The 1,153,433-nt window shown below is 43.8% G+C and overlaps 4 protein-coding genes, 2 long non-coding RNA genes and 1 pseudogene across 8 annotated transcripts; 4 read left to right on the top strand and 3 right to left on the bottom strand.

The window, feature by feature from the left end:
* Nucleotides 1–11,484: 11,484 nt before the first annotated feature.
* Nucleotides 11,485–12,498, bottom strand: LOC123776741 (glyceraldehyde-3-phosphate dehydrogenase pseudogene; annotated as a pseudogene).
* A 28,772-nt stretch (nucleotides 12,499–41,270) lies between these two features.
* On the bottom strand, nucleotides 41,271–51,617 carry LIG4 (DNA ligase 4). 2 transcript variants are annotated; one of them, XM_045772958.2, is made up of 2 exons: nucleotides 51,478–51,617; nucleotides 41,271–45,082 (listed from the first exon to the last, which is right to left on the bottom strand). In XM_045772958.2, exon 2 carries the CDS (start codon nucleotides 45,052–45,054, stop codon nucleotides 42,319–42,321), a length of 2,736 nt encoding a protein of 911 aa, XP_045628914.2. In that variant the 5' UTR covers nucleotides 45,055–45,082; nucleotides 51,478–51,617; the 3' UTR covers nucleotides 41,271–42,318. The 2 variants fall into 2 exon arrangements, with proteins under 2 accessions (XP_045628914.2, XP_045628912.2); XM_045772956.2 differs by lacking the exon at nucleotides 51,478–51,617 and adding an exon at nucleotides 48,575–51,454.
* Nucleotides 51,618–51,670: 53 nt separating this feature from the next.
* Nucleotides 51,671–71,995, top strand: ABHD13 (abhydrolase domain containing 13). The gene is made up of 2 exons (XM_045772884.2): nucleotides 51,671–51,926; nucleotides 66,971–71,995. Exon 2 carries the CDS (start codon nucleotides 66,991–66,993, stop codon nucleotides 68,002–68,004), a length of 1,014 nt encoding a protein of 337 aa, XP_045628840.1. The 5' UTR covers nucleotides 51,671–51,926; nucleotides 66,971–66,990; the 3' UTR covers nucleotides 68,005–71,995.
* A 31,052-nt stretch (nucleotides 71,996–103,047) lies between these two features.
* Nucleotides 103,048–136,248, top strand: TNFSF13B (TNF superfamily member 13b). Its single transcript, XM_045772886.2, has 6 exons — nucleotides 103,048–103,633; nucleotides 103,741–103,828; nucleotides 119,099–119,155; nucleotides 131,562–131,674; nucleotides 131,760–131,910; nucleotides 134,811–136,248. Exons 1-6 carry the CDS (start codon nucleotides 103,283–103,285, stop codon nucleotides 134,921–134,923), a joined length of 873 nt encoding a protein of 290 aa, XP_045628842.1. The 5' UTR covers nucleotides 103,048–103,282; the 3' UTR covers nucleotides 134,924–136,248.
* A 31,317-nt stretch (nucleotides 136,249–167,565) lies between these two features.
* Nucleotides 167,566–171,502, top strand: LOC148109321 (uncharacterized). The gene is made up of 3 exons (XR_015725850.1): nucleotides 167,566–167,703; nucleotides 168,960–169,145; nucleotides 170,493–171,502. It is a non-coding gene; the product is annotated as an uncharacterized LOC148109321 (long non-coding RNA).
* Nucleotides 171,503–257,835: 86,333 nt separating this feature from the next.
* On the top strand, nucleotides 257,836–838,035 carry MYO16 (myosin XVI). 2 transcript variants are annotated; one of them, XM_045772942.2, is made up of 35 exons: nucleotides 257,836–258,381; nucleotides 401,766–402,029; nucleotides 446,427–446,497; nucleotides 460,318–460,461; nucleotides 488,850–488,958; nucleotides 495,678–495,802; nucleotides 504,706–504,831; nucleotides 518,535–518,610; nucleotides 521,727–521,880; nucleotides 535,648–535,798; nucleotides 544,195–544,305; nucleotides 553,089–553,154; nucleotides 563,251–563,378; nucleotides 568,780–568,885; nucleotides 575,475–575,592; nucleotides 588,543–588,690; nucleotides 628,559–628,670; nucleotides 631,751–631,868; nucleotides 632,681–632,752; nucleotides 635,087–635,228; nucleotides 658,574–658,646; nucleotides 673,088–673,240; nucleotides 677,097–677,297; nucleotides 697,976–698,051; nucleotides 702,382–702,557; nucleotides 705,041–705,121; nucleotides 705,394–705,599; nucleotides 741,851–741,953; nucleotides 758,951–759,047; nucleotides 763,753–763,999; nucleotides 765,882–766,153; nucleotides 775,831–776,892; nucleotides 797,306–797,464; nucleotides 811,726–811,817; nucleotides 836,775–838,035. In XM_045772942.2, exons 2-35 carry the CDS (start codon nucleotides 401,804–401,806, stop codon nucleotides 837,000–837,002), a joined length of 5,529 nt encoding a protein of 1,842 aa, XP_045628898.2. In that variant the 5' UTR covers nucleotides 257,836–258,381; nucleotides 401,766–401,803; the 3' UTR covers nucleotides 837,003–838,035. The 2 variants fall into 2 exon arrangements, with proteins under 2 accessions (XP_045628898.2, XP_087721103.1); XM_087864977.1 differs by lacking the exon at nucleotides 257,836–258,381 and adding an exon at nucleotides 371,506–371,967.
* LOC148109320 (uncharacterized) lies at nucleotides 829,178–833,902 on the bottom strand. The gene is made up of 3 exons (XR_015725886.1): nucleotides 833,366–833,902; nucleotides 833,206–833,280; nucleotides 829,178–831,166 (listed from the first exon to the last, which is right to left on the bottom strand). It is a non-coding gene; the product is annotated as an uncharacterized LOC148109320 (long non-coding RNA).
* Nucleotides 838,036–1,153,433: the final 315,398 nt, after the last annotated feature.

Here is a 1,153,433-nt window from a genome sequence, read left to right as displayed (position 1 = left end):
AACAAACAACCCAAGGTCTTGGGGAGAGGATTGTGTAAAAACTCCTTCCCATCTTCGTTTGCCCAGCACACCTCGCCTAAGGAGCACAGATGCTCAAAGCAAAACCAGAGTACAATATGAACAAATTAAACCAGAGTTATCAGCACTGCAGTTTCATGTGCCCTAAAAATCTCTCAAAATGAATAAATACGGATGAACATCATTTTCCTATACAAACCACCTGCAATTTTTTCGCAAAAGTGTTTTTAGATCAGCCAAAACAATTTTCCCTCCAATTGAATATAAGTACATAGACTATTATTAGCAAAGAAACTCATATTTTCTCAAGAAAAAAGGGCAATTCTACTTGTAGAGACTTCATTCCAGTTCAAGAACGATGAAATCCTCATAGGAAATAATTGCATTCCTGTAGGGTGCGCTGGACTCTTAAATTGCTGTGCACCTTGATATTAAATCACTCAGAGGTCCCATTGGTCACTGTTTGTTAATGTTCGCTGAGCCAGCAAGGGAATTGGCATGTGAAAAGTATTTTCTAAGAATGATCAAAGATACTCATTTGGAGTTTTAACAAGAAGGGCTAGGAAAGCTCATCAAGAAAAGAGTTAAATTAATTTCGATGTTATGATTTTTTCCAGAGGTAGGTAGCAAAGTGGCCTAGATGGAAAGTAAATTAATTTTATACTATTTTAGGACTTTGCCTGGATATTACCCATGACCTTTAGGGGCACACTGGCTTTCTCTATCTTGGAACGAGAGTAGCTACAAGTTAAATGGAACCACATCCAGCTGCTGAAAACCGTTGACTTGAGACCCACGTGCTAGTGAGTCCAAGCTTACGTCACCACGTGACCTGGTAATTACCCTTTCTGAGTGGAGAGCAGTCAATTTATTTTTCAGTAAATTATCCCCTAGATATTACACTTCTGGATAAATATATTGAGCTTTTTCCGCGGCTGCGTGTTACACTGCATTTCAAAGCAATGCTGACTTTGACAAGGGCCTTGGGATCCCACGGTCTTACACAGCGTTTGCTAGACTGAGTGGTTAGTGTTTTGTCCTTATGTTTTCTGACTTCTCTCTGGGATTTGACACTATCTACTGTCCTCCTTAGAAGTTCTGTCTTCCCAGTCCAAATGGATAGATATTTAAATGCCTACTTAACAAATCCAAATGTGTGTTCCTCTGTGAGCCTAACCAACTGTATGGCCGAATTTTACTTCTCTTTCCAGAACAAGTATATAGTGCTGCTGTCACTGTCTGTCCCTCGTTGCTTTCCTCTCCTGTGTCTAGTCTTCTCCAAGGCTGGTGGATTTTGCTTTGTCCATCTCACAGCGGTTCTGTCCCCTCCATCCTCGTTGCTTAGATGCTGCCTTGATTCAGGCTCTCATTATGGGTTTCACAAAGGCCTCCTTGACGCTATTCCTTACCATCCATCCACTCCAGTACTGCTTCCTATTCAACCCTGATTATGTCGCTCCCATCGTGCTGCTCCTCAGTGCAGAGTCGTCCATAGCTTCCCGTAACCTGCATAATAAATACTGAGTTCCTTAGCAAGACCTTCCGAGATGGAATACCGCCCAGTTTTTCATTTCCATCTATTTTCTTCCCCATCTGCAATTCATGCAGCAGTAATTCTGAGCTACTTATAGTTTTGCAAATTTGCTGTTAATGGACTGAATATTTGTGTACCCTTAAAATCTATATGGTGAAGCCCTCATCCCTAACTTAATGGTATTTGGAGCTCAGGCCTTTGGAACGTACTTTGGTTTAGATGAGGCCACAAGGGTGACGCCTCGTGATGGGATTAGTGCCATTACAAGAAGACAAACAGGCTCCAGACCTTTCTCTGTTTCTTTGCACACACACCGAGGAAAGGCCCTCTGAGTACAGGAACAGAAAATATTTAAGCCAGAAAGAAGGTCCTCGGTCCTCACCTCTGGTGGTGTCAGGATTTGGGGTGTTAGCCATTCTAATAGGTGTGCAGTGAGATCTCACTGTTCTGCAGCAGGTATGATTTTCGCTGTGGATTTTTGGTTGATGTTCTTTGTCAAGTTGAGGAAGTTCCCTTTATTCCTAATCTGCAGAGAGTTTTTATCATGAATCAGTTTGGGAATTTTTCAGTTTTTTTTTCTGCCTCAGTTGGTACGATCAGAGGCTTTTTCTTCCTTAGCCACTGATATGATAGGTTATATTAATCAACTAAACTACAGCATTTCACTGATAACATTATTGCATAGCTACAAAATCCAAGACTCTAGCACGAAGCAACTAGAATTAATAATGTGAGAAGGTAGTTGTGTATAATACAGCAATAAAAATCAATCACCTCTGTATGTTTCATTAATAAGCACCCAGAAATGGACACAACAGGAAAAAATATCATTGACAATATTGACACAATTATAAAAAATCTTAGGAATATATTTAACGAGAAAGTAAAGGACATATAATATTCTAAATGATTTTTGAAAAACAAAAAATGTAATTTCTTTTATCTCTTTTAGATCTCTTTCTTTTTCATAAGAATTTTAGGATCGACCTGTCAATTTCTACAAAAAAAGGGGGGAATTTTGGGGGGATTTTCATAGGAATTAGATTGAATCTGTATGTCAATTTAGGGCAAATTGCCATCTTCACAATATTAAGTCTTCAATTCATAGTTGATTGGGGTTTAAATGTACTGTGTCACTGTTTGTGCTATATTTCCCCCTCCTGTTCTATGTTCTTCTGTCTTTTATGGGGGGCATTAGGATTAATTAGACCTTTTTTTTTTTTTACCATATTTCCCTTCTTCCATTTTATCAGTTCTACCTTCTACTGTCCTTTCTTAGTGATCATTCTAGAAATTATAACTTACATCCTTGACTTATGACAGTCAAGTAAAAATGAGTACTTTTAGCGATTCCTAGACCATAGAATGTTTTCACTTCACGTATTCCCTTTTTCTTGCCATTTACGTAATTGTCACCTGCATTTTAATTTAATTTAATTTTAAATTCCATGGGTGTTTACTACTATTATTTTGTACAATGAATATTCTTTAGATTTACTCACATATTTACTCAATCTGTTGTTTTTCACTTTTTCCTTAACACATAACACAGTCTTCTGTATGGAATGATTTCCTTTTATGTGTGATCGTTGTCCTTACACCTAATGAACTCACCTCTCCATTTCTTTTTGTATAGTTCTGTAGGTAACAAATTACCCCAATGCTAGTTTTTCTGGAAGTACCTTTATGCTGCCTTCATTTTTTGAAAGATAATTTCACTGAGTGTGGAATTCTTCAGAGCAGTTATTTTCTTTCTGCACTTCAAAGATATTATCCAATTATCTTCTGAATTCTGTTTTTTCTGTTGAGAGATCAACTGGAATTTTTATGGCCCGTATGAAGGGAATGCATTTTCTTCCTCTGCTACCTTTAAGAGTTTTCTCTTTGACTTTTTCCTTTGCTTCCACAGTTTTGCTATGATGCGCCTGGGCATGGAGCTCTTTGCAGTCATCCTGCTTCGATCTATGGTGCATTCAATCTGTGGTACACTCTCTCTCATGAGTTTTTAAGGTTTAGCTTACATTATCTCTTCAAATTGTTTCTACTTTATCCATTCACATATTGCCTCTGTCCTATTCTTTCTCCTTCCCTTTCTGTCTTCAATTTCACAAGAGACCTCTTTCATTTCTTATGTCTCTTGTATACTTTTCTGTACTTTACATCATTTCTCTCTGGATATTTCGATGGACAAATCTTCCCTGAATATAATCTGCAGTTAAAACCGTGTGTTTCACTTCCTGTGTTTTTCAGTTGAAGACCCTTGAATTCCTTTTACTACACTCAGATTCTCAGGAGAAATCTTCCAGATTGTCCTCCATTTCCTTGAACCTCACAATCACAGTTATTGTGAGGACTGTGTCTCACGAGTCCAGCATCTGGATCACCTGTTTCTAGTGTTCTACTTCTATTGTTTGTTTTTTCTTTTCTCTGCTTTTTGACATACCTGGTAATAATTGACTCCATGTTGGATATTAACATAACAAGTTGTAGAGTATCTGTGTGAGCACTTAGCTTTTGACAGCAGTTGTGATAGAGACAGAAACTCCTCATCTCATGTGGAACTGATTTCTGTAGCATCACCACCGCTGTCTCCCACCTGGGGGTGAGGTTGTCTTCTCTCCAGTCTGTGGCTACAAGAGTAAAGCTCCCGACTCTGAGGTGAGTTTGGGGTTTCAGACTCTAAAAGACGTGGTTGATTTCAGGTTTACGCTTCTCTTAGAACGCCGTCCTTCCAGCATTCCAATGAAGAGTCTGGGATGTCTAAGAGGATGCCTCCTTCCTAGCAGACCCAAAACCCAAGTTCATTCATCCAGGCTGGTGAAACTGACAAAAGCCCTGCTTACCCCTCAGCCTGAGGAATTGGCCCCCCAAATCCTAGCAGGTTCCTAACTAGGGTCCTGGTTCTGTGAGAAAGCCAAAAGCTCTGCACAGCCACTGCGGTCTGATCAGGTTTCTCCTTGGTTTCTCGGCCCCTTGTCCAGCTTATTTTAAATATTTAAATATTTAAATATCAGCAAATGCCTCATGGGGAATGCAGCATGGAAGGTCAGGCTTGACTCAGTGATTTTTCTCTTCTCTCAGTGATCTTGAACCCTCAAATTTGGGCAGCTTTAGCTGCTGATGTCTCTGAATAGAATTTTTGGGAAGGTGGGGAGGTGGGGGACAAGGGTTAATTTATATGCTACTTTTCTATTTTTGGAGGATACAGAAGGTGTGCTTTGCTGGAATTGAGTCCATTGTAGCTAGAAACACAAGTATCTGCTGGAATATTTAAAGCAAGGCCAACTTACTGTATCATTTCATCTGTAAATACTTCAATATGTACTACTAGCAGATATGGTGTTGCTTTCATGTAACACAAGTCTATTATCATAAAAATAACAACAATTACTTAACAGAATCTAATATCAAGTCAATGGTCACATCACGTCTACTCAAATGTCTAAAAAAATAGGTTACTGAATTTGGATGCAAATGAGGCCCAAATGTTGCATTTTATTGATGTTTCTTTTAATCTGTAACAATTTCCTGTCTATGTTGTCATTTTCATTTATAATTTAAGAAGCAGTTATCATTTTTCCATGTAGAATTTCCCATACCCTCAATTTTGCCGATTGCATTCTTGTCATTTAACTTGTTCCTCTAATCCCTGTGTATACTGTAAAATGGGATATACAGAGAGGTTTGATTGTATTTAGGCTTTTGACAAAAATACTTCAGAGTACTCAGTAAGTTTTTATTATCTACTCTTTTTAAAAAAAAAAAGACTTTACTTATTTATTTGAGAGAGAGAGAACATGAGTGGAGGGGAGCAAAGGGAGAGGGAGAAGCAGACTCCCCACTGAGCAAGGAGCCCGACTTGGGGCTCAATCCCAGGACCCTGGGATCATGACCTGAGCCAAAGGCAGACACTTAACTGACTGAGCCACCTTTTATTACCCTACTCTTAATGTTTCATATAAACCAGTAGGCCAGATGTTGTCAACACAAAATATTTTTAAGTGGAAAAGACACTGTCAAAAACACACTATCTGGTCAGTCCTGTAACTCACACATAAACATGGGCTCTTTTAGGCGATATCATTGGTGGCCTCTGTTCTCTTCATTTTGCTTAGTGTACTTTACTGTCACTCATAACTGCTCTTTTATCCAGTTTTAAAGGACATACAAATTCATCTCAGAATATTCACATGCTGTTAGAAAAACAGTACCTGTCCTCAAAGGCCTGTCACAAGTAGGGGGGGAAAAAGAGAGACAGAAACATTATTTCAGAGGACGGAGTGAAAGAAATATCCAGAAGAAATCTAAACCTGACATAAAGCTTTTAGAGCAGTGGCTCTCAAAGCAATGGTCCCCCTGTTGGTGAGAGTTCTGGACTGAATGTTTGTACCCCCCAGACTGGTGTGTGGGGCTCCTGGCTCCCACATGCTGGTGCGAGGAGGTGGGACTAGCTACCAGCGGAGCTTTCCTGAGGCTGTTCAGTGTCCTCCAGCCTCCCCCGAGGAGGCTCAGCCCCCACCGCGACATCCTGCTCCAGCCCCCAGACAGAGGCTGCGCTGTGCATGGACTGATCTCGCACTCCTGTGGTGCTTTAATTTTTCTTGCAACCAGTGAGTGATAGAACATAGCTCCTGCTTTTGACAAGGGCCTATGGAGCATCCCTGAGCGTATTCTCTACCCTGCAAACTGTGACTTACACCACCTGCCTATTCTCTTCACGGCCATATTTTGTAGCAGTTTATTCTCTCCTCCAAATTCGAGAAAGGCTTGCTGCCTAATTGCAGCTTGGCCAGCTCCCCATTGGCCCCGTGGCTGCTAAGAGACTTGGGGAAGCGGTGCCGCGTCCAGCCAAGCTAAACCCGGGGCCACGTGAGCTGGACTTGGCACACTCCCTCTACGACCTGTCACCGAGTGACTCCTGGGCACAAAGTGCTGTAGATAAGGTTGGGAGGGACTCAAAGTTAAATAAAACGTGGCCTCACCTCTCTAAGAATTTACAGTGTGGCTGGGGAAGTCATGGTTCCACCAGAAAGCCAACAATGCCAAGAGAAGGCTTTTGGTGCACTGCTTTTGAAACACGGGCTGCTCTGCATACCAGCCCCCCTGATCTCATCCTGCCCCCCATTTCTCCTCCCCATGATTCTGTCTCTCCTTGGTCAGGACCGACATTCATCCAAGAACCATCACTGAAAGGGGCCTCGGAAGGGAGGGGCCCCTCCAGGTTCTAGAAAACAAGATAAACAAACACACAGAAGGACAAAAGCAAGGGATGTTTTCAGAGACGAGCCAGGATTCCAGGGCGAGGGTCAGGTTTTAGGGAGAGAAGATGTGAGTGGATATGTCACGAAATGATTAAATCAAAGGTCATCGGTAAATCTGCTTATGCTTCCCAATGTTCACACAAGGAAGAAAGCATGGGTAGCAATATTCCCTAAGCTCTGTCTGATTCCCCTCCTTGGGGTTATGTAATCCTGTTATAGCTCAAATCGAGCTGGGATACAGAAATCATCTTGGAATTAGACAGCGTTGGTGAAGCACAAGGACACAGTAAAGATTGAGTCCCTCAATAACTCCAGATCCAGTCTCCAAGGCCCCATATGGCCCCGTGAGGCTCTGTGCGCCCACACCAATGTCCCTCATTTCTCCTGCCCTCCCACGGCAACTTTCTTCGCTCTCCATCAGGCTGCACATCCCTTCACTCCAGGACTCCGTGAAATCCCACTTTCCTGCTTGAAAGACCTCTACTTTTATTCATTCATTCCTTTATTTCTTACTGGATAACTCCTTAACGACATAGTGGTTTTGTCAATTGACGATTATCTTTAATATTCAAGTCTCTTTTCAGAAAATTCATCATATTTTTCCTAACATGTTTAATCTAAATCGATTATTACATATCCCACCATTAAGCAAGAAAATATTGTGGTTAAGAAACTGGAGGCAGACAGCCAGGTTTAAAATCCTACCTCCTCTACCCAGTAGCTTGGGCAAAGCCCCTGCCTCCGTTTCTTTGTCTGTAAAATGGGCATGATAATAACACTAACAGAAAGGTGTTATGAGTATTCGAGAAATGATATATAGCGAGCGGTTAGAACAGTGAGAATGACTTGTCCCTCGGAACATTTTAGCTATTTTTATTATTATTGGCCTTAATCCGATAGGTAATCTCCATACTGAGAAGCTAATTCCTCACCAGCATACGGACACATGCTACTTCACATTTGAGGCTGGTTGGGAGGCCGGGCAGGAGGACTCAGTCACAGTGAAGAGAGAGAACTTGTCTGTTGGTGCCTAGGTTTTTTTAGAGGCTCTTCTGCGCTCTTGCGGTGTTCTATGCTGCCACCTGCTGGCACTCCCAGGAGTTGTTCCCGTCGCAAGAGCCTATGAACTGGGCCATGATATTTGATAGAATTTCACGTTAACACCAAGTAAAGCAAGTAAAACCTATTACTCAAAGCATGCATTCAACCAATATTCATGTGAACGATGGCGCTCACTGGGTGGCTCCATGAATAACTAAATGCAAGCTCAAAATGCTCTGTCAGGTGGTGCAGTCGGCAGAAAGACCACACAGACGAGCTTATGAGCGTCCTCACATTTATGATAATGACTAGAAAGGCTCTCTTAGTGATAAGATCCACGCTTCAGGGAATATTGTAATGAAAAGTAGAATGTGAGACAAATGTGACATTTAAAAGATTGTATTTTTTAAATTAAAAAGAATTTGAATTATTGATATCATAAAACCGTTTTCCTCTTGTTACTTAGAAATACTTTAGCATAAAATGAGGAAAATGGTTAAACAAACAGGAGACACTGAGATAAAAAATCAATAATCTCCTTAGGACACTAAGGAAAATATAAAACATATGTTTAGAATCTTTCCCTTATGTCCCACTATTTATCAGATTTTTGTTTCACAGGGTCTATGGTTCTGTGATGGGAGCCGTATTTTTGTTATAGGCCATGGCCAAGCTTGGAGCCGAAGTGAGAGACAAATCCATATGGAAGCCTAGGAGATAATATGGCAGAATTTCCTGAGCAAAGCTTAGAGAATATAACTCCTCATGATTTAAAATTACTTAAGCCCAAACAGACTCTGAGAACAATGACATCTCTCATCACACGAGTCCTCAAAGACAATGAAGTATCTGTCCCCCAAAGGTCACAAATCCCAAGTAGTGGAGTGTTGGGATACATTTCAAGGAGTGAATTATATTAGTGAATCAGCACATATGCTTTAATAACCACTAAATCATTAAATACCGAATTCTCGGTCTAGAAGGAGCACAGAAGGTTAGGGCCATGAACGCCAGGTTAGAAAATGTGACAGCTGTCTTCCTAGCTTTCCTGCTGAAGAGGTCTGTGCATCTAGACACCTTTGCCCCACTCGGGGCTCTGATCTCTATCCTGTGGCCTCAGACCACATGGTGGTTAACACGCTGGGTGTCAAGAACCCAACTGAGAGTTATATGAAGGCTGTGAACGCAACTGAAGTCATATGAGGTTATGAAGGCTTCCCCCTGAAATTCTCATATCCAGCACACACACACACACACACACACAAGCACACACACACACAAGCACACACACACACACACACACACACAAGCACGTGCACACACACACACACACACACACACACAATCGTCAACCCCCTGAATCTCTTTCTTGGATCCTCCAAGGGTGAAGAATCCATGACCATATCAAATGCAAGCAACTTTCCGATACTAAACTCCAAGTAACAAATTTTGTCTGACGTGTCCCAGCCAGGAGTGGAGCATTGTGATGGTTCATGTGATGTGTCAGCTTGACTGGATGCCCAGACTTTTGGTCACACATGATCACACATGATTGGGTGTGCGTGTGAAGGTGTATAGACTGAGCAAAGAAGGTTGCCCTCCCTCCTGTGAGTTGGCTTCATCCAACCCACTGAAGGTCTTAATGGAACAAAAATGTTGGGGGGGAAGGAAATTTCACTCTGTCTGACTGTCTTCCAGCTTGGGACATTGGTCTTCAGCTGCCTTTGGTCTCAGGCTTGGACTGGAACTGACATTGTTGGCTCTCCTGGGTCTCCGGTTTGCTCACCTCAGAACTTAGAACTTCTTAACCTCTGTAGTCATATGTAGATTCTTTATAATAAAGAAATATATATATTCTGGAGAACACTGGTTAATCCCAGGGATTAGGGTTTGAGGAGAATCCACAATGTCCTGGAATCAGGAAGCCGGAAGCGTGACATGCCTTAAAATGGTTGTGTGTATTTCCTGTTTCTTTGCTCTCCAGCAATCCAGACGCTGGTGTATCATGCAGGCACCCACAGGGAAGGACCTTCTCTTGTCCCATCAGGAAGCCCCAGAACTTCTACCTGTCACATGGGAGGGGCACCTGTGCCCACGCTCACTGGTGGTGGTTTGCAATAGGGAAGACACATGTCGGTCAGAAGCAGGCTTGTCCCTCTCACATTCCAATTTTGTCTGAATCATCATGTAATAGTGTGTGCTTCTTATCCCTCACTGCCTTATACTAGACTGGCTCTGTGGTACTCCTAATGCCCTGTTAGTGGTCTGCTGCGAATTCCCAACGATCCACATATTTATGGCCCCTTGCAGTCTATTTCTAGACTATGAAGTGAGAGCCTGACTCCCCAATCCTATCATACAAACGCATTTTGCTTTCCTTGTCTTTGGCCACTCACAGAAGCACAGACCCGTGTTCGTTCTCTGGTGACTTGGCTCATTGTGAAGAAGCATGACCTGAGCCTCGAGGAATGGCCAGATGGGCAGGAGCTGCTCTTCCGGGTGGGCAGTTATTCTGAGAATTCGGGAGGCATAGCTGATTAATGAGTGCAAAATGTGGCCACACTTATAATTCTAATAACTGGATCACCTCCAATAGGTCAGATACTTGTGTGAGGTATATACGCATTTGCATACATTGTCCATTTTAAATTTGACAGCAACTGTACTTGAAAGAGCAATAATGCAGACGAGGAAACTGGGGCCCACAAGGTACAATATCCTGCTCGAAGGCCGGCCAGTTATCTAGGTATGTGTGGTGTCAACATCCCCACACCATGTCCTCCCCACTGCATGGCTGAAACCCGTGCAGATGGGATCAGGCTCTTTCCCCTTCTTATAAATTAATATTCTGACTTTGCTGAGGGAGAGATCTAATATCCCTAGCCAACTGATTTCAAATCGTCAGAAGAAAGGCGTTATACAAATGCCAAATGGGGTGATTTCTTCCAATAAATTTGATTGATTTGTTCTGTCAGACACTGTATCCTTGGGCTTACTTCCACTTTTTGGTGCACATTTTTAGAAAAATATCTGTTAAAACACCAAATAACTTCATTTCTTTTTCTAACTTGTTCATGCTAATAATCAACATTCTTACCAACTACAATATCATGGCCAATTTCCAGGTTCATAATTCCTGAGTAATTAATGCTTCCAATGACTTTATTGGAATAAGCTTTTGATGATAAGAAAGGTTGTCATTTCCTTGTGGTCTTCTTCTCTATATTCATTAGCTCCCCATTCCCCGGACAAAAGGGCCCACATAAAGGTCATAGTGGCCAGTCTTCCTTTTGCCGTTATGGCTACAAATCCAAACAGAACCATAAATCCAAACCATAAGTTTCTTGCTTTAAAAGATGTAATCCAAGAGATGACACAACTTGAAAATTTAAGTTAATAAAGAAACTGTGAGATACCAAGTGTCTCCATGCTAGCATACCTGACATTGTATTGTTCTTTTTTTTTTCTTTTTTCACTGGGTACAGTATATTTCATTGATACGTGACAACGTAGGGCTGCCCAAACCCCTCCCCCTTCTTCAGGGGCTCTGGGATGGAAACTACAGAGATTGGGAGATTCTCAGTGTATTGGGGGATGAGTTGGGGCTCTTGTTCTCACTGGGCCTGGTGGTCCAGGGGGCTCTTACTCCTTGGAGGCCATGTGGGCCATAAGGTCCACCACCAAGTTGCTGTTGCCAAATTCATTTTCATACCAGGAGATGAGCTTGACAAAGTGGTCATTGAGAGCAATGTCAGCCCCAACATTGAAGGTGGAAGGGTGGGTGTCACTGTTGAAGTCGTAGGAGATAACCTGGTTCTCAGTGTAGCCCAGAATGCCCTTGAGGGGGTCTTTCAATGCCTGCTTCACCACCTTCTTGACGTCATCATATTTGGCAGCTTTCCTCAGGTGACAGGTCAGATCCACGACTGACACATTTGGGGTAGAGACATGGAAGGCCATGCCAGTGAGCTTCCCATTCAGCTTAGGGGTGACCTGCCTACAGTCTTGGTGCCAGTAGAAGTGGGGATGATGTTCTGGGTAGCCCCTTGGCCATCACACCACAGCTTCCCCAGAGTAGCCATCCACGGTCTTCTGGGTGGCAGTGATGGCATGGACTGTGGTCATGAGTCCTTCCATGATGCCAAAGTTGTCATGGATGACCTTGGCCAGAGGGGCCAAGCAGTTGGTAAAGCAGGAGGCATTGCTGACAATCATGAGGGATTTGTCATACTTCTCATGGTTCATGCCCATCACAAACATGGGGGCATCTGCAGGAGGGACAGAGACGATGACCCTCTTGGCCTCACCCTTCAAGTGAGCCCCAGGTTTCTCCATGGTGGTGAAGACAGCAGTGGACCCCACAACATACTCGGCACCAGCATCACCCCATTTGATGTTGGCGGGATCTTGCTCCTGGAAGATGGAGATGGGCTTTCCACTGATGACAAGTTTCCCATTCTCAGCCTTGACTGTGCCATGAAATTTGCTGCAGGTGGAATCATACTGGAAAACGTAGACCATGTAGTTGAGGTCAGTGAAAGGGCCGTTGATGGCGACAATATCCACTTTGCCAGAGCTAAAATCAGCCCTGGGGACCAGGCACCTAATACGGCCAAATCCATTTAGTCCTACCTTCACCATTGATCTTGGGGACACGACTAGGACTGCACCACAAGACGCGACTGTCTGTTGAATGGGGAGGAGAAAAGAGCAGACATTGTATGGCTCTGAGAACCTCTTACCCTTAAAGTTTTAATGATAAAAAATGAGTTTCTACTTGTGAACAAAATCTTGCTTTGAATTGGTTACATAAACATTAATAGTGTCACTTTTCCAAGAGAGAAGACCAGAAGCAGAGCACTTGATGATTTTCTAGATCAGTCCTAAGTTTGGGGTACCATGGAGACGTTACTATGATCTCTCAAGAGGTTCAACAGGCTTTGTGCTCTCCTTTCACTGAACCATCATTGAGAATTCACCCCTTATCTGGAGGCTCACAGTCTCAGGCAATGATAGGGGCACAATGTTGCCATATTTCCCACTCAGAAATCGATCCCTTTGTGAGCAAAGCCTCTAAACAAGAAATGCTTTCTCTATGACACAGTGAGTTTCCTTGTTTGTGACAATGTATGCAATAATGAAATTAATAACAATATGGAAACAGGTCAATATCTAGGATATCTGATTTCAAAATCAACAGATACTTGAAAAGTGAAATGTATGTCCCTTAACTTCTATCATAAAACGACCCAAAAAAGAATCCAAAGCCCCAGCTCCGAGTTCTAGCCTGGATGAAAAGGGCTGTGTGGGTCTTGGCCAAAGCACTTACCTTCCCTGGGCTTCACTTTTTTATCTGAAAATTTACTTTTTCTTTTCTTTTCCCATGCCCTAAGGGTCAGCATGCTTCCAGGCCCAGTTCCTGAACACTCTCTTGGGAATCTCCTCCAAAATTATCATTTTAAATACTGTTTTATGTATATATGTTGCTGATTCCAAAATTCACAGCTGCAACCCCGGTCCCCCCAGACTCCACATTCATATGATCACCTCCTTACTTGACATCTTAAAAAGGTCCCCAATAAGCATCTAAAACTTAATATAGCTCAAGAAAAGCTTTTGATTCTCATGACTCATCATGACTTCTCTGAATTTGAACATTAATAAATATTTGATACTATTAGGAAAGTACTGTTCATTTCTTAGGGATGATAACAGAATTGAGGTTGTTTAAAAAAGATTCCTTGAGAGATGCATAATAAATTTAATAATGAATTGATTGAAATAAGTGATAAGAATACACGATGTGAGGTCTGGGATTTGCTTGTGTAGGCTCATGGTGGTGGGAGGTAGCGGGCAAAGAATCTAATTAAAGTATGGATGGAGAAAGGATCTCAGTGAGCTGCTGATTGCTTCAGCGGGGTGAAGATGTGCCAAGAACCCAGAGCTGGAGAATTAAATTAAGAAGGTGCAGATCATAACCTGCTGCAGGAAGGGGCACAGGCCAAACGGGGTGGGCAGGTAGCTCCCTCGGCATCCGAGCTCCCACTTTGGGAAAGTGAAAACACTGGGTCATCTTGACTGAAGGCACAGTTTCAGTACAACCGCACAAAGGAACTAAAGTCACAAGATGTGTTACTTGCAGATGCCCCAAATGGGGGTGGGGGGCCTGGGGTGCGCTGAGAGCCAGGGGAACGGCGGTCTTCTGTCCCAGGTCATGAGTGAGCAGGAGACGGAGAGCAGCATAGCTGCACCTGTCACTTACAAGGTAGTTTTGGCCAGAAGTCACTAACTTTCAGAGGCTCAACTCTGAGTGGTTTTTCGAAAGGTGTCCCAGGAAAAACAAGGTGGGGACTGGGGGCAGTAATCCTACGCTCAGATCCCTAAGTGTCCAGACCCGGGACGTGAGCAGGGCCACCATGCTGTGAAATGCTTGGGCACCAACTTGGAAAGGTTGTTTGTCTTATCACAGATGACTATGTGGGTTTTTATATTATTGTAGTTCCAATTTTAGGTTATGTTTACATTTTTCCCTAATAAAAATCTTAAAAGAAACTACCTCGTCACCATCTGAATAAAAGGCATCACCATTAACTCAGTTGCTGTGAACAAAATTCTTTGACTCATCTCTGCCTTATCTTTTTCCCCCTGTATCTCTCACATTTGCGAAGGACCTAGGTTTGGAGTGTTCTTGGCATGTCTGTGTAGCCGCAGAAAGGCTGAAGCAGCGAGCATTAAGGGATGTAAGAAGTGGAATCAGAGAGATGTCCTGATGCTTTTTAATACAGGACCTTAATGGTCATGGTAAAAATTTGTATTTTATTTTCTATTTTGCTCTGCGTGTGATGCAAAATCTTCGTACAATGTTGTTCAGAGGAGGAGAGCGACCGGTTTTACTTTTGACAAATGTCATCATGGATGGTGTGTGAAGAATAGACATTAAGGGGCCAAGAGCGGAAGAGGGAAATCAATTAGATGCTATTTCAGTAAGTCGAGGAAATGATGGTGGCTTGAAATAGCGATCTCTACGGAGGTGTGTCAGGGGGACGGTTAGGATAAAATTTTAAGGTATTGCTGACATGGTTTTCTAATGGATGAATAAATGTAAGGTGACACTATTGAATTAAAAAATCTCTAAATTGTCCTTCAGCCTCATAGCCCTACAAAACGCGGATATTGTGGCATGTACCATTAATTCTATGACTTCTGGGAGTCACCTCCTTGCAATGCATGGACACATCAGGAACAGCATGCCCTTAGGGTCAGAGAACGTGGGGTTGAGTCGGAGCGGGTGGTGCCGTCTACCCTGCAGGGCCACGGAATGAAATGAGACAATGTGCGAAAATCTCCTGAATACTGCACAGGGACTCCAGAGAAATATTTCTTTCCTAAGTTACTTGCCCTCTGCAGGGCCGAACGTTCTTTCCTCTGTCTTAACCGCCCATGGGATGTCCGCCTCCCTTTTTTTTTTTTAAGTTTTTTTTTTTTTAATTTATTTACTTGAGAGGGAGTAAGAGAGAGAGGAGAGAGAGCACAGAGGGAAAGGGAGAAGCAGAATCCCTGCTGAGCAGGGAGCCCAATGCAGGACTCGATCCCAGAACCCTGGGATCAGAACCTGAGCCGAAGGCAGATGCCTCACCAACTGAGCCACCAGGTCCCCTGAACTGTCTGCCTCCCTTGCATGTTCTTAGGCTCCACACTCAAGATTTCCACAACCGTGTACTTTCTCCTTGCTCTTTTTAGCCTGCAGATTTCTACGTATTGGAGCTGGGATGAAAAATCACTTTGCAGAGAGGTGGCCCTTATCTGGCAGCTAAAATGGAAGTATCCTTATTTGGAAATTTCTCTTAGTTGGAAATTTTAGGTCTTTATTACCTGATTCATCATACATAGATCAGATTCACTCATAAAGTGTCAGCCTTTGCATTGGCTTTTTAATAAAACCTCTTCTAAATTCAGAATTAATAACGTAAAATAAAGCTTTCATTTGCACATATGTAACTACTTTATATCCCTTTTTTTTTTGCCTCCCCATCCTCCTTTTTTTAAGCATTAATTAGTGGTTTACATTCTCACGTACATATAGATAAGCAAAGAGGGATAGAAAAAATTGAGTTAAGGGGTGCCTGGATGGCTCAGGTGGTTAAGACTCTTGATTTCAGCTCAGGTCATGATCTCAGGGTCGTGAGACTGAGCCCCACGTTAAGCTCTGCACTCAATGGGGAGCCTGCCTTGTCCTGCCTCTGCTCCTCCTTGCTCTCTTTCTCTCCCTAAAATAAATAAATAAAAACTTTAAAAAATTTTGAGTTAGTAAATATCTTTACAAAATCTTGACTGTTTTACCAGTACCTTCATTGGATTAATATGGGATGCATATAATTTGGTGGGGAGATACCCAGTTTTATGTGATGGTAGCACCAACGAATTTGAATTGGGAAAGTTTAATCTTTTAAGAAAAAAAAAAAAACCAAACCGATTGTGTCATTGAATAGGTATTTAGACAGAATTTTCACTAGATAATAATTCCTTAAATAGTAACTGGAGTGTCAGCGAACTTTTAGAAACGGTGCAGATCCGGTAGCTGACTTCCCCCCATGCACGACGCCTTGTCTGAGTCTCAGAATCTAGTACGGAACATGACAAACGATGTTTAGACAGTAAAGGCATGAGGATAATAGAAGAAGTGCGCTAATGAAACCTATAACACCGCAGATAAAGAATTTCGTTTCTTTTTTTTTTTTTAAGATTTTATTTATTTGACAGAGAGAGACAGCCAGCGAGAGAGGGAACACAAGCAGGGGGAGTGGGAGAGGAAGAAGCAGGCTCCTAGCGGAGGAGCCTGATGTGGGGCTCGATCCCAGAATGCTGGGATCACGCCCTGAGCCGAAGGCAGACGCTTAACGACTGCACCACCCAGGCGACCCAAGAATTTCGTTTCTGCGCATTGCTGTTACCCGTCTGTGGGTCGTCTACTGGCCAGTAGAGGAGACATCCCCACAACATGGGGGGGGGGTCCTCCTCGGCATCCTGCTGAAGCCTAATCATTAGTCCACATGCAGTGAACCCTGTCTGTTCCTGCTCCATCCATTCTCTACTTTCCAGTTTACAAATATTTCCAAGTATGTTAAATGAGTACTCTAATTTTATCTACCTGTTGCAATTATTTTTGATTTTTATTGCTTAGTACAAACGTCTTCAGTCTAAAGTTAGCTGATTTATTCACCTCAGCACTGAAAGCTGGGCGCTGGTGAATCATTCCCAATGATCTTCACGTGGGACCAGAGGCTCTCCCGGTCCATGGATGTATTTCCATCAGAGCCTTCGTGCTACTCCGTTGTGATCGTGTTCTACTCCATCTCTCTTCCCTTCCTCGACCCCTTTGGCCTAAACCTTGGTCGTCAAGGCCTGTGGGCTGGAGCTGGTCCTTTGTTGGCGTTCTGCCCATCCCTCAGCATATACTTGTCTGGCATACAGTAGGTACTCAGGAAATATTTTATTACTGAGCAAACGGGTAAATAAGAAAATTTATTTACTATTTACATTTGGGACTAAAAAAATGGTATAACATCAAAACTGAACACTATAGCACTTCCCAAAAGCGAGGACCAGCCCCGGGGGGTGTGTGGACTGCAGGAGTCCATCTTTGCTCTCCCATCTTCCATTCCTCCCCAGGCCATTCTCTCCATCTGAACAGAGAGACAGTGACAATAGTCCCCAAGGGATAATGGCTCAGCACAATAGCAGCTCATTTCTCAATCAGAAAAACAGTGTAGGATGGGTGATCCCAGGCACCAGACAGCTTTCCTGCCCGTGTTCATTCAAGATCTGGGTCCCTTCCTTCTGTGGCTCCCACACGGCCACACTTCAGGCCTGGACCCTCCCGGCTCCAACACCCACCCATGGATGGACAACATGAACTGCCCCACTGTGCACGCCGGCCACTGAGGAAGAATTAACCCGAGAGGTCTCATTTCCAGTACGTTCCCACAGCTCCTGAAGCTCGCTGCTCTTCCTACCTAGTGGTGGTCTCACTTTTATCTGAAATCAGAACACAGAGCCCAAAACGGAATTAGATCTATGACTAAACAGAAGGGGTGATGATGGGAACGGCAGAAAACCTTCCGAAGTTACGCAGGACAAGCAGCTGACTTCCAGGTGTGTACCAAATCATCTCGGTTGAAATAGAAGCTTCTCAGAACTGTGTCCGAAGCATTTGAAACATAGCCCCCCTGCAACTGTGGGCCTACGAGACTGAATGTGCTAATAGAACCCAACACATCCCCATCTCAATAACTTCCTGTGGCAGAATTGCTTGAATTTCCTACATGAATGACTAGTCTACCCACAATAGGATATTAAAGCTTAGAATATTAGCACAGACACTGCAGGTACCAAAGAAAATGCCTCTTTCATTACAGTTGTGGAACCGATTCTAATGAGCATGTGATTCTCCGAGATTTGAGCGTTGCAAGCTCTGTGGCCCCCAGGCGGCGCTATCGTCCAGCCCCACGTACAAACATCCCAGGGCCGGCAATCGAAGCATCCTGGCGTATATGACACAAAAGGCGACAGGATAATGGCCTCCCGGTGAAATATTCAGCATTGAAGCTAATAAAACAGGAACACATTTCATTTGATTTTGTGCATTTTTCACTTACTTTCACTCGTTGATGTGAAAATCCTCAAATGTGATGATTTAATAGAAACGGAAAATTTTAAAACACTGAGTTTCCAGAATTTGAATTTAGTATCTGCATGTTATGAAACTCTGTGATTAAATGCCTTAAAAGGTCGGGCCCTCTGTGAATGTGAGTGGGCGTCAGAGCTTCGCCTGATTTTTCTAGGAATGGCTCCAAGTTCTGAAGACAACGTCTAGAGTCTGAAGACAGATATTTACTGCACAACAGAACTTATGCAACATGTTCTCCTGGAGAAATTTTAGAATACTCTTAAATGCTTGCAAAATGTCCTGAACATCATAACTGAATGATAGTTTAAATACATTCGTAAATCAAATGGGACCTAATTTATGCAATGTTTTTCTCCAAATATTCTTCGAAAAGAACAATTTTGTTGATATGCAAATAATATAGAAACTCATGCAGATATTGGAGGTTTCCCTTGCCTTATATTAGGGGTTAAAATATGTCTGTGCACCAGAATTATATGGTGAATTTCTTTTTTAAAAAATTTATTTACTTATGTTAGAGAGAGCAAGTGAACGGGAGGAGGGCAGAGGGAGAGAATCTCAAGCAGATTCCCGCTGAGCACGAAGCCTGACACGGGGCTCAATCGCACAACCCTGAGATCACGAGCTGAGCTGAAACCAAGAGCCCAATGCCCAACCAACTGAGCCTCCCAAGCGCCCCTGTATGGGGAATTTCTGAAACTGTAGAGCCAAGGTCCTATGTCCAGAGGTTCTCATTCAGTGTGGTGTTTATGGAGCTTGCAAATTTGCATTTTATTTAACTAACATCAGGCAATTGCGATGTCGCTGGGTCACAGGCTTATGGATCTCTGATAAGGGTTTTGGAAGATTTAGAACAGCGCTCCTCAGACTTTCTTGAGCGTGCAAATCACCTGCTCCAAAGGATTGTTGCAAACACCACATATGAACACGCAGGACTTTGCACACTGTAAGCCTTAGCAACAGTATACGGGATTGTCTTCATTAAAGGCGGATGAAGAGGTAGAAAAAAAGGAAAAATGTTCAAAGGCTAGAATAAAATGGAAAGAAAACTGAGTGGTAACATACGGGGAAAGAGGCATTGATTAAACCTCAGGTGGAGGGGCGCCTGGGTGGCGCAGTCATTAAGCGTCTGCCTTCGGCTCAGGGCGTGATCCCGGCGTTTCCGGATCGAGTCCCACATCGGGCTCCTCCGCTGGGAGCCTGCTTCTTCCTCTCCCACTCCCCCTGCTTGTGTTCCCTCTCTCGCTGGCTGTCTCTGTCACATAAATAAATAAAATCTTAAAAAAAAAAAAAAAGTCAGGTGGTGCCCTACACCAAAGGCTTCCCACTTTTGGGGCACGCCCACAGTGATTGTGAAAGAGGAACAACAAACAGCATTCCAAGAGGCCATCCTATTCCCCGTCCTTACTCCTTTGCAGTATATTCTCCACCGTCAGTCAGAGTTTTATAGTGCGCTAGACTGTGTGTGCCTCTCCCTGATTAAACACCTCCCTTGCCCTGAGGGTGAGAGTAAAATCCTCGCCAGTATCTGTTCATGCTGCTCTCCACCTGGGACTCTTCCTCTACCCACACATCCCACGCCCAGGAATCACCGTTCCCCGACTTAGACACTACTGCCTGTAGGAACCCCTGTTTCCCCAAGCAAACCTTTCCATTCTTTTTTTTTTTTTTAAGATTTTATTTATTCATTTGACAGAGAGAGAGCAGGACAGCACAGGCAGGGGAGCAGCAGGGGAAGAGGGAGAAGCAGGCTCCCTGCTGAGCAGGTAGCCTGATATGGGACTTGATCCCAGGACTCTGAGATCATGACCTGAGCGGAAGGCAGTCGCCCAACCAACTGAGCCACCCAGGCGCCCAACATTTCCATTCTTTACTGTGACTTCTGGCTTATTTTTCTGTATTCTGCAAGTCTATAAAAACAAGGAAAGCGAACTTTTTCATTGTCTTGATCACTGTTTAATTCCCAGCAGCCGCACCATGCCTGGTATACAGTTGATATGTGATAAATATCCATTCCATCAATGACGGATTGAGGAATAAGATGCAGTATACATATACAGTGGAATATTACTCAGTGTATGTATACAGTGGACTATTACTCAGTGTATGTATACAGTGGAATATAACTCAGCCATAAACAGAATTTAATCTTGCCACTGGGGACAACATGGCTGGACCTTGAGGACATGAAGTTAAATGAAATAAGTTAGAGAAAGACAAATTCTGTATGATCGCATTTGCATGTGCAATCTAAAACAAACAAAAAATCAAGCTCACAGATACAGAGAACAAAACGGTGATTGCCGTGTGTCAGAGCTGAGCGCGGGGGGCCACGTGGGGCGTCCAAAGGTACACACTTCCAGTTATAAAATAAGTAAGTCATGGAGGTGTGATGTACAGCATGGTGACTATAATTAATAAAAATGTATTGTCTCTTTGAAAGTTGTTAAAAGAGTAAACTTAAAAGTTCTCATCACAAGAACAAAAATCCTGTAACTCTGTGTGGTGACATGTTAACAAGACTTGCTGTGGTGGTCATTTTGCAATATATACAGACAGCCAATCATCATGTTGTACTGAGACTAGTATCATCTTTATGTCGATTATACCACAATTTATAAATAAATACACAAATAAATAGATATTTGTTGAAGGATATATATTGTTTACCTTTTATCAACTCTTATGAAAATAAATCTCTTTCTTTAAATTTTTTCTGTGACTCATGGTAGAGCCACTTCCTTTGTGTATTTTCTACAAATGGTGATATTGCTTGATCAATAGATTCGTACCTCAATTTATACAATTTATAGAAGCCATACAACATTCAGTTATCTTTCCTTCCTGAGTCCTTTTTCACATACAGATGAGAACTGATTATATTGGTCATCAATACACAGAAATGTAACAAGTAGCAAATATACTCCTTATAGTTACTAAGTATAGAGTAACTTCCGTTTGGCTTGGAGAAGGAGATAAAACACAAGATGCACTGGATACAGGTGTTACCGGAAACAATATTTTATCACATGACATGGTGGAAATATAAGGTGAATTGCAACTTGGACTTCCCTGGACTGTACCAATCATGAGGCAACATCAAAAACTGACAAGGCAAATACTACCCCTTGTGCCCAGAGACCTTCCGTGTCCAGAGCAAACAAGCTGAGATGGCCAGTGGATTCCTGATTTTGGGACCCTCCGTGGCTGCCAGTCTCTGCTCCGCACGGACAGGTTTCCTGGTACCACCTGGTGCTACTGGTGCTGCTGCTGCCCCTGCCTTTCAGCTTGACTCCCCGACTAGTCTGTGACCTTGCTCCACGTTTCCTTGTCCTTATCATCTGGTGAGGCCATTCCTCCTGTTAGTCAATCACCGACTATGTGTTGAGCTCTGGGCCAGTCACTGGGTGGACTGCTAGGACAGTCGTGTGAGGGAAGTGAGCCTGCAACATGTTCCCACAGAAGCTGGAACGTAGCAGAGAGAGCACGCTGCTCTCACTGGGGCGGGGAGAGCTCTTCCGACAAGCTATTGAGGCGGCCCTAATTATTCTCATAAAGAGTGGTGAGTGGCCTGGGGCTGGGTGACCTCCCAGTGTGCTTGCTGGAAGCATCTCCCCAGAGCTGAAGACCAACCTGGACCCGGGTTCATCCAACTCTCTCCTGCCTCCCTCAGGGGTGAGCTCATTGCCCGCCAGGAAACGGTCTGAGAGATTTAACTCCGGCCCCTTGCTCTTATTTCTCATGGGTCCCGTCCCCTCTCCTTGAGCGCATCAAACGCTCACAAAAAAGAAATGCAGAAGCCCCCCGCTACGATGGGGGGGTGCTACCTAGGTACGAAGTCACAGCCATTCTTCTGGGCGGTTTTAAGACGGACACATGACTTCCACAGAGAAAACTAACTTAACTAACTTCTAATAACGCTCCACCTGGCAATTCTGACCTCACCCCCAGGTCTGAGATCCAGTAAGCAGAAACACTCAAAGTTGCCATACTCTTGTTTCCAAAGGGGGAGAGGGAAGACCCACAAAAAATGCAGCAATCAGGAATAGTCATTCCTACTCCTTCTGTTATTTGGGGAAAAAAATCAATACAATGAAGAAAGGTTGCTCCTTATGTCCGGTAGTCTACCCAGGAATGTATAATAACCCGATAAACCACAAGGTGGGGTCCGTGCAATAAACAAATGGCTATGTTAGCCAGGCTACCAAGTCCCAGCTACACAGAGTAGGGGGTGAACTGCTATGTGATGAGAGAATCCGAACTACTAAAGAGATTGGAATGAATTTAGAGCACGTACAAGTTAGACACTGGCATAATGATAAAGCGGTTTCTGAACTCGGAGGTCTATAACGGGCAATGTGTAGATACGTATTTTTCAATGTCAGTGACTCGGGCCAGCATCCAGCCGATAAGTGACCCAGAATCCAGACAGCATGATGTGAAATCAGAGTAAGTTTGGAAGAAAGGAAACAAGAATATTTAGTCTGTGCGCAACGGTGAGAAAAAGATGGCGAAAGACAAAACAAAACAAAAACTTATTCTTGGAACAACAACAACAAAAAACCAAAAGAGCAACAACAACAAAAAAAACCCTGATCTAGAAGGGGAATCAGCTGGCCTGACGGTGGTAAGGGAGACATGCTGGTCAGTTGAGCTAAAACCCCAACCCCGTTGCCCTGTTTATCTAGGGCAAACCGCACCTGCCCGCACAGTCTTCTCGCTTTTAAACTGCTGCCATTGTATGCCCTGAGCCCTGGAAGAGTACTGTGCAACAAGGCTGACATTTAATATTTTTGGTTACTTACTACTGATGGGGCACATTTCTCAGCCCTTTACTAGTCCTTCTTTCTTCTCCCCCTGCAGCTCTTCAAGGCCGGTGTCCCTATTCCCTGGTGAGAAAGCTGAGACGGAGAGAAGCGAAGCATTCTCCCCAAAGTAACAACTGGAACTTCCCTCCCAGGCGTTCTGATTCCAGAACCCCACCTTTTTTAAAAATTTTATTTATTTATTTGACAGAGAGAGAGACAGCCAGCGAGAGAGGGAACACAAGCAGGGGGAGTGGGAGAGGAAGAAGCAGGCTCCCAGCAGAGGAGCCCGATGCGGGGCTCGATCCCGGAACATTGGGATCATGCCCTGAGCCGAAGGCAGATGCTTAACGACTGAGCCACCCAGGCACCCCTCAGAACCCCAAATTTGAACCATTTCTTTGCACTTCTTTCTGAAAATCCTTCCCTGATCTCCAACACTGGACTTGATGTGTCTCCTGTGGACTCTTTTCATCCAGAATCACTCCACCCTCTTTCGATGTCATGGTCTGGCCCTGACATTTTACTGAATCGAACTCTGAACTCTGAGGCAAGCATGGTGTCTGACTGCTGTGTTACCAGTGCCTACCCTAGAACAGGCCGTAATTTCTATTTCCTGCATTACTGAAAGACGTTTAAACCAATGAATATTGAAGCAGCGAGGCCAGGGGCACCTGGGTGGCTCCGTCAGTCAAACATCTAACTCTTGATCTTGGCCGAGGTCTTGATCTCAGCATTGGGTTCTAACCCTGCCGCTGGGCTCCATGCCCAGTGTGAGGCCCATTTAAAAAAAGGAAAACCAAAAAACAGAACAGCAGAGGAAATTCACTCCTGACCAGTAGGTGGCAACAGGGGACCGATAGCAAGGGAGTGACCCCAAGGACCTGACCAGGTCCTTTCCTGGGGGTAAGCAGCGGGGCTGCCAGTTTTGCCAGAGGAAGTCACCTTATTGTATTAATAAACAGTTCCTGTTACTCTTCTCTAGATGCCTTCCAGATTTGCTGCATCTTTTTCCAGCACTGTAAAATCAGAACAGGTTTAATTACCCATTTGTAACACTACTGCTTCGCTAGCCTATCCTGTAAAATACTTATGTTCAAAGAACTGATAAAAGGGTTTATAGATTTTATTCCTATAATTAAGCTATAGCTTAAATACATATATGACACATGCCCCAGTTTGAAAGTATACTTTCCTATTCTGGAATATTTGTGGTTTTGAAGAAATTGTGTCTGTACCAGCGACGAATGTTAGAGGAAAAGACTGACCCAAAGCGAGCAACCACTGCTGCTGAACGAGGACGAGGAGAGGGATGTGAACAATTTTCCGTTTAGATTTAATCATCGTCGAAACATTCCAGAGAAAGGGGTTTAAAACTATCCTAAAATAAAAATGTTTATGAAAAAAATGCCTTCGAGAACATTGTTAGTATACGGCGAAACTGAGATTGAGACCGTGATCTTTGCATGGTACGAAGGCACTTACTGGTTTTCCAGGCTGCCGTCACAAAATCCCACAAACTTGGTGCTTAAACAACAGAAATGTGTTCTCTCACAGTCCCAGAGGCTAGGAGTCCAATATCAAGGTGTGGACAGGTTTGGTTTCTCCCAGGGCTTCGCTCCTCAGCTCGAGGATGCTGTGTCCCCACGTGGTCTTTCCACCGCACACGCATCCCTGGGGTCCTCTGTGTCCCAAGTTCCCCTTCCTAGGAGGACATCAGTCAGGTTGGATTAGGACTGTGCCCAAACAGCCTCGTTTTATCTAAGTTAGTTACTTACCTTTTCAAAGGTCGTGTCTCAAATACAGTCACATTCTGAGGTACTGAGGGTTAGGACTTCAAAATAGGAATGGGGGGGGGACACAATTCAGCCCATACAGGTCCTGTTCATTTGGGGGAATAAAACCATGTATATTTAAGAACTGTCTTAAGTATGTTTCCATTTTACATTTAAGACATTTACTCTGGGCAGACGTACTGTGTGAAAATCTGGGTTGGAGCTGCAGGTCTCTGCTTTTCATGAGCGCTTGTCCCAAATCTACAGACCCCGATATTTTCTCCCTTCCCTCCGCCTGCCTGTCCTTTCTCGCTTTGTATTTTATTCTCAGCGGCATCTCTCCTCTCCTGCCTCTAACGTACCTGAGAATGTATGTTTCTCCTGACCGAGCCCTCTTCTTTTGGAGGCTTGTGTTACACATACACACAAAAATTTTTAACTCCCTGGAAAAATCAACATGTACCAGCACTTTTAAAGAAATGTCTAGAAAGTTCCATGACATTTTCATGATAACGTAAACCTTTTCCCTCCCTCTTCTAGGTCTGAATGCCAGCCCAAGATTCATAATCTCTCATCTTTAGAGCTGTCTAGAGGTAATAGATGGTGGATTTTTTTTTCCTGCTCTAACCCTTTGAAAATTATAGCTGCTTGAGAATGTTTTATGGAACTATCAAAGGGTCAAAAGATTTAAAATAGCCAATAATAATTTGGACTGAGGAATGTTTTGGTTAAGCTTTTAAATTTTGTTATATAAATAAATTATATGGGTTCGAATGAGCTGTAAGATTTCCCTAAACATCTAAAGAATTTTCAAAGAGAGAGGATGTCTATAATTAAAGTAGTAAATCTTTAAATAAGCAATAAATTATGCAGAAGGTCTGGAAGCACTTACTAGAAATAAAGACAAGGCAGAGAGTTAGGGTGTAAATAGGTAAATACATATCCGTATAATTATACACATATACACCTACATGTGCTTTTTTGGTCTGGATTGGTGTGCTTCTGACACAGTGTATTGAATATTCTTTTTTTTTTTTAAGATTTTATTTATTCATTTGACAGAGAGAGAGAGAGACAGCCAGCGAGAGAGGGAACACAAGCAGGGGGAGTGCGAGAGGAAGAAGCAGGCTCCTAGTAGAGGAGCCTGATGTGGGGCTCGATCCCACAACTCCGGGATCATGCCCTGAGCCGAAGGCAGACACCCAGCGACTGAGCCACCCAGGTGCCCCTGAATATTCTTAATACTACAAGTATATTACACATCCAGTGACAGAATGAATTAATATGTTAGAATCACAGGGTTCTAAGGAGGCTTCGCAATATCCCTCCTCCAGCCTAGCCTCTAATTTCAGGTTCCATCCCCTTCAATATGTCTCTTCACTTTCTCAGCCAAAGAAATTCTGAGTCCTAACACCAGTCACTTACTACAGTCTTCAAGGATACAATGTCTACTACGCTCTCCCCCGTAAATCACGGCCACTTCTATTTAATAAATAATTTCCTATCATACCTGCTTTCTTACCTCACGTGTATACAATGTCGCATCCCTTGAACATGGGGTGACACCTAATACGGGTAGTTCTCTTGTTTCCTCCGTGTTGCCTTTTTCTGCCACATCTGCACGAGCCAGTTTCTGTTGGTACACGTCGGGGAGGAGACGATCTCAGAGACACCAAGAGCCCAGACGATGAAGCCGGAGCTGAGAGGGCTTATGTTGCACAAGGTGTCTCAGGAGTGAGGGCTGTGTGTGTGTTGGAATGTGCCTTCCACTCAGCCAGGCCTTGACCACGCTGCCCGAAGCTTCGCTTCCTGCCGGTTCAGAGCCTTGAGATCAGCCCCCGGTGAGAGCTCGGGGCCTTTCCAGGTGGTTTCTGAGGGCAGGCCCCCCTGGGTATGGATTCTAGACTATGTGGGAGTGTTTCAAAGGCCTCTGTGGACATCCACTCTCCTTGCATTTAGGGTTTGCCCTTCCTTTTAGGTTTGGGGTTAGCTAGCCGTTTGTCCCAACGTCATCCCAGCTCAGGCAGATGGAACGTCCAACAGTTCCCCTGGTTGTTTCCTGTCTGTGTCCCCGGGGAAAAGCTCTTTACCTGGGCCCTCTCTGAGTCTAGTGGAATTAGAATTAGCCTTACGGTTGGGTTTCCTGGGGAGCTGCCAGATAGGCCGCATCATGACAAGTCTCTGACAAAGAGTCTGCCTTGGCCCCCCTGGTGGCTGCTGGAGTCCTCTGTCACTGTGGGTGCTGGGTCTTAGGGCTGCCGTGGAATTAGGGAGAGGGCAATGGAAACAGGGCAAGTTAAGACACCACAGAGCTCACCAGTCTTAACAAAATCAAACTGTTTTTCTTAAATAAACGTCCCCTCGATTTTTGCAAGCCTGAGTGCAAATTAATTACCAGAGTTCTTTAAAAAAAAAAAAAAAAAGTTGACTTTGACAAGTTCTGCCAGTTTTCTTGTTGCTTTTATGGAGGAGGGGACTTTTGAAGCACGTTATTCTGCCTTTCCCAATGATATCATTTGTTGTCGTATCTAATTTTGTATTGATTTTTTTAAAGGGGCACCTGGCTGGCTCATTTGGAAGGGCGTGTGACTCTTGATCTCTGAGTCGTGAGTTTGAGCCCCATGTTGGGTGTAAAGATTGCTTGAATAAATAAATAAACTTTAAAAAAATTTTCTTATAGAAGAGCTCGAAAACTAGATAAGCTTAGGACTCCTGGGTGGCTCAGTCGGTAAAGCCTCTGCCTTCAGCTCAGGTCATGATCCCGGGGTCCTGGGATCGAGTCCTGCATCGGGTTCCTTGCTCGGTGGGGAGCCTGCTTCTCCCTCTCCCTCTGCCCCTCCCCCTGCTTGTGCTCTCTCTTTCTCTATCTCTCTGACAAACAAATAAATAAAATCTTTTAAAAATTGTACAAGCTTTAGGTCCCCACAAAAATGAATCTGTCCCTGGTGCTAAGCAGCTGTTTTAAGTCCTTTACAGGTGTTAATCTACTCTCACCACAATCCCTTGAGGGAAGCCCATTATCATCACGATTCTACCTGGAAGTGGCGTTCAGCTCAGAGCCGGCAGAATGAGCAGCCCAGAGTCACTCTGCTGGCAGTACCGGACTCAGAGCGCAGCACGCAAACACCGCGCTGACACACCTTAAAACTGGTAGCAGGTGTTTCCTGCCATTCACAGTCCCCAGGCCCCGCTCCAATCACATACAAACCCTCTACGTTCTGTTGTTTTTGAATATGTTCTAGAGTTAACTTCAGTGCCTCCTTCTGCTGATTCCTTTTTAATATATATATAATATATTAATACATGTTATATATTAATACATTAATAAAAATATATATTATATATTAATATGTGTGTATATATATATGTATATATATATATTCCTTTGAAATTAAACATCATTGCTCCACCAGGGGGTTAGTTTTTATTTTTCTAAATCTCTACTAAAAAGTATAGTTCCATAAATTATTCATCAGAAATCCTATGAAATATTTATTTATTTGCCAACTTTTCAGCACTATGTCTATTTCTTGTTTTATTGGGGATCAAGTACCAACTTGTCTGGTTTGGGCTAAAAACACAGTAGGATTTCAGAGAGGGAGGGGCTGGAGGAGAGTGCAGGGCAGGTAAGGGTGGGAATGGACCACGCAAATAGGATGGACATTAAAGGCGAGAGGGGGTCAGGGGTGCTCTGAGATCACTGTGAACGGAGCAAGGCTATAAACAATAATAATGTGATTCACTTATAGTGTATTTTTAAAAAGATTTTATTTATTTATTCACTCATTCATTCATTCATTTGATTAGAGTGCGTGTGCAAGCCGGGGGAGGGGCAGAGGGAGAGAGCACAGGAATATCAGGCAGGCTCCACCCTCAGCATGAAGCCTGTTGTGGGGCTCGATCTCAGGACCCTGAGATCATGACCTGGGCTGAAATCAAGAGTCAGTCACCTAACCAACTGAGCCCCCCAGGCATCCAACCTGTGTTTGATAACTTCCTAATTTATGGCTCCTGTCACCGACACAAAGAGCACCTGGAGAACTTCTACTTCGTATCTTTACTCTCTTGGGCTACAAAATCAGTTCTTTGTCTAAAGAAAGCAGGAAAACATGTGTCCGCAAGGCTCATTCTCACAGTGCTGCCTCTGGTGGCCTGGCCCGGCTGCTAGGCGGCAGGGCAGGCCGGACCAGCGTGCAAACTCGAGAGCCTGCTGTCCCCATGTGGTGTCAGAGACACCACCACGTCGGTCAGAGCTGGATTGGGCCTCCCAAGCTAGGATCCGAATCACACATAACTCCTGTCTTCCCACTAAGTAAAAACTTGTGAACTGAATGCAGGAATCATTAGAAAGGAATGGGTGTCTGAGAAGTTAAATTAGCCCATAGGAAAAAAATGAACCTACTTTATGAATGCCAGTAGGAAAAAAAAATAAGACCTCTGATTTTGATGTTCAATTTTCATTGAACACAGTTTTCAGTGTTTCGTTTTTAAGTTCATCCTGATTTCATTTCACTGAAATTTTTCCCTCAGTACGGAAGTACTGGAAAACCCATAAAAACACAAAGAAAAAAAAAGGAGTCCTAATGACGGCACTTAACATATATTTGATGGCCCTATTTTGATAAAGATCTATAAGTTTATATTTTTTCTATGCATTTAAAATATACTTTTTAAGAATTGCATACTGCAGGGGCACCTGGGTGGCTCAGTCATTGGGCGTCTGCCTTTGGCTCAGGGCGTGATCCCAGGGTCCTGGGATCGAGCCCCACATCGGGCTCCCTGCTCCACTGGGAAGCCTGCTTCTTCCTCTCCCACTCCCCCTGCTTGTGTTCCCTCTCTCGCTGGCTGTCTCTCTCTCTGTCAAATAAATAAATAAAATATTTATTAAAAAAAAGAATTGCATATTGCTTATATATTTCATCCATTGCATACCATGAAACTTCTCCCCTCGATAATTTAACAGCTGCCTACCATATCCTTATAGGAAGCACTCTACTTACATAACCACTCAGGTCATTTCCAATTTTTTTCTGTTGCAAATAATATTATGATGAGCGTCCCTGCACATCCATCCAGCCATATATATGGGATTTCACTTTAAAGACGGACGCCAACCGAGAACTGGATCGTTCTCCCTATGTTCCAATAAAGGAATGTGATTAAAATTATGCATATCATCTCCACCTGTCCCATCAGGTATTTGACGGCAACTGATAATTAGCAACTGCTCCTACAGTGATCTCATTTACACTAATTAACAGAATCAAATAAGGTTGAAATTTATTGTCCTGTTCAGTGAATCATGAGTCTGGCAGCTGCTACTACGGAGGCAAGAGTGATGCCAGGCTGTTAACAGATTGTCTGAAAAAGTATTTTGCTGATTATCTTCTAATGAACTTATTCTTAGGAGACAAAGTTGTAAGAAATACATGACCAAGTTTCTCTCCTGAGAAAAGTTTAAGCTGATTTTGCGTTGGGATTTCTGATACAAAAGGGGAAGCTCCTTCAATTGATAAATTTACATTTCAGCCCGGGATGTGCTGGGAACAGGCGTTCTGAGATATGCTGCAGAGGAAGGAACTGGTATCTTCCCCCGGTTTTGTGGGGCAGAGAAAGGCAGTACTGCTGAGTGGGGGCCAGGCCACCTGGCGACAACTGTGCGCTTTAATTTTCCATCTCATCCTTAATCTAGAGTATCCATTTTGGATGAACCATATCTTATCTTTTAATTTGTATTTACAATAAATGGACCGATATGCAAGTGTGGTCACTGTCATGGCAATAATAACAAGGAAAGAGGGTGGTGGGTCTTTGTCATGGTTAGACAAGGTGTTCCTTTTTTTTTTTTAAAGATTTTTTATTTATTTACTTGACAGAGATAGAGACAGCCAGTGAGAGAGGGAACACAAGCAGGGGAAGTGGGAGAGAAAGAAGCAGGCTCATAGCGGAGGAGCCTGATGTGGGGCTCGATCCCATAACGCCGGGATCACGCCCTGAGCCGAAGGCAAACACTTAACCTCTGTGCCACCCAGGCGCCCCAAGGTGTTCCTTTTTTTAAAAGTTTTTATTTACATTTTAGTTAGTTAACATACAGCGTAATATTAGTTTCAGGTATAGGACATCATGAAGCATCACTTTCATACATCACCTGGTGCTCATCCCAAGGGCACTCCTTAATCCCCATCTCCCCCACCCTCCTCCCCTCTGATAACCATCCGCTTGGTCTCTACAGCTGAAAGTCTCTTTCTTGGTTTGTCTCTCTTTTTCCTTTGCTTGTTTGTTCCTTATATTCCACGTATGAGTAAACTTGTATGCCTGCCCAGTTCCTCCCCAGCAAACACATTCAACATCTCCCCATCCCACCACCAGGGCTCTGACATCTATCTGTGAGCGTCTGGGCTTCATCTTGATTTATTTTGTGCTTGTATTAGCAAGATGTGTCCTAAGGTCTCAGAAAAGCCTAAGAATGCTCAAAAATGTTTTTGTATAAATTAATGGTAATGGTTTCTTCACTTCACGTGGAGCTTAGAGAAGTTTTCCTAGGAACACGCCACTTTTGGATATTGGGGGAAACCTGTATGAGCACACAAGTCTCTATGTCCCTTAAAAAAATACGAATGTTAAAAGAATTTCCTCAGTGCCCTGCAGTTTCCTGAGATATAGTCAGAATTTAAAAAAGGGGAAACTCCTAGAAAAGAAAAGGCATTTCTTTTCTAGTAGGCTCCATGCTGAGTGCAGAACTCAGCGTGGGACTTGAACTCACAACCCTGAGATCAAGACCTGAGCTGAGATCCAGAGTTGGACACTTAACAGACTGAGCCACTTGGGTGCCCCGAAAAGGCATTTTTTGTATATCAGAATTTCATATTCTCATGGGCTGACATACCATCACTTATGTAATCGAACTTCTGTTAACATTTATTTCTTCTCCTTCATCATAGTAATTTTACAGAACTATCCTTGTAAATGTGTCTTTTGTATATGTGTCACAACATCTGTAAGGTAAACCCTTGGAAACTTAATAACTTGGGCAGAACATAAATGCATCTTAAATTTTGGCAGGTACTGCCACTTGCCCCCATAGAAGATTAACATATACACGAGATAAATAAATATTTGCATTAAAAAACCATAAGAATATCTGTTTTCTTACATTCTTATCAAAACAAAATATCAAAGTTTTGGTTTATAAATTTTATAGCAAAAAGAAAAATAGATTTTTAGTATGTGTTAAGGATGAACAATCTATCTTTTTATTAGTTTAGTAGCCATTTTCTTTCACCTATATTTTTGTGTTTTTGAACATTTTTATAAAAAGTCATAGCTGTTATTTCTTATGTAGATGATAGCCTTTTTATAGAAGCTCTTCATATCATAAAGAAAAAAGTCATTTTTCTACTATTTCATTACAAACATTTTCCCTACTTGGTCACCTCCTTTGACTTATTGATGACATTTACTGCATGGTATTTTTATAAATTTTGTAAATTACATTTAGTAATCTTTTCTTCTCTGGCTTCTATTTTGATTTGTTCTCACTACTTAAGATACCCTTCTCCTGTATTTATATTATTTGTATGGTTTTGTTTCATTTTATTTTTTTAAATATTTATTTATTTGAGAGAGAGTGAGCGTGACCCGGGAGGGGCAGAGGGAAAGAATCTGAGTGCAGAGCCCTACTCTGGCCAATCCCAGGACCCTGAGATCATGACCTGAGCCAAAACCAAGAGCCAACACTTAACTGACTGAGCCACTCAGACACCCCTGGTTTTTACTCTTAAATGTCTGGTTTGTATTAAATATATTTGGTTTAAGCAGTGAGGGTTCCAAATCGACTATTGTTCTCTAGAGGACTATGTAGTTGTCTCCAAACTATTTGTTAAATAATCCATGTTTCAGGGCACCTGGGTGGCTTAGTCAGTTGAGCCTCTGACTCTAGATTTCAGCTCAGGTCATGATCTCAGGGTACTGGGATCGAGCCCTGCATCTGGCTTCACACTCAGCAGACAATCTGCTGGAAACTCTCTCTCTCCCTTGGTCCCTCTGTCCCTTCCCCCTACTCTCTCTCTCTAAAATAAATTAATAAATCTTTTTTAAAAAGCCATGTTTCCCCCCATTGATATGCAATGTCCCCTTTACACTGAAGTTCACACATGGTCTTCCATCAGAATTTGACAAAACTAGGGGCGCCTGGTGGCACAGCGGTTAAACATCTGCCTTCGGCTCAGGGCGTGATCCCGGCGTTATGGGATCGAGCCCCACATCAGGCTCTTCTGCTATGAGCCTGCTTCTTCCTCTCTCACTCCCCCTGCTTGTGTTCCCTCTCTCACTGGCTGTCTCTATCTCTGTCGAATAAATAAAAAAAAAAATTAAAAAAAAAAGAATTTGACAAAACTAAATCCCATAGCTTGAGTTTATGCCTTTTCATGGCTAGCCACCCCAGATTTACCCCAGTATGTCACCAACAAATACTTTTATCCAGATTGATGCTGGGTTAAAGATAACATTGTTATGTAAATCTATAGGTTAGACTCTTTGCTCTAACAGAAAAATGTCACATTAGGTGAGATTAAGAGCTATTTTGAAATTTAAAGACATTTATACAGGAAAGTGTTAAACTGTATTCATGACATAAATTATACTTTATACTTATAGAAAAAAGCATATTGTATTATACCCAGTGTCCTCGTTTCTTAAAGTTTTTGCAAACCATTTTATTGCTTTCATTTTATCAGACGGTGTAAATTACACAGCGACTCACGGGTCAGAGAAAATCAGTTTATAAATATAAATAATTTAATGTAATTTTTCCTATGAATTATTTTCGTTTCTTCATAGTAATTGAAGTTGTATTATAGATTCTGGCTACCACCCTCCCTTGCTATATATGGTGTTGCAAAGTTGGAAGTAATTTACTCCAATTTAGCAAACAGACCTCAAAGCAAAACCTATAGTTTCCTTGATTTTAATAAGCCAATTTATATACAGTCATATCGCAGCCATCTAAAGTTGGCTTAGGTCCCTGATGCCTATCTTTCTCATTATAAATGTTCCAACTTATCAAAAATCATTCAGTATTGCTCAGGTCTTTGAGGTTTGGCTGGGCTAGTGAGCAAGCATGGTCACAGCATAGGTCTTCCGGAATGCTAATTAATAATAACTAGCACTTACGTAGGACTTTCCATCTTCAAAGGACTTTGCAAACACTAATTAACCCACATACCAACCCCTTTAAAAGAAATAAGCAGGAATGAACATTCGTTTTATGAATGAAAAACTGACTCGCAATAAAGCTGTGATTACGGCTGGCCGGAAGGTATTACTCACGAATGACAGAATGTCTTCCCCCATCATATTTCACATGATTCTGGAACAACTTTCTCCACTTCAGTACAATGGAGCTTTTCGTCTGGTTAATTGCTGTGGGGGACTTCCCTGTTCATCGCGGGCCGTTTAACGGCTTCCTTGGCCCCACCATACACCAGTTGTGCTTCCCCAGTCTTGACAATCAAATAGTCTCTAGATGCTGCCTGCGCCCAGGGGTGGGGGGAGGAAGGTGTGTAAAAATCATCCCCAGTTGTGAACCACTATGGAGAAGAAAGGGCAAAAAATGACTGCCTGCCTGTTGGAAGGTACTCCCTTATAAGAACAGTTCTTTTCTCCAATTCACATTCTGTTATTACCATGTATCACAGAACCCCTGTACCTGTTATTCCCCTTCTCCTTTATGGACAAAATACTAGCCCGATGACGCCGAGTACCAAGCGTTGTTTGAAGACACGTCCGCGCTCATGGGCGCGCACATGCATGCACGCACACGCACGCTTCGTCCTCAAGACAACCTGATAAATTAGGTGCCGTTACTACCCTATTTGATACAAGAGGAAACCAAGGCACAGAAAAGTTGCATTGCTTGCCCAAGTACGAAGGTCCGAATTCAGACTCAGGCCCCTTGTGTCCAGGGTCTGTGCTGTCAACCGCTACCTGCATGTGTGTCTTTTTCCAGCAGAGTTGTTAGACGGTGAGCACCGCTGACGTCCTAAGTGTCAGTATAAAGTCTCTTCAAAACCACAGTCACCACAGTGACACGATGCATAAAGAAAGAAGAAAGTCTCCAAAAAGAAAGTAGTGAAGCAACACTGTGTCATTGTACTCCAACTATATTTATGACCCTCCATAGACACCAGACACACTGAAGCATAAGGGAGTCCTGCAGCATTCTTCAGATCCTCACAGAGCTAACTCAAAAGATAACATCAGATAAATCAATTTTGAGGCAGAGAATTATAAAGAGCACAAAATTGGTAAGTTCCTGGGTGGTAGGGAGGAGAGGCATTGTGACTAGGGAACTGGGGCAGATCACATGATAAAAGTGGCATATCAGCTCTTCAAAGATAAATAGGATTTAAAATGGGGGGATTGTCATAGCAGGTGCTCTAAGAGGGCATTTCAGAAGAGAAAACAGGATAGTCGTGGAGGTAGAAAGGGCGAAGTGTAATACGTCAGTGTGGCTGGAATTGGCTACGCAGAGAAAGACAAGACTGAAGTCAGGATATAAACGTGTTATAATCAATTTGGATTTTTCTTTTTTCCTAGTAAGACTTATAGAGCAAGTGGAGAAGGAGGAAGAAGTATTTCTTTACTGCCTCTTCAGCACTAAACACTGCTAGCACTTTGACGTGCATTCCTTATTTAATTACTGAAGGTTTTCAGGAGGAGGAGAGCACGATGAGATGTGCACTAGTCATCTATTTCTGCATTTCCAACTGGAGGCTCAAATGGGAAAGCGTTTGCTTCCCTGCTCTCATGGCTTTGGCAGGATCAGCCCCTTGCCGCTGTAGGATCCATGACAGCTTACTCTATGAAAGTCAGCAAAGAGAGAAAGAGGGAAAAGAGATGGAAGGAGGGAGAGAGGGAAGAGGAAGATGGGGGGAGGGAGGAAGGGAGACAGAGAGAGGCTAGTAAGACTGAGACTTACAAAATATCATGTAATCATGTGGTGGCATCTATCATCTTTGTCGTATTCTCCTGATAAGAAGTAAGCCACAGCGCCTGCCCACCGTCAAACGGAGAAGATTGTACAGGATGTGAACACCATTATGCAGGGATCATGGGGATGACCTTACACTATGCCCACCAAAGTCCGTCCTCTGACCCTCAATGATTCTGCCTCCCTCCCGTGTGCAAAATACATTTGCCAAATGAAAATACTGTAGCTATTTCTAAGCTTTTTAATCTATGTAGCTAAAAATAAACTAATAAATTGCCAGAATTAGGGTGCCTGGGTGACTCAGTTGGTTAAACACCCAACTCTTGATTTTGGCTCAGGTCATGACCTCAGGGGCATGAGATCAGAGTCCAGCATTGGGCTCCACGCTGGGCACAGAGTCTGCTTGAGATTCTTTCTCTCCCCCCACTTTTGCCCCTCCCCACCACTCTCTCGCTCTCTAAAAAAAAATTGCTAGAATCTCACTTAAAGAAGGAATTTAAATTACTTTTAATCTACTTCAAAATATTATATTTGCTATCATGTCTATGAAAGAAAACATGCAAGGATGGCAAAACTAGTTAATCTACAGATACACTGAAAATCCTACTGGGGAGCTTGGGTGGCTCAGTCAGTTAGTTAAGCATCTGCCTTTGGCTCAGGTCATGATCCCAGGGTCCTGGGATGGAGCCCAGGCTATTTTTTCATTAATTATCTGAACAATAGTTTGAAACAAAGAGATATCCCTAACACATTTAGGATCATTAATTTAATCTAGAATGTTAAATTTTAAGAATTTAAAGTTATATAACATATTCTAAATCATCATATTTCATGTTTCACGGTGAAACATGTTTCAAGTTTCTATTATTTTTGTTACTTTTTAATCCCCAAGTTTGTTATAATGTTTGAGACACAGTATGTATTGAAAACTGTTTATTGAATTAGATTTTACATAGAATTAGGTCATCATCCTATAGTCACTACAACTACCCATAGACATAAAAAGACTTTTACTAAATCCAACCAGTACACGATAACCCTAAATGAAAAGTTACAAACACGTAAGAATTTTAGGGCTGTGAGAGACCTAAGAACACTTTGTCCTTTATACCACTCAGCCAATGCCAACACTGAGATCCACTGAGGCGAAATGATAGGTTTAGGGGACATACATCATTTGTTTGAGATCACACATGACATGATACCCTGAATAGTAGTAAAATGACTGTTTAATGTCATCATTATACATCATGGAAAAAATCCGTTTTGAACAAAGACCGATTTGGATTGTCCCTGGTGTGTTTCCGCCAGAGAAAAAGCGGCGATGAAGAGAAATGGGAACTGCATTTGTTTAGAGACTATCATGGCTCAGGTAGCACATCAGGTCTGTTAAAATATATTTAGTCTTTACAACAATGTGAATGAAGAGCGTGCGGCAGCCATAGAAGCTCGAGAATACTGAGCTGCAGGCCCTCAGACAGGAAGACAAATTGACATCTAAATAAAACTTTCGTAGTCTACGAAGTGACCGCTGTGGTCTGAATGTTTGTGTGCCCCCCAAATCCAAGTGTGGAAATCCTAACCCCCAAAGGTGATGGTATTCAGAGCTAGGAGTTTGGGGCGTTGTTTAAGTCATGAGAGGGGCGCCTTCGTGAGTGAGATTAGTGGCCTCCGCCAGGTAAGACACAACAAGCAGTCTGCGATCTGGAAGACGCTCCTCACCCAACCACGCTGACACCTTGATCTCAGACTTTCAGCCTCCAGAACCATGAGAAATAAATGCTTGCTGTTTAAGCTCCTCGGCTGATGGTATTTTTGTTACATGAGCTTGAACTAAGATGGGGGAATCAAGAAATAAATCTTAGACGGGAGCCTGAAATATCTTGCTTAAAATTCTTCAATGCATTTTTCTTGAACACCAGATACAACTCATACTCTGAAGTGTGGCATTCGAAGTCTTTCAAAGGGCACCTGGGTGGCTCCGTCGGTGAAGCGTCTGCCTTCAGCTCAGGTCATGATCCCAGGGTCCTGGGATCCAGTCCCACATAGGGCTCCCTGCTTGGCGGGGAGTCTGCTTCTCCCTCTCCCTGCACTCTTGCTCTCTCTCTCAAATACATGAATTTAAAAAATCTTTAAAAATAAATAAATAAAATCTTTCAAAATCTATCCTAATTTACTTATATCTCTCCCTCCCACCTAGATCTGAGTGTTTTACATTCTCCCCCGAATTTTTATAGTCCCCATGTCTGTTTTTATTATCTTCCCTCTGCCAGGAAAAACCTTCCATACCACTATGTCTGAGGGAATTCAACTGATGGTTCCAGAATCCACTCACTTATTAACCCCCATCGGTATAATTAACCTCCTCTGGAAAAGCCCATGTAAGAGCAGCAGATAAAAGCTAGAGGGGCCTTTCTGTATGTCAGGTTCTATAGTTCTGTCCTCAAACATTCTGGGTGAGATAGATACTGTTTCCATTTGAAAGTGTAGAAACTAAGGTTTTGCTCAGATAACACAGGTAATTGGCAGCAGAACTGGAACTGAGCCCAGGATAACTAGATTCTATTCTTCTCACTACGGCATATGGCTTTCCAGGAAATCCATCATTCCCTTAACTAGGAAAGCACTTATCTTTTGTATTCCAATTATCTTTATCTTTCTGTATTCTGTGAGTTCCTTGAAAGCAGAGGCTGTCTTTTTCTTTCTTTCTTTTTTTTTTTTAAACTCGTATGACTGTCAGAGTAAGAACTTAACATACGTTGCTTAAAACTGAATGCTGATGGTTTATGGGATAGCTCTAGTGATCAGGGAATTCCATATTAGATGTTTTAAAGCTATGCTCAACCTATTTTCCCCAAAGTGAGAATTCCAAGGTTTCCATTTTCCCCAAAGTGAGAATTCCAAGGTGTCCAATCAGCCCTGTTCATGCCAATGTCAGGCAAAGCGCACAACTATGAAGCAGCTAGGGCAGCCACCTGATTTTCAAAGAAGGTGCCATCAGCCTAAACATATGAACTCTTCCAGGATGGTGCTAGGTCATCAGGGATGCAGAAAAAGGTGGAACTCTTGAACAGTAAATATCTCGTCCTGCTTTCTGGCAAGAACCCACAGCCTTGGTGAAGAGCAAAGTAGACTTTTCTGTCTGATTTGGAGGATTTATTCCATTAATATTTATTGAGTGACCGATTACAACAGTGAATAAAACATACCAAGTGTTTTCATTCATGGAATTTGTATTCTAGTGGTAAGAAAGAAAGATACAATGCCTTGGAAAAACATAAAGCAGAGTGAAGGGATAGTGAGTGTTGGGGACATGAGTGGGGCAAACTATGAGAGACCTGAAAGAAGCTGAAAGGAAAATCACACAGACCAGTGAGACTACAGTATGGTAAGCAAGGGGGTACCTGGTAGGAAATCAAGTCAGATAGCTAACAGAACATAGGTAATCGGGGCTAGGTCCAACAGGCTGTTTATAAGACTTTGGAAGTTATGAGTGATGGGGATTCAGTAGTTTTGACCAGTGGAGGAAAAAATGAGTTGACTGCATCTTCAAAAGTAAAAATGGCATCCTGGAGAGTGACTGCAATAACAGTGCAAAAAGGAAGGTGATAGTAGTCCAGGAGTAATAGGGGCAGACCATGGATATTGGGGAGTGTGCTGAGAGGTCACATCCTGGATTATTTGGAAAGTCTAGTCAACAAGACTTCCTGTGTATTGTAAACATGAGAACAGAGGGGGCCGAGGATGGCTACACGGTTCTCAGCTTGAGCAGTGGGGTGAACAAATGCACCATTTAGTGAAGAGGGGAACACTGGCAAAGAGCATAAGTGTCTTCAAGAAATCCAGAGTTCTATGCAGAATACTTGTAAATTAAATTAGGTCATCTAAGTGACTGCAAGATAACCCAGAGGTCTGTGAATATGAAACAGACGGATCATTGACAATTGTTCACACTGAGTGATGTGCACACGCAGGCTCATTGTACTACTCTTTCTTGAATTTTAAAATTTTGCTATGATAAATGTAGTTAGACCCAGTGAGTATGGGAGACTCATTAGACTTCATGTGGAGATGTTACGTGGAAAGATACATGAATTGGAGTTCAGCAAAGAGCTTGGGGCTAAAAATATGTGGGAGGTATCAGCATATTTAAAGCCAAGGGATGGGATGAGAATACCTCGGGAGCGAAGAAAGATAGAGAATAGGTACCGTACTAAGCAACTGAACTCTTCAACATTTAGAGATGAGAAGAATCTAGAAAGGCATTTTGCATATCAAATTTGCATAAATGCATACCAATTTACTAAAAAGTACATAACTGTGAATCAGCAATTCCATTCTAAGAATGTATAAGAAACGAAACAGGACTAGAATACACAGACCATGATACAGATTTAATGCAATCTTCACTAGGAAAATAAAAAGGTGGGGCAGGGAGATGGTGGCAAGGTCAAATAACCTGTAAGTCGAACAATAACGGGCTAGCTGAATACATTACACTACATTCAATAGAATAGTATACAACAATTTAAAGTGATGTGGTATATTTTAGCGACCTGTAAATTCTCCCATTGAGAAAAGCTGATCGAAAAAACATTATAATTTTATACTTCTCTGTTACACAGTAAATAATGTATTTTGTACTTTCCTTACTATCAATAACCTAAAATAGTGAATTTTACTACCTTTGGTGGTAAAATTATGTACTTTTCTCCCCTATTACCCTTACTGGTATCTGTTTTGTAGTTTTCTCAATAGGTATTATAAAAATATACAAGTTTAAATTTTTTTTTAAGATTTCATTTATTTACTTGAGAGAGAGTGTGTGTGAGAAAGAGAGCACAAGCAAGGAGAGGAGCAGAGGGAGAGGGAGAAGCAGACTTCCCGCTGAGCAGGGAGCCCAATGTGGGGCTTGATTGCAGGACCCTGAGACCATGACCTGTGCCGAAGGCAGACGCTTAACTGATTGAGCCACCCAGGTGCCCCATAAGTTTAAATTTTTAATAAAGTTCATTTCAGTAATATGAAATACAAAGGACCTCAAATAGGAACCTGATTTGAATCAGTGAAAAATTATATTGATACCATAATATCTATCTGATTGAAATAACTATTATGAATTGTTTTAAAATAAATACATCATAAATTTTAATAGCATATTAAATATTTTATTTAAATTAAGAAATATAACATTTGTTACACTGTTTTGATAAAATTTCAAATTACTTACAAATAATAATTCCTTGGGTTCCATATTTCAAGTATTGCAAAGGTGTCATGAAAGCATATTTTTCAAAATGAATAGACTGTATTCTAAAATTTGGTATATAAATTCAGACACAATACATATTATACATAATGATTTTTAATAATTTAACGATAAAAATCATTTTAAATAGAACAATTTACCACTCTGTAATGGAAGTTACAACACATATGCCACCTTGACATGTACCCTGGATTACATCTAGGAAAATCACTCTTTGTGAATACGATTTATCCTGGAGTACAGTTCACACAGAGACACTCTCTTTAACACATGCTCTGTTTCAGAAAAAAATAAATATGGGCCAAGTACTTTTAAAACTGCAAGTTCCTTTTAATTAAATTCATATAATTTTAAGTTATTTCTCCTAATTTACCTAATGACATCATTAACAAGGTTTCATTCATGAGCTTGCCCTTAACCTTAAAAAATAAATTTGTTTACATTTCACACTTGAAAGAATTTTAGCCTTCAATTTAAAAGATATTTTTTACAAGTCCGATTGTAACAATTCTGCTTCTTTCTTGCAATGCTTTTATTAGGTAAAATCTATTAAAATTTTGACCACAGAAAATCCACTTAGACCAATGTTTTTAATGACTCTAAAAGCTTCTGAATGTATCTTATTAATATTTGAGTCAAAATTCTTGATTTCTATAGGGATATTATATAAATGTCTCTTCTCTAAACTGCTTATTTCATCTTGGTTTTAAAAGTCATTAAATACTACGCTGCTAAAAGAATTTTTTCTTTCATGGCTTTGGTCCATTTGGTGTCTTATCTATCTCAAAAGTTAAAATTATTGTTTTTCTATATCTAATAATACTGTTTAAGCATTACTTTTAAGAGATGAAAATAGAGTGTAGTTTAATATTTTATCATGACCATCTGTTACAATGAGGCTACCGGATCACAGGCTTCCCTCAGTAGAAAAGCTAGGTTTAAACCAAATATCGATTTTCCTCCTGCAACTCACACTTGTCTATGGAATCAGTGACCCAATCTTGTTGCAGGATTTTAAACTTTCTCTTAAGAGTTCTTCGAAAAGCTTTTAAATCTGCAACACGACTCCGGTCCTCCCCGACGACTACGTGAGACACTCCCCGAGCTAAATGGGAAACTACCTTGGCTCCATGAAATCGAAGTTCCAAACCCATGACAGCTAATCTCGTCCCTTCGATTTTGGTACTCAAGTCATTAATGACAGCATACACGTCCACATAAATAACGTGCTGTCGGAACATACTGAGAGGGCAGCGGTCCCAGGAATACCGAAACTCTAAATGGGCAATCACAGAAGCCATTTCTCCAGGAGTTTGTTCGCCGGAATTTTTAATGCCTGAGAACACTTCCTTCAGTTGGTTCAAATCTGTATCAACAAAATAACTGTCGCCATAACGATCGTATTCACGGGCAAAATGTTCCTTTGTCGATGGGCACATATGAATCATAAAGCGGGGCTGCCACGGCACACAACTTTTGGTCTTAAAACACTCTAGCAGCCACTCGGGCTTGACAACATCATGTTTATTCGAAGAAATTATGTTTTTCACTCTGATGTTCTCGGACCCTGCAATCACGCAGTATGTGTCTGGGCCTGGATTTTGGACGATATAACCTCCAAATTCTGCGATCCTGTTCTCCAGATCAGGCTTTGGATGGCTGTCCATTCCGCTCATGACACAGAACTCCACATCTTCGAATATATTAGAAACTTTGTTTACGTTAGAAAGGTTGGGTGCTTTTAAGTGCTCGATAATTCCAATAACTTTCTTCACCTTCGGGGCAGCTTTCCGCTTCTTTTCTTGCGGCTCATCATCGTCACCTACGTACAGGTGTTTGGACGCAAGCTTTCCCGACGCTTTCCCGCGAAGTTGCTCTAAGTCATCCACGGTGGTGCATTCGTGCCACTCTTTGTCTTCTCTTATCCTTTCGATCCTTGGAAAACGCAACGTGCAGCCAGCTTTATACATATCACTGGAGACGATCTCTGTCGCCTTCACTTGAACAATGACAGAATGGCAAGGCTCGATGTATACTTCTGGCTTCTCTGTGCCACATAAAATGCCGCTGGGTGGAGCTTTTTTATGAAAAGGCTTCCAATGTTTGGCCAATTTCAAACCCAGATCGTACAGTTCCTTCATGGTATAACCGGAACCAACACGGCACAGAGTGTGAAACACGGATGGTTTTTCACCAGGAGGCGGCTTTTCTGCTATAGCACATAAAAAATGAGACATCATCCCACCTCGGGAACCTTTACCCCAGTAGCCCCCGACAATTAAGATGTCCAGCTCGTCCGTCAGCCCATCCACGTACTCTGGTTTAATCTTCAGCCATCCTTCACCTCTTTTGTCTGGCTTGTAAATAGACAGAGGGTGTTTTATCATGATTCCCTCTTCTCTTTTATCTATTGCTTCATTCAAAGCATCGATCACTTCTTTCTGAGTATGAGCTTGTGTTTTTTGCACTATTTCTATTCTACCTGGTATTGGTGTAAAAACACTAGTAAGAATTTCATGCCTCTTTTTCAGGGTCTCACGTCCTAGCTTTTTATTATTAACCATCAGTACATCAAACACACAATAACAAGTCTGCAAATCAGATTCCTCCACCATTCTTTTGATATCAAACTTATTCCCCTTTTGCATAAAAGTCTGTGTGTTAGGGTTGAAGGCCATCATCTCGCCATCCAGGATACAGATTTGTACGTCTGTTTTGAATGCACTGTGAATGAACGGTGTAAGAGAACCTTCCTGGGGAGAGTTGCCGAACTGATCCGTATAGTTATATCCATTCCGGGAGAAGTACTGATACACATCCCCCTGTCTGTGCATTTGCATACGCTCGCCGTCTAGCTTGGTTTCAATGTAGAAACTCTGGTGTTTCATGTCCTTCTCGATTCGCTCAATATCTGCTATTGCAGCCAGCATTGGTTTAAAGGCAGAGAATAAAGTGATAGAAATATCACTGAGGCCTATGGAAGGATCATGCAGTTGCCTACAGACTTTTTCCAGATCGGTGGTGACATTATGCAACTCAGCAGCATCATTATGGAAAACAGAAAATACAGACTGCTCGCTGAAACCAAGTTTTAAGTCCTTCACAATCATCCGTATAAGCCACTTTTGTTCCAGGGCTGAACTCTGACTTATTAGCTGAAGAAGACTCTTCTTTATCAGGTCCTTTCTTCTGGCAGAATTATTGCTGGCAATTGAGTCTAAAATGTCATTTACCTGCTGTATGGTTAAACTTCCCTTCTGCAAACATCTTGGTTTCAACACAAAATACGCAATTGTTGCAAAGTCTCCGGCATCTGCACGAGTTCCAGTGGGTGTTCTGTAATTCAAAAGTTTAAGTGCGTCTTTTCCTCCTCTAGGTAAATTAAGCAACTCAATATAAAGCTTAGCAAGCATAGTTTCTTTGATTCCGTAGGCCATTCTCTCTCTTTCTAGCTGAGGGAGAATAAGTCTCATTGCTGGATAAAAGGAGTCGCTGACATCTCTTTGGTTCTTATGAAGGGCATCATGAAATCGTCTCCAAGAATCTAAAAATTCCCTGAAGTGTCTGATTTTTTCTGCACGTCCTCTACTTCTCTGTATGCGTTCTAAAGTTGAACACAAGTCTGCAAAAGGAACGTGAGATGCGACAGTCGGCGAAGTATGTGAGGCAGCCATGGAGATGGTGGTGAACCAGAGGGTTTAACTAATGAGGCAAGAAGAGAATAACTTTCAGTAAAAGACAAAATTCAACCACATATTTAATGTGAAGACCTTATAGACAGTGCCTCGTTCATGATCAATGTTTGCTAAATGAAAATGAATCGATGCTAGAAATTATGTCTCTTTTCGATCTCTACATTGAATGAAAATCAACTATTTTACTTCAATCCTATTTAGTATATATTATCAAAAGTATCACCAGCCCCTTTTGCTACATTTACAATACTGAAATCGACCACTTTCTCTTTCTCCCTAAATTCTAACTTCTATTGAATTAATGATTCCATTCCTTATTTAGCTCATTGTGCAAAAGAGTAACAACAACAGAAAAACAAGGCTCAACTCACTTCATTTCTGGGCTTCTGAGGTAAGGCCTTCCTGACATTTCTCCTCCTTTTCTGTCAGACTACCATACAGCATCAGAAATAGGCAGTTTTAACAAATCACTGAATTGAAACTCCGCTTTGCGGGAAGTGTAGGAGTTCACCAAAAAAAAACCAGGTATCTTCTTCTTTCAGCCAAACAAAGGCCATCGTCTGTGTTTACTTTCACTTCACGGCTAGCTATGCCAAATCACTCCAGTGTTCAAAACCCAACTCTAAATACCCTCCCCATGAAATCCTTACTTGACCTACCTCTTTTAACTCTATTTTGTTATAGTTACTTAATAGCTTTACAAACTTAAATTCATTAGTACACTTTTTTGTTCATATTCACATGCCGTTTACCTCCCAACAATTCACTGACTGCATGTGCGCCAGGCACACAACATGTTTCTGCCTTAAGAGAGCAGACATTCTGTAAAGAGAAAGGGGATATAATGGGAACTAATTATAAAATGCTAAGTGTTTTAATAAAAGTAAAATGTCATGAGGCAGACCTTTTCACTGAAGCATCTTCTAAAGTCAGAGAGGAAATAATGGGTACCTTGCTGGGTTAGGGTCTAGACTTTCCCAAAGTGGTCACCACAAGTGTGAAATTTCTTTGAAGTTTTAAATATTCATGCAAATTCTTTTTTTTAGGCAGGGGGCAGACAGAGCGGGAGAGAATCTTAAGCAGGCTCCATGCCCAGTACGGAGCCCAACTCACACCCTGAGACCATGACTCCAAATTAGGAGTCAGATGCTTAACCAACTGAGCCACCCAGGCACCCCAGCAAATTCTTTTAGAATCTATAAGATATCAGAGTTATTATATGATTTAAACTATGTAACATTAAAATCAACTAACTTGGGGCGCCTGGGTGGCACAGCCCTTAAGCGTCTGCCTTCGGCTCAGGGCGTGATCCCGGCGTTCTGGGATCGAGCCCCACATCAGGCTCCTCCGCTGGGAGCCTGCTTCTTCCTCTGCCCCTCCCCTTGCTTGTGTTCCCTCTCTCGCTGGCTGTCACTCTCTGTCAAATAAATAAATAAAATCTTTAAAAAAAAATCAACTAACTTTTCCAAAAAAGACTTCAAGTAAAAAAGTGTGTTCCAGGAATATAAGCCGTGTCCTATCTTGTGGTTTCAGACACCTCCCGGCACATCCCCATGTTGCCTAGAGAGCAGGGAGTCAGAGCAGCCTCCCAGGGAGAAGAGAGATCACTGTAGTCTCAGAGACCATGAGATTCCCCACGACAGCAAACAAGACAGCACACACTACCAGCACAAGGCTGCATTGCCTGATGTCTGGCGCAAGAAATCCAACAGCTGGTTATGGTACCACTGTCACTACACTGCCAGTCTCCAGAGTTCAGGAGCTGTAATTTGTGTCCGAAGTGCCTGGCACGTAGTAGGTTTGTTTATGGAGTGAATTACTGAGCACCTAGAGTTGAGCTCCTGGAGAAGCACACGAGGAAAGGCCAGAGGCTGGTCATACAGCGCTCCGCCCCCAGTACGCCTGGGGGATTCATTTGCTCAAAATCATGTAGCAGCTACGACCGCACTGGGAAAGTTTCACAACAGCCATTTGGTGGCCTTTAGGGAAAAAGGCCGCACTTCTCAGTCTAATGCCTGACAAAGGAAACTCAACTTCTATGGAGTCAGTTAGACCAAGAGACAAACCCATGAGAGACCACTTTCCTGAGACTTTTATCTTTGAATACAGTAACTGCTTCCTCTCTCTGTCTCATTTGCATAACTGACTGAACCACCTGATTCTATATGTTCACTGTCTACCTCTCAAAACATGCTCCCTCAAGCTAGTACATTATGGTATATAATGTATTTACAATTCATATGCAATATATACATAAAACAAAAAATGTTAAGAAATACTTCTTGGAATGTTCAAGATGGGTATATAGCTTCTGATCTATCTGAATATTCTACTTGGTCTCAATTTCCCTCAACAAGTTCCAGGCAAAGACTCAAATTACTTTATAACAACACTGAAATCTAGGTTACACATGTATGCCAAGACTGCTATAAATATAACAAGGGTTCCAAAATTAATATAAAATGAATAGGCTTAAATATTTTTACTCATTAAAATTACACAAGAAAATCGCTTCTCAGCCTTTTGGCTAAGATCAAGTGTCAAATTGTACAAGAAAACAAAAATAAATTAAAATTGTACAAAAAAGTCAAGTATTAGGATTTCCATTAAACATAAAAGGATTTCCTTTTAAACATTCTCTAATTTTATTTTCTGGGTTCTGAGCTTGTTAGCTGATGTTTTTGATTTGTAAAAATACAAAACAGTTGGTGGTTAGGGTTCAGGCACTGGAGTCCAAGAAATGTGAGTTCAACTGTGGACTCAACACTTAATAGATGGAGCAACCACATAATTTCTCTAAGAGTCAGTTTCCCTAAATGTAAAATGGGGTTAACGAATGTAGAAGGTAAGACGAGGATGACATCAGATATTTTAACAAGGTGCTTAACACAGTACTTGGCAGTTAGCAAATCCTTGATTAATTTTAGTACCATAATGCTTGTTGATGCAAGTAACATTTAAAATGTAAGTATTGCAAAATATTAAGCAACTAAGGGAGAGGTATGCTTTATTCTTTGATATAAAGAAGACACTCAAGAGAATGAATACAATTAGTGTACAATAATGACTCATCGTCTATTCAGCTGCTGCCTATATTGTCCTCAAGTGACACAACAAAACATACTAGCAAGATAGTATTCCGTGAATAAGATGATTCAGGACTATTTGATTGGAGAGAAAGTGATGGGACCACTTAAGTTTCCTCCCTGCACCCAGGAGGAGATGATGGGCTTCCTATGAGACAAAGGGTTTACAGTAGCCTCCCTCCCACAGAACTTGTGACAATCCGAAGGAGAATCTCAGCAGAAAGGAAAAGGCCAGAAGGCGGTGGGAGACGAAATGTAAGAGAAATAAGGCTCCAGTATCTCTGTCCGACTCCTCCGGAACATGCCTGCAAAACCATCGGAGGGATCCACACCCCTCCTCCGCCACCCCCTCCCCCAAAGGAAACCCGCCACAGATCCCGGGTGAATCCCTGGCGCGGGGAAGATCCCGTTACCTCTCTGAGCCCGAGGGTCCCCACCGGCTTGGGGAGGAGGGGGTCCCCGGAATCAGAACGTCTGCAACCACAGCATCACAGCAGCCAACATGGTCCCTGGGAGGCAGACGCAGGCGAACTCCAGTCCTCGTGCCCCCAAGTCCAAGGGTGGGGGTCTAGATCAAGAACCCCAAACGGAAGGCCCGACTTCTAACGCAGCGAAGTCGCCAAGGTGGCCCGAGCCCTGCACCTGTGACGCAGGGAGGGGCGGAGGGACTGAAAGACTTTTTGTCCCGAAACAAGAAAAACAAACTTCGAAGACCATCAGCATTTGCTGGATTGAGAAGACGCGGGACGGCCCCCTCCCGTTTTGGTCATCCAGGCTCAGCCTCTGCCTGCCCAGACTTGCCCTCCGGCTCGCCCAGTGGACTCCGAGGCCCCTCCCCAGCCGCGCCGCCGCACAAACTTCCTATCAGAAGCGGAGCCCCAGGTGCGGTCACCAAACCGGAAGCCGCTGCCCAAGGAGCTGTTCCGCCAGCTGCACCGGGCGCAGACGCAATCGCCACTGAAGGCCAAGGAGGCCCTGACATCATGAAGATGACGACTGCGTACGCCGTCGCAGCTCCAGGCCGTGACGTCATAGGGATAATGTGCGCAGGCGCAGTGACGCTCTGGATGGGCTCCGGAGCGCCTTGCAAGGCTGGGGAGGACTCCTGGGAGCCCTTGTAACAGTGTGACTACAGACACAATTCCCATTAGCCTCCCAAGGCAGCAGGTGCTCTTTGCAAGTGGTTGACCCATGAGAGTGGATTTCGTCTCTGAGTGAGAACCGAGAGCACATTCTGTACTAGCTCCTTACTTGGACCATGAACCTAGTCTTCTCTCTGCTAGGCCTGCTCACTAGGAAGTGACAGCCTCATAGAGTTCTGTTCTGTGTCTGTAAACAGTGGTACCAACACTCATCTCACTGGTTGGTTGTGAAAATGCCCAGGATTGAAAAGGGCATCTTCCCTCCCGAAGTGTCTGCTGTTTCCTTTAAATGGAAAAATAGGCTTTTGCAAAATTGCCTAAGACTGTCCTTTCCTATTTGTTTCTCACGATGGTACAACTTTGATGTGAGTTCTTGTCTTTTAATACAGAAATAATACATAATTCACAAAAATACATAATATATAATTCTTAATACAGATATAAAGAGTTGCATGCCCAGAAATCAACTCTGAACTCTTCTAGTGTCTGTTCAAGGATTCAAAATAAAATAATTTGGCAAATCTTTATTCAGCAACAATACAGTAATTGTGCTAGGCATTCAATACTGAGATGAAAACAAACTCAGTTCACATATTCCAGGAGCTGTTGATTTCTACCAATGTTTTGTTATGGTTTGTCTTCTTTCATGGAGAATTGAGGAATTATCCATGAAGATGGGGGGAACAAGTTAGAATTATTTCCCCTTACCATAAAATATTGTTGCTTTAAGATATGGTATTTTAAGAAAGTGGTATTTTGCTGCAACGGACTCAGAACATCTTAGAGCTGTTAAGTGCCCTTAGGAGCACTTAGTGTACAAAAATCTCATTTTACAAAACTGACACTTATTTAATTCACAGTATTAGTTTGTAGTAGAGCTAGATCTAGGGCTCCTTCTAGCCTAATAACATTCAATGAATTTCCTTGTATGTCTAATTCACCTAAGTTTTCCAAATATTTCTCTGAAATCAGCTATGAAATTTTAAAGTCACATGATACTCTTGTGATGATAATTTCTCTACCTGCTATTCAACTTAATTATCAATTTGTTTTGGAGTAGCACCCAACAGTGTTGGTAGAGGACCCCCCCCCCCAGTTGCCCATTTTATGAAAGGGCACTCGTCTGTGCACATTTGCACCTTGTTCAGCATCTACGGAGCTCCTACAATGTCAGACTTTGCACTTTATGTTTTTGATATAAGAGAAGAACCATGGATTATGAAATCAAACTCCAAATTAATTCAAATCTTAGTCTTCAATTTACCATATTTTAACCTTCCTAATGCTTGGTTCAAAGATAATCTGGGGTTTTTCATTAAGTATCTTCTAGAGTTGTTGTGATCATTAGTTTATTTATGTAAGTAGTCTGCCTTAGTGCCTAGCATTTACCAGGCGACAAACAACAAGAAGCTATTATCAAGAGCCTTTGACCTGGAGCTCTCCATCTGATGGAGGATACATGTTTGTTTTTAAATATGAAATATTCTTTGTATATATAAAATAGGGTACATGGTATAGGGAATGACTGAGGGAGGGGGACAGACATCTGTAGAAAAACAATTTAGTACAACTTGCTGCCCAGGGGGATTGATAGTGAAGCTATTAAAGGATCCCTGGGTGGCTCAGTTGGTTAAGCCTCCAACTCTTGATTTCAGCTCAAGTCATGATCTCAGGGTGGTGAGATAGAGCCCTCAGTTGGGCTCCACGCTCTGAAGGAAGTCTGCTTGAGATTCTGTCTCTCTCTCTCTCCCTCTGTGCCCCACTTGTGCTCTCTCCCAAAATAAATAAATAGAATCTTAGAAAAGAAAAAGACAGTGAATCTAATGAAACACCAGCTTCAAGGGCCCATTTGTGTGGCCACTTCCCAGGCCCTGGACTCTAGCAATGTGTCCCTGGTCTTGTGCTTTTGTAAAATTTGCAAAAATAAGATAATTTTGCATTCCTTTTCTTTGAAAGGTCCTCTAAATCTCCCCAGGTTCAGGCCTCTGACAGAGGTAGGAGACGGCAGGGTTGGGAGAAAACAGAAACAAAATGAGTTATGCACGCCTTTTAAGTACTCCAATATCCTCCTAACTCTATTAGGCAGACACGCTTTCTTATGTAATTAATACTTATTTGTGTGCACGCTTAGAACTGTGTCCCGAAGGGAAATCTGGTGCGTTACGAACACTCACCCTGGGGACCTCGGATGAGGGGCGGAAGGCCTCCAGGGACCCCCTGGCGCAGAAGCCACCGAGTAGCCCACCGGGAGCTCCGGTGCCCCGGGGGCCAGACTCCGAGGTATCTTGTCCGTGCGGGCCACCGTCGCGGGGACTCCCCCGACTGCGGTTTGTGCGCATGCCCGGGAGGGCGGGTCGGGTTCCCACTTAGGGGAGGAAGGCAGAGAGGAGAGCAGGTGATGTGGGAGCCGGCGGGGACATTTGCCGGCGACACCGAGCGTGGGCCGGAAGTGGAGGAGCCGAGAGCGGCGCCGCAAGAGCTCCGGGCTAGACCGTAGCGACGGCGGCGGCCCCTCGGCTGGCGGAGGACGATGAGGAGCGACGGAAGCGGCGCGGTGGGACGCTGCTGCGCGGCGCCGGGTTCCGAGTCCGCGGCCGACTGCGCAGCCTGCGAGCAGGTCTAAGTAAGTGCGGTGCGCGGTCGCCGAGCCGCGGGGTGCGCTCCCGCCGGGGGGACGCGGGGGGCGGCCGGCCTGGCCTCCCCGGGGCTGCGGGATGCGGACGGGGGCCGGGGGAGGCGCCCAGACGGACGCCCAGCGTGGACGCAGGCGCGCGGGTTACCGACGGCCCCGGGGTGCCGCGCGGGGACCGGACCTGGAACCGGTGTCAGAATCCGGGCCGCGGTGTTCCCAGTAACGCGCACAGACCGGTACTGGGAGACCGCCCCTCCCCGGCCCCACCCTCCCAGGCCCCGAGGAAAAGTGAACCAGAAATCCCCAGCTGCTAGGGCGCAGGGACCTGCCACTCACAGGTTTCGACCTGCGGGTTTCACGGCAGGAAGTTTGGGGTGTCTAGGAAACAGCGGGAGCGCACTCCGCACAGTCGAAGCCCATCTTGCTGTGGATTTCTGTCAGCATTTGTTTTCTGCAAAATGCATCACTCGTGTTACTGCCCAAGGTGTCATGACCAAAAAACCAGATCTTTTCTTCAACAGCTGTTTAACATAGGTTTGCTAGGTAGTAGTAACTGAGTAGAAAGGCACAAGACGATATGGGCTTCGAGTTCTGATGTTTGATTTTCATGGATCCCCTCCCAGTTTCTTTTGGCACGGGTTAATACTTCTTTGTGTGCATGCTTAGATTAATTAATGTCTTTTACTAAAAAGTTAAATTTTATTTCAGGAGGTAACAATTTGCTGTTACCAATGTCATATCATCTCATAATTACCCTACCTAAAACACAGACTGCTCAATTCAGTAATTGTGGATAGACTAACTATGTGCCAGACACTGTGTACTGAAAATACAGAATCGAATAGATGAAGTCCCCGTCATCAAGGAACTCCCAGTCTATGTAAGGCAGATGAATTAATTATACTATAGTAGTAGGTGCTGCCATGTAAATGTCTACAAACTACAGAATATGGAATGGTTGCTAGTAAGGAGAGGTCCAGGGAAGGCTTTCTGAAGGAGCTGCTACCTGAGCTGGGTTTTGACAGAAAAATAAGGCATTGCCCTAATTACTTCTGTGTGCAAATACTCAGGTATTCTCTGGTGAGTCGTATCCATTATTTAATGCAAGTCTAGCAGAACTTCTAGTTGTACTTACTTTCACTTACCCTGCTCTGGTGGATCATAAAATACTTTAAATTTTGTCTTAACAGACATAGCTGCATACACACTACCTATTACATTTGATCCCAGCAGTTTTTTCAATTACATGTTTCATCTCCCCTTTATGTATCAGGAAACCTGTATTTGAGAAGCTAAGCGAGTTGGCAAAAGTCACCTAAGTAATAACAGACCGAGCTGGAAAACATGCCACTTTCCACTGCACCACACTGCCTCTATGGGTAGTGGATTTGAGATGATGAGTGTAAGCCAGCTCCTGGCTATCTGTACCTCCGGATCCTGGTGCCCCACATGCCTTCTCAGGCACACCTCTGGCCCCTTGCCCTCTGAGTGACAGGATTTACGAACCAAGTTGTTCTGGGTTAACAACATCACTTAGTGATAGGTTCAGGAAGCTGTCAGGCCCAGTGTTTTCCTTTGATCTCCCCTCTCTCGTTTCTCATCTCAGGGGAGTCTATTTCTCTTTCTCTCTGTTTTTTACTAATTTAGGACTCAGTTATAACTCAGATTCTAAAATCTTTCTAATTCTTGTTTAATGACCTCAGGAATGCCCGAGGCCCATAGATAACCCTTCCTAGATTTAGAACAAAAAAGGTTGTAGTTTTTCTAATTCTTCTAACTAACATTTTTCCCCCTCAAATGATATACTTCATAATGAATTATTGCATTTTATGTTACTGTTTCTTATATGTCTTAATTTCTATAGTAGAACGTTCTAAAGTTGCAAAGGTGTAGTATTTCTAGGACGTGAACTATATGCATTAATGAGTTAGCGTGAAAATCATTATCAGAAAATAATTTTTAAGTTACATCCATCTAGTTTATAGTCAAGTGTCTAGAACAGTACCCCCTTCACAAGTTGGAAACTTCCTAAAGTTCATTATCAGTCTTAATTCTAACATTGCTGTTTGCATTTTTAGCCTTTGTGGATCTTTTTAAACAATTTTCTTTGTTGCAGATATTTATAATCTCAGAACAAACTGTGATTGGTTTCCACAGTGACAATGATCTGTCATCTTTGTCCTGTCAGAGTTGACTGTATTTGCCAAGTCTTCCATGCTTCAAGTAGAGGGGAAAGCACAAAAATGCTTCTGTGTGGCTGCCTGGTCCATATGTCTGAGATACCTGCTCAGGCAGGTTTAAATCCCAGTTCAAAATGCTCTGGGAACGATTCAGTTCCTATCCAACATTTCCATAGGCCGTTGTTGTTCATTTGTCCCAGAGGACTATTAATACACCCTTTTTCATTATTGATGACATGTGGGTACCCATTAGGGAAGTAGATAATTCATTCTGTGGTGTCTCCAGCACACTGATAGCTGCTTGTGTTTCCACGTCAGCTGTGCGTCTGGCATGATTTCTTCACTTCCCCCTACTTAGCAGAAAAAGAGATACGTTGATACAGGAAGGTTGAACCTGAGTTCTGTGTTACTTGAAATGTTATTGGAAATGGAATTCCCTCAGAGTCCTTGATGAGCAGCAGGAGATACTCCTTGCTGTTGCCTTGTGATCTGGCTGTTAGCAGTGACACACGACTTTGCTGTCTACGTTTTCAGCCTTCACTTGAACCTGCACATTGTTCCGTCACTTGGAGGTGTGCTTTTTTTTTTTTTTTAAGATTTTATTTATTTATTCGACAGAGATAGAGACAGCCAACGAGAGAGGGAACACAAGCAGGGGGAGTGGGAGAGGAAGAAGCAGGCTCATAGCGGAAGAGCCTGATGTGGGGCTCGATCCCAGAACGCCGGGATCACGCCCTGAGCCGAAGGCAGATGCTTAACCGCTGTGCCACCCAGGTGCCCCTGGAGGTGTGCTTTTTAACGGACGATCAGCTTTTATTTTTAAACAAGCTACCCCCCAAATTACCAATTTTAGATGGACTTACGGCCTTTAAAATAATACTACATTCATGACTGAGGACTTTTTCCATTGTATGTAATTGGTGAAACCTCATTCAGATTGTTTGGGGGAATTTGTCTTTCACGTACAAGTAAACATTTGTCATTTCCAAAGACCTTGTACTGTTGGCAGAATCACTAAATCATTATATACTGTATAATACCACATAAACATTTGCAATTAAAAAATAATTAGAATAATTAGCATTTACTTTTTTGTTTTGAGAATTCCAACCTTTATTAAAATATAATTTTAAGTATGATTGAAAGAGTAACATATTTGTGTGATTTACTCTGCTAGTTATTGATACAATGATAATTAAAATGTATTCATTCCCATAGTTTGAGTTTTAATTCTTGATATATTTAAGTTGTTTTTCTTTTTCTATATCATTTGTGGATAAAATATAGCTGGATAAAGAACTGATCTGAATAGATTGCCACTTTAGAGGGAAGTGATAATATTTTTTGGCAAGGAGGAAGTTGATGTGGTTGTTACTCTAGACTTGAAATTAATCTTTAATGTAGTGTTTGCCATTGTGTACATTACTTTTTATTGGAGAGACTAACCTGAGTTCCATTAACTAAAGCAAAAACAAGACATTTCAGAGTTCATAGAAACTCATGATAGTTCATTGTATATTCCTGGCTTTCCTTTCTCCCCTCCCAGTAATTACACAGTCCTAAAACATGCTATGTTTTATGTGAAGTTTGCTCAGCCAAAGTTATTTTCTACAACTTTTAACTGTGTGTGCTTTAAAAATATGTTACTTTGACAATAGTGGTCTGGAAAGGAGACTGAAAATGTATGATGAATAAAATATTTCACAAACCTCAATTGAAATATAAAATCACTGTGTGCACATCGGGGATTTCTAGAGACTCATTTTTAATCTTGGTGCATACTTACCTCTCTCACTATTTTTTTCAGTTACTTATTAAAGTCATATTACTGGGCCCTCCAACCTTCTGCTGTATTAGTTAGCAAAGACTATTTATAATCTAATGCTTATTTTCCAACTCTACCTTTAATTTTTCTCTGTCAGTAGAATTTGTGAGACTTTAGGGATTATTCAGGTAACAGCTTCCTTCAGCAAATGTGGAAACCGAAACCCAAGGTAAGAAAGTGGTATGTGGGAATACCCATTCAAAATGGGTTGCCACATTTAGATGTGGACTTGGCTAGTGATCTGAGCATGTGTGAAGCAGCATTCACTGAGTACACGCCTCACCCAGAGTGACAGAACTTTTGCCTGGGCAGAAAGTTCTCTCTCCAAAGTTTGTCATCTGTCTTCTGTTTAGGATCCTTGGGAGCCTGAAGAATTTTGTGTTTTTATTAAAGATATTTCTCTTCCAGAATCTAGCAAGCTTTAGCAACCTGTATATATTATAATGCACAAAATATTTAAATTAATTTAGTACATTGTTCTTTGGGGGGGATTTTTCAGGTTTTATTTTATTTTTTATTTTAATTCCAGTATAGTTGGCATACAGTGTTATATTAGTGTCAGGGATTTATTCTGGGGATGCAGAAATGGTTCAGTATTCTCAGTCAACATGATGCAACACATTAACAAAGCAAAGGATAAAAATCATAAGATCATTTTAGTATTCAGAAAAACCATTTGAAAAAATTGAACATCTGATTTCATGATAAAAACTCTGAACAGAGTGGGTATGAGGGGACATATTTCAACATAATAAAGGCCATACATAAATATTTTAAAAACCCACAAGTAACATCCTACTCAGTGGTGAAAGACTGAATGCTTTTCACCTAAGGTCAGGAACGAGACCAGAGGTCCACTTGCCCCACTTTCTTCCCCATAGTACTGAAAGTCCCAGCTGTAGGAATCTTCTTCAGTGTGGCTTCTGCTGTCCCTTAGGAGAGCAGTCTTCAGATCGATTTCTGGGGTGTTGAGGATGATTTGATAGTTATCTAAGTTCTCCCCCATAGTATGTCATTCTTAATTTGAAGGATACAAGTTTCTGGAGGAAAAAGACAGTAAGGTTATGTAGTGAGGCACTATAGAACAGTGGTTTTCAGACTTTCTGGTCTCAGAACCTCTTTATATTTTAAAGAATTATCAAGGATGCCGACGTGTTTTTGTATATGTGTACTGTAGAGAAAGATATTTACTGTGTTAGAAATTAAAGCTGGGAGTTTATAAAATATATAACATCATTTTAAAGTGGTGGCAAAAAATTCATTACATATTAACATATTTTTATCCAAAACTCCTGTTCTGAGGAGTGTGGCATTGTTTTACATTTCTGTAAATATCTCTAATGTCTGCTTAACAGAAGGCAGGTTATCATGGGTCTGTATTCATTCTCAGGAGGCAGGTTGTTTTAGGTGAACTGTGCGAAGCAAATCAGGCTCATACAAACCTGTAGTTGTAAAGGAAGAAGTATTACGGATATTCTTTGATATTATTGCACTACTCAACAGATGGTAGTTTCTTAAGGGTTAGTTACATTATGGAATCTGAAACTTGGATCAAAGAATTTTTGTCTTTGTTACATTAAAATCCATTGGTTTATGTTATAATGAATTTTTTACTCATGCTTGATTACGTGACATCATTCATTGGTCATTTGGAAAATATTTGTTTGCTGTGTTGGGCAGGTTCTTTCAGATGTTGATAATTTAAAAGGTTATCAAAAATTACATTTGCTGGGGGCGCCTGGGTGGCACAGCGGTTAAGCGTCTGCCTTCAGCTCAGGGCGTGATCCCGGCATTATGGGATCGAGCCCCACATCAGGCTCCTCCGCTATGAGCCTGCTTCTTCCTCTCCCACTCCCCCTGCTTGTGTTCCCTCTCTCGCTGGCTGTCTCTATCTCTGTCAAATAAATAAATAAACTCTTAAAAAAAAACAAAAATTACATTTGCTGGTATCATCACTACCCCGATGCCATCAGGAAAGTCCCTGAAGTCATGGAAAGCTATTAGCAGCTTCACATTCGTTTTCTGTAAAATGTCTGCCAGACACCTAAGTCTGCATAACCGTGGTTCGTCAGTTGTCTTTTTAAGTAAAAATGTTGTCACCTAAAAACAGCAGCTAGTTCAGCATACAATCAGAATTTCAGTACATAGCACAGTGCTTTTTGTGTCCTTCCCATTTTGTCACACATTCGTCACACAAAATGTTAAAGATATGTACTCATTGGTTGAGATATAATTAAATTAATAATTTTTAAGGTTTTTTTCAGTGACATTCTTAAGTAAAACTGGCTTTTCCCCCCTTTCCTGGAGTTCATGAGGATAAAGAGTAGGACTCCTGCTCTTGGTGCCACTGCCTTGATTGTTGCTAAGGTGGCTGCAGTCCTACCCAGCATTGGTTTTGTACTATTAATGCAAATATTGAAAAGGCAAATAGTGTCTTAGTATAATTATAATATGGATCTTAAAGATACCTCAAAAGGGTCTTGGTGGCCCCAGGAGTGTGCAGTGCAACCACCTTTTGAAAACCAGTGGCATAGAAAGATCTGAGGCTTAATAGGGACCTTAAAGATCATCTGGTTCAACTGCTCTGATTTCCTCGACTCTGTGATTGCCAAGTATTTACTTAGATTATGCTTGAATACTTCCAGTTTCTCCGAATAATTGTGCTAAATGAATAAAAATAAGTGGCATAGACAGCTATTTGATGGCAAGTAAGAGAAATCCTTAATCATGGAGTTGTGCTTTGTCCTGTTTTTAAAAGTTTGCATAAATTTCCACTTGGTTTCTGTAAGTAAGCAAGCAGGATGAAATGTAGGAGATTACTCAAATTATGTTGTAAAGGACACATAGTTATGGTTTTATTTTTCTTTTGCTGTATTTAAGGGCAGTTGTGATCTTTGTTTTCCTTTGTCTCCTCTGTAATTAAATCAATTTATGTTAGATACGCACTGTTCTATATGCGCCTGTTTCCTGAGTAGATCATGAGCTACTTGAGAACGAGCGCTAGGCATTTATGAAATGTGAATAGTCTGCAGTGCCCAAGCACGTAGTAGGGTCTGTACATATTTGTGGCATTGTCTTTAATCTTTAAGTAGTATGGTGGGATGCACTGGAATCTGATGAGGCTGGGAAACCAACGGTGGGACCGCGTCAGTGGCCTGGTCTGGGTTGGAGAACTCCCATGGCGATTTGTGGTTGTGTTCTGGGGACTCGAGTCATTGAGGAGGGGCATGACTTTGGTACTGGTCTCTCCTTCTTTTGAGCATCAGCTGAGACAATATTTATTTAAATATTTTCCCTTAGAAATGGAACCTTTTGCAGTTCTCCAAGTGTATATATATGAGGGAGAGCATGAGGTGATTAATGGAATCAGGTGAGCGCGCCTGTCACTCACTTGGTTGCCTTATCACTCCGCTCACCCTGTAGCCAACGAGATGGTTCTGACAGCTTCACGGCTTCAAATTGTTTTTATTTTTAGTCTTAAATTGGTGATTGTACACTCATAATGGTCTGGTATTTCAATACCTGAAGCACATGGAGCCCCGAAGGTAAATAAAACAAGTTAATCAGGACCATAAAATTCTCAAGGTGATCACCACCAGATCTGTAAGTTCTGTTCATGATTAAAGTGCTTCTATAGTACATCGAGGTGTTACTAATATTTCAAAACCATTCTTTTACAAGGAAACCTATCATATCTACTTTGTCTACACATTATGATAAACATTAGTAATGCTTTCAACGGATCTTTTTTTTCTTTTCTTAAAGATTTTTATTTATTTGAGAGAGAGCAGGAGAGAGAGAGAGCACTTGCAGGGGCAGAGGGAGAGAAGCAGACTCCCCGTGGAGCTGGGAACCTGACCTGGGGCTCCGTCTCCTGACCCTGTGATGATAACCTGAGTCAACATCAAGAGTTGGCCGCTCTACTGACTGAGCCACCCAGGCGTCCCTCAAAAGATTATTTCTTGAGAAGTGCTTAGTAATATCAATTTGATGCCTCTGATCACTTCATCTAAATAGAAAGCACAAAATTATTTTTAATGTTGACTTTTTTCATTCAAAGTCAAGACCTGTGCATGTTATAATAATGTGTTTATTTTTGAAACTGTAACACATTAATTAAATTTTAGTTTACATGTTATTATGTATTGAACTCCAGAATTTCACCTGGAATTTCACTTTAAAAAAAAGTATTTGTTTACACATCATGCTTTTTTTTTTTTCGTAATTAACATAAAGCATGCAAAATGCAAGGTGAGGAGAAGGATGTGGTTATTTGTAGATAAGTTTGAGGTGTCGGTGAACATCAGGTACTCAAGGAACAGATAAATTGAGATTGTAGATGGAGTAGACATTGAGAATTGGAATAAGTTATACACAAGTGTGATAGTTGGAGCCATGAGAAAGAATGAGAGTTGAGGGAAGGGAGGTAAACGGATAGGACCTTGGAAAATACCTACATTTGGGGGTGTATCAGAGGGAGGAACACTGGGATTTCAGTAAACTGGAAGCTGAGAAAGAGTCAGTGTTTGGTGCTGCTGAGGATTGTGGTGTTACAGTGTGGATTGAAAAAAATCCTTTGGATTTATTAGCAAATGAGGTTTACTTTTTATGAGAGATCGTGATGAGGGGTCATGCATCAGATTCTCAGATATTAAGTAGAGAGTTCCTGGAGTGGTTAAAGGCACAGGTAGATGGATTTTAGAGACATTTGACATGTGAGACCTGGTGTGATAGCATGGCAAGAGGAGAACTGAGAAATGGGAATAAGTTGGATATTTAAGATGTAGGCATAGCATGGAAGATGAGAAGATACTGGTTGACTGAGTTTCTGTTGTCTGTAGGTCTAATGCTCTTTCCCTCTAAACAACCCTTCTAGTTAGTATAAACTTTGGTTTAACTTTGAATATATTAAACTCATCATTTCTGTTGGTTGGTTAGGGTACTAACATGGTATCAGCAAATGCATCTGAGCATACAAAAGAACCTGACAGATAATTCATCTCTTTTGGCAACACATTTCATAAATGTTTTGCCTCATAAAATGTACTCTAAGGTATAACCAATTGCCTTGCTTATTGTCCGTGACCAATAGCAATGGTCTCAACAGCACACTCTCAAGACCCGATAGGCCATACCTGGCATTTTCTCCCCCTTGTTGAAAGATATGAGATGGAAAACCCAGCATGTCGGTATCAGGTGTGTTGTTCCCAAATAATAGCTCAGGCTAGTGGAGAGATGACATGTGGGTGGGAGCAGGTCGCACCCTGACTTAGCTGCTTCCTGCTGCATGGCAAATAGTATCTTTTGTAATAGCACGTGGGCATCGCATCCAGGACTCAGCAGAGAACACGTCTGTTACAAGTCATATGCCCCCGGAGAGACAGCCTTCTTTGTACTTCCTACTGGACATGTGTAGCCCTACTCAGTGTCTGCTCCATCCATATGTAGCTCACCACTAGGGGTCAAGTTTACCACACAAAATGTTGCTTAGAAAAAGCTGGCATCCCACTTTTATGAGGTTTCCAGGGAAACAGTACTAGAAGGTTAACCAGAGGTCTTTTTCATGCCTGAGAAAAGGTTTTGTTAACCCTTGACTCACAGTAAGTTATTGACAGAATATATGGAAAACTTGCATACCACTAGCTGCAGGATCTGTGCAGTGGATGTACTGGAGGCAGTCTTCATTTTCATTGCCTTTCATAACATCTGGGTCTATACGAAGTTGTTTTTACATGCCAGCAGATGGCTCCCATAATTGTATTTTGCTGATAGTTTCAACACATTTAGTAAATAAAAAAAATCCATCCCTGTATTAGGTTTGCTTGCTCCAGTTCTTTAAGAGCATAGAAGTGTGACACAGACTAGGGAGCAGAAATTATTAGCAAATTGGATTAGGTAGAAATAGGCAGTCTGTGAGTAGAGGTCGCTTTCTAAACCACCAATACGCAAAAGCATATTAAAGAGAAGACAGCATACACACTTCAGAGTGTTTTTTATTCACCTGTCCTTAAAGTTGATTTCCATTTGATATTCCTCCAAATGGATTGACTTTGATTCTGTGTTACACAGTTTAAAATTACAAGATTATGTTTGTTTATCACAAAGTCACTTAGTTAAGGTGACTTTTCAGGAATGCTTTGTGGAAAACTGCAAATTTAATGCCTCTTATTTCAAAAGTGGACTCAAATATGCCATTTTTCTGATGTCCAGTCCTAAATATATGCCCAGTGCTTAGAATACAGTTATGTTTTCTCTGAAGTCTAGTAATTTAGATATATTACTGGATTGTTCATTTAGAAACTATTTTAGTCTTGAATATATGTGAAGTGGTATACTACCCAGTTAGGGATACAGTAGTGAAAAAGAGAAAGACAGTTCTTGGCCTTATAGATTTAAATGCAGTATTGTATGTTGAAATTAGAAACTCAAGAGGCTATTTTAAAAAGATAATTTTTCAAAGTTTGAATAATTGAAAGTTGTAACTGTCTTTCCCTATATATTTGATATATATGTACATATGAAATATTGTAATAGTTTTTGTTTGATTTGAAAATTGGTCAACTCTTGATTATCCAGGATATAGGGACCCTTATCAAATTTCTAGATTTCCTTGGCACATTCTGATGTTGACGTTAATTTGAGCAGAACATGGTTAGAAGCATAGTAGTACAGCTAGAAATACTAGTCACAAAAGCAAATAAAGTTAACCTATCTCTATAGCATTTGTAAATGCTTTGTAAATTAGTTTCATTTGGTAATGCTGACGGGCCTTATATGTAGGCATTTAAAGAATTCTCATTCTACTGAAAAGGAAATTCGGACTGGAAATAAGGGATAAACACAAGATTACTCAGGAAATATATAGTAGAGCAGTATTTAGGTTGATGAAATTTTACTGTGTTTTTTTCCTACTAAGTCACCAAATAAATGGTGTTTGAGTTACTCATCTCTCTGATAACTGTCATAAATGATTGGCTTTAACCATGAAAAAGACAGCAAAATTGTTCACTGAAGAAATAATCTTAAATGGTATCTTATTTTCCAAATAGTGTAGTGCTCTAGTATATTTGTATTTTATCCCAAACCCTGCTAATCCTAATCGTTACACAAAAAATTTTTTTTTTGTTTAGATGTAAAAAGTTAATGCTGGTGTGATTTCACATTTCTCCAGTACACCTTTTGGGTACAAATGAAAATCATTGATATCACATTGATATCACTTATAATTAAAAAAAATAAGAATAAAATTAAGTAAACATTAGATGAAAAGTTTTAAGTGGGCCAGATGTGTTGTTGAGACTTATCCACTGTGTTGAAGGAATATAGAGTAGCCCTGTCTGAACTAAGCTTGTTGATAAATATCTGTCATAGGTTGTAAAGGTTCTGTATTACCCAGAACAATCTACAAAAAATTGATTATTGATCTGGAACAGTTTTCAGTATTGAATTTAATTGGCTTATTAGCCTCTTTCAATCTGGTTTTTAACCAGTTCTTGACACCTGTTATTCCGGTGTTGCTTCTGTGATCCCTCACGTGTGTGCTTCTCTGGCTTACCGCAGTGCTCATTGTAATAAAACTTACTACAACTGGGTGGCAGTGTTGATTTCAGAGAAATTGCAGAAAAATGTTACGTTATTGGTGTGTGTTCTGAGTCATTTGAACAAGAACTCCAATTTGAAAGTCTGTGTTTAGCAAGATAGTAAGACATGTTTGGTGAGCTAATAGTGAAAAATCGTATCTGTTAAGTCATCTAACTCATCTTTATTAGCCAATCTAATTTAACTTCGTTTTATGATTTTTTTTCAGTGTTTAATTCATGAATGAAAGTGTCACATTTATTAGCTTATGGAATACAGCAAAATTTTTAAAAATCAATAACTAACATTTATTAAATTTAATAATTTCTTTATGGTAGTTTTGTTAGTAAAAGAGTATTTAATATTTTTTAAAACTTAGCAAATATATAGATGACTGCTACCTAAGAAAACTTACAACACATCTCACCTTTTTTACCTTTTTAAGGCAACATGCATAAACTTTTTTATTTGGTAACCAAAAAAGTTTGACTTGAATCACTTCTGTATTTTCTTTTATCAGTCATAATTTTAGAAAGGTTTTTCTCCAATAAGTCATTTCCTTCATTTATCTCTGGTTCTCAAATGGAAGTGCTGTGTCTGTTGTTTCACACTTATTCCCCAGGTTTTTATGGCCTTATCAGTACAATACATCATAGCAACATGTTTTGACTCAACTGATAAGAAATTGCAATAAGGGCTGTATGAAAGATTGTGTATTATTTCTTGATACTGGCAATCTGAAATTTCTGGAATTTCTTTTTTGATGTGAACAACAAATTATCCAACTTTTTCTCAAAAATAATACAGTATTAGAAACCAGTGGTTAATTTAAATAGATTGTTTAACTGTGAAAACCTCTAGGTAGAGAAGAAAATATTTTATTCTTTAGTTTGTTTAGTTATAATTTATAATGTGAAAAAGAAAATTGACAATAAATTATATCATATTGGCCTTGATTGGTTAGAATATGTTAACCATCTCTTATTAAAATTTGCCTTCAACCTACCTCGCTCAGTAAAGTTGTAGGATACACAATCAATATACAAAAACAATTGTTTTTCTATATAGTAATAATTATCAGAAAGAGCAATTAAGAAAATGGTTTTATTTACATTTCCATAAAAAAATACCTTGGAATAAGTTTAATCGAGGAGGTGGAAGACCTGTACACTGAAAACTCTAAGACATTAATGAAAGAAATTGAAGAAGACAGAAATAAATGGAAAGATATTCCTTGTTCTTGGGTTAGAAGAATTGTTATAATGTCAACATTACCCAGAACAATATACAGATACAGTGCAATCACTATCAAAATTCCAATGGCGTTTTTTACATAAAGAGAACAATAATCCTGCAATTTGTATGGAACCACAAAAAAGCTCAAATAGCCAAAGCAGTCTTGAGAAAGAAGAAGCTGGAGGCATCACACTCCCTGATTCAAACTAAATTACAAAGCTCTATCAAAACAATATACTGGCATAAAAACAGACACATAGATCAGTAGAACAGAGTAGATTGTCCAGAAATAAACCTACACACAAATGATCAGTTTATTTATAGCAGAGGAGCCAAGAATATGCAGTGGGGGAGAGGTCAGTTTCTTCAACAAATGGCGCTGGGAAAACTGGATATCCACATGCAGAAGAATGAAACTGGACCACTGTCTTACACCATAAACAAAAATTAACTCAAAATAGATTAAAGACTTTAAGACCTGAAACCATAAAACTCTTAGAGGAAAACTTGGCACTAAGCCCCTGAAATCTGTCTTGGCAATGATTTTTGTATCTGTGACACCAAAAGCAGGGGCAACAAAAGCACGAAATAATTAAATGGGACTACATCAAACTTAAAAGCTTTTGTGCACAGCAAAGAAAACCATCAACAAAATGAAAAGACAGCCTACTGAATGGGAGAATGTATTTGCAAATGATATATCTGATAAGGGGTTAGTCTCCACAGTATATAAAGAACTCACACGACTCAGTAGCAACAAAACAAACAATATGATTATGAAATGGACAGAAGATCTGAACAGACATTTTTTCCAAAGAAGACATACAGATGGCTAGTAGGTACATGAAAAGATGTTCAGCATCACTAATTGTCAGGGAAATGCAAATCACAAACCACAGGGAGATATCCCCTCATACTTGTCAGAATGGCTATTATCAAGAAGACAAGAAATAACTGTTGGCAATGATGTGGAGAAAAGGAAACCCTCATGCACTGTTGGTGAGAATGTTAATGGTGCCAGCCACTATGAAAAATAGTATGGAGGTTCTTCAGAAAATCAAAAATATAACTACCATATGATCTAGCAATTCTGCTTTTGGCTGTATATCAAAAGAACATGAAACCATCGGCTCAAAAAGATATGTGCATGTTCATTGCAACATTATTTACAACAGCCAAGATATGGAAACAACCTAAGTGCCCATTGATGGATGAAAGGATAAAGAAAATGTGATACCTACAATGAAATATTAGCAAGCTATAAAAAAGAATGAAATCTTGCCATTGCAACAAAATGGATGGACCTGAGAGCATTATGCTAATGGAGATAAGTCAGAGAAAGACCAAAAAAAAAAAAAAAAAAAAAAAAATCTAAAAAAAACCCCCAAAAACCCAAAACAAAAAAAACAAACCCAAACCCCAAGTTTATAGATACAGAGAACAGATTATTGGTTGCCAGAGTCAGGGATGGATGAAGTGGGTGAATGTACAAACTTCCAGTTGTAAAATAAATGGCCATGGGGATATGATGTACTGTTTGGCAACTATCATTAATACTGTATTGCATATTTGGAAGTTTTAAGAAAGTGGATCTTAGAAGTTCTCATCACAGGAAAAGAAAATTTTTTGCAACTGTGCATGGTGACAGATGTTAACTAGACTTACTGTGGTGATCATTTCCCAATATATATAAATCTCCTTATGTTGTACACCTGAAAATAATATGATGTTACATGTCAAGCCTCAATACACAAAATTTTTTTTTCCTCAGCCTGCCTAGCTCACTGGTGGGCACACAAGGAGCTTTGGGGTCATGCTCATTGGCCTCGGGCCTCTTCTACCTGAGGAGCTGGGGCCACAGCGCTTTACTTATGCCCCTGAGCCTCCATTCCCTCATATGAAAATTTGGGAATGTGGCATCAACTGATTTTCTGTCAAGTCAAGGAGAACGCATTAATGAAAGTACCCGGCAGTAATTAAGTACTTTTTTAAAAAATGAGTGTAATTTGATGAATATTTGTGTTTCATAAATACAGCAGTGGAAGGAGAAAGGAGACTGCTGAGAACGGAAGGAGCAAGGGGAATTAGAGCAACAGTGGATGGACTGATGTCGCCTTCCCAGGATTCTCCTAGTACCATAATTTATTGTATCATGGCTCTAACTTTTAAAATAACATATGTCGAAATACTGATTCTCTCTCTCTCTTTCTCTTTAGGATACTTAAGGAGAGCGACCATGGAAAAGTCCTGGATGCTGTGGAACTTTGTTGAAAGATGGCTAATAGCCTTGGCTTCATGGTCTTGGGCTCTTTGTCGTATTTCTCTTTTACCTTTAATAGTGACTTTTCATCTGTATGGAGGCATTATCTTACTTTTGTTAATATTCGTATCAATAGCAGGTATTCTATATAAATTCCAGGATGTATTGCTTTATTTTCCAGAACAGCCATCTTCTTCACGCCTTTACGTCCCCATGCCCACTGGTATTCCACATGAAAACATTTTCATCAGAACCAAAGATGGAGTGCGTCTAAATCTTATTTTGATAAGATACACTGGAGACAATTCACCCTATTCCCCAACTATAATTTATTTTCACGGGAATGCAGGCAACATAGGTCACAGGTTACCAAATGCGTTGCTTATGTTGGTTAACCTTAAAGTTAATCTTTTGCTTGTTGATTATCGAGGATATGGGAAAAGCGAAGGAGAAGCCAGCGAAGAAGGGCTCTACTTAGACTCTGAAGCTGTGCTAGACTATGTGATGACTAGACCTGACCTTGACAAGACAAAAATTTTCCTTTTTGGCCGTTCCTTGGGAGGAGCAGTGGCTATTCATTTGGCCTCTGAAAATTCACACAGGATTTCAGCCATCATGGTGGAGAACACATTTCTAAGCATACCGCATATGGCCAGCACTTTATTTTCCTTCTTTCCGATGCGTTACCTTCCTTTATGGTGCTACAAAAACAAATTCTTGTCCTACAGAAAAATCTCTCAGTGCAGAATGCCTTCTCTTTTCATCTCTGGACTCTCTGACCAGTTAATCCCGCCAGTGATGATGAAGCAACTCTATGAACTCTCCCCATCTCGGACTAAGAGATTAGCCATTTTTCCGGACGGAACTCATAATGACACGTGGCAGTGCCAGGGCTACTTTCCCGCCCTCGAACAGTTCATCAGAGAAGTCCTCAAAAGTCATTCTCCAGAAGAAATGGCAAAAACTTCCTCTAATGTAACAATCATATAATGTTGTTCCTTTTGATTCATGCACTGTATTTTAATTTGTGCAGAATGATAAAGAATGTTCCTTTCTAGAAGTGTGTTATGTCTGTACTTGTCTGAAGAGTGACATTAAACTTTGAAAGGACTTCAGTGCTCCTTTGAGATGATCCAAATAGTTTTTTACATTTGAAGAACTAGAATTCTTGGGATTCTTTCATACATTTTCATCCAACCTTTCAATGTGGTTATGGATCCATACCTTTAGTTTAATATGCCAGTGTAATAGCATATTGTATTCAAAAGTTTCTTGTTGCCTAAGTGGTGTGCGCTGTGTGACACTTGGATTAATGGCGGGGTGTGGAAGGAGATTTGTGAACGAGAAACCTTTGAGTATCTGCCTTTAGTAAATACCGGGACAATCATGGTAAGCAAACGTAGTCTGTAACTGCATTCTTCCCCTTAACAGTTAAAATGAAATGCATGATGGTATTTTATTCCTTGAATTATGCAATGCAATGTTTTTAATGTAAATACTACTGGTCATATACCGATGTATATGGTAACCTGGGTCATATCTATTTTTATGTAAACTCTATTTTGTTTTTGGCAAGAAGTGAAATTGAGGCCTGTGTGCAGGTTGCCATTGACTTTTGCTCTGGTGAATGCTGAGATCCAGCTTTTTCTTACGAATAAATGGGACCCCATTTTCCAATATAAATGTACCGTGTTTTGTTAGGTACAGTCTGGATCATGGCATGTAAAAATAGAAATTTAGAATTTTACTGCAGCTTTGATGTGCATATTTGAACTTTTTAACATTTGTAATTTTGGTGGCAAAGAGAATTTTAGCTTCTGTCAGTTTTGTACGTCTACAGCTGAACCACTAATAGCAGTCATAATGACAATTAGAACTTGTTTAAGAATTAAATTAGCAAGTCTTATCATTACATGATTGTACATGCTATTTTACAGAAATTCCCACATTTGATTTTTAAGTCCAGTATCTAGATATATCTAGCCCACTAAAGTCAAGATATCATTTATTGGACTTTCTGAAAATAAAAGTTACAAAAACGAAAGCAAAAAAGCCGTTCTTTGATTTAATGTTTCAGTTGTTATAGCATTCAAAGACAGTTGCAGGAAGTCTTATTTATTTTTCTCCTACATGTAGGAATGTAGGAGTGAAGGAACTCTAGAGCCTTTTCTTACAGAATCTATTACCACATTTAACAATTAAGTGGCTATAAGTGAGAAGTAGCATTTAAACATGTAGAAGAGTAAGAAAAATCTTACTTAAAAAAAAAAGAGCCCCTTAAAACTTGCAGGATTTACCTTAAAAAATATAAGCTATGAGGTATAATTGTGCTAAGTTGTTTCAAGTTGTCCTCAAAAATTAGGGGTAATCGAGCTCTGTATATTACATTATGTCAGCTTTAATGTACCATATTTTGAATATTTTAGCTGTATTTATTGGCTTTGTCCAAGCAGCTAGGGCAGAGAAATAATGGGTCAGTGTTCTTGACCTTAATTTTAAAATCTTTCCGTGGAGATAGGGTTAGAAATACTTTTGCCAAATAACATTCGTATTCACTTTATGTCAGTATTTAGAAAAAAATACATTCTAGCAAGTATGATTTCTAAAGGACACTGTTTTTCTATAAATTATTGTTAGAAAGTCATGCTTTTAAAAAAAAAGTTGGTGATGCATATCGTGGAAGGTGTATTTTTATGTATAAATTCACCACGATTAAAGGATACTTTTCATCTTGTCAATCATTGCTATGTAGAATGACTATCCTAAGTAGTAATGTATTAAAAAGAAAAGAGTTAATACAACAAATGTAGTGTCCTTAGACATGAGCTTACTTGGCACACCTTAGACTTGTATCATTCTTTAAAGTTTACAGAGTGTCTTTGTGTGTTCTCATGTGATTATTTAGTCTACTGCTTGTGGAGGGATTTATCAACTTTAGTTGTAAATATTATGCCGATGAAGGATAAAAGCTTTTCTTCATCGGTGTTTTGTTCTTATGATGCCTTTTTTTTTTTTAAGGGTTTATAAAGTTTTGTTTTTGTTTTCCCTAAAACTAAGATTTCAAAAGTTGTAGAGTACTTGTGTCCATCCCCACCTCCATTCCCTTCGGATTAAGGGGCGTTTCTTCCTGTCGCAGAGGGAAGAGGCTGTGTTTAGGGTTGTAGTACATCTTTCTTTCCTGGCTTCTCTATTTGACTCTTCCTTAGATGGGAAGAGGGTAGAAAACAAACTCTTGTTAACAGCAGTCCGTGAAGCCCATAGCATCATTTTTTCAAAATATGTCTAATTTTGTGGCCAAAACAATTGGTCTTAATAAAGCATGAATTCTTCATGGGTCATTCCTTTGGACCCCTGTCTTAGTGGGGATAGAAGTGTTTTTGCCTTGTGTATTAATTTCTGGCTCGTTTTGTAAGAGCAGCTGTAAGAGATTATGAATGAATTTTAAGTTGTTAATAACGCTACTGTAAATTTGGAAATCCTAGGATGATTTTAAATATGGCAAGATACATTTTATTTAGATCAAAATCCATTATTTTAAAAGGGATTATTGGGGGGAGGGATTGGCAAAAAGAATATGAAAAAGGATATTGCAAAATATGGGGAGAAATAATTTGTGACAGATGAAAGATAAAAGATACTAAATGAATAGAAATAGCTGGAAAGGGAGTGTGACCTGGTTCTTGAATGTAGATCCAGAAAATAACTGAAGAGATTGGCACAAAAAGGATACCTAATAGTGCAAAACAATACATTTGTATGCAAGGTGCCTCTAACCAAGACAGTGACCAGAGCACCTGACATTGCAAATACTTTGACTGTAAAATGGATATTTTTGCTGAAATGGTATTTTCAGTTTTGTTAGTGGGCAGCTTAGCTTATTTTTTCATGATGAGCTGTAGACACTTGGTAATTACCCAAGTTCCAGCTTTGGTAATATGCCAGTTACATTCTCTTATTGAGAATTCATACCACTGGATGCTTTTGTATTCATTTCTTATTTTTGCAAGATTTGGTTTGAGGTGGGGATAGGTTTGTATGGTCAAATTACAGAATGAAGGCCATGTTCAATTTTATATAAATTTTCTTGCAGTCTCAGTTTAAGGGCATTTTTTATTATTGAGTCCTTTTCTTCCTTAAGGTTGGGAAAAAGTAAGGTGAACTTTTAAATAGGATGTCATAGAAGTCACTTTTAAAATTAGGTCATGGTTGAGATATACTGAACTCTTGCACTGACCTCCCCCCCCCCTTTTCCCTATTATGTTTGACAACAATAATGAAAAGAAAAAAAAAACTGTGAGAAATATTCATTATAATGCTTTCGGATTATCCACTTAAATTTATGTGTTTTCATATCACTCAGGTAAAGTTGGAAACGACAGAGCACAGACATCTATTTTTTAAATCAGTAGGGTAGAAAATGAAAAGCACTTCTGTTTACTTATATTACCACATATGCACATCATCTTAGCTAATCAGAAATAATATATTCATTTGTATAGCAAAATAAATGCATTCATCCTAATTATAATCAACACGTTTTTGCCAAATGGCACAAATATACCTCCATTTATATTTTGTATCTAAAAATGTAGTTTAAAAATAGGACTACGTATAAGAGACACTTTTTCCAAAAAGTGCCATATACACAGTGTAACAGGGATGAGTGTGTGGTGTTCAACATAATTTATGACTGTTCCCGTCAGTACAGTGAATACTGAAAAGTCAAGTTGTTTTCAGCATATTCAGGATAAAATAAGTTAACCCAATTTCATGATGTAAGTCATATTTTTGTTATTCGCCATCTTTTATTTGAAGCAGTAATACAGTTTTATAACTCAAATTTGAATGTTACAGTACATGATGTGCTAGCCATGGCAAGCAAACATTGACATTGTTTTTTTAACAATAAATTTCTTTTAGAATATACTTTCTATTTTTCTGTACTGACATATGCAATAAATTGATAACATTAAAAGTTTGATTAATGTCTTAAGATAGTTTGTATTCAGTCTTTTTTTCCCCCAGTTTTCTATTAACCTAAATTATATGATAGGACATTAAGGTTTTCTTAATGGTTAAATAAAATTTCTGAATTCATACGGAAATTAATGAATTTTTATTGCTGTAATGGTATGGATGATAAGTAGAAGTTAGATTTATATTCTCTACCTTCATATTATCCTCCCGCAGACATTTAATTTAGGCTAATAGTAAATACTTTCTTTTTTCTAAAGGTTTTATTTTTTTAAAGATTTTATTTATTTGACAGAGAGAGACAGCACAAGCAGGGAGAGGGGCAGAGGGAGAAGCAGGCTACCCACCAAGCAAGGAGTCCAATGTGGGGCTCGATCCCAGAACCCTGGGATCATGACGTGAGCCGAAGGCAGACACTTAACTGGCTGAGCCTCCCAGTCCCCTATAAATGTTTTCTATATATGAACCGCTGTTGAATTAATAGGCCCCGAAGTATTTGATTACTTAAATGAATCTAGGAATGAATACATTTGAATTGTTCATAGTCCTGTTGCCTTCAGATTTCATAAAGTGCCTTCTCATAAAATTCTGGTCTTTTTTCCCCTCCCAGTACTATGGAGTTGATGGTTTAGGATGATTTTAAATGGCCTGATATTCATTCAGTCTTTGAGAGTCTGTAGCTTGCTCTCCCTGATAAGAAACTCACATGCTTCAATAGTGTCAGAGCCAATCGGATGATAGGAAATGCATGACAAACCATTTTAAATGGCCCCCTGCAAGTGGAGATGAAGAGTTCACTTGTTGGAGACCACCATTCCATTGGTAGATGTGGTGGGAGATGAGATCTCCCATGTACTTTCCTCAAGGACTGCCAACCTGAATTCCAAGAGAAAGTAGTTTTTTTAAAATACTAGTTCTTATTTTCAAAAAGGATTTTTTCACATTCCTATTTCACTCTCCAACGCTTGCTTTACATTCTGTTACGTGGTAAAGTCATGGGCAGTTGAATCTGGTTAGAGAATGTAACAGTTGCCTTATTAAGGAAAAGGGAGGGAAAGACATTTTCCGAATACCTCTAAGTGTAAGACCTGAGTATAGAGTGTGTTAATGATCGTTGAACTTCCACAACAAACCTTTGAGTAATCTGCTCGAGAGTAATTTACTCATTAGGAACACTTCCAAAAAATTGGTTATAGATTAAAAATTAGGAACGTTACACAATAAACCACATTGTCCCAAAGCATTTAAATGTGTTTTTCTGTGGGAGATCTAGAAGTTAACCTTACAAGACTTCTCATTCTCTTTTTTCAGCCCTTGATAGACAAGCAAAGCTCAAAAAATTTGGGTGTCTATCTTCCTCATGTTGTGCAACGGATACTTTTGAAATAGATCTTACTGTTTATTTCCCCAGCCTTACCATACAGGTCCCTGAAATTATTTTATAATAGCTAGCACTTTTACTGAGTGATTGTGACATACCAAGTATCGTTCTGACCCCTTTTTGACATTTATTCTTGATCCCTAAATAGTGAACTGGTTTCTAACTTCGCTGATCTCACTCCTTGATCTTTGTCCTGTTCTAACTTGCCAAAACAACTCCACACCTTTCCCTACCAAAGGGCACTTCAGTGACTGCATTTCTCAGTAGAACAAAGTCAGACTTCTTGGTCTCTAGGGTCCATCACAAGGTAAACTTAACCATATTCTTCTAAAAGGTGGCTACTCCTCTTTCATGAATCAATCCCATTTCTCTTCTATGCATTTCCTTATGCCCCGTGCTTTAACCTCTAGATTGAATGTCCTTTCTGCTTGCCGGGCTCCCACACCTGTAACCAAAATGCATGGTAGCTCTAGAAATCGTTTCTCCCCTTCCCGAAGATCTGTGGCACTCAGGACCTTTTGTAGTTTGGTACTTGATTATGTTCAATTCAGTTCTTTATTACACACTGTCTTACTTCCCTTTTATATGTCTTGGCTTCGCAATAAACCAAAATGTGGCAAGCTGCCATTTGTTTCTTTCTGTCTGACATAGAATCTAGCACAGTGCTAAGCACCTGGTAGTGCTAAGTGTGTTCTCTGTGTGGCATGTGCTCACTGAAGTTGGTCCACACTTTTCTTTCTCTAAGAACGAAGAAGATGCACAAAGGCAATTAATGTAATATTTTATATTTCTTAAAGGTGTAGATCTAGAATAGCAACAGAACCTGTAAATGAGGGTAAACACGCACACACACACACACACACACACACACACACACACACACACACACTCCCCTAGCCAGTGATTAAAGTAGAAACATCAGAAGTTGCCTGTGTGTGATTGCAGGGGTGGGTGGGGGGAAGCAGTAATTATGCAGGACATATGCCACTTGCAGGATCTTAAGCTGAGCAGAGGAAAGAGACAAAGGTGAAAACACACTTAAAAAGGGGCAACACGGAGGGAGGGTATGGAACAGAGATCAGTGTGATCGCTAAGCCTGGCAGAAACTAGGAGAACTGGTTTAGGATGAGAAAGAAGGACCACAGTTAGCAGACACACTAGTGGAAGGCCGAAGGACCCCCTTGTCATGGGATTTCTCCTCTGGGTGGTAGTGATTATGACCCAGTTTTGTTATCTTCCATTATATTTTTAACCATGTACCTGTAATTCCCTTTTAAAAATTTATCATGATCCCTATTACCATTTTTTTAAACCAGTAAGATATGCACTTAATGTGGCCTATTGATATTTTTTGTGGCCTTTATTACCAGGACACATTCTTTGATGTTAAATGAGTTCCAAGGCTCCTTTATAGCGATCATGCAGGTCTCTAAACACAGGACAGACTGTGTTAGGGGAGAGACCATATTTAACTTTATCCCTTTAAGGATTTTTTTTTTTTTTTAAGAGAGCAGTAGGGGAGGGCCAGAGGGAGAGGGAGAGAGGGAATCTTAAGCAGGCTCCATGCCCTGCGCAGAGCCTGACCCAGGGCTCGAGCTCACAACCCTGAGATCATGACCTGAGCCGAAATTAGGAGTTGACCACTTAACTGACTGAGCCACTGAGGTGCCCCATTAACTTTAAAAGCCATATCTCCTGATGCAGTCACACTGGGGTTTAGGGCTTCAACATAGGAATTTCTAGAGGACACAATTCAGTCCATAAAGCTATATGAACAGAAGAAAACATTTGACAATATTCAACACACCTTCTTAATGAAAAACACTCAACAAACTAAGAATAGAGGGAAACTTAAGCCTGTAATGAGTATTTACCGAATACTTGTGGCTGGCATCATACTTAAAGGTGAAAGACTGAAAGCCTTCCTCCTTAAGATCAGGAACAAAACAAGGATATGTACTCTTGCCACTTCTATTCAACATTATATTGGAGGTTTTATGCAGACCAATTAGGCAAGAAAATAAAATAAAAAGCCAGATCGGAAAGGAAGAAGTAAAACTATATCTGTTTATAGATGAAATGATTTGTATATAGAAAATCCTAAGGAACCCGCTAAAATCAGAACTAATAAATGAGTTCAGCAAGGTTTCAGGATTCAAGTTCAAGGTACAAAAATAAATTTTATATATATGCACTATTAATAAATAATCCAAACATGGTAGTGTTGTGGGTTGGATTGTGTATCCCCCCAAAAATGGATTTTTGACACAAGTACCAATATAATTCATTATTGAGAGAGGACAGTCTTTTCAACAAATGGATATGTCGACTGGATATTCACATGCAAATGAATAATTTGGATTCCTACATTTACACCACATTAAAAGTAACTCAAAATGGAACAAAGAACCAGAAGAAAACATAGCTACAATCTTTGTGACCTTAAATTAGGCAATGGTTTCTTAGGTATGACACCAAAACACAAGTGGCAAAAGAAAAAAATAGATAAATTGAGCTTGATAAAAAAAAGTTTTTTTAAACTGTGCCTCAAATAACATTGTCAAGGAAGTGAAAAAAACAACCTACACAGTGATAGAAAATGTGTACCTCACATATCTGATAAGGGACTTGTTTCTAGCATGTGCAAACATCTACAACTCAACAATATAAAGGCAACCCCGTTTAAACATGGACAAAAGATTTGAATACATTCTCCAAAGAAGAATACAGGTGGCCAATAAGCACATAAAAAAATGCTCAGTGTCATTAGTGATAAGGGAAATACAAATCAAAACTACAATAATATAGTACTTCACACCCACTAAGATGGCCATAATCAAAGATGATTACAGCAAGTGTCAGCGAGAATGTGGAGAAATTGTGAGCACTCACATTGCTTGTGGGAATATAAAAATGGAGGAGACACTTTGGAAAACAGTCTAGCAGTTCGTATAAAGTTAAAGATGGAGTTAACATATGACGCAAGGTTTCCACTCCTGGGTGTAATTCCAAGAGAATTGAAAATACATGTTCACATAAAAACGTGATTGTACATGATCGTTCATTGAAGTATTATTCATAATTGCAAAAAGTAGAACCAATCCAAATGTCCATTAAGTGATGATTAAATAAATAAAATGTGCTGTATCCATGCAGTGAACGTACTTTTATTCTGCAATAAAAAGAAACAAAATACTGTTAGATGCTACACCATGAAGTAACCTTGAAGACACGCATCACAGAAGCCTATGTACAGTTGACTGTTGAACAACACGGGTTTGAACTGCAGTGAACATGGATTTTTTTTTTTTAAGATTTTATTTATTTATTTGACAGAGATAGAGACAGCCAGCGAGAGAGGGAACACAAGCAGGGGGAGTGGGAGAGGAAGAAGCAGGCTCATAGCGGAGGAGCCTGATACGGGGCTCGATCCCATAACGCCGGGATCACGCCCTGAGCCGAAGGCAGACGCTTAACCGCTGTGCCACCCAGGCGCCCCAAACATGGATTTTTTTAAATGTAAATGTGGTATAACACCGTATATGTATTTTATGATTTTCTTAACACCTTTTTTCCCTCTAGTTTTATTATAAGAATACAGTATATAATACATATAATGTACAAAATATATATTAATCAATGGTTATCGGTAAGACTTTTGGTCAACAGTAGACTATTAGTAGTTATGTTTTGGGGGAGTCAAAAGTTATCCATGAATTTTCAACTGTGTGGCAGGTCGGCATGCCTCGCCCCCATTGTTCAAGGTTCAGCTGTACTGTATGATTCCAGTCATTGGCAGTGTCCAAACTAGGCAGCTGTGTTGAGACAAGCAGTAGATTAATGTCTGTCCAAAAGGGGACTGAGGGGAAATGGGGAGTGACTACTGATAGATAGAGTTTCTTTTTGGGGTGATGAAAATGCTCTAAAACAGATTACTATCTGTATCTCACCTATGTGAAAATGCTGCAAAGCGTTGAATTGCACCTTTACATGGGTGCGTAGTGTTGCATGTAAATTATCTCAATAAAACCGTTATAATGGGTGTGGTCTAGACCATTTAGAAATAGTCCAAGTAAAAAACCTTGGATTCAAATGATAGTGTTGGATCTGGAGAGAAGTGGATGGATTCAGGATACACTTGGGATGAAGCTGATGGGGAGGAGTGCGGGAGAACACAGAGTGAATAGTTCTCTATCTCTGCCTTTAATACCTGGATGATTAGGAGAGCACAGGAAGGTTTTGACAGAAATACCAGGAGATCAGGTTAACTTCGGAATGAGTTTGAAGTGCCTATAAAACAAAATAATGAGCGTTTTCCATTCTTTTCACTGTCCAGCACCCGTCCTTTGCTTTGGCAGTTCTGTCTGTCGCGTCAGAGCTGGTCTCCCCAGTGTGGGATGCTCGTCTCACAGCAAAGGCGCAGGTCCTGTATGTGGCCCAGACTTTGTCGAGCAGACACGCATGCTCCAGGCTTGGAGGTGGAGAGCGGTGACACGGAAAAGGAAGGCCACAGATGGTGCACACGCATGTGGGCAGGTGCGGTGGGCAGCGGCGGCAGTCAGAGGCAAACTTCAGAGCAGTTCTCGCAGTAGCGTCCCCGAGGCAGGTGTGCCAGCGGCGGTGCCGGTGGGAGGGTCTGCGCCAGGGGCAACAGCAGTGGTGTATGGGCCCAGTTCTGCACTGTGGTGGGGAGAGGATTTACAGATACAGAGCCTCCAAGCATGATTCTCTAGCTCTTTACAAAGATTCTGGAAGTTACTGCAAATCTGTTCAGTGAAGTCCGTTCCTATTTAACTAGCTAGAGATGGTTTTTGTCACTTGCACTTAAGAGAAACCTGAAGGATATGCTACCTGAGAGGTCAGTGGGTTTTGGGAAAGAGATCTAAGGATGGGCATCGAGGCAGCCATGAGGGATGCCACACAAATGGACAGTGCACAATGTGAGGGCCCTTCATGCACGGAGCCGTATACTGACAAAAGCAGATAAAGTGGTAAATTTTATGGTATGTATGTTTTACCGCAGTAAGAGAGAGAGAGAGCGAGAGAATGTTGAGGCCGAGAGTCTAAAAGGAAAGGAGGAACCTAGGACCTAGCCTGAGGGACTTGAACATTTCAAGGATAGGAGGATAGAAGGTATTGACAGTTTAGACCAGGGTTTATTCACAGTGTGAATGAATGAATGAATGAATGAGCTTCGGCCCAGCTAGAGAGCTCTGGAGATTGCTGCGTATTGATTGCTTATGCAAATACGCACGGGTTATAAAAGTTGGTATATAGTGTGGTGGTGAAAAGGATTAGCAAACTGGTGTTACAGCAAAGAACGGCTGCTTTTATTACAGTGCAGAGTCCATGGGAACCGAAGGGGAGAGGAGACTCTCAGCCCAGTCCCACTGACTCTGCAAGTCCCGAGAAGCCGGGCAGTGCCTCTGAAACACACACTTTAACTCAACGTATTATGTGTCCAGTGAGATTTATTCATGAATTTACATCATTATTACCAACCTGCATTACTACTGGACTACCACACCTTTATTTAATTAATAATGCCCCCTCCTTTACGTTGACGATAAAAATGACATCAAAGTTAATTCTTACGTTTTCTTTTTCCCCTTAGCTGGATACTTAGGGGTGGCAGAAATGAACATATTCAGATAAAGGGTAAGAAAGAGAGAGATGGTGGCGTTTATGTTTAGACTTTCTGTTACCTTGAAGTTTTTTTATTTGGAAGTATAACCAGTTGTTCGAAGTGTGACCGGATCAAGGCAGTAGACTGGCACTGACACGGCTGCCGTCGTAGTAGGAGAGAGGGGGGCGCAGGGAGGCTGCTTGGTTGAGAAAGACTCTCTCTGGCCTTTTGATCTTGTTCCATTGACTTCTCTATCTGTATTTCAGTACTGTTCTTATTGACTCTTTGGAGGTTGGAAATCTATTAGTGCAAATCCTCAATATTTATTTTTTTCAACATTTTTTGACTGCTCTAAATCATTTGCATTTCCCTAACCATTGAAATCAGCATGTTACTTTCTAAAAAGAAAAAGCCTGCAAACTGATGAACTGTTTATCAATTTGGGTCAAATTAATATCCTAACAATATTCATCCTTACGCTTTAAGTTCTCTCAGCATCCTTTTTAAATTTGTAATTTATTTTATGCATTTCTATCTCTTACCTTTGTGCTATTTTTGTCTTATATTCTGCCTCTATATAGTTTACACATTTCATAATTATTATTTTGCCATCAGCTAATTTTCTTTTTTTGGTGGTAAAAATGACATAACAGAATTTACTGTCTTAATCATTTTTAAGTGAGCAGTGCATGTACCGTGTGCATAGTTCTCTAGAACATTTTTATCTTACAGAACTGCAACTCTACCCACCGAATGACTCCTCTTTCCCCCTCCCGCCAGCCCCTGACAGCTGTCATTCTACTTTTTGTTCCTATCGACTTGACTACTTCAGATACCTCATATAAGTGGAAGCAGGCACTGACCTATTTCACTTCGCACAATGTCCTCAATGTCCTTTATCCACGTTGCAACTCATGACAGGCTTTCCTTCTATTTTAAAGCTGTCTTCCATGGCATGTATATAGCACATTTTCTTGATCCCAGCCATCAGTCGGTGGACATTTAGTTTCCGCATCTTGGCTGTCCTGAATAATGTCTCAGTGATCATTGGTGTGCAAATATCTCTTTGAGATGCCATTTTCAATCGTACTGGATAAATAGTGGAAGTGAGATTTGCATGGATCATATGGTACTTCTATATTTAATTTTTTGGGGAATGTTCATACTGTTGCCCATAGCAGCTACACTGTTCTACATCCCGACCAACAGAGCACGAGGCTACCGCTTTTCCCACACCATCGCCAATGCTTTATTTTCTGCTTTGTTTGTCATTATAGTGACCATCCTAATAGGTGTGAGGTGATATCTCGGTGTGGTTGTGATTTGCATCTCCCTGATGATTAGCAATGTTGAACATCTTTTTCACATTCTTATTGACCATCTGTGTATCTTCTTTGGAGAAATGTCTATTCAAGTTCTTTTGTCCATTTTTAAGTCAGGTTATTTGGGGCTTTCTGGTGGTGTTGTTGAGTTGTAGTTCTTTATATAGCCTAGATATTACTGCCTTATTTTTTTTTTAAGATTTTATTTATTTATTCAACAGAGATAGAGACAGCCAGCGAGAGAGGGAACACAAGCAGGGGGAGTGGGAGAGGAAGAAGCAGGCCCATAGCGGAGAAGCCTGATGTGGCGCTCGATCCCGGATCGCCGGGATCACGCCCTGAGCCGAAGGCAGACGCTTAACCGCTATGCCACCCAGGCGCCCCAGATATTACTGCCTTATTAGACATATGGTTTGCAGTATTTTCTCATTCTGTAGGTTGCTTTTTCATTTTGCCATTTCCTTGGCTGTGCAAAAGCTTTCAAGTTTGATATAGTCCCAGTTGTGTATTTTTTATTTTTATACCTGTTCCTTTGTTACCTTATCTAAGAAATTATTGTCAAATCCAGCATCACAAGATTTTTTTTCCTGTATGCTTTCTTCTATAAGTTTATAGTTTCAGGTCTTAAGTTTAATCTTCAATCTATTTTGAGGTAGTGTGGATATGGTATTTATGTAAGGGCCCCAACTTATTCTTTTCATGTGGATACCCAGTTTTCTCAGCACCATTTGTTGAAGAGAGACTCTACTGTCCCCACTGTGTAACTCTGACAACCTTGTCAGAGATCATTTGATCATACACATGGCCATGCATTTATTTCTGCCTGTTCCGTCCTCTTGGTCTGTATGTTCATTTTTGTACCAGAAATATGCTCTTTTAATTACTTCACTTTATACTATGCTTTGAAATTAAGAAGTGTGAAGATTCTAGTGGCGTTTTGCTTTGTTTTTCCGTGAAGATTGGTTGGGCTATTTGGAGTCCTTTGAAATTCCATATAATTTTACTATGATTCTTTCTATTTCTGCAAAAAAATGCCATTGACATTTTGACAAAGATTGCGTTGAATCTGTAGTTCACTTTGAGCATATGATGGACATTTTAACAATATTAAAGCTTCAGTCCATGAACGCAGAGTGTATTTCTACTGATTTGTCTCTTGTTTGATTACTCTCAGCAATGTTGTGAAGTTTTCAGTGTACAAGTCTTTTTGCCTACTTGGTTAAGTTTATTCCTGATTATTTTATTATTTTTAAATGCTATTGTAGATGGGATTGTATTTGTAATTTCCTTCAGATTATTCATTGTCATTGTACAGATTGTGTGTTGATTTTATACTGTACAACTTTGCTGAATTTATTAGTTCTAATAGGTTTTTCATGGAATCTTACTGTTTTCTACATATAAGATCATGTCATCTGTAAACAGAGATAGTTTTACCACCTCCTTTCCAATTTTGGATGCCTTTTATTTCTTCTTGCCTAATTGCTCTGGCTGGGACTTCCAGTATAGTTTTAAGTAAAAGTGTCAAGAATGGACATTCTGCCCTTATTACTGGCCTTAGAGGGAAAGCCCTCAATTTTTCACCATTGAGTATGATGTTAGACATGAGCTTTAATATATGGCTTTTATTATGTGGAGTTAATTTTCTTCTAGTTTAGTTTGTTGAGCGTTTTTATCATGAAAGAGTCCAGGATTTTGTTAAATGCCAACAAAAGCAGGCCCTAGCATGACCATTTTGATCAAAGAACCAATGAATGAAGCTTCTCTCTGGCCTGCTCTAGGGTCACATGGACTCACATCTCTGCTCTCTCTTGGCGTATTGAGTTCTGCTGTGCTTGGATTTAGCCCATAATTGGTGCCATCGGGGATGCCCTCAGCTCCACTACTCAGTTATCGGGCTGTCCGTGGGGCAGGGTATCTGAGAGGGGAATATAGGACAAGGGAGGGGGATATGATGAGCATCTTCAGTATAGTATCTTTTGGAATATATGAATTCTAGGAGGATTTTTTGGCAATTGTATTTTAAAACCATAAGAACTTAATTTTTAATAAAATTAGTGGAAAATTAGGACATTTCAGTATGGAGGTAGTTGGAATAACAGTTTAATTTGGTGTTGGAGTATGAACAATGCACTGTTTCATTTTTCAGCGTTAACAGGAACAAAATTTAAGTGGTTGATGAAATCTTTAAATGGTTCATAAGACCTTGTGCCAACAAGGGTACAAGAAAATATTGCTGGCAGGATTATGAATTGTTGTGTTTTGGACACCAAATTGCATCTATGTGTTGAACATGAAGATTTGTTCCATCACTTTTAACCTAGTGTTTTCACTTTGGGGAGTCTGTCCCCAAGATATAACTAGTTGAAGGCATGTGTAAAATTATATTTTAATGTAGCATTTTTGGAGTAGCCAGAACAAACAAGCAAGCAAACAAAAAACCTGCAGAACAGTTATAAACTCCATCAGTGGGAAATAACAAATTACAGAAGGAATTCACTCTTTTTTTTTGATCTGCAAAAATACTCATGATATATTTACTGAAGCAAATCCATTGCAGTGCAATGTGAATAGTAATCGTCTATTGGGAAGTCTATACAGATATAAAACCTGTGTGTGTGTGTGTGTGTGTGTGTGTGTGTGTGTGTGTATACCAGCCCTCGACCCAGTGACACACCAAACACACAGTGTTCTTGAACTTGATATATGCTTTTCTCATTAAAGGTTCAAAACAAAAATACACACACAGAGCACACAGTGTTCTTGAACTTGATATATGCTTTTCTCATTAAAGGTTCAAAACAAAAATACACACACAGAGCTGTTGGTACAGAATTTGTATATGTTATCTGAGTCATGTAATATACACAGTAATACATTAAACTGTTGATGTTAGTTACATGTAGAGAAAGAGATTGCTATAGGTAGGAAAAAGAAGAAAGAGATCATTAGTTGGTATAGAACTCAAAATTGTATTGACCTAAAGTATAAGTGAAGTAATGGTTAATAAAAAGGATCTTTATTTTTTTTAATTTTTTTATTATGTTATGCTAGTCACCATATAGTACATCATTAGTTTTTGATGTAGTGTTCCATGATTCATTGTTTGCGTGTAATACTCAGTGCTCCATGCAATACTTGCCCTCCTTAATACCCATCACCGGGCTTTAGACAAAAATATGGGTTTTGTTGTACTTAACGTTGAAAAGATAAAGCTGTGGGGGGGAGGTTTATGTGTGATTGCTTTAATAATTTTCCCCTCCCCTAGTTCATAGAAGAAATCTTTCTAGTGATACGGTGTTAGAAGTTGGGCATTGGGGGGCGCCTGGGTGGCACAGCGGTTAAGCGTCTGCCTTCGGCTCAGGGCGTGATCCCGGCGTTGTGGGATTGAGCCCCACATCAGGCTCCTCCACTATGAGCCTGCTTCTTCCTCTCCCACTCCCCCTGCTTGTGTTCCCTCTCTCGCTGGCTGTTTCTATCTCTGTGTAATAAATAAATAAAATCTTAAAAAAAAAAAAAAAGTTGGGCATTGTGGCTTGTAAAATTGCCCAAAATAAAGAAAAGTTATTTTAAATATGTCAGTCGTGAATTACCAAACAACAGTCATTATGTATACACATACATACATGTATACACACATCTATATCTGTAATATATTCCATATATCCCCTATCTAGCTAGCTAGCTAGCTTTCTACCCCCAATGATCTCTTCTTAGAGGAATAGTAGCATTCTATACATGATTTATTCCACTCTGTGTTTTTCGCTTAAAATATTTAGGAATATTTAGAAAAACATAAGAGAAGCACTTTCATGTTGTTGAAATTTTTAGGGTCTAAGCATAATTGGAATACACAAAAGTTTATATTGAACTTCAGATTTCTTTTTTTTTTTTTAAAGATTTTATTTATTTATTTGACAGAGAGAGAGAGAGCACAAGCAGGGGGAGCAGCAGAGGGAGAGGGAGAAGCAGGCTTCCCGCTAAGCAGGGAGCCCGACACAGGACTTGATCCCAGGATGCTGAGATCATGACCTGAGCCAAAGGTAGACGCTTAACCAACTGAGCCACCTAGCCACCCTTGAACTTCAAATTTAGGTCCCTTTAACAGAGTTTTGAAATTTTTTTGCTGGATCATTAGCTGTCGAGCATCATACAGCTTATATTTGTGAGTATCTGTATTTTCTAGCTGTTAGAGGCAGCAGGTCGTGAGCCCCAGCCCCCCCACCTAGCAACCAGATAGGAAGTCAGATGAGCATGCCAGACTGGATTCTTCCAAGTACACGGACTCTGAGTATCAAGCAGGCATGGCCACACTGGATAGAGGAGTGAGGTGCCTTTCTCTGCCCTCTGGTGTACCTAGCACCTCGATCAATGGGTCACTCCACTGTTGTTTGGTAATGTTTTTGAGACAGGATCAGCAGCTCAGACAGCAAGATTTCCCTTGAAATGGAGAGATACAGGGTTAATAGGATCCATGCCTCCAGAGCTCTATGATGGCTGTGCCTGTTGCCTTCTAATCCTTGTAGGTACAAAGGCGTGGCTCCTGTCATTCCACACCTCATGATCACATATCTTGAAGTCCACTGGTTTTGCCAATTAAAAATCATTTTTTAAAAAGATTTTATTTATTTATTTATTTGACACGGAGATTGCAAGCACAAGGAGGTGGAGTAGCAGGCAGAGGGAGAAGCAGGCTCCCCGCTGAGCGGAGACCCAGACGTGGGGCTCGATCCCAGAACCCTGTGATCATGAGCTGAGCTGAAGGCAGATGCTTAACTGACTGAGCCACCGAGTTGCCCCTAAAATTCATTTCTGAGAATCTTTTTTTTTTTAAGATTTATTTATTTATTTTAGAGAGCACAAGTGCATGTGAGTGGGGGGGCGGGGCAGAGGGAAAGCATCTCAAGCAGATTCCCTACTGAGTGTGGAGCCCCATGTGGGGCTCCATCTGAGGACCCTGAGATCATGACTTGAGCCAAATTCAAAAGTCGGGTGCTTAAGCGACTGAGCCACCGCAGATATGTAGGTGCCCACATATCTGACAATCTTTATGTTTCTTATAAAACCTAAGATGTAATACAGACAAGGTCACTCTATATAATAATTAACCAACCTTAATTCATGAAGTCTGATTAATTGGCATGCATCACAGTTGGCATACTGAAGTGTAATAAATTACCAGAAATTGACTATTTCAATCTAAGACATGCTGATACGATTTTGGTATATAAATTTCCATAAATAGACAACTGTACATGTAGATGAGCTAGCCTAAATTCTTGATGTTACGGATGTGGCCATATTAAACACATGTGGCCTGCACAAGGGGTCCGGTTCATCGCATTCTTTCTGTGAATGGAGCATCTACGATACATCTGTCACTGTGCTAGATTTTGGTTCTGTGAAGGCAAGCAAAACAGACACAGCTTCTGCCTTCTTGGAGTTTGGGAGGTAAACAATTAACAGGTAAATAAGTAAATATATGCACACACACTACAAATGCACAAAAAGTGTTGCGATTGGAAAGAATAGATTTCACTGAAAAAGAATTTTCTCCCTTCTGCTTGGAAGCAAGAAACATCTTGTGTCCTTGCTTTTCTTTCTTTTCTTTTTTTTTTTTAAGATTTTATTTTTAATCTCTACCCCCAACGTGGGGCTCAAACCCACAACCCTGAGATCAAGAGTCACACACCCTACGGACTGAGCCAGCCAGGTGCTCCCCTTGTTTTTCTAAATCAAATTAACCTGCTTCGGCCGTCCCTGACCCATCTTGCTGGATTGTCAGTCTGGATGATTGACTGGAGAATGGTTCTGATGTCAGGGTACACTAATCTCTTTTTGGGGATGGTTGAAGAGCCATCTGACTTATGGGATCTAAGACAACAGGAGCAGTGCCTCTGATTTTCAATATTTTATGACAACTGCGGACGTGCTTGCTGTCTAAGCGCATGTCGTGTGATTCTAATCCCCGAGTTCATTCTAAGGCAGCGTCACTCCTTCCACACCAGGCTCAGCCAGGAGACCATTTTCCATGGCTTCCAAGGATACCATTTGTCTCTGGTGCCCACCCCCACACAGACACCCATCGGAGGTCCTACAGGGTGGCAGACACCCCCTTTTTCTCTCCAGTCTCTATTCTGACTGCTTGTCTATTGGAAACTGACATGAATGCTGTATAGTTTAAAAACCCACATCAACAGAGCGCATGTCAGGGCACAGACCCTGAAGGGTTAGAGTGGGAAAAAAGCTGATCTGCCTTCTGGAAGGAAGGACAGAAGCAAGAGAAAGCATCATTAAGCTGACACAGTTGTTTAGGTAGACTATTTTCATACCAAAAACTCAGTTGCAAACACAATGCTATAAACAAAAAGTAATGGCTAAATGAAAAGTCTGCTTTAAATAAGGTCAGTTTTGTATCATCATTTTACTTTTGAGCAAAGGATTGTTATGCACATGGACAAAAGACTGAGGCCACCTCCAACATTTGCTTTTCCTGGTACTTGTAAATAGAAAAAGGTGCTTGATTTTTTGTTTCATTTTGGGGAGATTACAAAATTTTTATGCGTACAGAGATATTGAAATAATAGTACAATGAATAAGGATTCAGTTGTCACTTAGATTCAGAATTTGGGTATATTTTGCTTTACCTGTGTTACTCTGTTACATCCATTAAGTATCTATTCTTTTATGTCGAACTACTGTAAAGTAAGTTGCAGTATGGTGACACTTTGCCCGTTAATACTTCCGTGTGCATCACCTAAGAACAAAACATGCTCCTGCATAAGCCCATTATCAATGTTACACCTGCAATGACGAACAATAAAGTAGCCAGTTCATATTCAACTCTCCTCATCTTCTCCCCAGAAGTCTTTGAAACTTTCCTGTTTTGAACCACAATCTTCATCTGGTAGTACTTTGCATTTGGGTTTTATATTTTATATTACAGAACAGACTACAATAAGTTAAAAATATGCAAAATCACCTTAAAAAGTAGAATGGTCCATGGGATGAGACTTAACAAATCCAGAGGAAAACAATTGTTCAGTTAGAGAGAGGAGTGGTCAGGCACCAGGGCTGAGAAAGTGGAGTTCAGATTGTCAGTACATCTCCTGAGTGACCAAGGACATGGTGACCTAGAGAGTGTGGGTGTTAGAGCAGATGTGGTCTTGTAGAGGATGTAGGTTTGTTTTGCTAACACAGGTTGATAACAGTAGCTATGAAGTTAATCCAGCTAAATCCCCTGGTCAACTCAGCAGCCTTGTGTTTCTAATTTTGCTTCACTGGTGTGTTTGCAAATGAATCAGCATGTTTGAGAAAAGTTGAAGATCGGTGAACAAGAACTGTCTGTCTATAGTTTTATTTTACATTGTAAATAAATTAGCACACATGTTATTTTTAAAAATTTAGAAAAAATATGTATGTATATCTATACATACATTTATTTATATATAAGACCATATAGATATTGGTCTTTGACCCCAGATCCTAAATCCCTTGGGATATCCTAAGTGATTGCAGTGTCTTCTGTTCTAATGAGGTGACTCTTGGTGGGCTCCTGGATGGGGCTGGGATTTTCAGCACCCTATGATCTTCATTCTCCAGAGAGGAGAGGGGCTGGAAATGGAGTTAATGATCCATCATGCCTAAGGAAGCTTTCGTAGAAATCCTAAAAGTATGGGGTTTGGAGAGCTTCCGGGTTGGTGAAAGCATAGAGGTGCTGGGAGAGTGCTGTTTCCGGGGAGGACCTAGAAGCTCCATGTTTCTTCCAAACTTACCTTGCCATGTGCACCTCTTCCATCTGGACATTTCTGGGTATCCTTTATCATATCCTTCTGCAACAAACTGGTAAATAGTAAGTAGGACAACAACAGTCCTACTTACTATTGTTGTCCTGAATTCTGTGAGCTGCTCTAGCAATTAACCGAACCAGAGGAGGGCATCGTAAGCACCTCCATCAGAAGCACAGGTGACAGCCTGGATTTGTGGTTGGCATCTGAAGGGGGGTGAGGGCAATCTTATGGGATTGAGCCCTTAACCTGTGGGATCTGATCCTATCTCCAGGTAGAAGGTGTCAGAACTGAGTTAAATTGTAGGACACCCAGCTGGTTTTGCAGAGAATTACTGATTGGGGAAAGCACTTATATGTCTGATGTCCGAAGTGTTGTGAGTGTGGTAGTCATGTGAGATAAAAGAGATACATGGGAGGAAGACAGAGGTTTTCCTTACAAGCAGGTTTGATCAAGAACCATGTGTCTATCTGTAGCTTTATTTCATAGCAGAAAGTTAACGTGTGCTACTTTTTAAGGTAATTTTTTAAAGACCTTTAAAAATTGTCCATAGTTCTTCACTAATCAGGGAAATGGAAACCAAAACGGCAGGGACGTATCACTTCTCACCCATTAGGATGGCTACTATCAAAAAATAGAAAGTAGCAAGTATTGGCAGGGATGTGGAGACATCAGAACCACTTTGCGCTGTTGGTGGGAATGCAAACTGGTGTAGCCACTGTGGAAAAGAGCATGGAGGGTCCTCAAAAGATAAAAAATAGAAATACCATCTGATTCAGGAATTGCACTTCTGTGTATATATCCAAAAGGATTGAATACGGGACCTCCAAGAAGTATTTGCACAAGAACATTCTAGCAGCATTATCCACAGTAGTTCAACTGTGGAAGCCATCCAAGGCATCATCCTCCCTCACTGATGGATGAGTGGATAAACAAAATGTGGTATTGCATTGGCCAGGGTGCCCCAGGGACACAGAAACAACCGGATGTGTACATGTATGCGAATATTCTATTGCAGATCCCAAAGCTGGGAACCTGGAGAGCTGAAGCTGTGGGTTCCAGCCTGAATGTTAGAAGGCTCCAGACCCCAGAAGAGCCAGTGTGAGTTCAAGTCTGAAGGCAGGAGAAGACCTGTGTCCCAGCTCAGCAGTCAGGCAGGAGGAATTCCCTCTTCTTTGGGGAAAGGTCACCCACTGTTTTATTCAGGTCATCAACGGAGTGGATGAGGGCCATCTACGTTAATCACAGACATACATACAATGGACTATTATCCAGCCTTGAGAAGGAAGGAAATTGTGACATAAGCCATAACATGGATGACCCTTGAGGACATCATGCTCCGTGAACTAAGCCAGTCACAAGAAGAGAAATACTGTATGATTCCACTTACCTGAGCATCTGCAGCGTCAACATCATAGGGACCGGAAGTGGAATGATGGTTATCAGGGGCTGGGGCAGGGTAGTTGTTAGTTTAATGAGAATAGACGTTCAGTTTTGCAAGATGAAAACGTTCTGGAGATGGATGGTGGGATGCTTGCCCAACAATGAGAGATGGTAAATTTTATGTTGTATGTTTTCTATCACCATAAAAAAAAAAAAATCTAGGGCCAGAGGAGGCATCATAGGCAAAGGACAGTTCTGGGAATCAAAATACCTTTCTCTGTACTAAGTAGAGTGGAGTGGTCCCCACACATTGCCACCTTCCAGAGCCTGAGAGGATGTATAAATCCTGTTTGTGCTGCAAAATCCATGACATGCAGAGGTTTCCCAAAGTGAAATAGGTTTCCTTGTCTGAGTCGGGGTGAAAATTATAAATTCAGAAGTCAGCTATGTTAAAGAGAAATTGAAGAGTGCCTTTATAAAGGGTAAGGTGGTAAATTTTATGTTATTTGTATATTAATGCAATTTCATGACCTATAGTGAATGATTTAAGGTTAGTGTTCTGAAATGGTGAAGGACTTTTTAAAAAGTTTTATTTATTAAGTAATCTCTACCCCCAATGGGGGGCTCGAACTCACCACCTCAAGATCAAGAGTTACATACACTACCAGCTGGTCCAGCCAGACGCCCTGAAATGGGGAAGGATTTTAATAGTCACCAGCAGATAGAGTTTATACTTTATTTGATTTTACTTGTCATCCTTGATTAATTATCATGAGTACTGCTGATTGATAAGTGACAATGAGAATTTCACAGGAATTTTGCACTGCATCGTGATTGCTTCTCCTGAGTGTGGAAATACCAACATGGGTCTGGACTGTGTTTAATTTTTGAAACTATTAGAAGCCCATTATTCAGTTTAAAATATGTAAACAGCTGAAGCTGTGAGATAACAGATTATGCTTTTGGTTAAAATTCTGGAAATCACCCTCTTTTTTTACACTAGTGGTAGAACAAAGAGACCTATTTTTAAGAGGAATAGACAAAAAATCAGTTCATTTTAAATGCAGAAGATTCAGAAGTAATCAACAATAAGATTGATGAATTTTTACTAACATATTAGATTAGGTTTTTTTTCATAATAATATTTTTATTGTATTATGTTATTCACCGATACAGTACATCCCTGGTTTTTGATGTAAAGTCCGATGATTCATTAGTTGCGTATAACACCCAGTGCACCATGCAATACGTGCCCTCCTTACTACCCATCACCAGCCTATCCCATTCCCCCACCTCCTCCCCTCTGAAGCCCTCAGTTTGTTTTTCAGAGTCCATAGTCTCTCATGCTGCATTCCCCCTTCTGATTACCCCCCTTTCTTTATCCCTTTCTTCTTCTACCGATCTTCCTAGTTCTCATGTGCCATAGATGAGAGAAATCAATATGGTAATTGTCTTTCTCTGCTTGACTTATTTCACTTAGCGTTATCTCCTCCTGTGCCGTCCATGTTGCAGCAAATGTTGAGAAATCGTTCTTTTTGATAGCTGAGTAATATTCCATTGTATATATGGACCACATCTTCTTAATCCAGTCATTTGTTGAAGAGCATCTCGGCTCCTTCCACGATTTAGCTGTTGTGGACAATGCTGCTATGAACATTGGGGTGCATATGGCCCTTCTCTTCACTACGTCTGTATCTTTGGGGTAAATACCCAGTAGATAAGTTTTATGACTCCCCACAATTATCTAATACAGCTTTTACCAATTTTCTTATAAATATTTTGGGCATTCAGACTTGGCAATGAAACGGTTTGAGAACAAGAGAGTCCTTAGCTTTATATTTTGAGTAGCCGGAAAACACAAAAGAAATTGCTGATTGCCAGTAGAGGACTAAACATAAGGAGATAGAATTTTCCTTGAGACCATGTCTATCCGCCCTTTCCTACTGTTTCCTCCCCCCATGGATAAGTTCTTGGTGGCAAGACTGTTGAATCAGAGTGCGAATGTGTTTTCAACGTTACCAGGTATTGCCAGAGTGGTTTCTAAAACAACTTTTTTATTTTGCACTTTTGAAAGAGTTCTTGTCTCACATTCTAACCAGCAATACATAATTAGCAACTAACCATCAATACTTGTTACCTTTATTAACTTTCACTTCCTGGGTTATTTTGGCTTATTTTATTCCTTTTCTGATTTCTTCCGAATATTCTTGTGTTTTGATGATAGCTTTGTTTTCAGTGCTCTGATTTCATTAGTGACTAATCCCTTGGAGTTTTAATATGAATTGTTTCTCTTCTCGGTGCTTTCCAGGTGGTTTCTAACTTCAGTTTTGCATAACTCTTTGATTGAGATTTTATCTGTGATTGCAGTTTTACATTTTCTTTTTTTTTTTAAGATTTTTTTTTTTTAACATTTTATTCCTGTACTTGCGGGGGATCGGGAGAGAGAAACAGAGAGCACAGAGGGAGAGGGAGAAGCCAATTCCCTCTGAGCAGGGAGCCTGACACATGGGCCTCCATCATCCCAGGACCCCGGGGATCGTGACCTGACCCAAAGGCAGATGCTTAACTGACTGAGCCACCCAGGCGACCGTGTAGTTTTACATTTTCAAGTCAACAACCCTTTGATCAGCTTTTTAAATGATTTCTATTTTTATTAAACTATAATCAGTGAATGTGATATTTCAGTTACCTATTGCTAAGTGAGAAACCACCCTAATTCAGTGGCTTAAAACAGTGATGATTTATTAGTTTTGTGGTTCTGTGGCTTCTGGCAGATGCATCTGCTGGTCCCGCCTTAGCTCATTATCACGACTGCATGCGTCTGGGCTGTGAAGCTCAAGCTGGCCTCCCTCACTCTTTTGACACTGGACGCTGGCTCTTGGCTGGGACCCTGGGGTGCTTCTCCATGTTCTGCCCATCCCCCACTGGGATAGACTGGCCTTCTCACACTGGGACCCTGGGTGCTCCTCCATGTGCCTGCCCATCCTGCACTGGGATAGACTGGCCTTCTCACACTGGGACCCTGGGGTTCTTCTCCATGTGTCTGCCCGTCCCCCACTGAGATAGACTGGCCTTCTCACACTGGGGCCCTGGGGTGCTTCTCCATGTTCTGCCCGTCCCCCACTGGGATAGACTGGCCTTCTCACTCTGGGACCCTGGGGTGCTTCTCCATGTGTCTGCCCGTCCCCCACTGGGATAGACTGGCCTTCTCACACTGGGGCCCTGGGGTGCTTCTCCATGTTCTGCCCGTCCCCCACTGGGATAGACTGGCCTTCTCACACTGGGGCCTTGGGGTGCTTCTCCATGTGTCTGTCCAGAATATAATGTTAAATATTATAGTATCAGTACTCATAAACCTAAACCACAGGGAGGAATGACTGGAAATACACAAATAAAACATTGGTTGTAGGAGACTTTAATCCATCTCAATTAGTCTGTAGCAGATTATATAACAAACAAGAGATATTGTGGACTTTTATAAAAGTATGTGTGTTACAGTCACACAAATGGAAATATTTATCTACAAAGAAACTTTAATTAAATTTTATAAATAGAAATAGGAAGAGAAAATTGATCATAAGTGCAATAAGTGAGAAATTAGTAAGAAAAATTAAAAAGAAATGCAGGAAATTAAGACAAATTAGCAAATACCTCTTAAATGACTTTTGGGTCCAAGTAGAAATCCAAACCAAATTGTGAGATTTTTTGAAAAAATTAATAATAAAAACATTGTATATCAAATATGATTGAATTTTGCTAAGCAATGCTCTTAGGAAATTTAATAGCCTCTTTGTTTATATCAAATAACAAAGGAAATGAATGACTTAAGCATTCAACTGAAGAGGTTAGAACAACAAAACAAGCTTAAGAAAAGCAGAACGAAGCAAATTCTAAAGATAACAAGTAAAACCATCTGTTGATTGCTTAGATAACAGTAACCAAATACATGGGGTCCCTGGGTGGCTCAGTCATTAAGCATCTGCCTTCAGCTCAGGTCATGATCCCAGGGTTCTGGGATCGAGCCCCACACTGGGCTCCCTGCTCAGCGGGAAGCCTGCTTCTCCCTCTCCCACTCCCCCTGCTTGTGTTCCATCTCTTGCTGCCTCTCTCTCTGTCAAATAAATAAATAAAATCTTTAAAAAAAAAAAAAGTAACCAAATATATTTTAGCTATCTTTTCATGAAATAAAGGGAGAAATCATAAGTAGACAACTTAAAAAAAAAGACAACCACAGGTACTAAATATTACGTAGAAAACCAGATTGAACTATTTTGTATAAATCTATTATAATTTGATGGGGCACCTGGTTGGTTCAGTCGTTAAGCGTCTGCCTTTGGCTCAGGGCCTGATCCCAGGGTCCTAGGATCGAGCCCCACATCAGGCTCCCTGCTCCACTTTTCTTTTTTCTATCTTCGCTTTCTTCCTGTCCTTCTCACCCCTCGCACCTGGAGGATTAATGACGAACTGAATGGTATAGTTCATCTGCTGTGCTTTCCCTGCTTTAGTATTTCATTTTTCTTGTACAAGATAAAAAATACAAATTCCCATTTCCCCTTATCATTACTGCAAAAATTTGTTCATCAAACTCTCTTCCTATCTTTTTGGCATCTGCAGTCACTCTAGAAATGTCCCATTTGTCATTTTTGTTAGTACGAATTTGTACTTTTTTTTTTCTTTGTCTTCCTAAAATTTACTCATTTTACTTTTTGTTTCAAATAACCAGATTCCTCTATCCTCTCTATTGTGTGGTTGCTTGCTATCTGTTTTATTCTTTTTCTTAAAGATTTTATTTATTTATTTGAGAGAGAGAGAGAGCCGACGCGTGAGCACCCACCAGCAGAGGGGAGCAGCAGAGGGAGAGGGAGAAGCAGATTCCCAGCTGAGCAGGGAGCCCGACACGGGGCTCGATCCCAGGACCTGAGCCAAAGGCAGATGCTTAAACGACTGATCCACCTAGGTGCCCCTATTTTATTCATATCTTATCTTTTTCTCTTCTATCTTTAAGCTTAATTTGCTGTTATTTTTTTTAATTTTTCAGGACTTTGTGCACTGTGTGCTTAGCTCGTTATTTGCCATTCTTTGCTACAGTGCTCAACCAGCATACTCTGCTTTCTCTTCAGATCACATAAATCTTTCACCTTTCACTAAAATACACAATCGAAGATGTCATTTCCTCCATAGAAAGAGTTTGAAGTGCATCTCCCAGGCTTCAGCGTCTTTCCTGCAGTCCCCACAGACTTGCTGTGCGCAGGGATTTCATTAGGCTTCCTTGGGTCGGTTTTTCTCGGAACTACCCCTTGGTACGCACTTGCAAACAGGTTTTAGGTCTTTATGGGATTAAGAAAGGTTTTTTTCCCCTTCACGTTTTCAAATCACTGTGTCTTTAATCTACCACGTTATGTCTCCTTTTTTTGTACTCTGTGTTCTGGGGCTTGACTTCCCCTCGGGACTGCAGGCCAGTAATTCAGAGCTCTGAAGTGACCATCCTTGCCTTGGATTCATCTCTTAAACTGTTTAACTGGGAAATGATGGAACTCTTTCTCAGTTCCTAAAAAAATTATCTGCAATTGAATCTTCTATCAATTTAAGAAATTCATGTTGTCTGCCGCCCCCATCCCTTCGTGTATGTGCAGGGGGATTTCTGTGTTCTCTTTCGTTCTGGGACCGCTCACCTTTCCTGAACATGTCCTTGGCATCCTTTAAAGGCCTGGCACGGCTGCAGTCTCGTGGGCCCCACTGGTGGGAAGTCAGTTGGCGCTGTGCCCACAGAAAACTGCAGTCTGCCCTTGAGGCACGAGGGCAGGCTCCCCTTTCCTCTCATCTGCTTCCATCCTCCCAGCCCCAGGCCAGGAGGACTAAGTCTCCCCATCTGGTTCCATTGTGCGCACTCAGGGGTCCAGGAAACGTGGCCCGCTCCTGTGGGGCTGATGACAGCTGCCGCCTGGACCACAGCACTCTGCTCGCCCTTCACGCACAGCCCCACTGAACCTCCCGTCTCATCGAGGCTGTAAACGGTCACTTGTAGGGAAAGCCTCACATCATCTTTCTGTCTCTGACCAGTGAGAGCCCTAGGCGTCACTGTGCACCGGCTGCCTCTGGGCCCCCCTGCAGTTTGGCTCCCCAAAGACAGGTCACCGGGAGCCGGTAGGAAGGACAGAAGAATGGTTTCACACTATGTTTCCCCAAGAATCACCTGGGCCTGGGCTCCCCTTTGTGTGTTTGAGGCGATTCTCGCCCACGCAGAGAGCTACAATTCTGATTTCATATTTTCCCTCGGGAAAGAGGTGGCTGGATGTCTTCTGGTCCCACACAGAAAAGACAATCCGGGACCTACATCTCCGCACAGTAGCACTTGTAAAAATGTTGTTTTCTTACGTTTCCTAACAGTACGAAATAACTGAAGTTATCAAAAAAATAACTTTAAGTAAAACTGGAAAGAAGACTCTTCATGAATGCCTCCAGTTTTTTTCCAGCTGTGGATGCTGAACTTTTTATATTGTAGTTTTAAAAATGCGGACATGTGGGAAAAATCTGAAAGAACATTCACAGCTGTTCTGTACACAAAGTCTTTAATATCCTCAAGCTGACAGAATTAGTTCGGACGTCTCTGGACGCCTCAGCATCTAATCACATAGCGAGTTGGCTTAAAGAAGGAAAATGTAGTCCTTACTAGAAGAAGTCCCCGAATACGGAAGGCAAAGATTGATTACTTCAGCAGCACAGTAGTGGGGTGAGAGACCAGGTCTCTTCCATGACCCTGCTGCCCTACCCTCGGCCTGTCAGCCTGCGCATCCCAGCAGCTGCTGGCACTGTTCTCCGTTGTCCTGTGAGGACGTGTGACAGAGCGAGTGTTCCTTGTGTTTCTCTTTAAAGATGAAGAACTCTTGCTCATGAGCCCCGCCTACATCTGCTTGTTAGACACCTCACGAGTCCGTCCATGCTTAGCAACCAAAGACAATGTACATGGAGTCGCCAGAGCTGCATTTCAGTGATTAGGACTTGAGCATGCAATTGGCCAGCATCCCACAAAGACAGACGTCTAAGCAAAACCAGTTTCTTCCTGGACCCAGCAATTGCACTCCTAGGTATTTACCCAAAGGACACAAAAATGCTGATTCAAAGGGACACATGCATTCCACTGTTTATAGCAGCACTATCAGCGATAGGCAAATTATGCAGTAACGTCTTCGACATCGGCCACAGCAACTTCTTGCAAGACACGTCTTTAAAGGCAAGGGAACAAAAGCAAAAATGAACTATTGGAACTTCATCAAGATAAAAAGCTTCTGCACAGCAAAGGAGACAGTCAACAAAACTAAAAGGCAACCCACAGAATGGGAGAAGATATTTGCAAATGACATAACAGATAAAAGATCTGATCTATAAAGAACTTATCAAACTCAACACCCAAAAAACAAATAATCCAGTCAAGAAATGGATAGAAGACACGAACATCTTCTTAATCCAGTCATCTGTTGAAGGGCATCTCGGCTCCTCCCACTATTTAGCTATTGCGGACAATGCTGCTATGAACATTGGGATGCATATGGCCCTTCTCTTCACTACGTCTGTCCATATATACAATGGAATATTACTCAGCTATCAAAAAGAACGATTTCTCAACATTTGCTGCAACATGGACGGCACAGGAGGAGATAATGCTAAGTGAAATAAGTCAAGCAGAGAAAGACAATTATCATTTGGTTTCTCTCATCTATGGAACATAAGAACTAGGAAGATCGGTAGGAGAAGAAAGGGATAAAGAAAGGGGGGTAATCAGAAGGGGGAATGCAGCATGAGAGACTATGGACTCTGAAAAACAAACTGAGGGCTTCAGAGGGGAGGAGGTGGGGGAATGGGATAGGCTGGTGATGGGTAGTAAGGAAGACACGTATTGCATGGTGCACTGGGTGTTATACGCAACTAATGAATCGTGGAACTTTACATCAAAAACCAGGGATGTACTGTATGGTGAATAACATAATATAATTAAAAAATTATTTTAAAAAAGACATGAACAGACACTTCTCCAAAGAAGACATACACATGGCTAACAGACACATGAAAAAATGCTCCACATCACTAGCCATCAGGGAAATACACATCAAAACCAATGAGATACAACCTTATACCAGTCAGAATGGCTAAAATTAACAAGACAGGAAACAACAAATGTTGACGAGGATGGGGAGAAAGGGGAACCCTCGTGCACTGTTGGTGGGAATGCAAGCTGATACAGCCACTCTGGAAAACAGTACGGAGGTTCCTCAAGACATTAAAAATAGAGCCACCCTATGACCCAGCAATTGCACTACTAGGTATTTACCCCAAAGATACAGATGTAGTGAAAAGAAGGGGCACATGCACCCCAATGTTCATAGCAGCAATGTTCACAATAGCCAAACTGTGGAAAGAGCTGAGATGTCCTTCAATAGACGAATGGTTAAAGAAGATGTGGTTCATATATACAATAGAATATTACTCAGCCATCAGAAAAGATGACTACCTTCCATTCGCATCGACACAGATGGAACTGGAGGGTATTATGCTAAGTGAAGTATGTCAAGCAGAGAAAGACAATTAACACGCGGTTTCACTCATAGGTGGAATATAAGGAATACTGCAGAGGACCATAGGGGAAGGAAGGGAAAACTGAAGGGGAAGAAATCAGAGAGGGAGACAAACCATGAGAGACTCTTAGACTCTGGGAAACAAACTGAGGGTTATGGAAGGGAGGGGGCTGGAGGAATGGGGTAACCGGGTGATGGGTATTAAGGGTATTAAGGCACGTGTGGTGATGAGTACTGGTGTTATATGCAACTAATGAATCGTTGAACATTACAGCAAAAACTAATGGTGTACTATATGTTGGCTAACTGAACATAATAAAAAATATATATTTAAAAAAATAGCCAAATTATGGAAAGAGCCCAAATGTCCATCAACAGATGAATGGATAAAGAAGATGTGGGGGATATATATCTATATATCAAAATATATTATATATATACATATATATACACAAAATATATTGTATTTTGATATTATATATATAATATATTAAAAATATCGTATATATCTCATATATATATGAATATTACTACATAGGAATATTATTCATCCATCAAAAATGAAATCTTGCCATTTGCAATGACATGAATGGAACTAGAGGGTATTATGCTAAGCAAAATAAATCAGTTGGAAAAAGACAAATAAATATGATTTCACTCATACGTGGAATTTAAGGAACAAAACAGATGAACATAGGGGAAGGGAAGGAAAAATAAAAAAGGTTAAAAACAGAGAGGGAGTCAAGCCGTAAGAGACTCTTGAATATAGAGAATAAACTGAGGGTTGCTGGAGGGGAGGTGGGTGGGGGGTGGGGTGACTGGGTGATGGGCATTAAGGAGGGCACGTGATGGAATGAGCACTGGGTGTACATGCAACTGATGAATCACTAAATTCTACCCCTGAAACCAATACTACACTATATGTGAACTAACTTGAATTTATCTATCTATCTATCTATCTATCTATCTATCTATTTATTATGAGCGAGAGCATGAGTGCATGCATGCAGGGGTCAGGGGAGGGGCAGAGGGAGAGGGAGAGAGAATTTTAAGCAGACTCCATGCCCAGAGTGAAACCTGATGTGGGGTTTCAGTCTCACAACCCTGAGATTATGACCTGAGCTGAAATCAGGAGTCGGATGCTTATCCGACGGTGGCACACAGGTGCCCCTTGAATTTAAATTAAAAAAAAAAAATGAAGTAGTGCAGAAGTTAAAAAAAAAAAGTCAGTTTCTAGATTAGGGGCAAGAAAGAGTCGGTTAGGATGGTGCAGCAGCCATGGGCATGCGGACACGTCTGACCCGCACTCTCCAGCTCCATCATTTTACTTCCAACGTTGCTTGAGCAAAATTTCAAATGAGTTATTTTCAATGTTTGCAAGTTCTGCCTTATTAATTTTAATTAATTTTTATTTCTTGCATGGGTAGAATCTATCATTTCTGCCAGTGTTTTTGAGGTGGGCTGAATCTGACCAGGTTTTATTCACGTGTCCCCAGGTGTCCGTGTGTATTCTCTGTGTGTGACGTAGACAGATTCATTCATGTATATGAAATAGGTGGATGATTGCATTGACTGACACATATCCATCTTAGTACTAATTGTATTCGTGTTGGTATTATAAAGGTAAAGAAAAGCGAACTAATGTGCACTATTGTTGAAAATAGTATTGACGTCAACAGAAGTTTCTTGAAAGCACACACTTAAATGCTGTTACTCATGAGCATTACATCTGAAAGCAGTCACACAGCAAACTAAAGACATTGGCAAATGAAAATGAATACTTAACAAAAGTGGATGTTTTTCCCAACAGTGACACGACTAAGCTCCAGTAAATGCGCATGCTCCTATTTTTAATGTAACTATTGAGAATTAGGAATCAGTATTGCCAACATTATTTTTTACATATGAAATGACCAGAAAACTATACCATTACTTCACAGTTTAGTTACTAAGTGAATAGCTTTGAGCCTTACAAATCCGTTTCACTGGCTGCATATGTATTTCCAATAGAAAACAACGTGATTGCTTCTCAGATGTAATAATTACTTGTACCCAACTGTTTGCCATATTTTGAGTACTTTGGGAAGCTGGTTTCACCGAGATCTATTGTTAGCTACATCCGCGTGTCTGGAAGAGTTGTCTACGTGCTTGAGTGGTCCAAATCCTCAGGAAGGACAGTTTGTCCTCAAAGAAGGGGCATAAGAGAGGTGTCCTAAAGGTGCTAACTCTTCATAATACTATTAAGCCAGAAGTTTCTAATTAAGCTTTTTGAATATTTTTGAGGTCATCAGTATAAGAAGCAGGCAGCTGAAGAGTGCATGTAGGTTTTATTCTCTGGTTCACACCCTTGGATAAACTCATAACTTAAATTCTTTTCAAGTATACTCTCACATGTTCCTATCTGCCCTGTCCTGAGTGGATGGGACAAGGACATGTATTCATTTATTACATCTGGCATAGCTGTGTTACACGGGAATGTTTTCTGTTCCAGGTGAGAAAAGGAAGTCGGTAAAAATAGCTCCATCCTGGCCGAGAACACTCTGCGGCCCAGGTACGCTGGCTTCCTTCCCTGAATAAACTTGTGGTATGGCGTGTTATTCTATGAATGGCATGCTATTGTTGAACAGAATTTCAGTTAAATTATTGTCAAACCATTTCCTCATCAGGAAACAGATCCTTGATTTATGGAGTAATAACTTCCTTTTGTTCCTCTAACGAGAAACTCAGGAGCACATGAATGCCACCTAGTTTCTACCTGTCTTCAGCGAAGTTCAGTCACGTGATCGCTGACATGGACACGGCCTTGGCCACGAGCCTCATACCTGGGTCAGGGGAAGCCGCCGCCCTGCTGCCTTCCATGCAAGAAACCCTAGCCCTCTCTGTGCATAGGGTTGCCCACTGCTTGATCCGAGATGAGACACGGTTGTCAGTTGACCTGCATGTAGGCTGGTCAGAGGCTCTCTCTGGGGACCGTCGGCCATAAAGGTCTCTGCCCAAGAGAGCAACGAAGGCAGAGCTAATTCTCTAATGCAATCAAATTATTCCCTGTCTTTGGAACCTTTCCAGCAGAACATGGAGAGGAGTGGCCCACCGGAAGCGACAACGGCCGGCTCACAGAAAGAAGCGGTGGCTGCGGTGTCCTGAGTAAAAGAAGAGAGCGATCGGTTTCCAGCACCGCCTCGAATTCTTTCATTTCTGTACGTATGTAGGTAATACTAACACACACATGTAACCTGAGTGAGTTTCCCTTTCTTTCAGTCAGAGGGTTTAATGTAGTCCCCAGACTAAGTCTTTCTTATTTTCTGGAATGTGACCTAGTGTGTGTCACCCCGATTGGCCTGGAGACAAGGGCTGTGACCGAAGACGCGTATCACGTGCTGTCTGACACAGAGGAGTCTGCACACACTCACGGAAGGCGTCCTTCCACCTCAGAGATTAGAGAACAGCTGATGTGGGGGCCGAGGTAATCTCTGAAAGAACTTCGTGAAGTTTTTTTTAAAGTTCTTCAAAAGTCATTAAAAAAGGTCTTAGAACTCACGGACACAAAGAAAAAAAATTACAGTCCTAATAGGTAAAAATGAGTGTGTGATGACGTCACCCCTAGTGTGCCGAGGAGGAAACGGGAGCTCCTCGGGGGGCACTCCGTGACCCTCGTAAAGGTGAAGATGGGCCTACGCCCTCGCAGGTGTCTGCCGGAGAAACCCCTGCAGACGTTACAGGGACACACGTACAAAGACGTCTGGGTGGTGCTGCTTGTAATAAAAACATTTCATGTAGTGAGTGAAAATGGGAAGCATCTTAAGTATAGTTTGTTCTGCGTTCCTATAAACCTTGTTAGAATTCTCGGGGACAGTTATCATCCCATTTCACAGATGAGGAAACCAAATCCCAGAGACACCGCATACTTTGCCCGAGCAGAGTGAGCGGCCGAGCCAGGATTCCCAGCCTGGCTCCAGAGCCCTTATCCTCACGCACGCGGCTTCTGCAACTTTCCTCTGAACCGGCATAGGAACGGAGACGAGACAGAGCACACGGAGGGCTCATGCTTCGCCAGGCCTCCGCACGTGCTCAGCAACATTTGTGCAAGTGTGAGCTCCTGACCCAATGTGCCCACACTGGGGGCAGAGCAGCCAGAGCCGGGAGACGTCTGGGAGCCTGCCATCAAGTCAGGCCAGGACAGCCGTCTTTGCAGCAAGCCCAAGCCCAGCAGGAGAGATTTGAGACCGAAGCATCTCTGGGCTGAGTCAGGTTGTTCACATACACGTTAGCTTGGGGACGAGTCAGCCTAACAAGGACTAGTAGATAAGCTGCCGTAGGAAAGAGCAGCTCACGGTGGGGCTGGACTGAGGCTTTCGGGGCTGGAGAGGAGGCCGGTTTGCCCAGATGGCGTCGGACTGGGCGCACACTGGGAGCTCGGTGGGAGGGCCTCTCCGGGTGGCCGTCCTGTGGGCGGCGGACTGCCTGGCAGTGAGTCCCAGAAGGAAGAGCGTGCACAGGTTTCCCTTCAAAATGCATCCCTCGCAGAGAAAGAACCCCTCCTGTGGAATCTACGTACGTCTCCAGGATTCAGTCGCGTTCTCCTATTGCGTTGCTGAGATAATAATAGAGCGACCAGGCCCCAGTGGACTTCCGTGCCTGCTCTGAGGACGTCTCATGCTGTTTCCTACTGAGAGACTGTTCATGAATCATTCTCCAGCTAAGGGCTAGCACTTAGCTTATCTGACCTTCACATTAATTATTTTTATTACAGCAGCAGGAACCTCAATGTTCTTTCCCCTGCCACCCCAAGCTGTGTGGCCCCGAGTGGGGCAGCCCTGGCCGTGCCACGGGGAGCTGGTCCAGCACCTGCATGCCCGCGGGGCTCTCCCCAGTGTGCCAGCCCACGGCCAGAGTCCCGTCACAACCGGGGGATGCACGGGGCTCGTGCGCGCGCGTGTGTGTGTGTCTTGAGATGCCATTAAAATTGTTACAAAAACTGAAAGTGAAATGAGGAAATGATTGGGCAATCGGATTGAAGGGCCAGTGCCAGGAAGACCTATCATACAGTGGGGCCGAGATGCAGCCGGGCAGACGGAGGGGAGCTCAGGAGAGCTCTCCTGAGGGCGACGGCGGGGCCCGGCCCTGGAGTCAGTGTAGGACACCAGCAAGCACAGCTCACAGGAAATGATCCATTCCCTGCGCTCACTTACTCGAAAGGCCCGAACCTTCAAAGTTCCAGGAGTGCCATGGATGGCTGCACAGAAGGCCAGCGGTCACGCCTTTCTCCCTGCCTGCAGAGGGGAGAAGAAATGAAACTGAAGGAGTGTGTCTCCATCCTCCCCCTGAAGGAAAGCCCCTCTGTCCCATTCTCCAAAGATGGAACGCTGCTGGCCGTGACCCTGCTGCTGGCCCTGATGGCCAGCTGCCTCTCGGCGCTGTCTTTCTACAGGGTGGCCGCCCTTCAGGCCGAGCTGGGGAGCCTCCGGGCGGAGCTGCGGGAGCACCAGGCTGAGCGGCTGCCAGGCCCCCCCCAGGCCGGAGCCACGGCCCCCAGGGCAGCCGTGCGGGAGGCCCCAGCTGTCACCTCGGCTCTGAAAGTGAGTTTGCAGCAACTGCAGCCCCAGGCGAGGGTTCACCCCGCACCGCCACCTCCCACACATCCCTCAGATGTCTTTGCAATAACTTGGGGTTTTTCTCTTCTTAGGGGATCTTTGCACCACCCGCTGCAGGAGAAGGCAACTCCAGCCAAAGCGGCAGGAACAAGCGTGCCCTTCAGGGTCCAGAAGAAACAGGTAGGTTTCGGGCATGGAAGCGTTTAGGAGTCAGGGAGCCTGGCGTCCACAGGTGTGGAGGATGGCCTCCACTTTGGGGGCCCGAGAGCAGACCCGCGCACGGAGAGTGTGAGATTTGCATCTAAAGCAGGGGGGCTTTCGGGCCAAGCCCGTGCACAGCACGTTCTGTCCTCCAATGAGCAGAGTATGAGGGCTGTGCTGTCCCGTAAGCAGAGAGGAGGAGAAAAGGGCCCCATTGTCTTCCTCGTAGATCGTGCCTGTGTCAGAAACCTTGTCTAGCCCTCCAGGAGAAAAGCACGGCGTGTCAGTGAAGATTCTGTCTACCCGAGTCATAGGAGGCCAGGTGAAGGGAAACACTTCCGCAGGTGCGTGGCGTGCCCTGCAGCCCAGGGAGGCTCACACCACAGCGGCTGTGTGTTTGTGATTTATTGTGTTTGTGCTTTAGTTTTCTAAAAAGTTCATTTTACACACCACACACACACATACACGGAGAGATTTTTAAAGCTTTTCTTTAATGCTTTTCCAGGAAATCCACAAGTTTATAATCTTCTTGTAAGAGTTCTTGAGGGATTCCTGCCTTTGTTCATGTCCCACTCATTCCAAGAGTCTTGGAGATTCCTGAAACCTCGGACTGGGCAGGGCCTCCCCAGATGCTCGATTCTAGTTCCCGCATTTCAAAGATGAGAAAGATCATTTGCTTTACATTCAATAGCATCACAACTTAAGAGATCCTTGGTATTGTTTCTCTTTTACTTTGAAAGAACATGTTTGGGGCACACGGGGTGCGCTAGGCAGGCACGTGCTGGGGTCGTTACTGTCCCGGCTACTGCGTCCTTAAACCCCCACACTGACCGTGAGATGAGCAGAACAGGTGTAGCTGTTTGTACTTGTGAAGGGAAGTGCGTGACTTACCGACTAGGTGTGCTTCCATCAGACAACACACACACACACACACACACACACACGCGCGCGCGCGCGCGCGCTCACATTAGATGTTAGATCCTCAGGCTGGACACGTATTTTTCACTAACTGCCTTATTCATGGGCAAAATTCTTACCTATTTCATAAAACCATGATTTTTACATATGCTTTGTGTTAATTATCAGAAGCAGGTGAGTGAAACATAAATAAACTAGGAAACACTAATATTTTTACTATACTTTAATACATGAATTATTTTCATATTTTGCATTTTGTCATCTCTATTTCCTACATAATTGAAAAAATACAGTGTATATGCTATGGCATATTTTTGTGTTCACTTATCATTATACAGTCAGCATTTTCCCTATTTATAAGTAATTCTATATTAGTTTGCTATCATACAGTTATTTAACAAGACCATTTCCAGAGTTTTTGTGCAGATCTCTTGTTTCTGAGGAATTATATGTTCCATATAAATTCCATAGATAGACTATCAGAGCTAAAGAGGATGAACGTCTTTACCCCCTCATGGCCTCTTGCCACGTTGCTTTCAAAATGAGTCATAAATGTATGCAGTCAGAAATGCAGTGGACAAGTTCTCCACATTCTTACAGCGTTTTATCTTTTAACATTTATTTTGGCTCTATTAGTAGCTGTAAAACGGTATCTCAGAGGTAATTTGTTGCTTGCTTACAAATAAGAATTAATTTCTTTCTGCATATTTGGATAACTTCTAATTTTATGTTCTGCTCATTTTTATTTATAACTTCCTTCATTTGTCCTAATTTTTTTGTAATTTTGAAGAAACTATATTAGGCATACTGCTTCTCAAAATTTTGCTGTAAATATTTTCACAATATTTTGCTTCTTTTCTTAACTTGTACAGAGATTTTACATCTGTGTATTTAATGTGATAAACGTCTCCTTTTGATCTTCTCTAATACATTAAAGCTAAAAATGTATTTATTCAGTCTCTTACATAGCCTGTTCTATTCACTGTTACTTAGACTTTTTTCTAACGTAATGTTTTAGTTTGGTGTCTAACTCCTTTCGTCCTGGCGCTCCTCTGATAACTTCCCCTTTCTTCTTTTATCTTTTCCTTCCAAATTACTGCTAAATATCTCAACTAAATTTATTGGGTGATTCTTTTTAACATGTTTGCATTGGACAGCTTACTGTATTGCATCAGGTTTCTTATATATAGCCGAATCTATTTTGGACTGCTTTTTCATTGATTTATTATTCTATTTATCTGTATTAAGTAAAATATTTTAAGCTTTATATATATATAATGAGCTTTAATATCTAGTAGGGTCAAAGTGCCTCAATCTTCTTCAACCTCTTTGCTAGTATTCCCTGGCCTCTGCACATTAGTTTTACAAATAAACCTTAAGTTTACCATCGCAAAGAGAATATGGGTTCTTTATAGCAGATTTAAGAAGAAAGGACATTGAGTAAGAGATTCATTAACTCCCGGAGTCCCACTTCCCCAAGATACCATCTATTATATTTTAAATTTTCCTCCCATGTGCAAATCTTTACAAATTTGTGATTTTATGGCATCCAAAAATTATATACTGATTAAAAATTTTCCCTAAATAATTTTTAACTGTTAGAAAGTGTGGAAAGTAACAAAAAATTCTATCGAGTGAATCAAAATTTACCCAGTTTCCAAAGTCCAGATGTAATTGCTATTGTCATTATCATGGTTTGCCTGAGATTTTTATAGACCTTCCATAGAGTACATATATCTATATAGTATACACATACATAGTATGTATATGAATTTATCATATGTATGTATAGATAACGTATATATGCAGTAAATAGTACATTGCTCTCTGTGTGTGTGTGTATATATGTACACACACACACACACACACACACACACATATATACACACACTCACAACATTCATAGATCCGAGACAGAAGGCTTGGAGAGGAGAACCTCAGTGACAGGTCGTATCTACTATTCCTCATCCGCGAAAGTGGCTTGAATGTTGCCTCAGATGCCATCCTTTTGTGCAGGGAAAATGTATTTTGCTTAGCACTACAAAATTAATGTGTCTATAACCAAGGAGTTTGTCTGAAACTCCTTATTTATTTATTTAGTCTGTCTGGTACAGTCCTCTTTTTGGAATTGAGGAAATTTGGTACAATTTGACTCTGTTATGCAGCTTTCTTTGTTTTTTTTGTTTGTTTGTTTGTTTGTTTGTTTCTATTCTAGTTCTGATTTATTTTTAAAAGATTTTATTTATTTATTTATTTATTTGAGAGAGAGAGAGCGAGCAATCATGAGCTGGGGGGGCAGAGGGAGAGAGAGAGAAGCAGACTCCCCACTGAGCAGCGAGCCTGACTCCCACTCCGGGCTCAATGCCAGGACCCTGAGGTCGTAACCTGAGCTGAAACCAAACCGCTTAACCGGCTGAGCCACCCAGGCGCCCCTAGTTCTGATTTATTTTAAGTAAGACTCAAAAAACTTTAGGTTGTCCCTGTTACTTTCAAAGTATCCATTCATGTGCTTATTTATTACTTTTCTATATACATTCTAGAACCATTGACATTTTTTGTTGGAATTTTATAAAAATTGTAACTCTGAAGAAGAAAATGAATTTTTTTACTGTTTAATTTTATATATCCAAGAGCTTTTAATATCTCTTTATTAAATATCAAATTTAAAATTTCCCAATTAGAATTTTCCTTGTATATTTTACTTTTCTTTCATAGTTAATTATAAAAAAGCTTTTGTTGTGATTTTGAAGTCCTGGGATTTTCAAATAGGTTGTTGAAGTGCGTAAAAGTGTACTGAATTTTCAACAAACAATGCAGCATTCGGTCTCATGGTTAGTTTTAAGCCACATCAACACATTTACTGGATTTATACTTAACAGAATTATGGTATTGTTTTAGATTTTTTTTTTAGAATACTCTGCTTTCTGCATATTCTCCTCAATATCACTGTGCCATCATTTTATCACTACGTCAGAAAGGGTCAGAGCTAAGTACTGTTGAGTAACACTCCAGAATGTTGCCCATTTTTATTTCTCTGTAAATCCAACCTCAATTTCAGCAGGCCCTTCAGTTTTATTGCGTGTTTGTTGCATTTGTCAGTAAACTCCAGTGTGTGGGGCGAGAAAGCCGCGTGTCCTCAGCCCACAGCACGCCTGGTGTGACGGATCACCTGGGGGCGGTTTGTTCGCGTGCTGTCTGTCCCGCTGAGGAGTAGAAGCTTCTGTGCTCTGGGTCCCGTCTTTGGCATGTTCGTCATGGTACTTGTACGCAGTAGGTGTTCTGTGAATATTTGCTGACGGGTTTTGGGCTCACTGTGAAGCCTGATGCAGTGATTTGGCATCATTGGAAGCGGGGATTTTCCCACATTTCTTCATTTCTCAGGTTTTGATCAGAGGCCGTCTTATGCAATTTTTTAACTTGACATTTAAAACAGCGAAGTCACCAAAGAATGAGTTTGATAGCAAGGCTGGACTTGCAGGGAGCATCTGGGGGCCCCTTCCCCAGACCTTCGTGGTTCACCAGGTAGAGGCACAATCTGGGCTCGCCGAAGAGCCGTAGAGAAACTCTGATAGTCAACAGCCTGTCTAACTAATTTTGTGGATTTCTGGTTTTATTTAATGTTCTGGTTTTAACTGGAGTGTTATTTACATACGGGAGAGGGTACAGGTCGTGAGGATACGGCTTGGTGAGTATTCACAGAATGACCAGCAGTAGATGAAGGGATGGACATCACCGTCAGCCCACATGCCCACTTGGTGCTTCTCCGGGCCTCCCAAGGGTAAACGCTGCTCTTATGTACTTGTACAGTTTGGGTATTTGGCTCCAGTTTTGTTTTTCTTAATTGCGTTGTGTTTCAAATGGAGGTCTTAATAAGTTTCTGTGTTTCATAAGATAATTTCTGATTATAATATAACAAACAGAAATGTGGGGAAATCCAAGATCAAAGAATTGCCAAATAGCTCATATTAGCCAAAAGTTCACTTTTCAGCCCCTAAGTATATTTGGAGATATTCCCAATTAAAACTAATAACTAAAGTGATCTGGCTTTGAAATATTTGTTGACATTTCTTCATAAATGGAATCATCATGATCCTTGTAGTCGGCTTTGATCTAACTATCCCATCTACTTAAAGAACGTAGAGATAACCATACTAAGAGCCCATCAAGAGAATGGGTTCTTTTGAATGGATTCCCACTGAGCTAAAACAAGGTTTTATTAATAAAATCAGGTAACCTTTATATCTTCCCCCTGTTATTCAGTACGGAATTAGAAGTTATTAGAATTGCATGTATTTTCGATTATAGAAATACAGAAATTATTTTTATTGATAGGGTGTATTATACTCATCTCAATTATAAGACTAAAATGGTATTGAAAGCATGAACAAAATATAAAAACAAGTGTGGGGAAAAATTATCCATATTTCATCTTCTAAATATTTGTTGTAAGATTTTGGCCATTCTACTTTAAATTATTTTTCTCCATTTTTAAATAAACGTTCTTGGTTTGGAGTTATTTTAGAATTATAGAATAGTTGCAGAGGTAATGCAGAGTGTTGCCACATACCCCATCCAGTAACCCCCCTTGTCTTATATTACCGTACTTTGTCACAGCTAAGAAACCAACATCGGTTCTTAACAAACAACTGAACTCCATTTCTGAATGTTCTTTCTTGAAATCCATAGTCCATCTCCTTTGCAAGGAAACATGGGAGGTCTGATGGGTCTGTAACATCCAGTCTTTGTTTCATGGACATTTCTGGCTTGGCTGAATCTTACAAGACTGTAAAACGAGTGTCGAAAGCATATGCAATATAGAACTCAGTCATCCAATTTGTACCAGAATTAGGTTAACTGGAGCCTCTTCCCCATTAAGGGTGTGTTCCTTCCTCGAACAGAAACAGCTGGCTGCTGTCATGGTGATCTTTGACCAGAATCTTCCCTGAGTGCTATTTTTTCGCCCCTGCTTCAATAATGACTTCTTTTTCAGTGTTGCAAGAGCTGGCTTCTGTTCAGTTTCCAAAAAAGTAATAAAATAAAATAGTGACCTCACAACCAAATCTCTGAACCCTGTTCTTGTCAAGTTTAAAGTTTTGGGAAACAGAAGAGCCAGGAAATGAGTCAAGGCAGCCAGAAGTGATGTCGCGTGTCTACCATGCATGCCACAGGCCCGTTAGGTGTCAAGCACTGTTCTAGGTGTTGGGTGTTGATTGGAAAACATGACAGATAAAAGTCTCCTGCCCACTGGAGATTACATTACAGCAAGGTGGAAAGACACAAGAAGTAATTAATAGACACAGTTAATGAGTAAATTAAATATACTAGAAAATGGCAGAGATCATGAAAAAGTACAATATCTCGGGCAGGGGTTCACAGAATGGGCAGCGTGAAGGGCAGGGAAGAGGAAGAATGTGCGTCAGGGAGGCCGGGGTAAGTCTTTCTGTTTCTCCTCGAAGGCTCAATAATTCTTTATACTTTCAACTTTTAAAAAATTTGCAGAAATGGGTTGATATTTTAAAAGTCAATTCATAATGTTGAGGAATGTGTTCTCATTAATAGTCCTATAGGAATGGATAACATTCGTTTTAATGTTTGTTATTTTTATAAGTCAAGTACTATTTAAAAAAACCATATTGGGTGGCTGCACTTTTGTTGTGGTCAGATTTTCTTTGAAAAGGTATTCTCAGGGCTCCTGGGTGGCTGTCAGTTAACTTTTGGTTTCGGCTCCGGTTATGATTTCAGGGTCCTGAGACTGAGCCCCACGTTGGGCTCCACCCGCAGTGTGGAGTTTGCTTGAGATTCTCTCTCTCCCTCTCCTTCTGCCTCTCCTGCTGCTCACGTGCACACACTCTATTTTTCTCTCTAAAATAAAATCTTTTAAAAAATTTAAAAAATTAAAAAATAAAAGGTATTCTCATTTCTTAAGAGTTAGAAAAGAAGCAGATTTTGCTCAAAAATAGAGGAAACATCCACTGTGCCAAGGTCTGAGGTGGGCACTCCAGAATATACAGAAATGGGAGACAGAAACTAAGTTATTGGGTACGTTGCATACACGAGCTCTGGGTTGGGCTCTGTGGGTCTGTGATACCATTTACCTTCTCAGTAACCCCTAGTAGGTTGGCGTTACTGTCTTCATTTTAGATGAGAAAATTGAAGCCAAGACATAACCAGTCCCTTACCTCAACAAGCTAACTACTGAGTTGGAGAAATTAAAGAAAATTAATGTAAATTTTAAAATAATAAAGTTTATCAACAAGCTCTTTAGCCTTTACAAAGCACATGTAAGTTATGACTTCAATTGGTTCTCACAACAACACTATGAAGTAGATATTGTTATTCTTATTACATAGATAAGAAAAAATATTTTAGGGGCGCTTGGGTGGCTCAGTCGTTAAGTATGTGCCTTCGGCTCAGGGTGTGATCCCGGCATTCTGGGATCGAGCCCCACATCAGGCTCCTCCACTGGAAGCCTGCTTCTTCCTCTCCCACTCCCCCTGCTTGTGTTCCCTCTCTCGCTGGCTGTCTCTATCTCTGTCAAATAAGTAAAAATCTTTTAAAAAATATTTTAATATTAAGTGTTAATCTCGTGATTAAACAGCTAAATTGGTTTGAGAACTAACATTTGAATTCATTATATACTGACTACAAATTCTGAGTTTTTTTCCATCGTGTGAGCTGTATGTGCTTAATGTTCGAGTCATGCACCAGACTTGAGAAAAACTATTGGGTCCCCAAGAGGCCGAGCCTGTTACTAACATTAGTCCCGACAAGAGGCCGTCTAGCAATGGTATCCTAGGATGTGAGTTCAGATCACAGACTGGAAGATGATCGACACCATGATGAATAAGAGCTGAGCTGGGTTTTGAAGAGTGAGTCGATTTGGGGAAAGAGAGACAGTACCCCAGGGCATGGAAACAGGGATGCAGTGGGAAGTAGAAAACATGCAAGAAGAGGCCTTATTGTAGTGGGTTGAACGGGCAGAATACAGGCCAACACCTTGACGTTGTTCTTCTGCTTGGATTGTTGCAAAGGAGAACTGATGGCAGTGCAGGTTTTCCCCTCCTCCTCCTCCTCTGACTGGGCTGCTTGGGATAGAAGGGGAGATGACTGTAAAAACCTATCCAGTGACAGCTTCTGACACGGGCTGAGAAGTCACACTTCGGGGCTCATTCTGTTTCTCTTCTGTCTACTGCACTAGAACGTCTTCTGGGAAGTAGAGAGTAAGAAATTTTAGAGAAATACTACACAACCATCTGCTTCAAAAAAATATTATAGTGTGCTATGGTTCTACAAATGAAAATTCGAAATGCTTCTTGTTGAGGATTATTCGTTATGGGAAATGTTTTTCATATAACCCTGGGCCCAAGGATTTATTGTTAGAAGGTCCAGATATCAGTGGTTATTTTTCTTTTATAGAATCTATTTTCTCTAAAACATTAATTTAGTTTGATTTAACATGTATTATAAAGTTGAATATAAGGATGAGGTTTCTAAGAACCATTAGGGAAAGGTGGATATTGTTATGGTGTCTGTTGTTTTTTTCTAAATTGTTGCACAGATTTTCTTTCTTTTTTTTTTAGTCTGATGTAAACCAGACACTGTGCAAATTTGTAAATGATGGTCCTTAATATCAAGTGACTCCGGCCTAGGGAGAGAGACAGTAATAGAAACAATTAGGCTGTATAGTGAAATGTTATTTCAGTAGATGTACGCACAAAGTGTAGTGGGATCCAATATTTAGCTGGAAGGATGAGGGAAAAAGTTGATACTTGGTCTGAGCTCTCAGGGATGGATGGGTTTTGTCGGATACCAAGGGGAGGAATATGTAGCCAAGGGAATGGCAAACACGCAGTCGAAGCTCCCATTCTGTGGGGGGTGTGGAGGTAGAGGTCCTGGGGTCATGAAGGTAGACTTGGGTTTTGTGTACAGGGGAAACCCGCTGAAGGAGTTAGAAACATTAGAAAAACAAGATAAAATTCAGGTTTAGGCAGGTCAGTCTGGAGGAAATGCAAGCAATGGAGTAGAAATGGCAGAAAAGAGAAGAGGCACAGCTCGGTGGGCAAGTGCAATTGTCCAGAGCAGTGAGGGTGGAGATCTGAACGTGGCTGCCATGTGCATCTTGTCCTTGTTTATTTTCCTCTCCCAGTCTCTGTCTGTCTGTCTCTGTCAGTCTGTCTGTCTCTCCCCCCTTCAGTCATACTTGCTGTGTCCCTCCAACCTCAACCTTTGGGTATACTCGTGACTGTTAATTTTGTCTGGAATGTTCCTACCCCGTTCTTTCTTCTGACTTTAGTTTAAGCATTCCATTCCAAGAAGCCTTCCTGATTGGGTCCAAGTCTGGGCACTGCGTCTCTCTTGCAACTTCAATTCTGTATTTGTGATGTTGATTCATACTTGTTCCTCCATGGGGGTAGGGATGCCCCATGGGAGTAGGGATTGTGTCTCCTTTGTTTCTTTTTTTTTCTTTCTAACTGAAACACAATACATGACCTAAATTTAGTGTTCAGTAAAATTATTGAATGAGATAAATGACAGACAGAATCCAAATTGAGCAAAAGTTGAAAATTTGAACCATTAGAACTGGGTTATTTGCTGGGTTTCAAGATTGCAGAGGAAGGAATCAGTTGTGTTTACGAAGTTTCTAGGTTGGGCCGCTCAGAGGATAGTTATAGCCACTAAGAGAAAACAGAGGAGCGAGAGGTGAGTGTGTGTGAGGAAGATAGAGAAATAGATTTGGGTCATGTTGAGCTTGAATTATCACTCTGACATCCAGACAGAATTGTCCAAGGGGAAGTCGAAGGTGTAAGAGCCAATTGTGCAATTCTCTGGTAGCTTTCTTCAAGCATTCAGGTACATTTCTATCTTGCTTTTCACCTTCCTTGATTTCAAATATGTTTGCATGTTGTGTCATGAAGCTAATTTTCCTCATTGGTAAGTTACTGATATCCAGTGCTTTACGAGTATACACCATTAATAATGAGAAATACTCTAAAGTAATGCAAAGAAATCATGGCAAAAGAAAAAAAAACATATTCCATGGAGCTGATGACTCCACTACAAAATTAGTAATTTTTTTTTAAAGATTTTATTTATTTATTCAACAGAGATAGAGACAGCCAACGAGAGAGGGAACACAAGCAGGGGAGTGGGAGAGGAAGAAGCAGGCTCATAGCGGAAGAGCCCGATGTGGGGCTTGAACCCAGAACGCCGGGATCACGCCCTGAGCCGAAGGCAGACGCTTAACTGCTGTGCCACCCAAGCACCCCCAAAATTAGTAATTTTAAATCAAAACAGGTCACTAATTGTAAAATGAAATAACTTACGAAGATGGCATTTTGTTTTCCTGGGTTTGGTTTGGTTTGGTTTGTGTTTTTACTCTTGGTGTTTATGAGGCAAGATGAAGGGCTGCCATTTTACATACCGTACAGTGCTTTAGACATAGAAATACTCACACTGGGAGCGGTGCGTGACCATGTCCAGTTTGTGCTCAGGACTCTGCACACACACACACACACACACACACACACACACACACCCCTTCCGTTCAGATAGCTTTCTTTACTCCTATTGACTGTTGTGATCTCTATATTATTTTATCAACCTTTTTCCAAAAACACCAAAGAACTAGCCCCTCTTTAGTACTGCCTTGGGGCCATTGTAATGCTACCATCTTTCTGAATTATCCAGAACTGAAAACTTGTTTTCATTATTAGTTTTTAATTCTCCTCAGACACACACTCATTAGTCACAGACTTTTCATTCCCCCCCCCACACAATTTATCTTGGATGCTCTATTTATATAATTGCTGCTGGGATCAAATCGTCCTCATACGACATTTACTACCAGTCAACAGTTGAACCTTGGCTTTCATTCTCTCTGCATGGCAGCTGAGTCTACACAAGGACACATGTATGACCTTTCCAAAGCACAACATGTATCAGGTGGGCCCCTCTCAAGATTAAAAATTCCTAATTTTTAAAAAACTTTCTGGTAAGTCAAATACGTACTTCTTAATTTAGCTCTCTAGAAATACTTTTAAATCTCTGTTAACTCGTATTGGCAAACTGTTTATCACTGGTCAAATAAAACTGTATAATCTAGTGTTTTACTCCAGTAGAAATGTTTACCCCAAAATCATACTTTCTTCAATTTCTTCACAAATCTGTGTCCCTCATTAGGTCAATATTTAGATCTTTATGGGATTTCTCCTAGTTAGACTTTTCTGGACACTGATTATTCATTCAAAACTAGTTCAAGAAAAATCAAACTGCATTTCTCATGACTTCCATATACTGAATGGTAAGGTATACAGAAATAGGAGAGAGGCGTGGCCTTCAAAACTCTGGTGCAGTGAAGTAAGAAGACGGAAGAAGAAGGAGACCCAGGAAAATGCAGGAAGGACACCTCATCCAGACTAAAGAGTTTGGGAGAAGCTTGAATGAGATGAGTAAGGACTACCCAAAATGAGTAGGTGTGCATCATACGGATGGGGCAGATGTGCTGGGAAAGCTCTGTGTTTCCCACCGCGGTTACGTGTGATCTGCAATAATTGCGTTATTTATGGTAGTTTATTAGGTTGAGCTTTGTTGAAATAATATACAGTGAACCCAACTCCAGTTTGAAAACGTTTAGTTCCAGTACAGAAAATAATACAGCAGCTACTAGCAATCCCATAAACTTTCAAATCCCTTTTCCTAAGTAAATGCTGTTTGAATATAATATAAGTGTCGTATTTTGACAGATGGCTTTCAAACTCAAAATGTTTTCCGTGTGGAAAATTTCTAAATGCTGTTCTGTGAGGTTGGTTGGATTTTATTATATCAAATATTGGGCAATAGTAAATTATTTTTGTTCTAAAAACTCTTATTTTAGGAATCCTCTTTTATAAACTATTTTTGCCATCAATATAATATTTTTGTTTTAGAAATATTTTACACAAAGTTTAATGTTACGAATAAATATTATGCTGTAAATTTGTACTTAGCAAGATTATCCTTTTTTCACACATTTTTATAATATAAAATATGTATATTTAGAAATATGTGTGTCCCCATGAAACACAGAAAGGTTTAACGTATTCTATTGCCTTGTTTAGTTAAAAAGATAGATTATTCTCAGACTCTTCAAATTTCCTTCAATTGTAGTATAGGGAAGGATGCGCAAGACTGTTGAAAACCAAATACAATTGATGACCATTATAATTGTTACCAACATTGTGTTTCTTATATTAGACTATGCATTCTCAAAACACTTGTGGCTGGCTCTCTATGCTACTGGGAGATATGAAAAAGCAGTATTGCTATTTTGACTCACTTTTTGTGAGCAATAATCTATACTTTAAAATCAGATCGATGTTGAATCAGAAAGTCTTAAAGGATTGTACTAGAGATAAGATGATAATGGACATCAGATTTCCTAAAACGGAAGAAAGGGAAAGAGGTAAACAGCACTGATGAGATTGATGGGACCTAAGCAGCATCTCATGAGGCCAGAGTGGGTAGTCCTCCCCCTTATTTCCAGCAACACTCCTTCAAAAGCCTTCAAAAGTGACTTTCTCTGGAATCAGAGAAGTTAATGAATGACACTGGCATCAGCAAGTATAATTCAAACACTGTTCTTGAACTTTTATTTTAATACTCCACTTTCCTTTCTGAAGAGTAATTCTGGAAATAAGCTTTTCTCCCCACAGTGTATTTTCTTCTAAAAGTTAGATTTCTGCTACTACCTGATGGAATAGATTATTGTTTTTTAACGTGTAGGTTGTAGTCAACTTTAGTGGGGCTGCAGAGGTTAAAATTCAGATGTTTTCTTATAGTTTGGGAGTGTCAAGTCATCACTCTAGGTAAAGCTCTTTCTTTAAGTAGAATGTGTAAGTCTCCTGTGGGGTGTTGCGTAAATGGCCAAGGAAAGAATTCGTTGAAATCAGGAATAACATCGTAACAGTTTTTCTTGTTTCTCTTTATCAGGTTCATTTGGTCTTCATGGCCTCCTAGTGCCCTACCTTTATGTGCCCAGGTTATTGGGTTCAGTACTGTGAAGAACAATAATGCTAGCACCACTCCCACTGTAATAGCCAAGATTGATCTCGCAAGTATTGTGGGCCAGGAATGGTCCTAAATATGTCACACGTAGTATCTCATTTAATCTCTGTATGCACGTGCACATACAGCGGAGGAAACACGGAACATTCGGAAATTTGACCTCGACTTTTGTCAACATTCTCTTCTGTGTGGAGGGAAGATTCGAGCTTCCCATGCTCTGACTGAGCCTCGCATCACTCACAGAGCTTATCACAGTGCCCTGGGAGCAGTAATTCCTTAAGAAGTGTTTGTGAGAAAGATAGAAACACGTTTAAGTACTCTAAGTACTGCGCCCGCTCTTCAGACTTTCTCTGCCTTGGGTGTTTGGTTTCTTCTTTCTTGCATGCCGTCCTTACTCATGACTGTTCTGCCTCTTAACGATGCTTTTACATATTTTTTGTGGCAGAAGGTCTGCCATAGTAACAGCACTAATGAAGCACATTTTCCCCGTGGCACAGACATGGCCACCATCTTTTCAACAAAAGAATCACAGAGTAGTTCAGAATGTTCTGCTCCTATTGAAATGATCAGATAAACATAAAAATATGTTAGAAAAGTTTCAGGGGTATAAAGGAATTGCAGCTTTTTTTTTAAAGATTTTATTTATTAGAGAGAGAGAGAGAGAGAGCACAAGTGGGGGGGTAAGGGACAGAGGGAGAGGGAGAAGCAGTCTCCTCACTGAGCGGGGAGCCTGACAGATGCCAGGACCCTGCGACCATGACCTCAGCCAAAGGCACATGCTCCACCGACTGAACCGCCCAGGCGCCCCGAGAATTGCAGCTTTTAACATTATATTTCCTCTTTGAAATACCAAGGGGAACTTCTGCACAGATTTTCTGATGTGATCACTCCCTGCAGCAGTGTTCTTTGAAGGCCTGTGTGTGTCTGCACAGCTTGGGAATAGCTTATAACTCTTGACATCTGTTATTACGTGTTGTGTTGTAAGTATTAGAACTCAGAACGTTTTCAATTAGTAAGTGAAGAAGGAATTCACTGTGTCAGACTCTTAAAATGTGAACATAGAGAAGCATGTTTTTAAAGTACTTCAACTCTGAACAAAATACTTGCTAGATAATAAAAACTAATATTTTCTTAATTTAAAATAGGCACACTTAAATTGCTGTTTCATATTTTTCGTAGATATTTACTGCTCTGTTTTCTTTTCCCATAGACAGTGTTCTCGTTTTGCTTTCACCTGGAGGCATGTGTTTTTATTTACCAGACTAGTTCTCTGGTTCCTTGAGTGCTATCTGGAATATCATACACGTGGTATGTGATGCAAACGGATGCTTCCCAGAAGCTTTACTGATTATGCGGTTTCAGGGAAATCTCCCATTTTATTTTTAAAGATGCTCTCTCCCTTCTCTTCTTGGTCCAAAATATTTTACCCAAAGCCTGACTTTGGCTCCAGAGTGAAACAGGCGTGGCTTCAGTTCTTGCCCCATCACTTTCCGCCACAGGCCCCGAACAGGCTGTTTACACTTTCCGGGACTTTGTTTCCCGTATGCAGTTTTTAGGATTTTTGTGAGGTTGCCTGTATGTATTTCATCTGCTCAGTAAATGTTAGCAATTGTTTTTATTTTCAGTAATGGTGATTGTATTAGCAGTAACAGTGAGTTACTATTTAATGTTGGCTTTTTTGGTTTGTTTCTGGTTTTTTTTTTTTTTTTTGAGAGAGAGAGTGGGGGGAGGGGGGAGGGGCAGAGGGAGAGGGAGAGAGAGAATCTCAAGCTGGGTATGGAGCCTGATGCAGGGCTGGATCTCACGACCCTGAGACCATGACTGGAGCGGAAATCAAGAGTCAGATGCTTCACCGACGGAGTCAACCAGGCGCCCCTCAATGTTAGGTTTTTTAAAACAAAAAATCACTTTAGAGTATTCTGATAGTTTGGCTCATATCTGTGATGGATTTGAAAGACACATGATAATACTCAACTCGCATTCTGTCCAGGCATGACACCTGAAGGCAAGTTAGGCAGAACTGTCGGGATGATATACTTACCGTGTCTCAACAGCATGTTGAGTTTTTCTAAACCATGAATTTCAAGTCCATACTTTATTGTAAGTAAACTTTATAATAAAAATTTGTGTTCAGGTTTCATAAAGCAGTTTTAGAACAACAAGCAGGCTCTAAGGAGCATAACTGGTTCCATGTTTCCAGAAGAACAGAGTAGTTTTGTGCGGTCAGGCATCATGCTTCCCTTACCGTTCCTATTCAAGTAACTAAAAGGATGTATTTTTGCTTTTCAGTCACTCAAGACTGCTTGCAACTGATTGCAGACAGTGACACACCCACTATACGGAAAGGTAATAAGATCATCTCCTGTAACTTTGCTGCTTACGTTCCATCACTTACTTGTAAGACTGTATTCAGAGTTTCATCTCCAATCAACTGTCTGCCTCCAAACTTCTCAGAATCAGATGTAAAATAAGAAACTTCAATTTATTCAAAATCATTGGGGAATAAATATTTAGGCTAATGTAATAATCTAATAGACAGAATTACCTTAGAGACACTAATACTTAGAAATTTAAAATAATTAATGTATGATAAAACAAAATCAATACTAAGCCAAATTCCAGGAGTTTTTTAGAAATCATTTTGGCTTCTCTAGTGACTCGAGATCATCTTCACAAATATTAATTCCCCTATTGTATTAGGTGTTAGAAATCATAATAGGATGAAGATAAAACTGAACCGATCATAAACATTTTATATTAATTATTAGTAAATATGTAATATGTGCAAGTAAATGTAACTGTTTTATGATAATCCAATGTGAAATGATTGCTTTATATCGTGCCCATATCTGCTAAAGTCATACAATGTTCCAGTTGCACTTAGCAATGAATCAAATATGTACTGTTCTTCACTTTCATGGGATTTACCTTTGGATGAGGGGGAAACAAGAAAAAAAAAAGCAAATGAACAAGTGAAATGTAGAATGATAAAATTAAGTACTATGGGGAAAACTCCAGCAGGCAGGGGCTAGAGAATGTCTGGGCTGTGAACCAGAACAGGGAGTTCACAAGTGTCAGAGGGTTAAGCTGGGGGCCGGGAATGGGGAAACAAGAAGGAGCCCAGAGACTGAATTTGGATGGGCCTTTGTAATGAGTGCCAGGAGTGCTGTCTTGCATCTGTATTTTTCTAGTGGCTTTAATTATCCCAAATGTAACACAAGTACTAAACTATTTGAAATTCTGTTATTATTTATCCCTCTGCATTTTCCAAAGTCCCATGTTTGCAACTTTAATAGGCAGCAAACTGTTTACTAAGAGTTCAGATGAAGTCAGAAGAAGACCTTAAGGACCAAAGATAAAATTTTTAAATTATAAGTTAGGAAAAGTTTGTTTTACACATTTGGCCAAAACAAAAATGCTGTCCATCATACAGAAAGATGAAACTGCTACTTGACTGTGAATGTGAGCTGCATGGAGGCTTGTGCATGATCTTTCTGGTCGGTGGCTGCTTTCCACTGACCAGGGTGCTCATCTGCATGCGTTGCCCCTTGGACGCCCAGGTTAGCCTGGTGATGCCAGCAGGCCTCGAGCAGCATGTAACTGTTAATGGGCATGGGCTTCCTTAGCACCACTGCTCGTCCGCATCCCGTAAGGTCTGGTATGTTGTGTTTCCATTTTCACTTGTCACAGGATATTTTTAAATTTACCTTTCAATTTTATCGGACCCGTTAGTTGTTCAGGAGTGTGTTGTTTAATTTCCACGTAGTTTTGAATTTTCCAGTTTTTCTCCTGTTACTGATTTCTAGTTTCACGTCATTGTGGTTGGAAAAGATACTTGATGTGATTTCAATCTTCTTAAATCTGTTCAAATTTATTTTGTGCCCTAACATTTTATTTATCCTGGAGAATTTTCGTTGCGCACTTAGGAAGAACGCATATTCTGCTACTGTAGGATAGAATATTCTGTATTTATCTGTTAAGTGCAACTGGTCTGTAGTGTTGTTCAAGCACACTATTTCCTTATCGATTTTCTTTTGGATGATTTATCCATTATTGAAAGTAGGGTATTGAATTCTCCTACTCTTATTGTATTGCTGTCTATTTCTCCCTTCGAGTCTGTTAATATTTGCTTTATACATTTAGGGGCTCCAGTGTGGAATATATATATACTTTTCATATTCTCTTGAGGAATTGGTCCACTTGTCATCATATAATGACCTTCTTTGTCCCATGTGACATTTTTTTTACTTGGAGCCTATTTTGTTTAATATAAGAATAGCCACATCTTGTCTCTTTTGTTTAACATTTGGATGAAATACTGTTTTCCAGCCCTTCACTATGTGTGTCCTTAAAGCTGAAGTGAGTTTTTTGTAGGCAGAATATGGTTGGATTTTGTTTCTCTTTCAATTCACTCAGCCACTCTATGCCTTTTGACTGGGGAGTTTAATCCATTTACGTTTAAAGTAATTATTGATAGGACTTATTATTTTTCTTTTGTTGATTGTTTTCTGGCTGTTTTTTAGTTCCTTTGTTCCTTTCTGCCTGTCTTGATGTCTTCCTTTGTGGCTTCATTATTTTGTGTCTTGGTATCTTTCGATTCCGTTCTGTTTGTATTGTGGGTGTCTACTATAGCTTGCTAAATTTGTGTTTACCATGATGCTTACATAAAGCAACTTAGTTATAGTAGTCTATTTTAAACTGGTAAAAACTTACCTTTGATTTACATCTTTTTATACTGTGTGTCTATTAACAAACTCCTGTAGTTATAATTCTTCTAATACTTCTGTCTTTTAACTTTTATACTAGAGTTCAGAGTGATCTATACTCATTACAGCCATTTCTTTCAGGTTTACTGGCGATTTGTTTTAGCCCTTTGATTGTATTGGATTTTCTCGATTCTTCACGTTCCTTGCAGCTTTGTTGTCTATGCAGCTACCTCTCTTCCTCCTCATGGACTGATTTTGACTGGGAGACACTTTTATTGGTCAGCAGTGCTTGATATTAGCCACTGTAAAGCCTCCAAGAGCAAGGCTCCCTTTGCTTCCTCCCTTCCCTCCTGGAGGAAAAAAAATCTGTTCTCTGCTTTTCCTCAATCTTGCAAAACAAAACAAACTGCTGGCTGTAAAAGAATGTCCTCCCCTTTTCTTTTTTTCTTATTGTCGCAGGGATCAAGCTCTTTTGGTTGTTCACCACAAAGTATGGGGTGAGATGGAAACCAGCTCCACAGAAGGCACTCTGAAAGGCCATGTGGCCAGGTGCACACTCAGATCTCACCATCCCTCTATGGGGGAATCACAGATGGAGGCTGTCTTCTTGGTGCTGACCGAGGCCCGTTTGGGGGAGAGATTGATGTGAATAAGTTGAAATTGTTCCTCTTACCCATATAAATGTGACTGCTTCTCAGTTTGTGCTTTACTACTTAGCCTCTACTTCTTAGTGGGATTCTGAATTTCTTTTCAAGGTATTTGGCATTTTCAGGGTATTGTTAAATCAATGTTTCTGTGGAGGGATGATGTGTAAGCCTTACTACCCCGCACCTTGCTGTCATAATCCTTCATTTGGAACTTGAAATGTGTCATCCCACTGTCCTTTGCCTACACGGTTTCAAGTGAGAAATCAACTGTTAATATGATTGAGCATGCCTTGCACTGGAAGAATTGCTTCTCTCCTGCTGCTTTCAGGATTTTCTCCTTGTCCTTTCTTTTAACCACTTAATTATAATTCACCTTGGTATGAATCTCTTTGAGTTTATCCTTTTTTAGAATTCATTCATCTTCTTGGATGTGTAGATGCATTCTTTCTTCAAAGTTAAGAAGAGTTCAGCCCTTATTTCTTCAAATACTCTTTCTGCTCCTTTCTCTGCTCCTTCTGAGATTCCCATAATGCAAATGTTAGTCTGTTTGAGGGTCCCTTGTGCTCTGTTCCCTTCATTTCTTTTCTTTCTGCTCCTTAGACTGGATAATTTTAATTGTTCCATTTTCAAATTTTTGGATTCTGCCTTCTGCCTGCTCAATTTGTTCTGTAACCTCTCTACTGAATTTTTGATTTCAGCTATTTTACTTTTTAGATTACAAGTTCTATTTGATTCCTTTTTTAACAAAATATTTTTTATCCGTATACAGATAGTGTCTGTTTGTTCATAGATAATTCTCCTAGTTTTCTTAGGTTCTTTGTCTGTGGTTTCCCTTAGCTTTTTAAGCATATTTAAAAGATGTAAATCTTTGTCTAGTAAGTTCAGCGTCCAGGCTTCCTCAGAAATGGTTTCTGCCAATTTCTTTTTTTTTTTTTCCCTGTGAATGGTCCATAATTTTCTGTTTGTTTGTGTGCTTTTGTCAGTCTGCTGTCCCTTGTTCCAGAAGGCTACATGTAATGTACATCTTTAAAGTTTTTGATTGACACCAGCCTGGGGAGCTGCTCCTATCTGAAAGAAATCTCCAGACATGGATGCCTGGGGGGCATAGTCAGTTAAGCATCTGACTCTTTGTTTCTGCTCGGGTCATGATCTCTGGGTTGTGGGATCAAGTCCCACATCAGGCTCTGTGCTCAGCATAGAGTCTGCTTAAGACTCCATCTCCCTCTCCCTCTACCCCTCCCCCACTCTCTTCTCTCTCTCAAATAACTGAATAAATCTTTTTAAAAAATGGAAAAAAAAAAGAAAGAAATCTCCAGACAAATGCGTAGCCACAGTGATTTGAGAACATAGCAAGTATTATACCCACCAGCGCCAGCAGGGCGCCACTGGAACTCAGGCCATCATCTCCATAGGTGCTGCCAAGTTGGAGAATGGGGGATGGGAAGTGACCAAGCAAAAATACAATAGTTCCTTACTGAAATTTAACAGGCTTTTTCTTTTTTTCATTAAGTACTCTCTTGGTTGCTGTAAGTTTTTTTTATTAGCTTGCATATATTCAAAGATGTTGATTCTGTAAGTTTTGCCAGCTTAATTGCTATTTGGTGGTGGAACTTATTCTTTGAGCTTTTTACTTTGCCATTTTCCATGACCACGCTGGTCTAGAATAAAATTAATATGATTCCCCTTAATTTTCTATATTCCTTCTGTCCCCCACCATACATTTTTTGGGTACTAATATTTCTAAATGTTTATGTATGTACTATTAAAATTTATGTTTCTGTTCCTTGTTCTATCAACTTTAATACACAGCCTTGGAGCCCCAGGTATTACAAATGAGGCCATTGATGAATTTACTATCAATATTTTTCCTCCTCTACTTCTCTGTATTTGTAAGTTTTATAATTTCTACATTGTCACGACATAAAACTGTTTCTTGCTTTTATTTCAAACCATTCTCTTTATGTGCTTTTTTCTTGCTTGGTTTTACAGATAAATATATTTAATACTCTTTGCAAGTGCTTTTACTGTGCTTTCCTCATTCATGTCTTAGTTTCCTGAATTTCACTCTTGACTAGTTTACTCTAAATGGGCTCATGAGAATAATCTTCATTAAGTTTCTGCATTGATAAAACTCTATCTTTGTAGTTTCTTTACTTTAAGGACAGATAGCTAGCTGCGAAATCCCCAGTTTCCCCTTTCTTTACTTGAGTTGTAGGAATTTCTCCACTCTCTTTTGGCATTAAATGCACTTTGAAGAAAACTAAGGTAAGAGAAATTTTTCTTCTTATAAGTGACTTGACTTTCTTGCCTGGTTACACAAAGAATTGTTTATTTACCTTGAAAAGTCAGTACTTATTTTACTCTGTATCTCAGGGTTTACTGCTGTGGTAGGTAACTTAATAACTCCTAAAGATGTCTACAGCCTCATCCCTGAGACTTGTGAGTATTGTAGGTCACGTGGGAAAGGGCACTTTGCAGATGTGATTACAATAAGAAATTTGGGGGAACTACCCTGACTAATCCGGGTGAGCCCAGGGTTATGATAAGCGTCCTTAGTTGGGTCAGAGTCAGAGAGGTGAGGTGAGGATGAAAGTGAAGATGGGGGTGCCTGGGTGGCTCATGGGGGGCCTGGGTGGCTCAGTCGTTAAGCGTCTGCCTTCGGCTCAGGGCGTGATCCCAGAGTGCTGGGATCGAGCCCTACATCAGGCTCCTCCGCTGGGAGCCTGCTTCTTCCTCTCCCACTCCCTCTGCTTGTGTTCTCTCTCTTGCTGGCTGTCTCTCTCTCTGTCAAATAAATAAATAAAATCTTTAAAAAGAAAGAAAGAAAGAGAGAGAGAGAGAAGAAAGAAAGGAAGGAAGGAAGGAAGGAAGGAAGGAAGGAAGGAAGAAAGAAAGAAAGAAAGAAAGAAAGAAAGAAAGAAAGAAAGAAAGAAAGAAAGAAAGAAAGAAAGAAAGAAAGAAAAAGATGGGCAGGATGGGATTGGTGCCTGGGAAGACGGAGAAGGCCAGGAACCAAGGAAAGCAGGCAGACTGTAGGAGCCAGAAAAGGCAAGGGATGGGCTTTGCAGCTTCCAGAAAGAACATAGACTTGCCAACATCTCGATTTTTGCCCATTTTCTGATGTTTAGAACTGTGAGATGGTAAATGTGTGTTGTTTTAGCCACTGAGTTTATGGTAATTTGTTACAGCACCAACACAAAACTAATGAAGCTATATGGAATCGACTTTCCTGCCCGGGGTGCACCCTCCCCATCTGTGGTTGCTCTGCTTGACTTTTTATTGTTGCTGGTTTTGTCTGCCAGGGTCCCAATGACCTGTATGCTGGTAATTCTTGACCTGTCTTATAGGTCTTATGCATTCTGTAGTTCTCTATATATTTTTCAAATACTAAACTCTTCATTTCCATCTTACTTTGTTTTGTGCAATACCTGTTTCTGGATCTGAAACTTTTATTTTCATTTCAATGATTTTTTTCCTCTGCATCTTCCACGTTGTTTTAGCCAACGTGGAAATTTCTTGGACTGTGAGTTTGTCGGAGATTTCGGTGTGCATACAAGGGCTTCTTCTCCATTAGGGAGTTGATTTTTGCTGGCTCTTTGTAAGTTGGCCACTGCCAGGACCTGTCACTGTTTTCCTGGCTTCCCCCCTCCCCTTCCACACCCAGCCCCAGTGCGATCCCAGTGACTTTTGGCAGCCCGTATGGCTGCTCTGGAGAACATGCATCTGTCTGCTTCTTTACATGACTGAACAGGAGGTAAAAACGGACAGACATTATTTCCACAGTCGTGTTGATAGCGGAAGTCTCTTGTTTACTTCTGCCTTGCCATCTAATTATTTCGTACAGGCAATGATGAAATTTACTGTTACTCTCCCAATAGAATTTGACACTTGATGACTCCCTTCTTGAAACACATGCTGCCCTTGGTTTGTTTCTCTAACCATTTTCTTACCCTTTTGGCCTCTCCTGTTTGAATTTCTTTGCAAATTACTCTATAATGTATCTCCCCAATATAGATGTTCTTCAGTCCTCTGATACAGTCTTATTCTCTTCTCATTCTTCTTATTCCTTTGGCGTTCTTCAGTGCCCCTCTGCTGTCACTTAGCATGTATGTGCTGGTGGTTTAAATGTCGATCTGTAGCCCAAACCACTTACCTCCAAGCCTATATACACCTCTGGCTATTTAACATCTCTGTCTTTACAACTTGGTGGCAACTCGGCCTGGACTGTGGAAACTTGTCCCCACGTTTCCTCCTCCAGCGTTCCTATTTCAGTGAGTGTGATGACTGTGTCCTCGGTTGCTTCAGGCAGAATTTTGGGTATCATTCTTGACTGTTCCTCTGACTCAGTACATTAATCTCAAAACTCTATCAGTCATCCCCCGTGAACATAACCTGAATTAATCTATCTCCCTTCATTCCCATCTCACCATCCTGGTACAGACCACCGTCACCTCTCCTCTTGGTTGGTGTCCTTGGCCCCCGTTTTGTACCTTTTGTTGTCTGGTAGCCACAGAGTGATATTTTTAAAACAGAATCATCATTTCTCTCCACTGCTCACAGCCCAACAGGGGCCTCCAATGGCCCTTCATATAGCTCAGCCCCCATGGCCCTGCCTGGCTGCTTGTGTCCCCCCCGAGTCCCCTGCTCTGCCCCAACTACAGAATCAAACCTGTCATAACTGTGGATTTCCATGCCAAACAGCACTTGTTTTATATAAAAAATTACCACTTCTTGAATTGGTCATCATAATCTGCCTTCTAAAAAAGTATTATCAATATCTTATCCCCTAAAACTGTTTCCAGCAGCCGTACGATAAGATTAAAAAATCAAGAGAAGTAACCAAATACGATAGCTGTGATTGACAGCTGCTCTCTGTAGCGTTTTTTTCAGTTACTGAGGGAGGTGACACCGGCAGTATGAATGTTTGCAAGGAAATCTATTCATAAAGCAGAAAAAAAAACAAGTATTAGTGAAATATATCTGATTTTTCTTTTTTTTTTGTTTGTTCAGGATTTAATTGGGCATTTTTTCCATTTTTAAAAAATTTATATTCAGTTAACTGACATATAGTACATCATTAGTTTTTGATGTAGTAATCAGTGATTCATTAGTTGCGTATAACACCCAGTGCTCATCATACCTGGTTTTTCGATTAAATTTTGTCAACCAAACTTTGTTTTCATAAAAGTCAGAACAGGAAAGAGCTACTCTTTTTTTTTTATTAATAGGTACTTTTTTTATAATAATTTTTTATTATGTTATGTTAGTCACCATACAGTACATCCTTAGTTTTTTGATGTAAAGTTCCATGATTCATTGTTTGCGTATAACACCCAGTGCTCCATGCAATACGTGCCGTCCTTAATACCCATCATCGGCCTATCCCAATCCCCCACCCCCCTCCCCTCTGAGGCCCTCAGTTTGTTTCCCAGAGTCCATAGTCTCTCATGGTTCATTCCCCCTTCTGTTTACCCCCCCCCTTCCTTCTTCCCTTTCTTCTCCTACTGATCTTCCTACTTCTTATGTTCCATAAATGAGTGAAACTATATGATAATTGTCTTTCTCTGTTTGACTTATTTCGCTTAGCATTATCTCCTCCAGTCCCATCCATGTTGCAGCAAATGTTGGATAATCGTTCTTTCTGATGGCTGAGCAACATTCCATTGTATATATGGACCACATCTTCTTAATCCAGTCATCTGTTGAAGGGCATCTCGGTTCCTTCCACGATTTAGCTATTGTGGACAATGCTGCTATGAACATTGGGGTGCATATGGCCCTTCTCTTCACTATCTCTGTATCTTTGGGGTAAATACCCAGTAGTGCAATTGCTGGATCATAGGGTAGCTCTATTTTTAACTTTTTGAGGGACCTCCACACTGTTTTCCAAAGTGGCTGTACCAGCTTGCATTCCCACCAGCAGTGTAAGAGGGATCCCCTTTCTCCACATCCTCTCCAACATTTGTTGTTTCTTGCCAGGATTAATATGTGAAAGTAATTTACGTGTATACTTGAAAGTGTCTGCTTTTAAAAAGAGTAGCTCTTGCCTTGAGCAGACACTTTAAAATATACACGTAAATTATTTTCACATATTAATCCTGGCATTCTGTTCATTTAATTCACATATCATTGTACACATTAAGTTTTCAAAAACATTGAAATACATCAAGTATTTACAGCTCAGTGGGGCTGGAGAGTTCAGGCTTTATACTCCACAGCACATCTGTATTTAGCTGTGTGCTAACAAAGATAAGCAGTAATACGCTGAGAATTTACTTACAAATTCTCAAATATTTATTGGTGGTGATGCTTTCTAGTTTAGAAAAGCATCCTCCAGAAAGGCACTTCATGCATATTTTCTTGTCAGCACTTATCCACAGTCTAATTAGCATGCTAAAATCTAACTAAGTTTTAAGATGTAGAAACATGTTATAGTATTTATGCTTAAGTTTATAATTACTTTAGCTTTTAATGTACTGTTTTGTCTGTTTTCTTAAAGGATTTCAGAGTCACTCAGCACATACTCACGGAGTGCAACTGCTGTGCAGGGCTGTGTTCTTGGCATGTGGCCTCATGCAGTATAATTCGTGGGTGCACACGTGTGTGTGTGTGTGTGTGCGCACATGTGCAACGTGTGTGCATGTGTGTGCGGGGGGGCAGAGACACAGACAGTACATAAAAACCAGTAACCATGGACTGTCTCTAGTAAGACTCTTTCCAGGAAGATAGGATGAAATGCCAAAAGCAAATGTCAAGAGAACAGAATACATACCTGATAACTGCTTGTTTTTCTTTCTGTTCTGACAATGCAGCAGTGAAATTTGGTAAAAACCAGTTCACTAATTTTATAGATATATGGATGGTGTAAAGAAATAGGAAATCAACTAAAGGTATTAAAAAAAAATGTTTAGTCAATTAATCTCTCCAGCGAGAACGTAAGCACGCAGTTTCGGGAACATGCGTTTCGTTCACCTCGCGACGACATGTTACCCCTGTGGTTGCGGTCCAGCTCACACCGTTCCAGCAATCAGCTCATGAAATGCCTTTAAAAATAAGTAATATGAGGGGTGCCTGGGTGGCTCAGTTGGCTGAACGTCTGCCTTTGGCTCAGGTCATGATCCTGGGGTCCTGGGATCGAGCCCCGCGTCGGGCTCCCCGCTTAGTGGAGAGTCTGCTTCTCCCTCTCCCTCCGCCCCTCCCTCTGCTTGTGCTCTCACTCTCTCAAACAAATAATAAAATCTTAAAATAAATAAATACATAATACGATGCTTTTGAAACACAATGGGATGCTCGTGGGCAACAGGGGGTACACCACCGTTTTGAACTGGTTTATGTTGAAAGTGGAGTAGTTAATTCTGTGACTATTTGCTGCCCGTCCCCTGTCAGCCAGACATCATTTCAGGCCCCGGGAAATAGCCAGGAACCAGACTTCAGTATGCCTGAGCCCGGACAGGTCCGGATCTCAGACGTGTGCGGTTTTGAGGGGAGAAAAGGCCCTCTTCGGTCAGAGCGTCAGGCAGGTGTCTCCATGGCCGCGGGAGCGGTCCCCTTTCGTCATCAGTTGTATTTTACAGTGGTAACAACGCGGAATTCATTCTTCCTCCCATCTGGGGCACTCTGCATTTGAAAGTGCCTTGGGCGCATGATCTCATTTAAACGAATGTAAAACGACCGTGTTGTAATCTTCCCACTGCAGTGCTGCTCTGTCGAAACAGGGGATGATGCGTTTGCCTCTGTGACTTGTCACCAAGGAGACGTTTTCTCCAGGGACTGTCCCCTTTCAGTGTGGCACTGGAGGGCTTTCATCCAAGTCCAGTTTCCTCACAGACCTTCTTGGGAACAGTAGAGCCAGGCGATCAGGCCTGCTGAATACTGGGCGGCCCTCGCTCCCCGTGGGAGACAGAGGCACGTCCTGGGAGCCCACAAGAGGAGGGACGAGAGCACCGGGGTCCACAGGCACCTGTGGCTCCTTTCGTGGTCTCCCTCACAGCCGCCTGCCCTCCACCGGTGGGCCTGCTGACTTGGACGGCTGCTGTAGGGCATGGAACTCAGACTCACAGTGTCCTTTCCTTTGTGTGATCACCTCGGGTTCTTTACTTCTCCACAGTGTCCAGAAAATATGGGGTTCTTGTTTTATACTCTTCCCTCAAGAATCCTATTTGGAAGAAGTTCAGATATGATGGGTTTGCCTTGGGGGAGCCGCTGAAGCAGGCAGGTTCACTCAGCAGGTGTGCTTACGAATGTGGAAGCCTCCCCAGCCCCCACCGCCTACAGCAGCTGCTTGCAAAAATCCGCAGGGAAATGGTTCTTTCAACTCAATCTAGGACAAGTTGTTCTTCTCTGAGCTTCTAGCATATTGTCCTGTGGACAATTGTCCTGTTTTATTATTTCCCTTTTTGTAATGACCAAGGTGAAGCTTGGGGAACACGTGTGGTCCAGCATTACCAATTACAAGGGAACATTTTTTAGACTATTTTAGACCACAGTTTCATTTCACTATTCTCTCCTTATAGTACCACTTCCCCAATCTTCTTTTCAATTGTTTTCTGCCATTTTATTTATACCCCCCACATTCTTAACCTAGCCTCAGGGTTCACCGTTTACTGCAGTATTTTTACACAATGGTGAGAAACCCAGTGAATTTAACGCCGTGAGTTCACGGGAGAGAAGTATTTGTACCTTCCTCACGTGCCTCAGGGCATGGTGTTCCGGCGTGGAGGCTGGTGCCCCTCCTGCCTACCCATTTCTGTACCCCTGGCTGTTCTGTGCCCCCTTCCTCGGGCTCTTGTGCTCGGTGGCTCCCCCGTCACTCCCCAGTGAAATGGGGTCACGGAGAATTTGTGTGCTGACCAGTAACCACTTCAGCTTGCATATCACGGACGAGTATCACCGAGTTCTTGACCGTGTCCTAGTAGAGGTCGTGTCTTGGTCATTTCCCCCGCTGCTGCTAAGTGCTGTGCTCATGCCCTGCTGGGGAGGGGGCTTCTTCCCCTTCTCCCCCTGCCCCATGCCCCTCGCTAAACACTCCCCATCTTAACTCCCTCCTCTCTGGGAACCAAAGGAAAACCAGAAACTCTGTCCGTGTGTCATTCAGAGACATCTGGTCCATCTGATCCCATCCAGACCAGGCTCTCCGGTGAACACCGCGGAAACACGCAAGACTAGGAGACAACGCAGACATTTCTTCGGACGTGTTCGCCCTGGGTTCTCAGATCGGAGGGGTGCCGGGGTGGGGGGTCATGTGCAAACCACGGCTGAACCGCCAGTGGAGCGTCCTCATTGCTCTCCTTTGCCTCTTTGTTGAAAGACGAATTTCTCCTCTAAGTTTCAGACTCGGGTGTAGCCGCTGAGCGGAGGGGAAACACTGCTCTTCTCACGAGCTGTCTGTCTTCGTCACAGGAGCTTACACGTTCGTTCCGTGGCTGCTGAGCTTTAAAAGGGGAAGAGCGCTGGAGGAGAAGGAGAATAAGATACTGGTGAAAGAAACCGGTTACTTCTTTATATACGGTCAGGTAGGTGCCCTGCCCACCTGCGGCTCCTGCCCCGTGTCTCCCTGCTGTGCTCCCTTCTGACCAGTGTCTTTGGTTTGTTCTTCAGGTTTTATACACCGATAACACCTTTGCCATGGGACACCTAATACAGAGGAAAAAAGTCCACGTCTTTGGGGACGAACTGAGTCTGGTGACTTTGTTCCGATGTATTCAAAATATGCCTGAAACACTACCCAATAATTCCTGTTATTCAGCTGGTAAATAACAGTTCTGTGTAAATAGACAGAAAGACGTTCCTCGATACACCGTGTGGTTTTTATTCTCTGGAAGGATAAGCTAGTTCGTTTGAATCGAGACGGATAAAAGCAGTACTGATAGTTGTATCGTTCTTCTGTACCTGGAGAAGGGGCGGTAATGTGCTAGCCGTCAGCACCCAGAGCAGTTCTCAACCGCGTTTTCTTCAGTAGGTAATACTGGGTAAGAGCACAGGGACGATTACCACGTGCCGGGCACCCTTGTCTGCCCCTGACCTGGGCTCCTTCTTACGACCCCCCGTTTCAGGGCGGCGTCTGAGACCCAGAGAGGTAGCGCACGTTGTCCCAGGCGGCACAGCTTCCAAGTTCCGGAACTTGGAGTAAACCAGCCGGTCTGACCGCAGAGCATGAGCCCCCACAGCTTCTTTTGTTTGTGTTTTTGTTGTATGTGCTGCCGAAAAAAGGCTCTTGACCAGATCGAGGGTCCGGTCAGGTTGGCCGGTGAAGAAGCGGCGAGAAGAGAAAATAGAAAGGGAGGGCTTGGTTCGCTTCAGGTCTCTGGGTTATAATTGCCAACGTGGTCTTCATTTTATTTTGGGGGTAAATTCATCAAAGCTGGTATTAGAGGGAAAAAGAAAACCCATATTTGCCTCTAACACATGTATTCCTTCCTGGAGATTCTGACAAATCCATTGAGAACCCTGAGGAATGTCTTCCGTTCCAGACAGTTCCCTGAAACACAGGCCTGCAGCCTGGCCGCCTCCTCTGACGCCCTAAGTTTCGAGGGCATTTGCTGCCAAGTGCACAATCACTCAATCAGGAAGGAAGGAAAATCGTTGGTAAAAGCGGAGACGGTTGTCACTGTGGACTCGCAGCCACAACAGCTTTAAGGGGATGAGGAGGAAGTGTGTTGAACTGAAACTCCCTAATTTTCATAAAGAGATGTTCCCTGCGCCCCGCGGTGCCCGGTGTCCTGGCGTTGCAGAAAACCCGCAGAGCGGCCTGTCTGCACTGAGTACCTCGAGCGTCCCCAGGAGCTCTCTGGGGCTGTGTCTGGTCTTCGCCCCTCCGAGCTCACGCTCTCAGCCACACTTCCCAGGGGCCTCGCCTTTCAGGAGTAGTTCACTGGACCTTAAGTCTGGGTCTCAGTGCCGTAGCTTCGTGTGATGCATGAGAAACGTTCTCCAGGACATTCCAGGGGTGCGATTCTAATCTGTTCTAGCGCCAGTCTCCTTAAAACCGTTAACAGCTACGTGTTAGGACGTCAGGGCGTGTAGCCCAGGCCCAGCGGCGGGGGGATCGTGCAGACGGTCCGCGTGAGGAGCCCAGCGTGACGCCGAGCACCGCTCTTCCGCAAAGCTGGCTCCCACTACTTCACCAGCAAGTCGAGTGTGTTGTTGTAGACGTTAGAGCTGGGTGCTGTAATCTGGAAGGGCTGAAATACCCAGTAACTCAGTGTTAGAGTTTTAGACAGAACCTACTTGAGAATCGTCCGTTCACACGGACTTTATTTCGAGAGTTAGTCTTACTTAATGCTCCATGATCGATAGCCTTTGTCAAAATACCGGATGGTCCTCGGTCTCTATGGTAACAACTGATTTATTCAACAAATAAATGCCAGTCTTTTTTTTTTTTTTTTACCGTTTAATGTAGTCCTCAAATGCTTTGCTAATCCTAAAAAGTGTGCACGTTACCTTCACGATACCTGAAACTATGTTCTTTTGTTTGTCGTCTGTCTTAGTCCATTACAAAAAAACAAGATCCTTGGAGACAGAATCTTTTGTCATTCCGATCACAGCCCTGTGCGTGTCTAGAAAGGTGTCTGGTACATCGTAAGTTTCGATAAACAAACACTGACTGGCTGTTGCCTGAGGAGATCTGGGTGTTTTGGGCTTGGTGATGGATATTAGCATACGGGACATGCTTTGTGTAAATACGTTGTCACGGCATCTTCATGAAAATGCAACTACTTTTTAAATTGTTGGTTGAAAGTGTTAACAACTTCAACATTTTGTTTGTTAGTTTCTTTGTTTCTTCTCCCCTGATTGTCCTTTCTTTTTCTTCATGTTTGTCTTTTAAAATGGGGTCCCTGCTGATATACCGAGTGCAGTTCCCGAATTGCAGTCTGTGTTCCTGAATCACAGAACACATCATAGTAAATCAGGCACATACAGATTTATTGGTCAGTTTTGAGAAGCTAACTATTTTATTGCTTTCGATTACAAGGACAAATATGGTCATTTAAGGAAACGTGGAAATACAGAAGGCTATAAAAATAATCCAAACGACTCCTACCCCATGGTCTGGACTCCGGAGAAAACGATGTTAACAGAGGGGCCCTGCTAATTCAGTGGTGTTTTATGTTTTATTCTTAGTAATCTACGTATTTTATATGCACATGTAAGTGTGTATTTATGCAGTGTCTATTCTGCATAGTGTGTGTACTTTCTGTATTTCTGTTTTGTATTTTTATTTAACAGCATTATTTTTCTGTATTTCTTTTTGTATTTGCATTTAACACTACTTTGAACAAAATTATAAACAGTTTTGTCAATAAAATGAAGCAAAACCACTTTCAACCATACACTAGCCCAACAAGGGGTGTGCTTTAATTTACTTAACTTCTTTTCTTCTAATAAGAAAGACATTGTTTTCTGTTCAGAGTCTCCCTTGTATAGATAGCAGGCGATAAATACATTTGTATCTGTTTTAAGTCTTTCTGCTCATTTGCTTTAGCTTTTTTTGTTTTTAGGCTGGTAGAACAGTGCCTGGTTTAGAAGTCCGCAGGTGTCACTCGAAGTGTGAATGCCTATGTTAACATTTTCCAAAGTAACATCGTTTTATTTAATGCCCCTCCCGGGTTGTACAACCACTGAAAGTCCCTGTAAATCATTGTTTTCCAGGCATCGCGAAGCTGGAAGAAGGCGATGAGCTCCAGCTTGCAATCCCGCGTGAGGACGCTAAAATATCACGAGATGGGGACGGCACGTTTTTTGGTGCGTTGAAGCTTCTGTGACCTCCTTACACCTTGTCTGTGGCTGTATTCCTTCCTCCCTCTGTACCTCTAAGGAGAAGACACTTAACTGGAAATACCCAAAGGAAGAAAACCAGTAGTTACCGGAGCCTTTTCTGTGTGCTACTAGGCTTTGATTTGCTGAAACTAGACCAAAACAGGAAATTTAACAGACAACCACAGCCAAAGGGTGTCATGTGAATTACAAGAACTAGGGCCCGTTTAGGGAAAGATAGACGCCGGCTTCACACTGTAATGCCGTGTTGAACGACTTACTCATGGCTTCCTGACCTGGCAGGAGCGGGGGTTGCCAGGGGGCAATCCTCATTTCTTCCAAAACGGCATTCCATCATCAACCGCGGAACTCGTGCCCGTGTCTGTGGGACATTAGGACGTTCTTGGGAAATCTCAGGATCCAACCCTTCTCTTTATGTTATATATGTCCCTCTCCTTTTGCAGCTAACATTGTGGAAAGTTAAAAAAAAAGGGGGGGGATCTTGTATTTGACACATGAGAATGTAATTAAAAGCTTAAATTGAAATATATTAAGCAATTGGACTTAAAGTACAGGTACCATTTAAATTCTTCTGGTTTACTTCAAGCTTGCAATTTTTATCTATAATATTACATATCCCCTGATGGACGAACAGATATTTTTCACAGGAGAGAAGTCATTCTCTCCTGTGTCTACACCTAACATGTAATTTTTTTCTAGCTAATTTCAGTCACTTTAGAAACTTCACTGTGGGGTAATTCTGATTCTTACACATGTGAGCATGAAGTGAAAAAAGAGCTCTAATTGTTCTTATGTAAAAATAAAATCTCCAATAGAAGTTAGTGAATACATTTATAATAATGGAATCTATTTGCCCTTTATTTCCTATTCTTCTGTTTTAAGCTGCTGCTATTATCCCAGCCTTTAGAACATACTCATGTTATTAGCTTTACCGAAGTTGAGGTTTCATTACAGTTCTTGGCGTCCTGGAGGGCATTGGGTGGCGTGTGCTTGTTACGCTGAGGATACGCCAGAGACATCACCCTCCTTTCCATTAATAGAGAATCCTATTCACAAATGCTGTCATACCGCCTTTGTAACATCGATCTCCCTTGTTCTGCTTGTCTTTTTTGTAAATGTCATCGGTTTAAGGAGTTTACTTCATTAAACAGTTTCCTTCTCTCGTTTAAACAGTAGGTAGAAAAAATAGACCCTGGTCTACACTCATTTTCTCCAGTCTACACTGAAACGTGTTTAAGAATATGCTTTTCAAAACAAAACAAAAAATGATTTGTATTTTGTGTCGAAGATTAAACTTTGTTTAAAACTCTGATTACCATAGTTTGGGCTTTTTGGTTAAAATCAAATATAGTTTGCAACTTACCGTGTTTTACGAAATTATAATTAAAAAGTTTTGGCGGAGTGGGTGTCCTGATCTAGGAGGCGAGTCGTGGTCCTAGCGTTGCTGCTACCTTGAATCGCCAAATAAAGAACTTCAGTGCCCTCTGCCTGGCTTTTTGATTGAGTTTGGTTGACACCACTCATCTTTTGGTTTCTCTACATGTAACGAAATGCCATTTTAAAAATTCAGTGCAGGACGCAACTAATGAATCATCGAACTTTGCATCAAGAACCAGGGATGTACTGTATGGTGAATAACATAATATAATAAAAAAATATTATTATAATAAAAAAAATATGAAAAAAAATTCAGTGCAGGGACTCCTGGGTAGCACGGCCGGTTGGGCCCCCAACTCCTGGTTTCGGCTCAGGTTATGATCTCGGGGTCACGAGATTGAGCCCCGCGTCAGGCTCTGTGCTCAGCGGGGAGTCTGCTGGAGATTCTCCCTCACTCCCTCCCCCACACACATGCTCTCTCTCCCTCTCTCTAAAATAAATAAATCTTTAAAAATAAATAAATAAAAATTCAGTGCAAACTCATAAAACATGGTTAAGTAATATGTGTTAGGGTATGAAACAAAGCATTTGAGATTGTGAATATCTTCCATATTTCAAAAAGAATGTGTTCACGTCAATATTAGATAGATATAAAAGCAGTAATTCTTAGAGCCTATGGGTAAAGAAGATAGCGCTACAGATGGGCGGGCTTGCGCACCCAGCCACCGTGGTCCGTAGCTGGCTCCCCCATTCCTCTCCAATGGCTCAGCACAGTTTATCCCAGGTGCTGCTTTCCGCCACATGTTCTTTTTTTTTTTTTTTTAAGATTTATTTATTTATTTATTCGACAGAGATAGAGACAGCCAGCGAGAGAGGGAACACAGGCAGGGGGAGTGGGAGAGGAAGAAGCAGGCCCATAGCAGAGGAACCTGATGTGGGGCTCGATCCCAGATCGCCGGGATCACGCTCTGAGCCGAAGGCAGACGCCTAACCGCTGTGCCACCCAGGCGCCCCTCCACCACATGTTCTTAACTCTTACTTACCCACGTTAAAATGGGAATCCCGTCTTCCTCGAGTGTGAAATTGTGAGGGAAGTCCGAGGGGCTCACTGAGGGTTTATTTAGCAATGAGGAAATGGGAGGGGGAGGAGGAGAAGGAGGAAGCAGCATGGTGGTGTGTGCGGGTTTCCAGCACCAGTGGTCCAGCGTCCCTTTCCCTAGCTTTCCCCCAATTTACTTTAGGAAAAATGATGTTTTAGTGGGATTTCCTATAAGAACATTTATAGGTGCTTGTCTTACAGGGGAGCTCAGGAAGGAGGTCATAACTAAGTCCTGGAGGGTGTTGTGGGACGGATGGACGAGCCAGCCAGCCCCCACGAAGTGACGGGCAGCCCCCCCCCCCCCGGGCCCCTGGAGAGCTTCGTGCTCCTTCTCAGCCCCCGTGCGGAGAGGAGTCTTCCCAGCCTGGCTGGTGATGGGCAGCAGTGTTCTGTGAGAGGAACTTCAGCAATCCTGTTGTAACTTGAATTATGAATCAGGCTTGCCTGTGCTGGGAGTGAGCTGGTAACCGAAAAATCTAGACTCATTACTTGAAAACGGGACGTTTAAACTTTCTGTGAATATTCTCCGAAAATATCTGGGGAAACCTATGTACACATTTCTGTTGGACTGATACCCAGAAGTCGAATTGTTGTGACATAGGATGGGCCTCAGTTCAGCTTTAGTAAATACTTCCAGAAAGATCTCTGAATGATAAACAGTTAACAGAAAGTCACCAGGCTATTGGAGGCAACAGTCCACCGGGCTAGTTTCTGTCCACGCAGGCAAGCGCTCGGCTGCAGACCCCACGGGACTCTGTCCACCTGTCATCTGTCTGGCTCTGCACAAGGATGCTGGCGATGATCAAATACACTTTCTGCTGATTATCTGTGGGCACATTCGCTTTCATAAATTAGTTCTGTAACTTTGTGTACAGGGGATTAACTTTTACAAACTAATCATGGTTAAAAGGGAGTGGCCCAAGATCCCTGGTCTTGCTGATATCAAGGCAGCTTCTCCTTTGGGGTTCGTCATCTTCTGTGGGGGATGCACGGGAGTGAGGGGCCGGTGCGGGATCAGTGATGCACAAGCTGGAACCGCCCCTGCTCAGCTGTGGCCAGACCAACTTTCAGGTTTGGTTTGAGGTCTTCACCTTCATCACCGACCTCATTCAAGTCAACTAAGTCTTGTGTTATTCCAAAAATAATGCGATGAAATTATGTTTAAGGTCACATAAAAATAAAGACAATCAAAATTATATGCATATATTAATAATGCAACACGAGTATGGACTTCTTGCTTACATAGATTTACTTACAATCTTATGCTGGTACGGACCTTACCAATACTTAGAACGATGTATTTAGAAGATAGCATACCTTCTCTGCTCACAAATTTCATGTGTGTGGAAAGAAGTAGGGCGATGGTGCTTTTTTGTTTGTTTAATCTTTTTTTTATATCCTGCTGCAGTCACACACTGTATTTAAAACTAATCACAAAGGTGGGAACTAATGGGCTTTCAGGAAGGAGGGGGGAGCTGCGTCTGAGGCAGAAATGGTTGATACGATGTTTCGATGTTGAACCCTCCATTGAGACCACCCAATGGCTACTTGTCATTTTAGAGGAATAAACACAGGAGAACTACAATACACCAGTGATATACCTGGTATGCAACAGAACAATTGCTGTGTCTCACTTTTTCCCTCTATATAAAACTAGCAATGATTTTTTTCACAAATGCACACACACACACACACACTCTCTCTCTCTCTCTCTCTCTCTCTCTCTCTCTCTCTCTCTAGAAAGCAACCCTTGAAGATGGAGCTGGCGTCTTGGGCACTCGGGAGGCTCCTAATCTTGGTTTAATCCTCTCCTGCCCTGTCTTGAGCTTTGTAATAATTTTTGAGCAAGGGGTCCTGCATTTTCGTTTTGCACCTGGCCCTGCAAATTAGAGAGTGGTCCTGCTTGAAGCTCTTGGAAAAGGAGTACAGGATGCTAAGTAAGGGCATGTCTCTAGGGCTGTGCCTCTGGAGTTCAAGGTCCTGTTGGGCTGTTCACTGGTTGTATCATTTGGAATTTGGGGATAGCAATACTGCCGAATTCCTGGAGCTGCTGGGAGAAATAAATGAACATGTGAAAACACATAGAATAGTGCCTGGCACATTATACGTGCTGTTGTTGCCTGAAAGAAAAACACGTACACACAGAGAGGAGGGCTTGCAGTTGGAATTCAAAAGAAGTAAAGAGACCTGCGTTGTTTGGTTTTATTTTAGCAAAAGATCCGAAAGCTGAATTGGCAGGAAATTGAAGAAATCTGGTTTTGTTGTTTGGTTTTAAGATATCTTGAATAGACCAAAAATAAAAAGAGAAGAAAAAAAGAAACGGGGAAAGAGAAAGCAGCCCCCCCTAGGGTTGGGAGCACCACTCCAGACCTTCTTCAGGTCCCGGGAGGACACCTGCCTCTACCCCACAGTGCCGATGGGACAGAAACCAGGTCTGACTACCTCCTGCCCTGGAGGCTAAGCATTTCCGGGACTTAGGGGACAGGTGGGGCAAGAGTGTCAGTGTGGGAGCTGAGACTGCTCTAAATTTAACCCGACAGGAGTGGAAAAACCAGGATCCAAGGGATCAGGTGGAAGTGGCAAGAAAACAGAAATGGGGGATGGGTGGGGGTGGTTGATGAGAAGGAAAAAGTCCACAGGAAAGAGACTTCTGGGCTCTGGGGATGGGCATACAAGCCCAGATTGCAGGTGTGAGCAGGGCCAAGGGGACTCTGTCCGCACTGCACACGGCTCCCTCCACACGCTGAGGAACCGTGGATCCTCCTAAGGGGTCTCGTCAGGGAGGGAGGGTCCCGTTGGGGTCCGCGGTCACCCACGGGAGTCGGAGCCACAGTCAGTATGAACAGGAGTCACGTGGGAATGAAAACAACCACATTTTGATGTGCATTTCAGATGCACATCATACACGGGGATCTGACTCCCTTGGAAGTTAAGACAAACTGATTATTTTTTAAGTGTAGACCTCCGAGTTGATAGGGCTGCCAAAGCAGAGTCCAAAAATCACAGCAAGGGGCGCCTGGGTGGCTCAGTCGTTAAGCATCTGCCTTCGGCCCAGGGCTGATCCCAGAGTCATGGGATCGAGCCCCGCATGGGGCTCCCTGCTCCGCTGGGAGCCTGCTTCTTCCTCTCCCACTCCCCCTGCTTGTGTTCCCTCTCTCCCTCTTAAATAAATAAAATCTTAAAAAAAAATCACAGCATAAATGAACAAGATGTTAGCTAAACAGCATCGCCCACTGAGGACTCTTCTCGGCCACCTTGAAAGGCTGTCCTCCAGCCTCGGAGCGAATTCCCCGGAGAAGGCAGACTGCTTCCGTGTGGCCGTCCTTGTGTCCATGTGTCCTGCGCTCAGGGGCACCTGCCTCACCACGTGTCCCAGGAGAGGAGGCGGGCGCGCGTGCGCACACTGACGCCTTGCCAGGAGCTCACCTGCAGCCGCTGGTGCGCATGTGCGGAGCTGCAGGCGTTTTCGTTTCCCAAACGTCACACTAACTGGAGTCCTGGCTGCTGCCTGATGTCCAGGGGACTGGGTCCCACAGCTGCTCAAGAAAGTAGGGCCCCGCCTCCGCATATGCGGTGAGAGAAAGCCCGCACCTCCCAACACGGCACCTGAGTGTGAAAAATACGGACACGCTCAAGAAGCCTAAAGAAAGTAGAATTTTCTATACAATAGGGAAAACTAGAAAGAAAGACAAACCCCCGAAATCCAAAAAAAAGGAGACTAAGAGGAAGAGGGAAGAAGGATAAAAAGGAGGAAACATTTTCAATAGTAAAGAGCTAGAGGATAAAATCAGAATCAATGGATAGAATTTACAGAATTTTTTTCTTTTTAAAAGAATTATGAAGGTACGAATTACTATAAAATTTACTCATAAAGTGCAAAATTCAATGTTTTTAAAGTGAATTTCAAGAGCTGTGCAGAAAGTTACGGAATTTAATTAAAACATTAGGAATTTGAGATTATATTGCCAGGAAGGAAGAGGAGGGGCTCCGAGGAAGATTAAAACAACAACAACAACAGCCTTTTAAAGAAAATATGTGAAGCGCCCTTTTTATTTTAGGGTAGATTTAGGTTTACAAAAGTGTACAAAGGGAACACAGAAAGTTCTAGATATGCCTTACCCAGGTTCCCCTACTGTTCATGTCCTGCGTTTCTTACAGCCTCACAACCAAGAAAGGACACCCATACATTACTATTCACTGAACTCCACACTTGACTAGGATTTCATTACGTTTCCACCGCTGTCCTCTTTCTTTCCAGAATCCAAACCAGGGCACGTCCTTTGCCTTCAGTGCTCACGTCTCCTTCGCCTCCTCTGGTCTGAGTTTCTCAGACTTTCCCTGGATTCATGGCACCCCAGTTTTGAGGAGTATTGGCCAGCTGTTTTGCTGGATGTCCCTCAGTCTGGGTTTGCCTGATCTTTTTCTCATGTTGGAACAGAGTGGATATGTCTCTGGAGGAAGAATCCCAAAGAAGCTGAGTACCCTTCACATCCTATCAAATCAGAGACATATGATCGCCTGGCCAGGTAGTGCTTACCAAGTTCCCAAGGGGCCCCTTTTAAATTCACATATTTCTTCTAGTCATGAAACTATTAACTATACATGCTACATTTATTTGGAAACAAACCCACAAAACGTTCCTTTTGGGCAATGAACCGTCCTGCCTTTGCCTTGCTGAGATGTTATGCCCACATGTAACCACTAGAGGGAAGCACTAGAACAATGAACGGAAGGGTCTGCGTTATACTGCAGTGTGATTTAAGAGAGAAGTGTTAAGAATGATAAAACCAGGAGCTGGAAGAACGCTAAAAGACAAGCCAGACCGTGTTAGTGTTTCCTCAAATCATATTCAACTTATAGGGAAAAGGTGCAGTATCACAATTTCTGCTGTGTTCCTGCGTGATGGACATGATTCCTGTTGTGTTATATGAAATGGTTTGCAAACCTGGGAACTTTGGCTACGGTATAGTCCCGGAAAGTCAGGGCAGAAGGAAGGAATAATGGCAGAAAGAGACGGGGGGGGGGGGGGGGGGGGGAGGGGGGAGGCTGTGGGACAGGCTCTCTCTCCTAAGTTGGCCCAGGCTTTGTAGAAATCTCTTCCTATCTCTGACTTCTTACTAGGAGATGGTTAGTGATATAATCTGATATCATCACATAGCTGACTACTCCCGTTAAATTTTTTAACTACTTATATATTCACTGCACTAGACCAGTTTGCACACATTATCTAATTTTAATTAAAAAAATCAATAGTCTATTTTTAGAGTAGTTTCAGGTTTACAGAAAATTCAGCAGAAAGCACAGAGTTCCCATACACCCAATCACCACCACCCTAATTCCCCCTATTTGTAACTGACTGTATTAGTGGTGAATTTGCTACAATTAATGAACAGACACTCACTGACACACGATTATTAACTAAAGTGCACAGTTTGCATTAGGGTTCGCCCTTGGTGTTGCGCAATCCATGGGTTCCGGCAAATGCATGATGTCATGTGTCCACCACTACGGTATGATACTTTCTCTGCCCTGAAAGTCCCCTGTGCGCCACCTCTTCACCCCTCCACACCCTAAACCCCGGACAGACCACCGATCTGTTTCTTGTCTGCCCCCTTTTGCCTTCTCCAGAACGTCAGAGAGTGCGCTCACACCATACGTCGCCTCTTGAGACCGGCTTCTTTTACTCACTGATGCGCATTTCAACTTCTCCAGGCCTCTTTGTAGTTGGATGGCTTGTTTCTTGTCACTGCTGAATCATAGTCCACTGTCTGAATGGTCCAGTTTATCCGCTTACCTGTTGAGGGACATCTGAGTTGCTTCCACATTTTGGCAATTGTGAATACAGCGGCTATAAACATTTGTGTGCAGATTACGTTTTCAGCTCATTTGGGCAAATAGCAAGGAGCACAATTTCTGGAACACATGGGTCAGAGCATGCTTCTCTCTGTAAGAAACCAGCAAACTGCCCTCCCGAGTGCTGGCACTATTTTGCATTACCAGCGGCCGTGAAGGAGCGTTCCTGTTGCCGCACGTCCTCACCGGTATTTGGTGTCAGGTTTTAGCCATTTAGTGGGTGAGTTGAGTTAGCTCATTTGCAATTAATTTGCAGTTCCCTCATGACACGGGACGTGGAACATCTTTCATGTGGTGATCTGCCATCTGGTTATCTTCTTTGGCGAGGTGTCTGTTGAGATTTTTGCCCACTGTCCAGTGGGTACGTTCCTTTTCTAATACTTGAGTTTTAAAAGCTCTGTGTATATTTTTGATACAAGTCCTTTATCAGATGCGTGTTTTGCTAAGGTTTTCTTCTGGGCTGTGATTTCTCTTCTTATTCTCTTATCTATTTTAGGTTTCTCAACAACTCTACGCTGAAGGGGCTATGGTCATTAACTGGGGAAATCGGGTCCCGGAGAAGTTACATATCTCCTCCAAGCTCTCAAACGCTACCATGCAGTGGGTCTGGAATGTGAACCCCGATGCGGCCGAGGCTGTTAAGCTGACCACTTCTTCGCTCCCGTATTCACTGCTCATTATCTTTGCACGCAGGCCGTGCGTGCTTGACTGAGGTCAGTTATGCTGTGGAGACCCCGGTACTCGTCCATTTGCCATCCACATTCCGCTAGGCCCTGATGCTTGCTTAGAAATGCAGTGAGTTAGCAATCGTAGGTGCTTAAAAATAGACTTTAAACACCGTAAAATCAAATCCGCCCTCAAGAGAGTTGTTTTCAGACCAACGGTGGGGATTTTTCAATGTCAGAGAACAGAGTGGTTTCTGGAAAGATCGGATGAAATTCCACTAAAACTTAAACAAGGGGATTTCAGTGGTTTTCTTGGAGGAAATGAAAGTGAATCTGCAGGAGTGGAGGCGTGGGGTTAACCGGCTTTATTTTAGATCACTTTGGCCTGGAAATTTCCAGGCAGAGAGCTAGAAAATTCACTTAATCAAACACAGAAAAAAATGTGGATGAACAACATTGTGAACGTGTTACCAACTAGGCCAATGTTTCTAAAAAGAAAACAAACAGGGAGAGAGAGAGAGAGAGAGAGAAGAGGACCTGGAAGGTGAGGTGGGGGTGCAGGGGGATGGAGCTACCCTCAAATATTGGAAATGCTTTCTTGAAGAGACAGTCTCAGTGCCTCTGTCCCGCGTTGCTCCAAAGTGCACAATGAGACTCCTTGTGAGGCAGATTTTTCTCTCAACACAAGGCAGTTTTTTTTTCCTGGAAATACAGCTGCCCCTGCGTGGAATCAGCTACCTTCCCATCAGTCAGAGGGTCTGGGTTGATGAGCATTCCCCGCACTCCCCGTGGCGCAGGGCTCAGCATCTCATCTGTGGGCCTCCGGGCTGGGCCAGCGGCAGAGGGCAGTGGCCCAGGGGAGGCGGCCCGGCTGCCACAGTCGCCCATGGCTGAGCTGGTGCCTATGAGCGTGGAGTCCGGAGTCTCCTGGCAGCGGATAGAGTCACGGGTGGGAGCTGGAAAAAACAGAGAGAAGGCATGTTATTGCAAGCAGTTCTGATGACAAAGAGAATCTTTTTCCAGCGATGTGCTGAGGAGAGGGAACGAGGGAGGGAGCATCCCGCAAGTGCCAGGCCCAAGTCCTGGATCCGGAGAGGAGTCCGGTGTGGAGATGTAGAGGAGGGAAGGAGGTAAGGACCAGGCTGGAGAGGGTGGGATCCAGGAACACAGCAGAGAGAGGGCTTTAGATTCGCTTTACCTCTGGGAATAATCTAAGGACGGAGCCCACAGGAGGCAGGAGGGAGAAGGAAAAGCAGCACTGCGCCCCTGAGAGAGAGAGAGAGAGAGAGAGAGGGCTTCCTCTGCTTGTCAGGTAAGAGATGAGTGTGCTGGGGCAGGGGCTCTAGTCCTCCTGGGTCCCTCTTCCTGGAATCTATTCAGGTGGCTGGGTCATCCCCTGGGTACGAGCTGCCCACACTCCACCTGCTGGTGGCTACCTGGGAAGGGGGGAGGTGAGGCGGGGGGGGGGGGCATGGTCTCCTGTCTCTCTGCTCTCCACCCTCCTTCCTCCCCACCCTTCCTCCAGCAGCAGGGCCAGGGAGGATTTGGATTCCTTTGCCTCCCCTGTCAATCAAATCAGTGTGAAGATGCCCAGGGCCCGTGGTCCTCCTTGCTTTATAAAGGACCCAGTGGTCCTATTTTCCAGCAGTTAAATGAAAGCAATGGCAAGATCGCTTTCAGCAAATGTTTTCATGAGCAGTTTCATGAACTGTCCACAGTGAGCTGTAGAAACTGTGGGAGGCAGGTGGGTCTTTCCTCCTCCAGGCCCAGCCCCCGCCCCAGCCAACACCCCCACTGTTGGTCTGCAAGCCGCTCAACTGCCCCCGGCCAGACCGCCCGGCTTTGAGTGGTGACAAAGCAGCCCCTGCAAATGGGATTCCTGCGAGTCCTGTTGACGTTCTTGACGTGCAAGTCTGTTCAAGGTCCAGCGAACATATGTGCACATCCTTTCCTGAACGGCATTGTCTCACGTCATGGTACAGAATGTATCTCTGTGCCTGCTGCCTTTCACTTCTAATTAGCTTTTCAGTTTCATAATGAATGAAGTTTAATAGGCTCTGAGCCTAGAGGCAGGCTCGTTGCATTTCACTTGCTGTAGTTTGAACCGGCCTAGCCATGCATCACTAGGAGTAAACGGAGTTATCCGTATTGTGACTTGCATGAATAATACACTATCAAATATGAGAATTTTTATGGTTGCATTAATATCTAGAAATATAATTTTAATGATTGTGTTATTCCTATTAATCTCAGAGTTCCAGATCATCAGTTTTCTTTTAAATTAACGCACCAGACCAAAACAATGAGACAATACGGGGCATATTTGATATTTCAAGGACCATACCCATTTTACGCTTTAACTAAAGGAAGCCTTCTGTAAATCTTCACCCACACGCTTTTCTTTGAACTTACCAGCTATGAATTAATAATCGTACAGTGGGGGGTGCCTGGGTGGCACAGCAGTTAAGCGTCTGCCTTCGGCTCAGGGCGTGATCCCGGCGTTCTGGGATCGAGCCCCACATCAGGCTCCTCCGCTATGATCCTGCTTCTTCCTCTCCCACTCCCCCTGCTTGTGTTCCCTCTCTCGCTGGCTGTCTCTATCTCTGTCGAATAAATAAATAAAATCTTTAAAAATAATAATAATAATAATCGTACAGTGGTATCTGTATGTATCTGAAATGGCGTTGGGATAGAATCACTTCTATTTTGCTGTGTGTCATTCAACATCGAATAGGAAGTCACTTTCTTTGCCACGAAGATGTCGCATCTCTCTCCGTTTGGGATTGCTTACGCCTTCTTCTGAAATGACACAGAACTTCATTTCCACATTTTTGACGTCTCTTATTACATTAACTTGAAAAGCGACGTGGAACCGTGGCAGGAACATGGGGCCTCGAGCCGCCGGAACTGGTTTGATTTCCAACCGTGTTGCTGATGGAGGGCATTCTGAAGCAAGTCCTGAAGTTCTTCGAGCCTCCGTTTCTTGATCTGCACAGAGCTGGTGTGGGAATCAGACTCGCTTACAAGACACACAGCTCCGTCCTGCCCCCCCCCCCCCCCCCGTGGCCGTGGCGTCATCTACGCCCACATGTCCTCTGTTGCTGGGCTGGTGCTGCTCGGGGGGGGTGGGGCAAAGGCAATCGCGACCTTACCTTTCTATTGCCATTGCTTAGCTCGGTGTTTTGCTTATAAAAGTTGCCAGTTTATGTTTCTTGATTGAGGAAATTAATCATTAAAGGCATGAAGTGTCTATAAGCTTATAAGCTTAACGTATAAGCTCTAACTTAGGGAAACCGGGAAAGCCACGTTCTTGCCCTGTGTCCATTTCTTTCTATGTGTTCATGTCAGTTGTAAAGAGAAAGCACTTTCATGGTGCGTCATCTAAGGTCTTACTGGGAGGACTAACGTGTTTTTAAAATTTCAAGTAAATAGAGGAAGTTAAGAGCGTGTGCATTGTTGTGTCCTGTATCCACGAGTCTCCAGGGCTCAACACGGGTCGACAGCACCGGGCAGTAAGCTGGTAATAAAAATGACTCCAGATGAATCACCATTCAGATAACAAAGATTTGCCATACGGATTAGATGATGCTGTTTTTGTCTTTATGGATAGGCTTTGTGAGAGGTTGTGACAATTATTTCTCTCATCTCTGTCCTAGGATTCAAATGTCACCTAGATAACTGGTGAAGTACTATAACTATCAACACGATTGGAATAGGAAGCTTAGGGTGTATGCACTGTGCTTACTTTCCCTCTTCGCTGTGCATACCCCGTCCTTCCTCAGTTTCTGGTAAGGATGGGAATGAGGGTCAGAAGCAGTCGTGGTCGGGGGGCTCCTGCTGCAGGATCTCTCTGAGATCTCCAATGAGGACTAAGTCTCCGCTAGACAAAACCTCAGAAGACAGCTATAGAACCTGGACATGCACAGAGCCGTTACCTGGGGGCTGGTGGCGAGTGAGGAGAAGCAGACAGATGCCCGCGGGGATAGGGTGGCAGGGGTGTGCATTTGCTTGGAGAAGGGGAGATGGAACTATATCAGGAACTTTCTTTGGGAGGTGTGGGGCACATGTGGAAAAAGCCACTGTTATTCTGTAGGAAGTCAGAAAAGAGCTGGTAAAACATAGCTGCGGGCAGGGGGGGCAGGTGTTGTTGAAAGGAGAAGGTCTGGGAATGGATGTCCAAAGATGACCTGCCCACATCTCTGTCTGACCCCTGGCACACGCCTGCAAAGAATGGACTCAAAGCACAGAGCTAAACAGGAAATATCTGAAGGAAGACCAGACCCCTGTCCAAGACATAGTGTGTGGTTCAAACTCAGCAAACACCATTTCGTGCCACTCCCGAAATTCACCAACCGCATACGGAAAGACCTGAATGCTGTTACGTGGAAGGATTTCTTGATACGAAAGAAACCTGGGGGCAAGTGAGGGTCAGAAAGGCCTGACTTGACGATAACTGAGAATTTCATCTGTTTTGTTGGCTCGTCTGTTTTCAACTCGCTTCATCTTTTTTTTTTTCTTAGTAAGCAGCTTCAAAATAAAAAAGCCCTACTAAATTATCTTTTAAGATTTTCATGGCAGGTTGTTGGTGGATTCAAAATTTGTAGGATCACTTTTATTCCCTCTATATAATTATTTTTTCATGTATTTATTTTTATTTTTAAAAATTTTTTTTATTAGAGAGGGAGAGAGAGGGGGGACGGGAAGAGAGACAGAGACAGAGAGACGGAATCTTAAGCAGACTCCACACCTAGTGCAGAGCCCAGCGTGAGGTTCGATCTCACAACCCTGAGATCATGACCTGAGCCGAAATCAAGGGTCAGACAGTTGACCAACTGAGCCCCCCAGGCACCCCACATTTATTAATTACTAGCATGTTTTTGTTTGCTGGAAAACACTTCAACTTGATTTATTCTGTTAGATTTTGGTTTCGTTGCATTCAGTGTCTTGTGTTGGCACATCCAATCATTGCTCTCATTGCTTCATGAGTTAAACTTCTCTTGAGACAGACCTATTAAAATCTCACACAAGTCCATTTGGTGATTCGTCATCACCATATGCTTTTTGGTGGGCACCAGTAATTTCTAACGATTAGAGGAATCCCCTCACCACACCCCCCAGCAAACTGTCCACCAGGAGCTGTGCTGCAGAGAGGAGAGAGAGAGAGAGAGAGAGTTCGGCCACGCAATCAACCAGTTCTCAATACTTCAGTGAGTGGTTCGCCTGAAAGCTGTACTCAGTGGCAAAATCCACCACGTTCTGAAGGCAGATAGACCAAAGCTCTTGGAGCTGCTCGTCACGGGGTCAGCCAGAGGGCTGGACCTTTGGCGCCATTTGGAAGGTTAAGCTGCTCAGTCACCAGGTTTGTGCCCATGATCTTGTAAAGGCAGAGATGCCTAAAATTACTGTCGGCAGCCACGTAGTGCGAACGCCACACGTTTCCCCAGTGGAATATTACGCTAATTCCTAATCCTCCAGTGCAGATGCAGACGGTGTTACACGTAGAGCCCAACATTCTCGGCTTAGGAGTCCGGAGTCCGGACGAGGGTCTTCCGTCTCCCACTCCCGTGGAGCGTGCTGCATGCTTCGTCCGTCCTTGCCTCTCATCCCTCCAGCACGAACGGAGGCCGCTTCCCGCAGAGACCACGTCTGTGCTCAAGTCTATCGAGAAAACTACAGATCACGTCACAGCATCATCAAGTGAAATTATGTGACAACAGCTCTTTTAAAGCACTTCAAAATGTAGAACGCGGGCAGCTTGGTCCCGGAGCAACTGAGGTAGAGGAAGCGAGGTGGCTGCGGGAAGCACCGGAGGAGGGGGGACACCGGAAAGCAGCAGCAGAGGGCGGGGGTGGACCAGAGCTGACCCGCTGGCCCGGCAGGTGCAGGACAGCAGAGGTGGCGAAGCTGCTGGGAGAGCCAGCAGGAGCGGGCGGTGTGGGGCAAATAGAAAGGACACCGAGAGGTTCACGGTGCCCGTTCAGAATAAGGAAAGAGACAGCTCCCCTCTTTTTCCTTAGAAAACGTGTAAGTTCTTTCTCTGTCCCTCTGAATATATGTCCATCTTTTTAAAAGGTAATTCGCCAGTTTCCCGAACCTGGCCAATCTTTCTCAAGGACGGGGGAGCCTTCTCCATGGGACGTAGCATCAGGGAAGACAGCCACCCCGTCTCCTGCCGCCGAGATGGCTTATTCTCTGTATCAAGCCATTTAACTGACACGGATGGTCACCCTAAAGACCAGGCAGGGGTAGGATGAACGAAGTGGGTGCCGTCAAGCCCGGTCACTTGTGTATCCTGAGAACGTGGACCTGGTGGTTTGCACCGGCTCAGACACACAAGGGTGAGAGATCCTTCTCTCTGTGCAGTCTCTTAGCTGACTCCCTGTGACGTGAGTCACATTCTGATTTAACGCTTGTTCAGTAATAACACTGTTTTCTTTCTATACTGACTTCGAGGAGAAGATTTCTGAGTTGGCAGATTTCAAGTCTTATTTCCCCACTAAAGGCTAAAGCTTGGGGCAACTCGATTCTTTGATTTCTTTATTATTTTTCCTGCAGCAAGATGATGACAAGACATGCTCTCCGAACATTATCTCTTTGTTTATAGGAATATGGTTTATTTTCCAGCGGCTTAAGCCTATTGAGCCTCTCCCCTTTGGCTGACCGCTGGGACTCACATGCTCTTTCAGTAACTGCTGACCCCTCCAATCAATCTAATTGTTCTCCCTGGCTGAGCCCTGACGCTTTCAGCCCATCCCTATGTGCCCATTGGCGATGTGATCGATATTGTTAGGCCAAGCGCAAACTCGCCCCAGGGATAATTTAGTCAGAATAATAATGTTAGAGATAATAATGGACACACATAAATGCTTTGAAAAGTGATATTTTTGCTGCATCATTGGACTTTTGCTGCTCTTTCTGTCTTTGAATATTTTCATCAAGTTCTCAGATCTTTATCAATATCTTCAATTTCTTTTTCATAATTTTTCTAAGTGATTTAGCTCTATTTTCTAATAGATTGAGAGAGAAAAATAAAATCATCCCTCCTCCAGAGAACACATCACAATATTAATGACCCAGAGATAATCATTGTGAAGACATCACGGTGCTCGGTGTGTGGGTATCTGGGCTTTTCCACACTTTTGCTATTGCAAAGAGAGCAAAGCAAGGCAAAGGAATATAGGTTTTAAAAAAATAAATTAGAAAATAGTGAAGTAGAAATCCCTTCCGCGCAAATTCATAATAGCACCCAGATATTTTAAGAAGAACCGTACTTAAAAGACAAACACATCGTTGGAAAGATATTCGTTTTCACCGAGGCTCTCGTGTTGAACATCTTACTTTCGGTTCTATCACAGTAACACAAATTACTTTGGCTAAATTCCTTTCAGCCTAATCATATGCCATTTTTCAACACAGTGCTCTGTGTGGCTGTTACCAATTAATTGAAGTGATCTTATAGGATTCTTTTCCATTAGAGAGATTGTCTTTAGGGATACGTCAATCATTTGCTTGGAGTTTGCAGGAAAAAAATTTCAGGATTGAAAAGCAGTTTCCAAATTGCAAGTCACCCCCACTCTCTGTTGCTGGTTTAATACAGTGTAAGCCTTGAACGGCACCAACACACGCATACACACACACACACACACGTACACACACACACACACACACACACACACACACAGGGGCCGCTTAGGACTGACGCCTAACAGTGATAGGTTACTCTCCAGAAATCTAACTTCTTGCATTTGAAAACTCACGTGAAATACACCTTCTTCTCAGAAAAGAGAAGGTGCACGGCCAAAGTAATGGTGATTTCTTGAAGCTCATTGAGAGCTGTCATGACCTTTGAAAATTATCTCCTTTAATCCAAGTATTTGAAGAAATCCTTTTCTTCATTAAGCACCAGTCTCAAGTGTCACTGGCCAATACTCTCACGGCTTTAAAAAATTACTCTACTTCTCCAGGTGCTTTAATTTCCAACAGGGAGCCCTTGAAAGCATAAGAAAACTTGGCTTCGTCCCAGCCTGTTCCTCACTTGGGAGGACAAAAGGCCGCGTCCGTGCCTGGTGGCGGCCACTAGATGGGGCGCCATGACAGTTCTTCAGTGGCTCATGCTCCAAGGCTTTCCTTCTCAGGAGCCGCAGAAACTGTCAGCTCCAATATTCTTATAATTTATACGTTGTATTTTTTAAAACGAAGACTCAATCGTTTCATATCTGTTGGGTCTGTGTTTCAGGCTAGGCCTCTGCGCGGCCCCTGCGTCTCCTGTTCCCGGCTGCTGCCAGGCCTTCCAACCCCTTCTGAGAAACAGCGGGAAACGCCCACAGTGCGGAGGGGACCAGCAGGCACAGAGCAGCAGGGACCTGTGCGTGTTAGCAATTTGGGGTCTCAAGACCCGGAGGACATGGAATCCTCATATTTTCCCTAAAGGCCCGAGAAGGGAGACCTGAGCCTTCTACTCTCTAAAGCAATGATCCTCTGTGAGGTCTTGTCTTTGCTGCCAAGGACAGGAAAGGAAAATAGGCAATGCTTCCCCGAGCGAAGGAGCTGACACTGTTGGCGGACATCACGAAAGCAAGAAGTGGACACTTTGCTCTCACGTGTGAGAACAGAAATGCCTCACTGCCAGAAAAAACAAACCCAAACATAGCTCTGCACCGTGGGGAAGAAAGGAAGGTAACAGGGCATCCTGAGGAGCTCCCGTCCCCGGAAAGATGAAACCTTGACTCTCTTGCCAAGATCGGATCTCCACTGCCTGGGAAAGTGAGTCTGAAGGCCGGTGGCTTTGAGCTCCAGGAGGTCACGTGTGCTGACCTCAGCACCTGCGGGGACCCGGGTGATCAGACTCTCTTCCAGCTACACCCAAACTCAGTCCCTGTACTAGATCCACTCAAAATTGCGTGATCCGTCCTCACCGCGAGTCCCTTGAGCAGTATTTGCGAAGTGAAACTATAGAGTCGATGTCGAAAGTATTCTGTATATTCTCCTCCTCGAAGGGCAAGCTTTGGAAGCACCACGCTCGGGATGACCTTCTGGACGTTCCACCCCCCGGCGGCACGACGCGGGACCTCCACCTGGGCTTTCTAACGGGACCCATCACACGAGGCACCTTCAATCACCTTGAGGATTCACTGAAATAAAATATGTACGACGCCTTTCAGCGTGGCCCATCACAGTGTTCAGTAATGTTAGATATGTCTTATTATCGTGCTTACGTGCTTCCACTGGAAATCAGTTATTCGCATACAGGTGGGGCTGTTGAGACCTAATGGTCAAGGGTCTCACGTCTTCTATCTTCTACCAGCGAGCAGCCTAGAATCTCACACTTGTTCCATGTTGTCGCCACTGTTCTCAAATGACAGCTGTAATTGTAAAGGTTTTTGAGAGGTCTTAATTCAACCAACAGTCCATCAATAATTTTGAGGTTAAGCCTGTGGATCTTTTAACATTCACTTGAACACCTAAATTCCGGTATTTGTCTATTCCTATCGGCAAAGAGATTGACAGTGCCAGGTGGTGGGACTTTCTCAAAGGGCTTAAGTGTGGGGGTGGGTTGGAAGGAGGCATCATGTATCAGGGGTGTCTGACTCTGCCCTGGAAACAGGACACGGCTAGAGCGTGCTTCCTAAGAGGATGTGTTGAAGAGAGTAATGTTCATCTTGGGACAATAGGAACTAAATGGCCGATTTATTTTTGAGCGGGAAGTGACACTACTATTTGTAAGATGGTGTTGGCGGCTCTGCGGTAGTTGGCTTGTCGCGGTGACCGAGGAAACAAGAAAATCAGTGAAGAGGGCCGCACCCCAGCAGTCACGCAGAGGAAGCGGCGGAGCGGGTGGGCAGAGGGGATACTTGGGAGGCAGAGCCATCCCGGTGATGGGCCTGGCAGTGCAGCCCCTCGGGCTCAGACAGAAAGAACGAAGGGAGGCGTGTCCTGGAGGTCCTGGGGGCCTCCCCAGCCTCCAAGGGGAAAAAGGGTGAGTCTGTAGTTCTGGGCCTCTCTGGCCGCAGAAGAGAGAGCACTGACCGTGAACTCCTGCAGGCTTCTGAGAGCTCTGCAGGGTGAGAGGACACGTGTCCACCTGGGGCCTTGGCCCTGTTTCTATCGCCCACGGCTTACTCACAGTTGGGTAGAAGAGCCGCATGGAAGCGTCCAGCTTGCCCGGAGCCCCGGCCAGCCTTGTGCTTCCCACACAGCAAGATTGACCAGGGTAAGAACCAACATTTCCAATTAGGAGATCTTTGCTGCCCTTGGTGAGAACAGTTTTAATCCCGCCAGAGCATCAGGAGATGGAGAAATTGGGCTAGATAAGGATGTAGGGACATGGAGTGCACGTCATTTCATTTAATAGGCTTGTCTGCAAAAAGGAGGAGAGCGATAAGGAGAAGCGGCCTGGAAACGTCTCTTCGTTTTGTCATTTGAAGTGTTCTTTATACTCAGTTAGAGAGATGGCACTTCATTTTAATGTTTCGCTATAAAATGAGCCATTGACTACGCGACTGAGTATGAGAGGCCAGTAAAGATGGCCTTCGGTTCTGTTATTTTCCAAGTCACTGAAGTGCTCCCTTGTGGCCAATAGTCATAAATCTGTACTCACCAACAATAGCAAAACATTTATTTAAGACACCTCACATGAGGCCAGCCGTTTTAAGAAAGCCAGTGCTTACAGGCTGTGCTCTGGGGGACCTGTTTCAAAATACGCCTCCTACCTCATCTATTGTGCACCCCAAAAAAATCTCCCAAACGCAAAAAACCTGAGCATACTTCGCTAGCAGCAAATCCTGAAAAACATGTCTCTGGAGACAGGGAAACACTGCCTGGGATTCTAAATCTCATTCTTCAGTAGTTCAAACTCACTGCATTTTTTCCCTTTCTGGTTGACTTTCTGAGAATAGTTCCGGCTTTATAGAAAAAAATGGGAAGTTAGGACAGAGTTCTCACATATTCTGTACCATCTGTTGCAATTAATAAACCGAGCTGGTAAATTATTAACGGCAATGTTGCACATTTTGTTTATATTTTCTTAGTTTTTACCTGATGTCCTTTTCTGGTTCCCAGCCCCATTCCCATTTCCTGTGTCTCACCTGATGGTCCCACCCAGGTACCATATTACACCCAGCTGTCCTGTCTCCTTCGGCGTCCTCGGCTGTGACCGCTGCTCACACTTCCCTCGTATGTGAGGACCCTGATAGTTCTGGAGAATGCTCCTCGGGCATTCTGCAGCATGCTTTTCTATCGGGATTTGTCTGAGGTTTTTTTCATGACGAGACTGGGGCTATGAATTCTTGGGAGGAAGACCGAAGACCTAAAGTGCCTTTGTTGTCCCGTCTTGTTGAGTGTGCCTGGACTTGACGTTGGCCTGGAGCGCCTGGCTGAGGTGGTGTGTCAGATTTCCCCGCTGTATGCTTTGGAAGGAGAGCGCCGTGTTCAGCCCACACCTGAGTGAGAAGTTACCTTCAGTCGAAGGTAGATCCCTCCTCGAGTTACTTGAAATACTTCTGCAGGGCAGACCTGTTTCTTCTCCCATGTCTATTAATGTGTTCAATCATTTATTTCTATCATATGGATTCGTGGATGTTTATCTGATGCTTTGCGTTGTAATCCAAGACGACTTTCTTGCTGTTGTTCCAACTATTCCAGCCTTGGCGACTGGGGCCCTTTCAGTCGGCCCCTGTACTCCTTTGAGATGCTCCCATCACTGTGGGACTTCCATACCTTCTGCTCTTTGTGGGTGTTTTTTGTTTTGGTTTGTTTTCATAGGTGGAAAATGCATCTGGTTCCAGGGAGACCTATCTAGAATTGCGCTTGGGGTCTTTCACAGTCATCTTTAGTTTTGTCCACCGGGTAGCTCCTGCACCAAGAGACTGTTTCTAGTGATCCCGCCGCTCCCACAGTTCCTGCCTTGTGAAGGAGGAGATGTGCTATTTAGTGCATAAGTATTCGCACCTTCTGCACCTTAATATAAAGTATTTAAAACGATGGCATGGTATTGAATTTGTTTCACGGAAGGGTTTTGACTGAAATTCTACTTGTCTCTATCAGGATCAACATTCCAACACTCTCCCTCTTTCCATGGCCTTGTGTGTTTTGCATATTCTCTCGTATTCGCCCTGCTGAATCACTGTTCTGAGTGTGTTTCTTGTGTGTGGCATGTAGAAAGCTCTTGCTAGGGACACCTGGGTGGCTCAGTCATGGTCCCAGCATCCTGGGATTGAGCCTCGCGTCTGGCTCCCTGCTCAGCGGGAACTCTGCTTCTCCCTCTGTCTCTGCTGCTCCCCTGCTTGTGCTCTCAGCTCTCTGTCTCTCTCTCTCAAACAAGTCAATGAAAATCTTTAAAAAACGGGTGCCCGGGTGGCTCAGTCATTAAGCATCTGCCTTCGGCTCAGGGAGTGATCCCAGGGTCCTGGGATCGAGCCCCACATTGGGCTCCCTGCTGGGCGGGAAGCCTGCTTCTTCCTCTCCCACTCCCCCTGCTTGTGTTCCCTCTCTTGCTGCCTCTCTCTCTGTCAAATAAATAAATAAAATCTTTAAAAAAAAATCTTAAAAAAAAAGAAAGAAAAAGAAGTCTCTTGCTATTGATGGGACTGAGATGATTGGTCTCAGCTTTCTCCCGTTATTTTTGTTGGATGTGTTGTCCTTTTCATTACATAATTTTGCTAAAGGCATATTATTTGGGGGGTCTATTTGTTCTTCTTGGCGACGTATCCAGCTTTGGGGGACGTGCAGTGCTTCAGACATAAGTGACCGCCGTTCCTCTGTCACCCGGAGTCCCCATCAACATTTCCTTTTAACATTTATCACTCTCCCTTGTTCTCAAAAAGGCTATTAAAACCCGAAACACCTTTGGGAAGTCCAAAACTGTTACTTTGATTTGTCATGTCCTTTTTGTAAAATAATTAATAAGGCCTTTTATAAAGAAATTACAATGTATCTGACATTTTAAAAAGCCAATCATAATAAAGAACATTATTTATACTACAAAGTCAATTCTTTCAATATTAATATGTAAATTTAATAAAATTTACAATGAAAATGACAAGAGTGTATCCAGTTTGAAATTGGATGACATGATCTTAAAATTCATACGAAAATGCAAATGTTCGAGAATAACCAAGAAAACTTTTTTTTGTTAGAGATTTTATTTATTTATTTGTCTGAGAGAGAAAGAGAGAGACAGAGAGGGAGCACAAGCAGGGGGAGGGGCAGAGGTAGAGGGAGAAGCAGGCTCCCCACTGAGCAGGGAGACTGATGCGGGACTCAATCCCAGGACCCTGGGATCATGACCTGAGCTGAAGGCAGATGCTTAACTGACTGAACCACCCAGGTATCCAAAAAAACTTTTCTTTAAAAAGCCTGTCAGATGTCGGCAGATATCACAAAGCCAGTGGAATTGGCTCAGTATGGTGTTAGCATGGGGATAGGTAAACAGATTAGTTTAACCAGATAGCACACCGCGTAATTTTGGCCGTATAAAATCCAGGAGTTCTGCCCAGTATCCATGAGATAACACATCAGACAAAAACGGCATTTAGTTCAGCGGGACAGGGTGGCTTATGTGACAAGTGCACTGGCCCGACTGTCCATCAGTATGAAAGAGAGGATCTCAGGCCCCGGAGCGGCGAGTCCCAGCAGTGGCGCACGTGTCCGTGGGCACACGACCAGAGGGAAGGGCGGTGGCAAGGCCAGCAAGCGACATGGCTTTGAGACTGTGGAGGTCTTCACAAGTCACAGAAGGAGTGCCATTCAACCTTGTAGGAAACTGGGACCCATTTTTCCTGTGAAGCGGAAAGAAGACAGTCATACGTCTGTTTTAGGACAGAGTCGGCCGACACGTGAAGGATGTGCGGGATGGCAGAGACCCAGTGTGGCAGGTAGCTGGACAAGAGGGTCTGGGGGAGGCAAGATGTGGGAATGACCTCAGACAGCTGGGGAACGAACCCGTGAGGCAAACTTGCCTGCTTGATCCTTTTGCCCAGAGTCACTCTCCCGCCCTGCCGTGGGCATGGTCTCAAGCTCCTCTCTCCTGTCCGACAGCTGTGGGGTCCCGAAGGGCACAGAATGCGTGCTCAGCCACAACAGTTTCTCTAGCGCTGCAGTCCTGCGCTTTTCCAGCTCCCGGAACCAGCCTCCATTGCACTGACCTCCCAGCCTCTCGCTGCAGCCATCAGCTCCCCCATGAAGAACTCCCACAAGGGAAACCAAAGATCTTGTGCTTCAAAACCCACCCCAGGGTGTTTCCAAGCCTAAGAGACGATGCATAGCCCAAATGCTGCTTCAGGTCAGTGAGCGGTGGCACCAGCTGGTGGGGCGACGTTTCTCTCTGCGACTTGTGCTCAGCAGCTGGTTGTCCCAAGCAGCAGGTGGAGCCCAGCTGGGCGCCGCGGACCTGCAGCTGTCTGACCAGGACCAGGACGCCTGAGGTGTAAATCTTCTCAAACATAGATCCTACATGGGGTTGGAAGTCCGTTCAAACTTCATCATTCACTGCAAAAACACGAACATAAACAGAGCTGAAAGCAGTGTTGGAAATAAATGTCTTCATGTCTTCACGTGGTTATGAGGATTTCTGTTTTATGTCATGCAAACCCTACCGTGACGCTAGGCTTGCAAAATCTAGGAAGCAGTGCCTTTTCTTTCCTCTTAGGCTTCCGATTGTGACTGTTTCTATTCTTCTTCTTCTTACGTTAATTCTTTTTTTTTAAAGATTTTATTTATTTATTTGACAGAGAGAAACAGCCAGCAAGAGAGGGAACACAAGCAGGGAGAGTGGGAGAGGAAGAAGCAGGCTCCCAGCGGAGGAGCCTGATGTGGGGCTTGATACCAGAACGCCGGGATCACACCCTAAGCCGAAGGCAGACGCTTAACGACTGCGCCACCCGGGCGCCCCATCTTACGTTAATTTTTTAATAAATATTTTGTGCCAGGAATTCTAATAAGAGTATTTATTCTCACTTCAGTCTTCATTCTCAAATCATTTTCTTCCCAGAACAGTATTTATTTATCAGCAAGATCAGTCATTTCTCTAGAGTCACATGGCAAAAAGTGAAAACTTTGTCACTTAACTCAAGTGTACATGGCCCCAAGGAACACACTCTCTCCACGTTATATTTCGTCCCAATTAAGCCAAGCAACTCAGTGCGAATAGAGAAAAGCCTGAGTAATTTTGGTGATGCATTTTGCCTTGAATGCAAATTGCTTTTGTGCCTATAATCTTAATTTAACTGGATGAATCATCAAATCACGTTGATGTGAGCACTGAGTCTGAAGAAGGTGACACTGGTTTCAGCATTTGTCCCTGTACCCATACTTACTGGCCAGGTTCAGAATGTGGTAGTCAAGACATTACTACTTAGGACAAGCTGCTTACATTTTCTAAAACTGTTTACTCATCTATACAGCGGTTGCTCTAGACGTTACGAAAGAAGAGACATAAAGGAATCTAGAGAAAAGACTCACTAAAGAAAGCAGCGCTCTCCTTCCCCTCTCTCATATGTGCCCTCAGATCTAGAGTGTTCCTAGACCCCTAACAGTTTGTACATTACATTTTAAATAATGTGTTTGTGGTGAGGGTGGCATTCAACCCCCAAAATTAACATCTCATAGTGGAATTTTAGGACTACCGTAAACAAAGGGGGAAAATGATAGGTTGTATGATACTCTTGGCACGTTTTCAAATCTCCATCACCTGGCATCCGTTTCTTTAAAAGGTGTTGTGGGGGACGCCTGGGTGGCTCAGTCCATTGAGTGTCTGACTTTTGGTTTTGCTCAGGTCATGATCTCAAGGTCACAAGATTGAGCCCCAATCTGGTCTCCGTGCTAGGCATAGAGTCTTCTTGGGATTCTTCCCCCCACCCTCTCCCTCTCACTCTACTCCCCCGCCTCTCGAGCACTCTCTCTCTCTCTCTCTCAAATAAATAAATAAAATCTTTAAAAAAGAAGCATTGTGGAAATGTACGTTTGGGCTAGCATTCACTGATACAGTCTGGCTTTGTCAAGAAGGGAGGAAGCCTTTGAAAAGGAAAGAGTAGGACAAGCACACAGAGAAGTGAAGACAAAAATTTTCTCAGTGAAAACATAGAAAAATTGGTGAGAAAATGGTGAAGAAATAAGCCATTTTGATAGCTTTTTTTTTTGTGAAGACTTTATTTATTTGACAGAGAGAGAGGCAGTGTGAGAGAGAGGGAACACAAGCAGGGGGAGTGAGAGAGGAGAGGGAGAAGCAGGCTTCCCGCTGAGCAGGGAGCCCCATGCGGGGCTGGATCCCAGGACCCTGGGATCATGACCTGAGCCGAAGGCAGAGGCTAACGACTGAGCCCCCCAGGCGCCCCTGATAGACAGCTTTGAATGTCGTTAGTGTTTAATATTGTCATTTTATCTCTTGAGGTCGTAGTGTTAATAATAATTTTTACCTCCGTTTGGTTTGATATGAATTGAAAAGTCTCTGTGGATTGCGTCAGCCAGAGAGGCAGAGGCTGGCGTGGAAACAAAGGATGCTTCACTACTAAGGGGCAGGAGCTGCTGCTTTCCCTGTCACATGACACTTAGCAAGAAGAGATCCGGAGAACGTAGCATTCAGGTTCTATTTCTCTGGAAAGTGACAGTTGTGCATTGCAGTTGTCTGCAGATGGAAACCGTGCCATTCTTCCTCCAGAGATTTCAATATGTTTCCATGAGAAAACAATGCACTGTCCCCTACCACACTTCATCCTCCTGTCCTTTGGGGAGACGGTAGTTTATTTCAAGAGACCAAGTTTCATTTGGCCATGTTTCAAAAACTCTGGGATTCTATGAGGACCGTAGGAGAAAGGACGTCCTTGTGCTTCGACAATGTGTTAGCTTGAAAATAGAACTCGAAGTCTCTGTCAAGTGCACCTCTTTCTTGGGTAATCCTCTGAGAGCCATTATATTTCAAGTCAAAACAGAGCCAGGGAAGCATTTAACCTCTCCCTGGTGGCTCGGAGAGGTCTCTCTGCTGAGTAAGGCACTTATGTCCAAAGTGATATACACACATGTTCGAAACCACCTAACATCAAAGAAGACAGATTGTTGAAAGCATCTGACATATTTTGAACTTTGATGTACAGGAAATAGGCTGAGTCTAGGAAATTGAAGAACCACTGAGTTGAAGCCTGAACTGAAAAAAAAGACAGGAAGATGAATTTAGCTTTTCTCTTCATCAATATACTATTGACAGGATGACTAACAATACAGCCCTCGGATGAGAGATTGTAAGCGAGGCTGACAGTACACTGGTGGGGTCTGCTCACCTGCTTTGTTCTCACAGGCTTCCCTTGGGTGGGGGGCACATCAGCTTTTATTTAATGTAGTAAATGGCGAGTTGGTATAAAATCATTGATTCTGAAAGCTTCACATGTCTCCTTCCATTAACAATCATTTTTAGTACATGCAAAAAGTATGTCAGACTCCCAGCATTCAAAATGGCAATGACATGGGTCCTCTTTCCAGTGCGCCCTCAGTCCCTGGGGTGCAGATTCCCTCCCCATAGACTGGAACTTGGTTGGCATTTGTGACATTATAATCTAGCTCTTGACTTGTGAGTGACCAGTGGCCAGGGAGGATTCCCGCAGTATTATTTGATGACTCCCTGACACATTTACATTAGGCTTTGATCATCTGCTACTGATGAGACCAGAGGAGGAATCATGTAGAAGGGGATATTCAAGCCAAGGAGGGTGTCATGAACTCAAGTGCAGGCAGTCAATTGCTCATTGTTCGGATTTAACTCATCTCCTGAGCAATAGGCACTGTCTTGCTTGTGGGGTCACCAAGCCCTGTCTTCAGCCATCTGAGGAGTGGTTACAGCTTAGAGCTCCTAGCGGTGAGGAACTCCACGACGCCATTTTATTTTATAAGGAGGCTGTGCTAGGCGTAAGGGCTGCCTCGATATATTCAGTCTCCATCTGAGGGAAGGTGGTGTTTTTGCTTCTCTGACCAACCAAATCATTTTTAAGAAACTCTCGTTGGTGAGAAGATGGTTCTATAATCACAGGAGACAAATCCTTGAAATACTTTGCTCCGGATACATTTTGTACTTATTGTGGTAAGAACAGAGAACATGAGTTGTACTCTCTTAACAAATTTTGGTATATAATACAACATTGTTAACTCTAAGCCCAGCGTTGTACCCCAAATCGCCGGCACTCATTCACCATCTTGCGTCACTGGAACTTTCTGTCCCATGAACAACTACTCCTCATTTCTCCCTCCCCAACCCCTGGAAAGCACCCTTCCACTTTGCACTTACTCGAGGTATCTAAAATAGTGCAACTCGTGGAAGCTCAGATATTTTTGAAACATAGCCAGCCATGACTCAGACCTGAAAAAGTATATCCAGTCTATGTCTACATAGGCTGTTGAGTTGACGGATCACATGAACGGGTTCAAATATGAGTTAACTTTGTTTCTTTGTTCATTTATTTAACTGAATACACTCCCCTCATTAGGTGTTTTGGTGTTGGAAACCCACAGTCCTGTGCCTTACACTTTGGACCACAATGCTTGAAGACCCATCTTTAAAGCCATGGGTGGGCTCGTAAAATACATTCTAATTGGCAGCCTGTTACATGTCACCCTGTTTTAGTTTGGGGAGATGTAGTGAGGAACAAGACAAAACTCTCTGCTCGGGGAGCTTATAGTCCAGTGAGGGAGACAGACAGCAAGCAAGTTGAACCCATAAAGCACACAGGATACGTAATAGTAATATGTACTTAGGAGAAAATATAAAAGAGGAAGGAGGCATACAGAATGTCGGAGTCCGAAGCAGGAGTGAGTCCTGACAGCTTAGTGATATAGAGGTGGCAAGTGCCACAGAGGGAGAGACTTCTGAGTGAAAACTGAAGGTCACGGGGGGTGTCTTCTGGTGGAAGGGGTCGGGAGCAGCGGGGGAGCAGGAGCTGGCCAGCAGCTGGCAGAGGGCCTGGCGTGTTTGGGGAACTGAGTGCTGGAGTGGAGGCCATGGGAGGAGAGGCCAGGAGGAGAGGTCAGAAGGGCCGGGGAGCCTTTTGGGAGAGGGCCTGGTAGGGCTGGAAAGGAATTTGGCTTGTTCTCCGAGATGGGCATCTGTTGTAAAGTTGTGCACAGAGCAATGCGAAGATTCGTCGTGACAGGTTTAGACCGACGGTTGTGTGGAGAATATGCTATAGAGAAGCCGCGGCGGAAGCAGGCCGACTTCTAACTTCCTGTTAGAAGTCAGGCAGTAATGAAATCGTGGCTTAGTGTTGGCCTCGCCCGGGGTGTTGACCGTGAGGATGGCGGGAAGACAACAGGACTTACTGCTGGAAGGAACGTGGGCAGGAGGGGAGGAGACGAGACTTGCTGGACTCGTTGCCTTGGCCCGAGGCTGGGAAAACTTACGGGGCGAGATCCCGGTGGCGGGAACCTAGAAATCTGCTTTGGGGCAGAAGTTTTTGACATGAGTATGATTCTAACAGGAGGACCAGTCGACAGGTGGACTAATGGTTTCTGGACAAAAAGTCTGGAGCATAGACATACCTTTGGGACCCAGCAGCAAGCAGGTAGCACCTAATATGTGTAACTGGATACCAGCTAGGGCACGAGTAAGACTTTTTTTTAAGCCTCATGAGAAGAGACAAAGAGGCAGAGACCGCAGCAGAGGCTTGGCCAGCCTGGAATGTTCCGAGCAGGCCTGGGGCAGCTCCTGGAATGTGGGAGGAATTCCGGGCCCCGCCTTGGGAGCAGCTTCTTTCTACTCAAGCCTCTCGGTGATCACCTGGCATGGGTAAAGGCGAATTGGGGGTCTGCCTATGACAGACCTGCAAAATCCAAGTCTTCACTGCGTGCAGGGGAGGGGGTGGAGGGAGCAGAGGTGAGGTGTTGGCTCATTAGTGGCTCTGCTGCTGCAAATATTCTGTCACGAATGTAACTAACTATAGCTGCCTATCGAAATACTTTCCCACAAACTTGAGCATTTTATCACGTTCTCAAATCTTTTATTCGTAGCACTAGGTTACAACCAGACAATAAAGTGTTGTTTTTTTGTTTTGCTTTTTACAAACAAAGGATATTTTTTGCAGGATTCACAGGAGTGTCAGACACCTGGTAAGCAATAAATACTTCTTGTTAAGAGATAGTAATTTGATAGTCATGTTTTTTTTTTTTTCTTTCCCCAGAAATGATCTCGGTCTTGGTTGGAACTAGGGTTACAGATGAGAGCACGGAAGGTGTCTATCCGCACAGTCTTCGCCGGCACAAGTGCATCTTGGTGGTTTCTTATTGAAGTAAAGTACTCTTCTCAACTGTATTACGGTTGCTTCTTTGCTGAAAACAAAAATTAAAAAGAAAAAGCTTAACTCCCTTCCTAGCAGCGCCTGGATGACGCTATCTTTGAACTGTATTTTGACTCTGCCTCCTGCATTTAGAGAGTGTCCTGCTAAAAATACCATCTGGGACAGCTGGGTGGGGGATTACAGAAACTACAGCTGTTCTGGGGTAAACTTTTGATCCTTGTCATCAGAGGCCCAGTTGCTAATTACTACCGTAGCAAAGGGTTTCTTTTTCTTTTAACAAACCGAAATGAAAGCGGCAGCACTAGGCCTTTCATGCAGCATGGTTCGCTGCCACCATACCATGAGGTCTAGAAATGACGCGTCCGAATAGAGGACCGCTAGAGGAATTGACAGTTAGAAGCTAAATATGAATATACGTAGCATAACCTCATAAACTGCTAGTGAGAGACACGTCATCGGGAAGCCAGGACAAGTACCTTAAGCAGATTCGTAAATTCATTTACAACAGGGTAAAATACATATGGCAAACACAAACGCTGAGCATCCTAAGGCAGCCTTACTGAACTGATCTGGGCCCTAATTGAGTGCTTTCAAGTAACATTCATGGAGCACTGATGTTTGCCCAGGTGTTTTGCTGGGAACTTTAACATCCATGAGCTCACTTAATCTGTGTGACAATCTTTGGAATATATATTATTTTCCACTTTTTATAAGTGTGGAAACTTAGGCTCACAGAGGATAAAATAAGAGTTACAACCTAAGGCTACAAAATGAATATACGGAAACTTGTTGCAGTTCTGTACCCTGATCATGAAGTAGCAGAAAGAGAAATGAAGAAAACGATCCCATTAAAAGTTGCACCAAAAAGAATAAAATACCTCGGAATAAACTTCACCAAGGAGATGAAAGACCTGTACTCTGAAGACTATAAAATATGGATGAAAGAAATTGAAGCTGACACAAATGGAAAGACGTTCCATGCTCATGGATTGGAAGAACCGATATTGTTAAAATTCCCATACCACCCAAAGCAATCTACGGATTTAATGCAACTGCTACCAAAATACCAACAAACTTTTTCACAGAACCAGAACAAATAATCCTAAAATTGGTATGGAGCCAAAAAAGATGCCAAACAGCCAAAACAATCTTGAAAAAGAACAAAACTGGAGGCATCACAACCGCAGATTTCAAGCTATACTGCAAAGCTGTAACAATTGATACAGCATAGTAGGGGCACAAAAACAGACAAACAGCTAGATCAATGGAACAGAATAGAAAACCCATGCTTATATGGCCAATTCATTTATGAGAAAAGAGACAAGAATATACAATGGGAAAGGGACAGTCTCTTCAACAAATGGTGTTGGGAAACCTGGAGAGCTACATGCAGAAGACTGAAACTGGACCAGCACACACAAAAATAAACTCAAAGTGGATTAAAGACCTGAAGGTGAGACCTGAAACCCTACAAACTCTTAGGAGGAAACACAGACAGTAATTTCTCTGACATCAAGTTCAGAAACATTTTTCTAAATATGTTTTCTCAGACAAGGGAAACAAAAGCAAAAATAAACTATTGGGACTACACCAAAATAAAAATCTTCTGCACAATGAAGGAAGCCATCAACAAAAGGACAAGGCAGCCCAGTGAATGGAAGAAGATATTTGCAAATGATGTATCTGATAAGGGATTAGTATCCAAACTTACAAAAAACTTACACAACTCGATACCGAAACAAAAACAAATAATCTGATTTAAAATGGGCAGAGGACTTGATAGACATTTTTCCAAAGAAGACGTCCAGATGCCAACAGACTTATGAAAAGATGCTCAACATCACTCATCATCAGGGAAACGCAAATCAAAACCACAGCGAGATATCACTTTACACCAGTCAGAATGACTAAAATGAAAATGACAAGAAATAAGAAGTGTTGGTGAGGAATTAGAGAAAAAGGAGCCCTCGTGCACTGTTGGTGGGAATGCCAACTGGTGCAGCCACTGTGGAAAACAGTATGGAGGTTCTTCAAAAAATTAAAAATTGGAATACCATATGATCCATTAATTCCACTATTGGGTATTTACCTAAAGGAAATGAAAATACTAATGCAAAAAGATACATGTTCCCCTGTATTTATTACAGAATTACTTACCATAGCCAGATTATGGAAGAAGCCCAAGTTTCCATTGATCAATGAATGGATAAGGAAGATGTGGCACGTGCACACACACACACACACACACACACACACACACTGGAATATTTCTCAGCCACCAAGAAGAATGAGATCTTGCCATTTTCAACAACATGGATGGACCTAGAAGGTAGAATGCTAAGTGAAACGTCATAGAAAGTCAAATACCATATGATTTCATTCATATGTAGAATTTAAAAAACAGAACAAATGGGGGTTCCTGGATGGTTCAGTCGGTTAAACGTCTGACTCTTGGTTTCAGCTCAGGTCATGATCTCAGGGTCATGGGATTGAGCCCTGTGTAATGCTCTGCGCTGGGCATGGAGCCTGCTTAAGATTCTCCCTTTCCCTCTCCCTCTGTCCTTCCCTGCCCCACTCTTTCATGCTCTTTCTCTCTACTTTCCCTCTACAAACTAACAAACAAACAAATGGACAACTAAAAAAGAGACAAAATATGTATTCTTAAATACAAAAAACGAACTGGTAGTTACCAGAGGGGAGGTAGATGGGGAGATGGGTGAGAGAGATAAAGGGGATTAAGAGCACACTCATCACGATGGGCAGAGTGATGTATAGAATCGTTGTCACTATATTGTACACCTGAAACTAACATAACACTGTATGTTAATTACACTTCAATTTAAAAAGAAAGGGTTTCAGGGATGCCTGGGGGGCTCAGTTGGTTAAGTGTCTGTCTTCAGCTCAGGTCACCATCCCAGGGTCCTGGGATCGAGTTCTGCATCAGGTTCCCTGATCCCTCTGCCTGCTGCTTCCCCTCCTGTGCTCTCTCTCTCTCTCTGTCTCTCTGTCTCTCTGACAAATTAATAAATAAAATCTTTAAAAAAGTAGTTTCAATTTAAAAACAGAATTGTAAGCAGTACAAACTAAGGACAAAAGAAGTGAGGGAAATTCACATGGTGTGATCGGCAGATCCACACACCCTATGGAGGAGACTCCCAGGGCAAACCCCCCAACAGGAGGTCAGAAATGTCCCCTACATGCCAGAGAGAGGGCACATTGAAATGAACAGGTTGTGATTTCTGAATCACACATGGACTGCCACTACTATTTTTACCTCTCAAAGGAGGTGACAATGACGTTCGTGTGGCACATTATTAGACAACTGTCTTTATAACTCTAAAAGTATATACTTAGAAGGCATTGCAACAACAGCAAAATATCAAGAATGATGACACTCTTTGTGTAGCACCCATATATTTGCTCTGAATTAATTTCTGCTAATGCTATTTTGCCGGAACGCTGATGCACTCGGCTGGGGCAGAGGTGTGGAAATGCCGAACACAACGGTAAGGCTTTTCTCTGAGAGCTCCTCGCTTCTTTTGCGTGGTCCCTAACTTTAATGGACCTGGCGTTAATGATGACAAACACATAGAAAAATAAAAACAGAAATGGCGAAAATGGGCCTTGAAGGGAAAAAGGAAGCTCGTCTTCCTGTGCCGTAGACAGTTGACCTGTGACTAGGGCTGAAGATGATGTCTCCTACGTTGTCAGCCCTGACACCTGTGACGACCTTGAGTCCTAGTCCTCGACCGCCAGCCTCCGCTCAGTGCCTATCTGCCACAAACCCAGAGTCTCCAGGGCCAAGTTCCCCACTGAGTTGAAAAGAAGAAAACATGGTTTGTCTCGACTCCTTCTCAAAGATCCTGTGAGAATAGAACAGGGAGGAAGCATGGGGGGCAGAACCCAGATCTCCCAGAGTGGTGTGACAAGCAGGGACAGGCCCCGCCGGTTACAGATTTGAAACATTTGTGGGGGGGCTTTAATATTCCTAAGCCCAGGCCACAAACTGCAGACCAGTTCAAGAAACTCTGGGAGTGGGGTCCTGGCATAATGCACTTGTTACAGTAGCCAGGGGGAATCTCCTATGTAGCCAAGGGATTGAGACTCATGGGGTTGGGGGTGAGCAGAGTACCCCATGATATTCTGTCTTCTGACATGCTTCCACAGTCATGGAGGGCAGGCTCCTCACCCCAGAAACCTCGGCTTAAGACATATCCAGACTCACACCCGACGTTGTAGCCTTCCCTCCAATGGATCCGCGCAGATTACAAGCTAACAGGGACCAACAGACAGCTTGAGGCCTGACGAAATGACATACAGAGGAGAGAGAGCATGATGTCTTAGAGACGAACACATAGTACACATTTTTTTCCCCAAGAGCCAGTTCAAAATACGAACTGTGTAAATCATGAAATATTCCTGACCCATGGTAGAAATAGCCACCTGTTCAATTTATGTGCATACCTCAAGATGCAATTTTAAAAATTTTGTTTCTTTATTGAACTGTACTTGACATATACTTTATGTTAGTTTCAGGGGCCCAAAGTCATTAACGATCTGCTGTTTGTATATATTGTGAAACGGTTATCATGATAAATTTGGTTAACATCACCACACATGGAAGATGTTCTAAAAAGAGAATCCCAAATTTAGGGAATGGAGATAGTTAAGACATAAAAATAGACTTCAGAGTCAGACGTGAACTTAAGGATTGGAACTGCGCTTTTTTTTTTTTTAAAGATTTTATTTATTTATTCGACAGAGATAGAGACAGCCAGCGAGACAGGGAACACAAGCAGCGGGGAGCGGGAGAGGAAGAAGCAGGCTCCCAGCGGAGGAGCCTGATGTGGGGCTCGATCCCGTAACGCCGGGATCACGCCCTGAGCCGAAGGCAGACGCTTAACGACTGCGCCACCCAGGCGCCACTTGGAACTGTGCTCTTAATAAGGTGAGTCACTTATTCTTTGGGATGGATATGGGAGGCTCTCTGTATGGCATGAGAAGTTTTACAATTTTTATTACCTGAAAAAATAAAGTTTACCCACTCACTCCTGGAGCGTCCACGTAATCCAAGGAGGTTTTAAAAACATACTTGAACGAGAACGATTTATTTCGGTGGCGCAGCCAGCAGCTACCTATTCATCAACGGAGTGATTAGCGGCGAGCGGTCCCGTTCGCAAGACGGGAGCTTTGACGATACTATGTCCGAGGGGGTCGGAAGTGCCAGGAAAAGCAATTTCCGCATGGACTTCGCCTTCCCCCATCACGGCTCATCCAATACAGAACAATATTCCTGGAAAGTATACATACTGCGTACGTATGACCACAGACGGCTGTCAGTTTTCGGATATCAGTCTGGAAGGGGTCTCTCATTAACCTTTGGGTTTTATTCTTGGGAGGAGCAAACAGCACAGTAATCAGGGCAGCAAATGCTGAGCGCCTGAGACACTGTCTGCACAGGTCCGGTGAGGAAGATCGTGCAGATTTACGAGCTGCAATAAACCCATCTGACATCCTATGCCTACCTGTCTTCCACACACCTGAAAACCCCTCTTTGCCCTGAATGGATGAAACAAGCACATACCTGAAAATTATTTAGCTCACCCAGGTTCCCATAACTGAGGAAAACTCGGTGAGTCCTGAGCTTTATTACGTATCCTTGTCGCTTTGAGTTCTATCTTTCATAGCCTTGATCTGATCACTGTGGGCAGGCACGGGAAATGGACACACTGGAAGTCCCAGCTTGTAGGCACCTGCTGAGGGCACGGGTGGGGGGGGCAGAGGGCATTAGGATTTTCTGTTGGAGGAAGGGTACTGAGTTTTCTGTCTTTCTATTCTGAAAACACACACCAGGTTCATGCAATGTTTGTTCAATAACAAAGTGGGCAACCATCTTCTCGGGCAGAAAATAGGGCTGGGGACACATGAGATAGAGTGAAGTGGGTTCCAGGCCGGAGCAAAGTCAGGAACGACGCAGAGGAGGCAGGTGGGAAGACCAGCTGTGGACACACAGGCGACACGTGTTGGAGCGGCAGGTGAGAGTGCTGGCCGCCGTTAGCACATCGTGCACCTGCCGGGCGGAGTGCAGGGCGACCACACCAGCTGCTTACATTACGGGTGGGAAAGGGCAGGCAGCGTGAGAGAACACATGCAGGACTCTCATGATGGGGCTGTGACACATGAGCCACCTGTCATTTGAGTGACCATGGGGCCTTTGCGTGTGAAAGGCAGAGCACAGCGAGGAGTGATTTTACTCTTCTTTATTTCTGTCTCCCCTACACTAACATATCTGCAGAGAATGGACGAGTGTGCCTATCGATGTGTATTTCAGTCTACGCAGTGTGCTGATTCAATACTTCGTTCCCACAAAGAAATTCAGTTCACGTTTCACGGAGTGACTGAGCGTGCCTGGATTCAGCGTGTGGATGTGAATCCTTACGGCTCTGCCACTGCCCAGATGTGTGACAATTAACACCACCTTTCTGTGTCTCCACTTCCGCGTGTGGGTGACGGGATGATGACAGTAACCAGCCGCAGGGCGGTTATAAGGATTAAATACATGGATTCTGAAGAAAAACACTAAACTGGAAAATAATAGCAGCTACTACTTTCTGCAAAGCCTTTTAACCAGGTAGACTAATGGATACCATCACGAAGCCGCTGACTCGTTGCTGTTTTCCCATCCCGGCCGCTTCATCAAGGAAATTAGCTTGGGGCAGAGCTCTGGCTCTCGGGAGCACACTTCAATTCATGGATTGCATTCATCTCGTTACCAGGAACGCAGCGAAAATGTGGAAAGCTTTTGTAAAATATATACTTAGGAGAATATCCGACAAGTGGTATGTATGTTTGGGAAAGCAAATAGCCCAGAAGGACTGAAAGAGGAAGCTGTCTGCTGATTCAGTGTTTCTTACTCTCAGCCTTTACTTCAAAGCAATAAATTCTTTCTTAATTTGAAGAAAAACGTAAATGTACAGAAAAAGGCACACATTTTCAGCGTCCAGGTGGACTTTGCAGAGTGGACACACCCAAGTAACTAGCAGCCAGGCCAAGCTGTAAAATACGGATGTCCCACCAAACGGCCCCTGGGCCTTGACACTGGCCTTGCTCACAAACACTGGTAATTGGCTCAGATATAGGACAACACGTTAAGTATGTTTGGAACAACCTAAGTTGGGTGAATCTACTTTTCTACCTGCAAAATGTAAGTACAGGATAAGAATTCCTGTTGAAAAATTAACATCGAATTGAGGAGGGCTGTGAACGTAAAAATGATGGCGGAGACTTTGTACAAAAAAAATCTATAATATCTCAATAATCCTTATGCTGGTTTCATGTTCGGTTAAATAAAGCGTATAAAAATAGTTTTATCTGTTTCTTTTTAGTTTTTAAAAATGCGGCTACCAGACATTTTCAATCAGACCTAGCTCTCGGTCTGCGAACGACATACTGAGGGTACGTTAACCATGTTAGTAGCGCCCTCGCCTGCCTCGTGCCCGTGGCTAGTTAGTGCCACGGTTAGTTCTCTCTACTGGTCTTTGATATTCCACCATTTTAAAATCCCACATTTTATTTATCTATCCACTCTACTGTGAATGGTCCTTTGCACCCCCCCCACTCTTTTTTGTCTTAACGATTACTACGCTCTAGAAGCTAGACTTCTATAACCCTTCAAGGATCCAGTTTTTGTGGCATTTCCCTATTCCTACAATTTCCGTCTGCCTGTTGTTCTCCAGTTCTCTCCGGAGCTCGTTTGTTTCTTGTACTATGTGGCTGAGCGGACACACCTCACTGTTTACCCGGATCCGTGGTGTCCCAGGCTGGAGTGCGACCAAACGTTTTTCCCTCGCCCAGCATGCATTGCCTGCAGTCCACCTGCCAAATTGTGCCCTGACTCCCACCGCTCCATCGCCATGCCCGCGCCTCGTCTGTTCCAGCACCGGCTCGAGTCAACATACCGATTTCCATTTTAGTCAGAGGGTCTGAACGGCTGAAAAAAGCCCCCAGACCTCAGCTTAACGTAACACCGATGTATTTGTTGCCGCCCCCAGCCTTGGCTCGGCAGCGGGTGGCCGCGTGAAGCCTGCCTCCGAGCTCAGCGGTATGTCCCAGGAGAATAGGAAGGACACGGGTAGTAATGACCCCAACATTCTCTGCCGCGAAGTCCTGTTAAATCCCCTGCGGTGTCTTCCTATTGAATTCCTCTGCCCTCCAACTTTGGAAATGACCACGCTTCACTCTTTGACCATTTATTCCCCTCTTTTGGGGAAATTGCTAGCAATTGTAGATTGTACCTCCTGTCATGACAGTCTGTGTCACTTATCTCCGGCTCTCGTTTTTATTTCCTTTTTCCTCGCTCGTTTTTTGAATTTATATGCACCTCTCAATTAAGGTTTTCTTTCTTGTTGTTCTTGTTTTTATTTTCTGTTCCTCGAGTTGTCTTCCTGGACATTTCATCTTTTGTCTTGGATTTTCGCGTATTAGAGGGGTTCCTAAAATAACTGGGGCCTCTACTGTTCACATCGAAGAAGACGGTGGTAAAACAGCGGAATGGAGAGCGTATTTGTTGGTGGACTTGTTGACTAGACAGACTTCCCTCTCCGGTCATCGGAGAAGTGCCAGGACCCTTAAATATGGAAAATGGATCGTCTTTACCCAGGGATTCTAAAATCACTTCCATTTTCCTTATTCTCCCTTCAAAATGTCTTCGGAGAATAACTCCAACAGTTCTCTGTGTTGATTTTTTAAGCTTTAGGTGTTCTCCCAACGCACACGTTCCTTGTGTTGTTTCCAGAGAGAGTCTGTTGACCTCATCCTCTTGCTCAGCCTCTTCCCACACCCAAAACCTCTCATGGGCTCTGTCGGCAGACTGGCCGCCCCCTCTCGCCCTGAGACCCCGCCACAGGCCACCTCATCACCCGGGTCTCCTTCGTCTACTTTCTGCCTTTGGTTACTGGGTCAAATGACTTGTCCTTCGATGGCTCGTACCTGTACCTCTTCCACGTAATGAGCTTGTGGATTTTTGCCCCCTTTATTTTCACTTACAGCAGATTTGGGAAAAGAGAGACTACTCCTAACTTGTCACTTGAACAGAAGTTCCAGGTTGTTACACTTAAATTGATCCAACAGAGGATACATCTTTTCCCAGAGGCCAATTGAGCGGTAAGATGGAGTGAGGAGTCAGACAGTCGTAGAACATTACGCAGAATATTGATTTCACCGGGCTATTCGAGTCAAGTCAGGTGCGTCAACAGTTCCCTACTGTATTTTGGTGTTTTGAGGGTTCATTACACCGTCTATTTGAACTGAAAGCTGGGAAATTACCTTGTATTCATGGAGCTCAGGTAACAGTGTAATTTTAAAAGTGTGTTTTACATTAAATTTTATTTGGAGGCCAGTGATAAATGTTCTCTCTGGGTGTTCTCAATGGATTACGAGCCATTTATTTTTGGTATATTGATTATATGGGAAAATTCTCAGTACTTAAAATATGACCCACAGTTTCAATAATGGTGGTTTAATAGGAATTGTTGCCAAGTAGCTAATAGATAGGAGTGTTTGCCTAACAGGAGATCAAGTCTTGTTTTGTGTCCTCTACACTAGAGAATACATTTTGTGGTTAGCTCTTCTGCCAGCACTTATTAGACGCCAGATATCTGACCAAGAGTTTCCCATGAAAGGTCTTGTTTAGTCCTCTCAATAGACTTATAAGTTAAAAAGGATGATTAACTCCAATTTAGAGATAGCAAAGTTGAGAACTAGAGGATTTATTTGCCTAGGTTTCCAGGGATGGTAAGTATCAAACCCAGGATTGAAGCAGAGGAATTCTGGGTCAGGGTTCACACTCGGGGCGGCCACAGGGGCGTTTCTCCCCCATGCATCGCAGCGGACCATCGTTATGATGTCTGCCACACCCACTCCATCAGGCACCAGCTTCATGCTCTGCGGCTGTATTTCTACACCGCCAGTGCTACTGTGTATTTAACACTTGTCTTTTAATGCACTCACTTTTCTATTTGACTTAAATTCATTTATTTTGCCAAGAAAGCTTCTATCTCCAGCTCAAAAGGAAAACGGTCATTGTTTGCTGTGTTGTTACCAGGGCGACAGTGGCACGATTGAAAGAAAGACACACATGATCAAAGGACTAGAATTTTATTTGGCCAATGATGGGAAATCAGAGTATGACACAAAACAGAAGACGATTCAGGGTATTCACAAATGGAGATAGATGGACTTGGCCAGGTCTCACAAACTTCCTATTGCTTATGAGAATTCTCTTAGGTCACAAGCTTAGTTTTTCCATCCTGAAGGGTTTTTGTTTTGTTTTGTTTTGTTTTAATGCCATCCTGGTTAGAACAAATGACAGGCCTGACTGCTCTGGAGACCCCAATTACCTAAATCTCTACAGATGACCGGTGCCAGAAACCCCCCGATGTGTTCTCAAGATTCCCCGCAGAGGAATGGCTCTCACAGCAAACTTGGGTTAATACATTGAATCCAAGCTCAGTCCCCAGGTGCGGCATCTCACGGCAAACCCGGGCTTCAGGCCCACCTGAGGTCCTCTCCTGCACACGTGATAAGCGGACGGTGTCACATAAAATAGTTTTACTCAGTTTTAGCTGGATGTTATCATCAATCAACACTCGAAGCCCAAAGCTGCTCTGTCTTTTCTAGAAAGGAAGTTTAGGATCCTAATATAGTCTAACAGCCAACGTGGACGTATTTCTCAATGTTATTCCGTGATTTTAAAGAGAAGTGAAATTGGTAAAAAAAAATTTCCACCTTGTGATGAAGCGATATTGAATGACCCGTGTGCGTGTTGCCTAAATTAGCGGAGGCACCTCTGTCTTTCCTGTCTTGCACTTTGGGAAACTCCACTCAGCTCTTACTGTTCCTAAATCAACCAAACGCTTAGCCGACACAGTGAGACACGCTAACAAACTATCCCAGGAACCAGTCGGAGTTGGTTACCAGCCATTTTCATTTTTTAAAAAGTTACATAAAGTAAAATTGACTTTTTGGGGTATATATGTTCTATGAGTCTTTTTTTTTTTTAAGATTTTATTTATTTGAGAGAGAGAGAGAGCCCAGAGGGAGAAGAAGAAGCAGACTTCCTGCTGAACAGGGAGCATGACGTGGGGCTCGATCCCAGCACTCTGAGATCATGACCTGAGCCAAAGGCAGATGCTTAACCGACTGAGCCATCCAGGTGCCCCTATGAGTCTTAGCACACATGTATTTTTGCGTAACCACCACAACCAGGGCACAGAACAGTTCCATCGCCCCCCAAAATGCACTCATGCTGCGTCTCTGTAGACAGACTTTCTCCCCACCCCAATGCCTGCCAACCACTAGTCTGTTTTTTGTCCCTAGAGTTTTTCCTTTACTAAAATCTTGTACAAATGAAATCACACCATATGTAACCCTTTGAGATGGACTTATTTCACCGCATCTATGCCTTTGAGATTCATCTACCTTTTCAAACATACCAGTAGTTCATTCCTTTGCATTATGGAGTCACACAGATGTACCAGGGTCTGTCCTTTCACCCACTGACTAGAGAACATTTGTGCTGTTTTTGTTTTTTGACCACTGTGACTAGAAATGCTAGAGACACTCACGTATAGATTTTATGTGCACATAATTTTACTCCTAGGAGTGGTAGTAGGTGTATGTTGGATTTTATAGAGATTGAGGGACTGTTCTCCAGGGTGGCCACGCCGTTCCGTATCCTCAGAGGCTGTGAGAATTCCAGGCGCCACACGTCCTCACCAGCCTTTGTCAGTTATTACTCATTCCTTCACTAGTCCATTCACGTGGTTGTTTAAAGTTGCAGCAATTCTAATGTGTCGTGCTATCTCGTTATGATTTTAATTGCAGTCACCTAACAGCTAGGCAAGTTGAACACCTGTGCATGGGTTTACATATTCATTGGTCAGTGTCTGTGCACATTTTTTGCCATTTCTTTTATTGGGTTATTTGTGTTCTTACTGTGCGGTGTGGAGAGTTCCTTAAATATTTGGAATACAAGTCCTTTGTCACATGTGTAATTTGCAAATGTTTTCCCTTACTCTGTCTTTTCATTTCTTTAACTGTCTCTCGCAGAGCAAACATTTTTAATTTTGATGAACTCCAATTTATTTTTCTTTTATCAATTTTGCTTTTGGTGTTGTATTTAAGCATTCCTTGCCTAACACAATGTCACCAATTTTTCTGTTTTCTTGTAAAAAGTGACAGTTTTATCTTTTATGTTAATTATATCACCCATTTTGAATTATTTTTTATAATACGTGAGGTTTACTTTGCGGTTCATTTTTTTAAAGCAACCTTTATTTGTTTATTTAGAGACATTGTGTGTGCACACACATGCACAGAGGAGGGGACAGACGGGGTGGGGAGAGAGAATCTCAAGCAGACTCCACACTCGGCTCAGAGCCTGACGCGGGCTCCATCTCACAGCCCTGAGATCATGAGCTGAGCTGAAACCAAGAGTCGGACTCTTCAGTGACTGAGCCCCCCAGGATCCCTGTGGTTAGTGTTTGTTATTTTGTTTGCATAGAGATACTCATGTGTTCCATCACCATTTGTGAAGAGATTTTCCTCCATTGTTCGCTTGTTCTCTGTTCTGTTTCACACATCTGTGCTTCTGTTCCTTCACCGGTACCATATTGTCGTGATTACGGTAGCTTTATGATAAAAGTTAAAATTGAATCCTTTAGGGTGCCTGAGAGGCTCAGGTGGTTAAGTGTTTGACTCTTGATCTCAGCTCAGGTCTTGAACTCAGGGTCTTAAGATCAAGCTCCGCATTTGAGGGGCACCTGGGTGGCACAGTTGGTGAAGTGTGTGCCTTTGGCTCGGGTCATGATCCCAGGGTCCTGGGATCAAGCCCCACGTCGGGCTCCCTGCTCAACGGGAAGTGCATTTCTCCCTCCCCCCCACCCCCACACTCGTGCTCTCTCTCTTATGCTCTCTCCCTCAAATAAATAAAATCTTTTTTAAAAAATTTGAGTACTTTTGTCTATTCTAGTTCCTTTGCCTTTTGGAATAAATTTTAGAATCAGCTTGTCTGTCTCTACACCTGACCCAAGAACTCAGATCTTCACTTTCTCTTTCATCTGTGGTGACCTTTCCTCAACACCAACTACCTCATTATCCCAAGACTCTAACTGGAGAGTCCAGCTCCAGTCACTGCCCTGCTTTGGGTGGGGCTATCTGTTGTATCGAGAAGTATCTAATATTTTCCCCCAAATTTCTCAACGACTATTATCTAGTAAGTTCTGAGAAGGGAGACGTTCTCCCAGAGTTAGTCAGTGTTTGACACCCAAGTGCTTGAGGGCAACTGTTGATCTTTAAACTGGCTTTTTTCCCTAAAAGTTTTGGAAAGACGGTGCGTTGAAACTATTCCTATAAATCAAGGGTTAAATTTACTGTGGATTTTCGTTATCCCAGATGTGAATATTGATTTCAGCAGTTGTTAAAGAAATAAGTGCTTAACTTATTGATTTATTAAATGAATCAGTATTGAGGGTTTATTTTTTATTTTTGAGGTTCTGTTTTTGTTTTTGTTGTTTTTGAAGTACGTATTAAAGACACACATCACAACAGGCAAATAGATATTCTGCCCACGAATTCCATGTTCGTAGGTGTGAGAGAGACAGTAAGTCAATGACCAATCGAGCTTTCCTTAAAGAAATAGGATATGTTTCTCAAATTTAGTTTCAATTTTCTGGTTTATGCTTTTATGGGGATTGGCTGGTTATGATCTGTTGTCAGTGAGTTAAGTCCTACCCTGTTTCAATTTTTGTACCCACGCTACATATTCACATGTCTTAAGAAAAAAAAAAAGTATCTGTTAATAACAAAAATGTGTAAAGACGTACTATTCAGACACTCTAAAATTGGCTCGGGAACAGTCTGCCCTCCATTTTCCACCAGATGGTTGCACTGAAGGCTCTAGGGTATTATGCTCTGGCCCCAGGTATTTCTGAGATGCCCCACCTTCCAGAACATCCACAGTATAGTTGTCCTACTCTTCAAGCTTGGATATACTGCTGTGCTTGCTTGGGAAGGAGAAAAGCCAGCCCACGCATCATTTATGAAGCACATGGACTGTAAGACACATGGGTTTCCTTGGAAGCCAGTGGGGCTGTGGGGCGTGACACCTCCTGGGAGGAGTTGCTAAGGCTAAGAACAAAAGTGTCCTTTCGTATTGCTTGGCTGGACTGTTTCCACAGTCATTAATGGGAAGACAATGTCACTTTCTGTGAGTACAGTGGCTAGCTAATAGGAGTCAGAAAATTGGATATCAAATGCATACAATTTTATTTCCCCAATTATCACATCCCCCTCTAAAATGTTCTCCCTGAAAAAGCTTACTGTCTAATTTGCAAAGTATATTTAGAGGGCATCTGAACGAAGTTGTGGGCTTTTAATTGACTAGAGAGCAAGTTTATATTTTAAGAATTTGAAAGATCTTACATACTTGCATTCGGATTCGTTAACTAGTTAAACCAGGTTTTCTCAGCTGTGGCACTACTGACATGTGGGGTTGTCGGGGGCTGTCCTGTGCACCGAGGGATGCTTCGCAGCACGCCCAGTCTCCACCCATAGATGCCAGAGGCCCTCCGCTGCCTCCCCCACCAGTGATGACCACTCAGGAATGTCCCCAGAGATTGCTAGTTGTCCTTGAGGGGTAGGGAGCGGAACTGTCCCCAGCTGAGACCGAGGTAGATGACAGCAGCGCCGAGCTGTAACGGATGTTTGCACAAAGTTTGTGACATCAGTTTGGAAACAAGGTTTGTTAACAAAGGACAAGAAATCATGTTTCAGAAAAATCATGTTAAAATCAGCACATTTACGTTAAACGATGTACTGAAATATCCCAATGCTATATCACTTTCCAATGTTCCAATCTCTCTTTATAAGCGTGAATTACATAAAAATCACATGTTGCCTATAAGTGCCAAAGTTATTTATTTATGTGATTTATTTTTGCTATAAAATGTTTACTTTTCTGCACAGACAAGCGTATTTTTCTGGCTGCTGGATATTTCTATCTTATGCTGAACTCAGTGGGCCATTGTAGAGCAGCTGTTTGTGGAATCGTATGAAAACACCCGAGTCATTTTATGTTAGAATCTCACATCTTCACATTCAGTGGTGCAACTTTAAGTAGTTCACTTATGAAATGATGCTATTCTGGTTATTCGGAACTCATTGACATCCCTCGAAGTACCCAGCAGGAAGTCTTGAATAACAGTGGCGTGCTATCTTCTGTTTGCCTTTGTTCATCTTCCTACAAGACACGAGTGACTACTGATCTAATTCTCTTTTGCACATCCTCTATCATGCACTAGCTGAAGTTATGCTCTTCGCTAGACTTTAAATGCAGAACAGAATTATTTGCTTGAGAGAGTAACAGAATGCCTTTCATTCGTATTAGAACTATTGAAGTTCCAAGGGCACGATCCACACACAAACAGCAATGAAAAACAACAGAATCATAGGGGCGCCTGGGTGGCACAGCTAGCGTCTGCCTTCGGCTCAGGGCGTGATCCCGGCGTTATGGGATCGAGCCCCACATCAGGCTCCTCTGCTATGAGCCTGCTTCTTCCTCTCCCACTCCCCCTGCTTGTGTTCCCTCTCTCGCTGGCTGTCTCTATCTCTGTCGAATAAATAAATAAAATCTTTAAAAAAAAAACAAAAACAAAACAGAATCATAAATACAAAGAACTGGAGGTTCCCAGAGAGGGGTGTGGGGGGATGGGCGAAAGGGGTGAAGAGGGATTCAGAAGTATAAACTCCCAGTTACAAAGTGAATAAGTCATGGAGATGAAAAGCACAGCGGAAGGGAGATAGTCAGCATTGTAAGAACGTTGTATGATGACAGATGGTGACCGCACGTACCATGGTGAGGACTGCGTAATGTTTAGAACTGTGGCCTCATGGTTGAGCATCTGAAACGAATATAACATTGTATGTTAACTATACTTAAATAATGAAAAGAAGTAAATACCTAAAAAGTGGGAAAAAAGATTCAAGGGTACGATCAAAATGCCATGGCATCATTTGTTTCGTGATAATTTATTATTAGAAAATAATTTTTTAAAAAAATTTTTAGAGAGAAAGAGTGCACGCGCACCTTTGGGGAGAGGGGCAGGGGCAGACAGGGGGAGAGAACCCAAGCAGATCCCCGCCGACCGCAGAGTCCAATGCAGGGCTCAATCCCATGACCCTGAGATCATGACCTGAGCCAAAATCAAGAGGTGGCCACTTAACCAACTGAACCACCCAGGCGCCCATAGAAAGTAAAACATTTTAAGCAATACCGTGTAAATTATATATCTTAACATTTTCACTCTTAGAAAGCCTCGGGGGTAATTCAGCAGTAATAAATGTTTTCATAATTTCAAAAAGTATTCATCATTGCAGTGTGATTTAGTGATATTAAAAATAAAAAACTTTAAATCCTTTTTAAAAAAATTGTTTATTAAAATGGTATGGGATAACTGGGGCTAAAAGAAACGATTTGGTATACTGAAATCCCAGGTAAAGATGTCATTTATTTCTTTGGAAATCATTAAGAGAATTGTAAAGATATGTTGACTCCACAAGACCTTTTGTCGTAGAAGCACGATCCATCGTTCCCTGTCTCGGTGAAGGCACCTTTCACCACTGTTTAGACACACTGACTTGCCAGTGACTGCAAGCAATTGTACCTAAGAGTTCCCGGTTTCTTTCTCTCTCTCTCTCTCTTTTTTTTAAATATTTTATTTATTTATTTGAGAGGGCGAGAGAGATCACAAGGGATCTGAAGGGCAGAGGGAGAAGCATTCTCCCCGCTGATCAGGGAGCCCGATGCAGGACTCGATCCCAGGACCCTGGGATCATGACCTGCGCTGAGGGCTGACGCTTCACCGACTGAGGCAGGCAGGCGCCCCAGGAGCTCGCTGTCTAAAGTAAAAGCAAACACAAAGCACACGCCCAAGTGAAGAATGTAATTTTCAATTCCTTGTTAGCTTAAAAGTCGAGCAGTACTTTCATTGCTTTCTTTTTGGTTACAAAGCCCAACGAAGGAGTCTGTTGGTGATCGGTGATGGGGAATGGGGCACATTCTCTAGACACTGCTGAGCTTTGCAGCCCGTCGTCCTGAGAAGGTACAAAACCACAGGCAGGTTATGAGGAGAAGGGTTTGGGCAAGCACTAGAGGCCAGGGGAAGCGGCTTACGCCTGGAAGTAGGAGGCTTGTGGGGGTTTGGGGTCTACTTTCAAATCCTGCAACTTTGGGTGGAACCGCCAAAGATATTAGCAGACTGGAACGACGCTGAACTAGCCCTCAGGGATGAACTCTAACACATTACATTATGTAAGTTCTGCCGGTAGCAAGAAAAGCACCTGCGCATAGATCATTGTCTTGTTTGCCTTTCCACACTCGCTGGCCGTTTGGATAGAACTGTTTACTGCCCTTGCGTTGCTCTCTCCCATCTGCCCACCGCACAATTCAGCAACGTCCCAGGACACAGGCGATCTGTCCTGGTGCCCTGCTTCCTGCCCCCTGAGCTCACAGCCCATCGTATCCGCTCCACACTGCCTCAGGGAAATGCGCTGGCTGACGTCGGTCTCCTATCCGTGCAGCCAACGGAAACTACAACTTGACTGTGTCTGGCAGCTTGCTTGGGTGGGAGGTATGGGATGTGGGCTAGTGAACAGGAACGGGCATCCCTCCTGCGCCCCTCGCACCTGCAGACATTACTAATCCATCACTAATGGGGGTGAGGGCTGGTTTCTTCAGCAAACAGCCCCCCCCCCTCCCGGGCAGCCCATTCTTGGCGAATTTATCAAGTTGGGACTAGAGTTGAAACCTCCGCGTCATCCTTATTTTAATTCTCTCTAGGCCACTGAGTTGAGCCCACAATGCCTCTTGGCCCTGACTTTTTCATCACTAAAATAAAAGGAGGCTCATTTTTCAAATCCGTCGTCCAGTGTGACTGGACGAAGGAGGGTGGAATATATAAAATCAGGTTTCTTCCAACTCCTTTAAATCATAAAAACAAATAATATTAGACTGCTGCGGAGAATTCGAGTATTTCACTTGCTTACAATGGCTTATCTATGGGAAGAGTACACTATTCCAGAGTATTAGAGCTCTTAGAAAACATGGATAATAACTCTACTTATAAGGCAAATTAGATTATTACCCAGAAATGATTTCTTGGTGCTGAGCAGGAATTCTGTAAGTTAAGACCAACTAACAATAAAGCAATGTCTTTTTAAAAATAATCCCTTTTTTGCAGCATTCCTTTCTAAAAATTTTCAAGTCTAGGTAATTAGCTCTAGCTTCCGATTGTACCATTTTTAGCACTCAGTGTTCACATGAGAGCAATCCGACCAAAATTCACTTAGCATATGGAGCTGCAGCTGTTACAGGAAAATGAGCCCAAGAAGGCTCTGATGTTGGCTCCCTACGTCCCAGGTATGGTGACTGACATGTGAAATTAAGGGCTGCAATCAGTTTCCAGTCGTGCAGCATTGAAAGAACTACCATCGTTAGCAATTTGATTATGTAAGAAGCTTTCCCTTCAGAAACAGCTAGACTTTGGCAGGGAGGGGCAGAGATATACTTGGGAGGCATGAGGTCATGGTGCCCAAAACTACTGCCTCTAGAGACAGCTGTCTTGGCGCAGGCCCTTGTGTAAGCTTGTGTGACCTTGGGAAGCTTTGAAATATCTTTGTGCCTTCTTTCCACATGGACAAAAAAGAGATGGCACCTACCATGAGTGTGCTTGTGTGGCTAACTTTCGTAACATGCACGGTTCTTCGAACACTGTTTGTCAACTAGCAATGGTCCAACAAATTTTAACTAATAATATGGAGAAACATGAAAATTGTATTTTCCTTAGAGTTTCCATCTTTCAAAGATTTTATTATTTATTTTCGAGATACAAAAAGCATGGGCAGGGGCGCCTGGGTGACACAGTGGTTAAGCGTCTGCCTTCGGCTCAGGGCGTGATCCCGGCGTTATGGGATCGAGCCCCACACCAGGCTCCTCCGCTATGAGCCTGCTTCTTCCTCTCCCACTCCCCCTGCTTGTGTTCCCTCTCTCGCTGGCTGTCTCTATCTCTGTCGAATAAATAAATAAAATCTTAAAAAAAAAAAAAAGAAAAAAAAAAGAAAAAGCATGGGCAGGGGAGAAGCAGAGGGAGAGGGACAAGAGGACTCCATGCTTAACACAGAGCCTGATGCGGGGCTCCATCTCAGGACCCTGAGATCATGACCTGAGCCAAAATCAAGAGTTGGATGCTTAACCAACTGAGCTACCCGGGCTCCTCTTGAGTTTCCATTTTTTAACTTGAAGATTGTCTTATAGAATGAGATACACACCAACATATTTGTAACCTGTGCAAGAATGGATGACAAGAATATTGTGAATTAAATACAAAACTAAATAATACCTCAAGAATGCCTATACAAATTACCTGAAACAGTGTTTAAGACATTTGAAAGTATGAAGGTATTTAAGTATTCAAGCTGTTCACTGTGGATGAGAAAGGATGTGGCCCATGAACATGAATATGTGGTTAGCGATGTGGGTGTGACATGAGAGTAGGTGATGCGGTCCGTAATCAGCATGGCGGCCAAAGCCATTCTTCATCAACGAACTGCTCTTGCTGCAATTTTGCTTCCGTGATGTCCCGTGTGTGGAGCAAGAGTTGGGGAACCCAATATCCCACCCACTTGGTAGATATTTTTTAGGTAAGTTGGAGTTTCAGTGATGTCTGAATGCAGGAGGGTGATAACCTCTGGGTACACTGATAATCAAACGTCAAAGCCGCAAAAATGAGCACCAGGCCTGGCACTGGGTGACTGTACTCGGTTAGCACCTCTCTACGGATGCTCCCTGTCTGGGTGACCAGAAACACTGTCGCTAAGGAGGCTTGATTTCTCCCCCCAAGACTTTTCTTTAAAGCAGAAACCACTTTAGTGGACAGATAACTACCGCAAAGCTTTTATTGGGCAATGAGATAATGAAAGCGAACTTGAGCGACATAAATCCAAATTTCCCCATCGCTGTAATTCATGACCATATGCCCACATGCCAGGATATTAAATTACAGCTGTTTTCTTCTTTTTTTTTAATTTGGATATTAAGAATAAATTATATCACGCATGAAATAGGTATTTTACAATTGGATACTTTGGCTTTTACAAAAGGCAATTTATTCATATTAGTTTATACAGGATAATGGCTTTATTTAAATTAAAGAAATCTTTATATGTATTTTTAATATAATTTAAAGCCAAACATAATAAACTTAATGTGTCAGGATATAATCAATCATTGAAAATGAATATAAATATAACACATACTCTTTAAAAACATGATAAATAATTCTTTATAGAGTGTATCTGAAAAACAATTTTGCCACAATCTGTACCTATGTATTAGTAATTTCATATAGACTATTAAAATTTTTGGTGTTATTTGTAAAAATGAATTGATTTCTTTTGCAGAGAGTGGCATACATATATCATGGAAAGATGTCTGGTTGACAAGACCCTGTGAGATCCTGTGTAATGGAAGAATTCGCTTATTAAGTGCACACACTGTATCTCTCTTACACACACACACACACACACACACACACACCACGTTACATCCAACCAATAAAGGGTACTGAATAGATAGATGGTGGTAAGTTTGGGATAATTAGAATAGTCAGTGAACTGAGAAATTAGAATAGATCATTGTTAGCCAAGCTACATGTTTTCACTTGCATGCTAGGGAAAATAAAAACTTGTCAAAATGACTCTTCAACCAGCTTGGTTGTGGTCGGAAGCTTGGTATTCTGAAATAGAGGAGAGACTTATTAAATAGCAAAAGTGTCTCAATTATTCAAATTGCAAAAATAAAAAAGTAGCTCTTGACTACATGCAAAGTAAGTGTAAGATCTATCCCCTCATATCTCTGTGGCCTCTGCCAGGTCTTTATCTCCCCAGAACCAGTTTCTTCATTTCCGAAGTGGGATCACCCAACTTCATCCCCGGGACAGGCTTCTCTCTCAGGGAAGCCCCGTGGGCCACGACAGACAGAAAGCGCCTTCCTCGCGTGCTCATAGCCGCAGGGTTCGGTGATTGCACTTAAAATGATGGAAGGATCCCGTACCTGGTCTGTCACACACACACTCATGGAATTTCAGGCGTTTTGAAGGAAAGAAAAAATTTTTATTGTATTTCCTGCATTAAACAAGGTGACTCCATATGTTTTTGATATTTTTTGGAATTAAATGAAAAGTATTCGTTTCTCAGACAAGTTAAATAAAATCCTTAATGTGAATGTAGTGAATAATGCTTGGCACAATTTAGTGTTCAGTAAAGTGTGGTGTTTCGATTTTAGTTTCCAAATGGCACAAAAAAATCAAATCCCAACTCAACAAGATTATGTGGTAAGCAACGTTCTGTGAACGAAATCAAAGTAGAGGCCTCGTGGGCCTACAATTCATGAATGGCACAAAGACTTGGATTCCATGGAGATTCCGGATATGTTAAGATTTGGGGCAGCATTTGGCACAGACTAAGTGTAAATTCCTATCATGTACATCGTCTCCAGCCTCATCACCTCCGCCCTTGTCGGGTCCATAACTACTACCGACTTCCCAATAAATACCTATGATAAAGTAAAAGTCTTTCATCACCATTGAGAACTGAGGCTCAGTGTCAACTCAATGACAGCATCTTGGAACCACGAATTCTAATGATAAGGTAAGTGGTGGTGGGTCGAGGAGAACCTACTCAGCTCGTGAGAGATTTTGACTTCTTTTCAGAAAACAGACAACACCCGAGAAAAGAAAAGAATATTTTCTGTCCGTTGCAACATCTTCCCTGGGATTCAGAGTCCTGGTGAAGAAATAATTCAGCTCTTCACAGGACCTGAGATGGAGTGAGTGACACTGTAAACGTTTAGAAACAAATGTGCAGGACACAGGGCCAAGCTGGTGGTGGTGTGGTGCATTCTGAGGGGTACCGAACCCCAAGGAAACAATGCCCACAAGAGGAGGACAGGCAGAGACCTGGTAACAGAGACCCGTGTAAATCTCGGTTCCGTGTGCTCGCTTCCTTGCACGAAACTGTGGGTGGAGGCTGGGGGGCTGGGGTGGGGAGCTAGAAGACCCTGGTAGAGAAAATCAGCCTACTGCGTGTGGGGCTTGGCAACTCGAGCAGAGTGCTTGCTCACTGATCTGCTTTTCAGCAGTAGTTTTGAGAAGATTCAGCCATGAGTGGTCAAAAAATAGGGCCCAAAACACATTTTTTATCTCAGCAAGTGTCAAATATTATTCCTCATTCAAAGCCAAGCGTAGAAATCAAGACACACTCACAGATATCAAATAGAATCTTTAAAGAAGTACAGCAAAATGTATCGGCACAGACAAATGGACGAGTAGATTTACAACGACCATATAAACGTTCTGAGCTTTACTCCAGAGATTACACACGCAGACCTGCCTGGCAGAGGAGCATAACAGCCATCGCTGAGTGACAACTGGGGGGCAGATGATGGTCGCCATCTGGAGCCCACAGACCCCCTCCCAAAGGGAGACCAGGAGAAGCCAGCCCCTGCTGGTTGTTGCTGATAGGAGCTCAGCTCACCCAGTGAGGGTTCTCAGATAAAACTAAATCTCCAAAATTTTTTGTGGGAGCTCTCTCAATGTTTTTAATATTGTGTGTGCCAAACAAAACACGTCTGTGCGCCATACGTGGCCCAGGAAAGCCAAGCTCTGACCCTATTCATGCACCAGATATGAATGCATTAGATATTTATATCCAAAAATGGTAGAACCGCAAGGTTTTAATGACCATAAAGGTAACATTTTACCTTGGGACATTGACAGAACAAGGAGGCAAAATACAAAGAAGCGAACAAACAAAAGCAGATGTATATTATGCATACGTAAACTATAGGCCATACGCAATTAGGTGAATCGTAGAAATGGAAATTCAGTTCAACATTAGGACGTCGTAAGTGATATAAAATAAACTTTTGATAGCAAAAGAGCAGGTAGCAAAATTCAATATCCATTCCAGTTACAAAATCGTACTGTGTGAGGCTTAAGGCATAAATGAGAGGCCTGGTTACTGGCAAGTCTGGTTTCAGGTCAGTTAGCAGCATGCCCCCATCTCTCCCCAGCACCTAGACGCCTAACCACTAGACAAAACATCGCAAAGGTCTTTTTTATAAACATTTGCCCCCAAATACTCATATTATAGTCTTCTGAATTCTCCTCCTGGATAATTAATTACCTAAGATGAAGCTGCTAATTGACAAGACTTGGCTCATACAAGGAGAGCTCCCAATTAGCGTTTATTATTTCCATCTCAGGTATAAGTAAAACCACTGGGTTACTTAATGAAATCTTCGTGATAAGAAAGGCTCCAAGATTAACTAGAACAGCCGATCACAGGAGCAATTGATACTGCAGGAAATAGATGAGACCCAAACAACAACAAAATGTCTATAGAGAGATTCAAGAAGACAAGTTTCAGAAAGAAGGTTCATCCACAAAATAAGAAAAAGATGCTACACAAAACTGAAAACGGGGGCACCTGGGTGGCACAGTCATTGAGCGTCTGCCTTCGGCTCAGGGTGTGATCCCGGTGTTCTGGGATCGAGCCCCACATCAGGCTCCTCCACTGGGAGCCTGCTTCTTCCTCTCCCACTCCCCCTGCTTGTGTTCCCTTTCTCGCTGGCTGTCTCTCTCTGTCAAATAAATAAATAAAATCTTTAAAAAAAACAAAACAAAAAAAAAAAACAAAAAAAACCTGAAAACAAAACAACATTAGGAAATTAAAGTAGGACTTAAGAGATTTTTAATATATTCAGCAACAGTGGTGGGAGTTTGAAATAAAGGAACTATCCTAGAAAATGGAATAAAAATCAAAAGCATGGAAAATATGAGTAAAAAGATAAACAATATGAATAATCACTCCAAGAAATTGCATTCCATTTGCACTCAATTCCAAGAATTGCACTCAAGGAATGAAGAGAAGAAATAGATGGGGAGATGATAAAAAATTTAACACAAAATAACTTCCCAGAGCCAAAGATTAGGAGTCACAGGTGAAAGAAGACAAACAAATGTCCAACAAAATAAATGAGAAAAAAATCACATTGAATATATCATCACAATAATTGAGAAGAGCCAGTTTAAAGTGAAGTTCCTAAAATTGCTAGAATAAAAATCACCACAAAGAGGTGGAAAGGAGAAAACGATCAAATTTTCCCATTACTAACAACAAAACTTCAAGTCAAAGGATTCATGCTTCAGAACTGTGCATAAGAAAAACTTTTAACTTAGAATTTTGTTGCAGCAAGACTTTCAATAAAATAAATTTTAAGAACAGATACATTTTCCAATTATAAGAACTCAAAGTTTATTCCTACCCATCTTCATTTTTGAATGTGCTCTTTGGAAATAAAGGATAGTTCCCCAAATGGAATCCATAATTGGATACAGGTAGTAGTAACCCCTCTTAGAGCAGTGATGAGGGAACAATAGTAGACAGATAGTAGACACAGAGAATTTAGAAAGCCGAGGAGAACAGAGGAGAACTATCCAAGAGATCGTTATGTTGAAAAGAAGGTTTGTAAGATTTTTGACACTTTATTTTAGAATTTCTAATATCTAATAAAACAATAAAGTCAGCTGATTCAGGGAAGAAAAAGTAACTAATCATGAATGATATAGTGTTTATAGTAATTAGAGGCAGTTCTAGAGAAACAAACAAATGCATACACACCAGGAGGTGAAAACTCTCTCTCTAATTAATGGATGATAGATTGATGACTAGAAGGAGAGATGGATGACTAGATAGATAGATGATGGACGGATGATGGATGGATGGATTAAAGACAGATACAGTGATGTAACTCAGAATAAAAGAAGATATTGATTTCTTTATCGTAGCATTATTTACAATAGCCAGGATATGGAAACAGCCCATGTCCATCGACTGATGAATGAAAAAGGAAGATGTGAGATATATACATATATAATGGAATATATGTAGTGAAATAGTATATATATTATATAATATATGTTATATAGTTTATATAATGGAATATTACTCAGCCATAAAAAGAATGAAATCTTATTTTTTGCAATGACATATATAAAGCTAGAGAATATTATGCTAAGCCAAGTAAGTCAGTCAGAGATAGATAAATACCGAATGATTTCACTCATATATGGAATTTAAGAAAGAAAACAAATGAGCAAAGGGAAAAAAGAGAGAGAGACAAATGAAGAAACAGACTCTTAGCATAGAGAACACACTGACGGTCACCGGAAGGGAGGGGGTGGAGGGATGGGTCTTAGAGGTGATGGGGATTCAGGAGTGCACTTGTTGTGATGAATAAGGGGTGATGTATAGAATTACTGAGTCACTGTATTGTATATCTGAAACTAATATAGCATTGTATGTTAACTGGGATTAAAATAAAAACTTAAAAAAAGAGAAGCTATTGAAAAAGAATGAGTGTAACAGTAGTTTAACCATAGGAATAAGACTGTATACCTGTGAGAATTTTGGTTTTTGAATCAGAAAAACTGTTATAAACCCTAGTAGAGCAATAAAGTCATAAAAGTAAGCATGGCCGTATGGAAAGGCATAGAAAGAAATACAAATGTGTTAATTTCATTATCTTTCTACTAGGAAATCAATCAATAGTGTCTGATATTGAAACCCAGCTTTAAAAAGCCAAGAGTAGGACTCTAAACTCTTAAATATTTTTGTAATACCTTTTTGCTTATCCTTATTAGCATAAATTATAAATCCACATCTCTTGCATTAAGGGAACATTTATCTGAACCTCAAAAATGCCTTTAGCTTCACTTTTTCCTTCTGTTAAATTCAACTTAAATTGTATCCTGGGCACCTGGGTGGCTCAGGTGGTTAAGCATCTGCCTTCAGCTCAGGTTATGAAATCCAGGTCCTGGGATCAAGTCCCCTGGTGGGCTCCCAGCTCAGCAGGGAGTCTGCTTCTCCCTCTCCGTCTGCCTCTCCCCCTGCTTGTGCTCCCTCTCTCTCTCTCTCAAATGAATAAATAAAATCTTTAAAAATAACCCTGTATACCATCAAATTAAAAGCAGCATGTTTATTAGCAAATTTATTAGTGAAACTTCCTGGCTTAGTAACTGCTATATTTGTAATTCCACAACTGTGGGATTTTTATGTGGGGACATCATTCCCAGCTTTGCGATGTCATCAACTCATTGAAACTTTTCATTTCACACAGCATATTACTAAAGTAAATTCAAGTCCCAGACTTTAGTCAAAGATCAAGAATCAAACTGCAGACTGTCCGAGGTTCTAACGACAGTGAGTGATTTGTCTTTATAGATCTCGCGCTCCTTGTGTGTTACTTTACTCACCTTTCAAAACGATGAAAACTTTGGTCATTCCTGATTGATCTCCAGGACATCACCATATTTTTTCAATGCCTCCTTTCCTTAATGGGTGTAATTTTTTTATTTATGTAATTTTACAGTTAATTATGTAGCCATGTAAAAACCTAGTATTTGATTTTAAGGTATTCGTAAAACTTCAGTCCCATCTTGAAGGGTCTTGGTTTAAAATGCTGGTTACTACCAATCTGGTCAGTTCAATAGATCAACGGCAAACTGACTCTTAAAATATTGTATAGTTGGACGACTTGGTGCGATGACCAGGAACCCAACTGTAAACAAGTTAAGGCCATGTTTTCTCAGCCATACAGAATTTTAGATTAATCTGGCTTTACATTCGGGACAGACCAATACCACATTTGTGTCTACATATTCAATGATGAAGAGTTATAATTCCTCAGAGATTTTCAGCACACATTTAAATAGACGAGGAGTTGGGGTTTCAGTAATCAAAAAGGTCCAGGATGAAATTTGTTTAGTTGGTAGACATTTGTTTATATTTACCAAAAAACTGGAGATAAAGACTGACATGCATTGGAGCCAATAAGAAATTATAGGCAAGCATACACTGACGCCATTTTAATACAGTTATTTTTACAGTTCCCTATGATTCCCTCCAACTTAAAGTCACACACACACACACACACACACACACACACACACACACATTTGGGTGTTAGATGTTTCCTGAGGTTAAGCCATACATGTGATTCTATAATTTTAGGTAAATGCAGCAACTGACAAAAATTCCGAAGTCATAAAGACAAGACAGGGCTCCATAACTCCTGTCTAACTCTAGACTAATAGAATCGGCCAATAGAAATGTCATCAGCTGTTTTACTATTAAGTGAACGATCGACAAATCTGACCGCATACAAATCTACAACTTGTAGACTCCAGATTTTATACAGCGTAGGACAAGTCTTCCCAATACAACGATATGGCCAATCCTAAAAGCACAACGACATTCCCACTCTAAACTACTGAAAAAATGCTGGATAATGCTTTCAGACTGTTAAATGCATGACTAAGTCCTGTCAGTACAAAAGGTTTTCGATTTTCAGAATTTCCAAAACCATGTGTCCAGAAAGGTGCTTTTCTCTTCTCTTTTGGTTTTCTTTTGTGATAGTATAAATTGAGCTAACTTTATGGAGGTTGATTTGGCAGAAGCAATCAAAATTAAAGTGTGTGTATGTTTTGAGCCAAAAATTCTACTTCGAGATTTATCTACTCATGCAGGTGCACGCAAAAATACCCACCTAATTTACTTTTAAAAAATAAAACACACCAAAAAAGAAACAAATATATGCCCAGCAATAAGGGTATGAAACTATAAATTAAAGAACAGCCATTTTACACAATTACAAGTAGTGGCAGCTAATAAAAGGATGGGGTGAGTCTGGGTTGCTGTCGTGAAATACGGCCAGTGAGTATTACATAAATGCGGGGTGAGCTCATTCATAACAGTGCACGTGTTCTCCTGCAGATAAACGAAGGTACAACATGCGTACCGTTGGAAGAGTGCTCACCTCGCAGAAGGAGCAGATGCCATGTTGTAATATGATGGCAGTGATCTTTTTAACAAGTTGAAGAAAATCAAAAGTTTATTTGATTTTTTTTGGTTGCAAATTCAAATTAATCAGGATCAGTGTTGAAAAACCTGTATCGCTTGTCCCTCCTTCTGTTTTTTGTTACCTGAGACAATGCCAGACAGAAGCACTGAATACTAAACCCCATTTAAGAAGAAAACTCTGGGGGAGACAAGTTTGTAGCTTCAGAAAGTAGAAGTTCGGAGTAAAATAGTATGTATATAGTAGAATGTTGAACGCAGAAATCAACAAAATGCAAAGCTTTATATAAATGTAGCTGGTATGACTCAATCCATACACCCAGGTCAGCAATGTATACATATACATACTGGATTCCAAGCAGAAAATAGAAAATTCACGTTCGTTTAATTTCAGGGCCTGAAGTGGTGTGCATATCCAATGTCTTACTAAGCATCGAGGCGATGCGGAAGCCTTTTTACTGAGCAGCTTGGCTGAATCATGCCAACTACGCCCTCTCTGGCCCCTATGAGCCCAGGGAGCATTATAGGGGATGCTGGGGACCTACACACCCACCTTTCAAGGTAGGCAGACATGCTTTCCATCTGAGTCTTGCTACCTGCAGGGGCTCCTATCTGCCAAGCGGGGAGGCATGGAGGCAGCCAAGCCCCCAGCCAGGATGCTCTGCTCTCCAGACCTGCAGCTCTCCCTCCCCTTCCAGGTATTCTGTGACTCCCTTCAGCCCATCTTCTGTCTTTCAAGGCTTTCCTCCCACCCCGGACCCTCTAGAAAAGCCAGGGTAGTATCTCCAATGGGTTAAGTTTTTATAATAGATGGGGAGAGACAGATTGCCTTTGCTTTCGTCCCAGCCAAAATCCCCAGAGGAGGGATGTATAAAAGAACGATAAAGATAAAGCCTGGCTACTTGCTCAAAATGAGGAGAAAGAAGAAATTATAGGAAGTACCAAAACAATGTCCTATTTCAATAACTTATTTTGGCCACAGAGAGAAAGCAGATTTAAGCGAGTCAAATTTGAGCCACAGTGAAAATGCTAACGGCAAGAAGGCATCAGAGAAAACAAAGATTTGCTTTCTAATTTAAAAATCAAACAGAAGGGGGAATGAACCATGAGAGACTATGGACTCTGGGAAACAAACTGAGGGCTTCAGAGGGGAGGAGGGTGGAGGACTGGGAAAGGCTGGTGATGGGTATTAAGGAGGGCACATATTGCATGAAGCACTGGGTGTTATACGCAAACAATGAATCATGAAACTTTACGTCAAAAACTAGGGATGTACTGTATGGTGACTAACATAACACAATAAAAAATTTAAAAAATAAAATAAAATAAAATTTTAGGGGGCCTGGGTGGCTCAGTCGGTTCGGTGAACATCTGCCTTCAGCCCAGGTCATGATCCTGGGGTTCTGGAATGGAACCCCAAGTCAGACTCGCTGTTCAGTGGGGAGCCTGCTTCTGCCTCTCCCTCTGCCCCTCTCCTCTGCTCATGCGCTCTCTTTCATGATCTCTCTCTCTCCAAATAAATAAGTGAAGTCTTTAAAAAAATCAAATTTTAAATAAAATCATAGCATCCAGTTAAAAGAGAAAGGCAGACAAGCTTTTGAAGCCAAGAAAACAAACTAAGATAGAGGATTTAAATCCTGCAGTCCAGCAACAAGGCTACTTCCCTGTGTACAGACGTGCTCAGCATGTGGTCCCTGTCCTGGGGGGTCACAGAGCAGCAAGAATGGAGCCGGGGCTCTGCTCTCTGCCAGAAGCTGTCCCATCGCGGCTGGAGATGTGCTGGCTCCCAGAGTGAGCCAGAGCCTGAACAGATCCAGTCCACCGAGCTGCCACGGAGTTCTGCAGCAGAACCTTCGAGTCAGGGTAATTTTCAAGAAGAGTAATCGTGTTTATCTTTGCACCTTCCCCACACTGACCATGTCAGCTGGAATATAGGACTTGCCCTCACAGTTCACCACTCGGATGAAAAAAATCGAAACAAACAAACACACACAGTTCACCGACACGTTACAGGAGAGGGTGAGCGGAAAGGTCTCTGGTTTTGCTGTGAGGAGAAACAGAAAACGGGGGAGCGGGGTTGGAGAGGTGCAAAGGAGACAGGTCAAGTTTTCGTCTTGCTTTTGTTTTTCCGCCGGGTCAAGAGAATCAAAAGCGCAGGTGATGCTGGTGGCGAGATGTCACGAAGGAGGAAAACTGATGAAGCAGAAGGAAGCAAGAGCGACTAGCACGGAGCCCTTGAGCAGGTGGCGGGAACGATGCCTGCCTGCTGGTGGGAAGGACACCGGGGAAGAGAGGACCGGGCGCCTGAGCACCTGCGGGGCTCCGAGAGCCCTGGGGGCGGCCGCTCAGGAAGGTCTCTTCCAGGTGCTCTAGCTCCCTGCGAAATGGGGAGCGAGAGCACAGCTGCAGGTGAGAAAGTGCGAGAGAGAAGCTGGCCAGCAGTTCCACGATGCCCACGCCTCCTGGGGGTCCTCCACCCTACACACTCCTCTTTTCCATCCCCAACCTCTTTCTCTCTGCTGACCCCTCTTCTGTAGAAGGACCTGTGGGAGCCGGTCCCACTTTATTTTTTTTTTAATATTTTATTTATTTGAAAGAGAGCACGCAGGAGTAGGGGGAGGCGCAGAGGCAGAGGGAGAAGCAGACTCCCTGCTGAGCAGGGAGCCCAACTCCGGCTCCATCCCAGGACCCTGAGATCATGACCTGAGCTGAAGGCAGACGCTTAACCCACTGAGCCACCCAGGCGCTCCGCACGTCCCACTTCAAACAACGAAATCAATTCTCCAGATTTTAAGCACTCTGGCTGCTGCTAACCTCCAAGCTAATAATTTAAAAATTGAATGGAATGGTGATTATTGAGGAAAGAGGAAATACCTAAAGTAGACCTCAGAAAATACATAAAATCTAAAAGAGAAATTACCAAAGAAAAAATTTAAAAAAACAGGCAACTGGCTTCCTCTTCTGAATAAAGTGATATATCATAAAAGCAACGTCTTGATCAAGGCTGAACAGCTAACTGATAGAATTCTACATTATTCCTGATAGCATGACTTCTGCAAGTGAAGTCAGTTATAATGCCCTTTTCTCTGTAAATTAATCCAGTGGATCTCTTTTGCCTCATAGACAATCTATAAACTCCTTTTATTAGCATACACGCCAACACCCCTCATGAACTAGCCCTAGCCTGCCTCTATTTCCTACCCTGTACATTTTATTACGCTTCAAGCCGGCTGAGTAATTTGTGTTTCTCTGACCTTGACATTTTCTGCCCGTTACATCGTAAGTAATTTCTCCTCTAGAAAGTCCTTCACTTTCTCATCTTGCTAAATGCTAACTCATTCGTCAAGACTCAGGTCTACTGTCCACACGCCCGTGAACTTAAATACTCCTCTTACTCTTTCGTACTCGCCTCGATTTTCGATTTTGTGCTATCTTTGGGGAATAACTGTCACCACTCAGTAGGCGGACTTCTTTAAAATGGCGATTTTGTCTTAATCATCCCTGTAATGCCCGGAGCAAAGCGAAAGGCCTGGCTCTTGAAAGCTCTGCGTGAAACAGAGTAAATGAGTCCTCCTGCCTCGGTCCTCGCTGTGTCCGCTCCTACAGCTCTCCTTTCATCCAGGGCTTTCGGATGGCACTTAGCAAGAAAACATGCTAATTGATTTGCCTCTTAGAGGCACAGCATTAACATAATCATAATAAAAAGCCCTAATGATTAAAAAGACACTGTAGCGGGCCAGGGGAATGGCATTTTGTGGTCGATGGAATCAAGTGCGTAACTCAAGCCATTAACTTACGTCCTCTAGCCCCGCCTGGCCCGCGGGAAAGTGTGCGGAGGTGGAGAAGGCCAAGAGAAAGGGGTGGCTTGGGGCGGGAAGAAGGGCTTGTTCGTTTCTGCTGCTTATTTTTATTCGTTTGTATTTCTGTTGGAGGCATTGCCTTGGTATTCTCTCTGCTCACATCAGTAAGGCTCAGATTAACAGCCGGCTTTCCAGACGGGCTGAGCAACGTTCCTAATGTGGAGGCTGTTCCACGCAGCAGATATTCCCCGCCCCCCGTGCCACCCTCCGTGCCTAGTGAGGGTCTCTGCTGCCTGGGACTGCTTCTCACCAGCCGCCGATTAGAGCCGACTGCACTTCGTTGGATCACATCTATTCCATCCCAGGGTAAGTAGAGTATCTCCACCATTTGTAATAACTGTGCTACTAGAATCCTTGTCCTTCCCTTGCCTGGAGCGACGGGCATGCTTCCCATACGTGATTTCCCCTCTGTCCCAGGCAGAAGAAATTGCTTTCTTGCCATAGTCCCAGTAAAGGCCCAGTGAACATATTCTTTAATCAGAATACGTTACAGCCTAGAATTTATTAGTAATTTGTTTCTGCTGATTTTGATGACCTATGCACACCCTTAAGCCACCAAGCAAATGAATCAGTTTGACAGGAAAAATCAGTTAACTTAATTGTTTGTCCTTGAGTTGCTGGAATTCCCATGGGATGGCTTTGGAGTATTTGGTTTTAAAAGAATGAAATAGAGTCAATCAATGCCTCTTCTTTATATGAGATGTAAAGGATTGTCATCGTTACAATGTGGGTGACCCAAGGATCTCCTACTCGTGCACTAACTTATAATACAACTTTTTAAAAAGAAAATAATACTCTGACAGTGAACTAAGGTGAAGTGACACATTTCTATTCAAGAGCAAGTCCATTCGCGAGTATAAAATTTGTGCCCCCGTATTTCATTATTTCATTTGTGTAAAATGCTCTAAACGGGCAAAACTATAGAGAGAGAAGATTTGTGTTTGTCTGGGGCTTTGCCAACACCTGCTATTTCTTGTCTTTTTAATGACAGTCATTCTAACAGGTGTGAGGTGATCCCTCACTGTGGTTTAGGTTGGCATTTTCCTGATGGTTAGTTATATTGAGCACCTTTTCGTGCACCTGCTGGCCGTTTTTATATCTTCTTTAAAAATCATCTATTCAGTCCCTCGGTCCATAGTTGAATTGAATTGTTTGAGTTTTTGTCATTGGGTTGTAAAAGTTCTTTATATATTTTGGAGATTAACTCCTTCTCAGATACATTATTTGCAAAGATTTTCTACCATCCCATAGGTTGCGGTCTCATTTTGTTGATGGTTTCCTTTGCTGTGTGACTAACGCTTTAATTTCTAGTTTTCCATAAGGTAATTTGTCCTTGAATAAATTTGCTAGGACTCTAACCAACGGCTTGCACGTTCCTCCGACAGTTAGACTTTCAGTCCTGGTTGAGTCTCGGGCAGAGGAGCAGAAATCTGAAAAGACAGCGTGCATATGACCCCGCCCCCGCTCTACCACCTCGCCTCTCAAACCCCTGCAAAGCACATCTGATTCCCTTTTCAACGCCACGTTTCCTGGAAGAGTTGATCTCTGAGTCTCTTTGCCCCCAGAGAGCACCTACTTTGCCTCTCTGGGAGCACTCCTTAGGAGCCACGGCTGCACTAGCCCACGCTCTTTCCGAGGATGAACGCCTTTGCTCTACCTTGAGAAAATGACTCATGTTTGGTGTTAATAAGTAAATAGCAAGAAGTGATGATGTGATTCTGTTGAACATGTTTTCTTTTAATTCAGAGAAAACGGGAAGCGAAGCAAAAGAGTAAATCCATAGAAGGATGAAAGGAGTACTCAAATATTGACCGAGAGCATCGTTTGGTTTGAACACACAAAGAAGTCTAATCTATCCTTGATTAAAGAGGGGGGGTGTATATTGTAGGGTTTTTACTAATGTGAGAAGCTATGCCTGGGCCTTTTCTTTAAGAATTTAGCTAAAATTAGTTTCTTCTCCACGCAGAATTTGAATACATTATAAAAATAAAAGAATGGTTGTCTTTCATACAACGAATTGTATTTACATTTCTTTTCTTATCGTTTCTGTTTTGTTTTGTTTTGTTTTGTTTTTCACCAGAGGACAAAATAGATGCTGGATCCAGGTTTACAAAAAGCTGGCAGTTAAAGCCACTAGAGATATGATAAAATCCATTTTTTCTGCAGCTTATAGAGAGCTGAAGAAAAATATATTTGACATAAGACAGCAAGTACAGCCAATCTAGCAAAGCTTTATCAGTCTGCATATAGAAAGGGGCTGATTATTTTGCAGGGGCTGGACTTTGATGTGTGAATGTTTTATATGCACTTTAAAATCTTTGTTTAAATTCGAGTGCACAGGAAACCGGGCATAGCTTATCTAGTAGTAGGAACATACTAATGTTTAAGGTGTTTCTTTTTTATCTTTTCCTCTTTATATTTTTAAAAATTCTTTTGTAATTAGTATTTCAAATGCCTGGCTTGTTAAAAGTCTTACAGTGAGAATTTAACAATTTTGAGTACAAAGAGTTCTAAACAATTTATAATCAAGACACTTATCAATAATAGTCACAACAGGCTTATTGAATCTTTTGCCTTGCCTTCTTGGTCTCCAGGGAGAGCCACAGTAAATGCGTCATTCTTGGTTTTTCACACGTGCATCTGCAAGGACAAGCTTGAACATCGCTGGGCAGGGGTGACGTGATGTTCACCACACCTTGTAATAAACTGGTTCAAAAATAATTTATAAGTATAGAAAAATTCCTGCTACAGAATACTTTAAAGAAAGTGTCTAAGTGATAATTCAACAGTAGATTATTGATTGGAAAAATGCTAAAAATATTATGTGAGTGGTATAATTCATTTGGGCGTGAAAGTCTTCTCATTGTGTAAAAATAATCATTGCTTCCAGTATATACGCAGTGTAAGAAGACTTGAGTTAAAGCAGAACAGACATAATCCTCACATAATTTACCTGTGGTAAATCATGCAAAAACAGCATAAGAAAAGGAGGGTCCGGGGGAGATTTGTTGGTTTCTTGGTTTGCATAGTATTTATTTATTATTGTTAAGCCTGAGGAAAGTCATTCAAGAGCTGAGGTGCGGGCGGAGAGGAGTCGCTTCTCCGGGAGAAAGCTCGGCATCAGCAGGGACTGGAAGAGTGGGGACACCCACCGCTATGGGTCAGCACACAAGCCTCAGACCCTCTTCCAAGACCACATAAGTTTTGGGGGAAAGAATTTGTCTGTCTCACTCACCACAGCATCCACAGAGTCATGAAAAGTGTCAGGAAGATATTAGATGCTCAGCAAATATTTGTGAAATTAATATCTATTTTGAGCAAGCTAATTTTTTTTAAAAAGTAAATTACTTTTGTTTTTCTGTTATGTAAATACATCATGGAAGTATTGGATAGAGAACTTCCATGCACGGTCCCCCTGCTAGAAATGTTGACCAAAGCTTGACTTTCCTCTGAGCTCTTGTCTCTTACTTATCAGCTCTTGGTGTCATTTAAAGATCATTGGGTCTCACGGAAGACATCCGCTGCCTGTGTTTACCCACACTTTTCTTGAGTTTGGAGCCAACGTTACTAAAAATTATGTCTTTGTGAAGTTTTCAACCTCTTCTTTTAAAAGATGCTTTTCTTTTCTTTCTTTCAAGGTTTTATTTATTTATTTATTTATTTATTTATTTATTTATTTTTGAGAGAGGGAGCAAGTGAGGGGAGGGGCAGAGGGAAAGGGAAAGAATCTCAAGCAGACGTCACACTGAGTGTGCAGCCCAACGCGGGGCTTGATCTCACGACCCTCAGAACATGACCTGAGTCAAAAGCAAGAGCAGGACACGCAACTGACCATGGCACCCAGGCACCAATTTATTTTTCTTCCTTCCTTCCTTCCTTCCTTCCTTCCTTCCTTCCTTCCTTCCTTCCTTCTTTCCTTCCTTCCTCACTTTCTTTCTTTCTTTCCACAATAGTATTTGTTCTCTTTGTGTCCATGACAAATCAATAGAGAATCAAAACTCCTTTTTTGGCCGTTGTATCTTTTCACCTTTTAAAACTATTAAATAAAATATTTTTCTATTCATTTAAAAACAAATAGCTAATCCTTATAAAGACCATTCTGGCTGCAGAAACTGTTAGAGCCGTGTATAGTTTCCTGAGATTTAGTGCTAGTAACATTCGAAGGGCCACCTCATTTTCGGATATATGCCTGTACAGTCTGTTGGTTTTAATGCAGCTAACTTTTAATATTTCCTAATTCAAAGTTGGTGCAGGCGCTTAAATACATCTAGCTGGTGGCTGTAAGCTTTCCCATAGGACTTAGCTGCAAGCGATTCTGCAAAATAGGGTTTCAGCCCTTCTAACCTTTCTGAACAGAAGAAATCTAAATTGGCATTGTGGGGAGCCAATCCAGGCACCAGATACATTTGCCAACTGTCAAAAGATGGCTGCGTCCACCTTCAGGGGTCACCTCTGTGCCCAAGGCAAGATGAAAAGTGCAAGGCCAGGCAAGCCCTGTCTGTCCTTTAACCATAGAAACGAAATATTTCCTAATCCTGACACCCTTTCCCAGGAGCGTACTGCATAGGCCTCGTTGCTCAGAAAGGTCTCCCCGGCCACCAGGAGCTGCAAAGGCGAACAGGGAGAATTCTGATATACTTCGGTTAGTCTGTGGCTACCGTCTACCGCCTGAGCTAAAGTGTCAGTCAGGAATAAAAGTAATAAAGGATACTTTCAAAATGCCTGCTTCTAGAGATGACGCATTCTCCCTGAAAGGAAATCATCTGATAACAAATCAGCCCTGATAACAAAATTCATCCGAGAGGTGAATGACAACGTTGGATTAAAGGATCAACGGTGAGCACTGAATCCATTTCAGCCCCAAAGTAAAGGCCCAGCAGGAAACACAGGGTATAAACAATAGGACACCGTGTCAGCCCAACCCGGAGCTGGAAGGGGAGAGCAGGGGAGGACAGCTGTGCTCCAGTATTCTTGCCTCTCATTGTGGGGAGTCCACAGAATTACCTAAATCTCATAACTTCAGTAACAGAAGCTTAAGAGCATAACTAAGTCCTTTAGAAACACAAATAGTAGCAACATAGTCAATGCTACTAATCACTGTAATTGCTTTAATTTTCTTATCTGGTACTTAGAGGAAAGCAGAGGTGAATATATCATTATTTTTTATTGTTCACCAGGATCCACTGCCCAAGCTTCCTTTAAAAAACTGCCCATGTATTATTAAAATTTAAAAAGGAATTTTCAGGACAAAATAAACCCAGATTCAAATCCTGATAAACACACAAAGGGAGATACACACATTCAAACACACGAAGTTAAAAACCTAGAGACTTGGGGCGCCTGGGTGGCTCAGTCAGTTGTGACTGACTCTTGATTTCGACTCAGGTCATGATCTCAGGGTCCTGCCATCAAGCCCCGTGTGGGGCTCAGTATGGACTCTGCTTGAGATTCTCTCTCCCTCTCCCTCTGCCCCTGCTCAGACATGTTCTCTCTCTCAAATAAATAAATAAATCTTTAAAAAACAAAAGCAGAAACAAAACCCCCCACAGAGACCATGAAGTAAAAAAGAAGAAAAGAAGAATCCTTCAAAAGGAAATGGGAAAGAAAATGTAAGAGTAATGATAAAACGGAGATTAGACTTTCCCGTCCTATCAATAAGTGTAAATGAAAATGACACAAACGAATTCAATGGAAATGTTTGTTTTGATAAAAACCAGAAGCCAAACCTATGTGCACAAAGCAATGTAGTCTAGAGTATACTTACAAAAAATTATAGGACATGAAGAAAAGGAGAATTAACTGATCAGTGTATACAAAACAAACTCAGGGACCACGAGATTGTATTTGAAGGTAAGGTAACAATACTGAAAGACAGAAAATGCCACTTTCTGACGAGTCCCTTTCAGTATGAGATAAAGGTCTAGGGCCACCATGACTCCAATGACACCAGTAAACTGTATGGCAAGCAAAGGTCTCTCGCAAGCATTGTGCCCTGGACTCTGACATATGTGAGATTTACTGTGATGGCCGCATAAGGTGAAGGAGACCAAAGCCAGGAGATGGAGCATAGGGCGATCTGAGGTCAGAAGTCTAGCGGGAGTCCCTGAATAGAGCCGGCCCCAAGGGGTTGGCCCGCATTCTGTGAATGAAAACAGGTCAATCTGCCACACCAAAGAGGACAGGAAGGAAACTTAACCACATCACGTCAGCCTTGCCTGACCATATGACGTATCTTCCACAGAGGGACACTTCTGAGGGGAAAGGACACTGTAATTATACTCCAACAGTTGGAATGCACAGCCACTCTAGATGGAAGGGAAAGGAAATTCTCTGATGATCTGTGACCACAACCTCATTCTTCAGTCAGTTTTCAACATGAGTTAACACTACCTATAAGTCTGTAAAAAACCTAGTCAAACCATCTAACTTAGTCATCCCAAGATGGTGGTGACGCCGGAAGAATGATGGAAAAAACATCGTCGGTCTTTGGAGGAATGCAGCCTTCAACTAGGCCCCGAAGTGTTTTCACAGATAAAGGGGAATATGAAGTTGAGGGCAACTGTCAGAAAACACACAGGAATAAAATAAAGCTTTATTGAAAGAGAGACAAAGAGAGACGTATACGTGCTCCAATTAATTACTAACCCAGAAATTCTAGAACTAATACACAAATTCAAGAATTGGTTATATGCATAGCAGCCATGAAGTAATTAGCTTAATCAAGATAAAAAGTACAAAATAAAATAAAATAACAATAAAGAGATACAAAATAGGGGCACCTGGGTGGCTCAGTTGGTTACGTGTCTGCCTTTGGCTCAGGTCATGATTCCAGGGTCCTGGGATCAAGTCTTGCATCGGGCTCCCTGCTCAGCGGGGAGCCTGCTTCTCCCTCTCCTGCCACGCCCCCTGCTTGTGCACTCTTGCTCTGAAAAATAAATAAAAATCTTTAAAAAAAAAGAGAGATACAAAATAGGTTTATGTGATTTCACGACAGTGGAACACAGCCACATTGGAGCACACTTCAGTCGTTTCTTACAAAACTAATCATATTCCTCCCGTAAGATGCAGCAGTCATGCTCCTTGATATTCACCCGAAGGAGTTGAAAACTTCTATATACAAGAGTACGTACACATGGAGGTTTATAGCAGTTAGTTCATAGCTTTATTCATCATCACCAAAAACTTGGAAGCAAGCAAGATGTCCTTCAATAGGGGAATGGACATATAAACTGTGGTACATCAGACAATGGAATATTATTCAGCATTAAAGAGAAATAAAGTATCCAGTCATGAAAAGACACGGAGGAATCCTAAACGCATATTACTAAGTGAAAAAGCAATCTGAAAAGACTGTGTACTGTATGATGGTCTTGGAAAGTTTATGGAGACAGTAAAAGGATGAGTGGTTGCCAGAAGTTAGCACAGAGGGAAGGACGAACAGAAGGAGCACGGAGGGGTTTTAGGGCAGTGAAACTACTCGGTCTGATACTATCATGGTGGATCCATGTCATTAAGTGGGGGAGGTGGTACAGATCTGGGGGCAGGCATCTATGGAAAACCTCTGTGCCTTCTGCTCAGTTTTGCTGTGAATCTCAAAGTGCTCCAAAAAAATTAAGTCTATGAAAAAAAGTCTATGACCCCAAAGCAAGCAATTGTTCAAAACACACGAACACCCTACAGCCATGTCTGAAGAGCAGAAGGAAGCAGCCCGAAGGGTTGCCACTGAAGTCCAGGAGTGGACTGTACTACAGGACAAAGAAAAAACCAAAACAAAACAGACTCTTCAAACAACAGTATTGAGACAGCTGACAAATTTGGAATATACATGGTTGATTAAAATATTCTATCAAGATTACATCTTCTGAATCTGATAACTATACTGTGGCTACATAAGGGAAGGAGAGAATGTCCTGTTCTCCGGAAATACCCTTTGAAATATAAAGGATCAAGGAGCACGATGTTTCCATCCTAGCCTCAAGGAGCTCCGAGAAACAACAAATTGTGGCATTTGTTAAACAACGGGCAGAGCTGGCTAAAGATTATTTGTGAGTTCTTTATGTGGTCTCCAACTTTTCTAAAAGTATAAACCTATTTCAAAATAAAACCCAAACAAAACTGAGGAAAAATCCCCTTGTCTTCATTCCCCATGTGATGGAAAGCACGAGCAGAACCCTCCGTCGTGGAGCTCAGCTCACAGTTCGCTGTGTCCACTTGTGAGTTTCACCGACACAACATAGCAGCTTGTTCCGAACAAGGTACTGGGAAGCCAGCACCCGCTTCAGGCGTAAGCCCCCGGCGTGTTGTGCTTCCTGTGGCATGGGGGTGCTATTCTGCTGATGGACACCTCCTTTCTTTGGTCCTTGAGTGTCAAATGGAATGGATCTGTGTTCAGATGAAGGGAAGGAATAAAATAGCATAGAGAGCCCCGTGTACAAAGTGCATGTGAGCAAGTGCTTGTGTTTAATGCTTTTTTTTAAAGTAGGCTCCACACCCAGCATGGAACCCAACACAGGGCTTGAACTCACAACCCTGAGATCAAGACCCAAGCTAAGATCAAGAGTCAGGTGCTTAAACAACTGAGCCACCCAGGCGCCCTTGTTTAATGCTATTTCTTTATCTTTCTTGGTTTATGCATGCTGGTTAGACATCACCTTAACCTAGTTAATGACCTGTGATTACCTAATGACAGCTAACCATGAAGACAGAATCATGAAAAGAACTTAGTCTTTCTGGGACTCCCAAATGCCAACCCTTCAGCTGTCCCAGGTATATCACAGTGATTTCTCAGAGTCGCGCGTTTTCCTGGAGCCATTAGCCCCCAAGTCGACGTTTCTAGCCCAGGTCAGTGTACTTGAAACAGGATATTGTGGGGCTTTGGCAGAGGCCCTAAACTCTAAGCATGATACAAGAATAACTTGCCAAGACATGCGTGTGCTAATAGGAATGCCAGCCCACCGTCCACCTTGTGGATAAAAAGGAGATGAAATTGAAGATACAAGAAAGTGAGAAAAATCATTGCATTCTTGTGGCCTTTCTCTCCTTAGCTGTGTGAGAGGGAAGGGGTGCTTCCCCCCACCCAACACCAAATGAGAGAGGGCTCCCAGAGCATCTTCCAGGTCTTGGCCCATGCCCCTGGGATGTGAGAGACATGGCACAGGTGTGAGGCATTTGGTTCACACCTAAAAGGTCTAAAGGCAAAAGGCTAGAGGCGGAGCTGCCAACTGAATGCTTGCAAAGCCAAGCCAAGCGGCTGTGGGGGCACCAGCTAATACTTCACAGTGCCAGGAAACGTCTGAGCTTCCGGGGCCAGCCCTGAACCCTCCAGATGGGGGCTGGCTTTCAGTTAACCCAAAAGGGATCCCACCCAAGAAAGGATGCCTGGAGGAGGAAAAAGACCCACCAGAGGGATGGGCCTCAGGAAATCCAGGGTGAGGGTACATTTTAAGCCATTAGGGAAAGAGGCTTGTGCCGAAGAAATTGGGTCTGGAGGTCCCCAGCTGGAGACGCTCACAAAAGCTGGGAAAGCAAGGTTTGCACGCACCCACCACACATGCAGGGCACCAATGCCAGGGCATCACTAGGGAATACAAACAACAGTGTCATTCCCGGGTCTGCTTCACATCGTGGGCCTCATCTTGGAGAAGTCAAAGGTGGGAACCAGGATGAAGGAAGAAAGACTGAAGAAAGAAGTAGGCCTGATGCCTTTTCTGCTTTGCTGACTTCCTAGCCTGAAGCAGGCCAGGCCTGGGACACGGAGAAATTCAAATGGGATGAGAGCTTGGGATTCTGATTGCATCTGAGCAAGGACATTTAAAGCCAAAATGAGACTGCTTCTGTGACTCAGAGGGTGGGCAAGCCCCCCCCCTGAGTTCCTTCTGGGGGCCAGGAAGCTGACTGGGTCTAATGGGCAGTGGTCTACGTGCACCCCTGGGAACTCAGCATGCTCAATCAAGTGGGTAAACACTTGATGTCTTCACTTGGACATCCCACAGAAATTTCAATATCAGGATCCCGAGGACTGACTTCTTCATTCTCCAACTCTTATCTGCTCTTTAATCCGTATGGCGGTGAACAGGCCAGTATCCCAAGCTGGAGGCTACACACCCAAGCCGGCAGAGCCGAAGAGAGCTTTCTTGCAACCATGGGAAGACCTTCTTTTTATTGAAAAATCAGTCCACACTCATTCTTATTATCAAATCACCTGTTTTAGTTTAGAACCAGGTGCCCTTCGTGCGAAGTTCCTATACACCTGTCTTACGTCCATGCTTCCCCTGCCCCCTCCCAGGGGCACCGATCACGCCAGGACCACTGCTCTTCTTGGGGTACCCAATTATATCGTGTTTCATGACTCTGTGGCCTCATACATCTTGTCAGCTCTCTCCCCTTCTTCAGTTACATTTCATCCTACACAAGTCAATCTAAGCATCACAGTTTGATGAACCTTTTCCTGATTCTGCATTATGATTTCTGGACTCTGCCTTGCCCCCCATTGTGACCTGCAGTTTACTTCATTGTAGCTCGTAGCCCACCTTGCCAGGAGCAAGGATTTACTTCTCTTCCCTCACCACACCTCATGCTCTTTTATGTCTTGTTTGACATTGCAATTCCTCACCCACCAAGATGCTTGACTCCAATTATACGTTTGTTAGTTGTTGAGTAGATGAATGAAGGAAAGACAGACGAAGGGTTTTGTTAACACAGTGTGTCATCATTGCTGTGACGACGACGATGGTGATGATGATGTATAGTGGGTCCGTAGTCTGCAGTGCTTTCACATGCATTCTCCTATTTTTTTCTTCAACCGTACAAGAGAAACCGAAAGTAAGAGAGATCAAAGAACTTACACAGTTTAAAGAAGTAATTTTTTTCCCTTTAAAACAAGCACAGCTTTACAGAAAAGTTGGATTCTTGTGCAAAAAGCTTTTTTTTTTCTTTTTTTCCAGAGCCACTTGAGCGTAAGGAGCCAACCCATCATTCCATCAATCCTGAATACTGTAGTGTTCCAACAAGGAAAACACGAAGCAAAAGGCAACATCGAACTCAGGAAATTAATACTGCCTTAAAACCTCAGGCATGTCATATAGTTTCTGTCAACTGTACCCACGATGTCTTTTGTCCAGAAGGATCAGAAGCAAGCACTCAGTTGTCACCTCTTCTCAGTCTTCACTAGCCTGGAAAAGTCCTCCGTCTTCCCTCGAAGTCGTGATCTTGATGCTTTTGAAGATCGCATAACAGTTATTTAGTGGGACAGCCCTCTGTGAATTTGATATTTGGTCATGATTTGATGCAGGATCTGGGTCTTTGGCTGGAGAATTGTAGAAGCGACACTGTGTTCTTCACATGTCAGCCTTCAAGGGGCACAAGATGTTGATCTGTCTACACTGATGATGTTCCCTTTAATCATGAATTAAGGTGGTATCTTCCCGGTTTTCCACTGTCGGGCTACGCTTCTCTCCCTTATAATCAGCACCTACTTTGTGAGCATATACTTCGGAAATACGGAAATAGTCTGTTCTTCATTATACTTTCGAATTATTAACTCTGTTTGGGCTGTATGTCTCCAGGGTCATATAGGGTAAGAGTCCTCATTCTCACCCAGTGGACTGCGATCTATTACTCCCATTATGTATTTTGATGCTTCACTTGTCCTCGAGCTGACCAGTGCTGTCCCTTCAAACTGGCGTCTGTGGCCTTTAGATATTCTCACCATACTTGGAGCACCTTTTTTTCTTCTGGCAAAACAAGATTTTGTGGGTTGATTAGGTAATGTTTTTGGTCCAGCCTTGAAGCCAACCATTTCTCCAAAGAGCCTTGGTTCTTCATAGTGGAAAATGGGCACTGGGTCTGCTCATTCTCATGGGAGTGACACGGCTCTCAGTTTCCCTCAGTGGACAGAGCTAGGGGAACACACACACACACACACACACATGCATATTTATTATTTCTCTATCTAGATACAAGTATTAAAAACCATGAGTTCACACCAACACAATCAACATTGAAAGATTTATTCTAGTCACCTTCTTTCCTCTTTTTGTAACTCCTCCTCTTACAATAAAAAAACCTAGTTCTAATCATCCTTAAGATATTTACTTTTTGGTCATCTCCCTATGTATTACCAATTTCCTGTCTCCTCTGCTACTCTCTTCCCTCCTCAACCTGCTTGGGCTTCAACCTGCAGGCCTGACCACCCCTCAGGGGAGACAACTTCTTCCCACTGCTGGGGCCCTGACATTCCATGGCAGACAGCTCCCTCCCTGAGGAGTCCCACCACCACACTCAAGTGGGAGCCCTTCTCTGGGCCACCATGGCTGTCCATCCTCCACTGTCCAATCAAGAAATGACTGCTTTCAGCCCACACAATGGCATGAGGCTTGAGCTGTTCAGCATAGGAAGGGAAGGGAGGAGGAAGAGAGAGGCCTGGTAAGTGGTTTTAGTAGCAAAGAAATAAGAAATTCAGGGCTTTCAATTCTAATTTTCTTGCCCTTCAAACAACTCCCTGGTATTTCTATACCTACAGAGGTTAAAGGGCCTCAGTTGGCTTAATCTAGTGAAGCATGAAATAAAGCCATACGTCTTAATGGGTTTAATGGCTAATTTCAGGAACAACAAAATACTACTTGGATTTTCCTTAAAGGGCTGTTCAAATTGAAGAGGCTCACTGAAAGTATTAGTTACTTATTTCCATTTTTTTCTTGATGAGTAATGCTTCAACAAATATTCTTGTAAGAAAAATCTGATAATTTCCCTAGGATGAATTCCTGGAATTGAAATAAATTATTGGTTCAAAGAATGAATATTTTTAAAAATATGTATGTATATATTCATTCTTTGAGATATATATATAATATATGTAATTATATGTATATATATAATTGCCCTAAAGTATACCAGTTTTACTATAAAATATATACAAAAGCAAAGCAAGTAAAGAACCGGCTCATAAAACAGAGACAATTATATACCTCTTAATATATCACACAAATTATTCATAAGAGCTTGAACTGTTCCTTACACAGAGTAGATACCCAATAAATTTTTTGAACAAATAGTGTTTTCACAGATGCCACGTGATCTAAGAGTGTATGTGCAGTTACGTACATACATGCACATATACACATGGCATTTTACGTGTACCACATATGAAATATATGTGCATATACACAAAATATATATTTGCATATCCATATGAAACATATGTTATGCTTTACAGACTCTCAATGTTTGGCCATATACCTTTGGATGAAATACACAGGCAAGTTCTAGACATTCTTCTGACTTCATTGACTACGGGAACTTGAGCAAGCCACTGCTACTGTCTGAGCACACACCAGAGACACCAGGCAACAGAAACAGAAGTATCGTAAAAGCCGACGAAGGAGCCACAGAGAGTCTGAACTTCTGCACGGGAAGACAAGAGGGCATTGAATGAGAGGAGATGCATGTCAGTTCTAATGACGCAATGTTGGATGGGTTGCAATGTGTCTTCCAACTCTAGATGAAGTCTGAAGAGACAGAGGTGAAAAGAGGTTTGGTTACCAGGGTGCCTGGGTGGTTCAGTCAGTCGAGCGTCTGACTCTTGATTTCGGCTGAGGTCATGATCTCAGGGTTGTGAGATCAAGCCCCTTATGGGGCTCCACACCAAGCGGGGAGTTTGCTTGAGATTCTTTCCCTCTGTCCCTCCCCCTGCTCATGTGCTCTCTAAATAAATAAATAAATAAATAAGATCTTTTAACTAAAAAAAAAAAAAAAAAGTTTGATTATGGTGAAAAAACCTTTAAAAACTAGAGATGCCCAATAATGGAACTGGTTGCTGTCTGAACCCCAGACACCCCAAACCTTGAGCTCGGCACACAGCTATAGCCAAAGCTTCCGAGGAAATGCCGTACCACGCATGGTTCCCTCCATGAAGGAGGAGGTTGAATGTGCTTCAGCCAGGAGTTAGGGCCCTGCTTCTTAAACTGTTATTACATAAGGTTCAAAATATCACTTCATTAATTTCGTAAATGACAAAATACAAACATTAACGTAAACAAGAACATAAACCAGGCACCTTCAACCAACATAATTGCCACACAAGACGGAAAATTTGGTCCAGATGTAGACGGATCACCCATTCAGTGCCCCAATGAGCCAACCAAAGGGCCTAATACTGAAATAGATGTTTACAATTTTGCCATGCCCTCCTCCACCACAGCCTAGTGTAACTTCTCAAAACAAGGAAATGTCGACTTCGAATTTACCGGTAAAACACTTTTTTCTATTTTGTTTTCATTTAAAGTAGGACAGCTGTGTGAAATTTAAGAATATAATAGGAAGAAGAGAGTAAATAACAGTGCCAACAGATACTAGCAAGAATCTAGAGAAGCTAAGAATGGAAAAAAATAAATAAAACCTAATAAGCATTTATCTCCACCAGGCTGTTTTGGGATTGAAAATGGGCTATCACTCAACTTGAACTTCTGCCATTGGTAGAGAAGACTGGAATCTTTTGAGATAGAATTACGTTGGCTCGGGTCTAAATTGCCACTGAATAAATTGTGAGTGACTTCAGTTCTCATCTCCATCCTGAAGCTTCAACAGACTGCGTGACTCGTCGGCGATGCGCTGCGGGCTGCACTTGACTTTCAAGTATATCACACGTTTCTCTCCATGGCTCGGAACGCTAGCTGCTGCATGGTGTTGCCAAGTTTCTGCATCTTTTTTCTACCTGGGACATTTTATTTTGTGAACACGGCAGCATTTTTGCAGACGTGGCTAGTGATTCATGGCTGTCTCTTCGATATTTGAATCCTGGACGAAGTAGAAGCTCTAGAAAAAGCTGTCTTTTAGCATAGACTGGCTCCGGGCTGGAATTCCTATTATCGCCGAATGAGATTAAGCCCACATTGAATTTGTATTTGGATAACCTTGTCGCTTTCCATTAGCGACTTGTAAACAGTTATGGGTAAGTGAAAGCCCCGTTGTCCTTCCCGCATTACGCCAATGTCAGGGACATGAACACAGGGTCCACACAGCATTCTCCGCGTGCCTTCAGCAGGTCACAGAGTCTATTGAAACAAGGTTGACAAACTCTTCTTAGATTTTCTGTGGGATCGAAATTTATCAAGGAGGCTTCTTTGTTGTCATAGAGATAGAGTCCACTACTCCAATTAATGTGGACTTCGTGGATTTAAAATTTCCATTCTCCCAAATGAAACTCTGCTTCTTTTCCCTCACGGCACAGGTGATTGGGCTCAACACTGCAGACTCCAGGAGCCAGGGCGGTTATATACAGACATGTCGGCTGAAGGAGAGAGGCGAAGCTTCTAGTGCATTCCGCGGCTCGACTCCCTGAACAGCAGTTTCAACAATCCATCACAGCCCTGCTCAGCGTGCTCTGTGGGTAGGCTTTGAAGAATCCCCTTTCCAGCAGCACACACAATAGATATCCTAATCACTACAATTATCTCTGGATACTGACAATGACCAGATCATATCCCAAAACTATTTTAAAGTAAGGCAGTAGTGTCTTTTCTTACTTTTTTTTCCCTTAACATGCTAGATCGGGGGTCAGTATATTTTAGCCTTCAAACCAAATGCCAATTTCTTTCGTATGGCCCCTAAGCTACGAGTGGCTTATATATTTGTAAACAGCTGGAAAATATCAAAAGAAGAGGACTATTTCATGAAACATACTATTTCCATAAAATTCAAATTTCAATGTCCATAACTGAAGTTTTATTGGCGCCCAGCCACGCTCCTTGGCTTGTATCGCCCATGGTGGCTTTCAGGCTGCAAATGCCAAGGGCTCCAGCCAGTAACTGAGTCAGACCAGACACAGAGCAAACTCTGTGAGATCGTCCCCGTCGGAGCTTTGCCAACAGGCGTGTCTGATCATCACTGTGTCTTCGTGATGGGTTGAGCTACAGGCTCCTGCCAGCTGGGTGGCTACTTAATTACAGGGGTCTCTGTGTTCTGACAACTCCAAAATGTCACCAGGTGCAGCCACCCACGTGACCCACATGTCCCTCCCTCGGAGGGGCCTATACCAACGGTGGTCTTCCGAAACTACCTTTAAGCCTTCTTTCTTATAACCAAACCACTTTTTTGTATCATTGGGTGGATAGTACATAAGGTCAAAATCCATATTTGCATCTTTGCTTTAGAAAGTAGTTACTTCTCACTCCCTCATCTTTCCTTGCAGATGCGGATACGTCGGGAGCTCAGGTCGCTCTGTGGTGCACGATTTGCACAGGTGCTACGCATGCTGGTGCTGCATTCATCCCACCAAGGCATTCAGTGAGTTTGGGGTTCATTCTCCAATTCACCCAAAACCGCAGGCTCGTTTAAGGTTAGGCAGAGATAAGCATCTGTCTGGGCTATGACACACTATAATATTGTGAGTTATAATACGAAATATGTATTTAGTCGTCACCCCCCTTTCTGGCACAGAGCTCCTAAAACTCTTGGAATTTCCTAGGCCAAGAAGCAATAAAGTGTCTTTTGTTACGTTAATGAGGTGACTTTTGGAAAGCACCTAAGGATGGGGGCTGGTTGCCAGGGGAACCAATCCGGAATAGAGAACTTTCAGGCTTACCTCCTGATTTCTGCGAAAGAGAGAGGGACTGGAGGTTGAACCCATCGCCAATAGCCAATGATTGAATCAACCATGCCTCTTTAATGAAGCTCCCAGAAAGGATGGGGTTCGAAGAGCTTCCAGGCTGGTGAATACCTGGAGATTTGGAGAGAATCTTGCCATCGAAGAGGATATTGGAAACTTTAGGCCCTTTCGCCATACCTGGTCCTAAGGATCTCTTCCATCTGGCTGTCCCTAACCTATATCCTTTCATAATCATCTGATGATCTAGTAAGTAAAATGTTTGAGTTCTGTGAGCAACTGTAGCAAATTTGTTGAAGCCAAGGAAGGGGTCACTGGAACCTCCAAGCCACAGCCAGTCGGGCAGAGCGTGGGTGACAGCCTGGGCTTGCCATGGGCATCTGAGGTGGAGGGCAATCTTGCAGGACCGAGCCCCTCACCTGCAACGTCTGATCCTACTTCTAGGCAGATAGTGTGAGGACTGAGTGGAATTGTAGGACACTGAGCTGCTGTCACTGAGAATTGCTTGGTAGTTTGGTAAACACCCCCCCCCCACACACACACACTGGAATTTGGTGATCAGAACCACCTTTAATAGGCACTAATCCCTATGAGAAAGGGTCTCTGGGGTCTCCCCATTTGAGTTGTGGCTACCAAGAGTACAACATAAAACAATTCATGGGAAAAACTCAAAATAGGGCATTCCAAGTCCAAATGGAAATTCTGTTGATTATCAATTTCTTATCACTGCCAGTGTTCCTATTTTGATGGATTCCATGATGGATTCCATGTCCTATTTGATGCATTCCAAATGCCTTGGCATTTGCAGCCTGAAAGCCGCCACAGACAATACAAAACATTGAATATTTTTATATGACATGGAATATTAGAATAATTTTCTAAACTTCAGATAAGAGACAAAATAATAGAGAATCATCCCAGAGATAAACACCCCTTCCCCAACGCATACACACCCATCTTACCAACCTCGGGCAAAAACGAGCTGGGTAGAGTCTTAGCCTCTGCTAGATTTTTCATGGTAGAGAGCCCAAGACCTTGCAAAGAAGTGCATTCCAGTTTTGTTATCTTTAATTATTAGATGTCCTCCCCACTTTTTTTGCACCCATGTGAGTATCCTCTTCTATGCCCTGAAACAATGCTATTAAGTATAATCCATTTTCCCCAGCCCGCCATACCAGGTGATTCACTACTGCACAAAAGCATGGGACAAAGTAGCGTTCAAGGTAAAAACAAATCTCTTCAAGCTACATCATATGCGGTACCTTGTGTGTAAGTAAGAAGATAGATTGAAGAACTGAAATTAGCTCACAATTACTTAGCATGGGAGAGCCAAACGCTGACAAATTCAACTGAATTATGATGCACTGATTTCAAGAGAAGTTACTATCAAAAGATTAACACTACACAGAATTTATTATACGTCTTTATTTTTGGCTGGGAAAATGAGGACAAACAGCAATTGCTTTGTTATTTCTGAACTGATCCCAATTTGGAAAGCGTTGTAAGCACCACCAAAGAAAGGAACCTAATATTTAAAATGGAACAAGAAAAGTTAAGAATTCTCACAGGAAATAACAAGGTAATGTTTAGCCTGGGTAATACGCGTTAACAGACCCGGGGACCAGCAATTCGGACCCCAGCTGATCAGCAGGGGATATACTTAGAAAGTCATGAGCAACAGTGCTGAAAAAGACATGTTTATGCAAAATAGTTTGCAATTGGAGAGTAAGCAAATCCAGTGGGACTTCAGCTATCACCAAGAAATCATCATACCCTGAGGTGTATATAATCTTTCCGACTGCCATACCAATGAAACTGGAGGAACATTGTAGAATGAACTCGAAGACATTCAGTGTACCTCAATGGCATAAGGACGTGATGAAATCTGAGGGCTATCCGAACACGAATATCAAAGGAAGAAAACAATCGGCTTAGAAAATATTTTAAAAGAACAGAGTCTACATGAATAGTCTAGTCTATTATTTATGTGTGGTGGAAAAAAATGATGAAGATATTTTTCAGGGGATGCTTTTCCAAGAGCACAGGAGTATGTGAATCACTTAATCGCATGCAAATGATGGTTTCAGACTCAGAGCACAAGTCATTGGCATTCCTATCTCTAAATGTGAGGCTTCCACTTGAAAATATTAGAGCGATAGAAACAGGAAGGGGGAAAATGGGTTGATTCGGGATACAGGCAGAATCAGTGTTTCAAACACAGAAATGGCACCTACTGAGAATGCTCGCATTTCCAGATAAATGGTTAAAGCGTCCTGCCTTATTTCAAATATATAGCAGCTCATTCCCGTTTTCTCTAATATCACTAGGCACATTGTGCAAGACAGATGGCTTTAATGCCCTGCTATGCCAATATTCGAAATTCCCTGCTCAACTGTAACAATAATGTCCTTTCAAATTTTAATAACACCTGTCACCCAGGGGACCCATGACCCTCTCGAGTTTCATTACATGCAACATTTCCATTAGGTTGGTTGTCTGCTTTGTTTTTCTCGGCCAGGGAAGAAGCACGTTGTGGTGTGCAAATTGGCTGATATTACGATTCAAATTAGTTAATTTTAAAAAAAGAACGTGGATTATAATTGGACCCACAATTCCCTACACATTGGGTCACCGTGTATCTAATGACTGTATTAATTTTTACTGAACTCATCTTGACAATTAATGTATTTAAAGGTGAACTCTAAAAGTGCTTTCCCTTCAAACATCAGCAAAAAGTAACGTCTTCCTATGTATTCACATTGAATATGAAACTTTTCTTGTCAGCTCTTCCTGAATTTATGGAGGACCATGGACAGACTTTGAACTTACTCTTTCACTATTTCACAGAAACATGGTCCTTCCTCTCATTGGCTAGTAATCTCCTTGGCCTTGAAAGCCAAAGGAAATGGGGCCAACTAGATGACTCACGTGGGGGCATTTAATGGGAGAGTGGGTCCACGGGTTCACTGAACACAAATGTTAGTACGGAAGAACTCAGAGGACAATCTCATGGCCATGCCCACCTGCCTTCTCGCCGCTGTGCTCTTCCAGTCCCTGTCACTGCCTGCTGCCTACCTCCTCCAGAACCCCCTGGGCTCTCTCCTTCTTCTGTGCAGGCTGGCCCACAACTAGATACGGAGAATATTACTAATGGTTAGTATTTGTTTGAAGCAGAACAAACAGCTATATATTCCACTAGTGGAGCTAATTTTAAGTCCTCACAGCCTGAAATATTAATGTATGTGTCTGATTTATCTAGAAAGTATATAACCAACCAGTCACATCAATTATTTCATTGAAAGTGTAAAAAGGGACCTCGAGTCTTTGACTGATGGGTTTTACTACGTGCACCTTGATAAGTTGAGTTCTGGTTGGGCAGGGACGGGATCTTTTTCCTTAGTTTCACACTAACACAGCAACAGAACAATCAAAACAAGGGCAGCTGACTGACGCACACTGTTACCTGTGTCAGGCACGGTGAGAAGCACTATTCCCACTGTAGTTTAGGGGATCCTATGAAGTGCGTCCCCATTTTAGAGGTGAGCAGACAGAGGCCAGAGAACTTACGGTCTTCCCCAAGGCAGGCAGGCACTAGTTGGAGCCAGTGGCGCTCTTACCACCTTGCTGCACCGACCATGGAAAGAACATTAACCCAGGTGCCTGGAACGCCTGCATAGTCCACCGCGCCAGTGCAAAATGAATAAGGGGCCCTTGTTCAAATCTGTGAATAATTCCACGGCAGTGAGAGAGCAGAGCTGTCTTCCTGAGCGTGCGGCCCCCGTGCAGCTACGTAGTCTCGCTCCCCTGAGCCAGCTCTGCTCGTCAGCCTCAGCTTCCTCTGCTAGCAACGGAAGTGCTGACCGGCAGGAAGGCCCCTTTCCGCTCAGTGATGCCATCATGTCCGCACTTCCTCTCCTGGTCTCCACGTCTGTCATGAGGAGAAGAGAAAGGCGTCTGTGTTTCCTGAGTCAACGAGTTTCCTTGACTAGTTCATACCTTCAGGTAAAATCTGGCTTCCTGGTTATATTAGATCCTGTCTCCCTATGCAACCCCAAAGTTGACTTGGTTGGTCTTTTCACTGCACACGTGTGCACACACACGCACGTGTGCACACAGACACGCACACGTGTTGCTCATCTATACTGCCACTGTCCAAATAAACCTGATGCTTCTCGCCTTCCCTAAGTAGCAAGAGCTTTGCCCCTTTCGACGGACGATGAGACTCATGAGTCACCTGTGGTACCTCATCCGCGGGAGCTAACAAATCATGGATTCCAGACCTTCCCGCGCTTTACCTTTGTCAGAAACGCTAGTGGCGGAGAACTGATAGTTTTATGCTCATATTTATTTCTTAATCTTTGCCAATCAAGCAACTTCAGATTTATTCCTTTCTCCTTTTGTATATTTTAAGACATGCCATCTATAATTTGTCTCATAAGAAGCGTTTAGTTTATTTATGTTGGATGGCAGTGTTTGTGCCTGACATCCAATTCAGAGCTCACATCCAAGAACTTACAAGTGACAATTGCTCCAGATCCCTCACTTTCCACTTCATTTCACGGAATCATGAATTCTCCATCTGTCCCCTGAGCTAACAACTCAGGACGCCTCCTACCAGCATAATCCAAACACTTATTATCCCCCTTAATTGCCCCTTAACATAATAAACATCACTTGCAGTACAAGGACTGTGATTTTTTGCTTAACATTTTTTAGATATCTTAATCTGTGTGCTAAATAGGCCTTAAAAATGTTTCTTTGTATCTTATTTTATTAAAGTAAAAATAATATTGAATATTTTACCAACCTTTTCTTCATCTGCTAATGGACTGGTAAGAGTGAACTCTTCCCCATGCACAATTTTAAACCTCACACCTATGAGAATCTATTCCTCATAGTCATTCTATACCGCAAATTTTACTTACAGAATTACAAAAGCTGTTAATTTTGGCTGATACACTTTAAAATAATGCATATGCTCGACTTAGAATTAATTCCACAAAAGATGTATTTGAACAGCAAACAAAACTCCCAAATGATTTGAACCTTGAGTTATTCTCGTGATGAAAAGAAATAGGTGAAAACTCATTTCACCTTGATAATATAAAGAACAAATTTTCATGTAATATTGACAAAAGCTAATATTTTTCGAAGCAACAGCAAGCCCTTATTGGTTCAGGCAGCTTCCAAGATGGCCTCCAACTGATCCCCATAACTCTCTCCTCTCTATTTCTATCTCTCTCACACGCTCACACACACTCTAACACTCACACATGCACTCTCTCACACTCATTCTTTCTCATACTCTCTCACACACACATTCTGTTTCTCACACTCTCTCTCACACACTGTCACACACTCTCTCACATTCTCTCTTGCACACTCTCACACATGCGCTCTCACACTTACTTTCTTTCTCACAGTCTCACACACTCTCCCACTCTCTTTCTCTCTCATATTCTTTCACACACTCACACACTATCACACTCACATATACTCTTTCTCACATTCTTTCTTGCACACTCTTTCACACATGCAGTCACACGCTCTCACACACTCTCTTTCTCTCACACTCTCTCTCACACACACATTCTCTCTCACACATTGTCTCACACATACACACATTCTCTCACACATGCCTTTCATTTAGTATGGGTTAATTATGATTCTCTTTAATATGATGAATTTTTAAAACACAAGGATTCTACATTCAGCTAGCTCAGCACTGAATATAGTTGATTTGCATGATTCAACTCTGGTAGATTAAAAAATGCATTATGACCAAACAATAAACACGTTCTACATAATGCTTTATAGTTGACAGTAACTTTTGTAAATGTATCTCATTCACTCTCATGACAGCTCATTCAGCTGGGACACTATTACGGGCTGAATTGTGTCCCCCTCCAAAATTCATATGTTGAAGCCTAATCCCCGGTACCTCAGAATGTGACTGAATTTGGAGACAGGGCCTTGAAAGAGGTCATTAAGTTAAAATGAGGTCACGTGGGTGGGCCCAGTTCAATCTGACTGGTCTCCTTTGAAGGAGGAGATCAGGCTCCCGGCACATAGAGGGAACACCATGTGAGCACATGGGGAGAAGATGGCCGTCTGCAAGTCAAGGAGAGAGGCCTCAAAGGGACACCCTGATGTCAGACTTCTATCCTACAGTAATGTGAGAAAATAAATGTCCGTTGTTTAGGCTGTCCCGTCTGGGGCACTCTGTTTCAGCAGCCCTCACAAACCAACACGGGCACCCACAGAGGTGAGGTAATGAGGTCCATGCCTCCTTACCGAGTGGGCGTAGGACCTGAATCTAAAACTTCTGACTCTGTACAGGCCTCGGCCCCGTAAGCACATAGTTGTCTAGAAACAAAGTTTATTGAGTGTGTTTTGCCTTTATTTTATGGTCTTGACTTTATGTTACTAGATTCACTTTGTAAGTCTTTTCAAATTGAGTTTATCAAGTTAGTTAGAGCCAAGCATAAAACCTTACAAACTACTCTGTTCATAATGAAATGAATGAAGACTTAAAATAAGCAGATTCTGTGGTGCTTCAGTTATTCTGAGGACGGTAGGGGTGGGGAAAAAATCCACTGTATTTCTGTTTGATTTTTTTGGACAAAATGTGGATAACATGAAGAACTAACATCTTCCACTCTGCTTCTTATTTCTAGTCGTCACTCCAATGCAGATTTATAAAAAGCAATCTATTTGGAACATTAAGAAGGTAGCAAGGTTATCAGAGATTAAGTGGCATAATGTCTAGTATTTGCTTTCGGTGTGAGGAGGGAGATGAAATGAGATTGGGGGGACGCCTGGGTGGCTCAGTTGATTAAACGACTGCCTTCAGCTCAGGTCATGATCTTGGAGTTCCAGGATCGAGTCCCCGCATCCAGCTCCCTGCTCAGCAGGGAGTCTGCTTCTCCCTCTGACCCTCCCCCCCTCATTCTCTCTCTCAAATAAATAAATAAAATCTTAAAAAAAAAAAAGAAATGAGATTGGGAAAATGTTAATAACAGTTCCAATGGGATGATAAGAACATGGAATTCATTTAACTATTGTGAATTATTTTAAGTAAGTTTGACATTTTTTTCTAATGGAAAAATAAAGGAAAACCTCTCCAAAACTTGTCCTCGGACTGCTGACTTTAACACTTGGCAAGTGTAATTACCCATCTCCTGATGGACACAAGTACAGAGAAAGGATGCCGCTCTTACTCTGTTGCTGAGGCAAGAGGGAAACTTGGGGCTTTTATGGGGAGCTCAGTAGGGCTCACCGACTACCTCATCTGTTTCGTAAATTTTTTTCTCAACAACACACTCTTTTTCTTGAAAGGCCTAGAGTCTTCCTTAGAGAATTAAACTCTTAGCTACAACTTAGACTCAGACTGTGGAGTATGATGAGTTGACTAGAAGCAAGACAGGCCAATGAGAAAACAAACCACGCTGTGAAAGGATTTAAGAACTAGGGCGGCTGAACCGGCTAGAGAACGGCGGTCTGGGCAGTCGGCACAGGGAAGCCAGGCAGCAGCACTGGGTCAAGGGTGGATCGAGGATGACCTCGGCTGCATTGACTCCTTTCTGCTCCACACGTCTCTCGTCTTCCGGTGGGCAGTGGGCTAGCCTGGGCAAAGGTTGGTGGTGGTGGCGGATGTCAGAGAGACCCAACACCCTGATGGCTAAATGCCTCCAGCCACAGCAAGTAACGTGGCCAAGTGGGAGATAAGAGTGAGGGGACAGTGCAGAGGGGGGGAATCAAGCCACTGAAGTGACCCAGCTGGGGTACAGCAAACTGGCTGCCCTCTTGCTTCTGTCACCAGTGCCCAGCCTGAAGAAAGGTATCCAACCGTGTTACCAATGAATAGGGTATTCAAGAACATCCCAGTAAGGAGACACAGAACTAGGGAGCTGGGTGTTCACACTTTACTCAGGACAGCCTAGGATGCATCATTTAAGCCACAATATCTCCCTGGGGGGTTCTGATAATCTTCTTTTTATTTTTGTTTTTGTTTTAGAGAAAGCAGGCGTGAACAGGCATGCAGGGTGAGGGGGTGCGCCATTGGGAGACGGAGAGAGAGAATCTTAGGCAGGCTCTGAGCCCAACCCAGGGCTTCATCTCACGACCCTGAGAGCATGACCTGAGCTGAAATCCGGAGTCAGAGGCTTAACCCACTGAGCCACGCAGCCGCCCAGATAATCTGTTGTTTTGTGCTGGCTTCCCCTTTGCCAACACTGGGCTCAGTTGCACATCAGCTTAGGGGGAGCAAAGGGTTCCACTGTGTGGAGGGCGTGGGGCAGTGGGCCGAGAGGGCCAACCAGAGCTTTCAGGACTCCCATCCCAGACTGTTCTCGTAGTGTCTCTGGATCATGCGGGGGCAGCACTAGGGAACAGATGCCTGCCAACCTGGGAGACTTAGACCAAACAACGACCACTCCTCCGTGACCCAGAAAAGAACACTGCCTTGACAGCACCAAACGAATGGGTGTCCTAGAGCGCGGGGGCCCTTATGGTCTGTGGAGCTCATAATCAGCTTAAGGGAGACAGAATGAGAGGCCTTGCTAAGGATTCTTCAGAGCACCAGGCGGGTCCTTGGCTACTTAGCGAGAGGCTAATCCGATGCATCATCTGTGAAGAGAGAGCAAAGGTAACCGCCTGATCGCTTCTAGACTCAGAACCATGTCACTGAAGGGAATGAACATTTCCGAGAGAGTTACAACTACTCAGTAGGTGGATTTACACGTCTAAGCATCCTGACATGTTTTGGATCCCTGAAATAATTTGGCTTATTTCAGACTTAACTATCCATTATAGATTTTATGTGTGTGTGTGTAAAACATAGAATATCTTACATAATGTATATTCATATCATACATAAATTTCATATACACGTGTATGTTTACATACATGCAGACATATTTCATATATATCTATGAAAATTCAATCAAATTAACTAAGATTCTCAAAAAATATCTTTTGCTATTTGGATAAAATAAGCTGAACTATCTAAAGGGATACTTCTCTCCCTCGCCCCCCTCCCCGTCTCTTTAACAGAGGAAAAGCCCATCACCATCACGTCACTGCCCGAAGTATACAGTGCAGTGTTGGCATCGTACTATTTATCAGTTGCGCACACAGCAAGTTACTCTCTCTCTGTAATTTACAAAGGTACAATATTACTTACACACAAGGTTGTTGTGGGAATTAAGAATATGTAAAAAGCTTGGCAGAGTTCCTGAAACTTTGCACTGGACGGCACTGGTGTAATCAAGACTCTACCACTAACTTGGTGATTCTGATGTTGAAATCCCCTACATTTAATTTAACTAACACTAAGTGCCTGCCCTGCACAGAATTCTACCAGACTCTGTATGGATACAAAATGGAAAGCGATATGTGGAGGTTGCCATACATATAGGAAAACAATATGTCATAATGAAATGGTACAAAAAACCCAAAAGTCGGCACCAGAAAGAGCTGTGAACAGTGATGGGCAGAGAAAGGAGGGTAGGCATCCAGGTGGAGGCTGAACTTCGGGGTTCCTTGCAGGGAAAGGAGGGATTTTGAGTAGTGACAAGGCAGAGAACACGCCAGGCAGAGAAATAACTAGAGAAACTTACGGAAGTTGGAAAAATTGAGTGGCATTTTGTCTCAGTACCCTTACTAAGGTCAGAGGAATGAGATGAGCTCCATGACATTATAATTCATATCCTATGATTCACTGGTCATATGTGAATTCGCATTTGTAACTCACATATGATTGTGCTTAAACATTTATGATTATTTGCAGAGTCAACACGCTCTTCTCTGAGTACATATCATCTTTAGTAATATCAAATACTCACCATAGAAACTGAGTGCAAACACTACTCGTTTATTATATCAATTCAGTGAACATTTGTGTTGCAGGACTCGGGTGCCAGGCACCACAGGAGGGGCTCAGAACACAAGAAAACAGGCACAGTTTGCTCTAAGAAGTGTGCAGTGGGAGATGGAGGGAGAGACACATGTCCACGGGCCATCACAAGGTTGCGGGACTGTCTGAGGAGGGCAAGGTAGCTCAGATGACAGGAGGGTAGGAAGGAGGACAGGGGGTTTCTGGAAGTGGTGACACATGGGCCCCAGCAGGCCAACACAGTGGAATCAGAAAGGCAGGGGAGAAGAGAGTTTTCACAGCAGAGACTGGAATATGCACAAGGCTGGGGCCGTGAGGATGAAAATCGGAGGTATTGCATGCTGTTGAGGCCTGCTCACGTGTCAAATGAGAAAGGGAGCTGGTGGGATTCAAGGCTGATGAGATGAGCAGGGAGCACAGGATGAAGGGCCTCGTATGCCATGCTGAAGAGGGAGACTCGCGTGCCGTAGGACCAGGAAATGAAGAAAGGGTTTCAGATAAGACAGAATAGCCTTTGCATTTAGAAAGGCCACTTCGGCGGCAGCGTGGAACCTGATTTGTAGGGTCAGCTCTAAAGGGGGGGACAGCAGGGGCTTCAGACCACGGGCAATGATGGCTGGACCTGCAAGGCTGCTCTGAGGAGGAAGGGCAGGGGAGGACCCACAGGAATTGAATCTTGCTGTCCGGAGAGAAGTACGGACGTCTCAGGTGTTTAACTCACTGTTTGTATCAGTCAGGGGAATGAACCAAAGTTTCTGTTAACAGACACGTCTACCTGCAAGGGCTCAACACAATGTGGTTTTATTTTATTTAGCGCTCAGTGTGTGCAGTCTGAGGCAAGCAGGCTGACTCTCCCCCAAGCAGTATCTTTTGCCCCGTAGCAAACCCTGGCCAAATTCTTCCTCTGGGCCCCATGAGAAGTATGTGAGACAATGGGGGTATCCTCAGGACTAGGCTTATAAGGAGCCCATGAAATTGCTGTCCATGGTCCTCTGCCAGAACTGGGTCACACCATCCCCCCAGGTGCAGGGAGGGCTGGAGAACATGAGCTTTTTCTTTGTACCAGGTTGGAAAAGAAACCAGTGTAGCCCAGCATGGTCTGTGCCAATGTATCCTTTTCTGAGATAGGAAACTTTGGAGGAAGAGCACGTTTGAGGAATAAAACAGTTCAATTGTGAACTTACTGAGTTTGAGTGACCTATGGAACATGCTGGGTCTATCGATGGAGACATGGAAAATCAACTCTAAGTGTCAGAGCTCAGAAGATGAGCCGGCATTGACGTTGGCCATCCAGGAGCCAGCAGCTTATGCGTGATAGAGAAAACAGGTGGATGCGTGGGACCACACAGGGAGAGCACCCAGGGGGAGGACCTTGGGGAAAATTAACTTCTAAAGGAAGCGTAGAAAAATAGGAGCCCACAGAAGAGAATGAGAAAGAGTCACCCGAGACGATGTTGTCCCAGAAGTAGAACCATGGACGAAATGACTAAAGGAGTAGCAGGACGTACTGTTCTTTAGTCTTGCAGAGAAGTCAAGAAGTTAAAACAGAAAAGTCCATTGGTGACAGCAAGAGTGTCCATCAACATGCATAGAGAGAACAGCGTCAGTTGCCTGTTGGGGGAAGTTGCTAGATTTCAGTCAATGGGACGCGGGAAGGTAGAGAGAGGGATAGGGCCAGTGGGAATAGCTGTATCTTTCCAGGGTATCTGCTGTGTAGCTGGGGAAGTAAGAGGGTGAAAAGGGACATTCTGCCTTTTTTCCTGCGTTATTTTAAAGAAGGAAGAGACCTTAGTAATTTTAAATATTGATGAGAAAAGGAGGATTGTAGAGAGAAAGCAGTGGAAAAGCAGGGTATAGTGGGATAACAGATGGATTGAGGACTTTGAAGGGCCCAAGGAGAACAGATCCCAAGGATGAAAGGACCAGTTCAGAGAAGAGCAAGGCCATCTGCTCCTTTGCACAGGGAGGTGCTAGCTGGAGGCCACGGCAGGTGCAGGGGGGCCCACTTCTGGGGGCGGGGGCGTGGCCAAGCTTGCTGGAGCCAGACACTTTTGCATGGATCGGTTATCAGTTTTTCAAAGGGTCCACATCCATTCTGTTTGGTTTTGCATAGGAGAGTGCAGGATTTAGCGAGGAACAACGAGGAGTCCGGCACTGCTCTGATCAACAACTTTCGCTGTTGCAGAAGTCAGCCTGTGGGCATGGCCGGAAAGGTCCACTGTTGGCTGAATGACCCAAGCAAGCCAGTGGTGAGATGTTCGTGGTGCGTGCCTTGTTTATCAGGCATGTCTGACAGTTTTTAAAAAAAGATTTTATTTGTAAGTAATCTCTATACCCAACGCGGGGCTCAAATTCACCACCCCAAGATATCATGCATGTTTGACATTGTTAAGGTGAAGATTGGGTCAAAGGTTGTAAATATGTTATAATGTATATACTTTTGAAATTCTTTTTTTTTTTTTCAAGTTGTCCAAATATTTGGCTGACTTTTGTACTCTTAGTAACAATGCCAGCAACAGCGGGGATGTGAGTTCCTGTCTCCATATTGTCAATCTGGGATGTGATTTCATTTTAAATTTTGTTGATTGCAAAGTCTCATATCTCATTGTTACGTTTATTTTTATTTTTTGAACTATTAGTAAAGGTAAGCATCTTTCCATATACTGTTCGGCATTTTAATGTCTTTTTCTATGTATTATTTGGACATAACCTACTTGTGTTTGGGTTGTTTGCAGTTTTTTTTTTTTTTATCCAAGTTTTAAGTGTTCTTTTTAATTAAAAAAATAGCTATTTCCTCTCCTATGAGTGGCATACGTTTTTCAGTTATACTTTTAAAATTCTCCCCAACATGTCCTGCATATTTCTTGCTAAGTTTAACCTCCCTTGGGGGGGGGCATTATTGTAAATCTGATATTTTCATTTCAGTTAAAGATAAAAACAGTTAACAGCGTTTTTGTTTAGGGCCTTAATGGGATCAACCACTTTCTGACTTGTATTTAATAGTTTTTATTGTATTTATTGTATTTGTATTTAATAACTGTTTTTTTCTCATTTAATTTCGTTATATTTAGGTGTAGAATTACAGCATCTGTAAATGGTCACTTTGCCACCTCATTTCTAGTTTCACATTTTTTCCACTCTCGGGTCTGTCTGGATTGACAAGTAACTCCCTAAGGGACGAGAGCAGGTGATGGTGTCAGGAGGGGCCTTCCTGCCCTGTCCTCTTGGCTCTTCTTTAAGCAGGAGGCAGGGTTTGACTTCACCGTGTGTTCTCACCCAGTAAGGAATGTTTAACTGTTCCTATTTTATACAAACATTTTTCTTTAATCAGGTATGGTGTTGGAATTTTTATGTCATTTTTGCATCAACAGAAATGACAAGACAGTGTTTTCATTGTGATGTATAGTAATATCTTACCTAGGACTTCACTACGATTGCATTCCTGAATAAATCTCTTTGTGTGGGGTCATTCTTCTTTCCGTGTATGTCGGAGTCTGTTTTCTCTGTGAGGTGTTCACGGGTTTCTGTGCTCTCTTCTCGATGCCTCAGAAGTGTCTTCTGACTCCCTCGTCCCTCCGGATGCCAGCAACTTCCCCGGAGGGACTTCTGACGCCTCTCCCTGTGTTTTTCCCTGGCCTTCCAAATCTACAGTGAGACACTCTTACCGGTGGGCTGGACAATCTGAAATCTTACGGGAAAGGGGGTCCTGAGAACTGTGGCTCCCAGATGCTCCCAGACAATGGAGATAAGACTAGAATGTGGGGTGGATCGGCTGGAGTAGATAAGACGTCATCACAGTTATTGTCAAAGAATTGACTTTCAGCTCTCCTCTGTTTTACTTCTTTTTTAATTTTAAGCTACCAACTCATTGCTTTTTTGAAAAATATATCATTAGTTCTTATCTCCTTTGTTTTGGCTTTCACCTAAACTCCCAGGAAATGCCTAATTTAATTCAACCCATTCCTTTAAATGTTTTGTTGTTGTGTTCATTTAATTAATTAATTAATTAATTTTTTTAAAAAGTAGACTCCACGCCCAGTGTGGGGCTTAAACTCACGACCCTGAGGTCAGGAGTCACATGCTCTACCAACTGAACCGGCCAGGTGTGGCTTTAATCCATTCCTATTTGATTTAATCCATTATTTAATGACATTAATGGTTAGGACAATACATTGTATTTGAGCACTGCTACACCCACAACTTAAATTTCTGTTACTTAGTGAAATACGTGTATCTTCCTCTCCTGAAAAGACTACGTGTCCTTCAAATTTCAGCAAAGTCAAGCCAGACCCTGTAAAAGGGAGGAGGGTAAGCATTCCCAGCCTATGCCAGGAGTGTGAGTTGAGACTTTTTTTTTTTTAATCTGGGCATGCATACAAGATATAGTGTAAACTTCATGTCTTTTCATTCAATAATGACACTCCTAATTTACCCTAAGAAGCAATTAGAAATAACCAAACAGCTTTATATAAGAAGGATGTTGGGGGATGCCTGGGTGGCTTAGTGGTTAAGCATCTGCCTTTGGCTCAGATCATGATTCCAGTCTCCTGGGATCGAGCCCCACGTCGGGCTCCCTGCTCAGAGAGGAGTCTGCTTCTCCCTCTGCCCCTCCCCTTGCTTGTGCTCTCTCTCTCTCTCTGTGTCAAATGAATAAATAAAATCTTAAAAAAAAGAAGAAGAAGAAGAAGAAGAAAGATGTCGGGGTGCCTAGGTGGCTCAGTCAGTTAAGCATCTGACTCTTGGTTTCAGCTCGGGTCACGATCTCAGGGTCGTGAGACGGAGCCCTGCATTGGGCTCTGTGTTCAGCGTGGAGTCTGCTTGGGATTCTCTACCTCTCCCTCTGCCCCTCCCCACTCAATAAATAAATAAATAAAATCTTAAAAACATAAGAAGGATGTCAAATCCAGTTCTATTTGCAAAATTTAGAAGCAGCAAAAAAAAAGTCAAACATTGGAGCCACACTTAAACAGAAGCTCTGGTACATTCATATGATGGAACCTTCTGCAGCTCATTTTTGTTTTTGTTTTTTTAAATTCTAAAAATGTTTACTGAGACATTAAAAGTTATCTTTTTGGAGAATATTTAAATATTCAGGAAAATTCTTAGATTTTCAAGTGAAAAAAGAGATTAGAGCTCTTAAGAATAGTAGGTCTTCAATTTTGTAAGACAATCCTTGGACAAATACGTGCCAACATATTTTATGGGTGTTGGAGTTATAAATACATTATATTTTTAATATTTTTTTCCATTTCTCCCCGTTATCCATTCATTGTTTTTATAGTAGTAGAAAAAAAGGAACAGTTTTCATAACAAGGGGGAAATTAACAAGCCAGTTTAGGAAGCAGCCTGGGCATACAACTCACCGAATAACAATGTTTGGGAAGCAGCCTGGTTCTTCCCCCCACCCCCCCCAGAGCATGCAGTCTGTAAATCTTCTGGGTCTCCTGCAGTGATCAAATATTTCACTTTCAAAATGATTCCTCAGCACGCACATTTAATTGTTAAAGAGCTGTAGCAAGTAAATAGACTTTAGCTGAAGTACTCCCAAGTAAACACGAGATACCCAGCCTCGTGTTTTATAAGAAAGACAGCAGATGCCTGCTTGGGAACAGGAGAGAAGAAACTCCCATTTCTTCTTCTTTGCTGGGCGAGTCTCTAAAATATTCATGCATCTTATTCTGGGACCTGAATGACTGATAGGGAAAGTTAGAACCGTGGGTCTGAGTTAGGCAGGAGTTCTTCATCAGATAGAAAACTGTGAGACTTATCACAAGTTAGCATTCTTGATTTTTCAAGGCTCAGCTTAATTTTTTTTTAATTTTTATTGAAATTAAAAGAAACAGAAAAGAACTTAATGTCGAATCAAAGCTGTTCTCACGAATAGTATTCACAGCATAGAAGGAAAAAGAACAGGTGAGAGCTTTTTAAAGTGGGTGGGTGGGGTTTCTTAGATCTCTTGTAACAAGCCATTCTGAGTAGAAAAAGAACAAAAAGTGGGGGGAGGGGTTGTTTTAAAGTGTGTTTGGATCCTGTTTTGGGGGGATTATCTCGAAATTATTGACATTTGAAAACGATTTCTGTAAATTAAAACTAGACCACATGAATGAGATTTGTCTTTCTCATCATTGAGGAATGTAAATTTTTGTCACAATCTAATTCACAATAGAGGTGGCCTTCCCTGTCAACCTATCCAAAGTCAGTGTGTGCCCATAACCTCCATGAGAACGGGGCCCTTCTTCCTAACCCAGTCATAACGAAAAATTTAATATTCTTCTTTCCGTACTTATGATTTCTTTTCCCCACTAAGATGTTTATTCCTTGAAGGAGGCTAGTCTGCCTCTTATGAGAACTTGTGTACTCATTACACACGTATCTATCTGATGGAAGAAGCAGTGAATGATGATGCCACGGAGTCAGTGACATTTAAAATCTGTACAGGTGACCACATGTGTAACTGGGTTTTTTTAATCCCTCCAATGGAAAAGTAATTTCAATAACAAGTAAAAGGAAACTGGATTTAAAGTATAGATTGGGACAGAATAAACCTTATTTCTGCCACAACCAAACAGTCAGTCGAAGGCAAAAGACCTTGTATTTATCCGTAAGTGGAATTATAAAGTCCCAGGGGAGAATGGCTTCCATCCAAAAACAAACCTCTTCTCTTAGACCAGTGCCAGCCTTCAAGCCTTCCCGTGTTTCAGAGAGTATTTGAAGAGTGACGATGATGAAGACAGAGGGAGTGTGCAACTGTAGTCAGTATTCCGACTTTGAAACATAAAGTCTAAACTTCTCTAATAGCTAATTTTGTTTCTTTTTAGGAAATAAGCACTAAAGCGTAACATGACATCATTGCTTCTAAGGAAGGCTAAAGGCATTTTCATATTCTACCTGGTTAGAAGGCTGGTGACTGTTGCTGTTTCTGTGGCTGCTCTTATGATGTTACCCTGATTATCAGCTGATTCTCTAGGGAGCTGCCACTCCCCGTGAGAGCTGCCCGGAGGATCAAGGAGCACATGTGCCGAGCGACCTTCGTGGCCTTTCTTTTGCGTTTATTTTCAGAGCTTCCCATCTCATTGCCGGTTCCCAGACGTGCACCTGCTCACCGACCGCGCCTGTTCCCCCAGGAAGGACCATGGCAGCAAGACTCACAGTCAGGGAACTCAGTGGTCTTTTTTGCCCAACGTGTACTTCAAAAAAGAAGAGCTAAGCAAAGTGCAACTATTACAGTGAAAATCAAAGTTTTCAGTAGTGGCTGGATAGATGGCAGTGGAATTCAACCTGAATTTCTGAAGGTTAAAGATGATTTTGTAGACTCCTGCATTAATTATGATACCAGTTTATAGACTTGCACCAGGCAGGGTCTGAGGGCTTTACATGGATAACTCATTTGCTCTTTTAACAAACTTACAAGGCAGTTGCTATTATTATGCCCATTTTATGGATAGGCAAACTGAGGCTCGGCCGGTTTAAGCTCTGATTGCAAGTGGCAGAACTACGGAGCCATAGCGCACGCCCATGGCCAGTACAGTGCAGCTGAAGCCATACATTCACAAACACGTGCATTTACACACGTTAACCCAGAATACTCGTCTGTGTGAGGAATCCTCTCGGGGGTATCACGGCATTTACTGGACTCTTGTGCCGCCTTACGTTTCTTCTGAAAGAAAGTAGGAAATCTTGTGCAGTGGCTTTCCTACAGCCCACAGTTTATTCTGAACAGTGTCTGTCCCTTTGATATAGTCTGACAATTTCATGACCAGTCGTTTAGCTTATTTCAGGTTTAAACATTAATAGTGGTCTGAAGAATTTCTCTGAGTATCCTGCCTATGGCAGGCTATGTCCAGACCTTTTCTCTGACAAGGAGAGCAGGCCTGAAGACACAGTAGGAACTGGAATACGGGAGGATCCAGGTTGTACAGCTGTGTCAAGGAATGCGCACTGAGTGCTGCTGGGCCATCTGCCACTTCGCCCCATCACTTCAGCGATCCTGCAAATCTCAGTCATCCTGGCGTCTCAGGTGATAAAGAACTAGGGGACTCCCCCCCATCTGTGGACTCTGGGCACTACCTTATATCGGGTAAGAGTTCTCGAGGGAAGAAGAAGGGACAGAAAGCTCAGGCACAGCATCGTGAGTTCCAGCTCTCCCAGGATCCTTTGCACCGTGCATTCCCCAGTGTGATGGTTGTACTATGTGCAAGTAACCAGAGCCAAGTTGGGAGTTGGGTGCTCTTGTTCTTGAAATCACACCTTGTGGTTTGGCAGTCATTCCTACTTATTTCTGCTCTGAATTGAATATAATTATGTGTTCTGAAACCAAAACCACACATTATTATACAGTATTGATTCTCTCTTTAAAATGTTAATATACTACATTTGTTTTCATCTGCAAACAAATTGCAAATCCCCAGAATGTTTTTATACGTAAAGGCAGGATAAGGGGCTCTATTGCTGTGAAAGAGCATCAGAGTCATTGGGTCGCCAAAGCTTTTTACAATTACTCTACGTTAAACAAGAAATGATCAGTAAAAGCAAGACTGAGGTGACTCTGAGTGCATCAGTCAGAGAGAAGACTGGCTACTCCAGCACGTTAATTATTGCTCTGGAAGAGTCATTACATTTTGGGGGGAAAATGGGTAAGTCTAAACACATAACTGTATGAATTCTTTCATGAAACTTATTTTTTGTGGCTGATGTCCAAAGTCTGTGGCCCTTCCTCATTCCTCACAAAGCTGTTGGAATTGCTTGATCTCACACTCAGTCAATTCCTAAAGAAAAAAGTCATGACACGTGCCCTCTCCAAAGCCATCTCCATCTCTGTGGGCCCAAGGCTGCTCGGAAACATTCTCTGCTGGTTTTTTTGGGTCCATGTCCTTCACTAAACCGTTAGCTAGAGTGTGCTGGGGAAGCAGGACTCTGCAGTCCCCCAGTTTTGAAGAGTTCCAAGTCCAGAGCAAGAGAGAGGGTCTGTCAGTGGAGTGACTCCCAGGGGATACAGCTCTGCTGTGTAGACCAGCCATCAGATGCCACTCACACTTGTCACCAGATATTATAGTCAGTATTGATGGCATCATCAACTTTCTGGTCCTCTTCTGGAAGACCCAGTGTGTGGCCTGCACCCAGCAAAACTCAGGTCCAACCTGCTACAAATGGCCCAGAGCTAACCATTCCTACCAGAACTAGGAATTGGGAAGTTTTACACACAGAATCCCATGAGAGCTTGTTGGCTTGTTGAACGCGTTGCTAAAATCACGACATACCACAAAGTTTTGGTCTGCACTCTCAGCATAACAGCATTGTTAGGAGAGGAAGTACGTCAGTTTGGCACCCTCCACTTCTAGAAAACGAGAGAGAATGGCCGTGTGATAAAACGGTGTGCTAGAAAAGACCAATATAACTAACCACAAGAAAAATAATTTCTAAAGGACTAGAAGGGGAAGAAACTTCTTTTCCAGGGACGGTGGAGTCCAGTTCTCAGAGAGGATTTTCACTTCGGGGTTTGGTTTACAAACCCTGTGAACCTGTCGAAAATAGGGGTTCCAAGAAAAAAAGACTGAAAAAAACAAACCCCAAAACTTCCAGCTCTGAAAATGAGTGTTACCACTTTTGTCAATCTGCCAAGATTGTCAATACAACTGCCAACGTCCTGATGTTCGGGAAGAACACAGAGGAGCTGCTAACATGCATGCCGCATAAATGACCATTCAGCGAATGAATGCCGCGGCTCGTATGTGCCCGCTTTCCCTGGCTGACTCATATATCAAGCATGGTACTTGTTTTGTGCTCTGAAAAACTTTCCCCATTACCATAGTAACCTCTACATGTTGGCGGAAGCTGATGTCATTCAAGGTATTATTCATTCGTAGTGAATTGATACTCAGCGTGCTAATAAGTCCCAGCGAGATAAAAAGCACTGAGTATACATCCTGGTTAAACATTACTGAACTCTTTTACCTCACACGGTCCTCAAATGCCCGTGGACGGGATTACTGAGGGAAATTGAAATGCAGCCTGGACTCGGGGTGATTTTATAGCTGGGGTCACCGTCCAGTTACAGCTTCCTTGGCTCAGGAGGTGATAGCACTGTGTTAGTCGGCTCAGGCTGCCGCCACGCCACGAAACACCACACTTGGGGTGCTGTAAACAACAGAAATCTATTTTTGCACCGTCCTGGTGCTGGAAATTTTGGTTTCTGGGACATTCTTCGTGTGTTCCAGTTAGCTGCCTTCTGGCTGTGTTCTTACGTGACGGGGAGAGAGGTTGTGGTGTCTCCTCCTCTTATAAGGACCGCGGTCCTGTTGGATTGGAGGCCCACCCTTATGACCTCATTTACCCTTAATTATCCCCTGAAGGCCCTGTCTCCAAACACCACCGCCCTGGGTGTTAGGGCACGAACGCAGGAGTTGGGGGGTGGGGAGGCCCCGACTTAGTCCATAGCAATCATCTTCCCTCTCTCATATTCCAGATCAAAAACCTATTAAACAGTACATTTCTGATGGACGTATAGTTTTCATTATTTTATGTGAACAGGAAGCTGAGACCAGGTCATTGGACAATAAAGGTCAAGATCATCTTGACCTGAACCTGAGCACCAGGTTGGTATCACAGTAAATGCACCCCTACCTCCGTGTGCTGGAACTGGATGTGTACATCGGCTGCACTAAAAGTACTGAACGTTGGTGGGCATTTAAGTATAAGAGCACATTGCGACATTGTATTTCCTTTATCCATGACTATACATTCAAACATTCCCCTGCATGGGTCTCAGCGTTAATTCGGTTTTACACTTGACTTGTCTTCATGTTGGAAATATTTGTTATAGTGTGGACAGGAACTCTAGGAGTCAGAGGCTGGATTCACTTTCCACTAAGAATGTGCATAGACCCCATCACCGGTATGTTCCAGGTGATGAAGACCCGGCTCTAAGCTCGCTGTGGGCAGAGCACGGAACACCTGCTAATACCCAACAACAGACGCTCCCGCTTCATCGAGTCGGTCGGTAAGTGTGTGTGCATTTGGTAGGTGGGCAATAGCCTTCCAGAAAGTGAAAGCATGTCAGATGTGGAAGCAGTAATTAAAGACTCGTTTCAGGAACAGTAAGCACTGCCTGGGACTGAAATAGAGAACAAGCATTAGCAACTGCCATGGTCTTGGTGTTTGTGTCCCCCCCCCCCCCGCCCCCGAATCTGTTGAAAACCTAATGACCAATGTGAAGGTACTAAGAGGTGGTGCCTTTGGGAGATGATTGTGTGAGGGCAGAGCTTTCAGGAATGAGATTAATGCCCTTATAAAGAGATCCCGTGGAGCCACGTGAGAACACAGTGAGAAGTGAGCCCTCCTTACCCGACCACGCTCACATCCTGATCTCAGGCTTCCGGCCTCCAGAAATACGACAAAGACATTTCTGTTGTGTGTAAGCTCCCCAGCCCGTGGTACTTTGTTCTAGTGGCAGGACCTAAGACTGAGGCTAACGAGGCCAGAGAGGCTAGAGGAGCCATGTCTATAGGGCTTCCTATGCTCAGATCAGGAGCTGATCCAGATTCTACCAGAAGCCAAACAAGGAAGAGGTTTGTGTTGAGGGACATGGCATGGCAAAATTTCATCTCAGTAAAATAACTCCAATAGAATGTTAAAGAACCTTGGCCCTCCCTCCTCCATTTTCTTCATGGCTGAGCCCTTCCTGCCACTTCGATCTTATCTTAAATACTGTCTCTTTAGAGAGGCTTTCCCTCACCATACAATCTAAGTTCTTTGAATAGAACTTGCCGCTGACATTTGACTTATTGGTTGTTAGTTTCTTTTGTGTGTTTGTGGGACTCCTGTCACCCCATCTAAAATGAACGCTCCACAAGAGATGGCCCATGTCCGCATGACCATTGCTGAGAATGGAGTTGGGCACACACTGGGCACTCAATAAGTATCTGTTGAATGAAAAAAATGAACATGGACAGGGATGGTAACAGGAAGGCCAATAAAAACCTACAGCAGTAATCTAAGCAAAGAGCAAGAAAACCCTAAAGTAAGTTGTTTTTTTTTTTTTTTTTAAAGATTTTATTTATTTATTTGACAGAGATGGAGACAGCCAGCGAGAGAGGGAACACAAGCAGGGGGAGTGGGAGAGGAAGAAGCAGGCTCATAGCAGAGGAGCCTGATGTGGGGCTCGATCCCATAACGCTGGGATCACGCCCTGAGCCGAAGGCAGACGCTTAACCACTGTGTCACCCAGGCGCCCCAAGAAAACCCTAAATTAAGTTAATAGTATGGAGGGTGAATCGAAATATACAGATGTGAGGAACATTTAAGATGCAGACTCAACTGAATTTATTGACTAAGTAAATACAGACAATGACTACGAATTTTGACATGGAGATTGTGCCTTAATGGGGATAAAGGACCACTTGGGGTCAATGAGACAGTAATGGCAGAGGTTGATGATTTGATTGCTGCATGGGGCAATCTGCTCTTTTAGAGGGACGGTATCTAAGTGAGAATGACTATCAGAGTTGACTATACTGATCTGACTTTAGAAAAAGTGAGAAATCACAAGGAATAAATTCAATAGAAGGCTAAGAGTGAATCCTACCAACATGGACACTAAAGGATGAATAGACAGAGAGAAGTCCATACATAGGGCAGCAGGCAGAGAAGTAGAAGGGAAACAAAGTGAAGGATGGTTACCAAGACAGAGGAGGAGGAGACTTTCAGAAAGGAGGAAAGGATCGCCATCACGGGGCAACAGGTCACATACAATAAACAGAACGGTGTCTCTGGGGTGTGACAATATATAGATTATTTAGTGAGCATGGAAATTGTGGTTTGAATGAAGTGGTGGAGACAAGCACCATATTTTAATGGCTTGAAGAGTGAACAGAAAATAAGGTAGGAGTCACATAGAATTAAATTATAAAGTGTAAAAATGGCAGAGTGATAACTCAGTAGTGATGGCCAGTGATTGCAGGACAATTTCCTGGGAATATTTAAGTGTATTTATAACCAGTGGAGAAAAGAAGTAAAAGCTGGAAGAGACAGAGACTGTCGTGGACTTGGGTCCCAAAGGAGACAGGGAGACTGAGTGGAGAAGCAGGTACGGGTCTTGGCGAGACACTGGAGAATACGTAGAAACACACAAGAGAAGCACCTGGGAGACTTCACCCCCTGGACTGGAGCGCAGTTGCAAATGGGCCAAAATTAGTCAGAGGGGGTCAAATTCTGGGTACAGTTAAGGATGAATGACAGGAACTAGATCTACCCGCTCACATGAAGCAACTAGAAAATGGGACAAAATATATGAAACAATAGTTTTCAAGAGACCGAGCATCAGACAACGAAGGAGAGTGTCTCTGAGAGACAGGAACAAGCTGAGCCCTGGGGGGGAGGGGTTTGCGGTGCAGGTAGGGGACAACCAGGCACGAGGCAGAGCCTGGCAGGCGCCTTGGCTCGACAAGATGGAGCAGAGAGTCAAGGTGGACAAGAAGGGCTCAGTTCCTGTGGGAGACTCCCGGAGAAGGCCATACATGGAGAGCTCCGTAAACATGCCGAGGGTCCCCACTGGTGTCCTGAAGGGCACTGAAGACCGCATTGTCACTGGGACGGAGTGACTGGGCGGGGAAAAGCACTCACGGCAGGAATTAGAGCCAACACCACTCGAAGCTTCTGTAAGCTTGAAATAGTGTCTGTGCCTACAGGCCAGACTGGAAAACCTCACTCTTCCTGGGACATGGGCTAGAATACTCAGAAGCGTTGGGTCTCAGTAGTGGAGAATATTTAGCCCTAGAATAAATGCTGTTCTGCCCTCCCCTACCAAATGTAACAAAACTGCATTTCTGAACAAATATGAAAAATATTTATAGGAATGCTGCAATGTCCAACATGCAGACAGTAAAAAGCACAATAGCTGGCATTCAATCAGAAATTACCAGGCTTGCAAAGAAGCAGTAAAATTCTATCCATAATGAGGCAAAAAGTCAATCACTTGAAACCGGAACTCACAGGGATGTCAAAATCAGAAAGCAGGGCCATTAAACAGGTATTCTAACTGCATTCCATGTATTCCGGAGCTAACGGGAAGTTGGGGCTGGTGAAGTAGAGACAGGGACAATATAAAAACACTCGAATTCAACTCCCAGGAATAAAAACCACAGTGTCTGATGTGGAAAATATATTGGGTAGCTTTATTAACAGATTAAAAACTGCAGAAGAAAAGATCATTGAACTTGTAGATATCACAATGGAAACTACTCAAAACAAAATATGGGGCTAGAGACAAGAAGGCCCCAGACACTGAGGGCATCAGTGAATCTTGAGGCGAACTCACACACCCTGATAATATGTAAGTTACTAGGATTGTCACAAGGCATGTCCTCCTGTGACTTCTACTCAGCATCATATCGGAGGTTCCAGCCAGTTCAATAAGGCAAAAAAGAAAAATGTACAGTATCCAGGTTGGAAAGACGCGAAACTGTGTTAATTTGCAGATGCCGTGTCCGTCCACGTAAACAACCATATGGGAGTGCCCAGTAAACGTTCCCGTACGTGTGGATTGCTGTGGTCAGTTATACTTCAATAAGGCTCTTAAAAATGTCAATCGTTGGAGTCTTTTCCCCTCCATTAAGGCTGAGGTTTTGATCTTTACTTTTATTCCTTCAAAAAAACCTGATTAAATAAAGAGAATAGGTCTTTCTTGTATCCCCAAGGACCAGAGAGGTGCTCCAAACATTATAGTAACCCTTGCTGAAGTTTCCGCAAGGAGGAGAGGCGTCTTTAATTTTCAAGGACAGGAGTTACCTCAGGACAGCGGAGTAGGTGGGAACGAATGTCTGTGGGTTATCGCCTCATTCGTTTGCTCCAAAAATAACTGGCCCCCAGCAACGAGCCCAGTCACGGGGGTACAGAAGGAACAAGAGGCCACCTTCCCGCTCCCACGGAGCTTACTTTCTATTTCGGGGGACAGAAATCCAACAAGTTAATAGGAACTATGCCAGATGAGGATATGTACCTTGAGAAAATAAAGCTGGGGAGAGGAGCCAGGTTGAGAATGGTGGGTGGGAAGGCCTCTCTGGAGAGGGGGTGTATGGAAAGAGACCCAAGGACATGAACTTATGAATTCATAATGGGGAGGCAGAGGGGAGGAGCTCGAGGGACTTCGAACCCAGAGAAGGCAGGAGGGCTGGGAGATGAGGATGAGGAAAAGGCCATTCAAGACTTGGAAATGGATGGGAAGCCTTGGAGGGGTTTCAGTAAAGGGGAAATGAGACTCAACTTGGATTTTTCTTTTTGCTCTTTTTTTAAATTTATTTTTTATTTTTTTAAAGTTCCATGATTCATTACTTGCATATAACACCCAGTGCACCATGCAATACGTGCCCTCCTTACTACCCATCACCGGTCTATCCCATTCCCCCACCCCCCTGCCCCTCTGAAGCCTTCCGTTTGTTTCTCAGAGTCCATAGTCTCTCATGCTTCATTCCCCCTTATGTTTACCCCCCCTTTCTTTATCCCTTTCTTCCCCTACCGATCTTCCTACTTCTTATGTTCCATTAATGAGTGAAACCATATGATAATTGTCTTTCTCTGCTTGACTTATTTCACTTAGCATTATCTCCTCCAGTCCCGTCCATGTTGCAGCAAATGTTGAGTAATCGATCTTTCTGATGGCTGAGTAATATTCCATTGTATATATGGACCACATCTTCTTAATCCAGTCATCTGTTGAAGGGCATCTCGGCTCCTTCGTAGTGAAGAGAAGGGCCATATGCACCCCAACTTGGATTTTAATAGGATCATTCTAGCTACTATGTGAGCCTGGACTGTAATGAGGGTCGGAGTCTCACAGATTGTGGTCTGGAGGCCAATCAACAGCCCACGGCATAGACAAGGATGGCTTAGGTCAGGTGATAGCACAGGCGTGAGGAGAAGCCAGGAGACCCCGCCTCGGGTCTGAAGGGGGAGCCAACAGAATTTGTCCCCGGACCACGTGTGCAAGAGTGAGAAGGCTCCAGGCTGGCTCCCAGCTGTTTGGAACAAACAGAGTCACCCTGTACTTTGATGGGTAAGACAGGAGGATGATATAAAACAGTCTTGAACAAATGGGTAACAAGGAGTGGCTTTGAGACGCTCACCACCAAACAAAGGTATTCTCATTCTTATGGGAAAATATTAGTCTGATTAAACCTACTATCCAATTACCCAAGGTACTTGCTTCACGGTGTTAGAAAACAGGCGACGCTGAACAGAGCAAAGTCTTGAAGGAGTAGCACTTTAAATGTTACCAGCTGAGTCTTCAAATTGCAATTCATGGGGAAAAAAAAAATCCAAAACAACTTGGACCAAACAGAAGCATGTATTCATCTTGTAAATTAAATCCTCTAAGTTTGAGGTTTAACAGCCACGTAAGAATTCGTTCTAAAGGAAGAATGGGACTAAAGTTGCGTGCCTGAGATACCGAAAACATCTTGCTTAGTTTTCCCAGCTCCCCTGCCCTGCTTGCCTCTTAAGCGCTGTGAGTCACTTAAACAAGGACCCCTCTTTCAGGCTCTGCTTCTCGGGAGCCTGACCTGAGACACATAAACACACAGACAGCCTTACCAGGGGTTTAGAGAGCTGATTGCCTAAGAAAGCAAGCACGTAGGGATGAACAGGGAAGATAAAAATCACTTCAGCCCCACCATCCACAGACAGGTACTCTGAACATGTTTAAGGCATTGCATGTCTTTTGCATGTGTGACGACGGGTGATTAACTGACAACACCAGCTCTGATATTCCGCACTAAACAACAAGGCTTAGACCCCCTCATCTGCCATCAACTTTCTTCTAAAGCTTCATTTATAAGGGCTGCATAGAATCCTATGATTTGGGAGATGGAAATAGCAATTGGGGTCACCCTACTTTCTCAGCTGTAGATAAGATTGGCTCGAAATCCCCAGGTAATAGACAGTAGAAAGTTCACTGCCCTCAGCTGGATTTCTGTAAATTACTAGGGGTGTTATTTTCTTACCATCAATCCTGACTCTATGTTCAGGCTTCCATTCAATTATTTCTCTCTTACAATCTTCTCACTGTCTCACACAAGGTCTCCTTGTCTGCACCACACTGACCTAGATATGAATTCTAGGTATTTTCCTTAATAGAAATATCACAGAAGGCATTTGTGTGCACGACTGAAGATTTGGGGGGATGGGGGCTTCCCTTGCTGCAATGCAGACACCCTCATGCTAACGTTAGCCATCACTGTCCTTAAGACATTTCTTAGTAGAGGAATTTTTAGTTGATAACTTTATTTCTCAGCATTGATTGCTCTTCCTTCCCCTCACCTCCATTTCTGCCCTTTTTCTTTCTAGAGGAAAACAGAGTTTCTCCTTTTTATTTCAATTTTTGGCAGTGCCCTGTCCCGGAGCTGAGCGGGGGCACTTTCTTTGAACATTCTCTGATTTAGAAGAGAATCCTTCCATTTTCCCTGCTTATTGAGGTGAGGGGGGTGGTTTTTCCATTTACATAATTCCTCTAATGTCAAATATTTAAAATGCTTCCATGCCTTTGCCGGTACAAGTTACTCTATGATAAATATGTAAATATGTTCGTGGCTCAATCTGCATCTACATTTCAAATCTTCTTATTCTAGATGCTTAGAATGAGAATTTCTATATAACATGTATGAATGCAGGCATGTTTCTTGGCAACCTGCTTTCTAGAAAAGCCGTACCACTTTATACCACCACTAGTAGCGTGTGTGAGGACCCTTGTCTTCTCTGGATGTTCTCATCCTACTTATTTTTTACCTCTCTGATATTTGAGAGCATAATCTCACTTTTTAATTGGCATTTCTTTAATTGAGACTATGTTTGACTACTTTTTCCCACGTCTGGTGGAAATATGAATTTCTTCTTTTCTGAGCTGCCCTTCAGTCTCCTGGGAGCTCTGCTTTTGAATTTAATTATTTTCTTATTAATTTTTAAGAGTTCTTTGCCTATTTAGGCCACTAACAAGCTCTTTGTCAACTGTTTTATGTTTCAGACTGTTGTATGTCCGGGAGTTTTCAAGGCTGCAGACGTGCAACAGTTTTAAGGGGTCATCCTGTCAGTGCTTCCTGACTTTCTGGTGTGGTCTGTGGTCTCTGAGGCGGCCGAGGATCCCTGCTCCCCGGCCCCCGTGTATGGGCCTCCTGTTGCGTGTGGGCTGAACATACTGAGTTGTCTCCGATGAGTAGAACACGCAGAGTGATGGGGTGTCATTTCCGAGATTCAGTGACAAAACAACTGTGGCTTCTCTCCTGGGCACGCTCTCACTCTTTCTCTCTCTTTTCTCTCTCTCCCTCCCTCTCTCAGGGGAACCCAGAAGAAAGCTCTGTGGAGGGGTCCACATGAATGAATTGGAAGTCATCTTACCCCAAGGACCCTGGAGATGCCCGGCGTCTGCCTGACACCCTGATGGCATCCTCTTGAGTGAACATGAGTCCGAAACACCAGACTAAGTCCCTCCAGCTCCCAATCCACAGACACTGAGATAATCCACGTTTGTTGTTTCATGCATGCTGCTGAATTTCTGGAGCAATATGTTACGTATCAATAGATAACTAAAATCGTGGTTACCTTGGAAATCCTTAAGCTCAACATTTTTTGAAACCCACTTATCATGCATCCTAGGTCTCTTATCTTATACCCCAGAGCAAATGGGAATCATTCATACCAACGATTCCTAAATCTCCTTACCCAGCCTATTCTGTTCCTTCCTGCAGAACCCACAATATAGGCTCTTTTTTTTTTTTTTAAGATTTTATTTATTCATTCGAAAGAGAGAGAGACAGCCAGCGAGAGAGAGAACACAAGCAGGGGGAGTGGGAGAGGAAGAAGCAGGCTCCCAGCGGAGGAGCCTGATGTGGGACTCGATCCCATAACGCCGGGATCACGCCCTGAGCCGAAGGCAGACGCTTAACGACTGAGCCACCCAGGCGCCCCCACAATATAGGCTCTTGCCTGTGTTTTCCTCTCACTCCCTCTGCCTTCTAACGGACCCTGGTGCTTTCCCGTGGTGCCCGTGTGCAGGGCATGGCATGCCCCCTCCTCCTGTGGTCTGTGAATATAATTACCCACCTAGGGGCGCCTGGCGGCTCAGTCAGTTAAGCGTCTGCCTTCAACTCAGGTCATGATCCCAGGGTCCTGAGATTGAGCCCCGCATGGGGCTCTCTGCTCAGTGGGGAGCCTGCTTCTTCCTCTCCCTCTGCCTGCCCCTCTGCCTGCTTGTATTCTCTCTCTCTCTGTCAAATAAATAAATAAAAGTCTTAACATATATATATAATAACCCACCTTTTCAATGAGTCCTCTCTTGATCTACTGGCCACACAATGGATGCATAATAACAACACCTATATTTTAAAACATACTTCTATGTGTGTAACTATGTACGTATATAGTTACTCTATTACATACATGTGCATATCTATGTATGTGTGTATATGTACACACGTATGCATGCAAATGTACATGCAGGCACATACGCACAATACATACACAAAATATATATAGTTGCCCTTGCTTTTCATAAAACTACTCTGGTCAGTTTAGCTTGGACAAGGGATTATACTAACTTTCTGTATCCTCAATGCCTGTTAGGCTAACTGATTGGAAAAACTGGGAAGAAAAGAGTCTTGTAGGGACGCCTGGGTGGCACAGCGGTTAAGTGTCTGCCTTCGGCTCAGGGCGTGATCCCAGCGTTATGGGATCGAGCCCCACATCAGGCTCCTCTGCTATGAGCCTGCTTCTTCCTCTCCCACTCCCCCTGCTTGTGTTCCCTCTCTCGCTGGCTGTCTCTATCTCTGTCAAATAAATAAATAAAATCTTTAAAAAAAAAGAAAAGAGTCTTGTAGTACATGGTATACCTTTCTAAATCTTCTTTGGTGATGACAGCCCTCGTTTGCAAGCTGTATTTGCATTACTCACGACATCAAGAGATGCTCAGTGGACTCGTAGTGTGGGTGTCCGAGAAGGGCCTCACTGCTCCAGACTGGTATGTCACCTTGCCATCACTGTCTATCATTGCAGGGTTTTTCACTAGAATTTATAGTGTTTCTCTTACGGGCAGTTGCCAGTCACACCTTTTGAGCTTACCCTGAAACGCTAGTGCAAGCATCATTACCATCATTCAACATTTATGGGCCGTGCAACGTGAGCATGGGACCCCAAGGTACAGCCCTCGGCCAAGATCAATCAGCCCGGTGCAATATATCCTTCTGACTGTGATGAAGGCAATCTTCCACGAAAATCACATAGGTGGTAAAACTTAAAAGAGGAGATTAAAAAGCAAAAACATTAAAAAAAAAAAAACCAACCCTGACATATTGCGTTTTCCCCCAAGAAAAAATAAGCACCTAACAATGTATTTTCGACCATTTCGCTAATCCTATAGGAAATTCTCCTCTTCTATAGTTTTAATAGAGACCAAGGAGGCAAAACCAAATTAGACATAAGGAAGGACTGAGATTATCACTCAGGGGCAGCAAGGGACGTGACAGAATTGAGTAAAAGCTAAATGAGGAGTCACAGCGGAGAGAAGCGGCCAGGGAAAGCAGCGGGCTGGGCAGAGACTGAATTGGCTCAGAGAGCGAATTGGGTGGATTCGGCCCAGGTTGAACAGGTCTCGGGATCCCAGCGGGGAGCAGTGTCCGGAAAGCGATACCTGCCAAGTGGGGCGTTGGCAGGGCTGTCTTGCAAGGGGCTGAGCTGGGCCTCCTGCAACAGAGGCTCTGGGTCTGCCCAGCCTGCCCGGCTCAGCACGCACCCCCCCGCCCACCCCTACATCAGCTGACCCACGGCGGCCCAGCATAATCACCCGTGGAGAGCGTCACTGCCCTCTCCCTGCAGGGCCGGTGACAGGCTGGAGAGAGCTTTGGAATCCGAAAACCAGACCTTTTCTAACTGCCTCTCTAGCCAGCTGAATGGTTTTGAGCACCTGTTGACCTCCTTGCAAGATTCATTCTATTGGAAAAATAAGACCAATAATAGGAATTCAAAGCTTACACATTAAAGAAGGTGGCTGTGAAACTGTCAAAGGAGATACTCTACCCTAAAATCTGTGCATGGAAAAGCACTACACAAGCCGAGAGTGAGGGAGTCCAGAGATCCACAGGGCGCGGTGGAAAATGCCATGATGTCAGCCAGGCCCCTAATCTTCCCGAACCGGAATCTTCATTTTACCAAGACTCCCAGGTGATTCACGTGCACAGTGGGGGCTGAGACATACTCTTTTAAATCACCTTAGTAGACAGGACGACACTCGCCTTACTTCCCACACTCGAGAATTTCTTGAGCTCCTATGCTGATGAAATTCTTCTCAATGCATGGAGATAAACTTACCTCTGACCAAAATTCAGGAAGAAAAACTTTTTAACATAAATGAAAAATATAAGTGATAAGCTTAGAATAAAAGTATAGCTTTATGCCTCAAATTCAGGAGTGAAACTGGAAAGATCATACACTCTGGAATCGTGGGATCTGAGCTGGAGTCCTGGATCTTTCCCTCGTCTCACCGGGCCAATGGCTCAAGCCCAGTGAACTCACCCATCGAATGGGACAGATAATAATCCTAGTTTTCCAAGAATGCTAAGATGAAAAGACCTGTCATATCCAAAAGTGATTTGTAAGCTATCTAGTAACGGGCACACACTGTTCCTTTTGTTTTTGTTTTTTAAAGATTTTATTTATTTATTCAACAGAGATAGAGACAGCCAGCGAGAGAGGGAACACAAGCAGGGGGAGTGGGAGAGGAAGAAGCCCGCTCATAGTGGAAGAGCCTGACGTGGGGCTCGATCCCATAACGCCGGGATCACGCCCTGAGCCGAAGGCAGATGCTTAACCGCTGTGCCACCCAGGCGCCCCTCACTGTTTCTTTTGTTTTTCCTATCTTGAATTGATTGACCCATTCTAAACCTGTGTAGCTTAACAGGTAAAATTAGCTCCCATCATTCTCGAAACACTGTCTCCTAGACAACAAAGTTATGTGTGTCTCTAAATAAAATGCCCACAGAAGACACGTCTCCCAGACCACAAGGACAAGAAAAGAAAGGGTGCCTTCTCCACAGCCAATAGTACACATTTATATTCTGGAAAAGGCAAATGTTGAAATAGATTATATCTGCATTCACTTTTATTGCTAAGACTGAAACGGTTGTGAGGTCCAACTCTAGTGGCCACTCATGCTCGCAATATTCTTCATCTCTTATTTATGGCAGATGCCGTTCTGTGCAACTTCGTAACGCAAGTGCGGTGCACCAATTACTCGCTCATTTCATGACTTGGCTTCTGTTTCGCTTTTGTCTTTATTTTAATCCCATTCATCTCTTTCAACTTCATAATAGTTCTCCTTATAAGCTGTCTTACGCCCTTTCAGAAAGAGATGAATAGGTAAAAATAATGAAATAGATACATCAGAATACTATTCATAAGCAAGTTTGAGATAAGTGTACAGTATGTATCTACATTATATATACACATATGCATGCCTATTTTACAGATTTTTAAATGCATTTTTATGATGGAAGCAAACTGAGAATCTTGAGTAATATAATAACCACACATCACAATTGTACTTGGTATTGTTAAAGACACAAGATGCATATTGTTAAAAGTCAAGTTTTGAACGTTGTGTTTTCAGACATCAATAATATTTCTCCTTTTATTGTTAGCAATTTTCTAATAAAATGGGAATGAAGAACAACCACATGAAATTCTAGTGGCTAAAACAAACCCCTCTGGTCTCTAGAGATTTATTTGAAACGATGCCTCATTTTCTCTGGCAAATGTAGTCTAGGACAAAGAAAAGTCTAAAATGCCCAGAGGTGATGGCATGGACACAATGGATTTGAAACAAAGCAAAATGACTGATTACAGAGATTTCGACATTGGAACAAATGGGGTCTCAGTTCCAAAGTGGCCTCCACAGTTCAGGTTTAAGCACAGTTAAGAGACGCCTGACCCTGGTTGAGAATCCAGCCGGCCCCCAGGCAGGAGATGGTTTTCCGAGAGTCCTGTGGCTGTGAAATGCTTTCAGGAGGAACTTCCATCTGCCCCAGTCTCCTGATTACGAACGAACAGAAAAGTCATGGAATCAGAAGAAGTGGCTTTGGGAGTTTCCAGTCTTTGCTCGGCTTTCTCCCGTTCTGAAATGGTACCTTTTCTTTTCCACCTCCCCTAAGGTACCATGACTTTGCAGCACACGGAAAAGCCATTTTGTCTTCATTTACACTGATTAGAAGGGAATTCCCTGTCATACGTTAACTCCAACTCGCTCAAAATATGTTCTTTTTATTTCGGGAAGAAAAGAATGTGCTGCTAAGAAATTTCAGCTAGCAAGAAAGAAAGACTTGATTTTTTTAATAGGCCGATGATACTCTTCCTTAAGACAGTATCCACTCACAAGCAGCCTAACACTGCGCCTGCTTGCTTCCTTTCACGGCTGCATAAGGAGGAAGCAGAACCCAGAAGGTGAGCAGACTTCAAGACAGCTCTGCTGTGTCCCTTTGCTTTTCCTTCTGTGGCACCTTTCCTAAAATGACCCTCCCTTGCTGCTCCCCCGATTCCCCTGAGGACCACTTCCTCAGATGGCCTCTCTTCTACCTGGGGCTTTCACTTCCCATTCATGCCCCCTAGCAAGCAGCGGTCACATCCCAGCGTTCTGTCCCACCATCTCTGCTTTGGCAGTTTCTCGGATTTCTGACCTGACCTGGGGCGCAGGAAGAATAATTTCAAGTGCCTGTCTGAGCTGTCTTTGCAGGATCTGGAAAAAGATTGGATAGACCGTCGTGGAGGAGTTTCTAAGGTCACCTAAGACCCTAAGATCATGGTGGAGGCGGGTTGGGGACAGGAGAACTCAAAAAATTTACAAATAAATATAAAAAATGTTTGCCTTTTAAATTCCAGAAGAGAAATTTTGACTATAAGGGGGTAATGACCAGAAACAATATATCTTATTGGACTTAGTGCAAACGCTGTAAGATTTTTTAAAAAGTTGCATGGTGCACTGGGTGTTATACGCAAGTAATGAATCACGGAACTTTACATCAAAAACTAGGGATGTACTGTATGGTGACTAACATAATACAATAAAAAAATATTATTATAAAAAAAGCTGCAAAGTGAAACGAAAACCTGTTTTGGCTACTAGAAAATTCGGTTAATTACAACAGTTTAGATGAATGTCTTACCTTGTCTAATTGGCTTGAAGTATCATAATAATTACATAATCTCTAGGTCTGTCAGATTCATCTGATTGGAAGTGTTTATTGCAATAATGAAGTCTCTCTCTCTCTATGTATGTATATAATTAAGAACTGTTGGAATTGTAATAAGGTCCCATGGTCACTTATCCTGGTCATCTAATCATATCTTTAAACATATGTAGATAACACTGATGAGAAATGACAAAGAGCCATACTGTCCTGTGTAAGTGAGCAATGTAATCATGAGTAAAATACCAGTGTCAGAGCAGAAAGAACCAGAGAGTTACAGCTTAAGCCGACTTCAGAAAGTTGGACGCCGTCAGTTTCAGCATGATGGCACTGATCTGGGAAGAAAGTTTTATTAAAAATGAAAACAAGGCTCAGAGTCTTGGGTCAGGAAATGCACTTCACTTTAGGTCAGCGTATAAAGAGTCTGTATGAAAAGAGAGGTGTAACTGAGAGAGTAATTAAACTGGGATCAGAGTCTGTGTGGCCGTAAAGCCTGGAAGGGACTAAGCCTAAGGCAGTGAGACCCACAGGACGAGAATATAGGGCAGAACGAGGGCCTTGGGAGGAGAGGAGCTGATGTAACTTTATGAGACGTATCTGGACTGCAGAGCTCATGTGATAAACACATCGGTGGGGTCACAGGTCAAAAAGCATGATATTCACACTAGGAAAGCAATATGTCCTTTGTTTGATTAAGTGAAACATATCTCAGTGTTAAGCCCTTTGATGTAACTGAAATAGTTTTAATGTAAACCGCACTCTGTAGCAGAGCTAAGCATTCCTTTAGCAAGAGAATTTAGCAGAAATTCGTGATTAGCTTCTTTGCCTCGGGGGTTTTTAGTAACTCCGACCGACCTTTGCCCTATACGGACAGCTCGAATCCAAAAGCAGTGAGAAGAAAAAATCATGGGTTATTATAAGTTAACGGTGAAATATACTTAGATTAAAAAATCATGTTCTAAAGTAAGAACAGTTTCAAAGCGAAAATGTTGCTACACGACGCAGCAGAGTTGTCAAATCACTAAGTGGAACACCCGAACTGATGTAGCATTGTGTGCCGACTATGCTCAAAGTAAAATAAAATGTTTCCAGATCATTCGTATGTTTATAAGGTTGTGAACACTTTCATGAACGACTCAGATTTATAAATAGATTTCACACACATATGTGGTCTCAGTAGCCACTACATCTCCCATGAGGTTTCCTAAACCTCATCTTTTTGTTAGTAAGTTGTGCATGTACAAATGACAGTCATGTCTCCACGGTAACTCATGTAGGTTAATATTGGCTTGCAACCTCAAGAGCTGGGGGTGGGGGGCTGAATTTGCAACTGGCCTCCCATTCACAGAGGGCAAGGGGAGGCCAAAGAAAGTAGCAGACCACTCCTGATTAGTGGGTGGTAGATGCAAGAAGCAAGGGGACTTCCGTAGGGGCTTGTCCTGCAAGACACGCTGGTTTCTGCTCCAGCCCGCCAGAATCTTAAAAGTTAGAGGCCTTAACAATGTGGTTCAGCCACGGAGCCCCCACGTGATCTCGGAACACATTTAAGGCTTTGTCCTGGAAAACGGCTCCACGTGTGGGAATGGTGAGTGGAATGTACATTCCAAGGACAGAAGAGGGAGTTGGAATTTTCAGCTCCCCGGTGCCAGCTCATGGGGCAACCTGTGCTCACCTCCTCTGCATGACCTCCTTCAACAGTGAATGGGTCCATGTAACAGGTAAATAGCTTAAAATAGAGTGAAACTGACATGGTAAAAAAAGTGTGTACTTGGCTATAAAGCCTGAAGAGTAGTACCCAGTACTTTTTTTGCAGAAACCAAATTCTTGCAATTTAGGGCAAAATGGGAACTTGACAAATGATATAGCTCAGGTAACTTATAGTTCGGAGAATCTGATTCTGTCTTTGTCTCTGACTCATTTACAGCACAGTATCATCTTTGCAAAGACTTCTGAAGGACTGGCTACTATTGAGATGATATATTAATTTTTAGATGACTTTGAATTAAAATTTGGAAGGCCTCAAGTGCAATTATAAGATAATTGCTAGAAATCTTATCATTTGCTCTGGGTACTTTGCTATAAGATACACTCGAGGTGATTTATTTTTATTTTTTAAAGATTTTATTTAAGACAGAGAAAGAGAGAGAGCACAAGCAGAGGGAGTGGCAAGCAGAGGGAGAAGCAGGCCCCCCACTGAGCAAGGAGGCTGATGCGGGCCTCGATCTGAGGACCCCAGGACCACGACCTGAGCTGAAGACAGACGCCCAACCAGCTGAGCCACCCAGGCATCCCAAGGTGATTTATTTTTAAACTGGTTCATTAAAAATGTATGATACAGACAGGGAGGTGGGGTTTTGGGGGGTCATTTAGCATTTTAGAAACTTTTACGTTTCAATTGATTTTCCTCATTTCCCTTCACAACAGTCAGTGATTAGTCAAGGAAATTCTTTCAGGTGATCTGATGACAACATTAAAGAACAGGTAGCAAAGATTTCTATTTCTGACCAAGAAGGAGTTGTAAAAACCAAATTTACCCTCCTGCCTAAAACAACTAAACAGGGAGAGAAAACACAGAGAGGAAGAGTGTCCAAGGTGCTGTACATTAGCAATAAAGGGCAGTGTCCGTGAGCTTACTGCCCAGAGGAAATGTTCAGGTGCAGAGCAGGAAGGGGAACCCAGGTGGAGACACAGGTTGTGAGTCTGGGGACTCCACGAGGACACCGTGCTGCCCGGAGTTCACAGGGTACCAGAGGGGGAGAGATGCACCATAAGAGAACCCCAGAAATCTGCAGGCAGTCCTCCTCAACTCTTCACATGAGTATTGATCCGTTCACACATGAAAAGAAGCACCGGAAGCTGGGAAGCAGCTGCTCAAAGCCTTACAGGGAGCGGTCGATGGAGTTCACACTGGGCTGCTCTAGTTCCAACAGTCACAATGGGAAACCTTGTAATTTGGGGAAAGAACTTCACATGGATATTCATGTAGCCCAAACGCAGGGCACGGTCAGACCTAGACTGAGCGCTTCTTTTGTCCACCTGACAGCGTCAACGTAACATCCAAAAGGATCAGACAATTTCCAAGTAACTTAACTGTGTCACAGAACAAAGCTCAATAATATTTGTAAGAATACAAAATATCTAGAGACCAGAAAGGAAAATTACAGTGTTTATCCCATCAAAAATAACCAGGCATGCAAAGAAATACACAAATGTGTCTCGTAATAAGAAAAAATAAATGGAAACCAAACCAGATGAGAAGTCGTAGGCAAGGATGTTAAGATGGCTCCTGGAGGCCAATCCTCCATGCTTGGTATGAACACAGGGCTGTGGTCCTCTGGGAACTGATGATCATCTTTAGAATGGGGGAATGGGCGTTGTGGAAGAGCTTTGGGTGTCTACAACACTGTTATCAATCAAGGATTTCACCAGCTGTTAGAGGAAATATCATACAGGTTGCTCTCCCTATGGATTAGTGTGTGTGTGTGTGTGTCTGTGTGATTTTGCCAGAATGTTTGTATTTGAGGGAAGAGTCGATGATTGAAGACACAGTAACGAGTTATGTTAGTTACCACCACGTTGTTGATTAGGGAAGAAAAGGGAACTCAGCTCCCATCTCCTTGTCTGTTGCCTTGTCCTCAGCTTGGACATACCTCTTCTTTAAATGATTACAAAGGCTATGTACTTCATGGCCTGGTGAATAAAAGTGAAGATTTGAACAATAAGGTTCTCAGATATTTATATGATCTCTATGAATTGGAGCCACAGGATGGTTTTGTGGCTGTGGATCACACCCTTCCCACGGCTCAAGGGAGTGTGCCTTCTGTGAGACCATGCAGCCTTCCAATATCACAAGAAAGATTCTGGAAGTCCTGAAATGTATGTGATTGGGGAAATAGATGGTGCTCGCCTGGATGACCTGCGGCGACTTGACATTAAAACTATGTCATGGTCAAAAGCAGAATGTGAAGGAACATGCCACTTTGGTGCCACTGAAGTTTTTATTTCTCCTCGTTACAGGAGATAATATATACATTTTCGGGTGGGTGGGTTCTGCACGCAGAGGAAAACATTAAGACCGTGCCTCCTGATTGTAAATGTCAACCTACCAGCTTGCTTGCTTACCTGAATCTGGATACAGCAAGGTGGACTACCTGGTATCGGATTCTTGGGAAGACTGAAAAATACCATCAGGTCTAAGAACGAGAGCTAAACACATGCTGTTCCCATCGGTAGTCAGTGGTGTCTGGGGGAGGGAAGAGCTGGCCACGAGGAACCACGGAGCAGTCAGGTGCGCAGCAAGGATCCCTGCTATACTGAGACACCGCGAGCACGGTCCCCAAGCTCGGCAGGTTACAGCTGCGGCGAACTCGTGCCGAGTGAGTGGGATGAAGCGGCTGCAGGTGAGGACAGCTTTCACAGGGGACACGGACACGCTGCAGAAAGACACATCACTAAGTTCCCCAGCAGCACAGACACGAAAGCAGTCAGAGTGGGTGCTCACGGACAGGGCGGTAGGTGCACTGTTCCCAACCGCATTCACATTTCCCCTCTAGATTACTGCTTCTGTTCTTTGATAGACAGTGGGAACCCTGGACATAATCCCATGAAAGGGACTGCAGGGGAATAGAAACCAGATTCCAAAGTATGGACTGCACACAATGCCACTTCATGGTCATTTTGGCCGCTAACGTTTCTCACCATCATGGTTACGGGGCGGAGATGGGGAGGGAGACGGAAAATCCTCACCCTTCAACAAAAGTGGTGGACTTTTGGTTGCCTGGGCTTGAGAAGCGTCTGTGTTCAGCACTGTGTGGGGCACCCTGGCTGTTATGCACTATTGGGTCTGTCATAGTCACTGTCCTCCTGGTAAGCACTTCCTCTAACCTTCCTTCACGAAAGCACTGCTCTCTGGCAACTCTCTTTTACTGGTTAGTACTGTGACGCCAATTTTTCTAGCCACATGATTGAATTCCTTTTAACTGTTTAAAGGAGCACAGGGCTTAAATAATTATTAAAAAAGATGCAAGTTCAGAAACTGTGCCTTTGACGTTTTATGATTTTCTGAAGACCATGGTTAAGATCCAAACTGAGTAATGGATTTTCTGGATTCTTTTCAGATCAATATATTTATATCTATTTGGGGCCGATTGACTTAACTTATTTCGGCCTTCAGTCTCTCCATCAAGAAAAGAATTGACCTTTAAGATCTTCTTCAGAACCATCATTCTGTCTTTTCACGAAATATCAAAGTTTCCTTGAGGTATGGAACTGACGCTGTCATTATGTAAAATTCTTAATTAAAATACCTGTCCCCCCTACTGCAGATACAGGAGGAAGTATCTTAACAAGACACAGGGTTTGAGCCAGTGCTTTCAGCATTTGTAAGACTTACGAAAATGTTCTAAATGTTCCATTTTTTCAGTTTTCACCATAAAATTGTAAAGCTCATTTACTTCTGAAATATAGACATGTATAGCTCACTGAAGCTTCAGCTCCACCCTACAGATTCAGAGAGGCATCCGGAACCCGCTGCGACAGGTAACTTTTAAATCCGTTAGGAATGGCCATGGGGCGCCTGGGTGGCTCTGTCAGTCTGCCTTTGGCTCAGGTCATGATCTCAGGGTCCTGGGAGGGAGCCCCCCCCATCCGGCTCCCTGCTCAGTAGGGAGTCTGCTTCTCCCTCTCCTTCTAGCCCTCTCTCTTTATTTAAAGATAAATAAAATCTTTAGAAAAAAATCCTTTAGGAACGTCCTGGGTCTCCCGCCTATTCAAAAATCTGGACTATAACAGCAGAACAGTAATTGCAGAATAGACATTTCAAACCACCAGCTGCAAACATTTCGGGAGCCTGTATTTTTCACACCTTATGTCTGTTTAGTTTGACTGAATAGCTCCATACTCAAAACTCACATACAACACTCAGGCAAAGGTGGGTTCGTTTTTCAGGATTTATCTGTATGGGTGTTGCAGTTACTAATTTAAAATATATGGAATATTTAACAGGGTTTTTGTAAAGAACTGGGATTTGTTGTACTATGGTAGTATGTATGTATTTACTTATTTTTAAAGATTTATTGATTTATTTTAGAGAGAGACAGAGAGCGAATTGGAGGAGGGGCAGAGGCAGAGAATCTCAAGCAGACTCACTGTTGAGCTGGGAGTCCAACGCGGGGCTCAACCTTCTGCCCTGTGAGATCATGACCTGAGCAGGAAACAGAGAGTCAGACACCTAACTGACTGTTATAGCACAGTATTTGTAATTAATGCATCTCATTCTTTTGAAAAAAATATGCAAACTGTTAGATGCATCATGAGAGCTTTCTGAACTCTGAAGATAAAATAAACATACTGCAGTTCAGTTAGACTACCTTTTTGTGGCTGTATGAATCCTTGATTATACAACAGGTGTTGGCAGAAGCACGGCTGGTTTCTCATTCCATCAACTCCTTGGTGAAAGCTTTGTGTTAACGTTTGTTGAACTCAGATACTTGCCTTTGGCTCATGTCTGCTCTAACTAGTAAAACTAGTTAAGTCTAACTGGTAAAACTAGCTAACTAGTAAACTCTAGTAAAACTCTAACTTACCACGTTATTGTGTTTTTAATCATTTGGGCACATTTAATTCAATGTGTCTGATACAGGCTAGAGCAAGTACTTAACCAAAGTTAAATTAAAAATAAATAGCAATTAATTATGCACACATCGAGTGCTGGTACATGTTTAGTGTTTATGTGTGCTTAAATAAAAAATATGAATGAAAAGTCAGAGGAAGTGTATGTTTCAAGGAAAATTATTTAACAAATTATTTTCATTATTAAAGAAAAACTGCATTTTTAGCCCCCTTTTTTCAACATTAATTAGTGATTTGCATCTTGAAGAACTTCTGTCAATGGCAAGGCGTTATGGGTTTTAAGCAAAGCATAGACTATCTGAGCAGGTGATGAATAGGAGCCTATGGCTCTAACCAATGACTTCACTTGTCCGAGAGGAGGGTGGCATTTCTATACCAACAGACTCCGAACTAAATAAATGTTTCCACTTTGAGAATTAGCCAACTGTTGTTCTTTTCTGGCATTTGTGCACTAATCACCGATTACATTTATCTCTCAAATAAGTGACTGGTAACCTAAAGATACCATTGAGGTATCTCTGTGGCTTTGGTATTATTTAATAGATGGTCTGGAGTAAAAAAAAAAAAGGATGTCAATTTGTCTTACGATTTGCATATTTTTCTAAGTAAAGATCCTTTTGTACAGCAACAGGCATGCTATTCAGATAGCCTTTTCCGTAAGAGATTACAGTGAGTGAGATGACCTTCTTTACACTTCCTAATGGGATGAGCAAATCAGACGTAGCCAGCCTTTAAGCCACAGCCCTATGTCTATGCCCTATGACCTTAGTCCATATATGGAATATATGGAAGAATACTGATGTAAAATTCTTTTTTTACGTAAAATTCTTATACTTTGTGAATGCTTGAGATAATGCAAATTGTCCAAACACTCCGATTAAAATGCAGAGATTGTAACATTGGATAAAAAAACAAGACCTCATTATATGGTTTCCGTAAGAATCTGTTGGTTTGCAAACTCGGAAGCCTCCCGGGTAAAATGTGGAACTGGCTCCCGTACCGAGAGGGCAAGGAAGGACCAAGAAAGAGACCGGCCACTCCAGCTGGGCAGGTGGGTGTGTAATAAACGAAGCTTCACGTATGGGGCTGGTCTTGGGCTGTGGCCAACTAAGTCGCTCTCTGCACCTGCCCACCAGATCCTAAAGTTTATACGGAGGCTTCCCTGCGTGCAGTCACGCCGACCGTCTGGGTGACATTAACAGCAGCCTGCTCTCTCAGGGCCCTGCGGTGAAAACGCCTCCCGCTGTGGGAACGGTGGGAAGCACGCCCGTTCCAAGATCAGGGGAGGGTGAGGAGCCTCTGATTGACCTCGGCGGCTCACAGGTCACTTGGCGGTCACGTCCTCCCCACGCCCACCTCCAGCACAATCACACTTTAGATACAAAGATCCAAACCGCTTAAAAGTGAAGAGATGAGATGCCTTGCTAACGCCATCAAAAGAAAGCTGGAGTGGCTCTAGCAATCTCACGGAGAGTAAACTTCATCTCAGGGAATAGTACTAGGGGTAAAGAAGATTATTTCAAAACGGTAAGGGATCAATAACAATTCTACACATTATGCACTGAGAACAGAAATCCTAAGCATGTGAAGTGAAGACTGACAACTGCAAGGAGGAAAATAGAAGTTCACACTTACAGTGGGGGATGGCGACACCCCTCCCTCAGTAACGGATGGGATAGTGTCCTCGTCGGTTTGGGTTGCTATGACCAATGACCCTAGGCCAGGTGGCTTACCAACAACGCAAACTTATTTCTCGGTTCTGGAAGCTAGTGGTCTGACATCAGGGTCCGACACCGGGGTCCAGGGGGAGACCCTCCTCCGGGTTACAGGAGACTGTCTTCTCACTGTGTCCTCACAGGGCAGAGAGCAGACAAGCAAGCTCTCTGTCTCTTCTCGTAAGGGCACCAATCCCTTTGGTGGGGGCTCCACCCTTGTGACCTAATCACCTCCCAAATGCCCCTCGTTCTAACACCATCACACTGGGGGTGAGGATCTCGAGATACTAATTTTCGAGGTACACAAACCTTCAGTCCATAGCAAATACATAAACTGGACTTTTATATGAATTGTAAACCAGGGGTTAAAACTGTGTAGTGATTTAGAAAATGATATTATGTTGCTCAGTAATACATACGAAATTCTCCATTTACTGGCTCCTACCAACACTTTAGGGACATGACTAATCTGGACACGCGTGTCTCTGTTCCCCAAACTATTAAGAATTAGCACATCACTTTATTTCTGTGTTTAAATTTCCAGGTCATTTGAGAAAGGTGTATTAGCGGGACAGATTGTGAGCGTAATAAAGCACAAAGAATTCGCTGCACACACTCTTGCGTAAGATGAAGCTTAATAATTGATGTTCTGAAAAGTGAAGAAAACTTTAATTCAGGATGTGCACGTAGCCAGGTTCTGTGGGCTTTTTATCTAAGACGTTCTTCTTTTACTAGCATGTACCTCATGGGGCTGCTGAGCTGGGTCATGCCTGCTTCTGTGCTCGCAAAGTAATTACTGTTCTAGCATCAGCTATCTCCATGTAAACAGGGCGCTCGCCAAAGGCAGACCAGCATTTATATCTGACTTTAAAGAGGAAAGTTACCTTCGGGAACTGAACCAATATTGACATTCTTAATAATATATTGCTTATATCCTTGGATAGCAGAATTATTTTTTAAAACCTTATCAAAGTCAGTTGTGTATTTGAAGCCCACGGTGGTGACAGATGTGGCAGAATGGGATGGGAAGAGCCAGAATACAAACAGGATTCTGTTCATGATTTCTGGGTTTTTCTTTGCCTATGTCTCTTTGGCTTTCTTCTTATAAGGCACTAATGCGGACACTTAGATATACAACAGAGAGAAACATATATCAAATACATAACCGATGTTTCAGAAATAACAGCACTTTAGTGATACCGTCCATAAACTCTCCTGCTGAATCCATATGAGCACATTAGCTGACACCTCGTTTGATGTCTATAGACTTTCAAGTGCTGTTTTTCAGGGGCGTGATCTTGGTTTGGCTCAGGTCATGATCTCAGGGTGCTGGGCTGGAGCCCCGCATTGGCTCCGCACTCAATATGGAGTCTGCTTGAGATTCTCTCCCTCTCCCTTCTCCCTCTCTGTTTTCTCTCTCTCTAAAATAAATAAGTAAAATCTTAAAAAAAAGGAAAAGTCCTGGTTACCAGAGCTAATTTTGGTAGAGTAAATTTGTGCAAGTTTCTTCTACATAGAAATCTTACTATATGGAGAAAAATGGAATGGTTTCACATAAAATGCAACACAATAAATATAGAAATGGGTCACAGTCCTCACAGCACATTGCTATTTCTTGGTGCCAGTGTATAAAATGTCAAATAACAATTAGGTGTGGAAATATTTATTTTACTTTTAATTCAGAACCATTCTTACTAGTCCATATTATCCTTAGCACTATTGTTGAATTAGTTTGATAAATTCAATGACCCTTTAAATTATTTTTGTAAGAATCAAATCTGACTTGAGACTACATTCTTGTCCCATTATGCATGGAAAACATCTCCATTATCATCTCACAGTATATAATGTAAGCTAATTCATTGACTTGATCCCATCCTAACATTCACAAAATGTATCTCAAGTCACAGAAAAGATGAAATATACATAAAAATTAATATAGGATCTCAGAATCATCATTTAATCCATTCCTGAACATGCAGTGTATAACGTCATTTTAGTATGAAATTTTGCATTTCATGCAGAGAACTCCAGATTCTCTATTTTTCATATACCCATGTATCACATGTTTTATTTAGATGAGAATAATCTGAATAATTAATATGATTATAAACTCATTTGAATAAAGTTATTGCGTATGTGTTATATACAAGACCCTTTGCTATTATATATTATAAAGTGTGTGTGTGTATGTGTGTGCGTGTATCACATTAACCCTAGAATTAATATAGCCTACAGCTCTCATGGCAAAACGTCGACAGTGAAACATGTTTACGGGGCAAGCAGGAACACAATTTTGGGGGGTGGGTGTGGAATTCTATTCTGTCATGAAAATTGCAACAGAGAGCCGATCCCTAGAGAAAGGCTTGAGCTTGCCCATGCTTATCTTGTCCCACGCTAAAATTCGTGTTTTGGAAAATTCAGGACAATCTCAGAGGCTCTCAAGTACCAGGGCAGCAAGGACTGTATGGCCTCTGTATCTTTAAAAGGGCCACTCGTCTCATCTGGTGACAACTGCCACAGTCCCCGCGATGGCCTTTGTTCTGGTCGGACTGCCAAGGGGGATGCCCGCTCCAAGTCACAACTCCCGGCCACAGAGAACAGGACCCGCGTCGCGTCCACCTCCTTCCCCTCCGGCTCCCTCGCTTCTTGCACGAGTCAGGAAGCAAAAGTTGGACGAGTGAGCCCCTTACTTAGATTGTCAGCAAAGCGAGAGGCGTGAGAACCCAAAGGGGAGGATCGAAGGAGCAGGAAGAGGAGAGAGAGGCGCGGTCTCAGCGCGTGAAAGCGTGGGAAGGAGGGAGGCAGGAGACCTGGAGCGACCACCCTGGCCGGAGTGCAGGGAGGCGGGCTCGGCATCCTGGCAGGAGCCGCGGGACAGCCAGACGCGGAGCGAGGGGAGGCAGGCGGCGCCCCCGAGACCTGGAGCCGAGCCCGGCGGCCGGCGGGGCGCGCGGGGAGGGGCGAGTGTGGCCGCGGGTCCCGGAGGCGGGCCGAGCGAGCACAGCCCACCAGGCTCCGAGCGGCGGTGGCCAGCCTCCCTCCGGCCCGGCTGCGCGCATCGCGCCCGCCCCGAGCGCGCCGCGGCCCTGGGCGCAGGGGACCCGCGCACCCGCGGCACACGCGCACCGCCGCACACGCGCACCGCCGCACCCGCTCGCCCTCCGCAGCGCACCCGGAGCGGATCCCCGCTTTGGCGCCGCCGGCTGCACGCGTCTTCCGCGGACCCTTCTCCAGCAGGTAGGGCGGCGGCGGGGCGTCGGGCGCGCTCCCCAGCGCGGGGCAGTCGGCCGAGCAGCCTCGCCCCGAGTCTAGGGGTCGGCGGGGCGCAGACGCCCCCCCCGCCCCGCGGCGCTGGCGACTCCGGGAGGGTGCGGGGTGCTCGCACCTACATCGCGGGCTCCCCAGCCCGAGTCCCAGCGTGGAGAGGGGGGCGTGGAGAGGACGCTGGCGGTCCTTTCCCGGGAAGGGGACGCGGGGAGGTGTGTGAACGCGGGCTGAGAGCAGAGAGCCTCTGAACTCTGGACCTGGCCGAGGAGAGGAGGCGAAACTGGCAGTTCGGAGGGACCTGGGAGCCTGTCGTTGCTGCGGGAGATGGGAGAAGCGGGGCGGTCACCTACTCGACCACTCCCAGGGGGCGGCAGGGGGCCGTCTTCTCTTTTTCCTTCGGGGATGAAAAAGAGCGACTACTTCAGAGAACAAAGATGTGGGAGTGAAGGTGGGCTCCCTGGCTGTGGCCTCTTCCACTGATCCCACTGACCCCTGACCGCGACCCCCGCGGGCCAGTGTCCCCTTCATTGTCTTGGAGGCCCGGTCGCCACACTGTGGGCCAAGTCGGCGGGGCAGCGGGGTACCCATCCGGGGCTCTCCGCGGCTCCGCTCCCCTCGGCCTCCGCCCACCTTCCCTGGCTGGTAAAACCGACCAGCTCGGTGAAAGTGCTGGGTTTCCCTGGTGCCTTGTACGCCCCCGAAAGGTAATGGAGATGATTTTCATCAAGTTCTCCTGGTGGATCTGTCATTACTGAAAAGCTGTAGCTCCTCGCTCGTGGCTCAGATCTCTGTTGTAGGGAGTGAGCCAGCGCGTTTAAATTGTGTGTTAATCATTTGCCACCTGGTAGAATAATTTAGCCATTGGAAGGGAAGGGCTTGTGTTTTGCGAAGTAGGGCCAAGTAAACCTTAGCTGTTCTGAACCGGCCAAAGGAGTCGGGGAGCAGAAAGGCAGGCGCAGGGGCTCCCGGGAAGCGCGGGTCCTGTCTGGCTTTCTTGGAGATCTCGGGAAATGTTTGGAGTCTCTGTTTGGGAGAAGGTTAAAATGCCTCGCGCCTGTTTGCCATGGGTTCTTGGGGGTACTTAAGAAGCTCCATCCATGCGTCTCCTAATGATTTTCACTTAGAGTGAAGAGTAAGAACAAGAGACCCCAAAGTCATCCAGGAGCCCCTGAAATCAAAGCCACACGACCGAGGACAGGGCGGCCACAGACCTACCTGCACCATCAAGTTTCCTCTTGACGGACTAAATTAAATTACATTTTGCTCTTGTTTTTTTTTTTAAAGTTTTTGAAGGTACTTTGTCAACCATGAGTTGAGGGTCCTCCAAAGCATGTCAAATTGTCTTTTTGAAGTTTAGTTAATTAAAATTATGCAAGCATAGGTAACATGTGCTAAACATTAACAGCTGTGGTCCCTCGCCACAGGTGACTAACCTGTGTGAGCGTATGAGGTTTATATTTGATGGACCTTCTGGAAACCAGAGTATGTGGCATTGCTGTAGAGGTGTCAGTGTGCCTCAGGGATAGGGCACCCACTGTACACATCATCCAGTGTGGTGTTTACTTACAAAAGGAAAGAGAAGTTTATTCAGTAAAATTTCAGGTAGAGGGCATAATGCTGTGGTTCAGTTTATCTGTACAGGGACCTTTCCTCCTCCTTAAGAAATCAGAAGATAAAATGTGTTGAGTAAAAACATAATACATATAATGCATATGGAATCCTAATATATATGTGTACATATATGTGTGTCCATAACTTGCAGGTCATTTACTGGGTTAAAACATTTGAATGAGTGAGGGGCGCCTGGGTGGCTCAGCCGTTAAGCATCTGCCTTCGGCTCAGGGCGTGATCCCAGGTCCCTGGGATGGAGCCCCACATCAGGCTCCTCCGCTGGGAGCCTGCTTCTTCCTCTCCCACTCTCCCTGCTTGTGTTCCCTCTCTCTCTGGCTGTCTCTCTCTCCGTCAAATAAATAAAATCTTTAAAAAAAAAACAACAACAACATTTGAATGAGTGAGAAAATATATTTCACTGGAACCGGGATATTTAAAAATGATAGTTCTTTATATTTGACCTGCGCTGAGCAGAGCGCCTCAAATACTATCTGCCTTTTTGGGATCTTCTCATCATGGCAGAGGACCCAGAGGACCTAGGTCATGTTTTCAAGGCCAGAGAGTTAGATCTTAGCAAGGTTCCTGGGCCTTGTTCTTTCTACCAAACAGGAACATCACACAGGCGGGAAGGTAGAGGGTTTGACCATAACCACCCCCCCTCCCCAGAGGGAGACACATGGGGCAAATCTTGGGGAGATGGTACGTTTTTACAGTAGTGATCATTTTCCCCTTCTCTTCTCACCCCTTTCTCCTGTGGTTCTCCTTCCCCCAACTCTTGTTCTGGATTCTTCTCTGTACTAGAAATAACACATCGTTCTTTTTTTTTTTTTTTAAGATTTTATTTATTTATTTGATAGAGATAGAGACAGCCAGCGAGAGAGGGAACACAGCAGGGGGAGTGGGAGAGGAAGAAGCAGGCTCATAGCGGAGGAGCCTGATGTGGGGCTCGATCCCATAACGCCGGGATCACGCCCTGAGCCGAAGGCGGACGCTTAACCGCTGTGCCACCCAGGCGCTCCAACACATCGTTCTATACGAGTTTCAGAGAGCAAAGGCTGAGCATGTCAAGAGAACAGTAAAGCTTTAAATGAAAATTACTTAGTTTAAAAATGCGTGTAATTTACCTGTATGGAGTAAAGAAAAAAGGGCCAGGCAGTAAAAAAAAGATGATTTTCACCCAAGGTGCCTTGAGGGGAGGAAGCAGTCCTAGGAAGTCAAGTGTCCTTACCCTTAGAACTCGAGATGCTCACAGTAGCAACACTGGGCCACTTCTGAGTTATTTTCTCACCTGAACTCTCTCCTGATCTTCTCAAAGGCCCCTGGAAGGTGAGTGTAGGCATGGTGACTCCTTCCACATTCCCATTTTCTGTTCCTGAATTCTGTTCTTTCTCCCTGTGGAGATGCCCCCAGGCAAAATTCAGTGCCCTTGCAGAGCTCCCTACTGGTGGGTGATTATCCCATTGTTCTGTCTCAAGTCTTTTTACTGGGCGCTTGCAGTCTCCAGCCTGGGGTGTGACTCTCGCTTTGGGTCCAGTCTATGGTTTTAGAATATTGAACCCAGGGGCGCCTGGGTGGTTCCGTCTGTTAAGGGTCTGCCTTTGGCTCAGGTCCTGAGCCCAGGGTCCTGGGATCGAGCCCTCTCAGCAGGCTTGCTTCTCCCTCTCCTACCCACTGAAATCAGGCACTTCTACTCACTGGCCTCTTTAAGCAGAGACTTTTTTTTTTTTTCAGAGAAATGTGCTAATGATTTTTAGACCGTGAGAAGTGATAAAATGCATTAACAGTTCTGTCATGACGTTTCCTGAGAGTGAGCAGTCATTCAAGCACCCAGAGATTCAAGCCCACTCCCTGGGCTGCCTAATTGAGATCCTACCCCCCGCCCCCCACTGGCCTGGTAGCAGTAGATTTCCTGAGCCCTTCCTAGACCTATGGAATCAGAGTCTGGGGTGGGACATGGGACTGTCCCCCCCCCCCCTCCCCGCCAGCCCTGAGCGACTTCTGGGAGCACTGCATCTTAGAGCCTGGTGCCAGGGGCGCTCTGGAGTTCACATCTTGCCTCCTCCAGCGAGCTGGAATCGCCTGTCTTTCCCAAAACAGAGAGCGGTGTGCAGAGATTTTCCTACTTGGTTATTCTTGTGTCTGATTATAGTAACGAGGAAGACCTCACAGTGACTCAGGCCATTGGCTCTAAGGAAGTGTAGATTCACATGATGGAACTGTAACTAAAAGTATACAGAGACAAAGTGCTGCAATTTTCTAAGAGATTCTAGATTTCAAGTGGCAGGATTCTATCAACTGATTTATTTTATATTCCAGGCTGGATTACAATACTTTCTGTGTAACTGTGTTAAAAAGAGCAATTTTAAATGACGTGGTCTTTCGAATTCCTGCAGTGGGCTTGTTTCTGTGGATCTGGAGGAAGCGGGGTAGAGTTGGGTGTACCCCTCCCCTTCATGAGAGTTTCTCCGCCCACCCGTGGCCAACCAGCTTCCATTCAGACCCTGCTGCAGAAACTCACCTGCACCCTTATCCCTCTGCCCCAATAGCACTGACCATGGACTCTCAGCGCTTAGCTGCTCCTGGTTCCTTGGTCTCCTGCCCTGGCGTTTCTTCCCACCCGTCCCCTTGATGTGACTCCCCAGGCTGTCCCTTTGGGCCCACTTCTCCCCCTGTCCCTGTTGCATTAGGGTTCCTCTCCGCTCTCCCCCTGCATGCAGCTCCACCCCTGCAGCTCCAGTGCCCCCTCCTTGGGGACTTTCTGGCCTGAATCTGCCTGCAGACCGCTTACCTGGATGTCCCCTGCCTGCCTAACTTCAGCACCCCAAGTGGAGTTCACAGTGTCTATTCCTCTCCCCAGGTTGCCTCTCTCATTCCTGTGTCTCCCCTGCCCCAGGGATGGAACCCCGAGGCAGCACCTCCTCTCCCAGTCTTCCCTCCCCAACCCCCGGCCCCTTCCCTCGGGCCCCAGGGGGTCTCGGTCTATCTGGTAGACACTGCTGAGAGCACCCTTCTTCTTCGTGCTGACCCTTATGGCCACGCTTGGTCAAGTGCTCGTCTCCTGCCGGGGCTCAGGCCTCAGTTCTGAACTTGCTGTTCCGGGCTGTCCCCTCAGATCCTGCCACAATGCCAGAGAGATTTATCTTCTAGGGATTTCCTGTTGCCCACAGCCTCCAGCGCATGCTCAACCTATGTGGGCCTTCTCGACCCCCTCCTGCCCACCCTGAAGCCTCCTGCCTCAGTCCTGACCCTCTGTGCTACCTTGGAGTTGCATGTCGTTTCCCAGGCGCAATGTAACGTTTCTTACTGCGTAGACTATTCATTCTCCTGCGTGCTGGGAGCGTGCTGCCCACTGTTCACTGGGGTCAGACGCCGCACGTCTGTCTCCCATCGGCCACGGCCCATAGCTGCCCCTCTTTTGGCTTCTCCTTCCCGCATACACATCGTGGGCTGTCCTTAGTGCTACCCCTGGTGCAGCTGTGTGTGTGTGTGTGTGTGTGTGTGTGTGTGTGTAGCTTGGTTGATGTTCTAGGAATGCATTAGATGTGAGCACTGCAAAAGCCAAGCTGCTCAGAGCCCTGGAAATGCCCTTCGGAGGTTCCAGCCCTGCCCGCGCCCTGCACTCCCGGCGCAAGGAACCCCGTGTCACATTTTACAGTGGCTCTCCTCTCTGCCACCCCCCCAGACCCTGCCCCACAGATCCCTCTGACTGGGTCCTTCTTCCTCCCATGAAAATCATTTGCTCATTTTACAGATAAGAAAAAGAAACCTAGAGAGACAGAGTAATTTATTCAGAGTTACACGCTAGCTTGGGATAGAGCAGGACTTGCATAAAGGGCTGGTTATTAATCCTGTGCTCTTATCACTAAGCAGAAATCCAGGACCTTTCTTTTTAAGAAAGGACTTTTTTTTTTTTTTTTTTTTGGCTTCTTGAACAATGCCATATAGAAAGCCATCTACAGCCAGGGTAGGCTGGGGACCAAATATAACCTGTGGCTTGTTTGTGTTGCAACCTGTGAGCTACACTCTCATCTGTAAAGGAGAGCAGAAACAATACAACACACACAGCGCAGCAAAGAAGGTGTGAGCCACTGAGACCCTACGGCCCTCCGAGCCTGGAATACCTGCTGTCTTGCCCTTTGCAGAAGAAGGCTGCCGTGGTAGATGCAGAGGAACGGGGTGGGGGGCGGGGTGCTGAAGGTCATGTTCAGTGTCATTTATGTGGAAACTGACTTCGTGAATAATCATCATCCTCCCCCAAACTGGACATTTAAAAAATCAGTTGTAGATTTGCTGCATTTTAAGAAGAAAAAAATGAAGGCAGAACCCGTATTTCATTCCTTGAATGGATTGTATTTATTGCTTTTTTTCATATTCTTGCCCTTTACCCACACACGATTACCATGGGAGACATCATCACTATTAAGTAATGTAAGTAAAATAAGTCATTTATGTCCCCCCAGAATTGCTGAGGGCATTTTGGTTAAAAAATATGATTGAAAGTATGGATAAAGGTGAGGTTGATGTTCAAATTCTCATAAACTAAATTGAATAATGCATGAAAGCAGGCATTTGAATATATTCTTTTTTCTATAACTGAAATGTTGAATGCCTTCTTTTCACTTTTATTACTAGAATTAGTGTTTTAAAAATAAACGTGGTAGGTTAAAGCCTCTAGCATGTGGCACTGTATGCCTTTAATGAACACATTAGAAATATTAAATAATTCCTCTAAGAATGATAAAGTCTTACTCAGGCGTACTCATTTTCTTTCTAATTTAGATTCTTGGTTCTAAGCTGCTCAGTTATATGTGGTTGAGAGTCCCTGGGTAGAAATCATTCCATGAGCTCTCAAATCTTCTTTTAAAAAGTCTATTAATATGCCTTTTATCTTTATGATTTGGGACAGCGAGTCATTAACTTTACATTTATTTCCAGTGATTTAAAACTAAATGCAAGAGCAAGACAAAAGAACTTTGGGATAAGAAATAAAGAAATTTCGTAGAATACCCGGCAAGTATTATCGAGGCTGGGGCTGGCCGTGTTCATTTTGTAGCATGTAGAAAGAGACAAGTAACGGTTTTCTGGAGTGAAACAAAGACATTTCTCAGGAGGGGGTTTGCTGAAGCAACACATCCATGAAAATTCAAGTAAGGACAGTAAATAGAGGTTTCCTAATGTAGAGGATAAAAGAGCCATCGAGGCAGGACATTGCAGTTATAAGACACAGTATGAATGCACAGTGCGGCGTAAGTGGTCAATGAGGAGGTGAACTGGAGGTGGACAAGCCTATGTTGGAATTCCAGGTCTGCTCCTCACTCCTCTGGCACCATGAATACGTGGGCAAACCTTTCTAGACCTCACCTGTGAAGTGGGGTAAACTAAGTGGCCGCCTTGTAGGGTAAAAATGCGGGATTGAATGAGCTACAGTTTCCTACACACCTGCTTAGCTCGGGGCTTACCGCTGGGCAGGAGCTCTGTCAATTCGGGTGGTGTTGTCCTGCCTGGAGAAGACAGCAGTGCGCTCGGACTTCGGCTGGAGTTTCCTTCTCGGGAAGTCTAGGTTCCTTAAACAAGTTGGAGTGCTTTCTAAAAGCATATCATTCAAGTGCTACGATGGACTTGAGTCTACTTACTAAGTAAGAACTTATTGGTGTCATAAACGTGGAGAAGCCATTGGAGAAAGCGATCCCACTAGCTTGTTTTGTACTGTGTTGAAATAGTCTGGTGCCTAGTGGGTCCTAGGAGAGGATTTTGAAATGGTGGGAGGAAGGAGCCCAGGGGACGGACAGAGAGTGTGAAATCAGATGTGGAGGGGGACATTACAAAGCAGCGCCATGGCTCTGCAGTCACGTGTGGTCATTTTGCAGAAGTAAAAGAAGGCATAGAAGAACTCACATCAGTCCCTAGGGTCTACCTGTGGGGTGACATTTAGCGAGGACGCACATACGAGCTGGAGAGGGAGCAGGGGTCCAAGCAAAGTGAAAAAGAGTGACATGAACCCATAGGAAGAATGTCAGGACTGACCCTTATCATGAGTGTGGGTTTGGAAAAAATACTAAAGCCAACGAACAGGCTGTTTTTGCAACATTTAGAGGAAGAAGAGCAAGGCCGTCATCAGCCTCTGCTTGGGGCTAATGGTGTAAAAGGTAAAGATCACGTAAAGCTGGATCGCCTCATTGTCATTTTGGTCCCCATCCTCTAAATGAAAGAGAATGAGCTTAAATAAGGAAAACAAATCAGAATCTTGGACTAAAGCCCAAGATACATGATGAAATTAAAACAGAAATTCGTGTGTTTCTTTTAAGTGAATTCAGGTGAGGCTCGGTGAGTTGTATGCAGGGTGCAGAAAGAACTGCGGGTGTGTGATTGGGGGGGTGTCCTTGGCAGTCATGGCACATGATGAAGAATGACCGAAACCTGAGAGAACTGGACAGGTCAGATGTCCTGAGCTTCATAGAACATCCTAGAAGCTATAGACTGGTATACAGATTCCCATAAAAAATAATACATTGTATGTATTATGTACACACACTCATCACAAATTTTAAACCATTAGAAAAACACAAGGAACCAGAATAGTCACAAAAGTCAGTCATTACAGACTCACCTGACTACTTGTTTGAAAAGCCAGTTACAATGAACGCTTCACTTTCCTCATGTATAAAATTAGGTGAATTAATTTCTGAGGTTCCTAATTATAAGAATTTGTGTTAGAGTTTAGTTTGATTTTTATTTTCTTTTTGCTTTACATGGTTCCAAGTTTTTTTTTTTTAATTTTATTGTGGTTAAACATGCATAACAGAAAGTTTACGACCATAACCGTTTTAAAGTAGATAGTAGTGTTAATTGTTGTGCGACAGATCTCTAGAAGTTTTTCCTGTTGCACAGCTGAAATCCTGTACTCAGTGAACAACAGCTTCCAGTTTCTCTCCCCTGCCTGTGACCCTCGCAACCACATCTCACATTCTGCCTGTGAGTCTGACGACTCTAGATGCCTCATATCCACAGAAATCATGCCGTATTTATCTGTCTGTGACTGGCTTATTTCGCCGAGCAGTGTCCTCAAGGTTCATCCGTTTTGTGGCATTTGACAAGATTTCCTTTTTTTCTTAAGGGTGAATAATATTCCATTGTTTGTATGCACCACATTCTGTTTATCCATTCCTCCGTCAATGGGCAGGTTTCTTCCGCCTTTTGGCAACTGTGAATAATGCTATGGTGACTATGGTGTGCAACTATCTCTTCGAGATCTTATCTTCAGTTCTGTTTTTTGTTTTTTTTAAAGATTTTATTTATTTATTTGACAGAGAGAGACAATGAGAGAGGGAACACAAGCAAGGGGAGCATGAGAGGGAGAAGCAGGCTTCCCGCCAAGTGGGAAGCCCGATGTGGGGCTTGATCCCAGGACCCTGGGATCATGACCTGAGCCAAAGGCAGATGCTTAATGGCTGAGCCACCCAGGCGCCCCATTCAGTTCTGTTTTCGATAAATACCTTGAAGTGGGATACCTGAATCATATGATAATTCTATTTTTGATTTTTTTCCAGTTTTACTGAGATGTAATTGACGTATAACATGGTGTAAATTTAAGGTGCACAGTGAAGTGATTACTGCAATGTAGTTAATACAGCCATCACCTTACATAGTTACAGTTTTGCGTGTGCGTGTGTGTGTGTGGTGAGCACTTTAAAAATCTACCTCTTACAAATGATAGTGATGACCTATTACTTATATGTAATATAGTATTGGGAGCTGTAGTCATCACGCTGTACATTACATGCTCAGAACGTGCTTCATTTTATAATTGAAAGTTGACCTTTGATCACCATCACCCATTTCCCCCACCTCCCCCTGCCCGCCCCTGACAACCACCAGTGTGTTCTCTTTTCTATCAGGTTTCTGTTGTTTTGTTTTAGATTTTAACATGTCAGTGAGATCATAGAGTATTTATCTTCTTCCGTCTGACTTATCTCACTTAGCATAATGCCCTCAAGGTTCGTCCTTTTGTCACACGTGGCAGGATTTCCTTCTTTTTTATGGCTGAACAATATTCCATTATATATATGATTTTTTGAGAATCTCCATACTATTATCCATAGTGGCTGCACCATTTTACATTCCCACCAGCAGTGCACAAGGGCTCCAATTTCTCCACATTCTTGCCAAAGCTTGTTATTTTTTTGTTTTCTCCATACTGGCCACCATAACAGCTGTGAGGTGATATCTCATTGTGTGTGTGGGGGTGTGTGTGTGTGTTTTAAAGATTTTATTTATTTATTCGACAGAGATAGAGACAGCCAGCGAGAGAGGGAACACAAGCAGGGGGAGTGGGAGAGGAAGAAGCAGGCTCATAGCAGAGGAGCCTGATGGGGGCTCGATCCCATAACGCCGGGATCACGCCCTGAGCCGAAGGCAGACGCTGAACGACTGCGCCACCCAGGCGCCCCATCTCATTCTGTTTTTGATTTGCATCGGTGATGTCAAGCATCTTTCCACATGCATGTTGGCCATTTGTATATCATCTTTGGATCATATTTTGTGTGTGTGTGTGTTTGTATATCATCTTTGGAGAAATGGGTACATAAGTCCTTTCCTCATTTTAAATAGGGTTATTTTAGTTCTTGTTGAGTTGTAGGAGTTATTGAAATATTTTGGATATTAACTCCTTACCGTGTATATGGTTTGCAAATATTTTCTCTTACTCTATAGATTGCCTTTTCACTCTGATGATTGTTTCCCTTGCTGTGAAGAGATTTTTAAGTTTGCTTTAGTCTCATTTGTTTATGTTTGCTTTTTGTTGTCTGTGCTCTTGATGTTATATCCAAGATATCACTGCTGAATCCAATGTCATGAAGCTTATCTCTTGTTTTCTTCTAGGAGCCTTATAGTTTCAAGGTTCTGTTTGGGTTTTTAATCTGTTTTGAGTTGGTTTTTGTATATGGTGTAAAATAAGGATCTAACTTGATTCTTTTGCATGTGGGCATTTGGTTTTCCCAGCACCAGTTGCTCGAGAGACTGGCCTTCCCTTATTATGTAGTCTTGGCAACCTCATTGAAGATCATTCAGCCATGTACGTGAGGATTTATTTCTGGGCTCTGTGTTATGTTCCATTGGCCTATACATCTGTCTTTATGCCTGTACTATTCTGTTTTGATCATCATAGCTTTGTAATATGTTCAGAAATCAGAAGAATGGGATTTCCAGTTTCTTCTTTGTCAGGATTGTGTTTGCTCTGTGGGGTCTTTTGGGATGCTATGAATTTTAGGATAGTCTTTTTATTTGTGCAAAAAATGCCGTTGAGATTTTGCTAGAGATTGCATTAAATCTATAGATCACTTTGGGTAATATGGAAATTTTATAATATTGTCTTCCAATCCATCAACATAGGTTGTCTTTCCATTTATGTATGTTTTCTCTCATTTTTTTCAACAATATTTTATAGTTTTCAGAGTACAGGTCTTTCACTCCCTTGGTTAAGTTTATTTCTAAGTATTTTATTCTTTTTGATGCTATTATAAATGGGATTATTCCTTAATTTTCTTTTAAAGTTCTTCATTCCTAGTGTATAAAAAACACACCTGATTTTTGTTTGTTGATTTTGTATCCTAAAACTTGGCTGAATTTGTTTATTCTAATAGGATTTTTTTTTTTTTTTTTGTGGAATCTTTAGGGTTTTCTACACAGAAGAGCATGTTGTCTGTGAACAGAGATAATTTAACTTCTTCCTTTCCAGTTTGGATGCTTTTGATTTCTCTTTCTTGTCTAATTGCTCTGGCTAGGACCTCCAGCACTGTGTTGAATAGAAGTGGTAAGAAGGGCAACCTTACCCTTTTCCTAGCCTTAAAGGAAGAGCTTTCAGGTTTTCACCATTGCATATGATGTTGGCTGTAGGCTTTTCATGTATGACTTTTAAAAAAATATTGTGGGAATTTCCTCCTATTCCTAGTTTGTTGAGCATTTTTATTATGAAATAGTGGTGAATTTTGTCAGATGCTTTTTCTGTCATTTGAGATGATTATGTGAATTTTGCCCTTGTTCTACCAATGGAGTATATTATATTAATAGATTTTCAAATACTGAAATGTTCTTGCATCCCAGGAATAAATCCCACGTGGTCATGGTGTATATTGATTTTAATATGCTACTGAATTTAGTTTGCTAGTATTTTCTTGAGGATTTTCCATCAGTATTTACCATGGGTATTGGTCTGTAGTTTTCTTTTCATGTGGTATCTTTGGCTTGGTAACAGAGTGGCCTCATAAAATGAGATTGGAAGCGTTTTTTCCTCTTCAGCTTTTTGGAAGAATTCGAGAAGGATTGGCATTAATTCATCTTTAAATGCTGGATAGAATTCTCCAGTGAAGCCATCTGGCCTTGGGCTTTTCTTTGTTCGGAGGTTATGATTACTAATTTGGTTTCCTTACTGGTTATAGTTCAGCTCAGGTTTTATATTTCTTCCAGGTTTAGCATTGGTGTGTTTTATATTTTAGGAGTTTATCCACCTCTGCGAGGTTAAGTCACTGTTGGCATGCAGTTGTTCATAGTAGTCTCTTATAATCCTTTTTATTTCTCTGGCATCAGTTGTCATATCTCCTCTTCATTTCTGACTTGAGTCTTCTCATTTTTCCCTTAGTCTAGCAAAAGATTTCTCAGTTTTGTTGATCTTTTCAAAGCCCAACTCCTAGTTTCATTCATTTCATTTTTTTTTCAAAGATTTTATTTATTTATGTGACAGGGAGACAGCCAGTGAGAGAAGGAACACAGCAGGGGGAGTGGGAGAGGAAGAAGCAGGCTCATAGTGGAGGAGCCCGATGTGGGACTCGATCCCGGTACGCCGGGATCACGCCCTGAGCCGAAGGCAGACGCTTTAACGACTGCGCTACCCAGGCGCCCCTCATTTCATTTTTTTCTATTCTCCTTTTTATTTATTTGTTTGAATCTTAATATTGTTTCCTTCCTTCTGCTAATTTTTGGCTCAGTTTCTTTTCTAATTTCTTGATGTGTAAAGTTAGGTTATTGATTCCAGATCTTTCTTCTTTTTGAATGTAGGTGTTTACTGCTATTAACTTCTCTGTTGGTACTGACTTACTGTATCCCATAGGCTTGGTGTATTGTGTTCTCATTTTTATTTGTCTCAAGATATTTTCTATTTTCTAATTTCCTTTGTGAAGTTTTCTTAGACCGTTATTTTTCAGGAGTATGTTGTTTAATTTCCACATATTTATGAATGCTCCAGTTATTCTTCTGTTACTGATACTTAATTTAATTCTGTTGTGGTCAGAAAAGATACGTGGTATGATTTCATACCAATATTCCTAAATTTTTTAACATTTGCACATTTTTAAGACTTGTTTTATGGCCTAATATGACCTAAAATGTGATCTATCCTGAAGAATGTTCTATGTACACTTGAGAAGAGTGTGTATTGGACTGTTTGTTGTTGGGTGGAATGTTCCCTATGTCTGCTAGGATGAATTGGTCTATAGTATGCAAGTCCTCTATTTTCTTATTGATCTTCTGTCTGGTTGTTCTAGTCATTATTGAAAGTAGGGTTGTATTAGTCAGGGTTAAAGAAAGAAAAGGAAATTCGTTGTCAAGAATTGGATCATGTGATTATAGAGGCTGAGAAGTCCCATGATATGCTCTCTGCAAATTAAAGGCCTAGGAAAGCTGGTGATATAATTCATTCTGAGTCCTATAGCCTGAGAACCAGGGGAGCTTATGGTATAAATTCTACTCCAAGGGCGGAAGATGAAATGAGATGTTACATTTCAGTAAGGCAGGGGAGGAAAAAAAAGAACAAATTCCTTCTATTTCTGCCTTTTGTTCTCTTCAGTACCTCAAGGGATTGGATGATGCCCCACCATGCTGGAGAGGGCAGTGATCTACTTTCTGACTCCACCAATTACAATTATAATCTTATCTGGAATCACCTTCACAGGCATCACCAGAAACAATGTTTGATCTGGGAACCCCGTGGCCCACTCAAATTAACACATAAAATGAACCATCACATGAGGTATTGATATCTCCTGCTGCTTTTGTGTTATAATCTATTTCTGCCTTAAATTATGTCAATTTTTCCCAAGTATTTGGGAGCTCTGATGTTAGGTGTACATATATTTATAATTATTATGTATTCGTGGTGAACTGACCCTTTTGTCAACATATAATGTCTTCTTTGTCTTTCTTGACAGTGTTTGATTTAACATCTACTTTAGCTGTTATACATATGGCTACTGCTGCTCTCTTTTGGTTACTGTTTGGATGGAATATCTTTTCTTATCTTTTCACCTTCAGCTTATGTGTGTCCTTATATCTAAAATGAATCTTTTTTTAAAATCCATTCAACTACTTTTTAGAGAGTTTAAACCACTTTCATATACAGTAATTATTGACAGCGAAGGACTTACTATTGACATTTTGTTAAGTGTTTATATATTATAGTTGTCTTGTTCTTTTTTTTCTTTATTGCTTCCTTCCTTTATGTTTTGTTGATATTTTGTAGTGACATACTTAGTTTCCTTTGTTATTTTCCTTTGTATATCTTCTATTGTTTTTTTCTTTGTGGTTTCCATGGGGATTACATAAAACATTGTGTGGTATAAAAAAAAAACCAATCAGAAATGGAGAACACAATAAATGAAATTAAAAATATACTTGATGGAATAAATAGCAAGCTGGAAGAAGCAGAGGAATGAATTAATGAACTAGAAGACAAGGTAATGGAAAATAGTCAAGCTGAACAAATGAGAGAAAAAAGAATTTTGCAAAATGAGAATAGACTTAGGGAACTCAGTGATTCCATCAAGTGTAATAACATTTGTTTTATAGGAGTCCCAGAAGGAGAAGAGAGAGAAAACGGGGCAGAGAATTCATTTGAACAGATAATAGCTGAAAACTTCCCTAATCTAGAGAAGGAAACAGATATCCAGATTCAGAAGGCACAGAGATCCCCCCCCAAAATCAACACAAGGAGGTTCACATTAAGATGCATAGTAATCAAAACTGCAAAAAACTAGCAATTACTTAAAAATAAAATCTTAAAAAAATGAAGGAGAGATAACGAGTTTCTCAGACAAACAAAAATTAAAGGAACTCATGACCATTGCATCAGGCCCATAAGAAATACTAAGGGAGACTCTTTGAGTGGAAAGGAAAAACTGTGAGAGTATGAAAAGCAGAAAATGCAAAAGTAGTAAAAATAAGTATCTCTATAAAAAAACAGTCAAGAGATTCACAAAATAAAAAGATGTAAAGTATGACACCATATACCTCAAATGTTGCAGAGAGAGAAGTAAAGAATGGGTTTAAACTTAAGCAACTATCAACTTAACATAGACTGCTATATGCATGATATGTCGTACCCAAACCTAATGGTATCCAAAAATCAAACCACTAATATGCAAAGAGTAGAGAGAAAAGAATCCAGGTATATCACTAAAGAAAACCAACAAGCCATGAAAGAGAATAAGAGAAGAGAGGATCAGAGAAAAACTACAAAAATAACCACAAAACAAGTAAAATGGCAGTACATATCTATATCTATATCTATATCTATATCTATATCTATATCTATATCTATATCTATCAATAGTTACTTTTAATATAAATGGGCTAAAAGCTCCAAACAAAAGACATAGGGGGACAGAGTAGATAAAAACAAGATCCATCCATATGCTGCCTATAAGAGACTAATTTCAGACCTAAACACATCTCCGATTGAAAGTGATGGGATGGAGAAACATCTATCATGCAACTGGGTATCAGAAGAAAGTGGAAGTAGCAATACTTCTATCAGAAAAGAAAGACTTTAAAACAAACACTGTAACAAGAGACAAAGAAGGACACTATATAATAATAAAGGAGAAAATCCAACAAGAAATAACAGTTGTAAATATTTATGCACCCAATATGGGAGCATCCAAATACATAAAACAATTAATAACAGACTTAAAGGAACTAATCAATAGTAATATAATATTAGGAGACTTCAGCAAACCACATACACTGATGGAAAGATCATCCAAACAGAGAGTCAATAAAACAGTGGCTTTGAAGGACATCCTGGACCAGATGGATTTAACAGGTATATTCAGAACATTCTATCCTTAAACAGTAGAATACACATTCTTTTCAACTATGCATGGAACATTCTCCAGAGTAAGTCACATATTAGGCCATTAACCAAGCCTCAACAAATTAAAAAAGATAAAAGTCATACCGTACATCTTTTCTGACCACAACACTCTGAAACTAGAAATGAAGGAAAAAATCTGGAGAGAACACAAGCACATGGATATTAAGTAACATGCTATTAAACAATGAATGGATCAACCAAGAAATCAAAGAAATCAAAAAAGTACATGGAAACAAATGAAAATGAAAACATAAGGGTCTAAAACCTTTGGGATGCAGCAGAAGTGGTTCTAAGAGGGAAGTTTATAGCAATACAGGCTGACCTCAAGAAGCAAGAAAAATCTCAAATAAATAACCTAATCTTACACCTAAAGGAGCTAGAAAAAGAACAAGCAAAACCCAAAACCAACAGAAGGAAGGAAACAATAAACATTAGAGCAGAAACAAATGATATAGAAACAAAACCGAACAAAACAAAAAACCAGATCAGTGAAACCAGGAGCTGTTTCTTTGAAAAGATCAACAAAATTGATAATCTCTAGTGATACTCATTAAAAAAAAGGAGAAAGGACTCAAAATCACAAATGAAAGAGGAGAGATAAGATGCAAGAGTGGTTCAATATTTGCAAACCAGTCAATGTGATCCGTCACATCAGTAACAGAAAGGATAGAAACCATATGATCATTGCAACAGGCACAGAAAAAGCATTTGACAAAGTTCAACATTAATTCATGATGAAAGCCCTCAACAAAGTAGGTTTAGAGGGAACATACCTCAACATAATTGAAGTTATATATGAAAACCCCACAGCTAACATCATCCTCAATGGGGAAAAACTGAGAGCTTTCCCCCTAGGTCAGGAAAAAGACAAGGATGTCCAATCTCACCACTTTTATTTAACATAAAAGTACTGGAAGCATTGAAGTCCTACCCACAGCAATCAGACAATACAAAGAAATAAAAGGCATTCAAATTGATAAGGAAGAAGTAATATTTCACTATTTTCAGATGACATGATACTATATATAGAAAACCTGAGAGATTTCAGCAAAAAACTACTGGAGCTGCAAAATGAATTCAGTAAAGTCTCAGGATGCAAAATCAATGTGGAGAAATCTGTTGCATTTCTTTACACCAATAACAAAGCAACAGAAAGAAAAATTAAGAAAACAATCCCATTTAAAATTGCACCAAAAATAATAAGATACCTAGGAATAAACTTGACCAAAGAGGTGAAAGACATATACTCTGAAAACTGTAAAACATTGGTCAAAGAAGTTAAAGATGACACAAAGAAATGGAAAGACATCCCATGCTCATGATTTGGAAGAAAAATTTGTTAAAATGTCTATATTACCCAAAATCTACAGATTTAATGCCATCCCTATTAAAATAGCAAAAGCATTTTTCACAGAACTATAACAAACAATCCTAAAATTTATATGGAACCACAAAAGACCCCGAATAGCCAAAGCGATCTTGAAAAAGCAAAGCAAAGCAAAGCTGGAGGTATCACAATCCCACACTTCAAGTTTATATTACGAAACTCTACTAATCAAAACTGTATGATACTGGCACAGAAATAGACACATAGATCAGTGGAATGGAGTAGAAAGCCAAGAAACAAACCCACAATTATATGGTGAATTAAGCTTTGACAAAACAGAAAGAATATCCAATGGTAGAAAGACAGTCTCTTCAATAAATGGTGTTGGGGAAAGCTAGACAGCTACATGTAAAACAATGAAACTGGACCACACAACAATAACCTCAAAATGGATTAAAGACCTAAATGTGAGACCCGAAACCATAAAAATCCTAGAAGAGAGCACAGGCAGTAATTTTTCTGACATTGGCCATAGCAACATTTGTCTAGTTATGTCTTCTGAGGCAAGGGAAATCAAAGCAAAAATAAACTATTGGGATTACATCAAAATAAAAAGCTTCTGCACAATGAAGGAAACAATCAACAAAACTAAAAGGCAACCTACAGAATGGGAGAAGATATTTGCAAATGAAATATCTAATAAAGGGTTAGTACCCAAAATACATAAAGAACTTACACAACTCGGCACCCAGAAAACAAATAATCCATTTAAAAATGGGCAGAAGACATGAACATTCATTTCTCCAAAGAAGACGTACAGATGGCTAACGGACACAGGAAAAGATGCTCAACATCATTCATCATCATGGAAATGCAAATCCAAAGTACAATGAGACATCACTTCACACCTGTCAAAATGGATAAAATCAAAAGCACAGGAAACAGCAGGTATTGACAAGGATTTGCATTGTTGGTGGGAATGCCAACTGTTGCAGCCACCATGGAAAACAGTATGGAGGGTCCTCAAAAAATTAAAAATAGAACTACCCTATGATCCAGTAATTGCACTACTGGGTGTTTATCCCAAAAATATAAAAACACTAATTCAAAGGGATACATACACCCCTGTGTTGATTGCAGCATTATTACAATAACCAAATTATGAAAGTAGCCTGAGTGTCCACTGATAAGTGAATGGATAAAGAAGAGGTGGTGTATATAATGGAATATATTCATGTTCCATATATATATAGATATAAACCAGCCATAAAAAGAATGAAATATTGCCCTTTGCAATGACATGGATGGAGCTAGAGAGTACAATGCTAAGTGAAATACCATATGATTTCACTTATATGTGGAATTTAGAAACAAACCAAAGGAGCAAAGGAAAGAGAGAGCAAGCAAGAAACAGACTCTTTAATTACAGAGAACAAACTGATGGTTACCAGAGGGGATGTTGGTGGTGGTATGGGGGATATAGGTGATGGGGATTAAGGAGTGCACCTGTGATGAGCACTGGGTGATGTATGGAATTGTTCAATCAGTGTATTATACAACTGAAACTAATATAATGCTGTGTGTTAACTATCCTGGGATTAAAAAAGAGTCTTCTAACAACCTGTTTTAAGCTGATAATAACTTTATAGAAAACCTCTGCTCCTTTATATCTACCCCCCCATTTTATGTTCTTGATGTCACAAATTAAATTTTTATGCTGTGTATCCATTAACACAATTTTATAGTTCTTTTTTATGCTTTGGTCTTTTGAGTTTTATACCATAATTAAGAGTGATTTATGCACCATTACAGTGTTATAGGATTCTGTGTTTGAGTACATACTTGCTTTTATCAGAGGGTTTTGTATTTTCGTATGCTTTCCTTTTTATATCAGCATTTGTCATTTCAATTTGTAGGACTCCTGTAAACATTTCTTGTAATGCAGTTCTAGTGGTAGTGTATCTCTCACCTTTTTTTATCTGGGAAGGTCTGTTTCTTTATTTCCTTTCATATTTGCAGGATAGTTTTGTTGGGTATATTCTTAATTGGCAAGTTCATTTTTTTCTTTTACTGCTTTGAATATATTATCCTGCTCCTTCCAGACACGTAATACGATTTATCCTGGGAAATCTGCTGATGACGTGAGAGCTCTCTAGTACACGATGAGTCACTTTTCTTGCTCTTTTCAGGATTTTCTTTTCATCTTTGGCTTTTGACAGTTTGTGTGTTTCAGTTGGGTCTTTTGGCTTCATCCTTGTAGGGATCCATTGAGCTTGGATTTGAAGTACAGTTCCTTCCTTAGACATGGGAAATTTTTATCCAGTATTTCTTTGGGATTCCTAGAAGAAAGACAAAGAAAGAAAGGGAGCCAATTAGAGGCTCTCGCTCCCTTTCTTTGACTTTCTTCTCGGAATCCCGAATATCCCTTAGACTGTTTTCATTTTTCTTCATTCTTTTTTTCCCTCTGACTCAAATATCATATTACCAGTTTTTGAGGTTTCTAATTCTTTCTTCTGCTTGACCAAGCCAGATGTTGAACCTCTCTTGTGAATTTTTAGTTCAATTATTATATTATTCAGCTTCTTAATTTGTGTTGGTTTTATTTTTTGGTTTCTGTCTTCTGATGATATTTTCATTCATCATTTTCCTGATTTTGTTTAGTTGTCTCTTTCTGTTCTCATTAAGCTCATTGAGCTTCTTTAATGGGGCTTTTCTGAACTTGATATCAGATATTTCATTGATTTTCCTTTCTTTAAGTTCGATTTCTGGAGATTTATTTTTTTCCTTTGATTGTGTCATCTTTTTCCCTCCCTCCCTCCCTCCCTCCCTCTTTCCTTTCCTTTCCTTTCCTTTCCTTTCCTTTCCTTTCCTTTCCTTTCCTTTCCTTTCCTTTCCGGCACTTGGGATTATGAGAACACAGCCATCTCTCCAGTCTTCATAGTCTGGCTATGTACGCACTTCACCAATCAACCTAGCTAGAGATTCTGGGAGTCCCCCAGACCTTTGTGGGGACACGTCTTCTCTGCCTTATCTTCCAGTTAGAGAGGTTTACCTGTTCTTTTTCAGGAGCCTGTAACCTCTTCCTCCACCTGGTGTCTGCGTGCGGTGCTGCAGGCTCACCGAGCTCTCCTCCCTTCTCAGTGCTCCCAGGCATCCAGAGTATGCTGGTTCTTGTCAGCGCCCCATGTCAGGCTAGACAGAAACCAGTCCCCCAGGCAGCCTCCAAAAGCTGGACCACTGCATTCATGTTCCTCTCTACTTTTTTTCCTCTTGAGATAGAAGATACGCATTGGGAATGTTCTTCCAGTCGTGAAGGGCTGTGCCAACTTGGGGGCAGGGCAACTGTGGGTAGAGAGCAAAGGCTTTTCTTACTCATTTCAATGCAGCTATTCTCGGTATTGTGCTTGCCTGGTCTACTGTAACTACTCTGAGGCATTTTAATCTATTTATTATTTTTGTCAAGTCAGTGTATCTGTAGGAGAACAAGGGATGGGCTTCTTCAATCATCTTGCTGATGTCCCTCCATAGGCTGGAGTTTAGTTTGATGTTAACAAGGCATTCTGCACACTTTTTGGATTTGACAGAAGGCATCATCTCCTTGATCAGCTGTGACCCATATCTGTGGACGGGAGACCCCGGGTGAGGGCAGAGTTTAATTGAGCCAAGTTGCCTTTAGGGCAAAGTATTTAATTGACTAGTGTCAGTCTTGAACAATCGAAGATCAACTTTAATGAGACACAGTCGAAAGAACAGGCAGAGAGGTGTGGAAATTATAGGAAGAAATTTAAGCAGGGGATTTATCAAGGTCAAGTCATTGGGGAACAAGATCTCATTGAAATGGGATCCCAGGTAACCATCAAGACCAGTAAGATACATATACAACCTAAAAGTACTTCGTGAGTAGTTGAACTCATGCACAAACTAGAGACAGGGTATTGATTGGTATAGAAGCATTGGAAAGTACTTGCAAACTGAAAGGAAACATGTAATAATTCATGTTCCTACTACTCTGTGGAAATGTACTCTGAACACGTTGGTACATATCCCTTCATAACAGTGTCTCTGTGTATGGGTGTGTCTGATTACGTACATATGTATGTGTGCATGTGAATGTATAGCCATCGCCATTCATTTTCCTGTTTTCCCCATTCCTTAGTGCTCAGATGGTCTGGGGGAAATTGAACCAAAGCAAACTTTGGAAGTGGACAGTGATTTGCCTTGGGTTTATCAACATAATAGTATTCTGCTTGCTCTGGTGATTTTTTAGGGTTAAGAATGTGGTCCCAATGAATGTGGTCCGAACTCTTCTTCTATTATTGAGTCAGTATCCATCCGTCTATCCCCCCCCACCCTTTCTCCCTCTTTACATTGTCTTACTGCAGCCATGTTGCTGTCATGATGGAAACTGGCCTCTGAAGAAAATGACCAGGGAATACAGTAGAAGTTGAATGAAAAGAGAAGGGGTCTCACACTGTAATCAGACAGCACTGCCCCCCACCTCCCTGCCTGCCCTGTGCAAACTACTTCTGACTTAGGATTTTTGTGGGTTGTAGAATGAAAGATGAAAATTTTCATCTAATTAATTCTTTTAATCTTAGTCTTTTTTATTGACAGCTATAACACAAGAGAAGAAAATGCATATAACTAATCACTCACTTTAACAAATTATTATAAGGTAAACACATGTATCAAGGAATCAACTATTGTAAGCAACTCCACTACTCACGGTCTTTACCTTTATAGCATTTCTTTTATCTCTTTCTTTCTTTCTTTCTTTCTTTCTTTCTTTCTTTCTTTCTTTCTTTCTTTCTTCTTTCCTTCCTTCCTTCCTTCCTTCCTTCCTTCCTTCCTTCCTTCCTTCCTTCCTTTCTTTCCTTTCCTTTCCTTTCCTTTCCTTTCCTTTCCTTTCCTTTCCTTTCCTTTTCTGTATGCCGTTATGATCTTTGCATCCCTGAACACTGTGGTTTTGTCCAGACTGATTGTGAACCTTGTGAGAATGGAATCATCGACTATTTGTTGCATGAGTTGTTGGTTACTCAGTTTCATTGCTGGATGTATCTCTTCTTCTGAGTATACCAGAATGGATCTATCCATTCTACTGTTGCTGGACTTGGGGCTTTGAGTTTTCAGGTTGGGTATATTACAAATCATGCTACTCTGTCAAGTGTGCCGGCTTCTAGATGCATATATGCACTTATGTATGTGTGGTGTATACCTAGAAAGGAAGGGTTGGATTATGAAAATGAAGATGTTAGATGATTTAGATCAGCATTTTAAAGACCGTGGTAGGCTGATATCCAGGTCCAAGAATAACAAGGGGGGATTTATTCGGCAGAATTCTAAGTCTTGTTGGCTGATTCCAAATATTAATGGCACAAGGTCAGAGTGTCAAAGACATGCCTTGACAACAGAGCATTTAGAATAACTTTGTGGGTTATTAGTTGACTAATGCTTAGCATAATGAGCCCAGTGTCACCATCGTAAATGCAGATATGCTATCAGTAGTGAAATCTGGTATCTAATATCCTAAGTAAGGGAGTTCACAATTAGAGTAGCGTATTCATTTTGGGAAGTCATATATAATTAAGGATTTTTCAAACTGGAGTATATACAGAGAAAACAAGCTAGAATAGTTGAGGTCTGGAAAGAGCAATGTGAAGAGTTTCTCCCAGGAAGGTTTACCCTGGAAAAGGGTAGAGGAAAAGGGTTGTACCTTTCATGTAGAAAAGTGATCACATCTATTTTGTCATCTCTGTATGGTTGACCTTGGACCCATGCATGGGGTGGGAGAAGATCGTATGAAGAAATGCTTCATTTGCCTCATATTTTAATATAAGTGTGGCTCTAATGATTCCAGGAGAAGGAGAGAATGATCTTAAAATGTAGAGAGCTCATTATCAAAGAAGTTTCAAACAGAAATGGGCAAAACATATTCCTGAGATGTCTAGATGTCCTGGCTCTAGGTGATGACTTTTTAGTCTTCTCCGTGTGTCTCCCTTGCAGGCGAGGCAGGAAAAATTCGCAGCTCCAACCAGGGAAGTCCTGGATAACCTTAAATATCCCATGTAAAGCATTTCTCTATGTCATGAACAGAGAGGCATTTCTTAGTCCTAAATTATAGCTTCCACTCACCATGTGTAATGTGACTTAAGAAATTGCACCTGTTTTCCATACGAATAATTACTACTTGAAAAAGGGATAAAGTCAAAACAAAGGGACAAGTAACCCCTACGGGTAGATGTGTAAAAAAATGTACAAAATCACATTCCGTAGCGATTAACCTTATATGGGGTCTTCTTTGAAGTTCCAGCTTACTTATTACAGAGCAATCTTGACTTATAGAAGCAAGAATTACAATGGAGGGATTTCTCATTGAGAAAAAAGAATGTCAGAATTCAAGATGCTTTAGAAAGCCAATGATTATTTTAATTTTCTAAAATAATTTAATAGAATTAAAAGTCGTGATCGGGCCAAAGGATAGACATAAATTCAGTGTTGTGACCTCAAATCGATACACTTAAAACAGAAACCATATTCTTGAGCATCTTGGAATCGATGCTGTTTTTTAAGTGTTGAAGAAAATAGATAAAAGAAATCCCAGTGCTTAGATGACTTTGTATTCTCGAGAGATCAGTAGCATAATAAGTTTCTTAAATCTGCATCAAGATTATCTTACCGGAGGCAAGAAGTCCAGATTTCACACAGGTGAGCACAGAATAGTTTAATCTTGCCTAGCAGATGGCTCCAGGTCAGTGGCCAATAACAATTTGTAACACACCAATGATAATAGAAGGCAGCCAGCTCTCTCCTTGGAGGGCAACCTGCTTTATAAAAATAAAACAGGCTGGTGACTTTTTCTGTAGCATAGAAATCTATCCTCCTCTCTCTCTGTCCCTCATTTCCTTTCCCCTTTCTTCAAATTATGGACTTAACTGTACTTAGTTGTTCCCTTGTTTGTGGACAAGTAGGACATATATAAGCAAATTGGTTGCTTAAATAGGTATCGTATACAAATTCAAACAATGTAAATAAAAATAAGATTTACTTGACCAAAATCAGCCATATGAAAAATATCACACACACATGCATACGTGTGTATCAGGAAAAAATTCCAACTTTTACGCACCATCCGGATGTTTTCTTAAGAGTTTACAGAAGCTATCTCATAAATGGACATCATGTGAAAATAAAGTGGGAAGACCGTTTGTTGGATTCAGAGTCAATGTGCTAGAGAACGGCTCTCCTGCTACTTCTTCCCCTGAAAAGAAGGAACCGAAGTGACTGGTGTTATATAAATAAACTGAAGTTGCGAGTTTTGAAAAGTTCGGCATGCGTGCATTTTAATATTATATCTGTTTTAACAAGGAGTTTGACTTAGTAAAGCCACATTGAAAGGAAGTCTGCCTTTCGTCCTTGAGACTGTGACCCTGGGGTCATCAGTTTATAAGGTAGCTGCTTACTAGAATTTTAGGTATATTGTCATCGAGGAAACGAGGATAGATTCATTCTCTGGCTTCCCATGGCTCTCTGCTTCCCTCTCTTCTTTCTTCCCTGCCCCCCTCCGTCTCCGTGACCTGCCTCAAGTCATGCAAGACCATCGTGTGACAATGTCCGAATTACACAGTGTGCGTCATGAGGTCTGCTCCAGTTTTAATGAGAATCAAACTGAATTGATATACGGGAGAGTCCTTTTCAAAACTGTAATATGCACTCTGCACACACAGAACTATCATCTATCAATCAGTCTATGATAGATCTGTAAGCAAAAACAGGAAATTACAACCGTAATGACACCATAGGTCATTGTACACGAGAAAACACTCAATTTGTATTGTGAATAGATATCGTCAGCTGTATCTGTTATTTGGGTATTAGAAATTAGTTTTTATGTCAGCATTGTGGATTTGAGTTTCTCGTTTTTAAATAAAGCTTTGCAAATAACTACTCATTTGGGGGAGTTACTGATCTCAATACCTTGAATTCGTAAAAGATGACACATTGAATAAAATTGGTGCCTGTCAAGAAGAAAATTGGCTGGTAAAGATCTACGGACAATCTGATATGTTTTTACCATTGTATTAAATTATAATACACGTTGACATTCTCTTCAGTCTCGGAAGCATGTAAGGCCAGAAGCTTTTCTCTTTCTGGGTGGTGCGGTCACGGACAATTTAAAAGCCTTTTGTGGGTGTGCGTCATTGGAAGCAAAGCTGTTGCAGTGGCTCGGAGCCCCCCTCCTCCCAGTGATGGCTCCAGAAGGTGCCCTGACACCCCTCTTCCAGGAGCAGAGGGTTCGCCCTTGGACTCCGGTTACTGCGTGTGATGGGCAAGCCCCATCTTGCATATGTCCTCTCCCTCGTCCCTCCTCTTTCTCCTTCCTCCCCTCTCTCCTCTCCATTCCTTTCCTCCAGTTTCTCTCTTCCCTTCCCTTTCTCCTTGAACCCGGCATCCGCAGCCTTGTTGTGTCAGGTGCCAGACAGAAACAGCACGAGACATGTCCTCTGACCTTGCGGGTTCTGCCGTCCAGCTGGAGAGAGGCAATGAGCACAGGAACTGGGTAGGGCGGAGTGAGGCCAGTGTCTGTCTGTCTGTCCCTGCAAGAGGGGAGCAGACAGACCACGAGTGCCAGCCACCCTTGGGCAGAGGGTGGGTTGGTGAGCCCAGAACACGTGTGGGGGCTGCGTGGACACATCGTGGGGCTTGTGGGATGCGTGCAGGACAGAAACTAGGATGGTCTGTGGACAATTACGTAAGGGTTATATGATAAGGTTTTGCCATTTATTAATGATATTTTGCAATTCAGTGTTAGGTGACGAGTAGGGCAAACAAGTAATGCTTTTGAAATGGATTCCAACTTAGTTTAATTATCTACAGATCTGTTTGTAACACAGACGTCTGTTGGGGGGGGGAGAGTCTTGCTTTTCCGTTCCTTCCTCCTGAAACATAATTGGTTGTAACAGACATGTGTGAGGGGCGGCATGCTGCTTCCCGCGCTCACCTCTGTGCAGCTGCGTGCTAAATGGCGCTATTCAAACTGATAACTGTTCTCTTTATGTCTGATAATCTGCCTCTGAGCCTGGTATTTGGGACCTTAAGTAGTTTTGCTGCTAAATGTAGTTATATTTAATGATCTATTTTGTAAATACAATGGTTTTGCCTTCCTGTGGGCAGTCAACTGAATCTGAATGTGGATAAAATAAAGAAACGTGAGCATTGTACATTTCAGAAAATACAGCTCTTAGCGTGTATGTTCTATGCTTTGTTCTAGATTTACATTAAGCACAATTTCATTACTATTAACCTCAGACAACATAAATATCCTGCAGGTTTATATAAATGTTCCTTTGCACTTTTCACAAGAGTTCCTAATATAATATGTCTAGCATTGTGTACGAAGGCTGCTAGGTAGTTACCAGTTATTTTCCAAATGTAAAAGCAAAATCAAAGTCAGGAAGGGAAGAAGAAAAGAAACCGAAGTAGAGACTATTCTGCATAGGTGTGGATGATGTGTCAGGAAAGATAGTCTGTTTAACGGGCTCTGGCGCAGCCCAGGACGGGGCCAGAAGTTTGGAAATACACAAATTCTTTGCTGTTCAGAAAGTAAGGACTTCCGTGAGTTCTGTGATCCAAATAACGTGCCGGAAAGCAAATCTCTGGCAAGTGTATTCCTGTTCGACTCCTGAATGAATAAACAAACGAACATATAAATAAATCACATTTAGTGTCTGTTACTTGTTTTCCTCCTGGATTTAAAATTGTGTTTCAGAAGAACCTAGTCGTTCAATCCCGTAATTCCTAAGAACATACCAGTATCTAATTTTTCATGAGGGTATCAGTTTGCTGGCTGCAATAGCAGACACTCATTGTGTCGCAGATCCAGAACTGGGAGGTCAAGGTCAAGGTATGCAGGGTCGCTTCCTTCTGAGGGTGGTGAGGAAGGATCTATGCCACACTTCTCCCTTCTGGTGGTTAGCCTGCCATACTGGCATGCTAACTAATTACATCGGCAATGACCTGATTTGTAAATAAGGTCAACTTTGGAGATACTGGGAGTTAGGACTTCAACATACGTATTTGTGGGGTGGGGTGAAGTGGTACAAGATTCAACCCATTACAGGATGTCAAGGAAAAGCCCCGATCCTCTCTACATAGGCATTATCTGGACAGAGACCAAGATTAAATACAGACCGTGGGATGGAACAGACTCCGTCTGAGAAACAGGAGGATGAGAAGAGCTCTTAGGTGCAGTGGCAGTAGTGATGACACAGCTGCCAGGTCTGGTTGCACCAAGTCGGGGACGTCTTCACAGAGGAGATGGAGTTGAGAGTTGAAGGATGTGTAGACATTTGTCTGGTGAACATGAACCTCAAATTTAATTTATCGTAAAGCGAACTCAGTTTTCTAATGAAACTTGTGCCTTCTCTTGAATTGGTTGAATTGGGTTCATTCTATCAATGAAGCCAGTGGAACCGGAGTCTTCTCTCTCCTCCATCACATCTGTTTAGATCAAGAATGATATGTCTTCTCTCCTTACAGAATCACTGTGTCCTTTCCCTCTGTTGCATTCTGACTGCCACTGCCCAGCGTCAGAACTTCCAGAATGCCAAGGATGTGGCTGCCAGTCTTCTGAGATATCCTTGAATTTTCATCTTCCCTTCATCATCCATCCTGCGCATCACCACCCAGTTCACCTCCTTACTACCAATTTGGGTGTTTCTCTGCAGGCCCCAGACCTTCGGTATCTTCTGCCATCCAGCCAATCTTAATCAAGCTACCCCATATCTTCTGTCAGCCTACATTTCTCACATCAACATCAGTAGGGTTAAAGAATCCCATCTTGAGAATGGATTTTAGAAATCATCTGGTTGATGTGTCTACCATATGCATGAATCCCAACATCCCTGCTAAGTGGTCAAGTCTTATGTCTGCCCCCGGTTCCAGGAACTTTGCCTGTCATCCTGCTTACCTGTGGTCATGACCATTTTGAGACATCTTTGTCCTCGCCCATTTCCCCCCCCATCATTCAAGACCTGGCTCACATGCCGCCTCTGCTATGAGAAATGACCGTGGCACTCAGATTATAACACCTGAAGCAAGGATTGTGCTGTGATGACGGGGGTAAATGACAAATAGGATGAAATGATGAAATAAAGATTGGGGTGGTAGTAGAGTGAGTATAGAAGAGAAAAAGATGTAAGTGGAATTTGGGTGTAAAGGTTTTAGTTAAAGGTTTTGATAAAGACAGGTACTTCATATAAAATTTATTTTTGAAACTATGAAGATGACTTTTAAAGTCAACCTGCCTAGTTAATGTTATTTCTGATTTCAAGTTAAAATGATTGCCCTGTGGTTTATATTTTTAAAACTTGAGAAAAAAAATCAGACTCCTGTGACGTGGCTAGTCCATGTCCAGAGTGTGAGGACTGAGGGTCCACACATAACAGGTGCGGGGATTGCCGCTGGGTCCCGATGGGAACAGCCGTCGGCATCACCGTAGCACATCGTTAGACAAGATGTGCCCGAGCACGGATGGTGCGAGGAAAGCTGCCTCACTTCACCTGCTTCTCTCGTGGATGTGTGTTACATAAAATTACCTCCCTTAATCTATGTATTAGGAAGTAAGCTGATAGCTTAATTATTTGGATCTGCCAGCTTTGAAATGGTCATCTGGTGTTAGGCACTTTTCATTGACAATGGAAATAATTAAATTAATGAGATAATGAACACCATTTAGCACATCTTATGAAAGTTCTGCTCTGTTCACATCCTTGGACTATGGGGAGACGTTGCCTCGTTTTATAACTTCATTTAAATGTGTGTTTGGATGTCCCCATTTCGCAGTAGCCTTTTATGGTTTGTACTTGCCATCTGAAGAGCTGGGCACCGTACGAGGCAAGAGTTCTGGTTGCCCAGCCTCCGACACTGGCCAGCAGGTGGCCGGCTGTGTAAGGGTAACGCACTTCCTCCTGTAGCTGGTATGTTCTGGTTCTTTAGAAGCATCCCTAGAGACGAATTAAAGTGGTGACTTTATTAGCATGTAGGAATCTAGATCAGGGTTTCTCAGCCTCGGCACTGTTGACATTTTGGGCCAGGTCATTCTTCATTTGGGGGGCCGTCCTGTGCAATGTGGGATGTTCAAGAGCATCCCTGGCCTCCGTCCTGTGTGCCAGAAGCACATCCCTCCCACACACTGTTTTGACAACTAGGAGCATCTCCAGACATTGCTAAAATGCTTAGGGAGCAGAATCACCTCCGGCTGAACACCACTGATCTAGGTATTAGCACCAACGCTGTAATCTTATTTTTCATTACATCAAGGGGCCGTATACTTAGTGGCGAACACCTGCTCCGTGAGTCACTGCGTGATCGCTGAGCATGACTGGTAGGCTTCTTATCTTATTAAAGGGGCTTTAACGAAAAGCCTGAAACTAAAACCCATACATTTATGATTCCTTCAATGGGTAGATTGCATGTAACTGAAATGATATGGAATTAATTACTTTTTACTCATTTTACACATTTTTCATGTGTATTGCTTGAGCAAATGATGCCAATTTTTTTCCTTCTTTTAAGTCTGGCAACAGACGCTGCTCTTCATCTCCCTATGTCTGTTTTTTTTGGGGGGGGGGCAGGAGGGAGCAGGAGTGATACCAGCTGGTGAATTCAGAATTAATTGCAGATTGTTTCCCTCAAAAAAGACACACGTGGGTCACTAACCTCTAATGATTTTGGCAGCTGTTTCGGCCCTATTAAGATTACTAGTAACTGGACAGATACTTTGCTCCTTTTCTTGGAAGGGTATGTTGCAATTTTGGGGGATTTGGACACCAGGAACTTTGTTACACATGCCACATCTGATGGGAATTTAAGACTATACAAGCCATTGCCTCAGAAATCCATTATGTAATTTATTAATTCACTTACTTTTTGGTAATACTTGACTTTCTGTTAAATACAAATGTACAAATAAATTTCAAAAGACTACAGGCTCAGAATTAAAGGATATATGTCTTAAAATTGGAGAACTTTCAGATAAGTGAAGAATGATCTCTCTTATATTGGATGGGAAAAAGAATGATTTCAGCATCATTTAAGTGACTCTTAAAATGTATTATGTTCATGGCAACGATTTTGGGGGAGACATTTCCCCGTCCCAAACCCTGATAAGTTAGTGGTTTAATTGCATTGAAATAGACTCTTTAAAAAAATTCAGGGTCGTTACGGAACTAATGTTATTGTATTAATCAATCTTATAAGTGAAATTACTTTAATTTAAATTCTATAATTGAAAGGAAGGCTCTTAGTCTCAAAACTAGAGTCTGCACACTCTTTCCGATATCTTACTTCCCATTTACTCCTCAATCCACTAAATTTGAATTTAGGTCAAAGTGTTTCTTTAACCGGCCTGTTGGATGTTCTGTCTCCTTCCTGCCTTTCTTCCCGAGACATCAGATGCTGCTGATGCCACTGGTGGTATTTCTGTCTATCACTTCCTTTTGTGAAGAAGCAATGTGATGTCAGGGTTAAAAGCACAGACTTATTGTCTACCTGCTTGGGTTCGATTCTTTGTTCTGCATTTGGCTGACTTGGAAAAGCCATTACAAGGTGCCATCTTATTACTTCTCTGTCAATTAAGGTCAAGCTATTAAATTTGGATGAAGTTACAAAATACTGAGATCACAGATGGTGAGATAATTACCATGAGGTTGGTGGATAAAGTCAACCTTCTCTGACAAAATGGCTTGTAACTTCAGGTGAGCGAGCACAGTTTTCAAAGACAAATTTCTAACAAAAGTAGCTTCTTATAACACGTAATCGTAAATATGGTCCTTGGAACATTTCAATTATTTAAACATATCTTTAAGCATTTATAGAAATTTTTTTCACATTACAAAGAAACTGAATTTCCATACAAATTAACTTTACAATAAGGTACGAATTAAGTACAGAGCCGACCTGAATTTGATGGTAGCTAGTAAGTGAATTTCGACATACGTTTTTTATTTATGAATAAGATAAAATAGATAAATGCATGCTTTAATTCATCACATTCCTTATATTAATAGTCTCTTGATTCTTTTCATGCTTCCTTATTAGACTGTTAATTAAAGTTTATAGCCTGTGGCTTCAGTTATAGTTTTGAGTAAAGATTGAATCAAAGAATATGGGGCTTTTAATTTCCCATTTTCATACACACTCATTAAAGAAATCGCTTAGCACAGATTCCTATAGGTGATCAAAATTGGTGGCAATTTGAATTGTATATGAGTTGTCATTCTGTGTAGAGGTAACGGTGTATGCCAGTTAGAGGGTTCTTTAATGTGAGACGGTGATTTCAGAACTTCTTTCTTTCTTTCTTTCTTTCTTTCTTTCTTTCTTTCTTTCTTTCTTTCTTTCTTTCTTTCTTTCTTTTATATCTTATTGATTTATTTGAGAGAGAGAGAGAGAGAAAAAACATGAGCTGGGGGTGGGGATCAGAGAGAAGGAGAGAAGGCGACTCCACACTGAGCTCAGAGCTCCACACAGGACTTGATCCTATGACCCTGAGATCATGACCTGAGGACCTGAGCTGAAATCAAGAGTCGGGTGCTTAACCGACTGAGCCACCCAGGTGCCCCACAACTTATTCATTTCTTCTGTAAGGATTATTAATATAGGAATCTTAATTCTCCTGTTTGTTTTGCCTACTTTTTTTTTTTTAAAAAAGTTCTTTTTAAATTGGCCTTTTGAACATCTCTGTGTTAACAGGTAGGCTAATGAGAGAATTCTTTGACACTGAGGGTTTCCCATAGTAGTTTTCTGCAATAGTTATTCATGGACTTCCAAAATATGCTCCATGTTTTAGGGTTCTCCCATATTTCCTGTGTCTGGGGAGTAAACCCCTCACCGCAGTGTCAGTTCACTGCCTGGAACCTGATCCCATCAAGCTGAACACATGGGAAACTGAGAGCTGTAGGATCCCGAGCAGCCACTGAGACGCGAGGAAGAAAGATTACAGTCAAGAAGACAAGTGGGAAAGAAGTGACGAGCATGTACCGATGGGAAGCTTTGAGCGTTTACGGAGAACTGATGCTTCCTGGAACCAATTCAGTGTGTTTACCACATTGGACTGCCTTTTCTTTATATGTTATTTCATTTTAAGTGAAAGCATTGTGAATGAGATGAAGGGTGAAATCCCATAAAAGGACAGACCCTACAGGGGTGCCTGGGTGGCACAGCGGTTGGGCGTCTGCCTTCGGCTCAGGGCGTGATCCCGGCGTTATGGGATCGAGCCCCGCATCAGGCTCCTCTGCTAGGAGCCTGCTTCTTCCTCTCCCACTCCCCCTGCTTGTGTTCCCTCTCTCGCTGGCTGTCTCTATCTCTGTCGAATAAATAAATAAAATCTTAAAAAAAAAGACAGACCCTACAAATAGTTAACCTCTTGGCCAGATGGCACAACTCGAGGCTATTCATCAAGATCTGAGGATAGAATTTGGGACAAGAAACATTAGGTCCAATGCCAAGAAGAAGGCAGGAAACTAACAGTGAGGAGACATGGCTTTATCCCGCGTCAATAAATATAGCAACGTTTCAAGGGCGGTTCCTTGTATTAACTAGGAAATCAACCTAGTTCTTCTAGTTCCTTCAGTTATATTCCATGGTCGGGAGGCGTAGGGACAGAGGACAGGACTTGGGCAAGAGAGAAGATACGTTTCAGAGATAGTGTCGGGTCTTTCTTTTTCATTTCTTTCCTTTTATTTCCTCTTCTTTTCCTTTCCTTCCTTACCTTCCTATCTCCCTTCCTCCCTTCTTTTCTTCCTCCCTCCCTCTCTCCCTTCCTTCTTCTCTAGACTTTCTTCTAAGAAGATGTGGGATGGAAAGAAATGATGGTACCTTAAACAAAGAACACGTTGGTAAGGTAAAAAGGGAAGAGGACAGGCCATGGGTTTAAACCAGCCTAGGGTGCTGGGTCAGGAGAGAGAGTTCAATAGCAATGTCTCAAGCCCGAGAATAACTCTGAGAACAAAGAGAAGGTTAGCAAAGTGGAAGTAGAGAATTACGCTTTAGACGCTGGCTGGGCCAATTCCTGTGGAGCACCGTGGGAGAATGAATAACGCCTTGGTCTAGGAGACAGGCTTTCATTCCAGGTGTGTACTAACTAGCTGTGCAGGAATGCACTTAACTAGTCTCACTCTGTGTGTCCTTAATTTAAAACACAAGGGATTGGATTTGCTTCATAGAAATTGTTTTTTCTTTGTCCCCAAGGAAGCCACCATATTTTTAAAAAAATCTTTTTATATTTTTCTCTTTACCTTTACAAATCTTTCAAAACTTAAATACTTCAATCCTTTGTAACTTAAATACTGTTTCCCTCAGAAAGCCTTTCTTACTAATTCATCCCAGTTTGAAATGATCTCCTCACTTCCAAACACCAATATCCGCCACCAATGATGCCTACAGTTCAACTGTCAAATAATCAAGTATTGCATTATATTCATTTCATGGTTCTATTTTCTTATATATTTTGTTCTGGTCTTTGATTCTAGGTCACCAAGACTACTGGGTATTTTGGTCAGGGAGAGTTTCATGCACTTTTTTTTTTTTAATTTTTAATTTTTTATTACTCAGCGCCTACCGTGATCCTTGGAGAGAATCTGTTCTTCATGAAATACTTTACTGTTTCATGTGTTGAACTGTCAATCTGGAAACCTTACATATTTCCACACTAAACTCATTTTCATAACTTAATAAAGTGCCCTCTTTTGTAAGCTTGCAGATCTTCTACTGGGGAGGAAAAATAATCTCTCTGTTTAGTTTGGGTTTATATTTCCTTTATTAGAACCCCACTGGGGTCAGCCTGTTGCCCAGTAGAGCTAGTGATGTTTCCTATGCATGTGGACCAAAAATGTGGAGTAAAACCAAATGGATCATTGGGGACATCAGGGACAGGCTATATACCTCCGTAAGGTCATCCTCAAGGCATTTTTTTTCTTGAACCTGATGCCCGTTTGTGGAGTGAGTGCATTATTGAATTGGCAGAGTAAGTTACAACTGATTCTGGGGGAAAAAAATACAGCTCCATCCTGAATCCTGTTTATTTAATTAATGCTGATTTGATTAACCACCAGGGTTCTCATTTATAACTCTGTGGGAATGCCAAACCCCTCTTTTGATGATCCTTGATGCACCAGAGCCCATCTCACGATGGTCTCAGCTCAGCAGGGCTTGCGCACCGCTGACCTGTGGCGCCGTGTCCCTGTAGGTCCCAGAGCAGTAGCCGTAGAGGAGACAGACTTCGCTTTCTCTCTCACCAGCATTTGCTGAATCCCCACATCTCTCCCGGCACCTTTCCTCTGTCCCCACAATGAGCTTCACGTTCCCAGGTCCTAGTCGTTCCCGAAGTGAGTTTAGCGCCGAGCAGCCCCCCCGGATACCCACTGCGAGTTTTGTCCCTGCCCGTCCCCAGCCACTTCCAAGTTTTATGGGGGGATATGTCCGAGAGAAAGAAGAGCCAGGAGACGAGAGCCCACTCTTTAACAAGAACCACATTTAGGGGGTCAGTAGGAGGAGCCATGGCCGGGAGGGTAAAGAAAAATAGATGTGCTGGAAAAAAACAGAGAGATTAAAAGGGAAGGTGGGTAGTTTCAAGATGCGGAGCAGAACGGGAGGATGATGACTGCGTTGTGTGGTGTGATGGGATCACAGGACCGGCTCTTTGCGCCAACATTGTTTCTTCAGAGAAATTAGGTTCGCGTAGGTCAGATGTCCAGCTGTCACTTAATTTAATCGTGGGACTCTGATTTTCAGAAATAGATTTTTAGTTTCATTATATCATGAGCATGTTAATTATGTATGATTATTGGGTTAATAAACCTCCACTTTGCTGGAGTACAGGCTCCGTGGAGGCAGAATTTATCTGTCGGATTACCACGCTCTCCTTGATACACGCTAGGTGCCTAGCTCAAGGCACAAAGTTAACTCTTAGGGTTCATCTTCAAAGTACAAGAAGAAGTCGTATCACGTACTCGTTATACTGCGCTTCTAATCACTAGCAAGGTTTGACCTTTGTAATGACTGCTAATCATTATGCTTCCTTTTGGAAAATCGTCTTTACCCAGTTATCATTTGGGCCTTAAATTTTTTGTCGATTTATATGATGCTCTTGACTCTTTTTCTGTGAATGTTGACAATATTTTCTAGATTTTTTTTTTTTGTGTGTGTGTGTATGATGTCTTTTTGAAATGGAGATATTTTAATTTGATGACGTCGTAGTTATGGATCTTCCCTTTCGCGGTCTCTTTCACTGCTGTGGATGTCCAGAGTACTGAGCCATACCAACACCAGCCTGGCTGGGAGAGGGCGCAGCGCTGGTGCAGGGCCCGAGTTGGCCTGGTGAGGTGGTTTCAAGGAAGTGAAAAAGCCAGTGAGCCTGGAGTTCTGAGCGAGAGGGGACGTGTGACAACCCTCAGGGGATGTCTGACCTCTAGGGCGGATTAGGGACCGTGTCTTTGTTCTGAGGGGACTGTGCAGCTGTTGAATGGCCAGAAACACAAGAATAATATGACCAGTTGAAAGGCCAGTCGGGTGGTAACGTGGCCAGCAGTGGGCGGAGACAGGGAGCAAGTCCCCTGTGCCCTGGGGTGCCCTCACTAGTCCATACAGAGGTGGGGGCTCTGGGGTGGCCCCGTGGGGCAGAAGAGAGGAGGGGAGAGCGTTTTTGACATCCATGTTAGAGCCTGAACGCACAGGACTTGGGGACAGACCCGAGGTGGGGTTTTGGAGAAGGCGTAAGGAAGCTGACCGGGATTCTGCTCTGAGGGCTGGTGGGCCGGGGCAAGGCTCAGCGGGATGAGGGAAGCAGCAGCTCACTGTGGGGCATGTTTCTGCTTCACGAAGCTCACAAAAAGGTGCGGCCTGGGACTAGAATATGCATAATCGATGGCTGATAATTAGTCAGGGGGCAGATGAGCTGACAGGGTCAGAGAAGCAAAGGAAGCTGGTTCTACACTTGGAAGGACTCCTACCTTTAGATCAGAAGGACAGAGGAATTTGGGGGTGGAAAAGTAAGAGGAAATTTGAAAGAATATGTTTTCATGAAAACTAGAAGAAGCAGTTATTTGAAGAAGGGAGATAATTAGCTGTGTAAAATCCTACCAAGTGGTCGGGTCAGGTGAGAACCACCACCCTAGAATTTACTGGTGATCTTCGGAAGAGCTGTTGGTCAGGGCACCTGGGTGGTACAGTTGGTTAAGCATCCAGCTCTTGGTTTTGGCTCAGGTCGTGACTTCAGGGTCATGAGATCGAGCCCCCTGTAGGCTCTGTACTCTGTGTGGAGTCTGCCTGTGATTCTCTCTCTCCCTCTGCCCCTACTGCTCTTGATCTCTGTCTCTCAAATCAATCAATCAATCAATCAATCTTAAAAAAAAAAAGAGCTATTGGTCAAAGTAGTGATGTCAGGACAAAAGCTCGTATGGATTGAAGAGGGTGCTGGGCCAGGAAGTAGGCACCTCCTTGTGTTCGTGAGGAGAGCCGGGTTGTCTCGGAAGAGATGAGAGAGTGTTTGGATATGAAAGGACAGGTCCAATGGGAGGGAATAGATTGAAGATGCAAGAGGAAGAGGATCTAATCCAGAAAGGGAGATTTTCCCTGGAAAAGTGGAAGCAAGGGGGATACAGAGCGGCAGAGGGCAGGAGAGCTGGCTTTTGATGTGAGAAAAGATACTTGCTTCACTATAAATGGAAGGAGAAAGAAGAAAAAGAAGGTTTGGATGCAGGGTGGTTTGCAGATTTGTTGGGGGAAAGATGAGGGAATTCTAGGGGATGCTGTCTAATGACTTCCATTTTTCTTTTAAATGATGAGCGTGGTTAACTGGTGACATGGTTGGGAGTGGTGGTGAGGGAGGGTCAGGCTGTAGAGGGGAGAGGGCCCTTCATATCAGGTTAAGGGGGCTTATGCAGAATTAGCAGCCTGGACGGTAAGAAATTTGGCTTCAGCCAAAGGGAGATCTGGGCTTTTTCCTGGATCCTGGGAGGTAAACTATTAAACGGTTGGAATTTCCCAAGTGATACTTGGGAATACCTTTGTTGCGTTGCCTCGGGTGGGCTTCTAGAAATACACCTGAGAGGTTATGCTACTGACTGAACCACGGTGGGGCTCGCCACACCAGGTGGACTTGGGGTGGGTCTGCCCCTGCCAGAGAGACCGCCATATGTTTTGTGGTGGTGGCTTTGGTTACTGGTACACCTAGATACTGACTTTGATCACGTGGGCAAGAAATCATCAATCATGCTGTAAATAATGAAGCCTCCAGAAGCTCTGAACACCAAAGCTTGGGTGAACTTCCTGGGCTGGCTGTGCGTGGTGTTTGCCCCACATTGATTCTGGGAGTCTGCGGGGTTCCTGAGGACAATGCGAGTTTGCATTAGAACCCCCCTAGGCTCTGCTCTGTGCATGTCTTCCTTTGGCTGGTTCTGCTTTGTATGTTTTCCTTCTAATAAACATAACCATGAGTAGAATACATTTCAGTGAATTCTGTGAGTTCTTTTCGCGAACTTTCAAACACGAGAGTGGTTTGGGGAAAAGCCCGTGGACTTGCAGTCAGTGTCACAAGTGAAAATGATCTCGTGTGGACTCTTCTGTCGAACTTTGGCGTTGGATCTTGCCCTCCTTACAGCACAAGGCAGAAGCCTTGGGCAGACTTGGCTGTCTCTAGGAAATGTGCTCCTAGCCTCATAGTTTGGCTACTTTTGTGTACAACCCATTTAATATTTGGGGGAAATGAGTCTTGACATGACCACAACTATTCCTTGAGAAATTGTGATTCCATTGCGTGTCAGGTGAATAATGGGGTCTGGGCTACTGGAGTCAAGGGCAATGAATAGCTGACTATTACCGCTTTCCCGCATTATGTCATTCGGGTGGTTTAAGTGGCAGAAAAGAAGAGGGGTCCAGATGCAGAGAGATTTCAGAGACAGAGCTGATAAAACTCAAGAATTGATTTTGTAGGCATTGGTTCATAATTGCTTTTCTCTCGCAAGCACACATCAGGCGGAAAGCAAGCTGTATTTGTAACAGCAGCTCACCTCTGAGACGGTCACAGTGCATCAGTCACTGTCATGAGAGGGGTGGGGGTGGGGGTGGGGCACGGGTCACCGTAGCATGGATCAGAATGTCTGCATGGGGAGACCCCTGGAAAACATCTAGCAGGTGTTTCTGGTTTGTCTGTCTAGGGAAATGTGCCCCTCTCCAAATATGGAAAATAAGTGGTTTAAGGAATCATTTCAGTAAACAGAATTTACATAAAAGAAGAACTTTCTGTGGCAGAGGACGCGACAGGTGAGGCAGCTGTGTGATCGGCTTCTCTGGGGCAGGCACAGAGCCCCGGGAATCCCATCGCAGGCAAACCTTCCACCCTTGGGGTCTTTGCCATGCTTGATCGCTGTGTAGGTTTATATGGAGTCTATATCCAGAACAGTTTCTGATGAATAACAATTAATCAGAAAATAAACAAAGGTTTCCATTTTGGGTGACATTCTGTTTCCCATAGAAATGAATCCGTATTTCCTTGAATTAAAATTTACCTCAGATAAAAAGATGCAAAGATTTTTGGGTAGTGATTTCGACTGCATGTATTCCATTGAATATGCATAGCACCTTGAAAAGGATTCTCTGATTTTAGTACTGGGACTTTTCTTTTATTGGCGAGTTCACATGGCTTTCTTCCACCTCCTTATTTTTGTGAGGCTATAAAAGCATATTTTATTTATGTTTGCTCAAATGGGCTGGATATTCCAGAAAGTGTTAGAACTCAGACTAATTACCATAATCATTGTGCAGTAACTGAAACGTTGCCCCTTCCGATTTTAAGGGGTTCTTTTTCTGCATTTCTGCTCTGGCTTTACATTTGGTACACCTGTGCGTTGTGCGTGTGTCTAGTCGGGGTAGTTCCTGTGTCAGCTGTGCTCATGGGGCATTCCGGAGAGGGCCCCCAAACTAGAATGCTCTCTTAGTGTTATCTTTTCCAGTTGTAATCGGGCCACTGTTTGTACATATAGCTGAAAGTGGATGGTTTCATGCCGACTGTCCTATAGCTTCTGCAGAAAGAGTTCTGTATCGTTGGTGTAATGTGCGTCATCTCCAGAAGCACATCCCACACTCGCTTGATTGTTCCTGGAGCCGTTCGGTATCTGGTGATGATTTGTAATGGCAACAGAAGGCAGCAAGAAAGATGGGCTGTGCTGCTGTCTGAGTCGCTGACAGTGGGTTCCTCCCTTGATTGTCCGCATGTGAGGTGCTTAGCCCTTTGTGTAGGAAACACTCATTTTTCCAGTTTCACTCAGGGAGGGTAAAGGTGGGAACGTGGAATCTCCACTTGCTCTGCTTCTGGGTCCTCACCCACCTTTTGGAGAGAGAAGCCTCTGCTCCACACCGGCTCCTGAAGAGCAGCCAACAAATCACTGTAGGTAACATAAGCAAACGCACTTGGCGGTTCTTAACTGTTGCTTATTTCTTTAGCAAAGAGGGGACAGGAAGTGGGGAAAAGAACCCCTGCAAGCATCACCAGATCTCAGTTTACCTTCCTTTTATTACTTAAGTGTAGGCTTAGCTAAAGGAGCAACGGCATTCCAAATCACAGTGGTCTAACTAACAGAGATATTTATTTTTCTCCCTAACCTGTTAGCATGCACAACGTGGGGCTGACATGGTGGCCCCACAGTTATCAGGGACTGGGAGAAAAGCCAGTGTTAAAATTGGCAAGTCATCTTTGGTGAGAAGTGGGCAGGATCCGTTTATTTTGGCAATAAATTGGTTATTGGGGACTTCGGCGTGAGAACTTTCACCAGAGTTTGTGGGTTGGGGCGGTGGGAGCCCAGAGGCATGGGAGGAAGGGAATGTCCGCGATGACGTGGAGACAGCAGATCAAGACTGTGGCTCGTGGAAGCTTCACTCTGGATGGAAGAAAATGTCAGGAGCTGGAGAGCCTAAGGTGGGATTTTCCAGGGAAACCTATCCTTGTGGGTCCAAAGATTGGAGGGGTCCAGCTAAGGTTAATCCATATTGGACGTATTTGGTTCTGCCCAACCCCAGTCCAAGGTCTTAGGGGAGAGGTTCTTTCTTTTATTTATCTCTTTGTCCCTAGTGCTTAGCTCTGTGGCTAGAACACTCAAAATCTCTTTGTGGAAGGAATAAGGAAGTCCCACATGGCACTCCAGTATCAAGCTGGCTTCTGTGCCAGCCTAGGAACTAGCCCCGAACTTGGATCTGCTCTCTGCTGTCTGTAAGAATATTCAGTCTAAATTCCTTCGGAATGGACATAAGTTTCATTTTCCAGTTTTTGCCGCTGGAAAGGGCACACTGTGAAGTCCTGTCTCCTTGCTCCTGCCTGCACCTTGTGCCCCCCTGCCTTCACCCTGGTGTTTTCCCAGCCTAGATGCATCGCTTCCAGCTGTCTGGCTACACCACCAGATTCAAAGACATCCTACGCAGAGTTGTTATTTATCAGAAAAATTGTTTGCCAGTGTTTCATGTTCTGTACTTAAGAGAAATGGATTTGATCAGTGTTTGCCAAAGCCTCTTTCTAAGAAAACGTCCTTCTTCACATCAGTAATTTACATGATGCACAAATAATGTTCAATGTCTGTTTTGTAGATGCGAATGATGTTTTATGAGTCTGTGAGCTCGCCAGTGTGCCCTGCACAGCAGAACAGGCCCACGTTTCTGAGGTTGGTCCAACAGTACTCTGCGCGGACCCCTCCTCTTCCAGGTTTCAGTTTTGAGAGAGCTGGCATTTTATCATTTGAGCAAATGAGTGATGAGTGAGCTAAAATGTATATTAAACTTCATAGTTTGTCCAGGAAACCAGGGCAAGAAGCTATAAATTGATGATCTGCCTCCCTGTGGGTCAAATAACTTACGATCTGCCATGCAGTGAATGAAATGCTGTGGTTAAGAAGGAGTATTATGGTGGTTATGTGCAGATGTTTCGTAGAGTGAAAAATGGGTTTATTAATGGCATGCTTATGAAGAAAGTTCTAATCAGGGATTCTGTTACTGTATTTAATTAACTAGTCGGCTGTTGAAAATCCATGAGACTCAGATCCAGAAGTGAGGGATAATCAATTTTGAGTTTTGCTCTGTCCATAGCTAAGGAGAGGACGGTGGCAGACCTCGGAAAGCTCAATCAAAAGAGTAGATCAATATTTTATTTTGTCTTCGGTCATTGATAATCTAATGAGAGGAAACACACACATTCCTTGATTTCTGTTTGGCTCTACACTTGTATGAGTCTCAAGAGGGTGCAGAAGACGTGTGAGATGGAAAAAGAAAATTAGACCTTTTGCTCGTTGCAAGATGATAGTTACATGCCAAGATGATGCAACCAGTGTTTACCACAAACTTCAAATTAGTAGCTCTGTAGCAGGGGACGTATACATCATCAGCAGAACCTTCAGAAAAAGATTTGAAACTTTAGGGACAGTGAGTAATCAGCTTATTTCTCTAATTATAGAACTAACTTCATCCCTTTTCTGATACAACTCTTGAATTAGATTCTACATAAACTGGACATAACGAAGAGCACAGGTGGGAAAATATTTGATATCATATTAACATATGTGCAGGTATGCAGTGGTTACCATAACGGTAGGAATACCAAGGGGTATGCAATACAGATTTTATTTTATTTTTTTCAATTTTAAAATTTAAATTCAATTAATTAGCATATAATGTATTATTAGTTTCAGAGGTAGAGGTCAGTGATTCCTCAGTCTAATATAAGCCGTATGAATTTTAAATGCCTTACTTTTTTATGGATTTTCCTTAGTGGCAAAGCCAGTATTTTGTAGAACGGTTAAATGACAATAGCTCTCGCGTGAAATGAAAATATTGCAAACTTTTTCTTTTGTCCGTTTGGAAAAAGCCTTTATTTTATTAATGATGGCACGTGAAGATGTCATCCAAAAGAAATGAGCCTGGCACAACCAAGGAACACGTTGAAGGACCCTGGTGGGTGGTGTAAGTGACAGTTCCTTAGCAGTTATTTAGAACTTGGGTGATTCTGCGCTGTTACAGTCAGAGCCTCATTTCTGTTACAGGCTAGAGAATTGGGGATTTTTGTTTACTCCTCACAGAAGAGAGCCCTACGTTTGGTGCTGCGGGTAACTTCTCAGGAGCGCACCGTCCCTGTCTCTGCCCCTGTTTCCATATGCAGAGTCGGCTTCCGAAGAGCCACCCTTAGGAATCATCGTGGAATGGCTTTGGTAGATCCCAAGTATAAAGCTTTGTATTTTTCCAGAAGAAAAACTACTCTGAGACTGTGGCCTCAAAGTCAATTAGCCAAGAAAGAGAACTGTACTCACAAAGTTATAGCAAAGTTTTAGCTTTCCACATGTGAAACATTATAAGGCTTAAGTGTATTACTCAGAACACACACAGTAAGTGGACATTTGAAGATTGGTAACAATTTTAGGTGAGATAAATATCGAGATCACACGGGTGTTGTTTTCACTTGACATGGCCTGAGATTGGACTCGCTAAGAAGACTCCAAAGGACAGTTGACATGATAGAATGCTTGTCCCTGAGAATTCCTCAGCACCCTTGGGTGACCCCTTATTGTTGGCTGTTCACCACAGTATTATTCAGATAAAGTTAGGGAACTGAAATAAACATTTACACATTTCTTATCAGTGACTTTAAAGACCTCTGCTATGTATATCCTTTCATTATACATCTTTACATATATCTGTATAAATACTAAAATGAAGAAGGCATATGTACAGTATTTTATACGGAATGTATCTTTTGATGCACTGTAACATTCCATAGACAACTGATTTAGCCACAAGGCTGTTATATTCCATACTTACCATTTTATGCTTTAAAGGTCCTGGGTTCCACTTCTTTCCTCTTCCTTTTGACCATTTTACCTGAAAAATTTCCAGCATACTTCAAAATAGAGAAAGTACTGCAGTAAGCCATCAGGTACTCTATATTCAACAATTACCATTTATTTCTTAACAAAAGTCATTGGGGTTTTTGGTCCTGTGACTTTCTTCAGTGTCTCAAATCCTGTAGTATTTCTTGAAGTGGGTTAAATATGCACATTTAGCCTTGGGAGGCCTTTGTTCTGATATCTTATCTATAAATTCCCAGAAAGTAGTAGCACACTGGAGTTTATTTAAATATTCCTATTGATAGTTTGACTAGGTATTGGAATTTTTAATAATATTTTTTAAAAATTTGAATTTAGTGAGCCAACATACAGTATTCTTGAGACACGGTTTTCTATAATTGGAACAAAGGTGGAGTCAGGGAAAATTCTAATGAAGCTCACCTGCATTTTTAATGTGTTGATTTTTAAATAAGCCATTAATTCTCACATTACGATTATATTGTTATGTAACAGGTGCGATGTTTTCTTTATACATATGTCAACATCAACATGAAGACAGGTGTGCACAGAGAAAGCATGGTTTTGTATTTTGCGGAAGTCACGTTTGATTTCATCTAAGGGATCATGCTTGTTTCAAGAAAAGCAGTTTTCGATATCAAATATCACAAGCCTCTCTTTGTGGAAAGTATCAAATGAATATTTGGAGAGGATAAGAAAATTCGTTATTGAGTGAATAAAGATAATTCCTCAGGAAGTTTTGCTTGAAGAAAGAAATTTTAGTGTTTAACTAAAGTTTCATTACAAACATCTATGTTCATTGTGATTGTAGAACGCACAACAATAGCAAATAATTCCACCTTTTTTTAAGGCTTGATATACATTAATGAAATAAGAGCTTATTTTAACGAAATAGAATTCCCTAATTTTCTTGTTCAGCCAAAGTAAATGTACCAGGTGAACTGCTTACTTCCAATTAATGCTTTTGATCATACACTTTGTTGAGGAGTATGATACTTTCCTTAGTTGTTTTTTTTTTCCATCTCATACTATATACAGTGTTAGATTTTAATGGTTTTCAAGCACTATGTATTCGTATGTTTAGATTAATATTCTAATTCGTGATGTAACTTATTATAGGAAGAATGTGGAGATCAGACCTCTGTGTGTGGGGCAAGTCTGCACAGGCTTCTTAATCATGTAAAATCTGAGAAAAAAGGACATGTTGAGTCTCATTTTAGGTAAAAGGAGCAGTGGAAGAGGCTGGAGTTTGGTTTACACCCTGGGGTAGTGCATGGCAATGACCAGGACCTGGACACCTTGAGTCGGGACTGGGTGTGGGTTCTGGTTTTGCCACTTTGTGGTGCTTGGATGACCTACCTAGCTTCCATGAAATGGAGATATTTATCTCCAAGTTTCCATGAGGACCAAATGTGAAAATGCGTGGATCGCGTCTGCCATATAATACACTCCTAATATACACTAGTAGTTGGTGGTAACGGTTGCCATGATATTGAGATTGTGAGATGGTCCATCTTCTTTCTAGCTGTGCTGTGCCACTGGCTTTCTACATGAGTGCATGGTTATAAGCTACCCAGGCCTGAGCGTGTTCTGACTGTGTGTGAAAATGGGGGTGCGGACCACAGTGAGGCCAGTGGCTGCCTGGACATGGCCTAGAGTAATAGCATTTGGATGACAGAGAATTCTGGAGGCAGCGATGGTTGCTTCTGGCCAGAAGCCCGTAAGACTGCATCTCGAACATGCTTCCCAGTGCTATCCATCTTTTATTCTGGTTTCTTGTTCTAAGAAAACTGAAACTGCCCTCTTTGGGGGGGCTGTTCTGAAAATAGACTTTTCTAGGGCAGTTAGCTTTAGGGTCTTGAAATGTATCAGGAGGACCTTGAAGTTGCCTCTAAGAACTTTAAAGTGTATGATGTGACAGTGTAATGTGTCTGGGGGACAGATTTATCTCAAAGAAATCTCTTTCTCTCTCTGTTACACACACACACACACACACACACACACACACACACACAGAGCCCCAAATGTAGCTTATTATAAAACTTGGCTGGCACTTTACCAGTGCTAAATGTTTATTTTCCTCATTTGCTTTCTGAAAGTTTAACTGAGAAAATATTCACTGCGATAGCATTGGACTGATAACTAAGCCCCAGGAAGCTTAATTATACAAAATGTCATGGTTTCCTTTCCTCCCATTTACAACATTGATACAACACAGAATCCCATCCCCCACTGTGGAGGTGGGGCTTATGTTTCCACTTCTCACCTCATCTTTGTTTCTCAGTATAATCGAAATAATGGGATTTTGTATTTGTAGAACACATTTCAGAACTGACTTTCAAATCACTCGAGAGAGCCCCACGTGAGGTTGGTAAGTGGTAACTGTTATCCCTCCTCTACGATAAAGTTAGACAACCAAAATCAGAGCTGGCTCTGAGTCACTTAGGAAGCTCCTATCAGGGCTCAGAACAAAATGCAGGACTGGTGAATACTGAGCCCCTTGTCAACTCACCTGTGTCTGCAAACAGTAGTATGCGTGGTGCTTACCAGTAGCTCTTTTCAGGAGAGAGGGAGCTCTGATGGTAGAATTTCCTAGTTTCTAAAGTATGCACACTTCCACCATGGCTGGTTTCAAGCTCCTGATGTGATGTTGGTCAACACAGAGTTGGGAAGACATGTGTACCTTTGACTCTCAAGGGCTGTTGCAAGATGGCTGCCGCCTCCTACTCCTTATACCCTAGAGTAAACCTTTCTGGATCTTCAGTTGGTCATTTACAGAATCTTTATTAGGTTATTTCCAAGAGCAACATGGTGTATGGACGGCCGCAGTTATACAGAAGTAGGATATACAGTGTCTGTCATCCAAGAGCTTGCTGATAAAATTGGTAGACGGTGTGCATGAAGGGTGCACCATGCTTCAGTAAGGCATTGGTTGTCTGGCGGTTGCTGTACAAATGCCAGGTGGCTAAGATCTCTTAAGGCTGGACGAGCAGGACTTGGACTAATAGATGGGATTTAAATAAGTGGAAATCTTCAGTGTGCAGACCGAGTCATGAGGGCACTTCCTCTCCTCATTTTCTACTCTGGATCATTCTTTTGAACTTGTCACTGCCCCTTCTAGTTCAGATACTACTTCATTTATATTTTCCAAGGGACGGTGTGGTTTTGAGGGAAGACCACGGAGTCATCAGAAGGTCTGGGTTAAAGAGCTGATTTGTTACCTTCGAATAGAAGGTGTTGGGCAAGTCCCTAAAGGTCTTCACTTATCTGAGTCTAAGCTTTCTTTGTATATGAAATGTGTGTAGTCCTTTAGACAAATGGTGATTATTTTGCAAGCTTGTTTTGAGGAAAATCAATGTATTCCAATGATAAAAATCAGTTTGCATACCACACCGTCATGCTGCTGCTGATGTAATGATGTTGGGGGGGGGTGACGGTGTGGATAATGGTGATGGGGGAGATGGTGATTATGACGATGGCAATGATATGCTGGTGTTGATGATACAGGAAGTGGTGTTGGTGGTAGTGGTGGTGATGATGGCAATGTCCCTAAGTGCTCTCACTTCAACTGCCCACCGCTGTCTTTCAGGTTCAACACTAGCAAATAGAGTTTCTTGGAGACTCATTAATTATTGTAACTAGTTGCACTAGTATGAGTTAGTAAAACAGCGTGGGTGAGGGATCCTACCATGTGTGTTCCTCCATGCGCACAGTTTCCAAGGTCCTGCTCCCACCCTGGGAAGGAGGCGCTGATGGCAGTTGGCTGACTAGAGTAGCATTACATACAGAAGTCGGAGATTGACTAACGCACTGTACCAGTCTCTCTTCCCCTTGGCTATCTTTTGCGTGTTGTAACACTTTCAAATGGTGAAAAGGAAAAAAAAAAAGGAACTTATCAGAGAAAAGATTTCTGTTCTATCCAGAAAAAATATGTCTTTGCAGGAGAGAAAAGTTACCTAACATTTACGTGTATCTTACCCCCACCGTCTCTGATGTGGTTCCATACCTGACATAAAGAATATTCAGTGAACGGAACCTGGGTGAAAGTCTAAGGTGTGGAAGGATGGAATTTAACATCTGTAGGTGTCTGTCTCTGGAGAGCTGCACAGGCCTTTCTTACCACATAGGAACATTGTTTGTACTTATTTATGCTCTAATTATGCTTTATTTTCATACCCTGTCACAATCTCACTTAAAATGAGAAAAACTTGGGGCGCCTGGGTGGCTCAGTCGTTAAGCGTCTGCCTTCGGCTCAGGGAGTGATCCCGGCGTTATGGGATCGAGCCCCACATCAGGCTCCTCGCTGGGAGTCTGCTTCTTCCTCTCCCACTCCCCCTGCTTGTGTTCCCTCTCTCGCTGGCTGCCTCTCTCTGTCAAATACATAAAATCTTTAAAGAAAAAAAATGAGAAAAACTTAAAAATCTGTCTTTTTTCATTAAAAAATTTAAAAACACTGAATTGTATCCTTGGTATTTCCACAAGTTAATGCCGGGTTCGTGGGAGATGTGTGACTGTGATGTGCGTGTGTGTGCGTGCGCGCACGTGTGCGTCCCCTCACATACATGCACTTTATCAACAATGACCCATTTCATTTAGGAGAAAGCGGTAAAGAGGGTAATCAATCAGAATAACTGTTACCCCGTGACAGTGCGTCCCAATTCCGAGTACACACTACAACGGAAGCTGGGGTTTTAAATGGTTGTTTTGTTGGCTAGGAATGGTCCAGACTATCTGTCTTTTTTTCTCGCAAAGATTAAACGATAAGGTATGATGATTACTTATTGGTTCCAATTTGTTTGCTGTCAACTGGTTTTTGTTTGGTCCGATTTTACATTCTCCTCACACAGATTTCCAGTCGCGCTGGTGAAGTCAGAGCTCCTTTTCACAGATTCATATTGTCTAGCATATTGCTTGCAAAATTTCTTTATTTATATTTTGACGCATAAGATAACTCACGGTGAATTATGTTTTGTATAATATTTTAATATAATAATACTTTTTCTTATCATTTTATATATTTTATTGTATGTAACCCTCTAATGCTTTTTTAAAATTCTATTTTAAGGCTAGAGAGTATTTACAATACTAAAATTCCTGGAACATGGCGTGCATCCCCATCTGTTCAGGGTTACGGTTATGTCTCCCCGGAGTGTGTTACAATTCTCCTCATATAGGTTTTGGAAATTTGTTGTCTTTTTATATAGACATGCGTTCACACCTTTGTGAAATGCTTTTTTTCCATAATAGTGAAACACAATACGTTTCTTTGTTTATTGTATGTTTCTCTCCATAAAAATTACATTCTGAGGAGACAACTTGTTTTGTTCAGTGTTGGATCCCCAGCGCTGTTCATAGCACATGGCACATGATAAGTACTGAAAATGTACTCGTCCAGTAAGTAAAAGAAGATACGCGTGAGTTTCTTCCCTCTCCCTCCCTGCCCTTCCAAGCACATCTGTACTACCTTCAGGCATAGTCTTCGGTATCTTCATGATTGGTCTTTACTTATATTTAAATGAAGTTTATTATAGTTAACACTGAGCAAATAAATTCTAGAGCAGAAATGGCAAACTGGGAGGTATATTTGTTCCTTCCCTGAACAACGTTTAATAAACTTCGTTTCTAGTTAGCTGGAACCCACATGAACCCCGTGATTTTGTTGCTTTCTTGGGTGGACTGGCAGAGCCGGTCGTCCCACACCTCTGCGGGCCCGCGTGCGTGACAGGTGCAGCTTGGTGCTCCCCGAAGACGACCCCGAGTGTGTTCCGGCCACAAAGCCTACTCTCGTGTGACCCTTCACCTAGTTCATCTCTTCTGGCCTCAGAAAGCATGTGCATTTTCTGTCTGAATCCAATGAGTTGGGTGTTGGCACCAAACAGAGAGAAACCAGCTTACACGGAGAGCCTACTAGGGGTCCGATGATTTTCTTCATGTTCCCTTGTTTGGTTCTCCCAGTGACCCAAGCGGGCAGGCCTCTTGTCTCTGTGTTTCTGATACAACAGCCGCAACACGTAACACAACACAACAAAACCTAGGTCCACTTCCAGGGCGTATTTCCATAGTGCCTCTTCATGCCTAAGAGTAGCTTAATAATTTAAGTGAGGCAATTCATTTTATCACTTATAAAATTAGTGTGTGTTCTGACTTCTGAAAACCTTGTAAATTAATTCTTGAATATCATCAATCAACTCAAAAACATTTATTTCGTGGGCCTCTTTTATTCTCAGTACCCAGTGTAATTCCCTCCACACTGTACACGCTCAGTAAAGACTTGCTGGCGCCTGTTCTGTGTTAAGAGAGGCAGATACGTGAAGCATTTTAATTCTGAAAAGGCAGTGAGCTGTGATAAATCTATGGGTCACGTCCTTGGTTATTTTGTCCATTAGACGAACTCTACAAACAAGCGTTGTCTGGATAAAGAGAAGATGCAGTGACAGCCGAGGTGGGAAGGCGTGGAGAGAAGCCAGTTTGAATTTACCTCAGACAAGTGGGCCTGGCAAGTTTCCACGGGACAGGTGTCTCCCCTGGGCATCTGGGGAAAGCGGTTCTGGGTCGTGTGTCTGACATGTGTCTCCTCGCTTGAGCATCCCTCCCCGCCCCTAGGTCAGGCCTTTACCTTGGACCCAGACGCAGCCTCGGCCCCCAGCTAGCTCTTCTGTCTTGTGCTCACACCCGCCCACCACTTAGCTGGCACACGAGTGTGCTTTAAGGAAGTGAAGGAACCTTGAGCCTTCGGCTACTCTTCATTTCCTTCAGTTCCACCTTCCTTACGTTGCGGTGAAAACAACCAGCATCCAGCCACTGCCCAGTCTTCTGGCTTCTCTCTCCTCGTCCTTTCCCTATCATCAGTCCTCAGCTCATTCCTTAGCCTGACTCTTTATGCCATTGATTATTGTTCACCCATTGACAATCAGTTTGTTATCCCATTATCCAGAAAGATCTGACTACCCTGCCACGGTTCTTTCCAACTTCACGCGTGTGCTTCACTCTCGTGATTCTGAAAAAATCCTACAGACACACACACACACACACACACACACACACACATCTATATCACAGCAGTATCTTCTAACTGGACTGAATATTCTCGAAGGCAGGAATTTGAGGAGTGCCTTATTGATTGCTAGATTCCCGTATGTGGTGAGCAGAAAAATGCTCTCCCAGAGATATCCAGGGCTTAACCCCAGAACATGTGAATATGTAATATGGCCAAGGGAACTTTGCAGGTGTGATTAAATTAAGGATTTTGAGCTGGAAGACTCTTGTGGATTATCTGGGTAGTTCCAGTATAATACAAAGGCCCTTATGAAAGGAAGCAGGAGTGTCAGAGTGAGGGAGAGATTTGAAGAGGCTGCTGGCTTTGAAGATGGGAAAGGGGCCAGAAATCAAGAAATGCAGACAGCATCTAGAAGCTGGGAAACAAGGGGACAGATTTTCCTCTGGGACCTTTAGACTGAACACAGTACTACTGACAGTTCGATTCTTTCCCCTAGTGAAACCCATTTTGAACTTCTCAATACCAGAACTATAAAATAATACATTTTTGTTGCAAATTTGTAATAGTTTGTTATAGTAGGTAATGAGAAAGCAGCACAAACTATGTAGAGGAGAGAATAAATATTTGATGTAAGCGGTGACTGAAAGAATGGAGCATATAATGGCACATATTAAATTTTATGTCAAAGATACGAGAGGACATCAGTTTTAGGAAGAGAAAGAACGTTGTATTGACATGTGGCAGGTGTGGGGAGAGGGGGAGGACTGGTGCTGGTACGTGTCTGGGATCAAGAACTTTCAGAATATTGAAATAATGGAAATAATGTAAAAGATGGTGGGGAAAAAACCCAACACAACTCCTACGATGCTAGTAGACATGAGAAAGGGGTTAAAGTTTAGTAAATATCTTAGCCCGGGGAGCAACAGGAACTCTCAGTCACCATGGGTGGGAAAGCAAAATGGCGAAGCCTCCTTGGAAGACGGTTTAGTGGTTTCTTACAAAACTAAGCATTCTCTTACCAGCCATTGTGCTCCTTGCTATTTACTCAAAGGCATTAACATTTTATGTCCACACAAAAACCTGCATGTGGACGTTTATAGCAGCTTTGTACATAATCGCCAAAACTTGGAAACAACCAAGATGTCCTTCAGTAGGTGAATGGAGAAGTAAACCGTGGTCCATCCAGACAATGGATAATTATTCAGCCCTAAAAAGAAATGAGCTATGAATTCATGAAAAGATATGGGGGAATCTTAAAGGCATAGGACCAGGTGAAAGAAGCGAATCAGAAAAGGCCACATACTCTGTGGTTCCAACTCTGTGACATTCTGGAAAAGGCAAAACAATGGAGGCAGTCAAAAGATGGGTGATTGCTGGGGCGCCTGGGTGGCTCAGTCGTTAAGCGTCTGCCTTCGGCTCAGGGTGTGATCCTGGCGTTCTGGGGTCGAGCCCCACATCAGGCTCCTCGGCTGGGAGCCTGCTTCTTCCTCTCCCACTCCCCCTGTTTGTGTTGTCTCTCTCGCTGGCTGTCTCTCTCTCTGTCAAATAAATAAATAAAATCTTAAAAAAAAAAGAAGATGGGTGATTGCTAACGGTTGGGGGATGGGGAGGGATAAATAGGTGGATCATGAAGGGTTTTTAGGGCAGTGAAATACTCTGTATGATACAAAATTGTGGACACAGGTCATTATACATTTATCCAAACCCGCAGAATGTACAACACCAAGAGTGACCCTTAATGTCAACTGTAGACTCTGGGTGATGATGTCCAGCGAAGGTCATCAGTTGCACAGACGTCCCACTCTGGAGGGGATATTGATAATGGGGGAGCCTATGCATTGTGTGGGGAAGGAGCATATGGGAAATCTCATTCCTTCCCCTCATTTTACTGTGAGCCTAAAACTGCTCTAAAAAATGTCTTTTTTTAAAAAAATTTTATTTATTTATTTTTTTCATAATAGTATTTATTATGTTAGTCACCATATAGTACATCCCTGGTTTCTGATGTAAAGTTCAATGATTCATTAGTTGTGTATAACACCCAGTGCACCATGCAATACGTGCCCTCCCCACCACCCATCACCAGCCTATCCCATTACCCCATCCCCCTCCCCTCTGAGGCCCTCAGTTTGTTTCCCAGAGTCCATAGTCTCTCATGCTTCATTCCCCCTTCTGATTACCCAAAAAAGCCTTAACAAATTTGAATAGAAGCTAATTTTGGTAAGAAGGCAAAGTAGAAGGAATAACCCTGAGCCCAGATTCCCTGCAGCGAACTTTGGTGCAGGCTCTCTGGCCCGTCCCTGGGCAAGATCCTCTGCGTTTCTGTCTTGGGTGATCTCCCATGCAGTTGGAACTGAATCCAGCTCTGTTCCATGTCCATGGCATTGATGGGGCCAGCTGGCTGGCAGACCATCTCCCTGTCTTTGTGCACCCACAGCCTGGATGGCTGATGGGCAGGAAGAAGTGGAGCATGTGAGCGATGAGGAGGGACAGCCGTCCTCGGGGGCAGTTAGCCACTGGCGACACCGTCCCTCCCCCATCTGCTGTGTGACAGAGCTGCTGGGCAGCTCCTCGCAGTGGCGTCAGCCCTTTGGCAGCTGTGCACAGGGTTCTTGGAAAGAACAAAGTCTTTGCAGTTGCCTGGTAGTCCGGCCCCACTGAACCCTTGAGCTTTTAGCTCAAATATCACTTGTGGGTGAAGACACAGAGCATGTGTGCTCAGTCATGTCAGAAAATTATCCTTCAAGTGATGTTGACGCTTAGACTTAACACCTTGGACCGAAATATGGAGTCTTTTGTTCCTTAAAGAAAGTCTGAAAATAGTTTTCCTCTCACCTGCTGGAGTACAAACAGAGTTTAAAATAGAAAAGCAAGCTGGCAATGTTACATGTGCGGTTTGTATTCGGTCATGACTTTTAACTAAGGCAAAGAGTATTGAATCACTTCTAGCGCTTTGAGATTATTCGAGTTATAATGTCTGTGGATCTGTAATAGAAATGGACTAAATTGAAACAGGAAAGTAATGATTATTATTTGTCTCTATTTTATTATACTATCCTTCTCTTCTAAATTTGCTTTTTCAATTAAAAAACATTCATTGAATCCCTGCTCATGCTTTGAAAATGAATTACTGCGTTGGGGAGAAAGCATTGCATGATTTTTCTCTTTTTCTCTTTGTCAGCAATGTTAACTTGCTCTTTGAGGAGGCACCTCCAAAGAATACTACCCAGAGGAACAATGCATGCTTGAAAATGCACCTAATATTTTACGCATTGGATAAAAACTAATTATGCTTCATACTACGAGGCATTGTGCCTGTGTCTTTTTATGGAAGCTTCTTCCTTGCCTTTTTAGTACCAAAATAGCACTGTCACCCTGATGCGCAGTTCCTCCTTGCCTTCCTTCATACACTCATTTTTATCCATTCTTTTCTTAAATATTGGGGTTCCAAAGAATCCGTCTTTTCTACCTTTATCTGTTTTCACACTACAAAATCCCTGGGAGTAATTTCATCTTTTCCCCACTTTCGTCTTGCAATTATGCCTGGAAGCTTCCTTCCCTAGGTCTTCAGCCACATCTGACTCCTCTTTTAGACTCATCTACCCACCCGTGTCGTAGAAGACCCCTTTCTGTGGCTGGCTCCCCAGGTCTGAGATGGAGCTCATTGCCTGCCCCTGCCTCCACATCCACTTCTGCCCCATTGTCCCATGTATGAATGGCCGGCTGCACCTGGCTATGGCTCCAGTGCCTCATTCTCAATTCTCTCGTCTCCTGGTCTTGTTCACTTGCCATCTCTTGCCTGTGGTTCCTCCTCGTCAGTCCTACAGTTAAGACTCTCCTTAATGTTCCTTATTTCTCACTGCAGTTGCTCAGTACCATCTTAACCTCTAGTCTGCCCCCTCCCCCATGCATTCTCCACAGTTAGTCCAGAATTTTCCCACAGGTCCTCCTGTTTTTGCCCTGTAAAATCGTTCCATGCTTCTGCATTGCCTAGGGGATGAATTCTTCCCCCTTGAGCTTTGTAGGGCTTGATCCCTGACTTTTTTTTCTCCGCTTATGGCTCATCACTATAACGCCTGTCATTTTAGGTGCACTACATTTCCTGGGCTTGCCTCATGGCTACTGCTGTGCGGGGAGTAGTCCTGATTCAGGGGGTATAGCTCCCAAATGCACTGCCAATGGGCTGTCCCAAAGGTTGCAGAACAGAAAAGCTCCCACACCAAATTGAAAAGCCCAAATCATTCTGTTGACTAGCTTAATTTGAAACACACAGGAAGAGCAAGGGAAGATATGAGAACATTGATGTCTGTAGGACAGAATGCAAGCAGGCGGAAGCCCACACTGTGTGAGTCCTTGGACACTGATGACGATGATGGGGTTATGAGGATCCAAACTGAGGCTCAGTGCAGTGGTCCATGGGTAGAAGGTGCCCTGGGCCAATGCCATGTGCTTCCTGTGTCGGAGAGCAAGTTCACCTGGCTGCCGCTGGCCCTTGTTCATTAGCCTGGTGCCAGATGTGGGCTTTCTCTGCTTTCCTTGGGTCGAGGACATGTGGGGCCAGTACTGCGTGTCACCAGGGGGAGACCGAGCTGTCATCCCAGAAGTGACAAGTTACTGGTTTGGTCCTGCCATGGTTGCCACCATACACACACTGTTGTTTGTGGATGCAGCTTTACTTTTATTCATTCCATCTGTCTCTGGCCTGTCTCGCAGCTCACTCCCTCTCTCCTCGGTTCTGCCTGGGTCCTTCTTAACCCAGTGCCCATCCTCTGGCTAATGTTGCCTTTGTGTCGCCAACCACGAGTGTACCTACAGTTGACATCGGACACCGTTTGTGTATCTCGTCCTTAGAGCAGAATGAAGTGTCACAAAACATGCTCTCAAGTGCGTCTCATCCACTGCACGTGTGTGTGGCGGTCGTGACCGTGTGCGCCCCACGGCCCCGCTGCTCCCTCTTTCTGTGTCTGCCTGCCTGCCCCTCGCCAGGCTGATTTCCCTTGCCCTTCAGGCTCTAGTCCTTGCTTCTCCTCCCCAGCAAGCTCCCGTGAGCCCACCAGTCTGGATCAGAAGCCCTGGAGGGAAGGCTGCCTCTGTCTACACTGGTCCCCGTAGTTAATCATAGTTTACTCTAAGTTCACACTGGTCCTTTCGCTCTCCTTACACTGGCAAGTGCTGCGGGCAGAGATGGTGTGTTTCATCTGCCGGTGTCCTGAGTTATCCCAGGCTGCGTTATTCCCACAGTGGGCGTGGGAGGGGATGGTGTTGACAACAAGCCGCTTTGCTGTGGCTTTGTTTCCACACCTCCCCCCCCCACCATGGTGGATACTGGGGTTCCGCTTCAGGGCTGCACCTCCCCTAGCATTTAAGGAACCTCCGGCAGGTGTCTTGTGGTCTCGTGTGCTCATCACCCCGACTTCTCAGCTGCCCCCGGGGGCATTCCGTGGCCCTTCTCTCCTCGCCTCCTTCCTCTGTTGCTGGCCACGCTGGTGCTCCGGGGACGAACACCAGACGTGCTTGCAAACCATCCCTGGGCTGAAGATCGTCCCTGGTGCTGGCTCTGACATGGATGGAGTCCATCACCCCCAACACACTGCCTTGTCCCAAAGCCCCAGCGCTCTCCCCGAGTCGCTGCAGCACTGCTTTTCTTGAGGGGCCATCTGAAGCCCCTTGGGGGTCTCTGCATTTGGGCACAAATAATCTCTCTTTATTTTATACTCTGTTCATGGATCCAACAAGTTAGTGCTGGGTTGACTTGCCAACAAATGACAGAGACTGCACACTACAGCCATCCTTGGCCCTTTTGCAGTTTTTCTAGTCTGACTTCTGTGGTTCTGCCCTGTCATGGGACTCTGACCATCTTTACAGTTTTTTGGAGGGGGTTTCTTTTCCTGAGTCTTTTCTTTTGCCATTCTTCAACTAAAGGCTGAAATCTGAGGTCAGCGCTCACCTCACAAACTTTTCTGTAACTCCCTGTCTCTGAGTGTTCGTCCTTGAGTTGCTACGTTTACGGTGTTGGCTCGCAAGGCTGAGCTCCTCTTTGCCATCGTGCCTGAGTACTAGTCATGGTCTTACTATTGTCTACTTGGTGCTCATTGTGGGCTGGGGGTAGTGTTTTCCAGATTGTACTTGCTTCTCAAATCAAATCTCTATTTATCATCTTTGATCCCACACCGAGGTGCCTTCCACTCTTTTGGTGGTGGTCTCGTAAACATGGAAGAGAGCTGGATGTGATCTGACACATGCAAACTTCTCAGACCATACGGAAATCTAACTCGTGTAGTTATTTTTATGCTATTAAACACCTAGCAGGTGTTTAATAGTAGCTGTTCATTAATTGGCCCTTCTCAAAAGAGGATCATTAAATGTTTGGACCTGTGTGTATTCCTTAAGCCAATTATTCATCAACTTATCCAATTCTTCAGCAGGTTTTCATCAAGGACTCGTGAACTCTAACTCTGTAGGAAGACGAATGGAGTCACGGGCACATGCATTAGCTGAACTTAGATGACGGTTGCCAGCGTTCAAGCAGAATCGAGAGGTCCCTGAAGGGAAATGGCTTTCAGGTTTCTTTATCAGGATGCACATTAACAATTACGTTGAACGCTGTGCCAGACATATTTGTACACACACACATATATGTACACACTTGTAACTGAAACATAAGCATAAATTATAATTGAAGCAAAAGTTTCACAAACAATGCTTGTTACCATATGGGATAGAGTCTGATATTTTCAAGTCTAGAAATAATGCTGGTTGCTACCCATTCGGCTGGTATCAAAACCACAGTTTGAACAAGACCACTGTGGTTTACTTGAAGTTGGGGACAATTGCCATTGATTTCTGGCTCAAAGTGGGAAATGGTATGTTTACTCTGAAACCTTAGAAGAGAGAAAAATGTTCAATTGTATAAATAGAATGGATGAAAATAGGTAAATTATCGAAAGGAAAGAATTGCAATGCCTGCTCAGCACTTATAAAGGCAATGGGATTATGCAAATAGAAACTGAAGGACTGCACATGCATTTTCTCTCTTTAATTTTATTCTTATGTAGTGATAAAAAGTATGTACGTTCTATATATCTGTGAATTGGCAGACCGGTGTGGAGGGAGATGATAGATGTAAGTACAGACACGCGTTATCGCGCGGCGGGGCTATGTGTTAGATTGCGTTAAGGAACCACCACTGGTAAGCATTTTCTGAGCGTGATTAAGGTCATCTTTTATTAAAATCTCATTTTAAGTTTTATTAAAGAAGGTTTCCAAACATAGGAGCTTTGTAGTGAAAGAAGAATACTGTGATTTCAGTTTTCCACGAAGAGCTTGGATTGTCTCCTGCTCTTCTGGCCTCTCCCATTCTGAAGAGGCCTTAGCATGAGCAGAGACTTCCTTTGTGACGCTTCCTAAGCTCCCCTTTAATCGGAGTAAAGCTGCTGAGGCTACCTGAGTCCCCTGAGGGAGTGTCCCTCCACGGGGCCTTCTTGCACAAGATTTGCAGCTGTGAGGGGTGCCTGGGTGGCTCAGTCAGTGAAGCGTCGCCTTTGGTTCAGGTCATGATCCCAGGGTCCTGGGATGGAGGCTGGAGGCAGGTTCCCTGCTCAGTGGGGAGTCTGCTTCTCCTTCTCCCTCTCCCTCTGCCCCTCCCCACCACTTGTGTACTCACTCTCTCTCCTTCTCTCTCAAATAAATAAATAAATAAATAAGCAAATAAATAAAATCTTTTAAAAAAGAAGATTTGCAGCTGTGGAGAGGAATGCACAGTGGGGGTCAGTAAGATGTTTGCAGGTGAAGAGGGGAGGGAGGCATTTGTTCTTGTGCAGATAAAACCACTCCACCCACCCAGCTTCCTCTGAGGCTTGATAAATGCGGATACCAGCCCCCCCAATTTCTTAGCATCCTGGCAGTGCTTGCTCCTCCCTCTTGCTCCTGCTGCCCCCTGCAGTGATGGGGGACCTGCTGGAGGACCATCGGGATACCCTAGAATGTGGGGATGAGGGAGGGAGCAGCGCTGACTCCCAGAGTCTCCTGTCACAGCTGAGCACACCTGTGGCAGTCCATCCCCACAAGGAAGGAAGCGGTGCACCTGTGAGACCTTGGATTTTGCTTCATTTTGTACAGACGTTCCCTCAGTAGCACAGTTGTGGGTTGAATCGTGCCCCCCCCCCAGATCTCTGTGGAAGTCCTAACCCCCATAACCTCTGAAGGTGACCTTATTTGGAAATAGGGTCTTTGCAGAAGTCATTCGTTAAGCTCAGTTCTTAGAGCAGCCAGACTCTGGTGTGACCAGCGTCCCTACTGGGGACACAGACTCGGACGCAGGCACAGAGAGAAGACGGCTTCAGGAAGGCAGAGCCAGACACGGAGGAAGCACATCTGCAAACCGGGGATCCCCGATGACTGGTGGCGCCCCGAGAAGCTGAGAGGAAGGCATGGACTGTCCCCTGGAGCGCGGCCCCGCCCACACCCTGATTCTCGACTCCTGACCTCCGGAACTGTGACAGTAGTTTTGTGTGGTTTGAAACTACCTGGTTTGGGGCACTTTGTTCTGCAAATTTAAGACACATCACTCTACTGGGAAGATTCTGTAAGAAAAACCGAGGCGTAGTACCACCCAACGTCTCGTGATTAGCAACCAAAAATTAATCTTAGATTTGTTCTTTAGTGTTGAATTATCATTAATTGGAATTTAAATATCAATGGTAAAATATCAGGCTCAGAATGAGCGGAAAGTCCCGTCAGTAAAGGCGCAGTATGGCTATTTGTATGAGGCGGTTCTCCACATACTGGGACTTGAACAGCAGCTCTGGCTGGCGTGTTACCATGTTGCACGGTTGCTATGGCAACATCAAACCAATGAATGGACCACCTCCCAGAGACAGGGAGGTGAGTAAGTGTGAAATTGATTCAGTTGTACACAGGAATACGCTCAAGCCAAATTTGTCAGGATAAAATTTCTGGTAGGAAACTGCATTTTTAATTACATAGACATGATGACTATGATATTAAATATTTACTTTGGATATTCTAGTAAAACGGTATTTGAAAACTAAGTGTGCTGTGGCAATTTTATGCTTTTTATGTATGCTTTACACTTAATTTCAGGTTAACACTGATTTTTATTTCCATTCATTGAAATTTGGGTATCTAAAGCATAATTTTTACATCGAGATTAATATTTTAATTTTTGCGCCCCTGACATTAAAAACTGCTTTTATTTGCTCATTTGACATGAACATATTTAGTAAATGATTTTTTTAGGATCTACAAATGAAAGTTGTTTTATATATATATATATATATATATATATATATATATATATATATATACACATTTTTTTTTTTTAGATAACATTTATAAATTGCATTTTGCATCAAGGGGTGCAAAATATCACAAGTAGTACAAATCAGTCAAAATTTAAGGAAGCTTTAGTATTTTAATACTTAAGCAGCCTATGGTCAGGCTTTATAAAAATAATTTATTCACGTGACATATTATTTAATTGTGTTCAGAACTCATTCTTAGCATGCAGTTAGTACGCAGTGTGACTCTAGGTATGAAATCTTGATTGATGTAATGCTTTATGATAAATGGTTTATTTAGAGTAATCTGATAAAATGGATAGATTTGCTTCCTTTCTTGTCTTACTTACAGTGCATACACTAGGCTTTGTCTATTTCACGAGGTTGCTGAAGACACTGTAGAGAGGAGTAGGATCTGTGATGTGGTAATTACCGTCTACTGTGATATGAAATGCAGTTTCTGTTAACAAATTATATTTATCAGGCATCACCAGTTTGATGGGAGAACATGTCTCATCTCAGGGACCCACACATGCTAAGGGCTGCCTACCTTCCCATTAGTTCAACTTGTAGCACAGAAGAGCATGACTTGTTTACATAACAGAAACCAATATTTGCTCTCTCTTATTCTCTTGGCATAGACTTCCAAGGGCAACGTTTGCCAGATCCTGGCAAAATGCTTGCTGATGATGCATTTCTTCTTGGGAGAGGAAATGGAGCTCTCTACACCAGAGCAGTGCTGCCTGAAGGCTTTTATGACTTTCTAAGAGTTGCATGTGGACCCATCGATGTTTCGTATGGACTGAAACTGGGGTTGGTTATCATAAAACGAGTTCCCTTTCATTGTGTGCCCTGAAACGGTGATCATAGCCCGATACTTGTTTGAAGGTGTTAGCATACTGACGTGTGGTCCTCTGTACTCAGTCACACCCGTTCCTGGGCAGGGGTTGTTACTGTTGCATGTGTGCCCACGTAGAGCTGTGGACACCCACATTCGGGAAAACCGTGTATTTGAAGTACTAAATAAGACAAGCCCTTCAAGCAAGCAGGTCAGACAAATCTTCTGGCACGGAGTCATTCTGGAATAATGGTACATTGTCTGGTATGAGAGTGGTCAGCCTATTCAAAACGGAATCTCGGGAGACAAAGGAAATATTTCTAAATAAAACCTGACCCCTTCAGCGTGTTCCTGGCACCCCTGAATCTGGACTCTGTCATCATCTAGACCTTCGAGTTTTACCTGCCTGAGGAGGCTTTTCACAGAAGGCACCTGGCTGTCAGAGGACGTAAGAAAAGGCAGGAAGAGGAGAAAAGGGGCTCATTCATTTTGAAATCCCTGCCACAGTGCACGCCGGGGCGTCATTCGATGTTGGTCTTAAGGGTGTGACAATTTATTGATGAGTTCCATTTTAGGAAACGTACTATGTAAAGTGCTGAGCGTACTAGCATTTAAAATTGGCTTCATAGACCATTGTGATATGATCTTGACATCCTCACATGGACCAGTGCTGGTCTGTGAATTTTTGTGTGTGACTGGTCTGTAAGAAGAAGAGGCATTGACAGAATGTGCTTGGAAGGATTTAGACCAATGTGGCCTTGCCGCGACACCTGATTGCCCGATTAGGGGATTCATGGCGTTAGTGTAAAGTCGCTAGGGTACGACTGATCCTATGTGGTGTGTTCCCGGTGGTCAGTGCGCTTCCTACTTGGGCAGAACCACACTTTTTTTAGCTCATTGTTTAATTGACATGTGAAAAGCTGTACATATTTAATGTATGTAACTCAGTGAGTTTGGGGAGAACTGTGCCCCTGGGAAACTGTCACCAAAATCAAGGCCACAGATATATGCATCTCCCCCAAAGTTTCCTCCTGCCCCCTTATTATTATTGCTGTTACTATTTGTGTGCGTGTGTAGTAAGAACGCTGATATGAGACGTACCCTCTTAGCGCATTTTAAGTATAGAATACAGTATTGTCAACCGAAGGCAGTGTGCCGTGCACTGGATCTCCACAACTTATTTATCTCGCAGAACTGGAACTTTGTACCCTTTGACCGTCGCCTCCCCCTTCCTCCATCCCCCAGCCCCTGGCAGCCACCATTCTGCTCTCTATTCTATGAGTTGGACGATTTTAGGTTCCACATGTAACAGATCATGTAGTCTTTCTCTTTCTGTGTCTGGTTTATTTCATTTAGCATAATGTCCTCAAGGTCCATCCTTCCATGTTCTTGCAAATGGCAGGACCTCCTTCTTTTTTAAGACTGAACAATATTGTATTGTGTTTTCCCCATTCATTCCTCTGTTGATGGACATTTAAGTTGTCTCCATGTCTTGGCCGCTCACAAACATGGGAGGGCACGTATCTCTTCAAGATCCTGATTTCAATTGCAGTACCACATGTTTATCCATAATTAATTTTTTTAAAAAAGTTTATTCTCACAAATAATGTAAGAAACATTGGTGTAGGCCAAGGGTTTATTTATTTCAGAAAACCCAATGCCATAACTTGGTAACTATGAGCTGTAACATATTTAATCCAGAATACATATATTTTTTAAAGATTTTATTTATTTGTTTATTTGCGAGAGAGAGAGAATGTGAGTCGGGGGAGGAGCAGAGGGAGAGGGAGAGGGAGGGGGAAAGAATCTCAAGCAGACTCCCAAGCCAAGCATGGGGCCTGATTCAGGGCTCGATCTCACGACACTGAGATCGTGACCTGAGCTGAAATCAGGAGTGGCTTAACCGACTGAGCCACTCAGGCACCCCCAGAAGAGAAAATAATTCTGACAATAATGATAAACAATAAGAAAAATTACAACGAAAAGCTGCCAGTTTCTGAGTACTGAACATATTTTGGGTATCATGCAGGGCTTTTCACCTATGTTATATTACCTAATTCTTAAGATAGCCTCTCAAAATAGGTGATAGTATTTTCATTTTGGAGATGACAAAATAAAAATACGGAGTGGTTTTGTTGCTTGCCTGAACTTTATCACAAATGGTAGATCTGGGAGTCAAGCATTTTTCTAAATCTCATGTTCCCCTCACCACACTGATGAGAAAGAAATATTTAACTGAATGGACGTTTAACTTGATGTAAAGTAGATGAGCCGAGGCAGGGAAGGAGAAATTTCTAAGTGGAAGCAAAATGTTGTCTACGGGTAGGGGGGTTGAAGGCTGTCAGGTTTGTTTCAGGGTTAGGATTAGAGCAACTTGACAGGGGTAGAGACTAGTTAGTGTGGAATACTAGAAATAACACGGGGAAGTGGGCTGTGGCCAGTATGTGGAGGCATTTCAATGCCAAAAGATTGAATTTAACCTTATAGGCAATGAGGAAGTATTATTTTTTAGCCAAAAAAATTCCACAGAGAAAGATATTTTAGTCATTCATTTTAATGAGTTAGGTGAGGAGAAAGCATAGGTAGTGGAAAGGGTAAGGAGAGGGTATGGAATAGTCTGGCCTTGAGATCATAAAACAAAAAGTTAGGATGGTGGCAGAAGTAGAAAGGGAAGGACAGTTAAGAGAAGGATCAGGAGAACTGACCTAACGTGATGAACGCGTCTGAAGGGGGAGAGAGATTGCAGATGCTAACTCCAGTGCTTGGAGCCAGGACCCCAGAGAAAAGAAGATTCCTTGACTGCTCGTGGCAGTTGATAAAGGAGAGTAACTTTATTAGCCCAGGTGACGAAATTGATTACTTGCATTGAGATAACAGCAAAAACTGCAAATAAAAATAGCCAATAGACATTTGAAAATATGAAGACAAAATCTGGGCATGGAAAAGATGTCTTATAATTACCTGAACACAGTAAGACAACCGCAAAGGAGGATAGTTATGGTGCCCCACAAGCTTTACGTAGTAACATGAAGAGACCTGGGTGAATGGAACAATGTTTATGAATTTATGGAGTTTTTTTGTTTTTTGTGTTTTTATTTTTGAGAGAGAGAGAGAGAGAGAACAAGAATGGGGGAGAGGGGCAGCGGGAGAGGGAGAGAGAGAATCTTAAGCAGGCTCCAAACTCCAACCTCAGCTTGGAGCCTGACGTGGGGCTCTATCTTAAGACCCTGAGATCCATGACCTGAGCTAAAATCAAGAGTTGGATGCATAACCGACCAAACCACCCAGGTGACTCATGAACTTATGTTATGGATGACGGTAAATCATGAGCAGACATGGCTAAACCAACTCCTCACATCTTCATCAAGATGTAATTGACAAACCGTAAGATTCACCCCTTCTTTTTTTTTTTTTTTTAAAGATTTTATTTATTTATTCGACAGAGATAGAGACAGCCAGCGAGAGAGGGAACACAAGCAGGGGGAGTGGGAGAGGAAGAAGCAGGCTCATAGCGGAAGAGCCTGATGTGGGGCTCGATCCCATAACGCTGGGATCACTCCCTGAGCCGAAGGCAGACGCTTAACCGCTGCGCCACCCACGCGCCCCAAGATTCACCCCTTCTAAGTGTACGATTAAACCATTTTTAGTATAGTCACAGTTCTGGAACCATCACCACAATTAATCTCAGAAAATTTTCATCACCTTCCCCCCAAATATCCCCATATCCATTAGTAGGCATTTCCCATTCCAATCCACCTAACTCTGATACACTTTTCTGCCTTTATAAATTTCTTGCTTTTACTGGGTGTTTCATATAAATAGAATCATATATGTGTGGCCTTTTGTGACCGGCTTCATTCACGTAGCATGATGCTATAATGTAGCACTGTAGCTTATGTCAGAACTTCATTTTCCACACTGGCTAGTATTCCTTTGTATGGCGATACCACGTTTGATTTTTCCATTTATCCGTTGCTCGGCATTTCTGTTGTTTCCTCTTTTTGCCTATCGTGAATAATGTTGCTATAAGCGGTCACGAACATGTTTTTTGAGGATGCAGGTTTTCATTTCCATTGGGTGTATGTCTAGGGGTGTAAATGCTGTGTCATATGGTAACTCCAATTTTAACATTTGAAGAGCTGCCAAATCATTTTCCAAAGTGACAGGAGCATCTTAATATCCCACCAGCAATGTATAAAGATTCCAGTATCTTCATACCCTTGCCAACACTTACTGTTTTCTGAATTTTGAGTACAGCCATCTGAGTGGGTGTGATGTTATATCTCACTGAGGTTGTCATTTGCATTTCCCTAATGACTAATGATGTTCAGCATATTTTTCATGTGCTTATTGACTATTTATATATCTTCTTTGGAGACATGTCTATTCACGTCGTTTGCCGATTATTTACTTATGTTGTCTTTGTATTGAGTTGTAAATGTTCTTTATATTCTGAATACCAGTCCCTTACAACATATGTTTTTCAAGTAGTTTTCCCCTTATATAGTTGTCTTTTCATTTGCTTGATGGTATCAATTGCATGACAAAAGTTTAAAAGTTTGCTATAGTCCAAATAATCTTTTTTTTTTTTTCCCCACTTGTGCTTTCGTTTTCATATCTGAAAAAACATTATCTAATCCAAGGCCACAAAGTGTATCCCTGCATTTTCTTCTAACACTATTTTAGTTTTGTATCTTACATTTAGGTCTGTGATCCATTTTGGAATAATTTTTGTGTCTGGTATAAAGAAGGATCCGACCTTATTCTTTTCCATGTGGATGCCAGGTTGTCCCACCATCCTTTGTTCAAAAGCTGTTCTCTTCCTCATTTGCACCTTTGCCAAAATTCAGTTGGACATACGCGTAAGGGTTTATTTATGGACTCTGGATTCTCCTCCATCAGTCTGTATCTGTTTTTGTGCCGGTGCTACAGTGTCTTGATTACTGTGGCTTTCTGTAAGTTGTGAAATTGGCAAATATGAGCCTTCCAATATTGTTCTTCCTTTCAGGATTGTTTTGGCTACTCTGGGTTCCTTGCCTTTTCATATAAATTTTATGATCAGCTTGCCAGTTTCCTCACAAATACAGTTAGAACATTGATAGAGTTTGTGTTGAATTCATATATCATTCTGGAGACTATTGCCATCTTAGCGATATGATGGGTTCTTACCCATGAATGTGAAATGTCTGTCCATTTATTTCAATCTTCAATTTTTTAAACAATGTTTTGTAGGTTTCAGTGTACAAATCTTGGGCTTTTATTACATTTATTCTTAAGCATTTTCATTACTTTTGTTGCTATTGTAAATAGAACTTTATTATTCTTAAAAATTTTTATTTATTTATTTATTCATTTGAGAGAGAGAGCGAGAGAGAGAGAGCACATGTGTGTGTTTCTGCATGTGCCAGCAAGCAGCGGGGAGGAGTAGGGGGAGAGGGAGAAGAAGAGGGAAAGAAACCCAAACAGACTCCGTGCTGAGCAGGTAGCCTGACGTGGGGCTCGATCTCAGGACCCTGAGATCATGACCCGAGCCAAAATCAATAGCTAGATGCTTGACTGACCAAGCCACCCAGGTGCCCCTATAAATAGAATTTTTAAAATTTTGTTTTGGTTTATTCATAATGATCGCACAGAAATACAATCGATTTTTGTACGTTGATCTCGTATTCTGCAAACTTGCCCAACTCAGTTGCTAGTTCTAATAGATTTTTGTGTACGCATTCCTTAGGTTTTCTACATGCAAGGTCATGTCTTTGTCAATGGAGATAGTTTTGCTTTTTCCTTTCCAATATGGTTGGCTTTTGTTTCTGTTTACTGTCTCATTGTCCGGGCTAGAACCTCCATGGCAGTGCTGGGTAGAAGTGGTGAGAGCAGGCATCCTCGTCTTGTTCAGATCTTTGAGGGCAAACTTCCTGGTTTTCACCATTAAGTGTGATGCTAGCACGGGGTTTTGTAGATGCCCTGAATCAGGTTGAGGAAGTTCCCTCGTCTTTCTATTTTGCTGAGTGTTTTTAGCAAAGAATGTTGTTGGATTTTATCAAATGTTTTTCTGTGTCTATTGAAATGATCACATGGGTTTTTGTCCCTTCTGCTCTTACTATGGTGTATTGCATTGATTGCTTTTCTTTTTTTCTTTTTTTTTCTTTTTGATTAGTAGACTTTATTTTTTAGAGTAGTTTTAGGTTTATAGAAAAATTGAGTGGAAAGTACAGAGAGTTCCCTCATACCCCCTCCACCTCTTTGCTTTTCATATGTTAAACCAGTTTGCATTTCTGATACAACCTCTACTTGGTCATGGTGTATAATCCCTTTTGTAAGTTTCTGGATTTCATTTGCTTATATTTTCTTGGGGATTTTTTGCATCTATATTCAAAAAACACCTGTCTGTAGGTAATTTTTTTTTAAAGATTTTTATTTATTTATTCGACAGAGAGAGACAGCCAGCGAGAGAGGGAACATAAGCAGGGGGAGTGGGAGAGGAAGAAGCAGGCTCATAGCGGAGGAGCCTGACGTGGGGCTTGATCCCAGAACGCCGGGATCACGCCCTGAGCCGAAGGCAGATGCTTAACCGCTGTGCCACTCAGGCGCCCCGGTAATTTTTTTTTTTTTTTAATGATGATGTCGACCTGGTTTTGGTAATACTAGCTTCCCATAATGAGGTGGGAAGCACTTCTTCATTTTTAAAAATATTGTGAAGAATTGACATTAACTCCATCCAAAATGTTTCCTGTAACTTCCAGTAAAGCCAAGTGGGCCTGGGAAGTTAACATTAAAAACTGGGTTTTCTGCTTGTTTGTCTAGTGTGGGCACAATCAAGTTCCATCAAGTCCATGTGTCTAGCTGAGGTCATCATAAAGGGAAAGCTTATTTAATTCAAGACTTTATGAAAATCAAAAATAACATATTGAGAATGACTAAATCTGCTCATGATTATAAATGGTGCAATTATGCCTAAGAGCCTTGCCTCTTCGCTGGTCTAGATATCTATTATTTTGTTTTCCAGTTTGCTCTTCGGTAATTCTCTACTGAGATTAGGGCTTTCCTTTGAAATCATCATTATTTTGGAATAAAACATCTCTTGGGTCTGTTATGCACTTGCCTAAAGTTAGCTTTATGGACAAAACACTTATCAGAAACATTCTAAGGAGGGCAAAGGTGACACTGACTAAGCCATTGTAATTTTGGATTTTGGTGTAATTAAGTATGAGTAAGCCCAGATTTGATTATGTGAGGTTTTTGTATTCCTAAGGCAAAAGAGAAGAAAAGATACAAAAAGGCAAATAGTTTGTGCTGCCTGTGCCATTCTTGGTTTCTTCAGGCTCTGAGAAAAGACTTCGTGGATGACTCAATCTCCGTGAACTGTGTAAGTCTAGGAGCTGGCCCACCGGTTAAGGATAAGAGGATCCAGGGCGGATGAAAGCAAGGGATCAGAGGAGAGCTCAGAGCTGAGAATTAGCCCCGGGAGGAAGAAAAGACAAAATTGTCAAGGTTGGGGAACTGTTGAGAGTAGAAAAGCAATAAAGCAAGTGCCTGAGCTGGGAAGGACTGCAGATGTTTGCCTCATGATAATGAAACTGATTTGAGAAATTACGAAAATAATGAAAGGCTAGTCACAGCTATTGTAGGGGATTCGAATTTAAGGTTTTCCTTAGTTGTATCCTGAAAGTAAGAAGCCTCAAGAGAAATTTCAAATGTGCAGGGCATGGAAGAAGTGAGAAAGGTGCACAGCGGTCGGTTTGTGCTCTTGAGAACAAAGCTGACCACTGGCAGATTCCTGTATATTTATTTCTAAGTATGTTCATTATTTTTGTTCCTAGTATAAATATAATTTTTTCTTAATCTTACTTTGATTTGCCCATGATGAGTGTATAAAAATACAGTTGATTTCTGTCTATTGATCTTGTGTTCTGCAAACCTGCCGAAGTCAGTTGCTAGTTCTAACAGATTTTTGTAGATGCATTCCTTGGGTTTTCTAAATACAAGGTCATGTCTTTGTTGATAGAGATAGTTTTGCTTCTTCCTTTCCAACCTGGATGCCTTTTGTTTCTCTTTGCTGTCTCAATGTCCAGGCTAGAACCTCCACTGCGATGTTGGGTCGAAGTGGTGAGAGCAGACGTCCTCACCTTGTTCAGATCTTTGAGGCAGAACTTTCTGGTTTTCACCATTAAGTGTGATGCTAGCTTGGGGTTGAGGAAGTTCCCTCATCTTTCTATTTTGCTGAGTGTTTTTAGCAAAGAATGTTGTTGGATTTTATCACATGTTTTTCTGGGTCTGTTGAAATGATCATGTGGTTTGTTGTTCTTTCTGCTCTTACTATGGTGTGTTACTTTGATTGCTTTTCATACATTAAACCCATTTGCATTTCTAGTATAAATCCTACTTGGTCATGGTGTATAATCCCTTTTATATGATTTTGGATTTCATCTGCTCCTATTTTCATGGGGTTTTTTTGCATCTATTTTCTGTAGTTTTCCCCTCCAGGCAGCTGGAGAAGGTTGTCACTGCAAGCACCGAGGACTCCTGTGGTCCCAGTATTCCATTGAACACACACGTTCCTTGATGGGAAATCATGAAATAAACTTTAAGATAAACTTTATCTCCCATGAACCATGAAATCTGCTCAGTGATGACAGTGTTTCCTCTGCTACTTGATGAAAATTCAGACAGGTCTGATGACTCTTCTACTAACTCTTATGTAACAGAAAGGCCCGTAGCATAATGCTTTAGATCAGGAACTTAAAATGTCCAGTGCCGGAAAATCAGCACTATTTTCAAGCTGACTTGAAGTTACATTTTTCTCCCTTTCTGCACCTGGGGCCCTGATAAGTAGTACCGAGAGAAAAAGAAAGAGAGAAGGAGAGATTCTTTCCCTTCCAAGAACTCCTGTCCCCCCAGCTTGTTAATCACGACAGGTGCTACGTCAACTAGAGAGGTTTGACTCAAGAATTAAAATACTAGAAATGCTACCTCCGAGTGTCATTTGAAAAGTGAAAACTAGATACTGAGACACTTGTTTATATAACAGACTTTCTAACTGCAACCCATTTCATAGTCTAGACTTAAATAGGAATTATTTTTTTTGAAGATTTTATTTCTTTATTTGACACAGAGAGAGGGAGAGAGCAAGCACAAGCAAGGGGAACTGCAGGCAGAGGGAGAAGCAGGCTCCCCACTGAGCAGAGAGCCCGGTGCAGGGCTCACTCCCAGGATCCTGGGATCGTGACCTGAGCCAAAGGCAAATGCCTCACCAATTGAGCCACCCAGGCGCCCCTTACATGGGAAATATTATATGAAGTATAGAAACAAGGCAGCTTCTAGGACTGGACATGCACTTGAAGCCTTTCAGATTAGAAATGGCCGCTTACAAAAGAGACGTTTTCAGAGAAGCACACGGCCCATGATTGCTGCCCGTGATTCCGTATCTCTCTTTGTCGGGTCAGTTCTGGGTGCTTAGAGAGCCTCTCTTTTCTACACGGGCTGCCAGTGTCACCAGCAGGACTCATGCATATCCATCTGTGCTTCTACTCCCCATGAAGATGGCTGGTTGTAATGAGACCGCTGGCATCTTGCTGCCCACTCAGTTCTTCACGTTCAGCTTCAGAATGTGGATAGTACTGGTCGGGATATACATCCCTAAAAGCACCATGACCTATTTTATGTGATGTTTTCATGTCCTGGCTCTTTTGCTTTCTTTTTCAGTCCTGTATCCTGATCATAATCATGGCTGTGTGTGGTGTGAGTATACGTTTCTAGCTTACATGTGTATCGTGTTACTCCGACATCAAAATATTGTAAACATACTTGCTGAAGAATCATATCTTTGACGTCGTATTGCATACAGACTGGCTTCTCTTTCAGGCGCCAGCTGATTGCCTTTTAGGATTATCCTTCTGGAGACTAAATTTCTAATGGCTTCTACAGTTAGTTATCGAGCTTGTTCCAAGGGCAGTGGTGATTGATAGAAAGATTCCAGGAGACCAAGGCAAAAGATACGAGCTACATCCATATCAATAAGGATATGCAGTCCTAAGTACAAATGAAAAACGTTGTGGGGTGTGGGTTGTCTCTGGGATCTCAGGTCTCCACGAGATGCCAGCAGTCAGTGGTGATCCCATAGGGTCTTCCTCCCCTTTACTTCTCTGGTGGATGGTGGTTTTCCCTGGCTCCTCAACTCCCAGTACTAACTATTCTGTGTATCATGACTCTACACTCATTGCTTCCCAAATACAAGTTCCTGAGGAAGAACGACTGCCAGCACGTTCCTGAATGTTTCCTCATATCTGAGAACATCAACCCTCAGTTTCTTAGGTGTTACAGCTCTTGACACATGGCAGCATGGGGCTTCTGCGATCCATCCCAACGTTCGACAATGTTTGACTCAAGCCTTGGCTTTGATGACTTTCTTGAATGTGATTCCCTTTACTCATTAACACATCTCCTCTGATATAATCCTGCTACTAATCTTCCAGGTCTGTATAACTCAGCCCCTGTTGAAACATCCTGACCGTTCTCTTCTGCCCCAACCCGGAGGTAAGGGCAGGAGAATTTGCCATCAAGCCCCTTCCAGCTCATGATGTAAATGGAGGGGCTGGAGGGGTGGGTGTGTGGGAGCCTGCCAGGAGACATAGTTATACCAGTTGGTGTGTCAAAAGAATTGGATATGAAGAATTGATAATTAGATGTCCAAGGACTGAAAAGATACAAAGGAAATACTAAGGTGTAAAAGAGTGGTAGCAACTTCAAGATGCAGCTGTGACCCTGAGATTTGGGGTAGAAACTTGGTAAAGCTTTCATTTCTACAGGTGGGAATGGAATTCTCCAGGCTAACGGGAGCCCCAGCCTTGTGGGCAGTGCGTGCCCGGGGTCCACCAACACTGATCAGAATGGAGGACATCCAGTGAAGGAAAATCAATTAAAAACTTCTCCTAGAGAAGCCACTTGTTTTAAACAATTTAGCAATCTGGAAAATAACATATAAATGTGTTTAACATTTAGACTGCATAGATGGTCTAAGAATGTTGAGGAAAATAAATGTATGTGAATGGTCTTATAAGACTTTAACACAGATTTCTTTCTAAAATAAAATTTTAAATTCCTTTTTTTCTGTATGGCAGAAGATGTAAGTGGTATTTTAATTAAATTAACTTTATCTTGAATGAATCTATAATACCATGTGTATGCATATAATTAATACAGTAAATGTAAACATTTTAGGGCATCATTTTTGACTATTTTAGGTGAGTGAAGAGATACAGGAGCTTATGATGATTCACTAAAATCATATAGCAAAAGGGTGACGTGTGTGTGTTATCTAACACAATTTCTAAATGTAGAGTCACATCGTAGTAATGTGACTATCATTCACGATTCTAGTGTGGAACTCTCTTTGTCAGAATCCTAAATCTTATACAGATGATATATACATACAATATGCAAGCTAAATTGAGCAAAATATTCAAACTCTGTTACTATCACATTCTTGTTAGAAGGTGGTTTCAGTAATCGAGGTGCCTTTTTTTCCTACCTGTAAACATCCACCCTTCTTCTGGCCTATTTAGATACACTGCCTGTGTTTCTTGTCATCATGGTCCCACCGGGGTTTACTGCCTGCTGTTTCACAAAGGGCAGCTCTAGGCAGTGTTATCAAGTAGGAAAACTGTGTCAGCAGTGTTATAATCAGGTGAAGCTGTTTGGATTCTTCCAGCATTTCCAATGAGTTTATTGAACTAATGCGTGTTCATTGTTTCCATTTAAGAGAGTATAGATTATTTAGATTCATTCAATAATGAATTTTCTGTGTGTCATTAAAGCCATTTTAGGGTAAGCTAAAGACTTAAAATTTTTCCTAATTTGAAATTTGAAAAAAAAAATTCCTAATTTGAAAATGGTTTTTTAACATAATTAGTTCAGATTTCCCAGTCCTTTTCGTCAGGGTGAATGGATTTCCAGGACCTTCTCTTGATGGTGACTATTTTTGATTCAAAGAGGTGCTGGGATGCAGAGAAACTATATGAAACTCAGTGATAAAGCACCCCAGAGTATTTATTCCTTACTCTTGACCTCACAGCTGTGTCTATTCTGCCCAGTTCCACATTTATATGCTCAGTCTATCTCACAGATACCGGAAGCACAAAACGAAATAGACATGTTTCTAAACTTGTGGATCTGTAAGGAGGAGGAGGATGTCCTGACTAGGGGAGACAGGTGACATACCCCTATCCAGCACCCCCAAACCCAGCCAGGGGAACAAGGAAGACATATAAGCAGAACATTCATAGTGTAAATATTAGAAAATAGTGTGGGGACAGACAGCAAACCAATTTGGAGAGGGCTTCTATATCATGTGAAGACTGAGTTTAATCTTGGGGGATAAATAGGGATTGGCCAAATAAAAAATATGAGTGTAGGGGGTGGATGGGGCTGGGGTTTAGCGTGCAGACGAAGACCCTTTCATACAAAAGGAAGACAGGCTTGCATTAAACAACATTATGGCACACGGAGTCATTGCCTCGGTGTTTATGAATGATTTTGGCATGTGGGGAGTGACCTCCTAGGATTATAGGTCATCCACCTCAAATAGGATCATGTATATTAAAGCATTTAAAAAAATACAAATTGCAAACATGTTTATAATACTTAACTTTAACATTGGTATTTTACATTCAGAAGATGTTGTAGGGTGAATTCATGAGTGAATATTGTCATATTAATGAAAACATTCAAAGAATAATAATGTTTGAGGGCTCGTAAAATTGCATGTTGTGTGTATTTTGGCTGTTACATTCCAAACACAATGATGGGAGCACTCGTGATTTCTTGTTTTCATATCTGTTTTTTAAAAAAAATGTATGTAGGATTTGTCTTTTCTACACACTTATTATCTTCATATTTTCAATCAAAGATATTATGCAGGATGTAATGTAAGAACTACTTTTAGGAGCACATCCGTAAATCATCCTGGGATGGAAAAAGGGCCCATACATCAAGTTGACAGGTTGATGGCATTATTTTCTTGGAATGCCTGTATTCAGATGCAAAGGATTCTAGAAGAATGTTTACTTAGAAGAGCTTTCCTGATATATGATTATAATATAATTTTGGGTTACCAAAATTTAAAATGTTAGTACCTTATAGATTTCAACCTCAGATTTCAGTTTGAACACTCCAAGTAAGCATAGCGGACTTGAAATATTACATTGGGATGACTTCCTCTAGTACCTGACTATTTCTAAAACACTGGGTTATTATAACCATACAATCAAACAATGTTCTAAAAATAGCTTGAAGCCATAACACTCCTGTAAGCAGAGATTAATATCTGGGCCATAAATCAACCTTCTCTGGGAACGACAGATACATCTGAACACAGCCAGGACCTGAAGCACATAAATATTTTTTTCTAAAATAACAATTTAAATTGTTATAAATTGTATATAAATACGAGTGTACTGCAGAGTACACTTTAGAAAACAAAGAAATTATCCAAGGAAGGAAACATATTTTTCAAATGGCCTGCAATACCATTACTAAGGAATAGCAACCTTTAAAATCCTTTTTCAGGGCTACTGCGTTATACACGCATATTAAGTTCACACGGTAGCGATCATCCTGTATATGGGATTTTGTGTGCGCTCTCTGCTTCTCAGGGTGCTGAATGCAATCCGCTCACATGTCCATGTCTTGAACGCTACCTGTGTGTTACAATCCCTGCTTTGCCTGTTTGGGAAAAGAAGTTTGCCTCATTTGTTCTTTGATAAATGCGGCTGTTTTCCAGAATGTTCCAATCGTAGAGGTTGTGCGAAGACATGCGTCGTTGCGTGCTCGGTGTTAGGGAGAAGAGTTAGTACAGAAAACAGCTCGTGTAAAGTGTGGTTTGTCCTGCAGCACTCTTGTAGCAGAAGCAGCCCGATGTGCACTTATTAGAAAGCTATAAAAACAACACAAAGCCAGACAGAACTCAGATAGCAAAGCATACTGAAGAAAAAAGAGTAACAGTAGACCACCTCCCTTCCAAGACCACCTCCCACACCCAAGAGCACCAGAAAGGTCTTTATAACAAGACACTGAGTTCTGACTGTGTTGTATGGTAGTCATGACTTATATTTGCAAACCGTCCCACTTGGCCTCTTTCAGACAAATGTAGGATCTCACTTTCTAGGCCTGTCGTGGTGGTTGGGTGGCACCATGTGACGAGTTTGGACAAATGAGGTGTGAAAAGGTGCTCTTTGTCTTTTCCAGGCTTGCCCGCTCACTTGCTGGCATGAGGCCTTAGACTCCTTCCTCCAGCTGGGTGACTGGCCATGTTCAAGCTTAAGCTGAATAGGTACCCCCTGCCCCCCTCTGATGAGCATGTAACATGAATGACAAAGAAACTTTGGCTGTTCTCAGCCACTGAGATTTGGGGTTGATTTCACCACTGCATAATTTAACTCATTCTTACTCATAAGATGGTTTGGGCTTTGTGGATTTTGTGTACAACATTTTGGAATAGCTATAGAGTAAATTGCTTTCATATTTGATCCCGGAGAAGACATTGGAAAGATGTTTCACAGGCTCAGGCAGTGGCAGGTGAAGGGAAGCCAAGAACAAACTGCAGTTACCACAGGTCTGAGGCTTTGGGGACAGTCCCTAATTATACCTGTCGTCCTTGTATAATGATCAGTAGTAACTTCTTTCCCTCCCAAGGGTCCTGGTTTGGATGATGAACTATGTTGGAGCTCTACAAAGACAACTTGTTGACCTCCTTATTCTTACCTTTTCCTATTGAACAGGTTGTATGACTTGCTTGTTATTAACCTGATTAATATACGTGGTACACTAACGTATTAGTAGTTTACTTCTTGTGTTTCATTGCACTAGATCTCTTGATGGCTCGCTCGTGGTGTCTTCATTACCGTAGTGCATATTTCCCTCTGCTTTATAATACCCCAGTATTTCCCTAGCTCCTTCCTTTTCACCATCTTGTAATAAACACAAGGAAGTTTATTATTTCATAAACTGGTAACCGTTTACCCAGTGATCACTGTAACAGCAAAGCAAATGCCAATATAGAATTATCGTCGACCCAAAAGGAAAGTGATACCCAGTATTACTCATTTAAGCTTTTTCAAAGTATTTCCTAGGGCTCCAGTCTGACTGTATGTATTGAACACCTCATTCTTTCCTTTTTTCTTTTTCTCCCACAATTACATCTACCTATTTAAAAAATCCAGAAACCATTCCAAGTGTTTTCTGAAATCACGACTCTGAAAAACTGTGGACAGTTTGGGGAGAGTAGTCCAAAGAGAGTCCTATATTATAGTCCTTTGGAGCCAAATTAGATAACACTGTGAGAAAGACTTGAAAACAATGTTGAAATCACCAGCTTGTTCAGATTAACTTCCCAAGTTCAAGTTTCTTGGGTTTAATTCTCTTGCATGCACTTTCTTCCTTGACCTTGACCTTTATTTCTAAATGTCTGTAATGGCTATATATGGGTAACAGTTTTGTGATTGTGTAACAGTATTGTGCCCGCCTTGAAGAAGTAATCAGACATCCACAGTCATATTGATGAGAAACCTTTGGGTTCTTGCCGAGCATTGTCAAAACGCCTCTGTTTCCTAAACAGCATATTTTTAGCATAGGCTGAATTACTGGTATATTTTTCTCCAATTCATGCTAAGAAAAAAAAAAACCTGCAAATGTTCCATTTTAAAGCATTACGCATTTATACAAAGAGCTGTCAAATCTGAGTCTTGCACAGTGGCTCTCAACCCTTGTAGTGCACAGAACTACCTGAATTTTTAAAGAAGAGTAATGCCTGGCTTCACCCCTGCAGGGTCCAATTTAATTGGCTGGAACCTAGCATTGTTGTGTTTTTGAAAGTTCTGCAGGAGTTCTAATGAGTAACCAAGGTGGAGAAACACAGTTTTAGTGGGTCCTAAACTTTGGTGTGCACACATTTGGGGCTGAATTGTGTCCCCAAGAAGATATGTTGACGTCATCATCCCGATAGCTGTGAATGTGACCTTATTTGGAAGTAGGGTTTTTGCAGATGTGATTGGTTAAAAATGAGGTCAGGCTGCAGTAGGGTGGCCCTAATCTGATGATTGGTGTCGTTATAAGAAGGGGGAAATTTGGACACCAGACACACCGAGAGGGAAATGCCACATGACAGCATAAAGGCAGAAGGGACACAAAAGACAGAAGGCCATGTGGGGATGGAGGTGGAGGTGAAGCAGTGCATCTGCCATCCAGGCACCACCAAGGACTGGCCATCACACCAAAAGCATAAGAGGTGAGGGAGTGTTGTTCTCTGGAGCTTTCAGAGGCAACATAACCCTGCCAGAGCCTTGATTTTGTTGGATTTCTAGCCTTCAAGACTGGGGGAATGTATTTCTGTACTCATAGACCAACCACCCATGGTCCTTGATTACACCAATCCTAGGATATTGACAGAGTGTGTTAATGGTCATTTGTTGAATTCATTAAAAATCAAGAGGTTTAGTTCCTGCTACGTAAGTACTTCCACCGAATCTCTGGTTGTGGGTCATGGGTTGCTGAATTTTTACTTAGTTCTCTAAGCCCTTGCGGTCCATGGGACAGCCGTGTTGACATCGCCCAAAGCTTGTTGGAAAAGCACTCAGAGGTCCTGAACCAGATCTTCTGAATCCAACCTACATTTGAACCAGACCCCGTGTGTTTCACGTGCACATTTCAGCTTGAGAAGTCTTGCCCCCAGGGCATCATGAGGGGACCCAAGGTGTGAGCTTGGTTGCTGTAGCCAAGAAATAATTTTTGAGATGAGGAAGAGCTTCAGTCGTTAATTCAGTTTGGTTAGTTGTGACGAACAGAAGTTATTTCCTAAATGTAAAGGAAGAACACCCAGGATTTGAAAATGTAGTTGAAAGTTGAGTTCAACAGAAAATATTGATTCCTTTGTTTTTTAAAAGAAAAAAAAATCTGGCTCTCAGGTTCATAAATGGTTAATGTCTGCATCCTTTCACTTTGAGTGCTGAGCTATTTTTTTTCCCTTTTTCATTTTTAGCTTACAGTTAGTGGCCTTTCATAATGATTGGAAGGAAACATTACAACAAAAGCCAATTTCATGACTTATTTTTCCTGACAATACTGGATGATGGGCTTTAGAAGAAAAAGTATTTGGATTTGGGTTTTACTGTTGTTGAGCCTTCGTTTGTATGTTAACTGCTTTCTCTTTCTTCTTCCTTGTCCTTTCCACTGTGTAATGACCTACTTTGAAGTTTCAAATAAAAAGAAGTTAAATAGGCTTTTATTTGGCTCTTGATTCTGTCTTTTTCGAGCAAATTTGGAAAAGGTCCTGACTTTGAGTATAACATGGCTGAGTGTAGAAAGAAAAGAAAGAGCTTATCCTGTCTTCCCGCTTTCTGCTGGTTCACTCCCAGGATTTTTCCAGCTCTGAGGGAGAGCAGCAGACTCACCAATATTTGTAGTCCATGAATAGGAACATTCGAGTTAAACAAAAAATAAAAAGTAATATGTAAAAGATGTTCACCCACTTTCTGAGACACGACGGCTCTGTAAGGGAGCACATCATGTGTGTGGTGTGGTGTAGTTAGCTACTGTAGGGATGGAAAACAGTTTTCCCTCTACCCTTCTGAGCTCTTAGGTGAGACTTCTATAACACAGGCAGATTAACAAGAGAAAAGCAAGGAGAAGTTTATGAACATGGATACCTCGTGCATGCATGGGGGATGCGCAGGAGAAAATGAGTAACTCCAAGAGGTGGCTTAGAATTCAAGATTAAAGACCATCTAATAAGGAAAAGGGGAGGGAAATGGGGGGAGAGGAAATGATCTTAAGGAAAGATAAATGAGCCTTTAGAAAAACAGATGGGAGGTATCACAGTTTGTGACAAAGTTTGTCTGGGTGTGGAGCCAACTTCTAGTTTCCTAGCCTGTGGCAAGAGTCAGTCTTCCCTGGTTGATAAAATCTTGGGGAGGGGATATGTCACAACTGAGTTCTTTTGTCTTTGGTCAGGGACAGGCACTCAGAGAAGGGCTCTCCCTGCCGGTGTCTACAGCTCAAAACAACATAGCAAAGTGGCATATTCTGGGCTGGCACATTCTGCTACCCTTCATTACGTAGGATTCATTTTCTCTTAAATGCTTCGGTACCGGTGTGCAGTCATTCTTGATAGGATTTGATAGCAAAAGTTTGTTTTTTAATTAAAAAAACCCAAAGTATGCTGCTGTTGAAATGGAAGACTTATAATTTTTAATTTATTTGAATTTTATGAATTGTACCCTTTCTGAAGAAAATTGTAATATAGGGGTGCGTGGAGGGCTCAGCCAGTAAGGTGTCCGATTCTTGATTTCGGCTCAGGTCGTGATTTCAGGGTTATGAGATTGAGCCCCATGCCAGGCTCTGTGCTGGGCGGGGAGCCTGCTTAAGATTCTCTCTTTCCCTCTCTCTCTGCCTTTTCCTACTCTCTCACAAAAAAAAAAAAAAAAAAAAAAAAAGTATCCATAGTTCCCTCAAAATAAAATAGCCCTCTGTCTACAGAGTTATATGTCAGCTGAACTCTTGATGGCTCCTATGTTGTTCACTCTGGTGAACATGGATAGTAGGCAACACTTTCTACCTTGGAGCATAAGGGGGTTCACGCACTATCATTTCAATGTCACCTAGGAGGGTAATATTTTGTCTCTTTAAATGTATGAATAAATGAGGAATGGTTAGGGTGAACAAAATGCTTGCGAAATGGACTGACAACTTTTCGTGATGGGGGGCAAGTGGTTAGCCGGCACTTCATATCAACATAACACATCAGGGGATTAACATAACTAAAATACTGGAGGAACTGTTCCAGGGCAGTTTAAGAGGAATAGAGAAGATTCCATGCTGGTATGGTTTCCGCTGCGTGAAAGGATGGCTGGACGTGACTTCATCCAGTAGACCAGAGAATCCCAGTAACGGATTTGGGGAATAAATGGCCTGGGGACAGAGTTACTGGGAACATGGAGCTTCCTTGATCTGGACCCACCTGAGATACCTTTACTGACAGAATGGTGCTGTCGGCTTTACAATCTGCAGCCTTACAGATAGAAAGCTGCTTGTATATTTAAACAGTGAGGAATACAGACGATGGTTTGCTGTAGTCTGGCATTTTGACCTATGGCACAGGGTGGGGTTTCCTGGCAATCTGGACAGGTGTGTGCTGGGCTAGCTCGTGAGGGCTCTGGTCACCCCACCCGCAGCCCCTACCTTCCTCAGAGCCCACCGTGAATCCTCAAACCCCTCCTCCCTTCAGGGCAGGTGTGGGCATGATGACTGGGCATGGGGATGTTTGCTCTGCTCCCACGTGGCTCCCAAGTACTGCACAGCAGGTCACATCTCCTGTCCGGTGGAAGTGTCCCTTCCACTTCCCCTCTGGGGAGTGGCCCTTCCAAGCAGGTGCTGCCTGGCATGCGCAGTGGGGTCACGGTGTTCTTCTGGCGAACAGGCAGTTTCACCAAACACTAACTTCGATCATTCTGTGTCTGTGAACGATCAAGACAAACATGAGATCCCTCCATTGTCCTGTGTGAACACAGACAAAGCATGAACCTTATTCGAGCTGCAGAAATGACTGAACTTCCCCTGTGCTGGTCAATATGAGAGATGCTCACATCACGTACAGCTTTAGTGTCCTTCTCAGCTTCCCTCCGAAGAGAGGATTTATTGACACCCACCCTTAGAAATGACCCAATGTCCTAACGCAGCTGCTCCAAGAAAAGTCCTGGGTCCTTGAACCCTCTCCCAAATCACCTAACACCGCCCCGATCCTGTTAGGTTTCTCTGAGATGCCACACCATCCCCTGGCGTGTACCCCCCCCCCCGCCACTGCAGTGAGCATTACCCCAAACTTGCTCAACGTTCAAGAGTGCTTCTGGGGGTCTCCACTGGAGGGAATGGACACTCTCTCCCCACCTTCATGCACGCTTATTTTCCTCCCCTTCTGACAAATTCTGCCACGTCTTGAATCTCGGTGGGTTCATCTCCCCTTGCCAGCCACACCCCTCCCCAGCCAGGTGATTGGCGCCCTGCCGTCTTCTAACAAATCTGTTGGAATCCGGCATGGGATGCTTGGCTCCGATTTACCTGGACTGGAATTCCCCATTACCTGTCCCCCTATGGCATACTTGGGTGCTGAAAACCCCTCCGGAGTACTCTGAAATTCAACATGCAGACGCCTACTAGTGCTTTGCACGATCCCCACCGCTGGATTAGTTTTCTTAGGTGCCCCCAGCCCAGTTGCTGAGCGGATGATAGGGTTTGTACCCTCGCCGGCCTGATATATAGGACACTTGTGAGCTCTCTAGAAATACTCAGGCATGGGCTGCGCGGGATCCTTGTGTGGGACGGCGGTTGAACCAATAATTAGTGAGTACCCTCGTAAATCAAAATTTCTGTGATGTTATGGTGCGCGGAAGTTAAGGAAGAGGAGTATTTTCTTGCTTCTTTATGATCAGTTACGGATTGCTTTTGCTGAAAGATAAGCCACAGTGACTTCTGGTTCATATGAATAAAGAAGTAATTTATTCCTTTCCAGACTTTGAACTCTTTTAAATATATTCAATCTATAAATTTCATGAGTCTTTTGACTGCCTGAATAATTCTCAAGTATAAATGCCCAAATCTTGACTTCCCTGGAGAATTTGTTCTTCCTGCACATTTCGTCTCTCCCTTTTATAATTAACTTTGTCTTACACGTACATCTTTTATTTCTTAAAGTGACCAGTTGCAGAAGCCTGGACTGTCACATCAGAAAACCACCGTTGACATTTCCTGTATTGTGTTAGGCTTGTTTAATTCATTCCGAAGCATTGGATGGAGTAATGGAATCAGGTCACATCTACCCACGCCAACGTGACTAGAAAAGTCTGGATCTGATACGTGTTATAAGGGGCCTGACTCAGAGCTCACACTTGAACCTGTTTGTTTTGTTTGTTTTGTTTTTCTGGTTTTTTGTTTTTTTTTTTATTGCGTTCCCTCAAAGACACGTTTGAATATCCACGAGGTTACATTTCCCAAGTGATTAAGACTGCAGTTCAGGTGGTGACGTGCTTTTAGCGGAAGGCTAATCCGCCCCCGCTCACCCCAGCCGCTGCTGCCTGGACTCTCCGCCAGCCTCTGGTCTGTCTAATCACTATGCCATCGAAGCCCTGCTCCACCTGCTGGGGTGTTTGGACACAAAACGAGGACTTGGCCCTACACAGCCTCTGGCCCTGCAATAAATAAAGCTGTGGATTGTCACACCTTCTCTTCCCTCCCCCGACTCCCTCCACTTCATTCTGGCTGGTGCATCTTACTGGTAAACCTTTAACTTTATTTATTGTATTGACTTTGACGTTCATCAGGCTGGCTTCTTTGAGTGTTTCTAGAGATAAAAAGGAGTGCACGAGTCAGAGCCTTACAAATTCAAGTCTTTAGTGTTTTTTTTTTTTTCCCCTTGCCTTGAGCAGACTTAGGACTTCCCTTCTTGTTAATTAAACATCTGCGCTGGGGTCCCAAAAGAACAGTAGCCAAATGCTGTGAGGCTGAATGTGGGGCTGCCCTTAGGTCAACCTGAGCTGCTTTGTTTTCTACAATGATTTTTTTTTTTAAAGTCAGGTTTTGACTTACTGGAATCCCCATCATTAGCCTGGGGGTAGGGGGAATGGTGGGGGCGGGCGGGAGACGGTTGTCTCAGACACCCAGTGTGGACTAGAGCTGCAGGCAGTGGCTAGAAATGCAGGGAAGGGATTTCCAAAGGTTGTATTTTTCCTTCTGGTCAGAGCCTCTCATCCACACTGTGCTAAGTGGGTCAGCTCCAGTTCACTCTTCCTTTTAGGAGGAGGGAAAACCCCATGCAGAATTAACCCTGCATTTTCCACAAGCTAACTTTAATTTTCTGATTTTAACCTTAGAATGTGTATGTGTCATTATCAAACTTTATTTCTTTGTTTTTATTTTTTTTTTTCATTTTTGTTTTTGGTTCTGTTTTTTGCTTTTGCTTTTTGAGAGACTCAGCTTAGTGTAATGTAGTCATTCTCTTTTAAATTCATAGTTCTAATTAAAACTAAAACTAAAATAAATCTAAATTCTGAAAGTCTTCCTGAGGAAATCATACGTTAAACAAAGGAAATATTGGCAAAGTTCTGAAAGACAAAAAAGGAAAGAAGGTGATTTTCTCTGTTCTACGTGCTTTAGCAAATTCTTACGTGTAACCTAAAACTGAAGCTTGTAGTGGATAGTGGAAGAAAGATACTTTTCTTTGAGAGCATATAAACATTTTAAATGCCTCTGTAATGTATATAATACACTTAAAATTGCACACGTTTTTCTTTGTTCTCACAAAATAGGGTGTATTTTTTGTAGGATCATAGTATTTGATTGTCTGAATTTCTCAACCTTGACAATGGCTTTAAAAAGAAGTGATAGCCACCATTTATTAACGCTTCCCATATGCCAGGCACTCTTAGACCTTTGTGTGCATTATCTCATTATACACTTACAACACACTTATCAGGCATTTTTGTTACTCCCTTAAAAATGTATTTATAGCAAAGTAGAACATACCATAAAATAAACCGAATGATACCGCGGGGCTCATGATAAAAACCTGTGATCTCTCACCCATAGTGGGTTCATCTAGTTTTGCACAGAAGTGCATTTATTTCTGTTATTAGTTTTTTAGGGAGATACCTCCAGATTCCTGGCAATATGCCAATTTAGACATTGTCTGCTGATGGGAGAGGATTTAGCTCATCCTGCACCTTCATTTTTATCATGCTCCATCGATCTGCTTTCCACCCACTCAGCTAAATATACATGTACTTTCCTGGTCCGTCACCTTTGTAACCTCAGACAACATACTGAAACCCGTGTGTATTCTTCTGTCCATACATACAGCATTTCTTAACTCCCCAGTTGGCAGCATGCAATTGCTTGCTCTCCCATCTCTTCCTGCACTTCTTTCTCTCCTCTGTTTTCCAGTCTCTGTCAGCCGTACCTGGATTTTGATCAGCTCGAGTATGTGAAGTTGCCAACATGCAATAGCTTTTAATCTGCAAAGAGGGCAGTTCTGTATGTCATGTCCGAAGTGGATAAAATTACAGTACGTTGCATTCTGTAACCATTGTTAAGTCTTCTGTATCTCTGGGATGGTCTTAAAATGGAAAACAAATTAATATTATTTATATTGTAATGGCTATGTGTGTATTTTTAGAAACATGCGTGCACAGTGAGAAAGATGAACTCTTCCTTCTTTATTGGCCATTTAAGTTCTTTGCCTTAGCGTGGGTTTTCCTTTTGAACAGCCCACCCTCTCTTTTTTTTAAAAAAGATTTTATTTATTTATTTGACAGAGATAGAGACAGCCAGCGAGAGAGGGAACACAAGCAGGGGGAGTGGGAGAGGAAGAAGCAGGCTTATAGCAGAGGAGCCCGATGTGGGGCTCGATCCCATAACGCCGGGATCACGCCCTGAGCCGAAGGCAGACGCTTAACCGCTGTGCCACCCAGGCGCCCCTGAACAGCCCACCCTTTCTTTATCCAGAGACACAGTTGTCCCACCTAAGAAAATACTGGACGTGTATTCAGTGCTGCTTTAGTACTTGCAAGGTTAGTCAGTAGCATTTTGGAATAGCTGCATTAGGGAGCTAAATGAGCAAGGTGGGCAGTGATCAGTATCAGTGTTACTTTCATTTATTGATTCTGCAGATAGTTACTGAGCACCTACTGTGTGCCAGATGCTGTGTGATCTGGCAAAGAGGACATGACACACTGGGGCCTGACTTCAACGAGATGATACTCCAGTGTTAGTATTTTATGGCACTCTACAAGGAAATTGGAGTGTCTGGAAGTGTGTGTGTGTGTGTGTGTGTGTGTGTGTGTGTGTATGTGTGTGTGTGTTTATGTGTGTATTAAACCTAGGGTAGGATTCTGCCCAAATTCTTTGAGATTTTAGAGCATATTTAGATTTTCCTGTGAGTTATGACAGTTTATTTTTTTTTTACTGAATACTAATAAAGTGCATGTAATTTTTTTTTACCCTAATTTACGCATAACTAGTTTTCTCATCTCTAACAGGGATAGCCAAATTCTCACTTGTATCAATTGCCCTGGAAAGATTCTATGTTTCAATAATTTTTTAAATTAAATTCCAAATTTATATAACAAGTAAATTGTCTTTCTGTGGCTGAAAAAAGATTTCTTGAAGGCTGCTATTTAAGTGATAGTTTGAAGCCTTTTACATTTTATTTGTTTTTTTCTCGAAAGTGTTCCTGTCTTATAGGAGTTGAAAGTATCCATTTTTGGTTGCTATTTCATTAAATGGTTTTAATGGCAAAATAGAGAGGAATGGACCAGTAAGTGTTAATTTCTTATGTGATTACTCCCTGGAACCGAAAGTACTAATGCTGGCCTGACTTGTCCTCTGCCTTGAGAACAAAATCAGTGCATATGAACAATGGGAATATTAAACAAAGTTACCTGTGGTTTAATTGTTCCTCGTGTCAGCATTTCCTTTTTACAGATATCATGGGAAAACACCAAAGGTTGTGCTCACTTAGGCAGTGACTTTTTTTTTTTTTAAATGATTTTTTATTATATTATGCTAGTCACCATACAGTACATCCCCGGTTTCCGATGTAAAGTTCGATGATTCATTAGTTGCGTATAACACCCAGTTCACCATGCAATACGTGCCCTCCTTACTACCCATCACCGGTCTATCCCATTCCCCCACCCCCTCCCCTCTGAGGCCCTCAGTTTGTTTCTCATAGTCCATAGTCTCTCATGTTTCATTCCCCCTTCTGAATACCCCCCTTTCTTTATCCCGATCATCCTATTTCTTATGTTCCATAGATGAGAGAAATCATATGATATTTGTCTTTCTCTGCTTGACTTATTTCACTTAGCATTATCTCCTCCAGTGCCGTTGTAACCCAGGCACCATCATAGGCCACGGTGTGCTTCTGTGTACAACAGAGATCCTTCACATACAAGTGGGCCTAATGTTCAGTCAGTGCCCCGTAAATATGTTTGGAATCAGTGAATGACGTTAACTGAACCCCTGCTCAAGGGCCTAAAAACTCAAAAGCCTTCCTTGAAATTTCTGTGAATTCCAGGGAGATTCCAATGTTACGGCTCCTCTTGGCTTGTGACTGCTTTATACCAGTTACGAAAATGTTCGGATTATCTCACACAACTGTCCATGCTCTCCCAGCTTGGTGCTGAGATTGTCCAGAAATGAAATGGGGCTCTTTCTTTGTTTTCGCTCCCTCATACTTGATGGAAGGATGAGTCAACGAAAAATCCATTTGTGATTACACCAGACCATATTCAACGTTTGGAAAGTGTTCTCAGTCTTTATGTGCAGTGACTTGGCCGTCCATCTGCAGAGTCTCCTCTATCTAGACACACCCCCAAGACCTATTTCCAGAAACAAAATTATTCAGCTGAGCAAAGCCAACACTTCTCTAAGGACTGCTGTTTACCCTCACTCTTGACTTTTTAAGGCTACATTTTCTAGGACTCTGATTCTAATGCAAAATATTTGGCAGCATTGCCCTAAGAGAGTGTGAGTGGGGGGGTCCATGGTGTCAAACAGAACTGGCTTTGCATTTCGACTCTGAGATCTACCGATCTTGGATATTAGCTCATTTGCCAAACTTCTCTAATCTTCGACCTCCTCGCCGTGCAGTGTGCGTGAGTGTAACACTTTACCTGCTTTAGAGAGTGTCATAAGCATGATGTGAACAAGGTGCAGAGAGCAGTGTCCAACACCTGGTAGGCAGCCAGGGGCGCTCTTGTGTTGATGCCATATGAGTAATACCTCTACTGCGGACCCTTCCACACCCAGGAGACTCCATGTTGGTGGAAGTTCTGTCAATCATCTTCAGAAATGTTTGCTACTACGAAGCGTAGTACATTTAGGGACGCCTGTGTGGTTCAGTCTGTTAAGCATCTGCCTTCGGCTCAGGTCATGATCCGGAGTCCTGGGATTGAGCTCCACTCCTTGGCTCCCTGCTCAGCGGAGAGTCTGCTTCTCCCTCTTCCTCTGCCCCTCATCCCCACTCTCTCTCTCTCAAATAAATAAATAAAATATTAAAAAAAAAAACACCTTAGTACATTTAAAAATAGTTTGCTATGAGGGAATCAAGCAGCAAAACTGAAAAACCACAGGAGAAGGTAGAGGAAAAATGGTACATTAGACTTATTGTCATGACCAGGCCATTTGACTTTCTGTTAGAAAATTCTAGTACTTTGAAGTGAAAATACTTTGAAACTTAGCAACCACGATATCAACTGCAGCACCTTTTTCTTCTTTCATTTTACTGTCACTCTGGGGCATTTAGTCTGGGTAGCCTATGACAGGTCTCTGATGGGGAAATCAGTCCTGCCTGAACTCATGTCACTGGGGTTTTTATAAGTAAATTAGTTTTCTCAATTTTATATTTTCCAGCAGGTCTTATTAAAAAGCAGGTATTTTTGACTACTGGGGAAATATCAGAGACACATTATTCACCATGAGGATTTTTTTTTTCTTTACAAAAGGAAATATGGAGAGAGAAAAAAATGTAATTCGAGGTCCCTTTTACTTGAGCGGTTCTGAGATGACTTTGAACTCAGTGTGCAGAGTGTTTTGACCCATATAAAAACCTTACAAAAAAAAGCGTGCTTTTCTGAGAGGAAGGTCAGAGCTGATCGTGAGTGTGTGCTTCCACTCGGCGCACTTGTGTCCTTGGGAGATGTGCATCCCGCGGGGCACTGAAATACACGCTTTGAAACTAGCATTTGATGGACTTTGGACTGTGTTGTGGACAAGTGGAAAATTAGAAAGCTTCCTAAAACCCACGTTCGAGGATTTTCTGCTGTTTATTGTAGCTACACTCCGTCGTAAGAGTAAATTATCGAAAGGTTCAGTAGGTTCCATCCCAATAGACTGGTTTTTTGTTTTTTGTTTTAAATGCGAAGGAACACATTTTTGGTCGCATATATATGAAACAAAGGGGAAAAAAGTAATTCTTCCCTGTTTAGAGAACTGTAAATATAAGCCACCTAAAGCTCCGTTTGTGGACTGATGGTATTGATTTGTTAATAATGATAATAGGAGTAGTTTTTTTAAGTTTCAAGATGATTCTGAGTTCTTTTGTATAGTGTGTATTTGAGTGTGTATGGGAGAAATTATGAGTTCATCCGAAAGACCCACAGACATAGAGCGCATCCTCCTGCACGCAGGCTGTGGCCCCTCCCCCCTGAGGGCGTCTATCCTCTGTGTTTCCCACACAGTTGAGAACGACCCAGGCAGGGAGCGCCAGGGTGGCCCAGTCCACGGAGGGTCTGACTCTTGATTTCGGCTCAGGTCATGACCTCACGACCCTGAGATGAAGCCCTGTGTCCAGCTTCACGCTCAGTGCAGAGTCCGTTGGAGATTCTCTTTCTCTCTTTGCCCTCCCCACCGCCTCCATGATCACACGTCCTCTCTCTCTTTCTCAAATAAATAAATAAATCTTAAAAAAAAAAAAAAAAGAATAACCCAGATAGGAACTAGATTTGCAATGCTGTTTGGTTACTTGAACTTTAAGTAATTTTGAGAAAGTGTGGTCTTTTCATTGGTGGTCTTGACTCTTTGTAACCACACAGGCGCATGACATGTTACTGGTGACTTTCTACTTGTTTGCATTTTTTGGGTCTTTCCAGTCTATGTATATGTTCAAACTCTCATCTCTTGGATATACTTTTTGGTAGTCATTATATATATAGATACATAAATATATCTATATCTATATATCTATATGCAATCCTGAAACACCACGTTTAGATTTTAAGATATTGGTGGGAGTTTTTGTGAAATATCATGAAACGTCTTGCCTGAACACTAGCAGAGACATTTAGAATTGGCGTGTGTCCTGACTGTTGAGAATAAAGGGGTCAGGGAAGCCGCCAGTTTTACTTATAGAGAAAATCCCGGACATGTTTACACGTCATTCTAAAATGTTGTAATCGATCTGTGAAGCCTTACATGGGCTACATTTCCTAATAGGGATAGCACATGTGTTTTGACATGCTAATTGGCCCTGAGATTAGTTATATCTTGCCTCTAAACTGAGCCGAATGTGGCAAAAATTTATGAACTTAATCTAAAATATTATTCTTTCATTTGGTATAAAACTTTGGGGGTTACTTGCTGATTTGAGATGTTGAACCTTTGATATGAATTATTTGAACTGTTGACAGTAACTTCTAATGTTTAAATTGGTCAGTGTTTTTTAATTTTGATTTAAATTTTCAGTTAAAACTACATATTTTTTGCCTTTAAATTATGCTAGTAACTTCTTCAGATTAATTTGTTAATTTTCTGGGACTAAATTCATTTTAATGGCTTATTTTTCACAGCGCTGAACTATATTTAGCGTTATTTATCTGTTCTGTGGCTCTGATTGTACCAGATAAAAGGGACAAAAGCAGTTAATCAACTAAATTCAGCATATGTTCTTATGCTATTTTCTTGGGGTTTTTCTTTTTCTTTTTCTTTTTTTTTTAAAGATTTTATTTATTTATTTGACAGAGAGACAGCCAGCAAGAGAGGGAACACAAGCAGGAGGAGTGGGAGAGGAAGAAGCAGGCTCATAGCGGAGGAGCCTGATGTGGGGCTTGATCCCAGAACGCCGGGATCACGCCCTGAGCCAAAGGCAGACGCTTAACTGCTGTGCCACCCAGGCGCCCCTCTTGGGGTTTTTCTTAGAGAGAGCATGAGGATGGGGAGGGACAGAGGGAGATGGAGAAGGAAGAAATTTTTTTTTTGAAGATTTTATTTAATTATTTGTCAGAGAGAGAGAGGGCCCAAGCAGGGGGAGTGGCAGGCAAAGGGAGAAGCAGGTTCCCCGTCGAGCAAGGAGCCCAATGCAGGAATGGATCCCAGGACTCTGGGATCATGATGTGAGCCGAAGGCAGGTGCTTAGCTGACTGAGCCACCCAGGCGCCCTGAGAGAGAGAATCTTAAGCAGGCTCCAGGGGGCTTGATGCAGGGCTCGATCTCACCACCCTGAGATCATGGCCTGAGCCAAAATCAGAAGTTGGTTGCTCAACCCACTTTGCCACCCAGGTGCCCCGTTAACTTCATTTTTGAAGGATGGACTAATTGGCACAGCACAGACTTCTTTGAACCAATTATACCTGGAGCTAAATATGGCCATGAGCACCAAGAATGGATGTTTCTAAGGAGCCTGTATTATGTATCTAGGAATGTTTCCTTTTAACGAGAATACTCCTCATTGGCTTGCTCTACGTGAAGAAGAAAAATCCTTTTGAATGTTTTAATACCTCGCAGTTTTCTAATGCCCAGTGATGTTCTAATGTTCCATGATGTCCTAATACCCACAAAGTTCTAATACCCACACAATGTTCTCATGCCCCACTGTGTTCTCATGCCCCATGTTCTTTTTTTTTTTTTTTAAAGATTTTATTTATTTATTCGACAGAGATAGAGACAGCCAGCGAGAGACGGAACACAAGCAGGGGGAGTGGGAGAGGAAGAAGCAGGCTCATAGCGGAAGAGCCTGATGCGGGGCTCGATCCCATAACGCCGGGATCACGCCCTGAGCTGAAGGCAGACGCTTAACCGCTGTGCCACCCAGGCGCCCCTCATGCCCCATGTTCTAATTCCCCACCGTGTTCTCATGTCCCACTGTGTTCTCATGCCCCATCAAGCTCTAATGCCCTGCCGTACTCTAATGCCCCAACGTGTTCTAATGCCCCACTATGTTCTGACATCTCTCTGATGAAGGACTGGTCCCCAAACTCCCAGACCGATGGTGTTGGTATGGAAAGAAGGCAATCTGCCTGTCCTTGCTGCCCCGTGGAGCACTGGGACTGAAGCCAGCGTGCTGGGGTCGCTGCAGCTCTGGTCGGTGATGCTGCCACACACCTGCCAGCAGCTTGTCCCCATAGCTCAACACTGCCACTGGACTTGAACTCCTGGCTCTCTGCGTGTGGGTTTCACCCTCTTCTCTCCACTTTTCCCACAGTTCCCGATCCTACAGTGCTCTTCCTCAGCTCAACGGCAGCTTGTCTAAAAACGGCCCATTTTAAATAGGCCGTGTAAACATCATTAAGCTTTCCTAGCTTTTCTTAGCTAGTCAGGATCGCTTTCCCACAGCACTTTGTGACTCTAACGATTGATAATTACCACTTTCAGCTGTGTAGATTTCTGGAAATTCTGATGTTAGCTTCCATCCCTGTTTTGGAAGGTTCGCATTAACGTTTCCATCACGCAGAGCAACCCCAAGGCAATGTTTAACTGTGACCTGTGTTTACTGAAATGCATTGGATGCCCCTCGTCATGTATTTGCTGCTGCGCTCAGAACCCCCACGTCCTCTCCCACCGCAGCCGTGGTGCTTTTCCGGCTCATCGATTGGTAATTTGCCATTATCCTCCCTGATTCAGGGACATGAGCAGCCTGGGCCTCATGCACTGGCCACAAACTCCCTGTGGGAGCCTGTTCACCACGAGCGAAGCACCTTACACCCACCTCTCCTCTGAACCCCCTCACGAAATCACACTTCTGCTTTTTTTTCTTTCATGCTATCGTATTCCTCACCTTCCTCGTATAGTCCACAAATTTTATCCACATACATACATGTCTGTGTACAATCTGAATACTTCTGAACCCGTGTGCCACTCTGCGCAGGGACTGACATTTAAAAAATTACATCCTCGTACCCAAAACCAATGTGAGGTATGTGATCAGTGTAGGAAACTCTTTATCTTCATTTACTGAAGGGCAGTGAAAGGGATCCAGTGTGCTATGCACAGCGACACGCCTTACAAGCTCTTTTCTTCATTGCTTGCTTGTTCCTAATTTTCCCAGAAGGCAGGTTCAGGCCTTCTCCCTTGCCGGACACCTTGGCCCTGACCCTGAGCTCTGCCGGTCACCTCGCATGTCCGGGCCATTCGGACGGACTCTGCCTCTCAGGCTCTTCTCTGTTTCTTCTTTGCAGTGTGCTGTGAAGCCGCTCGGGAGATCCTTCCTCCCTCCTGTGTCCTTCTCCGGGTGCTTTGTCCCCCCTGCTCCCACCGAGGGCTGGCCATTCTGACTCCCCCCAGGGCTGGCCATTCTGACACCTGCCTCCCTGAGGGCTGGCCATTCTGATTCTGCAACATAGAGAGGCGCTGGGGTCTTCACTGGAGAGAAAGTGCTGGAGGTGATGTGAAGAAGTCAGAGCGGGCTGTGGAGCCGGGAAAGAGGACAGCAATGCTCTTGGGCCACCGTGTGACCCTAATGCTTGTCATGCGGTGAGACCTCGGCCCCCGGGGCAGGGGTCCCTTCCGTGTAGCTCCCATCCCCCTTGCGGTGCCGCACCCACAGTGCGCGCTCAGCCTGGGGTGCCCACTGAACACAGCCGTGAAGGGGCAACTGTGAAGAGCGTCCCCGGGGCTGCTGGGAGCGTGCAGTAATCCACCGGGGACACTAGAGGGAGAAGGGAGAAGGACTTTCACGCGACGGCTAGAACAGAAGTGGGTTCAGCTGTGTTTGCTAGGATGGGAGCTTCACTTCTCCCTCCTTGTCTTAAATTTAAAAAAAAAATATGGTGTGAAATCTGAACTGAATCGGATACAAATGCTTTCTCTGTTTTTAGTACAGGCCATGATGGCCCCTACCATCTGGAGAAAAAAATGTCGGAAGGCTGGTAGACATTCTGAGATACTCATCCGAGTAGAAGGCTCATGAAGCTGCACTGTGTCATTAAGCAGATGGGCTGGGATTAACGCCGCTAATAGAAATCTGAAACGATAACTAAGAGGCACATGAGGGAGTGCCTGGGGGGAAATATGCTTGAGGGAAACTGCAGCCCGCCAGAAAGTTGTGGAAGGGTTCACGCACGTTCTCACCGGCAGTCAGTAGTGTCATTCGCCCGCGATAGGCAGAAGCAGGAAACGAGCTAGTCTGAGCAGAAGAAAGGTCATGGGACCCTCTAGGACAGACCGCCCTGCCCGACTCCCAGGGCTTCCTCTCTGTTTGACCTTGAACGATAACCTCTGGCAGCCTCGTCTCTTCACCTGTAAAATGGAGGTAACGAAAGTCTGTGTTTCACGGGGATTTGGTGCGTTGTTAGGAAAGAATGCACGTAAGGCGACAGGGACCTGCGTCGCAAGAACGTCACGCACGTGCTATCGCTTGGGTGGTATCCACTAGAGACCTTTCTGTCACTGTGCGCAATGTCCTAACATGTGCCTGCTTCCGTCGTTCCTCTCTTTGAATGATTATGCTCAGCTGGCATTCTTTTCTTGGACCAGTCCTCCAAGTGTTTGGGGCCAGGAGTGTTTGGTGCGGAAGACCAGTCTTTCGTGATTTTTGCAACCCCTCTGCATGTTGGGGCGTCCTCTGGGATGGACAGCTGAGGCCCCGGCAGTGGCTGAGGGGCAGTGGCGCTCTGAGGAAGGTGTCCGATGGACTCGGGGAGATGCTCAGGGAAGTGCTCCTTGATGACATTCTGTGAGCGGTTCCCTTTGGCTGCATCCGTACTGCGGTTCCTAGTAAAGCCTCCTCTTTGTATTTGTTTCCCTCTTGGCTCCTGTCTTGGCTCTGGCGAGGCTCTGATAAGCAAATGGCTGAGCGCGACCCACAGGGGACAGGTGACCTTGAGGATGAGGAAGGAGGAAAGCTAACAGGACTGAGGAGGCAGAACTGGGAAAGGTTAACAAAGGAGTGTTTGCCTTTTCTGTCACCTTGGGTGTGTGAGAGTATTTTTTTCCCCCTCCGGATAAATAAAGGTCTTCTGGAAGCTCATTTTCAGATGCTTAGTAAAAAATTAAGCTTAATAAAAAGATGATAGGAAAGCCCTCCGTGGCACAAAAGCCATATGTTTGGAGTGGTGAATTCTTACATGAGCTTTAAAAATTAAAGATACCCATTAGGTATCACATATATCATTTTGAAAATAATGTCATATCTTCTGTCTAAATTGGGAAGAAGTATCACTTCAATGATCTAAAAGTCCATATAATTTTGCCATCCGTAAGTAAGAGAAAGTCAGCATAAAATGTAAGGAGAGGCTGCCATAGGAATATCTCAGAGCCTTCTAGTTTCAAAGACTGGCTGTTGAACCTTGTCTTTTATCTTTCCCTGCATTAAATCACAGAAAAGAGAGCAAAAAAAGACAGACAGAAAAAAAAAAAGACCTCGAAAAAGCACCTATTCAATGAATCAAATTAATCATTTAAAAAAATTCCAAGTTGGAAGTCACACTGAAACAAATGAGAAAGGAATTAATTTGGAACCACCAGAAAAATGACATGGAGCCAGTATTGGATTCCGTTCAATTTAAAATCAGAACAACTTTTATGTTTTACCATCTGCCTCAGCAAGGGCCCAATAAAATTTGAATACTACAAACTTTAGAGATTCCCATATGAGGACAGCTTTTTTAAGGCCCTTTAAAAAACACAAAACCAGAATAAATAATGTTGGTGTCTGTCCAGGGATTGAGTTTAGTAATTAGTGATTACTGCAAAGATAAATTGCATCTGTGGTTTAGGGACTCCTTTTGCATTAGAGCGTCTGCCCTCTACAAAACCTCGCAGAAGCCAGCAACGAGTCTTTTATTCCATGTAACAGATGAGTAAATGGAGGCCCACGGAAGGCAAGCCCCTGGGTCATACTCACCTCACCCACAAATGGCGCAGAGCTGGAATGGAACCCACAGCTCTAGACTTCTGGTTTTAGGCATAACAATTACTAAACAAAGTACGCAAGAGGCATGACACAGAAATTATGTCTTCCTGCCAGATTTTCATGTTCTGGTTGTATATATTAAGGTGAGCTAGCTAGATAGAAAGCAGGTGATATGATATGCTTTGCCTTTTACATACACACATGCATATGTGTGCACCTTTGTGGAGATTTTGATCAACTGCGAGCATCAGTTTATGGATAAGATACGAACATTGTAATGTTTAAATTGCCCATTTAGTTGCCACTGGTGAAACTCCCTGCAGATACGGACTGCAGCTTACTCATCTTTCAGTCCTGGGTCTTAGACACTGCCTGTTCAATGAGTGGAATGAGCACCTAAGGAGAGAGGAATCTTCAAGAAGACAAAAGAAAAGAGGGATAAGGTGCTGAGGCCAGGAAAAGCAGTGGTGATTTGCTTGAATCAAGGTTTTCCTGGAGCTGATGATTGTAATAAAAGATTCTACACGAGTCGGCATATTTGGGTAGTAGACGCTCATGAGAAAGTTCTAGTTAAATCTGCACACTCTTGACAGATGAGTCAAGATGAGTCAAACCTTCACTTTTAAGAGTTCAGATTCACTCTTTACTGATTTAACATTCTACATGTGCCATGTAACTCAGTTAGAATGTCATGTAAGACATGGTCCTTGCCCAGAAGGGGTGCACAGAAGACATCCAAGCAAATGGATAAGTGGGGTGTCAAGTGATAGATGCTAAGATCACACCTATTTCACATCCGGGGAGCACAGAGGAAGGGGTACTGTCGGGTGTGGGGCAGTAAGCTTGGCCAGGTGACGAGAACAGGGGTGTAGAGGTGGGGCTGAGACAGCTCTTTGTATATTTGCATGCTCATCTCCTCCTTTCAGACTGGGGGCAATGTAATGCAGGTCCTCAGAAGTGATACCCGTTTCATGTTCTTGCTTCTCTGTAGATCATGCCTCTCCTGTTGAATGAGAATAGAAATGAAGAAAGGTTAGTTCTTATTTGAACTAGGACTTGAAATTAAACTAGGATGTAATGTGTGGAGAAGAAGCCAGGATGAGGACAGGGGATTATTTGAAGACAGACTTTGAAGTAAGAGATAGCAGTGCCAGTCTGAAGGTGAGAGAGTGTATAGGTCATGGAGCCCCAGATGAAAGGTACAAGAAGTAACCTTGACTGAAGGTCTAAAGTCATGTTTCTGGCTTGGGAAGGTGGGGTTGATTGTGGGCACGTGTAAAGGTCAAGAAAGCAATTTGGACACATTTTCTGAGGATGGCTAATGTTCAATTAAATATGATGGAAATGTGAAAATACTTGTTTTCAGCTTTTTCTAGATATAGCAGGACACATTTCAATGTCTGGGAAAATCTACATAATCTTTCTGGATTTGACATTCTGCCTGTAAAAACATTGAGAATGTGTGAATGAGGGATTGAATCCAAGTGTGCCCTCACTTCTGGACATGCTTGAGACATTCTAAAATTCATCTTCCTGCCTCCCCTCTCTTTAATTCCTGACACCCAATTAGCATGAATGCTGATTATGCTCATGTAAGTTAGCTTTACTGTGTAACAAAACATCCTCAAAACTTAGTGTCATGATAGAACAGGAAGGAACATTTCCCCAATCATTCTATGCATCTAGTCTTTCCCTGATACTAAAACCAGACAAGGGCGTTCCAAGAAAATGATACACAAATGCCATTTGTGAATATAAAGAGAGAAAGATTCAATACGATACTCACAAACCACATCCAGAAACTTGTAACAGGTTTCTACAGCATGACCAAGTGGAATTTATCCCAGGAATGCAAGGTTGGTTTAACATATGACAACCAATCAAAGTAACATGTCATATTAATGGAACAGAAGACAAAAACCACACGATCATCTCAATAGATCCAGAAAGAACATTTGACAAAATCCAACAACATTTCAGGATAAAAAAAACTTAATAAACTAGGAAAAGAAGCAAAGTTCCTCAACCAGATAAACTTCAACCATGAAAAATTCACACCTAAAATGATATATAATAGTGAAGGAATGAAAGATTTATCCCTAAGGCCAGGAACAAGGCAAGGATGTCTGCTTTTATCACTTAATTCAGTAACATACTGGAGGTTCTAGCCAGGGCAATTAGTCAAGAAAATGAAACAAAAAGGATTGATATTACAAAGGAAGAAGTAAAATGATAAGCTGTCAGATAACACGATCTTGCATATGGAAAGTCCCAAGGGACCTCCTTCCCTACCACACAATTGTAACTAATAAATGAGTTCTGCAGTTTTACTGTATGCAAGATCAATAAACAAAAATCAGTTGTATTTCTATTAACTAGTAAGAAGCAACCCAAAAATGAATTTAAGAAAACAATTCCATTTACAAATAGCATCAAAAAGAGTAAAATATTTAGGAATAAATTTAACAAAAGAAATGCAAGATTTGTACATTGAAAACTACAAAGCATTGTTAAGAGAAATGAAAGAAGTTCTAGGTAAATGGAAATGCATTGTGTCTTTATGGATTGGAAGACTTAATGTTGGAAAGATGGCAGTGCTCCCCCAACTGGTCAATGGAGTAAATGTAATTCTTGTTAAAATTACTGCTCGTCTTTTTATTTTTTTAATAATAATTTTTTATTATATTATGTTAGTCACCATACAGTACATCCCTAGTTTTTGATGTAAAGTTCCATGATTCATTACTTGTGTATAACACCCAGCGCACCATGCAATACGTGCCCTCCTTAATACCCACCACCGGCCTATCACATATTGAGGGCTTCAGAGGGAAGGGGGGCAGGGGAATGGGATAGACCGCTGGTCTTTTTGAATACATTGGCAATCAGAGCTTAAAATCAATGTATGAGGGCAAGGTACCCAAACTAGCCAAAACAGTCTTTTTTTTTTTTTTTAAGGATTCTATTTATTAATTTGGGAGAGCCCTAGAGAGAGGGTGCAAGCACAAATCAGGGGCAGAGGGAGAGGGACAAGCAGGCTCCCTGCTCAGGGGGTTCAATTTCAGGACCCTGGGATTGCGACCTTAGCCAAAGGCAGATGCTTAACTGACTGAGCCACCCAGGTGCCCTGAAACAGTCTCAATGAAGAACCAAATTATAGGATTAACACTTCCTAATTTCACAATTATACAAAACTACAGCAGTCAGACAGTGTGATGCTGGTGTAAGGCTAGATATATAGACAAGTGTAATAGAATTAAGAGTCTAGAAATAAACCCTTACTTACATTTGTAATCAGTCAATTTTTGACAAAGTTGTCAAGACCATCCAATGGGGAATTAGTAGTCTTTTCAGCAGTGCTGCCACGACAACTGAGTATTTGCATGCAAAAGAATGAAGCTGGGCTCATACTTCATACCATATACAAACATGAGCTTAAACTGGATCATAGACCTAAATGGAAGAGCTAAAGCTATAACATTTTTAGTAGGAAGCACAGGAATAAATCTTTTTTTTAAGGTACAGGAAAAATAAAGTTTAACTTCTTTTTTCCCCTCAAGCTTTATTGAGGTATAATTGACAAATAAAATTGTATATATTTAAGGTGTACAGTGGGATGACTTGATATGCGAACGTATTGTGAAATGACTAGCACAGTGAGCTCATTACTACATCCCTCCCCTCACTTAGGTACCTTATTATTTATTTATTCATTTTGGTGAGAATGGTGAAGACTTACTCTTAGGAAATTTCAGGTGTACAATATAGTATAATTAACTGTAGTCACCATGCTGTCCATTAGATCCCCAGATCTTATTTATCTTAAAACTTAAAGTCTGTACCCTTTGACCAGCATGGTCCCCCCTGGCAACGATCAATCTACTCTCTGCTTTTGTGAGTTGCACTTTTTAGGTTCACATAGGAATGAGATTATACAGTACTTCTCTTTCTCTGTCTGGCTTGCATAGGAGTAAATACTTATGACCTTATAGTAGGCAACAAGTTCTTAGGACACCAAAATCACTAGTGAAAACAAAGGGTAAACTACATCAAAATTAGTATCTATGTGGTTAAAGGAATACAATCAAGACAATGAAAAAACAATCCACTGAATGGGAGACAATATTTGGAAATTATATATCTAATGAGAGACTTTTTTCCAAAATATATAAAGTAATTCATTGACAACTCAACAATAAAAAGACAACTAACAGAGTTAAGAAATGGGCGAAGAAATTGAATAGGTATTTCTCCAAAGAAGATATACAGATGACTAATATGCACATGAAAAGATGCTTAATACCAGTAATAATTAAGAAAATGAAAATAAAAATGACAGTAAGATACCCTTCATCACCACTAAGGTAGTTAAAATAAAAATGTCAATCAGATGATATCCCGTTTTTGGGAGGATATGAAGAAATCGGAACTCTAATATGCTGCTGATAGCATTATAAAATGGTAGGCTGCTTTGGAAAACAGTTTGGTAGCTGTGCAAAATTGTCAATTTAGAGTTATCATATGGCCCAGAAATTCCACTTCTAGGTATATAACAGGAGAATTTAAAACGTATGTCCATACAAAAACTTGTACATAAATATTCATAGCAGCAATTATAATAGCAAAAAAATGTGACAACCCAAATATCAGCCAATTGAAAAAGATAGACAAAATGTGGTATATACATTCAAAATTATATTACCCTAGCATAAAAAAAGAATGAAGTGTTGATCTGTGCTACGAAATATATGAACCATGAAAACATTGTGCTCAGTGAAAGAAGCCAGACACAAAAGGCCACATATGGTTTGATTCCATTTATGAAATGTCCAGAATTGGCAAATCCAAGGAGATGGGAAGTAGGTGAGTGGTTGCCAGAGTCATTCAGATTAGTGTGGGCTCAGTTTCCAAACAACCTCATTTACAATGATCTACCTCCATGCTGCACAATCTGTTCTTGTACAGATAAAGCATGCACTGGCCTCTTTCCTGAGCTGACCATACCATTCTGCAATCTGGACTTCCTTACCCATCTTCCTTGCGCAGCTCAAATGCAGTCCCTTATATCCCAAATTAGAAGGAGTCATTCTGTCTTCAGTGCCCCATAGCGCTGCATACTGCACTTGATTTGGCATAAACAATTGTGCCAACTTTGGCTAATGCCCTTCATGCCCGCCCCCCTTTCCCCACCAAACTATACATCCCTTGAGGACAGGCCCTGTGCATTTTTGTCAGTCGTCTTGCCCAAATTAGCCTTCAGGCAAAGGGTTTTGTATGTAGTCTTTCAACAACTATGATTCAATTGAATATTTGAAGAGTAACGTGTTCTAATGAAAATTGAATATGTAATAGACATTAAAGTGAAAATCTGTTCCCTTGCTCTGTATTTTGTGCCCAAGTAACAAAAACAGTTAGCAGACATTCAGAACAAAAAGACATGTTTTGAACTAACTGCAATCTCAGTTTGTTCAGAGGATTCTGATATCTTCACTGTTAAAGTACATGCTTCTGATATTTGAGAAAACGGGAGAGCCCCTCTGCCGTTTCTGTTCTAGTTCAATCTTAGCCATTTGGTGATGGGTCACAGGGTGGTAAGGACTTGGGAATCTGTCCTTAGGCAGCTGGTTGGTTTTTTTTCCTTTGTGTGTAAACCAGTCTCTGAGTGAGTTAAGCTGGAGAGTCTTCTCTCTGCCCCCGAAGCCTTATGCGGGTCTAGGGAACTATCAAGTTCTTCATGCAGGAGCTGAATTCCTTACTTCCTGCTCTAAGCAGACTAAATGCCATATTATATTAGGATTTTTTTTTGGAGAAATGTATCAGAATCTATCAGTAACTCAGTGAAAGAGACCAAGCGCAGAGGAGAAAGAGCTGTTGGAATCTGATCAGTTCTCTCCTTACAGTTAAATATGGGAACATGGGAAAGCGTTGGAGCAAATATAAAGAATGGTTTGAATAAACTTTTATTATTACTAAAAGCACCACTATTATTGTACCCTAACTGTATACACTGTGTGTAAGCTTTTTTTTATTAGTGTGTTGATTAAACAACTATATGCTGGGCAGTGAGGATTCAAAGATAAGTAAGGCTAGGTTTGTGTTCATAGTTTAGTGGAGGAAAAATAAGAGATGTAAAACTTACAAAGCACAAAATGTGTGATCTCCCTCCCTACATCTTTCTTGCTGTGTACAATTTTTTCCTGTTTGTGTCCATGGAGTATCTCCAATTCAGGGGTCAATGCTAGGGTATTTTTTTCTCAGATTTTTCTCTCCTTGGTGATCTTCCCACGCCCATGGCTTTCGTATCTGTGAATTTATAAGAAATACGGTTGACCCTTGTATGACAGGGGGGTGAGGGGAACCCACACCCTCCCCCCACAGAGTTGAAAATCTGCATATAACTTTTGACTCCCCCAGACTTAACTACCAACAGCCTACTGTTGACTGGAAACCTTACCAATAACATAAATAGTCGATTAGCACATATTTTGTACGTGGTATTATATACTGTATTCTTACAATAAAGTAAGCCAGAGACAAGAAAATGGTATTAAGAAAGTCGTAGGGAAGAGAAAATACACTTTCAGTGCTGAGTTGTGCACGTTCCACGTGCGAGTGGACCAGCAGAGATCAAGCCCAAATTGTTCAGGGTCATCTTTATATATTTGGTCTCCATCCCTGTTTCTGGGACAGAGCTTCTAAAACCCTTGGAATTTCCTAAGTGTTGAGAGCCATAAAGGTGTCTTTGGTTGTGTTTTTTAGGTGGCCTTTAGACAGCACCCAAAGATGGGGGCTGGTTGCCAGGAGAACCAAACACAGGATTGGAAGTTTGTAACTCTCAGTCTCACCCCTGACCTTAGGAGAGGGGAGAGGGCCTGGAGGTTTAATCAGTCGCCATTGCCAGTGACTTAATTAATCATGTGTGTAAAATGAAGTCTCCATAAAAACCCAAAAGGATAAAATTCATGGAGTTTCTGAGTTGGTGAACGCGTGGAGATGCGGGGACAGTGGTGTGCTCCATTGGAGAGGGCTTAGAAGCTCCTCACCCCTTTCTTATACCTTGTCCTACACGTCTCTTCCATCTGACTGTTCCTGAGTTCTATCCTTTCATAAGGAGCTGGAGATCTAGTAAGAACAGTGAGTCTCTGAATCTGGCGAGCCGCTCTAGCAGACTAAGGAGGAGGTCATTGGAAGCTGTGATTCTGAGCCCATGACTCAGGTATACAGGCAAGAGCCTGGACTTGGGACTTGGGACTGGGTAGTTGGGGGGTGGGAGGAAGCAGGCTTGTGGGACTAAACCCTTAACCCATGGGTCTTCCGCCATCTCCAAGTGGAGAGGGTCAGAATTGAGCTGACTTGGGTTGAATGGTAGGATACCAGCTGGAGTCCAGAGAGTTGTTTGGTGTTGTATGAGGAACACGCCCCCCCCCCACGTTGGAATGGGTCCAGGAACCCAAAGAATATCTATTAACTATGGATTTCCAATGCCCACTGCCAATCCATTCTCTTCCTAAGAGCTATGTAGACCCAAATAACTCGTTCTCTGCTGGAACGTTTCCCTGAAGTAAGTAAAGTAAGTAAAGCAACCCTAACTCACTGTCTCTGAAACGGAGCTCATCTCGCTGCCTGTAGTCCCTGAGTTGCTTCTCTGTGTCATTCGCAGACATGGTGCTCTTGTCCCCTGCAGTCTCTCAAACCCTGCTCATGAATTTACCCCAAATTCCATAAAATCTACTTCCTCAATAGATTTGAGACTGTCGGGGCAACTGAGTGTCTCAGTTGGTTAAGTCTTCAACTCAGGTCATGATCCTGGGGTCCTGGGATCAAATCCCACATTGGGCTCCTTGCTCAGCGGGGAGCCTGCTTCTCCCTCTCCTTCTGCCTCTTCCCCCTTCTTGTGCTCTCTGTCTCTATCAAATAAATAAATAAAATCTTAAAAAAAATGTGAGACTGGCTTCCTCCTTTTTATTTTATTTTTTGAATATGAATTTTTAAAAATCCAGAAAAGCATATAGTTTAGTTTTCTCCAAGAGCTAGTGACAAGTAAGGGATTTATTTGTGCCATGGTTGAACAGGCACCCTGTCCAGCTCAGGGCCTGGCACCCTGCCTTGTAGTATAGATCCCATAAAAATGGTTACACAGGGATAAATAAGAGGAGAAATGAATGGAGACCAGAGCCCATGTTTACTGCACCCCGTGTTCACTCCAGCACCAGCCCATCCCTGTGCTCGGCAGAAGCATTGTAAATATTTGGTGAATTGACAAATGATCGTTTTATAGGGATTGAAGGTGATGACATTTTGAACAGCTTCTATATGTACTTTTTTATTCTATTGTGGGCATGACTTAGACTTTTCATCTCAAAGAATACCTTGTTGCCCTTCCTCAAACCAACCCTTCCTTCTCTACTCCTCCACCCCACTGAGGACCTCACCAAACACACAAGCATAGGAACTGGGGGCCAGTCTTCCCTCCCTTCTCTTGTGCTGCATCTCACCTTCCGACCGTCCTGGCAGTCTCCTAGTCATTGCTTCCTGAGAATGTATCCAGTCTGCTCTGTCCCCACCGCCATGGCTGTATTTCAAGGCCTCATTATGTCTGCTTGGGACTTTTATAAGAGCTTCTAATTTCTTCCCTGCTGCCCACCTTACCTCCCTGTGATCTGTCCTTTGCAGAGTCTCACAATCTAACTCATTTGTTTAAAATCTGCTAACCACTGTCCCTCAAATTCAAGAAAGGTCTTAACTGGGTCAGGGACCCCTTTGAAAAGCTACGGATGCTCTCCCAAGAGTCTGTGGAATTTTGGGGGATTCCAGATGAAATAAAGCTGGCCGAGATGATGAAACTCTTTGTGCCATACGCAGCGTCCTTAGTGATTTGCCCCGTCTGTCTCTTCAAGTTCAGCTCCAGCCACGTCTTCATCCTCCGTGCACATGTCCCCGAAATCCAGCTGGCCTATAGCGGTCTTAACGCAGTGTGCCTTTGCTTGCTGCCCTCTCCTGGAAACGGTCTTTTCTGACCTCTGGTGAGCACCCTTCTTCCTGGAGGACACAGAGCGCTGTGGGTCCGTGATGCCCTGTTTATAGTTTACCTTTGCGTTGACCGTATTATATTATAATTGCCAGTTTACCCGCTGGCAAATCATTCTAAGGGCTGTGACTCTTCTGCGTTTGTAAGGCTGCACCTGGATCACCTGTGTAGCCTGTCAGTGAGTGGTTGTTGCAACAATAAATGTGAGATGAACTACCTTTGTTTTATGCCCCTTGGAAATCTTTCTTTTATTCTGCCTCCTGCTGCTGTGTTTGGAACTGTGTTACTTTTTGTGACACTAAAAGTTTTTTAGATATAATGTGGATACAGTAAAGTGCATGAATCTTATAGCTCAATAAAGCTTTATGTATCTTTATATCTCTCTATATTTATATTTATGTCAAAAGATGCCTGATCAAAATAGGAAACATTTCTATCATTCTAGAAAGTTTGCTTTTGCTCCTTTCCCATCTATAGTCCACTTTTAAAACTTCTGTCATCATGAATTAGTTTTACCTGCTCTTAAACTTCATGTAAATGAAGAGTTATATATTTGACACTCTCAAAATATCTCGTCAGGTTCATGTGAGACTTTTATTTTGGTGATATTTCTTCGCACCCATCACATTACGTCCTACCTTAAACCACTTAATTAACACCTCCGTATTGGGGTCTAGAGATGTGTATCAACATCCCCTGCGCTCTGAAAATAATCCTATAATATTAACAGCCTACATATGATTGCTAGCAGCTATAATACGTTAAATTGAGAGGAGTCCATTAAAGTTGTTACAGCTTAGCCACTTCGTGAGAATCTCAAATTCCATTCCTCTCTATCTCTTAAATCCTATATATAAAAATGTATCCTCCTTCCCTCCAGTAAGTCTACTTCTTATCTGTAGATCTTTTTCTTAACACTTCCCTTCTCTTTGCGTTTCTGGTTGAGTGACCCTGCACATCGCGGCATTGCCGTGATGGATATTCTGGGGGTAAGAGTAAACCTCATTGTATTAGCATCCTATTAGCATTTTGAGAGAAAGCCCACATAGGACATAAATAATCCGTAATAGGATGCAGAGTCAGAAGGCATGGCAGCGATAAATAACCGGAGATCACCTAAGCGAGGAACAAAAGGCAGGAGGGGACAGAGAAGGAGAGACAGCTCACCCACCTTGGATCCTCCATTGTTTATTTTCTACCTTATTTTACCCACCTTCTTCCTTTCTTCGCTTTCTCCTCTTGATAGGTCTTTTCTGTGTGCAACTTCCCTCTCTCTCTCTCTTCTCCTTCTATATGTCCATAATACGAAGGGTTGATTTAATCAGACAAAAGAGGTTGGGGGTGAGAAAAGCAGTAAAGAATGTTCCAGACAGAAGGAGAAGTGTGTGCTTAGGGTTGAGAGTCGCTGGCATGCTCTAGAATCTAAAAGAAAGCCTTGATCCCTGACTTGGAGGTGGTTTGCCGTGAATGAGGGTGTGGTGTGTGCTGGGGCCTGAACGTTTTGGTGAGCTGGTCTGTGCTTTCATTGTCGTGTGATTTCGGATGCCTTGCTTCATCTTTGTGACTCAGTTTCCTCTTCTGTTAACAAAAAAAGATGATGGTAACGATGCTGGAGGTCTACTGGGAGGACTAGATGAGTTGGTACATATATGGTGATGAGAATAGTGCCTGACCCGTGATAAGCACCTGTCAGTTGTTTGCTATACAAAATCAAGCCTTCAGAAAAATTTGAAGTCACTTCCTAAACCATTGACTGAGAAGCTTATTCGTAATTTACTTAATTCTGTACAACTGGTTTATATATTTATTCTGGAACTGCCAAAGGGAATGACTGGCACTACGTGTATTTATTTTTTGATACCGGAGTTTCAGGACGGTTCTGATATTTGAGACCCGAGCCACACTGAAGGCGAAGAAGGAGGGATGAAACATGGAGGAGGATTACTACAAGTGACTTTTTCCCATGTCGCAGACTCTCTTCTGAAGCCAGCTTAGTGAGCGGAACTTGTGGAGTTTCGGCCTCTAGAGAACAGAGGTTTGTAGCATCGTCGACGTGATGTATGTGAAAAGAGCACATTAGGTCAGGTCAAGTCTGCCCTTCCGAGGACGGGGGGGGGAGGCCGGATGGCAGGTCGGAAAAGAGGGGCTTGTAGAGAAGAAAGCGGATGCAGGGAGGAGATTTTGCCAGAGGTGGCGGAGGGACTTACAGTTTGGTCGGAGAAGGACGCGCCGTCTGCTCTCCCCACTTGTGTCTGTCTCGCGCTCCCTGCATGGCTGCCCATGGACAACCCTCCTTGCTGCGCTCGGCGGCCGTCACTCCCTGCAGTCGGCGTGATGTTCACGAATCACACCTCTGGTTACCCCCTCCAGCACTCCAATCTCCCCTGTCTCCTTATGTTTCACCCGAAGGAATAGAATCACCTCCCCACTCGCCCCCACCCCGGCTCTGATGACTTCTCGAGGCTCGCCTCTCACCTGGCCGTTCCATGAACTTCTCCTTTGGTCATGCCCAACTGTCTTTTTTATCTGAGCATGGCTGGAACATTCCCCTATGCCACCTCCTCTGCCCACCTTCTTTACCAGAGTTTTTCGCACTCATGTCAGCTGTCTGCTTAGGCACCCTTCTTCAGGAATGTGCTGCAGGCTTTCGGGCTTTGGTGAGCTGCTTCCTAAGACCGTGCTCAGAATCTCAGTGATTCCAACTGCCTGCTCTGTCATCTCTGTAAAGCTTCATGGGGCAGGGTCTGGGTCGGATGTGTAACTGTCACGTGCACCGTGCACGCACCTATTTCCAGGACCGATGGAATTCCGTGAAATTGAGCTATGTGTTTAGTGCCTGGCTCATAATAAGCACAGAGTAAATGTTTACTGAGATTGGGTTTCACTAGTCCTGGATGCCTGCGAGGCTGTACCAAAGGGCGGTGATATGTTCAGGACAAATCACATAATAAATATTTTCACTAACACAAAGATCGCACTGGGTCAGTAGAACATCAGGGATGTACAAATTGTTTTGGAAATAATGGCTGGGAATATACTTGGCAAGTGCCTAGCCTATGCGTGAGAATTCTGTGTAGCACGTATCGTTATCTCCATTTTTCATCTGAAGAATTGGAACCCCACGGAGGTAGTCTGACCTTTAAGGAGTGGCAGAAGCAGGATTCCTATCTAAGCATGCTTACTGATGTGAAAGGAGGGGTCACCCCCCAGAGGAGCCTTGGTGATGGACAGGATGTGCCGTCCTCTTAGAGCTTCGTTAGCCTTCTCCAGTGCCTGCAGAACTTACCTGCGTTTATAGCTTCACTCCGAGAAGTTCCCCCAGTTATCCCTGCGACGGAAAAGGAGGGGTGCGCACAAAGTGAGAGAGAGAGGAAGAGTACGTGCAGAGATCTTCTCCAGAGAAGAAAGTCTCCAGCTACATCCCCCTGCAATATAATGATGTATAATATTATAATAATATATTATAAGCAGGTGAGTCTGGGGAGAGGACGTCCGTGGTTTCCCCAGAGCCATACACTACCCGTAGCTTCCAAGGCATGTTCGTATCCGTAGGCCTGCTAATCCATAAACCAAGGTTGCCCATGCTCTTGGCCTTGACAGCCCAGACTCTAGGCGTGTGAAGATCGTTAGGGAGAGTTGCCCCAACAATGAATGCTATTGAAACTTTTCCAAAAAGCTTTAGCCTTTCAGTTTGAGAAATAATTTGATACCATGTGTGAATCTGGATATTTTCTGTACATTTTTTTCCAAATCACTTTAATATGCTGTTAAATTTTGTCCCTTAAATATAGAGACCGCTCTGTCTTTTGTACTCCAGAGTGGGGTCTGCAACCATGCAGTTCATTTATTTTTATTTATTTTTATTTTTTCGGGAATTCATTTAGAGAAAAGAAGTCATCAGTGTTCAAACTTGCCCCCTTATCTTCCTATGATCCATTTTAATTTCATAGGGAACATTGAAAAGACAGATAAACTAAGTCTACTTGTGTCTCCATGCTCACGGCAAGTACGGTGTGTCTTCTCCATCTTTCTGCTCTGCTCCTGTCTCTCAAGTCTAGTAAATTATGTTTTCCCAAGTGCTCAGTAATCCTGAATTTAATAAAATACTACTGCAGACATCATGTGTCATGACCCAGAAGATGCTTTATAGCAATTCTAATTCTTGGGTTCTTCATTTGGTGACCCTCAAATGTTCCCTGATGTTTTGGACTTTGTAGGAAATGAGCAAAAGTAGTAGGTCTATAGCTCAAATAACTAACTTTCTAAGTATGAGGGAACTTCCCGGGTGATGTAATTAAGGAAAAATATAGAGCATTGTGTTACCAGGTACTGGATTGACTGGTAGGTAGAAAAGTGAATAGAAGGTCAGTTAAGGCTAGGACTAATTTAGGCCAAGATATAACGAGAAGAGTTTATAGGTTAAATGGGCTCAAAGTGAATTTCAGTGGATGCAGAGAAATTGAGTATCTTTGCTGTGGGTATGGAGAAGATTCAAATGTAGAACCTTTTGTTTTTTAAAGCTTTTATTTATTTGTGAGAGAGAGAGAGAGGAAACGGTCATGCACACGTGAGTGGGGGAAGGGACAGAGGGAGACAGAGAATCCCAAACAGACTCCCCGATGAACGTGGGACCCAGTGTGGGTTTCATCTCACGACCCTGAGATCATGACCTAAGCTGAAACCAAGCACTGGGCCCTTAACCAACGGAGCCACCCAGGCGGTCTGAGACTTTTTTTAAAGGAATGCATTTCAACTGGGGAACTAGGAAGAAGAGGTTCCACATTTAATCCCCTCCAAATTTCTTTCTTCTCTTTCAGGAAAATTGAGATGATCTTTTATATCATTAAAATACGTCGCCGGTACTGTTTGCTTAGTGACAGTTGTGTACGGATCCGCCCATCTAGTTGAGCCTTGTTAGTCCCGCCACCACTAACCTCTCCGGCTACCTTCCTCACCACTGAAAGCCCATTTGTATGGGGCACGTGGGTGGCTCAGTCAGTTAAGTGTCTGCCTTTGGCACAGGTCATGATCTTGGGGTGCTGGCATTGAGCCCTGGGTCCGGTTCTCTGCTCAGCAGGGAATCAGCTCCTCCCTCTCCCTCTGCTCTCCCTCCTGGTCATGCGCTCTTTCTCTCTCAAATAAATAAATAAATAAATAATCTTTAAAGAAGAAAAAAGTCCATGTGTTTGCCCCCCAACTTACAGAAAGCTGCGTACCCCCACAAATGGATTGAAGAACAAGGTGGAGAATACTTACATACTCCTTTGCTGACACATACCTGTGCGTTCACACACATGTACACAAACCTCGGTGCAGTCGTACAGACATTAGCACTGTCCGTGTCTCATTTACAGTTACAATATGCGAACCTGTGTTCATTGTCAAATTTTGGTGAGTCAGAGCAATATCGCAAAGTGGGCAGGTCGTCCTGGCTAGGTGTAACCTGTATGCTGGAGAGATTTTGAAGTGGTGTTAACATTCAGGTGAATACATTTGCAAAAGTTTACGAATTTCCTTTCCTTGATAACTACTTTAATTGCTGCGCATTAGAATTCAAAGCATTTCATTTTGATTAGGGAGAAAAAAATCACAAAGGGAATGTGTGTAACCAGATGCCTTTATGGAACAACTGGAGCATCACATATAGCCTGTGTGTATGTGTGTGTGTGTGTGCGCGTGCATATATATAAATGGATATATATATATCCATATCAATGCACGGATATGCATATGTTATATTAGTCTATATTGCATTACATAAAGAGCATCTTTAATCAATTCATGGAGCAATTTTGAAATTGCTTTTTTTTTTTTTTAACTTTGCTATTTTATGAAAATGTTAGTGCTGATGCTGATGAGCTTTTTCTAGCCGTTACGTTACATGTTCACATTTAGGCACTAAACAGTGCCCAGCTGGGTTAGCATCCTCACTGCTCCACTGCCACAGAAAGGGTGGTCCGTGTTAATCTCTCCTTTCTTTCCAGCCGTGCAGATCTGTATCGTGAATTCCTTCCTCCGTTTGCCCCACGATTGCCTACATCTAAGTTAAATGGTCGCTGGTTCTGGAAGGAGATCTGTGTGAATGTTTGAAGGTGGGGAGGCTTGAATCTGGTAGCCAGCGATGTAGCTGACTGGCTGAAATCAAGATCGGTCCCAACAGATGGCAGACTATGGAAAGGGAGCTGGTTAGAGAGACAGGGGTCTGATTGGTCAGGCAAGGCTGGCTTGATCCTGGTCCACAGGGACATGTGGGATGACTCCAGAAAGTACTGAGTTTAGTGATGCCTCTTTCTTCTTGACAACTCACATCTTTTCTTCTTTGTGGTCTTCAGAAAAGGGCCCCGTAAGTCTTAGAGGGCCCCAGCTGGCTAAATCAAAGTGTTATTCCCAGGAGACAAGATAGGGGGTCCATCTGCCCAGAAGCATTTGGTAATTGTGACAGATTATACTATAAATTTAATCCCCAGCTATTTTGGAGGATTAAGTGTAGGTCAAAACCTGTGTGTGATTTGTTTCACCAAAGTCTAGTATTTATAAGCCCAGCCCATTCCCAGAGCAGAGGCAAAGAGGCCTGCATCGTAGAGTTAGAATTTGAATTACAAGCAAATTGTGCATGTGATTTATAGCCTCACTTGGAATTTTTACAGTAATCTACTGTGTATACGAACCCTACCAGAACTAGCAGTGTTTGTAAACTTGAATTTTGATTCCATCATTTAATAAAGTATGAAAAAATGCAGAAGTATTAGATTTAGAAATTATCTATGAAAAGACGGGCTTAATAGATGCATTCAAAAAGTAGTCTTAGGGGAGTAGTATTTCACCTGTGAGCTTTCACTGAAAAACCTATTTTGAAGCTATATATCACACACATCCCCTTTTAAAAGATATTTAATAATAAGCATGTACATGATTTTCAAAATGCTCATCTGTCACTAGAATCATTCCAGTTTAGTATTTTTTATTTTGGCCAGGAAATCATTTGAAAAAATCTGGTGTATAATGATACTAACATTTGAAAGAAAGAAATCATGTATTTTTATCAGAAATAGTGTGAATAGTGAGCAGCTGTTTGGTGTATAAAAGAGAGAAAGGAATTTCTTTATTGTTCCAGATTGCATTTGAAATGTTATGTGTGACATTCAAAGACAGCAGTTGGTCATTGTAATAATTTTGAAAGATAACAAAATAATAGAATACTTGTGCTTTAGAAGTGTGTAAATTCTGTTGTAGTGAAAAACAACTTCTTTTAATGCATGATTTCATTTTTATTTTATTTTATTTTATTTTATTTTATTTTATTTTATTTTATTTTATTTTATTTTTTTAAAGATTTTATTTATTTGACAGAGATAGAGACAGCCAGCGAGAGAGGGAACACAAGCAGGGGGAGTGGGAGAGGAAGAGGCAGGCTCATAGCGGAGGAGCCTGATGTGGGGCTCGATCCCACAATGCCGGGATCACACCCTGAGCCGAAGGCAGACGCTGAACCACTGTGCCACCCAGGCGCCCCTGCATGATTTCATTTTTAAAAGATTTATTTATTTGAGGGAGGGAGGGAGGGAGAGAGAGAGAGAGAGAGAGAGAGAGAGAGAGAGAGAAAGAGCAGAAGGGGCAGAGGGAGAGGGAAAGAGAATCCCAAGCCAATTCCACACTGAGCACAGAGCCCGATGTGGGGCTTGATCTCACGACTCTGAGATCATGACCTGAGCCAAAAACCAAGAGTCGGACACCCAACTGACTGTGTCACCCAGGCGCCCTTGCATGATTACGTATTGTCTTAATGATCATAGTCTGTAAAACAGATAGGTTACTAAGAATATAGCTAATCCAATTTAAGTCTTTCTTAACTACTCCCACTGCCAACTCTGATGTTATATTTACCATATCAGATTCACAGTATCCTGAAATGATCAATCTGGTCTCCTAACACTGAGTTGAATTTCTTAGGGGTGGGTGGAGATCAAGAAATTTTAACCACTTGTAAATTACCATTATTTTTCTGCTTTATAAAGGGAGTGAAGTTATTAGGGCCAAAGTTATTTTCCCTCTTTGTTAATACCTGCATAAATTTTTTGTTTGATAATGAAGAAAAACATAAAACTGTATTTCTTTGTGGTCAAACATAGTTCTACTAGTGTTTTGAGCACACGTATGTGGTTTCCAGAGAAAAAAAGATGAGATAACTTTTTAATCTGGGGGAATTTTATGTATATACAGCTCCTGCATAAAACCAGACCTTAAGTATTCTAATAAAGATAGAATACATCTCTTAGGATAGCCTCCTTCCACCTTAAAGTGGATTGGACATTGCTGCTTTAGGTTGCTTCAGAGATCCACATTTCCCATCTTGTAATTTCTCACTTGCTACCATGCGCTGCCTTGTGTGACTGTCATTATTTCTCCAGACGACAAGCACTTTGAGGGGAGGGATGATGCCAGCCTTCCCATGTGTCTCAGTTACTATGACTTGCCAAATATCTGTGAAAGAAATGAACCAGAGAATAATAAACGCGTTTGGTAATGAGCCCCTGAAGTATGGGGGAGGTGTTACTGCCCGCATGGGACCTTGTTCAGAGTTCTTATATGGGGGGCGGGGTTTGAGTTAGTTAATAACAGACTGTTTGGGGCCCAAATCAGTCATATTTTCAATAACATAGTTTCTTTGCCAAGCACACACCATGCTTTATCTGAGTCTCATACACTAATTTTTTCCCTTCAAAGAGTAAGTGGTGTCATAGAGCTCAGTTGTCTTATGACGTTTGTTGAGTATAATGTGGAGGCATGCAATTTGCAGAAAACTAAGAAATTTGCCTGTTTAAGGAAGGTATGTAGACAACATACCTTTGCGTTAAGAGGAGGGCATAGGGATATCTCGATGGGTGGCACCTTCCCCAAAGAGACCCTGGTCAACATTCACATAAGCTCATAATTACCGTGTGTGTGTACGGAGACTTGTCATGAGGTAAGAGAGAGCCTTGCTCTCTGTCGGGTAACTGACACACATAGTTGTCTCTTACGGTCTTATTAGGAAACATTTGACACATAGGAAATCTTAAATAGTAGACTGTATATTCTTTGTATATAAAGGCAAATTTTTATTCCTGAGAAGCCCTTTAAATGGTGACTTGCGTAACACAGACTCTCAATAATTAATTGTGGTATGAATGAATTAATGAAGAATACATATTACTGTTAACAGCTGAAAATTCTCATTCTGATTCTTGGGAAGACAAGTTCAAGGGTGCATTGCAGTCATTTAGCATATAGCTAACTTGTTTCCTTGTTAAGCTGATGACAGCCTTTCAGTGCAGACCAACAGTAGAAGCTGGAATTTGGATAGGCGTTTTCCTAACCTTCAGACAAAGGGTAGGAATTGTACTTCCCATGTGTAGGTGGGGGAACTGAGGCTCTAGAAGACAAAATAAGTTTTTCAAGTTGATACTCCGGTAAGTGGCAGAATCTGTATTTGAACTCAGGCCATCCTGACCGAACCTCGAGCCTGTTCTTCTACATCGTACTACTAAAATGATTATTAGAATGATTTCTCATTGAAAACTTAAGTCATGACCCTTTGTTGCATAGGTCTGAATTTTATAATCTTTGTGCTTAATGAAGGTGCTTCTCTCCAAGTTTTGCTTGGTGAGAGAATCTCAGACGTAGGCTTCTACCACAGAAGGACGCACATATTTAATATATTGTTCATATTTGTCTTTCTGATGCCCTCAAATCTAAAACACAGGTTCTAGACTGTGTCATCTCACTTGCAGAGATCATCATAAAAAAGCATCAGTTTGCAAAAACAATTAATTTGCTTTGTAAGTGACTTAAACACGACCCTTTGCTTTGGCTCACGTGACTAATGCATGAAGAGCACGGTATTTATTTCTATTGCAATGACACTCCAAGACCATAGATTTCTTTCTTTCTGATTCCAAGTCAGTCAGACTTATTTCATCCGGTTGTACCGTGAAATCCATTGCAGTCTGCAGCGGTAGCAGACTCCTAAATTTGTAAAGCTATGCAAACCAGAAGCTTTTTGTGGATAATTTAAGTTTCGCATTCTGCAGAGAAAACCAAAGAGATTGTGAAATGTCATGTAATTTCTTCGTTACTAGAGGCAGATCAAACGACCTCTCATTCTGTGAGGTGGTATTTTGAGGTCCTGCTCTCCGTCTCCTGTTCACACACAGCAACTGGTGGCAACTAAAAATAGTCAGCTCCGCCACCGGCTCAGGATCTGGTCACATTTGGCTCGTGGACAGCGTGCGCAAATAAGATTTAGGATCCCTCGTTCAGTTTCTTCCCTCCAGCCCACTCATCAGCTAGTTTGCTGCCATTTGAAAGCTATTGAAAAGCCATTAACAGGCAGGACCGGGAGAGCCGCAGTGCAGCACACCTCTGTGCAGGCAGAATGTGGCTGCTGTGAGCACCAATTAGAGCGGACTATTCCCGGGACCGCGGCACCAGGAGCCCTGTCAATCAGCCGCGCTACAATAGCACGTGCAGCCGTGGTGGCTGCAGATCCACCGAGAGGCTTAGCTGAACTCCAGCTGCTGAATGAGAATGAGTTCGAAGCTTTTTGCACGATCGTGGAACAGAGCCTTGGTTCCATAATGCATCCTGAGGTAAACTGTTACCTGAGTCAGGGCTCTAAATAATGCATTTCCTGGGGACTACAGTTGTAGCAGAAGAGAATGCTGGAACCCGTAGCAAGATTGCTGTCTGAGATGGAAAGATGTCTCACTATCATTTTATCAAGTGCTGTAAGTAAGCTGGATATTTTGCTCATATGGCTGTCTTCTTGAAATAGGATATGCAGATGCCATAGTTCAGGCGGGTCTTCTGGTATACCACGTCCAAATGAGTGACATAGGATGGTATCGAAAGATGTTTTACATGCTTAAGTATGTTTCCTTTTAATTTCAGGTGCTGAAATTATTCCAATGTGATCCAAATGCTGATAGGGTAGAAATCTTTAAAACTTGACCTTTATAAGAAAAAAAAAATACGTACATGCAGTAATTAAAAAAAATAGCAATTGGTAAAAAGGAATGTGAGAAGGATATTTCTGGATATGGGCATGCATTAATGCAGTGTTTGCATAAAAACTTAGCTCATGAATGTGTGGCTGAGACCATTTAGTTACTGTTTTACTCAAGTTAGACTGCTGCTATCTGCATCCAGTGCTCAACTTGTAAGCTTGATCTTTCCGATTATCCTTGACTGTAAACTTTTGTCCTTGCATCATTCACCTTGAAGTGTTCAGGGACTCGAGTGGCATCTGTACCAGATGCTCTACACTGATGCAGGTGTGTGAAAAATAGTTTGTCCCTGGCTTTCTGATGAGTCCATCAAGGCTTTCTTCAATGCCTGATTTTTTTAACAATTTTCCGAGCTAGATAAAAGCTGCCTCTGAACCTTCTCCGGATGGTAATCATGAAGAAGGAGACATATTTATAGCAAAAATGGCTTGCTAGCTATACATGTGGCACTTCTGAAAACTTCTGTACATGTATGTCATTGTCTCAAAGTGGCAGATGACATTAGTAGAAAATGCTTTCCCCTTAGGATGAGCGTTTTGTTGGCAAAGGACATTACGATGTTCCATTTAAAGTAACATTGTTAAGGGAACACATTTGAATGGATCTTGAGTTTTTCACTAAAGGAGAGTGAAAAAATCATGATAATTGAGAAGGAGAAATCCTTATCTTTCTTTTGTCTTTTGTGGGGGAGATATATCTAGGAGTGAAAAATCTATGATGAATGAAAATCTCTGAGAATGCCTTAGTCTTCACCATACCCAGAAGAGGCATGCACTGGGCTTCCTGGAAAATTTTAATTCCGAAAGGCATTCATCGATCAGTTTGTAAGTTGGAAAATTAACTCTTTAACAAAAATTGGGAGTGTACAGCACATTTAGGAATTATGAGGATAGGTTTTTTGTTTTGTTTTAATCCCTGAAATTTTGGGATTATTATCTTGGTGAAATGTCTGTAGGAGAGGAGAGCACTCTTGGCAGGCTTTCGTGTTGCCCCTCCTGTTTGACTGCACAGCAGAATGTCATTATTTCTCCTTCCCGTGCCTCTGCAGAGGTTCCTGAAGCCCTCTGCACCATTTCTGCAAGGCACCTGGGTGCTCATTAGGCAGGGTGAACACACCTGCTGGATGGCAGCCACAGAGCCTGGGTGGAAGCACAGAGGAACAGAGTGACGTGACTCGGGGAGGTTCAGGGAGCAGTTGGTCACCAAACAGAACAGGAGGCTGCCCTTTGCTGCCTTATATTCCTTTGTTCCAGCTGAATGATTTGAGTTTAGAATTTCGGGAAATTAAAAGAAGTGAGATGTCTGCTCTAGTGGATGCATTCGAGTTAATTCTTGCAGTCTGGATGAAATGTAAAATTAATGAATGGTGAAATGTTTCAAATACCTGGGAAAAATGTTCCTGATGAGTTTATCCAAGTAATTACCTACTACTTACAAAAGATCCGACTATGTTCTACGTTCTGTGTTTGGTAGTGTCTATGAAATGGCAAAGAAGCATGGAAATATCAAAAGCTATTTTCCATGGCGGAATGGTATGATGTGCTAAAGGAGTTCAGAAATTGTGTTTCACTGTGTGCCACCAGTGAACCGACGTCTCATAGTCGAGCTGGATCCTGAAGGATGAGGAGAATACAGAAGGAAAAGTGGGGGCATGTACAGAATCAGAGGGTGTGTTGGTAAGGACCATAATCCACAGCTTAGCTGTTGTTCTCGATGCATGAGCTGTTTCCATATTGTGTTCCCTTGGCCCTCATATTGGGGCGATCTATTGGCAAGGCCAGTTGGCCCGTATTCTTCACATTGTTTCTTCCTCGCTTGAGTCTCCATGTGCCCGTCCTCTCATTCTGGCCCTGGTTCATCCCCGCACCGCGTCCACTTCCCAGCCGGGCAACAGTGCAGGAAGTGTTCGGATTCCCCAGCATGAGCAAGAGCTTCTGAAACCCGGCGGCAACAGAATCCCATGGCATCCTAGGAGGAGAGCCTTAGAGCCGGACTTGGGGAGACCAATGAAGAATGCTTACAAGGAACTTTAAATATTACCTAGGGAAGTACTCATTATTTAATGTTAAAGCATGTGTATACTGAAAGGTCTAAAATCAAATTCTAACAGTGGCTGAGTCTGGCTTGTGGAATAATCAGTTTTTGTGTTTCCATGTAGCGTGTAGAATTCTGTTATCATTATAATTAATTATTCATTTATAAATATAAACTATAAGTATCCATATATTAATTATGACTAACTTCAGAATATAATTATATAATTATAATTATGGGATTATCTGTTACTTTTATAAATGAGCCTGTATTTTCAAAATTGTCCATAGTGGGCATGTTTTCCTTGGACAGTCAGAAAAGCAAACTTGAAGACCACATAAGAGAAATAATATGGAGGAAGAGATGGCTGAGACCCACATCTCCACCCACATTCCTTCCTGACTCCATGGGCTCTGGCCTAATTCTGCATGTTCCATATATCTTATATAGAAGAGTTAAAAGCTAGAGTCTAAAAATGTATCCTGGAAGCAAGACATAGCAGGAAAGCTGAGGGATGTCACAGCAAAAAGTGCTGATGTTTCCTGGACCTCTGTGGCCAAGAGATGGCCAAGAGATGTCTTCGGACGGGTACGATTCTGTCCAAGTCATGGCTGGTTGGGTGACGGTGAGTGAGGCCAGCTGACGTAAGAGCAACGGGAGGGAGGAATGGGCTCACAGCATTTTAGGGCCATGTGAAGCCATGGAGCTGTACTTCCAGCTTACTGCTAACGATGGGCAGAAGCATGACGTCTGTCCTGTTAAATGCTCTTTGGTGCCCCAGGAATCGGACCTCTGCCTGGCCTCTCTCTCTCCCAGTTTACCTCTCTAAGTAGAGGGGGTCAGAAGGCACTGTTTGCAGTAGGAGGCAAGTTAAAGTTATTTAAAATGAATAGACTCCAGACCTGTTAGTTCATTCACAGTGACCAACAATGAATTATATCGTCAAAGCTGCTATTTTGCATACTGAAAAATTTCCCAGTACCAAGGTCACCTTATTTTCCCTCTCATCACGGGTTTTCATAAATGCTACTTCCACCAACATGCCTTCCCTGATCTTTCACTGATGGTGCATGCTGTTCACGCGTTAGAGCCCCGTGATGCTGCGAGCTCACTGAAACGCCAGCACGCTGGTCCCAGGATTGCCTCCTCCCCCCTACCCCCCTCCTGGCCCACCGCTGCCCAGGTCAGGCCTGTGGTCCTTCACCGAAGAAGCCATCCCACCCCCTTGCCCTGATCTCCGCCTTGCGCTCAAGCGGGAGATGCCGAACCCAGCTAGAACCCGACTGTCCATCCTGTCTGTCCTTACGCCAGAGCGGCTGGGTGATCACCGAAGGCGAGGCTGGAGCACAAGCAGACTCATTTCATTTCAGTTTCAGACAGCGACACTCTCCCTGCCCCTGCGGTGTTTCCCCAGGAGGCCTGTCCACACCAAGAGAATCCTTTACATTTCCCGCCCTGACAGGATGGAAGGCATCAGATGTAAATGGTGCATCTTCCTACCGTTAAATCTGCAGAGGCGCTGGTGTGTGGGTTTCCCTTTGCCCGCTCTGTTCTGTGGTTGTGAATTGTTCCTCCTCGTGTCCCAAGCCAGCGCGCTCTGGACCGTATCCCCTCTCGCCTCCCTCCTTCAGTTACCCCTGCTCTCTGGCAACTTCAGTCTCGTCTCCACTGAACCCTGTCCGCCAGCATTCATACCTGCTCCGGCATGCCCATCTTCAGATAATCAAACAGTCCCCCTTGACCTTATGTTCCTCTCTGGCCACACGCCTATTTCGTTGTTTTCATGGTCACTCTTGGAAAAATTGCCTGTACACATGATCTCTGACCCTCGTCCCCCTTTATGCCCTACAAATGATTCCCCTGACCACTGCATGAATCCGACTTAGTTAAACCACCTCTATGTGGCAAAATCCAATGGACACTAGTCCTTACTCATGTTCGTTAATCTCTCACTTGACTTCTACCTCTTCTATTACAGCTCTTGCGATTTTTCTCCTATTTCACTGCTGGCTCTTCCTTTGCCTCCTTGCTGGCTTTCCTCGTTAGAGGTTGGCCCTGACACTTGCAGAGTCCCTGGTTGACCTCATCCGTTCCTGTGGCTTCAAACCTCACCTGTGTTTTCCCAGATTAGTGCCTTTAACTCCATCTCCTTTTCTCTCTCAACAACATGGGCATCTTTTCTGGTCGGTAAACATATGTCTTCTAAGTATTCTTGTTTTGCTTGCTAAGTAATATCCCATGGTGTTTATTAAACCACTTATTCATTAATAAACTTCCCTTTTTGATAGGCATTAGAACATTATATTTTAGCATTTTGGCTTCTGTTACTAAAGCATTGATTCACGAAGGCAGTGTTGTTGAATCAAATGGCATGTGTAATTTTAAGTGTGGTAGAAACTGCCAGATTTCTTTCCGCTCAGCTGTAGCACTTCAGGTCCCCACCGTCGGCGGAGAATGCTCATCCCCGCCTCTTTGCCCGCCTGGGATGCTGTCTTTCTCCAGATGTTGTCAATGCGTTGGTTGAAATACAGTTTCTCACAAAGGTCTAATTTTATTCTACTAAAAATTAAGGAGATTCTCTCATTTCTTGTTGGCCCCATCTCTTCATACCTGTTCTCATTTTTATATTGGACGGTTTCTTCTTTTTCTTATGTAATCTTTTATATTAAGAAATAGCAGTATTTCCCTGAACATGTGCTGAAGATAGCTCTCCTATTTTTTTCTCTTTTGTTTTTGTTTTGGGTATTTGTTGGCTTCTGAGTTTCTAATAATTTAGGGAAACAAGGTCTAGTGGCTTTTGTTTTTTGTTTTTTTAATTTTTTATTATGTTCAGTTAGTCCCATTACAGTACATCATTAGTTTTTGATGTAATGTTCCATGATTCATTGTTTGCGTATAACACCCAGTGCTCCATGCAATATGTGCCCTCCTTAATACCCATCACCGGGCCAGCCCATCCTCCTCACCCCCCTCCCCTCTGAAACCCTCAGTTTGTTTCCCAGAGTCCGTAGACTCTCATGGTTCATTCCCCCTTCTGTTTAGCCCTCCTTCCTTCCTTCCTTCCTGCCGATCTCCCTGCTATTCCTTATGTTCCATAAATGAGTGAAACCATATGATAATTGTCTTTCTCTGCTGACTGATTTCACTTAGCATAATCTCCTCCAGTCCCATCCATGTTGCTGCACATGTTGGGTAATCGTTCTTTCTGATGGCTGAGTAATAGTCCATTGTGTATATGGACCACATCTTCTTCATCCAGTCATCTGTTGAAGGGCATCTCAGCTCCTTCTGCAGTTTAGCTATTGTGGACAATGCTGCTATGAACATGAATTTTGGTTTTATTGATTGCTTTGAGTTGTCTACTTTAAATGGTTAGTCTTCATCTTATTTAAGCTTTTATTTTTATATTTTCAATTCTGGTCTTTGTAAAAGTAAGTGTGTGTGTGGTGTGAGACGAAGGTCACCCTGCCTTCTGTTTCTACATGCACTGTGTCCACTGAGTTGTAATTCCACATTTGTCACATTTGAATTCCAAAATGTACTTGCATCTATTTCTGGTTTCTATTCAGTTACACTGATTTATTTGCCTTGTTCACAACCATACTGTTCTAGTTACTGTGGCTTTATAGTAACTTTAATAAATGATAAGGCAAATCCCTTCTGAGTTTTAAAAATTTTTATTAGACATTCTTAAATATTGATGTTTCCATTCAATGGTCAATTGTTCAACTAGTCTTAAAGGAAGAAAAATTCTCAGCTGGGTTTAAAATAAATTTACCTTGCAATTGAAATTTGATAATATTAGAATAAGATACGTAGATCGATAGTACCTGTAATTTTACTAAATCACACACTGTTCCAATTTGATACTTATCTTAAAACAGTACATTGATAATGATATGAATATTTCATATGTTTATGAGAATTATAAGAATAATTTTATCTATGCACAGTTTTATTGAATATTATTAAAATAAAGGAAAAATAAATAAAACACTCATACCGGTGATAAATCTAGGACTCATAAGCCTAACACAGTTAAGAAAAAGATAGAAATTATTAAATGTGCTGCTAAAGAAAAATAAATCTTTAATGTTGGACATCTATATCTGTGTACAACTCCAAATCTAATCTATCTCTCTCTATAGAAATATATCTTTTATGTATATTTATATATGTTTATTTTTTGTATCTGTTTTCCTGTGGGATCAGTTTTGAAGAAACAGTTGAAGAATATGTATAAAATGATAGAATTATTGAAGCATATGTCTGTTATTCAACCTTTGACTGCATTGTGCATACATTTCAGTTTATACAGACTCTTAGGCATGTCATGGCTCCTTGTGTACCAATGGCCCATCCAATGATAGTATTTTGGTGTATCGATGCAGTGTTGTTGTTGCATGATTAAAAGCTTGTCATTGTAGATGGAAGGTTCCACATCCATGGCCTCACTTGACATCTGTTACTCTAATGTGATATCCTGTCGTTCTGTAGCTTGTTCAGTGAATGAAAGGGGCTCTTTATGCTTCCAGTGGTTGGCTCACACTTAGTGTCACTTTAGGGACAGGGACATGCCATGGTAACTTAACTGAGTTGAATAGATTAAGCCGATCACATTTTCTCCTAACCCATTCGTTCATTTATTCATTCCTGTGTTTACTAATTAATTCAGTAAATATAATCGAGTTCCTGTTCTTCTCCAAGTACTGGTCTAAGGGCTAGGAATACAAGGATAATCCAGCCAGCTAACGTCACTCCCATCTTCAAATCCTGATGACTGTGGTGAGACAAAGTAAATTAGTAAACATAAAAATGCAGATAAAAATTTTTAGTAGCAGCAATTGATGTGAAGAAAATAAAGAAGTTTAAAGATTTAATAAGTGACCTGCAGCAGAATGTAGTGAGGGTCAATTCTGAGTAGATTGTGAAGGGTTGACCTCTAAGTGATTGAATGCAGTGAGAGAGCCAGTATGTGAATATCTGCGGGAACGGTGTGCCAGGCAGAGTGGAGAGCAAGTGCAAAGGTCCTGAGGCAGAGATGGGCATGTTTCACTTTACCAATTTGGAGAATCTAGGCTCCCAGAAGTTAACTTTTTCTTAATACCTCATTAATACTGCCCAAACTCATAAATAAATACTGCTTTTTATTTCAGTGCTCTTAGCTGGTCAAACTAATAGCCTGTAGTTCCATTTACCTTTACTTCCAAACTTCTTTAAACAGTTATTTATAGATGGCCCTCAAATGCCTTGCTACCCAGGGACTGCACGTTAGCTCCTGCTTCATTATTGCATTAAAACCTCAAACTCTCTTTTTTGTTCCTATTGAACTCAAAATATTTACCTACTTTGACTCAGTGATCATCTCTAATTTCTTAACCTTTTGCTTTCCTGGAGAAGTGTTTGTGTAATTCGTTGACTTATTCTCCTCTTCCAGGTTCCTCCCTTGGTCTCTCCACTCACACCCAGTGTTTTCAGATGTTTCCGTCCGTCACTCATGCTCGACGTGACGTGGTGTGCTCAGCTTCTCCATGTAGATAGGGTTCTTTCCTGCAAGAAATTCACAGTCTAGAGGGGAGCCTGGGAAGTGACCAAACACTGTCACATTTCTGTAAGTGGGTATTGAGGGGGGGAAGGCAGCGCAGGGCCTGCAGTTCCGCTACAGGGAAGGTGTGTGAGGAGCTGGCCTGTCTCCTCCGAGTGAGTGAGCTGGCATGGGGGGATGAGGAGGCATTTGCTGCTGATGGATGGGTCAGAGACCCGGGCAGAGGGGAAGCCCTCTATGAAACCCAGCGTTGTGAGCTCATGGTACATTCAAAGAACAAACTGAAGGAGTTTCACATGGTGGAGGAAGGGAGAACAAATGTGCAATGCTTGGACAAGGATGACGCATTTTTTGCATTTTTATGGTATTCATCGTAGGAGAGAGTTCATGGAGTAGTTTTGAGGAGTAAGGGATGTGCTAGGATTTGTATTTAGAAGTGTCATTCTGGTTGCAATATAGTGGATGGATTAAAAGAGAGATTGGGAAGGGAAACAGATAAGAAAATAGGCCAGATGACAGCTCCAGTCAGAGTGGAGACAACAGGGCTGATGAGACTTGGTGTGATTTGAGCGGTATTTATAAGAAAGAATGAACAGAATTTACTGTCTGATTAGCGAAAATGTCTGTGCTTTGGCCTCGCCTTCTTTATACATGTCCTGTTAGGGTTATTTCATCTCCCGCAGTTTTGTGGCTAGATTCCAGGAAAATCTCCCTAGCTGTGCTTTTTCAGGCTCTCCAGGGACATGCGGTCAGAACCCAAGCAGACCACTCTGTTTTATCAGCTCTTCAAACTCACAATGTCCGAATTCAGTCCATGCTCTTCCTTCCTAAATGTGAACGTCGAGATGGCGAAGACCCTGTACGCTGTGTAAGCATGCTTAGACTTTTCCTAAGAGTAATTGGGATCCATTAAAATCTTTTACCCATTAGAGTGAAGAGCAAAGATTTGTGTTAGTGGGGTCAAATATGGAGAACGAGTGGAGGGGGGCAGCAGTGGCATGGGGGAGGCGGTGGGGAGGCTGTCATGGCAATCAGCACCCAGGTGGAGGAAAGGCCGTCTTGGTGAGTGACCTGAGAACGGAGAAGAGTGGCTGAATTTGAACGACACTTGACTACTAAGGAATCTTTGGCTATAAGACCGATTCAGGAGTTGCAGGTGATGAAAGAAAGGGAAGATTCAAGAATGGCACTTATGTATTTGCTTGAATGACTGTGTATATGGTGTTTCTATTAAGCTTTAGATGTGCACCAAAGAGAGGCCAGAACATGTTGGGTCCCGTGATATCCAAGGAGAGCTGCCCTGTACGCAGTTGTATATAGAGGTCTGACGTCAGGCAAGAGATGTCTGTTTAGAGACGTGAGGTCATGACTCGACTGGTTTCCTTTTAAGCCCTGGTACAGGAGGAAGGAGCCAATGGGGAAATAGATGGCTCAGGTTTGACACTTCTGAGAAGCAGATAGAGGAAAAGATGTTCACAAAGGGAGGAGGAGGTCTTCAGTCAAGAACACGAGCATCATGGTACCCGGAGGCAGGGTCTGCTAAACAGCCTGGTGCTGTGATATGAGATTAGGGCACATGTTTGAGGAGGGTCCGTGGACAACAGACCAGGAGCAGTGTCAGTGGAGACGAGGGAGTGGAGTTCAGACTGCAGTGTGCTGAGCCGTCATTGGAGAGGAGTTGAAGAGCACTCCGTGCTTCAGTTTCTAGAAGGAAGAGGAGAGAAAGGTCAGTTGGTGGGCAGAGATGTGGTTCTCAACAAAGTTTTTCTATTTTTAAGATAGGAAATGCTTGGGTTTTTTATTCTACTTCCTCATCTTTGGAAACTCAAGCCCACGTTTTGCTGTCATTAAAGGCTACGTGTTGGGACTTTTTAAAATAATCTTCGAGCATCGAAATTAAAGTAATATAAAACAAGGACAATAATGGTGATCCCATTGAAGATTCAGAAGAGCCTTGACATTAAGGCCACTTTGGTTTTCACCAATTGTCACAAATAAATTCATGCTAGTGTCATGTTTTAAGAGCGATCATTACATGGGCCTGACCCCTCTTGTGCCGTGCTTTGAAAACTTCGCTTCCAGCTCACAGCAGAATTATCCTTTCCTTTCTAAGGAGAAAGTACCCTACATATGCAGAGTCTGTTTGAATAATTCTTAAACTGTTTGGTTTTAAATTAGGACATATTTTCAGAAAACTACGTAGAGGTCATTGTGGACAGTTCAGTAAACACGTGTTCTCCGCAGGTGGTAGTCGCTAAAAAAGCTGATGGGGGGCTGTTCTCCACTTAAGGACGGGCTGGTACGACGCAGAATGGAGACTAGACCTTGCAGGAGTCAGTGATGCATTCTAAATACTGCTCCCGTTTTGTTTTGTTCAGCATAAAAAGGTCTTTGGCTCGTAGGAAGCGGTCAAGGGAGGAGTAACAAAAACGCAGAAGCTTCGGGGTTTTTGAGTAAGGAAAGATAGAAAAGGGTTGAATTATTTATTATCTGGAGAGGAGGAGTGACGGCCGAGACAGACATAAATGAATGAATGGTTTCGTGGAAATCAATTGGCCATTCTTTCTCATTCAGGCTTTTAGCAGAAAAAGAGGAAGACACTTGTCTCGGTGGCTAAAAACATGTATGAAATGGATGAGGGATATGCCTCTGGGTGCCTCATATTTTAAGCACATAAAAGCCAATTCTGTGGAGTATCATTGAGAGGAGAAAACCATTTGAAGGTTGAATCGTTTCCTAAATTTCTGGCTCATCATGCTTTATTCCGAGCAACTGCACCTATGAGGTTCAGCTCTGGGGACTGACTTAAACCCTTTCTGCTGGGGGCTCAGTGCAGGGCCACACATTGCTTCACCGTTTCTATTCTCGTGAGATCCTAGACAAGTCTTTTTTTTTTTAAACATTAAAAAAAACTTCCAGTATAATTAACAGACAGTGTTATACTGATCCTAGTCAAGTGTTAACCTCTTCCTTTTCTCACCAGTGATCCATAGAGTGCCTCACCTGTGATGGGCCAGCGAAATCCCTGGAAGGTGGGCCCAGCACAGCGTGTCGTGACGTTTTCTGTCCAGGTGACCTGTGGTCATGGGTGTGGCCCGCGTGGGTGATGGAGGCAGCACGTGTCATCCACAACCACCTGTTACTTATGGGACCCCTTGGGCCAGTCCTAGGCTGTTTCAACCACTGTCTCGTGTTTTCATTTACTCTTTAGTATATCACTTAATTTCTTTAGGGCTTGGTTCTCGATGTGCTCATTTGAAAAGTGTAGCTGGTATTATCATCCTTATCCACTTCACAGGTGTCTGTGCAAGTCAGCCAGTCCATTACTCTTCCCTTCCCTCTGTGCCTCCCTTCACCCACCACGCAGTCATCCGTGTCTGCGGTCAGCACTGGCTCGTCCATGAATCCCCTGTGTATGGTGGGGCTCATCGGTGCCAGATCCGGGCGGGGGCTGCGGGCCCTCAGGCAAAGAAAGATCATGCAACGAACAACCCAACTTACGTTAATCATATCGGACACATATTAATGACACAATAATACCTGATAAATGAAAATGAGTCATCAATAGTAATTAGTTCACATCATGATGGTCATTAATATTCTTTAATGTAGCCATCTTTTAAATTCTGTGTATTTCCCTGGTCTCTACCACAATTTTCGGGGTTGAAAACGACCTCTAAACCTTGTAAGGTTTAGTACGTGCACTCTTTCTTTGTGACTTTTTAAGGCCCCAGTGTGTTTCCTGATATCCAGAGACGTCCCTGTCGCCCAGACCTCCTGCCCCACTGTCCCCGTGAGACTTCCCGCGGACTAGGTGGCACTGTGGCGCCTGCCTGCACGGACTCTGGGAGGAAAGGCTCCCACGGCAGTTCGTACCAGCGGTGACTATAGGGCGCACACAGCGAGCTCCAAAGGACAAGACAGACCTGCATGGATGGGCCACAGGGAGGGGTGGATCGGGAGGCTGGGGCCAAAATGGCTGTGGGGCCGACACCCCCGTCTCACCTTTATCCTCTGAGCTTCCTTGCGTGCGCCCACGTGGACCCACCCCAAGGACATGCAGCTGGAGCATGGGGACAGTAGTACCAGTGACTCCAGGTCACGTCGCTCAGACTGAGCGAGAAGCCCTTGACGGGGAAGGGGGTGAGGATTCAAGAGTGGGGCGGGAGGCCCTTCTCCAGAGTGTTCTCAAGGTCAGACGTTTACTGCCAGCCACGCCCCAGCTCCACCAGAGACTCAAGCCAACTGTCCGTGACGGGTCTACCAGGGCTCCACATTTTCCCCACATCCCGTTTTTGACCCCAAGTCTGTGTGAGGAGACAGCGGTGGTTCTGTGAAAGGAAAGAACAAAGTCAGAAAGAATAGGGACCTTTTCTGTTTGTTTTTGGTTCCTTAATGTATCTGTGTTTTATCATCTACGCTTACCATAGCGTTGAGTACTCTCGTCTTTCTGTGCTATTCTGTTAGTTTTGCAAACGTGTCCAAAGATTTCAGAGGCACACAGACAAGTCACACAACTCCATTTTACTTTTAGAAGACATTTTTGTTCATTTCTGATTTCTAACCAGCCATGGAAGTGTTATATTAAAGGATGATGTTAAAAGTAATGGAAATAAAATCTACTGTACATGAGGGCAAGTCCTATTCCTTTCCTTAATTATGGCATTTATAAATTAGCATGAAGATGTGACGGGCCATGGTCTAATTTAAATGTTCTGAGATCGCTTTGATCTGTGAAAAGGAGACAATATTGGTAATTTTGATATTATTTAGAAATAACCAAATGCATGCCTTTCACAATCCCTTACAGTTTTTCCCCATTTTTCATAAAGTTAAAAAATATTTAGTAATTAATCACAGTGCAACATGTAGGCAAAACCTACATCTGGTTTAAAAAAACGAAGTACGGCTGGTATGTGTGAGGTGCTCCAGTATCTGGCTGGAGAGGCGCTCCTTGGCACACCTGAAGTTAATACCGTTCGCACGTGGACTGCTGCGTGGCCACTGGCTAGCTGACAGACGTGAATCGTGGTTACACACTCATGTCTATTTGCTCTTTTCCAAAGTCAATGGGATGTCCTCTTTCACCAATGGCATCTCCTCAGTCTAGCCCCTGCAGTTTGGAAGCTCAGAGGCAGCTCTTACTGCACCTTCTGTCTCCACGGTCTTCTTCTTCACCTGCCTGGGATCAGTCCCCACCTCTGTAAAGTTCTTTCTTCTCTCAGTGCCCTCACTGCCTATGCTGTCCATGGTCCTGCTCTGGTGTGGCTGGGACCCTGACGCCTCAACTCTGAGAAGGTGTCCCGACGGAGCCTTCCCACCCCACCTCCCCTAGAAAATCAGGAGCTGCTCCTGATTTTCCACAGATCCCACTGTTGTAATTGGGATGCTGTTGACACGTCCTCAGTGGCTCCCAGTGGCAGAGCTAAAAGTGTAAGAGTTTTCCTCCCTCAGAAATGTTCTGATTCCAGTTGTTTTACTCTCATTTCTGACTTTTCACCTTTATGTGTCTTTGCATCTGTCCAGCTGAACCCCACAAATGCTTTCAGTTTCTCTGTGATTATTGCCTTTCTTCTATTTTCGATCCCCAATTTGAAATGGAGAAATGTTTTTCTTGTCTTTGAATTTCCACATTTTACCTGTCACCGAAATTCAGGTCAAATGCCATGAAATTGTACTTGACCTCCAAGTACTCAATTCTCCTTGTATCTGAGTTAACTTACCACTTTATCTGTTCTTCTTTGAAGCTGGTTATATTTAGATGACTGTCCTCTTTATCTTAGTCAAGAAGCCATATGAGCATAGCACAGTGACTGAATAAACTTGTAACCATCAAATGTGTAAATACTCAACTTTGCATACAGCCGGTTCTTAGTAGTATATTTGAACGAGTGAGATTGAGATTGAGTCCTTTACATGGCAGGGTCCTTGATATGCTCTTGGATGCACCTGTGAGCAGAACTAGAGCTGATCCTTCTCTAAAGGGGTGTATGGTCTATGGGGGGAAAGAGAAGGGAAGAATATTGACTAAAGTGTCCACTGAAAGGTGAGAATAGAGTTTTCAGTAGGAAAACTGCTTCACATCACTGTGTCAGGTTCATGTTCTTAGTACCTGAAGAATTGGGTTCATTGGTCTATGTCAGCATGAAGAGGGTTAAACTGAATTTTCATGCTCCAGGACTCTGTTTTATGGTCCTGCAGGTCAGCGCGCTCTGGGGGATGGTCAGGGATGTTGGCATGTGCCCTGTGAGAAGCACAAAATACTGGCTGTCATTGTGCCTTAACTTTTCCTTATGTGTATGAATTCTCAATGGTGTGTTTATACCTTTGTGACCAGGGACTTGAATTTCTACCTCTTTACATCTCAGTTCATAGCCATGTGCACCGAGGGCATTCAATGAACCAGAGGGAATTTTTGCTCTCCATCTTAATCACAGCACATAGGGCACATGTGCAGGAACCTTTCTGAAATTTGGAAATGTATTATTTTAAGATAAGTAATATATAATAAATATTCAATATCATATAAAAGTTTAAACCTTTCTTCTACTAGTGGAAATAAGCTACACACTCATAGCAGAAGAGAAAAGAAGTCAGTGCTCTAAAGGGATGCATCCTTTAGTGGGAAGAAAGACTTGTATGTTATATGAGTCACTTGGTTGCCATTGACAGAAAATCAACTCATAAGGGTTTAAGCACAGAATGTAATTTATTGGCTTTTATGTGCAGAAAATGGCCCTTCTACCCGGGAAGTCCAATTCAGTTGGCTTCAGGTATTGCTGAATCTGGGGATTTAACTGATACTATTTTTCCTGTCTGTTTCTCTCTTTTTCCTCTCTCTCTGTTCCTCTATTTGTCTTTTTCTCTGAGTCAGAAGATGTAAGTCTTGATAGCACATACCTACATCCTGGTGGATTGATAATAAAAAACAAGACAGGGTCTTTTTTTTTTTTTTAAGTTCCTCATGTCCACCTATCAAATCTCATGGAATGGTCCTGAATTGTCCCCACTAGGATCGTATCCCTACATGAGGACTAGTCATTGATCTTCAATGTACAGACCATTGTGATGGGCTCACCTAAGTCATGTTTCCAGTTCTTCACATGGATGAGTTGGGAAGCCTTTGTAGTAACCCCACTAGGACCACATGAAGGGAGAGAGGAATGGTGATTTCCAGAGGAGGGTGCTCCTTGAAGAATAATGGGGCTCACTAGATAGATAATGATAGTTTCAGATTCCTTACGATGAATTAGCAGGAAGACAGGAATGAAGATGTAGGGTAAAAGGCTGGATGGCTTGTATGGTACACTAATTAGTAATAATCTTCAGTGGGCAAGGTGGAGCCCATGGATGATGGGCTTGAAGACTTTGACTAGTTTTATTTCTTATATCATTATTTTAGGTGAGTATTAAAGCAAACTCTCTTGTTTTGAAAACTCTGCCCTGCAGAGCAGACTAGTGAAAGACTGAGGCCAAGGGTGTTCAATGCAATAATTAAGACTTGAGGGGCGCCTGGGTGGCTCAGTTGGTCGGGCGTCCAACTCCTGGTTTCAGCTCAGGTTGTGATCTCAGGGTTGTGAAATTGAGCCCTGAGTCGGACTCTGTGCTGAGTGTGGGGTTGGCTTGAGATTCTCTCTCCCTCGCCCCCTCCTGCTCATGCTCTCCCTCTCCCTAAACTAAATAAGTTAATTAAAAACAAAAACAAAAACAAACCTGAGACAAGGAAGGTCCTTTTGTCGTATATGGGGATGTTTATTTGTGAATCACACTCTTTGTTTTGACATTGCATTTTAAATTGACCTTGAAGAATTTCTTTTACCTGAATGTATCTTATAAATTGATGCAAGGACAATGGAAATCATTAAAAAACACAAACTATAACCTAGAAATTATCTTAACCTAGAAGAGAAAATAGAAATTTTAGCATATTATTTTCCCTAAATTTTTCCTCTTCCAAAGAAAGAGGAAAAAAACCAGACTCTACAAAGCCAAAATTAAATATTAAATGTGAAATTCACTTTTGTTTCAGCTCATTACAGGACTGAAAATATTTTATATCAAAATAGTGTCAAATATCAAGTATTTTCTATCAAAGTACCATTTTAAATAAAAAATCTTTGCAAGACTTAGGAAAAGGATGGAATAAAAAAATTATTTATAGCCATGAAGTTACAGTTGCATCGACACATACAGAAGCTTTCAAATAGAAAGAAGAAATTTAAAGAGGAGCTATTAATGTACAGCATGTGCTCATTGGTCTTACACTTGCCATTTGCAATGCTCATTTTATAATGTTGCTTCAGGACTCAGACTAAAGGCATCCAGGAAGCTGCGTGATTGACTGGTGGGGTCATGGAGCTAGTCAGGGCACTGTTTCCTAAAGAGGAACCAGTGTGTTGAAACTGGCAGGTATCCCATTCTGAGACAGCCTGGAACACGAGGGAATTTGTCTATTAGAAACATTGCCTGGCAGGACTAGAGTGAGCTGAGTCTCTCCCAGCCAGAATCGAAGATGTCGAGTAAAGGTGAAATGTGCAGGTGTGGATTATGAACAGAAGCTTATTTAAATTTGGGGGCCCAAACATGTATATTTGAGGTAGAGGGTCTAAATCTGTTTTCTTCTGAACGAACCAAAAAACAGCTTCTCTTTTGAGCTACCCAGAGAGTTTTAATTTTGAGACTGTTTAATTCCAGAGTATCGCCCTCTGTTGGAAGGGACTGGAAGGCAATTACAGCAATCTTGGAAGACACCCACTAGTGGGACCATGGTGTTTAGGAAGGCAGGGCATTCAGGAAAAGTCAGGATTTAATTTTAGCAAGATGGCATGCCATAGGAAACGTCTGTGAACAGCCATTGGTAGGCAGTTCTGATCTTAAAGGGTCTGGACTTTCCAGACAAGCTCTCATTGAGTGTGTATCTCATAAGATAATAGCTACTTGATATTTAGAGGTGGGGCTCCAAATTACCAGACTCTTTGGATCCTGAATTTAGCTGGGTTGACTTCTGAAAAGGAGCCTGGTCTTTCAGTGCTCTGTATGTCAAGGTAAATCTTTGTTCTGGACATTAGCACGCGGGCATGATTTGGGAACCATCGATGACACAGGGCAGAGCATTCACGACACGGTACCCTCCATCAACCATAGATTTGAAAAGACATGTGGGTCCACTTGAGTAATGAACCGGGAACATTACCTCAGAGTGACAATCTTCAGTTTTATTGTTACCCTGAAACAAATTCCAGAAAGAATTATGACTGTAAATCTGTGTCCACTGAAAAGCTATTAATCATAATCAAATCACTTGTTTTGAAAAAATATAAAGGAAATTTTAAATGTAGAAAACAATAGGTTGGTGTGTAAAAACATAAATATACTCCAGAGTATGCAGTAATTTTTATGTCCTGTGTATTTGCTTTATTTCTTTTATTTTTTTTTACAGGAGTAACATGGTATTTATTAAGTTTATATACAAAATTGTTTTACATTTGTAACAAAAAATAAAAACTAAAGGAAAAACTTAAGAAATATGCAAAACCTACATAAATAATTTTATTTATTTTTATAATTTTTATTTTGTTATATTAGTCACCATACAGTACATCCCCAGTTTTTTATTTCTATTTTAATTTAAAGAGAGAACTTTCTTCACATTCTTTAATTAGAAAAGCATGCCATAATAATTGGATAGAAACCGAAGAAATGATCACTTGATATATAAATTTAAGAATTTAAAGACAGTAAGTAGTGAGATGAAAAATATTGTTCATTTTCTTGAGAAGAATTAAAATTATTTAGGTTTATCCCTCCGTCATTCAAAGAAGTGTTTCAGTGCAGGATTTCAGAAGCAGGCATTGTGGACCTACATCCTGAGATATTTTAAAGCATAACATCTGTATTTTCCCTGCCAAATGCAATTTCTTTTTACTATTTTTTGCTTGGAAAGAGGGATATGAACCTGTAGCTTGATTACAAAGATGTTAAAATTCTAGCACTTTTTAAAGACTTCAGTGCTTCAGAAGAGTTTTTTTTACGGCCCTGGGGGAGTATGTTGAAATTGATTATACTCTTGTCTTTGAAAATCCTCACTGTTCCTTTGTTTCATTGGCATTGTGTATGTAGTAAAAATAACTCTGGAAGCATGTTATAACAATAGATTCTGAGAATAAAGCTTCTGCAAGGACAGTTGTTGGGTGCGTAGATACGAGTGCGTGTGTGCGTGCACACACTTGGGCGTGCTCAGCACCTGTGCGTGAGCATGCTAATTTCCATCCCAGACAACTGCCTTCTGCCTCTCAGACTTCACAGCAAACATTTTTATAAGGTGGGATGAGCAATCAAGTTTGCGACTACATTTTTCATGAAGTACGTAAACTATGTATATATATTTTAAAAACTCCTGTGATAACAGCCCCTTGTGTCTCTCTTTGTTCCCCACTTTCTTTTTTGGTGGTAAAACACATAAAATAACATTTACTAGCTTAGCCATTTTTAAGTGTATCGTTCAGCACTTAAGCATAGTCCCATTGTTGTGACACAGCATTCTAGAAGTTTTTTGTCTTTAAAATCTGATATTCTGTGCTCATTAAACAGCAGCTCCCACTTTCTCCCTCTTTCCTGTCCCTGGTAAGCACCATTCTAATTTGTTTCTATGAGTGGAGTCACACAGTAAATGTCGTTTTGTGACTGGTGCGTTTCATTTAGCATGTCCTCAAGGTTCCTGCATTTGTAACATGTGATGGGATTCCCTTCCTTTTGAAGGCTGAATAATATTCCATTGTGTGTTTATCCATTCACCATTGGTGACACGTGCCTCCGCCTCTCGGCCACTGTGAACGATGCTGCAGTGAACATACGTGTGTAAATATATCTTTTGCAGTCCTGCTTCCGGTCTTTTGGATTTATACCCAGAAGTGGGATTGCTAGATCCTATGGCAGTTCTGTTTTTGATTTATTGTGGAAACTCCATACTGGTTTCTAGAGTGGAAACCATTCTGCAGTCCCACCAACAGCATACAGGGTGTCAATTTCTCCACATCCTTGCCAACACTTCTTATTTTCTTTTTTGGGGGGGGGTGGTAAAAGCCACCCCCTAATGGCTGTAAGGTGATGACTTATTGTGATTTGATTTGCATTTCACTCAGAATTTTGAGCTTTTTAAAATATGCTTGTTGGGCATTTGTATATCACCTTTGGAGAAATGTCTAAGCCCTTTGCCTGTTTTTAAATTTGGTTATTTATTTTTTTTCATTGTTGAGTTGTAAGAGTTTTTTTTTTTTTATAATTTGGATATTAACCTCTTACCAGATATACATAACTTGCAGTTATCTTTTTACTGTGTTGATTGGGTCCTTTGATGCCCAAAAGTTCATGAGCTAGTCCAGTTTGTCAGTGTTTGCTTCTGTTCCCTGTGCTGGTGGTGTCCTATCCAAGAAATCATTGTCAAGTCCAGTCTCATGAGACTGCTATTTCCTTCTGTGAGTTTTATACTTTTAGGTCTTACGTTTATGGCTTTAATAAATTTTCGTTAATTTTTGCCTATGGTAGAGGATAAGGGCCCCACCTCTTTCTTTTGCATGTGTGCCTTATTATTTCTTGTGCTGTTATTACTTTCAGTTTTTGAAAACCTACATCATTAGGTATGCTCAATCTGTATAAATTTCGCATCCGCAAAAACAAATCCTTCCTTTAGGTGTAAACCATGAAAATTAACAGAAAGTTAAAGTAAAATATATAATCTTACATGTATTAGATTGTGTTTCCTGGAAGCAGAGTCTTGAGAGAGGGCTTCAGGGGCACATGACAATACATAGAGGGAATGTTCATCAGGGAAATCTTGTAGGAGTGAGGGAAGCAAGGCATTGAGCAGAAAGAAGGAGCGAAGCAAGGTAGTCTTGGGTAAAGTCCAAACTCATCCCAATTCACTTTGCTCTGGGGTGTAAATCAGGCCATAGAGTCATCTCCTCTTAAATCAAGGGGACATGTTTTTGTATTTCTGTGGGTAGAATTTTCCACTCCTTGGGAGACTGAGTCTGGCAGGTAGTTCTCCAGAGGAGGGAACAGCTCTGAACCCTTACCAGCCACTACTCAGAGCAGCGGGGGAGGCTGTACCAGCCAGTAAAGGGGATCTGAGCAGGACATCAAGATCACTTACCCTAATATAAAGAGTATTTGAGGTCTTTGATATGCAGCATCCCCCAAATTGCAAATATAAGCTAATGGCATTGAAATATAATTCATACTCGTAAATTCAGATAAATACACATTCTTGCTTATAAATGAGAAAATATATTTTCTTTTCACAGGGAAAATTATAGCACTAATTTTTTTTAGATATTTTATTTATTTATTAGAGAGATTTATTAATTAGAAGGGCAGAGGGAGAGGAAGAAGCAGATTCCCTGCTGAGCCTAGAGCCTGATGTGGGGCTGGATCCCAGGATCCCAGGATCAGGACCTGAGCTGAAGGCAGATGCTTAACCGACTGAACCACCCAGGTGCCCTGAAAATTATAGCACTATTTTTATTTCATTCTGACAATGCATTTTTCTTGTAGGAAAACCGGGGTAATAAGCTATTTTTAATCATGGCTGAATCCACTCCATTCTCAGCCTTTTGAGGTCGGCTTCTGGAGTACAAAAGCATATCCATCAATATTTAGTTTAATAATAATTAATAATAGTAATAGTAATAATAATAATAATAATAATAATAATAATAAATCAGCCAAACCAAATAGACACCATTTGCTAACTTTCTTGCCTTGTTCTCTTGCTGGTGCCCTGTGGCGACAGCTGACTCAGTAGCAGACAGTAGGTGGACAACGTTACAAGAGGAAACCATTCTTTTTGTTTGTTTCAAGTTTTTATTTAGACTCCAGTTAGTTCTCATGCTGAGCAATATTGGTTTCAGGAGTAGAATTCAGTGATTCATCATTTCCATACAACACCTGGTGCTCATCCCGCCACGTGCCCTCCTTCATCCCCATCCCTCATCCAGCCCATCCCCACCCACATTCCTCCATCAACCCTCAGTTTGCTCTCTGTCCTCGAGAGTCTCTTTTATGGTTTGTCTTCTCTCTCTTTTTTTCCCTTCCCCGATGTTCATCTGTTTTGTTCCTAAATTCCACATATCTGTGGAATCATATGCTATTTGTCTTTCTCTGACTATTTTGCTTAGCATAATACCGTCTAGTTCCATCCATGTCAGAGGTGGCTGTTCTCATGCTTGCTTCTGAAGTTTATAGCTCGCCTTGGCCTCAGCGTGGCAGAAACCATCTGAATGGACTTGATGAGCCACATCATCTCACCTGTAACTGTCGCTACAGGATGTCATTGTTTAAAGAAAATGCCAGACTATTTTCCTGTGTAGCTGTCCTACTTTACATTCCCAACAGCAATGTTGAGAGATCCTGTTTCTCCACATCCTTGCCAGTATTTGGTATTGTCACTAATTTTATTTTATTTTTTTAAAGATTTATTTGTTTGTTTTAGAGAGAGAAAGAGAGCAGGGGTGGGGAGGGGCAGAGGGAGAGGGAGAGAGCGTCTCAAGCAGACTCCCCGCTGACCATGGAGCCCGATGCGGGGCTCGATCTCATGACCCTGAGATCATGACCTGACCCAAAACCAAGAGTCTGAGGCTTAACTGACTGCCACACACGCACCCCACTGAATTTATTTTTGTTTTAGCTCTTCTGTTGGGTGTGTAGTGATACGTCAGAGTGCTTCTCATGCCCATTTCCCCAGTGGCGGTGCTGCCAAGCGTCTCCTCGTGTGCCTGTTCGTCATCCGTGTCAGGGAGAAATGTCCTTCACGCCTTCTCTGTTTCCCAGTTGGACCATTTGCCTTTTTGCTGTTGGACGTTCAGTTTTTGAACCTGTTCTGGATGTGAGTGTCAGACAGGTGGTTACAAGTACTTTCCCCCGTTCAGCAGCCTGTCTCCTTAACCTCCCGACATGGCTTTGACACCACAGTGTTTTCAGTTTCGATGAAATCCAGGTCATCAGTTTGTTTTTCGTTTATGGTCTATGTTTTGGTGTCAAGTCTAAGAAAGCCAGGTCTCAGCGATTTCCTCCTATGGTCTTCCAAATGTGTTATAGTTTTACATTCAGAGCTAGTATTCCTTTTGGATTCATTTTCTTTTTTTTTTTTCTTTTGTGTGTGTGTGTGTGTGTGTGTGTGTGTGAGAAAGACATTTTTATTTAAAAAAAAATTTTTAATACTTTTTTTATTCTGTTACGTTAGTCACCATAGAGTACGTATATGGTGTGAGTTTTGGGTGGAGGCGCATTTATTCCGTATGGCTGTCCAGGGGCCCACTCTCAATTGTTGGGAAGACTCCTCACTGACTCGCATTTCCACTTTGCCACAGACAGTGGGCGGCCTGTGTGCAGAAGTCTTTCCAGGTTCTCTTTTCCAGGTTCTGTTGATCTAGGTGTCTCTTTGACCAGCATCAATCACAGAAAATATTGAAGGGCACAGGTGACAAAGTAGACTTCTTTCCTCCAAACCCCAGGGGGGGGATTGTTTACAAAGTTGACTTTTGTTACTCCTAATCTTTTTCACTGCATGGTGGATGCTTTTGTATTTGTTTATTTTTATCTGCTGCATATTTCAGAAGGTTTTAGGGTACTCATCATGGTTGTGGGAGACATACATCTTCAGTTTAGCAAAATAGTTCCAATTTTTCTTTAATAGCAACGGCACAACGTTGTCAATCACATGAGTGTGAAATGATATGTTTTATTTATTTTTTATAATAATATCTTTTTATTATGTTATGTTAGTCACCGATACAGTACATCCCTGGTTTTTATGTCAAGTTCGATGATTCATTAGTTGCGTATAACACCCAGTGCACCATGCAATACGTGCCCTCCTTACTACCCATCACCAGCCCATCCCATTCCCCTACCCCCCTCCCCTCTGAGGCCCTCAGTTTGTTTCTCAGAGTCCATAATCTCTCATGCTTCATTCCCCCTTCTGATTACCCCCCCTTTCTTTATCCCTTTCTTCTCCTACCGATCTTCCTAGTTCTTATGTTCCATAGATGAGAGAAACCATATGATAATTGTCTTTCTCTGCTTGACTTATTTCACTTAGCATTATCTCCTCCAGTGCCGTCCATGTTGCAGCAAATGTTGAGAAATTGTTCTTTTTGATGGCTGAGTAATATTCCATTGTGTATATGGACCCCATCTTCTTAATCCAGTCATCTGTTGAAGGGCATCTCTGCTCCTTCCATGATTTAGCTATTGTGGACAATGCTGCTGTGAACATTGGGGTGCATATGGCCCTTCTATTCACTACGTCTGTATCTTTGGGGTAAATACCCAGTAGTGCAATGGCTGTATGTTTTAAAATTTTTTAGACATTAGTAAGGCTGCACATCTGTTATTCGGTTTGAAAATGTAACCTCCTTCTTGTGTGCATGTACTGACCTGCGTTGAGCAAAATTCTGGCCTATTGATGCTAATGGCTGAGTCAGAGAATGTGTTTGGCTTCCTATGAGGATAACAGTGTTTACCGCGGTGATTGGTTTTCCCTCCTTTTACATATGTTAGGGTCCTTATTTCTTTTCCTTTTGTTTTTCCATGCTGATGGAAACCTTCATTTTGAGGTATAATAAAAGCAATGGTAGAGGGCCTTCCTTTTCTAAATTTGAAACAGAATTGGAAGTAGTGACATACATTCATAGATGTTCTGTAATTAGCCATCTTTTTATTCCACTGACAAACGTGTGCACATAGGCTGTTTATGCATGTATGTGTACATAATCTTGAGCTGTAAGTCCTTTTTTTGTGATGTTCCCATTTGGTTTTGGTGTCAAGCTTATGCTAGTCTCAGAAAATGAGTTGAGGCCATTTCCATTTTTTTGTAGTCTCTAGAAAAATTGGGGGAAAACACAGGTTATCCATTCCTTAAAGGCCTGTGACATCATTTGGGCCATGCTTTTGTATATTTGTTTCATTGTTTTGTAATTAGATTTTTAGCAATTAATGTAATCAATGTAATGATTGTAAATCTATTCAAGTTTTCTCTTTCTTCTTGAGTCATTTTTGGTAAGATTTATTTTTTCTGGACATTGTCCATTTCTGGTGTCTTTCTTTGTCTTTGCTCATCCTTTATTCCCTTTCTATCCACTTGAACCCTCATTTTATTATTTTCTTCTTTCTTTTTTGGACTTTCTTTTCTTGTTCTTTCCTACGAAGATGCTGTGGTCACCGATTCTAAGATGAGATTCTTTTCTAACAGGTACATTTAAAGCTGTAGATTTATTTCTTCATACTGTTTTAGTTTCCATCCATGAAATTTTGATGTCGACTTTCCTCAACGGTTGGCTCTAAAAAAAGTATTATGTCCATTAGTTTTCTTCCTTAGATCTGCTTTATTTAGGATCAGCGTTGTGAGTTTCTGAGCATATTGGGAGGCGTGGCTCCATGTCTAGAGTTGATGTCCCGTTCTCAAGTGTGTAAGATAGTGCCTGTATAATTTCAGTTCTAAAGCATTTTTTGAAATTTGCTTTGTGGTCTAAGACACAGTCAACTTCATAAATCATCCATGAATGTCTGTTCCACTGAAAATTGGGTGCAAGTTTCTGTAAATGTCCTTGAGATCAAATTATATGCGCTTTTACCATTTTGTAATTCCCTTTGATCTAGCAGTCATGGAAGGAGATGCAAAAAACCTCCCACAATGAGTGTGCCATGGCCCCATGAAGGTTTTGGTTCTCATTGAGATGAAGGTATTTCTGGGAGTTGAACAGCAGAATAATTTCAGGAGCTCATTTTCCTAGTTCCCTTTTTCTTAACTTTATTCTTTATGTTTCTGGTTTGCTACAACATGACACCCTGAGATCATGGCACAATGCGTGGGGCCCTCCAAGACCAAAGCATGGAGCTCCTAATTTTTTAACTAGGTGTTCTATAACTATTTCTGAATATAGATCTTTGCTTTTTCCTTGATGTATTTTATTTGCTGGCTCTCAAATTTTGTTATATAAAGATACATGTTTGTTGAGCAAGGATTTCTGGCTATGTTAAATGTCTCTAAATTTTTATCTAGAATTGCAGCAGAGCCATATACATTGCCCCCCCCCCCCAAAAGGAGTAATAGGGTAGATCAAGTAATCCAGTACTATCGTGAACTTGGCTACACTGGGACAGTCCAGATAATTTTGTGAGAAAGAGCAATTAGATGAGAAGTACGGTGCTGTTGTGCATTTCTGGAAGAGCAGAAGTAATAAACATCTGTTATCTACTATATGTTGAGTGCTCGGTCAAGTTTTAGTAATACAGATGATATTTCTGCCAGCAATTTAATTAAACAGTTTCATTAACAACAACAACAACAACAAAATATTTAATATCTACTATTCCAGATGCTGAGAACAAGTAGTGGATGAAATAGTCCAAGTTCCTGCTTTTTATAGATAAATAAGAAAATATATGGTGTAAGTATTTTAATAAACAGCATCAGTATGAGTATAGTATACATTCTAAGTATAATGATTGATATTGTAGAAACATAATTCAGGGTGATAAATACTAAAGAGGACAATAAAGCAAGAAATAGAAATTGGAAATATTGTTAGGGAACATTTGCAAGTAGAGATAAAGGGGCCCATGAAAGCTTCATGAAGGAGATTTTGAGAGGAGACCTGGAGGAATGGAGGATGCTAACCATATGGTCTCTCACCATTGAAGGGATGAGTGTTCCAGGCACTGGGAACAGCAGGTTCAAAGACCTTGTGCCTGGAACATTCCTGGTGCCTAGTAGAATCAGAAAGAACATAAAAGGGAGAGAGAGCTCTCCATATGACACATTCCCTTCTCTTTGGTTCTCTTAACATATCCCATCTATACAATAGTTGGGACACACAGATCCTCTTAATATATTCCTAATAAAAATAATTACCATTCATTGAGTACTTACTTTGTGTCAGACATGTTTTGCAAACTATCTCCTATTTTTTACATATCCCGGCAAATTTGAAATATTATCTCCTTTTTGTATATTTAAAAAAAAATCTTAGAAGTATTGAATATTTCACCCCAGGTCATAAATAGAAAATATGATATCTAATATCAGAACTCATTTTTTCCCTGTTTTTTCTGTTATTTAACATTACCTTCTGCAAGTGAATGATTTTGGTGATTGAGAAATTAAAGCATATGGTCTCTTGTCTTCCTTTGATGACTCAAACTACAGCTTGGTTAAGTCATTTAAACATCCCAGGGCGCCTGGGTGGCTCAGTCGATTAAGTGTCCGCCTTTGGCCCAGGTCATGATCCCAGGATCCTGGGGTTGAGTCCCACACCGGGCTCTCTGCTCAGAGTGGAGTCTGCTTCTCTCTCTCTGCTGCTCATGCTCTCTCTCTCTCTCATGCTCTCTCTTTCTGTCTCTCAAATAAATAATAAAATCTTCAAAAAAAATCCTGGAGAAAGACTTTTATATATTTATTATATATATATATATATGCATATTATGTATATATATGATATATGGATAGAAATATATACTGATGGTTATAGTTATAGTTTTTCTCTCTTGAGAAGTGGGTAATTTTTGATGCTATCTGCTTCAGTCACACTTTGGAAGTCTTGCTGGAATATCTTTTGCTGAATAGTTGTTTCTGATGTGTATGAAACCGTGATTCTGCGTGGTGGGCTTGATGGACTAATTGCTCTGAAGCTGGCCTGCCCTGCCTTGGGGAGAGTACCTCTTCCCATCTTTTTGTTTAGTGATGTGACATTGGTAGCTTGAAGCTGACTGTGAGATTTGCACTGTGATCATAGGCAGACCTGACAAATTAAAGATTCCACTCCCACTCTGTCAAAAATTTGCTAGAACCCCACTTGGTAGGTAGTAATGGTGTAATCTTATCGTTCAAAAGTCTACAAAAATTTGAATGTTCCCTTGATCATCCCTCAACACTGTGAAGACAAAAGAAACATTTCTAGTTAGGGTGTTGTTAATTTTTTAAGAGTTAAAACCCAAAACATCAGTGCGTAAATACAGTAGAAGTTCATTTCTTTCTCAGATGCAAAGTTGAGAGAAGGGCTGGTTGGTGGAGTGTGCTCCGAGCAGCAGTGGAGAGACTGAGGCTCTCTGACACGTGGCCATATTTGCCGTGTGGCTTCCACAGCCGCCATGCTCTTAGGCAGCAAGCTGTAGGGGGGATAGAACATGATAAAATGCATGTGAGCATTTTTTTGTGAGCTAGCCCTGGGAAGCTCAAAAATGGCATCCACTCATGGATCTAAGGAGAAAGGACAACTGGTCTCCCCTCGTCAGTCTCTGCCACAGTAATGCAAATATGCTCTTTTACTATAAATGTGTCCTGCCTACTAATGAGCTCATATATTATTGTGAGAATGTGAGAATGAGGTTCATATAATGTTGAAGTTGTGTTAGTTCATGTGTGGCTTTTTCTAGGCCAAGAGAGCCAAAATAGCAGGGAAGAATTACAGTTGTTGACCAGGGAAAAGTCTTCAGTTCAGGAGCAGGGCCGGCAAAACCCTGTCAACTCTCCCACGAGACGGCTGAAAGCCAGTGCCTGCCCAGGACCCCCGTCCCAGGGGTGCAAACCAGCCTTGCCCAGCTCAGACTCATGTACTTCCTCTTCAGCCTTAACCACCTGCCTGTCTGGCCTGTCCACATTGTCCCCTGAGGTGTTAATGACTGTTACTCTTAGCGCCCCGGTGACCAAGTTCCACAGGTTTTGGGTAGACTGCCTCAAAACTACGTTTCCCATACCTACGTTATTTTTAATGTGGTGTCTTACAGATTGAGAGCAGCGCCTATCCATGACATAGCTGCCCCGCCCGTAACTAGACAAAAAGAAAGTCACAGCGCCCGGGACATGTTTAGAACGTAAAATAAACGAAAGTTAAGACCATTTAAAATCAAAGCACGGGGAATGATTTAACAAGAAAATATGTTAAAAATTAATATTTTATACATGTAGGGATTTGAAATTTAATAGCCTTGACATCTGATTTCCCAAATCACAAGGGAATTCATTTATGAACATCCCTCCATGCTCCTTTTTGACAGACTGAGAGGGTTGCTCGATGAATCATGAGCTGTCACTGCAGACTCCTTAAGAGTTAACTGAAAATTTCTCAATAAGGTTTTTCTTAGGAACCAAACGCCAGAGGACTGTTGTGTTTATTAAGTTGTCCTCCACCTTCGACCGCGCGCTCCTTAGCGGGTGACGCTCTCTGATGTCATTGGCTTTACCTCTTCAGGTTTCCCGGTGGTTCCATTGATTCCCTGGGCACCTGCTCGCACACCAGGGAAGTCATGGCAGCCACCGTGTCCTGGGAACCCAAGTGCAGTTTTCTGAACAGACTGGAAAGCAGAAGATGTTTCCTGCCATTATTAATGAGCTCTCACAGATGATCTGCTGTGATCACGGCTTGTATCGCCCAGACAGACTTCAGAGTGATTTGTTGATTTCACAACTGCCGCTGTGTCTTTGTGTTTGGGTCACTGGAAAGGGAACGTTTTATATGTAGTTATGTGATGCTATTCACATCACTCTGACAAATACTTATGAGCATTTTTAATGAAAATATAGGATTCTTAAATGTTGTCAAATGCTAACGAACAACCAGAAAAAAATTTCCCAGCTCTGCTTCCTTCCCCACCTCCCCGCCCATTATATATATTAATTATCTGGCTATAGAGAGTCACTGTCTCTTATTCTCTTTTTTCTTGAGCCTTTATGGAACATTTGTGACTGTCATATAATCACCTCTTTGGTCTTGGACAAGTCATAGCCTCTCTCGACTTCGTTTTCTTCACTTGTGAAAGAGAGGTGGTCTGGCCTGGTGGTTGTGCGAATAACACTTTGCAAAGCGTCAAGTGATACAGAAGTTGAAACTGCCTTGTCACAACGTGGTGTCCTTTCAAAGGAGTTGGGCACCTCTCAGAAGATGAAGCAGCAGTGCCCTTTCAGAGTGATCTTTCCAGATACAGCATATGGTCAACCACATTTGGGGGCTTGCATAGTTACTTTCACTTGCTTGAGACTTCCATCATAAATATCTGAAGAGAAGAACATACAAACTATTCTCTGAACCTGTGAGTTCGATTCTCAAATTTTCAGTGTTCTAATGTCAATCTTCTGCCAGTAGTAAAATTTTAATCTAGTGGTAGATGTATGAGCTTGTACATTTCCATTACAGGGGTTTTGGGTAGTGTTTCTAAGGAATATCGTGTTGAAGGAAAGTGAAGATTTTCAGTTTCAGGACAGAGAATTCAGTCTGTTAATCACTGTATTAATAAAACAGACCACAACAGCAACAATTCTATCCATGAAACCATGTATTGCCAGGAGAAAAATCTGTTTCATTGTTCAACCATTATTAGGTCTCTTAGAAATGAATGTTACCAATCCCTAGGAAAAGTGTTCAGCAGTATATTGTGGAAATAATCACCGTGTCACATAAACAGTTGATAGCCTACATAGGTTCTGTTACATTAGATAAGAAGAGTCATTGGGATATACAAAACTGATTTTATTAGGGTGTGCTGAAAGACTTGGAATGGCTTTCTGCCAAAATTTAACAAACAAATTTTAGTTGGCGTCTTTCAGTGAAGGAATTTTAATGCATCTGTAGAACTTTTCATCCTTTGGTGCAGATTTTAAAAAAATAAGAAAGGATGGTGTTTGCTAATGATTAAATTGCACAAAATCACACCTCTAGTTCTAATTTAATTATATATTTTATTACCATGCGATGTTGAGTAAGACATCAGCTCTCTTTGCCTCTGTCCCCATCTGTGAGCTGGCCTTTGCCATTTGCATGTCAAGCATAAAGAGCAATGAGTGAGTTTCTGGGTTCTGTGCTGCGCAATAGGGAATCAAGTACGCTCTGTCGTGCCCTCTATTGTCGTAATAAGGGGTCTAGTGATGTTCTCACTGTGCTTCTTGCAGGTTGCTTTCAGCTATGCAACGTTTTTCGAACCCATGAAATGGAAATTGACCAGTGCTTGCTGGAGTCCCTTCCCCTCGGCCAGCGACAGAGGCTGGTGAAGCGCATGCGTTGTGAGCAGATCAAAGCCTACTATGAAAGAGAGAAGGCTTTTCAGAAGCAGGAAGGATTCCTGAAAAAGCTGAAGCATGGGAAGAATCAAAAAGTTCACTTTAACCTTGCCGACATGATACAGGATGCAATTATCCACCACGATGACAAAGAAGGTACATGGCACAAAAGTTTTCCAATATGGGTTTGCATGGTTTTTGTTTGTTGTTTCCTGGTGGGGAGATGAAGGATAGTATTTCTTTTAAGTGTTAGGGGTATTTTTTAAAAAAAGATCTGAAATAGTCAAGGAAAAACCCTCTTTTGAAAGAATTAAAACTTCCAAGTCTAGTACAGATGAACAAAATGCAAAATTTTGGTAAAATTATTGTAGTATTCTTTAAAGAATTATCTACCTGGAAAGCATGTGATTTCCTTGTAAATTGTTCATTCAAATTTTTAATGAAACTTTTTTCCCAATGAAATCGTTTCCTTTGATCATGAGATCGTGTTGCAAAATTCATTATTATCTCATTTTGAATTCATGGATAGAAATACCATAGGAATAGGAATTAGCTACCGTTTTATTAGTCTCATCCTACTTGGAGCTGTTCATTTCATAGCCATCCCCTGTGTGGAGCTGTAAGCACCTCCAGGGGCAGAGACGCTCTCAGCCAGTTTCACCGCCCCCTCTTGCCCCTCCCAGTACCTTCCAGTGGTGTTGAGTTAAAGACAGAAGCAATTTGTCCATGTTCACCAGGCAGTTGTTGTTGGAGCAAGTCTAAATTAGAATGCGGGAAGATATAAACCCTATATTGATTTAAAAGCCATGCAACAACAAAGAGATTATTTGCAAAGTTTTAAAATCTCTTATGTAAAATATCGACAGGACAAATAATGCCTACGTTAGGGTTTAAAAAATGAAGAATAGTAAAATAATAAACCCAGAGACCAAGAGGAACCATTTAATATATGGATAATAATATATATTCTATATTATAACATTTGGCGAAAACGTTGAAGTCATAAAATCTGAATTAATCCTGATGTAGGCATGTCACTTGCGTGATCAAGAGCAGGAGGAGATAGGAGTCCTGTCTTCAGAAAACCTCTAGTCTAAGTAGTGAGGGAAAAAATCCCCACAAGAAAGTAGAAAACAATTCGTAGAAATGAAGTCTGGTAGAACGGGAAGAGTTGGGCAGGAGAATGTGGTTTTCGAGGGCTCCGAAGGAAGCTCTGTCAGCAGAGAGGAAAGCACACGGAGGCAGTGCAGTGAACAGCCGCCCAGCGTGAGTGCGGGCGTGGAATATGTCTGGGGGGACCGGGGGTGGGGGGTGGGGGGTTGGCTGCTAAGCTGGCGATACTGTGGATACCTCAAGCCCTGCCCCTGAAGCAGAATGCCACGGCAGCCACTCTGGTTCCTCAGAAGAAGATGCATACGCCGCAAATAGCGTCTCGCAAAGATTAATCAGGGATGTGTATCTGTAGGATGGATGGAAGGATAAGGATAAGAACCAGAGGCAAAGATGCCGACTAAGATTTCAACGATGAAACTTCAGGGTTAGAGTGAGCTGGCTTGGGATAGTAGCCACGGGGATTGCAACAAAAGAACGAACCCAGCGGCCGTATTCCATGGGAAAAATGCCTTAATTTATCAAATATTTATTGAGTTTTTATTATGGGCCAGGCAGCTGTGAATGATTGAGACAAAAGCTCTATCTCTCTGATGCCCCACTGTCTGGTGTGTGACCACAAACAATAAGATAAAGTTGGATGCGTAGCGTGGGGGTAATGGAAGGAAGGAGGGAGACCGCCAGAGGGAGGTGGGGAGTTAAGCAAATGGATATCTGAGGAGGAGGATTTCAGGTGAGTCCAGAGCTGTGAAGGGAGCATCCCACCCTGTGGGAGGAACCAGTGTGAATAAATGGGGAGGACAGAAGGCAAGAAGCCAGCATGGAGGGGCTGGAATGGGCATGGGAAGGATTCCGGGTTTCGTGCTCAGTGAGTCCAGAAGCCATTGGGGGTCTTGAGTAGAAGAGAGAGCTGGTATCACTTGTGAGGGAACAGGACCAGCCTGGCTGCTACATTCTGACTTGAATGAAGAATTGTGAGGGCAGAAGCAGGGAAACTGGTTGGGAGGCTCTGTCAGGAAGCTGGGTGTGGAATGATGGTGGCTTGGACCAAAGCGGAGCGAGGGTGTGGTGAGAAACAGTCAATTTGGGCATATACTTTCAGGATAGAGCTGACAAGAATTGCTGATGGATGGGTGAGGGCGAGTGTACCAGTTTGTACTGCCACAGTAATGAAGTGTGTAGTTGCGAAGGGTGTGAATGTATCCTCTTATAGTTCTGGTCAGAAGTCCATGGTGGGTCCCACTGCGCTGAAATCCAGGTATGATCAGGCTGTGATGCTTTTGAAGGTTCTAGGTGAGGATTGCTTTCCTTGACTTGTCCATTTTCTAGAAGCTGTAACATTCCCTCAACCCTAGATGCCTCCTCCATCTTCAGAGTCGGCAAGTATAGATGGAGTGTCTCTCTCATGCTTGGAATTTCTCCTGCTTCTTTCTCTGTCCTTGCATCTCTCTGACCAAATCTTTTGCTGCCTTCTTCCACCTTAAAGGCCCATGTGATTTAGGGGCCATGGGCTCACTTGGATCATTTTGGATAATCTCCCTATGGAAAGTCAGCTCACTGGCCACCTTAATTCCTTTCCCCAGACACTGTATCATATTCAGAGGCATGACGCCAAGGGCGAAATTATGGAAACCAGATCCTACAGACTCAAGGAGCACACCAACTTTGTTCTGGCTCAAACCACTAGGCGGATGACATGTTATTAACAGAGTTAGGGATGCAGCTAGGAGGTCAGATTAGGAAGGGGTGTCATGCTGGCTGGAGATACAAATGGGAGACAGATGAGCATATAAGCATATGGGCATCAAAAGCCCAAAAACTATGTATCACTTGGGGATTGAGTGTAGATAAAAATATAAGAAGCTCAGGAACTGAGTCCCAAGGAGCTCCAATATTAAGAATTCAGAAATGAGGTAGAACTACCAGGAGGAACAAAGAAAGGAGGAACATGAGGTGGGGGAGTGTCCTGGAAGCTAAGTGATGAGAACTTCTCAAGGAGAATTGTGATTGACTGCTGAAGTGTTCAGTCATGGGGGTGGAGACAGAATGGACCTTTGCATTCAGAAGTACAGAGGTTATCAGTTCTGGTGAATTTTTGGGAGCAAAAAGCTAGTGGATAGCGATGGAGACAGAGTGGGCAAACAGATACGGACACAGAGACTATGGAGAACTCTTGAAGGAAGTTTTATGTTGAGAGGAGAGACGGTAGGGAAACTACTGAGGGAAAAGAAATGAAGAGAACTTTTTAAGGATGGGAAAAATAATAGCATGTGTGTATGTGGAAACAAATCATGTATTTGGGAGGGAAAAAGTGCTGGCACGGAAGTAAAGTAGGAAAGTCACTGGAGCAAGGGCTTTGAGAATGCCCATGCTTGTGAGATCTGGTCCTCACCTGGAGGGTTTGGTCTTGCTAATTTTATGTGTAATTCCAGTATCTCGGCTCTGCCCATAGAGATTCTGATTCAGCCAGGGTAGTTTTCCAGTGTGCCTCCAGGGCTGTGCTGTGCAGACCGGGTTGAGGACCTCCCACTGAGGGCAGTGGAAGAAGAGATGGAGACAAATGGCGGCTGTGATGATGGCAACTTAATGGCGGCTGTCTTACGCCTCCAGCACTTACTGATGACAGAACCTTGGCTGGCAGAGAAGAGGGAGGATGGGGAGAAGGGTTTGCAGCTCTAGGAAAGAGGAGAACATGTACACGTGAGAGAATAAATGGACCAGGGCAATCTGGTATGAAAAAAAGGACTTACTGATAGAATGAGATATAAAAAAACAGAAACAGAAGCACCACATGTGACTCAAAGTTTTCAGAAATGGGTTGGGGCTCAACGGGGAGCCTGCTTCTCCTTCTCCCTCTGCCTGCTGTTCCCCTGCTTGTACTTTATCTGTCAAATAAATAAATAAAAATCTTTAAAAAAAAAAAGTGGGTTGGCAGGGCCTCTCCACTCATGGGTCCTTATTCTTAGCTATTTGCTTTTCTACCCTAAAATTTTCCTCTAGCTTTTAGAGCACAGTTTATCCCCACTTGGTCTGCACACATTCCACTTCTATACACAGATAAAACCAGTTTTTATGGAATATAATGTAACCTCATCAGTAGGCACTCAGATTTCTCGCGTACTTGAAATCACTTGTTAACCGCCAATGCCTGGTCAGGACCCGTCGACACCGATTTTTCAGGGGAGTACATGACCGTGAAGTACGAGTAGCAGGTTGTTTATATATGAACGTTGATATAAAGGTACCAGAATCTAAGCAAGCTGTCAGATTGGATCTTTCAACTCAGAAGAAGCAAGGAGTAATTTTTTTTGTTTGAATAGTCCATGATTTATTATGAGTTAGGTTTAATTTTTTAAATTTTTTATATTTTTAAAGATTTATTTTTTTATTTTGAGAGAGCACTGGGTGGAGGGGGAAGGGCAGAGGGAGAAGGAGAGAGAGAATCTCCAGCAGACTCCGAGCTGAGCGCAGAGCCCGAAGTGGGGCTCGATCTCAAGGCCCTGGAATCATGACCTGAGCTGAAATCAAGAGTCGGACACTTAACCGCCTAAGCCACCCAGGCGCCTCTTGAGTTGGGTTTTATTGAAGAAATTGCTTTTGGAATTGCAACGGAGAGAATGAACTGGTCAGTAAAATTCCCTGTTTTTCTCGGTGTAATGACCAACAGAGTGTTGGGGACAATTGGAAGCAGAAGAAAAAAATTGCACACATACACACACATGCACAAAATGTTCGTTACACTCTTGCTAAACACAACAAGCCATAATAAACCCTTCGTATATACTGTCTTGTTTATTCTTTATGACAGAAATTACACAAAAAATTTTCAAAAGATTCTTAGAGAAGAATGTCTTCAGAAGCACATCTTGTGTAACTTTTTTACTCCTAGGAAATAGTTTCTATTACTAATGGAGGCAAAGATGATGTTTAGTCACTAAGATCAGCATCAAATGACGAAGAAATAGTTCAATGACTCTTAGAACTCAACACAAGAGTTTGAATTTCTCTATTATTAAAAGTGTAAGTACATCATTGTGATGTTACGTTAAGATATTTCTCCATTGAGGGACCTTAGCTTGAGTTGCCTTAACAAAATGCTATAGACCGGGACTTCAACAACAAACATTTATTTCTCAGAGTTCTGGAATTTGGATATCCAAGATCAAGATGTCACCAGATCTGGTTGTTAGTGAACGTACTCTTCCTGCCTCCTGGTAGATAGCCACCCTATCCTTGTATCCTCATGTGGTGGAGAGAGGAAGCTCTGGTCTCTTCCTCTTGTAAAGGTCCTAATCCCATCATGGAGGCTACACCCTCATAATGTCATCTAGCCCTAATTTCTTCCCAAAGCCCCCAACTCCTGATATCATCACTGAGGTTAAGGGCTTCAATATATGGATTTGGGAGGGGCACAGAAATTCCATCCATAGCAGGTAACATACTACTTCTATGATGGGAGCTGATCTAAGTATGAACAAATGGAATAGTACTTTTTTTTGAGTCTCTCATCTACTTTGGAAACTCCCACATGAGTACCAATAGACCTCACTGTTTCAGAGGAAAAGTTTTAATTTCTTGCAAATTTAAAAAATTTAATTGCATTGAAAAGGCAAGCAGTCTCTTTAGAGGCATTATACTCTCTCTAGCCTAGGTTTTACTTCTGGAAAAGTATCCAGGAAAAAGTGTTTATACTACTCAAATAGTGAAATGTACATGTTTATAAAATTGAAGTAAAACATATTGCCATAGAACAGCCTTTTTCCATTTAAATTTAAATCATTATTTCCATTTAAATTATCATTTCAGACTTTGTAGATTCTATCTTTGTGTAAATAATTTCATTTTCTTTCTTATTTCCAAGTACTTTCTTTGGCTGAGTATAAAGAATCAAATATACTTTTCCAAAGGACAACATATTATTCATGCTAAGGTTTGTATTATATCATCGAGAAGCAATTCAGAATTGCTGTTTAATTTCATGAATGTTGCATTTTTGTAATCGTGAATTTAGTATCTTCCGAGCTTTGTTGTTTTCTGGGAGTTGGTGATATTTTAGTGTTAATGTGCCGTTGTCATATACTACATCAATCTAAAATGTGTTCACCATTCTTTTCCATCTACAAAAATTTGTTCTAAATTTTGTTTTAGGGCTTTTAATTCACTTATCATCTCCCCAAATTTCCTGCACTCCCTTAATTAAAAAAAAAATTAAATTGTTTTTTTCTTTTGTGGTGAGAGCATTTAACACATCAGCTCCCAGCTTGGCCTTTGGCGGTAAATGAGCTAGACTACCAGCCCCACGAGCTGATTTGCCTTCACTGCCATTTGCAGTCCTTTCTTCCCCTTGTCTGGTTGAGTTCTGCTCACTGTCAAGGGGACGCGGCCAAGAGGTGGGGACAGCCAGAGGTGGGGACAGGCATTCTTTACCCTGTGACCTTTTCCCTCTCTCTCTGCTCAGACTCTCCCTCCCCTTTTTTGGCTACAGTTTAGGAGGACTTATTTATTAACCTACATGCTTAATATTTTCTAAGAGTCTGTTTTATTCCAGCCACACAAAGAACTTCGTAGTTACAGACCTGTAATGTCCAACTCCATTTATATCAGAAGTCGACTCTTAGGAAAAAAAGGAAAAATCAAGTGATAACAGAGTGGGACTCTGTTTCCTTCTCTTGCCTCTCAGACCACTGGCCGCAGTTTCCTTGGAGGGCTAAGGTTAAGGGCCGTGGCCTGAGGCTCTGACCCTAACTCTTTCCACTTCCCACTTGTCCTCCCAGGAAGGCTCACCTTTTCCTGTTGCATTCCCTGTCCACAGCTCCAGTGATTCCCAAATCTGCATTCAGACCTCTCTCCTGAGCTCCAGACCCCACCTTCCCTAACTTGTGACATTCACGGTGAATATCCACCCCCATCTCCTTCCAAAACAAAATTTCTTCTTCTATTCTCTACTTCAGTTAATGTCACCTTCTTGTCCTTCTGGCCCAGAAGTCTTAAAGTTGTGCTAATTTAGATACAAATTTGTAAAGTGCTGTTGGTTGTACCTCCCTTGAATAATTCACAGGAAGTATTAACTGCTTGTGTACTATCCTGAGCCCTCTAAGCATATACCTAGAGCGCAGCAGACACCTTTATCCAATACGTATTGAATTATCTATTGACGGGTAGAACATCTTCCCACTTAGAGATTTGTAAGTAAATCATTAGGACCAAGTTTTCTCTCCCCTACCCACCTCTATACACCCCCAGTGTATAGTTTTGGGTCAGAGAATAAATTCACATATCCCTTAAGTGTTTCAACATGAAACATGATAAGAGACGTCCCGTTGACTTAGCGCTTGGGGTACTTAGCCGAGCCCTCTCCTTGCCTTTACTAGACTGGCACAGAGGTTAAAATGGTGAAGTAAGTGATTACTACATAAATGTCTTTATTTTTTTTAAATTTTGTTTTAGTGTCTAGAGTTTAGATGTAAAAAAGGAGCCAATTATGATATTTTCCTTCCTTTATGAAGATGACCCTTCTGTCGTGGCACTCTTTCCCATTGGTGGCTATGGATTTCTACTGAATGCAGCCTCTTTCTGTCTCCCTAACCTCCCCATATCCAGGTGCATAAGTAGGCAATTAGAAAATGTGACAGCCAATAAGATTTAATTTGATCCCTAGAGAAATTGAACCAAGACTGCCACCTTTAGAATAGTGGTCAGACCCACCAAGCAATTCCCCAATCCTGGTTCCCTACCTGCCATTTATTATTAACATAATTGAGTGTGTTGTGTGTTAACTACTCTACAAGGATACATATTTCTAGAACTCAAAATTAGGCATATATCCTTTACCTAGAATGTAGATAGACCCTTCCCAAAAGAGCTGGATTCAACCAATATGAATATCTCATGTATTGGATACTTGGGGTTGGAATGCAAATAGAAAGCATCATCCTGTCTTTAAGGAAGAAGTTGGGGAAAAGAACATTCCCAGTGAAAAGATGAGCAATCTACAGCTTGTCTGCATCTCCCGTGTTCTAAATGGTACCAACCCTGGGCAGAGTGAGGGAAATGACAGCTTTATCAGAACCGCTCCTATCTCGTTGACTTGTCAGTGATGGGGGAGCAGAAACGGAATGAATCTCTTCTCATTTGGCAGAGGAGGGCGAGGATTTGGGAGGCAGTCGCTCAGGTAAGATGTCATCCGGGGCAGACACAGGAACGAAAGGACCACTTCTAGATTTTAGAGAACAGGATGAGCTTTTTGATGCCAGACACATGTTCACATCAGAAATCTGGAGGCTAAGGGAGTGTTGCTCATGGACATGCTGAATCCAGCAGCCCAGGGCATTTTTGAATTTCACAGAGAATTTCACAGAGCTCTCTTCGCTGGACTATGTCTTTTCAATGAACGGGTAACAGTTGCTAGGTAATTAAGGGTGCCCGTTTCAAAACCGGTGATAGAATCATAAGGAGTTGGAAATTAAGCACATTTCTGACGGATTCTGTATGAATTTAATGGGGAGCTTGGTATTTCACCAACACCAAATTCATATTCCCAACAAATAGGAATGATTTTAACTGCTTGCTACGCAGTCACGACTTTACCAGGTACTATGAAAATAATTGAAAAAAAAAGAGAGAGAGAGAGAGAACTGTGCTTCAAGATACACCGTTCTTTAACAAGCAAACAAACTAGAAATGGATCCATTTAAAAGGAATCGCAATGGGCATTTAGTGGGGTGAGGTCAGGATGAGATGAATCTGGAAGTCTGCTCTGTGGGAAAATTTCCCTTTGGTAGAGAGAGGGGGACTTGTTGGCTGTGAAAAACAGTTTGACTGCAGGGACAGAGGCAGAGAAAAGCAAGGTTCTGATGGGACAGCATCTTGACAGAAGTGTTGCTGGAAGGTGGCACAGCAGTCCTAACTCTGCAGTTGGCAGGACAGGTCCCTACCCCAATGCACTGAGCTGCGCGAGCTTGGCCAGGGCAACTTCTGGGCCTCCCCTGCCTCTCCTGCCGATGAGGGTGAGAGCAAACCTCTCTCAGAAGTGGCTGTGGGGATCAGTCAGAGAGCCTTAGATGACACCTCATGTCATGTCTTACTCCATGCATACTCAGTGCTTGGAAGGGAATTAGGAGACAGCGTTGGAACAGTCAAGAGTGGCTGGTAAGGACCCTGACTGGCGTGGGGTTCACAGACAACAGCAGCGGGTGTTAATAGGTAGGAATGAACGCGTAATGTTAGGAGTTTTGGGACATCCTGTTATAAATTACGATGAAATAGAAAAAAGACAAGACAGACAGGTAAGCTCAGAGCATGGACACGAACCTGAGATCATGAGAAATAGCAGTACCTTTGGAAATGGATCGAAAGGGGAAGGTTCACATGATTAAGCTGACTGAACATTTTTTTTTACTCTTTTCTGCTAAGGCAATGTGTGTTTTACATATATTAAGTATTACGTATAATGTGTGTTTATATACACACACATATTGTATATGTATACAGTTTTATATACTTAGCATAATATGTGACCATCAGCTCTCTAAGCACTTCACATGCATGGTTTCATTTAACCCCCAAACCACCCCTGGGAGGCGTGTACAGAGCAAAATAGTGTCCTCCTTTATTCCTAGCTGCCTGGAACCTCATTTGATGATAGTCTTTGCAGATGCACTCAAGTGAAGGTGACGTCAATCTTGACGAGGGTGGGTCTTAATCCAAGGACTGGAACCCTCAGAGGAGGGAGTTTGGACCCAGAAACACACTCAGGGGAGGTGGCCATGAGAATAGAAGACAGAGATCTGGGACTGGAGAGGATTATGCTAAGTGAAATAAGTCAAGCAGAGAAAGACCTTTATCATATGGTTTCACTCATTTATGGGACATAAGAAATAGGAAGATCGGTAGGGGAAGGAAGGGAAGAAGAAGGGGGGGTAAACAGAAGGGGGAATGAACCATGAGAGACTGTGGACTCTGGGAAACAAACTGAGGGCTTCAGAGGGGAGGGGGGTGGGGGAATGGGATAGGCTGGTGATGGGTAGTAAGGAGGGCACGTGTTGCATGGTGCACTGGGTGTTATATGCAGGTAATGAATCATGGGACTTTACATCAAAAACTAGGGATGTACTGTATGGTGACTAACATAACATAATGAAAAATTATTATTTAAAAAAAAAAAAGAAGACGACAGAGATCGGACTCCAGAGATTGCTGGCGGCCCTGAGAAGCTAGGAGACAGGCATGGAGGGTCTTCCCCTCAGGGCCTCAGAGGGAGGGAGGCCTTCCTGATCTCTGGGCTTCAGTCTTCAGCCCTCAGGGCTGTGAGACAATAAATCCCCATTTTCTGCCCCCTTCCCCCCGTTTGTGGGACTTTGCATAACGGCCTTTGGAAAAGAATGCAGGTACAGACAACTCCTGCCCAGGTTTGTGGATCAGACACTACAGTTTAAGGAAGCGAAGCAAAGTGCTCAAGATAAGGTCTGCTCCTCAGGGACCAAGGGAGATTCAGACCCACCTGTCTGGCCCGAGCGTCCAAGCTGCCCGCCACTGGCTTCTTCTGCCTCCCGTGTCACGCCATACCAGCCCTGAGGGTGGCAGCAGGCTCGACCTGCGTCCCTGCGTGTGAGCTCTTCCACCTCTGTGGTTCTGTGCCTCTGAACTGTTCCAGCCAGTCTCTCTAACCCGACAGTCACCAGTGTGGCAAGGAGGCCGTTCCCAGAGCAGCGTGAGACTCCAGGCGCTCAGGCCAGCGGAGAGCCAGCTGTGAGCCACAGAAGTTCAGGGTTACCGGATATCCTCTCCCCCATCCACCTGCCCCCCATTCTTGTGGGTGGGACTTGTGACACTCTGTTTCCTTTGGTACGCACATCGCCGTTCAGGGCCATTGGCATCTGCTCATTCTGCAGGGCTGCCCGGGGGGAACTGCTAAGCCCTGCTCCCTGTTCCTCTCGCCTAGTGCTGCCCACCCCCTGGCCCCCAGACCACGTTCCCGTCCCTGCAGCTCCTCCCCACAATTCCCTTGACCTCTTCTGCATCCCCGTGGTCCTGATATCCAGGCCTCAGGAGAAGGGGAGGATTGGAGCATGTTGTTAGAAGACATCGGGAAAGCAACGAGCCCCACATCCTCAGTTGGGAACCTCTCTTCCAGAATTTGTTTAAGTGTTTTAAGAAGAATCCGTTTTTCTTTACCTATGCTGAGGACATTTTCCTTCTGTGGTGACTAGGAGGAAAGTTGTCTCTTTCCTCATTAATTCTGCCTTTGCTGCTCCCTCTCTGCCTCAGGCCAACTGCTTTACGTTGATCCATCTCAGGCTGTACGTGGGGGAGAGAATGAATTGACGCAAATGAATTTGGACTCTGTTTCCCAAGGATGGGAAACACTCTTACTGCTCTGTCCTTGGGGTCTTTGTTCAAGCTTTATCCTCTGCCTAGGACATCCTCCTGCCTTTCTTTTCCAAATGAACCTCTCTTCTCCCCAGTAGAACTTTCTCTGACATTCTTAGGCAACACTAATCCCTTCCTCCTTTGTATTGCTAGTGCTGATTCCTTGAGGTTATAATCCCTTGTTTACACGTTGGTATCTTCCACTGGAATGGGTTCCATGCAAGAAAAGGATCATTCCTTGTTCCCCATCCATTCCATTTTTAGTGAACATTCATTGAACCCCTGCCATCTGCCTTGTACTGTGCTAGGTGCTGGGAAGATACAGGAAGGGGAGAAGGGGATCTGGGCAGAAAGAAAAGATGAAGCAGAGGATGATAAGAAAGTATGTTTTCTTTTCCTGTCCTAATGAACATGATATTTCCATCCCTGCTCCTAGCACAGAGACTGTGTGTGTTAGTCAAAGTTCTTGAGAGAAATAGGACCAATAGGACACACACACACACACACACACACACACACACAGGGTGGGGGAGATTTATTTTGAGGAGTTGGCCCGATGATTGCGGTGGCTGGCAAGTCTGAGGTCTGTGGGCTGGTAGGCTGGAAATGCAAGTAGGAGTCAGGGTTGCAGTCTCAAGTCTGAAATCTGCAGGCTGGAGACTCAGGCAGGGCTTCGGTGCTGCAGTCTTGAGGCAGAATTCCTTTTCCTCTTGGAAACCTCAGTCTTTGCTCTTAAGGTCTTCACCTGATGGGATGAGGCCCACCCACATTGTGGAGGGCAATCTGCTGTAATTAGAGTCAACTGACTGACACATGAGTCACATATAAAAAAATACCTTCATGGCAACACAGACGGGTGTTTGACCAAATAAGCTGGGCATTGTTGCTTCGTTAGGCTGACACATAAAATTAACCAGCAGTGACTTTCACAGGGAACTAATAAGAGTTCGGTTAACTGAGTATTTGCGAAAGTCCAAGCACTGTTCTAAGTGCTTAAAATCTGTTCACTCCTTGACTCCTCACTATGGCCCTGTGATCTCAGAACAGGCCTAAACATAGGGTTCAACTCACGAAGCGACTTGTCACAGCGCACACAGCTGGTTGCGTTGACCAGGACTGAGGCCCAGGCAGTGCCGCTCCGGAGCCTCTTGACAAATAACAGCAAATCTGGGTTTAAGTAAGAAGGCTTTATTTGAAAAGACTGTTGTGATGGGGGAACACTCACCTTAGGATTTGCAAGCATCTCAAAATCAAGTGGGAAGAGGCTTTGCTTTTTAGGGAGGGGTTAGCAGGGCCAGCAGGAACTTTGGGGAGAAGGGGCCGGGAGGTGGGGCGAGCCCAGAGCATGATCGGGCGGGTTGACAGGGCATTTTTTTCTCTGTGGATGGCTTATTTTTGGAATGAGCTGTTAAGGGAAGATGTTTAGCCCCTTAGCGCTTGCCTCAGTATGAAGCAGACTGAGTCCAGGGGCCTGGGGGGAGGAGATCGGTCAAGCCAAGTCAACGGGTAGGTAGCCTGGAGTTGTGAGCTCTCAGTCACAGTGATGCTCGTAAAATCTAAACTGTCTGGGAGGTCAGTTCAAGTGATGTGAATTAATCAGCTGAAGACCAAAATATTCTTCCTGATGATATTGTATGATATTATATGTGAAAAGTCAGGACCTTTTTCATATCGTTGAAACTGGTATTCATTACTTCAGCCTCTCCATCTTTAGTGACTGCCACCGTATTTCTCCTAGTTCTTACAAACAGAATCTGATAGCACCTAGCGAGTGGCGATATGAGCAGATCAATGCTGAACACATTCATTTGTTCCTTCAGAATTAAGGGCTCGTGTTTTCTTCTGTGCCCAGCAGTGGGCTAGGTGTTGGGAATACTGAGAGAAACAGAGCTTGCTCTCTACAACCTGACAGAGGGAGGGACAGCTACCGCAAACTAAGGCCAACAGTATTTAACTTCTGTAGGAGAAGGTAGATGGGTGGTGGGGTCAGCGGCTCAGAGTGGAGTGGGAGGTGAAGGCGACTGTGGAAATGGTGTCTCTCGGCTCTTCTGAGTCAGGAAACTAAGCTAAAGCTAAAGTTGGTCAAAGGCCAGAGGTCCCGGAAGGATGTAATGTTCCAGAACCACAAACACTGGGATGTGATTGGGGTTGGGGGAGGTTGGCATCAATCTCTGGAGACCTTGTGTGCCGTGCAGGAAGCTTGGGAGAGAAGGATATTGGTTTTGCCCAAATGTATTCAGTTGTAGGTGGGCATTGTAGACAGTTATGAATCTTCATATTCTCCATGTGGACGTTGCTACCATTAACCTACCCAGGACGGTGATATAAGGCTTTTTCTGGTTTTCCAAAGGAGTGGCAACATGGTGGCAAGGATATAGAGGCAGAAACGAGCCTATAGGTGTCATTCCTGATTTGCTGTCTTACGTGAATGTAAGAAGTGTGGGAGGGAACATTGGATTAAAAAATGCACATTAAAAACTTTTAACCTACTAGCTTTCATATTTTAGGGAGGAGGAGGGCAGATGGTGGATTCTGGCATGTACAATCACGTAGTGTCTCAAGGTTTTGTAGTTCCACTCCTCTGTGTCGGTTTCTTGTTCCATATGACGTTACTTCTTAGACTTGCTCTCTTCAAACATGTGTTGAACGAGAATTCCCGACAGAACATGAAATCTGCACATTCTCAAGTTTTGACTAAATTGAAACTGAAAAAAACCAAGCATTTTAGTTCACTGGATTAATACTGCAGCCAAGGTCTCTGATCCATCACATTTTAGACAGCGTTGCTGCTGCTGGTATAGACCAAGGGTTTTCTGATGCATGTACTCAGAACAGCCTCTGAAAAAAAGAGAAAAGAAAAAAAGGACTCGTAATTTTCATAGGAAAAAGGCACAATCTGTCCGAGGCCCAGACTGTGGCTTCGTGCAGCCATGCCATGCTCGACGAGCTGCAGGTCGCATTTGCCTCTGACGGTACGACAGCGGTATGCTCCGCCCGAAAATGTTTTACAGGCAAAATGTAGATTCGCCGTTTCTAAGATCAAACAAGTCATTTCGTGCCTGCAAGAACGGACGGAGTGGAATATATCATCAGAGTTTTTTTCTGAGTTTTTTCAACACACACAATTGCTAGGAAATTGACATTTAAAGGGCTGTTTTATACAGCAGCCTATTGGCTCTGAGGTCAAACGTGCCCGCTGGACCCATCCCTCTGGCCTTCCCAAGACCACCACTCTTCCAGCTGCCCCGTCATAGTCCACCAAGCAGGATCATGCCGTGGCAGAAGGATGCTTCATGTTATCCAAAGTGGAAAGGGAAGAACACTACACTAACCGATACCACCTCCCCTTCATTTCACTGATCCCTTTATGACCAGCGCTCCTCAGGAGAAAAGCCTGTACTCACTGCCCCCTATTTCTTTCATCTGTTGTTTCCACGAAAACACTGCCGCCAGGCTGTCCTCCAGTGCTTCTGCCCAGTGCTGCCTGCACTTGCCAGTGGCCTCCTTGGGGCCAGTTCGGGCATAGTCCTCAGTCCCCAGTCACAAGTGAGCTGGAAGCAGCATCTTCTGTCATTCTCCTGCTCCGTTGGCTTCTGGACCTGTCCTCTTTCCTGGGTCCCCTGTCTGCCTCGCTGGTCCCCGCGACTCAGTCTTCTGGGCAGGGTTCTCCTCAGCCTTCCGACTTTGAACACCATAGCATCCCAAGACTCAACACTCGTCCCTGTCTACCCTCCACCCTCTCGGAAATCACGTTCCAGGCCGTGTGGCTGCCGTGAATCCCAGTCTTTATGCCCAGCCAAGACCTTTCCCTGGACGTCAGACATCACTGCATCACATCAGCGCTGCCCACCGTGCATGCTGGGCTTTCCCCGAACGCACGTCTCCTCCTGCATCTTCCTCACGCAGTGAGTCCCTCCGTTCTATCGCTGTTCACGCCAGACGTCTTGGCGGTTTTCTTGACTCTCCACTCTCTCTCCCACCCACTGTCTGATCCAGGAGCACATTCTGTTCCCTCTGCCTCTGAAGGGCATTCGTAATCTGACCACCTCCGCCCGCTCCTGTGGCCACCGTCCTGTAGCCATCTTGCGGGTACCCTGTCTTGCTTGGATGATTCCAGCAGCCTCCCACGGTACCACGCTGCTTCACTTCTCGTGCCCCCTCTGCTTGCCCGGTTTCAGTGGCTTGTAGGCTCACCAAGAGTGGCATCTGAGTCCTTGCCAGGGGCAAGAGGACCCCACGATGTCTGCCCTCTGCCCTTTCCCACTCCAGCCAATTTACTGATCTCATGTTCTCCCATTTTCCTCACACATTCTTCCTCGGCTGCTCTGGCCTTCTTACCGTTCCTCAAAGGTGCCACACCTGCTCTTGCCTCAGGGCCTTTGTGCTTTTGGCTTTAAAGGCTGCAGGGCATTCATTCACCAGCTCTAGCCCTCTGCTGGAATGTCACCTGATCAGAGAGGCTTTCTCTGACTCCTAGGTGAGCCGGCTTCTCCTCAGCCCTCTCCCCTCTCCCCCCACCCTGCTTTCTTATTTCTTATTCATTGCACTTCTCACCGTGCAGCTGATCCCTTGTTCTTGTGTGCGCGTGGGTGGGCGCATTTGCGTGCGATGTCCCCGGAGAATGCAGGTCTACAAGACCAACAGCTTTCTTTGTTTCTTTCACTGCTGTTCCTCAGCTTCTAGAACGATGGCTTATAGGATGTAGGTAACTGTAACATTTGTCTAGTGAGTACGTGAGTGAATGGAATCTCTTCCTAAACACTTTTTGAATGCATCCCTCTTGCCAGTCCCCACTGCCATTGCCTGCTCGCGGCCACCGTCACCTGCGGTCTGGGCTTCCGTGTCCCTGAACTGATTACCTGCCTTCAGCTTTGTCCTCCCCCGGCTCAGTCTGTACATACTAAACATTACAAGCTTTCCCAAGCACAAATAGAATTTTTCTCTCCTTCACTCAGAACTCCTGCTAATAATGGTATTAGTTTCCAAACTCCTTTTCCAGTGACTCAGCCGTGTCGATCTTTCCAGAGTGATTCTTTGTCTCCCCCCACGCAGCCTGTCTTCTCCTCCTGTGGCCCCCAGCATCTTGTACCATCTCGTCCCTAGAACTTCACACACCCCCAGCCCTTTCTGCCTGGATGGGCCTCCTTCACAGTTAGGTCTCCATCTCGCTCAGAGCTCCAGGCCTGGGGCACCCGCACAGAGAAGCCAGTCCTGTGTCCCCAGGCCGGCTCCCAGAGTGCCCTGAGATGCCCCTGTTACAGTGTATGTCACCATGTATGACATGGCCCAGTGGCTTCTCTGCGTCCTGAACTGGCAGCGGGCTCCATGGGGCAGAGCCGGCTCCTGTTTCTCACCACCCGGATCCCGGCACCTAACACAGTGTAGGCGCTCAGACATTGCGTGTTGTGTTTTGCATGTTTATTTTGCAAATTAAAATGTCTCCACGCAGCTATGAATTGTTTCTACAACGTAAAGAGGTCAACAGCTCTTTTCATCTAATTGAATATTACCTTGTCTTCTGTCTAGTATTTACCCAAACGTCCAAGACGTGTGGTCTCAGCGCTAACCTTGCCAACACTCTGGATTGTAGGCTTTGCATAAACGTGCTCTTTTTTTGTTTGCTTCTTCATGCAAGTAGAGAGAGAGCAAAATTACGGCTAGGAGTCCAGTCAGAAATATCATTTTTTTTGTACCTTGAAGCACTTTTTAATCCAACTCTTATGTTTCCAGTTATCACATACGTTTTGGAAATTGGACTTACTATGATGACATAGGAGGAGAAGGCATAGTTTTGGGAAAACCCTGGACACGTCCATTACACACCCCTCCCAGCATTTGTGCACTGGACCCCACACTGTGCCGTGGGTTCGCCCTGCTCGGGGTAACCTGACCAACTGCATGGGGGAAGTTCATGGCTTCATGACTGTCCCAGATTATGTATGAATGATGGTGTTGTCGCTTATATTATACATTTGTATAGCGATTTCTCATAACATTCCATAATAACAGTGATTTTATTAAAATCTCCATGGTCTTATAGGAAGAGTATTTGTCAGTGTGATTTTTGAGTGAAAAACGTCCAATGTCTTTCTCATGGCCTTGGTCTCTTTTGCAGGGTGATTTCCAAATTTGTTTTTCCAAATCCAGGCACTACTCTAATTTTTCCTCCTGTATGTTTCATCAAAAACCACACACACATCTGAATCTACGCCTGAAGCTACTCTGTTTTTCTATAGCCCCACTCACCTTTCTTTACAGAAATGCCCTTTCCCCCCACATGCTCATTTGTTAGTATATGGTGTCTTTTTTCTCAGAAACTCCATTTTGAAACCACGGAGTTACTTTTGATATTTTCTGTCTACCTGAACGTGGGCCTTTTACTTCTCCCTTGCAGATCCCACTAGCGAGTCTCAGGAACGGGTCTGATCCCCACCCTGCATTTTGCTCATTGTTGCCGGAAAGGCTGTTTGGACCTTCTACATGGCTTGCCCCTTGTCTGTTGCCTCTTCACTTTTTTTAAAAAAAATTATTCATTTTAGAGAGAGAGAGAGAGAGCACAAGTGGAGGGGGCGGAGGGAGAGAGAGAGAAACTCCAGCGGACTCTGTGCTGAGCGCAGAGCCAGTCATGGGGCTCACGACCCTGAGATCGAGACCTGAGCAGAAACCAAGAGTCGTTGGACACGTAACTGACTGAGTCACGCCGGCGCCCATCTCTTCACTTCTGATGTTGCAGCAGCCCTCAGTCATTCACTCTGGAGCTCCCTGATGGTAGTTTTCCAGTGCGTATTTGTGCCCAGGAGGGCGTTCCGTGCCAGGGAGGTTAAGAGCGAGCAGAAGCAGGTGCAGTCCTTGGCTGATGCACCTTATAGCCCAGAATGAGCTTTGGTCTGGTTGGTCTGCTCTTCCTGGGCTCTCTCCTCCTGTCTCATCAGGAACGTGAACTTGAACTCCCTGGTATTGCTCGGCTGGCAGATGGAATGCTGGGCCACAGGGATAAGAAATACACACGTGGTTTGTTTTCTCATAAGACAATTTCTAAAGCCATCCAGCTGCTTTCTCTCTCTCTCTCTCTCTCTCTCTCTCTTTCTTTCAGTTTTGAATGGAATAGTAGGAATGTAATTAGGCATTTGTCTTCAGAGACTCTTCCTTCTTCTAACCTAGTTGTCATTCATGGCCTTCCATACTTTTATTCCAGTATTACCTTCGGTGTCTCTATTCTGCACCAGAGACACGCCACCCCAACGAGCAGCATCACCCTCAGCTGAGAGCTTCTTAGAAATGCAGATTAGCAGGCCCCATCCAGGACCTGCTGAGTCAGAAACTGGGAATGTGGCAGGGATCTGTGTTTTAATAAGCCTTCCAGGTGATTCCAAAGTTTTAGTTTGATTCTAAAGATTCTCAACTGGGCATGTTTGTTATACTTACTCTTGGGAGCAACTGAAATTCTCTGTCCAGGGGACAGAGATGCTAAACGTTGCATATAACCTATGGGGCAGTGACAAGCAAAAATAACTCTCCTGTCTCAGATGACCCAGTCATCCTTATGGACAACAGGATGACTCTGGCCCAACAGAGCTCTTGCCGTGCTTTGCACGGAAGGGCTGACTTCCTACCCTTGTGCGTTTCCTCATTCTGTTTCTTACTCCAATTTCTGTCTCAAAATGTCTGTGTTCATCTGTCAAGGCCTGAATTGAATAATACCTCCTTCTGGAATTTTTCCTGACTTCCTCAGCTGAAAGAATAAAACTTCTCTGTACACCCACTGGCATTTTATCCATGGATCTAGAATTTGCTTACTTGTATCTGCCTTCGAATATCATTCTTGATAGAAATGTCTTCTCTTCCCTATTCTCATAGCTCAGCACAGGATTGTGGCTTCTTTCTGTCCCCAGCAGAGTCGCTGGCCGGTGAGAGGCTCATGGCAGGAACAGCTTTTCCCTTCCCGGCTCCTGGAGCCTTAGTGGCCCCGAGTGCTGGAAACACAGTGCACTGTTGGTTGGCTTTGTGGTGTGCAGAAATGTGAAAAAATAAAAAAGGAAATACCTGCCCGTTACAGTGCATGACCACACTCTCACAGGAAGTTCTACGAGCAAGAAATCTGTGTCTGATAAATGAGCCCCTTCGTGCAGAATTGGTGCGTGATCTAAGAAGCTGTAATTCCCGCTCGCTCCAGCTGTGCGATTCTAGAAGCCATTTTTGAACTCCCTGGGGCCACATAGATTTGACAATTGCCTCCATTTCTTTCCCAATTGAAAATGATTCTATAACAAAACAAGATTACCCTCTTGTTCTCATAAAATGAAGATCACAAACCACAGTTCCGTGTCCAATTTGAATTTTAGGAAGATAAGGCTGGAGGTAAAATCTGAGAATCCAGGGCGTCGGCGTTCATCATCTGAATTCCCTTGTCACGTGGGGCACCTGTTAGGGAGCAGCCTGGGTCGCGTTCCTGAGAAACACAGGTGTGTGAACTGGGAGGCTGTTGGGCACGACCCCCTGGGGAGACGGCTCTTTTTCCTCCTGTGGGGTTGTCTTAGGCAGGAAAGGCATTGTATTTGTCTGTTTGGACTGCCATAAAAATAGTGCCACAGACCAGGTGGCTTGATCACCAGAAATTAATTTTCTCACTGTTCTAGAGGCCGGAGGCTCTGATCAAGGTAGGGCATAGCCGGTTTCCGGTGAGAACTCTCTCGCTGGCTTGTCTGTGTCTGACTTTTCGTGGCCTCCCGTGGCCTTTCCTTGGTGGGAGCAGAGAAAGTAAATTCTCCGGTGTCTCTGCTTAGAAAGACATCAGTCCCGTTGGATCAGGACACCACCAGTATGGCCTTACTTAACCTTAATTACCGCCTTCACAGCCCCCTCTCCAGGGACAGTCACACTGGGTGTCTAGCCTTCAACATGAATTTTGCAAGGACTCAGTTCTGTCCAGAACAGGTGTATTTTAGTTGATTTCTCACTTCAAGAAGACTGTATGAATTTGGGTCCATTGAAAAGCAGACACCAGGATGAGATCAGATGTGCAAGAGATTTGGGGGAAAACATGAGCAAGGAGCAGAAAGGAAGATGCAGGTGTGACCCTGGTTGTGTTGGTTTGCTAGGGCTGCGGTCACAAAGCATCGCAGGCTGGGGGCCTAAACGGTATACACTGACCTCCTCACGGTTCTGGCAGCTAGGATACTGGGATCTAGGTGTTAGCAGGTTGGGTGTCCTCTGAGGCCTCTCTCCTTGGCTTGCAGATGGTCAACCCTTGGTCTATGTGTGTCTGTGACTTCATTGCCTCTTCTTTTAAAAACACCAGTAAGATTGGATCAGGACCCCCCTGTACTGACCCCATTTGATCTTAATTATATCTTTAAAGACCCCGTCTTCCAATACAGTCACAATCTGTGGTACTAGGGGGTTAGGACTTCAACATATGAATTTGGGGAGACACCATACAGCCCATAATACCAATGAAGAAGAGAAGGAAGCCGAGGAGTGGGGAGGGAAAGTTTCAGAAGGCAGCACAGTTCTGAGAAGTTCTCTTCTAGGCTGACAGGTAGTTCTCCAGAGTGGTCGAGCAGAGTCCCACGTCTCTCAGAAACGGACCTGCCTTAGTGCCCTTGCTCTGTCATTTTGGCGGGAACAGCTTGTAAAAAGCATGGCTGTGGTATGATTTGGGCACAGCAGGTGGGGCCATCAGTCTGGCCTGTTTTTTGCTCCAGAAGTTTTGAGCAGGCATCTTGATGGACACGGCAAAGCCTTTTTTGTCACATGGCCAAGAGAACAGAGAGTTTAAAGATAAAAGCCTGTAAAACTGGTATCAAGAATAGAGATTCAGGGAGGAATGTAAATGTAGGAACTACACTCAGTGCAGAAGGCCAAACAGTGAGATAGTATATACTGTCCCAACATATAGACACGGTCTGAATCACAAGGTCCCAGATTCCAGATATTATAATTTGGAGTCAGAAAAGAAGGATGGCAGTTATTACCAAAACTAGTAGAAAGTCTAAACCAAACAGAGAACCAAGGTGAAGATACTATGAGATCTTTGCACCAAAATAATTCCCTAATTTTTTTCCCACTTATGTAAAGTTCTAACTTCCCAAAATATTATAAAGTCAATCTGGACGTTATCAAGAAGACAATGGACAGTTTGCCTTGGTTGATTTGGATATTCATGGGCCTGATGACAATGGTATTAAGATGTATGGTCATAACTGGGGGCTGGAATTGTTTCCAAGACCAGAGGTGACCTGCTCGGAGGGAAATGGAGCTGTATGTACTGGGTGGTAAGACAGACAGGAGCATCCAAGACCACATGCTGTCCTGTAGTGCCAATAGTTCATCTTTTCTTTTGTTTCCCTTGTCTGAGGAGACATATCTAGGAGAATGTTTCTGCGGCCAATGTCAAAGAAATTACTGTTTGTTTTCTTCTGGAGTTTCATGGATTCAGGTCTCATCTTTAGATCTTTAATCCATTTTGAATTTATTTTTGTTTGGTGTGAGAAAGTTCAGTTTCATTCTTTTGCCTGTGGCTGTCCAGGTTTTCCAGCATCTTTTCCTCATTGTATATTCTTGCCTCTTTTGTCATAAATCGACCATATAAGCATGGGTTTATTTCTTGGTTTTCTCTTCTGTTCTGTTGGTCTGTGTATCTGTTTTTGTGCCGGTACCATACTGTTTTGATTGCTGCAACTTTGAAGTTTATCTTGAAACCTAGGACTGTGATCCCTCCAGCATTGTTCTTCTTTCTCGATTGGTTTGGCTCTTCAGGTTCCATACAAATTTTAGTATTATTTGTCCTAGTTCTGTGAAAATTGTTGTTGGTATTTCCATAGGGATTGCATTAATCTGTAGATTGCTTTGGGTAGTATGGGCATTTTAACAATATTTGTTCTTCCAGTCCTTGAGCATGGGATGTCTTTCCATTTGTTTCATTTTCCATTTATTTATCAATATTTTATAGTTTTCAGACTATAATTTCCTTCACCTCCTTGGTTAAGTTTGTTCCTAGGTATTTTATTCTTTTTTGGTGCAATTATAAATGGCATTGTAAAAGGAAGATATATCACTTTGGACTTTGCTCCCTAATATAGATTCAATTTATAATGACCGATTCTATACTATGGAAGAACACTATGCAGTTAACTAAGGAGTTACCTTGAGTATAGGTATGTACACAGCAAGGTATAAGTAGAACATTAATCCACTTCCTCTGTGGATTAGTGGACTAACTGTAATGTCCTATTCCTAGGCGTTTTGGTAACAGTTATGGCAAAGGTAGTTATGGGCAAGTCCCTGACCTGGCTTGGGGTCAAGTTTTTGGTGCCCTGGATAATTATAATCACAAAGATTCTTCTGTGTGTTCTGTGCTGATGTTCTCTTCACATTGCACCACACTAGACTGGTCACTTCTCTCAGAGCTGATCTCCCAAATGCAGAAAACAACAGTCTTTAGGTTCAGAATTCCTGCCGCCTCTGGGGTTTTGTTTTTTGTCCATTTGAAACCAATTATTTGTGGGTACATGTAAACTTGTAGCTGGGATGAGTTGAAAATACACTGAAAGTAGAAAGAGAATCTAAAAAAAACTTTAGAGATTCAAACAGTGTAATTAATCCACTGATAGAAAAATTAATAGGGGCAAATGTAAATTCCAAAGTATCAATGCTTGGGTATATTCGTGCTCTCCTTTCCTCAGTTAATAAAATCAAAGGCTGAAGTAATAGAAGTACAGTTTCTAAACCAAGAGAGGCAGAAATCCGGGGTAATATAAATTAATTTGAGGGTCTTGGTGCATTTAAATATAGAGAATCTCATCAGGACTGTGAAAACAGTGAGGGGCCTAAAACCATTCTATGGAGGAAGAGGCAATGGCCAATGGTGTCTGGCTCAGAGAAGAAAAGGCTCCAACGGGGCAGAATGGCTCTGAGCATTTGAAGTATTGCTATGTAGAACTTATTCCTGTAGCTTATCAATTTTTTTTCTTGTGACTTAGATTTGTTCTTGGTGGGATCCGATGGGTAGAGAAAGCCAGGGGTTTGAAGTTGTAGGGAAACAGAATTTAGCTTTGTGTAAGGAAGCCATGTCACATATTGAGAACAGTCTGTCTTGGGAGATGGTGAACAAGGTAAGCAAGTTAATGAAACATTCATGCCTGGTTTACTCATTTAAAATAATAGTGCGTACTCCATAATCATATCCGCTTGAATTTGCGGTTTTGTAAGTATAAGTTACAATTCCCACTCTTATTATTTTATTATTATTTTGTACATACTTGGATTGCTTGATTTCTATAATCTGTCTCCATATTATCATAGTGTGATTCTCCAAGTTCTTTATACCAAAATAATTGCATGCTCAAGTCACAACCGTAGGCTGCCATAGAATTGCTCTAGAATTCTTGAAAAGCTCAGGATCAGATTTCTCATGAGATTTAACTTCAAGTATAAATTATTTTCAGTGCAAAAGTAGAAATCGATGTAGGCAGAGAACAGCCCCCTAACAAATGCCTCTCCTGTCTCCCAAACATTCTGAGCAGGTTGGCACTTGAAGGGCCTCGGGGTAGGTAATAGAAAATGGTATAACTTTATTAAAGCGCTTCATGAAAACATATTTTAGCAAAGATGTTAAGTTTTGGAATCAGCAGCATGTGAGCTGATAATCTGATTTTCAAGATTTTATAATATACCATAATTATTATCGCAGAGAACCTTAAAATATATTGTGGATAATTGTAAATTTAGTTATCTTAATGTATATATGTTTGCCCTTAAATGTCACAATCAGATGTTTAAAAAAAACCACAGTGGCTAATTAAATTGATAATTTTAAAGAGCTCCAACTTTTATCATGAGACTGTACTATACTGGTCAAAATGAATCGTTTTCCTTGAATGACCCATGAGGGTCTCTCAGTGAGCAGTAGACATTATGATGGTCTTTGCAATGATGGGATTTGGTAAGTTTTGGCTACACTTTGATCGTCAAGACTTATCTAACTTAAACCCAGACAAACAACTACTTTCTTGCCTATTTTTTTTATTAACCATTTCTTATAAAGTAAATGAATGTACTAGTACAGAGAGTCTTTATATGCAACTAATGAATTACTGAGCGCTACATCAGAAGCTAATGATGTACTATACAGTGGCTAACTGAACATAATAAAAAGAATAAAACAAAACATAATGTTAGCAGCATAGAAGCCAAAGCAGAAAAGCTCATCCAGTACCAAACTGGACTTGGAAGCCACCATAGCCAACATACTTCTAGTTACTTCATTTCTAGTGGAAAAGAATCAATTAACTGAGCAACAGAAAGAACAGTTTAATACAGAAACAGTCTTCAAAATGAGGTCTTGCGTCTGACACCCTGCGGTGGGGCCTGGGGGTGGCACCTTTTTCTCACTGAATATCATGGATTCCCTATGCGCCTCCATCATTTACCAGCTCTCGGCTCACCTCCCCCCTTCTCTCTCCACGAATTATTTCCAACCCTCACTTTTCAGCCTAGTAAGTCCAGTGCCTTCCACAAGATACACTCAAATCCTCTTAATGTAAAGGTGTGGCTTAGGGCCACCTAAGGTGGAGACAAAGCAACGCAAAAGGAAAATACACACAGGGGAGCCTCTGTGAGTGCTTCTGGCCTGCGCTGGAAGGCTTGGGAGATGGACGGTGTCAGTCTCTCTGTGTCCTCTGTCTCTCCCTCGCTCTTCCTTCTTTTCTCTCCTTTCTGCTCTTTTGCACAATGATTAAAATAAAATCCCTGCTATTTCATTTTCAAGGGAGTCACAAAAGAACATGAACACCAGAAAGCGCAGATTAGGGGGTTACCCTAGGGTATGCCCACTGCCCATTCTGCTCGGTCGTTTTCATGATTAGAACCTGGTAATCAATACTTGACATTCAGGTTCCTCTCTCCATTTCTGTAAGGTGCACGCACGCTTATGCACATTGACCTCTGTTGACCATCTGAATTCCACATCCTTAAGGAGATGAATTAATTCAAAATTTATTTTGTTAATCTCAACTTTCTGTTTAACATAAAGTTTTAAAAATTTGTTTTGTAATAAATGGCCTTAGCCACGAAATAGTTGTCAAGGACTTGGCAGAAGTCAGTGAATTAAATACAATTCAGAGCAGCTAAACTCTTTTTATAAAATGTTTACAGTGTCAACCTTGAAGGAAAGTTCTCGTGCCTATATATACCACCCCCAAAGTGCAAAATCATGCTCTTCACTGCATAAATTTTTTCTTATTTTAGTAGTGTATGTAATTTGAAAAATTAAAATTAGACAACTCAGCTCATCAGAAAGGATTTACAAATATGCTTTTTTTATCCATGCTTTGAGTTATATTATTTTACAATGTATTTTAGGTGAATAATTCTTTCAGGGTTGACTCTGAATCATTACCTTTTTACTTTTTTATATCTCTATTATAAAACCAAAGGAAAAAGGTCTATTGAAAGTCACAATAAGAAGAGTCTGTTTGTGTAAGCTAGATTAAACAAAAACTCCTTTGGGAGAAAAAAAAATTGAAGAAAATATTTTGAAGGATAGGCAAGTTAGATGAGACTAGAATATGACATATGGATGCCAGCTGTCACCTTAACATGAAAGATATCAAACCAACTAGTAGATCTGTATAATAGAAGATTGTCAAGTTTTGTTATACTAATTTTTTTCTACATACGTTCTATAAACTTTGTTCTAGATAATTACACTGATTTCTTAAGTAACTGCTCGAGCTGATTGCTCTGATAATCAGGAGTGATTGTAATCAGTGAAATTAAGGTAATTACATTAGCACAAAATACTGGATTTTGCACACACACACACACACACACACGCTGTAAAATACCATGTTTGGGCTTTTTGTGTGTGGGAGGCTTTATTTCCAGAGTGTTCCTCCACTTCTGCCTATATGGCCGCCTGTGTTTGGAGTTGCTGATGGGATGTCCAATTCTTCAACGTCCCCGCGGTGTTCTCGGTAGTTCTATGCCTGGCTCAGCTGCTGTACCATTTTACATCCCCTCTGTCTCTGTATCTCATTGCTTCCCCGATGTTGTCTGAGTCAATTAATTCTGTAGGGATGTCACTTGTCTGTTCTCTTTCAACTCCCTCTTTCATCCCTTAATCTTCTGGCTAGCTGCCCATCTTCACTGTCAGCTCTACTCTGGACTGTGGCTTCCAGGGCATTAAACACTTCAAAGGGGCTAAGTCTTTTTGATCCAACGAAAATAAAAATCTATCTTTTTCTTAGTTTGGGGCTTCAATGTTTTTTGTTACACATATAGGACCCCTAGGGAAATCTTTATTATAAATCCTTTTTTCCTAACCTCGGGTATGTGATAATAATCTAAATTTACTTTGATGATTAGAAAACACAAGATTCTAGTCTAGTACAAAAATGAAACTTGTCAAAACTTTAGCCGCTCAAATCCGAATGCAGCAGACAAAAATTTGACGCCATGATGAGCCATATGTGGGCAAGGCCAAAAGTCTGAACATTGTTTCAGTAATTGTTATAAAATGGTGTTAAAACTGACCATATGATAAAGAACTTCCAATCTAAGGAAAATGAGATAGGATTATGTAACAGATGGGCTAGATAATGAGTTAATTAGAAATCAGTAAATCAATGTGTAACATTATTGTTTGGATAACTTGAGGTAGGGAAGGGGGACAGGTCTTTTACCAAGCATGCATTTCCTCCAGCCCTGGGTTTTTGTGGGGTGTCGCTCGAGGCATGGCCTCAGTGGTTCCACTGCTCTGCAGCAGGAAGAGCATGGAGGCCACAGGGAATTTCATTTCATGCCACAGGCTTAACCAAGTGGCTGTCGGGTTCATAAGCTTAATGTAAAAACATACATTTGAATACAGTTAGGTGTTCAACTGATTTCCAGAAGGCCGAAGTCTTCCTAAAATAGATCAAGTGCCATGTATTTACTTTATCTAAGTTCCTGTCTTGGAGTTGGCGATGAATCTCAGAGTTCCATGAGTCTTTGCCTCCAGTCCTGTGTTGGGGAGCACGCCACCAGTGTGGCCAGATGTCAACTCGTTGTGCTTTTGAGTTGGTAACAAATTAATGTTTGTGATACACAGCATTTCCAAAAAGATTGAAAACTTCTCTTGGAATTCTTTTTTTTTTTTCCTTTCAAGGAAACTCTGTATAACAAAAAATAGAGCCCCCAAAGACCCATTCTCAGAAAGGTGTGACAGCGGAGGAGAGGGGTGGGGAGGGGCGTTTCAGTTCCAATGCCTGCTCTTCACATCGCTAAGGATCAAAGCCCTGGTCTCTGCTCTACTCTAATATAACTAAACATTTTTCTATGTCCTCAGTCCCTGTTCTCTCATTTGTAAATGATTCTTACCGTAATTGTAGGTTTGTATGAATTTTAACATGTCAAGGTATTAACAAATTATTGTTTATGTAAGCTTTTTAATTTGTTTTTTTTACGTCTCCAAATTAGAGTCAAGCTCTAATGTTGACAGCATCTGGACTTGCAAAACGTTGGCATAATTTTGTTTCCTACGAGTTTTCAGGTAATTGCTGAGCAGTGTAGGTGTTTCTGGCACATACGTGAGTGTGAGGAAGTGTTTGACACTACTTCATTTATTCCTTTCAGAAAGGGTCCATTTTGTACGTGGTCTGCCAATTTTTTGCCTCTTAGGTTATGATTCGAATAACAGAAGGAAAATCAGAAAACAAGCATGGTCTGTTTGGGTGATACAGAAAAGTACAGGGAGAGAGAGGGAGAGAGTGATGGAAGATGGACTTATTCAGTAATTCCTGTCATTTACTTCATCATTCCAAATTCTCGCTAAGCCAAAGTTTTTTGTTGTCTTGGGGAGGTTTTGGTTGAAGACAGGTAACTTTTGTGGTTCACCCTAATAGTTGGTTTTATATTTGATGAATATAAATAGGCTGGAGAAAGAGCCAAGACTAGCAGCGCTGTCACACAGATGAACTTTCAGGAAAGCACGATGCTAGACCTTGGTTTAGAGGCCAACCAGGTGCCCCTTTCAGGGCAAAAGCAGATTTATCTTTCGTGTCTCTCAATTGATTGAAAGGTACCACCTCCAGTGACAACATTTTGAAATATCCTTGAAGCTTAACTCATTTTACCCTTGCCGCTGACTTTTTTGACCTTCTCTTCACATTTAATAATGACTGTTTAAGAAGATTTATTTATTTATTTATTTGAGAGAGAGAGCGAGCATGGGGGGAGGGACAGAGGGAGAGGGACAAGCAGACTCCCCGCTGAATGCGAAGCCCAACTCTGAGCTCCAGAGCCAAAATCAAGAGTCGGATGCTTAACGGACTGAGCCACCCAGGCTCCCTGACATTTCATAATGAATTTCTAAACAAAGAACGTTGTGAATCAAATGTAAATGTTCAATATAGGATTAAGCTAAGTCAGCCGTGGACACCAGGAAAAGGCTCCTCTTTAGTGCCTCCTCTTTGAGGAATGATTTCCATCACGCATGCCTCGTATTTCCTTGATTTTTCACGAAACAGAAATGTCCTCGGCGCTCTGAGACTGACCGAGGTACTTGGTATTCATCAATGTAACTTAGTCGGTGGCATAGTATCGGATTTCCAAAAATGTTTAAGACACAAACTGAAAATTGGTTAATCAAAAATAACGTATTCCACATGCAGGGATATTAAAAACTGATTTTGCGTCGGCCGGGCAGTTCTTCCGTGCGAAGACCTAACACCGATACATACATTTGTCTGACGGCTTTTGTGGTCCTGAGCACCCTGGGAACGGGCGGGCTCTCTCAGTTTCGTTGCACGCTGAAGCCTCTGGCAAGTCCTGAAATTGGAATTGATAATTTCCTAAGGGGCAGCATTAATCTCTCTTCCTTAATGTGTCACACGGTACATATTTTTCTACATGAGCTTCTCTGGGGACAACAGTTATAAATGCTTAATGGGGCATATGTCTGAGTATAAAAAAGAAAAATGTAATGATTAATGAGTCTCAAAAAAGAAAGTAAGCGGTTGAAGTAGGAACGTGGGAAATAGCAGCGTGGGTCAAGGAAAGCCTGTGGTTTATTTGAGGCCCCCTTGAAAGCCATAAGAACTGGTGTCCATGGTGCTGACCGAACTTGAACTAGCTCTGACCGGAAACCTATGAAACAAAACTATTCTCCCCAGATTTTTATTGGGGTTAAATGTGCATAAGTTTAGCACATTGGAGAAAAGAAATTCTCAATGAATATTATGCAGATAAGAAGGCTTAATTAATGCCCCAAAGCTATTCCCTCTCTACCTCAGAATTAGTGAAAAACACCAACAGGATTTATTTAAATAAAATCACTTGACATTAGATTCTCTGAAAATATAGCTTTATAAAACATAATTATGCCAAAATGTGTGTGGGAGGCACCTGGGTGGCTCAGTCGGTTAAGCGTCAGACTGTTGGTTTCCACCCAGGTCATGATCTCAGGGTCGTGAGATCGAGCCCCACTGCGGGCTCCACACTCAGTGCAGAGTCTGCTTCAGATTCTCTGCCTCTGCCCCTCCCCCTCCACAGGCTCGCACACTCTCACTTGCTCTTTCCCCGCTCTTTCTCAAATAAATAAATTAACTCTTTAAAAAATCTTTGTGGCTTAAGAAGTTTATAACGTTCAAGACATCACAATAGGGGGATTATGGCTTTTTAACTGTAGTAAAATACATCTAAAATAAAACGTACCATTTTAACTATGTTAAAGTATACAATTCAGGGCAGTTAACACATTCGCAATATTGTGCATCCATTACCACCATCTAGTTCCAGGACATTTTCTTTTTTCTTTTTTAAAGGTTTTATTTATTTATGAGAGAGAAGAGTGAGTAAGCATGAGAGAGGAAGGGGCAGAGGGAGAGAGAGAAGCAGACTCCAAGCTGAGCAGGAAGCCCGGTGCGGGACTTGATCCCAGGACCCTAAGATCATGACCTGAGCTGAAGTCAGATGCTTAACTGACTGAGCCGCCCAGGTGCCCCTAGTTCCAGTACATTTTCAACCCCCAAATGGAAACTATACCCATTAAGCAGCCCGTCTCCATTCACCCTTTCTCGCACCCTGACCACCACTAATCTGCTCTCTGTCTCCGTGGATTGTCCTAGCCCTGATATTTCAAGTAAGTGAAATCACACAATATGTGGTCTGTTGTCTGGTTTCTTCCACTTAGCATCGTGTTTTTAACGTTCAGTCATATTGTAGCGTGCAGTACTTCCTTCCTTTTTACGGCCAAATAATATTCTATTGTATAAATATAACACACATGGTTTATCATTGGTCAGTTGAGGAACATTTAGAGTGTTTTTACCTTTTGCCTGTTGTGAATAGCTCTGCTATGAACATTCATGAACACGTATTTGTTCAAGGACGTGTTTTCATTCTTTTGGTTTTATGTCAAGGAGTAGGATCATAAGCGTGATAGACCGTGTTTAATATTTTGAAGAACCATTAAATTGTGTTCCACAGTCACTGACCCATTTTACATTCCCATTTGCAATGTAGGTGGGTTCCAATTTGTCCACCTCCTTGCCAATACTTGTTATTTTTATTTTTAAAATTGACTGTAGTCATATTCTAAGTGTGACGTGGTACCATTGTGGTTTTGATTTGATTCGTATTTCCCTAAAGATTATGCTGTTTGGCATTTTTCATGTGGTAGGCGGTCATTTGTATATTTTCCTTGGAGAAATGTCTGTGTAAGTCTTTCGAAGTTCGTTCTTTGTATTTATGGGTCTGCCGGATTAATTTTTTTTTATATGTTGTGAAGTAACAGTTCAACTTCATGCTTTCGAATGTGGACATCCAGTTGTCCCAGTAAACACATTTGTTGAAGAGACTATTCCTTCCCCCAGTGAATGATCTGGAATTCTCCTTGAAAATCTGTTGAACATAGATGTGTGAGTTTATGGGTTCTGGATTCTCCATTCCATTTCACTGGTCCATATATCTATCCTATGCCAGTACCACACTGTTTTGTTTTGTTTTGTTTTGTTTTGTTTTAAGACTATTTATTTGAGGGGGGGGGTGTGCATGGACACAGGAGCTTGCCGAGACGGAGAGGGAGAAGCAGACTTCATGCTGAGCAGGGAGCCAGACATGGGGCTCGATCCCAGGACCCTGAGATCATGACCTGAGCTGAAGGCAGATGCTTCACCGACTGAGCCACTTAGGTGCCTCTAGTTTTTTTTTTGTTGTTGTTGTTGCTTTTAAGATTTTATTTATTTATTTGACAGAGCAAGAGAGCACAAGCAGGGGGAGCAGTAGAAGGAGAGGGAGAAGCAGGCTCCCCGTCAAGCAGGGAGCCCGATGTGGGGCTCGATCCCAGGACCCTGGGATCATGACCTGAGCCAAAGGCAGATGCTTAACCGACCGAGCCACCCAGGCACTCCTATTTTGATTACTGTAGCTTTGTAGTAAGGTTTGAAATCAGAAAGTGTGTGGCATCCAACTTTATCTTCTTTCTTTCTTTTTAAAGATTCTTTTGGCTTTTCAGGGTCCCCTGTAATTCCATACAAGGTTTAGGATCAGCTTTTCCATTTTTAGGAGAAAAGGCATTAGGGTTGTGATAGGGATATGCCATAGCTTTGCTGATATGCAAACTGTCCTGGGGAGTGAGGGAGCCGTTGGCCAGCTCTTGTCTGCTTTGCCTCCTTGGTCAGGCGTTTTTGTTCCTGCTCACGTTGGTTGTAGTAGGTTCATTTACCAAGGAGTAGTTATTACTTAATAACCAGGGTTTTGAAATGTTAGTACTGATTATTTTTACAATCATATAGCACATTTTTCATTTTGTAATCTTTCAGAATAAAAACACGTAATAAAACTGGCAATAAATGTGCAACTATGATTTGGTGAGGGTGAACTTCATGTAGCAAACAAAATAGACCATTGCCTGTACCCCAAGAATGCAGGGTTGCTTTGTCATTTGGAAAGTACTGTGATTTCCTACATTAACCAAATAATGGGGGACAGTAACCATACGCAATAGATATAGAACTTCTATAAACCAAGAAGCAAAAATACTGAAATATGCTATAAAATATTGGGTAAAAGACTGGGGATTAGCACCACAGAAGAAAGTATCCCAATTACTAATAAATTTACATAAAGATTCTCAACGTTATAACTCATCAGGGTGGTGGAAATTAAAACCGCTTACCCATAAGTATGGTTCCATTAAACAGCCCATATTGATGAGAATGTGGAAAGGCCTGAACACTAGTATATTGCTGGTGGGAGTATAAAATGGTACAACCACCTTTAAAAACTCTGAAAATTTCTAAAAAAATCAAATTTATGCATACTCTGCATTCCAGCAATCGCACTTCTAGGTGCTTGCCTTGTAAAAATGAATACGTTATTTTACAAAAAGACTTGTGCAGGAATGTTGATAACAGCTGTATTCATAATTGACAAAAGCTGGAAACCAATCCGTGGTAGACATTTTGTTCTTTCATCTATTGTCTATTCTTGGACCAATGCTCAAGAGTTTTAATTGTGATAGTTTTAATGTATCTGTTACCTCTCTGTGTAATACTTGGCTCTATTTTTAACTCACTGAAGAATTAAAGCATTAAAAAAAAATTGTTTAGCCTTTCTGGTTGTCTTCAGTAAATCATTTGCTCCAAAATGTCTAGTCTGGCAGAGCGAACTTTGCTCATACGAAATATTGCCCCCCATTTTTTTTTCTTTAAGTAGGTCATGGAGCCCAATGCAGGGCTTGAACTCACAACCCTGAGATCAAGACCTGAGGTGAGATCAAGAGTTGGATACTTAGCCAGCTGAGCCACCCAGGTGCCCTTGAAATTTCACTTTTAAAATGAGTTAAAAATAATGAATATCTGTGAACCAGAATTTGTGAAATATGCTGTACTCAGTGTTCTGTCAGTGAGTTTACCTGGCGAGGAAGACTGGAGGGAAAGTAGGAAAGAATAAAAGACTACGTGTTTACAACCACCAGTAGTACACCAGTGAGTATCCAGCAATGCTCTCCACCTGTCTTCTGAGTTTATCTTTAGGTCAATGACAGAAATACTCAGGTAGTTCTCTCCCCTTTCCCTTACTTTTTTTTTAAGATGTAATTTTTAAAAGCTGGCTTGTGATGATTTTTTTAACTCAAATTAACGTAAGTAACAATTCTACACATTACTCAGTGTTCATTGCTATAAGGTCATCTTAAGCTATTTCGCTCATGCCTCCATCCCCCTTTGCCTGACTTTTAAAAGAACAAACCGAGGGCTTCAGAGGGGACGGGGGTGGGGAATGGGATAGGCTGGTGATGGGTAGTAAGGAGGGCATGTATTGCATGGTGCACTGGTTGTTATACGCAACTAATGAATCATCGAACTTTACATCAAAATAAATAAATTAATTAAAAATTAAAAAAAGAACTTGTTAAGCACTTATAAAAAAAATTTAGGGGAGCCTGGGTGGCTCAGTCATTAAGCGTATGCCTTCGGCTCAGGGCGTGATCCTGGAGTTCTGGGATCGAGCCCCAAGTCAGGCTCTTCTGCTGGGAGCCTGCTTCTTCCTCTCCCACTCCCCTGCTGTGTTCCCTCTCTCACTGGCTGTCTCTCTCTCTGTCAAATGAATAAATAAAATCTTTAAAAAAAATATTTACATTTCTAAAAAAAAAATTTAAATGTTAAATTAAGCCATTCCTCTTTGGAGAGAAGAATGGGTAAAGAAGATGTGATACATAGGGTGCTTAGGTGGCACAGTTGGTTAAGTGTCTGACTCTTGGTTTTGACTCAGATAGTGATCTCAGCATTGTGAGATCAAGCCCCAACTTGACTCCTTGCTCAATGCAGAGTAAGTTTCTCTGTCCCTCTCCTTTTGCCCCTCCCCACCAAGCTATCTCTCTCTTGCTCTCTCTCTAAAATAAATAAATCTTTTTTAAAAAGATGTGATACACACACACATGCACACAAAATGGACTTTTAATCATAAAAAGAATTAAATATTGTCATTTGCACCCACATGGATGGACTTAGAGATTATTACGCTAAGCAGAAGTCAGTCAGAGGAAGACAAATACCCTACGATTTCACTTATATGTGGGATTTAAGAAACAAACAAACAAGCAAAAATTCAGCAAAGGGAAAAGAGAGAGAGGGAGAGAGAGACAGACCAAGAAACACACCCCTAACTCCTTAGAACAAACTGATGTTACCAGAGGGGTGGGGGTTGGGGATGGGTGAAGTAGGTGGCAAGGATTAAGGAGAGCTTGGGTCGCGATGAGCCCGGGGGATGTATGGAATGGGTGAATCGCGGTACTGTACCCAGCTAATATAACGCTGTATGTTCTTTTTTTTTTTTTTTAAAGATTTTATTTATCTATTTGACAGAGATAGAGACAGCCAGCGAGAGAGGGAACACAAGCAGGGGGAGTGGGAGAGGAAGAAGCAGGCTCATAGCGGAGGAGCCTGATGTGGGGCTCGATCCCATAATGCCGGGATCACGCCCTGAGCCGAAGGCAGACGCTTAACCGCTGTGCCACCCAGGTGCCCCAACGCTGTATGTTCTGTACATGACTATCCTGGAATTAAAAGTAAAATAAATAATAAATAAATAAATAAATAAATAAATAAATGAGGGTAAATGGTTGTTTTACCTTTTATTTCAAGTGCATCACGTTTTAATAACTTTGAGGAATGTTTGTATTATCCTGTTTCTGGTTTTGTTTTTACTGTCCTCAGGGAAACAGAATTCCAGGTTAGGGGCAATGTCGATGGGCACCGCATTTTATTTACCATTTTTTGAAAAGGCATCATTTTTTTTGAAGCTAAGGCTACTTCTTAAATTTGAAATATAAAAAACATTTTAAAGTTCTGTGCGAGAACCTGACAGTGGATTCTAGAGGGAGAAGGTGGAAAGTGCGGCGTGTATTTCTGTCGTGCGCATTGCTCTGGGTTCACAATTCCCTCATCGAGGTCTGAAGAAGTACGATGCCGTTCAGTCTGTGTTGTTATAAAACTGCCACTTTGGGTCTGTTCTGGAATATTTAGAGAGTTAATGATTTAGGACTGGTGTAGGTACACGGGCCACTCCTGATTCCTGCCAGGCTTATACACCACAATAATATATGTTAGAAATTCTGTAGAGCAGGTGATTTTGATAGAAGCCCTTTTTTGAATATCTTTTCAGCTCCCTGCCAGTGATGGCCTTGAAGGGGGGAGGGAGGAAATGAGTCACAAGCAACATTGGAAGAAAGAAAGAGCAAATGATTTTCCAAAAAGTTTCAGGATATCCAGGCACTGATTCGAGAAGAACTTCAGATCCCTCTACTGTGTCATGACTTCTTGTCTGTCTTCTGTCTTCACCTGCTGGTGCCCATGAGATTTTAAAGTGTATGAAGGCAGGATTTTTTTCTGGTTTTTTCTCTGCTGTTGCTAACTCCTGAAACAGTGCTTAGTGCGAAGAGGCGCTCACTGGATGTTGCATCAGTAACAGCTGCACACGTGGGTGGGCGGGCATCTGAGTGAGCTTGGCAAGGGCAGTCTTGGCCCCAGGTGTCAACAACTTCCAGACTTTAGTCAGATCCAATTTTGACCCAGTTGAGCAGGGAAGCAAAACTCTTCAACTAATTGCAAAGTAAACAAACAAACAAACACCTCATTACAAAGTAGTATGAAATTAGCCTTGACTGCCTGAAGCCGGGTAGGTGAGTGGGACTGAGGTGGGCCTTGGGCGCGTGGTTCCACGGTACACCTAGCTGATTGGTCTGTAGTTCTCTTGCTAAGTCTCGAATGCTGATGCGGCCTTGACCCCACGGGTCTCCCGTTCTAGGAGAGTGGCTGGGAACATCCCTGAGTGTCCTGTTGATGCACGGGGACCTGACCCAAATCAGAAGCAACCACTTAATGTGTGACTGAGCCCCTCCTCTGAATACGGATCCCAAGCAGATCCTCACTGGAAGCTGCAAAACCTGTTCGACCCTCTTTAGATCATCGCCAGGCTGGGGTGGAAACAAGCTAACCAGCCCTGTGGATACTGATTTCCACTGCTCCCCACCCTGCTCAGTATTATAATCATCAAGGTGCTTTGACCTTAAAAACATACGGACAGTTAGGCACATTCTTGACTGATTTTAAGAATCTGGTGACAGCGGTGATGGGTAGTAAGGAGGGCACGTATTGCATGGTGCACTGGGTGTTATACACAACTAATGAATCATCGAGCCTTACATCGGAAACCGGGGATGTACTGTATGGTGACTAACATAATATAATAAAAAATCATTATAAAAAAAAAATAAATATAAAAAAAAATAAAAAAAAATAAATTTAGATCAGTTCTATAAAAAAAAAAAAGAATCTGGTGACAGAACAGGGTATTTATATATTTTTAAGTTTTAGTAGCTGTTCTAAGCATAATGAGAGTTGAGAATCCTGTACCCGGCTCAGGCTCTTTCTCCACCCGAGGACACCCCATCCACGCAGACCTTGACTCCCTCTTCTGAGATGGCCCCATTAAACCAAGATTCAGCTCAGGCAGGTTTGGCTAAATATGTATTTATTGAGAATAAATTATGTGTTCCGAGGGATACTCAGGATCCCGTTGAGAATAAATTGTGTGTATGATGTGGTTTTGGAATATAGGGGAGGTTTGGTGGCGTGAGGTCCAGAGCCGATGACTAAGAATTCCTGAGATGTCTTTGGTGCAAAATGGTGGTTTGTTAAAAGCATGGGGACTGGACCGCGGGCAGAAAGAGCTGCTGCCCCAGGGCCGTGAGGGGTGGCTGAGTATATACTGTGGGGTTGGAGGAGGTAAGGAAAAGGGAGGTTTCAAAAGGATTTTCCTACATTAAAGAAGACTCATGGGATACCTGAGGCCTAGCTATTGTCAGGTAAGGTGGTTTTTCCCTCTAGCAAGGCATGAACATTAAGGTAGTTGGGAGTTTCCTGGAGGAACATTACTTCAAGTATCTGTCAATGGGCTATAGGTTATAAGGACATTTAATTGTATCTACATTTCCTTCTGGAAGCTAGGTTATTGATAGAAATGCTTTGTTCTCGTAGATCGCTAAGACATTTGTAAACCGAGGGAGACGGGAGTCTTGCAGGATTGTGTAAGTGAACTCTTCGTTTTTCCTTTCCTTAGCTTTAGGGCCGCCAGGAGTGCCGAGGAATGTCACATAGATCCTGTTGGAGGTGTGTGGGGGTCAGCCTCTGCTTTGTGCTCAGCTTGCCTTCAGTTCCCTCGTCTTGTTCAGAAGGGTACTGTGGTTCATTCTGCATTAGAGGTCAGATTCTCAATGGCAAATTAATGGATCTGCCGTGAGTTCGTAACGTTGGCACTAATTCTCTTGCGTTAAGTGAGATGTTTGAAGGTAATTTTCTGAGACTGTAAAATCCAGCAGTTTTTCTCAAAATGAATTTAGGTGGCCATCTGCACGAAACTCTTCCGGAGTTTAAAATGCATGATTTTAGACCCCATCCCGGAACGCTTGAATCAGCGCATCCGGAGGTGGGACGAGGGCTTGATTCTGAAGGGGGGAGAAATGGCCCCCCCAAGGTGAAAAGTCTTTCTTTGGGGAGAAGAGTGTTAGCTTTAACGATGGCTTGTTGCCCTTCATAGGGCCACAGCACCTCAGCCGAGGGACATAATGTCTGTGATATTACAATTTTATGGTAGAGGCTGATGGGCAAGGAGTGATAATGAACAATAGGTTGAGAATCACTGAACTAGAAAGATCTATTTTAGGGGCGCCTGGGTGGCTCAGTGGGTTAAGCATCTGCCTTCAGCTCAGGTCATGATCTCAGGGTTCTGGGATGGGGACCCCCATGGAGCTCCCTGCTCAGCGGGGAGCCTGCTTCTCCCTCTCTCTCTGCTGCTCCCCCTGCTTGTGCTCTCTCACTCTCTCAATAAATAAAATCTTTAAAAAAAAAAAAAGAAGAGAAAAATCTATTTAAAAAAAAATCCTCATGTCATTCTTAGACATCCTAAAATTTGGCTTCCACCTGGAGCAGGAAATCCGTGTGTTACGCAGCATTGCTATGCAGATAGACATTTCTGTGATGTTAATAACATAATGTCTGTGTTTCTGCTCTCTGCATTGCTTCTTTATTAACATATTGATAAGATCGACCTTTTAAAGCATTTCTCAGAGGACTATCAATTGTTATGGAAATTCTGACACCTACATTTTTGGAAGTCTTTACATTGATGTTTCTATTAGCCCTTCAGGGAGGAAGGACTCTGCCTTGATTTTTTGTTGTTATTCACTGTAACTTTTTATTTAGAAATTAAATCAAACTTACAGAAGAGGTAAGCAAAGGAAACAAAGGACTTCCATACACCCTTCAGCCAAGTTTACTGTTTGCTAACATTTCACCACATATATGAGTTATCTTTTCCTCTCTCTCAAAAAATGCCTTTGCAGGGCTTTAAAGGGGGCCAGGATTTAGAACCCCTGGTTGTGTGGTGTTTCCCTCGTCCTTCCCTCCGTTGATTTTAAATGTAAAATCTTTGTGAATATTGACCCACAGTCGTCATGAGAATCAGGTGAGCACCATAGCTTTGCTCTGTAGTCCGATACCCACACGGGCTCCTAGGATCCCCAAAGCGGGTATGGTCCCCAAGTTGCTGTCCAGTTCCTCTCCTCAATGTGTGGTATGTCATCAACACAGATAAACCACGGCGGTATCTGGAGACTCAAAACAAGTGCTGATTCCCAGGGGGGACTCTTGGCCTTGGCTATTGTCGGTGCTGCTGGGGACATTCAGTGGGGACAGCTGCATATTCTGTTAAAGCTCCTTAGCAAATTTTCTGATGTGTTTGCATCCAGTAGCTGAAGATTTAGAGACCGAATGTTTCTTTTGAAATATCAAATCACGCCCCCCACACAGACTTCTCGACGGAGCTCCGTGGCAGCTTGATGAGGAAGCCACAAACACACAGTAAATGGTCAATCAGTTCCAGGCAGCACCACTCAAAAAGGAAGCCTCGGCTTCATTATTCTGCGCGGTCCCCAGATGGCTGTTTCTCCTCCGGCTGTTTCCTGCGGATTTTATTGTCACAGAAGGACTTGGAGTGGCTGGGCCTTTTGACTTCACTGGCAATTCGTGTCTTGTGATTATAAGGTTGCTACAGACCTGTACCTTTCTGGAAAAAGTATTTTAACCTAGTTTTGGGCCATTTTACACAAAATGAGTAATGGGAGAGCCTTAAAATGGATCTTGATTCCTGTTGAGATTTTTCTTTCCTATTGTGATTTTGAAATTTCTCTACCCTGATGCCCTTCTTGTTGACAGTCTTTGGGGTCCTGCTGCCCACCCTGAGTTCTAGACGCACCCAGTTCCCGTGTGGCTTGGAGGCATCACAAAATCTGAGTCTCAGTGTCCTTCTTAGTGACACAATGACAGGATCTGCATCATGGAGTGGAGAGAATTGACGTGATTCTTACACTAAGGTACTCACAGCCCGAGTACTGCCCAGTGTGTGTTAGCATTGGAAACATGGACCCGACATAGGAAACGTTGGGGTCTGGAGCTGATGGCGAAGAGAGAATTCTGGAGACCTCTTCGGTGCAGAAAGGTGGTTTTATTAAAGCACGGGGACAGGACCCGTGGGCAGAAGAGCTGCTCTGGGGTTGGGAGGGTGGCTGATGATACACTTTCAAGTTGGGAGGGGTTAGGGACAGCACAAGCCTCCAAGGTATTTTGGAAGCAAGGTTTCCAGGACCCTGAGGGGGCCGCTATTGTTAGAAAAGGCTGTTTAGTACCGGCTAGCAAACCCGCAGTCCTGAGACCCTTCAGATGTGTATCAGGGGCCATATGCTTGGAGGATGATTGCTGACATATATCTTGGCAAGGGGAGGAGTGGGGGGGGGGTTATGGATAAAGGAAATTTCCAAAGGAATTTTTATATGTTAAAGTAGACTCACAGGGTCCTGGATTGGGGTAAAATTGCCTTTTGCCCTCAGCAGACATAGGATTTAGCTCACTCTACAACTGGTGTGTGTGAAAAACATTTCTTTATTTTGTCAATAGTTGATTTTGTCTTGTTCTTGAGTCCCCACCGTGGTAGCCAGGGCCAACCCAGTCAGCACGCTCTCTGTGGTTCTTAGTTCTGATAACGTAAACAGTCCTTTTGGAAAAGAGCACTAATATCTAGGGGAAAAAAATATGCTCAAATTGTCCCCACCTGTTTTCTCCTCAGGCTGAGGTGTGACCGATTTGAGACGGGGTGGGATTTATTTGTCTGTCACTGTGGCAAGAAGTTCTGGAATTCTTGGATGTAGTGTCCTTGTCACTCCTGGATGTTCTTGGACCTGTTCCTTAAGGACTTCAGGCCCCTGCCTGTGGTGCACTGAGCTTGCCCTTCCAGCCCCTGAGGACCAGTTGTTAAAGTTTTGGGAATTTGTCAGTTGGTTGTGAAACAGTTAAACAAAGCCTACAGTAAAAATTAAAGCCTATAAACTTACAACTAAATAGATTGTAATAAAGAGTACTACTCAAGGGACGCCTGTGTGGCTCAGTCAGTGAAGCCTCTGCCTTCGGCTCAGGTCATGATCTTGGGGTCCTGGGATCGAGCCCCACATCGGGCTCCCTGCTCGGCGGCGAGTCTGCTTCTGTCTCTCCCCCACCTCACCGCTTGTTTTCTCTCTCTCTCTCTCTCAAATAAATAAAATATTTTTTAAAAAGAGTAATACTCAAGACTCATCACTTCACTGCATTTTTCTCTCATCTATGCCCTTGAAGTCACCTTCGTGTCCTGAGGTGGGTGGGTGTGGAAATGCTGCATAAATCACGGGCCATGCCCCATCTTTTCCCCACCCTGGGTTCAGTGACGTCACATTGGCAGCTTGAGATAGGACAATCACACCACGAAAGTTGGCTTGATTTATTGTCTTCTTGCTTGTCTAGAATTAAGGACATGTTCATTCAGGGCTATACTTGCAAATGGGTTATGTCAGGACCAAAAATGTGACGCCATATGATACATTGTTCAAAAACCATTATCCTACTTCCAAAGATGTCCCTCAGGTCCTTGATAAATGAGCGACATCTGACACACTTCCTCGTTTCATTTTAACCTTACTCAGGAGCCAGCAAACTTTGTATAGGGCTACATAGTAGCTATGTTAACTTTGCGGGCTACATAAAGTCCATCTTGCCCATTATTTTTGGATTTTTTGGTTGTTTTTTATTGCCTTTTTTTTTTTTCTTACTCATTCCATCTACTTTGCTCCTGATACTGTCACCTTGGGGGTTAGGCTTCAACCCAGAAATTTGGGAAGGACACCAACATTCAGTCCATAACACTTAGCTAATGAATCTTTTCCAGCTTTGCTTGAAACCCTGTGATCCACTTTGTTGCCCACAAAATGGTGTCCAAATCCAGTAGTGGGATGTGCCGTGTCCTCTCTGACCCAGTCCTCCGAGCCATATGTAGTGTTCCACCCCCTACCCCCGCACGCTCATCGTTTGTCACTATATCCCACCGTAGTCCTCCTCACCCGTGTCGTGCTTGATAAATTACACACTCGTCCTCCAAGTGACTGCTGCTAAATCTGCATTGTTTGTAGCCTACACTTCCATTCAGCATTTACAAATTGGAAGGTTTTGAGAAAATTTAGAATAAACCTTAAGTTATGGATTCTAGGATATGTTATAATGGGGTTTCGTAACATAGAGTGATTATACTAGTAGAAATCACTTGGGGATCGGTCCCCAGTGCCAGGAGGCATGATAAACATGCTGCTTGTTGGCTCACTCACTTTTGCCAGTGCCGCAGGGTGTGATGTGAACTCAACTAACAGGAAACTGAGGCACAGAGAGTGCAGTAGCTCTCTCAGTGGGGCCAGGCCTCATAGCCAAATCCACGGCCAGTGTATCACCGACTCCTATTATGTGTGATTCACTACACACGTGCGTGGTGGATTCTACTCAAAAATCTGACAGCAGGGGAGCCTGGGTGGCTCAGTCGGTTGGGTGTTGGGCTCTTGGTTTCAGCTCAGCTCCTCATCTCAGGGTCATGAGATCGAGCCCCACATCAGGCTCCTTGCTCCGTTCAGAGTCTGCTTGGGACTCTCTCTCCCTCTCCCTCTACCCCTCCCCCCTGCTTTCTCTCTCTCTCTCAAATAAATAAATCTTTTAAAAAAATCTGACAGCATGTTATTAATGTTTTTCTAATAAAATCTGCCTCATACTGTATTTGTAGTATATGTGCTTTGCTATGAAAACTTTAAAGTGCTGTGTTGATATTAGTTAATACAAGATGAATAATTTCATTTGCTAAAAAAATAAACATTTGGGTAAAAGTGCTATTTATCTCCTGAGGAAACCATTGGCAAACGTATTTAAATAACTGTCTGTTGTTGGCAATGGACTGTTCAAAACTAAGGGCAAGAAGTATGTGAGGGAGCAGGAAATGTGTTGGCTTATGATACTTGTGCATAGAGAGAGCTGGGAATGGGACGGAGAAAGGGCATCTGCCTACCAGGTAGTAGGACAGCTCCTAGAAATACAGTGAGGACAAGAAAGGCTAAGGACTTACCTTCCTGGATGTTCTCCTGATGGCTGAGGAGGGAGATGCCCCTGTAAGCAGATGGACGTCCCACACCATGTCAGGTTACACTTGATCCTGTAAGATTGCTGTCTTTGAGAATTTTTTTTGTCACAAACTACCATCATTAGGAGAATCTATGTTATGAAAAAAATTCAACTCTTAACTGGAGAAAGAACATATCCAAGGGGAAGCCACTTGGAAGGTGAATAGATGTGGACAGACTCCTACTGAGGACAGCTTGCAGGGAGAGGACTGAAGTGAAGGGGCGCAGGTCCATGGAGGCAAGTGTTGCTGCTGTTGAGAGGGCGCGGGAGTGTGTCTCACTTCCCTGGGGAGAGATATTTGGACGAAAGGCCCTCGGACTTGAGGAAGGGCTGTCTGGAGGGCACACTGGGCTGGGTGTGGGTTGTTTCTGCTGTCACCATGTTACCCACATTTTGGAGGGGCTCTTCAGGCTCCCTCTTCACCCTCACTGCATGGGTCATCAAGGAGCTGGCCTTCCTAGAGAGGGGACAGTGGGAGTAGCCATGTCTGCCAGGACCCATGGCACCCCTTGTGACGTGTGGTTAACTTTGGGGAAGATGGTGACACACTAGGTGTTGGAACACATAAAAGATTTGGGGTACCATAAAATAGAAGATACATTCAGGTAACACTCCAGACTACAGAGAAACTTGTGGAAAAACAATATGCTCAGTGAGGTGTGCATTTGAATCCGAGCCATTTAATACCGTTCTGTGTTATAATGGGGGGGAAAAAGAGTCACTGTTGCTTTAATTATAGTTTTTGTGGAAAATGCATTAATGGCTTTTCATTGAGACTGCGATGCTGCTGTTAACTGTGGAAACCACGATAGTGCTTTGGGGAACTGATGAGCCTTTCTGTGAGGCTGGTCCTAGAGCCCATTGTAAGAAGTGGAGATTATAACAGCCTCCTCATGCCTGTGGCATTCCTTGTACTAATGAATTCACCTTTGCTGTTCAGCTGGAAACACAGGTCACCTCCCAACTGTGCATTTCTTCTGATAATTGGCATGTATTTTGACCTATTTGGCATTATTAACTTAGGTAGAAATGGCTTTGTCCCATAGTCCTTCCTGGGAATGGTGGACACACTGCCAGGAGGTCATCGAAGGAAGAGAAGTTTAAGGTCCAGAGCGTAAACTTTATTTGAAGCCAATGGGCCCTAATGAGATTAAAAAATAAAAGTTAAGTGAACCAATGCCTCCATGAGCCTAGTGAAGTAATTTCTTTTTATTATTTTGCCCTACCAAGGATATGCAAACAAGACCCGTTGAAACAATAAACTGTAAGAGCGCATTCCCCTTTCTGAGTAATTTGCGCAGCTGTAATGGGAAATTACATTGACAAACCTAGGAATAAGTTTGAACGTGAAGACAAACGCCACCAATCATACATACGGAAGTAAGGTCAGAGGGCGGTTAATGTGTCTGCGTTGGCTTTTATGGCTCTTTGTATCTCAGATGTTAATGGAATGCTTGGGTTTGGGTTCCTGGTGTGGACAAAGCGCGTGCCGTAACCGCCTGCTCTTTCGATTTTTCAGCGCTGCGGCTCCTGAAGGAGGGCGCGGACCCGCACACTGCCGTTTCCTCGGGAGGGTCCCTGCTGCATCTGGTGAGCACTGTCCGACCGGGGCGTGGGGGGGCCACACAGGGAGCAGAATCAGTTGTGGGCTCACAATTCGATAGCCAAATATGCATCTTTTTTTTAAGAGTTTATTAATTTATTTGAGAGAGAGAGAGAGAGAGAGAGAGAAGACAGCACTAGCAGGGGAAGAGGCAGGCAGAGAGAGAGGGAGAAGCAGACTCCCCGATTCAGGGCTCAATCCCAGGACTCTGGGATCATGACCTGAGCCGAAGGCAGACGCTTCACCAACGGAGCCCCCCAGGTGCCCCTCGCATGTGCACCTGACAGATGATGTACATTTGTACATGTACAAACGTGATGCTTTCAAATGCTCAGGCTTGGAAAACGAGCTGCAGTATAACCTGATTACTACATTGGAGTTTGTAATTAATCTTTAACAAATGGAGTTACAACTTCTGCCCTAAAGAAGATGCTTTGAAAATGAAGCAAATGATATCGTCTCCACTGTAGCCTATTAGGCAATCGTTCTTTTGCTTCTACACGTTGTCTTTGTGCTGCAGTGAACTTTCTGTATGCTCTGCTTGTGACCAGATGCATATAAATGGGAGTAAAGCTCACCCACATTCTTTTGAAGACGAAGCAGTGAATGACTAAGTGAGTCAGCAGATAAATAATGGCATAAACAAACAAATATTGTATTAGGTTCATGTGCCAGAAAGTTTTATGAGTTCAGTTAAAAATGCAATAGAAGGATTCAATTTAGTGGTCTTTAGGACTAATTTAATGATTAAACCTTAATTTTGAAAAATACAAAATTAGCGTAGCATTAAAAACCTGACTTAGGGTCATCTACCAAGGTCAGAGATGAGCTGTATCTCTTTGTGATACATTGAACTGTGTTAAAGACGGTCATGCACCACGCAGCCCGGGGCTCCTGAACATGCCACCGCTTCTCAGCCTGGATTGCACGTTGGAATCACCTGGGAGCAGTAAAATGCCAACACCTGCCTCCCAAGCCTGGCCCCGTCCCTGGAGATTCTGACTTAATTTTTCTCGGATGTAGCGATTCAGAGCTCCCCCAGCTGATTCTCCTGTACAGCCTAGGCTGAGAACCACTGCATACAAGAGAAAGGTGTGCCTACCAAAGCCTCAAGATATCTGGGGGTGCAGACAATCATATTATGCACTCAGCAGAATGGAAAAAGAACTCAGGATATTGATAGGAGACAGTCCGTAGAAGAAATGTAAACTCTTTCTCTCCAGCACTGATTGAGACAGAAAGAGAGATTTCTAGATGACTTTTTCCTTCTCTGGAGTGTTTTGGTTTTGAAACCTCTGCATTTTAGACTCAGATCGTTACCGGGCTTACATGAAATTTCTAAGGAGCTATGCCTCGTTAGTTCCTAGGTCCCAGGTCTGATGATGATAAGTAATGCTAGCTAGACTCGGGTCGTGCTGCTAACAGCTTTCCACAAACATACATTTTCCTCTTGGTCAGTGTGGTCACTTCTCTACCAGGAGGTCCAGTGATCAGCATGTTCAGAGGGAAACCAGGCCAGGCCCTGCTTTCTTTTCTTGGAGGTGTCCGCTCTTGCCTGTTTCCCCCGTTAGAAGATGGTCAGGAGAGAATTCGATCACGTGCCAGCTGCTTTTGGTCTTTTCCTCTCATGTGTAAGTTCATGTACACTTACTCCTTTCATGAAGCTGGAGGAGGTGCTTAAGGTCACTGAGGCTCATTTTTCCCGTCTGTGAAATGGGGATATTATCCGGGCTGTTGTATTCAGAGGTTTTGTTGTGATGGATACACATGACAGCATGCTTTGTGATGATCAGATAGCTATGAAAATAATTTCTAAGCCATAAAATGTCTTTGATATGTTAGATATTGATCAGCATGTACATTATAGTGTATTATTTATGATGCATTTTCATATAAACTAATTTTTTATTCACTAAAGCTCTGAGTGGTTGGAGATATGCCTGTGTGACTTGCCTAGTTAGAAACTGAGAAACAAGTATGGAACAGTTTGGCCACGTTCACATAGTAACAGTAGGGAGCTTCCACATATACAATATTCTTGCCACATGTTCCCCAGTGATACCTGTAAGGTGCTCATTTCAGTTTTCAGAGAATACACTGTCATTCTAATTCAACTACTGGAAGACAGACCTTTTCTGTAAACGCATCATGTGAGTTCATTGCTAATATTGCCAAAAATGTATTATTACTTAGTATGTATGTGTTTGAGAGAGAGAGAGAGAGACACCCAGGACTTTATCTATAAAATGCATTTGCCTGTAATGAGCACAAAAAAGTGCATCCTGGCAATCAGGAAATCAGTGGTTGCTTTCTGGCCCTCTGACCTAAGCCAGATGCCACTGTGTCCCTTCATCTGGACCACTGCCACCCTCTCCGAAAGCATCATCCTTTCCCACTATAAGCAATAGCCCTTCTCATCTCCCTGTCCCGTCGTTGCCTACCCTGCGGGCTGTTCCCACACAGAAGCCAAATCAGAGTCTCTCTTCCATCAGAATACTCCGGAAACTTTCCTTCTCACTCAAAAGAAAAACGCAGTGTCCTACATAGACCCATACCATGAAGTGCTCCCACTGTGGCCCCTGCCCCGGTTCCTCCCCTCTTGTTCTTATGGCTCCTTACTGTGCCTGCCATATTCCCGCCAGGTGCGTCTTTTCCACTTGGAACATCGTTCCACAGGTATCCACATAGCTCATGCCCTCATTTGCTTTGGGGCTCTGCTCAGGAGTCATCTAACAGAACAGCCTTCCCTGGCTTGCCCTGTCGGATAGAGCAGCCTATCACGACCACTCCACAATCAACTTGACTTTCATCTGGCCGCTAGTTTCACGGTAGTGCGCAGGTGCACCAAACAGATTACAGACCCGTGTGATTCTGTCTTGCTTTTTAGACCGTCTGCTCTGTGAGAGCATGAGCTGGGCCTTTTCTGCTCAGCCTATTGTACCCGCAATGCCTGGGGAGTGCCCAGCACTTGGCACATGCTCAGTAGATTTGTTGAGTAGGAAAGTTAATGCATTCACTACTTATTAATTAATTAATATCTGATGCTATGATTGCGCTTAGGGGTCCACAGATTCAGAACACATTCTGTGCCCATATGGACTTTAGTTTTCCGATGGAGGAAGAAAAATAGACCACTGATTACTGCAGACCTGGGAGAGGGGTAAACAGGAGATCGTGGCAGAAGGCCATAATGAGGCCACTCTTGCCTTGGAGGAACAGTTCTGACACCTTCTCTGACCCTCCTGATCAGATATAATTACTCTTTTATCCAAGATCTCCTAGTGCACGATCCTTGCTTCTGCTACAGATCTTGTCATGATGCGTCATAATTAATGGACGATGTGCCTTTTCTCTCTGCTAGACTGCATTTTCAGAAACTGTGACTGTGATACTGTTATATCCCTGGCATGTGACATGTAGGAAATACTCAATACACCATCCATGAATGAATGGATGAATGAATGGGCCCCAGGGACATAAGGACGTCTTTGGTTAATGAGAAGTCAGTTATTTGAGACCCAGGTCACACAGTATAAAGACTCAGAAATGGTAGGATCAGAAGGAAAACGAAATGAGAGGATTCAAGTGAGAAGGCAGAGGGAAACACTTTATTAGCTTTCTGTTCAGTGCAGCTATGATGCATTTTCATACCATTAGGCAGGGGCTGTGAGCCTCAGATAAAAGGACGATGGGGCTGGAGTGCGCGGGAGAAAGCCTGGGATGGCCCAGGGATCTCGGGCTCATTGCCGAGTCTTCTTTTCCTGGGGTTCCCGAGTAAATAAAAGCAAATGAAAAATTGTGAGTTGCCAGAGAGACAAAATTACAGGGTTTCAACATGGCTTAGGTACTGAAAAAGCCAATTTAGCCGCCTGAGATGTCAAGTTTGAGTACCTCTGCTGTTGGCCCCACCTTTGGGGCATCCTGCGTTATGAAGCCTGATGTGTTATCAGCACCGAAGCTCTAATTATAGATGATTAGATCAACGCCTTTGAGAAGAAGGCAGCATCTGTTTGTGTGGGCCATCAGGAATAAGCTATAGAAATTATTGAGATTTACAGAGTTTTGTTTATTTAACTCAATTATTCTTCATTGAGTTCCTGATTGCAAGCGCAGATTTCGGTACATTCCTCTTAGAAGTGCCAGGAGACCGTTGATGTTGGAGATGAACAATTCCCATCCCCATGCGTAGATATTTGAGAAGCAGGTTTGAGTATATTTTGTCATATAAAATCTTTAGTTTTATCTTCTTTTAAAATTTGCAACAAATACCTGTGGATTAGCTTGTTTGCCTACCCTTCCATAAAAATTCCTGTGTCAAACATATGGCAGGTGTCAAGTCCTGTGACCGACAGAGGGGAGGTAATGACGGCAGGTGACACACAGCACCTGCACCCCAGGAGGGCAATATACATGAACGCTCAGATTTAAGTCTCTGGAAGAAATTACGATATTTGTGGATTTGGAAACAGAATCACATAGGTTTTGCTAAATCACTGTCCAGGGTTCTTTGTTATGAGCTCTCGAGAAGGAGCTCCTGATGGTGACCAAACCCTCTTGAATGGAGCATGAAATGCAAATTCTTTGAGCGTTGTCCTGTGACAGCAGCAGACCACAGTGAGGCTTAAGTGGAATGTGTTAGAAAAAGGAATTGCTCTTTCTTTGACCTGGTGAATAGTATATACAGTACAGGTAGGTAGATGAGATGAGAGAGGAAGGGAGAGAATCTTTTGCAAGAGCAGAGAAAATCTTGAAGGCTAGAGAAATTTTTTTTTTTTAAAGATTTTATTTATTCATTTGACAGAGAGAGAGAGACAGCCAGCGAGAGAGGGAACACAAGCAGGGGGAGTGGGAGAGGAAGAAGCAGGCTTCCAGCAGAGGAGCCTGACGTGGGGCTTGATCCCAGAACCCCGGGATCACGCCCTGAGCTGAAGGCAGATGCTTAACCACTGAGCCACCAGGCGCCCCTAGACAAATTTTTAATAGTGACTCAGGTTGGGGAAAGGAGGCAAAGTCTTCATTTTTACATGTATGTTTCATAAAATAAAACAAATTAATAAGATTAGTTATGACTGCATTTTTGTTAGAGGCTTAAAACCACCTGTTTTAATCACTTCCTGCTCTTCCAAGGAAGTCTGGTGTCTGAACTGGCTGCTCCTTGGGCTTCACTCTCCACATCTTTCAAGCTTCAGGAGCCAGAAGAAGCAGAGATAATTAGCAAATTACCACAGATGCAGCTGTTCCACATCTTCGTATCTTTTAGATGGAGGAGAAAATATATTTTGAAAAGAGTCAGAATATTAGGACTGTGGAGTAAATGTCTGAAGAAAGATCTAATTTTAAAACGGATCTAGGTGTTAGAGAGCAAAAGAGGTCAATAGAGATGTGGACATTGTCCAAAGCTTCTGGGCATTGACCATGTAACTCCCCCCTCCTTTGCTCTCCCAGAAAGTAAAGGGGAAAAGCTGCAAGGGTAAGTGTTGGTGAGAAAATGAATCACAGCAGAAGAAAATGTGCCCTCTCCAGGAGCCGTTCCTGGGAGTTTCTTGGGTGATGAGGAACGGGGGACATCCATACAGGACGGTGCAACAGGAAGTGAAGAGATAATTGAAGGAGCAAGATGAACGTGAAAGGATAATGCCTATGAGCAGGAGTACCCAACCATTCTGATATCTGAGGATGATGCTGGAAAACAAGAAGTAGAGTTTCCATGGACTGGAAATAGTGGCTCCTTTAATTTTTTTTCCAAGGATGTGATTAAGATTCAAATTTCTGGTCGGGTTTTGCTTTTTAAAATCCAGTATCTCTTTGGCCCATGAGAATGATGGCATCCATAACTGGAAAGCCTGAGTCCAGGATCTTTGATCATGAATACAGTATCCATCTGAATCTTGAGTGAAAATTCTGACCTTGTTCTGTGTGGTGGTTATATTTTTATTTGGACTGCCTGGGTGCATGACTTGGGGGTAAGAAGGCAATAAAAGTGTGTCTGTCAGAATGCCACCAGGAACTGAGGGGAGTGAATTTTCCATTTTTGAGTAAAAATATCACACAGGACTGGTTCATTCAATAGCAAATTCTAAAGAATTCCCTAGTAAAACTGCCAGTGAGATTTGTATTTTGTTTTATCTCTGCAACCATAGAACCCAGTTTATAAAGAATTAGAATCCTTCATTGACGGGGAAAGCAGATGGGTGAGGAATTTTTTACAGATGACTTTGAACTGTGAGCCCCTCTGAGAAAAATCCCAGTCCACTAGCACTGAGAGCACTGGTACAGAGCCTTTCCTTGGGGGAAGCTGGATGTCACACCCATAAAGGTTTTCCTTGAGGTCTCAGTCTGAAACTCACCCTCTCAGAAAGGCCTTTCGTGCCAAATGAGATAAAATTCCTAAAGAGCCATTTTCGTTCCTCCCCCAGATTGTTTATGCTGTTTCCTACTCTGGGGGTGCTCCTCTGAGATGGCCCCATAGCTCACTGGACTTCCTCATCATACTTTTCTTTTGACTGCACTGCCGTCTTGAATTTGGCTATTGACTGGGGACAATATCTAGTCCATGATACCAGCTCTCTGGCTTGGCGCAGCACTGGGCACATGGTAGGTCTTCAGTGAATACTTAATTAATGGACTATGAATGTCTCTCCCTACCTCCCCCACCAAATCCTTCAAGACCTGTGCTGAGAGTGTCCCATAATGGAGTGTCCAATTCTATCAGGCTGTTAGGTACCCTCCACTGTGAATCTAGAATGCTCTGAACACCCTCAATCTCATTCAACTGGATTGTCTGTTTCCCAAGGGTAGTACTATGCCATTAAACTTTATGTATACATTGTCAAGCACGGTGCCTGGAATAGAGTGTTGCCCGATAAAATCTTGGCGATTCAAAGTGAGGCAAACCAGTGTTGCAGCTGAAGGAGCAGAGTTTACATTCACTTAAAAGGATAAAAGTTCTATTAGGATATTAAAATTTCTGGATGTGCATCAGTGGTACATCTGAATCTCTTTAGTAACAGCCTGTTTTATATTTAGAGTTTGGTTCCGGTGGCTGGAAGATATGTGTGCTTGGAATGCAGGTGGAAATAATAACTATGATTCAGCTCAGAGGGTTCTGGGTAGGTTATGTATGGTGAGGTAATCTGCAGTATAAGTATTTGCCAGAGAGAAGAAATGCATCTTATTTGACTTACGGTGGGGGTATGTCTGGATGAAGCACGTAAGTTGAAAGTATCGTTGGGTTAAAAATGCATTTAATACATCTAACCTACCATTGTAGCTAGCCGAGCCTAGCCCAACATTAGCCTACAGTTAGGCAAAATAATTGAGCACAAAGCCCATTTTCTTTTTTTTTTTCAAAGCCCATTTTCTAATAAAGTGTTGAATATCTCATGTAATTTATTGCATTCTCTACTGAAAGTGATACCACAGAATGGTGGCATGGGTACAGAGTGGTTGGCAGTGTCTCCATTGTCTTTGCTCACGACAACATGGCTGCCTGGGAGCAGCAGCTGCTGTCCAGCATCATGAGAGGGGCTCGAACCGCATGTTGCCAGCCCTGGAGATGATCCAAATTCAGACTTCTTTCACACCTTCATAACGTCAAAAACTTATAAGTTGAACCATCGTAAGTCGGAGACCATCTGTACATGAAAAGCAAAAATGATGAGAAGTATGTTCAAGATGACATTATGATGAGTGCGATCCTTTAGTGTGATATAATGGCAGAGAAGTGAAAGTGATTTTGTACAGATCTAGGCACTGGCTGAAAGGGGTGGCTAGTGGGATTGATGTTCAGTACAAGGGGCCATATGGAATTTCTAGAGCGATTTCAAAGTTTTAAAAATTGCAACAAATTCAAATTCATTTTCCTGCTGATACAAATTTCTCTGTGTGTGTGTCTCTGTCTCTGTGTGTCTCTGTCTCTCTCCATCTGTCTCTGGTTGTAGAAAAGTTTTTGAACCACTGAAAACCCTAAATGTAGGACAAGAAAAATGGACAATGATTAATCCAAATTGATTGTATAAGTCATATTGCTTCCCCTCTCCCCACTGCTTCCAGAGAGTTCAGAGATAATTTTTTTGCTTAACAGTAGAGCTGTGCTTAGCACATGATACCCACTCAATAACTAGTATCTGGATCAAGTTGGATGTTGTCCTGGTAACTCTTTGCTAGTCTCTTCTGCCCTAGTGGTTTTGAAATCAACACAGAGGAGAAAAAAGGGAAGTATGCCTGAAAATATATAAACATTGAGAAAACTAATGTGACAGGTATGACCCATGTTTATTTATTTATTTATTTTTACAGATTTTATTTATTTATTCGACAGAGAGACAGCCAGCGAGAGAGGGAACACAAGCAGGGGGAGTGGGAGAGGAAGAAGCAGGCTCATAGTGGAGGAGCCTGATGTGGGGCTTGATCCCATAACGCCGGGATCACGCCCTGAGCCGAAGGCAGACGCTTAACTGCTGTGCCACCCAGGCGCCCCTCGACCCATGTTTAAAAAAGAAAACCAAAAACTTGCAAAAGAGAACTTTCATGTATGAACGAGGGAATTTAATATGGGAATTCAGTGTTTGTATAAAGCTTTTAATTTTCTGAGTGGTAGATTTCAGGGTTGTTCAGGACATGCTCGTTAGCCAACCAGAAGAACTAAAATACATAAAATATCCCTTATGACAAGATGTAGGGAAAAGACAGAACAGTTTAAGTTTAAAATTGTCTTTATTTGTTATTTGGTTTCTGTGGTTTTTAGGGTCGTTTCCACTGAATCAATATTACCCATTGTATTGGGTTTGTACATCAAGGGACGTTACGTTTGTTTAGAAACAATTTCAAACAGTGAAAGAACGGATTCCCTGAGAAGCTGTGGACTGCCGATTTAGTGTGGAAAGTGTTCGTTCTCACTGATCCTAGGCAACTCAATGAACAGTCTTGGAGGAAGGAGCTGTTTTTGGTGTTGCGCCCTAAGTATGCGTTAGGAGGCAGAATGGAATATTTTGATCACTGATTGGGATCCTGGGATTTAGTGCTTTAGCGTGGAGCCAGTTTTCATGGCGGAATCCAGGGGGTGGTAACTAGAGTAAAACATGGTGGAGGTTTCTGGGGTCCTGGAGGGAAGACATTTTATGCTCTCAGAGAGGGTGGGTAACCCAATATTGCTGTTGTGCTCGGATTGTGGGGATGCCTGTGATTGTAGTCCCTAACTTCAATGAAAGAGGAGAGCGACCCTTTTGGGAGAAGAGGGGTGGTATGTAAGGATAGAGTGAATCTTAGAAAGCACATTAAGGTGAACGAAGGGTGATTCTAAACGAATCAATGAGCTCAGGGGCGCCTGGCTGGCTCAGTTGATGGAGCATTGGGTTCTTGATCTCACGATTGTGAGTTCAAGCCCTGCATTAAGTGTAAAGCTTACTTAAAAAAAAAAAAAAAAAAAGAATCATTAAGCTCCAAAAGTGGCCAAGCCTTTTCAGGGCTTGATGGGAGAAGAATCTTACCTACAGTGGAGAAGGCTGCAGGAGAGATGGTGTTTCCGGAGAGATAGATGTAGGTTCTGTGACATTTCTAGGTGAGGAGGGAATATTTGAAATGGACTAGGTTCCAGAGGTTCTCTGGAAGGAATTGCAGTGCGTGGACTTGAGGGACATGGGGGGCCGGTTGATTAAGAGGTTTTGCAGTTCAAGGCGGGCTTCACGGGCATATGGTCCACACGGTCACTCCAGGTTTTGTGCTCTGCCAGGCCCGTGCTTGGTTTCATGCTCTGCTCTCACCATCTTAAATTGTAGTCATTTTTTCAAAATATGTATTTATTTATTTGAGAGAGAGAGTGTGCGCGCACACGTGCGCATGCATTTGGGGAGGGGCAGAGGGAGAGAGAGAATCTTAAGCAGACCACACTCAGCATAGAGTCCAACATGGAGCTCAATCTCATGACCTGGAGATCATGACCTGATCTAAAATCAAGAGTCGGATGCTTAACTGACTGAGCCACCCAGGTTCCCCCAAATTCTTAGCCATAGTTGAATAAGGGGCCCCAGTTTTTCATTTTGCATTTTGCATTTCATTTTGCACTGCACATTTCCCACAAATTATGTAGCCCGTCCTGCCTGGACCATTGAGAGGCAGAGGATGGTGACAGAGGAGCCGGGGTAGATGACTGCTGATGTCAGAGCCCTCTGAAGGTGACCAAGTGGCGGGTTAGCCACATTCTTGCTGCTGTAAACCCTTGCCAGAAATTGGTTGAAATGGTGAAGAGCAACCTGAATCAGGAGGAAGATTTGCTAGCTGGAAGAAAATTCTTTCTAGTGAGAATGAGGTTTACTATCTAACAATAATGTTGTAAGAACATTGTAACAGGAATGTTCAACCATCGTAATCTTTTCAGACAAGTGTGATTAGAAGGTATTTATTGCTGTCAAATTATTATTCATGATCCTCTGAAATGTGAATCTAAAAATTACATTACTTGAGAGAGGCAGATATCATTTTCTACACTGTATCTAATTAACTCTTTTTTGGTAAAAGACACTGAAAAGCCAAACTGCAGGTATCTGAATTGTAAATGTGGATTCCTGAGGTGCGGGCTGAGGGGATCTTGACAGACAGGGAAGGAGGAGGTCCCATCACTGTTGATTATGCCGTGAGTTATCAAAAAGATAAAGAGAGCAGAATAGGAATTACCTGCATGTGAATTTCCTGAAAGAAATTGGATCCGGGCCCCAATTCTAAAACCTATTTATTGAGCCTTTATACTCTGATCCTCATCTTATTACTCATCGTACCCGCACCTGCAGCTACTGTGGATGGGGCTCAGCGTTACTGTTACACGTGACGCAGTAAGTCACATAGGCAAAGATCGTGGTTCAGAACTGAAACTAATCCCTCCAAGTTCACGTGTGCCATTGCCCCATTCCATGCATCCCAATCCTGACGCCTGCACATCTTCCTTCATGTGGAACCTGCACCATGATTTCGCACCACGCGAACTTTACGTTCTTGAGACCACTAGGTACTGGAGGAAAATAGGAATGTTCTTCCATGACCGTATTATGATTGGGAACCACAATTCATATGTCCTTTTTTTTCTTTTACATTTTTTTGGTGAAATATCATTTCAAAACTTGTACCTGATTTAAAAAATTGGGCTATCTTCTGGTTACTAATTTTAATGGAAATGAAATAATAAGAAAAATATATCATATGGTTTCACTCATTTATGGAACATAAGAAGTAGGAAGATCGGTAGGAGAAGAAAGGGAAGAAGAAAGGGGGGTAAACAGAAGGGGGAATGAACCATGAGAGACTATGGACTCTGAGAGACAAACTGAGGGCTTCAGAGGGGAGGGGGGTGGGGGACTGGGATAGCCTGGTGATGGGTAGTAAGGAGGGCACGTATTGCATGGTGCACTGGGTGTTATACGCAACTAATGAATCATCGAACTTGACATCAGAAACTAGGGATGTACTGTATGGTGACTAACATAATATAATAAAAAAATATTATTATAAAAATAAATAAATAATAAGAAAAATATAAATCAATCAGGTAGTCCCCATTTCCAGTGCTATCAGTCTGTTTGGTCACTGCCTGGAGATTGCCCATGGCTCACCAACGCTTGGTTCACTTATCGAAAGTCATCTTTTGCTCTGTCTCACTTTGTGTAATCTGCATTACTGTCTTCAGGTTCACTAGTCTTGTCTTCTCAACAGCCAGTCTGCTGATCCCTTCCATTGGTATATTTTTCATCTCAGCCATGGTAGTTCTCACCTCCAGGTGTTAAAATTTGAGTCTTTTTGCTGTCTTCCATGTCTCTGCTTACCATGTTCAACAGTTTTCCAGTTTTTTGAACATATGGAATGTGGATATCATAACAGTTTTAACACACAGATTTGCTCATTCTAACAAGTGTATTACTTCTGAGTTGGTTCCCATTGATCACTCTTCTCCTCCTTGTGGGTCCTATTTGCTTGCTGTGTTGTATATGTGGTTGGTTTTTTTGGATGCTAGAGGTTGTGAATTTTGCCTTGTTGGGTACTGAATATTTTCATATATCTGTAAATAATCTTGAGCTCTGTTTGGGGGGCATTGAAGTTATTTGGAAGCAGTTTGAGCCTTTCAGAACTTGAATTTAGTATTTCTAGGTGGGAGTAGAACAGCGTTCAGCTCAGGGCTCATATCTCCCCCTTCCATCCCCGCACTGAAACAAGACATATCTGGTACTCCACCCAGTGGTGCATCTACTAGAAGGTTCCTTTTCTGGCTGCTGGAAACAGACACTATTTCTAGAAATTCACGAGCTCTGACTCCTCTTCCTTTTCAGGGTCTTCTGTCCCTGGGCTTGGGTAGTTTCCTGGAGTGCGTGTGCCCATCACGATTTTTCTGCATACTTTAGGGGGTGACTGCAGATCTTTGAAATCCTCTCTCTCTCTGCAGCTCTGTCCTCTCTGTGACTGTCCTGTGCATGCTGGCCAGCTCGGTCTATGGACTTTCAGTTCAGTCTCTTCTTGAGTGGCCCAGGGTGACTGGGGTTCTCCTAGCTGTGCTGCAGCTTGGGAAGTCCCTCAAGTCAGTGAGCTGGAGCGACAAAGGCAGCAGGACTGCCTTGTTTCCTTCCCCAGTTCTCGAAGTTATATTTTGTCTGAGTGGTGTTGTTTTCGGTTCAGCTGATTTAGGCAGGAATGCCAAATGGGCCCCGTTACTCAAAAGAAGTCCTCCGGTGATTGGTTTTTAATTGTCTGATCCAGTGAAGAGTTGGTACATTGACATGACGACACTTCCAGTGGTAACATTGTTTACTACTGCTTTTTGGGAGGGGAACCTGTGTGATGCATCCAAATCCTATGGAATGCATATATCTTTTAACCCAGAAATTTTGCTAATAGGTAGTTAGCTTATTTAGCTTAGGCCTTTTTTTAAAAACTAATTTAGCTAATATGCATTTGACACTAATGTAGCCTATAGATATAAATATAAAATATCAGACTTATACTAGGACTGGATAATTCATAGAATGAATATGTAGGTCTTTTCAATAATTCTTGAAAATTCATGATGACAACAGTGGAGCCTTAAGCCAAGTGCAGGACCCACCAAGCATGATTACAGATAGTATGCACCCATGGAGCCAGCCCTGACTTTGAATTTTTTTATGAATTTTACCTCTAAATAATAAATAAAAAATAAGAGCAAAACAAGTTCCTGGAGAGTTTGATTTAATAGACTATGAAATTTCCCTAAAATACAGTGATTAAAATTCGTGTTAGAAGATTTTGAAAATACAATAGTTAACTGTTCCAAGATGGTACCGTGGAGTTTTCAGTTGTGTTATGCAGCTAGGCTGACGGCTGCATTTGGATGACGGGGGATGAGTTTGGAAGGACCGTGAAAGGTCTTATCTGTCTTGGATGCAATAAGGTGGTGAAACTTTATTCTTTGACAAAATTCAATGACAAAATATGTACATTTTAAAGCAGAAGGATCATATGATTAAATCTGTATTTCAGAAAGATAATTCTGGTAAATAGTCCAAGATTATCTGGTGATCCTATCTACAAATGAGGAGGACCCAAATAATGAAATTTTTTCCTCCTTCTTAATGTCTATCCCTATTTTCTCATTTTTATTTCTACTGTCTATGGTCGCCATTTCCTTTTGAGTCCTCCAACCTCCACATGCCTCTTAGCTTGTAGGTTAGCTGGAGAACAGTTAACGCCATCTGTCAACCTCTAAATTGGCATTGAAATTTTTATCCATGGACATTTTCAATAAACCTTATCATAGTTTGAAATACATTTATTTATTTTTTCTTTCTTTCAGTGTGCTCGGTATGATAATGCCTTCATTGCAGAGATCCTGATTGACAGAGGGGTCAATGTCAACCACCAGGATGAAGACTTTTGGACACCAATGCACATCGCCTGTGCTTGTGATAACCCTGATATTGTCCTGCTGCTTGTATTAGTAAGTAAAGCAATTTAGTTTATTACTGTTTGAGGATTTGACGGCATATAAAAGGCTATATATTTAACTATTCATATTTCGCAGTATGTAATACTTTTGTTGATTTAAAAAAATGTGTATGTATGTCATCCTTTATCTTCCTGGAGTTACAAGATAATTAGAGACTAAGGAGGTGGATCACAGAGTTCATAAAACATTGTGCCGATGTCATTTGAAGCTCTACTCCGCTGGCTTTCTTCTGGGAAATTATATGCCTCAATACTTTGCAAGAGAGTCCTAACTAAAATGGTTTCATAAGTGTTGTTTCTTTCAATCCATCCTCTTTTAGCCGACTAGGCATACAGTAATGAGATATGGCAACTATTGAATCTTACTCTCTTGCTCACATCTAGTAAAGCAGTGTCTACAACATTTCTTACAAAAGAATGAAAACTTTAAGTATAAAACTCACTGGCGTTATTTGTTGCTGTTGTTTTCGATTATAGCTTAGACCCTGACATTGATCTTCACAGCATACTTTAATTATTTCAGAATCGAGATTTGGGATTTTTTCCCGGTGAGTTTGTCTCTAACAAAGAATTTAAGAAATTATACAGGAATTTTAGAACACATGCACATCTCAGTGTCTGGTTATGTTGCTTTTCTTTGACAGATGGGATTGAGAAAGAGAAGCTGGTTTTAGTTCACGTGTGATCACAGAGTTAAAACTATAGTTTCCAAATTAACATGTTGATGGTTCTGCAGTGACCCTTTTCTCACATCAGGTAGAAAGTTGTATTTCTGACAGAACATAACGTTCTGCAGTGATCTTCATTTACTGATCATGTCATTAGTATTTATTGATTACTATTTTTAATGTAATTCCTGCCCTTGAGGAAATTAGAACTTGTTCATTCATTCAAATATTTGTTGAGTAACCACTGTTCTAAGGTGATACAGAGTGAACAAAAAGACATACTACGTTAGAGAGAATGGCAAGAACAAACAAGCAAGCCAAGTGAGGCCCTACTGAGAAATTTGATTAGTGGAGTGAGCCAGTTGGAGTAGTCTCCTTGCCACCATGGAATAGCCAGCCCCGCCATCTATCCAACAGGAATAATTTACTTTTAAATAAATATGGATGAAAGCCATTATCATAAAAATTATAATTCCTGTAGGAATGTGTTCCTGTCCACAATCTCAAAAGAGAGATTTATTTTACTCCAGAATTAAATGCCATTGTACTTGGTTTTAGTGCTGTATGTCCAATATTCTTGCCATTTTCCAAAGATCATTGATGAGTAAGAGACTGTACAAGTATTTGAGTGTGTTCTGTTCTCACTAGAGGGTCAGCTGTGAACAGAAGTAGCACAAATCCCTGCCTCTTAGAGCTTCTATTCTCCTGAGGAGAAGCCAGAAAAAACAAATACATAAATGAGTGAAATACGCAAGATGTCAACTGCAGAGAACTGTTGGAGGACAGGAAGAGAGGAGTAGAGAGTATTAAGGGGTGGCCTCATGGGGGAGGGGACACGTGAGTGAGTTGTGACCACACTTCCACGTGTTCTTTCATCCCAGGTGAATCAGGCATCCTTTGGAGAGTTTTGGGTGGAGAAGTGACATGATCTGACTTTTGTTTGAGAAGATCATTCTGGCTGCTCTGTTGAGACCAGACAAGAGAAGGGGCAGTATGGGGGAGCATTTAGCTGTCTGTTGTCACTCCTCAGGCTAGACGTCGTGGTGGTGGTGGGAGGTGTCTCTCATCTGGATGTTTGAAGGTCAAGTTGTCCGTGTTTGGTGTGGGATTGGATTTAGGGCTTGAGAGGAAGGACATGAGTCACAGATGACTCCCACTTGTTGGCCTGGGACTAGAGGGTTGGAATTTGTGTTAAAAGCATTTGAATCGTCTTTTTCAAGTCTCTCAGAAAATCATCATCTATAAGAACAATTTCAGTGAGTTGAGAGATAATTACGTGTTGTGAGCTTTTGTGGAGTAGAGATGTGTGTGTGTGTGTGTGTGTGTGTGTGTGCGTGTGTTGCCATCATACACTACACAGCATTAGAACGTTGCTGTTTTAATTGCATCACAAATGGTTTGTGTTAATGGAGTAGGCTTAGGTACTGTGAACGTTGCCAGTACTCTCGCCAAATGATCTGCCAAACTCTGGGAGATACTAATACTTGATTTTGGGACAGTCCTTCCTACGTGTCAGGTATGTTTCTACATGCTTTATAATGATTAATTCACTTAGCGTTCATGAAACCCTACTCCATACATGCTAGCTTTCTCTGCCTTTTAGAGATGAGGGACGGATGCCCAGAGAGGCCAGTCTATGTGCTGAAGGCCAGAGAGTAGTGGCAGAGACAGCTTTGGTGTCATAACCAGAGCCCCTTGATCTGTGGTCATCTTGCTAATGATAGAATTCCTACAGAGCTGCAAGTCCCCAGAGTGGACGGATGAGATCCTGATTCCCATTGTAGTATCATGCATTCCCCTTTATTTTATTTATTTATTTATTTAATTTATTTTTTAAATTAAATTAAATTTAATTTTTTATGTAAATTTCTATGATTCACTAGTTGCGTATAACACCCAGTGCCCCATGCAATGCGTGCCCTCCTTACTGCCCATCACCAGCCCATCCCATTCCCCCACCCCCTCCCCTCTGAAGCCCTCAGTTTGTTTCTCATACAGTCCCCTTTAAAAACACAGTCCCCTTTAAAAACACAGCTTTGAAACTGATTGTTTAGAAATTGGGAAGAAAGTTAAGAAATACGGTGCATACACTCGATTCCTGTTTTCACGGTAGTTATGTTCTGTAGAGCGACCAGGAGCACCGCATTAGTGAATGCTGAACCACCACTCCTGGAGGAGTGCAGCGTTGGGTTCCTGCAAGCCTCTGGTCCAGGTCTGTACGAATCTTGTTTTATAAGTCTTTCTCTTAAAGACGCCTTTTAAAATATATACTGTGGATTCATAAACATCAAACTCATGGCCAATAACACTATAACTCATGCCTGAAGGAAAGCTAGCCACACACATATTTTTCTCCAGAAGGTTCTTCATAGCCTTCTTGCACTTACAGGCAATGGATAGCAGCTCAGCACCGTGCTTGGGGCTCATTTTAAATGGCAAAATCGCCAACAAAAGGACAGAAATATGAAAAATGCAGCACTAAATAGACCACAATGAAGACTTTGTTTGCACTCTGAAGGTGGAACAAGAAGGCATGGCATTGGCTTGTGAGATCTCCATTCAAATGAGGGCACCCGGTGACCAGAATTTCCCCCACTCTGCGTATGTGTGCGAGTGACCGTGGAAGTGGAGCCCAAGGGTTCCTTGTGCTGCTACAGAAAATTCAGCCGACAGACAAATTCGCAAAGGTGGAGTCTGAGAATAATGAGGATCCGCTTGTTAATTACTGAGCAAAACAGCCGACACTTTCTTAGAATTTTAAGTATGAAATAGAAATCCTTTGAACCTAGTATATTTTAGGGATTGGGTGGTTCAAAAAATGATGAATTTCTGCAATAAGTTTTCAAAATTTATGCAAAAAAGTCTCATTAGTTTTACAATTTCCAGCACGTACTTGGATAGGGTTTGGAGTTTCCTAGAAGTTTTTCAGCTACCTCACTGGAAATGTAGAGCATTTCTATGAAGTGAGGAATACACTTAATATATAATCCTTATTTTTATATAAAGAAATCTATTATCAGAGAGGTTCCATAATAGAATAACATGTCAAATCTAAATGTTTTGGATCCCCCCAAAATAAAATTTTAATGCATTATAATTTTTTATATTTATGTATAAATATACATGTATTTAATTGTATGTAATACACGTTATAATTACAGTTTGTCCACTGAGAATTTTCTTTTACTTACTTTATTTTATTGTTTGTTGAACATCTCACATATATACATTTTGATTTTTTTATTCTGCCTTATCTAATTTTTAAAATATTTTCTAATTTGCTCCATATTCAAACACTAATGTTCTATAACTGAAAATTATATCTAGTTTTAAAAATAATTTCCAGGTAATTGGCTATTGCCCAGATTTTAAGAAGCTTTCTATTACTTAGGAATATATCACAAAATCTGATAAATGATTAACTCAAATCATGTCAGGTTTTATTCTCCAAAAAGTCTTGATTTCATATTTATTTCAACCTGTTTATGTACGTGTATTTCTAGCCTGTTGTATCAGTGCATATATACCTCGAAGATGTACTTGTGGAATAGACTCAGAATCTGCTCGATCCCTTGCCTGCGGAGGGAGGGACGGTAGGCTCGTCTTTGCTATCTCACGCCTCGGGGCTGCACAGGGAACCATCCCTGAGGACGCTTGCTCAGTTCTCCCCTCTTTCCTCATAGGACTTTGGGTAAAAGATATGCATTTGTTTCAGTTTTCTGAATTTTCACATCTGATTTTGCAATGTGGCTGCAGGTGCTCCATTACTCTGCCCTGTGAGCAGTTTCAAAGATGAGGCAAGTCTGCACGTTTTAACAGCCCATTGCATTTGGAACCATAGGAAACACGTCCCTTTAATTTGGTATTAATTATTTTGAAAGGAAAATAATTTAATTGAGTAAAAGACCCTAGGATGCTTCTACTTGAGAAAATGATATACCTGTGTTACTGATAAATCATCTTGGACTTTTCGTCTTTCCTACTGAAAAACCTGGGAGGATGTAATTTGATATTCCACATGTTCTGGAATTATTTAATAAACCTTACCCCATAAAGTGTATCTGTTAAACGTGGTTACAAGAAATGAGTAATGGACAACAGAAGGATAAAATGTCATTTTAATTAGTTTTATTTGTGGAACGGTGAATGAATTCTGTTTCATGCTACCAGGAGACCTTTCAAGGTATTTTTACTCCTTGAAATCAGAAGGCGTAGGGAAAATATTAGCAGATGGATAGTCATTTACTAAGCGAGGCTCAGCAATCTCTTTTATCATCGTTTCACTTCAGTAACAATGGAATGATTACTAGAAATTGCACTGAATGTTTTCTCAATCCTTGGCCTTTTATGGTTGAACATCTGATGTTCATAATTTTTGTGCCTGTTGGATAGAGTGCATCATGGACCGTGTCTAATGGGAAGTGCGGAACCAGATCATTTTAATGGGTGCTGCAGGAAACTGCTAGAAACCAACAGTTCTGTCATCACTGAGATAGTAAATGATATTTCAAAAACATATTGCTTACTTTGTGTTCGGTGGCTTACATTTATAGATCGAAATTGACTCATTCCCAAACGTTGTTCATTCGTCGCTTAGACCATTCTTGGGTTAAATACTAGTATAAAAATTTCATATTGTTTAGTTATAATTTATCCTTCCCATCACTTTGATCTGTTAAATATTAAGACATGGGGTACCCTGCTATTTAAGAAGGTGATATTCCTCCCTAGAAAATGAGCTATAAATCCAGATGGTTCAAGGTAAGTCTGATTTTCCAATAAGACCTGTGGCAGAGGGCCTGGCGTCGTTATCAACTTTTTATGTAAATGACCCCACAAGCAATATTTAATCTCTCTCTTAGCAGTTTCTCTTACCTTCAGCTTCACCGATAAAGTAAGTTTCCAGGCTTGAATGCCTTTGGCTTCCAGCTCACAAATTAACTGTTGTTTTTTTTTCCTATTTATTCACAACCTTTGTTCCATCCTGGAAACGAGTTTGTTTCCCTCCCTGAGCTAAATTCTCCCCCATCCTCTCTAGACTCTACTAACCTGTCAGAGGATTTCTCCACCACTTTTCCATCTCCTGATTCCATGGTCTTTCTATTGGACTCCTCCTTTAAATTCGTAGTTATGTCGCAAGATCTCCCACTAATTAAAAAAACTGAGGAAAAGCCCGGTTAAATGTCTTTCCTGTTAATTGTCACCACAGTGTCTCTCTCATTTTTATAGTCAAGCTTCTCTGAGGAGTGGCATGCTTTTGGGGACCCACTTACCACCTCCCAGCCATACGTCACTGTGGCCAGGCTGCCTGTTGTCCCCGCAAGGACCCCGGCGTGGCCCTTGCCGAGAACACTTTTGACATCGCTGTGATGGATTTCATCGTTTATCCTAATTTATTTGTCTCACTAGGTCTAAAAGCAAGTGGGTCAAAGAAGGAAATTGGGCAAACATCCAGTTTTTTTTTTAACTCAAGGTTATATTTTTTGGGCTAATCAGAGTAAGAATTTGAAAGGAGTTACTCTGGCTTCTAAGCCCTGTTCGTGGCCATTAAACTTAGGAGCGTCTTTGCTTTATCAAGGTATCCTTGGCAAATAAGATTGTGTATTTCTTAAGTGTCCAGCATGACGATTTGATACAAGCATGCTTTGTGAGACGATGACCACAGTCAGGTTATTAACACATCCACCATTCATGTAGTGACCAGTAATTCTTTTTCTGTTGTGGTGAGAATGCTTAAGATTCACCATCTTAGCGACACTCGAGTGTACAAAACAATATTATCACGTAAACTCACCGTGCTGTCCATTCGATCAAGAGCCTGTCCGTCTGCAGCTGGAGGCTTGTGCTCTGACCAGCAGCGCCCCAGCTCCCCAACCCCAGCCCTTGCTAACCACCTTTCTACTGTCTGTTTCTATGAGTTTGACTTTTGTTGTTGTTCTTATGTTGTTTTTGTAAACCTGTCGTTACCTACCCTTCCCATCACTAAAATCTATGGTGAAAATTCTCCCTCAATACTCACAGTGATTGAGACCATAAAAGTGATTTCAGAAAACAGGCAATAATGTGTCCTTCATGATAAATCTATATAACTTGACATAAAATTCTTTGAAGAATGGGGAAATATATTACGTACCTTTCATAGGCATCTGACAGGAACGTGAGCACTTGAGGTTTTCCCCGACCTTGGTACGTTTGAGAAACACACTTTTCCACATCTAAGGTCCAAGGTCTAAGGAAAATTTCCTTAGGCTTCTCTGTTCATTTACTTAAGCTCCCATTTTTAGTAAATTATATTGCCTCTTCAAAAGTGCTTTTCAATATATAACATTTTTCGTCTGTATCTAAGACAATTAAAAAATTTAATAATTTGCATTAATATTGTAAAGCACTTAGATTGAATTTCTGAATATCCTTTCAGTAAGACGTTTTATTTTTCTAATTACAGAAGCAATTCACATTTATTTTAGAAGCATTGGAAAAAATAGAAAAACCAAAAGAACATAGAAGTCACCCACAATTCCACCGATCAGAGAAAGTCAATGTTAACATTTTAGTACACGTCCTCCTGGTTCTGTTTGCGTGGGCGAGTGTAACACACATGTAATACTTGGATTTGTGTTATATGCATATTGTCCTTTTTTTTATTTTTAAAGATTTTATTTATTTGAGAGAGAGAGAGGGAGAGAACGCAAGCAGAGGGAGAAGGAGAGAGAGAATCTTAAGCAGTCTCTGCACTGAGTGTGGAGTCGGATGTGGGACTCAATCCCAGGACCCTGAGATCACGACCTGAGCCGAAATCAAGAGTCAGACACTCAATCCACTGAGCCACTCTGGCGCCCCATATATTATCTCTTAAATGTCACAAAATTATTCTGTTTTTTAAAATATTTTGTCCAAACATGTATTGAGTGGCTGCATAGTGTCCCGGAGTTTAGATGCTGTCATACTTTTGGGTGACTTAAGCTGTTTCCAGCCTCTCACATTTAACGATGAGTAGTTTGTAATTCAAGAGAGCTGCGATTTACAGTAGAATGTAGTTATGTTTTATTTCCTCCAGGAGGTGGGTGGGATGAGTTGAACTCAAGAGGGCTCTGAGGATGTATATGGATGTCTGTACGTCTGGCTCTTTCTAAACCAGATGCGGTCAGCTGAGAGGTTTTTCTAGCTACTACCGATTGGAGTTCGGCAAACGAATTACGCTGTGATGCTCTGCTCTAAGACGGTCCTCACGTGAAATGAGTGGCCTGTACCCCTGGAATGCCCCTAGTAATGTCGTCTCTGGAAGCCTGACAGCACAACTACGGCCAGAGCCCTAGTTGAGGAAGGCTGTGCCATGGTGGCCTATAGCAGTTTCACACAGGGCCTGGGCTCCTGCTCTCGGGTCAGAGACGCCTGGCCGTGTTTACTCAGTGAGAAACACCACGTGACATTTCTGCTCTGCTTCGCTTCCCCCTCTGACCTTGCCTTCACTATTACGGCTCAAGAAAGGCTTTGGAATGATGAAGTATCACCCCTTTGTGGGTATCAAAGCGTGAGAGTCATTAAACAATACAGTTGACTTCCAATATGGAACACGCCTTCTGTGTCGAGGGCACCAGACTGGGTGCAGGGCCGTGAAGGAAAACACCAGGAGAGGGACCTCTGTGTTAGAGGCTGCAAGTGGAGGTGAAGGCCCTGTACATGAGACATGCATGGCGCTGGATGAAAAGATGTAATGAGAAAGGAGTAAGAGATGGACTGAGTCTCATTTCCACATAGAGAGAGCTAACGATTTTAACCCAAAGGTCAGTCAGTCAAATGTTGTGGAATTCAGAGGAAGAGGATTCTGATTGGAATCCAGAATAACCCAGTTGGGACTAGTGGCACAGGTAGAGTAAACTTTATGACATTGTTGAGCGGACCTTGCAATTTGGGGACGGCATGAATAAGGCTTATAGTTTAGGATGGTGAGTTGTAGACGGTGTTTTGGGTTTTGCCTGGCTGAGTGCCTGTTGTGGAATCCCACCGAGAGAGCGATTAGTCTCTAGACCAGTAGTATCTTGAGTGGTGGGAAATACCGTGGAGTTGCTGTCTGTGAGACTGTCTCTATTGAATAAACGCCGAAGAAGTGCGACCAGCTTTGACCAGCGCCTGGTGTGGGGAAAGGGCATGTGCAGGACAGAGGGTTTGGGCTGATCACCAAGGTGAGAGGTGAAGGGGGAGCCAGGTGTGTTCATCAGGTGGAGGCAGAGGACAGAACGTCCCAGACCGTTGAACAGGTTGTGTACAGACTCCTTGATGAGAGAAGAAAGGGCAGGTGTCGAGGAGGCCGGGAGTTGGCTGAGGAGAGTGGGAAGAGCATGGTGAGGAGGGAGAGGTCATTGGGACCCAGTGAGATGCAAGGGGAGCCTGGACTGGAACCAGCGATGAGCTCTGTGTGGGGGTCGGTAAGTACGTGGTCAGATGGTCACATGGAGATGATCTGTCTTAGCATATGTTGGGATTGTCACTGCAGCTTCCTGAGGCGAGGTGAGTGTTCGGACCAGGGTGGTGAAGGGCATGAGCAAGTCTGGAAAATGGTTATAAAACAGTGCAGATAATATGGTCCTGTTGTATAAGAAATAATAGTATATTCATAGGATCACATATATGTCCATTTATAATTATATATAGATACACTGTGGACAGTTTTATAAAGCTGATATCATAATATCCATACTTTACAGCCCAATAAATACATGTATAAACAGGACAGCTTGCAAGGGTGTATTAAAATTTATCTACTAGCCGTGTGCTGAGAATATTGAAATAGAATGCTATAACTGTTGCCTTAGAGATTCTTATAAATTTCTAAGACACCAGTTCCCACAAATATAATAAATTTAACCTTTAATATTAACCTCAAATGTTCTTAGAAACTTGTAATTTAAAAAGTAAATTCTACCTATTGGAAAAATATAACACATTTTAGCATGGCCCAGCAAATAAAAGCATTTTAATAGGATTATTAATTATAATATAAGAAAATTCTGAAAGAAATATGTTACATTAAAGCAATATCAATTAAGTATTTACCCGCTTTCAAGCACATTACATCTGTGATAAATTTAGTATGAGAGCAGTGCTTTGAAATTTTTATCTTCGATGGTCTTTAGAATATCCCATTTCTAATACTGGAAGATAATTTATAATAGGAATTTCAACACATTATTGATGGTTGAAGGGTATAGGTAGATCAGAAATATCTGTCATTCGGTCATCTGGGTGGCTCAGTCTTTGAGTGTCTGCCTTCAGCTCAGGTCATGATCCCAGGTCCTGGGATCGAGCCCCGTGTCCTGCTCCCTGCCCAGTGGGGAGCCTGCTTCTCCCTCTCCCACTCACCCTGCCTGTGTTACCTCTCTCACTGTCTCTCTGTCTGTTAAATAAATAAATAAATAAAATCTTAAAAAAAAAGAAAAGAAATATTTGTCATCCAAGTTCCGACAGTCACGCTTAGAGACGATTTTATGATAAAGTTGGTGTTGAAGTATGATCGTGTCAGTATTAACTTGGCGCTGCTAACATATGCACTGCACCGTCAGACCACATACAGCCACTTTTTACAAGGGAGATGCCTTGACTTTTGGTTCAAATTGCATTTTTCTCAGTTTTTATTCCCTGTAGGTCGATGACTGGTGTCCCATGCAGATTTTGTCCCGTCTGTGTGTCCTCTAGGGAGAGCTTCCTTGGGAGTTTATAATTTACCAGTGATGACTTGAATTGAACCATCTCTGTAAGAGATCACTGTTACGACAACCTCTTAGTTCTGAGGCGGTTAGATTTTCATACAGTCTTTTCAGCTAACAGGAAAAGGATCAAGTCATTTCCATTACCATGAGCAGATGGAGAAACGTTGGTCTTTTGTTTCCAGTCATGGGAGCTCCCTCTTTGACTGCATTGAAGGATCAGGCCTGGCTGTCATACTAGCTGTTAGCTGTGGGTGACGGAGTATTTTTTACTTAATTCAGAGCTCATCCCAGGGACTTGGGTGCAGTGTTTATGAAGAAATCAAGCTCCACAAAATCGGAAATTCCTTCATAGTCAAATATAAAGAAACATGGAATCTTCAGAAACATTTTTTTAAAGATTTTATTTATTTATTTGAGACAGAGAGCATGAGCAGGAGAAGGGGCAGAGGGAGAGGGAGAAGGAGACTCCCCTCTGAGCAGGTAGCCTGATGCGGGGCTCCATCCCAGGACCCTGAGATCATGACCTGAGCAGACGCCTAACCGACTGAGCCACCCAGGTGCCCCCGGAAACATTCAGTCTTTAAACCATGTTTCAAAAGCATGTTATCGTACCAGGATATAACTATCCCTTATTTTGGGGGGATTCATAAACACCAGACCCAGAACAGTGCATATTTCTGACCAGTGCTTGAATGCAATATCTTTGCTGTCATTCATGATTCTTGATACCCTTATTTCTTTTTCAATATTATATCTGTTACAGCAACCAGATCTGGGTATTTTAATATTAATAAAAATATGATGTTAGGTAACTTTAGATTTTTTTTCAGATTCACTGAAGATATTATGAGATCTATACTTTTATGTGTATATATAATTTAATTCAGAGAGTTTGAGCCAGGACTTGCCAAATGAAAATCACTCTTTGACAGATTTTGTAGGCTATGTTCTCTTGATGATTGAGTCTGTTTAAAAAAAAAAATCATAACATCTTTCTGAAGATCTTTACTTAAAGAACTGTCTAATTTGCAGATAATATAGCAGAATTTCAAGATTCTCTGTGGAAGTGTGAATAGCCGTTAGTAGTTTTTGGGTAGATGGGGCAGGAATGACTGTCAGGAAACACACACATTATCTCCCTGTGTCTACGACCGTTCGCATATTTTTGACATTGTGTCTGGTGGGCACATGGTATTTTGTGCTGTTTATCACGTTACTGGCCAGCTGGGACTCAGGAGAAATGCAGCGATCCGTGCTACCTGGGAACTGGGGAGGAAGGTGAGGGGGTTTCAAAGGAAAGATGTGACGTGGGAAACGTGCTGTCAAACTAAGATGCATTTGAATTGAGCTCCCTCTGCCCGCCCCGGGGGCATGTGAATATGCAGGAGAACTTTGTATGAGAACCATCTGGCAGACAGAAGAGCTTAGGCTCTTTTCTGCAGTAATTGAAGACGTGTAGTAAAAACTTTGGGTTCAAACTTTGAGAACTAGAAGAGAGGTGGAAGCCTATGTAGGAGCAAAGAATTTATCTAGTAACAGGAGAACTTTTTGGCTTGAGAAAGTAAATTAAAAAAAAAAAAAAGGCTGAGCCGAAATGATGCCACAGAAAATCCAATTACCATTCAGTATTTTCCATCAGCCTAGAAGCAGCAGAATGGAATAAATCGGAAAGTTTAATTTCTAAGTATCAGTAGAAGCAAGAGAGGTGTTTGATGGTGGCGTCCACGTGACTCTAAGGCTGGGGACAGACGGAAGAGAACTCTGCCAGGAAGCCCAAGGCAGCACAGCTGCCACGGCTGGGAGGTTTTACAGCATGGAGCCTCCTCTTAGGGGCCGTGCGAGTAGGTCCACCTTCAAGGGCTGCTTTCCACACTCACCTGTTCCCAGGCTCAGCAAACATCGGTTCTAGATTTGCATTGTTGGACCTGACACTTGCCTCTCCTGCTGGGGGGGAGCAGTTACCCCCCGGGGGACACAGTTGCCACCTGCCTCCATTCTCAAATAATGAAACTGGTAAATAAAGGGGTCACCGTAGAGAAGGATTAGGGCATCCCCAGTCCAGACGCATCTTGATGAGGTCTTCACAGACCCTGCCTGGAACTCGATGGTCTAGTTCAGCAGTGCCCAGAGCCCTTGGGTCACGGGTTCACCTCTTGCTCTCACCGATCTGCCATACGGAGGCTTCACAGTGCTCTGAGGCAGTGTGGGGTTCCAAGAGGGATAGAGAGTCGGCAGGACCCCAAGCACCTTAGACAGATTCTCTTACAACCATATTGTGCCATGAAATGCAGGTAGAAGCTGAGGACACTTTTCAGGGGAGCCCGAGGGGAGAAAGGACACCCACTGCCTGGGGAGTTGGCTGCACGCACAATGCAGTCTCCTCATCTCCATGACTCCTCTGAGTAGAGTGTAGTTGGCAATGTAAATACTTGACGGCGGAATGTTTGAGATCAGGGAGAGTTCATTGGAAGGTCACCAATAATGAGAAAATCTCAAAAATGGAATATTTTAAGAGACTTCACTTTTTTTTTTAAATTCAATTATCCAACATGCAGTGAGTACATCATCAGTTTTGGATTCAGTGTTCAATGATTCATCAGTTGCGCACTACGCCCACTGCTCATCACATCACGTGCCCTCCTTAATGCCCATCACCCAGTTGCATCTCATCTCCAAGTGAGATGACACTTGATCTTACTGATATCATTTCCTGGCTTTACACAGTCAGCAACACAGCCTGGCAGGGATTCACCTGGGGTTTGTCTATTTCCAAAGTTCATGTCCATCCCCATTTCCGCCACCCCTCTGTATCTACTGTCTTTCTTGTGCTTTGATGCCAGGGGGGATTATTTTGTGATTTTAACTGGACTCCTTAAATAAACACCTTGAAGGTAGATTCTTTGCCTTAGAGTTTTTATACCACTACTGCATCCTCCTCTGAGAACTGTCGATACTGAAATGCCAAAGGAGACCTCAAAACCTGGAATAGAATTGTAGGATTTCAGAGTTTGGCAGGGACCGTGTCCCATCACCTCATCAAAAGAGGTACTTGAACTGTCCCAGGTGTAACGATGGTCTGGGACTGGGTTTGGAGAGGAAGCCACCTCTCTACCGTGCAGAACACCACTGATAGATCTGCTCAGCGGTCCTTGACTCGGGATGGATGTCATCTTCTCCTGTGACAGTCAGATTATCTGCTCCTCACTGGTACTCTTCTCTGAATTAGTATAAATTCTAATGTCTATTTTAGAATAAGGGCTTCAGAGGGGAGGGGGTGGGGGAATGGGATAGGCTGGTGATGGGTAGTAAGGAGGGCACATATTGCATGGTGCACTGGGTGTTATACGCAGCTAACGAAACATGGAACTTTACATCAAAAACCAGGGATGTACTGTATGGTGACTAACATAATATAATAAAAAATATTATTATAAAAAAAAAGATTTCTTCTAATGGTAATTGGAAATTAACCCTAAGACAAATTTGAAAAAGCCATTATAAAAATGGAGGATGTTTAAAGGTGTATTATTAAATAAACCCTTATAAATTCCATATCAAAAGAAAAAAAAAGAAGAGAAAGCCATGTTTAATATGCTGTAAGCTCTCAGTCTTCCTCTCAAACTCAGGATAAAAATGGAGATGCTATTTTCAAAAATATCTCTGGTTAACTTATGATGTGAATTCCTTCCTTCCTTCCTTCCTTCCTTCCTTCCTCCCTCCCTCCCTCCCTCCCTCCCTCCCTTCCTCCCTCCCTCCCTCCCTTCCTCCCTTCCTCCCTTCCTCCCTCCCTCCCTCCCTCCCTCCCTCCCTCCCTCCCTTCCTTCCTTCCTTCCTTCCTTCCTTCCTTCCTTCCTTCCTTCCTTCCTTCATCAGGTACATTTTTAATGCTATGTGCCTGGTGCTATGCTTGCTCCTAAGGATACGTGAGCAGCACGAAAAACAGGGTCTTTGGCCCTAAACATTGATACTCTTGTGTAGTAGAGAAAGTAAAAAGTGAGCATAAAGACTAATTTGTTTCTTAGTGTATAATCATTAATATATTTACATCAGTGATTTTCTGCTTGCCATGTGTCAATCTCAGCTTCTGGTGAGGGCTGTGATGGGGTAAGTATGTGGACCTCGTCCTCAGGGCCCTAGGCACACGTGGACTCAGACGCAAGGGCTCCTCACCGGAGGCAGTGCTTTTGCAAGAACATCACCTGAAACGCTGGTGAGTCCCTGTGGGTTTAGGGTGTAGTGATGAGAGTGAAGGAAATGTTGATAATTTATTTTGAAGGTGAAATCAATAGTAACACAGGGTTTTTTGATTTTTTAAAAAAGATTTTATTTATCTTTAGAGAAAGAGAGCATGGGAAGGGGAAGAGCAGAGGGAGAAGCAGACTCCCCGATGAGCAGGGAGCCCAATTCAGGACTCAGTTCCAGGACCCTGGGATCACCACCTGAGCCGAAGGCAGCCGCTTACCCAACTGAGCCACCCAGGCGCCCTGCAGGTTTTTTTTTAATGTTAAAGAAGGAGAGAGAATTTAAATATGACTCCAAGCCTTCTGTGTTTGGGAAATTGGAAGGGGCAATGCAAACACGAGTGGAGAAATACTTTTCTGTGGGAGGGCCATGCGTTCCTTGTTGAACATGTCAATGTCAGGATCCATGAAAGATGCACCCGGAGAAATCTAGGAGGCAGTTGGTCCCGGGGCGAGAGAGAGAGGGAGGGAGGGAAAGAGAGAGAAAGTCTTATATGCACACATATGGGAACAGAAGCCCTGGAGTAAATCAGATCAACCTGTCAAAATGTGAAGTCCGAAAAAAGAAAGAACATTTAAAAGAGGGTCCGAAGTAAACTAAGGACTGTTAGAGAAACAGGAATCTGCAGAGAACACTGGAAAAGAGAAGCCAGATTTGGAAGGCAAACCAGAAGCGGGTACTGTTGTGAAGTCCAGGAGCAACGTGCCGGGAGCATTTCCTTGTGCATGGGGGAACTGGAATTAACAGAAGCTAGTCATTCAAACATGGAAAAGGAAACACTAGGAATGTTGCAAACTGCATCCCTAGTTCAGATTCAAGGACCTATAAACTGCGTGGTTTCCCCTTCTTATGTATATAGATACTGCAGTGAGGAACCTTCAAAGTGTAATAGAATATGTTAGACTAAAGAAAGAAAGAGAAAAAAAGAGAGAGAGGAGCTGGTACCATAAGGCACCAGAGATAAATCACACATGGAGACCATTAGCGCAAAGTATTTAGGGACAGAAAATATAAACTGCCCATATTCACAGTTTGCTGGGAAACAGACCTGGAAAAGTCTGCATTTTCGCAGAGCAAAGTATGGAGTGTTCAGATTAACACAATATGATTTTCTCTAAAGACGTATTTATTTATTTGAGAGAGAGAGAGCGAGAGCATGTGCAAGAGTGGGGAGAGGGGCAGAAGGAAAGAATCTTCAAGGAGACTCCTGTTGAGCACCAAGCCCACTCAGGTGGGGCTGGATCTCAGGACCCAGGAGATCATGACCTAAGCTGAAACTGAGAGTTGGAAGCTTAACCAAGTGAGCCACCCAGGTGCTCCGAAGATAGGCTTTTGAACAAGCAGAGTACCCTGACTGGTATTGGAGAAAATTATATGAATAATCAACGAGGGAGGAAGACACTGGCTCATTTCGTGCAAGGTCTTAGTGAATGAATGTTGTGTGGTTCACACAAAACCCTAATATGAAGGGAAACGAGCGGCTTAGTAGGACATGTAATATAAGAGACTTGCACAATACCTTGAAATTATGTTCAATTTACCCTAACCATAGGGGGCTCTTTACTACCGTGGAACCCGTGATTTCTTGTCTTAGCTTTTTCTCGGAAACACTTATTCAATATGCTTGCTTATGAAATTGTATCTTTTAACTGGATGGTTGACCTTTAATTATATCGTGGCCATTCATTGATTCAAACGTTACTCAGGCTCGCTCACCAGATAATCATCGACTTGTCTAAAGCTTTGCTCCTCACCCTTGACTTTAGATTTGAAACTTGCCATGGACCCCAGAGAATGGTCATATGTTTTCATCTCCTTTCATAGTTTTTGTTCATTGTTTGTTTTGAAAAATATTTTCCTCAATATAAATATCACACATTTATTGTAGAAAACTGAAAGAAACCCATACATGTAAAGAAGAAAATTAACAATCACTAATAATTCCGTCACATAGAGATAATCACCAATTATGTTTTGATGTGTTTTGTAATCTGTCTCTCCTCTTCCCCATGTGTTAGAATTTATACAGAATTTAGATGATATCCTGTGTATGAATTGGTAGCCTATTTTTTTTTTTTTTTTGGAGCAAAATGGTGGTGTTATTAAAGCATTGGAACAGGACCCTTGGGCAGAAAGAGCTGCTGCCCTGGGGTTGTGAGGGCTGGCTGATTATATACTTGAGAGTTGGGGGAGGTGAGGAAAAGGGAGGTTTTCAAAAGGGCTCTTACATGCTAAAGAGGACCGGAGATACTGGAGGCCTTGCCATTGTCGATTGAAGGTTGTTTCCCCTCTAGTAATGATGCTGGAGAAGGTCATGTTCTACGCAACTAATGAATCATCGAAATTTACATCAAAAACCAGGGATGTACTGTATGGTGACTAACATAATGTAATAAAAAAATATGATTATCAAAAACAAACAAACAAAAAAAGCCAATGAATAGAAAGGAAACTGGGTAGGGTTAGGCCAACATTTCCTTCCTTTGAGGAAGGGGGATTGACCACACCTTTCTCCAGAAGCCTGTCACCTGAGGCTTAAGACCAGAGGCTGAGCTATTTGCCTTTAACTGGCCAGCAGGTGCCCGGTTTTGCTGTTTATGAGAAGAGGTCATCTAAGGAAGAGGTGTCTCCCAGGGAGGAAAAGAAAGAGTCCGCTTTTACTCACCCTTCCTTCGGTGGAAGTGTTCCCAGGTTTCGGCACTGAAATGATGTGAGAGAGCAAGGTTCTTATCTCACGGAGTCGAAGAATGAATCTTGAGGACAAAGGAGAGTGAGTAAAGCTGATGTAGGAGTGACGTTAGGGTTTGAAGCCTAAGACCAAGAAGGAATTCTTGAGATGTCTTTGGTGCAAAATGGTGGTTAAAGCCTGGGGACAGGACCCGCGGGCAGAAAGAGCTGCTGCCCCAGGGTTGTGAGGGGTGGCTGATTATATACTCGGAAGTTGGGGGAGCTAAGGAACAGGGAGGTTTCAGAGGATTTTCATATGTTAAAAAAAACTCACGGGATACCTGAGGCCTTGCCAATGTGAGGTAAGGTGGTTTTTCCCTCTAGCAAGGCATTAACGTGAAGCTAGCTGGGAGCTTCCTGGAGGAACATTACACTCTGCCCACTTGAAGTATCTGTCAATGGGCTGCAGGTTATAAGGACTTTTAATTGTATCTACATTTCCTTCTGGAAGGCAGTTTATTGATAAAAATGCTTTGTTCTTGTAGATTGCTAAAATATTTGTAAACTGAGGGAGACTCATGTCCTTCAGGATTTTGATCTGTACACGTGAACTCTCTGTTTTTCCTTTCCTTAGCTTTCGGGCAGCCAGGAGAGCCTGAGGAATGTCACATAGATCCCATGGGGAGGGGGGTTGTGGGGTGTCACCTTCTGCTTTGTCCTCAGCTTGCCTTCTGCTCCCTCATCAAAGCGATAGTTGAAGTGAAGATACAGAAAAAGCTCTCAGGAGTGAGAGGGTCCCAACAGGGTTGCCACTGAGGGCTTTTAGGGATGGTCTTTTATAGAAAGCTGACTGGGGAACTTAAATCCTTTTAACATCTCTATTCATATCATCATAGAGCAAGGACTAGTGAGAGCACCTTCAATGGCTTACTTCCTTTTTAGGATTGGGTAATTTTCTTGGTCAAAGTAGCTGTTATAACAAGACCCCACCTCTGTCACCTAGGACAGGGTGGTCTGGTTTGTTCCCTTATCTCTGGTTTCCTTTCATCTCCTGCATTTTTGAATTTTGTGAGCCTGATCCCATGGCTTCCTACCTATCTCTCCCTACCTTGCCCAGCCTGTCTCTTACTCAGTAAGGCCTTAAGGTTAAGACAATTGGGAGTTTCCGTGAGGAATGTCACACATATCCCACCCTGGACTGTGTGTGTGTGTGTGTGTGTGGAGGGGGTGGTTTGCAGGGTGTCAGGTTCTGCTTTGTCCTCAGCTTGCCTTCTGCTCCCTCATCATTTCCCCCGTGAACAATTTTGACCCACAAATCCTTTAGATTGTTGAAGGTGGAAGGTTTCATCATCTGTAATGTCTTCCTGCTGGATAGGGGTGTGGAGATGTCCCTGTCTATGGGCCAAATTGGTTAGCTGGGGAAAGTATAGGGCAGTTACAAAAGGGGGAGGCAGCTGAATCCAACACAGACAACACAGATGAACCTCCTAGAGTAGAAGGGATCATCTGTCAGCTGGAAGTTACGGCGGTGAGGGAGTCTTGGCACTAGGCAGGGAGACACAGGAAATAACAATAAAATAAGGTTACTATTATGAGAAAGAGAAGTCGGAATAAAAGACCTTTGATAATTTTCCTCCAATCTAGGAGTTTAAGGTAATCCCTGAAGGAAAGAAAGATCCTTTAAAGTGCCAATTTGAGTATTCATGTCAGTTAGAAACCCAGAAATATTTTGGTGGCAATCTGGAATGTATACACAGCATTCTGTTTTTATCATAGCGCAAGGTCTCCCTTGTGCAACAGGTAAGACATCGAATGCCGTTCTATTAGGTAGAACTGCTTCACACGTTTGTATTACTGTAGTATTTAATAGAGAAATGTTATTTGTATTCCTTTAGTATTTAGTAGAGAAATGCTACTTTGAGCGTCGTTTAGGACTTCGACCAGGTACCTATTAAGAGCTTCCATGTGCTAAACAACATCTTCCAGTCTCAGAAAGGGAACAAAGATGGATGCTAGGTGGTCATACCAGTGAGACACAAAACGTGTCCACCATCGTTTTAAATTTGGAAGGTTGGCTGGGTTGATAGTGGTTTTCATAATGCGTCCATCTTTTTATACACACGGTCTGTACATCTCCAGGTCTTACAGTTTCTTCGACAGTATGGTTCGGTGATACGCAGTTGGATCCTACAATTGTCCTTAAGTATTCTCCTATTTTAGACATTCTATACAGATTTTTATTACTTTTTCTATGTTTACAACACTGTTATTACATCGTTTCACGATCCTGGCAATACGTGCTTCGTGACATAAATAATTTTATGTGTAGCACTGTTTTCCCTTTAGGTTTGTGTCTGTCATACAAGCCAGTATTTAGAAAGCCAGATAGTTCTACCGGGCTTGTTGGACGACTTTTCAGATTAGCTGTGTCCTTCCCTTCAGCTCTTCTCTTCACATTTTTCTTCCCAGATACAATCACTCTGAACTCTTTCAGATGATCCCTCTGGTTTTCATATCTATTTCACGTTAAATAACTATGTTTATGTCACTACACGTTGACTTTTCATCTTTAGTCTGGAAGATGGGGATTGAGCTCGTGGTCACTGCTATGCGCCCACCAAACTTCTGTCATATGTAGAAACGTGTCCGGACTGCTTTAGCATGGCTGTAAATGCTCGCCACACCAGTTCAATTTCAATTCTTCTATTCCCCTTTCTTTCTGACATACTTTGTTTTCTTGACGTGGTTTGTTACTTAGCATGGCAGTGGTGCTGCCCAGAACTATTTACGTGCTCCCACAGTAATATTTATTGACCTCAGGATGTTTACTGAGGGAGCTGTAAAAACCTGTTCCAATATCATTTCAACTGTTATAAAATTTTAAATGGTTGTAATACAGGTTTTAAAATTTTTATTACCATAAAAATTCACAGTCATTAGAATCTCAAAGTACATTTTAATTATAATAAGGGGCTTAATACATAGTTCTTAATGAATGAATGGATTCCCCAATGGTATTGCCTCCTACATTAGGAGCTAACAGTGCAGAAGCCGGAGGAAAGTTGCATGCTTTTAGTTTTTCTTCTGTGCTTAAATAGCGCAAACCCACGGGAAAGTCTCTGCTTGAGACCAGAGATGAATGGATCTTCTGCCTCAGTTCCTTAAGTTTTCATGATTGTGGGCAGGTGGAAGCTCAGCAGTCCTCTGGTTGGTCTGATTCAAGTACAAGAGAGATGGCCTGTGGCAGGAAGATGGGTTCTTCCTTCTCAGCCCCATTCACTGGTGGTCATCAGGGGTAATTCACTCTGTTACAGGTTTCTGCTGGTGCACACCCTACCTGACACCCTCTCTCCCTGACTGCCACAGGGCTTTCAACTGGGATGTCTCAGCTGAGCCTTGGGGAGAGAGGTGGTGATCCAATGTCTTGCGGTTTTGAGGGTTTAACAGTTTCTTGACCTGTTCCTTTTAGTGGCATACATATTTCAGAATGAGAGGGGTTGCTTTCTGAATGTACCCTATAAAAATTCTGACAATTGCCCAATTCGACAGTAATAACAAGCCTCTGTCTTTCCTGATTGCATTGGTGGCCCTTTGGGTCAGTGCCTGTTATTCTTTTTGTTCAGTGAGTTTAGGTTTCATTTTTGGTGGAGTCTTACGGTTTTGTTTGTCTTTTTATAAAAGCAGTTCGCTGTCTTTGTTCTGATTTGTTTGAAGCTTTAGCAGTTCTTTGGAGTTTGTCCTTGAAGACAGGGCAAAATTGCTAAAAGTTTTCTTTTCATTCTCAAATAATTGGTTGTAAGCAGTAGTGAAGGGTCTATAGTGTTTTCCTGGGTCACTGGCTGGAAGATAGACTTTCAAAAAACTAAGTAGTAAATTACCTGGAAATAAATGAATTGAACAAATTTTTGGGCGATCTATTTCAGAAGTGCCTGTAAGTTTCTACTTATCTTTCATAAAAGTGTTTTGCTACACGTGGGCTCTTTTTAAGGAACAGATTTACAAAGCGTTCCTTTATACATCTCCAAGCACATGACATTTTTGTCAATAGTAGTGATAATAGAGGGCATTCTGGTATTTTTTTCTGATTTGTATTAGATGCTGCACTTGAAACTTTTAACATTGTTGGACCTGCATATTCTGGGCATGATGTTTTAGAAGTATTTCTTGCTTTTGACTAAATTATTTTGCTTCCCCATTGCTGGTTTTGTCAAAAATATCGTCTCGTAAGAGTGAGGGGAAGAAGGGAAGCCATCAAATCAAATCTACCATCCTTAGCATTTCAAGGAGCGCAGGCTGAACTTCCCGGCCTTCTCTCTTTCCAGCTGTTTCATTCTGTCCCCATTCTGAACTTGAATTCAGGACCCAGCTAACATCTGTGTGCAGAGAATAATGGGTGATTTATTAGAGTATAGCTCATGGTTGTCTTTACAGATACTAGATTTAATAAGATAGTCTTTGTTTTCCGATTACTTTTATTAGTAGAGCCGATTGAGTACCTACTGTATGTCAGCACTGTGCTGGGCTTATACTGAGGTAACTGGCGTGTCCATTAACTAGTAATAGTTGGCTCCACTTTGCAAACTGTGGGGCAGAATTAGGTGTATTGCCCTTGGTCTTGAAGCCAGTGAGCAGCAACCCGGCACTCGGCATGGACCCTCTGATGCCAAGCCTCATTTCGTTGTGTCAAGAGAACTTCCCTCCCCCTTTCCTGCTTCCTGCAGGAAACACCCTTGACTGTCATGTCTGTGTTTTGCAGCTCCCTGAGTTCTCATGTCCCACTTTCCATTTCTGAATAGTGTCGCCAAACTTACCCCCTCAATGAATGCAAGATACTGGAAATACACAATTAAATTTTTATGGACTTCTATTTTAGAAGCCCCATGTAGACTTTTTGTTCTTATCTAAATATGTGTTTCTTTCTTTTGAATGTGCATTTCTTGAGGATAGCAACTTTTATTGTTCAGTTAATACAAGACTCCATGAATAGTTCAGCAGTGAATATTGTCACGCTTCCCAAACACGGTATTTTTGGTCAAATTAATTCAAAAAATGTGGAGACGATCTTTAACTGGTTGGGGTCCGGATGACATGGGCACTTGAAGCCTTGAGAAAGAGCTGAGGTGATCCCTCTGATCCCGCAGTACAAGTCCCAGTATCCTTAAACTAAAAACCTGCAGAATGCTATTAGCATGTGTTCTGACCTAAGATAATTGCTCGTGCATTATACATTCGTTTGGGACAAACTTCATTTTTTTCCTGCTAGCACATAATGCAAAATTTTCTACAGAAAGAAGAGAAAGCATCTGCAATTCAAAAGCACAAAACATCCGCTCCCAGAATTTTCTATTTTCCCTATCATGTTAGATGCCAGCATTTTTATATTTAAGTGGGATATTTTGTGGCAGGATATTTGAGGACTATGTAAATATTCTATTCCTCATCAAAGTTTCCTTCAAACTTCCGCCTTTCCAGCACCCAGGAACACAGTGTTAGCATCCCTTGATGATTCTCATTTGAATCAATTATGACTAGAGCGAATGCCAGGTTCTAACCTTGTCATTCCTCCTGCATGTATTAGTTGGGATGCTGTTTTAAGGAAGAGCCTTTTCTTCTCCCCTCTATTCAGGTATTCATGTGTTTGTTGATATCAGCATGCACTCATGGGTTCCCAGCTGTAGTTCTGCTGTGCAGAAACCTGGCAGACCTCACCTCTGCCAGTGGTCAAGGTTAATGCCATCAGTGATGGGACCAAGGGACATCATGCACCCGCCCGATAGGGTACGATGGGATAAACGTGCCGTCCCTTCTGTGGTTTGCCTGCCAAAAACCTTGTAAGGACATATGAGAGAAGGTCTTGAAGAGGCAGAGGGACTGTTCCAAATTGGAGGGAATTAAAAAGAAAGGACAACTGCACGCACTGGGGGATGGTGGATTACCTCCTGAGCCAGGGGAAATAGCTGTCAACAATACGATTGGAAACATTAATGAAATTTGGGCATGCATAGTGGTTTCAATAATAGTGTTTAGTAATGCTGAATTTTCTGATGCAATAAGTTTTATGCACGAGAATTACCTTATTCTTATGAAATACATATTAAAATATTAGGGGTGATGGGACATGGTACCTGTGACTCACTTTTAAGAGATTCAGGAGGGGCTCCTGGGTGGCTCAGTCAGTTAAGCATCTGACTGTTGGTTTCAGTTCAGGTCACGATCTCAAGGTTGTGGGATCGAGCCCCTCATCAGGCTCCATGCTCAGCTTGGAGTCTACTTGGGATTGTCTTTTTCCTCTCTCTCTGCCCCTCCCCCTACTTTTGCGTATACACGTGTGAGCACACACACTCTCTCTCTCTCAAATAAATAAATCTTTTAAAAAAAAAGAGATTCAGGAAAAATAGAGAGTGCAAAAATAGGGGGAAAGTATAAATTGGTGAAGTTGGGTAAAAAGCAGAGTATAAGTTTCCTAGGGTTGGTATAATAAAGTGCCACAAATGAAAGGGCTTAAAGCAACAGAAATTTATTGTCTCATAGTTCTGGAGGCCAGGAGTCTAAACAAGGGGTTAGCAGGGCCGCACCCCCTCTGCAGCCTCTAGCAGAGGCTCCTTCCTCGTCTCGTTCAGCTCCTCGGGGCACCTGGTATTCCTTGGCTGCTGGCTGTGTGGCTCCGATCTCCGCCTCTGTCTTCATGTGGCTGCCTTCCCTCTGTGTGTGTGTGTGTGTGTGTGTGTGTGTGTGTGTGTGTGTGTGTCCCCAGGGACCCTCATCTTAACTTACCTAATTACATCTGCACCCACCCCATTTCCAGTAAGTCCACCTTCACATCTACTAGGGATTAGGACTTTAGTGTTCCTTTTTGGGGGGAGATACAATTCAACCCCTAACAAGTATACAGGAGCTCTTTGGACTGCTCTTCCAACTTTCACAAAACTTGAAACGATATCGAAATAGAGTTACCAGGAAGTGTTAGCCTATAAAAAGTGGCATTTGCTTATTAAGATGCCATCAGGTACCTGCCATTAAAATTCCAGTATTAACGTGTTGGAGCATTATTACTAAATGAAAGGGCTGGCAAGTCTATTCACTGGCATTCAGCTGTTACATACAGCAACCGCTACAGTGTTTGCTTACGGGAAAGGTGCACTTATGGGTCCGTATGTCATCTGCTAGGCAGTAAATAGGATTCCTATCTGGTGGGTGGGGGGGTGATATAGTTGAGTTAGGACATAGGTTAGGACAGGCTGGAGTTTGGGCGGCCTTCCGTAGAGAAAATGTGCTCAGGGCTCCCCGTAGGAACTGTCCCGTCCTCAACTGAAGGAAGTATTTGAGGAGTAGGATTTTGCATAGATAGCATTGGATGCTTCATGTTCCTGATGAAAACCAAGCTCGATATGATTGATTGTCTTGAGGCCGAACTGAGGGCCTTGCCTCTCTGTATTGTACAAGGATCACGTTTTGGTTGAGCTGTTCTCACTAATGCAAGTTTTTCTTAATGTGGAGTTTCTTCTTTGAATAAGACAAAGGATAATGATGACTGTCAGTATAAGAAGTTTGACATCTGGGGGTCATGTGTAGAAACATAGAACTAGGAAGATGTTTTGCACACACACGCACCTGCGTGGGCACACACACCTCCCAGGGCGTACTGTGCTCACGGGCACCGCGTATGAACGAGAACGTACGTGTGTCCTCCCATCTATTCTCACTCTCGCTACCCTTTTTACACAGCTAATTCCGAAGCCATCTGTCTTCAGAAAGTACAGCGTTCAGTTATTTTACGATGTAGGCTTTGGGAGACGTGTCGTGATGGCTTAGACAGTTGTTCTTGTACAAAAGAGTAGGTGCGACCTTGGACACGCCTTGTCCTGTGTTTGAAACTCTAACCTAAAGCCCTCACCTCATCCTGCTTCTCATGTCCTGGAATGAAACCGTGGTGGGCACCGTGCAATGCACACACCGACACACGGGGAAATGAAAGTTCATGTTTGCTGTTGGCGCCCACGTTCTGTACTGGAAATAGTGAGCCCCACATCCACGGAAACAATGTAATTAATATGTGGCACAGTTCAGGGGCACTTTTCCCTGGCTGTGATACTCAGCGCTGGAAAACCATTTATGTAGTGGACTCTTAGCATCTGTGGAATGAAATTTGAAATGTAAAAAAAACTTAAAAAAAAAAGAAAGTATTTAAGAATATCATGTCTGGAAGAGAAAAAAATATTTTAGAATACATATATTTTTTTTTCAAATTTCTTATTAAAAAGGGACAATGTCAGGGGGATATTTTTATTGAATGATTTATTGGCTCTCACTTTGCAAAATTGAAATTAACTTTATATTATTGAGTGGTTCAAAGTATTTTAAAAAAAAAAAGTACTGGCACAATACGTTGTAAATGTTACTAATTCCCAACCCCATGGGCCGTTTCCTTTCCGTACGCTGAAAATGAGAGCATCCTGGTGTTATTAAGGCAGGTCTCTGACATTTTGAGGAGAAGTCTTACTTTGCAAGTCCTCAGGCCCTCAGTTCCAGAGGGATCTATTAACAACTAAAATTGCACATTAACACTCGAGCCAGTCATGCTAAGAACGGTAATCAGTCAGGGAATCGTATCAATGTTGTTTTTTTTTTTCATTTTTGTTTTCTTAATAGATGTACAATTTCAGAAGTATAATTCCAGATATACAGCTACTCAGGGGATCCTTGAGGACCAGTGTTCTTACTACACAAGGCTCAGCCTGTCCGGGGGCCTCTCCCAAGACCAGATGGTCAGGGTGGAGGGGGCCCAGCACCAGGCCCCCCTGCAGGTGGGGCGCTCCCACCCTGTCCAGTGGTGGAAGAAAGAAGGGAGGGAGAAGGAAGGGGGAGAGGGGAGAGGAAAGGAAGGAAGGAAGGCGGGTCACAGATGTCCACCTGAAAGAGCAAAGGCAGAACAATGTAAGTATGCATATAGTGATTTTGTAATTTTATTCATGCACCCTTAAAAATCAGGAAATTTAGTTTAAAAATTATGAAAATTACAGTTCTCTGCCTTAATTTTTAGTAATTAGTCTAAGTTCAGTTTTTGCCTCCTTTTTTTTGTTTGTTTGTTTCTTCCAGTAAACCTTTTTTAGTGGCTAACGTGGTCCAGGCACTATAGCAGGTGGGTGGGGGAGGGGGTCAGGCACAGGGGAATAAGCTGTGATCTTTGATGAGGGAACTTTCCCACCCCCAGGGAAGACTAACATCTGTAGAGCGGGGAGCACCTGGTGACTGAGCAGCAGAGACTGGTGAGTGATGAACGGGTTGGATGGCAGTGAAGGAGCCCAGCTGAGATGAGGAGCAGTGAGTGTCAGCTTCGGACTTGCTCTGCAAGAGCCTCATTGCTTCTTACAGAGTAGGGAGCCTTCTCTCCAGGTGCACCACCCCCTCAGCACCAAGTTGTCCTCCTATTTCTTTTTGTTATTGATAATACATGACTCTTAGTTATAGTCACTGTTGTCTCATATCCAGATGTTTGGCAGAGATAAGATTGTAGCTGCACATTTATGCGTTGGCGAGAAAGAGAATACCTGATTGACTTCTGCTCCTTAGTATTGAAATCGACAATGGCACCCTGCAGTTCTCTCTCTCAACGGGTTCTTTAACAATTGGTACTTGAGTAGGTATGCAAAATCTTCCTCTCCTGGTTGGACACTAAAAGAGAGGACTCCTTAGCAAAGTCTGCTTAACAGTATTGCCTCAAGTGATTTCTTTTTCAAACTCTGAATAACTAAAAAAATTAAATGCGCTAAGAAGATCCTTTGAAGTCTTAAGGATCTTAAACTCACATGCTTCCTTAGCTAAGTGAAAATCTGCAATATAGCACTTAATTTGCTCAGATACAGGAGTAGCCTTATATGGTTATGGCGAGTACAATGTGCGGCACTCTGGGTGGTGAGGGGGCGGCGTAGTTCTCTGCAGGACAGACAGCACGACACAGACTATTTGGCCGCTTGGATCTATTTTTAGTTCTGTCTTCACAGGCTATTTAGAGCCGTCCTTTGGAAACGCTGTGTGGACTCGGTAAGGTATAGTACAGTTGTTTGTTTAATCCAGGTGTACAATAACAGAAGGCAAAATCTCCCATTTTCGTGTATAAGACTGTGAATATTACACACCTTTTCATGTAACGTTTGGAATTCGGAGAGTGTATGAACTTTAGTGACATTGCAGCACAGACTTGTGTTCAGTAAAAGGAATAGGGGAAGACTTTCATGTCCCTGACCTGAGTTCAGTGACTCGTGATTGGGAGGTGAACGGGGAGTCTTGGTCAATGGGTATGTGTTCACGCCATGCCCTTGGAGAAAAGATGTAAACCATGCCTGATAAATTTTATGGAGCTCATTAAAGATTTACGTGAGCAAATTTTTTCTAAGGGAAAGTACATCTGTCATCGTATTTAAGCTGGGATGGGCAGCGGGGAGCGGGGGGATGCTTCCTCAGAGGCACCTGATGGAGAGTGCTTTGAAGCTAAATGATGTGTCCTGGCCATATTGAATATGCTTCGTCCATTAATATCTACAGATTGTGCTTTTTTCAGAAAATAGAAAGAGGGGGAAAAAAAAGACATACAGCCAGAAGCCATTAGTCCAAGCCTTTATTACAACACAGTAGTGTGAGAATAGCTCTCAGATGACTTTCTGCGGAGAGCAAGGTGCTTGAAGAGCTTATAGGATAGTTTGGGGAAGATGTGTCAGAGTTCCTAGAAAAGTTCTCCAGAGACTCTCCGAAGGCACGGGAAACTTCTGCTGTGTTAGAGACAAGGCAGCCGACGAAGAGGTGCGGTTGGCGTCCCAGCCATGGGCTGGGTATTTGCGGTTGAGCGAGAGGAGTGGGGAGAAGTCAGGGCTAAGGCCTTGCAAAGGTCAATTGGGTGTTTTTAGCCTACTGGAGGCTCACAAAGTATTTATGGTATTTCTCTTGAAATGGAATTACAGTTTCCTACATGATTCTCTGGGGGTGGATCTAGCACAGACTTCTCTGGACCTGTTTCCCGACTAACGTGAAAGTGAAAGTTTTGATCTGCTTTCTTTGCTAACAGTATACATCATGTTCCGTCTGTTCTGTTTCACTTACAGGCTGGAGCCAACGTCCTTCTCCAGGATGTTAATGGAAATATCCCGTTGGATTACGCCGTAGAGGGGACAGAATCTAGCTCTATCCTGTTGACCTACCTGGACGAAAATGGTAGGCGGATGCTTTGAGAAACTGTAGAAAGATTTAAAGACAGCATGGTAGAATTTGGTAGAATTACCAGTGCATATATTTATTTTTTAGGCATGCTTACGTGTTTGCAGACTGATGGTACTTTCCCTAGATCATGTAACATGAAGTCTGTCTTTCTGTATAACATTTTCTTGTTCCCACCGCGATGCATTGTTGATTTAGTCAGTGCAGTTTTGCAAGGCAGCAGAAATCTGGAGGCCAGCAATGAAGGAACATTTTAACAAGCATCTGAAGTCCATAATTAGTGGCGCGGGGTTTGTAATTATAATCTATTCTCCACTGGGAGGGCAAGGGAAGTGAACCAACACAACTGAATTTTGAGTTAACGAGAGCCAGGTCATCTGCCCTGTGTCCACATAGGAGCGGGTGGTCTTTGCAAGAATGACACGCCCGTAAGTGAGGGCCAAAGTCAAGGGCAGCCCGCATCGCACCGCAGCATCCACTGTTGGTGACACTCAGAAACACGAGCGTTGGAAGCAGGCGCCTTGGTCACGGTGCTAGCCTGAAGGGACGAGCCCGAGCTCCCAGCTACATCCCCTGACAAAGAATGTTTAATTGCACATGCTAAACGTATAATTTCGTGAGTAAGTTCAGCACTGGCTAAGTGGGAGGTATCTGAAATCCTGAGCCCACTAGGGTATTAAGCTGAAGAAGTCTGCCACTTTCTGTTTTCCTTCTGTTTAGGTATAAATAACAACAAAGGAACTCCAGTCCCTTCAAGTATGATCTTTTGTCAGAGAAGAAGTTTAAAAAAATTTTAAGAGCCACACGGTGCTTCTGACTCTGTCCTTCTTGCTTCTAAGAAAAGCCCTCACATCTGCCTCTTTGTTCCCTCTGCTCTTTGCCTCCTCCCCATCGCTTGTATCAAAAGGTTTATTCTGAGGATGGCTTAGAATAATAATAATTAGCACTTAGCAGCCACGGAGTTCTTAAGAAAAAAATTATCTCATTAATTCTGAAAGCGGGCTAAGTACCATTACCTTCATTAGGGACAATGTGAGCTGGGCTGTCCTAGGGAAGGTCACGGAGTCTCTGGGCTGGGGTGACAGAGGCAGCGTGGGGGGAGGGTGTGGCTCCCTGCTCTTCTCCTTCCCTCTTGTACCTGCTCCTGACCTGAGGGTCACATTCAGGTCTTTTATCCTTTTGTCGGCAGTGACTTACTGGGGACAGATTCCATGACTTCAAAGGGGAGTGAAACTTGACATCATGCACATCCCATGGCTGCAAAGTCTATTGTTTGGACCTTCGCAAAACTTGCAGTGGGGGTGCCTAGTTGTGAATTTGCACGCAGAACTCAGTTGTGTATTATTAGCTGAGCCACTGCTATTTAACACCTTTCTGCTCTTCTTCTTCTGAGTTTCTGATAGACACAGGGATAAATATTTCTCTTTGAAAACGTAAATCAAGTATCTTTATTTGCAAAAGAACTCCCTTGACTGATAAGCCTTTCCAAGTCATCCAAGGATTTTGTTTGCTAAGAAATTTTAGTATTTGCAAAAGCAGTATTATCTATCCTCCATAAAGAAAAATAAGTGTATTCCTTTGGGAGTTTGATTTTATTTTTTAGTTTTCTTTTTCTTTTTTTTTTTTGAGAGAGAGAGTGCATGAGCAGGGGGTAGGGGAGCAGAGGCAGAGGGAGAGAGAGAGAGAGAAAATCCTCAGACTGCCCACTGAGCACAGAGCCGGATGTGGGGCTGGATCCCACAGCCCCGAGACTGCGACCTGAGCTGCAACCAAGAGCCAGACGCCCAACCAGCTGAGCCACCCAGGTGCCCCAAGAGGTTGATTTTAAATATGATTAAGGGGGAAGAAAGAGGGGGAGGCATTGACTCTGAATGGTTAGAAGAAAATCTGTCACGACACTGGCTGTCACAATCAGCTTGTAACATGCATGCTTGCTGGAACAAATTCAATTTAATATCTCCTCAATTTTTAATTCTGTTTTCCATTTGTCCCCACTGTTGCGCTGGCCTGTGCCTCCCACCCATCTGCCCCCCCCCATCATTCAGTCTGCTCCCCGTTCCTGCTGGGGTCCCTCCTACGCATCTGTATCAGCTGCCACGCTTGCTGGGAATACTGTCTCATTCGATTTGTTCTCTGGCCCCCTCGCTGGTGCGCTGTGACACTTATCTGCTATGACAGCATGGGCTGATAGCCTCAGAAATGTCTAATATCCCACGACGAGATTGTCATTACTATTTGGCTCTCGGTGTTTCCGCACGGCATTCTCGATAGCTGGGTGGTGGCAGCTCCTTGAATTTTCGGTGCGCATCCTACAGTTTCCAGGCCGAGTAGTTATCGCGCCGTCCCATCCTGACGCGTGCGGCAGGAGGCAGGCGGGGTCGTGAGCAAGTTGATTACATGGAAAATCGCTGGTCACAAGTTCTAATTGTACTGTCACCGCTGACACACACTGTATACCCGGGCGCGGCAATTAACCTCGGCTCACCGCCGGAGCTTCCCGGGCTGGGAAACGAGACAGCCGCGGAGCGCTGATGGAGCCCGTAATGCGTATTGGACCTGCAGTGCGAGGTGAACCAACTGGCCTTCGCAGAAAGGGATGGATTAGAAAATGATCCGGCAAGAGAAGAAAGCACCGCAGGGGGAGCACGGGGTGGTCCCGGACGGATGCACGCGGAAGGATCTCTGCTTTCCACTCTGTTCCCCGTGTGTCATCACCCAGCTCCCTCTCTCCTTCCTTGGAAATCCATCGCGTTTATTCTGAGTTCCTGGTCTCCTCTACTGAGCCGCTGCTGGAAAATGTCCCTGCAGAGATTGCCGTTGCCTCCTTGGCTCTCTGTTGGCAGGACCACCCTTCTGCTCTCCTGTGCTCCCTCCTGTCCCTGTGACATTCTGTGACCTCCATCCCACTGTTGTGTGAAACCTCGCTCCCCTGCGATGATCGTTCGGTACTCTTCTCCATTCTCTCTGAGTTTCACTTGGTCTCCTTTGGGTGTGTCCCTTGCACACTCAGACACCAGAGCATGGGGGCTGCCAGAGCGATGGTTTTTGAGCATCTTCTTCCATCCCGCCACGTGCTATTTCTGGCTGTGTCACCCGTTCCTTGTGTTGTGACCACCTCCCTGCTCCTGGGAATACTCCTGCAGCTCAGATATCTCTGAAGACGTTCTGCTTTGCAATGTGCAGTTTTAAAGTATCGGACAATTTGAAATAACATGCCCAGTATGGAAGTTATCGTTCTCCTTGCATGCTCTATCCATATTCTATTTTACCCTTTAGCCAGGAATCCAAGTATCTGAATGTCATTTTTCTTTTCCTAAATATCTCATCAAATTGTCACCAAAAGTTTATAGATTCTGCTTCCCTGATGTCCGTCTAATACGTCCCCATCCCTCACCGATTGTGCTGTTGCCGCCTTAGTTAAAACCCTGGGTTTTCTGTTTAGGAACAGCCTCGGAAACTGGCTTAGCCCGCCGTGATGAATGTTCAGAAGACCCCCAGATTCATCAGGGCACAGTGACCTCGTGTATTTTTTTCTGCCTAATAAAATTCATTAAAAATGCTGTCCCCACACCATGCTCTTGGGAATCACCCATTGTTAGGGTGGCGCCTGGGACAGCCCCACACGATGCCTTTGGTCAGGATTGAGGGGAAGGGATCGGGTGCAGGGTTAAAACACCCCTTTGGCTTGAACACGTTTATTTATCTTTGCTAGAACCAGCTTCCTTTGTTAGCCTGCCCAGAGCAGGCTTCAACTCCTGGAGTTGGCAAGCTTAGGAAGCTTCCTACGGAGACAAAACTTAGAGTTAGAAATTCTAGGAGCTGAGAGGATGCCGTGCCTCCATCATGGGCACAGTGGTACAGTAGTCACCTGCCCTAGCAGCGCCGAGTACCCCAGGGAAGAAGGGGTGGATGGAGAAAAGGAAAAAATGGAATTGTTACAAAAACAATGTTACCGTAAGAGGGACAGTTAGGGAGATGAGTTAACAGGGTTTGGACTGACTTCAGGTGTTAATGTGATTTCAGGTCCGCACACACACACCCTGATAGTATCAGATGTAATCAGGCAACAGTAGTTAGTATCACGTGCAATCACTTGTGAATTCCAGGCAAATGATGTTTTTCTTATTTCCTAAATGAAAAAATATTACCAGATTCCTGTCAAAATAAGAAATCTAATCAGGACTTCTATTGTTTTTCAGAAAACAGGATGAAAGTAAAACTTAATTTCTTTAAAAAAAAGACAAGCTTGGCCAACTGCCTGTTACAAAATAGACTTATTATGCCCACAATTTTCTCCTGCAGCAGTGTAAGAACTTTGACCGAGAAAAGAGGGAATTTCTGTTCTGTTGTCTTACTGAAAATAGACTTCTGCTTTTTTCCTGAACATATAATGAAAATCTAAAAACAAATTTTCTTGGTATCGAATTTGATTCAAAATTAAGTTTTAAAATAATAAGATAAAGGCCATAATATTCCCCTCTGATTCCTTCACAACAATGGCTGAAGTAGATTGCTTTCTCAGGACACATTGTAAGTGAGCTGAAATGAGTGATCTCTGTTTTTAATTTGTCTTTTATCTTTGAGCCCTATTCTTCTATCATTCAGTTTTAACCATGTGTTTAATTCTCTAAAAGACACATACCACTGCTGTAAACACGGCCACATTATAAGAGAATAATGTAACCATCCAATTCTTCTGCTGCTTCCAACTGTGCAAAATTGAACACTGACATTTGAGAAATAATATTTTCCAAAATTAACTCACATGTTCAATTCCATCATCCTAAAAATAAGAAGAGAGTGATAGTTTTAGATGGTTCTGACAAACCTCTAAGCAACTCTTAGGGGAAATCTGTTCGTTCTTCCAAAATGGCGTGTGGAGAGTCCAAAGCTGGTCATTGGTGCCCCCTTATGTCTCCCCTAACATGGGTTTGCTTTGGACAGAGTATTTGAAACAACCCACGTTATTCAAATAGTGCATTTTGCTTTATTTTGTTTGGCTCTTGCCTGCCTCTTTATGAAAAAAAAAAAACAAAAAAAACCCAAAAAAAAACAAAACCCAAAAAAACCCACACTGCGAAATGAATGGCTCGTGGTCCCTGCCGCAGAAGCTGAGTACGAGTGCTGGCCACAAGCCGAACGTGGGGCCGGGTGCTTTCTGTGTTGTAACTCATCCTCTTAAAGATCAGCCCCATTTTGCAGATGGAGAAAGTGAGGCCCGGGATAAGTTAGCTTCTCCCATTGGCACTAGAAGTAGGTACAAAACACAGCACTAAAACCCAGGCAGCCTGACCCCTGAGGCCATGCAATGTTCAGCCAGGCTCTGGAAGAGTTTTGTGCCAGGAGACGGAGGTGCTGGGCTCTGAGGGGAAAATGAAGGCAGGTGTGCGACAGGCCGATGCTCTCTGCCCCGTGGACAGATCCTCTAAACAGTGCCTGTGGCTTCGCTCCTTTGAGCGACCGAGTGACTGTGGACGTGCAAGCTCAGACAGGTTAAGTTCCTTTCCCACAGTTGCCCAGGGGAGGTCAGCCACAGACGGCCTTGACCAGGGGGCCTGCTCCCGTGGGTGGGTGGGTGGCGGTGGTGCTCTGGTCCCCTGCGTCCCTCCCACCTCCGCGTTTGCTGCGAGGACTTAGTCAGTTGGGAGGGGGAGAGAGCGTGAGTGCTCAGAAGAGCGGCTGGTTCATAGCAGCTGCTCCCTCAGAGGCAGATGTTAAACACCATCATCATCATCGTCGTCATCATCATCATCATCGTCCTTACGACTTTCCCTGAGAATAGGGTGGATTATTTCCCCTCAGTAAACACCTGTTAGGTCCAGGGACCAGTGCAGGGAACGGGATGCATAAATGGGAAAGTATGAGCTACCGTGGAGATTCGCGATCATGAAGGCTCAGGTTAAAATAAAGGCTGTGCAGAGGTAGGGACGGGCAGCGAGCAGACCTGAGCTCTCCGTGGTCAAGTCCGACAGCCAGTTCCTCACTCCGTTTTAGCTGATTCCACTTTATTAACGCTAATAATTCCTCTTTATTAACACTAATTGTCGAATCGTCGTGAAATGCTTGATTGGAGCATCTCTTTAAATATGGTTTGAAAGCTTTTGTGATAGATGGGAACGTTGTGAAAATAGCACAGGGGGTTCCCATGCACCCTTCACCCAGTTCCCCCACATCAACAATTTCCACAGCCTTGCTGTGTTGATCCAAGCTACGAGTTAGCATGGCTACAATACTATTCGCCAAACTATAGATTTATTCAGACTTTTCCAGTTTTCCCACCAGATGCAGTTTTCTGTTCCAGGATACCACAATTGCTTTTGGAAGCCACTCTTTTGGCCAGGAAATGCTAGAGAACAAAAACTCTATTTTTTAGCTCACTTCAGTTCAGTTCAAACAATTTAAAATACTTTGGGCAGTTCTTCCCCTTGGTGATTTATATACTAAAACAGAGATGCAATGAGAGCCTCCCATTGGTAAGGCATCATATCACATCTTTGGGATATAATAAGAGGAAAATTATTCAAGACTGTATCCTAGCTGAAAATAGAATGCATGCCGAGAAAAACAATTATACAGACTTTGAATGAGAATTCAAAGTGGAAGAGGGGCTTCAAAGTGGAACGCGTTGAAGGAACAGTAAGATAAAACTGAGAGTTGACCCCCCAGCAGCTGAAAAGCATCTCTACCTTCTGTTTGAAAGGCTGTTTTTCCCGTAGGAGTGGATCTGACCTCGCTGCGCCAGATGAAGCTCCAGAGACCGTTGAGCATGCTAACGGATGTCAAACACTTCTTATCAGGTGGTGGAAATGTCGACGAGAAAAATGATGAAGGAGTAACTCTGGTAAGTTGCTTAAATAGAGAATTTCGGTTGATTTCTACTGCACAGAATTAGATACAATTAACTTGTAAAAATGTCTCTTCTGATTGTAAAAGTACTACATATTTATTGTAAAAATCTTGAAAACACCTAAGTATGCAAAGAGGAAAACAGAGATCGTGTATGTCACTGCTCAGAGAAAACCAGGGCTTCTAGGTTGATATATTTTCTTCCTTCCATGTATGTTTAAACACTTAGAATAGTTTTTGTGCATTACTTTGGCAGTCTGATGTTAGAAATGGAACTTATAGGAGAATGTTCTCATTTTAATTTTAAGGAAAACAAATTATGGGTTGCTCTGGTGAATGAGTTTCTAAATCCAAGCAAAATCACGTCATAATTTTTTTTATAGCTATCAGGCACAGTTGCAGTAATGTAAAAACAGTACAGTTAAATTGGATTAATTCTAATATAAGCGTAATGTCTCATCATGAAGATAAGAAACATTTGGACTATTGACCCATAAAACGTACTTGAACTGGGCATGCTGGTGTTGAAGTTAGTTAATTGCGGTGGGACTATAAATGTATTGAGGCTCAGGGAAAAAATTGAGAGAAATTAAACTAGCAGACGGGAGTATGACTCTTGAAACATGGGATGCATAGAAGTGTCTGGAACCAGTGATTCAATTTCTACCATGGAAAAAATAAGGCGTGAGGTTGAATACAGTGATGAGAGAAGTGACTTGTCTAAATGGATAAAAGTGGTGTGAGACCTGATACAATTTTAGATTTATTAAATGCAAATTAAGCACCTTGAGACCTCTGGATAGAATAATCTTCCTAGATACTGATTTTGGACTTTGGAATATAAATTTCAAAAGACTATCAAAAAACATGATGCCAAGTTATAAGCAAAGAAAACAAAGTGTTTAGAATTTTTTGAAAAATCACACATTCAAATGGAAAAATATTCCAATCTATTGAGGAAGTATTAATTAACCTAATTAACCACATCCTGTGAACAAAGTAATAATGAATAAAACCACAAAAGTCTTTTTGTTGTGGGGCTTACATTTCATTGGGGAAGATACATAATATACAATATAAATGAGCTAAATAGATAGCATATTAATAATGATAAACACAAAGGAGAAAATAAAAAACAAGACAGGGCAGTGCTGGGTGTGTTGTTGGCAATTTGGAGGCACACAGGTTAAGGTCTCACTGACAAGGAATTTTGAGTAATGATCTGGGAGAGGTCTGCACACACCGCAGGTGTGCATAAGAGCATTCCAGGCTGAACAGTGGTAGGTGCAAAGGCCCTGAGGCAGGGGTGGGTGTGTTGTGATTTCGAAACAGCACAGAGGCCTGTGAGGCTAAGAAGAATAAAGGAAAGGAGGGAGATAGCTGGCCCAGATCACGCAGGATCTGTGCACGTGTGTGAAGACTTTGTAGTTACTCTGAGTGTGATGGGAACACATTGGAGGGCTCTGAAAGAGAGTGAGACACAGTCCTACTTTAGTTCTAAAACCATCACTCGCTTTGACAGCTCTGTTAAGGATAGACTGTCAAAGGGCAGGGCTGAAGCTGAGAGTTCAGGTAAGAGGCTTTTCTAGTAACCAAGAAGTTGGCAGTGTGGCTCAGATGAAGCTGCAGGAAGCTGAGGGGGTGGGAAGTGACTAACTTCCATCTGCGTGGAAAGAAGATCCCTGGGACTTCCTGATGGCCAAGTGGTGGGAGAGAAAGGATGATTCAGAATGACTCCAAGTACTTTTAGCTTGAACAACTAGAGTGATGGAATTGACGTCCAATGAGAAGAGAAGGCTGAGAGCAGGGACAGTTTGGGAAACATGAGCCAACTTCATGGAGATGTTGAGTTTGTGGTTGGATACTGGAGTCTGGAATCCAGGAGCTGCCTGGGCTGCACACTCAAGTTTGGGAACACTAGCATATACATGACATTGAAAGCCTTGACCTTGGATGATATCACAGATTTGATACAGAAGGAAAGAGAATTTGAGACAATCCATGGAGCCTACAAAGAAGACAACGATCCAGAAATGAGACTGGAGGGAGGAACTCCCAAGGTAGGAGGAAAACCAAAAGGATGAGATGTCTCAGGAGCCAAGAGAAGGAAGTGTGACAAGGAGGAGGAGGAGGGTGAGGAAGAGGTGGACTGTCAGATACCACTGAGAGGTCAAGTGACTGGAGATGGTGAATTGGCCATTGGACTTAGTAACATGGAGGTCGTTGGTCTTTTCAGCGAGAGCAGTTTCAGTGAAGTGGGGGGCTCGAAATCCAGACTGGAGTGGGTAGCGTTTCTTTGAACACATGGAATGCACTAATGCCTAGCCTAGAAACCCAATAGATCTTTGTTTCTCTGTTTGGCAGAAGACATTACGCTTTATATTTCTTTTTTAAAAAATCACCGCTGAATAAGAATAGCGTGAGTGTTTCAAATCCCACTGAACAAAAGGACCTACCCACTTCAGTAGCGAAGCTGTTGAATCAATACAGAGCAATAAATCGCTATCGTGTTCAATCATCTTCAGTTGTGACATTCTTTGTGACGTTTTTTCTGACGAGCAGAGAGCATAAACATTGCAAGTAATTGTTGTGTAATAACTATATGATCATCTCTGAGCTTTTTATAAGGGAAGTAACAGTGATCGGAAGGCTAGGAAGTTGTCCCTTGAAGAGCATGGCATTTAGCAAGTGGCGTTTTGGGTCGATTCTTATGTCTGAGTTGGTAAGTCTGCCAGGTTAATGACTGCCACCGTGAGCTGGCCTCTGGATCGTGCGTTCCTGTCTGTTGTTGGTAGGAACACTGAGAAGACACTCGTCCACGGATCTCCTGAGTTGGGATGCCAGCTGTGGTTTAAAATTAGGCATCATTTCCCACACTGTTAAATTGTGCAAAAAAGATAAAGCTATCAACAAAAGGCTCAATGCTACTACACTTCCAGTATGTTACCTTCTTTTCCTCTGTTAGAATATGCAAAATAAAATAACCAAACATAATGTAGCTCTTTTAAAAAGATCTCTTGGTTTACACAGATAGTCTTCTTAGAAGAAAACAAAGCCTCAAAAAAGGATACAATTCCAAAAAAAAAAAAAAAAAGCCGCTACAGAGCATATGGAAATGTGTTCCTGAGTTCCAGCGCATAGATGCTCTTTGAAAATTTGACCGTAATGACTTTCAGATCCATTATAAAGATGCCGGTTCTTTACTCTTTTGTCACAGAATTTGATATATAACGTCTGGCCTTGGGACACATTTACTTGGTTTGTTGGAAAAGAATTATTCATGAGATGCAAACATCAAGCGATTTTGTTTTTGTCTCCCTTTGATAGTTCAGTAGCACTGGTTCATTACTTACTTTGGATGGAGACTTCGCCAATGCCATCAGCTCTCTGGCCATTTTATGGTTCCTTTATATCACAACGCATAGCCTCAGTTTAGAGATGAGAATGCCTGGTCCTATATAACCATGTAAAGTCCCAGCTTGCGTGAAGTCAGGGTTCACTCATCTTTTTTATGCCATATTACCCTCTAATCCTCGGGTGTAGCCATGGACGCCTTGTCAAAATTGTGTTTTTAATGTAATAAAATGGTGCCTAGAATTACAAAGAAAGCCAGTTGTAAGGAAACATTATAATCCTAATATTAAAATGAAATTTGTGGTAGGTACTGCATGTGCCTCTTTATGAAGGCACTGAGTAACGGAAGTAATCATTACCATGAGTTTAGAGTATATTTGATTATGGGGGATATTTGGAGATATCTGCTATGACAACAATGTGATAGGAACATAATTCTTTCGATGATAGCATCGTAGGTGTGTAGCCTAGGTTCACCATCAAAGAATTGGCTAAATTTCATTTGGGGTTAAAAAAAGAAATAAAAGTAACCATTTTCCCACCCAAGTTTACAAATGCCCCGAATCTCTCCATCGATCCTGCAGGGGCTGGTGGGCTCGGGGGCTGAGGACCCTGATCTCAGTGAAATCTTGAACTTGCTGGTGGCGTAGTGTCGTATCAGGCTAGGGAGTCCGTGGAAGGGAGGGTGGCCTCGGTCATCTGTTTCCCCTCCCCCCCACTGCCTCCTCTTCCATGTCACTGATGTGGCGGGAGAGGAGGGGGGAGACAGACGGGCAGGAGGAGACACAATGGGAGCTGGAAGGCTTTGACTTGACCTTCCTTGAGAGGATGTCCTGCTCTCCAGGTGAGAAGCTGACCCCTTCCCTTGTGAGGATGCGGGGTTCCTCAGACACCTCCTCCTCACCCCCATCACTGGGAATCTCCAGGGGGTCCTTCACACCTGCCTCTGCTCTGGGGAGATCCGGGGTACCCCAGCCTGGCTCTGCTGAGCCGTGCTTGCTCCTCAGGGATCCCCCCGAAACAGAACTGAACACGAACATGGCTTGTCCCCAGAAAAACCTCCCCGTGTTTGTCTCTGCCCCTGCGAACTCATGAGTGCGGGCGGATGCCAGTGTGCCCGTGACTTGCCTTCCCCACCCATGAAAGCAGAGAGCCAGACTGTCTATTGCCCTTTACTTTTCCTAGTCAGGAATCAAAACCAGTAACGGTGACTCTGCCCAACTCTCGAGGACACCTAGCTTCTGTCGGTGGCCACTGAAGCCAAGCTCTTCTGACTTGAATTAGGGAGGAACCCAGGCCCCACAACCACACAAAAATTTCCCATTTGTTCAGTCCCAGTTTATCTCTCATTTGGACCTATTATGCCCTCAGTCTAGAGGTAGAGGTCAAAAGTAATCTAGGCTGGGGGTGCCTGTGTGGCTCAGTCCTTAAGCATCTGCCTTTGGCTCAGGGCGTGATCCCATGGTCCTGGGATCGAGCCCCATATTGGGCTCCTCTGCTGGGAGCCTGCTTCTTCCTCTCCCACTCCCCCTGCTTGTGTTCCCTCTCTCCCTGGCTATCTCTGTCTCTGTCAAATAAATAAATAAAAAATCTAAAAAAAAAAAAAAAAAGTAATCTAGGCTGGGGCGCTTGTCTGGCTCAGTCAGTAGAACACATGACTCCTGATCTCGGGGTTGTAAGTTCGAGCCCCACATTGGGTGTGGGTGTAGAGATAAAACATTTAAAAAAAAGTGATTTAGGCAGTTTTTGGATAACTATTTTCAAATGTCTATGTGGTCTCACTTCGAGATGTGATATGTATTATCTTCATACTCAGTCAGACCTATGATAGGAAACATTTTCTGTTAATATTCTGATAGAAAACTAGAATTGGAGAAAATTTGAAGTTATTGGTTCAAATCGGGACTAATTCCTATAGGTGTCTGAATAGCTATTCCTCAAGATTGATTTTCATTTACTCCTAACATAATTTCATCTAAATTTGCCATTAGCCTCAGAGTGACCGTCCAGCTTTAGAGTGGCAGGGGTTACAGACCTTAAATAAGACCACATCCAGTGGGAATATATTTTAAATTTCACACACAGATTCTTTTTAAAAATGAGATTCACATATAGAAGACTGAGTAAGTGACTTCACAATGAACCCCCAGTTTCCATGTTACAATAAAAAGGAGTTAATTCTGGGTGGCGAAAGCTCTTCCAATATACACATAGGGGGAGAAGGCACAAAGGGAAATACTGAGATCATGGACTAGGACAAAAATTAAAATGAACATTTGTGCATCAAATAATGAGCAAAATTAAGAGGCAGATAATAAACCAGGAGTGATGTTTGCAACAGGTCTTTCAAAGTGTTTAAAATACGCAACATTCATAGAAATGAATGAAAAAGATCACTATCTCTCGGTAGAAGAACAATAGAGTCAATAGACAAAAGAAAATAACAACTACCCTACAAATATATTAGAAGAGACCCATTTTTAGGAATTAAGTACATTGAATTTATTTATAGTCATTTTAGAAATACATAGTAGCGAAGACCAGAAGTTAAGGGTCTATGAGAACAGTCCCTCCGCCCACCGCTGGATGGGGTGGGAATTGCACCAAGATTGTGCAACTCAGTGTATGTGAATACATTGAAAAAAAGTTCGTTATTGTAGAATCGCAGTTGTGTTTTTGGGAATGTGTCAGGAGGAAATAATCAGAGAGACAAATACAGTGATTATCAACCACGCAATCTTCTATACAATAAAAAATACGGCAAATGCCTATAATCGGTCAGGTGGATGCTAATTGCCCCCCGGGACTGTGTGCCGTGCTGTCCTGAAATAGTCCGTTAGAGGAAGAACACCGTGGTGAAGAGGTGACAGTTCTCAGGCTGGGCTCCGTCACTTCACGGGGGTGACTTTGTTGGTTTATCATTCTCTCTGTCTCGACCCCAGCCTCGCATACCGCCTGCGTGAGGACGAGGCTGATCCAGAGACAATCGCACTACTGAAGACTTCTAACTGGGGTCCAAGACTCTTGTGTGTCTTCATATCTTAAGGTCGCAGGACCCAGTGATGGTTTTGATCTGTATGAGGAGGCTACACGGGGCCGTGCCTCCGCGGGTGGTGGGCCGGGGCAAGGCTGACGCACGTGTGTAAGTGGTGGGCACCTTTCAGAGACAAACGTTTTAATATAAGATAAGAATGCTGGGGAAGGGGTGGTTTACAGGAGTGCCAATGTTGTGATTGTTACCCGGTGGCCTGGACGACTCGGGTGCCCACTCCGCCTTGCTGTTTCAGACCCGCCGTGCTGGTGGATGCAAAGAACGTGGCTTCAGCCCACAGGGGCCAGGCTCCCCTGGGCCAGTGGCCTAAATTAACTCATCCCCAGCTTTTGCCTCTGCAACATCAGGATGCAGCTGTTGGCATCACAGGCCGAACAGACTAGAAGGAACAATGGATAATTTTTATGGGCAGCGTTTGTGAAGCGGCTCTGAGACCTTGACCTGCCTTGTACCTGAATCGGTGATTTCCAACCTGCTGTATTTCCCGGGACCGTTCTTTTGCAGTCGTCCTTCTAAGAAGCTGCTGCTACTCGTTTATAGAAACAGCAGCCGCCTTTGTGTTTCTCCTAAGACGCCATAAAATAGCAGGAGAGGAGTCTTCTAAGACAGCGCAGTGGTAAACACTTTCCCATCTTGGCACCCTCCTCTGGCAGCAATAGTCAGGACAAGGATGGGTATAACTTCCACGTCAGAAAATAGACATTTTTAAGCTCTGACTTAGTGATGAGAACAGTCCCCTGGGGAATCTGAAGTCTTGCTTATGGATTCAGAAGTTGGTTGCTGGGATCATCAAGGTAAAGGCTCTAAGCTCTTAATATTTTACTATGATGAATTTTTAAAATTCTGTTATCTCTTGTAAGGAAGTGGAAATACATAAAGGCAGGGGTTTTTGCCTTCGTTTTGAGATTGCCTCGGATTAAATTTGTCTGCCTCCAGAGATGTCACTGAGAACTCATGCTTTGGATAGTTTTTCTACCAAGTGAGCCAAGACTTTCCTTCTAGTATTTTCCTTGAGAGCAGTGCCTGAGATGGCAGGCTGGGAGCAGGGCTGAGTTTGAAATGGGAGAACCCGGTTTTTGCCCCGTGGAAAGCGAATCTACTCATTAAGGAGTTCATCAAGTGAACTTGACTTGTTAGTATCAGGTGCTAAGCAGCAAATGGGCAGTTCTTGGTGTAGTTTTATATTAAAAGTGGAAAATCCTTCTTATATCCCGATGTTCATGCTCACAGTTCAGAGTAACTTCGAATCAACTGATTATTCAAGTAACGTAGAATAAATTTAGGAGCAGGTGAAAGATTGGTTTTCCAAGAGAACAAGTATATAAAATTGTATTTCTCTAAAATACTTGTGAATATTTTATTCTTGGGACTGTTTGCTAGAATATCAATGTGGTGAATTCTAAGTATAACAAAGTATGGGAAGATTGATGTGAAACTTAATCTCTTAAAGTTTATGCCTTAAAACGAATAAATGTATGTGTTCCTTTGGTGTCGTTAAGTATGGGAAATAAGCATGTAAGTACACGCTGTGCATTAAAGAGCATAATTAAGTCCAAAGACAGAAAAGCAAATGTTTTTGCTGAATTTTATTAATATATATGTATGTGTATTTAATAAGTCCTTTGACTTTATTGTGATTTCATCTTTGTAATAAAAACAGACAGAAAGCTACAAAATTCCGTGCTCCAAGACCAAGAAGAAATCATTGGTTTTACTACTTTTATATTCTTTTTCTTTTTCCTTCCTTATAATTTCTTATTATGCTCATGAATTCAATCATGTAGTTACTTAATAACCTAATTTAAATTGGGCGTGATGATAGTTTACTTACAAATCAAAGCTGCTGCACTGGAAACAGGAATTACCCCAACTGAAAAGTCTGAATCGTTCTCCAAACCCCGATCCCCTCATCGTAGCCCCTGAGTCCTCAGTCCTAAACCTCAGATTGCATCCATGGACTAAACTGGGAGCATGTTGAAATGAGAGCTACATAATCATTTTAAGGTCTGTCAGGACTAACTCACCCTTTCCAGTGTGGCTGCCCCTTTTTCCTATTCCTAAGCATCAAGATGGTCACATTTCCTGTTGTCATATGTGTCCTCGAATCTCCTCTGGTTGCTCCAAGTACAGGGCTAGAATTTCAGAACCAGTCACCACATGTTTGACTTTTGGGCAAGAAGTGGTAAAGCATTCAATTACTGCATTTTGTATTTAAAAGATTATGGTAAAAGGACACTAAAGAGGGGAATGGGAATTATATGAAAAAGTGCACAGTTTCAGGGTCAGAAGAAAAATAATACTTAAGCCATAAGCCTTTGTTCATAGAAGGATGATGTCCACTTATATCAAATAAATAAAGCTGCATGTATGTTCTTTTTTTAAAGGTATTTTAGGCTTGATATTTTATTAGCTGTCTTTAAAGCGCCAAATAAATGGTTTTGATGTCACTGCTTTTTTCTTAAGTTATATAACAAAATATTTCTTCCCTGCAGTTACATATGGCGTGTGCGAGTGGGTACAAGGAGGTGGTGTGTCTTCTCCTGGAACATGGCGGGGACCTGAATATAGCAGATAATCAATACTGGACCCCACTCCATTTGGCAGCAAAGTATGGCCAGGTAAAGTGATCTCCTAAATTATTTTAAAAATCATTCTATAATTAATGCATCATTTCATACTTAATTTTTTAATTTCAAATTGTGTACTAGGCAGGATGAAATTTGACTTTTAATGGCACCCTATTCGTAAACAAATATTTTTATGGTTGAAAGAAAACATTGTCTTTTGAAAGGATACATAAAACACACAGTCCTCGGGATTCTTCATATCTTAGTCAAAATCCTAGGAGAAATAAGACAGAATCAGAAACATTTTTCATAGAATGGGCTTATTATTTTCTTAACATTACGTAGTCCTTATAATGGCTTATAATTTCATGAATAATTGATAATTCTATTTGTTCTCTATAGTTAGTAGAAGTAAAGCAGAATTCCACTTACGTTTTAGTTTTTCACTATAAATTATATTTCCCCTTAACGAATGAAGAATGAATAGCAGATTTTTTTTTCTCTGAATTGATTTTTCGTCATAGCTAATACAACTTGAGTTAGTATCGCACAGATACTGTCTCACCAGGTACCATTATATCATCAAGAAGAAGTAAAATGACTTTTAAATGATTTTATGTGGGTGAATATGACAGCAGTATTCATAATAACTGATTAATTTTGAAATCTATTTATACAATACACAATATTTTGTGTTGGAGAAAGCCCGAGTAGTTCTGTTTTGGAAGAGAATTCATTGTTGCGTAAATATGGAGATTTAGGTTAAACTTGTTGATTCTTAAACATTAGCCTGGGGTAACAATCATGCTCCTTAAGTTCAGAGTAAGTTAAGTCTCTTAGGTACTAACTGGTTTGCAAAATATCCATCATAAAATCTGAGTACTGCTGTTGTTGAAATAATTGAAACTATTTGCATTTCACGCATTTTAGTAAAAGCACATTGCTTAGGGAAAGTCTTTCAACATAATAAAACATTATTCGCTTTGACATTTCCTTCATGAAAAGATTCATTTGTTCAATAAATATTTCTAACAGTCTCTTTATTAAGTACCCCAAGCTCTGCGTTTAGCAAGTAAATGTGTGTATAAGTAAATGGGTGGGTTAAGGGGAGGAGGCTGTAGGTAGCTGAAGTCATAGTCCCCGGGGCCCCTAGTTCCTCCAGTAGATCGCAAGGGTATTGTGGGATCAATGATCTCAGTACCCCACAAGCACATCGAGGTTGCATTTCCAGCACCCTGGAAGACGGTGGGTGAGAGGTTTTGTCGTTAGTAAGAAGTAGAGAAGCAAACACAGAAGCAGGTGCAGCCTCCTCGAGTACAACCTGTTGCCCTGTGCTGGAGAAATGGTGGTCAGTGAATTATCAGAACGTGCTCGTTATAGTCAGGGCTCCCTCTGGAAGGAGCCAAATCTGCAAGGGAGTGAGAGCTTGGTGAAATGTGACAGAATGCTACTTACTACAACTCAGTGAATTAAGGCTATCATTTTACCCATTTTTTTCTCTTTTTCTGATTGGACTTTTTAGATTTCAGATTGGGTTCATTTCAAAGAATGCCAAATTGGTTCCCTTTAACCACTTCCATAAGATAACATACTCTGGGTGAATAGGACTAGATTTAACAAAGTTTTTTAAAGATGTGCCCCGGGGTTTGGGGGGGTGCCTGTGCGGCTCAGTTGGTTAAGTGTCTGCCTTTGGCTCAGGTCATGATCCTGGGATCCTAGGATTGCACCCCAAGTCTGGCTTCCTGCTCAGTGGGGTGTCTGCTTCTCCCTCTACATCTGTCCCTTCTCTTGCTTATGCTCACTCTCTCCCTCTCTCTGTCTCAAATAAATAAATTCTTAAAAAAAAAAGACATGCCTTGGACTACATATGTCACTATTGCTGTTATTAGACATTTAAATAATTTTTATCAGAAGCCAGTGCGTGGTTTTTGTTTTATTTGGTTGCAGGTCAAATGAAATATTTGGTATGAGTCAGTGTATTTAATTTGTTATTGTATTTTTTGGTTCTGTGATTTCCATTTGGTTTTTATTGTAACTTCCATTTGATGGGATTTCCTATTTTTTCATTTGTTTCAAGACGATTTGTAGTTGCTTGTTGAAGCGTTCTTATGAGAGCTGCTTTACCCTCATCATCAGGTGGTTCCAGCATGATTCATCTTGTTGTCAGTTCACCATCTTTTCTCATTCAAGTTGTGATTTCCTTATCTTGGTATGACAAGTGATTTTTAATTGCATTTTGGAGACTTCAGCTATTATGTTAGGAGAATCTTGGTCCTGTATAAATCTTCTATTTTAGTCAGCCTATTAACATTTGATATGCAGGGCTTGGTACTCCAATGGGTTGTGGTTCCGCTAACAGTTTAATTTTCAGACCCTTTGAGATGTCGTTTTGGTCCATTTGGCCTATCCTGTGCCCCCAGGGTCCTCACTGCTTCTTCTAGTGTCCCCAAAGACATGTAAGTAGTTTTCCCAAGCCAGACTACCCCATGTCTCAGGGTGAGGTAGGGAGGATCTCCACAGGGACAAATGACTTTCAGGGCTGGGGGCCTGTTGGGGTAGGCTCCCTCTTGCAGGTGCTGCCTCCCAGCTGCCCTTGCCTCTCATCAGGGAGAGGAGTCTCAGCTCAGTGGAAGAAGGGTGATTGCCTGGCCCTTGGTGTTAGCGGAGCATGGTGCTGGACTCATCTGATGTTGTCCGAGGGACACAGCTGGAATGTGGGAGGGACGCCTCCACCCAGGCCGTTTTCTGTCCCTCAGTTGGGCTGGGAAACACCGGGTCTGGGCTAGCCTTCGATTGGGTGGGGTTCCTGCCTGTGGTTCCTCCCTTCTGCAGGTCTTGAGCCAGTTTACCTTCCTCCTTCCCTCTTCAGAGTTCTTCTTGGGTTTATGGTAATTAGCAGGGAGGATCAGAAAGAACCAGTCTGAGTTGGTGTGTTTTACAACAACTGCTCTGTTTCAAAAGAATTACTGACTTCTGAAAGCCTCCTGAAGCTTAATAGAGAGTGATGAAAGGAAGTTAATTTATGATTATTTTCACATGAAACCCATCTGCGGGCAGAAGAGAAACGAAGATGGGTTTATAAAACTTCCATTGTAAAGCGTCTACTGGGATCTTTGATTCTGCATGTGGAACGTGTCTCAGTGTGACTGGTTCTTCCTGACTCACATTTTGAAAGAACATCTAGACATTTCTGTTCCACTTCTTGAAAGCTGTACGATTAAGGCAGCAAGAAGGAATGGCTTTCAGAAATTACATCCCTCAGGTGATCAGATAGAGCTTCTGATCCTTTTCTCAGTAGTGTGCCTGCCTCGTTAGAGGCCAAGAGTTCTGTATGCAGATAAGGAATTGACCGTTCAGGGGTCCACAGGAAACACTACCCTGCAGAAATGGGAAGGTCTACCCAAGAAACTACATTTTTAAAGTGCCTGCAGTTAAGCTTTATTATAGGACAAGTGTTAAAAAACAGGATCAGAGTCTGATAAAATTTGTATCATGTAAAGAGACCTATTTTATAGAACCATGACACAAGACTAATGAATATATTAACCTAATGAAACAGGTTGGCTATATGGTTTAAAAAAATTGGAGTTTGGTTGTAGTAATGAAGGTAGATTTTCTTACAAGGCTTTATTTATTTATTTTAGAGAGAAAAAGCATGTGTGGTCACTCGCGCGAGTAGGGGGAAGGGCAGAGGCAAAGGGAGAAGCAGAGTTCCTGCTGAGCAGGGAGCATGACATGGGACTTGATCCCAGGACCCCGAGATCATGACCGGAGCTGAAGGCAGACACTTAACCGACCCAGCCACCCAGGCACCCCATGAAAATAGATTTTTAATAATTTTAATTTGCACAGCTCCATTTAACAAAAAAACAATGATTGACATAGATACTGAGCACAATCCCTGCTGTGCTTTGGTGATGTACAGAATGGAAGCCCAGCACGATGGCCACCTCCTTCCTACAGCTTCCTGGAGATCCCCGTCACACACAGGTCTTAGGATGCAGGAGTGGCTGATGAATAAGGCAGGAAGAACTCAGGCATAGCAGCGCTCTCACCCCATTACCTGCCATCTTTGAACAATTTTTCAAACTTTGGGTTTTCGGAATCTATGTTTTCAGCCTAGAGAAAGAGTTCTGAACTTAATGGGGAATGGGACCCAAAACTACGTTTATTTTGCAAGATGCAGAGTAATTAAGATTGATGTTTTTGTAACTACTTCTCCAGTGTGCCAGTTGTATTTCGAACACTCATCATTTATTAATGATCAGTGAATAAAGAAACCCTTTCCAGTTGCTCCATTTATTCTTTCAAAAGCAGCTGAAAAATATTTGACCCCATCTTTTAAAAAATGATGTCTATATTTTTTATCCTTTCTTGTGTTTCCCAGACACTTTCCTACACGAACACCTGTATTTCATTCTGCTCAACCAAGTGAGGATGCCAGCTTTGTTCTGAGGAACATGGCCTGCTCCCTGGCTCTGAACTGCCTGGCCGTGTGAACCTGGCAAGGCTCACTAACTCTTCTTCCACAGAGTCTGGGCCCAGGGTTCTCAGTCAGTGTGAACTGTCAACCTCTGTTAAAAGGGGGGATTTTTACATAGCTCAGGAGTTTCTGGGGAATGACGAAGGGGAATGTGTGAGACGTGTGTTGGATATCACTTGGCGTGTGTCCTGGTCAGTTGCTCCAGTTGCTAGATTTGTACAGACAGATATCCGACACAAAGTTTTCCAGAAATGGCCATTTATAGTGTTCAAATGAGGCAGATTTAAAAACGAATGTCACCTTTATCCTCCGCTTCTCTAGAAAATGACTAGCCATCAGTTCGGTGTTTTCTAAATCCTTAAACATTTTAGTACCAAGGAGAGATCCGAAGATCACATGTGTCTTTTCCATTTTGCTCCATTGCGCCCGATCCGGTGGGGTCTCCACCAGAATGTAAGCTCTGAGCAGCGAGGACTGTTTGCTTGCCCTCTGTGCTCTGTGTCCTCAGAGTAACCAAAGGAATCGACAGGACAGATCCATAAACCAAGAACTCAAAGCAAAGCCCTAATATGGAGATGCAGGGGGGCTTTTCTGTTAGAATATACGACACAAAAACCACAATGGTGTTCTTCAACTAAGGTCTCAGACTAAAAAGACAACTAAGAGATTTATGTTAATAGATTTTGAATAACTTGTATCTCGATTATTTTGTCAGGAAAATACCATATGATATATAGAATCATATTTAAAAATTATTCACCTGTAAATATGCCATTTAGTATTCATTTTGGAAATAATAATTTAGAAATAGGTTTTATCTGAACGTCAAGTTATATGCATGGGTGATTTATAACTCTCTGAAGAAATTTACCATAAATAAATATATCTCAGTTTAGAAAAAAAGAAGCTTTAGAAATGCTAACATTTTTTTAAATTTAATTAACATTTTATTACATTATGTTCCAATGTAGACAATAGGTACTTGATATAACTGTCATAACTGGGGTCTAGACTATGGTTTGAATTTTTTAAAGTTTGTTTTAAAAAGATTATTTACATTTTTTTATGTAAAGTTCGATGTTTCATTAGTTGCGTATAACACCCAGTGCACCATGCAATACGTGCCCTCCTTACTACCCATCACCAGTCTATCCCATTCCCCCACCCCCCTCCCCTCTGAAGCCCTCAGTTTGTTTCTCAGAGTCCATAGTCACTCACACTTAATTCCCCCTTCTGATTACCTCCCCCTTTCTTTATCCCTTTCTTCCCCTACCGATCTTCCTAGTTCTTATGTTCCATAGATGAGAGAAATCATATGATAATTGTCTTTCTCTGCTTGACTTATTTCACTTAGCATTATCTCCTCCAGTGCCGTCCATGTTGTAGCAAATGTTGAGAACTCGTTCTTTGTGATAGCTGAGTAATATTCCATTGTATATATGGACCACAACTTCTTAATCCAGTCATCTGTTGAAGGGCATCTTGGCTCCTTCCACGATTTAGCTATTGTGGACAATGCTGCTATGAACATTGGGGTGCATATGGCCCTTCTCTTCACTACGTCTGTATCTTTGGGGTAAATACCCAGTAGTGCAATGGCTGGGTCATAGGGTAGCTCAATTTTTAACTTTTTAAGGGACCTCCACACTGTTTTCCAGAGTGGCTGTACCAACTTGCATTCCCACTAACAATGTAGGAGGGATCCCCTTTCTCCACATCCTCTCCAACAATTGTTGTTTCTTGCCTTGTCAATTTTTGCCATTCTAACTGGTGTAAGGTGGTATCTTAGTGTGGTTTTGATTTGAATTTCCCTGATGGGTAATGATTTTGAACATTTTAAAAGACTAATGGCATTTTTGGAGACGTTAATAGCAATTTCACTTTCTTATAAATACCTTAGAAATATAAATACCTTTATGGGGAAGGTAGTTCATAATTTATAACAGTTTTTCTTGTTGACATTTATACTGGGATGGCATATATATTTTAACACTTCCCTTTATAAATATGTTAACTTTCTAGTGAGAAAAAGGAGATCCTTGTTCTTGTCGGAAACTGGGAACTGAATAATTTATGTGACCAATGTCTTTTGGTTTCACAGTTCTTTCATGAGTCGTACATAAAATAAAATCTGATTCTGGCCTTGTACATATTTTTAGCATTTTTAATAGGATTGGTCATGCTACAAAAGGAGATAGGAAAGTAACTCTACAAATGCTGAAACCTAAATTCCCTTCCCTTCAAAAGTATTTTGTGTCACACCACCCACATATCTTGCTGCTCAAAGGAGTTGTTTGTATTCTCAAAAGCATTTTTCCCCAAGTTCATAAGAATTGAGAAATCTTCAGAGGGTTTTTGTTTTTTGTTTTTTTTTGTTTTTTTTCTTCTTTGCTTTGGGAAAACATAAAGACACTCTGTGGTTTTCCTGCCACCCGTCTGAGCTGGCAGCATTGACAGACTCAGCCCTCTGTGCGGGTTCCCTCTCTTCTCAGTGTCTACATGTCTTTAGGGAATGTCCACCCTGCAGCCCCCAGTCCCCTGCATGCTCATGGCTCCCAAAGCTGCCTCTTGTTTCCCTCTCACCTTGCAGACCCCTGAGGACCACAGCCCAGTGGGTGATCTCTACCAGCCTCCCCTCAGCTGCTCTCCTGTGCAAAGGGAATGGTCAGCTCCTTGCTCAGCCTCAATGTGTTGCCCCTTCCGTGTGTCATTGACTCACCACAATACTGGGCATTGCCCTTCCTCCCACCCCTCCCTGATCTTCCAGTACCTAATAAAGCCCCAAGGCCTTGAGCTTCCACCTGGGAAGGGTGTGGGGCTCTGTGAAGTAAGCCACCACCCTCACCTGGTCAGGCAGCATCCCTACCCGAGATCCACCCACCTGCCTGCCCCTCCCCCACTCCTGCACATGTCAGCTTTGTCAACACAGGTGTCATCACAGTGTCTCTACACAACATCCCTTGCGCTGCTGGGGACAGGAAACATGCACTGCATAACACCGTTTGCCAGCCCCGTGCACCTGGGCTTCCGCTTCCTTCTCCAGCTTCATTCCCCGGCCTCCCCCATCAGGTGGCGCAGGTAGCAGTACTCACTTCCACTTTCTGGACGATGCCACCATGTGCCTCCTTCCGTGTTCTTTGCTCTTCCTGATATTTTTACGTGGTTCGGTCTTACATGGAGGACCACACGGAGATGCCACTTCAGTGGCTGCCTCTCCCAGCTTCCTGAATTCCGGTGAGGACGCTCCCCCATGCATCCGATGTGGCCCCTGTGTCTCTGTACCACGTCACAGCGGGCTTCAACTGCGCCTTCCTGTGTCCGCACTCCCCTCCAGTCTGTGACCACTGAGCGCGACAACGCCCTTTCTTTATCAGCACAGGGTCCGACCCAGGCTGCGCGGTTCTGTTCTCCAGCCAGGGAGCCCGCGTCTGCCTTAGAGTGGCAGGTGCCCCTCGGTCCAGCCGACTGGGGCTGCACCTGCACTGCGAGCCCACAAGCCCACAGGCGCGCTGGCTGGCCAGTGGGAGGGACGGTCCCCACGCACACACATCTGTCCCCATCACCCCAGAGAAACGGCGTGTGGGCCAAGGGAGTCCAGCCAGGGGTGAGCAGCACGGGCAACAGCTGTTGGGTAGCCTAAGAGGTCATCAAGGAGTCTGACCAGGAGGGGATGCAGGAGAAGGAGTCTGCCACCTGGGCAGGAGGAGGGATCTCTGGAAGGACCCGCAGATCCTGGCGGGATTGGAGAGCCTGTGTTCTCAGGGATGGAGGCAGAACTCTTGGGTTTAATGTGAAATCACAGGTGGGCCACAAACAGGGGTAATATTAGCAATTCGTTAGATGGTTTTGTATTTTACATCTGAAATCCTTCAGGGGTTCTGAGTTGGAGGCATTTACGCATTACAATGCAGAGCTTGCACAGTGAGGTAGGACGTGCACATTGTGAGTTCTGGGACCTTTAGCGCTTCAGTTTCTTATTAGATTAAGTGAACCGGTCTCTTCTAGTGTCTCAACTAGAAATCAGCTACGTCCAAACATTGCCATTGTTCAGCTCTTTAAAGAGGTAATTTAAATGACCATCGAGGACTTAATTTTGCTAAATTCATCCAAACTGAAGGACAACTCTCCAAGGAATCAATAAAGATATCCAGTGAAGCTTGTGTGGATTTAAATTTCAGCTTAAGTACGTTTTCAATTAGCCTGCAGGGTCTCCTTTTCCACACTCAGCACCCCCAATACACACGGTCACCTTATCCTCTGGAGCCTTTGGTGATTATAAAGTTGTTGTACTAGTGGTGATGAATTCTTAGTGGGTTACACACTCGACCTATTCGCATTTGAAGCAGTTTACCTCACAGTCTTTCGCAAGGGTAAAGCCAGTGTCCCGGAGGAGAGTAATTGAATTCGCACGGGCCTGTTTAACTTAGTTCTGTGACATGGCTCCCCGATTTCTGATTAGAAGCACATGGGAAAAACTCTCAAAAAAGAAAGGAATTCCCCAAAGGAGAGAAGCATCCTCCTTCCACACATGAATGCCTCTTTTTATGGGCCTGAAATAAAATGGGGTTGCTTTTATTGCTACAGATTTCCATGTAGGAAACATTTTGCTTTTATTACTGAAATGCTTCCTGGTTCCAGCTGAAGTTGCAGAGAGAAGTGGTTTGCTGAGAGATGGCACCCGTTTCTCTTTGGAGGCCTGGACATACTGAATTGAATTTAGAAATGCAAAATAATTGTTAGGTGTCTGACATTTTGCCCAAGATATGAGAGCACTTAGGTTTATTACTGTTCTTTCAAATTTGGGAAAACGAAAGGCGATCTTAACTCATTTTTGGCTTTTTTTTTTCTTTTCTTCTTCCTTTCCTTCCTTTGCCCTCCCCTCCCTCCAGCTGTCCATCTTTCTTCTCTTTCTTCTCTTTCATGTGGTTTCAACACAAGCACATCGCTCTCATCTTTAATATAAAACAAAACTCTTTCCTGTACCTATTTTAATGTACTGGGAATCAGCTCTATATATTTTATCTTTCAGTCTTTCAGATTTCAAGAGAATCTCTCTTTCTTTAGTAAACTCTGTATTTGGAAATAAAAATAAACTTATTTATATAAGCACTGTAACACAATTTAAATGTTACTGATATAATCCATGTTCTGCAAAACCAAACACCGATTTCGAATGGGCTTTGGGAAAGCTAACAGTGAGCAGACTATTTAAGATCTAATTAATTTTTTAATGAGAATACCAACCAGAACAATCATTGGTGGGTGGGGAGATGTCTCCGTGTGCCTGGATGTGAAGTTTTGCATGAGGGGAGAACCAGAGCACTTGTTACAAAGCAAAACCCAAGATTGGAAAAGCCAATCTCGTTCTTATCAGTATAATAAAGCAAGAAATAGAAACAAAGGACAAAGTTGGGAAAGGAGAAAGGAGGATAAGAATGCCAAAGGAATCAGCAAAAAATGGAAAGACTAGACCCATTAAGTGCATTTATCAAGTTGTTTACAGTGGCATTAAAAACTTAAAATATATAACAATATACTTAACAAAATATTCTTTTTTTTTTAAAGATTTTATTTATTTATTTATTCGACAGAGATAGAGACAACCAGCGAGAGAGAGAACACAAGCAGGAGGAGTGGGAGAGGAAGAAGCAGGCTCATAGCAGAGGAGCCTGATGTGGGGCTCGATCCCAGAACGCTGGGATCACGCCCTGAGCCGAAGGCAGATGCTTAACCGCTGTGCCACCCAGGCGCCCCTTAACAAAATATTCTAACAAAAAATTTCTACACTGAAAACTATGGAACACGGCAATGAGGAATTATAGAAAACCCAAATAAATGGAGGAGTTAGCTATAATCATGTGTTTTGACAGTGAATACTTTGAAGATATCTGTGGAAAGCTGAATAGTGGCCCCCAGAGATGTCCGCACCCTGAACCTCAAAATCTGTCAATGTGTTTGTTCCCAGAAAAGACAAAAGAACTTTGCAACTGTGATTGCTTATGGGTTTTGAGATGGGGAGATTTTCCTGGATTACCCAGGTGGGCCCAATCTTATCACGTGGATCCTGAAAAGCAGAGAAACATTCCTAGCTTCAGGTTCTTGGGTGGTGTGGCTATGCAAAAATGAGGGTGTGGCTATGCAAAATGAGCAGACACCTGCAACATTGTTCGCCTGAAGATGAAGGAAAGGGCCACATGCCAAGGAATGGAAGTTGCTACTAGATGCTGGAGAAGGCAGGAAACAGATTTCCCGCAAGAGCCAGAAGGAACAGAGGTGCTGCTAACACCCCGATTTTAACCCAGTGAGACCTGTGTCAGACTGCTGACCTACAGCATTGTAAGATAATAATTTTTTTTTCATTTAAACCACTAAATTTGTGATATTTTTAAAAACTATATAAAATTATTATGGTATCCATTTAAAGCAATTCCAATCAAAATCCTAAATCCTTTTTTTCAGAAACTGAAAAGTTCATTCTAAAATTTATATAGAGATATAAAGTACCTAAATAGACAAAATTATCTTGAAAAAATAAGAAAATTACAGACTTCTTTCAAGATTTACTATAAGTCTTTCACTTATAAGATTTCAATACTGGCTATAAGCTATACTAATCAAAGTAGTTAGGGAATGCAGTAAGGATAGAAAATTGATCAATGAAATGGTCAAGGAATTTTCTACAAAGTCAATTCATAGTCAATTAATTTTCTACAAAGGTACCAAAGCAATTCAGTAAGAGAAAAAAAAGTCTTTTCAACGAATATATAGTCAATTAATTTTCTACAAAGGTACCAAAGCAATTCAGTAAGAGAAAAAAAAGTCTTTTCAATGAATATTGCTGAAAAAAAAAAAGGGTGGTGGACCAAAATAATTTTGAGCTTTTCTCTGTCATTTGTGAAAACTCACTTAAGATGGACCGTAAGTTTAAAAGTTAAAATTAGGGGTGCCTGGGTGGCACAGCGGTTAAGCGTCTGCCTTCGGCTCAGGCGTGAACTTGGCGTTATGGGATCAAGCCCCACATCAGGCTCCTCTGCTATGAGCCTGCTTCTTCCTCTCCCACTCCCCCTGCTGTGTTCCCTCTCTCACTGGCTGTCTCTATCTCTGTCAAATAAATAAATAAAATCTTTAAAAAAAATAGTTAAAATTATAAAGTCTTTAGGAGAAAATATAGTATGACATTGTCATGGCCTTTGAGTGGACAAAGTTATTTGGAACATAAAGAATACTGTCTGCTCGAGAAAAAAATACAGATGTTGCACTTTCACAAAAGCAAAACAAAGTTAAAATATCCTTCTGTTCTTAAAAAAACATTTTCAAGAATATGAGTAGGCGGGGCGCCTGGGTGGCGCAGTCATTAAGCCTCTGCCTTCAGCTCAGGGCGTGATCCTGGCATTCTGGGATCAAGTCCCGCATCAGGCTCCTCCACTGGGAGCCTGCTTCTTCCTCTCCCACTCTCCCTGCTTGTGTTCCCTCTCTCGCTGGCTGTCTTTCTATCAAATAAATAAATAAAATCTTAAAAAAAAAGAAAAAATATGAATAGGCGAGCCATAGAATGGGAGGAAATATTTGTAATACACATATCTGATAAATGTATCTAGAACATATAAAGAACACAGATCACTAATACAAAGATAAACGCTCCAGTAATAAATGGGCCAAGAAGTCTTGAACAGACACTTCACCAAGGAAAGTCTAGGAGGGGCCACTAAACACATGGAAATGTGTTCAGTATCCTTTGTCATCACAGAAATAAGTTAAACTAGACTGAAATACTACTTCATTCTCAGTATGATAGCTAAAATTTTTAAAATGTCAATATCAAATGTTGGAGAGAATGTGAATCTAGCGATATGTAAATGCACAAAAACAAAATGATTAAATCGAATGTGGAGCAACAGGAACTCTTGTTGGGGATGGGGGTGTACGTTTGAGCTCTTTGGAAAACAGTTGGAGCTATCTAAGCCACTTTGATGATATCCAAACCTTTATCCCAGCAATTTCAGTCCTACGTGCATCTGTCCTGAGGAGACCCTTGCTCGCGTGCACCAAGAAAGATAGACGAGAATATTTGTAGCAACGTTATTTGTAAAAATAAATGACTGGAAATGGCTTGAATGCCCAGTGAGGAAGGCAGGTAAATTGTGAAATATTTGTACAGAGTAATTATGTGCAGCCAAGAAAATGAATAAATCTTGTTTCGATCCATCACCTTCGATGATTCTCAAGAGTGCAGTGCTAAGTCATGGAAGCAGGGCGTCGGTGAGTATACACACTAGGGTTTCACTTCTCTACACGTCTCAAACAGATAAAACTGGGCAAGATGTTGTTTCGGGGTACTTCTCTACATAAGGGTTACACAGGTAAAGAAATCATAGTAATAGCCCAAAATTCATGAGAGTGGTCAACTCTGTGAAATAGGAAGAGGGATAATTTTGGTAAGAAACACAGAAAGAGACCAGGAATGGCCTATTTTAAAAAGTTGGGAGGAGCCTGGGTGGCTCAGTCAGTTGAGTGTCCTGACTCTTGATTTCTGCTCAGGTCATGATCTCAGCGCCCTGAGATCGAGCTCCACATTGGGCTCTGTGCTCAGCAGGGAGTCTGCTTGGGGTTCTCTCCCTCCCTCTCCTTCTGCTTGTCCCCTCTGTGCTCTCTTTCTCTAAAATAAATAAATCTTTTTAAAAAATGTTGGATACACTGGAAATTATTTCATTACGTTCTTTCAGGGGTTCATGTACATTATACATACTCTTTGCATTTATAGTTTATAGTAAGATTTAAAAAATATAGTAATCTCTCATCAAGTTGCTTTCTTCTTTTCTTACAGCTCAGGATTTAAGTTTTCCTAACTCCCCTGTGGCTTTAGTTCATGTTGTCTGTGGGGCTGCAGTGACTGGACAGGACCAGTGAGATGTTAATGAGTCGCTGAATTTATTTATTTATTTATTTATATATTTTTAATGAGTCGCTGAATTTAAACAAAACACATAGAACATGTAATTCCTCCCACAAGATGCCCTAAAATGCACCTGAAAGGTGTTAAGTGAGCCTTTTCAAATCCCAAGCGATTTATTCCTCCTTTGATAAGTAATTTTTGGTTGGACTGTCTGTCATTTTTTTAAAAGGAACTATGAAAACTGGGAGCGGAGAGAGAGAAGCATTTAGGGTGGGATGGGTTCATGCCTTCTCTCTCAGCAGGCTGGAACCGCCCTGGGGACCACCCCCGTGAACCACTCCCTGATGAATCTCATTTCAGTGAACTTTACTGTTTCAGACCAACCTGGTGAAGCTTCTTCTGATGCATCAGGCAAATCCAAACCTTCTGAACTGCAATGAAGAGAAGCCCTCAGGTAGGTTATGAGCGTCCTGGGACCGTTGAGAAGTTACTGGCTCCTTCCTGTCCTACCGGAGCTTACTGATCCATCATTAACGTAGCCGTCCAGCGAGTCAGCCTCCCCTGAGCAGCTCTGTGCAGGTGCTCCTTCAAGCCCTGCTCCCAAACTCCCATGCCCCCTCCTGCACAAGATGGCGGTGTAGGGTGGTTCCGATCATGGGGGGCCCTTGTACGTGCCTGCAGTTTGCTTTTGAGGCTTTCAGCTTCCTGGGTACTGATTCCTTCCATATCAATTAATTTCAAATATATTTTTGCTGTTATTTAACTAGTGTCTTGTTGTTTCAAATGCATACTGGTTCATCATGGTTATTTTATTTTTCTTTTCTTTTCCTTTTTTTCATTTTAATTTTCTTCCATTTTATGTTATTTTTTTTTATTAATTACATACAACGTACTATTTGTTTCAGGGGTACAGTCTTAACAGCCTACACAGGGCTCACCACAACACATACCCTCCCCAATGTCATCACCCAGCCACCCTATCCCACCACTCCCCTCCGCGCCAGCAACCCTTAGTTTGTTCATCAGGCTAATTTTAAATACTGATATATATTTTTTTCTGTGCAGATAGGTATACTGCAAGGAATTGACACTGACATCTTCAAGCCAATTTAAAACTTTGAAAATCTTAATTTAATGTACTATTTTTGATAAGTATCTTTTGAACATTTCTTGAGTTCTTTTTACCTCTGTTCTTTCGTAATATTCATATGCTGATTTAAAAACATGGATGCTAGGGCGCCTGGGTGGCTTAGTAGTTAAGCGTCTGCCTTGGGCTCAGGGCGTGATCCTGGCGTTCTGGGATCGAGCCCCACATCAGGCTCCTCCGCTGTGAGCCTGCTTCTTCCTCTCCCACTCCCCCTGCTTGTGTTCCCTCTCTCTCTGGCTGTCTCTCTCTCTCTGTCAAATAAATAGATAAAATCTTTAAAAACACAAACAAACAAACAAAAAAACATGGATGCTGCATTCATTTTCTAGCTTTTACAATTTGACAACACATTTACTAATAAGTGTTTTGTTTATTAAAAATAAATACTCTAAATAACAAAGAGAAAAGTGTAGCATAAATAATAAAATGATATTAGAATTTTGAAGGTAATAATTGAGCTAAATACCTTAATTCTACTTATTCTTTTTACTATACCTCTAATCTAAAAGCACTTTATGCCAGAGATTTCTCACTGGATGTACTCACAGGGGTGTGATTACATGATAAACCTCCAGCTGAAGAGAGGATGAGAGATTTGCTCTATTTCCTATTTTTTTGGAGTTAAATATTGTTTAATGCTTATTCATCTTATCTGCTAAAGTAAACTGAAGATTTAACAAATGAAACTCTTAGCTAGTGTTATAGTTTCAAACTTTGGAATCAGGCTAACGTTAATGATAATGTAGTAACCTTAGTATTAACAACAAAAGCATGTCCAATGATAAATATTAAAAGAGCAAATAGAAATTTGTGGGCTTTTTCTATTTGCTTCATGTATTTGTTGTGAAATATGTCACATCCTTTGTTTACTGTAGTTCTAACAGATCACATGTGTCAAGTTCATATCCCTGGCTTCTTTCCCAGAGAAGAGAATATATGATTGACCCTTGACCTCAGGGACTCCCATGTGTCACACTTCTGCCTTTTAGTCTAATATTTTAAACCTAAGTGTGCCCAGATGGACACCCGAGGCAACCCACAGTGCTACAGCCCAGGGCGTGCCTAATGTCTGGTCTAGCCTCAGCCCTGGCCACCTCAGGACAGGATGACTGTCTTAGACAATTGGCCCATGTTGGCCATGCCAAGTCTACCATCACTGTAACCCATTTTCCATGCCTTGTTGGTCAAGAGAGACGCAGTGATGTGCTGATAGGAGACCCTCAATTATCACTTGTTGATTGAAGTATTTTCCTTCAATTCCTTCTTTCACATACAAGGGAACAAAGAGCTATAGTGCAGTGAGAGTTTCAAGTAAATGCAGGAGGTACCAACATCTAATCCAACAGCGAGAAGAATGAACCAGATAAAATAATAGCACAGAGAACAGGAAAGTAGACACCCATATTATGATTGAGCAAATGAAAATCATCATCAGTATTATATTCTATTCTTGCTCTTTTGTGTTCCTTGAATTTGGAGTGCATCCAGAAAAAAATTATCTGGGGGACAAAAGCAGTTGGGGGTATAGTTGTTAGGTGGGACAGAAGTAATCACCCAAGGTGAGGAAGCTGAGGGACCTCCTCCTCGTTATGTAGATATGATTTAACCTAGAGCAAATGATGATAAAATCTTGGCATAAACATCTTCTTGTGGTGGCTGAATGAATTCATCCAGCCCATCCAGCCACATAACTCAAATTTGTGGACACAGGTAGTCATGCACTTTAGTCATGAGGATTGAAAAGGAGCAGTTTTGTCTATTAGGTTCCTAATTGTTATTAAGGTGGATTTTTTGACTTCCAGTTTCAGTTGTTAATTGAATTAATTTGATTAATGCACATCTATATCGCTGCCCAGGTATATTCAGATGTCACTCTTAACATGTCATGTATAAGGAAATATAATTATATTTCAGATTGAAAAAATGGATCACAGAGGCTAGACTCACCTCACTGCTTTCATAATGCAGCTGTTATTTATTTGTACATCTACAAATGGATGGTTGTAAAATGCGTACTACAAGTTTCATAGTAACCCAGTCTTTGGGAATGGGTAACTATTTTCATCATTTTGGTTCTTATTCATCGAGATGAAGGAAGAGTGGCACTGAGAATGAAATGACATCAAGTTGTTTCAAGCTTAGCTTCTCCGTGACTTTACATTTTACACATGACCACTCGGTGAATATTATTTTCATATTTTTTCATTTCATTTGTAATTAAATATGCCACGGATATAAAACAAGACCGTCTTTTAAAATGGTAACACCGCAATTTTATTCCTACCATAAACTTCTAATGTTTTTCGTTTTGCTCAAGGTGTTGATCAATTTTCACGTTTTAAGCACACTAGCATTATTAAAAGGGAACAGTTTTCTGTGATCTCAGCACCCACTTTTTCTGATGTTCGTATTGTTTCTTGTAGATATCGCCGCCTCTGAGTTTATCGAGGAAATGTTGCTGAAAGCTGAAGTTGCCTGGGAAGAAAGGGTAAAAGAGCGTTTATCTGTTCCCGCCGTGGCCTCCGAGGAGCCCTATGAAGAGATCCTCCATGACCTCCCTGCTCTCTCCAGCAAGCTGTAAGTGCCTTTCGCTGTGGCGTGCTGACGTCGTAGATCTTACTTGTGCAAGAGTTGGTTATTTTCTCTGCCGTCCATTGATAGTCAGTATTAAGACGGACTCATGACTAAATTGAAGCTGAATGTTAACGTCTTTACCAAAAAACACTGTTGACAATGATAAGTTTAGCCTGATTTTCTGAAAAATCATCTGATTCTTTTAAACATTATTATTGTAGTTATTAGATCAAGGTTGTCACCGTGAGACCAAAGATGATATTTTAAATGTACTCCACGTTTTTAGCTAAACTAGTTTGTAAGATTTCCAGTGACTGTGGTAATGGCTAAATTCCTAATGTAGGAAATACAAATATTCACTTTTTTCTCTCTAAAGTATAAAACTTAATGGTTTCTGGTTGCCTACAATATCCCCTTAAATGCTGATACATACTACAACAAGGATGGTCCTCAGAAACGTTATGCTCAGTGAGTGAAGCCAGACATCAAAGGCCACATATTGTATGACCCCATTTGCATGAGATGTCCAGAATGGGCAAATCCATAGCAACGGAAAGCCGGTGGTTGCCAGGAGTGGGGTCGGGGGCAATGGGGAGTGACTCTTACTGGATATGGGGTTTCTTTGGGGATAATGGAAATGTTCTAGAAGTAAATGGATGCTTACACAAATTCGTGAATATGCTAAAAAAAAAAAACCATTGAATTGTACACTTTAAAATGTGAATTTTGTGCTCTGTGGATCCTATCTCAACAAAAGAAGGAAATACGTAAGGAAAAAAATAATTTCAGGTTGAAAACAACATTTTTAACGTCGTTCTTTTTTTAGAAGATTTATTTATTTGAGAGAGAGAGAGAGAGCAGGAGCAGAGGGGAGAGGGAGAGGGAGAGAACCTCAAGCAGACTCCATGATGAGCTGGGAGCCTGAGGCAGGGCTCGATCTCAGGACCCTGAGATCATGACCTGAACCAAAACTAAGAGTGGGACATTCAACCGACTGAGCCACCCAGGCACCCCTAACATGTTGTTCTTTTGATAGAGAACATATGTGAAATGAATCAGAGCATTGTCAGGACTCACAGAAGACATACACGTATTTCTTCCACAGATCTCTCGTGTATCATTTACAAAGCAGCATTTCTTCACACGCCAGTTGCTGCAGTCAGTGGTTTAGTCTTGGTGTTCTAGAGGGTTCGGTCTTCTGTCTCTCTCCTCACCTCTGCATTGCTGAGTTTCCCCCAAACTGTTTCTATCTGTTCCTCCATTAAAATAAACAAATGCTACTGGTCTGTGGAAATCCAAGTTGCCCCCGTGTGAACGAAGTGCCTTCTCAAATGGTTTGGATAACCTGAATTTTAAATATGAAGTCTGGTCTTCAGCTATGTCAAGACGTTCCTCAGCTTTAGGGAGGTGCAGAAGGAATTAGAACAAAAGAACACTCCGGGAAGCAGGGGAAAGAGTTGGCCAGGTTGGCCAGTTTTCCCCTGCTGCAGGTCGGACCAAGCATCCCCATGAAGCCTGCTGGTGCTTTTCTCATTACTTTGCCCAAGAAAGGACAGTGCATATTCATGGATGTGAGAAGCATGTGATTAGAATGTTCAGCCTTCTCTTCTTCTCCGTGTCATCTGTGTTTATCTTCAGAAAGTCTCTTTTCCCACCGTTTATCAGCAGCCCTCATCCTGAGGGCTTAACCCGCGTTTCCTCATCTGAACTATCATCACCTATCTTTTAGTTTTCAATCCAACTTCCTGTTCCTTTGCCTTCTACAGTTAACTCACTCCTTTTACATTTTCCTAGGATATATTTTGCTAAAATTTTAAGAAATAATGGAGTGGTGTCTGATACCTCAGCATACAAGTCAAAATCCCTTTCCAATATCAACTCCTGTTGATTGTCCTGTGAGGATTTGTGGGCTAAGTCATGAGTTCAGTTTGGGTAAGAATGTCACCCCCGCTATGCTCCACCGTTAGCAGCACCCCTGTCTTTGGTTAAACATTTAATCACGAGGAAATTCCTAAATTATTGAATTATGTCATTTTCCATGTTTCTAAGATATCTTCTGTTAAGTGAACAATTTTAAGGGGTCTATTTGTTGCCTCACTTTGAAGTTTGTGTCTCAGAGTGAGCAGGTTAAACTTTAACTCCGGAGTCCTCCCCGACAGTCCTCCCTGTCTGTAAAGCTTTCAGGCTTCCTCTCTCTGCTTTAAATTTGCAACAACTGTTGTCATACTTGACTGCGATTCCCCGCTCTGTCCTTTCTTGCTTCTTGCCTGCACCCCATGCTGGGTCCTGACGTAGATCTCCGTGTCGCGCGGGCCGTGATTGCCACTAATGAGACAGCTGTGGGGACCTGCGCCCTGTGGGGCTGGAGCCCGGCAGTGCTCTCCCAGGGTCTGTCGTCACTGCAAAGTTTGATGTGTGCCAGCGTGTGCTGCGAACGCTCGCTTTCATGGGGTCCTGGAGGCGGAAGCCACAGCCGTTCCGCCTAGGCCCTGGCAGGGTGGAGTCCTTCACGGAGAGGCTGTGGGGGCTTAGTGATTCACGACAACAGCCGACGGTTCCTGTGTGGCGACCAGACATCAGGACCCTGCAGAGTGATTACGTGGGTCATTGCCTTTAAGCCGCAGAACAACACAAGTACGCCCCTTCTTTCTTTTGTTGTTGTTGTTGTTAATTTTTTAACTTGGGTATCGTTGACACACAGTGTTCCATTAGTTCCAGGCATACAACGTCACTATAGGCTGTGCTCACCCCAAGCGTGGCTACGGTGCGTCAGCAGACAACGCCATTACAATACCACCCACTGTATTCCCTGTGCCGTATCTTTATTCCCTTTATTTATAATTTTCATTCAGTTTAAATATATTGACACATACAACACAGATACTTCTTTTTAAAATTTTTTTTAATGTTTTTTTATTATATTCTGTTAGTCACCATACAGTACATCCCTGGTTTTTAATGTAAAGTTCGATGATTCATTAATTGCATATAACACCCAGTGCACCATGCAAAAATTTTTTATTTCAATCCGATTTGGTTAATGTACAGTGTATTATTAGTTTCAGGGGTAACATGAATGCTTTCTGTTCTATCCCTATGTTATCCATCCCCGTCGGAGACTCAGAACTCAAGTAGCTTGACTCCTGTCACACACATGTACCCACTCCCCTATTGTTTCAGTGAGGAGGTCATTTTTATTTGCAATTCAAATACTTCTAATTTGGCTTGAAAGAGGAAGTTGCTGATCTGAGCTTCCCTGTTATGGTCAGTCAGCTTTAGGCGTGGCATATTGTCAGGTTAGCATAAGTGTTTCTTCGTATGACAACTTAAGAAGATAGTCTATAATTAGGAAGACATTTCCCTTCCGCAGAAACAAGAAGCATGAAGCCTCCTTGCAACACAGTTGACCACTGATCTGCTTTTAAGCCAAAGCTCAAGTCAAATGCAGCAACATGGGGCCCTTGGTCTACCTTGCTCTGAGTGTCTACACTCAAGCCCTGAGGCAACCTGTGAGGCCGTGTGTTGCAGTCCTTATGGACAGAGACCCAGAGCCACACCTCCTGGTTCAGATGCCGGCTCTGCACCTGCTGGCTCTGGGACTTCCGGAATTTAGTCAGGGTCTTTGCCACATGTCGCTTCAGTGTAAAACATGGGTGCTGTATAGTAAAGAATTTGTCCAGGCCTTTCTCCCTGCTTCCTGGGAGCGGAGATGCTCATCCCTTGGAATTCCCAAGCCACAGGACCGCCTCTGCTGTCCAGGATCCCTGCGGTCCCACTTGAATTTATGCTAACAAGGTGCCTCAGGGTGGGGGCTGGTCTTGCCAGAAAACCCAGTGCTGGGATGAGAGGGCGGAGAAGTGAGCCAGCCTGGCCTCCGGGAGGAGAGGAGGCCAGGAAGCTGAGTTCGGTGATGGAGCCCGTCATCTCAATGGAGCCAAACCTCAAGGACAACTCTCTGCAAGCCCATGGAGCGTCCTTGTTGGCGAACCCCTCTGTGCGCTTGGAGGGTGCCGTGCCCTGATTCCCGCACCTCCCCCTGCGTTTCTGTCACATGGATGATCCCGATCCGTCCCCTCCCTAAGAAAGCTGTAGTAGTAAGTTTAGTGCTTCCTGAGCTCCGTGAGTTGTTCTAGTGAGCTATCAAACCTGAGGGAGTTGCGGGAGCCCCTGAACTGGTAGCCCATTGGTCAGAAGTGTGGGTGAACGTGGAGACTCCCAAACTTGTGGCTGTGTCTGAAGGGGGAAGTCTTGACCTTAATTTGCGGGGTCCATTTTATAGGTAGTCAGTGTCAGAATTACGCTGCGGTACCGCAGGGTGGTGACGATGGTGGTCGGAAATGGCTCATGAGGCGGTTCTTGATGACTCCGTGACTTAATATTTTTGAAACACAGTAGTATTTGGCTCATTGTGATACCATATAAGTGCTTGAGAAATGACAGAAAGAAAAGCAGATGTTCTTCATTCATCTGTGAATTGTCAGCATAATCATCTAAAGAATAAAGGCCTTCTCGCTCTAAGCTAAGACAGTAGATTTAAGCTTTCAGTTTGGTGAAATCAAACTGAATAGGGCCATATAGAGAAAAACTTACTTTCTAAGCAGCCGGAAGAAAAAATCCAATCTCAGAGAAGACCAGCTTTGGGTGGGTGCATCCTTTGAGTAGTTGCTTAGGCTGGCTCTCCATGGGCTTCTGAGTCAGATAGCACCTGGGATGGAGAGAAGATGTGACTGGGAAAAGTCTGGAAAGAGGCAGACTTGAGCAGGTCTGAGGATGCAAGGACAGGGCGCTTGGTGTAGGTGGGTCCCAAAGTGCATGGGCCAGGCAGCCACTGATGAGGAGAAATACCCTGTGGGGATTTGTAAGAGGCACAGTATGAGTTTCACAGCGTGTCCTTCTGGACCTCAGTAGAAGCTGAGACTCATGACAGGCTTGGAGTAGATGTTATGGAAAGCTTTGAAGGGGCCACATTTTATGAAACAAGCCCAACATGCATTTACTTAAAAGCAAGCCAACTGTCTGTGGCTACACAAGGATGTCTTCTATGGCCTTCGTTGCTCAATGAAAATAAATATGATTTGCATATCAGTGCAATTTTCAATAATCATTTCCATTGATCTTCATTTAAACTCCATGACTTAGGGTGGGTAGACATAATTATCTGCATGTTATTTATGGAGAAACAGAAAGCCAGAGGTGTGACAGACGTATGGGGATAACAAGTTAGTAGCAGCTGTGATTAGAACCACCATCTTTGAATTCTTTGTTCATGCTTTCCACCCTAAGGCGGGAACAGGCTCAGGAAGATGGTATTGAGTGTCTCCCCGGGCTCATGGTGTGCACAATCTTGTCATACAGATCTTTAAAAAAAAAAATGAAGTTGCAAATGAGGGACATAGCCTTTGACCCATGCCTCAACACCACACCTGGGGGCGTTCTTTACAGAAATTGGCTCCTAGTAACTTAGACCAGAATGCTTGGATAAGCAATCCTGAAAAGTGCATTTTTACTCTTAGAGCCTTAGGCACGGTTGTGTGTGCTGCAGCCATTCATTTCCTGTTTCCTGATGGCTGAACACCACCTGTCTGGTTATTCCCGTGAGCCATTGTTCTTGTACATTTACTCTTGACCCGGAATGACCTGACCATTTTCAAAATCAGCGCAGCTTCCGTGACCATTTTGCAGTAAAATAACATCACCTGAGATAAAGTCGGACCAGACTCCCAGCCCTGGATTCTTCAGTCTTTGGAAAAAGCCTCGTGTTACAAATTCTCGATAAAGCAGTCCATCGGTTCCTTGTGAATTTAGGAATGAATTCTGTGGTCCAGAGGGGGACAGAGAGAAATGTCACACAATACAGGGACGTCATGAAACCTTGAGAATCATTTAATCTGATTTCCAATTTTAAACCATTTTTACACTATCCCTCAAACGTGGTTGAAGAACTAGTTGATCTTCCAAAGTTCGTCGAGAACTAGACTTGGCTTAGGGGGAAGGTAGAGGGAGGGGGTAGATATCACCATGTCTATTCATGTTCTTTTCCTACAGTTGAAACTGCTCCAGAGATGGGAACTCACTATCTTTCCAAGAAGGTAGAATAAGCTTATTCCGTCTACCACCAAAATACGCACAGGGTTTTTTTCACTTTTTTATATTATATACTGTGTGTGCACATGCGTGTGTGTTATGGTGCTTGCTCGGGTAACTTAAGTTTTACCAAATTCTATCAAATTTTCTTACTAAAGATATCTGAAAATGCAGATTATTAAGTATTTCCTTGACTCAAATGTATAATGATAATGTTGTTTCATACAAATATCATTCATTAAATACCTATTCAGAAAAATATATATATGCTAGACAGTCACTTCTCATAGTATAACGTAGCATATGCAGAAGCTCTCTTCATATATTCACAGCGCTGCTGCATTCACCTTATTTTAAATTAGACTTTAAAAGGTTCTTTGCAGATACCTGTTGAGAACTACTAGATGAATAGAAAATGTCTTAAAAACAGTGTCATTTTCAATTCAACTGCAAGAGACACATTGACTTTTTTTTTTTCAAAGTAGGTGCCACACCTAGCATGGGTCCCAACATGGCGCTTGAACTAAGGACTGTGAGATCAAGACCTGAACTGAAAAAAAGTCAGAGGCTTAACTGGCTGAGCCACCCAGACACCTGACACTTTTGTTTTTTAAACACAAGTAATATTTTACCGAAGTGTTTTTTTTTATTTTTAAAGATTTTTATTTATTTATTTGACAGAGATAGAGACAGCCAGCGAGAGAGAGGGAACACAAGCAGGGGGAGTGGGAGAGGAAGAAGCAGGCTCATAGCGGAGGAGCCTGATGTGGGGCTCGATCCCACAACGCCGGGATCACGCCCTGAGCCGAAGGCAGACGCTTAACCGCTGTGCCACCCAGGCGCCCCCGAAGTGTTTTTTTTTTAATGTATTTTTTTTTATTACAAAAACTGAAGTCATTTTTTGGGGGGACAAAGATAGCAATTAACTCAAAGCTCTCCAAGAATAGTTTCATTCAAAATTAAGCTTTAGATCATTATTTTGTAGATGCAGAAAAACCCAAATTCCTCATAGTAAATGATTTATGAAGCTGCGTTTTTAGGATTAAAATTGAGAACTATCTATTCAGTCCATTACTTTACTGCCAAAATAACCGAGTCACACATGCCATTTGTTCACATTTGTTTGGGTTCAATTTTTTTCTTTGTTGGCCTAATATATCCCAATATAGTCAATTTGGCTTGTTTTCTATGGTTTTCTAGAGTTGCTGTCATCATAATGGGCAATAATTGTCACCTTTGTTAGTTTTATTTTATTACATTCCTGTTTCCATTTTCAGAAATAAAATCTCAGTTCCTACAGGCACATTTGCTCTGCATGAAATGCCTTTTATGTTTATAGAAATGAGCAAGTGTTGAATAAATCCAGCAGAGTTCAGAAATTGATTGTCTGCTGGTATAGTCCGTGCAGTTTTGTCCACGGTCGGGTTAAAGCGATCTATCCCCAGTTTAATCTAAACTGTCCTTGGATGATTGCTTTTCATTTTCTCTATGTTTGTGGAATCTGCCTTACCAAAGCCTTCTTTTAGAAAATATACTCTTTTCAATCCTATTTTTTTTCTGTTTTTCACTGATAAATTTCTATTCCTAATAATTTTTTAATGTAATCAAAATTTTTCTCATGGAGGAAAATTTGGAAAATGCAGAAAAACATGTAGAAGCATGAAAAAAACTCACTCGTTAATGTCAAAGAAAAATTATACCAGAAAAGTCAAAGATGGAAGGAAGACTTTATTCAGGACGATTGCAATACAGGGAGAGAGGTGAACTTGACTCAGAGAGCTTTTAAATTCTGGGATAAGCTGGTGGTAAAGCCTGGGGGATGTTAGCAGGAAGGCTGGTCCTTATGAGGAGGCCATCCAGAGTTTGCTAGTTGGTGCTTTAGGAAGTGAGGCTCTTCCCCTCCCGCAGAGATCAGAAGACTGGGGCTCCCTCTATCAGTCCTGATGGTTACATTCCAACAGAATGGCTCCCAGGTCCTGGAGAAAGATGTTGAGGGCATTGTAGAATATTTACATCCCAGAAGGACAAAGGAGGAAATTACAATGGAAAGTTCTCTGAAGTAAGCTCTCTAAGAAAAGAGAGGGCAGTAGTCTAGAGTTGGGGAGAAGCCTGTCCAAAGTTTAGCTAAGATGAATCCATTTTCATCAGTAGTCCATGGTTTTGATGAAACTACTATTAACTTGGTCTATTTCTTCTTTTATGTGTTTCTTTTTCTTTATTGAGTTCTTGTTCTCTCTATATAACTGCATCTTATTTTTTTAATTAATCTCATATCAAATATTTTGTCATGGTTGATAAACATTTAATGAGTATTGAAATAAATAGCAATGATCACTTAAGAATTATTGCTTTTGGGGCGCCTGGGTGGCACAGCGGTTGGGCGTCTGCCTTCGGCTCAGGGCGTGATCCCAGCGTTATGGGATCGAGCCCCACATCAGGCTCCTCCGCTATGAACCTGCTTCTTCCTCTCCCACTCCCCCTGCTTGTGTTCCCTCTCTCGCTGGCTGTCTCTATCTCTGTCGAATAAATAAATAAAATCTTTAAAAAAAAAAAAAAAGAATTATTGCTTTTTTCTGGAAAAATAGCATTTTAATACATGTTCATAGTGTACAAATGGATAATTGGTGAAAATTTAAATATGTAGGAGTTATCTTACATGATTGCTGTTGTTAATCACGATGATTATGGATGAAATGTATTTCATTTTAAAAGTGGGGAAGAAACCTAAAGAGCAGCTGTTCCATAGGCCTTTAAAACATTATCACGTGCCATCAGCCAAGCTATGTGTTTTGTATTTTCTTACAGAAAATATGTGTATGACAAATATGTTGCCATTCGATCCAACTGTATTATTTAGAATCATTTTTTTTCTTATATGAGTATTTTTAACTAGCTACTTACAGTTATTGTTAGTAATAGAGCTATGATATTACATGTGATTTTATTGAGTGTATAAGTGATTCTTTTAAAGACACAGCTGAGAAAGTGTGTGAAGAGGGATTATGTGGTAGCATCATAGATCTGTAGGGCTTGGCATACACTTAGATACTGTCTCGTCTAACCCCCACATTTGCAAAAGTGACATGTGGCCCAGAGATTTTGAAGGCTTATGGGGTCAGATGGTTGTCAACTTGAGGTAAAAACTGACTTAGGGGAGCCTGGGTGGCTCAGTCAGTTAAGCATCTCACTCTTGATTTTGGCGCAGGTCATGATCTCAGGGTCGTGAGATCGAGCCTTGTGTTGGGCTCCACGCTGGGCATGGAGCCTGCCTAAGATTCTCTCTCCCTCTCCCTCTGCCCCTCCCCACCCTCTCTCTTCCTCTCTTAAAACAAAACAAAACCTGACTCAGGATGGAGTCACTGTATTTCCTAGATCAATCTTCTCTCCCAGTGTCCCTGTCAGCTGGGAATAGAATAGATCCTGCTATTAGTGCTGTGATTAGATTTGAGATAGGAAAGGAGTATTTTAGCTATTTTAGTCAACTCTGCTTCTTCCTTTTAGAAATCCTTTATAAATGGTGATTTTATGTTGTTTCTACCTGACTAGTCAAACCACTGCTTTCTTCATCGCTTTATCCTCAAAACACCTGGTACGGTATATGCAAAACCTCTCTGTAGTTTTTCTTTGAAGACGTCCTGACAAAGCAGAAGAAAAGAGGTGATTGACATTCAAGGGTAGATCAGTAAGGAAATATTTTGGTTGGTGTGAGGTGGATTTTGGATGCGGGCATGGTGACTGGTGGTTAAGAACACAAGCTCTGCATCTCAGGTCCCACCTCCAGTCCTGCCTTCCTGTGTGTCCACAGCCCATTCTTCTTTCTCTCTCCCTCTCTGTCACCTATAAAATAGGTAGGAAATTAGATATTCCTTATAATGTTGTTCATATGAGTTAATATGTATAGAGTACTTAGAATGGAGATTATCATGCATTGAATTCCATATAATTATTACAGTGTTTTATAGGTGGTCCATTCACCTTATAGAAAATAGAGGGAAACTGCAATGGTCTTCAAATATTTGAAGGGTTCTCATGTCAGAGAAGCATAGGACGCACCTTGGGAGCTCTGGGAATGGGGAATACAAGTTAGGGCAGCAGGCATCGTTTCATAGTTGCTCGTGGAGGAAATAAGGCCTCTTTGGAGTTATGAATACCTTATCACTCAATGGTACTCAAGCAGGTCTGGATATGAAATTTTTATAAGTATTAAAAGCATTCTCATTTTACAGTGAATTTTTAAAATTGGTAACCATACTATTGGGAGGGATAGTCTGCCATGGCCTTGAGCACCCTCTCCGTTGTTGCTCAGTGTGTCAGACTGCAAAGCACATGTACTTAGTCATACAGGCCGTCAGGTCGCTCACGGAGACCACAGAGCAAACGCCAGGGGAGGGGCACTGGCTCTCCTGCTGCTGGTGCAGCATTTGCTGCTTGTTCCAGAAAGTACTTGCCTCCTGACCAGGTTTCTCTCCCACAACACAACACACTGCATGAGTAGGCGTCCGTGTACTTTCCCTGTGTCGGCCCCTCCTAGCCACCATGGGACACGGTCAGACACGAGCCTCTGGATACTGTGTGCGCCGTGAGTCATGAAGTCTTCTGTCTCCGATCCGGGAATCAATCTCTTGTCTTCCGCGCCTCTCCATGAAATAGTGACTAGCTAACCTGTTAGTTTGTAAATAGAACACAATCCTTGAAGCTTCGCAGTGCTGGACCCATATAAGTAACCACTTTTGTTGCCTGCTTAATGCTGTAGTCACCGTGCTAAGCCCCTTGTGTGCATTCTGCTAGAAGGCCCTCCGTAGAGGCCTCCTTTACAGATTGGTTTTAGAGAATGCTTCTGTCACTTGCCCGGGAAGCCCAGGCGCAGCTTTCTGACAGACACACACTCGTCACAGCTGCCCTCCCCTGCTGTCCCATCAGGCTGCCTTCTCACCCACCTCAGAATCTCCTCACTGAGTAAAACATCATCCAGAGCTCAAGGGAAGTAAAACTGACCTCACGTTTCTGTGAATACGTTCTTTAGCTCTTCCTCAGGCCTTTCCCTCAACCCTGCACTAATGTAGCCCATTTACGTCTTATTTTCTCCACTTTCCTAAACTCTGTGGTACAGAGGGAAGATAAGGCCCAGAGATGGGCTGCAAACAGTGAGACCTTGTGGTTACTGGAAGAAGCCCTTCACATTACTCTCTCTTTGCATTTCTATATACAGCTACAGGAGGTTGATAAAACATTCATTTGTAATGGCATAAAAACATCAGAATAAATCTAACAAATTATTTGCAAAACTTGAATGCCAGAAGTTACAAAATACTGAGAGAAGTTAATGATCAAACTAAATGGCGAAATGTACTGTGCTTATGGATGACAGAATTCAACATTGTGAATATGTCAATTCTCCCCAAGTTCATTTATCAGCTGAGCAGAACGCTAATCAGAGAGAGACCCAGTAGTCATGTTGATAAAAATTGACAAATAGATTTTAAAATCTATATGAAAGTGCTAATGATCTTGAATAGCCAAAACAAAAGAAAACAAAACAGGAAGAGTCAAAGTACTTGATTTCAAGTCTTACTGTGCAAGGACATTAATCAAGAAATGTAATATTGGTGTAAGACTCGACTATTCTATCAACGGAACACAAGGAAGCATCCCCAGATAGACCCACACATATATGGTCAATTGAATCTTAACAAAGGTATCCTAGATAATGGGCTGGGGAGAGATGTTCTTTTCAAAAATGATGCTGAAACATTTGGACGGCCATATGAAAACATAACAAAGCCCGACCCGTACATAGCACCATATGCAAAAACCACTGACGATGCGTCACAGACCCAAATGTAAAGCATGAAACTATAAAATTTCTGGAATGAAACCTAGGAGAAAACCTTTTTTGAACTTGGGTTAGGAAAAGAATTCTTAGATAAGACGCAAGAAGCCCAAGGCATAGATGGAAAAAAAATGTGTTTTGAAACACACTGTAAAGAAAATGAAAAGATAAGACATAGACTGGGAGAAAATATCTGCCACATATGTACCTGCCAGAGGACTTGAAACCAGAATTTATAAAGTCAATATTCTGGCAACAAAGATTTGAACTCACATTTTACCAGAGGAGAGATTTTTATGTTGAATAAGCACATTAAAATGCAAATTGAAACCACAGTGAGAAGCCTCTAACTTCCCTACTAGAATGGCTTTAAGCGGAGAGAGAGGTATTGGCAAGGAGGAGGAGCAAGTGAAATGCCCACGCACTGCTGGTGGGGGCACTGCTTTGGAATCAGCTTGGAATTTCTTCTAGGTTTTTAACCGAGATAAATGGAAGCGTGTCTGCCCAAACACCTGCACACAGATGTGGACAGAAGCTTCATTTCCACTTGACATCAGCTGGACAAACGCAAATGTCTGCTGCATGGATAGCCCGAGTGTAGTACGTTCTCCAGCAGACTACCACTCAGCACCAAACCCAAACCATTGTCTACAGAGCAGCATGAATGAGCTAAATACATGATGTTAAGTCAATGAAGGCGGATATAAACAGCTACATGCTTTATGATCCCTTTCATATGACGTTTTAGAAAAGGCAAAACTATAGTGAAAGAAATAGTTACCAGTGGTTGCAAGGGGCAGGAGGCTAGTGGAGACAGTGGGTTCCCCAGAGCAGGCCCAAAGAGATGGCTGGGAGTGATAGAAATGCCGTGTATCACCGGTTACGTGGGTTACACGCACACGTATGTATTTAACCGTGTACAACTACACATATATCCGACACAGACATCTACAGTACGTGAGCAGCCACACAAAGTGAGTTTTACCGTATGTGAGTGATACCTTAATAAACCTGAATTTTTTGAAAAAACCAAAAAGTACCTTTAAGCATTAATTAGAATCACAAGTGCTATTGTAGAATGCATGAAATAATTACGTTTATATGTATCACACTTGATTAAATATGTATGAATTTCTGCTCGTATGGTAACGTTTAGGGAAATGCATGTTTAAATCTTACTATCATAAAGTGTTACAATGCAAATTAAACCTTTAGACGGTGCTTATTTTTTATGGACATCACACAATAATGGCTTTCTTTTGGCAGTGATGTCTATGGAACAACAAAAAATATGAAGTAGCTTTTATTTTTTTGCCTAGTTTGAGCTGTAATGAAGGAAGGGTTATTGTCTGTAATATTGGAATCCTTGAGCACATGATTCTTCTTTAATGCCCCGTTATTGTTTCGTTACAAACTCTAAATATTGCCCATGATTCCATAACATATTTTAAGTTGTATATGAACAATAGTTTAATTAATTGTATAATTTGTGCCTTCACTTGTTTGCAATTCACTTTCACATTTAAATATCTTGCTTAGTTCAGTCATGTGTTCAACCTGAGCTTATAAATTGCTGATTGATTTGCCTCCTACAGTCATATACACATTTGTAAACATTTTCTTCTCAAGTTGAAGTGAATGTTTTTCTTTTAAAGTTGAAATTGAATGAAAGTGAGAACTAATAGAAAAGTTGACCAATTCCCCATTGATTGTTTTTTTTTCCCCTCCGTGTCGAGAAATGCTTTCTTATCTGAATAAAACAACTTTCTGTAACTGAGCCGTCCTGTTGTGGTCATTTTTGATTAATATGGCGATGTTAGCAGAAAACTAATTATAGTATTGATTATTTTCTGTAGCAGTCCCCTGGTGTTGCCAATTGCCAAGCAAGACAGTATGTTGGAGAAAGACATTATGTTCAAAGATGCCACAAAAGGTCTATGCAAGCGACAGTCTCAAGACAGCATCCCTGAAAATGCTACCGTGAATGACCCTAGCAAACCTGAGCAGGTAAGTACACCTTTACTGCACGCCTGCTTATTACGTCATGCTTTAAAATCCAACATTTCAAAACCAAACGCCTATGAATTTCCATTCGAAGAAAAATTGATGAATGCACAGGTTAGTAGTTTTTTAAATTCCCACATATAAACTGTTATGATATTGTACTGACCATTAACAAACGTAGCAGCTATTGTGTTGTACAAGGATGTGAATTTTATATCTATCTTGACTTCTACAGCAGGAATACAAGCTCAGCCAGTATGCTAATCCCCGAATATTTCCAGTTCTGTCTTTAGTCCTCATTTCGATTATTATGTAGGGTATGCTTTTTGGTTCCTTCAAAAATCCAAACATTTTGCATAACAAGAAGAAAGGAAAATCAGTCACTGAGAGTCACTTATGAAAAGTATCTGTGGTGTGGGTGTGTGTGTGTGTGTGCGCACGCCACAGTGCCCAGGTTACGGGGGATCACTTTGACGAGCTTGGGGTTATAGAAATTAGTGTATTTCCCTAGAGAAAAAATGATTTTTACCCGCTTCATGTTTTATAAATGACAGAGTTATCCTTGAAACTGGTTTGTTTCACTCTATCTAATTTCGAATATATTAAAGACATCTTAGCTAGATTTTTCTAAGACCATCTTTTCAAGATTTAATTTTAGTTTCATTAATTTTTGTTATTTCAAAATGACTAATAAATATTTTTTGTAATTTTGAGACACTTTTAAATTTCAGTGGGTGTGTTTGTCAGCTTGGGCTACTGTGACAAAATACTACAAACTGGGTGGCCGAGGCAGCAGAAGTTTCTTTTTCACAGTTCTGGAGACTTGAAGTGCCAGCTGGTAAGGTTTCTGATGAAGGTCCTCTTCCTGGCTGCTTTCTCCCTGTGTCCTCGAGTGGGGGGGGGGGGAACAGAGACAGAGACAGAGAGAGGAACGAGGGACGAACAGTCTGGTGTCTCCTGTAAGTGGGCCAAGCCTATGGGATCAGGGCCCCAGCCCTATGACCTCCTTTAACCTTTATTACCTCCTTAAGACCCCATCTCCAAAGAGTCACATTGAGAGCCTCCACATACGAATTTGGAGGAACGCAGTTTAGTCCGTGGCAGTAGGCAAATTGAATGTTAGGTAAGATCTAAGGCAAAGTTCTTTCTTAACTTTCTTAAGGGTCCTGTAACTGCCTGTAACCTTAAATGCATAATACTGAGTGAACGAAGCCGATCGGAAAAGGATACATACCGTATGATTCTAGTATTTGACATTCTGGAAAAAGCAAAATGATGGAGACGGTAAAAAGATCCCTGGTTGCCTGGGCTGGTGGGGGGAGGGACGAGGAGGTGGAGCTCAGGATTTTTAGGGCATTGAAACTGCCTTGTATGATTTTACAGTGATAGACGTGTGTCATTACACATGTGTCTAAACCCCCAGAATGTACAACACCCAGAGTGAGCCCTGATGTACACCATGGACTTGGGGTGATGGTGACATGTCCATGTAGGTTCAACTGTGACAAATGTCATCATTCTGGTGGGGAGTATTAATAGTGGGGAAGGCTATGCACGAGTGGGACAGGGGTGTGTGGGAGATATCTGTACCTTCCTCTCAGTTTTGCTGTGAATCTGAAACTGCTGTAAAAAATTAAAATCTTAGGGGCGCCTGGGTGGCTCCGTCAGTTAAGCGATCAACTCTGGGTTTCGGCTCAGGTCATGGTCTCAGGGTCCTGAGAGTGAGCCCTGCGTGGGGCTCTGTGCTCAGTGGGGAGTCTGCTTGAGATTCTCTCTCTCTCTTCTTCTGCCCCTCCCCCAATCACACAGGTGTTCTCTCTCTCCAATAAATAAAATCTTTAAAAAATTTAAAAACATTAAAAATTAAAATCTTAAGAAAAAGAGATGACACTCAAGTATAACCCTTATAGAGTAGCCTTTCTGATTTTAATGTAAGCTCTTTTTAATTATACAATTTATAATTGTATCCCAGGCATTAAAAGCAGTTGCAATCATGTTCTGCTTGTGTGGTACTGAAGAGGGAGTGGCGGTTATTCAGGTTTTGTGTTCATGCGTTATCGATGGCACGTGGGCTCTCCTTCCCGCTGTGGGCATCGCGGGCATCTGTTCTTGGTGGTGAAGCACGTAGGTGATTCTCTCCCGAGGAAGACCGACACTATCCACTGACTGGATTATACTGTCACATTTCATAAGAGAGATTTAGAAAAGATGTGTCAAAACAAGAACATTCTGATTAACATCTTAAAGAGAAATATGTCATGTAGAAAATTTTTTAAAAAATTGAAACAAAAACCACTACTTCTCCTTCCAGATTTTTATAAAATGTAGGTTTTATCAAATGGTGACTGTGTGAGTGAATATTCAAGGCTTGATTTAAACTTTTTTTGGTTCTGATAATCACCAAAATGAATACATAATATCTCTAAGAAGGTAGAATTTTTCTTTAGTTGCTAAAAAGCGTGCAAAACATTCTTCCTTTAATTTCCTTTCCACTCTGCCTTTCCCTCCCTTTCTCCTCCCCTGACTTCTCCCTTCATTCTCTCTCTAATTGCCTGACTTCTTTTCCCCCTCTCCCTTCCTCCACTTCCTTCCTTTGTGAATGTATTTCTTTAAATTCAGTTCATACTTGAAATTCCAATTTTTATGCCCCTGAGTGAAGGCACACTAGCCTGGGAGCATGGAGAAAGACTGATGCTCTGGTTAGGTCTGCTGCTGAAAGTCTATGACTCAGAGGCTCCCTGACTTAATAAGCCCCATCTGTGAAATGGGTCCATGGTATAGTTCTCACAGGATTGTTACGGAGCGGACAGAAATGAGGGCTATAAGGTTATAACACATTTTCTGAGAACAGAGTAAAATTGCAGTAAGATGCATTTATATTTTTTACTGTTCTTATTGATATAGACTGGCTGTATGTTAGGTTTTGCCAGAATGGCTGAATTTATCTGCTGTTGATGTAATTCCAGTCAACACGTCCACGGCGCTTTATTTTTATCAATGCAAATGTAGATGACTTTAGACAATAATAATACAAAATTATACTTTATCTGAACATTGCAATGCTTAAACATGCATTTACCTGCATTGTCTTAATCCTCAAAATACCACTGTGGGCAAGTTATTATCCCTTTTCGTTACTTAACTTACACTCAATTTACAGATTAAGTTTTTTTTTTAAGATTGATTTATTCATTTGAGGGAGAGAGAGCACGTGCGCACGTGCAAGCAGGGGAGGGGCCGAGAGGGAGGGAGAGCAGCTCCCCGCTGAGTGCAGAGCCCCTAGACAGGGCTCCATGCCACGACCCTGAGATCATGCCCGGACCTGAAATCAAGAGCCGGTCGCCCAACCAAGCATCTTCCAGAGCCCTGTGGACCTGTGATGGTTCTAGAAACAGGAGAGGAGGTTGGCGTTCCCCGGCTGCATGTGTGGTACAGGGACTTTGAAGATGGGCGAGAATTCTTTCTGCGGTCCACAGAAACACCCGTCTCCATGTACACGAAAGTGTAAATCCTCGGCCAGGCAAAGCGCTAGTAAGTGAGAGGGCCTGATCGGTTTGCTGTGTGGTAACAGCCAACAGCATAGCAGACCCAGGGGGATCATTCAAGTGCTGTCTGGGCGTGCTGATGAGATTAGCTCTGGAAAACTTAGTGTTTATCAGATTATCACCTTTTCCCTGCGAGAACCATCCCGGTCACCTCGTGTTTCTCCTCACTTCCTCTTTCCTCTTCAATCATGAATTCTCGGCTCTTTCCTCTCCTCAAGGTACTGTTGCCTTTTTCCCATTTGTCAGACCCCCTCTTTTCTCTACTGGACTTGTAGTTTCTGCACTTATACTGTTCATCTCCCAGAAGGAAAAGTCACCAGCAAACAGAACAGGAAAGGGGACGGCACTCCACGCAGTGTTGACAAGTGGAGGCCAGGAATCGGGGTAGTCAGAATATTCCCAAAACTTAAGTTCCCTTTGGATCTGGAAACATTTCTCCAAGTGTTTCTCTGAAGTTCTTCCCGACTTTCTATCCTGAACGGTTTCTAGTTTATGTTCTAGATCTCTCCTTTTACAGTAATAGATAGGGATATGTATCTTCACAGAAATCATAGTGGTCAGTCCTAGAGAGAGGATGTTGATCTTTTCTATGTATTTATCGCCTCTCTGTTTTGCCTTGTGTTATAATTATTTGGCGGACTTTGGCAGCAGACTTTATCGAGCCTACAACTGTAACATAAAAATATTTAAAGGTGTCTTTTTCTTCTTCTTTCCACTTGCTAGCAGGTGTCCCAAGGCTTTTGAAATCTTTGCAAAGAATGTGTCCCTTTGATAGCCTTGCCTAAGATCGATTAAGAAAGCCTCCTTCCTGATCCTTCTGGGAGCCTGATGTGATAAGTGCAAGGAATGCTTCCCTTGGCCTGCTCTCACACCGTATCTGTCACATCTCATTACTGCAGACAGGCCAGGGCGTCTTCCCATTTTTACTGTCAGCATAGTATTTTCCCGAACCCGAGAAACGGCTGTGCCACTGTAGACGGAAATCCTCAAGAATACCAACGAGATGTCTGCAATAACTCTTTCGGGCTTGTCGGAACACATGTGGGACTTCTGTTAGTACTCTTCATGCTTTTTCTAAACATACACCCAGAAATTTGCATTGAGCTTGTTAGAGCTGTGGTTATAAGAGGAAGTTTATTATTTAAGAAATGTAAACCATTTCTTCTAAAGAAAAAGCTCGCTCTTGATTTGTCTCCTTTTATGATGCTTTGGGAGTTAAATATGTATGCTAACTTGATGGAGACTTTTGTCTTATTTTTGCATTGTTCAGAGTTATTGCAATCCATTATTGGCTTGTATCAGATCATGTATATGCATGAATGTGTATAGATGCGTGTGTCAACACGTGCGTGTGAAATGTGTATAGATGTACATTTGCACATTCTTATCCAATTTCTGGGGTACATATCTGTGTGTATGTAGATGTATACATTTTTTACTTTCAGGAAATGCTTGCAAAGACACTGAAAAGAAAAGATATTTATATCCATCTCTAAATTGATAATGAAAGTTTCCTTTTATGTCTCTCTCTCTATGAAGACTTTTGCCAGTAGGCTTTTTATTTCTTGGAAATATGTCCTCACCCATTTGTACGTATTTTCTGAATTCCTTTCATATCTAAGGGCACACGCTTGCGTCTGTGATCCTGGATGCACTGCAGTTGTCTATCAGTATAAGTAAACCTCGATCTTGTCTCTACGGGTCACAAGTAATAAATCCAGTACAGCTCCCCACCATGGTGAGCGTGGCCGCTCCTCTTCTTGTTGCCCTGGCATCTGTCTGTCTGTCCCCTGGTGCGTCTCTCTTCCCCTCTCCACCACCCGCCCTGTTTCCTCCCGCTCTGCAGCGCACAGGCAGCACCTAGGGCCCTTTCCACGTTCTTCGCTCTCCCTGCCCACCCCCCACTCCCACCCCACAGGATGGTCTTGCGGAATTAGGTCCAGGTGCAGCTTTGCTGTGATCTCATCAGAGAGGACTTCTTAGACCATCCAAGCGGGAGTCCGCTTTTCCACTTTTCAGAGCATCCTGTGGTTTCCCCCCATAGCCCTTTTTATAACTGCAGTCTCTTACTTGCATTCTTATTTTTCCCGCAGCAAACTGTAAACACTCTGAGGTACGTGACCTCATCCCTTTGCTCCCTCTTTGTACTAAACGTCTAGCACAGTGCCTGGCAAAGAGCCCGTGAGCAAGAAAAAGAAAGGCAAATGATTGAATATATATTGTCGGTTTATTCGGTGTCTGCTAGACTTTCTCCACTGTTCCCTGATGGGTATTGTCCCAGCTTCCCCTTTTGACCTATCCACTGTGTGACCCCAGGGAAACCATGCAGCCTCTCTGGGCCTTAAGTTCTCTGTCTACTAATTAAGGATGTTGGACTATATCCATGAATCTCAAACTTTTAAAAATTATTATTTCACAGCAGATCCTTCCTCAAAAAAGGGGTATGTGAAAGAGAATTCCAGATTTTAGAGCAGATGATAGCTGAGGGTCTCTGCTGAGGGCTGCAGAGATTGGCCCAGAGCCCTCGACAAATGCCTGCCTCCTCCTTTCTCCAAAGGTAGCCTCAGGGAAGTTGGCAGAAAGTTTACCTTTGGTGCTCATGGCCCTCTCCAGATGTTTCCCTCGGTAACGACGCACCCATTACTGCACGCTTACCCGCAGAGCAGATGCCTCGCGGGGCCTCCGCACAAGCTCATCCTCACAGCTTCCTGTGAGGGACACACCATCGTCCTTCGTATTATCAAAGACAATTGAAAGTGACTTAGTTATGTTACAGAAGAAAAATGTTCACGGTCCCCCCGCGGGGAAGACACACCACTGAGGTTTAAACACGTTCACCCCCATGAATACAAAGATGGTGGATGCCTAGATGTGCTTCAGTTTCCAGCATGTTGTCAGTGGGGAAGCTCAGGTCAGTGTGTAAGATTTTTACCCAAATTGGCGTGACTGATGAAAGATGCAGAGTGGAACGTGCCTGGGTCGCCCAGACCGCTGGTCACTTTCCCGGCAGCATTTTGGGCCTACAAGACTCTTCTAAGTAGAACTAAGTGTTTAATGTGAAAAGAAAAACCAAAAACACAGATATCGCACCATCCCCAGACTGATTTTGACAACCCAGAAGAATATCAGGAGAGGCGGGACGTTATCACTTCAATTTTTATCAGCCACAAGTACCAGCTTTCGGATTCTACTCTTGATTGTGTAAGTGAATATTTGTGACAGGATCGAAGTCTTCCAGCTATGCCTCTAACTAATTAAAATGAACTAATTAACTTATTTTAATGAGACTATGTGATATGCTCCTTAAAGGTTCATTCTGAAAGAGATTTTGAGGCCTATTTCTTTTAAATGCTACAACAGCAAAGACAATGCACTGAGGGTGTTCGCTGAGTTCGTGCATGGTGTGGGGTGAGAAGAGGCTTGTTCCTGACCTTTATGATGCCTGGAGTATTTTACAAATTGATTTTTAATGCATAAACAACTTTCTCTTGGAATATAGTGCTCACCACTTACACAAGCGGTGGTATTTCTCCTACCAGAGACCGCTGCGTGATACCCGTCTAACTGGAAGACATAACAAACCACTCTTCCGACCACTTGAGATGCCCAGTGAAGAATCTGAGTTTCCATGATGAATGCATTAGGACTAGAAACAGCCTGGGAAAGCACTGACTTCACTTTATGAACTCCTGAGAAAGATTGCATTTTGCAAACCACTCATATCAGAGAGACCATCCTTCATTTAGATTTTTTTCATGTGCAGTATTTGTCAATGCCGTAAACATTTAGCTGATAAACAGTAATCTTTAAGTTCAAATTCTTTAACAGTGATACATATAATGATAAGATACGTAATGCAAATATAAATACGAAAGGCAAATCCAAATACCCAGTACAAACACAAATACAAATGATGCGAATAAACTTGCTGTTATTAAAAATTCACTATGGGCACCAATGAACTCACAGAGGCCTTGATAAGAATATGCTTGGTCTTTGGCTCCTCCTCCGTGTTTGACAAAAGAAAACCAAAGCTGTCTTTGTAGATCAAGTGTCTGCTTTGCACAACGTATCTTGTGTATGTAAAATTAACCATGGTCCATTCCTAACTTGAAAATGATAGATTTTTTCATCTAATTAAATCATCCAAATTCATCTTTTTTATTTGAAATATTTCCCAGTTTTTTAACTCCGTCACTTTCTATTAGGTTGAATAGGGAAGCATGTTTTGCTTTATAACAAAATTATCTTAATCTCACAGCTACTTTCATTGTAGGAGTAATGTAGAAAAGAATAAAAATCCCAAGCCAAAATTCTAGAGTCTTCTTTCAAAATCTGGCCTCCTCCTACATGTATGCGGAAGCTAAGTTCCAGGCACACTGGCTCCTTCACCATGCCAACAACAGTAACAGGAGAAGTTTGCTTTAGCTTTGGAAACACTGCAGATACGTGAGCTTTTCAGCTGCTGGTCTTAGAGGACTCAGAACAGCTCAGGGCTGTCTACATTTTAAGTGGGGACTAGGAAAGTCAACGTGCTGAAATGATTTTGGCAGACTGATGCCTTTGCGGGACGGAAGGTAGCCCTGGGGGTGCCTACGTTGGTGTGTGTGTGTGTGTGTGTGAGCGTGTGTGCACACGCTCGTGGGCATAGGATGGAAATTCTCATCTGAATACATTTCTCTGTGGCTGTTGAATTTTTTGTTCCTTTTAAGTGAACCATTTCATCTTTTAATAATGGTTTCAAACTCACGTGGTCTCTACACTTTTGACATGTAATTAGAATTGGAACATCCAACTGTGAAGAAAGTTGATGGGAAAGCAATTAGAATTGATCCTACTTATTTTTTTCCCTAGGTCAAGCTGATGCCTCCCGCTCCCAGTGATGACCTGGCAACGCTCAGCGAGCTGAATGACGGCACCCTGCTTTATGAAATTCAGAAGCGCTTTGGGAACAATCAGATATATGTAAGTGCCCTTGAACCTGCCTTGTGCCCTGCTTTGTCTTGCTGCCGATTCCCCCCCTTCCGTGCCACAGATAGTACAAGGAGGGGGCTTATTGTTGTTTCTGGTCTTGCTGATAGCTTAAGGTCGATTTCTCAGAGTTCGGGTTCATTCTGATTCAGTTCTAAGGCAAGTTCAGCAAAGATCCAGATTTCAGAGTAGTTAAGTGAAAGTGAACACCCTGAGGATTGACAACTTTCCTGGTGTCAAGTTCGCTGTGGGAGAAGATCTGGCTAGAAACCGCAGGATCCGCAAGTCACTTCCAAAAATGCTGTTTGTTTCCTGTACTTAAACCTGCTAGATCTGGAAAAGGAAGCTAAAGAGGGACAGTTCACTCTGCTGGGAGGATGTCATCTCTATCTGCATGAAAAGAGAAACCAGAGTCCCTTTAAGTTATCAGGAAATGCTTTGTCTGTAAAGTAAATAATTTATACACCAATCTCTGATAACAGGATACGGATATATGACTCAGATGGCAAACAGCATAGAGAATTAATTTGCTGTGGTTCTGCCCTGGTGTATATGTGTTATTTCATCCAACATGCAGAACGATTTAGACACCATGTCATCTCAGTCCCTGTGTCTGTCGGTCTGTCTGTCTCCCTCTCCTTGATTTTGTGATATTCAGCTCAGAGCAATTCAATCAGAATGTCTATAGAGAAATCTGATTATGCCCATATGTGCTATCCCTTTTTGATAACACTCTTTTTTCCCCAGTCTACTGAGAAATTGATTAAGTAATTTTCATGTAAATGTGAAGTCTGAGATTTCCTTATGAGTAATAAATCGTCAGGTGCTGATTAGCCTATGAAAATTCAGTGCGGCATCTTAATGCTTGGATAAATTGCCTGCCACTGTAAATACACTTACAATTAAATGCTTCTATCAAAACGAATGGGATTGAGTCATTGGCATAAAGTGGTGAAAGCTGGTAACTTCGCTCCCTGGAATGGCCCTGCTAATTGTGTATTAGTTTTATTCCATTTTCTCACCTTTTCCAACCTGGTGCTGATCCTTCTTCTCCTCCTCCTCCTCCTCCTTCCTACCTTGACATCCACTTAATCCACCCTGCACCTCAGCGGTCCCCATCCTCATCAAGGTCATTGCCATCTCCTCTCCACAGCCTCCAAACCCTGCGGAGGCAACCTTGTCCCCTTTCAACCTAATCTCACCAGGAGCTAGAGTCATTCTTATCCAGGAACAGATGTGATCTTGCCACTCCCAGACTTGAAACGTCTCTGTGGCTTGTCACTTCTCATGGGAGGGTGACCACAGTCTTCATTCACAACCCGGGCCCCAGATACTGGTTGATTCTCTCGCCCTCCTGCCTGCGTTAAGATTTTCCTTGGGCTGTTTTACTTCCCCCTAAGCTTCTCTTTCTACCCCATGGAATAAACACTTTTTTCCTTTCCTTTCGCTTTATAAACTCCCACTTGGAAGTTCTTCAGTCTTTAAGTAACCCCCCCAGACCTTTCTGATGAAGTCACGATGGATCTTTCTTCTCACCACTTGTGAGGATCTGTGTCACGGGTGATTTGATGAATGTCCCTTTGCTGTGCTAGACTGGCTCAGTGACAGTGGGATCCATGCTAGGTTTGCTCACTGTGAGGCCTGGTCAAGCACTTTCCAATCTCAAGTGACAAGCTCTTTCTATCTGTTTATCAGTCATGGCTCCAACTCCTCCCGGCACTGGACCATCTTCTTAGATACTTCCTGCCCACTGGGTTTCTCTTTCTCTCTGGATCGTGCTTTGCTAAAGTTCACATCAAATATAAATTTGCCACTGCATGAGACATGATTTTCCTCTTTTCCATACCTGAAATATTGAAGAGCTAAATCGTCTGGGATCAATTTTGTAAGGAGTGCTCTAAGTTATGTTATTTGAACTTGCCTTTAATGGATAGACAAGCCGTTTAAACATTATTGATTGAATAATAACAAGTGATTCTTAGAGTGTGTCCTCTGGACCATTGGATGTATGAACTTTTTATTACCGTTCTGCAGTGAGAGTAAGCATTTAGAACCTCTTAGGACAATCTGATGGTTTCATTTCTGTCCGTTGACTCTAGTAAGAATCCAGGCTTACATTTTGTATGTGTTTGTCTTTTTCAATGCCATGTTTACAGGAATTCACCTTTATTACATTTTACAAAAGTATCAGTCCACGATGAATTGGAAATAAAAGTGTTTCTTCTCACAAATACAAAAGTACTGATTTCAGTGGATGCTGTGTTAAGAGTTGGTCATCTGACTTCCACACCCACTCTCCTTACACGCCCCTCCCTGCCCCTCTTACTCTGCTCCCAGGTTCAGACTGAAGTGCCTGGTTAGAGTGTTGGGACTGGTCTTACTTCGGTGTCCCACATATAATTTTCCTGCAAATCTTAGCAGCCCTCCTTTCAAAATATACACAGAGTGGACCTCCACTACTGCCACGGGCCCATCAGGCCGACGTAACCCATGTCTGCTGAATTAATTGTCCAACCAGGATTTTCATCTCTTTTTGCTGTAATCTGACTGGTTATATAAGATGATCTTTCAAAACAGTCTGTAAGTTGCTCTTTTCTTTCTTTCCTTCCTTTTCTTTCTTTTTTCTTTCCTTTTGATGCCAAAACCCAGGAGCAAACATAACTTGCCCTTTTAGCCAAGTGTATAGCATTTCATTTGGATATCAGACTATGAGGGTTCCATACAGCCAGTAGCAGTAGGATGTACCCAAACCATCAAACAAAATTAATTGTAAGCGATGAGACGTTTGCTTCCTAAATAATGCAGAGAACAAAGGCATTTCTTTCTCTGAATTATTACTGTCAACTGGGACAGCGGAAATAGAATATGCAATCAGATTTCTTTATGGATGGCAGATAAACATGGAGGCAATATTCTCTTTACAAATACAACTGGTAGGACTCAAGACTCATAAAGAAAGAAACCCCCCAAACAAACACAGGCTCCTGTTGTATCCGGTTAGCCAGGTAGGCAGCCTGGCTCACCTGAGCCACTTACTAACTAAACCTTTCCTTCCAGGTGACCCAGTGGGGTGTAGCAGGTCTTCTTTGTAAGAGCAGCTCAAGAGGCTAAAATTGACAAGCTTGTGTCAGAAGTTGAAGTCTGGGGCGCCTGAGTGGCTCAGTTGTTAAGCATCTGCCTTCAGCTCAGGTCATGATCCCAGGGTCCTGGGATCGAGCCCCGAATCGGGCTCCCTGCTCAGTGGGAAGCCTGCTTCTCCCTCTACCACTCCCCCTGCTGGTGTTCCCTCTCTCACTGTGTCTGTCTGTCTAATAAATAAATAAAATCTTAAAAAAAAAAAGAAGAAGAAGGAGAAGTTGAAGTCTCTCTCACTTGGAGGATATTTGAAATTATGAGGACAGACGCATTTTCCCCCAGCTGACCCTGCCCCCTGCCTGGAATCTGAAGCCACACCCGCCACATGCATTACCTGCCATGCCATTCCCTGTCATTCCACTCAACCGCATAGACCCTTGTGAGCACTTATCATGTGTGGGCTATTAAAAATAAAACTGTGATAGTTTAGAAAGATGAGGTGAAGGAAATCTGTAGGTTTCTAACTTAAAAAAAAATCCTTTTCCTGAAAAACATTTACAAAGTACCTTTCATCAAAGCAGCCTCTTGAGAATATGGCATAAGCCTATGTAAACTCATACGTTAGGAGTCTATCCTTAACACTCAGATCACATTTTTCTAGACTCTTTTTTCGTTTATCACAAAATACATTGGCAAAGACAATCTCAAATTTCTTCAATACTTAGATCAAAATAGAAATTATATCTCAATAGAAAAGTGCAACTTAGAAGTATTTTGATTTTATTTTGAAGTTCCGCATTTTTCCTTCCTTAGCAGATTTCTCCCTTCTCCCTCTGTCTACTTTTTCTCTTCATTTTTCTGAGTAATTTTCAGATATTTCACTATAAAGGTCCCATTTGGTTCAGTCATTTTACTTTCCTTTTCTCCTTTACTTGGCTGTAGAATCCTGGCCAGTCCTCCTTTGAAGTCAGTGTTGTCTTGAATCACAACCCATGAGTGGAGCATGACTGTCTTTATATGTTGTGATTCAAGACAACACTGACCTCATTTGGTGAACACGCCCAGGTAACCAGCAGTTCCATGAAGAAATGGAATATTTGGAAGCCCCTTCCTCAGTTTACTGTAATCATCACAAAAGATTTTAGCATATATAGCTACGGATTCGTTTGGTGTTTTTTCCTGTATTTTATATAAAAGGACTCACCTGGTGTGTTCTCTCGTGTGTCTGCCTGCTTTCATTCATTGTTTGATTTCTGATAACCGTCTATTTTATTGCTTCCAGCCACAGCTACCCATGTTTACTTCTGCAAAATCAGCTGCCGTGGGAATATATCCTCATTTATTTATTTACTCTACAATGGAGGAACACTTGAGTTGTCTCCACCGTTTGGTTGTTGAATTATGCTGTTACAATTACGTGAATTATGTGGGTGATACTGTTATAAACCATCGTAGGCCTTTTTAGGTGACACGTGTACGCAGGTATTTCCGTGGGGCCGCGTGCAGCTATTTTCATGGGGCCGTGAGCCCAGCCCTGGAATTCGGGCGTCACAGGTCCCTTCAGCCTGAGGAGATACAGCCAAACACTTTCTCAGAGTGGTTAGACTGTCGCCACAGACTTCAGTTTCCGCACCCTCACCAACACTCAGCACAATCAGTGTTGGCTGTTGTGTTAGTAGTTTTCACACAAGTTAGCCATTCGGGCGGCTGTGGTCTCCCATTGTGGTTCTAGCTCCCATCCTCCTGCTGACTGATGGTGGTGACCGTGTGTGTCACTCATTTGGCCATCTCGTCTCACTTGGTGCCCATTCAGTAAAAATAAATGGGTTGTTTTACTTTTTCTTCTTGGTACGTAGGGATTTTTATATATTCCGGATACTCTTTCTTTGTTAAATATGCACATTTGCAAGCATTTTCTCCCAGTCTGTGGCTTGCATTTTTGTCTTCTAGTTGGTCTGTAGGTGGATAGAAGCTTTTGCAGTTTTTACGAAGTTCTTTATGTTTAATGTTTGTCCCACTTAAGAAAATTTGGCTTGGGCCATTTTCTTACATTTTCTTCGTTCAGTTTGGTTGTTTTAACTTTCACATTTAAGGTGTATTACCAGTGTGGAAGTGATTTCACAATGGTACAAGAGGAGGGTCCAGACTCATGTTGCCCCATGTGGATTCTCCTGCTACGTTGCACTGGTGCCTTTGTGGTGACCAGGTGACCCTGGGGAGTGGGTCCGTCTCCAGAATCTGCCTTCTGTTGTATGGATCCGAGATATCTTTTTTTTTTTTTAAAGATTTATTTATTTATTTATTTGACAGAGACAGCCAGCGAGAGAGGGAACACAAGCAGGGGGAGTGGGAGAGGAAGAAGCCGGCTCCTAGTGGAGGAGCCTGACGTGGGGCTCGATCCCAGAACGCTGGGATCACGCCCTGAGCCGAAGGCAGACGCTTAACGACTGCGCCACCCAGGCACCCCGGATCCGAGATATCTTAATCACTATAGTAGTATAATAAATCTTGATATAGAAGTCTTCTATATATCATGGAAGGTTAATGTCCCTCCTTTGGCCATGGTTACCTTCTCTGGCACATTTTTAAATTTTTGATGTCTTGACCATTCGTATCAGATGTCTTTCTAGGCCTTTTTCAAACTTTGATGCTATAATAAATGTTATTTTCTTATTGAAAATATTGAAAATAACAAATTTCACTTTCTTTTTGTGTGTTACAAATATAGAGGTATAATTTGATTGTGAACTTCATGTTTTATCTGCCAAACTTGCTAAATTTATATGTAAATATTGATTTATATGGAGAATCTTTTGGATTTTCTGCATATACTGCCACATATTATGTAGATCATGACTTTTATTTTTCTCTTTTAAATCGATAACTTCCTTACTTTTTTTCCTGTTTTATTTCACGGGATGGCACTCTTAATGAAAAGATGATGGGAGGTGACAATAACCTAAGATAGGCATCCCTACCTCATTTTGGATCTCAGGGAAAAGCTTTCGATATTTTATCATTAAGCAAGTTGTTTGCAGTAGCTCTGCCATAGGTATGGTTAAATGTTATTAGATTAAGGGAGTTCTTTATATTAATAGTTTTTAAAAGTTGTTATTTTTAATCAAGAGTAGGCATTGAATGCTATTAAATTTTTTTGACATTTATTGATTTTATGACTTTTTATTATTATAAATTACAAGGGTTGATTTACTAATATGAAGCCAACCTTATGTTTCTAGAACAAATCCTATTTGGTTGAAACAGATTATCTGTTGAATGTATTACTGGATTCAATTTGTCAATATTTTGCTCAGGATTTTTGCATGTACTTTAGGAAGGAGAACAGCCTGTAATCTTCCTTTCTTTCAATATACTACTTAGGTTTGTAATACCAAGTTTATGTAGCCCTCTTAAAATGAAATGGTGTTCCCTCTAAAATTCTTTCCTGGAATAATCTGTAATTGCTTATTTTGCTTATTTTGTTCATCAGTGTTGGAAAGAATTCACTAGTGAAGTTTAAATTTTCTTTGAGAAAGGTTTTTAGACATAGCTTCAAATTTCTTTTACAGAAAAAACTAGTCAGATGTTCTCTATCTTCCTGTGTTTGTTTTGGTAAGATGGGTTGTTGTCCACATTATCTAAATATCCATAGTGGCAAAAATGTGATTCCAAACATCTCTTCATCTCTTCTCATGTCTATGTTGTCTGTAGTAAATGTCGTATGTAGAATACTCATAGTTTGTGCATTTTCTCTTGTTTTCTCAGTCTTGTTTTATTATATTGTTCAGAAGACCACCTTTTGACTTTTGTTTTCTATTCCATTAATTTCTGCTGTTATACTGATTATATTTCTGTATATTTTGATGTAATTTGATGAGGTCCTTGAAAAGTATACTTAGATCATAGCTACCAGCCTTTCTTCTTTTTTAACGTTATAAATAGCATATCAGGCAGTAATTTCCATACTAAGTATATCTTTGGTTGCATCTCACAAATTATGATGTGTTATAATCAAAATATTTTCTCATTTGCCTTGTGGCTCCTGTTTTGGCTCATAGGTTATTTGCAGATGCATTGTATAATTCCCAAATGTTTGATGATTTTCTAGTTATCTGTTATTAATTTCTGTCTTAATTCTACCGTGATCAGAGTACATACTCTATGTGATTCAGGTCCTTTAAATATAATGAAACTGACCTGTGTTCAATTTTAAAGAATGCATATTCTGCAAGTGTTTGGTAACAGTGCTGTATATAAGTCAGTTAGTCACTTGGTAATTTTTTATTTCAAGATTTTATCTGCTTATTCCATGAGTTACTAAGAAAAAACATTGTTTAAATTGTGAATTAATTTTTCTCCTTACAGCTGTTTTTGCCTCATATGTTTTGTGCTAGATTTTGGTCTCATAGAAATTTTAAATGCTGTATCTTCCTGATTGATTTAACATTTTATCACTGTGAAATGTCCCTTTTCATCATTTTTTTTTTGTATGTGTGAATTGAGTGTTGCTAAACCACATTTTTTCTGTTATTATTGTTTGCAGGTATTCTTGCTTTATCTTTTTACTTCCAAATTTTCTTAATCTATATAGAATAATCTAGTTCATAATCTTTGTCCTTTCATTAGAGTATTTATTAGCTTTACATTTGATGTAATTACTGATTTGGGGGGGGGGTTTAAATCTATCATTTTATTATTTGACTTATTTATCCCGTCCGTTCTTTGTGCCTTTATATCTCATTACTTGTTCTTCTTTTAATTACAAAAGTATTATTTGCTTTCTGTGTTTTATTCATTTTTCACTTATGCATTTCATTTTTATTCTGTAGCAGCATAGAACTCATTATGACATTCATTTCCTTCAGTATATTTGCCATGTGTTTTAATCTTATATTTTTTATTCAGTCTGATCCTCACAAAACCCCTTTAAGAAAACTGATTCTTTAGGGGCTCCTGGGTGGCACAGCGGTTAAGCGTCTGCCTTTGGCTCAGGGCGTGATCCCGGTGTTGTGGGATCGAGCCCCACATCAGGTTCCTCCGCTATGAGCCTGCTTCTTCCTCTCCCACTCCTCCTGCTGTGTTCCCTCTCTCGCTGGCTGTCTCTATCTCTGTCGAATAAATAAATAAAATCTTAAAAAAAAAAAAAAGAAAGAAAAGCGATTCTTAGAATCCAGTCATTTCTGTTTAGGGGGAATGAACCACGAGAGACTATGGACTCTGGGAAACAAACTGAGGACTTCAGGGGAGGGGGGTGGGGATTGGGATAGGCCGGTGATGGGTGGTAAGGAGGACACATATTGCATGGTGTACTGGGTGCTATAGGCAAACAATGAATCATGGAACACTACATCAAAAACTAAGGCTGTACTGTATGGTGACTAATATAACATAATAAAAAATTATTATAAAAAAAGAAGAAAAATGATTTGGAATAAAAGAGGATTTGGCATTAAAAAAAAAAAAGAATCCAGTCATTTCACTTGTTATGTGTTTAATGGAACACCCTTGTTGGTTTTATTTAATTTGAATTTGACTTTCCTATTTCTTTATTCACAAACTTTACAACAGTTCACAAAATGTTAAAGTATGGCTTTTATTTATTTTCTCTATTTTGTACAGTGATTTTAAAGTTGTATCATTTTTAATTTTAAGTGTTCCATTTATATAGTCCACCAACTATTTATATCCTTTTCTTTTAACAGACTTTTATTGGAGACATCCTCTTGCTTGTTAACCCATTCAAGGAGCTTCCAATTTATTCCACCATGGTAAGTATAAAATTTAAAATATCATTTAAAATACCTATTCACATCAAATGATCGATTAAGAAGAACCCCAAAACAATACGTGAAGTCAAACTTCTCAGAAAATTCTAAATTGAAATTTGCATAATAATGACTTTCATTTGTTCTGAGACAAAAATGGAAAAGAATGTGATCTTATCAAAAGATTCCTTTACACTTAGAATATGTCATTTTCCTATAATTATAATCATTAGACAGACTGCTAAAATTAAATATTACTCTACTTTCCATACCTTCTTGACTAATTCAAGATCAGTTGGTTTACAGTCCTTATTTCAACATCATGACCTCTGTCAGAAAAGTTCTGTGATGTTAAAACAATGAGAATGAGAAAGGACAATATTGAATTTTGTACGTTTTTTCAAATGACTTCCCACTTTTAATTATGAGACTCTCAAAATTAAAAGAGAAATTGCTTTTGGGAAATTATTTCAGGTAACTGAACACACAGCATGATTTTCAAGTAGTAATAGATGAAGACTATCATTGCGCAAGCTCTATTTTTTTTGTAAGTACAAGGCTGGTTCCAGTGAAAGCAGAATAGCTCATAGACAGCAGCGGCACGACAAAGAGGCGACAGAGCAGACACATGTTCCTGAAGCAGGGACATGCTCCTAGATGCTGGAGGGGGAGGCGGTAGGAGAGAGGTTGGAGGAGAAGGGGGAGAAGGAGAGGAGGGGAAGGGAGAGAGAAGACGTTCTTTAAGCTCCCAAGGAATCAGTGAAGGATTCTTATAGAAATTCCTCCTGAGGTAGAGTGCCCCCTCACTACTCCAACTTCTTCCTTTTGTACCAAAGTCACTTCCACTGTTGCTTTAAAACTGCTGCACCTTGCCCACTGTCTTCGCTCCTCTCACGAAGAGCCCAGCCTTAGCCTTGGGCAACCTGAGTGTGTGGTCACGTGACGGACAGGGTAGGAGCCCTCACTGCAGTCATCTCCAGAGTTCTATCAGAGGAGTTCAGCCTGACCTATCATGATCCAGTAGACATATGCCCGGTTCATATTTTTATTTCTTTTTATGTTTGTTCTTAATAATTTCTGTTTTCAAGGATTCTGTTCATTATATTAAACTTCCAAAGGTTGGGGCGTATTATTTTCCATGATCCTATTTATTTTTTTAATGTTTGTAGAATTTCGTGGGATTTCTTTTCATTCCCTGTGTTGGTCATGTATGCCTTCTCTGACTTTTTAAAATCAATTTGCTAGGAATTTCTTGATTGTGTTAATCTTTACAAAGAAGAACATTTCCTGACTTAAATTTTTTTCTGTTGTATATTTATTCTCTATATGATTGATTTCTGCTTTTTCTTTTTATCGTCTCCTTCTTTCTAAGTTTTTGGAGTTTCATTAGATAGTCATTTAACTTAAATAGTTATATTGTCAATTTTTTGCCTTTTATAAATAAGTATTTGGGGCTTTTTATTTGGCTTTAAACATGGCTTTCTGTATCTTTGATACTTGACAAGTTCATTATTCTTCAATTTAAGAGAGAGAGATAGAGAACCCCTGCTATTTAAAGCTATTAATGTGTTGTTTCTGGCTTATACTTATGGTATTACATTGGATCATAGAGTCCATAAGAATCTTATGGTGAGACAAAAGCCAGTTTTATGTAATTGCGTAAAATATATACATATATAGCTATTATGTAAACTCTTGTATAGATCTAGAGGTCAAATTCTAAGTATTAGGGAAAATGTGCCACAATAAATTGTTTTGGCATGGCATTACTTGTCATGTTATATTGTATCTCAAATGGTATAGACCTGTGACTTTGTGGTTTCTTCGTTTCTAGGGTGTTAATAGTGTGGCAATTTTACGGCTTCAAGTAATGTGTAGTATTTGCAGGTCTTTCAGAAATACATGTTAACAGAGAAAAGGAGAGACCTTAAGAGACATATTTCTTTATTAATGTAGAAATAGAACATGACGCCCTGAGATTTTTGTGTGAACAGTTCATTCACACTTAAAACGGTGACTGCGACATATAACTTACATGCATCATCCTTTATATCCATCAATTCCAGTGGACTCTGGCATAGAATGTAAGAGGAAAATAAATATATTTAGGTGAAATATGCATGGATAAAAAGCTTAAATGAAACCGCCCACTTTTTATATGTCATAATGAGATTTTACTGTATTGGGTGCTTTTGGAATTCATTTCCATTATGTAGAATCAACTAGTTTGCACTTTCCTGGTCTACAAGTAATAACTCACGATATAATTATAGATATTAGGTAGATATAAGGACTTAATTTTTAGGCTGAATTAGTGGGCAATCTTAGTATCTTGCAGTTTTAGTATCCTCTGTAGCAATCTTAGCATCTTGCAATTTCAAATCAGTTACTCAGTATGGAGCCACATCACGTTATCTCACTGTCCTAAGGACATGCAGAAGAAAGTTTCACTTATTTCTATGCGTATTGATTATATAATCACGTGTAGGCTTATTATCTTAATTAACAAATTCTGTTCAGATAGTTTAGTTTCTTCCCTCGTTAGTTGAATAAAAGAAGAAACTAAAACCTTGAATATGATTATATCTGTAAAGATTATATAGACCAGGAGAATGACTTCTGTGTTTCTTGTTGAAATATCCGCATGCATCATCTGTTGCTCATTTTAATTTTGTTACCATTAACTGTGTTATATTAAGCTTTGCATAACATTCATTTCTTATTTCTAGGAGGCCATTCATCATGGATATAGAGCCCTCTGTGTTGAACGGCATTTTGCCACTAATAGAAACACATGGCAGCAAGCAGCCCTATCCCTGAGCTGGCTGCGGGCATAAAAAATGTTGAGGTGATGTGAGCAGTCACTGGGGAGGAATGGCACCTAGTGGGCCAGTAGGCAGACAGTTCTAAATGAAGTATAACCAGCAGGGAGGGGACTCACTATTGTGCTGCCCATTTATGTTGAAGGCAAGTGACATCACTCATTTTACACACATAAAAGGTAGAGGAGAGGGAGAAAATAGAAAAGCAGCCAGATCTTTCTGAACAGGCTTTGCAAAAGAAGCAACGTTATAATCAGGAACAAGAATGCTTCATCAAACCAAGAAACATATATTGAGTCTATGAAACACAATCCGTTACGTTCGATATTTGGGGTTGCTAAGTAAGAGTCTCCTCATCCTTAGAAACTGCGTTGACAGGCTAGAGATGATGCATCACTAATGATAAAAGTAATCATAGACTTCACTTGTAGCTGAGGACAGGAAGATAGCTGTATTGAAAATGTACACTATTAATTGACAAGTCAGGAGGTTGAAGGGAAGGAAATCTTACCCACCTGAGAAAGGCATTACTTCGAAAAGCAGTGTGATTGGTGCAGATTAAAGGAATGAGTTAGATTCTAGTAAGGGGAGAGGAAATATACTTTGGAGAATTGTCTAGCACCACATAAGAGAGACAAAAAGTGTAGGATCATTGAGAAGAAGGCACAGACTAGTCTTATAAGAGCAAGAAGTTCAAAAAGTTAAAAAATTGAAAATCTGGTGTAGATTTAGACTACAAAGCTAAGTTAGAGAGTTTGGATTTTAATTTTAGAAAATAAAGACCCCCTGGAAACAAATAAGTCTGATACAAATAGTGTTTATAAGTCTGTCGCCATCAATTTGAGAAAAAGAGACATTTAGGCAAGACGACAGTTAGTAGGTGCAGAAATAATCCAAGAGCAAGCCTAGTGCGGGGGCTCTGGTGGTAGTGCGCAGAAGCCGAGTGAGTCTGTGAAAAGACGGGGAGAAGAACCGCAGAGAATTTCATTTGAGGAAGAAGTAAGAGAAGAGCATCTCTTAAAGGTACAGGTTTTGAATTTGTGAGTGTAGGAGAATCTATAACAAAAAAGAAAATGAAAGAAAAGAAAAATTGACGAGGAAAAACCAGGTGAATGTATGAAGTTTTTGGAGGTTAAATTGAAATCCTGTTGCAGTTCTAACTTGGACGCAAGATTAGGAATAATTCACATAGATATTTCATTTTATAAGGTTTCTAGGATTCACACCAAGTTTAAGAATGAGGTAGAAAAACAGTAGAAAGCACTGAAGGAGGGAGAGCAGGAGGAAGGAGGTGGTGGAAGAAGAGGACAGGGAAAGGGGTAGGGGGAGAGGAAGGGAGGAGGGATGGGGAGACTACAATGACAGGGCAGATGGCGGCCACTGAAGAACCAGGTCTAGGGACCCCTGGGGGGCTCAGTTGGTTGAACCCCTGACCGGCTCAGGTCTTGATCTCAGGGTCCTGGGCTCGAGCCCCGTGCTTCGGGCTCCCTGCTCAGCCAGGAGTCTGCATCTCCCTCTCCCTCTGCCCCTCCCCCTGCTTTTGGTGCATGCTCTTTCTCTCTCAAAAATAAAAAAAATCATTTAAAAAAAAAGGTCTAATGCATCGTTGAGGTAGTAATTAGAAAGCACAGACATCTTGGTGGTTGTGTCATTGTGGAAACCAGTGAACACATGAATGTCACGAGAGCGGACGCGTCAGCAGTGGGTACGCGTTGTCCCCCTCCAACGCTGATGTCAGACTTGTCTCAGATATTTCTCACTGTCCCCTTTACTGTGGACTTCACAAACCAAAGATATATGTCCTGGAAATCTCAATGTGCAAAATAATGATGGCATTCCAGATAAAAGACCTGGAGATAATTTCTCCAGATTATATTTTCGAGTACACAAGGATACAGAAACGATCAGTACCCATTTTCTCCTTGTCCTCTATTGGTGGCGGATTAAGCTCTCCCACTGTGTAGAACGGCATCTCGTGTAGGGTGTCAGGCTTAGGGCTTCATTTCATTTTCAGATTCCGCTTGCTGTTGGTCTCCTGATATTCCCACTGCATGTTCGAGTTGGGCGAATAGCTGGGGTGACTGAGCACAGTGTATCACCCCTGGACAAGAGGGGCTGGAAGGAGGAGCTGGTGTTGTCTCGGGCTTATCACGTGGCAGGCCTGCTGCAATGAGTTCTACGTTTATCATCACTTCTACTCAACAAAGGCAAGGCAGTCAGGATAAGAATTATAATTTCCACATTGGAGGTGAAAACGCCAAGCCTTAAGTAGAAGGAACAAATTTTCTAAAGTCTTCCGTGAGTGGGAGGGACAGAATTTAAATCCAGGATGTGCAACCCCAGAGCAAATGATGACGGACTCTTCTCAGCAGCACAAATGCAGAGCCCAGAGGAATTTTGTTTATTATTATATGTGATCCTTTTTAAAAATGAAGTGTTTTTTTCAGAATATGTCATCTATATGTAGTTGTACAGATAATGAGTAGGCAATCCAATCAGGCAAGTAGAGTGACATATCCGTACCAGGCTGTGAAGCCAACAGCCTCTGCAAGTCAAGCCGTTGACATCAAGGAGGTTTCATGGTTTAGGGGACATGGACAGTTGGGGAGCCCTGTCATCAGTTGTGGGACTGCATGGTTGGCTTCAGAAAGCAGAAGAAGCAGGATTCTGCAATCTCCTGGCAGTTGATTGACAGGTGTCATGCATGGTGGAAAGTAGGAGGGAGGTGATTCATTAAAAAAAACAAAAACAAAAACAAAAAAAGACCTTATTCATTGGAAGCAGAGCCAAGCAGAAGGAGGTACCCATGAATGGGACTGATGTGATGTCCTCTCACCCACGAGTTCCAGTCAAGCACTTAAAATTTCCAGTGACCAGAATCCTCTTGTTCCCAGGTGATGCAGATGGGGAGAGAAGAAGGTGAAGGGAGAGAGGAGGCATGTGGGAAGGGAGTGGCTGCTGCTGAGGGTAGTTGCTGGACCCAGTGAGAACATGTAGTAACGGTAATAATGAAAATGACAGCAGCAATGATAACCAATCTGAAGGTTACGTGGCTTGTCGGAAAACTGAAACCACATGGGTGAAAATCTTCAAGCTTCGATAGAAATAATGAAGTAGAATTGATTATTATCTTAATTAAATGCACTATTATATTAGCATTATTATTTTGTATTTACATTACTTATAAAGCCTAGAATCAGCATCGAGCTAAGCATTACCAGGTGGTAGCAACGGAATATTCTACAACATAAAGTCTAACACTGTATGGAAAGGAGAGGGCGTGTAAGAGAAGGGGTCTGAGAAATGTGATTACTTTGATTATCACGAAAAAGACCTAGACACCCAAGATCCCTTACACATCTCATGTCTAGTACAACTTGGCCTTAAGAGAAGATGTGACCCTGAGGACTTTTGAAGAAACAGAGTAGGAGTCACATATGCTCCTGGCTCTCTTCTGTCTCACCTTGTTTGTAACATCTAATGAAATTCTCAGCAAGATTTTACAGATGGAGCTTAAGGGCATTCTGTTAAAATTTGATTAGGCCTGTGTTGGGCTTGTATTAGTGTTAGTGCAAGTGTTCGAAAGGAGCAGATGTATGTCCTGCAAGAAAATAGAGCTGGGCTAGAACTCCCTGGGTGGTTTATGAATTATAATGTATACATCACTATCATTAATTCTTTTGATATCCATTTTACATTCTGGAATAATTAAAAAATACAAAAATCAGAAAAGATCTCAAATAAAGAAGTCCTGTTTGTTCACGTACACTCCTGAGATTGGGATGCAGCTAGAAAAGTGTGCTAAGAAACATCACACCCTACTTCAACTGTAATGTTTTTTTCTGTGTAGAACAGAAAATAAAGCTTTGTTTTAATTATATGGTGTCTTAGATTAGATGGTGTAGTGTGCTATGAACGCAGGCAAATTCCTTTTCATAAGCAATGACAACCACTCTCCCGAAACTATTATTCTTTTATCCAGTCATTTTTTTAAAAGATTTTATTTATTTATTTGAGAGAGAAGGAGAGTGCGTTCAGGAGCAGGGGGAGGGGCAGAAGGAGAAGGAGAAGCACACTCCCTGCTGAGCAGGGAGCCCAACACGGGGCTCGATCCCAGGACCCTGAGACCATGACCTGAGCTGAAGTCATATGCTTAACTGACTGAGCCACCCAGGCGCCCGTCATCCAGTCTTTTGTATGTTCACTATACATGGGCACATATGGTTGTCCCGCTTACCTGTGGTTTCAGTTTCCATGGTCTCAGTTACCCGCTGTCAGGGTCAACGGGGGGCCGATCCTACTTCTGATGTAGCATCAGAAGGTCAGTAGTAGCGGGACCCTGCGTCACATGCCTGTGTCATTCACTGCGCTTCATCTCATCACGTAGACAATTGATCATCTTTTATCATCACAAGAAGAGGTGTGTGTACAGGACAAGAAGGTATTTTGAGAGAGGCAGAGAGACTGCGCTTGTACAAGTTTTATTACAGTATATTGTTGTAAGTGTTCTGTTTCGCTATTAGTTATCATTTGTAATCTCTTACTGTGCCCAATTTATAAATTAAACTTTATCATAGTTAGGTATGTATAGGAAAACGCATAGTGTATGTAGGGTTTGGTACCCTCTGTGGTTTTGGGTGCCCCCTGGGGGTCCTGGAACATAGAGCACACGGGTAAAGTGGGGAGACTACTGTACATAGGAAAAAAACCTGCAAATACCATTATTTTCCATTTTAGTTCACTCAGATATATTGCTGATATATTCAGATATATTGACTATATCCTTTTACAAAACAAATCTTTGTTAGTCTTTGTGCTTTTTTATTCTGATAGTTTCAGTTCTCGATAATTTATTCTAAATGCCCTATAGTATTTTATCATATTAAAACACAATCCGTTATATTCATCCATTAAACCCCATACTGATTTTTAAATTATTGGCATGTTTTCTGCTCTTACAAAGAGTGCTAAGAACCGTTTCATGTGTGCATTTTGCTAATGTTTGATAGTTTTTTCAGAGATTCCTGGTCAAGCCCACCTTAAGTTTAGAAGTTGTTACCAAATCACTGTTCCAGTCAGTGAGAACAGCTCTGCATAGTACAGGTGCATTTTTCTAGTGCTGGAGAAAACTTTCTTTTGAAACCAAGTTCCACCACTAATTAGCTGTGTGAACTTTGACCAGTTACTAACTTCTTCGCTTCAATTTCCTCACCCTTAAAAAGGAAGGTCATTCTCATACCCAAGTCATAGATTTCTAAGAGAATTGGATGCATATGAGGTACTTAGAACAGCAGCAAGCTCATAGCAAGTGTAAGCCATTGTTATTATTATTAAACTGTTTATAAAGTTACCAGTATTTTATATCTGTCACCTTCCTGTTTGAAATGGCATTTCCCTAGTTACCAGAGTTTTCCGCTTCTTTTCTCATATTTATTAGTTATTCTTTTCTGTTTGTATTCTTTGTCCAATTTTCTATTTTATTTCCAGTCTTTTTTATTTATTTGTGGGAGTCGTTTATAAGACATTGCTAATGTATTGATAGTACACGTAGCTTAATCTCCTCTCTGTCTTTGATTTTTATTGTATTACATACAGATGTTTGTGGTTGAACAGCAATTGTCAAATGTACTGTTTTGATATCGAGTGATCCTGCCCATTATAATTTGTGTCTGGGACCCCTATTTCCTTATTCCAAAATCATGAGAGTATTATTCTGTTTACTTATGTAAATGTTTTATGCTTTGCTGTTTGTATTTGGGATTTAAATTCATCTTGAATTCATTTTTACACAAGGCATGAGATAGAGATCAGTGTTTGTTTCCTTTACTAGTAATCAGCCCATCCTTTATGACTAATGCATGAAACAGCCCCATTTTGTACCCTAAATTGACACCCATGTGTGGGCTTGGGTTGAGTTCTTTAGGTTGTCTCAGTGATCTCTTCTTCTTGTGTCTGCACCAGAACCATGGTATTTAAGGATTTTGGCTTTCTGGCTTTTTTATACAGTGAGCAGGGTTTCTAAGAGTCCAGTTGGATGAATTTTCACGAGCCCTCAGACCGAGAGCATTTTCCACACTCCAAAAGCCCCGCTCTTTCCCCTCTGCGATCACGAGCGTCTTGGCCAAGGCACCACTGACCTGACGTCTATGGTGTAGTTCAGTTTTACTTGGTGTTATACTTTATCTTATAGAATGTTCTCTCCTGTGTCTGACAGATTCCGCTCAACATTGCGTTCCTGAGATTCATCCAATTATTTCTTATAGCTGTAGGTCACTTATTTTATTTAAAAAAAGTTATTTCCCCCCATGATTTTAAATGACTTCAAGCATATGAAAAATTTGCAGATAAATAGCACAAATCACTTGTTTCCCCCAACCATTTTCAAATGATTTGCTGGTATGCTGTCCCATCAGCCTTGAATACGTGTGTTGTGCCTTTCCTGCAAACAGAGGCGTTCACTCGCAGTGTAACCTCTGTACCACCCCTGCCATCAGGAAACTGCTCCTGATGCACTGTGACCATCCAGTCACGATGCCTCCGTCAGGTCTTTCCCATCGCCCTCCGGTAATGCCCACAGAACCAAAGACCCAGGCCGCCATGACAGGACAGGCGTACCCGTCCATCTTCTGGTGAGCTTCCCGCCCTTGACAGCCTTGAGGCTACAGGCCTGTCACTTTGTAAAAGAAAAATTAAGTTTGTCTGATATTTCTTCCTGACTCAGACATCTCCCTATCATTCAGTGTTTATTCTAATGTAGTAGAACTTACTAGAAACTCAAAGGGACTAAACACACTGGCACCATGGCAATCCTCATCAATCACTATGTCACTGAAATTAAGTTCATTTTTGTTTTTCTGAGAAGTTTGTAAGTTCTTCTGTGTTTCAGCTGCAGCTGTTTTCTACTCAGATTACAAACCCTTTCTGTCTTAAGGTTCCTGAAATGACATGTTGCCGAGCGACACTGTATGTGATGTAAATTAGCGTAGGTTCACCTTACTTCCTTGGGTTTGTGTGAGTTGCTCTGCTTAAGGACGGCACGGTGATTTCGAGCCTGTGAACCACGTAATGAAGGAGCAAACATCCGCCCCTGTTCTATCACTGTGAACACATAAAACGTGCTGAAAAGGGCATAATTTCCCAGACGTTTTGCGGTTACAAATGGGTCTCAGACATCGGGCTTCCCCGGCGTTTGAATACTGGAAATAAGTCAGCTGTGTTCTGAGGGGGGGGGAGCTGGAACCTTCTCACCGATGTCTGCCTCCCGCCCTGCTCGGCAGGTGTCTCAGCTGTACCTCAGCAGCACGGGCCAGCCCTGCTCCACCCTGCCGCCTCACATCTTCTCCTGCGCCGAGAGAGCCTTTCACCGGCTTTTCCAGGAGCAGCGGCCCCAGTGCTTCATTCTCAGGTGAGCCTGCCCCCCGCCTGCCCCTCGCCCGCCCACCCTCCGACGGTGCGCTGATGTGCGGGGGGCTTGGGCAAGACCGTCCTCCTTTCCTTGGCTCACGTTTATGACTCCTCAGCACCTGGCGGGCCAGTGTCTTCGCAATAAAGTAATTTGACTTGTTACAAAGGAGAAACATCTCTGTTCTTAGAAATAGCTCCAAGTGTGGCGGAATCAATATCAACACGCTTAACCTGAAACTCAATTCATTCTGAAGATTTACTACTTAGAACCAGAGTGTTTTTGCTTTTAAACCTCGGGAATCCCCGGGAAAGAAAGGCACCCACTATTAGCACCCACTCTGTGATGTGGTCCAAAATTCAAGGTCCAAATTATGACCCTGCGATTGCGGGTTTTCCCATCTGCTTCCAGGTATTTACCTTAGCTTGTATTTTACCAAAAGTGTGCATCCGGAAGTATTTTATACTGAAACATCATGGTAACAGGAGCTCGTAAATAGCAAGATGCTCCAAACAATGATTTACATTGGAGCAAAAATTCACACACACACACACACACACACACACACACACGGCGTAGAGGTGAAATGTGATTGTGTATTGATAAAGGATTAAAGAATTATTTAGGCATTAAAATAAGATCACCATTGAGAATTATGCTCCGTGTTAGGGGTCACCTCTAGCAGAGGGGACTTCTGGACATCCTCAAGGCTTTGCCCAAGTTACGATCAGTAGTGTTGGCTGGAGACTGAATGTGTCAACAACACTTTGCCCAACTCATCAAAGTGAAATGAAAGATAGTAAACGTGGACACCTGGATAGAACCCAAAAGACATTTAAATACTTAAGTAAGCACTTTATTTCTACACTTTTACACTATCAATGTGATCAGAAGTTCCGGAGAGGTCAGATGGATGGCTTGCAAAGTCAGTGTCCTGGTTTTCAAAGTAGCACGCCAGTGGTTATTTTCACTCTTGTTCTGAAGTGTCCCCAGGGTAAGGGAGGCCCTGGGGCACGGGTGGCCCCAGCTGTTCTTGAATCAGGCAGCTGTGTTTTCATCTGCTTTATCTGTCCAGTTGTCTAGTCTAACTTTGACCAAAAAGGGGAACACTTTTAAAAAATCATGAGACTGTGGGGCATATATACCAGTGTGGTCAGTAATAACAACTGATGTTTTTTGAGAACTTAGTAAGTGCCAGACCCTCCATGAGATGCTTTCCACATATTCTCTTATCCGTTGCCTTAGCGATCTTACAAGATAGGTATTATTATTAGCATCACGATTTTATGTGTCAGGTGACTGTGTATTAGGAGGAGTAACTTATTAGTCTAGGGTCTCTAGTTAGTAAATAGTGAATCTGGGATGTGAGCCCAATAGTGTGAATTAGTAAATGGTAATTAATTTGTCTAGGGTCCAGTAGATCTATGTAGGATGGGAGCCCCTAGTCTGGCTTCTGGGCCTGAAAGCAGCTTACCCACCAGTGCATGGCCGGCCCCCTGAGGCCACCCCAAGGAGTTTTCCAGCACCCCACCCCGGGCTTCCCTAAAATGATGGCCACAAGTCCATGGATTTTCCTAAGTTCTTATTGAATCCACTTAATTCTTTTGAAAGACATTGGTCCATAGGAAAGTTCTGAGTTGACAATGAATTGTATCCTTTGGGAATCTGCTGGTTATAGATTTCACAGTATCTAGCAAGTTCTTTCAGTAAATAAACCTGTTTATCTCTAACACAATGCTTTCTTTTTTTTTTTTTTTTAAGATTTTATTTATTTATTTGACAGAGAGGGAGACAGCCAGCGAGAGAGGGAACACAAGCAGGGGGAGTGGGAGAGGAAGAAGCAGGCTCATAGCGGAGGAGCCTGATGTGGGGCTTGATCCCAGAACGCCGGGATCACGCCCTGAGCCGAAGGCAGACGCTTAACCGCTGTGCCACCCAGGCGCCCCCCCCCCATGCTTTCTACGTGAATTTGCCCATGGAATTGCTTTTCCAGTAGGACTTGTTAATATTCTGAAGAAGAAGTGTTTTTTGGGGCATTTTTAAAGGCTAATAATGCCATGTATCAACCAATTTTTCTTTAAAAAAAATGTCTTCATTCAGGTTTCAAGAAATGAAGAGCAAATCTATGATCACAAGGACTTATTATTTTAGTTATTCTCTTTCTTCTTTCAGGATTGATGTTTTTATGTGGCTTCTCTTGCCTAAGATAAAGGCTTTCTGCATTTATTACACTAATTCATTGAAATTAGTAAATTTAGAAGTCAGCTAAATACATTACTTAAAGATCATTTTTGAGAGTCTATTGTGTCTTTAAAAGATTTATTTGAGAGAGAGAGCAGGAGGGACAGGCAGGGGAGAGGGAAAGAGAGTCTTAAGCAGACTCCTTGGGGAGCACAGAGCCCTACGTGGGGCTCGATCTCACGATCCTGGGATCATGACCTGAGCCAAAACCGAGTTGGGTGCTTAACAGACTAAGCCAACCACGTGCCCCAAGAGAGTCTATTGTAACTTACAACCAGCATTTACAAAGGATAATTTAAGATTTGGAGTTCAAAACACAAATATGCCTGGAACAGCCATCCTATAACCTAGGACTAGGGCAGGACTTTTTAAATTTTATTCTCAAATTTTAATTTTATTTTTCACTTTGTTGTTGAGTATAGGCCCCACTAGCACACTAGGCTTCATCTTGAGGAATAGTTTTTAATAATTTTCAGATCTTTGTCCTGGGTTATAACTGAGAGTTTGGTGTTCACCATAATCTATCTTATCTTTAATTTTCTGAAGGCTTGATAGATGGTTTTAATTAATTGTTAGAGCGCATGTGACAAAAATCCATTATCCTAACAGCGTGTGGAGCAAATCTAAATTAATGTTATATGCTGAACATACAAGTAACTTGTGAAGTATGCGGTATAGGGTCTGCCTCTGTCGTGTGCAGATTTAGCAGACAAGGCTCTAAAATTCTTATGGGTCCCTGATTGGCCCCACCCAAGGTCTCTGGTCAATTTCTCATTGAATCGTAGACCGGATTTGCAGGTCAAGGGATGTTTCTTGAACACAGTGAGCTAGGATTTCTAGTTTTAATGTGATATCCTATAGAGTCAACCCAAACTATCATATCCCGTATCATTTTTGTTCTTTCATTTCCTTGTATTTTACTCAAAGTTTAAATGGAATATGGCCATGTTGAGATTTTGTGAGATAGTTAAAATGTATGGGATTTTAGCTAGCTAAGAGAACTGATCTTTTTCTCTACTCCTACATGTCATGATAGAGTGTGTGCAGTGGTGAGGGAAAGGGAGGAGCTCAGCTACACACCCTCACAGGTGCCTGGGGTCGTCATGTCCGCAGATTGCTGGCCTCATCCACCTTGTAGACTCACCCCGTTTCAGGTTGCATCGCACATGCTTGGGAAGCGCTGGTTGAGATTTTCTTGTTGAATAATCGCTGCCTTCCATTCTACCCCTTCTCCAAGAATCAGCTCACCCCCCACCTCATGCGGAAGTCTTTCCTGGTTTCTTCCATCTCTGGGCACACTGCTCCTTCACCTGTGGGCACCTTGTTCGCTGTGCCCTGCTGCATTTTAGGCATACATCACTCATGTGCTTAGTGTTTACTTGAGAGTATCCCCAGTGATGGCACAGGGAGCAGTATCTTTTCACCTCGTTAGCCCTGCAGCCTAACATAGACTTGGACACATAGTCGGCCCTCAGTAAGTTTCATCTACAGGAAGGAGCACTATTTTTAAAAGGAAAATGCTGTTTTCAAGATCTATCCCTGAACGAATGTGAACAGCATCTCTACAAAAACAAGATTTATGAAACATCGAATTATTTTGCTAAGTAAGAGAATATTTATAACACTAAATACAAGTGTAGAAGTTAAATTTCCACCACGAAAGAGCTAAATTGTTCTCTGAAATTAGAAGGCTAAAAGCAAATGTCTTTGAACCCAGAAAAGGAGGTCGTTATCCTGGGTAGGTCTTTGTCACCTGCTACCCTGCTAGTGTGGTTGCTCTAAAGGTCGTTAAAATACTTATGGTCAGTGTAGAGGAGGGGAATAGTAGCATTTGTTAACAACGTGAGACATGAATAAAAGAAGCAAATGTCAGCTCCTTCTTTTCTGACAAACATCTTTTAATCAAATTCATTAGTACAAATGATCAGGGGAGAAGCCTGAGAAATCAGCACTAGTAAAGAGTTTTATATATATTTTTAATTTTTAAGCTATCAGATGAATAAAGACTGTTTTCATGAATAAAGACTGTTTTCATGAGCATTCTATCTGGAAGCAGTAAGAACTTTATTTTATATCAGTAATTGGATTTTTAATCCTCCATCATCTCAGGTCAGAAATATAATATAGTTATTATTTATAACAATTAGAGGAATTATGGAGCGCCTGGGTGGCTCCGTTGGTTAAGCATCTGACTCTTGGTTTCAGCTCAGGTCATGATCTCAGAGTCCTGAGATCCATCCCCAAGTCAGGCTCCATGCTCAGCAGGGAGTCTGCTTGAGATTCTCTCTCCCCCCTTCCCCTCCCCCTGCTTGCTCACATGCACATGCACTCACATTCTCTCTCTCTCTCTAAAATAAATAAATGAAAACCTTAAAAAAGATTAGATGAGTTATGGAGTATACCTGAGAAATATCAAAAGTACTCTCCTTATCAATAACAAGTTTGGTGAGTGTTCGTTGGTCCCTAGAATGAAGGAAAACGGAACGCGCAGAACGTCAGACTGACAGCAGCCTCAAGAGGCACCTGGCCATTTTAGGATCTGCCACGTGCCAGGCGCCTTCCTCACCTGGTCACATCTGACCGTCTCAACAGCTTCGTTTCAGGAGTTGCTTGCTTTATGTTCATTTTGAAGAGAAGACAAGGGAAGCATAGAAAGGTTTCATGAGTCTGGAAGGCTCCGAAAGATTTAGCAAGGTCATGTGGTATAGCTCTAAGACACCTGCATCCCTGCCATGGAGGCCGTCCCTGGGGGCCACCACACTTACCTTCATTTACGAAGCTGAGGACAACTGGATGGTGTCTTTCTTCTCAGCCTGATGTCTGTCTGCTGTAATTCACCTACGTGTGTGGTTCTACCCTGTGAGACGTTGGATGGCGGACTCACATCCCACCGATGTGACGTCCAGCATCTAGAGACGTTGCGTTAAATTCATACATCGTCGCAGCATCCAGAACACCATAGGGCAGGTGACATAGTACATGTGTACTAGATATTGCGGATGAACAAATCAAGGGAAGAGTTAGATGATACCATACACACATTAAAGGTTGTTCTGTCACCCCCTCACCATCTCTGTATCTGAGAATTGTCTCTGCTCATCGGATTGTTTATTACATTCTGCAAAACAGTAAACTTAGGTTTTCTCTCTCTATTTTCTTTTAGTGGGGAAAGAGGATCGGGCAAGTCTGAGGCCAGCAAACAAATCCTGAGACACCTCACTTGCAGATCCGGCTCCAGCAGGCCCGTCTTTGATTCCAAATTTAAACATGTAAGTTTCTTATTTGGGTTGGAGACTACGTTGAGCCAAGAAACCTGTAGTTTACAAGGAAAAGGAGACATCGTAATAGGACCGTAGTTTGACTGTAAATTGGTCAGGGTTTGTAGAAATAAAAGGAAAAAAAGATTGTCTGGTACAAATTAATGCAGCTCAAGTGAAGGTTTATTTTCTTGTCCACATTTTCAAATATTTTGAACATACTCTTTTATATTTGCTCAGAACAGCTGGATTGAAAACATGTAATATACTTAGAGATTGTTGTTGTTTGCCAAGAAAGTGCCACTTTGGTGTATCGATACCTTTGAAGGATTTGGCCCAATAAGCACCTTTTTGGGGGGATCATTGAGAGCTGATAACAAATACTATTTATTTATTATGTATCAATGTATGTAAAAGAATCGGTAACAGGAAGTGTTAGTGACATTGACGGGCAGGTGATACACCTTCACCCCCAGTGTTGATTTTCGTGACCTACCACATCGTGTCAGTTTTAGGCGCCCAGCACAGTGATTGGATAGGGATATGGATTGCAAAATGGTCACCACACTAAGTGTTATTAACAGACATCACTACACATAGTTTTTTTTTTTTTTCTTGCGCTGAGAACTTCTAAGTTTTACTTGCTTAGCGTCTCTCCAATACACAGAGCAGTGGTGCTCACCGCGGTCCCCGTGCTGTACGTTACATCTACAGGACTTGTTTATCTTATAACTGGGAGATTGTGCCTTTTGAGTCCCTTCACCCAATTTAGAGCTGATTTTAAGTTACATTCAGTAAAACTTACTTTTTTATGAAGACACCTCATCGTGCTCCTTCATCCACTTAAAATCTTGTCAGGAGTCAAGGAGGAACCGGAAAGGCCTCTGAGCAGCTAAGAGAAAGGCTCAGAAAAACTCAGAAATTTTACCAAAGACACACCTGCAGGTGCTTGTCTCACGCAGTTCTGGAGAGTTTTGTTAGCAGGTTTTCTCTGGCACAGTAGACTGGAGGAATCAACTCGGAAACTGCTAGAAGGGTCCTGCATGGGAGTGGGAACCCCTAGGGGGTGGGAACAGACAGAGAGATGATCAGTAACTAATCAGGAAAATGGTCAGAACTCAGAAGTGTGCTGCTCTTGAGTTTCCACCTGCAGGGCTAAACCTCCAATTTCATCATTTTATAGGAAATAACTCTAGAATAATCCAGTCATTCTCTTACATGCGCCCCATTACTTGAGGGGCTGTGGGGTCCTACCCTCTGTGCTGGCTTGCACTCAGTAGTCCCAGGACTCGGTCCCTTCCATGTGCTGTCACACCCTGTCCTAACCCCACGTGACCCCCTTCTTACCGTGTAGACCCCTGCCCACCAGCCTTCCTGGCCCTAAGACAGGGCTGGAACGGAATGTACATTTCTCCAGCATTCCCTCCCAGGTCACCCACCAAACAAATGGCACAGTCACTTTCTCATTTCCACACTGGAAACCTGGCTGTCACTTCGATGCCAGGCTTTCCCTGCTGCCACCACGATCACAGTATCCTGTCAGTCATACCTGCTGGTGTTTTCTTCTCCAGTCTCCTAGAGGTTCCCTGTTCCTTATTCTTGCTGAAGCCACCTTTGAACACGTATCACCCCAGACTGGGCCGTGGTGCCTCCGTCACTTAGTCCTTTATTCACGATACCTTATGTGGCTGCCATGTGCATGTCCCTTGAATTCAGAGACACCATCTTAGAGCCTGCCACGTAGTAGGAGTTCACTTTCTATGTAGAAAAAGAATGAGTGCATGCGTAAGATACCTGTATTTTTGGCACACCTAAGATACAGTTAATTATCCCAAGTTACCTAAATTAATTTACTCTAATAATATCAAACGAATTTAATGTGGATACACCATGTGTGTGTCACCGGGACCCTGTAAATTTTGCTGCGTGTGTGTGAGGACACACACCGTTGGCCGTGTTGCCCAGCACCCTCTCTCTCGGTGTGCGTTTCACAGTGAAGTTTGGGAAGTGCACGCCTTGCCCTCTAGAACCTCTCCTACGCAGAGCTCGCTGTGCGTGCATTTGCAGAAAGACTCTGCATTTCATTCGGTAGTTTGAGATTTGAAAGTGTCTGAGGACCTTGGTTAGCTTAGATTATTCCCTAAAATGGTGCCCTCCAAAAGTTCAGACATTGAAGATCTAGAAACCCATTGCCCTGAGAGAATTGTGCTATTTGTGTTTGGTTTTCTGTCACTACCCTTTTGACCCGTAACTGCAGGCCAGGGTTATTTCTGCCATGGTGGTGTTCACTAGGGAATATTCTGGACATTTTAGTATGTGATTCCTCATTTAGAAATGAGAGGGACTTCTGTTTAATCTAGATCAATGTAATTTCCTTATACTTTCTGCTTTTGAAAAAGAGGTCCTTAAAAAACTCTGTCTGCCCTTCTGGATTCCTACGCCTGATTCTGGAGATTTTTCTCTTTGTGAAGAATGTACAGTAAATCAGTCTGCAGCAGATCTATGGTGACATAGACGTTCATTAATGACTCTAATTCATAACCGTTTATTAAGCTCAAAGTATATACCGAGAACCTGCAGAATTCTACCACGCAGCTCAGTATAATTTAACATTTTCAGTCGAGTTGGGTAGAAGAGCATAAATTATCTTTGTTCAGATATTGTCAGATACTGACTACTGACACATAAGAATTAGAGAATTATAGAACAACATGGTTATAAAATAGACTCAGGTTAACTAATAGAATGATGGGATCTGTGGGCCTAATCGTACTGACAAGGAACAATAGTCTCCAATTTAAATTATAGAGTAAAGCAATCATTTATTAAAATGATCCTTTGTGAAAGAGCAGGCTGTGTAATTTCTAGACGGCATCCTAGATTACTTCGTGTAAATTGGCTTTGCATCTTAGCTTAAGTGAATACATTCTAAGTTGCATGTCTTTAGATAGGTGCAACTCTTCCAAATCAGTTAGCACCTGGGAATCAATATTACGATATCCATGCAAATTTCAAGTCCAACTATTTCTAATTCACATGTTTATTTTAGTCTTAAATCCTAAAAATAAGTGATTTCTTGTCTCGTGAAATAATACCGCCCAGGCTTGAATATGGCTTAAACTTCATGTCAGTTATGCTTTTTGTTTGTTTGTTTCTCTCTAAATTACAACCCACATGACTACCCTTTGGTGTCCAAAGCGTTTCTGAAAATTACCCAGTCTGTGTTTGTGCAGCGCCCAAGTGTACGTGTGGGAATGAAATACAAGTGCTGGATAACCTTCTGAATTGACTGTAAACCTTTATAACATCATAGGAATTTAGTGAAATTGTGTACATTCCAAAGATGGGCCTGTACTTCCTGCATGAAAGAAAAGTCTGATTAAGGAGATGAGTGCCTAAGGGCGTCCTTGATGGTGGAGCCTGCAGGCGTCGTGAAGTTCAGTGCAGGGTGGGGTGAAGGGAAGCTTCGTTGGGTGAAGTGGGTGAGCTTAATAGGAAAGTCATTTGGCCAGACCCGATGGGGCGACATCGCTCTGAGGCTCCCGCCAGCAGCCACGGCAATGCTGCCACAAGGGGCCACATGCGCGGGAGACATGCACAGGGCGTCTCCACCTAGGATGCTGGCTGCCTCTAGCCCAACAGTTTGCCCTGGATCTTAGGATACTGCGAGAGAAAAGCAGTCATTGGAGGTTATTCTGGTCAGCAGTTTCTGAAGAAGAATGAAGGAAGGGTGGGGACATGAAAGGAAGGGCGTGGTGGGGTGGCCGTCCCCAGAGAATCGTGTAAGCTGAGGGGTAGAGAGCATTTTCCTTGTGGTTTCCATCGATGACATAATTAAAGATTATTACTTGGAGCGTGGGGAGCAGAAGAACGAAGTGTAGGGATTTGGAGGGAAGTTGGCTGTTGGGAATCCCTGTGGACCCGTAAGCAGCCCTCTCCTCGAGGGCACAGAGGGGAAGAGCCGGATCTGGGTGGGGTCAGGGAGGCCAGGGAGAGCCTGGCTCCCAGCCCCAGACGTGGCTTGTGTTGCACTCTGATGCAGGCCACACACGTACTTTTAAGGGACGCTCCGCCGTCACGTTTCTGAATTTAAGCTCATAGGTCGGTTGTCCTGCTTTAGAAGTCTACAGGGGCTTGCGTTCTGCCCTCGCAATGGGCTTCCGAGTTCAGTGGGTTTGACCTGCATCACCGTGGAGATGGCTTTTGCTCCCCTTGTACAATTTCAAATCAGCTAAGATCAGTGAAGAAGACTGTTGTTTTGAATCCTCGTATTTGAATTTCAAACTGTAGAAGCGGGGGATTTTCCGCGGCATTGGGTTTATTGGAACATAAAAATCATGTGTTGGGGGAATAAAACAACTGCTTGGGACTTTTCACTAATTCTGGACCAGATGACTTTCAACTTTAAGGAATATTCAGCTCCATTTAAATTACTTAAATAAACATTTACTGAGTAACTGCTTTTACAGGGCAGAGTGATGGCGTCTGCTTGGTTAAGACATGGTTTTTTTATTGAGGAAGCCACAGATTTTTACTCTTAGAAAATACCGTACGTTTACTACTATGGTAATGGGAGTACATAGCTTTTAGTGGCACAGCTATTAAAACTGTAGAGGGAAAAACAGAATTGTAAATAGAAAAAACATCTTACCGATAAAATTTGAATGGGGGACTACTTAGGAAATATTTACTTGCCTCCCTTTGCTATATTTTTACTTGAAGTTTTGCTGTTGTACAACATTCTCGTTACTTTTGTTCAAAGTTAAGGTGAACAGTGAAACAGTACCAGTTCTGCTTTTTTTTTTTTTTTTTTTTGGTATTTCTCTTAACACATTTATTTAGTGCCACCTATTGGCCAAGCAGATAATTAAAGATAAAAAATGTTACTTTGGTGTAACCGGAATCCGAAGGTTGAGTTGTGGACCAAGAGAACACTTATGAGCTCTTGCATTTAGTTCAATGGGCTTGGCTTTCCAGAGTCTGATGCCTTCTGTGTTCTTATTGTGGTTCTAGCCGTCACGGCCGGTGACACAGTGAGGAAGCACACCCTATTTCGCAGAGAGATTGCCAGGGTTCAAATCCCAGCTCCACTATTTAGAAGCTCTGAACCTTGGGGAAGTGACTCAGTCCCTCAATTGCCTTTTCTACAAAATGGAGACACTAGTTGTGAGCATTAAAAGAAGTATATGTGTAAATGTGCATACACGTGTAGACCCACGTGTGTAAAGAGTACACGTAATTTTATATATAACTTCATTTATATTATATATGTTATATATAAAAAAACTGTAGAATAATGCTTGGCACAAAATAAATTTTGCTATTATTATTAGCAAAAATAAAATTAATCGTTGTTGCTTGTTGGATGCTTGCCGTGTGCCGGGCACCAAGGCGAGAGCTGTGTACGGCTGACACTGTGAGCACTGAAGGAGTTATTCCCTGTGTTAAAGTAAAGGAGAATGTGGTTCGGGGAATTCACGAAACGGGCTTAAAGTCATATAATTTGTTACTTTTGAACTTTGGGGGGAAACATGCTGGTGTATTTTACTATTTGGTGTATTTTACTATTACCACAATTTTCAGCACTTGGGATTTGTGATTAGAATCCAAGTATTGTTTTGTAATCTTTCAACATATAAAATACTTACAGGTGAACAGAATGCTTTAATAGATCAGTATCCACAACGTTAAAAAGTAGCAGCAAAGTGGTTTTTTTAAACTTAGAATAAAATTCTCAAAAACTACCGTCACCAGGAATTATAAAGAACCCACTGTATCAATAACGTAATGTGTTAGTGTGCGCCTCCTTGTGGCTGATGCGGGAACTGCATTGCACATCTGTGACTTGAAAAGATGGAGAAAAATACCTTTGAACCTTCCAGATTTTCATACTTTCTGGAGAATTGCTTGATCACCATCATCAGCACAGACACATTGATTGTTAGAAGAAATGGTGTTTTCTCTATAGTCGGGGTTTAAGGAAACATGTCAGGAAAGAATCTCAGATGCCAGATCTGAAGAGGTTTGAAACAGCATCTTAAAGCCCCAGCTCCCCACCTGTGACAGAGAGCACTGGTGGTGAGTCTCACCGAGGGAAACGGCTTCATCTGGAGCTCTTATTCCTGTTTCTGTGGGAGAGAACAGGAGAGAACATGATGTCGGGCCTGGGGTTGAAAGGGTATGTGGGTCCATCCCTGTTCAAAAGAAGGTTAGAAGCAAATGTTTAAGTTCATTTGTTTGTTTCAAAAGAAATTCTCACTATCACTTTTATTAAATCTAATCCCTTTGCTTCAAAACCACAAAAGCATTTCTACTGTTCTGTTAGGTTTAAAAGCCTAAATAACATGTGTTGAGTTGTTTATGTTTGTGTGAAGAGAGAGCAAAGCCAAGGGAGGCCCCCTGTGTGTCATTGTCTTAGTAAGTCTGAGGCAAGTTGGCTAGTAGTTTGCCGCTGGAAAGAGGGACTATAAAAGTTCAATACGGTCTCATACAAACAACAGAGAACCTCCTAGATAAGGGGATATGTCTGTGTCTTTGCTATCATTCTCCAGTTTTATTTTTTAAAATGAGGAGCTCAGTAAATGTTTCCACTTTGCTACAGGTCATGTCCATCTTGGAAGCCTTTGGACATGCCAAGACAACGCTTAATGATCTGTCCAGTTGCTTCATAAAGTACTTTGAGCTACAATTCTGCGAGAGGAGGAAACACTTAACTGGAGGTAAGCATAATATTAACAGAGGCAGATCTCAGGAGCTACCAGGAGGGGGCAGAGGAACACCAAACATGGCGGCAACGGTGTCCATACCTGTGCCTATGCACGTGGGGTGAGGGAGGGAGTTGGGGGGGGTGCCTGAATGTGCACACCTGAGATGCCAGGTTAGGCATTCTAAAATCACTGTGAATTGAAAAATATTCAGAAATGTGAGGTGAACCTTTTCAAGATGATTATTGTATAAACTATATAATATGGAAACAAACCCAAAATAGCTGAAATGAATCCTAATTATTGAACATAGAAATGACTCACCTACTCAGTTAAAATAAATGATAACTTGAATACCCAGTTCCTTCATACAACAGACATTGAAATCTATTTCAGATAAAGCTCAATCTATATTTTTTAAGCGATTGAATTAAAACAAATCAAAACATCGAAATAACTACCCAGCTAAAGCCAACCAGAGCTATTTCTTTTTTGGTTTAAATACGTAGTGTGTGCTTTATGAACAGCCTGTACTTATTAAATTCAACTAATTTAGGGGCGCCTGGTTGGCTCAATTGGTTAAGTCTCTGACTCTTGATTTCGGCTCAGGTCATGATCTCAGGGTCATGAGATCAAGCCCCCGCTTTGGGCTCTGTTCAGTGGAGAGTCTGCTGGAGATTTTCTCTCTCCCTCTCCCTCTGCCTCTCCCCCACTCATGCTCTCTCCCTTCCTCTCTCTCTCCATAAAATAAGTAAATAAGTCTTTAAAAAATAAAAAAAATAGAATTCAACTAATTTAGAATTCACTTGGGATTTTACATCTTTCTAATCAAAACAGATTATTCATGCAAATTAATCGTCTGAATAGAATTGTATGTGGGGTGCCTACTGCACTTGGAGGAATCAAGTATTGCAGAAGCTTTAATAACAGCTGTTAGCACACAAACAATTGCTAAGTGCAATGATTGTAGAAAGAGATCAATCTTATCTGATGTTTTCAAGTGCCCTTCAGGAAACAAAAGTTAGTTTTGGCCATAATTTAGAAACAAAAAGCCTGTATTTTGCAGTGTTTGTCAAAACCATTATTACTAAGTGAAATTGGGTAAGAAAAAAAATGCATCAAAGGAGTCAGAGAAGATAATTTTCCATGTTGAAGTTAGCAGCTTAAATTTTGCAACAGGAAAGTTACGTTTTAAAACCCTGTGACTACGAGCTCTGTTGGAAGGGCCACTGTGTTAGGAAGACCTCAGAGGAGAACGGCCTTGAGCCTCCAAGTCTGGTTTCCAGATCAGTTTTCCAACACTGCCGTGAGGATGTCCCTCTGAGTGAGGGGCACCGCCTGACCTCTTCGACTCAGGGCATATTGCCCCATGAGCTTTCGGGGACCGGCGGTTGGAGGCGCAGGTGCTGGAGGTGGACGAGGACCCGTTGTAGCCCCTGCCTCTCCAAGACAAGTGCATGACTCCAAGACCAGCCCTCACAGAACATCTGGGAGCTTGTTGGAGACGCAGACCTGCTGAACGGGACTCTGTGTTTAACAAGATTCTCAGCGACTCATGTGGTCGCCGAAGTTGGAGAAGGACCGTCCCAGCCCATGTAGAGTGGCCTCTGTTTTATGCACACGTGGCTCAGGGGGGAATCCACCTGTTCAGACATCACTCGCATGACTTTGTGGGTTCTGGATTCCACATTCCCTTTCCCAAGGCGTAGATACGATAATTGGCTTCTGCATCACCCATTACTGATCGTGTTGACTTTCCTTCTGGACAGAAGTTAGCATGTTAGCTTAGAAAGACACGGTCTCCAAGTCTACAGCAGAACCGAGCTTGCTGCTGTGAGCACCTGCTTCTGCTCACGGGACATCGGCTCACAGCGGCATCCCGGGGCCCTCCCCTGACCTGCCCTCGGGACAGTGCAGGAGCCGTGCACGGACACGCGGGTGCGTCCAGCATGCCAGCCACTGGGTGTGCCGTAGGCTGGGGTTCGGTGAGTGCCCCACCTCTCTCCACCCCCCCCCACGTTGTTTTCCCATTTCCCATCCTCTTCTCCTCATTATCATCCTTGGTTCCCTTCCTATTGCCCAGGCTGATGGGTGAGGTAGCTTCTTGCTGTGTTCTTTTACAAACCCGGCCAGGTGATTTTGTGGTGGTTCTATGTTCTTTTTTTTCTAATTTCAAGCACAAAACATGCTGCTGCACAGACAGGGCCGGTGCTGGTGGAGACTATTGCCGGGAGCGGGGAAGCCCGAAGGGTTCGAGGGGAGCGCGGCTCTGCTTGCTGTGGGGAAGGGGAAGGTGAGGAGTGTGTGCCGAGAATGCGTACCAGGAGAGGGAGCGTTCAAGCATCATGCCTCTGGGCTGCACACGGAAGGACGTGGAAGGAAGGACACGGAAAAGCAGAAGCGTCAAGGGAAACACAGCGAGTGCCTTCAGATGTTCGCTACCGCGTGGAGTGGAGCTTGAGAACAAAGGTCTCTATGCGAGCTCTGCGGAGTCAGTAGACGTTCCAGAGAGAAACCGTCCTCCCTGACCGCGAGGCCTTCGCGGTGACTTGTGGTGAGGCACCCACCGTGCCCTCCCCCGGGCGGGGGCGCTCCAGCAGGGCCAAGGCGCAGACCCCTCGCGTGCCCCTAACAGCCTCCATGGGACCTTTGTGGGGTGTTCCAGAGACGCTGCCCGACGCTCCACATTCTCCAAGTCCGCACAGGAAGCACCTGCTACCTGGTGACTGGGGTTCCGACGCCCAGCGGAGTGACTGGATGGCGAGGATTGTCCCCTGGTGCCCGTCAGCCTAGAAGAAAGACCCCGTGTGGGAGTTCTGTAGTGTGCGAGCGTGCGGGACCCACTTTAACAAAACACTACAGACTCGGTGGCTCGGAACAGAAGTCCAGGGTCAGCGGACCATGCTCTCTTGGATGTCTCAAGGAGAGGGTGCTTCCTTGCCTCTTGTGGCTTCGGACGGGTGCTGCCGGGCCTTGGGGTTCGTTGGCTGGTAGCTGTAGCCCTCGGGTCTCTGCCTCGCTTGTCATGGGTGCTGTCCCTGTGTCTCCCTCCTTATAAACACTGGTCACATCGGAGTAGGACCTGTCCTGCTCCAGGATGACTTCATTTTTTCTAAAAAAGTTTATTTTATGTTTTTTGGACACTTACATGCTCATACTGTGGTGTGAAGCGTTAGCTCAACAGTCATCGGACCAGGTCCTGCCCTTCAAGCCTTGCAGGATAGTCAAGGAGCTCAGGCTCGTCTGTCTGTGTCTCTTCCCACCAGTGTACGGATCAGGGTCTAGCACAATATCAGGCAGAGTCGGCTTTCAGTATCAAGTGAATAAATGAGTAAAGGGACAGTTGAGCCTGCGGGAGTAACTCTAACAGAGGGTAAGAAGTAGGAAGGACTGTAAAGGGCAGCAGAGTCCACATGGAGCTCAGACGCCACAAGGCCTGGGTCCGAGGTCCAGTCCGGGCACCTGTGACCTTGATCAAACCACGCGGACTCTGGAAGGCTGATTTGTAAATGGCAAGGTGAGACCACAGAGACCAGGCAGAACGGGTGAATGAATGAAGTAGGATGTGCAGGATAGCGGGGACTGTGCCAGTCTAGAAGCACTCGCCCTACGGCGTGGCCTCATCTTAACGTGAATACATCTGCAGGCACGGTGCTCTCAGCCCGGTCATGTCCCCAGGTCCGGGGGTTAGGACGTAGGCATACCATTTGTGGGACACAATCCAGCCCACCACGGAGAATAAGGGGGATCTGTTGTGTCGTCTTGACGTCTCAAACTAATTTTCAGTTCTAGAACCTCGTCGTTAGCCCCAAACTAGATGCCCTGAGCACTTCAGGAGGCTACGGGCCAGTGTGATAGCTTTGAATGACCTCATCTGATATCCGGGCTCCTTTTCTGAAAGAAAAACAAAAGAGATATTCATTTAAACTACCTCACACAAGTTTTAAAAATAGCTGAGTTATTCAAATGAGTCCCCTGGAAAAGGCTTCTGAATTTTAAGTGTTCACTAAAATAGTAAAACGAACTTGAGTAAGGTTCTTACACCTCAAACTAGGTCAAGTAAATGTGGGTTACAGGTTGAGTTTGTATCTCATGGTAGGCTCGAGTTTCCCTTAATTACCAGCATTTCTAAAATAACGGTGGGTTTTTTGGACAGGGAGTATTCTCTTACTAACTCTAAGGTTGAGAGATGCTGCATGTTTCCTTTATGGATACTGTTGCTCACACCTTTGTAACTGAATGCCGGCTTCCTAATCAGGGATGTAGTCACAAATTATAATAGAAAATATGAGGCTCAGTTTTATGAAACTCCGGCTATAGAAAAGTAGGGAGTGTTTCTTATTTTGAAGAAAATTTAATTAATAAAGAACATTCTAATCTGGCTCTCAGCCCACTATTCCCCCCATCTGATCACTTATTTAACAATGTAATTATTCTGGGTTCCCTGGTATACATGCCAGCAGCCTCAGGACGGAGTGACATCCAGAACATCGTACCATCGCCCCACAGGTGAGTTTATAGTGTACAAATACTAGGGAAACTCTGCCGATGGGGATTTGCTTTCTCTCATCCAGTACCTTTCACTTAGGTCTTTGAGGTAATTTGCAGGTATGGCTGTCTTGAATCCCTAATGATTTATCTTTTTCATCTAAGAGTGGAGAGAGGGTTTCAGGGTGCGAGGTTCAAGTGCACTCATGAAATTAACGGTGGGGAGTATACTGGATGCCGTATTCCTAATTCTTTTTCTTGTGATCAAGATCATATCTGGTCCTTTTAAGGTCCTTTGAAGTACGAGGTTGCCATTCTTTTTAGAGTACGTGTGATGTTTTGACGAACGATAGAGTAGTAGCCTTTCAGTCTTTTCCCCAGTGGACCATTTTATTGTTTCTAAATCTCCGAAAACATGTGATAGAGACCTCGCCGTCTTTGGAACTACAGGTCACGTCACAAAGCATTCTTCAGCAAGGGCATTTGGTGTCGCGCAAAGGGGCTCCCAGGCTGGGTCTCGACGTGCACGTCAGGCGAATGTCCCCTACCTTCTTCTCCCAACTAGAAAATTTGACACCAGACCACGCTGTCATATGTTCCCATCAGCCTTGTTTCACTTAGTTGGAGAGAAGCTACTTTTGACGTTGAACGTTTCTCAGGCTGACGGTGGAGGCTACATATGGCCTGCCGTAGCTGCCCCTCACCGAGGAGAGGGCAGGCAGAGCTGCAGTGGTGGTTGGGAGCCGGCGGTATGTGCGCCACCACTCACCCCTGCGCTCAGCTCAGCGATCGGGCGGGGCGCACCGTGCTGCCGCAGGTGTCATGGCGAGGCGCAGCTCGTAGTCCCAGACCGCGTTTGGCAACTAGATGTTCAAAACCAGAATGTTCCACCGATCCAAGGTAAACCTAACTCCCCACCAGATACTTTGTTAGCTGATAATTCTCCTCTTCTGGGACATTGACGACCGAAGAGGATGCTGGTCAGTGAACACTGACTGGAGGACTTTTCCAAGGTCACCACATCCCCGCAAACACGGGGTTTTGATGCTTTTCCTAACTGCTTGATTGCGGGATTGTACACTCCTAACAATAACAAAATAAGCTGTGGTTTTGGAAAGTATCAGACTGTCTAATCTGAGGACTAATAGCTAAAACTTCAAAACTTTGGAAGCTGCTCTCCTGCAGTCTTTGCAGACTAAAGGCAACTTTTTAAAAAAATTTTTAATCTTTATTATCCTGAAACAAAGTCAAATTGTTTTTGTTATGATTTCTTTTGAAATAAGCTCTTACGTATTTCTAATGCTTTCTTCTGCATGGTTCGTATAAATTAATATTTTCCTTACAATATATTGTTTGGTTTCACTTTGATGTACTTCAGTTCCCCTTAAAGTCTGCTTCTCATTTTGCCGATAGTTCCAACCCTTTTCCCCTGTCTGTTCATTGGTAATTTATATCTCTGCATAAACCAATAGGACTGTTTGCATGTTGGGATGTGTCCAGGCTCTCCCAGGACTCACCAGTCTGTGGGCTCAGTGAGTCACAGCAAGACAAGTCAGATATGCTGGCTCATTCCTGCCTCACCCCATTTCTGACCACCCCCCCTCGGTATTCCTGGCCGTCTCAGTCATCTCGCCTCCTGGAGCCCTCGAAATTCACAATGTCCTCTGGTTCAATGAGCTGAGGAGAGCCCTTCCGCTCTGGCCCTTGTGGCACTGGAGGTCCCCCCCGAGGTTCTGTGTTCCCATGTTTTCTGAATTTAGCCTTGTTTGGAACACCCTTCCTTCCAAAAGACTCAAACCAGGCCCACTTTGTGGTGTTCAGACTCATTTTTTTTCTAAGCCATTGCCTCGTTTACGTGCGTAAATGTTAATTAAGAAGGTAGCACACTTTGTCGCCCAGTGGAAGTGGAAATCAGCCACTGCTGTCGGGCTATGATTATGCCTCAACTATTCCCCTCTCAATCCACATAGCTCTTCGCGGGCCTCATCAAATGTCAAGATCAGGACCGGCTCCCTGTTCTTTCAGACTGTAGCCCTCACAGCCCACTGTGCCCGCATCCTCCCTGACCTCCCCCTTTACCTCGCCCCACCCGGTCCAGGTTCTCCAGCCTCACTGGACTTTTGAAGTTCCTTGCTTACATAAGGCCGAGGCTCGGTTTTTGCTTTTGGCTGCCTGGAGGAGGCTTGCCTCTTCTCCCGCAATGGGCAGGCTGCTCTCACTGTACTGGTTTCAGTTCAAGTCACTTCTTCAGAGAAACCCCTCTTTCTTCCCCAAACCACTCATGCTAAGGTGACCCCTGGATCCCAGCTCTGTTCACTCTGGATCTGTCTCCTTCCTTATTTCTTCCATGGCACTTGTCAAAGTCTGAAAGGGTCCTTTTCATGATCAGTCGGGTTGGTTGCTGTCTGTGTCTCCTACTAGGAGAGAAGCCTGTTGGTGGGGCAGGTCCAGTCTGCCTGGCAAGGAGGCGAGTGGACACTCCCCAAGTATTTGCTGGATTGATGAGTCTAAGGAATGCATGTAAAGCGCCAATAAAATGGGACAGCCATTCTTCATGTCAGGGAGGAAATTGTGTAAAGCCATCATGAACTCATTCATGTCCGCAAGGAACACAGATTACTGAGAGTGTAAATAGATAAGGAAAGCTACCCATATTTAGCTCTGGACTTTTTTTTTTTTAATTAGAGCCAATTCCGCTTTGTAATGACAGCTTGTATACGGTAAGAATAGAACCATTTTCTGCCTCCTTAGTGCCCGCTCTGTCCCCTGGGGATTGGTAAATGGCAGTGTGTGGAAGGGTCTGCAGAGGGAGGCGGGCGCAGAGTCCGCATGTGTGAAGTGAAGACTACTTGGCTCCTGTCTTACCTGTGCCCTGAAGGCACCCACGTCTATTGAAGCGGAAACTCAAATTTACTAACAATCAGAAATGTCTCCCAAAAAATATGCCAAGGCTATGTTTTCGACGTAGGAAACTTAACCTTACAGTTACAGCAGATGGGATGGAAAATCTCTTAGGGCTTTCGCTTGTGTTTTTTTTAAAAAAAAAAACAAACCAGACGACTGTCTTCATCTTCATTACTGGCATCATCAATTATCCTTGGTATTGTACTCTCAGTTGGACATTCTTTTAGAAGTTCCAGAGTGCTTTGATTGATCTTATCTCCTTTGAGGAGCGGCATCTTTTAGTGGTGATAAACCAGTTGGGTTTCAACATAAAAGACCAACAACAGAACTTAAATGAGGCCAACGTCTTGAAAAGCCCCAGCACACCACCTGGTACATGGCAGGTGCGTTGAATGGCAGTCCCTTCCTCTTGGAGGCCACAGGAAGCCTGGGATCTTTGTATCTCTTCATCCCCACATTCGTATGGGGACATCGGAGTTAAGAGGAATGTGGAAATTGGCAACATCAGATTCAGGACCAGGAGCTGCGCTTGGGACCCTAGTTGAGACACCTTGCCTCATACCACCCCTTGCGTTAATCTGGAATAATGAAGTCAAAACAAATGTATAGGGGTGAAAAAGAGACTATTTAGATATATTGGTGAAGCAACAGTGTGCTTTTAGGTGACTGGTAATTGAAGACATGATGGGGCTCTCTGGGAACAGATCCTAAGTGGTCATGATTTATAACTAGAAGGGTGGGGCATGGTGACAGTGAGTGCTGGAAGTTTCTGGAAGTCAGTCGGAAGAGCAATGAGGGTAAGTATTTGTCTTTTTTGAAGGAGAGGAGATTTACTTCCTCCATTTTCTTTTATAATTGAAGAAAAATGAGTATAGCTCTGTAAGATACTTTTTACTGCAGATTTTGTCCTATATAATCTGCAAACATGTATGTCTTTACAGTGCCAAAACTTTCTGAGCAATATATTCATATGTAGATTTCTGGAAAGATAGAGGATCACAGGTATATTTCTAGTCAGGAATATTCCTAAAATAAAACATCTTTTAAAGCATACAGGTCTTGAGAAGTCAAAAAAAAACCTCAGCAGAAAGTTTCTTTCTGTGTGTGGACATTTACATGAATGAGTCAAACCTCCTTAACTCCATACCTATCATTTTCCTTCCTTTATTTCAGTGTCATTTCAGACACAACGAAAAGGCTGACATTTTCTCCATTTGGAAGAATGTTAGAGTCTCACAGAAATTTGAGTTTTTGGTTGTTTTGTGATTTCTTCTAGTTAAAAGCTCCTTTAAGATATTTTTTCTTTTCAAAATCCTGCTGATCAGAATCCTCTAACCCACAGCAATTTTATTCACTGTGGGAGATGAGCTAACGGGGCTGATTACTAATTACACTGTTTTTGAATTTAGATTAAAGGTATTGAAGTCACTCTATGATGTGGAATTTGATTAGTTTTGAATGCCGCTCTAAATGAAGCTGGTACGTTGGCTGGGACAAGTGGGTGTCTGGTCAGCCTTTTCTCTGCGTACAGAAGCATGATGGTCAGGAGACAACGGTTCCCTCTCGATACTTCTGTAGTTGAAGACTAAAAAAATAATGGGAAGGAACAACTATGGCCGTTTATTTCCTGTGTGATTTTAGAAATATTCTCTCGAGCTGGGCTTATATTATTAATACTATGGAAAATGTTTTCAGCAAATAATTTGCGTAAGAAAGAAAAAAAGAGAGGAAAGAAAGTGTAGTAATTAAGACCTCTCCTTGAAACTGTCACCTGATTTAATACTCAAGGAGAGATGGGAAAGACACTACATCACCCTGTTCTAATTTTAGCATCACCTTTGGGCAACTGATTAATGGGATATTTTGAAAGAGACGTTCTTTATGCACTTACAACAACTTTTCTAAAAGGTTTCTAATAGGACAACTTTTTGTAATAGGGAGTGTTAATTTTGAGGGTTTGGGGTTTTGTTTTTGGTTTTTTTTTTTTTTTTTTGCCCTGATAATCATTATGACAGGCTGAATTGACCACTTATTGAACTTGACCAGAGGGAAACCATGTATTAGCGGTTCCATTTGCTCAAGTAGACTTGCTATATAAAACCAAAACTAGGAGACCTCAGATTTTTGCTTATGGAGGCAGGACTCTAGAATAATTATCAGCAGACTCATTACACAAGATGATGATTCTAGTTCAAATGTAGGATATAATTACATCCATTTGACTCCCTGAGAACCGTCGCCTTTTGATCAAAAAAAAAAATTATTGACCATGGATCCTTACTGCAGAGAGAGAAACTATGGTAATTCACAGTTGCATTTGAAATTGAAATGCCTAACTGTTTACTGGCCATTCATAATGATAAGAACAAACCTAAATTCAAATAAAAAATACTCCAGAAAATCTAGACTTCTAAGCCCACCAAACAGGTAGCCATAAATGTTGATTACTGTATTGTCAATCCTATCTCTGAAGCAAAATCAGGGGTCTGACTCCCATCCTAGATCCTTTTGTCGTTCCGAGATGGCTCATGTCATGTTGAACATGTCAACAACATGTTCTCATGACATGGGTGGTTTTTGTTTGTATTTTTGGAATGTTTAAGACACAATAGATACTAGTTATTGTGCTGCTGTGCATGTGAGGTCACAACAAACTGCAAGACAGCTAGACCCTCTGCACACTGGGCATGTGCTGCTTCATAAACACATCACCTGCCTTACTCCTTAACTGGGATGTGAACCTTATTATCGAGGCATCTGTTTCACTATTTACCACCAGGCTATAAACCATGACTTGGCTCCTTTTTATGATTTCAATATCTGTCTTGAAATTTTCCTAATATACTTTCTATTTATTAAATTGTGTCTGCATAAATTCAGGTCATATTTGCCTTTCCTGCAGTGGGTTGCTTCCAGTGTTTGTAGCAGTGAGAGACTATTGTCTACATTTTTGGTCTTTGTATAGTGTGGCCCTATACACTTCTGATCGGTCGATAGTAATACTTGCTAGAGTCTACAGCAGAACACTTTATGGTCAATATCAATAATCAGTATAATAACAATCAATATAATATAATCAATATAATAGGAATATGACTTGTGCTTTCAAACTGTAAGACAGTAATTATGAAAATTCTAGAACTTTTTTGGGTGCCTTTGTTACACCCAAGAACGTGTTTTATGTCAGGTTATATTTGTGCACAGAAGTTCCATGTTGGGTCCAGAACACGGTAGAATGTCCCCTCTCACGACTTGTTTTCAGCATTGTACTGGAAGTCCTAGCTAATGCTGTAAGACAAGAAATATATGTGTGTGTGTACACACACACACACACACACACACACACAAACAGATTAGGAAGAAAGAAATAAAACTGTCTTTGTTCACAGATGACATGATTATCTCTGTAGAAATTTGGAAAGAATCACAACAACAAAAATCTCCTGGAAATAGTAAGCCAACAAGTTTGCAGGATATGTGGTTAATATGCAGAAGTCAATTGCTTTTCTATATAGAAGCAATGAACAATTGGGATTCGACATTAAAAGCACAATAGTATTTCCATTACCACCAAAAAATGAAGAACTTAGGTATAAATCTTAACAAAATATTTGTAAGATCTTTTTAGGAAAACTACAAAACTCTGATTAAAAAAAACATCAAAGAAGATCTAAATAGATGGAGAGATATTCAGTGTTCATGTGTAGAAAGGCTCAGTATCGTTAAAATGTCAGTTTTCCCCCATTTTTTCTATAGGTTCAACACAATCCTAATAGAAATCCCAGCAAGTTACTTTGGGGATATTGACATAAAGTTTATATGGAGAGTTAAAAGATCCAGAATAGCCAATGCAACATTTAAAGCGAAGAACAAAGTTGGAGGGCTGGTGCTACCCAGCTTCAAGACTTACTCTAAAGCTGCAGGAATCAGGGCAGGGTGGTATTGGTGAAAGAACAGACAAGTAGATCAATGGGACAGAATAAAGAGCTCAGAAATAGACCTACATAAATGCAGTTAACTGGTCTTTCAAAGGAACAAAGGTAATTCGATAGAGAAATGATAGTCATTTCAACAAGTTATGCTAAAACAGCAGGACATCCACATGCAAAAAGAAAATGACTCAAAGTGGGTCATAAATGTAATGGAAAAACAAAACTGTAAAACTTTTTAAAAGATAAATTGTTAGATGACCTTGTGTTTGGCAATGACTTTTTGGTGTAACACTAAAAACACAGTCCATGAAAGAAATATTTGATAAGCTGGACTTCATTCAAGTTAAAAATGACTGTTCTGTGAAAGACACCGTTAAGAGAATGAAATGATGAGCCACAGATAAGGAGAAAATATTGGCAAAATCACATCTGGTAAAGGACTGTTGGCTAAAATATGCAGTGAACTCTTGGTACTCAGCAATAGGAAAACAATCGACCCACTTTGAAAAAGATGGTCAGAGCATCTAGACGCCTCACCAAAAAAGATACACAAATGGGAAAGAAGCATATGAAAACATGCTCCACGTTATAGGTCATCTGGGAAATGTGTGTTAAGACAAAAATGAAATACCATTGCAAACTTACTAGAATGCCTGAAACCCCAAACCCTTACAACACTAACTACTGGCAAAAGGACGTGGAGCAACAGGAACTCTGGTTAATTGCTGGTGGGAACGCAAAATGGTGCAGTCACTCCGGAAGACAGTTTGGTGGCATTTTACAAAGCTAAACATAGTCTTACCATACGATCCAGGAATCACACTCCTTGGTATTTACCCAACCGAGTGGAAAACTTATGTCCACACATAATGTGGATACAAATGTTTATAGCAGCTTTATTCGTAATTGCAAAAACTGTAAGCAACCAAGATGTCCTTTAATAGGTGAGTAGATAAATAAACTGTAATATGTTTGTCTGATGGACTGTTACTGACGGATACAGGAAATGAACTATCCAGCCAGGAAAGGACAAAGAAGACCCTTAAGTATATATTCTTAAGTGAAAGAAACTGAAATGATTACAACTTGAACGGTTTACATCTTGTGTGATTCCATCTGTACAACATTCTGGGGAAGGTACACCTACAGAGACAGTAAGAAGACCAGTGGGTGTCAGGGGTGAGGGAAGGAGGAAGGGATACACAGCGGAGCATGGGATTTCTAGGGCGGGGAAACAACTCTGTATGATACGTGGGATCATGAATTTCTTAAAACCCATAGAGTGTACAACACAAAGAGCGAACACCAACATGCATTTACGGACTTCAGTCCGTAACGAAGTATCCATATTGGCTCATCAGTCCTAACGAATTTACTGCACTAGCGCAATGTGTGAATAAAGGGAAACCGTGCTTTGGGGAGGAGAGAGCGGGTGCGATGGAGCTCTCAGGATTTTCTGCTAGATTTTTCTGGAAACCTAACACTGCTCTAAACAGTAAAGCCGATTGATATTTTTCAAAAGGTCTGCACTTGAAAACGGCTGCATTATTATCTCTTGCAATTAACTAGTTTGTGTAAATTTGTGGAAACGAAACGAGTAATGCCATTTAACAGGATCACTCTTTTTCCGCCCTTAACCAGCCAGAATTTATACATATATGCTCGAGAAATCCAGACTTGTTTCACAACCTGTGGGCCAGAGAAATTTTCTCATTTTCTACTTGCTGATGGATGGGTTATCTGCTGAAGAAAAATACGGACTTCACCTTCATAATTTATGTGAGCATCGGTAAGTGACTGCCTGTCTTCTCTGTAGTAATTCTGTCTTCAAGTTGTGATGGCATTTTAGCAGTCTTAAATTTTCTTCTTATTTTTCACAGAAGTGGCGAGTCAAAGAGAATAATTGGGTACCGTTAGGTTTCAACCTTCGGTGTAACAGGATCGTAACAGCTTACTGAATGTTGGGGTGTGTGCATGTATTTGTGTGTATGTATTAAGTTATTAATACAGGTATGAAGTTCTTTTCCTAGTTTTTGGATCAGATTTAAATAATTAGTATTTGTATAAACTTTTAGGTTCCTTTGGGTATCTTGGATATAACATTAGTTATGCATTTCTAATCTCTGGTGGTCTTTTGAAATAATGGGAAATAGTACTTGGCAAACATTATTCATTAGGCACAGGTGAAATTGCATGATGGATGAAGACAAACCACACATGTGAGCTGGAGAGCTGATTTTCTGCTCCAGAGGCAGGAAGCATTTGCTAGAATGCAGATGCATGGGTCATGGGATGGGATGGGGGGTGTCATAAAGGTGGTGAGCTGAGGAATGTCTTCATGTTCTGCGCATTTCCGCCATCTGCCTGATCCAATGCGTCTGCCCATGAAGATTGGTCCAGATTTGGGTCAGGATGAGAAGGAAACAATGAGGACCGTAGGCTCCATTCAGGGGAGAAGCAGGTGGGAGAAGGGAGCAAGAGGGCGCTGGGCGTGCTGACCCAAGCTCACTGGTAAATCCGTGGCAGGGCAGAGGCGCTGGGCTCTGAAAGGGGTAAGGGTTTATTGCAGATACCTGTTACCCCCTGATTTGTAGCTTGTTGCTGTTTGTTATTGGATTCAAGAAGAATGGTGTGTGTTTTTGTAATTTTTGAGAAATCTTGTGAGAAGAGTTAAAGAATCCTTGGAGAGGAAGGGTGTGGCCTGAGGACTGGTGTTACTGGTTGAAGCGTGAAGTGGGGAAATTTATGGGGCTGCAGGGTGGAGATGCCAGTGTGAGAGATGAGGGGTTTTGGGGGGTGATGGGGTCTCAAGGGCGCTGAGCTCCTGGAGCGGGTTGGGGGGCGATGAGGCAGCTCTGTCGTGGCCATTGCTGTGAGGTGTTACTGACGGTGGGGTGCAGGGCCAGGCAAAGGGAATGAATTGGCCGTAATCTAACTTACCGCGACATTATTAACCACTCATTCCATTTCTTTGAAGATCTTATATACGGGCGTATAGGTCCAATGTGTCATGTTGAATGGGAGAAAAGTAGTCAAGAGGTTAAGAAGACCTTATCAATATTGTGGTTTATTTAAAGTTAAAGACTTCCGGGGTTTACTGTGCTCCCAACTACAGAAATTCAGAAGAAAAAGGAAATACTAGTACAGGAGCCCGGGCGCTCCGGTAAAAGTCATAAAAAAAGAAAAGAAGAAAATGGAAATTTTAAGTTCCTAGGGTACTAGACATGTTTTTTATCAAATCCCCTCATTTCATAAAGAAGGAAATCAAACCCAGAACCATAAAGCAGCTTGCACCAAAGGGATGAGGGCCTGTAGCAGCCGTGCTAAACACCCATTCCCTGGAATTAGCCTTTGTGTCGCCACATTGAGTATCTCCCACAGGAGACGTTCTCCGTGGGAGGAAAAACATCAGATTGGAAGCCATGGGTCAGGTGTTCAGGAACAGGCGCGAGGGAGAAAAGTCTCATGGATTTCTGTGTTCCGAATCTTGCTGACAAGTAAAACCTCAACGTCGATAGCAGATAATTGGTTAGGGGGGTGCTTCCGTGTGTATTCGCATGCGTGCGCTTGGCATTTCCAGCATAGGCCACTGAAGAGTAAAGGACCACAGTCTAATCTACTAGGCAAAGAAACAGTTTAACTTCTGGGTCTGAGGTTTGGACCCGTCTCTCCAAGTGTGGGAGGGTGGGGGAGGAAACAAGCTTTTCTTTATTGAGGTCCAGTTCCAGCATTCATCCCTCTTTGCTAAAGAGAGTTTGGAATCACTCAGGCTATTCAGAAAGTCAAGCAGTCAGGGGTTGCTTTGTAAGAAGTTCCAACAGGAAAGAACTCAGCAAAATCATGAATCATTCAATTCCCTTGAACAAAGAGCTTATTTTATTAAAATGTATTCTAAATATCTAATGGGAACAAAACAACATTCCTCAATAAAAAATACACACCACATCCCCAGATTCATAAAACTATCAATCGGGACATTTGTACAATGAGAATTCCACAGGCATAATGTTCTTTAATAATAAAACAAGCTGCTTCGTAAGTTACCGTTCATTATATATCACACTATTTTTGTGGTTTGTGCTCTGTGGGTCTTCTCACTTTTACAGTGTGCTGGCCAGGATCGAACAGTTCATATTTGTCTGATATATGAATTAGGGTTGGCGTCTCATCTTTATCTGGTAATGACGTGTCTCAAGGACCGTCGTTTTTGACATTGTTTGGCTTGTTTGCAGTCAGCAGTGTAAATCTCAACTTGCTAACTTTCTAACTTTTCACCCATCAGTGGCCTTTCCGAGTTTCCTCCTTAAAATCAGCACTCGATAGGTCTGGGAAGAATCACCATGTGGATACATACTATTGTGAAGAGTACCATTGCTACTGTCATCACATCTACTTATCTGATTTTCTTGAAAAAGGTGCCGATGTATCTATTAAATAGACCATCTGAAAATGCCTTTGCTTTTTCAACGCTCATTCCACAGTGCAACTTGTACTGAAATGCTGATGAAGTATATTGAGTCTTAAAGCAAATGCTACAAAGAATTGCAAGCCTGCTTCCTCCAAATGCCCCCTTTCTCCTCTTCATTAATAACAACTCGTTACCTGCAGGAAACATGAGAAACACATGTAACAGTAACTGGGAGCTGGAGGCGTATTCAGTATCCACCCTCTGTTCTTACATAATTGAACTCCAAGGAGGAAACATTGTTGGAGCTGATGCTTTAGAATTAAAGCTACGAAAGTTTATTTTTTTTGTTTGTTTGTTTTTTTTAAACTTTGACTCTGTTTTTGGAACTAAAAGTTTTCAAAGTCTCACATGAAAATTTATGGAGGTTTATTTCAGTGTTAAATGCACCTAAAAATACTTTCCTGCTTGTAAAATTGGAAGGATACCTAGAACCAGCAGATAGCACTCTTGCTTCACTCTGGAACATAACGTGAGTTCCTATAGCTGAGCTGCATGGAAACAATATTTATAACATTTTGCATAAGGATCTTTCTGTACAGATTGTTAAAACAACAACAACAACAACAACAGTAATGACGAGGAAAACAAGGCTTAACATTTTAAGCAGTAGAAATAAGATTGCATTTATCAAGAATTGCCACTAGATGGCGAACTCTCCACAGGGTCAGGACCAAAAAAAAAAAAAAAACCCTCACTAAAGGTTTCTTTTTTATTTATGGTTCTTCCTATGATTTACTTCTTCTTTTCCTGGCTGTTTGTTTTTCAAGTTCTATTTCAAATCCCTTTGTACGGAATAAATATCGTCTGTGTTTGTGGGAATTGAGCTTTAATGAAAGTTAGAAATAGGCATTAGTTGCTGATCTTCAACCTCCTTGAAACAGCTTTTAGGGGTTTAGTCCCAGAACGGTTGGGCTCTGAACTGCAAAGAAGTCATTCCTAACCTTCCTTCCTACTGATGGGCGATGGAGATGATTGTGATGGCGCATTTTCAGAGAAGGTCAGATTTTGAATTATAAGCTGAAAGCAAGCAATCGTTGACTCAGAGCGCGTGACCTGCTTCTAACCTTGTGTGTTAGTGAAAGGGAGCTCTGAGTCATCGCGTACTTGAACTTGTGATTGCTGCCTGGGAGTTCACCTGTCACAGTAGACGCTGTGGCAATTAACTCTCAGTGAGAGTTCGTATTTTAGCTAAGGATTTATTATGCACATTTAACTTCATCTGAGAAAGTCTCGCATAATTAAAGAATAGGTAAGGGTCAACTTAAATATTATTTGAGGATGACTCTTCTTGGTTTTGTGATACAATAAAAGATGTATTTGGCCACATAGTTTAGGCACGCAAATCGTGAAGGTGCCTCCAAGACAAAGTTTCAAGATAAGAGGAACCAAAATTGATTGCTACCAGACTCTATTATTAGTTATTAGTTATCTTTTTTTAAAAGATTTTATTTATTTATTTGAAAGGGAGAGAAAGAAAGATAATGAGCAGGGGGAGAACAGAAGCAGACTCTCCACCAAGCAGGGGGTCTGATGCGGGGCTCTATCCCAGGAGCCTGGGATCATGACCTGAGCTGAAGGCAGACGCTTCACCGACTGAGCCACTCGGGTGCCCCGTTATGAGTTATCTTAATAATAGTCACAATTATAGTACATACAGCCTAAGGAGCTGCACCCACCTTGTCCTAGTGTCGTCTTCCTTGTCACTTTGAATCCCCACCTGTACCTGAGCGGGGGGTGCAGGACCACACCCACATTGCGCAGACCAGGCCATTAGGACAGAGAGGTGAACCAGGAGCCAGATTTGAGTTCACGTCCTGCTGACTTTTAGCCTTAACCCTGTATTGTGTCCACAGCAATGCTGCCTATAAATTGGCAACCCCTGCCTTTGCAACTTTGTGTCAAGGACATTTTTAAGGAAACTGAAAGTGAAAGTACAAGGTCAGTGTTTGGGTACATTTTTTTATTTAAAATTAGTTAAGCAAAACTAACTGAGGCTATTGTAGACTTTGTCACCTCTACCATAGAAAGCAATTCTGGGTTACTTCTTTATCAGGTGGCATAATTAAAATTTTAAGCCATAAGAGATTGCATTATCCTAGCTGAAGGTTATAATATTGAAAATATAGAAAGCGTTGGGTCACCTCTGTGAATAGGCAGGTGCATTTACTTGTGGAAAGCCAACAGCAAGGAGTCAGGAGCAGGGGTTTCTTCCTTCTTTTTATTCTTGAGTGATGTGCACCCAGAAGAGGAAAGAGGGGGAAAACACACACACAGAGACACACACAGATATCAGGGACAGGGCTCTACCTCTTCAGTTAGTCTTCGGAACCCTAAGTGGGAGTTATGCATAGTCTAAATTGTTTTTATAAGTCTGAAGCACAGATGGGTCACTTAATCAAAGACATTTAGCTAGTAAGTCTAGTAAATAAAAAACCAGATTCCAAACCCAGGTATGTGTGGCCTCACATTGGCTGTTCATTAGAACTGTTTGCAGGTGTCAGATACCAACACTAACACATTTAAGAAAGAAAGGAGAAAAGAAAAAGGGAGATTGAGAGGATCGCCTAACCCTCTGGAAAAGAAAGAAGTGGTGCTCCCACAGGCGTAACGAGATCCTGAAACTCACTTTCCGCCTCTCTCAGTCTCTGCCTCCCACTGTCTCTCTCACATCTGTTTTATTTTAATGTGTTCTCGAACATAAAGAAGAAAGTGACACACACAGCCCTCAACCTTCCACATTTTAGGAACCCTGGAGAGGAAGCAAAAGTTCTTTTCTGTCTCTGAGAGGTCACCTTGGCAACCCAGCTCAGGTCTCAGGACAACCAGTCCTGGAGTCAAGAGGAAAGTGGTTAAACAGCCACAGAGGCAGACAGGGGAGCTTAACAGCCGTGCTAAGCCTGTTCTTTCAACTCTATGATGCTCCAGCTGCCAGGCTGGTCCCCACTACCCAGACCAGTGTCAGCCGCAGTGTCAGGACACAGCCGCCAGGAACCCCAGGCGGCGGGTACAGCTCCGCCCTACCGAGTGACTGTGGTCCAGCTTACCCTGTGGATTTTCTAACTGGCTGGGCCAAATAGCTGCCCGTGTACAGGACCATTAATCATGCAAACATGTCTCCGGAGGCTTGCAGGTAAAAACTGTAAGGCATTTCCATATAATTTCTGTTTTTTGTATGTTTCCCCCCAAAATGTTTGTGGGGGTTAAAGGTTAAAACAACACTATGAGGGGCACCTGGGTGGCTCAGTTGGTTGAGCATCTGACTCTTGGTTTCCATTCAGGTCATGATCTCAGGGTCGTGGGATCGAGCCCCGGGTTGGGCTCTGAGCTCTGTGTGGATTCTGCTTGAGGTTCTTTCCCTCCCTCTTCCCCTCCCCCCAGCTTGTGCTCACTCTCGAAAATAAAATAAATAAATAAAATCTTGAAAAAAAACAACATTATGATCCATTCAATCCAAAGTATTATTAAGTAGCTTCCATATATGAATTTGCGTCACAGGTAAATTTTAGTGCCTCTACTAGAGCAAGAAAATCATTTGCTAAATTCAACTTTGTAATTCTTCTTTCTTCTTCAGATTTTTGACACGAATAGTATTGTCAGAATTTTGAGGGTGCATTCACGCATGTAAATAAACATGCGTCCCTATATGTACAGGCACAAAATGAACAAGAAACCACCTTTAAGACTGTATTAAATGTTCCACTGACAGCAAGTTCCAGACACTATGCTTAGTAATTACTTGTATCATTTCATTTAATTCTTTCAGCAGTTCTGTGACGTAGCTGTTAGTATTGCTCCTGTTCTATCAATGAGCACCCTGAGATCTATAGGAGATGAACTGCCCAGGGCTGAGTGGGAAGGAAACGGGGCACCGGGATTTCAAACCCACTGGTCTGTTTCCAGAACCCAAGTACTCAAGCACTTGCCACTGACCGCTGTTTGTCCATTTGGGGAGAGTGATAACCAGCCTTAGTGCTTAGGAATGGACAGTCTGTGCTGACATATAAACATTAATGCCGCTGGCCGCAGCCTCATGATTTGAAGAAAACAGATGAAAACATACCTTTTCTCAGCATAACCAGACTCTTAACACTCTTTTCAGAGCTTTGTCTCTGTTCCTTGAAATTCCAGTCGGATTGTGTTCTCTTTCCCAGTTGCCAGTGCCAAAGAAGGTATCCTGATCCCCAAATATTCTCACATCTTTGTTCTTTATTTTATTTTATTTATTTACTTTTGAGAGAGAGAGCGCGCGCGAGAGAGGGTGCACCCGGGGGGGGGGGGTCAGGAGGAAGCAGAGGAAGAGGGAGAGAGAGAATCCCCAGTGGGCTTCATGCCCAGTGCAGAGCCTGGTGCAGGGCTTAATCTCACAACCCTGAGATCATGACCTGAACTGAAATCAAGAGTCAGACGCTCGACTGACTGAGCCACTCGGGCACCCCTAACACGTTGTTCTTTAAATGCAACACCAAGTGCTGGCCATTTTGATATCGTCTCTCTTCCCCGGCCAGGCCTGGCCTCCTCCGTCCTGTGTGTGCAGATTTGTATCTACCTGCCCCTTCGATCTTGCTCCTTACACTCAGGTCAGACGACTACTTGGAAAATTCCGATTTAACTATGAAACCTCCTAGCTCAGAAATACTTCATAAATATTGCTTTTCTGTCGTATCAAATAATGATACAAGCAAACAGAGCAGGCGAGGCCATAAGGAATTTGAAGGAAGAGATTGTTAACATGTTCTTTGAGGTTCTCTCTCTGGTCTCAGAGTGGAGTTGAATATCAGTCAAGGGAGAATTTAGTTTTATGCTGAGAGAAGAAATAAACTCAGTTGACATTAGACGATTAGTCACCATGTTTATCTTTCAGGTAAGAAAAAGGAAATGCAATCTCGTATTAGGAGAGTTAAATGCTCTGCGTCGCACTTTCCCAGTCAGTAAATTAGATTTAAATATTTGTAGTATCGGGCTTCAGTTGATTCTTCATAGTTCCCAAAGACAAAATGTTCTGAAACCCCAGAATTTGTTTATGACTCATGTGCTGGTGAAAAGACTAACACCTGAGCTCACTGGAAGCAGAATCTAAATGTGAATTGATACAAGTGTATTTATAATCTTTATATAGTTCTCCCTTGTTGAGAATATTCATGTGGTTTTTCCCAGAATTAAAATATTTGATTAAAGCACACTGCCAACCTTATTGGGAATATAAACACTACATTCATTTACAAAAGAAAAAAAAAATGTGAATAGAACATATTTGTTTCCAAAAGTTTAGGATAAAGAGTTGTGGCTTGTGTCATCCAGTTTGTGTAGGTGTGAAACTACGGCAGTGATTACGTTTCTCACTAAAGTGAAGACAGCTTACCCCAGGACCGCCCGGCGAACACTCACTGGAAATGACCTCCACATCTGCCTTAGTGTCTGACCCCGGGCTCCCTCCCACTCCCAAGAGCCTCCTTCCCTCCCAGTCTCCCTTTGTCTCTCTCATCTCTGTCTCTCTCCATTTATAATTACTTCCCCCTTATAAATAAAAAATTATTTGATTGCAGTCTGCATTATGAAGAACTGTATCAAGATGGTGGACGGGCATGGGTTTAGAGGACTGTCAGTCCGCCTGTGGTGGTGACGACCTCTGCAGAGGGAGGTAGGACTCTGGCAGACCAATGGCGCTTGTGGAGAAGAGCCACAGAGAACGCTCAGGTGTTTGCTTGGTGACTCCCTATTATTTTAGAGGGACTCATTCACAGTTCCCTGTGTGTGTGTGTGTGTGTGTGTGTGTGTGTGTGTGTGTGTGCGCGCGCGCGCGCGCGTGCGCATGTGTGAGAGTGAGAGAGAGAGAGAAAGAATCCTTTTCCTTCTTTTCAGACCTACCCATGTGACTATAGCAAACAGCTACACTCAGGTGTGACCTGCGTCCCGTCCACCATGTGTGTCAGGCTAATGCCGTGGGTGTCATGACTTTCGCTCCCAGCCCTGCTTATCGGTGTCATCCGCTGTTGGCCCTGGCAGTCCCATACTGGCCTTCCTCTGGGTCACAGGAGGAGTGACCGTCTCCGAGGGATAGGCGAGCCAGGGTGAGCCGTCCCTACCATCCCAGCCCGAGTCTGCTCCGGCCTGGCTGCATCCCCTTCCTGAGTCCGTGGCCACGCCACATAAAAATCCCTCTTACCAGTGCTTTCCACGCGCTCTCTCCGCAGCGGTCTTCAGTCTCCCTCTGTAGTCCGCAGGAGGCAGTGGGCAGACGCGGGCTGCTGGAAGGTACGGAGCTGTTCCTCGTCCGGCTGATAGAACCGCATTGCCGAAATCAGTACACACGATTTTGTCCTCGGCCGGGGAGACTGTGTTGTGTACTTTGTAAATATCCAACGATAAAGGCCTTGGGCTGCTGTAGGCACCCGGCTTCTGTCGGCCGCCCCCTCCCGGCCTCGGCAGTCTGGGGGAGTCCTGCACGCCGTCTCCACCCGTGCTCTCCCGAGACGCGGGCCGGCCTCAGCACAGTGGTGCGGGTGGTCCACTGGGGGCTGCCGCGGGAGCCCCCGGAGCGGGGCCAGCCCTCGCGGGCGCGCTGGGACCACCCGTGATCCTGGTACTGGTCCCAGAGAAGGCTCTTCTCCGTTGAGGCCATGTGTGGGTGACCGAACTAGTCATGGCTTTGCAAGAGCCTGTGCGTCTGCATGAGAGTGTTAGCCCCCCTAGAAGAACTGGGACCTTGGGAAGTCGTCTCCCCGTGTGTGTGACCTGAATTTCTGTTGTGCGGCAAGTCTGCACGTTGATTGTCTTGTCACTCTGACATATTTCAGTTGTAAAATTTAGTTGCATCTTTTGATGACAATCAGCACAGCCTTTTGAAGAAGCGAGGGTGAGGGAGAGCAGATGCGGAGAGGAGGGGGGCAGGGCGGTGGGCGCGTGGGGGCGCCGCTCCCACCAGCGACAGGCGGGGCCGCCCCGCTGCCCCCCCTTACAGCAGGGAGCAGAGCGGGTCCTGTTACAACCTAAGGCAGAACCCGAACACGGAGAACTTCCTGGCTCACGTTTTCCCTGGGGCAGAAAATCAATTGGAATGCTTCAGATGCTTTGTCATTCTGTAGCGGCTAGAGTAAAAAGAAAAATCTTCTTTAAGTCCAAAGACCTGCATTTATTTAATCACAAGAGGTGATGACCCAGTCAGATTGGGAATGTGTGCCTTGTTAGCAATCGGGTGTGTCCCCCAGAGGACTGAGCGAGGGTCACAGCAGACACACACCGTGCCTACGACAGGGTGGGTTTTGAAACGGATAACGTGATGTGGATATTTATGGAGACCCCTGTGATAAAATGGGTGTGCCCACAAATCTAAAATCACGTTCCGTGCAGTGACAGGAAGGGGCTCTTTGGAGCTAATGATGCTTGTTCCTGCAAACCCGAATCAGGAGGCACGTGGGAAGTATAACTCCAACCATACTACCCAACACTTGTGTGTGCTGAGAACCTGACAGATGTCATTGCACTCATCCCACAGCTCAGCCTGACACAGGGCAGCGTTGATGGAATCACCCAATGTCACGTGGCTTTGCCCAGGCCTCGCTTCAGTGCACCCCATTTCTGCCTTTCAAACCCTGATTTCCAAACAACAGGTGAAAGATTTCAGGCAAGGGTTGGAAAAAGAGCCACGAGATATTTGCAGCCCCCAAAGAAATGTCCTCACACATCAGGAGAGGCCGGAGCCCCCAAGGGCCCCGATGACAGTTGTCCGTCTTCCTGGTGCGAGTGAGGTACCATGAGGATGGACAGAAGATAGAAGCCTGACCTCCTGCCAGTCCTTTCCCCTGGGCCCCCAGAAGCCCCCCTCCTCCCCACACCCCCTCCACTCACTCTCTCCCCTCTGTCTCCTCCTCTTCCACTCCCTCTCCACCCCCACACCCACTGGGCCCCTCTCTCCCGCACAACCCACACCACTGTCCCTTCCTCACACCCCCCTCCACCCCCTCTCCTCCCTTCTTCTGCACGCTCACCAGAGCCCCACTCCACCCAGCCCACCCCTCTTCCCCGACCATGACCCCAAACCTCCCCACTTTCACTTCCCCTTCTTGCTACAGGCCTTCTGCTCATACACTTTCCTTCACCCTCTGATTCAGAATTTTCAGGATTCAGGCCAAGTACATTGGGCCTCGTTGTTTTTTGCTTGTTTGGGGTTTCTGCCACGGCAGGACTTTCTGTGAACCTCACCATGACCAGACATGCAGAGACTTGATGTTTGACAGTAATGACTCCCAAGCCGATCCTTTCCCAGCCTGCATGTGTAGACTGATTTTGGAACCGAGGCGTGGGCCTTGATGTGTGAGCTGTTATGTGGTGTTTTCTTAGCTTTGTTCTGATGGTGGCATCTTTTCTGAGTGAGCTCTTGACTATAGGAGGCTTCTCCATGGACTCTCCAGGATGGCACAGTGATTCCGTCTTCTTCGGCCGGCAGTTCTGGGTCTGGTCGCCTTAGAGGAGTTAACGTGTTAGAGTGCGTGCGTGCTGGGACTAATGCATAAACCAGTGCTTATAAGAAGATGCATTTGCGTGGCCCCCTAAGCACTGGGATATCTACGAGAAATCTCTAACGAACGTGCCCCCGTCTGGGCTCCTGGGAAGCCCACCCCACCCAAACCTGCTGCACCCCCCCCCCCCGCCCACCGGTCTCTGTCATTCTGTCTGTCTCTGTCTGTCTGTCTTCCACGTGCCCTGACCAAAGCTCGGGGCCTCCTGTGTGCCTCGTGTGTCCCCGCTGTGGGAATTTAAGCTCCCGAGGGCACGGACGCTTGTCGCAATCACTGGGAGATTGAAAATGACTGGACTCTGGACTGTATGTATTCTTATCCCCAAACACATTGCTTGTGCCTCACATAAAGACGATTTTCAGAGTGATGTCATGACTCTCCTTGTCTGGGTTATTATTTACCACAACCTGGGGCTTTCCAGCACTGCTCTTGGGGTGTTTGTTTTCGGACTTGGCTGGTTTTATCTGTTCCTACACTGAGGTCTCTTTGTTACTGAACTCTGTCGGCTAGAACCCTCTCAGAGAATCCTGGAGGAACCCAGGGTTTCTGCTGCCTGCCACTGTTCGTTTAGGGCGGTCCAGGTAAAACGTATGTGAAATATACCCCGTAACCTCTGAGTTTATATACATAAAAACTTGGTCTGCGTAGGGTGTTGGCTGCGTCAGTCTCCCCAGCTGGACTCCACAGATCAGACTGTGAGGTGTCCTGGGAGTCGTGGTCGGGAACGTCGAACCAGAGACGTTGTGAGCTGGTGGAATTGTGCCCTCCGTCGTGTGGCTCCTTCCAGCAGCCCCGACCTGGAGAGACCTCCAAGAGCACAGCACAGCCCCCGGCCGGTGCTTTCCGGAGTCCTGGGAAAGGGGGTTCATCGGGCTCTCAGCCGCACCCCGCAGATGTCTTCCGTGGAGTTACGGTGACTGACAACTTGCTTCCCAGAGTTGCTCGCCCCCTTGTCTGAGCGTCTCCGGTGCTGGACTTAGGGGAGGATGTTCTCCTTGTTCGAGCCGCCGTGTCTCACCAGAATCAATTAGAATCCCAGTTCGTGTGGTGACATTCCAAACTGTCCTCACGTCCTGGGGGGTCAGGCTGCATTTCTCCCACTTGGATCTGTGTATCTCAGAGCCAGGGCTTCCAGGCCACATGGAAGGAGCCGGTGGCGTGGCCCGGGTGCGGGTCGGTGGGCCGTGTGGCTCTGCGTTCACACCGTCTGCCGTGACTGCGGGTTGGTGGGCTTTGCTCAGTGCCTCGAGTCTATTTTAATCCAGTTGTCACACCCCGAGGGGTTCAGCTGCACTTTTTCCTGTTCACTCCTAATAGCAAAGAAGTGATTTCTGGAGGCTGTTGTGAACGTGACCTCTGTTTTCTTGGCTCGTGGTGGCTAAGAAAACTCACGTGTTTCCAGCAAGGGCTCGGAGTCCTGGCATCTCCGGACGCTGTGTGTGCACAATGCAGGGCACGGGGTCCTTCTGAAGAGTCAGCGGAGCATCAGCCACCGGGTGCCCCGAGTGCAGGGACGTGTCACGTGGGACGCATGGGGGCCAGGTTTCATTCTGGAACAGCAGTGCTCCCACCCGTCCCGGCTTTTCTGGGTTATCTTCTAAGCGGTTTGACTCATCTTTAGAGCCGTGAAGTTCTTGCAGGGCGTTTGTTTTCAGGAATAACAGTGCAGCAAGGGGAGAGTGGGCTGCCGAGATGCGTGGGGCAAGCCATTCACAGCCCGGGGCACTCCGCAGTTGCAGGGCCCCTTTGCGAACCCTGCCCTTTGCTAACTTGCAGACGTGGGTAATCTCTCCAGCGGTGGCTGGAGAGAACCGGGGTTGAGTGTCTGTAAGGCGACTACAAACTTGTGAGTTGCTAAAAGCTTTGGGGCAATCATTTTGTTTCTCTCCCCGACACATCTAGCTCCCTCCAGGTCTCCCCTGCATCTGTAAGCGGCATCCCACTCCTCCCATAACCTGCAGTGTTGTCCTTCTCTCTCCTCCCTCCCACACCCGCCTGTGGGCAAGTCCCGGCCATGCCTCCTACCTCCACAGCAGATCCGTCTCCCTTTTCCCATCTTCCTACTACACTCCTGGGCACCAAGCCCAGCCTCGCCTATCTGAAATTCTTCAAGCCTTCCTCTCGGGCTTTCGACCACTGACGGTCCCACCATGGTCCATGCTCTGCTCTGCGGTCAGGTGCTCTTTCTAAAGTAGAAGTCAGATCCTCACTGTCCACCCTGCTTAAAACCCCCTGGCAAACAGAGCAGACCTCCATCTCTTGGCTTCGCCCGCGGGGCCTCTAGTCCAGTGCCTGCTGCCGGGGCTGGGCCGTGGCAGCTGCCGTGGCTTGAAGCCCACACGCAGCTGCCTGCTCAGATGGCTCATCCCTCGGTCCTCCTTGTCACCTAGGCCTGCACTCTGGCAGCGCACGGTCTAGCTCTTGCAAGCTGAAATGGGCGGAGAGGTCCCAACGGCATCCTGGGCAGAAAAGGGGGAGCCCAGAAGACCTGCCATCCGCAGGCTGCAGGCCACTGGTCCAGGAGACTCAAGTCTCCCCTCATCTTTCCCTCACTCATTCAGAAGGAAGCATTACCTCCTGGGCCCCAGGCACAGCGCTCTTCTGTGAGGATGCAGAAGAGGACGTGGTCACGACTCGGAAGCCGCTCAAAGTGCTCAGAATCTGGGCCATCAGCAGGTGCCTTCTCAGTTACAGTGTGAGAAGGGCCCCGAACATTGGACTGAGGACTCCAGGAGCAGGTGAGGAGGCTCTGTGCCGGCTGCGGGGGACGGGAAGCAGGAGCTGCGAGCCCACAGAGGAGCGAGATGAGCCCAGGAAGGCAAAGGCAGCAGGAAGAGGGAAGCAAAGATAGTGGCTGAGTGTAAAGTCTGTGGGCACCGGACAGGACCCGTGGGGCAGGTATCTAGAGACCAACGGCCGCACAGAAGAGAAACAGGAGTTGTGTTTTCTGATGCACTTTCTGGAGAGAAGCAGCAACAATTCCGTGAACGAACGCTGATGGCGTGCTCATTCCAGACGGGCCCCTTCCTTCCCTAACGAGTACCTCGTGCTCGGTGACGCATGCCAGTGAACTGCGTCTGCCCCATACTCAGTACACCTTTCGAATGGCAGGTGGTACGTAAGAGAAACACGTGGCATGCGACAGAAATCAGCCATGTCAGATTGCAGTTCTGTGTAGGGGAAAGGCGCTGTGTTGGGAGCAACGAATACCACAGTGTAAAATGACCCGGGTGAGTTTCTGCAGTCCTGGCGTGAGAAATACCCTTAAAGAGGCGAGAACTGAGAGCGTGGTCAGACAGAGGAGCTCAACCCGGGGCCCTCAGCCACGCCACACGTGTCGGGCAGCATGCCGTCCGTGATCGCAGGAGAAGGCATTTGCCAAGTACGGACAATGTCCTGGATGGAGAGCAAACACGGCAGCAGGACACTTGGTGAAAATGAGTGCTGTGTCCAAATACCAGGGTGTTCCTAAGTGAGGACGGCGTTATAATGAGCTATATTTGCATTTTAGCATCTTTTCCCTCTCTTGCCTTCCTTCAGAGAGCAGCAAGAGAACTGTGTCTGAATTAGTGATTTCTCACATCCCTTGGGGTCTGCTAAGCTCCTGGGTGCCTCCCACTTCCCAGAGATTCTGGGATAATGGGACCAGGGCACGACCTGGGTACCTGGGACTCACTGCCATGGGATTTGGACATGCTCTAATGAGAACCACCATCTCTGGCACGTCAGGTGCTGTACCAACCTTCAGAGGTCCCCCGAGAACCCTAAATAAAGCTCCAGCTTGTTGAATTGATTCTCAGATAAGACCTTCTGACCTGGAAATGTATTCACGTTTTACAAGATTTTTGAAAGTTTGCAAATTTTCCTCTGAGACAAGGTAAAGTCAGGCGGGACAAATATTTTGTGTGGAAATGAAGCTAAAGGGTGGCTGTAACATTTCTCTGGGGCCATGGTGGGGATGTGTTGTGTTCATCACAGAAGTTCAGACCAACCTGAGTCCTCAGGGCTACCCCACAAGGCTGCCTTTCCTGCTATTTCCACCGATAAGGAAGTAAAGAGAATGCAGAGAATGCTGAGCTCTGGGATGTCCGAAGGCAAGACATCAGTCAGACTCAGAGCCCAGCGAGCTCTCGATGCTTTGCTGTCTTTCCCCCTCAAGTTGCTTTCAACCAGACCCATTTTCAGGGCGGTGGCCAGGACTTGCTCAGGGGGGCCTCTGTCTGAAACTGCTCTGTGAGATTTCTAGAACTTTCTATCCTCCCATGTCTGTTGTTTTAGAAATCCCCAGTGTCATCCTCTAGCCCATCTCTTCTCAGCTGTGTTCAGCAGCGGCTGTTCCAGAGAGGCCTGTCCAGCTAGCCTTCCAGGCTTTCTCCTCTCCCTGGGCTTGGAGGGGAGGAATGCCAAGGAGACAGGGACAGAGAAGCTTGCTAAAGAGAGGAAATGAGGACGTATTCCTGAGGCATTCAGGAAAGAAGTGAGGACAGCATGGGACCAACCTGGAGGAAAGACTCGGAGGGCAAAGAGCAGAAGGCCCATGCCAGTGCCAGATACTTCCTCATATGTCACATCAGGAACCGCAGTAACACCGTTATTAACAGCGAGCTATGTTATTTAGGTGATGTCACGTACTGCATTATATACCACTCTCTACGTAAGTGTTAGCTTATGTCACGTACTGCATTATATACCACTCTCTACGTAAGTGTTAGCTTATGTCACGTACTGCATTATACACCACTCTCTACGTAAGTGTTAGCTTATGTCACGTACTGCATTATACACCACTCTCTACGTAAGTGTTAGCTTATGTCACGTACTGCATTATACACCACTCTCTACGTAAGTGTTAGCTTATGTCACGTACTGCATTATACACCACTCTCTACGTAAGTGTTAGCTTATGTCACGTACTGCATTATATACCACTCTCTACGTAAGTGTTAGCTTATGTCACGTACTGCATTATATACCACTCTCCATGTAAGCGTTAGCTTATGTCACGTACTGCATTATATACCACTCTCTACGTAAGCGTTAGCTTATGTCACGTACTGCATTATATACCACTCTCTACGTAAGCGTTAGCTTATGTCACGTACTGCATTATATACCACTCTCTACGTAAGCGTTAGCTTATGTCACGTACTGCATTATATACCACTCTCTACGTAAGCGTTAGCTTATGTCACGTACTGCATTATATACCACTCTCTACGTAAGCGTTAGCTTATGTCACGTACTGCATTATATACCACTCTCTACGTAAGTGTTAGCTTATGTCACGTACTGCATTATATACCACTCTCCATGTAAGCGTTAGCTTATGTCACGTACTGCATTATATACCACTCTCTACGTAAGCGTTAGCTTATGTCACGTACTGCATTATATACCACTCTCTACGTAAGTGTTAGCTTATGTCACGTACTGCATTATATACCACTCTCCATGTAAGCGTTAGCTTATGTCACGTACTGCATTATATACCACTCTCTACGTAAGCGTTAGCTTATGTCACGTACTGCATTATATACCACTCTCTACGTAAGTGTTAGCTTATGTCACGTACTGCATTATATACCACTCTCTACGTAAGTGTTAGCTTATGTCACGTACTGCATTATATACCACTCTCTACGTAAGTGTTAGCTTATGTCACGTACTGCATTATATACCACTCTCTATGTAAGTGTTAGGTTATGTCACATACTGCATTATATACCATTCTCTATGTAAGTGTTACGTAAAGTCCCGTATGTTATTTCATACCTATATTATTAAGATGCCTAATCCCAGGTCTTCGATGCCTGCTCAGCAACGCGGCACTCATCTAGAAATAGGGAAAGTTTTGCATTTGGATAGGTCACCTTGAGTGGATGTTAACATATGAGAAAACTTGTGACACATACAAAAACTTGAACATAAGAATAATTGAAAAGAAGGGAGTGATTTGTTAGGTAAAAGGAGTGTATGTGGGCACATGTGTAGATTTAAGTTAATGCAGGGACCACACAAATAGCAGTGCCATAAAATAAAATTCATAGAAAGTGGATGGGCCTAAAGCTTCATTTGCTTTTGAGCTTAAATTGCCTAAAAGTAAAATAAAGAGCAGAGATATAGCAGGCAAGCAAATGATAGCTTTTCATATCAATACTGTATTTTAGACATTTATTAAAAATTGATCATATCTAAAAATAAACTCAAAATGAATTAAAGACCTAAATATGAGACCTGAAACCATAAAAATCCTAGAAGGAAGCACAGGCATTAATCTCTCTGACATTAGCTGTAGCGACATTTTTCTAGATATATCTCCTGCGGCAAGGGAGATAAAAGCAAAAATAAGCTATTGGGACTTCACCAAAATAAAAAGTTTCTGCATGGCGAAGGAAATAGTCAACAAAACTAAAAGGCAGCCTACGGAATGGGAGAAGATATTTGCAAATAATATATCCAATAAAGGGTTAGTATCCAAAATACATAAAGAACTCATTCAACTCAACACCAAAAAACAAAAAAATTCAATTAAAAAATGGGCAGAAGATACGAACAGACATTTCTCCAAAGATGGCCAACAGACACATGAAAAGATGTTCCACGTTACTCATCATCAGGGAAATGCAAATGAAAAGTACATAAGATGTCACTTCACACCTGTCAGATGGCTAAAATAAAAACCACAAGAAACAACAAGTGTTGGCAAGGATGCTGAGAAAAAGGAACCCTCGGTACACTGTTGGTCGAATGCAAATTGGTGTAGCGACTATGGAAAATAGTATGGAGGTTCCTCAAAAAGTTAAAAATAGAACTACCCCAAAATCCAAGAAGTACACCACTGGATATTTACCCTAAAAATACAAAAATTCTAATACTAAATACTAATTCAGAGGAATACATGTATCTCTGTTTATTGCAGCATTATCTACAATAGCCAAATTATGGAAGCAGCCAAGTGTCCATCGATAGATGAAGGGATAAAAAGTAGTATGTATATTATACATTTACAATGGAATATCACTCAGCCATAACAAAGGATGAAATCTTGCCATTTGCAACAGTATGGATAGAGCGAGAGAGTATAATGCTAAGTGAAATAAGTCAGTCAAATACTGTATGATTTCACTCATATCTGGAATTTAAGAAACAAACCAGCAAAGGAAAAAAAAAGACAAACCAAGAAACACACTCTTTTTTTTTTTTTTAATTTATTTTTTTCAAGACACAGACTCTTAACTATAGAGAACAAACTGCTGCTATGGAGACTAAGGAGTGCACTTATCCTGATGAAATGAATAAATAAATAAAATGATAAAGACTTTGATCATATCTTAGGCCATAGAGTAAAGTTGAATAAATTCCCAAGTTAAGAAAATGTACAGGGTATATTCTTTGTACACAATGTAATAAAATTAGAAACTGAAGCCAGAAGTGAAGGCAAACAAAAACATCACTAGAAAACTAAGTATTGATCTTTGGTGCTAGAAATCAGGGGTATGTACAACCACAAAGGCAGTAGCTCTAAATGAGTAAGAATCCTTCGTACAAATATGAAATTGACTCTAAAAGAAATGAAAAGTCAAATGAGATGAATAGCCATAGAAGAACCAGGACATTTCCAAACAGGAGAGGAGCCACACCCAGGAAATTCCTAAGCATGTCCTTCCAAACCTTCCCAGCACAGAAAATTGTTTAAATCATTGCAAAAATTAAAGAATGAAAAAAATCCTCTGTTTCTTTTTCAGAAGGCAGCATATACAGAAGAAAACCCCCAGATTTCCAGTAAACATACGAAAAGATGCACGTTCTCACAAGTAATTAAGGGAATGCAAATGGAAAGAATAGTTAGATACCATTTCAAAATGAAAACATTTGCAGCAATAAGAAAAATCAGGTAACTCAAAGAGCTAGCCACTCACACACTCCGGATGAGAGTTGAAACTAGTAAAACCATTTGACAAACAATTTGGTAATAGATGGTAAAGTTGGACATGTACGTAACAGATCATTGTAGGTTGGTACAACTCTACAGGAGCTTTTGGCGATATCTGGACACATTTTGGGTTCACACTTTGGGAAGTTGCTACTGGGAACCCTCTGAGCAGAGGTAGAGGGTTCAGCCAAACACCCTAAGTTCCACAGGCTGGCTCCACAACAAAGAATTATCAGACCTGACCCGAAATGTCGGCAGTCCCAAGGTCAAGAAACTGTGGCTTAGGGAAACCCACAGTATGTGCATTAAAAAAAGAAGAAGAAGAAGAAGAAAGAAAAACATATACATGGTCTTCACTGACACACTTCCAAAACTGGCAAATGATTAGAAAAGAAAATAAATTACCACATTTAAGGAAATGAATAAATTAGTCAGGTGTCATGGTGGAGTATTTTAAAACAATTTAGAAAAATGAGCCTTAACTATATGTAAGAATAGATCTTATAAATCTAAAGTTGAGTTAACAAAGCAGTTTGCTGAATGATGCAATGTAAGTAATATTTTTATAATTTTAAATAGTAACATTACATATTTTATAGATGTATACATCTATAATTTAAAAAAATTAAAGAGACTGAAAAGATAGACACAAAATTGGTCATGCTTACTTCATCTGGTAAGGAAGTAAAATAATGTATCAATGTGGGGATGTTACTTTATCTATGAAATTTGTTTAAAAAAAGATCTGAAGTAAATATGTCACAATGTTACTTTTTTCACATTGTTGGAGAATGATGCATTGGCTGTCTCTATTTTTCTTTTAAAACTTTCCTCAGTGTCAAAAATTTATAGACAAATTAAAAATCCAGCATATCTATGCTGGTAACACATCAGAAGATATGCCAATACAAGAAAAGCATAGACAGGGGCGCCTGGGTGGCACAGTCCTTAAGCGTCTGCCTTCGGCTCAGGGCGTGATCCCGGTGCTCTGGGATCGAGCCCCACATCAGGCTCCTCTGCTAGGAGCCTGCTTCTTCCTCTCCTGCTCCCCCTGCTTGTGTTCCCTCTCTCGCTGGCTGTCTCTCTCTGTCTAATAAATAAATAAAATTTAAAAAAAAAAAAAGAAAAGCATAGACAGTTTTCGGACTTATAGAGGCATGAATAAAACATTAGCAAATAGAATCTAGCAGTCCATTAAAAGAAACTCAATGATCAATATCAGGAACTTTAATTATTAGTATACATCACATCAATAAGAACAAAGAGGAAAATCAATTGGCCATTTTAGAAGGTGCCAAAAGACAGTAACAGTCAACTCCAGATCTGTTTTTTTGTTTGTTTTTTTGTTGTTGTTGTTTTAAAGATTTTATTTATTTGAGAGAGAGAGAGACCATGAGTCAGGGTGGGGGCAGAGGGAGAGGGAGAAACAGACTCTGTGTCGAGCAGGGATCCAGACATGGGGCTCGATCCCAGGTCCCCGAGATATGACCTGAGCTGAAGGCAGACACTTAACCGACTGAGCCACCCAGGTGCTCCTTTGTTTTTGTTTTTAAAGGAATTGCTGAGATATACACCTTGTTGGTATTAATCTGTAGAACATGAGGCTTTTTTTTTTTTAAGATTTTATTTATTTATTCCAGAGAGACAGAGAGAAAGCAGGAGTAGGAGCAGAGGGGGAGGGACAAGCAGACTCTTCCTGAGCGCAGGGCCCAACATGGGGCTCGATCTCACGACCCCAAGATCATGACCTGAGCCGAAGCCAAGAGCCCGGTGCTCACCCGACTGAGCCGCCCAGGCGTCCCCCAAATCTGTTTTTTATAGTAGTGGAAGGAATCTTTCACATCAACACACGCACAAAATTATCTTCAGTCTTAACTGGACATCATATTTGTTGTGAAATAGACTCAGACATTTTTAAGCATTGACGCTAAAGTAGGACTCACTGTGATAAGGAAGAAAATACAAAGGAAGAAGCATTATCAAGAAGGATGAGACAAAATCACCATTATTTGTAAATCAGATGATTGTCCACCTGGAAAATCCAATCAATCAATGACAAAGTATTTTCTCTAATAGTATATTTCAGTGAAGTTTTGAATTACAAAACAAATTATGCGAAAATAGAAAGATGACATGTGCACCAGCCATAACCACTTAGAATAGACAAGTGGAGACACTGCAGTTCTTTGAACAATGCTGCTGAAGTATGACGTATCTGTGCATGAGATGGACCTAACGAGGACCTCCACAAGCAAAATGCAGTCGTGAGAGCAGGGATTTCTGACTCCCAGGGCTCCAGCCGTGACAGACGCACTGACACACGCAGACACGTCCTCTTCCAGCTCACGATCACTGTTGTGCCTGTTTTATGTACTGGAATTACTGAGAGTCAAGGTTTTCATGGTGGAAAAAATTCTAAAACCATTGCTCTCAGGCATTCCAGCCTGCCTAAAAATTAGGTATCCATATGTCTGGCTGCTCCAGTCCAAGCTACCCTCCTACCAGTTCCCACCTAAGTGTTCTGTCCTCCAGTCAGAGCACGCGTCATGAATCTGGTCAAACATGTTCAGTAAGGAAAAGAATGAACGAATGCCATCACGCCGTTCCTTTTGCATGGGTTCTCCTCCATCTAGAAAACATTTTCATTATAAATGTTCATCTTAGAGTACCTCTGTCTTCTGAAGCTTTCCCCGCCTCCTTCCTCTGTCCTTTGTGGTTACGGGAAGGTAAGCTTTCCATCTTCCCATCTGCAAGGAGCTCTGTGCACACCTCTATTGTGGAATCCACCATGGCCCATGTAGTGTTTCTGTGCGTGGCCGTCTTCATTCAGAAAGCCAGTATCCTAAGATTTGAGACCATGACTTAATCAACTTAATGCCCTAGACCCTGGCACCATCATTAGCACGTAGGAGTTGTGGGATAAAATGGATAAATGAATAAGCATTGTGATATATGTGAGCCCACATGTGCATGTGTATAGATTTGTATAGTTTTGCTACGATGATTATTCATATGGATTTCGTTTTATTTATTCTGTTTGAGACTTTCATTTGTAAATCATCAGATGTGTTTATTTTACCAAACTTGAAAAACTATTTGAAATTTGAAAAATTATTGGCCATCATCCCCGCAACTGTTCCCTCTTCCTCTTTTTTTTCCCCTTTTCTTTTTTTCTGGAACTCGTTTAGGTGCCTGCTGTTCCTTCTCTGTTTCCTCCCCCAGCTTCTCTTTTATATTTTCCATCTCAGTCTCTCGGTGGTTCATTCTGGATGGTTTCTCTACTGCTTTCTTACAGTTTACCAACCCGTTTTTGAGCAGTGATTAATGTGATATTTAACGCGTGCATTGCATTGTAATTTCAATGACCTTTTTTTCCATTTCTAAGAGTTCTTTGTTCTTTTTCACATCTGCTTTTTCTTAAACATTATTCCTTGTTCTTTTCTCATATTATATTTCCAGTTCTTTTAGTTGTTTTGAACATGCTCATTATAACATCTATAACCAATCATTGCATTATCTGAAGGTCTCGAGATTTTACTAGTGCTATTTATTATGTCTGCCCAGAGGGGATTATTTCTCTGTGTCTTTGTCCTTTGGGGTGTGATTTGGTGTCCTGTGGTGGCCAGGCTCGAAGAATCTTGAGTAGCCTGAATGGTGGGTTAGCCCTGTACAGACATTCATCGTCCTTGTGCTTTGGTGAAATGTTCCAGGAGTTTGACCAGCCTGGGACCACTTTTATGTTAATTCTTTAGTTAAAATGTCCTAAGGGCACTGGAGTCTAAATTTAAACCTCTGAAACCAAGGGAAGGCTGGGTATGATTATGACTTCTCTGAAGGGAGACATTTGCCCACCCAGAATCCACGCAGATAAATTTCCTTGTGGTCTGTCTGTAGGCAGATACTGTATGGCGTTTCTCCCACTGAGGTATGAGCCTTGTGATTGTCTGGCTTTATATAGTTTCCAGGGCCAACAAGGTGTTCTCCTTCCCCCATGTGGACCTTAGCCCTTTGGTAGTTAGAATACATCAGAGTTCCCACTAACCCGGAGATTAGATCACAGTCCCCTCTGGGTGCCCCGGGACTGTTCCTTACATGGTGAGATTCAGCTTTCCCTTTGAAAGGCATGGTCCACATGGTCCTAGAAGTTTACGAAGCAAAGTCTCCTTCTTCACAAATGGTATCTTTCCTGCTTAAAGAAATACAGAGATTCTGTTTCTCTTCAGTGTAAATCCAGAGTAAGTAGTGGTCTCAGGCTATTTTAAGATATATCGGCTACCTATCTTTGTAGAATAGATAGATCATGTTGGTGTGTGTGTGCACGTGTGTGTGTGCACGTGTGGGTAATTAAGCATCATTACGTCCACACAGGACATGGATGTCACTAAGTTTGATTACGGCTAGATAATTTGACAAGTTCTAAACACTTCTGTACTTATTTGGAGAATATTATTAGAAAGAGCTAATCCAGAGCCTTAGCTTTTAGGTAGATTAATCTAACCCTTTTATCTGGAATAATATACTCAGAATATCAGTATCAGTAGAAGGTACTGGGTGATATTACACCTGGTGATGCCATACTATTGTTGATGACCTGTTGTATCTTTTGTACTAGTGTGTGTGTGTGTGTGTGTGTGTGAGAGAAAGAGAGAGAGAGAGAGGGACATCCAGGTACAAAATGGTTTGTCCTAGGCATGCTTGCAGTATCTCACCTGTTTAAATATTTCATGGTAAACAGAACATCATGCAATGATGACTGATTTTATTTCTCAATTGTCTCTTACACCAAATGCATTAGCTTGTTAAAACAGTCCACACGTTGCGCCTATAAACCCTCCCCATGACATTACTGCTGACTGATAGCCTCTGCAAAATAAATTAATAATAAAAAGAGACGCTGAACACTGTGAAAAACAGGAGACAGCTACAAGCGACTGGGGAGTTAAGGTGACAAGATTCTGATACCCCACTGAGTAGCTCTTCACAGAGAATCCCTGAAACATAAAATAAACCCGGGGATTTTGGCCTGGGCGGCCCAGCCGACTGCTACGACTTAGCTTTCAGAAGAAGGATTGCTCGTAGTATGTTTTGCTAAATTGGGCCACCTGCCTATTACATTTCTGTGTTGGGAACGGTGGGCTGGAAGCACTCAGCTTCCCAGGAGAACAGGCTCTGGACGAGCCTGCTGATGGTTCTCAGTGAATGGCTCTGGTGGGATCTGTAGGAGGGAGCCCATCTCAGGTAAGAAGCAGACAGGAAGGGGAGGTCAGTGGGAGTCAGGGCAAGAGGTCGGACCCAGGGATGGATTGAGACCTCGGCCTCCACTGTCCCTGCTCCCTGTCCCCTCCCTGTTCAGAGAGAGTCCCAGAGAGAAGGGTCCTGCCAGGTGTGATAGAATGACCTTGAAAAGATGAGCTATGGACATGCAGAAAGGGGCCAGGAAAGAGACCTGACCCCAATCCATGACCATTTGTTCTTTTGTCTTAATGAACGTTCCCCCAGCATTGATTCATGGAGAGAAATGTCCTTTCCTTTTGGTATCAATAGGGAAAGCTCACTGCTACGAGGGAAGTCCAAATGAATTGGGATTTAATATTGTCATGTCTTACTACTTTGGGTACTCCAAGCACATTTCCCTCCTTCTTGCAAAGAAAATTAATTTTGTTTAATTAACTTTGAATATTTTGAAAGATCTAGAAGTCGGTTTAATTATGCATACTTACAACCATCTATTTTGTGGCTTAATTGGCACCAACCCAGTGTGTTTTGAGTTTGTACTTGACCCAGTTCTGTACTTCCCCAGAATCCCTGAGAGGCCAGCGGGTCTGCATTTCATGGAAGGTACTTTATTGATTTGAGATTGGGTTTTTAAATTCTGCTTTATTGTTTCAAACAGTAACTCTGTTATTTGATTATTGTTTCTCTGTCTCGCATACTATCATTGTTATTATTACAGGCACATTTCCTCTAAGTATCTGCAGTACTGCTAAGTTCACCTCCCTTAGACAGGGATTTGAGTGATGTTTGAAGAATCCCCAAGATCATAAAGCCTCTTAGACAATATGCTGATGAGAGTGAGTGCATTTATGGAATTGTTAACATTTTGTTCTGTGACTCATTGAAATGCACATCTAGAGTTCCTGAGCAAGCCCGTGGATTGAAACAGGCACCGGCATTTTAGTATTTAAAAAAAAAATCGACCTTTTAAAATATCAGTTTGCTCTCTCAGAATTAATAATTAGATATTCGTTGCTGTAATATATATTAGTATTCTATGTAATATATAATAGAACGAGTCATCATATTACTATAATTTTGTCTGAACACGTCTGTTTCCCCTGCTGACGTGTGTGAAGTGTCTGAATAAATACTGCGTCTCCTTCGGTCTTTGAACCCTCGGTAGTCACAATTCTTGGCACATGTGGAAGCACCATTTCGTTTATCTGACTGAAGCCTTCCTGTCTTACATTAGCAGTTTACAGTAGCAAAAACGTGACATGCCGTCTGTCACAAGCATACAGTTTCTTCAAATCTGCCTCTATAAAGCTTCTCTGAGTCATTCAAGCAGCATAGACCTAGTGTGACATGGTCACCACTATTAGAATAATTTTCATAGTCTGTATTTTTGTTTAAAATCCTCCCTATTAGTAATAAGAGAGTGGGAACCCTGCTTTATTGAGGCCTCAGGCCCCTCTGGGGAAGCATGGTTGGCATTAAATTAAATTTTGAGATACAGTGAATGAAATTGATCAGTGAGGGAGCTTATTTGCTGTGAGGGTAAGAATGTTCATCCAATGAAAGAAATGAATATTCTGGCCCCAAAGAGGAAAAATATGAAAACATGTTTGTGAGTACCCATGGTTCCAACATGAGCTGTATTCTTAGCACCCTACACCTGGCGAACCCAGTGGTGGCTGGTACAGTGTTTCCTTTCCTTATCTGCTTTACCGACAAGAATAGTACTTACGAGGATCACATCATAATATGGAGTGGTTGCCGAAATGCAAAATGACTGATACAGGAAACCCTACAGCCCTTTCCTATCTAGATCATTATATAGACGGGGTATAGGTGTTTACATGTCAGATCGTGAACCTTTTCAATGCCCTACGTTATCTGACATTTTAAAATGGATCTTGTAAAAAAAATTGATAAAATAAGTCTTGTTTTTTCGTTGGCTAAGATGTGTGATTGATTCCGTTCAGTAGATTATTTCAGTTTCAGCAGGAGGAGATTTTCTATGTGAAGATAGAAATCCGAGGAAATGGAAAAGGGCGTTTGGAGTGGTTGGTGTTAGAAAATCGGCTGCACAGGGTTCTGAGTCTGGGTACAGACACTGTAATCCTACCCTTTCCTTCTTGTGCCCGGCCTGCTCTGGACCGCTGCTCACTCCCCCACGACCACACAGGGAGCTCCTGCATGCACCGGGAGAGGGCTTGCAAGCCGCCAGCCCCCCGTATTCTGAAATAAAACTTCCCCGAGATCACCATCTGTTTAAGCCCGAGAGGAAAAAGGAAATAGGGCACGGGCAGTCATTTTTTTTATAATAACGACTGTGGTTTTTAACTTTATCAGCTTATTTATCTAATTTAGTTCTGAGCTTTGGATTCCCTCACAAATCAGAAGGAATTATCTAGTGGTTTTAATCTTTCTAATTTTAGGAGCCTTTATTTTCATCTAAGTTGAGATTCAGGGTTAACTCTTTGAAGGGTTTTATCCCTTAAATGTAAATACTGAAGTTACTAGAAGCAGCAGATTGGGCTGAAAGAAGCTACCAGAGGGATTTCTATGAAGTTTAAGGAACCCACAGCACAAAACAAAACAAAACAAAAAAACCCTCACAACCATTTAAATTTCTTTATTTATGTTTTGACACTGAAGATACATCTGAGCTTCATCGTATTTATCCTTATAATTTTATTTCATAAACATTTCTAATAAGTGGAATTGGCTTAGGAAAGCTACACAATTATTTCTATACAGGAGAATGTTGTGATAGTAGTAGTAATATTAGTAAAAGGGCGACCTGATTCTGCTAGGTCCTGACAAGCATATTAAGCCCAGAATAGCTATGCTTACTGGTCTTGAAGGTTCCAGAACCCAACCTTGGAAAAACCAGTCTTTTATTGATTTAGTGCCTTCCTAGGGAAGTGATTACTTTTTAATGTCCTTGTGTAACTTCCTGGCATTTCTCATATGAACTTCTCACAGTTAGACATCACATCTGGAATAAAAGCACATCATTTGGATTTTAATGCATTTTCAGACTTTTTCGACTTTCGGTTAATTTTTTAAAATGCCAAACTGTATTGACTTTTAGGCAACGTGCTTGGGTCTTTTCTGCAAATGTTCTTTTATGTGGAAGGATTTTGACCTAAAAACACAGTACAATGTGATCAGGGACCACGTGCAGGATTAACCTATTATTTGCACTGCATGCATTATTTCATGAGAAGTGTTTTCTCGTTATTATAAGTAGCTTAACTTCAGCATGGAGGTGTGAATCCTGGAATAGTTCAAAGTTCAGAACCAAACCAAGAAGTAGAGCTTACTTTGAGTGCTAATGACTTCTATCATTTCCCTTTTAGATGACCTCGGCTCTATTTTTAAAAAATTTTGCATTGTAATATCATCTGTGGATGATATTTTTGTATGATGTATAATTTTTTTTGAGAGAGAGAGAGTGTGTGTGCGCAAAGGGGGGTGGTGGGAGAGCAGGGAGGGTCAGAGGGAGAGAGAGAATCTCCTTCCAGTGCAGAGCTTGACACAGGGTTTGATCTCATGACCCTGAGTTCATGACCTGAGCTGAAATCAAGAGCTAGAGGCAGAACCAACCGAGCCACCCAGGAGTCCTGTGTCTTGAGTTTTCTTCATGAAATATTTATTTATTTATTTATTTATTTATTTATTTATTTTAGAGAGAGGGAGAGCGTGTGGGCAAGCCCAAGTTGGGGGGAGGGACAGAGGGAGAGAGACTCTCAAGCAGACTCCCCGCTGAGTGTGGAGCCCAATGGGAGGGCTTGATCCCATGACCCTGAGATCACGACCCCAGCCAAAATTAAGAGTTGGCCGCTTAACCGACTGAACCTCCCAGGCACCCCTGTATGATACATAATTTTATTGAACATAGGTAGTGTATTTAGAAAGACAACAAGTCCTCAGCTGTACCTCATTAGAAATTGTTAAGAAATGGGAGCGAAAAGAGGTGCAGTAGATAGAAGGTCTTGGCGTAGAGCCCACATAGTCCATCACTTTCTTCTTGATTTTATTGGGATCAATTATGGGCAAAGAAGTGTTTTCGTATGTGCTAACCAAATCATTTTATTCAGGTTTGAAATGAGAACTGATATTTAGCAAAAGGAGAAATAAGGCATTTACTCTAATTTACGAACCTACCCTGAAATAACCAGTTCTTATGTTCCATTTCTGACATCATCTCATTGCATTCTTGGTCTCGGGCTAGATTACTTGACTAGGGACAATCTACATTTTAATAAGGTCTTGTGGTTGAGGAGATTTTCCTTAATTTATTTTTAAAATCTTTTAAAAATTATATAGTACGTTTTTATTTTAGTCATCTTAAATTCTCTATAAAAATCACCATTTGTTGAAATGCTGATGTTTCTTATTCACATGATGGAAACATTTTAGCATAATTTTGGTGCTATAAGGATGCCAGGCTTTGAGCTTTTGTTTATGGGATGTGTGCCTTTGTGGAAGGGTGTGGACATGCCATGTTTTTGCTGAAGGTTAAGTTTACTGTCTAATTATCTTATCAGGAAAGGCCATCAGACTAATGAAGTGAAACATTCTTTTTAAAGCTGTTTTATTATTTCCTCACTCCATCTCCTTTCCATATTGTCCTGCTTCTTTCCTACGACTTCTGTAAGGATGTACCAGCCTTTCTTCACTAAATTCTTCACTGTGGTATTTATGGGTTATCGTTTACTTTGGCAAAAGAATGATTGATTTTTATGACATAGGTTTTTCATTTACTTTTGCAATCTTTGGGAAAAGGGAAGGGGCGGAGCTTGTGCTCACTAATCATATATCAACCAGCTACATTTAACCCCTTCCAGGTATATTGAGAACCTACCAGCTACATGAGGAACTGACCAGGTATATATGAAAACTTTGAGATACATGTGGAAGCTTTCAGGTGTTTATAAAACCTACCCATCAGTAATGACTTAGATTTTGTGAGAATCCATGAGAAACTTTAAGACATGCTCTCTATCCAAAAGCAATCACATGGGTGCCATTTAATTTCTATATATTAAATAAGAACTATTAAATATTTGAGTGTGTGAATAAATAAAGTGGAGAAAGGAGAGTGTGTTAGTTAGGATTCTCTAGGGAAAACCAGTATATTTTATATATATATATATATATATATATGATATCCCATAGGATATATATGTATATCTATATAGATATAGATATACAGATACAGATATTTATATGCAGAATTGGCTCACACGACTATGGTGGCTGAGAAGTCCCAAGATGTGCGGTCTACAAACTGGAGACAGGAAAGCCTGTTCTGGCCTAGGGCCTGGGTCTGGCTGGTCAGGAAGAGAATCCTGGTGAGAAAGTGGCAAAGAGCAGGGTAGGTCAGTAGTAAGTCATGTGGTGGCCAGCTACAGTAGGAAGAGGGAAGAGGTGTGCAAAGTACAACAAACTAAGAATAGTCTGATGGGGAAGAGCCATGTTGTGAGGAGTCTTGGAAAACATGGAAGAGAATTGATGATGTAGGTGAAATGTTTATGAGTCGAACACTGACATGATGGCAGTACAGGTAGGGAAGATTAATCTGACAGAGGCTTGTGCATATAGTCATTTTCTTCAATCCAGAATGACAACTGCTTGTCAAGGCTGGCCTTGTTTTTTCATGGGGATACGTGTCCAGGCAATTTGTATAGTCTGATAAAGCACAATTGTGGAGGAAATGCACCGTTTTGGGGAGTTCGTACAAGGGACATCCAAACTGACAAGACTTCCCAGAGAAAGTGGGCTGCTGAGATCAATGCAACATACCCAGAATGTTCCATGGGACTTGGGTATGTGTGGGTTATGTTCCCAATGGAGAAAGCAGGATGAGTGAGGGCCCGGAGGTGGATGAGAGAGAGGTCTGTATGAGGGACCAAGGGAAGTTACGTGTAGCATGAGCTCAGAGGACACGCAGAGGCTAGGGGAGCAGGACACATGGCTCCTGATGGTACAGGCTTTTCATGGCCACACTGGGGAGTTAGGATTTAAGGGTTTTGACCTGGAACGTGAGTTCACTAAATTTACATTCCGAAAAGATAACTTTGCCTTTAGTGCAGAAACTAGGTTGGAGGTGAGCAGGAATGGGTTCTGGGAGACCAGGCTCCTGCAGTGCTGGAGGGGATTTGAACCCATGCAGACCATATACCAGAGTCCCTGGGCGTCCGCTGAGAGGCTGAAGGCTGCGGGGAACGTGGAGGAAGGCCCACCTCTTGGATCCACGGTGCATGAAGAATCCCGGCTAGGGGACATTCCACACGGTGTTGGAGGAGAAAGAGAGAGGTGTGGATGCTGTGAGTGTTGTCATCGGTCAGACCGAAAGAGTGAAATAGGGCAGGTAATAGAAATAATTCGTTTGACACGAAAGCAGAAGTCCTTTTTAGGACAACCACGTTGAAAGAGGTGGGTTACCATCCATGTGGTGCTTTCGCAGGGTCAGCGTTGCAGAAACACTTGGCTCGAGTTCTGAGTTCACGGGCAGGCCCCAGAGGAGAGAGGGCACAGTGCACTCCCCAGCAGTGGACATTGGTAGACAGTGCCGTGTCTGCCTCTCATTTTCTGTCCTATTACATATTATAAGAGTTTCAGCATAGTTGCCTACCCCAGGATTTAAAACACAGGGGCATGGTGAAGTTTATCCTTCACAGCAGCGTAATGAACGTGACCTTGCACACGGCTTTTTCGTAACGATCTTCCCCGAGGAGGACTTCCGTACCTGTTCAGCCTTGCCCGGAGCATGTTCATGTCTTTACATATAACAAGGACTGCCTCTCCCGTGCACAGAGCTGGGACCGGGCTCGGGGTGACTCCGTATGAACTACGAGCTCCTCCCCCATTCCTGCAGATGCAGCCCCTCTGGCCAGCGGCTTGTTAAGCAGGTGCATGAAAGCAGACCAAGCCACCCATTCCGAGCAAAAACCTCTCTCCAGCCCCATTTCACTCATTTAAATATTGATCATTGTCTGGGAGTGCCTCTGTGAAAAGGCCAGGGGAGGTGCCCCTTCCTTGGGCAGAAGAGGCCCACGCTGGACACAAGGCTTGGGGCCTGGTTGCAGACCAGAGGTCGGACCCCCAGACACTTGCCTGGGCAAGATGCAGCCGACTGCGTCCTTGGGCCTCCACCCCCAGCTCTTCGAATTAGACATTTTCAAGAAACCAGTTAGTTGACCATAAGCATTCACTATTTGAAAGATGGTGAGAGTTTAGAATTTGTTTCACCAGATGTTCTGAAGAAATACTCTGACTGATGAGAAAAATATGGACAAACTATTCTGGGAATGTCACAGGACCCAAAGTCTTTCTGAATGCATAATTTATTAAATGGATTCTGTTTTTTTCCTGAAGACCGCTGGCAGGGTTTCCTCTTTCCAAACAAAATAGTTTGCGGCTAATATATTAATATTTTCATTGGTGGAGATTTATGTATCCGAACCTGTGGTTAATAAAAACCTTATTCATATCCCGTTGGGGGGGGGATTTAAAATTCGCTAATACTTTCCAGATAGTTTAAAAACAATAAAGAAAAGAATTTCCTTTTTAGGAGCAAGGTGGGGGCGGTTGGGCAAGAAGGGGCAGTTTACCACCTTCGTCAGTAAACTAGTAAACAGTCCTCTCTGCGTTGATGCCAACTGTTTGCTTTTGCCTTATCTGGTTTCTGTTTACATATTAAACACCCCCAAGTAGAAGGCAGCTTTGCCCACAATAGAGAAGACATTGTTCTTTTGTATTTATAAGGGGCAGATAAACCCCTGAGAGCTTCATCATGTTTAACGTCTGCGAGCTTCTGACATGGTGAATGGGCCATGCACGGGGCTTTATTAGTAATATCTTTTATTTGTGTTCGAGCCTTCCTTCCCAGTGTGTCCTGGGCACAGAGTTGGCTTGTGTCTGGCCCACGGTGCTGACCAGCGAGCACAGGCTGGGAAGCTGATTTTTCTTTGTTAATTAATTTTATATTGAGATATAATTGACATACAACATTGTGTTAAGTTTAAGGTGTAAGATGTGTTGGTTTGATACATACTATATATATTGTAATGCCTCTATCCTGTCACATAATTATTATTTCTTTCTTATGGTGAGAACAATTAACATCTAGTCTCTTAGCAACTGTGAAGTTTGTAAGTTATGTTGACTGTAATCACTGCGCTGTGCCTTGCGTCTCCAGAATGTATCCATTTGCTAGTTGCACGTCTGTTATTTTAATGTTCCTGGCACCACTGGGAGACAGGAGCCACTGGCACCCGGAGGGGACACAGGCCCTTGAAATTCCGTGGTGGAGTTTTTTTTGCAAACAGTCGTTGTTTGTATTTGATATTCAGATCATATCACCACTACCTTGAATTCCCACTCCTCGTGTCAGAGTGATGCCATTGACAGGTTTTTATATAAATCTAAAGACAAAGCTGCCATAGGACCGAGTTCTTGCACCCCTTGGCATTTATCCTAGAAAAACAAAGACTTCCATTTACCCGAAAACCTGCACATGAATGTTCATACAGCTTTATTCATAATAGTCCCAAACTAGAAACAACCTAGATGTTCCTCCGATGACCACATGGTGTGACAAAGTGTGGTCCATTCCTCCTCCCGTGGAATGCGACTCAGCAATGAAATGAAACAAATTACCGAGACACACAACACGCTGGGAGACTCTCTAGAGAATTATGCTCCTGTTTTTTGAAATTCATAGTTTTATGGAGGTTTTTTTTTCCTGGTTATATATAATAATCATTGATTCTTGGGAAATTGGAGAATATGTAACAAAAAAAAAAAAGAAAGAAAGAAAAGAAATGTACCTCCAATCTGCCATCTATCCTTCTGTCTTTCTACTTTGGTTTCCTGAAACCTTTTATTTATTTATTTATTTATTTATTTAATATTGATTTATTTATTTATTAGAGACAGCCAGCGAGAGAGGGAACACAAGCAGGGGGAGTGGGAGAGGAAGAAGCAGGCTCCTAGTGGAGGAGCCTGATGTGGGCCTCGATCCCGGAACGCCAGGATCACGCCCTGAGCTGAAGGCAGATGCTTAATGACTGCGCCACCCAGGAGCCCCTCCTGAAACCTCTTAAACTCACCCATGGAGATATAGAGAAAATAGCACAGCTCCATGATTCAAAGTTATCCAAGGGAAAGTAAAACTATGAGTCGATCATGGAAGTTACAGAGCGTGCGATGGTGCTGGGTCTGGATGCTGAGCTTTGTGAGGATGAAGACTGGGGGTTGGTTGGTTCTCTATCCGAGTCTGTGTATTTGCCCCTGCTTTTAAAAACCTGCTTAATAGAAACTTTATTAAGTAACACATTTCACATCTATTAGGACTTTGGTGTGACTCATCAATTTAGTAACCGAGAAAGTTACTTTTCCTAGAATTTGCCTCAAGAAGGATTGACCATGCTTAACATTTGGAGAGAAGAAATGAACAGGAATAGTGGTAGAGACAAGGTCTGCTGAGAAGCAGTACTTAACACGTCTCCTTGGGGTGACCAATTCAGCCAACACTTACGATCAAGAGTCTTCACTCTTTAAAAATATAATTTTATATAGTTGATAGCAGTGTTATCACAATTTCTACAAAATTGGACTTCCTAATTTCCAGTGTTTTTGTCCTTTTGTTGTTGTTGTTGTTGTTAATGAAACCTAAGAGCATTTAGTCAGGACTGACTTTCTCAGAGGAACAACAGTGTGTTCTTCGGCGTGTCTTCAGAGAAACATGGGGACTTGGATCTGCTCCTTGGTAGAATATTTCTACTAGTTCCCGAAATCAGGATGGACATAACTTTCCCACCATAGAACTTTATTTTCTACTTTTGATATAATTGACCTACTAAATCAGCTTGTCCTTCCCTGTTTCACAGACAATGGCATTATATAGTAATAATCCACATTTAAACACATGATAAAAATGAGGGTACGCTCATCTTCCTCATTGACTATCTCATTTCACGTCTTTCCTCCACCACCGAACAGAGGGACCAGCATGCGATTACACTCAGTCAAGATTTGTATGGAAGTAAATTTCTGACTTCACATCATTGAATTTACTTCAGTGCACATTATTTGCTTCTTGATAGGACTGTAAATAGAATTATCCGTAGTCCTGTTGAGAGCTAAATGTGTTGTTACGACTACGGAGTTTTAATATGTACTGATGACATTTCATAGATGCACGTTAAATATTGCTTCGGCACAGGCACACATGTGTCAAATATGTGTGTACGTCTGCGTGTCATGCCTGGAGTATGAGCGTAAAGAGTTGAATCGTACGCTTTGAAATTTCTTGGTGTGAAGTGACACTGTTTTACTACAGGGACACACTTAGGGCATGAATATTGCCATCCGACGGCAATAAAAGGTCATCTAACACAACCTAATTTCTAATCCTTGACTTTCTTTTCAGCAAACCCATTTAAGTGGCTGTCAAGCCTCAGCTTACCTACTAATGACAGGAAGCTTACTACCTTAAAAGCAGTGCGTGGCTCTCCAAAAAGTTAATTAGAAAATATTTTCTGATGCTGCACTGAAACCTACCTCCTTCTGGGTTCTCATCACATACTTGGATTTATGTAAAAACCCTATTACATAGCAAATTGTCAATAAAAAGTCATATTGATGATGATGATGATGGGATGATGACAATGACAGTAGCTACAGATTTACCATTAAGGTAGCCCAACTTTACATATTGCCTTTGGTCGGATTACTGTTTGCAGCAATTAAGCCCTTCGGATTTTGCTCACTCGTGCTAAGCCAGTCTTAGTGGTGTGGTGTGAATTTGGGGACAAGATGTATGTTTGGGTCTGGCTGACCTAGACTGCCGAATTCCTTTCCTTAGCTCACCGTCCGATGCACTGGCTTTCCCTTTCATCTTCACCACCACTGAATTCCATTATCACATCAAAGATGCTTCAGCCATGTCTGGGCTGTTCGCTGGAGGCCTCCCCACCGTGGCAGAGACCCCTGCCCAGAGGTAGCACGAGCTCCGCTGCGTTTCCCAGATGCTCCCCCGAGCTGGGAGCTACTCCATTTCCGGCCCGCAGTGCAAGCATAGGACTGGTCTTCCCTGCACGAAACTTGTAACTGAGCTCGGGGAGCCCCGGAGGCTCCATACCCAGTGTGTGCTGGTCCGCGCTTATAGCTGGGGGGCATTCTAGAAGCTTCAGCTCCCTTCTACCCTAAATGGGTGCATGATAGGTTCTCTCTTCAAGGTCAATGTGAGGATGAACTGTAGCAGGGCTTCTAAAAAATACAGTCGAAATGATCAGTTCCCATTGCCTTTCCCTTTGGGTAGAATTAGTCAAACAGTGTTAATCCACATACAGGTTTTAACATTACACAACCTGCATGGTAACTCTTGTGCTCCGTGGTAGAAGCTTCATCTGGAGCATTCCCGCGACTTGCTAAGCCTGTCAAAAACAAAATAGCAAAGATTCTTGGTTCAACAAATGACAATCTCTGATGCTTCTGACACTGGACTCGGAGGTAATCTCTGTGTTGCCAAACATCACTGTTCCAAGTTATATAAGTTAGGAGGAGATGATTTAAAAAAAGATCATTTGAGTAGTAAGTGTATTCTTTTGAGTCATAAAAGAGATGATATAAAACACATTGAGTTCTAAGATTTCAGTCCTGGGAATTGTGGGACCATTAATTATTAGGTGACAAGTTGGAAATAGTCAGATGAAACACTTAACACAGGTTCATCTAAGGTGGTTTCCAACCACTGTGTTGAGATGATGGGAAGACCTCACTGGAGTATGGCTTCCACCAGGGAGTCTGTAACCTGCACCCCCCAATCATCGTGAGCTATTTCCAAGGGTTAGAAACATCTGGAAATACCATGATAATATTGCTCGTGCGGTCGTGAACCTTGCATGCTACTTAATTTATCATGAAAAAATAGTCAAGAAGTGAGAACTATGGTCTATTCCTTTCATCTATTTATCTTATCTGTAGAAGAACAGGAAAACATATTTTATTGTTTAGAATATTCTGTATTGTCAGTAACATTTGTTATAATTTCTCAAAATGTTCCCTGATTTGAATTAGTTATTTGATTAAAAGCTTCGTTAATGACAGAGCACACGGACTAAAATCTGCCCACATGTGCAAGATACACTATTTCCAGGAAGCACTCACGCTGTACGTGTGCATTGTGACCTGAGTGTAGAAACCGTACCACACACTTGTTATCTTATTTCTTATAAAATCATCATGAACTAGAAGTGGAGAATTTTTTAGTCAATTTTTAATCTACTTATACTCCATTTTCCAGATAAGAAAATAAAGGTTTAAAATGTCATCAGAAAGGGTCAAACCAGACTTGATTCTAAGTCTGCAGATTCTTGATTGTAATATTTTCTGGGCGTATTTTTCAAGTATTTCTCTGTCTTTGTGTGTGGTTTCATTAATAAATGAGGTCAAAGGGAAAGTGAGTACTTTTAATCTCCAAAAAATAAACTTTCAAATTTTTTTTCTGATACTAACCTTTCCGTTTGAAGATACAGTTTTGCAGATAGCCAAGAACTATACTTCTAGTGATCATTCTAGATGTTACTGAATAGTGGGAGAAATTTTAAACTTATATAGAAGACATTGAGTTCTGTTGTGGGTGGGGGGAGGTCATTTTCATGCCAACAAGTTTTCTGGCCACAGAGGAAAATACAACCAATGTTCAAGCATCATTCCTCCATCAGGCAAACTGCCCTCTGAAATCCTCGATTGTGATTGGGTTTCTCCTGGACCATTTCGTACTTAACACCCCATCGGCAACTACCAAGGTTAATTTCACATGGCTTCCTCCATCCGGGCTGTAACGGAAGTGACAATGCCAGTTCTCACGGCTCCACGCAGCACGTCACAGCTGCTGGAAATTCTCTACCATAAGGACACAAAACATGGGGGATGGGGGCGCTGAAATATTTTAAATGGCTGTAGGTAGGGCTTCTTAATTGATTACTTTTTATTATTGTCCAAGAAACCATGGTATTTTGCCTCTTTGACTCTCTAATGTTCCCAGGGGCCCCTTGTTCTTTGCAAGAGGTTTGGCGACGCCTCTTGATGGGATACTGACCTAGGCCATGGCATCAAGTTAGTGGGAAAGAAAAGACGGCGTCAGGGACTTGGGAAACTGCTGGGGGAGCCAGGAGAATTGAGAGAGGTTGCAGGTTCCTATTTTTAAGACTTTCGAGGCACTACAGTTTTGTAAATTTTAGGCAAAATGACTCTGACCACCATAACCCAGGTTCTCACTGTTATTGCTGCCCTTGAGCTTTTCCTTTGGTCCCACTGCCCCAACCCCCAACTCAGCCGTCCTGGTCAGACAGCGGAGGACGTCTGGAGAGAGAGCCAGCAGCAGGCGAGCTGGGCTTCAGCCCCACCTGGGCCCTCCGCAGCGGCCCCTAGACTTCTGACACCTCCTGCTTGGCGGTCATATCCCTTTTCCACAGCAGATATTCCAGATTCTTCCAACCTCCTCAAGCCAAGGTCGCCCGGCCATCTAATCCAACTTCTGACTCTTAGAAACACTGAAGCTCAAAGGGGCTGCTCTGAGGTGCTAGCTGCCTCCGGACCCTATTTATCACCTTACCTGGTAGGTCAGAGAGGCCATGTCCCTTCCACCGTCCACCGTACCTGGTTCCAAGCCCTCTTTCCTCCTCGCGAATTTCTGCTCCTCAAAACCCCCACCGCTCCCGTTCTGTCAGCCTCTTATCCGGGTTCCGTGGGCTTCCAGCTCAGCACGTGACTATTCCGAAGGCCCTCCCAGTCCCCACCCCAGAGGCTGGACTGTGTCACTTGTGTGCTTCAGAGCTGGGACCGAGGGAGGAGACGGGCTCACAGCCCCACCAACTGTGATCTGTGTCCTCCCCACAACACCACGCATTTCCTTGTTTCTGTCGTCTCTTTTCTGTCCCCATCCACCAGACTTAAAAGTGTTAGCCTTTTGTTTTGATGACTCTGGCTTATTGTGATTTTCCTTGTCCCTTCCTGAACATTCAGTTCTTTCTTCATCCCTAGAACGTTAGTGTCTTCTTTGGGGTGAGCTCACCCAGTCACATGGTTTCAGTCATCGGCACGTTGATGAGTTCCAGATCTTGTTTTCTAGGCTTTTCTGAATTTCAGGTCCTTCCAGCCGATTATTTTTTGGAATTCTACTCGAACTTCAATGAGTAGTTCAAAGCCAACATGACTGATACGAAATAGAAGACTTTCTCCCTCAACAACATACCCCTCCTTCTGAGAACGCCCTGCTGCATGAGGTGCCTCTGCAGCCCGTTTCCCCAGACGTCATCTTGAAAAGCATCATTAATGCCTCTCTCTTCTCTTCTCTGTGCCGTCTGTCCCCTCACCCAGCCAGATCTGCCTCCACAACACCTCTGTCCCTCCTCTTGTCTTCACCACCGCTGATCCCACTGGCTCACCCAGCACCCGTAGTAGCCCTGCCCGTTCCTGGTAATCTTCCACTGACTATCAGAATACTCATTTCCACACACCAGTCTGATCCTGCCCTTTCTTTGTTTCAAGACCTTTAGGACAGCCCACCATTTCTAAGACATAATGGCAGCTGTTTTGCAAGAGAGACAAAACTCTGACTACCTCTCCAGGCTCAAGTTCTGCTTCTCTCTCCACAGGCTCGAATTCTGCCGACATGCTTGAGTCCCTATATGCACCATGCGTGGTCAAGGCTGTGTGCCTTGGTATATGTTGCTAAGCCTTCCAGGGGCACCCTTGAGTCCTGCATTTGCTTGGAAGATTCTTATTTAAGTGTCAGCTCTTGGAAGGGAAGCCTCTTCCTCTCCCCCAGGCTTTTCTCATCATCCACTCTGGGTTTGGTCCCCTTCCTGAATACTTACAAACACCTCTTGCCCATCTCTGTTATTCTGCTCCCATACTCTACTGTACGTTGTATAGGACATTCTCTCCTTCCTGAGCACAGCAATACACCGCTTTCATTGGTGCTGAGCTTCCCAGGACGAGCCTTTTCTCTTTATACCCTCAGCTGCTAGTACTCTGTATTTGGGAAGGGATCCCTATGTGATTGTTGCATGAGAGGCATAAATCAACAGATTAATCAGCCACCACATAATTAAAGGATATTGGTGAGAAGAAATAATAAGTTACTCTAAATTAAAAGTCTTTAATAAAAGTATTAATTACAAAGCATAGGATAGGACCCAGCAGGTTTCTATGTGACGTACATAAAACATCTGTGACCTTCTCCTTTAGGTAGGAAGGGGACAACTCAGGTGAGAACCAAGTAAAACAGGGTAAATAGGTTCTGGTACAACAAGAACTTTTTTTTCCTTCCTGAAACATCATGTGCTATTATGTGTCAAAGCCTTGTAAACACAGGGTACACAATGTCCAGGTGACTGCTATTATTCTAGAGACCAAATATGGCGGAAGTGACTTCTAACCACTGCAGTTTGACCACAAGCCAAGCCATAAGGCTGTGTGCTTTCTGTTCTCACAGGTATTTGAACCAGACCCTACCAGACGATATGTCAACAGCAGAACACTCTCTGAACAGGGAGAAATTCGCTATTTTGAAACAAGCCCTGAGTGTAATCGGCTTCAGTCACTTGGTGAGTCATACCGTAAATATTTCACTGAGAAAGCTACCCTTCGACTAACGTACAAGAGTTATTCATTCAAAAACATGTACCGAGTCCCTATCATATTCCGGATATTGGTGGGAATACTCACGATTTAGCAGAGAATAAGCCTCAATGACTGTCTCCTAGAGTTTACATTCTCGTGGGGGAGTTAGACAACACTGTGCGCAGGGTCACAGGTCCTGTGAAGACAAATAGTGACCAGAGGAGAGGGCATGTCTTTCCAAGAGGGTGGTTGAGGAGACCTTTTCCCAGATGAACCGTGTGAGCAAATAGGTCAAAGAACTGTGCATTGACCAACTCCAGAGAGAACTGGCAAATAGGAGGGAGCTGTTTGCTGCTAAGAATCGCTTTGGAAAGTAACCTGATGACTTACTACCTTACCTTTCTGTGCAACGTAAAGCTTTTTTTTGTTCTTCAAGAATTACCAAACACAATTTAAGATGTTCAAACCACTGCTCTACAATAGAAATTTCTGTAATCATGGGAATGTTCTGGATCTGTGCTCATCAGTATGGTAGGTCCATATGTGTGGCTAGCAGGCACTTGAAATGTGGCTAGTGCCAATAAGGAAATGGATTTTTGATTTTTCGTACTTTTAATAAATTTAAATGTAAGTAGCCTTGTGCGATCAGTAGTTACTGAATCAGACAGCACAGGTCTAGTGGACAAGACAGCTGAAACGAGCTAAGCCTGGAGACCCTCACCATCCCCTCAAATTTCTCTTCCCCTTACACGTTAGCTGTTCCCTCCTCATTCATAGGTGTCATTTTGAATTATAGCCAGTTCCTCATTGGCAGTTAATATGAGATTGCAGGGGTAACTTTGGAATGCCAGTAGTTAGCAACCTGGATTTAGCCGTAGATTTATATATCTTCTTTTTCTTTTAGTAAGTTGATGGATTTGGATCTTTGTTTTTGCTTTTTATTTTTCCCTAGCCCCCATGGATACAGCTCACGGGGCAGTGAGGTGTGGGGAAGGGTGGGGAGAGGGGACTCACCCTAAAGGAAATAGCTCTGGGTACTTCACCCTCGCCCCACTCAGAGATGGGAATTCTAGGGACACACAATCTTACGGTATCTTGTTTATTCTTTTTTTCTCTCTCTCTAATGATCCAATCTCTCTATTTCTGTCTTTTAGTGACTCCCACCCATTTGCACTTTTCTGTCCTTGCATTTGCTACTGTTGTACTTTTTTGTTATTTTTCCCCCTTCTTCTGTGCCTGAAATTTCTGCTTCCTTCTAGGAAACCGGGATAAAGCCATGGGTAAGGAATCATTCTACCAAAGTATCCGTTGCTTGGAAACAGGGCTTTAAAAATCCATGATTGAGTCTCAAAGGCAGGGCAACCAAAATATGCTTTCCACCTAAGGTAGCTAATAAGAGAATCCAACAATCTTTTTGGTAAAAAGAAATATGTGCATTTTAACAAAAGACATGAAAATAATTGCTTCACTGTGATCCTTTAGGGTGACGGGTATGGTGACATTTTAGCGCATTTAGGAGGGACTGATCATGTCTGGTAAGACTAGAAGGAAGGTATTTCTGGGCTGGCAAGGCCCTCAAGGAAGACTTGCTTATAAGGTGCCTCCCCCTATGCCCTGAGGGATGGCGGGGGACTGTTGCTCACGCTCCATAGACCCAGGACAGCAGCCCTCTGCTCACAGGGCGTAGTGTTCAGCACACCGGAATTCGTAGTGTGGCTAGTGGTCATACTGTCTCCACCACTAAACTCTGAGATCCTGGAGGTCCGAACAAAGCCTTCATGACCGTGTCTCCAGAGCCCCCACGTCACAGGGCACTGGAACATCTACTGAGGAGTGACTGGGTTTATTACAGAGGGGAAGCAGTTGTCAGGTAGCGTGAGGAGTAAACTGTGACCCAAACCAGTGTAAGTGAGTAACATTTGAAGCCATACCCTGTGATTTGCGGGTCACCAAAGCCGTGTGTAAGTAATGCCACAATCCCAGAGTATCGTATATCTAAAAACTACTCAGACACCGTCCTTGTCAGCGTTCTCATTTTAAAGTTGGTAGAGTTAACCTTTGTGGTGAAAACTAACGGTTCTAGGGGAGATTCATGGAGGTCCTAAGGGCTGCATTGTTCCATCTATATTTTATAAAGCAAATACGGGTTGTTCTTAGTAAATTTTCACAGGCAGCAGCTTTTTATTTCAAAATTACAGATTAGGAAAATGAGAATTTAAAAGATTATGTCACTTGCCCAGCATGAAACTTAACCAGAGTTACTATTGATAGCATGATACTAAATATTTGTTCTAGAGAAGTATTTCTCAGCTTACAACCTTTTCTCGATTTTTCATTGTCGCCACAAAATGACTGTCCATAAACCAAATTTAAGGTCCAATTTCTTTCCTTATGCAGAGTTCCAGATTCTCAGATCTCCTCTTTCAGCAGACACTCTCTTATTTCCTTCTCCCTTCTGCTCAAAAATAGCTCTTGCCAACATCCATTTCTTTCTCTTTTCCTTAAAATACCTTAAAAACAATTAGCATTTTTAAAATCTAGGCATAGATGTTTGTATCGTGCCTTCCTGAATTTCCCAGCAGAAGTGAGAAGTCCTCTAATCATACCATCAGTTTATCGTAGAAGGGGCATAACGGGAAGATGGACATCACAGCCCGTGTCCTCTTGGGAAGCCGCCTCAGCGTGCGGCCCCGCGTCAGCCCGGGGAGTACGTGTGCAATCTGACCGCGCCGGTGATGGCCCGCCAGTCCGACCCATCAGGACACAGTGATTCATGTTTCAGTATGAGATCTATCTAGAAACTGTCGATTTATATCAGAGTGCCACTTCCTTACTCTCTTTTAAGGAGCAGAGACATTGATTTAGAGGAAATGTGCATGAAAGCAATTTTGGTTTCTAGCTGGAGATGGGTAGTTCTCTTACCAGACACTCAGGATCTGAAAAGTCACAGCCCCACCAACAGGGTCCACATCAGCTTTTTAAGCTATTAGGTTTTTAAAGGATTTGTCTTTTCATCTTTCTTCTAAGCAACTCTATGTGTTTTCTGTCTTTGTAAAACGCGTAGGAGGTAGAGAATCTGTTTGTGATCCTGGCAGCAATATTACACATTGGAGACATTCGATTCACTGCTCTGACCGAGGCCAACTCTGCATTTGTCTCTGACCTCCAGCTTCTGGAACAAGGTCAGTGGAACAGAGCTCTCATTAACCTCATGGGTGTGCAGCTTTGCAGACCTGCCAGTAGGTGGAGACAAAGTACAGAAAAGCCAGGCAGAAGAAGCCCTTTCTTCCCAGAGCAGAATTCAGAGAGGTGGAAAAATATTAATAATAATAAAAATAATAATAAGAGAGCTACATCCACTTTGTTCTTCTTTCTTATAAATGGTTTGGGGAATGAATAGCGATACGTATGTGATGTTCTCATGCTTCCCACATTTACAGAGTCGATTCTTAGGCACATACTTGTGTTTATTTATGTTGTTCTAAATATTCTCCACCCCCACCCACCCCTGCCGCCCAGTGTATTTTGGGGGCATGTTATTAGCCAAACATTTTAAACAATATAATTACTTCCCTTCAAAGGTCTTGCCAAAAACCTCTCTATCCCCTTTGAAGTTGCCTTGTTAGTCACTCCCAGATTTTTTCAAAATACCTTCAAACCACAAATCGTCAATGAACATCACATCTTCACCTCATATCAAAGTAATTTAACCAGGGGCCGGGAGAAACACCCAGGGCCATCCGTGAAGGCAAGGAGGGAAAAGACCTGTAGTGATTTAAGGCAGGAGCCCCAGCAGCTCATTAGCGGTGTGATTACTGGAAGCGGTTTCTCTAGTTTACTTTGATAATTAAAGTGGTAGTTCAGTGTTCTGTAATACGCACAGCTCCTAATGGATCTATAGCATAAACTTATAAATAACAACCATAAAGTGTAATGTTCTCGCCATCCAAAAATATCTACTAACCTTATGTTTTCAACGGTGCTTTCATTTTAGTGGCCGGATTGTTACAAGTGCCAACCGACGAATTGGTGTGTGCTCTCACCACTGACGTCCAGTATTTTAAAGGTGAGCTTTATTATCCTCTGACGTTACCCTTTGTGCAGTTGGTGGTCTTCCTTGAGATATGGAGAGCAAAGGCAGCCTTCCTTTCCCCACCTCGGGTAACTGTTTCTATGAACTGAGTGCCCAATGAGAAAAGCATTATGAGCCCATTTGGTCACTTGCTGTGACTCTATGTTGGACACCCCTTGAAGCTCTTGAGAGACTGTTTTGATGAACTAGTCACCTTTTCTCGCTTATCAGTCATTTTAGACAAATCATCAATCCAAGAGGACATGCTCAGGTAAGTAATTGGGAGCGTCTGTGCATGCCCTGGCACCCTCGTCAGTGACGAGCGTCCTCTCCCCTCTACGGCGTAAGTCATAAGAAGAGCTGCCGTTTGCTGGGCGCTTATGAGCTGACGGGCGCTGTGCCAAGTACCGTAAATGCTGGGATTTTCACGCTATGAAGTGGGCATCATTTTTTCTTTTTAACAGATGTGAAGACTAAGATTCAAAGTGACTACGTAACTTTGCACGTCGAATCACTAGCAAAGGCACGTTTGGAACTAGAATCTAATGCTGTCCGACTCCCGCCATGACTCTCCACGTGCCACGTGCATCTCTCTGTGCTGTGGGCAAGGAGAGCGGGTTTCCCACATGTGCTTGGTTGGTCCCTAGAAATTGTTGCCCAGCCAACCTTCCTCTTCATGAAAGTTTGAGGACTCACCATCCTCTGATCTTTTTCTCGAAATCACCCGTCTTTACCTGCTGCTCCTCTTACCTACTTGCAGATGTTTCAGTACATGGCTTATCATTTCTGCCTCCTAGCTCTAGAGGGTTCCGTTCCATGTTCTGGAACCTTATGAATCTCCCCATTATCCAGGCATCTGTGCAAAAGTCATGTTGATGCCTCTTCCTCCTCCTTCTACCCTGAGTAGACCAGACGCCTGTCAGCTCTACTCCACAAATCTCTCTCCTCACTACCTTCTCTTCATCTCTGCCCCCACTGCCTTAAGATGTCATTCCTTCCCTAGATCACGGAACATCCTCTTTAATCTTTTATCTCATATTGTCTCCCTTCCCCACTGCTTCAGGAATGGTCTTTCTGAATCATATTCTGCAAATATGGTTTTCGTCCGTGGACAACAGCCTTTCAATGATGCTTCCAGCTCTTTCCGAGGAAGCCTCATCCCTTTAGGATAACGCAGCATGCCCTTTAGTATTCGGGCCCACTGCACTTTTATGCTTTATTCTGAGCCATTTTCCTACCAGCCCTTGCATCTAACTGTATTGTTTCTTGAACTTCTCCAAAATCATGTCTCATGACTTTTTAAAGAAAACTTGAACTCACCATTAGTATCTAGAATTTACTATACGCATGTTTTTCTGCTTACACTGTCTTTGTGTCTTTACTTGCCTGCCATGTTGGTGACGAATGAACACCCTCAATCATGTTGACTCTGGAGACCTTAACTCTATAATGTCATAAATGGCACACTTGCTTTCATGGCCACCTTGTTTGTTGATCTCGATGGCCTTGAACTTGTAGGTCTCTGAGTCTTCCTTACCTGCTGGTTTTTGTTTTTTGTTTCTTTTATCTCTGCCTATCTCAGAAGAAGTTCTCCTCCACTGACCAACAGTTCACTTAGCTGTTACTTCACACGGTCTTCATCCTACTACTTAACCCCCGGCTCGGCCGTGTGGCCCAGGTTAGCCGGGCTGGCCACAGCCCCGCAGTAGGAGTGCTAGACTCATCCTCCTCTCCGTCTCTAGCATCAAAGCTATCACAGGCTCAGCTCCATATCGTCCCTGTTTGTTTGTTTTCCTTGGTTTCTTCTGCAGTCTCTTCTAAAACCTTATCACTCAAGATTTCAATCACCGTCTCTTAGAGAATAACATAAACATTTCTACCTGAAGGCCCCAACCTGTTCCCAAACTCCACGCTCACTTTTTGGTTAGCTGGAGCATGTCTTTGAAAATATTTAAAATATGACTAATTTTCCAGATGGCCAGGTTTGCAAAGGCCTTGGGGACAATTCATATTCAAGCCAGAGAGCGGTTATCGGAACACTTGTTAAGAGGGCCCCGCCAACGGTTGGTTCCCTAACGGAGAGGAAATTTTACAGCCTGCTTCGAGATCCACAGCTGTGCTCAGGGTCGGTAACAGCGTCCATGGCCCTCTCTTTGGGAAACATTTTAAGCAAGAACTGGCAGAGACCTCATTTATTAGCGTTGTCGCGTGGTTCTGACACGTTTTGGCGTAGGGGGATGTGGAAGGGATAAAACGGATGTGCTCGGTCTTGTTTGCTTCTACGGGAGGGAAGCCTTGTTCAACCTCCTCTCCTTTCTGCCACTCCAGGAGACACCATCATCCGGCGACACACCGTGGAGATGGCTGAATTTTACCGGGATCTCCTGGCCAAGTCCCTGTTCAGTCGTTTGTTCAGCTTCTTGGTGGGCACCATGAACTGTTGCCTCCACAGTCAAGATGAGCACGGCAGGTAGGATTGACGGACGCGGGTCTGCAGTGTTACTCCTCTTGTCACCGACTAAAGGGGCTCCCCTCCTGCAGGCGCTTTGATTGACACACATTGATGAATTAATCAAATCATATCTCATGCGTAGAGATGCACATGCGTTCTCTCTGGACTGATGGTATTTATGGCCTTCTGAGCACCGAGAAATGTAAAAAAAAATCATTATAAATCTGGGAAGAAGATGTCTTGTTTAAAAATATCTAAAACACTTAACGTTTGTTGAGGAGTCCATGTCTCTCTTAGAACCAATTGGAGGATGTGTTTCTGATTAGTAAGCCTTCTATTTTCTTCACTTATTTGTAGGTTATTTGACAAAAGGTCTCTATGGTACTCATTTTGACTCATGGCCTTAATCACCTTTAAAGCAGTAGCTTTTCAGGACTATTTGATGATCTAAAAATTATAGACCTCCATGGCATCTTGTCAATGGAAAACTTTGTTAGTATTCTTGTCACTAATAATGACCTTGAGCAGGCCATTGAAAGAGGAAATGCATCCAGAAGTTTTCACACGTGTGCTTGTCTTTGAATGAAACCTTTTGAGAATTTCTTTGTTGTCCGTATAGAGTTCTTCACTAAATTCCTAAAAATTGCTGCCTTTGGAGGTTTCTTGGAAAACACTAGAAGTAACACATGTATTAATGGGACAGTTCTTAAAGAAGTGTGGGCATCTCAGAAGACTTCAAGGACAAAGGGACACTGAAGGCCTCATTAAAATGTGCACATGTAAATCTCACAGCACGTCAATACGGTCTGGGATTTGGGATCTAGGTGTAGTATTATCAATATTTTAGTAGCTCTACTTTAGAGTTTGGTATGGTGAGGATTCTTGGGTTTATAATTATTTATTGTCAGTTAGTTTGTCATTTTCCTTTAAATATGAAAGTAATTCACAGAATGATACTAATATGCTAAGTCTTACAAATTAATCTTGTATAAAATTATTGGCTGTACTGCTGAAATTGACATTGAAAATAATTAATGTTATAAATTCAGAGGCACATAGAAACTTTTAGAAAATTTCCAGTTGACATTTATTTATTTTTAAAGATTTAAGTATTTATTTTAGAGACACAGAGAGAGAAAGAGAGAGAGAGCACATGAGCAGGGGTGGGGGCAGGGGGCAGGGGGAGAGAGAGAATCTTAAGCAGACTCCATGCTGAGCACTGGGCCCAAACCAGGGCTTGCTCTCATGACCCTGAGATCATGACCTGAGCTGAAATCAAGAGTCATGCTCAACTAGCTGAGTCACCCAGGCACCCCTCCATTTGGCATATAAATCTTACAGAGCCTTAAATTTATGTAACTAGAAAAACTTATACATAGCCTCGATGTTTGACTGCGTGCGCGTGCACACACACACACACACACACACACACACAGAGAAAAATATACAAACATAAACCTTGGAAAGCGAATTATTTCCCTTTCAGTGGGAATATTGCCACTGTGTCAATATGTAAATTTAGGGTGTTAATGCTGTCTTTTAAAATTCTTTACTAAGCAAATGAATGAGGACAAGGATTAGCAGGAAATTAGTAATGATTTAATGTGTTAGAATTTAACTTAGAAGAAACACTATTCTCAGATGAGTCATAATTCCCATGTTTTTCTCTTATTTCTCCCTGCGGTCACCCAAACCTAAATTTAAATCTCAAAATACTGCAAAGAAAGGTTATGTTTGCAGTATTTCTAACTCATTGAAATTCATGGAAAGCTGAAGGATTTGTAGATTTACAGACCCATTTTCTAAGTCTCAGAGAGGTCTCAAAATTTGGATAAACTTAGGCTTTGACTGTTTATGAATTCTCCATTTTTTTGAAATGTGTAATCATGTCAAAACCATTATATAAAAAAACGTGGTTCAAGTTGGCGAGCACTCTTGATGTGGATGGGGAGTATTTTTCACACTACATTTGTTTTTTTTTGTTTTTTGGGCTTTTTTTTTTGGTAAATTTTGCAAGAGAGAATAACTATAAATAAGATGTACTCTAACAAGTTATTAAAAGAAAACAAGTGAAGTTGAATCAGATGAAATGTTTGTTCTTGGAATGCTGGGCTCGTTTCCTGGATTACAGCAAGATAGGTACAATGCTAATAATATTGTACACTTTAAAAGATGTTACTTTCTCTACCTAGATTCTAATAGGGTCGCTTCTAAGCTAAAATCCTGAGTTATAATGCAGGAGATGGTAATGATTGGTTAATTATGATGAACCAAGGCATTTGCAGTATTTGGCCAGAATCAAGCCAGTAAGATTGCAGTGTGGCTGTCTCCCAGCCTGTGGCACGCCGTGGTCATGATGTCCGTACAGGCTGTGCGCACTGGCCGCGACAGTCTGGGGACCGACCAGGCTGGGGCAGCTCTCATTCAGGGGACACACTTTGTGGTCAGGGCACTCCAGAAGTTGAAGCATACTAAAACTTTATTTATTAGGCTCAGTTGACAGTGATGTGGTCCAAGGAGGCAAAAAGGAATAATGATAAAAATATGAACAAAACCAATATATACAATGTGTTGTATCATATACATTATTATATATATGCGTTATATGTAATGTATATTACTATATCATATTCACAATCCTATATATAATAATATATATTATGTATCAAAGTATTGTATAACATATATAGTAATATATATAATATATAGCATATATGTATATTTTATATATTATTTACATATATAATAATATATAATATAACTATATACATATATGATAATATAATTTATATCATATACGTATAAAATAATATATGTCATGTGTATAATATACATAATATATAATAATGTGTATGATATATGATATAATAACATAATAACTTTGTTTAAAACTTTAGTGTTCACAAAGTGCATGCATATAAACTACCTTCAGAAGGAATCCTGTGAAACAGCCAAGAACTACACAATCATTGTGGAAGCAACGGGAGCTCTAGGAAATTGTGAATCATGGACATCCCCCCCACCATGCACCTCCCTTTGAGAATTGCTACACAAATCAGAGTCACGGTGCGTTAACTGCTTTCTGAGACATTTCTTTCTCTAAACTGTAACTTTGGCCTCTAAAATGAAGGGTACACAGGGTTAATATGTTGTTCCGTGATGCCAGCACGCGCCTCCTTCTGGCCTGGTCGTGATCTCGGGCACAATGACCGCGGGCCGGGCCTCGGTGGCTCTCCCGGCGCGTCTGCCCAGCACCTGCTCACGGGCTTGCCGCCGCCTCCAGTCCTCACACGTCCAAGTGCATGCAGTGCTTTCGTGGTCCTTGGGGGCATTATCACTCAATCTTCACGTCTGATTCATAATCAGTGGAGAAGTAGGACCATGGAGTCAGGCGTTAGGAGCCAAGACACCAGTTCTGTGTATTCTGTGAGGGAGACAGCAGACGCGAGAGGTGCCTCTGAACGCGGACAAGCTGCTTCTGACCTCCACTGTCGCACAGGCTGGCTGGCCCATGGCCCCGTCAGTACTGGGGGGGGGGGGCAGCCGCCCCGGGCAGGAGAGCTCCAAGCCTCCCACCAGGCCTGCCTCCTGCTTGTGGCAGTGGAGGAAGGCCCTCCTGCAGAGACCAGGAGACTGACAGCCGGTGGACCTTCTGTCCATGGAAGGAAACCCCAGGACGAGGGCAAGTATCTCCCCTTAAGAAGATGTGAGTGTTAATTTAAGAGTTAATTGGCTTGAGGGGCGCCTGGGTGGCTCCGTCAGTGAAGCTTCTGGCTTTGGCTCGGGTCATGATCGCAGGGTCCTGGGATGGAGCCCTGCATCAGGCTCCTTACTCGGGCTCTCCCTTTGCCACTCCCCCTGCTTGTGTTCTCTCCTCTCTCTCTGTTGAATAAATAAATAAAATCTTAAAAAAAAAAAAAAAAGTTGATTGGCTCGAAAGACCCAAGGCCCATCTGATGCAAGAAAGCATGTAGGCTCTGGGCCTCTTGTGCTGAGTGGTTCGGGTCTTTTTTCCTGGTATTTTTGAAAAGATACAGCCGAACCATCTGTCTTATGGTGTGACAGTCCTCCCCTCCTGCAGTCCTCGAGGTGTGGCCACTAGATACATAGAAGACCCTTGTGTCTAGTAGTCCTTGGCCTCAACTCCCCTGTAGATTGTCAGCTGACACCCTATGAGCAGTGTAGGCATAGAGAAATTCCATGTTTGAACCACACGGAGATATGTACATTCTTATAACCTCATATGTAGAAAAGTGCCAAGAACACTGGAAACGCAGGCCTTCAATTCCATTCTTCACTGGCCAGTTTCCTTCCCAGTGAATCCAAAGCTGTGTGGTGAGGTCCCTTCCCAGGGATACAGCCCTTCTTCTCCCTGAGGAGAAGTCTTCCAACACACTTCTGCTTACTCTTCTCAGGAGATCTTGAGATGATTCCCAGGGTTCCTGTTCCCCAGGGAGTTGGCTTCCATGATCAGGAAGCCTCAGTGTCCTGCAACTTTATGACCCCCTGCTTCCCGCGTGCGCTGTAGCTCCTGTCTGCCCTGTGATGGCAGTTGTGATGTGCGCACACGTGGGGACTGTCACCTCCTGAGTTTCTGTCAGTGAGTCTTCCTACAGCTCTAAGTAGGTTTCTTTCGAGGGTCCACCCGCTGTGTTCCAGAACGTCACCTCAAGCACCAACTGTGGGACAGAGAGAGGATTCTGGATAAATTTCCTTAATACCTCCCTACTCCCATGAATGATTTTGCCTCATCATTATAGAAATCCTTCTCTGTTTCATGGTAAGGGTTGGCTGTTTTTAGCAGAACATCCAACATGGAAAGCCTTGCTCTTAAGTATCTGTTCTTCCTTTACTTAATAAAATTACAAACCTTTTGAAAAAGATAGTAAGGAGACACATTAAATTTATCTTTCATCTGAAAAGGCAACGTTATGGACAATATTATGTTGGCCCACAAGAAAATGTTTCTTTTATTGCGTCAACATAAGTGAAATTGTCCACAGCTTTTCAGACCTGTAGTATTATTACTCGGTGTAACCACCCTATTAAAAAGTGTGAGTTTTGGTGTCATGAAAACACATGTTTTTCTCATGCCTCACCTTCTCTTAAAGAGTCGATCATATGAGGAGAATATGTTATGGCCCTGAGAAAAAAACAGCAGTAGGTCCCAGGACGTTTCTGATCACAAATTATAGTTCTGTGAATCCTCTTAGGTCCCCAAATATCCAGTTGGAACAGAGATTAAAAGTGTCTCCAGATGAAAGTCCCCTCTTCTGCCACTGGGCCCTAGGTGGTAGGGAACTACCCTCCAGGAAGGGAGTGAGGTAGGCTCCGTGCCCCCAGCTCCCATGGGAGATGGGGGCAAAGACAAAGAAGTGAGGGATGTTTTAGCTGTCTGATAGCTGGGGGATGGTTATCCCTGACCTTTCTGGCCATGCTAAACCTCTCCTCCGTAGTCCTCAGGGGTGAGAAGGGCATTCATTCATTCATTCATTCATTCATTCATTCATTCATTCCCCACGTGTCACCCGTGCTTGGGGCAGTCCATTCAATGCAGGCTCACCGCACAGCGGGCTGGTCTCCACACCTTCCCAGGTGTGCATCTCGGGCAGGATTTCTCCAGGTTGAGGGCAGAGAAGGACTCTGGAATGGAACGCCTTGAGGCATTGCAGACATTTTCATTACTCACTTTTTACAATTTTTTAACAAAACAGAGGCTCTAAACTGCACTTAACTTTTGTAGAGGATATCATCCGTATGATTCTGAAATGAGCTAAGTGTTGGAGATTCTAACTAAAGTAGAATGAATAATAAATACCTTGGTTTACAAGGTGATAAAATAATTTTTGCAACTCCTAAACTTGGACCTGTTTCATAATGCAACATTTAACATCCCTGCGGTTGGACTGGCAATGTTAGACTTAAAATGACTACTTGTGCCTAACGTGGTGCTTTCATCAGAGTTTTGGTGTGGAGTTGGCTGCATGCAGGGGCTCTGAGCAGGAGAGGGGTTGGGGGAACTTTGGGACGGCTCCCCAAATGTCTCGGACGCTAAGACCTGCAGTTTATTTCACTCGTTTTCATCATGCCTTCTGAATACAATGGTTTACGTCCGTGAGGCTGGCTGAGACCTAGAGCTTGTGGAGTGAATTCCTTTTTACCACTAGACACACCCTAAGAATAAATAGACGGAGAGTTGAAGACGGTTAGCAGGTGGAGGGGAAGAGGCCAGGTGGTAGAGTGGTGTGGACGGTACACTTTATTTATTTACCTGCTTATTCATTTGTTCATTCCTTCATTCATTTGTTCATTCATTCATTCACGTCTGCTTGTTCTGAAATCCCCATTTTTGGGCAGCACAATCTGGCATGCAAATAGATGCAGTAAAGAAATGGAGTTTCAAGCCTACATATGGAGATTGGGGGGGGAGGTTGTACTGAGCCTTCAGTTTCCTAAATATGCGTGTACTGTATTGCGTTCTTACAATATTTTAGCTCAGCTAAACATAAACATTTAAAAACTTTATGATTAACTGCATTCGGCTTCAGTGACTCATAGAGACTTTGGAAGAGTTCCCCCCAAATGTCTTCAGACACCCAAACCGACAGTTTGTTTGACTCATCTTCACCCTGAGTCCTCAGGCATCCAGGCTTGGTCCTCCTGGCTGCTCCGGGAACTCTGGTTGCTGCCCAGGCTTATGTGAGGATGACGAGAGGACTCCAGGTTGTCTGGGTGGCACCTGACACACGGGAATGGCTACTTGGGTAAAACCCCTAAAATCCCGGTGGGTGTGGCTGGAAAGAAGGCTTCCTGACGGCGATTAGTCTGTGGAGACAGAGGGTTCCAGAGAGATGCGGATGGATGGCATGTTGGAAAGCGGGACATGGTCCAGTCTCCTCTGTTGAATTCTGGTTCGGTGGTGTGTGTTTAGGGGAGTGGCAAATCGAGGAAATATGTTGTTCTTTAGAAACAGGAATGTCACTGTTCACATACACTCACGGACCCGAGAGGTGTTTCCTGTTTGCTTGGTGTCTTTGCGTCTTTGCAGTAAGCAGGTGACCGTGGATCCATATCGATCCATTTCCGTCCTCTGTCCCTTTCTGTGCTGACACATCCGTGACTCGCTTGCAGAGAGCCGGACTAGCCCAGAGCACAGTGTGACTGCTTTATTGGTGCAAAAGTGAGGCCCACGTGGCTTAGACATCATGGTATTTCCCAGGCAGGAGGGGTTCCTTGAGGAGAAACTCGCATGGCAGGACACCAGCTCCGTGGACAGGTGAGTGGGTGGTGCCTGGACGAGGTTCTGGCTGTGAGGCGGTGGACACGTGGTGAGCAGGGAGCTGGTACTCCGGGGGTGTGGGGGGGCGCTCTGGGCATCTGGGGACAGGTGGGGAAATGAGGTCCAATTGGAAGGAAGGCTCCAGGCTTTAAATAGGAAAGCGATCTTGTCTTTCACTGGGAGGTAGGGGGTCACCACCCCAGGAAATGTCCAGAGTCTGTCCTTCCATCCATAGATTGATTATGGAGAGAAAAGGAGGCTGTTGAAAATGTGTGAAATTTCTCACACTATTAAATGTCCCCTCTCCCACCCAGGATACGTGTAGTGTGGGTTTGAATAACAGACAGAAGGGTTGCACAGATACACCAGCGAGAAAGAAAGCCAGACTGTTTTAGAGACAAGTTGAAGTTTTCTTTAGGAGTTCTTTTCTTTTTTTTTCCTTTGAATTCACATATCAATTCGATGGTTTGGTTCCGGAAATCATCAGTAGGATGTTTTCTGCATCTTACCCTGCTTCTAAATTCACACATTTTGATAGTAAGGAAAAAATCCTTTTTTGTAAGTCAGCATGGAACGTGCTGGATGGCCAGAAAGATTTCCATTGGCACAGTCACCAATGGCCCGTGTGCGCCTCAGCAGTCTGGCTGGGGTCACTGCCGAGGACAGCGGTGTCAGTCGTGGGGCGGCGTCCCCGAGTGTCACAGCTGACGACACGCTCTCTGCAATGAGGAAAGAGGGGCACGTCCAGTGGGACATACATTTTAGGTGCTGTCGGGATGCCAGGTGAGTCCATTCCTCTCCAGCATCTGACAACGTCGGAAAGGATGGGAGCATCTAAATTAACATAGAGAACCCGCAGTAAGAGTGTAACAAGCGAGTTAATGTTCGTCTTCAGAAGAATTGTGCTCCTTCATTAGATGAGACACGCTATTCTTCCTTAATTAGAGAGAACAAATATTTCCTGTAGGGAAAATATAATTATAGCTTTGGAGAGTTCTGCAGGCTGGTTTAAAAAAGAAACCCGTGTCAGCATTTTGGATAATCTGCTTTGGGTCTGAAGACTGTCTCAGTGATGGCAGAGAGGGCCGTTCTCTACCTCGGTGCTCTGAAATGAAAATACAGTGGACTGGTGGGGTCAACTGGTATACGGCTTCCATTTATTTGGGAATTCTGCTTAGTTTTGATCTGCTAAGAATTCAGTTCATGCACTGTTAATTTCGAGTATTTATTGTGCATATGCACATGTTTGTTGGATTTCCAAGGCTTCTAAGGAGAAAGTGATATTTTTCCTGTTTAGAAGTTGTAGGCAAGTTTGTTGTGGTTACCCATTTATCTGTCTTTAATGCAATCAGGTAGCATTCAGTGTTCTTATGAAATGTTGCAGTGTCTTTTTTTAGGTCAGAGTCTCATTTGAGATTCTGGTAAATGGCATGAACACACACACACAGAGTCCCTCACATAATTTCTGGGGATTAACAGACCATACCCAGCAAAACAAAATCCATGTGCCTGGGCTGTAATAATTTCTTAATTTGTTGATTAAAGAAATGAAAAAATTCTGAATTAATACCTTCAGTGTGGTTCCTAGTCTCCTGGTAGTTCTCGAGGATTTTTAAGTCGAATTTTTTGGTAATGATTTTGTTGAAAAAAAAATTTTTTAATTAAAAATTATCTTCTAAAATTTTAGATGAAATCCATGATTTAAAAACAATACCCTGAGGTACCTTCTAATAGATGAGTAACGATTTTTAGAACACTAATATGACAGTGAGCGTGTGAATCTATTCTGGAAGATTAGATGTCATAGATTCGATGTTTAGCTGTAACCGAGTATTCGTCAAGGATCTCTTGTCCGTCAGTGACAGGGGGTCAGAAAGTCAGTTTGCAAGGTGCTAGGGGTCTGAGTGCAGCTGAGGGCAGAGCGCCCTTCTGCTGTCTTGCAGGCCAGCTGAAGAAAATCTCTTTCAGATTACAGTTCATACCTGCACTGTTTGCACGGATCATCTCTACTTGACCTACCGTCCTGTGACAGTTTCAAGTCCCATCTCTAGGTTGTTGATTTGCTGCGAGGGGGGTTTGTCATGACTTCTGCACCTGCTCCTTCAGTCCCACATGGTGCATGAGCCTAAATTCCAGTCGGGGGTGTGTGTGATTATATTATCCTACATGGTTCTTCAATTATTTAACTAGAAGACCTTTTTTTTTTCTTTTAAATGTCAGGTGCAACCTATGACTTTTTAAAAGGACTTTTAAAAGGTTATGGGATGGAGCCATAATATTTATAAATGGTTCGTAGGGAGGTTTCATTTGTTTTATCCTTTGCAAGGAAACAAGGTCAGTTTGGGTGGGGTGAGTCTTTGAGCTGCAAGCTTGAAGATTACTCTTCTCCAGAGTGACAGCCATTGGGAGCATCCTGGGTGATGAGAACTGTCCATTCTTGGGACTTGAAAATCTCAAAAGATCCCAGCAGTGTCATGACCATGCCATGCTACCCACAGAAAGGTCGCCTCCGCTTCAGCTGAGGGCTTGCCATCATTCCCTCCAACTGGAGGCTAAACGCAGACTGTGCTCTCCTCCTTCCTGAGTCCGATGAGTAGGAAAGATTTTATTGAAAACAAGGCACATGGTTTTTGAGAATATCTGTGCTCCCCCCCACCAAGTATAGAAGAGAACTTGTCCGACTATCACCTGACTCCAGAGTTAAATGTTTTCTGCTCTTTGGGACTACCCACGTCATCGACTAGGTATCTGCAGTGATTCTCAACAGTGTGCGATGGGAAAGGGCTCAGTGATCATTGCAGAGCAAAGGAATATTAAAGATAATTTAAATCTCTTTGCCAGACCACGCACATCTTCCCCATAACACTCGAGGAATCACAGGGAGAGTTTGAAATGCCCCTCCGTTTTTGTTGTTGTTTTTTTTTGGGGGGGGGAAGATGAAATAAGTGAAGAAACAATCTACATGATGATAGAAAAATGGAATAAGAAGAAAATGTCTAGAAAGTAAATGTTTTTTCACTATTATTTTGATAAATTGATAATTTCCCCAAGAAAACATCTGAGCATATGATCTATTGAAACTCGAGAATCCTAAGTAAAATCTCATTCTCTCTCTTTCTGTCTCTCATTTGTTATGTATTTTATAAATTCTTGTTAAAAGTTCAGAAAAGGTTATAGAGATTAGCTGTCCTCCTTTACAGACACAAAACTGGCAACAAAGTGAAGCTTGCTTCTGAAGTAAGGATTGAAGGTGTAAATGAGTCCAGTTAAAAACCAAATGTTTACTTACTAGTTTCAATTTTCTGCCTTAACAATTTATTGAAATGATTCCAAAGATTTAAAGTGCTTCATGGATATTACAAATCAAAAGGCAAGAAGGATAATCTAAAATTCTAGACCATCAGTTCATCAGTAATTAAGAGTTGGTACAAAGATATCTTATACATTGCTTTGTCAATTATAATGTAAAGTACTTAAATCTTAAAAATGAACGTATATTACTAATTTTCAAATATCTCACAGAAATGGTGGAACACCTGCTGTGCATTTGTGGGAAAATGAAAATAGACTTACCCTGTTTTGGTTTTTTTCCCCACTTAACATATGATATCTTTCTTCATTAACGGGCTTTTTTTGGAGGTGGGGGCAGATGTGCTAATCAAGAAAGCACAGAGGAGTATAGCCAAGTCCCTCACTCACCTACTATCTAGAATTAACACTGCTAACATTTGCCACTTCTGTTTCAAATTTTTATTCCCATAGAAGAAAGAGGAAATTGCAGCTATAAGCTCAAGTTCTTTTTGTTTACCAACATAGATCCGTTCCTCCCCTTCCATCCCACAGACAACAATGTCATCAATTTGGTATAAATTTCCCACATTTGCTTTTTTATTTGTTTAGAGGTTGGTTTTTTATTACAAATCTAGAACATTGTGAGCCATTAAGAATTGAAGAAATGCTATCATACAGTACATTGACGCTGTACTTCCCTTTTAAAATCCACACGGCTTTTGAGAGTTATCTGTACTGATACATAAAGAGCTAATCCAGTCTTTTTAACTGCTGCGTTAATTCCCTTCGATGATAAAAACCACAATATTCTCATCTCTTTCCCTTTCAAGGGATACTTAAGTATCTTTTTTTTTTTTTTCTCCGTTATACACAGTGTTACATTCTGGTATAAGTCTCCTGAGATATATGTTTAGTATTTTCCTCAGGATATATATTTAGTGGTAGGATTGTAGGGAGCGCGTTAATTTGCATTTCCCTGATTACGAGTGAGGCTGAACGTGGCAGATTCTGCCCTGTCCCCTGGTGATGTGCCTGGGAGAGATGTGCAGTGATGCCCACTTGTCTGACTTTAGGGCCCTATCATTGACGTCTTCCCCTACTTCAAAGTCGTCATACATTTTTTCCTAAAACCCTCAGATTTCAATACATCAGGAACATCTGTTTATATGAAGCATTGATATAATGTTATATTTTTATTCAAATATTCCATGGTTCCTACCCCCAGTTATCCCCAATTATTAGAAATGTTTTTTTCACCCCTCCTGATTTTTAATCTATTTCACTATAGCTGTATCAATAATATATTGTTTTAATAAGTAAGTTCTCATAATAACTTTTTATTTTCTTATTTGTTTTGGTTATCCCTGGATCTTTATTTTTGTATATGAATTTTATAATCGACTCAGTACATAAAAAAGTTCTTTGGGGATTTCGACTAGAAATACATTTATAGATTAATATGAGGAGAATTGGCTTCTTTATTGATTCTTTCCTTCCATAAGTATGATTGATATTTCTGTTTATTCATTTTTTTCTTAAATTTTGTTTGTATTTTTTATCAGTTTCTTGAACATTTTTATTTGATTTGTTTTCTATGTACTTTGTACTTTTTGTTATTTTTCTATTACATTTTAATTTGTTTATTGGGACTCTCAGTCTTGCATTTCATATGTTGATCTTCTATCTAGAAACCCTGCTGACTTTTCTTATTAGTTCTAATAATTTTCCTGTGGAATATCTTACTATTTTCTAATGTAAATGATCATAATTACCTTTTTTCTCTTGTCTCTCATGTCTCTTATTTCTTCTTCTTTTATTGCTTTGGCTAGCACTGCCAGTACAATGTTGATAATTTGTGGTGATAGTGGATCTTCTTCTCTTGTTTCCAAATTAATATAATATCTCTAAATATTTGCCATTAGGTAATCTGCTTAATTAAGGTTCCAGGAGATAATCTTTCCTGATTGTTTTCAATCAAGGATGCTAAGTTTTATATGTTTTTTCCTCTACGTTTTAGGATTACTATAACTCTCCTTTTTTTTGTTCATGTGGCAATTATATTGATGTGTATTTTTTATTTCGAATAATTCATTTATCATGTGAACCCCGTTTGGTCATGATGTCCTAGATTCAATTTTCTAGTCTTTATTAAGAATGTTTACATTTACTTTCATTAGTGAGAAGAGATTCTATTTTTTTCTTCTTATACAAGCCTTTGCTGTCAGGTTTATGTGAAAAAGTAAATTGGGTGGCTTTCTCTGATTCCTCCTCTCTAGAATGGTTTGTGCTAAGTGAGGATGATAGGCACCTTGAATGTCTGGTGCAAGTCTTTCTAAAATCTTTTTGGGAGGTGGAGGGTGGATTGCCCTTTTGAATACTAATTATTTTAAAGTTTATAGGCCTAATCAGATTGTTTTGTTTATTTTTTGAGTCATTTATATTTTCTAGAAAATTGTCCGCTTTAATATTTTAGATGTATTCAGCAACTAAATCATAGCTTTGTTTTATAATCCTTCAATCTCTCCTGTAGCTGTAGTTTGACAATTTTGACATTCCTTAAATTTATGTCTTTGCCCCAATATCACTGATGAATCTTGCTTGAAACTTGCCTGTAAGAATTATTTATCTTAAAAAAATCATTTTTTTTTCATTTCCCACATTAATGTTATTCCTTTTACTAGGTCCTGAAGTTTCGTTATATCCCTGTTTCAACTTTCTTTGAATTTTGCTCTTTTTTTTCCCCCATGACTTCCTGAGTGGAATGTTTGTCTCTTATTTTTCGATGATTTTGCTGACCCCGAGTCTATCAAGTATCTCCCAAGGGCCTAGTGCCTTCCAGACGCTTACCATGTAATGCTCCCTTTGTTGTTTAGTTCTAAATATTTTGTCTTTATGCTGTTTCACAGATAAAATAACAAACAGTTTGTCAGAAAAATAAATTTGACACACCATGTTTTTCCCTCCCTCATCCAAACTGGGAAGTTTTTTTTTTCCCCATTAAATAATGAGATTTCTTTGATTCTTATGAATATAGTATGAGTGACTTCTATTTCTGTATAGACTTATTTAAATCATGGTGCTATTGCCATGACAACCAAAACTACACAATTTAGCAAAATATCTGAGACAAACCTGCTTTCTAAATAATTCTCCTTCTGCTCCATTTCCTTACCAAAACACCCATATGTATAATGATTTCCTGAAGAGCTAAGAACCTTTTCTCTGTAATTGTACATTTGTTTTTCATTATTTTTTGAGATCCATTTTTTTTTCAAATAGAAGGATCAAGAGGAATGAAAAATATTCAGGTTTTACCAAGGCATCATTTATATTAAAATACTCAGAAGTAATTTTAAATTACCACATAATAAATACAAAATAACAGTTAAAATTTTACCACCCTTGTTATAAAAATTACCATATACTACGGACACAATAATGGCTAAATTTAAATGTTAATCATGATAATGTGATAAATTGTTTCAAGAACAGTGCAGCTTATTGAACCAATAAATAATTATGTACTTTTCCATTAAGTACATGTTTTCAGGAGACGGAGGAAAAAAGAGATTTGTCATAACTATGAGAATATGACATTTTTAGTATCAAACAGGAGTTGTTTTTCCTTTTTGATAATGACTATCATATGATTTGCAAATATTATTGGAGACCCAAATAGATTCCACAAAATGTGTAAGAAATTCAGTGATTTATAAGGCTAATAAAAAAACCTCCTAGCATTCTACTTCTCCAGCTCTTTCTCAAGCCAAGATTGCAGAGGCTAAAGCTTGTGTATTTTATACAAAGGATAAAATTCATTGCATTGCTAGCCATGCCCGCTCTCTTGTTTCATTTCTAACTGGGGAAATGCACTTGGCCTCTTTTCAACCCTGATAACCTGTCCTGCTCACTAGAGTTAACCAAATCTGTATTTATTATGCTCCTCTATGCCTGTCATTTGAGCATCGTGGCAGGTCTCCCAGGATAAATAATGCTTCAGTGTTCCGAAACGAGAGCAGAATGTCCCATTCTGGCTCCCGGTGACCCAGCCTCTCCCAGCAGAAAACACCAGGGAGGAAATGTCAGTAGCACCATTTAAATATCATTTGCCTTTTTCTGTTATAATTTCTAATTGAGGAGGTTGTGCTTTTTGACATGTTTAGTTTTTGTCGGCTCTGTGCTTTTAAGTTTTCTTGCTTCACACACCATCTTTTTAAAAATACATTTCCAAGTCCAGCTTCTGTGCAGATGTGAGACGTGATAAACGTGCACTTAAAAAAAGACACAATTATCGTGGTGATCACTTATTGGCTATTACCTATAAAATGGGCTGGGCTTTGAGCTGAGGATTATTGCAGTTAATATTGACATTAGCCATGAGGTAGGTATGGTGGTCTCCCCATTTTAGATTAAGAAACTGGAATTCACCATACAGTACATCCCTAGTTTTTGATGTAAAGTTCCATGATTCATTGCTTGCATGTTACATCAAAACTAGGGATGTACTGTATGGTGACTAACATAATATAATAAAAAATTATTATTGAAAAAATAAATATATGTGATATATATTTTATTATTATGTATCATATATATTGTATTATATATATCTATATATTATTACATATCTATATTCAGGATAAATCCCTAGAAGTAGAATTTCTGAGTCAAACAATATGGGAATTGAACGTGTTGATAAAGCTGGACTGATTTACCATCCCACAGGAAGTGCTCAAGAGTCCCTAATTCTGCCTTCCTTACCCATTTTTAAATATTTTCCAATTTTATAGGTGACAAATGTTATTTCATAGTTATTTTAATTCACAATACCTTATTTGTGATTGAGATTAATCATTTTCATGTTTATCGTTCATTTCTATGCCTTCTTACTATGATATGTTTTTTCAAATTCATTAACCATTTTCATATTTTGTTATTATTATTAATATGGTAAGTTGCTTTATACATCAAAAAATATAGTACTTTGTCATAAAAAAAAAAAAGAAACTGGAATTCAGAGAGGTTTAGTACGTGTCCTTGGTCACACAGCCTGGAAATGACGGCCTTGATGTATGAACTCCGGTACGTCAGGATCGAAACCTGAGTTTTCCCCAAAATATCTCCCACATTGAAGACTGTCAGAAGAGTGATAAGGAAGCATAGTTTTAAAAGTTAATTTTGTTTTTAAAGATTTTATTTATTTATTTGACAGAGATAGAGACAGCCAGCGAGAGAGGGAACACAAGCAGGGGGAGCGGGAGAGGAAGAAGCAGGCTCCTAGCGGAGGAGCCTGATGTGGGGCTCGATCCCACAGCGCCGGGATCACGCCCTGAGCCGAAGGCAGACGCTTAACCACTGAGCCACCCAGGCGCCCCTTAAAAGTTAATTTTTAAATTAACCTTTTGAAATACAGATGATTTATTTCTTTTTTTATTAGAGTATTTAATTCTGAACAAAACACATTGAGAGTATAAACAAGCTTGAAAGTGGTAATGCTAAATAACACTTTCCAGATTTTAAAGGACTTTTCCTATGTGTTCCATGGGATGGTACAGTGGCATAAAGTCACACAGAACTGGATCTAAATTATTGTTCTATTACTTATTAGTTTTGTAACTTGAAGCAAGTTAGCTAATATTCCTGCACTGAAATTTCTTTTTCTATAACATGATTAGGACAATATCTACTTCACAGGGTTATAGGCAGAGCTAAGACTAGGGTGAGGTGAGTGAGGCATTATTGAAGTGTAAAATATCTATGTATGGACATGTTCCCAAGAGCCAAGTTGTTCTCTGCTTTTTTGTATCTGGGCGTTTAGCATCCTGCACAGTGCTTTGCAAAACGAGGTGTCCTGTACACATTCACTGAACAGACGGATGAACTAATAAATGAATTACTTAGAAGCCACTCTCAAAAGGCTTTGATAGATTGCAAAGATGGTCCCAGTTCTTTATTCTTCTCTGTGTCCCTGACTTCAACACTTCTCTTCTCCAGAGTTAAGTCTTATTTCCCTCCCTTTGAATTTGAGCTCCTCTTGTGACTTGCGGTAGCCCAGAGAATACAGTAAAAACGATGATGCCCCAGTTCTGAGCCCTGATGCAAATCTGTGTTCTCAGATACCTGTCATCGGGCTCCCTGTGGTAAGGGACGCTCTGTGAACCAGCCAGTGGCCAGCCAACCCCAGGCGCTTGGAGGAGGTCATCCCACCCCTGACAGAAGGACTCAGGGATCAGAATAAATACTTGCTGTTTTCAGTCACTGAGTTTTGGGACAGTCTGTTATCCAACAACATCTGCTTGCTACAAATCACTGTCTAATTAATTTAATTGTTATAGCTCCTACTTTGAACCACAGACTGTGAGGACGCACATTCCAGGGCAGTTGTTGGACAGACAGCTCTCCATCTCGGGGGTGACTTGAGAGATGCTGAGATACCCCCCGCTTCCCAATGTCCCCAAATGCTTGGTCCCCTCATCTTCTTGGCCCCCAAATCCCTAACCGTTGGGTAAGGAAGACTTCTGTTTCTCAAAACTTCCTGTTACATTGCAAAAACATCCTGAAGTGCTCTTTGCAACCCTAAGTAGCCAGAACGTCATAAGAAGGAGGGTACTGGTGCCGAGAAATCACTAGGAAGGGAGAAAAGGACTCCATGAGAAGAGCACAAGCTGTAGCCCACGTGCATGAAATCAGCACGTGGGACACATTGAGCTGTGGGTCTGTTACATCTTGGGCAGCACTTTGTCCTGTGGTCTCTAGCTAGTAGGTTGAAATGCTACGTTAGTTACAGTAATTTTATCATTTATCTGGGACTTAACTTTTTTTAAAGTGTAACAGGAAGCAAGAGGCCCAGATTCCTGTGCTGAGCCTGACACTTCACGTTGAAATCTTTAGTAAAACAGTTCTGTCCTGTGAAATTTCATTTTATCAATCCCTAAAAGTGTAATGACCCCATTTCATATTTCGATCTACTTTTCCTAGCCATCACTTTTAAAAACTGTTGAATCTTTGGGACGGCGATGCCAAAATTTGCTTAAGTCATCTGCTCTCGATCTGATGCGAGGGTTGTTTCAGACTAGGAATGTAAAAGTTCATATAAGCTGAATGTTACTACGATCTTCAAGAAGCAACTTCTATGGTAGGTTGATTTTTGTTTTGAATGATGCTTCTGGTAACGAAACACACATCTATGTTCCCGTGACAGATGCAGCGTTTGTAGAAGGATGTGTGTTCATTAACAGTAGGAAGTATGAGGCTTTTCAGCTGTGAGCACTAGCTTTCGCTGATACGGAGGGTTTAAGTGATCTTTTATTATTTCTACTCTAATGACACTCGGGGAGCGTTCCTGTCCTGGCTCCCGGAGGCTGGAATTGGACTCGGTTCCAGGACCAGCAGCTGGCGGGGGGTTCAGGCGGTGAGTCACAGGGCTTGCAGGCATGGGGTGAGGGTGAGACCGCCTGCGTTCCAGTCCTTGGTCCACCTAATGCCACTGTGGGCCCTTGGGCCACTTAAACCTTCACTGTCCCGGCTCAGTATTCTCCTCTGTAAAATGGGGGGATCATTGTACATACCTCCTGGAGTCGTTGTTAAGGCTAAATGAAATAAGGCATTTCAGGTGTAATGGTGCTTGGCACACACCACTCCCTAAGACGGTAGCTCTGAGTTTTACCCTCAGCCCAAAACTTTCTTGTATATCCAGGCTAATTAATGGCAATTTTCACCTCAAGAGCTCTCGGCTTTTTACTCCCTAACTTCTCGTTCCAGGGGGAAGGAGCACGAACATGGGCTGCGTTTCGGAGCCACGCCGGTGTGTGGGGGGTATCACTGGGCGAGAAGGGGGCGGGCAGTTGCTTTGGTAACATCACCGCCTCCGGTCACCCGGCTTCTAGTTCACCTTGTCAGCAATCACAGACTCTTTCCCTAATTTCTGACATGTTTGCAAAAAAGGAGAAGCCTCACGCACTTTTCTTCGGTCAAAGACTAAAAGGGAGGAACTCCCAAACGTATGCACCGGGGAGGCCCCCCTCTGCGTCTTCTCACAGCCTCGAGAAAACCCTGCAAGCTTCAGACCAGCTGCCGCACTGGGCGCTGGCAGGATCAGCCCTGCGATGAGGCGCCTTGCCAGTTATGTTAAGTAAACTCTTCAGCGTGTTGGACCTGGACTTGGTGGAGGCCGTCGCGTGTCCAGCATCTCCAGGGACTTTGCACCAATAGGCTCCGTGAAAGTGCTTCTGACCCCGAGGGCAGGGTGTCTGGACAGCCAATCGCTCTGGCCCGCTGTGCTTTTATACTTCAGTCTTACCCCTTCTGGGCTCCCATGGATCAGCGATCAGCCAAAGAGGCTGATTCACGTCTGTGCTGGCTCAATCTAAGCCTGTTGTACCAGGCGGGATTCAACTGTTTCCTAAACTGACTAAATATTTAGGCAACCCTCTAGTTCACCTCCTTGCCTAGGGATGCTCGAGGACGAATGTGGACATGCACGTCCCACCCCAGACCTCTCTGCCCCAAGAAAATTAGCACATCCATGTTTCAAGGTAGACATTCTCTTTAATTTGGACCCTCCTCCCTTCCCATTCTAAACCCCATTGAAGGCAAAAACAAAACAGACAATTGCCATGGCATTTAATATTTTGTCTGATATAAAAGGTGTTGCATTTTACTAATAAGTAAATACAAGTGAGCCAGTTTTGTGAACCATCAGGAAAGCCATCAGTAGAATTCTAAGGCAGAATACGAACAGACCATCTCATTAATATGTTAATTTTGCCTGTGGGATTGAATCCCAGTGGATCGGATGACCTCTTTCTGCTCCTCCTTGCTAGAAATTGGATGTTGGGTTAAACACCGGTGTAATGCAAGTCAAGATATCAATATGAGAAAGGACAGCAGTGCTGAATGCCACAGAGCATGGGTGTTCTGCTGGCTGCAAGTCCTGCGACCCTTCTGCAGAAAGGCTGTTGTAATAACAGACACGCACGTCATTCAATCCTGGATGATGAAAGAGATTTTTGAAAAATATGAACACGTTAGATCTGTCGATAGTTGCAAAATTAATCCTTAAAATGCATTTGTTTTCACCCTGACATTGGTTTTTCCTTCCTTCCCCTCTTTTTCTTTAAAAACATTTTTATTTTGTAACCAAATATAGTTTGGAATCCAGCATCCGTGAAATATGGGGGAGAATCATTTAAAAGGGGTGCTCTTTCAACCACATTTATGCTATTCTGAATTGCCAATTAATCATCGACTTTCCCCAGTCTGAACTGGAATCTTTAACACGTGCTCCTCGCCCAGACACGCCTGGGGGGCCCAGCATCCTTCCTCTGCTTGCCGACACGAAGTCACCGTCCTCATGAGAAGGGTAGTGTGACATCGTGTCACCCATAGCTCTTGCCTTTTTCCCGCCTTCCCACAACAGGATGTGCGGTACATATGCGGCCACTGTTGTCAAGGCCAGCAGGGAATCAAGCAGGGAGTCAAGGTCCGAGGGGGAGGTTCTGGTATAAGTTGGCAGGAAATATCCAGACTCGCCACCACCACGTGGCGTTTCGGCCACAGCCGTGCTCTCGCTCCCCAGTCCCAGGGTCCCTGCTGCTTCTCCCATTCCTGGAAAACCAGACGTCCTTCTCTGCCCTCCCTGCTGGGCTCCACTTTCCTCTCTCTGCCCTGACGTCATTGTTGTCCCTTTCCCCACCAACTCAGGAAATGCCCAAAAGGTGTTCCCTCATATATATATATATATTTTTTTAAATAAAGGTTAATGATAAAGAGTATTATAATACCCAGTATAGACCATTTTAAAATTAAGAAATCACCTCTAGATCTACCATTCAAGAAATCTCCTGCCAATATGTGCTTTACTTTTTCTGTGCCATGGGTTTATTTTTTAATACAGGTACAATTATACTATGTTTACCGTAAGAATACAAATGGTATAAATTTTGTTTCCAGCTTAGTTTTTTAGCTTCTGTTGTTCAAGAACATTTCCCATGCTTTCATGGTGTCTTTATCAACACCAATTAAATACTTACTGGTCATAAAAATTTAGAAACCTTAGAAAATGCAGAACAGTAAAAAGAAGTAAAAGCATTTCTTTTTCCTTTTCTTGGGCTGACTATACTTCTTTTGAGGTCTTCTGAATATATAATTGGGGTTATTCTTCATATAGAACTTATATATTACATTCAATTAACTTGATACATTCATTAAATCAATCCATCATAGGATGCCCGCAGTTTAGCTCTTCATGTCTTTAGTGTGGGCTATCAGCTATTTCTGTTTGTTGTGGTTGCCATAACTAAGATAAAGATGAACATCCTTGCTTGTAAGTCTTTCATTGCATTTCTGATCATCGTCTTAGCATAGGTTCCTGTATGTGGAAATACTGGTTCAAACGATACGAACTTTTCAAAGCTTTATGCCGCATAACCAAGTTGTTTTTTAAGAAGACTGTACCAATTTTACTTACTTACTTATTTATTATTATTTATTTAATTAAATAAGCTCTACCCCAACATGGGGCTCGAACTCATGACCTGAGATTAAGAGTCGAGTGCTCTACTGACTGATCCAGCCAGGTGCTCCAAGACGCTACCAATTTAAACTCCCAACAGAAGTATATAGAAATATCTTTCTCATCCTAATTTTTAAAATTTTATTTCTTTGGTATCTGTCATCAGATTGACATTTATAATCTGCCTAAGCAACTTGTACGGGTGCCTGGGCGGCCCAGTCAGTTGAGCATCTTACCCTTTGTTTCGGCTCAGGTCATGATCTCAGTCATAGGATCAAGCCCCGTGTAGGGCTCCGTGCTCAGTGGGGAGTCTGCTGGAGATTCTCTCCCTTTCCCTCTGCTCCTCTCCCCTCCTCTAAAATAAATACATAAATAAAAATCTTTAGGAAAAAGAAAAGCAACGTGCAGTGATTAGAGACACACTGCCAGCGATTGTCCTAGCAGTGTTGACATCACTTCTAATTGTAACAGCCGTCCAGGTGGGCCCACGTGACTTGCTATCTCCGTGTTATAGATGAGGAAACTGCAACGCAGAAAATTGAACTAACTTGCCCAAAGTTATCCACCCAAAAATGTCTGAACCAGGATTCCTACCCAAGACTGAGCAACTCCAAAACCTGGCAAACTTTGTCACCAAGCTCCTGCAAGAGAAACAATGCAGCTTATTATGTGGAAAACACACACACACACTCACGTACACACTCTCACACACACTCACACTCACTCATGCACACACTCTCACATACACTCACACTCGCATACACACCCACACAGACTTGCACACATATGCACTCACACACTCATACACTCGCACTCACATACACATGCTCTCACTCACACACACACACTCACGCACACACACATACACACACAGACTCCCATACACACACATACACACACACTCACACAGACTTGCACACACATGCACTCACACACACGCTCTCACACACTTGCACACACACTCACATACACTCACACTCACACGCCCACACATACACACACACACACACACACACACACACCCTGAACAAAGCAACGTCTCATGTGACACCTCGGCACGGTCACCACTGAGTGAGCATCACCTGGGCCTCTTCTTGTGCAAGTTGTGAGGTCACCAGGTGGAAGGAGACACACGTGGGCCAACAGATTGGAAAAAATCTATGAAAATGAATGAGAAACCCATTTTAAACACCTCTAATAGTTTTTAATTTTATTTATCCAATTTATCCAGTTTGGTATTTGTGTCATCATACTTTTAAACTTTTTCTTTTGATTTGTTTCAGAACTGAAAGCAGAAAAAATGATCACATTTGTCTTCTCGTACATTTTTATAGTTTCTGTGCTAACGCTTTATCTCTGTAACCCACGTCGAGTATAGTTGGGCACACAGGGTGAGGTACAAAGCTGACGACTTTTTCTTCTAAAAAATTAAATCAGTCACTTGGTGGCATCCGCTCGATGACTCTGCTCTTTGTACTCTCTGCCGTGTGAAATGTATGTGAAGGGCTCCTAAATGCTCTCTTTCCTGCTGAGGAAGCTCATATTTGTACCGTCGACAAGAAGTAATCTTGGAGACAGGGTATCGTAGAATCATTACCTTTTTTGAGAGAAACTGGTCATTGATGTGACATATAACAGACCCTACAATATTCTGGTTATGCACTGCTTAATAAACACGAAATACAGGTACAAAAAGAGAGTTGGTTGTCAGTTGCACAGTTTGGACCAAACGAGTGGGGAGCAAACCACGAAGTGTCCGCATCACCCAGGATAGTGGTATTGAAACAATTCGTAATGATGACGGACCATCACCCCACCAGCAGAACATCAGGCCAGCAGTCAGGTCCCGCTGAGGCTCTGGAGCGATAATGAGGGGGGCTGCGTGTGTGCCTGCCAGGGGACAGCGGACCAGAATCATCTGGGTCTCTCTTTGTAAGCAGCCTCCACCTGCCCTCTCCCCGGGCGTGCTGCCCCCATTCCCTGCAGAATGCAGGCTGTTGGGGCTCCTGCCACCCTCCAGGTTTTCTGCCCCCTTTCCCTACTCACCCTGAGGTTCCACGTCTGTGGCTGGACCTCTCAAGATGGCAGCAGAAGGCAGGGGACATAGTTCACCTCGAAAGCAGGAGTATCGCGGGGGACTCCCATTGCTTGCTTCCAAGTGGACGCCCAAGTATCATGTTCTTTCTTGGGCTGTGTTTGTAAGGATTTCCTTAGGAAGATCATAACATAATCTTTGCAGATCTAAGTGTGCTTGCTCACTGATTCTTTGTTTCCTTTCAGTCCACAGACTTTGGATATTGGAATACTGGACATCTTCGGTTTTGAGGAATTTCAGAAGAATGAATTTGAACAAGTAAGTGGGTTTCTTTTGAAACTTTATATAATGTGTTTCTTTTCAACTAATAAGTGAACTCTTTAATTCAGGAGAGACTATTTGCATAATTACTTGCAAATACAGAATTAAATTAAGTATTTTGCTGTCCGGTTTTAAAATTTATATCTCTGGTTCATGGACATATTCATCCTTATTATGTTATCTGTAAACTGGCATAATCATTTTTTTTTTTTAAGAACAGAATCACTTGTTTTAAAAGATAGGGGATGCTCTTTCAACCAGGTTAGAGAGACCGAGGGCATCGCCGTGTAAAATCGGGGCAAAAGTCTTCAGAAACCTTGGCCAAAAATCAGAATGGAAACACTGCATTATGCTAAATACTGTTATTTGTAGGAATCGTCTCTATGTGACATTCACACGTACAACTATCGGAAACTCGTAAAAATAGATTCAAGAGGCACTGATGATTTTTAATCCATTTACAGTTTAGGGCACTCTGAAAAACAGTAGTTCTTTTTTTAAGGATCTCCATAGTAATGTATGAATCATTTAATCGAAGTAAGTATATCTAAAAATTAAGTGTTAGAGAAGAGAGAGTAGAAATAGAACTTGCCCCAGCCGGCAGAGAAGGGGAGGCGAGCCTGTGCAGAGAAACGGGGCGGAGAGAGAAAACCAGGCTGTGTTACAGCACGGGAAGAGTCACAGCCATCGTGGTTAGGGGACGCTGTTAATAATGACATCACTTGTTGGCTTTGCTCTTTTAAGGGAGATAGCGTGGTGGTGAATGACACCAGATGGGAGTTTGAAACCCTGTTCTGTGACTTCTACGAGCAGAGCTGTCTTGGTCGGGAGCAAACATCAGTAATGAGGTTTCCTGGGCTGTAAAGTCAGGACAGCAAGAGGCTTGCAGAGCTGTGGGACTTAACAAGATGACTGTTCTAAGGGTTCCGGTGTCAATTTCTAGCTGCCGTCCACGGGTAGGAAACCGCGAGAGCCACCACCGCTGTTGTAAGTCAGGACAACTCGAAAACCTTTTAAAATTCAGCTTTTTTTTTTTTCGTATAAAGTGGTGCAGCATCTTGTGAGTAGATCCTAAATCATGTTGACTCACCTAATCCAGGATGAGTCATCATGAATCATGTTCTTTACCAAACTTTTAAAAGTCTGGTATGAAATCAGACAAGGAAGACCACAGATTTCTCCCCCTTTCAGATTTCTGTATCCGTGGGTGAGTGGCAAAAGGAGGACTGTGGTTTGATTTATTCATCACCTACTGTAAGAAAGCTAGTGGTGTACAGAGGCAGGGGGTAGTTAGAAGACTGATCGGTAAAATGGCGCGACAGACCTGGGTCTCCGGGCTTTGACCGAGATGCGGCTCTCGACACAAGTCCTTGAAGGTCGTCTGGCCAGCAGTATTGAGTCCTGATGTTATTGCCTTAAAAACATACAGGCTCTCCTGTCCCCAGTGAGACTCCCTGGTTTCTCCATCTCCTGGTAAGTGACAGGCAGAAACCACAGGTGTGGGGGGTCCTGTCACGGCCGCTGCAATGCAGGGCTCCCAGCACCGGCTCCACCCCCCACACCCCGGCCCGTCCAGCCTGTGCTGATGACTGGTACGGACACACCTGTGTGTTGTTTTCTGATTAAAACTCACTTTTTTTACTACAGTTACCTATAGCCCTCCTTCTTTCTTTCTGCTAAGTATTTTAATTATGTATTTTAGAATATATTCACAGGCTGAGATTTTTCACAGAACAAGGAATGGCATGTTTTCAATCTAAAGAAGGAGTCTCTATTAAATACCAAATGATAGTTTTAGACGCTTCTGGGTAGAATCTCAAGATCAATTCTTAGGTTTAAGTTAGGAAAAAAAAAATTTTTTAAAAACCTGTCCCTTTTTCTTAGGTTTGTTTGGTTGTAGGAGCCATTTAGAAGAATAAAATTATTTTCTTTGTGATGAATCCAAATCTCAGCTTACAGTGGATCTAGCAAATTTCTTTTTTTTTTTTTTAAGATTTTATTTATTTATTTGACAGAGAGACAGCCAGTGAGAGAGGGAACACAGCAGGGGGAGTGGGAGAGGAAGAAGCAGGCTCCCAGCGGAGGAGCCTGATGTGGGGCTCGATCCCAGAACGCCGGGATCACGCCCTGAGCTGAAGGCAGACGTTTAACAACTGCGCCACCCAGGCGACCCAGCAAATTTCTAAGTTTGCATGTGAACTTATCACAAAGGCTTTGGTTTGAATGTCGCATTCTAGATTTTGAGCTGCTAATAGAATGTGAACTCGTTTATTTTGTATTCCATTGCAAACTTTCAACAAAATGTTTAACAAATCAACACTGTGTTCTGTATCAAACCCAGAAGAGTATTAGTGCCTTCATAAGTATTTATTTTATTCTGTTTTGAGCTTTTTGACCCATCTATCAGTCGTTTGCTAGAATGTCAACTCCTGCAGGGTTGAATTGTGTCTGGTACAGCATTTCTTATATAATAGAAGCTGAACAAATACAGTTTCCATTGAAATCTCAAGAATGAATTCATAAGAAAACATCTTCATAGTGGATCTCCTAGTGGTTTCCTTGCTCAGGAACAAACATATATATCCCAGCTGTTCCTCTATACGAAGCCTGACAAACGTTTAGAACAGGGACAGTTTGAGGAGATACTGAGACGCACTTCAAAACCTCAGCATCTCCGACCTCAGTGTCCCCAAGCAGCTCTAGAAGATTAGATGGGCCTTTGCGGTTCTTTAGATGAGAATTTATTTCAGCTAATAGGAAATGCTAATCCTGTTTTAATGATTCATTTCTATTTAGGGCTACTTTACATATTCTAATAAAAATCATAGTTAGAGTAAAACATATGACTATCTAGTTAGATATATGTATGTTCATATGTATCTCAGCAGTAGTTGGACGGTTCATTGGAAGGGGGGTCATCCTGAGTAGTCGGAGCCCCAAAGTGTGATTTGGGAGGCTCTGAATCTACCACCCTCATTATTTAAATAGTTACATTATTGCCAGCTCTCTCTGTGTTATGTAATACCCGCATTTTATGAACCCTATTTCCTTCATCATATAACGCTTATCTCTAGCTCTGTAAAAATACCTCCTAACGCATCGAGGGAGAAGCCTCTCCAGCTGAGCCCCCAGCGTCAGGCAGGCAGTGAATCCCAAGTTTGTAATGTTCAAGAAACAGAAAGATAGTGAACAAGTCTGGGGTATCCCTTACACATCACAGCGTCAATGATGCCAGAAAGGAGAGAGCAATAGGAGGCATTAGAAAGTAGGATAGAGAGTAACAATATTTCCACTTCCAGATGTGATGATGTATTTGGAAAAGCAAGAAGAGTGAGACGTCACGGCAAACAATGAGAGAACTTGAGAGAGAAGCTGGATGCAGCACGAGCGTGCAAACCAGTAACTCCTATGGAGTTTAAAACTAGCATGTCTGGAGCATGATGGGAGTGAAGCCAGACTGACGTGGTCAGAATGAAGCAGCTAGCCTCAGTGGGGCCAGTGTAGAGGGCTCCTGAAAGTCACGTACTTTAGACAAAAGGGCTTGGTGTCTAGAGATGCCCGTCCTCCCTAAGCCATGACACAGGTCACCTGGGGCGGTCCTGCTACAAATAACTGAAGAATGAATGGCAGAGTTAGAGGAGCTCCAATCTGCTGCTCCCGATAAGTACAGACGGAATCAAGGCAGGGGTATCGGTGACGGCTAACATTGCAAAAAGAGACGCACGCAAGATGCCTCTCAATTGTTCTTGTCAAGAAAGAGAGCAGGGTGGGGAGGGCGGGAAGGAAGAGAGGAGACCCGAATATAATGAAGTTTCCTGAGCTAACTACTAGATAACAAGGACTGAGGACAGAGGAACATGATGCAGTGAACAATGAGGATGCTCTCTGCAAACTCCAGGCACGGGAAACCATACAGGACAAATGGCCTGATCTCTTCAAGTGCAAGGGTAAAAATATAGAAGAAGGCAGCTAGCCTATAGATTCAAAGAGATCTAAGAAATAGAGCAGTTAAACACATCAACATTGTGTAGATCCTTAATTGCTTAAGTATAAAATTTATGAGTTAACTAACATAATGTAAAATCTGGATATCTGATGAAGTGAAGAAATTATTGTTGGTAGAAATTATGTGTGTTAAAGGTACTGTGGATGTGTTTTCTAAGTCTTCAGATCTTAGAGAATTAGAGAACTAAAGTTCTTGCCAATTAAATGACACAGTGTCTGAGAATTACTTCAAATGAGTCTAGTTTTGAGGGTAGTAGGAAAATGGATAAAGCAGAATTGGCCATGAGTTGATAATTCTTTAGGTTTATTGATGGCAGATGGGGGTTCATTACGTTGTTCACTGTGGAATATGCTAAAACTGTCCTTAATATACAATTCTAAGTAAATGAGAATATTTTGAGATTACATAAATTTTATTTTAATAAATGCTAGACTGTTTCCATGCCTAACAAATGGGATTGCAAAGCTCTACATACTACAGATCTTTACCAAAGGCACAAAGAACAAAGTCATGGAAAGTGATGATTTAACATTCAATAATTTTCCTACATTTCCCACTACACACATAAAATGCAGCTGTGTATAATGAAACACTTGGAGCTGTGGAATCTAGTAACATTGCGTATCAACAACCTACTGTAAGAATATAGGAGAATTTGAAGAGAGAATACATTTGTTCAAGCTTAAAGCTTCTGTTGCAGAAGATAAAATTGTGATACATGACCTATCTTCAAGCCAGGCTTCACCTAAGCTGATTCCGGAAGAGTTGTCAAGGATTTGAAATGTTTGCCTGCTTACAAACTCTCTTCTAAAAACTGAGGTTTACTGGAAAGTCCAGATGAACATTAATTCATTCAGGCCTGAGCTAAGTGTTCAAACACTAAAAAAGCCAGATAACTTGACTTCTATAATTTTATGAAATGAGATTATATATTTTGGACAAACTCACGAAAAAAAAATACCGTAAACTCCTTAGTTGTGAAATCACTGTCCTGGAAATGATACAAGGATAAATCATCACCCTTCCCGTGGGGTATCCCATTTTACAGATGGGAGAGCTGTGAGGGCTACAGTCTCTGCTCTGTGACAGAGACCGTCATTACAGTACCCAGAAGGACCTGTTTCTGGCTTATTTGTATCAAGGCAGTCTACGGTTCGTTCATTCCACAGACATTATTTGCACGTGTACGAAGCTCCAGGCCCTGTTGCAGGCACCAAGAAGTGTGCAGGCATGTGGTGTGGTCTGTACGATGCAAATGGGAGAAGGACCAGTTCTAATCGGACATGAAAACGTTGCCATTTTAGCTCCAAGGACAGCAGGACCCATGCAATTTTCACCATAATTAATGTCCTGACAACTGTTAGGTTTCAGTATTGATCTGGGGTACCTGGGTGGCTCAGTGGGTTAAGCATCTGACTGTTGACCTCAGGGTCATGAGTTCACGCCCCATGTTGGGCTCCACACCAGGCATGGAGCCTACTTAAAAAAAAAAAAAGTAGGTTTCAATATTAATCCACTTAGCACTCAATCAATTGATCTACGAAAACAAAAAAATATTTTATTGTTAAGTCACGTCACATTTAGAGTCCAAGATTGTACATATATTAAATATTCAACTCAGTTTAAGAAAAATCTGAATGAGAAAATTTAGTTTCTTCACATAGCGGAATACTAGTCTAGTGCTACTGAGGTCCTCTAGGGAAACAGACATTAAATAATGAGAGGCTATTTTAATGTACTTTGTTGCACTAATATTGGGTTCTATTTTTTAAAAAGCAGTATGACTAGAAGTCTTCTTGCAGGAGGGCAGGGTGCCTGGTGGGCTCGGTCAGTAGAGCGTGCAACTCGATCTCAAGGTCATGAGTACAAGCCTCACGTTGGGTGTAGAGCCTACTGAAAAATACATACATACATACATACATACATACATATAAGATAAAACTAAAAAAAAAAAAAAAGAAGTCTTCAGGTGACAGTTTTTAAAAAGCTAATTTTGAAGAAACCAAAAAATGAGGCAGGGAAAAGCAATTTGAACTGTACATTTAATAACATTTTCCCCTCCAAACTCTGTAACTTAAAAAATATTACCATTTGGTGTTATGGAAAGCAAGGCTCGGATAATTTAAGTAAGTCACAGAAGGACACAGCACGAGGCTCTGAATTCGGGACCGAAGCTGTGTGCCCTCCCCCCAAGTTCCGCAGGTGCTCTGAAGCCAGACGTAAATGTGGGTTGTTACTCTCCATCTTCGAATGCTGCCTGCTGCCTGCCCATGAGGATATTTGTTTGTATTTCTCTAAGGACACAACAGCATTTATTCTATTAAATGTAGAAATAAAATCTTAGTAAATTTTGACATTCTTTCTTTTCCCCATCGTGGAGTTTTTCACCAAATCCTCTTACGATGTATAAATACATTAGAGAATGCAGGGGTATCTATTTTATTGCAGAATACCACCAGAATGACGAAAAGGAGATGTTACAGGACATTGAAAGAGGAATGAAATGGATTTGAAAATGTACATCAGATCACGTTAGACAAGAGCGCTTCGAGTTCTTGTAGTGATGACTAGCCAAGGAAAAGCCCACGTTTACAATAGTCAGTGTTCAGATCTAAAGCCCAAATGTGCTAACCAGGAATATAGATTCATGTAGTTTTCTGCTAATAATCATTAATGGCTACAAGTTCTCGAAGCCCTGCTGTGACTCGGATGCTTTTCCTGGATGATCTCGGACTCCCACAGCAACCCTCTGGGGAAGGCTTTGCTGGCCCAGCAGGGAACGTGGATCCGTGGCCCCAAGGCCAGCCCTCCGAGGGCTTGCTGTGTCCCTGTCCTTGCCACCTTGTGACCACTGTCCTGAGAGCTAGTTATTTATTCAGTGCCTCTTAGCTTTGCACTTAATCCTGGGTAATGACAACTATTTTAAAAAGAACCGATATTTCAATAGAAATTACATATTATTGTTTTTAGGCCTGCATTAACAAGTGAATATGAGAAGGCATATTGATTAAGCTGAGATTTGTTGCTAAACGCACACACACACACACACACACACACACACACACTTATTTTTTGTTGGAAAGTATAGTGCCCGAAGCTTTAAAAGATGAGAATTTTGACCAGAAGTTATGTTTCCAGCAACTGGGCATGGCTTCTGTGTAAATGGAAGGATATATTTTATGGACAAGGTATCATACAAAATATCTCAAAACACTTTTTTTCGTTTCGTTTGTAGTTTCCAATTCTGATGTTAGTAGATGATTATATAGAATATGACAGTCGGTTTGGCCAATGGGTTTATTGTTGGCCGATCCCTTCAGTTAATCCCTCAAATCCCAGAACAGTGATTACTCCCATTAAAGGAGAATACAGGTATGAATTAGGCCCATTAGAATGTTGAATTTATTTTATGAGCCTGTGTTGCTCCAAGTCAGAGAATCAGTAAGAGAAATGTTGAGAAAGTGGTTTTTGCCTGAATAAAAACAATGTTCTTTTTTAAAGATTTATTTATTTACTGAGAGTGTGAGCAGGGCGGGGAGGGGGAGGCAGAGGGAGAGAAAGAATCTGAAACAGACTTCACTGCATCCAGAGCACGGAGCCTGAGGCGGGGATCGAACCCACAAACCTGAGATCATGACCTGAAACCAAAAGTTGGCTGCTTAGACGATGGAGCCTCCCAGGCGCCCCTGACTAGAGACAGTGTTTTTACGCCTGTGAAGTAACTTCCATCTACATTTGCTTAGAACCTCTTCTGCAGAGTTTAATTGTGAAAGTTCAAAGGGAAACCAGAGGACGTTTGCAAGGACGTTTGCTTTGTGTAGAAAGGTAATCCACCAAAGAGGAGTGGAGGGGCAGGGAGACTGGAAAGGGTGAAACCCAAGCAAATCCAGGGAAGACCTCGAAGCAGCGGCAGGGGCTTGGCGTGGGTGGGCTACCTGCTGACCAAGGCTCCCAGGCAGAAGAGGCCCAGCGTGCAGCGCCTACATGGTGCCCTAAGCCTCTAGTTGTACATGACATCAGAGTGTTGGCAGAGGCCCTGTGGTCTATCAGGTTGAGACAGATGGTGCTAAGAGAAAGTAAACAGACCTCCCTAAACAAGGACAGAGAGAAGAAAGGCCTCTACCGTAATAGGACATTCAAAGAAGGCAAAATGAATTATAGGCTTTCAAAGCTGAAACAAATCAGAGAGGTGCCATTCCCTCACCAGCCCCTGCACCTGCTGTTTTATAGATAATGTGTCAAAATTGGGAATGATTGATTTGTTGGGGAAAGAACATAGAGCAATCTGGCAAGCCCCGAGGCGTGCTTTGAAAAAGTAAGGTAGAGATTCACAGTATACTCAGCACAGGAAAGGCCCTGAGAAGTCCTGCAGAGAAGCCCATTAGCTCAGCTTAGCTGAGCTCAGTGTTCTCCAGTGGAGTTCTGATTTAGTGGTTTTGTTTGTTTGTTTTTTAGACAATATCAATTGACATCTCAATTAGTGTTCCGCTACACACGTGTGGAAAATATAGACTGAGATCTGACATCATTCCTGCACCATCTAACAATATTTCATTAGTGTATTATAGACACATATCTGTATTAATTGAGAAACAAATCAGTAAATGGATTGTGTATGCTCTGTACTATCATCTGTTTCAGTGTATTCACCATGTCTACATATTAATATCACCTGGAAAGCTTTTAAGTATGTCAGTGTCTGGGCCTCACTCTCACTTGATTGGCTTGGGGTCAGGCCGAGACATCAGCATTCTGTAAAAGCTCCGAGGCATTTGCCGTGCGCAGGAAGAATGCGAATCGCTGTCTCACGCCTGGGGCTCTGCCTTCAGCTGGAGTCGGCTTTAATTAACCTCCTCCTTTAATTCTGTGATGTAAATGTCAGGCTCTATTGTATTTTTGCTTCAGAGATATTTCACTGAGTAATAAAAATAAAGGGAGAACAGTTGGTGAAAATTTACTCAAGAAATTAAGTTTGTCATTAATACAAATGATAGGCCATCTGGATAAGCAATAATATTCTGTTACTAAAGAGTGTTTCCAAGGGGTGCATAATTTTTATTATTAAACCAGTTAGCAACGGCACTTAATGTACAAAGCATGTATTTTAATCAGAGAAGGGTGCGTGCTAATTAAGCAGTACTTAATAATTGCTCGTTTTCATCTGTAAATACTCACCTTCACTCACATTCAGGATACTCCGAGGAATACCCAGAAATTTAGTGGAACCCAATTATGATTCTGATGGATGATGTCAAAGTACTGAAGTCAATCATCTTCTCAGTCATCAGTGCAGGTTGATGCTTCTAGAAATGTAAACTAATTTGCCTAGAAACATCTTTCCCCGTATCTTTCTCTTGTTGTGTTTAATACACACCCACATATACACCCACAACACAGCAGTCCAGTGAAGCCGAATCAGGAATAAGCAGGTTCTGGCCATGAGTGTGGCCACCATTTTATTGGTGGGATCCATTTTTTTTTCCATTTTCAGCTCGGTGTCTGACATATGCTGTGTATTCATATTAGCTCCCTTAGCCACATTTACTGGCAATTTTGAAGTTCCTGCTACAATGCTCTTTTTAGATTTTAACTTTGGTTCAAACAGTGGGTGCTGTAAACAATATAGAATTGGGAAAGGCAAACTGGTTTGGTAGAAAATTGTGATGTACACGTTACTTCAAAATGAGTTTGAAAACCATTCCAGTTTGAACTGTATATGCTCCCTGTGATTACCTTTACCACTCAGCGTTGGTCTTCTCTGCTAGAAACACCAAAACATTTCAGTTTCAGAGAGCACCCGTGTAATAAAGCCTGCGAGTCAAAAACCACTCCCCAGCCTACTCAGTTTTACACATCAAGCTGGAATTTTCCCTATGGGATTTTAATAAATGACTTCTTTTTTTCCCCCTCCAAATGCAAAGAACATGATGTACAAAACAAGGTTCGGATGTATTGTTCTGATCACCCCATGCCACAAAATGCCATTGGATCCTGCAGCTTAAAAATGTCGAGGCTCGGTAGAGAAGCTGATGTTTTATGGAGTCATCTTGACCAGGAGAGTCAGAAATCGAGTTGTTGTATCCAAAAACACAGGCCAGATCCTTTTTCTGGTAGCCGAAGTTTGGCAGATTACTTTAGGCCTTCCTAGGGAAGGAAAAAAAGGAAGAAAAAGATGTACTCTGACCCCCTCCAGCTCGTTCGTTCTTTCTTTCTTTCTCTCTTTCTTTCTTTCTTTCTTTCTTTCTTTCTTTCTTTCTTTCTTTCAGATTTTATTTATTTATTTGAGAGAGAGAGAGTGAGAGCAAGAGGGCGAGAGAGATCAGGAGCAGAGGCAGAGGGACAAGCAGACTCCCCGCTGAGCAGGGAGCCCAACGTGGGTCTCAAACCCAGGACCCTGGGATCATGACCTGAGCTGACGGCAGACGCTTAACCAACTGAGCCACCCAGGCGCCCCCTCTAGCTTTTTCTAATTTTACTGTGGCTTCGATCACAATCCCACTTGGTACCACCATTTTGCCTGAAATAGTGGCAATTCAGCGAAGCCAAGACTCGGCACTTTTCAGTAAAATATTAGTTAAACAATAGCAATTGAAATGTCCGTAGTATAAAAAAACCTGCGTCAGTCAGACCAGCCAGGTGTACAGGGAGATGCTCAGCTGTGACGCATCCAGGGCATGAGGATTTAGTCAGGTTGTCATGGAAAGTAATTTTTGCAACTACAGACCAGCCGTCTATTTTGAATGCGAGATAAGAGAATTCTGTTCAGTGTGTTCGAGACATCCACATCTAAGTATCTGCAATTAGGGCATCTCAACCGAGGGGAGAGATCCATGTCCTGTAATTTGGTATTTCTTGTACAATAGAGAATCGGCCAGGGCTGTTCCCATTTTGGAATGCTTCATCGCACAGTAACGTAGTGACCGACAGTGACGCATCAGGCGTCACACAGCATCAGACATCTCCTTATTTTTCATGGCTTCCACCTTTGTCTTCTGAGCAATCCATTGCCTAAAATTACTACATTTAGGCATACTCTCCATAACCACTTTTAAACCACTTCTTTGGTAGAAGCTCGGACTGCTGAGATATAGAATCTATTTATGTGTTTATCTTAAATGATTTAATGTATTTTTTAATATCAAAAAGTTTGAAAAATGACAACTGTGTATATCACGTAATTAGAGTATTTTCCAGCAGTTTCATTCCATAACGGGAGTCATTTATTTTCCGTGCATTTACTGTAAATAGTTCACCCTGAATTTTAACAGTCTTTGGTAGCCTTGATTCATCTTTCGTAACAAAATTACTTCGGTATTAAAGGAGTGTAACACCTGATTAGATTGGGGGAACATCTCAAAATATTTTTTAAACAAAGTGAAATAATTTTTAAGATTTCCATTTTTCGTCTGCAACAACAATTTTCAGACATTTCTGGTTTTTGTTTATGATCAAATGAGAGCAACAAGTAAATGTATGACTTTCCTGGGGGTGCTGCTACTGTGGACAGAGGCGACACTGTTTTATGGAAAGGGTTTGTCTTTCCAGAATCACATCTGGAAATTTAGACTCTGAAGAATAAGTTAAGCACAGATCTTGGTCAGCTGGTCTCACTTAGTTTTGACGGAACAAAGCAAGTGGATGGGGGTGAAGCTAGGCTGTATCAGGTACAAGGAAGGAAGTATTTTTCATGGGATATTTAAAGAATGAGTTCCGTCTCTTTCCTTGCCAGCTATGATGTGCAGACTTTATTGGTCCGTGTCCACATTCAGGTTGTTTTTGCCATAACAACCAAGCATGTCGAGCTAAATGTCTTACGTGCATGTTGTCACCTGGAGTGACTGGGGTTGCAATATTTTTATATTCAGAGAATTGATGAGTGAAAGTGAGGGTTTGTCTAAGAAAGTTTTAGGTTAAACATAAAGAACGTCCAATTTTGCCTGTATCTCATGAACTCTAGTTGTCAAGGGGTAGAGAGGAGAAGTTCTAGCAGCTACTGGCCGAATCAGATAGAAGGAAGAAAATTCAAGAAATCCCAGAGACCCTGGCCGGAGTAGCAGGAGGAAGAAGATGAGGCAAAGAGCAATTCTAAGTTTAAATGAATTGTCTCCAGTTCTTTAGGTTTTAAAGTAATTTCCAAGACAGCAGCAATGTGGCAGGGTTCTTATTTTAGTTTTAACTTAGATCTTATTTTGCAATAGAATGCAGTAGGAAAGCTTTTTCAGTCTACAGACATTCATTTTATCACCAGATTTACAAAAGTGATTTTTTTTTTCTTTACTGTGAAGTCAGAGATGCAAAAACAGCTTTTGGAGACAAGGCAATAGCCCTGGACCATCATTTTCTGACGTGGAGCTAATAAGAACTACTTCTGTTATTCTTTGAGTATCCAGATAGGGTATTCAGATCTTATTTTTAATATAGTTATTCTTTAAACGTGTTATTTGGTATCCTTCTGTATTGATTATTTTCCACCTGTTATATTAGTAACAAAATATCAGTGTACATTCATTGTTGGAATAACTTGACTGCATTAGGTCATCTGAGCCCCTACCTTTTCTGCTGTCCAATCATGCTTTGGTCAAGGTAGCCCCATGCCCACAGTCCTGTCACTATGTCACCAGTTTCTGAAGACATTTGAGCTGTGTCTGCGCACAAAATTCTGGTCCTGGTAAGAAGTAAAGAATGGAACCTGAAATTACACCATCGGTCTCGGGACAAACTCTCTCAGTGTTCCGACCGATGCCCTGCGCTGATAGGTTTGTTTCTTCCCTGAAACCTTTTCCTCTGAGACTTCATGTCTGTAGAATCCCATCAACTCCCATCCTCCCAAATAGCTGGATCTGTGAGAAAATGACTCTTTCTATGCACACGTTATTCTAGACCACGAGTAGCCACGCCCTCATGTGCAGGTGCAGATATCCATATGCAGAATTAAGGCATTCCTGGTGTTGGTCATTTGCAAAAGTGGCTTGGCCTGCTGATTGGAAGCTGGAACCCAAGGGGTTCTCTTATATGTCTGAGAGAGAAACCATGAGCTCCCAGTAGAGGGACAGGATTGTCTACGAAGAGCTCCCACTTAGCAGATGTTACGATGACACCACACTTGGAGAAGAATTTGGATATGTGCAAAAGAGAACCCTAAGGTGGTCTTTCTTTCCTCCAGTGACTATTTCAGTCTGTGATTTACAAGATCTTTGGCATTTTCATTATATAACTATAGCACATTCGTATTACATATGATCCTAGATATTGTTTCCTTTGCAGATGAGATGTGATTTTCTTTTAAAAGCTTTTTATCAGTTATTTTGACTTATATAAATTGTTCATCTTTAATTAGTTTCAGTGAGTTACTGAATTCTAAATATTTCTAAGCAATTTCTGGATTTTGCCTGGTGTAATATAGTGGCTCACGCGTGCATGGCCTGTGAGACCGAGTGAGCTCATGAAGGACGTGGGTGTAGACAGAGAGGCTCGAGAGGCAGAAGGCCATGAGTGCATGGTGTCCTGGAAGACAGTGGAGGCAGCTTTCCAGGAAAGCAGAGGAATTACCATGAGGTAGTGCTGGGAGGTCAAGGAAAATGAACACCAAGAGTTGAACACTGGATTTGGGATGCACATGTCATTGGTGACTCCCACCAATGTGATTCTGGTGAAACATTGGGGGGTGGGCAACGGTTTTTTTGGAGTGGCTTCAACAGTGGAGAGGAGAAGAATTAGAGATAATAAGGAAAGACAACTCCTTTGAGGTTTTCTTGCTAGAAAAGAAAACAGAAAAGTGAAAGGATAGCCTAGAGAGGAAGTGTAAGACTTCGTTTTTGTTAGACTTGGGGTATTTTATTGATTTTTAGTATTTTAAGATAATTTTTAAGATTAAGAAATAACATATTTGCTTCCTGGGGGGAAGAGAAAAATTGACAGTTGGAGGAATAATAGTTCTGATAAAATAATTTCTACAACAGAGTCTTAGAGCAGTTATTCTTTCTGAACGAAACGCACGTTCTGTTGCCCATCATGGATACGTAACACAAGTGAGGAGGCCGGACATGTTTCTTCTGTCTCTGGGCCTTCCTGGTAAACCCACCTTTTATCCTCAGTTGTTGACTAGAGCCCAGATATAATTTCCTTTTGGAAATGTTTTGAGATACTCAACTGTATTTTAAACCCTAACTTTGTGAGTTAATGTTGTAATTATACTTGTTGTTTTTAACATACTCACTTTAAATTGAATAATCAGACCCAATGAAGTCAACAATACCAGGTGAAACTCTTCTCTTTGACTTCTCAAACAATCCTGTAATGCTTTATCTCAATAGACTAATTGGTGTGGAACGTTCTTGAGTCAATATGTCACCGATCTAAATGGTCATGGAACGAGTGGATGTGCATGGCCGTAATTATCCTTGTGAATTGTTCTCTTTCTCCCCCGCAATAGCTTTGTGTCAACATGACCAACGAGAAGGTGCACCACTACATCAATGACGTGCTTTTTCTACGCGAGCAAGCAGAGTGTGTACAAGAGGGAGTTACCATGGAAACTGCTTATTCTCCTGGTAACCAGACTGGAGTTCTGGATTTTTTTTTCCAGGTATTCATATAATATAATTAGATACTTTACAGGATTTAAATATGCTGAAGACAAAGAATTTTCTTTCAAGGGGCCTTAATTTTGAGATGGCTTTATATCTGAGAATTTACTGTATTTATTCTTTCAGAATTTTTTCAGAAATTTATTTTTTCAGAGTCGATTTGGGAGCACAAGTTACCCTTTTCCTGAAGGGGCCTTTGAAGGATTATCAATTCATTGAAAGGACTAGAAATACCAGATCATTTTGTTATAAAAATGTTCAGCATTGGTTATGTCAATAAAACTCTCCTTTTGGCACAGTTACAAATGCTCAATGTACAAAATTAATATTTTATAAAACAATACTAACAAGATCATAGAACAAATTCAACAGGATCTTTTTATCTTCAAAGTTTGTAAATTAAGATATGGAAAAACATTGGCAGAAAAATATGTTTATGTACATATGATCTTAGAACATCTGCTGATGTCGATCCTCACCTTTATTATTTCTACCTTATAATGCAAGAATCTTTGCCTCAGTATCTCTATCATAAAAACAAAAATCTGCCATACAAACAGCAATCCCTCTGTACCAATGTAGGAAGACATGATATACGTCTATCAATAATATCTCTCAGACACTTGAACATTGTTTAAAACTGATACCTTTCAGCCATTGGAGAACATAGGCTGTAATTTTCTACCCTGTATTTCTATAAGTGTAGACTTGTAAATTTATTTTATACATTTACCTAGTATGTAGACTATTCTTGTTCCTCTTACCAACTTGTCAATCTTCTTTATTTTAATGACAGAAGAAGCCCTCTTCCTCAAGAAAGCCCTCCCTCATCATGACACACATGGTATATAACTTCTCTATGTAGGGTTTAAAAATGTCTTCAAACCGACAGCGATAATGTAGGGAACCATGTATGGGAAGCCTCAGACACCTGCTGCCCTCATTCTCGCTTGCTGCTGTATCCTTGACTGCTAACCAGTGGCCAGCAGAATGATGTTCTTTCTATGTCTTCCATGGCCATGACATTCTTTCTATGTTTTCGATGGCCATCCTTGAGATTTCACCATGGAGTGATGGTTATTTCAATGGGAGGACCCTCATCAGTAAGAGTTGGAAATGGGAGTGGGTGTTTCTGACTGCTACTTCTCTTTGATACCCATAAAAATGAAAAGATGTATCAAGTATAGGGTGAAGCTTGGGTGTTTACCTACAAATTTGCAGATCTGTGTACCAGGCAGGCATACCCTACAGTACAAAGGAAGCTTATTGTTTCCTTCCTAGTACCCATAATCCTCTCCTGCTCAGCAACATCTGTGATTTTTGCTTAAGCCACATTCATATTTCAATGAACACGTATTTGTCTTATGTCCATGAACGGAGAGGATGGATCCAGATTCTGACCTGACTCTCTACGTGTCTAGTGCATTTTGTTACCCTGTCAGTCCTCAGTGCTTTCTGTTGTTGAGGTGAAATGGCATGCATTTCGTAGAACAATCCAGTCTCTCCTAAGCCCTCACTTCTGAAGGAATTGAAGACCATTTTTTATGACTTCTTCTTCAGAGGCTTCAGCAAGTTTCCAAGTCTATAAGTTTGATTACCACCGTTCTTTCATGGTTTAATGTCAAACATACGGAAACCCTAATATGTACAAATTTAAAAACTTGGACACAATCCAAATTGTAATGCTTTAAAAAAATATCTTGTGCTATATGCAACTGGTAAATCACAGAACATTATGTCAAAAACTAATGATGTACTATATGTTGGCTAATTGAATTTAAATTTAAAAAATTAAAAAAAATAAATATTTGGTAGAATTAAAAAAAAACATCTTGTTGGTTTCCAACCACCTTATCCTTGGAAAACATCATTTTGCTTTTGAAGTAGAGCAGTTTGGCTATTTTGGAAGTGATCCCTTCCCTTATACTACTTGGGTCCTTAACTTTGGGTTACTGAAACACCCACTAGAGCTCTAAATTCCAGCCTCCAAAGAGGTCTGTCACTGCCTCCAAGACATGGATGCATTTGCAACACTCTTAACGAGCCCATTCACCCTTCCACTGCATGTCTGTGTGTGCTCGTGTGTGTGTCGGGGGATGTAAGTGTGACAGTAGACGGAGAGTGTCATGGCGTACTGCGCAAATGCGTAGGTGAGGAAGCAACTGCTGGTCTTATGGATCAATATCTTACTCTTCAGCAAATAGCTTGTTATACATTGAAATGAAGAGTCTGATATCCCAAGGCAACCCACGTGAGACCAGTCCTCTGCCAGCTCCTCACTGATTTTTCCTTTAGGGCCTCTCTCCATCCATGTTGTGTACCTATACTTTCATTTTTCACCTCTGGCTCTGTAAAGGGTCCCTGGTTATCTGAGAAGGTACCACACAGCGGACTTCCTTCGCCACATCCCCTTGTCAGATACATTTCTGTGTTGGTAACACAAGTCTCTGGAGGTGTTAGTGACCTAGGTCGTTCGCTGGGGTGCGTCAGCTTGCTTCTTGCAGGCCTACCCAATTTCTTCCTAGTGCTTCTTCCCCCTTTATCAGTCACTCTTCTCCTTCCTTCCTGGAGAGACTATCTGTCTGCTCATTCCAGAGATGCTCCTTCAGTTGCCAGATGTCTCACAAAGGGCTCCCCCTGGTACGTGAGCCCCCACCAGGCATGGGCCTTCCCATGGCTGCCACTGTCAACCTTTCTTCTCTACGGATGAGCTGGAAGAATCTCAACTTTTGCAGCCCTGTGACAACTGTATATAGTCTTTGCATTTTCTTTAACATGAGCAGGAAACCCCAAAAGGCTGAAAACAAGTGAAATATTTCAGCCACAACAACTTTCTGTTGGCCCAATGAATAACATGAAAGGCCTGTGGTGGTTTAGTTTGGTGACCTTGGGTCAAATACAAACTGAATGGCTATAGGGGTCAATAGAGATCTCTTCACTTCCTGCGAAGAATTATTTTATGGTATTCACACCTCCAAAAGCACACTGAGTTGATGTGAAGAATTCAGATATATGACAGAATGAGGTAAATAAGTAGTATAAATTACCTGATTTTTAAAGGTAGATTTGACACGTCAACAGAAGAACTTTCCTAGGGATGAAAAGATAAACAGCACAGCAGTGGGTCAAAGTTATTCACCTGATGTGTAAACCAGGTGGGTACAATGGTGTTCTGTGTGCAGGGAACGAACTGTCACGGGTTGAGAAATTCTTTCAAGCAGCATTTTCCTTCACGTGAGATTAATTTTAAGTGGTTTCTTATATATGACTTTAGCTTCCGTGTTTGACAGCTATAAACTATCAGACTTCTAATTTGAATTTTACAAGTTATAGCTTCCAACTTCATTTTTTCCAGGTCTTAATATTGGAATATTATAGTCACTTCTACTTCCTGCTGAATAGGATTTTTCTACATTTTTTTATGACTCAGCATGATTGTAGGTTCTGTTTTTGGAGAAGTTACTCGACCCCCCGTAACTATGAAGCAGTCGATGCGGGTTAGAGGTCAAGAAAAATTACACTTCTCCTTTAGTTGGAAATTTTATTTTTCTTTTTGAGATGAGAATATACTTTTTAATAACTCTGGTGTTTGAATGACATTAAAACACACTCTTTATGTATTCATCATCAATTATTAATCATCCAGCACTGTTTGGGGCCTACATTACATCAGAGTTTTGCTAGGTATTGGGGATACAATAGTGAGCAAACATAGCTGTGCATTAAAAGTAGACTAATTCAGTTTTTGAGTGCTTATATGAATATAATGAAAATACAAATGAGCATACACGTACAATAACAAACCCATCAAACTGAGTAATGGAAGAAATAATACTATCTCTTCTTGATTTTCAGAAGCCATCTGGATTTCTCTCTTTATTGGATGAAGAAAGTCAGATGATTTGGTCAACGGAACCAAATCTTCCCAAAAAGCTACAAAGTCTCCTTGAATCCTCAAACACAAATGCAGTCTATTCCCCCATGAAGGATGGGAACGGGAATGTGGCACTCAAAGACCAGGGCACGGCGTTCACTACCATGCACTACGCGGGAAGGGTAAGTTGAAAGAGCGGCATGATACGGCATGTACACTAAGGGACCAAACGTCTTCAGGGCAAGCTTTCAAGTTTTAGATATTTTAAAGTTTATTATTTCAGTGAATGAAAGTTGGGTGAACAACCCACACAATTTTATTTTTCTGAGCTCTTTTATTTTAACCTGAGAAGGACTTTGCATCTTCAGAGTGTGGGTGATAAAGCAGGTAATCAGATCTTTCCGTAATGTTCCCCAGATTATAGCATAATGTGAGCCAAAGGGCCTTGGCTTTAATACAGACGGCTCTGCTCTGAACTTCGGGATCCCTTCATTATCCACGCAGATATTGGTCTTCTGACTTTACTTGCCCTCAATGTAGTTTTTAGTATTAAATTATTTTTCTTAAAGCATGTCAACCTGAGTAAAGAAAGCTACTCTCAGCCCTCTCTCAGTTCCCTAACCAGCTTGGTAACATGTGCTTCTTTCTTAAACGCCTTCAAGGACCTCCTCTTACCTGTCTACAATACCTCACACCGCGTAGGCCCGGCTAATATCCCAGGCTTCTCTGAGCTGATGCCAGTCATTTTAGCCATGACTTGTGTCACAATCCCCGTGGGCAAAACCTCTGTTCATGGGACTTTTCTAATTCACTCACTGTCTCCTGCATTCCACAATCCTCCGGGTTCCCACTCCTCCTGCTCAAGCTTGAAATACCCACCTTGTCTTCTTCACAAGGTCACACGTATCCATCTTTTGATACTCAAATCCATGTTGCACTTACCTTCCATTCAGGCCCATCTATGGTTACTATCGTCCACCTTTGAATGTGTGGCCCCTGGGTTTCCCCCATTTGGCACTTAGCAGAAGTTGCCTGTTGGAGGGTGAAAGCTCAAATCCGCGTGTTTCAGGTCATTTCAGTCCATGTTCACCGAGACTGTACTAGATGCCAAACCCAGAGCATTAGACAATGATGAAGAAACCATATTTCTTGTTCTCAAATATCTCACTGTCAAGAAATAAGAAAAAGGCAAATTAACAAATAATTATGATATAATTTGCTTGTAATAGCATGGGTAATATTAACAATGTTCTGTATTACTGAAGAAGGAAGCAATCATTCGGCTCCCAAAGAAAGCGTAGAAATATTTTCTAGAGGAGGTCAAATGTGGCCTAGGAGCTCAGTAAGGATAAGAGGAAGGAGCATTCTGGTGGAGACATGGACGTGTGAATGGCACGTCCATCCCCCAGGACCCCGTTGCCTAGGACAGAATGCACTATCGCTGTTCAAGTGGAAAATAATTTGATATAGGGAAATAATAATCAGGAGACTCCAAGTTGAATATTCAGGAATGACTCAAAACCACAGCACAGGATGGGGCTTCCAACATCACTGTGGCCTCATCTTTGATCCGGAAGCTTCCAGCCAAATGGAGAAGCTGCTGCTCCAGGGACTCTCAGTTCCCGCCACTCACTGCTGACGCCAGGAACGTGCCGTTCCCTGGCAGTCAGCGTGGAGAAGTCAGTGGTCCGTGACCGGGCCGGGAGGTCTCCAGTGCCGGAGAAGACAAAGCGTCGTCCTGACATGCTTATGACACCCACAGGAGAAGCAGCAGAAGCCCGGCCTCCACCACGCCTACCTTCCGAAGCTTGAGCAGTAGTGCCAGACTGCTGGAAGCTTAAGAACACTCAGACGCTAGCTGCAAGGAAGTCTGGGAGTTTTCCCACCTTCTAACGTGTGCGCTGTAAGAAGGCGGCTGTTCCTGGGAGAGCTGTGGGCCCTTCTGCCGCGTCCACCCACCCTGTATTTGGGAAATGGTGCAAGAAGTACAGTTAAGTCTCTAGAGATTGGCCGGAGATAAGTCTTAAAAAAAGCTTTTTTGGACCAAATCATGAATAAATATACACGTACTACTCAGGACTTTGTCCTCTCGACAGTGTTAACTCCCCAAATATTTCCAGACAGTGTGGGGGATGAAGTAAGGAAAACCTGAGAACACAGGAGAGGTCGGACTGGGGGAGAGAGGTTGGGCAATGGAAACAACTCTGGCAAGAACTGCGTTTGGACACCGCAGAGGCCGTGTTCTCGAGACGAGCCTGCCACGCTGACTGACGGGATGTCCCAAACAGGGAGGAGCCAGAGCCTGAAATGACAGGCGTCTCTCTCCCCTCTGTGGTTGGATGGTTCCAGTGCCAACCATGAGAGGAAATCCTGGAGAAGAGACAATCTGGAAGGAAAGATATTCAGTGTAGATGTTTTGAATTTGAGATTTTTAGTAGAGACTTCAATAGGATGTGACAAATAAAATAGGTTGGTTGTTTTTAGAAACATAGGCATATTTGTGGAAATGTGTATCTTGATAATTTCACTCAGGAAGAGCATGGAGAAGATGGAGAAAAGGAGTAGGAAATTGAATCATGAAAACCAAGAGAAAGGAAGGACAAATGGGGTCAGCAGGACACACACCTGAATGGAACAGGTGGGCAAGGAGCACCCTGGGGGAAGTGGTAGTATATGGCGCCGTGGGCGGACTGAGCAGTGAATGGCCATGGAGACGGTCTTGGTGCAAGATTTTATACACACACACACACACACACACACACACACACACACACTCACACACACTCCCAGAGTGTTATTAACTTACTGACTACCTTTTACATATGAGAGATTTTGCCTTTAACATTTTTGATAACATTAGCAAACCTTCTAGTCCTGTATTCGAATTTTTAATCTGTATTTTCTTCATATTGAGCATTTATTAATTTATAGGACTTAATTGAAATATTACAGTAAGACATGGGTAGTGATTTTGGAAAACTCCTTTCCGATTTTCCTCTAAGCTTCATGGAAGCTGTCTTAAGTCCGTCTATACCTGACCCGCCTCGTAAGGCTGTTTGTATTGAATCTTGGAGATGTATCAGATTGTTCAATAAATGCTAATTGCATTAAACAGAATGGGACCAAGCTTTGGAATAATATGTTGTTTGTTAATTGTTTAAATGTTTGCTTTTAAAAATTATTCTAAAGCCACTTAATAGAATTTCAATTTCAGTTGTTTTTTTAAAAAACTGGGTGTTAATACGCAACTAATGAATCATCGAACTTTACATCAGAAACCAGGGATGTACTGTATGGTGACTAACATAATATAATAAAAAAACATTAAAAAATAAAATAAAAAATTGGGGGAAAAACAATGAATGGTTTGAATAAATACAATTATTTCATTGAGCTCTGATGGCAATAGAGCAGAGCAGAGCCAGTCAATTGATTAGCTGCCACGGAGCCAAACCCCATGGAATTATGAATTTTTCTGTAAAAGTGCCTTTATGTTTTAAGCAGGATTTTCCATAATTGGAGTCAATTTTGTGGTTTTATAAAAATCTTTCATTTCACTGAGATCTACTAATGAGTCTTAGCCCAAGGACTCCCTAAGGACTCATTCGCATGTTACAGTATAGATTATATGTAATTTGTGGCAATATGTCAAGCCATATGCCTTTCTAATCATCAGATGTAGCTACGTATATTTAATTTTGAGCTACTGCATTTTCAAGGAAAGCAGCATATTCTGCATCTTATAAATCAAGAGACATAGCAAAGAGCTAACTGGCTTAGGAACAGCATCCACGATCTATTTTGGACAGTAGTGTGAACATTCCCGAAGGGCCCTTTGGTGTTACAGCTGATCCCAGCGAAGAGCTCCGTGGCTCTGGGGTCCTTTGGTTTCTTTGTGGCCTCTTCCTTGGCCAGATGGATGGGGTAGAGTGTCACTCGGATTGCCACGTGCTCTTCTGTGACTGGGTTACCTGGTTTCGTGAGTGAAAACTTAGCTCTCACGGGAAGGATGATCATTGTGGCCGGCGATAAGACTGACATCCCGCCAGGAAGGACTGTTCTGCTCTGACTACGAGACCCCACCGTGCTTCTGACTCTTGTCTGGAGCAGAGGCTCCCAGGTCCTTTTAGAAATGTTTAAGCAACATTGTTTGAATTATAGCTGAAGATCGTTCCTAAACACGTTTGAATTTTTCATTACTCATAGGAGCCTGGCTTATTTTCCAATCTCCATTACAGAAATATTTTAAAGTAAGTGGGAAGAGGCTGTGTATGAAATATTAACAAGGTCTCATTAATGAGCGTGGATCTGAGTTGAAGAAGGCTGAGGGGTGTTTTTGTTGTTATTTGTTTTAGCAAATTTTAAATCGTATATGGATTAGCTGCTTTAGGAATTGCTCTTAAACTTCCAGTGGTGATTTAAATGGTGGATACGCATTAAATCCAGAACTGTGTCTAATTTTATTGGCTTTTAAAATTAAGAATCTTGAAAGAAAGAAGAATTATGATTTGGAAAAAGACATTGGCTCTCAGGAAATTTGAATTTCCATTAAGGTGATTCTGAACTAACTCTAATAGGAAATAGTATTTTGAAGGTCCTAAATTTTAATGTGAGAAAAGAGAATAGATTAGGTGATACTAAGGCAATCTGAAGTAATAAAAATTAAATTAATGAAAATACAGGTCAAAGTAACAGTTTTAAAATATATGATACTTGCCTGTCTGACCTTTGTTGTCTGCTCGTCAGTTCTTTTGTCTGGAAGTTGTTTATTGCGATAATTTGTTTTAACACAAAGTGATTTTCTTTGGATCCCAGAGGAGCGTCCTGTATGACCGGCCTGGTTTATACAAATCAAGTTGGTGATATTGTTCTTGCCTGAGATGATGTGTCTATGTTTCAGCCTCCTTCTCTCTCCAAACCCTTAAATATTGCGGTGGGCTGAGTGGTGGATCCCCAAAAAGATATGGCCATGTGCTCATCTCTAGAACCTGGGAATGGAATCTTATTTGGAAAAGGGGTCTCTGCTTATGTAATGACGTCCAGGATCTCGAGGTGAGGAGATCACCTGGGATGATCTGGGGGAGCTCTAAATCCAAAGGCAAGTATCCTTCTGAGAAGGAAGCAGAGAGAGATTTGGGAGAGAAAAGGAGAACTTGCAAGCAAGGAGGCAGGGACAGGAGAGAGGCAGCCACGGGGCAAGGAGCTCTAGGGCCCCCAGAAGCAAGAAAAGGCAGGAAGGCGTGTCCCCTAGAGCCTCCGGGCATATAAAGATGCCCGATGTCAGGGTTCTGCCCTCCAGAACGGTAAAAAACCAAATTTCTCTTATTCTGAGCAAACCAGTCTGTGGTCACGTGTTACCGCAGCCCCTGGAACTGACACATGTGTCCATCGACTCAACATGTACAGATCGGAAGAGAAAGGAGTGGTTCTAAGTCACAACGTTACGGGATTTCTTTACCACGTGTGATTCATTTGAAAGCGACCCTGACATTTCTCCACCTCTATTGTTGCTCCTGTGATTTGCTTCACGTGAAATACCCCTTTCCTATCTTTCCAGACCTTATCCATCTTGGGACCAAATTCTTGGCCTAATCCACATTTCATTGATCTCTCCCTTCCCTAATTGGTAGTGATGTCTGATGCTTGTGTGGCATTTTCTGATTTACGACGTGCTTCTGAGGCCTTGTGTATAATCGTTGCTATGTCAGTTTTCCCGTTAAGTAAGCCTTGGTGACGTTCGGTGATTCACCGAGGATTGAACGGCTCTGCATGAGTCTCCTGGGGGCGCCTTACCAAAGTTCCACATGCTGGCTGGCTTGAAACAGCAGAGACTTACCCACGTTTCCAGAGGCCAGAATCCAAAATCAGGTGTCAGCAGGGTTGGTTTCTTCCGCGGAGTCTGAGAACTCTGTTCCAAGCTTCTCTCCTGGCTTCTGGTGGTTGCCAGCCATCAACGTCGCGTGGCTTGTAGACGCAACTGCCTCTGTCTTCACAGATCTCTGTGCCCTCCTCTTCTTTGAAGGGACCAGGCATTGAATTTAGGACCCGCCGTATCCACTATGACCTCATGTTATACAAGGACATCTTTGAAAGATCTTATTTCCAAATAAGGTCATGTTCTGTGGTTCTGGGTTGGCATGAAATTTGAGGGTATGCTATTCAGCCCACTACGGGGCAGTAGGTCACAATACCGTATTTCACTTTCCATTTTGAGTACCACATATTTCCCCATCTCCACCACACTGGGTGTGAGATTCCTCAAGTGTTTGTTGTCTATAGTCGTAGAATCCATGTGGTTCGGTGGAGAAGCTCTGTAGGCCCGTGGGGACTCCGTCGCCAGGACATTGAGGAGGACCTGACCCTCAGTTGCCACATCTGAAAAGTCTGCAGTTCAGGGGAACATAATTGTTAGCCTCATCAACTTGTTCTGAAGGGCACGTATTGGGCAAGAAATCAAGGCACATATGATTCTTTTGAGATGTTCTATCAAATATGAGTCATATTTCCCCCGACAATAGCTGAAGGTCTCTCCAGGCAGAAGTACCACTGTATTTGGCAAGATTTGAACTCATCAGTAACAACTATTGAAGACTAGAGAGTATGTCAGGGATCAACTGGCTATATGTTCAGGCGAGAATATTAGGGGCCCAATTGACTTACTTGAATTAAGTGATTGATCAACATCCTTCATTTGTTAAAAAATAGATTTGTTCATTTTTATATCTTATTAATGTGCCCAGTGCCTGAAGCAAAGCTTTGTAAGTCATGTTAGAAAGTTTATTTTTATTTCTCATAGCATAATTATTATCATTTCAGCAGGTGATAGGGAAAATGTAACCACCAGAGTTATAATATAGTATTTTCTTATTATTGTGCTTGAAAAACTTCAGTGGAAGATGCAGGAAGAGATATTTCTCTATACGTGAAAATTGTAATAATAGAAGAGAAAACATTGAGATAATGTTTTAACTTATGTTAATGTTTTTTGCTGAATATACAGGTTGTTTCATGTTAATTAGCTCTGCCTTGATCTAAGAGAATTTTTGTAAAAAATTATGTTCTTTATCATTTAGCTTTATGACTCATATTTTAATGGAGCAAAGAGGTGTGTGAAATTTTACTGCAGATTTTAGAAGATCCTTACCATTATTGTTTGCCTGAAGGATATGAAAGCATTCTCTGCAATTTCTTTACCACATATTCTGAGATGTAATTTTATGACAGTTTGAAAATGTAGTGCACCTTTATATAATGCGCTTGTAGATGGGTCTTTCTGTGGGTGGATTTTGATTGTTTTCATCAGGATTCCTTTTTCCGTCCCCCAAACTGCATCCCCGCGGAGCACGTTGTAATCCCAGACACAGAGGCCTTGATCATTAGTGTTCATGTCGCTGACTTCCACAGGCCTTTATGAGAACCATATTACTAAAACATCGCTGATAGAAGTCATGTGGGGGAAAATGATGTTACTGATTTGTGGCCAGTCTATAAAACGTCTGATTTTTTTTTTTCCTTCTCCTTGAATAAGATCTACTCCCGTCACTGGATAAACGAAGTCTGAAATTTATCGGTTGAGATTGCTGTTACTCAGATCTGAGAAGTAGAGACACTGCAGTAGATTCTAGGAGATGCACTGATGACAGCAAGCCTCTTTGCCCCTCAGACGTATTTACATAACACGTATGCAGAGGCAATGGTGGCCTGTTCACTTTCCCAGTTCCACCTGCACCACGAACGCCTTCTGTAGCTTGTCGACTGGCCCTCACCTCGGAGATCTGTGGGAGGCACGATGTGCTCAAGAGATCTCGGAAAGTGAACCTTTAAATCAAAAGAAAAAGGAGATGAACTAATCAATAGGGAGCCTTCCATTTATTTCTTTTCCTTTTCTCTAGGCAGAATCCCCAGACATAACAATGAATTCTGTCTGGTCAAGCCAAATGGATACTATTAAAGGTTATTTGACAAAGATATCTTGACCCACACAGAACGAGTTTAATTTCCATCTGTATTTGCTCACCTCTTGGGCAGGATCCTGGAAAAATAAAAATTAACTCCACAAGGCCCCTGGTGCTCTGTTGCTCATATCAATTGTGCCTCTGGCGTAAATTTCTGTAGGAGACCTGATGAATGTTTCCTTATCCAGAGTTTTGTTTGGAAGAGAAAATGCAGGCTCTCATTCAGGGAATCTTGCTGTTTCTTAGAGGATTTAATAGGTTCTGTTATCGCCATGGACCAACAGAAAGTTGTAAATAAGGAACTTCAGGGTTCTTGGAATATTGATATCTTATTGTTAGTTGATTTTTTTTCCCTTAAAAGGAACCAATGAGGCATATTCATAAATTTCAGATAAGGCAATCTCAAGGTAATGTTTATATTCAGATGCTAGATAAGGACCCTTAACAATAATACTGTGTGCTCCTAACTTTCTTTGTTTATTAGTATTTATAACGTAAAGTGAATGAGAATGAAAGCAAGCAATACTGTTAGATAGAATCGCTTAATGGAAAAGTAAAAAGTAGAAGCCTCTACCTATCAGTATTGATGGCTATAGAGAGATCAGTTTACCACTACACATGAAATTGAGACTCTTTTTAGCAAACCTCAGATAGAAAGCTGAAACCACACATGAAAAATTATCAGACCCATGTATATTTGCCTGAAGATGATCTTTCATTTCTTTTCCTAAAATCCAATCTTTACATACATGCTGATGTGATGTCTTATATTCGAGAAGATATTCCAAAGTTTTGGGTTTTTATCACCTGGCAATCCCAACCACCTCTTTTCTAGGAATCGTATTTTGCATCACGTGAAAGGGATTATAAATTTGACTGATAAGTGAATTTACTTCCATTCCATAAATATCGATGTTTCCCAGTAGAGTATTTTATGTCTCCTGCTGGGACTTTATATACCCTCAAGATTCCCTTTCCTGCATGACATGAGTCCTGAAACTACAGTCTGTTTGTCTGTGGGCTTCATGCCTGCATATGTGCTTGTTAAGATCTCTCCTTGGCTGATATCGTCAGCTCGGCAGATCCAGAAGCCAACTGCACCCAATTCCCAAACCACCTCCCACGCGCTCTCTCTCCCTCTCAACTCGCTTCAAAAAAGTAAAGCAGTGAAACTGATTTCCCGTATTTGTCCCACTTTTCGACGCATGGTAAAATCAGAAACCCAGTTAATTGCCAAATACTAGCCCCCCCTCCCCTCCTTAGTCCTGAATCCAAACGCTCCCTCCCTGCCCTGGGACCCTAGTTCACAGCCCCTCGCTCACAGCTCTTGCCACCAGCTGGCCAAAGAGGCTCAGTTACCAATTAAGGAATGAGTGAGCAGTTTTACTTAAAAGTGTATGAACTGCCTCTGCTCCATTGATCTTTTTGTTTCTCCAGTAACACTGTTCAAAGTTAAAGGTGATTATCCTGATTCCACTTGTTAATTACAGACGCACTCGGGGCCGTGATGGCAGCTGTCCTTATCAGCTGCTCAGAAACCGCTCTTTTAAGCAATTTTGCCACCAAGCCTCTGTCTGCCTGGTAGAAGAATAAATTCCCTCTCCCTTCTAAAGACCAGCTCTTCGAGATCATTTTCACACTCTTGTTCTTCATGTACCTGGTAGTTGAACAAGCAACTCGGGGGATGTAATCAGATTCAATTTTATTTTTGGCTCACACTGCTTTTTAAAATAAGTTCAGCAGAGACAGTCCTTTCCTTGGAACCAGATAAAAACCCAGGCAGCTCCCGTGATATTTCTGGTCTCTGTCCAGTAATAGGACGTCCTTCATTTGCTTTCGTTGGCACTCAGACTCAGTTCAGTAATGAAGAACTTCTCGTCCTTGTTAATAATCATCGTTACAAACCTCACTGAAAGGTGGGGCCCCCTTGCCTCCACTGCAGAGGTCGCTGTCCATACAGAGGCCTCGGGAGTCCTGTTTTCTCTCTTTGCTTGAGCTGCGTGGTCTCACATCATCCCAGGGGTTTCCCACAAACGGTGCCTTTCAGCGTTCAGGGCGCGCTCTGCCTGGGTGCTTTCGTGGGTCCCCAAGACACGGTGCCCCTGCCTGGGTGGTGCTGACCCTTGGGGCTGGCTGCTCCCCATGGCCCCGGTTGGTGGGTCCATTCACATAGACTCTCTGCCCTGGGCTCGGTCCTGCCAGCCCCAGGTCATGCCCTGTTGGCCAGGATGTCCCAGAACTTGGACTTGGGGACCACATGAGGGGACTTCACCACGGCCTTTGTAGTTCATCAAAAACCGTCTACATTCTGGGCTCTGCACTTGCAGAAGCTGACAGGAGAGTCTGTCCCACTGCAGCACGGGCTGTTCCTGTGCCCACATCTGCCCCTCACCCACCCGTTTCTGTTTTTGTGCTTCTCGGTGGAGTTAAACACCAGCTTGCGATGTCTGCCTAAGTGGTGGGACAATGTCAGCGTATGAGAGGGATCCCATGAAGCCCCTTCCCACTTGGTTTAGGGGACGGGGGTTGGGGAGGGGGAGAAGCTGTGGAAAAGCATTTATGGCCATATTTGCATGCTTTATAAAGCAACTGTTGTGTCCTTGAACTAGGTATGAGAGCAATAGACCCATAGAGGTAGACATGGTTATAGAAAGCAATTACAGTAGATTGATAGATAAAGCAAACGTGCACACACACACACACACACACACACACACGGACACACACACACGGACACACACACACACACGGACACACACATCAAATACCCACGCTGCCAGAAACTCATGAAAGCTCTCTATGCTATCATCTGGGAGATGCTAAAATCCCTGATTTGTCATTGAAGGTGGCTCCCTTTATTTTTTTTTTTTTTAAGATTCTATTTATTTGACAGAGAGAGCGAGAGAGCACAAGCAGGGGGAGCAGGAGGAAGAGGGAGAAGCAGCGTCCCCGCTGAGCAAGGAGCCTGACTCCGGGCTTGATCCCAGGACCCTGGGATCATGACCTGAGCCTAAGGCAGACGCTTCACCGACTGAGCCCCCCAGGCGCCCCCAAGGTGGCTCCCTTATAGAAACTTTAACTTTTAGCACTTCAACTCTGTGGAAATACAGATTTCCGTATTAGAACCACACTGTTTATGCGATACTATAATTAGCAACGTGGTTCGTCCTCAGCTTACTGCCCAATGAGGTAGAATGGGCACACTGTTGAGACCCCCTCATCCTGATGTTTGTAGCATGGACGGTCCCTAGATCAGCACGATAAGAGTGAGAACAAAGGAGAGGAAGGCGCTTGCTGTCTAAGGAGTGAATCTCTGAGTGAGGCCGTAAAAGCCCCCCCGCCTCCCCCAGAGACTGTGACACCAGGGCTTGGCACTCCGGGGCTTCTCTGTTCACTTCCCAGTTTGCCCGAGGAAGGTCGAGAGCTGTCATGTTGGGGCTCCCAGCCTACACTGCACTCTCTGCTTGTTCTCCTCTAGCCTGTGAGTCTGTGCCGCCCTGCCCGTGTGCTGGGACCCATTCTGCTCTCTCCGCCTGAGTCATTTTATGGGCACAGCTGAGCTCTCCTATAACACTCACTCTTTCTAGAATGACAGGTTCTCGTTGCTTTGTCTGCCGCCTCCATCAGCCCCTTCCAGGCCCCACGTCGTTCTCTTTGCTTTCCTCTTTACCGTCAAGAGCTTCCTTCGCCTTCTTCGGCTGTTCTGCACAGTGATGAGCCCGGTGTCTCTCCCGGTCCTTTCCCGAGCTGTCAGCACGAGACACGACTAGACAAAGCGAGCCCCTGGGAACGGTGGAGGTCAGTCAGGGTGCCATGTGGAAAGCAGGCTGCACCAGATTTTCAAGGAGGAGGAAAGGAGTACAGAGAAGTTGAAGAGACAGACAAGGGACAGTGAGGTGACCCAGACACGTGTCCCAGTGGAAGCACCCCCCTCCTCTAAGGCTGGAGAAAGGAAGGGAAGAGGAGGAAGCTCTGGGGTGAGAATGGAACCCATATGTTGGAGAGGAAAAGAGTCTCCAAGAATCCTACCCTCTGGTCTTCTGCCCAAGGCCCCTGCCGCAGCCCAGCTGGATGGCTGGGTCCGAGCACCACGGGGCGGTCAGGGCAGGGACACTCCGGCCAGCAGACAGTGTATGTAGATGGGACAGGACATTACTAAGCACGATGTGTGGCCGGTCCTTTTTTTTATTTTGTAAAGTGCGTGCTTAGACTTGGATAGGGTTAATAGATGATAGATAGATTAATATTGGCTATCTCTGAGAAAAGGAATTACAAAAAAAGAAAAAGAAAAGGAATTACAAGTAATTTTTACTTTATTTTTTTTAAGATTTTATTTATTTATTAGACAGAGATAGAGACAGCCAGCGAGAGAGGGAACACAAGCAGGAGGAGTGGGAGAGGAAGAAGCAGGCTCATAGCGGAGGAGCCTGACGTGGGGCTCGATCCCGTAACGCCGGGATCACGCCCTGAGCCGAAGGCAGATGCTTAACCGCTGTGCCACCCAGGCACCCCTAATTTTATTGTTTTCCCAATTTTATAAATACACGTGTATTGTATTTTATAAGGTGTCTGTAAAATATAAAAATATTAGAAAAAGACTTGCCCTAGCCATTTTTCTTGATTTTTTTTTTTCCACATGTAGTCTTGGAACCCTGATGATGCCCTCAATCCGATGAACATGATATTTAGTAACCTTGGCTATTAGCCACATCAGAGGCAGTTCGAAAGTCTAAGTAGATGGTATCTACCGGTGCCCATTTACTGTGTGCATACGTTGCCTGTTCCCATTCCCTTAAAATAACTTCCTGTATTGTGGGCTGTGCTGGCGAAGTCACCAGACTTTAGTGGGAACTGACCTTGGTGAACTTTACATTGAATAAATAAGAAACTGGCTTCCAGAGAAGCTGATGATGTCATGCCCACAGCTAATGGTCACGATCCATGTGTCCTAAGTGTATTTTCGGTTGGCAGGTGGAAACTAGGATAAGAACTCTTCTTTATAACCCTGGGTCCGTTTCTCTTTCTACTGCAGCAAACTTTTATTCATTTTATGTCCCCAGACTGCCAGCACTGTTTATAGCTTACACAGGGTACCCCAGCAATAATCAGGGTTGTTTGAAAAATGCTGGATTCTATTGCTACTGTCTCAGGTGCAAATATTTGAAAATCCTCTCTGAACAGCTTTTTAGGAATGCTAACTCTCCTCTGGAAAAGGGTTGACGATGTGTATATAATATAGTGTAGGGTCATCTTAAACTTATCGGCAGTTTTTAACTATGCCAATATCTCCTCTTATCATTGGACTGTATCTACAACGCCCAGGAAACACTTCTCTGCACACCTGTGGCTGGGCTCCCTCGCTCGCTGCCAGCATCCCAGGGAGGACAGAGTTCACTGAGCAGCCTACGCGGCGTGCTGGTACCTGGAGCCGCGATTCTCATCCTTGCACGTGCACCAGGATCAACTGGGGAGCCAGCTAGAAATGCAGGTTCCTTGGCTCTACTCCTAAAAATTATGATTAAAGAGCCGGGAGAATTCTAAAGCGTGTGCATGTGTATTAAGCCCTAGAGAATGCTCTCTTGCAGGTACTCTGTGAAGCATGTTTTCAGAAACGCTGAAGGTATTAGCACACAGTAGGCGCTCATGTGAGCACACATTCCACAACCTTGCATGGCCTCCTGCTGCGTGCCAGGCGCCCGCAGGGGGACCGCACTGTAGGTGTAAAGAGTACACGGAGCCCAGCTGGGCGACCCCAGCACCATCCCTATCAAAGGGCAGGAAGCCAACTGCCCTTGCTGTCAACTCAGGGAGTGAAAGCCAGTGATGGTGGAGGGGGCTCTCTCACCTCTGCCTTCCGTTTCCTTGGTGATCAACCAAGCCCGAGCCTGACACCCTTAGTGAGAAGGAGGAGGTTAGCATTTCATAACTTTTCTTTGTGGACCTGGGAAACGAGGCAGCTTGATCAAGTGTGATTCATAGCCATGGGGAAAGCTTGATTTTACCTATATAGCTAACCTAATCTATCTTTTGATTGTGTGCATTGCAGTCCTGGAGTGTTACAGCAAGGACTTCCGGGAAAACAGCACCCCCGCACCCCCAGCCCCGTCCCTGGTTCACCCACACTCCTCTTCCATGGGCCCCTAGGCCGAAGCATTTGCATGGGTCTTGCTAACTGCTGAAACACAAGCAAAATGCTAAGTTTCCTTTGGGGTCTTTTCATGGAGCAGACTCATTCCAAAGGAATCTTTGAATCCATAGACAGCTTCCTTAAGCATGGGAATTGGGCTGTATGCATATAAATGTCTCCATTACATGCATGGGGGACGCCGCCACTGAACACATGAATCCTATCTTCCAGCCCTCAAGAGGAAAAAAAAAGTCAAGTCTGAGGTCTAGTTATGTAAAGACAGAGGGGAAAAAGGAAAAAAGTAGTTGAAAGCATAGACTGGCCTCTATCTTTTGCTACTTTCATGTTTTTCTCCTTTCATCCCTGAATAATAAGCCAGCAAGGACAGGCAAGGCAGGGCAGCGAGAGAGCTGACCCGAGTGACTGAGAAAATCCTCTGCCTCCCACCTGCTTCCTGCTGCTCCCACAGCACCTGTCCATCAGTCCTTCCTCCTCCGGGGCACGGCTGAGAGGACGGACCTTGCTCTGTTCTCCTGACAGCACAGACTCACAAAGCCAGCGTGATTTCTAGGGTACATTGACTCTCTCCTTGGTTGTTTCCCTTCCATAGAAATTTCTCCATCCGTTCCACTAGGCTTTGAGGCTCACCTCCCTTTGGATGCCCGGGAACCAGGGGCGTTGGTCCCACTGAGTTTTGCGGCTTCTGTGGTTTCTTTTCTATGCGGTCATGGCCCCCTCTGCCTCCTAGAGGCCGCTGTCGTGGGTGAGGTCCCGAGGATGCCAAGGCGGAGATGGCAGCGAGCTTCAGGTGCTTACCCCTCCCGGGAGACTTGCTCGGTCTGGCAGCGGTCCCTTCGCCGAGTGACACGGGATTCTGACCGATGAGGTTACAGCTACAGGATGGGCGGTCCTCGTGGCAGCCTCAGCACAGGACCTAGAGGACATCGCGAGTCCTTCTCAGGTCGATGCTGTAAAAAGTTCTGGAGCAGGTCAGAGAAGAAGGTAGAGGCGAGCATTAGAAGCAGGTTTAGGCTGTTGACTAGAAAACCAGGTACCGCGTGGAGCCGAGCGCTCACCACCTTCTTCACGATGTTCAAAATCCCCTTGAGAGGCAGGCAGACAGACAGACAGAGGTGGAGAGACACAGAGAGGCTGACATGACCTTCCGTGTTCTGAAGACGAGAAGGCACAGTATCTTGATGTGTTTACCGCCAGGCGCCGGGACTCGTTGAAGCTGGAGCCTGGAAGGTGTGCGCCCTGCCCGCTGCTGCTTCCCCCCTGCAGCTTCGGGGCCCGGAGCGCTGGGCCTGCCGAGCAGACTCGGCCTTGGCCCCCGGAGGAGCTGGGAGGTTTGCTGAAATGGGAAAGGCCGGATGGATGCCAAGGGGGTGACTGGGCCGCAGAGTGGCCGGAAGTGAGGAGGAAGGTAGAGTGGAAACGTGCCCCACGTGGAAGAATCGTGTAGACATCGTTCTGAAGGTGAAGATTCATCGGGGATCCGACGAGAGTGCTCATTGACTTAGTGCTTTTCCATTCCATCTTTTTCTCAAAATTTACCTTCACGTTCTTGCATTCTTTTCTGGATAAAAGAGTAAATGTATGTTATTTTAGTCTAGATTATATATTTTTTTTAGCTGTGGTCACCTCGTTTTCTATCATTTTTTTAAATGCAAAAACAAACACAACCTTTTAGTTACACTTATTAAAATACAGCTTTCCTCTTAGGGTGTGCAGTTTTGAAATGGATGGGCCTCCTTCAGATTTTTGTGCTAAGTTTCTGAATTTGTATCATACCCCCACCTCCCCACTGCAGAGGGTGTCAGAGGAGGCCTAGTGGGGGGCTGGGGCTTTAGCCACCCCCAGAGGTAACCCGGCCACAGCTGTCCTCTCCCCACATCCCCTTAGTGGTGGCCATGCAGGAAGCAGTGAAGACACATGCCAGCCCCTTCCATCCGCTCACTGCGCAGCCAGGGAGATATGACGGGGGACGCGGGAGACCAGAGCACCTCTCTGCCCAGCCGTGATGAGTGTGCTCTCTTCTACCTCAGAGGTGGTTGAGTGGGGAGCCTGGCTTCTCCCACGTGGCAACCACAAGGCTGTACCTCCCTTCCCCTCGGAGTGGCACCAGAGGAAGCCAGCTGAAACAGAATTTGGAGCTGGAGACGTTGACACCCTGCTCTGGGCACGTGACAGGACATGGGTAAGGATCTCCACAGGATATGGTGGAACTCCACGGCACCGCTAGCCAACAGGACCTGCTCACTTACAGAACACTTAGCCCAATGAAAGCAGAATGTGCATGCTTCTTACGTCCCAGCAGAACATGTATCAAGAAAGACCACATGCTGAGCCGTAAATCAAAACTAAAGAAGTTCAGAGAGATTGGAATCGTAGGGAGTGGGCTTACCTCCACAATGCAACCGAACTAAAAATCAACCGCGGAAAGATAGCAGGCAGATTTCCAAATACTTGGAAACTAAACAATGCCCTTCTGTCTAATCTATGGATCAAAAAGGGAGTCTCAAGGTAATTAAAAAGATATGTTGAACTGAATGCAAATGCAAGCACTACATATTGAATTTGTGAGACACAGTTAAAGCAATGCGGAGAGGAAAGTGTGTATCACTAAATGCATATGTTAGAGAAGGGGAAAGTCTCCGTCGATGATCTAAGGTCCAACCTCAAGAACCTGGAAAAAGGAGAGTAAAATAAAACCAAAGCAAGCAAACAGAAGGCAGTAACAAGAACAGAGATCAACGAAGTTCAAAAAAGTAGAGAAAATCAGTGAAACAAAGGGCTGGGTGTTTGAAGATAACCAAGAAATGACAGACCTGTAGAAAGAATAACAAAGAAGAGAAAAGACACAAACTGAAGTCTATCAGGAATAAAACAGGGAGTTTCGCCACAGACCCTGCAGACACCAAAGAGATGGAAAGGAATAATATAATCAACGGTCCCAAACAACAACTTAGATGAAATGGACCAACTCCTCAAAAACACAAACTACCTCAATTTACCCAATGAAATACATCACTGAATATCACTGTAACCATCAAGGAAATGAATTTATGATTTAAATCTCTCCAAAAGGAAAGTTCCAGTCCCCAGTGGTTTCGCTGGAGAATTCTACCAAATGTTTAAAGGAAAATTAACATTAAACTTACAAAATCTTATCTAGAAAATAGAAGGGAGAACACTTCTTGATTCATCTTATGAAGCTAGTATTACCCAGTATGAAAACCAGACACAGTAAACACACACACACACACACACACACACACACACACACACAAACTGAAGATCAGTGAGCCTCATGAATGATAATGCAAAAAGACTTTTAATATTAGCAACTATAATTTCACAATATGTAAAAAGAATTATCCAGCATGAATAATTTGTTGTTGTTGTTGTTTTCTGGAGATGCAAAGCTGGTAGGATATTTGAAAATCAGTCAGAATTAATCCACCGTGTTAACAGGCTAAGCAAGAAATAAACCACATGATCATATGAATTGATGCAGAAAAAGCATTTGATAATTCAACATTATTTCATGATAAAAACACTCAGAAAAGTAGGGTTAGAGGAGACATCCTCAATTTGACAAAGAGCATCTACAAAAATCCTACAGTTAACGTAATATTTAATGGTGAAAGGCTGTGTTTCGCTCGTAAGATCAGAAAGAAGGCAAGGGTGTCTGTTCTCACCATTGTTATTAAACATAATGCTGGAAGTTCTAGCAAGTGCAATAAGAAATAAAATAAAAGGCAGATATATTGAAAAGGAAGAAACAAATCGGTCCTTTTGGAGATGACGTGATTGTCTATGTGTAAAATCCTAAGGAATCTACTAAAAAAAAAAAGGGAAAAGGAAAAAAGTCCTCATAGAACTATTATGTGAGTTCAGCAAGGTCATAGGATACAATATAAATGTAAAATAATCAACTGTATTTCTATATACTAGTAAAGGGCACCAAAATTAAAAATACAATAACATTTACAATTGCTCATAAAAAACGGGTATAAATGGGTATAAATCTAACAAAACATGTGGAGAATCTGTATGCTGAAACCGGCAAAACCGTGACGAGAGCAAGCAGAGAGATGCATAGGAGACACGTCACGTTCGTGGGTTAGAACACAGCCTGGTCAATAGTCTCACTGACGATCAGCATAGTAATACTTCTCCCCAAATTGCTACCCAGGTTTAATGCAATTCCTATCAAAATCATAGCAAAAATTTGTTTAGATATAGAGCTATTGATAGACAACATTGCTCTAAAATTTACATGGAATAGTGAATAAATTAGAATAGTTAAAACAATTTTATAAAAGATTTATTAATTTTTTTGTGGAGGGGTAGGGCAGAGGGAAACAGAGAATCTCAAGCAGGCTCCCCACTGAGCGTGGAGCCAGCCCGGGGCTCGATCTCACGACCCCGAGAGCATGACCTGAGCCAAAACGAAGAGTTGGACACTTAACTTGACTGAGCCACCCAGGTGCCCAAAACAATTTTTATAAAGAAGAGTAATGTGGGAAGAATTCATTTAATTTAATGTCTTCTTATAAAGCATCCGTAATCAAGACAGAGGTGAGGGGATAGTCGTGTAGATCCATGGAACAGAGTAAAGAGCCCAGAACCTACCAGTAGCTTCAGCTGATTTCGGGGATGTGAGTGTGTCCATAACTTGGCGGCACGTGGGGTCCGTGCACTCAGGTAAATGTCCTGCGTCCTCATTGCACCCATGTCAATACTCTGGTTGTGGTCTCTCTGCAGGACGATACCATTGGCAAGAACTGGGTAAAGGGTCCACAGGATCTGTCTGTGTTATTTCTTACAACTGCCAGTGAATCTGCAATGATCTCAAAATCAAAAGCTTAATTCAGAAATATTTTAAGGTGATGGTAGCAGGTTATATATAGACGTAATAAATGGACATGAGTGGATATCATTTACTTAGATTTCCAAATTGCCTTTGACAAGGCCAATATTAAACTTCATTGACTTGAAGAAATTGTCATGGTTAAAAGATCAAATCTGGAATCCGATTGTATTCTATCTTTAAAGTGAAAAAAAAAATTACAACCTCTCACCTATGTGTTTGGTATGTGTTGTGTATTCCTTGACTCCATCCGCTGAAAACTATAAACATTGACTAGCCCACCAGTAATGCACTGTGTGTACCTTTTAGGATCTGGGGTGGGGGCGTCTCTCATTTTGATTTTCCCCTCAAGTATGCAAGGACTCTTTGAGGAAATACTTCATTCCAGATTTGGGACCAGGAAAAAAATATTCTTTGGAACCTTGTGCTAACAGTCCCTGATGCCAATTTTATGTATCACGTTCTCAGTCATTTGCATTATTATATTGCGATGATACGGTAACCATTGTGGGCAGTGTCTCAAGCTTGTGTTGAGCTGTGAACCCAAATCCTGTGGGTACTGTGGTCATCCCTATCTTATGAGTAAGTCGAAGCTCTCAGACTTGGAGCACCCTTCAGACTATTATTTAACACGTGAGAGAGAGCTCTAGTAATTCGCGCATTGTCACGAAAATAATTAAGCTCGCGTGCTTCAAGATTTGTTAATTTGATACAAAGTAGAAACTTGTGCTAAACTCCATGCTTCCTACAAGCATCACACTGCCCAGCTGAGCATTTGCACGTGGATGTGCGTGCGAGATACTGTTTCCTAGGTGACTTGAGCAACTGGAGGCTCCCGCTGGCCTTGAGTTTCCATGAGAGACCTTTAGCTTTTTCTCCACGTAGCCCGGTACAGGTGCCCTTCATGAGAACTTTCCAGAGCACGGTCCAAAAAGCACAAGATCCAAAGCATGGTCTTGTGATAACGAAAGACTTATCAGGACAATTTTTAATAAAATGGCACAGTGTTGCGCTGTGTTTGGTCATGATACACGAAAACCTTTTTGTTCATTGCACCGAATATTTATGAACTGTGCCCAATGGACAGGCGTTCTGCTAGTTGCTGGAGGGAGACAGAGCTGAACTATATGTAGTCCCTGCACGCAAGGTATGGCAGGAGTTTTACTGTGGGGTTAGGAATGGCCATTACAAGACGAGGCCAGAACAGGGGCAAAGACGGACAAGGAATGTTTTTAGAGAAAATCAGGTAGTCCAATTTGTGTGTGTGTGCGTGTGTGCGTGTGTGTGTGTGTGTGTGTGTGTGTGTGGTCTGTATCTATGCGTTTAATGCAGAATCATCTTTTCTTCAGATTTTATTTTGAAGTTCTCTCTGCACCCAACATGGGGCTCAAACTCTCAACCGCGAGATCAAGAGTCTCGTGCTCTACCGACTGGGCCAGCCATCCACCCCATGTGTTCTTCATTTTAAAGATTAACTGTTTAAATGATCCAAAAGGACTCTTTCAATAAAGAGGCCATTGAATTTCTCCAACTGAAAGCACGCCTTCTTCCCCAGGCATGGCGGAGTCGTCCTCCCTGGTTTAGTGAGTGTTCTGGGCAGGAGAGGGTCCTCGAGAATAAAGGGGGCTGCATGAATGTGAGTCACCACCATTTTCTCTTAAACTCACAATCCGGGGGGGGCTTGGAAAATTCAAGCAGGAGCGGTGTGCCTTGTGTGATGTGCAGAAAGGGAGCACCCGGATGGGAGCTTTGAACTGGCGTGTAACATGAACTCGAAGCCCCGAAACGCCTCTCCGGTGAATAATTGAAAACTTCCTCTGAGTCAGATTATTCTTTAAAGGAAATTATTTTTGTGCCACGTTTAAACATTAGTAACCATGCCATTTTCTTTTATTATAGGTAATGTATGAAATTGTGGGAGCAATTGAAAAAAATAAAGACACCCTCTCACAGAACCTTCTGTTTGTAATGAAAAGTAAGTTTTTTCCCCCTATGGTTAAAATGCCACACATTCCTTCTTTCTCCATCTCCGAACATTGTCCTCTGTAATATGCCACCAGCGACAGGGGAATTGAAATATCTTTTACATTCTAAAGCCCGGAATCATAAAGAATGGATCTTGCCACGCTGTACATTGGCTACAATTTAATTTGGAGTCGAGTAGAAACCATAATTTAACTAAGCTTTTAGCAGATAGAAATAAAAAATACCTTTACCACTCCAGTAGTATGAATATAAAAAAAGCTCTTTTGTGAAGACTAATGAAGATTAATACAGCTTCCAAAATTATTTAGGCCACAGCAGGGTGACTTTCATTACTGAAGATGAAGTCTGGAACATACCTAAGGGTGGTGTTTTATTCTTATGTACTTTCGTTATAAAGAATCAATGCCCACGAAGGAGAGGGAGTGTACAAATTTATATGCACACGCACACGTGCATATGAGCATATATCAGTTTATAGGCTGCATCTACTTAGTGAATCTTAGCCCTTTATGCACCTGTATCTGTTTCTGGACAACAGGTAACTATAGATTGCACTTATATAAGGTGCATTTGTACGTGTCAGTATGTGCACTTCTGCCTACTCTAGTTATGATTTCTTGATCGCAATTCTGTAGCCCTTGGTTCTCATTTTCCTAACAACCTTTTCAGTGAATTAAAATGTATCATCTTTTGTGCTTTAAGTTGCTCGACATGAGCTGGATCATTTATTTTTCCTGGGAAAAGAAGCCTAGGATAGCCTTTCATGAGATAGTTGGTTGCCTCGGTCTGGAAATAAGACATCTGTATCACCGCTGGCTTGAGGAACGTATTTACCTTAGATCAAGCAGTGCAGATGCAATGGATTGTTTTTTCACGGGGAATTACTCGGCCTGTCTCTCAGAACTTAGGGTGATTGAGTTCTCTTAACACAGAGACTAGTGGGAGGAGCATGGGATTGGAACAATATCATGTAGAAGAAAAGAACTGAGATAATTGATCATATTGATTATCATTGGAAATATCTTCCTTTTCGTGTTCAATTATTTGAGCTTCCATTTATAATGTACTGCCATCTGAGTCATATCTTTTTTGAAGATCTGATATATAGCATGGTTTTAAAGTTGGTGCAATGTCTTTTTCTTTATTTTTGTGTTTCAGGTGATAGAATAGATATTTAGAAAGAGAATGTGATGGCTAGTGATACTGAGAGTCTCCTTATCTTAACAGAGTCCCTATATTTTAAAGTCGTTCTTTTGTATATACTTGCTATTAAGTTCTAGGAGAACACAAGTAAGTCTTGTTTCATTCTAAATACTTTTGGCATCTGAGCAAGGGGACAAAATTTACAGTGCATTCTTATATGTTTATACAGGAAGTGGCAGGTGTTTTCTATAAAGGACCAGAGAATAAACACTTTAGGCTTTGCAAGCCATAAGGACTCTGTAGCAACTTCTCAACTCTGCTGTTATAATGAGAGAGCAGGTGTAGACAATACAAATGGACATGTCTATGTTCCAATAAAACTTTATTTAGAGAAACAAGCAGTGGGCCTGATTTGACCCACAGGCCATAGTTGCTCACCCATTCTGTCATATAAGAAAAAGATGCATGGTTGTGATAGTATTTTATGAATTTGTGAAATGTTTTGATGCTGTAAATAGTTGTTAAAAGCAAGTGTAATTGATAGACAATAATACTTTTTTTTTTTTTAAATTCTGAGTACCTTGCTAGGTACTTTGTTTATAGTATCTGATTGAATCTTCATATTATCAAAAAGCTCCCAGTTGAAGAAGGTGGTAGGGTCTGTTATGGGATCTGAACAAACATCCCTTTGTCCGTGAGACACCTGGCCAAGTGGAGGCAGGTAGCTTGGAGACACAGCTCATGCAGAAATGCAGTGAGCGCTCTCATCTGAGCCTGGATGTGAAATAAAGTCTACTTGGCTCAGAAAGAGGCAAAAGAGTCAAAATCCAGAGCACTTAATACACTGGATTTTGACAATTTTAAGATTTACTGTCGATGATGTTAACAGCTCTTGAGTCTATTGTCTCCGAATGCCTCTGCATACCTGCTCGGAAACCATGCACCTAAGTTAGCTTATCCTGGTATACTGGCAGGAAGGCACTCGATGCACTGTTTACAGATCCCCTCCGGGGGATGCTTAACATAAACATAACCGTTTATGTTGAAATGATTTCAAGTTTAAAGTTACAAAATTAGTACCAAGAACTCCTATATGCCCTTTTCCAGATTCATTTCCTCATTTCCCTTCTTTTACTCTATCTTCTCCCTCCCACCCACCCGTCTTCCACTCCCCACCATCCTCCCCTCTGTGTGCACGTGTATATGTGCATGCACGTGTGTACGTGTGTGCATGTATGTGTACGTGTGTGTGTGTGTACATGAACGTTTATTTTCTGAACCATTTGAGAACAAGTCACAGGCATCTTTGTGCTGAAACACTTCGGTATATATCCTAAGATAAAGGACATTAGCTTACAAAACGTCAGCCAACTGCCAGAGTATTGAACATTGAACATTGAGACCCGAGTTCTGTCCCTTTGCCCCTCACTCCAGCAATGTCTTTTGTCATGGTTTCCCCCCAATTCAGCGCCAGTCATTGCATTTAGTTGTCATTGCTCTTCAGTCTTCTTTAATTTGGGACATTTTCTCTGCTTATCTTTTTCTTTCATGACTGACATTTTAAAACCTCAAGGCCAGTTATGTTGAAGGCTGTCCCTCAGTCTGGGTTTATTTGCTGTTTGCTCACGTTGGCGTCCACGCGCCCCTTCTCGGCGGGAATCCCGCAGGGGAGCTGGAGGGACCTCACCCATCACCTTCAGGGGACGCACTGATTGTTCGAAACACCACTGGTGACATAGCCTTGTTAAGGTGACACCCTTCAGGCTTCCATAATGGAAAGCTGCTCTTTTGCTGTGTCATTGATAAGTAGTCGGTAAGGAAGGTGAGGAGAGTAACTGGTCTCTTCCACATCAGACTTTCACCTGCTGGCTTGCGTACGTGCATGATTCTCGCGTGAATCACCCATTTCTCTGATGGTTCCAAATGGTGATTTTCTATCAATTGTGACATTCAAATGTAAGAACTCCCCTTTCTCATTAATTAACTAATTAAATTATTATCAGGATGGGCTCATAGATTCTTATTTTATCTAATGAATCACGATCTATTACTATCATTATTTTAACGCTAACATTGCTCAAGGTGTTGTCCTCCAGTGAGGACCCCTTCAAACCAGCTCCTACATTCTTTCTAGGTTCTCGTGATCTTATGCAGCACTTCCTTATATTCCAGCCTTCCAGAATGTTCCGGGATAATCTGCTGAGCCTCCAAATCAGCTGTGTGCCCAAGAAACCTAGCTTTATTTTAGAGAAGAATGGTATTAAGAAACACTGAGGTCTGGGGCGTTGACGAGCTCATTTCTACTGGGTTGTCCTTGCTTTTTACTAAATATGTTAGTCTGAGCGAGCAAAATCATCTGGGTGTGGAAAAGCTAGAAAAACGGCTTTGTTGCTGGACAGTGCTACCGAGCTGATGGGTCCGCATGATCCTAAATGACGTGCACATGACTTCACATTTAAATCCTGTATAATCCTCAGAGTAGGTGTGTCATGGTCATTTTGTGGAAAAGGAAAGTAAAGTGTGAGGATCGTGTGCATACAAATGTAGGTAACGTGACAAAGGCGTCTTATAGAGCCCTAACCTCCATATACAGTTTTCACTATGCTCTTCTAATTTGTAACCAAAATTTAGTAGAATTTGAATAACCTAACATGTAATATACATCGGCTTTTTACCTTTGTAGCTGAACCGTTTCCCCTAACAACTGGTACAAGCAAATGAGACAGGGTCCCCCGCAGGTGTTTACACACGACCCGGAGACGGGTTAGATCCTGGGACATGTGTTTCTGGGGTGGAAAGTTGCTGGTAGAAACCACAGGTCTTCACGACTTGGCCAAGGGCAGTGAAGGCCCGTAGACCCAAGCAGGTGAGATACAGTTCCCGCGGCTAGGAGAGTAGCAAGTGCTACTCAGAGAGCCAAGGGCCAGTGCTGAGGGCGGAGGACAGGGGACGCAGGATTAGGACTCCTGGCCAAGGACAGGGAAGGTCGGAATTCATCCAGCGGTGGATTAATGGTGGAGAAAATAGAATGGAGGCAAAGGGAAAGATGGACCTCTCACTTAGTCTTGCACTGAGGACGTCTAGTGCTCTACGGCCCTGGAATGAGGAGTGTGTTTAAAGCTTGTGTACATAACGATTTGAACGCCACTCACAATACCCCTTTATTTCTTTCCTAGCTAGTGAAAATGTCGTGATCCATCATTTGTTCCAGTCGAAACTGTCACAGACAGGATCCCTCGTGACTTCCTATCCTTCTTTTAAGTTCAGAGGCCAGAAGTCCACCCTGCTCAGTAAGAAAACGGCAGCTTCTTCAATTATTGGAGAAAACAGGAATTATCTAGAACTCAGTAAGGTAGGAGTTTCTCTGATTCTTGTTTGGTTGTTCTTACGTCTGTGTCTTAGTACATTTACTTACTTTTTTTTTTGAAGGTGCAATTCTGAAAACTGATGGAAACAAATTGATGTTTTAATTTAAAAAATTAACGAAAAGGACGCTGCCTGAAGTATAACCATAAGAGAGAGGGGACAGTAGAGGAGCGTCCGATAGAGTGAAAATTCGACAGCAGATAGGGCATGAGTAATTTTATTGGTTGTCTCTGCAACGTCCTATTTGTGCCTTGTCTCGGTCACTGTCCTTTTGATGAATGGGAAGTAACTTCAGGGAGAGTAACCTTCCAGGGAATCGACTTAGCTACCTTATTCTGTTGACAGTAATCACTTCAGAGGTTTTAGGTCTCTAAACAATAAATTGTAGTTTCTCTTACAGACATTGTGTATTTTTCTGGGGCTGGAACTATTTTTTATTGGCTAGTTTGTAGATTTTAAGCTTACTTTTGTATCATACTAGTTTTTAATGTTTTCTTGGCCTACACAAGTGTGGTTATATGAATAACATAAAGGTTCTATTTGAAGAACAGCTACAAATTCAGTGAGTTGTCTCAAACTGATAGGAAATAGGTATAAAATGTGTTAACTTTAAGGATTCAGTGGCTGATCGTAGCCTGGTTTGCTCTGTCTGCCTCTACCAAAACTATAGAGATGAGAAATATGTTTGGGAAGTTGTCCAGGACAATCAATTTTAGAAATTCAGTTGTTGTAGCTTGTTGGAATGCATTTTAGCTTACCAATTAAAATAAAAGCATAATTAAAATCAGCTCTATTTTGGAAGAGTGGCAAGATGTATATAACATATTAGGAATGAGTGAGAGAGAGGGTGTGTGTGTGTGTGTGTGTGTGTGTGTGTATGTGTGTTTAGCCAGTGGACCCTACAATTAGGGATCCTTTGATGTAGTCATTCCTGCACTGTCTGATCACAGAAATTCAATCTCACTGCATACAAAATGGCATTTTTTACATAAAAAAAAGACAAAGGCTTACCCTTTGTAAGGAAGATCTCTACTCCTGAGGGATTCACTGAACCTTCTGGCCCTTCCTTTCTCAATCATCCTGGAAATCATGAGCAAGAAATCACCATACACCTCTAAACTGTAATTTTTAACCTTAATTATTAAACATTACCAGGCATAGATGCCATTAGTCTTTTCCCTAAAGGACTGCAAAAGGAAGATAATTCACAGTAGCTCCTCCACCCAGAAAGGGAAATTGAATGTTCAATTTCAAGGGATGGAGATTTATTTATTATGATTATTCCTTAAGTGTTTCATTCCTCACTTCCGTTCAAACTGCCCGCATCCCTGCACGTCCACCTGTGACCGGCAGGATGGCCTTCTACCCACTCTTTAACTGAGATTCACACTTGGCTCTGCTTTTTAGAAAACCGGTTGATCTTGGACCAATCGCTTCGTTTTACATTCCCTTGTCAGTTACAATTGATCATTTCAGCTTGACAGTTCATGTTAATGGAAGGAAATGAGCGGCTGCCATGATAGCAGCAGTACCGTATTGACAAGAACGTTTCATCAGATTTTTTCTTCTATCGAGACCTCTTTATTGTAACATAAATGATTTTGGATCAATAGATATGTTGGTCTAAGTCTGTGTGATTTTGCAATAGTACATTAGTGGCTGGGGTTCCTTTTAACCCCTGGTGGGATTTAATTAATTACCTTCTGCCCTTTCTTTCTTTCCCCATTGACTTCATTTCCACTGACTTCTTTTATCTCCATTATCACTAAATCTTTGCTACGTATGAATTTTTTTTTCTTTTAAGAGCTGTATATAATGACTTATCGAAGAAAACACAGACTGTTGCCATTTTTCAGACAGGTAATTTACTAACTCCTTTTAGTAGTTAAAAAAAAAAAAAGAAGAGGAACGGAATGAAAAAAAATGAGGAGAAATTGATTGTGGTTGAACTTAAGGGAATAAACCATTGATTGTTAGAGCATCAAATCTTTGTAACATAGAGGAGTATCCGTTTGCCTGGCAGTAAGCTACCACTTCCTGACAAACACGCACAATATGGTGACCCAGACAGGCCCCAGCGTGGGCTTGTTGTTCCGCTAAACCAGTCAGGCTCTAATTCTCAAAATCCAAATAGATACAGGATGGCAACTTCCGTGCACTTGACAGGTTGGCATTAATGGTATTATTTAACAAGTAGTTGCCCGTTTCCCCAATTTTTAGTACCATCGCTGAAAATCATTTGGTGCTGATTGTTACAGTCGGCTCTGAATCTGTGTCATTCTGTGAGCGAATTTACATGGATGGGAGGGTGGTTTTTTTCCTTCTCCGTGGAATTTAGGAAAATACTACTAAAACCACTATGTTGTACACCTGAAACTGATGTCAGTGATATTTCAATTAAAAATAAATGTCTACATACTTACATAAATAAATCTGCTCACCCTTCCTTTCTTCTTATTTTCATTACAGTTATTAAAGAAGAAAGGAACTTCTACATTTCTTCAAAGGCTGGAACGGGGAGGTCCAGTCACCATTGCATCGCAACTGAGGGTTAGTGGATTTTTTGGTTTTCCAAAATTTAGATTTTGATTATATCAACTGTAGAGGGATATGTGTATTTTTCCCCATTTTTGCCCACTTGAGTACCTTCAGATAAAAGTAAGCACTCACGTGTACGCACATACACAGAGACACACACACCACAGAGAGTTCATAATAAATAAAAGAGTTGTGGATTAAAGATAAACACTTCTTTTGAAAAGCTCCTTATATTTTCAGTCAGTGTCTTTGGAGAACCAGCTGTGTTCTGCTTCTCTCCTTAGAAATCTCTAACGGATATTATCGGAAAACTTCAGAAGCGCACTCCGCACTTTGTTCATTGCATCAAGCCCAATAACTCAAGGCTGCCAGATACGTTTGATAATTTTTATGTGTCTGCTCAGCTACAATATATTGGGGTCCTGGACATGGTGAAGATCATCCGATATGGATACCCTGTTCGCCTTCCCTTCTTGGATTTCCTGTTAAGGTACATTCTGCTCTTGAACCATTATGTGCATGCTTAGTGTGGCATTCTGAAGATCTTCTGGCTTGTTCTTTGTTTCAGGCATTGGTTTTATTGTTTATAGAGTTGACTCTTTGAGCAGCAGGGGAGGTTGGGGTGCCTACCCCCTCACGCACACTTGGAAATCCACATGTAACTTGATTCCTCCACAGCTTAGCTACTAATAGCCTACTGTTGACCAGAAGCCTTACTCATAACATAAACAGTGGATTAACACATATTTTTATGTTATGTGTATTATATACTATATTCTTACAGTATAGTAAGCCAGAGAAAAGAAAATGTTATTATGAAAATCATAAGGGAGAGGAAATACATTTACAGTGCTGTACTATATTTATATAAAATGATCCATATAAGTGGACCCACGCAGTTCAAACCTGTCGTGTTCAAGGTTTGAGTATATTCTTCTGAGTAAACAAAATGCTCTTGGAAACAATGAAATGTACTGACCAAGCCTTTTATAAAAGTTACTAAACTTTGATACCTTAGAATCCATTTTCATGTTACTTTATGTGAGTAGATTTCCTTGGATTTAAAGATTTCAAAAATTGTTGCATAAAATGTTTACATAAAATTTTTTATTTAAAAGAACATAGGGGCCCTGACTGGCTCAGTCAGTAGAACATCTGACTCTAGATTTCAGCTCAGGTCACGATCTCAGGGTTGTGAGCTCGAGTCCCGTGTTGGGCTCCACACTAGGTGTGGAGCCTGCCTTAGATTCCCTGGCTCCCTCTCCTGTCTGCTTTAAAAAAAAAAAAAAAAAAAGATTCTCTCTCTCTCCCTCTCCCTCTGGCTCCTCCCCCCTCAATAAATAAATAAAAATAAATAAAAGACCATATATATATGTGATTATTTTCTCCCTTATGTCTATGAATGAAATATTTTTTTTTAGATCACGGAAACTACTCTCATTGGCCAAATCCAGCCCACCTCCTATTTTTGTAAATAAAGTTTTATTGCAACACAGGCATTGGTGAAAATAATGATAATGTTTGTTCTTAGGCAATTAAAACATAATAAGGAAGTAAACAAAAAAAGAGAGAAAAAGAGTATTTAGTAATCCTGTATAAAAGAAGGTGAAGTTTTAAAATAATATTGATATAAAATATTATCAATATTACAAGAATAAAATCTAGAATTTATGGTTAAAACTAACGGTACAACTAGGAGGAAAAATCTATTTGACAAACCATTCATTTAAGAAAAGAGATGTAACACTTGGTTGACCAGAAGTTCCACCTGAGCCACTAGCGTGAGGAAACTGCTACCTGAAGACAAGTTATTTGAATTGCCCTGTTCCCCCAGCAGAGGACGCTGAGCGTGACTCTGTGTGCGCAGATGTGTGTATATATTACATAACACAATGATTAGAAGATGATTTTTACCTTTGTTTTTTAGTATTTTTTCCAAGTCTCCTTTGACATACATGCTCAACCAGGACTTGCCTCTAGTAAAACAGTATAGGAGATGATTTCTTTTAAAATTAAGTCCAGCATTTCACATATACGCATCTCTTGCTCTACCATGACCTCTAGGCAGGGACCGTGTCTTACTCAGCAACAATGCCTGTGCATTTAAGTGTTTAATCAGTGCTTTCAGAATGCACCTGGCCTTGCAGATTAATCGTCATTCAACGTAAAGCAATATTTCTACATAACAGAGCCCATAGCCGTGGTTTGTTTAAAAGAGTAGTGGGGATGGGAAATGATACTTTTTGGTGAATCTTTTTATTTCTTTCACCAGCCCCTTACTTGAAAGGAGATATGATTTCTACTTATCCTTATTTGCAGTGGCATATCAATAGAGATGGAATTATTAATTTATCTCAGTGAAAATTTGCCACCATCTTTTTTTTTTCCTAAGTAGGCTCCATGCCCATAGTCGAGCCCAACATGGGGCTTGAACTCACCCCCCTGAGATTAAGACCTGAGCTGAAATCAAGAGTCAGAGGCTTAACTGACCGAGCCACCCAGGCATCTTGCCACCATCTTCCTTAAATGAAGGATGCCAGTCTGGGCTATTGTCACAAAAAACACTGATCTGTAGAGAGATGATCAGTTTCTATAGAACTTGAATAAAACATAATCCACGTAGTGTCATATCAGGAAATAACGTAATTTTTGTATTTGAGTACAGTTGACACACAGTGTCACCTAAGTTTCAGGTGTACAGCAAGGTGATGCTGCTATAATTTAATATTTATTTAGAAAGCTCATCAGAACTTTGACACCCCCCCAGGCAATCAAGCATCATTATATAAACAAAGATTAGAGGTGCAATTCAACAGAAAGTTTTCCTTGCCAAAATCAGATAACAGAATGTATTGTTCCTATGTAAAATATTTATTTTCTCTTCCTATCATCTTGTCTTAATTGTTAGAGAATAAAACCCTTTGAAAACAAATGACTTTGTTTAGTACGCAAAAAGGAATATGTCTGCCACCAGCATATCGGACAGGGAAGAAAAAGCTGTCCCGTTTTGAAGGAAGCACCGACTTCTTTGAACGGCGTTTATTGTTTCTGAAATCCAGCATGACACTAAATGGGGATAATGACATTCCTGTGGGATCTGTAGGTGGATGTGATGATATTGCAAATTTGCTTTGTGGTGTTTTGGCTTTAATAACTGTCGATCATTCGGAGTCCTCCTAACTGAAACAGGAGAATCGCATTAGTCTAGAGGACCCAATTTTGATGACATGTGGAGGTACGCTGGCTGAGTGTTTGTCTAACAGCCTCAGTAGCTCCCCAGTGGGATGATGAAGACGTGAGGTCCTGTCTCCCATGACAGGAGCCGCCACAAGGTTGGATACACGAGAAAAAGGAAGGGAGCGTCGTGATACATGACTGGATTTCCTGTTGCTGTGAACTCAATCGTATGCCCCCCAAAACTCATAGGTTGAAGCCCTAACCCCCACTGTGACTGTACTTCGGGATGGGGCCTATCGGAGGTAATCCATGGGGAATGAGCTCATAAGGGTGGAGCCCCGATCCGATAGCATTAGTGTCCTTGTGGGAAGAGTCATCAGAGAGCGTGCTCTCTCTCTGTGCTGAATGAGGACACAGGGAGAAGGTGGCTGGCTGTGAGGCAGGAGACCTCCGTAGAAACCAATTGATCTTGGGCTTCCCCAACTCCAGAACTGTGAGGAAATAACCTTCTTGTTGTTAAGCTGCCCAGTCTGTGGTATTTTGTGATGGCAGTCGAGGCTGCCTGGGATACCTGTGTTTGTAGGATGTGTTTCTGTGGTGTCACTGGGTCGCAAAGCTGGACGAATTATGTTGGGAAGTGTTTGGTGCTTGTTCTTGTTATAAAATACTCTTGTGTTAACGGAAGGAAATAGAGTTTAGGTGCACGTATCCTGTGGTTTCAACAACTCTCTCGTCCTTTTTACCTTTATGTCCCTGTACTCAGTAGTATTTACTTGATATTCAAGATTCACTCAGGCATTCTTTCCTTTGGAAAATCTTTCACAGAATCCCAAATTGCTTTGTGTCTCTTCTCTAGGCTTCAGAAAGGGCTTGTGTAAGACACTTGTTATTTGCTCCCTAGAAATAGCCCGTTATGTGCCAATCTCAACCACTGGGCCAGAGGTTAGCAGACTTGAGCCCGTGGGCCAGATCTTCCTGTCACCTGCTTTCATATGGCCTGAGAGCTAAAGACGTCTTTTGCATTTTTGAATTGTTGTATTTTAAATGGTTACAGACATACCTGTATAACATCCTCAATCTTGTCTCTTGGCATACAAAAGCCTAAAACATTTACTCTCCGACCCCTTCCAGAAAATATTTGCTGCCCTGCACGGGGCCCTAGGCTGCTTGGGTGAGGGACAGGTGTTACTGCATGCCTGGACTCCAACAGAATGCTGGTCACCCTTCGTGCTTCTTGAGCCAACCCAGTGACACTGAACAGAAAGGATCTCAGATGCTCTTCTGTCTCAGTCACTCCCTAATGTTGGCCTGGTTCTTCCGTGTGTGAGATTTTTCAGGTGGCATCGTAAATGACATGTAAATGACGACACTCAGCAGTAGACTCTACGGAAGATGAAGCCCCACGTCAGTGGCTTGCAACAGCAAAGCTTTGTTTCTTTCTTGCACTCATTTGACTATGATTTGGAAGTAGTACAGCTCAGCTCAGGCCAGCTCCGATCTGGGCCTCTTTTCCATGACGGGCCCCAGGCAGAGCCGAGATGTGGGACAGGCCCTTTCTGTGTCGGAGGGAGAGGAGAAATGGCCAGAATGCTCGTTACAAAGTCTGCCGAGCTGTGGCATTTGTCACTTGCTTATATTCCATTGGTTCAAGGCAATCCCTTGGCCAAGGCCAACATGAATAGGGTAGAGAAGTGTCCTACTCCTAGGAGATACTAAACAACACATAACACACTTCTGGCTCAGTCCATCTGTTGCTGTGTATCAGACCACCCCAAAACTTCATGGCATAAAACAGCACTGTATTATTTCTCCTAGTTCTGTGGGTTAGCAGGGCTCAGTTGGGCAGTTCTTGCTTGGGGTCTTTCTGAAGGTCACAGCCATATAGCAGAAGATGCTGGCGTTAGCTGGGCTGGACGTATAAGGAGGCTTCTTAGCTCACGTGCCTTGGTGTTCCTGCAGCGGAACAGTCTGGAACTCTTCCCTGGCAGCTCCCAGTTCCTGGGGCAAGAAGGGAAACTTGCAGTCCTCCTAGAAACTGGGCCTGAAACTGGCCCAGCATCACTGCCCTTGTGTTTTATTGGTCAAACAGTTGCAGACCAACCCAGATCTATCCCCTGGAAGAAGCCATGGACGGTAGCTAATGCCAGAACCAGCTACCATATCCCCTTGAAGGGAGAACATGCGAGTAATTGGGAACAATACGAAAAATCTTCCATAGCCAAGCCTGTGCATGAGAATTGCCATTATTTCATCTCTCCCCAGTAAGTATATGTGAGTTCAAGGTGTTGAATAATATAATACCATCATGTTTTGTTTTGTTTCCAATTGGGGGAAGAATAGTATGAGGCAATTCTAGGGAAATTGTTTAGCTATTTTTTTTAAGATTTTATTTAAGAGAGAGAGAGTACGAGCAGCAGAAGCAACAGAGGGAGAGGGAGAAGCAGGCTCCTGCTGAGCAGGGAGCCCAGTGCGGGGCTCCATCCCAGGACCCTGAGATCATGATCTGAGCTGAAGGCAGACGCTTAACCGACTGAGCCACCCAGGCGCCCCTAGGGAAATTGTTTTGAGGAGTCCTTCAAGGTATGGTACCATGCCTTTTACCTTATAAGTTGTGGTACCATCATTCTCCAGAGCTTTCTTTCAGGCCATGTGGGCTCATGACATTGTAATGAACACCACTTCTCAGTGGGAAGCCAGCCAATGCCAGCTCTCACTCCGGTGAGTCTCTGCTTTTCTCAGAGCACAAGCCTCTCACTTTTTATCTTCTTCCAGATACAGTGGGGAACTCTTTTGGAATCTACCTCTGGATGCTGGGTGGCAAGCTTCTGGGGGTCATGCCCGCCGTTCATCTAGGGACTTACTTACGGTTGGCAGGGGAGAGTAGGACAGCATCACTCCAAGGTTGACCCTTTGGGGAGGCAACCTTATTTGGAAAAGACAGAAGGACTTGTCCGGGAGAAGCATCCCCCCCCCCGCCCCACCCCGGGTATTAGCACGATGCTTGGCGTGGTGAGGGAGCATGATCTGTCCTCCGAGATTGTCACGGGATGAGCTCCCTTTAGAAATAATCTGAATCATTGAGCCTGTTTAAATGACACAGTTGTTGCTGAAAGGTCAGGGTGTGAAAGAACACAGCGGTGGTGTGAAAGCGGGTGCAGGAGACGGAGGAGAGAAGCCACGCTTCGGTTTCTTGGACTCCGAGCACAGGTTTCGGCTGCCCGGTGAGGCGGCATCGCCAGAGCCGTGGGTCTGAGCTGGAATGTTCTAAACATTCTCCTTGTTACATGAAGTGCTGCCAGATACTGTCAGTGCATCTTCAATAGAAACGTGAATTAATACGTTCGGGAGCTATTAAATGTCCTAAAAGCTTTAACTGGCAAAAGATCTGTTTTCTTCAGGGTGGTTTTGCCAAGGCTTACCCTGTTCTTCCTGCTTAAACTGATCTGCAGGCTTGGCTTAATGAAGTCTGGGGGGAGAAGACTTTTCAGTGAGATGTGAAATAGGAGAGAAGCGTCAGGCGTTCGTTCTAGACGCCATTTCTGTTTGAGCCTCATTCCGTCTCTCTTTATTGGGAACCTGTTGGGGTGCTCAGCGGGTTTTGACCATCATTTGCCCCATAGTCGACTCGGGGCACGTGTGAACTTTTGCTATGAAGGGCCAGACGGTCACGGTGGTCGGCTGCGGGCTCGAGGTCACTGCTGCCCGAGCTCAGCTCCGTGTGGGGCCCCGCACAGCCGCACCCGGCATAGAGGACAGACCCGTGGAAACAGAGGGCAGGTAGTTTGGGCCCCAGAGCAGTTGACCCTTTATCTAGGCCCATTGCCCCCTCTCCAGTGGAGCTGGGGAAACGTGTCCGCAGAAAGGGGCAGAGGAGGAAAGGTGACTGATGTTCGCTCAGATCCGGCTCGGCTCCCCAGTTGTGCCCCCACCTGCTGCATGTTCTCTCCGGACGGCATCCGTCGTGCATTTCTGCCTTGCGCTCTCGCCGCCTCTTCCTATCATCAAGCATTTTACTGAATCAGATGTCATGATGGGAAGTCATCCCCCGGTGCACGGATGCCCACTGTGGGTCACGCTCCAGATCTGCACTGTACCCTCATTATTCTGTTCCTCATAATAACCTTTTCAGACAACCACTCTCATTATACAGATACGAGTTATTAGGTTGTTACGAGTTGCCCGCTTTGATTTAAATGTGCTTTGAGTGCATTCATCAGCACGGTGGAGGCCTGGGTGCTGTGCTGAGCTCTGCCCGAGTGTCATTCATTCCGTCCTCGCACCACCCCCAGAACTCGTGCTATAGTAGCATTCCTGTCTGCTAGCTGAGCAAGCTCAGGTCCCCACGGAGTTCAGTCCTGGCTCACACCTCTCATCCCTGAGGGTGTCTTTAACCGATCCACGATGCTGGTGTTGTACTGACATTGGCCCTGTTCCCACGTCCTCACGCTTCCCACATCCTCACGCTTCCCACGTCCTAGCACTTCCCACATCCTCTTCCTGCTGGATTGTCACTAGCAGCCACGAGCAGAAGCCCAGGACCCCCAGAACCGCACCGGGACCTCAGTGGGGAAAATAAATTCCTGGAGATGTCTCACATTCAGCCCTGGGCCCTTCACTCTGGATTTCCTTTGCTCTGCTTCCTGAAAAACAACCCACTTAGTTTCATTGAGTTCCATGGCCACCAGTGTCCCCGCCCTCACCAGTGACCTTGCATGGTCACCCAGCGGCAATGGGGGCAGCTGGCTGATGGAGTATGGACGGAGCAATCGTGACTCCTGGAAAAGGAGCTCCATGCGAGTAAAACAAGTGATCCTCGCAGACAGAGAACTGCACGATTTCATTTAAAATAACAAAAAAGTGAACACAAAAATGTTTTACAGCTTTCTAACCATACCTTGGAAACAATACCCCATGCTAACCAGTTTAAAATAATTTACTAGATAATTCCACTTGAGTAAGCATCCAATATGAAACCAATGAAATCAGGGTGATTATTGCCAGAAAAATAGACAAGAAGCTACAGGAATTAAGTATTTTAATAATTCTGTTGTATTTCTAATACAGTTTTAGAAAAACATTAATAAAAATTCAGTCCCAGAATTCTGAATCTCATTATTTATTACTCATTTCTCTGGGCTTCCCCACTTGCCTCCACTGATATATCTTCATGTTTTTAATTATAAGTTATGTCTGGCAAAACGGAATCACAAAATGATCTTGCTTTCAGGGCCAAACCAGTTTTAAATACTTACCCATAAGTTACTTTTTCATTACGTACAAACTATTTAATTCTGTTTATAGAACAACAGTGGTTTTTAATGTGACCATTAGTATGCGATAGTTTTCATTGATTATATCTGAATGATCTCAATAATTCAGGAGTCTACAAAGAACCTCGGGTTGTCACTGGGATCTTTGAAGGGACCTAATCGATCGCATCTTTTTCCTTATTCAATCTTTGACCAAAGTGAGAAGACAAAATGATCAAAATGTCACCTTTCAAAGACATTGCTTGGCGTAAGAGCCAAAAGCGCCTACTAATAGAGTCAACCCTGAGACTGGGCAGCGTGAGCCTCAGTTTCAGACAGTGTGGACCCAGCTAGACTTCCCCATGAGGGAGGCTGTACCAACAGTGAACAGCGAGCAGGGTTGTTCGCGAGCAGGGTTGTTCACGAGCAGCTGAGAATGTTCTGTTTCTTTCTCACCAAAATTGCCAATCAGATGAGTCTGCTACTGCACCCTGCCTAATGACAGGGTGTGGGTAGAGAGGCCAGAGTGCCATCCCACCTTCATCTCTAAGGAAACAGCCGAGAGGAAGAGGAATCTTCCTTGGTGAATCCCTGTGGTGTTTTGTGTTCTGGGACAGTGGACGTTGGACTCCTCCACGAAGCCTGTCAACGACCTTGGGGTGTGGCTGGTCTCCTGAGGGGACACCCCGTCCTTCATGAGCACCCCACTACTTTTTTGTGTACCTTCTGGGACCACGGACAAGCAATATGGATTTTGCACCCAAAGACTCTGAAATGGGCCAAAAGTGCATTACTTTAATTGATTTTGAGGCCACTCTGTATTCATGGCTATAAGTGCATTTTATTTCCAATTGCAAACCCTGTCTAGACACAGTATCCAACTGAGTCTATCAGAGATTCTGCAACCAGAATTAAATGAAAATATTAAAATAAAACAAAAGAGCAACTCAGATAATAAAATCCCAGTAGCCTAGATGTTCCCCAAATTTGACTATACATTTTCTTCCATTATTAAGTTCCCAGTGAGAAATGAAAGTTCAAAGATTAATACGTCTTATAAATGAAGGTCCAGAGATATTCAGTTCCAAAGGAATTGAAATCCCAAATCTGATTATCTTGCCTTGCTGAGTTAAATGTCCAGAATTCCATATGCATAAGTTAAATTTCTATTTCTGAATCTGGGGATGCTCCAGCATGACAGTGGGAGCGATCAGTCACTGTGTTGGGCACAAAACACCGCAGACTCGTGGCTTAAACAACAGATACTTATTTTCTCCCTGTTTTGGAGACTAGAAGTCCAAGATCAAGATGCCAATGGGGTTGGTGTCTAGTGAGGGCTCTTCCCTTAGATTGCAGACAGCTGCCTTCTTGCCATGAGCTCCCATTGCCTTTCCAGGAAACGTGAACATCAAGAGAATGAGAGAGTGAGGATTGGAGACTGAGAAGCAGACAGAGAGACAGAGGAAGAATGCTGTCCGGTGATAAGGACACAAATCGTATTGAATTAGGACACCATCCTTATGACCTCATGTAACCTGAATTACCTCTAAAGGAAGACCCTATTGACCAATACAGTCACCAAATACTGGGTATTAGGGCTTCAGAATATGAATTCAGGGGGATGGGGCAACAAACATTCAGCCCATCATAGTCGTCCTTCTGAATGTGACTAATTCAACCTTGAGTGTTGTGTTGACTCAGTGTCACACCCCTGATCACCTCCACGTCGAGAGTCCAAGGAGTAAATAGTGGACATGAGGTTATTCAGACACTAACTTCATCATACACACTAAATGTAGAAATCCATCCCTAGTAGATTTCTCTCTAGAGAGAGCAGAATACCACAGGTAGAATTATTCTAGAGTCTTATATTTTTTGTTGCCAGTGACAACGTTGACTCTATACTATATTGACCAAACCAGGACATGTTTTATAGTGAAATGGGGAACTCTTAATAATTTTGACAGGAATGCAGGCATAAACTGGGACTGTCCCTGGTAAACCAAGACATTGGCCACCCTGTCTACCCCACACCCAACTTCTCCTGAGTCTTGGCGCATTGCCAGGAACTTTAATCTCTGCCATCCCCAGTGGATCCAAGCTCTCTTAAGGAAATCCTTCTGCTGTGTGCACGTAAGAGGTGGCCAGCCAGTATTTGTTGAATGAACTAAGACATGAATTAGTAATGTTTTATTTTCTGTATAGTTTTACAGTTGAGCTCTACATTTGGTGTCCCAGATGTAGTATTCATTGATATCCTATATAAGATTCATTAGTGGGCCGAAAGAGTTGTCAGTATCTAACCAGCTTAAAATGTTTGCTTTAATTATGCCAAGGTATTTCCATTTGAGGACAGCCCTTTAGACTTTAGCATGAGACAATAACCCCAGGTTTGCCTTTGCCACAATTTAATAATATTCTCAGTCCCCCCAAAATACCGTGAGTCATTCTCTGAAATTTCAAGTCATATGATAACTCTACAATAGTGCCATATTGGTTTAAGAAATAGCTTCATTTTATGTTTTTTTCTTCTCTGTTCTTTGAAATGCTTTGTTAACTACAGGCAGTTTCTGTGATACCGCAGTGATGGAGGACCTATTTATGCAGTAGAAATGCATTTAGGAATAAAAACACCAAATCACAGTAGACTCTACTGATGATCTATGTTTAGAGGAGACGCTATTTTTAACTAAGTAACTTACAGTTAGAGCTGACCCACTTTGTGGTCTTTCTACAATATGCTCACTTGAACCCTCTACTATAACTATATTGCCTTAAGACCTGTTACAAAGCTTGAAAACTTACTTTTGTGATAGTTTAATAAGTAAATATTTATATTATATGAAGTAACAATGTCTACATTTAGCAGAATGTATTCAACTTCAGAATAAAAGCAATTTGTCTTATTGTTAGGAAACCCATAGTTTTAAAAAAATCATAGTTTTTAAAAAGTACTCAGCTGTCAAAAAGAACGATTTCTCAACATTTGCTGCAACATGGACGGCACAGGAGGAGATAATGCTAAGTGAAATAAGTCAAGCAGAGAAAGACAATTATCATATGGTTTCACTCATCTATGGAACATAAGTAGGAAGATCGGTAGGAGAAGAAAGGGATAAAGAAAGGGGGGGATAATCAGAAGGGGGAATGAAGCATGAGAGACTATGGACTCTGAGAAACAAACTGAGGGCTTCAGAGGCGTGGGGGGTGGGGGAATGGGATAGGCTGGTGATGGGTAGTAAGGAGGGCACGTATTGCATGGTGCACTGGGTGTTATACGCAACTAATGAATCATGGAACTTTACATCAAAAACCAGGGATGTAGTGTATGGCGACTAACATAATATAATAAAAAATATTATTATAAAAAATAAAAAAATAAAAATATGGTGATGGTAACATATTTTTAAACTCCAATATTCTTATAAATCTCTCCATTTATGACAAAAAAATCCCAACATATTTCTGTATAGGGCCTCAGCTACTTTCTCCACAGCTGGAGAAATGGGATAACTGATATTAGGAAGGAACTTATATTCAAAACAATGAAATCTGCAGAAAAATGAATCCTACAGAATGACCTGGAAATGATCAATGCACATAGTGAGGGGACTCCAGAGGAAAAGGCTTTTTTAGGAATAATTTGATTTATCTCAACTGACAGATGGTTAGAGATAGGGGCAATGTGACTTTTTTCTAGTTCTGATCATCATGACATGAAAAATTAAAGTACCATTCACGGAGTAGAATACCAAATGGGGCATTCATCATATTCACGCCCTCCCTTTTTTGAAGACACTGCTTATAGGTCTCTACAAAGCTAAGAAATGGAAGGCATCATTTATACATTAGACTTAGTAAAGCAGTAATTATTTAACAAGACGGGAAAACAAGAAAGTTGTATCTATACATTTTGCATTAGAGATCCATGCATCATTTCAAGGCTGACTTTTATAGAATTATCAGGAAAAAAACTTTTAATTTTTTTTTTAGAGAGAGAACATGCATGAGCAATGGGGGAGGGGCACAGGGAGAGAGAGGAAGAAAGAGAGAGGGAATCTTAAGCAGACTCCACACCCGGCATGGAACCCAGTGTAAGGCTCAGTCTGATGACCCTGAGAACATGACCTGAGCTGAAACCAAGAGTCAGATGCTTAACCGACTGAGCCACCCAGGCGCCCAGGAAAAACCTTTTTAAAAGGTACCATTACTACCATGGGGTATTAAATCTACTAGTCCCGTCCCAGTGAAAGATGTATCTGGAGCAAGGGTAGATAGAGGATAATCCGTTTTCCATGCCCAGTGCACCCCATTGTCAAGACCAACATCAATGCCATAATCATCCTGCCACACCAGAATTAAACAGTTCAGCACTGCTTAATTAGACACTTTATATATTGACATCTAATTCTTTATTATGCTTTGACGGTTACTGCAAATGGAGCATTGTCCCCAGGCCCAATCCAGTGCCCTTATATGATGGTTGATTGAAGGTCTGTGTTCCAGTCCGGTTTCCTGCATCACGGGCACCCTAGCCTCACAGAATAGGCTGGATCCTCTCAGTGAATACTCTCTTGATGCAAGGCCACTGAGAACGGTTAATTCCAACATGCCGTGCTGTAATGTACCTTAGAAATGGGGTGTGAAAGGTATTTTTCCCATTCTAGCTCTTTGTTGTTGGAATAGAAAGATTTGGAATAAAGGAAGTTTTCTCTTCCGATTTTACCATAATATCATCTTACAGTCTTATCTAGATACAACCTTAGTGATACAGACCGGTCTCTTATTTTAGATTGTGTCCCCAGCACCTAACGCAGGGCCTGTTACAAGATTGGTGACTGATAATAGTGTTGCTATTCTTGAAATAATTAATTAACAAAATATTCAGGCTATCACTGGGAATTTTCCAGGGAGTGCTCATACTCCTTGCACCTCTGTTAATATTTGTAAAACCTGTTATTAAACACTCAGTGCATGTGTGCACACGTGCACACACACACACATGCACAAGCACACACCCCAAGATTCTTTGGATCAGATTCTTTAAATCAGTACCTCTCAACCATGCTGGCTAGGTAGACTCACTAAGTTTAAAAAAAAAATAATTATGGATAGATGGGATGGGGTCTGGGCAGCAGGGAAAGTTACCAGGTAAGATTCAGGATACCCAGTTAAATTAAAATTTCAGATAAGCAACAAATATTGAAAATCGACCAAAATGATGACCTCTGAAGGACACCATGACTTTGCTGGGATCACAGTTTTAAACGCCGCCCTCTCCCTTCCCTCCCCTTTCCTTCTCTCTGTGCTCTGACACCCTTTCCTTCCAGATAGTTCCAGATCATCTCCTACATGTAAGGGATTCTTAGCTGCACTAGCTAATTGAGGGCCTTTGCAATTCTTGTAGTCTAGGGTGTTCAAATCCATTATTTGTCTAAGATAGGCCTCCATTTTCTGTTTGTTTTACATTAGTGATTGCTAAATATTGAGTAAGAATATTGGGTAAAAGAATGGAACATCTTTATATCATATGATAGTCTCTAAATTTGGTGATCTCCACTCAAATTATTAAAAAATATTTAAAAATCAAATTATTTAATTCAGCGTACATTTTAACCTGTGTCCTGTCATTCCAAGATAAGGGGTATCTACTTAAGCCTAAAAAAAAAAAAAATATGGAGATACCTATTTTCTTATACAGATGTATATTTCCATATAATTTCAACACAACTTCAGGCATATTCAGAAATGTGGCCATTTAGGATGTGAATATAGGTCACTGAGACTCTCAGCAGCTGACTAAACTGTATCATGACCAAATTACACTGAAAAAGCTACCCACATGAAATAATAACATGTGTTTTCTACCCTTCAGTGTATCTTATGGAGAATATCCTTATCCATTAAGTACACTTAGACTCTTTGAATATGCAACACCAACTACCAGTGACTAATATTTGATAGTTTTGCTGTTGACCAGACACCATCAGAACATGTGTTCTGTGCTCTTATCTCCCAGCAGTTCTATGAGCTACATGTGCTTTTCATCAACATCTCAGACTAGTCACTTCCTGTGAGTGCATTTTCCTTGCTGTTCTCAGTACTGGTGCAAACACTCCTCTGTGTTTACTTAACATGCAAACTGAACATCAGAAGGAGCGAGGACGTTGATTTCTATTGTAGGCATCCAGAACAGATTTTTTTGTTAAGTTTCTCTGAATTCTTTTTATGAATGTTAATTTAATTTATTTCTAAAATTGTTAACAGTTTTAATAAAATAGAATTGACATGCAATAAACTGCATCTGTTTTTTTAGTTTTAAAAAATGACAAGTTTTGATAGAAACGTACATCCTAGAAATCATTCCACAGATCATGATGGTGAACATACCTGTCATCCCGCTAAAGATTCCCCGTGCACCTCGGTATTCCCACCTTCTCAGCCACCCCTGCTTCTCCATCCCCAAACAAGCATTGGTATGCTTTTGTTCCTGATGAATCAGTTTCATTTTCTGAAATACCATACAAATGAAATCATCAAGTGGTACTTTTTTTGTCTGGCTTTTTGTCACTCAGCACAGTAATGTTGACATTCAGACGTGTAGTGTGTGTCAGGAGTTCACCGAGTCATATTCCTGTTGTATTTTACTCATATGTTAACAGATCATTAGTTGTCCCCGGCATTTGGTGATTACAAGTAGAGCCACTATGACCATTCATGTGCAAGTCTTCATATGGACATGGTTTCATTTTGAGGGTGGAGTTAAGGGTAAAAATAGAGGAGTGGAATGGCTGAGACATATGGCTAGTATACATTTAACTTTTTAAAAAAACGGCCAAACTGGCTTTCCAAAGTGGGCATACCATTCTGGTATGGGCACCAGTAGGGTATGAGAGCTCAGTTATTCACATCGTCTTCAGCACTTGGTTTGATCAGTCATCTTGTTTTTGGCATTCTAATGGACGGGTGCTAGTATCCCATTGTGATTTTACTTTGCTTTTTTCTCATGACTAATGACATTGAGCGTCTTTCCATGGATTTATCCGTATGCTTTCTTTGGTGAATTTCCTGTTCACATATCTTGCTTAGCTTTTCATTGGGTTTATTATTTTTTAGAGTTCTTTGTAGATTCTGGAGATACTATGAATTAAATATTTAATTGGCAAACATTTCCCCCAAGACCATAGCCTATCCTCTATGCTGTGTAAAAGATTGCGTAGAATTGGTGTTAATTTTTCTTTCAATATTTGGTAGAATTTGCTTAGTGACACCATTTGGGTGTGGAGATTTCTTATTTGGAGGGATTTTAAGTATAAATCCGAGTTTTTAATGGTTCTAAGAATATTCATGTTACCTATTTTATCTTGGTTAGATTTTAGTCATTTGTGGTTTTGAAAATTGCTCTGTTTCATCCAAATTGACACATTTATCTATATGGGGTTGTTTATATCGTTCCGTTACTATACTTTTAATGTCTACAGGGTCAGTGACAACATCCTTTCTTTGCTTCTGATACTGATAATTGTGTCTTCCATTTTCTTTTTTTTTCTTTACCAGTCTAGGATTTTATCAATTTTGTTAGAGTTTTATCAATTTTGTTTATTTATTCAAAGAGTCAGGTTTTGATTTTGATTATCTCTATTGTTTTATGTTCAAGTAATTTCATTAATTTCCATTCTTATTTTTATTATGTCTTCCCTTCTGCTTGCTTTAGATTTACTTCGTTCTTCTTTTTCCAGTCATAAGGTGGAAATTTAGATTAACAATAGGAAGCCTTTATTTCTTCCTTCTTTTTTTTAAGATTTTTTATTTATTTATTTGACAGAGGGAGCAAGAGAGCACAAGCAGGGAGAATGGCAGAGGGAGAAGGAGAAGCAGGCTCCCCAATGAGCAGGGAGTCCAATGCAGGGCTCGATCCCAGGACCCTGAGATCATGCCCTGAGCCCAAGGCAGACACTTAACGACTAAGCCATGCAGGTGCTCCAGGAAGCCTTTATTTCTTTTCTAATATAGGCATTAATATAAAGTCGCCTTTGTTTGTTTGTTTATTTTAATAATAATTTTTTATTATACTATGTTAGTCACCATACAGTACATCCCTGGTTTTTGATGTAAAGTTCCATGATTCATTACTTGTGTACAGCACCCAGTGCACCATGCAATATGTTCCCTCCTTACTGCCCATCACCAGCCTATCCCATTCCTCCATCCCCCTCCACTCTGAAGGCCTCGGTTTGTTTCCCAGAGTCCATAGTCTCTCATGGTTCATTCCCCCTTCTGTTTACCCCCCCTTCTTCCCTTTCTTCTTCCTTTTCTTCTCCTACCGATCTTCCTACTTTTTCTGTTCCATAAATGAGTGAAACCATATGAAAATTGTCTTTCTCTGCTTGACTTGTTTCGCTTAGCATTATCTCCTCCAGTCCCATCCATGTTGCAGCAAATGTTGAGAAAGTGTTCTTTCTGATGGCTGAGTAATATTCCATTGTATATATGGACCACAACTTCTTAATTCAGTCATCTGTTGAAGGGCATCTTGGCACCTTCCACAATTTAACTATTGTGGACAATGCTGCCCATGGAATGGGAGAAGATATTTGCAAATGACACTACAGATAAAAGACTGGTATCCAAGATCTACAAAGAACTTCTCAAACTCAAAACACAAGAAACAAATAAACAAATCAAAAAATGGGCAGAAGATATGAACAGACACTTTTCCAATGAAGACATACAAATGGCTAACAGACACATGAAAAAGTGTTCAAAATCATTAGCCATCAGGGAAATTCAAATCAAAACCACATTGAGATACCACCTTACGCCAGTTAGAATGGCAAAAATAGACAAGGCGGGAAACAACAAATGTTGGAAAGGATGTGGAGAAAGGGGATCCGTCCTACATTGTTGGTGGGAATGCAAGTTGGTACAGCCACTTTGGAAAACAGTGTGGAGGTCCCTTAAAAAGTAAAAAAATGAGCTACCCTATGACCCAGCCATTGCACTACTGGGTGTTTACCCCAAAGATACAGACGTAGTGAAGAGAAGGGGCACATGCACCTTTGTTTGTTTAAACAGCACCTTTGAGCTGATTGTGAGTTCACTATTTTTCCCCAGGATCCCCTGGCCTGGAATCCAGGCATCTCTAAACCCAGAAGTCAGTACTGGTGCAAACAGAAACAGCTCCAGAAGAAACCCTACTTCGGGCTCAAGGGACAGGATATGAAGCTCATAAAGCTCCAAGCGTGTGGAACTGATCTTTATTTCCTCCCTTGTCTCATGCCCCATCCTGAGCAGTCCTGTGGCAGAGGCCCACAATCACCTACTCCTCTGAGTAAGGAAGGGGAGCCTTCCTCCCCAGTCAGAAGATTAGTGGTCCCAAGAGGGTGGGGTGAACCCCTCTTGATCTCTCTTCCTTGGTAGCCTACAGCCCCAGATGCAGACACACTCCCGGGAGAGCACAGAGAAGAGGGATAAATAAAGCCCAAACTTCAGGCTAGAGGACAGGAAAGGGGAGAGCTAGGCAGCATGGCTCACCTCCAAGCTCTGTGTGTATGGATCATATCCTAGCTTCACCTTCCTTTTTCTTCAGTTCAGTTTTTTTTTTTATTTTTTAGACATCATATTTTAGAGTATTTTTAAGTTCACAGCATAACTGATCCGAAGATAAAGAGAGATCCCCCCACACCCTGCTCCCATACCAACGCCCCCCCCCCCCAGCAGAGTTTTGTTAACTTTCTCTGGATTCTTTTTATGAGTGTGAAGATAATTTATTTACACCTTTATTGTGACACTCAGTGAACCTGCATTGACACTTCATCATCATGTATAGTCCGTGGTTTACAATACCGTTGATTCCTGGTGTTGTGTGTTCTCGCCTTCATTTCTTTTTTTTTTTTTTTAAAGATTTTATTTGTTTATTTGACAGAGAGAGACAGCCAGCGAGAGAGGGAACATAAGCAGGGGGAGTGGGAGAGGAAGAAGCAGGCTCATAGCAGAGGAGCCTGATGTGGGGCTCGATCCCAGAACGCTGGGATCACGCCCTGAGCCGAAGGCAGACGCTTAACCGCTGCGCCACCCAGGTGCCCCCCTGCCTTCATTTCTGAAAGATATTTATATGAGGTAAAGTATCGTAGGTTGACATATTTTTTGTGCTAGTATTTTAAAGGTACTACTTCTCTGGGTTGTACTCTTTCCAAGAAGAAATTGGCTGTCATTCTTCGCTCTTCTGTGCAAGATTTGTCTTTTTTCTTCCTGTGTGCTTTTACAGTTTTCCCTTTTTTACTGCTTTTGAGTAACTTGAGTATGAAGCACGTTGGTGTGGTTTTTTCTTGTTGCTTGTGCTTCGGGCTCATCAGGCTACTTTGATCTATGGGTTTATTGGATCTATGTGTTTACAGTTTTCATAAAATCTGGAAAATTTTTGTCCATCATTTTACCAAGTATTTTTTCTATCTACCCTTTTATCTCCTCTAATTTAGACACTACGGTTCCATGTGTATTAGATATGTGAGGTTGTTCCACAGACTCTCATCACTGATTAGTGCAAATTATGGATGCCCCTCAGTTTTTAGCCTTGTTTCTGTTTCATTTTGGATAGTTTCTATTTCTATCTTCAGGTTCACTAATCTTTTCTTCTGTGATGTTTAATCCACACTTAATTTAACCCAATGCATCTTTTGCTTCAGATATTGTAGTTTCCATCTCTAATTCAGTTTGGATTTTTCAAAAATCCTTCATGTCTTTAGCATTTTATCTTTCTTTTAGTATCTATTTGTCTACTAATTCCACTATCTGCCATTTCTGGGTCAATGTTGATTGATTAATTTTTCTTTTTGTTATAGGTCAGATGGTTCTGCCCCTTTGCATGCCTGGTAATTTTGGATTCAATACCAGACATTATGAATTTTACCTTTTCCAGTAAATACATATTTTTGTATTTCTATAAATATTTTTGAGTTTGGTCTAGAAAACAATTAAAACACTTGGAAACAGTTTGTTGTTTTGAGGTTTTTCTCTCATGTTTTGCTAGGTAGAACCAGACCAGTATGTAGTCTAGGGCTCCTTATGTCATACTAATTATGCAAAATAATTGACTTCTCTATCCAGCGCCCCATAAATTGTGGAATTTTTCACTCTGGCTGATAGGAACAGCCTTACTTGTTTCTTATCTTTGCCCTCAGATGGTATTCTCTACTTCATTTGGGTAGTTCTTCTCTGGGACTCATGTGGTAACAGTATTCTACTGGAGACTTGAGTGGGGCTCTGAAGACCTCAGGAATCTTGTCTTGGGGCAGCTCTCTCTTCTCAGACTATCTTCTCTGTGAGCTGAAGCTACCTCGGCATCCCTCATCTTCCAGGGCCATCTCCTCAACTCAGGGAGAGCCTTGGGCTTCACTTGGGCTCCCTCTTTGGGCCACAGTCTAGAATCTTCCCTCATGAAGTAAACTTGGAGGTTTTAGGGCTTACCTCATTTGTGTTCTCTCAGGGATCACTACCTTCCCTGACTGGTGTTCAGTGTGTGCCCTGAGAACCATTGTCTCACGTATGTTGTCCAGTTTTTAGTTGTCTAAGGATGGAGGGTAAGACCAGTCACTCTTCCCCCATCTTGACGTGAAAGCAGAAATCTGTGAATTTGTTTTTTATATTGGCTTCCTACTAGATGGGTACTCTATCTGTTAGACTGTTCCCGGGCTATCTTGTGAGCACCTATAATCGGTTCTTAAAACAGAGAACTCCCTAAAATGATGGTATTATTTGAAAACGTGTATTTTTTAAAGATAACTGTGATAGTTCAGATAATGATACACTCTTCTTTGATTATTCAGATTATGTATACTAATTTTTCCTAAACAGACTTGTATTTCTGTATAAAAATTAACATAGAGCAGCTGGTATTTTATAAAATGATGATGCTAGACAAGAGTTTGGATAGGAAGTGGAGGCGAATACTATATTTGTTTGAATGTGCATGAGATTTTAATTAAGCTAAAATTAAGCACGTTAGAAATTGTCCAGGAAGCTGATGACTTTCATTCTTATTCTTAGGGAATACATGGGTTGGACGTCTCTATGACCAAAACGGTCAGAAATGCATATTTATGTACAGGATTCTGAACAGGCTTATGAACATTCTGCCCCCCAACCCATGCCAAAAAATGCTTTGGCTTAAGAAAAAAAGTGCCACCTGCTTTGCCCACAGTAGAATTTCAAGACTTAGAGGAAATCTCCTATTCTCTTATTGACTATCGACCAGTACTTTAACACAGGTAAACACTGAGACATCAACAAATTCTTAAGACATTCCAAAAATTAATAAGTAATGAGAATAGGAGGATATGCTTTTTAAAAAGTACCTTTATCTCAGAAACCTTTACAGCAACCATTACCTGCAAACACTGTTATAACCATTTATCAGACATGTATAGGAAGAAGGCTCAAAAAATTAAGATTTAAGCAAATACCTCTGGCCTTTATTTTATTGCCATTCCGTTCCAGTGGTCAGGGAAATTATAGATATAAATGTAGATATATAGATATGTTTCAGTAATTTATCTGTTTCAAAGAAACAAATGTCCTAATGAAGACAAACCTTGAAAGATATGAACTATATGTATGATTCTTACATTTTCTCAGGATTCTCACACGTTATTTATTTATTGAAGTATTTAAAATTAAGAAAAGCAGGAATCATAAATAAGATCTAACAAAGTAAAATGTTATAGTATACATGTACTTTATTTCCCTCAAAATGTTATTTTATTTCTTGCCCTAAATCTTAGCCAAGTGTTCTCTAAAGACCCAGAAGATGGAAGCTCAGAGACATTGCTATAAAAGTTATTCATTAGGCTTAACACCAAGTTCCTGCAGACTACCTGTGGCCGTTCTGAGTGTTGGGGACACAAAGATGAGAAAGTCTTGCCCACGTCTAGAGTACCTCCCGGTTGAGTTGGAGTCACAGAGTCTTCAAGTACTGCGGCTTATCGTCAGATCCTGGGAGTAAAGCCTGTTATCTCACCAGATGGAAGCGATCATAAGGAATTCCTAGAGGAGTCTTGAGTGATGATGAGAAATAAACTTATTGAAGGAGACGATGGGGGAAACCTCAGACTTAGAATGAGACCGAGGTTGGGAGAGATTCATCTCATTAAAGCGAAGGGTTGAGAAGCATCATATGGTGTATGGGGAAAGACACTCTTACTGCAGTAACCTCAGAACAAGCAAAGAAGAAAAAGAGGAAGCAAAGAAAATGATAGCAGAAAGAAAGGCAAGGCCAATGTATTTTAGGATACGAATAAGCATTAGATGTTTAGAAACAGGAAAATAATGTAGTTTTGTTTTCTTTTAAGTAAGATCAGGGGACAGCACACCGTGGCTCATGGACCAAACCCAGTTAGCAGCCTGTTGATTAAATACAATTTCTCTGGCAGCGAGCACACCTATGTGTTTGCACATTGTCCTTGGCCACTTTGGTGTTACAAAGGCAGAGCGGAGTAGTTGTGATGCAGAATTTATGGCCCACAAAACCTAAACATTTATAGAAATGGCTCTTTATAGAAAAAGGTTGCTAACCCCTGAGCCAGATCTCCCTGGCATAGAGTTTCTCAACCTTGACACTTGACGTTTTGGGCCAGATCATGTTTTGTGGTGGTGGGCTGATGTATGCATCATAGAATGTGGCAGCGTACCTGGGCTCTACCCACCAGAGTCCAGGAGCACTCTCCCCAACCCCACCCCCATCATGACATCCAGAAATGTCCCCAGACCCTCCAAATGTTCCCCGGGAGGGAAAAGTCACCTCCAGTTAAAAACCACTTCTAGCAGCTAAGTGGAGTTTTGTTTTAAGTGAACATGATCAGAGCTAAAGTTAAAACACTGGAAAATCGAATGGACCGAAAAGACACATAAGAAAACCGAAGTTTTTTGAACATGAAAATAGTATCGCTTAGTGACTGTGAGCACAGGGCTTCAGACAGGTGAGGATTGAGGAAGGCTTCCCGAAGTCTAGCTTGCATTACAGACTGGGTCGTGCCGCCCATAACTGAGATAAGTAAAGCAGAAGGGAAGCAGGTGTCGAGGGAAGAGAAGGAGGCTGGTTTGGATGCGGTGGGTTCCGGTACCGATGGCTAATGGCTATTGAGTATGTATATCTGAAGTCAGTAGATGATGGCTAGGCTCGTAGATGAAAACCAAAGAGCACCGTCCCAGACAAGCCACAGGGACGTGAAGCCGATCGGAACTGTGACCGCAAGGGTTTGTGCGGTAGAGAGAACCAGACATACGGATCGAGGCGTGCATGATAGGGAAGAACTTTCGAAAGATATAATGAGACGAGGGAAAAGGGAAGGGAAGAGACTGCAGTCAGGCACTCCATGTCCTCGAAGGAGTGCTGTAAGGAGAGTCACCACTTAATGCTGACTGCCATGTCCAAGAACAGCGTAGGTGAGCAAGCACTGAGCTCAAATGTTTCGCGAGGGCGGGTTTCTTGTAAACCTCGCACGTGTATGGATGTCGCACTTGATAGGTGGTGATTCCGGCAGCAGGAGAGGGTTTCCAAGACCACCAGCCCTGGGCAAACACTTGCATCGATCTGTGGGAGAGGTGGAGGGTCCGGGATTGAATTCGTGAAGCTGTGGCCTGCGTCTTCTCCGTCCCTAACGGAGAGCCGTGCCCACACGCAGGCTGTACCGTTCAGAGCCGCACACGTATTGTGCGTTACATAGAAACGTAGGCTTCAAGTTGGTCTCTCTGTCACCCTCCCTGAAGCTCATCTACTCAGCAGTCCTGTTTTTAGACCGTTTAAAATGGTTTTAAATAAATTGGCCACAGACTTCTTTTAATATCATTCGGTCTCAACGTGTAGAAGCAGCAGCATCTAAGGAAAAGGGAGCCCTTGAAAAACTTTTAAGCAGTTGTCTAGGAGGCAAAGAGTACTGGCGGGCACGGCGGGCAGGGACAGCGGCCTGGGGAAGGACCGTCTGCAGAGCCGACGCCTCCTCGAGGCCACACCTGCTGCTTCGCCCCGCGCTGCCCCTGCCAGGACAGCCCCGCCTCCTCACTGCCTCTGTGAGGGTCGGGGAGAACCCCGCCGGTCACCCCTAGCTGGAGAGGGCGACCAGGGAGCCAAAAATGCTCAAATCCCTTATGTGAGAAGTAAAAACAGGGACATGACTGGCTCTGGAATTGTGCCCTCACCTTGGTGACTAATAACATATGCTATGTGATAGTACAGTCACTGGATTTTAGACATTGGTATAAGGGGATGGTCACCAGAAAACAATATCCTTTAGTTATTATTAAAATAATATTAAATATTTTAAAAGTATTCAGTTATATTTGCCTTATAAATAAATATACTTATTTGTGTGTGAATATTATAGATTTAACTATATTTATATATAAAATAATATTTAAATATTCATTAAAAAATTTTTTTCTCCCACTTCCTCATTTCTCTTTTCTCCTCCTGCTTCCTTGGCCCGCTCACTCAACAATAACTTGTTGGATGTTTTCAACATGTCAGATACTGCGGGGTACTTTAGGGGTGAGAATATGGAACGCATAGAACATTCTGTCTCGGAAGCTAGGGAAATAAAGAAGGACAGTGTGGCGCGATGTGGTAGAATTGGGTGCAGACGACCTCTAGACCACGTGGTGTACGTGTCCAGGGAGGGGATTCCCGAGATTTCCTGGAGTAGTTGACATCGAGCTGAGGTTTGAAGACCACTTAGAATTAACCAGAAGAAAATCAAAAGGCAGTTGTCCATGCAAGTATGTGGGGAAGCAGCACAACAGTGAGGAAGAATGGTGAGTTTAATACATTTTAGTGTGGCAGAAGCGTGTGAGCCTAGTGGCTGGGAGGTGTTTAACCTGGAAAAGACAAAGTAAGGACTGCGTCATGAAGGACGCCTGTGCTGACGTTGGGGAGTCAAACAGTATGAAAAATTGAGTAGACAGGGCAAGGCAGGTGTACTCAGGGCCCTGTTGATTACAGTCATTGAGAAAGAAGCAGGTGAGGCTTTATGGAGAGAATTTAAGTGAGATGAAGCAGAGGGCCAGACGTGGAGGAGCGAGTCTCGGCGGACTCCAGGTTACTGGTGGGGAGGTGGACATGTGGTGGAGCCCGTGGAGCAGGGTCAATGGGGAGTATGTGGCAGGAGTGGGATGAGGAACCCTTTGGGCTTCTGGTGTGCTTGGGAGACCCACACTGTGCTCTCTGGCAGGCCATTCAGCATACTGGCGTGCAGTTCAGAAAGGTGCTGGTCGTGTTTTATAGACACACACATTTAGAGTCATTAGTTCCTAAATGCTAGTTGCAGCCTTGAGTGTATCTGAGATCGCTCAGGGAAGACGGTCCAGGAGAGCCAGAGGCAAGTGCAGAAAAGCACACACATTTGGTAGTGGGATGGTTGGGCTGCTGGGAAGGGAGACTGGGGTGCCGGGGCCCGTGGGAGGGAAGCCTCGGGATGGTAGGACTACTGAAGCCACTTCCAGGAGGGAGAAGTCGGTGGCATCAGGTGCTACAGAGCGATCAGGTTGTTGAAAATAGAAAAGTGCAGCAGAAGGAAAAAGCCCTGAAATACAGTGATTGGATTTGACATGTAAAATGGTAGTGATCTTGACACATGATGTCTCGATAAAGTGATGCGTCTGGAAACAGAGCCTGAATTGCAGAGGTTGGGGACCATCCTGGGACGGAGAAGTGAATTGGGTTTGACTGTTGCTGGGACACAAACCCGTCGCTGCCGATTCTCAACCCCCGCACCAGTTCGTGCCTAAGTGTTATTTTTCAAAAAAGGTAAAATCGTGACTCTCGTACAAAGATGAAACATCTCAAAGATTTTACTCAGCTCCTTATGAAAAGAGGGAACTAATAAGATGTTAAAGCCAGTTCAAATGAAAATCTGATTTATAGAGATTTATCTTCTCTACTGACAAAATTTATTTGCACTGCCAAGGCAAACATCATTTGCATTGCTCTGGACAGGGATTATCTGCATTGTTATCAGTTTCCCTCGGCTTATGTTCTAGTCCTGCAGAGCTGTAAAACAGCTTAGTCGAAAGCCATGAGTTTTCACACCTCTATAAAATTAAGTAACTTCCAGGGGTCCACTCAACAATGTCCAGCATTCAACAGAGAGGATACCCAAAGACGAGACGATGTCTCATTTACCATTGCTTCCAGTGCCAAAGTATCGTACAATGTGTTAATTTTAATTTGTAATCCTCAAAGGAAGTAGTGTAAGAGGTAAAAACCATATAAACCAGCACTTCTAAGGGTGGGCTATGTCAGAGGTGTGTGATATGTTAGTGGGCACGGAGAGACAGAGCATTAGTTGATGCCAACTTTAATCATGTCTTTCTTTTGAAGATTTTATTTATTTATTTGAGAGAGACAGAGGGCATGCACATGCAAGCGGTGGGGGGAGGGGCAGAGGGAGGGGGAAGGGGAGAGTCCGATGCAGGCTCCACACCCAGCACAGAGCCCAACGTGGGGCTCGATTTCATGAACCTCACCACCTTGAGATTATGACCTGAGCCGAAATCAAGAGTCAGACACTTAATTGACTGAGCCACCCAGGTGCCCCAATCATGTCTTTTTTTGAATTAAAACTTTAATTAAAGATATTAGTACCTATTAGTGACAGATAAATTAAATCAAAATTTCTGTGCAGTATTTAAATACAGTGGAATCTTATTCAGCCTTAAAAGTGAAGGAAATTCTGCCGTTTGTAACGTCATGGATGAATCTGGAGGTTCGCAGAAACACAAAAAGTCAAATGCAGAAAGGCAAACACTGTATGAGCTCACTTACATGTAGAACCCAAAATAGTCCAGCTCATAGAAGCCGAGAGTGGGCTGGTAGCTGCGGGGGAGGGGGGGGGAATGGGGAGGGAAAGGTCAAAGGGCACAAAGTGTCAGTCTGCAATGTGAGTCAGTCCTGGGGTCTACAGTACATCATCGTGCTTACAGCTGGCAGTACTCTGTATACTTAAAATTTTTCTAAGAGGGCACATCTTACATTACATATTCCATTCACAAGTAAATAAGCAAAACTAAAGAGGGTGGGAGGAGCTTTCAGAGGGGATGGGTATATTTATGGCATCGTTTGTGGTGATGAATTCACAGATTTATCCTGATTTCCAAACTCATCCAGTTAAATACGGTAAAAATGTACAGCTTTTTGTCAACCATACCTCAGCAAAGTGGTTCTAAAAAATATAATTACAGTTGAGCCTTGAACATGCTCAGTGTGGGAGTTGGGGCGTGGACCTTCCATGCAGTCAAAATCTGAGCATAACTTTTGACTCCCCCAAGTGTAACTACGAACAGCCTCCTGTTGACTGGAAGCCTTACTGGTACCATGAAGAGTCGATCAACACATATTTTGTATATGTATTATATACTGTATTCTTAGAAGGGAGCAAGCTAGAGAAAAGAAAATGTTAAGAAAATCAGAAGGAAAAACGTGCTATAAAAAATTTGCATGTAAGTGGACCCACTCGGTTCAAACCCGTGGACCCACTCGGTTCAAACCCAGGGATCACTGTGATCCTTTCTGAAATTAACAAACATAATTAGGTCCAGACACTGATCTCCAAGTCATCGTTCAAGCCTGTCACACACTTTCAAATAGATGTTCAAAAGAAAGTTTCATTGTTATTGAAATAGTATGATGTAGGTGCAGGGCCAGACCGTTCCCGTGAAGATCGTAGTCATTCTCCTTTGTGATCTGCTCTCCAGTCATAACGACAATGACATTCTGAACAGCAAGTTCGTATGGCAGTAAGTAACTGAATTTGATGTCTGAAATAGGCATAAGCTTATTGAAATAGTAAAACTGGCATTAGCTACCAATCTCCATAAAATGTTTTAATCACGTCCAAGGGAAAGAATTGCCCTCTGTTTGGTAGGGAGAGAAAATAATGGAATAACAAATATTCCTAACAAATAAATTGACCTGCCTTGGTTTTCTGTCCCTACGCAAAAGATTGGTTGGTCAGACTGACCCTGTTGGGTCTTTGCTTAAGGAGCAAATTGCTTTAGAAATGGGATGATTTTACCCAAATTGCATAGCTTAAAGAGGTCTCTTATTTAACGGCTTGAACAACCAATGAACATCTGTTCTTTTCAGTTTAACCCAACAAGCTGTTCTTGTACCTGAGAAATGCAAGGGATGGCTGAGCCAGTCAATTCTGCAGCATACGGAGGAGGAAGGACGCAAGCACAGAAGTTTCAGTGCCCGCACTGACTGTGCTCAGCATCTTCCTGGCTGTGTGGCACGAGGCCAGGAGCAGCAGCACTGGGACCTTTGCCTGCACCATTATTTCAGCCCTGTTACAACTTCTGCACCCCCAAAGGGCAGGGTCTTCAGTGTCCCCATGAAAGATGGCTCTGGAGTGCTGGGCATGCACGGTGGGGTTTCCGTGTAGGAAAACACCCGAGGGCTGTATCAGAAGTGAATCCAAACCTGGTGAGATCAATGGTAGGGCTGCACAGGCTGCTTCGGAAATGGAACTCCGGATACGTTTCACTCCAGGACGTTTCTCTTTCAGTGTTTCCCTTTCATCCATTTATTGAATACACAGAACGCTGTTACATCGCGCAATTAAAATGAAATGGAGGGACGGGCGTGAAGGAAGAGAACTTGAGAGCATTGTCATGGAAATTCTTAGCAGATGTTCTGAATTCATTTTTTATCTGCATAGGGGTACTGGCTAATCCCAGGAGCCGAGGTCTAGTCTAGCATTCTTTTTTTTTTTATTATTCACCTCCCGTATTGTCTGGGGTGGGAACCCCGGCTTGATGACACGGAGTGCATGAATGAGAGCCACTGGGTAAGGCCGTGGCTCCGGGCGGGCCGGCCGCTCTGCCGCAGGCTTGGGCTCCAGATGCTTCCCGGGAGGAGGCTACCATGGAGTGGATGAATCTCGAATCTCTGGCGGCGTTCACACCCACCACCCTCCCCACGCCGGCCAGCCATGTGTCCGCTAGCCGGCTCAGTCGCAGCTGGAGCGAAAGCAAACCCTTCCCTAGAGCTCGCAGGCGGAGAGCCGCACTCAGCTGCGGACTTCCCGGTGGCTGGGAAGGGCTCTGCCGAGCCTCTGGGCTGGTCCAGTAAACACTCGGGAGCTCCAAGAGCCCCTCACCCCTCCACGCCACTTCCTTCCTCTTCCTGGGTCTCTACCAGCAGTGGTGTGCGAGCCAGACTTTGAGAGTGAATTTTGGGTGCTGTGTTTTAGTGTCTGCCTAACAATGATGGCTGTGATGGCATTAAAGTAATAGCATAATGTTGTTAAAGTAATAGTAACAGAAGCAATACTCACCACCACAATGAGATTGAGAGAGAGGGTTAGAGAGAGGGAGAGAGAGAGAGAGGGAGAGAGAGAGGGAATAACCCCAATGCAGAATATGTGACTGTAAGGGACTACCATGGGGTCTGGCTTTTCCCTGCATGTCTTAGTAATATTCCTCATTTACGTATTATCCTGTGTGATGGACACCTTTATCCTCTCATGTCCAGAGACAAAAGGGGCAAGTGTCTGGTTTTAGCTCATCTCCCACGTCGCTTACTAGAGGCCAGATTAGCCCCTAGCTCTGCTACAAACTAACTGAAGGTGTCACATGGCTTTGGCAGACGTCATCCTGGGGTTGTGAGATCCCGTGTTGATGTGCAATAACCTGTCATCACACCTGGAATTTGTAGGCACTTTGTAATCGCCCTCCGTCTCTCCTGCTCCCCTGCTCCATTTCCAACCCTGGAGACCCACCCACAGCAGGGTGGGAGGCCCCTCGCCCTGCCAGCAGGTGGCCTGGCTGGGCTGTGGGGTGACGTCCAGAGGGGGGCAGCTCCTCCCAGCACCTCCCCACTCTTCCCAAGAACTGTCCTCCTCGGGGCTCTTGACCAGGAGGCACAAGGAAATGTGAAATGCCACCGTGTCTTTGAATGGCGCACCCATGTCTCTAAAGAGGAGTGGCCTATTTGCCGTAATTTGGAAAGAAAGGGCAAGTCAGTCTTGATCACTGGCATAAGCAGGACGCCTGGGCCTGTCATAGTGTCTTTGTCCCTTAATTAAGTCATACGAAGTTCCAGATGAGCACTGATAAGCTTAATGTTGATCCCAAAGATGTGAACATAAACGCAAGTCCGGATTCCAGGCCTGCACAGTCCAGGGGGCCCCAAAAGCTGTTGCAACATGCAGCTAATGTCCCCTTCCTGTCCTTCCTGTGAATATACAGGAAGCGTTGTGGGTATGTGGACACAGGTGATGCACTGGGACACGGATCAGGCTCCAGGCAGAAGGCACAGCAGGTGCAAAGAAATGTGGGAAGGCCGGCAGTGGAGCCGTGGGAAGCTGGGGGAAGACCAGGCCGAGTGACGGGCGGGTGCACGTGCTAAAGGCTCCGTCCGGGAGGCTGAACGGTGTATTTGCCGGGCGGTTGTGGGGGAGCAGAGCCGGCCCCCTACAGGACGGAGAGTTCAGGGGACGAACACTGGACATGGGAGATGGGGTCTTTAAACCCTAAGTCATGGGAAGAGGAGGAAAAATGTGCCCGCTTGGGAAACACAATGCATTTTTGTGTGAATGACGATTTTTAGCAACTTTCTCTCTTTGCTTTCACGTCTTTTTCGTTAAAAGAAAAAAAAAAGTGCTCCCCTTTAGTTGAAAAGCACTTCTGCAAATCCTGTCTCTCTCTGCCTCATTTCTCTTTCTTCTCCGCTCCCCCCACATCGAAATAGATTTTATTTCTCCCCCAAGCCCTCTGTGCTCCTTTTTCTTCCTACTTCTCACTATTTTCATGATGTATGTCAGTCCCGTTGCTAGGCAGCTGTTACACTCAACCCACCACTCAGCATTCTGAATGCTGGAAATTAGCCCCAAATAGCTAGAAAATCACCCCTCCGCACCTGCACTGTGTTTGCTGTGAGAGCAGGCATATGAGGAGCAAAATGAGCTGTCCCGGCAAGTTTGCAGAACAAGTGAAATGCCTCCCTATCTAACTGTAGACGGAGAGCCACATTTCTGGCAAGCATGCTAGGTGGAGGAGCCCCGCAGTGCCCTGTGGGGAAGTAGCCAGGAAATGGTTCTAGAAGAAACCACATCTTTGTCCTATCAGAGCTAAACATGAACGAACAAAATAATCTGGAGAAAAACAGCAGTACCCCCAAAATAAGCATGATAGAATGTAGGCTTTGTATATCTCTATAAATGTTGCCTGTAGGCTCTGTGGTTCTTCCCTGACCCTGAAAAACAAAACGCCCAAAACACTTTGCTTGGTTCTCTTACCCCCTTGAGCTTTGGACCTTTTCCTTTATTTATGCTGCGAGCCAGCAGAGCCCAGCGCTTGTGCCCCCCCACCCTCTGCTGAGGTCTTGGGGCCTTCGCTGTCCCTCTTCGTCCAGGTCCCTGCATTCCCTGGTCAGCCACCACCACTCTTCGTCAGTGTTGACATGCTTTCGCCTTTAGCCTGACCACATTCAGATCAGCCTTCCCTCGCCTGGCCGCTCTGCAGTTGCTTAGCCCCAGTCCCCGCCGTCCTGCCCTTCCCCTCCCTCCTCTGCTCTTCCTGGCTGCCTCTCCCTCCTGGCCTCCACTCTAGAGCTTGAGCAATGTCCCGTCTCTCTGTGGATTATCCGGTCCAGTTCCTGAGGGGTGAGGTGAATGGTGCTCCCCACACATTATTTTGTTGTTCCTGACTTAAGTAAAATATGTCCATTAGAAGAAGATTTCATGAGGTCTTGAAATAAGAAAACCACATCTTTTCTGAGATATAATTTTGGCCAAAAACATCATACACGAGCATATGCAGTCAAATGAAAGTGTTGCTCTGCCCGTCTTGGTAGCCCATGCATTTCTTGGGGGGCACCTTGCTCGTAATGGTGCTCGATAAATATTTGCTGAATAGAATGAATTTTAAGCGGCTTGGGACCAAAACTTCCACAGCAGAATTGTGCTTGAGCGTGAAGAGACGAGTCCATATTCAGCAAACAGAGCGTTTCAGAGAAGAGCATCTGAGGTGGTTGGGTTTTTGTTTTGTTTGTTTTCTTCTTTGTAAGCGTTGGCTGGATACACATACCTTGGATCTTTCTAAGGAAGTGATTCTACTGTTTCATGGTCGGCTTCTTGCAGGAGTCAACTGAGAGTCACCACTTTGTTTGACCTGACTCGGTGGTCACTCCATAGCTCTATTCTCTCTCTAAGTTCACAAGAAATAGGACGTCCGAGTTCTCCTTAAAGCTAGAAGGAGTGACCACTTTGGGAAAGACAAATATTAATCTCATCACATTCGTTGGGTTCTGCTGTACGCGTCTCAGTTGTTTGCTCTTCTCTCTCTTCCACTTCAACCTGCCCCTCTGAGACTAGAGAGACCCCCGAATGAACACCATGGACAGTGTGGTCCTTCCACCCACGATTTTGTCAGGGACCGTGATGTCTGCTACGATTTCGGAGTCATCCTATGCTCAGTGGTGTGAGTTCTTACACTTGAATCCTTGATGTCAAGAAAGTACTTAGTGACTAGCGTGCAGGTTAGAGAATTTTTTGGTAACTGTGCTGGAACTCACCACGAAACCCCACACTTGATCGAGTATTGGCCATCTGGGCTGTGGGCGGGCTGGAGGAAGGGAAGTCGAAGTCGGCAGATGCATTCACAAGGGAAGCGAGACACAGGGTTTGGTTTTGGCCTCGGGGACACACAAGGACCCAGCATGAGGACGTCCCCTGGACGGTCAGCGCCGTCCCAGGCAGGAGGCAGCAGTGGTGACAGGCAAAACGGACCCCAACGGAGCGGTTGGCAACCGGCCGTGAATCTGTGTCTGGGTGTTGGCTGACGTCTGTGTCCACGTCCTTCGGGGCTTCCAGCAGAATTCTTCCTGGGGCCGCCCTCCGTGGCGCTGACCACCGCCCTTTGGTTTGTGCCGCATTGCTGCAGGGAAGCGCTGTCTCCCCGTGCGCTCCGTCTCCGCGGACTTCGCTTCTGTCCTCCAGCTCGCAGGTGCCGCTCCCCTCCCTCCTCATCCACATCCGTCCATCAGGAGACCCTGCTGTTTGCCACAACCGTGGACAGCAGGCACCCAGCTCCTCCCACTGCAGCTGCTTCCCTCCCGCTGTCCACTTCACAGGCCCACTCCCAGGCCAGCAGCTCTGTGATCTTCCGGAGTCAAATCGTAGGATTTGTCTGCTCAAACCACCGCTCCCCGGGGCTCTCAGAGTCCAAGCCCGAGTCCTTAGAGTCCCCAGCAAGGTCACATCCTTACCTGTGACTCTGTCCCCTGCACCTTTCCTCTGCCTGCTCTGTTCCAGCCACATTCGCTGCCCGGGCAGTGGTCACACAGGCACACACGAGCCCCGCACAGGGCTTCGGGGTCTGCCACTCCCTCAACCGGGATCCCCGCTCCCCTGAGAGCTCCGCCGCTTCCTTCCCCGCCGTCACATACGTGCTCTCAGTGAAACCCTTCCTGCCCCGTGTTTCTCCATCTCTCTCGCTGTATCTGACATCCTTCCTCATTTATGTTTCTGTTCCTTCTGTCTCTGTCATAGGATGTAAGGGTTTTCATCTGACTTGTCCCCTGCTGCATTCCATGTGTGTATTTTCTGCTCAGTCAATATTGCTGTTCGTATTGGTCGATTGATTGAATGAGCCCCGGGACCCAGATTCTGGACATGGAATTCGATCCCAGTCACTCCTTTCAACCCAAACCAGGATGAGGCAACGGCGAGCTATTGAGGAAACTTGACGTTGACATCTTCGAGTCAGTTGATCTCTGACTCTAGGCACAGGTCTGAACACAGAGATCTTGGGTGGGTCGAGGTGGCCTCATCTTGGACGACAGAGGCTGAGAGGGTGTAGGGAATGGGAGCTGCGAAGTCCCATGTCCAGTGACCCCTGTGCTCAGCACCCCTGCTCTGCCCCAGGCTCGTTGTTCCCCCTCGGCCCCAGGGTAGAATTTCTGTGAGATCCTGTTTTAGCTCAGTGATCGACCTGTGACACCACCTGCAGATGACTCTTGCATTCCAAAAGACAAGATGTTTTTAATTACTCTAAAATAGAGTACCTCACTCTGTTTGAGATGGTGTGTTTGTCTTTTCAGTTGAAATGTCAGAATTATACCATTTTAGGTGTCACGAGAACAATATAAAGTGAGAAAAAAAGCACCCAGTGTAAGATCTTTGTTCTGACTTGTTAATACTGTATTCAGATACTTGAATTATGTCAATTCAGTTCTCAGTGATAATTAGCAGAGCTCCAGAATGAGACAATTGTAAGAGAATAAAAAGATAATTTGAGTGATTTCATTTCATTGTGTAAGTCTGGCTAAATGGTAGGAACGTGCTGGCTTTCCTGAGCGCTTGAATGAGTCTGTATTTCATTCTGAGCTCTAGTTTGCCGTCAGAGGCCCAGTCACTCAAAGGTCAGAGGACCTAGAATTCTGATCGCTGCATGGCCGGTGTCCTGCTGATGATGTTGAGTTCTAACCTTTTCTGTCTCTCACGCTCCAGCCCTTTCTTTCCTGCTCTAGGTATCTGGGGCTGGGAGCTTGTTGGTTCCTGCCTGCATCGTGTCGGTGATGGCCGAGAGTGTGCGTCTGGAGTCACGTGGTCCTGGGTTCAAATCCCTGCTCAGCCACTGTTACCATCTCTCTCAGGGGCCCGGGGCTGTCCTAACAAAGCACCACAAATGGGGGGCTTCAAACCAACAGACACGCACTCTCTCATGGTTCTTAAGCCTGGGAGTCCCAAAAGGAAGGTGTCAGCAGGGCTCTGCCCCTCTTCGTGGCCTCTGTCCAGCTTCAGGTGTGGTCAGTCACCCTTGGTGCTCCTTGGCTCAAAGCCCAATCCCTCCAACTTGTCTCCCTTGTCACATGGCGTTCTCCTTGTGTGTCCCTGTCTGTAAGTGGCACTCACCTCTTCCTAGGTAGACAGCAACCCTATTGGACCAGGACCCACCTTAATGAGCTCATCTTAAATGCATGACATCTGCAAAGACTCTATTTTCAAGGAAAGTCACATCCACTTATCTTCAGGGGACGCAGTTCAACCCATAAAGTCATCTGTGTGAACTTGGGCAAGTGCCTTGATTTCTGTGACTGTCAGCCTTCTCACTGTCGAAAGATTACCATGCAGGCCTCCTGCATCTGGGAGCAGTATGAAAAGCCCCGTGGTCCTGTTCAGTGTGTGAGAAATGTCACTCCCCCCCCCCCCCCGCAGCCCAGTTTCTTGGTCTCCCATCTCTTATTAGTACTGGCCGCATGCAAAGGCAATCCAGCAGACCGTGGAATGCGCAGAGGTGCCCATCCCTTAGGGAAGCTCACCCACGTTGAGGACCCATGGGAATGAGACTTGGCTGTTAATACAATACAGAATTCGTGTCACATCCTAAAAACGCGTGCAGGTGGGACTGAGAGGGGGGATTCCTTGTGACGTGGCCGACCAAGGGCCTCGAAGCAGGTCTCTGCAAGGTTAGACCCCGAGGCTGTGTTTAGGTCCCCCATCCGGTTTCTCCATAATCTGTGTCTGCTCACAACGGGGTGTGTGTGTTACACACCCGCATTTCTGGGGGGTCCACTCCACTGCCTCTGCACAGGATACTCCCAGCCCCGGCTCTTGACACACGCACACACACACACACACCCCGTTCTACCCATTTTCTCTGTTCTGTTCTACCCTGAAGACACCCTCGTCTCTTCTGCAACAACCACACACTAAGACCAGTAGAAAAGATAGATACCAACTCCAGTGCCCACTGGGCAGGAAGTCACATTCTTGCCTCTTATAAAAAAAAAAAAAATCACTGAATGCTTCCGTACTCCACAGATGATTTCAGTCCATTCGGTGTGATCAAATGATGAGCAAGATTTTTCACATCCTCGCCTCTGGCACTGGAATTTTCATGTTCAGGCTCTGCTGCCTGCTACTTTACACCCTCCGGTACCCTGAATTTGATACAGGAGCAAAAATGTGTGTATGAGAAGGAAGGCTTGAGGCTAATGTTGATGTACTTCGTCTGTCCAGCGCGGCTACCAAGTGTAGGGTCGTTCTCAGCCCGGACAACGAACAGCTGAGTGCGTGGTGATAATGCTGAGCATGCAAGAAAGAAAATAAAGGTCTGCGACTGAAACACTCAAAATAGGTGTGTGTTCTCGGCGTGCGTTCTACGCCAGACCCACAGTTACTACGGCATTGCCCACGGTGCGGGCACCTCCCTGCGGGGTGGCGCCGGCAGGACTTCAGAGGGGTGCCCCGCTCTGGTGTGGCTGTCGGGGGGCACGCACCCCGTCCTCTCCCAGCTGCTTGGAGGGAGCCTGGTGGATAAAGACGTGGAGGCGATGCGCTTCCTTCCTTCCGTGCTCTAAGGAAACAACTCATTTTAGAAGTTGCCGAATTTGCGGCCACAAACTTTAGATGGAAAGCTAAGATATTTTACAGAAAGTCACAGAGAACTTAAATGATTTACGTTTTGGCATTAAATTCCCGGAGCAGCCCAACGTGGGAATTATAAACCAGGGCAACTAAATGCAGTTACACAAATCCTTGCCTGTTTCTTCTGTCTCTGTTCCTCTTCCTCCTCCTCCTCCTCTGCCTCCTTCTCTTCCTCCGTCTTCTAATGCAGTTTTACTTCCTTGTCAGGTTAAATACCCTGCATGCAAGGGAAATCTTACATAGATTTTTTAAGTGGCTGATAGAAGTTTGAAAGGCATTTAAAAAAAATCCATAGAAAACCATTATATTGCCATGGATTTCAGCTAGGGAATGACAGTCACTTATTCAGAGAAACTTTAAAAAAAATGAATGAATGTCCTTCTAGAAGATTTAAAATGCTCGATACGTAACATAGTGGGGAGAAGCTACTCTACCTCTCACTTCAGTAAAACTTCTGCATGTTTATCATTTATCATAGATTCTAACTACATCTAGATTCACTTTCAAATGGTCATAAGGAATCCTGAGATTTCTTAAGAGGTATATTTTTCAGAGCATTCTAAATATTTACATGAAAACTAGGAATTTCTTTTCTCTTCAGTGTTCTTTTGTTAAGTGGTTTCCCTCAATCCGTGCTAAGAGCGTTACACATACATTAAAGGATTGAAATATATATTTGGCTTATTTTTAAAAAATCTTTCTCCACGTAACAGAAGAGGGTCGTTTCACGGTTGGACGATGTTAAGTGCACAGCGGCTGGAGATCTGGGGGCTCGAAGGATCAGGTGGGGATTGGGGAAGATTTAAGAAACCGTGTGGCAGAGACGACCCTGTTGAACAGAAGCATTTGCTTGACAAACTCAGTCACGGCTTTCGTGTTTCTGCCGCTTTTCACAGGTACAAGCCATTGGCCGATACGCTCCCGGGCGCGATGCAGCCTCTGTCTGCCGAGGAGAAGTGTCGCCTTGTTCTCCAGCGGTGCAGACTGCAAGGCTGGCAGGTGAGTGACCAGCGCGCGACTAACATAGCGGCTCAGGGTTTAGATGGGCGAGCTGAGTCGTTGTGGGTGCCCCAGGCTCCCTGGCAAAAACTCTGATGTGTTTGGCAAGACGAGACACTAAACAGAGTCCCTGGAAACACGTGGGTCCTTCTGACTCCCCCTGGTCGCGGTGTGGTGACAGACACGTGCGGGGAGCCACCAGGCTCCTTTCTCGGCACAGCTGCAATGTTTGCCCGTGTGTCACAGTCACCTCTGTCACTCAGGCTTTCTGAGGGAGCTAAAGGAGAGCAGGTGAGGGTGCTGCTTTCTTGGCCCCTCGCTGGTAGGGGGTCCGTGTTCTTCAAACCCACTTCCTGGCTTGTCCAGGGCTGTGTAGCCCCTGTTTGCTGCTTCTCAGCTGCCACACGCGGAGAAGGTCGCTGTCCCTTCCACCTCACTCCGTGGCAAAATCTTCTGACTGGAAACATTCATTCTGTCCTGTGACTGCTTGGTGGGCAGAGTCCAGGGGCCCGTGGGAGAGAGCACACCTCCTTCCAGAAGGAAGAACTAACGTGAGATGGAATAGCCTGGGGGGGCTCCCCAGAAATAGTGGGGTACAGTTCCGACTTTGTTCAGCACCTGAAGCAATATCAGAATGCCATCCGTGACCAGTGTGCGGAACAGGGGGTTTGAAACTAGAAAGCATTTGAGAAGGTCATAGTGACGCAGGAATGGAAATCAGAAGAAAGCCCCAGACAGCAGGAGTCCCTGGATGTTTCTGGCTATAAAGCAACAGCACGGGCTCAGGTAGCAAAAAGCTTGGCGGCTAAGCGCTTTGGCAAAGCCTAATAATTACCAAAATCCACCATAAATACAGTGTTGCAAAGCAGTGGGGCATCTCCAAGACACAACACCAGAGAACGGATGAGGCCGAAGACGACGGCTTCCCTTCCGATGGCTCAGAATGGCTGGACATGTGAGGCGCTGACTCAGAAGACACTGGTGGGGACCGCGGGGCTGACGTTGGCACCTCGTGCACCTGCGGCAAGGGACGAGGAACTCGAATGTCAGACCGATGACTGATGACTTCATTGCCTGTCCCACCTAGTCTCTCTCTATTATCTTCTTCACCTTTCCTTTGTTTTCAACTAATAATGGAGATGAGCTTTAAATAGTCTGAAGGCGGAGGCGCACACGGCCTGGAGGAGTCGCGGAGGCTGGATGAGAAAGGGAGCGAGGGGGAGTCACTAACACGGAACGGGGTCCCTCAGCACTCTGGAGCTGGGCGCGGGAGAGGTGGGTCACAGCAGAACGGTTCAACAGACTCGCGGGAAGCTGACGTCATTGCGACTGCGTCATTGCCGGGATCTTTAAGTAAGTCTTCGGGTAGTAATGGTGCCTGAACACGTAACTCTGAGATTTTCTTGTTGTATTTTTTTCCCTTTAAAGAATCCTCACAGAGGGGCCCCTGGGTGGCACAGTCTGTCAGTTGTCCGACTCTCGGTGACTTGGGTCGTGATCTCAGGACCCTGAGCAAACCCCACGTCGGGCTCCACTCTGCGCAGAGTGGGCTTGAGATTCTCTCTCTCCCTTTGCCTCTCCCACTCATGCTCTCTCTCTCTCTCTCTCTCTCAAATAAAAAAAATACAGATTAGGATAATATGCTTTATTAATACTGAAAGGAGGCTTGAGTTGTAGAGAAAAGGTAAGGGCATCTGGAACGGGCCTTCCCCAGCAGGGGGTAAGCACGGTGTGTGACGCCATCAGTCCTCTGATGTCCAGGCATAGAGCACAGGGTCACACACGGTGGCGACGGGGAGGCAGTTGATGCCCCCTGGCAGCTGCCGTTCCTTCTGTACTCTGCGTGTGCTGGGATATTCAGAATTGCAGCTGGGGTTGGTATTACATTGGAACACACATTGGACCTTTGAAGAAGTGCATCAAAATAAAAAATGGGAACGGGTTCCCATTTCATTGCACTGGTCTATTTTCCTCACTCCTTCACTCTGCAAAGGAGACTAAAAATACGGGACAAAAGAAATAAATAAATCCATCTTTTGCTGCATGTTTGCTTGTGTGTTCCATTTTGAATAGTTAGGGAAAGACATGTTTTCTTCAGCTTCTCCAAAATGTAACTTCACATATACTCTATACTATAAGACAAATCATTGACTTCATAGAAATAAAGCCTATTCCTATTATACTTTTATGCTAGTCAGAGAGCAAAAGAATTTTTAAATTAATTAATTGAGAGAAGGGCAGAGGAGTGGGAGAGAATCTTAAGTAGACTGCATGCCCAACGCAGAGCCCCATGCTGGGCTCGATCTCATGACCCTAAGATCATGACCTGAGCCGAAATCAGAAGTCACATGTTTAACCAACCACCCAGCATTTGTTCGAAACGTGTTGGTACTTGCAGGAAGAGTTGCTATGATTCTCCTCCGGGTGGTTCATCAGGACCAACCGAATGCGGAGCTGTTGAAGCAACAGTAAGGTCCTAATGGATGCTTGTTGTTTGTTTCTGTAGCATGACTCCCGAACTGCTAAGAGTCACAATCATGTTTGTATTAAGCAGCCAGTGTTCATCCTTGGGCTCTGAATCGTTAGCAGGAATGAATAGTCATTCTTTTCCATAGTTTCAAAAGCAGTGCTAGGAGACAGCAGGGATCAGAGCCATCTTTTGCTGTGTGAAACTGCATAGAGCGTTAGCTAGAAATTCAATTCTCTGAACTAAAAATACAATGATCTTCTTGTCGCTCTGATGGGTCTTGGAGGTGTCGGGGGTTTGCCTCCACGCCCCTTTACATAAATCAGACTCTGTGCGCCGAAGCTTTGCGACGTCAGCAGGGGGTCCTAGCCTCCTATTCTCCCACTTTTGTACATTGTAGCAACTCCGTGGCATCTCCTTCTGTTTCAGGTACGGAGAGAGACGTCTTCCCTTCGGTGCTGTTGGGTTTGTTTTCCGATCCACACGTGCTGTTTATTCTCCACAGTTGTGGGTCTGGAGTCAGTGTGTGAGGCACTGGAAATTTTAATATTTTATACATGATGATTCCTCTCATCTACAGAATGTGTTACAACTATTCAGAGCTTTGGCTTTATTTGATTTAAACCTAATAACAACTGTACGCGGAAAAAGGGAAGTCGGCAGGGTGAACGGTAATGACCTCATTTTAGATATGAGGAAACGGAGTCTTGCAGATGGGCACGCTGATCGAGGTATTAGGTGCGGTTCATGTTTGGTGTCAGTGGAAAGGCTGCTTTGCTGAGACCGGCATCTACGTCTTGCTATGCTGCGTTCTTTCCACTGCATTTAACTCGATCTATATCTTTTAATGTAACCATCGGAAGCCCTTTTATTCAGATGACAGGACTTGAAAGCAGAGTCTGCATCATAGCGTGAGCTTTGATCAAACGCACTTATAGATTCCTTTATTAGTCTGAGCAGATTGCGGCTTGCAGCTCGCGTCTTTTTATGTTGATAATTCACCTGGGAGCTGAAGGAGTCGCACTGACTACATCCCGTTGGGGGGCCGGTTCTGATCCCAGTCTTTCTTACCCAAACCGTCAGCCAGGGGCCCTTAAGCAGCACAGCACTTTTGGACTCCCCTTCCTCACTGCATCTTGGAAAGAAAAGGAGGAAAAGCAGAAAAGGGAGAGCAAGAAAAGAAAGAGAAATTGGAGAGGAAGATCTGGAATCAAGTGAGGATTCTCAGCAAGGCTTTGATGAATCAGTCGTAGACCGAGCCGCTGCTCCGGCCGTCCCCAGGCAGCCCCAGGGGACAAAGACAATTCTGGGTGATGCTCCTGGAGATGGAGTCAAGGTAACACTGGCTTCCAGCTCACGACTTGAGCGAAGGCGGTCTGAGAATAGCCCTCGTAAGCCGTTTTGGTAAACCCCAGTCTGCAGGATGCCAGGCTTCGCTCCCTGCCATAGTCTAACTTTCCGGCGTTCCCTGCCTCTCCAGAACATTTGCTCCCTCCTCTCTGCTTTAGTCTCATCCCTCAGGTCGCACATCTTCTATAAGGTTGCTGAGGTCTCCCCATTCCTGGGGATTTTTGCGCGTCAAGTTTGCTCCCACGTCCCCAGCACAGGGGTTCAGGGGAGGAAGCGCGGTGGATGGTAGCGGATAAGTCTTGGTCCCTAAGAAGCTGCCAAACTATATATTTTATACAGATACACAGACATTTAAGAATGTTTATGATCTGGAATAATTCACGAAGAAAACCCAAGAGTGATAGTATCTAGGGCATTTTTTTGAGATGATAGTCAGAAGTGTAGTCTGCCTCTGATTACAAGATAAATGTGTTCATAAATTACTTCTGTAATTGAGAATTATTTTTAAAATTTGATACCGCCCCATAAATACAATTTAAATGGAATATTCTATAGGGTCAAATTAATTACTCCAAGCATTTATGAAAAGATCTGTCAATTTCACTGACTCTAGAGCATTTTCACCTTCAAATAATAAGTAACCTGTTGTGTATTATACACCACTAGCCCTCACTTCTCGAAGGAGCCTTCCACCTCCTGTCACATGATTCCAACTGGTCACCACGAGTTTTGGCAAACGCTTGTGATGCTGTTCTCTTAACATTCTCAACATCGTGGCCTTCACATCAGGTGCTTTTATTTGAACATAAGTGAAAAATGATCAGTATGTGGTGGTGGCTGCCAAGGAGTCTACTTGCTGGTGGTTTCTTGTTCATGTTGACAATTAAATGATATGTTTTAAAAAATATGGCAGCCTAGTCAGAGCCTCATCCTTATTCCCCAGAGGATTTACACCAGTTGTTCGAGGAGGAATGGAAAGTTCTGGAGGTAATCTGAGTAGACTTAGTATGACTGACTTCCGGTACTTTTGTGAGAGCCCCTTATTTCTTCCAGGATCTCAGTTTTCTGTGTCTCACCAGATATCATTTTCTTGATGGAATAGCATCTTCAGATTACTTCATTTGTGGAAAAAATACAAAGAATTTGAATTAAGTCACAGTTTGAAAACAAGTTGCATGGAGCCTCGAGTTACTAACCTTCCATTGTTTGTTTTTAACAATTATTCAGATATCTATCTGTTTTATCTAAATACGTACATTTTTTAGTTCAGTCCTACTTTCAGGCGCCTTTGAAAATAATCCCTTCAAAACTATGCACATTTAATCCACCACTTTTTGCCCTGATTTCCCCACACCACAGAAAAGTGACTGGCAGGCACTTAGGCCCATGTGGAACATGCTTGTTTTGCTATGTTATGTCATTTATGTAAAGTGAAAACTTTTGAAACTACTAATTCTAAGTGGAAAAATAAATGGTATAATATGATTTTCACACATTTTATATGAATCAACTGGTTATAGGATGATTTTTTCTGTGTAGTTATTTGAATGCTATATTCATTTTAAAGCCATCTGGTGGGATGACGAAGGGAGAAACAAATCTGTCAGAGTCAGTCCAAGCGCTGCCAGGGGCGCCGTTTCCGAACACAGACGCTCGGAGCACAGGCAAAGTCAGCGCTGGGGAATGGCTGGCCCCCGTTTGGGAAAGCTTTCGCGGTGAAGTTTCACTGTCCTTTCAGACAGTTTCTGAGGGCTTTGGAAAGTTCTGTGGAAAGGCAGAGAAAGAGTCCTGTGAGGTGGGGCTCCCTTGAAGCAGGGCCTCACGATTACTGTTGCTGGGAACTGTGGAAGACGTTGAGAGAATTTGACATGGCGTCAGGATGAGAAGGCAGACCCTGGAAGACTTCTGGTGACTTACTCAAGATTAGACAGGCAGGAAGGGAGAAACAGAATGGGATCTTCAGCTTCCTCCCAACTACCCACACGATATGGTAGCTACTGTCTTGCGTGTGTGCGTGTGTATGCACATGAGAGCACACGTGTGCACGCGTGTGTGTGAGACACGGAGATCGGGACGGAGATCCTGAGAGAAATAACAAGGGGCTCTCACAAACGATAAACCCCAAATCCTAAGGAAATATACTTTTCCTACTTGTGTTGGTTCACTAACAAAAAAATTACAAGAATTATTTTCTTTACCATCATCACTAGTGTGTTTTTCACAGGATGGCCTAGATTTCATGGTGCGTCTTCGTAAAATATATGATCTTTGAAGGAGCCCCTCTTACAGTGCTGAGAATCGTAAGATTAACATTTTACCATAACATTAAATAAAATCAGTTGGAAGAAAGATTTATTATTTCATTAATCTAAAATAGTACAGTAGAGAAAAGATAATAAAAGTAAGAGCAAGAAACTGTTAAAGTTTTAAGCACCTTCCACTTTTTTTACATCTTCTAAGACAAGACAATGGTATTAAAGCCCTTGGCTCTTATTAGCACAATAAATTAATGGTTTATAACCTTTGTTTTATTACTCAAGGAGCACTTCATAAATCAGCTCTAAGTACAAGCTAGAAAATAGCCTATAAAATTATTCTTTCTCTCACATCCCTTCCCTTTCTCTAGAATTATTAATGTTGAAAATAATAAACGTTAGGGATCTTAGCGCAACTCTTGGTACTATGTGCATTATAAACTGGGAATTACTATATCCATGCACGTATATTGATTTTCTTTTTTCTCTTGTACTAGACACATACGCATACATATATATGAACACATTTTTGTTATGAAAGTAGTATTTATTCTTGATAAGAAATTTGAAAAATAGAGAAAATTAAAGAAGAAAATACAGATCACCCATCACTGAACTACCCAGAGATAAGTACTCCAAAGGTTGGGTGTGTATTCACTGACTCAGCTTTTAAAAATAACATTACAAAGTCTGATTCCTGGTCAACGTATCTCTCTCTTCTTTCACTCTGAACTTCGTTGAGGAAAAATATTATGTTTTCTTTTTTCATATATATGTTCTCATGTGTGTGTGTGTGTGTGTGTGTGTGTGTGTGACTATTACATTCCCTACAGGGTCTGGCACATAGTAGACACTGAACGTGTTTTTGTTGAATGAATGAATGAACCTACTTATTACTACGTTTTCTCTTTGGAAATGAAGGTGTCCACCACCAAGCCTTCCTGACACATATGATCGCTTCTTCATACCTTCCTCTCAGCTTCCTTGCACCAAGGCTCAGTATAATATCTGGCACTCAATAATTGCTAAGGGAAAAGCAGCTGTGCCTATTCCTAACCCATCTCTCATCTCTCAGAAGTCTACTTCATTTCCTCTAGCTCCAGACTTCCTGGTTGATTGAGCCAACAGGCATTTATTGAGCACCATCGGTGTCCCTGAAGTTATACGAGGCAATAGGGTGCAGTGCAAGGGCAGAATGCTGTGGCCCTCTTCCACAGGCTTGCAGGCTAGCGGGGTCAGGAGGGAGGGGTAACCACAGTAAACTAATAAGGAGGACAGGTTGGGATCCACACTGGGAAGGAACCCATAAGGACCCTGGTTTAGATAGGCGGGTGTCATGAAGAGCATCTTTACAATGAACACGTGGGAGCTGAGATGTGAAGACTGAGGAAAAGGAAGCAGGGTCTGGGGCAGGAGCCGAGTGCACCAACCCCGGAGATGAAGTCAGCTGAGGGCTGGTGGGCAGGGTGGCCGGAGCACCAGGAACCGGGAGACAGGGGAGAGAACAGTGCCATGGGGCAGTGTTTCTCAACCTTATGTTTTCATTATCATTGCACTAGGGAGGAAAAGTAATGAAAGAGTTACTGATGAATTGATTACTGGGAAGGGTAAAAAAGTCTTAGCTCTGACAGTGGCTTGTGGTCCTCAAAGCTCAGTCCTCCTGGACAGTAACCACCAACTGCTTGACAGCTACTAAAAAGTAGTGATTCTGTCCATGTCTCATCCAGTGTTCCATCTCGTGCATATCGATCCAGTCGTCCCCAGTTCCAGCGCTATTTAGTCCTGCAGCAAGCCTTTATTATGCACCTATTATATGCTACAAACCTTGTAATAGCAAAGGGTTTTTTTTTTTGCTGATCAGGAACCGGTTTCACCCTTTGGGGACACCGAGTCACCACCTTGAGAACAGGGCTTAGCAGGAGCCAGGGGCCACGCCCTTGGGACCTTGGTTGCATCAAAACACGTTCTGTTTGAAGGTCACTGTGAAGCTATCAATAAGCTTCAAAGAGGTTGATGACGTGACCTCACATTTGATGCTTTAAATGTGAACAGATGTATAGCTGGACATTAAGAACAGAGCCGGGAAGCCAGTGAACAGGTGGGGGCAGCAGCAGTGGTAGGCGGGACAAGGGCAGCCGGGGCAGGGAAGCGACAGGAGACGACTCACAGTGGCCTTCAATAGATGGGCCTATTAAATCACTTGAAGAGTGAAACCTCTTTTAAAACCGACATTATTAATAAGTGCGAATTTGCCGCGCATAATACGGGCAGATCTCGAGACGATGCAAACACCTGACCCTCTAGGAGTTGGAAGCAGAAGACGGTTCACAAAAATAAATGTAGACGAATCTCAGAGAAAATGTGAACACACCACACAACGGAGAGTTGGGAAATTAGGAAAGCGATGTACGTATCTTTTTTTAATATCTAAACATGCTCTTCAGGACGAACGGTATAAGAGCAAGTGCCCAGGGTGAAGCGCCATGCATAGTCCTAGCTTGAGAAGTAAAGCAAACCTCGGAAGACACACACGGCAGTGACTTGGCGGACACTGTTGGGGGAGGCCCCCCGCGTGTGTGTGTGTGTGCGCGCACACACATGAGCAGGCCTTGGACAGGACAATGGGCTGTGATCGCGTGTTCGCTGCCGTTAATCATTTATAGCGTACACATTCCATGAGGCAGGTCATTCTGATTCGTATTATCAAGGTCATTTTGCTGAAAACAAAGCCCGACGGTGGGTGCTCCTTCGATGAATGCAGCATCTTCTCCGCTGCACTCTCCTCTCTGATTCTGAAGCCGATAAGCTTTGTGTGGGTTTCACTTGGGTTTGTTTTTCCCGATGTGCGGCTTTGAGCTGAAGAGGTTTGCTTTCGTCAGTGCTCTTGACCACATCGATGTGATTTCTGTAATGAAGTAATGTGTAGGATCACGCAGTGAGTTATTCACCAGTCAGCTCAGAATAGGAGTTTTTGTTCATCTCTGCTTGCTGTACAGGTCATACTGTTCTAGGTGAGAGTAACTAATTTTCTTAACCTGTAATTATATGTAATTCGAGCCGAACCACCTTCCTCAAATACCGGAAGCTGTGGTACTCTGTTCGATGTGTGTGGCTGTAATTATCTTCTCCGTGTTGAAGTTAAACTTCGAGAATAGTCTATTTATAACAAAGAGAACTTGTATTTTAGTATAAATGTACCCTCAGAGGATGTTTAAAAATACATTTAGAGCCAGGCTGAGCATTAGAATATTTCTATTTGGTAGTTTTTCAAAGCTACCATGAAAATGTAAAGTATTGAAGTATTAATAATAAAATATGCACGCATATAGTAATGCCCATCCTTAGAAATTGAATGACTCAAAGAAGCAAATAAGGGAAATATGTTAATTCAGCCTGGAGAAGGTGAATTTTAGTTAAAGGCTTGTTTTACTGAGCTGCTTGAAAGGATAGACCATATTCTATTCTTCCTTGTGGTCCTAGAGCCTGGCAACATGCCTGGTATCAGGAAAGCCCCTGGCAAATGTTGGGATGGATGGATGGTTGGATGGTGCGTTGGATAAATGAATGGATGGGTGGATGAATAGAGGGATGAATGGGTGGGTGGGTAGGAATAGAGGGAGGGATGGATGTGTACATGGAAGGATAGAGGGATGATGAAGGAGTGGATGGGTGGGTGGATGGACGGATGAATGATTAAATAGATGGAGAGGACAGAAAATTGGTAGGATAGATGGATGAATAAATATAAGAGAGGAAAACTATAAGGTACAGTATGCCTGAGAGTATGTGAAAATGACACAGAACCAGGAATAAGTGCAGGACTGTTCATGGTGGGCATATGGAAGTGTTGGGGTTTGGAGCTGTTTCTGTTTGGAAGAGATTACCTGGTAAGCACAGTAAGAGCTTTGCATGGTAAAAGTAGAAAGAACAGTGCTTTAAAGGAACACAATGACATTCTCAGCTCTGCAGGAAGGAAAATGAGGCTTATGGGAGAGTGATGCAGACATCAAAACACATAAAAGAAAAGTGTGTTGTTCAGAATCTTGTCAAGAAAGCTGTTTTAAAACTGGGAACAGACCTACTTTGGTAGGGCACTTTAAGAGATACTGGGCATATTTTTGGAGTGCTAATAGTACAGTGAATGATGGCCAGTTTGATGCAACTATAACATATCTTGTCTTTAAATGAGAAGTATTTATTAGAATAATGCTACTGTTTTTAAAGTAAGGGATATTAACATTTTCTAGGATTCTTTATCAGTAATAATGACAATAAACCATTTTTGCAGCCAAAAAAAGCATTCACCATAAAGTATTAGTAAATGTATGGTAATTATTAATAAAGATATTTCAATAATTATAGACACAGATAGAGAGGGAGAATATCCGACATAACACTGACAGCAGCAGTTACGTTATTCAATACGAATTCCATACATAAGAATGCCATAGGCCCTTCATAGTGTCTACAGGAGTCTTGCATCGGTTTTCTGTTCTCACAGAGTGTGTGGGAAGTTGAAGTAACAGTAAATAACACCTATTTTAGAAGAGTAGAATGTGTGAGCTCTTCAGAGATTAACAAAAATCATACTGTGGAGGGCTTTGAATGCTAAACCCAAAGGTATACATTTAAGCTTCTAGGCAATGTGGAATCCCTGAAGGTTTCTGGGAGTTTAATAAATTGGAGGCAATGTGCAAGGTAAGTCAAAAGCAGGTAAAGAATTTGAGGGCGAGATAAATTCTAGATTTTGGTGTGCAATAATCTTATGTGGGAAATGTGGTGGCACCAGAAATATGCAAAGTTAACATGTTTGTTTCTTGCTCTTTTCATTAGATACATTTTTACAAAATGAATGAGTTCAAATAGTTTAAACAGATTTAATTTTTTAAATTTATTTATACAATATTTTTATTTAAATTCAATTAGCCAAGGTATAGTACATCATTAATTTTTGATATAATATTCAGTGATTCATTAGTTGAATATAACACCCAGTGCTCATCAGATCACATGCCCTCTTTAATTCCCATCACCCAGCTACCCCATTCCCCACCCACCTCCCTTTCTGCAACCCTCAGTTTGTTTCCCAGAGTCCAGAGTCTCGTATGCTCTGTCTCCCTCAATGATTTCTTCCCATTCAGTCTTCCCTCCCTTCCTCTATTGTCCTCTGCACTGTTCCTTATGTTCTGCATATGAGTGACACCGTATGATAATTGTGTTTCTCTGATTAACTCATTTCACTTAGCATAATACCCTCCAGTTCCATCCATGTCGATGTAAATGTATTTGAAGTGAACTGTTTTTTAATATCTGAGTTCATGTTATAATTCATGTCCGGTAAAATCTCTCCTGAAATTCTGCTTTCTTCATTTTAGTGTTCCATTTGCTTTTTTCTCCTTCACCTTAATAGATGTAACTTAAGATCTTTCTATTTGTCCAGTATCGTCCTAGCCCACACGTATCTCACAGTCAAGTTGAATATTCAGACAGGTGTACAAATAATGACAAAAACAGGAACTCAGTGATATTATAGAGGCATATACGAGGTGCATTAGTGACACGGGTATACTATGAGAATGAATTCATTATTTTAAGGTACACACTAGACTCAGAGTTCACCAAGCCATCTGTGTTTTAAAGGGTGGATAGGAACTTACCCAGTAGATGATTTAGAGAAAGGTATATGGAATACGTTCAGCCAGAGGAGAAAAGCAAGCTCCCACTCCGGAACAGCAAGCAATACGATATAGTTCGAGAATAGATACATCTGAATGCATTGAATAAAGCCATACTATAAAAAGTCTAATAAACATTTCAAAAGAGTTTGAACATTATCCTGAAAATCGCGACCCGCTATTAAATGACATTAGGCAGGAAAGGAACATGAGCTTGATGTTTAGAAAGATCACTCTGAAGGTAGTTTTGCCCATGGCTTCCCAGCCAGTGAATGGGGGACATTCCTACAAGGGCGAGGCCAGTAATAGCTTCCTCCTGCGGGAATCCCCTGGTTGCCATGGAAACCGGGAGTGTCTGTCCCTCCATCCCTCCGCAGGAGGGCCACCTCTGCCGGCAGGCTTGCCCCCACCTCCTCTTTGTCTGCCCCTCCGTGACTGGAGGCAGCCTTCAGTGACGATGAGGAGGAAAGGGAGAAAAGGGAGAAGAGCATCTTCACAGGTCCCTCTGATCTCTGTCTAGTGCAGCCTCCAGGCCACCTACACGCCATGGAAGGGCCGTCCAGCAGCTGTCTGGGCTCCCCCAGCCCCCACCTCTAAAAAATCCCTGAGAACTGTAGCAGGAATTGAAGCTTCCGAAGTCATCAATGACAATTTTGTTTAATCTTTTAAAATCTGTCACTTCAAAAAAAAAAAAAACCTAATGGTTTTCTAATAAAAATAGCGATGACTATAATTCACAGATGGTTTACTTTTACAGAGTCAGAATGACATTAACATTTTAATCTCAGATCAGAACACTCTGCATCTAGGGAGAGCACAGGGAGAGGGCTCAGTAGGAGAATGTTTTAACCTCTCCTTCTCTGTGGTTGTGAGAAACATCGTTTGATAAGAGAATGCAACCAAAACAAAAAATGTAGGTGATTGGAACATTTGGTTGCATTCAAATGAATCCAGATTTATTGGGTTTGGTACAGCACAGTAAGGCACGGACGATGGAGTAACTTGACATGAATTTATTCCATAGAAAAAAATTAAGATGGCCAACACTTTTCTCCTGGTCAACATCATTAAGAGACAATAAAAATATAGAATCCTTGTGATCTTGTCTGGATTTTGCTGGTTAAAAAATATTCCTAGATTTACGTCCCAGTAATCCTTAGCCTGAGTGATAGCAGAGGATTTAAGACTACGATGTGTTATTTAAAATAGTTTCTGACAAAGAAATCCAAAATACTACTAAATGATGGATCTCATTCTTTATGGAAAGAAGGAGCATTTGCTATAAACATGATGTCTCTAAAAGACCAGCAAAATCAAACAAATGTTAACATTTCCAATGAGTATCTCCAAATATTGCCAATCCACAAATAAATTACACGGTAAAATATATGTATATATAAAGAGCGAATGAATGAATGAATGAGTCGGCCCATTGGATAAGTGTAAAGTATACTCAAGTAGCTGAATGAAGAATTTTTTACCCCATCTGAATGTTATGGCAGCACAATACCCAAGCCAAGCCCACAGAGTCTTTAGCTGTGCCTTAGTGGGACACTTGTCATGGAGATCCAGGCTTCTGTCCCCTCCTCCTCCCACTGAACCAAAAGCCCAGAAGCCTCCCTCATTTACAAAGCCTTTGGTGTTACCTCCGGAGAATTGTCACGGGCACAACTATACCAGAGCCTCGCCAGGAGCTTGGGGAGCCGGTCTGTCGCTCGGGCTCCCAGAGGGGCGTCTGCCTGTCTAACGCTGCACCTTCTCCTCACATGCCCTGTGCCTCTCGTTCCCGCCCAGCTCCTCCCTTGCCACTCCACGGATCTCAGGATCCTGCCTGCATGACATGCCGATCTGTCATGTGAAGCACTCAGACCACTCCTTAATGACCCATCTTCGGGTCCTGTGAAATCTCTAATACATTGTGAGGAAACCTACCGCATCCGTATTTACGCCCCTTCTAATTTAGCCTCCACATGTGAACTGAAAACTGGACGCTCCTGAAAATACTCTGTTAGGAGGTTTCACTTTTTCTCACTTCCTTTGTCTCAGTGGGGGAGCGGGGCTAGCTGACTCATTGCTCCCCAGGCTTCTGTCTTACGTCTATACCATTTGTAGACCATTTTCACCCCACTTTTCTTTTGTCGCCCCCATCATTTGTTCTATCACCCACTGGCTGCCATGACTTATCTCCAGTTTGCTGAATGACTTAGGGTCTGGCTTCTGTTTTCATTGACCATCATAACTTATTTTCATCCTTGAAGACATTATCATCCATTGCAATGACTCATCTTATACCAGGACTTCACAATTCCTTATGTTCTGTTTCTAATCTGAATCCACCCTCCCCACATCCCTACCACTTGTGAAGTTCAAGAATATATCTTCATATCCTTCAGGAGATGTAAATATATGTGCATAATGGCAAATATGCAATGCAATATAATAAGAGAAATAAGGAATCATTCATAGGGTGTTCTGGGAACACAAGCGAAAGTCATCCAAGGCCTACTAGAGGTGGATAAATGGGTCTCAAAGATCTAACAATGAAAGTGGAGCTTGATTTCAGTCATGAAGGATAAACAAGAGTTGGCCAACAGACAAGCAACAGTGGTTGAATATTCCAAACCCAAATTGTGATGACATTATATTGTACCACCTCACCGGGTACCTCCCAGAGCCAAGCCCAACAACCCATTCTTCAGACGGTTTTAAGAAGGAACTTTGTAAATTTCAAATACAATTTCAAAAGTTATTTTTATGAAATTCAGGGGATCCTCTTTAGTCTTCAGTGGATCCACATCGTTCATAGAAGAATGTCCAGGTTTTCCTGGAATACTCTTCACGATGTGGCCGCCAGTTACATGTGTGGCCTCTTCCCTCATCACTGCTCACGCAGCTGCACCCCAACACAGTTTTCTGCCCCTTGCTGTTCCCAGGCTGCTTTTTCTGTTCCACACTCATCTTCTCCCTATATCCCTTGACACCCTGGAGAATTCGTGCCCATCCTTCAAAACTACATGGCTGAGATAACTTGCTTTTCAGCGAATCCTACCTAACTTCATCTCGATCACCTCTTCCTCTTTGGTGTCCCTTAGACATAAATGTCATTTTTTGCTCACTGCTGATCTTCCCCAGGAAGCTTCTCTTTAAGGACAGTATCCTCCTTTGTATCCCCAGCATCTAGCACAATTCTCAAGATAAACCTACTTCAGTGTTTTGAATGGCTGTTAGAAACATCACTCTAGGGGATCTTTGTTGTCCTGTCCAACTCCCTTTTTGTCCAGCCAGGGTCCCCATTTAATTAAGAGAGTGGAACTAGAATCCAGTTGTCTTAATTCCATTCCATAGGTCTTTTCCCCATGTCTAGCACCCCCCATAGATAAGTTCCCCTAGCAATCATCACTGACTCTACCCATTGGGTCGTATTGCTGGTTATCACTTTTCGGGACTTGCATTTTGGGACCCAGGTTTTCATGCATTTTGCCTTTGGGATTCAGTTTCCCACAATGAGTTGCAGACCACAGTCAGTGATGAACAGAAAGATGCCATGCTCCCTCCTTCCCAGTGCCTGTCTCACAGATTTGTTCCGCGGCGCTCACAGACAGTACCAACTGTTCTTCCTGTTGGCTGCCAAAATAAGTCAGCAGTTGGGAAGGGGGGAAGACTATGAATTATGGAAAATAACTAGGGAGAGAGAATGGCAAAAACAATGGGAAAAAAGTAACAAGTCTGTAGTCCCCCCACCCAGGTGACTGTCTCAGATTTCAGCAAACTACAAGGAAACTAAACGAAGAACCACATCCGGTCAACCAGAAGCCTCTGAAACAGGACAGTCGTTGAGAACTTTCCCCATTGATCTGACTCACCAGCCTGCCCGGCATCCTGCAAGACTCAGGCCCCAATCTCTAGCACAAACGTGTGTTTCGTTAAGACGGCAGATCACGGCAGAGGGGGCACCTAGATGGAAGGATGGGGAGTGACAACATATGTTTGGAATAGACTCAGTTTCCATACGAAAAGGTTCGTAAACCACCTCTGGCCGTTCTGGAGACAAGTCTGACCTACAAACCCTTCCAGTACCTAATGGCGTGTGCATATGTGCAAGCTTCGGGTGTCATGGTGATGTATGCTGGAGCAGTGGGGTGTTAGCATTTTAACGTCCCCATCTCACGCTTGGGAGCACACGCGTTAGTCGTCTCATCTTGGTGGCTTGTCTCAAGTGCTAAGAATATGATTATGAACATATCACGAGGTGTGCCTTAGCAGTAGTTTTTCTTAATCTAGCAGCATATCACCTCGGAGCTCCGGCGGCACCTCATGTTGGTATTTACCAGGCTCCCCTGCAATTATTTCTGCCGCTTCCCCTCCGAGCCTGCGAGCATTTACATTGCGAAGGGCATTCCTCACACCTACCACAGTTCTGTGAATTCTTAGAAAATACACACAACGCACAAGAAAATTATTTTAAAAATGCATGGATGTGGCTTATTGTTTCGTGGCTTGAAGACTTCCCTTTGGCAGCTGTCCTCCTCAGTAGCACTAGCTCCCATTCCACTGTAGCTTTTGTAGAAGCTGTTTGGAACACGCTTTTTAAAAATGCTGGAGAGAAATGCTCGTTGTATTGCTGTTTACAGAATCACCCGGAAGATTATTGCTCGTAGATGACTTTGTTAAGACTTTTTACTTTTGTGCCGCGGCTCTGTAATTGTGGCTGTATAAACATTCAATTTATAATAACATACAGCGTCGTGGGAAAAAATAATGGAAATGAAACAATTTTGCGTGTCAGCTTTATGGGGTTTGTTGGTCTTTTTGTTTTATTGTTTTCCTTTTCATAGACTCAACCTCCCTGCTTTGAGTCGAGGAAAGAAAAGAATCACAAAGGGAGGAGAAGGGTCTAGCTCTGCAACGGGAGCGTTCGTTGGCGGGGTTGGTCTTCCTTCCAGTGGAGTCGAGGCCTGTGTTTCTCCTTGGTCCCGCACAGTGCAGCCACCACAACCCTCATTGTGGGCATTTGCAAACATTCATGACAATGTGTGCACACAGCAAGCCCACGTATTAGGATAAAACCTTTGGGATTGCGAGTCAATGTAATAGCATTTAAAAAAAATTCAGGAAAATATACTGGAATTAATTTTGTTAGCTTTGTTTTTTCTAACCCTCTTCTGGAAAAATCTCTCGCCCGCCTATTTTCCCATCATCATTTTTGGCACCTTCATGCTATTTAATGTCTCCCTGCTGTTTGTGTTTCAGATGGGAGTCCGAAAAGTGTTTCTAAAATACTGGCACGCCGACCAGCTCAACGATCTGTGCCTACAGCTGCAGAGAAAAATCATAACCTGCCAAAGAGGTAAGAGAGCACACGCACCTTTCCGAACCTCTTTGAGTTGTGAGATACGGAATCATTCAGTGCGCCCCTGAGTCGGAATGTCAGTGGGATCTGTGCTCCAGTGGGCCCCTCCGTCCTTGCGATGACACGACATGTGGGCAGCGTCCGGGAGCTGAGCCAGCACCGTGGCTCCCTTTGCTCCTTCCCGGACTCAAAATCAGCATATGCATGCACTGCTCCTACTGCATCCGGTAGTCACTCCCTCTGAAATTTTATGTCAAATGTTCACCTCGCTCACAGTTGGGAATATTAGAATTTACAGAGCCACCACCTCGCAAACATTTGTGCTTGTCGATCTGTTGAGAAAGCACAGGACAGGAAGCTGTACCTTGAATCCTCAGTGGGAACCCCCCACCCCACGTGGCCCTGGGGTGCAGCTAGGAGCCAGATGTAGACCGTTTCCGTCAGCGTCACCGGAGTGCTGGGATTTTATGTAATCCTACCTGTGCCTTGGGAAAATCCTTGACTTTTATCTTTCCTTTATGAAGTGACAATAATATTGGAGTATTATCTTTCATAGCAGACAGCAGCAGCATTTTATCATTGGGAGAGATACCGTGTAGAATTTTTTCCCTATAAAAACCCAAGTGACCATTGAAAATGGGTACATTTAAAAAAATCTTAAGTAGGCCTCACATAAAATATATATACCCTTAATAACATTAATTTTTAATTTGCTTAGTGATTTGATTATATTATGTATCATAAATATGATATTTAAAGAAAGGTCAAAGAAGAAGATGTTATAGGCTATTTGGGGGGAACCTGTTGTAATGTTGTAATGCAATTTCCTGGTATGTCCGGAAATGTTAAATACAAGCACAGCTCGTAGGATGCAGAAATCGGTTTTATTCTGTTCAAGCCACTGTCCATTGAGCCCCTGCATGAACCTTCCAAGGGGGTCCCGTCATTTTCTGGTGATAAAAAGCCCTGCTATGCTCCGGTGCCTCAGACTGTCTCCATCAGAATTTTACAGGTCCGGTCCAAAAAATGCTCAAAATTCAGAATTACCTTCCAAGGTAAACCATCCCTCTTGGCCACCTCAGGCCCTGCGGGTGGGGCCTGGGCGCGGCTCTCACCCTGTCTCCTCGGTGTGTGCAGCCCCCTGGGGCTGGCGACAGAGAGGGAAGAGGAGGGGACAGGGCAGCTCTTCCGTCTGACCGGCACCTGTGTAGTCTGGCATTGGGCTTCTCTGACGGGGCTGCAGGTGTTCAAAGGCCCTTGGCCTATGCGGGAGTGCATCGGCGGGCTCTTCGGCACGGCGCACCTGCGAAATGGCCCGACCTCTCCTCAGGACTTGTCATTCCCCCCCAGCCTCTGGACCCCCACGAGCACTCTGGCCTCAGTGCTCTGGAATAAGCCCCTCGAAATGACTCCAAGCAGACGTCTCTTTCTTGACAAGTACATCTAGTGCCTGAGAAACACGGTATGGGACCCCGGCACGGTCCACCGTGTCCTCCAGACCCCACGGTCACATGGCTGGTTCTCCGTGTGGGCTCCTGAAGCCACTGTCACCAGCTGGGAGGTCAGCAGTGGTGTGGGAAGCCTCAGGTGATGGAGGGAGTTCACGCCAACTCTAGGCAACTCTTGCTCCTCTCTGGGTTATGTCGGTCTGGTCTTAACTTCATTCTTCATGAGCGTAGGGAGAGGCTGGGGTCCCAGGTCGGTTTGCAATTCTGTGTGAGGGCTCAGCCCCACCAACCGCTGTGCCCTGGGAGCCCCTGCAGGGTCAGCATACCTGGGAGCCAGTTAGAAATGCAGAGTCTCAGGCCCCCACCATCTCCAGAATCAGCATCTGCACTTGTGGCCTCAGCTAGACCTGGGATAGGGGACCCCATCACCAATACCAGTGCCCTCACCCCTGAGCTATGGAGCCAACGGAGAATCCCATTTACTATCATGTTATCTATACATACGACGGGATCTCAAATTCTCCTGGAAATTTTCCTTCAGTACAATGAGAAGAACGTGTACCCCTTCTTCCCTCAGGGATGCCCACTAGAAACATCTCCCCTATTTAATGGCAGAGATTAATCTGACCTGTTGACCTGAAATGGAAGAAACAAGCAGAAGTCTAGGTATTCCTTCACATTTAAAGAGAAAAATTGAGACAGGTCTTAAAAAATGGCATCACAATAAAAACCATAATTTCAGATTGCATAAATGGAATAATGGATATAAAATATCTTTAAAATTACAGGCTCTTAAATGCAAAGCATTAATTATTGATTTTTATTTTTACATCTCTTGGAACAGTCTCTTCAGTACTTTATGCTGGTGTGAAATTTACTAAACATTTATACAATCTGGAGTTATTTACTGTTTTTCAAGCGTTCTCATTTTTCCTTTGTACATGTTGGGGGGAAGAAAGCTGTAACTTTAAGCATTTTAATATTCAGTGACTCCTAATGGAAGTTGCTTCCTGACCCTACACGCTCATTTTGTCCTGGATGAAGACTGTCTTTAAAATCTCAAGGCCGTAAGTGTCAGGAAAGCCAACTTTTAACTTGTTGAGAACAAGTATCTGTTATCGATTGTGGCAAATTTATTTTTACGAGTCGCCTCTTCTTCAAGAAAGCAATTTTTAGCAGCTGGTATATCATTTTTACAGAATGTTTAAAGGCTGCCAGTGTGAAGTGTGGGAAGACGGAGTCCCCGGATGCGGGACAATGGGCCCCCGGTGAATGGACATGCGGTGAATAGCTCTGCTCTGACAGGGTCAAAAGAAGTCTGCCAGAGCCACATTAATCTTCCCTTTATTCCAAAAGATTAAACATCTTGAATACACCCTCACCTTCACCCTTCCAAAAGTCAATGTCTCAATTTTTTTTAATGTAATAGGAATGAGCGAGCAAACCGACCAATTTGAGCTCCTCTGTTTCTCTCAGTTGCCCAAGGCACGGTTAACCCTTCTGCATTTTATATTCCTGGAAGTCTGATCGTACTTTCACTGTTTAATCTTTTTTCCCCGTTAGTTAGTTCAGCATGACTGTTTTACAGTGAACTTAATACAACTGCATTCCAAAGCAACTAAACATTTAGTATTGCCATTTGGGGGGAAAAAAGAAAAAAACAAAAAAGCCTTAAGCATTTTAGATGTCTGCCTACTATTTGCCTCTGGAGCCATAATAGTGGAAAGTTGTGTTCAGCTTTCTGCCTTCTAATCAAGTAAAGGCATCGAAATGAGTATCCTAGATAAGCCGCACGTTTATTCTTCTATAACCAGGGAACATTTTAAAGCGCTTAATGCTTTACAGGCCTTCCCCCTCCCACTATAAACAAAAACAAAATGTTTGCTACACACATTGGTTTTTCCCTGAAATTATAGATCTTGGAATTCCAGCAGCTCCTGCTAACCTTAGAAACTCAGAACTGGAAGGGACACCGTGCTAAGGTCAAAAGGCCCACCTGGGAATTTGCCCCTCTTCACAGCCCCCGGGAGAAGGGGCCATTTACCCTCTCGGACGCGCTGACTCCCTCTCTCAGGAGACGGCCCGATCCATTTACACCCTGTCTCGTCGTTGGAAAGTTCTTCCTCACGTTGATCACTAATACGCTTCCCTGTGACTTCTCCGTTGCTGACCTGCTCTCTGGGCAGCGTCTGGGTGGTCCAAGGCAAGGGAATGAGTTTGGCTGCCTAAGCACGGAGATTTGAAACCTGGCTCTATCGTTCATTGGTCGTGTTTACCTGGAGGAATTTTCTTAGCTTCACTAAGCTTCTCTTTCTCTGGGTACAAAATGGAGATAATGGTTTATGAATTATCGCTGAGTTTTGATATGAAATGGTAGAGTGTCTGACATATGGAAGTGCCTTTAAATGGTGGGCATTATTATTTCTGTTTTCAGGTCTTACCATTTGTTACAGACATAGTCATGATTTCAAAGTCTGTTCACTCACTCACTTCTCCCGATTTTTACACATTTTTCTAGCTAGTGCCACTGCCCTGGAGAGCAGGAAGGATGTCCTAAATTCACAGTCTCTTTCCAGAGTCCTAAATGCATTGTTCGTTTTTCTAGGAGTTAAGTCATAGTCTTTTTTTTTTTTTAAAGATTTTATTTATTTATTTGACAGAGATAGAGACAGCCAGCGAGAGAGGGAACACAAGCAGGGGGAGTGGGAGAGGAAGAAGCAGGCTCATAGCAGAGGAGCCTGATGTGGGGCTCGATCCCATAATGCCGGGATGACTCCCTGAGCCGAAGGCAGACGCTTAACCGCTGTGCCACCCAGGCACCCCAAGTCATAGTCTTATTAGCAATACATGTTTTGAAGAGGACTTTGACAAGCCTCAGACATTTCTGTTCTACTCGGTTATAATGAGAGATGAGCCCTAAAATGGTCCGGTTGGAGCCATGCTGCAGAATTCTCTGGGGTTTGGACCTGGTTCCTCCCCACTGATTTTTGTCCAGTCCAGCTCATCCAGCAGGTGTTACGAAAAGAAGCGTGGATGTCTCATTCCTAAGCTTATGGATTTTGCCTCTTCGTGTTACCGTTGCTGAATTTAGATACCTTTTCAGATATGGGATTAGAAGATTTTGTAAATTCTTGTTCTGGTTAAATGCATCTTATGTTATAGCTGCTGAGACATCGATGTGTTGTGAGCTGTTTGTGTGTGTCTGGGTTTCGCCTCTCCTCTCACTGACCCATGATTGTGTTCTTTTATGGAAGTTGTAAGAGGATTTCTAGCACGCCAGCACTTGCTTCAGAAAAGGAGCATCAGACAGCAAGAGGTCACGTCCATCAACAGCTTCCTGCAGATTACAGAGGACATGGGGTTGAAGACCTACGATGCCCTGGTCATCCAGAATGCTTCCGACATCGCACGTGAAAATGACCGGCTGCGGAACGAAATGAATGCTACTTACCATAAAGAGAAGGTGGAGACCAGACGCAAGCCGGAGGAAGGAACCAAAAGGTAAAAGCAGAGAGTATGCAACTTTAATTCCCTTTGCCATTGATCCAGTGGAGTCAAGAAATCCCGATGAGCCTTAATGCAGGGTTCAAATACGACAGCGGTTACGAGAACAGGCATGGGTGTGCGCATGGCTTGCTATTTGAAACCTCTGAGCAATCTAAAAGGGTCCCTTCCCATGCTTTCTTTTCACGCCATAGATGCTCTGTGTTAGTTTCTCCGTATGAAATGGCTACCGCTTCCCCTGCAATGGCGCATCGCTTACCATCTCAAGGCCACAGTTTTAAGGCAGCTCACATTTCTGTCTTAGCAAAAATATACAGCTGGGTTCTTGACATCGTTATACAAGTATTATGTATATAAGGGTGACTCATAGAAACTTCTGGCAATCTGACCCAAACAATGGAGAGGGCACTCCAAAAACAGAGAAGTGGTGAAATCAATGCTTTGTACATACTATATTTCCCTTAGTCATTTGTCACGGTTTCCTCACCAATAGGGAAAGTTTTGGGAAAACGCTTTTTATTTTAAAGGCACTTTGGATGCTGAGCTTGGGATAGAAATGTGGGGGTGACCTGGTGCTTCTCCATCTTATCAGTCTTGCCTCTCTGCTAAGGATGGGGACACCCCTGACCCTCATTACCTGTCCCCGGAGGTCAGGGACCTGGGTCCTCGCTCGCCATCAGGCAGGTGTTTGTTTTTCCATAGGAACTTGGCATTAGCTGGTCGTTTCTCACTGAAAATGACTCCCCTTCGCCTCGACTGCCTGTGTCAAATGATTTTTTATTAAAGATGAAATGGTGATGTGTCTCTCGCTAATTAGCTTCAAATATCTCCGTGATTAAATACTGAAAAAATTCCCTTTGTACGGAAAACTGTAATTAAACATTACAGGGAAAACAAATTATTCACTGACTGCCCTGCTTTCATCTCCGGCTAGTTCATTTTCTACATGGTTGTCTGGCTCTGCCTCGTGGTAGATCCCAGCCCGGCTGCTGTTCTGCCACACAAAGATATAATTACAAAAACAAATGCTCGGAGACTCCTTGTAAAATGAACGCATTGGCATCTCACTAGGACATGATTACATTGACATGTGAAGCCAGAAGGGATTTTTTTTTAAACCAGATAACTATTAATTTTATCTGACTTCCAGAATAATATTTATTATTTTCCCTGCTGGAACTAAACAGCCACCCCAATTTCCCAATTTGATTATGTATTCATTTGCCTGTATAAAATTAAGTGAAGAAGTATTTTTCTACTTATTTATTGACTACCAGCGGTTCGCTTGGCATTGCACAACCAGATGGAGGAACGGAACAAAAGTAATAATTCTGCACATCATTAAATAATTGCTCGTGGAGTTTAAATGGCAAGGAGAAAAAGAGCGAGCGAGAGGTGTAAATCTTTGATAGTTTTAACTCAAGTACATACTCTTTGGCAATGGGAGATGGTGATGAACTCCCAGCATTTGATGCATCGGTAACTCTCTATTAAGATGGATTTCCCAGAAATTATCATTCAGATTGAAATTCTGGTTTTTTGATTTGCTTAATAATCAGAGTGTGAAAAATTCATTCAGTGAATGCCTGATAGAAAACGTGGCGCTCCTTGACAGGTGCTGCGTTTGGGTGAGATTCTTAGAAAGTCCCCGGTGAGTCTCTGCTGTGCTCCTTTATCAGAAAGCAGGCGCCCTACGGATGGGCCGCGCTCTCTGGACGCGCCCCTTCCCAGAGCGCGGCCCAGGCATCCTCCAGCCGGCGGGGAGTGCTGTTCACCAGAAAGCCGTGACTATGTCTGCTTGAGCGTGTTCACTGTTACCACCTGCATAATGCCTCTGGGCCCCTCTGCTGGGGTGCTGTTTGTGTTTCGTTTCCCCAAGGGCCGAAGACAAGGCTGGACCCAGGCATTTCCACTACAGCTCCGGCCCGGTCCCCGTGGCGGTGGACAGCCTGATCCAGTCTCTGGCGGGCCCGTCCACTCGGTCTCCTTCTCTGCACTCGGTGTCCAGCCTGGAGGACAGCAGTGGCCTCCCCTCACCACGGAAACAGCCTCCACCCAAGCCAAAGAGGGACCCTACCACGCGGCTGAGCGCCTCCTATGAGGCCGTGAGTGCCTGCCTGTGGGCTGCGGCCAGGGAGTCCGCCAGTGAAGGTCAGCAAGGGAAGGAGGGGGGCGCTGGTTGGGGCCCCGATGCTCTGCCTTCCAGTGTCTGAATGCCCCCAGCAGTATCATTGCCCTAATCTATTTTTAATAGAAATAGGTCCAGCTGTTGGCTTGCCAGAAGCTCTTTAATCATTAAATATAAATCATACGTATTCAGTTCTCTAAGGGAGTCAGGGAAAAGCTACTGTGTATCACGTCCTTACTGCCCCTGCCCCCCGGCAGCGTGGGACCAGAGCACGTCAGAGTGTCTGTCCTTGTCCCGGTAAATGTGCACTGATTAAAAGCCTAAAAAATTCATCGGGCTTCCCTGTTGTCACTGTCTAATTAAAAACCAAGCCTGCTTTATCATGTGGAAAGTGAAACATGCAGCAAAATCCAGTCAGCAGAGCTTTGGGGTCTAGCTGAGGGAAGTTTCTGCATTGGTGGCCTAGAAATATTTATGCGGAAAAGGGGGAAACCACAGTCTTCTGTCCATGAAATCTCTCATCAACTGCTTCATGCGACTGTTATCACTTAATGATTCATTTTTCCAAGAGTGAACAGTAGAGGCAGAACGTCTTGGCAGGGGACGTACTGATTCCATGGACTTACTGTCACTACCCCCAGTTGGGCCCCATCGTAGGCCCGTGGGTTACACCATAAATAAAACAAACAGGATCATCCTTCCTTGTGGGGTTTCTGTTCTCATGGGGAAGGACAGGTACTCGACACGGTGCGCAAGCCAATACGTGAAGCGTTTTAGCAGATCACGGCTGCAGAGAAACGTACACAGGGTAAGACATGGTAGTACAGGGTAGGGGTGAAACTCTATGTGGAATGGCGTGTAGGGGCCACTAGAAAGTTCCACCTGAACACAGGAGCACAATTCCTTCCATAAGCAAAGAGCCAAGAATACAAAACCGCAGCAAAGCCACGCACTCATCTGTGGGAGAAGATGGGCGATACCCCGGGGACGATGGAAAGACCGTGGCTCAGAGGCCGTGGCTCAGAGGCCACGAGCAATGAGAAGGCCTCAGCTACTTGCAAAGATGCTTCTTATTGGTCACTTTAAGAAAGAAGGAATTTTTAAGAGAATATTGAGTTAAAAAAAAAAGCCCCTTGCTGTTGTAATGTCTGAGTTATGTCATGATCGTACGGAGACAGAGGAAATGTAGAAGTACCTAAGTTAGGGAAGGGAGTGCAAGTGTGTTTCTCCATCATGGCAGCAAGAACAGCCACGAAAGGTGAAAATGGCCTTAGGGAAATCTCAGGAGGCCAAGCTTCGGCGGACAGAGATGTGAGCACAGACCCAGTGTTAGAACAGGATCTTCGGAGATGCGGGGTCTCCTCCGATGCACCACACGAACCACAGGGGACTGTAGTCTGAGCAGATCATAAACACGCCCCCACGGCAAGGGGAGTACATCCCATTTCCAGCCCCATTTTTGGACCTCTGTCCAGTATTTACAGTGTGGAGCTCAAAAAAGCGTGCTGAAGGACGATCCCTTTGGCTTATTGTAAGAGGAAGAATGGCATCCAACAGGCTACCACTGACGAGCTGAGGAGCGTGTGGAATCGAGGCAGGATATCATCAGAAGCTGGAAAAACACAAAACAAGATTGAACTTGCAGCGTGTGTAAGGTGGCTCCCTGTCCAGATTCGAACGCCGCACACAGGCTGTATAGATTTGAGGGAGTCAGCCCCAGAGTAGTCCGTAACATCTAAAAACTCCTGTGTGTGCCCGTCCCCAAATCATCTGCCCTGAGATTCTGGAGTAGTCAGGTGGTGCCAACTAGTCACGTCATCGGGAAGGGAGAGAAAGTACTGGGGATGATGTCAAAACACGTCCATTAAGAAAAAGTGACTCGAGAACCAAAGGAGAGAAAAAATATATATATAAGCAGAGGACAGGAGATGGCCACTCCTGTGGGGAATCACCAGGCTCTTCAGTCTCGCTGTTGAAAATACATGATGTGATGCCATTAGAGTTCTGAGACTTTCAGGAGAAACTGAAGTTCTTGGAACCTAATTTCAGCTGGCATGTGACCCAGGTGCTTGTCGGGGTCTCCCCCACAGATTGCACCCCGTGAGCTCAGTCAGATTTTGGAGGCCAGCCCCAAAGGTGGTGTTTTGATTGCTGTCTGCACTAGCTGTCCTTTTTTACAAGATGCCTCACATGGACTCTACGCCCACCACCGCATCTCCCGCCGCTGGACATGAGCTCCATCAAATCTGCCGATCCCATCGAGCAGGTGTGCCGGCTGGTTTTTGTAGCATCAGGAGTTGGGGGCCAGTGGGGGTCTGGTCACCTGGATTTCCAATCCATAATTGCACGATGGCTACACCCTCCTGAGATAAACCTGCCATGCACGGGGGCTCTGGCCACTTTTATGCCTTTGTGACAGGAGCTGAAATGTCCAGGACAGGAGCCACTAGCCATGTGTGGCTATTTACATTTAACTTCAAATTAAGTGGAATTTAGAACTCAGTTCCTCGGTCATTAGTGACACTGCAAAGGTGTGGAATCTCCAAACATCGCAGAAAATTCCGTCAGACAGCACTGATTCTACACACTTGTACTCTGAGGACAATGCTGGGGTCTTTGCACCCCGTAATAGATCACAAAACTGTCCTTCTGCAGAAGATAGGAAGAAACTCAGATTGCTATTTAATATGCTGTGTCAGCCTTGGTTTCATAAGAACAAGGACCACAACCCAGTCAATTTCTTACCTTGAGCCATTCCTTTTGGCTTCTTAAAAAATCGAGTTCAGATTCTCTTCTTTTTAGGGAAAACTGCTGATTCATCTCCAAAGGTTATGTAGTGAAGGGAGGTCTGATTAGAGAAAGAGAGCCAAGAATCTTAGAGAAACCAAGGATTAGGTCACATTAAGCCTTGTGCCTAGGTCTGTTCTTATTAACACATGCCTTTCCTATAGGTTTTCATCCAGTAAACTGGGCTGTAATAAAGACAGGCAGTGGAGAGCGCTCATTTTTTTTCACCATCTTTGTGCCTGAAAAGCATGAAACAATTTTACAAGCCAGTAAATTTTGACACTTATGTGCTAACTATTAGCAAGCTAGGGCCAACTGTTTTGAGAGTAGAGTTGACCCTTGAACAGCACAGGCTAGAACTGCGTGGGTCCACTTATACATGGATTGGTTCTCGATACAGTACAATACTGTAAACGTAGTTTCTCTTTCCTCATGATTTTCTGCATAATGTTTTCTTTTCCTTAGCTTACTTTATTGTAAAGATACGGTATATAATATATATGCAAAATACGTGTTCATGGACTGTTGATGTTATCGGTAAGGCTTCTGCAACAGCAGGCTATCGGTAGTAGAGTTAGGGGAGAGTCAAAAGTTACAGGCAGATTTTCAAGTGCAAGAGGGGTGGGCACCCCTAACCCTTGCATTGTTCAAGGGTCAACTGCTATTTTTTAAAAAAAGTCTGGGGTTGTTCTTTGTCCACAGTGACTAGGGGCAGGAAGAACAGGGCTTCTCCTCCTTGCTAGTGGGTTCCCAGCTCATGCACCCTTCTAGAGACTTGATTCTCTAAGCCCACGATGCAGACTTGCTCCCAGGCATGGGGTAACTGGATGGGGAGATTGCAAGAGACAGGTTTTGTTCTAGCAGCGCAAGCCTTCCCCTTTACTCTCCTGTCTGTGATCTCCACACCCACCACCCCTTCAGACTCCAGCAGCCCATTCCTTAGAAATAATACCTTGAAGAATCCATAATTTTTTAAAGTAAATTGCTATATAACTCCATTCTCAACAAGACCATTTATATGCATAGATACAAGAATATTTCATCCCTGTAGCCTAATTTGGAAATAACATTCCATTCCTTTTCTTTCTTTTCAGTCTGGTTTTTATCTTTACTTGAGAATAGCTCTTGGCACGTAGTAGGCACTCAGTAAATACTTATGGAACAAATGCATGTTATAGAAATATATTTCTTTGTACTACTTCCATTAAAGCAGAATTCAATTCTTATCAATAAATCAAAATAAGCACAATTTGGCCAGGTTCAAAATGTACCCTTGAGATTTGCTGGATTTGGCCTGTCAGTGTATTTTTCACAGAAGTCCCTTAATTATATTTTTCTATTAGCTGAAATTTGACAGAAATTAGGTATTCTGTGAACACCGTCCTGAGAATATGTTACTGGATATAGAAGAACAAGATTGCATGTTTCATGACTTAACGACACACGAGTCCTCTCAACGCATAGTAGCTAAGCATACCCTATGTGGTTGGCTCCCCCCGGAGGGCCACGGAGACCAGCAGGGAGATAAATGGGCAAACAAATTATAAGATAAGCAGAGTAACAGCAAAGAGAGCAGATGGTATGGAACACTGGGCAAGGGGGCTGACCTTTGTTGGAACCTGGGGAGGGGTCAGGAAGGACATCTCCATGACATTACGCAGGTGGAGTAAAGTCCAATGTGTAAAGATGGGATAACGGCAACATTATGGACTCCTCCCACCAAAAAGAAATGTTATAAGGTCACAGTATATCACAGCTCAGTGGAAGCCCTTTTTTCCCCATTTGTAGCTGGTTGTGCATCGATACGACATTTACTCATGTGTGCAGCTGGTCCATCGGCCAGCTAGCCAGCATTTATTTGGGCGTCCTTTATGTCCGAGGTCCCATGCGAAGCATTAAGTTTGTTCTGAAACTAGGCAAAATCAAACTGGAAGGATTGGAATGCAATGGATACGTACACACACAGATAGAACTATTTTCTTGATGAACAAGCTTCTCATTCATTTTTTCTCATAGATTAAATATGTAGGTACCTGGTTTTCAGTGAGAATAGGGCCAAATAACTTGTGTCCTACTCCAAAATGGTGACTTAAAAGCCACCTGACATGCCTTAGTGAACCTTCAAAGGGCAGGTGTTCTGTACAAGAACATTTTTATCTCCTAACAGAAACTCAGCATGACGTAAGTCCCTAGATCATTACATGGTAGCTCAGATAAAAGTCAAGTTTGAGAATGTGGGGTTTAGCACTTACGCTACTGTTATGATGCCAGGCCATGCCCTAAAGGTGTCCTGTGACCATGAAAATAAGTACCTGGCCCCATCTTGGTGGGGTCACAGATGTTTTACCCATAAATCTTAGGACTCAAAACATTGTTAAGAAAATTATTTTTTTAAGAAAATTCTTAATATAAGTTCATTGTTCATGGCCTGTCCATCCATATTTGCAAATCAACTATTAGTATTTGTGTGAACACACACACACACACACACACACACACACACACACACAGAAACAAACATAAAACCAAATGAGACTTTAATACTCTAACTGTGGTTTTCTAATTGTATTTTATGAAGACTGAAGCTTTCCTGTTTTCACACCCAAAGATTCGAATTCAATCATGGGCTCCTCTGGGTGGTCCTCAGTCCAGGTCCTTCATGAGGCCACAGGTGGTGGTTGGAATCATCTGAAGGCTGGTCCCTTGCACTGCGGTGCCTCAGCCATGTGAGGACTGGGACAACGTGGGCATCTCTATCTCGAGATGTTTTCTCCATGTGGTTTATGTGGTGTGACAGCTTCAGGGGAGCTGGACTTCATACCTAGAGAAACGGTGTGTCAAAGATACACGCCCAGGAGAGAGGACGCCAAGCAGCCTCAGAAGTTATGCAGCCTCACGTTCACCACCTCCCTTCCACCTGTGAGGCAGTCCCAAGGGTGCATCCAGGTTTAAGAAGGAGAAACAGACTCCACCTCTTAATAGGATGAGACACATGGTGGCCAATTTTTGGAAAATACAATTCCAATCCACCCACTGGACAAAACAATTCCTACCCTTCCCGCGTATGAAATACAGTCACTCATCTTGCAAACTCCAAAGCCGCCTCTTCTCAGCCCACCAGGCCCAGACCCAAAGTCCCCATCTCATTGTCTTGGTCAGGCCCAGGCTTCCTGGCTCCTCAGGTGGACAGCTCTTCCAGGATGCCCCATTCTGCCCGAAGACAGGCTCTCTCCTCCTTGCAGTGAGCAGACCCTGCAGGGATGGGTGCAGATGTTCTTGACTGGAGACGGAAAGCTTGGGAGGCACACAGTAGTTCTGAAGGACACCTGGGCACGGGTTGCTTGCATCTGGAGTAGGATGGAGTCCTGGTGCCTGGAAATGATTTTCCATGGCTCTTAGGCCCATCATCGGCAATCTTTGCTGACCTTTGAGTTATAATTCCTAATTCACAAGGCAACTTGTTTAGGGCTGATCATTCTCTCAGCCTACTCATAAAATTTTGAGGCACCAGAACCTCTCCATTTGGTAATGACTCTGCCCCTTTCAGTGCACACTGATACAATTCCTTTAAAAGCCTTGTGAGTTTCTTGTGAGTCAATTTGTAATCCATTCCAACGTTGGAAAGCCACGGACAGTAACTTTTTGAGACAAGCTCTTGTCTACTCTGGGCTCTCTATAGGAGTTCTACAGAGCAAGACTCTTGATATTCTTACAAGTTCTGTGGTGCTGCTTGTGAAGGGTGCATGAGACACTACTTCAGCTCTTCCTGGGGTCTTGATAAAGGGTTTCAAAGTCATGATCTTGGCTTCATCTTTAGATACGTTTTCAGGGAAATGCCCCAGATTTCATCTCTGCCTGGAAGTCACGTCTTCACCTCAGAATTATTTGCCATCTGGACAGCCTACCAGTGAGAAGCCATGTTGTTTTCAGAAAGAAAGAAGAAAGAAAGAAGAAAGAAAGAAAGAAGAAAGAAAGAAAGAAAGAAAGAAAGAAAGAAAGAAAGAAAGAAAGAAAGAAAGAGGGAGAGAGGAAGGAAGGAAGGAAGGAAGGAAGGAAGGAAGGAAGGAAGGAAGGAAGGGAGAAAGAAGAGAGAGTAAGAGAGAAAGTCCTGGCTCCATTATAGTTACTAGCTCTTTCTTTAGCTTACGTCTTTACTCACATTTTACTAGAAGCAGCTAGAATAATCCAGTAGGCAGCTTTCACACTCTGCCTGCAGCCCTCCTTTGCTAGAGCCTCCAGCTCTTTGAGCATGGTTTCTATTTTCCACATCACTGCAGGGGTCAGTGTTGCTAACCCTTCTGCAGTGGCATAAAAAGAGCTGCATTCCCTCCAGCTTCCAGCATCTTCCTCACTTTCCATGAAGCCTCCCCAAGAGCGCTCTTGACTATCACTGTGCTGCCACTCACATGGTCTTCAAGGCTCCTCTGATCTTCCAGAACCGCTGTCATCCTTTTCAGCGTCTTTTGTCGTAGCACTCCACGGTACCAACAGCTGCATTAGGCCTCCCTTGCCATGTAACAAACCCCTCCAAACTATAGTGGCTTGAAAGAACAATGATGGTGATCCTGTCTCTCTCACGGCTCCAGCAGCTGGCTGGGCTCAGCCCCAGCTGAGGTCACACAGTGGCTGGTGCTGGAGTCATCGAAGACTCAGTTCACTATGTATTTCTGGTGTCTGGGCTGGGGAAACCCAGACAGCTGAGGCCTGGAGCAGATGGGGTCGGCTGGCATCTCTCGCTCTATGGCCCTTCCACATGTTCTCCACTGCAGGGCTGCTTCAGGGTAGATGGACTTCATGCATAGAAATCAGGGTCCCCAAGACGCGTCCCAGGGGAGCAAGAGCCAGACAGAAGCTGTGCTGCCCATGATCCAGCCTCAGAAGGCAGGTGGTTTCCCCTTTGTCATAGTTTATTCATCAGGGGCAGTCACAGAGGCCCTGCCAGTTTCAAGATTCTGGAAGAGCATGTGGGATTGAAAATATTGTTGAAGCCAGTTTTGGAAAATACAATCTGCCACAAATCCTTTCAATTATTCAAATCTTCAGAACAATTCTGTAATACTAATGTTAAAAATTTGTTTGGTTCATTAACTTTCTAGAAGCTTATGAGCTGCTGTGTTTTAGCACATTGAAAGCCTTTGGAATAATGCTTATGAATTACAGAATTGTGCGCTTTTGGTATTTTCTGCTCTTAAAAATTGGCTGCTTTGGGGAACCCTGTATAATACTGGCTTGCAAAGATGTCCAGTGGGTTAGAAAAATATGCTTTGTTCTTTTTCTTTCTCTTTTGCATATCTCCCATTTGGTTCATGTTTACAATGTGCCAGCATAGGAGCTGAGCACTTTCCATACAGTATGTCTCCCTTTTATTCCTCCAGGATAATTACTGATATCACCATTTTGCGTGTGACAATACTCGGACTTAGATTTTCCCAAGTCCTCTTTTAAATTACAGTTTGCACCCTGCCACCCACCCCCAACACAGACACACAGTTCTGTGACCCCCTTATTGTGGCCTGCTGTTTCCAGTCCTCATGGCATGTATCACATTCCAACATGCGAAAGAATTTACTCATCTGTTTTATTTACTTGCTTTTATTGTCTGACACCTCTCACTAGGGCAGAAGAAGGTAGGGAACCTTCACGAATGTGTCTCAGTTAAATGCTGCTTGAATGCACGGCCAAGTGAACGATTGCTTGAGTGAATGGTCACTCTGGGATCTGAATCCAGATGTCTCTGACTCCAAAGTCCTTACTTTTAGCCACGATGCCCCACTGGAGCCCCAACTAGAGACAGAGACCGCTGTCAAACAGGCATAGTGACAGAAAAACCTGACTGCCTCAAACAACTCAGAAACTCAGCAAAATTAGCTGCACTTACATTACAAATTCCTTCAGATTAGTAAAATACCAAATTAATAAAATTGTTCAAGATTTTCGAGAAGTTTTGCTACTTCAGCAAAACTTTAAGCAATTTTCCGAAATTAAATCTGTTTCCAGAGAAATTTTAGTTAATAAGAACACTATTACAATTTATAGTAAAAATATATTAGAAAAAGAAGTCTTTTGGAATTTGGGGGGCATTTTTTTAAAGTAACCTTTAATAAATGTTTTTAGAGTCATATTTAAGTGGTTCTTCTCCCTCTTTCATTGTTTTTCTGAGTATCTCCCCTGTTTCAACTTAAGTTTCCACCTTAGGAGTTTTTTGTTGTTTTGTTTTTGTTTTTTAAGTAATCTCTATGCCCAGGGTGGGGCTCAAATTCTCCACCCAGAGGCCGAGAGTCACATGCCCTACCCACTGAGCCAGCAGCGCCCCCCTCCACCTTAGAAGTTCTTAGTGAAATGTTGCACTCTTGATTTCCCTGTTAAATATGTGTTTCTCTTAAGGATTCAAATATATTGTACAACTCACCCTAGGCATCGTGTTTCATAAAGTTCTTTTCTAGGAAATAATCTCTCCACGCACCTTGGTGTTGTTGGTGTTTTGTTCACTGTATACCATTTACAATGAGCTTAGGCATTTCCTTCAGGAAGCCTCCATATGCCACTAGCTAGCTCATGTGCTTGCTGGCCCTCGTCTTAATTTCCGGTCTCTAAAATCCTGAGGGTTGGTGCAGCCGGCACTTACGTGAAGCTGCATCAGGCCCCAGGCCTGCAGGCAGGAGTGGTAGGTTCCAGCAGCCCATCTGAAAGGCCCTTCCCAGGCCCTCGCCAGGCACTTCCCCTTCGCAGGCCACCCTGGGGTCCTCATGATGCGTTCCTCAACGGGTAGCTGTGGCCTCCAGCTCCAAGATCTGCATAGGTTTTCTCCTTGGCAGTCTGGGGCTCTGGAAGGCAGAGGGAGGCAGGCCGGGCGCTCGCAGTGGGGCCCGGGGTCTGGCTAACACCTGCCATCCCTCCCCTGTTCCCCCTGCAGTGCTCACCCGACCCAGACCTCACAGCGATGACTACAGCACCATGAAGAAGATTCCTCCCCGCAAGCCCAAGCGCAGCCCCAACACCAAGCTCAGCGGCTCCTCGGAGGAGATCACGGGCGCGCGGCGCAGAGGCGGCCCTCAGCAGCGCGCTCCGGGGGTCCCCGCGCCCCCCGTGCCCCCTGCGCGCGTCCCACCTGAGCCCCGGCCTCCGCCCGACCCCGAGCCCGAGCCCGTCTACATCGAGATGGTGGGCCGCGCTGTCAGCCCGGAGCAGGTGGAGGCCGTGTACGAGGAGATGAAGTACTTCGCGCCCCCGGAGGTGTCTGCGTTGCCCCCTCTACTGAGCGACAGTCAGAACCCCATCTCCTGGGACGACGGCAAGGGGGGCGGCCAGGCCGCTGGGCCCTGCAAAGACGCGTGCGACATCCCGGCCCCTTTCCCCAACCTGCTCCCTCACCGTCCCCCGCTCCTGGTGTTTCCCCCGACCCCTGTCACCTGCTCACCGGCGTCTGACGAGTCGCCCTTGACGCCCCTGGAGGTGAAAAAGCTGCCCGTGCTGGAGACCAACCTCAAGTACCCGGTGCAGGCCGAAGGCTCGAGACCCCTGTCTCCACAGCATGCCAAGAACCAAAAAGGCGACGGGGACAGGCCCACGTCCCCCGGCCCGCCTGCCGCTAGCGGGTCGCCCCCCACGCCGCCGCCCCCTCCGGCTCCCCCGGCCCCCCGGCCGCCCACACACTTCGCCTTTCCCCCGGAGCCCCTGGGGAGCGCGGGACGAGTGGCGGCGGCCAGCCCCGACGTGCCCAAAGCGCCCCAGCCGCCCAACTCTGCGCCCGCAGCGGGCCCGTGCAGCTCTTTCTCCAAGGCCCCCTACTCCCCCGGGAGGGCAGCCAGGGCCGAGCACAGGAAGGCCAGCGCCAGCCCGTCTTCCCCGGTGCCCTACAGCCCCCCGAACTGCAGAGCGCTCGGCAGCCCCCTGGACGAGCTCACCAGCCTCTTCAGCTCTGGGAGGAGCGTGCTTCGGAAGTCCGCGGCGGGGAGGAGAATCAGGGAGCCCGAAGGTAGGGGAACCAGCACTCCGGTCTGCACAGAGATGGACGTGCATCTCTGCCCCAGGGTCTGCGTGCTTGCGCACACGCGGTCACACGTGCACATACCGTCGGGGGCCAGTGAGTGGCCATTCAGAGCAGATGACAGCTTAAAAAGTCGTATGCAGCCAATATGGTCAGGTGGGGAAGAATTCGTAATTCCATTTCGCATGGGAAGGCTCATGATATAAAAACACATAGTACTAAAACTGAGTTCAATACGTTTTTATGGGTATTGGAGCAAGATTAAATTTGAGCTATTGTTTTCTTTCCTCTAATAATGCTCCCTTCTAACACGGAAGTGGTATTTTTGTAGCATTTTCTGGCCGATTCCCATTTGATTCAGGGTTCACCATGAATGCCTGAGTGTCCTTCTGTCTGTCCATCTCACTTCCACGCCAGGTGCCCGGGGTAAAGACCTATCCATCACTGCCTTACACTTAATACTGCTCACCTTGATAGTGCTTTGCATGAATGATTTTTCTTCTGTCCGTGTACCGCCCGAGGAGCATGTTAACTCTGCTCTATGAATTCCGCAGCTCAGCCTAAGGGGTGACTTGCACGAACACGGCAGTCACGTGACTGAGCACACCTCGGGGCTGTTCCAGCCAGAGGCTGTTGCCTGTATAAAAAAGTCTGTATTTCATGTCCCTATAAAAGCAGAAGGTAGCTAGCAAAAGATCCTCGGAAAGAACTTTCGCTAACCACATGGTACTTCATTCAGATAAGGTAGCCTTTGTGCCAAAGGTGTCATTCGGCACAGATTCTCATAATAATCACAAATAATGTAAATCATCTTCCAAAAAAGCTTCCTACGGCTTTTATACAAAAGCAAAATATTTCCCAGTATTCTGTGTTTTGAGGAAGAATTACATTAATATAAAGCATCTTCTCTTTAAGGAAGTTGTAACAGGTCCCTTTAGTCATGACGCCATTAATATCCACCCCTCCAGGTAAATGGCAACTTTTAATATCCTCACTTTACAGACTGAGATGGGAAACTTCAAGGTGAAGAGGCTAAAGGCCTTCTTAAGTTCAAGTGGCAGGATTGGAAATAAAATGTTGACCGATGCTGTAACTTTTTATGTACCTATTAACCTACTGTCTCTCCAAAAGAAAATATATAAACATGCTCCTTTCATCATTTGGTTAGGAAAATTACAAAAACTCTAGAAAATCTAGAAAGCAATCTGAATAAGTGAAAAGTAGATCAAGGTAAGAACACTGAGCAAATGAATAAATAGCCTACTTCCTATTTATTCCTCAAATACCCTAATTATTTGTTTTGCTGACAATGTCTTTAGTATAGATCCATCAATAAATGAAGTTGTCTTTGTAAGTAGAAGAATGTTTGAATTTCACAAGTCAAGTAGTATATTTGAAGGAACAAAATGGAATCTACGAGAAAAGCATTGAATGAACAAATTAATATTTGCCTTTAGAACTAAAAGTTAATTAAAATGTCATAAAGCTCATTTTATGAGCTTTAGGAATTGGGTGAGTTCTTCTTGACTCTATTTAGGAAAGTGAAGTGGATGGATTTCTAGACACGTAGTTAGGAATTGGGTGAGTTCTTCTTGACTCTATTTAGGAAAGTGAAGTGAATGGATTTCTAGACACACCGCATCATCAGGAACTCCCTGCGCTGAGGACTCAGTGTAGTGAGAAGTACAGTGGGGCCTCCAGGCATGGTGCGTGAATTTGCGCATTATATCTCCCTGGGGTGGCATTAGCCAGTATTTGAGAACACGCATCCAAACCTCAACGACAACACTGTTAGTTCAAATCTAAAATTATAAAGTATCTATTTTTCTACTGTGGGCTTTTACAATACACTCTTCATTTGAAAAAGTGGCTTGAGCCACTTATGACTTTCTCATAAATACATGAATTGGCAACTTCTGCCCCAGCACAGTAGCTGTAATAACCAAAAATTTAATAATATGAGACCAGGTCATCCCCACACACCAGATTACAGGAGTTCCAATTCCACGTTTGAGAACTGGGTCATTCTTGATGGTCCGTGATGTGGGAAATAGGTTTGCGCGTTTGCATGGCATGTTCTCATGGGATCTTACAGGTTATTCTTTTAGAATAAAAGGGGCTAAAGATAAGATGTGGAAGAAAAAAGGTCTCCATGCTGAAGCTAATCACTGGAGCTGCTCTATGATGATTAAGGTTTACACAATTTGATCCTGAAGTCAGTAATCCATTTTCTTCTGAATGAATTGAATGGCTCTTATTAATGATTTACTGTAGTCTTGGGATTTCTTCCCTTTAAAGTTTTAAATGTTCTACTTTACTCTCTTTGTATTTAAAGATATTCTTATTTTCACCTGAAATGGCTTTCTTACCAAATAATCCAGTGGGTGCCTAATTCACCCTCCAGGCACCTAAATTAATTACAGCTCATTTCTTGCATTTGTGGTCTGGGGAAATTGTTCTGCAAATTTGCAGAAGCCTTCAAAATATTCCCCTCGCTTCTTTGAAAAGTGACCTTGAGGAGATTACACTGCTCACTATTACCCTGCTATGGACATTTCCCGTTAAAATAGAAAGGGCAATGGGTTGTGCGTGGTGATGTAGGGATGAAATCCATTGGTGTGTAATTCTGCTTGGTCGCTATTCTGCAGACTGAGATATGGGATTTCACAAATATTATCTTCCCCCAAACGGTTGATTTTCTATTGACTTGTGAGCATGAGAACTGAGGCATATGAAGTCACTCAGATTCTGAGTCCAGGGTGCGTGGCGTACAGACGGGAGGATGCGGATGGCGACGATGGCAATGGGCCCGCAGCCCGAGAGGAATGATGTTGGGGGCCAGTGGCTGTGGTGCTTACTGGGCAGGTCCTGTTTTCATGACCCATTGAATTCTCTCAAGATGAGAAGCTATCTGCTACTATTATCCCCATTTCACAGATGGGAAGAATGAGGCTCAGAGAGGACCCCCCTTGCTCTCAGCGCCGTCCTCCTGTGCGAGACGTTGCATGACTTGAGCTCGATGATTGGGTCGCAGAGGAAGTTTTATCTACTCACTCGGTGGGGCCTCCGATGGCAGGAAACAGAGGACAAGGTTTTAGATGTTCGCGTTTTCTTGCCTGGGGTGTAACAAGTCGGACTCCTAGACCTGGGGTGGAGAAAACAGTTTCATACATTTAAAAATGCCAAACGTGTACTTAACACCTTGGGAGTATATATACAGTTTTGGAATAGCGTGTGTGGGCCACTTGGCCCTTAACATGGAGAATGACTGAATGTTTAATTATCTATGCCTTTCTAGATGCAATTATCCCATTCATTCACAAAATGTTTTTCATCTGATATTACAATATGACTAATATTATTATGCCAATTATTTCTAGTTGCTTCGTTTCAAAAATCACGAGACCTAATTTGAATGCAAGGAGAGATTCATTGGCTTGTGTAGACCACTAGGGTGCTCCATTGCTCCAAATGGCATCCCAGAGTCCGGTCGAGTTTATCTAGAACATGAAATAAAATGAGCATGTTATTCTCCACTCATTGGAAAGACCAGGATGATAGGACTTTGACCAAAATGCAGCGCACCTCAGAAATCTGGAGAAGAGAGGAGGAGAGCCAGGCTGACTTAAGAAAAAGACTGATTTGCAGAATACTTTTACAAAAATTGTTTTATTACTTTTGATATTGCGCATCCATAGTTTATAAGATATAAATAGATAGTTTAAAATGATGTAAATAACAACAAAAAAAGCACAGCATTTCTTTGCATTTAGTAGGTGTTGATTAAATACCTATTTGATGAAAACGTACCTAAAAAAAGCAGCTTGACATATGAATGTATTTAACAGACCCAGCCCTCGAGGCATTTTTACTTAAAGAGAATCACCTAAGCCGAATAGAAATCACTGTTCATTTCAAATACTTTATTTTATTGCCTAAATAGTCTGAGTACGAATATTTTGAGTTTTCAATCAGTGTTCTGTAGCTGAATTTTCACAATTTAATGTTTTATCCCATAGGGCCATTTGTTTAAAAGGGAGTTCTTTTTAAAGTTGGCCTTACAGAAAATTTCAAACATATGCAAAAGTAGAGGGAATAGATTAATGAACTCTCTCCATGGCCAGTCCTGCTGTGTGCGCAGTCTTGCCCAGCCCCCACCTTCCCCACTGGATTATTTTGAAGTGCATTCCAATGTCAAATCAACTTATGAATAAATATTTACAAATATTTTATTTAAAAAGTCCTTTAGGAAAAAATGAAAGATTTATTCTTACATCACTTTAATTAGTCCAGACCAGTGGGTCCATTTCAGCCTTCACGGATGTAAGCCTAATGCTCCTGAGAGAAACCTGCTTCTGGAAACCAGGGCATCATTCTTCATGATAGAAACTAAATAATTCTAAGGGTTAGCTTTCTTCCTAAAGAACACTGGCCTGTGAGATCGTCCACATGGACTTCGAGGTCAGCCCCTTGTACTGCCACGAAAGATCAAATAAAATTAGAAAGGGTGGATCTCTAAATATTACCCCCGAACAGAACTAAGAGTAAAAAACCAACATTCCAAAAGACATACAGTTGCTTCTGAAATCAATATTTTATGAGGTTTAGATGCTTCCATGCCAGATTAAGTAGTTACTTATTCATTGTTTAGTAACAAGAAGAATGCTTTAAAATCACTGAAATGTCATGAAATTCCTGGCAGAAGTCTGACTTGCTCGAGGGCGATGTCTGTAAGCTGCCGTTGTCTTCTTGGGTTTGAAGCGCAAGTTTGGACACCATCTTCGTTCGGTCTCTGACGCATCCTAATGAGATCACAGCAGAAACTGCTCTGCCTCCTGCAAATCTCGACCCCCCAGAATGGGCTGCAGAGCTTGGCATCCCGTAGGCTTCTTGCCTCTACGTGGGTTCTTCTAGCACTTTGTCCCGTGCGGGGCTGTTCGTCTTCCTCCCTCCCTGCACAGTTTCTCTCCATCCTGATTTATTTGGGGGGGAGGGATGAGGTGGGGGTGGCCTGAGGCATCTTGAAAATCATGAAGGGCGTGGACAGACAAGCACATAGTTTACTGATGTGCTGCCGTCTGCCTTCCTGCCTCCCGTAACAGTCTGCCTCCATGAAAGCAAGGCATTCCTCCGCATTCTGGAACGATTTTGAGTCAACACTAAATGTCCCTTATTTTCCAAGTGAGTAAGTCCTTTGGAAAGATGAGCTTGACACCCCGGAGAAGCAAGTTCTCCATTTCTCACTAAGTGCCTAGGAGACAGGGGTGAGCTGTGTAGGTTTTCCCCGTGCCAGTGAGCCCGAGCTTTGACAGAAGGAGCGGACACCTCTCTGTGAGAAAAGGCTTTTGTCCCCCCAGTTCTTGGCCCCTCTGCAGTTACAGGCAGGCTCTGTGTTTGGGACGTGTTTGCAGGGTTTCTAATTTCCCAAGTCACACTTAGCTCATCCCCACTTAGAAATAAGCTTTCAATTTTAATAAACTGATCAGTAGCCAAACTTACCCACGTTAAGAGCACAAAGCTCTTTGTCATCTATATGAATTGGACAGTTTGTTTTTAAATGTCTAATATTTGTTGGGAACGTTTGTGACCTTCTTCTCCCAATTTATAGCGCCTTCTCTTTATAAATGCTGGCGAATTCACACAGGGCAGTTGTGCAGCCGGGGGCCCGGAACGGACTTGCACTGACTTGCAGACTTACTTCCCTCACACATTCACTTTAGTGGAAGCACAGGGCTTGCTACTGGGAACCAGGAAATGGAGAAATCTGTGTTGTCCCTGCCCTCTCGCCGACCGTAGGACACAGACGGGTCCGTCCAGTTTCAGTGAGTGGAAGTCTAGTGGAGGAGAGAGGCCTGGGGGTCATAAACCCTTTGTGGGCCCAGAATTGAGCTCCAAGTGGCCCGTGAGTCCCCAGTGCTTGGCGCGTTCTTGATTTGGTGGAGAAGTGTCAGGACTTCATCGATTGTCACAGAGTGTCCGTGGCTGGGGAGAAGCAAGGGTCCACGGCGGTGCTGTGTTCTTCACAGGGTGCTTCTCACGGGGCTGCCAGAGAGGGTGGGAGAGCCTCACTCCAGGCCTGCCTGGTGAGCAGGGCGAGTGGTGGGTGATGAGGAGAGGATGGAGTTCCCCAGGTGCACCAGCGGGACAGCGGGCACGGCAGCCAGAAGAACCCGTGTGCATGGGGCCATGTGAGCCCGGGCTGCACGGCCCGTTAGCGCACAGGTGTGACGGCTGCAGAAGGGGCAGACAGAGAACAGGGGCACTACGTGCCTTGCATGGAATCAGGGCAGGACGAGCTTTCTACCTGGAAGTCCCACGACAGGGCTCTGAATGCGCTCCATTGTGTCTCTTCGTCCCCTGGGAATTCAGCAGGAACTCTTCAGGTCTTCCCCACAAAGAGTGCCCAGAGCCGGAGGGGCGGATGACCCAGAGGGTTAGTTCTGGGTATGCGCGTGTGACCTTGTACAATGGAAAATACTCGGAAATGCGATGGAACATTTGTTAATGGTATTCTGTTAATAATATTAACAGCCGACGTTTGTGAAGGGTTGTTTCTTGTTGGCCAAGCACGCAGATGTCTCTTCCGTCCCCACACCTTCGGCCCTGTGTGAGGCCAGCGAAGCAGATGGTAGCATCCCCATTTGCTAATGAGCAATCGGAGAGTTTGAGGGATTAAGTGACTCTCCCATAATCACAGGAACTAACTGGTCCCAGAGTCGGGAATCAGACGTGGCTCCTTTCTCCGAAACTCGGGAGAAATTTCGATTTCTGTTCTGTGAGGCCGTTCTCAGTCTGCACAAACAATTACAAATTTGAACTGATACAAAGTCCCTGTCTGAGAGAATAACCCCTTTCTGAAGTTAAATGTAAACTCACGACCAGCAAAAGATATGGGAGAAAGGCATACTTTTTCTTTTCAGTGATTTTCAACAGCCCCCATGATTGGGATAGGAGAAAGACGTTCGAAAAAGCCTCCACCATTCGCCTCTTGGTGACGGACGTTCTAGACGAAAACCAAAAACAAACAATAGCAACTCATCAGTTTCTGAATTATGTCAATCTGGAAACAGAGATGCAGGTAACGGCGAAGGTAGAAACATGTCTGGACAAAATCCTCGTGTCGGGCCTCCAGTCCCTGCCCCTCAATCAGGGTTTGTTGGGAAAATATTCAGCCCACAGGCCTCATGACCACGGATGTCCACTGGGCCATGCTGCTCTGTTATCCTTTGAAACCCAGGAGCAAAACCGAGCAGAGGGTGGTGACGATTAACTATGCAGACCAACCTGATCAAAAAGTAACCTTCGAGTCATGTGAATTATCTTGGGAAATTACCTGAATCTATAGCCACTAGCATGCCAGTCTAACCAGAGATATGCATCTTGCATAAATAGCTCATCATTTCTGAAATGAGCCAAATGCAGCCGAGAAGCCATCACCACTGGGATGTTCTATGATGCGCTGTCAGCGGGAGAAGAATCTATTGTACCTGGAATTCTGAAGGGGGAGAAAAAGAGGCAGTCTTTTCAGAAGTGGATTATCTTTCATAACCAGTAAATATTTTTCATGCTATCAGCCCGTTAAAGCAAGCAGCTATGGTGTATTGTGGATCTCTGCACGGGATTGTGAATTAAACTCCCACGGGGGCTCCGAAGAGAAGCCCGGCGCTGTATCTTGTGAGGCACTCAGCAGCTCCCCTCAAGCAAGTTAATAAAGACCTTCCTGACAATGTGCATCTCATTATTGCCACATAATACAACATCCTGGGGTTTTCTTCCTTTTGTGAAGAAATGCTTAAAAGCGACGTGGTGCGTGGAAAGTTTTCCTAAAGACGGCTGGATCGGTGCCATGTTCTCTTTCTGCTTAAGAGTATTGGCAGAGGAAAACCTATTTCTTAATTACCTACCAGCGTTCAGGTCCTTTCTGCCGACTTGAATCATTTCTATGATTAATCCTCAGATTAGCCCTGAGAAGCTCACACTACCTGACACTTGGCTTTATCCAGTATCACGTTATGCAGCGCTCCGTTCCATGAGTCCTCAGCGGTCACCTAGCATCCACTGTGTGCGAAGCTGCATGGACTTTTTTCTAGTCTGGCTTTTATTTCCATCTTTTTCTCGTTTCTCCTTGAAATCTGCAACGTTCGTACCCACACACCATACATTTGCAATGACTGGCCTATTGCAATCATACATGTTAATTGTAATAAGACAGTAAACAGTAACCTCGTCCCCTTTGCTCCCCACTCAGGTGACTAGGTCCTAAAAAGTGCAGGGTCCAGACAATGGCAGGCGTGAGCTAGGTCTGACATGATAGAGATTTACATCAGAGCACTCACTGTGCTGCGATGCCCGAGAATTTGTGCATCACCCAGAACTGCTGGAAAACCTACAAGAGAGCTGCTTCACACTCAAAACTCTGGCTCATCATCCAACCTAATTGTTCAAAGGCAAATTCCCTTTTAAAGAGTGAAAGAACTGACATACACATACTGGGTCCATGGGGCTATTTCCCAGGCAAATGTGCATGTTTGGGATTTTGGTTTAATTACTCTTTGACGTGGAAAGATGGACAATCCATGAAGAAGTAAGTTTGAGAGAGAAGACGTGGGCAAAGCAGTGGGGGGAAGCTATGATCTCTACAAAGGCATTTCCATGTTACTGAAAAGCGAACCAAAGCTCCCAGCTATTAAATTACCTTCTGATGTCACCTCTGCTTGCTGGAGCTCCATTTGCTTAACCTGTTCTCAGGTGAGATCCCCAGCCGATGGGGTCAGGGGGGTTTCCACAGCAGGACGGAGGGAACGCATCAAAGTACAAACACCTGATTTAAAGTGGGGGAGCCTTCGTGTTCTTCTGCCCGCTCGCACATCCTTTCTTAGGGCTACGTCCAGGGTCCAGCCCCAGATCCTCTAGAGCAAAAGAGCATTTATGTATGTATTTTATTTTCATGAGAACTGGATTGACTCTATTTCGTTTCTTGGTATTTAACTACGTTTCTGTATAGCTAGTAAGCGAGTCCTTGGATTTTTAACAGATAAGTTGCTTTTAAAGTAACTCCTGAAACATATAATCTCCATTGCTCCCTTCAGGGGCGTGAGCTTGCATTCCACGCTTACCATGTCGTTCTAGTGCCTTCTGGCCACCCCTGATCTCCTCCGCATACACCTGAGCACAACGAGAGGTTTACTGAATCACTTACGTGTTATATAAGACAGTAAAACTCTAATTGTTAATATTAATTCACTGGTGTGGTTGCGGTGTGCAAGGAGGGGTCTCCGTTCACTCACGGAACCTTGGAATCGTGTCTATTTCCAGAGGCTGAGGAGTGACGTGGGACAGAGGCACTGAGCTCATGTTTGGTGATGAGAGATCGTAAGATGCCTTTCTGATCTGATGGTCATTAGCGAACCCAGCAGTGTGGTTCAGCTGCCAGTCAGCATTTTCACTGCTGCGAGGATGGAATCCATCCTGGGAACCCTTTGTAAGGATTTTAGGAGAAATGTTCTGCTTTTTTTTTTTTCAGATAATAAAATCATTCTATGACATGACCCCAAAACACGTAGTTCTTCTCAGGACTTATGAAAAATTAGAGGTTAACTCCAGGCAAGATGGTTCAACTAGCAATCAGATTTTATATTGCTGTTTGCCTGAAATTTTCAAAGAGGTTTGGAAAAATCATCAAGTAAGAAGGGCAAGCTTCACTCATTTTTTTTTGTTTATTCTAAAAACACATCAGGGATCTATTTTGTGCCAAACATTGTACTAAGGGGTATGGATTTTTAAAATAAAATGTAGGGTCTGTTCAGAAGCCTCTCACAGCGAGAAACATGAAAACTCCAGTGTATCCAGGCGGTGAGAGACAGTTTGCATGAAGACACGATTTGGGCATCACGAAACACTACTTACCCTCAAAGCTTGTGAAATGCTGTGTTTTTATTCATTTGGTTCTATTCTCCTTCATCTTTAAATACTTATCATGACCCACTAAATTGATTTCCCAACCTGTAAATATGTCCTTTGGAAGACTGGTCTAGCAGGTGCGATTTATATGGAAGGATGCGAGGGATTTGAGAGCAAACACAAAGAGAGAAAGAACCAGGGCAGGAGGACCCTGGCCCCCGTGAGCACTTTGTGGTCCATCCTGCTCTGTGGTCATAGGGTTTTGTGCGAGGGCATGGTGACACAGTAAGTTGTGTTTTGGAAAGGACAGATGGCTCTCTTTGATTTTTCTGGAATGGAAAATGGAAACATACACACTGTAATGGTGATTAATGAGAGATGCTTAGTTGTGGGGCGTATGGGAAGGGGACTCCCACCTTCCGACTGCCCTTTTGGTGGTTTCTTCCTTCTGTAGTGGATGGAATGAGAATCCACTTGAGAGAAGGTTCAGCCTCGCCCCACAGGGTCCCAGATGCTCCTCGCTCCGCGTATCTGACATCAGCGCTGTGATATGTCCCTGCGGCGGCTCAAGGGAAATGCGCTCACGTGCGCTTATGCTTTGGAGGCATAAGGAATTAGTGGCTCCAACCCGCCTGGCTTTGGTAAAGGATGCAATCACAGAAGCTACCAAAACACAGTCCACGTGGCTCGCCAAGAATTCTGACAACAATTTAAATCTATATAGAGATTTTTATCTTTTATTTTGTTTTTTAAAACGATTTTATTTACTTTTTAGAGAGAGAGGGAGCATGAGTAGGGGGGAGGAGCGGAGAGAGAGAGATAAGCAGACCCTGTGCTCAGCAGGGAGCCTGACACGGGGCTCGATCCCATGACCCTGAGATCTTGACCTGAGCCAGCTCAACCGACTGAGCCACCCAGGTGCCCCTATAAGGAGATTTTTAGCTCATTACTGAAGGCCTCAAAGCTGCTGGCTCGTCGCCAGCCAGCGTGGGCGGGTGGGGTTTCTCCTTGAGAGTTGAGCAGGGTCCCATCCTATTGTTAAAATACTGAAATGCCTCTGTAGCAGCTGGACATGACTGCTGTCCGGGGCCTGCAGGGTGTCCCGGCCCCAGGCCTGTCCGGTTTCTCCTTGGTTAGATGTTGACACAACAGGGGTATGCTCTATGCCTCTTCCGTTGGCCCCGGCCCGTGACCTTGTGGCGATTAGTATTTGAGATGGGTCAATTTTGTGATTCCTCCCAAACAAAGAATCTGAAAAGACTCAGCATACATCACTGCTGTTTTTTTAAACTTTCGACGATTTTACTCGTTCTCTCTCACCTGCTGTGACCACGCCAGTGAGATCAGTGTTCACTGCGAGTGTTCCTGTCCCGTGTGAACCGTATGTGAATCCGCAGGCCTCTGGTTGAGCTAAGGTGTATGCGGAGGAGATCGGGGGTGGCCAGCAGGGACTGGAACATGGCGGTTAAGGCTGAATGCAAGCTAATATCCCTGAAATGGAGCAACATGATTATATTAAGGACCAAAGTACTTACTCTTAAAGCAAATCATCTATTAAAATATAAGAGGGACTCAATTACTAGCTGTATGTAAAGGTGACCAAATGCCAAGAAACAAAATAGACTCGGTACAACTCTCATAAAAAAAAAACAAACCAATGCTCTTTTAGGCTCTTCAAAATCTGCGGGTGGGTATTGGTTATTTACGTACGCAAGGGTGCGGGAGCTGGGGGGGGCGCATGGGGGGGCTCCTCCGCTCCTCCTCCTCCTCACTCCTTACCATCCGTGACGCCCCGCAGGTGTCACAAGTCCTGCGTGTTCCCCATCAGAGAGCAGAAGATTATCCTCCTCACCTTTGCTTTCTGGAGAAAGCGAGCAGGACCCATTCACCTACACGAGAGCTGCCCAGGCCGACGGAGCTGCTCGCAGGCGCTGCGTTCCACGACTCCTGGATTTACATTACCACCTGGCACTCAGGAAATGTAAAAATAACAGCAATATAAATAACCGCATGACCTATGAAATTATACATGAGGAATGGGTCTCCGGGCCAGGCCAGCGTGGTGTTTAGATGTTGCTTGTTCGGCTAATTATAGGAGAGGCAAGCTACCCGAGTACGCGGAGAGGGAAGGAATTGGCGTGATTTGTTTCCCATTATGGCAGGGACAGAATAGATGGGCACAAAAGGATCCAGTTAGTTAAATTTAAAAGAAAATTGGCACAACATAATTTTCTGTGCATTTTTTGGGTTCTAAAAGCCTTATTTATACTGACAGTCATTTTTTAGCTTTACTATCAATACATTCTTCCCCTGCTCAGCACATATGTTGTTGAAGATATCACTCTATTTCCTGATTCAGTTGGCGTTTCTAGCGCAAACCCTCTCCTTGCACTTGGCAGGGGAGTGGGTGGCAGGAGTTAGGAGTAGGGGACAAGGAAGCATTTCCATTCTACCCCACTTAACCCAGAGGATAAGTGTTGGTGGCACTTCCTGCCGCAGAAGAATGCCTAAAACACAACTCAAGGGGAATTTTGATGTACTCAAGAGTGGCGATTTCTGAAGGGTCATTCAAAAGTAGGAAGGTGTGCTGGGGGCTGGCGCTAGGCTTTTAAGGTCAGTAGCCTTGGGCAGTTATGTTTTCTCAACCCATCCATCCTTTGCAATTGCTAGGGTGCTCTATTTTTTCTGTTTCGTAAGTCATTGTTTCCTATAGAAATACAAGCAAGTTGTGGGACGTGGCTGTGTCGTAAGGGTAACTGCACGGAAGCCCTGTGTTCTGTCCCCCCGGCCTCCCTGACCGTTAGACACTGAAGCCCGCTCTTGATACGTTTCTGCATCTATCAGCAAGGGGACGATGAAGGCTGGTTCACACGGCTGGGTGTGCTGTACAAAACCCACGCAGATGCGCGTGCACCCTTCCGCGTGAGCGGACACACTGTAGGAAGACCCACTCCGCTCCCGTCTCGTGTCTTGCGGTACCAGCCCACACGGGAGGTCGTCTGCTTATTTGAGGTTAGGATCAGACACAGTCTAGGGGACCCTTACACTTGACATTTGTCTTTCTCTGAAGCAGTAGGCTGTATGTTTGGGTTTTGCTAGCATGTATTTTTTTTAAAAAGTTTAATTCACTTCCTAGAAGCTTGTTATAGCAGAATGCAGGGCAATGTGGGGGTGCTAAATCCTTCTTTGTAGTTCTTCTTCACATGCAATAATGTAAGATTTTAGAAAAATCCGAGTTGTAGGAGACATTGTTCCTTGTAACTCACACTCGAGATGCCGATCTGGGGTCTCAGTGACCCCGTCCGGACTCAGTCACGCACATCTATGTGTGTCCGCAAGCACAGTCTAGCTGGGGCTCCCAAGTTTTAGGAACAAGAACTTGAGAAGTGGCAGGACTATGCCAGCCACGTCTCTCAGTGTTTGTACCTCTCCTTAATGCCAAAGAGGAAAAAACAAGCGGTTCCCTCCGTGCAGTAGCCTTCCTGGAGAGGAATTTTCCTATAGAGTTGCGGAATGAATTAGAGCCAGCATGAGTAATGAGTTGAAAATGTATTTTCACATTTTTTCTGCCTTGCATGGCACTCTCGGTATTAAATCAGTCAAACAGCGATAGTTTGTTTTTCTCCTGCGTTACTGAAACCTGGATCCTGTCTCCTATGTTTCCAAAATACACTCTAAAATTATCTCAAGTTAAGGTAACCAAGAGGGGAATGATGTGTTTAAGCTTTCTTCTTAAAGAAACACTCTGTGGCTCATTCCTTACTCATTCTCTGTGACCTTTCTGCGGCGTGCGTTGCTGTCAGCCTCCCTCTGCCCTCGGCCGTCCCCGCCCCGCCCCCGAGCCCACACCTGCCTGTTTGTGTCCACAGTCACCGTGCCCTGCTTTCCACTGCCCTCTCCCAGGAACGTCACTTCCCCTGCAAGAGATCTCCCTACTAAGAGATGCTTGGGTCTCTTCTACACACGTTCTTTCAGGCCTAATAAATGCTTGGGCTAAGTAATTGTGACTCCGTTTCACCCTCGGGCATGCGGCTGTCACTTGACTGTCCGCATGCACAGCCCCAGCTTGCCCTGGGTCCAGGCATCTCACTGGTGCTGACTTACTCCAGTCCCTCAGCTCCAAGAGACCTGCAACGAGGACCTCCCTGACCACCCAGGCTGCCCCTGCCCGAGGCTGAATGCTCCCCGCTCCTGTCTCTGAGCTCTCCTCCAGCCTTATCCAACTCGACACAGTTTTGCTAGAGTAATAGCATTTTACAAATGCAGTCTTTATGTTATGCCCTTACCTGAGCACTGGCTGGGCCCCGCTCCGGTGATGGTGCATAAGCTGCAAACGTGCCCACAGCGTGTGCGGAACCCAACTCCCCTCTCCTCTCCTCTCCCCTGCCTACCTCCCCTCCTTTCTCACCTCCCCTCTTCACTCTTCCTTCCCCTCCTCTCCCCTCTGTCCTCTCCTCCCTTCTCCTCTCCTCTCCCCTCCCCTCCTCCTCTCTCACCTCCCCTCTTCTCCTCTTCCTTCCCCTCCTCTCCTCTCTGTCCTCTCCTTCCCCTCCTTTCTTCTCCAAGCAGAAAGGCTATCCAGACCATTGTTTTTTCTGAACATTGGAGCTTATACCATGGCGGCAGGTGTGGGGTGTCTTTAAGAAAAAGAATAAAAATGACAAACATTTAGGGAATGAATGGAACATTTTTTTTAGATGAGGAACTAAGCAAAGCACATATTGACCAAAGCTGTCTTCTGCAAGCATCAACTGTGCATGCATTGACTGACTGACTGACTGACTGGCACTTGGGTCTTGGAGGTGGCCTTTACAAGTGAGGTTGGGGTCCGTGCTCATCACTCCATAGACTTCTGGTCAACCCACCTCTGACCATCTCTAGGCACCAAGATGCCACAGCCAATACTTGTCAAACTGATTGCAATTTTCTGAGATTAGAGGTCACAAAGCCATGTACAGTAAGATTTTTTTTAAACTGAGCATGCATGAACCCTGCATATTGGTGGGACAAGGATGAAATATTTATCAGTGATAATTGGTAACCCAACAGTGAAAATCTGAATGCACGCTGTGGGTCAGGAATAGATTTCAAATATCCCAAAGTCCTTTCTTGCCCTCACATTAATGCGCAGGTGGAAAGCACACAGCTCTGGCCCTTTGAATACATGGAAAATTTTCACCTTGCACAATGTGAAATTTTCCTTACCTCATAACTTTAAATAAGTAGAGATTAGAAACTCAAATGTCCGTTAGCAGTGGAAGTCCTTTCATGTTTCCAGTAATCTCGTGTGAATGAGGAGAAATGGTTACTGAGAATTTTCCATAATCATTCACATGGATTCTTCAGTTGAGTAAATCTGTCAACTCTTTTAATTGCAAAACATGTAGTTTCCTGTTAGAAAACAAAAATTTCTATAGCAGTTTTGTTGTGGTGATTCATTGATCATTTATTCTGTTTTCCTTTCTGTCAACAAAGATTTTCTTGAGCACCTACTGTGTGCAGGCACCGTTCTAGGCTCCCACGTGGCACTCGTGCTCCTTGTGCCCGCACTGCAGAAGGGGCACACAGAAGACAGACAGTGGGGGTGTGCTACGTCTGCAGCGAGAAGGACCCCACAGGATGCTAAGGCAGGGAGTAGGGACAGAGACAGCTGGAGCAGAGCGAGGTGCTGTCTTCTGGAAGGTGGTCTGATTTTAGCAGAGCCTGAACAGCACCAGCTCCAGGCTCCCTCTGGAGAGTGAGATGTGTTCGTGGATGGTACCAGGCACACGTGCCAAGGGGGTAGTTGGAAATGGGGTCCAAGGCGAGCAGAGGTGGTGGATGGTCTCAACCAGGAAACGCCATGGGGTCTCAATCTAAATGAAATAGAAACCAGTGGAGAGACTTGAGTGGGAAATGGCATGATCTGACTTAGGTTTTAAAGCAAGGTTTCTTGACCTCAGCTCCACGGGCATCCTGGGCAGGAATTCCTCATCTCGGGACCTGGCCGCGCCTTGCTGGGGCTTCAGAGCACCTCCGACCTCTACCCACCCGATACCAGCAGCAACCCCCTCCTCCGGGGTGAGGGCTGGTGACGTCTCCAGACACGACCAAATGTCCCCTGGGGGCAATATCACCTTCTCCTGAAAACCAGTTTTCAAAGGATCACACCCACCCCAGTGTGGTATTTTAGTCATATAAAAACGAACACAGCAAAGCTGAAATTCTTCCTGTATTTGCATTTAGAGATTTGCTAGAACTCTCCCACTAGATTAAGATTCAACCTAACTGTGTCCACATTGCATACTTGTATTTAACAATCGTAACCCAGGGTAAAGGCCACGGCTTTATCTTTGAGTCAGATCGCGGTGTGATTCACTTCTCCCGTACCTGTGCAAACAGCACCGGGCAGGGGTCACAGAGAAATCTGTTTACGAGTGGAGAGAAAACAGCACAGGTATTCAGGCCGACTCTCGTGGAGCACCCAACCGGAGGATGCCACTGAGCCACGCAAACCACTGATTACACAAGACGCGAGCTGCAGAGTGACTCAGACGTGCCTTCAGTCTTCCTACGGGATTGCACAGCGCTCCCTCCTCTACTTGTTTGCTTAGATTTACAGAGTCTCAAATATTTTCTTTTGGTGTGACTGTGACTGACTTTTCTTCACCCTCCAAATCCCAGTGGCCACTGCTTGGAGGCATGAAGAGGCCGCACAACTTCGCTCTGGATCATTCCTTCTAGGACTCTGCAGGCAGTACGCTTCTCGTGCCTGTGCTGTTGTAACGCAGACGGCCTCGGACTCAGTGCCCGCGTCCTCTGGACTTTTCACGGCTGTCATTCCTTCAGTGCCCGAGTCCAGGGTCACAGGCACGCGCTCAACAAGGAGCATCGCAACTGCTCATGACCCTTTAGAGCAGAATCAAACCGTGGAGGGTTCTGTCTTCACCCCTTGTTGTGGCTGAATCCTGGCAGAAACAAGTCGGGGCACAGACGCTTTGACGTGTTTGGATTTCACTTGGAGCAGGGGTGTTGATGAGCAGAGGCTGACACGGAATTTCGTAAGCCAAGAGCCGTGCCCACAATTCATATGCATGAGTAAGGACAACCCCGAAGCGGAGACGTCTACATCGATGTTGCAACTCCAGTTCGGCGGCTGGAGTAGTGTTCGACCTATGGCTCCCAGTTGATTACCACTGAGGCACGCGGATCCAATCAAGCCACAGAAAAGCAGCTGCCTTAGCCTTTAGTCAGCAAGTGAAATGACGGAAGACTTTACACAGAAGGGCCAAGCGTAGGAAGGAGCGTGGGTGGACGGTGGAGCTTGCGTGCCTCGGTCTGAGCCCGGCTGCAGCCACCAGCTGATTATGAAATGTTTGCACGTAGGTTAACCTCCCCAAGCCTCAGTGACCTCATCGTGAAAATGGGTGTGAAAGGGACAGCTCTTCAGAAGTAGGAAAACCAGAGCAAAATCCAGTGTCACATCTAGGGGGGATGGGCGCGTCATAAATACTTGGGGGATGGTAATTATCATCAGAACAAGGTGAATGATTATCATTAGACTGGTCATCAATTCTTACTTTGTACTTGAAGAAGGACTTCTTTCCTTATTCCAATCCAGAGCCATCCCCAAGTAGACCTATGCTTTGAAGATAAAAATATAAAGAAATTTTAGTAGCTAATGTTAAGAATCGCAGCCTAACTCATATGACAAATCTAAAAACAATCCTTGGCTACAGTGTAACCTACTGATTTGGAAATATTTTTAAAACTTTAATAGCAAAATGGGACGTTTTGACTATGAATATATGCATTGTTTATCAGCTAGAAATTGGTTAGGAGGGAAGCTAGCATCTTGTTTATACCAAGAGTCTACACAGTGTCTCAGAGGATTGGGTTTCGTCCGCCAGAGGTAAGAGGACCGTCCCCATTTACCCAGTGAGGGACGCCCTGGTTCCCAGCCTTGGATAAGCTCCCTTTGCACCAAGAACAGAACCTCAGCTCCTTGCTCGATGACCTCCCATGGCCCTGGGCCAGATGCCCCCTGTCCCACCTGCCCTTTGCTTCCACGTGCTCAACTCACTTGGACGTGACTTCCCAGTTCCTTCAAAAAGGTGAGCTTTTCTGCTTCAGGTCTTCACACACGTGGAATGTTGTCTTTCTACGTGGCCAGTTCTTTCCCTGGTTCTCTGAGCCTCAGTGAAGCCCCTAGAGGTGCCTCCCTGACCACACAACCTGACACGGCGACCGCTCACCCCCGCTGCCCCTGAGGGTTTGTACCCAGCCAGGAGGTCTCTGCTTGTGTGTGCGAGGTGAGCCACAAGCCATCGGTCTGTCCCGGTCATTACTGCATGTGGAGCACCTGATGAGTGCGAACACGTCGTGGGCCTTCAATGAACTATGGAATTAACGAGCGAGAAAATGGCTGGAAGAGACGGAGATGAGTGTCTGTGTCTGGAGAGCGCTTTAAAGCCAGCCCTGTGCTTCTAACTTCCAGATTTCTTTAAAAGGCAAACTAGAGGCGACCGAATGAGATACGTAGTTTCTCGGTGCCAGCCGGCTCAGTGTTGCTCGATGTCGAGAACTCAGGTGTTTTTCCCGTCACCTCTCTCAGTTTCATCACTGTTCTCACGCACACTGGCTGAGCCAAAGTTTTTCCACTCAAGTGCAGGGAGCCAGGAGCTGCAGGGGCTCCCTGGTTGCTTAAATCTCAACGCCCCCACCTGGTTTTCAAAGCCCTGTCCGTTCTGCCTCCATTCTATCCATCCAGCATCCCCTGCTCTAGACAGCAGCACCCCTTCCCGTGGGGCAGACCCGGCTCCTCTGTGCGGCACGCTCCACCTGTAAGTGACGGGTCCCTGTGGCTCATCTGACGAGCCTCACTGGTGGGGACAGGGGACACTCTCGCTGGTGGGAATGCGGACAGCAAAGCAGGGAAACGGGTCAGGACGGAGCGTCTGGATACATGGCCACAGCCTGTGGTGCTGTGTGAGTGTGAGGCTCAAGCCAAGAGGAGATCACGTCTAGAGGCCAGAGCTAGAAAGGATTGCGTCAAGACCGGCCTGGAGAGGCAAGCTCTGGAGGGCTGGCTTTCTCCCTTTTTTCCTTCTCTCCCTCCCTCCGTCTGTCCTTCCTCCTTCCTCCTCTTCCCTCCATCTGTCCTTCCTTCTTTCGATCCATCCTTCCTTCCTCCTTCCTTCCTTCCCTTCCCTTCCCTTCCCTTCCCTTCCCTTCCCTTCCCTTCCCTTCCCTCCCTCCATCCTCCCTCCCCGCTCCATCCCTCCTTTGGGATCACTGGAGATAAACTGTTCTGCCATATGTAAAGTATAATAAAGCGAATCATGCTTTTTATCCCTTTTGAATAATCTGTCAGCCTGAAACCTTAGGAACGCCTGACCTGAAGGCGTCCGAATCTGCTGGTACCAACGAAGAGCGGACGCAGCGTGCACACCCTCGATGTTGCACAGAGGCCCTCCAGAATGTCCCTGGGGAAGCAGGAGCCAATCCCAGGCACACCGGGCCAGCCCGAGGGAGGGGCCCTGACTCCGAGAGAGGAGAGGGGAGGGGGGCCAGGCCGCACCTGACGCCACGGTAGACGGCTGTGCTCTGGTCCTTTGTAGACCCTGTCTGAGTGTAATGCAGGAGACATCGCTCCAAACCCTGGCATTTGTTAGGTTTTACTTTATTGTTGCTACATAGTTAAAAAAAAAAAAAACTTCATTTGGCTCTTCAGCCTAATTTGGATGATGGCTTCTGTGTTCGTCAGTCTCTGAGCACTCAACATGGGACATGCAGTGAACAATTAGGTAATGTCAGTGTACAGAAGCAGAAGTAGTATTTTGAAGTTGAATTCTCCTAAATGGATAATAACAAATTTTGTAATGCTACTGAAAGTATATTTCTTATTTTTTTTTATTTTTTATAAAATATTTTTTGTAAGATTTTATTTATTTGAGAGGGAAAGTGAGAGAACACGAGTCAGAAGGAGAAGCAGACTCCCTGCTAAGTGAGGAGCCAGATGTGGGGCTCGATCCCAGGACCCTGGGGTCATGACCTGAGCTGAAGGCAGACGCTTCACCGACTGAGCCACCCAGGCGCCCTATTTCTTAATTTTTTAAGCCTATACAAGGGTCTCTACTTAATTTAGTAATTGAGAAAACTTCTGAAACATGAATTTACTTCCATATCTCTTTTAGGACACAATGTCCTCAAGACAGACGGTGCTCTAGTGACAGGTTATTAGACTCTGACATCAAAAATTCTGTATAGATCTGTTTGAAAATAATAAATTATGAAATTCATTATCACCACTTAATATTTCCCATTATGTTTAAGAGTGTTGCGGCAAGATTTGGTGAAGATTTTGTAGGCCATAAATTTAATTAAGGTTGATTATTAATTTACTATTTCAAATATAATTAATGTTTCATTTGATGAGGTTTATTATTTTCTTCTACTATTTCATTAAATTATTTGGTACATTTTATCCAAAAAGAACAATCCTTTCTAAAATTTATTTTAGGTTTTGAGACTAACATGAACCTAACTGGCCGAGATGATGCTGGTAGATCAGAAATTGCATCTGAGACTCAAGATAGAAATGCAAATAACCATGGAATTCAATTATCTAATTCACTCTCGAGTGCTATCGCTGCTGAAAATGGGAATTCTGTCTCAAATGGTAAGTGCTTTTTAAACTCAGAAGTAAATAGATGAAAGTATTAAGTTCTATCAACTTTCTAGGGAGGATGGATTTGAAACATAAAAATGAAGGGGGCTTACAAACTGGAACATAGGTCATAAACTTCACTGTAGGATATATTGTAGCATTTTATTGGGTCGGTTAGAGAATTATAGTTGGATTTCATGTTAGTTGACTTTTCAGAGATTGTCGTGAACTATTTGATATGTGGGAACCAATATAAAATGAGATTTTACGGAACAGAAGGAGGAGATGGGTTTGCTCTAACGATATTTTTAATTTAAAAAATACCTTTTTCTTCTCATACCTGAGTAGTGTGGGGGAAATTAATATTGAAGTTATGGTAAACGCCGAACTGGACTTAAGTATTTAACTGGAGTATAGTGAGGAATGTATCATCTAGAAAGTGGTTAGACTGTGTGTATCCTAAAATTATCTAATAGTGGCTTAAACAAATAATGTATTTCTCTCACACATAAAAGCAGACCGTGGCTGTTGGGGAGATTTTCCTGAGAACATCCAGAAAAGTTGGCCCAAACTTCCCTAGTTGTTTAATCTGACTAAAGGCACTAGAAAACTATTATGACAATGAGATCCAGGGAAGAAGAGACTGAGGAAGGGGTTTGGAATGCAGTGGGGACCAAGCAAGGAAGCTTTCGTTCTAGGCTTTTCTCCCAGCGACATTCAGAGCACTCTCCTAGTCCATAGAAGCCAGCTGAGCAGTTGGACTGGACTTCTGACAGCCTCCTGGACTGTAGGGACAGACTAAGTCCAGGGTCTGCCAAGGCCATGGGTCGGAGCCTTGAGTGTTCCTCCTAAGGGCTGGGTGTACCCGAACTAGAAACCACAGCTCAGCTATGAATTATCTCAACCCCTGACGTTGGATGGACGTCCTTCAGGACTGACAGGGCCCAAAAGTGCCTGGGAGGAAATGTGCGTGTATGTGTGTGTGTGTGTCCCAAAGGACAATTACAGCATCAGAGGCTTCAAAATGATGTAACAAACCATTTTTCAAATATATTATTCAACACACAATCAAAAAACCAGACATATGACAACAGAAAACAAGATAAAAAATTAAGAAGAAATAGCGGTCTGTTGCAGTACGTCCACGGGAGCCCAAAAGATTGGAGTTCAAAAGCACATACTTGAAGACAGTATGTTCACTGTGCCCAAGGAGATGAAGGAATGAGAATGAGCAGAAATGGGAAACTATAAAAACGTGTCAAATGGAAATTCTGAAATTGAGAAATAGTCATAAAATTAAGTACAATAGAGGATGAGTTTAAAGTTAATTAGACACAGTCATTTAAAAAGAAAAAAAAAAAACCTGGGGAACTGAAAGATAAATTACTGGAAGAGAAAATTACAGAATGAAACACAAAGAAGCAAGAGAAGATCAGGGATTCTGGAACAGAGTTTGGAGGCAGGAAGGGCGTGCTGAGAAAGTTACTGGAATTCTGGAGAAAGAAGAGAGATTACACGGGCAGCAGGGAACACTGTGGGTACGCGAATACCCGTGTGCAAATATTTATTGTGCCCTCATTGATCATCGTCGAAAATGGACACCCTTCAACGGGTGACTGGATTGTGTTGGTTCTCTACTGCTCTGTAAACTCGCCACCAGCCACCCGCCGCCCCCAGAACCCAGAGGCTTGCTTCACCAGAAGGCTGTTATTTCTTACCTTGTGTGGGTCAGGAGTCAGGCTGTGGCTGAGCTGAGGGCCTTTGTTTCAAGGTCCCTTGTGAGGCAGCTGTCCGCTAACTGTTGGCCAGAGTTCTAGTCATCTGGAAGCTGGATGGAGAGAGGGTGCAACTTCGAGATCCCTTCCGTGGCCACCGGCAGGCCTCCTCCACTGCCCAGCTCACTCACACGGGCTTCTCCGTAAGGGGGGCTCACACCCGGGCAGCTGGCTTCCCCTGGGGCCCGCAGGCCACGAGAGAACGAGGAAGAGCACCTGCGAAGAAGCCCTGGTCTTCACTGCTCTGCACCGTCTGCTCCGTGCAGGCAGATCGTGCATCCGCTCCCCTCGATGGAGCGGGTTGTATCAGGTGTGGTGGCTCATGGTGGGCTCACGGGGGCCACGTTACAGGCTGACTAGCACATGCATAAAGAGTGCAAAGATGAAAGGGGGGGCACCACCCATACGTGCAACGAAATGAGTGACTGTCAAGCACGTTGCGCTAAGTGAGGAAAGAGTCAAAGGTGACAAGCACGATTCCGTGCACACGCTGTTTTGGAAGAGGCGAAACCATAGGCACAGAAAACCGATGCTGGGTTGCCCCAGGCTGGGCGTGTGGCAGGGGGTGGCCTGCTGTGGCTTCTAGATGGCAGAAACATACTGCTCACAGCTCGGGGTGTCTGCGGTCAGCGAGCCAGCTGCTCCGCTCCAAGGGCGGCCCCCCTCCCGCAGCAGGTTGCCTGTCTCCCGCTGTGTCCTTACCTGGTGGGAAGGAAGGAGCCAGCTCTCTGGGGTCTCTCTCATAAGGGCACTAACCCCAACTGTGAGGACCCCACCCTCGGGACCTCATGGCCTCCCAGAGGACCACCTCCTACGACCATCACCTTGGGGGTTAGGAGTCCAGCGTATGAATAGGGTGGGGGGACACAAACATTCAAACCATAGCACACTGCAGAGGGGCCCGAAGAGTTATCCTCAAGCAGGAAGGCCTGTGTTCCTAGAAATTTATCCACGTGTACATCTTTCTGCCTGTAAATGTGACTTTTGTTAAAACAAAACAAAACCAAAGCCTGATTAGCATAAATAAAAAGAGAACTGCCCCTAGGCATCTCGTGGTGAAACACTGCTAACGAAGAATGAATATTAAAAGCAGCCAGAAGTAAACAAAAAGCCAAATTCGAAGGAGCAGCAATTCAAAGACAAATCAAAACCAATGAAGTAGCATATTTAATGTGCTCAGATAACTGCCGATCTAGGTTTTTATCATACATAGTAAAAAACTTCTGTAAGGATCCAAAGGAGTTAAGGCAGTGTTAGAAAAAATAAAAATAAAAACTGGAAGAATTAAGTGCGGGGCAGACCCAGAATGCTCAGAGATACACGCGGGAAAAACGAACAGGAAATAAAGCCAGTGAGATCAGGACGGTGTGGAGCAGGGTTTACTATCACACGCGGGTAACGCAGACTCGCAGGCTGTAATTTCAAAGGCAACCACCGAAGGAATAAGAGTGGAGTATGTAATTTCCAAACTAATAGAGTAAAACAGAATAATAAAAGTCAGTCCACCCAAAAGATGGCAAAAAAGAGGTGAGCCAGAGCTATCTGAAAAATAAGACAGGGCGCCTGGGTGGCTCAGTGGTTAAGCATCTGCCTTCGGCTCAGGTCATGGTCCCAGGGTCCTGGGATCAAGTCCCACATCAGGCTCTCTGCTCAGTGGGAAGCCTGCTTCTCCCTCTCCCTCAACCTGCTGCTGCCCCTGCTTGTGCTCTCTCTCTGTCAAATACATAAATAAAATCTTAAAAAAAAAAAAAAACCCAAGACAAATAGAAAGAAAGGTCGTAGATGGCAGGCATAAAAGCACTTCTGGAAATAACTAAGCTTGAATGCCAAGAAACTTTAAGGGACTCATTTAGTGTGAATTCACATTAAAGATAAATCCATTAATAAAATATTTTAAAGCCTAAGATTTCTGAAAAGCATGTAAAACATGAGGATGGTAAAAATTTAAATGTAAAGGAACAGAACCCGGAAAGGTATGTTATGCAGATATTAAAAACAGCCATTCTCATCTGTCTGGGAGTTCCAAATTACATCTCTATGGAATCAGTAGATTCAGGAAGAAATCACAAAAAAGGAGAACTTTGTAACTTATGACGATGAAAATATAACAGAACTTGTGGGATGCCGCTAATGTCTTCATCAGTGGAAATTTGTGTCTTTTAACATCTGTATTGCAAAAGAAAAAAGGCCAAAAATCGGTTTTTCAAATGTCAACAAGTTAGTAACAGAGCAACAATGAAATACCAAGGAAGTGGAAAGAAAGATATAATAAAGGTAAGAACTAAGTTATGGAAATTTATAACAAACAGCAAAACCAAAAGTTGGTTCTTTGAAAAAAAAAATTATCTTTGAAACACGAATAGAGCAGAAAACTCTCTTGCAAGGATAGGAGACAAATAAAGAAGATGGCACGGATGGCCAGCTCTAGGGATGAAGAGGGGACCCGCCCCGGACCTTCCAGAGCTTGAAAAATGGTAATGAGTATATTATGGACAGTTTATGCCAAAATGAATTTGTGAATTTAGATGAACAGACACATTTCTCAAAAAAAAGAAAGCTACAACTAACCAAAATGAACCAAAAAAATAGGAAAGCTAAATAATAACATGAATATTTAATCAATTGGAGTTGTAACTGAATACTTTTCTGTGAGGAAAACCCAAATGCCTTTCCCAGTAAGTTGTCTCAAAATCTTAAGAGTGAAGGAATGCCAGTGTTATAGAAACACTTCCAGAGACCAGGAATACAGAAGGGAAAAGAAAGAAAACCTTCCCAGCTTGCATAGATAACCACTTAATTTATGACAAACTTGGCATTGCAGGGAACTGGGGGAAGGATAACAACTGCTATTCATGTGAGGAAAAAAAATGAACTTGACCCCTACTTCATGCTATATGCACAAGAGATTTCTGGTAGATTATAGATCTAAGTGTCAAATGTAAGATAATAAAATTTGTTGAAGAAAATATAGGATTTTTTTTAACTTCAGAGATAGGAAAAGAAAGAAGGACTTTGTAAACAGGCCACAAAAGAGTGCTAACTATAAAGGAAAAAATATATGTATATAATATATATATTTATATTATATTTTATATATTATATTTTATATATTGTATATTATATTAATATAATATATAATTATATAATATATATAATTATATGTAACATATATAATTATATATATTCATGTCCCCCCTCCAATTTCCTGTTCAGTTGTCTTTTGTTTTGATTTTAAGTAAACTCTGAATATGACCCTTTGTTGGTTGTGTTGAAAATACTTCCTCCAATGATATATATATATATACACATAAAATATATATAATATATATAAAATATAATATATTATATATTATAAAATATATGATAAAACAAATATGATGAAACAAATATATATTATATATTATAAAATATTATATGATATATAATATTAAATATTATATTATATTTTATATTTTATATATATATTTATTTATATATATATATAATTGGAGGAAGTATTTTCAACACACTTAACCAACAAAGGGTCATATTCAGAGTTTACTTAAAAACAAAACAAAAGACAATTGAACAGGAAATTGGAGGGGGCCATGAATAGGCACGTAGCCTTTTTCAGAGTCTGCCTTCATGGGGAATTAGAGAAACGCGCATGAAGAGCACGGAGAAACTGCTCGCTACACACCTGCAGAATGGCAGCACTGACCCACAAGGAGGGGTTCCGGCAAACAGGGACCCTGGGAAGGGACTGCTGCCCAGGACAGGGCTTTCCCTGGAGGAGGAGGGGCCCTTGGTGATTGGGAGAGAGGCTGATGGGGGCTTCTGAGTGGCTGACACAGTCCTGTTTCTTGACTCGTGTGCTAGTTACAGTTGCAGGATTTAAAAAGATAAAGAGAAAAGCCAGGAGGGAGAGAGAATGAGAGGGGAACAGAGGGGGAATGGAGAGTGCGTGTCATGCATCCAGGACGGTGGGTGGTCCCCATCCTATCTCAGGCTTCCCTCAAGGTCCAAGGGAACACAGGGAGGCTGACGACCATAGCTTCCCCGTTGAGCGAATTGCTCACCCACACACGCTCACCCCTGATGTCAGAAGCCGGAGGAGGAGAGTGGGTATAGACTGAAACCCAGGCAGGGCCATACCCATCACAAGTCACACATGACGTTGGGCCGGGGTGGGGGTGGGGGGGGATGGAAGCAGGTCGTTGGTCGGGGCCGGGTTTATTCAAGCTTAGCATGGAGGTCTCCAGAGCAACGTGGGAATTCTCCGTTGGCACTCAGAAAAAAGACTGCTTGAATCACACACAGAGAAAAAGCCAGATGTGTTTACGAATCTTACCCCGCCATAGTAAGCAAGGTTTACAAATAATGATCAGAAGTATGCAGGTCCCGGGGCGCCTGGGTGGCTCAGTCGGTCAAGCGTCCGACTCTCGATTTCAGCTCAGTTCATGATCTCTGGGTCGTGAGATTGAGCCCTGCGTTGGGCTGCACACTCAGTGGGGAGTCTGCTTGGGATTCTCTCTTCTGCTCTCCCTCTGCCCCTCCCCCCCAACGTGCACACACAGACACACACACACTCTCTCTAAAATAAATAAATAAACAAACAAAAAGAAGCAGGTCACAAAGCAGAGGCTTTTTGGTGCAGTGGGGGAGGGGGGAGTGACATCAGTTAGATACAGAAGTATTTTTCTACCAGCAACAAAGACTTCTAGAAAAAGAAATTGCCCTTACCAAATTGTGTTACCACTGCAAGCAGACGAAAGTTCGGCCGAGAATGATACAGGCTCCCACGAGCCCAGAGCATCCGCTTCGGATCTGCTTGGCTTACAGCTCGCCCTTAAGTGGCTCAGTGTATGGCCCTCCACCTTCCTGGACAATAACCAAGCCCTGTGTGCTGGAGGGCAGACTTCGCTCCCGATCGCCCACCCTTAAAACGACACTGTTTATGATGTGTTATTCCAACTCGATTAAAGTAGGCATTTTGTAAAACTCTCCGTGTTAATGTGTGATGTTCAGACTTACGCGTATCTGTTTAGCTGGAAACAGAGAGATGCAGTCTTTCTCTTAAAATGGTTACTTTTCGAAATCTCTGATGCTACCCCTTTGGAAGGGTAAAGATTACAAAAACATGGTATACTCTTACGTTGAAATGAAGTATTCCTAAAGTAATAAAAATGGAATTTGAGTGACAGCAATAGCCAGCAAGCTTGTGATAGAAGCATTTTCCACAAGAGCTGCATGGATTTAGTAAGAAAGTAATTAATTCCTGTTTTGCTCGCAATTTTGAAGGGTTTAAAGATTGCCACCAAAAAAAAAAAAAAAAAAGGAATTTAAAATATGTTCAAATGATAAAAACTGAATACATGAATATTTAAGAAAGATGACCATATACTCATTCACTTTTGCTAAAATTTCAGCCCATGCTTCTCCCTAGCTCACCTTGGATGACATTAATCATACTATAAAGAAAAAGAAAAGAGAAACTTGATGTCACCAAATCATTTCATTTGTCTGTGTCTTGACTCAAAAGCCAAAAGCTATGGCTTGGACAATGGTCCTGGAAAAGCCTAATACAAAAAAAAAAAAACCAAAACTGAGTTTTACTCTAAAAATCAAAGTAAAACCAAAAACCAATGGAGCAAACAAACAAACAAAAATCCTCTAAACCAAAATGGAAATTTTTGTGGATTACATTGCCTGAAATTAAATATCAAATTAAATATTTAGGACTCTCAGACTTCTAAACTTCAGCCTGTCACAAATGCTTGAGCCCTGAAACACAGTTGTATATATTACCCCTTCAATCTTAGAGGGACCAGATTTTAAAATAAAGCCAGTTCTGTGTTGTCATTAATTGACAATCACTTGGAAATCTCAGAATTACAGGCACAAAAGGAAAATTATTTCAATTGGGATTTCAGTCCTTCAAAGCTACTCGACATGTTTATGTTGGTCCACTTTTGCGAACACCATGAAAGTCTGGGTTCCTGCAACCTCCCCGTGATTACTACGATATCCAGCACAATGCCCTGGATACTTGGCACTGGGTAAGCACGTACCGACTGGAACAGTGTTGCATGTTCCACAGGAACCGGCGAGTTTGTGCAGGGCGCAGAGTCAGAAAGTCTCCTTGTCGGTGTGGTACAAACTGAAAAGTATTAGACACGTGCAGTACGTGGTATGTAGGTGATGATTAAAATTCTGAAGGCGGTTCCTAGTCCTGATGCCTAATTCACGACGTATAGTCAACGTGCTTTCTAAATAAAGGCACAAGATGGAAATAAATGTTTAAAATAACTTGAAATTCTAATTGAATCAGAAATAGTGTTATTTTCTAGGAAATGATTTCTCTTGAATGCCAGTATCTGCATGCTACCTCTGCTTCCCAGAAATAATTATCTGTTTGTTCATTTGCTGAAATATAGTTATGTGTGGCTAATTATAGCTATCACTTACTTTAATTGCCATCCTTTTCCTGATGGGAACACAGACTTAGATCTTTTTTGGTATACTTAATTATTCCCCGGACTTGTGGTTATTTATCATTAGATTAAAGAACAGTTTTTAGTGTTAGGACGTTTTAGTTGCATCACACAAAATATTGTGAGTATAAAGATGTTTATTTTGTGGGGAAATAAGGACATAAAAAATTCCAGCTAGACCATTTTATGTCCGGTATGATTTTCTTCCTTGCTGCTCAATGAATACACATGATATTGCTGGGCATCGGAGAACAAACGGCAATTAAAGAAGACGGTCGTTACGTTTGATTTTTCATTTATCGTTCTGTGAAGATTTTTTCATTTGCCGGACGTTTTTCCTCGGTGCACAGTGAGGATTATGTGTGGCGTAAAGGGCTTCCCCAGGGAAGGACTGGGTGGGACCATCTGCAGGACCTGGAGCTCTGCGTTCTCTGCATAGCCTCCAGCACCGTATCGAAGCCAGCACCGCTGGGGCACCAAACCACAGTGATTCTGGAGACATCTAAAAATGGCTTTTGTCAGCCCTGCTCGAGATAGATCCAGAATGCCGGCAAACGATCCTCTCGCTTGAGCCTGTGAAAAACATTCAAATATACGTTTTACCACATCACTTTGTTTATGGGAATTGTACGGAGTCTTTGGAACTCATACTGTTGTCTGCTTCAAAGGCTAACTGACAATCCGGAATATCGTGCAATCACCTATTTTCAGCAGCAGAAGGTAGCTTTGCAAAGAAAGCTGGCTCCTTGGGCATTTAGAAAGCCCTGCCCCACTCCTTCTGGCTAAAAATAGTTTCAAGTCATCTTAAATAATTGCTCATTTGGACTTCATTTAATTAAGTTTCCTCCGCTTAGTTGAGGAGTCAGGATTCAAAACGGCTGGGTTGAAAAGCTGACGCTGTCTTTCCGGGCGCTGTCACATTCTGCCTGTGTTCGGACCCCGGCTCTGGTGCTTACTAACCCCATGCCTGGGAGCAAATTCTTAATCTGTCCGGTGCTCAGTTTTCTCATCTTGAAAATGGGTATAGTTCAGGGCCCTGCCTTATGGGATTGTTATGAGGGTTTAGGACAATGGGGCCAGCACAAGTTAGTGCTCAATAAACATTTCCTGTAGTCAGAGATCATAAAAGCTCAGATATTTGGGGGCTAGACGATCACCGAAAATGTGTCCAGTCAAAGCAAAAATGTATGATTTCGATGAGGTACGGGGCAGTGAATTAATTCATCTGAGACCCTACAGACTGTAATGCTAGAATCAATGCCTAATGACTCATTTACACACAGACCCCAGTACACACACGTGCGTAGTCAAACACGCCAAGTGTCATTTTGGTGGCCTGCACTGGCATTCGGTGTGATGACAGACATTATAGTTTGGAGCCTCTGGGATGAATGGAAATTGGGATAGATGGGTGGGGTTTCAGGAAGGCTCTGTTTTTATTCTTTGGAGGGTTAGAGGATTCAAAATAATATAAAGGACAGATTGGCAGGAAGAAGCCTAGAGAAGGGCGGGTGCACATCAGTCAATCAAAGCATTTATTAAGTGCCAGTTGCATGCAGGCGTTGTGCAATGCACGTGGAACCGTAGGAAATCTAAGCAACTCAGGATGCGGTCTGTGCGACAAGAGAGCACACATCGAGTGTTAACAATACATTTCAAGAGAGATCACAGAACGGCAGCTGGTGACAAGTGTCGGATCAATCACATAAATAATGAGTGTTCTGTTGCCTCCACACGGAGAAGGAGATTCCTGTGGGCTGGGCTTGTTCGGGATGCTCCTGGTGAGGGCTGGGATTTTCAAAACGAATGAGATTCAGACGAGAAGGGCACACCTTCCAGGGAAGAAGATTTACTGCACAGTATCTTTGTGGCGGGGATGAGAATGGGGTGCTTTGATGGAATAGATAAGTAACTAAGATGGGAGAGGAGGTGGCAGGAGCACACGGGGCGTTGAATGCCAATTCGAAGAGTCTGGAAGAGTAGTCCTGGCTTGAAGGGGGTGGGGTGCTACCTGCTATTTGGGAGAAACTTCCCTGACTGTGTTATTCAGAGTGAGCAGTGGAACAGAAACTTTAGCTGGGAATAGCCGTTTTGTGTTCTCCCACCCGAGCCTTCACAGGCCGTGCACCCCAATGAGGGGGTTCGAGAATGGGCTGGTACAGGAGGCAAGAAGAGGGGGGTGAGGGTGATCCAAGATGTTGAGGCTCTGGACCAGAGAACAGGGTAGTCTGCAACAGAAGTTAGAAACGAAGTTCAAAGAGGAGGCTTATTCTCTGGGTTGGATTTGAAGTTCAAGAGCCAAGAGCGACTTCTGGCTGTAGATGGTTGTTACGCAGACGTTGCTTATAGTTCGGGAGTTTAAGGGGAGCTCCAGGATGGAAAGATAAAAAAGGCAGAGTTTTCCAGGAAGCTGGAGAAGTGGGAATCATTTATAGGATCAGAGGAAAACATTTAAAGAGAAGTGAGGGGGAAATCTGACCGCAAAACCATGCAGAGGGACAAGTTTTGAGAAATATCCCTTGAGAAGGGCAGACATGGAGAAACAGAATAAACGATCAGAGATAGAGGAACACTGATGTCCAATTTCACAAAAGATGAGGGGTACTTGGTAAGTGGGGGAGACACGAGAGGAGAATCAAACCTCATTGATGTTGACTAAAACTTGGGTTTGGGCAGAACTTGAGGGCAGAACTGTGATGAGCAACTGGTTCATTACGTAAGATTCAGAGCTACACCGCCCTCTACGCCTGCCCCAGGCTTCTGTTCTGGGAAGACTCTACATAAACCCATAGGGTTTCAGGTGCAGACTTCAGCACCGCAAAGCTCTCCCTTTTCAACATCCCCTTACAAATCTCAAGGAAGTCCAGGGTTTGGATCCACGCCACACAGGATGGGGAGAATGTCCTAAACGCCACTCCCCCCTAGCATCCTGGGGAAGGATTCATTACAAAGCACCCCCTACACAAGGAGAGGGAGCACAGAGCCTCTTCCCTCCACCTGGACCCTCGATCGAGGCCGACGACTGTGCCCAGCCCCAGCACGGAGTGGTATGTTCTATGGAGTGTTGCTCTCGCCTACGTGGCCCCCATCAGCGGGCAGGGAATGCCTTCCCCCAGCCTCTGCCTGCTCTCTTTGAGCAGAAGAGCACCCGTCTCTGGGGGCAGGATGGGGACAGTTTCAGAAGACCCTAGCCCTTGCTATCATTTGGACAAGCATGGCTCCTGAAAATGATGGTCTCGTGGCAAGTGGGCATCTTGGCATTTTGAGGCGCACTGTTGCTGCCACAGAAAGCACGTGTGGAGAACTGCACCGATGGGAATTACCACCTCAGAATGTGGTCTGGAAGAAGGCTGTGACCACAAGAAGACCAGAGCATGCTCGCGAAAATGCGAGAGCCGTCTTCTGGGATAGAAGCCTTCCGTGGAAGTGAACAAATAAATGTTCCTATTCACCTTTGATGTCCCCCCCAACCATGGATAAGGAACCTTCAGCTCAATAGGAACACAGTAGAACTCTCTGCCCTGAGACCAGGGGGCTTTTCTGGGGCCTTTGCATAGCACACTATAGCTGCACGAGGAAACCCCTTGCCTGCAGAAAGACTCGTGCTCACGAATTGACAGGTGAGATGACACGATTGCCAGAGCCTTTTTTTTTTTTTTAAAGATAATGAGAAGTAAATGAAACAGGATTGAAATAATGAACATCCCAAAGTTTGGTGATGGGCACGAGAAGTTTCACTGTCCTCTCTTTAGTTTTATCTGTGTGTGAGATTTCTGTAATAAAAAGTTTTGTACTGCTCGTTATCTTAATAAATAACACGGGTAAGTTATTGTACTTCTGTGTGCATTTCTTTGAATATTTATTTATTGATTGCTTATTTTTAGGTTTATTACTTAGTGCTTATTTACTCTCTTTCCTCGCTATACATACTCCTTGCCCATATTTTAAAACCTGACAGTAGGTCCTTTATTTTGATTTGTAGGACGTTTTAAGAATAATAGAGCCTTTTATTTAGTGCCTTGAAATGTTCTGTATTGTTCTTTTTTAGCTTGCATTTTATCTTTATGATAGAGCACATATTTATTTTTAAATGTTCAAACAGAGGTACTAATCCATTTTTTCCCTCATGGGTTTTCTTTTTTCTTTTGCTGTCATTCTTAGGTGATTTGCCTTTAAAATGTACTGTTTCTGATATGGCAACAAGATAAAATATTTTATTGGTACAAAACAAAACAAAACAAACCTCCGCCTTCTAACATCCTCAGTGCTTCCCAGCTATGACCCGATCCTCGGGCTCCCAGTCCCTGGGCATAGCGGCCCGAGTGAGCTTCTCCCACCTGTTTGCTACAAGCAGCAAGGGTGTTCGGCACCCCGGGCCGGTGGGTCTCCATTGCTCCTCCCACCTGCACCTTCATGACGGGGAGGAGAGAGCACGCACGCCAAGGCTGCCAGCACCCCTGCCTTCTCCCCCACTGTCCTTCAGCACCCGGCTCTCCATCCCCACACATTCACCTGCCCTGCACTGGCACCATCTGTCCCCACCCTGCTGACCCTGCCACAGGTTCTGGGATCTGTGATTTCTTCAGTCAACAGGTGAGAAAGGCCTCTTAGCGCACCACTCAGGTAAAATGGCGTCTCATCACAGCCCCCTCTCAGAGACCCGCGGTGCCTACAAAACAGCGTCAGACATCTGTGGACTGTCTGCTTATCCAATGGCCTGGAATCCCAGCTTGTGACCGAGCTCAGATTTCCATCGTCCCGTCCACCTGGTTTGGATTCCAGACCTCTCTACCCGTGTGATTGGCTCCTGTCCCACACCTGCCTCGCCAGTCTCTAATCCAGTGTGCCCTCACCAACTTCAGACGTTGCCATTGCTTCCGGCGGGGACCCGTCTTCCCCCATGACCCCCACTGTAGGCCTGTCACTTCCCAGGTGGCGGCCCCGGTCTGCACGAAGCGAACCTTTCCGTGCCCAGGCATTCGTATATGTAACAGGAAGATTGACCGGGGGCCTCATTATGTGTTGAGGGGGTCTTGTGGACTTCCCTGAGGAGCTCGCTCACTCCTATAATTGCAAAAGTGTGCCGTGATTTGCTGATGATATTTCATTTAGGAAGCCTGTGTATGTTTAATCAATTACACCGTCCTAGTTAATTATGATTTTAGGTAAGAGCAGCAATCAATCACTTCATCATTTAAGGTCTCTGGATTGAGTTCATTCCATCAGGTGACTTTTCTTGCTTCAAGTATTCATTTTTATCAGCAAGTCACCTGTGGTGCTGTTTGGTCGCTGTCTCCCCGGGGTGTGCAGGCAGGCCTGATTCTGCCTCCCAGGGGCATTCGTGGCTATCACAGCTGCAGAGGGGCTACTACCATCCGGGGTAGAGACCAGGGGGCTGCCGGACACCCTCCACAGGACAGCCCCACGACAGGGAGGGAGACGGTCCAAAGTGTCCGCCGTACTGAGGTCGAGAAACCCTGCTTCTCTCGCGAGGGGTCGTCAGTAAAACCCTGCGGGGCCTCACGGGTATTTCTGTATTACTTTGGTGGGGGATGTAAATTTCCTCACACTGCTGTTGACCCTCCGTGGCTGGTTAGGAATCGGTCTGCTGTGAATGCACAGCCGCACTGATGTCTTCTGCGTGGACCTCAGCTTCCCTCCGGCGGTTCAAGGACCCCGTTCACCCTGTGTTGTCCGCATGCTTCTCCCTCCACCATCACTGCTTCACCGAACTGTCTTCAGTCTCTAGAAGTTTCCCTCGCCCCCGCACCTCTCTCCTCCCTATGCGCCACCATGGAACACATCTTCGTTACTACTTTATTGCTTTTTCCAGGGTATTTCCTCTTTTATTAAATGGCACTGCAGCAGTAATTGTGTTCCCTTGGGAAATTCATGATTCAGGAGCATTTAGGGACCATCCTTTCAATCCACGAACTCTAACAGTTTGCGATTATTCCAGTAAGTACACAGCTTGTCTCATTTGGGGAAAGGACCCTTACCTGCTTGTTGGTGTTGGCCTCCGTAGGTTTACCTGAAGACGATGGATTCTCCAGTCTGTCTGCGAGCAGCTGCACAACCGCATCGTTTCAGAGACACAGAGAGAGCCACACCACTCAGGTAACGACCGCGACGTCGTCACGGCATACGTGATGAGCAGACACTCAGGAAGGGGTGACCGAGAACGATTGTTCCGCCTGGACCAGAGAACACGCTCGTTCTCCCTCCAGCCCTAAGTGTCTTCAGCTCGACATCCTTCTCTCTCCTCCTCCATCTCAGAGATGCCAGCTTTCTGCTGGTTAGAAAGAGGAGAAGAAGAAGAATGTCCAAAACAAAAATTAATACTTTTAAGTTGAATATTGTAGACGTAATGTATGTTGTGGTATTTAAAAATCCCTGTCAAGTGAAGATGACATTACATCCGGGAGTGATGCTAACATGTTCTCTGAGTTTGACCTCAGCCAAAATAGGAGGACTTGGGTGCCAACAACGTGGGAATAAAACGCTTGAGGCGCCTGTGGTTTTATGCCACTATACCTCAGTTATTACCTGTGAATTCCACATCACCCAGACTCATTTATAATAAAGTATATGGGGACACCTGGTAGAGCATGTGACTCTTGATCTTGGGGTGGTGAGTTCAAGCCCCGCTGTTGGGCATAGAACTGACTTGAAAAAGTAAGTAAATGAAAGAAAAGATAGCAAATGATCAGAACACTATAAAATCAAAATGAGATCACAGTTCACAAAACTGGTTTTGACGTGTTAAAGTCATTTTGTGTATATGCTTAATTTGGCCTTAAAAAGTTCACCAAAATAAAGACTATCACTTCAAGGAAAAAAAAAAAAAAACTAGGGTTTTTAGAAAGAGAAAGGATTTATATCATATAATCTAGAGTTCTTTTTATGCTGAATTTTAAAATATAGTTTTAATCATTATCTTCAAAAAGATGAGTTTGCAATCAAGGTGACACAACCAACGATATATCAAAGAGCTTGTTATCAATATAGTCAAAATTATTGCTTTAGCAACAGAATTCTTATTTTGCATGAAGCTACGGTACACCTTTCTTGATGTCAACTATCTACATAAAAATCTTTAAAAAGGGGATGCCTGGGGGGCTCAGTCAGTTGAACAGGCTCAGGTCATGATCCCAGCATCCTGGGATCAAGCCCCATGTGGGCTCCCTGCTCAGTGGGGAGCCTTCTTTTCCCTGTGCTTCTGCCCCTCCCCCCCCACTTGTTCAAACTCTCTCTCTCTGTCAAATAAATAAATAAAATCTTTTAAAAATATATTTTTTAAAAAGTCAGTTGAGTATCCAGACGTTTCCATAAAATCAACAATCCAGACAACGATGCACTTTCATCTGAATATTTGGCCTTATATGGACAGGTCCATTGTTATCAGCTGAGATTTTTCTAAATAACACTGATGAGCGAGTGAGAAAAATCAATAACTTTAATCTTAAAAATAAATCTTACAGTAGGCAGCCTGCTGAAATCACTTACACTGATATATAGGCACTGAAATAGGAAGAAAATACGGGTTGGCTGCAGTAACAGATCGTCCTAATCTCCCCTCTGTTCCTTAGAGATTCATTTACTTTACTTGGTAAGCCTTACAGATGCTTTATCTAAGGTAATTCCCAAGGAGGGGGGACCTACTTGTAATGAACACTGGTTTGATTTTTATGGTAAGACTGATTCCTGTACCTTAGAGCACAGCGGTCAGCCAGGAGATGCCCTTTCCAGGGCTCCCACTACAATGTGGTTCGTAGAGAAAGGGCTGATTTTGCAAAAAGGTGCATAAGGCAGGCATCTCTTCCGTGGATTTGGCTAAGAGGCAAAGAGAGACGGGAAAGATCCTCAGGAATAAGTTTCCATTCCTAGTTGTCAATGTGGGCGTTCTGTTCTGGTGCAAACTCTCTGCCTCGTGGTGCCTTTTTCAAGGAAGCAGGAAACTTCTTCCCTGCAGAAGTGCACACATCCTCATGGTAGGACACGTTTCTCACTGTTGAAAAGCTCTAAGACTTCGGTGAAATTACACATTAATGGCCACATGCCTTTCAGCATAAATGCCTTTTGTGTGGCGTTTATACAGGAAATACGGACAGCTATAGACATATCGCCTTTTAGATTTTCTACTGATGCAACTAGATAAGGATTCTGTAAAATCAGTCCTGGACTGATTGGATATATAGCAGTAAAATTAGATGTGGACTACAAATTGAATTTCTCGTTGCAGAGGTCTGTAGTCTAATTAGCATCATCCGTGACTTTAGTGAAATCTCTTTAAGAAAGACAAAATGTATGGTGTATTATTGTAGATAGAGAAAACAGGAAATGGATTTGGTAATTGGCCAAAAATCATAGGGAAATTTCAGAGTGTGTGCTTTGAGTAGATGCCAAGATCATATGTCCTGTTTCTGAGAATGAATTTACCAAAACCCATTAAAAAGAATGGAGGAGTCATCCAATTTTTTCTAAAGCTTTAAGAATTGCTGGTCAAGACAAAAATCGAAGTAGCCATGGTAGACATTTGTGACTTGGCTTGTTAGCTGCCAGTCACATGTTAAGGTTTCTCACGATGAAAATATAAGGGGAGAGACTCACCCCTCCTTCTGTCCTTTGAGAGCTAGACAAATACAGGCGAGATGGGCTCGGTCAGTCTAGTAGCCATGGATTATGGAGTGAGAGACATATGATGGAAGGGACGATAAGAGTAGATGTCCCCAAGCAGGTGACGTGTGGCTGAGTGGCTCCCCTCCGTGGAAGCTGTTAGACAGCATATGGCCACTGCCAGCCACGGAACCCACCTTGATTCCTGCCCCCTTGCCCCGCCATTCCTTCCCGCTTCATACCTTTCTCTCACCTTCCAGTAAGGGTTCCACCTGTTAAGATGTGCAGAGATTTTGTTGCTTGCAAATACGAATTTTGACTGACACACATAGAGATGTAAAACATTTTCCAATGAGGGTCGCACCTCAGTAATACTAGCTGTTTGTTTCCGGAAGGTGCGGCGTAGAGACAAGGCAGTTTATGTCCTATTCCATCATACATTTTTTACAAATTTGCAACGCATGATGACTTTACATAAAACTAATAAAAGTAAATTTCACTTGAAATATTTGGAAACTGAGAAAGCTGGGACATCCACGCATCTTGAATGGGGCTGAGTTCCTGGTTGCTCCTCCTAGGGGGGGCTCGGCAGGTCCTTACTGTGAGCACAACAGCATAGTCATGACCTTGCAGGCCACTCGGTGCAGGTACACGCAGCTGTGCGTGTGTGATGCCGGGCAGTCCCACGTGCTGGCCCCGACGGGGCTTTGCGGCACTTCCCACCGCTCAGCTCTGGAATTTCACAGGCTGTAAAAGCCACTTCGGCTTGGCTTTGAAATTAGACAGTATTTATAAAAATAATATGCCATTTATCCACTTGCTATTTTGTGAGATGTAAAGTAACTTTTTTAAAAAAAGTGCATGCCATTTGGCGCGATGAGATGGCTCCGAAGTCACTCAGCGGGAGGAGAGTCCGCAGGGAGTGAAACGCTGAGGACACCTTCCAGCCCAGAGTGACTTGGCATTTTCTGCTGGGCTTGCAATCCTCAGCTGACTCAGAAGGCCGGGTAACCCGACACAGGATCCCCATGGATTATAAATAGAGCACAATCGTGAACCATGCGGCAGGTGGGGGCCCAAAGGCAGGAGGGTCCAAGGAGGGGATGGAAAAAATAAAATAAAACGCTTGGTTCTTGCCCTCGGCCTGAAATTGCTGGTTCCACATTGGCTTAGGGCTCTTCGCTTGATATTGAAGAATGAGCCACTTTCTTTTCTCGTTTGAGCACACCTTATTTGTATTTACATCCTCCTTTGCACTTTTCCAACTTCTGCTTCACGCTGTTTTATTCCTCTCAGGTGTCTGTTCTCCACAGCGATATCGTGTGGTTTATGATCTTTGATTTTCATGGTGGGCATTTATCGTATTCCCTACCTAACTTTTTGTTACAATTTTTTAAAGAGCATAAAAAGTTATTATTAATATCTGTCATATTCAAGTATTCGTTGTCAGAAATCACTGATGGCCTCTGATAAAATAGTGGCCGCCCAGCACCCGAGAGCTTAATAAATATCTAGGCTACTCCCAACACAGCCACCGAAGAAAGCCGTAGCGTAATCAATGTGCAATTGATCCGCAAGCGGGAGACAGATTGTTACGTGGTTTGTTTTACTGGACCATCAAAGAAACCTTTCTGTAACGTCACAACGAAGTGTTGCGGGGCTCTAAATACAGCCAGCGCCTCTCTCGAATATTCATCGTATGCGTCACGTGGACTGCAGGAAATACATCCTGGCAGGGAAAAGAAACAGTGTGCTAGATAAAACAACAAAATGTAGACACATTTAGTTCAATAAGGGATAATTCTAAAGCACATGGTAGGAAATAGAAATTAGGTAACCCCTTTAAAAGGAAATATATATGTATTTCATTTATAAGCTACAACCAGAAGCCGATCTAGCCTGGAAAGCTCTTTCACGCAGCTGAGGTTTCGGGGAATCAGTATGCACCCCTCGTGACTCCCGTATGACGTGCAAGAAATGAAGGCAGTAAATTAATTTGATGGTGTGAGTTGAATGGCAGCGTTTTCAGCAGAAAAGAGACAAATCCCGTATAGATCTATAGAAACTTGGAAAATAAGAAGCAAAACCAGATCTTATATTTTGTGTTTTTCCTTCATTGAATTGCACCATACGTAGACCCGAAATGTATTCATTCAAATGCGTAGGGTTTTCCTAGTGAACACGTTGGCAGTATCAATGAGGAGATCATTCAGTTTTAAGAAATATTAGAAGAACAAGAAATAAAAAGGTCTTGTGATATGTCTGCACGCTCACCTTCCAGATGGGAAACTGCAATGAGCCCACACCGTTGCTCAGGGGAGGGAGTGACGCAGCGGAGGAAACGTGGCTGAGGACAAATTCCGGTTGTGAATTTCAGTATTCAGTATTCAGAATTTCAGTAGTTAAGAATTTCGATATTCATTTCATTAACTAAATTTATTTTTTAAAATTAAAGAAAAGAAAAGAAACAAGAAAAAGAACTGGGTGTGAATCCCGTAACTGTTATTTAACTTGGGGGTAGAGAAAGTAGCAATTAGTTTTCAGATTGATTCAAGAAAATACATACAACCTGACAAGCCTGCCCTGCAATATAACAAGTGCTTAAAAACAACGCTTGCTATATTATCTTAGTATTCTTTCCCCCCAGTCCCCCAGGTCAGTATTCTGAACATTAATTCTGATTCAACCATAGCAGATGCTATCTAAAATAGCAGGAGATAAGACCGAATCGGCAGGACCACACACTCACCTGGGATTGGGTTAAAATGTGGCATGCATGTGATTTTCAAAAAGATTTTGTGGTGGAATACTATAAATGTAGGGGAAAGGAGCACAGCAAGCAGCCTAACACCCACCTTCAGTAAATCTTAACATCTCCCCGTATTTGTCCTGGCACCGTGTGTTTTAGAGAAATCTATATCCCAGTTCCTAACCCCCCTGCCCCCCACCTGCCACGCTGCAGTGAATCCTGTCCTGAAGTTAGTGCAGAGCCCCCCACCCGTGTTTGCAATTTTTCTAATATGAATGTAGCCATAAATTACATCGCATCCATAGATAATAATGGATGCGTGGCATGCTTTTAAAATCATGTATCACTCTGAGCAATTACTTCGTAGATTGGTTTGCTTTTGTACTTGTTGAGATGTTTTCCCCCGTTTTGATACAATGCTGCTCTCCATTGCTGTCTTTTTCTGAGTATTAGCTCAAGGTTAAATGTAAAGTCTTTAAGGTGGGGCTGTCCCCGGGGAGGCGGTAGGAAGGGAGATGACAGTGGACGACACACTGTCATGGGCACTGAGTGCAACATTGCTTTCAAGTTCCCTCGGCAGGGAGCAAGTCTATTGGAAGAGAAAAGGCCAAAGGAACACACCACCCCATGTGAAAGGGTGGTCTCATCCTGCTGCCACCTCTGGCCCTAGGGGGTAGCCGTGTCTCTGGCAGCCACGTCCTCTTCCTCCAGATCTTCACAAGGTGGTCCGAGGTGTCTCTCAGGGTCCTGAGAAACCTAATCCAGAGAGCTCCGTGAAAGATGCAGGGAAATGGCGCTGAACGCCCAGGGACAATATGGTAGCATGGACTTTCACGCCCAAACATTCCTCAGAGGGCTACAACGAGGGCATGAGCACGGATTCTTAGAAGCTCTCTTTCAACACCTTAAAACACAATTATATTACTCACTTTTTAGCTGTAAACATGCCTCCTCCACTTTCAACTTTTCTCAGAAACAACTTTCACATAGATACATTCATGACATTTCTTAAGAACAGCAGGCTTACAGTTTGACAATGTGGAGTGGAAAACTTTATCAAAACCAAGTTTCCAAATGATTACTGTTACAAACAAGGCTACAGTGAAAATCATAGAATATGTCTCTAACTCGTAAGTAGAGAAAAATACCAAAGTTTTCCCCTAGGAATGGAAGTGCTGCATTGCTGGGGACGCACATTTTCAGCATAGGAGTTATTGCCAGTTATTCCCCCAAATCGTTGTTCCAACACGTACACCTCTAAAAGGGAACATTTCACACTTCTGTTGGGTAATCTCCTGGTTTAATGAATCTTTTGTTTGTTTGTGTGTTTACCAATGTGATTAAGTGTAAAACAGGTCTTATTATGGTTTTGTTTTGCCTTTCCCTGGTTGCTATGGGGTGTTTTCGTATGTTCTCAGACCTGCTAGTCCAAAGACATCCTTTTCCAATTTCCAAACTGGTTTGCATGAGTTTCTTGATAATTTTGCAGGAATTCTTTACATATCCTGGGTAATATTCCTTGTCAGTTGCATGCATGGCAAACACTTGGCTTATAGTGTTTTCTTAGTCTAACTAGAAGTTTGTCAACTTTATTGATCTTTTAAAAATAGCTTTGGATTGTATTGATATACCCTATTATTTTTCTGTTTCATTGATTTCTGTACTTTTTAGTATTTCCTTCCTTTTGCTTGCTTTGGGTTAAATTTGTTCTATTTCTAAGTTTCTTAAATAGCAAGCATAGATCATTGGTTTGATACCTTCTTTTTTTCCTTGCTAGTATTTAATGCAATAAATTTCCACCTCTAGCTGTGTTACGTGCATTCTGGAACATTCTGATATGTTTTGCTTTTATTTTCATTCAATTCAAACTGTTTTCTACTGTCCTGTAGGACTTCCTCTTTGACTAATGTTGTTTACCTTCCAAATATTTAGGGACATTCCAGATATCTTTCTGCCTTTTATTTCTGGTTTAATTGCATTATGATCTGAGAGTATGCTTTGTATAATTTCAGTTCTCTTCAATTTATCAGGAATTACTTTATGGCCCAGGGTATGGTCTATCTTGGTGGAATTTCCACATGCACTTGAAAAGAAGGAGTATTCTGCTATTGTTGGATAGTGATCTGGAAATGTCTATTGGGTCAAGTTGGCTGACAGTGTTACTGAGTGCTTCTGTATCTTGGCTGACTTTCTGCCCGCTTCTTTTATTGAATTCTGAGAGAAGAGTATCCAAGCCTCCAACTGTAATTGAGATTTTGTCTACTTTTCCTTTCAGTTTAACAGTTTTTACCTCATACATTTGTAAGTTCTGTTGTTAGATGTGTGGACCTTTAAGATTATTACGTCTTCTTGATGGATAGATCTGTTTATCATTGTGCATTTTTTTCTTTTTTATTTCTGATGATATTCCTTTTTCTGAAGTCTACTTTGTCTGAAATTAACATAGCCACCTCATCATTCTTTTGGTCATTGTCAGCAAGGTATGTTTTTTCCAACCATTTAATTATTTTTAAACAGCTTTATTAAGATTTAATTCACATACCATACAATTCACACCTTATAAAATATGCGATTCAGGATTCTTTAGTAAGTCCTTAGGGTTGTGTAACTATTACCACAATCTAATTTTAGAGTGTTTTCATCCCCTCCCCATCCCAAAGAAAATCCATTTCTTTACTTTCAACCTAATTATGTCTCTGTATTTAACTTGTGACAAAATATGGATGAGTCGTGTTTATTTTTATCCAATCTGATGGTCTTTGTATTTAATTGGTGTGTTCAGACCATTTACATTTAATGTAATTATTGATGTGATTGGCTTTATGTCTGTCCATTTTCTCTTATTCTGTTTCTCACCACCACCAGTTTCCCAATGATGCTTTCTTTTGGATTATTTGAATATTTTTAGTACTCTATTTTAATTTATCTGTTGGTATTTCAACTATATGTCTTCATATGTATTTTTTTCATAGCTGATTTAGCAGTTGTAATATATACACACCTAACTTGCAGTCTATTTGCAGTCAACCATATTGTTCCTTTTAACCTTTTACTGACCTTTACTTGATAGTCACCACATACATCTACACAGTTGCAGATATATTACATCTACATTCTTTATAGTTGTCCTATATGTTACCTCTATTTTATAGGTGTCCCATACATCACACTTACATACATTGGGTATCTTCTCCCAGGCAATGCTGTAACTTTTGCCTTCAAATGTCATGCATGTTTTAGATAACTTCAGTGGAGAAAATCTCCTTTTTATTATCCCAGTACTTACCATTCTGCAGCTCTCCTTCAATCCCGAAGCTCCGAGTTTCCTTCTACTACCATGTCCTTTAGCAGGTCATTCACAGCTGATCGAAGAATGCTCCCAGTTTTCCTTAATCTGAGTGTGTCTTTCTTCTGCCTTTATTCTCCAAGTTTTCATTTACCCCCACAGTTCACTTGTTTTTGTTTACTTTTCTGGTCCTCAGATAGATGTGTATTTTGTCCAAAGTACAGTTATAGTTACTGAGGGAAATAGGCTGCAGTAGACTTATTTCATTGTGGCCCAGTTGATGTATTTATCACACAGAAATTTATAATTTATAAATTTTATATATATAAAATATATAAATTTTATAATTTATAATTAATCAGATTGATTAACCCTCATCTTTACAGGTTGTATTTTTTTGTACTATTTAAAAAAAACCTTTCTTATCAAAAAGGAAAAAAAAAAAGATCTTTCTACCCTGCTGTCATGAAGATATCTCTCTCTCTCTCTCTCTCTCTCTATATATATATATATACATATATACACTTTGAAGTTTAGGGTTTTGGGGTTGTTGGTTGGTTGTTGGTTGGTTGTTTTTTCACATTTATGAGTTCAAGCTACCTGTACTTTATTTTTGAGAATAGTGTATACTTCCAACTGAGCATTGCCTGAAATGGACTGTTTTCTGCATTTGTCTCTAATCTAGACTCTTCTTTAATATTACTTTCCTCTTGATGGTCTTCCTTGAGCATCCCTTCTAAGCAAAGTAGTTAGTTGCCTTTGTAAATTGGTTCCTGTAATTCTATAATGCATATCTCCTTTCAGAACCTATTTTTCTGTATTATAATTATGTGTGTGCAGACCCTGTAGACTTTTGAGCATATAGAGAATACACTGAATGCATCTTAATCAGTTCTGCCTTCCACACACAAAGCACTCAATAAATTGCCAACTCAGTGTAATTGTCATCTGGTAGCAGCTCAGATGAATTAAGAAAAACAAATTGGTAGAATATTTCCTAAATTTATTCAAATATTTAAATTTAGCCTCATGTTAAAAATGTACCAATAAACTTGGTTAATAGAATCCCAGGCAGTTGCATTACCGGTTGGAGGATATTAAAGTCACATTTTATTTGGCGATTAGGGTCTAAAGTTGGCATGTTATGTGAAAGTCACATACAACAAAAAAGACTCTGGAACATCCCTTACATTGCCTATAAAAAACAATGTGCTTTTATATGTTTTATATATAAAACAGTATGCTTTTAATGTATACAACTCTGTACAATTATATGCATATATTTATGTACAATGTATAAAACAACTTAAAGCATTAATAGCATAATGTTTTGATTTCTAAGAAAGTGAATTGCACAGAATTGAATTTTCAGAGGTTCATTCATTCATTCATTCATTCAACAAATACTCTGTGCAGACCACTTGTGCCAGGCACAGATCTAGGCACCTTGGTCTACAAAATGAACATCCTTGCCCTCGTGGGACTTAAATTCTAGCATTGGAAAGCAAACAATAAACAATATTTAAGTAAATGCGTAATATACTAAAAGGAAATAAAACATAGTAAGAAAAGTAATCAGGATAAGCAGACCTGGGAGTGACAAGAGTGGGTGTGGAGGGAGGTTGGATTGAGTAACAAGTTTAAGAAAGAGTGTCAACAGAAGCTTCATTGAGCAAAGACAGAGGAAGGAAGTCAGGGAATGAGCCCTGCTGATGTCAGGGGAGAGCATTCCAGTTGGGGGAACAGCAAAGGCCCTGAGACAGCAGCACACCTGCGTTGCAAGGTGGCCAGTGTGGCCAATGGGGCATTAACTCCATGTATTACTGGATGTTTAAATGAAGAGAAATTGAAATTAACATTCGGTATAAGTGTCAATTCTAGAAAAGTGAGACTTCTACATTATAAATGATAGCAAGAGGCTAAATGTAAAATACTAATTATGACTGTATTATTCTGTCTTTCTTTAAAACCATTTGCCAGGTTTGGAAACTCTGGTCCGCTCTGAATATAAGTGAAGGGTAATTGTTTGCCTTTTCTGTAAGTGGAAAATATAGACAAATAGAGCTCTATGCTTGCTCAAGATAAAGAGAACAGGAAGAGAGGCAGCTGGGAAGCTAGGCTGCGTGTCCCTGACTGGGTAGCTGTGGTGGTCTGGACACCAGTGTGGCCTGATGTTTTTGAATGCACAATTCTGGCTGGAGGAACGGAGAGTTTTCCATTGTGCTGAGATTGTAATGAGTTATTTGTGGTGAAAAGATTTATTTTACACAAAATAAAAGAAGAAGAATTTATTTTATGACCTTAGTAGACCTCGAAGTCAGGATTCTTTTCTGATTTCTCTGATTACATTATTATTTGAAACTGTCATTTCGTATTCCTGACTCTGTCAGAAATGGTTCTAGAACAGCTGAACTGTGATATTGGGAAGAAGTGTCATGAAGTCAATGATATAAAAAGCCTAGATTTTGAAGCCCAAGTGGATTCAAATTAATTTTATACACGTCCAGGTGATTTTTATTATCTATTTTTGGAAAGAAGTCTTGATTAAAAAGATTTGCTCTCATGTGTTGCCTTCCCAGTCCTTCCTGGTATCTGTTTTCCCTTTCCCTATGTTGTCTAGCATTTGTACCGGCGTGATTTGCCATGACTATGTCTTAAAGACACTGTAATGGACCCCAGAGTCACAGTGACTGCGCTATGCCCATCAAATCCATCTCTTCTTAGACACACAGCTAACTATGTTTCCCAGCTTCCCTCATGGTGCAGAGCAGTCCTGTAGCTGATACCTACTCAGCGGGACGGGAACCATAGTGAGCTGATCCCCTTCCAAGCTTGGCCCATACAAACCCCCTTTTGCCTAGTGTTCCATGTCCCTTCCCATCTGAAAGCTGGATACAAGAGCCCAGAAGGTGCAAAGTACACTCAGGACAACACAGGAGACCATCCACGGATCAGAAACACCTGTTTTGGCCTTCAGACGAACAATGTACTACTTTTGTGCCGAGCCGGTGGTATTTGTGGTTCACCTGTTATAACCTCTAACTAATACCTCCTCGTCATTTATGTAGTTTAATGTTGTACGTGTTGCTGCTAAGCGTTATTACTTACAGTACTTAGTTATCTAAGTTTAGCTTCCATTTTGTAGTAAAGATTATCTAAGATATCAAAAATCATATCTTCTAATGATAGAATCATTAGAGTATTGCTTATTAGACATTTTAATACAAAGTGGTCATCAGTGGTGTATATATACAAATATATATAAAACCAAAGCTTATAACTCTTGACAAATGGTCTCTCAGAAATTGCTCAAAACCAACAGACTTAATTTTCCTCAAGGACAAAGTTAATCCCCTATAACAAGTTGGGCACCCTAAGAAATGTTTTCATACTTTTAGGACCTTTTAGATGCGTTTAATGATTGTAAAAGAGTGACTCGCTTACCTCCCATTCTCAAGTGGTGCCTTTGACTGGTAACTAAATTTTGGAGGGAAAAACCAAGGTTGAGGCCAGAGAAAATGCTTTCCCCAGTGCAGTAAATTCCACGGCCAAAGGAATTGCGAAACTATGTCCCTCTCCTAATTATAGCTGATTTTTAAAAATCTCCTTGGATTAGGTTATTTTATTAACATCTAGTTTCTTAAGGTATTTTTTTTCTCATCTTATTTCATTATATCTAATGCCATAACATACAGATTGTGGTTGTTTCTGGAAAATATATGATGAGATAATAATAAATTAACAGACAGACTGCACCCTACACAGCAATGCGGATCCTGGCTAGTTGAACAAGTGGGGGAAAGGATCCTTCTCCGTGGCTTCTCCAACCTTCAAAGGCTGTGGAGTACTTGCTGCCATGAATAGCGTGCCTTATAGAACTCAACCCACATGTCCTTGCCTCTTTTTGTATCCTACGCATCCTTTTACTCCAAATCAAATACCACACCCAGTATGAATTTCTTGGCCAATATATCACCTTGAAATGAGTCATGTCTCCTCTGTAGTCCAACAACAATAATTATGCATATACCGTGTTACTCAATTAATGCTGCATTCCCTCATGGTGTGTTTGTGGTTGTGAGACGTTTAAGCGTCTTCATTCATCTAACTCTTTCTGCTTTTATATCTTGTTGCTCAATTTGCATGGGAGCCCTTTGAGGAAGCAGGTCATACTGTGTGGTTCATGGTCCCATACAATGTATCACATTCACCGAAAGACCACGTGTTCACTGATCAGCACACAAGGAAGACTTCTTGGAGGCCAAAGTCATTGATCAGTACCCCGGAAGGTCAGCTGAACCGAGTGTACTTGAATTTGTGTTCTGACTACACCACTTACTTACTAGCCAAGTGAGTTTGGGCTTTAACGATGAATTTCAGCATCTATGAAACGAGGCTAATAATACAGAGCCTGCTTATTTCCCATGGTTATGAGAAACTACTAGAATAGTAACATGTGAAAATGCTTGCAGAACATAAAACAATATTACGAAGATGATGTTAGAAAGAGGCCCTCAGAAACCTCAGAGGCGTCCGTGTCTGAGCACAGGAGTGGGACTGCTGCAGAGAGAAGTAGAATTCTGGGTGTGGCTGCATCAGCTAGGACTGACAGTGAGAGTCTGTGAGGAGGGAAGGTAATGAAGCCGGAATAATCAGTGTGGCCAGAAAATGCAGGACTTTCTGTAACCTACTGAAGTGTGTAGACTTGATTGCTTAGACCAGGCAAAGTGGGCGCATGGAAGATTTTTGAACACATGCATTATATGAATCGATCTTCTCTTTGGAGAGAGAAAATCTGGTAGGTTAATTGTCCTCAATAATACCTCCTGGTGTTTGCAGTGAGTCTCCTATAAGATCCCAAGAAAAATGTTTTAAAAGAAATCGTAGTGCTATTACTTTCTGTATTTCCAATATAAGAGATTTATGTTTTTCTATATATTCCATGGATTTGAACCCCATCACTATAATATGTTGTTACTATAAACATACACTAAATATATGTAATCAATTTTTCTTGCAGTCTAGTCACTATACTGATACTGCCATGTTTTCTTAAATGAATTGAGGTAAAAGACCAGAACTCTTATAAAATCCATATCCCGAAGTGTCACGAATTAATTACATTGCATGATGGATAGTACAATCATAAATTTCTATTTTATAACTTCCATTAATAGGAAGAAATACACATTCACTCATTAGAGTCCATTTTTATTCAAAGCTATTAACCTAAAATCAGCCACAAAATGCAAATAAATGTCCATTTAAATGATATTAAATGTGTTCCAATATAACATTACTTATGAAAGTTAAGAAGGGTTACTATCTTTTTTAAGAAATCGAACTGTACAGATAAGGTAAAAAGCTAAAACCCTCTTTCCCCCTCTTCACTGCCCGGTGTCCAGATAGAGCTACGCTTGTTTATGATAGAATTTGTAAAGTGCCTTTGAAGAGCTATTTTTCCCTTTATTTAACCCTTTGGCAATAAAGGAAACAAAATGGCAACAAAAGAAACAAAACAGCAAGATGAAGGTAATTGAATCACTATATAAATAGCTATTTCTGAATTAGAAAGGAACAACTCTCTTTGCCTAAAGCAGAAATTCTGTTTTCACATTCAGATCATTTTCTTAAATTTTTTTAGAAGTATGAAAATACACAACCCTTTAATCAAAGATTTTTTTTTGAATCACATGTTACTTTATTCCACTTATTTAGGCTCTATTGAGGTAGACTTTGACTTTACAAACTGTGATTTTCGAATTTCACTTTTTAAAGTGTTTTTTTTTTCCCCTCCAACATCTTGTTAGCATCAAGTAGAAATGGGATTTGCATTTGAAACAGTAATGTTCACTATTCAGTCAGCCAAGAAGCTTCCTTCTTTTGATTTCCATAAATGTCAGTAAAAGCCTCTTTTCACCTTTGGGTGAATAGTCAATAGAAAAATCAACTCTGTGACAAATGAACAGCAACATGATTTTACATATGAATTATTTAACAAAGTCTATTTTTATCCTGGAAGGGAAAGACTTAAGGTAAAAATCAGCAGCAAATTATTAATTTACATGTATTAATATTATTCACAGAAATGCGTATCCACGGGAAGTAAAGAAATTTATATCTCATTTTTTAATTAGTTCATCTCGTAGAACTCTAATGACACCATAGAAAACTATGGAAAATTAATAAAAAGATATATAAGTAATAAACCTCATGAAGCCTTTACATCACGTTGTGTTTTCCTCTGGGTTGTGAGGGATTCAGTGGATTTTGGACCCGGAAAGTAAGCAAATTAATGTGAACGCAGTGTTTAAATCCCTTTGTCGACTTCTGTCTTCACTTCTGCCTGATGCCTCCGGACATTAGAAGGCACAAAATACTTTGCAAGTCCAGGTGGGGAAATGGACTTTAGATTCATGTCTTCAACTTCTAACTATCAAAACAGCAAGATTTTCTCAAACACAGAATAAAACCTCTTTTTTTTTTTTTTTTGGAAAACCCCCATAGTGAGTTGTTGAGGTAATAATAGCCAGTGTTCTAAGTGGCTCTATTTTCTTGGGATTACTGTATCGATGCAGTAATCTTCTTGTTAAGACCCCACTGAAAGGAGGGGATGCTGTTTGAGGATGAGAATTCCATCCCACGGGAAAGTGTCTGGATCATGCTTGTTCAAGGGTCTGCTCACACCTACTGGGAGCTTGAACGGGGCGTTCCGAGGCACCTGTTTATTGAGTGTGGATGGCGTGGCTTCCCCTTCCATGATCTTCCCTTGAGAGCAGAAAGGAGAACGTGAGGCTATAGGTTTGAGGTGGCCTGAACTGACAGAAGGTTGTAGATTGCAGATGCCGCCTGCCCGCATCCATGCCGCGCACGTGGGGGTGACTCCAATGATGCCGCCTGGCCTCGAGGGGCCGAGCAGTGCCTCCATCTGTCAGATCCCTTCAGGGGTCCGATGGTCCCAGCTCCCCATAAACTGTGACTTTCTGCTTTCCCATACCAAATCGCCAAGTGGCTCCTAAGCTTTGAAGCTTTCATACTTCTTTCGAATGTCAAATTTAAAAATAAAAAACACAGAATAATTTCCAGGTATATTATTAGATCCTCCATGGATATTGCTTTCTAAGGCTCTTTAGCTGACAGATGGTCTGCACCCTTTTCAAGAAGCCTGGGGTTTGTACCTGTAGGATCACTGTTTCCCCCGTGCCGTCCAAAGATAATAATTCTGGGCACGGGGCGTCTTAGTCCGTCCAGGCTGCTGTAACACAATGCCACACACTGGGTGGCTTATCGACAGCAGAAATGTCTTTCTCGGGGTTCTGGAGGCGAGGAGTCCAAGACTGGGGTGCTGGCACGGTCAGGGGACAGGTCTCTTCTGGGTTGCAGACTTCTGTCTGTGTCCTCCCAGGCAGAAGGGCTGAGGGAGCTCCGTGAGATCTCTTTTATAAAAGCACTAATCCCATTCTCGGGGGCTCCACCCTCAGGACCGAATCACCTACCAAAGGCCCCAACTGCAGATGGCACCACACTGGGGCTGAGGATTCCCACAGACGAATTTTGGGGGAACACAAGCATTCAGACCACTGCATAGGATAAGCTTGTTTGATCGTCTGAGGCCTTGTACTCATTGGCCACCTCGAAGTCTGGGGTGACTGTCCCACTGTCTTTCAGTGGCCCCACACCCTAGCCATTCAAAGCCATCTAGGCCTGTCTGAATTCAGGGTAACTAATGGGTCTGGGACCACCCACATCTGATGTGATTTCAGGGCAACAGAGCATTTTTAATAAGTTCCCAGGGTTTTATGGTGTTTGAAAGGGCCTTATCTGAATCTGTGACACGAGAACTACATCTCAAGTGTAAGAATTGCTCAGGGTCGGTCTGGCATTCCTTGAAGGCACTCTCTCCCTTTCCTTCCCTGTCCTTGATGGCAGTGAGGTGCCCAATGCCCCTAAGTTTATTTTTTTGAAAAGAGAAAATCTAATGTACTGTGTAAGAGGAGATTTCTACACAGAGCAAGCAAACCCAGTGAAAGAGTCTCTTTTAAAATAGCATTGGGAGGCCATAACGGAGGAGGAGTTCATGCACGTTCTCCTGGGAGGAGCCAGGAACTTTCTGCCCGCTGCAAGCCCTCTGCCTGGACTTGAGTCCTTTCTCACCAGGACACCTGAGTCCTTTGTCTTCTTTGCTTCGAAAGGAACCAACTTTTGAAACTTTCTATATCCCTAGTTTGTATCTGAACCCAACCAACCCCAGTTAAGCTAGTCTCAACCTGTTTTATATGGAGGACCTCACTAAGAACAGCCCTCGTGGCCTTTGTCTTTATGACTCTGCCCTGTCTTCCTCAGAACACAGGAGTCAGCTTCCGACCTGAATCCGACTCCCAAGTCACAATTCAGACTGCCCAAGTCAAGGGCTGTTCGCTTAAATTTTCAGCCAATTCTTTCTAGGTTGACGAGTGTGATCAACTTTCTCCCCTCTCTCCAGCATGCCCCCGGGCATTCAAGCACCACCTCTGGTTAAGCTCTCCAAGTGCACTGGGTGCCCACTGCTGAGTAGAGATTAATTTACTGACTTTGGACTCAAAAGGACAGCCCTGGTCTGAGCAAGCAACACATTCCACCTTCAGGGATTTTTATCCACATGGATCAACTTTTATTTTATTTTATTTTATTTTATTTTATTTTATTTTATTTATTTTATTTTATGATATTGTTTATTTATTTGAGAGCTGGGGGAGCAGGAGAGGGAGAGGCAGACTCCCCACTGAGCAGGGAGCCTGACACGGGACTCAATCCCAGGAGCCTGACACGGGACTCGATCCCAGGACCCTGAGATCATGACCTGAGCTGAAGGCAGAAGCTTAACCAACTGAGCCACCCAGGCGCCTCTGTGTGACCATTTTTAAATGGAAACAAAATTCCCCTTAACCCTGAGCATTTCTTAAGTTAATTTATTGTAGTGGTAATTAAGTGTAGACACACAGTTTTACATAAGGTCTCTGTATCCTTTCACCTCCCATTACATTCGTAAAACCAAAACAAATTTACAAATTCAGTATGACAAAAACCTAAAAAGAAAAAAGTTAAAGTTTCCAACATTCGTGCTAGGTATGATTTTGTTTAGCTGGGATAAAATTACTGACGACAAAGTAAAGGTGGTCCTGACTCTGATTCCATGAACTTGGGTCCATTTCTACCATCTTGTGCCCTTGGTGAACCCAAGCCTCTACCACTTCTCTTGGCTTGAACTGCTGGGAACTGTTAATCTCACCCAGGCTGTGGTATCACGTAGCCCCTTCTCGGAGGAGAATGCGCTATTCGCCTATTAAACCCATCTACCCTTTTCTCATTCGTCTGCAACGGTATCGGCAATATTCCGTGGGTCATCCTGCTTGTAAATAAAACACGAAGTTTGGGAATAGAGTCTTGCTGAGCACTAGCTTAAAAAGCAGGTATTCAAATGATCCAAAGCATGATTTTAATACTTTTGAAAAACTATCATGAAAAGAAAAATGCAAAAAAATATTAGATGATCCAAAGAACTGGAAGACCCCAGAGATTACACACACAAATCCCAATTTCAGAAACATTACATTGAACAGTTGTTTCAATTATTCACTAAAATCTGTTTATCTTGCTCCTGAAGTTCAAAGAAACTCTGGACCTTTCCTTTCTTCCTGTGTAACTTTCCTTAGTTTTAAAGTATCTGTGTGTGTGTTGCTCCGTATGTTGAGAGCTTGCTGTCGATAAGCAAGAGACTATGTTATATTTCTGTAGCGCCCTAAACTGTGAGAAGTGCTTTTATCTGGTTGACTCATCAGGATAACCATTATTGAGCCATGTTTAGGGATTTTCTCAAGTCCAAGAGCTAACAGTGACAGACTCATAAGACCCCACATTTATAGAGCACTGGCTACTTTTTTAAGGCACTCAGCAGCCCGCACACGTTACCCCTGTAAATCGTCAGCCGTTTTGTTGAGGTGGACTGTTACTGTGAGCCCACTTTACAGATGAGGAAGCGAATGGGCTTGGTCACCAGACAGTCCCTAAGTGGCAAATGGAGGACTCCAGTCCAGGGCTCGAGTTCTAGGGGCTGTGTTTTCAACCATGCTGCCTCTGCTCCAGCGAGCCCCAGAGCGCTCATGGACCGGTGATGCTTTGTGAAAGGATGAAGTCCAGTGTCACTCTTGGCACTTGTCTACATTCAAGTCCTGTGGAAACGCCTCTTCTCACCTCTTCCTTCCCCCTTTCCAACCCATGGCAACCTCATTTTTCAACAGGCAGCTCAAATGATACCTCCTCTGTGAAGTTCTCCAGACACTCCTCTATGAGCCCCGTTTCCCAGGTAAATGGGGGGGAAAGGCTTTAAAAGACTTCTTCTCCATCTCTACGCCATGTGCAACAAGTTACGACAGTTGTGTGTCTTGCATACTTAGAGTTCCTTTAGAGAAGGCTATTTGTCATAGTCCTGGAGCACAGGGATGGGACAGTGTGGACACCCAAGGGCTCATAGTATAGGACAATTTTTACATTCCCAGTCATAACACTTGCTTTTTGCTTCTGATAATGGTTTTGTGTCCAGACACTATAATATAAAACACGCCTGAAAAGAAAATAAGTGACTAGCTGTCTGAAGTGACATGGGATGGATATAAGTCTTTGAAGCAATGGTAAACAAGCTTCGAGTTAGAAGACCCCAATATGGCACCCTGTAGCCAACAAAGAAGTCGGGATAAACGAGGGGGGCGGTGAAGCCAGCAGACTCTAGCTGCTCATTGCCAGCTGTATCCCTGATCCCCAGCATCAGTTCCTCTCTTTCTGAAAAGAAATGTTTCCCTTTCAATACCAAAACTAAACTTAAAATTTCTTTTTCGTCATGATAAGTGCACTCCTTAGTCCCCATCCCGTATTTCTTTCATCCCCCACCCACCTCCCCTCTGGTGACCAGGAGTGTGTTGTCTGTAGTTACAGGTCTGTTTCCAAAACCAAAATTTTTGTTAAAAAATCATTATTACCTTTTTGATGATCATACTTAATTTATCTTGAAACATGAAATGATGATAGAGGAAGCTGTGAGGGTTTTTGTTCTCACCAATAGGACATGAAATTTAAAGAATGGAGGGACGCCTGGGTGGCTCAGTTGTTAAGTATCTGCCTTCAGCTCAGGGCATGATCTCGGGATCCTGGGATCCAGCCTGCATCGGGCTCCTCCCCGGGGAGACTGCTTCTTCCTCTCCCACTCCCCCTGCTTGTGTTCCCTCTCTCGCTATGTCTCTCTCTGTCCAAAAATTAATAAAATCTTAAAAAAAAAAAGAAATTTAAAGAACGGAGAAACACTGATTCAGATGTTTTTATAGCGTTGGGTAACATTGTGAATACTTTGCAGTGCTTGTATTTTACTTGACCATCATTTAAATAATATCCATAGTTGCACTTGTCTGCTGCTGTAAAATATTAAAGCTCTTTTACTACCTGTGACAAATGTGATTTTTGTGCCTCATCATCTAATAAATTCAATCAATTTAAATAAAGCAGATTTAACATCGTTCATCAGGGCACAGTTTTCATCTTCTGATCTTCTATTTACTGTCTCACGGATCATAATTTTTAAATGCCCTTTAAACGTCATTATGTTGCAAGTGGTGACCTAGCACGTAGCCTTACACAGAATGTTTACCTTCATTTAAGGAATAACCTGTGAAAATTCTTCTCTTTTCTTTCTTAAAGGAAGATCAACAGTGTTAGTATGTTACCATCTCATTTATACCATTCTGGCAACTATCCTTATGCACCTATTAGATTTTGCTCAATACCTATTACTCTCCATCACAGACGATACGGTTCCATGGGATCTCCCGGGAAGGGGTTTATTCTGAGCATTACTTGACTATTGCAAACATCAGTCAAATTTGTGCTTATCAAGGAAGCATAGAAAGCTCCTGGTTGATTCAAACATGGTGCTCTTCTTTACTCACTACATTATTCAAGACATCAATATCCTCATTAAGAAAATGCTTTCTAATGGTTTGGGTATAGAGGTTTCACCTTTTATAGTGTACTTGGGAATTCAGGTAAGTTTAGTAAACACTGAGAAGCTTTGAAAGGGTGGAGAGCAGTTGTTGTTTTGTTTTGTTTTTTTTCTCCAAATAGTGAAGCAGTAACTCAGGGGATTTGGGACATTTTCTGTCAAAAGCCCTCCCCACCAGCCTCCGTCAGACCGGCAGCCGTGGAGTGGCTCTAACAACGTGTTCCTGTTAGGAAGCCCTTGGCAGACGGTCACACCTCGCGTATAGTTTTGGTCATTATGAAGGGCCGCTGAAAAGCGTCTAGGATTGAGAAAAGACGCGGAATGGACGTGCTCCGTGCTTGCTGTGAGGACAGAGTTGTACAGCCCTCCGATGCCCTGGCAGGAACAGAAATACAGCGCCTGCCACCGGCCTTGGAAGAGCAACGCCAGCTGCAGGGTGGAGACATGGGTTCTGCTGGTCTAGTTTTTATGCTTTACTCTCTCTTGTTAGACCTGGCCTCCATTTGCATATTATTTTTATATCCTTCTTGTTTTCTTTTAGATTAATGGAATAGTTATTATTTCCCATTTTTCTGTATATAACTTGCTAATTATACATTCTCTCCCCGTGAGTTCTATAGTTTCACTAGAGAAGAAAGCACGCATTTTTGACTTCCTGCATCTTACGGGATGTTTGCGCCTTTGGCCATTTTCCTCATACTGCTAGAACCCAGACCCTCTAGACTCCGTGTAAGCCCTCCTGCTTTTGCAGGTTATTACTGGCGCGCATCCGGGTCCCACAGATAATCTATCGTCTATAACACATCCCAAGCATCTAACTTCTACTTACCCATGGGTTGAATTCCGGTGTCCTTAAATCTCCCTTAAGTTGCAATTTTTTCCATCCGGGATCATTTTCCTTCACCTTAAAAAAAAAAAAAAAAAAAAAAAAGGAGACTTCTGATGGCAAATTTCCTCCTTTTTATTGTCAAAAAGTATCTTTATCTCACCTTTTGAGGGGTCTTTTTATTGAGAGAATTTTAGGTTGAATTACTTTCCCAGTACTTTGCTCTGTGATTCGCTATCTGGCTTCTGCTTAAGAAGTCAGCTTTCCTTCTCATGGTTGTTCCTCTGAAGGGAATGTGGCTTTTTCCTTTGGATTTTAAAGCTTTTTCCTTTGTCTTTGTTTTACCAGGCCCCGCCTTGTGCTCTCTTGCTGTTGGCGGTGGCCTGTGTGTGTGTTTCCCTTCTCTGTGGTTTGCCACACCTCGTGAGTGTGTGTATTGGTGCCCTTTGCAAGTTTCAGAAACTTATCTCTTTGAGGACCGCCTTGTCACATTCCTTGTGTATCTTTTCCTTCTGGAATTCCTTTTATGTGTTTCTGTTCCGCTGTCTCTTCTGCTTGTCCGTCATTTCCTCTCTCCTAAGCATTTCATCACAGATATTTTAAAGTCTTTATCAACTCGCCCTAAATCCGGGTCATCTGTGAATCTGTGTTATCCTTCCATTTTTAGTGAATTTCCTTGTCTCTCTGCAGTGATTTCTGATCGCACAGGAAGCGCTGTGGGTAAACGAGCTGTAGGTGCTACAAAGAGTGCTCTCCACCAGAGAGAAGCCACCATCCGATAAGGACGCAGTGGCAAGGGAGGACGTCCTCAGTCCAATCACGGACTGAGCCATGCTGCAGACCCAGCCCGCCTCCTCTCTCCCTCTGCTCAGCGGGCCTGTTGGTCCTTTTGTTCCTGAGCTCCGGAAGAGTGCAGACGCGGCAGCTGTGCATTTCAGAGGTCCTGGCCCCGCTCTCCAGGCCGGGCCCTAATCAGGTGCAAGATCTGCAAATCTTGAAGACTAGAGACTAGTCAGGTGCTTGAAACTATGACCTCCCCGTCTGCTCCCCCATCTTATTTTTTTGCTTCTGAGGCACCTCAAACATTGTAGATTTCACTCTGCTTCTTGTAAGCTTTTAGCCCGGGGCACCGCTCATGCATGCAGCTGGAGAACTTAACAAATGTCTCTTGGGGAAAATGGCCCTCATTTGAGGGTCCTCCAATTCCCAATTTGTGTCTCTGATCTCCTACAGCTGCGACATATTGTACGGTTTCTCTTTCTTCTAGAAAGGGCTCTCTAGACCCACGGAAGAACCCAGAATAGGCGAATGTCCCAGGAGAGGGGGAAAAAAAAACAAAAACAGCTGGTAATTATCTGTTCAGAGAGATTCTCCCCACCCAGAATTTTAGTTTCCCCAGTTTTCAGTTTGCCAGAGCTATCCGATGGTCTAAATGTATGATTTTGATAATTTGTTTCTCTTTTTTTTTCATCTTTACACTGGGAGCAGTGACCTGTCATGACCTACGAAACCCTATGCAGATGTGAAGGGGTTTCTTGTTTTGTTTCTAATTAGATCAATGTGATTAGATTAGATCTGACTTAACAAAAATGATATCTCAAGGAAGTTGGGGGGAAAAATCAGCTGAGATGGTAAAATATTCTTCCATCGATTACATACTCTCTCATAAGAATAAATCCTGTGACAGTATTTTTCGCAGATTGCTACTATGTGCTGAACGTGGGCCAAGGAACGTATATATGGGTGCTCGCTATCCGTACTGATCGAGATTGCAGCTAAAAGTAATCGCCAAGTGCACACGAGAAAATAGAGGAGCTAAGATGAGCAGTGAAGGAGGCATCCGGACTCCGCGGAATCCCACGTAGGGAGAGGGAACAGCGTGGCTTAGGGACGCTGGGCCTTAGCACATATCGGCTCCTGGACAGCTGTGTAGAGAAATACTTCAGAAGACAGCCTCCGGAGCCTGACTGGTGGTTCCAGCATTTTCCATGTGACGTCCTTAGGCCCCAGGACCCTCAGCTGCTAAAGGCGAGCTGGCAGTGCTGAGGGAGCGCGCAGGGGGACCGCTGAGCTCATGCCTCTGAGGCGCTTCGAGAAGTACCTGGGACCTAGTTAGCACTCTAAAGTGTTTATTACAAAAATATATGTGACACCCTCCTTTCTTGGCTCACTTCCCTGAGCATAGAGTCGGCCTGGCTTCCACAGGAGCCTTCCCAGCCGGGGGAGGCCTCGTTTCCAGGTCCTTCTGGTGCAGTCCCGGACACGGGAGAAACAGCCCCTCTCGGGGGGCGTGCTGCGTCGGCACGGATTCCTGGAGGTGCCTTCAGGACAGGACAGTCACAGGCCTGTTTTCCACACTTACGGTTTTTTTCTTGTTGTCTGTACATTCAGTTTAGGGGACCCCCTTTTGCTAGCAGCCGGCTCCAGAAATCCAACTATGAACTGCAGATAGGCTTCCCGGCTTCTGCGGTTTACCCCCACGTCTCCACATTCTGCCCATTCGTGGATTCTAGCTTTAAGGTCTTCTTCCACGGGTAGACGGTTGGCTCGGGTGTCTGGTTAGGGTGTTGGTTCTAGAACTGGGCCACTGATGAGCCTTGCTGCCTTCGAGTGACTGCTTTCACGTAGGAGCCAACCGCTGCGCTCTGCTTTCATTTCTTCTCGTTCATTTCATGGGGTGGCTGGAAGGGGTCTCAGAACAAAGCCATAGGTACTTCAGAAGTGGGTTAGGACGTCTCGTCTCTTCTGAATTCTCCCCAGTATTCCCGCTGTGATGCCCCGCACACTCGCTTTAGGATGGCCACAAAAACGGTAGCCTAAGGAAGCGAGAGGAAGAAGCCCGTACAATTGCACGTCACGATGCTCCCCTGCAAATGTCCCCTAAAGTTCTGTCTCTGCGGGCACAAGGTCAGAGAGCACCCAGCTGCTGGCTGAGACCCCTGTTTTGATTTGCCGCCACAAACCAGAGCACGTGTGGGCGGCCGGTAAGGCTGCAGGTGTTTTCAAGTGCAGATGACTCGGCTCGTACTGCAGAGTGGGCTGTCCTGTCCTCACCTACCTCTGGGAAACCGGGTCTGTGTGAGTGTGGTTCTCTGTTAACCCTGCCGGGGATGGGCCCTCTGGAGTAGCCCCACCCCTGGGTGGGCCCATGGTGGTCGGGAGTCCGTCATGCTCCCTTAAGGGCTGTTGACTAGTACCGCACAGAGGACCCTAGAATCGGGCCAAACTTGAGAAACCCAAAAACCTCTATGACAAACAGCCTCACAGTTGTGATAAATGAGGAAAAAGTATGAGAGGTCCTAAGAATGTATGTCCTAATAGAGGGCAGAGGGCACACAGCCATGTGCCCGCTTCTGGAATCACCTGGAGGCTTGTCTCCGTGGCCAGTGTCTCTGTCCTCCACCCTTTGCTCTGTGCGCCACTTTCCAGCCCACCCGGATTGGGGGCGGTGTCCCACTGCAGCGGCACCTGCAGGCTTGGTAGCCGCGCCCGCACACCCGGGTGCGGCTCTCGCCCCCCCCCCTTCGCTCACGGCACCTGCTGCTCCAGTCTCCCCCTCTTCCCTCCCGCAGGTAATCCACCAGCTGCGGCTCTCGGAGAACGAAAGCGTGGCCCTGCAGGAGCTCCTGGACTGGAGGCGAAAGCTGTGTGAGGGGAGAGAAGACTGGCAGCACCTCCTGCAGCCCTCGGAGCCCAGGGCGCCTCCCCCTCCTCCCTGCAAGAAGCCCACCCTGGGGAAGAAGCCAGAGGGGGCGTCCTGCAGCCGGCTGCCCTCGGAGCTGTGGGACTCCAGCATGTGAGGGGCCGCGCGCCGCGGGTGCCCCGGAGGAGCTGCGCGGTCCAGGCCGGTGCTTCCTGCACGCGTCTACACAGGGCGGCCTGGGCTCCGGGCAGAGGCCGCCGGACTCCGCGTGTGCGCGTGCGCGTGTGCGTGTGTGTGCGTGTGCAGGTGCGTGTGCTTGTTCGTCCTCGCCCTTGGGTGGCGCGCTCTCTGCTTCTCAGGCCCCGGGGCCCTCGGGCCCTGCGGCCTCCACCGCAGAAGCGCGGGGACAGCGCCGGCTGGGCAGCGGAGGGGCGCGCAGGACGGTGTTTCTTGTTCGCCCGCCGCTCTCCCCGAATACACTCTCCACGACCGACGTCTGATTTCTTTGTAGGTGGTGTGTTTTACTGGCATTACAGTCCTGATCATTATTTACATGTTTTTGATCCTGTTTTATAACTTTATGCAATTGGTGGTGCTCCCTTCAAAACACAAATTTAAAACAAAAAATCATTTCTAGAATTTTCTTTCCTCCCTATTTTTTCTTTTTTTAAGCTAAAGGACCTAACCCCCTCGAGACTACGTCATTGCTTTAGCTTCGCCAGTGCCAAGCCTGTGCACGCATGGACTGAGTCCCGGGTCTGCGTCCCGCTGGCCGGGGAGACACATCCTTCCCTGGCCGTGTCTCTGCTCCTTGCGGACGCCTCGGCTCCCGGTGGCACCCTCGCCTACGGGAACTCGGTGGAGCACGCGGGGCTTCACCTTCCTGGCTGGCGCTGTGACAGCATCCCCTCGGAGGGCTGCCCAGTCCGAAGGAGCTCTCAGAGACGCGCTGCTCCGGGCAGTGACGCCGCATCCGAGGGTGCCCGTCCCCTCGGAGCCGCGCTGCATGGCTCACCTGCTGTATCTCCTCACCCTCCCGTAACACAACCGCCCCGTTTATCCGTGTGCTTCTGCGGCAGTCGAGAAGTCCTCAGCGGTGCCGTCAGACCATGGGGTCCTGCTGCTTGGAACTTCGTGTTCATGCCAGCCTTTGAAAAGCCACCGTACCAATAAAAGACACAGCTACGGTCTTCGGCGGTGTTCTTTATTCGCGGCTGCTGCTATCTCCCTGGCCCGAGGAGCGGGGGCAGTGAAGCGGTCTTGTCCCCACGGCCCGCCTGCCTCTGTGCTCTCAGCCCTCTGCAGGCTTCGGGCACTAGGGGTTTATTTTAAAATAAAGGTTTCATGATTATTCAGGTATAACTGCCATGCAGGCAAATGTCAGTTTTAAGAATAATATGTTTGTCATTTAGAAATAATTACAGGCTGCCAGATCCAGAAACGATTTACATTTAAAAGGTACTTTCTGGCGTGCCAGGGGAGAAGCCCTGGGTCGACCAGGGGGCGGAGGGGCCAGGGAACCTGTGGGCCGAAGCCTAGATTGTGATGCCCTTGGGAAGGCCTGGGGGAGGCAGGGTTTGCAGGCGTAGAATCGGTTAGTCTGAATATTGTCAGGGGCTCCAGGTCAGAGGCTGTCCCTGGTTGTCAGGTACCTGGCCGTGGGCCTGGGGGTGGGGCGGGAGTCAGTGGCTGGAGAGGGAGCTGCCCATGAGGGAGGGGGTTGGGTGTGGGCTCCGGTTTGGTTGGCGATGTTTACTAGCTGTAGGACTTGACTAGCCCTGGGAGGGGCAGCTCCTCCAGTATCAGCAAGGCTGGGGGCCGGGGGGGGGGGGGGGGGGGGGTTAAAGCATCAGAGTACAGAAGATGAAAAGGCACAGTTAATACACGGTTAACGGGCAACATTACTGATGCCGTCTAACAGGGAGGCATTCTGCTCCACTCAGGCTTAATGACAGCAGAGCCCCACACGCTGCCTCCCTCCGACCTGCCCGGCACCTACCTGACTTCCTAACCTTGGCCACCAAGCCATGGAAGAAGCCCACTTCCCTTGACGTGCATGGCTTCCTTGCCCACGCCTTGCACATGGCAGCCGCCTAACGACCTTGGGTCCAAAGCCTGAACTGATACCCCCCCAACACACACACACACACACACACACACACACACACACAGTATGTTTATTTGGACCAGCGTGAAAAGCAAACTGTTCAAGCACTGCACCTTTTGAGAATTTGTTTCCTGTGTGCGCTGAACACCATGACTGTGCGTGTGCTTTGCACACGTTGTCACTAACACAGACATGGACCTCCATGGTCATTACCGTCTACGTACTCATCCTGGAATTAATGCTAAGTAGGGCTGTCAAAACATAGACCCTCATCTTTATGGTTCCAGAGTCCGCACCATGTTAACTTGATATGCAGAGATGTTCTGCTTATTATATCAAAATATACCTTTAAAATCTTCAAACTAAAGGACTTTGGGGGAAACGGTGTTGTGTGAAACCGTGAGGTAAGACTTACAGGGAGGCTTACGTGAAGTAGGCCATCCCCAGCGCATGCAGGTCCGAATGACTCCACCGCCTGTTCTGTTGACCTGGTGGCAGCATAGGGCTCGTGTAGGTGTAGGCTGACCTGTCATCCTCTAGAGGCACTGAGGGCTTCCGGGACATTTTATATGGACTGAGTCTAGTAATCCCTTTGTCTCATCTAATGTCTGTTGACCTTCCAGAGGCAGAGGCCAAACCCTTTGAAGACCTTCTAGACCACATTCAGGTGTGTGTTAACCTTACTGTAGACCTATGTCCCTGTACCTGGGCTTTTGTGTTTTTTTTAAGATCTTATTTATTTATTTGATAGAGATAGTGAGAGAGGGAACACAAGCACACGGAGTGTGAGAAGGAGAAGCAAGCTTCCTGCTGAGCAGGGAGCCCGATGCGGGGCTCGATCCCAGAACCCTGGGATCATGACCTGAGCCGAAGGCATATGCTTCACCGACTGAGCCCCCAGGTGCCCCCGTTGTACCTGTTCTGACATGATGGGACAGGCAGCAGACTCGAACGCATGAATAGCCACGATACTAGAAACAGCATTAAGAGTCCTAATAATGGGAGATGAAGTCCGAATCTGTGTGTATACTAAAGGTACTCCCGGAATGGTTCTCTAATGCTTACAGCATTGTCAGCAAGAGAAACAGAGGTACCATTCTGCTTAATAAAGCACCAAATGTTACTCCACATAAGCAAGATTTCAACAATTACGTATGTTTGCAATATACTTAATGATGGTATTTTAATTGGTATCAGACCATAAGGTATGAATTATGATATATTATTGGGCCTGAGACCTTATGTTTAGCAATATAATTGGTATGAATTATTACCCTGTGTTCAAACACTGCCCGATCTTACTGCTTTTTTAAAAAATGCTTTATGAGTGGTCTCTAAAAACTACTATCAAAATGTTTATAGTAGGTTAAAATGATTTAAAGCGTATTTTCTAGAGTGGAAAAATATATCGTTACTATTCTTAAATTGTGGCACCTAATTTAGTAGAAATATGCTTACATAAATCTACCCAATAAAAGCAACAACCAGTTAAAATCTTAGATTTGTAAATGAACGTCACATATGAACATTACATAAGTTGGACAAAAAGTATGTTATGAATTCCACAGTCTAGGAGGACGGATAAATTTCCATCAAATTCTGTTGCTGTCAATTTCCAGCAAGACATCAAATTCAGCCCCTGTCACCATAAAGGGTAAGAGGTTATTTTATAATAGCATTCTGCAGTGGGACACATGTCACTCCTGGCTATCACGCCGCACTGCTAATTTTTTTCCCCAACTTTCAAGTGTATATCTTTAGCTAGAAGTTAATAGGATTTATTTTTATGTTTATTCTCGTCAGGAAATTTTCAACAAAAAACATTAAATTAGCTGGAAAAAACCAACAACTGTGTTCCGAGTAAAAGTTCAGTGTAATTTCATTACATTTTTCAAATTGTTTTTAGCTGCACATAAAAAAGCCATGTAATGCAGATGAAAGCAATTATATTTCTATTTACGGTGCAGTGGTAAATTCTCTGCAATGCTCATGGTTTCCCAAAACAGTAGCACTGCTTTCAAAAGACTAAAAATATATTCTCTCCCCCCATTCTACTTTCTTTCCATCTTATTCATAAGCAATGATTTTCTCAAGCAGATCCTACTACAATGTTCTACCCATGTGAGTTACAAAGATACCTGTATAGCACAGGGTTGTAGCATGCTGAGTGACAGACTGGAAAGAATTATCTTTGTAGTCCGTCCACTTTCCCTAAGTACAGCAGACCCCTGGGCGGCTCCATTATTGTGGTTCCAGTAAGTTTCTCTAAAATCCAGCATGCTTTGTAAAACTTTAAAGATGAGTTTTTCAAAGGCTAAGTCTTATTAGCTGCCTATAATACATTTCTATTACCTGTTCTAATTTCTCAGATCACTTTCAGATTTAAAAAAATAAAAACCCTATTTATTCCTAAACTAGTTTTCCTATGCTTTGACATCGGCACAATGTAATTGGGATTTATGTGGTTTACCTGATCGCTACAATGGCAGAAGAAGACCTTGATGTCTTCTCATAGAAAATATTAAAGTGAATAAATCTATGCATTCATTTCCATTGTTGCTTCACAAAAGGGATGCATCGAATGTGCCTTTGCTTTGCTTTGAATTAGTCATGGGCCGGTAGCCGGCATATGTGCCGGCTTGCCTTGCCCGATAGCCCTGGGGGACGCGCGCGGCTTCAAAGCAAGGTGCATGAGCTTGCCCACATGACATTTTCCTGATGTCACCACTTAGCTTCGAAAGTCTAAAGAGAATGAAAGAGAATGAAACTATTGATAAATCCCGAGGGGGAGATCAAAGCTCTAAAGAAAAATGAAATAAAACCAAATTCAATTTCAGGTTTTGATCTTTTAAGATTTCAGCAAACAAAGGGGCTGGAGGTCCATGATCTCAAACAATTGGCTGAAAAGTGTGTGAATTCTGTCACGTTCTGAAGAAAGGTGTTCTTTGCTGGACCTATTTTTGGGAATCTGTTCAACTGAATTTAATCAAACCGGGTCTTGAGCGGTAACAAGAAGATCAGTTCTACCCAACAGAGTCCCTGTTATGGTTCATCAACATTACTGTTGAATAAAATAACCAATGTTCATATCACAAAAGGAACTTTCTGGATGCCTTTTTATGTAAGTCGGTTATACACACATGTGGGTTGTGGGGGAAATAGTTCTCCAGAAAACTTTGTGAACTGTTGTCATTCCCTTGGGCGTAGAAGCTGTTATAAAAAGATAACATTCTGTATTTTAAAGAGCAGGAAAAATTCCCTGGCAGAAGAGAGGGGACTCCACAGGAAATCCACACAGTAATGGTCTCAGCTCCTGAAGGCTGTCAAGGGTCGAGAAGGAGGGAATTGGAGGTGACATTGTCTCATTAGTGATCACCAGGAACACGTACCTTTCAGCCCCGAATGAAAACAAACCCTACAAAGACAGAAGACTTAGAGCCAAGAGCATGCACAAGCCAAAAGTTTGCCCACAGTGACTCAAGGAAAAAACTCATTAAAGGTACAAGTTGCTACGTCTCCCCGTTTTACTCCCGGTAGTTGGCGTTTGGCCCTAGTGAGTCTCCAGCCCTACCTGTGTTTATTCTCAGGTAGGCTAACTATTTCAACCAACAACCACAGAAGCTAATGGCTCCACACGATAGACCTGGGCTCCTGTTCTAGGTTTCTCCCTTACATCACAGTCTGACACATGTTGACCCCAAGAAGTCATCCAGAGACCAAGGGTCCCTGTTCCCTCTCACGTCTCCAACCTCCTGGTGGCCTGTGGAGGGCTCCTCGTTCAGCCAGTGGGTGGATGGAGGCACAGAGGACTGGACATGCGGGAGTCCCAGCCTTGCCTGAGAGAGGCTCATGTCACTTCTGCTCATATTCCATTGGCCAGAAGTCAGTTGTGTGGAAGGCAAGGTGGGAAATGGCCCTGCTCTGTGACCCAGAGGAAGGGGAAGTCATTTGGCGAACACATAGCCAGTATCTATCACACTATGTGAGGTAGGGAACTCCTAGGACCAATATCTAAAATCTATCTTCTATTTCTTTCTGTGTTCAGAAGTCGCCTAGGGCAATTTACCTTCCACCAACCATGAGTGCAGGACCTCCCTCCGCCCAGCTGCCACCCCCCACTCACCTTTCCCCGGGTCCCACCATAAACTGTCCTTGGTCACCCTGGAAGCCCATGTAACGGGGACGGGTAGGAGATGAGAGGAGAGATGGGAGCATTCTCCCTTGCCTGGGGGCTCCCGCTCTGGGTCTGACAGTGGAACAAAGCTGCCTTTCTCTTGTGGAAGATTCCCCACAGGTCTTCTCTCTCTCCAGGTCCTCCGCACATTGACACAGTTCCACGTCCACTGCTGCCAGCAACACCTCCTGAGCCCTTGGGCATCGGGAGAAATGCCTCTCTTCCCTGAGCTCTCCCTAACCTCCAGAGGAGACTCCATCAGATGGTGCTCTTGGCCTCTCAAGGTGTTTGTCCAAGGACCAGCAGCAGTGACGTCACCGGGAGCCCCACCCCCAGACCTGCTGAATCAGAGTCTGCATTTTAACAAGACCCGCAGGTGATTCGTGTGCTCCGGAAAGATTGAGCAACATGCCGCAGACTCACTTGTGCTGGCTCCCTCTGTGGCACCATCTCCATCTTTATCACTCTGAAACTAAGGAAATCATGACTCACGCTTGTCAAACCATCTTCTATACTCACAGGCAGAGTGATGTCACCGAAGGTTTCCTCCGGGTAAAACCGAGTGCTGAGAGTTATAATTTGCCCTAGACCAGGAACTCCATCATTCACTCCCTCTGCCATCCTAGGAAGCCCGCCATTCTCAACTCCAGATGTCTTCGGAGGTGCAAGTACCCACCACAACTTTCTACAAGAGTGTCCACTCAGTCTGGCTTCAGAGAGGGTCAATAACAGGAAGACGGGTTCCAAGTTGCTTTTTTGTTGCAGGAGCATTTCTAACAGTCCTTGTCTTCTATCTCTTGTGCTCGCACTTTTGCTCTGATCTGGGGTGCCGTGACACCCTCACAGGTGACTCTTAGTATGTCACTAGCTTTTGGTTTTCAGCACAACTTCAGTATCTAAAGAGTACAGCTGATGCTTGAACAACGAGGGGGTTAAGGGTGCCCACACCCGTACATAGTTGAAAACCCACGTATAATTTTTGACTCCCCCAAAAACGTACCTGCTGAGATCCTACTGTTGACCAGAAACCTTACTGACAAGAGTCAATTAACATATTTTATATGTGATATGTATTATGTACTGTATTCTTACAATAAAGCAAGTAAAGAAAATGTTATTAAGAAAATCGTTAGAGAAAATGCATTTATAGTACTGTGCTCTCTTTATTGAAAAAACATCTGGGGGTGCTTGGGTGGCTCAGTCAGTTAAGCATCTGACTCTGGTCTTGATCTCAGGGTCGTGAGTTCAAGGCCTGTGCTGGGTTCCGCATTGAATGTGGATCCTACTTAGAACAAACAAACAAACAAAAAACATCCACATGCAAGGGGACCTGCACAATTCAAGCCTGTGTTGTTCAAGGGGCAACTATAGTTTTCTTTATGCTTTAAGTCACGCTGATATTTTCATTTATAACTATTGCCAGTTCAAAGTTTCTATCTTCAATTTGTTTACAGGTTTTTACATTATACTTAACACTGAATTGGTTTGGATTTCCATCTCTTAAATCAAGAATAAGCCTTCTCATGGCTCCTGCCAAGCCATTAATGCCAGGTGAAATGAAGCGAAAACCAATTTGCTCTCAATGAATTCAATTGACGTGTGGTCTGTGCTTTCAGTATCATCTCTAAATAAGAAAACATAATGGGATCTTTTCCCTGAGAAGCACACCACTGGAATATAATTCGTGTGAGAAATGCTTCAAAATATTAAACTGTCCTTCCGAAGGGCAGACCCTTCCAAATTTTACTTCTTGAATGCTTTCTCATAGCCTATGTTGTCCTAGTTTACGTCGATCTATGACCCCTTTGTAGCTTCTCCACTTCACTGTCTTTATGAGAGTACAAGTCACATGTCCAGACTGTGGACTGGGTAATTCATTTGACAGCAGGGGCAGTGGCATGTGGCGACAGCGTCCCCAACCCCTGCCACGGGGCTGTGCCAGACCTGCCTGGGACCCGCTTGGCATTGCAGAGCTGGGCAAGAGCCAGGGCTCCTGGTTCCCCTCTTCAGCAGGTGAGGTGGGGGGGAGGGAGCTATGGAAAGGGAGTGTCATTGCACTCTTGTCTTGGGTTAGTCATGAGCAAGAGAAAGACACGGGGCAGTTAATGCACTCCACCTACATTTTCAGCTGGGAAGCAGAACTTATATTTTGGTACCAAATTCACAGAGAAGCCCATTGGAATTTTCTCTATGACGGTGCTTTAATTTTATATATGGTACACTTGAGCCAAGTTCATTTATTGAAAATTAAACATTTTTCTAAAGCTTCTCCTCTGCGTATTTGGCCTTGAATGTGTAATTGCTCAAAGTAATGCCATTTCTGTTCCTAGGAGGTTGTAGTTTGGGGGAGACCAGCAGTTCGACAAATAACTCCACGTATAACTGTTTAAGATCACCGCCATCGAGTGCTGCGAAGGCCAAGTGCAGGGTATTACAGAAATCTAAAGGAAAATCTACTTCACCTAAAAGAGGGGTGGAAGTATTTCCTAAAATAGTATTTATATTGCAACATAAATGCAGCTATAGGATGAGAACAGTCTGTCACTCAGAGGCTATGCGGAAAGTAGAAAGCTGTGGAGCGGGAGAGAAAGCAAATGTAGGCATTCTGTGACACGACCCCTCCCGTCCAAGTGCTCGAGGTCCTCCGTCTCTACCTCCACTACGGCACCTGCCGGTTGGTATCATAATTTCCAACCTTCCCACTAAATTGCGAGGATTTAAAAGACCTTGGTATTCCGCAGACTCCAGTCTTTGGCACAGCGGACGCAGCAACCCACGACTGACCGATGAACAAATGAAATGATGCATAAATGAATGAACGCCAATGAAACTGCTTTCATAGTAGAAGACTGTAGCCCCTGATATCCTTCTGCTCCTTCCCAAATCCCTAAAAATAATATAGAAACTTTATAATACTTAAATCATGATATTGAACTTTTGACGGACCAGAAAATGGGAGGAATTCTTGAAACATAGAATGGAGTGACAATGGAATTTGGAAAGGAAACCATAGCCTAAAATGGGTGAACTAGGATTTGGTGTCAGAGTATATTGCCTTCCTATGGTAAGTGTCGGAACATGAAAAATGCTTTCACCTGCCATGAGCCTCAATATGCTCGACAATGGAAGACGTGGAACGTTAACATCTACCATATGCAGTCGGTATTCAGTGCGATGTGCGTGTGGAGGTGGTTTGCACACTGTGCAAACATTGGTCATCTGGAGTTATTGTTTTGTTACTTAACCCTCCATGGATCTTTAAATAGCGAAAGAATTCTTCACTTCTGCTTTTCTTAGATGATCTCAGACAGCCCTGAGGTGAAGAAAGAAAAAGAAGAAACATGTGCCCTACATGTTACTCTATTTTACCTCTGGAAAGACAGAACTAATGTCCAGTCCCTCTGATGTGCAGAGAGTAGGAGTCCGGTATCCACTCATTCACACGGAGCCCTGCACCGAGGGCTATAGGGGTCTAAGTTCTGTCCTGACTGAGTAGGTTAGCCTGCTGTTTCTTTTCTTTTGTGATGTGGGATGTGTGTGTGTGTGTGTGTGTGTGTGTGTGTGTGTGTGTGTGTGTGTGTTGGGGACAGGGAAGCGAGAGACTGTCTAGTAAATTCCTAAGTGATCATTCTAAAATGCTATGATTCTTACCATAAGATAATAGACATTTTTAAAAAAAGAAGAGCTAGGACATTGTTTGGTCCCAAGCAGGAAGTAGGGAAGCGAGGGCAGACCCCAAAGGAGATGGCATGTCTCTCGTCAGACAGAAGAATGAAGTTCATTCAAGGCAACAAAGTCAATTTTAAGAATATATACATTAGTTAAAAAAAGAAAAAACAACCCAGGAAAGTGTCTTCAAGGATTAACTGTGCTAGAAACATGAGCCGACCGTCTTCAGAGTGGCCGCAGACACTTATCCCCCAGACGTGGCGTTTCTTTTTGAGTGATGAAAATAAAAATCATTTGGAATTGGTAATCAAGCCCCTCCCTACTGATGTGACAGTGTTAGACCTTGCCTCGGGCAAGCCCAAGGAAAAAGACAAAGAAACACAAGGAATTCAGAGTGCCAAAGCCTATCAAAGTCAAAACAGTATCTTTTTAAAATGGCAAGTAAGGTTGAAAAGATGATTTAATGGGAAAGAACATCTAACCTGGCCAAGTGGGGAATTCAGGAGAAACAGGAGGCTCCGACGCATGCATTGCTTTCACATTTGTGATTGTGCCAGCGGGTACTTGGAAACCTAAAACTGCAGCAAGGACTGTAATGTGGAAATTTAAAGAATTAGTGTGTGAGTGTGCATAAAATCTAGGAGGATTCTGAACTGGAAGCAGTTGAAAAGGCCCAGAGCCACTGGCCCATTGCTCATGTCAAATATGGAGAATATTATTAAACCTGACACTGAACTAGACAGACAGTACATCTTGTTTTTTCAAGTTAATTTATGATGTGTTTGTTTTGTCTATAGTAATCTTTCCCCCGATTATCCTGAGGGGGTAGAAAACCAGAGTGAATGGGTTTCTAAGTAAGATTTCCAAAGGGACTTATGTTAGCTCATTGATACAACCCGTCAATATTTTTAAGCACTTACTAAGTGGTACGCTTACAGTGGTCCCAGGGTTTACAGGAAAAATACAAGAAGTCCAGAGCTCCAGGTCTCGAGTGTTTGAAATCTGGACCAAGCAGCAATAATGCTTAAAGCATCAAAATCCAGCTGTTAGGAGAACAGGTGGATTGGAGAGGATAGTAAATTAATTATAAAACATGGAGGAGAGGGGGCTGCCTCCCCACTTCGCCATACGCCGTCAACTGGGAAAGAGCAGGAATAAATGAAGACTGATGAGATGGGTCACTGTAAAGAGGCTTGTAGGAGACCTGCGAAAAGTCTTAAATTTTGTACGGCAGATACAAAATAATGTCACTGCGCACCAGCAGTTGAGGAAATGCATCAACACCGAGCAAAGGAGCAAATGACTTAATGTCATCTCGGGTTGTAGTGTTTTCCTGTGACCTTTGGTAGCCCCATTCACCCCTTCATTTCCCCCCGCCAGGGCACCGACTGTGTTTCTCTGGGCTCCCATGTAGCCACAAACGTACTCCTTCTGACCAGATGCGAGTCTGAGGCCAGTGTAGGATGGGCCAGGCATTGCAGCGCAACGTCCCCGAGTACCGGGGTGCAGATGTCTTCTCCGCAGTGGATCAGACCAGCACGAGGGGGACCAATCGCCCCCCACCTGCTGTGTGCTTCGGAGGGTGGTCCCAGGGCATGCACCTTACTTTGAATCAGCTGTGGGTCACCACCAGACTGTTTCCATGAGGTCATTTACTGTTCATCAGCCACGAAGATGTTTGCCCACAAGCCGTGGTAAAAGCACAAAGGACAGAAAGCCCTCAAAAGGAGAAAATAAAACACAACAGTGCCAGCCCACATAGTTTCCATGTCACAATCCCCACAGCCTGACATTCCGTTCTCGTCGATGAGGAAACAATATAATGTACAGTCCTGTCACCATAGCTATTAATAACTTGGATGACTTCCAGAACCACACGGGTACAAGGGAATATTCTGTCCTTAGTAATCGCATCACTGTTTGGATGTTTTCTTTCTGAGACCATGCCTCTATGTCTCCTGCCTGCCACGTGTGAAGGCTCTAATTTTCCAGTCACACATAAGCCCTGATTAGTGGTGATAAGGCAGTAAGTGGGACCAAATTTTTTTAAGTGACTTAGAAAACCACAAAGAACTCTGAGTCCCAAAACACTCTATTAGCACTTTCCAGTCCTTTTTTAGAAAACCAATGGGAAAAATGTAAAATGGGGTGGGTTGGGAAGGTTTTTCATCAAAGTGTAGCTGTAATTTTAAGTAGGAGTTTTGTATTTAAACCCCCTAATGGCAAGCATGATTAAGAGAAGCTTGGCTTTACTGTTTACAGAAAACCTTGATTAAATACAAACAAGCTAATGGAACAAAGAGAGAGAGAGAGAGAAATCTCTTCTAGAATGTCCAGGGGTCCTTCCCCAGAAGAATGATCCTGGAGGAAAAACAGACAGGAAGTGTGGAGTTGGCCATCTGTCTCTCCCCTTCCCTCCTATTTTCTTCCATCCTTGGTCCGTCTGTACAATTGGCCTGCTCTAACCTATCTTTTGAGTTTCAGCTTTTCAAAAAGCAGATACCACACGAACCTACTTTACGTTCAGCCTCTGTCACTGTGGGCCTTATTAATGTTGAGGAATACTAAGAGCCATGATTGCGCTGTGACTCCCTGAGACTTTTTTTTGAAGTGAGGAAGGCAGAACGTCTGTGTCTGCATTTTCCTCTGGACCTTCAGTACCAGGTGGCCGGGAGCGTGAAGACGGGACAGCAGGGAGAGGTGACAGGTGATCACACACTCTTGGGGGCTTCTTTCCTACCCTCTTTCCCCCGTTCCCTTCTGTTCCTGCTTCTATAAAAGGAGTGAGCTCACGGCAAGCATCACATAAACCAGCATCAGAAAAACAAAAAGAATTCATCTGTCGAGAGGAAAGAGAGAACGCGTCGTGGCTAGAGAAGAGTGACACCAAGTGAATAAGGAGTGGAGGGTGGGCAATAAATGGGACCTAGTTCCCGAGGATCCAGTTCTGAGCTCAGGGAAGATGTGCAGAATGTTTGAGAGGCAGAGCGTGACAGGGAGAGTAAATAACACCCCTGACAGCCACTCAGGTGGCATCTGGGGATAAGCCAGCAGACAGGGAAGGCTAAGGGAAACAAAGTCGGTATCTTTTCACAACTTGGAGAAGAATGAATTAAATACATAATAATACATAATACATAATAATAAGCAATAACATATACTACAAGGAGATATTAATAGTTTTACTAGTATAATTAACATATTATATATACTGTATAATAATTAAATAATTAATTATTAATTACTTGAATTAATTGACATCGAATTCAAGGGATCTGTCTCCTCTGCCCTTCCTTTCTACCTGACAAAATGCCACGCCATACATGACTCTTTATTTGGAAGTGCACCATTGTGAGATCTTGTAGTATGTGTGAGGTGGCATTATACCATAGACATTTTGCTGTAAGGTTAAAATGTATGCTGTACACCTTAAAGAAACCACTAAAAGGCAAATTAGATATAAATGTTATATCCAATAAGCCAACATAAGAGATGAAGCAGAATTATAAAAAATACTCAAATCACAAGAAGGCAGGAAAAAAGGAGAAATGAAAAAAAGAATAGATGAGACAAACAGAAAACAAATTGAGGGATGGTTCACTTAAACACTACCTTGTCAATAATCATACTACATGTAAATGCTCTAAACACCTCAATTAAAAGATAAAGATTGTCACATTAGACAAAGAAACTGAGACCCAACCCTATACTGCATTTTAAAAATGCACTTTAAAAATAGACACCCAGGGGTGCCTGGGTGGTGCAGTCAGTTGAGCACTTAGCCCAGGTCTCGATCTCAGGGTTGTGAGTTCAGGCCCCACATTGGGCTCTGCACTGGTAGTGGAACCTAATTAAAAACAAAACAAAACAAAACAAAACAAAACAAAACAAAACAAAAAAAACCAGCCACACAAAAAAGTTAAAAGTAAAACTATGGAAGTACATCATGCTGAAACTAATAGAAGTAAAACTAAAGTAACCACATTAATATCACACAAAATAGATTTCAGAGCAAAAAATACCAAAGATAAAGTCATTTCATGAAATACTCAATTCATTAAGAGTAATTTGGGGGGGCCTGGTTGTTCAGTCAATAGAGCATGTGACTCTTGATCTCAGGGTTGTAAGTTTGAGCCCCACATTAGGTGTCGTAGAGATTACTTAAACATAAAATCTAAAAAAACTAATATATAATAATTCTAAAAGTTTATGCATATAGCAACAAAGGTTACAAATACGCAAGAGTCACAAATCATATATTGATAAAGGACGCATGTCCAGAATGTTTAAGAAACCTTTCCTACGCAGTAATCAGAAACCAAACAACTCAATACCAAAAAATGGGCAAAAACTATTTAAACAGACACTGTACCAAAGAAGGCAGATGAATGACCAATAAGTATGTGAAAAGATGCTCCACATCATTAGCCATTTGGAAAAGTAAAACCACGATACGATGCCCCTACAAACCTATTTCAATGGCTAAAATGTCAAAGATTGATGATACCAAGTGTTGGTGGGGACGTGGAGGAACTTGAACTTTCAAACATTGCTGTTGGGGATGTGAAACATCATAAGTAGTTTGGAAGTTTCTGGAAAATGTGAATGTACATTTCTCACGTGATCCAACAATCCCACTCCTCTATATTTCCCCAGGAGAAATGAAAGTGGATGTCCATACAGAGACTTAGAGATGAATAGTCATGGTAGCTTTGTTTGTAAGAGGCCCAAACTGGAAACCTTCCACATGTTCATTGGCAGGTGAACAGATAAGCAAACGGCAGTGCATCTGTACAAAGAAATAGTGCCCAACCATCGAGAAGGGTGAACCGGACACACACTACCACGTGGGTGACTCTCAAAGTAATTATGCTGGGAAGGAAGATGGACAAAAACAGTACAAAATGTATGATTCTATTTACATACATTTTTAGAAAGTGCAAACTAATCCATAGTGACAAAGTCACACAATGGAACATGAGGACGCTTTGAGGGCTGATGGACGTGCTCATTGTTATGATGGTTTTGATAATTTCACAGGGATCCAGACACATCAGAACTTATCAGATTATACACGGAATAGATGCAGCCTAGTACATGTCAGTTATACCCAAGGAACGCTGTTTCAAAAAGAAGGGAGAAACATTAATTATGGGGCTTTGGAAGAGGCCCTTTTAGGTGGAAAGTCTAATTCTCCATCATTAGCGGTTTCACAGCAAATATTCCTCTTCGTATCTATCTCTTTCACTTGAGTTCCAAACGATTCAAGCTTGTATCCCTGTGCCTAGCAGAGTGACCGTCACATGACAATTATTCAATTCATTCTTTTAACTGGCTGATCAGCCAAACAAATCGAAGCTTAGTCTCCAGTGGTCTCCAAGGTCATGAGACAGTGCCAGGTGGAGGGCAAATGCAGGGTTGTGAACACACCAGCAGATCCCCTGAGTCTACCTTTGGTCCAGCAAGCAGAGTCACTAGGATGTAATAACCCATCATATATAACAAAGGATTTGTTTTAGATATTTAACTTCAGGCAGCTGTAGGAGCTGGGGAAATACTCAATGGAAAGCTGTTTCCCTGAGCTCCGGGGCTGCAGCTTGAAGTCAGCAGAGCAGACGGGAAAGGAAACCGAGTGGGGACAACAGGACCTACTGAACCAGCCAGGGTGCCCCACACGGACAGACAAGAATCTTTCCCTTTCTCACAGCCTTCAATCCTCCACCTTTAATGACAGAGATGTCCTTCAGGAGAAACTCACCTCTTTGTCAGATAGAAATACAAAGAAAGGGGCGCCTGGGTAGCGCAGTCGTTAAGCGTCTGCCTTCGGCTCAGGGCGTGATCCCGGTGTTCCGGGATCAAGTCCCACATCGGGCTCCTCGGCTGGGAGCCTGCTTCTTCCTCTCCCTCTCCCCTGCTGTGTTCCCTCTCTCGCTGGCTGTCTCTCTGTCACATAAATAAATAAAATCTTTAAAAAAAAAAAAAGAAATACAAAGAAAAAAGAAGAAAATGGGGCACCTGGGTGGCTCAGTTGGTTAAGTATCCAACTCTTGGTTTCAGCTCAGGTCATGATCACAGGGTCACAAGATCAGCCTCTGCACTCAGTGAGGAGTGTGCTTGAGATTCTCTCTCCCTCTCCCTCTGTCCCTCCTGTTCCTGCTCTCTCTCTCAAATGAATAAATACATCTTTTTTTAAAAAAGGTGATAAAGACAGTCTTAATCACACATTCACCTTGGTTTCACTTGCAAAGTTGTAAAAAAAAATGCTCTCATCAATCAAGATGTCTATCTCATTACTGCCCAGCATGTGCCTTACACGCCACTCCTTTTCTCATCACTGATTTTTCTCAACTCTTCCAAAGGCAAACTCTAATGCTCCCTGAGCATGCGAGGAGCCAAGTGCAGTATAATGATTTTGCAATTTTTTATATGCTACGTAGTAATGTTTATGGTCCTGTGGGGCTAGAAATACATGTTTTTGTTTCTGGTATTTATTTAGAAGGTAAAACCTCAGTAGACACTTTCCGTCTGACTGATGGGCTAAAGGTTCTGAAAAGTCTAGTTGGGTTTACAGAGCAACCTTCTTTCCTATTGTCATTTGAGCAATTGCCAAATTTAGTTTGACTTCCCCATCTATGCAACCAATGGGATTTATTTAAAGTAATATAGGGAGTTTTCCAGATCGATATTGCTAAGTGTTCATTATCAAGAATCCCTTGAACACCACCTGCAAGACTGAATTGTTGATTTGAGGAAGCTAATTGGTTTCTTCCAAGTTCCTTGAATTAATACTGACATTTTCCAAGTGAAACTCCAACCTTAATCGTTCACAAAGGCATTTTCTGAGCTCATTACACAACATCGAACAAGTGTGCCGCATTACAGGTCATTTAGATATAAGGGCGCGACAAGAAAAGTCAGGACGTTCAGAGTGACTGGATCGTGGAGGATTTTCTTCTTTGACAAACAGGTTTAAAAAAAAAATCGTATTGAAGATACAATGGAAAACCAATTGGATAGGACTGAAGAATACTGAAATATATTCTCTATACTGGAGTGTCATTAAAATAGTTTTCATCATATTAAAAGTATAATTCGCAGTTCAATTAAAGGGCCTGAAATAGGATACAATGATTAGGTGCTCTTTATCAGGAACCTGACCAGATTTAATAGGAATGCAGCTCTTCAGCTTGGAAAGGAAAACGTGGCTTTTGGTCTGATTTAAACTATGAACTGTGACTTTATAAATCTTTTTCCTCATTCACTCCAAGTACTACAAATAAAGCTTTATTCCTTTGATAAAGAGTGCTGAAGATAAATAGATAGATAGATAGATAGATAGAGAAGGAAGGAAGGAAAGAAAGAAAGAAAGAAAGAAAGAAAGAAAGAAAGAAAGAAAGAAAGAAAGAAAGAAAGAAAGGCAATGTTGTTTGTCTAGAAAGTCAATAGTTGGTCTTAACTGTGACCATGGAGCTTACTCTTGAGATCCTTGAATTCCGCACTGAGAATGTTCTAGGTAATAGTCAGTAGCTAAATCTCAAGAGCTTCTAGACTAGAAGCAAGACCCAAAATACCTGGAGAAAATATTCTGTGTTCTTAAGGGACTTAATCTTTTTCAAGCAATCGTGTCAATTCAAGGGAGAGGCTCAGGGAGTGAGGAAAGGAAAGATTCTTTCACCAGCCACTTGTATGAATGTATCACGGCATCAACTCATACACCACTTTCATACTCCGAGGTGCCCAGGACAGCGCCGACTCCGTCCCCGGGGCACCTGCTGCATGCACCCACATCTTCGTTCTCTACCCAGATTATTACAGATGACTCTGAGAGAGCCCTAGTCAATGTGAAATGAGTGAACACTTTTTTTAAAACAAGAAACGTAAGCAGGAAGAGAAATCTAGATTGAAAGAAAGAGGCAGTGAATCGAGAGTGAAAAAATTAATCCCTTAAAATATCACATAATGGGGGGTTGTTTTAAAATGTTTATTGTAGGAAATAATATACATAAACAAAGTAGACAGAATAATAAAACACATCCTCATGTACCCAGACCCCAGCTTCAAAAATTACCGATCTAAGGTTAGTTTGGTTTTATTCCTACCCCATTCACTCTCCTCCCTTATTATTTTGAAAAAAATCCTAGGCAGCACATCATTTAAGTTTTAAATATTTCAGTATGGATCATATTTCAGGATGTATCTCTAAAATATATGAAAGCTTATTTAAATGAAAGAATCACCATATCATTGTTATACCTAAAAGTGTATAATTTCTAATGTGATCAAATATCTAGTTAGTATACAAACTTCTAATCGTCTTATAAATGTCCCAGTTTTTACAGTTTGTTTGAATCAGAATCCAAATAAGGTTCACAAGTGCAATTCAATCGGTTGATATATCGCTGAAGTATGTTGTGATGTTTCAGTTCCCCTCCAACTACTAGATTTTCCTTGTGAACTATATTTTGAAGACACGAAGTCATGTGCCATCTAAAGTCTTCCCTAGTCTGAAGCTGAATTGTAGGAGTCAGACCTATTTATTTGAGTTCACAAGCAGTAAATAAATAAGAACAATTTTCATTGTCATTGAACAAAATCTTTCGGAGTATTGTCGTTACCATCCTATTATTAGACAATTTCAATTCTTCTGTTTTCCTTTGGTTTTGAGGTGTGTGAAGATGTATTCCTCTGTTTTCTCAAGAGAAGAAAGTGTCATGCTAAATTCGAATAAGGAATTGTGACAGACATAATGCTGTCTGTTCACCAAAGCCCATCTCATGACCATAAAAACTTCTGTACATTTTCCTATGTTCTCGTTACCACATGTTTAAAATGACAGAATCCTGAGATGCCTGGGTGGCTCAGTCGGTTAAGTATATGCCTTCAGGGGCGCCTGGGTGGCTCAGTCGTTAAGCGTCTGCCTTCGGCTCAGGGCGTGATCCCGGCGTTCTGGGATCGAGCCCCACATCAGGCTCCTCCGCTGGGAGCCTGCCTCTTCTTCTCCCACTCTCCGTGCTTGTGTTCCCTCTCTCGCTGGCTGGCTGTCTGTCAAATAAATAAAATCTTTAAAAAAAAAAAAAAGTATATGCCTTCAGCTCAGGTCATGATCTCAGGGTCGTGGGATTGAGTCCTGCCTCCGGCTCCCTGCTCCTTGAGGCATCTGCTTCTCCCTCTGCCTGTCGCTCCCCTTGCTCATGCACGCTCTCTCTCTGATAAATAAATAAAATCTTTTTAAAAATAAAAATAAAAAATAAATTAAGAAAATAATAAAATGGCAGGATCCTGGGTCCCTCATACCCACTTGGAAGACAGCTGCCTGACAGAAGTGAGACAAAGACCTCTGTGTCCACCAACTGAGATTTAGGGGTCAGTCCCCGGAGCGTAGTCTAGCTTCATCTATCCTGACCAGAATTTGGGGACCCAAATGTAAAGGCAGGCACACCTTGTTTTATTTTATTTTAATTTTTTTAAGATTTTATTTATTTATTTGACAGAGATAGAGACAGCCAGCGAGAGAGGGAACACAAGCAGGGGGAGTGGGAGAGGAAGAAGCAGGCTCGTAGCGGAGGAGCCTGATGTGGGGCTCGATCCCATAACGCCGGGATCACGCCCTGAGCCGAAGGCAGACGCTTAATGACGGAGCCACCCAGGCGCCCCCACTCCTTGTTTTATTGCACTTCACTCTGTTGTGCTTCTCAAGTACTGTGGGGTTTTTTTGTGTTTTGTTTGTTTGTTTGTTTGTTTTTTCACAAATGGAAGCTTTGTGGCAACAGTGAGCTGGCAAGTGTACGAATGCCATGTTCCCAACAGTCTTTGCTCATTTCGTGTCTCTGTGTCACAGTTTAGTCATTCTCACAATACCTAAGACTTCTTCCCCACGGTTCTGTGTGTTATGGTGATCTCTGATCAGCGATTACGACTCCGAAACGTCCAGGGATGGTTAGCGTGGTTTAGCAGTGAAGTGTTTTTAGTTACGGTACGTCCATTGCTTTTGTAGACATGATGCTAGTGTGTGGTTACGAGAGTGCAGTGTAGTGGAAACACAACTTTTATATGCACCAGGAAACCAAAGGAGTAATTTGACTTGCTCTATTGTGATACTCACTTTTCCGTTACGGTCTGGAGCGAAACCTGCCTTGTTTCTGAGACGTGCCTGTACGTTGCTTGTGGTCTAGGTGAGAACATGACGAAACCCCTGCTGAAGTTAGACTCCCATTTCATAATAAATTTACTTATTTATTCATAAGTTCACCAAATAAATTAAACGAAACAGATTTTGAAACGGAACCACAGACATAGCCTATAGGGTTACATATTTTTTAAAGAAAACAGTAAAATACTTCAACATTTTCAATCGTGTTTACTTTAAAATCTACGTATATATCAGACATTAATAGACTGAAAGGAAATAAAATGGCCACTGGAAAGACGGGCCGTCACTCCTTTGGTTCATATCAAATCAGCATAGAAGAAAAGGGCATAGCTCAATGTTTGATTTTAATGCAGTTATTTTTCAGCATTAAAAGCTTTCAGCCCAATAGGGGCACCTGGGTGGCTCAGTCGTTAAGTGTCTGCCTTCGGCTCGGGTCATGATCCCAGTGTTCTGGGATCGAGCCCCACGTCAGGCTCCCTGCTCAGCGGGAAGCCTGCTTCTCCCTCTCCCACTCCCCTGCTTGTGTTCCCTCTCTCGCTGCCTCTCTCTCTGTCAAATAAATAAATTAAAATATTTTTTAAAAAAGAGTTTTCAGCCCAATAATCTATGACTCCGACACAGACGGCTAAAATCAACTTTCCATTATACAAGTTCTTCCCCAAATCAAAAAGAACTTATATAATCCACTTTGGTAGTTTTAGAGGTGACAGGGTGACACCCGTGTGACCTGGGACCATGTGTCATCTCCGAGGGGGTTCTCTGGGGCACGTGGAAGTCTTTCTGGGGCCACGGTTAAAGGTCAGTCCTTTAACCGTGCCTGCCGGGGGTGGGGGCCAATCCCCACAAACCATTCTATACCATTTAACCAAAACCTGTTTCTATTCTACCTTCTCGATTATGAAGTAGACAAGCCATAGAGATCGCAGAACATGCATTTTAGCCAAACGATACAATATAGCATCACAGAAACTGAGCAATGGGAGAGCATCGAGATTGTTAGCCAAGTCCTTTATTGCACAGATGAAGGAACTGCTCCACAAAGCCCCAGGAGGCTTACACAAGCCCAGAACACAGGCAGCTCTGGCCACTACAGCTCTATACCCAATTTTTTTTTAAAGATTTTTTATTTATTTATTTGACAAAGATAGACAGCCAGCGAGAGAGGGAACACAGCAGGGGAGTGGGAGAGGAAGGAGTAGGCTCCCAGCGGAGGAGCCCGATGTGGGACTCGATCCCGGAACGCCGGGATCACGCCCTGAGCTGAAGGCAGCCGCCTAAAGACTGCGCTACCCAGGCGCCCCTATACCCAATTTTCTGACTCGGTTCGGAGCCAGCCTTTGAGTGGAACATCATCTTAATACAATTTGCATATTCTAAAGAAACTGACTTATTACAAATCTGACTTAAATATGTACGGGACTTAGAATAAGCATTCTTGTCACTAATGAACATGGGGAACCATCTTTTTTTAAATGCAGAATAACCTAATGAGAAGCAGATTATTAAAATACAGAATGAGTTTTGAAGGTTTTGTTCAAATCTCATCTCTCCAGCTTTCTACCTTTTTGACTTTAGATAAATTACTGACATTATATGAACCTCAGTTCCCTTGTGTATCCAATGGGGTACGAAGCCCTGCAGAGTTCCTGGGGCAGCTACAGGTCCTTAGCACTGAGCAGGCTCTAAGGCCCTTTCTGAGGGGCAGAATCAAGTTTGTGTGAGTGCTGGTGCTGCTAGAGGTCTTGCAAAACCTCAATTTAAGATCTGGGGGCTCACATGGTGCCATTTTATCACCAGTTTCAACTTCAAATGTGTGCATCCTGGCAAACAGTCCCACAATACTCTATTTATTAAACCACTGATGTGAATACATTTTCCAGTGAAATCAGCACTGTATGTTTTCTAGAAACACAAGTCAACAGAACCCTATCTTGCTTTCATGCCAATTTAATTGCCACATAGCTCGACGATTCCATTTTAAATCTGATTGCTTCAAGGTGGCAAGAAACGTTTAGAACTGTATTTGTTTAGGCCATTTGCGAGAGGAAATACAGCCTGTCACCAAGCACGTTCCATTGACGTGGTGTGTGGTTGCACATTAGGAAAACAGAAACACTTAAAATTGTGTAGCATTAAGGATAGCCCCGGTATGATGAAGTGCGAGACAAACATAACACAGGACTCAAAAACCAAGAGAAACCCACACTTCCCCTGCAGTGAGATGTCTGTACGGCGCGGCGCACGGGCCAAAGGGCTTCAGAAACGACACTCTAAACTCCCTCTCAGACCCTTACTCACTTACCCTCACTTTCACTTTCTAGTGACAAGCATGTATTTTCCATATAGAAAGAAAAATACAAAGTTACAAAATACTCTTTCACCCCCCACTAAGATAAACACCGTACGCCCAGGGCACTCATGCATACATTGTATAGCATTTTAAAATGCTAATACCTATAAATACGAAATCCTTCCGTCTTTGAAAACAACACACGTTTAACTTGGTTGTTATGCAGAGTGTAGGTGTGCAATCATAGGTGTAATGCTGAAGGACATAGAAGATGAGTGTTAGAGTCACACGTGTAACAGAGGCGCTGGTTTAAAATACTGCTCTTAAGTTACTTTAGAATAAATTTCACTTTACTACTTTTGCATTTTGAACGGCAACATAGATCTGGACTGAAAAGAGCTGCAGTGAAAATTTCATTTTCTCAGAGTGTTTTTTGTTTGTGTGCTTGTGTTTCAGTTTTTGTGGCTGAGCGTGTGTGTGTGTGTGTGTGTGTGTGTGTAAGGTGACGGACGGGACGCTTGTTTCTTGAGGACCACGGAGTCTGGCCGCTGCGTGAGAGCGCTAAGGCAAGCTGAGAAAGTCAAAATGCGTCCGACCGCTTGACTTTTCAGTTCAGCTCTCAAACCACATACTACGGGGATTCCACCAAAGAGCACATGAGAGATGCCTGGGTTAAGCGGAGAAAATGTGTGTGGCCTTCCTGACTGCCGTGATGGGGCCTGAACTATATAAGGAAGCCACCCTTACCATTGGCAGAGGCTTGTTACGCGAGTAACCAGACTCCCTATAAAGAAAGTGAACACCGATTTAAATAAAAATGTGAGCAGCCCAAGCAAGGCCCGCTGTTGGAGTTACCCCGGACTTTCCTGCCTGTTTCCACACGGAGAAGAATCCTGGTCTCTAATGAAGCCGACGACGACACTGGCACACAACTCTGTGACGGGACATGTGAGCACAAATAGTTGAAATTGCTCAGAGGGGGAAAGTCAAAAGTGCATTGTGCAATCCGACTCTCTGGAATGTCAGTGTGATGCATGAATCACCTGAGAGGCTTTGCTGCAGTCCATTTAAAGACATTACTCAAAGGAACTCTGTCTACATATCACTGCCCAAAAAGGAGACTTTTCTCTTTCAAAATTAAATGAAATCCTCAGCTAATTTCTCAGCAGCAGGTGTCAGGACAACTGAATAGGAGATCATCTACCGTGTGTTTAGCCTTGTGGGATCTGAAACTTACACGCTAGGAAACTCAGATTTGTAAAGAGCATGGTACAAAGAGCAGGAATCCTAGATTCTAGATTGTGCCAGACCACTTCCCAGACAGGTGACCTTGAGCAAGTACCTCAATCTCACTGAGCTTTCATTTCCTTCTTTGTTAAGGAGCGCCCAAGCCTTTCATCACGCTGGAGTTATGTGACAATCACACGACAATAGCGAGTGTGGGGTTTGACGAAGTCTACCGCATAGTGACATTATAATGATTACTGTAGTATTTTATTCTGATACAAGCAGAAGCTTCTGAAATTTACTCTGAATAAAGTTTTAGTGGAAGATATAGGAGTAAATAAAGCTGTCCACGAAAACTCACAATGCCAGTCAGAAAGAGGCAAAGGGAGGAAAGCCTGATACCAAAGAAGAAGGCCTGCCCACGAGCAGGTGAAGCAGAGCAAGTAGGGATGCTGGAAGTGCTGCTAACAGGCATGGGTCTCGTACAGAAGACACAGACCCAGAGAAGTGGTCATAGGCATCACGCAACACAAGGGCCAGTAGGAAGATCACAACTAAATTGAAATCTTGAGGTTTGATAGGAAGGCACAGCCTTGTTTCCATTAATTGAGTTTTCTCCTGGCCGTGGGCCACCTGTCCTACTTCTCCACATGTCTAGTGATTTTAACCGGACGCTTAACATCGTCTATATTGGTCAGTGTCTGGATTCTTGCCTTCCTGGGTTGTTTTTATGCTCCGTTGGAATGGATTTAGGGAAAAGCTAATTGAGCCTTACTTCTGCGGTATGGCCTTTCTAGAGGCTATACTGACTGCCCTGGGTATTCAGCAAGGTCTCCACTCAAGCTAAAGGGAGGGCAAATATCTCCCAGCTCTTTGTGAACCTCAGTAATTTTTTTTAGCTCGTACTCCTCTGATAGTTATCTTTCCTTACTAGCTGGTCTTTACCCTACTATTAGTTCAGAAGAATGTTCCAACAGGGACCCAAGGGAAACTCACAGTACACTCTGGAGTTCTTTATCTGTGTGGCCCCTTGCTCTCAAGTACTCTGCCACACAAATTCCAGATATGCATACCCTGTGAAGTTACCTTTGAACCAGCAATCTCAGCCTCCCTGAATTCTGATCTCTATCACCTCATCTCACTGAGGCCCCGGGCTCTGCTTAGGCTCCCCCTTCCTGGGCCATAATGCGGAAGAATCATCCAAGTAGAAAGCCAAGACATCAAGGGAATCACCTCATTCGTGTCTTTTCTGTCGTGGATTATGTTCCCATACTTTCTTTTGTCTGATATCCGCAAAACACATATTTTATACCATTCTTCTAGCTGTTTATGGCTTGAGGGCTAGTCCAGTACCAGCTACTACATTTTGGTCTGAGTCAGAAGTCCCATGAGGGCTCCTAGAAAAAGTATGTTCAGTAATAACAGAAGAAGCAGAACTGAGTTTTCAGAGGATTGGGCATAAATGGAAGAAAGAAATGAGTCAGTACATATAAGACACTAACAAAGAAGATGGAAATGGAATCATGAGTTGAGAAGATGTATTAATCTTCCTTACTACTGTTCGGGTATCTATAATTTAATTCGGACAGTATTTCTTAGGGTTAATATTTGTAAGTCCTTAGAAGAGTGCTGGACTTAGCTGCTAATATAGGTTTCTGAGTACAGAGCACTAGAAGATTCAAGGTCAGCAATACTGATCACAATTGTAAAAAAAAAAAATTATTGTGTATTTTCCCTTTCGTGACCCTCTCCCCACTCGGGTCATAAGCTCCATGTGGGTAGGAACGGTGTCCACTTTGTTTACTCAGTCTCTCCACCCACTAACACAATGCCCACAACATAGGCCCATAACAGGGACTCAAAACCCACTGGCTGGAAAAATGAAGGAATAAACCTTGTAGGATTGAGCCCCTTGCCTGTGGGGTCTGAGCCTGTCTCCCGGTAGCGTCAGAAGTGAGCGGATGTTGGAAGGACACCCAGTCAATGTCTGCTGCCAAGCTGGAGAACTGACTGGTGTGGGGACAAGCTTAGTCACCTCTGGCCACAGAAGTGTTCAGTACGAGCAGTAGAGAAAAGAAGAAAAACACAGGAGTGTTTTCCACACAATGACCTTCAAAATGGTATCTGTAGGAGGATGGAAGGAATACATAGGAGAGACGACCACAGAAGCTAGTCTTCCCTCAACGTGCTTCATTTTGTAAATTTGACCAAAAAGCCCATATAAATACCTGATATAATCTTAAACAAAATTAATATTAGGTAAATTTTTAAAAGCAAAAGCAAAATAAAAACAATGAACCTAAGTGTTTAACAAGTTACTGGCATATCCACATGGAGAGGAAAACTTCCAAGTAACTTTAAGGAATATTAATGAGCTGTACCTCCCTTGTGGTTTGGATGCTGAAACAGAACTGGAGACAATATTATACTCTTTTCAATAATCGTACTGGTAGTGATAGTATTGAGATAGCCGTTCTGAGGCAGTACTATTACACTGCGTGTATAATGAGTAATTGGTATGAGGTAAATCAAACGAGCAATTAAGGTGTTGTCATTGAAAACAGGAATTTTCACTATGGAAAAAGATACAGATGTAAGGTGGTTGAGATGAAGAATACTTTGTAGTCCTGAATTTAATTCGCAATTATCAATCACTATGAACCCATATTGTATCTTATTTTTAGGGATGTGTGTGTGTGTTTGTGTGTTTAGCTCCGTCCTCTGAAAACATCTAGAAACGGTGACTAATCCAGTAGTGATTAGCACCCTCAGCACCAAGACTGTGGTCTCTAAATACTGTTTCTCACGAAAAGGAACCAGGACTCCTTGGTGAAATGACTGCTTCCAGCTTGGGGAGAAAATGTTCAAGATGAGTCTATAATATCCAGCCATTCCAGAAAGCAAGAAGCTAGCAAAGACTACTGGACTCATGACCAAAGAATCCCGGAGCCACTTTCAAGACACTTTCACGAGCCAACAATGGATAAATTTAAGATTAATAAATTGAAGTACACTAAAGATGTTAATTTTTGTGTTTATAATAATAATACTCAAATCTCATGTCATATTTAGAGCATGCTAGGAAAACAATTCACTGTTTTGAAAACTAGCAAATAAGAAGACATAATCAAGCACATATAATATTTTCTATAAATTTTCTGGTAGAATTCTACCTCAGCGTAATTGCATCATATGTGAGGGAAAGATAGCCTTTGTAGACACGTTTTAGACAGTAAATTAAAAAGGAATGATCATATTAATATATCACCATTTTACAACCTCTTAATTATTTTTAATCTACTCCAGGCAGATTATTAATGAAAGCGATCTTTACAAAAAGAAGGATGGCCAGACATCACGGCCTTCCTGATTGAAATCCTTCGACTGCCGATAAGGAAATTTGCATAAAAAGTAAAATAAAATAAAATTATAACTCAAATCTCATCAAATCTCTAACTACCAACTTACAGAAAACACAGACGCAAAGGAATTACACAACAGGTACACAGTAAAATGTAGACAAACAACCAAGTTCCTTCAACAAATACACTGCAGCGGGGTATCTGGTGGGCTCAGTAGTTAGAGTGTGGGACTCTCGATATCGACGTTATGAGTTAGAGCCCCGCGTTGGGTGTCGAGATGACTTCAAAAAGTAAGATCTTAAAAAAACAAACAAGCCGCAAGGAAAACAGCAGATACCACGTATTTATTAAGAGTGATTTAAGAGACAAGCCAACCCACTGTAGTATGAGGACGTTTACAGAATTCCTGCATCAAGCAAACCTCAGGGAAGGAAAAGAAGATCAGGAAAATGGAACACTGGTGGGATATTTAGTAGTAGTAAGGAATTACTGGTGATTTTTGAGCGTGATAACGGTGTTGTAACATCTTGAAGGAATCCTTACCTTTCAGAGATGTGTTGAAATATTTATGGAAGAAATGATATTGTTGTGGAAAACCAACCTTCGTGCTTCAGAACCAAAACGTACCAGGAAGACAGAGTTTGGGATAAGGAGGAACAAGGGGCTTTACCGCCTTGCTGGGCAGGCCGTGGCCTTCAGAAACTTGGAAGCCCACCCAGAGGAAGGGCTGCGGGTTTTATAGCGAAATACAGGATCTCGCTGGTTTTGACAGGAGTTGTGTCCGGGCTGACAGTCTGGTTCATCATGTTTCCAGGCTGGCACCAGGTCCCTGAGAGAAAAGGCTAAGAAGGGAGGAGGGGAGGTTTGCAGAAGAGACGGAAAAGGTTACTTGAAAATCGAGCTGCATGGAAGCTTTCGTGCAGCCATTTTGATTCCTGTTCAACTTTCTGCTTTTAAAGGGTTTCAATACGACCTATGGGATTTGCCTCGACATTACCAGGGAGGGGAGCACAAGGTAGGATTGCGGATGAAGCAAGACTGTCTTCAAGTTAACTTTTGAGGCCGGGTGATCAGTACGTGAATTTATTATGTCATCCTCTAATTCCTATAGGTTTGAAATATCCACAATAAAAAAATTAAAGTACTGTCTTTAAAAGTGCTGTACCATGGATATTAGTTTAAATAAAAGAAGTTTTGGGGGCACCTGGGTGGCTCAGTTGTTCGGTGTCTGCCTTCGGCTCAGGGCATGATCCCGGCGTTCTGGGATCGAGCCCCACATCAGGCTCCTCCGCTGGGAGCCTGCTTCTTCCTCTCCCACTCCCCCTGCTTGTGTTCCCGCTCTCACTGGCTGTCTCTATCTCTGTCAAATGAATAAATAAAATCTTTAAAAAAATAAAATAATAAAATAAATAAATAAATAAAAGAAGTTTTGAAATCTGTAGAAATATAATAGATCTTGTGATAGTAAGAAGATAGTCAAAAGTTATTCTCTAAATTTCAGAGGGAGGGAGGGAGGGAGGAAGGAAGGAAGGAAGGAAGGAAGGAAGGAAGGAAGGAAGGAAGGAAGGAAGGAAGGAATTCTCTAAATTTCAGAGGGAGGGAGGGAGGGAGGGTGGGAAGGGAGGAAGGAGGGAAAAACCATGGCTAATACACAAACTTTTTCAGTATTTGTGTAGAGTTTTAAAAAGTGATGTAAGTAGTAAGTCTCGATCACCCAAAATTACTACAAGGTAAGGTCAGTTTCAAGGCATTTTTTACTTAGAGCTCCGGTAAGATGGCCCAAGAGGCGTAAGGAAGAAATCATGTGTGGAGAAGCAGATAACCCGCAGAACAACTTGCAGCAAGCTCCTTGCCATCTCGCAGCCACAACCAGCAATGGCAGGCCCACCGGTCCTAGGGGCGTGTGGCCTGCGGGGTGGGCAGCTCCTGCCCCCAACAGCTCTCAGTTCGGAGCAGGCTCAGGGCTGAGCCCCGCCGCTGGGGGGGGGGGTGTGCTGGGCAGCCCCCCTGGGCCGCATCCCTGGACAAGATTCATAGACACTGCAGACCGGCATACTTCTTACCACATTTCCCAGGGTAAGGTAGTAGTCTCATTTCCTAGCAAAATCCTTCAACGCTGTCATATTCTAACAAAATCCAGACCCACTCTGAGGCAGTGGGGCCGCGGGTGACCACCCCCGCCCCCAGCAGAGCGTCCCCCGCCCCAGAGAGCACTACTAAAGTTCTATTAGGGGCCCTTTTCAGTCTTCAAACTTGCCAAACCCTGTCACGTCCGGGCTTGGCTTAGCTAGCATGTAAAAGAGTGGGTCGTCCTTGAACGTCTCAGAATTCTCCATCTCCAAGTCTCTTCACTGAAAATGTCATGGACTTCTTTTCTCTCTCTTCTTACTTCTCCTGTTTTTCTCTTAAATGTCAAAAAGCACCCTCTCCTGGACGACTTGAACCAGAGGCTCGTTCTTGCGTTTGATGCACTGAACAAATGAACTGTTTTCCACTGATTAATCATCTTTCAGTTCCTGTGGAAATACAGGTTCGTTCTGCACGAGAAGGCCTGCCCGTTTGGACGCGAGGCCGTCGTTCAGGGATAGGTAAGCCGCCGGTGATGACGCGACCCGGGGCAGGGAGCCTCTTGGCTGTTGCAGAAACACAGGCCCGAAGCCTGCGTGCGAGCTGTCACAGGCCGACCCCCGAATGCGATCCGGGAGAAGTGACATGCCACCATCACTCATGCTAGTGCCTGTTTGTACAATGATATTGTTGGCAATAATCGACCAATTCATCAAAGGCAACAGCAGACTTGGGGGGGGGGAGGTGCTTTTTCAGTACTAATGAAAGAAATGACATTTCTGTTTACCATTTGTCAGCTTTAAATAGCCAATACGTTGTTTGCAATGACTTCCAAATTTTGAGATGTGATTCACTTATAAGGATATGCAATTTTTAAGATTTATGGAGAGGGTGTTTCTTCCGTAAACACTCATCTTTGATAATCATCAGGAGAACGATTCATTCTGTCTCAGAAGTTAAATGCATGATAAATGGAATGCCTCTTAGGGTTTGCAATTTTCTAAATGTAAAGAATGCCTATTTATTTGATAATCACCTCAAATACATTCATAATAATTGTAGGCATTTCCGTGCAGCAGGTCAGGAAGGAATAATTGTGCGTATAGAATAGTACGATATCTATATTAAAAATTTTTTTTTTCATTCTCAAAGCAGACATCACAAAACCCAGGATGATCTAGTGTTCCCAGGGACCCTCACGCGGAGAGTCCAGCCTGGTAACAGGTCCTGGGGTCAGGGACTTTAAAGCAAGCTCCTCCCTCTGCCACCCTGAAGGCCAGCTGGACCCTGGAATCCAAAGAATGTGTTTGCATTATCAGAGAACTCTGGCTTTACAGAGAGGTCCCCGCTGGGATTCCATTCTAGTGACTTGACTGAAAGCATCTCATTACTCATTACTTAGTTCCCACAATCGGTTTGAGAACTTGTTTATGTTACGGAGAGGGTGGGGAGCCCAGTTAGGAGTCTCTGACAATTGACCATCAGAAATAAGATAAACATGTCTGAAGTGTTCACAGTGTCCCCGAACACTTGAGCTGGAGGGAATCAAGAGATCATCAAGGCCTTTCTGATTTTCCAAATGAGCACATGGGAAAGGTCACCCCAAAGTCACTCTGGGAAATCTGCCTGCCTGTGATCCCATTCACAGCTCCTGGCACAGGCTGGTCCTTCGACGGTGCTTAACGAACGCTGGTGTAACTGAAGGAATACAACTTGGCTGGATATCTTTCCTGTCAGACATCTCGTTCTAGAAACACACAGGCCGGCACTTCAGCCCTGCAATGCTATTCTGACCTTCCCTCCTCTGGCCATAGCACAACCACTACTCACGGGGGGGGGGGGGGGGGGGGGGTCAGGGGGGAGGGGTGGAGATCAAAGCAAGCCACCCACCTGTCCTGGGCCCTGAGACACCTGGGAGCACCTGCTGTCTGGGACCCACAGGCTCCTGTGAGTGGCTCTGCTTTCGTGGAGACAGGTGTGCGCGTGGGGTGTAAAAGCCCTCCTGTAAGACATGCCCCCAAACTCCCAACTGTGTGACGGCCGCCAGCATGTCCGGGACGGTCCTTCATTTTGACACAGGGAGGCCTGGCTGCGTTTACTAATTTTCTAGCAAGAGGATGAAACCCTGTTGTCTAGGGAACGGGATAAGAGGAGAGGGGTTTGGGAAGTGGAATTTTATTCTGGCTCAGATGCTAATTCTCCTGTGACCTCAGCCAAGCCCTATAAATTGTTACTATCTGCAAAGTGAAGATAATGGACAGGCCCTTCCCTCCCCCAGGAGAGTCCTGGGGATTAATTAGGCAGCTCATTTGAGATTCAAAGTGCTGTGAGCCCACAGGAGAAGTGACTGTAGAACAAAGGGGGCTCACACTCATTCTAGCAGCCAGGGACCACACCAAAGACACTCGCAGGAATCCATTTGGTGGCACACCAGTATTTGTTAATTAACTGGTTTGAGGAAGTCATTATGGCTACCAGGGGTTAATGGAAAGATTGATCTTGCTCAAATAGGCCTATGGAGGTGTAAATCGAGGGCTCCTTTGTTCTGGAGGAGGGCTGGGCCCTTCAGCCTCAAACCTAACTGGAGAGCACTTCCTGGCCTTTCCAGCACCTTTTGGAAACCCCAAGCAAGTAGTTGGGAGCCTGAGCCGTTTCTATTTCAATGAAAGATGAAATCTTCTAATTCTTCCTGTCAGAAACAAAAATTCTTCTTAAAACAATAAAAAGGAAGAGAACAAGTTAACTAGTACCCCCTTTCACAGAACCATTCCGTCTGGTGGTTCTCAAGCAATGGTGTGGCGTGAGCCCTCACTCATACACACACACTCACACACACTCTCACACTCACACACTGACACGCACACGCTCAATGCTCACTCACATACTCACACACTCATGCAACACATGCTCACACTCACTCACACTCATGCATATGCTCCCACGCTCACGTGCACAGACACACACACGCTCACACATGCTCACACACTCACTCACGTGTTCACACACTCACATGTATGTGCTCCCACGCTCACGTGCACAGACACACTCACACACAAATAAGTTGGCTAGCAAAAAACCAGAAGGACACACGGGAGGATCCCAGAGGAGTCCTCAGCCGCCACGGGAGGAACAAATATGAAGGGTATGGGGCAGAATGAGATCTGGAATTTTCGAAGCATGGTCAGCTTTGCAAGAGAAGCTGGGAGGAATACAAACCAGTTGGGAAAGTCATGGACGGAAATGAGATGTTTGTCTTTTTATTAAAGGCAGGTGTCTTTGCAGGGCCAATTCCGTGCGGGCTGTGAGGAGGAGGGAGGAATATTGATAAAGATCCGGGGGACAGCATCCCTGGGCTGCCTCCCACCCCTGCCCCATGGAGCCCAGAGCCAGAGGTTGGTCAGATGCACTTAAAATGCAGACTCCCCTAACCAGTTCCTCCCAAACAGCCTGTTTGAATGGCACTCCATATACACAGCCAGTGTGAAAAGCGTATTCCCGGGTCCCTTCCCTGCGAGAGAGCCCTGCATTCCAGCCTGCCCCTTCCCAGGGAAGACAGGAAAGGACGTCAGAGAAAAGCAAGGACAAGCTGACCTTCAAGCAGGACGGGGGTATACGGGAAGAAGCCCGTTCCAGGAGAAGGAAAGCGTGACCTTTTCTATCCATCCCTCTGGCTTCTCTGGTCCCAGAAGGGAGCGCCCGTGTAGAGGGCGCCTTATTCCACCCCCCTCACGACGAAGACGCGCCACTGTCTAATCACCGAGAGATCTCTGCAAACGCAGACCCTGGTCCTGAGGCTGCTCTCACCGAGGGGATATTTTCTGTCCACACTGGAGAGCTCTCCAGAGAGAAAAGACCCCATGTTCAGGATTACTACCACCGGCAGTAGGAACACACTGGGGGTTATTGGGCCTTCTCTCTGGTCTTGGCATTTCGGAATCTGGGGCAGCCAGAGCTGGTCAGCTGTTGGGGGCGTGGAGGGGGTGCACCTGCCTGTTTAGGGTAAATGAGGCCTTGCCCGGACCAGCCTCTGTGTCTCAGGATGGGAAGCCCCCCAGGCAGAGATCCCTGCGGGAGGGCCGACCTTCCAAGAGATGACCCATCAGAAGCCACATTTCAGGGCTCCCTCCTCCTTCCTCCTTCAGCTCAGCAAGACCAGAGGATGCAGATTTAACAACCCAAGAAAAACAAATCCCTAGAGGAAGGGGTACCCCGTGGAAGAGCACTGCGGTGCAAAGGCAAACACAGAAGTTGCCTGGCTTTAGAAAGTGGCCAGGCCCTCCCAGGGTCTCTGGATCCCGTCCCGAAGCCACCCCTCCCCGCTCACTTACCTTAAACCTTGTTGTCTCTTTTGTCCTTGGCCCCGTTGCTGATCAGCAACCACAGGAAAGGGACGTGGAATTCCAAGGAAGCCAAGCCCCTGAAGAGCCCCCGGGCAGGCCACCCCAAAACAAACATGGCCCTGAGGGGTGTTAAAGGAGTTTCAGCAAAGGGCAGAAGCAGGCCGTCCACTCCGACCTCCCCCCACCCAGCCAGAGACAGGTGCAGACCCTCCTGGTCTGGGGCGGGGAAAGGCACGTCCTTAACGTCCTTATCCTCTCCAGAAGAATCGGAACCAGCTGGCCATGCCAAGTTTGCTCGCACCCCTCCCCGCTGGACCTGTCTTGTTCCTCCAGGACTGCTCCGTGCCTCCTCCAGCCCAGGTCAACACTCACCTCCGCTTCCTCGCCACCTCCCTTCTCCCACTTACTTAATATAGAACTTGTATTAAATAAACGTGTGTGCTTCTCCCTGTGAGCCTGTCTTTGTCAGCCAGGGCCCCTGAGAGGGTCAAGGACAACATTTTCCTGTCCTGCCCCCGCTGCTGGTCCTTTGCAGCCTGATGGTGTGAACCGCTCCCTCTCTGACCTCACAGGCTCCGTATTTCTCTCAAAAGGGGAAGCTTGGGGTTCCGCAGGCCCTGGCCTTCACCACCCCGTGAGGCCTGCCTTAAAGAGAGAGTCCTGGGGTGCACGCTGTGTCGCCTTGCCCCCAGTGGGACCCTGGGGCAGACTCAGTGCCCTTGGCTGCCCGACTCTGCCCTCCCTGCCCCCGTGTGCACGCCGACAGCACCCTTCACCAGCTCTCCGCGCCATCCTGTAAATCAAGGAAGGTAGGCGAGCCACTTTCCAGAAGAACTTTAAAAACAAAAATGGTGCCCATTCATGAAGATTTCTCACCTCCAGAAGTGTTCAGGCAGGTGACTTGGAGCCCAAATGGCCTGCACGCTTTGCCCAAGGCTCACTAAGCGGACTCCAGAAAGCTCTGAGTCCTGTGCAGGCCGGCGTGTTCATCTGCACCTTGCAAGAGCATTGGTACCCCCTTCTCACAGCTGCTGCCCTCAAACCCGGGAAGGACCCACAGACCTTAGCTACCGTCCCTCTCCGTTATCCTTCATGGCTCATTCCCACCCAGATAACAGAAGAGTGGAAGGGCAGAACCTCAGACAAGCGGTTATAAACGATGTCCCAGGACTTCTATCTCTAACACTTTAGGATTATTTTTACCTACAGCAGGAAGTATACCATCAGTTTTTCATTCTGCAAACATTGAGTGCTTAGGATGAGAAGGGGTGACTACAGTGCTTGATCTTTGTCCTATTTCCTCTCATGCTATTATTTTGGTCCCAGGAAAACACCCCTGACGCTGCTGGAGAGAGGACACGGGCCTGTCAGTTGCACAGGCGGGACTGAAGTGGACAGTCAGGTGGAGGAGGCACGGTGACCCAGCAGAGGGCTGTGTCCCCTGAATTTGGTAAGACAGTGGCAGCCTGTCCGCAGCCACATCAGAAGGAACGTGGTCCTGATCTTGCAAAGGCTGGAATTTATGAAGGGTCTGATGAAAACCTTTCAGAGCTGTGCTCTGTTGCAGTGATCAGAGTGGAGGGGATGGGCATTGAGGGCCGACAAGGGAGGGGTGGCTTTGCCAGCCAAGGATGAAGCCGAGAGCAAGGGCCCAGCGAGTCGAGTAGAGAGCAGGACTTAGATAACCCCTGGAGGGAACGGACGGCCCCTCCTATCAATGCCGCTAGATAAAATACGGGCCAGCTGTATTGTGTCAGATACACAACCAGTAAGAGTTTAGTGTAAGTGTGTCCAAATATTGCCTGTTGTGTACTTACACCATTCTATCAGTTCTGTTTCTCCAGAGAATCATTAACCCTGAGAGACTGAGATTTGGGGGCTTGCATGTCCAACATCTGCAGGTGGCTGAGGGAGCTAGAGACCCACTGAACTGCTGATGTTGCCATTTGAGTCCAAATGCTGTCTGCTGGCAGAATTCCCTCCTCCTCCGAGAGGTTAGGGTTTTTGCTATTAGAGCCTTCAACTGATTAGATGAGGCCCACCCACATGATGGCGTGTCAGCTGTTTTATTCAAAGTCTACTGATTTAAATGCTAACCTCATCTTAAAAATACCTTCACAGAGACATCTAGAATAATGTTTGACCAGAGATCTGGGCACTGTAGCACAGCTAAGTTGACGCATGGAATTAATTATCACATTAGGAAAGATAGCTGGCTGAGCCCTGTGTTTGAAAACCTAGTGAATTTGCAGCAATTCGCAACACATTCACAGGAATCTAATCCCAGAAGGGTTGAGTCATAAAGCAAAACAGCAAACATACAGTGCAGCTATCAGAAGGGCTCTGGGCATATGTCTTGCTAATGAGGAAATCTTTTTTTTAAGAATTGGTCACCTCGAGATGTTTCGTTCTGCTTTTTTTTTCCTTCTTCTTCGTTTGAAAGGGCAGAGCTTTTTGGAGCCAACTGAAATCTGAAGTCTCTGGATCCCTACAGACAAAACAAGTCACTGTGGCCAACTCTTACTCATCTGACCACAAAGGCACTGGTTGGGCCTCCTGTTCAAAGGCTAAGTTTAGCTCAGCCACCTCTCCTGTGCAAAGGTGACAGCTTGGTCCAGGTGGACCTTTGATGACTGTTCTACTACAAGAGATGTCATGGTGAAGACATCTAAATATTATGAGGTTGAAGATCTGGAACCCGAGGAAGCTGTGTGCAGAGGGGAAGCGTCCTGCAGATTAAATGTCTCCCTGGGATGGAGCTTGCTGGGGGCACAGCCAGACTGAGGTCCCCACGCTTGCTTTCAGGCACCCTCCCTTCCCGTGCCCACGGAGCTCGCAGCCCCTACGAGGTGTCCTCGGAATCCGCCTATCACATGGTAACTCCATTCTGGAGAGTACAGGCAAGGCCCCTTCCTCTAAAAAGTCCTTGACAAGAAAGGAGGAGTTTGAAGGGTTAGCAGTTCGCCTGGAGAGCATCTGCCCCACGCCAGGCTTTGTTTTATTTGCCTTCTTTGGAGATGAAGAAAAACTTTGTCCTTAGCTTCCAGAAGGAGACCATGGGGCTTTATTTTCCCAAGCTGCCTGTGGGAAATGGGAGCGTTTGAATCTAGCCAGAGCTGGCTCTAAGGGCACCTGCCCTGTGGACGAGGTCCGCTCCTTCCCAAATCACCCACGTGAGGAAATGTCCCCGGACTGATCTCGAGTCTTTGTCTTACGTTACCGGAAAGGCTTCAGACAAATGACCCTCCCGCTGTGCTCTCACCCTACACCCAGGCACACATACGAATAACAGTGAACCTGATAGGAAGCGTTTTATTTTTACTTCTCGAGTGTTCACTGTGGGCCAGACACTGCTTGAGAAATTTACACATAGTAACTTTTTCAATCCCAAAATCACTCTATAAGGTGGGCAGTCCGCATGGCATCTGGCCTCAGAGCTCATTCTATTTCCCATAGGAAAACACTGGGGACATTTCAAAATGACAACTGACATACAAAACAAAACATCTAGAATGCTTTAAGAAGTGTTTTCACAGAACTCATCTAATTTCCCCTCCGTTACTGCCTGTGAGATAAGGCTTTCTTTTCCTGTGTCCCATCCAAGGGGAAGGATGCAGGAGAGCAGCCTGGGCTTTGCAGGCAAGCTGTCTGGCTGCTGCTGTGTGCTCTGCCCGCCCCGGTGCAGGTCTGCCGACTGCGTCATCCCACGCAGTGTCAGAAATCCCGTCCCCTGCTCTGCGTCCAAGTCTTCCCAAACTCAAGCCAGCTAAAAAGAAATTCATTCTCTTTCCTCCACAAACCATCCCTCCCAACTCTCTTCCCACCTTGTCAGTGATGACCATCTGTCTTCTGGTCGCCCAGTCTCAAAACCTAACCATCACCTTTGGTCACCTCTCCTCCGTTTTGCATCCGCACCAGGCTCTCGACATGTCCTCTGGAGGCACATGTGCAACGGAGAATCCACGCTCACCCAGCAGGACCACAGTGCCCTCTGACCTGGGGCCACAGTAATGGGAAAAGCAAGATGGTCCAGAGGTCAAGGTTTTATAATCACATGGAGGGGAAGCAACCGGGACACAGATCGTAGTGAGTCAGGGTAAGAAATGACAGGGACACAAGAGAGGGAATGTGCATCAGATCCTCGCTGACGTGGTGCGGGATCTCGGAGCAGGACACGCTCCCCTCCAAGCAGCTGAGACAGACAAGCAGCAGCCTGGGAGCTGGAACTGAACGACTCAGAACCTTCCGGAAGAGGGGCAGGGCTGGGGCCCCGAGGGGAAGTGGCAGGAGATAGCAATGACGGCTCTCTTCCAGCTGATGTTTAGGGAGTGATGAAGGAGACCAGGAGAAGGAGGTCAGAAAGTTAAAACTTCTTAAAATTCCGTTCTTCTTCCTCTCTGGCTGCGGCAGGATGACACTGGCCAAGGCTCCGGGCACCTGCTGCTTGCGGGACCTCTTCTGCCGCCTGACAACCACCAAACCTGCAGGCATCCCCCCTGCAGCTGCAGGCGGCCTCACGCACCCCTTCCCGTCGGGGAACTCACCATTCACCGTTTGCTAATGACGCCTGCTGTATGCATTGCACCCACGCCCTCCTTCTCTCGTTTCCAGAAGAACTGTTCTACTGAATTTATTTATTTTAAATTTATTTATTTATTTATTTATTTATTTATTTATTTATTTATTTATTTTTATTATGTTCGGTCGGCCAGCATAGGGTACATCATTAGTTTTTGATGCAGTGATCAACGGATAACACCCAGTGCTCATCACCACACATGCCCAGCCCAATACCCATCACCCAGCAATTGCACTACTAGGTATTTACCCCAAAGATACAGACGTAATGAAAAGAGGGGGCACATGCACGCTGATGTTCATAGCAGCAATGTCCACAATAGCCAAACTGCAGAAGGAGCCGAGATGCCCTTCAGCAGACGAATGGATGAAAATGTGGTCCATGTATACAGTGGAATATTACTCAGCCATCAGAAAGCACGATTACCCAGCATTTGCATCAGCAGGGGTGGAACTGGAGGGGATTATGCGAAGTGAAATAAGCAGAGAAAGACAGTTACCACATGGTTTCACTCACATGTGGAACAGAAGAATAACGTGGAGGACATTAGGGGAAGGAACGGAACTCTGAAAGGAGGGAAATCAGAGGGGGAGACGAGCCATGCCAGACTGTGGGCTCCGGAAAACAATCCGAGGGTTACAGAGGGGAGGGGGTGGGGGGATGGGGGCTGTTTCACTGAATTAAAGCCACGTCGCTCCCCTGTGTGTTGCAGCCCATCTCATCTCACCGACTTAGAAACCACAGAGTGTGCTTCTCTCTTCTCTCGTGCGTGTCCAGCCTTTCCTCACTCCGGGGCCCTTCGCGTCTTCGTGGAAAGAGTCCCAAGTCTCTCTCATTAAAAAAAAAAAAGAATCCTCCCAACACTGCCTGGGCCCCTCGGTCCCCCAGCTACTTCTCTGTGACCATCACGTCCCAAACACGTACTCTTCATGGACTCACTTTTCGGGCGGGTCCCCAGACCACAGCAAAGCAGAGCTCACTCGGGGACTGCATCAGCTGGCCTGAGAGGAGCAGAACACCTGTGGGGGGGAATTCCTGTTCCTATGGAATTAGTTTTCTGTCACAGGAAGCCCAAGGCTCACGGTGGCCACGAGGTGCCGAGAGGGACCCGGCGGTTCCACCTTGCTGCGATGCCCTTCCTAGAAGGTGATTTTAGCTTCTGACGGTTGCAAGATGGTTGTTCCACTGTCAGCCAGCCCTCCGGCTTCCAGGCAGGAATGAGGGGAAGGGACGGGGCAAAGGCCCAGTGTGGTCTTTCAAATCCCACAGAAGAGTTCGGAGGCCGGGGAGGCCGTGCATCCAGGCCTCATGGCAGGGCCACCACTGCAGGCGGAGGACGTGACGCCCACCCAGACGGAAGTGGGTTCCCTTGGCAAGGACGGACAGGACGATGCTGGACAGGCATGTTTTCTGCTCTTAGCAAGATCGCCACTCTGCAAACACCGGTGACCTCAGATGCCACCTGGCTGTGCCTCTTGGAAGTCTTCTCTCTTCTTGAGTTTCTTTCTGGTGGCTCCCCGCACAGGACACTCTTCTGGGATTTCCTCCACACCTCGGGCTGCTCCTCCTGTCTCGCGCAGGCTCGCCCTCCGCTGCCTGGCCGTGCGGTCGCGTTTCCCTTGTTCCCGCAGCCAGGGCAGGGCGCTGGCTCCCATCGGGTGCCCCACGGCCACCGCAGGCCTCCCGCGACAGCGGACCGGGGCAGAAGCTGCCCCAGGAAGGGGGAGAGCTGGAGACGGTAGTCCGAGGCCCTGGTGTGCAGGCTCAGGGGTGCTGGGGCCAGGATGTCTCCAGCGTCCTTCGCCTTCCCTTCATGGCTTCAAGACGACTCTGCAGCTGTGGGGACAGTGAACAACGTCTCAGCTCCTCAGCTCCTCAGCTTGGATTTTCAGGTCCTCCCTATTTGTCTTCATTCTTCTGCGGTGATCCTGCCTCCCCACGGGGCGTGCCTCCTCCCCAGTCCTGAACACGGCGTCCCTGAGCCATCGCCGGGTGAGGCTTCCTCCTCCCGGTGCGAGGGGGTCACGAGGCCGTCGCTGCCCTGCCCATGTCCACTCCGGCCCCAGAGTGGTTCCCTCTCCACTTACTGGCAGTGCGCCTTCTCCTAAAGCACTGATCAGGTCATCCCTGAGGGTTTCAACACGTTCCCTTTACATCAGGGTAGGACCACAACTCTGACCTTGTTCCAGTGACCCTACCTTCCTCTCCAAAGTCCTCCCAGAATCCCCCGTGGCACCTCCGCCACCACCACCCCACCCCACCCCAGTCCCAGAATCCCCCGTGGCACCTCCTGCACCCCCACCCCCATCCCAGTCCCAGAATCCCCCGTGGCACCTCCGCCACCCCCACCCCACCCCACCCCCAGAATCCTCCGTGGCACCTCCTGCACCCCCACCCCAGTCCCAGAATCCCCCGTGGCACCTCCTGCACCCCCACCCCAGTCCCAGAATCCCCCGTGGCACCTCCTGCACCCCCACCCCACCCCAGCCCCAGAATCCCCCGTGGCACCTCCTCCAGCCCCACCCCCATCCCAGTCCCAGAATCCCCCCGTGGCACCCCCTGCACCCCCACCCCATTTGTCAGCTTCCGCTCTCCAGATTACGAGTTTCTTTTAAAGCACAAGTTCCGTCCATAAAGAGAACACTGTTTATTTTTCTTCCTAGTGAGTTTTATTCAGTCTGTCAGTTTTGGGTGGATGCTCAGTCCTGCAGGAGTGTGTCCCCATCTGACCCACCCCAAGCCTGTGATCCTTGACAGGACCCCTACCAGGCGCTCCCACGCTGGCGGCGGGCACCGCGGCGGGACGCTGAGCGACTGTCCGTGTTCTAACAGCTGGTGTGGGCAGCCTGCGTGTTGCAGGACGGAGACCTGGTGTTCCGGCCGCAGCTCTACTCACTTGCTCGCTTCCACAGTTCACGAACAAAACGAATTTTTTCACGTGTTAGTATGTCCAAAATCAGTCTTTCAATCCATTTTATATTGGCATTTGATTCAATGGCATGTTATATTGTCAGTAGGCCAAACTTTGTTTATAGTACGGAAAGTCACAGTTGATCTTGCACTTGATAACATCAGAGTTGATGAACTGGATCGTGTGAGCTTAGGCGACTCACTCGACCTTGCGCTGCCCAAACTCTTCCATCTGCGCGGTGTGGGGATTCCCAAGCTTTGGTGCTCGTGATAAACCAAGGAAGATGACCCACTGCTGGAAGCACTTGAAACAGTGATATCAGGCTCGGTCCTCCCAACAATGTCGCCGTCCAACAAGAACGACTTCTGTTGGTCCCTTTGTCCCTGGTTCTTAGCACAATACCTGGCTGACTCATGCTTATTCCTGGTCTTTTAAGCTAGAGATTCTTTTTGCCTGTATTCCTGCTCTTTCCAATACAAGGTAGATTCCCTGTGATAGACCTAGAAAAACCCCACCATCTAAAATTCCACCTATTCAATCCGCAAATATTTAGTTTACTGTGTAAAAATCATAAAAATCAAAACAAATTTTAAGACACTTCTGATAATACCTCTAAAAATATAAAATGTAAAAAATTTTACCCTTGCCTCTCCAATTCCACCCTCCAGAAGAAAATCATTATGTTCAGGGTAGATCTTTCCAGACTCTTTGTCGTTGCAAATAGTACGAGCTGAGTAAAATAGTGATTGTTTGAGAAATGATGGTGTTTGTTGCTTGAAATGAAATGAGGAATTTCAGACACTAAAATAGGACTGAATCCCATCTGACCAGTGGCAACGTTGCTCAGTTTTGCATCCCCAAGTCCCCATCCTGACTTCTCCCCTCTTGGCTTCCTGTTTTAACCTAGTCCGTTCTGTGACGGTCTCCCCGCTCACACGCACACCCTCGAAAGTCATGTCTCTTCCCAATAATTATGAAATCTGACATGTCTTGGGGGAGTTGAGTGGACTTCTTTCAATGATGACAAGCTGGTCTTGAAGGGAAACTTGTTCTAGATGTTTTTCAGAGTGCGGAAGAAGGGCCACTGAGTCAGAAGAGCTGTCCCTTGGGGAGCCTGGGTGGCTCAGTTGGTAAAGCCTCTGCCTTGGGCTCAGGTTAAGATCTCAGGGTTCTGGGATGAGTCCCGCATTGGGCTCTCTGCTCAGTGGGGAGTCTGCTTCTCCCTCTCCCTCTGTTCCCCTCCCCTCTGCTCCTGCTCTCTCTCTCGCTCAAATAAATAAATAAATAAAAAGAGTACTCTCTGCTCCTGCTCACCTTCCAACTTAAATCCATGCCCCTTCCCCCAGCTGCCTGGGGGCCACACACAGCATGCCAACCTCTCTGATGGCCTTCTGGGCATAGGAATCAACATTCAAATGCCAGTAGTTTTTGACCCAGCAAACTTACAGGCAGAAATTGATCTAAGGAAATAAAGAGACAGCTGCACAGATACTTGTGAGAGAATGCTCATGGCATTGCTTTCCAATAACATATGTAAGAAGCCTAATGACCACGAATAAATGTATTATTAAACACATGATTGTACATACACACAGATGTGTCCATTAGGAAGGATGAAACCTTATCATGTGTCCTCTCCAAAATTGTGCACACAAATATGCAAACGTCGAGAAAACTCTGGGAATAAATATAAAAACATTAGCAGTGATTTTCCCTAAAGGATTACTAGTGATTTCTCCTTCTTTGTCATTTATACTATTATATGTTTCTTTCCCAACAATGGTCATGTTATCACCTATATAACGAAATAAGCTCTCTTAATCTTGGAAAACTCACCATCTACCTTTTACCGTGCCTTCCCTGTCCTGAAGTTATCATCCAGTTTTACGAGGTCCCAAGAGATCATGGTAGCCCCAGTCCCAGAGCCGATGTCCTACTACTATTGATTTGTCCTAAAGGAAGGCATCAGTGTCATCCCTCAAAAAAAAAAAAAAAAGGAGGGGAGACAAGAGGAAGAGAAAGTAGATAAGCAGGGAGTGACCCTCTCTGCCGGTGAAGTTCAGCCTGATGTGTCTCTTAAATTGAATTTGGATTGGTAACATGTATCACCAATAGCACCAATAGTCCAAACTCACACAGCAAAGCGTATAACGAAATAGCCCATTCGCACACTCTGGGAAGCAAGTGCTAGAGATTGCTGTGGTTTACCTGGGATTAGACGTGATGGACGGATGGCTCCCCCGTCCCCCACACCTTAAGACCTGGCTCATTCTGAATACTACTTGGGGTCGCATTTGACATCGCTGTCTCAGTAAATCACAGATGTGTGCACCAATCCTTTCCATGTAAGTGGAAGCGGGGCAGTGGTTTCTGGTCCGCTTTTACATACTGTTTGAGAAATCTATTCTGATCAGTTTCTGGAAGTACATGGTTGCTGAGGTTATGGTGCAGAGAAAAACCAAATAAAAAAGCCTTGTAGGCTCTAACCTACAGGATCCTTTCTCAGATGCTGCCTCTTTCTGTCTCCACTGCGGATAGGACACTGAAGGCCCCCGTGTCCCAGAGGAAAGTAGTTTTACCCCCAGAGCTATGACAGCCGGATGAGAAGAACCCCCTTCCTCACCGCGTTCAGCCAGTAACAGTGGTGACCCCACTCTGAGAGGGAAGGCTGAGTGTCTAACACAAGCCAGAGAGCCCCGTATCTCGGGCTATTTTCAAGCCTGCCTCTCGGACACATTTGGCAAGCTGTTTATTTTTGTTAGAAAGACAGACTAGTTCTTTTGCCAGGGGCCTCTCCAACACCCTCTGCCCCCAACATCTGCACAGAATAGAATGCTTTGCAGGCTCAGATGAAAAAAACACCCCTCTGAAGGGGGCGAGAAAGATAGTAGTGTTTCTGTGTACAGCAACAGAATGCGTAAGAGAAAGTGCCAACCCGGCCACACCAATGAGCCATTGTGACGGCCATGCGTCCGCATAAGAGGGATCTGAGTCTGCCTAACAAAGGTGAAGGGGACGGGACGTGACTTTCCGCTCCAGTGCCATCCGCATCTGCCCCACAGAACACAGCGCCTTTCTGCGGCCTTCAATATTCTCTTGTGTGCCGGAGCCTAAAAGGGACTTGACAGTGCCGTTCGCTTGTTTACTATTTGTCTCCTTTGTCATCCCCTAAACTCTATGAAACAGAGCATAGGTCTAATATACCCACCAGTATACACTCTGGGTTTGCCACCCAGCAGATACTAAACCAAGAGCTGAAGGAAGGAGGAGAGGGAGGAGAAGGGGAAGGAGGGAGGGAGGCAGGGGAGGAGGGAGGGAGGAATTTGCGCCTTTGTCCAATGACACTTCCCGCACCTCCCACCCCAGATGGGCTGCTGGGCCAAGGACCGTGTGGCTCTCTCTGCGGCACCTTGCAGCCTGCCCCGCAGCGAGCAACGTCATCAATAAACACCTGCTGACTTGGGCATGTTCTTAGTGTTCATTGGATTAGCAGTAGATTAAAACTGATACTCTAGTAAGAAAGAGAATGCTAGTGTAGCCATGCTCGTAAGTCAGCACTTTAAATGAATTGATTTTATAAGAAGGAAGTTTTCCTGGCCATTCTGTTAGCTAATTATTTTTGTCACTAAATATGCTAAACTCCAGGCACATCTCGGAGATGGAAGCAGGTGACCGGAGGCATTCAGGGTAATCAGGTCTTTGCAGGAGGCAGGCAGCCTTGCTGTTCCAAATGGATGCGCCCGATGCGTCGCGGGCCGGTCAGCTGTGGGGCCATTTGCAGGGCTAGTTCCTGGGGTTTAGCAGAGATGATCCCACTACTCTGTTGTCTTACGACATGAAGATGAGCGTATGGTCAGAGGGGCAGCATCCTGTTTACACGACACCCTCCCAGGGTGATAGGTACGTGTTACAATGCTTCGGAAGAAGGAAGATGGGAAACCAATATGAGATCCTACCTCTTCCTCAACCCTAGATTATTCAGTTCTCTCTCTAGGCTGTTTGTGATTGAAAACACTATGGGTTTGAATCCCAGCTTTGGACCTTAGGTGGGTGGTTTGGGTGAGCCAAGGGACATTTCTCAGTTTTCTAATCTGTAAAATGGGAATAAATAACGTCTGTCTTGACAGTAGTTATTGCCATGATTGAATAAAGGCAACCGTTGACGTGATAAGGCATAAGGCATAAATTACTACACCATGTATTGCTACTGGTAAAAATATCTGCCAATTATTTAGCCCTGATGGTGTGTAAGTGTCTCACTGAGCACTTCAGGGCCAAGAGACATGGGAACTCATGCAGGCTCCAAATGGCACTGGCAGAAGGAAGTGTGGCTTCACACCTGGGCTCGGGCCCCCACTCACGTGACACCCACCATGGCACAGAAGCGCTTCCGCATCTGAGAATGCTTTGTAACACCAAACACCCTGGTCTGGTGATGACAACAGAGGATGAGTCTGTTGTGGCAAGTCTGTTTTCTCTCACTCCCGTACAGCTTTTACGTCAGGTCCAACCATCACGTTAGATTCCAAGGTCTTGCAAGATTTCTGGTAAGGGATAGCATATCACATACTGATGGTTTTTAAGTTTAAGATAATTGTGACATTGACTTGAAAAGTAGGTTAGGAAAAGAGAGGTGGGAAAAGCAGCATGAAGGACATCTTTATATCAAGTTACCGACGCTGCCTATCACTGCGTGTGCGGACTGACGCCCACAGGATGCATGAATGCTTGCTTTGAAACATCATCTCCAAGAGGTGAATCAATGAATGAGGATAAGGTTGTCCGTGGAGAGTAAAATTATAAACCAACTGGATGGTTTAGGGAAGAATGAATGTAGGTTACTCTAAGAAAATGGAAGGACTCACAAGTTAACTTTACACTCAAATGACTTCACGGAAAGAATTAGATTATCTGGGAGCCTGGGTGGTTCGGTTGGTTGAGTGCCGGACTCTTGATTTCAGCTCAGGTCATGATCCCAGGGTTGTGAGATTGGGCTTCGTGCTGGGTGTTGAGCCTGCTTAAGATTCTGCCTCTCCCTCTCCATCTGCTCCTCCTACCCCTCCAAAAAAAAAAAAAAAAAAAGGAAAATAGAAGAATTAGATTATCTGAAGAAAGAACGCCTCCTTTAAAAAGAGAACTGAGGAATGGTTGAAGAAAAATAAGAAGGCTGAGCTGACCCGTGCGCCTGGCCCGGCCCCATCTGGGGAATGCAGGTGGTCCCCGTGTAGGAAGCTGATACCCTTCAACACCTGGAGTCCTCCAGGGAAGGCTTCTTGTCCTAATTATGAGCTCACCAGGCAAGTCCAAGGCCACACAAATAGAAATCCTACTATCCTCTGCGATTGGGACTGGCAGCTGGTTAATAGAAAAAGAAAAGATTAATGCACAGAATTATACACGTGAATCACGCATGCCTTAAATATTTGGTGGAATGTCTTAAAGCATATCAATGTTCATTCACTCATGTTGATGTTTTTGCTAATGGTTCCACTAATTGGACTTGCCATGGTACTTCTTGCATTAACACACACAGTTAATAAACAATGGATCGTCTCTGAATTCCTGTTTCTATTTCCAGATAGCAGAGCAAGAACTTATTAACCCCCATGCAGCAATTTAATCCAGAAAACTTAGCTCTAGAGTTTTCTCCTTAGCATCTACAGAGATTTGGGAAAGTGGTCTAAAAACAAAACAAAACAAAAATAAGATTGCTTTTATCAAATTCTTCCAGATAAGTTCACTTCGATTTTCATAGAAACGACGAACTACGTACATGTCTGTTTCACTGGGTTGAATCTCACAAGAGTCCATTAAAGTACATGGTTACCGCGAAGGTACCAGGTACCAGGAAACACCTGATTCCTGGCTGGGGACACACAGGAGCACTCACGTGTGGTCACGGCATCGACCCACACTTAGAAACAGGCTCCTTGGTCTCTCCCAGATCCAGTGTAGACATTGGGTTTTTAGTCATTTTCCAATTAACCTTAAACTCATCCTCGGATTCTGTGTTTCTGAAGATCGGGTGTTATTTATTCTCACTGGCAGAACACATTCCCGCTATTGAGGGCTTGTGTCTGAGGTCTGGAGTGAGCGGGAATCCTGTTTGTGCGCCTGCATCTGGAAAACCGTCAGAGCTTCTATTAGACATGATCACCCTTATTGGTGGCTGTGACTTTCAGCCCAGCCTCTGGGGTATTTATCATGAACGGGATGGGGAGGGAATTGTGAAGGAGAATAAAAGATCCTTATTCCAGTCATCAAAATGAAGAAGAAATAATACAGAGTACTTTGCTGACATTGGGTTGACAAATGGGGAAGAAATTCAAGCTGAAGCAGCCACACGAGATTATTGGATGTGACTTTGCAAAGCATGTGATCAGCTTTGTGCTAATTAAACAGTGAAAATCTACCACTTGCTGGTAGTCCACGGGAGTCCGCAAACTTCAGTGTGTGGGTCCAATCCAGCCACCGCCTGCACTTGCGAAGTCTGGTGGCAATGCAGCTGTCCCCACTCACTGGGCTGCCATGAGGCCTGCTCAGGCTACAGCAACAGAGCCCCGTGGCACGGCCGAGACCTCACCCACTGTGAAGGCGACAGTGTCTGGCCCTTTCCAGAAACGTTCTACTGACCCCTGCTCTCTGAGACTCAAAATCCTAATGATTTGAAATAATTGATTGCTGGGCAGCATAGCTGTGGTCAGGAACACACATATATGTCAGAGGTAGACCGGCCCAGATTTAAAACCTGACTCGTGTATTCATTCGACAAACATCAGTGGGGTGTTCACTCTGTCAGGCTCTATGCCAGGTATGAGGGTGACAGAATGGACAAGGCAGCCCCCCCAGGACCTTACATTCTAGTGGGCCCATTGATTAAACGTGGAGATTCGAGGCACGTTGTTTTCCGGAGGAGGGTCAGTTTTCTGGGCAGTAAGAGAGGCCTGGAAGTACATAATGTGTAGAGTTACTCTAATGGTTCCAGGAAAGACCAGAGCACAAAGAGATGGCTTGGTAAATATTCGTTATTACGATCTTACTCTCAATAAACAGGTGGATGAAACATTATTCTTACTATCTCGGGGTCAGCTCACTCAACAACTAGTTTAATTTGGGGTCTTGTTGCGCTCTAGCCAATGGTGCTGTGTAGACGAGTCTTGGGAAGTGAGGTGGGTGTGGGGGGGCTGAGGTTGGCCCATGAGACCTCGATGTGTCTGCCAAGACACTTGGATATCCCAGATGAGGGCCGAGTGCAGAATCTGAGGGAAACGATTACGGCAATCTGATGATAACCAGTTCCAGGGTTTAGAGAGAGAGTTCTAGCACACGTTTAGATGATGGGCTTGATTGGATAATCCTAATTTTATAAAAGACAGATAACCCACCTATAAAAACGTGACCCCTGGATTCATGCAGACCTGAGCGATCAGTATGGTAGCTGCTAGCCACTGGAGGATATTTAAATTTAAATAAATTAAAATTAAATTAATTTTGCGGCCACATTTGCCACGTTTGAGGTAGTCAACATCCACGTGTGGCTGGTTGTTACCACGTGGGATGATGCAGACCCAGGAGAACTCTCCTATCACAGGAAGTTCTGCTGGATGGTGCTGATTGTACTTGGAAAACATACAATTTAATAAGATTCTATACTTGGGGTCAAAGCGTCTTGCTCAATGGTCTAAATATTTGACAGTTTCTCAGGGGGAAAGGAAGGAAGCTGTTGGATTGGAAAGGATAGAAATCCGTCATCTTGGTGTGACCTCAGCCTTTGGGCCGGACTCTGCCACATGGTGCAGTTGGAGTGGATCGGCCGTGGGGAGTCTGTGCTGACCTGTGCGCTCAGGGGGGTGAGGGCTGACCCCAGCTCAAGTGGCTGCTGCGGGCACCAGCTGGTGCTCTAAAGGCAGCCGTGTGAGCTGGGCATCGTCAAGGACCCCGGGGTCCAGGACAACAGTGGTGCAGACACCTGGCCTTGGCTGGGCTCATCTGAGCTGGGAATGAATTCATGCCATCCACATGGCAATGAGGACGCACGCTTGTCCCCCACCACAGTGGGATATGCCTCCTGCGGTCCTATGGGACCACACCGGCCACGCACAGCACAGCAGCAGCCCCAGAGTCATCGATCCCCGAGGCGGCCACCGGTGACAAGAGGAGAAGCTGGAGGGGAAGACCAGGGGGGCTGCTTCTGGATGGTGAGCTCGCAAAACCTTGCACACATAGCTGGGAAACGCTTTGAAGTGAGCTAACATCTACCAAGTGAGCGGGTGATGTTGCATGCTGCAAGCACCAGGGCGTAGAAGTCTGTGATGTTCTAGCCAAAGTTGGTGAGGTCTGCGTACGTAGGTCGTCATTATTGTTTTCCAGCAAAACTAGTCCGTTTGAAGGCCTTTTTACATTACCAAAGCTAATAATTCACAATTCTCTTTAGAATATAATCAAAGTTGCTCACTTTGAACGGATGACTCTTGGCAGAAGAGCCTTAAATGACCCAAGGGTTACTAGTAGCTCTGTCTGTCTCTGTCTCTGTCTGTCTCTCTGTCTCTGTCCATCTCTCTCTCTTTCCTTTTCTTTCTCTTTCTTCTCTTCTTTTTTTTTTTTAATTTCTTGAATCAGGAAAAGAAACTTGGTTATTCTGCCCACTTCTTCATCATTTCTCTGATGGACAATTACAGGTTTTTAAAAAGTTGTATTTATTTCGTGGGCCTTTTTTTTTTTTTAAGATTTCATTTATTTATTTGACAGAGAAAGACAGGCAGCGAGAGAGGGAACACAAGCAGGCGGAGTGGGAGAGGAAGAAGCAGGTTCCTAGCGGAGAAGCCCGATGTGGGGCTCGATCCCAGAATTCCGGGATCATGCCTGAGCCGAAGGCAGATGCTTAAAGACTGAGCCACCCAGGCGCCCCTCTTTCTGAACAGAGTCTGGGGCTTCGCGCTGGACTAAAGGAAAGCTGTCCTGTCTTAGGTATGCAAGAATGTGCGTGCGACGGGCCCCCTAGTCTGCAGAGGTGCACCAGACGGCGTGGGGTGCAGCCTGGGCTGAGAGTCTTGGGGAGTAGCACGGGGATGGGCTGCAGTGCTGTGAGCGGATCCGGTGGCCTCTCAGATGCGCTGTTTACTCTCTGGGGAGTCCGCTGGGAGGAGCGGAAGTAGGCGGGGTCTGGTGGGAGGAGCGGAAGTGGGCGGGGTCCGTGGACCTGCCTGCACGTATTGACAAGAGCCTGAACCAGATCCACCCAAGACTGCATCGGTCCTGGGGGAGAACGCGCGGTCCGTGCGGCCAGAGGGCAGCTGTGGCCTGTCCCAGGAGCTGCAACTTGCTGGGCTCGGCCCAGGTGAGAACGAGGCGAGTGCCGCTGGTTGCTGGCATCCTCCTCGTGTGGACCAGGGCTCGTTGAAGGGACCAGCTGGCGAGGTGCTGGGGGTGCCACACGGCTCTGGGCGCTCCCATTTCCTGAAAATAGTCTCTGTGCTCTGCCTTTAAGTCGGAAGGAGACGCTCCTCCACAGAACACACATTTGGGGCGCCTGGGCCTTGCCTTAGTAGAGAGAAGTACATGTGTTCACCAGGAAGAGAAGAGCTCCCCAAATCCAAACAAGGAGGTGATAGGACCCTGGGAACCAGGCTTTGGATTCTAGCACAGCTGGGTCCCGGCACTGGAGAGCTAGTCCTGAGTGGCCCCTTCCTGCGTAGGGAGGATACCTGGGGTGTGTCCCCAAGGGGGCACCTCGCAGCTCTCCGGGGGCTGCTTGGGGAGTCAGGAATGGTCTGTTTGTGGTCTGAGCCTCCTGTCCGGAGATGAGGGACGATCAGGTGCTGGAGTCGGAAATGAGCCCCTGTGCCATCGTCTTGCAGCCATCTGCGGCCGAAAGCACTAATTCCGACCAGACACGAGATTTGGACTTGCAGCTGGCTATTTGGTTTTCACCAAATGAATCCTCTGACCACCAACAGGAAGTCAGCTGACCATTTGTGTTCCAATGTGGCCACTTTGAGCCAAAGACGGCCCGGGTGCACTCTGAGACTTTAGCCAAGTGCCTGGGTGTCCAGGCCTCAGGAGGAGATGTGCCCCAAACCCTGGTCCTCCTGAGAGCCCCAGGCCTGCACACCTGCACAGGTGTATTTTCTGCACGTCTGCTTTGGTTTTGATCTGACAACACTCACGTTGGGCTTTGTCATGGGGGATGTGAGTGAGTCGGAGTCTCTAGGAGGGAGACAGAAGTTCCCCTGCAGGAAGACATCCACACATCTAACAGCTATATTTCTACATTAGCTCGTCTCAATGTACAAAAATAATGGAGACCCATACGTTCTCTTTAAGAACAGCTTCCTTGGTCTAATGAAGACTCACAGAAGTCTAAATTATCTTTTGCACTTTGCCCTCTCTCCTTCCATCACTGTTCTTTCCAAACCTATACACACACCCAAATATGAATTTTATTATTTTCATACAGACCACTAGACTTTCATAATATATTGAACTGTTGCTGATCATGAGATTTTTTAAAATGCAATTTTTTCAGCTAAGATAAAAGCAAGGTTAGATGCACTAATGTGATGAATATTTATGAGGTATAATTTTTTATAATAAAGTTTTTAGAATATCTTGAATATATCTTCCTTTTCCTTTTGGTCTAGTTAGGTGGGAAAAATTACTGTCCTTAGCATCTTAATTAAAATAACATTATAATGTTAGCAAAAAGAAAAAATGATTTGACATATTCATGTGGTAATTACATTAAAAAAAGATTACTCTCCATTAGTCTTCCTGATTGTACTAAGCCATCTGTGCTTGTAAAAATAATAATAAACAATGAATTTCATATGCCATATGTACTTTGCTGCTTAATAGTAATTAAGCAGTAATCCCAAAGCAATCACTTGTTAACTGTGATAATTGCTCAAAGGTAATTATTTTGTAATAAATGATAATCAATTATTTATAATATTAATAATAGTTTTCTTATTTTTTTTACCTTTGGAAATTGCTGGTGGCCATAGCCTATCTCAGTAGCTGTGCTGAAAATCACTAATTCTGTTGTGTTAAGAACAATTTTCCACAAGTCAAAATTCTAGCTATGGTCCCTTAGATTTGTAATATGTGTTTATCATATTTTAAAAAATGAAACAGCTATAAATATCTCATCTACCTTATTATTACAAATAAATGGCTTTAATAAAACTTCTAGTATGTTGTAAACTATGGAGTCATCCATATCACCATCCGCAGAAATATCAGTGATCTGATATTACAAAGCCCAGCACAAATGTGAAAGTAACAAAATGTGTGGTCGAAATCAGAACAGGTGGACAGAAAACAAAGTTTGATTTGAGGGGAAAAAAACATAAAATACAGCCACTTATTCACAATTGTATCCTTTTCCCAATGTATCACTTCCGATTTTAGCTTTAGACAACCTACTGTCATTTCAGGAAATGATGTATAATATTTAAGTGTGGCATTTCTTATAACAAGAGGTGACTGAATCATACATATTTAAACAATAAAACAATTTTGAATATTTATGATTCACAGCAAGTGTTTAGTCTTATTTTTAATATAGCAATGAAGAATGCATTGGACTAAAACCATTCATTCTGAATTTCACATCCACGGAATAAAACCCATAGTTCTGTCTCTCTCTGGATTCCTGACATGACATGGAAATACACAGAAGAATACGTCTGCCTCGGGATCAGTGGCTCTCTTGCCCTAGGGGGACCTGGGATGTGCCTGGGGACGTGCTGGTCCTCACACACAGGGTTGCGGTGCTGCCGGCCCCCCCATCAGTAGAAGGTGGGGGTGCTGTAGGCAGGTTCAGTGGACAAGGGACAAAGCCCAGGAGAGAATGACCCAGCACAACGTGTCTGTGCTGCCAGGAGAAACCCTGGCCCAGATGACTCTTCGCGGCTAAGTCATTTATAAAGGACATCAACCATTTTGACTGTAAAAGTTTCAAATGGGAATTAAAAGACCAAGCCACCAGGAACTTGATTCCTCTCCTCTCCCAGCAGAGCCAACGGGGAGTATCACAGAAACAAAACTCTTCCCTACAGATCTGGTCCAGACCTGCAAAAACCAAATCCCATGCTGGCTATTTGAAGCCCAAAAAAAGATTATTAAAGGAAATTGAGGAGCTCAAAAAATCGTTGTGAGTACGGCACTGAGCTTCCCATACCCCAGCGACCCACGTCTCGGGAGCCCGTGGTACAGAAAGCCCGCTCGCGCGGCTGTGACACTGCAGTATCCTGGGCCAGGGATGTGGCCTCCATCACCACCCAGAGAACAGAGGGCCACACACAGGGGCCTCTGCTCCCTTTGCAGGCTCTACGAGCAGGTCTCGGGCGGGTGCATCTCACGGACGACAGGGCGCACACAGGCACTCTGTCTCAACAGTGGCTGCAGAAGAGACACGCGTCCTTTCCAAAGACCGGACTGGCGGTGTGGGGAGCCACCAAGACCTACAGGGCTGTGCAGACGTGATCTGTGGTCCCAGAAGGCACTTGTGCCTCATGCCTGATCTCGGGATCCAAACTGCCCCTTGTTCTTGGAAGCAATAGGCTAGAATCCTGGAAGCCCCGTATCTGAGGGCCGGAGGAGGCTGGAGGTATTACCTACTCTGACTACACCCCTTCTCACCCCGACCCCCACCTGCATCTGTGTTCAGTCCATGTCTTTCGCTTTGTGTCTTCCTTCCTTCTTTCTCTCCACGAGTCGACAAGTACGTGTCGAATGCCTGCTTTGTGCCAGGCTCTGCTCTAGAGGACACCGCGGGGAGCGGCATGGGCAAATTCCATGCAGTTAAGCTCAGGTTTGGGGAGAGAAATCAACAAAATAAATAAGTCACCTTAATAAGTATCTCTGGCTAGCCAAACCCGGAACTGCACATACAGAGGTAAATATTTGGACAAATCTCTCGTTATCCAAATTCTCGTTACTTGCTATCTGAAATTCAGGCACCAAATAAATTCAGATAATGTGTTATCTCTTGCTATTAAAACTCAGCACCCCAGCTCCGGAATCAAATAGAACCAAGAAGTGAAGGCAAATTTATACAATTTGTCAGACGGTGATAAAGGCCAGGGAGAAAAGCAATACAGGGAGAGTGACAGCGACAGCCCCGAGGGGGAGGGATTGCAATGCTGACCGACGTGGAGAGTCTCGCAGGGAAGGTGCTATTGGGAGAAGTTCCGAGCAGACAGAGACAAGTGCACAAGCTTGTCTCCCTCTGCTATGTTTGTGAAGCTGCAAGGACCCTGGTGACGTTGGACATGCTCGAGGGAGACGCAGAAGATCAGAGCAATGGAGGGGCCAGACCAGGCCAGGCTTTGACAACCGTTGTGGGGACGTTGGTTTCAGGGAGAAGTGGAGAGCACCAAGCGCTCTGAGCAGGGCCACGGGGAGGGCACGTGCGCGGCGGTGTGCACGGGGACGCAGAGGCTCTGCGTGGGGTGTGGTAGGTCTAATGTGCTCCTGCCGTCCGAGTGGAAACACCGAGGGGAACGTGACCCCGGCTTTGGGAGAGGCGTGGACTGAAGAGGCACTTGGAGGCTCAGGGTGTGGGTGCTATTCAGCCATGTGCGCCTGGTGGAAGCCACCCAGGTCCCAGGTCATTCCCATACAGAAGAGAAGGGGACCGTGCACGGGGTCCTGGAACGCTCCCATGTGAGGAAGCTGGTGTGATGCATGATACCCAGCAAAGAAGACTGAGAAGCAGGCGAGAAACCCGAATGTCTTCCTCCAGCGTGGAGTCATGGAGCGCCGGGCACTGCTGCAAATGGGACCACAGAGTTGGGGGTGCGCCGCAGCAGGGAAGCCGCAGGGGCCCTGCACGAGCGGTTTCAGTGGGGCGCTGGGCGAGAGCCCCACTGGAGAGGGTTCAAGGGATAACAAACGGGCCATGGGACAGGACAACATAGATCGTGTGGGAAGAAGAGGGAGTGGGGAAGCTGGAAGGAGAACTCGTGCGTCTGGAAGGTGGCGAGGCTGATCCCTGGGAGGACAAGAAATGATGTAGGAACACAAGCTTTTAATGAGTGATGGGAGGGCCCGAGCAGGCCCACATCTGCTCTTAGTGGCTTACTTCTGGCCTTTGATGAAGGCCGCGGGCATCTGGAAAAGTCCCAAAGTCCCTGCCCTGTGATACGGGCATCTTTCCAGCTCTGGCCCTGACCTTCAGCGCTGAGCCCGCGTGACCTCTGACATGGAAGCTCCGGTTTATTGTCTGGATTCTCAAATTGCATTTCTGCTCTACAGCCTCACTGCCAAAACCACGACCGAACCCTGTACTGCACTGATTCAGGATTGTCTAAAATTGATTCATAAAATCTCTTTACCCAACATCTGCTCTGATGGCCTCTACTCACAGTATTTCTCTAGACCCTTCCCTCTCTCTGTGCCATTCACAGCCCATCCTTCCAAAGAACCTTCTGGAAGCTCTGTAGCATAGGGTGCAGGACAGTTGGCTGCAGGTGCTGGGAAGTTTTGCCAGGAGAATGTGGCATATGGCTTTTACGGAGACACATGCTATCATCACTCCTGGACGATCTTGTGGATGGCTAAGGTTGTTAACCCTTTGATTTTCTGAATACACCTGACTTTCCGGGCAAATTCAGACAGTTTCCTCCCCTCCCTGTTATGTGTGGCCCTCCGAGAGTGCAGCTTGTCTGAAACAATGTGTTCCAATCCTGGCTGCACATTAGAATCATCCAGAAGCCCTGAAAAAATACAGGCCCTGGACCCCACCACCAGAATCTGGGATTTGATTATTTTAGACAGTGGTAATTGTTCAACTCCTTGGTGATTTATTGGGTGGTCAAGGTTACAGATCAGTACAATGAAACTCTGAAGCCACCTGCCAGGGTTTTTTTGAGGACGCACACAGTTTAGTGTTGCTGGAGCATATAGTGCTGGTGTGTGTGTGTGTGTGTGTGTGTGTGTGTGTGTGTGTGTGTGTAACAATGTACAGTGCACGGCACTGTTGTATGTGTTACATTCTGTTGCGTTTTGTTCATAAGTAACTTTTGGCAAAGCTACACGCACATATATGTTAAATGTTAAAAATATGTGTAGCTTTGCCAAAAATGAATATATATGGAAAACAAGTATTTGAAATCCAATCGAGCTTTTGCCTTCGTTCAAAAAGACTGTTCTCTTATTCAGCACTCATTGCAGCACCTCTTCTCATAAATCTGCTTGTATTTATAGCCAGTTAAGTGCTTGACTCTCTACTAAATTATATTATTCTCTAATTACTTCTTGCCCATAAATCTTCTCATCTAGGTTTTAGGTTCTTCTAGGGAAGTACAATGCTGCCCTCTTTTCTTGTATCCTCCCGAGCTGGCCCCCACTGAGAGAGGGAGAGTCTCGTTCTTCCGGAGGGTCTGTGTACGGGCTGACAGGTTGCAGATCGATATGAGATTTCATGGTCCCCATTCAAGTCTCTAATTCAGCATATCACAGCCAAATAAGGTATCTCAACATTTTAGGAAAAGAGGGCAGCAACTTGATAGTTGGCCCCTTTTGCCTTAGGATAATTCAGAAGTTAGGTGAAAAGTTGGAGGTCTTGGTTGTTTTTCTGTAATAGATATAAAACCCTGCTTGTAGGGTCGATAGGAACTAAAGACAAAGCTGTCGCCATGGTTGTTGAACACGCTCTCTGGAAGCTTCACACTGACCTGGGTTATGATCTGCTGTGTGCCCCACACCTGGGACCGTGTTTACATTGCATGAAGTTAAGTGAGGATGGGCAAATACGTGGATAATATAATCAATAAAAATAGTCAATGCTGTCGTGTCTTGGTAACATTTTAGAGAATTCCACTTGTTTTGAGTGGAAGAAAATAATCAAGACTTTAGCATGGTGCCTGGCACAATTTGGGAGAAAAACGCGTAGGCGCAGAACAGCACTCTGGACACGATCAATCAGACACACAACACAGTGAAACAATGTCTCTGCAAACCTCCTCATACCACGTGAGACAACGTGGATCCCCACCATTTCCCCGCTCTGTAGACCTGCTCTCCAAACAGCTAACATTTATCTTGCCTGTTTTGAGTTTGGCTCAGTAGGAGATCTCACTGAAGGATCAGGCAAACAGCACAACTCCCCCTGATAAGGTAAATATTGTGTTGAGATAATTGTTAACTTTGGAATGAGCCCCACTGTAGGGCATGTTTAACCACTAGCCAAAATTGCACACATCTCTCTAATTAAGCAAACCTCCCTTTCCCCGCAACACGGGCCTGTTGAGAACAAAACAAGTAGGAATGAGCCCAGAGTCTATATGAGAGAAAAAAGCTCTGTATCATCTTCAGGATGAAATAGGGGAAATTCTCCTATATTAGCACCGAATCTACTCCTGGTGTTTTGAAGAGTATTTAATCGGTGACTGCAACCATTAATTGAGGACTGAGACTGAGCCAGGGCTGAGCCTTACGAATGTCTTACATTTTACTTGAGTCTCACAGCAATCACACATGGACTGGATGCTCCTCCAAGAAGCCCCCCCCCCCCACATTGCACAATGGAAGTAGGTCATCCCTCCTGACACCAGCTCTGGCCCTTCGTGCCCCCCTGCCCTGAGAATGTGTCTGTCCCCATACTTCCACGCTGTGCTGCAATGATTTGGAATTGAAACTCCAGGCAACAAGTGACTTTGCCTTTTCAGCGACTCTTAAGTCTGCCTAGAGACCTTTAAGAATTGCCCTATATGCACCTAATAGATCGATATATCACACAGCCCATTGCCGTGAAATCAGACCACAGGCTCAAAAATTTGGAATTGTGGCTTCTGTTGTTTACTTATGTGGGAAGAAGGAAGGAGCTGACCCCGAGCCACATCTAGAGGGTTCTCACACCTCAGCTCCTCAAGTCTTAGCACACTGGGTTTTTAAGTTCTCTTTATACTTTGGTGCAGCCCAAGACCTCACCCTACCCTTATCTTTCCAGGATTATCGTAGGGTTATAGAGGAGGGAGACCCTCCCACACGAAAGTAGACAAAGATTGGTAATATTCATTTAATAAATGACTAGACTATACATTTTGAAGCACAAAGAAATAAGTATAAACAAAATAAAATATATATTTGATAAGAAGTTCAAATATACATTTTGAAAATAAGCTTAGCACAATAAACTAGGTAACGTATATGTCTGAAAGGAAAAATAAGAAATGCATTTTCAAAGAAAGCAGATTTGTTCAGAAAAACAAAGAGGAATATGAGACCGAGGGGGTAAAATAATGAGGATTTCTCGTTGCTCCCTGTTAGCATGTCATAAAGTTCTATTTCTTATGGGAAGGCTGGTCTCCCCCTCAGCACTTTCTCTAAGCAGGACAACTGAGTATAGCACATCCCTGAACACAGTGATTGCTAGGGGAGAGGGAATATCTCTCTTTCTGAGCAATAGAGCCATGTAATTCTGGAATTCCTGGGACATTTTCCTTACTATGCTGAGAGAATCAAACATGCAAGAGTAACCACAACATACAAAAGGGAGGCTCAATGACTTTGACTGAGCTCCTGGATCCAGCCATTCCTGAAGAATTTACAATGATAGAAATGGAAAACTTCTTTATTTTTGCTTGAGCCAGTTTGAGTTGCATTAATTTATTAAAATTTGTTTAATTTTTCTTACACAAGAAATAAGAATCTGGCACATTACAAGCACTGAAAAATATGCCCATAAATCAGCTGATTGACTTCAATTTGCCCTCAGAGTCAAACACCTGTATAACTCACTTTAGTTGGTTCAGTATTTCCTTGATTGAAAATCAATGAAAACTGGAAAGGAAATGACATTTGGGGGACAATTTTCCCCAGTGCCTCTCCAAATAATAATTATTGAAGTATGCAATTATATCAATCTCTGCTCCAAACCAACAGTAAAATCCCCATGGATCAGAAACAGACAGTGGTAGCGCATGTGGGTGCCTCAGTCAGTTAAGCGTCTGACTCTTGGTTTCAGTTCAGGTCATGATCTCAGGGTCCTGGGATTGAGCCCCACATCAAGCACCATGCTCAGTGGGGAGTCTGCTTGAAGATTCTCTCCCTCTGCCCATTCTATGCCTCCACTTGCGTGCACTCCCTCTCTCTCTCAAATAAATAAATACATCTTAAAAAGAAAGAAAGAAAGAAAAATAGACAGTGGTAAGGAGGAAACCAAAGCTATGCTTCCCATGGAAGCAGGCCAACTGAACACTGGGGGCTGGAACTCAACGCCGTGCAAGAATCAGTGATAAGCATTGCTGAAAAGCAGAAATGAGCCCCTTGTGTGAAGACAAGGGGTGAGAAATAAGCCCAATGAGAGTGAACTTGTGTTGAAATAGCTCTGCCTGTCTGATATTACAGATAGAAACTTGATATTGCCTATGTCTCGTGAGAAAAATGAGACAACTACACCAGAAAGGAAACTAGGTAGCATTGCACATGGGTGCAGAAATGTGTAGTCGGCTGAGAATTCCTAAAAGAAGAAACGATTCAGGATGTACAATAAGAAGGAGGTACATGCGGACAAGGAAAGGACATGAATGGGAAAAATTGCTGTACAAAAGGAGGTCTCGAGTAAAACTTACAAAGAGCACAGAGAAACCCATTGTCATGAAAGTCATCATCAGACTTGATAACTGGGAGAGTTCACCCCAAAGAAAATAGAGTAATGAATCAATCTAAAACGTTCTAGATCAGTGTATAAAATGCCGTAAGATATAGGAGAGGGAATAATATTGTTAAGGCAAGAACCAGAAGTTGTTAAATAAAAATAGATACATTAAAAATAAATGAATGGAAATACAGTCATCACATGAAAAGTCTAATAGAGGAGAGAAATAGTGGAGTAGATACTGATGAGGAGAGAATTGGTAAAATGGATAGTAGAATTGAAAAAAAAAAATTATCCAGAACACAGAACAACAAAAAATGCTGAAATGGCGGAAAGTAGATTAAAAAGTCCAACATAAACTACAAATGGAGACAATACAATATTTTTCCAGCCTTGAAGAAAAATTAATCTTCATATCGAAAAACTAAAAAGTGCCAAGAAAAGTACATTTTATGAAGAAAACTTTCTAAAAATGCACACATCCAAATAGTCATAATTTAAGCCCTGAAAGACTAATTTCAGTATGGTGATTGGGGTCTCTTTCTCTACTATCTAAAATAGGAAAACATTCTATATTGCATTCCTGGCACAGTTGCAGAGATGAGTTTCATGACCAAGGGTTTGAAGGATGCAGGGGCGGTAGTTCCTTCCACTGATGGTACTGTCTTATTGGATCTGGTCAGCAAGAATAGCAACTCCCCAAAACCCCTTAGTAAGACACATCTCATGAAATTCAGAAGGCTGACATCATGGAATTTCTAGGGCACCTGTGGTCTGAGGCATGTTGAAGTACCCCGTTAGCAGTGAAGGACAGGTTACTGCATCTGACCCCTTTTCCCTCTAAGAGAGCATTGACGTGCCTACTGAGCCTCTTTGCGTTTTTGAGGCAACACATACCTCATTTGGATGTGACACTCCAACCCATCTATTGACCATCCAAAATGCAACCAATTTTAAGTAGGGCTCAGAAAATGACTCTCCAGGGGCACCTGGGTGGCACAGCGGTTAAGCGTCTGCCTTTGGCTCAGGGCGTGATCCCGGCGTTGTGGGATCGAGCCCCACATCAGGCTCCTCCGCTATGAGCCTGCTTCTTCCTCTCCCACTCCCCTTGCTTGTGTTCCCTCTCTTACTGGCTGTCTCTATCTCTGTCAAATAAAAAAAAAAAAATTAAAAAAAAAAAAAAAAGAAAATGACTCTCCAAATAATCATAGAGTATGAAGATATTTGTATCCATGTGAATGCTCAACAAAGAGCAATGCTAGAAGAAGCGGTCTTCAGTAAGCAGGTGGATAGACAATGTGATCCGTCCATGTGTATCAGTCAGTCTCTCTCCCCAACTACCCTCACTCTTACTCAATAGACTCAGGAACAGAGGGACCATGACAGCAGGGATGGAGGTTATGCATGGACTCAGCTACGACTTTCACTCCCTGGGATTAACTGACTTTAGCCAGTGCTGAGTGCCCGCTCTCCCAACAGACCATCCTGAGTCCCCAGTTCCTGGGGGAACCATTTCCTGTGAAATCAGACATGCATTTTCTGGAAAGTTGATTAAAATAAGACTCTTCCTTCATGGAAGGGAAGTCACTTTGTTATCATTGTTTGTAAAGCTTTGCCAAAAATATTGTCTATGGTCTTACATAATGCGTTTTCCATGGTCACAGTGTCACTCAGCATTGCTTCTGATTAGGAAGCTCATTTTATCACAAAGTGTAGGCATTTTCTGTTGCTTATGGAATTCGCTCGTCTTATCACGTACCTCATCACCTTGAAGTAGCTGACCCAATAAGACAGATGAATAGCTTGTGGCAGAGTGACTTTTGGTGCAACTGGGTGGCCATTCAGGGTGATGCTGGGTTCATGTCTTACAGACGGTGGCATATGCTCTCTGAGTCAGCAAGCAAGACATGGTGATGTTTCTCTTCAGCCAGGATTCAGGCCTGGGAATTGAGGTGGAGTTGATCCCCTGATTTTCTTTCTCTCCCTAATACCTAACTGATAAAATTTTGCCTTTTTGTCTTTGCAAGTTTGAACTCTGATGATTTATAGGTCCTAGCTCCCAAAGAGGAATGTCTCCACTAGGGACCAGTGGTTCCATAAACAGACAGTGAGACTACATTTGGCCACTTTCACTTCTCATGCCAGTGAGCCAATAGTCAAAGGAGGGGGTTACTGTACTGGCTAGAGTGATCAATCCTGATGATTAAGGGGAATTGGGTTTTTCTACATGGGAGGAGGCAAGGAAGAATGTATCTGGGATATTTCTGACTTCTCTCATGTCCTGTGGTGAAGGTTAATGAAAACCTTTAATGTCTAATTCAGAGAGGACTGCTAGGGTCTGGGACCCTACAGGAATGTATTTTCAGTGCACCCCACTAGGAGATGATAAGCTGAGGTTCTCGCTGAGAACTGGACACTGGGAGTCAGGCTCTGGATCCCAGCACAGCGGGGTCCTGGGGGTTCGGGAGCTTCTCTTGTGCAGCCCCTCACTGTGTGGTTGGGGGACGCACGGTGAGTGCCACCACCCTGGTGGGGGGGGGGGGAACTCAGCATCTCTTCAGGGCCTGCCTGAGGAGTCATGAACGATGTATTTGGGATGACCCTCCTATCAGGAGATGGTAAGACTGATGTTTCTAGAATCAGAAATATCCACATATGCATCTCTTCCCTGGGTCTCCAGCCTGCCGGCCCACCCTGCGGATTCTGGACTTAAACTTCCACAATCGTGTGAGCCAATCCCTTCAAATAAATCCCTCCCCCATGACTAAGTACTCTCTCTCAGTACATCAAATGGCTCTTTTTTTATTCTTAAAGTTCATAATGGATAATAACAGTTGGGAGGTTTCTTGAGTAGCAAGGGAGCCTAGTGATAAATATTAATTTCTCGGTAGTTATGGCAAACAGGTGGTCTCCGTAGGATGTGAAAACTTCTGGCTGATTCAGGACAAAATTCAGTAAGTTTGAGAAAATAATGGACCAAATCGACTATTTAGATTCACGTAGAATCAAGAGGTTATCCTAATATAGAAATTTTTCATTTGGTGCCTCATCTTTCTCCTACCTAGTGTAGACACAACCAGCGTCCTTAGGTGTTCCTCACACCCATCACTGAGGACAGTGTTTCACATAATGAGACAAAGCAATCAAGACAGTCAAAACAAGCTATCCCGGTACGATGCCGCTAATGACTAATAAAAGGGAATAAAGCACTAACGCTCTTTTCTGTTTGGTAGAAGCCAATGTTCTGAAAGCAAGAGGGAAAATAAAAGGCACGAGTATATTCCATGTCAGAACAGCGTGGTTTGTCTGGAGAGACGTGCCGAAAGCTTGTTTGCCGTGATGTAGATTTAGTCTAGTGGACTGTCTTGCACCCAGAAGCACATCGTCCCTTACCAAAAAGAAGGAGGGTGGGTGGGGGGAGAAGTGTTCATCCATCCATCAGGTTCTATTTCAATGTACTAGGGGGCTATTCACCGAGAATATTCTTAGAAAACGAGGTGTTAGCTTTGGCTGAGGAGGGAGGAATATCAGAACTGCTTGACAGATCTCAAACTACCCCCAACACCCCTCCCAGACTCTGGTATCACCACTAGAAATAGCTACATGTGAGTTCTAGGGGGAGGCAAGGCAAGGAGTCATTAATGATGTCTCATCCTTTGGTCATGTTGAAATAGAAAAGAATTACTATAGAGAATAAACTGAGGTTGTCTGGAGGGGAGGGGGTGGGGGATGGGCTAGATGGGGGGTGGGCATTAAGAAGGGCACTTGTTGTGATGAGCACTGGGTGTTGTATGTAAGTGATGAATCACTCAGTTCTACTGAAACCAATATTAACCCATATGGTAACTAATCGGAATTTCAATAAAAACTTGGGGGGAGGGGGGAAGAAAAAAAATGAACTAGATTGGAAATATTTAAAAAAGAAAAGAAATTGTGATGTACTTGGCCAACTATAATTTGTCAATTTGTGTGTGTGTGTGTGTGTGTGAGAGAGAGAGAGAGAGAGGAGGATGAGAGGGGCTAAAATTGGGCTACGTCCATGCAGCATATTCTGTTAGTAAAATGTAGAGATGTCAAGTTTCTATGCATTTGGAAACCATTATCTCTTTAAATAATAGAGCAAAAAGTGGCTGCCAGGTGGAAGCGGGTTCCAGACTGCACAGACAGCTGCCGTGACCTAAATTATCAGCCCATCAACGACAAACCCCCCACCGAGCTGGGTGTGAGGCACGCTCCGTTTCTGCCCGTCTGCTTGCAGAGAAGTCAGTCAGAAGGACCCCAGGATTAGCCGACGGCCACCTGTGCGACAGGCTCTGGAAACGTGCGCCGTGTTTCCTCCCAGCAGCTGCCTGGATCCTGCTTCCTGGGGTTACACTTCCGCAACACTAAACGTGACTTTACACTGTAACATAGTTGAGGGAGAAAAGGCGGCGGCGTCTGGACCTCACCTCCAGCGAGCCCACTAGAGAATCAGCAAAGGGATACCTTCTCTTTCTGTCCAGGACTTGACGGCCAGTTGTCGTCATGAACACAAATCAGAGTCTCTCTCCCTGACGGCTGCGTCCTTCACTTCCAAAATGTAGCAGAAGCTTGAAGAGGGAGTCCCTGCCCCAAATAAACCGAATCTACCACGTAAGATTCAACTATTCAGAGACGAAAATTCAAAACAATTCCTCATGATCTACCTCGATTTGGTGCAAAGGAATTGATTTCTTCTCCTTTCCCCAAACCCCGACAACCAATTATTGTTTTGAGTTTTGTTTTTTTTTGTTTTGTTTTTTTGAAGGTCTTCAGTCAATCTGTATCTATTTCTGTTTTGTAGGAAGTTTTGACGAGCAAGCCCTCTTAGAACTTAACAAAGCTGCCTCTCGAATTTCAAAAGCATTAATTCTGTTTCTCTAATGAATTGGTCCAATGGAAGCTGGAAATTCACTGGATGTCTCCACTTTGGGAACGACTAAAGAGTGTTTGCACTTTATGGTTTCCTTTGTGGGATTTGGGGGCTTAGGATAGCAGAGCCCCACGGAGCCCCACGGAGCCTGCCCCCCATATGTGGACCCTCGGTGCTGGGCCCTTCATCCTCCGCTGTGGAATCTTCCTCCAGTGTAGAAGCTTTGTCTCATGGGATTATCTCAGGAGAAAATGAAAATAGACATACGCCCCCACAAATGAGACGGGATCTGGAGTGTATTAAGGTAATTGTACTTTCACCAGGCTGCTCTGAGTGGTTCCCACTATGGCATGGTTGAGCCGATCATCATTGTCATTTGGGCTGCAGTTGGAAAGTGCCCATTACAGATAGCTACAGTGAGTGAGACACAATGACTTCAGAGAAAATAATATGCCACTGATGGTCACTAACAAGAATCGTCATATGGGCTATTATTTTTGAGAACTGCTTGGGATGAGTCTCAATCATTGCAGCCTTTGGAAAGAACATTAACTTCCCACACCCAGGGCTGTATTTTGCACTTCAGAACCCTGGCAGAAATCAGCTTGTATCATTTATTAAGAATTCTCCATTTATTTGTAAATTGATGAGAAATGCTTAACACCCTTGGGGAAAGAAAATACCGTAAAAATGTGGCTTGAGAACATTAGCTATCTACGCGCACCTGCAAATTCAGTACAGAGTAAGATGGTGTGGGTTTTGGTTCAATATTTATATGTTTAAAAGGGAGCAACTCTGCCTTACAGCAGAGGGTCACTTTGGTCCATCCTTCTCTCTATTGTCTATACTAAACCACTTTTTTGCAAAAGGAATCAGATAAGCATGTCTTATCCCCACGCTGTTACGCCCTCCCCCCATCATTATCTCTGAAGGAAAGTTCCTGGCCCTGGCAAGCAGTGTCAGGGCTGGAAACCTACGGAAACCCTCCCAAAGGTGAGTTCTGCAAGGGGGACGCCTTTCTCACGTCTGTGAAGTGTCAGGTCACCGTGCAGGTCTTAGGAAAGCCACTGATTGTGTTCCAACAGACCTGGGTTCCAAAGCTACCCCTGCTGTGCAACCTTGGGCAGACGGCTTGCCCTTTCTGAGGCTCAGTGCTTGCCTGGTCTGTAAAATGGGGACTAATGCTCCTGTCTCAGTGTGTTGTGAAGGTTCGGCGATGCTGTGAAGCTCTTAATTCGATGCTGAGCCCATAAGAGCCACTCAGGAAATGACTCCATCCATCAGGACGTTTGGAGGAGCCCTACATAAAATGTCCAAGTTCTATCCTTGATGCGCTGAAATGAAAACCTTGAATTCCTCCTTCCAAACGAGTTCATCAGAAAACCAGCTGCAGGAAGTGAAGCCGCTTCCACAAAGGAACTACAGGGGAATATTTCCCAGCACAAGAAGGAGTGTTCAGCACATCCCAGAAAATGTGAGAAGCACCAGGTCGGGGCCCAGGCGGATTTGGAATCTGACAATCCACTGGAACTCTTACAGACCTTTGAAATCAAGGTCAGCAGTCTTCTTAAGATCTCATGTGTGTTCCTCATGTGACCTGGTCTTGAAGAAAAATTCACCGTGAAAACGAAGAAACCAGAACTTGAGCTCTGCGCTCTCGTGGACATTAAATAGTTGTAAAACTAAAGAGCTCCAGCTTGTAATCAGCTTTTCAGAGTAGCAATTATTAAAGGCCTTGTCAAGAAGGGAGAAATTCATACCGAAAGAAGAGATGAGAGCAGAGGTATTGACCAGAGGAGACTTTCCTGGGACACAGCGTCGTCGGGACACGCGTGGCTCTGTGGCAACGGGAGCCCCAGACTCTGAAGCTGGTTTCTGCTTGTCCATCGCAGGCCACAGGGGGCTCTCTGCTCCTGCCAGCCCCATCCTCCCTCTGCAGCTGAGGCTGAGAGCGGAGGCAAGCTGGCCCTTGTGACCAAGGGAAGGGTACTGAGTCCCTCGGGGTGGCTCATAACAGTGACTGAATGCTCGGCCTGACAAGGACAAGGACACATGGCTCATAACTTGCTGGCCACAGCTGCCACATGGCCCTAACTCCATGATGGGGACCCTTCCAGGTATCCAGGAGTGGGGAACAAGAGAGATTTGGTAAACAGCTCAAACAATGCTGCAGCCCCTTACCTGAGCACGTTCATGCTGTCCTGGAAGCCGGGGCTGCAAGCAGGTAGGGATGGGGTGGGGGTGGGGGTGGGGTGGGGCCTTGGCAGGAGCACCAAGTGTCTCCACCAGTTTTCGGTTGAGACTCGAGTAATCATGATACAAAGTTCCAGTGTACAGACAGGTCCTGGGCGTCATAGGAAAGACCCCCAGGTTCTACAGTTGTGATGGGTGACTTCTCCTTTCTGGAGGCCTTGCCGGCTGAGCAGCCCTGGGGGGACCAAAACGACCCTGGTGCCTTGAACCCATCACAGACACATTGGTCCGGGACAAACATCCTAACAACGAAACAGAGCTAAGGATGGTTTACTCAGAGCATGGGAATCGCCTTGGTGTGGCTCAAACTGCTCCGAGCATTGTCCGTCACTGGGCAGGTTCCAGAGTTGATCAGCAACTGAAGGCCGAGCAATGAAGCTGAGGACTACCTGCCAGACACCGCCAGAAAGTGTGTCCTCAAGAGACCGCACCACCTTCCCACCAGCCGGGCTGTTCACCACTGACCAGCTGTAGAAACGCTACGATTTCGGTGGGGAGTTCCGTGGTGGAAGGTCATAGGCTGCAAAATTGCAACACCAAACTGTCATGCATGTTATTAAAAACTGTTTCTGTGTAATACATTAAGATGTGTATTTTTGTGCAAATAGACCCTAGTGCAGAGATTCTCAGAGTCTGGTCTCCAGGCAGCAGCATCCGGGCTACTGAGACACGTGGTAGAAAGGCAAATTGCCAGGTCCCAACCCCAGCCCGCTGAGCCAGGACGTCGAGGGGGCGGCCCCTCGTCACCCGTGTTTGCCCTGTCGATGATTCTGGCACACCCGCAGCGTGAGAACCACTGTCCTAGAACACATTATTTCAGGATTAACAGAGATTGTAAGAGTTTGTCTCGTGTAGTAGTTCTAAATCCTGGGTGAAATTAGAAATATCTGGAGAGCTTATTAAAAAAACACACATGCCCTGGTCACGGTCCCAGCAACTCCTTTTCAATTTGCCTGGAACAGGACGCTGGCTTCGTGTTTTTAAAAATACTGCTCAGGTGCTTGTGTTGTTCTGCAGAGGCTGAAACTCATGGAAGCCCACCCCCTCCTTCTACCGATGCGCTGGGGGAGACGAGAGAGGCTGAGGGGCCCACGCCCACCGATCATCAGCCCCCGTGCAAGCTGGCGAGGCTCACGCAGCATTGAGGAAAATGTGGGCTGTGTTATCGTACAAAATCAAATCATCAGTGCATAGTTTCGAGATTCATAATCTGTTTTTGGCCTGGATGAGTCATAAGCACGCATCTCTGTTATTACTCCAACCCGTAATTAACAATCCCTTTGCTTTCACAACCATTCTAGATTTTCTTTAATATCCAAAATTGTTCATCTTGTAAGATGACAAGCTGTTGATGTAACAATGATGTCAGCAACAGACAAAGAGGTCACCGTTTGCACATTCAATTTAATCAGGATTCTTTCCTGTTTGTGTTGCACACGTCAATAGTCACGGCATCAATATTATATTTCAAGGACAGTGTTTGTGGTCTTTGAAAATCAAAGAATGGATCTATTTCAGAACCAGATGATTCAACCATAAGTGTGATGTCCCTATGTTTTCTGAGTCAATTTAATTTTGGAAGAAGTACTGCATCCCTTTCCCTTTGACCCACATGTCGGTGGTGGCAGTGAAATGCTCGGCAGGGACCAGGGCACCCTCAGCACCCGCCCCCGCCCTTCCCTTGTCCCACCCCCTCCCCGGGATTCCCAGCTGGGGCCCCGGTCCCAGCGGCGGGACCAACCGGTGGCGGCGTGGCTGCTTCCCCCGCACACGCTGGACACGGCTGCCTAGTAGGCAGATGGGAAGCGAAGGCGGTGTTTTCCATGCACTCTGCCCGTTTCTCCACCTCAACACAAAAGAAGGATTTCCCAGACTCTTTCTTCTTCCCGACATTTACAGGGTAGGGCACTAGCTGTGAAGAATACAGAGCGGACTCAAGGCCTCAGGGAGACAAAAGCCTAGCTGGAACAGGGCTGTTTGATGACACTTGCAGCCAATATTTGCAGACCTGGGCTGTATTGTGCTGCGTGCTTCTCCCCACCGGCCCCTGCGTGCTGGGGAATCCGGTGTCCCTCTCAGAGGACAGGACATTGGACAGTGGCGGCTGGCCTGGCAACCTGACCCCTTCTCCATTGTCATGCGCTGGGAAACCGGCAGCCTGTCATAAAACCCAGGAGGTTACCATAGCAACGCTACCCAAACCCCTCCAAAGGAGGCTTGTGGGCTGGGAACTGCTGTCATTTCGCGCTGACTTTCAGGGTTTAGAACAGGACTCTAAACCCACATATCCGAATACAAGCAGGCAGGAGAGCGGGCCCCTCTCCGGTGCGACTGGGCCGAGGCCTTGCTCTGCACTGTCCAGCATCAGAGCTAACTCCTCCAAGGTCCCTTTCCTTGTTGGGAATGACGAACACCTGCAGGGCTTGTAAGGATTAAGTCAGAAAATGAGTATCAAGAGTGCGGCCAGAGCAGGGACTTGGGGCACAGCTGTCCCTAAGTCGAGCTTATAAGAGCCCAACAAAGATGACTGGCCACTTGAGTGTCACTCTTAGGCGTGGGTAAGGGAGGTCCCCGTCATGGGCCTGATGCGTTATGTGCTCCTTCCTGGTTCTCCCCCGGCCTTACCTTTCTAAGGGAGTAAGATGCCTAATGGGCCAAGGCAACCGGGCCCCCTAGAGCCACGCCTCTTTGGCTAGTCCCAGGGGACAGGACATTCTGAGGACACGGTCGGTCTTGAGTTCACTTGCTTCCAAGGACTGTGAGCACACTCCCGTCCATCCTCCTGGGTCAGCAGGAGGTTTCCACAGCCCCAGGGAGCAGACGGGGGCTGTTTGTGGGGAGTGGCTGGAAACTAGACGTGCAGGCTGGGCGCCCACCCGCAAACTCCAGGGAGGCTAGGGTGCTGGGCTCTTCCCTGTTCCTCCTGGTTCTGGCGCTGAAATGGGAGTCTGAGAATTCCAAATGCACACCTGGCCTTTCCGGACACCATCTTGATGTGCGTGTCGAAGTAGCAGACAGAATACATTTATTTAACTGTTTGCTGGCTTGATCGATGACTTCGTAATATTTATACAAATGGTGTGAAGGCGCTGTTTGCGTGTTGAGCTGGCCCCACTGACGTCCGTGGCAGACTTCACACGCAGAGCCCGTGCCGCACGGTGCACAGCCTCGACGTTAACACCGAGACGCTATTCTCTGCAGCAAGCACTTCGTGGCTTTTTCCCTAAAGGCTTTTTAAAAAACTGTATAGCGATTGGTCAGGCAACATTGGGATGGATGTGTTAAACACATGATAATAACACTGGAAAGGGGGTCAGAAAGGAAGAGGAAAGAGCTAAAATTCATTTCTGGTAAAAACCTGCTTTCTAATTAGCTTTCTAGAATTTGTAATCCGGAGAAAATATGACAGCGAAACACAGAACTAAATATCCAAGACCATGAGGGTGGTCTAGTCTGGGGGTAGATGTTCCCTTTTCTGTTAGAATGCATTTGAATTGTCTTTCTGCCCTGACGTTAGATTGTCTGCGTGTGATACGGATCCACCCAGCAGAGATGAATTAAGTCGTGCCAGGGGCGGATTTTACAGGAAGAGCAGGTGGTTGCCTAGGGCAGAGTGATATTTCCTTGAGTCTATGATGGGAGGGTCTATAAGCTGTGAGGGGTTGGGTGCCTTTGTGGCTCTTTCTCCCCATCTTGTCTAGGGCAGCAAATTCCCAGCACCACCCTAGGGCGTATGAGGCAGAGCATTTGAATATATTTACATCCTTAATTGAAAGGGGGGAGGGGCGAGCATTTGTTTACTATTTCCTGTGCTTCTGAGGAGTATTTAACTTTCCAGCTCTATCCCCACAGTGGCTCCTGTGACATCTCATGGCTGGGAGAGGCAGTGACAGAGCCAGGCTTTTATAGAGGTGACATGAAGGTCACATCAGGGGTGTGCCAACCCAGGCAGACCAGAGGGACAGCTGGCACTCCTGCCTGTGCCCCTTTTCTTCTGTGCCCCTCTCTGGAGAACGTGTACATGGTCCTAACAATACGGCCAACCTCCTGAAGCAGGTCCAAATGTGCACCTGGTCCCCACAGCTGCCAACGCCATCTGTGCAAGTTGTCACTCTGGTTCAGGTTGTCTGATCCCGCGGGAGCCTCGGTGAGACGGAGCACATTCTCAGAGCAGACCTGACTCCTTTGTAGCGCTCGTGCACTTTGTGATGGAAATTACGCCTGTGTTGTAATCGAACCAAACTGCAATGCGACACAATGTGCTGTGCCAGGGATGGAATGATCCGGAAGGGACTGTGCTCCAAAACTGATTCTATATTATGCGTACGATCCCTTGCAAGTCAAGTTCACCGTAACCACCCTGCGCCTGCAGGGGACAGGCGGACGAGCTGTTCGGAGGAAGTCTGGAGGCTTGGCCATTTGCTGAGAAGTAACACATTTTAGGAAGAACCAGGGACAAGTATCTTAAATTAGCCAAGATCCTTGGGACGGTTGCTGGAGTCAGGGAAGGCCACGAGAGAAAGGCTTCCGAATGGAGGTGCCGTGGGGGTGCATTCACACCTTGGGCATTGCAAAGGATGCTCTATGGCCAGTGAAGGGTCCCCCATTTCCCCTCACAGGCACTGCAGCTATAAAAAGAGTGAATTTTACCCGAGGAGACCACGGCAAGAAGGAACGGGGGAAAGAAGGAGGTTGGAACGAACAATAGTGTGATTCTTTCTGGCTGCCTCGTATGGGGAAAAGCATTCTGTGACGCTTGGGAATTATAGCTTGCCATCCTCTCAAGGCAAACCCTTCCCAAGTCAGCAAAAGATTTTTCCTCTTTCTTTCTAAAGTAATTTTCATTTTTTTCTGATGTGTGGGTCATTTGTTTAAAGTACTTCCCAATTAACAAATGTGCTCTACACATAGAGCCCAGGGGACTGGTTCTCCTGTCAATATGTCCACATAACGCGCCATTAATGGGAACTCAACATGCACATCGTGGACGAAAGAAACCGACCAAACCCAAACGCATACGCTTTATTAATGCAACATTATGGCTGACTTTTCCTGAGAAAATGCACTTAAGCTTAAAGATTCGGGATAAATCTGCCAGCAGTGGAAAGCCCAAAGGGATCTGAAAGATCGTCAGGCCAGGAGTGCAAGACTGCATTGGAGCCCGAGGTCTGAGGCTTTAGGGGACACTCGGGACCTTGAGTCAATTGCAAAGTATTATGAGCAGACAGGTCTCTATGCAGAGAAGGAGCGAGGAGCAAACTGTAGAGGCCAGCAGTAGATGCTTTAAAAAAAAAATGCTTCTTTTATTTTGTTAATTAATTTTGTTGTAATAAAAAGGAACAAAGCGCACAATATGAAGTGGCACTTTGTATGCCGTCACCAGGTAAATACAGCATCTTTAGACCTCTGTGAAATATGCCCTTTGTGCACAGTGGTTCACAGCCAGCGTTCAAGTCCAGGAGCTCTTGGAAATAGAGGAAGCTCAAAGTTGGGTTTCATTTATTTCTGTGTGCAAGAAAATGCAGGGTCAGTAACACAGGGTAAAGAGCAAACTTGTCTTATTTTGAGTGGTTTTGCCTTCATCCGAGGTTGGTCATGACTACGCACCTGGTCTGGCACTGGTTAGTGGCATTCCTTAAGACAACCAATCAAAGTTGGGGGATATTACCAAGTGATAAGGAAAACTGGGTTTTTTAGTTTTGACAGTAAAAATATCTATGCCAATTTGGAGAGGGAAGGACAATATAATCAAATGCTCCTAGGAAAAAGCAAATCATGGTGCTTGTCGCTTTCACACACCTGTTGAATTTAAGGCTATGCAAAGCTGGCCTTGAAGGCGAGCCCGCTCATGGGCTAGAAGCCCAGACCATATTTCAGCCATTAGGTTCACACACGTGCCTTCTTTGTCTGTCTCTCCTTGTTTCCAATTCCAGTCACAGCGAGTCTGTTCTTAGAATTCAAATTCACAAAATGTCACACTCTCGACCATGGGATTTTTATCCTCTGTATTGTTTCCTTACCACCGGAAAGAGGAAAAATAAAGAAACAAGCCAACAATTGATGCTCTCCTATTTCCGGTTTGTATAAGCCTTGGTAATTCACAAGAAATAAAGAAAACACATACAAAATCATAAAGTCAGAAGACTTTATTGCCAAAAGCCTTTCTTTCATGTGCGCCCTTACTCACGCTTAGCACCTGCATAATGACGTGGGGCCTTCTCAGACCATTTGATTCTGAAGATAGGCATGCCAGTTGGCGGAGCTCGTTGTATAAGAGGTCTGTTGAGAAGATCCCATAATAAAGGTCCTGAAAATGGCTGTGAGAGGTGGCCCACCACGAGGGTGTTGAGGTGCCAGCTTCCGTTCTGACTCGAACACTATCTACTATCTGTGTTAACCTCTGGGGGACCACTTTTATCTTTATACATAATGAAGGAGGGAAGATGGGGATCAACAAGCTCATTGCTCTCCAAAGTGTGCTCGCTGGTACACAAGTGCTGGAAGTTGGCTTTTGAAAAAAAGATTCACATTTCTTAGATTAGGAAATGCTATTTATTGTATTTTCTTAATGATTTTCAGTGATTCTTTCCCAATGAAAAGATGTGAGATGTTTTCAGTTAAAAATTAGTTTAACTCATATTTCTTCCTAATCTCTATAGATGTGGAAAAGCCTTTAACAAAATTCAATACCTGCTCATGATAAAAAATACTCAAGAAAATAAAACGTTTTCTTAATAAGACTATATATACCATATGCACACGTGATCTTATAGATAGATATATCGATAGTCTCCAATCCACCATATTTTATTTTATTTTATTTTATTTTATTTTATTTTATTTTATTTTATTTCCAATATAGTTAATATAGAGTGTGGTATTAGTTTTAGGTATACGATGTGATTCAACAATTCCATACGTCAGTCAGTGCTCATAATGACAAGTGCACTCCTTAATCCCCCCACCAGGTTATTTAATGGGGGAAATTCCAGAGATACTAGAGACATTTCCCCTAGGATTAGGAGCAAAGCAAGGATGCCAACTATGTCTTCTACTGCTCAACATTTAGTAGAGGTGTTAGCCTATTCAATCATACAAGAAAAATCAATTAGGCATGAGAATGAGTAAAAAAAAAATAGACTTTCTCTATTTATAGATGGTAAGATAGTCTACTGTAAAACCTCAACAACCAAAGTATTCTGTGGTGTAATAGAATATAAAATTAACAGACACACCAACAGCTTTCATATGCACAAATAATAAGCAGAGAAGATTCCACTTGCAATAGCCGTAAGAAATTTAATACTTAGAAATACAGTAACAAGAACTGCACACAAAAACCCATAGGAGGAAAATTTGAAAGTATTTGTGAAAGTTGCAAAAGTCAACTTTTGGAAACCAACCAAACAGAAAATTAGTTCTTTTTTTGGATACAGAGACTCAACATCATAGAGATGTGTGTTCTCTCTAGGTTGATTTACAAAATCATGTCTTCTCAATAAAAACACCAACAAACTATGTTGTAGTGTTAGACAGCTTGATAAAATCTATAGGAAAAACTAACGTGCAAATGTACTCAGGAGAAGTCTGAAAAACAAAAACTAAGGGCGGGGGCTCACTCTACCAGATATGAAAACACACAATATGACCTCTCGAATAGAAATTGTGGGACTGACATGAGCATACACAAATGGACCAGTGGGAAAAAATATACGAAGTATAGAATTAGGCCCAGGTACATGTGGAAATTCACACATTTACAACGACAGTTTCTTAAGCTACTGGAGGAAAAAATGGTGTTCTTAATAAATAGCGCTGGGACAGATAAATAGCCATTTGGGAAAAGAAAAACTTAGATTCATGTCTCATTCTACACTTAAAAATCTACTCCACCTTTTTAGGAAACGAAATGTAATGAAATCCTACAACTACGAGAAGAAAAATGGTCAAATTCTCTTTAAACTTGGTGTAGAGGAAAGCTTTCTAACTATGGCTCAAAATTCAGATGCAATAAAAGAAAAGATCGACAAATTAGACTACATAAAATATATAAAAACTGTATGTCAAAAAGTCAGAAGCAAAAGGCAATTGAAACTGGGAGAAAATATACAAAACAAATAATTCAAAGAGCTGATATCCCTCACATATACACGTCTCCTCAAATTGAGAGGCAAAGGACAAAATATTACAGATTAATGTAAAGAAGATACAAACAGACCTCTCTGTCTCTCTCTCTCTCTTTTCATCTAGCTGGAAGTCTGCCAATGATCTTCATCTTTACAAAAAGCCAGCTTTTATTTCAATGATCATTTTTTTTTAATTGCTTGTTCTTTTTTTTTTTTTTTTATTGACTTCCATTCTTTCTTTCCCCTTGTTTCTTCTGTTTTGGTTTTGATTTGATCTTCTTTCTGTGGTATAGGTGGAAGTTTCAATCACTGATTTTGAAACTTTCTTCCCCTCTTAGGTAGCCTTTTAAAGCTAAAAATTCCCCCTAAGCATTGCTTTAGCTGCATCTCATGGGTTCTGTATGTCGTGATTTCCAATTTACCCTATCCCCCTAATTTTAATAAATGTTATATATATAACAGCCTAAGAAATACAGAAAAATTAGGAAGATACTGGAAAGAGTTCCTGCCGAACTTCACGCCCCGTTTCCCTTGGTAACAACACCTGTGACAGTAGGGTGCACTCGTTACAACTGGTGAACCCTATCAATTCTTTGTTATTAGGCTATGCCCGTAGCTTATTCAGGTCTCCTTAGCTTCACTTAATGCCTTTTCCATTCGGTGATCCCACCCAGGATCCCACATCATATTTCCCTGCCGTGTCTCCTTAGGCTCCTCTTGGCCATGTTGGTTTCTAGGACTTCCCTTGCATTTGACAATTATGAGGACCAGTCAAGTACCCTGCAGAAGCCTCTGCACAGAATTTGTCTAATGTTCTTCTCATGGTGAGACTGGGGTTATGGGTTTTTAGGAGGACCACCCCAGAGGTGAAGTGCTATTTTCATCAGACTGTATCAGGGGTACTTATTAGCAGCAGGACTTAACACTGTCCGTGTTGACCTTGGTCACCTGGTTCAGGCTGTGTTGGGTCTCTCCACTGGAAGGTGGGGAGTAATGCTCCTCTGGGGTGAAGAATCTACACAGCTTATTTGGAATTCTTCTGCATGGAAGGTTTGTTTGTTCTTCCTTATTTATTTATTTAATCATTTATTTATATCAGTTTGGACTAATGGATGTTTGTGTAATGGATATTTATATAATAATACTTCTATATTATGGTTTTCACATCCCCTTGCCAATATGTAAACATATTAGTAGAATAAACGTCTAGAAGTGGAAATGCTGAAACAAAGACTATGTACATTCAAATTTTGATAAATGACCAAAGTTCCCTTCTTAAATGTTGTTCTCATTTTTGTTCCCCCCAGTAATGTACGAAAGCAACTATTTCAGGACACCCTTGCTAACACAGTGCGGTACAAAATGTATTGAACTTTGCCCAAAACAGGATCTCATGATGGTTTTAATGTGTTTTCTATTTATTCATTAGCTCTAACTCACCAAGAGGTGTTTTTTGCGGTCCCTCTCTCAGCCTCTTTTCTTCAGAGCCGGACGCACAATGGAGAAGCACTTTCTTCCCATCTTGTGACTGTGAGGTTAGATCTGGCCCCCAGGTTGCCACTGACGTTCAAAAACTGGACTCTGTTGACCTTTTCTGGGATCCGAGACCACAGGTGTCCACTTTTCTCCTCTTCCATGTTTGACACTCAATGCTTTTAACAGACTATCCTCCTATTCTTTCCCCTTCCTTCCTCTCTTCCTTCCTTCCTTCCTTTTCTTCTTTGTTTGTTTCATCAAAGGTGAGATGTATTTGTTTCCTTTTTGTTAACTTTGGAGTAATCTCTAGAGGAGGAATGCCAGCCTCACCTCACCATGGTCAAAGCAGAAACCCTTCACGACTTTGAACTGATGGGTATCTACCACGTTTTGAGGATTTCTGTGGAAGAACTTTGTGACATTTTCTTTATAGCTTCACCGGAGCATGTCTGGATTATCTGAATTCAATGTAGTCACCTGCTGTAGGAGACTTATCGCCCGCCCCCCATCGTGGGATCGGTCACTAATTTGAGCAGCATGTTTTCTATGGCTTCAAGTAAGTGAATGGTAAAAGCATTTGACTGGACTTAATCATATCAGAACCTTTTGGCTTGCTGCTAATAACTTCCTTTCACGTTGCTATCAGTACATTAATCACCACTTTAATTTTTTTTACAGTGATTTGCTACTTCACATGCATTCAACTTTACTATCAGTCAACTCATGTCATCCTGTTGTTTCCACGAACATTTTAAAAAAGGTTCTGTCACAAGCTTTGATGAGACCCAGATACACCACATCCTGTCATCCCGTCTGCCAGTCTTATGAAAGCATCAGAGAGCAAATGAGGTATGACTTGTTGGCCGTGAACCCCGCTGACTCCTCGAAATTATTACTTCTTTTTCTAAAGGGCTTATAAATCTATTGCCTAATCACTCTGTGATCCGCTCCCCAGTCGTACCAGGAGCTGCCACGTCATCGAGTGAGTACATCGGAAGTTTCCGGCACTCATGGCTTTGCCTTCTCACTTTCTTTGTGATTCTCCAAAGATAGCTGAAATTGGTTTTGCAATCACACATTCATGTTCTGCACACCTTAGGGATGAAATGAGGGGGGACGTGGGGACTCAGTCTGTCAAGGAGCTGGTGCTCTCTTATCTGCTCAGCTCTCTGGGACCCCACTTCCCACAGCTCTGGCAGACTCTCCTGGCTCCACCTGGAAGATTGATCTTGCGAGCAGAGAAGGTTGGGGGAAAGCAGCAGAAGCATGGTTTTGCCTTCTGTCTTCTATTAACATGGAACTCAAAACCGTGGTCTCCCACTGTTCCAGAGAACACTTCTTGTTCTGAGCATTCTCACAAAGCTCCTCTGGCTGTCAGTCCTTTGGCCAATCATTTTTTCCTTTTAAAATGAGGACAATCCCAGTGCTACCTGGTAGTTCTTGCCCAGCACAGGGATTATACTTTTCACATGCTTAGAATGGTGCCCACTACCCGCAGCAAAGCATCGGTATTAGTGGACTCACTGCCATCGTCTTTATCCATGGCATTCTAATGGGCAAAGTCACTCTGACATGAGCTTGCCTCTCCTGATAGGAAGAGCTGTTTGCTGCATTTCTAGAAGTTCTTGATTGTGTGTTGTTTTTATGCCCGACTTTAAAAATCTGAACTCTTTAGAAACAGGATTTTATGATCAGCCTCCCCAGGTTTCTTTCTCACCAAGCTCACTGGTGATATAATAAAGATTTTTTAATCTTGTTTATTTTTCTCAAATGGTTGCTTCTTTTAGAGTCTCTGACCATGAGTTTCCTTTTCTCTCTGTAGCCAATAGAACTACAATTCCTGCTGATTTGACCTTCATAAATCTCCTGGCTCCACCTCCTTCTCTTCATCTCTCTTCTACTATCTTCCCCTATTTCCTGGCATTTCTCCTTTTTGCTAGTTCAACATGTTTTCTGCCAGTTTCCCTGATGTTAGATCTGCCCTCTGCTGCCAGATGGATATTTCTAAGACATTAATTTAATAATGATACCAGCTTGCTACAGATTTTTTTAACATATTGAAACCTCGTCTAAATCAATGATCAAGAAATAGAAGCATCAATTAAAAAATCAGCAAAGACTGTGTTCATACATATCACGTTCAGCTTTGTTTCACATAACAGCATTAAATACACAAAAAGGAAAATTTGACAAGGTCACTCCTCTAAAAGCTTTACTTATTTGTTCTCAACGAACCTGAGGGCTTTGGAGGATAATGAGCCTAAGCAATAATTATTATAAACCTGCAGAAAGGGGACAGATTTGTTACCTCTTAACGTTTCTTGGAGTCGCCTTGATCTCTGAGTATCGATCTACGTGATCGTGTGCAGATGGGATTTCTTCATGACGCCGCAGCTTGAGAATCTCTAATAGAGCCACGTTGGTTCATCCTTACAAGCAGCAAAATGCTAAATAGAACTATAGGGCATTGGCATTTCTAATTCTACCAACAAACTTTTAGAAGTGTTTACTTTCGTTGGAATCAAACCTGCTATATGAAAAAAAAATGCATGTTTGTCCAAAGATGTTTGAGTTAAAATTGAGAAAAATTACCACTTGTGATATAGGAAAGCTCTGAATAATTCAAAGGATCACAACTGGTCTTTTGCTCCAAACAAATGGGTAGTTACATATAGATACAGATATTGGTAGATACATAGATACACAGACAAAATGCCTTACCTCCAAGTAACAATAGAAACGAATGACAAAGCTATGGTATCATATTCTAACTTGCAAAGATTTTGTTTATAGCATGTTTGAGATACAATACTGTTCTCAGTATTTTTACCTTTTCACTGCTGTCGTATTTTCATTCACTTAAAAAATATGATCATTACGAACAAGATTCTAATTCTCTACTAAGTGTAGAAACTCAGTGTCCAGTGCACAATAGATCCTTAGATGAATTCTTGCTAAAGTAGTCATTTCTGTGAATGGAAGAAGCCAAGCACCTCCTAGAGTTACCATTTTCCAGAACTGTCTACAAGCTGATCTCACGCTTTCCCTGACTGCATACCCGTTGTACACATCGGTCTCAGAACTTTTAAAAATTAAACTGCTAATGTTCAAATGAACCAGGAAAAAACCAAGGAAGTAGAGAAGAGAGAAATACCCAGAAACAACAGGAAGATGCCAACTACAGAAGTGCATGTGACAGAAGCGACCCTGGAATTTACCCAGGAAACCGTCTGTGGGTACCTCTGGCTCACTGCCCAACGTGTGTAGCCGTCCCTCCTCTGCCAGGTGGACTTGTGTGTATCTTGATGACTTTTTCAAAGAAATGTCTCGCCTCAGTCAGAATAGCTAAGAAACAGACACAGAATTCAAGGGATGTTATATGACAGGAGAAAAACAGAAAGAGCCAGTATATTGGTGTAGCACGAAAGAAGGCAGGTCTCAGTCCCCAGAGAAGGGGTGGGGATTCTAGAGAAGAGGTGATGGGGAAAGCACTGAGCTCCAACTGCAGGGATGAGCGGAATATTTTACATGCACACAGGGTCTAGAGAGGGTCTCAGTGAGAACAGCAGGTACAAAGGCCAGAAGCAGCAACAGTACAGGCTGCTGGGCAAATTGCAACCATCTGGAAGCGATGGATGGCAGAGTCTGGAAGCAAGGATTCAAGCTAGCCGTCCCCCAGGAAAAATAAGAATGCATCACGTTGGGTAGGAAGTTTATTTCCGTCAAGCCTATGAGACACATTAGGGCTCCCCTCAATAAGGGGCAGAAATTCTAGGGTTAAAAAATCACCTTAAGCCAGTACTTACAAATACACATTAAACCCTGAGTGGGTAAATATTGTGTCCAGAATGGGAAGGGATTGCGCAGCAAACAGCTTTCTCCTGGGCTGTGTCCTGAATTCTGTCCCTGCCACTGATATGGGCACACAACCATCATTCTCGGATTCTCTGTAGGTCACGGGGCTCTCTGCAGAAACACATGGTAACGATGGTAAACTTGGTAACGTTGTTTAAGCGCAAAGCACATAATTATCGTTTCTCTAAAGACTTTTGCAAGCGCGAGTAACTACCCAAATATTGGCAGATCTGGATGGTTCTGCCATTTCTAATGATGAGGCATGTTCGACATCACTCTCAGGATGTTGACAGGCCAGCAAAGGAATAGTCACGACGAAGTTTACAACATACCTCACATGATGATCAGTCAACACTGGTCTGTCCATTTAGTCGCTATCTATCGGATCATGGCTGAAGAATACGCTAGCATAGAAAGGCTTGTGACCAAAAGTTACAAGATGTGGGATCCAGTCTTGGCTGGTTGCCTTCTAGAGAATAACCATAAAGTAACCAGTGCTGGTTCTATGTGTCCTCAAATCGAAGTGGCTGAATGAAATTTCATCATCATCAGGTATAAGCAGGGACTTTGGATCATGTCCAATATGCCTAAAAAATCCCCAAAGATCCCTGATTCTCCCTGTTACCTCCATAATTCAAGCCCATGAGAGCTGGCAGGAGAAATTTCAATACATTTCCACAAAATACTTGATTTGGAACAACAGTAGGAAAGAACGTAGTAGGCTCAGCCCTGACAGTTGGAGAGGGGGCACTATCCTTGGACTATAAGACCTGGGACCTCTGTATCTCACTCAAGAAGAGCGGTCCATGCTCCAGAGGTGGGACATCTGTCTGGGTCTGTGGGGAGCGCTGGGTAGAAGGTGATATGTGATCCAACTCTGAAGCTTTGCTTCTAGGATCCGAGGGGATATTTTTTCTCAGCGCATGTGCTCATGAGTTGACCCACTGATGTCAACCAGCACAACGAAACTGTTAGCTATTTGGGATCCTTAGTCCGACAAATATTGGTGCATGCCTCTGGAAGTCAATTGTGTCTCTTCAAGACTACTTCCGACATGAGATGTATCTTCCCATGTGAAGCTGTGATTGCCCAGGGGCAAATCACACCTTCCGTGTGACTGAAAAAAAATATATATATGTGTGTGTGTGAGTATATATATATATAGAGAGAGAGAGAGAGAGTCTATTTGAAAAAGCACTGTGGTAGGTACTATGATCACCCCTATTTTACAGATGAGAAAAAGAGTCACAGGAATGACCGGCCCCTCTCCTGTGTTCACAAACCAAGTAAGTGGTAGAAATTAGATGCCCACTCACATAGCCAGCTCCGGGGCCCACCCCGATCTCTATAAAGTAAAAATAGACATTTTTTTCAATGAAAAAAAAATGACATCACTATACTCTTCCTTTCTGTCTGCTTTAGAATAATCAAGATGTTGGAGATAAAAATAATGCTTGGGAGCTATTGAATATTTGTCCTAAACATCTGAAGTTCAGAAATAAACATCAGGGAAAGGACCCTTGTTTTCGAGAGTAGGATAAAGAAAGATTTTTCAGCTGTTGCAACTCTTTTTTTTTCCCGTCTTTGATTACTCTTTCAGGATCTGGTCATCCTGATGTGGATTACCACACCCTGGAACCAGTATAATTACTGTATTACAGCTAAAATAACTAGGTGAAGATTTCCCATGAATCTAGATCTTCACGTGACTACCACGGCTTTGCCTTATTTTTCTTTTTATTAAAATTGTGTGCCAACCACTGTTCATCTGCTTTTCCTCAAATATTCCCCTTGCCTGGAATGTTCTGTTCCTTTCCAAGTTGCCAAGCCCCGTTCATCATTTAATCACATTTGCTTCCCAAAAGTCTCCTTTAATGACCCGCCCAGGAGAAGGCTGCTTCTTCCCGGGGGCCCCAGCACTGGTTCGATGCTTTGCCTGGATGGTCACTGGAGATCCGCTCTTCTCTGCCTTGTAGTAAAAAGCAACTTCTCCCACTCCTTACATCTCCAGGTAGATCACATTTTTCTTTACACACAGTATATTCTTGATGCCCACAGAGCTGGGAACAAGATGTAGCACAGGCAAGGTAGCCGAAAACTTTATGTTGATGAAAAATGCTTCCTTTGGCTGCATGAACGGTTGGCAGTCATCACCGAGAGCAAGATGTAGCGAAATTGCCAGGTAAGCTGGCGTAGGCGGTGTTTCTGACAGTCGACTGAAATAACACCGAGAAATTATGTTGGATTGAGATGGAAATAAAGATCGGTAAAAATTTTTATACTTTTTTATGAACATATTTTCAGACATGTTTGACTAATTAAAAGTACTATAAAAACTTCATTTTCCTGTTTTAAATTGTTTGATTTCCACACGCAATATGAATAAATAGTGAGAAATGATTTGTCTCTGGACGTGGAAATTTTGTTTTGTTTTCCACCCACTCCAGCCTTCGGCCGATGCAGGTGTTTCTAACGAACCCATGTCACTGTGACTAGTGAAGTTCATCCCTCACATATTCAGTTAAGTCGTACCTTTAAAAAAACAAAAGTTTGTATTTGAGCAATGAAATACAGTCACATTTTAGAAAAGTAAGATTTAACAGCTGTAAGGTATTTAACCTAGAGAAGTATAGTTGCAAACAACATTTTATCTAAAGAAGTTAAATTGCAAACAGTTTTTTAAATCGTCATCTTCAGTTTCTCAAGTGAGAATCAGAGAGAACGATTTTCTCAGGAGCAAAAATGTTGCCCAGTGTGGACAATGCCAGCCACAGAGTCTGTTGGGCTCTTGAAATGTGGGTAGTGACTCACTGTGGGTACAGAATAGGAAAGAGACAGTAAAACAGGTTATTTACAATTTTTATGTTGATGATATGTTGACAATAATATTTTGGATCTATTGCCTTAAATAAGCATTAAAACTAATTTCATGTATTTCTTTTTTTTTTTTAATATGTAGCTACTAGACCATTAAAAATCGCCAACGTGGCTCACATTTTATTTTTATTGGGCATCGTTTTCAAGACAGTCGCTTCTAGGAAGGTTTTATTTAGCCTCCGATAAAGAGTCGGAATCGTGTTTGTCACAAAAAAAAAACTTGGTTTTTCTGAAATACGCCAGCACGGGAGTTCCCTCCGTCTGATAATAAGAAACAACGAGAGTAATTTGTATTAATCCAAACAGAAAAAAAAAAAAAAAAAAACAGAAAAAGGATGAAAAATGCGATGAGAGTTTAATTCTTCTCAATTATTTTTAATATGTGATTTTAAAAACATGCCACACAAATGCCTCAGCTTTTCACTTTTGGTTGAAAAATTGATTTGAGGGAAGGACTGATCCCTCCTCCACCAACATGACAAGTCCCAAAATAAATAGATTACCCGTAGCAGCTAATAAGAATGCAGCGACATGGCACTCTGGAGCAGCTGTTTCCTTCTGTGCCATGTTGATAGAAAAACTGACAAGGGACATTTAAAATTCATTGCTGGGAGACTCCATATTATAATGAATCTCATTAATAGTAATTAGGGGGGTTTTTTTCCTCCCGAGCTTCCATGGCTGATACCCTCGCTTTTATAGGTCAAAAAAACTTAAATACTAGACAGCCCCCTTAACAACTGACAACATCATTTGGTTCCCGAAGAATATGTCACAGGCTTCAATCGACTTCCAAGCAGAAAATGTTCATGTTCTTGCCTGAATGTCTGCATTGGCCCGACACAGCCACAGTGCGGATTTTAAAAAGTCATGACTGGAAATGGAAACACGCTTGTCACAAAATCACCAATGACTTAATCACGATTATAAGAAGGCAATAGGTCAAAGCAACCACTTTTCTTCCCTGGTCTAAAGAGTTCTCTTGGAATTCATTATGGAAAATCATGACCCTCGCCCTGTGTACCTCGTCTGGGAATAGCGGGGTGTGTCTTGATGTAAATGGGCAGAGGAACTGTTTTCTTGCTCTGGGATCAGCCTGCAAGAGTGTAATCTAATTACTCTGCGTTTCACTTACATGTGCAGACAGGGAGGGCTGTTTCTTTCTCTTGGCAGGGGCTGCAAAGTGCACTCCTACCGTCTGCGCGGGGTGGTAACAGGACTCCTGTATTGTGCGGTGATGGGGGCAGCGGAGGCCATGCTATTAGGTAAGTGCTTCTGCCCGGTTACCCCCGCAGGCTGCCCTTCACACGCGTCCCAGCCATTGTGCCACAGAGACAGCACAGCCATCGAATGTTAATGCCAACCTAATTATATATTTTGGCTTCCGTTTTTGCAATAGGCTGTACTTAAGCAAAATTTAGTGCCGTCTTCTGTGTTCCTACAGCTGGATAATTACAAGGCCCTTCAGTTTTCGGAGCAGGAAATTAATGATACAAAGATCAGCAGCTATTTAAAGACAGTGCGCTCTGCACTTCCAGGGACCCGCTCCTGGAAAGCGTGGGGAACTCTGCGAAGGTAGTCCCGAGGCAGGAGGCAAGGAGGTGCGGGTTCCATTCAGCTTCGGAGTCAAAGGGTTTTGATGCTTGGGTCAATGTATTGTGAAAGGTAATCTCTATAAAAACATGTCTTTCTTGTGATACTGCCGCCTACATCCCTTCTAATAAATGCTCCTTAGATGGGGGTTGGCTGGGGAAGGTACTGGCAAAGCCGAAAGCTAGAGAAACAGAACTCCAGGTCTTCAAAGTCCCCTGATTAGTGGAACAGAAATATAAAGCATTAAGGCTGGAAGAAACCCTAGAAATCATCCAGTCGAGGGGTATTGAAAAGCGTACTTTTGAACTACAGATACATCTAAGCAGAGGTGAACTGTAAATTCGACAAAGCTGGGGCTGCCCCGGGTCCCTGGACGCTCCCACTGTCCTGGGGTAGGAAAGCTTCTGAGCCATACCTCAGCTCGGCCGCAGGGGAGAGAATCCCACCGCTGATACAATTATCTTTCCAATACTACGTCGTAGCGAAGTCTAATGTGCTAGCTGAAGACCCTTAGCTACTGCCCATGATGGAAGAAAAAAGAGCTAATCGGAGTCACCAACTACGCTCTCCCCCACAATTGTCTCCCTGGGCGGCCACTGCGAAGGGCTGCTTTGCCTTGATGCCAAAGTCTTTAGACAATGGGACCTGTTTGTCTTGCAAATGTTTTAAACTTCACAGGTTGGAGTCAGGATCATTAAATATTTCACATGGAGTAGGTGAAAATATTCTGCAAGAAAGCCTGTATTAGGCAAAGTCAAGTCAGAATGTTGACCAAAACAAAAGGTCCTTGGAGAGGTCAAAGGCAGGAAAAGGAATTGTTGTAGATGAGCTCATCCTCTCTTCTTCCAAGTGAAGTGGTCTGCGGCCTTCTGTCATTTGGCCCTCACGCGCATAGGAGCAGAAACAGTGCTCATCACTGCAAACTCTTGAAGCAGTAGAAGAATGCCTAACCCCTGGCAGGGAGCAGAAAACCAGTGGAGGTCGCCCTGGTCTTTCTGCTGTTTGGGAGGAGAACGGCAACAGTCCTCCAAAGTTGTCCCTTCTTCTGTTTCCAAGAGCTTCCTTTCCTTCTGTCTTTTTCTCTCTTCCTTTAGAGAACTGTTTGTTCAGATGTGTTTTTGTGTGTGTGGTCGTGTGTGTGTTTATGGGTGAGAGTGTGGTTGAGTGTGGGTTTGGCTGTGTGTGAGTAAGTGTGTGTGCACCCAGTTTGTCAGGCGGAACATGGGCTTTTGAGCCCAAGAGATCCGAGTCTAAATCTCCCTTCCATCCCTCCCAGGATGGTTAGACCATCAGTGCTCACACCCAACCACGTATCAGCATCCGCTGCAGATCCTGCTAAGCTCAGAGCACTGGGTTCACCCCAGACTTTCTGATTCACGAGGTCTGCGATGGGCCTGAGAAGTTAAATTTCTAGCAACTTCCCTAGTGAGGCTAACTCCATGCTCCAAGACAATCAAACATTCTGTTAACTCTGTGGCGGGAGATAAGAGACCTACTACCAAGGCAGTTGTAAGGAGTCAAGTATGTAGATGGCCTAGCATCGGGCCTAAAATAGTAGGGTGGTGAGGAGAGAGAAACCCACCACTGTGCATTACTACGTCTTGAGACTAAATGCACCCTTTTGTCATCTGAAGTAATATGGCGACAGGGAAAATTAATGCAACTTTGAGGAGTACCAAATCACGCACCACGGGAAGGCCACACCTAGAGATTCTGAATTTTATCACAGACCAAAGACGTTGTTTTAAAAGCAATTTTAGGGGAGCCCGGCAGACTCACTCAGTAGAGCGTGTGGCTCCTGATTTCGGGGTGGTGAGTTCAAGCCCCACGTTGGGTGTAGAGATTGTTTAAATAAACTAAAAATAAATAAATAAACAAATAAGTAAAAGCAATTTCAGGTCTTCACGCTGACTGGGGTGATGACATTGCCTCAAAATGCACACGTCGTTGTACTTCAGATGAATACAGAGGTACCATTTTCTGGAAATTCGTGGGATATTTGTTTCTTTTTACAAAACAGTTCCAGAACCTGTGTACCACTTCCAGAATGGAAAGAGGCCTAGAGATGCCTTTGGCCTTTCGTGTGATGATTTGGCGGCCTGATTACAGTGATTCCATCTTTGATGTCTCTTGGCTACAGGAATTACTGACTCACTGGCCAGTGTACCTACTGACTTTCTGAAAGGCAACAAAGACACAGGCTGTCGTGTTTCCCGCCACCTGCCCCCATGTTGTCTCTCCCCAAGATCGGGGCTACAGCCCTAAATTGGAAAACCGCCACTCAGCGAACGCAACGTAGGGCGTCGGGCGTTTCTGTCATGTTTCAGGGCCTTCCCCTCAATCTGGTATCACTCTGATATTTTGGCTTGGAAACAATTCCCCAAAAAAGATGATATTAAGGCAACAATTACAATCAAAATCTTTCTCTTTTGACGGGAGGCCACCCACTAGGCGCGGATTTAAAGCTGTAGAAGAAGAAAGTCTGGAAATAAGCCCTGGACAGGGTTGCTCTTCCTCTGCATTTGGACAACTTTTTCACATTTAAGATTAAGATTTCCAATCCCGAGAGCTCAATATTATAAGTTCCATCTAAGTTCTTTTAAATATTTCAATAGTATTGGTTTAAAATCCAGTGTAAGTACTAGTCTTTCCTTGTACTTAAAAAAAAAAAAAAAACAATATTTCAAAGTAATGGCCTCACAAGCATGAAATATTGTACCCCTTGATTAAATTTTGTAGCCCCTGATTACATGAGAGCTGTGAAATATGACCGCCTCCCCGGCTGGCCACAGATAGGTTGTTAATGCGTCCGTGTCGCTACCGTATGTAGGTATATCCAGATCCCTCTGTCTACTCAGAGGTAGATAAATGAGGAAGAGGGCCGTGACCATATAACATAGAGGTGTCAAGAAAACTAAAAAGAGAAATTCAATTACTTCCATAATCCTTCTTACATTTCTACTTTACGTAATTCTTCATCATTACAAGAGGCCACTGGTTCTTTAATTCACTTTTCATTATAGACCGTCTTGTCATATACTCCAACCCAAACTACTTACCTGGTCACAAAATTCTAATATACTTTCAGTTAGGAGCTTTAGACCTTGCTCTCTCAGTAATTAACATGCACCGAATCTGTCCGGATTTTCCTCTTTATCTGTTGAGCGAATCTGTCCTACCGTAAGAAATAACTATAGCCATGCTCAATAGGCAAAATCTTATTTAAGGCATGAACACCATTCCCACCCAGTGGGAATGAAGTATTGATGCACAGATGAAGGGTAAACAGAAGAGGGGTCCTCCGTTCTCCCAATCATTCGGGACATGTTGACGTAGAGACACGCTCCCTCCAGGCAGCATGACATATAGACGCGGTCACAGAAGAAAGAGCAGCTTTGACATCCTGTAATGATGGATGAAATTGAAGCTTAGCATTAGTTACGAAATATCCCCCATCGTGTCAGATACTTATTAAGCGTGATTCTCCTGTGGCCTTGTCCCTGATCCCTGTTTCAGTTGTTAGTGCACCTGGCCCCAGTCTCCTATTTCTGCCTGGACCCACGAAGTCAGTTTTTCACACAAAGTGGTCTAAGGACAAGGCCGATGCTACAAGGACAGTCTGACGTCCACGTTCCCCCAAACGCACTAGACACAGAGCCTGTGGTAGCAAGATTAATCAGTTCACTCACAGCCTAAAATGGGAGATCAAGTCTGCGACTTATATCAAGAGACTAAAGACAGGTGTACGGGAGACAATCCAGTAAGCAGAACACTGGGCGCGAAAGGCGTTCAGCACAGAAAAGCAGAAATCAAAGATGACTCAGCACGAAGGCAGATCATGGTCTCCACCTGCCTTTTTTATTTTGATCTGTGTATTCCACTGAGAAGACCCAGTTAAGAGCAAACAGGCTATGAAATCTAATCAAATCACAACTTTGCAACTTTCCTCCAAGGGAAGATCGTCGACCACTTCCTGCACCGTCTCGCTCCTCCGGTCCTCAGGGGAAGGTTTCCACAACCCCTCTGTTACCCAAGTGTAAGTCTGCCTTTCCCGTAACAGACACAAGTATGGCTTCCTGGGGTCCTTTGTGCCCCCTCCCTTTGATATGCTTTACAAATCTTATTGATGAAAAGATGGTTCGTGGAAGTGAATTTTCAACTTCCTGGACACTCAACAAGCTTGTTTTCTGAAGGCAAGGAGCGTATAAAAGATGCCTGCTTTGCACATTTGCTCCCAGACCGGTCCCAACCCTAATCGGCAGGGCAAACATGTGTGAGGTGTCTGCTGTGTGGCACATTATGGTAGACCTTAAACACAATCCAGAGACATCTACCCACAGGTCCTGGGGTCATGGAAAGAGTAGATGAAGTCAGGGACGGGCCATCTGGGTCAGCCTCTCCAGTTCCTAAAAGAGATACCTGGGAGAAGCCAGGTGGGTCAAGTGGTCTTCTTGTTATTGAAATGAGCAAGCACACACACGAAAGAAAGAAAGAAAGAAAGAAAGAAAGAAAGAAAGAAAGAAAGAAAGAAAGAAAGAAAAGAAGAAAGAAAGAAAGAAAGAAAGAAAGAAAGAAAGAAAGAAAGAAAGAAAGAAAGAAAAAAGAAAGAAGGAGAAGAAGAAAGGAAGGAAGGGAGGGAGGAAAGAAAAAACTAGGGAAAAGATAATTATTTTAAAATGAAGGTATTTTATAAACTATACAGTATAATACCAATATAAAGTAACATGTGGTTAATTAGTTGAACACTGACATAAAAAATATGTGAAATGGTGACAATTGATTTGAACTTGGCCTTGAAGGAGTTAGCAGAAAAAGTCCTTGAGCCAGAGCTCTCAATTACCAGCCTTCCCTGGTCTTGCTTAACAGAGCAGTGCCGGAGAGCCGACCCACAGACAGAAAGCTATGCATGCCGCCCACGTTACCAAACAGAAATTGATGTGTGACCTGCAACCAATCGATCAAACAGAACACTGCCTGAAGACAGAGAAAAGCGAGAGCGTCTTCAACACGCACCCACCCCCGCCATTCATTACCCTATAAGTCACACACGGGGGACTACAAGATTCACAGTTTGTATTAAACCATGATCAGTTTGTCATTCCCAGAAATCGCTAGGAAAACAAAAGAACAAAATTGATGAAATAAATAAATGAAATAACCCAAGTCACAGGGTATTAGAAAGATACATCTTCATACATGAGTCACGGAAATTTATCACCCTTTCAGCATGGAGTCGTCCACATCACCATATATTACCATGTATTTTAGTGTTGTGTCTTTGCAGGGTTACCATGCTTGGAATGCATAAAACTTTTGACGATAAGCTGCCTCCAATCCATGTTGGAAGTAGACGGGATATCAATCAAAAGTCGATGAAATATGTAGGAGCCCTTGCGTCTTTGTGTGGCTGAATGAAGAGGAGTAGCACCAGCGTCCCTGCGTGAGTTTTAAAGATGAGTGAGCTGAGCGCAACTTAGTGGCAGAATTGTCGCAAGGATCCCTCTCTCCCTGTTTAAGAGACAAAGTGCCCGAGCTTTAACGATGAAACATAGTGCTATCTATGCATTAACTCAATGAAGGTGTTTTAGAAATTTTCATTAATTGTTCTCCATAAGTATCACAGATGTCATTCCCATTTTTGAGATGAGGAGCTCGAGGCTTAGAGAAGTCCTAAGCCCTGCCGTAGGAGGGTGGCTTAGAACAGCAGCAATTTCTTCTCTCTCGTGTCTGGAGGCCAGAAGTCCCCAGTCAAGGTGTCAGCAGGGTTATTCTCCCACTGCGACCCGGGGCCGGGGGATCCTTTGCCTCTTGCAGTTCCAGAGGCCCCAGGCACTCCCTCGTCTGCAGCTGCCTCATCCCAGGTCGGCCTTTGTCTTCCCGTGGCTTCTGGGTCTGTTTCTGCACAACCACCTTCTTACATAACTTCTTATCAGTCACGTTGGATTAGGGGTCACCCTACTCCAGTGTGACCTCCTCTTACCTTGACTATATCTGCAATGAGCTCGTGTCCAGCTGCAGTCACACTCTCAAGTACTGAGGGCTAGGACTTCAACCTTCTTTTTGGGGGAAACAGAACTCAGCCCATGGCCCTTACTCTAAAATCATCAAGCAAATTAATGGCCTGTTGTGATCAGAAGTGTGATCTCACACCTTATAATTCCTACACCCTTTCCACAGAAAAGGTATCTGGGACTAGGGACATGGGAGAGGGATGGTGGGCATATTGCCACGTTGTACAGTCCTGAGCAACCACAGACCCGTGCAAGCAGCTTGGGCATTGCTTGGTGAGAGTGAGACCACGTGAGCCAATGAGAAGGACAGTGGCTCCGATATCAACAGATGACATTTTCCTGGCCACGGAGACCAATAAAACAAATGGCCAACCCATCAGACAATAAAAAGAAATATGGATTAATAGAGAAGCGTTGGTCCGTGATAAGTGCTCTGTAGGGAAGTAACAGTGTCCGTGAATGGGGCACTGAACTCAGCGTCACCAAAATCTGTGTGTCTTTTATGGAATGGAGATGAAGCAGGACCCCAGCGAGGACCTGGTCTGCATCCGTCATCCCTCCTTTCATGATGTCCTTGGTCTCCTACTTTCTACGTCCAAGGCTGGTCATGCCTCCAGCTCTGTCCCTTGGCCTCCTTCATCTCTTCTAAGATCTTCCCTCAGTGGTGGCTCCACGCACGAATCCAATCTCTCACTGTCCTGCAAATTGAGTTCGCATGCGTGCGCATACGTAACCTTCCAGAAATCATTGCCCCTGAGAAGCATGTCCCTCTGAGTTAGCCAGCTGAGGAAAATTAAAAACAAGGATAATGTCACCTGAAGAATCTAAGAAACATTATTGCCTTCATACGTGTTCTTCATGATATGGGAACTAAGTAATATCCTGGGCCCAGAATGGCTCAGAGAGAGGCTTCCCAGGATTTTATAAAAATCAACATTTCGAGAAATTCTAAAGTCTGTCTTTTCCAATTCAACCTTCTCTCTGGCACAAGAGTTCAATGACCCCACACTCACAGGCCTGGTGGGGCTCGGGGGACTTTGCTGAAGAGAGCTTGCCCTCCGAGGTCTCTTCCCTACATGCGAATAGACTGTAATCTGACCTCTTCATGCCCCCCATAGAACCCCAGTGCTTTCCCCACTGTGGCTAGTTAGCAGCCAACATCTGGTGGCATCCTTAACAGAGATATTCCCAACCAATTAAGAAGGAAGACGATGTTCAAAGAGAGCAGTATGCAGATGTCTGGACATTCAAAACCCAACTGACTCGAAGAAACTTCTAGCATCCGATGAGGAAGTAGTCAAGTAAGGAAGGGTCTTAGCACAGGATGAGCTCACCATTGCCCTATTTTTCCTCCTCGCTTCACAATCAAACGTCTCGAAGGAGGAGTTGTGTCTACCACTTCCCACCTCCCCCACATTGGACGGGAGTCTTGTTTCTGTTCTTATTAAACCATCGACACCTGTCACTTCCTCCAAACCCATCATTTACATGATAGTTCTACTGCCTCTGGCAGGAAAAGCTTTTCCAACCTCTAAAAACTGTGTCTTTGATTCGGGACAATATTAATTTTCCTCTTGTCACTCACACGGCACTCTCTCAATTTCTGTCCTAGATTTTTCCTTTGTCTGACCTCTTAGTGTGGACGCAAGAGGGAACATCACCGCCCCGCCATCCGATCTCAGGGGTGACTGGCCGCACCCCTACTGCACGTGGGACCAAGTCCAGACAGTCAGGGTTGGGGGCTGGGGGCTTCAGAAGCCCAGAATCCAAGGGCGGGGCCGCTGGGGCCCACGCAGGAAAGTGGCACCCGGCTGTCTACCCTCCAGCCAGGGGCGAGGGGCAGGCTACGCTGGGACATGAGCAGGTAAGTCTTGTAGGGCTGGATGAGGTCATCACAGGGGTGACCGTAACGAGAATGGCATCATAGTTTCCCCCATGGCTCTGTTCCAAGTGCACAGAGTACTTTCTGAAAGATCACTTCTAAGAAATCGACTTTTGGCCAAACAGAGCACCTCAATCACAAGAGCCCGGAATAAAATGAGAAATCATGAGAAGGTTCGGACATGCAGAGCTCACACCTGCCATCTGGTTCAGGTGGCAGTAGGCCTGTCCCTCCTTTCGTCCAGCAGGTGGACAGGCCATGAGTAGCAGGCTCGAAGGCACTCTCAGGAAGGCCGGGGGCTGTCTGGGCTGAGCGGCAAAGGGCCAGAGGTCAGCTTCTACAGGTAAGATTAAAGTGACAGACACGTGTGCTTCCGGAAGCCTCTGTGTCACCGCACACCGTGAACCCAGAATATTCTACATTCTGTGGTCAGCTGTGGGATGTAGTTATTTTGAGTTATTAAATATTCGTTACTGAATATTCAATATTTGCCAGGGTTGCTTTTTCATGCGAACTAATTACGTGCCAGGCCTTTTATTGCCAAGAACTATATGCCTGTAAAACTAATTAGCATGACAATAACTGCCCCTCATCTAAAGAGGGTTATGAAAGAGCAGGATAAATATTTAATTTTAATGCTGTTTGGAAGCTTTTCCCGATTAAACAGGAAGTTCTATCCAGGGGCCTTAGAAGCTCCTTCACAATAAGCAAGTGGCACAGAAAATGTCACTAAGGCAAAGTGTGCGTTGGCAGAGTTTCTATCGGCACCTGTTATGGGTTGAATTGTGTCCCCCTCAAAAGAGACGTGATGAAGTCCTCTAACTCCCAAAACTCAGGAGGTGATCTTCTTGGAAGGTAATGGAGTTTAAGATGAGGTCGTTAGGGTGCATCTTAATCCAGTAGGACTGATATTTGAAAGGGGGACATTTGGATCCAGATGGGCACGCAGGAGAGCCCCACGGAGACTGCCAGCCAGCCCCCACACACGGGCAGGTGGACGCGAGGAAGGCCAGGTTCCCCGCACAGCCTCGGGAAGAACCCCATCTCCTCACACCCTGGCCTCAGACTCCTGTCTTCAGAGCTGGGAGAGAATAAACTCTGCTGTGTCAGGTCTGCCGTCCGGTCTGTGGTCCCAGAACGTGGACGTGGGGCCAGCGCTTGCTGGTAAATGCTTGAAGATCTGGAATCAAGGGCCAAACTCATTTTGGATCAAGGCCTTTACCCTCTGACTCCCTCTTCCCTTGCTGGAAGCCTCCCAGACCCCGTGTGCCGACCACCGGTGTAAGCTGCCCTCTTGTTATGCAGTTTTGTTCTCAGAATTAAGGAGAGCACCTCTCCAGGAATTTGACTTCCAGATGGGCCCTTTCCACCACCTGCTGGGGCCATAATTTCACCTTCGGGTTCTTACTTAGACTCTGAACATAGTCAATAAAATTAGAAGGGCTCGAGTAAAGACATTTATAGCAATGGTCGGTCTTCCTGGCCGTGCCCGAGGTGACATAAGGATCCAGGGAAAGAAAGAAAGCTTCTAGAGCTGTTGCACCTGTGTCACGAGAGACCCGCTGGACTAAAACAGGAAGGAAGACAAGAAAATGCAATGAAATGTACACACTTCTTTATCCACCCCCCCCCCAGGAAGCGCGTTCTAGACATATTTTTGGCCCGTTACCCTGCGAGGTATTGAGGGCAGGAAAAAAAGACAAATTCTCAGTTAAGCACTTTGGATCTGTTTCGCCTCCTCAGTCGTGATTTCCCAGCAGCTTCGGACGAAGAGCAGCCCCCCTGGGACAGGAAAGGTGTTGGGACTCCCTCCCTCTGGCCCCGGCTGCTCGGACCAGGGAGGCGACCGGCCTCGGCTGCAGAAGAGCTTCCCAGTGCGCTGCTGGGGCTAAGCCCGGGAAGACAAGCGCCCGTCCCCTGAACGATGACCTCGACTCATCAGCCGCTTGCAGTCCATCTGATGGTGTCTCGGTTTCCACCCCCTGGGTCTGTTCCAAGCTTTGCTGTAAAGTGTTACTATCCCACCTTTAAACTCCAGTGCGTAGAAAAAGTCACCGTTAGGAGAGAAAACGCCCCGTGTGTGCGCGTGTGTGCACGTGTACGTGCGTGATTGCACATCAATCCTGTGTACAGATCTCTACAGCTGATGGGTCACAGCAAGGGGCAGGCTGATTTGTGAAGATCACTAAAATAGTAAGAGTCGCCAGAATGCCGGCAGATCGTAAGCGCGCCCTCCGCCCGCCCCAGTGACATCACAGAGCGCCCGGGCCGCGGAGGGGACGCAGCGCGCTGCAGACGTGCCGCTCCTTCCTTTGTTCTCATCCACGGCGGCCTGATCTGGAACAGCCTTGGCCCGGTGTGTTGTGTTCTCCTCTCCACCCAAGCAGCAGGAGAGGTAAAAAGGTACAGAAAATGCTGGAAACTGCCAGCGGCAGCAGAGGCGGTGGCAAAAATAGAAAAATCCGTTCAAAGCATATGGGTCACCAGTCTCAGCCTCCCCAGATCGCAGTCGGCCGGAGGGAGGGATGTGGGCAGAGCCCTGTGGCCTTCTCCTCACAGTGCTTCTTGTTCAGTCTGGGGGCCCGGAGCCGGCCCCGGCTGCGCCCTCTTCCCTGGGAGGATGGCCCATCTCTTCCAGGCAGGAGCCCCTGAAGTGCGTGACGTGCCAGCTCGGAACGTCTTCCCGGGGCTCACTGCTGCTCTCCAGACCCCGACAGGAGAGCTCACGCTTGTCCTTGCTCCTGCCCCAGTCGGCATCCTGGGCGTGAGCAGCTTGGTTCCCCTCAATCGACTGGGCTGAAATGACATCACCTCAGTCTGCAAGCCAGAGGCTACCTCAGGCCCCCTCTGTCCGCTCCTTAAGGACGGACCTCCTGGACAAGAGGGACAAGCAGCCGCCAGGGCAGGGCGCAGATGCAAACCAGCGTGGTGGTCCCAGGCAAGGCCCTCGAGCGGAGGATGGCGTCCCCCCATGTACTTGGGACCCAGCTCATGGCCATCCCTCTGTCCCCCTTCCCTTCATCCCGGGCAGCAGCCTTTCCCAGTTCCGGGGGCTGCTGCTGTAAGCCTCCACCTTCTCTCCAGTGTCCTCACCCCACTGTGTCCTAAGAAGGCATCCCCAGCATAATGGGGGGCCAAGAGTGAAAGCAGCCCCCCCACATTCAATCTCCCAGCTCACGACCACCCACCCCATGCCCTGTGTCCTCTCATTCTCCTTGGAAGAGAGCACCTGCCAGGCGCCCTTCACCTGCGGTCTGCGTTGTTTGCCAGTGCTCCTGAGACTGAGTCACCCCGCCGTGTCCCCGGCAGAGTAGTCCACGCTGTGTCCGTAGCGCATTGTCCTTCTCTCTCCAACGCAGCAGGCAGCAGGGTGTCCACACCCCTGCATCCTGTTCATCCCCACTTCATCTTTCTGCTCCTGCTCTCGGGAGTCCCGCACCTGGGAAGACACCCACCTGCAGCTGCCCAGCATCTGTCCCCAGCATCTGTCCCTAGCATCTGTGTGCAAAAGCCCAAGGACCGGGCCAGGAAAGCAGGAACTTTGTCGCAAAGGTGGGGGTAGAAGAGATGGAAAGGTGACCCTCTGCTCTGGGCGAAGTACTTCACACACCCCCATTTACGTTACTCAAGCCCCGTGAAGAGAAGAGGCTGGGGTCAGATCGCTCTATAAATGCAGGGCTATCCCCTTGGTGGGCAGCAGCCTGAAACCCCCTCTGTACCCCTTCCCAGAGCACCTGTGCCCATCTACCATCTAGAAAACTCCCCCCACTAGACAAGAGGAACTAGAATCAGGTGCCCCCCAACCCCTAGTCTGGATGTCAGTGGAGGGCAGGGTGTAGGACTGTAGAAATTATGTATGTGGCTGGGGTCGTGTACTTGTTAATTTACGCTCCTATTTTATTGAGAAAAATATTTTAGAAACAGTGTTTTATTGGGTCAGTTGTGTGCGGGGCAATATTGAATGGCTGTGCACGTAAAAACCATCCCAACATTCCAGCGTAACAGGAAAAGTGTCTACTTTGATTCAAGTTTCCCATTTTAAGCAAATATTTTATATATATTTAATCATTGTTCCTGAGTGGTGTTACCTGTTATATTTGGTATTGCATTTCAAGCATTTCCCATATTATTTCAATATTATTCTACCTCTAGTTACAGATTATTGTGAAGTTTCCATAATCGTTAAACAGCACAGTATTCCGCTGAATGAATAATTGTATTTATAACTGTTCCTCTACTTTTTTTCCCTTTTTATCTTATAGATTGTTCCATTAAACATACTTCTTCATCAAGCTTCTTTTTCCTCATTAGATGTCCTACCTTAGGGTGCATTCCCAATAAAGTAATTACTGGACCAAAGGACATCTGGACTGAATCACTATCTAGAAGGTTGTGCCCATCTTACCCCTCCAGTGGGCGAGAAGTCTATCTCACAGAACTATCGTCTGTACTATTGGCATTCAAAAATTTTTTGCCATTTGATAAGTGAAAAAAAGTTACTATTGTTTGTTTTCATTTATTCACCACATGAACATCAATATCTTCTGAGATGTTTGCTCACCTGTAGTATTTTCACTTTATGTGTAATCTGTGCCTTTATTCCCACCCCAGGTAGGAATCGAAATCTGTTAAAAAATTGGGGAAAAGCCCTCATTTTGAAATGACTGGATGACTTCGCCAAGCATCGCCGTCTCCTCTATGGCCAACCACCCCAGGACCGCAGAGCCCCCCAGCTGACGAGCGCCCACCCGCCTCCGGGCTCCCGTGTCTGCTCTGGGGCCCCCATAACTGAACATCGGGGCCACTGCCCCTGCCAGCACAGGGATTCCCTTGCCCTGGTATCTTGGCACGGGAAGTTGGACAGAGGAAAACTGAATGGGACCGTCTTTGAGCAGAAACACTCCTTCTGAGGTCAAGGTATCCAGACTCATGGTGCCAACTTGCAAGCACAGAACACACAAATCCCCCAGGGCTCAGTGGGGACCGTGGTCAGCCGCTGGTCATTCCTACTTCTAGTCCCCAGACAGCAGAGCCTCTTCTGTGAACTTTCTTCCCTTCTCCCTTCATCTGCCATGGAAGTTCCAAGATTCTGAGCTCACTCAGTGCGAGCCATGACTTTCTGCAAGCGTCCAAGAGCACACATGGCCTTTCCACCATCTCCCACAGTCCTCACTAACGCCTTAAGTCTTATGTTCCGGAATCTGCTATCAGCATACTTGTTCCTTCTCCATTCAGCGTTCTGTCCCACTGTGACGAACACCCTTGGAATCCAGCCCCACACAGTCTCCCGGCTCCTGCCAGAAATGCCGGCGAGACCCCACGTGAAGTGCATTTCCTCCCTTGGCAGGTGCTGTCCTCCCCCAGCTGGGCAATGCTCTGATATGGAGGACAGGTGGGGAGAGATTGTGAGCGTTCGTGAGGGCATGTGTCAAGGCAGAGAGCACAGTCCTTACCAGGGACGCGTGGGCCACTTCTGCAGGTGCAGAGGGTGACAGGTGTCTAGGGGTTCAGGATTTGCAAATTCATTGACCCAACTTTCAGGGCCCCACTGTGCTGAAATCAGAGTCCTGAGGACAGTATAGCAAGTTTACTGGAGTTGAGAATAGTCCCCTCCGGGGCCCCCACCCCTGCGAACAATGAAGTGCTATCTGGTTCTCGATTTTTGGCTTCTTCTGCCCTCTGGCTGAAGAAGAGGGTGATCTCTCTATTTTGCCAAAGAAGCTGTCTTAGTTCAGTCTTGCTCTAATAATAGATGGGGGAGGGCTTAAACAACAAACATTTATTCCTCACGGTTCTGGAGGCCGGGAAGTCCAACATCAAGGTGGTGGCAGATTCAGTTCCTGGTGAGAACCCACCGCCCGGCTTGCAGATGGCCACCTTCTCCCCGTGTCCCCGCTCGGTGTCTCCTCCTGCTGTCACGAGGTGCGAATCCCATCGTGGCTCCGCACTCAGGGCTATTCTAAATCTAATCACCTCCGGAAGGCACCCCTGTTAATACCATCCCATTGGGAGTTAGGGCTTCCCCACGTGAACCTGGGGGGACACACACATTCAGCCCATAACAGAGACCCTTTGACCTCCACGCGTGTCTTCAGTTAATCACACTTGCCTTTCATTGTTTTTCTCTAAATCAGTGTGTCTCCATCCGGGCACTGTTGACATTTGAGACCTGATCACTCTTTGTTTGGGGTGTTGCCTTGCCTACCGTAGGGGATTTAGCAGCCTACCTGGACTCTACCCGCCAAATGTCAGTCAGAGCAACTCTTCCCCTCAGCCATGACGACCAAGACATCTCGCATCACCGCATGTCTCCTGGGGAGCAAAATATCCCCTCAATGAGAACCATGCTCTAAAGTATGGACAGCCCTCAACAAGAGACCCTGGATTCCGCAGTCCCTATCAGTGCTTCTCCTGGAACCTCTCCTCCTGTGAGCTCCCTCCTACCCCCACCCCAGCCTGGCGGGACGGCCTTCATGGCGGGTCAGCCTCCATGGCAGGAGATTTTCATGGCAGGACATCCTTCATGAGGGCTGCCCTTGCTCGCAGCTCATATAGGTCAAGCCAACTCGGAGACACATAAGTGTTTACAGAAAGTGTGTTGGGGATGGCGGTTGGGCAGGGCAGCCCTGGGGAGTCAGGAAGCAGGACTGTGCCGGAGCTAATGGCAGCACGGCTGGGAGACGCGGCACGGAGCTCACAGGGGGCCGTGGGTCAGGGTGCTCCCTGACAGGTGCTGGGCACGAAGGCAAGGGGGCTGAGTTTTCTGTCACTGGACAGAGGTGCTACGGACTGAATGTCTGTGTCCCCCCACATTCACATGTTGAAGTCCTAACCCTTAGTGGGATGGTGGAGGAGGCGGGGCCTTGCCGAGGGAACTGGGTCCCAAGAGTGGAGCTCTCAGGAATGGGATTGGTGCCCTTCTAAAAGGCGACCCCAGGAGCTAACTCATCCTCTTTCCCCTGTGTGAGGACACAATGAAAAGTTGGCCAGAAGAGGGTCCTCCCCAGAACACCGCGTGCTTGCACCCTCATCTCGGACTCACTTCCAGTCTCCAGAAGTGTGAGAAATAAACTTTTGTTCTCTAGGCCCCCAGTCTACGGTATTTTTGTTATAGCGGCCAAAGTGGCCTAAGACAGAGGTGGCCACAGGAAGGGCGAGCCCGGGCCAGAGCAGCCCCCTCCAGAGGATGTGATTCCAGAGCGAAACTCAGGCCACGGGCAGCTCCCTGAGGCCTCCAGGACCCAGACATCTCATGCTATCAGGTCTGTTACAATAAGAGTGTCTCTATTCAGATGCCCCCTCCCCCCCCCCCCCCCGCTGTCTTTTTCACTAGCCTCTGGCCGTGGCAGGTGGGCCACGCTTCCTCCCCTCGGACTCTCAGCCACCAGCAGGACCTCCGGCCCTCGTCCAACTCAATTTATATTTGTTTCATGAACGAATGAATGAACCAATTAACGGCAGAGTTGATTTTTTTTTTTCCAAGCAAAATAAAACAACTCCTTACATATTTACCAGGGCTAATTATCAAAGATGAAAAACATGTTTTCTCCTTCTGTAAAGTCTCTCCCGAGCTTACAGGCACGCTTGGCATCTTTCCTTTCTAGACAGCGCTCCCTCTGCACTCCTGCTAATTCCTGCAGGGACTGCGGCCACGTGGGAAGGTCCCCTCCGTGCATTTCAGTAGCATCTTGGGACAGATTCCTTTGGCACCGTATGCCAGATGCAGTTGTGAATTGGACTTAAAGGTACAACACGAGCACATTATCTAATTAATTAACATTTAAAGGCTCTCGGAAGAAGAAATCACTGGGCAGACAATGGGATATGAGAATATGTAAATGATTAAACTCCAGATTTGGGGAATTTAAGATATTTTAATGGGCACCCAAATTTATGTCCTGGCCATGTCTGCTCACTGGAGCCTCAGGCTTTGGGGACATTATTAGCAGGTGCTGGATGTCAGCCCATTTTCCAGTCCAGGTCGGAAAACTTGAACTACTCAAAGTCAGTCCTTAAGAATGTATTTTTACTACTTATTAAATAAACTGTTGCCCTGTGTTCTGGTACCAAGAATTCGTCTCGTAGGAAAATGGAAACACGATGGTAATGAGCACTCTGTCCTCAGCTGATGATGCCGGGAGAAAGGCACTGAAAGCCATTAACACAGCACACAGAGCATCGCTGGGGCTCACGATGTTTCCTACAAGGCTTTGCACTTCTGAATTTGTTCTCAGCAAAACAAGTCAGCAGTGTCCGTAGGTAATGAAAAGACTCATATTAGGAACATAATGGGAGTGACTGAAGGGGTTCTGGCTGCACCAGGAAAGCATGTGTATTTTTGGGGCCAGGCCGCTGTGGGAGCCAGCTGTCCCCAATCTGAATCTAGTTGCACTGTGACCTCAGCGTGTGCAGGAGAGCCAGCAGCGACCTGGGACGCAGCAACGTTCTCTTCTGTTCCTGCCTTGGGATGAGCTCAGCAATGCCGCGTAACCGCCAGTCTTAAAATGCATATGTATATACAAGCACTTGCTACTTCCCACTTTCCAGGCATGTGACAGTAGGAGCTCTTCCCTGCACCTATGGGGACACTGGGAGGATGTGACATCAGAGGGACCGGCACGGGCTCTCGCGCGGTCCTCTTCCTGCTGCCTGTGCCTCCCGAATGCCTCCTGGTCTGCTGGTAGCTGCCAGGTGAAAACAGGAACACCACGCCAGCGCTTCCTGTCGAAGCGTCTGCCTGTACTCGCCCCCAAGGCCAAGCGGAAGACCGCGCCCAGTATCCCACGAAGGTAAAGAGAAAAACAAAACGGATCTCTCTTGTTCTTCCAGCGGAGAGCACCTGGCTTCTCTGTGGATGCCGGGCGGCTTCCCCGAGCCGAGCCCCATCCTCCACCCCTCCTCCAGGACCTCAGGGTGCTCACATGCACTTGTCCACCTGCAGAAACCGTTGACACGCGCTTTGGAGTGTGCCGTGCACAGACGGCCCAGGGGCGCCGACACGCTCACCAGTACAGGCTGCACTTGGCCGTCCCTCTCCTCTAAAGTCGGAAAGGTCGGGAGGGGGCTTTCTGCCATCAGCTCAGCTGCAGACGATGCTCACACTACCCAGCGATATGATCAGGCCAAAATGATCTTAACGTTGCTTAGCTGAAGGAGGCCGGCAGCTAGAAGGACCCGAGTCACCTGCTAAGCAGCCTTTATGCACCCCGCTGACCAAGAAGAGGGAAGAGACCCCAGAGGCTCTTGCAGGTTCCAAGGCCGTGAAAGGCTGTGTTGTTCTCCACGGCTGAAAATGCCTGGTCAGGTAACAATACGTCTTTGATACAGGACAGCGATGCTGGGCTGGCTGCATCTGTCTCTCTCTGCAGCTGAAAACGACACCGCATGTGACTTCCTGTCACTCAAGCCCCACAGACATTGCCGGGGCGGGGCCCACGGGTCCAGCTCTGTTGCCCTCCGGCACCTCGGGAGCCAGGCGTCCTGCGGCCCTCAGTGCCCTTCAGCGGCCAGCCCGCGGCTCCGCGGCTCAGCGTGGTAAACACCCTGGGCACCTCCCTCCAAGGGAGATTTGCTTTCATTTCCATTGGCGGCTGGAACATAAACAGAACTTAAAAAAAAAAAAAAAAGTAAAAATTTTACAAACTAAGCCATCAGGAATAAAACCACCTTCGAGGAGAGCAGTCCTTCTAAAGCTTTGCTCCTTGGGGTAAATGATATGATTTATACCTGTTGTTTCCATGTCAGTCGACAGTACTGGCGTTGTATAGAATACATTACAGCTTGAAGAAACATAAAATACTGTGGGCTCTACGAATGCCCGTGCCCTGGCAGGAGAGATTAGACCGTGTGGAAGATATCCCGAAGTTTGCAAACCCACATCTAGCCCGGGCTGATAAAATTCTGACATTCATATTTTATTTGCTTGCACCCGAACAGCCTGACTTTAGAAATAGTGGTCCTTGAGAAAACCCATGCCACCGTTAATTGTTACTTGTACCCATGCTTTCAAAATATTTCACAAATGTTAAATGAGTATCTCAGGTTGAATTAGAATGTTAAATGTTAAATGCTTAAGGTTGAGAATACAATTATTTTAAAAGACATCGATTCGATTTATGCTTTAGTTTCTCTATATTTTAATATGCATGGGTATGCGTATTTCTTTTTAGATGAACCATAGCTGGATTTCTACTGTGGCGATAATTGGGAGGTACGAGAATAAAGAGAGAAAGAACAGGAGCAAGTAGAGTAATGTTCCCGGTTGTGGGTTGGTGTGTCCGAGTCCCAACCCCTGCGTGTATGGTCTTATTAGGATAGGGTCTTTGCAGGTGTAATGCAGTTAAGATGAGATCACAGGGTATGCCCTAACCCAGTGATTGCTGTCCTTGTAAGAAGAGAGAAAAAGACATTGTGCCAGAGGCTGCTGGCCACACGGGGGACTAAGAGAAAAACCCAGAACCAATTCTCCCTTAGAGCCTTCGGGAATATGGCTCTGCTGACACCTGGATTTCAGACTTCTGGCCTCCAGGATGGTGGAAGATGACACTTCTGCTGTTTTAAGTGACCCTGTTTGCAGTCATCTGTGACTGCAGCCCTAGGAAACCAACACCGAGGAATCAGAGAGTGGCAGAGTGGGGCTGCGTCCACAGGACCCCACTCCAGGAGGCCTTGTATCTTCAAGCTGGGAGCTCAAACAGCTCTGCAGAAATGCAAATTGTTTTACCAGGGTTCCCAAAGGAGATTGTTTCTACCTGGTGTGAGTTACTGGCAAAACACAACCTGAATCGAGGATGTGCGGAAGAGTAGTTAACAGGAGAGGTGATCTAGAGGTGGGGCATTGAGACGGGAAAGGTAGGATGCTCGCTGGTGCAGGTGAGTGTTGTGGTCAATAGGGCACAGTCCTGCTGGGAAACCGCCGGGCATTATCCCACCTCAGGCGATCCGGGTGCTCTCACTTGTGCTCTGCCCTCTGTACGTCTAGCATATTCTTTCACACACAGAATGTCCTCAGACAGAAAGACCAGGGGGCCTGGTGCACGGCGACAGGTGGTGCTTGGGGTGGCTGACGGCGTGAGGCTGGAGGCGCTTCCCTTCCCATCAGCAAATCTACCCACTAACAGCATGTCAGGCAGCAGACGTAATCCTTAGTGGACTGGAGGGTAGTGTGCAAAGTAATAACCGGGCCAGGGGTGAGAATCTGTGTAATTCCAAAAGATTTTCTAAGAAGAGAAAGTTAAGTAAAGAAAACTGGGACTATTCAGAAGTAGTGGAATCAGTATTGGCAAAAGGATATATTATAGAATATAGATGTTTTCAACGATTCTTTCAGCAGTGCAGCCAATCCGCATTATTTATAGATCCCAGATTTGCAAATTCATCTATTCATCAAAATGTATTTGTAACCCCCCCAAATCAATACTCATGGTGCTTTCTCTGTCATGCACGGGCACGCACAGGGTGGCCCCAAATTTGCATTGCCCGCTGTGCATGCTCCCGCCTCCCTATCTCAGTGCCCAGACTGTGACAAGGGTCACCTGTGTGGTATTTTGTGCCGTGCATTGGTAATTTCACTGTTTAAAGCAGCCCACGTGCTGTGCTGCAGACTGTGGGGCCGTTCCTAAGCACAGGAAGGTCTGAGAAGCCTCACGGAGAAAATGTGGGTCAGATGAGCTTTGCTCCTGCCAGATGTCTTCAAACAGAAACGCACGTAAAACAAAAGCATGAATTGATGGGTTGGTGAAAATGTCATAACCAGAGCTTGGAGGAACCTGACCCCATCTCTCCCCTAGGAACAATGCTCAGCATTTGCACATTCTGCATTCACAGCGACTTTATGGAATATAATCCCTACTCGGGGTGAGAGTCCACTGTGCGGTGACAAGTTCTCAGCATGATACTTTTGGTGAATGGCCTTTGTCCAAAAGACACCTACAATCAACTGGTCAGTAAAAATAATCCCACCCAAAAGATCATCGCCCCATGTTTATTTCTGTTGTACCATTGACTTTAGGTTCAGCAAAGGGTGAGAATAATCTTTTCCCATTTTACTTAACCTCCACCTTAATGAACTGGGAATGAAAATAAACAAATACACACATATGTAAATAATGTTATACCCTTTTGTTTTGAGCACAAGGCAAAATAGGTTAACGTTGAGTCGTGTGTTAATGTATCCCAATTGAGAAAGCTGGAAAAACGACCCAAAAGCACTTGATCAAGTAGTTGTTTCTGGAGATAATTACTTAAGAAAGCTAGACTGGTAAACAGAGGCAGAGCGATTCAGACAGGAGTTACTGCAAAAAGTTAATGACAAAAAGAGGATTATGGACTTTGCACAGCAAGGCTGTACTTAATTACAGATTTCAAATGTCTTCTTTCAGCTTGAACCCCCAGTTGCCCTCAAGGCGAAGCATTGGTATTTACTGTTCTCAATTGCTCGGTTGAGCAATTCTTCAGGGAGTGAAGGAAACCTGACAGCGCCCAGCTCCACGCAGGCTCCCATGTGCTGCTCCGTCCCAGTCACGTCTACCCAACGCCGACTCTGGCCACACGCTTTCTAGACTGTCTAGTTAGAGAACTAAGAGCAGTCATTTCAGTTCCCCAAGTTGACAGAAGCAGAGTATTGTTGTTTCAAAGAGCGAGTTTTCTTATTGACTTACCAAGAAGAACACTCGTATTGTTTAGAAAGGTGTCAAAATGCACAAGAGCTCTGAGATCTTTGAGATTCCGGCTCTGCCAGCGGGTTTTGTTTTGTTCTTGTTTTTGTTGTTGTTGCTTCTAAAATATTCATAAAGACTTCCTCTCCAGAAGGCACTGCACGTGTGTGTGGGATCCCAGATTGCTTGGGTGGCTGTGGTAAGAGATAGTAGGGGTTTTCAAGGATGCCGTGAGAGAGGAAGAAGACGGCCTTTGTTACACGCTTCCCTCTGTACGTTGAAACCTGTCTGGTCCCTGGAAGAAGAGCCTGACTGGCCACCAACTGTCCTGTTTTCTGTACCCCAGCTCCCTGCAGGCCCTTTCCCTGCTTTGAGCCAAAGTCACCCCAACACAGGCTTCCATCTTCCCAGTCAGGGTGATGCGAGGCAGGTGGGCTGGGTTGAGTTGAACGCCTTCTGGATGCAGCGAAACGTTGGGGCGTCACTGTGGCCTTCAGGGCAGAGCTCTGACAATGGAAATTGCTTAGTGCTTTTGTGGGAAAGGAAAAAAAGATACCACAATTGTTCAGCAAAAGCTGCCATGAGTGGAGATCTGATTAACACGTCCATGAGAAAAGAGAAATCCAAGAAAGGATGGCAAGGAACAGAAGAGCTGGAAGAGATTTTGATGCGTGGCCCGGACTGCATCTCGCGGCTGCTGTTAAATGGGGCACAGCGTCTCCCTCATAGGGCCTCTAGGACGTCCTGGGATTGCGCTGTGAAGTATGAACACACAACCTCTTCCCTCCCTTCCTCCCTCCTTTCCTCTCTCCTTCTCTCTCTCTCTCCTTCTCTCTCTCTGTCTCCCTCCTTCTCTCTCTCCTTCTCTCCCTCTCCCCAGCTCGCTCTCTCTCAGACAATCTTGGACAACGGTGCTGTGGTACAAATGAAAGGTCAGTTCAGGGAAGACATCAGGAGAGTAGAAACCAGTGTGGGTGAAGCAGGTGGACAGCCTGCGACCACCAGGGAATCCTCAGGGCAGAGAACTTTTGTGACTGTGATCCCTTGGACGTCTTTGTGATCTTTGAGAAACAGAGCAGAAGAAAAGAATGCTAAGAAGAAAAGGGATTAAATGCCGTTTCAGTAAGCACAGGGAAAAGAAGATCCCTTTAAGGCAAACTATAGATTGGTGAATTTAAAGTAGATCCTGAGATTGAATCCAGAACAGTTGTTAAAATAATGGTCTGAGACACCTAAAGTGACCGCCCAGTAAGGGGGGAGACGAAGGAGTCATCCATCATTTCTTTCCTTGACAGGATTACTAGACTCAGATTTCATGGAAATGTTTTAATGAGCAACTATGGGGACTCTAGTCAGCTATAACAGGGTATTTTGTAAGGCCCTTACAGACTAGATGAATTTTAAAATAAAACATTGTTTAAAGACTTATTTATTTATTTTAGGCAGGGAGGGACAGAAGGAAAGGGAGTGAGAGAATTCTATGCAGACTCCCTGCTGAGCAGAGATGCCCAAGGAGGACTCAATCCCAGGACCCTGAGATAGTGACCAGAGCAGAAATCAAGAGTCAGATGCTCAACCGACTGAGCCACCCACCCAGATGCCGCTAAAATAAAACATGTTGACAAACATCTTACCCAACCAATATTATTTCCAAACAGCTGCCTTGTGCCTGACACTCTGCTTAGTGCGGCGGATACACAGATGGGAAGACGTGTCTTCCCCCAACGGTGACGAGGCTTTGGCTCAGAGACGAGAATCAGGGACGTGTTCACAGCCATACCCGGAGGTCACCGATGAACGAACTGGTGTCCGTATGAAGGGAGGTGAGTGGGCTTCTGGCTGGGCTCACTTTGGCATTTTTATTAATGACTCAGTGTGAAGATGGAAGACATTTCATCAAATCCGCAAGTCCCAAAGGGATGACAGTGACAATGGACGGCAGAGTCAGATCCAAAAAACCTTTAAATGTCCCACAGGCAGAAGCTGCAGTTTGGCAAGAGTGGGTGTGATGGCCAGTCCTGAGCAGGAAGGCCTGGGATGGTGCCTGACAGCTACCAGATGGGGACAGGCGCCATGGGGTCTCCTGGCACTTCAGCGTGTGGGCCTGAACCGCTCGGCTCTGTCTCTAACCTAGACGGGACCCGCCACCCCCTGCCGCTGGGTGTGGGACTTGACCCTCTGAAACCGGGAGGAAATGGAGGGAGAGTCACTACCGTAGGGATGGGAAGTGACAGGTGCGCTCAGAAGGCTAAGAGGAAGGTGGGAAGTTAGACGAGGCGCACATACTGCGACTCCGAGGTCTAACACTTAGACCGATGGGTGGAAGGTCCAGGAACAGAGCTTGAACAGAAGAAAACAAACCAGTGCAACCACAGGGAGAACCTCAGGGCCTGCTCAGCTCTCCAAATACAGAAATGTCTGTTCTCAGCGCTGGTGAGCTCAGGACTCGGGGGTTAAGATCAGAGGTTTGGATAATTAGCAAGGAACAGTGGTGGGGATCTGAGCCTCAGATGTTGCTTGCGGTGTCGCTTGGAGCCGGTGCTCGCACAGAGCGGACCTGGGAGTTCTCCGTGGGCTCCCTGACTCGGGCCCCCAGGCGCCTGGCCGGCTCCCGGTCCGTTTCTGCCGTCCACCTTCTTCGGGGAGGCCGTGCGACCGTCCATGATCATGGCTCTAACACCGTGCGCGTTCTCAAAGGCAGAATGAAAGGTCACCTTGTGTCCCTGTCCTCAAATCAACTTCGCAAAGACTCTGTAAGAGGATAGAGTATAAAGACTAGAAGAGTAAGTCCTAAACCTCCCATGTTGGAGCGATCATCCAAATCAATGGCATTTGTCAGCAACTGGGAGTGTTGGGTGATGTGACGTAGGAGGGATCAGAGGCTGAGTGGCCCCCTCTGAGCTCGTACCCTCTGGGCCAGATTTCTCTAAATCTGTTCCTCTGTTTTCACTGTCATTGGACCCAGAGGTGTGTTACAGCGGATTTCACGAGACTGAAACTTGTATCCGTTTGCTGTGTTCCAGTTCGTAACTACAAGTGTTGCATGTATCATACAGGTCCCCGGGTGTCTCTGAGAGTCTGGCGAGGACGTGACAGGTGCTGCCATGATAAGGGGAGACGTCCCAGTGCGAAACCGAAACACGCGGAGTATAGTTTGTAGGGAAATGCAAGGACAGAAAGCATGCCACCGCACATCAGCTCTACGGCACAGGAGCAGACCCAGACTTCGTAAAGGCCAGCTCTCGGTTCCCCCCCACCCCCCACGGGTGCTGCTCCGTCACTGTAGTGGCCGCTGCTGTGGCTGTCGCTCCCCAGGGCCCGGGCAATGTGCGTCTCCTGCCTCTGCTGTGCGGGCGGAACTGCTCCCCCGCACTGTGTGCCACCTTCTCCCTGGCCCAGCAAGAGGGGAACACGGGCAGGAAGACGAAAATGAGGGAGTGTGAGCCGTGTAAGCAGCAGCTTCCCCGCCCCCCTCACAGAGACGATGGCTGCTCTGACGTCACTGTTCTGGATCATGGAGAGCAGTGACGCTCATGGCAGGACTTCCCCGAATGCAGCGGGTGTCCTTCACATTCCAGCACAAGGAGACGCAGAGAGCCGAGCTGTATTTGCCCGCAGAAGGGGCATCGCAGAGGAGCTCCCAGATGCTTGGAGGGCGATGGGTGCGTGCATCACCTCTGCACTGGCAGGTTCGGGTGTGCACATGTGCCCAACTCGGAAACCGTACACTCGAAACGTGAGCCCTTTATTATTGTTAATCATCCCTCAGTAAAGCCGCTAAAATTAAATCCGTACATTTTCTTCTTATAGAGTGAGTTGAGTTTTGATAGGCACTGTGTGAGTACGTCACCAAATATGCAAAATATTTTACCAAATCCAAAATCTTGCCAGTACTCTCTGATCACTTAATTATCGGATTAGAGTACATTTCCCAATACTTAGCCTTATACCCCCTCGGGCTTTATAAATCACTTAACCCTTTTCTTCTTCCTTGTCATTACATAAGCTCGATTCCTGCTTCAGGGAAATGGTCTCAATGTTGCTTCGCTGACCTCGGTGCTTTTTATAAGCATAAAGTGGGTTAAAATGATCCAAATATTTTTGGTTCTTTTGTTTTTTTCCTTATGAAGATCTCATTTCCTGCTGTTCGGTTTCCCCCGTGGTGGTGTATTTAGCTAGGCTGCGTCTACACAAAGTTTTCTCAGTCCTATATTAAGTCCAGCAGTCCTTACTTTCAAGGAAGAGAGGACGGGAAGCAAGACGATGTTGTCAGCAATTTACTAAGCCAGGGGCTCCCTGTGTGGCCCCAAATTGGCTCTCTGCACTGAAGGTGCTCATGACATTTTACGGTGTGAGTACGTCAGAGGGGTGCCCCGGACACTGACCAAAAGCTTCCGGTATTCGTTGCTCTGCTGGGCATGGACCTGGAAACATTGTTCTTTGAAAAGTGAGTGCGGGCAGAGCATTATTAGGCACTGGACACGACCCTGGGCTCCTGTGGCCCCCGGCAGCAGGGAGCTCCTGACAAACCTCCCGGGCCACCACACCCCCAAACCGCCCCTGCACAGGAAGATGTGGCTCACCCCTTCTCCACTCGGCTCCTGGGCGCACAGCATCCTTGTTCCTGGATCACCGAGGGTAGTTGGAACAGTGAGCACTGTCTGATCTTTCCTACTTTTCACAGGGAATTTGAATAAAACTGGAACAGGATTAGAAGCAAATATCCAATTGATTAAGAGCTGTAATCACTCAGCTTGCCCGTTTAGGGAGATGTCCAAATAATGAACTGATTTTTAGTCCTTCAACAAGGCAAATCTGGTCAAAGTAGAATATCTTTTGCTACAAAAATTCTCTCTCTCTTTTTTTTAAATTTATTTATTTATTTGACAGAGAGAGCACAAGCTGAGGGAGTGGCAGAGGGAGAGGGAGAAGCAGGCTCCCCAGTGAGCAGGTTGCCCAACGTAGGGCTTGATCCCGGGACCCTGAGATCATGACCTGAGCCGAAGGTGGACCCATAGTGGACTGAGCCACCCAGGCGCTCCAAAATTCCCCTTTAAAAAATAGTATGTCTAGAAAATATTCTAAATCTTTGACCCAGCATTTCCCTACTGGGAGTCTGTCTTAATGATGCAATCAGAAGCACATCTGAGGTTTTATATCAAAGATGTAACTGTTATAATTTTATTATCATAATATCTGCAATAAATCACAGTAAGTGAAACTATTGGCATTATTTACATTAATGAAAATTGGAAAGACCCAATTTTTGAGCTATAGAAACCTGCTTATTGATACATCCATCTTATAAAACGTGCAGGTGTTAAAAACACATTTATTAAGAATTTCTAGTGATATGGAAAAAAATCTACAGTAGAATGTTTGAAAAGCTACAATAAAAATTAGCACAATTCATGCAGAATGAGATGACTGAATCAGCCAATGCCAGTACGGTACCCACGACGGCACGCAGCCAGTGCTGAGTCACCCGGGCGAACACATAGCTGGACACCGGACAAAAAGCCGGGATGCGGAGCATGGCCTCCAGGATTGGGTTTCCAGTAATATCATTCTTCACATCCCTATACATCTTGACCTTTTCTTTCAGAAGTAGTTTTTACGGTTTTATGGAATGACTTAATCATTTTGATAATTTTTGAGTGATTTCAGTCTGCCGACCAATAACTGGGAGTGTAATGGTTAAGAGAGCTTTGCCTTTCCAAAATTTATTTATTGGGAGTGTGTGTGTGTGAGAGAGAGAGAGAGAGGGAGCACCAGTAAGCATATGCACACCTGTGTATTTTCTTTTTTTTTTTAATGTTTTTTATTATATTATGTTAGTCACCATACAGTACATCCCTGGTTTTTGATGTGAAGTTCGATGATTCATTAGTTGCGTATAACACCCAGTGCACCATGCAATACGTGCCCTCCTTAATACCCATCACCAGCCTATCCCATTCCCCCACCTCCCTCCCCTCTGAAGCCCTTGGTTTGTTTCTCAGAGTCCATAGTCTCTCATGCTTTCTTTCAAATCATGTATTTTGCCCCATCCAGGTTTCTACGACAAATGGATTGTCGATGGGCTATCAATAATCCCATTTAAGTGGCAACTCAAATGACCTGTGGGGAAGACGCCACCCCCCCCCCCCCCGCACCTCTGCAGAGCCCCGCTGCTGTGCTGTGCGGCCCCAGACTCCTGAGCTCTCCCCGTGGACTTGGACAGCGCGTGTGCATCCTCGTGGCTGCCACGCACCTTCCGAGGGCTCGTGGGCTCTTCCCACCCCTTGACCAAGGAGGCGGGAGACCAGCATGGTTCAAACTGCCCAACGAGCTCTTACAATCAGGAATCAGCTGAATTCTTTTAAGGATCATTGTTTTCAGTGGCCACCGTAACCGTGACCCGTGCGCATTCTTGTTTTCACTTGTTGCACAGGCCGTGCTGACGTGGGCGCCTTGTGCTCTCCTGAGCCAGGCCCTGTCTGGCCCCGGGCTTCCAGCAGCCATGGAATGCTTCCCGCTGAAACGAGGGCACGGCTGGGGAACGGCGTTGCTAAGCACAGAACATTTGCTTCTCTGCTCGTCACCAATTCCCAGAATGTGTGTGGAGTTGCTTTTCCGTTTCTGGACTCACTTCCTGATACTTACAAAGAGCATCAAAACAATTGATAAACCACCCACAGTAAGTAACCAGACACGGTGAAATAATTTGTTACTCAAGCCTACATTCTGACAAAGGAGAAAAAGCCACTGGCTTCCTACAGTTATTGCCACATGATTGCAAAAGAGCAGTGGGTTAAAGTTGTATTTTATTTTTCTTCAGAAACTCTATTTGCCAGGGAACATAGGTTGCACCATTCCTGTTGCTCATAGGGATAACTCCATAATATGGGCTGTTTTCATAGGCAAATGAATTTGCAAAATCAGACCTACTCTTCCAGATTATGCTGCCTTAGTTACAAATATCAACAAAGTCAGCAAATAAACAAGTCTCAGAGGAGCTTTCTAGCAAGTTCTGCTAGCATCACTGGATTCCTCTGGGAAGGATTGTACAACCATTGTTTATTCACTCATCTGTTAACTAGATCAGTAAATAAGTATTGCAAACCTACTGTGGGCAAGGCTCTTTGAAGGAACTCTGCTGGGTGGGGGAGAAGACACAGAGAGGTATAAAATACAGGCGGGAGTGTAGGAGAGGAGGTAAATTATATGTGCAGAGAGCCGAAAAATAAAATTCCAGTCTCAGGGAAACTCAGGAAAAGCCAGAAACCCCATCCTCTCCCTAACCGTCTATATTCTGTTCTGTGCCTGACATTTCCTCCTCTAGGGAGCAAATGGCACTGTGCCAGCCGCCCAGGAGGCCACTCAAGACCCACCCTTGTTCCCCTCCTCGAAGTTGTTCCTACGGCAATAAACCCCATCTCATCATTGAAATGCCTGCACAATACCTTAAATAGCTTCCCGTTTCATTTTAGCATAAAGGCTGACATTTTCATCCTGGCCCACACTGTCATGGTTGTTGACATGACAGCTGGCCCGTCCACCTGTCCAGGCTTGTGCTGAGTCACGGCTCCTCTTGTTCTCTGCTAAAGGCACAGTCTTCATGTGCTGCCTCATCTCCTGTTTTAGAATCTTCGTAATAACGTGCCCCCACCTGGAATACTCCCCTTCCGTGGCATACGAACCTCCACATCTCCCTGCTGACCTCAACTCCAAGTCCGGTACCCCTCCTTTAAAACACCAGGCTGGATTATATCATACCTTCATAGAGCAACCTGCATTTTTTGGTTATTAGCCCTTATTTTAATTAGACACAACTGTATGCGACAGAGGAGTGGAAACACCAAATGAAGCTCTGAAGATGCTGGGGACCCAGGGTCCTTCTAGGACCTTATCCTAATCAAGTTCACCATTTTGCTTCCGCCATATTGTCCATGATCGCCAATCAAGCTCCTGAGTCAAAACTGCGTTGCAAGCAGCATAATGAGGAACTAGGAAAACACGAGCCATGCTCCCTTACATTAAGAATACATCCCATAAACTGTACTTCAATCTACAAACCATTGGCTAGAACTTACTCACATGCCACACCTAGTTGCAAAGAAGTCTAAAAATTTAGTCAAAAATGGATGGTCATGGGGCGCCTGGGTGGTACAGCGGTTAAGCGTCTGCCTTCGGCTCAGGGCGTGATCCCGGCGTTACGGGATCGAGCCCCACATCAGGCTCTTCCGCTATGAGCCTGCTTCTTCCTCTCTCACTCCCCCTGCTTGTGTTCCCTCTCTCGCTGGCTGTCTCTATCTCTGTCGAATAAATAAATAAAATCTTTAAAAAAAAAATGGATGGTCATTTTCCAATAATAATAAGGGTATAAAAGGAATAAAGCTGCTGACATTATCTTCTTGGCCGTAGGACATTTTCTAAGAGCAGATCAGTTTACCCACTCCTGTGTTCCTGGAACCTACCTGACGTACTCCCAGTACATCGTAGATGATCCTTAAATATTGTTGAATGGATGGATGGATGGATGGATGGATGGATGGATGGATGGATGGATGGAAGTTCTATGGTTGTCCAGAGATAGAACTCACGCCTTTCAGATTGGAGAGGAAAAGGGAGGTGATTGGGAAGTGTCCTCTTGAACATATGACTTGAACTGGGATAAAAGACAGGCATAACGTACAGGTCACCGATCAGAATCGTCCCCCTTGGACCTCTGCCCTATGACATCCCCCTAACCCTGCACTGCTGCTCTCGCCTCACACTTCATTAAGAAGACAGACGGGACAGGAGAGGAACTCACTCGCTGACACCAGCTCTGCCCACCACACAGTGCAGTGCTCCCATCTCTGCTTGCTCCCCACTTCCAAGTGATGAGGTGTCCTTTCCCCCACTGATGGTCCCCAGGGGATCTGCTGCACCATCTCCTCCCCTTCTCATGCTCCCCCTGCCATGCGGTCACTTTCTCCACACTGGCTCATTGCTATCTGCATACACATGTGTTCTGGCTTCTTTTACTAAAAAACCTCCTTTGATTGATTTCCATCCAATAAAATCCCCAGGTCTTTGCTCCCTTAGACGACAAAGCTTCCTGAAAGGATGCGAGCCCTTGTCTTCACTTCTTGGCCTCTCATCCCACCCGGACTCTCTCCCCTCCCTCCGGGCTTCTGGCTTGGTCCTTTCTTGGGGGACCACTAGGGGTCACGCTGCCAGTCCCAAGGTCTCAGCTCTCCCCTCTCTCCAGGCTTCTGAGCACGCAGAAATATAGTTCACCTCTTGAAATATGTCTTCTCGCTGCTTCCAGGGTCCAGCCCATGTTTGCCCCACATCACATGCCCCGTAGCTGGGGCTATAAGTGCCAGTCTGGGTGGGAGTCCTTCACTGTCCTTTCTCTCCAGATCATCCCACTCTGCCCAATGAGTTTAAACAATCTGTATACCAATCGCTCTCTGGCACTGTTCTGGGATTTTATTCATGACAAGGAAAGGTGGGTCTAAATTAAATGCCTACTGAATCTGTCTTTCCCTGGGACAAAGATACCTAGAGCGTGGGTATAAAATCTGAGAGAAATAATGACTTTATGGGTAAAGAGATAGTAGTAATTATCATTTGATGCCTTTGGTCTTCATCTTGAAAGGAGGGACTACTCGTAATGACCACAGCACAACAGGTAGAGAAGCAGGACAGTCCTGGGCACCATGGAAAGTTCTGGTAGGGAAACTGAAAACAGTGTGAGCAGAGAAAAGAAAGAGGAGGATATGGTGAAACATCTTGAAATAATGTTACAGTGAAAGAGCTCGTGGACAAACATTAGTATGTAGCGACTGAAACACACTGACAAAAGATGCTGTAAAAACATAAATGAAACCAAGGAAAAGGCCAGCATCCAGAACCGTAAACATCTTTGTTACATCTTGCAAATGAGCCGTGCTGTCCACACAGGACGGAACAACAGACAAACAGCCGATTGCATGGGCTCTCGGTGTAGAAACAATAACAGGTTCCGAGTAATTTATTGAACTAACCCTGAGTCTCCGCGTGAAGGACTCACACATACAGACAAACAACGTGGGGGGGGGGATAGTCCTCCACACCACGGGATATTCTTTCCAGACGTTAATCCTCGGTTCATCTTGAGACAATATTCAGCAGCGATTTGTTTTCTGATTATTCACTTAAGTCAACTCAGATATAAAACAACAGACAGCTTACAAAGGTATGGATCATAGGCGATGGGAGGGAAAGTCGCACAAACAAGGAATCGATGATTAATGATAGGAAATTGCAAAGCAAATATAGAGGTCATACTGCATCTTGCATATAGCTAAGGAGGGAGGATGAGTTATAATTCCATCCTGCTGCCCTCAGCTCTATCGATTTCCCTACTCCTTAAACATGAAGACTGAAGAAAGGCCAAGGGAAGGACTCCAACAGATTTTTTTTTTCTCATCTTTGGTTTGAGTAAAACCCATTAGGGCGCATTGTGCTCGATATACCCGGGAGCATGTGGCCCCTCCGTGGGATCGCAACGTGAAGGTAGCCCGCATCTCTCCCTTTGTGCTTTGGAAAACGGAGGTCATTTGAACTCCTCTGAAGTGGGATTTCTGAAGAAAGTGCGGGGAGTGTGCAACAGGGAGGGCCCCCCACCCCGCAGCACACTGTGGAGGGAGCCCAGCAAACCTCCTTCCCCGAGCCCTCGAGCCCTTGGTCTGCTCAGGTCAGCACGGGACAGAGCCTTGCCCAAGTGTTCCTTAGGAAAATGGCAATTTCCTCCCACAAATAACATGACATTCAATTTCACCCAAAACCCACACCTGGCCTTTGAAGGTCAAAGAAGTGGCTGTGTGTTTTATTTTATTAATGGTGACAAAAGAATAGCAGGAATGTGGAGGAACGCTATTATGCCTGCTCTGTGATGTGCGCCGTGATTTAGAGAAGCCTAAGGAAAAATGTCAAATATAAGGTATTTAAGCAAAGCACAGCAGAGATAATCTCCGTTTAGCAGAACTGTCCTAATCGCATTATAACCCCTGGCCAACCAACAATATTTGAATTGCTATTTTACTCCCCAAATTTAAGCCTGAACTAAATTTCCTGGAAATATTCCTCTGAAATGACAAACATGAGAATATTGGGTCACTTCATGTTTCTAAATGTATTTGATTATTTTCATCCTTATTATGTTATTTCCTAAAGGCTTTCAAATTAGTAAAAATAATTCTGAGAAAATAAATGTCATCAAACCATAGGCAAATCACAGCTCAACATGATACATTAAGGATCACAGACCCTTTCCATGGCTTCTCTGCTGTTTCCTGAATTTCCGCACAGCGCTTTGCTCCGGGAAGGCCCGTCCAGTTTGACGCTGCAAGGCCTCCCAGCATTACTCAGCAAAGAGGCAGAGAATGGCTTAGCTTCACCCCAAGTAGTCCTGCAGAGTCATATGCTAATGACAGGGCGAGTCACGGAGCAGAGGCAAGCAGGAAATGATCCTGAGGAGCAAGACTTTGGCCATTCAGTACCAAGCAAGTGCCCTGGACTCTGCACCCTGGTTTCCCTGCTCATAAAGAGAAGGGTTGCACTGACCTTCAAGGTTCTTTGCAAAATGAAAACCCATCATTGCTTAGCACCTTCTGGCAATTGCCTGGAAAGTATTTTTCCTATAAAAGATTCACAAATTGACATGATATGAGCCTGATATCTTCATATACTGAGACAAGATCAAACCTAAGGCCATGACATAAGCAAACCAAATATATAGTCGTATTTTTGAGACCTGTAGAAAATTGGAAGAGACAACCTGCTTTTTCACCTGTCATGCTGGCCCTTCTCTAAATTGATTCCAAATTCTTGATGCAATTCTCTAAATTGATTCCAAATTCTTGTTGTTGTCAGAGAACCCACAACTATATATGACAGGTGAGGAAAAATCTCACCAGTATTGAAGAAATAAGACAAAACTTGATAGGGATAGTAAATAAAATAAGAGACCTGTAATTAGTTTTTTTAAACATAACTTTGCTGGCTTGAGCTTACCTTCTTTTCCAATATCCATATCATTTTTCTTCCACAGGAATAGTAGATAATGAGCTATTTTGAATTTGTTCTCTTTATTTTTCTTCTCCAAATGGATTATCCTTGGAAACATTATTAAGTACCTTTGAAAGTATAATTTCAGCAGCAGCAATATAATTCATTGTAATTAAAAAATTCAAGTACTCCTTATTTCTATATTTTTACTAAAATAACTAACACTACAACAAATATCCTTATAATAACTCTTTGCTTCAAGATTATTTATAAGATACATTACTATTTTTTTAATTCCTGTTTTTAAACCCTAATGAGATTGCAAATTCTATCATATATCATAACCGTATCCTATAATATTTGTATTATCCAATCAGTGATAAGCTGTAGTCTGTGTGCCTGTCAGGAAAGTGCCTGTCAAAACTTGGACGTTACAAATTGAGATTTATTTTAGCAAGTCCAGCTATGAAATAAACATAGAGCAGGGACAGAAAATCAACCTAAAGAAACAGACTGACTCTTGTGTCTATGAAACTTAATTTCAGCATAGTAGAAGAAATTTTCATGGCTGAAAAAACCCATCATCAGGAGGTTGCAAGGGGAGGAATGGGGCCATGAACACACTGATAAAATTATAGCAACTGACAGGAAAGTAGACATTGCTTATCCAGCGTTTACGGAGTCAGAGTTTTATTCAAATATTTCAAAGTGTTCTTTTTCCTATGAGCAAAACCATCTCATTTAAGGAATTAATGCCAATCCTTCTCAAACTCTTCCAAAAATTGAAGAGGAAAGAACACATCCAAACTCATTTTATGAAGCCTGCGTCACCGTATACCAAAGACAGAAGCACCACGTAAAAGGAAATCTATAGACTCATAGCCCTGATGAAGAGAGATGCAAAACTTCTCATCGGAATATTAGGAAACCAAATTCAAAAACACATTAAAAGGATCATACACCACGGCTAAGTGGGATTCATGCCTAGGATGCAAAGATGGTTCGACATACACAAATCCGTCATTGTGATACATCCCATTAATAGAATAAAAGGCAAAAAACCATGAGCTTCTCAATAGATGCAGAAAAGACATTTGACCAAGTGCAGCACCCTTTCATAATAAAATCCCTCAACAAACTGAGTATAGAATGAACATACCTCAACAGAACAAAGACCGTACGTGGCAAGCCCACGGCTGGCATCATACTCAGTGGTGAAAGGTTGAAAGCTTTTCCTCCAAGACCAGGAGCAAGACAAAGGTGCTCTCGGTGACCCCTCCCATTCAACATAGTATGGGACGTCCCAGCCAGAGCGATCAGGGAAGACAAAGAGATAAAAGGAAGAAGTACAACTGTCATTATTTGCAAATGATATGACCTTATATATAGAAAATCCTACAGACTCAACCAAAAGACTGTTGGCACTAATGAATGAACTCGTAAAGGAATGGGATACAAAATCCGCAGACAGCGATTAGCTGCATTTCTGTATACTAACATTGAACTCTCAGTAAAGGAAATAAAACCATCCCAACCCTGTCGTCAGGGTGGGCGTGCGAAAACCTCCATCCGGGCCCCTAAATACTAAGTTTTTCCTTTTTTTTTTTTTAGATGAAGATTTTTATTTATTTATTTGACAGAGAGAGAAACAGCCAGCAGGAGAGGGAACACAGGCAGGGGGAGTGGGAGAGGAAGAAGCAGGCTCATAGCGGAGGAGCCTGATGTGGGGCTCGATCCCAGCATGCTGGGATCACGCCCTGAGCTGAAGGCAGAGGCTTAACAACTGAGCCACCCAGGCGCCCCCTTTTTCTACCTTGTCTACATCTTCCAGCCTTCTGAGCTGATTGATTTTCCATGTGGGCCCCCCAGGGAGAGAAAACTTGGTTGCTCTTTCAGCCCTCCTGAACCTTCTGAAGTTATTTCTCATTGAAATTAAGATGCGGGATTTTGTCACCCAGTTAGCCAACACTTTGCGCAAAGCAGCTGTATGCCGGATCCTGCGCCAGGCCTGGGGATATAAGGAGACACAAACCACGCATTCCCCTTAGGGAGCTCGCCTCGGAGAGAGACTCAGCAGGGTAAGCAGGCCACTGCAGTCCGGGGTGATGGTGTGCTAATTCCCGTAAGGTGGCTAATTCAGGGGCCACAGGAGTCCTTGGGAGGGGCCTCCAGCCAGGCCCAAGGGCAGGGGAGCCTTGGGGAGGTTTCTAGGATGAGAGAGCAGGTCTGCATGAAACCACGTGGGGGAGTAGAAGTTCGTAGGGTCATGGGTGAGGATCCGTAGCAAGGGGTGGGAAATGAGGCAAATGTGGCGTCCAGGGAGGGAAAATGTGCAAGGCCTTTTGTAGTCAGGAAGCTGCGAGTCGCCCGGAGCGCCAGAGTTCCCACCTATGGAGAGGAGGCTGAGCACAGCATGGAGACCTCACTGCCGTTTGGCCTCGAAGGTTTGAAAGCAAGGGAGTGACTTGATCACTGCTCCTTTAAATGTCTCCGTCGTTTATGACATGCCCGCCCCGCTCGGCAATATTATAAATGCACACATTGTGCTGTAAGGAAGGAGTTATTGCCCTCATTTTCCTGCTACCCCCGCGTCCCTTGCCCAGAGTCGCCGCAGAGCTGGCACCCTGACCAAGGTCTCCCTGAGCCCACAGTCTTCCTCTTGCACCAGCCTGCTGACTGCCAAGCTCAGAGCGCGGCTGGACCCGGGTGTGGGTGGACTCCGCCTGTGACCGGTGCCATCCTTGCCGACGACCACGCTCCAGGGCCTCCCAAGCCGGGTGGACAGTGACAGTATTAAGTAACGCTGGGTTCAAGGCCGCCCACTGCCAAAGACCGTCGGTAAGATCCTGTTAGGTCTAAATTGATCTGTTTTTAATGATCTGATTTTAGCTCCAGGCTCCAGCAGATGTGTGGTTTAAGCAACGCTGAGATGAAAGTGCAGCTGGTCAAGGCCATGGGCTAAGCGCAGCAGCGGGCTTTGTCTGCAGCTGGTCAAGGCCATGGGCTAAGCGCAGCAGCGGGCTTTGTCTGCAGCAGCGAGGCTTTCGAAGTGTCCTGAGGAGTGTTTAATGGCAGGAGAGAGCACTCTGCATACGCTGCTGAGTGAAAAAAGCCACCTGAAAAACAGATACGCTGTGTATTGGATATTATGTTTTATACACACGCACGTGCACACGCGTGTGCACACACACACGCTGTATGACTAGAAGGGAAAACACTGGAAGAGAATATGCTAAAACACAGCATAGACAGAGCTGCAGATCTATAGAAAACTTTGATTTCTCTCTATTTTTCAAATTCTCAATAATAAACATGCATTGCATTTTATGCTTAAAGAATTATTTTCGGGGCCCCTGGCTGGCTTAGCGGGAGAGCATGCGACTTGTGATCCCGGGAGCATGAGTTCAAGCCCCACGTTGGGGGTAGATTTTACTTTAAAAAAAATTATTTTCTTCAAGAAGTTGTCACAAGATGACAATGCTTTTTATTGAAGTCTAGACCAATAAAAGTGCACACGTCATAAGGGTAAGCTCGTTCAGTTCCCTGGGTAGACACCTCTTTGTAACCAGCACCCCGATCAAGAAAGAGAACGTTAGCAGCAATCTCCAGAAACCTCTCCCGGGATCCTCCGATCGTTGCCTCCTTTCTAACATAAATTCTAACACCATGGAAGAGTTGTTGCTTTTCAAATTTTATATACACGAGTGGAGTGCGTTTGGCTTATTTAGATCAACGCTATGCTTCTGAGAATCCATCTGTGCTCTCGTACGTGGCCACGGTTTGGCCACATCACGTTCCGTGTGTGGGCACACTGCCTCAAGAGTGCCCCCGAGCTGGGGCTGTGCAGGACAGTGCTGCCCCGAACAACCTGTACAGAATTTTTGGTAAACGTGTGTGTGCATTTCTTCGGATCCGTGGTTGGGAACGGGATTGCCGGCCATACTGGAGGCACCTGCTCTTATTCAGTGTGTGTTCCGGAGTCTTTCCAGGAGATTGTGCCTCTTACGCTCTCCGCCGCGGTAGGCGTGTGCAAGCCGACACTTGGTCGTTCCGGTGGGTGTGTCGTGCGATTGCACCTGGCGCATTTCCCTCCTGAATCACGAAGGTGTGCACCTTTTAGATCTTCCACAGCCAGCTGGAGATCCTCTTCGGTCGGGTGACTTTTCTAGCTTTTTAAACCAACCTTCCTCTTGCATTTTTTGTCTGTGTCTCACTGATTTATGGGAGTTGTTTGCATGTTCCGGATACAAGCCTTTTGGGTAATAGCTGTACCTGCGAATATCTTTCTCTACTCTGCAGCTGACATGTGCACTCTCTTACCGGTCTCTTTTGTGAACAGAATTTATTAATTTTAACGCGGTACAATTTATCATGTTTTAATGATTAGTGTTTTGGGAGTTCTACTTAAGATGTGTTTTTGTATTCAAAGTCATCAAGATACTTATTCTCTCAGTTTGATTCTAAAAAGTGTGTTATTTTAGCTTTCATGTTTAGATATGTTACCCAACAGGAATTGATTTTTATGTATAATGGGCGGTACAGGTCAAGATTGCTTAGCCACGTTTTAAGATCCCTGAGCAAATGACCGAAAAATAATTTTAAAAATCAATACTCCCACCCCTCTTCCCAAAGACAATGATTCTTTCTGAGAAAACAACAGGAAGCCGAACAGCACGGACACTTAGGGAAGAGGGGCGGCGGCCGTCGTGGGTGGCACAGAGACCACACACACCTGTTCCTCATGGCAGCTCTGCAAGCCACGTCTGGGTATTCCACTCTATAGAGGATGATGGTAAGAGAAATAAGCCAATGTGCCCACAGTCACGTGTTGAAGAAACGCAAGAGGCAGGACTCAAATTCACATTGTTATCTGACCAGCACCCTGGCTTTGTCGCTATTCCCTCTGCACAACGTAAGAGAAACAGGCAGCGAGTATTCCCCGGGATCTCAGGGTACAGCCCACGTCCACCCAGGGGAGGAGATGCACGTCTGTGGGTTGCACCCCAGCACTTAGCTCTGTGTTTCCAGCCTTCCAGATCAACAGGCAGGTAACGGATTGGATTGACTATAGTGAATTTGATTTAGTCTCTAAAATGGCTGCAGTACCCAGATTGATTCCGCTGTGGTCCAGTTATTTCGGAGGTAGAGACAGTCCCTAGATGGAATTCAGGAGCCCACTCTGATAAAGGAATTAACACTGCATTTGTCACCAATGCCATTTGCATTTGAATGAACTTTTCAGACCTCTCTCAGGAAGAAAAGAGGATCCCAGAAGTTGCTCAGCCTCTGGGACCCTTGAGCAACTCACTTCCAAGAATCATTTATTTGAAAGTGACCCTGGTGAAAAAGCTTCGCTTGCCTAATTGTTGTGAAAATCAGAGCTTTATCTTGTGTTTTCCTAAACCCTCTTTCCGCAAACACATTAAGAGCCAATTGCTGCTTTATGGTCTCAATCATTGAAGAGGAAGGAAGGCTAAAGCTATTCAGCATTTGCATGAGGCCATCCTGTTACCTGGACACAGGCACGGATACTGAGATGAGTGGCTCTCTGAGCCACGCTGTAAATCAGGCTGACGCTTGGCGTTGGGACGCACCTCCCTCTCCCCTTCTCCCTCTCCCCTCTTCTTATCCTCCCTCCTCCCCTTCCCTCTCCTGCCCCTCCCTCCCCCTGCCCCTCCCCCGTCCTTGCATCCTCCCCCTCTCCTCCTCCCCCACTCCTCTCCCCTCCCCCTCTCCTCCTCCCCTCCCCTTCTCCTCCTGCCCCCCCCCCCCTTTCCTCTCCTCCTCCCTCTTCAATGCAACACATCTATCCACTGGAATGCATTTTCTCTTCTCATGACTTTAATATTCTAAACAAACAGACGTATTATATCAATCTGATCAATAGACTCTGAAACGCATGCCCATCAAAGTTATGGAAATGTATTTTGTACATCTTCAATGTTCAGCTAAAAATCAATAAAAATACATTATCTAATATTTCAGCTGCTGCCCACTTGAGACATAGTTAAAAATGAATCTCTCCAAAGAAAAAATTAAACTGTCTTATGCCATTACTAATTATTGATATTTACTTCTTATAATATTATACCTGCTGGGCAATTATTGGTAATTAAGTGTACAGTAGATCAGTCTCAGAAAAGAAATGGTAAATTGTTCGATTGAGATATTTCAGATAACGTTTGTGACCGTTTCAGTGACTATTAACATTTTAAGAGATACACACTGGTTCAATAGTATTGGTTACTGTTTCTAAACATTGATTTAGTTTCAAAATGTATATCTAGGAACCACAGATAGCTAGTGTCAAGTTGAGGCTGTTATAATAACAGCCAAAAACTATGCCGGATTTCAAGAAAAAGCAAGAGAGACCCAGAGATGCTTAGCTATTTGAAGAGTAACCCCCAACACGCTCAGCGAGATAGAATCTGAGGAACAGGTTGCTATCCCATGAATGTCTGTTGAGAACGAGACAGTCGTCAGCTGGGAGTGCTATCACTGGATGTTGATTTCTTTAAAGCATCCCCCACCCCCACCCCAAAGAGATACATGAACTTTACGGACAGGTCGTGTAGACGAGGACATGAAGCTCAGAGAGGCTGGACCAGGAGACTAGGGGCCCTGCTCAGTCCGGGTGGCTCCTCGAGCCCAGTCTGAGTTACTCTCAGCGGCACTGGGAGGCCTCCGGTCCCGCAACTCCAAGATTCGCTTGCATTTCCATGTCGCTGATGATCTCACACCTGAGACGCTTAAGGACAGGATGAGCGCTTGGAAGACAAAACATCAGTAAAGAGACGGCATATCTTGTACTTGACAATGATGAACCCTATTCGGCACCTTCATGGCTCCTGAGTCTGTTTACAGGTAGTCGTGAATGCTTGCCGAGAGAGCCTCTATCTGTGCGTTCACTCGGAGATCCACCCCAGGGCTGGGCTCTGTGCAGAACACGGGGGACCCTGCGCCTGCCTCAAAGGAGCTCAAAAGGTAGGGCAGAAAGCAGAGCTTGATAAATTCGGGAGAGGTTCCTAGCTCGGGTTTGCAGTGCCGGGAGGAGGCTTCCTGGAGGAGGTGACCGTAGATCTGAATTTGAAATCAGAAGCAGGACTTGTGTCAGGAGGGTAATGGTAGCAGTGCCTTCTAGGAAACAAGGTCGCATGTTCATTGTGGGGGACACTTGAAAAAGTGGGGCTCCTGAAAGAAGTAGCAAGTATTGTTGTGTTAAGAGATGAGTCAGCAGATTATGGAACTTGCTGGGCCATGGAGTCTGCATACCTCCAGGCAATCTGGAGCCTCGGGAGGATCTGAAGCAGACGAACGAGGTGAACAGACTTGGCTGAAAAAGCAAAGTCATTCTGGCACCCATGAGAGAAGAGGACCTGGTGGAGGAGGAGGCTGAAGTCCGAAAACCAATGGCTCTTGGCCGTGGCGCTGGTGAGGAAGCCCGGCGCTGGACGCACACTCAGCAGGTCGGAATCGATGCCGTTGCGTGGGGCAGAGGCAGAGGGAGGACCAAGAAAGCCTTAGGTTTCCCGTCCCCACCGGTTGGCGGTCCCACAAGGGCAGACGGGAATGCGGGAGAGGACAGGAACCCATCTTCAGGGCTTGGGGTGAAGGCGCTTAGGCGGCATGCCTGGGGGACTGCACGGAGGTGACTGGGATCTCGGGCTGGCAGGTCGGCTGTGGAAGCAATCAGAGCGTAGCTGGGAAGCCTGGGGGCAGAGAGAGTCATGTGCTCAGATGCAGGGCAGGAGGGAAGAAGCCGAAAGACGGGCTCAGAGAGCACCCTCCCCCCCCACTCCCACACTGGGCTGCAGGAAGAAAAGGAGCATCCAGGGAGGGAGGGTCTGCCTTCTCTCTGTTTCCTTCTCCTAAGTACTCTGATTATTTTCATTATCACAGTTTATTGTTTAAAACTTGGAAACTATAAAAGCTCATAGATGTGAAAATATGATTTGCCCATAATCCCATCCCTCCAGATAACCACGCTTCACGCTTTTCCACGCGTCTCCATTTTATGGACCACTGAATGAATGCTACCTTAAAAAACGCATAAGAACGTCCAAGTGAAGAAAGGATCTGCGTCTTGATTTTTGCGGTTGATTTCTAACCAGGATACAGAATGAACTACACTTGTATTTGGGGGCAATGCATTTATTATTTGAATATCAAATATAGAGAGCTGATCAACATTTCCACAGAAACAGGTAGAGATGAGTTGTTTCCTACCTGTGCAAAATTATTCTTAAGGTGAGTATTTGTCCAGTAAAATATTTTTAAATCGCCTTCTTAAATACTTAAACCCCCAAAATAAACTTTTAAATTTTGGAGACTGAAATTCAAAGAAACCAAATTTCACATTTTCTCTGCCAGGTAAAACCTTTCTGTACCTTTCAGACCAGTATTTAGAGGACGGATTTCCGTGCAATCGCTTCTTCCCGGGACGTGTGATGCCGCTCTGAATGGGACCTTCCATTGCTTTCGTCACTTTGTGTGTTATGCTTTTCCCTATTCTGGTTACCTCTCCCTAGGCATTTTCTCAAGAACAATTTGAGAGTATATATCAGGCCTAAAATTACATGTTGGCCCACGCTTCCAGAGTCTACAGAATAGACTCACACAGGCTCTGGCTTGGGTAGCCGTCCGTGGGTCTGGCCGCATGCAAGCAAATTCTCAGCTTCTCCTTGGCCAGACGCTGAAGAGAGGACAGCACAGACCCAGCTGGCAGGCTCACAGCCATGATGCACAGGAAACCACGGATTGCCACGTGGGCAGGAGTGGAGGATTACTAAGGAAACAGCAGGGGAGGATAACTTTCCCCAGGACTAAGGTACAGCTGAGGCAAATTTGTGGGAATGTGGGGTAGGCTCTGCTCACCTCCTCCAGGACCTGGAGAGGCCATCTCACCCCTGGGCTCAAGGCTGGGGCCCACGTGGCTCTCTAACTTCAGTGCCCAGTTTCTCCATGGGCTGCACTGCACACCCCAGGCTCCCCTGGGGATGACTTTGGGACTGCTGGCTGGGGGACAGCCTTCCAGCCCCTGCGGCCTTGAGTCCAGCTCCCGTCCCTGCGCACACGGCCCAGAGCGGCCCCGTGGCACCATGCCCGCCCTGATCCTGGTCACGCCTTCTTTTGCCAACAGAATAACTCCTTTAAGCAAGGGCGAGTTCTGAAGGATTTCCTCTGAGGTCTCTTTCAGAAGATTCCCCTCCCCGGGGAGGTTAAAAATCACACCTTGAAATAAAAGTGGCAGAAACACGTCCGTCTGTACGTTTTGAAATTCTACGATGTTGCGAGTGGCACAGTGACCATCTTTGGGACTCTGGCCACGGCCGCTTCTCACAGAGCATTTCTCAGATCTGTGTCACCTGTACACAAGGCAATTAATTGCACAGTATGTGAGCAGAGGAAGCGATTTTCATCATTTAGTAGGTACGGATCGGAATGCAGCCTGAGAGTCGCTGTGCCTTGTTCCTTCGTGTCCAGATCAGCACACGGTACGTGGTGGTCAAGGCCAAGTGCATTTTGCTGTGTTCCTTAGAGTAGAAAATATTAGAAGAGGGAGTCAATTGCTCTTCTCTGTGGTATTCAATGAAGGATTTGTCTAAGGGCAAAGTAAGACCCTCAAGAATCAAATGTACCCCAAATTCACCCAGACTTTTGTCTTGGATCTACTAACAGCCAAGAGCCACTTGGAATGACAAGTGGGTGCCCCTGTCACATGAGAGACAGGGCACCCCCACCGGGGGACCAGGTGATCACCGTCTCTTACAGCTGTGAACCTAGGTGTCACACCGAGGAGAAGTGGTTTTCCAAAGCATGAAATTCACCAAGATTTAAAAATATATACCTTCCCGATAACATTTCCCTTAGTCATTTTTCTTTTCAGCACAAAATCGGCAAACCTAGCTGTCGCCTACAGAATTGTTTGAATTCCGAGATCTTTAATTCCGGGTTTGAAAACTGATTTTAAAACAAAAATACCAAAACAAAATTTTGTTTTCCTTTACAAGCAATCTCAGACTCAAAATAATTTTCTCTCTGCAGTTATATCATTAAAAAACCCATGTGGATTGCTTTTGCATCCGGCTTGTGTCTAAATTTGTGTATAATAATGCGAGACTCCCGCAGAGATCCGTGCACACACGCGCGTGCACACCCACGCGTGCACCAGCGGCTGTGGAGCTGGGCCCTGCTAATTATCCAGCAGGCCCTGCGGTTGTTTTCCTGTTTTGCTCGCTCACACCGGGGCATCGTGGTGCATGGGCTGTCTGGCCTGCGGAGACCTTTCTGTCTGGGACAGTACCATTCTGTCTAGACAGGGAGAGACCGTGTGTTTTGGTTATTATTCTCAACACCAAGAGCACCCAAAACGGCTCTGTGCTGGGGTCCCTTTAAAAATGTTTGAATTCGGAAAGCACTCATCCTCAAACTGCTGGAAAGTCACACTCTGCTTCGGTGGCCTCGCATCTGCCCCTAAGTGTGCAAAGCGGGTCACCCTCTCCAAGAGTGAGCAGCTGGCTGCAAGCAAGGCTCTTCCAGCCACAGCGGTTATCTGTGAGAGAGACCAGTGTGCTTGCAAATGATGAGCCCGGTTTCCCTCGCTGGGAAGGAGAGGTCCAGAAAGACAGGCGGCTTTAAAACGCTGTTGCTCCAGCACAGCTCGGAGCTTCCCAGCTCCCAATCAGGCCTCGCTGTAAATGCACCAGCTTTACCCTCAAAAGTCAAAATCTTAGACGTGCACAGTGATTCCAAGAAACATTAAAGATCAAATAGAAATATTATAATCCACGCAAAACTTATTACTCTGCAGGTGTTAACCCAGCAGTTCAAAGTGTCTTCCCTGTTTAATGAAGAGAATTAGCTCAATAAAAGTTTATGTGCTGCGAGCTTCTCCGTATTGTATGCACGTTCTTGCTGTTCCGCTTTCTACTCGCTATAATGAAACCTTCAAAGAACTCGAATGCCCTGTGGCTAACAGATTTTCCAGATCAGACACCATGGGACAAATAACTTGCATTTTTTGATTGTACCTAGTGAAAGAAGTTTTATTTTGTTTTTCATTGTACTTGGACAAAAATCCAGAATTCCGTTTCTCAGGCTTTTTAAAGCATCTCTCAGGAAAAAGAAACTACAGCCTGTTCACTTTGAACTAATCATAAATTCCCATTTCAAAGAACTAACTAATATTCCCAGAAAGGTACTTTTTGAAGACATGTTTTGCATAAGAAGTCTTATGGCAGCTCATAGCGAACTAAAAATAAAACCCTAGTACTGTACATAGAACTCATTTATTTTCTCAGAAGATAAATTTTAAAAAGATATCTTTTTTTTTTTTTTTGAGAAAAGAGCTAACTATATTCCTGTATGTGAGTGGAGTATAAAAAGCATGGCCCAATGTGACCCTAGTATATCTAATTACTTATCTATGTTTGCAAAATTGCTCTGAAAAAATCAGACTGGTTTTGCTAGGGGTTCCTGTGGACACGTTTTCACTTCCTTACCCAGCCCCGGTCGTGGGACATGTACCAGCTCCGATGCTGACCCGCCAACATTCTCATCTGTCCGCTTTCCCCTCAACTCAGCACGTCTGTCACCCTAGGTTTGACCGAGGATTCCGCATTTATTTCATCCTTGCGGACACTCAGGTGAAGTTATATGGTGTTTGGGCTCCCATCTGTCTGGTGGTTAATAATAATGCAGAGAGATAATGGCTAGTACTCAAGATCCTGTCTGCGAGGAATAATGAGAAAATATTTAGCTTTTTGTTCAGATCCTGAACTTACACATCCCAGTTTTTATCAAATCTGAATGATAGACATAGTAAATAGTATAATTCTTACCCTGGATAGTACCTTGCAGTTTACTGGCATTAAACTGGGGGGGGGGGCAGAGAAAGAAAGATACAGAGAGAGACACTTGGAAAGAAGGAACGGAGGCAGGGAGTGAAGGAGGAAGGGAGGAAGGGAGGGAGGGAGGGAAGGAGAAAGGAAGGGAAGAAAGAAGGAAGGAAGGAAGGGAGGGAGGGAGGGAGGAAGGAAGGAAGGAAGGAAGGAAGGAAGGAAGGAAGGGAGGAAGGAAGGAGAATATTTAACAACAATTGTTGGCCAGGGCACTCAGTTCTTCCGAGTAGTAAATTCTTGGGTGGTTGCTATAATTCCTGTCTGATAAAATGAAAACTCAAGGATCTACAGAGCAGTTTCTTACAGAAACTGCCTTTTAATTTGGCACCTGTTATGGTATCTCAAAGAAAATATCAATTTAACTGACAGTTTTTGAAAGAAAGTAGATATCATAATATTTTAAAATTTCCAAATATTGGCTCATGCTTGGCTGTCTAGAACAGGTGTTCAGGCTAATCTTACATCCTGAGAAACTGAGGCAAGAAGTGCACTCAAATTCTTTGGATAAAAGCAAGAAAGCTTAAAAAAAAAATCACCTTTTCAGAATTCCAGTGTTGGAGGGCATCTGATCTCTTAATCATGCCTTACCATTATAATTTTCATAGTTTATCCTGAGATTTCTTTTCTTTCTCCTGTTTTAATAATAAATTTCCCAGGAAATTGCCCTATAACTGCCACATACGGAAGACAGATGTTCCAGAGAAAGGAGCAATTTTATTTTACAAGGTATCTTTTAACATATGCACGTGAAGTCTCATAAATTGTCAAAGAATGGCAACGCTGGGTAAAAGGTAAGGTTAAAACAGAATTTGGAAAATGTGATTCGGCAAAAAGCTAATATGATTTAATTATGTGTGCCTCTAAAGATCGAAATTTATCAAAGAGAAGAATTTTGAGTAGCTACAGAAGTGGAGGCTGGTGTGCCTCTGGCTTACACCTGCTTCACCCTCCCCAAACCTAACCCCGTTAACTCAGCGTTCTATAACCCATACGACTCCAGTCACTTAGAAAAAGGGTGATATTTTCCCCCCAATTATAAAAGTAAATAATATTCCTTGTGAAAGTTTTGGGAAAAGTAAAAGTAGAAAAAAAGAAAGAATTTCTCACCATAGTATTTCCTGGGCAGAACCAATATTAATTTGTCATATTTTCTTCTAGTTTTTTTTTTTTTACCCTGTGTAAAGGAAATAAGAGGACTAGTTTGAAAAATATATGAATACAAATGTGTTGGGGATCTTCATTTTCATTTAGGAGATGGGGCTTACAGTAGTCCATATATTGCAAATTAGGATTTTATACCAAAAATGCCCAGAGAAGATTCGGCTTCTTACATTCAAAATGGGAATTTCCCCTTGGGGTGCCTGGGTGGCTCAATCGTTAAGCTTCTGACTTCGGCTCAGGGTGTGATCCCAGGGTCCTGAGGGTCCTGGGATCGAGCCCTGAGTTGGGCTCCCTGCCCTGCTGGGAGCTTGCTTCTTCCTCTCCCACTTGCCCTGCTTGTGTTCCCTCTCTCCCTGGCTGTCTCTCTCTGTGTCAAATAAATAAATACAATCTTAAAAAAAAAAAAAGGGGGGGGATTTCCCCTATAAGCCACAGCTGGGAAAGACTAGGACTTTGTCTGTTTTCATCTCAGGCTCGGAGGGGTCAGTGGCTCACATTTCCAAGTTCATGGGACATTTTCATGTTGTTCTGCCCTGAGAAAGGGTTTTCTAAACTTTCCCATTTCCTCCTTTAACACGTCCAGGGTGCAGCTTTACCCCGGATGGAGCTCGGGATCATCAGGAAAGAATTGGTGGGGAGCTGTCTTTTCTGGTGTGGTGCGGAGCATGAAAAACCCAAAGGTTAAGAAATAAGTGGAGGCTTCTGCTGAACACGTCCTCTCCACCTCTCCCCCACCCTCCTCAGTGCTGGGGCAGCAGGAAAGGAGAGAGGGGGCAAGAGGCCCAGCCCTTGTTCCCGGCGCCCTACGTGCCGATCGATCTCTGAGAGTTGGGGCACCTCTCCCCTGCACACCACCGCTCCCAGCAGCTTCTGGGAGTTACGTTCTTAGGTGCTGGGCACACTCCCTCCTCTTAGCCCATCCACGTGGCACCATAAAGGCTCTCTGTGGTTGCGAGCCCCACAGTGGCTCGTCCACCCTTGGGCTAGTTCTCCAAATCAACTCGCTTCATGCCTCATGTTTGAAAAACTCACTCTATTAAACTCTGCTTAACTTAGTGAAATTTGAGCAAGCCATTTGTTTCTTGAGGGAGATCTTGACCTCCACAGAATAGATACTTGGGTCCCAATTCCCCCTATAAAATGTGAATTCTTCAGAGGGAGAAATGTCATGGAACATGGGGGACATCAGAGGCAGACAGACCCTGCCTACCTTCTTGAACGAACCTCTTGGAAGACACCTGTGTGCAGAAAACCTGTGGTCAACATGATTTAGATAAGGGGTCCAAGAGCTGGACTCACACCACCATAAGAATTAGTTTTTGCTCCCAAGCTTTCCTGGATTCCCCATCCCCGCTCTCTCTCTTTATCAATCAATTTCTCTCTTTATCATCTTTCGACCCCTCTCTTTGTACATCCATGCAAAATTTGTAAGTACATTGTATATTGTAACCTACACTGGTATCATGTAACTTTTCCAAGTGGTCCGGTTGCTCAGACTGCGTATTCATGGGCAGGAGTGTACTTGGCTTGGAGGCTATTTGTACAGAGGTTTTTGGTGTGTGTGTGTGTTTTACATCTGTCTTTAGAGCATTTGGAGAAGTTCTAGAAGCTCTGAAAGCCCCAGATGGTCACCATGAGGTCTGCGTAGCTTCTTTTCCTCTCTTCCAGGTGTATAACCTTTTCTGAAGTAACAAGACTCATCTGAACACATCAACTTCATAGCAGATCTACTTAATAACGAAATATATCTGAATGCTTTCAACTGATTCTTATCTTTGGATGAGTGTTCATTTGGTTGTTCTTGGTGAGGCTGGCATTTCCCGGTCTATAAAACCTTCACCAAGCTGTCAGATACCACACCATCGGATAATATTTAAACAAATGTTTTGTTGCTTCTACGACAGTCTTTATATAAATATACAGCTTTTATATGAAAATTAAAATGTAATGAAAAATATTGCAATATCTTTCCCCCCCACTGCAACTCATTGTTATCCAGAAGTACAAAGTGGGGGAATGGTGACATGGTATCTTGAAGTACATCAGTAAATGGTTTTCAAAAAGGCCACAGGATTGCAGAGTCCCCCTAACAACATGCATCCTTTTCCACTTCACTTTTTTGTTTGTTTCTAACTTTTCATTTAGAAAAAATTATTGACTTTAAAAGTTGCAAAAATACTATGAAGAATTCCTGTGTATCCTTCACCCCAACTCTGCCCATGATCACATCTTGAGTAGCCATAGAACAGATATAATAATTAGGAAAAAAAAAAATAACACCAGTACAGTACTGTTATCTACCTTGTGCATTTCATTCAGATTTCACCAATTGTGCCACTGATTTCCATCTTCTGGTCCAGGAGATCACTCAAGATCGCACGTTGGTTGTGCTTGATGCCATGTTTTGTTAATTTCCTTTACCCTGGAACTACCTGCAGTCTGTGTTGTAAGACCCCGGACACTTTGGAGGACTACTGGCCAGCTACTTTATATAATGTCCTTCCATTTTGAGTTGTCTGATACTTCCTCATAACTAAATTCCAGTTTTTTGTTTGTTCTTGACAGAAGAGATGTTAGGTTCTTGGTGCATCACACCTAGAAACCCAAGGCGATGTGCTGCATTACTGATGATGTCAACTTGGATTGTTTGGTTAATGTGGCTTCTGCCTGGTTTCTCTACTGACGGAAAAATCTGTCTTCACAGTAGAATCCCAATTAATACGTGTTGAAGGAAAGATAGAAATAGAAAGTCACCATTTGGTAGACACCATAGGTGGTGGGGTCTGCCAGGTCTCTCCACCAATGGAGAAACCTGACCTTCAGTAGCATTCCAATTAATAAATATAGAAAGAATGATGAACATAGAAAATCCCCATTTGGCAAACACCTCCGTAAACATTGTTTCAGGCAAAAACCATCACTGGATGCTGAAAGTAGTACCCAAAATATGATGAGAAACAAGGTTTTTATATAATCTCGAATTATCTCTCTATGTGATACTCATTAATTACAAAGAGAGAAAACAGTAACTTTATGATGGAAAAACCTAGCTAACCGTGACATAATTTCATAAGCATTCTCCAGAAAAAAATGTCATTAATACGATATTAAAAAGTTGTTTAATTTGAAAGGAGAGATAATCTGCTGTAACGTATGCCGGTTATAGGATTTTCCGTCAGTGAACTGCCCACCCACATTCTCAGCAAACTTCTCTCCGCGTTGTAACGCTGTCTCATCTATTGATTTATGCCCTGTTTTTATGTGTGAAGGACATTAATCTATTGTTTGCTGTCTTTGTTGCAGTTCCCCCTAGGTTGTCGTTTGCCTTTTAATATTATTTATGCTGATTTATGAACCAGCGAAGCTTTTTACATAGTTGACTGTATTGATTGTTTCCATCACCCTCTCTTCCATCACCTCGTGATTATAAAATTCGTCACCGTCTTGAGAACAGAAAAATATTCCCTTGCATTTTCTACCATATGTGATGATAGACTCTGATGTGTTTTTGTTGTTTTTTTTCAAAGAATAATACATTGCTTCAAAAAAATGTAATATGGAATCCTTCTGTTTTTCATAACTTCATGATACTCTTAGTATTATTTACTGTTTTTGCAATATGTCCGTGTGTTTCTAATTTGTCTATTTAACCCATCGATCCATTGGCCAGGGCCAAAGTGATTTGTCTATCAAATCTCTATGTCCATAAAAAAAAAAGGCCTCTCATTACTTTTATTTATCAAACTTCTACTCTTCAATTTCTTATGGGTGAAATACCTGATAATCTTCAGAATGACGGGGACTATCATCTCCACCTCCAAAAATTTCCCATGGGGATTTTGATAGGAATTGCACTAAACCTACAATGCTAATTTTGAGATGGAGAAAAAAAGATTTGTATTCCGTTTCCTGAATTTTTAGCTCTTATTTATTTATTTTTATGAAACTTCAGGGAAAATGGTAGTTTTATGATATTAAAAGTTTAACAACTGTTATGAAAATGTAAATATTTATGACTCAATCTTGTGGGCCAAACAGTAAAAATACATCCCTCTTTGTGCATTAACCTATTGAATTAAACTACACGTATTTTTAAATGTTTACTGTGTGATACGTTTAGCATGGCTCTCTCTAAAATCATCATATGAACTTGCAAATTATATGGGGATCATTTAGAAATTGTTTCTGTGATACTTTTGTCATTGCTGTCACCATTTGCATGGTGACCCAGCCGATGCCAGGACTGCCATAGGCAGCTGTCTCAAAGTTTCCAAAGATGATATTACTGAATTGAGTGTCACTAGATAACTTGCAGTCCCATCCAGGAGACAATTCACATCCTCACCCATGTTTTGTTTTGTTTTGTTTTGTTTTGTTTTGTTTTGTTTTGTTTTGTTTTGTTTTGATAGAGACAGTGAGAGAGAGAATGAGCAGGAGAGCTGCAGAGGCAGAGGGAGAAGCAGACTCCCCGCTGAGCAGGGAGCCCGATGCGGGGCTCGATCCCAGGACCCTGAGATCATGACCTGAGCAAAGGCAGACGCTTCACCAGCTGAGCCACCTGGGCGCCCCATCCTCACCCACATTTTCAGCAGCCTTTTGAATGAACTCTTTAGCACCAACAGCAGTTAAACACCAAAGTTTCTAGCTCAATGCTTTCTCTGTTGTCAAAGTCACACACATCATTTATTGGCCTGTCCTATTTATTCGTTGACTTGACTTTATCAATTAGATCACTTTCAATTCGAGGAGATCTTCAGGGGACAGATCAGCAGCCCCACTAATGGAAGACATGTTCCTATTGTCAAGCCAAAGAGAGTAACAACTTTCTCAGAATGAGTTTCGTGAAAGTCAGATGCAAAAGGACTTATTTTCCAATGTTTACCTGTTTCTGCATTTGATTACTATTAAAGTCCACGTACAAATTTTGATGTGGCTTTCAGACTGTTTTTGCAACTTCAGCACTTTCGTGCTGCAAGCAATACCCACTCTTCCAATTTTCCTTAATTGAATCCCTATCTTTTCAGAGACTTTATATAATTTCTCTGGTGTTTACTTGGTGCCCAGTACAGACATGAGATTACCTGAGCGAGCAGTGAAGTGCTTACTTAATTTGTACCTTTTATAACACACTGAGAGTAGGTATCTTATCATGGTTTTGATGTTGCAAATTTAGAAGTGTGTGTCTCTAAATTTTGGTTGCAACTTCAGATTTTCTCCATAGATTAATCTTGATAGCATCTGTACAAAATCCACTAAGATTTTATTGTAAGTCTTTCTGTTTAAAGTATTTTCCCATGGACCAAGAATGATGTTTGATCTTTTTTTTTTTTTTTACTTTCAGATGACATTCCTACAGCTTCCTAAGAGCACCAGCAAACATCACTAAGTTCAAAATTATTGAATTTCACATGAAATTATTAAAAGTTTTGCATGAAACCCTTTTCATCAATAATAATTGAAATTTTACTGTCTCGATGTTTATGTTGTTCAAAAAGGTGCTGTCTTATTTGAATAGCAAAAAGTGTTGTGGTGACAAGCCTCATAATTGTAATTTGCAATGAGACAGTCTCATTGAAATTAATTTTTTGTTACGTTCTATTTAACATTTAGCATCCAAAATACTCAATAACGTCTAACTTAAATAATGCTAAAAATTCTGGTAGTTCATTCTAAATATTTTCATTTCCTTTATCACCTCTTTTTTTTTTATATGAATGTCGGCAGTTTTTATTATCCCAATACTTGATAGTATCAAAATGATTCATGATGCTATCTTATCATTTTTTATTTAGGTGTCTTTCTTTACTGGGAGTTTTTTGCTGGCAAATAAGGGAGAGGGGCTGCTTCTGAGAGAAGGATGGGCAGCAAGGATCTCCAATCTCAGATTTCATTCATATTTCCACAGCAGAGACGATTAGTAGACATTTCCACAATTTTAGAAATATCGTAGCCTCACATCTCGTGTGTGCACGCGCTCAATGCTATTTGGATTTATTTCTGTTGAAGAAATCTCCCCACACACACAGCCACAAAAAAAAAAAAAAAAAAAAAAAACACTAAATAATTCACTAATTATCAAGCCGTGAAAGGACCCCTAGTAAGAACCTGAGAGTTCTGAACGTGGCCCGGCTCTGTCTGATACCCATTTTCTGTGAAAGGTTTATTGCGATATGATGCCCATACTCGAAACTCCACTGCTCTTGGACCATCTGTGGTTCTTAGTAAAGTCACAGGGCTGTGCCACACGAACAGCTACCCTTGCTCATCACTAGGGGAGGAAACCCGGGCCATTCCCACCCACTCCGCCTCCCGTCTCTTCAGCTCCTGGACACCACCAGTCTACTTTTGTCTACAGATTTGCCGACTCTGGACATTTCATATAATGGGCTCATGCAACATGCGGTCTCCCGTGACCGGAGCGTTTCACTCCGCACGCATGTTCAAGGCTCATCCAGGCGGGGGGCGTCCGGTACTCCATTCCCTTCTGTGACCCAGCGTCCTGCTGAGTTTTACCCGGTGCGGGGAGGCGGGGAGGTGGAGGACCTGTGAGCGCTGACTGGCCTCCACATGGACCTCTGATCACTGTCACAATAATCACGCACATCATCAGACCCCTGGAGCCCCCAGCGTGCCTTCTTGCCTTGCTTCCTACAAAACACAATTTTCAATTCAAGGCTCTCATTTGTTTCATTCAAACGGTCCACGCGGGACAGAAAAGCTGTAAGGAGCCGCAGACGCTCAGTGAGTGGTTATTACGCACCCAGCACTGTGACTTTTGGACACATCCCAAGGGGATGAAATTTAGCGGCATCCAGACGAAACAGGAGCTGTTATTATCTTTATCCCACAGCTGAGGAAAATGAGGCTTAGTGGTGTGCCCAAAATCAGCTAGTACCTACTAGAGCCGGAACCCAGACCTACCTGTCACAGGCTCTCTGTCTGAGAAGGGACAGGATGGGGAGGGAGGAAGGCGGGGCAGGGGACAGAGCAGAAGGAAAGATCGAGACCCACTGTTGACCGTGTTCATCCTCAGTTCACTGTGCAGGGTCTTTGCAGCATTCTTGCACGACCAGGAGAGGCGGTCAATCAGCCGTCTTACAGACAAATACCTCTTCTAGAACAAAGGTGATTTTTTCTATTTGTTTTTTTTTTTTTTCAATCTCTTCACAGGCCCTAACATGACACTCTCCTCAGTGCAGGTAAATACATGACGTTGACAAACACTCCAGGTAAACAGCTCCGAGTAGACATGCGTAGTCTCCAGGGTGTTCTATTAGAAACGAGAGCCACAGCAGGATGAAATGCTCAGGCATTTAAAACAATATTCTGGAATTTATGGGTTGGCGCTTAAAAATAATAGCTCCAAAATGCCTCAAAATATGCATGCACCAAACAGAATCTCCCTCTGTATTTATTGTGGAGTAATAAAAATGTGCAGAAAAAGGGTTTGACCGTGAACAGTCTTATTAAAACCTAGGAGCCATGCAAGCAGCTACAACGTAGCATTGGGCCCCATCATACGTACCCAGCTATAATTCTGTCCAGGAGGGCACATAAACAGCCCTGACGGAATTAGAAGCTTATATGGAATGGTAACTGGGCCATATTGTTTATAAATATAACATCAGATTAGACTGTGGAGGTGGCCGTTGTGCTATTACTTCTCAGAAGCAAGATGGAATATGGAATTCGGCAGCTTTTCTCTAGAAAAGTAAAAGACACACACATGAAACACGGATGAGGTGAGAGATCCAGGCTGCTGGGTGGAAAGAACAAGGCAGGGAAATTCTCTTTGAGGGAAATATACAAACAATACAAAATTGTGAGCATTAAAGAAGATTAGCTCTGACATGGGGTAGGGGATTTTTTCTTTGTGATCGTTCAAAGCTGAATAGCAGTAAGATTGTAAACTGCGGTGCTTCCTAATAGAACGAGGCCCCCTTGTGTAATGAGGTTCATTATAAATGACATGCATAATTCCAATCCTGTTCTGTGTTGATTTCATCTTTTGTTGCCAAGACAGACTGCTTTAATGGGCCCAAGGAGCCAGGCCACACTTAAAACACACTTAAAACTATTTTGCGGGAGTGTTTTGTTTTCTTTCCTTTTTCAGTAGGTCAGGGAACGCTTTAGACAGAAATGTCCGTCTGAATGCAATATGTCTTCGTGTAATAAAATGTATCTCATTCAGTGCACTATTTAAAAATTCTCCAGTGATGAAAGCGCACATGCAAACATCTCCTGGTGGGTTAATTTCATCTGTTACTAACCAAAATATGCAAACGACATTGGGAAATTGTTTGATTGGTGTGCATTTTCAAGGCTGAATATTTATGTCTGCTAGCCCACCACCAGCAGTCCCATCTTTTGAGGAAATCACGCAGGGTGAGAGCTAGCATGACAAAAAAGACAATGAAGGTAAAAGACACATGTGGTCACCGTAGCAATGGGTCTCAAAACTCCACTAAGTGAAAGCAGGACACAGACAGGGTAACCCTGGGGCAGAAATGCCCCCACACCCTGTCCAGCTACTCCTCTGTCCCCTCGCTACACCCATGGCTCTGCCACGGGGCTCTGCAGGACGCGGAGCGGCACATTCCTAGGGATCCAGCATCTGGAATAAGACATCTAGGAGGTCTGCCTCCTGCCCCAAGCTGTTTCTCTGTTTTTCAGGTTCTCTCCCTTGCTGTGTGGGTGGACGGAAGCAAAGAGCAAACTGTCCGGGCTTCAGAAGTTCTTCCAGAGTGTGCTGTTGTGGGCTGAGCCTACCTGCCCTAGAGCGTCCTGGGTTGGCATGTGTGTTCCCCGTGTGCTTGCCTACACCGCAGCGCAAGCCAGAGAATTCTGTGGTTTGCATGGCTCTTTCCCTATTGTTCTGAAATCTGATGAATTTCAGTAGGGGCAAAGGCTACCAACAGTCTTAGATGATACGTGCTCCATCCTTTCCACCATGAGACTTGGTGTTTGCATGAATAGTTCATATGAACGTGATACGTCAAATCAGTCACAACCAATGAACGGGCTCGGAGGTTCCGTGGAGAAGTCACACCGCTCCTTTGGGCTGAGGCTCTGTATCATTGTCCTCTATTTACCCACATTAAGGTTTTTTTATGCTCATCACAGAAGAAGAGTTCTCTCTTGGATTTCTTCCTTCTTTGTGAAATGTGGAGTGTTGCTGTGGAGAAGCCTACTATTTACAAAAAGTCTCCTGAAAGGGCTGATATCAAAGTTTGAGAGAAGACGCAGGAGGGAGTCAGAGAGTGGAGGCAGGCTGGCCGGATGGCGGGGTCGCAGGCTCGGCACACTGATGTCGGCAGATGAGGAGAACCACAGGAATGGAGCAGCCCTATAATTAGAATCCTATAAATTAGACATCAAAGAGACCTATTAGTTCACCTCAATCATCCCGAAAGGGACCATCCTGAGACTGTTCCCTGCAGAGCATTTTCTATAGTTCGTTTACATCATTTTTAACAGGCTTATAGGATGACGTGCTTTCATTAACTGCATGGACAGGGGCTTTCCTGTGATTAAATAACAAGGAATCTTTGATCTTAACAGTTCGAACACTGAAATTTTAATATGGAGTTGATGCTTGCGAGGCGTCTATGAAAAACAGGGTGTTGTGCATGCCTGTCTTTTCAAGTACACTTGAAGCTCCCCTACACACAGTCGTTTCACACTCCCACACACGTGGGGACACTTGCTCTGTTCTCAAAAATCCTGAAATCAATAGACCCAGGAAATCATCTCTTATCTGTGAGAAGGCGAAACCCGGTGCGGATGGGAGATGGCTTCCTGCATGTGTGATCTCGGGATTCTGGAGAAAGAACAAAAGAGGCAGCCTGGGGAAGGGGAGGGTCCGGAGCACCTGACCCATCAGGTTTCAAAGGAAGCCCGAATGTCACCTGAAGAGAGAATGGGGATCTCCTCTAATAACCAGAGCTGGAGGGTGGGGAGGAGATTCTGGGTGAAACCCCAGAACATGCTCTGAACCGGCCAGGTAGTGAGCCCCTCCGCAGGGAGCGGTGGTGCCTGGACAGCCAGCCGGCAACCAGCGGGGCCGGAAAATTCAGCATCCTCTGTGGGCCAGGCCCTTTGCCCGGGTGAGGCACTGTGTGCGCACAGCCCACAGGTGCCCCCCTCTGTGTCCCCCTCTGCGTCCCCCTCTGTGCCCTCCCCCCGCGGGCTCTCACTGTGCCTTTGGGGGGGGGGGTTGGTGCCCAGCAGGTGGCAAGTGCCCAGCCTGGCATGTGCTGCACCCCTGGTCTTACATCAGTGTCCGGGCTGGGTAAGGCACTTTGATAGGACTTCCCCATGCTTCCTTCTGAGCACAAGGTGGGGGAATATGGACTGCAGGAAAACATATTTGGGAGAATTCGTTATCTTCACACTTTTACTTCCTAAAAGAATTCCACCCCCAGAAAGAATGGTTTACCTCTCTCTAATTCTTTCTTCCCTGCTTTCCCTGCCTCAGCCACCCTGATCTGGGTTCCCTAGCGCTGCGAAGTCCCGGACTTTGTCGGAACACTCGTGTGCCTCCGTGTACCAGTGCTGCGGTGACCCGGCCAGGGAGCCCTGGGAAGGGATGACTGCAGGTGCCCCCGGGCCCACCAGGCAGGGGGCGGCACCCCAGGCAGAGGAAGGACCCCAAGTGGACACACTGGATCCAGCTGGCCGGGGGCACAGGAGGCCAAGACTCCCTGCGGAGAGCGGGGAGGGGCTGCCGGCTGGGGCTGCGGTCAGGTGGGGTCTTGTAGGGTCAGGGCAGTCAGGTGACAGTCTTGATGGAGAGAGCATCACAGGCTTAGAATTACCTTTCTGCCTGTGGCCGATGGTCTGCCCCTGGCTGGCTGAACAGGCCCGACTCCCTCCGCTCCTTGCGGGTGCACTCGCTCCTCTGCCCTACTCACTCCTTCCAGGCTCGCCTCCCTCACTCTCCGGCTAGTTTTTGTTGCCTTTAGTTTGTATCCCTACCTCTGAATGTTCCTTCTTTAACTCCTTTCCAGACTCCCTTCCTCTGACTTCCAATGCTCGATCTTGGGTATTTCTCAAGATTGGTTTGGTTTCCAGGATTGGTGCTCTTCTCTCCCAGGAGCTAATATTTTCCCAAGATCATCGTGTCCAGCGCACGTGTGATACCCGCTCAAGGATTTCTTTTTCGGTCCTGGAAATTGGCCGAGTTCCATCCACGGTTTCTTCTATGTGTGTTGCACGCACACCCCCGTGTAAGGACGCACGCCTTCGTTCATCCTACGGTGCTGTGTGGAGCACCTCCTCGGTGATAAGCACCGTTCTGGGATTTGGGGACAGCGCAACCCGGAAGGTAGACAAGATCCCCATCGCTCTGGAACTTCCATTCTAGAGGAAAGAGACCGATGATAGACAAGTACACAATTGTAGAAATAGAAATTCTCCTTTAATCATGGACGTGAGGAAGAGAGATGTGGTGGATGCCAGGAGCAGGGCAGCTCCACCTCTGTCCCCAGGACTTTCAAACACCTTCAAAATCAATTTTCAGTCATTCAGCAGATATTGAGCTCCTGCCAGACGCAGGGAATTCCAGGAGGGCCAGCTTCATTCTCACCTGGTTCCAGGCTGTCCCGGAGCTCCCTGCTGTGATGAATGCCACCACCTGTGCTCCGAAGCTCTTCCCAGAGACCTGAGCATTATCCTAAGGGCAACCTTCTCCCTGGAGCTCACAGCGAATCCTAATTTTGTGGATTCTACCCCTTACACACTTTTGGAAATACATCCATTGCTTTTTAATCTCTACCGACATATTGTCAATTCAGACACATCCTCTCTCAACGGTTGTCATGACTCAGGAGTGACACTAGCCCCTCCCCCTGTGCAGGGCTCTGAGCCCCGGCACTAGTTACAACGAGCTGGAGAAGTCCTCGTTGACAGGGGTGCTCTGTACTTGATAATGTGTTTAGTAGAATCAGGGTCTATCCCCGAGATATCAGCAGCCACCCCGTTTTATGACGAGCAAAAATGTCTGCAGCCACGGTCAAAAGCCCTCTGGGGACAAAATCATGCCCAGTTAAGAACACTGTGATGCTCGTCCCCAGGTCCATGCGTGCTCCATTCACCTGCTTCCTTGGGTATTTTGTGCAATGTCACAGTGTTGGGGGGCCAAGCCGAGCCCTCTGACTGCAGCTCCCCTCCCTGCACCCATCCTGGACCCCCAGCAGCTTCTCCAGCTCACGTGTCTCCCTTGTTTTTCTCCCTAGCACTTCCCTCTCCTGCTGGTTCAGCATCTGTCTGTCCTCCCCAGTAAAAAAACATAAGCCGCATTGGTGTCTCTGTTTTTGGTGACTTACCCACATTATGCTTTGGTATGGCGCCCCATCTCCGTCTTCCCCCATTCTCACTCCCAGAGGCCAAAACCTGTCCAGTCATCATTCCGCCATGAAGACGAGAGAACACTGTCCTGCGCACAGGTTCTCATCACACCAGCATCCACACATGATCGTCTGAAACCCTTCGGGCCAGCCTTCCTGCCGGGTCACCCCTGTTGGACATTTTCAGCCTCAGCGGCCACCTCTCCCTCCCCTGACTCAAGCTGTGATCCCAGATCATGTCACTCCCTTTTCTCATGGCTTCTGACTTCCCTGCATCTTCTCCTCCCCACCCCAAATGCCCTCCTTCCGTCTTTCCAACAGGCAGATGTTCTGCCCAGTCTTTACGTCTCTTCCCAAGTGGTGTCCTTTTGATAAAAGTCTTCTTAATTCTCGTGCAGAGTGTGGTTCTTTTTTTCCTGTGTTCGCAGTGAATTTTTCACATACCTCCATAAAAATAAAAATTCCACTGTGTTTTCGATTCTGGTTGTTTTCTCATTGGTCTCCAAGGTTCTTGAATGAAGAACTACGTATCTTTCCGTCCTGGGCTCCTAGGACAGCCTTGGGCACAGAGAAGCTCTCTCTCGGTGCCTGTTGAACAAGTGAAGGAATCCCACTTTGTACGTTACCCTGCATCATGTATTTCGATGACAACTTATATTATCCGAGAACCGTGGTTCTTAAACTGTGTGCAGAGATGCCCCGGGGAGCCCCAGGAAACAAAGGGGGACACAGGATATTTTGCACATTTGAGGGAAGTACAGCCATGATCCACATCTGTTGGCCATCTCATGAGCTACCAGCTCCAAGTAATTCAATCTCAACATCAGCTCACGTTACTCTTCATCTGATGACATCATATCCCAGCAGAGCCAGATTTTTGGCTTTTGCGATGTTAAAAAACAAGTTGTACGGGAACATCCATGTGAGCAGGAAAGAAGGGTGTTGTGTTCAATCCAGTCCAAGATTAAACATGTTGCACAGTGGCCAACAGGTGTGCACGTCCCTTGGAAAGTGACTGTGCTTATCTAAGAGTGAAATCCATAGTTTTGCTTTCAATATATCTCTATTATTTTTTCAAATGACAACTAAATTGTTAGGATATAAATACTCATTAAGATGTTTGAATCTGTTCAATAAATTTTAAGCACACATATATTTAATAAACATACATTGTCAGATATTTCTTTTGGCCTCAGCATGCTATGAAAAACACTAAGGCATTTAGGGTGCCATGGACAGAGACAGTTTGGGGAGCTCTTTCTTAGAGAGAATTACCAGTTGGAGTCCTTACATGTAAATAGTAGAAACTGGTTTCCTGCTGATGTCCACATAATAAATGAATTTATTGACAGCATATTGTGGAATTCGCAGAAGCAGTGAAATAGCTTTCCGCCCGGGCTTGGAGCACAGCTTCCAGGAACAGCTTCTCAAACCACACCTTTCACACCTTCTGCCAGGAGAGCAGTTCCAACAGAACTTCTCTTTGCTGGAAACTCAGTGTGGACTCTCCAGAGAGAGGTGGAGGCAGAGACAGAGAGAGGAAGAGAGATATCGGGGAAGGGGCAGGGACACACCGAGAGCACCTCCTATCTCTGCTCCCAGGTCAGACCTCAGGCAGCCACACCCGATTGGCAAAGACAAAATCACAGGACACCTTTACCCACCTACAGTGGCAGTGGAGAGGGAGGTCCCCTGCACTGAAGTTCCAATGAGGCATGTTCAGGTTACAGACTAATGTGTCGCAGGGAAATCTTGAATCATTCCATTGACAGAGGAGAAGGAATTGGTAAAGATGAAATTCCAAGTGTTTTGAGAGTTGTCTTAGCTGTGTGAGCCACTCTGACATGGAAGTGGGTTGCGCTTGTTTCCTATGGCCACGTGGACACAAAATGGACACCGGGAGGGAGACTGGAGTTCAGGACAGGAAGAAGCCCCCAGGGTCAGGCTGTATGAGCTCCTGTCCCTGCCTGGGTGTGGGTGCAGCCCAGGTGACTGGGGAGTGCCAGAGAGCAGTCCCGGGCAGGGGTCCCTGACTCCCGGGCAGGTGGAGCTGAAACCAAAGAGCATAAATGTGTGGACGCGTAACCTGTGATGCGAAATGGTCTGGATAATTACGGGGCATCGGGGAAGGGGTTTTCCAACATCGCATTGTCAGGTTTTCACTCTGTGCAGCTACCGGCATGCTCTCATTGGTGACAAATGATACATTATCTTTCTACAGATTTTATTTATTTATTTATCTGGGGGGGAGAGGGGAGGGGCTGAGAGAGAGAATCCTCAAGCAGACTCCCCGCTGAGCTCAGAACCCAAAGCAGGGCTTGATCTCAGGACCCTGAGATCATGACCCGAGCTGAAATCAAGAGCTGGCCGCTTAGCCAAGGAGCCACCCAGGCGCCCCACGAAGCAAAAATGTTTAACAAGGCTTATCTCTCACTGTAAAATATCCTCTCACTGAAAAAGTGAAAGTGAAGAAAGCAAACAAGTCAGGTACCACTCACACCATGTGACACAGAGAGGTTCCTCTGTGGGCTACTTCCTGCTGGAGTTCTCTGATTTTATTTTCAGAGCTGTGACCCCATTTTACTGCTGTTTTCACGTGTCCTTCTGTAATGGACCGTTATGTCACCCTGGAGCATACTGGGTAAATTGGTATAACTATTTCACCAAAGGGGTGTCTTATATTCTTTAGAAAATGAACACCGGATTATCATAAAGCTATTCATACTTGAAGTCATGTCAAGTCATGTCATGAATTAAATTCTTGCTGCATTAAAATAGATGTTGTAAAGGACTTTGCTACATACTACAAAAATAAATTTAAAGTATTTGTAAAACAGAAGAAGAGCAGAATTTGATTTTCAGCGCTATGAATGGTGTGGAGAGAAACGCACAATGAATGAGCCAACGCATTTCGGTAGATGATAAAAGCGATGGAATTCTTAAAAGAGGGAAAGAGGGAGCTTTAGAGCAACAGGCACTCCTTTCCGCGGCCACAGCGCCGGCCGCTCGAGCTCCTCACGGAAGCTGTGTCTTGAAGAAGATGCTCCGTGTCCAGTGGAGGTCGGTTCCACGTGCCCAAGGACTCCTTCCAAACCGTGTTGAACAAAGTAACAAATCAAGTAAGAACCGACTTCCAGTGCTCTGGGAATAACAACGTGTTTTCAGAGAAAGAATGGCCCCAGCATGCACCCATTTAAGTCCACAGCCCCGGGAGGAGTTGGGTTGGAGTTAACTGGCAAATATGGAAAGACCTGGAATGATGGCTGAGTTAGGACTGCTAGCGGGGGACCTGGCTACCTACTATGGGCTTGGGGAAGCACCTTAACAACGGGAGAACGTGAGCATCCATTATTCCTGATGGACACCTGTCGCCAGGTCATCAGCGGAGCGCGTGTGGTTTGTGGCATGCTCAGAGCAGAGAATGAGCCAGAAGCCTGCCTTTGTGACTACTTCCCGGTCTGGAAGCAGTCAGCCTTTGGGCAAGGGTGTTACGTTTTCTGTGTCTGGCCACGTCCAAAGAAGCATCCTGTTAGATGGCACGCCACACCCATCCCAGTGTCTGCGCAGTGACATGCTCTGGTGGGGACACTCCCCAGGCAGGTGTGGGACAGCATGTCGATCCTGCCCGAGGCCGTGTTCCGCAGTGCTCTGAGCGGACGAATCCTGTCTGTCCGGCAGGGGTCTGCTGTTTGCCTGCTTCCTGCTCGGGAATGCTCCCGTGCCTAGGACACCAGTGATGCCCAGAGAAGATAAGCATTTCTTGCCAGTGGAACATTTACATTTTCCTCACTGTATTGTCTATTTATCTGCTGCAAAACAGAATGTAGATGTCCCAACCCAATCACTTTGGCCATTGTCACAAGCCATATGCATTACTCTGACCAACTCAACTGTGTACAATGCAGTAATAGATTTTCTTGGAGCTGGAAGACATTCTACATTATTGCAGTGATGGGCTAGGTTATCGAGAGTCAACTGGGTGCTGTTTTTAAGGGTAGACTCGCCTACACCAGTGACCAGTTCCTCAGCATCGTGCCTCGCTACGGGGTCTGTTGAAAAGAGTACGAATGTCCCGATCCAGAGACCCAAGAGTTTTCTGTTTTGTTTTGCTTTTTATTTTATTTATTTATTTTTTAATAATTTTTTATTATATTGTTAGTCACCATACAGTACATCCCTAGTTTTTGATGTAAAGTTCCACGATTCATTACTTGCGTACAACACCCAGTGCGCCATGCGATACATGCCCTCCTTACTACTCATCACCGGTCTATCCCAATCCCCCACCCCCACCCCCTCTGAAGCCCTCAGTTTGTTTCCCAGAGTCCATAGTCTCTCATGGTTCATTCCCCCTTCTGATTACCGCCCCCCCTTTCTTCTTTCCTTCTTCTCCTACCAATCTTCCTACTTCCTATGTTCCATAAATGAGTGAAACCATATGATAATTGTTTTTCTCTGCTTGACTTATTTCGCTAAGCATTATCTCCTCCAGTGCCGTCCATGTTGCAGCAAATATTGAGAAACTGTTCTTTCTGATGACTAATATTCCATTGTATATATGGACCACATCTTCTTAATCCAGTCATCTGTTGAAGGGCATCTCGGCTCCTTCCACAGTTTAGCTATTGTGGACAATGCTGCTATGAACATTGGGGTGCATATGGCCCTTCTCTTCACTATGTCTGTATCTTTGGGATAAATACCCAGTAGTGCAATTGCTGGATCATAGGGTAGCTCAATTTTTAACTTTTTAAGGGACCTCCACACTGTTTTCCGGAGTGGCTGTACCAACTTGCATTCCCACTAACAATGTAGGAGGGATCCCCTTTCTCCACATCCTCTCCAGCATTTGTTGTTTCTTGCCTTGTCAATTTTTACCATTCTAACTGGCGTAAGGTGGTATCTCAATGTGGTTTTGATTTGAATTTCCCTGATGGCTAATGATTTTGAACATTTTTGCTTTTTAAAGATTTTATTTATTTATTTGACAGAGAGAGAGACAGCCAGAGAGAGAGGGAACACAAGCAGGGGGGAGGGAGAGGGAGAAACAGGCTTCCCAGCGGAGCAGGGATCCCAATGTCGGGCTTGATCCCAGAACGCTGGGATCATGACCTGACCCGAAGGCAGACGCTTAACAACTGAGCCACCCAGGCGCCCCCAGAGACCCAGATTTGAACTGGGAGTCAGATGCTGCTGGCCGTGCGACCTTAAAATAGCTCTCAATCTCCCTGTGTCTCAGTTTTCTGCCTGGAAAACAAAACCAGTGTTTCCTATGGTTTCCACTCATGAGACAGTGAGAATTTGAAAACCTTCAAATTCTTAGGTATTACCTTTTCTATTCAAACATTTGACATCCTCAGTCTTATTTATCTGATACAATTTCTCATTTTCTTTTCATTCTGTGTGATTCTTTCTAGCCTGATTACAACTTCCTTTTTAATGCTGTGTGATAGGTTCCTCGTGTTGTTACCTTTATTAGTTGGTGAGTTATAAGTAACAAATAAATTGGTACCTGCCTTATTTTCCAAATCAAGCATTTGCAAAAATATTAAAAAAGCAGTGTATGTGAAGCTATTTGGGACTTGTCAAGCACATTGCAAGGCCAGCTATCTATAATGCGTATGCATTATGTATGCATCACACCCGGACATGTGTGTTGTGGACACGTACTGAGAGAGAGAGAGAGAGAGATTACCAATGGAAGTCCAGAGGAGACAACAAAAGAAACACTGCCATCCTTTATTTTTGCTCTGGGCTGGCACGCTCACCATCCGTGTGTGACGTATCCACCCCAGCAAAGCAGAGCGGGCACAGGGCACGCGCCCAGAGCGCCCGGGTCGGCGGGAGCTGGGCTTCACATCCAAGGGCGCGTGGGAAGCTCTCCTTACTTGACTGACCGCCAGCGTCTCTGTTACCTCTGTATTCTGCCCGTCCTCCGTTTCGTTAGATAAACTGATGAAATAAAGCAGCCAGCACGTCCGAACAGCAGCACGACATCTGCCTTGATTTCTCAAGTGGTTTGACCTACTGTAAGTTAAATCTGCGAACACAAATAGGAGTTAGGGTTTGTTTGTGAGATGTATCCCAAATGGCCTTTTCTGACCTTTGTGCTGTGGCCGTTGTTGGGGGACACTAGTGTCTGGCCTGTTGGATCATTTTAACTTTCTGCCGCTTGGTGGTTTGGGTCCAGGTGTATCTTTGGCCTTCATGAAGGAATGCTTTAGAAAGCGAGCATCTCAAAATGTCCTCTCGTCTGGTTCTGTAACCGTGGGGAGGTCTCGACGGTACCACAGTACTCACGGGCACACGCGCCCAGGTGCACACGCACACCCATGCACACTCATGCGCGCCCACGCACACGTGAAGGTGGAGAGGTCAGTTCATCTTTCTTTTCATCCGTTTTATCCAAATACAATTAGTACAAGTGAGCAGGACAGAGACTGCAACCTGACCTTACCACAGCTTTCACACGGGTGGGATTGGCGTGGACATGCAATTTCTCATCTAAATTTAACCCACAACTTAAGGACAAAAGGAGTATAGGTTCTAACTCTGTTTTTCTACCTTCAACACGCCTATTCTTTGTTCCAGTTTGGGTTGGGACCATGAAAGACTTCCTTCTCGAAGCTGTTACACACTGTGTTCCAGGCTTCAGAATAATATATTCCAACAGGGTTTCATCGTGGTCGGTCAGACAGAGGCTAGGCTCTCCCAAGGGTGCTCCCAGGAAAGGAAGGGCCCAGAAGTTCCTACATACTGCCAGGAGATGTTGAAAAAGTCCATTCAGCCTGAGAAACCTGCCATGAGGTCAGACAAGCCGAGAGCCAAGAGCTACCCAGCAGACCTCCAGCCTAGGTCTCCACGCACAGCACGGCGGATCCCCGAGGATTCTGTAGGACCAGCAAGCATCAGGACGGCTCCCTCACCGGGAGCCAAAGCTGTGAGAGGATAAAGCAGGAGGTGGCCAGCCACAGGCTTGGATAGAGGTCCCATCACATGGGGGGAACAAGTGACGTCCTTGCAGAAGCCGGAAGGACAGGAGACAGTGTGAAGACCGGCACCTTCCTTACCAAACACAAGTCAGTAAACCCCCAACATCAATAAGAGGAAGAGGAGGGAATCTGAAAGCCTCCTTAATTGCTCAAAACAGACTAATTACAGTTTTTTGAAGAAGGATTATTGAACACCAGAAATGTGCCAGACATGGTTCTAGGGGCACTGGGTGGCCCAGAGAGGCCGGTCAAATCCTACTGAGTGCAACAGATTTGATCACATCCATCCCCCCATATCCCACATAGGAAGAGCCTGGGAGAAAGGCAGGTGTGGAGAGATCCAGGGTGGCTTTGTTGTCTGCAGCCGTGGGCTCAGTGCGGGTGACTGTGTCACCAGCCCTCGCCTGCCCTCCCGGTACCTGGCTTTGCTCTCTTCACTTCTCCTTCACTCGCTGGAAAAGTATGTGCCGTGTGCTTCTAATTTATCAGCCATGCGGCTGCCCACGGGGCACACAGTGGCGGTCAAGGGAGACACCCGGCCTCAGACTAAAGAGGGCGGGGAGGGAATCAGACACGGAACACATCACTGCAGGGTTAGAAACGGAGAATCATCATATGGTTTCACTCATTAATGGAACATAAGAAGTAGGAAGATCGGTAGGAGAAGGAAGGGAAGAAGGAAGGGGGGGTAAACAGAAGGGGGAATGAACCATGAGAGACTGTGGACTCTGGAAAACAAACTGATGGGCTTCAGAGGGGAGGGGGGTGGGGGATTGGGATAGGCGGTGATGGGTAGTAAGGAGGACACATATTGCATGGTGCACTGGGTGTTATACGCAAGTAATGAATCATTGAACTTTACATCAAAAACCAGGGATGTACTGTATGGTGACTAACATAATATAATAAAAAAATATTATTATTAAAAAAAAACAAAATAAAATAAAATAAAATGCTTACCCCTTGGGGGGAAAAAAAAGAAAAGAAAAGAAACAGAGAAAAGCCACATGTGAATAAAACACAGGGAGCTGCGGCAGAGAACGGTATTGGGGGCAAGCGGGGCTGCGGGCCGGTCCAGAAGAGGGCTGGCTGCGGATAACCGGGGCTGGGCATTTGAAGGTTGCAGGGCCGCCACTCCTGCGAGCACACGTCGTCAGGCCGCCGCTTTTCAAGAACTAAGGCAGAAAAGAAGCCTTTTGGAAAAATCGGACGTGTCCTTCCAGGAAATGGGAGCGTATGCATTACTAGCCATTCACTGCACACCCTTCCCGACGTCGGGCACACACGCACTTGCTTTGTGTAATGCCGTCCGGCGAATGTGCTCGCGTGCTCTCAGTGTTCTCCTCCGACATGAGTGAGTGGCCGCAAGCCAGTGCTTGAGTGGGTATGCCACGACTGACCCAACCGAACCCCTGCTTTTGGATATTTAAATTGCCTCTAAGTTTTTGCTATTACAGATCGTTCCCTACAAGACAGTCTGTTCTCCCTCAGACACATTTCTAAACACAAATTTGCTGATTCAGAGAATCCAAAACTGGCTCCCAAACATAGTACGACCTTGTAAGATTTCCCTTCTTCAGACCCTGACATGCTCCATCCTGCCGTGGGCATTTCTATGTAGCTGAACACTTTCAAATTAGGTCTGTGCACATGGTACACAATTTTAATAGTGCAAAAAGCCAGGCAATAAGAAACCCTGGAGCCCCAGCTGTCCAGGGCTCTGAGTCTCCCTCCCTGGACGCTGATGTGGTCCCAGGTATGATGCGTACTTGCAGTTTCCAGGTTCTGGTGATTACAGGTGCCGCTTTTACAAACACTTTGGTATCAGTCTTACTGTGATCGTTGGCTTCCTTTATTTGGGGACTAGAATGGTTGGTTTATAGCGTCGATGTATGTTCAACTTTTAAGAAACTACCAAGTCATCTTCCTCCGTGGTCCCATTTTACGCTCCCACCAGCAACACGTGAGTTTGCGGGAGTCGACATCCTCACCATCATCTGACAGCCTGTAAAGGAGCTCTTCTATTGGTGGTGAGGTGGTGTCTCACGGTGGTTTTACTATGCATTTTCTAATGACTGATGAGGACATGGTCCTCCAGGCAGAAGGAATAACATTTGTGAAGACCCAAAGGAGAAAAAAGTTGCTTTTTGGAAAATTCCTCTACACGATCTTAGAGGATCTACAGACATAAACATTATTAGCATTTCAAGTTATATGTTTCCGGATGCCCCCCTCTCTCTCTGACACACACACACACACACACACACACACACACACACACACACACACTTTATTAATTAATATGGTGAATCTCTGTTGTGGACCAAATACGTCCTCTCAAACTTAATACGCCCAAGCCCTCCCTCCCAGTGTGATGGTATTGGGAAGTGCACCCTTGGGTGGGGGTTAGGGTTAGATCAGGTCATGAGGGTGGAGGCCAGGGAGGAGATTCAAGCCCTTGTAAAAAGAGGATGAGGAAAGGCCAGGTGAGGACAGACCCTGACCGTGCTGGCTCCCTGACCCCAGACTTCCAGCTTCCAGAACCAGGAGAAGTAAATATTCTTTAAGCCACCCAATCCATGGGACTTCATTACAGAGGCCCAAGCCAACGAAGACATTTTCACCCTGTTCCGTAGCACATTGCATGGATAGTCCTTACTGGGACAGCCCACTCTGCTTTGATCCTTTCAAGGTTTACTTTATAATCTGCTGGGATGGCCAAGAGCCCAAGAGCAGCCGTCAGCCGTCTTTGAAGACGTGGCCTTTCCTGGGTGGTGACTGAATGCCCCAGTCTCCTGTGGGGCACCTTCTCTCTGTCTGCCGCTCACAGCTTCCCAGAGCTGCCCTTTCCCGGGCCCCGGGTCCCACCCCATGCAGCAAAGCTTCCTGTCTGCCCACAGCCGTGCAAGGACCCTGCGCACTTTCTGGCGCTCTTACACGGCACACGTTCCTTCTCTCCTGGGTCCTGTCCACAGATTCCAGCCACCGGGCAGCCCCCGATCCTGATTCCCTTGGGCTCCACGTCCCTGCCTTTGGTCCACGGAAAGCTGGGTTGACCCAGGACTACCGTGTGTCTCTTTTCTTGGGGAACCCGTTCTGCCCAGCTGAAAATAGTTGTTTCTTCGATTTTGTGCAGTTCTGTAGTGACTTATGGCAGCAGGGTCATGCTAGTCCCAATTACTTTATTGTGGCCAAAAGTAATTGTCTTGTTTTATTTATAAAATTGTTGTGCTATTACAAATAAATCTTCAGTGGGCATATGTATAGTTCTCTATATATAGATATCCTAAATAATTTTATTTGGATATTTATTAAAAGTAAGAACACTAAGTAAAATGTAGTTTTTGAAATTTGTCTCCTAATTTTGCTATTCCTTCAGCTATACCCTAGCATGCTTCATCAGTCAATGGGCAACTTTAACTAATGAGTTTTGTAATTAAAAGAAACACATGTATATTGTATACTTCTCCCCTGAGTCAAGTAGAACTACAATGAAAAAGCAACCCTTTTTCATTCGTTCATTATCTTTGGACGAAACCAGCATTGACAGTTTCTTACGTATGTTTCAGAAGTTCCTAGGTTTGTGAACACCTGTAAATATACTTTCTTTTCTTTGTCTTATGGTACAGATGAGAATGTATTCCTTGCACTGTTGCGCATCTTTTAACAAATTAAAACATATCTTGAGTAAATTTCCATATTTGCATAGATTTCTCTATCTTATTTTTAAAAAATAGCTCTGTTTTCCATATGTACCAAAATTTAACTAATCAATTCCCCGTTGATGGACATTATTATAGAGTTTGCACGTTTGGTATTTCAAACAACGCTATAAAGTAAATCTTTCATACAGATGTGAAAATATACAAGGTCCCAAAGTGAAACTGGCAGGTCAAAGTAAATATGTCTTTCGTTTTGTTGGACGGTCCCGAAATGCTCTCCGAAGACATTCTGCTGACTTTCCCTCCTACCAATAGCAGATAAGACATCCATTGTCCAACGTCCTTATACATTGTGAAATATTAACTTTTCAGTCCTTGCCAGTCTGAAAGACTAAAAAAAAATAGCATCCCATTTCTATATGTTGTTACTTCATTATAAGTCAGGTTTTGCTTACTTCCCTTTCTTCATATTGGTATTTATTTAAACTGCTTTTTGATGTCCTTTGAACGATAAACTTGAGTAGGGCCAGGCTGGGTCAGGTAGCTACTGCTAATTTTATGGAATTGTGTGAACGCATCTCATGAACCACATGATGTAACCCTAATAAGACATTTCTGAAGTTGTATGACTTTCTGCCATTTATGAGAGCTTTATTTTCATGAATTTCATACTCTAAATTCTTCATCCACATCATTTTTCTCTGTAGTGTTTGATGATGCCTATGTTTTCCTTTATTGTTATGTACAAAATGGGGGTTAAGTTCTCCTTAACAAATCTGGTTGTAAGAAAAGCAAAACTCTTCCATCAGGTGTAGACCCCTGGCTCTTCGTTGAGGCTGCGGTTACCCGGCTGACATAGGGCAGCCTCCTGTCCTTGCTTGGGATGGGTCAGGTAGACGCTGGCACTGTGAGGGCTCTCGGCTTTGTGGTGGGAGGTTGGGTACCCCGTTTGCACGGACCAGCTCTGAAGGATCTTGGAGCAAGTGTTTTCTGTGTGGCTCCTTAAGAGCCCGGCTCCATGTCTTGTGGGATTGGAGCAAAAGCTGACCTCAGGACCTTGTCTCTTGGGGTCTAACCCTGGGCTTCCTCGAGAGCTGGCCAGCAAGGCTCTGGGACATGGTGAAGGCCGAGCTTCAGACAGAGGCTGCCTCCTGTGTCTCCCCTCAATCTTGGGCTTTGGCAGCCCCGTGATGTAACAACATAACTAACCTACCCATGGTGTCCCAGGCTGGAGAAAATGCTAGAAAGGGCACGCAGCATCTCCAAGGCTGCCAAATGAGAGTTGGTACTGTTGGTGAGGTTTCTTGACTGAAGGAAGGTCCACACAGAGCAGACCAAGCTGAAGGGCCTCCCGAACCCCGTGAGCCCTCACCTCGTTCATCCAGTGATCCGGACGTCAGACATTACCACCTCCTGTGAAGAGGCTTTTTTTGGTGAATTCTTAAATAGCCTCTCAGCCTCCATTGTGGCCTCATAATTGTGACCTTATAACAGTTACCATGGAAAGAATTCCTAGATTATAAATAATGACAACGTGAGTTTCCTAGTTACCAAGTATATTTATAAAATGAATTCCAAAGGTACATGACATTTAATTCCAGCCTATTTTTAGAAACCAAAAGATAATAAAGGAACATACCTTTTTTTTCCAGAAAGAAAGAATTGTACTATTTTCTCCAAATCTGTTATAGAGCAGTAGATCCATATGACTATTAGAAAAAATGAAGGGTTTTCAGTAACGTACCATTCTTGGGGGTTTAAGAAAAGCATTTGCAATGACATAGATTTCAGCGTTAGATCAAGTTACTATGACCACATATCGGGATTAGGTTTATAAGTTATCTTGGGTAAAACAAGGATTGTGCCTTTCAATTTTCTCACCAGACACATATGGTGAGAGAAGAGATATGCCTTCTATTTTGCAAAATACTTTTATTACTGAAAACCACTATTTCTAATGCCCAGCTGTTAAAGGCAGAGGCTCACCTGGTCGGAGGAACCGTGAACCAGGAAAGTCAGCGAGGCTTCCTGAGGAACACAGCGCAGAAGAAAAGTCGCTCAAGTGGGGTGCCTGGTGGCTCAGTCCATTAAATGTCTGCCTTTGGCTCAGGTCATGATCCCAGGGTCTGGGGATCGAGTCCCACATCAGGCTCCCCACTCAGCGGGGAGTCTGCTTCTCCCTGTGCTGCTCTCCCTGCTTATGCTCATGTTCTCTCTCTATCTCAAAAATTAATAAATAAAATCTTGAAAAAAATTTTAAAAAAGAAAAGAGAAGCCACTCGATGGGCTTCAAGACACTTTCTCATGTGGTACAGAAACATAAGTTCAAAGAAGATATTAAAGTGATGGAAATGCAGTAATTTTTATGTCCTGTCTGATATTTTGTCTTTTCCCGACACTATTCCAAGAGATGCTTCAAGGAAATTCGTTCTGTAGCTTGGCTGCAGTGTCTCCTAACTGGGGTCTTTTCTCCCTTCTGAATCTTAAATCGAGTCCTACCCTTCGTCTTCTGCCCTGAAACATGATGTTCAGGACCTTGACCATGGGAACCTCGGGCATTAAAATTCTTCTCTCTGCGTGGGTGTTTAGTGTATCATATATTTGCAAGCTGTCTTGGTCCAGCTTCAGTAAGTATGTACTGAACACTGTATTCATTTCCATCGCTTCTATCGCAAATTACTACAGACATAGTGGCTTAAAAGAACACGAATTTACGATCTAACTGTTCTGTGAGTCAGGAGTCTGACAGGGACACCCCGGGCTAAAATCAGGGTGTCAGCAGGGCTGTGCTCCTCGGGAGGCTCTAGGAGAGAACCATCCCCTTATCTCTGCGGCTTCCAGAAGCTCCCACATCCCATGGTTCATGGTTCTCTTTCTCCATTTTCAAAGCCACAATGGTGAATTGGGTCCTTCTCACATCAGACTCTGACCTCTTACATCCTCACCTCTCCCCTTTAGCAGGACCCTTGTGATTACACTGGGCCCCCCTAGGTTATCCAGGATAATCTCCCCATCTCAGGGTCCTTAATCAGTCACATCTGCAAAGCTCTTTTGCCACGAAGGTAATAATCCACAGGTCCTGGAGTTGGGACGTGGACATCTTTGGAGGGATGGGCAATTAATTATTCTCCCTGCCACTAGCATTGGTTTATTCTTTCCAAAAAAGTTTCTTGAGTACCTAATATGTGTTCAGTACAGCTGAGCCGATGAACAGAATGATAATAGATCCCAATATGGAAATAACTCATCATAACATATTCATAGTCCAGGCAAATACCATCTAGCTCAGGTAAGAGACAGAGAGATTCCCCAGTATTCACTCTGTCCCAATGGGTCTAGCCCTTCTTCCAATGCTTGTTGCACTTCTTCCTTCTTGCATCTGCTGTATTCTCAAGCCTTCTCCACCAATGTCCATTCCTCCAGTCATATGCGATGGTGGAGAGGCGCTGAGTACGCAGTGGGGAGCGCAAACTGGTAGTTACATAGTGTCCCTACCTAAGTCTGGGAATGCGTTTTCCCGTCCTGTTTGTTTCTATGTGTTAATCATTTTGTTCCTTCTTTTTTTTCTAAATCTATAGGAAGTCACAGTGTTGTAAAATTAAAAAGTATTTTTAAACAAGTCTAACAATCACAGTAATTAGTTTAATTAATAGCAAGTAACTCATCCAAACTACAGCTCAATATTAACTTCACAGCTAGGAATAAATGAATACGAATTTTATAATGATGCCAGTTACAGGTCAAGCCTGGCTCCACAAGGAGGCAGTTGCTGGCAATGGCATGCTTTCCTTCCTGCCGAGAGCCGTCCCCTTTGAGGTAGCCTCGAATGTTTGAGATTGAATTGGGCCAGATCTGGAAGCTAAACGTTAGTTAAAAAAAAAAAAAGTCATCGTCATCATCATCATCACCATAGTCTGAACATTCAAGTGAAATCTAGTCAATTATCAAAACCCCTGCAGGTTTTGGGTGTCTAGGTGGCTCAGCCCCTTAAGCATCCCATCTGACTCTTGGTTTCAGCTCAGGTCATGATCTCAGGGTCTTGGGATTGAGCCCTGTGTCCAGCTCCATGCTCAGTGCAGAGTCTGCTTGAGAGTCTCTCTCTCCCTCTCCCTCTATCCGCCCCCCTCATTCTCTCTATCAAATAAATAAATAAATCTTAAAAAAAAACAAAAACCAAAATAAAACTCTTACAGTTCTTGGAGTTATAAGACACAGAAGTGACCCTTCTATGTTGAAATAATGACACACCAGTTCTATGAATGACCAGGAGATAAGATAAAATCCAGCCAAGGTCCTCCAAGCTACAGCAGCCTCTAAGCTGACACCTTTACCACCAATAACAGTGGCACCTGGAGGAACGTAGACTTGGAAGTCTGATCAGCACACGTTGGGTCCTAGACAGCAGTAAGCACTCATGAAAACTTGGACAAATGCCTTAATTTTGGTATCAATGTTTTTTTGTTAAATGAGGATCTTGAGCTATGATAAATGACTTCTAAGATTTTTTTTTCATTTAAAAAGTATATGTCTGGTCTGCAATACTCAAATATTTTGGTCTCAAGTCACCTTTATACCTTTAAAAAATTAGTGAGAATTCCAAAAAGCTCCTGTTTATGTCTACCCTATATACTGGTATTTACTGTGTTAGAAATTAGAGCGTAGAAAAAATTTTAAATATTTATGAATTTATTTACAATTAATGAGAAATTATTACATGGTAACATAAATAACATATGCCTATGAAAAATAAGTCAAAAACATAATATTTCTTGGGAAGGTGGCCATTGTTTGAAATTTTTGAAAATTCTGTAAGTGCCTGGCTGAATAAAAAGCAATCCAATTCTCACATCTGCTCTGCATTTAGTCTGTTGTGATACCAAAGGTCAGGTAAAGTCTATATATGCCTTTGTGAGACAATGAGAGTAAAAGGCAAATGATGTGTTAGCATTGTGAAGGTGGTCTTGTACTCTCAGAACCCCTGTCGGGATCTCCAGGCCCCCCCAGGATGTTTTGTCACCAGGATTCAGCAGTGCCTCCCCACCGTTGAAGTGGGGTTCAGCAAAGTGGGCTTCGTTGATCTGCAGTGTTGACTCTCACTTTTGATATGAAAACCGTAGCTCAACAGTCCAGTAAGTTCTTCAAGGTCGAAACAAAGGACACAGCTCTTTTCCCTGTTCTTGCATTGCCTTCTTGGGCTTTTCCCATCCTTTGTTTTGCTCCTCATCCTCATATCCCCATGGTTGCAAGGTAGCTGTCATGAGTCCGAGCATCGTGGCAGGACTGCAGTTGTCCTTTACTTCCTTGAGGGGTTTTGTAAAAGCAAAGAAATTGTTGCCAAATACCCAGCAAATCTGGTCTTTCAAGTCACTGGCTGTGGTTGCACCTTCCCTGAACTCAGTTGGAAAGGGAGGTAAAGGCCCCTCGGGTTGGCATGAGGGAAGCAAGAGCCACCCCAAGAAATGGCAGGTGTACCCACGCTGCCCTAAATTGTGGCCATGTTACAGAGGGTCTGTGCCTTCTCGAGAAGGAGAGCTGGACTCAGCAAAGGGGTAGGCGACCCACAGCTTCGGCCACAAGGGACTCAGAAGGTATCGGAAAGGATGGAGTCAAGGAACTGCGACCAGAAGAGCATTCTAAGAGCCTCGGGGAGAAGGTGAACAGATCCTTCATCACATCACCACTTCTCTTTACACGATTTTAAACCCATCTCCCTCATATTTGCATTGCACAACGTCCAACAGAATTGAGTACTATTTCAAGCGTAAGTTCTAATTCATAGAAAAAAGTGTTAGGAAAGGGCCAGGACCTTCTTCCCACAGCTCACTTGTTCAGCATCCACCAAATGTACTATTTCAGCCAGAAGCTAGAACTTCAAATAAAGAAACCTCAGTTTGGGGCTAGTTTATTTATTTATTTTTCTGTTCGGCTTATTTTTGGATTTATGCTCGAATTTATGCCGACTTTTCTAAATATGTTTATAAAACTCTGTAGTTCTTTATTATTTTTATTTCATGCTTAAGCTGTGTACTCCTGCCATTAGCTATTTGATGCAAAAAGGCAATTGCAAATAGTTCCTGAGGCTTATTAGTGTTTTATTGTGGGCATAATTCTTCTTTCCGATCTACACTGTGATTACCTATTCCGAAGAAGCACTTAGTCTCCACTTAAAACATAGGAAGACTTTCCATTACCATCAACTGGAAGATTGTGAGCCAAGCAATAGGAAACTTTATAAGCACAAGACAAATGCCCTCAAGCAAAATATAAGAAGCAGAAACCCCCCCAAAAGAAATTGCATGTGAAAACCTGCTTTTTTTCTGAATACTCAATCACAAAAGTAATTTTCCCATGCTTAAAATGTGTGTAGCCGAGTGAAAAGTTAAAAAAATAAAATAAAATAAAACAACAAAAAAAACCCACAGAAACCTCAACTGCAGTTTAAGCTAAAAATAGATGGATAGTGATGAGGGCACATGTCGCATGGTGCGGTGGGTGTTATACGCAACTAATGAAGCATCGAGCTTTACATCAGAAACCAGGGATGTACTGTATGGTGACTAACATAATATAATAAAAAAAATTAAAAAAATAGCAACTTACACGTGCAGGTACCCTCGCGAGTGTTTACTTGTAATGAATCTTTAACAAACAGCACGGTGATTAGAGCCCAACCTTACCCTTTCGAAGTCAATAAAACCCAGGGCATCAACTTTCTCCAATCACAGGATGCTTCAATCAGCTCTCAGGAAGAGAATCTAGGGTAGGATGTAGCAAAGTTCTTATACTCATGCAGAACAGACGTGGGTTTACACAAAGACTTCATGGAAAGCCAGGAATCTTTCAGAAATTAAATGAAAATTTTGTGCTAATATTGCTTACCAGGTGACTCATCCCATGGTTCTGAGAAAGTCTTCCCTGAAACCTTGCATTCATTGAAACGAAATCTTATGGCCCCTGGTTAATTTGTTGTCCAGAATAAGAAAGCATGGCGGTCATCCACAAAGCCTTGGTGCGTCTGATTTTGATACCTGACTCCAGCATGGCTGCGCCTTCTGGTGTCCATCCAGGTGCAGACCAACGAAAAGAGGGCCAGCCACACCACAGTGATGCGGTTGCCATGGCAACGCACCACTCAGCCTGCTGCAGGAACATAAATGGCCGGGGCTCCAGTGGCTGCCTTCTGTATCCACGACCACAGTCTCCGCCCATAGGCTATGCACAGACAACCGCCAAGCCTGGCACGCTCTTCCCGTGACGTGCAACACTGGCAACTCTAGTTCAAGACTTGACACTGTCAGGGCCCATCCTCTCTTGGAAGGTCTGTGCTGTGGTCCGAGACTCCTCCTATCCAGGCCCTCTTCCTTTCTTCCTTCCTTTCACCCTTTCCCGGGTGTCAGACCCGCACATGGCCCGCATGCCCCCCATCGTACTGGCACCCCATGCGGTCAATGCTCTGCATGTGCAGTCCTGTCTAGGTGTCCGCATCTAGGCAGATCTGGGTGAACTCACTTTGCCTCCCCTGAGTTCACTAGAAGGCACCATAGTTGAACAGAGGGTGAAGCCTTTGTTGAATAACAAACACTGAAATATGTTCAACGTAGGAATTACAGAATTTTCAAGAAGTACAATTTTTTCATAGCCCAAGAAATGCACAATTATGAAGTTAACAGAGAATTGGCCAACAAAGTACCTTTAATAACTCAGTATTGAAAGCGTGTAAGTGCTCTGTAACTTGTTCTGGCTGAACATGGGTCAGTTCAGTCCGTGGGCGCAGGCTGATGACGCACCGTGGTGGGACCGCAGCCCCATCAGGCCGGCTCTGGAAGTCTGTGGTGAGGGGAAATCCTCCCAGCGGGCAGAGCTTCAGTGCTTCTACCTGGTTACCCATATTGTATGGAAAGAGAAGTGAGCAAGGAAAAAATTTACAAGGACACACCGGCAGTGGCAAATGGCTTGGCCCTTTGTTGGTCAGGGGCCAACAAGTAAAAGATTGGACTATTGCATACAGGGAGGTCCCAGGACCATGAAAGAAGATACATCTATGTGGTCATGAAGGGAGCAAATCTTTCTATCACACATTAGTGTCCACCAGAGACTACCCACCATGGATTAATGTTCTCCAGAGGCCATCCGCCATGGAGGAAATACTGAGTAGCCATTTAAATGGCAAGGCTAGGCCAGGTGATGTCAGGTGGCATCCATCTTTGGTTACCTTGGCTCTGGTAGCATGAGCACCTGAGTGGAGAACCATGGTGTGAGGGACTAAGGCTTGCTGGGCCCAACAGTAAAATTTCCCCTCCTCCACAGCTAACTTACTATTGTTGCTCCCGAGTGTCCAGCCTGAAAGCCACGGAGACCAGCGCTGGCCCCACAGGTATGGCGCCAGCCCTGGAGGAGGCCAGCCAGCTCTTGGCAGCAAATTGATTCCTCTGGAATTGACAGCAGCTTATCTGACCTGACATTGACATATGTTTCTACCATGGGTTTGCCTTTCCTACCTTGCAGGACCTTAGCCAACACCCCTCTCCAAGGACGTGCAAGAGTTCAGTCATCTGAACCACATCATGTTGGACCAAAGGCCCCACGTTACAGCAAGGCTGCCGAGGAGTGAGCACAGACCATGGGATCCAGCAATCCTGTCACCACCCACACCACCCACAGGACTATTGACCTGATAGGGCAATGGGGTGGCCTCTTGAAGGTGGAGCTGAGGTGCCAGGTTGCAGGTGATGCCATTTGATAATGGGGCACCATTCTCTATTATATATCATATACCCCAAAGCAAATACCACTACAAAGTGTCGTGTCCCTAATGGGTATGTAGGTTCGAGAACAAAGGTGTGGAAATTACAGTGGCCCCATTTTCTCTTATCCTCCAGGGACCTCCTTAGGGAATTTTTTCCTCTTGTCCCCAGAATTCTAGGCTCTGTGGGTTTAGAGGTGAAACACTTCCATCATGATACCTGCAAAGAATCCCATTAAACTTTTAGCTATACGTCCTGCCCAGTGGCTTCAAGCTCCTCGTGCCAAGAGACCAGCCGACAAGAAAAAGAACTACCATCTTCACAAACGTAATGGCCCGTAATCATCAGGAGGAACTAGGGCTCCTATCACAAATAGAATCAGGAAAAAAATATCTTCTGTACCCCGGTGATCCCCTAGGGCGTCTCTTCATAGGCCCCTATCCGATTTTGATGGTAACTAGATGCATGAAGCGGGCACAGAGAGGAATGGGGACCGGGGGCTGGGGTTCCTTAGGGAGGATGAATGGGTCCACAGGAAAACGGCACAGGCCAGCAGAGATGCTGGCCGGATTGAAGGGGATCTGAAATGAGTTGTGTGAGGAAGGGAGTGATTTGAATCCCTTGAAGCCGTATGACAGCTCTAGTGAATGATCTGGTTTTATAACACTAGCCTGACTCTTGATAGATTCCCAGAACTTGGAGGGGCCATTCGCAGTGGGGCAATGGGGGAGGCAAGGAGCACAGATGGGGTGTGGAGGAGTGGGCTCGGTGGGGGATGCAGCGTGCCTTCCAGGTCCCCCCGCCCCGGGGCAGGGTGCTCCTTTCCCCAGCTGCCAGCAGTGTACCCCGCCAAGTTGCTCCCTGGGAAATGGTCTTGGCTGAGGGGCAGTGAGAGAGGAGAACGAGGTTCCCTACAAACTGTAGGCCTGTTTCCAGGCTGGGCAGCTTTAGGAGAGATTACATAAGGAATTCAGGGATCTTGAAAGTGAGTCTTTGAAAACTTCCCATTTGCCTCCAAACCAGATGCAGAAATCTTGTATACCTCCGAGAGTATATACACCTCAGTATGAAGACACCTGTCACCATCATGTCTCACCTGCACCACAACAGGATCCTTCCTGGAGTCTGGGTAGACACTTTCCTCCCTAGCTCCTTGCCCCCAGTATTATGCTTATTGCAGCCGGAGGGGCATTTTATAAATTGAAGTCATGCCTCTTCTCCACTAATCCTCTCCAGCTGGATTCCCATTGTTCTTGGGATAAAGAAGCAAATTCTCAGCATCACTGACTGGCCTCACAGGACCCACAGCCTCCTGGACTCTGCAGTCTTCCCTGCATTCACCATGGAGGAGCACCTGGGACCTGTAGCTTCCTCCCTTCTAACTCAGTGTCTCTCTCACTGCCTTCCTTCTAGAATGTTCTTTCCTCCCTCCCTTTTTACCTGCTGTGTTTTATTCAGATTTTCTGCTAAAACGTTGCTTTCTTGGGAAAACCGTCCAGATCCCAGAGAGGTTAAATGCTCTGTGTAGAGGTGACTGTGTGTCCTGACTTACCCAAGCAACCCAAGTTACCGCATCCTCCCATTTAAGGATTAAGGACTGATTTAATCTGGGCCTCAAACACAGTTACTTGTGCTTCATGGAAAGTACCCCAACTATTGAAAATATGTATTATTTTATTTTTTAAAACTTGTTTCCTTAGAACAACTCTAAGAATATGAGGACAATAATAGGTCTATCATTCCGTGATTGAATTCCCAACATATGCTGGAATCACTGGCACATAGTAGATGCTCAGCAAATATTTCCTGAGTGAACGAGTGACTCAAAAAATCATGGCATTGGAACCTTATCAAACTGCTTTCGCCAAGAAAAAACCGTATCCGTTTATACTGCCACCTATTATTTGTGACAACACTCCAACAGGCCGAAGAGTGTGGAATGCCAGCCTTCAAAAAAATATTAGCAGGGATATAATGGTTGCAAGTCTTGCTATAATTTGATTTCTTTGATAACTAGGAAGATAGACATTTTATCCCTACCATTTATATTCCATTGTAAATTTTCCATTCATTTTCTGGGCTCTTTCACTTATTATAGTCCTTGTAATGTTATTGTATCTGTGAACAATTTCATTTATTATAGGTATTAATTCTCTTATATGGTTTATTTGATGCAAATATCTTCCCTATTATTGTTTTCATAATTCCTTCATTTTGGCTGCTTTTCATCTTTTATGTGATTAACATTTTTATGGTAAAAATCTGTCAACCATTTTCTCACAGTTTCATTTCTCCTCTGGCATACTTTTTCCAAAATTGTGACAAGTATTTTTTTCCATATTTTTCCTGGTTTTTCATAAATTCTTAGTTGATTTTTTGCTCTTGGCCAAATTTTCTTTTGATATATATGATATATAGTGTGGCTATAAATAATTTTCTCTCTGTAAACTTTGCTTACATAATAACTTTAAAAATAGCTAATTACAGATAAACCTTAGTCCAGCTCCTTCTAATTCATGACTGTTACAGCACACACAAAATATTGAGGTGCTATTGCGCATGCAAACAATATCATGAGATCAGTTCCTGGGGAGGGATGTCTAGGGATCTAGGATGCTGGCAACATGCCCATCTTATGAATTATGATGTGTGCATGAACGTTTATGGACCTCAATGATCCCTTCTCATGTGAGGCTGCATAAAGTCCTCTAAATCAGAATGTTCCTTAGGCTATCAAGAAAGTACAGCACAGGATTTATGGGAATGATACACGGAGTTGGGGCAAGCTTTTCCTTGTACGCACAATAGCCATCTTACTAAACGGTGCGTAGTGACGAGCATGATCCCTAAGGACATGATTTGTCCATAGTCACTGATAGAGAAAGGCTCAGTCTGGTGAAGGCATAGGGGAGACAAGTGGGAGAAGAATTGTACATGCTAAAATGGAGGCTCTCTTTCCAACTAGACTTCAGAGGGAAGTCAAAGATGACAATAGTTGGCTGACGTTCATTTAAGTCAAGTCTTTCCATTTGTGATTTTCTTGATATTTGCTGATTGATACCTTCCTGGACTTGCACACTCAGCCTTGTGAGGATGTGCGTGTTACGGTATCAGGGGCGCAGTCTGTACTTACAGTCCCAAGGAATATCAACCTGTCTTCACAGCAGCTGATCCAACCAACTGAATCAAAATGGTGGCTCAGAGATGTCTGTGGAAAACAGATGGAGCGGGGATGGGGAAAGCCACACGTAGTTGAAACTGCGCACACTCTCACTGGGTGTGCAGCACGTCCACATCTTTGCAGCAAAAGTACATCATTTTAGAGCAAGTAGAAACTTAGCACAAGACTGAGATTTCTGCTAACACCGCCGGTGAACTACATGCTGTCGGAGAGTGTGTTCCTACAGCTAACTTTCCATCATTAGCTTCCAAAAGCCTCATAATAAACCTCATTTGCATTCTTGCTTTTTTTTCAGAGAACTAAGTAGATTTTAGCCCATTTCTTTTCATTTATTTGAAATAAAGATTAGGACTCTCATTTGTTTTATTACTTTCATTTTTGAGAGAAAAAAATGAATGCATCCATGCATTTTTTCAGCAAAGAATGAAGATAGGAATTCTCCATTAGCCACAATATAGCCATTGTATTTCTAACTCTCTTTTTAGCTAATTGGATTAAAATTTGCTTTTATGAGTATGATTATTGCTATTTCCTTTTTATAATCACTGTCGTGTTGTTTTCTCCGTTCATCTGACCTTGTCTGTTAAATGTGATGGTGACTTCATTCAGGTGGTATTCCAAAACGCCAAACTTGTACATGAAAATAGAAATTGTAAAAAGGAAAAAAAAAGTGCTTCAGTTTTTGTTTGCAAAAAAAAAAAAAAAAAGAAAGAAAGAAAGAAAAAAGATTTAACGAGAATATCTTCAGTAATTAATGCATTGTTAACCTGAAGGTCAGACTCAGGCAATATTGAATCCTCCTTTTAAAAAAAAATGTCCCCCAAGGCTTGCTTGCCCTCTTGTAAGATGCATATCATCCATTCAACAAATCTTTATTGATTATGCCAGTCACCATAATAGGTTTTGGCATCACAGCACTAAACAAAACAGACAGAAATCCCTGACCCTTTGTCTGAGTTTTGGATACTCAGCAGATGGGATCCGCCACATACACCCATTCAGTGTTCTGTGTCCGTAGCCCAGAGTATTCTGGTATCTTATTTTCCTTCCTCTCAGCCTTGTTGGGGAGAACTTTACTGGTGCATAAAATTGAAACAGGGTGAAAAAATATCTTGGGGCCAAGTCTCTTTCCACAAAAATGTTGCAGTGTTTAAAATCCAGCTAAGCTGGTACCACGGGTACCATGGCTGAGGCTCACGGCACCATGGCATCCTTCACATTTCAATAAAAGGGAGAAAACGTATGTTGCTTCTGGACCTCCAAGTTTGGTCTCAGGCAGACATCTTTTTTTTTTTTAATCATCTTTGATAATCTGGTATCTACAACAAGTCAAATGTTGCCATGGCAGCATTTGGATTTTTTAGAGATTAACCAAGTTGTACTCAGAAGAAAATAAATGAATAAATAAGACAATGGAGCAAGGACAGCCCCCCAGGGTCCAAAGAACCAGAAAGACAAAAGCCTCGGACACTCTATTCCTGGGTAAGTGAAAGACTTCCTCACTGGTCTCTGCAGGCACAAATGCCCCCAGACCTGACACAGCTAAAGGCTATTTTCAAACCCAGTTTGTGGTGGGGCAAAAACTAATACCCTCTCATCGGTTCTGAGCCTGAAGAGAGAAGCTTTAAGTGTAGTCAGTGATTGCTGGTGGTTCATGACGTTAGCTGATGCCAGGAAGTCCAAATGCAAGCCCAGATCTGCAGAAACACGCCTCCGTCCGTCCGTGAGACAAGAGCTACGATGCCCAGCGCCCATCTAACCAGAATGGAGTGAGGACTGCTGTTGGTGGGGTCCTCACGCACCCGCTGTGTCTGGGCTGGAATCAGCCCGTTCGCCAAATGAGCTCCCAGGACAGGGGCGCACTCTTGAGTATAGAATCACAGGGAGAATGACAAAAACAGTAGGGAGGGAGGCTGGAGCTTTGGACAGGTTTTCTCAAGCTGTTCTTGTCACAGAGGTTGGTGTATTTCTGAGGTCAGGGGCTCGGGGATGAAGGGAAAGCCCTGGGGCAGAGCTCAGAGGAAGATCCAGGACCAGGATCCACAAGCCCTTAGGGCTGTATTATCGCCTCATTGTTTGTGTTTGCCACGCCCTCTCCCCTGCAGACCTCTTCCACCGTGGTTGAGTGGAGTTTTAAAACACTGAGTGCATGAAGATCTATTTTAGTTATCTCAGACTGAGATCTTGACAATAAATATCATTAGACATGTGCTGTGTTATGGCAAAGCAAGAACGGAAATCACTGATGTACCAACTTAATGCGGCCGCAAACAAACAGAACAACTTGAGCTGATGGGCTGGCAGTTTCCTGCCGACGCTGACAAAATTTTTTCAGTAACAGGAAACCCCGTCAGTAATGTGTGCTTTCAGCCCAGAAAAGCACTATCTTTCTCAGGTTCTTTTTCTCTTTGCCTATCTTTCCAGAAGCCCAACCAACCTGGAGCCGGAGGCTTTCTTCCTGATCTCCATAGCTAACGAAACCCTCACGCTTGTGAAAGGAAGCGGGAGACCTTGGGAGGATTTCCACTTCTCTGGGATTTGTGGCAGTGCTTCTGGCTCCACGTGTATTTTCTACGTCGTAACCGGCCACCAGGGCCTTCTTAGTTCAAGGATTCTCTGCAGAGATGTTGAGGAAGGACGCCCTTCAGGAGTAGGATGCCCTCCGAAGAGTAAGCGCGGCGCCAGCGCCTGGAGCTGGTGTGCACCTGCTCGCCCCATCCCCACAGCTGGTCCTCCCGGAAGAGCCGCGCCACCCGACACAGAGGACCAGGTCCTTGCAATGTTTGGAGACAGGCACATCTGGGGCGTGGGTGCTGTCTCTTGCGAATTCCTCGCTCCGGTGACAGAATGATGTGCGAAATGCCCCTATCAGCATACCTGGTTCAAGCAGAAGACAGGAAGGTCGGGCAAAGGGAGCAAGGGAGCGGCATCTTCAGTGACTAAACCTTTGCTGTTTACGTAAACTTTCCACGTCCCAACCTCAACCACAAAACCCAGAGACACAAGCGAAGGAGAGTCCTAAGCTCCTGGCTGCCAGCGTCCTTTCAAGGGGCTGGAAATAAAAAATGAACGGGAAATGTTTGCGATTACACAGTAGGACTGCTGTGTGCACAAGTGCAAACTGAAGTGACTGTGATTACGGAGAAGCCCAGTTCACGGCTGTGTTCACTGGCATCCTGTCTTTCCCAACAACTACCAGGTAGCGTGGCTTTGTATCCGGAGGGATGGCTGGAAAGGGCCACAGTGCTCATCGGCCGGAGCGCTCACGTCCTCGTGCCTCCGAGGTCCCCTGCGAGGTCACCTTCTCCCTGGGAGCCCTGCGTGGAACATTTGGTAACCGAGTTTACACAACACACACACACACACACACACACGCACACACACACACACACACGCACACACACAAGGGTGTTGTCTCAGAAGCCAGTTTGTTGATCTGTTCTCTCCATTCCCTGCTTTAGTGGCCGCTGTTGTGCCAAGTGCTGAGCTGTGGGGAGGAGGACACGGGGCGGGGGGGGGGGTAGGTCCTTCGGCTGCAAATGCGAGAGTCCGCTGAGCCCCCGCTCCAGGGACAGTGGGGATTTGTTCCAGTTTGTCTTCTGTAAGCTGGAGAAGCTGTGTCTGTCTGTGGTCTAGGCGCAGAGCTGTTGATCACAAGGGTTACCCTTTTATTTTCTTGTTTCATGGCCTTCAGCCACAGAATCCCTCAATTTCTTCAACTGTATGACTTGGAAAAATAGCCCTGAACTCCCAGGGATTAACCAATTAGGGATTTCAGAGGATCTGGAAATCTCTTTCATGGTTTTTCTCTATTATTTTTCTAGGAGTCATGAATGTGCTTCATGTGTCGCAGTTCTGTAAATTGTAAGTAATAAGTGATTTTTCCTGTTACATTCACCACTATTGATCTTTATTCCTGATTAAATTTACAGTTAAATGGACCCCTTTTCACTTGGGGTTTTCCTTTCTACTCCAAAGAATTCCTCAGCTCAGGGAGGGGGGTGTCTTCACATGCCTGCTTCCAAAATATGTTGCATTTGAGTTTTTGAAGTTACCTAAATATTTTCATCATTTTAACTACAGAGGAGGGAAAATTTGAGAGAGAGAGACAGAGAGAGAGAGAGAGAAGGGTGGAGGGAAAGGAAGGAAGGAGGGAGGAAAGGAAGGAAGGGGGAAAAGGAGGGAAGGAAGGAAAGAAGGGGAGAGGAAGGAGGGAAGGAAGGAAGGAAAGTAGGAAGGAAGGAAGAGAGGAAGGAAAAAGAAGAGGGAAGGAAAAAGGAGAGGAAAACACGTGTAAATGCTCCTTACAGAAGATGAGAGGTCCAACAGCAGACTGCCTGAACCTATGAAGATTGTTCAATGTATTTCTATATGTTGAAGATAATAGAACAGAATTGATAATAAAATATTCTAAAAAAATTTATGAAGCCAAAGATGTGTCTACTGTCTGTGTCCAGAAGCACAGAAGTGCAATGAAAATACTTCCCAAGCCATAGCTACGTAATGGGTTATACAACTGAGTTATTTTTGAAGCAGTACTTTGTTTATAATAATGTCTTTTTATAATCCCTAACTTCTAATTAATGCAAAATAAATCACCCACCTAGCACATTCTGTCGTTACCAAATTACCTGCACTTCATAAGAGAATCATTCTTGAACGCATTTTTAAATCATGAGTATATGAACATTTCTTTCACTGAAGGTATTTTCCTAAGTTTACTAATAGTGCATACTTTTCTGTATGTCCTAACGACTAAAATGTATTTTTATACAAAAACCTGACTCCTTTATGGCACCACAAAAAGGGTATTTTGCCCTTTTTTTAGACCCAAACATGCTCCATTTTTATCCAAGAATTTCATGGCTCTTCCATTTAACTCATAAACACGTTCATTCTGTTATATAGTGTGTCCTGGGAGTACTTCCAGAAACAACAAGTCCCATCCCTGCCTTTTCATTTTTAAAACAACTTTATTTACTTATAAAACCCTCCAAGACACAGGCCGCACCGCAGCCCCGGGTTGCACCCCCTCCCCGCCCCGCACGGGCTGAGGGGCCCCCACGGCACCACCGGGCTGTGCTCAGGGCACCGGGTGGGTCGTGGTGCCACTGTGACCCTGAGCCATTTCCAGCCCACACTTCAGGGGGGCACGGAGGGCAGTGCCCTCGGCTTTCCCGCCCAGGTGGCGGGCACTATAGTCACACTGACAGGCAGCGTTCTCCCTGACCTTCCCCGACCCTCCTACTGCTTCCCGCAGACCAGAGGGAAGCAGAAAGAGACCCTGCATCCAGACTGGCCCACCCACCAGAGGGGATGCGGGTGTCAAGGAGAGAAATGGTGCCATGGTGGACGTTGTCAGTGGACCCCAGGGGCCGTCAGGGGGCTGGTTCAGCTGAGGCCGGACACACAGACAGCCCACGGGCCTGGGAAGGGCACAGGGGGCCATTTCTGGGTGCAGAGAACAGCAGATGCCAAACCCATTATGCAATAACACCTGTCCTGTCCAAGGGGAGAACACGTGACCCCTCAAGGCCCCGACACTAAGTGTAGTGAAGGAGACTTGGGATCTCTCTCGACGTCTATCTGCAGCCGGGAGAAAGAGGGAGTCAGCCGGGAGCCCCAGTGGGGGGCACGACAAAGCTAGCTGGAATCCAGTGGAAGGAAGCGTCAGAAGAGGGGTCAGGAATTCGTGTGCAGCGGATGAACAGAACAGATCCAAGGTGTCCTGGGGTGGGGGGAGGCTGAAAAGAGAAGGAGGGATGCCGTGGGCAGCCCCAGAACTCCAGGTGAAGCCCCGAGAGTCTGGGGTTGCCCAGCACACGTCTGGGAGCATTTAATGGTCAGCCCGTGGGCGCTGAAGGCCAAGACTGACCCGGCAGGTCCAGTCGTGGGAACTGCCACTGCCCCTCGTGATGCACCCCAACAAACAGAGACCCAGCTGCCTTTGGGGGGCCAACTTCAAACATTTACTTGCCATCACACGACACCTTTGAAAGACGGGCCAAGAGAGACAGCTTTTTGTGCCATTTCGTTACGATGAGACTTGATGCCATTTTCTTCCTGCTTTTTTGTGCTTGGGATGGCTGAGCTACTTAGAGCAGTGATTTTATAGTTTTTACCAAATTGGGGACATTTTTGCACATTATTTTCTCAAAGAGGTTTTCTGTTTCTCTTCTCTCCTTCAGATGGGGCCTTTCGAGGTTGTCCGTCGCACAGATCAGTGGCGCTCTGCTCATTCCTTGACAGTCTTCTCCACTCCGTATTTCACTTACATGCTGCAAATTTCTCTTGCTGTGTTTTCAGGCTCACTGATCTTTCCCTCTGCGATGTCTGCCCTGCTACTGACCAGTTACGTTTTCCTCCTCGGACGTAGTTTCCATCACTGGACATTTGCTTTGACTCATTCCTCGATCTTCCGCGTCTGCCTCTCACACACTCCACTCGTCCTGCAGTTTCCTGAAAACAGCTACAGAATACAGTTCCCACGGCCGCTGTAGTGTCTGTAGCTGGTTCTGCCTCCTGTGTCGTTTTCAGATGTGTTTTGGGTCATTTTCTCTTTGTCTGCTTCTTTTCATACTGGTCATCTTTTTATTGAATGGCAGATATTCTATATTTTTGGTGTGATGGATGTTTTTACATCCCTATGAATATCCTTGGGCTTTGTTCTAGGGCACAGTTATGTCACTCGGGGACAGTCGGATCTTGTCAGGTCTTGTGTTCAGTGGGACCCATGCCGTCTTCGGTCCAGGGCTAAGCATTCCCCCTGCTCGGACAAGACCCTTCTCGTTACCCTGCTGATGCCCCATGAATTAGAAGTGCATTTCTCTCTGGCTGGGTGAACACACTCTGTTCCTGGCCTTCTGTGAAGTCCAGAGACTGTTCCCTTGGTCCTTTTGGGTCATTCTTGTCCCAGCCAGGGGGAGTTCCCTTGTGAGCACGCAGTGACCCTCCACCGAAGACTTGTGGGGACTCGTCTGCTGATCTGGAGAGCTTTCTCTCTCTCTCTGCAGCTGTTCTTTCCCTGGTACCTGATGGGGGGGGGGGACTCTATCTCCTTTGGCCTATATGGATTCCCAGCCCCATCTCCTCTGCTCAGGGAAAGATCCAGCCTCCTCCTGGGGAACGGTCTCCCCACTGAGGCATGAGTGGTGGCAATCACAGACTTGCGTGTTTGCTTCCTGTCTGCCGGCCTCTCTGGCTGCTCCGGCTGCTATCCAATGTCAGAAAACCCTTGCTTCGTAGTTTGTACTCTTTCTTCTGTTGTTGCAGGTAGGAGAGACATCCAGTCCCCGTAACTTCATCTTGGTTGGAAGAAGAATCAAAACGATCAAGATCTATTTTTCTAAAGTTATAAAAGGTCAGTGTACGGAGGAGATAGATGGAGCAGTCGACCATCCAAGACTGTGTCAGATAATGACAAAATTAAATAAAATAACCCAGAGAGAATAATTATCTATGATTACTTACAATAATTTCTTATTTATCTATTTTCAATCCATCTGTTATTTATCTAATAAAATAATGTATTATTAATTCATTAACAGCTTTCGGACTGCCACTCTCCATTCTAACCACTGATACGAAATATCTCATTTATAACTCGAAATAATCTTTTGAGGTAGGCACTTTCTAAACTCCCATTTTAGGGACGTGAAAACCAACACAGAGATAGGAAGTGAATCACTCTGGTTGTAACTTACCAGAGCTGGGGACCCAACCGGGGCTCACACTTCCCAGACTGGACTCTACCGGTGCGGAAAAAACTTCGAAACTACTCAGCACCGGAGAGCACCCAGGGTCTTGAAGAAAGAGAAGAGGGACTCTGCCTGACCTTGTCAGGTACCCAGTATTATTGTAAGTTATTGGTCACCTCTGTTCTTTTTCTCAAGGCCAGTACAGTTGGGAAACAAGGCCATGTATCATCTTGAAGCTGTACGTTCCTGCCCTGTCCGCACACCTGCAGGGGCACGTCCTCGACGCATTTGAAGACCACCGTCGGGAACCTCCAGCCGTGGTTCTACAGGGTCCTAACGCTCTAGAAAGCAACGAGAAATTTCCTCTTTTCCATGTGCTTTACGAGCTGTTTGTGCTCAGTGCACCTGACAAAATCCTGTAGTTCGCTACCTACACGCATAGACAGATCAACATCCTATGTCCAGGAATTTCATACAGCAGCTCAGTTAGGATTTGTTCTTTAAATGGTCACTGTTCACAGTTTTCTTCAGTCCGTGTCTGGCACCATCGAACCTGACGTGTGGAAGTCACAGGACGCCCGTGCAGTGGTGTCTGTGCTTTTCACTCCCATTCCCTGTCTTTCCAGCTTTTTCAAAAAAGATTGACTGACTTCAGAGAGAGAAAGAGAGAGCAGGGGGAGGGACAGAGGGAGAGAGAATCTCAAGCAGACTCCATGCTGAGTGGGGAGCCCGACGCGGGACTCAATCTCATGAACACGAGATCATGACCTGAGCCAAACGCTTAACCGACTGCACCATCCAGAAGCCCCTCCCTGTCTTTTCGGCTTCGACGTGAATTCATAGAGGCCACAGCAGTGGCTGGAATGTAAATCGGGGTGGAATATACAGTGGCAAACCGTTTGTAGCTTCTGTGTCTGCGACGCCCGCACACCCTGCAGCAGAGCTCAGCTCCTTGCAGGACCCCAGGCCGAGAAGCCCCTTCTCGGCCACGTGCCCCTGCCCTGTGGGTGCGCCCCCTTCCCCAGCCCATCTCAGCCACTCCCCTCGGACATGTGTCTCCCACCAGCAGCCCTCCCTCTGTACTGCGGACCTTTCTTTAAAAGTCACTGAACAACTTTGTAACGTAAAACGTATGTACCAGAATATTTCCCCAGGACAGATGGTTTGCTGCAGCTCCGGGTTCAGAGGTGGGCTGACTGTAAGACACAGAGCAGACTGGGGAGTGTATCCATCAGGAGAACCGAGGGCACCCTGCTTGCTAACAAGCAGCCCTTGCCTCTCAGCAGCTGGGACAGCGCGGGCTGATTTTCTGCTCGTGATCCACACCCATCTGGAGCCCGCCTTGGCTCTGCTCACTATTATCTTCAGTCTGGGACCTAGTCTGATGGAGTCGCTCTCTGGGACACTGTCAGTCTTGACGCAGAAGGAGAAGGGAGATAAGAGGGACCTAGAGCTGGCTTCTAAAGCTTCTGCTCAGGGACGAGGCGTGTCCCTTCCTCTCAGTTTCCATCATCTGCACAAGTGACGTGCACTCAGAGAAGTGGGGGCTGGGCTTACACAGTCCTCCCAAATCTCCTACCCGAAGGAACACGGGCAGTTTCAAGGCCAAGCCTGGTGTCTATGGGCAGAGGATTATCATGTCCCCAGGGAAGGAAAATGAATATTTTGAATAATAATCAAATCTACCCCACAGAGGACAGGCTTTCTCTGTTGACTTCGAGTTACTCAGCCTTGCCTTTTCCCGGTGACAGCAGAGCTACAAATTGCAGGAACGTGAGCACAGCAGCAGAACCCTCTGGCACATACAGGAAGGCAAGAACTCGTACCGAGAAACAAAGTCGCTGCTCCCATCAGGATGCGGACTGGAGAGAAAGACTGCTAACCCATCACGCGTGGGGACCTCCCGCTCTAGCAATTATCACATGGGTCTCAACTCTTCAGGCTGGCACGTGCGGGCCAGAGCTCAGTTCCTACCCTGTCTGGTCCATGTAGCACAGGCATGAAAAATTCAGAACACAGATGTCAGTCAATAAAGAGGATAAAAGTCTATCAAGGGCTTGAACAAAGATGTTCTCTCAGAGTAAGGACCTCACCGCCCTGGGGAAACAAGGTAAAATGGAGTTTAATTGTCTCATTTAAGAAACTGAGATTATTTTATTCACATAAAAATGCCTGAGATAAAAAAATATAATTGCAGAGGCCATAGACAACACCCCAGAGAGGAGCTCTCTGAATCCGTAGCAGGCTTTAAAAGCTTCATCTCCTTCTTCCGAATGCGGCGTGGAAGATCAAGTTAGCTATAGAATTAGGAGCAGCAAGCGGCATAGAAAATCGCCCAGTGGAGCCTGCAGGAGAAGGCTGACTTGGAGAAGAGCTCTGGATGGTGTGAGTAATTTCGAAAGCAGGACACGCAGCGTGGAAATACGTTGTAATTGTCCTGCGTGACCACTGCAGACGACCATGCTGGAGCATGAGAAGCTCCCCAGCGCAGAGGGTCAGGTTACCAGGCAGAGCCTCAGGCTGGCCGACCATCAGCTCCAGACTGTCACTTCCCGCAGAACCTTCCCTGACTGGGGTTCTGTACTGTCCTCGCAACTGCGTTCTTGCGAGTCCTCCCAAACAGCGCACTGGCACATGCCGTCCGCGACGAAAAGCGTGTTCACCATCCTTGCGTGTGTTATACCGACAGGCAAGTGTCAGCAGTTCTCTCTCCTTCTCTCTAATTTTATATGTAAATATGTATATGTCATGAATGTTGAAATTACGAGTTCCATAACTATGAAAACTCATAGCCACATGTGTGCAGTGCGTCTGCCCATGGGATGAAGTTCATGAGCAGAAAGCCAGGCTAAGCAAGAGGAGACTGACACATAATCAACACGGAGCATCTCCAACACCCACGTCCACGGAGGCTCGTTTGACCCGATCAGTCACAGGCATGGTTGTCATGGGATGAGGAGGGCACCCAGGGCCCTGCCCTGATATCATGGGATGGAGACAGGAAGAGAGCAGAGCAAACCAGAAAACGCCAAATAGGGAAACCCGAGCCCAGTCGGGAAGGAGGAGTTCATCGAGCATCAGATGGAAGAGTGAGGACTGAAAACAGGTCTGAAGGTCTCAGTGACGTTCCAGGAGTGATCTGAGGAGACATGTGGCCCCTGTTCACCGGCAGCATCTGGACAGGCCAGCCCCCGTCTGTCCACACGAATGTGCACTGGTGCCGGGCGGGGCGGGGCCTCGTGATGCCCCCGCGATTTCCGGCACCGTGACCGCAGTAGGAGTGCGTCTCCCACTGCAAAACCGCACGTAGGCATCCACCGCCCCCAACACACACACACACACACGCATGCACACCCGAGCACACACGCACACGCATGCACACACACTCACACACGCACACGCATGCACACACGAGCACACACGAGCACACACCCCAGAGAAGGAAGTGTGAGTAATACGCGTCTTCACCAGATGTGACGAAGGCCGGCTCTTTCTTCTATTCGGCTGAATCCTGAGGGCTCGTGACCGCACGGCCTCTGACGCGCGGACTGCGCTGCAGCAGCCGTGGACGTGGTGCCCACGTGAGGCACGGAGGCCTGCAGCCTGCGGACCCCACCCTCCGGTGGCTTTCCGCCAGAGCTGGGTGAGGGGCCCGCCCTCGGGGAGCAGGAGGCCTGGTGGCGCCGGGGGCCCTGGCGGGGGGCTCTCTGTTGCAGAAACCGCAGGTCTTAGAGGGGAGACAGGGCCAGTCGTAGGCGCCCCGTGCGTCCAGCCCCGGCGCTGCAGGGGAGGGAAGGGGGGACCAGGGAGCGCCAGCCCAAGATTCTGTCCTTCACGGGGCCCCCACTTTGTTCTCCAGGCATCAGCTGGAGCCTTGGGCATCGCTGATTCCCCGAGGACGGAGTGACTGTGGCCGGGGAGGCGTGGAGGAGCAGGCAGAGAGCCCTTCCCGAGCCTTCCTTACCCCGTGCTGCCCTCACTCTGATCAGGACCACGCCCCTGCTCTGTGACCGCGTGCCTCGACCCGCTGCCCTGGACGAAGCTTCTCCATCCGCGCCTCCTGGGTGTGGAGGCTGCCTACTTCCTGCCTTTCCGCACCCCGGCCGAGTCCTGCTGTTCCCTGGAAGGCGGGCAGTGTCCATGCTGCATTTAGGGGGTGCAGACTAGATTCTTAACAGGGGTATTTCTTCATCTCACTAAGGCTACATCTTGCTCCACCCAAGTTAAAAAAAGAAAAAAGAACGTACATAGAGCTAAATATAGCATCCTGGGAAATCCATGGCAGCCCCAGTGCTCTGCAGGGGACCCCGGATGGTGAAATCACTCTCGTCCTCCTACTCAGGGCACACGCACGCACACTCCGACACTCACTGGCACGCGTCCACTCGGCGCCGCCCGTGTTCCAAGTTCCACACTTTCCAGCTTCATTATTCTCTTGGCTTCTTTTTTCCTCTCCTGCGTCCAGCTGACCTGGCAGTGAACCCAGGTTGGATCCCCGGGCCACGTTCTCGTTAGTATTCCATCCCGGTGCTCTGCATGGTGACTCTGCTCTTGGTGGAGAAGGTTCCAGGGAAAGAGAAGCCCGGAGAGACAGGGGCACCGTGGGAAGGATGATGACAAGGAGAGACACCTCCCTGCATGATCCAGCCAGAACCAAGCCGTTCTCCCTCAAAATGTGCAAACGCAGGTAGAGATACTCTGTTTACGCCAAACACAAACCTTGTCAGGCCAGCCACGCCTTGTCTAAGTCAGAAGGAGGGCCCAGGGGTTGTCACTTCCCAAACTTTTCTTAAAGTAGGGGGTTCAAAGAACACTTTAATAAGATCAAAGACTGATTCTCAAATAGAAGTTAGACAGGCTCAAATATGCCGTGGCTTCTGTATATATAAGTAAATTCTAGAAAATAAAACGCTCAACACACTATTGATTCTATGTAAATATCGACTTTGGGGCGAAATCATAACGCTGAACATAGAATCTCTCATAATAGGTAACTTTTACTGAGCGTTAATGTCCCAATCTGACAGAGACGCTGTTAGCTCCATTGTGTGAAGAAGAAATGGAGAGACGCAGAGGCCAACTAACCCGTCTGGAAACACACGTAGTGAGTGGTACAAACCCAGGTCATCTTGCCAGTCTGCATGATTCAGTACAAAAATGTAGTCTCTCAGCATTTAACACCCCACTCCAGGGAGCTGAGAAGACAGCCTCTGTTTATTATTGGTCCGTAATTATCTTCCTATAAGGTTGCTTTGTAAGCATGATATAATGAACAGAAGCAACCAGATACTATCTATCAGGAAGAAAAGGCAAAGACTGATCTAAGTTAACTCCCCAAGCTAACAGATAAAACGAGCTTCACTGAAGGCTTAGGGGGAAAAAATGCTTTGCTCATAAACAAATCTAGACAGAAGTTGGCCATGCTGCTTTGTTTTGAGAAAACCTCTCTCCTGGTGGAACACTGGTTGCAAAGTCCTAAACCGTTATTCCTGCTGGATGGCACGCTCGCTGCCCGTTTATCGTCATACCCACCAGTTGGTTTGCTGGGTGGAAAGGAAAACTCATTTGATTTTTCTATTTATTGGCAGGGATAAGGGATTAAATAGGGATATGCTGTAGGTATCTTATTTGTGGGCAGAGGAAAACAGTCTGGGCTCTGTCTGTTATCCCTCTGGCTTTATCTCTTCTGTCACCTGGAAACTTTGATGTCAAAAATATTATCAATTTCCAGACAGTTCTGATAACCAAGCAACATAGACTTGAAGGATTCAGTTTATAAGAAATAGATACATAACCTTTCTCTAGGAAAAAAAAAAAAAACCACTCTGATTTTGCTGGGATTAGACAGTCGGTATACAATACGGTTGCTTAGAAACTTTCCTTTTTCACACACAAATGCAACATAAAATAGCTTCCAGCAAAAGAATCGAGGGTTGCTAAATAAAGATATCTTCCCAATGACCAAATCCTTTGCCAAAGGTGACATATCCTTTAAGATCTGTTCACAAAGACAGCCTTTTGTCTTATGTTATGGAGACGAGCTGGAATCATGCACAGATATTACTTTTATGGTTTGTCTTAAAAGCGCTCCAAAGAGCTCTGCTTTCCAATTCATAGCACAAGTGTAAGGTGTCTAGATTTGATTTGAGGCTCTTCTAAGAAGCTTTCTTTTTGCCAATGCTCTTAGGAAATGTTCTGGCCAGACTTGTGGCCATTTTACACCTTCTGCTATGTTCTAATTTGAGATTTGACCAGTTAAAGACCAGTGGGACATGGGATTGGAACAGCACCCCCTTTGTATGCCTGGCCTCGGGGGAGGATAGGTTTGGAGTCAGTCTCATTAGCCTGCTAATGAGGATCCTTTCTCTCGGGTCTTTGCTTCGGGATACACGTCTCCGAGTGTTTTACCTCTGCTTTCACATCGGTTGGAATTCTGAGCAAGATTCAGAAAACCATTTCACTGTGTGATCGCGGGTTTCTGAAATTTCCCAGGCTTTCATCTCTCTGTCTCCCTTGGCTTCCTTTGGACAAAATTCAGTGTAGAGCCAGTAGCCAGCACATTCAAAGGGCTCTTCATGTATTTGCTGAATAAATACAGGGATGAAAGTAAATTACGTTTCCTAGTAAATTTTCTTTTAGTTTTGCATTGTAGATTTTTTTTTTAATTGTTTATTGTAGGGGCGCCTGGGTGGCTCAGTTGGTTAAGCGGCTGCCTTTGGGCTCCCTGCTCCATGGGGAGTCTGCTTCTTCCTTTCCCTCTGCCTCTCCCCCTGCTTGCACTCTCTCAAGTGCTCGCTCTCTCTCTCTCATGAATAAATAGCCTTTAAATTTTTTTTTTAATTCTTAAATAAAGCCAATATACAGAAAAACACCCAGAACAAAGATATAGCTCAGTGAACTATTTCTAAGGCATGGACCACCATTCACGAACAGAATGGACCTTTGTCAGACTCGACAGAAGCCCTCCCTTGGGGTATGTCCCTCTCCAAGACTCCCTCTCCTCTCGCCTGTTGTGGTAACTACTTCCTCGCATTTCCATACGGTGTATTCATCCAGCCAGGCATCCCCATTTACGATTATTGAGGTTTGCCCACCAAAAAATGAATTTATCTTTTTTAAAAGTTTCTTTCTGGTCACATTACCTTGCTCATCTTTTATTTCCCTGAAGTTCAACTGTTCAGGAGATCTGGGCTACATTATTTGGCCCGTAGAGACTCCCACAGTCTGGATTTTGCCGATTGCATTTTCTTTGTGCATCTCAGCATGCTCCTCTGTCCTTTGCTGTTCCTGCAAAAGGACAGCTGAATATAGTTTAATGCCTTTGGCAGGAGCATGGGTGATATCATCCTGTTTCATTGGAAGGCACAGAACACCTGAAATGTCCTTCATTTTTGCTGGTAGCTATTGTTTATCCTCAGAGCCTAATAAGTCCTTTCCTTCCCTGGGGTTGCAAAACGATGATATTTCAATTCTATCATTTGAAAAATCATTTGGAATCATTTTAAAGCAAGAACCATGCTTTTGTCTCTTACTTGGTTATCCAGGGCTACATTTTACATTTTAAAAACCAGAACAAACGCCTGCTTCTTCTCTTACACTTATCCAGTTGCAAAGACATCTCCAAAATCAGATCGATTACTACTTTTTAATATCATTACAAACTTATGACTTTAACCTATTTGATGGGTTTCAATTCATTGAATTTTCATCCTTCATGAGGCTCAAATTTTTCTATCTTGGCCGGCAGAAGCCTTTTGAAATTGGCTCTTGAGTCTTTTGACCTGATCCTACTAAGTTAGATCACTTCCTTTCTGTCTGGTACTCATGGTGCTCCAAGCCACGCCGAAGTCTCCTGCTGTGGACCTGGGGTCCACCGCTTCTCCCAGAAACTCGGTTTTCTTTGCTAAGAAATGGCAACACGAGGCCATAATATTGGCATTAGGAGTGTTCAATGCTACCTGATGGATCATTGTTTTTAGGCCTTCTCAGCAGAAAGAGTTTAAAACTAGACATGTGGTAGATAGATGATTTAATCATCTATTTACTCATCAACTCCTTCTTGAGTGCATATCAATGTTTTCAATTTAAATTCATGTTGGAAGAGTTTATATTTGACCTATTCTATATTAAATATCTGTTTGCTTCTTCTAGGCCAAAAGTTCTGGCTCTGAAAGACGCAGGTGATGAAAAACTTATAACATCCCGTAACTACTCATTGCTTTCCCATGTCACAGAAATAATAGTCTCAGAATAGCAATACTAAGCCACCAGTCCCAAGTTTGATGATGAAACATAGTTAAAGTTTACATATGTATCCAAATTCTCTCTCCAATTTTTGCCCTGTCCTTTCTTGTCTTTTGCTCTGTCCTTGTTGTGCCCTGTAAGCATTCCGGGCCTGGCTGGCTGATTCCTCACTTAGTCTGACTTCCCTCGGTGACTACACGCTCCGTTGTCCCTACTGGGTCTTACCTCAGTTTTTCTAGAGTCACTGTGGTTGCCTGAAGCTTCTTCTTTAGTTGATTCCATAGGAAGAGATCAGGGAAGAAAATTCTCTAGATTGGTCAATGTTATATTTATAACATTTATATATTTATGAGGCTGTCAACTTAGGAAGACCTCCTTCTTGTGCTGATTTGCATAGTTTTATAGAATGTGGCAGCTTGCTTTCTGGAATCCCGTGTCCTACTCTGTCCCTCTCCCCCACCTCGGTCTGGACTTCCTCACTTCTTTCTTCTCCATCGTTATTACTGACCTCAATTATGTTTTCTTCTACAGTTGCTCCTCAGTATGGGGCCTGCCCTGGAATTTATTTGCAAGACTTCTTAGAATCTAGATCCGGCCACAGACCCTTTGCACTCAGTGAGGACAAACACCCCCAATCAGCACCCCCACCCCCTCTCTTGGCAGGTTGGGGTTTCCTCCAGCCACGGTCCTATTGCTGCTTCCATCGCTTCCCACATGGATGTGCTGAGCATGCTGGCCTGGACGGTGTTGACCTCTCGTTCCAGCAACTTGTGTTCAGGTGGTGGTGGCACCTTGTTACTTCATTTTATTATAAATGCTGCCAATGGATCTTCTTTGATCACAAAACTGCTGCTTTTATCTAGGCGCTTGGGGAGTTTCCAAACTATGTTGGCACCATCAACGCCGTGACTGGTAATCATTCTTTCAAAGTCTTCTAAGTATCTCATCTGGTTATCTTGCTGCTTCAACAGCATTCTCCGTTCTTTTAGGGGGAAGGACCTCAATGCAAGTCTTTGGTTCGATGTGCTGAGGTAAGACTGTGTATATTGTTCAATGTCTGTGAATTATATTAAATGCATTAAAATTGTGGAAATTTATTTTTTTAAAGATTTTATTCATTTATTTGACAGAGAGAGAGAGAGAACAAGCAGGGAAAGTGGTACAGGGAGAGGGAGAAGCAGGCTTCCCTTCGAGCAGGGAGCCCAATGCAGGACTCGATCCCAAGACACTGAGATCATGACCTAAGCCGAAGGCAGACGCTTCACTGACTGAGCCACCCAGGTGCCCCAAATTATTGGAAATTTAAAGCTGGACGGAATTGAAAATCAGCTAGTCTGATGTTTTCAATTTACAGCATGCTAATTTGCATTATTTATTTATTTTTCTAAATATGTCATTATTCTATTTTTTTTGATGTTTTTATTAATGAGCGTTCTAAAAAGTATAATGTAACAAGTTTATCTGCACATTCTTTGAGTTTTCTGAGTTTTTCATGTTCTTAGAAAAGCTTCCTCCTTCCCAAATAATTGTGACAAGTCTTCATGTGTACCTGTATTATTTGTGTGTTTAGACGGGTTTATTTTGTTACTGATTTTAACAAACGTTGAATCCAGCTGAAAGTTATTTTGCTGTTGGCAACGAGGAAAGGAATCTCACTTCATTATTTTTTCCTGCAGACGGAGGTCTGGTTGTTCCAACACCATTTGTTCAATAATAATCAAATTGTTTTTTCCCAAAGGACTGTAAATACCATCTTTATTAGTTATTAAATTCATGTATATATAGAAAGACTCTGTTTATGAATTTATTTACTTCCACCTCTTCTTTTCTAAATTTGCACCTGTCGTTCCTTCGTCCTACCTGATTCCGCAGCTACTCTCTCTAAACCAGGGCTGCACGGGCTGCGACAGTGAACCGGTCCGTGGGCAGCTGATGTCAACGGAAGTGCTCCTCGGGTTTGCCTTTCAAGCATGATACTGTGCTGGCTTTTGGGTGGATATATGGAAATATTTGTATCTAGTTATTATCTGTTTATTCCCATTTTGGTAAGATACTTTGTTCAATTAAGAATAGAGGCTAAATTTTAATAAATGCCTTTTCAGCTTCAACAGAGATAAGCCTGTGATTGTTTTCTTTTACTACTTTTCTATAAAACTTGCATTGATGGGTTTTCTAATATTGACTCGTTTTTCTTAAAATAGACACCCCTACTTCTTCTTAGGCTGTTTTTTAATATTAACTTGGATTCTGTAAGCTAATATTTGGTTTAGTGTTTCTGTTTCATTATTCCTCAGTGAGACTAACCTGTGCCTTCTCTTTCTTTTCCTTTTTGCTCTCCAGGCTCCCATTAAAAGAAGAATGCAGAATTATTGTCTACACTCTGAAGCAGTTTAAAGGGTGTGGGGGTTATCCGAATATTGAACGATGGCTGGAAATCCCCAGTGAATCCCTCTGCTACATCTTTTTTTTTTTTCATTTATGAAACTAACTTTATTCTTTTTTGGGGGGGGGGTTCAGACATTGTAATTATTTTAAGTGTACAGTCCAGTAGTGCTAAGTATGTTCACCTTGTTGTGCAAGCAGCACCACCTTCCATCACCAGAACTTTCTCATCTTGCAAAACTGAAACTCTGTACCCATTAAACAATAACTTCCCATTTCCCCCATTTTCTTTTTTTTATAATAATATTTTTTATTATATTATGTTAGTCACCATACAGTACATCCCTAGTTTTTGATGTAAAGTTCCATGATTCATTACTTGCGTATAACACCCAGTGCGCCATGCGATACGTGCCCTCCTTAATACCCATCACCGGTCTATCCCATTCCCCCACCTCCCTCCCCTCTGAAGCCCTCAGTTTGTTTCTCAGAGTCCATAATCTCTCATGCTTCATTCCCCCTTCTGATTACCCCCCCTTTCTTTATCCCTTTTTTCTCCTACCGATCTTCCTAGTTCTTATGTTCCATCATATGATTATATGATAATTGTCTTTCTCTGCTTGACTTATTTCACTTAGCATTATCTCCTCCAGTGCCGTCCATGTTGCAGCAAATGTTGGGTAATCGTTCTTTCTGATGGATGAGTAATATTCCATTGTATATATGGACCACATCTTCTTAATCCAGTCATCTGTTGAAGGGCATCTCGGCTCCTTCCATGATTTAGTTGTCCACCCCCAAACTTCTAGAAGTTATAGAGCAAGTCAGTAATGTGGCGGGATACAAAATCAGTGCTCAGAAATCAGTTGCATTTCTATACACGAACAATGAGACCGAAGAAAGAGAAATTAGGGAATGCATCCCATTTACAATAGCACCAAAATCATACGTTACCTTGGAATTAACTTAACCAGAGACAAAAAGGATCTATATTCTAGAAACTACAAATCACTCTTGAAAGACATTGAGGAAGACACAAAAAGATGGAAAAATATTCCATGCTCATGGATCGGAAGAATTAACATAGTTAAAATGTCCATGCTACCCAGAGCAATCTACACTTTCAATCCTGATCAAAATACCAATGACATTTTTCAAAGAACTGGAACAAACAGCCCTTAAATTTGTATGGAACCAGAAAAGGCCCCGAATCACCAAGGAATTGTTGAAAAGGAAAAACAAAGCTGGGGGCATCACGTTGCCAGATTTCAAGTTATACTACAAAGCTGTGATCACAAAGAAAGCATGGTACTGGCACAAAAACAGACACATAGACCAATGGAACAGAACAGAGAACCCAGAAATGGACCCTTGGCTCTTTGGGCAACTAATCTTTGACAAAGCAGGAAAAAACATCCAGTGGAAAAAAGACAGTATCTTCAATAAATGGTGCTGGGAAAATTGGACAGCTACATGCAAAAGAATGAAACTTGACCACTGTCTCACACCATACACAAAGATAAACTCCAAATGGATGAAAGATCTTGATGTGAGACAGGAACCCATCAAAATCCTAGAGGAGAGCACAGGCAGCAACCTTTACGACATCGGCCAAAGCAACCTTTTTCATGACACATCTCCAAAGGCAAGAGAAACAAAAGATAAAATGAACTTGTGGGACTTCATCAAGATAAGAAGCTTCTGCACAGCCAAGGAAACAGTCAAAAAAACTAAGAGGCAGCCCACGGGATGGGAGAATATATTTGCAAATGACACTACAGACAAAAGACTGGTATCCAAGATCTACAAAGAACTTCTCAAACTCAATACACAAGAAACAAACAAATCATAAAATGGGCAGAAGATATGAACAGACACTTTTCCAATGAAGACATACAAATGGCTAACAGACACATGAAAAAATGTTCAAAATCATTAGCCATCAGAAAAATTCAAATCAAAACCACACTGAGATACCACCTTACGCCAGTTAGAATGGCAAAAATCGACAAGACAGGAAACAACAGTTATTGGAGAGGATGTGGAGAAAGGGGATCCCTCCTACATTGTTGGTAGGAATGCAAGTTGGTACAGCCACTCTGGAAAACAGTGTGGAGGTCCCTTAAAAAGTTAAAAATTGAGCTACCCTGTGATCCAGCAATTGCACTACTGGGTATTTACCCCAAAGATATAGACGTAGTGAAGAGAAGGGCCATATGCACCCCAATGTTCATAGCAGCATTGTCCACAATACCCTCTGCTACATCTTAAAACATATGATTTGTCAACTGTGGTTATTTCTCCTTTGATAGTTAGTCTGCTCTGTTTATTCCCATCTTCTGGGGTCAGTTCTTTGAGTCTTTCCAAATCATCCATTTATCCTGATTCTCAAATTTGTGTGCATAGATTGGATCAAAATAGTCTTTTTTAATTGATACGATCTTTTTTGGACTTCTGTCGTCCCTTCATGAATCCTTGAAAAACGTGTGTGTTTGTGTTTCAGCCCTTGGGTCCCCATGAATAAGTTAGTTACGAGTGAATCCAGGTTTCAATTTTTTGAAGATTCTTACTTTTGAACAATTGCTTCAACTAGCTTTTCTTTCTGGACTCATGCGTTTCTATTTGTTTAATGGTGCCCTCCATATGCTACATGAGGTGAGCGCAGTGTGCTTTTCTAACTGTTGAATTCCATGTTTATTTATGTGATTTGCATGCCTTGTTTATTAATACAAATAAATATTTAAGCCTATCAATTGTCCTTTGAGTGATGTTTCAGTGTGTGGCACAGATTTTCAGAGATTGCATTTTATTATCATTATTTCCTATGTAGTACATAGTTTGGGCTTTGATTTTTTTATCCTAGAGTTTAAATAGGTTTTTTTAGGGGGGGGCATAAATATTGGTAATTATAGAGAGCAGTGTTTCATTGTTTTCTATCTTTAAAAATAATTTGTAGTTTCATTTCTTTGTGACCATGGCAGTAACCTGCCCGCACCGGCTCTGGACACAGTTCATGACAAGTAGGCGCACCTGTCCCAAGCCCACATGCCCCCTTTTCCTGACTTACCTCTTCACCTCTCCCAAGTAAACACTTAAATATTTGTTCATTCCAGACCATAGTACTTTAAAACAGAGTAACCTCTTGTTTGAAATGTTTGTACAAAATACAAAAAAAAAAAAAGATAATTATTTACTAGATATCAAATCTGATGGATTTACAAAGTTTGGTTGGAAATGTTAAATTAGCAGCAGTAAGTGGGCCCTCAACTTGCAGTTGTCTCCTTGGGTATAAGAACGCCAAACCATTGATCTTTGTGATGACGGAGCCTACGTTTTCTTATTTGATGATTGCGAATCCAGCTAAATCATGTTTCACCTTTTGATAATGCATCACATGTGCGAATTGAAAACAGTGGCAAGAGAATTAATTCCAATGACCGTTCTCTTTTGCTAAGGTCAACTGTTTGACGTGGAAACTGTATCACACTGTAATTTCTGTCGACCTGCCCACAGGAGACCCAACATGCTCTTACGATATGGCACGCTTTCTGTTGAGATGAGATGGATGCTTACGCAAGATGGTCGCATAGACTCGGTCAGGCGGCCATGCTGTAGGGACAGAGCTCAGGGCCTCAGGAAGGCCCAGGAGGCCCACAAGGTGGACTGTGCCGAATATTTATTTTCAAGCAAGCCATATCTCTCTTCTAGAAATCTCTTGGCTAAAGCTTCTTATAAAAGCCATGATCTGGATCCATAGGGGTCTAGGTAGTGAGGGTGATGAAGCACGTCTGTGATATTGGTACGGATATCATCATCTTTCCAGTTCACTGAAATGGAGGCCCGTTAGCATCCTATTTTAGCTAATGGTTCTTGGGCCTAATCTAGCACTTCCCCTACACATTTCATGTAGTTCTCACAACGCGCCCTGCAAAGTGGGCATTTTTATTGTCCTCATTCTACAGATGCAGAAATGAAGCAAGTATTTTTCGTGCTAAGCACTTTACACGCGCAAACTCATTTATTTCTTATAACAACCATGAGAGGCAGCTCGTTCCATTTTCCACATTTTACAGATGAGGATGAAATTCGGAGACTGTCACTGGTCCAGTTTTACACCCGGGGGGTAACAGCCAGACTTCCCACTCAGTTAGGTCTGAAAACCCCCGGAGGATGGGCTCACAAGCCTCAAGGCCCCTGAATTCAACTCCGAAGCAGCCTTTGAAAATCCTTGCACTAGGGGTCTCCCTCGTTGTTAACACAGTTTATGAGGGTTGCTGGTGAAAGATTAAGAAACACAGGAAGTTTTAGTTAAGCTGTTCTTTTATGTCTGGTAAAGCAGCCCCCACTGAAATGAAGTGTGATATGAACGTCTACCTCTCAAGCCATTTTTAATGGTCAGGTCCATGTTGTTTCACTGGAGACTGTCTCAACTTCAGAATAACGTACTGTTCGGAAATGTTTTCTCCCGTCAGGGTTACAAATCTGTGATGACCCTGGTCAAGGTTGCCAATGGCTGACCGTCCTGGTGAACATCACACAGTGTGCATGGGGAACACGTCAGGGAAGCACATAGAACTCAGAATGTAACGTCAATACCAAGCCAGCCAAGAGAATGGAGCCCTTGAAAGCAAGCTGGCAGCCCTCGAATCAAATCTCTCCTTTTTGCTTCTTTAATGTGAAACCTGTCTTGGTTGGATCTTCAAGAGTAACTTTCATTAGAAATAAAGCAATAATACATTAAAGTCCTATGATTCTCAAAGATCAGCGTCTGTATTTTATCCTGCAGTTTATTTGCAGAGACTTTGCCATGTATTGAAGGATGCCCCGCTGAGGTGTAAAGGCCAGATGCACGTCCGTGCGTGTTATCGGTGGGACCGTGGGTTCTCTCCATTTACCGTCTCTGCACTTTGGTCTCTGGGTGTAAAACTCGAGCTTGGACATGCTGATCTCTGATCCTTTTCCAGTCCGATTGGAAAGAACTTGATACTAAAAATCACCAGGTCCCTGGGATTTTACCAGCCGTCTTCCCCATAGTACGTGTAGTAGTATTAAATAAATTGTTCCCTTCTCTTTTGTGCTCAAGAAACCCTGTACACGGGCGCTCACCTGGGCATATGGCTGTTACTGATGCCCCTTCTGACACTGTTATAAATGGAAACACAACAGAATCATCACTCTCTCCCTTTCAAAGGTGAAGCAAGGGTAGACACAGGCAGAAAGTACTTAGACTCTAAATATTAATAGAACTTAATTTGATTTCCCAACTGAGGTGGCTTGGAGTCCTGGGCAGCAGGACGGACCCCACACTCGGCCCCTGTGGCGTTTGCTCCTCTCCAGGAAATGATGCGTTCCCATCAGGTTGGAGTCTTTCCTCTCCTGAAGATGTCATCAAATGCCATAATGTACACGTATCACATTTGCCAGGGATCGCTTAGCAACAGAACCCTGTGTTCTGCCAACTTTCTCTTCATGCTGACAACCTAGATTTCACAGAAATTGTGTTTTCTAGAAGGCTTCGGGGATCGGGAAGGCTGATGAAGGGATGCCTCATTGCAAACATAGACAGATACTGGCACTGGCTGACCTGTTTATGATTTCTGGGGATATTTTAGATGTTATTTTAATGGTACGCCATTCGACAACAATTTATTTTTAATCACTGGCTATTAATCAGCTGCAGACTGACGTCAGTTACCGTATAAAGCTGATGACATAAAGTGCTGTATTTGTGCAGAAAGATAAACTTGATTTTAGCCACAAACATGAAAAGCCAGCATAAAGCTCACATATTGCCAAGGGGATGTTGCCGCATTGCTGAGGTCTACTCGCCTTGTAAAACACAAGGCACCGTTACCCTACACACATTCTTTGTAAGATCTGGGACCCGTCCTGTGGGGTGAAGGATAAAGTGTGGGATCTGATAGGTCATTTTATCTTAGTCCTTCCGTTTCTTCCGACTCATGCTGTATGGGGAAAGGAGGCGATGTCACAGATAGTTACGAAGGAGACTAGCATCACCTGTGTTGGATGGTAACAAATGCTCCTCATTTTAATGACAGACCCTTATGGAATGATGTGATCTATGATTTATTTTAAAAGAGTATGTCCTCAAGGCAATGACAGAGTCCACAACGGGCAGAATGATGTCCCTCCTTCTAAGGAAGTCGCTGCTTCTCACTCGTTCTGCTGCCTACTTCTTCTACGGGTGATATATAGAGTTAATTGCTATTTCCTCATGTTTCTTTGTGAGATTATTATCTGATGATAAGAAAGAAGAAGATATGGTTCTTTTTTCATGAAGTCGTACCTAAATGTGGGTCTGAACTCATCATAGGAGAACTAGCAGAACGTTATCCAGCAATTTTCTGGAATCCCTTATGTCTTCTGCTACAAGTGAACAGAGGTTTCTGTGGGTCAGTTTCCCGACCCATGGAACATTTTTCACACTTGTAAGGTACATAGGACTAAATTATTAAATGGGTTATTTCACACCCAGACCATATGAGGCTGAAATTGATGGACTGATGGCAGTTCAACAGCAAGTCGATGGGCAAGCCGGACCCCGTTTTCTCTTCCAGTGTGTGGCCGTCTCTTCATTGTGTTTGTTCCACTAGACACACGCTTGCTTGTGATAATCATTCATTGCACATATGCTGCATCTGCAGCTTCTGATCCACTCGGCGTGCACACACACTCGGCGTGCACACACACACACTCGGCGTGCACACACACACTCTCGGCATGCACACACACACGTGCACACACATGACTTCACAGACTTCAGGCCATTACGCAAGCTGAAATGTTCAAATAACGACTCCATGAAAATACTTTAGTTTTTCAAGCTGGAGGCTGACGACATGCTGGTACTAGCCTGTGGGAAGGGTCATCCCCAGGAAGAAAATGGCCGTACTTTCTTCAGACGTTGCAGAGGATATGGTTGGTTCAGGGCGTCTACTTTGGAATTAGATGGACTAGGGTTTAAAATCTCATTCCGACATCCTCTCTGTGTCACTCTGGCAACCTACCTCACCCTCCAAGTGTTGGTGTTGTCAAACATTAATCAGTGAGGACAGCGATTCCCACCCGACAGGGCAGTTTGCGAGGTGTAAGGAGACAAGGCACCTGCGGGCTCCCCACGCTCCCCCACGGGCCCAGCACATGGCAACTGCTCCTTCAATTGCAGATTATTTTGTGTCTCTCCCTCTCTGGTGTCAGGCACAGCTTCCTACCCGTCCAGGTTGGATATTGGCAGCTGTGAATTTATCTGTCTTGTCCCATTTAAGGTCATTTAAATCTAGGAACACAATTACATTCCTGAAAAAGCCACGTGATGAATGGAATAGTCGGGGGGACGGATACCAGTGTGAGGATGAAGTACACTCGATCCTTCATGGCGGCCTTGGCCTTACCGGAGGGGTACCGCTCCTAAGGGAAATACCGGGCTAGGTTCCTGCGAGCCTCTGGTCACAGATCAATACATAGCCTTGATTTATGTGTTTTTCTCTTTAAAGATGCCCTACTTAGTAATTTTATTGATTCATTAACACTGAATTCAGGGCCAGCAGCCTTGCAGCTCATGCCTGAAGAAGGTCATCTATCACCTGTGTTTTTCCCCTCATAGACAGCTCTTCAGCACGATGCCTGGGCCATTGTGCAGCAGTGAAATCACACACACAAACACAGAAATGAGAAAAACATGGCACTAAATAAACTGCAAAAGGTGTGCTCGTTCACTCTGTGAGAGCACCGTCTGCTCAGCCCAGTGGGGAACATGCACCATGAGCAACTCAAACGTTCGGCTGTTCCGTGCATGTCCGCAAACGACCGTAAGAGCTCTATGGGTGCTGAGCTGGGGGTCACAAAAAAACGGTAGAGCATAGGCTAATTCACAAATACAGAATCTGTGAATGAGGAGGACTTATTGTACATGACTTTCAAATGATGCTCTCTAATGGACGAAGGTCCTGAAAGCCTGAAAATGGCCATAATGCAGTTGAGAGAGCTTGTTTTCATTTATAAAATTGGACAATCAGGAAGTCCTGTGGTTGGATAGAATCACACTCTATGTTCCTGGGTGTCAATGAACCTCAGTTCATTGGTGAAGAAAGCAAATTGGAACAGTGAAGAAAAATAATTTCAGCAAGATTCAACCTAATTTTAGTAGAACATCTCCTTGCAAATGGCAAAGAACCCGAAAGTTTGGGATCCCTCCGTCCAGTATTCTGGAAATACTGATTGAGTGCCTATAGCGCTCGTACTCATTCAGGAGGCACTACAGGAGCTAACAGAGGATAAGCAGGCAGGATAGCTACCCTCATTCCACTTTAAATAGCATATAGCCCATATTCTATATTAGTATCCGGAGGGTTAGGGCTCATGAAGATCCCAGAATAGTGGCCCAGGACCTGGTGAGTCAGAATTGGTGGTTCTCAGAGGTAGGGACCGTGACACCCTGTCCTGTCCATGCTGTGTGGGCAGGCACCATATTGGGATGCTGGACAGTGAGATGTGAACCTTCTCAGGCTCCAGATTTTGGAATCTTATCTGTGCTTAATATATGATACTTGGAAAGGCTTAAACTGCCCACTCGGGCTGTCAGCTGTTAGTTCTTAGAAGGGCCTCCATGGATGCCAGAACCAAGATGGAAAGAAGATTTGACAGGGCTGATGCAGTGGCCAGCTCTAAGAAAATGAAATTTAACTCTTCACTCCCGTCTTTAAAAACCTGATTGTATGTATCCAAGATAGAATGGCCCAGCTTGCAGCAGTTGGCATCAAAGCAGCCCAGGGCTTTCATGGGCGGTAAGCTGAGGTCAGCTCACAGGGACTGTGTCCTGGGCTGTCGGAACTGAGGTAAGTTTGATGCACCTTGAAAGACACGGAGAATAGAGTTCTGCTCGTCCCTGCAGGGAGAACACCGTGGAGTGTGTAGGCCACACAATGTAAGTCACAACTGGAAGACTGGGGATGTTTTCTCCAAAAGACTGAAGAAAATGAATTAATTGGAAATATCCTAATGATCGTCTCATGAGAAAAAAATTAATAGACTTTTTTTTTTTCTGGGTGAAAGGTAAAGGGTAATGATAGTTGTGCTAGATGGAGCTCACCAGGGCAGCCGGCTTGAGAGGTGACAGCCCCCCGTCCCTGAGAGAATCAGACGAGAACCGTGCCAACATTCTTAGTTTAGTCTTCCAAGATAACACATTCAAGTTTTCTTTCTTAAAGTGAGGTCAATCCATCACCAAAACAAGAGAAATGACAGGGCATCTTCCCGAGGCCTGGCAAACACACTTCATTTCTGCAGGATTTCTATGGGCACACCGAAGGTGGCAGCTGTTCCATGCGGGGTGTGCGGCGGGCCAACAGGTGTGACGAGAAGCTCCTGCATGTGAGCCGGGTGTCAGGCTCTATGAATATGTCAGAGTCAAAAGAACTATGGATAGCTTCCTCACTGGAATCCACACATACCAGGATAGGAGCAAAATACCACCGTGATTTTTAAATATCAGTATATGGAGGAGTCAACAAGAAAAAACTAATGAATTATGTTTCATTTTCATTGGCTTATATTTTAGCTTTGTTGCCTTTTTCAAAAAGATTTCATAAATTAATTGCATTATTTCAATACAGGCCACTCTTGGGAAAATGGTCATGAAAGAAATAGTCTTACAGATGTGAAAGGGACATGACTCCTTATGCCGTGACATTTTAGTGAAGATTGGTATCAAACATAGACTTTTTCTTCTAAAATATGCATGATTCCAAGTGTATAGTCCGGAACATTTTCCATCCAGGCCTCTGACCATAAGCCATGGGAGATGCAAGAAGAAGTGAGGCACGAATTTTTGTCTATCAAAATGACAAAAAGAAAAAAAGGTATGTAACCTATTGACAAGAGTGCACCTTGAACCAGCTATTCGCAATGACTGTGGGGGGCAGGTTGGCATCCAGTAGCAAAAACACTAAAAATGGGTACATACCATATCCAGCAAGTGCACTTCAGAGAATGAACAAGAATGTGATGACGGTAAGCAGGGTGGAACACGAAAAAACTGGATACAAACGTCCCAGAATGGTGGTGTATCTATTTGCTACCATTACAAGTCATGTTGCATTTAATAACAGAAAAAAAAAAGACTATTTTTAGGAGAATAAATTAAATAACAAAACAACATAATTCTTATTGCATAAAGAACGCATATCTATATGTGTATATGTGTGGCTAGAAAAAGAAAAGAAATATATGTATAGAATGTTCAAAAAGCTTTATTATGAGAAATCTATAATATACACTAAGTGGAGAGACTAGAATACATTCCACTGTGCCCATGTTTAGCTCAGCCCGTCTTGCTCCATTTATATTCCCATGTACATTTCCCCCCTCCTACAGACACCTGTTGATTATTTCAGTCATCAGCTTACATTATTTGTAAATATTTTATTATAAGTGGCTAAAAACTAATGACTTTAAAAATCAAATAATAGCAGTATGATTATCATAATATAAAAAGCAGAAATAGTAATTTCTTAATTTTATTAAATGTCAATATTTTAATTTCCCCAATCATCTGTCTTCTTAAATCAGAATCCAAGATAAAACACACACCTCAATGATTGACCATGTCTTCTAAGACTCTTGACTCTTAGATTATTTTTTCCTTTTTTTGTTTGTTTGTTGCAATTTATTTACTGAAGAATCTTGCTGATTTCAATCCTCGATATTCTGTAACGTGTTTTCCCGCCACCCGTATCTGTTAGAAACTGATGGTAACTGCGATGTCCGCTAAGAACGCCAACCCATTACTCCATGGGGCTGTGAAATGCTGATGTTCTGAATGTGTCATTACTTTTCTCAGCCAAAAGCCAGAATACTTTCACAAAAAGAAACTTTCCTTATTGACTCTCTGATCACTGGGTTCACTTAGGAAAGGCAGGATACAGTTTCCCCCTTTATTTGCCACTTTCCCAAATAGTTGTTTCCCTAGCATCTTCTAAACAAGCAAGAAGGCCAATGAGGTTTCTTTAAGTATCATTATGAACCAAGAGACTGGAACATGTGATGCGTTTCGATGCCGTTAGTATTACTGATACTCATATTGTCCATTGGCCAATGCGGATGGCTTCAGGTGGACCCCTACAGCTTCCCCCATTACCCCAGTGATCTTTGATAGCTGCCCCACTGCCCCCGGCAACCCCCTCCCCGCTGCGGAGCCAGGTGGCCCCTGAGGGCTCTCTCAGCCTTCCAGCTGGTCCACAGGATTTCTGAACCACAGAAACGGAGGTACTCACACGATTGTGGTTATTTTCAACTCATTCAGTCTTCTGCAGGAATAACCAATAATTCTCGGCTATTAACCAAATAAATATTATGAACCAAATAAATATGATTAACCAAACCAAATTTAACCAATAAATAACCAAATGGAACATATAAAATATACATGTGTATATGAGACACCTATGTGTGTGTATACACAGAAAAAATAGAATGAGGTCAAGAGGACTGAAGCTGAACTTCTCTGTCTATACAGTATTTTGCAGATTTAATTTGGAATTATGTGAATGTTTTACGTAATTATACATAATTTTACAAAGCAGTACCTGAAAACGACAACACAGCGGGTAGGTGAGGCTGTCTACTGAGGCGGTAGCCTACGCAATCACACAGAGTGATTTCAAGGACTCCTAAAGCCATAATTTCACTGTGCCTTCTCGGTGTCAGAAATGTAAGGACAAAAAGAACCAACAACTAAAAACAAAACATGAAAACATGAAGCTCTTTTCGAAATCATCTTATTAATAATAATAATATTTCTATTATTTTGCTGTCAAGAATTACGATACAATGTACAGTAAAGCAAATAAGCAATTATGTTATTTTCTTGAGAAATCCAAATTGATGACATACCATAAAAGAAAAACAAATATAAAAATCCAAGAAGTCTGTTTTGTGGCCTGGAATCCCAGAAACTCACCTTCCAGGTAAAATTCACCAAGCCCGTCTCCTGGGTTGCCATTTTGGGGATGACGTCAATTCGCCCATCACCCTGCAAAAATGAGACACAGAAGCGTGGGGAAGCCCGAATGCACTCTCACCCTCGCCCTGGAGCACCCCGAAGTGACACGGGTGCTGTCCTCCTTGTACTTCGGTATTACAGAGTGACAGCAGTGGGAATGAATGGGAGTGTGTGTGCGGCGGGGCTGGGGGCATGAGGAACGGGGGAAAAGGAGAGCAAGGGGGAGAGGGGGAGAAAAACAATCTGTAAGAAAGAAAAATAAACAAAATCATATATAAATTGGCTACTTTTTGATTCAGTATCAACCTGAACCACTTCATCGCATCACGCGACGTACAGCTCTGAGCACATCCCAGACACTCGGCTACAGCTCAGCCCACGCTTGCTCGTTCCCCCGGCAACACACCTGGGAGGTTCTGAAGGTGTCCGAGAACCTGGCGTGGAGGCTAGGGACACCTCCAGCTATACCTTCCATGGTGGCTCTCCAGCTATCAGGTTATGTTGCCTAAATAATGCCTTGTGATTTCAGTTCCCATTTTTAACAGAGCATGACATCGTCTCCTGCCTTGAAAGGGAAGATGAGATTTACAAGACTGGAGCAATGATGGTTTGTGTTTACAACGCCTTGCTCCCTGGGGTGGAACTTCGTACGAGCTGGATGCTGCCGCGGGTTCCCTCTTCCACGCGGCCAGAATCACAGGACTGCCTTCTCGGTGGTGACTGATGCTCTCGTCAGATGGTTGCTAGGCACATCACTTCCCAATAATCTGAGTGGAGAAGCGGGTGTTTTCTACCGTCTACCTGCACAGGATTTTAGGGGCAGAGAGCATGGCTGCTGGAGGGCAACATGATGTCCATGATCGGAGTTTTTCACCGCTGCTCTTCCAAAGAGTTGGAGCTTACCAGGCACATCCCCACGTTCAGTGTTGTGAAAATGTAAGTCTGGCATCAAAGAATCACGACAACAAACAGGCACAGATCTGGGGTAAATGTCTGGATCAAGGAGCAACGCCCAGCATTGCTCCCCAGGTTGGTTTTTATTACCCTTCCTGAACCATCGGTGATGGTCCTCTAAGCTCTGAACTGATGAGTGCAGAACTGGCTGCAACCTGCCTGTCTCTGGAGAAGGAGGAGGGTTCCAGACGGTAACTGGAGGAAAGCTGCAGGAGGTACCGAATGCCAGAGATGGGGAAAATGTGAGCTCGCTGAGGGCCCTGGATTCCTACGTGACCTCCACATTCCACAAACCCGACCTGGGGCCGCTTCGGGCCAGAAGATCACCTGAGAACTTTGTTGGTCTATTAATGCAAATACTTCAGAGGTAACCAAGTAAGCTTGTACTCCCATTATAATACCCTCTTCTCTAATGAAAGAGTAGTTTAAGCAATCTTGGTCTAAACCAGGCCTCTCCATATTCTATTTTTAAACGACAGGTGGACTTACTCCAACCTGTTTCCTGGATTGGGGTTCTGACGATCTTTGTTACCTTTGAGTAAATATGACTTCTTTCCATTACTACGCAAACACCATTTAATATTTACAATATTCTGGAACACCCTTTCGGAACCACACACTTTGACTTTCTTGAACCTTCCATTTTTCTCATGAAATAGACATTTAAGATAACTTTTCATCCAGATGAATACCTGTAGCATATGTCCTAGCAGCTTGTGAGATCTGGGAAGAGAAAGTAGTGTAATAATTAGCATTGCAAAAATTCCCATTCTCGTTCCTATTTATTAAGCAAATGTTCTTGGAAAGGCCCTCAAATTATAATTTATATGTTGCATATACATACATATTCTTGGAATTTTACTCAGATTTTTCTGCATAATTTTTAATGCCTTAAAATGCTTGCATTTGCATTTAGCTACTCTTCTGAAGATTAATAGAACCAGTGAAAATAATCAAATTATGAACAATTTAAAAATAGGATTTCAAACACACATGCCCATTTTTTTCCTTTTCATTTTTCTCAGCTACCATTTGGCCTGAAGCCTCAAAGATTTGAGGAAAGGGGGAAAAAATCTAAATTACAAAACAGTTTGCATCTTAGGTATTATCTCTTCTTTGTCCCTGTATAGACTCCGTCTGGCCCGCCCTGGCTCCGCGGTAGCGCCCATGGCAAAGGGCAGCCTTTGCCGGCCGTCTGCAGAAGGAAAAAGCAGGGACGCCCTGCTTCCCAAGGGACGCCACCAATCCCCGTGTCGGCCCCACTGGTGGGACGAGGAGCTCTCCTGGACAGAGGGGACAAGCGTGTTTGCTGGTCCATTCAAACTGAGCGAGATCCCGCTTCTACCTTCAATCCTTGATGAGAATCCCCTCCCTTAGTAAGCGAGGACTCAGGTATCCTTGAGCCTCTGTTTCTGATGAATAGCTGTACAATGAGCACAGCTACTCTGAACCTCACACGTGGCAGTAACATAAGGGGCGGGCTCTCTCTCAGTGCGATCCCTGAGCCAACTACATCAGCACCGCCTGGAGAGATAGATCAGAGTTCCCTAAAAAGCAGTGAGTCAGAATTTGTGGGGATCAGAACTGCATTTTAATAAATCCCTGCTCATTCTGATGCCGCAGGACAAGCAGTTCTGCGCCATGCAGCAGCGTGAGCTTACGCTCCTACAGCGTAAGGAAAGTACGGTTCAAGGAAGCCACAGGATAAGGACCAGGAGTCTACGCCAAAGCCACAGCAACTATGGTGTGGGACATGAGTTCTGTGACTCAGAGCCCGCTCCTGATAATCCGTGCCAAGGAGTGGAGTGATGGTGTAAGGCTTTTTTGTTGTAAAACCAAGGTGCAAAAGACCCCAGCATGCTGACTGGCACGTTAGCCGTTCTCTGTAGCATGGCGTCACTCTGGTCATATGCGATCATGTATTTTCTCTTTGATGTTCAGTTCTCTTCTCAGTTCTCTTGTTACCAAAAGAGCTGCGTGGGAAATGAACGGCGCAGGGAGTAGGCAAAGGCATCATGGCATTGAAAGCATCAATTGGAAATGAGAATGGCTGGATTGGCAGCAGGCTCCTCCCATTTCTCATGACCCACCTTTAAATGCACCACCTGAAGTCTGATGTCCACGGCAAGCATGTGCTGGTCTGGCACGAATTCCTCAGCTCGTCGGTTACTATGGAAGCCTTTAACTCCACTGACCACAACTTCCTTCCTGGAGTGTGCTTCTCTGTGTTCTCCATGACGCTGTGTCTTCCTGCCTCTCCTTCTGTTTCTCTGGGGCTCCTTCTTCGTCTTCGGTCCGGATCCCAAGCACGGGAGTTCCTTGATCCTGAACTCTGTGCTCTGCTCTCTGTAGTCTTTCAGGGCTTATCATCAGCAACCTGTGGGGTCCAAACTCCCATCTGCACACGGGTGCCCTGTAACTTCCAATCTCTACCCAGAGCTCACCTCTGGGTTGCAGATTTGTGTTTCCCACTCGAGGTCCCCACCTGGCTGAACGATGTCTTACCTTCTCTACACCTCACCCCTGCTTGGTCCTTCTCTGTTGTTTCCTAATGGTAAATGGCCCCTCCACCATCCATGAGCCCATCCCCAATGCCTGTTTTCCTTACTTCCCACACCTACCCATCAAGCTCGATGGTTACCTTCCAAATCTCAGAGTTCCACGCCCCCCTCCCCCGCCTGCTCAGCACACCTCCAACTCCACCACCTGGTCCAGGCTTCAGCCACCTCTCATCTGGATTAATGCAATGGTCCCCTAATTACTTCTCCATGCTCCTTGTCTTTTCTTTTTTTTTTTTAAGATTTTATTTATTTATTTATTTATTTATTTATTTATTTATTTGAGAGAGAGAGCATGAGCAGGGGGTGGGGCAGAGGGAGAAGAAGCAGACTCCCTGCAGAGCAAGAAGCCTGATATGGGGATTGATCCTAGGACCCCAGGATCATGACCCAAGCTGAAGGCAGACACTTCACCAACTGAGCCACCCAGGTGCCCCTCCATGCTCCTTGTCTTTATGACACAGTCAGAAAAGGCTTTAGAAAAAGACTAACTTGGTTGTGTCCCCCTTCACTTAGAGAGATTGAAGTCCTGAGTTCAAGCCCGCACTCTCTTGGGGGCCACTGGACCTGCTTGACTGAGTCCTGCTCCTTCCCTCTCCTTCTCTAGACTCCAGATCTTCAGATCACCGGTTCCCTCCCATGTGCGGGCACACAGACTGAGCATTCCCTCTGCCTACATCCATCCGCTCTTTCTTTCTTTGACAGGCTAACTCTTCATACTTCTTCAAATCTCCGATCAAATATCACCCCTCAGCGTAGCCTGCACTAACCACCGGGCAAAGCCAGGCTCCTGCTGCATAGTCTCCTAGCACCCTGCGACTGCATTTTCTTCCTTCCTCCCGCAGTTCGCACATTTGTGTTTATTCGTGTGTATATTTGACTTATCTGTCTGTCTGAGGAAGCTAGACGCTCCACGAGGACAAGGACCAAGGCTCTTTTGCTCCGCTTTACTATCAAGGCAAACCAACCCTCCTCCAGCTGGTTCTCCGCAAAGCTTCAGGGGGGATGCAGGACAAAGGCAGGAGCCCGCAGCATGGAGTGAATCCTCATCATCCCCAGGATCTGGCCCTCCTGTCTTCCTTCTTCAAGTTCCCCCACAGTCGCTCAGAGATGCCCCACGTCTGCCAGGATCTCCTCCCTCACCGTGAAAAGTGAGGAGAAAGGTGATGGCAGGGAAGCCTGGGGGCACAGGTGTGAAGCGGACTGCCCGCAACTAGGAGAGTGGGGACCAACCCACCATTACTGTCATCACTGCCACCGTCATGTCCAGAACATCACCTCTGTTCCTGGAAGAGGTTTATCCTTAAGTTTTCTTGTTTCATTCTTTGCTCGTTTCATTTTGATATCAAGAATGAGTGAAGGAAATCTCTCGCCTTTATTTTTTTAATTTTCAAGAAGAGTTTGTAAATGTTTGTCACTGCACTTTCCTTGAAAATCTGGGAGAATTCACCTGTATAATTGCATGAGGGTGATGTTTCCTTTGAGGAAAGATTTTTAAATACTTAGTCAATTTATCTGATGCTTATGAAATTGTTCAAGCCTTCTAATCTGAATGGAGATAATCTCTGATGTTTCAAACGGCAATTTTAGTATATTTCTAGGAATTTGTCCATTTTGTTTAGATCCTTATAATTAAAAAAAAAGTTTTAAATCTCCACTATGCTCCTCTCTGCAGCTCTATTGTTGACTATTTGTGCCCCCCCTGCCCTGCACCCCCTTTGTTCTTTTTTAAAAATTTTTTAAAGATTTTATTTGTTTATTTCAGACACAGGAAGGGGGGCAGAGAGAGAAGCAGACTCCCTGCCGAGCAAGGAGCCCAACACGGACTCTGGATCCCAGGACTCTGGGATCTTGACCCCAGCCGAAGGCGGACACTTAACTGGCTGAGCCCCCCAGGCGCCCTCGCGCCTTTGATCTTGATCAGCCCTGTGGGACCTTTACTCCCCATTGGTTCTGAGAACCAGATTCTGACACTGCTCACCCTCCTGTTCCATTTCTTTCTTCTTACCTTTATCTTGTCTTTCCTTCTACTTTCCAGACTTCTGTTGTTTTGCTTTTCCTAAATTCTTAAATGGAAAGCTTAGCTTATTCATATTCCATTACTCTTCTGTTCGCATATAATGTTCTAAACTTCCCTGCGAGCCTCTCCAGCGGCCCCACAGGCGCGGATTCGCGCCATCCTCATCAGTGCTCACTTGCGTTCTTTCCGTTTGCATTTTGGCTTCTCTTTAATTGATGTTTGACCTATGAATTAGAAGTTTTGAAAGTCTCTCGAGACATTCCGTTTCTTCAAGTTCCCTTCCTCTTTTTGTTTTACAAGCCGGCTGCACTGTAATCCGAGAACGTGGCTTGCTTGATTTTGACTCTGAAATTCACTTAGGCTTCCATTGTGGTACATACAGTGCACGGACTCATGTAAATTTCCTGGTCGTAGTGAAAATAATGGTATCCTCAAATTGTTGAGCGGAGTTTTCACCCTACGGCCATGACCTGACGCTTGTTAATTGCGTTGCAGCAATATCTCCGTCTGAGCTACACGTTTGCTGCCTGACCCGCAATCGCGACCCGAGCTCCGCGGGTGCACCCCGGTCGGGCAACGGCGTCGCTCACATCTCCACGGAACTTTGTCAGTTGTTTGTTTTTATATTTGTGGCTCTTTTATTACATCCATAAATATTTCAAATTTTTATACCCTCCTGGGCAATTTAAACTTAAATTAAGATATAATGACCCTCTTCATCTGTAATAATGGTTTTTGCCTTTTTGCCTTTTTTTCTATTAATATGACTGTGTCAGATTTCTTTAGGTTGTCACTGGCCCGGCACACGGTTTTCAGTTAATTACCTGAGCAATTCTGATGTTCTGTGCTGTAGGCTTATCTCTTCCAAAGGGCATATAATCTGATTTTTAAAGTCCCATCTGGAAATTGCTATCTTTTACTTCACAAATGTATTCCATGTGATTCCTAATATACTTGGATTTATTTCCACCACTGCACTGGGTGTTTTCTGTTTGGTCTTCTGTTTTCTGCATCACTTTGTTTATTCTTCTCCTTTCACTTAGTTCATATTTATGACAAAGCATGTTGTTTATTTATATATATATAATTTTTACATATTTTATATATTTCCATTTAAAATAGGAAGCCAACCGTTACTTCAGTATATCTACTCTTCTCCTGAACAAGACAAAGACCTCGAGATCTCTCCTATCACCCCCCGTGAGGCTCACCTGCTATTGTTGGCCATATGATCTCAGTATTAATTTTATCCCAGTAAATTAGACATTTCAATTATCGTCCTATAAGCCAATGTTGGCTAAACTTTCCCACCCACTCCCAGACCACTTGCTCAGCACCCTATTTTGGGGGTGCTTTTGATTCTCTCTGAAGATGTTCTGGCCAAGTTTCCTTTAGGAATGATCCGGGGCTGTAAATGCTTTCCATTTTTGTTTTCCAAAAAAAATCTCCTTATTTCCCTCTTGTTCTTGAGAGATAATTTGTCATGTATAGGAATCTAGACTGACATTTGTGCATCTCATTCCTTTAAGGATATCAATCTACTTTCTTCTGATTTCATAGATTTTAATCAATTCTGAAAAATTCTCAGTTATCAGCTTTTCTTTATTGTCTCCCTCATATTCTATTTTCTTGGTCATTTTACATTTTAAATATGATTCTTACGTGAAGTCTGAGAATTGCAATAAGTCACTTGTGGCTTTGTAGAGACTTGTTTCCTTATGGTGCGGTAATTTCTTTTTTATCATGAGCTAAGACTTGGCCAAATGTAATGTATAGAAATCCCGAGGGAAGAAGATTGAGGGTTATTTGCTCCAGAGGGGATTTGTCCTAACATACATTGGATGTCACCTGCCTGGAGAAGGTCCATGTGATGCCCGAGCCCCGAGGTTCTCTGAGCACGGGGCTGTGCACCGTTAACTCCAAATCTACATGAGACTGAGCTCATGACCCCGTATTCTCAGAGGACACTGTTTCCTTTTGGAGAAGAACAGAGTTAGAGATGTTCTTTCAGGTTTCCTTGCAGACAGGCAATCAGGTTTTTCTCATCCACCATTTCTCTGAAGCTGCAGGTCCTTCTGCCCCAGCTTCGTGTAAGGGCTTGAATTCAATGAGGCCACTTTGCAAGCATACTGAAAGCCCAATGTCTTCCCTCTAAGTGACCTCATTAATCCCCAGAACTATGGTGCCACTACTGACATTTGTCCCCAGACTCTGTCACATTGACTTCTATGCTTACCTTCACTCAGCTCTGACTTCATTCTATGCAGATTTCTTTTCTAGCCCTTAAAGAGTTCTGGCGTGTGTGTGTGTGTGTGTGTGTGTGTGTGCATGAGTGCATGTGTGCGGTGAGCGACAGGTTTTTTTTGTAACTTATTCAGGATGAGGACATTTTAGAAAACCTTCTCTTCTGTAAAAGAGGGGTTTTGACAATTGCATTCCCTTAAGTTTCTAGTTTCTACAGAATATCTGAAGCCCAGTTAGGACTAGATATGACGGCACGTGTGTGTTTAAAGCAGAGACTGGGTTAAGGTAATTAAGAAAACTTTTTGCCCACTTTCCTTTCTCTTCCACAGGGAAGAGATTTGGGGGAGTGACAGCAGTCTGTGATGACTACTCTATCCAAGGACCCTCTACTTCATTTGATTTCCTTATTCACAGGGACACAATCATTTCCATACCCAGGCACTAACTCCAATATGTTTATTACATGTCCTTGGATACAAATGTACCCTTGAAAGACATACGATATAAATGTGATCTTCAACCGTATAAATAATTTTGTGGTAGAGAGCCTATTTTGCTTTTCCACTCAATGCTATGTTTTCAAGATCTCAACTGTTGCTAAATTTTGCTTCATGCTGTGGCATCAAAGGCAACCATGTGCTTTCATCATACTTATCTGTTCACCTAATGAGGGGTACTCGTGTTTCTTCCAAACCCTCCTCCCGCAAACAACGCCACACACGTCTCTGTGTAGACCTGCGTGAGCTTCTCCGATTCATGATTCAGGCACGCTGGCCTCTAATGAGCGCCGCAGAGAGCTCTCCAGGATGGGTGAAGCTGATTCCTCTCCCTATAAGGAATCAGGGTGCTCACTTGATATTCTGTAACTCCTTGAAGGAAAACGGATAAGGTTTGGACCAAGCACTAGCAGTGAAATAGTCAGAAACAAGATTATGGATATATTTTGAGAGTGGACCTCAAAAGATTTTCTGGTGGAACCAATTTGTGGTATGAGAGAGAAGGGGAGCAGGGAAACTCCAAGGAACTGAAACTGAGTTCCGGGAATTGTTGGAGATGGGAAGGCTGGGGAGAGGGGGACTAGATGGGGGGAGGAGGATGAGGCTGGGGACGCAGAAGGAATTAGCCAAGGATCTGAGTAGGAACAACAATGAGCTAGAAGGAGAGCCAATAGCATATGGCACCCTGGAAGACAAAAGAAGAACATACGTCAAGGAGTGTGGAGAGATGTGCTTTGCTGAGTACATTTGGAAGGCCAAGTAAGAGCGTGATGACCGCTGATGACTGGAATAGCAAGATGGAAGCCATCAGTGCCTGGGGGAGGGGAGTTGTAAGGGGTGCCAAGCATCTAGATTGTAGGATTGGGTTCAAGTGAATATGGGAGTGAGTTTAGACCATGTTTTCAAGGAGTTTTACTTTTAAAGCCATGTCTATGGGGACAGAGAGATCCCAGTGTTTTGTATGTGATTTTTTAAGCAGGGAAACTTGTAACATTGATGTGGTTTTGGAACCAGTCCAGGGAAGGGAAAGCTCAGGGGCCTGGGAAGGAGGAGGAATGTCTGGGACGGTATCTGGGAGATCGAGTGCACGTGGGGGGGGGTGGCCTTAGGTGGGAGCATGAACGGGTCTCCTCTGGTAACAGGTAGGAAGGCAGCGTATTTCATAGGGATGTTCGCATATGGGTAGAAGCAATTAGTGGAAGTATGTGAACATACTCCCTTAATCACTTCAAGGCTGAGAGTCAGGAGGGGACACCTGGTGGCTTTCAGGAGGGAGAGCAAAGTGAAAAACAGTCACTGAGGTGAGTGAACAAGCAAGTGAGCAATGGAAATACAGTATAAATGCCGGAGGCACCAAGGGCCCCCTTGAAGTCCATGACCTTTAACATGAGACCAGGATGATGGTTGGCTTTTCTCCACCAAAATTTAGGCTGAACTGAAGTGAGCAAGGATTAGGCAGAAAGTTCTAGCTCATCTGTGATTTTGATGAGTGTCATGAAGCAGGAAAGGGGCGAGGGGCTGAAATGTACTCAGGGCATGACGGTTATGGTCGGCCATGGGATTTACACAGGATAATGAGGAAACAGGGGCCTCCATGGACAGAGGGATGATGAAAATGAGACCAGGGGAGTGTGCTCGCAGGTGGAGCCCAAGGACCCCCTGGGCATCAGGGAGCCAGGGGGAGGGATCTGGAAAGAGGGGAGGTGGTGGTCAGAGTGTAGCAGACACAGACTTGCGATGAAGGTGGAATGGCGTTTGTTGGCAATGACAAAGCTTTAACCCTCAAGGTCGCAGTCTACTGCAAGAGAGGGACGAGATCAGTGGCGGGTATGGGAGACACCTAGACTCCTTTCACGGTGGGTGGATGCCCTTGCTCTCAGCTCTCCCGAACTTCTGAACATTGAGGGTCCCCTTGGGAGAACAAGAGCTGTTCTTGAGACTTGAATGAAACTCGATTTATTCAAATAATTATTTTTTTTGCCTGGGGAAGTCTTTGATTATCATTTTAATTTCTTCAATGGTTATCTATCTACTCAATTTTTCTATTACTTCTGACCATTTTGACATTTTATGATTTTTTTCCAGAAATTTAGCCTTTCAACTAGTTTTATAGTGTATCATTCCTAATATTTCTTTTTATTTTTACATCAATTATGTTTGCTATTATTTCTCTTTTTTCTTTCAATATTGCTTTTTAAGTTTTCTTTTGCCAGAGCTTATTTTTTTAGCTAGCATTTCAGAGAAGCAAATTTTGTTCGTATTTATTTTATCGACTGTTTCTGAGTTTTATTGATTTTGCATATTTTTATGCTCTTCCAATTTCTTTGTTCTTTGCTTTTACTTTTTTCTAGCTTTTTGATTTGCATGCTAATCTCTCTTGGGTTTTTTTGTTTGTTTGTTTGTCTTTTTTTTTTTTTTTTGGTCTAATAAATGTGATCACAGTTATAAACTTCCTCGAGCACATTAGCAGTTTCCCACAAAACCTGACATGCTGTGCTCTCACTGTTACTCACTTGTGAGCATTTCCCAGATTCATTCCATATTTGTTTTAACACAAGGCTTATGTAATATATTTTTTGTTTGTGTCTTCATATATGGAATTTTAAAACTCTTCTTTTTTTTATTGGGTTACAATTTTAATGAGTCATGGACAGAGAATCACATCCAGAAGAGGTTCAGAATTCACTGAGGTTGTATTTGTAGCAGAAGTCAGGGTGGGCCCCCAGGATGCCAGCGGCCCCCACCCCCACCCTGAGCCATGGCAGCTTGTGTTCTGTCTGCTCAGCCCTCTGCATGCCCAGTGTCACTGTTACCTGCTTTGTCAAATCAAGTGTCCCCTTTGAATCCTTTATAACTATTTTGCCTTAAATTCTGTTTTGCCTACTGACAAAATCACTATCTTAAGTTTCCTATTGGTTTCTGTCTGATAGCTTATCTTTCTTCTATTCCTTTATTTTTTTAAATGTGGTATATATTTATTTTCAGTGTTTCTTATAACAACTAATTCCCGATCTGTTCATCTGTTTGCTTTTTCTTCACCCAGCAAATCTCTTGGCGAGCTTAACTTCTTTACCTTTACGGACAATACTGATACCTTCTGATTTGTTTTCTTTGCTAAATTTTATTTTTATTTCTTTCTTCTCCTTGTTATTTCTAATTTGGCAGGTTTTCTCTGGTGGCTTGGAGCATAATTTATTTTACCTTTAAACTTTTTATATTTCTCCTTAAGACCTATAATTTTACTTGCCTTCCTAATTTCTTAAGTAAATCCATTTCTACGCCTCTCCCTGGAACAAGATATTTACCTGCTGAGCACAGTCCTTTCTCCAACGATCTCTTAGCTCTTCCTCCCCCTGTCTGGGCATCCGAAGGCACCCCGGCCCGTGCTGCTGTCGCCCAGAGCTGGGGTCTAGGTCCTTACATGCGAGCTTCTCCTTCCCGTTGTTGTGGATGTTTTGGTTTGGGGCACAGCTTCCTGAGAAAACAATAGGAAGCACAGATTTATGTACTTACTCTTGCATCTCTATATCATAGTGCACTCCTGAGTTTCCTTCTCTCCCTAGAAATTCACAGCCCCCAAGTATGTTTTCAAAGAGGAATTTGTGTGCCAAGCATCCCGCGGCCATTTATGCCAGAAACCACATTTATTTCAGGCTCACGTTAAGTCATATTTATATGGACCCGGACTGACCCTGAGTCCCCCAAACCCCTGCTCCAACACCCGGAAATCAGACTCTGCTGTCTTCCCGTATTCTGTTTGCCAGGCTAGTCTCATACCCGCCTGGCTCTCTCCTCTGTGGGTGAGGCGCTTACTCTCTCTGACACTGTTCTCTGTTCTTTGTGTCCTTAAATCCCTTCTAACATGTGCAGGTGTGGGTTCTCTCCCCTCTCCCCTGCTTGGTGCCTGTGTGTCCTTTCCACCTTGGGCCCTGTGTCTTTCCTTAATACTGGGAGGTTTCCGTCATTGTCTAATAATGTATTTCATCTTCTCCATTCACTATTTTTTCCCTACTTACTCACCTACCCAAGGGGTCTTCCTACATCAGTTTCTTTCTTCCATTTCTCTTAGCTTCATTATTTTAATTATTTTATTTTCCATGCAAAATATTTCCATGGTGATGGCTTGCTCCTACCTTGGACTTCCAGTATGTTCCCTCATCCCTGGATTAGTCAACAGGCTCTGGACTTGGACTTGTGGGTTTGAATTGGGCTCTGCCTCCTGAGCTGTGTGGTTTTTAGCAAGATGCTAAACTGCTCTTTGCTTTAAAATGGAGATATGCACTGACATCATGAAGCTACTGGAAAGAGTAAATGCAGTAAAGTAGGAAAGCTGCTTAGAACAGGTCTGGACACACGGTAACTACTCAGAAAATGTGAGCAATTGTTATTTTAAGTTGTTACTTAAATTCCAGTATAGCTAACATACAGCGTTATCCTAGTTTCACATGTACAGTATAGTGATTCATTCGACACTTCCGTACGTCACCGGGTACTCATCATGACAGTTGCCCTCCTTCATCTCCCTTCCCTATTCCCCTATTCCCCTCCCACCTTCTTCTCTGTAGTTAAGAGTCTGTTTCTTGGTTTGTCTCTTTCTGTTTCTTTTTTTTTTAATCTCTTTGTTTCTTTGTTTTGTTTCTTAAATTCCACATATGAGTGAAATCATATGGTATTTGTCTTACTCTGTCTTATTTCACTTAGCGTAGTATAATCTAGCTCTATCCATGTCATTGCAAATGGCGAGATTTCAGTCTTTTTATGGATGAGTAATATTCTGTTGTATGTATATACTATGTGTTTATCCATCCATCAATCCACGGACACTTGGGCTGCTTCCATAATTTGGCTATTGTAAATAATGCTGCAATAAATATAGGAATTCATGTATCCCTTTGAATTAGTGTTTTTTTTTTTTTTTAAAGATTCTATTTATGTATTTGAGAGAGAAAGAGAAAGCACGAGTGGCGGGGAGGGGCAGAGGAAGAGGGAGAAACAGACTCCTCGCTTAGCTGGGAGCCCCACAAGGGGCTCGATCTCAGGACCCTGAGATCATGACCTGAGCCAAAGGTAGATGCTTCACCGACTGAGCCCCCCAGGCACCCCTGAGTTAGTGTTCTCGTATTCTTTGGATAAATACCCAGTAGCGTAGTTGCTGGATCATGGCGGTGGTTCTATTTTTAACTTTTTGAGGTTCTATTTTTAACACATTTTTGAGGACCCTCCATATTGGTTCCCAGGGTGACTGCACCAGTCTGCGTTCCCACCAACAGTGCAGGAGGGTTCCCCTTTCTCCACATCCTTGCAATTATTCTTATTTTACATTAACTTTGTATCATTCTTTAATTCTACTCTCCCTGCAGTAAGTTGTTCAGTCTGTTCTATCTCCCACTGGGTGCCCATGGTCAGACGCCTTGTTATTTTCTTCTGGGAACACAGGTTCGTTGGGTGCACAATCAGCTTCTGGATCACCTGGGATTTCTCACTCCTGTTGAGTTCCCATTTCCATCAGCTGTCTTACTTCTCTGCTATGGCCCAGGGTGGATCCAGAGATGGCGTCTCTCGTTAATTATTCCTCTTTTCTTCTAAGACGTCTATTGATGCTTTATTTTCCTGTTTCAATTATTGATCTGAATAAAAAGAGGAAAGAGAGAATGTGGAACTCTAGAATCATGGGCTGGAAGGGATGAGGGATGAAATAGTGTAGATGTGGAACTGTGAGAAACATTGCCCCCTCAATCCTCCCCCAAATCTTGGGAACCCCTTCTCAGCTTCCACTGCCCACCTCTGCCCCACAGTGTATGTCATCTCCTTGAGCACTTGCAGAAAGGTCTCAGAAAGAGGGGACCAGGATGAGAGAAGACAGGAGGAGAAGACGAAGTCTGGTCTTAGGAGCAGAAGCATCGCTGGTCCTTGTGTGGAGAGATGGCTTTGCAGGAAGGAGAGGCCACCTACCCACACCTGCTGCCTCTAGACGTGTTGCGTCTTTGGGCTCCCAGTGCGGCACAGAACCTGTCACCCAACCGGCAGGGCCGAGCCAGAGTGCGCGACAGTCGGGAACGCTTGTCTCGCGCACTCGGAGCGCAGCGGCACACGGCAGCTGGGCCCCCTGTTCGCAGTCATGCCTATCGTTGCCCTATAATTATTTCTTTTCCTTTTTTTTCTATTATTTTTATTTATTTGACAGACGGAGAGAGCACACAAACAGGGGCAGTGGCAGAGGGAGAAGCAGGCTCCCCACTGAGCAGGGAGCCCGATGCGGGACTCGCTCCCAGGACCCTGAGATCTTGACCTGAGCAGAAGGCAGACGCTTCACCAACGGAGCCACCCAGGCGCCCCTCCCTATAATTATTAATGCCACTTTCTTTCACTCCCAAGAGTGCCCTGGTTTGCACGATAAGCTGTATCACCACACCGGCTGCCCACTTCACAAGCTGTAAGGAAGAGCCCACTAAAAATGAAGCCTTTCAAGATGGTGAAGTGATGTTCATGTCCTATTGCTACTGTAGCCAGCTGCCACCAACGCTGAGGCTTAGAAAACAACAACAATTCATCAGGTTACGCTTGCAGAGGTCAGAAGTCCGAAATGGATCTCACTAGGCTACAGTCGAGCCGGGGGCAGGGCTGGTTCCTTCTGGAGGCTCCAGGGAGAATCCCTTCCCTTGTCTTCTCCAGCTTCTAAAGGCTGCTGTGTTCCTTGGCTTACAGCCCCCTTCTCCTCCTTGAGAGCCAGCAGTGGCTCCTCGAGGGTTTTGCACATTGGACCTCCTGCCTCCCTCTTTTGCTCCTAAGGACCCCTGTGATTACAGCTGGCCCATTCAGGTGATCCAAAGTCATCTCGCCACCCGAAGATCCAGGACTGTTCACACAGCAAAGGCCCCTTAGCCGTGGCAGGGCACCCATTCTCAGGTTCTGGGGATTAGGACATGGATTTTCTGGGGTGGAGAGGGGGCATCGTTCTGCCCCCCACGAGTGAGTGCAGAGACAACAGGCTGTAAGAACGAGGTCCACCTGCTTCTCCTCGGAGACGAGATTAGCAAAGTCTGACAAGCAGGGTAGAGAAAGGCACGGAAGGTTCCGATGAGCCGGTCCAGGGATGGGGGTGTGGGGAGGGGGGAATGTGTGTCTTTTCAAAGTCCTAGAGAAATAACATAGCAACAACAGCATCAACACCAATAAACAAAGCCTTCCGTGGAGAATTGACGGCAAGATAAGCGTGGGGTGGGGGCTTGGAGAGGAACATCAATAGCCCGGAACAGGCACCATGAGTCACCAGCACCCACTCCCAGTGCATGAATAAGCACAGAACACAGCGCTAGAAAAGGTTACATATGAATATTCAGGGGGTTATTATGCTGGAGAAGGAACTGAAAAAAATCAGTGCTTTACATTGCCAAGTGCGATACGCCCCAGTCCAGCTCAAAACTGCCTGGCTTTTCCCTCTGCTGTTGTGTTTCAGCCTGCACTCAACGTGTGGGAAACCAGCCCCCGGAGGCCCACGCGTCTTGGAGAGCCCAGGGGCGGGGGACCGGGGCTGCTGGATTCCCAGAACTCTGCAGCCAAAGCGCGGGGCGTGTGTGCGAGCAGGGCCCAGGGAAGGCGCAGGCTTCAAAGGCTTGTGCCGGATGGACCCCTGGGGACCGGCCACTCCGTGCTGCTCTCCAGACCCTTCAGGGTGGGGTGTATGGGAGCAGAGTCCTCTGAGCTTCAGCTCTTGTCATGGAATCTCAGGCACCCGGTCCCACTGGTCCCACTGGTCTCACTATTCTCCCTCCTGGTCTGGAAAGAGCCAGGACAAATTTTTCTAGTTATACATCTTATATATTTATATAAATTGCCTTTCTTTGGGGCACCTGGGGGTTCAGTTGGTGAAGCGTCTGCTTTCGGCTCAGGTCCTGGGATCGAGCCCCACATTGGGCTCCGGGCTCAGCAAGGACTCTGCTTCTCCCTCCACCTCTGCCCCCTGCTCATGTGCTCTTCTCTCTCTCTCTCAAATAAATAAATAAAATATTTAAATAAATAAATTGCCTCTCTTTGGGGGAAGCATATGGCCCTGGAAATCACTGATTAAACGGAGTACGAAAGGGGCACCAGCGCGTAAGATGAGTGAACGGTCACTTCGGGACTCCAGCCGAGACTCTCGTGAGAGAACCCAATTATAGGAAGAAAACATCAAAACACAAAGCAGGAGGGGAAAAGAGGAATTTCAACTAGATTCTGGAGTAAAGTGCTTAGCAATATAATTAATGATAAAATAAGAGTGCATTTAACATATGTTGGATGCTCTTCTAAGAATTGTTCCCGTATTATCTCATTGGATGCTAATAAACTATAAATAGGCTTGATTATTTCCGCTTACATGAGATAAAATGGGAGCACTGCTCTGTTAAATCCCGTTTCCAAGGGCATTCTTGTTAATAAGTGACCGATTTCGGAACATATATTAACACTTAAATGTCCTCTTTCTTTGTACAATGGGGAAAAAAAGCAGATGACATTTAGAAGTGGAAACTTTCTAGAAATTCTGAAGCTGTAATAATGTCTTTTTTCTCCTCACCAACAGGAACACTTTGAAGTAATAGAAATATTTACACTCCTGACGTCTTGGTATGCTTTAGAGATCCGTCTCTGTAAGCATTTTCAAACATTATGAGAAAATTAGTGTCGCTTTTGCACTTGTGGTTCAAATGACTTTGATTCGGAGGAACCTTTCCTAAGACTCCAGGTCAGAAGGTTCTCCTTGCACACACTGGGAGGTAGACCAGTTCCCTGGGGCTGCCATGACAAAGCCCCTCAAACCCAGTGGCTGGAAACAACAGAATCTCACCTCCCACAGTTGTGGGGGCAGAAGTCCCTGGTCACATGTCAGTGGGGCACGCTCTCTCTGAGCTCCTGGGTAGAATCCTTCCTCACCTCCCCAGCTGGTGGTGGTGGCTGTCACCCTCTCCTTTCCCTGGATTATAGCTGCATCCCTCCGATCTCTGCCTGTGTCTCCTCGTGATCTTCTCCCCGTGGGTCCATCTTCACATGGCACTTCCTCCTCTTGTAACGACACCAGTCATATTGGATCAGGGCCCCCCGAACGACCTCCTCTTCATTCGATTATATCTGTGACAACCCCACAGCAAATAAGGTCACACCCACAGGTGCTGGGGGTGAGAATATCAACATGTCTTTCTGGGGAACATCACTCAACCCATAATAGGAGGCTAGGAAGTCCTCAAAATGCAGTGATGCCTGTATTGCATTTATAAATTTATTGAACACATATTTGCTTGTCTAGTATATACAGTCCTAGGCTAGATATGGGGAATTCAGCTGGGAGTAAAATCAGAGCCTGCCTCACAGAGATTCCAGCCTAGCCAGAAAGACAAATACGTAACCGCATGTGTTTGCGTATAACTAGGTTATGACAACAGACGGACTGCATGTTAGCTTGTTAGCACTCAATCCAGGGGAGATGGATCAAGGAAGGCCTCCCTGGATGGAGACAGTTGAGCTGTCTTAAAAGGTGAATACAGTTCACAACAACTGGGGGCACAGGAGACGCTGAGATCATCCCAATGGAAGGGAATAGAGTTTGCCATGTTCCCAAGCCAAGAAGGACCATCAAAAGCCAGTGACCAAGACTGTAAGCCAGAGAAAGGGCTAAGATGCCAGAGGGATTGGGAAAGACAAGAGGGTCAACCGTGGTCTCTAGGCCTGGCTCTGCCTCCAAGTCACCTAGACATTCAGCAGTGCAGAGACCCAGGGTTGCCTCCGTCCATCATGCTGGTCCTCGAGTTGATTCTGTGAAACCTTCTTGTTCACCTCATTAATTTTGAGGTCATTGGGAGCCATGGAAGAGCTTTGCATCAGGGCATAAAAGGAGACCGCTTTCTGGATCCCTTTGGAGCCACGTGGGTGGGGAGTGCTTACCCACGTCTCTGGGTAGGGCTGGGGGACCTTTGTCTGTCTTGGTCCCCAGCCCTCTGTAAATGCACTCCCATTGGGCTTTGTCCTCTAATCTCCAGGCCAGAAGTCCTTACGTGGTCTGTAACTGGCACTGGATAGAATCTCCCACATCACCTGCAAAGATGAGAGTGGATTCCTGCTCTGCACCTCTGACCGCAAGACAGCAGGAGACTGGAGCCAGATCATCACTCCACCCCACAGACGTGTGGGGAAACAACACCGAGGTTGTCCTGCCAGGTGTCGGCTGCTGTTTCTTCCTGCCGCCATATTGCTTTCCAGGTACCTGACCCAGTGCAGTGAGGCTCATCTGCCTTCATGGAATTGCCTGGCCTGCTTAGTCACCTCTGTCCCACAGGACACCCTCTTCCTGCAGGGAAGACCGACACAATGCCTGGACCACCCCAAGCTCTGCTCCCTTTGGAGCTGGGTGTGTGAGTGTGCCTGGCTGGAGTGCCATGAGCTGGAGGTGGGTCACAAACTGGTCCCACCCACACCGTGCCTACTTTTTCACCTTTTACGACTGAGTCACTGTCACGCTCCCCCTCACTGGTGTCGCCTCTGCTCTCCCAGTGTGAATCATCTCGACTTGCTTCGCCCTCTGTCTTCCTGATGGAAACTCTCTCCCTGCGCCCATGTGATCCCCACATAGTCACACTGGCTACCAGTCAATGGGATACACCCACAGTGATCAAGGTGTCCCCAAAAGACCCCGTACAAAAGGGTATATTACCTCCCAAAACAACCAGCACTGTTCCCCACTGAGTCTCCTTTCTTTTTTTCTTAAATTTTATTTATTTATTTGTTTGTTCGTTTGTTTGTTTGTTTAGAGAGACAGGACATGGAGGGGAGGGGCAAAGGAAGAGGGGTAGAATCTCAAGCAGACTCTGCACTGAGCGCTGAGTCCAACACAGGGCCCGATCCCACGACCCTGAGATCATGACTTGAACTGAAATCAAGGGTTGGACATTCAACCGAATGAGCCACCGGTGCCACTCCAGAACTTTCCTAAGGCCTGTGGCTTAATAAGCATAATGAAGACTTTTGGCTCCATTATATTTTGTAATGAAAACCTCTTCACTCATCCTGGCCTTAGGTGGTCGCCCCTGTGAATATGGGTGGGCACTGCACAGAGGTCTCCCAGGCTGGAGGACCACCGTCAGAGCCAGTCACACCACCACCACCACCAAAGTCAGAAGCATCGCGTCCGGTGTCTGAACGGCGTTGGGGTTGTTTGCTGTGAAGTGTGCACTAGGGTCGCTGTCACCAGGCAGGACTGGAGGCCACAAGCCAGTGTTTCTGACTTTCTGAACATCTATGATGTTTTATCTCCCTATTAGAGTCCCATTTTTCAAATCTGCTCTTTTTCATGTGCACCTTGAATTCCACCCTAGTTGAACACGGTTTATGCCATTCCTTTCCTTCTCCTCCCTTCCTCCCTCCTGCCTTCTTCTGCCCATTTTCCCAGGTATGCGGTTTTCATTTATCTATTTTTAACTTCGCGACATATGGTTGGAGTTTACTATTCAGTATATGTAAAATCTGAGATAGTCTGTCTTTTAATAAGGTATTTTAAACCACTCCAGTTAATTTTTGTAAAAGGAATAGCACTGCCTTACTGGTTATCTTGTTTTCTGTATCCCTTCTTGCGTTCTTCATCTTCTTTTCCATTCCTGAATCCCATCACCCCCTTCCTGCCCCACATCTTCCCGGCGCTACAATTCTGTTCCCTCCACGAGGGCAGTGGGCTCCCTCCTGCCTCCTGGCACCCTCTCCTCCCTCGTCTTTCATCACTGCCTTCGCTGGAGCTCTCCTCATCTTGGAGGCTCACATTCAATGGTTTTGCCCTGGGACATCTTCCCTAGCCCTCTGCTCCTTGCATCCTGCACTTCCGGACCTGATAAGCTTACACGCCGTGTCGAGTTTCTTTGTGACCCAATAAGCTCCACGAGGTTAGGGATGATTTCATAACCAAGCTCTTACCATGGTCCCTGGGACAAAGTGGATTCGGTACATTGCTGTGGAAGAGTTGAATGAAGAGTTCATTAGCTATGACGGCCAACCAGCCAGCGGATTCTGGAAGACGGTAACAAGGAGAGCTAGTCTTTCTGCTGTAGGACCTTCATCTTTGTTCAGCCTGCCATCGTTCTGTGCCTGAAATCAGCTCGTGGTCAGTCTCCACACCCCTCTCCGAGTAGCCCCTGTGGAATACGACCCCACGGAGAGCCAGGACTGCAGGGGTGGATCTTCTCCGTGGCTGTGGGTCTGGCTGCAAGCTAGTCAGGGCCTCCGAGCCCTGCGTGCTCCAGCTCCATGTTTGGCAGTTCGACCGCTGCTCCCAACTTCTCATCCACCAGGTGGAGAGGAACAGGGAATGACCCGCTTGACTCACTTCCCTGATATGCTGGGGAATCTACAGCTTTCGCTGTCCTGTTGGATCCAGGCACCACTGGAGGGCTCTGGACCTGGACCAACTTACATTGATTTCTTAACAGAACTGCACCGATGGAGTTTAAGAACCACCCTCCCCAAACTCAAGGTACTTAATGTGTGAATTTCTGTAATTTTACATATATCATTGTTGAGGACCCGTAGGAAACATCCCACTGGTACATACATTGCAGGAGATGTGTTCCACCTGCATGGTTGTTTCTTTGCCGTGTGTTTCATCTCATCGCACTGTGACTCCTTCATGCATCCTTGATTTGGCTGCTCGGAGGCTCAGAGCATGAGGTGCTGCTACCTCCCCCTACATGGCCATAACGTGAGCATTTTTGCGAGTGCGTCTTCCCTTGTTTAGTCTCTTCCCTTTGTCCTGATCACTGTAAGTATTGAATTTACCCATTTTGTGTTGTAAGTATTTTTGTAAACCTTTAAAAAAAATAGATGGGGATGTCTGTGTGGCTCAGTCGGTTAAATGTCTGCCTTCGGCTCAAGGTCCTGAGATCGAGCCCCGCATTGGGTTCCATGCTCAGCAAGGATTCTCCCTCTCCCTCTGCCCCGCTCATGCTCTCTCTTGCTCTCTCTCTCTCTCTCTCTCAAATAAATAAATAAATAAAATCTTTAAAATAAATAAATAGATGGATAAATAAAAAGTTTTTAAAATAGATGAACTTTTAAAGCCTAGATTCTCACTCTACATGCCTTCCCCATCAGTATAATCCATAAGGAACTGATCAAACTTTTCCTTAAAGTCTTCATATTCACACCATCTATTACCATCAAAATTATTATCTATTACTTAGTGGAACTAAAGACTTTCTCTCTTCCTTCCCTCCTTTTTTTTTTTTTTTCTTTTTGGTTTATGTGGTCATCTGTATATGACACAAATTTCTCCGTTCTAATATCAATGTTAACATTTCAGAGCTGAGCTCCTGTCACTGCCACTTGGCCAGGCGGCCACGTCCACACAAAGCTCAGAGATGCAGAGAAAACGAGGGCTTTTGCTGCCGCTTCCATGTCAGAAGTAGGGACGCTTTCTGCACAGGCACTGTGAAGTCTCTGCTTCAGTATTTCTCACCAATCCCCACTTGCAAACCATGTTTTCCTTTCTCCTTTATAACAGTTGCACCTGACCTTTGCATAGACCATTAGTGCTTACGAGAGCTTTCATATCACTTTTGGCAAACACAGTGAAGCCACGCAGTTCCTGTTTTCATGGTCATTTTTTTCACGTGAGAAAGGTAAAACTCAGATGGGAAAACCTGAGATGCTTTATTCATCCAAGGGCAGGCAGTGGGCTTGAGAGCATCAAGCTGGTGAGAGCGGGATTCAAATCTGCTTCTCTTCCCCATCTTCCCCATCACCGTAGCAATAAAAACAGGTAATCAGCAACTCTACACTTGGGTGTTGTGAAGTCAAATGAGTTTATGAATGCAGAAGGCTGGAGGTCAGCTCCTAAAACAAAGTAAGCTCTCGGTGGGTGTTTGCTTAAAAGATAAACAAAACACTGGACTTGAATCTGGGGTTTCTGCTTCCAGACCCAGTCTTCCTTTTCCGTGAAAGCACGTTCTCAGTCTAGAGATGGTCGAGAGAGCTTTGTGAGCCGAGTGGAGAAGACACAAAGGTGAGTAACAAGGCATGAAACCAGAAGGCAAGTCAGCGGACCCCACATAGGCAATGGGTAAATGACCCCATTCTGCATTTGCAGACGGAGCCTCTGATCCTGGGACTTCTCATGTGAACAACTGGCTGGAATAACACATTCCCACAGAGAAAGTACCAGCCTTCCTGGGGGGCAACACCCAAAGGTTGGTATTTCAGACCCACAGTGGACAGTTAGCACATAGAGAAGGACACTGTGTTGTGACCCTCAGAATTTTGCCATCTGTATGCCACACACCAGCCCAGCAAGGCAGGTCTAGAAAAGGTTTCAAAACACTGCTGTGAGCCTTCATGGGAGATTAGAGTAGAACGGAACTGACCAAGCCCTTGAGATCCACAGCAACAAAGAAGAAAGACTTACTTTGCGAAGCTGTAACTGAGGGACCAGGTTGGCCTTTTCCATCGATGGCTAATGGCTACCTGGACTCCTGTGCCTGAACAAATCCTCACATTGCATGTGGACCGAGTAGAAAACCTCCACCTGTCAGTGATGTCTGCCATGAGCCCAGGATAGGGGACAATGCCAGAATGTGTGCAGTCGTTGGCCTGGGGATGAAGTTTCCCCCATCATCCTGCCTACTGAGTAACTGAGTCATCGCCGGTGAGCGGAGACAGAAAACGTCTTCCAGGCCCCGGCTCCCTCCCACTAAATATTACGGTACAATGGAAGTCAGGTATCAATACAACAACATTAGCTTTTTGGATGGAGTAACATTACTGCAGCTTTTCCAATAATCCAAGGACCTGAGCTGTGCAAAATGATTCTCACTGGAAATAAAACATTTGCTTCAGCAGGTTCTAAAGGTGAGAGCAAAACAATTTGTATTTGTTTAAAACATAATGTCATCCATAATTAATGGGATAACTCTGGCTCAGTAGAGCTTGAAACTACTGTGTATAGTTGAAGCCGGATTTCTAGTTCTTGAGATGAGGAATACATTTACCCTTAAGCTTTTATTTTATTTTTTCATGGAAAAGGTGACTTCCGGTGATTGAACATTTGGTTTCTTTTTAGTATGTTTTGGATGAATGTTATTTGCTACTGAGTGGGAGAAGCGAGGCCGATTACCGAAATCTGCTTCCAGGTAGTAGCCGAGAAATGAGGGGCTGTTAACTTGGGTGATCGTGAGCTCTTGTCGTGCCTTTTCTCCAGGCCGTAACTGAAACTCTTGATTCAGGTTTCACAAAGAAAGGGTTTTTGTTGTTGTTGGTTTGTTTTGTGAGTAGGGCCCACACTCAGCGTAGAGCCCAACGTAAGGCAAACTCAAGACCCCAAGACCAAGACCTGAGCCGAAATCGAGAGTGGGACGCTCGACGGACTGAGGCACCCAGGCGCCCCGAGAAAAGGATATTTTTTAAAAAATCAGTTAAAAGGTGTTTTTCCCTATCTTAAAATGTGTTTAAAAACAATAAGTCTTCGATTTTGTAAATCAGTATCCAGAAAAAATCTTCTGACCCGTTGCAATATTATGGAAACCTACTGGTCAACACCCACCCCCCAAATGCACAACCGTGCAACACAGAAGGACCTGAATCCCCTTCAGGAGACCCTTCCCACAGGAGTCTCCTTCACCCTGCAAGCAGGGGCACGGGAGGGACGCCTTTCTTGATCGCTTCACCAGTCTTTCCAAAATGTCTCCATTTTGGGGCTGCGTTCTGTTGCACAGTTTGGCCCGATGCCTTTGGGGGGAGGTCACCTGGAGGAGCCCAGGAGCAGTTCCAACTCGGGAGGACTGCCCTGAGTGACTGAAAGCAGTGTGGGTACCGGGATCATCCATCGCGGGTCAGCAGGAGGACAGGGAGTAAGAGAGGCGTGTGGAGGAGGCGGGCGCCCATGGTACGGTTGAAACGGTGGTAGAATTTTGACAAAAATGGGTGAGAAGAGAAATAGTAATCTAAGTAATAGTTGGAGGAAAAAACACCAAAAAGACCCACAATCCCTCTAACCAGCGAGGGAAACGGTACCCGGCCCACCTGCCCATTTGGCCTTCCTCTCCCTCACTCGGGACGTTTGTGGACATGAGCCTAGCTACTCTTCTTTGTTCCTAACATTCTTCTCTACCTAGAGTTTCCAGTATCGTTAAGAAAATAAAAGTGCACTGAAAATGTTCCACAGGTCTATCCTGACTCTGTTTACTTCGTTTTGGGTAAATCCTTTAGCTTCTCTCTGTTTCTATGCCTTCGTACTTGGTGCCTTTCAGTTGCGTGATTCTCCCTTCTCCAGGACAGTCTCCCTTCCTCCAGGAAGCCTTCTTTGATTTGTCCAGTAGTCTATGTTCTGTAGTCCAATTTCTTCTCAGTGTGGTTCAGGCAATTTCTTTACAATCCCCCACGGCAGACACAATGTGCCCAGGGCACTGAGAAAACATCTTGTGTAGTAGGTTTCCCACCACAGCAAATTGTTGAATTCACGCAAGAGGCAAACACGGAAAATTCCATGTCTCTCTGGTAATATGTAAAGCCTGGTGCAGAAAGGAACTCTCTACTGGCATTTTCATCCCCAGTTGGAAGGCAAAGAGTAGAAATTCAGCAGATGTCTGTTGACAATTGGATGGTAACAAAATTTGTTCAAAAATTGAAAAGAAATGGTATGGTGATGGGCAGTAAGGAGGGCACATATTGCATGGTGCAGTGGGTGTTATATGCAACTAATGAATCATCGAACTTTACATCAAAAAAAATTAAAAATTAAATATAAACAAATAAATATTTGCAAATATGCAAATCTTCTTAATAAGGTAGCATTTTACATAGCTTACAATAATGCATGAGACATCAGTACTAAGACACTGGGAAAAGTTCTGCCTACTTTTTCGTTGTAGGAAGAAAAATACATTCTTCAGTTTCACCCCCAAGATTCTTCTGGAATGTAAAATCTTCAAGAACTTTCTGAACCATAGCCAGGCCTTGACCGCACCAGGGATTTTTCCCTGTCAAGCCCTGTCATTGCTGGGGAGTGCGTCCTGGGAGGGACTGCGCATGTTGTAAGACACATCAGCAGGTGCAGGGCAGGGGGAGAGCTTTTGCTGATGGTCAGGGGTTGTGAGAGGTCAAAACAAAAGCAGGCCCGCCCGGCAGGTGCGGCCAGCTGGGCCTCTCACAGACCCGCTGAACCTTTGGAACAAACCCCGTGTTTCCAGGGCTCCCCACCCAGGGACAGGCACCAGGCCACTCACTGTCACTCTCGGACTCACGTCCTCTGGAAGCAGTAAGCAAAGCAGAGCCTTCCCACTTCACAAACTGGGGAAACAGGGTAGAGAAGGACAAAGTCAGTCCTTCTGGAAACTGACAACCAAGCCGTGTTTATTTCCAACTCTGGGTTTCCAGAATGTGCTCTGGTCTTTAGAGAGCCTGCCTGTGCCCGTGACGGTCTCTTGGCTCCTCCTTGAACTCTCTGAGGGTGACGGGGTTGTCGCCCTGCCCCAGGCTACGCGACGCGTCTCAGTCCCTAACTCCCCGGTCTCTCCTTGACTTGACTGATACTGTGCAGCTCAAGAAATGCCTTCCGAGGCCCTCCTTACCCTCCTCCGGGGAAAACAGCTTTGTTCAACTGCTTATCACCGTGTTCCTTTCTCCATCCAAAGCGGGCCCAGGCAGAAGTCCTATTTTGACAGCCAAGCATTCACCTTTTCTCTTGGACTCCCTCCCTTAGAGCTCTTTCTAATGCTGATGAGCACTGTTTTATCCGCTATTGCTAGGCCCTACCCTAGGTTCTTGGGATAACTACCACTGAACTCCCTGTCCTCACAGAGCTGACCTTCTAGCCAAAGGCAGATAATGAATATGAAACATTATGGATAATTAAATGGTGTATTATAGTGTATTATAAAGTGCTATGAAATACAGTAGAAAAAAAAACATAGAGCAGGAGAAAAGGGACCAGAAGTAACAGCAAGTCATAATTTTACATAGTTTATCCAAAACTTACCTCGAGAAGAAAAGAAAGAAATCCGGGGGGAGAGTGTTTGGGGAGAAGATCCAGGCAGTGCAAAGGCCCTGAGGCAGGTAATTCTGGGTATATTTAAAGAACAGGGAGGAAACCAGTGCAGATGGAACAGTGTGAGCAGGAGGAAGAGGTTGAAAATGAGGCCAAATTTGAGGTCTCGCAGGCATTATGAGAACTCTGGCTTTTGTTCTCATTAAAATGGCAAGCCTCTGCAAGTTTTGAGTAATTGAAGGGCTTACCATGCCTTATGTTTTCAAAAAGTCATTCTAGATAATCGGGTTGAGAATAAAGAGAACAAGAGGAAACGAAGGCAGAGCCGTTAGGAGGCCATCACAGTAAACTGAGCAAGAGTTTGTGAGGGCTCAGAGCAGGGGACGGCAGTGGGCTGTGAGAAGTGCCTGGATATCAGATATGAAACACTCTGACACCAGAACCCAATAGCTAAATCATGGAAGGAGCCGAGATGCCCTTCGACAGATGACTGGATGAAGAAGATGTGGTCCATATATACAATGGAATATTACTCATCCATCAGAAAGAACGATTACCCAACATTTGCTGTAACATGGACGGGACTGGAGGAGATAATGCTAAGTGAAATAAGTCCAGCAGAGAAAGACAATTATCACATGGTTTCACTCATTTATGGAATGTAAGAAGTAGGAAGATCAGTAGAAGAAGAAAGGGAAGAAGAAAGGGGGGGTAAACAGAAGGGAGAATGAACCACGAGAGACTATGGACTCTGGGAAACAAACTGAGGGCTTCAGAGGGGAGGGAGGTGGGGGAATGGGATAGGCTGGTGTTGGGTAGTAAGGAGGGCACGTATTGCATGGTGCACTGGGTGTTATACACAACTAAAGAATCCTGGAACTTTAAAAAATAAATAAATAAAATAAAAAATTTAAAAAAAAAAAAGAAAGAAAGAAACACTCTGACACCAGAACCCAAAGCACTTGCTGACAGATGGTTCTGTGGCCTGAACAGTAGGAAAAATGTTGCTGTCACCCGCTGAAGGTGGGGAAGGCTGTGGGGCAGCTGAGGAGGGACAGGTCAGAGGACAGTGTCGGATGTGCTGCCAGAGAGGCAACTGAGATGCTGGGAAGTCAGGCGGTCGAGCAAGGACGGGGCCCGGGAACCAGGGCTGAGCCAGAGTTACACGCAGGCGAGTCTCGCACACACTGAAGGTCGGGATTTAAAGCCTGGAGATGGGGGAGGGGGCGGGAGGATGGGGCAACTGGGGGATGGGCATTAAGGAGGGCACGTGGTGGAATGAGCACAGGGTGTCATATTAGACTGAGGAATCACTGAACTCTACCTCTGAAACCAATAATACACTGTATGCTAATAAATTGAATTTAAATAAAGAAATAAATACAATAAATAAATAAAGGCTCGAGACCGGAGGGAATCCAGCAGACTGGAGGGGAATGCATGGTGGCCTGGGAGAGAAGAGGGTCTAGACATCTGTCCTTGGACACTCAAACACTAGAAGTCCAGGAGAAGAGAAACAGCAGGCAAAGGAGAGGGGACAGGCACAAGCAGTGTCATAGGAAGAGAGACGAGAGGTGTGGTATCCTGGGATCACCGAGGCAGGCAGCACACGGACGGGTCAGGTGAGCTGAAGGCTGAGAATGGGCAGGTGAGGGGGCCCTTGGTAAGAGCGACTCCATGCAGAAGGGCATGAAAGTATGATCTGGGTGCGTTGGGGAGAGGACGAGAGGAGGGAATTGAGACAGAGAGAGGGGGCAACTCTTCTGCAGAGACAAGCTAGAGGGGGAAATGGAGTCAGGAGAAGGTCGGTCTAAGAAGGGAGAGATGACGGCCCGTTTCCATGGCGATGGGATCCGTGCAGCGGAGAGGAGGAAGTCGATGATGGAGACAGTGGGAAGCTGCCGGAGAGATGGACCTGGGAAAAAGGGAGAATGGGGCCAAATGCACAAGGAAGGAAGAGCCTCAGAGGGGGGCAGGGAGCCGCTAGGGGAGGCAGGCAGGAAGGAGGGTCAGGCGAGGCCAGAGGCCAACCCCAGTATCCAGGTGCAGAAGCGCATCTGCGCTCTGATGTCACCAGTCACATATCAAAATAACAGCAAAAATCAAGTGCACTGTCTACTATTTCTCTGGGCCCCACCCTTTCCAGTGCATGTGCCGTGCCTTGTCATTCACGAAGGTGCCTCGTGTCTGTCCTCAGCGGCGTGGCGGCGGGCGGGCCGTCCCAGTGAGGAGCGCGGGCACCCTGGGCATAGGGGACTGTCCAGCGGTCTGTGCGGAGGGATAGCCACAATGGAGCCGTTTTGCAAATCCCGATGTTGCATGGAGTCCCTTTCCTTTCGCTTGAAATAGCACCCCCAGACCCCTCACATTTGACCCCCGGTCTCCCGCTGTACCAGAGGGTCACACCACCCCCCTGACTGGACAGGCCCCAGGCTGGGAGGGAACACTCTTCTGGGCTGTGACAGCCGGAGCCCTTTGACGACACGCTAAGGAAGCCGAGGCAGGAGGCGCCAGGGCTGAGCCCCCCAGTGTCATGCAGGTGATAGACACGCGGCTCCAGGGCTGATCTGTCCCAGCCACCCCACCTTAGGACGGACCCGGAAGCAACACAGCAGTCCCCGGAGCACGTTTCATTGAAGTACACACCAAGCCAGACGTCTCCTGCCAAAAATGTAGCGAACGGGCCTGACCTCAGAGGGCGGCTCATCCTGTTAGACTACGTGCCACTCACCTTGCAGGAATGTCCTCAGATGCTGTCCAGCTTTCCCTTCGTGCAGAACACGCGTTGGAGAGAAACCCCGAGGGGGCCTTGCCCCCGAATGCGCTGAAAGGCCAAATCACTGTCTTCTGTGGCCACGTGATTGTAAGCGTTGGCAGGAGGCCTGTGAGTTGCTTTCCTGCTGCCACACGCGTGGTGGGACCATCGCTGCAGAGGAAACCCCAGTCTGGTCCCTCCCGGGCCTGGTCACTGCGGGAACCGGACAAGCGTGAACAGCCACGGGGGCTTAAAACCATTCACGTGGGTCCCCACATCCACACGCAGAGGCGGACCCCGCATCGGGACGCGCTCGCCGCTGTGGGCCCCTCGGCACCCCGCTCATCCTCATGGGACGAGCCATACCCCGCACCGTGCTTTCCGTCAGCGGAGCTCCCGGTACCCTAACAAGTTCAGTTTCCTTTGATAGTGCCCTACTGTCCCCCTGACCCCCCAAAACTCGCTGTCCCCAAATGACAACACTAAAAATACTCTCACAATGAGGCATTTCTCACATGAGGGTAGAAGAAAACAAACCCCTGGGCATGTTCTGTTCAGGATGGCGAGGATCGCACTCAGAGAGACCACACGGACAGAATTCTGCATCAAACCCACTTCTAGGCCTTGTCGTTCCAATAAGGAATTTTCAGGGACGCCTGGTTGGCGTGGTCGGTTAAGTGTTTGACCCTTGATTTTGGCTCAGGTCATCGTGACCTCAGGGTCACGAGATCGAGCCCAGTGTCTGGCCCTGTGCGGGGCGTGGAGTCTGCTTGAGATTCTCTCTCTCTCTGCCCCTCCCCCCATCTCTGTTTCTTAAAAAAAAATGAATTTACAAAAGGAAGTATTAGAACATGATGAGAATTTGAGCTTTTCCCTTTTACAGAACCTTCTGTGGAAAGAGATACCACGGGATCCAGAGTGGGAGGCCCCGAAAGTGAAGATGGGGGAAGTGAGGGCGTGGGGACCATCTGGGGGGACTTTCTCTCCACCCACCTGCTCGCCAAGGCTGCTGGTCCCCGTCCAGGGTCTTTGTGAAGTGACAGCCAAGCGCAACGCGAAACCGTCCCCAGCTCCACGGCCATACCCCGAAAACCCCGAAGGGAACTGGAAGAAACAAATGTGAACCCTTCGAAAGGGAGGAAATGTAACGTCGTTCGTCATTCCTCCAACAGACACATGGACCGATCGGGGGAGGTTCTTGCCTCTGATTTTAAATGCACCTCGCTTGACGGAACGAAGTTAACGTCCTGTTCTTGGTGCAGCTCTAGGACCCTCTAAGTTCGGCAGGGCTTCGGGGAAATAGCTCGTAAATGCCCCTGCCATCTCGTAGCTGGGGACACTGCAGTCAGCAAATGCTTAGTCAGCAAACCACGGTGTCTGCTGCTGCGGGAGAGGCAGCCGCACGTCCGTGTGGGTGTCCAGCCTTGCCGAGCGGATGGTCTAGTAGGAGAGACAAGTGATGCCATCACAGCATCATTCGGTAGCTTCTTTTTGCTTTTAAAACAAAACCCACGCTCCCCTGGGGCCCTGGAGGCTCCGTGCACACCCCTGTCTGCCCTGCTCCGCTTCCCCATGCGGGCCCCGGCTCTCTGGAACGCCACCTCCCTCCCTCTGCTTGGACTCACCCAGACCACCTTTGGATCTAGCTTCATGGTCACTCTCTCAAACTCGAGGATCCTGATGATGAAAATCAGATGAGACGCCCCCTGCACGTGCCCATGCCCCACAGGCTTGTTCCCGGGTCTCGGTAAATGTGTGGTCTGCAGGGCTCTGCTGAATTGTGCTGCATGAGAGAGAAAGAAAATGTGTTCTGTTCACTCTCATGCCGTGCTAGCATTCTTCCTGGCCCCTACCAGGCACTCTGTAAATAGGGTTGATCCATAAGCAAATGCACTTGAAAATGTGTGTTTACACAATCCACCTGCACGTCCCCAAAATGCTATCTACGCAGGTCCATGTGATCATTACCAGGGTGTCCGGATGGAGACCGGGGCTGAGAGAAGCCTGTGATTTCTGGAAGACGAAGGAACTGCATTCTGGGAAGGTGTTCCTTCTATAGCTGCATAGAGATGTAACTATCTACGCTGGACATATCCACAGCACGAGTCAAGGAGGAGAAGGCCGGGAGGCCCAGTGGAGGGGTAAGAGCGACACAGAGTGGACGCTGCATCTGGGAGCCGCATCTCTGTCCTTTGTCCCTGGAGCGGGGTTTGGAGGTGGCAAGATGGAAGCTTAGCCAGCACGGCAGCTGCTAAGTGGGTGGACTCCCAGGAAGCCCGGGTTCCTTCTCATCTGTGAGATGAAAATGCGCATGGTCAGCGCAGCGGTGGAATGCTGTCAGTGTGCGAGGAGGGCCAGTGCCCTTCATGCTATGCAAATGGCCGTGAGGCTAGGACGGTCCCAGAGCCGTGCCTGGGGTCTTGGCAGTGGGCAAGAACCGCGGCTGCAGGATGGCTCTGCACCTGCCGGACGGGACCGGCTCCGGCCAGGCTCTAGCACATTGTTCTCTGGAGTAGGACAAGGAGACCCACCTCCGAAGGGCAGGCACTTCCCCCCGCAAGTGTGAGTCTTCCCGGGCCTGGGCTGTTGTTACTTTGGCTTTTCCAATTCTAGCTTCACCTTCAGGAGGTAAAGGGATTGAAGACGAGGGAAGTGGCCGTTCCTTGTGCGATGAGTGACCTCGTGGCCATGGCTTCTCAGGGACAGAGCCGTGATATGGAGGAGGAGGGCATTTGGTGCAGGCCTGTCCCTTGTTTGCTTACGTAGAAGCTACGTGTTTGCCTGTAAGCCAGGAAGAAGTGTTTCATGTGAAATTGTCAGGCTACCTGGTCAGCGTCACAGCTTTGCAACGCCAAAATCAAAGGACTTACTGAATGACTAGTTCAGAAATTGAATATTGAATATTGCTTTCGGCTCACCCATCTAAAATGCCACTCTCCCTGTTTGTTGAAACAGAATCCACCATTCAAATTTTAGTTCAAATCTGGACTCCGGAACCAGACCTTCCCCAGAGACATCAGCTTAGCGTTCCCGTCCTCTCCAGCTTGTCCAGAAGGCTAATGTGTATTATTAACAATCAGTTTGGTTGAGAACTACTGCTCCCATCGAGATTATAAACTCCCTGACAGCAAGATCACATGTTTGGAGAAACCAGGTTCTCGTGTTTGTCCTCATGCCCTGCAGCCTTGGCCCCAGTGTGATTTGAGGTGAGGGCTCTTGCTCTGGGTCTGCCCAAAGGAGGGTGGAGCCTTGGCTCAAAATGGTCTCTCCCTATGGCACACACACATGCACACCTACAAGCACACACATGCACACACATCCACATGCACACATACAAGTACATGCACGCACACGTGCACACACATAATACACACATGCACACCTTCAAGCACACACATGCACACATGCACATGCACACATACAAGTGCATGCATGCGCACATGCACACCTATAAGCACACATGCATGCACACATGAATACCTACAGGCACACATGCATGCACACGCACACACATGTGCACATGCACATGCACGCACATGCACATGTACACACATACAGGCACATGCATGCTCACTCACACACATGCACACCTATAGGCACACATGCGCGCACACATGAATACCTACAGGCACACACGCACACACACGCACACACGTGTACACACATGCACATGCACACACATGCTCACTCACACGCATGCACACCTACAGGCATGCGCACACCTGCACACATACAAGTACACGCATGCACATTTACACACATGTGCACATACAAGTACATGCATACACACACACACACGCACACACACACACCCCTGAGCCTCCCTACCACTGCCTCTGTTGGGGGAAACCCTATGGCATGGGTTGGATTCCAGGGGCCGGGTCTGCGAGTGGGCAGGTTGCGGAACCTTCTTAGCCACACACAGCCAACTGCCCACCACTCCTAGGCTCCCTCTTTTCTGTGAAGTCGCTTCAGCAGGTGGCCCGATGGCTTGGCATTTACGGATGGGAGGACGTGCACTGAGCAGGCAGAGCCTGGCCCTCCGCACAAGCTTGCTGCGATGCCCGAGCTGGTTGCGGCTGCACAGAGCCTGCCTTCCCGGGGGGAAGGAGTAAGGAGCAAGAGGCCTTGCCGAGGTCCTGTAACTTCACTCAATCATTAACCCAAACTGTCGAACTTCGCGGGCCCCAGATACCAGGGAGAATCATGGGCGTGCCTGCTGTTTGTAAAGTGGTGTTTGTTTCGCTTTCAAGTGTAGACGTTTGTGAGTGTTGCAGCCCCGGCAGGGATCCTCCAAGGGAAGAGACAAGAAAGAAACCTGCCTCCGAGGCTCATCCAAGATTTCTGGAATCTTCTGCTTAATAAGTATGGTTGAAATGAAGATCTGTTTTAAAATTACAAAGATCAGAAAATAGCACATTCTCAGCTGGTATGTTTGGAGACGCCTGTACGTGAAGGTTTGGCCATCTGTCGAGTCTCCCTGAAAAGGTGGGTTCTGGTGTTTTCTGGTGTCAGGCCTGTGTTCCCCCTGCTCGAGGAGGGCGGCAGGTTTGATAGACATGAACCCATTCTCCCAGGTCAAATGTCACTGAACGGATCTCCTCCGTGGGGGTAAGCAAAGACAGGTGCTCTCCCTTCAGGGACCAGGACGTTCCCACATTTGTCTGTTAGCATACACGTCACATTGTCACATGACTTGTGCAACTCACGTTACACTGGGTTGTAGTTGGTGGGTCTCTCTCTCTCTCTTAGCTGTGAGCTCTCAGATAGTAGGAATCATGACTGATGCATTCGCATAAGCCCAGCATCTGTCCCAGTGGCTGGAATACAGTTGAGTGAGTGGAGGAATCAGTGACGGCCACCAAGCCGTCCTTCCTCACACACACACCAACCGAATGAAATGGTTTAATTTAAAATAATCTGCTCATCATATAATATTTTGTTATAGTTTTTTCAAATGCCTTCTACTCTTTTTTTTTTCCCACATCACAAATGATGTGTCTAATAAACAGATCTCTAGATTGGGACTTACAAAAATTTTTCATAGGCTTTTTTTCTTCTCGGTCCTCTGTCAAAACCTGGGATATAAGGCTCTGTCATAAGAATGTGCAGATTTCGGGCACCTGGATGGCTCAGTCGGTTAAGCATCGACTCCTGGTTTCGGCTCAGGTCATGATCTCAGGGTCGTGAGATGGAGCCCCCCGATCAGGCTCTGCACTCAGCACAGAGTCTGGTGGAGATTCTCCTTCTCCCTCTGCCCCTCCCCCCACTGCCTCTCACACGCGCATGCTCTCTCCCAAATAAATAAATAAATGTATAGATGTGTCTCTCTGGATGTGAGGTTCACAAGAGCAGATGTGCTGTGATGCGTCTCTGGGTCTGCAGCCTCAGTGGCGCTGGGACAGACCAGGGCTCAATGGTACCGGGGGAGTGAAGGGAAGCCACTGGCCACGTAAGCTCATACCTACGACAACGTTGTCCGTGGAGATTTCTTCCCCTTCTCCCACTTGCTCGTTCTGCTGCTACCCTGTGTGCGAGTTTGGGAACTGACAAAGCAAATCACCCACCAAACGTGAAAGGAAGGATAAGGGCTGATCACAGCAACACTTTCTTCTAGAGCTGGAAGAGATAGGGGAGAAAGGAGCCTTTGTTTCTAGAAGGATCTCAGAAGATAGAGAAGTTCCGCTCTGAACAAGGAAAGCATCTAACATTTTCAATTTGAAGATACAGCTGTGCACACGGTTCCTGAAGATTGTGACGTAGACACACTCAAGTGTTTATATCTGCGTCAAGAATTTTGCGGGAAATGCTCTGTGTTCAGATTCTCAGCAGATTGCCATTTCTTTTTTTGACAGATTTCTGTATTTACATTTACCACCCAGAAACCTAGGAGAGGTGCTTTTCATCAGAAAAGAGTATGTGGCAGCCATACTATGCTTTAGATTTCCTCGATGTCCCCCCTTCTTTGGCTAATGGAAGAGCTCGTCTTGTGGGTGCTTTTCCCGCTGCAGGGACGCCGCGAAGGCCGCTCCCAGGAGCAGCGGCCACACGCGGGCTATCCCGTCGAAGCAGCCCGCACTCCCACCTCCGACAAAGTGTGGGCAAAGCAGAGTGCAGGCAAGCACTTCCCCCCAAAGCTTTCAGGAGAGACGAGCCAATTTTGTGAGCATTAGCGAGCTAGTAGTGAGTTAAAAATTATGAGCGGGCCTCTCGACTGCCAGGAACCTCTGCCCCTGCCCATCCCGCTGCCAAACGCTCTCCAGACAACCCTCACCTCCTGGACTTCACCGCAAGCTCTCGAATCTCCTCTTACCTAATCGGCTGCTTTCTCGTCTCGCTGGATGTTCCAGCCTGTTCCTGCACAGCTGTGGGAGTCAGCTTCCAAAACGCAAACATGAGTATTTTACTCTCTTGCTTCAGAACCTTCCATGGACCCAGGCTAAAGTACCAGCTTCTGAAGGTTTGTAAAGGGCACCCCCCTCCCCCAGGTCAGTGCACCTGCTGCTGCCTGGCACAAGCCACCTGTGCTCTTGCTCCAGCCACGCTGCCTTACCTGCAGACCCCAGAGGACCAACTCTTGTCTGTCTCCCGGTCCCTTCTGCCTCTGCCGCACCTGCTTTGCCCTCTCAGATGCCCTATCCCCCTCGCAGCAGCCCTGCTCCCTCTCTGCATGCAGCGGCCTCTTTGCACAGCTTTGCCCCCCTGGCACTGCGTCAGTGTCATGCCAAGGGCAGGTGCCCTGCGGTCAGCGGCTCCCCACCGATGGCTGGCCGAGAGCCTGCAGCTTGTGGACCGAGGCTCGAAGGCCGGAAGCAGTCACGGTTATGGTCCAGGGAGGACCAGCAGGCTGAACAGGCTGGATGGATGTGAGCCTCTGGGGACAGCTGCAGGCTGGCGTGGGGGGTCCGCCCGGCGCCGCGGTGTCTCCCGCTCCCTGCCGGCTCCTGGGCCAGGGTGCCTGTCTGTGTGGGGGGGTCCGCTGCGGCCACAGGCGCGGGCAGCGAAGCCCAGGGCAGAGGATGGACAGAGGGAAATCGCACTGGAGGATTTCACGATCCCGAGCGGGCCTGGTAGTCGCCTTGCCCATGGCTGAGGACGAGAGGCAGCGGTGAAACTGAGGCCCGCAGGGGAAGGTTGGGGACACGTGGATAATTGGACAGATGCCACCAGGGGGGCGTGCTCCCCGAGGCACCAGAAGGCACAGGAAGGGCTCCAGCAGGGAAGACGGAAACCAATGGGAGAGACCCTCGAAGAACGAGTAACCTGGCGTGTTCATCTCAACGCTGAGGGCCGGCCAGCTGTTGGGAGTTCTCAGGATTCAGAAGGAGAGCCTGAGGAAGGGGGAGCCCTTGCTGTGGTCTCTGCATCTCTCACAAGCCGCTCAGGCCTCTGCCTGATGAGAACCGGCTCCCAATGCTGCATATTCCCATGGCCACATCTGGGGAAGACACTTGAGGTTTTCCCCAAGATTTTTAAAAAGAAAACTGTTTTATAAAAACAAGGGTGTGTGTGTGTGTGTGTGTGTGTGTGTGTGTGTGTGTGTGTGCATGTGTGTGGTATAACAAGGGCTTTGTATGAATAATCTCCCCAATCTTTCCCCTCTGCCTCCCCCCAAAAATGGGAAAAGTTTTTATTTGACTGAAAGGGTTGAGGATCTCCGAGTACAGGGGCGCTGCTTGGAGACCTTTATGCAAATCGAAGTCTAGTCAGTCACAAACACTTGTGATGAACCATTTCTCATAACTGTAATCCCTATCCTGGGAGGTCTTTCTTTCTCTGAAATACATGATTTGCACCTCAGGAAAAATAAAACATACAACGTTCCATTTTTGAATCATCAGACAAACCTCTAAAAATCTATCTCAAGCCAACATAAAGTTTAGGTCAGATGGGATTGTAAGGGTTGCCATAAAAACTGCTTTCTGGAGTTATTCTCAATACCTCCCTCCACGTGTTCAAAACAAATCAGGATAGTAGAGTCAGATGTCCAATTCTGGACCTTTGACCCAATGTGTTTAAGGATCTCCACAAGTTTATTTTGCATGTGTAGAATTTGAAAGCGCTGGCCATTATTGCTTTTGACTGCAAACCATTTTTACAAGCTCTATAAATAGAAGATATTGATGTTTTTAAAAAGGAGTGTTCTCTGTCTTGCATTTTCTCCGGCGAAAAGGGAAGTATGGGAGTGTGTGTTTCTATCTACAGCTCCAACTGTCCTTCACCTCCCAAGCGAATTTCCATTCCTTCAAAAGAAGCAGACAAAAAACGCATCCCGCTCCTTGAAACAGAATCTCTTGAAGGTGGCTTCCGCTTTAGTTTAGAGCCACCCTGACTTCTTTTCTCTCTCCCCCACCGAGGTGGTGATCAACTCCCATACCGTGCTGCCTTTGGAATAATGCACGTGGCTCTTAGAGGTTCTGGAAGCTCCTTAAGAGCGGTGCAGGCTCGGCCTCCCCCAGGAGAACAGAAGGGTCCTCATCTCTGATCATTGGAGCCTCCCTCAGCCCGGGGTGCAGGAATCAGTCGCCTCCTGAACAGAGCCTCACTGTCACACTGCTCTGCTTCTGACCTTCAGGAGGACTTATAAATATGCATTTACAAATGCATCCCCGCAGTGGGGCAGGCATAAATCCCTGTAAACTATCCCTAGGCACAAAGTAAATTTTACAGGGCTTGCCACGAAGACCTACGCTTTTCTTCTTTTCCAATTAAAACGATTTAACCTTCTTTCTGAGCCCGAGCTTCCCTTTCCCTCTTTTCAATTTGATTTTATGACCTCGAAAATGTCTCCCAGTGACAATGCTTTTTTAGCCTACATTCTGTCAACGTTCCACAAATCACCGTCTGTTCACCTGCATCGCGTTGGTGCCTCTATCTACAACATTCATTTTAAAACCACGCGCAATGTAGGGTTCTCTGCATCAGTACTTCCACAGAACCCTGAAAGTATCTGCTCCCTGCAAAGCATGACGGAGGAGTTTCTGCGAGTGGTAATAATCGATGTAAGGATCTTGCCTTTTCTCAAGATGCAAGATGAGATTGCAAATTACAGCTATGACCAGCAACAACAAAAAGAGGTAGGGGGAGAAATTAGCCACCTTCCTTCCTCGGTCCCCTCCCAGATGCCCGCCCCTCCCCCACACCGCCATCTGTGCGGGCTCTTACACTAGATTTCTCTATTAACAAAGCCCCACCTATTGATTCTGCTTGAATTCACTACCCTGGCTGCCCTCCCTCTCCTTGTGCCCCCAGAAAACACAATTCCTCATGGTGATCCCTTTGTCTGCAGAGTTATGGTCTGAAAAGCCATGTCCACCCCTTCCTGGGCTAGGTTTCCAATGTCATGGGGTTTCAAATGTTCCCTCAGGTTACAAATCTGGAGAAAAATTCAGGGTCTGTCCTTTCCGACTTTTTCAACAGTTTCTAGAACCCACATAAGAAAGAACTCAATTCAGATTTCATGTCTCCCAGGAAAATAAGGACACCCTTCCCCGGTGAGTCCCGGGCTGGTTAGAACCACTACTTCATCAAACAATCAGCATTTTATTAAAAAATTAATGCCTGTGAAATGAGTTTTTGATACAAAGCTGCATAGCTGTGACTTTTTTTGGTTTTAAAAACATTAATCTCTTCAATAATTCATCTTTTATTTCTTTAGCCTTACTAAATATTAAACAGGTTAAAGTTAAATATTTGAAAACTCGGCGCAGCTCAGGAACCTCAGAGAAGGTACACAGCGAGGGCTCCAATGTTCTGCCTCCTATTCGCTTCCGTAAGGCACGGGGGCGGGCGCTGCCGGCAGCTGTGGGCTCTTACCTGTTGGCGGGAGAGGTACCCGCATATGCATCCTTGCCTCTGAGCTGCCGCCAACGTCCCCAAGGGTTACCTGTGATTGACAGCAGAAATGGGGATTCCAAAACATGGGAGGACACGCACAAGTTACCAGCAGCTGGGCCCACCCAGCTCATGAGAGAGAGGGCAAGCCGCGATTCTCCGACCATGGTCGACTCAGCAGCCGGGCCGGGTTATCAGCCCCCCAGCTTTTGTTCACTCGCCCTTACCACTCAGTGGTCACCACATTCCCTCCCCAATCTGGTTCACGGAGGCAAAAGCAGGGACCCTTCCTTGCCGAACGCGCTACATTATTTCACCTGAGTTGATCTGAGCTAAGAGATGTAAATTCCTTTCCTATCCGGCCCCCTGATAACACACACCTTTTAATTATTAGCAGTATTAGTTTCCAGGAGGCTGAGAAATTAATCTTAGAATGCGTGCTTGGGACATAACTTCCAGAGTAATTTTCCTCAGATGATCTCCACGCCCCCCCTCTGTGATGCCTTGTTAAGACTGATGACAATTACTACACTATTGACGTTTAAAAAACATCTTGAACCATGAGAGACTATGGACTCTGAGAAACAAACTGAGGGCTTCAGAGGGGAGGGGGGTGGGGGAATGGGATAGGCTGGTGATAGGTATTAAGGAGGGCACGCATTGCATGGGGCAGTGGGTGTTATACACAAGTAATGAATCATGGAACATTACATCAAAAACTGGGGATGTACTGTATGGTGACTAACATAATATAATAAAAAATATTATTTAAAAAAAAAACAAAAAACAAAAACATCTTTGCCTTGCAAATGGTACGTGCATATTGACTGAGAGGTGGGGGGTGCTTTAAAGTAAGTGCGTTTGGTTGTAAATGCCCAGAATAACAGAAACAAAGGCTTGTTCTAAATGGCCAGCCAGAAACCTCAGCCCCAACACAGAAAACTCGACATCTCCTATTCAAAACAAACTCCAGAGAACAAATCCCCAAAGGTCAAACCACGCTGTGCTGACGTTCTAAACCCAGACCCCCGCGACATTTCCACCTCCTGCAAGAGAATAAACTTGACCAAATCTAAATTCGACCTTCTGATTCACGAGCACCCAGAAACAAGCCCATAATGTCATCCCCGGGGAAACAGGTGGAAGGGCGTGTGGCTTTGTGAAGAGTGTAGGTGCTGGGACAGCAGGGGTGGCCCTGACTCTGCCGGGCTTCCTTCCCCCTCTCCCCTTCCTCATCCTCAGAACTCCAGCAGCTCTGCAGCACCGACTTCTGCAGCTCTATCGAACAGAGCCTTCTGATGATGGCAACAGAGCTTTTCACAAGGTGGAGAAAGCTGTAGGCGCAGACTGGACTGGAAACACAATGAAAATGCTAATAGGGGACTCAGATCCCACTTTCATGTTTTATTAATGACATCTGCACCATATTTGTAAAATAATTTGCATAATATGTTAATTCTCCAAGAGAGGGGGGAATGGGAGCTCATAATAGCTTAGGAAATCAGCACTTTCCCCCACTATGCCAGAGTTTCATAAAGCTTCAGATTGTATTTTTTTTTTGAATAGAGATCCTTATTGGGCTTAGGTTACATTTAAAAGTCAGTCAAGATTAAAATTTTAAATCTACTTTTGGGGATATAGACTCATTAGTAGATGTTCATCATGGCTTCAGACCCTGTATAATAGTTTTGTTTTAAAGACGTAGGAAAGATTCAGCAGCAACTGAGCCACCCGGGAAATGAGATGCAGGAGTGCTTGGAGCTCACAAAGGCCCTGGGACTCTGGTCCTGGTGCTGACAGGAGGCTTCCCGGAGTTCCACTCATTGTATTCGTCGATTCCCTACTCCAGCATTTCTTTTCATACAACATGGAAATGCCACATGAGGACTCCTTTCTTAAGCAGGGGGATTTGTCAGAATTGTTCTAGAACTTTCTAAGGAGGCAATAAAAACACCCAGCAAAGGAACCCGTTTAAGGAAAAAGACTTCAAGGCAGCAAAGTGCCCTCGCACGCGTGATAAAGCCGAAGAGATGCTGACGAGGGGGCATGAGCAACACCAGTGAGGCTTTTACTTTAAAGATGCTGGGTGACGCTTCTGTGGACAGTCCCCTGTGCACAACTGAGCCTTGCCTTTTTAAAGATTGACAGGTTAGCCTTTATTAACACTGAGGGCTGGTCACAGAAGTATGCCCATTTCAGGAGTTTTAAAAAATAAAATTTGAATTCTCCTTGTTCCCACTGAAGATTTGTAAGTTAGCAAAGTGCATTTGTAGATGACCATGCAACTTGCAAGCCAGTGTGATAGGTAGACTCCGTGATCTGAAACCGAGAGAGGCTTGCTGAAGCATCTTCCTCAGACCCGGAAATGCTTAGTCACTGCAAAATCTAGGCAAATTGTTCTCTGCATCCACCGCTGTGAACGATGAGGATCAAACAGAACACCGAAGATCCGCCTCTTTTTGCCTTTGAATTCTGGAAGATGCTACTTGCAAAATCAAGGCAGTACTTAAATGTGGCCGCATACGTATGGGTGACAACCAAAGGCTCCAAGAAGGTACAGAAAAAAGAAAGAAAGAAGTGTTTTGGTGGTTTGCCTGTGTCCTATATTTCAGGAGTGTGGTGCTCATCCAGGAGCAAGAACTCAGGAGGAAAAGGTTGGATTCCTCAATGTTGGTCTGAACGAAACACTTGTCACATAGTTACTGTGAGAGATGCCAAATTGCCCCAAGTACATAGCTTCTCACTTCACCTTTCACAGCAAGTGAATTTCAAGCTCTTTTCAGGAGTTAGTTATTCTAGGTATTGAATGAGGTCAGACACACATATGAGTAAATTTCACCCATTCCTTTCTTCGTTCATTGAACAGCTCCTATGGGCACAGATACTGTGCCCTCTGATAGGACTGGTGTTTGAGAGGGCTCCTCTTTGAAGGCTGGGGAAGTGTATTTCCCCCTACACTATTTCTCAGTATCAAGTTTCTGAGGCTGAATTGCTAAGTGGGCCTTGCCTTCGACAACCTGATTTCTTTCTATGAAAATGGGCAAGTGAAATGGGATGCTCAGTATTTTGGCACCATTTCTGTGGGTACTAATTGTCTAGACGACTGTTGGCCAGGTTTACCTGCAAACGGAAACACCTGTAAACTTACCAAGAGAGCAACCGACCACGGAACCGAGAAGCTACAGAGAAGACCGTGGGACACCCAGCAGTTCTTTCGGCAGTGGAACGAAATCCTCCACTGAAAATTCCACCAGGCTTATGGGTTCTTCAAACACCCTCCCTGATACTTCCCCTGAAACAGGCCAAAGACTAACACCAATATGATTTCTGATTTCATCCAAGCTCTCCCCTGACATTAGAGGCAGCCCTGAATGTGTGTGTCCCCTCAAATTCACATGTTGGAATCCTAAAACCCCAAGATGATGGTATTAGGAGGTGAGGCCTTTGGGAGGTGATCGGGTCATCAGGGCAGAGCCTTCCTATTTGGGATTAATATCCTTATAAAAGAGGCCTCACAGAGCTCCCTCACCCCTTCCACTGTGTGAGGACATAGCGAGAAGTCTGAGGCCAGAAGAGACCCCTCACCTGTCACTCCAATCTCAGATTTCCAGCCCTCAGACCTGCAAACAATAAATTTCTGCTGTTTATAGGCCACCCCGCCTGTGGCATTTCGTTACATCAGCTCAAACGGACTTAGACACTAACCAACTGCTGAATACAGTCTTCTACCTTGACAAACAGACCTTTATAACTACAAAATAAACTCAGAGTGCATAGGTCTAGCTGTTCTGATGATGGGGTAGACATGTTTGGTTTGGTAATAAAATAGTCATATACAATATTAATAAATTATTATATACTTATTTCATACAATTTCCCTTGCCTTTATTTGGAAAAAACAAATGGAGATACTTTTCACATTGTTTGTGTTCTATTGATGATACTGGCATGTTAAGCAATCTTTCTTGGGTCATTGTAGTTTGAAGGTTTTTGTAGGCAGTTTTTGTTATTTTAATTTGGAAAGATACCACACTGCTAAAGCAAGAGAAACTGAAATTATAAATAAAATTCTTAAGGCAATGCATAGATTTGAAGATAAACCATGAGTTCTACAAATCACATTTGAACAATATAATGTGGTTAAATGGGATGAATCATTATTACTGCAGAAAATATGTTTTAATTTTATCATATAAATGACTGTACTTACATCGCAATTTTCAATTGAATTTTCACTTGTCGCTGGATCTACCAAAGTATTTCTTTAGTTCTTTCAAATTTTTCACTGCAGGGAAATTTTTTTTTAAAAAGATTTTATTTATTTATTTATTTATTTATTTATTTGACAGAGAGAGACAGCCAGTGAGAGAGGGAACACAAGCAGGGGGAGTGGGAGAGGAAGAAGCAAGCTCCCAGCAGAAGAGCCTGATGCGGGGCTCGATCCCAGGATCCTGGGATCACGCCCTGAGCCGAAGGCAGACTCTTAACGACTGAGCCACCCAGGCATCCCTGTGGGGAAATTTTTAATAAGACCAGAAATAGAAAAATGTCGTTCATGGTCAGAACAACCTCCTTAGAAATTCATTTCAGGATTATGTACCCAGGAATTTTCCTCACGATAGTTGTGAAAAATACAAACCATACATTAATGAGTGGCAAGAGAACGCATCCGAATATCCAAGCAAGTTGAAAAGTGCTTTTGGAACTATCATAAGACTCTTATTAACTCCTTTTATTAAAATAATTCGCAACTTTGTGTTCAACATCCATTGAGTTCCCATTTAAAAATGAGTATCCAGCTCTGATCTTGTAACACCTAGGGCTACATGTATACAAATTTAAGAGTAACTTGACTTCTTTAATGTTGCAAAATGTTCCTCTATACAACTTATCCAACCATTGTGACATCTGTCCTAATTCACAAACACCTTTGAAACAAAAATTCGTACTTGAAGAGAAGCAAGGTACGGAAGCTCGCTGTTCCTAGGGAATGGTACTTCATTATGCGAGAGTCTATTGCATTCGTGCTCTCTGAGAAGGATCTGACAAGCTAATTAATTTGCCTTTTCTTTTACCTCAGTCTTTCTGCCTCAAATCCCCTCTGTTCTCGAGAAGCAGCCTCTAACTTCCATGCTGGCAGCTCGATGCTAACCTTCATGTATTTAGCTGCCTCGTATGTCGAGGACGTGGTGGTGGATTCTGTGGAGGAATTCCTGGGGATTGCTCCGTGCTATGTGATGAGCTGTGGAGGGTCCTGGGTCCCACTGAGACCACACTGACAGCCACGGGGACTGAACAGGCGCTGGGCACCCCACACACTAAGGTCGGGGCTCTTGGACTCACTGGCCGGCCGTACCATTACGGGTCTGCTGATTACCACGTTTGCCTGGCCCCTGGAAGACCCTCCGAATATTTATTAAATGGGTTAATGAAAGAATGTTGAAGGCAGAATAAATGAAGAGAAAGCCATATTTGCCATAAAGGCAGACAGGTGTATCTTCCATTTTGTGACAGTCTGGGAAGATGTATTGGAAGTGGGTAGAACTGGAGAGAAGGAGGCATCACACCTCCCAGAGAAGGCACGCTCCCCTCTCTGGACCTGACCATCAGGCTTTTGGCCCCACGAAGGGGTGGTATCGTAAGCAGGACGGGGCTCCGCCTGGCCCCCTGTTGCATCATGAGAACTGACCCGTTACAATGATGGCCAACTTTTAAATATCTGGTTAACAATGTTAGGCTTTGCTTCTGAAATCCCAATGCTTACTTTGCAAACTCAAAGAGAAATACCAGAATCTGGCCAGAAAGTGAGGCTGTCCTTTTGGTATTTCCACACCCAGCTGAAAACAGGAAGCCAGCATAGCAGTCACGTCTGCCCTGCATACACGGATTGCCTGCCGCCCGGAGCTGTCCTGGGCTCCAAAAGCAGCTGGGCCGCTCTGACTTTAATAAGCTCAGGAAGCCAGCATCGATCTGTAACTAGAAAACAAACATGGATCTTCGGTCACAACCAGCAGGGTTTCAGAGGAGCCGGGTATGTATCTGTTCGGCGTGAGTTTACCTGCCCCCACTGCTAGGTCCTCAGCTCCGTAAGGAAAGACCCTCAAGGTCATGCATCTGTGAATTCTCCGAGGTTTGTCCTGGGCCTGGAAAGAGCGGGTATGCTGGGAACGTCTGCTGTTCATGGAATCTCGGAGTCCGTGAATTGCACCTGCTACGGATGCCACGTTAAGCTCTCACCCACCATGTCCTGGGGCTTCAGTTTTGCAACCCTCCTCCTCTTTTCATACCAAACAGGCAGAATTTCGGGTAGACTCGTTTAGTGAAGTTCATCTCTCCCAAGACACCGGTTCTATAACATAAATTGGGCTTGGGCACCTGACTTTGGAATTGTTTGTTTGTTGATACAGCCTATATTACATTAAGGTCTTTATACTGGAACTTGAAACAAAGCAGCCCAGAGTTTTATTGTCGTGGACCAGGAATGGTTACAAATGACAAATGTTCTACTTTCTCCCTATTTTCAAAAAGATGGCCTGAACATTCACCACATCAGAGCCATGATATCCGTGGTGGGTATTCTCCCACATTTAAGCAATAAGCATCCTAAAACCCCACAGACAAGGTTATTTCAGTACATTCTGGGGCCTTGTGTGCTGTTAGATCTTCCATCCATCTCTGAGCCTAAGCACTTCATGCAGGGCTCAAATACAGTAGTTGCTCCATAAATGCATGGGGAAGAAAGCAATGAAACAATGGAGGAAACCAGAGGGCTGGGAATCAGGGGTGAATGGAGAGGGGCTGCTCCCTGCCCCTCCTAAGCAGCAGCACGAGCTCTGAGACTTTGTGCAACCTCTGACCTCTGCGGGCATGGCTATCCAGTTTCAGAGCATCTGTGCGGAGCGGGGAGCATGTAAACCACACACCCCTTGGTCTTGCAGTCGCTTGCTGTTCCTATTCCTATCCAGCGGGTCTGGAGTGGAGTCCAGGAGTCTGCATTCCTCACGGGACGCAGGTGCCAGTGATGCGCGTGGCCAGGGGACAGACACGACAGAATTGTCGCTCTGTGATGGGAAACTCTGAGCTCCCCACGGCACAGAGCTTCACACTCTGGGACAGACCTCCACCCGCTTTCTGAGGGAGGCTGTGGCTTTGCATTCAGTTGCCCCGACAGCCCACCTCTGTGCCTAGTGGGGTAGCCTTCCCATCAGGTTCCCCAATTTTTTAAGGGAGGAATTAACCCTACCCCTGCTTATCTGCCCACCAAGGTTTACGTGTCTGTCCCCAATCAGCAATTAAGGCCATCTGCTTCCATGCTAACGATTGTCATTGTTATCTCCTGCCGCCCAGCTGCCGGCCAAAGCCTGCGCTCCGTGAAATAATAGAGGGGGGTAATCGAAGGGAGGCTCTAATGCAGATATTCCAAGTTCCATCTCTGGTCCCAATTCATGACTAGATACGATAAACATTTTAGTGAAATCGCACCTCAGTATTGCGTCTGATTTTTATTAAAAGCGGCCTCAAGCTCTATGTAAATGCGAGCTATTTATGCGTTTGTCCAGAAATACTGGTGAGAAGGCCGTCCGGGGAGGTGTCTGAGTCTCGCCGCCAGGAGCAGGGCATGTGGAGAGCAGTCCTCCCTTCTCAGAGCGGCTGGGTGCTCCCAGTTCTCGCAGGACAGGCCCTGCAGTGGGTGCTTCCTGTTACCCCCGGGGCTGCCACGAAGCTCAAAATTTGGGTTTAATTGAGGCACTCCGCTGCTTCGCCTGCCGTGTTTCCCATGCACTGTATCTCTCATAAGGCGTTTGTTTGTTTTCTTCCGTTTTGTTTACAAGGTGCCTTCACTCGTTTTTGAAGAGAGGAAAGATATGCATTCCTGAAAAGTCCAAGTGCTATGGTGATAAAGGGCAAAATCATGCCGTGTTACTTTATCAATTACTAATATGACACATCAGACAGGGAAATAGTCACCCCTGGTCACCAGGAACAAGCCTCAGGCATGGACCCAGTGGCACGCCAGGGTGGGGGGGGGGGGCCAGCGAGGTGAGATCTCCACTTCCAGGCTTGTCCTGTTTCCATCCATCTTCCCCTCCCCTCCCGCTTGTCAGAAGGGACCTGGAAGGTTCCTTCTGCAGGAGTCTCGTGTTTATCCTCCGTGGAGTTCTCAGCTGCCCTCTTCCAACCTCTTCCCACCTCACTCTTCCGTAGTTTCACCTGCCTCTGAGCTCACGTCTCCCAACCCAGACATCCAGCTATAGAATCTCTTCAAGTTCCAGAACCCGTTGGAACCAAATACCACTCTGTCGCTTCAGGGGAAGTCTTGGGTAAATATTAGACAAGTCAGGAGCTTGAGCTTGCATCTGGAGAGTTAGCTGTCCTCAAGGAAGACAAGCAAGCAGAAGTTGGGATGACTGCGTGCCTAGACTAGAAAGTTCTATTCTGTAATCTGGGTTGTCTAGACTTTCTTTTCTCTGTAGATCCTTGGTTATCACTCTCACCCACAGTTTCTACCTGTCACTGGAAAACTCTGTTCCGTGGGCAAATAGGTTGCAAAGCCCTTGTCTTCTCAGGCACCGGATATGGAGGCTCTACGAGGGAAGGGGGTACCTGTAACATGCTGAGTCTCGTATGTTCCTGTAGGATGCTCTGGCATTTCACGTACCGCTAGGATGGGGAGAGAAACAGTGCCCGTTAGAAACGAGACAAGGCTTTCTTCTCATTTCAAATTTCTGATTTCTACGTATTGAGGTTTTCAGGATCTTATTAAGGCATCTTTGACATGCAATAAACTGCTTATCTTACAAGTGTGCTGTTTCACCTGTCACATACGTGTTTATCTGTGAGGCCATCGCCACTATCGAGAAAACGCACTCATCCACCACATTGAAGGGCCTCCTCATGCCCCTTCGTGATTCCACCCTGGCGTCCTTCCCCTCCACCTCCACCCCTCTCCCCAGGGAAATGCTGATCTGGTTTCTGCCTCTACAGATCAGTTTGCTAAACTTTATTTAAGTGGAATTGTACGAGCTCCTCTTTCTGTCGGACTCCTTCCTTACAGCTTAGTTACGTTGAGGTCCGTCCATTTGTAGCGTGCTTCACCTGCTCATGAACTGATTGCCGAGGTGTGGTCCATCGTGCAAATAGACCAGTGTGTTTATCCGCTCACCTTTGATGGGGTTTCAGGTTGTTTCTACATTTTATATTACAAAGTCACCTGCTATAAATAGTCTTGTACATTCTTATGTGAAAATATGCTTTCATTTCTTTTGTTTTATGACCAAGCATACAGTCTATCTTGGTAAATATTCTGCAAGGCTATGTATTCTGTTTGGTCCATAATTCCCATTTAGGTCAAGTTGGCTGGAAATGTTCAAATCTTCCATGTCCTTGTCAATTTTCTATCTTTTTGTATCAATTATTGAGAGATAGGTATTAAAATCTCTGGCTATGGATTTTTCTGTTTCTTCTTGCATGTCTATCAGTTCTTGTTTCACGCACTTTGAAGTTCTCTTAAGTGCATAAACCTTTAGGATTGTTGTATTCTCTTGGTGAATCTATTCCTTTATTATTATCAAATGAGCTTTCTTATCCTTGACGTGTCTGGTTGACTGAACTATCAAGGGTTTTCGCTGCCCCATCATGCTGCAGGAATAACAGCTAAGTCACATGTGATTCAGGCAATGGCAGCCTGGCTGTCAGTGCCTGGCAGGTGCATGGGAGCCTCAGAGATGATATAATGTAGAACATCGATGTGATCAAGGTCATCACTAGAACTGATGGTATATGGACATTGTCCCAGGTTTGTGAAACTGATTACTTTTAATGGAAATCTTCCAGGAATATTCTCGGGCAAGTTTTTCACTCATCCTGGGTTACTCTCTGTTTCAACAGTGCAAACTCTTTTTAGCTGTGCTGTAGAGTGACGTGGGAAATGGGAACTGTTGCTATGGGCTCACTGTGTCAGAGATGGGGAGTCTGTGCTTCTCCCTGAAGGGGCAGTGACAAAACCCTGGGCTCTGGCTGCCCTCCCTGCGTGGATGCGATCCCACCGGTGCCACCCTGGAGGGCTCTGCTTTGTTTATGTTGTTAAAGATGTCCTAACACTTGTAATTCCGCCTGCATTCTGGCCATCTCGGCCTGGAGGTCACACAGCACCGTGCATGTGGAAGATGCCCCGAATTGAAATTGTTATCTTTCCCGCAGAATCTGCTCCCCAGTGCCTACGCGCATTCTCAGGTAATCAAATGAGCGTGGATGTGACCACATACATGCATGTATGCACATACGTGCCCACACACACACAGACACACTCACACACCGTGTTCCCCATTCATTTTGTCCTCGAGGGTCTTCCCCAAGCTCCCCCTGAGTCTCATCTCCCATGTTTCCCCTCCCTCCCCCTCTCCTTTCCCACATAACACCTTTGCTCTGGGCCCCCTGAAATTCTCATTATGCCTCAGGCGTGCGTTTTCTCTCATTGATTTGTGCCAGGAATACACTTAACTTTTAAATTTACATCTAGAAAATTATTTCTCACCCACTATGGCTGAACTCAAATTGTTTCCCTCAGCAGAGATGTCCTATAGTCCCAGGGCAGGCTTAGCCGTTCCCTTTGAGCTGCCCCCGCCCTCCCTCCGTACCCGCACTGAGGTGCCCTTCGCACGTCTGGCTCCTTCTCTGGGCTAGGTGCTAAGGCGACAGAACCTGTTCTCTTAACGCCTCTTCTCCACTCTCGGGCACACACCTCAACATGTCATCTGACACGTGCAGGCGCGAGGGCTTCCTGACCTGCCTGCCACGCCTTACAGACCCTGTCCTCCGTCTCGGCTTTTCTCTTAACACTCTGCCAGGTGAAAGGCACAGGTGCCTCCTTGCTCCGCGCGCTCCCACAGCTCGGCAGCCGCCTGCTCGTGGCTGGCGCCGAGGTCCGTGTGGCTCCGTCTGCTCCCCTGTCTGGTGCCCTGCGTGCCCTCGCTCTTCCTCGTGACAAGTTCGTGCTTCAGCTCTGCACCCTCAGCGCTGCCCTTGGGTGTGTGCCTGTAGTTCCCGGGTTATCTTATTAACTCTCCATATAATGGGAGGGGATATTTATCTACCCTTTGGAAGAGCATTATTTCTGGGAAATAAGCCTGGATTCCTGGCAGTGTAACCAGGAGGACCATTGCCCTGTAAACAAAATTGCATCCATGCCCCACCTAAACGGTACGTTCAAAAGGACTGTGCCCTGCGAGCCAGCCCCAGCCGGTGCAGGGCACCAGCATTCCGCAAATGTTTGCTAGAGCCCGGGCCCTGGCCCTCCAGAACATTCGGGGCTCTCAAAAGTATGAAGCAGAAGTAATATTTTCCCTGTGCTTACACTGGTAGATTAAGGCAAAATGAGAAACTAGTAAAAATAACTTTGAAAACTCAGCATGTACAGAACTAAGATGGCATTTTCATGAACTTGACCTTGAGTTACAGCCATGCATGAGGATGGGAAGCAACATTGACCAACTATTTTGTAAATCAGTAAAAAGAAGAAGAAGAAGAAGAAGAAGAAGAAGAAGAAGAAGAAGAAGAAGAAGAAGAAGAAGAAAGAGAGAGAGAGAGAGAGAAAGAAAGAAAGAAAGAAAGAAAGAAGAAAAGAAAAGAAAAGAAAAGAAAAGAAAAGAAAAGAAAAGAAAAAGAAAAAGGAAAAGAAAGTTACTAGATAGTCAAAGCAGAGAATTCATTCTTTTATATGCTTCTATTCATTCAGTCCCAGTCAAATATCGGTCGGCTCCTCTGCCAGAGGAAAGGAACAGAGAGCTCGATTCAGGGATTTCCAAAACAATCGAAGTGCTATGGTTTTTAATGTATTATCCAAAAGTGGGAAACTTTTATGAATCTGCTCATTTTAAAACTCAGGAAAATCTTCTCGGTTTTGCTTGTGGAATAATTTGCTTAATGCTTCAGCTGATCTTTTATTTTTGCTTGAACAGTTCCTCTCGGACATTTTCTAAGTCAGCCAGCTTTTACAAATGGACAAATAGCTCCCAAGGACCGCGTGTATATAAATAGGAACTGAGCTTTTTAGGCTCCCTCCCCAGATCGTAATGTTAAAGATAAATTTTAAGTAGTTTTTCAGAAGTCTAAGCAAGTATGTCTGCATTCTAAGCAGTCATATGCATTTTATGCAGATGGCCCACGCTTCCCCAATACGTATGTTAATGTCCTGAAAAGAAAGAATTTCACTGTATTGCCTCAAAGTAAAGTATTTGGATTTTTAAATTTAATATAGTTTGCTTTCCCATTCAAAAGAGCATTACCATCTTCCAGTAAAGAAAGTAATACAATTCAGAGGATTTCTTTCAACTACATAATTTTCAATAATTCATAATGCCTTAGGATTTATTTTAAAAGAAGCAAGTCATCACCAGATTGCTTACATTAATCCCTGTAAAGCCACATTCAAAATTCATTTTGGGCCTCTGACAAAGCTTTTATATTAAGGATGGTTTTTTTTTTCATTTTTTTAAACTCATTTATGTGAGAGTTAACAAAAGCTGTTTACTTGAAGACTTAAACAGGCTATAATGTTTTCAGCGTGTTGAAAAATGTGTGTTATCTTTGCCTTTCAATTATTGGAGGAAAAAAAGACAGAACAGACTTCTGCATCGGTCGGCTCCCTCCTGGAGGATTCTAGTTTATTTCTGGCCCCCATTGCCAGTCTGTGCCCCCAAATTCAACATAGATGTTTGCAAAAACAGTTTCGGCTCTAACAAAACAAGTTTATGATTCACTTTCAGACTTTGTTCTTTCAACTAACTTGTTTGTCCAGGAAAACAGATTTCCAAGACTGCACACACAGCAGGATCTGCCTGCCCCTGTTTTTACTCCTCTGTTGCTCGGATGACACGACTTTTGGCTCATAAAACATGCATGAGAGATAAGTGGAGAAAAACACGGTAATCTTGTGAGGTTTTTTCCCCAGTGATGCACCATCCCTAGCCGAGGAAAAGGGCAGGCTTGCAAAATGACCCAGCGACAAGGAACCCAAACCCTTAAAATCGCCCAACCTGTGGGCTGCTGAGAAGGCCTTGGTTCCTGGCATGCCTGGACTGCCAGCCCGTTACATTTTGATACATGTATCAGAGCTGTTTGTATCCTTTCTCCATTTTCTTCTAGGCTGCTCCCCCCTTTGCTTCAAGCCCATCCCCTGCTCCTTACTGGCTCCTGGCTTGGAGTCTTCACCTTCTGTTGCTTTTGGTTAAAATTACTGGCCGCGGATCTCCCAGCCTGCCACCTACTCTGAGGTTTAAAGGCAGGTGCTTATGTCTTCAAGTTCAATTACAGAAAACTGCTTCCTACGTTTCTACTTGGAGGAAAACAACCACCGTGAAGGGCGTGCCATGCAAATCAGCCTGGGTGGAAGGCGCTGTCTTGCATTTCTAAGCAGTAGAGCAGAGATAAGAGCCAGTGAAGTTTAAACACCTCTCCCTTCATGCATGAAAAAGAAAAGGTAGGTATTGCTGGGGAGGGATAAGTACTGCGCACCAACGTCCCACTGTGTCACTCGGCTCCGTGGGGCCTGGAGCTGCACTGACGTCGCAGGAGCAGCGGCCGTCACCCCTGCGGGGGTCTAGCTGCAGTCTTGATGCAGGCACAGCACCCACAGGCTTTGGTCCCCTGGGATCCGCCAACTTCCCGGGAAGGAATTCTAAGCCCAACATCTGTCTGGAACAGCAGCTCCGGGCCCTAGTTAGGCAAGAGGAAGAAAACAAAAAAAACCCCACAAGTGTGTCTGTCTGGTGCTCTGAGTCCGGAGGTCCCTCCTGGGACAGTGAGGGTGTGAGCCTCCCAGGGCCTGGCCTGCTCTGCGCTCACACCCTCCTGCGTGACCCTCGGGACTCGCCTGCAGGGGGACGGGGCGGGGGGGGGGGGGGTGTCTCTGGGGCAAAGCTGGGAGAGCAGTCAGGAGACCCCATCTGGCTTCCCGCCACCTCCTCCTGAGACAGAACCCCAGGCAAGGCTCAGACCACTTTGAACCTCAGAGTCCTCTTCCGGGGGATGGCTTTGCTTCCCTCACAGGATTGTTTTGAGGGGCAGATAAAGAAAGCACTTGGTGAAACTCTGAAGGTTTGCACATGGCTCTTCCACTCTTTGCAATTCCATTTCTTCTAGATCTTTCTCCAGGCCCCGTCCTCTTCCAGCTCCTTTTTCCCGACTCTCCTCCGCTCTATCCTCACCAGTCACTTTTGCAGACTTCAGTTTCTCTGTTTACTGGCCTTCCTTCCTCTGTTCCCGTTTCGTGTTCTCTTTCTCTGTTCTCTGGACCCACGAATTCAGAAAATGTCCACAAAAGCTCCCTTACCGTTTTACCCTTGCTGGCAAGAGGAGGAGAGCTAGAACCACGTGCATCGAAATTAGAATGGGTTCCAACCTCTGCATAATTCTGCTTGCGGGAGGATGAAGGACAAGACTGTGCTGCGCTAACTTTGCTAAGAGTGAGAGAGTCATGTATGATTTTCTGCTCAAAGTTTTCAGTCTAAAATATGTTTGTCCTAAGAAGGTAGATTCATTTTTTGTTAATACACAGACCAACTACAGAAGACGTGTGTGTGTGTGTGTGTGTGTGTGTGTGTGTGAGTGTGAGTGTGTATGTGTGTGAAAATCATTTTCCATATACTACTATTGACTAAGAAAATACTTGCAGGCCGCAAGGGTAGAATAAAACATAATGTAGAAATTATTTTTCATATTATTACAGTAAGAACTGAAAGAGGAGGCGATGGGGAAGAGAAACATGAGAGAGAGGGAGAGAAGGGGGTGGGAAGGAGAGGGGGAGAGGAACTGGGAAATCTACTTAAATGTAAACACTTGGTGCATAATGTTGGTAGTTCCCAAAATTCCTTTGTAAAAAACATTGCCAGGAAAGCTTTATGTCAGTTTTAAATCCACGTCCTCAGCCCCCACCCCATGTATTCTGATCTGGGGACCAGGGCAGGTGTCCTGGAGCCGACCCCTGCTCGCGTAAACCCCAGGGAATTTGTCTACCGGTGTTGCGTTTTCAGATTAGTGAAATTGTCCCCAGATCCATGATTCATGCTAGATTCCTTCAGGGGGCTTGGAAAATAAGGATCCTGGTTGTTGGGTGGGATCCACGCATCAGTCCTTATAAAATCTTCCTCGATGATCCCCCGACTCAGCCCATGTCCGGAGCGATTGTCCAAAGGGTATTAGCTCTGGGCTCAGAAAACCTAGGGTTATAGTCATAGCTCCCACACCCAGCTATGTGACTTTGAACACATGGGCTTCTGTATTCACCTCTGGAAATTACAGGACACTCATTTCCACTGCAGGGGTTGGAGCAGTGGCTCTTAACCTCAGCTGCGTACCACAATCACCGGGGGCGGGGGGGGCGGTTAACCAGGTCAGCCCCCCCACTCACACTGAATCAGAACGTGGAGCAGCAGACTCCGGCTGCAGGGTCTGCCAAGATTCCCAGAGGACCTCATGCTTGAGAGCCCGCAGCCTGGAGATTAAAGGAGGTAATGATGTCCATATCGATGCCCTACTCCTACCAAGGGAGCTCAGAGCCAGCCTGCGCTGCGTGCTTTCCGGGTGGGAAGGACAGTTCTAGCAGATGGCACAGGTGCCTTTTTCCATCCTCGGCACCGGCACGAGGTAGATTCTGTGCCTTTGTAGGCCTCTCCCACGGTCACTGGCTGCTGGGTAAGTGTTCCCTTTCCCAGTGTAGACAGAGAAGGTGGTAAAGTGTGTCTAAGGAAGGCATGTACTCCAGTTCCCTGGCAGCGGAGCCTGGGGATCTGTGGGCTGCCTGGGCCGGCGGGCGCTCGCTGGCAATGGTAGGGCTCCTGCAGGTGAGGGGTCATCCATTGGAAGCAGGCAAGCATCCAAGTGGAACAGAATATTCAGGACAGAGACAAACAAAGGGTTTTCTTGGGTCTGACAAGACAGAAGAAACTGAAAAGATTGTATTTGACCTCAATTAGCAAAAACTTTGGTTGCAACCTGTTGCTACTTTTCATATCTTGGATGGAGGAGTTGGTGCTGGGACATCTCGAATTCTCCTCTTGGTTTTTGAACTCTCACCTGTTCTCTCCCCGGGGCTGGGTGCAGGGGTGGGGAAGGGGAGTTTTACTGGCGCTGACGCTCTCAGTCTTTCCATCTATGAAATGGGAATTTCTTTGGTATCTACCCAACCCAAGAGTACGTGCGATATGAGCAATCACACCACGTATGCCAAATGAAAAATCTCTAAAAGGGCATGTGAGCTCCTACGGATTTCTCCCACTAGTGTTACCTAATTATAAGAAAAGAAAAAGGCAAAAAGTGTGCTTTCTCCACACCCCTCATGTAAAGACCATGCTTTCTGTGTATTTCTACAAAGACAGTTCCATGTAAATTTTATGATCTTATCCACTATCATAATTAAGTGACAAAAAGCGATGCGGAAGATTATTTTCCCCGAGAATCAGAACAGTGATAATAATGAAACAGGGCCAGTAATCTTGCTTTAATGAAATGGGGAATCCAACCCACAACATCAGAGAAAGCAATAAAATGTGTTCGCGTATCAATAAAACTCACTTCTGTATGTTCATGTTATGTAAGGCAATACGCCTTGCTCCCTGGAGAAGACAGCGCTTGTCCGATGTTGTTTTTTTCAGGAGAACCTTACAGCTGACTTCAAATGCGATCGGTGAATAAACAGGTCTACTTACGAAAAGTCTGCTCATCACACCACTAGGTTGCCTCAATGGCATTTTCGATGGTAAAACAATTCGCACTCTCAATACATGCTTACAGGAAATTAGGAAAATGGTAGCGCTGATGGCATCACGGCAAGAAATTAATGTAAAATTGGTAGGTGTTCAACCCACACTTTCTAGTAATCCTTCCAAATCTGTATTTCATCTAGAAAGCTTCTATTTAAAACCAATTTAAAAAGTCAATAATCATTACATATGCAGAGACATTCGTGTGCTTCCTGCTTTGTCTTTTATTCCAAATTAGGCTATCCATGTTTTGTCTGTGTGTTTGTTCGCTGTGTCTAAAGGGGGTAGGATACTGCTGAAACCCATGACACCGGAGGCCCAAACACCGATGGTTTGCCCGCCTTCCCTGTAGAGAAGACATGACACCAAGGCCAAAACTGCTATTTCTCCTTTGGACCCTTGAGGAACGAATGAAGAGCAAGTTCTGCAGGTTGCTTCCCCCGCTGCCCCCACTGGCGTGCAGGACGGCCTCGGGGCTGTCGCACGCCCCGCACACCAGCTCCAGCACGCTCGCCTTGCTGCCGGCCGCCTGTTCCTCTGTCTTAAGCTGATTCTGGCGTGGCCTCTTCCCACCTTGACATGTCGACACACTGACAACGGCCCGGAATTTTTCCTATGCTCCTTTCACTGAGCTTCCCCCTGTCCCTATGGATTGGGAGGACTGGTTTTTGCTGGGCAAGGTGACCCTTGTTTCAGGACATGTCCTGAGAGAGCTCGTAGTGACCCCACCCTGGCCAGGACATACCTGGTACAGAATATGACTTCTTGGTATTTGGCCTCTGGAGTCACTCATTCATTACACAAAGTCTTTATCTTTGTGCACATCCTGGAACAATACTCTTAAATAAATACTCTCCGAGGCATTTTACTCCATGGCTATTTACTTTGCATTTCCATGATCTCAATGGAACACAGAAAGGAAGGAGATAGAAGGCTTGGCAAACAATAATTTGCCACCATCTACGCACAAGGGGACAACTGTGAGGGACATTGTTTTGTTTTAAAAGAAAGACACGTCATGGACTTGACATAGTGCATCTGTGTGCGGACCAGAGTCCCTTAGGAAATTGCACTTGACCCAGCCTGCCGGATAACCTCTGTCCCGGGAGAACGGGGCCACGTGGCTCTGGAGCGAGATGGCCCCGTGCCTCCCGCAGCCCCACCCTGAGAGCTGGGGCAAGCCCTTGATATTTTGAGTCTCGATTGCATTCTTCAGCCAAGAAGTTGCGATTAGGTCTCCCACCTTCTCCTTGGAACCGCTCTGGGTTTAAAATGTGATACTGTCCCGAGTGCACGGAAGTCTGAAAATGCAAGGGAAGCAGTACAAAGGCGTGGATCAGCAGCCCACCCACTTTCAAAGTGATGATCCTGACACTATGGGCCATGATTACTAGCACCATCAGCACCATATCAGATTTTTTAAAGCCTCGTGAGATTACGAATGATTTTTGAAAGGGCTTCAAGTCCACGAATAAAAAAGAAAATCAAACTTTGTTTTAGACGCACCCACATTTGTCAATGAAACCTTTGCTGCTCCATTTACCTACCTCTTCCTCCTTCTTATCCTTTTCAATTAACTACGAACACAAAGATCGGCCTTCAACAAATAAACACAGATTCCCATGAAAACCTGCCAAAAGGAAAAACAAAAGAGGAAGAGGATAGAGCATTTCTCAAGGTTCACTGCGTCTGTTCCTACTTAAGCCAAGCTGACTTCATTCATACCCTTAAGAAAGCGCTTGCTGGTTCTTATGCTAACAGCCACAGGGAGGCTACGCCGGAGGCTACCGATCTGTGTTTTCTTTCCTTTATGGACACCGGGGAGGACCAGGCATTCGGATTCAGACTCTGAATCTTTCTGCAGTGGCTCGTGACAGGGCAGGTTGGAGAAAGCCCCATGGGTCCAGCCACGACTGAGCTCTTCAAGCTCTAGAAGAGAGCAGGGGACACACGGCTGGCTCACCTCCAGGTGGTGGTTACCGGGGTGTCTCTCCTCACGTACCTCAGACCCAACTGTACGGAGTAGAATATCTTTTTTAAAAATACAAACATAGGCGTGCAGACGCTTTCAACCTCATTGGTCAATGGCCCTATGATGACCTGGGAGACCATGCTCGTAATTCATTTTGGCCCTTCCTCTGTTCAAAACCTTCTAGGCCGTCATCTTTTAGAATTTCTCTTTAGAGGGTGCGGCACTCCCAATTGAGGGAAATCACCCAGCTCTGAGGGAGGCTTGCTTTTGGGAAACAATAAATATTTTGATGCCTCTTCAGTAAATGTGATCAGTTCTGAAGCTAGATAATACTGCTTATGATACTACAGGAAGTAGACTTGCACATAAAGGGGTTTCCTTTGGAAATGACTGGAAGATGTCTCTGAATAGAGACATGCCTTCACGATAGCAGTATTCCCCAGACGACTGTGTCGCTGCCCAAAATAACTCTCCTGACAGGCCAGCAATTGAGCTCCATTACTCCGTGGCTGTCATGCCTTTGTTTAATGACAATGGTGATCCTTTTTAGAACAGTTAGCAATGAAACAGCATCTCCTCCGTTCCCCCACCACCAGGTTCACAATACGCAGAGGGTTGCAGAGGAAAGAAGAGAACACATTCACACCCAAGCAGAGCAATTGCTTACAGCCACCCAGGGGAGAAATCCCAAGGGTGCTAAGAGCTTAATGAAGAAGAAATGGGGCCCAGAGTAGCTCTGCTCTTTCTGCAGAATGCCCCAGTTCCACACCTTTGGACCCCACGGGATAGGGCCCCATGGAGAACTATTGCCCTGATGTTCAGGGGAATCACACCAATACACCACAACAATTAATGCAAGTAATGAATGATTTCGTGGTTGAAGATGATGCTCAAATATTTGTTTGTGAGTCCGGATGATGTCTGTAAAACTGGGTTTCTTTCAGAATTCCATTTTATTATCATCAACTGCATTGATCTGAAATATCAGAGGGCAGCCTGAGAGCCATTATTCAAAATGAACAGGCAAGAGCAACCCCCGGGGCCTCCCATCGGAGACGGACCCCTCGGGAGTAAGTAACAAGGGTACACGTGGAAAAAGAGCCCCGTAAGGGTGCGGAGATAATCCCAGGCCACAAAACAAGAAGCAAACTTCCATTGCATGAGACCAGTGTGACGGGGGCATCGTGAGAGCTGCAGGTGAGCGAGGGCTGGAGGTGGCCGTCCACACAGCACACTGTCCACTTAGGTGAGAAGTCCCTGCCTCCGAGCTGGCTGGTGGCCAATAGAGGCTCAGGGAGCAGTAAAATTTAGAAACCACTGAGATGATGAAAAGGAAGAACCTAGCCAATATCATCTCTGCATAAAAGAATTAATTTAAATTAGCACAATCCCGGGGGATACTTCCAATCAGCTACGGTGACGAGAAAAGAAATTGTCAAAATGGGACTGAGGACTTATTTTATCAAAAGAAAAAGGTTTGAGTTTTTGGTAGCAGTTCTAACTTAAAAAATAGTAAGGCTATAGATTCCTATAACTTCCAAGAGAAGGAAGGCATTAGGGGACATTCTATTTGTATGTGACAGCAAGCCAGCCCCCACCTAAAGGTAAGGTGAGCTAGGAGTCTCACTTCAAAAGCCTACCTAAATTGACAGCTCTCACAGAATACACTGGAATTTGGGGGTAAAGATAGAACCTTGCTTCAGGTTTGAAAAACAAGCTCTTATTCACATTTTCTATTTTCCCATTGACATGAAAATTGCCCAAGAAAGTAGGAGTCCCGGGGGTACACGGCTCTTCAACTCATACCTTTCCCTTCCCGTCTCACGGCTTAGCTGCTCCATGCACGTATGTGTGTGTGCTCCCACGTGTGCGTGAGTGTGCCTGTGTGTGTGCGCATGTGTGCTTCTCCATGAAAACTCTTCCCTAAATGCAGGCTATGACCTTCACCGGCGGGAGGGTCGAAGCATGCACCCTTCCGATACTAGACCCGTCCTTCTTCTGGAACATCGAGGGTTTATCTTGGGAAGCCGGACAGACGTTTAAGCAGCATGTAAATTGTCTTCCCCACTGATATTCACTCGCAGAAAGGAAAATACTGTCTGAAGAACCATTTCAACACCACTTGGCTCACTGGGATTTTAGAATGCGCCTGAGGCTGTTTCCAAGAGAAATCTGTGCGTTCAGGTTGCATGGAGACCCGTGTGTCAGCTTATTTGGAAAAAGGCAAATTATATTTGATGTGCGCGCAGTTAGCTAGTGTGGAAAACACTGTAAAAGCCTGTTGTCAACTTGTTTGTTGATATTACATGTTTCATTAATCTCGCACACACACCACTACCCACAGCTCCCAGGCCCAGACCGTTGGCGGCTGTCACCCACTCCCGCACACACCTAAGGGTGGTAACCTTGGGCTGGGGGTGGGTGGGTGGGTGGGATAACCTTCGTTCTCAACTATTAAAATATCTTCGCAGGAGCTAGGAATTGGGGTTGAGGTGTGATGGTTTATTTTGTGTGTCGACTTGACGGGACCACGGAGCACCTAGACATTTGGCCAGACATGATTGGGGGAGTCTGTGGGTGTTTGTGGGTGAGGGTAATGGAGCCAATAGAGTGAGCACAGTGGGCCGCCCTCCGTCAGGGCCATCCCACCGCCCACCAGAGGAGCGGCGGTATCAGGGGTGAGGAGAAACAGGACACTGTCCTTTCAGAGGAGGGGTCATAAGGAATGTCGGAGAGATGCCAGAGAAAAGTGATTTTTCTCTGACTCGCTGTGTTCCAATCTCAACGAGACACCCGAGTCATGCACGGAACCGTGCCTGCGAGTCTAATGTGCCAGTCCGATGGACAGGCTCCTCTCCCAGGTGTCCCAGAGCACTTCTGAGAAGTCCCCCAGCTCCCAGCCCACGGCAGGGCAGACCATCAGAACCTCCCAGGGCTTGCAGGGTCCCCATCCTTTGAACATTCTCTCTGATGGTCCCTGTCAGGCAGTACCCTGGCAGGGAAGCTGACGAGCACCCCAGCAGCTACACCTGTTTCTGAGTAAAGCTTTTCTTCAATAGAATGAAGTACCTCTTATTTATGAAAGCCTGTTCTTGGGTAAGAATGGAGTAAGGCTACAAGGAAATCACATAGCAGAAAAAAACAAAAAAACACAATGAAGAACACAGCACCTTGACAGGCAACAGGCCAGAGCTGGAGATAATGATTGAGGTGGAGTAGGGGTGGGGTGGGAGGGGTGGGAGGGATGGAGTGGGTGAGGTAGGGGTGTGGATCGGGATGAGAGTAGAGTGGGGGTGAGGGTGGGATGGGGGAGGGATGGAGTGGGCGGGGTGTGGGTAAAGGTGTAGATGGGGGAGGGGTGGGGTGGAGGTAGAGGTGCGGTGGAGGGGGCGTGATTGGTGGCCATAAATCAAATGTTGTGTCGCTGCAGAAGAGAGAGTGTTGATGGGGATGACCCCGCAGTTTAATACCTTGCAGCTTCTCTTCCTTTCTCAGTGTTCCTATGTCTACATCCTGAAAGCCAATTTGGATTTAAATGTGTCCGTCTACTCTCCCAACATGAGTATCAGTCGTTAACGTGCATGCCTCACTCTATAACCACACCACCCGGTGGGGGGGAGGGGGTCAATTTTCTGCCGAAAACCTGAGAGTCAGAGTCACTGTGACAACCCAGATCGGCAAATAGCAGCTCCGGCCACGGCCCAGGACACGTGGTCAGCCGCACCCGGGGAGGGCTGTCAGGTGCCTCGCCCGACAGGCACAGCCGCACCTGGACCCAGGAGGTAATTGGTGTCTGCATGTCATCTTTCAATGCTAGAAAAAGCTGACCTATGAGCCTGGATGTGTGATGCCTACAGATCTTTCTTACCAGCATAACACTTGTATCATTGATATGCGGAATATAAATAAAAATGTGTGGTGTTTCTGGCATTGGTTTATTGATTTTGGATGGCTCTGGCTCCTTTCCGAGGTCATTTCCTGGGTACTCACGTCTGGAAACGGTAGTCTGCCATTCCCTCGTCACCACCATGTGGGGTTGCCGCACTGACCTACTTGGGATCAAAGAAAAGGTCTTTCCGTTTCGAGTGTGCGCTGGACTGCCTTCAACGGTAACACGTGCACACCTTTGCCGTCTCCCCACTGGCCAGCGTCTGAGGCGGCGAGGTCCAGGCTGCCAGCTGCGCAGGGGAAACTTTCTCCGGCTCCAGATGAGCCAGCCCCGGTGAGCCTGATGCCATGTCCTGGTCTGGCTCTCAGGCCTGTCCTCAGAGGGGACTGGCAGTAGTCCTTCCATAAATACAGAGTCATGCAAATGTTTTTCAGAGGAAAGAAAATACCCATTTTTCCAGGGGAAAGAAATATATGGGGAGAATAATGGAAAGTTGGCAATCGTGGTAAAGGAGATGTGCTGTGTTCTGTCCACGTTGATATTCTTAGAGCAGGAGTGAGGAACCGGGACGGTATCACAACAAATGCGTGGAGACGGGGTTTGTTTGTCTGTAAGGATGTAAGCAGATCAACATCGGGAGGTGTGACTCCAGGGACGTCTCTGAGTGTTCCCGTGTGGTGATAGCATGCCTTATCAATCACTGAGGAGGGAAAGAAACAGAAGCAAGAGGAGCAGAGGGCTGGTTTTTGGGTGAGAGAATTCTGTCGTGTTGTTTTTTTTAGTAAAGTCAAGGGACTTGAAGCCACGCTTGGAGGGGATCTCCTCTGGGCTGGAAACGGACTGGTGCGATGACCGTTTCTGCAGCGGGAAGGTGTGTGATTGACAGCGGAACTTGGGCATCCGGTGCTTCTCGAGCCATCTCTCTGAGCTGACCCTCTTAATGCGTCGATTCCCACAGCCGGTTTGTACCAAACATAATCCCAAGCCCCGCATCAGCACAGACCACACACGTGTAAAGAACGAGAAACGAACACAAATGTTCACTTCAGACTCACCCACAAACTGCAGTCACGTAGTCTGATGTTTATTTGTTCATTTTGTTTTTATTATACTGAACTCAGTTCAACCACTTGCATTTTCCTGTGAGTTAATCAGCATCTCTTGCAGACTCACTTCTCACCTGCGAACTCACTTGGCCGCATAAATCCAGGCCCACACAGACGGGATCCTGAAATGGAATCTTGGAGACTGTGTTCCATTCCAGGACAGAAAAACTCTCCTTGCTTTCCCTTTATGCCATTAAGGGTGATTGCAGGTATTTGCAAGCCACTGGTTTTCAGCAGTATGTTTTATTTTGTTGAAAACTGATCCTCACATTATAGGCCATTAAAACGGTTGCACAGCTTACAGATGGATATTACAGATGGGTATTACAGATGGATATTACAGATGGGTATTACAGATGGATATTACAGATGGCTATCACAGATGGACAAAGCATCTCACCTCGAGCCTGGAAAGCATCCGCACCACACGTGGTAGAAACGAGATCCTGCACATTTCCAAGCGTCTTGAATTAAGAACGCCTGATGGTGATAGAAACATGCAGATGCAGACAGGGTCTCTGTCCCCCAAAGCCCTTGTCCCAGCCCCCCAGGGACCCTCCAGCCTATCCTCCCACCGTGGGAAAAAGCCAGCGCTAGTTGCTGGCAGTCCCTGCAGCTGGGGGGGGGGGTAGCTTTGTCCATGCCAGCTCACTCCTTCTGTTCAGAAACTATGGGGACAAACTGCAGTTTCTTCCTGAGTTAAAATGAGTGCTCTCCAGCAAGTTAGAAGTCCACGGGCAGGATGCCAGATCTTTTCCGGCTTCAGTCTCCTTCCCCACCAAACAGAGATCAGAGATGCCACCAGTGACAGTGATAATCAGGCCATCAGTGGGGCTGACCAGGCTGCAGGCTCCGCCAGCCTCTGGCGCAGCCTCGGGGGCCCAGGCAGCCGGCAGCCCCGCCACCTCCAGCTCCCACCCGCTTCTCCCCACACTCCTCAGCTCCCTCTGGCCTCACTTCTCTGTCTTGTCATATTTTTTTTTTTTTTGCTCTTCCTTAACTCTTTCCTTAAATTTTATTGTTTTTTAAGATTTATTTATTTATTTGAAGGGGAAGGGGCAGAGGGAGAGGGGGAGAGAGAACCCCAAGCAGACTCCCCACTGAGCGCAGAGCAGAGGCAGGGCTCAACCTCACGACCCTGAAATCACAGCCTAAGCCAAAACCAAGAGTCAGACGCTGAACCCACTATGCCCCCCAAGTGTCTCTTCCCTTAAACTCTAAAGTAAACTTTTAAGATGAAAGTCTAACATGAATACAGAAAAGAGAACAAATCGTAAGTACCCAGTGAATTTGGGGGAACGTATCTGTGTATCCAGAGCCTACGTCACGAAGTAGATGCTTTCAGCACCCAGAAACCCCCTCATACAGAAAACCCACTCACCCCGCACGGAGGTCACCACGGTGGGACACATCTCACCCGAGAGTAATTTTGCTTGGATTACAGGCATGCGCTCCAGAGTCCAGCTTTTTTCTCTCCACACTGTATTTGTGAAAGTCTCCCTTGTTGGCCCCTTCCACGGCTGCAGAGCGGGGGTCGCAAACACTTCTGTAAAGGGCCGAACTCGACTCAGACTCTTCCCCTCCAGCCCAGCAGCGTAAACACACAATCCTGGCCGTGTTCTAATACAGCTGGGTTCATGGGCACTGAAATTCAAATTCTGTATCTTTTCACATGACGGAAAGGTTACTCTTATTTTTTTTCCAAGTATTTTACATTAAAAAGGTAAATACCATTCTCCGTTTGCAGGCGGTAAGGAGCAGACAAGGCTCTGCATTCCGCCCCCCATGAACATCTTCTTTCCACATCTGATCCAGAACGAAAAGGTGTCAGTTAAACCTGATACACATAAGAGCAATGGCTATGATATTCCCATGTCGAAAAGAAAATGAGAGCCATGAATTTTGAGGGAAATTGTATATTTGGGGGGAAGAAACTACTTTTTTTTAAGTCAGCATCTAGTATCTTTAAAGCTACACAAAAGTCCCCTTTAGGAAATCCATGAAATTGCCTATCATTTTATTTTCCTATAATAAAATCTGCTTTATCCTAAGCATGATGACTCCCTCCCCGACCCACGTTCCCTCTCCCCAAGCAGAGAGGGAAACCCCCGAATTCATTTTTGTTTTAATCACGGGCCTTGCATAGCGTTGTTTTGTTATGTGTGACCATGTCTTCCGTCTGGATTTCAAACCACTTACAGAACAACGGGCTTCGATTCAGCAGTTTGGAATCCCATTATAACCTCCAGTTGTAATAGTGTCTCTATGATAAAGTACTTTGGATTTTAGCCTTCAGTTGACAAACGAACATCTAAAACACAGCTAATTTGAAAATTGGGGATTAGCCTGTAAGGATTAATGCATTTAACTCTTTTTTCAAGCTACATCCCATTGAAATCCAATAGCCGATCAAGAGATAAGATGGGAGATTGGAGGCAAGAAAGAGTATCAGTATCCACCCATCCACCCATCCACCCATCCATCCATCCACCCATCCACCCATCCACCCATCCACCCACCCATCCATCCACCCATCCACCCATCCACCCATCCACCCATCCATCCACCCATCCACCCATCCACCCATCCACCCATCCACCCATCCATCCATCCACCCATCCACCCATCCACCCATCCACCCATCCATTGATGTATTCAACAAAGACGTTGCATGACTCCCGTGACAACACAGCAGACATGGTATGATATGCTGCAGAAATTGACAAAGGTTGCTCTAATTAGAGAAATAAGGCAAACATTTCCAGAACAGAAGAAAGTGATGCAAAATAGCATATGATTAGGTAGCAAAGAGCCTGCACTTCGAGAAACCAGAGGCGGGAGGCACCACGATGGGACAGAGCAGACAAAGAAGGCGTCATGGGAAAGGTAAGAATTGAGCTTTGCTCTCGAAAACGGAGACAACGTGGATGGGTGTTTTGCAGATAAAATGGTGTGTTGTGGGCAGAGGAAATAGCGTGATCCAAAGCAGGGGCAGGAGAACATGCAGGAGATTCCCGAGTCAGAGGAAAATAGCATTTGTTCTTTCGTTACCGAGTTGTATGAGGTCCTTTGATAATGTGTATATCAACCCTCGTCAGATATATGGTTTGCAAGTACTTTCCCTGACTCCATACATTACCTGTACTCTTATTGTGAAATCAGGATCTCGAGGAGCCACCTGCACACCTGTGTTCCTTGCAGTGTTATCACCACGTCCAGAACATGGAAACAACCTGAATACCCATCCATGGAGGCGCGGATTTAAAAATGTGGTGTATGCATACGATGGAGCATTCTTCAACCTTTTGTCAAAGAGAAAGGAAATCCTACCATTTGCAACACCATAGACAGACCTGGAGGCCAAGGGAAATCAGCTAGACGCAGAAAGAGAAAGACTATTGATCTCACGTACGTGTGGAATCTAAAATCATCAAACTCATAGAATAGCAGAATGGTGGCCACCAGGAACTGGGGAGAGGGGGAACAGGGAGGTGATGGTCAACGGGTGCGAGTTTCAGTTCTGCAAGACAATAAAGAAGTTGTGGGCCTCTTCTGCAAGGCAGACTGCCTCCGTTTGACAATACTGTGTTCTCTACTTAAAATGTGCTAAGAGGGTACGTCTCATATCACTGTTGTTATTACTACACACACACACACACACACACACTAATAGTAATAATAATAATAGTAATAATAATAATAATAAAGGGGACAGAAGGGAAATTTGGGAATGATGTATCTGTCTATGGCCCTGGTGGTGATAATGGTTTCATGGGCATAGACTCACCCCCAAACACACGGAGTTGGACACATTAAAGATGGACAGCTTTTTACATGTCAGTCAGCCCAGAGTGTTAATGAAGGAAAAGAGAAGCACCATTCGCGCGCTGGTGTAGGGAGCGAGAGGAGAAAGGCAGATGGAGGTCAGAGTTTGGTAGATTTTCAAGATCAGAGAGTAAGGAATTTTTAAAAGCAATATTTTAGGAATAATGAATCCACAAGCCATGCTATGGATGAGTTGGGGAGAAAAACTGAAGGCAAATGTATGAGTTCAAAGCCAAGAATATAAATACAGATGTGAAATGATAAACTCCCGCCAGCTAGGAGAATGGAAACACACAGACGTGGGATCTCAGGCGGTTAGCAGAAAGGGGGAATCAAATATTCAACTCTACATTTTTAAATGTGTATGAGTTGGAAAATGTTGCTGTCATTGCCAGAAATAGGGAAATCTGGGGAAGGAGCTAATTTTGGTGGAAAAGGAGATTGGTTTTTACTGTGTTGAACTTAATCATAAATCCACAATGGTTTCATATTGGATAAAAGCTTTTTGATTTTCCAAAGGAAATTTTATCATCTAAGGCCGGGGGGAGGCGAGCAATAGCCTCCAGGCAAATTCTGCACACTGCACGCGTTTATGAATAAAGTTTTATCAGAACACGGCTTGCCCGTTCATTTACACATTGCTCTGGCTGCTTTGCCCTCCAACCCAGATTTGAGCAGCTGTGACAGAGACCATAGGACCTTCGAGCCTGAAATGGAAAAGCCTTTGCAGTTGACGACTAATGAAAAAAGAGGAAGTAAAGGGTACCCTGGGGGGCACAGACAAAAAGCAAAGGCTTTCCAAAGTCATGCATTCAACCATGGCATCAACAAGGTAATTCAAAACTTTGAAAGGAAACGTAAGGGGATCCCATTGAAAGGCAGGAAAGAGAACTTGCCTGACAACAGGACATTTGACTGGCTGGTGTCATCCCTGAGGTAAACTTTTTTTTTTAATTTTTAATTTTTAAATTTTTAAATTTTTATTTTTTAATAATATTTTTTATTATATTATGTTAGTCACCATACAGTACATCCCTAGTATTTGATGTAAAGTTCCATGATTCATTACTTGCGTATAACACCCAGTGCACCATGCAATACGTGCCCTCCTTACTACCCATCACCAGTCTATCCCATTCCCCCACCCCCCTCCCCTCTGAAGCCCTCAGTTTGTTTCCCAGAGTCCATAGTCTCTCATGGTTCATTCCCCCTTCTGTTTACCCCCCCTTTCTTCTTCCCTTTCTTCTCCTACCGATCTTCCTACTTCTTATGTTCCATAAATGAGTGAAACCATATGATAATTGTCTTTCTCTGCTTGACTTATTTCGCTTAGCGTTATCTCCTCCGGTCCTCGAGGTAATCTGCAGGCACGGGCACTTTGCAGCTCCCGTACATAATGTTAAAAGATGGGCCTATAACCAAAGGTAAGGATAGCGGAGAAAGGGGGAGCTCTGAAAATACTGCTGTGAGGCTGAGGTTCCAAAGAGCTAGACTCACAGAGGGTAAACAGGCAACACAAAGGACCTTGTAGCCATATTCAGAACGAAAAAGAGAGCCAGAACAGCCGAGCAGGTGCAGAAGGGAGTGCGGGCTCTGGGGGGTCTGGCTTTGAAGCTGGCCTTATCCTTCCCCTTCCAGGGGAGCTTGGACAGATGTTAAACCTGCACGCAAGGGACTTGATTGCGGTTTTCATTTGGAAACTGCTAGTGGAAAACATGCTCGCTCCGAGGACTGACGCGCAGGGAATATGCTTGCTACACCGTGTGGTCTATCACTAGAGTTATTACAGATTTGCTCCCATCACCACCACCAACGAGAGTAATTTGAAGTTCGGTTCCAGGACCTTTAAGAAAGGGAGGCATGAATTTATTAAAAAAAAAAAAACAACAACATAAAACAATATCACAGTATGAGACATACGTAATTATTTCCCAGCCTTATTGAGGTATTGTTGACAATTAAAAATTGTATATACTTAAGGTTAATGACTCGATGAGCTGATGTGCCCATACATTAACGTATCCATCAAAATGGTCACTTGTCTGGCAGGTGGAAAGAAACTGGGACGTAATAGAACAATCACATCTCAGGAAGAACCACTGAAAGTCAGGCTGTTGGACAGGGAGGAAGGTAGGCAGGGAGCAGAGTTCAAGGGTCATCCTGGTTTTGTTGGGTTGCAGCAACAGCCCTGGAGTCAGCGGGTGGAAGTTATAGGGGGCGAACTTCAGATCAGTGAGGCCCACCCCTCAGTGCTTACCCGAGCTTTCTGAAGGAGGAACCATTCCCCGGAGTTCCTGCTGTGCCCCAGGCCTGCACTGTACAAGCCCTACGCATTATCTCCTTTACTGCTCATAATCCCTTTGGGGAGTGGAGATTTCTCTCCAACACGAGAGCTCCAGGGCACTGGAGGACCTCTCAGGAATATTGTAAAGAGAATTTGGCATAAAATGGTAATAAAATCACAGAATGTGTAATATCCCTTCAAAACCCATGGGCTTTGGTCTCCATGACCCAGCCCTAGAGGGCAGAAGGGAACAAACAGCCCTCACCAGTAGGGATTCCAGAGACTGCGGGCATGTGGGGAGGCCAGTGCAGAAGGGGGTCTCCCGGGACGTGCCTGGGGGTGACACACCCACTCAGGGCTCTTTCCTGTGGGAGGGGCCATGATATAAAGTAGAGAAAACATGAATCTGTGAGAAACTCCACTCATGGATCCCTCCAACCTGCCTTCTTGAGAGGAGAAAGAAGAGAATAAAGGGTCTAGAATTTTAAAAACCAGAGTTATTGTGACACACAAAAGAAAGAATGTCTTTGGAAGACACTTGGGGCTCTATTTTCTGCCTCCCCTTTCCTTTCCATGCTTCAACCAGATTCGTGGCCCTTCACAACCAAAAGGTTCTGGAATTCATGTGTTCTGTTGTCTTCGTTATTTGGTTTCACTGAGCATAGAAACATGAGGCATGGGCCAAGGTCCTGGGGAAGAGGGGGTGTGGTGGGAGATGGGAGAGAGAGCAGCGCCTCCCCTCTCCTCCCCCAGTGACTGAGGAGGCTCCGAAACCATTTCTGGAGCATTTCCTCTGATGGGCATGACCACGCTCTCAAAAGCACGGTCATCACCAGAGCCCATTTCTTTTGCATTTTCACGATAATTCCCATAAGCCCCTGAGGCTTGCTCAACTTCTGGTTGGCCCACCATCTCTTTCTGCAATTATTTCTTTGCCAGCACAACAGATTAGCTTCCTCTCTTTTGGACCAAGAAAGGTGCTCATAACCCTGCCCGTCCCATGGTTGACTCTGGCTGAAGAAGCAAAGCATTTTCTTATGTGACTACAGAGTGAGTCTCAATATAATTTCTGAAAGTCAAACACTACAAGTGTTCTGAGCTGCAGCAGAGCTATTGGGAAATTGGAAAATGTTTGTGTAATCTTCCAAGCAGGCCACTTGGGAGGGCCACATGTATTTGGCTCTATACGTTCCAGCACATCTGTGAAAAGATAAGTGTGTGTGTGTGTGTGTATATATATATATATAATATATATATATAAATTTTTTCCCCCTTGGTCTTTTATTCTTGGGTTACTCTGAACGTGAGGTGGTGTTTCCTTTTTATTTTTGTGCAATGGGCTTACAGTCTTTCCATCCTAGTGGTTGTTGTGGCTAATTCCTCCCTCATTCCCAGGAACGGAGGAAAAATAAAGCCGAGAAAAGGGGATGTCCCCTTCTAGCACCTTCTGAGAGCAAATGTGCATAAAATAACCTGCTGAGTGGAGAACAGAATGAAAGAAATATGCAAAAACACTAAGAGTACATTTTAATTATGGACACACTTATGTTACCCACCAACTTGGGGGTGCAGACAGAGTCACCCTAGCCTGACTCAAAGTGTTCATGAAAACCCTCAAAAATATTAAAGCCCCCGAATAAAACACAATCACCTATGGCTAGCATTGAGTTTTGAAAGATGTGACGTTCTTCCGTAGTCTTCTGGAAACCTGTTTATCGAATGTATAGAACACTTTTGTTTATGACAGCTTATGATTAATCATTCACCAAGGACACGAGGCCCTTTGTACCTATTATTGTCAAGCATTTGTTTGGACTGTGTTTGACCCTTTGTACCCAAGTGGTGTGTGTTGGAGCCATTTGAAAACAGGCTACCTGGCTGCCCGTGCTTACGACTCTTCCTGAAATCTCACGGCTCTGCTACTCTAACATCTTGCTCCGTAAGAGAGACTGAAAGCACAATTTCATTTAGAGAATTAAATTGATTGTCACCCCAAAATAAATGTATTCATCTTGGGTTACTCGTAAGCGTTCTGAAGTAAAATTTGAAACACGATTTTGAGCAACAGATGGCCATGTTGTGACCCAAGGGCGTCCACGGAGCACGCCTCTTTGCAGAACACGGGAGCACCAGACCTGCCCTCACCTTTGCTGTGACGGTGATGATCAAAGTTCCCTGCAAGTGCACCTCAAGGCAGTAAGTCCATACAACTGATTCCTTCGTGACCAGAGGTTCCTGACTTCCAAAACAACAGTACAGGTCGGAGGAAGAACGGTGCGTGTGATTGCGAGGGTGTAATCATTCACCTATAGATGTTTCTTAGATGAGAGTCTGCCGGGGTTGTCAGCTCCCCTCCCTCACTCATGCGGTCGACGAACATTCCTGACAAGGCTGCTGTGTGAAGTACCTTGCAAAAATCAGTCAGGGTGGTCCGTAGATTCCAAGAATGCATAATCTGCACTGGTCTTAATGTGCCCGAATTAATTGCAAAACAAAGTTGTAAATGCGCATACCACGTGTCTGGTACGGATCGCAACTGGTAAGCACTGGGAGCAGGGTTATACACTTGTAATCTTTTATCCAGAGATCATTTTATGGAACAAATAGATTTGGGGTGAAGGAATGGCTAGTAAGATTTTGATGAGACGTAAATGCCAGGAGAAAGAAGTAGAGGCAGTAAAGTCAAAGGGTCAACAGTTCATCTAGAGAGTCTGGCTAGACGGGGAATCCCTGAACAGGGTTGGTGGGAGATGTGACTGCCAGTCGATGTCATGAAGGTCTTTCATTTTATATGAGTTATGAAAGCTGTCAAAGGATGGGAAGGAGGATGGGAGGGTGCTCTATTGTCACGCAAAACTTGAGTAACTATTCGAACTCTAGAAATAAGAGAGGTCGCAGACTGTGTCATATTTTTCCATGCGCAAAACACTGTGATGTTGACTAATACTTTCATAGCATCTTCTTTTCCTTTTTCCAAGATTTTATTTAATTAATTAATTTATGTATTTATTTACTTATTTATGAGAGAGAGAGGAGGAGGAGGAGCAGAGGGAAAGAGACAAACAGACTCCCCGCCGAGCATGGAGCCTGACGCGGGGCTGGATCCCACGACCCTGAGATCACGATCCAAGCTGAAATCAAGAGTCAGACGTTTCACGGACTGAGCCGCCCAGGCACCCTCCTAGGATTTTCTTTAACAGAAGAATGTCCCCATGAGAATTTTGATGTACTTACTTCTTACCTCATCTCAAGAGTGCACCAATTCATGGAAATAAATCAGTAAGGAATTCTCAAAATGTGTAAAAATCAATTGATTTGACCTGCCGTTTCTGTCCTCCTGGGTTGTGAACTCTGACCTCATAAGTGGATGTTGATGGAAGCCTTGGTGTTCTAGAAAAGTCTAATGATGACCTTTGTGTTTTTTAAATCAACAAATTATCAGATTCCAATAGCCAGAAACTATGCCAGTTCAATCACATGAGGGAAGACTGCTGAATTTTGCTAAAAAAAAGAAAGTTTTCAAAAATGTTGAGTGACCCAAAGTGTCAAAGGAATCTCGATAAAGCGTGTGATAATATTCGAAATAGTACCCTCTCTGTTCCCTTCACCCTTTGCAAACAATACGTTCCTAAATTGTTTTTCTATTAGGGACATTGAACGTGCAGCCTTCACAGGGAATCTTGGTTTTCCTGGGCTCAGGAGGGAAAGCCCATAGTCAAAGATGAAAAGTCCCGTGTTGTCTCAATATTACTTTAATTCCTTTCAAAGTATTTTATGGTTACGTGATGTAACTGAGAACAAGGTTTCACTCCAAAATAATTACTTCTCAGGATCCTTTTCAGGAAACTTTGTTCTCATTTGGGTTTGGAGGACTATAGCTTGATGTCAGTCATTACATTCAAAGTCCTTAACATGGCTGATTCTGTAGTTAGGAAACAGGAGAAGCCTCCGGGACACGCTCTGCACGTAAACCAGACCACAAATATTTTAGGATCATTTCATTGCTTGAAAACACTTCAAAATTCCAAAGCTTTCATTGGAGGCGAAGGAAGAAGCTATCTTAGGAAGTGCGGTGGGGGCTCAACGAGGATACCCACTTGTCCATATTCCGTATTTATCCATTTGTGCGTTTATGACTTCCTACATTCTTTCACAAAACATTTATCAAGCGCCTACTGCTTTCCAGGGTGGGCTCTTCTTTAAAAGTGTATTATCTCTGGGACAAAAGGATGTTCATTTTATCCCTGGTTGAAGGTGTCCCCTCCTAGAGGAACAACTATAAAATAATAAACCATTTCATCCTTCCCTCCACTAACAAACCCTCCACACCCTGGAAAATGCAAAGACAAGTAAGAAACGCTCCGTTTGAGAACTTGCTCCGTGGTCTAATCTCCAACCGCGTCTGATTGTACGTGACGCCACAAGCTTCTGTATTTATCATCACCCGGGATGTGTTTGAATGAGACCATCTGTGAAAGCGTGCAAAAACACATCTATTATCATTCTGATTCATTTTATGGATGATTCCCTTCAGATGTTTGAAAACATGAAATTCGAACACATGTGAAAAAAATAACTTCTTATTGCTTTGTTGTCTTTGTTTATCTGTAAAAAATGGTGTATTTCATCTTCAGGCTATAAGACGTCTCGAAATAACAAGCTGAATCTTGATCATCTACAGGAATTTCCAGGGACATAGGCTTGGACTCTGTAAAGCAGCTAAAAAGGATTTTTTTTGTATAACAGGTTTATTGACATATAACCCACAAACCATAAAATCCACTCTTGTAAAGTGTACAATTCAGTGGTTTTTCATCTATTCACAGAGTCGTGACAGCATCGCGCTGTGTCCTTGGGGCCACGCCAAACAAACCCCTCCAGGTGACTTAGCTTTTCCCTTCGAGCCCTCCCCCCTGTCCCGCCTCCCGCCCCCAAAGCTTCTGACAACCACTCCTCTCCTTTCTGTGGTTCTGGATTTGCCCATTCTGGACATTTCACATAAAGAAACCACACACTACGTGGCCTGTTGTTACTGCTTCTTTCCCTGAGTGCAGCAGTGGCCAGGGTCCTCGGTGTTGTAGAGTGTGTGAGCACCTCACTCTCTCTCAGAAAATATCAAATATTCCACGGTGGGAATAGTGCACATTTTGTTTATCCGCACATCTGTTGATGAACATTTGGGTTATTTCCAATTTGGTTATTATGGAAAATGCTGATAAGAACATTTGTGTACAAGTTTTTGCATAGATGCAAGGCCTCAATTCTTTTGGATGGACTCCTCGGGGTAGCACTTTGTCATATGGTAAATTAATGTTTAAGATTTGGAGTGTGACAGGATTTCGTGTCCCCTTAGTGCCCAGGTTCCTGGTCGCACCGTTTTTTTTTTTAATATTTTTTATTATATTATGTTAGTCACCATACAGTACATCCCCGGTTTCCGATGTAAAGTTCGATGATTCATTAGTTGCGTATAACACCCAGTGCACCATGCAATACGTGCCCTCCTTGCTACCCATCACCGGCCTATCCCATTCCCCCACCCCCTCCCCCTCTGAAGCCCTCAGTTTGTTTCTCAGAGTCCATAGTCTCTCATGTTTCATTCCCCCTTCTGATTACCCCCCCCCCCTTTCTTTATCCCTTTCTTCTCCTGCCGATCTTCCTAGTTCTTATGTTCCATAGATGGGAGAATGAAGAGGTGGACAAGACGAAGAGTGGCGGCCCCGAAGCAAAGTTTGTTGAGCAAGAACAAAGCTCCTGGAGAGGGAAGGGGGGCCCGAGTGGGTTGCCCCCAGAGTTGCTAAGTTTAGAGGTTTTATGAGCTCTTTTTCAGAACTTTCTTAAGCAATCGGGGTGTGCGGAGTCGCGCCAGTCAGGGTTCTGGTCACGTATCTGTCTACCTATTAGGTTCATGGCCACGTGCTGATGGTCTTTTTCCCCCCGACCCCTGGGGGCTTAGGTCTTAACTGTACCTTGCCCGTGATACTGACAAATGCTTTTGTGGTTAATTGTCTTACTTTAGGACATTTCGCCGAAGTCATTTCTGCAAAGGCTGCAAAGCAGAATGTCAGTGCGGTCCTGTCCAAGCTGTGAAACAGGACGTCAGTGCTGTTTGATCTTTGCTGTCCTGACTCCGTATTTTCTTGTTGGGGACCCTGGCCCTGACTACCTGACTGTCCAACTCACTCCTAATGGGAGGAAGGGTCAAAGCGTTTTCCAAAATGATAGCACCCTTTTGCATTCCCACCAGCAACGGATGAGAGTTCCAATTTCTCCACATCCTCACCAGCACTTGTTCCAGAAAGATTTTTGTACTTGCATGTGAGTAAAGTGTCTTCATGGCTCCGATTTCCTTTCAAAGTATACGATGAAAGCACACTAGAACAATCTGACTTAAAGGAGGTGAGAAATGGCTGACAGCCGCTCGAGTCCGTGTCCCTCTCTGTGCCAGGACTCCAGGATTTCTGGGAAGAGAAACCCTTGCAGCCACATGCACTGAGTGACTCAGCCGTTCCCTCTCACACTCCCCCTGGGGCAGGAAGGAGCATCGCTTTGGGGTTTTCAGTGTGCGGGCTGAGAGCAATCCAGTGACACAGGTCTTCCAGGGCTGTGAGCTTGAGGAGCTCTTGGCTCGTTCTCATGCCAAGGAGATTATTTATATATTCCAATTGGAACTTTTGACCTTTCTAATGATTGCTATGTATCTTCTATGAAGCCCGTGCTCAGTCATCTGATAAAGGTTTCCTACTGTCAGTGGCTAAACGTTTCCCTTAGGCACATTCTTTAGGCAAAATTAAGATGCACAGCATGGCCCCAAATGACAGCCGGGAGCAACAGTTCAGTGGGGGTTCAGGAATTCATGATTTGAATAACATGTTCAATGTACTCACCTTTTAAAAGTTAGAACAGATTGCCAGTAACCTACAAATACTTGAAATTCTATTATAATGCTATTATGTGAAGATTCATAGAGTGCTTTAGGAAAGGAGTCCCGCCGTACCCTTTACGGAGCCAGCGTAAGTAAACCAGGGCGGGACGCGCATGATCTTAGATACGAGTGTGTACGTGACAATGAATCTGATCTTACCAGATTAGGGGAAGGGTCTTAGGTGACTTTTGTCGGGATGTATCCATTCCATGTTGCTGTCTAGACTGTTAATTCACACACAGACTCGTACATGCACACACACGCGTGCCCGCACACGCACACACACCACCATTCACACGATCTTACTACCAATACACACCTGTCATGAAGTTGTTTGCAAACCCTACCTGCCCCTGAAAAATGTGCAAAATAATTTAAAGTGGCTGCTAAAACCACGCAGTTATACAGCTCTCAAATGTGTTCGTTTCCTCTTCCTGTTACCTTTCATACTCTTCTTACCCCAGATATTGAGGCCATGTCAGGGACGGTTGCTGGTGGATTTTCTCATGAACAGAATACGCGCAAGGGCGAGAAGGTTTCCGTCCATCTCTGGAGACCTGTAATCTCTTCTACTTTTAACTGAAGGACATTATCTCCATTCCCTCCTTCTGGCGCTAAGATCTTCACATTAGACGTAAAGAACCTAGCCACACGCTGTCTTATTTGTCAGGGATACTGTAACCAAGATTATTGCTCTGTTTGGGAAAAGATCACAGTGCAACCACTGTGTTGCCTCAAGTCCATTCAGAACTTGAGGCATCTTTAGGCATGACTTCAACCCGCCCAGGCCACCTTGCGGAAACAGGCAACCCAAGAATCACATGTGTCAAATGCTCTGCGAAGGCTCTGGCAGAATTGTCTGCCCCATCCACCCACCACGGTGCCCTCACTGCTCCTCACTCCTCTGTGTCTGGGCAGTTTCCATCTCTCTCTAGAAAGCACACCGTGGGGCAATGGGAGTCTCGACCATTTTTGTATCTCCAGGGTCTGTGGCATTTGATAAATGTGGGACCATCCGTGGGGTTGATCCCCGTCATTCTGAGTCCTCTGCGCAATGAAGTTTTCTATTATCACTCCCATGGGGCTGCACCATCAAATTTGCTGGTATCGGGGAGGCAAGACTTCCTCTCTGCCATTGTAGGTCGCTGGCTACACCTGAGAATTCAGTTGACCTGAGACAGGTTAAGAGGAGAAGCACACACAGGTTTGTACGGGTCTGCAGGAGCCCTAGAGAAAAATAAAGACCCAGAGAAGTGGCAAAGCCATCACTAGGTTGAACAGAGATGATTGAGGGAAAGTAACTGAACAATAAGGGGAGACAGAAGGGAGGTAATAGTTACTTTGACAAGGTCTGTTTGTACAGATTTCTCTCCACCTTCACTCCTGTCCCTGGTGATAAGAAGGTTTTTTTCCTCCCCGTTCAGGGAGGGCACCTTTCACGACGGGGTTTAGCTCTTGCTTTTAGGAAGAAAGGGGAGGGACAAGCATTCTTCCCGCACCTGCTGTTTCTCATGTGCCTTCAGCTCAAAAGAATTCTTTCGCCAAAACGTCATATTATCAGGTGACAGGGTCCGCCAGCCTGCATTTGTTTTTGCAGATGATGACTGTATGTCCTTCATACGGTTGCTTTAGAGAAATTAATGAAGCGTGTGTGTGTCTTAGAACAGTGCCTGGCATTATTTTTTTTTAAAGATTTTATTCATCTATTTGAGAGAGAAAGAGAGAGAGAGAAGGAGTTGGGGAGAGAACAGAGGGAGAGGGAGAAACAAACTCCCCGCTGAGCAAGGAGCCCAATGCTGGGCTCGATCCCAGGACCCTGAGATCATGACCTGAGCCAAAGGCAGACACTTTCTGACTGAGCCACTCAGGTGCCCCAGTGCATGGCATTTCATAAGTGTTACTTAAGTATTATTACTTTTAGTTTAAGGAAATGATCTGTGTGGGTAAATTTCCATCAAATTTTAGTCCAATCTGACTCCCTGATGTTACCAAAAAATAAAAAATAAAGTGAAAATTCAAACATGTTTATCTTGCACACACAAACTCAAATGACTTTAACTTAAGTTGAACATCTAGCCTATAGAAATAGATTATTAATTTAGTTAGTGATCAAAGTCCAAACAAATCCTGAATCATGACATCTAATTATTCTTTAGTTCTTCCCAGGTACAGACATTAGCAGACCAGAGAGAAGAAGGTTTGCTCTGGAGAGTTGGCATGTGACCTGTTTATATGTAATTACTTTATCTATTATCCAACTATTTGTCTTGGGCTGTCGAAATTATAATCTTCTTGACCATTTGCCTCATTCAGTAGTGAGATGCATAGCCTAGAGGCTCTCAATAAACATTAATTGAATGAGTAATTGAAAATAAACTTGTATATCTTTTCCCTTAAATCCGAGCCTCTGCTAAGTTTTAACTTCTGTGATCGTAGAATCACTTCCGATTTACCAAGGACAAAATACAGTCAGGGCTGAGTCACTTATCTTAAATCCTACTTTGGTCTTGGTTTCAATCACAAACATTACAGGTTTGATGGGATTTAGGTATTTAGCTAAAACAGACTAAGCATATCCCTAAATTCCTCTTTTCAAAAGTCTCTAGTGATATCTGCTAATTTAGCCTGGTTTTACTTAAATTATGTCTGCTTGGCTTTGCCCACACCAGGTGACGGGTTGATGAGAGCGTGCTCTTTGCGGGGGGCGGGGGGGGGGGTGGTTCAGCTCCATGCAAATACCAAAGATAGAGCTCAAAAGGAGTTGGTGAGACACTGGTGCGTGTACCTAGCTTCTCGTCTTCCAACTACCAACCATTTAATGGTAACCTCTGCAGCACAAGACTGAAATCATGAACATACAGAGCAGTGGCCGCTACAGAGCCTCCGGGGCCCCCGCTGGGGTGAAATCCATACCCCTCCCCCCACTTGGGGGCCATTTTCTCCTCAGTAGAAACTTCTCTTCTTCCATCTGGCTCGTCACCATGATTTTGCAAGCACAGAGAGCTCTATTTACATATGAGCAAATTCATGTGTGGAAGAGTCTTATCGGGAAAAGCAGATCCAAAACTTCCAAAATTAATACATCAATAGAGCACGCTAGCCAATTTTACATATGATCAGACTAATCAAATTTGGCATCAAGGAACATTTATCGTAAGGGAAACTCTCCAAATAAACGCATTTTGCTTATTCTCTTTTCAGATCGAAGACAATTTAGGTAAAGGCAGCTGGTTGGCTCCACAAATGGAGAGGGGAACTAGATTTTCTTTTGGAGACCGAGGGAGAAAAGTGATTTTTTTATTTGCATAATTGGAAAAAAAAAAAAACAACCTTGAAATTGGAAATGTTTTTCATGCTCTTACCAGGCCGAAGCCCAAAATAAACGATTCTAACTCAACAGTCCAGGGTTATGGATAAATGACATGTTCCATGGATGGAGCGTTCTGGAAAAAAGCTCAATGTATCATCTTGCTAGATCCTCAGGCAGCCAGCCAGCCCTGCCCCATCTCATCCTGCACACTATTTATGTGTTTCCATCTGCATGAACCTTCTCTAAGGTTTTACCCGGTTGATTTTTCAAGTTAATGATAGGGCACTTGGGGAAAGATTAATGTCAGGAATGCAGAGATTCAGCAAATTGTTGAAGAGTTTCACCATACAATTAATCTCTCTCTTTCCTCCATTACAATAGTGCGAGGGATGAATGCAGGGAAGCCGTAATAATGCAGATATCACAGGTCTGTCTGTAGAAGCTGGGCGAGTCCGCTGTAAAACTGATAGCAAGGTGGCTCTGGGCTCTAAATCATTCCTTCTCCCTGTGCCTCCCTTCCTTGCCAAGCGCCAGGGGCCTCAATGCTGTTTCCCCTTCCGCTGACCCCAGGACAGTCCCCTAAGCAGGATGGGAGGGCGGGGGGAGGGGGGAAATGGGAGAGGGAGCTGAGATGGCATCTCAATGAGGGCGATGATGCCACACTCCCATCTCCCTAAGTGTCCCCTGAGCCTCTCTTTATTTCCAGCCTTACCTTCATTCGACTTAGGATGACTCTTTCTATACCAGGGGTTACATGAAATAAATATCTCTTCCCTCCAAGGCAATGCTGGGTGGCAGCCCAGGGCAATATTCAAAATAGTTAACTGGTAAAGCCCAGAAGATCAGTGAGAAGGATGCAGGCTTCCCCGGAATCCCTGTTAACCCCTTACTTACTGGACTGTGGTTTTCCAGGAACTCCGGGAAAGGAGAGAGAACTCGAGGGACACAAGATGCTTGGGGACCGTGCTTTGTCTCAATGGGAGGAAATCTGTCATTGGCTCTCATCGCATCTGCTGTCCTCTTTTGCAGCCTCTTCACTGACCCTACCCAGGGTTGGGCCCCATACATATCTCAGTCATAGGATGGCCCAAATATGTCACCTGTCTCTGGAGCCAGTGAGGGGTAATGGTAATCATGCCCATGTTTGTCTCCACCTCAGGGGACTAGAACTTGCTTGCCCACTTGGCTTCCTGAACAAGGGGCACGGGGCAGTGCTTATCGCGCCACAGAGCCTTTCTATACCCAGCTGTGCAGACCATCCTCACTCTCAGTCATGTGCTGTGGGCCATGGGCTGCTGGCCTAGAGGGGTGCCCAATGGGGCTTTTGAAGCCCAAGTAGAAACTTTGCATTTTGAAAGAAAAAAAATTTTCCCTCTTAATTCAGGTACATAGTGATTTAGGAAGGAAAGTTTAAAATGTAGAGGCTAAGCCATTTTGTTCCAAGATTAGCAGGAGCTGAGGGAAAAGCAGGAGTCTCTGGAAAATGCAGGTGCCTGACCGGTCTCCTGAGAGAGGCAAAGATGGCTGCCGTCTCTGGGGACACTAGAGAATCCGTGTCCCCTGCGGTGCGGTGATGTGGCTGCCTAGGCCTGGCAGAAGGAAACTAATAGCTTCAGCTAGGTGAAAATGGGCCCTCCTGCTGTTTACGATATGTTGGTCTATTCGATATTTGGGCAAACAACCATCAAACACAATTTTGGGACATGATCTCATATGAATTAGAGGACTGTCCCCATCACCAGCAGTTGGTGCCACTTTCCAGATTTTGAACAACTATCTGAATTGAGGTCTTTGATTCCCTTTGTTACCCTAGCTGAAATTTTGGCGAGACTAGTATTTGACTCAAATAAATAAAATTGACTGAATCCTGTTGAATTATGTCTAGTCCAGTGTGTTATTATTCCCATTTATGACTTCATCTGGGGGGCGCTCAGTGCGGGGACGAAATTCTCCTGCCAACTTGCCACACGTCAACTTGCCTCTCTGGGCCCCTGTCTCAGACCACCCACTGCCGCACTGGCTGGCAGACGGCCACAGCCACCGACTTCCATCATTTGTGTGTGTTTACGTCTGTGCCCATGGGCTTAAATCAGAAGCGAGGACTTGGGGGATCCCTGGAAAGACCCTTCATTCCATTGCTACCTTCACAGTCTGTAAAGAAAGGGAATTCAAAAGCCTCTTTATTCCTCGAGCAAGAAAAAGGCATACGTGAAAGATGGGGTGGCTCTTACCCTTCGCCCTCTCACGCTTCACTTGTGTTTGTGGTTAAGAGGTGACTCACGCATCACCCCACCCTCTGGGTTCAGGGTGTACCCCGGAGGACATCAGTCACTCTCCAGCGAAAGAGGACAGGGTCAGACACAGTAGGGTCTGGATGTTCTCCTGCCCCTGAAAGTAGCCTCCTACAGTCTCAGGGAGGGGGTATCCTCAGTATCTTTGTTTATCAGGCCACAGTTACAGGCAGACGTGAGCACTGTCACGTGGCCGCATGCCTAAGACTCCAAACTGCCACATACTGTTTTGGTAGAACTTGGAAGGTGTAGGGCTCTGAGTTGAGCATCCCAGGAATCCTGAGAGACAACAGTACCGTCTTCTTAGGGACTTGGGACTTGGAGCCCGAAGAGATTGAGCAAATTGCAACCATCTGCATGTGAGCTACGGAAACCTCCTCACCCGCACTCAGCAGGACTGGTCCCTCCTTTCTGTGGGATCCCACGACAACATATGGGACAAGAAGTGAGAAAGTATGGTCGGTTACAGAAAAATAGCCTCGTACTTCTGGCCTGTAACACTCAGTGAATTTAGGGATGCTAAGTGCCTCTTTGTAGCCATACCACAGAGACGAAGAACTCCACTAGGAACTCATGTCCAAGAGCCCCATTCCTCTCCTCCTCCCAGCACACTCCCTGCTGGAGCACAGCACTAACACAGCTGCCCTGGAAAGAAGAGGGAAAGTCCCTGGCCAGGTGTGCAGCCAGTCGTTGGAGCCAGGCCCAGCCTGATCCCAACAGAAGCAATCAGACTCGCTCTCCCACAAGTCTGGGGACAAATCACAGAGCCCAAGGGCTGCTCAACGTGCAAAGTCATAGACGGTTGATCCTCATTATTCACGGATTCTGTATGTAAATCTGCCTACTTGCTAAAATTTACATAGAACCCCAAAAATCAGTCACCGTGGTGCTTTTGTAGTCATGCACGGATGTGCCCAGGGCAGATCTCCGCGTCTCCTGACCCACACGAGTTCCAGCACGGCCACCCTTGCCTTCTTGTTTCATCTCTCATCCTGTAAGTGAGTGCCTTCTTGCAGTCTATGAAGTGCCATGTCTTCTGCCTTCCATGCTGTTTGTTAATGATGTCACTGTTCAACGTGTCTCCCACGCATCATGCTGAAGTGACGCATGGTGTTTCTAAGCCCAGGAAGCCTGGGATGTGCCTTTCGGAGAAAACCTGTGTTAGATGAGTTTCTTCAAGGCGTGAGTTGTGGAGCTGATGGCGGAGTGTTCAATGCTAATGAATCAACAATATATATTAAATAAGGGGTCTTCAAACAGAAACACACATAAAACAAGGTTATGATCAGCTGATGAAAGCGTGATAAGTGGGGGCTCACAGGAACTGAACCCTGTGTGTCCCCTGGGAGCGAAGAAGTTTCAGCGTTGGCTAGTTCCGTGTTTGGCTTTATAGAACATGATTACTAAGAATCATATGAATCGACTATGAACCAGGCACCCAGATCAGCAATTTCTGGTCAGGCTGGGTCAAAGCAAGGACACGTGGTCTGCAAACTGTGCTAAGGGGCAGCGGCTCATGGAGGGGGAGGGGAGAAACTGAAGACCTGGACAGAGGTCTGCGCGGAGAGGAAACTTCTTGCTTCTCACTTTCCTGTTCCGTGCACTCGAGCTGTGCTGCCTGCAGGGGTTTGTGGGGAGAGCCCCCATATCCAACGGTAAAGCGACATGAACTCAGGAAAGTGTGGATGTTTTTCTGTTTCTTACAGACGTATTTTTCTGAACTGAAACTACCCAATGTTACCAGTAAACATCTCATAATCAGATCTTCAAATTGAGTTATTCTCATCCTTAGCACTAATGAAATGGAAGAGAAATTCAGCAGGTAAAGTTTTAGATCCTGATCAATGACCTTAAATAGCCTAACACCCATCGAATTCCTATGCTCTGGAATTTCTAGTTACCCTGTGTTTATTTGGAACAACTTCTCCTTTCTTAAAAAAAAAAAAGATTAAAAAGCATATATTTAAATGTTCCCCTATCACCTTCCACATAAGTAGTATTTTCTCCTTTTCATGCTTGACCTTGGCCAAAGAACTGAAATCTTGATAAAAAGATGAGGCAGGGCATACTGATCCGGAAATCAGAGGTCGCTTGTCATCAGAGCTAATCTACAGCCTCTTGATTAGATGATCTTACAAGAAATAAAAACTTGTCCAGCTTTGCAAAGCTCTTCCCATCTCCTTGCTGCCCGGGGTCATTTGTACCTCGTGCTGAAGATCAAAGCAAAGTAGAAAAGATCCAGAAAATCCAACACATTCCTCATTTATTTACCTGCTATGATAAAGAAAGTAAGGATTACTACAGTGTCTAGAAGGCTCACTGTCTGCCAGCTGCTCCCTCTACACCAGTGACAGGGTGTTTGAGGATCTTGCAAGGTCCTTCTCGCGACCGCCATTTTCCACAGAAGGAAGCTGAGGATTCACACAGACTGAGAGTGGCCCAAAATCCCACAGAGACAAAACTAAGATGCAAGCTCAACTCTAATTCACTTCCAAGTCATCCTGTTTTCACTTAATCGTGTTCCTCATGAAGGAGTGGGGTTAGGGAAACACACGGAGAACCATTTCCATGAACTGGAGTTGGAGCAGCCAACAATGCAACATTTCCTGTCCGTCCTGAAGGATTCCACAATCCAAGACCATCCGTGATGCCCTGAGGGCACACACAGAGCAAAACAAACTGGCCGACCTATTCTCAGGGGCAGGAGTCACTGGCAGTTCCATTGCCCACGACACCCATCCTTTCATCCTAAGAGCAGGAGACCCCATTTGCAAGCTGTGGGCGGCCTCCTAGGTTTTCCAGGCCTCCGCACCGTGGAGAAGGCCTCTGAGCTCGGCCCACAGCGCTGCTCCGCCTGGAAGACAGCTTCCATGGCCACGGAACTCGCACTCCTAGGGATGGGAAAGGGTGAATCTGGAACATCCAGTTTGACAATCTTGAACTTGTAGCTGGCTGAATTGCAGTAAGAGGAGCAAGTCTTACTTGCTTTTGAGAATAAGTACGTTACACTTTATACACACTAAAATTACGTGTAAAGCGCAGGCTGTGGAGTGCACACGTCTGGAAAGATTGGGCCCCACAGTAAATGTAGCATATTTGGTCCAGAGCCTTTGTATTATAAATATAGGAAGTGTTTATGTGACCCACTGGTTGCCATTAACGCCCCACTAAAACCCAACACATGGCAGAGTTTTTGACGTAACCTTGCTGGTATGCATGCAGAAAATATTTACTCGTGCTATCTCTTCAGTCCAGTGCTCTGGGAACTTCTCTGTCTTCAATTCATGAATTGCACGTGGGTTGGTGACCGATGTGGAGATGAGATAAGCTAAGTGACATCATTCTACAAGACAGAAAGCAAATGAGACCAAATATATACATGTAAACTCTAGTTACCAACCCCCTCGGTGATTCCCTCAAACGGTTGACTTGCAAATGCTGTCACCAAATGTAAAAACAACGTGACCAAGGACCCTGACTCACTTCCGCTTGTCAATGGGCACCGGGTCCTGAATAAGCTCTGCCCTGTCTTCAGAAGCCGATGCAGTGGGAGACCTGAGCCCAGAGCGAGCTGCCGTCCTTCCCTCTCGCCGGTTCCGGGCCCCAAGGACAGGATGCTGCCTTGCCGGTGGATGGAGGCAACGTCCCCCAAGCCTCTGTTCGTCACTGTCCACACACTTGACGGCAATGGCTATGTGCACACCCTGCTTACCATTTCCCACTCAAGCCAAAGACTGCTCTGGCCACTTCTTCCCCCATCTGTCTCCTCTGATTTTTCTTTTCTTAGCCCCTGTGCAACTGCCTGATCGTCTGTCAGGGAAAGCGTGGATGTACGTGGCTCAGAGTGCTCTTCCCCAGGACGAGGGCAGCCAAGTTGGCCCCATGGAACATTCTCTTTGCACGGCGGCTTGATGCTCTTTACAGTTGGGACTGAGGGCTCATGGATATGTTTTGGCCCAGGGATCATGTAAATTACAATATCTGGATGTGTCCCTAGACTGCGTCAGGTGGGGAAAGTGTAAAAAGAAAAAGCACTTGCAAATGAAGTGAGTATATTGAGAGAACCTTACTCACAAGGATTTGGTTTTACGTGGGCAAATAAAGTGTGGTGGTCACCTACAACTTGACAGGTATGGAAGGGCTTGGGGGGGGGTGCCTCAAAGAAAATGACAGGCAACGCTGTCTCTGACAAAAGCCAATTTCCAGTTCCAGGGAAAATCATGGTTGGATCGTTGCACTTCATTTCATGCATTTCTTTGTTTTAACGTCTTCATTTGTGAAATACAGTGCCATCGTTCTACTTAATGGCATTATAAAATAATCAGTGAAACATGGTAAATTTGAATTATCTGTGCACATCTTGAATCTCCAGTAAATAATAGAGGAAGGAGAGGTGGAAATCTGAAAACATCCATGGGATAATGGAACCAGGAGCCATAATCAACCAGGTGTTTGTGAGGAACAAATCATTCCATAGACAACTTGATTGCTTTTTTGATAGAATTACAAGATTTACAGATGAAAGCAATGTAGTTGATGTAATACGTCTGGAATGACAATTAAAATACATTTGATACAGTATTGCACAAAATCCCTCTTGCAAAATCCATTCGTGTATGTTGGGACTGTCACTAGAAGAGAAAGCCAGGCAAAGACTGCCAGTGAACGAGTAGGAACAGACAGAACTGCCTTCTCGTTCCATACTTTAAATCCTAACTTACAAAAACAGCAAAAATGATTTCTGCTTCTGAGTTGAAAATCTGTTTAAAAATCAACAGTCAAAAGATTGCCCTATGTATTGACCTTCTTGAATATCTGGAATTTCAGAAATCTTGCCAAAACTTGATAGGACTTTGGGTCATCAACCACAGTTTCTTGAGCAAACCCCAAAAGTCCGGTGATATAAAGAAGCATGGTGTGTGCCCTTGGAGCTCTAACTGAGGACGGTCTAATTGATGTGTTGGAGGCATTCGCTAAAAAGTGACTCACAGTGAAATATAATGCATGTCCTGAGGACACGGGAAGAAATAGTGAAGAATTTCAGGGCAGAGACGGATGTCAGAGAGAAACCCTGATGTGAGTGGCTTACGAGAGGTCCCAGTTGCGGTGCGTGTCCAGTGGGGAACAGTATCTTCAGGGACCACGCACCCACCACACTTCGTAGCACACCGAGGCAGGTGGAGTCTAACATGAAGCTAAACACGTGCGGACACGTGCCACGGAATAGAAATCAGAGAGCACGGCCTTCCCGGCTGCAATGCTGGGCACTAAAGAACAGGAAGCCACATTTTCAATTTAGGATGCTAACATCAGACCAACGATCACGTGGCAGGGAAGATTAATGACCTTCTACAGCATGTGAAGAAATGGGCATAGAATTCAATGCATATGAGGAAAAAAATGAAGCACGCAGCTCAGTTAAAAGGATTAATAAACCAGGAAATGGAGTGAAAACATATAACCTGACTCCACAAACGCAGATGTACTGATGTGAACAGGGCTTCCTACCTACCCAGACATGGGGACACGATGGCACTGTGGGGTTGATCCAGTCATGGGGACACGATGGCACTGTGGGGATGAGCCAGTCATGGGGACACGATGGCACTGTGGGGATGAGCCAGTCATGGGGACACGATGGCACTGTGGGGATGAGCCAGTCATGGGGACACGATGGCACTGTGGGATGAGCCCATTGAGGGGACACAATGTCAGTGTGGGGTTGGATAAATAAAGGAGAGGGGTTGCTTGTGGGAGCTCATTCATTATACCAGAAAGAAAATGATCAGGCTTAAAATTAATAAATGATGATCACGGTTACAAACACAGTGAGGAATAAAAAGACAGAGCAAACATCTAGAAAGACTGGAAGCTCTCCACTCTGGGGACGGGACTGACGGACCGGAAGGGAGGGGCGAGGCAGGGAGTTGCTCCGGTTTGTCTGCATCTTTCCTCCTACTGGATTTTGCCTCAATAGGCATGTATTATTTGAGTAAAAAATAAACATTTAGAGCCAACCTATGATAGAAAAAAAACAAACAAAACGGAAAGACAAAGACAGAAAGAGAAAGAAGAGGGAGAGAGAGACAGACAGACAGAAAGGAGGAGAACATCACGTGGCCGAGGACGTGTTTGGGGGAGGGTGTTGTTGAAAGAAAAGTCTGCCAGACGGTTTCAGCAGCAAGATCCTGGACACATCTCAGGGCTGCCAGACTGAAAATTCCAGATCCAGCCCTAGGAGCTGACAGACAAAGAAGAGAGAAGCCATGGTGTCTTTAAAGTTTGGATTCTGGACTCCTGGGAAAATCCTATCTGGGAGTTTTGTTTCTATTTTTTTTCCCCCTAAAAATAATACCTCTCAAGAGCCACTGGTAAAAACAAAAACAATTACAATCATAATGTGACATTTGTGGGTGTCCATGGCGTACCGGGCAATGATGCGGGCACCTCCCATGCACCGTCACTCAGGCAACACAGACGTGAGTTTGGTCCCACTGACAGCAAGATGCTGTCCCTTGTGCGCTGAAAGCCCCTTGACCGCAGGGGGAGCCGGGGACCACAGCTGAGAATGACCCAGGGACGGGCCCTTCTCAACTGCCCTTGACCAGATGGGATGGAGCTGGCAGTCGACCAGTGCGGGAGGACGAAGGCCGTCCCGTGCCCGCAGCAGGGACCGCAGACCACTGTCCGGAGCTCCCCATGGGATCAGACAATCACTGCTCTGACCGAGAGCACAGCCTTCCCTGGGGGCCTCATTTGCTTCCCTCCCTCCCTCTCTCCAGACGGTATCCCCTCAGTGAATCCATGCACCCAGATCCCCATCCCGGCCCTGCTTCTAGGGTGCCTGGCTGAGAATGGAGCTTGCCGATGAGACGATGGTGGCATGGCAAGGTTGGTAACCCGCGCAAGGGCCCAGCTCCAAAGTGACACAGCCCGAATTAAACCCAAACTGTCCAGAGAGCAGCCCGAGAGCCAAGTGGGAACGAGGCCACCCTGCAGAGAGAACAGGCACGAGAAGGGGCCCCGAGGCCATCCCAGCCCTGGGTCCCCTCGCCCTGCCGCCCCCCAGCCTCCTGCCTTTCAAGTGGGTCAACCCCACGAGGCCATAAACTGACGTTGGACTACGTTTGGCCCCATTGAGTTTCTGCCACTTGCAACAAAGACTCTAAGACAGCATCCTTAACATAAATAGGGAAGTTCAGGGGTGGATCATTATCTTGTTTTAGAGACAAGATAATTAGCTTGTTCTTGGACGCATTTAGGTGGGGATGCCCAAGGAATGAAGAAATTTGTACAACAGCCTTTTGCTAAAAGAAAGAAGAATCAATGACATGAAACACGGATATAAATCTTGGGCTGGGCACTGATGCTTTCCATTGAAATGAAGTTGTAGGAGGGGTGTTCCTGGGGAATCATTCAGGCACTGATATTAATAGGGCTGTCAGAGCCTGTGAATAAAAAGAGAGGACACATAGTTCATTCTGAATTTGCCCACAAACAGTGAACAGTTTTTTAGTATGAGCTTATCCCATGCAGTACTTAGGGCAATCTACACTAGAAATGTTTCATTGTTTATCTGAATTCCAAATTTAACTGGGTATTCTGTATTTTTTCTAACAGCCCTGTTTGTAAGGCACCTTTGCAAGGTGAATCTCTGAAGCTGCCAGATGCCACGTTTTTGGGGTTTTTTTTTACCTTTTAAAAAAACAATTGCTTTTCTAAGATAGCGAGTAGATGCAAGATGACTCTAAACTCTACGTAGGTTATAAAGAACAGCAATGGAATGAATGCTCCAGTGCCCACCAGCAACCAGTGTAAGAAAAAGAGCACTCCCCATAACACGGGGGCCCCCGTGCACCTTCCCCATCTCCCCGTGGGTTGCCCCCATCACACCACCCTAGTGGCCTGCTCAGCATTGCTCTTTTGATTGTGCAATTTATCATTTGCATGGACTAGTACGTAAAACCCACGTGCAATATAAGAAATTATACAGAGAAACCCATATAGCCACCGTCCGGGGCAAGAAGGTGATGAGCGCCCACCCCTGGAAGGGCTGGAACCTTCCCTTGTGGTTTTTGGCTCCCTCCTCCTACAGACAACCACTGCCTAGGCTTCTCATGAAAATCATTTCCTGGCTTCTCTGGACAGTCTTAGCGTGTTCATGTATATTCCTCAGCAATATAATTTCATTTTGCCTGTCCTTGAAACTTACATAAACAGAATCAGTTAAAGTGGATGGTCTGTATTAGTGTGGTAGAGTTGCTGTAACAAATACCAGAGGCTGGACGACTGAACCAGCGGAATCCCCCTCCCCCCAGAGTTCTGGGGACCGGAAGTCCCAGGTGCCCAGGTGGAGGTCTTGGCAGGTTTGGTTTCGCCCGGGACTGCAGATGGTCACCTCTGGTGGGTTCCTCGTATGGCCTTTTTTCTGTGCATTCCTGGGTGTCTCTTCCTCTTTTTATAAGGACACCAGTCATATGGGATTAGGGCCCACCCCAATGATCTCAGTTTACTTTAATTATCTCTTTAAAGGCCCTACCTCCAAATACAGTCACACTGTGGGGGGAGAAGGGGGAGGTTACGCACTTCAACATATGAATGGGGGGAAGCAATTCAGCCCACACCATATTCTTTTGTGAAGTTTCCCGCACCCCAATATTGCATTTGTGGAGTTTGCCCATTTTGCTGGAAACAGTAATAGATTGCTGTCTAGAATTCCGTTGTGCATCTCTACGTAACTTTACTGTAACCATTTACAGATGGTGGCCATCCAAGTTATTTCCAAGTTTGCTTTTATCAAAAAACACTGCTTTGTACATTTCTTTCAATACATACCCTCACACACAAATATAAGAGATAAATACATACACACGGTAGAATGTTACTCTGCCAGAGGAAAAGAATGAACTCTCGTCAGTCACAAGATTGGAACTGGAGGGCTTATGCTAAGTGAACTGAGTCAGACAGAGAAAGACAAATCCCATATGATCTCACTTATATGTGACATCTAATAAACTAAACAAATAAGAAACAGAAATGGAAACCGACTCATACATACAAGGAATAAACTGGTGATTGCTGGAAGGGAAAGGGGCAGGGGATGGAGGAAACAGCCGAAGGAGATTAAGAGCTACAAACTTATAACATAAGGAAGTCATGGGGATGTAACTGCAGTGTGGGGGATATGGTCAATAACGTTGTAACAACTTTGCATGGTGACAGAGCAGAGCTCCACGTAGGGGGATGACCATTTCACAATGTATATATAAATATCATCCCTATGTTACACACCTGAAACTAATATAATATTGTATGTCAATTATTCTTCAATTAAAAACGTTTACTGTCATCAAGTTGTAATATTCTCTTATAATTTTAGTATCTTTTTAATGTGTACAACAACTACGGTTATAAACTCCCATTTCATTCTCAATAGCTGTATCTGGGACTTTTTTCCCTTCACCAGTGTTTTGATAATTTTATAACTATTTCAATATAGTCCGTATTATGCTTATTAATTTCTTCTATTTATATTTTTACCTTATTTCATCGGAATTACTTGATAGTCTATACATAATTCCTGAGGTCGTATTCGCTGATTGATTTTCACCATTTCTTCCTCAATGCACGTGAGGTTGTACACTTATCACTAAATTTTGTTTCCTGGCGTCCTGCAAGTTTAGCTGTGCGGTGTTTTCCTAATCATTAAGTTCAGTGTATTGTATTTCCAAGGATCCAACTCAGATTTTTTATTTGACTCCTTTGTCAGGTTGAGTTCTTTGGTAACGTATTCTGTAACCTCCAGACTTGCCTGAGTTTTTGGGTTATTGTTCAGTTACTGGTTTCTAGCTTAATTGCATTATTCGGGGAACATACGCTGTGTGATTTCAGTCCTCCGTAATGTATTAAAATTTGGCTTACTGGCCTGGCATCTGATTCTTTTTTATCAATGTCTCGTCCATATTCTGTGGTTAAAGGATGCGGTGTTCTGCATATGACCACTGAGCCTGCTTCCTTCGTCATGTTGTCCAGAACTTCTGGATCATTCTGAGTTTGTCTGCTTATTCCAACACAGTTACTGAAACATCTGTGTTAAAAGTCACCCTCTGTGATTATCTGTTTCTTCCGTCAGTTTTTGCTCTACAGTTTTTGGCAAATATGAATTATTAGAAACATGCAAATCCTGGGTGGGTTGTTTTTGTTTTGTTTTGTTTTGTTTTTGAGGGAGGAGTGGGTGTATTTAACCCCTTATCACTACATGCAACCTCTATGTCTGTTAATACTTTCTGTTTTAAAAATCATCTTATCTCCTATTAATAGTACTACAGCATTTTTCTTTGGTTAAATTTCACAAAATACCATTTTTTACTTTTAACATTAAGTCTTTTGGAATGCTTGTATCTGTTAGATTTATTTTTTTCATTCATTCTGAAACTATCCTGGTTTAACCAGGCATTTCATCCCTTTATAGTTAGTGGAACGGCTGATGTGTTTTGATTTATATATGCTATTTAATTTTATGTTTACTACATGTCCCAGATTTGTGTATTTCTTCTTTCCCCCTTTTTAAAATTGATTACTCATTCATTCCATCTTTTTCTCCATTTGTCTGGAATTACGTACTCTCTCTATTCTTTTAGTGATACTCCAGAAATTGCACCAGACATGGCTCATTTACTCAAGTTCAAAGTTAACCAAAATATTCACCATCTGAGATTATATACAGTGAGTTTGTTACCCTCCATCCTAATGAGAACTGTTAATTTCTGATTAAGCAAATTCTCTTCATGTCTTTAACCCTATAAGAAACCATAATTATTGTTTTACCTACGCTATATTCACCTAGATTAACCCACACGTTTACCACTTTCTGCTTTTTATTCCTTCTTTAATCTCAGACGTACCATCTGGAATACCTTTCCTTCTGCTTAAAGTGTATCTGTTGGCATTTCCCTTAATTAGAGTGTCTTGGAGTCAAATCTTTTAGCATTTGTTCTTTTAAAATATATTTATTTTGGGGCGCCTGGGTGGCTCAGTCGTTAAGCGTCTGCCTTCAGTTCAGGGCGTGATCCCAGGGTCCTGGGATCAAGCCCCACATCAGGCTCCCTGCTCTGCTGGGAAGCCTGCTTCTTCCTTCCACACTCCCCCAGCTTGTGTTCCCTCTCTCACTGGCTGTCTCTCTCTGTCAAATTAATTAATTAATTAATTAATTAAAAAATAAAAATATATTTATTTCATCTTTATTATTTTAAGATGTTTTGTTGGATCAGAATTACAGGCTGGCAGTATTTTTCCCCAAAAAAATTGAAGATGTTCCATTATCTTCCTCTCATTATTACTGTTGATATGACAGAAACTTCTGCCATTCCTCTGGATGTAGATTTTGAACCTCAAGTCCAGGGTTATGCGATTTTTCATTCCGCCCTTTTTGTGTGGGCACTGTTACCACGTGGCCCCGGCATTATGGGACGCAAATGATTTCAAACCCTGACCCTGGGGACCCGTCCTCTCATCTCACACCCCTGTATTTACATGAAGACCAGGCATCAGCTACAGTCTGGAGCCCCTGTCTCTGTTAACCCCGTCTCAGCGCACGGGCCCCCCCCACTCAACGCTCAAGCTTTTCAACACTAGCTCCTGTTCTGGAACCTTCAGGGTTTCCTTGGCTTGCTATTTAATTTCTGTTCTCCGTTTTACTTAGCATATCTAGGTTTTGTAATAGGAGTGTTCTATGCCAATTTTGCCAAACACGCTGCTGGAACCGGGAGTCCCAGTACCGGCTATGTCTGTCTAGCTTGTATTTAAATTTTTCCAGAGCATGGCAAAATATGAGACGCTTCCCAATTAATTCAGTGACACTTCTATAAGCCTGATGTATTTTTAAAAAATTGTACTCACAAAACAGGAGGAATTACCGGCCAATTTTCCTTATGAATAGAGATATTTTTAAAAATTAGCGAATGGAATCCAGTAGCATATTCCATCATAATACAGCATCATCAAGTAAAATTTATTCCAAGAACACCAGAATTGCTTAATCTTAGGGTACATAGCAATACTATTCAACGCACTTCAAAGAACGATGACTTGAAAATACCTCTAAGATAATATTAATTTTAAAAATCAGGATATTAACGGTCTTCGGAGAATAATCCCATTTTTATGCAAAAAAATAGATGTATTTCTTTGCAGCCTCATAAGACGCCAAGATAAACACACAGAAATGCTTCCAGTGCCTCCTCCCAGGGGCAAGACCACAAGCGACTTGTTTTCTCCATATTACTTTCCTCAGCTTTCCAAATTCTCTGCAATAAGGTAGGTATTTACCAGTCAGAAAATACCTCTATGGTAAAATCTCAGAATCTCTTGCCAACCAGGCAGATCTAAGGCCTCACTCTGGCTGCAGGGACCCCTCAGATTGTAGGAATCTTCTAACACTTTTCCAAAAATGGACCTCTAAAAAAAGTCCTGCCATACCCAGACATCACGGTCTTTCTCGGAGCCATTTTATTGCTCAAATTCTTTGCTCACAGCATCTACCAAATCAAATGCTTTCATCTAAATACTAGCTTCACTCTGGGGGCACCCGGCTGGCTCAGTGAGAAGAGCATCAAGTCTTGATCTCAGGGTCATGAGCTCAAGCTCCATGGCGGGTGGGCAGAGATTATTTAAATAAACAAAACTTTCAAATAAATAAACAGATAGATAAATAAATGCTAGCCGCGTCCTGTTCCCTGCAGTAGGGCTCTCCCATCAAATACAACATGGAGTTCTTTATTTTTTCCCCAGTCTCTATAGCCTTGAGGTCCCCTCCCTCACACTACTTGGTATTGAATTCAGTAATAATTTGTCATTTTTCCTGGTGACTATTTGCGCATCAATCCAAAACCAGCTTATGCATATCAAAAGCACAAACTTTTTCATCGTTTTCACATATTTTATGTTTTTCATTTATTTTATATCTCAGTTACCAGCACATTCCATAATTCAATGCACAAAATCGATAAAACAGGTGGTAAACCTGGCTCATTGGATATTAGTGAAGAAATAGCACTCTTGAGGGAAAAAAAAAATATGAAAAAAAAGCCCAGCCCATTTTTTTGGCTCTCCATGACAGCAAGACAAACAGTAAAAATAAAATTTAAAAGAGAATTACACCGCAAAACTATGCTTGCCTTGGGTGAAAGTAATCCGATACTAACTTAACAATCAAAATGTGAAATAGTCTATTTCCCTTCCTCCTTTCTTCCCTCCCTTCCTCCTTCCTTTCTTTCTTCTAATAAAGGCTTGGTTATTGAGTAACTGAGGCAGAAAAGCTGAATGACTGACTTGCAGTTTGCAGGGATGGCAAAGGTCAACCTCACATGAACTGTAGGCTCGCGCTGGAACCGTGAGCCCAGCAGACACTGGGTTACCTAGACCATAAATGAGTACAAAAAATCTATGCAATTATTGAGAGGAATAAATCATTATTTGCAATGGAAGCCCATCTCCCAAAAGTTAACCAAAGGCTGAGTATTATTTAATCAGCTACACGCTTCCTGAACAAAATAGAAATGCCCAGGCATAGAATGCCACAGGAAAAGAGCGTGTCGAACTTATTTCACAGAAAGTCTGCGTGAGGACCTGTCTGCAATGTCTAGTCCTCATTTGGCACCCGTGAATGTCACAATCGCCCCCTACGGCAGTGTTCGGGGTTGGGAAGCATGACGTGTGGGTCTGTTCTTCCAACCATTCACTAGCTCTTCGTCCTGGGACGATAGTTGAACTCCGTGTTGTAATGTATCCGTACCTGGAATGCGGACGTCACAACGACATTAATGACTTCCCAGACTTGGTTATGATGCTGGCATGTATATAAAGGCTTTTTAAGCGCCCAGTCTTAGCAGGTCAGAAGTGGTGCTGAGATTACGGCAGTTGAGAGATACGCATGTAGACGTAAGACTGATGCACAGCGGCTTTATCTCCGACCGAGAGGGAGGCAGGTGACAGGCAGGGGCATTTGCAACGGTGGGGACGACAGCAGGCTCCAGCTTGCAGCGGTAACCAGGAGCATGTGTGAAGACAACCCTTCCAAGAAGAGCTACGAACGCTGAACAGAGCACCAAAAAAAAAAAAAAAAAAAAAGGCAGGTAAAGGCATTCACAAGCACCCACGGCAGCCAAGAACCCCGAGAATCTCGGGCTCCAGAAGGAAGCTCAGTTCCACGCAGGGCTTCACTCTGGTGGTCTCTGCGACCTGTGGTCTCTGCTGGGGCCATACAAGCAGGCAGGAATCTGTGACTCCAAACATTCAGTGTCTCGCAGGTCACCTGCCGCCCACACTCGTGACTACCGGGGTTCCCAAGGGCACCCCCTGTGTGTCAGAGGAGCCCCCGGGCAGAAAATAAGAAGCATGTGACGTCACGGGGGATAGGAGTCTCTGCCACATTCACGTCCACCCATAACCTCAGACTTTGACCTTATTGGGAAATAGCATCTCTGGAGATAGAATTAGGGTAGATTCAGATGGGGTCATACTGGGGCGAGTGGGCCCTTGACCCGAGTGTCCCTATGAGAAGAGGAGAGGACAAAGACCCCCAGAGGCGTCACCGCATGAAGATGGGGGAGACCCCGCAGCGAGACCTCCGGCTGCCCCCAACACGGGAGGGTAGGTTCCATCCTCCCCTGCCCCCCCTCCCCGGGCCCTCACTTGTTACAGCAGCCCTGGGAAGCTCACTGACATGGTGGGCCGTGGATGGGGGCTGGGGGCTGGGGGCTGCAGATTCTCGAAGCCGCCTGAAGACGGAGCAGAGCGGACTCCTGCTGGCGAGAATCCGCAGCAGCGCCCCAGGGCTCCCACGCCTGGATCCAGCCCGGTCGGCGTCCAGTTGGGTTCACCTCCTGTCCTCCAAGACCAGGTGCCTCTTTCCACCCACCGCTTGTGCTCCGGGCCCTACTGGCTCCACCTTTCCCCTCTCTCCAGGATTCCAGATTGGTCGGATGAGGTTGTACTGCTTCCCAAAACATTTGACAGCTCCCTGCACACTCCCTCCGCTCCAAACCTTCCTCTACTTTACACAGGAAGACTCAGAACCCCGACAATGAGCCAAAGGTTTGCCCAGGCTCAGCCGGGTCGGGAGAACAAGGGACCGCGTGACAATCCCAGACCCTGCTGCCCTCACCCACTCCAGCCTCCCCGAGGCTGCACGGCCTCCATCCCCACTGAGGTCTGTCTCTGACGTGGTGAAAGCCTCCGTTCTTCAGCACCTTGTTTTCCGGGGACCGGAGCCATCATTGAGCTCCTGCCTGTCCCTTGATCACAGGCGGGAAATGAGATCTACTACGCCTGCCACATGTCTATTATGATGCAAAATTATCTTTGATTGCTAGGGATTCATTTGCAGCAGCAAAACTGACCCTCTTTTGTACTGCTGACTTGTCACTGGAGTTGTGCAATATTATTGATTCAGACATTGACCCTCATATCTATTAGGGCTTCTTCACCCTAATGGTTTGTTTAGATTTACAAATCGATTATTTTGATAGTTTTAGTTGTACTAATAAACTTTCACATCAAGTGAAAATTGGCTTGCCATGATCTCATCACAAAGCCGGAGGCGGGTAGACCAGGTTGAGTGCACCTTGCAACATCCAGTCACGTGTCTCTCTGGAGACACTGGGCCCTTGATTTCTGATTTATAACAATTTCATAGCCTGCTGTTTACACAGTTTATACTGTTCCTGGCAGTTAAACAGAAAACCGTAATTTACAGAGGGAAGATTTAGAGTTTCTAGCCTTTTCAGTTTTGGGAAGGGTGGTTGCTGATGCTCTCTAAATCCAGACCACGCTCTGCATCCCCCCCCACCCCCCCCCCACCCCCGCCCCAAGCGAGGTCTGCACCTTTTACCCAGGCTGAAAGCCATCCAAGTCAGTGATTGGAGGAAGGTCCGCGCACTGCCAATTCTCATTCCCCCTCTCCCTCGTTCTTTCTCCAAGTGCATCTCTGCCCCTTTACTTCGTTGTATTCATTGGCCTTGGTCCTCTGCACCTCCGAGGGAGTGAGCTGCCTGCCCGAGGTGAGCTTTTCTCACCAAAATCAAATACATATTGTCAGGCTTTGATATGTATTGACATTGTTTCTTGTAAAAAAAAGTCTGTGGATCGCCTTTTCATCTATTTTCCTGTTTGTTTGTTGGCATTCTTTGAGTCTGTTTGTCTGGAACTTCGATGATATTTAAATGTTGTCTTTCATCCACATAAGCTGTTCTTGAATCCCTGTCTTCAAAACAACAACAAAATGCTTTGCAAAGATTATCGAGCATTTGCCAGGCCCGGCACTTGCTCCTGAACGCATGAGGGATCAAGGATTTAAAAACACAAACCCTACCTTTGAGGAATTCACAGTCTGGTGAGAGAGCAAACTTATGAGGAAATAATTTAAATTTGTTGCATGTCAGTTCGGAGTAGGTTCCACAGCAGATAACCTTATCTCACTAAAGTAGAAATACCCCATCTGTCCAGAGCCGTTGTGGTTTTGCCACCAAAGACCTTAGGGACTCAACCTACTTCTAGGTCAGCACTCCATAATCTCCAGGGTGCACCCCTTATCCTCACGTTCCAAAAGAGTTGCGAGAGCTCCGGCAATCATGAGTACATGCCCATGAGCAGGGTGAATGAAGGACTGAGAGGAAATAACGAAGGGTAAACACAGGTTATCTATTACATCAGGTTCCTAGACACCGTCGGTCAATACACTTGCTTACATTTCATCAGCCAGAACTCGGTCATATGACCACACTTGCAAAATATAATCTTACTAATCAGCAGCCACTGGCCCAGATATAATTAAGGATTCTATTTCTATTAAAGACACACACACACACACACAGACAATAAGGGACAACTCTTTGGTTGCATGGCATGAAACTGCTGATTTTTGGCAGTTCTTGGTCTATAAAGCAGTCAGTTACACATAGCCCACGCTCTGCGCGGTCTCCGCCGTACCGTGTAGTACAGGACTCTGCGTGTGAAGAGTAGTGGCTGCTGGAGTACCTGGGGGAGGCTCCCGACAGGACGTGCTACTCGAGTTCATTCTGAAGGACGAGTTCCATTCACTAGAAGGAGGAGAGGAGTGTGTAGTCCAGGCACGGCCCGGATTTCCTGAATCATCAGCTAGAGGCTTGAGCCCCGACGTGCTCTTGCACTGCTTGCACTTTGGGGCACGTGGTAAGAAGTGGGTGGAAGATGATGGAACCAGCCTGGCAGTTGGCAAATGCCCTGCCACGGGGTTGGGACTTGGTCCTGTAATCAGTACGGATGCAACGGAGTTAGACTTATGTTTTTAGAAAGAATAACACTGAAGGGGGTGATGAATGCAATATACACATTCACTTTCTTTTTTTTTAACTTCTGGAAAGGAACTTTTTAGGTAAGTGACAAGTATCTAAAGACACATGCAGGTGCGGTTGCTGGTTTTATCCTGGACCTATTTTGAACGCTGTCTCCCCAGAGGACAAAGGACACAGAGAAGAATGCTGCCCATGGAGGAGCCAGGCCAGTGAAGGTGCTGGGGGAAGCATCAGCCATCCCATCAGGGAAGTCCCTACCTCGGAGAGACATGGCTATGAAGCCAAGCCCGGCCTGAGAGGAGGCTGACAATTTCTGAGTGTGAGAGCTTCCCTCCACGTCAGCTGCATCTTGTCCTGGGATCTCAGCTGCTTACTGGCACAATACTGCCCTGGCCCGCCACTTCCCGCCGTGGGACTCTGTGTTTCCATGTTGAGCACCGAGCCTCTCTCCCCACAGGAAGGGCAGTCCCATGAGAGGGGGACGGTGTGGCCTTGCTTGATGCTGTTGCAGTTGCCACGGCAACACATTCTCGTTCTCCGAGCTCCCCCCTCTGCTGCCCCCCAGTGGGTTTGCTGGAGCTGTTGCCTCTGCCTGGGCCACGAAACTGCCCCCACGAAACTCGCAGGCATCTGCAGGACCCGGGGTCGGGGCGGTCACACCCCTGGGCTTGGGCCCCTCCATGTCTTCCCGCGTCCCTGACAGTTCCTGTTCCTCCTTGTTACCGCCCAGAAAGGCTCCACCGCTGAAACCAGACATGCTGCTCCCTGCGCCCAGCCTCCTCTGCGCCATCGGACCCCTGCCCACATCATCTCTCTCCCTCCGCACTGCCCCACTTTTCCAGCTTAGATGCTCTTGTGGACATGTCTCCGAAGTAGCCTCGGTCCTTGCCCCTTTCTGGCCCGTCGGGTCTGCCTGGAGCCTGAGACGGAACGTGGCTCAGACCTGTGCTGCTTGTGCACCTGCTCGAGAGATGGAGCGTGTGGAGCCCCTCACGCAGCCGCATGTGTCCGTGTACTGGGAACCCACAGTCGCCACCCTCGGCGGACGCCCGGCCCCTGCCCCGCCCGCTGGGTTTCTTTAGCACGCAGCACCTCCCGCACCACAGCGCTGCCCTCTCGGGTCCGTGCCCCAGCGGCTGCCTGCCTGCCTGCCTGCCGCTCAGCCTCCCGGCCTGCCCTAGTCCGTGCAGGACAGCACGACCGCTTCAGACTCTTCGGGCACTCCCGCGTGACCTGCAGCTGACATCCGCGGTCTGCCTGCCGCGTTCCTACAACATCTCTGGTGGCCCCTCGGTCCTGAGCTCACGCCTCTCGTTTCTATCGGCAGCAAGCAATCTTGTACCAGTCGTGTAGTTTCTTTAACTTTCTTGAGACTGAGCTTCATACAGTTTCAGATCTGAGCCTCGAACGCGCTCTCTCTCCGCCAGCTCCCCGCCACTTCGCCCGGCGAGCCCCTTCTCCCCCTCCGACGCTGGGAAGTGTCTTCCTGGGGGGCTCTCCCTGGCTGCTCCGGCTTGTGGAGGGACCTCAGGACGACGCTCCCGTTATGTCATCTACTCCTAGCTGTGGTTAGTACGCCTGTGGTTGCCTGTTTGGTCTCTAAGGTCTCCACTGCCCTCTAAGCGTTCAGGCTCCGGGTTTCTGTGTGCTCTTTGCCCCGTGCCTGGCGGGTAGCAGTTCCCGGGCAGCAGTGAGCCCACAGAGCAGAAGCTTGTTCTTGGGGGCCGGCATGACCTCAAGGCCAATTTTCAAAATTGCGTGATGACCCTCAATTCCTCGATAGCCTGTCCTCCCTGCCCGCTGAGTCTATGTGGCACACGGTGACGGTTCCTCCTCGCAGGAGAACTCAGGAAGCAGGGAGGAGAACATGAGTGGACAGAGGGTCTCAGGTCTACTGAATGCTCCTGCTGACTCTTGGCCACGTTCCCCTGAAGCTGACAACCACCTGAGGGCCGCGACCCCCGCGGACTGTGCTGGCACTGAGCACTCACTCCCGAGGCTGACGGCCACAGCCCATGCCAGTGGCACACTAGCAAAGAGAAGCCATTCTCTACAAAAAGGTTGAAAAGTTCATGTGCTCGTGGATCTAAACCAGAAGAGTAACACAGACTAGAACTTGAGGGATTCGCAGGCCTTGTGTATGTCTATCAGCCAAGACCACGGGAGATGTAGCCAGGAGAACGTTGTGATGGTGTCAAAACACACGCCCGGGGGCCCCAGAGCATTGCTGCCATGCACCCCCACTGCGCAAGGTGTAAACAATGTCATTACTGAGGTGGCGGTTCTTAGCTAATCATGACTTCATTTGTTAGGAAAAGAGAAAATGAGCCGAGTGGTGATTTCTCACTTAAAAGGTGCCTCCAACAGGTTTTCCCAAGAGACCCTGACCTTGACTGATGGTTCCCAGCATCAGAGTTGAGGAACCTAGAAGGACAGAAGCCAGGCTATGGAGGCGTGCTTGGCCGACAAAATGAAGCAGAGGCCTGGAAGGCCAACGGCAGGCGCTGAGCAACGGTTGTTGCTCTGGGGGCATGGACCAGAAGACACAGGCCCCCGGCTCCGAGAGGCCAGTGCCCACTGTGGGGGGACCCACTGACAGGCAGAGCAAGGGGAGAGGGTGTTCCTGCATCGGCGAGCGAGCATCGTGGAAGGCGATGTGAATGGGAAGAGGTCTGCAGAGACATGGCGAAGAGGCTGCCCAGAGGAGGCCCTGAGTCACGGGCGGGGGCAACCCAGGGAGACGAAGGCCCCCAGGTGCACGCGGGGCAGACGGTGGGAGAAGCCGTGTCAGCTGCCTCACACACGAGCCTTCGTAGCTTATGCAAGAGAGACGAAACGTTGCAGGTGGATCGCAAACTCCAGTGTCAGGGAAGAATGGAGGAGGGAGGGAGGGAGAGCTCTCCGTGGCAAGAAGGCCCGCACACTCCAGAACGGTGATCCTCTATGGCCCTTTTGATTCACTTCGGTTTTCCAGATCATGCTCTCTCCTACCCGCTCTCTCTCTCTCTTTTTAATTTGTAGTCTTAAACGTGCATTTAGCTTGTGGCTATATGGACATCGAAAAGCTGAACTGGACCTGGATGCCACCCACCTGCTCACTCCTCGCCACCAAACGGGCAGATCCACTGCGTTAATCGGCCTCCGTCGGAGGAGCGGCCAAGGACGGACGGCCACGCCGCAGTCCGATTTCACGCGCAGGCAGAGTCCTCATGTCGTTTGTAGTCCAATTACGCCTGGCACAGCCGTATTTAGCATTTCATCATACTGGACAGCTAAATGCCACTTATCTCACCGTAGCTGCGTGAGAACATAAGCATGGAGAGATTAGGCCTTTAGCGTAAATGGGAAGAAAGCCCTGGACCAGTAAAGGCTGTTACTTTAAATGTTCGTGGTCTCACTGGTCAGAGATTAACTCAGTCTGTCACTTGCTCTGCGGAAAACCCGTGAGTGCTTTTAAAGAGAAGGCCATCTCCTCCTTATTAATATTTAATAGCAGTGCAAAATAGTGGGTTGTTTTGCTCTCCTCGAAGGAATTATGTATTTAGAGTGTTGTAAATATCCATGGTTTTAAGCTGCTCTCTGCTGCGTAAACACATGCGTTGGCTGTCATTTCTTCCCGAGCTTATAAACCATGTGTGTCTTTCACTCGTGGCATTCAGCGTTCATCCCCGCTCCCGTCCAAGTTTGGTTTCTGTGCCCTTGGAGGGCGCCCCTCTCCATCACTGCTTCCTGCCATCTCCTTCACTGGAGAACAGCCTGTACCTCGGTCAGGAACACACTGAAACCACCATTGCCCTGTCCTCCCACGGGCCTCACCCACCGCCCCATCTAAATGGGAGAGGAGAGGGAGCTGATGTGGGCCCAAATATGCCCCCCTCGAGATTCACGGTTGAAGCCCTAATGGTGAATGGGACTCTATCTGGAGACAGGGCCTTCCACGAGGTAATCAAGCAGAGATGAGGCCATATGTACGGGGCTCTAATCCATGGGACTGGATTCTGGAAGAGAGACACCGGGAGTTTCCACGCACGATGCAAAGGCCTTGGGACGACCAGCAAAAGGCCCTCGCTAGAGGTGCCCCTGAGGCACCTGACTCAGACTCCAGCCTACGGGACTCGGAGAACATCGATTTCTCTTGTTCGAGACCCCCCGTCCGTGGTGTTTTGTGATGGTGGCTGGAGCTAATACAATGCCAGCTTGCCACTCACCCCTCAGGCCAGCGCGCCACCATTCTGCTCTCCTCTCTTGAAATCACCACCACATTGTTAAATGCCCTCCCGGAATCCCTGGAAGACAGAGGCCGCAGCCAGCGTGCATTGGGCCTGACCACTAGGTGCACCCGGTTTGGTGGTCGTTAAATACACTCAACATTTACCTGTTTAACGATTTCTGTGTTCAGGTCAGCGGCACGAAGTGCACTGACATTGGACCCCCGTCACCTCCATCTGCCTCCAGAGCGTCTCCAGCTCTGTCCCCATTCAACACTAACTCCCCGTGCTCCCCTCCCCCAGCTCCTGGCAACGTCTGTGCTACCCGCTGTCCCTAGGAATTTGATGACTCCAGGTACCTCATATAAATGGAATGACGTGGTATCTGTCTTTTCGTGTCCGGCTTATGTCATTTAGTGGAAAGTCTTCGAGGTTCATCCTGTTGTCACATGTATCAGAATGTCCCTTTTTAAAGCTGAATAATATTCCATTGCACACACACACACACACACACACACACACACACACACACACACACACCCTGGATTTCATGCACCCATTCAGCAAATCACTTGCATTTGTAAACTCCCTTCTCTTACTTGGATGACTTCTTTGCTAGGCTTTTTCTTTTTTCTTTTCCTTGTTCCTTAAAATCCGTTATCGTCTATCCTGGAGGTTCTCAACCCCGGGGTACACTCCCCTGTTCCCCCAGGGGACGTTTTGCAATGTCTGGAGGCTTCCTTGTCACTGTGAAGGAGAACGACACTGCTGTATCCGGGTGGGCAGAGACCCAGGGTGCTGCCAAGCATTGTACGATGTGCAGGACAAGCCCCCAACCCAGAGAACCATCTCGTCCAGACTGTCCTCATGCAAGGTTGAGAAACACTACCTACAAGACCCATATTTTAAATGGAATTATTTAGTGCCTCAACTTACATGTTTCTTTGCTTCAGGATCCTGCAGACCCTTCTGAATGTTCCACACCAGCCACGAAACAGCGCCCCACCCCCGCCATCCTCCCCAGCCAGCTCCGCCTCCCCGTCTCCTGCCCCTTTGCCCTCTGCCCCACAGCCAATCTGTGCACCTGTGCCTCTTCTCACTCTCTGCACCCCTGCTGATAACTCTGAACTTCAAAATTGGTCCAGATTAGACTCAATGGTCAACGACTTCGATTTTGACGGACAAGACTTCCTTTGCCGTCTGAACCCCCTCCGTGTCTACCTTTGGGTCATCTTCCTGGTTCTCTTTCTCCCCTGCTGTTGGTCTCCGTGGCCGTGTTCTCACGCAGCTGTCTGGCCTCACTGAGAATGTATATTCTCTGCTTTTTACTGGCCCTTGCTGCTGCACTGCTATGATTTCCCGAGTGTTTCCTACCTTGGTTTTTTCCCTGACTCTTAATCTACAATGACCCTCCCCACCATTTCTCCTCTCTCCAAGCACTCAACCCCATGTCCCTTCAAAAGAAATGATTTCACCTCTATTTACAAAACAGGTCAAGTGGCATGAGAGCCTCCCTCCATCTTCCTCTTCTCCCTTTCTAAATGTCTTTATCCCGTGTCTTTTCCAGTCTTTACAACTGCAGGGAGTGGTTTCTCTTCCTCCACACGCAGAAGTCCTCATGCTTCTCACCACCAAATCTCTCCATGATTACTACTTACTCATCCCCAAACCTAGATGCAAACTTCCAGGTAACCGTTGACCTCCTGGCTGGCGTAGTCCAACTTCTGTCTCCACCACCAGGGAGGGATAGCCCTGTGAACACCAGTGAGTTCCTCAATCCCACATTAGGTGTCCTCTCTATTCACGGTGACCTCTCAAGGGCATTTGACATGACTGGCATATTTCTTTTTAAATTTGACTTCTGTGACCCTGAAATAACTTGGTTCCATTGCAACCTCTTTGGCTTTTTCTTTGCCTTTTCTTGGCTGTTCCTCCTCTCTCCCCCTCTCTACTTCTTCTTACATAGTAACATTTCCCTCAAAGAATTCTTTGATCTCTTACTAATTTATTCCTATATTTTCTTGACTGACAAAATCACCCACTAGCAACATCTCTCACTGTAAGACATTGAGAAAAGGTCCCATTTTTACTTTATTGTGGCACTAAATTCAACGTGCCCATCCCTGTGAAATGTCCCTTCTGCTTCCCCGGATTTCTGTGAGTGGCACCCTCATTCTCTCAGTCTCCCACGCCAGAAGCTCTCCAGTCTTCTTTGACCACCCCACTTCTTCCTGTCGCTTAGGACCAAGAAGCCACCAACCTTTCTGCCTTCTTTGTTCCCTTTTTTTTATTCCATATCCCTCCCTTCCTCTTCAGTCCCCGCACCACCTCCAGAGCCCAGGCCTTTTTATCTCATGGCACATCCAACCCCTCCTAACAAGTTTCCTTTCTACCCTTCTCACCTGCTACTACAGTTTACACAATAGCAAGCATAATGCTCTTGATGTCTTGCTTTAAACCTCATACTCCTTGGCCTTGCCTGGTTAGCTATGGGAGGCCCTGGGTGCGCAGGAGCTGAGCCACGATTCCAGGTAGAGACAGAGAATGTGTTAAGTCTACACACCTAGCTATGGGGGCATCCTCGAGATTTGAGTTTTCTAGCGATAAGCACTTGGAAATGTGTGTCTGGAGAGTCAAGTGGCAACCAGGAGACTGTCTGAAGGTGGTCAAGGTTGTGTGGAGTGTGCATGCCGTTCACACAGAAGCCCGGAACTGCCCACCACAGTCAGCCTGGTGGGAGCAGGGGCGGACCTCGTCTGTATCCCTGGAAACCGGCAGGTTCAAGCAGGTGGGCAGTAAGCTTTGGGGAGATACCGCCGGCAGACGCTGAAAGCTGATTCATGGACAGATTGGGGCTTGTTGGCAGAAAGCCCCAACTCTGGAGAGGCTGAGCTCTGTTGGGGTAGGCTGGAAACACAAAGTATACCACACTGCAGGGCCATGTTTGCCAACCTCAGAGCGGGAACTAGAGCAGAACTGGATGGCGAGCAAATGAACTACTGAATTAGGACCCCCCCCACCCCCCTGCCGGCACAGGCTGCCATCCCTGCACGGCTGCCATCTTTGGGAGAGAAGACGGCAACGAAAACCCATCAAAAATCTTCAGCCTCTGTTCCTTTTCTATAGGATAATATCCAAATCCCTTAGCGTTTCAAAGGAACGGCCCCTGCCCAGAACGTAGATTCATGGGTCTTTTTAATCTGGGATCTCAACCTCTACCTTCACAGATGCCCAATTTTAGTCAATCCCCTAAGCCCTCAAATACACAGCTTAACTTTCCCACAATCCTTACCCTTTCTGGCCTCACCTGACACCATCCGCCATTAAAATCTATTCCTACCCCCTTTCCCCAGTGAGACCTTCCTTGAGCAAACATGGCCCATCCTGTCTCCCTCATCTGGACTCCCTTCACAGCCCCTGTGTAATTTATTTCTCAATTAAACACGTATGTATTACATTAAGGTAATCGTCTGCCTGTTGTTCCGAGCTTATCTCTAACTTCTCCCGTGATTATGTCTGCGTTCCCCAATGAGAAAGAAGGTCCTTGACACCAGGAAACCGACTCTCAAAATAGGGTCGTTTACCTAGCAAGTGATTGCTAAATATTTGATGTAATTGTCACCATTTCTTTCAAAACGCTAAAGCCCGAGAGTGAAGGACGTCTTCCCATCTTCATGTTTTTCGCCGTACATTTTGGGAGTTCCTCTCATTTCCAGCACTCTTCCGATAAAAGCTTTTGCCATAGTAACAGAATTTCCCGGTGATGCTCAGTCTTTACTAATAAGCACGGATGCAGATTTCTGGGCGGAAGCTGGAATGCATACACTGACAATTAAAAAACCAATATGTTGAGGAAATACACCAAATGATTATTTTTCTTTTGTTTTTCCTCTGAGTCTTTCTTTAAAGGTCTTTTCTAGAAGATAAATATTGTCACTCATTTAACTGGGTATTTCAAATTGCTTGAGGTTTGGGGCTTTGCTTTTTATGTTTCTCTTTATACGGATCCAAGAGCTGTAAATAATTAAATCGAGGAGGTCTGGCAAGAGTATCCTCAGATTGATATAAATTTATTTTTCCTTCCTTCAAGACGAAGAGGCCAGGGTGGGATGAGGCTCAGAAGGAGAGGGAATTGTAGGCAGAAGACAGATGAAGGCTACGTTTTTCTCTTAATAAACCACGATGTGGGAGTTACAGTACCCTGTCATGTCTCCGCTCCCCAAACTCTCCGGGGACATTGTAACTGTTGAATAGTGTACTTGTCTAGGTAAGAAGCGGTCGGTCACCGCGTTCCTCGAAAGGGAGCTTAAAAAGGTGCCCTGATGTCTGCTGGCCTGTGGCCTCTTACTCCAGATGCTCTCCCCTATTGTGCAGAGATTTCTGTTACTCCCAACCATGGGGGAGCCCCTGTGGGTCCCCCTGCCCGACCCGCTCCCCACAGCGGGCGGCAGCGTGGCTTCCAAGGCACGGCGGGAAGCGCATTTCCTCACGCGGGGCTTGCTTTCACGCCCCTGCAAGGTCAGACGAGCCAAGCCGCTCTGATTGTCCCTCAAGAAAGTGTGACTTCCAAAGGCTAAGCTTCCTGGGGGGACTTAATTATAAGAGGCAGCCCGTGTTCCTTTTGGCTTTTCAAAATCAGCTGAGCTCCTTGCTGGTGGAGAAAAACAAGAACATATTGACAGATTGATTTCTTTTCACATACTGATTTCCATCATAAACAAAAAGTCTGTGCTGTTCAGAAGCAGAGGCAACACGGGGTACAGTTTGCCGTATTTCATCGTCCTATTTCCACGGCACGTGTCGCATTCAGAAAGGACACAACATTCAGACCGGGGCTGGGGAGGGGGCTGTGGTCCCACGGTTTTCTCCCGTTTCCTTATTTTTCACATGGACAGCCATTCCTTTTCCTCACCTCATGACTTTGTTGAATTGATTTAGACTTTCTTTTTTTTTTTAAAGAAACTGTGCGTAAATATTCTTTTTTTTTTTTTTAAGATTTTATTTATTTATTTGACAGAGAGAGAGAGACAGCCAGCGAGAGAGGGAACACAAGCAGGGGGAGTGCGAGAGGAAGAAGCAGGCTCATAGCGGAGGAGCCTGATGTGGGGCTCGATCCCATAACGCGGGGATCACGCCCTGAGCCGAAGGCAGACGCTTAACCGCTGTGCCACCCAGGCGCCCCTGATTTAGACTTTCTTTCTCCTCTGATCGTTCATTTTTTTGTAAGTTTCAGTGCATTTGCAAACTTGGGTTTTGCCCATTGGGGACATCATTTGTCCAAATGAGCTGCTCTTTGGGTGCAATGAGATAAGTTAGGTCATGCAAAAACAGGAATTTGGCTGTGGCTGTGCCCTCGCCCTCTGCCCACCCAGGCGTCTTTACGTGGGGGGCCTCCATAGCCAATCATATGGTCAGTGCAATGTATTTGAGTCATTCAACAGGTACTTACAAGCGCTGAAACAGTATTTCCGTCTGTGTGTTGAGTTCCAATGGCTTTGACTGTGCAGTACTCACCGGCTAAGCGCTTCCGAACACTCTGTTTACATGGCAGCTTGTCCAACTCAAATCCCTGTAAATGAACCTGGATCAGCCCTCCTAGTTAGACAACGAGAAGACCCCTAATTTGGGGACATTCCCAGGCTTTCTGCTTTCTGTGGAAAATGACTACCTCAGGAGGACAGTTGCCCCGTGAAAACGTCCACAATGTGTCCACCAAAATGGGAATCGGTACCCAGCAACTTGCAGAATGTCTTAGCATGAAAATGTTCCCATTTTTTTTAAAGAGGAAGGTTGCACAAAGATATTAAAAAATAGTTGTAAAATGTAGCATCTTTTGCTTGACTTAATTTTATGTGATCAATAAATTTCTGGAGAAAATCCATGTATCAGGAACCGTAAATTCCCTTTATTGCCTCTCCGTGGAAGAATATCAATTGTGACAAGATAGTTGAAACGTATTTGTAGGCATCAGGAAGATTCTGGAAGGGTCCTCTTGGTGATTATACCCTCCACTGAAATCCTCACTTGACAAGTGCTAGCCAGGAGTTGGACGGCCGGGACGCACAGTACAAACATGAAATGGCAAACAGATCCCTGGCACTCAGTCAGCCTGTAGGCTGAAGTTCTGATTTTCAAAAACACAAGGTAATAGTTTATTTGCTCCTTACGACGGCCCAGAGCACAGGAGGTCCTGCAGGTGAGGACTTGTTCTGGGATTGGGCTGACATGTCAGGGAAGAAGGTGTTGGCGTGCAGCAAGTGAGACCCTTCGACTAACCCCCCAAACAAGAATCTGGTAAATTTGCCCAAGTTCTTGAGACAGAGAACTATAAGGAGCTAAGAAATCACATAAAATTAAATCAACTCTGTGTTAACACTACGAAGGCAGTGAGGAAAGAAACAAGTCCCATTCGGCAAGCAGCATGGGAGTTAGGATGCTGGTGGGACACAGGTCCTGACCCTGGGATGGAGAGACAGCAGGGGATTGAGGGTCCGCAGAAGTGACAATGAGCAAGAGGAGGTGGGCAGAGCCTGCAGGAGCTGGGGGCCCAGCCAGCAGCGAGGGAGGGAGGCTGCCGTTCCACGACACTGGAGTGTGCAGGACCAGGGGCCCGAGGTCAGCCTACCTTCCGCAACTGGGCCATCTCACTGAGTGAGGTGCTGACTTACTCCAGGGGGAGCTTCCGAGTGGAGAGGCCCCACTCTTCCGAAGCTGGAAGCTCAGAGTCTGACATGATGCCGCCAGGATATCAGCAGTATGCCTTCCCCAGGGTTGACAATGCAGAAAAATGTTCCTCAGCCTTGAAAGCAAGTATAACACGCTAAAGAAGCGAGTTGGGCCAAAGTGAAAAGCTACTTTCTCAGTAAACTAAAAAAAAAAAAAAAAAAAAAAGGGTAAGATTGTTACGGATGAGGTGCCGGAGAGAGGCAGGTAGCCTCTCCGCTCGGACCTTGTGGACGTCTGAAACCGAAGCCCAAAGCAGGACTCCGTCCCTCCCTCCACCCTGCCCTTGCCCCCTTTCCCATCTCAGCACACAATGTCTACAGCCAGAAACCCTGGAGTGCCCTCCCCCCGGCTCACCCCTCTCAGCCCAGCACCCCGCCCCTGGCTCCAGGGCCCCACCCCCCAGGGGCCTGGCTGCCTCCTTCCCGCCTGCTCTCCTCCGAGCCCCCACCCAGGGCGCGTGGGAGCATGTGTACGTGTGTGTGTACGTGTGTGTGTACGTGTGTGTCTGTGTGTGTGTGTCTGTGTCACTTCCTGCTTCTCACCGGAGGGCACTCACTGATTAGGGCCCATCCTAACCCACCTGTCTCACCCTGAGGACCTCAGCAAAGACCCTCTTTCCAAATAAGGCCACATTCTCAGGTTGCAAAGGGACACGAAGTTCTGGAAAATGTTTCAACGGCACAGGCCCCCAGGCTCAGAGACCCATCCAGACCTTCACGGTGCTCGGGTGCAGCTCGTGAGCACTGGGCCCCCCACCCCTGTCCCCACAGTGCTCACTGCCCCCCTCAACCTGCTTGCAACCCCCTCTGTCTGGGGTGTTGGCTCCTCCCAAGGCTCAGCTTCTGACTGAAATGACCCTTCTTCAGAGAGAACTCCCAGTCACCTAAGAGGGTCCTTCTGTTTTTTAATTGATATTTGACTTCTTATTTCCTCTTTTTTCCAATTGGAACATAATCTCCTTGGAGGGAGACCGGGGTCTGTCTCACCCAGCAGGGCTCAGGGCCAGAAGGGAGGAGCTCCCAGAACACTGATGTGACCCCCTAATGTCCTTGTCTCCTGCTCAGCCCGTTCCTGAAGAAAGAGAGAGGAAGCCACAATCCCAGTGGCCACACGTGGCTCCAGCATCCCGTGGGCCACCCCTCTGCACTGGAGACCCTTAAACTTGTTACATTACTGCTTCTTCCAGAGCCTTTCCAGACATTTCTTTTTTAATCCTATCCCATAAAATGTTAATGTCACAGACGTCTGTATACCTGTGTGTCCCATGGCTGTTTGAAGGCCCACAGACTGCTGTCCTATCCAGGTGCTTGGGGCCACGGGGGACACCTTTTCGCCTCCTGAAGAGGATATGGCCTGGCTGAGAACCCGTTTCTGCAAAGTCTGTGACTTCCCCGCCCTGCTTTCCAAAAGAGGTATGCGGAGAACAGCTTTAGCTTTTGAAATCCTTCTAGCTGTTTCCTCACATATGGCCGACCTGACCTGCGGAGTCCGTGAGAGCTGCGTGCACTGCCCTGTGTGTGGAAATGTCAGCCCCTTCCCACGGTCGGCTCAGGGGTTTTGAAATGCGATGCTGGCCAACCACGTTTCCTTCTGATGTTGTTGGGGACTGAGGAGGGAGGCGATGGGGCCAAATGTGACGCTGACCGGGCGCCAGGTGACAAGCACCGAGAGGCATCAGCATCGTCTGTGGGAAAGCAGACGCATTACGCACGGCGTGGGGAGAGGAATAGTTAAATATCTCGGGGGTTATGAGTAGTACGGAAAATACATACCATTTCCTCTTGCAAACGGGAGGCGAGGAGTGCCTCGAGAGTCCTCCTTCCGAGGAGGGGCCGGCCTTGCGCAGGAGGAAGCAGGCAGCACTGGCTTCTTCCCGGGGGGACGCCAGCCGGCCAGGCGCAGCCTACCTTAGGTCCGTGCCTCTCCAGCCCGCGCTTGGCACCAGCATGTGGGAGCGGGCCGGATGCCAGTCCAGCAGATGGCTGTAACGACAAGCATATGTCCACTAACAGGTACGGGCACTGCCTCTGAGCATTAATCAGAGGCGGCTGCCTCTTGCGCGGGGCAGACGCGGCCCTTGGAGCTCACCCTGCATGCGGCGACCGTGCCCCGTGGGGCTGGAGTAAAGCTCAGCCTGCGACACCCCCACCCCCCGCCCCACCAAACTGCCCTTCCCAGCAGGTGCACGTGCCCCAAGCAGGCGCAGTCCCGCTCCCACGTCCCCACTGCTCCCCCGGGGTTGGACCCCCTCAGGCTCTCCCCTCCTGGCAGTGGCAGCGGGGCTCTCGCGGTGGCAGTGGCCGCACCCCACTCCGGGGCCCACACGTCCTTCACTGGGCGGTCTTGTTTGCCATCCTGTCCCATCTCCCATCCTGAGGACGCAGCTGGCGCATGTGTCACAGCTGGCTTCTCATTTTGGGCCCCACTCCTCTGCTTGGATTTACTCGCCACAGACATGAGCAGATCTCGCAGCACACGCCTTTTAATAAGATCCGGCTTTCCTCCCGTCGTGGACTGGTGCAAACCCAGCTGCGGGGCAGCCCCGTCCTGGTGCTCGGTCAGAAGAAAGAGGATGGAAGGAGCCCTCGCATGGCGGGCCCTGGGCAGGAATTGGCAGCCACGCTCTGCCATCAGGGGCCCGGCCTTCAGCAACATCTGCGTTGTCTGTTCCCAGCGTGGTGTTAGGAGCTGCCCATGGGGAGGCCACTCAGTAGCGCTTGCTGAACGAGGGACGCACCCAGGAAGCGCTCAAAACCGCCCCATGTTAGCCCCAGGGAGCTCCAGGCCTGACACTTTCTTTTTATTTACAAGAAATAGAAGTGGGAACATGGGCTAAGCATGAGGGCTAAGGAATGGAGATACATACTTAATGGATTCTCAGAGCCACCGCGTGAGGAAGGCAAGCACACATCGTACCTCATTACCATGAAATAAATAGGGACCTTTGGAGTTTCATACATTCATTTACTCAACAGGGTGCTTCAGAGCAGGGAAGGCAGGACCGGACCAGCCAGGCAAGGTTACGTGACCTACCAGGTCTGCGGTGGTGCAGGGATGCGGTTGGAGAGGCAGGTGGGGGCCTGGGAGGGCCTTGTTTCCACCCTGGGGTGAGAACTGTCTTTGGCTTACAGCCTCGAACCACATTCCGAGGGGACAGGGCAGGAGTCTGGAGCACCCTGCTCCAGGAATGTCGGCATCCTGTGATCTGGAGAATGTCTCAAATATAGTTAATTATCCCCACGTATTAAATATAAAGCCGTAAATTCCATTTTCCCAAAGGCCTTTTCTATAGCCAAAGTCAGCCAACTTTTTAAAATAGGTCCAAATAGTAAAGATCTCCAGTTTTGCAGGTCATACAGTCTCTCTCTCTCAACTATCCACTCTGTGCTTGTAGTATGTAAGCAGCTGTAAATAATGTATAAACAACTTGTGGCCGTGTTCTAATAAAACTTTATTTAGAAAAGCAGGTGGTTGGCCATACCAGGCCCACAGACTGCAGTTTGCTCACTCTTGGTTTATAGCATTGAAACAAAACCATCACAGTCAACAGAGGGTTCGTGCATAAGATAAGACTCAGAAGAACTTAAGTAGTATATATGATCTTGTATTTACTCACTTATTACAAACTTATGTAGTATACATGATTTCAAAATGTAAGTTGTACAGTAGAATATTAAACCACAGGTTTTCATTCTGAGGTGTACAGAGTCTTTAAATCCCTTTAAAAATATAAGCAAATTTTTGTGTAACTATTTTTCTAGGGACACAATCCATAGCTGCCAAGACATTCCTAAAGTGTTCCAAAAAATAATAATAAAGAATCAAAATCATGGGTTTAAAAGGAAACATCAGTTTTAAAATGGACAATTTCCAGTTTCCAATGATTGTGTCAGTCACCCTGTCAAACACTCAGTGTCAAACACTGGACGAGCGTGTGTTGAACCATTAGTGATGCCATTTTTTAGTCTTCCCCAGATCACATTCCTGGACCCAAAAAACTTCTTGGTTGAGTCAGGGCAAGGGGAAAGCCAGCAGTCTTTAGTCCCAAAGCAAAGCTGTCAGTTCCTCCTTCCGTAATATCAACTCTTTTTAGCTCTGCCCATAAACCACAATTCCCTCAGGGTCTCATGAAACCTGGGGGTATTCCCAGGAGGATGTGTTCCCTTCAGAAAGGTCAAGCAGGAAATAAGACCAAATTACTCATAGGTAGGGGAATGTTCTTAGAAATTCCTTTTTACTATTTGTTTCTTACTGAACATGCCAAAAACCACACCTTGTAACTCTGGGAAATTCATTTTCCTCAGCCATGTAGACAAGTCTTTAATCCCCAAACTGTGGCTTCTGTAGATGATGACTGGGGCATTAAAAACTTACAGAACCAATTTTGTAAAACAAAAAACCAACATCGTGCACATGATGACGCCCAATGGGAAAAATAAAACAAAATCAAGGGCTAGTTGAATGTCAAGGAGTCTCAGAATAGGGAAGACTAAAAGCCTACAAGTAGAGAGTTTCAAGGAATGTGTACATAAAACCTTAATTAAAAGCCATATGTATTTTCATTTGTCACAAAAATAGAGTTGAAGAATCCATATCTCACAGTCTCATAAAATTTTAAAAGAGGAACAAACTCAGAATAACCCACACAATATTAGGAAGAAAAATTGGAGGACTGGTACGAGCTTCGAGACTTGCCGTAGAGCTGCCGGAATCAAGACAGTGTGGCCTTGGTGAGAGAAGAGACAAACAGATCAACGGAACAAATAGAGAGCCCAGAAAGAGACCCGCACACGTACAGCCAAATGGTCTTTGACAAAGAACAAAGGCAAATCAATGAAAATAGGGGAGTCTTTTCAACAAAAGGTACTGAAACAACTGGACATTCACATGCAAAAAAACAAAACAAAACAAAAAAAAGAATCTAAACACTGACTTTATTTCCTTCACAAAAATTGACTCACAAAAGATCATAGAACTAAATGTAAAAGGGAAAACTCTAAAGCTCCCAGGAAATGACATAGGAGCAACTGCAGATGATTTGGACTTGGTGATGACTGTTTACAGAACAAGCATGACCTGAAACAGAAAGAATGGACAAGCTGGACTTCATTAAAATCAAAATTTTCTGCCCTGCAAAAGATGCTGTCAAGAGGATAAGACAAGCCACAGCACATTGTGAGAAAATATTTGCAAATGACACATCTGACCAAGGACTGTTATCCAAAATATACAAAGAACTCTTGAAAGTCAATAAGAAAAGGAACAACCCAACTTCAAAAGTGAAGAGAAGATCTGAACAGACTCCTCACCAAAGAAGATACACAGCTGCAAACAAACACATGAAAAGACGTTCAACATCATCTATCACTAGGGAATTGCTAATTGAAACAACGAGAAGCCACTGCACACCTGTTAGAACGGCCCAAACCCAGAGTGCTGACAGCACCCAATGCTGGGGAGGATGTGGAGCCCCGGGCACCCTCATTCACTGCTGGGGGGACGCAAAATGGCGTGGCCACTTTGGGAGAAAGTTGGACAGTGTCTTGTAACCTAAACGTACTCTTACCACATGACCCAGCCGTCACACTCCTTGGTATTTATTCAAATGAGATGAAAACTTATGTCCACACAAAAACCTACACACGACGTTTGCACCAGCTCGGTTCATAATTGCTCAAACTTGGAAGCAACCAAGGTGCCCCTCAGTAGGCGAGTGGATATGCCGGGGCATCCAGACAATGGACTATTATGCAGTTCTTAAAAAAAAAATGTGCTCTATGTGTAAAAGACACGGAGGAAACTTAAATGCTCATTCCTTAGTGAAAGAAGCCGATCTGAAATGGCTCCACCCTGTGTGATTCCCACTACGACATTCTGGGAAAAGGCAAAGCTATGGCGATGGTAGAGAGATCAATGGTTGCCAAAGGTGGGGGAGCGGGGGGAGGGATGAACAGGTGGAGCACGGAGGGTTTGTAGGGCAGTGAAACTACTCTGTCTAATGCTATAGGAATGGGGACATGTCATTATAGATTTGTCCAAACCCATAGAATGTACAGCACCAAGAGTGACCGTTCGTGTAAAGTACGGACTCTGGGTGACGATTACATGTCGGTGTGAGTTCCTCAAATACAACAAGTACATCATCCTGGTGGGGGGATATTGAAACAAGACCAATGGAGACCAATAGAATGTGTGTGTGTGTGTGTGTGTGTGTGTGTGTGTGTGTGTGTGTAAAGATTTATGATGAGGAATTGGCTCAGGTGATTATGGAAGTTGACAAATCCCAGGATCTACAGCGTACGAGCTAGAGACCCAGGAGAGCAAACAGCATAAATTCCAGTCCAACGGGCGGCAGACTCGACACCCAGGAAAAGCCAATCTCCCTGTTCAAAAGCAGTCACGCAGAAGAAAGTATTTCCTCCTTGGGGAAGGGTCAGTCTTTGTTCTAGGCGAGCCTTCAACTGACTGGATGAGGCCCACACATTATGGAGGGCAATCTACTTTACTCCGTGTGCGGCTTAATTGTTAATCTCATCCTAAAAACACCCTCACAGAAATACCCAAAATGACCAATTATCTGGACACTCTGTGGCCCAGTCAAGTTGATATATACAATTAGCCGTCGCGCTGTGGTAATCTGCATTCGTGAGGGCGGGATGTATGTGAGAACTCCTTGTGCCTCCTTCTCGATGTTTCCGTTCACCTGAAACTGCCCTAAAAAACAGAATCTGTATTTTCAAAAGAGACGAACAACTTAGAATGAACAGCACCCTTTTCCAAAGAGTAACTTCTGACTCTAACTGTATGAGAGGTGAATGAATCTTACAAAAACAAATTTCATTTCAATGGACTTGATTGGCCAGATTTACCAGACAACTGTTCAAAAGTGGCCCCCAGAGCAGGTGGTAACTCATACCCCATCACATGATAATAACCCTAAACTGATCATTTAAATGTCCGTGATGATTATTCTATTAGTAATATGGATGAGGATTTCTGGGTCTAGATCAAAGTAGACAGAGAAATCTTCAGTCAAGACCATTCTGTCACCCCCAGTGTAGACAGACAACAGGAGGGGCCCACGTAAAGACCCACACTTCAGCACAGGGCCCACTCGCTCCAGGGTGTACAGAGGCCCTAAAAGCTTTGGTCACAATGAGAGAAGGTGGATTTTAGTGATTATTACACCGGGTTTGACGCTGGATCATAGCTCCATAAAATCAGAGGTCGGCTAACTATTGCCTAAGGCTCAAATATGGCCACCACACGCTTCTGCAAATACAGTATTACTGGAACAGTGTTATGGCCCATTTGTTTACTTACAGTCTGTGGCTGCGTTTGCGTTATAGTGGCGACGGCAGCACTCAGCATCTGGACACAAATTCTGTACGATTTACTGTCCGACCCTTTGTCGAAGAATCCTGCCAACTCCTAATAAAGTTCATCAACTGTTATTTTTTTTACAGGGCAATTTGTGCTCTTTTAATTTTATGAGAAAAAAGATACAACCCGTCCTAAGTACGGCATGATACCCTTAATTGGATCCTGGACAGAAAAGGCACATTAACTGAAAACCAAGTGAAATCTGAATGAAGTCTACGTGACTGGGTTAAGTGTAATGGAGCTGTGTGGATTTCAAAGTCATGGTTATGTAGGATGCTAACATCAGGGGGCTTCCCTGTACGAGCCCTGTGAATGTTCTGAAGTTCTAAACTTATTCCAAGATTTAAAAAAAAAAAAAAAGTTTATTTAAGGAAAAATTTTCAGCAAATAGATATTCGAAATAAGCATTTAGGATGTAAAATTAAGTCTGTCTCCAATCATAGTAGCAATGCGACTATGAGTCATCCATTCATTTATTCAATCAACACTTAAGAACTCACAACAGCAACCAAAAAACCTCTTTTACATAAATCTAGGTAAACATCAGCGTGCTTTTCTAATTTGGGTAATTTTATCAGAGCTGAATACTGGCACCTGTAAAAATGTTTGTGACACAGGTAATGATTCTCAAAAGTAAAGGAAGAAGGGGTGGAAGATTCTTGCAAGGGCATTGTGGACAGGTGAGTGGAGCTGCAGCCACACAGGGATTTCAGAGGCTGAGGGAAGGAAGGCTTTCATGTTCACCCTTCCCAGAGGAAGGTTTAAAAGAAAAAAAAAAAAAAAGGAAGTATGAAATGAATACTTCCTTAAAGTATTTATGAGAGGAGAAGTTAAAAAACATCTTTGCACATCTGCTCCTTTTGCACGGGTTGTAGGTTTCCTCCCTTGGACGCCTTCCAGACCCGAGCACCAGGAAGGCATTAACCTAGAGTCCGCGGCCCGGGGACCAGCCCGAGGTCAGGCTGCTCTGTGACAGCAGATCAGAGAGAACTTGTTTACACCCCTGACAGGAAGATCAGGCTACGTTCAGACAGTGCTCTGGGTGACTGCAAGCCAGACACTTCAAAAGGCAAACGTGGGAATGACGCTGTGCACTGGGGGCTGACTGCACAGAGGCGCTCCCACCGGCCCTCAAGCCGGTCAGACAGAGGCCACGGCCCCCGACCCGAGCGGCGAGCGGCTCTCTCCTTTGGATCTTCTGTAAAGTCCTGGGTTTTATTTTTAGTTCATCAATTGCACAAAGAAGGACGATCCTCCCCTTTTCTCGCTAAGGAAATGTCCACGTTGGTGGCTTGAGCGTGGCAGGCCGTGGCAGGTCCGCTGCCCGCCCGGCACGGCGATGCTCATTCTAACGGCCAACTGTTAGGAAGACCCTGCCCCCTCGCGCCGCGTCCGCGTCCCAGAGCCCGGGGCTATGCGGTGACCTCTGCAGTGACCAATTGCGTCTGCCCCCTCCTTTCTTGGTCTCAGTGTCAGCCCCCCGCAAATTAAGGGAGGGCTAGAATAACAGTACTGAACGCCCTCGACTCTGAGATTTTAGGTAGTGTGGGGGGTCAATCACTCTGGCCCGCAGGTGCTCCCTCTGAGTCCATAGGGACTTCTCCTCCAGCAAAGGTTCCCTCTCAGGTACGTGGGCAAGATGATTCGGATAGTCCATGTCCTGTTCCCATAGCCCCCGTGATTCAGGACAGGCAGTGGTGGGGGCCTCAGGAAGGACAGGTAAGTTTAGGGGCAATGGTGTTTTTTGGGTTGTATTTCCAGTCATTCAGTGAGAGTCCTTGTTTTCTCTCCCAAGCTGGAAATGCAGTGTTTCCTCATCTCCAAAGACCTGAGACACAGGATTAGAAGTCCCCAAGCTGAAACTAATCCAGTGGCATAGGGCGGTCCCCAGAAATTTGGACGGATATGGATGTGGGATTCATTCAGCAGCCCTTCCGCCTCCGAGGTCTGGGGTTCCTCTGACCTACAACATCCCTCGAGTGTGTCCAGTATTAGCCAGCTGACCCATCTCGGAACAACCAGATGGCCTCGGATGACCCGACCGGACCTTGTGAGCCCCCCACCATTGGAAAACTAAGGCTCGAAGATGCTCTGTGACTTCCCAGTCACCAGCAAAACTCACCTGAGAGCTGGTGATGGATCTACATCTAAAATCAAAATGGTTCATCCTCACATTAGAAAGACAAAACTAACATTTTTCCTATTAAATTATAGGTATCTGCGTCTGCCCTTCCCCTAGTTCTTATTCAATCTACTTACTGGGTCTATATGTAATTTACGAAAGTGTTTTTCCTGTTCATGAGTATATTTTGCCTTAGACAACCACATTGTGAGCTTTTTTATTAGTATCTTTAGAAGCTAATACAATTAACAATACTGCCATTTCACAAAATGTGACTCTCTCCTCAAATTATACCCTGTACTTTTGTGTTTTTCTGCTTACTTGTGTCATACCCAATGGCTTGTGTATAAACACACACTTTTGTTTAGAAAGTTCCAGTATTTATATGTTCTTGTCTTTGAAAATTCTATAGTTTAATTCATTAATTAATAGTTTTTTAATTTTTTTTATGGAACGCTTCACAAATCTCATGTCATCCTCATACAGGCACATGCTAATCGTCTCTGTTATCTGACTTGACTGTATGGGCCGCCGAAACGAGCACTGATTAATACCTTAGGAAGCTTAATGCTTTGTCTTAAGCTAGTAGTCACAATCTTACAATCATGTCAAAAGTCAGACTCTTCTTCTATCTGAAATTTCCAATCATGTAAGCTTATGTTTAAAAATATATACATGTATAGGTATAAATGATAATTTTATGCAATTTTACCTAATGTATCTGGTTGAGAAAAACCAGAAAACGTTGCCAATTTTGTCCTGAATGAGAAGAATGGCTGTATTGGAGACACAGGTTGCATATTTACGCAACCGTATTTTTCCGCAAGCATCTGAGTAGATAAATAATGACGGCCGGCCCACAGTCTTCTGAGCAGGAGTGAAAACCACAATTCGGTTGCGTATCAGAACTGGCAGGAGTTCTTCCAGGCGAAGGAAACGGTCTGATATTAGCAGTGTTGTAATACAGTCTGTGGTGAGCTCTCTTAAGACGCGGCGTTCTGTTCCTGTCACTTCCTGTCCATCTACATGGGACTTTGGCAATGAGAACGAGATGGAGGTAGCAATCTAAGAAAATAATTCGTGAGAGAACGCGTGAAGAAGTAAACATATATGGCTTGCACGTGTCGAGGGAGACTAAGAGCGACCCCGGGACTGTGTGCGTGTGCGTGTGTGTGTGTACGAGCACACGCGCCTGTGCGTGAGTCTCGGGTAGGCGTTCCTGCGTGTGTGTGTTTCTACATTCATAGAAGATGAGCCAGAAAGTGCCCATTGATCTCAACTGAACTGGCTTGAATTCGGACACACTGGGATTGCATGAAAGGCATCCCCAGAGGTTTTGGAGGAAATGAACCAAAACCTCTGTTTCCAGTTAGGGTGGAATTAACTCTGTAATTGAGTCTGGCACAGTGACTCTACGAGCTAGGAATTTTGATAGATGGTGTTCTGTGAGCTAAGCCAGGCTGGAGTTTCAACATAAATGACATGCTTGTTTCCAATTTCAGGGGAAGAGTTAAATTCTAGGGCAAGGATGTCTTCATTTCTTTCTCCTCCTCTTCCTCCTGAATTTAGAAATAACTTGCAATGGAAAAGCAAGCAGGGATTTCTCAATGGATTTTCCCAAAGCAGTGACGGCGAACAGGAGAAAAGCATGGCTCACGAGGACAAAGGGCAGGAAGGGTCCCAGAGAGACCCTGCAGCAGCTCACACGGGGGTCCTCTGAGGAGCCACAGCTCAGCCACGCGGGCCTTCTGAGCAACGTCTTTGAGGGGCCACTTGCGAATCCTCCCTGGCCAGGGGCCCCCTGATCCCCGCTCACTGACGGGCCAGAGAGAGCTAGAATAGGTGGTCGGGGGCCCTGGGGACCCAGGTCAGTTCTGCGGCAGGTGCTCTGGGGCTCCGGGCTCAGTGTGTGGGAACCCCTCGCACAAAGTTCAAAGACCGCTCGCTGGGCTACGGCTGAGCTCTGCAGCCTGAATCTTGGCTGCTCCCACGTAAAGAGCTATGGAAGTGTTGACCCTTCTAGGACTTGCCTCATCTATAAAAGGGAGATAACTATAGCCATTGTGAGGAAAACCCGAGACACTGAATGGAAAAGCTTAGGGCAGAGCCTAGCTCTCGTGAGTACTGACAAGTGGCTTTATATGGACCACACGTTC

This window comes from Ursus americanus, chromosome 10 (genome assembly GCF_024610735.1).
Source record: "Ursus americanus isolate L20-20 chromosome 10, mUrsAme1.1.p, whole genome shotgun sequence".
Taxonomy (NCBI): Eukaryota; Metazoa; Chordata; class Mammalia; order Carnivora; family Ursidae; genus Ursus; species Ursus americanus.
The sequence above is the reverse complement of the archived record's forward strand: the minus strand, read 5'-3'. Positions and strand labels throughout refer to the sequence as shown.

Bases quoted from the DNA above. Each gene is read 5' to 3' on its own strand.
- ABHD13 (XM_045772884.2), top strand. From the start codon at position 66,991: ATGGAAAAGTCCTGGATGCTGTGGAACTTTGTTGAAAGATGGCTAATA.
- TNFSF13B (XM_045772886.2), top strand. From the start codon at position 103,283: ATGGATGGCTGCACAGAAGGCCAGCGGTCACGCCTTTCTCCCTGCCTG. The intron at 119,156-131,561 runs GTAATAAGATCA...TCTTCGTCACAG, and splicing joins CACACCCACTATACGGAAAG to GAGCTTACACGTTCGTTCCG. The intron at 131,911-134,810 runs GTAAATAACAGT...ATTGTTTTCCAG, and splicing joins TAATTCCTGTTATTCAGCTG to GCATCGCGAAGCTGGAAGAA.
- MYO16 (XM_087864977.1), top strand. From the start codon at position 371,940: ATGTCTCACTATCATTTTATCAAGTGCT. The intron at 705,600-741,850 runs GTACATTCTGCT...CGCTTTTCACAG, and splicing joins TTCTTGGATTTCCTGTTAAG to GTACAAGCCATTGGCCGATA. The intron at 759,048-763,752 runs GTAAGAGAGCAC...CTTTTATGGAAG, and splicing joins AATCATAACCTGCCAAAGAG to TTGTAAGAGGATTTCTAGCA.
- LIG4 (XM_045772958.2), bottom strand. From the start codon at position 45,054: ATGGCTGCCTCACATACTTCGCCGACTGTCGCATCTCACGTTCCTTTT.